Source organism: Myripristis murdjan, chromosome 22 (assembly GCF_902150065.1).
Source record: "Myripristis murdjan chromosome 22, fMyrMur1.1, whole genome shotgun sequence".
NCBI classification, from domain to species: Eukaryota; Metazoa; Chordata; class Actinopteri; order Holocentriformes; family Holocentridae; genus Myripristis; species Myripristis murdjan.
In genome coordinates this window covers 8,310,452-9,408,419 of record NC_044001.1, presented here as the reverse complement: position 1 = coordinate 9,408,419, position 1,097,968 = coordinate 8,310,452, and the positions used below count along the sequence as shown (strand labels likewise).

Here is a 1,097,968-nt window from a genome sequence, read left to right as displayed (position 1 = left end):
ATTTTGCAATGTGATTTTGGTCATATGTTTTGTGATGTGATGTTGGTCAGGTATGACACGCAAAAAGTTTCCAGACAGACAAAGGCAGACATGTACAGATACTGTGTGCAAGCAAAAGCCATCTGAGGGAAAAACATGTGTGTGCCGGTCAGGTAAAAGACCTCTTGAATCTCTCCATGTGTTGTAAGAGAATCTGAATTAAGTGGCGTGCGATTGAACATGGAAGAGTTGGAGTGTTACTGGTGGTCTTGCATCTTGCTCATGCTGATTGGAAATGTGGCAGGAACAGCCATGTGCAGCCGTAAAAGCTGGTTAATAACTTTATGAGGATCCTCAGCCCTCTGCCCATATCATTAATGCTCTCCACAGTTGGAAGTGGTTTAAAGCAATAACCTGCCTGCCTACCCCTTGTGACTAAATTTTAAGGGAGGCTGCAGTGCGCTGGAATGTCGCCTGTCACATTAACCCACTGGGTTTGATAGGCAACGAGGAGGTGCTTTCTTTCCAGCCTCGCTCAGTGTTTTGTTCTTTACAACTGAACAATAAAGTAAATGAAATAATCAGGCATTTTTGCATAGTTTCACATCAGTCTTGGCGATGGTTTAATGCTTCAGGTAAGTAAGTGGTTTTCTTCCTAAAAACAGAATAGATCGGTTTTCACCACCATTGATTTCCTGTTAATTCCTATTGAGGAGCACAAAACAACACAAATTCAAGGCCTGATGCACACACACATATACACACACACGCGCACACACACACACACATTTTATTGCTCATTCTTTAGTAACGCAGGATAATTTCAAAGCAGAGAGTTTATTAAAAGAAATATTTATAGCCATGGGGCATGTTGTCTGAGCCTATAGAGAAAAGAAATACATTTTATTATTCCCCTCTCAATAAAATGCCAAAAAAAAAAACTTCCCTCTGCAATCCACTCACCTCTTTACATTTTGCTCTCTTTCTCCTGACCCTGCCGTCTATCCTTTACTCTGTCTCATGCTCTGTCAACATCATCTGCCTCTGTGGAGCAGACAGGCTCAAAAGCGAACCCTTTTACTTTCCTGCAGGTGGCTGATGTGACTGAGGCAAGAGGCAGCAACAATCCCTCTTCAGTCCCTTCCCTCCACCAACACCAGCGCCTTGTTTCCTACGTAACACAAACTCCCTCTGCCCGCCAAGCTCCACTGAATATATCTAACATAACCTGCATGCAAATAAAGGTATACTTTATGTGCCATTTTTGCATTGTTTATGTTGTTTGTCTGTGAGACCCGTTCAAAATGCATTATATATTTTCAAAAATACACGGTCGTAAATTGTGATTATTTTTCTCTTTTTTCCCATTAAAATAAAGCTGATTTGCAGTTATCTGTGTTAACACATATGGGTAGATGCAAAATATATAGCATAAAAAAGTTTTCCTTGAAATTTTAAGGTTCAGTAATGAAGCATCAAGGATTTCTCACATCATTGGGCAAAACTATTATGCATACTGTCTTTTCAAATATTTAAACCCAAAGATTTGTTTATAAGAACACACACATACACACGTAAAATAACTTTCAATATGTTGATATGTCAGTTTTGTTTTTTATTTATTTATTTAGTTAATTCAAGTCAAGTTGAACATAATAATTCCAGTCTTCATTTGGTCAGATCTGAGCACCTTGAATCATAGTTGCTGGCAGTTTAAAGAAAAAAATTAATTACAGCTCTTGTGCATGCAGTCAGGCAAATTAAATGAGCAGTTTATAATTTCTCAGCTCCTCGCTGTGTGGGAACATTCAGCAATGGCTCAGCATGTCAAACCATGTCAAGTGTTACAGTTCCCTTCCTGCTGCAGGGAAAAAAATATCACCCCAAAGATGAATTAAACTAAAAGGCTTGTCTTCAAACCCCTTCCTAAAATGATTAACCCTTCTAGAGAGCATTATTGAGTTCAGCTCTGAGTGGTTGTGCTTTCTCGTTGCCTGTAATTGTTCTTTTTCTGTTTTTGCCTTCATCAGTCTCTCTCCTCATTATATGAAAAGAAGGGAAAAATGTCTGAATAGAGGAGGGAGATTTTCCCACAGTCACTCAACGCAGAAAAATACGCCATTGTGGCCAGGTTCCCATCCTAATACCCTGCCACACACCCCCACCGTGGTTTGAGGGACAATGTTCTTATAATTGAGTGACCGTTCTTTCTCCTGTTTGTTCCTCGAAGTAAATGATGGAGAATACAGTTAAATGTAGCTATAAACCTCATACTTGTGCCCAGTCCAGTCTCACAGGAAGCCACGTCTTACTGCATTTGATCGCAAATGTAATTTGGATGAAAATCCTAAACATGCAACATATTGGATTGAAGACATAAGTAAGGTTTTCGATATCTGTGTGATAGGCACATATTGTGATCTTGCACAAAAGCATATATACACTTTTGTCACCTCATTTGCCAAAAGATTATTCCCTTCTTGCAACAACTTTCACCTTGTACTCCTCCAGTTGCTGAAAGGCTATTCTGATGTGTAATAGGAGCCATTTGTACTGTGAGGATGTATTAACACTTCATGTTGCACAAGACTCTCTTTTTCCGGAAATCTGCATCACCTGCATGCTTATTTTGGCCAAAGTCGTCATCCTGATTATCTGAATAAATTAATAATCAAACTCTTCCATGTAATTATTAACATAATTATTGCAAAATAATCTTTGCATGCTACTCTATTCGTGCAGCCACCCTTCCTGCAAAGTCCAGTGATGTGAAAATCGACCGCTTTCAGAAATCTGAGCGTGTGTGAGTGTGTGAGAGGGAGAGAGTTTGCGTGCGCGTGCGTGTGCCGCCTCGTGCTCATCTACTACGCTCCACCGCGTTCTAACCAATCAGGGAGCAGTATTTTGCAGATGCGGAAATGCAATGGCGGAGAAAATGAAGCCCGGTGGAAGCGCTCCTCCTAATGAGTCCGGTAAAAGCACCAGCTGTACGGACTGCGTGTGTGTGATTCTGAAGCTGCTGGCGGACTTCGAGGAAGAGGTTGGTGTGCGCTGTGTCCCCCCCTGTAGCTCCGGACACCTCTCATATGAGTCCATGCCGCTACATGCTATTGTTTTTAGCAACCGGCCGCGGTAGCATGGCTTCCCTGCACCGCTGTCGCCATTCTCCCTGGAAACGGTTACATTGTTTCACCACATTCAGCGGTTGAGCAGCAAATTGCAACAAAGTAGCTGCTCACGGTTTGTGTCCGGGGGCTCGAAAACGACTACATGTTCACTGCAAAGAGCCCAAACATCCTGCAGCTCCACATGCATTAATGCAGGGCAAGTTTACCTCATAAACAAAAAGACAAATCATCACCCACCGTAGCCTGTGCTTCATGTCCACGCCGCACTGAAACTCAGAAATCACTTAAACATGTTGTTTTGTTTGCGTTTTTCAAAATTAAAGCTGAAATTAGGTGATGCTGCGCTGAAACTTGAGGTCAACATCGACGCGGTGGATTTGCCATCATCCTCAGCTGCTCATGTTTACAGCTGCCTGCAGCAGCACATCGCCAAATTACAGGTAATGCGGGGCCCCCACACAGCGAATTAGACAATAGGTAATGCCATACCAGTCTATGAATCTGATTTTTATGGTACAGACGACAAATGCATGTTTTTGTGCACCTGCTTCCATTGATACACAATATATAATTATGTAAGATTACACAGTATTCTCAGAGAATAAGGATTATAATTAGTTAGTTGCCAGAATGGTATGTTTGTGTATGTGTGTGCTTGGAGAGGATCTCCCTTCTGCCCCTTGTAAAGCGATGTAAGGGTTTGATTTGTTTCTGAAGGCCGTTTCAGAAAGCCTCAAGACACTGGTGGATGCTGGAAACCAGTCCTCATCCGTAAAGGACAACACATCGGGAGGACACCAGGACGATGCTGCCGTTTCAGCTTTACTCAAAGAGCAGGCACCCACGCCGTCTGAGCACTGTCCCACCACCTCTAGCAGAGGCATCTCTGAGGCTGAAGAGAGCAAGTCGCAGCCTGATGACCTCATTGTGCAAATCAGAGCCGGGAAGTCAGAGGTGGGCAGGCAGCTGTTCAGGCGGTGACATTTTTAGAGCCCTCTTTGCTTTCTGTCAAGCAAATGAATAATCATAAGTAATTGCTCCTGAGGATGTGCGCATGAAGCGATGCAGTGAAGCAAATGCTTGATGGAGACCTGATAAGCTGAGTTTAGCAGAGAATAAGGGGTCCTTCAGTGCTGTGGTTGGGTAAAACAGACCACACTGCTGGAGGGCTTTGAGAGAGGGCCAGGTCCTTGATGGATTATGAAGTGGATGCTCATTACTTTGAGATTGCATGTGGATGAAGGACGAGAGGGCCCATTCTGTTGTGCATTTATTTTGGTAGCCAAGCAAACAGTATTCATACTTCATCATTTGATGATGGCGAGCAATTCAACTTTTTTGGCTACCTGTAATATTTTCCTCCTCCATTCCCCCTTCCATGTGCTGTAATGTAAATTGCAGCACCTTCTTTGTCCCTGATCATTAGCATTAAACAGATGAAAAAAAGGAGGGACATTGTATCAATACCTATCAATAGCTCATCAATCCACCATGTATCATCATCTGTGTTCTCTCTGTGTTCCAACCCCAGATTGACCGAAGAATATCTGCATTTATGGAGCGCAAGCAGATGGAGATCAATGAAAACAATGTGCGGGAGTTTTGCAACGTGATCGACTGCAATCAGGGTGAGAATGGGAGCGAGGTGGGGGCAGGGTGGAGAGGGAGCCTGCACACAGATTGCCAATGTTTGGGAGAGAGCTGATTTCCACAGGCGAGAGGTCAGGCTGAACTGCTCCAAGAGTGGAGCTGAAGTAGCTAACACACTCGGCCTCAAAATAAAACCAGCTTGGTCCAGAAAAACATGAGACAGAGGGCCTTTTTTAATTCAAAGCCTGAGTGAAAGAACAGTAATAGAAATCAGGACATTCAAGCAGGCAACTTTATTGGGCAGCATGTACAATGTTCAAATACCTTTCACTCCTCATCTGGTAAATTAGTTTCCAATTATTAAATTTATATTGTAAATCAACTTCCATTGAATAAATGTAGCGGTAAGGATGTGTTTTTTAGCTCCGCAAATTTATCAATGGTAATTCTCTCCACTGTAGAAAACAGCTGTGCCAGAACAGATGCAGTGTTCACTCCTTACCCAGGATTTAAAAGTCATGTGAAAGGTAAGAAACTGATTTATGGCTTGAAATGTTAACATAATTGGAATAATAACTAAATAAATAAAAGTCAGCCTTATTTTTAGGATTACAACCATGTATTTTTGAAATGATGAGTTAGGTTTGGAAAGGGTTTCAGAGGACCAAGCATCATAAAAATTCACGATCATGTAAGCTTTGTTACCACCGGAGCAGTTACATCGTTGTCACCTCAGTTACATTCATAGCTGTGTTTTTTTCCCTTTCTTCTTTCCCTTTTCTTTTTTTGAAGAATCACAAGTTCTAGTTTTTAGTTTAATTCAGTGTTATTCAACTTTATTGTCTTTCCATGTTACATAAGTGCACAGGGAAAACAAAAAGCCTCCTTGTTTGGGTCATTGTCTGTTAGAAACAAGAGTTAATTGAGTGCTGCACAGACAATACAAAACAAAACAGTGCAAAGGAAACAGTGTAATGCAGTATTATAAATGCAATATTAAGATCTGAACCAAACCGCCTCACAAAAATAACCAAAACAGCACCATCTCGTAGGATCCCCTTGAAGTATCTGCATGCCTGCTGCACGGCCGTGTTGTTAATATTTGCTTATGGCTTCTGCTGCGTGTTTTGTGCCTTGGCTGGGCAGTTACCCGGGTGGTAAACACTTACGGGCCACAGACCCGAGGTGGAGGAGGCCAGGGAGAGGCTGGCGAGCAGCAGAGGGGTTCGGTGGCCAGGGAGTGTGGAAATCCAGTCATAGAGGAACGTCTTCACAACATCGAGACTCACTTAAACCTCTCAACTGGTGAGGAAGAAATCTGCAATCGTTTATAAATATATATATATATATATATATATTTTTTTTTTTTGTCTATATTTGATATGCTTATGGCCGATTGCTGATGTCGATACCGATTATATGCACAAATTTTTTCCACACAAGTTTCTCCTGTAGTGGAATTAACATATTATTATGTTTACTCTTATCTTGACGGCCCACTGGCAGATGCAGACTTGAAATACACTGATTTTCAACATGTACACATTCACTGGAGTGCCAAGCATTTTGGCATAAAGGGTGATCTCGGCAGAAATTTTCATTTTGGGCTGATACCGATATTTCATTTTAAGGCCTTTATTGGCTGATACAGATGATGTGTCTGTGTATGTATCATTCACCCTTACCAAATACTATTGATTACTCAACCAGGAAAGCTTTGAGCTCTTAGGGATAAAGCATTGTTGTGCTTTGCTAGATATGAGATGTTATATACATGTATGAAAGCCATTTCCAAACTATTTCAGGCACTTTTTAAAAGTTGAATTCAAAATTTCAACTCCAGTGCAACACTGTCCACAAGTGTATTTTAAATTAAACTCAAGGAGAAATAAAACCTTTCAATGTAAGTAATACCACCTTATCATTTTTAATAAGAAACAGCTTCTAAACACAAGCTTGTAATTTGTGTGCTCTTGTAATGTGTCAGATGGTTGTGTATTTTGTGACATCCTCTTAATGTAAAATAATACCATTTGAATATGAGTATTAGTATTAGGATAGTGCTGACAGTTTGTTGGTGTCGATAAAATGTGAATATTATTTGAAATTATTACAATTTAACTGCATCATTTATAGTAATTAAGTTTTCTTTTAGTTTTACACTACATTGCTCGCACTCCTTAGCCTAAAATACCAATATTAAGTCATTCCTTAAGGAGATTTACTATATTGGCCCTGCATGAGTTACTAATATAACATTGCCTGTATTCCTCTTGCTGACCGAGTGCTGTGTTTGTTAGCAGGTCCGGTCCCACTGAGTGTTTACCAGAGGCTGAAAAAGCTGGAAGATCGCATCCTGGAGTTGGAGGGACTTTCGCCAGAATATTTTCAGTCCACAGTAAGTCTTGTGGCTTTCATTTGGATACATGAGAACTGCCTCTTGATTATTTGAGTCAGAGTTTAATTATATTTCCTATAATGGTCCTGAAAAGTACGACACTCAGAGTCACACAGCATAATGGAAAATGCTTTCTCTCCTTAGATACCAAGCTTTTTTATGTAATGTACAGTGCTATTTTAAATGCAAAAGCACCTTTTAAAAGTCCTGGCATATGAATGAACTTTGTGTTTAGCTGCCATATGTAAACATGTACATCTTATGTCAAACAATAGTGGTCTACATGTTATATCAAAGCTCAGATAAAAGCATTCAGAATGGGGAAACATGCCTTCGAAACCAGTAGTGGATAAACAGGGGGGCTTCTAGTGGTGGACAGTCAAAAAATATTGTCTGGATAATGGTCTTTGTACTATCATGATTAAAAAAAAACACTCAGAGAGTAGAGTTAGTCAGTGTGAGTTGCTCTCCATCAGTTGGAGCTTGTATTTGTATGATGCCCAAATTAGCATGTAGAATAAAGGTTAGCTGTTGGTAAGGTCTGAGCAGCTTATGGCAAAATGAAGCCCACTTACTGAGAGAAGTTTGTGGGTGTTCATGATTGTTTCTCTTCATGTTTGACTACACTTTCAGTCAAACATTTTTCTCTATTTGCCATAAATGGATTTGAGTCAAAAATGCAGTATCTGTTGTCAGATATTTCAATTATTTCAAATTATGCGTACTCAGAAGATTGTAGTATGTGATTCATTGGGCTTTATATTCAGCCCAAAGACTGCAGGAGCGTAGCACAGACTGGAGACTAATTTCCCGTCTTGAGCAGTCTGTCCAGCATGTGTTTAGTTATCTGCGTAAGTGTGCTTGAGATGCTGCATGTCTCTTCACACTGGTATTTCTAAGCACAGCATGCTGCTTCTATGAGTATGCTGCTCTCCATCTGCTTTTGACTCACTGCATGTTTGTATGAGCAGAGCAGGAGAAGTCGAGTGTCTTTGAATAAACTGATGGGGTCTTTTATATTCAGAGTACCACTTTTTTTGCAATTTCTGAAAATAGTTTGGTGTTTGCTGAAGAGCTGTACACACACAGTTGGCCCACGGTATCAGGAACAACATTTTAACACTAAATACCAAAGTGGCTCCTTAACTAATTATAGAGCAGCTTGAAAATAAAGGAATCCATGAGGTTGTATGACTTGAAGGTGAAAGCTAGGTCTCAGTGGAGAAACCTCTGCTCCCCTCTATTATTGTTGAGTAAAAATACATATTTCCCATGTCGTGTTCAGCAAGTGCCTGCTTCTCTCCATAATATACTCCTAGTGATTTGCTTATTAAAATCCTTTTCCTCCTTTTTTTAAAAAAAATTCTTGTAAACACTAGCGTATTCTCTCATCAGTTGGAGTAAGATTACACTCATCTGAAGCATTTGTTATTACATTAAATTGTCTTTGTGAAAACCAGGCATGATTTTTAACATATTATATACTTTTCTCTACATTGTGTGGACCTTATTTTCACTCGTCCAGGTTAATTAAAGCACCAAGAATGGAAGGGAGAGGAAAAGACGTTTCTGTATGTTCTTCTGTTGTTGTGTTATTGTCAAAAATGATGAATGCCTAATGTGTGTTCCTGTGCTTTTTTTTGTAGAATTATCTGCACAAGCGACCAAAGGCATCCGCTAATCAGGTTAGTAGTGTTCCCCATGCGCACGCCGTCACTGTACTTCATCCACGAGTGCAGTGTAACGCATGTTTAAGTTTGTGTGTGCCTGGCCAGAGCAACCGATTAATGCGACTGAGTGTGTTTTGGTGTCACTGTGTCCTTCAGGCCTGCAGTCTGACAGAGCTGGATGGGAAGATCAGCGCAGTGAAAGCAGCCCTGCTGAAGAGGGTGAACGAATTCGGGCCCGGATATGGAACAGAGTGTCCGCTCTAACCGCACTCAAACACACTACATCCGCTGCTGTTGTCCAAACACAACATTGCTTCCTTTTTCAATCCCCGTACTGTTCGTTAGCACCCATTCCTCTGCGTTTGTCTTTGTAGTTCAGTGAAATATGATTGCTTTGTAAATAAAAGTATTTTTTCTTTCCTTAAACTTTTGACCTGTGATTTTATTCATGCACTTAACATGTCAAGTGTTAACCACAATTTACAAACTGATTGCAGTCAATTACTCTTTTTATTGGTAGAAAATCCAGTGATCAGGGTTTAGGTAGGGCATTTTCCACATGACTGTAGGGACCATTTGCAATAATCTGAACCATGACTTAAAAAAATATTAGAACTGAGAGGGGTTGAATTGACACAATTTAGACATTTTGGCCCTTATTGTTTAAGTCTATCAAAGTTTGTTTTTAATGTGTATGTGTGTGTATATGTGTGTCTGTGTGTGTTTGTCTGTGTGGTGTCTGTAATTGAGGTGAGTCAGAGAGAGCACCTGATTTGTCTGCCTTACTGCTGTGTGAGAATGATCACCCCTAATGGTTGTCATTATAACAAATGACCTGATTACTGAAAGTCTGTTTGGAAAACATATCGGAGACCCAACAAACCAGCATTAAATGGGATTGCGCGCTGTGGTAGACACTGCGATGTGTTTATAAAAGGCTTTTACTTAGAGCTAGACTGAGCAAATGATTTATAAATTATATCAAGTCTGGAGTAATTAAGCTTGTGAGAAAATCCTTGAATCCTGAATATAAAAGACCCCATCAGTTTTATCTGTTATGTGTAAACCTATGGTACTATTACAGAAGTACAGGAGTAGTTTGACAAATGACACCAAAATGAAAAAAAGGACATTGACCTTTATAAATTGATATGTTGGAAAAAACCAAAAAAGAATAAAAAGGTTTAGTAATTTGACCAATCTATTACAGATTATAATTTAGAACATCAAGTGATAAATTTAAGGTAATTACCTTTATCAAAATGTATTTTTGAAATATAATGAATGCTTATTAAAGAATAATGCATAAAATGATAAAAGGCGTTTTGCAACAGGTGTGTCAGTATATCAGAAACGTAAGAAATGTAACTTTCTCACACCTACGAATTACTGTAACTCCCTTTTCTTCAGCACAGCTCTTTGTATTTCATGTCAAGATTTATTTCAAAAGTAATTGATTGAGTGACCTGACTAACAATGGAAGACGTCGCATTGTATTTTCGGAAGATATTCCATTCTTAACGCCAAAAGAGGAAAACTTTTTCTTTTTTTTCCCCCTTTCAGGTGTACCTCACTTGTTCTTCTCTGTCCTTCTCTTGCTCATAGACTGGAACCCTCTGGGCAACAACGGCCACAATGCGCTGGGAAGGGGAGCACTTGAGCCGTGGCGATGTGAAAAGGGGGTGCTTATTGTTCCCCGGGAGCTTTTGTCTCAGACACGGTCCCCTTATGAGGGTTAATGAGAACAAATTGGTCTGAGTGTAACAAATGGATTATGGAGGTGGACAAAAGGCTGTATTTTCGAGGCACGGTTTGCTGGGATCCACCCATCATCTGCCCATTGAGCTGAGCAGGCTGACTAGCGTCTGTATGAAGTGTGGCTCACTAAATATCTCATTATCTTTATCCTGTCTATTTTATGCCATGAGCACAATGTCATTATGTGCGCGGCTTCCTGCAGTGAAGGTGCTGGATGCATGTCCCCATGCAACTAAAATATGAAGTCTTACAGCTCAATAATTGAGTTCTTCCCGGTGTATAATAGCTGTGTTATTACTCATTTTCTACCACACAGATTTAAGTTCAAGAATACAAAGTCAGTATGTCAACAATAGTGTCAGTGGTTATTACTCTAAGGTTGGGTGGGCACAGTGTACCCTTTCAGATTAACAAAGAGCCACTTCCACGTTGACTCTATATACTCCCTGCCTGTCGATCAATCTTCCCCCTGCCTGATTTCTTGTAATGTGCTTGGGAACCTCACTAAAAAGACAGGAGAGGTGTTCCTTGTCATGTAGGGGTCCCATTGCATTTTATGGTGGGGGTCAAAGGAGAGGATTCATATCCATTCATATCTCACAAACTCTTAATGGGCTCCAGGCCCTCCAAAAAGAAAGCTCTTTCCTGTGACTAGTCAGCTCCAGTCTTAATTCATCTGTGGCTCCATGTCAAAAAAGACTGTTGCTCGTTTGTGCCCCGAACAATGAGGAACAAGGCTGAATCTCTAGCTGGGAACAAAAGACAGAAAACAGGCTTTTCACTCTGCAGAACATTAGATTCTGACACATTTTGCCATGGCAGTTTTTTTTTCCTCCATCCTGAGTGCTGTGGCTCCGGTCTTTTAAAGAGACCACCTGTTGGCTACAAGCCTGTTCGTCATTACAGACAAGCCTATTATCACAGGATGAGGAGCGCCACAGGCTAAGTTTTTAAGTTAACCCTGCTGCAGCTTCCAAAGCCAGTCTATTGGGAAACATAGATTACATATGACTGCACTCAATTCTTCTACTTGTAATTTTTATCTTGTTTTTGAATAAGGGCTTTCGGTGGTGTAAGAAGGAACTATTCCATTCATGCCCTTGTCAATCACAAACAGCACAAACAAAAGATGATCAGAACTTAAATGTAGGGAACTTGAACGTTCTGTAACTACAGACTTGGCACCAAATTCATATGCATTGCAGGGGCAAAAACACAGGCTCAATGCACTTACTGTACAGTTGCCGATGGTGGTCTCAGGTTGCTCGCTGAATTATTTTAGGCCTGTGGAGCATGGTGTTCCACTTTTGAATGTGGGATTGGGCAATTTTCAACCCAAAACATTATCGGAACTACAGCATAACAATCATTTTCATAAATGTGTTTCTTAGAAGTAGGTGTGGAAAATCAAACAAAACATGCATCAATCAAGCGTATATTTTGTGTTTGAATTTGACATGACAAACACAGGCTGACAAGGGCCAGCACGCGCATTTGAATTTATTCTTTATTCTACTGTTGTACTATTTTAAAGATGATGTTAAAGAAACACGTGGCATACCTTGGATAATGTTACAAAATAACTTATGGCTTTGATGCAGCAACAAAATTTCAATTAAGAAAAGTTCATTTCTTCAGATGAACTTTTCGTTAATTACAGTTTAACTTAAGATTCATTTTCCAGTAAGGTGTCATTAAAGTGAACCCGGCAAATGCCTACGCCATGCTCATGCCATCACTGCCAGAGTATAACCGATGCTGTCACACTTGTTTCATGTTCACAAACACCCAGGGGTGGAGGGGCTGGGAGGGTGCACCTGTGACCCTCCCTCAGAAAGCAGACAGAACAAGAGAGGATCCCCCTGCAGCCCACAGACTTCAACAAGAGGCCGTCAGCTGCTCTCTGTGGCCCTGCTGCACGGTCCCCAGGCTCTCTGGAGTTAAATGTGCCTGTGATATTGCCAGGAGGGAGCAGCGGGAGTTGAATTCAGGCAATTACAATCAAGTCAGGGCATAGTTAGTGCGTGGGCCCTGGCAGCACCTGAGCTGGATGCTGATGAGACACTTAGCCCCAAACCCTCATGCATTGGCCCAGGCGCAGCTTAAAGCAAGCCCTCCTTCCCCCCTCTCTTCCCACAGCACCATACCCCCTACTGGACACTTCCACTTCCCCTCACCTCATTTAGGCCTCTAGAGCTCTCTCACCCTCTCTTCCTCTGGCCCTCACGTTGCAATACTTCTGCTGTATATAGGTGGTGTGGAGTACTGCACTCAATCACTCTTCATTCATTCACACTGTACAATAATAGACTGCTACTCCGTTATTGTCCTTCAAGCACCTGTGCATAGCAGAACTTCACATATCATGTGATGTGCCACAGCAAGTTCTCGACAAACTTGTCGGCAATTATATCTCACAGAGGCACAGAAAAGTGCGGCGTAGATGAAGTCTATTTTGATCATGTGTGAAACCGTTACCCATTGACATGCCATTTGTTCAACTTCATCCTCATTAGGCTGTTAATTTGCAGTCACCCAAGGTTACGCGGGACTGGTTTGGCCTCACAGCAAGAGGTAGCACAAGGACAGGTTTCATGCTCCTCCTCCCGCATTACTTCCTCCATCTTTACTACCCATCAAGCCAAGCTCGACCGCCCTCACACCACTTTCTCTGCACGAATATTCACATGCAGGTGGCTGACTATAGGACTCCTTGCCCTGACTGATGTGTCATGGCAACAGGAAGAGAAAATGGAAAGGGAGGTGCAGTTCTTGAATATCTATGACCCAAGAATATGGAGTCAGGCATCACAACAACACTCTTAGCCCCTTTTCCCGATAAGATGCTCTCAGCTCTTTCTGAGGGAAAGCCTCCCGACTCCCGCCCTCTCTCAGCCACCACACTTTGCTGAAGTGTCATTAAGATTGTAAAGGGCAGGTTGCCATAGAACTCAGATCGCTGCAGATGTATAGAGTCATAGATAAAACCAACGTACTTAAATGTAAACATCTGACTGTAGCACCTGATGGGAGGGGCAATACTGGGAACTACACTGTTTCTTCATCTGCAATCTCTGTGCATGCATCTTTCATGTATCACTTTAGTGCTCTGTTTTGTGAGATTGCTAGCCTTGCTCTTCAATCCACTTTCATTGTCCATCTGTGGCTCTGGTTGTTAGTTAGGCCTGGGCACCGTATTTGGCAGAGCCAAGGGGAAAGGTGGAACACCTCTTTCACAATTTTTGCCATAATGGTTGTCTTTTGATTTTTCCTGGGCTTTGGAGGCTACCAGGGATTGTCTCTTTGAAATTATTCTATTTTGGTGGAGAAAAAGAAATTGGATTGCGCTGATCCTGTTTTGTTCCTGGGGGGACGGCTGCAGTATTATCCTGGGCTGACACCGGTGGCGAAGAGGCAATCACAGTGGCCCTCGCTCTGACAAAAACACTCCATCTGCAAGGAGAGGAGGAAATCACACCACAATGACGTCTGACTCTTCTGCCTCACTCTGGCAGCTGGGCCCTGGGACCTGTGAACTACTACACAACCACCAAACGGCTGCTATACAAGGCATAAACGCAACACTACAAATCAGCAGCTGTAACACAAAGACAAAGGCAATGCACCTGCCATCACACAGCACAAACAGGGCATATTTGCTCAGAAAGTTTCTTTGGCTCCTCAGTGCTAGTTGGAAGGGTCTTTGTTTTATGTCCTAATCATCATTGTTATTATAGTTTCTGATTTTTAGGCCTTTAGTCAAATTATGCATGCAAAAAAGGTAGCACGTTTTTCAATTGTAAAAACACTGCAAGCAATTCAGCAGTGTGCCTACAAAACAGAACAACTATTAGGGTGTCAAACATGCACACACACACGTACAGAAGATGAAAAATAAGCAGCCCTGTAGCTCACCCTGTTAGTATTCAGTAGCGTCACCTCTTTCCCTCCGTGTCCCATACCTGGGGATCAAACGCACCTCTTTGTGAGAGAGGCCTGACCCCCTGCTATTAGCAAACAGAAGAGAGCCCAGCTGACACCACTCTTGAGATGTGCCATGCAGACGGAGGCCTGTGATTACAGCACAATCCTGAGGAGACAACCCTCCACCTCACTCCACTCCCCACCCCCACCCATACCCACAGCCTCCTCCAACTCCCCATGCACCCCCCTTTCCTCCGCTCCACAACAAATTCACCTATCTCTGAAATAGATGTTAATCTCTCACCCAATTGGCTGCCTCAGTGAACTCGTTGACACACATATAGCCGTGCCGGAGCCATGCAAGCACCATGAATAATCAATAGGGGGCTATTTTCACGAACAGGTCATTTCTTGGGACTATTACTCTGGCAGATTAGAATCTCAGATTGGAGTTGCAGAGCTGTGGTGATGCTTGGTGTGTGGGGGTGCGCGTGAGAGTGTGTGCAAGTGCTTGACCATGTGTGTGTGTGTGTTCATGTTTATGGATGGAGGACCTCTCCAGAATACAGTGTAACACAGAGGGATACGGGTCTGTCTAGTGCCTACATAGCACCACAAGAAAACCAATGAAGGTAAAGCAAGGGGGGGATTAATTTGTTGTGAGAGAGACAGAGGCTCAAGTGGGTTTTCCGATAGCTAATTAGCAAACCCTCATTTCAAAAACCCTCGTACATACTAGAGAAAAGGAATGCACAAACACCCACAACCTGCATGTGCACATGCATACATTCCGGTATGGTTATATTCTAAAAGTCACAGACTCTCACTGTTTCTCTATCTTTTTACTGTTTTTCCAACAAACCTCAGCTCCTTATCTTTCTTTCTTTCTTTCTTTTTCTTTTTTTCTTTCTTTCCTTTCCTTTCTTCTTTCTCTCTCACTCTTTCTTTCTTTCTTTCTTTCTTTCTTTCCTTCTCTCTCTCTCTCTCTCTCTCTCTCTCTCTCTCTCTCTCTCTCTCTCTCTCTCTTCCTCTCTCTCCCTCTTTGACACACATACATGCACGCTCATGCACACACACGGAGAAAACTTCAATTTTATCTGCAGGGGCAGAAATCAATCTCACATCTCTTTAGTTAATCCGCAATGGCTCTCTACAGATCCTGACACTAATAAGGTATTGAGCAGGTGAAGCCAGGGGCTGAGGAGGAGAACAGAGGGAGAGAGAGGAGAGGCCTGCAGTCTGGGGCCCGACTGGCGGCTGGCACTGTTCCAGTGCAATTATGGGGCTTGTGTATGGGAGAGAAGGGTGCAGGAAAGAAGCAGCAGAGATGGAAGAGAGAGAGGAGGAGAGAGAGAGAGGCAAGGAGAGAGAGGGAGGCATAGAGAAAGAGCGAGAAAGAGGGGGTGGGGAAAAAATCGATCCCATCTGTGGTATGATGGTTAATTAAAGCAGCTCTTGAGCAGCCCAAGGATGAGAGGCTTGGCTGGGCTCCTGGAGGCACAGCTCTGATTACTCACACAGAATGGATGGTTTCTTAGCAATGAAAGGAGGAGGCCAAGAGCTGCCCGGTGGGGTGCACAGACGACGACGTTGAGGAGGAGAGACATGTGCATGCTGCACACTTACACACATATGCACATGCATACACATATACACATGCACACAGACACACACACATACATGCAAACATGCCAGCATGCATGCACATGCATGCACATGCATACACTAAGACATCAGACATGTAAGCATATACATCATAAGCATGAAGCAAGTGGCGTGAAGTTAATTAAAAATAAATGCACAGGAAGAAGAATCAAATGTAGCCTCAGTCTTCTAAATTTGGATTACCACTGCAAAATGAGCACAAGAGTAACTGAAAAATCAAGTAAAGTTCATATAATGTAGGTTATGGTGCAGTAATGTCTGTTCATTTAAAGTCTGTTAGACTGTCAATTTATTATTAATATTCCATGGACTTACAATGTTGCAACCTTGAGATTTCAAGTAAAGAAAGCAATCATCTTTAAAAGGAGTTCTAACTCATTTTCTTCTGCAAACTGGTTTCCATCATAGTTTGTACCTGAGTATGAAGAAATAATTCCAAGTCAAATTTCCCAGCAAAAATCATTAAAGTTTCATCTGATCTTACCATCATACTTACCCCCCATGCCTATTACACCCTGGTTGACATTCATGGCTCTCTCATGTTGAGAGGGCATGGGTGACATCGCTAACACTTTGGTATGACCCTACCCCCCTATGGTGAGACTTGGTATTGCATAACATGTCTATGACATGGCCAGTTAAATAGTAAAAGATGCTTTCTGCATTTATGCATGATAGCAGATGTGTAGGGTGTATGAGAAGAAAAACATTAGATGATGGGTTTTCACACAGTACCAGTAAACTGGTAAAATAAAACAGGGGTTGAGATTGGAATCATTACTATTTTGCAAAGCTGACTATTAGTCTCAAAGATTACTGATCCGTAATTTACAATGAAATTCAAACTTGGCTATGCATGAGAATTTCTCTTAATATTGGAAAATGGAAAAAAGCTAATTTATTATGACAATGGATACTGATACAGTGTAACAGAAGGGTTCTTGAAAGATGATATGTAGATAGAAAGAAAAAACAGACCATCATCCTATGTTTATAAAGTAAAGTTGAGGCTGACATATAATCATACTCTCAGTGCTAGAGAGGGGTTATAATAAACCTCCAATTCCATCTGAGGTGTATGAATTATGTATATGGCGATGATTTGATCGCTGTAAAAAAAGGAAGAGGGTGCGAGTGGCTGATTGAGGTGTGCCACGTGGTGCATCATTCACCACCATATCTCTTGGTGCAGACATCTGAGGTCAGGGCCCTGTGCTAATTGGTGTAGGGCCAAACGCTTGTGTGCAAAATGAGAAAATTACACGTTCCAGGATGAATCAGCTGCAGTTCTCAGGGATCCATTTACAGCGCTGCTCCTTTAGTCGTGTCTGTGCAGCGGAGACAGTCGTCTGGCTCTCTGCTTGTTGTGGGGGAAGGAGGCAAGGTAGAAAGCAAACTTCTGCACTCAAGGTGTGGAAGATTCAGTGCACAGTGCAGACCCAACTATTTGACATACACACCCTGCCTGACATACACACCCTGCCTGAGCTAAGGTAAGGACTGTTTCTTATACAGTATACATCTCAGAGATTTGGCATCTGGCATAAGAAGCTGCTTTCATACACCACTTCTCTGTAATTTTTAATTTGTTTCATATAAAAAAAAATATATGAAACACACGATGCACTGCCTTTACAATGCTTTAAACCCTTTGGAACTGATTTCATTCCAGTTCTGGCAAACATGAAACAGAGATACAGAATACCAATACACCCACCATGCAACTATACAGCACACTTGCACTTAACTTAAAGAGGGGAACCTTGGACACAAGTGATAACATACAAAGATGAATTCTTTGTGTTGGGAATGCATCAAGTGCCAGGATTCCTCTAGTAAATACAGCATGTATTGTATGTCTCCAGTTGGCTAGTTGCTCAGCCTCTCTCTGACACCACAGAGGGGTCTCCTCATGTGTTGTCCAATATGACCTCTTCCCCTTACTTACTCACTTGGCACTTGAGTAAGATGGCAGCTCCTAAGAGGCCGAGGAAAAATTGAAAAGCCTCCACACCGCACAGATACGACTCCTGGAGAGTAACACTGAATACCGCTATGGAAATCGATTTCCTTTTTTTGTAGTCAGAAATCAGCACTTGTCTTGCTCGCAGCACAAGACTTTCACCTGTATTTTGCTTTTACTTCTGAGTCAAAAGGCAAATTTTATCAAGCACCCATGATGATCCACAATGCCGTGCGCTTCCTATTTATGAAAAACAACTCACACTTATTGAATTTCCTGACAAGACGATGCTGCCTGGGAGAATTCTGCTTAAATTAGCTGTTTATTCATGAAATGTTTTTACGCGTCTTTGTGTGCCATGTAGAGTTGCCTGTGTCATTCAAGGCCCAGGCGAATGATTCACTTCTCAAACCCAGCATTCCTCCACTCCTCTGGCACACCCAACAAACAGACAAACAACAATGTAGCCTAAATGACTAAAGAGTTGAATTGCCTCCTTTTGTTCTTTTCCTTCTTTCTCCTCTCTGCAGGCTCTTTTTCTTTCCAAGACAGACCCCTTTGGTGGTGAGACCTGGTAATCTTAAGTAAACGTCATTAACTGTTTGCTCATATCGCCCACAGAAAGTATGCCACAGCCTCTTTTGTCTCACTATCAGTTGTTTAAAGAGGTTTGTGCTGTAATGGCGTGGTCAGCCGGTGCCAGGAGCTTTGAAGTGCCGTCTCACCAGCCGAAATAACCTCAGTGGCCACTGAAAGCTGGCCGTGAGGTTGCAAAATATCAGCCATCACGTGGCAAAACAACAGGAAACCCCTGTGCACATGCTGCAAGGGGAAAGATGCTATATTTTTATGTTTTTACCAGGTATGTTTTCACAAATACATCTAAACAGAGAGAGGATCTTAATCTCCATTAGCTTACAGTTGCACTAACTTAGTGCCAAGATGCTTCTGGGGATACCAGGTCCATTATAGAGATTTTGGCACCACCAGGACATGGCTGAATAATGGCAGCGGTGCATTAGGAGAGGGAGATGTGTGATAGCCCGAGCTGTGAGTCAACATCAGAGGCCGAGGGCTGACCCCACAGGGGATTACACACTCTGATTTAAGAGCATCTCTCCAGCTCTTCTCCCCAGCACTTGGGTCCTCAGCACATACAACACCCACCTGACGCAATGTACTGTACAGCCAGGGATACACACAAACTCGCACACTCACATGCACACACCAATGCACGTACACTTACACTCATATCCAGAGATCGTTCTCGTTATACCCTTATTCTTATCCCTGCTCCATGTTCCATTATAGAGAGGTGGTGGTGGGGGGGTGGGGGTGTAGGATCATACCAGGGTTGTATCCAGAGACAGAGAGAGAGAGAGTGAGAGAGAGAGAGAGAGAGAGAGAGATCCGAGCCCCTGCAGTGGAAAGTAAATACAGCCTAATGGCCTCTGATTAATTCTACATTGCTCTCATCGGGCCAGTAAAAAGAGATGTAATGACCTGCATTTCTCTCTCTCTCTCTCTCTCTCTCTCTCTCTCTCTCTCTCTCTCCCTCCCTCTCTCTCTCTTTCTTCTTCATTTCTCTCTCTCTCTTTCTCAATTTCTCCCTCATTTGCTCAGCTTTTGATTATGAATTAAAAGGGATTGCAAATGGCATGCTGTTGGTTGGCCCCCTGATTGCCATATTTGATTAAGAAATGTCAGTGTGCATGTTTCCATGTCTCTCCTTTTTTTTAGCCTCTCCGTTCACTGTAACATTCACACAAGCACGAGGAACACAATGGCCCCATGGCTCTCAGACGGTCTGCCATGAACAGAAAACTTGTGCTAATCAAACGCATTCTTCCATCTTCCCTTTCTCCTTTCTCTCCCTCCCTTTTTCATTTTTTGCCTTTTCAAGACTTTGTAGGTTTTTGTATCAGCTGTGAGACACACCAACAAGAGAAAATCACAGACAATTAAAGAGTATTGAGAAAGACAGGTAGAGGACGAATGAGGACTGAAATAAGTGATGGAGATCTGTGTTCGTGTGGTCTGAAATCAGCACACACAGAGGGAACAGCTTTCCTCGAGTCAAGTTAATTGTGATCTTCACAATGGAAACTTCTGGCAGTCGTTTGGTCGCATTAGAGTTTGATGAATTATTTTGATTCAGAGTGACTGCACATGTACTTTTTCAAACTTTTACGGCTTTTCATAACTGGGAGTTGAAGAAAAAGAAGTTTATTGGCTGTTTTGCAGATGGGAATTGGAATTTGTCGTTTTGTGCATCTCTGCTAGATTCATACACACGAAGGCTGCAACATATCCCTGCAGAGCACAGGTTAACTGCAGTGCGCCATTCTTGAGCAGATGGGGTTTGGAGCCTTGCTGTAGGACACTTTGGCAGAAGGGTGAACTTTGCAGAAGCAGCTGCCATGTAATCAGCAGCATGGTGCTGAGGAGCAAGTGTGTTGTGTGTTTGTGTGTGTGTATGTGAGATGTTTGCACCTGTACATATACATGCTTGAGTTTATGCCTTCGTGCATGATCCTGTGCGGGCATGTGTCTACATGCATGCACATGGGAACAAATACACACTGTGTGTGTGTATGTGTATGAGTAAGTGTGTGTGTGGGGGGGTGGGGGTGGGGGGTGTGAGTGCATGCTTGTGTGTGATAATGGGCTGTGTCCATCAGCACACAGAGCACGAGCCCTCTGTATCAGGCAGAAGACACACTTAATGCCTGTCACAGGGTCAGATCAAGTGTGTACAAAGGAGAATTGATTCCTTTGAAAAACAGAATCCAGCCAAGGACAGTTTTCCCATTTGCCAAGGAGTAAGAAAGAGAGAGGCATATAGAAAGAGGCGAGAGGGAGAAAATGGCAGAGAGAAATGGTGTAGGTGCCTGCAGGAGAGAAATGTGTTGATCTTTTGAGATGAAAAGCCTTACTTTCACAGGCTGCAAAATGGAATGGTGAGCTTCAGGGCCAAGGCTATAAGAAGAGGAGTTTCTTTTCCCCTCCAGGTCCTTTTGTTATCCTCTCATCAGTCCATCTCAGTGGAGGTGGAGGCAGGGAGTGGGGAGGCTGGGGGGCGGCCATGTCAACTCCCTGTCCCACCAGCAAAAAAAGGCTCCCTAGCTCCCTGGCCCTCAGGGGGTAGATACACAAAGTACCTTGCGCTGAAGATGAACAGGGGAGCAGAGGAAGAGGTGAGATTGAAGTTGTAGGTGTGGAAGCGGGAGCAGAGGAGGGTGTTAATGAGGGGATGGCACAAGGAGAAAAGGTTCCACTGGGCTCTTTTTTAGTAGGTGGCCCCTCACGCATTATATTCTTGACTTCCCTGCAGGAGGGCCTAATGATGCTCTCCAAGGATGGCAGCGTTGAGGGGGGGAGGGGGGCATTACTGGGAAGAAGCAGTCTGAACTCCGCAAGGGAGGTAGCCAAGGAAGAGGAGAGAGAGAGCCAAAGAGGGAGAGAGTTGGAGAGAATAGTATCCCTTCTAGAGAAAAGAGCGAGAAGGAGCTCTTTTTCTCAAGACTCTTCATGCGCCCATCTTCCTCTCACTTCAACCTCTCTCTTCTTCTCAAGCCCACCTCTCCACCTACACCCATCCTCCCTTTTCTTGCTGCTCTGTCCTCAGGAGCAGCTTGGTAATTGTCACACACAGAACTATTTTCCATTAACTCAAGTATGTACAAAGAGCTAATATATGACTGAGCTGAATGGAACAGTGGCAGTATGACTTTGAGCATAGTTGCTGCGAAAAGCAGACCCTTAAGTAACAATGTCGAATGTGGACTGTAGCATTCAACCCATCTGGATTCTAACATCTTCAGTCCAGTCCTTATAATGCATTCACAAGCTTTATGGACTACTGGTAGACAAGTGGTGGGAGTCAACTTCACATTGATACCAGCATCCTGAGATGCACCCCAATATGTGCTCAACATTATTCAAATTTGAAGAATTTCCCATCTTGCCAGAGTTTGCTAGCCATTCTCGACACAGACTCATAACCCCCACCCATCAACCCCCCTACCCCCACAATTCCCCCAAGAATGTCAAAGTATCCATAAACAAAATCAGAGGGTACAGTAAGGTCTCTAATCAAGGCAATCAGTGCTGTTTTCAGAGGTGCGCAGCGCTGGGCTCATCTTTGTCTGTGCTTTAATTACTTGCTTTTGCATTTTGATGGAGGGGGGTGATGGGGGTGATTGTGCCTTATCACCTATCTCCAAGGATAAAGGACTACCCAATTACTTTGTTTGGATGCTAATGATTGCATTTCATTAGTAGCCGCTCTTAGCCCTCCTCACCCAGTAAATGAATGAATATGCCGTAATTTCAATTATTGGAATTATGAAAATTGCTTTTAAAAAGACGGCACGGGTATCATCAGCTTTCCACTGTGACATAATGCCATTTTAATTTCTATAATAGTTTTAATTGTCGGTGGCCCTGCTGTGCATTAATCATTTAATTGTATTGTCTTTTTCTGCTACAAAAACACCTACACCCCCTGAACACCCACACTCTTTCCCGCCCCGGCTTTGAAAATACAAATCGCAATCAGCACTGTCATCGTGACAGTGATGAGGGACCGGAGAAAACAAAACCAAGTTAGAGGCAGAACCCAAAGTTTTGAGATGGTGGCGGTCATGACAGTGACGTAGTTACTCTCTATGCTGAAGGCTCACTATGAAGATGATCAACATATTTTGACCTTGGAATCATGATTTTCTATCTGACATTGATAAATCAGATGCAATGGGAGAGTGGTTATTTAAGCAGATAAAACATGCAAATTTAAAAGCTTGTCTTAGTTTCATGCTGTATGACGTGAAGGCTTTAAGACTTAATATCTTGAAAATCCCTTGGTGTGTACAAAAACCTGCCGTTGTTCATTCCACTGGCAAAATAAATCCAGTCTCTGGTGTGCCTGAATACATCTCAGGACAATGCAGACTGTTGTTTTGTCACTCAAGGTGAGTGTGTACATGTCACCATCTGAAACACAGAAGCTGACATTTTGTGACTACGCAACACGGTCACAGGTCAAGAACATCACACAGCCCCCACAGAGATAAACAGCGCCTTTTGTAAACATCTGATTTTGTTTTTGCCTTTTGCAAAAGATGCATCACATAATCGCCCGAAACCAAGAAAATCTGTTCAGATGTAAGTCAGGACCTTTTCTCTTCTCTCCTCTTATAGTAAAGAGGAAAAAAGTCAATGAGATAGATTTCATCTTTGCATTCCTACAAATAAAAATAATAATAATAATAGTTTTTTTATTATTATTTCAAGCTAAAGTAAAAATTTCCTAAGGTATATTTAACACATTTTAAGGCACTTAACTCGGTACACAGAGTTAAAGCAAAGGAAAATATTGAGTCCAAAAAGCCCTTAATCCAAATCTGTAAAAACAGAGAGATGCAAAACCAGCACGGCAATTTAATATTCATTCTTTTCTACGTGCGACTGCGTGCAGATCTGGCAGCGTGGAAGCCGGGGCCAGGCAGCAGCAGCAGCCTGACAAGAAGCAGTCTGACTGACAGCCTTGAGAAGCTCTCCACTGTCTCCTCCATCGCTCCTCGAGAGGGAGGAGGTCAAGTGCACCCCCTCAAACAAACACACTCAGATGCCCATGCAGAACACCTTGCCAAGCCTTTTAGCCACAGCTATTTTTCTTAAACTCATGTCATCAAGAGCACCAGGGGCGTCTCTGGGACTTGAACTCCGGGAGATCCAGCGGGCCAGCAATTGGGCAGGAAAATACAAGAAGGAAAATTAGGGTTAGCAGGACTTGAGGGAAGTGTGTTCCCTCAAGAATATGTTTTATATAACAGTGCCAAAATGTTTTCTTCTAAGTGTGTTTTGAGAAGAGGCTAGGAAAACTTTTTTTTTTTTTTTCACAAGGACACAAAGAAATTTAAAGAGGGACATTTTCTTATCTGTCTTGTGGCTGTTTTGTGGTCTGAAAAATTAGTGTGCCACTTTCAATAAATAATCTGCATATCCCACAAGCTGAATCTGTGGTTTAAAGCTAAGGGAAAAAAACCTGATCAGCTTCCCATGACTGCTCAGTAAAGGGAAAAATTATTCAGAATATGACCACTAATCCACTAATTTGTGTAGGCTTAAAAATTTGTTTGACGTTTGCCCACTGTTTTGGAGAAAAAGGTATTAAAATTCATATATGGCTTGCTCAATTTTGTACTGACTGTAGAAACTGTTGAAATTCAAGACCAACGTAACATAAGCTGATATAATATGTGTTTATATGGCCTGGTTATATCATTCTGGAATCATTTTTATAATTAAGGTACATCTTAAAGTACTTCTGGAAAGCTGTCACCTTTAATCCACCAACTGCTAAAACTGACGGGCATTAAAGTTGTCGAGGGCAGCGTGGAAAAAAACTTTTTTATTTTTTTTTCCTGGGGCTGATGCGGCCACTCTAAACAGGACCTGGCAATGTCACTCAAGAGTGCCACGAAGGAGGGAGGGAGAGGAAGAAAAGCGCATGTGTGTGATTGTATGTGTGTGTGTGTGTGTGTGTGTGTGCGCCTGTACGTGTGTAAGAGAGACATGGGTAGGTGGGTGGCAGTGTTGGGGGGGTGGGGTGGGGTGTAAAGGGAATGAAAGAGTAAAAGAACGAGGAAGGGGAAGACAGGAAAGTACACTTGATTGAGGAGAGGATTTACAAAAGAGTTGCCCTTGGTGAGTTTGAATTATATGACTCGGTGGAAGGACCACATACTCTTCATCCGAGTCTTTCTTTTCACCCAACAATCATTTTTACAAGAGAAAAAGACCATGACATTTTGGCAACTCGTTAACACTGTCTTCAGGGCAAGAGGTCAAGAGGTCTCTTAACATACAGTGAACAAAGACAGAGATACTGTTTTCTATGACTGTCTGATGAACAAGACCAGGGGTGACAGGCTTTTTATTATGCATCTATGGCAACATGATGAATGCCTGGCCTGTGATCAGCTCCTACGCAATTGTGCCATCTTCTGGAATAACAGAGAAAATGTGTTGAGGCCAAGGAAAGTTCAGCAGTAGGACTGGTTGAGTCAAGTTAAAGGAAGCCTTAAGAACGAGTCTGTGCTTTGTTTACTCTGTTTGTTAGCTCATCTGTTTAGGTCGAGATTTTGGACCGTTGTGAATCTCCAGGAGGTTTAATGAAAAAAACATTGTTTACTGCAAATCCGCAGTCCACTGGAGCTCAAATTATTATATAAATCATTTCATCATCAAAAGTCCTAAATTATTTTTTTAATAATGTTTTAAAAATGTTGTTTTTTGTATTTTATATTTTTGGAGGAAGTTGAAAAAATTGCTCATACAATGATTCGGTTTTGTCAAGCACTCTCCTCTGTTTACAAAAAAATTAGTAGAGGACTGGTTCTTTGATGGATAAATAATCATATTTCCATTATGCTATACCTTTTATTTGATATACCTTTTTGATGAGTCTGTGTGTGTGTGTGTGTGTGTGTGTGTGTGTGTGTGTGTGTGTGTGTGTGTGTGTGTGTGTGTGTGTGTGTGTGTGTGTGTGTGTGCGTGTGTGTGCAAGTGTGGCTCCATAGATGCATTCGTGTATACATGCGTTTGGCATTGTGGGGGCCAGGGAATGAAGAGAGAATTGGGGAGTGATTCAATCGCTACACAAATGGATTTGGCTAATAGAGGGAGCCTCTGATCCTGACTGGTGCACAGCTGGAGCTCCCCTAATTGGAGAGGGTGAAGAGCGGAAAGGAGAGTGGAGAGAAAAGAGAAAGAGAGAATATGGCCTCAGAGTAAATGCACCTCCACTGCAACACTATTGACTCCACAAGAACCATGCCAAACGTTAACACTGGCGAAAAAGGACTGGGAAGTAAACCATGCTGGAGCTCCTCGTAACTCACTGTGCATACCACAGTCATATTTTCATCTTTAAGAGCAACCCATAAGTTCTCAGTCTTTCAAATATCTTATTTCCAGTGTTGTATGAGCAAAAAGTGGTCCATTCTGTCGCCCACTTCACATCAGCAAGAACCATTAGAGGAATAACTCATCTCGATAGGTGCAAAACAGGAGCTTTATAGTGGTTTAGCAGACCTGAGTACCTGCCACTCATTGTCACTGAATTGTGTTCATTGTTAACAGAAATCACTGCATGTCACGCACCATTAATGATGACCTTCTGTGTTATTTGACTGACTTGAAGAAGGTTCAAAGTAAAAATGCCTGAGACTAATTCGTGGTATCCATGAATTGAATTCTCTCTTAAATTCATGAATGGAGTAAAAGATGTGCAAACCATTTTGAGAAGATCTCTCATGACTATTGCCTTTGTGAATGCATGAATAGGTGGAAGAGCATGCAAAACATCTTAAAAGGGAATGTCTCTTTACTTTGTCAGCCTCCACATCTATTGTCCAACATCACAAGATAATAAGAGACCCTTATCCTTTACCTTGCCTTACCCAGTGCCTGGTAGTAGTACTGCACTCAGCACCAAAAAAAAAAAAAAAAGTTGAAAAAGAAAAAAAAGAGGGAGAAGGAAGAAAAAAGACACTCAATAGAATATTCCACAGAATTCACATATTACCAGCCAAAAATACCACAAAGCGGAGAGAAGTGGCCACATGCAAGGTTCCTTATCAAATATCTATGGTGAAAAGAGATCTGAAATGTGCTAAAAATCTGCTGCCACACATGGGAAACTGTGTTTTTTTTTTGGTTTTTTTTTTGAAAAATGAACAAAGACAGAGAGTTAAATTTAGAAGAAACTTTGCAGGAATTACATGTTTTCCAGTGAAAGATGACAAAAAAAAAAAAAAAAATGGGGGCAACAAAAGAAAATGATGGACAATTCTGCTTGGGTCAACCAAACTGTCACGTTATGTGCACTGCAGATACAGTTCATGCTTTACATTTGTCAGGATTATTCGTGTGTGTGTGTGTGTGTGTGTGTGTGTGTGTGTGTGTGTGTGTGAGAGAGAGAGAGAGAGAGAGAGAGAGAGAGAGAGAGAGAGAGAGAGAGAGAGAGAGAGAGAGAGAGAGCAAGAAAATGAGAGAGCAAAAGAAATAGGCAAAGGGACTAAAGAAGGTAAAGTGTGAGCACTGGTGAAAAAGTAAGATTGTGTGTTTCTGTGTGCGTACAGGTGTGAGAGAGAAAGATTGCAAGAGAGACTGAGAGAAAGAGCACAAGTGTCTGGAGCACTTGAGTGTGTGTGTGTGTGTGTGTGAGAGAGAGAGAGAGAGAGAGAGAGAGAGAGAGAGGGAGAGAGAGAGGGAGGGAGAAGAGAGAGAGAGAGAAAGTGAGAGCTCTTGTGTGTGTATTCTAAAAGCAGGGGTCTTTTCCAATCACCAAAAACACAAAGAGCTGCTCAGCGTGAACACACCAGGGGGGCTCTTAGGAAACCCATCAGCTAGCAGGGAAAGGGCAGAGGAGAAACTTATATAGGAAACAGCCTGGGGGCCTATAGGAGGAGCAACACAACCTCAACTCACGTCTTCCCTCAGCACATGGAGAGGGAGGAAATAGCGAGGCGAGAGCACTGACAAAGCTGTGAACTACACGCTTACACACTTTAACACAGATAGCTCCAGGACCCACAGACAGGAAAATATTCATATAGCATATTAATAGCCACATTTAGTTCCCAATAGTACTGAAGCTGAACTCTGATTTTCCCTTTAATGTCCCCTTAAATAGCCTCAAAGTTATTAGAATAAGAATAAGTTACTTATTCTGAATCTGTTGGTTGCCAGGCTTCATTAAAGCTGCATCACTGCTTCTTATAAACATTTCCATTTGATCCAACAGGATACACTTGTTATCTTTGGAAAGCTTGGAGTCTCCACTTGAAGTTAAAAAATAAAGTTCTGGGGGTTTGCACAAAGCTTGGCCATGCAGAATGGATTTCTAATGCCGAACCCACCAACGGGACTGGCAGAGTTGACGAGTTAACATGGGTGGCCCCAGAGGGAGGGAAGTGAACCCCTAAACCTTGCGCTGCCCATTTCACAATCCAGGACCTCAGATCAACATATTAGTATACAAACAGATAGACAAAGTGACAGATCTCGCGGGCACACACACACAGAGGCAGGCCGGCAGACCCTCCCACCGTGTTTCCATTGTGCTGCACATTGTAACAGTTTTGTCTGAGCCATATGGACTGGTTGAGGGAGCTGGACCCCCGGCAGCTGAGGCTTTGTCCCCATGTCACAAAGGTCGCTGGGATTGTGTTCCCAGCTAATTCCCTCTTTCAGGGACTGCAGATCAGAGTCTATAATGATCTGGGCGGCCCAGCATAGGGATTACTGCTACTGCCGCTGACACTAACACGGCTGTGAGGGGGATAGAGAGAGATAGAGAGAGATAGAGACAGAGAGAGAGAGGGAGGGAGAGAGATTGAAAGAGAGAGGTAGACAGAACCTCGGAAAGATGACATCTTAAGATGAAACATTGTCACTACTCCTTCACAACAGGGATCAATTGATACCCCCTCACACCAAATCCACCCACTGCTCTAAAATAACCCCCATCCCCACCCCCAAACACACAAACACACACACACACACACACACACACACACACACACACACACACACACACTCTGAGTTTTCCACCTCATTTCCCTCAATCCAGCTTAGGCAAACATTATTAGCGGAGAAAGTGTAGGCAGTGAAGGGAAGGTAATAGCTTCTTGTGTCTTGTCTGACCTCCATTGTCATCATATGGTGTACCAATTACAGAGTACTTTCTGCACATTTTCCCTTACATAACTTCCTCTGCGCTATTACCACTATTTTAACATATTATTTACATTTCAACAGTTTTTTAAATATCTGTACTGACATTGTGTTGTAATGCAACAGTAATATTTGAGTATTTGCTTGATAAATACACGGTAAATATCAATAGCTGGAAAATAGGAGTTCACTTTCTTTTTACTTTATGGCTCCAGTTGATGCGGTCACTGGCACCTTTCACAGAGAAGTCTATATTTTAAATAAAAAGCCTATCTCAGTGAGGGCATATCCATTATTTTCAGGGAAAAGGGTTCCGTAGACAAGTTGAGTACAAATACTTGAACATTACTCTTGTTGTATTGGATTGTCAGAAGCAATGATGCCAGACACACTTCCAGGAAATAAAAAACCAACCTGCGTAATCAGTCATATGCCTTCTCAAGAAGAGAGAGATCTACATTACAAATAAAGAGCCCTTAAACACGTACATGCTAAAGTGTTATTTCCACTACGAAGCACCTACTCTTCATGAAACCTACCATGATCGAATTATTTTCAACAAGGCTCCCTAAAACAAAACTTGTTTGCTTTCCGTCATTCCACTTTTAATTTTCTGCTCTCATTCATTTCCTTAGGCATCTTTCCATATTTTATTCTCTTTCTTCTTTCCCCCAGTGAAAGGGACTTTCATTGAAATTCATGCTCTCAAGGACCAGTACCCATGCAAGGCCAGAAGATAATAGGCCGACCTATTTACCCTACGGTTTTATTTATCTTTTTTCTCCCTTCCTTTCTCCCTGGCTTTGGATTGATCATGGTCTGTGCAAGATGACAGCTGTCTCCTGCCCATTAGCATTGCAAATGAAACAGAAGAAAAAGAAGTGGAGCTTCAGTGTGCTAAGCCACAGACCACGCTCTGGTCCAGGAGAGAGTGGATCAGCCTTATGACCAGGCACTGCCAGGCCACCATCAGTAAAAGGAGCAGCTGATGGAGGGACATGGAGAAAGACAGCAGCGCTTTTTATTTGGTGGCATTACCAGACCCTTTTAAGAGCGCTCAATCAAGCCTCGTGAAAAAAAGCAGTATTTTAAATAATGTCCTCGACAACTTTATTAATTGCCCACTTGGACAGTCAGTGTCTCATAATTACATGTTTTTTTTTTGTTTTTTTTTAAATCACTCCTATTCCCATGCTTTCTTTTATTTTTCATATTGATAGGACTGCCTGAGTAATCAAGACGATATGAATCTAAAAACCTTTGACATTTTAATTATCAAATTATTTCACCATGGCAATGCACATAACAAGTTCCTCAGTAAACTGAGTGTTTGTGTGTATTCAGCATTTTGTAAGTTGAATAGGAGGGCAAATCAATGCCACATTATTGATTTTTATTTATGAATAAGCAGTGCTGGAAAGACTCGGCGCATTTTCTGTGTACGTGCGGGGGTGGGGGGTTGCATTTACTTTGACCATGTGTCAATAGATGAATGCAGCTGTATCAAACCAGCATTGATTAACACAATGTATTAAGACTGTCCTCCAAACAGTCACAACCTTATGCGTGTTGGTACCCAAGGCCAAATCTTATTAATATCATTTCCAGAGAGAAAATAGAGGAAGGTGATTGTTCCAAACCCCTGCAAAGATGTATTGTCATGGTAACAGTGAGCAATTCAGACAAAGCTCCATGTATGCACACAGAGTTTGAACTCAAACACGCATAGAAACATGCACTCGCACAAAGTACTTGTCTGCATGCGCATATGCATACAGGCACAATTGTTCGCGTCTATGCACATAAATGCTTTTATGCAGGCATACACAGGTCAGACAGAGAGACACACAAAAATGATTCAGAGACTATTATGGTTTATATAAGAAGTAACTCAAGCCTTTCAGTAAATGGAAGAATACCTGCAGCTAAACTTAAAACTGCTATTAAGTGAACCCCTTGAGCTGATTTCCCCATAAATTTCTCTGTTTGTAGCTTCAAAGTTAAAAAAAAAAAAAAAAAAAAAAAAAAAATCCATATTGCATTACTGTGGCACATACTCATTCTGTATTTGATAGTTGCATTATACTTATACCTAAGATACCATTGTTTGATGGCTGCAGCATTACCTTAAAAAGAAAATACCTATGTCTTGTGCATCATTTTATACACTTTTCCTCTGCCACACAACATGCATTTGTACTGACAAACCCACCAATGGAACTGGCAGAGTTGAGGAGGTTTTAATGCGACGTTATGACTAACAACATCTTAGACAGGTCAGGTCTTGAAGCCCTGCCCTTGGTTAGGTGTGATCCTCCCTCTCAAAGCTACCTGAGAAAGATCAGCGATCTGACCACTTCGCTCAAGACAACCTCAGGGTTCATGGGGCCAAAGAGACACACAGTGAGAGGACAAGTAAACTGGCTAGGCCCTTTACAAATGCTAGAGTGGCCATCCTCCCACTGCCAGTCCCCCACACAGGACCACAATTAAATTCTTCTCCCGCTCATTCTTCCCTTTTTTTGTCTCTTGAGAAGACACCTCACTTGAGAAACCACTGAGGCTGCTTTTTAAAGGTGCCTGTATGGGAGGGTGACAGAGGACACCACTCTCTCCCTTTTCTCTCATTTGGAAAGACCAGGCAAAATTGAAAAGGGGGTCCTCAGCTCCCTCGCTGAAGCCCTCCAACCCTGCCAACACCCCACCCCCCACCCCCCTCCACCCCGTCCCTGCCTCAGCCTTGGTGGACTCCCCTGGTCGGTTCTCAGACCTCCCCTGTCTGTGTGATACCAGCAAGTATTGTGAGAGCCTGACAAAGAACAGGAAGCCTGGGGGTCGACAGGGCAGGCCTGAAGGTCAGCTCAATCAGTCCGCTCTCCAGTCTCTGTATGATGGATGCAGCGCAGGGGCTGGGTCACCTGAAATGCACTAAAAAAAAAAAAAAAAATAGACGGCCAAATGCATGCTCTCCTGCTTACTTTCTCTCCTCTTCATGGGTCTTATAAATACAAATACACACATGCTACATCACTCTGTTCCTGTACATTTTTTTGTTTTATATTAAATCAAATGTATTACCTCTGCATCTAAAATACATTTGAGGGAGCTGGAAAGCAAAGGCAGGAAATGTCTTAGCAGGAAAAGAGTGAGAGAAAGAGATCTTCCCTGATTAAGGCATTTCACTCATTCTGTAGTCATGCACATACCCTCAAGTTACCTTGGACCCCCCAAACTTTGATGTATCCACCTCTGTTCTGACGTGACACAGTGCTGAAAAAAAGTAGTTAAGTATGAATTATAGTCTATGAACATTGCAAGGTGAGCTACCACAAATATTAACATCCATGAGAGAATCACTGTGGTCATATTTTGGATTCCTGCTCTTGAAAAGAAGAAGAGAAAAACGAATTTGTTGTCAATTACATCAGTGTGATACTGATCATACACAGTAGATATAACTGAAAAGGAAGTAGCTGTACTATGAATTTAGATCATAATTTCTTAGATTAGTGAAAAACTGTGTTGCAGGCACATTGATAGTAAGTTTGCACTACCACCATGCCTCTATGGCTGGGTCCCCCTTCCCCTTCGGCATCCCAGCAGCCCCAGCGCTGTGTCAGTGAGGGTGGGGGAGTCCGCTGTTGTCATGGAGACGCCTGTGTGTGGGAAGCAGTCCAAACATGACAGGGCTGAGTTTACTGACTCAAGGTGACTGGGCCGGGAGTGGGGGGGACAACAGCGGACAACAGGGGGACAATGGCAGCTCCATTAGTGCTAATGGGGGACACATGTAACAGGATTAGGGTGAGGACACCTGGGGGGACCACATGGGCAGATGCTACACCCCGTCCCACCCCCCTGTCCCACTCCATCAAACTTGCACAAAAACAGGAGCTTGCTGAAGAGGAGAGGCTGCCTGCCCACCACGATGGCGTGTTCAGCATTCAGTAGCCGCACAGGAAAGGGTCTATACAATTTATCGCTGCCGTCCACTGAAAAATTGATATATATCCAGTTTTTTTTTATGGTTTAACCTCAGGTAGAGCAGGTTGAGGAAATTCTACAACTTGGGTATGTGAAATCATACCACAACCAATTAGATAACTCAGAATTTAATCATCGTCAAGCTGACAACATGGCTGTCTTGCTTTTCTGAAAAGTTGATATTTTAAAAATACAAGATTGTCATCCAATAAAAGCAAAATATGATATGCAATTTAAAAAACAAACAAACAAACAAGTTGGATGTGATGTGGAATGTATAATAATTTGGAAAAAAAAAAAACAAAAACAAAGAGAGCAGTTGGCCTTCAAATCATTAACAATACACACTTTTGCTTTAAGTGCACATCTATTTACACCTGCAACATCCCTGGACTTTCCTTCCCAGCAGCAATGTAAATCAAACAGAAATAAATTTGAGATAGAGGCCAATCAATCTCCACTGGTGGACTGGGAATCCACCTCCTTGTCCCACACACATACACACACTCCCACACACACATACACACCCCGTAACCACCTCTCTTTCCCTCTCAGCTCGTCCCACATCCCCACTTTCCAGCTCCCCCTTCTGCAAATTCCTGCACTCTGCCCAAGACGCCCAGTCAATTAATAAGACATTGTCTCCTCCCCCTGGTGCCTGTGCACAAGAGGCCACCCAGGAGCCAGCGGCCTTCCCTCTAAAGCTGCTTCACTGGTGGCCCCCAGGAATGCCAATCGCTTTGGGAACAGGCCCAGGGAGGGGGGTGTTAGAGGGGGTCCGGGGTTGGGGGAGGCAGGGTGAGGTGGGGGTCTGGGAAGCTGGATAATAGAAACAGCCCCATCATCCTCATGTGCTGGGGCAAGCCAGTCAAAAATTGGAGGGCAACAAAAGGAAATGCGTTCCAGTCCCAAGAATCGGAGGCACTTCACCCATCTACAGTCCAGGCTAGACTCCGCCCTCTGCAACACACATGCATTTAGACACACACACACACACACACACACACACACACACACACCTCAGACCCCACCTCAGAGCTCAAACTCTCAATCATGCCTTGTCACATTTTCTATTCATCTCTCAAACTCAGCCCTGCCCCGCCGTGAAACTGCCTCACAGTCACAAACAGCAAAACAATGTCACACCACACTCATCAACATACGTATATAATGCTGTATAGATAGATAGATAGATAGATAGATAGATAGATAGATAGACAGATACTAGTGGGACTTTGTAAGTTGTGGATTTAGCTGAAGTTGTTAATTGAATTAACTGTTTCTGATTGTGAAATTTTTTTTGGTGGAGGCGATTTTCCAAGACTTCCTCTCTGACTCATTAAGTACTTCTACTTAAGTGTCATGATGACTCAAGTACTTTCAACAATGAATTAGTTTTATTGATCAAAGTAGCATTGATGCAGAGAATCTTTGGGAAAAATAGTTTACAGAGCAATTCAAAAAGGGGCAGAACCAAATACTATATATCACGGTAAAAAAAAGGATCACATCGTGAATCATTCTTACTTTTGCTTGAAAAAGGTTGCCCGATGTGACATTTTACTCTTATTAAAAATAATAAAAATGAAAAACCTTCAATCTGTGTGTATACTCCACTCCAAAAATAAAGTCCACAAATATGCATGCAGCTACAAAATGTATAAATCAGAAAAAATTTTGCCCAATAACAAATATTTCTTAAATTATGTCTGGGCAAAAACTGATCAGTGTTTCATATTGTGTTATCCAGATTTCCTCTCAGGTTGTGGAATGGGGTTTTAAATTATGTTTCTCTTTCAGGGTCTATTTTTGTCTCTCTTGATGTATTAGCTGATAGCTTCTTTCTAGGGTGGACTCTCCATCTGAATACTTGACCACAGCACAGAACGCATGCTTCAGTAATGGATAGCATTGTACTGCAGTCCCCGAGGTTTCAAAGAAAAGGGATGTCACACACACACACACACACACACACACACACACACACACACACACACACACACACACACACACAACGCACTGTTTAATGAGTTCCTCGTGTCCAGCATCCATATTGACATCCATGACGAAATTAGTCAAGTGAAAGTGCACTGAAAATGCACCATCTGTATTGTTGAATAGAGTGGCAAGTGGGGTGAAATCAGCAAACTTGAAAGCCTTGCATGAGAAAAACAAATATACCACTTTGTGCACAAGTGTATTTTTTTTTTTTTTTTTAATGTTGTGAAGCAGATTTCACCTGATTCTAACCTCTAGAATCCATCTTATCAAAACATACCATGACCCTAACCTTGTATTGTAGGGTAGGGACATTAGGTAGACAGAAAAATATAATAATAGTAATAATAATAATAATAATAATAATAATAATACAAATGGGAATACGTCATATACATAAAAATGAATGCTGAGAGACAGTGGGCAGTTTTTGCTTGTGAGGCAATTTGGCAACCCCTTCAAAAAAAGTGGGGCAAATTTCTGAATAATTTACTCATTGAATTATCTGTGAATTAATGTCTTGACTTTAAGGCTGCATCTTTTATAGACATGCACATGAATATTAATTATACCTTTACATAAAAGATCTGTTGAAAGAGTGGGGTAACATTTTGGATGTCTAACTGATTTTGCCACCCCCTCCTAAATGTGCAGACACAGTATTTTTCTGTGCACGCAAATGGCCTCTGATGTTTTTTGGTGTCAGTTTTGCTCTGTGTTGATTACAGGGCCTCTCTGGTGACCTCATCAGCCACCTTAAATATTGCTCAAAGGCCCTGAAAGCAAATAAGTGAGAGTATTGTCTGATTTTTTTTTTTTTTTTTTAACTACCTGTTATGAGCACGGTGTATGCCTCAAGCTCATTTTCAAATGTTCACACAACACAGTTTCACAGGGACCCAGAAATTTGAAAGGCGCGATCAGCCCGGCTAATTGAGAGGCAGCCAAAGAGCGCCTTCTCCTGTTGATGCATGTAACTTCAAGTAAGGAACAGCTGCAGAAATAACCAAATACCATAATACTGTAGAGGCATAAGACAAACATCTGCGTCCTTACATCGCTGTAAATGGAGTGGATGGTAATTCAGTGAACTTAAACATTTTATTTGAACATGTGACAAACAAACATGATATTCTTGATGAAGGATTCAAAAACCCTAAAGCCCTTAACGTCTTAAATAAACATTTCTTCACAGATATATTAAACACTGAACAGGCAAAATCTGCAAACACAAACAATGCTCAAATATCAATACTTTACAAATGATCAATCAGTCCCTTGTAGTCCATATCGGCAGAGTTGATTCAACTCTTCTCCGCACCAAAAAAAAATCACCCCATCTCACACTGGTATTTTTAATATAATCCTGACAATACAAAATACATAAGAAACAGACAAATGTAGATTCATCATATGAATTGCTTTCTTTCAGAGACTAACATTTCTTTAGTCCCTCTGTCAAACTTACTGCACACATGACTTTTTTTTTTTTGTAAGACATACCATAAAAATACCGCTGGACATTTACAGTACGATATTTACAGTTCACTTTATAAGACACAAATAATCTTAATTTGGTTTTAAATATGCATTTATCGACCAACTAAGACAATTCCAGTGTGAACTTAACACTATACACATAAACCTCTAGCCCTGCTAGATAAAATGAAAAAATGACTATATAATTTTGAAGTTTTTTCCACACATTTTCCTATTCAACTTATCTAGGGATGAACCACAAATGCTGAATAGAGTTAATGCTGCACAGTGACCACAAGCTGATCTGCTACCCAGGAGAGGTTTGGGGTTACTCTCCTGTAGTATTTTATCAAATACTGCCCTCTAGAGGCTGCCTGCTGAACAACAACAGCACATACAAAAAATGTTTTTAAGGTGGATGAAAAATAGGATATAAATGATGCTTTATAATGCTAACATTGCTGTCTGGTGAAATGCCTTTCAAATCAAAATCTCCACTGTAGATATGAAAATGCTTGTACCTAATCAAAATCATTTTATTACTCAAGATCATTAAATGAACACAAATTTGCACATTTATTGTCCTAGCGGCAACTCATACATACACAACTCAAATACTGGTATCACATAGTACTGTCAGTAAAGGTGTAAATGCCTGTCACAGATGGGGTTAAGCCAAGGGTCTATCAAAAGACAAGACTGAACATGAATCATTTCAGATTATTTAACATACAGATATATTCAGCCAGCAGGTAAAGCGTTTATTGAGGCAAAACAAAAATATATGTGCGCTTTTAAATGTGATCCCTTTTCTGTATGCTATCATTGGTGTGCCTGAAGACCTGAATGATGATGTTCACAGTGCCCTCTAAAAAGCAGGTATGCACATGGTGTATCCTTGCAATAAGTAAAAGTACTCTTCGGTGTTGAGGTTAATTACAATATTGTCTTACAAATGTTTGACAACAGCCATCCAGACAGACAGACAGATGATTAAGTTGAACATCTGACCCTTGCAAATTCAAATGGACTTTTTTTTTGGTTTTGTATGATAAACCAACTACATGTTTAAAATAACATACAAGTGCAAAATGTTGCCCTTAAAGCTTGATTGCATGTTTTGAAAGTTTAATATTGACCAATCTCAAAGGGATTCACTGCTACAGTACTTTTAGACAAGGTTCAGTGATGACGTGTGAAGGCAGGGATCAATGGCATTTGAAAAGCACTGATAACTGAGCAGCAAAGCATTAACCATGCATAATGATGATGATGATGATGATGATGATGATGATGATGATGGTGACATATGCAATGATGGCAGTTTGGCATCGCTTCCCCAAAGGCCTGCAATAAATCAAACCCAAGTCTCCGTCACTGTCACTATCATTACAGGGTAGCAGGGCGGTGAAGTGGGTGTAGTGAATCTGTAACTGACTGACGCCATTGTTGGCAAGCATCCACCCTGCTGAAGTGTCCTTGAGCAAGACAGGGGTGCGGTTCTTTAGCTGACCTCCCTGGTGGTCAAACAAAAAGGGAATTCCCCCAGCATCAAGCGATAGCTGTTACTGTCCGCTGAGGAAGGCCAGCTGTTCTTTCAGCACCACTGGAGCTTTGGATACTTCAGCACCGCGGACAGCTCCAAATCAACTCCTCACTCTGCTGACCAGAAGCAGGAGCATCTGGCCAGAAGGCAGAGGACGGCTACTAGATGATCGCACCTCAGTAGAAGACACTCTGAGACGCTTTACCCCTCATTACACAGCAGCTACAACAATAGCAAGGCTCTCAAAGCTGGAGTCTGACATTGCTTCTGCTATGAACCCACCGTTTCATTTACAAACTGCCTCTAAAAGAACAGTTGTCCTAAAAAACAATTTCCCTTTCACACTAGTGCAATCTATCCACACTGATAGTTTCTGTTTCTGTGTGATTTGGCAAGATTTCCAGTCTATTACGATCTTCTTCCCTGTTGCCCTGCACCTGATTAGTGGGGCTGTATTCATTTGTGGAGCTCAAGCTGTGAAAATTTTACATGTCAGAAATTCAGTAGGGACAGTGCTTTCCAAAAACAATGACATGGATACACAGCATAACCCACAACCCCCGGGCACAAAGAGTTTTTTTCTGAACTATTTCCTAATGAAGAACACTGGCATACTGTATCTATCCACCCCCAAGGAGTATAAATTCAGGGTGGATAGATATAGTTTGCCGGTGTTGTTTTTAGAAAGAGCTGTTGCTGTTGAGTTTTTTGTTGTTTTTTTTTACATGTAGAGAGATGGTGGCGATTGTGGCAGACTGTAAACCTCACCCAATCACACAGAAATATGGATGGACAGAATGCACTAGGGATAATTAAGGAGGAAAATATCTTTTCATGTAGATAGTGGGTTCACTGTTTGTTTAAGTGCATCCATGATGCCATACAGGAACATATGCAACCCCATCAGCCCTGAAATTCACACTTATTTCATCATCTAAAATGACAAAAAAAAAGGATATATGGGGTTGCAGAAACACTGCTTTACTGTGATACTGATCTGCAGTTAAACAATCAGTTGTTCATCAGGTGGAACACATCCAGCAACGCATCCTTAAGCTATGGACGAGGAGAATCACTGAAGAATGTAAATGAATGGAAAAGAAACTTCCATTCAAATTCCATGGGGCAAACAAAAATGGCATCGGAGACACACAACCTCGCATCAAAACTGGTCCCTCTCCCTTTTCTACTTAGTGGCACACTGAACAAGCGGTTCATCAAAGGGGGTGGGGGGCTGGTTCAGCCTCAAGAGACTCTGGCACTAAAACACCCCTTTCCTGTAACATGTAATACATTGTTCTTTTCCCCAAACAGAAAGTGAGCTGGGTCCCACGGAGGCAGTGAGTGGAGTATTTTCTTTGGAACAAACACCGCTGCAGCCCATCAGCTAATAGAGCCTGTCTCCCAGAGGGGAGTTCAATATAGGACACTCCACTTCCCCTTCCTCCACTTGAGCTATTAATACACCCAAACAAAAGAAAAGAGGCTTAATGAGGCAGCAACGGGGAACTCATGCGAACTAAGTTAGGCAAGAGCTTTGTAGTGTTTAGCTCCAAGGTTTCCAGCTTTTAATACAGGCAATGGATTCTACTTTTTTATTTCTACTGCAGTTGATACTGTGTGGGTAAAAGTGTGATGCCATTTCAAGCACTTTGCTTGGACCCACTGGATGTAGCCTTTTTTTAAATGGCAAAGCAATACAGCAGGGAAAAGAGATGCATAGTTTTAAGCATGGAAATGTGTTGAATGTGGATGTTAAGTCCTGTAATGAAGCATCTTTTTGCTCTAACAAGCATACCATGTACTGCTACAAAATGATCTCAACAACAAACATCTAACATATTTCACCAGGGGGACAAAACAAACAAAACTGCGACAAAAGAAGCATTTCTTTGCATATTTGCATGAAAGGAAAAATCTCATGCAGCTTAGAGCAGCTACCATGAATTGTTTTTAATGCTTTGGTTCTGATTCAGAGTGCATTAAAATGGAAGAAGATGAGGAGTGTGTTTAAATGCACACAGTATTCCAACTGACAATTTGTATCCTGATGAAACTCTTATTTAGGGGAAATTGTTTATAGGCATCTTCACATGCCACTAACAAATACCCCTGTGCACATTTACTGAATATATCAACTACTAAGATGGAGACAAAAAAAAAACAAAAAAAACAAAAACAAAAACAATAAACACTTATCCTGGTCGATACCAGCTTATGAGCATAGAGAATATAAAGAATATTCAGGCTATTGTAAAAGAATTTTTGGTGTTAACATTCACCAAACCTCAAACAGAATACTTCAGTGTCTCAAATTAAATCAGAATACTGAATGTGCAAGTAAACGGACTCACATAAAATCAAGTAAAACTCTGAAAAAAGTCTGAGGAACAAATAAAAGTAGAGGTTGATGTTTCAGTTCACGTCATGCACTAAGGACCTAAAACTAACCTCACTGGAAGTAAGAGCTGTCACACAGTGCAAAGATCACCATTTCAGTCATGCAGTACAACATAGTGAAGAAAGTAAGGGACTGAGCCAAAGTAAAAAGGAGATAGTTTGAGGTCCTCGTCAGGAACTTGATGTTCTCACAAACAGTAAATTTTTTTTTGTACAAGTCAAGACTTAAGGCAGTGATGTAAAGGGCAACTTTTTGGGCAAATCTGTTGAGCAACAGTGCCCAAGGGGTTTTGTCTGTGTTGCTACTTTAATCACACAACAACATCTTGTTGCCAGTCAACAAAGGAGTACATTTTTTCACTTTGTTGCCTGTTGCTGGGAGCATTGACCATCTACATTATCTTTAAAACATCCTGGTGTTATTAATTTAACAGCCTAAATCCAAAGCATTACCCGATTCAATACCATTTTTGGCACATAACCCTTTCCTTTGTTTCTATAAATAATTGTATCTTGCTGTTGTTCTATCTGAAGAGAAATCCACTTTAAGCTGGGCTTTGGCATCTTGGATCTCATCACACTCAACTTCAAACTTCTTGTCCCCATCACCTTGGGTCTGCCAGATCTCCACTAAGCTGATCTGAATTTTCCATTAGGATGTTCCACCCAATCCAATTGCTTGTAGCCATGTTGACACACTGACTGTTAAGTCCTACACCACAGGACACTAACTACTGCCAGGGCAATTCCACTGCTGGGATAAATATTGGCTTGAGGGTCACACCATGTGATAGGTCGGCTATGCTCACACAGCAGAAAAACTCCTCAATCAAAAGCAAAACAACCCATAACCAAGCTAGCTAAGTATAGCTTTCCTCCTGGGGCTCGTAACTCTTCAGTATAAGAATTCCCTTTACAGTGATTAGAACACTAATTTGGCTGAACTTTCTCTACATCTGCCATCAGTCGACCCTACAAATAGATGTTTGCACATTTGCTTCTTCAATTCCTATGAACAGAGCATGAAATCCACTTTTTTCGACCACTGGACACTGCTGGTCTATACCCAAATTCACCAGCCACCCAGACAATTTCACAAACCTAAATAAGGAACCTGTATTATGCAGTATATATAAGTCTGGTGTTTTGTAACAAAACCCCAATAAAGAAAGTTTTGAATAAGAAAAAATATTAATAATGATAATAAATAAATAAATAAATGCATAAAAAACTTCCAACTGATGTTTTGTTTTGTTTTTATCCAACAAGCCATTGCCAGAATTTACCACCATTTGGTTACTGGCTTGTGTTATTTTCTTCCCTTGCTTATGATCTTTGGACATATGACAGTGTCTACATAACTTTCAAAAAGCTACTTGAAGCATTGGTGTCTATGATGATTAGGAAGAGGTATGAATAACCATCTGACTACACAGAAACAGTCTTTTTAGTTCAAAGGGAAAATGTCTTAACATATACACATACATAAAATATCTATTTTTTTAAAGACTCATACTGTATCCATTAATTCATCTCAGATCAGTCTGAACCATAAATAAGTTACCAATATAGCTTATCATAAATAAATTTCAGTCTGTAAATTCACATATAAATACCCTGCTCCATCTTGCAGAGACTTCTCATGAAGAGAAGTGGACCCATGTCACGCTGCAGCACTTCGAGTTTTCTTTTCTCCCTTTGACAAAAATATAAAGCATCCGTGGTGTAAACACTGCGACTTTCCCTTTAGGCCTCTGGAGGCATGGACAAAGAGGAGACAGTTAAATGGACCGGACAAAGAGTGAACTGCAATTTTAGGATGAGGTTGAGGATATTTCTCCATTGTCTGTCTGGACCTGGGGCAGGAGGGCAGCCCTTTCTTTTGGACACCAATGACAACTTCTTCCTGGTCCAGTCCCTGATTAATACTGTCCATGTGTGAAAGTGAGAGAAAGAGAGTGACAGAAAGGCTATTGCTAGTGATGACTGATTGATTGACTGACTGACTGAGGTGGTGGTTGCTGCTCCTGCTGCATGCTTGGTTTGGAGGCATGCGGTTGCCCATGCATTTGACTGAACCAGAGGCAGACAGCTGCCAGGGACAGAGAGAAAAAGAGCGAGCTGTCTCTACACTGGTTCAGTCCATCCGTCAGTTCACGAATCTGTCTTCCTCTGTTTTTCTCTCTCTCACTTTCCCTCTGAGAAGTGAAAGGCTGGAGGCGCAGGCTGGTGGGCGTGCTCAGAGTCCGTTCCCAGAGCCACAGGTGTGTTGACCGGGGTGGTGAGAGGAGTGCTGCTGGAGGGCTGGGGGTTGGCGTCACCCTCTGGAGGTGTCTTCTCCTGAGACTGGGAGGAGGACGACGAGGAATGGGTACTCTCACTGGAACTGCTGCGGGTCTCTGTGCTGGTACTGGTCTTTTTCATTTTCCTCCTCTTGGCCAGCGGTGCCTTGTCCACTGTCTGCAGGCGGAAGCCTTCCCGCTTACATTTGTTAAATGCCTGGGACAGAAAACAAATTAGCAAACCAGCTATTAAAAAAATCACTAGAGAAGCTCCTCATTATATTCCGTTTTCAATCTTGTCTAAATAGTGGAGAATCCAGTTCTTAATAGATGAAAACTATCTATACTGTCAGTATTAACTCAGGTTCACTTTTACTATAATCCACACAATTTGTAATAAGATTTTTTAAAAGACTTTTTTCTTTTTCCACCTCACATGCACAATTTGCAACCATTTTAAGATTTTAGAACCATCCAGGGTATTTTACACACTGTGCAAAACAATACAAGGGCTTCCCAACCTCTTTGGGCAGGTGATGGTATACCAAATATACCAAAAATACCTATGAGCAACATTTAAAACACTTGAAAATTGTGCATTAAATTCATACTGATGTGTGGCAAAATATTCCAGATAAAGCAATGCTTCATCACTTTTAACTTAATCTCTCCAGTTAATTAGCATGATTTTCAGAGCAGCTTTTTCTAAGTCCATGAACAGCAGGAGTCTGGTAGCAGCTTGAGAGGGATTTGTTCAAGAAAAGTCTAAGTTCATACTAAAAAGCCATAGTCAATAGGGAAAGCCTGACCTACAAATTAAAATCGCTGCCAGTAATTTCTTACATTGAAGGTAGCTTTGACGTAAGTGTGGACGGAGGCAGTAGAGGAGCCCAGGATGTCCGGGGTCATGAGCGGGTTGGAGGACAGCTGGCTGTCGTCCTGCAGCCAGGCATTGTAACGCAGGCCGCACATTTTAATCCTCTTGTTTGGATCCACCGTCAGGAGCTCTACAGGAACAAGACAAATAATTAACTTTAGTGCTCCTAATGCGCGAATGACAAGGTGAGCCAAAAGTAAAGTACAAAGAGGACATCGTTTCCAAATCAGGTAATTCAACCACTGTGAGGTACTAGGATCTTACTCTGTGATGTGTGTGAGTCCCAGCACACAACCTTTAACTTGCCTTGATGTCTTTACTGTCCTTTTAAAGAGGACCATACCAGTGACTTTGCATGTTTAGCATAATATCTGCAAAATGTATTAGCTTAATGTTTCTGATAGTCATTTCAGTTGTATTTTTACTACCTTTTTATCTAGTCATTGGTTTCCATTCATTCCACTAAAACGAACTTTCAGAGACTTCAAACTTTCTTCACACCATAATAAAGTTGTCCACATTAGTTTTCCTAAAAGTAACAGCACTGTTGTGTTTTGAGGACTTCAAATGGAGCAGAGTCAAACAGTCGCTCTGCTGGATAATAGTCCTCAGAGAAATGTTTGTGAATTTTCAGTTCAATGATTTGTGAATGATAACAACTTGGTTAGCTGCAGTAGCAAACAATGTAAGGTGGGTGTTTCAACCAGACATTAAAACCTGAACACTGAAAGATTTTGATTTTATGATGTGAAACCTTTAGTAATCCTGCATGATTTGCAAAATGGTTTGTTTAAATGTAAAATGTGGATAAACTGTGGTAAATGGGACAAATGAACAAAATCACTGGTATGGTACTTTAAGTTAAGCTTTGGAAAAATGGCATTTCAGCCAAACACTTGACACTCCGGGCTCTCAAAGCATAATCTTTACATTCAGTAACAAATGACTACAAAATGTTTTGTTTTTTTTCATTGAGGTCTAAATATAAAAAAAGATCTTATATCTGATCTGTTAAACATTTTTAACTTTGATACCCATATGTAAAATTAGGTTACTGAGTCCTAGACTTGGACTGGGAGGAGTCCTCACCTTGTATAAGGTCCTTGGCCTGCTGAGATACATTCCTCCAGGCCTCGCCTTCAAAAGAAAAGTCCCCCTGTTTGATTTTTTTCATGATCTCCTCAGCACTGGTGTGGGTCAGGCTCTTCTCCTGACACTGGAAAGGTACCTGGCCGGACAGCATGGTGTACTGCAACAAGAGGAAAACCACTCAATCTGCTGTCACAATAATTGGAACACACATAAGCTGCTGGGCTCAGATACTAGTGAGGAGAAATAGACTGTAATGACTAAAATCAAGAAGTTTCACTTGAATTGATCTCAGTGTGCATGAGAAGAGTACTGGCTTCTAAAAATTTGTACACTCAGTGGATATTATATTGCAGTTTATATCACAAAAATTAAACATGCTAGGTGGGAAAAACATTCCTACATGTCCTATTTGTTAATATTACACATTATCAAGATGAACTAGTGAAAGCAAAGTGACTAGGGCTTAATGTTTAATCTATCTCCTGTTAAAATAATGGCATGCTTGATTAGAGCTGTTGACCGATCACGATGGGCCATGTATTTCCGTGGCTGTGTCGCATGTTGTTGACTGTAGTTGGAGCAATACTAGACAGACAAAAACTGAGACTGTGCTTAGCTGACTGAATACAATACTCTCACCTTGGCCCGATTACGTCTGCCCTAGAATTTCTCATTAAAATCACAGCGGAGGGAGCAGCCTTTTGGCAGTGGAGAATCTGTAATGCCCCCCACCACTCCCCCTCCTCTCTATCTCTCTCACTCTCTCTCTCGCTCACTCACAGCTCGCTATGCTTCTAGGGCACTGTGCACGCAGCCTGTCAGGAGCCATTTCATCAGAGCTCCACAAGGCGCACTACTCTTCTATCCCCCCCAGGGGGCGATGGTGAAAAGCAGTACTTGCAAAGAGAGCCTCAGCTCTGCCTGCATGACTGCCCAAGTGGGGGGGGGGAAGAAATTAAAAAAAAAAAAAAAAAAAAAACTCACTCTCCGCTCCCCTGTGTGCCCTCTCCTTCTCTTCTCTACCTCTCATTTTAATTTTGCTCCTCTATGCAGAAAGCCATTGAATTAGGATGACATTTCCGCTGCCGGGAAGCAATGTCTCATATGAGCACAGCCTTAACCAGCTCTGAGAGCAGGGCTGGTTGCTCTTCATTTTGTAGTGAATATTAAACTGTGTCAGCTCACCACAAGACACCGACAACTGTAGCACTGAACAAGAAAGGGGGATGATATCATGCGAAACAGATTGAACAGAACCTATTGTTGCTGTCCAATGAAAACATCTATATCTATGATGTCAACTTTTCAGTTTTTTAGCTCATATATTTAGTTTTGCAAAGGTGTCATAGTTCCAGGGGTTGCAGAACTGTCTGAACTCATCAAAAAGCAGGCAAATACTCTAATCAAGTTGAAACATGAAAACCACCAAAACTGGAGATTCAGCAACAATATACATGTGCACACACGTACCACCTGTCTGGGTACATGTGCAAGAACACTCACAAAGCAATTCACACTAGAACTAAGAACCAAAAAAATTACAATCGATAATACCAAAATAGTAGACCGCTTAATCAGAATGGCCTAGGGCGTAAAGTCAAATCCATAGAGTGGATAAAATCAAAATGTTAACACTGTGTGTCTGCATTCCAAAGTAAAAATGCCTGAGTCAATAATATTATGGAAAACAAACAGAAGCTCAGAACTCTCCAGTGCTTCATGAAAAAAATATATATACGATGTAGGATAAACAAACACGTAATTTGTGATACCCTGCAACCAGACTGGTGCAGGCTATTTTATTGTGGTAGCTAAGAGAAGGCCTATATTACATTAGTTTGTGCGGTCACAAATGATCTGTCATTTAGGCCTATTATTTGCATCATCAACAAACATTAGCAAAAACCAAAAGATTGATTTTGGAGCGGGGTGTAAGTTTTTTCTTAGTGTCTTGGTGTTAAAATGCTATTTTTTTAAACCGATCATGTCAAATAAAAGCCAAACTCCATTTGAGTGTTGTGCCAACCCTGGGATTCAAATCCTGTTTTGCCTGCATGACAGTCAGCTGTCCTATCAAATAAGCTAAACTACCAGTGTGGCTGCCTGAGAAGCTTAACATGTTATATCTCTGTGTCTTGAGGCTCTATATGCACTTTGCTATTTTTTGTTTTTTATTTTTTATTTTTTTTTAGACTGGGGACTGACAGAGCGAATGCACTGACAGTGATTTATACAAGCCAAAAATGTAATATATGAATAGCCAATAATAATAATAGGCCACACATAGGAACATTTCTGCAGTTGCTAGTAACTAAAACATAGGGGTTAGTAATTTTTTTCATGCGTAAGCCACTGTGACTACTGGACAGAAAATTTCCTGTTCTGCTGTCATACTCATCATTTTGTTTGATTTGTTTGATAATTTGGTTTACTCGGTATTCGACTTAGAAATGCTGGACTTTTTCTATTTTCACATCAGAAAATTAATCATTCCACAGCAGTGCAACTATTTTGTTTCAACATTAGCCCGGCACAGTCATCCCACATCCACTCACCAGAATGACCCCCAGACTCCACAGATCACAGGACTCGTCGTAGCCATCATATTTGAGTATCTCAGGTGCTGCGTATTGCAGTGTGAAGCAGGGAGTTTTCAGGAGCTGATTGTCTGGTGGTTTGAGGCGAGCAAAGCCAAAGTCTATGATCTTTATCTCGGAGTTCTCGCTCTCGTCTGTGAAGAGCAGATTCTACAAAGCAATTCAAGACAGCAATCATCACTTTCTCTCTCTATAACTGGTCTCCTCAAGTGCACGCTAACCTGGACTTGTCAGAAAAAAAGTACGACTGACCATTTGTAAGGGGTCAAACAACTACTATCTCTTGAAGAAAGGTTAGCAGGGTCAAAATGACACTGACGGATGTAGACTTGAGCAAAACAGCAATTTGACTTCAAAAGTTTATGATTTTGCATTCATTGGAAAAGGAAAAACTATGCTAAGAACAAAAGAAGAACCTCGAGTACATAGGGGTTCAGTACCTCCGGTTTGAGGTCCCTGTGCACCACCCCAACATCGTGCATGTGACTGACAGCCGACACGAGTCTGCGCATGATGCGGCTGGCCTCCGTCTCGCTGAAATGTTGCTTCCTGCGGATCCTTTCCAGCAACTCCCCTCCACCGAGCAGCTCCAACACCAGGTACGTGTGGAGCTGAAGTGGAACACAAACACGCAGAGTGTGTTTACACTTCTCACCAACCTCCTTTACACCTCTCTCCGGCCTTTCTTCTTTGACAAGGACTGAAATATTACATTTACTTCCATAGCAAACATTCCAATGCTTTGCAACTAAATACACAGTTAATTTATTGTTTCATGTTGACTAATGTAGGTATCATATGTCTTGTTCTGACAGCTTACACTAAATGTTGAAAACACTTCAATGATGTCAAGTGAACTGGTGAACAGACTTTTCTCTCTTGCATGACAAATACAACAAAAACAACTCATGTTCAATGCCACGATGGTGAGATCAAACTGTAAATGAACTGAGTATAGTGAAGGGGGGCCAAACATAGTGGGAAGGCTATAATGTGTCTGGGCGGCAGAGTAGGGTTTCTCATTAGTGCTAGAGGTGGGGAACAAAGGCAGAGCTGGGGTGAGGCGAGACAGCATTGCTTTGATCTGGGTCACAGGCCTCTAAGGTACAGTAATAACCCCACCGAGCTCATCAGCGCTAAAGTGGTGCTCCTCGGCTTGAAGAGCCTGGGCTAATGAACCTGTGCACTGTCAGCCACACAGACACGCCTTCCCAATAACCACGGTACACTATATTTGTAACATATGCACACTTAATTTGGGTCAAGTGTGGGGCTAGGTTTGAGATGCAGGCAAATCTAGGTTGTTTCTATATAGTGTTACAAAATGGGTGTTGGTGCAGCTGCAGCTTGAAAATAGATTTGGTGTGAAATATTGAGAGCATGGAGAGATGTTTATGGGACAATACATGGAGAGATAGAAAAAGACCTTGAGGGCTTTGAGCATCCCCATTAATCTGCTTTGTTCCAGTTCCAGGACTTAATAAGGCTGCAGTCTCCACAGGCTCTGCAGCGAGCGATGCAAAATAGAATTTATGGTTCCAAATGTAAGCGCTGCATTTCGCCTTACCTGGTCATGGTAAATTTCATGCAACTTCACGATGTTAGGGTGGCCATCGCAGAGCTTCAGGGCTGCTATTTCCTTCTGCGTCTGCGCCTCCATCCTACAGCAAACAAGCAAGAGGCCACAAAATGACACACACACACAAACTATAGCTGAAACTATTCCCTGATTTGTCCTTGTACACTCACACATATACAGACAGGGGTAAGATACTGACTGTTTTTCAGAGATAAATTTTTGTCTCTTTGAGCAGATTCTTAGGGGCAATTTTATTAACAAAGCAACAGTATGCTTGCACTGCATTTCAGCATATAAACACTAAATAATAATAACACTACTATGAAGATTTCTTTCAACTTTACTGCTGGAAGCCTATAGCAATCCTTACAAAAAAAAAAAAAAAAAAAAAGCTGTGTCTCCTGCCTCTCTGTCCCTAAGCAGTCCATCTTCTATCCTTTGACTACTGAGTTTTTAATACTGGCTGTTTTTATTTGTTGTTGATGAAGTGCTTTGTATGGGGTCAGCATTTTCTTCTACAGCTGGCTGCGTGGTGCCAGCATTTTCTGGTGCTTCAGGCTGCATGATCAAAAGCCACTCCACTTTTCTCACCCACAACACCCTGGGAAGAACCACCAGCCATGGGCTCCCATATACAGTAAGTAGGTAAGTAAAGCTTTATTTATGTAGGCCTTTTAAAAAACACACAGCAACAAAGTGCTCCACACACGCACACACGAAAAATATAAACAAATACATAAAATAAATCAAATTACAGGACGCCAACGGAGGGAGGCAACACACAGGGACATATCACCTCCAGTGGCCCACAGGGGAGAGTAGCTGCATTCACTCATTTTTAATTATACAGGCGTTTTATGAACTTTCAACACCATTTCTGCCCAGAGCACCCATTAACCTCTCACCCTGATACACACACACACACCACTTCTATAATCAGGAAATGGCTGGAAAATGGACTGCACTGTGGAGCTGTGAGCAAAGTGTGATTTGCCTTCAGAGGGCACCTCTTGGGATCTCAGTATCGCAGGAACATGTGTTTGTGTCACAGTTTCCCCAATGAGGCTTGCTCTACTTAGAGCCACGATGTTTGGTCCCTGTCACAACGTGTCAGTGGGAAAGTGTCGGCTCCTGTCAGGAGGTGTTTAACATTTAAACTCTGCTGCAGTCACGAAGTGTGATAACAACTCAGTCTGTGGCTGTCAGGAGAAACAGCTTGGTTTGTGAGCAGAGCTGTACTTACATTTATTTGACAGTGAATGATTCTGACCTCACCAAGAATGTGTAATTGACTTAACAGGCAATTAAGAAATGCACAAATAAATGAAGCAATTATGTCAGTTCAGCTGTAATCTAAAACCGTTTTGGAGAGTCAGATTCACATTTCTATCTTTACTTAGTTGAGTTTCATTGGACTACTGACCATACTCCACTTTTTGCCAATGAGAAAAAATAACTGCCTGAATGATTTATCCTGTAAAATGGTTGGATATGAAAAGATAAGCATACGCACAGTCTTCACTTGCTAATAAATTATGTTAAGCTGATTTAAAAAGGCAACCTGTTGTGTGATGAAGCTCACATAGACAGAAATGTTGCTTTTTAATACATATAATTTGAAGACAGTGCGTGGGTGCACAATATCTTAAATCATTTGATACCACTGCTTTACACCTCTCACAGAGAAACATCCCGAGCGCACAGATTTAATATTTTTGATCCAGCTGCACTATTAAAAATAACGGTGCAAACAGCATCTAGGCAGAGAAACACATCAGAGCAGGCACACTGTGAGCTGGTACCTCTTGCTGACAATCTTGACTGCGTATTTCTGTCCAGTCTTCTTGTGTGTGCACTGTCTACAGATGGAGAAGCTACCCTCTCCCAGAGCACTGTCTTTCAGGTCCATCTCATAACTCATATAGAATGGTGAGTCCTGTAGAGGGGAACAAAAATGAAGCGTGAAAACAATAAAAAGCATTAATGAAGTACCCATAATCACAGAAAAGAACATCTTTAAGACCATTATGGCTTTAATACAACGTTCATTAATGCATGCACAATGCTTTTCTCCAGTGCAGTATGCACTGATAACAATATACAAGTTCAGATTTTGTACAGTCCCGCAGCACATTCATGGTGACAACACATAAATCTTGTTAATTAGCGCTTCATTTGAATGCTTTCTCAGCTAAGGGGCTGCCTAGTATTATCAGCTTCCTACAGTGATGTCAGCAGTATGCCTTGCCGGCAAACTTCGGCATTTGAAACACTGGAAAACACAGATTTTAGTATATTATATGCTTATGGAGAAGCAATACTTATACAACATACAATATACAGTTTATTGTTATACACTGCATAAAAGCAGTCCATGAAAACAAATCATTGTAGAACCCAGTGCATTTTCATGTTCAGCGATGTTACTGAAATTAATTTGGATACAGCGATAATTATGGGAGTTGTGTGATGAAACACAGCTATGGGGTGAATATTAATGTTTTGAGTTAAAATTTCAATATAATACACTACTTAGTGCCTTTAATTAAATAGCTAGTGCACAGTTAATGATTTGTAAAAACAAAATTTTCACCACATTACTCTGAAGCTTGATAGTGCCCATGCATGGAGCAGGAGTGACGTGTTTCACTCTTTAGGGACAGATCTGAGTTCAGAACAAAACAGAACAAGAAAATGAGAAAGATGGCCGACTAGCTTCTTGGTTACGAGAGAAACAACAGGCAGCATCGCAACCAGTACAGCACAGCTAGCTAAGGCTTTATGGGAGTTCTCAGCATGGTTGGAGCACATCTTTGCCTGATTGCTGGGCTTAACCGAGCCGTTCTGTAAAAGTGCATAACAAGAACTTGCAGACAAAAAGGATGTGAGCACACTTTGACCAAATTTGCAGACGAGCCAAAAAACATGTTCCTTTTTCACGGACACTCACTTTAATCTTCCACACTTTGCTGATTGATTAAAATGTGGTCAAGAAGACTTTAGAAAAGAGCCTGTTTTTGCTTTGACATTACTTAGTTTCTTTTTTTTAACGATTTATTGCAGTTACTATGCGCCCAAAATAACACATCATTGGCTTTGAGCCCTTGATAACTGAACTGAGGCTTTGCAAAACAGCTCAGCTCCATATAGGTTAAATCAACAATATATCTCCAAACCAGAGGATGCTGAAGAGAGTGCTAGAAACTGGGTCAGTGAGTACACTAAAGGCAATGTACTTCTCCCTCGTCCCTTTTTGAAGAGCATTATGTCGTACAGATACACAAACAATAAGTGCATTCATGAACAAAAATAATAAAAAGAAATAGTCGCATCCAAACTGAATCTAAGTGCAGTATGAAAGGGGAAAAAAGTTGTTGTGGAATGGAGTGGAAGAAAAAAAGCTCATCTGTCTGTGATGGCAGCCATTAGTGTAAGTGTGTTTGTGCAGAGGGATCCAAGCCCATCCATCTTACCTTCATCATGGCGCTGCGGGCCACTGCAGCAGAGCCTGGCCTCTCAGAGCCCCCACACAGCTGGACGGGGTCATCCATCACCACATTCCTCTTGAACAGGATGGAGGGGGCCATGAAGGAGTAGCCCTGTGCACAGACACACAGGAACTTTAGTTGTTTACATTTTGCTAAGACATAAAATGCGGGCTGGGCTATGCATGCAGCAACACGGATAGAAATGCCAAGTTGAAAGGCAATATTGCGATTTACAGCCTCAGAAAAGACAAACATCCAGTTGGCCATCCTGTAAAAATCCATGGTTTGCTGAGGACACTTCCATTCACTGCAAAGCCTTTAAAAGTTAGGCTATACATTTCTTGCTTCTTATGTTTGTGTCTAACTAATGCATGAAAAAGTCCTGCCAGCCCAATACTCTATGGGCTTAATTCTGTTAACTAGGGAGTGACATTGGCTGTCCAGCTGTTCTGTTGTTAGGCCTGTCATTTGTGGAGTGCTGTCTGCCTGATTCCAGCTGTGGGGAGCCCAGAGATTCAAGCTGGCATTAATCCCTATCTCTCTCTTTCACTGACACTGACACACACACACACACACACACACACACACACACAGCTGTGTGGTATGTAGTAACAGCCATGGATGGACGGAAGGATGGATGTCGAATGCATGAGATGCCCTAAATTGCCGGGCTTGAATATTTGATTGCTCTGCTGTGAAATTACATCTTGGCACTCTTAATGCAATTTTAATTTTGTTTTGTGAGGCACTGCAGGGGGCGAGTGCACGGTTTAAAGTTGGGATTGCTGTCGTTATCTCTAAGATTGCTAGGCTTGCAAATTATAAAGACCACAAAATTTCAGACTGTGTGAATGGCAGCTGAGAGGGAAAAAAGCCAAGATGAAGTTGGCAATCAAAGGTTGAAGGCGTAACCGAGACAGACATGGTGATTCTCTCAAAGTGTAACCTTTTATTCCACGAGAGAAGCCTGTTAATGGATCTATTGATCTGCCAAGCTCAAGGATCCAGAAGGCAATCAGAGTTGAAACTTCATGCAATACATCAGACAGCCATCAGCTGGCACAGAGTTGTGGGACATATTATGGTTCAAAGCTACATCAAAAATAGTCATTCACATCTGTTACCTCAATAAAAGCTGCATATGGCAGCAATTACAAGCCTTCCATAAAAGCCCCTTCAGTCAGTTTGAATACCAATGCACACAGACAGACTCGTGTTGACTTACAGCAACCTTTTGAGGACATTCAAAACTTCACTTGATTACTTCAATTGCTGTGGAGTATGTCAAATATAGTCACAGACCAAAAGTGGGTAATGTCTAATGTAGTTTTTCACTCGAGTCAACATTTTACACTGCCTGTAACCAAAGCCCAGATACACAGCAGTATAAACGGATGCAAATGCACAAGTGCCGAAAATATAAACGTTGCCCTTTGTGATGACCTACATGTAGCACAAAACAATTCTCCTGTTCCTAAAAAACAAAAACACTGGCCTCGACCAAAATGGCACAACTGTCTAAAATCCTCTCCCTCCTACCTGGAAGATGCGGTCACAATTCTGAGGCAGAGCTGCAGGGGAGTATGTAGGGTCCATCTCCGTGAACTCATCTGCAAAGTTGCTGACATCGAGCTCGTCTCGAATCACTGGCTTGAATGGGGCAGGCACCTTCTTAGCAGCCAAGTCCTCCCAGTTAATTTTCTAAAGAGGGTTGAAACAAATCAAAATTCCAGTCAATCCTATTCTTCCTTAAAATTTAGAAAAAATTCTCAATTGACTTAAATGACACTCAAAACATGATGTATAATAAGATTCCTCACTGCAATAAGTGGTTACAAACAATGTGAAATATACAAAAAAGGCAATGAGACCCACCTGGTAAAATGGATGTTTCTTCACATTTTCAGCTCCATTAGGACCTGAGCCCAGTCTCTTCTTTGGATCTTTGATGAGGAGTCGCTGGATGAGATCTTTGGCCAGTGGACCCATATCTTTGGGGAAAGGAGGATCCTTCTTTGAAATCCTCCTGCAATGTGAGAAAAGAGAGACATGGTGAGCGCTGCAGAATCATTATCACCGAGGGCTAACTGACAACTCTGGCTGGAGACGAGGGAGAATCCTTACTTGGCAATGTCTGTGTGAGAGTTCTCATCTCCATCAACGGTGAAGGGTGATCCGCCAGTCAAAAGCTCATACATGAGTACGCCGAGGCTCCACCAGTCCACTGCCTGGAATACATGAAGGCACCCATCCATGAATTTCACTTCACAGGCTAAGAGGCATTTCAGAATTCAGTGCATTCCACATCGTCAGGCCCACAGAAAGAGGACTTAGGATTGTTTGATTTTGCTGAACAGAAAAAAAGACAATTACAGATTACCTTGTCATGTCCAGACTCTCCTCCCTCCACAATTTCTGGAGCCATATATTCAATTGTACCACAGACAGAGAACGCCCTCTCAACCTTTGTCAAACACAAACATACATTTTTTATTGTACAACATACAGATATAGAGGATCTTGGTCTTATGATCCCAAGCTATTAATAGATTGCTTTGCCAACTACATGCAAAGTGCACAAGATATTCAATAGGCTAATTGTTCAAGATTTAAAAAAAGAAAAACCACATCTTTTAAGTTCATTATAAACCTATTACAAAAACAGATGAGATATTAACTTTTGAGAGTAACTCTGACATTAGGTTTCCACCATTTTACAGGAGCCCAAGATCTTCACCACATCCTGCTGAGCCATACCTGATCAAATTCTTTGCTAAGACCAAAGTCTGTAAGTACTACATGGCCATTTGAGTCCAACAGAATATTTTCAAGCTTCAGGTCCCGATAGACAATCCCAAGCTGCAAATGACAAAAAAAAAAAAAAAAAAAAAAAAAAAAAAAAAAAAAAACAGTAAAGGGGGTTAGAGCAATTGAAATGCAAAGTATGTCTGCAGCACACACAAGAGATTATTTCTGAACAGGCACGACTGACTGTCAGGAAAACTGAAGAGGCCTTGACTGAGTGGAATCTGGAAGTTACCTTGTGTAAATGCTCTAGTGCCAACACAATTTCCCCACTGTACAGGGCTACTTCCTGCTCCTTGAACCGCACCCTTTGCACCAAGTGTGTGAAGAGCTCCCCACCATTTACATAATCTAGAATGAAAGACATAGAGGAGGAAATCACAAAATCTCACTGGTTTGTTCCATGCATGCAAAATTTTCCCCAAAATAGCTGAAGATGGTTAGTTTCACTACAGAGAGGGTCAAACACTTCAGGCAGCCTCCAGCTTATGTGCAACCATTCAGCTGGTGAAAATCAATTTCTTTCACTAGGCAAAACATAATCATTAACTACCTCTTTGACTAATTTAACTGTAATCGATGACACAAAAGCGACAATCTGTAGTACATAAATGGCATTTCCACATAAGAGAGTCTGACCGAGGATGAGGTGCAGCTTGGTATCTGTCTGGAAGGCATAGTGAAGTGTGACAAGGAATGGCGACTGGCGGATGTGCTCCAGGACTTGCCGCTCTGTCCGTGTGTGTTCAGCAGTCTTTGCTTTTTGTACAATGGTGGCCTTCTTCAAAACCTTCATAGCGTACAGCTTCCCTGCATCGTGACCACTGACTTTCCGCACCAGGAACACCTTGCCATATGCTGACAGAGAGGGAAACATCAAAATGAAGAGGCAAAATGGGCAAAGCTCAAGTGCTGAGCAGGGCTTTAAATAGAGGTAATTGATAAGATATGCATATAATTCCAGAAACTCGAGTATCAGACATCAAACACTGGCATGCAAATGATCATGTGCATTATGTTCTGATCTACATAGAAGTAGATTGAAGTTCAGCAGTTTCACTCACCTCCTGTGCCCAACACCTTTAATAGCTCAAAGTTTTCAATGCCCACTCTCTCTACATGGCCCGTCAGGTTGGCTTAAGTCAGAGCAGAAATCAGATGGTACAAGAAAATCAGATAAATTTTGGCTCTGCGAATCATCTAGGTTTTCATTTTTGGACAAACTTTCAAATCAATCAGCACATAACAGAAGACAAAGCTGGCGTGACTAACAAAAAGACATGGGTAATCAAGGAAGATGAAGTAACAAAATAATAAATTTGTTAAGTGAGCAGACAACATGAATAGGCCTGATGGCTATTTACTTAATAAGTGATGTATTTATGTATAGGTTAAAAGTTATAAATAAAGATGTAATATCATTGAGTAGCAGAACCTGAAAAGGTGCCTAAAAACAAAATTGTGACCCACATTGCCTATTTTTATACTGCAAAGCCAACTGAGGCTTAACCAGGAAACAGACAATTCAATATGCATACTCATCACAGTCAGAGTGCTACAGCGGTTTACAACTACACCACAACTCTGTGAACAATCTTGACTGGTGTCTTCTTAGAGGACTCAGTGAGGAAACAGCACAGCTATTCATTACTGATTGCTAACCGGACCTTACTTGCAACCAGGCTGGAAAAATAATGATAGTTGTGGGGGTACATTATACAAAAAAACTACGAATGAACTGACTTATTCTGAAATTTACTCCCTAGTTTTTCATCCCATTATCTTTTGCCTCAGCTGCTCTTCCAGGGCCTCCAAGTTGTAGTCTGAAAATTTGAAGCTCCTGCAGTTTTAACAACGATGGAAAGATGATCGGACACTCACTATTACTACAATGACATTATCACTAAGCTGACACTATCTAGACACAAAACTGATCAGATGCATCAGTGAAGAAATTATTCTTTTTCAGCCAAAGCAGAATAAATTAAGGGCAGTAAAGGCATTATCCATGTCTATTCAATACTTTTGAATGTCATAATATTATTCAACATTGGTCAGCTGTTTTCAGCTGCTGTTGCCAAAAGCTTGCATCACCCTACAGCCCTCTATACTTGTTGTTTTTGTGACAGCGACCCAATTTATAATGAATGTATTTTGGCTTTTTGATGCAAAAAGAAACTCAGTCGTGTTGCTTTGGGGAAACTAAGTGCCATGTTGAGTAAGTCATGCAGAAGCTTAAAGGGGGCATGGTAGCCTAAAGGTTAGAGAAGAGGGTTTTGGACTGTAAGGTCAGCAGTTTGAAACCATGGACGGATTAGGAAAATCTGAACGTGTGGCCATTACCAGAAGACAGTGGTTGCTCTGGGCAGCACCCAGGGGTGAATTTGTGCAATCATATAAATATAATGCAAAGTTTTGCTGAAAAAGCACATGTATGCTCAGTAAACTTTCCACAGATAAACAAACAAACACAAAAACGTCTTGCTAACTTAACTGTCAAATAAGCAACAACGTGAGCAAGTCTTCCATGCAGCTGTAAGTTAAGTGGCTACATTAACTAGCAGAAGTGCATTATCTCCCATCAGTGATCTTCATGGAATTAGCACACACTGTCAATGAATCCTCAAGCATCATGCCATGTTGCTGCCCATGTCATACTAGATCTCAGTCTCCCCGTACAGCTGACTGAGCATGGCACACTCTAAACATGCATGTCCATTGTAGTGAACACATTCCTTCTGTCTCACACTCTGAAAATAGGCTACGGAGCACTGAGCAATTAAGGCAGCTGATTTCATCTTTTTCCGCTGCTTCTCCTTTTACACAGGAGAAGAAATGCAGCAACTATTAGGCAATGCGAGTGCATATCATTTCAACACATCAACGCTGTCCTCCAAATTTGTAGTCAGAGGTTCAGGTTGCATAACACCGTTGTCAGACTCGCCCTACCAGGGCCAACTTTGATTTCGATGTTTATTAATAGACGGACAGGGGTGTCCAACCAGATCATGCCTTATAACTGGACAAGAGGAACTTGTTCAACCTACAGCAGGGAACTGCCAATGTTCCTCTTATGTTATAGACTGGCTTTTATTCCTCAAAATGTAAAGCTTTCCTCACAATTTACATTAAGGTAAATAATTAATGATAGCTTGACTGCTTATGAATTATGGGACATTAAAAAAACAACAACCACCAATTCGAATTCAATTTTAACAAACTGTTGACTGTAAGGAGAAGCATACTTGTGCTTTTGATTGTCTGAGGCATTGACACAATCACAACTGGCAGGGTTCTACTATGTTTAGCAACATTTTGTCCACATGGTCAATTGCTCTAGGAGAAGTCCAAAGCGGGGTTAAGGTAATAGAGCAGAGGCTTGAGATGCTGTGTGAAATTCTATACAAAAAGCGAGAAGCGATGACAACTAGACTAACTACATATTTAGGGCAGGGCAGCACATGGGAGTGCAGTCTAATCATGTTGCTGCCTGAATAAGTACCTCATCATAAACCAGTTGTAGCTGAGGCACTGTCAAACTTCATTCAACATACCTGTGTAATTGCTGGGTATGCTTACTGTTACCCCATGCAAATTAAAATAAGGCTCCCATGCAAAAGTCACTGCAACCCTGAGTCAATAGTGGGTTTTGTGAATATGGTCAACTTTGATGGTTAGGCGTGCATGTTTTCCCTGCTGTTGGTTGATGTCATGATTTAAGGTGCTGGGGGATGCACATCAGTAATGTGCATTAGTCTATCACTCAATAACATTATTGTAACAAAACCATGAGGCAACGCAACAGGACTGGACTCATCAGATGCAAAGTTTTATTTTGAGTAGCTTATGATGGGAAATCCTATGACAGGGCTGGTCAATAGATGTAAGAGTCTGTCTGTCTGTTTGATTCATACAAACCAGCATTACCTACTGCCGATGGCTTTATTAATTACAACTGAGTCCTTCTGTTAGACTAAATGACACCAAGCTAACATTAGCTCCTTTGACTTGATACTGCAGCAATTTGCTCTGCGCTGGCTTTGGTTAAGACAGCTGTGATCGCTGACAGATTCACACGTATGAGCTTAATCTGTTAGACATGACTTACAATTTTTAACGTGGTACCTTATTTAGTAATGACACTATAACGCTGGCGTTGGCACAAACTTGCTGAAAATCTCTATCGGGTGATCTGGTTTAGACCTTACCAACCATGCTTATGTTACCCAACGTTAGGTTAATCAATGTTATTAACTAGCTTAGATAACGTCAGTAACATAATTTAGTGCAGGTAATGTAAGCTTGCTTTGGTTGGGAAGGTCCAACTACAGAGGGTAGTTAGCTAACGTTAGCCTTCCCCTGCCTTTTTTGGACTGTAACGTTAGCAGTGATGACTGCAGACGCCCATTGACACTGACAGTTGCCTCTTCCAAGCTAGCTTAACCAGCTAGCGTTTGTCCAGACACACGTGTCCTCCAAAAAAAAAAATAAGTGGACAGATAAACATAGACTGCATATTAAGTGTATAAATAGCTCGTAGATAAACTTACCATTTTTTAGCTCGTGTTTCACAGTAAACAGGTCACCTTCTCTTGAAGATCCCTCCATCGGGGATGGCATCGTAATTTCGTATTCCAATTGTTGTTCAAAGATGCTTCCCCGGTTACGTTAACCTCGCAAGTTAGTGCGTAACAACCTGCAAAAACTGGTGGTTTTAGCAAGTAATGCGAATGCCAATGTGTTAGGCACCAAACTTAAAAAATATATAGGCACAAAGCTGTTGCTAAACCTAGCAGCAAGCAAGCCCAAAGGAAGCACTTGCTCCTTCCAGCACACCAACACTACCACTACCTTCGCAACCAGGCACCCCTACATCTGTGATTGGGGTTGCTATGTGAGAGTCTAACCTCTGATTGGGTCTTTTGGTGTCGCTGACAGCTACACCCGCCCTCAGCTACAGCCCTCTGCTGCCTTCAAGTGCTCCTCGTACGGCCCTACCTCCAAAATCTGTCAGGCATTCACACTGAGACCTCCACCTCTCTTCAGTGAAAAAAAGGGCGGGGGGCGGAGGCGGAGAAAACAATAAAGTTAACAAATCAAAATCGAGAATGAGGCCGTGACTTCACTCTCTTTTATTCTCTTTTGTTAACAATCAAATGCAACTGATAAGCCTTGATATATGTCTCCATAGCAGACACGGTAAAGCGTGGCTACCTTTCGGAAATTGCTGCACAACTTCTGTAGTGGATTAATACATAGTTCATGCTGACACAAGCTTTAAATCGAAATTCCCACAAGGTCTACTTTGGTTTGAAATGTGCTGTAGAAAATAAAACCTGGCACATGTGTTGACCCTGATGTAACCAACCTTTGACATTTTAAAGCACCAAAGACTGACAGCAGTTCGGTCAAAATAAAGGTTAAAATTCCCGTATGATAGCAAAACAGAATGTGTAATATGTATATATATAGAGAGGCACTGTCCAAATAAACGTACTCTGGGCTCCAGAATCATAACGAAGAAGAATAAAAATGTGTGTCAGGTGTGTAATAGCTGGTTATTTAATCATAAAATGCACTGTGTTGCCACATTACCACCATTTGTTTATGTGTTCAGTCTCTATTTAAAGACATGCCCCTTAAACGTCACATCTCTGCAAATGAGGAAATTTTCCAAAGTGTGTCTTTGTATTTACTGCTCTGTTGGCTCGTTTTGTGCGCTTCACTCATCAGAGCGATTTTCGGAGAACAGTTGAAGGCAGCACGGGTTTTGGTTGTTTTGCACAGTGATCGACAGATGGCGATATTATAAAGCAATAAATAACTTGCTAATTAAGGAAGTCCAGAGTTTAAAAACTTAGTCCGGAGTTCAAAATTGTATATTCAACCTCTATCAAAAACATCTTAGGGGAAATTGAAAACAGGGTCCTGACTATCTAATATCAGAATTTGGCATTAAAAAAAAAAAAAAGGCCAACATAGATTAATATATGTACATAGATGTAAAATCTCCCCTCGATACAGAGAAGTTATGATTTTATCATGAAGTCATAATTATCCTCGCCCATCCGAAAAACCCGGAGATAGATAACAACCCTGGCAGCATACTCAATTTGCCATAGCCCATTTGCTGCATTTTTATGTAAGGGATTATATATTCATGCTTCTGTTTATTTTAGCAGTGTCCCACATATCCATCCACCTGGATAATTCTATAACCCCTCATGTCATGCCACACACAAGACACAATGGAAACACTTTGAGTGGGGGATTTTAGATTTACCTATAATTGTAAACAAATTAAATGAAGAAAGCAGCCGACCCGTTTGAGCATTAAAGATGAATTGAAAATTACATTGTTTCTTATCTAATTACGGAAATACAAGTAGTGTAATAATATATTAACCTTTAATCCAGACTAATTTATGATTGGTGTTTTGATATTTGTGCTGTGCCTCCGCCTTGAGGTAACATACTGTCATTGCTTTTGTGAAAATTCATAAATAGTTTTAACCGCTACATAATTCTGAAATGGCTAAAGAAACTTGGGAAAATCATGGAAAATAATCTTTTGTGTATGACCACTGATGGCATGGTTAAGATGACACTTCCATTCAACAGAATTCAGTAATTTTCTCCTCCTTTGATTTTGCAAAGAGGCGGACCTGGATCTTTGAGGCGTGTTTGTAGTTTTAAACAGCCAATCACCTGCGAGTCTGTTTAGTTCCAGCCAATCAGCGCCCGGTCCGCTTGGTTCGCTTTTCAGGAAGTAAAATTAAGTGGCCAATCTTGCGTTTTCCCCATCTCCGTCAGTTACTAATGCTAGCACTTGTCGGCTAGCTTCACGCCGCCGTTTGCTACTTTGACCTCCCTCATAAGATGGCTGGTGTCCGAGCCCTTGGTGCTCTCTCCAGAATAACATCAAGGCGATACACACTCACCACAGGTAAAAAAAAAAAAAAAAAAAAAAAGCAGAAGAATATATGTTTTCACTGTGGCTAATCTGTTAAGTTAAAGGCAGCCGACGCCAAACCTGCAAACCGAAAATGCGATACTCACTCACAGTTAGCCTTGTTGGTAATTAGCGTGTCAGGTTAGCCTTTAGCCCCTGTGAATTATCCTGTAATGTTACCAAACGTGTGATAGTGCACATTACAGGCACGAGGGTTTTACTCGTTTGCTCATATCGTAATGGATGCAGCTGCAAGTTCATCTAGTTTAGCGACCCGACCATAGCTTTCGTTAAACTCCTTGGCGTTGTTTTCTTATGCTAGCTGGTTAGCAGTAACTTAGTGAAACATATAATAGGCCTCTGTTTCGACAGGACAGGCTGTTATAGCTTTCTTTAGTCAGTTCGGCTACATCGGAAACGTGAAAAAGTTGGATGTGGGTGTCAAAACACTTCACATGCTGATTTTTGGAAATGAACTTAAGTGTCATTCATTTGCCTTCCCCATGCCTCTGCTCCTGCACCCCTCTTTACTTCGTCTGGACGGTAGGCGTGGAATTTAGGTGAAAGGTCATTTTCCACTCCTGTCAGGCATGACCCAGTCTCTCTGAGGTCGTGGCTATGTTATCGTTGGGTGTCATCGAAATCCAAGTGTATTTTGTCTTGTATTTCAAAACTGTTCTGCAGGTGTGTATATATATATAATCAGTGTGGGTGCTAGCAGGCAAACAGAAAGGGAAAGCACACTTTGTTCTCTAAAGCGACTTATATAGCCAGTACAACACTTGGACAAGTTTGCACATATGAAGGGCTGATATACTGGAAATGCAGCATTGACACTGATGAATACTGTTAATAAACACCTACAGCAGTATAAGAGTTATGCCAGGCTCTTATTTTATATTTTAGTTTAGCTTTTTATTGTATGCAGAGATATACTCTGAGTAAAAAGCTGTGTGACACTAACGCAAAAAGTCAGGTAATACAGTAGGTTGCAGAGTTCCTTACAGATCGACCACAGAGAATGAAGTGCGGTGGTGTTTCTTCTGATACAATCATCCTGAATACATGAGAACCTCAAGGCTGTGTACCTCTCAACAGCCATTCTTTCTCTATACACTAATTATACTAATACTAAGTATTCTAGTTGTGTAAATATGATGATGACATGGTGTTAGTTGATTTTTTGAAGACACGCGACACAGTTAACCAGTCTACAGAGTTCCACCATATTGGTGCGCTTACTAAAGGCCTTGAAGACAGTGCCCTCTTTATTAACAAAAGACAGACTTAGGAGCTGGTTATTATGAATCACCACAATGTTTGCCATTATTTTCCACCTGTTCTGATCAATGCTCAGCCTGTTGAAGCATTGGAGGAATTAAAATATTGAGGAACCTTTTTGGATGGCACAGCCAAGACAGAATACGTTTTGTTTTTGTTTTTCTTAAAAGCAATGCAGCGCTTGTATCTAATAAGGAAACTGGATTCATATAATATAAGCAAGGAAATGTTATAGACTGTTTACAGAAGTCTTGTTGAAAGTGTTTTAATATATGATCATGCTATGGGCACCTGGGGTCTAGGAATAAAAATTGACTGTTGGGAAATATCAGAGACAACTGGGATGTATAAAATAGAGGTGAAACAAAAGGCCGGGCAAATTGTCTTTTCCTGTTCATCCCCATTTTTAAAGGATTCATGAAACTGTCCTCGGGAAGATGCAAGAGCCCCTGCAGCAACCAAGAGCATTTACAAAAAGTCTTTCCTACCAAATGCAGTAACCCTACTAAACTCATAAACACCATTAACACTAGAGCCATGTCAGTTTGTTGTCTGTACTGTGCATGTTGTGTTTTTATTATTATTATATGTATGGTGATTTACTGTGATGTTTTTTTTAACCAACCTGTGGACAAGATTATTTAATCTAATCTATATATGGTATGTCATAAATATGTGCTTGTATTAAGAGCTAGTGTTTATTTTTTGCTTGGTCCCTTTTTGTCGTTACAGGCAGCCCTTTTCGCACCTTCTCAGTAGCTCCTGCCATGCTGGGTAATTTTCAAATCAAAACCTATTTATATGTTGTGAATGGGAAGTTGGTGAACTGTGTTGTCAGATTTGCCTTGTCACTGCATGTTGTTTGCTTTGTCCTTATTTAGCCGGAACCCACGTGAACTATGAAGTCAAGGGGGATGTTGCAGTTGTGCGGATCAATGACCCAAATTCCAAGGTTTGAGCAAATTATTAAAAGATCAGTGTGACAGTTTGCTTTTCCTCGCTATTTAGAGTAAATGTGAACTTAACTCTCTATTCCCCCTCAGGTCAATACCCTGTCAATCCAAATGCAAAAGGAGTTGACAGATGTTATGAATGAAGTTTGGTCCAATAATGCTGTTCAAAGCGCTGTTCTCATCTCCACAAAACCTGGTTGCTTCATTGCAGGAGCTGACATCAAGTAAGATAAGTCCCCTTAAATTTTTGCATTTCAAATATTGTTTGTATTTAGGTCACTGTACTAGATTAGTTATTAATCTACATGGCAATATTGAGATTCCTTGCGTCTGCAGTCTTTTATGTGTGGTATTATAATAAAAACTCTACTATTGAAATATTGGTCACAAGAGCAAGTGAAATGTGTTGCAGCAACTATAGAATAGAGATTTTCATCTTCCCTCACATTACATTCTGGAAAATGGTAACTGATCATTGTTATTTTTATTATATGTTGCTAATAGGAGTCTGGGTTTCCTTGAAATGTCAGTTTTAACATCCCTCTCTTCTGCTGCAGCATGATCGAGGGCTGTAAGACTGCCGAAGAGGTGACCCAACTTTCTCAGGAAGGGCAGAACATTTTTGAGAAAATTGAGAAATCTCCAAAGCCCATCGTCGCAGCCATTAATGGCTCTTGCTTAGGAGCAGGCCTAGAGGTATTCAAAACTGTTTCAGCAACAAACTGTAAAATGGACTTTATTGGTAATTTTGTGAGTAATATTTTTGATAATGTCCTCTAATTGGAGTCTTTTGTGCATTTCAGTTTGTTATTGCATGCCAGTACAGAATTGCAACAAAAAGCAAGAAGACAGTCCTTGGCACTCCTGAAGTGATGCTGGGTCTTTTACCTGGAGCTGGTGGGACTCAAAGACTCCCCAAAATGGTTAGTAATGGTATCTGAAGGTTTCACAGTGTACTGCTGAATCTGAGATAAATTTTCGGTCAGCATCAATGACTGTTTGATTTTAATTTGTGTTAAAAGTACAAAAAAGACCAAGACACAATATAAAACACAGGTTGACCCAGAGGAAAGCATTTGAAAGCATTCTACAGCACTTAATTTGTAACATGCTCCCATATGTCCTCACAACTAGGGGAACTAGGATAATGACCATATTCTGGTCAAGGTCTACATCGATTTAAGCCACATGTACCATCATATCATGCAATTTGGTATCCATCAGTAATTCAGTAAAAAAGAATATGGAGTATGAGCTTACACAAGTTTTATGTTTTACAACTCTGTGCTTCAATAGAAAATAAGCACAATACATAAAATAAACTAGTACACGCTTAGGTGAATGTCATAAAATTCATATTTCTATATCAAACTTGTAACAGTTTGACCTTAATGCCATGGCTGTATATACACAACTGATTTTTTTCAGATCACTGCAGTGTGATGATGGAGCAATTCATAAATGTTCTTTACTTCTTTTTTCTTAGAATATCAAAATGTTGTCATTGTTCTTAGGTCGGTCTTCCCAGTGCCTTCGATATGATGCTTACAGGAAGAAATATCCGAGCAGATAAAGCCAAGAAGATGGGGCTGGTCCATCAACTAGTAGACACTCTCGGTAAAGAGCTATTAAAATCTTATTGTGGACTTCATTTGGTACTGTTTCAAATCGGTTGCTGTTGAAAATCAAATGTTTGCGATTTGTCAGAATCCCACTCACGGTGTTTGGTTATGCATGTGTGGGTCTTTAGCTGTCATGAAGCTCATCGTTGTGTTTTTAACCATTTTCTGATACTGTATTTCAGGACCTGGGCTAAAGAGTCCAGAGGAAAGAACAATAGAGTACCTTGAGGAAATCGCTATTGAGTGTGCCAGGGGAATTGTCAATAAGAAAATCCCCCTCAGCAAAGAGAAAGGCATGATGCAAAGTGAGTGGTGTCAGAAGTTCAACAGATATCAGTCTTTAGTTTCCTCCATGTTTTTTTGTTTTGTTTTGTTTTGTTTTTTTAATCAAGAATAAAAGGAATAAGAATACCCAATTGAAGTAGATATTTTCTCTCTCCATAGAACTTCAAGACTACATTATGAGTTTTGAGATGGTACGGAATCAGATTTACAAAACTGTCCATGGTAAAGTCATGAAGCAGAGCAAGGGACTTTACCCAGCACCCCTGAAAATCATTGAGGTAAGTGAATCCTCTTTCTGAACCTTTTCTTAAATCTATTTAAAATCCTTGGCCATTTATAGCGAAGGTAATCCAAGCGCAGAGGAGCTCTGTTATCCCTGCAGTGAGGAGACCTAATTTTCTCTCTCAAGAGATTCCCACTGCTCTGTGCTCTTCAGCAGAGTATCAGAGTCTCTTGCACCTGTCTGATTTGTTAATCACTTTGAGTTTTTTTGGATAGAACATCTTTTATAATAAACATTACACGCTATTTAACTGATACTTTTGACCCTTCTCAGTGTGTGAAGGCCGGAATTGAACAAGGTCCAATTCCTGGATACTTAGCTGAATCTCAGGTGAGTGGAAATGAAAATTACTTTGGCTCTATGTCATTTGCAAATCTGGCTTTGGCAACAATATAGCTGTTAGTAGTGGACAGAGTCATTACAGTGAAATCCCACCAATTTTCATGTTTGGTTATCTGATTTTCATAGAATTTCGGTCAGTTGGCAAAAACCACAGAATCACATGCCCTCATCGGTCTTTACCATGGTCAAGTTACATGCAAGAAGAACCGCTTTGGAGCCCCACAGAAAGAAGTGAAGTAAGTTAAGACTTGAGATCCTGCAAAGTTGTCTTGCCTTGGGGCACCCCGGGGGCTCACCGGTTAAGAGTGTGCACCATGTACCAGGGGTTAGTCCTGATCGCAGCGCCTGGTGTTCAAATCCGACCTCAGGTCCTTTGCTGCACGTCATTCCCTCTCTCTACCCTGCCTTTCCTGTCTATCTCTACTGTGACCAAAAAAATAATGCCAAAAAAATAATCTTTAAAAAAAAAAAAAGTTGTCTTTCCTTGTCAAGTGGTAGCTAAATTGTTTGTCTTTGTTTTTAATCTCTAGGACCCTTGCCATCTTGGGAGCAGGTCTGATGGGAGCAGGTATTGCCCAGGTGACTGTGGATAAGGGTGTCCATACTATCCTGAAGGACACTACTGTGAGTGGACTGGCCAGGGGGGAGCAGCAGGTCTTCAAAGGGTGGGTTGATTAGTATGTTAGTTATCCAGAGACGATAAAGTTTATTTGTTCTTCTTAGTCAGTGGAACTTTTTTTTACTTTCCAACAGATAAAGTATTTGATGCAAGGCTTGGATTGTAGTAGAAACAGTTACCTTGATTGGTCTCCTGACTCCTCTTTGCATTTCATTAATTCAAACCAGGTTCAATGATAAGACCAAAAAGAGGAACATCACATCCTTTGAGAGAGACTCCATACTGTCCAACCTGACTGGTCAGCTGGATTACAGTGGCTTTGAAAAGGCCGACATGGTTATTGAAGCTGTGTTTGAAGACATCAACATCAAGCACAAAGTCCTGAAGGAGATTGAGGCTGTAAGTGTAACTGAATGGTGTCTTATTAGTTCTATCAAGTTGTTGGAGTTGGAGGGAGGTTCTGTTTTGTTTTGGGTTTGTTTGTTTGTTTGTTTGTTTGTTTGTTTTTTGGTCTATTAGCAGGATAATGTAGTGAGTACATTTCTCATTTAGCTATAACTGTCTGCCTATTTTCCAAAACTCAGTACAGTGCAAAAAGGGCAGCTTGACAGTGGTCACTGAACAAATTGCTAAGAAATTGATTCAAGTGGCTTGAATCTGAACAGCTATATTTCAAGGCCTTTGATGGATGTGAAATGTAGAACTTGTGTATTTTCATAGCTTTGGCCAAGGTTCTACAGACTACTATCTAATTAGCCATTTGTCAGGGAGATGCTTACGTGCAATAAATGTGGAATGTGTTTATTTACACCTTTAGAAGCAAATCCACATTAGAAAACGTCATTAGGACAATTGCTATAGCTGCTGATTTAAGTTATGATATGATCTAACAAACATTTGTTTTGTAGGTGATTCCTCCACACTGTATATTTGCCAGCAACACATCTGCTCTGCCCATCAAGGAGATTGCTGCCGCCAGCAAGAGACCAGACAAGGTTTGTAACCAGGAATTTAGCAGGTTTAAAGTCCAAGGATCGGACCGTCTGATTTGAAGAAAAACATGTTTCATGGTATTTTAACTCTGCCCTCCTTAGGTCATTGGAATGCACTACTTCTCTCCAGTGGACAAGATGCAGCTCCTTGAGATTATAACCACTGAACAGACCTCAAAGGACACTACGGCCTCTGCTGTGGCAGTCGGCCTCAAACAGGGCAAAGTCATCATCGTTGTTGGGGTGAGGCTCTGTACCACATCACACATTTATGTTTTTGTTAGTCTTTTTTTTTTCAGTCCCCATGCAGCTATCAACCATTATTGTAATTGTTTTGTTGGATTTTGATCTTTGCAGGATGGGCCTGGATTCTACACCACAAGGTGTTTGGCTCCCATGTTGGCTGAAGCAGTTAGAGTACTTCAGGTCAGTAGCATCCTATGACTAAACAAAGCTATGAACTCAATGCTTTAGTCACGCCCTCTCCTTTACTGGCTGATTTATTTAACAGGTAATCGGAGGTCCTAAATGACTTCAGTGTTACTTCTAAAAAATACTGCTTCATGAAAGAGAAGACACCAGAAATTGAGCACTGAGCCTTTTTTTGTTTTTAAATTAAGTCTAGTTTAACACAGCATGTTTTTCAGAATAGCTATAACAAGTTTTATGGTATCCATCTCTCCATTGTTTACTGACAGGAAGGGGTTGACCCCAAGAAACTGGATGCACTCACCACAGGCTTTGGGTTTCCTGTGGGTGCAGCAACCCTGGCTGATGAAGTTGGTCTTGATGTTGCTGCCCATGTGGCCGAAGACCTGGGCAAAGCTTTTGGCTCACGGTTTGGTGGTGGAAATGTCGAGGTTCTGAAGACCATGGTGGACATGGGATTCAAGGGTATTGACAGCCATGTTGAGGCACCATGTTATGTCAGCTGGATTAAAAAAAACACACATCTTAGTTCATTAATTTCTGTGTGTATTGTATATTTTCTTTGTCCTAAATGTATTAAACGTAACTTTTTTCCCCCTAAAGGTCGCAAATCAGGAAAGGGTTGTTACGTCTACCAGCCAGGACTCAAAGTCAGAGACGTCAACCCAGATATTGAAGAAATCCTTGAGAAATACAAAATGACACCAAATCCTGCTGTGTAAGATAATACTAGAAAATTGCTATTGCATGTCTTTGTCAGTTTTTAATGACTGATCACTGATCTCTCTGACTGATCACTCATTTAGTATTTCCTCATTATTACTGGGCTGTTTAAATTGTTTTATAATCATTACTGTTAATCACTAGTAGGTCTAAATTTTGAAGCCTGTTAATTCATACAAACTGTTATCCGTTACATTTTTAATATTTTCTAATCAAGTGAGAACTGAAATCTGTTTTTCAATACCCAGTAGTTACTGAAAGCATAATCTTTCATTCACAAGTCTTAAATTTTGAATATTTGTGTTGGAATGCTTAGCTTTTTAACCTTTTCGCTCTTTTGTGTCCATCTTCATTAAGTTCATCCGACTCAGATGTTCAGTACCGACTTGTGTCTCGGTTCGTCAACGAGGCCGTGTTGTGCCTGCAGGAGGGCATCCTGAGCAGCCCTGTGGAGGGAGACATCGGGGCTGTGTTCGGGCTGGGATTCCCCCCCTGCCTTGGAGGTCAGACTTCAGCCACATCTGCTCATCATGACAGAAACTCATGTTGTTCAGTGTCTGTGTCCTCTGTCATGGAAAAAAAAAACCTTACTGAGTGCAATGGTCTCCTTTGTTCTTTATTTTCCACGTAGATATTTAAAGAAGTGTTGTAAAAAGACAGCCGGCATTGACAACATATTTTAGCATGTATTTGATGTTAGGGATGTGTGGATGTATCAATATTGTACCTATATTGTGATATGAGACTAGATACATGGGATATTGGACATCTTAATCTGATACAGCATAAGTGTGATCTCCTCTTGGTTTTAAGGTTGCATTACAGTAAACAGATTCTTTTCTAGCTTGTAGATTATTTGCCTCTGCCTGCTTGGTCATAATATGCATATTATTAATGATTGTTTATCAAAAATATCATTTGTAAAAGTCTTTTGGAAGCATCAGGAGTCATCTCTATAATATCAATATTGAAGTACTGAGTCAAATATACTGTGATATTTGATTTTGTTCACATTGCCTTACCTGTATCAACCACTGAGACACATACTGTGGTAATATGTGCATCATATGGCATGACCTTACCAATATTCTCTGTGTTCAGGGCCTTTCCGGTTTGTGGACGCCTTTGGTGCTGACAAGCTGGTGGAGAAGATGAGGAGATACGAAGAGGTCTATGGAAACCAGTTCACACCATGCCAACTACTACTGGACCATGCAAATGACTCCAGCAAGAAATTTCACAAGTGACCCCTCTGTCTGTGTGCCGATAGCACTTGATAGAACTCATGCAGTCCACCAGTAGGATGTGCCTAACATTTTCCTAGATCATGAGAGGGGACAAAAGCACTTAAAATACAGTGTCTTCTGAAATGCCAGAATGTTAAACGATGAGCAGAAATGGACGAGGATATTTTTTGTACTTTGAGCATTATTGATTTATTTGATCATACATAGCCTACATACATATAAGATACATGATGTAATACAGGAGCAGAGTCTGTGGTGTCCAGTTCACACAATTGCAAATGTAAAAGAAATGTGCACTCAAGAGAATTAAAATTTTCTCAAGTGACATATAATTCCTCATCATTAACGAATGTCTACCGTTATGGTTCAGTGAGTGTCTTTTTTTCTTTCTTTCTTTTTTTTTTTTTTTTTTTACTTTAACGACTCGGCCTTTATTTCATGGTTTCGGAGATTATGTACATTTTAAGCACTAAATTAAATTTTGTCAATGAAGCAAACACCCTTTCTCTTTAATTGCTTTCACGTGTTAATAGGAGTGTAATTTATCACTGTTACAGAATTAGACCATGGTTGTACCATGAGAAGATTTGCTCAAATCCAATTCGTCGTGCAGGTCACATGTCTTATTTCCATTGTCCGCAGAGCAGGGTGTGTACAGCGGGAAGACTACGTGGGTTTGGCTGGGGTGGATGGGTGTTTTTTTTTGTCCCCAGGCGGAGGCGCATTTCGCAGCATCCTTTATTTAGTGTGTCATCGCTTGCCTGCTGAAGGATGCTCAGGGCGGAGGAGAAAGGACGTCCATGTAGGATGATGATAATAGCAGCTCAAACTGGCCCACGGCGATGAAAAAGATGGAATACGTCTGACTGGGTGACCGCTTTCACCAAATGAAAGTGAATATTAATCCCAGCCGCTGCTGCCGCACCTGTATGGAGAAGAAAGACGCGCAGGATCGAGGATAGCACCGGGTTATACCCCAGGTAATGCTTATTTAAGGTGCTGAAGATAACCAAGCTCATTGTGATTGACCAAAATGTCTAAAACCAAACACGGTGAGGCAATAAGGGTGGTGGTCCGCTGCCGACCGTTCAGCAGGAGAGAGGAGATAGCGGAGTGTGAAAACATCCTGGAGATTGATGGTAAGCTGGGGCAGATCACAATAAGGAACCCGAAGGCGCCACCTGATGAGCCTATGAAAACATTTACCTTTGATTCGGTGTATGACCGGGACTCAAAACAAGGCGACATTTATGATGACACAGTGAGACCTCTTGTGGAGTCCGTGTTGCAGGGCTTCAACGGGACTATATTTGCTTATGGACAGACCGGGACAGGTAAAACATACACGATGCAAGGGGTTTCAAACGATCCCGAGAGGAGTGGCATAATACCAAATTCATTTCAGCACATTTTCACGCAAATCTCCAGAACTCAGAATCAGAAATACCTGGTCAGGGCATCATACCTTGAAATCTACCAGGAGGAAATCAGAGATCTCTTGTGCAAAGACAACAACAAGAAACTGGAACTTAAAGAAAACCCTGAATTTGGCGTGTACGTGAAAGACCTGTCTTCAGTGGTCACCAAAAATGCCACAGAAATTGAACATGTGATGAACATAGGCAACCAGTCCAGGTCTGTAGGGTTCACCAATATGAACGAACGCAGCTCTCGGTCTCATGCAATTTTTGTCGTAACAGTGGAGTGTAGTGAGGAAGGGGCAGATGGTGAAGACCACATCCGGGTTGGGAAGCTGAACATGGTCGACCTGGCTGGCAGCGAGCGCCAGAGCAAGACAGGTGCAAAAGGAGAGCGACTGAAGGAGGCGGCCAAAATCAACCTGTCCCTCTCAGCACTGGGGAATGTCATCTCAGCCTTGGTGGATGGGAAGAGCTCCCATGTCCCATACAGAGACTCTAAACTAACCCGCCTGCTCCAGGACTCACTGGGTGGCAATGCAAAGACTGTAATGATAGCAACTGTGGGACCATCAGCCAAGTACCACGATGAGTCACTGACGACACTGAGGTATGCCAGCAGGGCCAAGAATATAAAGAACAAGCCACGGATTAATGAGGATCCCAAAGATGCCCTGCTGAGGGAATTCCAGGAGGAGATTGCCCGTTTGAAAGCTCAGCTGGAGGAGCGAGGGATGCTTGCAAAGGAAAGGAGGAGGAGGAGGAGGGACAGCAAAAGACTGAGCAAAAGTATGGCTGGCATGGAGGAAGAGGTGTTCAGAGAGAGGGACTCTGAGGTGTGGAAGTCTGTTGAAGAGGAACAGGATGTGGAACATTACATGAAAGAGGAAAATGATTGCTCCAAGGTTGGGACCAATGCAAATGCCAGCCAGAAAAGCACCGAGAAGTGGAAGCTGCTGAATGAAAGAGAAAAAAGCATGGACGACATGCAAAAGGAACAAGAGGCGCTAGAGAAGATCATTGAGAAATATAAGGTACAGTGCATGAACATTATGGAACAATGCAGTACAGTGTATGATAAATGAGACACTGATAGAACAAAAGAATTGTGCATAAATAATTTATTGCATGATGTCTTTGATCGCAGGCTATGGAGAGCAAACTGTTAGTTGGAGGGAAGAACATAATTGACCACACAAATGAGCAACAAAAAATGCTGGAGCTGAAGAGGCAAGAGATTGCAGAGCAGGTAAACAACATCATAGCAAAATGATGTATGATGTGGATTTATTTTCCACCGAGGCCTGTGTCTGGTACTAACGGTATATCTAAATTGTGGTAAAAGTAACATAAATGCTGCTTGTCCTGAACTACACATTTTCAAAATGCCACATCCTTTTGGTGTGCTGCCTGCGTTGAGCCCAAATGGAGCTGACTGCTGTCTGTGATTTGCAGATAAGACGGGAGAGAGAGATCCAGCAGCAGATGCTCTTGCAGGACGAGGAGACATTGGAAATGAGAGAGACATTTTCCTCCCTACAACAGGAGGTGGAACTCAAGACCAAGAAGCTGAAAAGGGTAAGATGACTCACTCAGCAATGTGTGTCACCCACTGTCCCACTCCCAACTTCACAAAACCAATTACAGATCATTAATCATTATTTAATCTGGTCATCTTATTTGCAGCTAATAATATCGTCAAGAAAACAGCATCATAACTCACATGAATATAACAGTATAAATAATTTTCATAGGACAGATAATTTGTTTATCCCTAAGATTGCCTCTGGCTTATGCTGTGCTTATACATAACCACAAAGGAGCTGTCCACTTATTAATTAGCTGCATTTGGCATCTTTGCACATTGGTGGCTCCAAATGCCAGCAAGAGGTAGCTGTTTGAAGACTCTTTCGGCTTCAATAGCCAGAAATCATGTAACACAACATCAGTAAAATGCACAGTCATGTTTACCAAGCCAGTGACTGCTTTTGCCAATTTGATACCAAAGGGACAAAAGAGGCAACAGATCAAATGCTGGCGAGTCTAGCTTTCTCCAGACATGTCCTGACAGTGTCCATACACACGCAAATTTATGGTGTCTCAATTAGGACAGATGGGATACTCTTCTTTATTTAAGTCCCACTTTCTTATTTAGGATACTGATGCATTTTTACATTAAAAAAATCTTGCCTATTGCAGCAGTAATGATAACCAACAATTAAATAATAAGTCCCTCTGTTATAGTTGTATGCCAAGCTACAGTTGGTGAAGATAGAGATCGGAGATGTCATTGAAGAGCATGTCATAACCAGACAGGAGCTTGAACAAACACAGAATGAACTCACCAGAGAACTTAAGTACAAGTGAGTATCCACACTAATAAACGCTGTCATGACCTTTGATGTGACACCAGATTTGGTATTACATTACAGTAGCTATCATTTGTGTCTATGGCATTTTGCAGTCTTGTTTGTAAACATGCTGAAGTGCAATGAAAGTCAAGACTTCATTAAAGTATTTATGATTACATTTTTGATGTCACTCAGCATCACTAAGTGCAGCCTTCGTTTTCCAGTGTTTCCTGTTTAGAAATTTTAAAAGAAGCAATTAAGACAAAATAATTGAAGTTGCTCTGGTCACAATGGAGAACTGACTGAATTTTTATTTTTACCTCACTGTCATAAGTCACATTCTTACCAGAAAAGGGTGAGACACCACTCCTCTACACCTGGATGTTATCAGACTTCATTAGATTGTTGTAAAAAAAAAAAATAAATAAATAAAAAAAAAAATAGATAATTTTTCTCTTTATTGAGAGGTATCTTATTAATAAAAGCATGTAAAAGCTGTTTTTTTTTTTAGCTCACCACACAAATTCCTGTCAATGTTTTCTCATATCCTTATTACTGTAGATGGCATTACATGACAAGAGAATGCACGTCTGCATTCTTTATTATATTCAACATCTTAGGCATTTAGCTCATTTAGCTTGTCCACAATTAAACAATTATGTTTGCATGTATTGCTTTGGTGCAGTGATGTATGGCACATATACATATGAAAATAATAAATTAAAAATAAATAAATAAATGAATATGAAATACTTTATAATAAATGACCTTGTAGCAAAGGTAGTGCTCTTATGTGCTGTAAGCACATTGTGTCATAAGCTATTTTTGCCAGTATTCCTTTATGCTGCACAGAGGAGGTTGACGTGATTAATTAGGGAGCCAGAGAACTGAGATCCCATTCAAATATTTCACCTGACTGTGCAGAATCTGTGCTTCTTCAGCAAGTTACAGCTACAAAGCTTTTTAAGAGACTGCAAAGGGCTTTTTAACAGAATGCAAAATCACCCATTATTAAAAAAAAGAAATGTCCCATTTTAATTGTACATTGCAGATATCTCTTGATTGAGAATTTCATACCTCCTGAGGAAAAGAACAAGATCATGAACAGGCTGCACTTTGACAGTGAGGAAGATCAGTGGCGGTTCCGACCGGTCATTCCATCTGAAAGGTCAGTGATTTTATCTCTCAAATGCTGATACAAGATACTGCAAGTGGTGCATTAAAGGCTAAATCTACTCCAAAACACTTAAATGCTATTGCCACTGGTAATGTACCTTGCATTGTTTTATTCCCTGCTTTTGTTTCATTGTCTTTTGTTTTGATTATTTTCTATATTTCTGTGAATAACTGGCCAAACATAAAAGATGTGATGTCATGTTGAGGTATTACAACCACAGCCACAATGGAGTTTGACACTTTTTGGAGCTCCCTACAACATCAGTGGTGAATATTAGGTTTTGATGTCAGCCTCTCATAATGAAAGAGCAAAAGCTTCTTTCTAGACTCATAATTGGTCTCGACTGTTCAACAGAGCATACAGGCAGAAATCCATTGTCAAAGCAACATACCAGCAACAGCAGGCATGATGCAATGCAGACTCAAGATGTGGCATTATGAGAACAGTGTAACAAGGGCATACCCATTCACCAGGGGCTTTGGAAAATTATTCTGGGAAATGTAGGAAATCAAAAACTGAAGTTAAGTAGACAAAGCAGGTTGAGGGAAAGTGGGTACATCAAAAAGGAGATTACAACATGTATAATGCATGAAACATCACAGATTGATCATATATAACAGTGTAAGTGTATCCAAGGGTGGGTTTCTCTTTAGTAATCTGTAACATTACATAATATCAATAATTAATGCGTTCTACATTTTCCAGGAAACAGATGTCTTTTTATTTTTTTGTAAAGGAGGTGGACAGTCCACTTGTCATGATATTTTTCATAATTGAGAGAGCTGGAAGGCTGAATGCAACATGTTGTAGGGGGGTAACGGGACTGATTGTTCTGGTGGGATTTGATCTATGCCCACATCTGGAGCACAGGTGGCTCCGGATGCCTGCAGCTCCACCTCAACACCGTCTCTAAGTGTCTTTAACAGATTCCACATTCCTCCTCTCCCGTATTTCCTATCTTTATGCCAGTGCACCCACTCAGGTCAGGAGAAGGCCTTCCTCGGTTGCAGGATACAAGAGGCCAATCAGCCAATATGCACAGATGGCTGTTGCCACAGCAACAGGGGCCCCATCGAGATACCAGGTGAGTACCCAGATAATCATTAAGACATTAAGCAAAAGTATCACAGAGGAATATCTTCTAAATTTCTGTGTCAGAACAAACTTACAGGAAGTGTTATCTGCTCATATATAATGCAAATTGAATACAGCTTTTTTTATATATATTAAACTCTATTATATTAATGCATGTTTTATAATGTTCCCATATAGATTCATTTGCACCTCATTTTAAAAATGTTCTGATATGGTGGCTTATATAACTACATCTTTACTCTCATGTGTTCCTATTGTAGGCTGAGAATATTATGCTGTTGGAGTTAGATATGACTCCACCAACCATGTTCACCTTGAACCTTAATGGAGCTCACTTGGAGAGAGCATTTTCTCCCAGGCCCATGCGAGATCTTCTGGTTAGTGTTCCCATTAGGGAGAGGACCTCTGCATCACGTGTCAGGAAGTCCCGATCCTGGTGAGAGAACAGTTGAGAAAAGCCGAATACATACATGATTACAAATGATTTAAGTGCCCTGCTTTACATGAAATTAACATAATCCTCCTGATACCTATATGTCGGGTCAATCCCAGTTGCTGAAAAACAGTTTTAGCCCTGTGCCGTGTTTCTCCAGTGATGTCACATAAAGAGGCATTAAGTAATCTATTACTTTGACCAGCCTTAGGGATGGGTGGGGAGTTCTTGTTGCAAAACAGAATGCAGGCTGGAAAGTGAGTTCTGAGAAGCCAGAAATCTCAGCCCCTGGGAAGAGGGCTACCTGTTGAATCACTGGTATTGATCAACAGTCACATCAAAGCCGGCAGATATATAACAGTCATTTTGTGCAATGGGACAGCAAAAATCTATATTGCATGATATATGTCTCTTTGTTAAGGCCAGTACCAATGCCAATATGTATTTTTATAAGAATCTTAACACAAATGCTGATGAAAAACAGGTTAAGCTTTTCAGACAGACCCGTTTAAAGATATATATCTAAATATCTAGATGTCTGGATTTATATATGCCACAAACGTGACAGTAGTAGTCCACAATTCCCAACGAACCAAGCCATCATTTCCAGAGTTAACCATTTTTATTTACAAGGAATGGTAATAAGAAATCTGTGGAGTTTTTTTTTTTTTTTTTTTTAGCCAATATTGTCCACTACAGATCGTCTGCCGATATATCGGTTCATCTCTATCTTGCACCATCGGTAATATGTGATAATATTTGAATTTATATGATTGTCTACAGGTATCAGGCACCACAAGCACCATCAGTCTCATCGTCCTCATCATCCACCTCCCTGATGTCTGGGTCTCAGTGCTCCTCCCAGCCTCAGAGACAGAGACCATCCTCTGCCGCCTATCCTCCACTGGGAGGCGCCATTCAGACAAGCCCTTGAGACGAGTGAATACTCACTGTAACACACAGGGCCTCAAGTCCAAGTGGCACACAGGAGTCCAGATCGGCCCATGGGCCCTCAGAAGGGGTGGGCAAAAATTGGGATTCAACATCTCTTGATTTTAAATAGATTCCAAATCTTTTTCCATATTTTGTTTTGGCTAGAGAACCCATTCAGTAAGCATGTATTTGGTGTACTCGGAAAGATAAACCTGTCATCCGTCATTCATTCATTTGCCACAACTGCTAGTCACATTAATACAGTGGTCAGCGGAGCTCTTGAAAGTGATCCTTCCTTGTTTGCTTGCTTTTTTGCCTACCGTTGCCTAAACCATGTAGTCTTTATTGGCTTTCTGTGGCCTCCAGGAATAGCATAGCCAAAACGTCCAGCTGTGACCAGGTTTCAAAATACAAATATATAACCAAACCAGGTCAAACATATGTAGTTGTGCTTATTCTACAAGTTCTCAAAGATGATTTTTACTGAGCTTTATTTATTTATTTCCCTGTATATATTTATTTGCTCATTTATTTATTTGTTTATACATCTGAAGGCCAGAGATTCATCACAATACCATGATGCCAAAAAAACTGAACAAATAGGTAAGGCCAACAGGTTAACATAGAGGAGAATGGGGGGAACTTTGGGCACAAAACAACCTGGTGCAGCCCTTACGCTATTTGACGCTTTAGTTTCCCTCCTTCAAGCTAAATTGTTGTTTGAAAATGTGAAACGTGAAATGAGAAATCTGCAGTGCTCTCTTGATTAGCTGCCTTATTTTTTCTTACAGTTGTGAAATTGTGCAGACTACATTTGCTTACACATCAGAATAAACACTTTGAAATGATGCCTCTGCTTACTGTATTTTCCCAAGGTTTTATTTATTTTATTTTTTTTATTATGTGCACCAGGATTGTAGTTTGATATATGTGGGGAAACTGAGGACTTTGAAATGACAGCTATACAGTAAGATGACGTTTCTTTCGGAGTCACATGACACTCTTTACAGTAAGTCCAACATGGCAGACGGAGTGGATCTTACGCGGTAACTAAAGCAACATTTCATCTTGAAACACAAATTTCAACACTACTCCGCGGCAGACAGCAAAAATGAGGGAGCGACAGAAGAAAAAGAAGGGGAGGACGTGGGCAGAGGCGGCTAAAACGGTATTCTCGGTGTTTTAATGTGCAGTTTGTTGTGGTTGTTTTCCCTTGAACGCTCCCACTTGTACAACTGTGTTTATGAGTTCATGACCTGCTGGTGCAGACGAAATGTTGCGTACACGGCGCAAGGCCTCGGTGTTGACGGTACCTGGAAGACGGCTGGCACTAGCTCCACAGTTTTCATCAGTCACCTTCCACCACATTATAATTAAACGTGTAGCTTGTGTGTGCACCCAAGCGTGTTGCCCGAACCTGTGTGTGTGTTGTGCCTAGACGGTGCGGGTGTCATGTCTGTCACGATTTGAAGTCGGCTAAAGTAACCGTGAAGTAAACACGTCAAAGTGCTGCGTACTAGCCCGTTAGCCCCCCGCTAATGAAACTCAGCTCGTCAACAAGTTTGTGTGATATAACTCGCAAATAAAACACTGATACCCAGCTAGCTAGCCATGATAATCTCTTTCCCCCATTGCGTTAGCTTAGCTCCTTTCTAGCTGACCAAGCTAATCTCTGACATGCTAACGTTGGGGCGAGATATCTTACTTGCCATCAGAGTCCAGTGTTAAGTCTTGCTAGCATATTAGCTAGCTATCAAGCTTAGCAAGCTAACGACTGGTCACTTCTTATCAAAATTTCTCAGCAACACAAACACCAAACTTTGTCGTTTTGCTTTGTTTGCGGTCGTTTGCAGTGTCTACCTAGGCTGATTTGTTCACACAACAGAGCAGCTATAGTTTCTCAACTTGCATGGGCTAATGTAATGACTGGTTAAAGCCATTTCTTCACGTTAATGATACGCCAAATGTGGCTAACAATGTATTGCAATGCTGGGAACGTATGAAATAAACAATGCTGGTTTGGAAAGTTGAAGTTGTGATGTGTTTTGCAGCGTCCTTAGTGAGTCTTAATTTTAAAATCAAAACGATTATGAGTGACAGCTGTCACGAGGAACCCGTAGTGATTCATTACTCTGTGTGCCACATGCCAGTGCCTTACCAATAGATGTTCATAGATGAGTAACACATACCAGTGAATCACCCAGATCAATCAGGATCAATCAGAGTTGATGTCACCACTTATGAGTATTAAACTTGACTTATAGGAATTGAGTGAATCAGCAATACACCAGAAAAAGCAAGCGATGAAGCCAGAGAGCCATATGATCAATGGAAGAAATCAGAGTGTCATACCCTGCACTTTATAAACAAAGAGAATTGTGTACAGCGTATAATAGCCCATATTTTTGTACACACTGACAGGAAAAAATCATATAATAATCAAATGTGATATTCCAGTCTCCAACTGAAGTAGCAAATATAAACAAAGCTCATAGGCCTCATCATGTTTTACAGTGTGGTGTGAGTGCTGTGTTTGTTAGGATTCAAGATTGACATGGTAGTTATCTCTTTAATGTATAGTTATAGAAAATAAATGCATTTATTCTTAAACTTTGTGTCCCATTTGAACCTTATTAAGTGTTTTATCATGCATTGTTTAATGTATTGTGTGTTATTATTTCAGGTTTTGGAAAAGTACCCTAACACACCCATGAGCCATAAAGAGATCTTGCAGGTGATCCAAAGAGAGAGGCTGAAAGAAATAAGGTAAATTATTCCTCTGTTTTGTGCCGGAGGCAGTGGCCATGTCATTGTAAATGTCCTTCACACAGAAGCCATATTTTCATGACAGCACTACAGCTTTCTCCTTCTTTTATTGATTGTTCATGTCATGTGCCTTTTCTTTTTTTTTTAACGTGTTTACATAGCCGTGATAATTTCCCTCGTTTTCTAATTATTTCATTTCTTTTTGTTTCATTGTCACTGTCCTCATCCAGAAGGTAAGAAAAAGCTAGCCCCCCCCTTCCCTTAACAAACTCACTGCAATGCCATTTTGTTTGGTTTTACCCTTTGCATGTTATTAACAGTAAAATGTCCTTGGTTCAGTTGCATAAAGACGTGTTGTGACTTACCTTTAAATCTGTCTTTTACTCTGATATGTCAGTGACATCTAAATCTACCTGTTGCATAAAAATGACTTTAGAGTCTCTAGTCTTATGAGCTGTTTGAAATTCTACTTGAATAAAACATGTCAACTTGTCAATAATGTCAGATCTGTCATTATAGAAAGGCAAGTTCAGTATAGCCACATTTAATTTACTCAGAAAATTAACATGTTGGATAGAGTTTAGATTTAACTGAACAAATTATATGGCAGTTGAAGCAAAACAAAAAAAAACATGGAGTGTCACTATGCACATCTTGGTACATCTCTGGCATGACTGTTGAGTCATTATTGTGCAGTGTTATTGTGCAGTGTTAACACAGATTTGCTGTGGAAACGACTGACCAAATTTTTGGTTTTTATGCAACAGGCATTTCTATGTCAAGCAAGTCTAATTTGAGCACTACAATGCTTAGATTAGTCTTTAAACCGACGTTATGCAAGTTTGTGCAACTGATTGTTTCTAAACCATAGACTAAAATGCCTCCCAATGACACTTAGGTGAATCTGAGCAGAAGTCACGGATTTCCTCCTAATGCATGATAGCTATTTTCCCCCAGATATCGGAGCAGGCTTAAACCCTTCTTGCATCATTCTCCCAGCTGTTTGTTTTATAGGGGAACAGATGTGTAATTTGCGTTTCTCTCTTATGATATAGTGGAACATCGCCGCTGGCATGTCTGAACGCAATGCTACACACAAACTCTCGTGGTGAAGAGGGGATCTTCTACAAAGTCCCCGGCAGAATGGGAGTCTACACATTGAAGGTTAGCCTGACAACAAAGCAGCTTTTACTACTTTGCCCCCAAGGCCAAAGATAGTGATACTGTAGCTTGTAAAACTACTTTAAAGACAATTACCAAGCATCATTTTCCCACACTTTGACCTATAACTACACATGGGCCATGCAGGCACAGTACAGCTAAGCTAATGATGCACCCACTATGTTTGTATCCCACTTAACATTACAAAGGTGGTAATTATTAAAATTTTACAGTATAGCGCTAATGGATGCAGCTTTATTTGTAAAACTTTGTATCGTGTCAGGCTAAAAAAAAGACCAAATAAATGGTTCAGTTTGACAATCAAATGTTAGGGATGATTTGGACAAAATACTGCAAGCAGGCGATGAGTGGGTACCCCACTAGTGTGATCTTCTTTTTTCTCCACTTAGCTTTTCTTCTCCTTGTGCATCTGTTGTGTAAAGATAATAAATACACTCTGTTGTTATGTAGAAAGACATCTCCGATGTGGCCAAGGAGCTTTCCGAGGAGGACTCTGAGGAGAGCAGTGACAATCTCTCTGATTCCCGAAGCACAGAAAACAACAGCAATGCCATTGCTCAGGAGGGCAGGAGAGGAAGGTGGATGCGGAGAGGTACTGTGCACAGTCTACAGAATCAAAAATACATGTATGACTGCATAACTGACATGATTATCTGTTGTATTTTCACAGAAAGCTTATAAGATGGGTCACGACTCATTCAGGAATTCCCATTTACAATAGCTTTATTAGATATTCATTTGACATTTGTGTAGCATAGTTACATAACAGGTTTTAGGAAAAATTAAATATTTGTTGTAACTTTTTGTGACTAGCACTAAAATTTCCCTGAACAGTTATGTTTTAACAGGTAGTGAGCAGTCAAACACAGTCACACTTTGGAGATACATTGTACAGTTACAGAATGTGTTTGTATGCACATTAATATTCATGTTATATTTGTGATATTCACAAAATACGTCATATACAAGTTGGCACATTTACAATAAGCAGAGTAAGCCCCAGATATCCTCACTAACACCTTAGCCAGGGCAGATGTCTTGACTGTTAATCAGCGAGCATGTAACACACTTGGTGTCTTGGACTATTGACCAGTGAGCAGTTCTGCTTCAGCTGTAGAGGGTGCCTTGCTCAAGGGCACCTTGGCAGTAGTTGCTGAAGGAGGAGAAAGCATTGCTTCCCCAACTCTAATTGTTATCAGTAAGCTTCCTAAGAACATGCCAAAACCCCCCACTGTTGCCACAAATGAGAAATATGAGTTATTTCCCCCAAGACTGTCACTGTAGAACCCATAATCAAGTTGGAAATCTGCGCATGAAGGGCAAAGCTTGATTTGTAGGGGGTTGAAGTGTAGGTTACTAATGTAGGCAGAGTTGTTTGGTTATATGTTTATGTTGGTTACCAATATGTTACCTCTTGTATAAAAGCTGAAGGAAGGCTTTTCATGGGCCTTGAAAATACTTTTGTGCACTTGATAAAAATGAAAGTCATTCTTGTAAGTTAAAAAAAAAAAAGAAAAGAATAGATGGCATTGAAAGTACTTGTTTGTTTGTTTGTTTTTTCAAAATGAAATATATGCCTCAACTTTCCATTCGAGAATCAGTATCTCACTTCCTGAAGAAACCCCACTGATGGTGACAAGATCAGGCATAATAAATAAAACCTCTGTGATGTCTAATTATGATCAATGTGATGTCTCTCCCCAAAACAGTCCAACTTTGCATCTGCTCTGAAACACTTGAACACCATTAAAACAGCAACTGGCAATGTGCCTTGCATTTCTTGGTTGATTTGTGATTGATGTACTTCTCCTATTTCTGGGATAACTGGCCAAACTTCAAGGATGCAGTTTCACATTGAGATACTTCCAGCACAGCTAAAATGAAATTGATCATGGAAAAAAATTAATCAATCTAGAACAGAAACAGGTGTTTGTGTCAGTCCCTCAGAATCAAAGAGCAAGGGCTTCTCTCTGGACTCACCATTTTACACCAACACTGAGCAATCACAAAGGGCGAAATCCACAGAAACGAATTTCTCACTGACTGTAGTCTCAGCAGATCATAACGCAGTGAGTGAGGGTCACAGCTGTGATCATAGTCATCAGTAAGAGGTCGTCAGAAGTAATTTTGGAAAACCTCAGAACTAACTGAAATAGAAGCAGATGAGGTCAGTTGAGGGAATGTGGCTACATCACAAAATGCAAATTACAGCAGCTCATAACAAAATAAGTCCTAGAAAGCAATGGAAATCACTGACTGACAATACCTAACAGTGTAAGAGTATGCAAGCATTGAGTTTTCTTTTTCCTTTTTTGTACACCTGATCTTGCTTTGTTGTAGTGCAACTTCAGAAAATTAACTTTTCGTCAAGTACCAATTATTTTGTTTTTCTCAGCCTGGGCTCTCACTGGTTCTCATTATGTCTCTCTGCCACTTGAATATTTTAAGTGACTGTTAAAACAGGAAACTGTATTTTTCTGTGTGACCACTTCCTCATTATGCACAAGGTGGAAACTGGTAAGCAAATAACCCTGACTTAGAGCTGACTGTGAGGACAACTCCAGTCCTGTTTTTATTTTTGAATTAATCAATGCAAAGAACCAGAAAGTTAAATGCTGCTAAAAGGGCAACAAAAACAAAGCAAGGGGAATAGCTACGGTATGTGGAAGAGGTGCATTGCAAGCTTGCAAAGATGAGGAAGTAGACACTAAAGAGAATGTCCTCAGTCATCTTTCTATTGAGTTGTTCAGGCTGTTTCAATCTCATATTTTTTATCAGGGTAATCTAATCTGTCTCTTTGTGTGTTAGTGGCTTCAGTTTCATCAAAACAAAAGCATGGTGCGATGAAGTTTGTGTGCCTCCCTCGGGATGTGTATTTTGTAACGTCAGTTTTGTGGTTTTGTATTTCTCAGTTCCCTCCAAGCTGCAGTCACAGCCCTCTTCTCCACAGCCGCGATGCTCATCGCCCTCTGTCCCCACCAGTAAGCTCATCTCTCCCTCTCAGAAACACAGCAAGAAAGCTTTGAAACAGGTACTACTCTCCTTTTTTTGCACTGCTTTTTATTTTGAAACGCTTGAGTGCATTAATTGAAAAAAAAAGTGTGCCGTATAGTGTTCTCAGCACTTACATGAGCACACCTGAAGTGTTACATGAATCCCTGCCCCACCCTCATATCCACATACAGCCATATAAACCTCCACCACCCCACAACCCCATGCGCACCAATAGGAGTGTACACACATACACACATACACACCTAAACAGTGTCATGTAAAGAACATGGAAGTTGCAGTGCATGTTCTGTGCATCATTGTTGAATGACATGCTTTGTTTATTTTTTATTATTTGCAATCCATTTTTATGTGTAATACTATACCTATACCTATTTTGCTACAGCTACATATTTAAGTTTATATCCTCTGTTGGGTGTTTTCACTACATTCACATTTGTGTACTAGTTACATCCGTTTCCTTGTCTGTTAACCATCTTGTGCTGCTTATTTGAAAACAATGAGGCGTCAAGGGAAAATGCCTATAGCTGGTTTTATTAACATTCTCATAATCCAACCTTTCAACATTTTCCTATTGGCTGCCTCACGCCTTTTGTGTTCCATTTAATTAGATTTCACTTGATTGCACAGATTGTAATTCACTCCATCTGTGCTAGTGTGGAATTTTCAGTCTAGTAAGACCAATTTGTACTGGTTTATTGGGCTTTAGGAAACCCTACAACATGATAATGCGGCTGAAATATATCAAGACCTTTTGTTCATTCTGCATCTGACGTTTCTTTCATTTCAAAATGGTGAAAAGAAAGAAGTGCACTTAATGGACTGTTCTGGGTTGCTTCCTTATTCTGCTGATTTTGTAAGGTAATCAGACTACATTTCTTGACAGATGCACAACATGGAGATGATTTGTGCTTGTGTTATGCAACTCGTGTTTCATTGCAACATAGTTTTTAACTGTTATTTAACCAGGGAAGCTGAATACTACTTATTTACAGCAATGGCCTGGGGGAGCAGTTGCAGGGAAACAGAGGGTTACACACACATTGACACAGTTACACTTTTTTCTTATTATTGGCTGTTTGTTCCTTCCTTATTTTGCTTGTTTTTAGGCCTTGAAGCAGCAGCAGCAGAGAAACCAGCGCAGACAAGGGGGAATGCCAACCACCTCCAGTCCCAGACTGCTTCTGAAGACCATCAAAGATATGGCTGACAACATTACTACAAAGACCAGTAAGTGATAACTGCTGAATTGAGCAACATAGAGTGAAATTAGCATTAACATTCCTGGCTGTCATGGTAGATACACATCTAGCTCACAGAACTGAGTTGTCAACTTCTGTTTCCAGCTTTTATTTTCCTGATATTTATTGCATGCATTCATTACATCCAGTTTTAAAAATAACAAGGTGTTGGCTTTTTTGATGCAAGTAGCCAGGTATAGCTGTTATTAATTTATATCAGAAATGCTTTTCTTAATTAGACAACAGAAGGTATTGTATCATCCAAACATGACTCATATGTTTGGCAGCATCGGTTTGGGAACTGAAACAGTCAGACCACTCTCCTGCAAGCCCTCAGAACTCTTCCTCCAGTTCCTCTTCCTCTGTCAAAACAGACATGTGTCGCCCTGTTGGCGCTAGGAAGGTTTCCCAGAGGTCAGGCCGTCTCAGTGCACGTAAGTGAACATGTCCAACTCGCTTTTGGTTTGTAAGGTAGAAAATATCCACTTCTTTAACAAGTTATTTTATCTTTTTATCTAAAAAAATCTTTTTTTTTTTTTTTTTTTTTTGTATAACTGAAAAACCCAACCCATTATCTCAGAATAATGTCTTGACACAAGTGAAAGCATCTCACGACATTTGCAAAAAATTAAATATTAATAAGGAAAAACTGTTTTTCAGCCTAAACGTTTATTTGAGTCTAAATGCCCTGTTAAGATGTAAATTGTTAGACTTTTTTTTTTTTTTTTTAGTTGAAGAGAACAATGCCTGTCAAGGAATATCAACGATTATAACCGTCTCCTGTTTTGCCTTGCAGGGCAACTGAAACGTACCAAGTGTAAAATAGATGTGGAGACGCCAGACTCCATTTTGGTAAACACCAACCTGCGGGCAATCATCAACAAGCACACCTTCTCTGTCTTGCCCCCAGACTGCCAACAGCGGCTGCTCAAACTTCTGCCTGAAGTTGACCAGCAGGTGGCTCTAAAATTATGCATACTTTTTATGTTTCTTTTGCATAATCTTTCAAGTGTAGTGCTGTCATCACCATGTTGTACCATCCCCACACGATACTGTTATCACAAGTTCAGTTCAAGCACAAAACTTAAAAGCGTGTAATCTCTCTCCCTCACCTTTTTTGTCTACCTCCATTGTGTACTGTCAAGTTAAATGTTTGGAAATCTTTAAAAAAAAATATGGAAAACATCTCTATGCATGGATATAATTTCCAGACAGAGTGCAGGAAAGTAAAAAAGTAGGAAGCAGGAAAGAAGTATGTAAGGAAAACCTGTATAAATGCATTTGTCTACACAGAACTTAAATGTTAAAATCCACATCATACATTACAAACAAAAGTCAGTTTTTAATTGCTTATTTCATGCGCCATCAACAATGATGCCGCTTGTGATGATAATGATCATAATATTGTCCCTCCTCTCCCCAGGCTTGCATGGATGGCCTTCTGAAGGTCACCAGTTCTGCCTTGAACAACGAGTTCTTCACGTCAGCAGCACAGTCGTGGAAGGAGAGACTGGCAGAGGGTCAGTGCTACTGCTTCTCACAGACAATAACAGAATTCAGTTTATGTAATTTTTTTTTTTTTTTTAAAGTCATTTGAATGCAGAGGTTCAGTGTGACTAAAGAATAACTGTCTCTTCTTTTGCTACTTGTCTCTTTTTCTTTGCAGGTGAATTCACTCCTGAGTTGCAGTTACGAATGCGACAAGAAATTGAAAAGGAAAAGAAGGTGGAGCACTGGAAAGAGGCCTTCTTTGAAAACTACTATGGAGAAAAGTAGGTTGTCCTGATTAAAAATTAGAATAGTTTTAATTTTTTATTTTTTATTTTTTTTTAACTTAAGTCACATGCAGTATGAGACAATGTCACTCATAATAAGTGAGGAAACATTTCACTCTCTTTCTGTCACTACAGGTGTGGAATATTTATTTCCACACCTGTCATGCCATTTGCATAAAATTTTATGACCTCATTTGAATTCAGCTAATAAATTGTCAGCATTGTTGTTGTAGCAACACAAATCAAAACACTGTCACGACCACAAAGCGACATATCTAAAGTGCATTCTGCTTGTCAAATTAAGGGGCTCTGAGTAATATAAATAAACAGAGCAACTAAAAATTGCATGTGTTGGTAATCAAAAGATCATGTTAATCTGATTTTAGTCACATTATTTTAAACACGTCTTTGTTGTGTGCTTTTTGTCCCAACAAGTCCTTCAAAGCTATGTATCCATGTGTGTTTATCCTGAAAAAGAAAAACATTCAGTTTCTATATTTCTCTCTTTCTTTGGCACTCCTGCTCCCTCCCTCTTTGCTCTCTGTGTGTAGTTCTGGGCTCAGTTATGAGGAATCCAAAGAGCTGACAGAGGCTGATCTGAATCAGGAGCCTGCCAGGCCCCAGTCCCCCCTTCACCAGACAGGACCTGCTGCTCAAGCATCGGAGGATCCCAAGGGCACCAAGGACAGCAGCCAGACTGCTGCTGCTACTGCTGCCAGAGACATGAAGCCAACACTGTCGCCATCACCGGAGCCTCCGAAGGCACAGCCTGCTCAAAAGGAGTCAGTCCCCTCCACGGAGCCCATGAAGACACGGCGCTCGCAGTATGTTGAGGATCGCAAGCTGAACAGAACTACACAGTCTGGGCCAACGCCTACAGTGACAGCACCTGTGGTCGAGAAACAGATAGAAGAAGGCACAGCAGTTACTCTGCCTGAAAATGAACATAAACAGGAAGTGAAAGAGGAGAAAATTGAGCTCCCCCACTCCTCTGTCAAGAAGAGCCCTCTACCAAAGGCCAGTGCTGAGTTTAAAGAAGATCAGCCGCTATTTGTGGATAAGCCCTGTGAGGAGAAAGAGGAGGTGGTATCAGTCATCTCTGAGCCTGCTGGCACCACAGAGCCACTGAAAAGGAAGTCTCTCAGTGAGCTAGAGGTTGAACTGACACCAGAGAAAAGGCCCCGGATGTCCTCAGTTTCTTCAGTATCTTCAGTCTCCTCTGTATCACCTCCAGCATCATCCATGTCAAGCCCTTCTACACCGACTGCAGCAAGTAATCAGAGAGTTCCACCACTCAAGGTAGGGATTAATTTGTGAACTGAAACATAAGGTATATATGATGGTTTACTCCATCGGTTATACATGTCTGCATGCCTGTAAACATTGCTATAACATCACTTTCTTTTTACTCGGCAGATTCCAGTTTCACGAATTCTTCCTGTTTCTGTGTCACCAAGTCAAGTCTCACCTAGGACACCCCTCCCTGCCCCTCTCAGCAGTCCAGGCCGAACTGGTGCTCGCACACTGGCTGATATCAAAGCTAAAGCTCAGCTTGCTAGAGCACAGCGAGCAGCAGCAGCTGCAGCTGCAGTAACATCTGCATCTAAGGGAGCAGTGCCAGGCCCAGGGCCGGGGGGAGGCAGTGGTGAGCAGACACAACCATCCCCAAGTCCCAGCCCAACAAACTCTCAGCCATCCACTAGATTACCAGCCAGTACCAGCAACAGTGAAACCAGCACACCTCTCTCCTGCCCATCAGACTCCTTTGGTCAGCCAAACCTAAATCTGTCTCAGACCTCTAATTTTAGCAAAGCTGATGACAAACAGAAAGGTCATTCTGCTGGTGCTATCAGTGCCAGTTCCCACAGCATTAAAAAAACTTCAGACTCATCAGCAGCCCATCCTGCCTCCTCAACAGTCCACAGTACAGTGGGACAGGAAATCCCCTCCTCTGTTGGATCAACAACGAGGGCCAGTTCCTGTATCCCTGCAAACAACCCACTCGTCACTCAGCTTCTGCAGGGCAAAGAAGTTCCTTTGGAACAGATCCTCCCAAAGCCACTGGCCAAGGTGGAAGTGAAGATGACTGGCCTACCTTCTGGCAATAAGGGGAAGACATTACACTCTGCCACTGGTGCTGATGAGCACAGATCTGATAAGCAGATCTCCACCCAGTTCACCACAGTTGGGCGAGCAGGGGTTTTCTCAGAATACACAAGACATCACAGGGAACTGCCTGATAAGGAGACTCAGGAGCAGATCCTGCAGGCTCTGATGCAGAGGAAAGCCCAACAGAGCCAACCTTACGGAACTATTGGGTCTCAGCCTCCCCAGTACACAACCCATCAGCTGGGGCAGGCAGAGGAACGTCAGGACCGACCCCGGTTTTCTGTTGGTTTCCTGGGCCGTAAGAGGATGCCTAGGCCTGCCATGACAGGACATTACCTGCTCAATGTGTCAACATATGGCCGAGGGTCAGAGAGCAGTAAGAGGTTACACCAGTCTGCCATCCCAAACACATTTGTGTCCAACTTAAAGAGGGAAAACACTGACGGAGAGGACGGGACTAAAGAAGAGGAACCAGCCACGAACCTTCTTTCTGTCCCTCCTGGGGTTAAAATAGAGCAACAGGGATACTCCATAACAAAGCCTGATGAAGCGATGAGCTTTCAGCATTGCTCCAAGATAAAGACTGAGCCACTTTCTGTAGGCTGTGAATCAGAAGATAACAACAGCACCACTGCAAGAGCCAAAGACACCAGCCCCTTTTCTCAGTCACACCAGAGGCACCTCGAACTCTGCAATAGTAATCAAGGAAATTCCGAGCCATATCTTACGTCTCCCCACGTGGGAATGGACCCCAGTCACCAGCGGCCTCCTGCCTTTCAAACCCAGAGAACACTCGATAATCAGGAACCCGTGGTAGGGTCATGCTACGGTGGCACTATCAGCATGTCTGTACCTCACACTTTGAACCACAGTGCTGCAGGCACAGGCTCCTCCACGTCCTTGTCAGAGGCTGACAGCAGCGGTGTTCACGGTAGCGTCATGTCTTTCTCAGTGACCGTCACCACCATACCTGCTGGACATTCATTAGATCACAGTAACCAGGGTGAGCCATCGCCAGAGCAGTCCTTCATCGAGGGCTCCGGCATGGAGGATGTCCAATCTAAATGCTACTGCCGTCTGAAGGCAATGATCATGTGCAAGGGGTGTGGAGCCTTTTGCCATGATGACTGCATCGGCCCCTCAAAACTTTGTGTCTCATGTTTAGTGGTACGATGATTTGACCGTAATAATAATAATTAACAGATGTGGTTTGATTTTATATATTGCATCAAGGCACAAAGCAGAGCCAGGTCATTCAGAATCAATACAAAATCAGTTACTGGGGTGAAGCACATTAGCCATGCTCCAGCCAAAGCAGCCTGCATGCAGTTGTAATTGGCGAGGAAAGAATTTACACTGGATGATCTAACGTTTTACCAACATCTAAGAAAAGCTGTTTTGTGCAATTTTGGTAGTAACGTCAATCAGTTTGATTCAAATCATTAGTCTTTCAGACTTGTGACAAATGTAAAATCTGGCAATGTTTTGCACTCAGCTAGGGGTAGTGTGATATATTTTTTTAAAGATATATGTGTAGTTTTTAAAACAGGAGGGAAAAAAATGAATGTTGCTATTTTTGTAGAACATAATGACTGTGTTGTTGTGTTTTAGACTGACACTTTCTATTGCGGGGCCTAAGCTGTTATGGTTTAAAGGCAAAAAAGGGCGCAGATGATAATCATTGGTTGTAGAGTACCTCCTGTTTGGCATTTATGCAAGCGTGGCAGGGAAGTGCAACTTACCGTAACTATTTTATATAAAACTGTACATTTAATATCAATCACACTCAGATTTCAGAGCTAGAGAGAAAATGTATACTTTTAGAAAGAGAATATAAAAATACATTTTGATGATACTTTATAAAAAAAAAAGAGGATTGCACATCACCTTGTTTTTACTAACAGTTACAGGGCGAAGCACTTGAAAAAACACCTGGATATATGGTAGTAACAATGTACAGCACTTATGTTCCAACAGAGGGAAAGTAAGAATCATTTATATATAACCTATATGTTCCCTTTGAGGAGAGCAAAGGCAAGATTTTTTTCCATTTCAGGCCAAGGTCATGCTCTGCGTCAGTCAGTTCCTACTGTGTGAGCCTACATTTCCTTCTCAAAAAGCCTAGACTTGTAGATACTGCCTCCCTTGATGGGTAATTTCTCATCCTTTGTATGTCTGTATAGGTAAATGTCAAAAAAAAAACAAAAAAAAAAAAACACTCAAGCTAAGAGGAGAAAATGAAGATAATCGTTGCTGTTTTTTTCCTCACTGTAAATATTTGCTCATTCGTATGCCTAGCTGTAGAAATTTTATTTTACTCATGTAGCACACCTTGCTTGAGCATATCCAGTTGTTAATTATAAAACGATTTTTACTGTGGAAAGAAGATAGAAGAAGAGTACGTTATGATAAAACGCTAAATGCTTTATCATAGAGTGGTTCATCGTAGCATGCTTCAGTTATAATAAATGATTTAGAGGTACAATGTGACATGCCCATGAACAGGCAGGCGTGACACTTTACAGCGGCCTTATTCCAGAATATTAGCCTCTCTTAATTTCTGATGAAGAATTGTAAGCACATAATACTGCAGCATTAACTAATGAAAATTTGCAATACATGTATAATCTGCTTACTGTACAAGGGTGAACCAGCATAATATAAGTAGAAACAAATCTGTTTGTATACTTTGCAAACATATTGTGTCATGACAGCCCTCCAAGCACATTATGCACTCTGTAGATTTTCATGAGGTGTTAAAGCAGTGTTAATGTGTGCTCAACTCTGCCACCTGTTAAAACGCAATACACTGGAAAAAGGCCGCTACAAAGCGTTACATCAGATGTTTAGTGGGTGTGCATGCTGACTGCAAATGAAAACGTATCAATAATATTTTGAAATCTCCTACAGGTGCAAGTAGGCCTGTTTTATAGCAATTATTTCCGTGGTAATATGCCAAAGTCACCTTAAGAAAACAAAAATAATCAGATCTTGTTTTGATGTCTGACTAGTTAATCAAAGTAATATATTTTAATTAATATATTTTAATATAAAAATCTATTTGCTAATTGTTTTTGAAATCAACAGGGTATTTACTATAATAATATATTGGCTGTCCATATGATTTTGTTTAGACTGGACAGACCATGCATAGAGTAACTACTTTTGTAATTCGAATTGCCCAGGTATCTGATTCTGTACGGCCCAGGTTTTTCAATGGATCTGTCAGTCTATTTTTCCATAGAGCTGATATCTAATATTTGTATCCCTTAATCTTTCTGCTCTTTTGATAAATTTGGGGCATTTGTGTCATTACTTTCTGAAAAAAAAAATATATGTTTTTAAGGCAGCATTTGTAGGTCAGTGGATTAATCAGGTCCTTTTTTTTATTTCTTTTTAAGGGGAAATTAAAATGCATTTAGGCATTTAATAGTAGAATCTCAAGGGTTTCCCAAATATTACACATTTCACTGAAACTAAATGCAGGTATACCCGTGTAGTTGTGAAGACACAATTTAAGTTATCCCCAATTAAATTATTAGGTCTCACTTGATTGATGTCTTTGTGATTATATAATGCTATATTTACTGATATAGAAACTGTGCTGGGGACTGGATTTTAGTGCAAAATATATAAATATGTATCTCATCACAACCCCCAAAAGGCAGCTGACATCTATGTTTGTGAGGGTTGAAACTGATTCAAGCAGCACTCCCCATCACCTTTCCTGTCTAATCATCGACTTAAAATATCTGTCGTTCGTGCGTGTGTGTGTGTGTGAGAGAGAGCGAGGGCGTGTGCGCGTGCATGTAGAGGAGTAGTCCATTGAATTGACTGGGAAAAGTGTCATGGGCAATCAGAAATGTTTTCAAAATTTCACGTTTGTCACAAAGGTGAGTTTCTTTGTCCGTGTCATTTGTCTCCATTTAAACTCCAGGTGAATGTAATATAGTAATCAGCACTTGTAAACAAAGTGTATTTTATCAAAAGATATAGGCTATAATGAATAAATAACAGAAGAATGCATTTTGAGAGTGTGTGTTGTTTTATTTGTTTATTTATTTATTTATTTTTGGAGCTTATCTCAGAGAAGAAGATGCATTTTATTTAGTTTTATGTTATTTGTTGTTTGTTCTGTGGAATATGCCGAAGGACTATGTCATGATTCAGTGTAGCAGCGGTAGTAGTAGTGCGCCTTTAACCAGCATGCGTGCGCACATGCGTAAATTATAGTAGGTGGACGCGCATGGTTTGTCCGTGCCTGCCTGCGCTTTCCCGTCCTCTGCCGCTGTGTCGCTGATGATGCTGAGCGGAGCGGGGCGCTCGTACATCTTTATGTGCTGCTACAACCGCAGTTCACAAGATTGAGCCGAATGAAACAGGAGAACAACTTGAAATATGATGATGGATCACCCGAATCGTTTCTCATCGCTCGGACAGCTGTAACATCGGAGGATAACGCGTGAATTCATCAAAGGTGAGAGTGTGGCGATGAATCACGGAAGATATATCCTCCTTATTCACCCCGGACCACTTATCCTCTCCATCTGATGCTGCTGCTGCTGCTGATGCTCTAACGCAACCTGCGTGATTTTCCTCTGGTAAAGGCCAGTTCCTTAGTCTGCCTCTTATTCTGTCGTCAGCCTTCGAAAGAGAGCAGTGAGAATGAAATGATGTCGGATTATCATTGTTTCTTATCCAAAAATTGTGGGCATCACGACACACCATGTACATTGCGGAAATAAGGTAAATAGGGAGTTAAATCAGCAATATGGCCGCGTTTGTCGTGCGGTTGCTTCAGAAGTAATTGTAAGTCTTGCACGGTTCCCCACTGTAAGAATTGAGGCTTGTGGACACGGAGAAGTGAAAGATGTTGCTGGTTGGAAGATACTGCAGTAGCCGAAGCCTTGTGTTGACTCGCGTCAAAGGATGTTGTCAGAACCTCGAAGCTGAAGGTGCGGTTACAGTAAAATGCACCTTTATTCCGGGCCTGTGATAATGATTACAAAAGCCTCTTCCTGTATAAAGGAGAAGGGTCTATATATCTGGGGCTGCAGGCTTGTGATTGATTGCTGTAATTCTGTCTTTCCAATAGCAGGCATACAATGGATACAATTTATTGACATGAATTTTGAGTCTAGAGGCCTTTATCACACTAATGATATACAGCCTATAAATTAAGCTGTGTTTGGGATATAAATTATTTATAACTCATGCCTTTTTCATCACATTAATTAACCAACTTATGTATTAATTAATGTATAATTCATTATCTTTTGTTATCATGGACTATTCATAGTTTTTCCTGTCGCTGCCAGCCAATGCAAGGCCTGAATTGCCTACATGTGAATTGCTGTAGCCTCTTCATAGCTGAATATTTACAATGAAGCATTGTGTTATTTTGCTGACGTGTGTCTGTTGGGTCTCCCACTGCTCAGCTAATATTTTCTACCATTTTTTTCCTCCCCCCTACCTAAACTGCAGCAGTACTTCTTAAACTTAACATCCTAAAAATTTGGCCGGGATCCATGCATATGTAATTTTGTTGACACTTTTTACCCAACTGGCTTCAGGGTGCCATCAGTGCGTGCACAGTAATAATGTAAACCGAACCCATAATTCTGATGGTGTCAGTGCCATGCTCTACCCTTTGAGCTACACAGGCCTACACTCTTTCTTCACATTAAATTGCTGTTCTAGGCACAGAATGGGATGTTATTGTCTTAAAATGGAGCAATAACAGCGGGGCAGTGAAATCAGTGATCAGAATACCTATTGTTCTAATCAATGTAATTAAACTAAAATTAAAGATTTGGTGGAAGGACCCTTTCAAGAACCCTTCTTGGCAGTGGTGTAGTGGTAGTTGATGAAGTGGGTTTACTAGTAAGTAGATGGGTAGACCATTAAAGAGGAAGTTGGTATACTCCTCTGTATATTCAAATGGCTTTTTGGCTGATAGGTGGGTTTAGTGTAAATATGCCAGAAAAAGAGGAAGCGTTTCCATGCACCTGTGTATACCCTCCACTACACCACTGCCTCTTGGTCCCTGTACCCAACACTGAGAACCACACACTAGAAGTCAAAGTTTTGTGACTAGAAAGAGGTGCTGTCACAACGATGGAGATCAGAGCGCCTCTAGAATGACGAGGAAACCATGGCTCGCCACGCACGAAAAAAAAAAAAAGCAAGAAAACTCCCCGTCTGCAGAGTTCCTGGGGGTAGCAGAACCTTGGCTTTTCTGCTCACGCTCAGCTGGTCAGCTGATGTAGATCCCCTGTTTGTTCCTCGCCCCTCTGGTCAGAGAATGTATTCTGTGAACACAGGCATGTTTGAGCATTCAGTCCCTTGGCTGAGGCTGTCCGTGGTACCCAGCATTCATCACTCATTGGCTGGCCGTAATGTGTTCTGTGTCCATCATCATTAAGTGGTTCCTTTGCAGTTCAGTCGGTGTCATTAGCCCACAGGATGCAGTCTTTGCTGAGCGGGATGTCATGGAGAATTATCATTTACATAGACCATGGGCACTCGAGTGTTCCCAGCACACCAATCTCTACCGAAGGAGAGAGGGGAACAAAAGCACAAATTGAGAGTTAATGAAGTCCTTGAAGGAGGGAGGGGGGTGTTAATTACTTATTTAAAAGTCAACTACATTTTGTGAGCGAAGAATAGCTTATCTCTCATAGTAATGGAGACATGGAGTCTTAGGAAACCCCTCACTAACTATTTCAATATGACTTCTCTTTGCAGGGTCGACGTTTAGGGCTTCACTTTGTTTGACATTCAGCCGGCGACAGGTAAATACCTTTTAAGGGTTAACAAAACTATTCAGAAAGGTGACGCTTCATCACTTACACAATGTAGAACTGTATGTATAACATCATGGTATAGTTGTCCTTTGCTGTGCACTATTGCCTAAAACAGTAGACCGTGAATTCTGCATACTGTGGTGCTGTGTGGCATCTACACTGCACAAGAACGCAAGGTGTAATTACTGGACAGTTGAAGAGTTTGAATCAGTCCTAAGGGAGACTTCCATTTTTAAGAAAAATAACACCTACTCTCAGGAAATAATCATAACATTTCAAGACATGACACTTTTTGAAGTCGTACATCACTTATTTTATGTCCTCGGATGATGAAATATATCACACTTCAAGACCAGATCCTCCGTATTTGAGAGAATATTGAATGATGATCTTCAGGTGATTGTGTTTGTTTTTTACTGCTAAATTTGATATATAATGTCCTGGAAACAATCTCTTCATTTCTGTGATGTGAAAGAATGTTCTTGCATAGTGTGTGAATAATTTTAGGAGGGACTTGTGTGTTACGTTTAAAATGTGTACTCTGAAAACAGCGAGCTCACGCTGCACGCCTCTGTTGTTTGATATGCTACAGAATGATCGAGGAAGGCAGTAAACGAGGCAAGGCCATGGTGGAGAAGAGACAGCTCTTCATGGAAATGAGTGAGTGGACTCGACTGAGAGAAATCTCCTTTCACTATTCACAGCCAGCGCAGGGTTATGCAATTCTTTCACTGGCTCTGCATCGCATAAGAGATGCACACTCCCTTACACATATAATTGCTCGCCCACAAAGACATGAATATGTTCAGATGTGTTGGGTGTAATCCTGTTTGTTTTTTGTATAGAGGTTAATTTCTTTTCATTGAATCCACTGCACACTCTATTCATCTTTTGTCTGGTAATGGGCATATCTGATAGCTTTTCATTGGAGAGCACTTGATGACTAATTTTCTTTCTTGATGGCTTTGATTTACAGGAGCTCAGAACTTCGACGTTATTAGACTGTCAACTTATAGGACCGCCTGCAAGCTCCGGTTTGTGCAAAAGAGATGCAACCGTAAGGGCGCTTTTACTTTTATTCTGAGATTCGTATAGAGCTTTCCCCGCTGTCTTTTCGACCTCACATTGACTCTTGTCTGTCAGGGAATAACCGATAGAAATGTGTCACAAATGTGTACATACTGAATTGATCATAGTCTGCCTGTTTGGCTCCGCACCCCCCTCCCAGTTCATTTGGTGGACGTCTGGAACATGATCGAAGCCTTTCGTGACAACGGGCTCAACACATTGGACCACAACGCTGAGATCAATGTGTCACGGCTAGAGACTATCCTGTCTTCCATCTACTACCAGCTCAACAAGCGGCTGCCCACCACCCACCAGATCAATGTGGAACAGTCCATCGGGCTGCTGTTGAACTTCATGGTGGCCACCTACGACAGGTACAGTGCCGCTGGTCAGTGAAGCAAAGCTAATGTCTGGATTTAGTGATCATTAGAATCACTTTAAAAGTAGTGGGATTTGTTTCGAACTGAAGAGATGTATCAAAAAACAGGAAACTGATGTAGCACATAGTGACACCTCTGGCACAGGGACTTAAAGGGACTTGATTAAGTTCAATTTACGATTCACTGATGATTTTTCCTTATTTTGGTTTGTTTCAAGTTTGTAAACAGTGATTCAATTCAAAAATTGGACTCGATATCCATTAAAGAACAATTGTAGTAATGTAAGATTGTCCTTTTTCTTGTAAAAGGTGAGAGCAAGTCAGAAAAATAATCACTTTAACATTATTTTTTAGTATAAAAATGCAGTTTACATTATTTTGTTACATCAACACAACTTCAGATTTTTTTTATTTATTTCTTTTGTCAAACACTAGACATTAAACATATTATGTTTTATTCCACTGTACACAGAGCCTCAGGCTTATACAAAACAGATCATGCACCTTCATAAGAATGCAATTTATTTATGTATTAATGCAGTAGTATTATGTTAGATCACCAGAACTTCAGAACTTTTTTATTTATTTTTTCACATGAATGAATCGATTCAAAGCATTTCATATCGATTCAGGCCTAAGTCGCAGCAATTCATTCCATTTATTTCTTTTAGCGGATCGATTCAGTTGAATCGGCAGAACTTATAATTGATGCATCGACGCAGTGAATTAATTGTTACACCCAAAATAGACAGAGGGTAGTAGTTGTCAAACAACAGACATTAAACATTGCATTTTATTCCACCGTAGATAGAAGCTCAGGCTTATACATTCAGCATTCAGTCTAATACAGATCATGCACTTCCATAAACTTGAAATCGACTTGATTTTTGCACTTGCACACCAACGATGAGAGATTAACAGTCATCAAAAATGCAATGTTAGAAGATACATTCATTTTTATTTATTTTCTTAATATACAGTGTCAATCGATTTGTATGTTGAGTTCTGCCACAATTTCCGCAAACTGGATTTTACGTCTAACGATCAGCTGACCAATTTTGTGATACACTGCAAAATGTTAGTTTCCAGCATCACATAGCAGATAGCTGCGTGTGCTGGTAGTAAAAAACAATATATACTGCCTCCACCTTCACCTGGTTCAGCTTAACCTGTGTTTTAGTCCCTAACAGCTGAAACAGCGCCGGTGGTGTTTTATATTCCTTTCCCTAAAGCCCGGCCCGGTGCCGTAGCCACTGTTCATCATGGAGTGTAGAGGTTTATTATTGACTGTAAACCTCTCTCTCATTATTGTAGCATCGTGGGCTCACATTGATTGGCTGCTTGCCCTCGCTTTCCATGGACCCATTCATTGGTTTACTTTTATCTGTAAGGCCATTCTGGTCCTGCGTTCCTTATTATTCCGGCTCTCATATCGCTGAAAAAACTTGGTGGAAATTATCATCTATGATCACAGGAAGTGTTTTTTGCTCTCTGTCCCTGAGGTCCAAACTGAATTAGGCAGAAGAGCTTTCATGTACTCTGCTACCTCTGCTTAGAGCTCACTGCTAAATGAATCTGAAATGAAAGAGCAGGTCTCTCCTGGCAACTTAAAATGATTTTGAAGGATCTTCAGGCACGCTAATAATGATCTGTCTATGCTTTATTAAGCCATGATTTAAGGTTTGGGCCATGATCCTGCTCTTTAGCTGTAGGACATTTTGAGCACTTATATTAGGGCACGTTTTCAGTTGTACTTTGCTTGTATGTGTTGTTAAATATTATATTTGTCCTATTTGGCTGGAGTTTTTATTTAAGATCAATCTTTTATTCACAGGTTAAATGCAGGTTAAAAGAATTAAAATAAGCTGTTGCTTTCCTTGCAGACTCATTATTTCATTTCTGCAGTTTAAAGTTACAGGGGCAGAGCACATTAATAGACATTTTTGTAAGAGGATGGCTCCAAGGTCATTAGATTTATGAGATTAAGTGGTTTCCTAAAACATGAAATATTTCTTTGTTGTGAATATACCATCTTTTCTTACAGCTAATACGTTAATACAACCGTGAAACATCATATTCATTCTGTGTTTGCAGTGAGGGCCATGGAAAGCTTACAGTTTTCTCAATGAAGGCCATGCTGGCAACGATGTGTGGGGGGAAAATTGTGGACAAACTACGTTGTAAGTACATCTTTGAACCACTGTGCGCATCATTTCTTAGAATGTAGCGATAAACGTAATTTAATCCAAAAAAACAAAACAGTCTTATTTCATTTTATTTAATAGGATTTTATGTCCTTGTTTGCTGCAGATCCCAAGATCTCCACTCTTCCACTCTTGGGAGTTTGATTCTCAGTGTAGTTGCTCAAATAATACACACAGGGGCGCTATTGTAACGCATGTAACATAATATTACATATAATGGCTTTGCTTTAATTGTCTCCAGCAGACATATTTAAACAGTCTGCTGAGTTTACACACTGTGCATGAGCTATATTGTGCATCCACAGAAAGATCAAGACAACGGAGAAAGCCGCTTGTTGAGAAATATGACAATTAAAGGGAATTTTTATCATTCAGGGCGATACGTATTGATTTTAAACAGAAGCTTTTAATTTTGCACACCGCTCCTGCAAAGGTAACTGTTTGAAGTTTTCTCTCTCTCTCTCTCTTTCAGATATTTTCTCACAGATCTCTGACTCAAGTGGCGTCATGGTCTTTGCCAAGTTTGACCAGTTTCTCCGGGAGGTGCTGAAGCTGCCCACTGCCGTGTTCGAGGGTCCCTCGTTTGGCTACACGGAGCACTCAGTGCGGACATGCTTCCCGCAGCAGGTAAGAGGCCGAGACGACATCAGGTAATGCTTCGCTTTCACCACAGTATCTTCATCCATTTTTATCCACATCTTGTAGAGAACTGTTTCTTTTTTAAACCCAACTCTATTCATGGATGCTTCTCTGTGACTGTCTGTGTGTGTTTGTATCTAGAAGAAGATCTTGCTGAACACATTTTTGGATGTATTGATGGCAGATCCGCCCCCTCAATGCCTGGTGTGGTTACCACTCATGCACCGACTCGCTAATGTTGAAAATGGTAAGATTTGGACTTCATGTGGGCTGATTTAGATCTGGTCCTCACACAGGTTCAACTCTAAAACATTAGGTCAACATTATAGATGATCTAGTCAGTAAATGTATCATGAATTCATCCAACATGGACCTGGACCTTAGATTACCTGCTGTCCCTTCGAAGATACTGCACAGAGTTCATTTTCTGCTGTTAATCATTCTGTAAGAACAGATAGTGAATGTTTCATTGTGGATTGAAACTGTTCATATGTTTTGTTTTGTTATTTTAATGAAAACCTTGTCTTTGTTGTTTCCTCACCATCCAGTCTTCCATCCAGTGGAATGCTCATATTGCCGGAGTGAGAGCATGATGGGTTTTCGGTATCGGTGCCAACAGTGCCATGGCTACCAGCTCTGTCAGAGCTGCTTCTGGCGTGGCCATGCCAATGGTCCCCATAGTAACCAGCACCAGATGAAGGAGCACTCATCCTGGGTAAGGCAACGTCTTGATCACTGTCAATCCTACACAGTGTTTCCCACTATTTCAAATAATTCAAAAGTCAATATTGCTGGGAGTGTGTGTTGAATGATTACACCATAGCCGTCCGTGTGTCACTGCAGAATATTCAGCCTTTTTCCTAGATTTACTGTCCTCTCAAAGCAATCCTAAAAGGATTTAATGGGGTTTTATTCATTTTGGCAAATGAAATTGTATTGATTGAATTCCCTGTGTTGCTGCGTTCCTCCAAAGCTCAATCATTTTGTTGTAAATTGAAACAAGGGAAGTTATGTGCACTGGATCCCAAATCCAATTCCCATCCCACTCAGTTTTGCACACAAGAATGACTGTTTAGCAAACCCAAGATGAGAGTGAAATGTCTGAGCACATGAAGCACAAAACACCATCTGACATAGAAAACATGAGGACTCTATGACACCGATTTGGTAGTGCAGCTCAACAGATGAACGTATTTGTCAATATAACTGCCCTGATATTGGCCTGTTATTGAATATCAAATATGAGTAAGTCATGTCATTCCTCTGTGATGTGATAGAGGTTTCTTGACCACGCGAATATCAAAATAGTTTGTAAAATCTGAATGACATTTAAATATCTTTGCATTAGGGCTGTCAAGTGATTAATTTTGCTAATCGGATTAATCACAAAGTAATCACGGATTAATCAAGATTAGTCAAATATTTTAAATGTATAAAATTATATGCTCACTCTTGTGCAGTGCATTTTGGAAGCGACTGTTGCTCCTCAAGGTGGTTTATATGATGATTCCCCGATGTAATCTGATGTTTTTCAGCCTGTTGCCTTCAACATCACTAATGGGCTAATGGGCACAAGTGATGGTTTGATAGCACCACACCTAGTGATAAATTACAAGTATCACTATTGGAAGCACTAAGTTTACAAAAAAATGTCATGAAGCTGATATTTTAAAGTGGTTGTGCTCAGACAGAACAACATTTCAGTGCCACAGTATGTCCATATGACTTTATTTCATTCCAGAGATCCATCAAGAAACTTCTTGAAAGAACACTGTCCACCCAGCGGGCCACACAGTGTCAATCATTTTTTTCTGTTATCAATATTCACAAGCTTGATATTTACAGCAGGCGGTGCATCATGTGTGACATCACGTGGAGTTAAGGGCCAAAACTGAGTTAAACTTCAACATTGCGTTAATTTTTTAATAACATGTTAAGGTCCTCAAATTAATCACATGCATTAAGGTGCCTTACTTGGCCTATTTTATACATTTATTCAATTCCTACTACTGAACATGTGTGATGGGTCACTCTGTTTTATGGAACTGACATTCCACCTAAAATTATTATGGGTTTCATGGGATGGTTTTCATGTTATATAATGGTCTAAATGCTGCCACTTTGCCAGAAATAAAACTCTGGTGAAAAAATGCTGAATTCTTGTCATTTTTGGCACGAAAACTTTCAAATTGAAGTATAAAGACACATAATATTTGACTATTAGACTATCAGTGACTTCAGTAAAAAATATTGCTATCAGCCTCCATAAACCCATACCAGTTGCCTGATACTGCTGAAACTGCTGATACTACTAGTCATGGCTCTTTAAGGCAGCTTGAATAAAAGCTTGAATAAAATTGCACATCAAACAGGACGTCATTTATATGTATAACCCGCCGCTGATAAGCACTTTTGTCACAGTAAACAAACTCTATTGACCTAGTTATGCAAATTACCTCTGAAGTACCTCAAAACTGCTTCTATAATCCTAACAAAATGAAAATCGAGGACACAGCACTGAAGCCAACAGATATTGTGTCTGTCCTGCCCTCACACAGAAGTCTCCGGCCAAAAAGCTGAGCCACGCGATCAGTAAATCTCTAGGCTGCGTCCCCATCGGAGAGCCACCTCATCCTGTGTTCCCTGAGCAGGCGGAGAGACCGCAGGAACTCACCCACACAGTGTAAGTGCCATTCTCAAGGCGTTTGTAAACACCCTTTGTGTCATTAATGAGAGGAAACCAGCTGATATCTTAATTAACAAGCACACCAAGCTCCAGCATTCTGGTGATGCACAGTCTCCTCTCGCCATGTAACTGACTCCATCTTTCCATTTTGCTGTCACGACATGAAGTATCGAGTGCCATCTCACTAAGGTGTCAAGCCCTTGATTATTTGCTAATGTGGAAATGCTGATATACTACGCAGGTTTACCCACTGTTAACAGCGCAGTCATCCTCATCAGTCTGTTGGCGATGGTTGATGGTATAAATCTCACTCTCTGGCTTTGAGGCTCTAGAAGTCGTTATAGGAAACACATTATATTCTGGTGCTGTCTTAAACCCACACTCTCATTTACATTTCAGTTGAAAAATAGTGCAATTGCCATAATCAATTTCACCACCAAGATGCATCTGCAGCATACACATTGCTCAGGCCGCTTTCATTTTCTCTCTCATCATTGTTACCATGCTGTAAACCTGAGGTTTTGGCAAGATCTAATAATCTTTTCAAATGAAAAAGTGATGTATGATTTCTGTTCATGACATCCATGGGACCATACGAAAACTCACAACTTCCTCATTTGAAAATTCAGCATTTATCACGGCACATTTCATAACGAAATCCTGCTTCATTTTCGAGTCACGATCATAAATCCAAGCTGTCTGTATGCTTTGCTCCTGGCAAGTGTCAGTGAGTAATTGATAGTAGAGCTACATCAGGGGTAGAAACTAGCTCAGTGAATGCCAAGAAAAATAGACAGAAGGTAAATACATCAATATGATTTCCTGTTTTACTGCATGATAGATCTGCATCTCTGAAATCAGCCATCACAATGAGGTTCAGGGACGAGTGCTAAGTGACAGAAAGATTTTTCCGGCATTGTACCCAAAGTTATGCTTTTGAGATGAAGTTGACATTTACATAAATTTACAATTCATTACACCATGCAAAATAAACTGTCAACCCGGATGTTTTCCTTTAGATGAGGGCTGAGCTGATCGGATTAGCCTGTGCAGTATAGGCTATGTAGCATGAAATTGCATCACACATATACATTAATATTGATTAAAACAAAATTTGTGGCTAAAATTATTTAAGATAATGTCTCTTCAGTGCTCTCGGTAAACAGTAAACCATGTATTCCTGAAGTGTTGGTTCGTTTGACTAAAGCTAACAGAACATTGGGTTTCGTCCTGGAGGATCCGTCTTGGTCCCCTGGTTATATAGATTTTCATGGTACAAAGGCTTTTCACATTGATTCTTTGTCTCAGAATGATTTGCTTTGAACTAAAGGTCCTTTTTTAGTGTTGAGTCTTTTTGTGCAGAATGTTTTTTTATTGTGAAAATATAGCCACGTTAGTTATTTGACACAAACTAACCATATATCGCCTCTGTATCTCTCAGCTGCATATTTTTTTCGGGCAGAGCTTCCACAGACGTCTTGTTAATCTGTTTGGCTTCGAGAGTTTAAGTGATTATAATGGACAAAGTGCATTCTCATGCTCTCGTTGATGGTATTTCAAGGTTGGTGGGACTGTGTGCGGTCACTGACTTTTAGGGTAATGGAGGGAACTGTTGGCCCCTCAGACTTGTTTGTCTGCCTCTCTGGCCCTGTTGTTATGTCTGATGGAGGGAACTTATTCACTGAAACACCCACTGTCTCCACTGAAAGGAAAACGTCTATTTTGCTCTCCAAAGCATTCACTTGTTTTTTTTTTTTTTTTATCAGTTTTTATCATTATCTGTGTGTGTGGTGACTAAGTGAAACGCCAAGTAGAGCAAGTCATCAAACAGCATGCCACGAAAAGCTGTTTATTTATAAACCTGACAACCTTTCAAAATATGTTGCTTTACTCATGAGTGACTCGATGGACGTGTCTCTTTCCGATTTCCATATTTAACTGTGCATGCCCTCAAACTGATGAATTCCTCTATGAGGCCATTTTTTATTGGCTAATTGTTTCAGAAGAGTGCTTGTAGGCACACCCATCTGTGACAACCGTCACAACTGTCTGTTTTTTTTGTTTTTTTTTAAGTTTGGAATTTGACTACAAAGTATGATTTGAGATCATGGCATTTGAGCAACACATGCACATGCAATTGTAAATCTTACCATTAGGCTTTAAGCAGACACAAATATAGGAGAGGAGTTTCACAGGCTCCTGTTTGTAAATGATACATGATTTTAGAGAAATTGTGCAAGTGTAATGCTTCCCTCCCCGCTATCCAAATCTTAAATGTCCCACTAGCCAAAGAAATTCTCCCTCAGACTGTTTTCCTCACACATTTCCTCCCAGAAAAGTTGTATAACAATCTATATTATTCTATACCTGTGCTAAATTGTCGTGTTGATGCATAACAGAGACAGAAACTTGCTGTTGGTATTCAAAAACCATTGCAGCAGTGCACGCTGACAGCTTCCAGTGATGAAGGTTGTCAGCGTAGAAGTGACTTCCCGCTGTTGTTTCATGTTGTGACCTGGATGGCATCCATCAACATGATCTCTTAGGTGTGTGTGTGTGTGTGTGTGTGTGTCTGCGTGAAATGGAGGATGCGCAGGCGTGTGTAGCCTACGTGTGAGGCTGAAGATCCACCTCTGAGTGAGTGATAATGGCAGAATCAGGGTAGAGCGTCAGGTTTGATCAAAACGCCTGAATCAAACGGACATGAGACTCCCAGTTGCCCGGCCCCTCGCACCATCTCAGACAAAAGTGCAGCTATTCTGATGCTGTTTTGAAATATTTACTGGCATCTGAAAGGAAAGACTAACAGCGAGCTGAGCTGTGAATTCGCCCTCCTCTCAAGCTGTCAGCGAGATTCTCAAGGATTTGCACTTTGGATATGAGTTATAGGCCTGGGATGCACGCAGTCTGCCTCAGAAACTTTAAATCTATGATACGACTTCTTACCTTCAGACTTAGCACTGCTTCAGCCAAAAGACTCTAAGCACTGAGTCCAAAATAGGCACCTTATCATACTTTGCATTAATGTGGAATACACATTAGACACCCAGCATCAAATTCTCAGTGCCGCCTTTAATATTTAGCAACCAATTTTTATGCTCAATATATAATCCCCAGAAATCCCTCACATTCTATAATGGCTTCCGCTGTTTTACATCTTTGTTCATTCTCCGAGTCAATGCAAATTCCATCAATGTCATTAAAATGGGGAGAACAGGCATGTAATTTATTTCTCTGGGCAGCGTGATCCATTGGCTTTTTATGACAGAGATATTGACAGGCTAAAGGAACGAGATGGGGAAAAGGCTTTTGCCGGGAAGGTGGAGGCTTCATGTTTGCGCATCGCCTCTTAGTGATCGAAGGCGTCGTGCAAAACAGAGTAAGGTGAATGGTGTATGAAGCCACCAGAACGCCATCAAAAGCCTGACTTAATTTTCCCTGTCCCCCTGCCAGCTGCCAAGCCCAAGGAAAGGGGTACATTGTCATTCACAGCACGCAGGTAGCACGAGGCTTAGCGCATTGCAGACTTTGATCTATTAGCGCCTAAATGTTGTGTCAATTCATTCCAATTTGACCTCTGAGACACCGTCCGGCTGGACAGGGAGGGATGGCAGAGAGGTGGAGACGCCAGTGGAGACGGGGTGTCTTTTAGGCTGATGTCTACTGTTCCGAGAGAGGGAGATTACTCTTATCTGCGTGTCATTTATCTACATTTATCATTCAGCGGGCCACAGGCTTGAAGACATTGATGTTAATGAGTTGGGAGGCCTGTTCAAACTAATCCAAACAGTACACAGACAGGCTGGGTTTGAACTCAAGGGGAAAATAAAACATGAATAAACTGCATACTGTCACTCTGACGCCTTTACATAAGAAGCTCAGCCATTCTTTTTTTTTTTTTTTTTACTGCATCGTACTATTCTCCAAGAGTTATATCGGTATGCTCATAAAGCACTGATGATTATTTATAGAAAGACAGATGTGAAAACCTTGTGACTTATGTAACTAGCTCAAGGTATATATATGCATAAGTGGAAGGATATGGAAATGTGATAATATAGGTGTTTTTTTTTCCCTTGAGGGTCCAAAAGGAATGCTATAGAATTAAGGTTTTAATGATTGTAAGTGAGATATTTTGGGCAAATGGCATTTCCCTAATTGTCAGCGGGTTTGTGTATGTGTGTGTGTTCATGTGCACCCGCTCCTTTTTGTGTTTAGAGAGAGAGGTTGAAAGACAGAGCCAGAGGAGAGAGCGAGGGAGAGAGGGAGAGAGAGGGAGAGGCAGAGAGAGAGAGAGGATGTACGTCGTCATCGAGTCACATGACTGCCGAGTTTCCTTGGAGACAGCAGCAGTGTAGTACATTGAGATGCTTGCTGCTCAGTTGAGGGCAGAGTAGGCATCTGGCAACAGCAGCAGTTGGATGTATTTGGCCAGCCAGGCAGGTGCTCTCTATCCACACAGAGGTGAGTGATTCCTCGTGGCTCCTCTTGCTTATCCCTGCTTGACTTTCCGCCGGTGCTCTTTTGTCTGGAATTAACATTTGGCAGAGAGATAATCGTACTATAGGCTACTGAGTGTTAAATGGAAAGAAAACATTTTTCACTGTGGAGCATTTGTGTTGAGATTAGGCAGCAGGTGCAGGTTTGAGCGGCTTCTTCACTCTTCTACCTCTCTGTGCTCTCATGATGCGAAACTTATTAGAATTAGCAGCGCTTTAGTGTCTGAACAAATTAGATTAGAAACCAAAAATTAGGACCAATGAATTACTAATGAAGGAACATCAAAAAATGACTCTGTGGTTTTCCTTTGAATCTTTTTGGCTACTCTTCAGGGAATTTAAAATGTTTGATACAACAAAATAATTGCACCGTCTCTTTAAAACAGAACATGCTCGCCCCCTGAGCCTCTGCATTAATTCAGGGAGCAAGTAATTTGGTTTATGAACAAATAATGCTGCACATCACTTGAATACAATTAGGGATCAAAAAAAAAAATTGTGTCATTTTGTCTTGCCCTAATTCTGTGTTGTGTTTAGTGGCACAACAACATTCAGTTCCAGTACAGAAAACACTGTTTGGACTGTAGAGGCACTCAGAGGCACCGTGGCAGGAGCAGGTTTTTGGTAGTTCATGCTGATAACTGTATTCCACACAGCGTGGATGTAAATGGTTTGAATTTGCCCAAAATGCTGATTAAAGGAATAGGCACAGAAATGCTGATTGGAGAAACAGGCTAAGTGCTGGTTTTAAAAAAAAAAGCAGCCAATTATAGTGGAATATATGCGCTGAAAACTACAGAAAGATACTATGGACAGATCGAGGAGTTGCAACTACACAGATATGGAAATGTGATATGGAAATGGAGTGCCTTAGTGAGTGCCTGTTATTTTCCATGCTGGGAAATGTGAACCTAGGAACACCTGAGATGTGCAGACAGATATTTTGATCCACTAATGAGACACCGTGGTCCAAATCTGGGCACCAAAGAGAGCGCCGGGGCCACTGATTTAGCCGCCAGATGGACCCCATCGCTTTGTTTACCCTCACAAATTACCTCCTGCAATGTCACCTTTCCTAGTTTTTCACAGACTTCCAGTTTAATTAGATTTCTTGTCTGCTGTTGTTCCTCTTGCTCATTTTAATTAGGTTTAAGCTAATAGCATTAAAAAAAGCTAAATTGCCATTGCTGGAAAAGTCAATTATTTCACGACAATTTAAAGTTAATTCGTGTACAACGTGTTCCCAGCACTTTACAATGATTCCCCAAGCTTTGTGGTACAATTAGATTAAATTGGAGTCAGGATCGCTGATTCATGATTATTAATAAAATGCAAATGTCCTCTTTTCCACTCCCTGGTGACAAGCACCACGGGGCTCTGCAGTGTAGCATTAAAGACCTCTAATCTTGTCTTTTAGTCAGCCGAAACCAGTGGCCAACAACATGAACGACACAATGCTCATGTCCTCTGGGACACCTACTCCTACCAAAAGGTAAGTGCCTCAGGTACAGCTCCCTGCACCCTCAGGCATAACTGCACACTCTGTTTGAAGATATTGTTAGTATTATACCCCAGAATCAGGCTCACTTTGGTCATTAATAACTCTAATGCGTGCTTAAAAGATGACATTATGTTAATCCAGGCACTTTTAATCACACACTGTTCCCTCTGTGTTTAGGATAGGTGACAGATCCCTCTCATCAGTTTAAATAACAAGAATAGCGAGACGAAGGAGACTACAGATGTTATTTGTTCCCTCACACTTGACACACATTTTTGCATCTGAGCAGCATGTCCTTGTGAGTGTATTTTTAGAGGAAAATTTGTTACGCTGTCATGAGGAATATGTGAGCACTCCCACTTAGAGGGCTGATTTGACAAATAGATTATGATAGAATTGGAGCCTTATCATGTAAGCAGATAGCAAGGGCCCCATGGAAGCAGCCTAATTGTCCTCTCATTTCAGCCCCTCAGTTAAAGGCCAGCTCTATTATTATTTACTCACAATGGTAATGAACCATCTCATGGCACATTGTGGCTAGGAATTCAATAAAGAGTACTTTCAGAGTGCAGTAATGCATCTGCACTCCGTCCTGCAGGCCTAGGGTTAGTGAATTTTCCTTTTGCACACAATGTCTCCTTATCACATCTTTCCAGCAATTTGTGGTAGCAAAGATGGAACTGCTCTGAGATGGTAGTATGAGGTTTTCCCATGGCACCGAGAGCTGAAAGGAAGAGGTGTGCTTGCCTTGTGTCAGTGGTGGGGTGCACAACAAGAGCAGAGGTGTGCACATGCAACGTGTTTGAGGCCAGGTGCTGGATTGATTCCCTTGCCAAGACTTTGAAAAGGGCTGGAATCTGGTGTGAGGATATTTTTTTTCTTTCATTCATTCTGTGTGCTGCTGGGCTATTATATTGTATGAAGGAGCCCAGGCAGAAAGCTTGAGGGAGCTGAAGGGCAGCACTCACACTTCAAAAAGTGTCCATCTCAGCAAGTCATTTAATCTAGTACTGAGTCTTGAAATCATATTTTAGGTGAAAAAAAATCTGCCAGAGGGATGACACCATCTCATTTGTCACCAGTACAATATCACTTCCTTTCAAAAAAGGTCTTGAAACAAGATACAGCATCTTGAAATGTGGCAGATCCACTATTATTTAGATGTCACTTGATTAAAGATGTTGCTTTAAACAAGCTGCTTTGCATTTCAAACAGTTGTAATTATCTGACCCTGCCGGCAGATATCTTTAGAAAAATCAGATGTTAAGAATCAATACTAGATTAAATGTCTTAGATGGATATTTTTGCAGCATAGAGCCCAGTCTTGCCTCAGAGGGCCGGCAGTATCGAGATTAGAGTGGGTTTGAAGGAAGCTGACATGATAAGGACACCCGAGGCAGTAAATGATGCCTTGCATCCAGCCCAGTGGAGGTCAGAGGAAGACAGCACGTGCTGCAGCATGTACAGAGCAAAGCACTGCTCTGCTGAGGTTTGTTTCACTGTGGCAGTAATGAAGAAGCCTGATAACCTTTGTCTTAACATTTTGCTCTGTGAGTCAGAGCTGTTTTGGGAAGATGTCATGCACTGAGGATGTTCTTGCCTGAGGGGGGGCATAACAACTACAAAGCTGCTGTATTTAGGGCAGAAATTGCGCATTAAGCCACCATGACGCTTCCAAAATAGGTTGTATTGAGTGTCAGTATGGATACCGGTAGATAAGGTGTTGAATCAGGAGGGAAAGCGCAGGCTTGTTAAAGGCTGGTTGCAGAGAGCATAAGAACATTCCTGCCAGCCTCTCTCTGCAAGCTGACATACTGTCAAATTTGGTTTGTAAATATTAATCTATCATTAGAATTACTCTGCACTGCTTTGGCTTTTTTTCACATGAAGGCCCTATGAGTCAAAGATGCCACTGCTGAATAATGCAAAGCTCCTTGTGGCTCAGCCTCAGTTCAACAGCCCCAAACTGAATGTCATGCTTGAAATGAGAGAAGCAGCACTAGCACTGTCCCTGCATGTTGTCTCTTTCCTATTTGATTTTTCATCAGAATAAAAAAGACAATTCACATTTTATTCAACTATGGATACCAGTCTGTGGGATTTTGCGCTTGTTATGTGATGTTGAGTGGAGGCTGGAAACCGCATGTTCTTTGTATGAAATGGTGTTTGGGTCTAGACAAGCGAGTCTTACTCCTAGCCTCCATCACAGTCTGGTCCCTGATACTGTCTGCTCTGCTGACATGGCATCTGCTGCCTCCTGCCTCGCGCTCTCTCGCAGACAGTCGCTCACTACTGGTCCTCCAAGGGCGAACTGACACCGCACAATTTATTACCTGTTAGTCATGCAGAACCACAGCGCCAGAAGATAAAAAATAATAATTTGCTGTCTCGAGCTCAATGAGTTTTAATTTAGAGTTAATCGAGACTGACCAAATGTCGGTGGATGTAAAAACTCAACTGGAAGGGGTAGTAGTGTACGTTTATACCACGAAGCATAAGCACATGGGTGGATACAATGACTTAAAAACCTCTAAAATAATTAACTGGCTGATATATGTTAAATAGAAATGTAAGCATTCAATTACATCTGGTGATGTAATCAAACCCTGGCCCTCCTTATTTCTGCTTGTGTGTATTATTGGTGATTTAGGAATATAAAATTATTCTACTGTTGTGCCCAATGTAAAACACACAGAATAGTGGCATTACCTAACATGCAAAATGCAACAACACACAGTCCCCTACTCCACATGCAAACACTCCTTCAGCCAATTAGTGACAAAATGCATCATCCCACCAAATTTCACCAAGATTGGATCAGTGAGGATCTTTAATTACAGCGTTCCCTTCAGGCCAATCAGTGTAATTTTTTAAAACACGAGAACACCATGCCAAAATGCCTGATCACTTCCAAGAATCATCCGAATCAGACCAGATGCTTCTTATACATCACATTTGAATTAAATGTTTGACCTTTAATCATACTGTAGCACCTCCTCGAGGCCAATCAGTGTAATTTGAAAGGATAACTGGATTTCTGGTGCAAGCCTCATGTCAATTGGACTTACTATGCAGAAGTTAGACCCTTTCAAAGTTAGAATTTTTGCCCTTTAATTATAGCTCACCCATCAAACCCCAATTACTGTGATTTTTTGTAAATGCTAGAACACAGTGCCCAAGTGTGTCATTTCTTCAAGTTTTGTCATAATCGGATCAGTGGTGTCTGAGATACTGTGTTTGAGTTAAGAGTTATGACCTTTAATTATAGGCAGTTTCAGGGAGACAAAAATAAATGAACTAGTAAAGAAGAGTGTCAAGGCCAATCGAGACCAGCTTATTAGCAGTTCACACATCTTTGTCAGAAGGCTGGCACTGACCATTAGGTGGTGTCAGGAAACTCCCTGACGAAGCAAAGGGACCGAGCAGCTTCTAGATTGATAGCCAGGAGAGAAGGATCCAGACGAGCAGTCTAGCTCCAAAAGACCCAGGAGGGTCATAGCTTTTCCTGTGCCAGAGGAGCAGCACCCTAATGTGCCTTAATATATTACTTTAATCTCACCAGCAACCTCGGGCTCTGTCTACGGTTGAGGCTGAGAATGAAGCTATAAAGTGTAAAAAACATACATATATCAGTTTTAACAAGTCATTGAAGCTTGTCTTGGCTGAATCTTAAAATCCTATTTTCTTCAAAACAAGCACTTTGCCAAGTGGATGAAGTGACTTGTTCCAAACACAAATCAGCTCCTTTGAAGATTTTTCCCGGATCAGGTGACAGCATCTCCAAATAAGCGGAGTGATCTTCCCTATTCCGCCTTTTCTCAAGATATTGTCACTGGTGTCAAGAAAATCCTTGAAACAAGTGAAACATCACTTGGAGCAGTGGAGTTTATCACATCCCACTGGCAGCTTTTCTCACATCAAAAGATAAGATTTTAATACAGTTCTTGACTTGTTAAAGTGGACGCTTCTGCAGTGTGTGGTAGGACTGGATGGCCAGGACTGCAGGGGTTTCAGTTGTTGATGCGGTAGGTTTGAAGCCAGATTGGGTTTAATGGGCTTAATCATCACTCACTCCCCAGTCAGAGTCAGAGTGCTGTCCTCTCAGAGGCTGAGAGACCAGCATCATTTCAGCTCTCCTTCACTCCTCATTGCAGACCACTCGCTGAGAAGGGACGGCATATGCCCTCTCATCTGTTCATGCCATATGCCACGCCCACCATCGTTTAAGCTCATATACATATTTGGCTCTTCCTGTCAATGCTGAAATAGCCATAATAGGCATTAGCACAATCACAAATGCATTTGGCATGCTGAATTCTCTTTTACCCATCTCATTTCATTATGATAGCCAATTACACACAGGCTACCCATTAACAGTACACTCATAATTAAGTGGCACACATAAAGGTCACCTCAGTGAAAGTTTATTTTGTTTGATGCAAATTCATTTATGTAATTACAGTGATGGTACAAGCTCTTCCTTCTTATGTAAGTTGTTTTGACATTAGATTCACTGTTGGAAGTTGTTGCTCTGTGTTTGTGTTTGTGTGTGTGTGTGTATGTGTGTGTGATGTATCCCTCTCTCTCTCTCTTTGACTTTGGGCAGTGTCTTGGAGAGTCCCAGCCGACTAGATGAAGAGCACCGCCTCATCGCTCGCTACGCTGCCCGCCTGGCAGCCGAGGCGGGCAACTCTACAGTGAGTGGCTTGAAGGACGCCCGTGGTGGGCTTCAGTCAACCTGCATTTCACATTTAATGCTCTGACAAGTTATTGTGCGCTGCGTCTTTGTGTCCGGAGAACTTTAATGTTAAAACTGGAGCTGGAGGATTGCATACTGTGGAAAAAAAAAACAAAAAAAAAACATCCATACAAGTCACTCCATCATGTGTCTTAAAATGTTTTTCTTACTAGAAGTGAGAGAATCTGCCAAAGAAGTGAGTTTGCTTATGTTGTGCTCTTGTTTGCAGAATCTTCTTGAAACAACTAGTAATTTATAGATAGGGTGAGCCCCCTACAAGAAAATTCTCGGAACAAGTGAACAGTTTGCACAACCCTCCGCAATCTGACAGAAGGGTAGACCAGAGCTGAAGTGAGCTGAAATGGCTCCCTGTTTATGCAGAGTCATAACATGTCTCCAGCAGAGCATCATTATTGTTCACTGTGGTCAGCAGATAGCGGTTGGTGTTTGTCTTTTGTTTGCTTACCTCTGTTAATTCCCCTTCTGTGATAATTTTGTCTTTCAGCAACAATGTCCTCCAACAGATCTGAGTTTCAACTTTGATGCCAACAAGCAGCAGAGACAGCTGATTGCAGAGCTAGAGAACAAAAACAGGTGGGATTCTATCATTTAGACACCAGTTATACATTACAAAGAAAAGATTATCATGTTGTTTTGTTTGCTTTTGCCGCATGCGGTTTTAAACAGTATTCATATGATGGTTTTGCACTGTGACTGCATGCATTTACTGAATCGGCACCCTCAGGGAACTGAAGGAAAAAGGAGGAGAGGGAAGAAGAGGCAAGAGAGGCAAGAGAAAATAGTTTAAAACACTGCTCTGCTGGCAACGTACCTAGAATTTCTGGGCCGTTTTCTTGTTCGGCTTTTTTCGTATGCACATGGTTAACTGGCCAAACGTCGACAATGTCACGTCATGTTGATATTCCCAGCGCAGCTACGATGGAGTTTGACAGCAGAGACTTTTTCAGCAATCTACAACATCAATGGTAAATGTCAGGTTTTGGTGTCAGTCAAACAAGCAGAGATCCGAACTTTTTTATTCCTCGAGATACAAATTTCTCCACCGACGGCAGCGTCAAGAGACCATGATGCAATGCAGCCACAGTGTGTTTTGAATAAGTGGTGCAATTCTCACTTTTGTCGAGTAGAAAAACTGCTGCGAACACTATTGCTGTCTCCACACTGCTGCTACTGCTGCTGCTGCTGAGTGGAATAGGTTCACGCCTGTTCTCTGCAGGTGTTGTTGTGCTGGATGATAGAAAAGATACACTCCAGTGAAGTGATGCAATCACATTTATTTTAGATTATAGATGTACTAGACTGTCATTAGCTATTGTATTATTTGCCTCTACCTGCCTGGTGGCCATATCCACGTTACTAATGATTGTCTACCAGAAATCTCACTCATGTAAACATCTTACAAAAGAACCAATAGCAATCCCTGTGATATCTTTATAATATTGATATCAAGGTATTTGGTCCAAGATATTGTGGTATTTGATTTGGTTCATATCGCCCAGGCCTAGGTTGTTGCAGGACATTCTGGGAAATGTTGAGAATCACAAACTGACGTTGGAATAGAAGGCAGGTAGAAGGCAGGTTGAGGGAAAATGGAGTACAACAGAGGAAATCAAACTGAAGCACTTCATCACAATAGAACTATTTAAATGTACTGAACATCACGTGATGAAATATACCAGCATAAAGGGACCAGAGGGCGATTTTTTACTTTAAAACATTGTCGGTGTACTCTCGCACTGTGATGCTGATTGAGTGATTAATTGATTGACTGATTGGCTGCGACTGGCTTCCACAGGGAGATCCTCCAGGAGATCCAGAGGCTGCGTTTGGAGCACGAGCAGGCCTCGCAGCCGACTCCAGAAAAAGCGCAGCAGAACCCCACCCTCCTGGCCGAACTACGACTCCTCAGGTATCGTCCCTCCAACCCTCTTTTCACCTTTTAATGTCACGATGAAACGGCATTTTGCATTTCTTGCTTCCTTCATTTGATGCATTTCCTGTTGAATCTGGTTGTTGGGGCAAAAAATAGCACAAAGAAAAACATTTCAAAATGTAATGAGAGAGATTTAGAGGACAATTGGAGCTTTATTTGATGGGGTGGATGTGATGTTTCAAGATATAATGTTGTACTGGTTGAAATATTTGTGATTCAGCAGGGTATCGCTATTGAAGATACCGTGTTTCCAAGATGTAGAAGTAATGGGATTTTGATATAAAATAAAAAAGGAAAATTAGGTTTGATTTCCTCGTGTAGTGGTGTGGTTTGTTTTCATTACCCAGCAACAAGAAGAATATTTTAAGGAATTCAGGTGGCTGAACCGCTTCAGGGTTTTTGTTCTTTTTCTGGTTAACTTCATCCTTCTAGGAGAAATGCTGTATATAATTAAAAAATGCGCTTTTGAATTAGCTTGACCAGCGGCATGGGTATTTGTCATGCTGGCAGGGTGCAAGGACTCCTTGGGTCCAATGCGTGGAAGAGACTTGCCCTTAGAGGAAATTACAGCTCTTGTTAGCCTGCATGACTCATTGTTAGTGTATTTTGCCCTAGAAAGGCTGATGGCAGCGAGCACTGTACTGTTTCTGAAGATTAAAGTTCAAAGGTCATGATTAGGGTTTAGATTTCTTACAAAGATAAATTACACCCATCAGCGGCGCTAAATGAGATATGGTTCACAGTATTTTTACCGGGACTGCAGATAAATTAGAATTTGTTTTCCTCTGCTTCACTAGTCCGAGAGTCGCTGGTATTTGGTGTCGTTAGGGAAGCGCTGTACCATGTAGTTTTCAAGTTTGTGTTTCATGAGTACAGAATCACAAAGTAAGAGAAGGATATAATCACTAGAGGCTGTTATTACTCTCTGCTTCCTCTTCTTCTTCTACCTGTACTTCCTCCCCTTTTTGCAGAAATGGACCCTTGCTTCACTCTCCTACTTTTCTGTTCTGTTCTCTAGCTGGCTGAGTTGCACTAAGTTTCATTTTTTTGTAAATCAACAGCCGTTTAGTCACGTTATGAAACTCATCAAGCCTGTTTGTAACGGTGAATTCCCTCCTCGGCATAACCAGGGTTCAGATATGGGCACAAGATGTTATCAAATTCTAACTTCCTGATCACAATTTAGGAATTTGTGAAATGTTTGGTACATGGCAGGTGGCTGTCTGCCCTAATATTGCTTTTCTCCAGCTCTGGGATATGGGAGAGAGCAGAGATAGTTAGAGGCAGCAGATGTTTGTGAGTGTCTGATTCGAGGACGCCAAGCAGACAGACATGAGTGTTACAGCTCTCTGAGGCTTTGGAGTCTCTCAAATGTAGTTCATCCTGGCAACACCAGAGGGTGGTGATAAGCCACTGATGCTGGCACCAAAGTGACAGCCAGAAGATGTCCAGATATAATAAAACTGTGTATTATTTTTAGTAACCTACAACAGATTAGTTTGAAATACTGTTTCATTTATCACCATATACAGTAGAATTTGCACTTGTGTTGATGACATTGATAGAAATACATTGACACTCAATGGTATATCACATTTCGTACTGAGGTAGCATAGTCAGATACAGTGCAATGACATGATGCAACACACAGGATATCATTCTACATATAATTATTCAACACACAATATCTATGTGGATTCAAGCATCATTTTGTGTGGTTACTGGTGCAGAGAAGGTATAATTAGTGTCCAGTGGTGAACTTGCCCAGTGTGCTGTTAGGCCACAGCTGGTATATTGCACATCATCATCCAGTCATGCACTGAAAATCATTATCATTTATTATATGGTCTCATTTCTCACCCACCCCCGGATCCCGGATTCAGAATTACCATCAACCACCCAGCTAACCAAATCCTGCAGGAAACTGGTGGAAATTACAAACATATATCCCCTTTATACATTTTATTTCCTCCGTCTGCCACAGACACAGGAAGGATGAGCTGGAGAGGCGCATGTCTGCCTTGCAGGAGAGCAGACGGGAGCTGATGGTGCAGTTGGAGGGACTCATGAGGCTGCTAAAGGTATGAATTTCACCTCTGTTGCTAAGAGATCGGTCCTAGGTGGGGCAACGAGGCATCTGGATCAGCATTTGGACCCTACAGTGGTGTACACGCACCAACTAATTGTGCTAATTCGCCAGTTAGTTTGCTGCTTCTCTTTAGCTTTAAGAGATACTGATGTTGCTATGCTGCACACACTGGTTTTAGACTTTGTAGCATGTTCACTAGAAAAATATGTCAGCATGTTTATTTGATGCAATGAAATCACAATGAATGAAAGCCATGTCGATGGACTTTGTTGGTGCATGCAGAAATCCCTTTCTTCTTCCTTCACTGCTTTAATTCTGTTGCTTTCTCACTCTTTTTGCTCCTTCTCACTGCTTACCTTTGCTGGCTGATAGGATGAGGAGCAGAAGCAGGCAGTAAGTGGCCCTTAATTCAGTTTACAAGCCTCATTGACTGGCTCTCATTATAGCACTACTATGCCCCGCTTCTTTTGCACAGATGCAATTCCCACAGAGAATTGCAATGCCTTTCTAGCTTTCTTTTCAAATATATGACTAATAGTGTTATGGCAGAGGGAAAGGGTAGTGCTCTCCTATAATGTATTTTAAGAAGTAGGTTTGGAATGATGGAAGGAATCCACTATCTAACTGGGTTAGAGAGATGCAGGCCTCCAATCTAGGCTACCCCACCTATTCCCTCGCTCTTATCTACTTTTACTTTATGTGATGGCTCAAACCATAGACTGAGATACAACCTTTTAGAACCAGGTTTCTCGGGACCACGGTCCAAGTGAGTCGAGAGAACTGTGTTTTTCTTAGCCCAAATGTCAGAGACCTGTTCCTTTCATCAGCGCTAACAACCTCCCTTCTAATGTGACTGCAGTCTGGCTGGCCATCTGCTGCCTGGCTCTGCGCCACCGGCCTGGGCCTGCACCAGTCCCAGGGATACACAGTGCCCCTTTCTCTATGAGCTATAGCACCCGACCCAGCACAGGCCTCCAGTCGCTCACCCACACATGGTTCTCATTACCCCCTCAATCCAGTAAAGGTGCACTATAGAGAGATAGTGTATGGATGTGTGCCGCTGCACAGCCAGCCAGTATAGGATTACCATGAGGTTTTCTTGCCTTTGGACCATTGTTTTTGTTTGTTCTCCCTCAAAGGATTAAGTTCTTTTTGCCACATCTGTGTCTTTGTTTGTTTTAATAAAAGTCACCTTTAGAGGCAACAAGGTCATCTCTTCTCAAAGCCGCAATCTGTGATTGCAATATGGCGTCCTCCACTGAAATAAACTCTTCCAACAATTGGCTTTGTTGATGTAGTGATTAGTTGGATTGAAGATATTTTTTCATGCTGAGACCCAGATTAATTGAAGGTTTGCACAGGGAAGGCTGTACACTGTTATCACAAAAATGACAAAATCAATTTCCCGTGCTGTTCACTCACTGTGTGCAGTGAGTGCAAAGCTGCCTAAATTACACTGAGCCTGTCACGATCATACATGTGTAAATGATATGTACATCTCATCATTTTGCCCATATAATATTTAGCTGTATTCAAGGCTGTGCAACTTTACACTTTACAGCCACATCTCCAAAGTATCTTATCTCCTAAATCATTTGAACATGAAGGCGTGGAGATTTTGTGCAAAAATAATATACAGATTGTCCTCAGAACGCATTATCAGTGAAACGGCACCTCAATTCATCACTGTACTTTTCTGTACTGGTGTCCACATCCAAGTGCAATATCTACATCACAGTGGCTGCAAAATCTGTAACAAAACATCATTATAAATAAAGTATTGTGGTATTACAGGAATGCCCTGGCCTGCAAATCACATTTCCCAGAAGTAGGAAAGCATGTTTGTTTGATACAGAGCCCAGCAAAAATCACATCATCATCATTTTGATAGTTTGCAAACACTTGCAAAAATCACCACTCTCACTTGTGCAATTGTGAATCATATCACAATCACTGTATCTGTCAAAATAATTGCAGTAGGATGTTTTACCATATTGTTCAGCACTAGTTTCTTTTTAATAGATATTATCTCTCAGCAAGTAAATACATTGTATGGGTGTCTATTTAAAAAGTAAAGAAAAGTCAGACTGTTTACTGGATAGACACCAGATTTAGATCAGTTTATCTTTAGGTCAAATAACTTGCTGATAATTATCTGTGGTGTTTACATGTTGCAGTCCCAGTCGGGAGGCTCCCCTCATTCTTCCCCTAGTCATGGTGCGGGCTGCTCCATGCCCATGCCCATACGCTCCACCTCTGCGGGGTCCACCCCGACTCACACACCACAGGACTGCCTGGCGGGGGTGGGCGGGGACGTGCTGGAGGCCTTCGCTCAGGGTGAGTCTCTCTCCTCCGAGGCGGGTCTGCTGTCAACACCAGGGCCGTCAACTGATAAACACAGTGTTTCATTCCATCATGTGCAGTGTGTGTGGCATGAAAATAAGACTCACTGTGGAATACAGTTGAATTAATGAGCCTGAAGGCCTTCATTACAAAATAATACCATTCTAGAGGATGTAATCATCTGTGAATTTTATTAATGACCAGCGAACAGAAGATAAGATTTTTTTGCCCCCAAAATGACAAAAGCCCCTAAATGACACTACTTATGTGGTAATGCAGCGATAAATTATAATGTCTCATTTACATAGAGAAGATATGTTTCTGCTCTGAATGTTATGCAATCAGTTTCAATTAATTTAATCCAAAGTAAGATCTTTCGCTTTTACTTTTTTTCGCTTGTAGTGTCTATGCCACATCTATTTCACAAAAGCAACTGTGACTCTTTTTTTTTTTTTTTTTTGACATTGAACTGAAAATCACTTTTTGTTCCCCAGGTGTGCCTAGAAATCTTCGGAATGATCTATTAGTTGCTGCTGACTCAATCACAAACACAATGTCATCGTTGGTGAAAGAGCTGCACTCAGGTTAGTGTATATCACATGACTCTGTTTTGCCTTTATTTAGACTTTTAACATTGTGTCATTACTTTCCTAAGGCTCATTTTTGAGTCCGTTTTGTCAGAAATCTGTTGCTATTTTTAATAGACATGATAAGATATTTATGTTGGTTTACACAGAAATTTGTTCTGCATTACACACACACAATAATTTTTGCCAATGTTTGAGTCACAGGCAACATTAATCCTGAATCCCCGGGTTTCATTTTTAAAGTAGATGATGGCGGAGAGGAAGAGGAGACCAACATGAGGAATGGCGGGGACAGAGGTAAGTCTCAAGGGAATGGCAGCATTTGTCATTGAATGCATTGTAATAATAAAATATTTATTCTATTGCAATGCAGCACAGAATTATTTGTGTTACATTTACATTTCATAGTAAGTAAGCCATATTTCCTGTCTTTGTTTTGCAGCTGAGGCAGAATGAACTACAAAAAAAGTACGAATTCATCATCATGTAATATTATATTGTGCATGACATATTACTGAAACTGTGTTCACGCTGCATACCACTTGAACAGAATGATTTTCAATAACTAGAGAAATATTGTCTGGTGTAAATCATGGCTGCATTGTTTCCTTACTTCGTCTCTGTCGGTTGAAAGCCCTGTATGTCTAATTTGGGTGATTTTCATGTTTTAAATTTATTTTGGGGGAATTTACTTGCTGCTTTGTGGGTTCCTTAAATCTCAAAGCAACTGAAAAACAAGATTGTTTCTCTTAGTTCGTGGAAAGTTAACCGTCTAGAGATACGTGGTTTTCACTCGCCGAGGGCGGTTTGCTGGTGTGGAAAAGTTGGCCGCATCTGAACATTTGGATGACACCTTTATCAGCTCTATTTTTGGGCTATTTCTGCCACACGCTTGGCGCTCCTGCTAGCAATAAGTTAAATCAAACCCAAATAGCACAACAGAGTGGGTGCGACAGTAGCAGTGTGAACACAGAGTTATTTGAATTTTCATTTATATTTACTTTATAAATGTGTGCATCTGAGCTGCCTAGGCTGTCGGGAGCATTAAATGCATCTTTATCTGTGTGTGTGTGTGTGTGTGTGTGTGTGTGTGTGTGTGTGTCCAGGCACAGTGAGAGTACAGAAGCACTGAGGGAAAGAGAATACCATTCCATCCTATACGGACACACAGTCATCAGCTGGGACGAATCAGTAACAACAACCCCCTGGCATTAGCACGTAGAGTAATGCATGCTGTAATCTAACAGGATTTCACTATGTGAACTGAAACGTTTCCTCACACCTTGCAGGTAGCAAGATGTGTCTAATTAGCGAGTGTATATGTTGTTCTGTATACAAAAACTGCTGTAAGTACCCAATGATTTCCCTCATGACTGCTAAGGAATGGCTTGCTGTGCTTTCTCCCCCCCACTGTTCCATTGAAGCAGATCATTCTGTATATAATACTGTAAACACATGACCTTGGGAACGCCCCGACATGGAAATGACCTATTTTCACGACATGTTCCCTGTCATTGCTTTTTGTATGATTAGCGCTAGTATTATTATTATTATTACTTTGTTTGTTTTGTTTTATTTCAGCGTTTTTGCATGAAGTTGCACTCATGTCTGGATTTAGGTACTGTACCATGTTATGCCAGCTCTTTGTGGGTTTATGATGACAGCTGGAGTATCAGAAGTGTCTTGCCTCAGAATTCACACTGGGTGTGTTTACACGCACGTTCACACTCTCAAGTATTCTTTTTAAAGACTTGCCGCGTGTAGACGCCATATCTCGTTTACAGCGCGCAGGGTAAAGCTCCATTTGGGGTGATGATGGATTCCAAATGTGACAGGTCGGATATGCCCCCATTAGCCCGGTTACTGAGGCAAGTTGACACCTTATACCATTTACTGGTGGGCGCAGTCTGTGTCAGCTCAGTTTCCATGGCAATACGCAGCCTATTCTGTCTATTCGTGTATACAGGGAAATCGGGATATGAAGATGCACATAAACAGCTTATCCCCGTTAAGACCTTCACCAGAATATGAGCTAAACCCCAGAATACTGTGTGAATGTAAACACACTCATTGAGTCACATACTGTACTGCTGCTACTGTGCGCTCAGTGAGCCACCCCTTGCAAATACAGAGGGCTGTGTGGTCAGAGAAACCGAGGGGCTATGCTATAAACACAATAATGGGCTCACGCTCATTGTTTGATCGCAGTGAAAACTCAACCGACATAAAGAACCATACACACCTGAAGGGCATTTCAACAATCACGCAGCACGGTGCCTCCTTCCAAATACACTGACTAGTTGGTAGCAACAGTATTTATTGTGTAAGTAAAAAGGTAGGGAAGCACCTCAGGATGTTTAAATGAGTAGTACAAAATTAGGTCGTTGAGTTTTGTGAATTGCAAAATGGACACTTATGTAGTAACGCGAGGATGTGAGAAAGTAGTAAGCAAGTAGAAACTGTTTTGATAGCTTTATTTAATTAACAAAGGAATAGAGATAATGTCTATGTGCAATGAAGGTAGGTGCTCAGGGACTGTAGAGCTATTGTAGGTGGAAATGTGGTGGTTTTGTCCTTTGGTTGCTCAAAGTCGTTTGGTTTGCCGGAGGTCAATTCGCTTTGAGTCAGTGATGACTCAAAGCGAATAGTGTCATTCCAAAACACTATACATCCACTGTGAGCCAAATTTATCATTATTATTATTATTAAACTGCAGGTGATCCTATTATCAGTAAAGTTACGGTCGTAGACAAAGGTTTTAATATAGATGATGACTTTAATAATATCTAGAACTTAATTTTATTCTCATATCAGAAATTATCTTGTGACAGAAGATGTCACTTTTTTCCCAAATGGTGGATGTCTCATTTTGGAATGAGACTCTTCACATATAAAGAAGAAAATAACAGCAAGTGGTGAAGGGAGGGTGAAAAAAAAGAGGCTGTTAAAGAATGTGGAATATAAGAAGGAGAAAAGACTCTCTGAAGTGCTACTTGGTGGAGCATGTTGATGGGTTTAGTTTGTCTGTGTGTGAATTTGTGTCTGCCTTGGATAAGGAAGGCTATCTGTCTGTCTCAGAGGTAACTGTCGACCAGAGAGGATATTTACTTGAATCAGGAGGAGATCAGGTGTAAGTTACTTTTACATATTTGTCTTCTGGTTCAGTGTTTTGTCATTCAGGGTAGCCATTCATCTCAAGTGAAAATGAGCGATGTCTGGTTTTAGAAATGTAATACGATAAAGGTCTAGAAACAATTCCAGCATTGTATTGTTCAGTGTATGAAGGGGAATAATAACGTGTCGGGCAAAGTCGGCATGGTAACACCAACAGGATAGAAAAAACTGAACTTTACTTGAGAAACTGAACCAGATGCAGTGTGAACTCGCGTACTGAGATTTGTACAGTAAGCCTATCCTATAAGCTAAGTATAAGGTTTCAGCAACCTCTTACACTGTGTCAAGAAAAAGAACAAAAAGAGGCTCCTCTGTTATCGTTATTCTGAATGTGATGTTTTCATTCAGTTCTCTGTTAATGTTATGCTATGTAACCATCATTGTTATTCTTCTGGTTTATTAGTGGAGTATAACCATTTGAAGTCTTCAAATCACAAGTTCAAGTGCACACTTACACTTGCATAGAATAGTCACCCTAATATGAATTAGTCTGAAACGCAGGTATAAAAACCAAGTACTGCATTATAAAACTTTGTGACCAACACTGTCAAAAGGCACAGTCTGTTCAACCTTGAAGGTCCAAAAATAATCGAAACGCTGAGGTAGAAATTTTGAGAAGTAAGTTACTGTCTTCCCCTTCATACTGGCCATGCATAGGAATGCAATGTCAAACGAAACTTTGATTTTTCTCTCTTTTAGTTGGTGCCTGTAGCTGTTTTGTCAAGTGCTGTATAAAGTAACCATTCAGCAGATAAGATGATCTATCAGCCTTTATGTAGGAGTTTTAGTCTGTGAACTTGTAGAGATCTGTTTTTTTCTTTCTTTCGGTCTTTCTTTCTTTTCTTTTCTTTTCTTTATTTATTGTGTTTGGGGGGGAAAGTGATAAACTTATGTTCAGCCTTTACATTTGTGCCAAACTGTTTGCAGACTTTGTGTGTCATACAAATTATATAAAACGGTGTATCTGCATTAGTATGTTGTTGTTGCCCATAGTTTATTCACAGAATGCCTGAAGTTATGCACATTTAATGGTTTACACACTGCTGGAATCTGGAAAAGCTAGCATTTAATAGCAGCAGAATAAGATAGTAAACACATTCCAAATGTACTGATAGACTCACTGATGTCATTCTAGCCAATGCAGAGGCAATACTGTATACCCTATCTGACCAAACCCGGGGTAATACACATAGAAGACAGCCAACCATAGAGAGGTGTATACATTGTGATCCTTTTATTGTTTGCAGAGATCCAGTGTGCAAGAGGACAACCTCAGCAACACTCCCCTAATGTTATTTATCTATGTATGTGTTATGTATGGTTATGCTTCTGGTACACATTTGTTTCTCATGTTAATTTTACAAAACATAGTTTTATGTCACACGGCCACTGTCTTTTGTAAATAAATAAATTGTGAGATATATATTAAAAATATTTAAAATATCGCTTGGTTGACCATGTCATGATTGTTATTGCAGTGTTTTTTGTTTGTTTGTTTGTTTGTTTTTTAATTAATGGTTTCTACACTGTACTCAGTCATCTAACAAAAACACTTCATCATTCAACTGTTTCTGGAATTCATCCTTTAGAGTATAGTGCACAATCCTCTCAAACATCAAGACAAATAAAAATGATTATACTTGCATTCTTAACAGTATAAATACGTTTTAGCTTTTGATATAACACAGAAACAAGCTGTTGATGTTGGCATTAAGATCCGTTTTTCATGAAATACCTTTCCCCCTCCAAGTGCCTTATCTACATATCACTTCCTCTTTATCGCCTACTTTTAGACACGGAAGAGGAAAGAAAAACACATCCTTTAGTCAGCTCAGGCACAAATGATGCATTTTCATGCTTCACCTACAAATCTGAGCTGAAAACACAAACGCTGACCTTTTCCTGGTGCTCCAGGCCACACACAGCAGGGGGGAGGAAACAGACATAATATAGATGAGGTCAGGAAAGTTTGACCCTTAAGCATCCTCCCCCCTGTGGGTGTTCTAGATTGAGATAGAGTGTGAGTTAGACAGACTGTCCACCAGCCGGTAGTGCTCTGCTCCTGTCTGCAGCTTGTGTCATCTTCTTGCTGTCCTCAGGTGAACCACCCACTGCCAGTGACTCAACAGACGACAAGAGAAGAGGAGCTTCTGGCTACACTGATGCTTCCAGCTCAGTGAACCATATCCGCTTGCTGAACAGCTCTGCCACACACACACACACACACACACACACACACACACACACACACACACACACACACACACACACACACACACACCTCCCCTGCTCCTAAAGAGCTCTGTATCTGCCCCATAGGGAGTTGTTCTGCACTTCTGCATCTGGCGACCTGAAGCATTTACCTCGCTCTGTGTCTCCGTCTAGTGGGCATACATGGAGTAAATATTGGTTATGAAGCAGTAAATGAAATGAATGTGATCAGAGATTTGCTATCACACTCTTCCTGTACTCTGGGAAATGAACTGTAGATTCAATGTGAGGTGAAGCATTCAGCAGCCAAGATAAAATCAGCGGGGTTCCATTTAAGAATAGACCTCCTCAAAACCCCTCCCAATCTGTACTGATAGACACATAAAACACCAAATAAATGTTTCAACATCAGCTGTCCAGTGCCTCCAGGCAGCTGGCTGGTGTGAATATCTGCTCAGAAAAGAGGCACTTTCATTACTGCATGCTTTCACTCACTGGAACACAGGAAATGACTTTAATTTCAGTTTCACTAGTAAATGGTGTATAAAGGTATGACATCCTTTTTTGCACACTGTCATTATACTGAAGCTAAACATCAAAACTGTCCATCTTAATTTAATTCAGAGAATGTAAAAGACAACATTGTGATATATAGGTCCACATCCATTAGAGCTCATTAAAGAACTTGCAGATAATTTTGAGCAGCTGCTAAAAGCCATATCAGCTCTGTGAGTGGATGAGCAACTCTTCAGTCAGGCATTACGGCTCCAAATAATTGTCAATTAAAATTAATATATTAATTCTTTGGAGACTTTGATATGTACACAGCAGTGGTAGCAGAGGGGACCAGTGACCCCCAAAGGCCCTTGAGGGTGGTACCAGAGTGCCCCCTGCAAAATGAGGAAGTGTCTTAAATTATCATTGCATTAACTGGAGACCCAGATTACAGAATGAATAAGAATAGCAATGGTGGGCGTTGGTGTCACTTCACCAGATGCAATGCCCTCGATCTCTTCATGTAGCAGTGATGCAGTTCAGCGCTGCATCAATGAAAATGAAAAAAATCTTTCCATCTTGCCATCTGCCAGGCCCTGTGGTAAAATCTTCAAATATCAAGGCTGCAATATTGTATTTGATGGGGGTCCATTGCATAGGTGATTGCATACCCATTGCATGGCGTAAGCAGAAAAGCAAAAGGACTTTAGGACCTGGTGGAAGCATTAGCAGCCTGTCTTTTGAAGGTTGTATGTCTGCAGCCTGATGCACTGATGCAAGACACGCCCCCTTCTATAAGTCTAACCTCAGTGGTGTGGGTGTTTCTTGTACTGATGTAAACGGGCGTTTCTTGCACTGACCTGGGCGTGTGGTGCACCGGGGGGTGTGTTTTGTAGCGGTCTGCAGGCTGCAGGCAGACACAGTTGCAGTCCGCAGGCCCCTGCAGCGAGAGCGGCGCATCTGGAGGAGTGCTGGCCGGCTGGGGAGGTGGAGGACGGGGAGAGAAGAGGAAGGAGGCTCCGGGAGCAAGCGAAACAAAAAAGAGGGTCAGGCCTGGGACTTGGCAAAACGGGTAACGAACAACTGTGATTCACTCATTTAAAGGCGTTTAACCCGGCACTGGTAGCCATGCAGGAAGAGTAACCTCTATCGCAGAAATGTGAAAGCCCTCAGAGCGGAAGGCGCTCGATGGAAACGGGGAAATAGCGATTAGGTTATGTTGCTTTTGCAGATGTGCCGATTAGACATCGCGATGTGCACTTGAACTTGACGACCGAATTTACAGCAGAGAGACAGGATGGTGGCTCCAGGAAATACCCGCCTTATTAAGAAAATAACGGGGATTTATCCTTCAGTGGCCGTGGCCTGTAAAAGAGCTACAGTCCCTAGGGTCATATAAGCAGACTTCCCCTGCAAAAAAGACGTGTAAAACTTTGCCATTTTAACGCATAGCCGTTTGAATAATAACTGCAAGTCAGTCGATCGCAGTCATCTAAGCGAATCACCTGATTCTAGCCTAATATGCATGGAAATGCGCTGACACTAAATGCCTGTGTGGCCCTATAATAAATTATTTTTTCAGGATAGTACGTTCTGGTTGTCGCCTGCAATTATTTTTCAAGAGCGTGCTCATCCCTGTGGCCTGGTGCTGAATAAATCAGAACCGACTGTCAGTAATCTTGGCTTTAACCTGTGAGGGAAATTAAACACATCCTCTCGTCTGAATATGCATATGCTTTTTTTTTTTTTTTTTTTTTTTTTTTTTTTTTTGCAGTTTACACATTTCTGTTTCTGCCAGTGTAACAGTGTGGCTCCGCTCTGTGCGCATGGTTGACTACAGAAGTATGCTACAGTTTACTTTAACGCAGACAATATACGGCGAATGCAATTCTTTTATAGTTGAAAATGGATGAAGGAGCAGCGACAGCAGCATCCCAAAGCTGTTTCGTAACGTCCCGCTGTCAGTTCAGCGCAAATTAGCGGGCATTTAATGTCGACTACTGTACATCAATAAATCCATGTGGTGTGAAAAATGGCCTAGGCCCTATAGGCGATAGTAGCCACATACAGTAGGCTATCCTATAGCAGCCTTTGAGATTCCTATACATGACGTGTACTTTAAACAAAGGGAAAGTTGATGATTAGAAAGTGCCTCATGTTGAGAAAAAAAAAAAAAAAAAACAGGATTATGCCTAGTTGATTTGAGAAAAAGAATACAAATTGTGTCAAAGTGTGAAATCTGCAGCACTAATTTGTCACTGAGGCAGCCTGCGGTTGTAACATGAGTAGTTTTCAAAAACATTATTCAACTCTGAATGCATGACTGCAGCCTATTGTTGAAAGCATCCGAACAACCTAATACAAAACCAAGGTATCTCTAATATGTAACTCATGAACCAGTTGGTTTTCGCCAAAGTCCTAATCAGCCCTGTTTCTTATTTTCCAGGAGAGCAGAGAGAAGAAGGATCATCGGTCATTTTTTTATTTTATTTTATTTATTTTTTTTGTTCTTTTGAGTTTCTTTTCACCTGAAGCTTGCCTCATTAACACTGACCATAAGACATCACTCATAAAACCATAAAACTCTTGATGATGCCGTCCAACACTGTTACCAACACCTCCACCGCTGCATTCAAAGGCCCAGACTACGGTGATTCACCTGGAAACAGATTGGTAAGAAACTCAAGGGTAAAACCTCAGGAATGTGACATTAGTGACTTTTAAGATGAGTTGCAGTCGTCTCCTCAGCAGTGCAGGATGTCGGTGAATGACTAAGATTGACTATGATTTTTTATCTTTGTCTGAGGGGGTCAAAGAGTTGATTCAGATTGTGGTTAGGCTCTGTGAATGACTTGAGCTGCATCGATTAATTTGGATTTGATCCTGCATCGCTGCAATCTTTAAAAGGCAAAGACCTCGTTAGAGCTTATTTGAAGGGAAATTAATCATTCATGGGTTCATGCAATAATGCTATACGAATAGCAACATTTGTGCATTTTAAACACCCTTTTTTAAACCATCTATCATGACTGTGTCTGTGTGTGTCCACGTCTGTGTGTATACTGGAGGGATTTTTGTGTCATGCCACTGTTTTGACAGTATTGTTACTGTGATATTACATGGATGTAACAATGAAAACAAGAGGAGCTGGGTTTGTACAGTGCGCAATGTGACCACAGTGACTGCTCATCCGCTCCGTTTCAATGCCCATTACAGCCCTTTTCCCCAGTAAATAATTTTATGAATGGAGTTAATCAATCAGTAAAGCTTGTGCCCTATTGATCCCTGCAATCCAAAGACTTACTGGGGGAGACTTGGTCGCATTGATCCCCTCTTCCTTTTTTTATTGAACAAATTCTCAAATCTTACATGTTCTGTACAAGAGAGGAGTCTAACATGTTGAGCACCATGCCGGCTTTGAAATAAAATCAAGACACGGTGGCGTTTTCAAATCTATGCTTTGATGTAGAGCCCATAATGCAATCCCTGTGCAATTGCAGCATCAGTGTGTTGCTCCTCATTGGCAGCGGTGGCAGCATCTCTGAGGTAGCTCCTCTGAGGTGCGACTCTATTATGTGATGCTTGCTGTTGTAATGGTGGTTGGGTGACGTGGGCGTTGGCTGTTGTAGGTTGAGCTGGAGCTGGAATGGCTCTATGGCTGTTTTACTGGGGGATCTGTCCTCTTCCCCTACACTCCCATTACACAGCACTGCCCCTAGTCTTGTTGCCTGGCAACAGGCATTGCCTTAAATAACCGGCTACCCAGACGGAAATAGTGCAAAGATATTGACAGTTATAGGGTTCACTCCAGGCAACAAGCAATCATATTTCAGGCATTCTGTTGTTTTTCAAAAAATATTGGGGTGAAACTGTGTGTCTAGATGGTGTATTATTCTCATCCTGTGCGTCTAAGCTCTTGGGTTTGGAGCTGGATGAACGGTGTGCTGTAGTCTGTTCCTGCAGAGATAGCCAGGCACCATTGAATTGTGTCATCCATGTAAGTGGCTCCCAAATGAGCCTGCACACCAGGCTGCACTCAAAGCATGCTATTATCTATGCAAATTCTGCCACCCCGGCAAAGAAAAACCTAAGGACTGGCAAAGCATTAGTAATCACTAAAATGAGCTGCCGTCACCTCAAAAACACACTCCTACAAAATGATCAGTAGAAACATTTAAAACAAGTCCACGGTTGACAGAGTGATTATACTTGCACAAAATGGATTCTCTGTCTTTTAAAGAAATTTGATGATGAATCCCTGGTTGAACAGATAGCTCCTTACAGCGTCACGTTAAACACACTACGCAATCAGCACAGCATCATTTACTCCAATCCCAAGTTTTTGTTAAAAAAAACACTAGTATTTCATCCTGGGATGTTAATGGTTGGATCGTTGGATTTGATCCATTGCTCTCAGGACCTTTGTAACGACACAGTTTTGGACTCCAGGCTAGCACATGAAGCTGCTTGTTGCCTCATTATGCATATAGTATTCGTAAATAGCTGTTAGTTTTAATATTTTGGATTTACCTGATGTGTAGAGTGTGTCACAGCTGTCAGTGACTACCAGCAGACTTTAGACAATCAAGAGGCCTTTGTCCTTAGACTGACAATTTATTAAAGGTGCACGGCGCAAAATCGCTGAGGGTCAATTTAAGGGAGGATATTGACGAAATAAGCATGTAATTTGTCGGTTGAGTCTATATGGTTCTCATTATTGGCCTGGCTCACTAATAAATTAGTGAGTCAGGCCAATTAGCCGAGTCTCAAGGGTGCTCGCTTCAATTAGTCCTGGGCGGTTTTGCATAGTACACCTATAAACACTTTAAATTGCCCTGATGTGTTGAACCCCACCCTTCTGGTGTTGACAGCAGGTTAGGCAAACGATTGAGATACAGAGTTGGAGTTACATAATATTATCTAATAATCCTTTTCGATCATATTAAAGTCATATACCACCATGCCTGAGCTTTAGGTACTTAACAACTAGTCAGTCGGACCTGACAGTGTCGAGAGCCCTTTTACCTTTTAGGGAATCTCACATCCACTACTTGAAGAATTTAATAAGGACCCAGCCTACCTCCCGGTCCAACCACAGCACCCCCAACCCCCTTTCCCTCTCAGCCACTGTCAGGAATGGCCTTGCAGTCTCATTTGCATTCAGACGTGGTGCTGGTGGTCCTATTCAGTCAATACTGAAACTCAAAGCATCTACATTAGTATCATCTTTTCTCCCATCAACCCCAGGGGTACTTGGTGGTGGCAGACACAGGGCTTTGTTCGCGGGGGAAGACAGTTTTATTAATCAAAGGGAAATTGCAGCAGGGGAAGGTGGGGGCCGCTCGACGTCTTTGTAACGGTGTCAAGAGGGGATCGTCTGTGGAAGGTCAGCTCTGCGTCCGTAGAGCTTTCACTTCAGCCCGGTTCAAAGGAATGTGTCATTCAATTTCTGTCTGTCTCATTGTCCACTCAGCCAAAAGACACTCAAGGACCTGCCGTAGTTCCTCCAACTGCTCAAGTGTTTTTGTGCGGCGCGGTTTTGTGTGTGTCCAGCAAGTCTAATATCATTCTTCGGGGTGAAAGTGCCGCCCGGCCTCGCACTGGATGCACAATCCTGCACCTCACAACCTGCATGCAGTCCTCATACTATATGCCACTATACACTTCCCATAGATTAATACAGGGGTTTTCTTGTCCCAGTTACCTAGCCTGGCTTTCATTAATACACCTCCACCCATTTTAAGACATCACAGACAAATAGATTCTAGGTAGTGAAATTAAAGTTAAAATAGTCACTGACACATTTTTGGTGTCACAACAGTTTCTTGTGAATTAAATGATAGTGAATTTATACTATTCTTCATTGTCCCAGATCCTACCTTAAATATACTGTTACTCCAATCATGGCAGCGCAACTGTATGTCTAAATCCAACATGTTGTGTGTTTTTGTTCACAGGGTGAGAGCACAATATTAGACAAGGACCTGATGACAGAGGAGAAGCCGGCCAAAAGCAGTGCCTCTTGTAAAGTCGGTCGGCCTGCGAGGAAGCGCAAGCAGTTTCCAGTGAGTATTGATTTTATGTAGCAGAAATTGTAGCATCACATCCTGCTGCATGGTTCATAGTAACTTCATCTCAGCCTGCTAGTCATTGTTGTCCACCATTAATATGACTGATGGTCCTCCCTGATCACAGCTGCATAAAGACAGTCTGTTTTCTTTCTGCATTTAACTTCTTGAGACATCCGAGGTTTTTCTTCCCTGACATTCTGGGGAAAACACTGAGTATTTCTTTTTTTTTGGCCATGAAACTGAAAGAATTTGAAGATACTGACTGATAATCGGTACTGACCTTCAAACGCCCACATCAGTCGAACCCCGTTTATTTGTGAGACGCCACATGCGCTGCGTGCTACTTAGCTTAACAACACCATTCATAAACACCACATAATCTCTTCCATGTTCCTTAGCGGTGCACAAACACTACACAACTGCTATTTGTAATCTTTTTTATGATGCTTTTTATGGTTAATTGCCATGATTTCGTAATGACTCTGGGACCAGTATGCATGTGGGTTTTTTTTACCCAAGATGTTATCATTTGCATAAACCTCTGCATTGATCATGTAAATTAATTATAACAGTGGGATTCAACAGAGCGAAAAACAAATGGAAATATTTCCATGTTAGTGCATATACGGTAAGAATATACTGAAGGGTTTATGTCACACTATGTTTAAAGCCATTAAGTCATGGTGCCCAATAATTAATAACAAATAGAATAAATAATATGCTCGGTATCTGGGTGCATTAGTGAGTGTTTTCACAGCTGTTAAACCTGGGGAAGGGAGGGGGAAGCGACCACATGTGTCAGATGCTGGAATCAGATAAGTGTTTTATTGTGTACTTGGCCCCGTGACTTTTTGCCTTTTTTCCCTCTGCAAAATGATCTTATGAGGCATTCATCAGGGATTCTTTCATGAGTATGCTGAGGATACTCGATGACAAAAGTTTATTTTAAGTGATTTAATCTTTTTTTTTTTTTTTCAAAATAACATAAAATGACAGCTTAAGTCAGTAAACAAAAAAAGCAGATATGCCTGGTAAATAGCTAGTAAAAATAGCGGTAAAAAATGAACAGGGAAATAGCTGACTAACCACTATAGGAGCAGGTAAATACACATAGCAGCTAACCCTAACAGTATGGAGAAGGTCAAATTCAAGTTGTGGTGCAAAATTTCAGATAAGTGCTAGAACACTGCACAAAGTGAGGCCTGGGGCAAAGCGTTCACCCGGCTCAGCTTACAGTGTTTTACATGTTAGCTGCTGTTATTGCACTACTTTTGGGGGAGGAAAAGGGAAAAAAAGGAAGGAGTAAAAGAAAGAAAAACTGCACAATGTCCAGGCTGTGACATACTGCAAGGTTTAACAAAATGCCCTGCTGATATGATTTATTATACACGGATAATACAGTATTGTTACATTCTAGAAATAAAATTATGACATACTGCAAATTAGTCAAACCAGTGGAACGTATTAAGACTGAGTTGTTTGTTTCCTCCTTAATTTTAGGAATGAAATGATAGTTCATGAGACTGAGCATCTCTTTGTATTTTTATACTCTCAATACCTCCATTCTTATAAAAGCATTTCTGAAGATACTGCATAATCTCGACGTGACAATGGCAGTTTTCATTATATCTTCTTTCTTATGTAAACCCCTTTAAACTCAGCTTATTTGCCGTTTCATATTGGAAATGGAAATAATCGATATAAATCTATGATATAATGTCAGAATCAGACTCATAGATTACATAAAAAACGTGTTTCCAAGAAGGTAAAATATGAATTCGCACTGTAGCAGTCTAGAGTGTATGCACTGTTTGGTGGAGGGGCGGGGGGGTCCCCAGTGTACCATAGAAAATCAAGATTAAGATCAAAATGCCTTAATTGTCATTTCACATGGTGCAACATAACTGAGTAGCAATCCTCCCGACGCTGCATTCACACACAATTCCCATTAAAAAATAGAGTTCAAACTAACTAAAATAATTTGGTTGATACTTTGGGGCCTATATAGGAGCACGTTTCATGCCATTCTGAGTCAACTGAGACCCGCTTTTGGTAACTCTTTGTACAGTTGTATGATTTCATTTATAGTGTAAATGTACAGACTTTTATTCTGAAGACAAGTCAACACAATACAAATTAACTTGGACCTAAAAGTCCATAGCGACCTTTTGTAATCTGTCATTCATTCAACTACAGCATCGGTTCTTGTTCCAATCACAGTATTTACATAAACATGCTTTGAGTGTGTGCTTTTTCCCATTAGAAGCCATTCTAATTGCTACTACTGGAAATCTAGGCATCATTCTGACTGGTCGGTGTGTTTAAAGTCAGCAAACAGCAAACTAGTGACCAAAACAAGACAAAGTGGAGGGGCAGCCACTTTCTCAGAGGAATCACAGACTGTTCCTTTAAATGTGAATTCAAATGATCAATGTAGTCCGCAACACTATGTTCTAAAGGTGTGAATTTTCATCTATAAGTATGATCGAGTTGTGGGGAGTGCACTTAAAAGCCATTCTTGGGACCCCCCCCCCCCCCACCCTGGTGTCTGTGGCATGGTTACGCCCTCGGTGGCAGTGAGTTGGCTGAGTTAGTCAGTGTTTTGCTCTGTCTGACTGTCTGAGCTGCCTGACTTACCAACCGTGATCTTTGACCTCTGGCGGGGGCCACATGTAGTTCACTGGGTCACTAAATCTGTTGTGTAATACTCTCAGCGAGCAAGTGTGTGAGTGTATGTGTGTGTGTGTGTGTGTGTGTTTCTGTGACTCTGTGTGTCTGCCTGGTATTGTGCAGATGTCTGTGTATTTCTGAGTGTCTGTTTGCTTTTGACTGTTTGCTTTTGTGCTTTCCTGTGTGTTTGCCCCAGCCTACACAGAGACACACTCACACTCATACACACACACACACACTCTCTCTCACACACACAGCAACTCATTCTCAAGTTATGAATTGAGTCTGAGTATTAATAATAAAGGCTACCCAATGGGCTTGTTGTTTTCATTTATCGAGTCAAACAGACTTGCCGGAGCGCTGCTCTTTGTATGAATGGGATTGTTGAACATTTATAGTTAATTTGTTTTCATTTACTATAACTGTACAGTGATTTAGAGTTCTGCGGTCACCGAGGGATGGCTGAAAACCAAATTTGGTTTGACTTAGCGTGCCTTACAATGCAGTAATTATTTCGCCGAGTTTTTATTCTGCATCATAAGCAGCTCAGTTCCACATAATTTGCATTACATTCATTTATACAGACATCTCGTGCAACACACACGCTTTATGGGTCTCTGGGGTCACGTTAAAGCTTGTTTTACATTGTATCGGCCCACATGCTGAACAAAATGCGGTTTCCACTTGCGTTTTTTAGTTTACGGCAGAAGACCCTGTGTTTGCCAGCCATTCTCCAACTGTACTGAAAGACGGATGCCTCATGAGGCGTTGCTGTCGTCTGCCTGAATTATGTGGGCTCTAATGTAAATGCTCTACCTGTCTGCACGAGATAAAAGCTTCAGCATGGCAGTCGTCAATGTTGACAGTACAATCTCACAAGACATGCTCCACTTTCTGCTCCCAGTGACCCAGTAATGGGATTGTCTGAGAAAGTGTTTTTTATGGCTATTTTTAGGCAGGAGCAGAGATGTTATCACGACACCACCACCACCACCACCACCACCCCCTCCCCAAATGTCCTCTTCACACATTTGGAGTTGAAAGGATTCTTTTCTGGGTCATTCAAAACAGATGGTGCCTTTTTGTCTTAGGTAAAATGAGGTGCGGTGTATGAATCTCTGTCCATGTACCCTAAAATGCACGTTCAAAGAGGTAAATTCCCTTTGAATTTACTTGAGTAAATACACTGTGTAGAATGAAATCGTTCAGCAGGGTGTTCCAAACTACACAGATTGAAAAAATACTCCGTTGTCAAACAGCCAACATTCTTCTCATATTTCTGTGCTGCTGTAATGAAGAAACCGCACGAGTTCAGGAAGCTCAATACTGTACTTGCTGAACTCAAATGTAATCCATTCCATACTTTCAAGTTAATGGTTGTACAGTAAATTTATTGGCAGAGCTTTGTAATTTACAGCTTTGGTTCAGTGAAACAAGATGGGAAATGCTTTAATTCATTGACTCATAAGTGTAAAAGCTGACTTAGGCTTTTGGTTCGGCGCAGATACAGACGACGAGGCTCGAAGGATAAAAAGGAGAATGAAATGAAAAGCATGAATGCATTCATTGGCATTTTCTTTGTAATAGTCCATTTACACTCTTTGTGCCTAAGACCTGAAGAGCACTTACAGACGGTGTATATCCTTTTAGTGCCTATGTAGTGTGTTTTTCTTCAAGTGTACGTGATGATTCGTTGTAAATCCTGAAAGGTTTTGTTTATTACACTCACTGCCTGCTACAGTATATCTAATGATTTGTCAGAACTGCTGGCAGGCTCAACACTGCCGTACGCCTTCATAACATCAAACTGTAACATACTGCTACAGCAATAACACTATGTAAACCTGATAGATTGCCAGGATATTAACATTGCAACCTCCTCTTCCCCTGCCTGTAGGTTGAGAGCTGTGGCTCTCTCAAAGATGGTGGGGGCGTGGGCAATAGCTATGCTGGGGTGGGAAGGCCGTCCATGGCACAGGTCCGCAATGGAGATGTGGGTGGGCACGGAGACAGGACGTCCGATGCCTGCTTTCCCAAACAGGAGAAGAGGGAAGTGGAGAACGGGATCCCCAGAGACCCTTCCTCCTGCCGGGCAGAGAACAGCTCCCAGGCTCAGAGCCTGAGCCCCTCCCAGGAGAACGGATTCCTACCCAGCCGGGAAGAGCAGGACTCGGAGAAGGACAAGGACAGCAGCCTGACAACAGCGCGCAAGAAACGAGGAAGGCGGAAACTGGAGCGCCCAACAAAATGTGAGTTCTGGCTCTGCCTATTCAGCTTTGCTATCCTTTGATCTGCCATCCATGGTTCTAAGAGGAAAAATTATATGCATGTGACTAGTGGGAGACGATAAGCAATGAGCTGTAACTGGATGTCAGAGCGAGCAGTTTTATATAGCTCAATAGACAGATCGTGGCACTAATACTTCCAGGATTAGAAACACTGGGCCGCACAAGCTACGATTGTTTGCATGTACAATGCCGTGCAGTGCTTTGGATAAAAATGTCCACCAAAGAGTAGGGCTGCACAGTTAACACTTTCATAAATTGTGCTTTTATGTTTTGCATTAACACATGCTATTAATTTGAGGGCCTCAACGTGTTAATAAAAAATGAACACTGATTAACATCGGGCTGCTTGATTGTGGCAGGTCATAATCACAATTTTGGTCAAGATCACAGTTATTTTGAATGATTTCTCCTTGACTTTGGAAACATCATGCATTTACTGAACTTAAAAAAAAGTCATTTTAACAGAATATATACCACCATTATATTGAATATAATGGTGGTAGAAGAAGTCGCAGAGGTTTTTCCTCCTCTGCGTTTTTTGTTCCTATATTGTTTGCTCATAGATTGTTAAAAGGATATTTGAGTATATTAATATGGTACAGATAAGACTCTGTAATGGTAAAGTGTCTGATTCCCTTGTAAGGAGGCTGGGTGGGCTTGTCAAATATGTTACTTTTTATCAAATGAATGCACTCATTTTTGAAGTCATCACTAGGCGTCACTATCACCCTGGGCAGCGACGCGGCAGGTCTGTACACAGGTGTCTCTTTTAGCTACGGGTGCCATCTTTGGAGGTGTGTCGGGCATAGGAGGTGTGTGTTGGCAGCAGAGTGAGCGCTGTAAAAGCGGAGCAGTTAATGGGTAACAGCAAGAAGTGTAAAAGTGTGTTTCTTAGCAGCAATAAACAGAGCAACCACGAAGAAGGTCTCTCCAGTCTAACTTAGTCTACTGCTCCCTGGGCTTTTTTAACCGTGGTTGGAAAGCGTTGACCATGGAGGCTGCAGAAAGCAAAAAAGCGCTGCAGAAAAAGCACCACAAGCTGGCAAGTTGTGTCTTCCTTGTCAAATTTCATCATTGCTCGCGCGATGCCTCTGCTTGGCCGAAAAAGCAGCTCGCTACAGAGAAAGCTGCATTGTTTTAAGAGTAGGGAAGCTGCCGTAAAGCTTCTGAATACTACAGCTATGCCGTTGGCCTCGCTCCTCCCCGATGCTGCAAATCATGCAAAGCATTTGTTGTTTTTCCTCGCCAGACTTCATGAAACCCCTAACCCTAAACTAAACATGCTACAACCTCCATCAAATTGGAGTGTAAGGCTCAAATCTGTCAACACACAGCAAAGCTGAGTGATGCAGTCGCTAAATAGATTTCTGTGGACTGTCGGCCCATCAGTGTGGTCGAAGACAACAGGGCGAAAAAAGATCATACAGTTTGTATTGAATGCATCATATAAACCCTGCAAAACAATTTCCAAAATATGCTATACAACAGTGAAAGGATAGGCAAGGAAGAAATTTTATATATCTTATATGTGATTAATCGCGATCATTCCACAAATTGCCTCGAGATTAATGTGATTCTAAAAATTAATTGTTTGACAGCCCTAGTAATTACGCAACATGAAGGGTTGTGTAATATTACTTATTTCCCTGAAAGTCCTGGAATGGTATGTGTAGTGCAGCAAATACATGTGACCAGTCACAACTTTTTAATGTGTAACTTATGAAAACGAATGGAAATGGAGAGGCAGGTCGAGAGAGAGAAACCCTACCAGAGTACTTTTTTTTTAGAAAAAAAAAAACATAGCAACCAGCAAAGTGGAAAAGAAGGAATCAGAGAGGAAAACACTTCCTGAAAGCTGGTCATCATCTGTCATTGTGCTGAGACGAGTTGTTGATTTATCGATTAGTCGATGGACAGAGAAGTTAATCTCTAATAACTGATCAGTTGTAGTTATTTATCAAGTAAAAATGCCCAAAATGTCTTGATTATAGCTTCAATATGATCACCAAGATGCTAAGATTTGCATAATTTTGTCCACTGATATTTTAAAATTCATATTTTGGGTCTCTATATTGGATGCTGGACAGACTAAGGAAGCAATTTGAAGACACTCTTTGGGCTTCCAATGAGCATTTGTCTTTTGACACATTATAAATTAAACAATTAATCTAAAAAATAATCAGTAGATTAAGATTTAAACCAAATGATCACAAGAAAGTACAGGCTCTGTTCAAAATTTGCTCTAAGGTTGTAGCTGTGCCTTCAAGTAACAAAGCAGTGATTGAATATTATTTTAATTTTGTCAATAAGGATCACAATAGGAGTAAGACAGTGTGGAAACTACTCTTTATAGCTGCTGCTACTTTGTGAAATACTGCATGGAAACACGCTGACATACATATTGTTAAAAAGTGTATTAAAATAATTTTGCCTCCTGAAACTGCAGCAATTAATTGTGAAAAATAATGTTTCACTAAACAGTCAGATTAAATTATATGTTTCTTATTATTATAATGGTGTGGACAATTGCAAAATAGAGCAGGGCAGAATCCCCACCAGGTACAATGTACAGTAGTAGGACACATTAGTGTATAAATATTCTATAAATCACCGTAGTGTTGTTGGGAGAGAATCGTGCTGACAGGTAGTCTTTAGTGCAAGACGGAGATTAACCGTATCACTTAGCCCCCCACTTTCTCCTTGTTAGTCCTATCTGTCTCCTCCCTTTCTCTCTCTCTCTCTTCCCTGGTCAGCCACGTGTCTCTCTCGCTGCTCTCCCTGCCGTAGAGACACAGCTATGACCTTGATGAAGAGTGCGGTAAATAAAGCCAGGGGAGGAGCGAGTCGTCTCCTGGCAACCTGCCTCTGTTGGGAGTCGGCAGGTCTCTGTTGTGGCCGCCTCCCTGTTGGGGGCCCTGCCAGGTGGATGGCGTTGTGCCCAGAGCTCTTACACACTGAGTCTGCACTCTGTATTCACCTGATCTATGCTGTGATGCGCTCTCTCTCACTCTCTCTCTCTCTCATACACACACGCACTTTCACTATAAGACACACACACATAGAAAAGGAAAGGAAGAGAGACAGGCAATTGGCATTGAGCTGTCCTTTGTCTGCACAGACAAGAAAATAAAAATAATGATCAGTAACGTTTTCATCATTTCAAATTTGACAAGTGTATAAAAACTTTTACACATGCCGTCCTAAACACCTCTGTACATATCATGTTGGTCTTTCTCAAGAAAAAAACTGTTTGCCACACAAATGGTGATGCATTTTACATTTCCTGCACCAGCAACAGCGGTTTGTCTGGAACAAATAAAGAGCCGGGTTCAGCCATGGTAACTATTACTGCTCATGTGTTAGATTGAGCGGCAATAGTCACCAAAGAAAAAAGAGCACCAAGTACAGAAAAAAACTCAAACTTCATCACCAGAAAGCACAAAGAAAAAGATGCAAAAAAGAAACTGGTGGACACATGTTTGACTGAGCGATCTCTGCAAAAACGCCACTGCAATGAGGCATTAGCAGCAAATATGTTACAAAAGTAAGATTAAAACAAGAGTGTCAGTGGATTATCTCTCCAACCCCTTGATTTTAATTGCAGCTCCTCAGATCTCCCTATAAATTACCCTTTATCAGCTAAACACACAGCACAGTTGTCTGTGATTTATCCTTAGTTTAATTAACAACACATTCTCACTGTCACTAATTGTGAGTGTCTAAACGTATATGCAGTGAGATAAAAGAGTTTGAACAGAAAGAGCTCTGGAATATTTGGCTCAGAGAGAGAGGAGATGAGCTTCGGGGGGGTGGGGAGGGTGGGGGGTAGAGTGGCGGATCGATAGCCGGCTAAACAGGGTTTCTGCTATCCATCTGGAGGGCACAGGAAGGATTTGAGCTCCGGCTGGAGTGGAACTGAGCACTAGCAATACGAGAGCTGGAACACACTCAAACTGGCAAGGTATACTCTCTGTGGGCAACGTTAGCCAGCTCCCCTCACAAACTCAATGACCTTGGCAGTCTACACTGCCTCACCGATTTGTTATGTAGTCACTTATTCCCAGTGAGGAAGGGGAGACCAGGAGAGAGGAGTGGAAAAAAGAGAGAGGGGGGAGAGAGAGAGAGAAAGAGGGGGCTCAGCTACACATGGAACAAACTTGAAGAGGCTTTTAAGAGAGCGGACTATTGTTTGGACACGTCTGTAGGGCACTTCAGCGACAACCCAGGGCTGGCTTGCAGAAAACATGCTATCAAAAGTTGTCCCTTGCCTCTCAGGACTCAAGTGTTATAATAGTGTTTGGTGACACAACTCAGCAGATAGCCGTGTTTACTCAGGCGGTGCCATCATGCTAATTTAGGGCACAGCTGTCCACATGGTTTGTATAAACTCCAGTGGTGTCATATCACTGAGCCTGCGCAATTTTAGAAACATTTGCTTACACTCAGATTAAACGCTGTGTGAAAGTTATACCAAAGGTGTTGCTTGGGACTTCTGCGATAGAGCTGATTTTGGCCTCCTTATCTGTTTTCCTGCTGCTCCTGCTGCTGTGGGTGAAAAACTTTTCAAGAATCATGAATCCTGACTGCCGTCCTAGTGTTTCAGTTGGGTTGTATCCATGCTCCCTGGCTAACCTCCCTCTGCTCTGCTGAACACAGGAAAACAATGCTGTTTAAGAATGAATAACATGCCCTTGTTGTTATAGACCTCAGGATCTTAAATCATGGCCAAGTTAATGGGAAATCCCAACTTTATAGTTTTTATTGTCTTAAAGACTTTATTAGACTGCGGTTTCAGTGCACGTTTCAGTAGAGGCTAAATATTTTCTTCGCTGTTTTTAAGAGTTTGTATGCAATTGCTGCACCACCACCTTGAGGTTTTGCTTCCTGTTAGGTGAAGCGTTTATGGGCCTCAGGAATATGTGGACATTAGTTACTTATTCCTTTTATGTGGTTCCTTGAATCGTCTAGAACTTATATGAACAGGATGTGCAAGATGTTTTAAGATGTTTAAAGCATCCAAGACTTAAGGATCAATGCATAGACTTAATTAAGTAATGGCACAGCATATTTTGCAGGTATTTACACCATTTGCTGTTGCTAGTTGCAGAAAAAAATGCAAGCTTCCACTGCCACTGTCTCCACTGTACATCCACACGAGCCAAAAGACTGCATCAAGAAGAGGCTCATATCTTGATCCTATTGAGGCTTTGGAGATTGGTGTGGAGATTATATGTGGCCCTGAAGTCACACAAGTGAAGCAGTATGTGTTGTTGCTTCTACTGCTCCGTGTCAAGGGTGTGGGAGGGGCCATGCTAATAGCATCCAGCTGCGGCTCTCCTGAAGGGGGGATATAAGGTCAAAAGTGTGACACTTGCCAAAATAAACCTGGCCCCTCTCCACACTCATCATAACCTGGGCAGCCACTCCAAACCTTCTGGGTTGCATCAAACCCTCTTATGGCACCTGAGTGCATGAGCTCCTGTGATCTTAAATCCCCTATGATCAAGAGGAGTATGAACGCTAAGCATACATAAGGAGTTTCCCGAGCTAGTTTCTCCTGGTAGAAGCCCTTATCCATTTTAGTTTGTGTTTTATTTGACCTTAATTTAATCAAATACATGGGTAAAAGGATGGCGTGAAGGTAGGGCTTGACCATTCTGTATAATAGATGTCATATAGTTTATTGATGAATCAGAGGCCTCTTAGGGTTCACACTGATAAAAGGATAATTGATGTGGCAAAGGCTACAGTGACCTGTTGCTTCTCCAGTCGCCTATGAATGATTCAGGCCATCCATTGTGTCGCTGTCTTCCTTCTAGATGTGGAGCACAAGGAGGAGGACGGGGGTGATGCAGTCAAGACTGAGGTAAGATTTCTGCTGTGTTGTGTCTTTGTTCCCTGGCTGCTGCGAGTCTTAAAGGTGTCATTCATGCTGGCAAGGACTATAGCTTCCTCTTGGGATGAACTCCTTTCCCTGTCTCCAGCCGTGAACCCTATGCTTGCCAGCATGATAGATGGCCGTGCTATTGACTGAACCAAATCAAAAGCACATTCTTGGTTTGACAAAAGACAGTATTTCTCACAGAGAGGTGAAGACAACTGACTTCTCCGACTCCATCACACTATTACATTGTCAATGAGCAAACCATCTGCAAGGCAAGTGTCAGTACAGTTATTAGTGTTAACTGCAGTTACCATGCTGTGAATTCTTCTATCTACTTAATTAGTCTTTACTGTGGGACACCTTGCATGTTTTGGTGATGGGGGCAAGTGTGCAAACAGGTGGACCTGTTGTTGCAACCTTACTTTTGGTAGTTGTACTTACTGCCGTATATTTTCAAAGTCTTAAAAGAGAAAGCCTTGCAATGCTTCCTGCAAAAGCTTGTCATCATCTATATATGTCAATATAGAATGCAAAAATGGAAACTTTGCATGCTCACACTTCTTTAAGGTCTAGAAAAACTGTTTCCCCAACCTATTAATCATATGACTCGGCTTTGGACTTGTGAAAGAAATGGTACCTAATGGTGTATAGATTTGAAATATCAAATACACTTGGGAGACTCTCGTATTAGCATGCACCAGTGACTTTGAGACAAAGTCTGCCACCAGGGTGCTACGATTAGATAATGTGGCATCACTTATAGTTGCTTGACCAATCCCAAGCCGACAGCAGCATGCAGCACATCAGCATGTGGATCTTCAACTGTTTGCAGGCGAGACGCCCCCATCTCCACAACCTCAAAGACCAGTTTACTGACGTTAACTAGCATCTGTCTCCGTGCCTCTCGAGACGTTTGACAGCGTTACTAAATAACGAAACTAGATACTTCCCCACTTGAGAATCTCTCAAACCCTTAAAAGGAAGAATCAAAAACGAGTAGCTAACTTTTTTTTTTTTTAACACTTTAAACAGGGAGGTCGAGGGAGGCTGCGAGGGGGAGTTGGTTGGGAGATCAGCCTTCGTCAGAGGCCAATGCCCAGAATAACCTTCCAGGCTGGTGACCCTTATTACATTAGCAAGCGGACCAGAGAGGAGTGGCTGGCCAAGTGGAAGATGGAGGTGAGTACCCCAGCTCTGTCCCGGCCCCCTGTCACAGGGGACGATGGACACCATGTCCATGATGGGCCGGCCAGTCGTGGACTAGAGCTGCCAAGGTTGAGGGTAGGGCTCGCGGTGTGTTCATGGCCAAGTGTATTTGATGGGTCATTTGATATCTCATGAAGGTACCATTTATTTCAGTGGATTTGCAGGGTCTTTTGTTTAATTGGGTCCCACATTTCCTGGCTTTCTTTTGTCTATTATAGTAGCTAATGAAAAATCCTGCCGGCTCATGACATCTCTTGGGTGCCTTGACCTTATTCATGCTTTTTGATTGAAAATGCTGCTGTAATTTTAGATTTTTGTGTCATCTACTGTGCTTTTAATTGCTTAAAACTGAAAAAAAAAAAAAAAAAAAAAACACATGGTTTTATATTCAAGTGCAAAAAAAAGCATCATAAAATGATTTGTGCATTAGTGAGCAGTGGCAAACACACTCTTTCTATTATTGTTAGCCCTGTGTCTCAGCAAATGTGGCAACTTATCCAAGCACTGATTTCATTTCAGATCATTAATTCCTGTTCCCAAAACAACATGATGTAAATCCTTGTAAATGTGCCATTTCCCGCATTCCTTGCTACTTAGTCATGTTAGATATTACTCCTGGTAGTAATGTGATGGAGTGCGACTTTGACTGTTACATAATGAGGTGTCTCCATAGTAACAAGATGGGGCCTTCCATTTCTTTTGCTTCCCCACCCCCTCAGCTCTCCACTGGAAAAGGCTTGGGGAGCAGCCATAAAAATGTCTGGAGGGAGGAAATATTGCCAAATTAGCAGGACATGCTGGGGTCTCACAAGTGAAATGTCGTAAAATACTGGGGAAGTAGGCAGTTCACGTTTTCCAAATAGAGGTGGATTCTCTTGAACGAGTGGCCCTACAAGCCTAAGATTTAAGGGGATTTGCAAGATGCAAATTCTGTGTGTGCCTTTTTTCCCTTTTTTGTTATTTGGCTCATTACACACTTTCATGTTATTTGGACAAAGATTGATTTGTTTTGGCTTCGCAGCCCTTTCCTGAGGACTTATAAGGTGCAGCCTGAAGTTGCTCTGGTTCTGCTCTTGCCACAGAGTGTTTTGCTGTAGCATGTTGCTCGAGCAGCCGCTCTGAGAGGACGGTGGCTGAAAGGGTTAGTTTACGGAGGAATGAAACCCTGCTGTCTTGCACTTTCTACGGGAATGGGATCACTCTTTTTTATGTGCCTTGTGTTACAGTGGACTTCTCCGTCGCTCCCTCCCACCCCCATTCTTTTCCTGACCCCTCCCCCAGCTATGGAAATGAACTCTGTGCTATGGATATGAGGGTGAAGATGAGGTTTGCAGCAAATTTCCAGCCCTGCTTGCAAGACAGCCTCTTGGCTTGCTGCCAACATTTTGCAAGTCCTCTCTAGCCAACCAGAATTCCTGTCGGCAATCACCTGACCCTGAATTCCCAGACAAAGAAATGTTCATGCTTTCTTTTTTTAAGCGATCTCTTCTACCCCTAGAGTGGGGGGAAAAAAATTCAAGCCCCACACTGGATTATAAGTGTCGCGCGCCGGCGTGTATGGGTATGTGCACTGCATTGTTTGTTTGATAACACAGTGGATAGAGTAATGTCTGATTAGCCTGCTTACAGCGAGGGGGAATATGCTGACTTCAGGTATTTCCACGAGAGTTGTTATGGACCATCTGCTCTGCACAGCTTAAAGGGAAACCGTCTCTTTAAAAAGGAAGAGAGAGCAGGCATTTGCAGATGTGTTGAGAAAAAGTTGCTCGCATGAAAAAAGTTTTTGGAGGAACGACATGATCCCATGGGGTGAATGTGCAGAAACTATTTCCTGTTTCATAGCAGTGCCTAGAAATATCAGAATGGCATCACTTTTTAGATTAAATATATTTACCCAAACATATTGCTTTTTTTGCAGAGCCACCATGATTTTCACCTTACATAACACATTTGTTTTTGAATTAACAAACCTATATAAATGATATGTGTGATATAGGATAACTGTTGAAATCTAGTGTACAAAAGTCTGTGTTGCATAGAAAATACTTTAGATCTTTAAGTGTGCACTGACATGGGTTTTTATCAGGAGTATTGATTAGAAACTGGGAGAAAGTTCAGTTGTAGGCCTGAAACCTTGTATATAATCACCATGTACTTTGTTCTCTTTGACATGTGAATGCAGTGTCTTTTCCTTAAAAGTTGACATAAGATTTACTATAAGAACACTAATTTGATTATTTGAGAGCATTTTAAAGGCTTTTGGACTCATACAAGCAGGCTCCTTGGGGAGCTTTTTAAACAACTCCACTTGTGGATTCATGGGGAATTATGTTTATGTATTCATGGCTGACCCTGTAATATTCCTAATTATCTCTTAAAAGGACATAATACAATGAGAACCAGATGGCCTCTTTTGGTGTGACCCCCCAAGGCCACTAATGAAATACACTGCCTTTGTAGGGATCCCTGCTAAAATCAGGCTAATGAATGCAGTAGCCACATTGCTGCACAACAGAACAGTAATCTGCCACTTCAGAAATTTTAGACAATACTTCCACTTGAAAGCAGCTTTTTAAAGATTTATGATCAGTGTTTGCAGCGCTCGTGATCTGCTGAGTCTTACGTTATGTTAACTACATCTGTCATAACTTCAGGAAGTTTTTGTCTGCTGTTCTTTTCAACAGATAAGCCTAGTTCTTTAAAGTGAGCCTACTGAAGACATATCTCACTGTATAATCCATTAAACAATCACACAAAACAGCTCCTGCTGTGTCTCTCTTGCCTGTTGCGCATGAGAGAATACTGTATTCAAAGGTCAAACTCTTTTGTGTTGCTTCAAAGGCAAGCTGTCACGTTGTGTGAAGAAGTAATGCTCAATGACAGTTTATTTCATCTAACTTTTCCCTTTAATCAAATTTTCCAAAATGCTTGTTAGTTTTGATTACAAGTCATCTTTCCTGATACTTTTAAGATAATTTTTTCCTAATATCTATTTTGTTTGATGCTTTTTGTCTTTGTCCCTGTATTCTTAAGTGGTACAAAGGATGCAACTTTTATTTGTTGCTTTTTGAGTTTTCCGGGCAATCGCATAGGGAATTTGAGCCAGTATTGCAGTGTTTCATCTCCGGAATTATAGCCTTGGCTCTTAAAAAAATGATAATTTTCTGGGTAAAGACAGTGACCTTGAAATCACCACTTGTCACTTTAAATGACAGAGGCTAACCAACTAATTTGACATTTCTGTTCACATTCTAAACAAAAACATGCTTGTGTCTAAGTACAACTGGATACTGATGTATCTTCTGCACATCTCTTCTAGCAAAAATACCTGTGTTGAAATGCTCACACCCTGGAGACCAGTATCTTTTCTCTTTTTTTTTTCTGCCTCCCAATGCACTCTGTCACCCCTTGAGCCCTCAGGGTATCATGCTGTACAGACCTCTAAGTCAGATTATCCCTTATTGTGCACCCAACATGTCTCTGCACTCTGCCAGGGGCCTAAAGGGCTTGTGTTCTCACTGTTCTTCTATCCACAACAAAACCCATGATTACTGTAAGTACAGTAACTTGGTTTGGGTTTTCCATTGTGTTCATATTTAGCATAGTGTGGGGCAAGAAGAAAAGAGTGAAGATATTTTAAATGTGGAGTTAAATGGTTGTTTAAACATAGGTGCTCTCCAGTGTGTGTATATCCCTGTGTGGTGTTATTTTTGGTGTTTGTCTTCTATATGGCGTGACAGCATATATAAGTGCTGGTATTTCTGAAGTTGTCAGTGACGGGCAGGCGTGCGTAAATGATAAAGACCGCATTGTGTCTCCAGTACCTCCTTTCCTATTTTCCCCTTTAGACCCAGAGAGCCTGTCTTGCTGGTGTAGCTGCACACACACTGTGAGGCCCCCAAAAGGGGGCATTTACAACTGGGAAAAAGGCCAGAGACAAATATCTGGTTCTTATAGCCACTGTACTCTCTCTCCTCCCCCCACTGGCGTTTTCAGAGTCACTTTCCCATTGGTTCTGAGGAAAAGCAACCACAGGCTGTACCCTGGAGACCCTAACCCTAAACACACCTAAATGGACACTGTAGCAGTAGCTTAGCTGCTTTATTGCCATTTACAATTCTCCCAACATGCCTATAAGCACTGGTCACCAAAGAGGAAATAGCTCACTTCGGGTGAAAACTCTTAAAACATGTTGAAATCACTGTCAATCAGTCCATTTCTTCCCAAACTGTCCTGACTTGCAGAAGCGTGATACTATCACACATTGTTTCTCCAAAACACATAACGCGTTTAGCAGTTTAATTGACATTTGTTAGTTTTTGCAGTTTACCATCTGGAACCACACATCCAAGCAGGCTGTCTAACACTGACTCCAGTGTGCTTGTGCTGGAGCCAAGAGGCCTAACACATATGGCCCAAGGCTTTGAACCATCCATCCAGCTCTACAGTACAGATATTTATAAACCACAGCAGAGCCTCTTGATTGAAGAGCACATGTTTCTGCTCTGCGCCGTAACCCCTCCCCGCGCTGTCTAGCACCACCTCCCCTTAAAGGCCCTATTGTTTACGAGACACACTGGGAGAGAGGCCGAAGGATTGTACTATACCCCAACTCTCTCTCACTCTCACTCTCTCTCTTTCTCACTCCCTCCCTCCCTTCCTTTCTTTCTCCTCCTCTGCGCTCTCCCATCTCTCTCCCCGCACTCACTCAGGCTACAGGACATTTACAGAATGTGTGAGACCTGAGAACCTGAGAAAGATTTCACGAAAGTAAGCACAGCTGTGCAGGGCTTTCACGTGTAGCCTATAGTATGAGTAGCATGTGTTTACATACGTGACTGTGGGTATATATTCTGTAAGTGTGCGTTGCGTGCGTGTCTGCATGTATGTGTATTTTAGACAAGAGAGACAGAGAGGACGGAGGAAGTTAGTATGTGTGCGTGTGTATGTGAGTCTTCATGTGTGTGTATTGAGAGAGAGAGAGAAAGAGAGAGAGAGAGAGAGAGAGAGAGAGAGAGAGAGACATCAGAATGAGTGCAGCTGTTGGGGATTTACTGTGAGAGGCTTAAGTCCCGGCTGGGTCTCGTCCTCTCTGATCGACCTAGCGGTTCAGTGTCAGGTACCACAAACCCAGTGAACTCTCCACTGGAGCTCTGGACATTATAGAGTTACTGTACACATCGCCCATTGATGAATAGGCCTTACAGTCAGAGATAAAGAAATATTTACACAGACCTGAAAAGTCCCACAATCTAGACATTGTACTTATACAGTACGGATGCATTGTGTGCCGTCATTGTGCGCTGGTTGCGTGGGGCACAACTAATCAGTGGCGATGCTATCGGCCTCTGCTTATACATGTTCGCATTACAAAGTCGGCATGACTAACATCATGGCAGGCAAAACAGATGATTATATTTGGTTCGATGACTGGAAAATTTGTCATTTAGATTTTTACAAGTGGGGAACAAGTTTGCAGCGAGCATGTTTGTTTGCACAGACTGTAAAGGTCCCACAATATACATTTTACACATGACACATACACTTGTACTTTCCATTCCCAAACCACAACGAAATGTGCGGCGAAATCACCACGGAGGCTGTGAGTGTCATTTTACGTGTTTGTATCGCTAATTGTTTTATAAGTCCATATAACATCATGGCGGGCAAAATAGATCATTACATTTGGTTGACTGGCTGGAAAATCTGTCATTTGCATGGGACGTTACAAGTGGGGAATAATTTGGTAGCTACATTCTGCTGAGCCCAACCTCTCCTTGTTGGTGAATACAGTTTCTGTACACACATGCCACTGATAAATAAGCCTTCCAGTCAAAGATAAAGTCACGTTTACACAGATTTTAAAGGGCCCACAATCTAGATTTTTATATAGTAGAAATACATGTGCGCCCTTTAGGTCCTTATACGGGGCTATGGAAGCCCTTTGGGGCAAAAACCACTTGCAAAATAGTCAACACAGTCATTTATTATCTCTTAACATGGTTTAAATTCATGTTGAAGCAGCACGTTAAACAGCTTCTACCAGTTGTTTCTTCTTTTTGCCTTTATGTAGCATGCCCCTCCATTTGATATAAGGCCGTAGTCACTATTTTCTTCATATAAAATAGTGTTATATAACACACTCTGATACCGTGTCATCAAGCATGTGATCAACTCTGCATATCAAAAGATCAGCTCCACATAAAGAAGTGCTTGAGGATGCGATGACACAGGCAAAAGTGCTGCTGACATGTATTTTTATACCGTGTTAAGAGGAAAGAAACGGCTGGGTTGCTATTTTGCAAGTTGGTTTTTGCCCCATCGGCCTTCCTATACAGTGCCTCTAAATTGTCAGTGATGCTGTTTATACTTTTTAAATTGCACTTCATGTTCCAGAGTAACATCACAGAGGGCAAAATATGATTTGACACAGAAAAATGTGTCACTTGGATGGAGTTTTACACATGAGGAACAAGTTTGCAGCCAACTGCCATGTTTTTCTCTGTAGCCCTACCTCTCCTTGTCTGTCTGCAGAGCTGCTATACACCACTGTTGATGAATGGGCCTGACCCTCAGAGATAAAGAAATGTTTACTCAGCCTGTGGAGCCCCACAATCTAAATTACATACTTCTCTGCTGTTTACCTTACGCGGTATAATTACACACGGGCCATCCAAGTACATGTGGGGTACAGCTAACCTGCTAGTAATGCCATCCATCTCGTTTTTCATCTGTTAGCATTGCAAAACATTTTATTCTCATCATTTTACAGTCTGCTGACAGCGCAGACAGCCCTGCACATGAAAGCGGACATGACTAATATAGCACGACAGGCTTAAAATAGGTGTTTAAATTTGGTTCAGTGAGCTAAAAATTGAGATGTGTTTGTGCACCATCACTGTGTTTTGTCATTTTCCTCCACTTAGCCACACCTCTGTGTGTGCCTGTAGGGTTGCTGTGCACACTGCTATTGAGGAAAAGGTATCAGTAAGAGATAAAGGGAGGTTTTCTAGGGCTTTCGAAGTCTTACTGTTTAGATTATATAGAGCCGCTTTACATTTACTTTCACTTATGTCGCTTATGATCTTGGCTTTTATAGTCTGTGTATCTTCTCTATAAAAAAAAGACACTAAAAAATGAAAGAAAGAACAAAAGTGCTGCCATGTATTCTAAAGCTGTGATTTCTATAGCTGTGATTTGCCTTTTTTTTTTTTTTAAACACAAATTAACAAAAGCCAATGTATAGAGTAAAGCGAAGGCCTCAGTTCATACAATCAAAGTGAAATGAACTGAAAATGGCCTTACAGGTTACGGTATGTACAAGGCATATGTCTGCTTTCTTTTTTCTATGGTATTCAATGCATTATTTGACTGGAACAAACACAATATAAATCTCGCCTGTTTGACGGGAAGAAATGCAAGGTAAATCTCGCCGCCTGTCCACAATAGTGCTTCCTTTACGCCTGCACAGTTTCCATACCGCAGCTGACTTATCTGCTGTCTTTGGGCTGTGTTGTTTCAGGCAGAGAAAAAGGCCAAACTGGTGTCAGCCATGAATGCTATGGAGGACCATGAGGAGATGGAAACAGAGACCCAGAAAGAACAGGTGTCAGTAATCAAACACCCCCTGCCTTCGAAGCAGCAGCAGCAGCAGCAGCAGCAGCCTCAGCCACAGTCGCGCCCTCTGCCTCAGCCTCAGCCTCTGCCTCAGCCTCAGCCTCTGCCTCAGCCTCAGCCTCAGCCTCAACTTCAGCCTCAGCCTCAACTTCAGCCTCAGTCCCAGCCACAGCCACAGCATCAACAACAATCACAGCCATTGCCGCCACAGCAGCAGCAACATCAGCAGCCGCAAATGCAGCAGCAGCAGCCGACTGACCCCGCCTCCCCCACTGTGGCCACAACCCCTGAGCCCGTGGCCATCGGAGGTGGAGACAAGACATCACCCAAGTCTACAGACACTGAGCCCGAGTACGAGGTAAAAAAAAATCACACAGGCGGAGGGCGGTCAAGGAGATATCGAGCTGGAGTGAGAGGCATTGATTAAACCCGGTTGTAGACTAACAGGATTTTTTTTTAACAGAGATCTCTATTGGAGAAAGGATTTAGCCTTAGGCCAGGGTTAATCCATGTCAAGTAAACCAACCATTCTTGTTTTGGGAACCTATTCATTTGTGGTGGGATGCCATTGTCAACCCAAAGCCAAAAACTGTTTATTTATGGACTTAATTATTATTTTGTCTGTGTGTTTATTTGTACATTTGTTGCCTGCATCTGTTCATACATTCATTAATGCCTGAGTTTATTTTTGCATGTTTATTTTGCTTATATTTTTAGAGAAATTATCTAAATCCCACCATCCCAAATAAGGCAGACAGGGTTTAAAACTGTTTCAGAATTATGTCCAGAAGTGGATGGTGAGGTGAATAATTTTGTCTCTGGTTGGCTGTAGGATGGCCGTGGTTTTGGCATCGGGGAGCTGGTTTGGGGGAAGCTACGCGGTTTCTCCTGGTGGCCAGGCCGCATCGTATCCTGGAGGATGACAGGGCGGAGCAGAGCCGCGGAGGGGACCAGATGGGTCATGTGGTTTGGGGATGGAAAATTCTCAGTGGTGCGTGATAAGACCTGATATTTTTAATATTGTTATCAGGTGAAAATTTTAGACCAGGAGTTAAGGCAAACAGCACTGCTTTTGTCAAAACCCAGCTATTTGAAATCAGGCTTTTTTTTAGTATTTGTCTTCCTTTAGATGACCTATAATCAGTTAAAGTAAAAGACTAAAACAAAAAAGAAGATCACTCTTCACTGGAGTGAAAAGCTTTTTACCTGACAACAGCAACAAGATCTTTTTGTCATGCCAGAGCCTCACAGCAATGAAAAAAAGCTGTATTTCCTTTGTGTTTTAACAGGTCTGTGTAGAGAAACTCATGCCTTTAAGTTCCTTCTACAATGCCTTTCACCAACCAACCTATAACAAGCAGCCCATGTACAAGAAAGCCATCTATGAAGTGCTACAGGTGAGCATGACATTACAGTGGATCTCCAATTCCTTTTTTCCAGTAAGCATGGCAATAATCACTTTCTACAGCCACATCGAGTCATAATGGCATATTAGAGCGGGTTAACTGGCTTCAAAAATTACAGAATGGCAGCAACTCTGGATGAGATTCTTTATAATGGTGCATTTTATAGATTTGTTTGCTAATGTAGTGCATTGGTTTGCTGACTTAAGTAGTACTGGTGTCTGCAGCACAACACAGATGTTTTTGCTCCGGTGAGGATGCCACCCTTAGGCAAAGATGAACGTGATAAGGGGCTAAAATTGGTATGAATAAAACTGGAATGAGCACTCCTGCAGTTAGTATAATAAACAGAAAATAGACCAGATAAGACCATTTTATTTCAACATTAAATGCCCGCTGCTTTAAAAAGTGAGATCTGCTCTCAGGAGTTGATTGATAGCTCAGATGTTGGTACCTTTCAAAGGACGGTGGGGAGCTCAACACCCCCTGTTGATGAAATGACAACACTGAATCAGACTAGAGCCTCTCTGTTGTAGACATTTCATGCGATGAACAATGTTTTTTTTCCAAAGACGGATACATTACAGGATGGAAGTGAGCTCTTTGTGTCTTTGTTCATAGGTGGCCAGCAGCCGGGCAGGCAAAGTCTTCATGTCCTGCCCTGACAGTGATGAGACAGACACGTCCAAGTCGGTGGACATGCAGAACAAGCAGATGATTGAGTGGGCCATGACAGGGTTTCAGCCAACTGGACCCAAGGGGTTAGAGCCACCCGAGGGTAAGAGGAAAAGATTGAGCTTGAAGCATGAATTTTTGACCTTGTGTCTCACTTTGTTGCCAATAGCTGGGAGTCTTGCCAATCCACATTGTCCAAAAAACTCCCCCGTGTATCACCCCTTATACTTTGTTGCGGCTAAAAGCTACTAATGGACCACTTCAGCTATAAATTGCACTCAGAATGATTAGAGAAAAACACTCAGGAATAAGAAGCAATTTTTCATGACTAATTAAGCCAGTGATTGAATAATTCAGAATCTCACCCTTAATATTAATTGTCTGATATGCTGTGCACCCCAGAGGAGCGTAACCCATATAAAGAGGTTTACCCTGAGATGTGGGTAGAGCCAGAGGCAGCAGCCTACACGCCCCCTCCGGCCAAAAAGCCTCGCAAAAGCACAGCAGAGAAACCCAAGGTCAAGGACATCATTGACGAAAGGACAAGAGGTAAGGTGCCTCATTTACTGGGTTAAATAGGAGTCGTGAACCCTATATCCATCCCCTGGGAGGAACTCAACTGAGTTGTATATCAGAGTAAGTGGTCGGAGAAATAGCAAATGGACATGTAGTGCATTAGCGTGGCGGATTTAAAAGGGGACACCGCCCAGTATGCCATCAGGTATTCAGTCCAGAATGGGATTTTGTTTGAGTTTCTTTTCCCCAAAATGTGCTTTATTAATATTACTGAGGCTGATTCAGAACTGGAAAATATGCCCTCATTCCCAGCAAACCACCACAGGTGCTCCACCAGTTTTAGAGTGATGCAGCCAGTTGAACAAAACTATTTTTATAAGAAGAGCTGCCTTGTTGCTACTCTTTTGCCTAGTTATTTTTAATATTTTACCCAGTTTATTGTAATTTAAGTAGCCTCACACTGTACCTGATAGCATCGCCAGTTTGAGTCGTATTTCTCTGGCTTCTTCTGTAGGCAGAATTGTTGATTTTCACAAATGACTTCCAAGACTCACAGCAAAAACATAGAGGAATTCTGAAACTGTGTGCCCTTTAACTCTCTTATTTAAGGCAAAGCATATGAATTTGTTCTGCCAAGCTCTGGATCATTAATTGTTGCCTGCTGAGCCTAGATATATTGCTGTAATTAGGGCTGCATGAATACCACTTTTTTCTGACTGAGTACAAGTGCGAATAATTTATTTTGAGACCTCGCCAATATCAATGACCGATGCAAGCTCAACCCTCTTCAGCGAGACAATATTTTTTTTACGAGAAGATCAGTGTCTGCTGTACAGTTAGCTGGTGGTGGCTGGTTTCCTTTGCCAAATCTGTGGTCTGGAAATTTATCGTCTTCATTTGCAGTAAAATGCTCCCAAACGTTCACTGATATTTTGCTCATTTAAACAGTTGAAACACACTAAAGCACTTTCCAAAGGCACCGGCCTGCACATTGGCGCATACAACTGAAAGCATTGGATCTCTTAGGGCTCTAGTTTCGCAGACCAGGCGAGGCGGGGGCGTAGCGCAGATGCGCTTCGCCAACTGGGTGTGGCCAGGCGGATTTTCCAAGTTTGGCACGTCGTTCTCGGTGGCGCAAGTACTCCGCCATCCCTCCTACCGGCGGAGGGGAGGAGAGAAGGCATGGAGTGGGTTTGACACAGCCGATTCACATGTAACCAATCAAATGAGCCCCTGTCCTTGCCTTTAAAATGCGCTGCGTGAAGGCGTAATGAAAGTTTACACAGCTGACATGGAGGTCTATTGCCGTGGGCGGAGCGGAGCTCAGGAGACAGGCGCGGAGCGGAGACCGGTGAGCAGTGCGGACACGTCACCAAAACCTCACAGGCAGGCTTCCGGGATGTTAGACACATGAACGATGCAATAAATACCGAAAAAAACACTATTCAATGCTACGATCACAATCAGCACATACATATATCTCCATATCAACTGTCCCGTCACAGCTGATGTCAGATCAAAGGAGATTGGCACCGTTTGTGCTGATCGTGAGGTTTTGGTGATGTGCGTCAGTCAGCCAAACTTCGACTGCGCCAGCTCCGCTCCGCCTTGCGCTGAAAGTAGACGTGGTTTCAGACGGCGAGCTTTTGGCGCACCTCGGCGAAGCCTTTTAGCACGAAACTGTCACTGCGCCAAGCCGAATCTGTCGGCACCTCCCCCCGCTGCGCCGCCACTCCCATCTCGGCGAACCTCCGCCTGCGAAACTTGGACACTGTCCGCCTCTCCCGCTTCGCCGGTCGAAACTAGCTCTGCGCGGGGTTCGCCTCACTGCGCCACCCCGCGCTGCGCCGGGAAACTAGAGCCCTTAGTGTTAGCTCTGTTGGCCAAGTACTTACTGTACATTGTAGACCAATATTGGTCTCACTATCAGTATTGATCAAGAAACGGATACTGCTTCCCTAGTATTAGATATAATATGATTCTTTAGAATACCTTCAATCAATATGTTAAAGGAATACCTCTTTTCCAGCTTAGCAGGACTGTGACAAGATGTTTGATACCATTTTCACCTCTGTACGTCCAGTGGTTCAGTTCCTATGGGTAGCGTTTCATTGTTAGCTTAGCATAAAGACTTGAAGTCTATGGGAGTCATTAGCCTTGCTCCGTCAAAGTGAAAAAATAAACCGGTCCAGGATCTCCAAAGCTGTCTTATTTACACAGTGTATCGTGTATTTGAAATGCATGTCTTGGAATTAAAATAAATAAATAAATAAATAAAAAGGAAGGATAGAAAAGAAGGATAAATGTGTTCAGTGGTTACAGTTCACCCATCCAAGCATCTAAGGCAAAAAAAAATCCCATAAATGCTACCCATAGTAACCGAACCACTGGACGTATGGAGGTGGAAACAGTATCAAACACCTTTTCTCAGTTCGAGTAAGTCGGAAAATATCAGCCTAAACAAATACGGGAGAGAAGACTAATTACAAGCTGTTGACCTTGCAGACGGATTTTGGAGAGCAGAAACATAATTGCGAGCATTAACCCCCATTCCTCATTAGGTTTTTTTGTGTTGTCTTTGCAGAGCGGCTTGTTTATGAAGTGAGACAGAAGTGCCGCAGCATAGAGGGTAAGTGATGTGTCCTCTGTGTGTTCTGGCTTCCAGCAGCGCCAGGGGGTCTCTCGGGGGATAAACACCTAGTCGTCTAGATTACACTTGTCCTTGATGTTGATGAGCAAAGCGGCGGATGCGGGGCTGTGTTAATAAAATGATAAAAGCGTAAAGAAGAAGAAATAACATTTCCATGATTTCTGTTGCCTCATTGGGTCTCTTGTGTGCTCTCTCCAAACACATTGGCTAGGCTTATGAGATCTAGACTTGCGTCACAGCTGTTCAAATAATTTCATTGAAGTGTGAAGTTCAGAGCATGGCAGCGGAGTGTTCACACCTCTGTGGCTTCTACGAGAGTGTGTGCTTTGGGCCTGTTAAATACTGACATGCCATGTTTCTTTCTGCAGACATTTGTATCTCCTGTGGAAGTCTAAATGTTTCCCTTGAGCACCCGCTGTTTGCCGGAGGAATGTGCCAAAGTTGTAAGGTAAGCTTTGATAGAAGTCATTAAAGAGTGTAGAGGCAGGGACCTAAACTACAACTGCTGTTTTGTAAGAATCACAGCTCCTTTTAAAGCTAATAATAAAATAAACACATTTGAACCTGATCCCATTTAATTTTCGCTTCAGTATATCCCTCTAATCATGTTTGAGTTGGTTTATTTTCTCGTTTCAGAACTGCTTCCTAGAATGTGCATATCAGTATGACGATGATGGCTACCAATCATACTGCACTATCTGCTGTGGGGGGCGGGAGGTCCTCATGTGTGGAAACAACAACTGCTGCCGGTGAGGTTTCCACTGGGTTTCTCTGCGTTATTAGTGGTGATCGTGTGGCCTAGTTATGAGAGAGACCACATCAGCCAGTGTGTTCACATCAATGGTCGCATGTCATTCAAAATGATCACAATCTGTGTCATATTTCGAGACAGTTTTCGCATGTGGAGCAGTAGGTGTTTACCGCTGTGGGCAGTGCCACGGTATATGATCAGCGGAAAACTGCACAACGTCTCATTTCTATTTCAAGAACATTACACATATACAATAGAGGCTTTGTAGTTGCATCACAATTTCCTAGCAACTACGTCTGGAGCCATCATGTAGGTCCATCGGAGAATTGGCTCTGCAGAAATAATGGCTAAAAATAACAACCAGGCGAGAAAACAAGAGAGGTACCTGAGAGAGACTGTGGGTGTGGGTCTGTTCAGTGATGGTTTTCCAAATTGAGGTTAATGTGACACAGGAAACTGCCTCGTCTTTAGCCTTTGCTGCTCTCAAGACTCTGCGCTTCAGTTTTGTTATCTTAACAAGCAGATGGTTTTTGGCATCCTTAGCCAGCTGATTAGTCAGCAGGTTAATTAATGAATTTAACAAAGCAGACAGTGTCCGTTTTAAGATACCAGTTCTAGACACTCGTAGATAAATTGTGCACATCAAGTTTGGTAATAACAACACAATAAATATATGGTGCTTAGCGTAAGGGCAGACTGTGCAGTTTCAAATGGGAGGACAAAAAGCCTCAGGTTAACGCCAAGACTAATAACCCATAGAATTACTGTAACAATTGTGAATGCTTATCTTATCTATGCTTTGCTCTATCTGTGGGTTATGATAGGTTAAACTCCTGAGGCTTTTTTAAGTTATATTTTTTTTTTTTTTTTTTTTTTTTGAGAATTGAGTGGCACTCATCACTTTTTGCTAAATCATAACAAGGTGGGGTGCCCTCCCCTTTGAAACAGCCTAGTGTGCCTTTAATAATAAGATGACGATATCTAAGTGCTAAGTCGTGAGATGATAAGTTCCCAGTCAGAAACAACACAGAAATGAATCGTCTATTAAATTCTATAGAGATTCTTATGTGGTAAGTTCAGAAAAAAACAGCCATTCTCAGCTGTTGACCAAATTGGGGACTCTCCAGATGGCTGCCAGAGGGTGCGTTGCATCACCCGAAAGCCCTCTATAGCTCTCTGGCTGTTCACATAATTGTCTGCCAATCCATCAAACTCCCCGTCCATGCATGCCTCTAACGGTGTGAATAATAGGATAATAGTAAACCTCCTCCATTTGTGCTTAGGTGTTTCTGTGTGGAGTGTGTTGACCTCCTCGTGGGGCCAGGAGCGGCCCATGCAGCTATTAAAGAGGACCCGTGGAACTGCTACATGTGCGGACAGAAGGGTGTGTTTGGCCTTTTGGAGCGTCGCACCGACTGGCCCTGCCGTCTCCAGCGCTTCTTTGCCAACAATCACGACCAAGATTTTGTGAGTAACGCGCCTTTCGTGCTAAACCCCAACCTGAGGCCTCAAACAAGCAGAGACCATGCGTGTCTGATTATGCCCTGACTCTGTGGTTGTTTTTCAGGAACCACCAAAGCTATACCCCCCAGTCATGGTGGAGAAGAGGAAGCCCATTCGTGTCCTGTCACTATTTGACGGCATAGCAACAGGTTAGGCAAGAACTGGATTTCCCTCTTAAGTCCTTGTCAGTGTGAGACATTTTGCTGGGATAAGGTTACACCAAACTGCCTCTTTCCGCGCTGAACACATAACTCTTTCTATAGTACGACAGCACCTGAAAGCACAGAATGATCTCACTTAGAAACCAAGCCAAACACTGATTAGACTCAGAGGACTGTATAGCTTTTCATGCTTAGGTGACTAATGGGTTGATAAAAGGACTGAGGGAATTAGGCTTTTTTAGTGTTGCACTTAGAATGATTCTTTCTTACAGTCACAGTGAAACGAAACTCCTAACGCTCCTTACACATTCTTATTTTTTTTTTATATCTTTCTATCAAAATGCCATTAACTTTACCACTTGGAAAACAGAGTATTTTTAGTGGCTACTTTGTGTTTCTGTGCATGGCCCATTAGGCATCTTAAAGCCTCGAAGGGTGTGTCTGCTCTTAGTTTTCAGTGTTGTTTTTGACCTTTGACCCCGTCCTGTCGCAGGGCTGCTGGTGCTGAAAGAACTGGGCATTCAGGTGGATCGCTACGTGGCATCCGAGGTATGCGAAGACTCCATCACTGTGGGCATCGTCCGGCATCAGGGTCGCATCATGTACGTTGGCGATGTGAGGAATGTCACGCGCAAACATGTGAGTTGAGTTTTTATTCGCTTATTTTTTCTTGAGCCGTCGTGTATCCGGATAAGGGCTGGTAATCGTCTGAGCTTTTTCAGCAGTGCCTCGCCTCAAATTCAGTCATACTTTCACAGCAGTATGAGATGGGAGATCTATCAATATTTTATCAATATAGTAATATGAAACTAGATATCATCTGGGATTTTGGATATCGTAATATCACAACATAGCATTAGTGCTGTCTTTTCCTGGTTTTAAAGGCTGAGTTACACTAAACAAATGCAATTTTCTGACGTTATTAGACTGTTGTATCTGTTTTGCTATAGGTCTCAATCTGCTTGGTCATCATATCCACATTACTATTAACTGTTTATCAAAAATGTCTTGTGTGTAAATATCTTATAAGAACACCGATAGTCATTCCTACAGTATCGTCACAATATCTGTATTGAGGCATTCAGCCAAAGATTGTGATATTTGATTTTGCTCATAATGTGATCTTGTACAGCAGCTACTGAGCAGCTGCACTGGAGCAGATGAGGCGTTCAGTGCATAAAGGCACCTTGATGGTAGCGGTTAAAGCTGCATTAGGAAACAAAAATACGCCCATCTTATCAGGCTAAATCACGATGTGGGGCCCCGGTAGATTTTATCCGGATTAAGACTCTTTGCCCACTCTGCTGTCAGATATGGGCACTTCTCCGCCCACGGGATATAATATATTGAAACTCAAGAGTAAAATACAAGCCTTCCTACTGAGCAGCAGCAAGCAAGCACCTCATTTAGTACAAAGTGAAATCTTTTTCCTCTCTTGTCTCTTTTTTTTCCCCACTGGGTTGTGCGAAGTTATCGACATCAGGTAATGTGATAGGGTTAGGGCCGAGGTTCAAATTTTCAAGAAAGACACAAAACTCACTACCTCACCTTACAACAAGGGAGATGAACTTACAAAAGGTAGAAACTGGAGGCTAGAGGGCTCTCTGCCAAAATGTGTTGGTCTTTATGTACCTACAGCAGCCTTTTTTTAGAATCCAGCCGATGCCAAGAGTGGCTGAATTTGTTCTCTCTTTCAGCACTTTTCTCAGACACTATCTCCGTTTTTTTTTTTTTTTTTTTTTTTGCCTAATACAGCTTTAAGAGAGGGAAACACAGCACTCATTCACTTTCCCTTGCAGCATGTTATTCTCTATAATGTTTCCTGACTTATATTAAGTCTATTACCATGCTCTAAACTTGCACCACCTGCACTCTGTCCTCATCTCATTTTTTTTTTTTTTTTCTTGTTCTTGATTTTGTCTCTTGTCTCGGTGCAGATTCAGGAGTGGGGTCCTTTTGACCTAGTTATTGGAGGAAGCCCTTGCAATGACCTCTCCATAGTCAATCCTGCTAGGAAAGGTCTTTATGGTAAGTCTAAACCTATTTCCTTCCACCATCTTTTAAATAATTTGGCAGCATTTTTGATTCATTTTGATTTCAGTGTGGATGCTCATCAGGTGAAAATAAAAGAGTCTTGCGTGCAGGCTTTACTTAGTCCAGCACCTCACCTGTACGTTTAAGTAAAAGGAAATCTCATGAATAGACTAATTGCAAGAGTGCCATCTATATGTGCCCCTTACTGTGCTGTCAACACTATGTGGACTGACCGTCTCTGTCCCGTAGAGGGCACCGGCCGTCTCTTCTTTGAGTTCTACAGGCTGCTCCACGAGGCCCGGCCGAAGGAGGGCGACGACCGGGCTTTCTTCTGGCTCTTTGAGAACGTGGTTGCCATGGGCGTCAGTGACAAGAGGGACATATCTCGCTTCTTAGAGGTCAGCCTCCTCACTGATGCGGCTACTCTCTGCTGCTTGTGATGCGTGCATGTAACACCACTGACGAACGGGGTGATAGATTATGAATGCCCCCTTGTGGTACTAATTCGTTATCTTTAGCTGTGGAGTTGTTGCTGTCATCCACTGACCAGAGATCTTGATCTGCTCATTTTAATGTGATGCCCAGAGATAGTTCGCCAGACAATGTCATATGATCTCCAGTAAGCAGATCAGTGTTATACAATTTTGATCATTTTCATATTTCCCTAAATTTGAAGGATTATATGATCCTGTGTGGGTTGCAAAAATTGTTCAACTTCTTTAGTTACTGAAACCCTTTCAAAACTCTTTTATAATGTTAAACATGCATCATCATCAAGCTAATAACAGCTGTTTTTCTTAGTTCCTAAATGGGTATAATTTTGGAAATACACCTAACAGCAGTAACTCATCAATTTTGATCAGTGATATACAGGTATAGGGCTCATTATCAATAACACTGCTATTTTGTGCTAAATATACTGTAATGGCCTATATGAAAGTCACAGAAGTGCATCTTGTTTTGGTTCGTCTCTGACTGGTGCCTTTGTTCTGCATCGCTTCATCGTCAGTGCAACCCAGTGATGATCGATGCCAAGGAGGTGTCCGCTGCCCACCGTGCCCGCTACTTCTGGGGCAACCTCCCCGGCATGAACAGGTTGGTACAGGACGAAGGCAAATCAGCAGCCTGTGACAGAGGCAGGGGGTCCTCATTTGTGTTTTTGAATTATCCTTTGCCGTTATCCTTGATTTTGTTGTACATTTCAAGAAAAATGTATGTGTCAAACCAGGTGGGGTGACATGCCTCATAGAATTTAAAATCAAAGTAACTCGCTTTGACATCAAAAGAGGTTTGGCTTAGATTTGACTGCATCATTTGGTGCTAAATAAGCTTTTATGAATGAGACCCAGAGTCTAAGTATGCGATTATGAGTTTGCTGTTTATATTTGATTCATTGAACGCCGTCCGTCTGGTTCTGTCTCCCCTCTAGGCCTCTGACTGCCATGTGCACTGACAAGTTGGACCTTCAGGATTGTTTAGAACATGGCAGAACAGCTAAGGTACTTGTAAGTTACTGCTACATGTTTTCTGAACCAGTACACATCTCACTTTTCCAAGTCAGTGTCAGTTTGATCTTTGAAGTGATCACAGCAGGAGCAAATTAGGTTTTTTCTGTTACGTAGCCCATGTGGAACTGAGATCTTTACTCTTTCACCCTCATTTCAATGGAAAATCACACTAGCGATGATATGGGGCGCCTCCCAAATATGTCCGGAGATATGCAGCCTATTTGCAGTTTAATTGCTTAAAGCTGAATTTGGCAATTTTGCACTGTAGTGGCTCCAGATTGCAGCATGAGGAAACATGAACTTTTTGAATTTAAAGGCTCAATGCACTATCGCTCCAGCTGTTTCTGTTTTTGTTGTGTATACATTAGGATGAAGAGCGAGTGCGTGCGTGCCGTTTGAAACTTCTCAAACTGCTCTTGCATGCCAGTTGCTTTTGGCTCGCCAGTGCCCTTGACTACTGTAGTCACTTCCCTTAGCAGAAAATAAGGACATATTTGCCAGCATGTTTCCCCTCCAATTTTGCAGTCCAGATTGTTCCCCCCCACACTGAAAACAAAGTGCAGTATTCTCTGAAAATATTACAGCGCTGCCTGTCCTGACAGTCTCTCACATAGCCGAGACCTTCTGTTGTAAGACTCAACTTGGAGAAAATATCCGTGGGTGCACGAGGGGGAGCAGCGCCCTCAGAGTAAACAGTGAACCATAACAGTTGTGGTGTTGTAATTCCTTGCTCAGACACAGGAGACCTGCTATCAACTGTGATCACTTAAATACCCTGAAATCATGCCAGTAAATTCAACTCGCTCATTCTTACCAACTAAGAAGCCCTGCGATGCTTTACACCAAAGGATACCAACCAGACAACAGAGGCAAAGCATTAAAAATTGATTGATTGATCGAGTTCAGCTTTCACCGTGTCTATAGCCAACAGCAGAATTTTATTTTTTCAAAAAGGAAAACTCTACAACATCTCATTCGGGACAGAAAACTCTCCTCTTTTTTAGCCCCACTTGGCGATGTTGATCGATAAGAGAAGTGTATCATTACACACAAATGTTGCCCTAGAGCAGCTTTAAAGGAGCGTGCTGGTCCAGTTTTGACTCCCCCTCAACAGTTGTGATTGTATTTAGCCGTCACAAAATCATTTGCATACGTTCAAGCTCATTTCCATTAAAAACTGCTACACACAGGCAATTTCATCTTGTAAATACACACTGGATAAAAGAAAGAGGAAAGAAAGAGAGAAAAAATACTGAGGACTAATTTTTGACTTCCCTAATGTCTTGCTCTCTTTGTTTTTCATCAGTTTGACAAGGTGAGGACCATCACCACCAGGTCTAACTCCATCAAGCAGGGCAAAGACCAGCACTTCCCTGTCTTCATGAACGAGAAGGAAGACATACTCTGGTGCACTGAGATGGAGAGGTATGGAAGCCGAACGCGATTCCTCCGAAATAACCTTCACAGGTCTTTGTTTACTCATTTGGAGCCTCTTGGCAGATTCAAATCTCAAGACTGTCTCCCCGTATCTTCCCCCTGTCTGTCTGTCTGTCTCGCTGTGTGTTTGCCTTCCTATCTCCTCCCTGTCTGTGTTTGATCTGCACCCGCTGCTTGCCCCGCCAGGGTCTTTGGCTTCCCGGTCCACTATACAGATGTGTCCAACATGAGCCGACTGGCGAGGCAGAGGCTTCTAGGAAGATCATGGAGCGTCCCGGTCATCCGCCACCTGTTTGCACCACTCAAAGATTACTTTGCCTGTGTCTGAGCAGCAAGACTACCCGCTCTGAACCATTTAGGAAATACAACTGTATTTTGTGACTAGAAACAAGAGCCTTGATACTCAAATTATACTCTTGTATAATTTGCGAGAAAAAAAAAAAAAAAAAAAAAAACGTTTGACGTAGAAATTTCACATTATTTCTTGTATTTGAATTGTAATTCTTATTCTATTTAATTTTGATATGTCATTTTACCTTTTAGCAGTGTTATCAAGTATTTTTGAATTGATTTATTTGTGCAAGCTATACTTGAGACTATGCTTTCTTCTCAAGACACTGAGAAAGAAAAGTGCTATACATGTCATTTTTTTTTTTTAGAAGAGACGGTGATGTGATGGAAGACACCTGAAAGATAGTGATTTCAAGATACCTTATGTGAAAACGTTTTGGCTGCGTACGTTGTCGTCAGCCAGACATCAGGGCGGGCTACGGTTGCCACCTACAGTGTAGCCATGCTTCCAGCTACTGAGCCTCACAGAGATGTGGTGAGAAAGGCGATTTTCTTCAGTGTCAGGAGAGCTGTGTCTCTGAGAATCCAAAACACCAGATCACATATACCTCTTTGTTTACAGTTTCTATACACAACTGAAGGTAATAAAGGTACTACTGTAATATGGTTACAATACCATGGTGCTCCAAGATGGTGAAAAACATCATAGCCCATGTGGCATTACAGTTTAGACAATACGGAACTCTTAGCCTGTTGCTTGAAAATCTCGTTTTCCATGGTTTTTTTCCACACTTTTGGGAAAAAAAAAAAATCTGTTTTGTGTGCTGTCGTGTCAATTTAAAAGGAAAAGAAGGAGCGACAGTAACTGCGAAAATGGTGCAAAAACGGAGCATGTCCTCTTTTCTGCATTTTTTACAGCTTTTATACAGATTATACTGGTGCTCATTCAATCATACAGCCTTGCTACACTCAGACCGGGTCTGCACAAACAGAAAGTGAAGCTACAGCCGCATGGGAGATGATGTTTTCCATCATTTGTTTAAAAAAAAAAAAAAAAAAACCTTAAGATCAAAGTCTGTGGTGAGCTACTTTTTTCTAGTTTCATCCTGACCAATGACATTACTGTACAACTGTTAGTAAGTGTGTTTGTTGGAGGGAGGGTGACCAGGCCTTTGTTAAAAAAAACCGGGTAAACCTCCTCACCTTCCACCTCTGAAAACTGAAAAACTGTCAGGTGCAAATCCTCAACAATATGGTGCGGCTTCACATAGTTCTTCTACCTTTTTATAGCAATTTTGTGCTGTTTTACCAACATTATAAAGCACTTTTATATGTATACTTCCTTTTTTTCTTGATATTTTAAAAAAAAAAATATTGGTTCTTGTGAATTGTTTTTTTGTTTTGTTTTATGATGTGAACTGATCTACCCTCGTGTAAAACTTTTTGTATACAGTAGGGCTGTGCCAATAGAAGTACAAGGATGGATTTTGATATGTGAAACCCATGTATTTGACTCAGTGTACAGTAGACGGATTGAAATTTGTACCCCCAACCCCCCTTTCCCTCTTTCACCATCCATAATGTCTGTTTTAAAACAGCGATACAGTATGCTACTACCCAGATTTAAAGAATGTCTATTTCTATTAAGATTGTACAATGTAAGACAGAGTTCAAGAACTATGTCACGCGTTTTGTATCATATTTTGTCCCATGAATGACAGATTGTCCTCTGCCATTTCCCTTATAAATCCCTGGTAGTCATGCTGACAAATTGAGGTGCTCATCCAAATTTGGATTGCACACACACACACACACACACACACACACACACACACACACACACACACATACACACAAACTAAATTCTCTTGATTGTAACTTCTAAGCTAAATATGGAGGATTTAGACAGAAGTTTGTCAGAACTTAAAACTGACACCGTAGTTGACGAGATGTCGGCACTCAAAGAGCAAAGTTGGTGATTTAGAATTTTAAAAAAAAAATTAAATGAACAGATGTTATCGCTTATCTATATCATATTTAAGAATTCAAAAATAACGCTATTTGAAATTTAATTTCATAATGTAATTAAGTTCTTAAGTGACCTTATTGCCATCATTTTTGTCCATGCACACAGAGGTTGATATGAAACCTTGTGCTTTGTGATATTTTGACCAGATGTTATTTTCCCCCCTTCCTATGATACTTGTATCCCCCTAATGTGTGTACATTTTGTACATAGAGGTTTCCGGTTGCTGTTTTTCAATTTGTTTTAATCTTTTTTTTTTTTTTTTTTTTTTTTTTTTGTATTACGTATGAGATGTACAAATATAATTCTTTGCTAATATATATCATCAAATTAGAAAAAATCTTAGATTAAAAATAAAATCAAGTGACAAATTTGATTCAAAACTTGCTTTGAGCGTTAGATGTAGGGAGACTCCAAGTCTACTTTTTAGTACTGTTAAATTAATTTTGGGTTTTTTTTATTTTTATTTTTATTTTTTTTATTTTTTTTTATTTTTTTTTGTGTCAAGTGAATCCAGATAAAACGTCATGTGATCTTAATAGTGGCCTAAGGACAGCTTTAAGATGAATGGTCTCAACTTCACTGCACAGCCCTACATGGTGTTTTTGCTTTTGTTTCTTTTGTAAGAATTTAAAAGAGGGATTGTTGGTGTTTCTGATGGTGCTAAACATTTTATCTAATCAAGAAAAATATATTTGATTGGAAGAGAAATAAACTTGTCTTGACAATGACTGTTTTTAAGTTTCTTGTAGTAATGGAAAAGCACTATTACTTCACTCATATAAATATATTAACAAAGGCATTTTAACTTTGTACTTGAAAAAATAAGGATAACAAATAATGAAAGGTTTCCTATATTGTTTTAGACTAGAGATTGCTGTAGTTGGTGCTTATCTGTGGGAAAAATCATGTACTCATAACGAGAAGAAAAAGAAAAAAAAACGGTAATAACTTTTACTGTAGCATAATGTATGCTTAATACGCATTGCTTCTTAATCTACATTCCATGCCGTAATATTCTCCATGTCTGTTTTTTCAAGATGTTGTTTTAAATCGATGCTTCTTTCTTTTCTATCCGCAGCAACATTTGCATTTCACTGTTCATGGCCGGTCAATTCTATATTCAGTGATACTGTTGACACTTTGTGTGACTTCCTTTCTGTCATAACTGTTTATGGCCTATATGCTTTCCTCAAGACCAGTTCATACAGGAAATGTAGCAGTCATTCTCCACTTTTACCCCATTACTTATGTTTAGTGTCCAGGCAGAAGATAAAGGCTCCTTATGTACTTGTGCTGGAGAACACTTGAATAAATGTATTGTTTTTGTGCAAAAAAAAACAAATCCGTTAACTCTTGTTCTCTTTCATTTGCACCTCGTGACACTGAATTGCCTTTTAATGACCTTTTCAGTGCAGTGTACATCAAACTGCTGGGGCATCATTTCAGCTGTAGGGGGACGGGGCACCCATATTGTAAATGCATGCACCCCCTGCCACATTTTATTTTTTAAAATCAAACTTCTTGCTCATGAAGTTTTTTTTTTTTCAAGCACAAAGTCATGTGGCAGGGAACATATTTGAGATTGTAATTGCAGAGTTTTCAGCACTGCTCATGCCTCCCCCCGTTCTGTTTCAATGCACAGGTTTTACAGGACCGTTCAGGCTTTTGTGCTGAACTGCTGGCCTAAGTTTAAATTAAAAACAAAAGAACTTGGATTAGTCGGTTCGGTTAGTTTTCCTCGAATCAAACCGTGGTGTAATCTGAACCGTGACAAGGATGAATCATCACATCCCCACTGAGCATGTGCACTCATGATGAGCTGGACTGGGAATTTGGACAACACACACCTGCAAGCACAGTGATTTCTGTGATTCAGTGTTAAAGCTTATTCTTGTTTGCAAGCCAATACAGGGGATGGAGAGTTTTGTGCACTGACATTGCAGTTGCTTTCATGTCATCATGACCTCGAGGAGGGGATTTATTAATTTGCACTCCATTGTGTTGACTCCTCTGTCTACAGCACCTTCAGTGCCTCAAATAAGGGTGTTGCCCTGCAGCCCCTCTGATCAGACAGTTGAACATGATGCCACTCCACAGCCAGCAGCCCATCTGAGCCATTTAACAGGACTGGGATAGTTTATTGACTGGCACTAATGCCATATGTTGTAGGATACATTATTTATGATATTTCTATTTTATGTGCATTATTTCTGCATCACTATTGCAGGTCAAGCTTGGGCCGAGACACTCTGTGAGCAAATAATGCAAAATAAATGCAAATGCTCCAAAGCTTGTCTTCAGGTTTAAGCCGTTTAACCCGCGTTAAGAATAGATTATAATAATCTTTTATTCACCTTGGCCCTGCCATTCTCTCCCATGCCACGGTTTACACCCAGGCCCTCTCATAGTGGTACATCCTCTCCCAAGTGGACACGCCCTAAGTCCGCAGCAATTGGTTGCTTAGGCGACCAAGCCTTCACACGACGCCGGTGATTGGAGCGTCTCACCGTCGCGCAGCTCGGATGCAGCCGGCTTCGTCAAGTCAGCCGCATCCAGGTATCATAACACCGGAAAGGAGGCGGATTTGCCTTAAATATGGAAGCGAGGATTATGTCAAGCACGTTTCTTGGCGTTTGCTCTGGTTTCATGTCTTACTGCAGAGAGTCAGGAGGATAGGAGATTCCAGATTGCTGATAGACATGAATGTGATTGTGTATCTGTTTAAACTAAAAAGTCATCAAGAATGCAATACAGAAGTGGAATACAGTACTGGCATTTGAATGGCACCATATAGCCTATGAAGTTAAATTGCTTCTCCTATATTTGATTCTAGTTGTTGAAACCAAATTTTACATTTTCCTTCATAGGGAGAAATCATTTAAGATATTATCAAGTATACATCTGCAAATATCTTGCACCTCATGTTTTGGTGTAAGTGACATTTCGGGAGGTATAAATCAGCTGTATTGTGATTTAGGCCTGCTGCAGACCTCGGTGGTGGAAAGAGTATGTGAAACTGCTACTCAGACAGAATACCTCTCAAATCCCTCCCTACTTAACTAAGAGGAAAAAGTAGTTCACTTGAAATGTGGTCAAGAGAAAAAAAAATACTGAGTTATCATTAGATTTGTAGAATGTTTTCTTAATTTGTCAATTCATGATGGTCCAGTTTGTGGTGCTTCTAGGGAGCATATAAAAAATATAGGCCTATAATGGGATCTAAAATGTAACTAGGTTGAGCAAAAATGTATGGGTAAAGTTACTTGATTTAACACATAAGTACACAAAAAGCTACTAAATTGCAATAACATGAAAGAATGTAATTTGTTACTCTCACCCCTGGCATACCCAGGCTTGAACAATCACTTTGCTCGCTAAAAGTTAGGGGTTTTATTTTGAAAGCCCCAACCGGAAGCGGTGTGCTCTTCTCCTTGCTGACTTGACAGTGGTGATGCTGCGGTCGGCTGGTCCCAGCCAGGAAGGCAGCTGGTGTGTATCTCCTTGGAAAGTGCTATCCTCGGATTGTGTTGCACACTGTGGCTGTCAGAAAGTAACCCAAAAGCCGTCCGGAGCAGTAGGCCCGTAGGAGAGGTATGTGCTGCGCCGCGTTATTCTCACTGGTGGGCTGCAGGTGGCTGTGTGAGGGGGCATCCTCCAGCAGCAGCGATGCTTTATCAGGATACTTTGTTTCCCAATACCCCCCTGGCTACACGGCTGGGTGGCTACCCTGCCTCTTGATTGGTAGCCTACTGTTCATGCCATCCTTGCAGGCTAAAATACAATCTACACCACTTAAAAAAAAAGCAGGAGGGGGTTTAATTCTAACGGGTCGCCACCTCAGGCCGTTTAGACAGCAACCTGATCTTTATTGTGGAGCCGGGAGGGGAGGGACGAGGACGGGCTGAGAGTTGGGAAGGCGGTTTCTAGGTCGGTAATGAACATTATGCAGCCGATCATGCCGGACGGAGACCGGTTTCTTTGTGTCAAGTCGCACAAGTAGAAGTGTCATCATCTCACTGCTTTTATAGCCTACTCATCCAATAAAACGATCATATCACCCTTATTATAATTGTGTTTCTTTACCGCAACTTCAGATTTGAAGTGATTTACAACAGGCAATAAGTTGGTTTTTATGGGGAAATATGAGGCCATGTGTTAGGCTGGAAATGTAAAGATAATTAACCAAGACACCGTTATAGGTTAGTAGCTATGCGGAATTTATTATGAATTGAAAGCATAAACTGTGGTTCATACTGAAGTTGCCTGTAGTTGATTCTGATGGCCTAATACTTTCATCTGTGTTGCGGGTTTGCAGTAGATTGAATGGATCTGTTATTGATTTATTGCAAAAGCCTTTAAACAGGTAAGTAGTGAACTGACCTGTTATTTGTGCATCATCAACCTGTGTAAGTGGGTTGCACAGATGTAATAACTTTATTACAGCTCATGCATGGCCCTCCAGGATTTTGGGGGGGATGTTTTTGCAAATGGAAATATGAGCTCCCACCCGCCCTAAAATGTATTTGTTCATATCTATGGATGAACAACATCTTAACCAGCTCTCAGATTATCAGCTTCCAAATCTGGATGTGTGAAGGAGTCCATGCGGTAAAGTTGCCGCACCCTCACACGTACGCATCCCCCACGCACGCAAGCACGCAGAACACACATATATATATACACACACACACACACACACACACACACACACACACACACACACTCGCACAGCATGTGAGTGTGTGTGAGTGAGTCACTAATTGAGATAGAGGAAGGGGAGGGGATGATTTCTCTTGTTTCTCTGCTATCCATGAATAGTTGATCACTGACCGTAATTAAATCCAGCGGCAGACTCATGTAGAATTGATCTGACGAAAATTAATTTTTGCATAATTTTGACAGTGATAGGTCTGCTTATTGAGTTTGTTTAGTTTAGTGTATAGCAGAGTAAAGGCTCGCATTTTGGCTGGGATGTAGTGGAGAGTGAACCCAACACAATTCACTTTACTCACATTTTCCACCTCTAAAAAGATTTTGATAGAGACTCAAAGCAGTAACAAAAAGTAACAAAAAAAAAAAAAAAAAAATGAATGGGTTTTAATTCAGATAACTGATTACATAATAATTTTAGCCTTTTATCATGTAAAAGCATCACTAAGTTAACTAAGATGCTCAGATTTAATAACATTTGTCTGTTCGTATCATAAAATTCCTGCTTTGGTCAGACTAAGGAAGTGATTTGAAAACATCACTATGGGCTCTAAATGATTAATCGATTATTGTGATAGATTAAACAGCTATGAAAGTCATTAATCACATAATGCCACTTGACGGTAAATAGCTTGAGCCTTTCTACTTGCCACTACATCACTGGCCCCTGTGCTGTCGGGTCACAGGCGGTGACTGACACAGCCTACTCAGAGCTGGAGCTGATGTCACTCACAGCCTGACTGCCTGGCCGAGCCGAGCTCAGAGCAGCATCACTGACCAGCCTCTCTCTGCTAACCTTACAGCACTGTCTCAAAATGAGGTACTGTCCCAAGTTATGTTTTTCTACATAGTTAATTGTAGGGATGCAGAATAGAGCGTATTTGAGATGATGGTGTGTCTTCTAGTTGCTTAAAATGTAGTGTTCCCTGAAAAACCTCTGTCAAACTGTCAGAAAGTTGTAGTTGCATTAGCAGTGGCTTTCACACTTAGAGAAATCTCTATAGTGTTAGCAGCTGCTACAGGGCTGGGCGATATCTTTATATTATGTTAATATTATGATATGAGACTAGATATCCTCTTTTATTTTGGATATTGTTATGTGGCGTAAGTGATGTCTTCTCCTGGTTTTAAAGGATGCATTTAAAGGCTGTTAGACTGTTGTAGCTGTTCTATTATTAGCCTCTACCTGCCTGGTCATTGTATCTATTTATGAAAAAATGTCTAGTGTCTAAATAGCTTATAAAAGCACCCCTTCAGTGTTTTCACAATATTTAAATCCAAGTATTTGGCGAATAATATTGTGATATTTGATGTTTTCCATACCGCCCAGCCCTAGTAGCTTCATAGTGGTCTGACAGGCTGAAAATGCACTCATCTTCATGCAGCTCATTTGACTGATGAGTCCCTTTGTCTCTCTTTCAGAGCTACAATTATGTCTTCCAGCTCAGCCATGGTGCGGATCCTGATAAAGGGCGGCAAGGTGGTGAACGATGACTGTACCCAGGAGGCCGACGTCTACATCGAGAACGGCATCATCCAACAGGTGGGCAAGGAGCTGATGATCCCGGGCGGGGCCAAAGTGATCGACGCCTCGGGCAAACTGGTCCTCCCCGGGGGGATCGACACCAGCGTTCACCTGCAGGAGAGCTTCATGAACGCCACGACGGCAGACGACTACTACAGCGGCACCAAGGTGAGGAGAGGAAAAGAAAAAGAAATTTAATGAGGTTTTAGAGAGAGAAGGGTGTTGTGTGAGATTTCCCCAAACTTGCAGCAGAGTAAAACCAAATCTTTGAATTGTTTTAAGTTTTAAGTACAACCATTAGGGCTGAACAGTTGATCAAAATATTATCATAATTGCAATATGGCCAAGTGCAATATCCAATTCACAGGAGCTGCAGTTCTCTGAAAATGCTGAAATGTGTGACAAAACATTGTTGTGAGAAAAGTGTTGTGGTGCTGTAGAGATGTCTTGGTTTGTTTGGTACAGACGCCAGCAAAAATCACACCATTATTACTTTAATAGTTTTTTCGGTGAAATTGAAAATTGTAATGCAAAACATGATCATTCCTACTAAAACTGTGAATCATATCACATTCGCAAATAACAGTATTTGTCAAATTAAGCACAATGTGTTTTTTTTTTTCTACCATATTTTTCAGCCCTAAAAGTATCTGTGGTAATCTTACATGTCTCTCCACACTCAGGTACTGGTTGGCTATTGTTTAATGGAGTTCAGATTGTTAAAAAAATAAAAGTGAAAAACTCAAGAGTTTTGTTGGGAACTATTTCCTGCCAAAGAAGCACAAATTCAGAGCGGCACACAGAAACTATCTGGATGGATGGACTGCAAAAGGAGGAAGCGAGAAAATGTCTTCTTATAATTTTGGGTGAACTGCTCCTTTAAGATTCACAACATCTCACTGGAGTCTTTTGGATTTTTTTCCCTTGGTTGAAATTTTGTTTATGATTACAAATGTTTTTTGACCATCAAACATAAATCAACAACATTTGTCCCCAGATATAAAATCCATATATATATGGTTATAAATACAGTATAGATGTAGATAAAGTAAAGATATAGAGCCTAAAAATATAAACTGCACCCTTGTTTGGATCTCTGTAGGAAACGAGGTCATTGCACCAGCAAAACAAATAGGGTTCATCAGGTTCAGAATATGAGCATGCAAATATAATGTAAAAGAAACAATAAAACAGGAACAATAAACATAATGTAAATAATAAAATAATAAAATAATACAATTGAATGTAAACATCAGGTAAACAGTTTTATATGAGCATAATATGCAAGTCACAGTTTAATCCCATTAAATACACTGCACTGGTTGGATATGGACAGTTACAATAATGTCATGCTCAAACGCTTTACTTGCATAACTGTGGCACATGTCATCCATTTTTAAAGTTTTATTTTTAGTTTAGGTGTTTTTTTTCCCTGAGCCTTTCACAAGGATTCAAATTCTGAGTTGCGCCAGTGTGATTTCAAAGATGATGTGGCACTTTGCTGCTGATGCTGTAGCCCAGCGAGCACAGCCAGAGCTGCCGGGAAGCCTTCAAGCAGACTGGAACGGAGTCAACATGGACGCTGATAGACTGGGACACCCCATTCTGCTCCAGGGCACCATGATGACTCATCACTCCGTAGCACTTAGAGATGATCGAGGCTGAGAGCGTACACGAGCAGAGTTTCACTCACTGGACCGCGGGCTCTATTCTCTACCCTCGCTCGCCCCCCCTCCGGTGCTCCCTCTCCACTCCGTCGCTGCTGTGCGCCCGACCAACTCCGGAGACAAATACAGATCGCTTTCTGTTTCCATGGAGACTGGGCGGCTGCTGCAAAGACTGCTGCAAAGCCTTTTCACTTACGCCATTGTGCTTGCAGACAATGGTTCTCAGACGCACACACCCCCCTCCATCCCTCCTCCCCATCACTACACACTACTCTACTCTCTAGGGTCAGCTGACAGATGCTCAGTCAAGCGTGCGTTTATACACAAAACAGACCCTCTCCTCGCTTGCTGGGGATTATTAAGATTTATTGTGCTTTGGGATTAATACATCTTGCTCTTCATGTGGCAAAAAGTGAGAGGTGCTGACAGTGTTAAGCAATTATATGATGTATCTCACTAACCATTATGGCTTTAAATGCCTCTTGATTATATTGTACACAAAGGGGCCATTCCGCCCATGTTTAAACTACTGAAGGATTTATATGCTTTCTGGAATGTGCACTTCTCTGCACATTACAGTAAAGGATGGTAATTGAGCCTTTTACTGTTATGCTTAGACTGGGAGCCGTGTTGATTAGTGGTGTTTATGAGTGCAATCAATCAATACATTTACCAGGCTGGATCTTCAGCCTTGATGTCACTAATTACTGAGGTTTAATGTGTGCGTTCAGCTCCGTTTAGTTCAGGTCAGTTCATTTCAGTCTTCGTTCTAGTACAACACTCATTTGCATACAGCCATAAAGTAACATCTCAAGTGCCTGAGCGCCGTGTGTTCATTTCTTATAGGCTGCTCTGGCTGGCGGGACGACCATGGTGATAGGACATGTTCTACCGGAGAAGAACGAGTCTTTGCTGGAGGCCTACGAGAAGTGCCGCAGCATGGCGGATCCCAAAACCTGCTGTGACTACGCTCTGCACGTGGGAGTAACTTGGTGGGGGCCCAAGGTACTGTCACACCACGTTTCCCCATATGCATGGTTTAATCCCAGGAGGTTTAAAATCCTTTGATCTGTATTCCCATCTTTTCTGTTTTATATTCAGCCCTAGTTGGGTGCACCCATTTTATTAACTTGTGCTTTTTGTGGTAAGCATACATGTATTCAAAGGAAAATTCCACCCTTAGATATCATGAATGTGTGGTGATATTCCATGACTTTTTTTGGTCATCTGCCTTATCTACAGCAATTTTAGTTTAGTGATTTCCTACACCTGGACATTCCCCAGGCAATGTATTCAGCTATGGATTGAGAATGGCACAGCAATAGCAGAATAAGAGTTTTTCCAATTGAGAAAAGCAGAAATTACACCCGTCTTGTGGACACATTGCATTCTGATTTACTGAGGCAGACCATTGTCAGCAGGGAAACTGATATCCCTGCATCTTCGATGATGGATTATTGAACGTTAGTGCAAAGTGGTGAGCCTAGAAAGACGTTTTTGCTCTTTGATTCTGAGGGGCTGATGTTTTTTTTTTTTTTTTTTACCACTGATGTGTCATATAGGCCTGGATAAAATAAAAAATCTGTTATCAGACCCTATTGTAGCTGCACTAAAAGTATCTCAGCGTGATGTAACTTTGTCTGTTTGTCCATTTATTGACAGGAATATGAAAAAAAACCACCATCAAACAATAAAATGTGTCCAGACATAAAAGCGCACCTCTGACAGTTTTTAAAATCTTTCCGGATGTATTTATCCTCGCCATGTTATACATTCATGCACTTACCTTGGTTCTGCCCCTGTGCAAGTGTAGTCTGCTACAGAGGGCCACTAAGCAGTGTCACTTGAGCAGCTGGAGGTGCCTTGCACAAGGGCATCTTGGCAGTAGCTGTTGAGGAAGAGGAAGACTCATTCACTCTCCCGTCCTGCAGGTTCGAGCTGAGATGGAGCAGCTGGTGAGAGAGAAAGGAGTGAATTCTTTTCAGATGTTCATGGCCTATAAGGACATGTTCATGCTGAGGGACAGCGAGCTCTTCCAGGCCCTGCAGAACTGTAAGGACATCGGAGCTGTGGCGAGGGTCCACGCTGAGAACGGGGAGCTGGTAGCAGAGGTGAGGCTCCATCTTTCATTGCTGTCTTATCAGAATCAGAATCAGATTTATTGGCAAGTTGTTCAAGAACATGCAAGGAATATGTCTTGATATGTTGGTGCAAGAGGAAAAAAGTTGAATATAAGAAAAGAAAAAGAGAAAGAAAATGAAAATAAGGTGCAGGCTTTATGCAAAATGTCCATGTACAGAGGGCACAGTTGTGCAAATAGATATATTGCACTGTGTTTGTGCATGTGAGTGTGTGTGCATGTGTGTATGGGTGTGTAACATATTTCATGTTGTAACGTAGTGTGGAGAGAGGGTTAAGCACAGGACAGTATTAGTATTATTTCAGTATTTCAGAATATTTTCAGTTTTTTAAAAAATGTTCTTGTCTTCAGTTATATTAAACATAATAGTATACAAACTGGTTTTGTACCAGTTTCATTAGTAGATATTTTACATTTAAGTATTATGTTGTGGTGTTCTATCATCTCTCCTAGGGTGCAAAGGAGGCGTTGGATCTGGGTATCAGTGGCCCGGAGGGGATTGAAATCAGCAGGCCTGAGGAGGTATGGTACTCACGTTTTATCTTGAAGTATTAAAGTGGCAAAAAATTATCAAGACTGAAACCAGCATGTCACATATAATTTTACATGTATCGAATGACTAAAATTAGTTATGGTGAATGATAATGTAGTCAGACACTGAAGTTATTCTTGAGTATGTCCACAGTGTTATCCACAGTATCACCCAAACAAGGAAATGTAGGCCAGTCAAGAATGCTGTAATACTCGTAATACACATTATTCTTTTCCTGTACAGCTGGAGGCAGAAGCGACCCACAGGGCAATTACCATCGCCAACAGGGTGAGTGAGATCTCCATAGCACAGAAAATATATAGAAGTGCATACTGACCATAACACATTATGCATTTCCTTCCAGTATTATAGTGTAGTTTGTGTGTTTTCTCTCAGGCCCACTGCCCAATCTATCTTGTCAGTGTGTCCAGCATGTCTGCAGGAGATGTGGTGGCTACAGCCAAGATGCAGGGTGAGGACAGTGAATTTTCCTATTACCATTTCCCAAAGCAGATATCCAACATTTGAAAAATTTGAAGCTTGCAGTCAGAAAATGATTACTATTGCTACAATTTTGTGGACATATTTGTCTGTTTTTTTTTTTGTTTTTGTTTTTTTTTTAATTCAGTGACAAATCTTTGTAAAGTGATTACATAGTGTTTTGGAATAAAATTCCTCTATGGGAGCTGGCATAATCACTAGCCCCTTTTCATGCAGCACTCTTTCTGTCATTTGATCCACTGTGTCCGTGCTATAATGTGCGCTGTGGTGTGACCACAGGTAAGGTGGTGCATGGGGAGACGACCACAGCCCACGCTGTGCTGAACGGCCTGCAGTACTATCATCAGGACTGGTCCCATGCTGCTGCCTATGTCACCGTGCCTCCGCTTCGTCTGGACCCCAACACACCCAATTTCCTAATGAGCCTGCTAGGAAAGTAAGTAAAAGACAATGATATCCACATTATGAAACAATAACAGTTTCTGTCCTGACAGGTATGAAACAGTGACATGAACTAGGATTTGGCTGATTTTCAATAATAGAGTGAAGTAAAAATAAAATGTGTTGAAATACCACAATAATATCAAGTATCTTAATATTTTGATGAGACATATTTTAATTAAACATAACGTGAATGTAATGTAAATGCTTGGGTCTCCTGATGCCTTTAGGCTTATTCCATTGTTGCACTAAATGACTAAATTATAGATATTAAACAATACATGTTAGCTTAGAGTAACAGATCTTTTCACTCATTTGCAGTGACACTCTGAATGTTGTTGGGTCTGACCACCGTCCCTTCACCACCAAACAGAAGGCGATGGGCAAAGATGATTTTACAAAGATCCCACATGGGGTCCCGGGCATTCAGGATCGCATGAGTGTCATCTGGGAGAGAGGAGTGGTATGTGTTACTCTTTTGTTCCCGCCTGGCTGCCAGAGAACCTCCAGAAATAGGATACCTGCTTTGATTCTGGGGTTATTGATTTTCACATATAAAATGATAAAACGCTGAAAGGAAAGGGGAATAAACTGCTGCCGTAGATACATCAGATATGTGTCAGTAAAAGCACTCAGCCACCGTTTAGTATGAGGTCATTTCTTCGGTTACAAACGTTTTATAAGTCTGTGTCCCTGTCGCACATCCCAGGTTGGAGGTAAGATGGATGAGAATCGTTTCGTAGCTGTCACAAGCTCCAACGCTGCCAAGATCTACAACCTTTACCCCAGGAAGGGCAGGATCATCCCTGGGGCAGACGCTGATGTGGTGGTCTGGGACCCGGAAGGCTCCAAGTATGAAACTCTATCCCTCCCCGAATCAACAGTCTCGCCTCACTGCATCTGTCTTGTTCTGCACCTCTGGGGCTGCTTAGCTTTTCCTCTAATTTAGCAGTACAGCTCAGTCTGTGTGAACTGGGTCATCCCTTTCTCTCTTTCTCTCTTTCTGCAGGACAATTTCGGTGGATAACCAGGTCCAAGGAGGAGACATGAACCTGTACGAAGGTCTTCGTTGTCACGGTGTACCCATGGTCACCATCAGCCGTGGCCGACTGGTCTATGAAAATGGTGTGTTCACGTGTGCCGAGGGCTCTGGAAAGTTTTATCCCCTCAGAACCTTCCCAGACTACCTTTACAAGAAGATGGTCCAGAGGGAAAAGGTATCAGACTACACTGTTTCCATGAGAACTACAGGAGATCTTTCTGTAATGTTGCTCTTAATGATCGAAGAACAGGGAATGGACTATGGATTGTGTCTTCTGGCCTGTTTTAGATTAAATTTAGGGGAATGATGGAGTATAGGTCCCTGATTGGCCCACCACAGTGCTGCCACCACCAGGCCGACAGGGCACTAAGATTCACACTCAATATCTTGGACACTGCCGGGTCAAATTTTACAAACCTTTCAAGAATGACGCGCTCTTACTTTGGAATCCAGCATTTACAAAAGTAAACCAATTGGTCCACACCTTCACCACCAACAGGCCAGAAACTCCCTGTACTTCAAGCAACAATGTCCCAGACACTGCATCTCACATATACAAAAAAAAGTTTTGACTAGTTTAGAGAGGTTACAGTTTGGTACAATGGCACAAAACTTGATCACTGCACAACAGCAGCCATTGCTTCTTGATAGAGTTGTCCATTCAATATTGCTTAGATTATACAATGAATGTGAGATGCTCAAATATTTCCGTCAAATTGAACATGTATAATTAAATTACATTAAAGTATCAGCTTCAAGCTTTATCACCAGTATTGCTACTTCATAATACTACTAATACTACTATTAGAAATCTGCTAGTACTGCTACTGCTGCTGCTACTGCTACCACTTGTGTAGTTTATTACAGATTGCCCACATATTTTCTCCTGGAAATGTAATTTTCTCATGACGTGTACCACATTAATTTGTTTTTTGGTGTCACATAAGGCACAGTATTGATCATGTGTGTGTGTGTGTGTGTGTGTGTGATATCAGTGCCAGGCTGTGAAAGCTGTGGAGCGGGAGCCCTACACAGGTGAAGTGGTTGCAGTGGTCAACTCAGGAAAGAAGGACTATGGGGCTTCAGACCTGGACACTCCAACGCGCCCCTGCACCCGGCATGGCGGCATGAGAGACCTCCATGAGTCCAGCTTCAGCCTCTCTGGTGAGGACCAAAACACGCGCAAAAACCCACCAGATCTTGGTGGAAAGTCTTACTTGTCTCCCAAGCGATGAAATTTAGGCAGCGGAGGGAGAGAAAAGTGTTGACATGGGCTATGTCTATCCTTCAAAATGACATCTGAGGTGATTTCTAAGCCATTACTGGTCTAGTTTTGTCAAAACCAGAGGGATAATATATTTGGCACTGCTGCTCTGGTGTTTAAATATTATACTGGTTGGCCTGATGAGGGCGCTATAATTGAAGATCCAAATTTTTACACTCAAATGTGACATTCCAGACGTCACCGGTCCCATTTTGATGACACAGCTGGAGTGACGATGCATATTTGCACCGTGTTTCAGTGTTTAAAAATGACACAGATTGACTTAATGGGGGGAATATAATTAAACACCAGAAATTGTAACTCAGAGGTGAAATCTATGACATCTCCGGTCTGATTCTGATAAAGCAAGAGATGGAGGTGTTGGGTGGTGCATTTTGGCACTGTGTTCATGGTGATAAAAAATTATATTACACACTACAAATCTAATTGCCATCCACTTGCAGCTATCCCTTATTACGCTGATTGGTCTAGTGAGGGTGGTATAATAAAGAGTACGTTTGTTACTGATTTGTGGGGTACGACATGGTTATTTTTAATCTTTCTCGGCCGCAGAAGGTTTGCCGGCCACACCTCCTCTTTTTCAGTAACACCCCGATTCACATTCACACATGTTCACACTTAGGAACTGCCCAGCAACCACTGTAGTCCTCTGGTAGGCCACTGACAAAGATGAAGTGCTTGTTAGTCAGAAGATGTGATTTTTTTTTAGAGCCACAATAAAAATAGCATAACTGAGATCGTCAGAACAGCCTTCTTTGCTTTAGTTTAATGAGATTTTATGATGCTCACCAGTTTAAAAAAAATGAGAAAAACAAAGGCAGCCATACATGATATTTCCCACTATTTCCTTGGTGGTTAGCACTGAAGCTCTGACCAGAATTTCACTTGAATGAGAAGAATCGCAACTTTCATTTGAGGTACACCGCATCGCTCTGGCTTTAAAACTGAATTTCAAGAAGCTTTAATTTCACAAGTGGTGTTTGAGACTTAAAGAAAAGTCATTTGGAGGACACTGTAATCCAAAATGCCTCGAAGCACCATGGATGCATGTTTTTTTGTATGGGTGCCTAATGGGAATTCAACTCCCTAACCCGGGGAGCTTTACCGGACCACGAAAACTGTCAGGAGGCACTCGCTGATTCTGTTTTGCCTTTTCAAAACCCTCGTGATCATGCTCCTTCCTCCCTGCAGGTGCCCAGATTGATGACAAGATCCCAAAGAGATCCTCGGCTAGGATCCTCGCTCCTCCGGGAGGAAGATCCAGCGGAATCTGGTAACCAATCCGACAGCAGTCACACAAAGCCGAAGAACGACACCTGGGGGGAACGCATGGCGACACGAGACGACTCGTTTTTCTCTCAGAAAGCTCAGAAGGGGTGGGGGGAGGAGTCACATTTTCATTTTGAAGTACACACAGTTATTTAGGACTTTATGCGTGAAACATTATACTGTATGATATTGCCATGATAGTAATGTTGGAATATCAGTCAAGAAAACCTTGGTTAAGTGGTTACGCCTAACAAATTTGATTCAAATGTTAACCAAATAAAAGCAGCAGATTACAGCGAGTTGCTTTGGCTGTTGGATCATGGTAGTGGAAGTAACCTACTAATAGTTTTAGGAATATGAAGGTGAGTCTTGGTTTCTACAATACGATTGTGTTACCTCACTGTTAAATACAATTTTGCACTTGTATCATGTACTACTTAGCTGCCTTTTAACATGGTTTAATGTGTCACAAATGGAGTCTTTCCACTTGGAGCCATGATGAATGAAATGTAATTAGTGGTTACAAAGGAACTGGCATGACATTCATGTGTCATCGCAAGGTGCGAAACTTATAGTTGACGTAGAGGAATTGATGAAAAATATCTGAATGAAAACTGATGTTTTAAATGTGTTTGTTTGTTTATTTATTTTTTATATTGCATCATTCTTCCAAAAATGTGTTATTGCCCTTTAGCGTTGTTGTGTTACAAGTGATTCCTAAATAAGTACGAGGTCTTTGTACAGTTGTTCATCATTGTCAGATTAGCGCTTCAGTTCATGTTTACAGCCTTGTAGCATATTACATTTCTTCTCCACCCCCACCAAATGTGAATGAACCTATGCTGTTTGTACTTTGAAGTATGGGAGCATAGATAAAACTGTTATAATAGTAATAAGCACTGATATTGCTCATGTTGCGCAGCATTCTTTGTGATAGTGTCCGTTTTCCACAGAGAGCAAAAAGTCTCACCCAAACTGCCTTTTTCTCACCTGAGAACACTGACACGCAGTGAACACACCGTCCTACACCGTCAGTCCAGATCATGACCTCTGACATGCTGATCGCTGTCACTCCTCATAGAGCGAGCACTTTTTACAACTTTAAGTACTTCTGGTCTTGCACTGAACCGGCAGGGTATCAAATGTTCCTCTGACTGTTGCGCTTGTTTCCTATCTGACCTTTCACAATGTAACACACCACTGTGAAGCATGGACGAGGTGAGATGATCCTCTTTGTTCAATATTCAGTTTGATACTTAACAGCATAAATGAATGAATGCATTTCTTCAGGGGATCCACAGCCTTCGTATGCCACGTACAACTCTGTATAATAACCGGAAGGCATGCTTACTTAGCAAATGCAGAGAAAAGCACTGATTCTTTCTAAAGTACTCAACTACTGTATTGTCATTGTTTATCATTAATATTATTTTTTTCGTGTATCTGAATTTTATTTAGTGATTTTTGCTTGTGAGGAATTTTCTTGGTTAGTGATTTTGTTGTAATATTATTGTCAAAACTGAATGATACATCATCTGATAATGGACAACTACAGTGCGAGTGGGGATACACGCCACAAAATTTTGACCACATTTACACCTGATTAAATCATTGCATGCAAACCATGCAAAGGCGGGATTTTTTTCAGAGACAGTGAAAGTTGCAGGATCAGAAAATTGGGCATATTGCATGTTGGATCTAAAACACTCCAAGAAGACATACAGGATCTTGTTGTGTGTATCCCCTCCTAAACGGTCATTGGTTTACTGGTGCTGAACAATGTGTTGTCACTTTTGATTACTTTATCTCTTATTTGTTGCAGCTCTTTATCACATGATTGAGTGCAAATAAACCACACTGAAATCTGGAATTCAATGCTGTCGCTCAGTGATTGTTGGAAGATGCATAGAATGCTGCAGCTGCTTTGCTTGTGATCTAGTTTTTAAAAGATGAAACATTAACATCAGAGCTGTTAGGGCTGACCTGCCCTCACTAAAACCTTAGTCACCAGCAGGCCCAAAACCCAACCAGACACATCATGTGTTTCTTAGCCAGAACAGGCCAAAGTCCTATTTATAATGAGCCCCGAACAGCATGGAGTCGGGCGCATGCGCAGTGGGTGTTGGATTGTTGCAGCCCCAGACAGGGCGGCCCGTTACTAAGCACTGCACCGCGTAGGGTCTGGCAGCGACGACAGCCACGGGCATTGACATAAGGAATACTGCCAGCGTGATAACAACACAGACAGTCCTAAATACAGTGAGTATCACCGCACGAAAGCCCTAATGACCCACTTCATTGTCTTTATTTCTGCTGTCGTCGTTTTATGCATGCAAATGCGTTGGCGGGGAAACGACGTTTTATTCCCATCCAGTGAGAATAATTCGCTTGCATTGACAGTCCTGAGGTATTCAGGGAGGCCTGTAGAGGGGGCCGCTCGGATAGCAACACCGTTGCGGGTTTTTAAACACAGACACCCAGCGAACAGGCACATTTATTGTTCTCGGCATAGTCAGATGATGCCAGATCTCCGTCTGCGGGTCCCTGTTACAGTTCAGGATTTTACACTCAATTTTGCCGCAGTCATTGTGCGCGGCTTTGCAAAGGCCCGGCCGATCAGGGTATTTGGAGAATAGAATGACTTCCTTTTCGTGCGCTGCTCTTGTTAACACTGTATCCCTGTTTAAAATAAATTGCACTTGGGTAAAACGCTGCAACGCCTAAGCTCACATCGTGTCGGTGGAGCTCTCTTACGGCCTTGTCTTGTATGTCTCATAAACGGGTTTATTGCGGGACGGTTATAGGTTATAATCATCTAATTGTAGGCTAGCCAAGCCCCATGGGAGAGTGCAGTTGTAATGCGCGCTGCTGCTGGAGGTGCACTCTCAATATTGGTAGGTTATCAGAAATCACCATGCTGCGTTTATGCACCAGTTGCCTACAGTGAAATCTCAGTATTTCACTCTCCAAAGGCTCATGTTTTTACACTGACCTGGCTAATTGCAGCAGTGTGTATTTCAGTTGTTATTAGTGCTAGACTCAGTGACATAATTGCTTTCTGGCTGTCACCTAGGCGGTATATGACCTTAAAACAGCTTCCCACAGCCTCTGCTTGCCTATGCTAATATTTTCTGCCCATTGCATATGTATATCTAGTCACAGAGAATGTGAAGGTATTATAGATCCACTCTCCACTGTAAGTCAATTTTGACACTGGCGGTATTAACAAGCAAACAAAATGAACACAGAGAGGGCTGCAGGCCAGATGTGTGAAGCTGCTCATAAACATCAGGATAGTCTCTCTAATCTGCTGAAGGATTACACCAAAATTACAGCGGCAGATTAGAGCTGAAACTGTGTCTTCTGAAGCATTTGTTTTTAAACTTGATCATGTGATGGCAGCAGTTGATTCATCTGGCTTTACATACAGTGGCCTATCAATGATAGGTCACACAATCAAATTATAATAAATATATGTGGCTGATTTGGTTGAATTGTGTTTTATTTCCTTAGGTTTCACTTGATTTTGTTGCACATAACGTAATCACCCGAATGTCTTCAGAAAACATATAAAATTCATGCCATGTGATGCATGCTGTCATATCCACCACAAGGTTATTTTAAGAGTTAGATATTATTAATATGTGCCAGTCTCATAAAGTGATAATTCAGTATTTGATTCTTTCTTTATTAATAACATGCTCTGTTTCATTTCAGGTAGGGGATGGCAGTGAATGTGTATGCCACATCGGTGTCCATTGACAACCTGAGCCGACATGACATGCTGGCATGGGTCAATGATTCCTTGCACCTCACCTACACCAAGATCGAACAGCTCTGTTCAGGTGAGGCTGAATATATATTTTTTATAATATTCACATTATTCCCGACTGTTGGGAGGAAAACCCATGAGACCATGAAAACTAAAGCACTGTGTGGATGTGTCATGTTTTCCAGGGGCAGCATATTGCCAGTTCATGGACATGTTGTTTCCAGGCTGCATCCTGCTGAAGAAGGTCAAATTTCAAGCCAAGCTGGAACATGAATTTATACACAACTTTAAAGTTCTTCAGGCGGCCTTCAAAAGGATGAGTGTTGACAAAGTCAGACTCTTGTTATTATCATATTAGCTTGTGTGTCTTTGTGTCTTCCCCACCTAATCTTATAACGGCACAGCAGTATCAGGTGCGTTTGTGTCACATGCAAGTATTTATTGTTTCCATTCTTGTAGATAATTCCCGTAGAAAAGCTTGTAAAAGGAAAGTTCCAGGACAACTTTGAATTCGTGCAGTGGTTCAAAAAGTTCTTCGACGCCAACTACGATGGGAAGGAGTATGACCCTCTACAAGCCAGACAGGGGCAGGATGTGGCCCCTCCCCCCAACCCAGGTGATCACTTTATCCACAAACCAAAGAGAAACCCAGGTAACCAAACGGTTTTACCTTTGCTGCACGGTCTTGCTGAGCTTTGGATGGCTCAAAAGCGCTCCCTGCAAGCAAGTGGTGTGAGCACGATTCACAGAATGACGGCTGTCTTATTAGATCCATCTCACTGCCCAGCATTCACAAGCAACATGACCCTGTGTAGGTATCACTAAGTCACTGTTGGGATTGGATTAATCACCTCAGTGCCTAGTGGGATGCGGCATTAGTGGGGTTGATGAATGTGGAAATTTCTAATTCATCTGTAACTTGCCTTTCCCCAATTCTGATTGATTGCGATCAGCGATGTTAGAAAAACTACAAAATTATTTAATGTAACCATTTCCTCCCCCCGATGAACTGCAACTAGATGATACAATGTTGCAGCTCCATCCCTCTGAAAGCTGGACTGATAAAGAAATGATTATATTTGTCTCATTCTACTAACAGTAATGTCTTCAGCCTTACCAGCCTTGCTACGTCTTTGTGAAAGCTTTTTTTTTTTGTTGCTTTGAAATCATAGCGGACAATCTATTTTGACATGTAGTGTGCCAGAAGCCTGCTTTGTGACCTTGACTTTGTCACTGGTAAGCAGTGTGGTTGTAAATGGGCAGAATGACGGCATTTATTTTTACATACATGTATTTATAAGAAAAAATAGTGATAATGTGCATGTTTTGTTTTTGCGTTCTTTTGAAATACACCTGAAGTCTCTTTTGGAGGTGATAATGCTGTTCAGCTGACATAAGGGTGATCCATTTCAAAATGTTCAGAAAGTTTTGATTTGGCCTTTTGCTTTTCAAAATCCCTTTAATGCTTAATAATTTATAATCCCGATTTGTGTCTTTTATATTGGCTTTGCTGGGCAACAGAAAACAGTTCACAGAATGCCATATCAAAGGCACAACTTTACGCTATGCTTTCAACATCAGTTTTCAAAAACTATGCCTTACCCATCGCCACAATCGCTACAAAGCCCTTGTAAATGGAATAAATCCCTTTTCATTCAAATGCTAATCAATCTGTGACCGTCTCTGACTGCTGCAGGACCACAGAGGACATCTCCAACAGTTCCCAAAAACATGCCAACACCGCAGCGGGTCCAACACAACACTCCGGCTATGAGGAAGAATCCATCTTTGTCTAGAAATGGGGGCAGTGATGCTGAGATCATGGAGCTAAATCAACAGGTGCAGTCCCAAGGAGCCCATATCACCTGTCACTCTTGTTTCTTTGTCTGTCACTTGTCCACGTTATCACTCGAGGGATTCACACCTATTGTCAGGAGCTGATATCGCCGTTGAAATGTTGGCAATCAACAACTACAAGCTTATTTCCCAGTTACTGTGAATATGAGACCATCAGTTTGTTTCTCTTTATAGGTTGATTGCCTTTTTTCTGACTAGTATCACATGAAAAGTGAAAGTATAACTCTAAATTACACCACATTTGCCTTCCTGTCATCTGAACACATTTTTATGACAGGACAAAGACAGATGAGAGTGACATTTGAATGACTGCCTTTAGGTTAAAGGCAATAGTAATAAACTAGATGATACTTTAAACCTACACTCTCCCCTTTGGCCCTCATCCATGTTATCAGTGGCTTCAAAATATGCATGATCATAGTCTTTCATATGGCAAAACTATATGTTGCACTCTCCCCTATTTGTCTTTTGCAAGTTGATGGAGTTGAAGTTGACTGTAGACGGCCTAGAGAAGGAGAGAGACTTCTATTTCAGCAAACTACGGGACATTGAGCTGATCTGCCAGGAGCACGAGAGTGAAAACAACCCCATCCTCAGCAGGATAATCGACATTCTCTACGCAACAGAGGTATCCACCAGTAACAACATGTTTTCATCTGGATTTTGCAGACATACATACTTACAGCATGGTAGACTCGGGAAGAAATTATCTGTCAGAATGCTGACTGTGATCAGACTGGACTTTAAAGTCACAATGAAACGACATTTGAAGAGCCTCTTCCTTCTTTAATTTGATTTATGTCCTGCTGAAACAGGCTCTTGGGGCAGGGCTTAACACTTAAACCAACGGGTGATCATGTAGAGAGAGAGGACGTTTTATTTAATGGGAGGGGTGTGATTATTCAAAAATGTGATTTATGAAAAACATTTTTATTGGCTGATTTTTTTCTCATTATGTCATCACTGAGGATGCTCCAGGAAGAAGTAATTGGAGTTTGGATAACCATATTTTGAAAAATATCGATTTTTGATATAACCATACAAAAATAAAATTAAAAAATAATTATTTAGTAACTTCTTTTGAATTTATTCTTCTGTATGTGAACATTCTGGCATGGGAAATCAGCTAACAAGTTGAATAAAATTAAAAGGAACCGGGGAATAATTCCCACGCAGGATGCTTGGATAGCTTGTCATCACTCTGATCATAACTTAATATCCATCTTCTGTGTCTCAGGATGGCTTTGCAGCCCCAGATGATGACGATCTCGATGAACAGGCTCACCTGGACCAGGACGAATACTGAACTCCTCATCCTCTCTCCCCTCCCCTGAACATTTCTATCTGCCCACCCCTCCTCCTCTTTGTCCTCATTTTGTTTTCTACTCTCTCTGCACGCTCTCTATGAATACTCCCCATTATCCCTGCTCTCTTTGTCTTTTCCTTTCTCCCTCATGTATATCTGTTCGACCCCCCCTTTCCTCCTCCCTCCCTCCCCCCCGCCCTCTGCCTGTCTTCATACTGTACACGACAACTCTGTATCATTTGCTGCTCCTCCCTGCCGCCACTGACTCAGTAGCAACAACAATATTGAATGACATATCCCAGTTATTTTAGCATGAGCAACACAGAAAATTGAGCCAAGACAAGGTGATGCGAGATGTGGAGGTTTGACATGGCATACAGTGACCTTCGAGTCTGTAAATATGTGACCGGCGTTTTGATTTCCGAGAGAACACCGTTTTTCCGCTCACCATGGAGTTATTTATTTGCCTTTTGTGCGCTGTTTTACTTCTGTTACAGCACAGACAAACCCACTGCTCCAATGTGCCACCAGGACACTCCCAGAGCTACTGAAGCTGCAGACAAATCAGCAAGTGATTTTTGAAACAACGGTTTCTTATTTATTTAACTTATGTTTCATTTAGAATAACTCTCTGTAGCAAAAATTTGGTGCAAAACACTACTGTACATTAACCGAAACACTGAGGCCCGTTGTGTTATTTCAGTTTTGGTTTGTGCTTGAGTCAGCATAGAGCTTTTTGGTTTCTGTTTGGTAGGTTCATGGCATGTAGAAACATTGAAGGAAATAGTGATATAACAACTCAAGGCGTATGATCAGTGCTCTGTGATTATTCATTATTGATCAGCAACATATCTGAGCATGAGAATGTTACACATTGACTGTGAATGAGTGACATATTTTGTAAATGTATTTTATGTAGAGATTTTGTCTTACGTCTCACGATTCTGGTTAATTGCCAATGTATTTATTAGGCCGACATGCAGTAGCCTACCAGTTTAAACATCAGAGGTGGACCCTGAACACTGACAATATGGGCTTAGATTGTAGCGGTTAAAAAAAAAAAAAAAGTTATATTCTAAAATAAAAGGGAGCCTGACACTGAATTAACATAGACAAATTGTCACAAGACAGACTTTGTCATGTTTTTACTACTAATCACACTGTGTTTATGATTTTGATTTGCCGTAAAGAGTCGCCCAGCTAATGGGCATATGAGTTCAAGTTAATAAGGAAGCCAATATTAAGGGGTCTGTGACCAGTTCAGAATGATGCTGGTCGTCATTAGCATCTAGTTATTAAACTACGGGAGTCTCCTCGTCCTTCCCCTGCTGCTTTTACTTTGCAAACTGACCGATGTCTGCTCTGGAACTCGCATTCATTGACCATGTAAATGTTTGCAGAACACTCATCTTTTGAGTTTTGAGTAAATAAACAGTTGTGAAATAAAAATGTCTCCTGTGGCTTATTCTCTGTGAGGTTTAATGTCTCTCTAACTCATGGCAGATGTGACGGAAAGGGTCTTGGCACACAGATGAGGATCCACCCAAAATCATTTTATCTTTAGTCTCAAAACTGAGCTGTGTAATACTTAATTTAATTAAATTTATTAGCCGTCATACAGCAGCTGGACTTTATGTCTATCTATTTACACAATACCCCCCCAAAAAATCTACCTTTCACCTTATGTTTAATTTATATACCTTTTCTGTTCAATCATTTTGTAGAGTCACAGAAGTAGTGCAAGTTGCTGGCCCCTGACCTCCTCACTGCTGCTCGCTTTTAATGTTGGTGGTCTATTTTATGTTATTACTGCATTCAATGCCAGTCGCTCTGGGTAAGAAAGATAACTAAAATCCTTAAAAGTACACCCAAAATCCTTAAAAATACGGGTAAAATGCACTACAGTTACCTTGAATGGCACCTACAAAGCTGAGAGTCACTGTATGTTCCCCTGTGGTGCTGTAGGGGGCAGCACGCATCTGTTTATAAGTGAAGCAATGGAAATGACATTATATCATCTGGGTTAAACCTTCAACTAACGTGCGAAGCAGTTAAATCTAAAGCATCTATAATTAATTACATATTTCCATTATTTATCATATAGACTATTGTGTGTCGACTATTTTATTAGAAATTGTTAGTGTGAGCTTCGTTTTGCAACCGGGGGATTAGCTCAAATGGTAGAGCGCTCGCTTAGCATGCGAGAGGTAGCGGGATCGATGCCCGCATCCTCCAGCCACCGCTTTTTGCTTGTGTGTTTGCAATAAGGCCATGCAAGGTCATTCAATATAATACATCTTAATTTGTCAGAAAGACCACCTGGTGAAGCATGTAGAGCCGCGCAGTAATACTGATGCATTGGTAGCTGTGGTTGCAGCAGCACTAGTTCTCCAAAGATCGCACACTAAAGGTAAGTGACCAGCATGACATAGCAGCCGCATGTATATCTACTGAATATCTCATTCAAAGCTTAAATAATGGGCTAGATGAGTAAAATGGGTCAATTTCAGTGATGGCCAAGTACCAGAATGGCCTTCTTAAAAGCATTTTGAATTGAGGTAAAAGCACTTGTGCAAAACAAACAAACAAACAAACAAACAAAAAACAACTGTTGTAGCTTGCAAAACTTACATAGTAAGAGTAAAAGATAACACTGTTGCATGTATGCAACACTGTAGCATTTGTGCAAACAGAGTTCATACTACTTTTTTTAAAACTGGATTATGGAATTCATGGAATTTACAGAATAAATCAATCAATAAAAATAAATTATAAAATAAATTTACAAAATAAAGTGCACAAACAAAATGAAGCCAGATTATTTATTTATTTATTTTACCTCATTAGCTGTCTAGCCTGATTATTGAGAAGACATAAAATTGCTGCTCTGTAATGCATAGAATTTAAAACGCAGTGAGGTGTGCTACTTTGATAGTGACTTCTACCCCATCACTGATAATATCAGTGATTATTAGCATGGCACTGGCAAATTTGCAGCAGTTTAGGCAGATTGTGTGGTTAACCCAACATCACTCCACAAATGTGCTTCAAGAGAGAACATGCAGAGAAAAAGGCTTTATTATCAGTTTGAAATGAAAATGCAAAGATTAAATAAAGAGTCATTTTCATTTTCAAGGGTAAAAATGAACAGACTGACAGTATGTGCTGCTTTATAGGCAACTCAGATGGAAAAGGAGAGGTGCAGCAATCTCCTCAGCATTATGTGTTACTTGTAACAACACATGGAAGTCTGTTGTTGCTCAGAGACACATGAAAGTAAATTTAAGTAAATAAGAGTCTTGCAGTATTCTTAATAAAGCATTAATACAGAAATCCAAATCCACTTCAATGTGTATCTCATAGGATCCTCTATGCCAGAGCAAATAATAATCATCATCATCATCATCATCATCATCATCATAAAGTAACAATAAACCTTTTCTTTGCAACAATATGGTGAAGATAATCCTCAAACTCCCATCATCTTCTTCACCAAGTAGCCTGGCATGCTGTAGAGGAACAGTCCCAGCATGGCCAGCAGCAGGAGGACCAGGACAATCTTGATGACCAGCCACCTGTACTGGTCACACATCAGGTGTTTTACGGCTTTGAAGGGAATGAGGAACCAGAGGAGGGCGATGTCTGGACGGCTAGTTGGGCATAGATAAATAAAACATCAGTTAGAGAGCCAAAACCAGAGAGACATAAAGGTCCAGTCCTATAAATCCAGATTGAACTAAGATGTATGATATTAACACTGTATTCAAACACATTATGCAACTAACCACCCCATAAGGCTTCATGTCTTTATTGTTGTAATGGTAATGGATATTTATGAAACACAGTAATAAATAAAGAGTTCAACTTCAAAATATTGAGGAAAAAAGTCAGTGCTTGAAGTTCTGTTGTTCATTTTTTTCTGAAAACATAAAGAACCCATGAAAAATACTGTCTGTGAACATTATTCATTCATTTTGTTGAATGAAGGTCTCAAGTTATTTATTCACTAGCTTTTTAAAAATAGACTGTCCTATTTCTACCCCGATGAAGATCTAATAGGTTGAAATGTTTTTTTTTTTTTTTTTTTTATGTATGAACTTGCTGTGTTTGAATAAAGGCTTTTTTTTTTAAACATATTTTAATATTCCTGCTCACACAAGAGTGCCTTAAGTTTATCTCCCCCCTTGTTAATGAATTATTTCCTAATCATTGTGCCATAATTTTTCTGAAAAAGGAATCACTTTTTTTTTTTTTTATCGTTGGATGACACGCTATTGGCTGAGTGCACAAAAACACACAATTGAATACATATGAAAAAAAATACACAGGAACACTGTGATTACACTGAGAAATATACTGGAAGTGCATTTCTTCTACAATGTATGGACAGATGACAAACGTTACGAGAGGAGTTGTTTTTTTTTTCATCAGTTTATTCACAAAAGCCAAGTCATACATACTGTATACTGCACACTGCTGACCAAGAAATGCTATGTTGACCAATAATACTTGTGAAAAACAGTAACATTAAATCAATGCAAACACAACAGCCATTATCTGGCTGTTGTGGAAAAAGGAAAAATTAAGATTTGCTACTCAGGAATAATAAAGCTACACCACTACGTTGCAAGAAATTATTTTGGTAATTATGTTGAACTAATTATATCAGGGTAATACACATTATCAGTCATTAGTTAGTTGGTTTTTGTCTATCATTTGTTGAATACTTTTGTCAAGTGGTAAAAAAGAAAAGACTCTTTCAAGGACAAAAAAAGTTACTTATAGCTGAAAGGATGTTTATGCAGCATAAAGAAATACTGGGGACTTCCTGGGGATAGGTTAAGCCCCCAGCATTTTCTTCACCATGTAACCCGGCATGTTGTATAGGAAAAGAGCCAAGATGGCCAGCAGTAGGAGAGCGGTGATGATCTTGATGGTCAGCCACCTGTACTGGTCGCACACCAGGTGCTTTGCAGCTTTGAAGGGAATGAGGAACCAGAGGAGGGCAATGTCTGGACGGCTGGTAGAGCACAGAGATGGGGGAAAAAAAACAAAAACACTTGGTTAGGCAGGGCTAGAGCCATTCAACAACACAACAGATTGCAAGTAACAGTGTATATAAAGGAACATGTTCACAACAAGTGCCACTGCTGGTGCTCCACTGGTGTGATGCATATCAGAAGAATATCATGTAGTGTGAGAATTTTGACCTGCAGGTGGTGCTAAAGGAAAGACCATTAGTACACCAAAGTTGACAAGGCTCATCTTCTGGGTAGCATGAATTTGCCTTCCAGATTTCATGATAATCTGCCCAATAGACATTGAGATATCAAATAAGATTTTTTTTCGAGAATTAGGCATTAGCCCTTTAAGAGACAGAGGACGTAACATCACGCTTGCTGGCTATGTCAGTATTTGCAACAAGGACTATGATTCAGAGAAAGTATGCTTCTACTCAAACCTTATGGGTTCAAATCGATCCACAAACCTGGAAACTGTGACCCAGCAGACTCCATGTCTCATCATCCACAAATGCTGCACTTGCTCACGACCATACATGGTGTCAATATGCGGAACCCAAAGCAATCACTCTCCAAGAACCAAAAAGAGAGACCTTCAATGATTCCCTGCTACAGCATCTTGACAATGTGATTCACTTGAGCAACTGCAAAGCCTGTTTGATCATGTGAAACAACTTGATCGATCAACCCTGACAGCAGTCTACAACATCACAGAGCAGCTTAAAACCCTTGAAGAAGGCAGTTTCATTTTCAGGTTGGTTAACAGATTAGTCAGACCCTGCAATCCAGAGCCCTTGCTCTTGCTCACAAAGACCATCAAGGCATAGTCAAAACCAAGCAGCTGCTCTGAGAAAAAATCTGGTTTCCAGGGATAGACAAACACGCTGAAGAATTGGTATCTTGTATTCAGTCATTCACACCAAAAACCGAAAACCAGCTATTACAAATGTCTGAGCCTCCCAGCGGACCCTAGAAAAATGTTGCAGTGGACCTCTGTGGACCCTTCCCTTCAAGAAACTAGCTATTGGTCATGCAGGTTGAGTACTCAGGATTTCCCTTCGTGGAGGTAACTCAACATCACAGCATCATAGGACATCACATTGTACAGGTAGCGCCTGAGAGCACAAACACAAAGCCCTATTTCATGGTGAAGCATTATGCAAAGCATTAAGGCTTGAATAGACAATATGTGGTGACGATTTGTGAAGCCACCAGTCCTATGTGTAGGCACACAAGTTTCTCTGCTGCTCAAAAGGTGGAATACAAAATTCTAAATAATTTAGCGGGTGTCACTACAGCGAGCCTCCACTGATTGCATAGCCACACATGAATTCATTGCAAAAGTAGAACTGCCAGGGCAGGGGCAAGGTGGCGGTTTCTTGGGTTCCAGCCCCGAATGTTTTCTCCAAAGCCCCAATTCTTCTTAGGTTTAGTTTGACACCACCATGGCGGGCCTGGCTAAAACTCTCTATTTCAGAGGCTGTAGCAGTCTCAGTTTTTACGCTAGAGGGAAGATATCATATGACACTAGATGAACTAAAGACTCCATTGGTGTCAAGTATGTCATTTGAGGTTATTGGAAGGGGGCTAATTATTGCTCCAATGTTAGGCTAAATTTTGGCGAGGGAGAAATTGGCACGGCCATTTTCTCGGACCTCATGATATGTGCATAGCGGAAAAATGTAATTGTTTCAGAAATCTTTAAATGTTAAAAGTCTTTGACAACAAATTAAAGTAGGACTTTTTGCTATGGTGCTCCTAAAGGTCTTGGAGTCTCACTGTGGGGTTTTGGAGGGATTTTTGACCATGTTTATCATTTCAGCAGTGGTCAAATTTTGCACCAAAGCTATATAACAAATGGTATCAACCCAAAAATTGCTGCAACAACCTGTGATACATACCTGAGCATGGGAATGGCTCAATCACATTGTTATAATCCTTATACACTCTAAATAAATATATAAACAAATAGGCACCAAACCAAAAAACAATGTTTGTTACAAATTTTTCACTATAATAACCTGACACACAGTGCTGAGCCACATCTCAAATTAATCTTCAGATTCCCAGCCCTCAGATGATGAATGCCACTTCTATTTGGCATCGACTTTTGAACCTCAATGATCCCCTCTGAAATGGGGATAAGCCAGTGGCATTAAGCCTGGTTAGCACCCAACACCAGCCATGAAATGAAAATAAACAATAACCAAATTTATATGCTGAGATATGCTGTCTTGAGGTAGAGTTTAAACAAACACACCGATGCAGCCATCCTTAAGCTCTGATTGACAAATGGACAAAAATGACTAATAGAACCCAAAGTAAGATCTGCTCACCTCTTGACCAAGTGTGATGTCCTGTTAGTGTGAAATTTGAATGGAGATGCTTATGGACAATAGTAAGTTGTTTGAGCCCCACAAATGTGAAGAGGCTGTCCATCACTTACATACAAATACAAGGGTAAGGATACACACCGATGAGGACTACAGGAAACATTTATGTTTCAGAGGTCAATTTATTCACAAATTTAAAGTATTATACATAGTTCGACTGCACCCCATTGCGCAAAACATATAAATAAATGTGAATCTAACACAATAAATACACAATAAATCAATGCAAACTTGACAAAAACATTGCTCAAGCAGGAAACTTCAACTGCATTTCAACACAAGGCAACACATTTGATTGTGTTTCACAATATGTCACTTTCCTGTACCATTCGAAATTTTCTATTTCCAATTAAATTCAATATTGTGGGTGAAAATGGATGCTGAATGGGTTTAGTGGGCAGAGACACAAAATACCGCCAAACAAAAATCACATTCAAGAAATAGGCAAAACTGGTGTTACAGCAGTTATCACACAACTGTAGGGCTATGCTAAGATGTTTACGCATTAAACATAAGATTTCTTATTGCACTGCTATTTTAACAGTGCTCATATGATGATGCATACATTTTTCTTGAGTCAAATGGCAAATAAGTGCAAAGATACTCCCAGGACTAGAAGACACGCTAATTACTCAGTGCACACCCTATTGAGGAAGTTAACTTCTGCTGGCTGAACTCAGGCCCCCAGCATTTTCTTCACCATGTAACCCGGCATGTTGTATATGAAAAGAGCCAAGATGGCCAGCAGCAGGAGGGCGGTGACGATCTTGATGGTCAGCCACCTGTACTGGTCACACACCAGGTGCTTTGCAGCTTTGAAGGGAATGAGGAACCAGAGGAGGGCAACATCCGGGCGGCTGGTAGGGAACAGAGATAGATTTGAAAACAGTTAGACAGTGCCAAAGCCATTCAACAACACAACTGTATATATACTGTATATACAGGAGTGTTGTTCCTAACGAGTGTGGCTCCTCTGTCGCCGGTGCCCGGCTGGTCTAATCGTGGTGCTGGAGGAAAGGTCATTAGGCCACCAAAATCGACAAGGTTCATCGTCTGAGGAGCATGAACGTGTTCCCCATATTTAATGGCAAACTGCCCAGTAGATTTTGAAATATCATATATGAGGCAAAATTTTGCCTGATGGTGGAGTAAGAGGGTCAAAAAGTCACCAAAATTGACAGGGACACATGTTCACACAGTGAATAGTGATATGCCTTGTTGTAAGGTGTTGAATGGACAGACGCACGGACCCACAGCCATTCTTAGGCTCCATCTGTCAGTGGTTTGAAGTTACCACTGCCACCCAAGGTAAGACCTACTTACCTATACACCGAGCGTGATGTCCTGCTGGTTTGGAGGTTGGATGAAGAAGACGCTTACAGTAGAAAATAATGTGTTTTAGCCCCACAGTTAATAATTGTATGTATTGGTATAAGAAGTGAGAAGGCATGCAGGGTCAGTGGAGAGGCCTTTCTCACTTCTCGTTACCCACTCATACATACAAATACAAAGGTAAGGGCACATACACACAGACGACAAGGACTACTGGAAAAGTTGATCATTCAAAGGTCAATTTATTCATAAATTTAATGGGATAGTTCAGATTCTTACCCATACAATCGTATTTGTTGCTGCATGTGAGCTAAATTCATCTATTAAGTCTGGTCTGTTAAATCCTTCCCTGACTTGAGAGCAAGAGCTTCACTGGGAGCGTACAGCTCCAAAATGAATGAAGTAGATATAGAGGGGAACTCAATGCGGGCTTAAGCGGTGACTCAAAGTTTTTTTTTTTGTTTGTTTGTTTGTTTGTTTTTTTGAAAGATGCACTGCAACACTTGTTTGTTAAGTTCAACTTTAATTGCTAATTTCAGGCCCCTGGCTTCCAAAATGGCAAAACTGTTTTCTGCCATAGCAATGCCAAAGGATAAAATGGGCCAAACTCGGTGGATGTATTACACTCACATACAGCAACAAATACAATCATATGAGTAAGAATCTGAGCTATCACTTTAAAGTATTATACATAGTTTGACTACACCCAATTGAGTAAAACATAGAAATTAATGTTAATGTAACAAGACACGATAAATCACTGCAAAAAAAAAAAAACTGTTAACGCAAGAAAATATAAATTTCAACACAAGCAAACACATTTGATTGTGTTTTACTATACATGTCACTTTCTTAGATTATTTGAAATCTTCTATTTCCAATTACATCAAATTTTGTCTGTGAAAAATGGATGCTGAATGACTTTAGTGTGCACATAGGCACAAAATGCCACCAAAAGAAAATCACATTTGAAGAAAAATGCAAAACTGGTGTTTAGTAGTTATCACAAAACTGTAGGGATATGCCGAGATGTTTAGACATTAGCTATCTTAATCAATTCATCAATAAACATACGATTTCGTGTAACACTGCTACTCTAATAGTCCTCATATGATAATGCATTAATTTTTTCTTTAGTCAAATGGCAAGTAAGTGCAAAGAGATTCCCCGGCTAAGAAGACATACTAACTACTCAGTGCACACCCTACTGAAGAATCTAGCTTCTCAGGCCCCCAGCATTTTCTTCACCATGTAACCCGGCATGTTGTAGAGGAAAAGAGCCAAGATGGCCAGCAGCAGGAGAGCGGTGACGATCTTGATGGTCAGCCACCTGTACTGGTTGCAGAGCAAGTGTTTTATGGCTTTGAGGGGAGTGAGGAACCAAAGGAGGGCAGTATCTGGACGGCTGGTGGAGCACAGAGATAAACAAGAGTTGGTTAGAACGATGGGTCCAGATTCCATCGGACGATCATCTTGTTCTTTCTCTGTCATTCAGATGGCGGGGAACAGTTGTATTCAACTTTATTGACAATTTCCAAGCCATGCACTACATGCTTGTGACCAAGAAATGCAAATGGAAATACATATACACAATAAACACGGTAAACCAGAGCAAACATGGACAGATTACTGACAAAGATAGGTAAACTAAGACATTAGCTCAAAAATAGCAAATCCAAATCACCACATTGCAAGACTGTATTTAACACACACAGCCAGGGGGGCATTAGTGCAGGCATGGTGAGACCAGACAGCTGGCTCCTTTGGGATGCTGTGCCAGGCTTTTGCTTCTTGCAGTTGTAGCTTTTTTGGAATTTTTTTTGCCTCCATTTCCTCTTGATCAAGCGAGAATCAGTGCCGTCTTCCACATTTTCATCACTGTGATAATTATACTTCTTCATAAAATATGCTTCCAGAGCTCATCAGGACCACACCCCCCTTTGTGCCGATGAGAGGTTATCATCTGGAAGTGTTGCCTTTTTAATTTCACCCTCGATTTCCTTCACAGGTGTTTTCTCTGAAACTGCACGGACTTGGGTTTTTCTTCCTGTCTCTCTTGATTTCTCTGTTATCCGTTAATGATGGATCGTTGTTTTCCCCCCGGTAGTTGTTTTCTTTGTCCTTCATCCTTGGAGTGCCTTGTTTCTCAGTAATGGATAGTTCATTCACCTCCAACTTGATATTCATTTTATATCTCAAAAAAAGAAATCTACTGGCAACCAGAAACAAAGCCTAGAATATTCACTTTCCATGGTGTTATTTTTTTGTAAAAAGGCAAAAATATGCAAAGATTTTCAAAGACTAATTTCACAGATAATTTCACAGACGTCTAGAGTGGGCTTTCTTGTCACTCTTCATTTGGACAGTCAAATGCTAATACTCAACTAACTATCATGTAGAGACAGACCGATTAATCTGTCAGCTGATTATTCAAGCCAATGTCTGGCATTTTGAGGTAACTGGCATCAGCCGATATTTGCACTCATGAGGCCGAGAAACAAAAAATGTCTGCAGGCAGCCAGTCATAAGCATGTTTTTTCACTTTTCTCTCAGAGACAAAGCAGCGAATAACATTAGTGTCAAATAAATGTTCATTTAAGTTCACCAATTGTGTGTGCCAAAAAAAAAAAAAAAAAAAACATGCTATTAGCATTACATGCTGGCCCTGCTCTCTAAATACTGGCATCAGCAACTGAAAAACCCATGTCATTCGACCATTACTATCAAATGACGATGGTGAATATGAAACCTGTTGATACTTGTGATACCTGCAACTGAAAACTACGTCTATAGATACTGAGTATCTGGTTTAGGCTTAACCTTATGGACAGGGGATAGGTTCTAGTTGGGGTTCAGGTTACATAGTCTCTAAAGATGTATCAAACAGGCACATGATAGCTTGTTGAACTCTATTTTTTGTCATTTAGTTAGTTGAAAATCAACATTAATATCCAAATAAAGTGTTGGAACTTCCTCAGTTTCAGTAGAATATACTTTCTATCAGAAATCACAGCTGTTATCTATCTTTATGGTTACAGGCTACAGTATGTGTACTTAAATCCACTTGATTGTGTTGCTTTTTTTATGAGATGACTGAGGGGGGACTGTAGATGATGGGACGTAGATAGAAGCCACAGAACGAGTGAGACCGCTGAGACTTTGCACGGTGGTGTCTGAGCGAACACCTCAGGCACCCAGCATTTTCTTCACCATGTAACCAGGCATGCTGTAGAGGAACAGAGCCACGATAATCAGCAGCAGAAGTGCCGCGACAATCTTGATCACCAGCCACTTGTACTGGTTGCAGACCAAGTGCTTTATGGCTTTGAAGGGAGTGAGGAACCACAGAAGGCTGGTGTCTGGACGGCTGGAGGGACACAAAACACAGACTCTAGTAACTCTGACTGACTTCAAGCCACACAGACCATTCTGCTGCTGCTGTCTTCTGTAAGTTAGTCTACATGCAAATATAGTTGAAATTACTGAAGCAAAGCAAAAGGTAAGAAAGAAAAACTATTTACTTTGAGGATTCAAACTAGGTAGGAATATACAAGAGATACAGAGAAACAGCAACTTACCAAGCAAGAAGATCCTACGTATAAAATCCAGAAGCTGGTTGTAGTAAATTCGTAAAGATGTCTTTCCTCATTTCGTAAAAGTGATCGTCAATTTATTTTATGTTTTAAGTCTGATTTATGTTTTTTTATTATTATTTTTTAGGGTCTTGTAGGGTCTTTTTATATTAATTCTTGATTTATAATGTTATTAAATGTATTTATGTTGTTTTATTGAATCTTGAAGTTTCATTTTTTTTTTTTTTTTGTACAATGTATTTTGAAGGTGGAATTAAAGGTGTGTGTGAGCGTGCATGTGTGTGTGTACATGTGCCCCATACGCACTTTGCACACACTGCATGTTTGTGTCTGTGTTATTACCAAAGAATGAATAACCAAAGAATAAATGATAGTAAATGATGACATTTGAGAGAAAAAAACAACAACATTTCAAATGAATGGTCAGCAGTGTGAAAGATGAAGATGCTGAGAATGGGACAGTAGGGGAACATCCTCCATACTTGGGTTTCTCTAGTGGGTCTGGTTCATTGCGTCCTTCGCCGGCTGGGCTTTTCTCGGCTTCTTCTCCCGTCAAGAGGTGCAGCTCTGCTTCCACTTTTCCCTGAAAACACAAATGCACACTCATGTCATTCATATTAATAAAGGACTATAGAGATCTCTCAAGGTAAGTCCCCTTCCCAGCGTCACCATGACAGACAGATCCTCTATCGATTTATTTTATTACACGGTATTGTTTTATTACGCTTATAGGGTATGCAATTTTTTTCCTGTGCAATGTCTGGACAATCTGCTGCTGTAACAATAAGAGAATTTGGGATCAATAAAGTACATCTATCTATCTATCTATCTATCTATCTATCTATCTATCTATCTATCTATCTATCTATCTTTCTATCTATCTATCTATCTATCTATACTTCATTCAAGTATCTCAATCAGAAGAGTGAGTTTAATGCACACACATTAAATCACAAACACATCCTCAGGTGAAATCCAGGTCATGGTACCAAAGATACAGTTATAGCAACAGCAATGATGCAGAACAGATTGAATACACAAATACACACTCTTAAACCGGACAAAGTGTAGGATTCTTGTGTATTATTAAAACATACAATTTATCATTCAACTCATGTTGGAGCCGTTTGTCTTTGTAAATGATATGCCGGTAGTCTAAGTAACAGCAGCTCCTGGTGGCCACACAAACACCGACTGGATGTAACAGGAGATCGCATGGGCACTTTGTCACCTCCTGGATGCATTTAGATCCTGGAGAAATAGTTTTTAAGCACTTTTTGCTTTTCACTTTGTTGTTTAATTTTGGATCACTGAGATAGAATTATTTGATAGGGCTGTTTTGTTTCATTTGAACTTTGTTGGAGCTAAATTGCATATACTTTAATGTTCATTTCCTTGCCCAACAGCAAAGACTGAATCTAAACATGTAAAACAGGGAAGCACTCAGGATACATTTACTTTATAAATGTACCACGACAATTCAATTCCATGTTCAACTTATTTGCAGACCGTTACATTTTTCCATTTTTTTTCAGTCATGACCGCCTATTACCTACCGTGAGTTCTAACTCATCATTTTCATCTCTGGCCACAAATGGCCACCAGCCTTTGATCCTCTTCTGTTTGAAGATGGAGACCATGGGCATATCTGCTTCATCTGTCGCCATTTCCATGGTGCACTGCTTGGCAGTCTTAGCACCACGTGGGAAACGGTTCAGGTCCAGCTCGATCGCACCTATGAAGTTTTGTTTAAAAATGCACAAAAAGTTAACTGGCATGAAGGGCAATGACATTAAGCTTTATCAAACCACTGACTCGGTTCTTTAACAGAAAACACCTAAACAGTCCTATTCCAAAACACAGCATATCCAATTTGCAAAAGAAACCATGACTTGGCATTTATCATTCGATATTCCTATCATATTGAGAGCCCAGTTTGTGAGGGTGTTATTTACATGACATACTTTCTTTTCTTTTAAAAAGCACCAAAACATGTTTTAACTCTGCTATCAGCAATGATTTAGTCAGGCAACAGGTACTGTAACTGAAAGACTGCTGCACCTAAGAAGTCATCTGCAGAGAAATGGTCAGCATCCCACACTTGAATACTGAGGCGAGCCGGGATCTTGTACTCAGTCTCATCCCAGGCGAACATGGAGTCCTTCTTTGAGATGACAATCTTCTCCTCGGCCATGAGGTAGTCAAACGGGAAGACGAAGCGCCAGTTGAAGTTTCCTTCCCCTGTGATGGAGTGGTAGTGGACGTCGGTGTCCTGCTTGTCCTCCTGCTGCCCTTTCAGCCAGCTGTTACAGAAAGAGGGATGACAGATAGGTTTATAATCTTTGGCAACATTGGGGAGGATTTTTTCCTCGCATCCAAATCAAAATTAAATTTAAAGAGGAAAAATACACACCAGAGGACACATTAAACACATATGTAGCCTGTAATTACCCTCGCACAAATATATCACTTGACTTCTCGCCAGTAAAGATGTCATCATCCTCTAGAACGACCTCATCTGTGTTCCAAATGATCACCCTCAGTTCAAACCTGGAAACAAGCAAAAAGAAAAACCTGCTGACAAGATACACAGTATAATGACACTTGGGGTTAATGTTCTGATCAGTGCCAGGAAATTGAGCTATAAAGACACAAGTGAAAAGCTGTCTTGGCTCAAGTGCTATTGGCAAAACACTCTTAAAGGGGCAATAAGTAAAATTTTTACTACCCCAAAGCACAAAACGGCCATAATATATCTGCAAGGGGTTGGCTGGATTGTTGATCAATACCAATGACTAAGCAGTTCCTTTGTGAGGTACCAGGATTTCGATCTTGCAAAATGCAGCATCTGCTATGGAAAAAAAAAACACACTCCACCCATTGCTCTTCATATCACTCCCAATCTCTTTTTGCAACCTACCCACATTATGAAGTGCTCAACAAAGTGCAACCCACAGAAAAAAGGAAAAAAGCCAACGACAAGCAGTGTTGTTACTGTATTTTGCATTGTGATGTTTGCATTGTGTTTCTCTTGATGCCTAATTTGGCTAGATTATTGTGAAAATGCGTCTTTACTGTTTTTTGTCACTTACAGATCACTATAACTAAAAGGAGATTAAGAGATCTAGTGTAAAATGTCCTTGGTGGAGTTATGCCACAAGCTTGTCATCAATCTCCACTACTTTACTCATTAACTGAGGTAGACAAAGATCCAAATTGTGTAACTTTTTCATAAATAAATGCTAGAAACATGCTTCTCTGAGGTGTCCTGGTGGCTCAGCGGTCTGAAGCATAGACCAAATGACACTGTCGCATGTCATTCCCCTGTCTCTTTCCCACTTCTTGTTTCTCTGTTAACTGTACTGTCCAGTAAAGCAGAAATGCCATAAAAAATAATTTATAAAAACTAATGTTTCTCTGTTACATTTTATTACTGCTTATTGGTTAAGAACTGATATTCAAAAGGATACCACTGCACTTCGAAAATTCATAGCTTTTTTTTTTTTTAAACCTATTTCTAGGACCAGGTATGTTTCCTTTCGTTGGAGGTTTTCTGGAACCTTTTTTTCCCATCTGGAAAATAGCCTGGCTTAAGCCACTACATAAAAATGTATTCATAAATCCTATCGGCCCCAGGGGCTAATAGAGAGCATACTTCTTTGGCTTCCTTGGTGAAATGTCAAGGGCAGGTCCAGGGGCAGTCATATCCTTAGGGAACATATCCACCCACATCTCAATTCTCCCCTAAAAGCAAGTGAACACAAGGAAACAAAACCTGTGAGCATCCAAAGCAAGCTTTTTAGTCATTTGTGGCCATAAACAATAGATGAAAGGTAAAGCTGGCTGGAGCGTAGCCAGCATTACATACTTGTTCAATTCCTGGCTTATCAGGGTGGTGGAGTGGTCTGGTCTCCACATGCTCTGGGACGAGTTTGCAGCCCACTCGGGGGATTTCCTCCCAATGCTTCAACACTGACAGGGCCAAGTGCTCATCCGTCTTCCTCTTCAAACCTGCCATACATCAAATAAATCAAAGTATACAACCAAATACTCTTTCTGTGTTTCTTTTGAAGTGAGATGCTTTGTTTTTATGTGATTCTAAGATGTTTTTTTCACCTCAGCTGCACAAATTGCATTTTTTATTCTCCCTTTTCTGTGCTTCCTCATCTTTATAGGTGCAAATAAAATAACTAAACTTGTGGAACAATAGGAAGTTTTGATACTATCTGTCTATGTATGATGCTCATATGATGATATTTAATACCTTTTAAATCACACCTATGCATTTTTACATTTTAGCCATTTAGCAGGTTCACTAATCCCAAGCAATTTAGAGTAAGCACAGCCGTAAAATTACAACAAAGTCCTGTATCACCTCCCATGCAGACATTTTAGACATCTCTTGGTAGTCATTTAGTTTAACTCAATTCAATAGGAGAAAAAAAAAAAAAAAAACAATCCATACCACCACATGAAAGAAACTCATACCATTTTCATCTTCTATCTCAGTTGGCCCCATGAAGACACGGTTCTCCACCTTCACCCTTCCTCCCGGGCCGTAGTGAGGCCCATCCAGCTTGCCATCCTTGCACATCTTAGCCAGGATCTGTGTGGGTTTCATTGGGTCTCGCCATACGTTGTAGCCATGGCTGCAGAGAGAGCAAACGCAATTAAAGTCGCCTGGAAAAAAAATGCTTTAAAACCAAAATGATCTGATGCAATAGCCTTTACAGGAAAGGTTTACACCATGAATGAACCAAATACCATGTGTTATCTGAAATAATATGGTGCGGGAAACTCAGAAAGCAGAATAAAACAAATGTGACTCAAGTACAATGTGTCAACGTCTGCGGGAAGGTCACTCTTTGATTCTTACATGGCATAGTTGGATGCAATGCCACATGTGGCTCTGTGCTTGCTGTAGTAGCGGTTCTCAAGGTCAATTTTGGTTTCTCCAATCAGATCATCGGTTCCCACCAGGTCCCAGTCGTAAATCGACACTGTTAGTGTTGAATCCATTGGGAAGGTGGCTTCCACGTCAAAGGATCTGATAGAGGAGGAAATACATCATTTATTACATATTGAAGGAATAATGATATTTGGGATAATAATGTGATGTTTGAGATATGGATAATTTCAACAACTTTCTAAAGTATGAACAATATTAATTTGCAAGGAATATAACTGATCATTATTAGAAGCCTTTACACTTACTTGCCAAACAAAGGGTTCAGTTGTTTTGAGATGTAGTTCTCTTTGTCTTTGATCTCATTCTTTCCCAGTTTGATTGCAATGTAGGGGTCTGCTTTTCCATTTATGTCTGCTGGATGCAGATCGGTTGCCTGTAAAACGACATTTTGAAATTCATGTTCATATGTAGTCATATTAATCCTTCCTCTTCACCGTTCTGACCAGAGATTTTCTGAGATTCCCTTCATGATATAAAGTAGCACAGAATATTTACAACTGTATTCACTTTGAAAAGCAGTAGAGAGTAAAGTGCACAACCTACCCTGATGACATAGATGCGGACAAGGACATTAACTGGATCATTATGGGGGATGTTCTGAAACATTCCCATGCTGGAGTCCATGGACATATCTCTCGAAAAATCATCTAATGGTGGCACTTTGTACACACACATTGAGCCCTAACACACATACACACACACAGAAGGTAACAAATGAAGGATTAATGTCCAATATACTAACATACTGTATAAATTTCTGGAAAAAAAACTGTCATTGCTCAGGATTCATTGTTTTATCTAAAGGGTTTCTTATTCATTAAACATAATAATTATCCTTAAACACAATAACAATCCATAATGAGATTAAACATCAATGTACTTCAAATTTAGACATAGACAAGCAACACAACTTAAATCAAACTAATTCATTCAGTGTGCTAGATTGAATGCCACCCTAAAAGGTCCATTCTTACTTTGAATTTTCCGATAAGCCTGTCCTCATCCACCACATTTTGGTCATCGTCATCGCCTCCCTTTCCCCTGAACAGGTTGAAAGTGTGAAGCCAGTCTTCGAAATATTCATAGTCATTCTCCAGCTCCTTAGGATACACCTTGGAAATGCATAAGGAATAAAAACACAAAGTCAGTATTTTCTCATGTGGGTTTGAACACCTACATTAAGTGAGAGAGCTCTTTGAGCGGTGCAGTTTGTGCAGAACACATTTCGGTACCTTCAGCTCATCCAGCTTTGGCTTTCTCCTCTCTGGTGCATCCGAAGACTTCTTCTTGTCCTTCTTTCCTTTGCCTTTCTTGGTGCCTTTCACAGGAGAGTCATCAGGTTTGATATCTGAGTACAGGTTAGCGGTGAGGGCAGAACGGGGGAGCGAGGGGAGTGGGGAGGCAGAGCACTCGAGACATGAATTCCACATGAAAGTTGGCAAACCGACTGCTAATGCATATGGCAAGCATACTATTGAATTGTATACTGTATAAAGTATACAGTTCAGTAGGGATACTTGGCAGGTTGACAGGCTCCTTTAGGCTGACAACAGCTGGACAGGCGTCCAGCTCACAGCTCGGCAGGTACCCGTCATCATTCACAGTGAATCATCCCCTTCTGTTAGTGCTCACATAAACATCTGAATTACACCGTAGAGTACATTGTTTATGCTGCATGCACTATACAGTTCTTACAATGCATACTACATTAGCACGCAAAACACACTTTCATGATTATAAATGGGTGATGCTGTGCAGCCTGGTTGGCACAGCATGACCGGAGACTCAGCGGTCTCATAAAAACATGATTCTTTGATAACTTATGTGTGTTTCAAATAAATGTTATATCACTTTTCTGAAACATATCAAATTGGAATGTATTCATCTGTGTTCAGTGCTCTTACAGCATTTTATCATAATTGCTATTTGACAACTTTCATGGCAAGCATATGGCTGATATGCATGTAACAGGGAGAAGCGGAGGGTCCCACTGGTAGAAATTTGGATTCATGTCAGCGTCTACGTGGAGGCATTCCTGGGCTATGAGACTTGCATGGGCTCACTTTGTACTGCAGCCAAAAAACACAATCTGAGTTAGTGAGTTGATTAAAGATGATTAAAGATGAACATGCATGAATTGGATCTGAAAGGTAAACTAACATCTGGGTCAAGGAAGTATTTGCAAATTGTTCTATTTGGTTTGTTTTAATCTACTTGCGGCCAGATGAGCAGGGCAGCTGGGACTAATAATACAGGATTAAGAGTGCCAAGAAGTTTCTAAAAGTCAATTTTACGTTGATTTGATTTGCCCTCATGCAGTAAACCTCATCACTGTGGTGCTTCAGCATGTTAAAACAAACTCTAAGAGTTATTTGCAGCTACTTTTTGGCCCAGGATTGTCACAGAGGCACATGAAAGATTAAAATGGATCATTTAAACGTGACATCAAAGACTCTACTCTGCTGTCTCGTCTGGTTTTACCTCCATCCGCAAGGTCCATGTCATCCTTTTCCTCTGAATCAGAGAGAGCTGCCTCCTGAGCCTTGAGAGCCTACAGGAGTAGGATGTTATTTTTAAACTGTAGTTATCTCGAGGGGAACATAAGCTATAACCTCAGTTTTCCCAAGTAGAACTGAACTGGACTGAAAGAAATTTCAGCAGCAATTTCTGAATAACTAATGTGCAAGATAACACAATTTGTTCTGGGCTAAGTTTCTTGGGTTTTTATGACTGACATTTCTTTTAAAAATCTGAACTTTATCCAACTGTTACAGTGGCTAAAAAGTAAAAGTCAGTGCTTAGTTATAATAAATGGGCTGTTTTCATTTCTCACCTCTGTCAAAGTTTCAATTGAGGCAAAATATTTGGACCACCAGTCCAGCATGCTCTCATCAAGTTCTTCCTCTTCAATATCATCACCCTTCTTCCTCTTCTTCTTTTTCCCTTTTCCATCCTTCTCATCATCCTTTCAAACAAAGAGTGTGCAACATTTTCTGATTTCTTGAAATGAAATGAATCTATTCTTTTTATTTATATATATATATATATATATATAATGAAAAGTAACCAAGGCACACTCATGTTATGCTTACCTCAACCTTGACCACAGCATCCGAGCACTAGGTAGAAAACCAGATTAAATCATATAAATCATGTATCTATTTGGCTGTTTTGCTCATTTACGTACTCTTATATTGTTAGTGATCAAATTTTGTATATCAAGAGTTTTTTTCTGGGCTTGATCTCTGCTTTTTTTTATTTCAGTGGGACCAGGTGGATTTAAAAAAGAAGTTAGACATGATAAAAAAAAAAAAAATACTGTATATACTTACAGAGTCTAACTTGACCACAGTGTCCATTTTCTTAAAGCCAGGCTCCTGATCCATGCTGACAACAACAATTTCCTCTGAAAGATGACACATAGACAAGGAATGACATGTCATCATTTTTCTACACACAGCAGCCATGAATGTCATTAATATCTGAATACTATATATAAGCCGGTGTTAATCACGTTTTCACTATTTCAGAGATTTATATTACTGACACAGATTTAACTAGTTAACCTGTTGTATGAATTTGCTAAATTACACTTTTTTTTTTTTTTTTTTTTGTGGTGAGCCGCATTCATTTCATCCATGGGAATAATTTCATGATACTAGCACAGAATAGACAATTATTTAAGCTTTCAATGAAATGGAGTTAATCAATAAAATGCTGTCAATGTAGGTTTACTTACAGCTTCTTTCACTGTGTAATATGACACCACATTCTAGTTTGTAAAGGCTCAGGATACCTGTGGCAGACCAGTTGTTGGCCTGCTTGTCTGACGGCCGGTGGATGAACTTCCGCAGGCTGGTGACGGCGTGGGAGCCAACCAGTGTGTAGCGGCCAAAAGCCCTGCAGTCCACCACGCGGATATTCAGTGGTGGGTGAAGCAACTCATTCTCAGGCAAGTCCTGAGAAAGAAAAAAGAAAGAAAAATATATATATTATATATATAGATATGTAAAATGATAATTAATTAACTGACAAGTATAATAAATGAATAGGAATTTGTTTGACTTTAAGTGTCACACTGCACACTAATACACTTTGCAAATACGATAGTAACAACATTATGTAATGTACACTGCAAAGGAGTGCAAAAACTACTACAGAATAGTAGAGTATACATTACATCACTCTACATTCATTCATTAAACAACTGCTGACTCAACATTAACATCAGGAGCTTTGAGTGCCTTATAATGTGTGAGGAATATAAATATCAGTCTGTTTAAAATATAATAGCAAGTGAGTGAATGTTATTGGAATGATTCAAATGATAACGTACCACTTCAAACCACTTGACAAGCGTGCTGAAATTGGGGTTTTTCCTGTAGTTGGGGATGAGGGCAGACTGCACTCCTTTGCCAGCACACTCAATGTCCACGCGGGGTCGGTCCACCTGGGCCAGATTGACCCTCTTCAGGTCCCTCAAGCCCCAGAACAACACCTGAAGAATCGGGATGTTCACCAAGTCATTCTCATACTATTGTACTAATTGCATGTTGAAAGCCTGTACTATGTCAAAAATACACCTGGGTCAGCTAAAGAGCCTGTGTGAGAATCTGTGTGAAGCCTGACCTCCAGTGGTGAAAAGTAGGATGCGAACTTGTTGGCAGGTGATGTGACCACCTTCTGGCCTCTAGGGATGGACAAAACCAGGCACCATACTGCTCACCATAAGAGGTCAGGATTTACAGAGATTGAGGTCTGGCACTTTGTTACTCTTTTTTAAAAAATGCCTACAAGGATAGACATAAGTAGGATAGATATACAAGTACTGACAAAGTTTATCTGAAAACAGTAACTTGTTTTAGATTTGAAATCAAAAGATAGTTACCAAGCTCTCTCTCATTCCAATACATTTCTTCTAAGCATGTGGAAACTAAAAGGAAGTCTTCACCTCAATCCTGTACTTGCTGAGGACCGGTCTGATACCCAGTGGTACAGGGAGTATCGGGCCACGATCCATGTCTGTGGGACCATCGATGGGAGGCAGGTCGGCTCTCCCGTTGGGACCAATCTGACAGATCACACAAGGAAGCATTATGGATCACCCCCTTTCAATACGGTCTTCCCATGAGAGTGAACACGATGATCAGCTTCACAACTAGATGGTGCCTCCCTGTATTTGACACACTGACCTGCAGCAGTTCAAAGGCTGCCAGCATTTCTCCAGCGGTGCAGTTCCCACGGTAGATCTGATAGTACTCCAGCTGTGGGGGGAAGCGTGGGGGTCCGTAGTGTTCATCCGCCATCTTAACCACAGGCTTGGCAAAGGTCCGTCCCATAAAGTCAGCTTTGCCCTGGAATGATAATGGTCCTCTTCTAAGTCAGGTGCAAAAATCTTGAGCAAAGGTCCAGACCACAAACATAAATTTTGGTTTGAATCTTTGAAAGAATGGTCTTTTCCTCTACTACGTCCAATCCAAGGTAAGCAATCAGTGTTAATGTCATTAAAAAAAAAAAAAAAACACTTCAATATGGTCACTTATATTGCTGATAGTACTTCATTGATCATTTGACATACCCCACCTATGAGATGAAACACGGCTTTATATGCACATGTTTCTTGGCAGAGGAAAGACAAAGGAGCAATGAAGACAAAAGCGCAAAAAAAAAAAAAAATGTACAAATAAAAATCCAAAACAAAAGCAAGACACCTGGGATAACCAGTGAACTGCAAAACAGGGTATTTCATGGCAAATGATTTTTCTGTCAAGTGCTGTTATATCTCTCTTGCAGTTAGTGGTTATAGAGACTCCAAAACTTCTGCTGCCAACATTCAAAAAGCACAAATTTCATTTCTAAGGAATGCAACAGGCATAAGTTGACCGAGGGGACACCGTCCGTCCTTGTGAACTGTTGTGAATTGCAACAAAGTCCACTGAGGCACATCTTATTCCTCTTGCATGCCTTTAGCTATACAGTGCAATCTTCTCTGCACACAGTACAGTGCCTCTACAATACGTCAAACCATCAGAATCCACACTCTACTTATCCAAAGGGTCATCCAAAACAATGGTGTTATCGACAGGAGCAAATATAAAATTGTCAGTCAGAAAACGGATTCTTTCAAATAAAATTCCTATCAGGCTGCTAATGATAACAAAAGTGGTGCATCACAACTACAAAGAAACAAACAGCAAAAATCAAAAAGTAAATTTGCAGCAATAACTTAGATATTGTGTGTCATAACTTACGCATTGATTCAACTTCCAATAGTGTTATTTATGAAATAACATTATTACATTATTCAAATGCGGAACATTAGTATTTCAATGACATGTCTAGCCTTACATTTTAATTGAAAGACAGACAGACTCTTACATTATTAAGGTGACCTGAAGAGCAAGGTAAGACTGTTGCTATCTGGAAATTCAAGCTCTGTGAAGTTAGACTGTTTACTGTCATTAGTTCGGATGGAAAGAGAGAGGCACCTCTATTCAAAACCTTCCTTACCACTGTGTCCTGATCATACAGTTCAATGACAATAATAGGAGGGTCATCGCGCAGCTCGGTGGCCTCTCCGAACAACTCTACATTCTCAAAAACCAGCAGCTGGTCCCATGTTGGGCAGAGAGTCTCAGCCAGCACCTAGGAAACAAATGCAAGACAAAAATCCTCATTTGAAACAGCCTTATTTGACTGTTTTTTAGTTTGTAGCATCAGAAACAAAAGGCACCATTTTACATTGCAGGTCATGATATTTCATCATTAATCATCTATAAAAACAACTTTGATAATAAAAATACTTCATTAAAATGTAGGGTTGGCCATGAACCAAATTGAGGGCCCTGCTGAATTTGGTTTGACCTTGTATCATGACATATTTTCAAGCACGCTCACCTCAGTAACCTGGCTTTGTGTGGAGAAGAAAACCCTGGCAAAAGGATCTGACAGCCCTGTGCTGTCAGCAGCAAACAGACTGCGGGCCTGGTACATATGGACCCTCAGCTGGAAGATCTGTTTCACTGTGAGGAGATACATAAGTGAATAAATCATTCATTTAAAAGTTCATTTTTGTAAATGTCCAAGTGGAAATATGGATTTACTCATGTATGTGAGGCTGATGGGAGGGGCTGATGGTCCCAATGACAGCTTGTTCTCCTCAAAGCCATTGGGCAGGCCACACAGGTAGTCTTTGCGCTGTTTAGTCAGACCCAGCCACAGGTAAATCTCTATTTTGGCCTGCACCGTCCAGCCAGCAGGCCCGAAGCCTTTCTTTCCAGGGATCTTTAATATATGAAGAAAAAAACAATTTCATAGGTTCAAAAAAAAAATCATCATTGCAAATAATAACAGAGAATATGACTCAGCACTCAATGCTTAGGAGACTGAGTGCCTTTTGGATAGTTATTTTGGAATAGCGAGTACACACATACCCTGAGAAAGATTGTTTTGACTTTGTTACAGTCCTTCCCAGTCTCGTCCTCCACATTAGAATAAAGTATGTCTTTGGAAGGGACACGGGCGTAAGCAATACGTTTGCCATTGCTTATCATCCAGATGAAGATGTCAGGAACACTGTGTTGGGGCTGGAGAAAAAACAGATTGTTCAAATTAAAAATGTATACACAAAATAAATATTTCACCTCATCCCATCAATCAAATATCCACTTCAAACCATGCAAATGCAGCGCTCAAAACCATTTCCATAAGGCGGACAAATATAAAGCTGCATATCTTACTTCATCAGCCATGAAGCGCAGCTTATGGAGGAAATTCTGGGCCAGCTTGATTTTATCCCTCACTGTGCTTTTCTTCACCTGTGACCTCATGGCCTTAGCTTGCTGGCCTATGGTCTCCTACAAGGAGAAACAGTCCGACATTCAGCATGAGGATAAATACTAAAACGAACAAGAAGGCAAACATGGCTCCTTAATGCTTGACATACCATTTCTGACATACACAACTTCAGCCTCTCCCTGTCAAGTTTGGTCTTCCCAGACTGATTCTGGTCCTTGTTTGCCAGCGATATAAACTGACTGAAAAAAATGGGAGTTCAGACAGTTTGAAAGCCTGTTATGATCGGTTACATGACACAACAGCTAGTTGGTAGAATCTGAAAGGTAAGTTTGTGACTACACACTTGCATCCATGGCTGAGTTCCTCCAAGACGCCCCTGAGTCTCCGCTCAGGATAAGCCTTTTCTGTCTTGATGATCTCTTGTACATCATTAAGACCGTCCTCCTGTAGAGACAGAGGAAAATGTTTGTATATTAACAGTAATAACAACAGTATTGTTCATTTCTTAACAAATTAGACCTGAAAAAAAACATACTAACAAACAAAAAGAAACGATAAACAGAACAGACATCACTGGCTCAATGGCATTTGCTTATTAAAGGCTCACTCAGCACAAGTCAAAAACTCTAATAAATAAATGAATAAATAAATAGATACATAGATAACCAAGTGCTTTATCCCATGTATTGGTAAACCGCATGACTTGCCAGTTTATCTGCCACGTTGTCTATAATGTTGGCATTGTACAGCCTCCGTCTCTGGTCCTGCCACCAGCTCTTTATGTAGATGCACGGCTTCCTCTCAAAATATGGCAGGTGGAAGTAGTTCCTTTGGACACAAACCACACGACACGATAGGAGTAAGTTCAGTCAAAATAGAAAAAAAAATCAATAAATACTAATCACCTAACTGGATAAAAGTATTAGATATACAGAGAGGTTGACCTATATTTTTTTCTGTATATTAAACAAAGGGTCTCAATGTGAAGGTATTTACTCCAAAAAGTTATGCATTAAATAAAAATGTTACAAGAAATTCATAAGACAAAAGAAACAATGGATTCTATCTGTAAAAATATTACTACTGAGTCTTGTAACTTCAATTTTTAATAATCATCAATGCCTTATGCCAGCAAACATTATTTAGAGGGGGCTGTGTCAGGCATCAGATTTCCATCAAATATTAAATATTCATTTTGAAAGGAAACTCGTTCTCTGTTCTGTCTCTTTTCTTTCTTTCTTCTGTGCACTTCTGCTGTATGAGTATGATATTATTTGCTCTCACCGGTCAGTGATGACAGGTTTCATGGGAGGTGTGGTGGCCACTGATGTGAGATCGCCATCATCCTCCATCTCCTCCTCACTGGAGTTGTGGATCAGTTCAGTTTCCTCTTCGTCATCGCCTCCCCCCTTCTTCCCTTTTGTTTTCGGCTTGATGACAATATCATTTTCATTGCCATAGTAACCTGGCCATCAAGAATGTTAACAGTTACACAAAAAATGTGCTGTGCTTATGAGGATGACTGCTTTCACACAGTGGTGCCCCCAAATGGTGGCAAGAGGGAACTGATTGAATTTTGAGAGGCTCAACATCCATAAATCATGTAACATAATTAGTGGTGTCAAGAGATTAAAAAAATTGAGAGATTAATTAATTATGATCTGTAATTAATTGATCTAATTAATCTATTTTTTAATCTCACCTAAAATTGCTGAGAAAAGCCCTCAACTTGAGGTAGCTATTTCCCTTTAAATTCATTACATTATTGTAGCAGATCAGTCCGATGCGGGTCGGGGGGACGACCCCTCTTTTTCAAGACCCTTTTTTGGAAAAAAAAAAAAAAAAAAAAAATTATATGGACAAAATCTTGTTTGAATAAAAAAGCCAACGGCCGGCATCAGGCGGGCCGGCCGCGGCACCGGGTCTGGTCTGCCGGATCTGACAGGTGAGCGGCGCACACATAGCCTACTGCCATATCAATTTTTGTTCATACGCGGCTGCAATGACTGCGCAATGCGGCCATTCGCCGGTAATCGCGGCATCAGGCGAGCCTACCTACTGGTTTACATATGCACAATACATGTGTATTTGCTTAGACCCCCAGTATTAGACGAGGGCATTTTTTCAGGGCATTTTCAATGGAAAAAATATCGTCTTATATTCGGATGAATACGGTAATGTATTAACTTCGATCACGCAACCTTTTCTTCCACCTCCTCTCCTCTCCTCTCCTCTCCTCTCCTCTCCTCCACAGTCGGACACACACACAAGTCGCGACACCCCCTCCTCAACATGCGCTGCCTGTTTACAATGGACTCGGACTGTTGGGGCGGGTGTTAATCAAAACAAACCAATCATGTCTTGACCTCGTCACAGGTTGCTGGCCTCTGATTGGCCTGGCCTGTCTCTCTGACTTAAAAAAAAAAAAAAAAATCAGACTGGTGAGGCCAGCCGGTCCGGACCGACAGCTGATTGGCCTGGCCGGCGACCTGTTTAAAAAAAAAAAAAAAAAAAAAAAAGACGGGCAGGCCACCGGGCCAGTGACAGGCCGGCGCTTCGGGAAATCTCCCGGTTCTCCCGATGTACAGTCCGGGCCTGACAATAGGAGCCTATCAGCTTATGCTAAACAAGCCCAAACACAATGACAGCCAACCAATGTCCACTTCAGGGTGTGACTGACCATTGTTTTCCACCCCCAGCACAGGAAGCCCAACGCCTACAAACCGATTTTTATAAAAAGTAAAGTTAGAGATTAATAATTAGATTAACTCGATTAAAAAACATAACGCGCTAAATATGACTGTAATTAATTAATCTCAATTAACGCGATAATTTGACACCACTAAACATAATGTCAGTGAGCTATACTCAACATATTCATGCTAATTGGTCTGTGATGTGATAAAAGACATTAAAAGGGACAACTTAGGCAAAAGATCTAATGCTGGTGAGTTGAGCTTTTCTCACTTGCTATTGTTTAGAAACAAGTTTTGTATTTTGCTCTTTGTTTTTGATTCATCACCTCCTATGGACAAAGAAGAATTTCTGCTGGGGATCATACAAATACGCAAAATTTCTTGTGGACGAATAGGGCAAATTTATGAGGCTCAATTAGATCAGCGGCAAAATCTTTTCTATTGTAGCCTCATTTACATCACTGTGATTTGGATGCACTTATTTTTACATAATGCACATATTTATTACAACTTTACATAGTTTTACATTTCTTACTTTCCTTTTCTATTCCTTACAGTTTCACTTATGCTTATATATATATTTTCTCTCAAAAATTTGAGCAACTGCAACTGACCAATTTTCCCCTTGGGGATAAATAAAGTATTTCTGATTCTGATTCGTATTCTGGATAAGTCAGGTGTATTTTTACATCTAAAATCTCTTCCATAATGTAGCTTTAACACTAAACATGTTCTATCGAGAATTTGCAGATTTTCCACAAATTTGCTGAAAAATACTACTGATTGTGAATTTTACAATGACCACAGCTTCTGTTTGGACCTGATGATGAGAGTATCAGATAGCAGGACAGTATAATAATGAGTAAGTCGTGCAAATCACCTATGGTAACTTCAAAGTTGATGGGCTTATCACCAATCTTTCTATCAATCATTGTGGCCTCAAGGAATGACCCAAAGAGAAAAAACTCCTCAATCTTCCCGGTGGAACTCTGTGAACACAAACATGGGCAGGAGTCAGCATCTGAATGTGTGTTAACACCCATTACTGCAAACACACCTTCAGTAAGCCTGTAATAGCAATGTGCTAAATAACAGCTGGAAAAGATACAAGATACAAGACGGATACAAAAGATACAAGTCGCCTGCATTCACCAAAGTTTAACAGTAAGTCGCTGAACAATTGCAGTATATTATGTAACACAGTGCGCAGTGAGAATCTTTAACAGGAGCTATCTGATATAGGTGGCTTAGCGAGAACTGAATCCTGAGGGACTCCCACAGAGCTTTAGGGGGTTATAGGTCCCACTGCGCTCAATTGAATCTGCTGTGTGACTTACATTGTCCACAAACAAAACAAGAGGCCACATTAACGCAAATAGCATGTTAATAATGCACCAGGTGGGCTAAAGATAATCAATAATTCACAATAACTGCGCCACAACGACCTGTCACCAGAAGCAACAATAGGCTTCCTCTGCTTGGCTGCCCATCCAGGAAGGGAGGGGACCCACCTCCGAAATGTTGGGCACTCCCTCCACCTGCACCTCTGTGGAGCTGGTAATATCAGGTGATGAAGTGTCCAGGATCTCCATGCCCAGGCTGATGAGCAGCCGGGCCCTGAAGGACACCCCCTCACCCAGCCCATCGTTCAGTTCCTGGTACTCATCCATCAGGGTGTAGTTACGCGTGGAGCCATACATGTTAACCCAGGCAGGTCCCAGTGTTGGAAGAAAGCCTAAGAGTTATGGAATAAATTAAAGTCTGAAAAAGGTGTAACTGAAAGCTGATAAGGAACTTAAGAGACTACATACATTTCTACAAAGAACCAAAATGAGTCATTAATTTATAAATGCTTAGAACTTACTCAAATCCAAAAAACAAAAATAAGAAATAAGAGTGAACCTGGCGGATGCTTCCTTGTATTGAAAATGTGTGGGACAAAAAGAAATTATGTAATACAAGCTCAATGTCTTTCTTCAAACTATGTTTCAGTGATTCAGTTTTCTTCTTGGAATATTTTATTTGTCCATCACTAATGCTATGTCATTAAAGTTTTTGACATTTCAGAGGTCCAAAAAAATTTGATGAACACCAAGTCATGGAGTCACCTTTGTCCCCGTCATTGGAAATCTTCCGCAGGTCAAGGAAGTGTGTTCCTATGGCCACGTCGTTCACTTTGTCGGAGTCGCGGAGCTGGAGCTTTATGCGTTTGCACAGTGGTGGGAACATCTCCGTGAAAACAATCTGCTCGTTCCAAATGGGCTCATAGCAGCTCTTCTGAACTGATGTTTTCCCCTGTAATTAAACATGACAGTAATATGTTAACATGTTAAAAAAAAAAAAGAAAAGAAAAAGAATGACAGGCCACATTTACTTTCCACTGAATCAATTGAAGAAGTTGGCTGTCTGAAAATCAATTAACTGAAAAGATTTTAGAGAAATTACGGACAATAAATAGTCTATCTTCAGTAAATTAACTGCATATTTGGAATTTTGAACTTTGGCATCACTTACCTTTTGTCCAGCAAACTGTACTTGGACATAAGGATCAACCAGGTCCTTATTCTCTCCTATAAAGGCTTTTTTGACATTGGCCATGATGCTGGTGTTCATTCTGGGAAGTCCCTCTGCTCTGTAGATCTTCAGATAGTAACGAGCCCACTGTCGCTCTGCAGGTACCCCCTCTGGTAGCAGGAGATTCCTGAAACAGGGATTTAAAAAATGTGAAATGAGTTAAATAACAAATGGCTTACACATGCAAAGATCATTTGTGGAGCCAAGAAAACCATATTTTTCTTTCTACATCAATGAAAAATGTTAAATTAGATGCCAAAATATGCATAAAGTAGTATTTTGAATTTTAAGTGAATAAATTCAGCCTCCTAACAACGCCTATTTGTTTGAAAGTTTATTTTTCAACTCTTTAGTAGGACCACCATTAACTGACACCTCAGGCATCGCTAGTCTTCCTGGGGTCATGCATCTTTGCAAAACAAACATTAATAATTGGTAACATTTCATTTACCCCTCTATGTCATCTTCATCAGACTCATTGGCCTTGTGTGGAGTTTTTATATTGTCTCCTTTGGCCACAACTGCAATGTCACATTTAACGTAGCCCTTGCAGCCTGCTGTGATGTCGTCGGGGTCGGACAACACAGCCCATTTGTGGTAAAACTGATGTTCTGTAAAACATGACAGAAAGGAAAATTCAACAATCAGCATAGATTGAAGTATGAGTATTGTCATCATGTAAGTACACTGACATGACTTAATTTTTATTAATGTTTTACCTGGCTGGGCGTAAACTGTACCGACATCCATCTTAAAAGTCCCAACCATGGTTCCACTTCGCAGAAGATTTTTGGAGTGGATTACCTAAGGATTGGTGGAATATGTAAAGATGGATGTGACACAAGAAAAATCATGCCTTGCAACAAACTGATGAATGATTTGAATCAGTTAAACTGTGGTGTTACTTACAGACAACCTCAAGATTTTGTCAAACATAACATCTGGAGGGACGTGGAAGTCAAACACAAAATACTGGAAAAATAAACAAAAATAAGTTAGAAAAGTAAAGATTAATGTTTGTGATGATACTTTACATGTTGAACTGTTTTGGCTAATGCGACTGGCCCAAGTATTCATCGTTGCAGTCACCTCATTGTAGTATGGGCAGTTGGTTGATTCCTTCATTGACGTGTATTTTTTATCCTCTCCAATCTCCACACAGACCACGGGATCCATGTTCAGCCCCACCAGCTGCCTGGCCTCAACTACTGTCACGCTGACCTGGAAATTAGTTGTTTGACTTGTTGATTGATCAAACATGCTTGTGCAAGTATATTAAGATCACCATAAATTAACAAAACAATGATTTCTCACTATAGATTCCAACAGTGTTAATTAAGGAACTGGGACAATGACATTATCCTTAAGCTTCTCTTACTTGGTAGTCCACAGGCCTCCCGGAGCTGGGTTCCATCTTTATGTCTGGTTTTGATCTGTACAAAAGTGTACATACATTATGTTTAGGCCAATGACTAGAATTCAAGTAAAAAACACTCTCCTGTCAGTGCCCTTGAGCAAGGCACTGGCTAAGAACTGGAGTTGGTCCCCAGGCGCTGCATATTGGCTGCCTACGGCTTCTAATAATTAGGATGGGTCAAATGCAGAGAAAAAATTTTCCTACAGGGACTGATTGATAAATAACTTAACTTAACTTAACTTAACTTAACTTAACTTAACTTAACTTAACAGACATAAGCAGAGCCTTTTGTATGCAGGATCTGGGCAAAAGTGCCATAAGTCCAGTAGGATTAAAAGGTATTCAAATGCAAAAAATAAGTATGAACACCTCTTATTAGAGACATTGGTAGTCACGGCTGTGACTGAGGCTACTGAGATTGTGTCGGGGTCTTTGCCTCCTCCCATGAACATGCCCTGGCGATCCAGGTCCTCTGTCTCCAGAATAGCAGGCTCATCTGGAGGTTACAAGAAACACACACAATAAGGCCAGCCTGCACTGAGATGCAATGCTTGGAAACAATAACTAACCTGCATTTGGTTGAGAAAGCATGATTTAAAAAAAAAAAAAAATTGCTGTTCATAAATCAAACAATTCAAAAACAAATTAATCCACTAAAAATTAGAGGGTCAAATGAGAACTGCACTGTATCTTGCACAACCAGAGTGAAATTTGAGAATTCGTGGGGACAATTTAAGTGCCCCAGTTTGACAAACTGCGCTCCAGTGGGCTGAACTGGGCGAGGGCTCAGAAGATTGGCATTGCCAAATGGAACCTTGACAGAAACACAGGCGAACGAGCTTGTAATTTCAGCCAGCATTTCCTTGCTGCTTTGGTCACATCTAACGTCACACATGTTTGGTACTGATACCTCCGCTCTTGTCCTCCTTGTGTCCACGGTGCTTACTGCGCTTCATGGTTCAAAACAGTCGTTTTCTTGCTCTGGAAAGGAAGTTGACTGTGATTATTCAGCATTTGATAACGAGGTTTGCCCTTTTATGAGGAAACCTTTATTCTTTTATATTATGTATGTTCAACAATTATAACAATAAAAGATTTTCATCTCTACGTCTGATTTAATTGAAAACTAAATTAATTTTACTCATTCATTTTCTATGCAATATTGCTAACTGCTCTCAAGGAAGTCAAGAGAGCAAGTGGCAAATTCTTAAAATTATCCAGAGAATTTCCAATGTTTACTACATCATTACTCAAACCCAGAATGCCTATTACAATATAAAGTATCATGTCATATTACAGACTAAATTAAAGCACTGTATTCATGCCAGCATTTTTAGAGGTGTGTCAGTGCGCTGCCACACCCTTATTTAGCCCCCAATAGGAGCTTTTAATTATTCAGATCAGCTGACCTTAATACATCAGTTAAAGAGGATACATTTCACATGCATTGTGCAAAATAATACACTTACAATAATTAGTCTGCATAGAGTATTTTCCATGTGGGTTCAAATGCTCAGATGTGAAAAAAAAATCTTTATTTCCAAGGATGCCAGTTTAATATATAGTTAATATTTTATATACAATTATATTAAATGCATGTAAAATGCAGATATTTTCAGCTGTAGCATTTTTCGCTTATTTTGTTTTTTTGGTAAGTTTGGTAAGTATGCAAAATTTTTGGTAAGTTGGTAAGTTTTTGGCATGTATGTAAAATTTTCTTTTCATTCTCAGGGTTGTGCAGTATATACAGTAATACCCAAAACATCACACAACAGTATAATACCATATCTTTACAGCACATAATGAAGAAACTACATCGTCCTGAATCTTAATCAAAGCTAAGCTGCAACATAAAATGATGAAACAGTAAACATGAACTGGATTTCTGGATCAACAGTTTTTCTGTAGCCATGAATTCCACAACAACAAAAATGCATGCATGAGCAAGGTGATAGCAAATGCAACACACTTTCTGTTTACTTTTTCTATAGCCTTGCAAAAACATCTTATAATTTAACATCAAATATTTACTATTAGAAAGTATCTGTTCACAAAATCTGATTTTGCAAGCGTGCTGCAAAACCAAGACGTCCATGTGCATGTCTAGATGCCAAAGCCATGCTCATCATATAATTCAACATCATTTCTTAAAGTGCTGCTGCAAGTGAATTAACAGCATCATATACATACCATACAAGAAAATGCGTCCTTCCACTGACTCACTCCAACAGGTTCCTTGCAAGGGAAATAGACCCTGAATGTTTTTCTTTTGCTGCTAAAACAGAATGCAACACTACATAACCATTTTAGATGCTTACACAGCTGTAAGAATAGGGCCACAAAGTAAAGTTGTTCAGAAAAGTATTTGGTTCGTCCAAGTCTGAAGTTGGGCAGGAGTGATGTGATACGTCAATGAATAGTGTATGAGTGTTGAACCCGAGACTGGTAACTATAACTAGGCACTGCTGAGAGACGTCACTGTGAGCAGAGTCTGCCAATCCACAAAGGCTGTGAATAGATGAGATAAACTGAAAATATGTCACTCAAATCCTACCTTAGCGATTTTTTTAAGAATAGGTCACTAAAAAGGCCAAAGAGCAACTTTCACATTCAAGTCCTCAGACTGATTGAATCCAATTCTTAAATTTCTGCAAGAGTTTACCAGAAATCGTGTGAATTGGCCACATCATGGAGTTAAAATACACTCATCCTGACTCAATCAATAAATTTACAGTCCTACAGGCAGAAGACGTTGCATTGCATTAGACACTGCATTTCCACACATTTCAGAGACATACATGTAACTCACAGACAAGAGGCAAAGAAAGACACAAACTAAAATCCTTATTGCATTCAAAAAAGGATTACCACAGCATACAGTCCTATAAAAAGAATTCCAATCCGGAAAGTTGAAAGCTTTATATGCATGAGAAAAACATATCAATAAAGTGCCATGTCACATGTGATAGAATTTCATGCCAGTAAACAAACTGTCAGTCCAGCTCCTTTTCAATCATTAATAATCTATTGCTCCAAATTGGGCCTTGATGCAGACACACTGTCCTGTATTACCAAATGGCATCAAACCACGTTTACGATGCCCGCTATTTTCAAAGTTTTTCGGTGTATGTAAGACACAAGTGATGTTAATCAGACGGCACATACATTTATTTGCTTTTGTCGTAAAACTTAAACCACAAAGATATGTTATATGCTACACAGTTTTCTCCCACAGACTGATAAAAGGTCCAGGGTTAAAGCACTGATTGAAGTTAATTTACTGAGCTGAGGCATGCTTTAGCAACTTCTATTCAATACAACTTGTATTGAATGCTGAAGTACAACTCATTGTCTCATCAATTACACATACAGCCGGCCTGTAAGCCATACGTCAAAGTCTAAAGTTGCTGCTATCCGATGAAACAAGGTTTTCAATTATTCAGGTGCTCCAGTCAGTCTTGCATGTGTCATCCCCCTTTTGTGAGGTATCACTGTCCACAACAAGAAAGAATATATTTTCTTAGAGAAAATATATAACAAAACCTGAAATTATAACTTACATATATACATACATTGGGTAAATTTGTCCACATTCTACCCATTTAAGATAGTGTTTAAGAGCTATGAGCTGGGATACTTTGAATATACCAATGTTCAGATCAAAATGATGGGATATTAAATTAAATATCCTCATCAGACTATGGGTAATTGTGTCCTTACCACTTGTCTGTAATGGCTGTATCCTATTCAGATCCTAACAACTCAGATGCAAGGTGAAGAGCTCAGGAAGTCAATGTGACATGCATGATACTCACAGTGACACCAACCTGGCCATTCTGTTGAGGGACCTGGCCTTAATTACATGATTCAGTACAGGGTGAGAGGGGTTGAGGAGATGTACTGTAGTTCTTCCAGCATCGCCACTTTGCCAGTAGCCGTGTCACCAACCGTGCACAGTTACGAGTTGCCACTTGAGTCCACTATACTAACCTAAATTCTCTGTTGGGTGTTGCCCTTCAAACACAAGGACACTCTGCAACTGGCATAACATGCCGGATAACCAATGCCATGGCTGTGTTTTTGATAAACTGCTATAAGCTCCAATATAAGAGAATAATGTTTGGTTTGAATTAGACATCAATTGCAGTTGTAACTTCCAAAAGATGAGCCTCTGCTGTAAACAATTAACTTTTACCATATCTGCATACTAGATAACCATGCCATGGCTGTGTTTTTGATAAACTGCTATAAGCTCCGATATAAGAGAATAATGTTTGGTTTGAATTAAATATCAATTACAGTTGTAACTTCCAAAAGATGAGCCTCTGCTGTAAACAATGGACTTTTACTATATCTGCATTGCAACACAAGAATGTTATTATTTGTTTTGGATGAATATTTAAGCTGCGCTGATGAATATGCATGAGCATGCAACTGAGCCCTTAAAGTGACACCTTTCTCAATGTCATCTAGGGTGAACCACACAATTACTTGATACCAACCATGCAATCTTATCCTGTGTAGGTCCAGTGTCCAAGTCCTCTTTTGGCTTTGTTGGCTGAAGGCGGGTTATCACCATCTGACGGCGGTGTCCTGTATCCTTATAACACATCTCAGAGTCTCGGGGTGGTGGTGGGGTTTGGCTCACTTCATCAGTGAAACAGAGATACGGTGCATTGTTATTGCCGGTGTCCCTGTTAATAACTGAACCACATCAGGGTCACAGCAGACAGAAAGCACGTAGGGCCTATATGCATCTGACCTAAGGTAATCTCAGTCCAGTGTCCTTAATCACTGAGTGAATGACTGTTTATTTGAATGACTGATTCACTAAGTCTATGGTCTGGCTGAGTGTCACCCCATATTTAATGTTAGTCTGCTGTAATAGGGAGAAACCAAAACTTGGCAGAGTTGTTGCACATTTTTGCCAAAATTTGTGCAATATATGGACTTGATCTCCAAGCCTTCTCATTCATTCAGTGGACCAACTCTGTCATTCATTCAACACCACCATGATGAACTACAGTCTCCTACTGTCAAGTAATCATAACAAATGCCAGACACTTGCTGACTCCATGTGCTGCGGCCAACAATAGACAGAAGCACCACCTGGCGGCTGGAGGAAAGTCTGCCTCGCTGGGCTGTGCTGTGATTTTTGGCATTGGAAGAAGCTCCGTAGTATATTTGCTGGTTCAACAAACGTTTTAACCCAGTTTGAACTTGATAATTTAATCCTATAGACTGCGTGCGGGGTAAGTAGCTCATCTAATTTACCTGTAAATTGAAGCGCGGACGAATGCCAAGATAAGTCACTTTGCAAGCGTGTAGATAGCAGTAACGTTAGTCGATGGCGCTTGCCAGCTGTCTGATAGGTAGACACAATAATAATGGAATATTTTTGACTCGGACTTTTCTAAGAAGCTTGCTAAAAGCGGCTATGGTTAACCACTCGTTAGTTACGTAGCTAACATTAGCTAATGTGAACCCGTGTTGACCAGTTAGCTCGGCTAGCGTGCGTTTAGCAGTTGTTTGCTATTCCACGCACATGCTGCGGTAACACGGACATTGTGGCGTTTGTCTGGCTGACCTTAACTATTAATGGCACCTTACAAAAAATATAAGCGTTTTATCGGCCGTCCACTGTGACAACTAGCAAAAAATGGTAACGTTACATATTTGTTTTACAGCCACCCCTGTGCAGAATGACAGACGACGAGCCCTTGTCTAAAAAGGTGGGTCACAAGCATCATCTTTTAATGTTAACTAGATTTGGCCTTAACTCAGTGTATTCACGTTGCTTTGGCTTAACAGGGAGTTGACAACCTATCAGAAATACCCGGCTTGACATACACGTATAACGCTATGCACCCAGTGGCCACTTTATTAGGTACACCTGCACAATCTAATACAATCCAACACAGCTGCGCTGTTATAAAGTTTACTTTTCTGCTGCCTATAATGCTCAGGTTTTCTTTTTGTCACAGTAATAGAGGTGTTCATTCAATTCTATATTTGGCGTTGAGCTCATGTTGTACCCGACTGCATTTTATTGAGAGGTGTTTTCGCTATTCTGTCCCCCTCATGTGTATAAAGAGGGAGGACAAAAAATTAGAAACACCTTGAAATATCATGTAGTCCAGTGCAAGACCTCTGCAAACTACAACCTCAATTTACACAATCTCCACAATGTCAACAAACACTGAACATTACAAACTTATAAGTTAGAATTTATGGCAGAGCTACTTTATTGAACTGCATTAGATTGTACAGGTCTACCTAATAAAGTGGCCACTGAATGTACAAATCATTCAGCGAGAGGAAAGCCTCCACGTCTTGGCATGAAAGAGGTGTAAATCTGCTAAATACATTGAGCTCTTGAATTGCTCATAATGATCTTAGAAACTGAGACAAACCCTAAACAGCTTTAGGCTCTTGAGCACCAAGCTTATGTCAACAATTTTGATGCAGGTCCGTCTCTGTGAATCGGATTTGAAGAATATGACTCGTGAAGAACTCCTGGAAAGGTATTGCTCCACCAGTGCACATAGTTCATCTCTCTTTCTGATGCACTGAATGAAAAATTTCATTATTCGCTTTAGTTAGATTTAGATCATGTCTGAAAATGTCTTTTCTTGTCTGCCAGGTGGAAACAGGAGGAAGCCTATATTGAAATGCTTGAGAGAAAATATTCTGAGTTAAATTGTGAGTTTACTCTATCTTTCTCCTCACCTCTGACCATTCTGAGTTGAGTTGTGTGTTTGTCTTGGTTGTTATTCTCAGAAATTGACGTTTGTGTTACACTATGCTTGTTGTCATACAGCAAACGACGTGACCAACCTAAGGGAATCAGAGGAGAAACTGAAGCAGCAGCAACAGGAGGCAGCTCGACGAGAGAACATCCTTGTCATGAGGCTTGCCACCAAAGAGCAGGAAATGCAGGAATGCTCTGTTAGTATGACACAATCTCTGTTTATCTAACTGGGCAGACAAGTTAGTGCAGTGATGGTGAGTTGGATGGATTTAACATGACATTTCCAACTCTTTTTATCCAGACTCAGATTCAGTATCTCAAGCAAACTCAACGGCCAAGCTTCGCCCAGCTGAGATCATCCATGGTGGACCCAGCTGTCAACCTGTTTTTCCTCAAAATGAGGCGTGAACTGGACGAGACTAAAGACAAACTGGAGCAGGCCCAAAATGAACTCAGTGCTTGGAAGTTTACACCTGATAGGTAAACCTTACCAAAATCCTCCAACCAAGACTTGGCCAAACAACTCTCCTGCAAGAATGCACGGTGAAATATGACTGACTTTAAAAAAAATAAAAGAGAGAGACCAGGTTACCTGATCCAGTGCCCCTCCTCCGCACGTGGTCATCACACACTATGTCAAAGACTCTGTTAGTGAACTGATTACAGCTCTAAGGGGCATCAAGGAAGCGGGACTGCTCAGAAGAGATGGTCACTCTCAATCTCTCAATAAGCCCCCACTTAGCTATACTCCTTGTGGATGGATGGATTGGAAGGCTATATTATGACTGACAGGATTTGTTTATGCAGTCTCAAGTATTTTGTAAACAAAACACCTAAAGCCTAAAAAAACTTTTTTATAGCTTTAATGTATTCCCCAGTGTCTGGTTACATAGTTGTGTAACTGTGCTGTTCTGCAGATTTTGTTGTGGCGGTGTTTGTTGTGGCAAAGCCTTTCACTCCCCATTCCACTTAGAGTTCACATAGATGTTGAATATTGACTTGATATGGAGGAGTGCCCATCAGACCCCAGTCCAGAACCTGTTTAATACTAAAGACTGTCGGTGTCTGGAGTGCTTCACGTTGAGCTGACACAGGAGTCATCTTGAACATCACTGTCAGTAAAATGAGCCATGTGCAGGTATGACTGTTTGATTCATCAATGAATGTTGCAACTTTATCTCTGAAATCCATGTATTCGCAACCTTCACTCTGGACATCATGGATATTAATCAAAAGCACAATTTAGGCTGTACTTAGTCCAAATGTCAACAAAACAAGAGGCCAAACAGAAAGATATAGAAGGTGTAATAAGAAAATCTTCATTTTCAGATTGAAAGTTGTTAGTATGTGGCTGTTCATAAAATCGTTTAACATTAAAAATGTAGCTTCATGAACTGTAATCCAGTGCTCACACTTCTGTCTGTACTTGTAATAAGCAAAATATTCTGAGACACAATGGTATGTGAATATCGATGTAACTGGGCAATTACTATTATTCTTGGAGGGCAGACTAGGAGTCAAAAGCTTGTATTTTTTTTTTCTCAAGCATGGGACAGTTCATACCATTGGTGGGTTAAGTAGCCTTGATCGTTTCCTTTCGAAACCACAAAAAACTCCACAACTATATTTTGTGCATAGGAGAAAGACAGACATTTTACAAACCACTGAAGTCATAATGGGACCTAATAAAGTTGGACAACACAAAATTAAAATTTGGGCTACTGTAAAAAATGTTTTACCCTTATTAGCTAAATGTGCCAGAATAAAAGTATGCATGTATTAGTTGTGAATATTTTTTTTTCCACGTCGTCAAGTTTAAGTATCTGCATTTCCATTGCAGCCAGACAGGGAAGAAGCTGATGGCCAAGTGTCGGATGCTGATCCAGGAGAACCAGGAGCTGGGCCGGCAGCTTTCCCAGGGTCGCATTGCCCAGCTGGAGGCTGAACTGGCCCTGCAGAAGAAGTACAGCGGTGAGCTCAAGAGCAGCCAGGATGGTAAGCAGGCTTTCATGTTCCACATCAGCCTAATTTCATACTTAATCTTGCTGTTGTTATTTGAGCATCTTTTCTACATTTACATCCAGTTGCTTTTGAAGAATAATAATTGTAGGATATTTGTGTTTGAGAATGGGCTGTTATATATCTTGTTGCTGTAAATGCTGGTTCTGTTTTAGTGTCAACATTATCTGAAGGCTTATTTTTGCTTTGGAGTTTGTGCGCTTTGATCATCATTTTTGACTCTCCTCCATTTCATTCATATTCCTCTCATTTTGGTCTGTGTACTCCAGAGCTGAATGACTTCATCATTGAGCTGGATGAGGAGGTGGAGGGCATGCAGAGCACCATCCTGGTTCTTCAGCAGCAGCTCAAAGAGGCTCGTCAGCAGCTGGCCCAGGCCCAGAGCTCAGCAGCCATCTCTGCAGCCCCGGGCCACTCAGAGCCTGCCGACGACAGAGATTCTGGGGAGAGGGTGACGAATGGGCCGGGCGACACAAATCCTATTCATAGGACAGCAACGGGCCCCTGTGGGGAGACGGGCGGCAGCAGCACCTCAAGACAGTATTCCAGTGTACCATCTTCCTCCATTAGCACAGAAAGAAAATTCTCCAACTCTAATTACTCTGGGGATGTGAACCATCTTAGTGAAGTGTATGAGACAGTTGACTCCCCCACCAGTAGTGAGGCCTCCTTCACACAGCATTCCCTTGACACAGACTCAAACCAAGACCCACAGAGGGACAGGACACCTACAGGCAAGAGTAGCAGGACTGCAGACTCCCATCATGCTCAGAATGGCTCCAATCCTGCAGTGTAGAGCCCTGTTGAACATAAAGGATTAAAGTGATTGTCAGCTCTACATTACATTGGAGATGCATCTTCATTCACAGATGAATGAGGATGGCGGTGTACTTTAAGTGACAGAACAAAAGCCCATTGCCCTTAAACAAATATTTCTTTTAGCACATTACAACCTAGGATTGTCAGATTTTTTTCTGTTTTGAGAATTGTCAAGTGCTGCTTTTTCTCCTCTAACATGATTGAGACTTTGAGTTAAATTTTATGTTTATAATGTAATGTATTTTGTTTTAAAAATAATGTTGGTTTGTGTTCATTGTATCACAGTGACCATTTGTCACAGTATCTGAGCTACTGGTGAAAACAGTGCTGCTACAACTGCAGTGTTTGATGACAGATCAGATGCCAGGAATCAATAACTAAATTTAAATAGAAACAAAAGAAAAACACTTAAGTTTTGTGTGACCTAGTTTTGATTTTTTCCCATGTTTAGTCAGCAATAAAAACATTACTTTTGGGTAAAAAGAGATCATTCTTTGTTCTTTGTGCAAATCCAGCCAAACCACATGAAAGGCAAGGGTGTAGGATGTTCACCAGGGGGAAATACCTCCATCTAGTGGTTATATCTTTTAATTGACCAGAGGAGAATCATGGGTAAGAAAAAAAATCCCATTTTTCCCTAGATCACTGAGGACGATGAGTGCATCAGAGCGGGATAATGTCCGAGCTGTATATGTCATTGCATAGTGCACTACTGTTGTCTTGGTAACCGGTCATGTGGGCAGGCTCTCAATTTTTGCCTCCCTTGTTCATCCCAGCAAATGCAACATTGCCTCAGCTGCTTCCATCTAGAAAGGATGTGGTGGAGGAATTAAAGGGATACAGCTTCATAATATGAAAGTAAAGCAGAGCAGCTCACAAGGGTGAGGTCCTTGAAGGGGGAGTAACCTTTTTTATGACTTATTGAGGATCATAGTCTTTCCGGAGCTGCATAACCTTAAGAAGAAGATCCTGTTCCTTTGATGGACTACCTTGCCATAACTAATCTGCACTCTACTGGACAAGGAAATTAACCTGAATACAGTCAAGTCAGCAACTCATACTCTTTTCTTTTTTTAAATGTTTTTGTCTGAATTGGTTTGTAACGCACCAATGAACAAGCAGCTGATGCAGGAGGCAGGTAGCTGCACAGTGCACACTGAAGGCGAGGACCCAAAGGCATCTTGAAATAGAAATTAAAAGGAGGAGGAGGAGGAGAAAAAGGAGGAGGGTGTTGATTACCAGAGCATTGGTATGCCAGGCTCAGTGCCTAGCATGGCTGTGCAGAAGAAACAGAGTGTCACCCCTCCTTCGCAGGGACCACTTTCTACCTATACCATAGAGAGTCAAAGGAAGAGAAATGGATCTAAAACACTGGGAGGTTAGTAGCTTTCATCTCTGCTTTTGTAGAAAATGTTGTGTACAGCATCTGAACCAAAACAAGCCTCTGCTTTACGCTAAGCCAGAGATACTGTACATTTGAGGATCATCTGAGCATACCAGTGATGCATGAATGGAATATATTGATTTTTCATTTCCTTTGGTATTACATTCTATTGTTGGAACTGAGTATCCCCACCCATGAGCATGAGGATTTTTTAAAGGCAATAGCGAGGGACATCTATGGACACTGATTACATAATGCACATAGGCTGGGGGAAAATGACTGCGTCCTCACACTGCCTGATCTTGTTTAGCCCTGCAGGTGATCACAACCTTACATTATCATGTGGTTTTCCCATGTGCATCTATGCCAATTATTTATAAGTCTTACATGAAGCCTCGGTATCTCATCCTCATTTGCTTTGGTTTGTATCAGTCGTCTCCATGAGGACTGGTCAGGTGCTGGCTCTGGTTCTCTTTGCCTCTCAGGCGCAGGCAGTTTATAATGGCTCTTTCATTTGCAGTTTACCCAAAGGCCATCATGGCCCATAATAGTCACCATTAGGGACTGAACACTAAGCCTATCTTAAAAGGAGTCAGGATGGAGCATACATACTAATTGGATGATTTTTCACTAACAAGGACTCTTTTTAGGCAATGCCTCTTATTCTAGGTTATCTATTGGTTATGCCTTTTATTCAGGGGTCATCTCATATCTGTTATACTGAAAGATGCATTTAAAAGTTAGCTGTGTATGTTTAACTGTGCCTAGAGCAATGGTCAGGGAACATGGAGCGGCTCAGGCAATTCACATCATAAAAAATTAAACTGTATGAAGTCGGAGGTACTGCTATTTTTTCACTGAATAAGACAGCATGGTGATATATTATTTTGTCCCTCCAGAGAAAGGCAATCACAGTAAACCAAACTTACAGACAAACAAGACAGCCTGTTCTCCTGTCAACAATGCCCAAATCAACAACACATCTGGCCCACGGATCATTGCAGGTATGATATAACTGTTTGCTCGGGGTTAGATTGCCTTAATCTGCTTTTTCATGTAATTGAAAGTATTTACTGTATAACCCTAATGGCTGCAAATTATTATTTCCTGACATTCTAGGACCTAATGGATCAAACACTGATGAGAGGTTGAGGTTGGCTCGGGAAAGGAGAGAGGAGCACCAGAAGTTACTCGGTATTTAAGGTCTTATAGTGGTACAATCCACATCATGCCACTTTAGTCCATTTCTAAAAAAAGAAAACATGCGACTAATTAATTTTTTCACAATTTCACTTTTTTTTTTTTTTTTTTTCTACACAGCCTCTCGGGAACAGGTCAGGGCGGAACGAGAACAGCGGGCCAGGCATTACTATCAACAACTGCTGCAGGAGCGCAAGAAGAAACTCCTGGAGCAGAGGCTGAAAGAGGAGAGGAGGCGCGCTGCTGTTGAACTGAAGCGCAACCAGAGACTGAAGGAGGAGAAAGTGAGTTTTTAGGGTAGAGATCTAACACTGTTTACGCTCAGTGAGGCTGATGATTTCACTACTTTGCTCTTGTGTGACTGGATCAGATAACAGCAACGCTAAGTCTTGTTTTACCTGAATTAAGGCGAGAAATGAGTCTGCAGTGCGCAAAACCCTGGAGAAGAGCCAGAAGGCCCAGCAGAACCTCAGTAACTCTAGAGGAAGGAAGCTCACCAAGAACAATGGTAAGTCGGCATGGATGGGGTTCCCCTTTGTTTCTCTCTTTGAAAATGATTTGTCTCTCTAAACCCATGACGCTGCTTCTCTATGTAACATATCTTAACAAAGCATTCTTCGCTTGCCTTGTCTTTGTTTTTGCTGCACATAACTCTTTATACTGACCGATACGCTAGTTCCACGTCGCTTGCCACTGACTACATGGGAGAGGAATTTGGTCAGTCGCCTCCTCACTCCCACATGCTCCTATCTGGCCAGGAGCAAGAGTGCCGGTTGTCAGTCTGGAGAAGAAGGTATTCTCCTGAGTGCTAATGGATTATTATGTATAAGTTAGACTAATACAGCTACAGCTAACCTTTCCAGGCTCTTCCAGACAGATTTTTGTTACTAACTCTACTCCTTTTCCCTCCCTTTTTCCATTTTACCCATCGCTCGTTATTTACATCCTTATCACTGTTGCCACCGTTTGCACATTTCTCCATTTTTCTCACAATTATGGCGCAAAAACACTGGCTCAGTTGTCCATGTTTGTCGCCGAGCAGTTTCATGCTACTCCATGAATGCCACCAACACCTCCACCACCCCTCACAAACCCCAGCGTCAGTCTGGTCCAGGTCAACACAGGCCATCTGTCTCTCCCAGCCCCAACAACAGCCTCCACAGAAGCACCAATGTGGCACAGGTAATTCCAGCTGCTTCCTTGACCTTCTACCATGACTGCTGATACAAGCTTGATTGATAATTGATAATGATTACACCAGTTTTTTCACTATCACCAAGCTACCCAAAGAAGTGAGATTTGATACGTTTTTCTTTACCTGTTTCTTTTTGGTTTAGATTAAAGCAAAGCAAGCAAGACAGCAAAGTGTTGAGAAGAAAATCTCAAACACCGGATCAAACACCAGATCAAACATCAGACCAAAAGCTGTCAGTGCCAGCGTGAACATTAAAAATACAGCGACCAACACCAGCGTGAAGCCAGCCACAGATACACAGATCAGAACACCATCACCCATGCCACAGCGGTAGGTGAAATAATGCACATGACCCGTATGTATCCATGTGACTTTCACAGTCATGTCGACAAAAGTGAAAAGTCTGCTCTGTTTTGTCGACCGGTCTTAAAGGACTCGCAGGAGACCAATCAGCAGACGCTCCACCCCGCTTCAGCTGGAGCTCCCGTCGGTCCCTGAGGAAGATCTTCCTGTTTGTAGCACTGCCCTCTCTCCTGGCAACTCGAGGCCTGTCAGGACATCAGCTGAAGGTCAGCAAGAAGAGATGAAGGATGAGAATCCACCAGAGACTCCACGCTCCAGCTCACCGGACACTCAGATAGTAGCTATACCAAGAACAGAGGGAGATGGAAGTAAGCATCCAAAAATGAAATAAAATGTACAGTATTTGCATTGTTGTTGTGTGTGTTACATATGTATTGAAGTGGATTATCCTCCTTCAGGTTCTTCCCAGATGCCTCCACCTACTGCACCTCCAAAGCCTCCTGAAGTCATGAGCAGACCCTCAGCTGGGACTACAGATCCCGAGGAGGCCTCCCGTCTCCTGGCTGAAAAGCGGAGAGAGGCCCGACTGCAGAGGGAGAGAGAGGAGCAGGAGCGCCTGCAGAGAGAGGAGGCGGAAAGGTAAGAGGGGTTGTCCACCTACTGGACAGTCACGCCGCAGCAGGACAGATACTCTGAGACGAGTGCACAGCTGTTTCATTACAATGCTTGGCGTGTCCAGGCGGAGCTGCGAAGAACTGGAGCGTAGGAGGGCAGAGGAGCGAGAGAGGCGACAGGCTGAGGCTCAGCGTCTGGTGGAGGAAAAGAGGAGACGGGAGGAGGAGGAGCAGAGACGAGCTGAGGAAGAACGAGCTCAGGCTATGAGGGAAGCTGCCCTCCTCCAGAAACAGGTGAGCAATGCAAACACTTTCATGACTGGGAGTGCGCCTGAGGAGTTGCATGTGAGTCTACGGCCTTCCTCAGGGATGCATTTTGAGTCATTGTTTTTTTAAATGAAAAATCACTGTCACAAATGTCCTTTGCCCTCCCTTTGGTATCTTACCCAGAGAGAGGAGGAGCTGGCCAGAGAGAGGGCCAAGGAAGAGAAGATGAGGCAAGAAAGAGAATTACATGCCCAGAAGGAGGAGGCAGAACGCCAAGCAAGAAAAAAGGTGATGAGAGTTTTGAAAATAATCAAGATCAAACAGTATAGGTTACTATACCTATATACATTTCTATTTATGTCTATATACATTGAACATGAACTGGCCAACCTTGAGTGTCTTAATTCAGACAGACATAACTCTAACATTAATAGGCTGACCTGAACACTTACAGTGGAATGCAATTTGATGTGTTGTGATATTAAATTTGTTGTCTTCTTGGCATGTTTTTAGAGATGTTTTACATGTGTGATATGTCTTGTTATGTTTTGTTGTGTGTGGACCCCAGGAAGAGTGGCTGCTCCTGTAGTGGCAGCCAATGGGGATCCCAAAAAAAAAAAAAAAAAAAGAATAAGAATAATAAGAACACTTCATCTAGACTTTGGTAAAGATTAATTACACTGATTTTTCAAAGCCAACCATGTCAGCCTATTTAGGAGAGTTGTTTGTTTTTTTCCAGCGACTTGAGGAGATCATGCGGAGAACCAGGCGGACAGATTCTGCAGATACGGTGAGATTTACGGCCCAGTTTTTAAAAGTACTTTGGCTTTGAGGCCTTATGACGCACATCCAGCCTGAACTAGCCCATCCCCATGTCTGAAAGCCACAGCCTGTTCTTTATTAAATGGGTTAATTTTTGTCACGCAGAAATCTGTGTCAGCGAGGATCCTGCCAAATGAAGCCCGACCAAAGGAAAACACCGAGCCTGTGCAGAATGGCACCATAGAGGAGGCTGTCAAGCTACCAGTGGGGTCCAAACCCTCTCAGCTGGGACTGAATGGTGTGGATGACATGGTACCTGTTGTGGCCTTCAAAGAACGCAGGTCTCTCCGAACTCTTGCAGGCCTGGAGGAAATCCAGACCCACCAAAGAGCAGGTATGTAGTGAGTGATATTTTCAGTACACCAGTGGTCAGGGTAGGAAATTAACACCAACTAGTAGCCAAATTATGTAGGCTTTTGCCTCTGGTTATTACTCGAGTATTTTTCAAACTTGGCTTTGGGGTCCCCTGGGGGTCACTGAGTGGCTTCCAGGGGGTCCTCAGCACAATGAGAAATAGTATTTCACTATAATTTGATTTAGTACAAATTGATGCAGAGTACAATGTGATATGGACCCTGATATTAAAATATCAGGATCCATAACGCAAAATCACTTCAAATGGTGCTTAATGAAAGCTAACTTGGGAGTCCAGAATATGATAATGCTCTACTCTTCAAGGCAAAGCTGACAACAAAATTAAACGGGGCTAATAAAACAGAGGAAGATACTGACAACTTGTAGAATGCATTAGTCTTTGTGGTTGGTGAATTAGCAAGTTTCCTACCCTGTCGGTGCCTTTGTGGTATTAAATGGCCCTTGAATGAAACAGCTGATATAAAAAGGCATCCTAATAGTTGTAAAGTGAATGTGTCATGTGTTGATTTCCTATAAACAATCCATTTTCTTTTTTCTTCCCTTCTCTCTGTGTGCCTTCTTTAGAAGTCATCTGAGCACCTTGAAAGTGGGTAGACCCGCACTGAATCTCGGAGAGCTGTGATTTCCTTGTTAAAAATAGGAATCCCTACAGTACAGCCATTTAACAGCCCTGCGGCACCTTGAAAGAGCATGTAAAATCACAACCTCACCTTCTAGAGGAGGATCTCTGCATTTGGTCACTTTTCTGTCTTTAAGCAGTGGCGTAGAATTTAACTGAAGCAATCTGCAGAATGAATTTGTTTCCTACAATGGGTCTTTCAAGTAACAATGACTATCCCAAAAATATACTGTAGATTTAGACGGTGGTTATGATAGTTTGCTGGAAAATGCAGTATATCCGTTGTGGAAAGAGTTGTCTCTGTTAACTTTGAATTTAATAAGTATAGCCATTCTAAAAATCACAACAGTTTATGTCAGCCATATGCTTTAGCTTATTCCTGATATTTCTTGACAATGCTACTATCCAAGCACTTTTCCTTCCTCAGTTATGTCACTGTGGAATTAGACTAGTTCAAGTGGCTGTTTGCGCTATTGTTAGCTTTTGAACAAAGATTTAGGTTGTTGGTGAAAGTTCACTTCCTGTCTTACTCCTTGATTTTGTGAAGTATAGCAATCACATATTTGAAAGCTGCTATGGAACTTAGTTCCCAAAGACTTTGCTTCTTTTTGTGTGTACTGTTTTAGAGAAAACCATGCACAAAGCATTTAATGCATTGACAGTTGCTTTGTTTCAAACTGTGCAATCATTTTACAAAACAAAGTTTTAAGTATATGGGTTAAGTCAATTTATTGAAATAAAAAAGTAAAAATTATAAAAACAATGTATCCAATTATCAATATTTGATCCTGTAGTTTAAGTACTGCTTATAACGAACCCTTGTTAACCTATTTAAAAGTTTAAATATATGCCATCTTTGATTAAAGTTGTTATGCAGCGTGTCTGACTCCTCTTTTCAGTTCATTCGCTGACTAGAATTATGACATGAAAAACAATATGGAGTAAAACAAGTGTGTTAAGGCATCAAACATGATATAAAATGTCTGCTTATCAATGCAGCATGAAAAATGAGAAAACAGTATAAACAGCTGATACAGTTCACAGTATGCACATCTCAGTATTTACTGAGTGAGAGAAGGGTTAAGAGGAGATGGAGAAAGCAGCTGAATCATTTGCAGTAGCCGTCTTGTTTCCTCCGTCTGCGCATGCACTTTCCAAAGCTGGGTCTCCAGTTCACTGCCGGCCAACAGAGCTGAAAATTCTCCATCTGCAGAGCGCAGTACAGCACACACCAGACTGAGAACCCCTGAACCGCAGTACTACACAGTAGCTATTTAAAACTCACTCAGAAATCACTAATGCTACTATGTAAAGTGGAACAAGTGTGATATTTTCAGGTGGTAAACAAAAGTTACACAACAAATACAAACCTTTCTTAAGGTTGAGTATGGTTACTATGCCAAGCTGCTGGAAACTGACATCCTGTTTTTTGAGAAATGGCAACAGGTATGCTGACACGGCCATGTAGTGAGGTCTCAGTAACTGGATGATTTCCCCTAGGTGAAGTAGTCCAATGAAAATAAAAGTTAATATGCAATCAGAGGGCTTATTAGATGTATAGTGTCAATGGGCTGCACTTGCAAGTAATATTACCATTCATTTGTAGTTTGCTTATGATGGCGGCAGAATTGTATGACAGCTGTGGATTTGCTGTTTCTCCAGACAACTTCACAAGTCCTGAAACTTGCTCCGATGTTATTGCCGCTGACAAATTAGACTTAAGTGAATCTGGAATTGTGATGGAGTGTAGATCATGAAATTAAGCATACAAGGCACAAAATGTCAAAGCTAGTATTAAATCAGTAATTCTTTGAATGAATTATATTCCACGACAGCCATTGGCACGCTAACTGAATGCACAAATTCTTATTTGCATATCCAGGTCACTCACCCCGGGTCATCAAATGATGTAAGCACGATGTCACACACAGCAAGGTCTCCTCTGACATAAGTGGAGACACAAGGACTGAGAGAAGTCCTGATAAACACTGACTTTCCATCACAGCCTGGATAACAAGGGCAGATTTAAGCCTCCAAACAACTGAAAAGTTTATTTACCTTAAAGCACCATGCACACACAGCTTAGTCGCATGTTACTTGGCCTTAAGAAAACAACATTTGACTTATGAAATCATATTTTGCAGTATTGGCCCACCTGCTGACCCATGCAGGAGCTACACAGGTTGGTGATTATGGTGCAGCTGTGTGTGATAATAGCAGAGTTGGAGCTGTGATGATGGAGCAGCTGTCCTATCACATCCAACAGTCCCTCACCCACCAGGACCTCCTGCAGTCAGAGAAGAAATGTTCAACAGCACGGTCATGTCTGCAGGGCATCTTACCTGACAGTAAGATAATTCTCTTGTGTGCTGTGTGTTTGGCGGTCAACTTCTATTTTCACAAGATGCAAAAAGAATTCCCCAGCAGACTAATAAGCCATCAACATCAATCAGGTCACAGCTATAAAAAAAAAACAGTAATTATCCACTTCTTCACCATTATTATTACATTCTGCACAAAGTCCTACATTATTTGGCGAGTGTGCAGACAGTGTAGACAGCAGTGTAATTGCCGACTCAGTCCATGAAGAAGTGGAGGAGTTCAGCTGTGCCTTCAGAGGTGATGTACAGTCAAGCTCCATCAGCTGCTCCTGGATCAGAACTACAGATAAAAATGACATTCCTCATGACCAGTCTGCTGTGAATGATGCAAACTTCTGGCTTCATTGTTGTTGTTGTTACCGTTCTTTGAGAGGCTTTGTAGGCATCTGCAAGCTTGGGCTGAGTTCTAAAAATGGAGTAAAAAAAAAAAAAAAAAAGATCTCTGTCAATGATAAACTAGATAACTGCAGCAGTTACCTTTAAACTATGAATTACTAAGGTTCACAGGTACCTTTTGGACAGAGGAAGACATGAGAGTCAACAGAGACTTCAACAAAAAATGACTCCCAATGCTTAGCAACTTTGGATGATGTTCTTGGACGGCGGCGATATTGCAAAGAGCAGAGCAGCTGTAAAACTGAACCTCAGAATCTGAGGATTGTAGCAGAAGCACCAGGACAGGGATCGCTCCCACTTGACACAAGATTCGTGTTGACCAATCTGGAAAAAGCAGAAAAAGGCATGGCAATATCCTTCAGGGAAAATAAACAATAAATCTCCTGGTTTTAATATGTAAAGTAAGTCAATAATTACATCCATGTTACTGATGATGATGTTTAAGAGCCATTAAACCCTGCTCAAGCCCACCTGATTGTGTGAGATTTAATAGGGCCCAAGCTGCATTTTGTTGCACCTTGGGATCATAGGACTTTGCTAAAACCAGCAGCGGTATGATTCCATCAGCCACGATAGCCTCTCGATTTGACTCTGTACAAAGAGACCAAAACAACATCCAAACAACACATCTATTCAGCTGTTCTGGAATTATGTTATGTTGTCTCATGGAAGTGATACCCAAGGCAGCATTTTGCACAACAGTGTTCAAGGAATAGTCTGTGCATTGGTGCTGTATACACTTAAGACCGATGATACACCGTGCAACTTGCATGTAATTCGTTGCATGCTGTTAATCAAGTTTTTACTCTTGCTGTGTCACCAAACCCATACAGAACATTCCAAATGATGATGCAATCCCAGTTCATGATTTTCATTGGATGGAGCTCCACAACAACTCAGCTGCATGCAACCAATCTGCATGAGAAAGTGTCACATGTAGCCTCGGCCTAAGAACATACTGTTCATAGAAAATGTTTTAGCACTGTTTCACCTGACTGTCTGTTGCTGGGAGCATCGATGTCATGCATTGCAAAAAAAATTGCTAAAAGTATGAATAGCATTGCATGAGAATTGAAAAAGAAAAAAGAATTAGAAAAGAAAGAGATTCATCTGATGAGGTACTCAGAACTGACATACTATTCACACTTTTTCCTTTTCACCTTCATTCTGCCCCACTTTTGCCTCTTTTGCTGTGTCATCTTCATTAATCTCACACTTCAAACTCATGTGTAGCCAAGTGCAGAATTAACTGTCCACTTTGAGACAAGCTGAAAAGAAATGTACTTGCACTGCATGAGTAGCAATACATCAAAGAGTGGATGCAATATTTTCTAGCTTTCGACACATGATTTTTTTTTTTTACATACCAGGAGTGGATTGAAATACAAGAATGTATTGCTTAGAGAGGTATGAGGGCATGTAACACTCCTCCCTGTCCATACAAACCTGAGGAGGCCAGCACAGCGACACATGCACAAGAGTGACACTGAGCGGTGGGATCGCCAGACTGGAACATCTCCAACAGGGGCGCCAGCATCCCCATTTCAATCACCAACTCTTTGCACACTGGAAAACCATTATCACATGTCAGGGACAACATTAAGACACAAAGGCACAAAACAGGAGAACCACTAGATCCTCTCATGAAACACACTGACCAGCTGTGACACCCTATAGTTCACTTCAGCCATAAAGACGGCGTGTGAATAAAAACAGAGGAGACAGGTTACAGAATGATATTTTTAAGCCACTGGGATGAACTGAACAACAAAACTCAGCATATAAATAGACACTTTTTTAGGTTTGCTATGACTTGAACAATTATCTTTTATGCTTAACTTCATTCTGATTTCGTGCATTTGCCCTTGAGTATTTTCTCTTACCTTTTGAATTGAATTGCACACTTTTTTGAATCTTTGTTCATATTATTCAACGTGTAAAATTCTTTTACTCCATTTTATAACTCCATTATTTAAGGAGACACAGTTAAGTTAAATATTATGGTGTTCCTGATATTTTACACTTGACGTACATAACTGTGTTTTAATACATACAAGTGTTGAATCAGGATTAGATACATACATGGTGATATGGTAATAAATAATACTCTGACACAACAATGCTTTTGATACAGAGCTCTTACCGTTCTTCTTTACTAGCAAATTGACCAGCGACAGAGAAATGGTCTTTTGCACATCCAGATCGGTGGAGAGAAGCAAGGCCATGAATGGCTCCATGAAGGCATCAGGGAGGGGAGACTCCACTGTAACATGCCATAACAAAGAGCAAAACAGAACAAATACATTTTAACGCGCTGGCATCAGACATTTGTGAGCCGTGCAGTTTATAGACTCACAAGCTCACTCCAAAAAAAAAAATCAGAAATTAAGATTAAACTATTGGCTGATGGGTTGGTGCTCATTTCAAGGGCTGATAAAGCCACATCTGCTCCACACACAGAACAAGAATCTATTAATACCCACCCTTGTGAAAAGTGTGAGGTTAGAAATTTGCATAATACTGGTCCAAACCTTCACTGAGCTTATCACTACCACCATGTGACAGGGGAGAAACTTGTGTGGCCTGCAAACAATGTAGTCACTTTTTCTGTGCTACCCTTAATACCTCACCTCATCACAGTGACGGATATTGTGAGATTTTACAAAAACTGTTTTTTGCTCATTATTAGATCTACTTTAACCAAGCCCACACAGGCAGGGAGTCCATTATCTTCCACCCACATGAAAAAACATACAGAGGAACATTTGCATAATACCGGCCATAACCGTTATACAGCCTATCACTACAGCAAGTGACACGACACTGGAGAAACCTGTCTACTGCAAACAGTGCAGTCACATGTTACATGCTACTACTCAGCACGTTGAATAACCATTCTGATTATGAAAAGCCACAAAGATATGTTTATGGTTTTCTTTTCTTTTTTACTCACAATGATGACTAAGATGTAAGTAACACATGGCTGCAGCCCGTTGTAGATCAGAGTCTTCTGAAGCTGCAAGTCTACTCAGTGCTTGTAGGCATTCTTGATTGAGCACAGGAGTTTCATCACCTAATAAAAAAAAAGAATAATATCACAACAATTTGCAATTAACTAAGATGCCCAGATTGCATATTTTGGTGTTGATAAGTGAAAAACCAAAGCATTTTTTGAGGGGAGGGGAGGGCTTTACACCTGTCATGTAAATACTGGCCTAAGCAAGACAGCTTTTTTCCCAACCATTTACAGAAAACACAAAAAGATTTTTTTAAATGTAACTTGCATGATTATGCAAGTTGATGTAGGATTATAAATAAGACTACATTCCTACCATCATACAGGTGATGTAATAACGACAAGTCATGTGTTCTCCTCCTTTGTAAAGTGTCCGAGGCTGCTCTCCTCAGGCAGGTGCACCGGGCAACTTCTTTGATGAATTCCTTTATATTTTGCTCCAGCTCTCTGCAGGTTCTCCTCAAATAAGCGCTTAAAACGTTGAGGAGCTGGGTACATTTCCCGCAAAGCCCAGACGCCATGGTTACATCTTCAGTAACAAAGGACATACCTGCCACACACACGCACCTGTCTGAGGCGTCACGTGACTGGGAGAGAGATCACTACCTGGTGGTTATTGTTGTGCGTTTGTTATTGTCCAGTAAAAATGAAGAACAATAGAGAACTTGAGCAGCCTTGACTCCTGACGGGTTGAAATAAGAAAGCTATTAAATTACGCTGAGTCATATAAAAACACTGAAAATGCGCTTCTATAATGTATACGTCAGCGGTCGTTACCACAAGTTATTTTTTATTTATTTATTTATTTATTTATTTTATTATTATTTGCGATTCCATAGTGTTATAAAATCTGAGGATTTGTACCTGTCTCATAATTTGTATGTTATCTATATCTATCTATCTATCTATTATTATTATTATTATTATTATTGCTGCTGCTACTACTACTACTACTACTACTACTACTATTATTATTATTATTATTATTATTATTATCGTCGTTATTGTTGTCATTATTATTGTTATCATTATCATTTTTTATTGTTATTATTATTGTATTTCATCATATTTTATTGTATTTTATTTTATTTTGTTTCACTTCATTTTTATTGGTGATATTCGAAAAAAGTTTATTGACGCATTCACAAATACAATGAACAGCCTTTGTTTTGGATATGCCTCGTTGTCTCAGATTATAATTCGAGTGGACGGCGTTAATCTTGCTCAGAAATCTCGTACGTGGAATCCTTATTGGACCGTTACGTCACCGACGTGTCCGCCAGGCTCCGCCCTTCGTCTCCAGCTTGTTGTTGTGGTTGACTTGGAAACCAGAGAGACGGTGTTGCTGTGACTGGAGACCCCAAATCACTGCTGGCTAACGCGGCTAGCCTCACACAGGTAGCGTCAGTCTTGTGGTGCTTCGTTAGTTTCGTAACCTTCGTAAGGCTCAGCCCGCCGCTTAGAGAATTTGAACAAAGTATCGCTAAATCAAACGTAAACAAACCGAGTGTGCTATAATTGGCGCTATTAGCCAGTTATGGTAACCGTTAGCTAGCTTAACGCTAAGGCTATCTTAGCCGTTAGCTGATAACATGCCGCTGAAATGTGATGTTTTCCTTGTCAGTTTTCGTCCTTGTGGTTTTCTTTAAATCGTCACAGCTAACATAGCCTACTAGCTCGGACATTCAAGATAACTTTATGGGCGCATCGTTTACCAAGGCTTGATTATTTAGAGTGATTCAGCTGAGATTTTTTGGATCAACGTTAACGTTAGCCATGTTTTTAATTCCTAGAATGAAAGCCTCCCTCCTTGGCTGAGTGTCTTGTATTCAGGATGAAAGGCATTTTGGTGCCTGAGAATGCCAGCAGGTGAACTCCCTCCTGTACAAACACACACACACACACACACACACACACACATACACACACACACCCACACCCATATGCTGCATGACACACCCAACTTACTGTATGGAGGTTGATGACTACTGACAACATCACCAGGTCCAGGTTGTTTACCACCACCGGCTGTTGGTTTTATTTGCACAGGTGAAAGTGAAGCCCGGGCAAAGACCCGGGATAGATTCAACGAGGTATTCAAGAAATACACAGATCCCCCATCGGAAAAGAAAAAGCTGAAGAAGAAAAGCTCTGAAACTGGAGAAACTATTCAAGTATGTTATTGTCTCTTTGTGTGATGACTGAAGATCACATCAGCCTGCAAAAATATGATAGTGTTAAAAAGGTTGTAGCTTGTAGAACATGACTGAAGACCTTTTCTAAATCATTATAGCCCATGGACAAAGTCCACATTCATTATGATCCACCACCAAGCAGTTTTTTCGGTTGAATTTTAGCTTTTATACCTATTTTGTGTAGAGTTCCTTGATCCTCATTCACTAAACTGTACTGTGGGGGGCAGGACAAACTAATATGTAAGGCAGACAATAAAGTAAGTGTTGGAAAGTGAACCATAGCTATCTAGGTCAATAATACATGGCCCAGGTGTTTGACCAAGTGAAAGTTGCCTCCATATTTTACTGCAAAACATTTAAGTATACTTGGATGTTCCTATGTAGCTCTTTCTTAGCTCTTGCTACTCCCTTCTTCTTTCAGCTTCAGACTTTGAAAAAAAATCTCAACCTTGAGAAAGACATAGAGGAAGATGGGACTATCCTCCAGAACACATACAATCCTGAGCAGGGCAGCCCTCGCTTCACCAAGAACAAGCGAAGAGAGAGAGAAGTAGCTGAGAAATTTAATACCACCAGCAATGGAGACCGTGAGGAGACTCAAACATTTAAAGGCAAGAAGAAGAATAAGAATAAGAGGGAGCTTCCCTCACCCCCTGTGCTGGAGGACACCCAAAATTACGTCCAGAATGACAGCAGTAAGGACACATATGCCACCAAGTCCGAGATCTCTATGGAGCCAGATGGTAACGAGGTTGGAAGGGAACCAAAGCGAAGAAGTAAGACGGGGAGGAGTAAAGGGGATATGGATGCCAAGACGGACAGCCAAGTAGTGGATGCTGAGGATGAGCTACTGCATAAATACCAGCAGCAGATTGCACAGGAGGCGGAGAAGACAGTGAAGAAGTCAATAATCAAGAAAACAGAAAAAGAGACTGCCCCACAAGTTGCACTGAATAATGATGTAGGGAAGAAGAAAAAGAAGAAGCTGAAATCAGTAAATACAGAGCCAGAAATAAGGTGCGTAAACCTCCTGATGTTTGTTTTATTCTACAGTTATTGCAATGCCAGATTTCAGCGAAAGAGGCAGCTGAGAAAGAGATTTTGCTTTTCCCACCACCAGGGATCAAGATGAATATGAAGAGCAGGATGTTGCTCTGGAAAATGAAGATGAATCCAAGGGAAAGAAGAAGAAGGCAAAGAGGAAAAATCAAGGTACTGGAAAGTTAATTGTCAGAAAAACATTCATCACGTTCCGTTAAAAACTTGGTACAGTGTACAGTGTTGGTCGTGGGTGAATGACGTGTCTTGTTTTCCTTTTGTTAGTTGTCAAGGAAGACAGTGAAACAGAGGCGGAGGTACCGCAAAAACCAACTTTTGATGACAGCCTCGTGCTAGGAGTGTGTGTCCACCGGACTGACCGCCTAAAGACTGACCTCCTGATGTCACACCCCATGGTGAAGATCCATGTCGTTGATGAGATCTCTGGGCAGTACGTAAAGAAAGAGCACAGGTGAGAGTGAATACTTTATCCCATAGGTTATCGCAGTTTAGTATTTCTTCTGTAAGTGTATACAGCAAAATACACACGCCTTGCTTTAAATGCATTATGTCTCATTTTTTTCAGCCATCGACCAGTCTCCTCATTTTACGAGCAGGACAATGTTGAACATATCCTTCCCATCATGACGCAGCCTTTTGACTTCAAGAAAAACAAATCAACCACCCCCGAGTGGGAGGAGCAGATCATCTTCAATGAACGCTTTGGTTACTTCGTTGAGAATAATGATGAAAGCCCCAGGGTTTTACTCTTCTTTGAAGTAAGAGACGTTAATTGAATTAATTCATTATCGGTTTTGAAGCAGTTTTAAATGTTCAAGAATTTTTTCATTAATGTCTTCTGCAGATCCTAGACTTTGTGACCATGGAAGAGGCAAGAGCCAATGTTGCTGTGGACAAGCATGAGCGAGGATTCAGAAAAATTGCGTGGGCTTTCCTCAAGGTAGGACATTTGTCTTGCCCTGGCCAAAATTTGATGAAGCCCAATTAAAAAAAACATTGCTTTTTGTACCAGTTATTTACATTTTCCCCTCTCTTCCAGCTTGTAGGCACTAATGGTGTGATGAACATCGACACTAAACTTCGCCTCCAGCTCTTCTGCCCTCCAGCCAGAGCAAAAAGACAACCCAAAACAATTGAGGTGGTAGATTGGTGGAAGAGATATCCTCGAAACAGATATGCATCCACCCTTTACATCACTGTGAAGGGCATTAAAGTCCCTGAGCATGTAAGTTTTGTAGCTGCTGTTTAGTCACTACTTTTAATTTATTCTTTTTGATAGTCCTTTCATATGCCTCTGTTTCTTGGAGGGCATTTCCGCCTCACATGTAAAAACCTGAGAATGTTTAAAATGTTGGCGATTATCATGGAAGATTTGCCAGATATTTTCAATGTCAAGAGGCTCATATGCTTACCAGATTGATCGCAATATGTGAATGTAATTGAACTGAACTCATGAGTGTTGTATGTGCTATTGAGTAATGAATACATTGTGCACTTCATTTTCTGCACTACATCAGTTTATGAATAGACTGGCTGGACTTATAGCTGCAAAAGTTTATAACTTGTCAGTGTTGGTATATTTTGTGTTTTTCTTTCTGCGAAGGATCTTGCAAAACGAACATCTTTTGAGGGAGTGACTTGTCTCATATTGCATTTGTATTGTGAATAAGTGTTGTGCCAACATCATTTTCTTCCATTCTTCTGTAAAATTTAAAGAACACCAAGCTACCAGTGGGTGGCTGACTTTATTTTTGTTCTACAGGTGGACCCCAGTGTCCGCTCCATGATGGCGCTGCAAGAGGAGAGGGGCAGCACCACGTACAGTGAACTGCAGAGTGAAATCACCAGGAAAAGCATAACACAGACTCTGGAAAACAAGCCTGCTGTCTTGAGGTGGAACAGAATGCCTGGTCAGGTTGGTAGAATCAGAAATTATTGAACAGATGTCAAAAAATATCTTGACTGCTGCATCACATGAATTCATTCATTATAAGTTAACCATAGATATGATTTGGTTATTTTCTGAATGTAATAAATTTGCCCAGTCCAGGGTATTAGTTTATAATTCTTGGAAATTGTTTCAGTCTGCACTGACGGCCAGGTAACTGGGATTTTGTCAGTTGGGTTAAGTCTGTTCTAAATGTGTTACTTGAGAAATCTTACAGGACTTTTTGTATTGAAGGTTTGTCGGATTCCCAATAAGTCCATACTGTCATTCCGCGGTGGTCATATGGGCTGTTTCACTGTGAAATTCTCTCATGGTGGGACAATACTGGCTGCAGCTTGTGCTGACAGAGACGCTTTCCCTGTTATAGGTAAGCAACACATCACATGTGTACTGACTCCATCTCTTTTCCACTAATATCCACTGAGTTGCAAAGTGCAGTTAATCCTTCTGAAAAGTTAATCCAGTTGATTAACTTGCGATTTATAAACAGTGATCATAAACAGCCAATACTGACTTCAATATTCTTCTAAAATAACTACAAAAATAACTTGGTCTCAAACCGTTTCAGTGTATGAAATTCCATCTGGCAAGGTTTTGGCAGCCTTCGGTGGCCATCTCAGTGTTGTCTATGATCTCTGCTGGTCCAGAGATGACCGGAGCCTCTTGTCTGCCTCCTCCGATGGAACTACGAGGTAACACCCACATAAAAGATAGACTGAATTGATAGGGATGTGTACGGGTTATCTTTGGGTATCACTATTGATGCGTGACTTTCAGAAATGGTTGTTTTTCACATTACCTCTAGGGGGAGCAAGTGCTCCCCTGATGTGCAGTTCAATGTCTATGCCATTATGGTACCAGAGACACAGCATGCTTTGGCAGGCAGTTCCAGCCAGTGGTGGTTGTCTGGTTCAGAATGTATTGTTTATAGAATACATTTTTGGATAACTTTGTTCACTTCCGTCCCTCAGAGTATGGAACGTGGAGAGGCTCCTGGGACTTGCCGAGAAGGTGCTCCCTCACCCGTCTTTTGTATACTGTGCCCAGTACCACCCTACAGCCCAGAACCTGGTGGTGACAGGGGGCTATGACACTCTCATACGGGTCTGGAGGCTGGATGTTGATGACGTCAATGGCCAGCTGCTTCAGGAGTTTGAGGGTCACAGCAGTTTCATCAACGCGGCTTGTTTTGACTCTGAAGGTATCGTGCTTACAACAGCATAACAGTCCCAGTCCAAAATGAGTCACTCACCATCTGGAAGAAAAAAACACCTTCACGTACAAAAGCAAACAATCGCATAGAATTTAAACAAAATAATGATTTGTACTTGTACTTGTATTTAACAAATACTGAACAATAATGAACAATGAGGTAAGAATTTCTTTTTCGTTGCATTTTGGTTGTATTTGTTTTAATTAGGAAGGAGAATGTTCTCTGCGGACAATGCAGGTGTAATCATCGTCTGGAAAACCTTGGTATATGACAGTAAACAGCGACAGCCATGCCATCGTTGGTGCATAGAAAAGGTACGAGAGAAACTCTTTGCCCTCTCTATTCTTTCTAGTTAGTTTTACATGTAGATTATACATTTCTGGTTCGAGTAGGAATACATTTTGCATAGATCAAAGAAAATATTCTACCGCACACTGAAAGGAGGTCAATGAATCACCATGAAATTGTATGTTTTATTTCTCGGCAGAAAATCAATGAGCGTGACCTCAGTGGTATTCCCATCAACATGCTGGAGATCCATCCAAACGGACGTCGACTGCTCATCCATGCAAAAGACAGTGTCCTGAGGGTGATGGATTTGAGAATGTAAGTATGATAAGACAAAACTTTAATGATCCTAATTGTGAAATCGGGTCATTGCACTAATACATACAATAATATAGCAAATGTGACTTAAACATAAGCAACCAACAATTTCACCAGAAAGTGTTAGGCGTAGTGAATCATTGTAAAGTATAAGGAATGATGTCATTCTTCCCCAGTCCCAAAAATCTACAAGTTTTATTCAAACTTGGAGCTGTAACCTTTGACTGAAGCATATAATGTGTTTTTTATCTGTTGGCTGCCTCTTTCAGACTGGCTGTTAAGAAATATACAGGTGCCACAAACTACAGAGAGAGAATCTACAGTACTTTTACTCCCTGCGGGAACTTCATCTTTTCTGGCAGCGAGGACGGGATGGCCTATGTTTGGAATGCTGAAACTGGTGAGGATCATGCGCTTTTCCTCTGAAAGAGCAGCCAGTTTGTGCTCAAAAGTCTTACAATATTACAATATTATATCTCAGTATTCAGTATTTCACAGTGATTCAAGCTGCCGGGTGTTTTGGCTGTTTCCCAGGTGACCAGATAGCAGTGTATTCGGAGCTCTGCTACTCCACGGCTCTCCGTGGTGTGGCATTCCACCCTCATGAGAACATGGTGGCTTTCTGTGCCTTCGGTCAGAGCCAGCCGGTCCATGTGTACCTGTACGACCGCAAAGGTAAGCTTTCTCTTAGCTAAAAGACAAAACCCTGTGAGAAGTGTTATTTTTCTTTTGCCTGTATCCAATCTTTCCTATTGTAATCAAAATGTTTTTCAAGATAAGTTAGGTGAAATGTTGATGTTTCCTTTTACAGCCAGGGGTATATTTGTGGCTTAATTTTACACACTGGCTGACACTGAAACAGTCATATTGATTGGGAATATGTCACTCTGTTCTGTGCAGTGTCCCAGCTGGAGGTGCAGGATATGAAAGGAGCGAGCAGATCGGTGTCTGCGGAGAGTAAAACCTTAAGAACCACCCCCGACCCTTCAGTATTGCAGGACACATCTGTTTCTGCAGCCTTGGATCAGTATGCTCAAGCAACAAGACTGTCATTGAAAATGCAGCGTGTCAAAGAGAAGCTGGATTCAGTTCTTGTAAATAATCAAATCATTTTGCTTTGCCATATATTGTTTTAGAAATATGTTTTTAAAACGTCTTATTCCACACAGAATACAGTATGCTCCAAAACTTACCCTGTAAAACCATTTTTAGGAACCACTTCAACATTCTTCAAGTCCAGGGTACATGTATGACCAAGGTATGCATACAATTATGCATTTTTTTGCATTCACATTTTCTTATTGCTCCATTCATGGTAGTAGTAATCACGCACAGGTTAGGCTCTATCTCTACAAAATGATGGTGCTCCCTGTATAGATAGCGTGGTAAATACACACTTTGGTGTTGTGGTTTACAGATAAAGTGGGCATGAGTCACATGAGGCGGAGCTTAACACTGGACACTGGAACGGTGAGCATTGTGATCTTGACCTCCGTATACTTTGAACACACCTGTGTACACATTGGTGTCATTGACATGGATAATGAAAAGCTCTATTGAGTCCACATTTAGGCTGTTTCATTCTCTCACTTCATTTCTGACTGAGCCATTTTTTTCCATGGTGGCTCCACAATTACTGAAGAACTGATAATGAAAATAGCCTGTGTATTAGGTAATACATTGTGTGTTTTTTAATCTGCTAAATCTAACACACTATTTGAGCTGCAGAGTGTGTATGTTGAACATTATTCTCCAACCAGATAAATCATGTTCTTAAATTATTACCATTACAAATGACTTTTAGTAAAAACCCTGTTTTCCAGATGGGATTAAATGCCGCGTTGCCACCTCCATCTCTCCTGTCACCTCACTCCAAGCTGCAGATCTCTGGTGCTTTGGCAGAGCAGCTTATCCCCCAGGCAGCCCTGAGCACCCAAAACCGTGAGTGTCTGTACAGTTAATCACCTCGTTGTTTGCCCTTAATGTAGAAGTGGCTCCACTGCAACTCTATGAGGTTTCAGGTCAAATATTTATGAAGAAATTAAAGTTGCACAAATGAGCTTATAGCCAGCTCATGCAGAGCAAAGCTTGCAGGGAATTCCAGTAACAAAGAATGGCAGGGAGTGAACAACACTCAGTCTCTGTGTTGTGGTTAAGAAGCTGTAAAAGCACGTGCACCATGTACAGGGACTAGGATCGACTGAATTGAATTGAGTTGTGGAGTCATGTAAATTGACATATTGATGGTTTGTTTTGCTCTTTTTTTGTGCAATTTCAGGTGGTTTTAGTCCAGTGGGTAAACATCTAAAAAGAGCAACATCTCTGAAGCTACACACAGTAAGGCTTTTAACAGTTTTATCTGTGTAATTTTTGTGTCTCCTTTATGTTTTTCTTACAGCTGAACATTAAGATAAACACTAATTTTAATGTATTTTATCCGAAATGTATTAACAGAACTGTGGAATTTGGCAGGAGTGCCCACAGTGTTGCCAGTCTTCCAACTTAACCTGCACTATAATCACCCCAACAGTTACTTAATTATCATGATATCCATTACTGATAAGCACATTTTTAAAAAGCTTTTGCAGCTTTTTTCAAACAGCTTTTGCAGTACATATTGTCTAATATCAACCAGTCAACATCAACCAGTCTAGTATCTTTAATACAACCATTCCATTGCTCTTACATGGTAAGAGCAATCTAATCTTTTAGTAATCTTCTAATCTAATTTTTTTGAGGTTGTATTCATAATTGAAACCTGCACTAGGTGACAAAGTTCACAGACCACTCCTGGCCATGGCATTAATCACTGATAATGATTTGATACGCCTGTGTTGTGTATGCCATATGATTACGTATGCTGCTGGTTGTGTTATGTTAATACAAGCAGTTACAGTGCATGTAATTTGCGATTTTCAATATAAAAAGTAGTGAAATGATTTAAGTCTCTGTTAGTATTTTTTTTTTTTTTTTTTAACATTTTCAGCACATTTCAACAGTACCATGATATTACTGAAAACTTAAGTAACAATAATCATGATTTTGTATTCTCAAAATTTAATTGATGTGCCTTTTCTTCCACCAGAGCTTCTCTGATCGTGTTTCTCCAGGCAGCCACACAGAAACAGATTCGGCTCCCATTCAGCAAACAGTAAGTATTCACTGTCAGGATTCGCTGTATCTCATGCAGAAAGGAAACAAAGCAGCACACACCATGTATTGAGGAGGTATCAGACGACCTGTGATGACGATGGAAAACGAGGGAGTCGCTGCACACTTTAGGTCTGATGCATTTATCAAAAAAGGCAGATATTTTGACTGTCGAGAACTGTCTTCTTCAGGGTCAGTGATGACACAGGTCTCGAAACATCTGCCCTTTTTAATAAATGTCAGAGATGTATCTCAGATAAATAATGTCACATCAACTCCCTCCTTTTCATTTGTATCTCATGCAACCTTTTCTGTGTCCTGTTCAATGGATCTGCCTTTGTGCTCCTTCGTCAGGTGGTCTCGCTCTATGACTACAGTGCTAACCGGTCTGATGAGCTGACTGTACACCGCGGCGATGTCATCCACGTGCTCTACAAAGACAATGACAACTGGTGGTTTGGACGTCTGTCCGGTGGGCAGCAGGGATATTTTCCTGCTTCTTATGTGGCAGAGGAGAGTAAGTTAATGCTATTTTATTGCGATAGGCACCCTTTGGATTCTGTGCATGTGCAAGATGCTGATGTGTTCTGCTTTTGTAGATTTCAACGAAGAAGTATCTGACACCTTAGAGATGCTAGCTGCCGTGTCTGAGGGGACAGTTGAGAGGTCAACACCAACCAAGGTGAGGAGAGAGATCTAATAATCTAATAATAGATGTACAGTCAGGCATGGGTAGGCATACTTTGCACACCAGAGGCATGTCGTTTTCCTTCTCCGTTGTGTGTTGTTTCTGTTTCTGTTCATGTTTATTGAATTGTTTTGCATAAAAAGATAAGGCATGACGATTAAGGTCTGTCTCTGGTATTTTATTGTGTCTGTTTTTTCTGTCCATTTCCTGGTTGTAGTATTAAATGTTTTTCTTCCCTCACCTCTTCAAGGTATCTGCAGCAATTAGTTTGTCAGGGGAACTTAGGTTTCTCTCCGAGCAAGACACCGACCCTGAGCTGGTTGATACCAAGTAAGTGGCTCCCTCCAGTATAATTTCTCCAACCCTCATAACTGATTAGGCTTCTAAATACAGAATGGTAAATGGACTGCATTTCTGTAGTTTGGGCTTCAGTGTCTTACTCAAGGACACTTCAACACGCTCCCTGGAGGAGCTGGGGATCAAACCAGGAACCCTTCTATTACCAGACAGCCACTCTGCCTCCATGTTCTCTAATTTCATCAACAGGATCTAGTTTTACTTTTTAAAATTATACCACAAAAGTTAAACAAATTTGGCTATTGTAATTAATAGAAGCATATCTTGAGTCTGTGGTTGGCCAAATATTTTACTGGATCCTTTAAAAGTTAGAAATATTGAATGCTGAACTTTGACTTCGTTTTGTGGTCACTGAACAATCCTTGAGTAAACAGAGAGACAATGTCATTCCTTGTTAACTCTGTTTTACTCTGCACTTCAAAAAAGGAAATACACCACAGGATACTGTTCACCCTCTCGGGAAGGAGAAGTCACATTTTCTCTCCATTCCTCATGACCAACACTCAGTCCCTGTTTGCCACATCTTTTTCTTTTCCCCAAAATGGGTTACAGTATTTTGAACCATAATTCCTGTTTACGGATTTAGTTCTGATTACATGATCGAAAACTCATGTTTGCTGTTTTCTTCCAAAGAACTAAAAGGAAGAAGAAGGTGAAAAAGCTTGCAGCTCCTTCATCACCGTCTCAGGCCACATTTTCAGATCCGGATGCCGCAGGGTCCTCCAGCAGGAGGAGAGGCAGGTCGACAGAGCGGCCTCTCCCAAAGAGACCGTCAGGCCGGGCCAACAGCGCCTTCGAGCCTGATACCTAAACTCACGGCTTGGATGCACTGTCAGGATCATCAGCTTGAGTGCTTTCATGTTTTACTCCTTTTAGTCATATAAAGGATATTTTCGTAAAGACAAAGAACCTTTTCTTTCTTCATTTTTAGCTGTTTTGTATTTTTTTTAAATGCCTCTTAAAGAGTAATTATGTTTATTCTGTATTTTAACACAATACAGATTAATCAATTAAAGGTTAAAGTTTATTTTGTGGTTTTCATATAGCATTGTACAATCCTGTGGATTGTATTTTTGTATTTTTTATATTTTATAATAATTTATTGTAGTAACCATTTCTGGGCTCATGTATAAATATTTACTAATCATGCATCAGTTTAATATTGTAGGTCTATTTTCTGGACCTGCGACAGCTTAAGAAAGTTTGTGTACTCTATTTCTTCAGAACTATGAATGTGCACAGAAAACTAGTTTTCATGTTTTGTTAGTACACTGTTAACTTTTTGTAAAGTCACCTTTTGGATATTTAGCCATTTTGATAAATATAAAAAGTGATATTAAAATAATTAAGTACACAGCGTTGTAGTTTTCTGGGTCTTATTCCGCAAATGTTCAGCGTACCAGTGTTCCCTTTAAGTATTCACTTTCCTGAAAGTTTGCAGCATATTTTGATATGCTCTGTAAGTATTTTAGGATTAACATGTTTGGTAATGGATTAAGAATTTGATTTTCATGTGTGTCCAAAGTATCCAGTCATCAGTGGATGATGTTTTCCAGGACTTTATATGAACATTATTACTGTTTTTCTCCTGGTGTACACTAACCCATGGGTAAAAAGTAGCATATAATCATTTAATATGTGACTTTCTGGTATGTAAAATAACTTTAGAATTGTCTGACTTCTGTACCCAGAGGATTTTAGGATTTACCATAGGTATGTGATTGACTCATTTGAAATCAAGACTATATTTTTAAGGAAAAAACACACTGCTGCGTATATATTTGATAATAAAGACAGAGAAATAATGTTACCCTTTTAAATAAAAAATGGCAATTGGGTAACAGTCATACATTTTCATTTATGAACAGTATACAGTACGTTAAGTCAGTTCATGCACACAAAGAGGGACAGATGAAGTAATCACACATGAAACTTAATGTAATTCAGTTATTTACTACTGTAATTCAAATCAGTGTAAAACTTGAAGATTCCTAGAGCAAACTCTTCAAGCAGCTCAGTAAGAAGAAGACAAGGCACAAGGTGCCTAATGCACTGGAACCACATCAATAGCTGTAGGCTAATGTGGCATGATGGGATAAATTATTTGTCACTTGAAGTCCGTTCTATATTTGGTATTAAGGGCTGTGTATCTTCACAGTCAATGTCATGGCACATGGTAATTATATTTCCCATTAGCATGAAGCTGGTTAGTAGCTCTTTATGTGTACTGCTTAAATATGAAATTCAAGTCATGTGATGTAGAAAATGAAAACCACGAACACAACAGCCCTGCAGAACAACAGGGAGATTAGTTTGTGATGTGGGATGTGAACGCCCTGTGACTTCCAATGTTTGACTGTAGTCATTCACTTAGCATTCATTAATGCAGTTAAAAAGTGCTACTAAGAAGCTCCAGGACGGTAGCAACAGATAACTGATTCCTCAGATTATCTAATGTATCAAGTGGAAGCCAACAACACAGTTGTACTGTTTCATTATATTACTGTGATTGATAAAGTTAAAATATTACAAATCAGTGTGCGTATTCAAAATTACATTCTGACACAAGATAACAATAGAATCTATTCATGACCACAGTAAAAATCATTTCAGTCCCCGTAACACAATAAGTTAGAACCTATATTTTATAAGTTTACAATGAGTTAATTATAAAAGAGATGTTTTGTTTTTACATTTTGTCGTAACATTTTGTCTCGTGCTAACTTGCTGGCTGATGACCACAGCTAGCTCTGAAACATTAAAATTTTAAGCTGCATTCAGTATGGCATCTGCCCACATTGCTGCTTAGACGATATTTCATCCATCCAGAAGGGGAGTCCTTTCATCTGAAGGTCTAATCCCATTTTCCTGGACAACTCTAAAATGCAAACAAAAAAGGAAGCGTTCAATTTATACTCCAACTAAAAAAAAAAAATGGAACATCGACATATGTGACATGCATTTGTTTGATCTTTTTTTTAAGATTATTTACTTTCTGCTTGAATGGGCAGTCACAAGGGAGAGAGACAGGAGAGACAGGGCAGAGAGAGGGGATGACGTGCAGATTTGAACCTCTGGCTGCTGAAGCTTAGCACTGGTATTGCAATTGATTGATCCATTTATTTGATCTTAATTTGAGGATGTGATTACCTTTGTTGTTGGGGTCTTTGACAGAGATAATACACACCAAGAAGAAGGGCCTGTTGAGAGGATGACACATCACTTGTGTGGTTAACTCACTTCTGTAACACAGTTTCTGTTTCTGACTTTATAACCCCCCTTTTATGTGTATAACAAAAACAAGAAATGTGAATGATAGCTTCTCACCCACTATCAGTCTTCACTGGGCACATGAACAACTGAACGATTACTGGGCTCAGAATCACGTCTACATGCCAGATGCCATGAAAGCACGATGCCAGATGCAATGTCTTGGCCGTGATTACATAAAGCACCCGTAAATGCACAAACGAGTCCAAAACGTGAGGCACACACTGCAGTCTGGAGGAGACACATGCCAGCCTGACTAGACGGTTGAAAACTGCTGAAAAAATCTCCATCACATTCAACGTGTCCTATCTGATCACAGCTGGGATTCTGTCTCCATCATGATGCTAGAATTATACAAGCCTGAAAATCAGCCTTGTGACCGCTGTCTCTGAGCATGAGGCTGAGTGCATGAGTATGTACAGTAATTGGCCGGTTATTATTGATGCCAGATTGTAAAATAGGGTCATATGCCCCTCAATCAAGTCATTCCTATCACATGAAGACTATGCACAAATAATACGCAAACAATTGCAGTTTGGAAATTGGATTTATATGAATTTGTATTTCCTTTCCACACATGGCCCTTCATGTGGGCACATGATATTTCCCATAATGCACACCATGGAAAACTGAACAATAACAACACTTGAAAGAGTGATACTTACAGCAACACAGCCCAAGCCTCCTTGGATTGCAGCTGCCCACTGGAAGTTCAGATGTTGTGTGATAAGACCACCCATGATTGGGCCATAAAACATCCTGACAAAAACAAGCAAAAAAAAAAAAAAAATCAAATGCAAACGGCATCATTACAATTAAATCAACTCCAGCAGTTATTTTTACACAGCAGGACATGAACTAATCAGCCAAATGCTGACTATAGCTGCTGTGTGTCTACTGTATGATCTCATATGTCAGGTGACTGCCCTAATCTATTCTAAAATCAGATGATAGAATAGTTTTGACTTCTGCTATGGATACAATTGAAGTGTGTTCAGATATTCACATCCCCAGTTTAGTCTCTTCTCACAAACTTGAACCGATCCTCTGAATAAATACCAAAAAGGTATAATGATTTTGCTTTGCTACACTGGAAATCAACTTCCTCTCCAACAGCATCTCACTGGTTAAATTAAGTCTCCAGATATATTCCCTTAGATAAAATTAATTAGAGCATAAAATGTAACACAAACTGGACTGTTTGAGAACATGGCATCCACACACTGATTTACACAGTTAATAAAAGCCACCGTTGCTGCTGTACAAGCTAGTTTGCTGTCCAGTTTCACAGAGAAATTCATCTTTTATATCTCCTCTTAAAGCCCATTTTTCTAATCACTGTTATTTATTTTATCCATTTTTAATATCTTTTTTAAAATTTGTATTACTGTATTATCATTTCATTACTGTTTAGCTACATTTGTTCTGTGTTATATTTTGGGTGTTACTCATTTGTCTTTTGAACTTTAGCCCTCTTGACTGGGAAGCGCTTTGTAAATGTGGTTTGAAATAGGGTTTATATCAACTAACTATTCTGATTTGAATGTAAAGGTCAGCAGCAGGTCAGCAGCACTTACCCCATAGACCAAACTGCCCCAAACAACCCAGACACCATTCCAAGAGTGCTTAGTCCCTCCTCAAATCCGTGATCACTACAATGTGAGAAGGACAAAATCATTGTATGTCCACTACAGCCACACTCCAAGTCACACATGGAAAAAAAACAACATATATAGTGACTCACTATGCACATGTGAGGATCTCTGGGAATATAGGAATTGCAGTCATGCCCAGAGAAAACCCAATTACGCCAAGCATGAAGACCAACAACCATAGCCGACTGCAGATATGAAAACACAACAAAGAATTAGATCTTAATATAAAAAATAAATAAATACAAGTTGACATCAATTTGGAGGTGTTAATTTAGTGAATGTTAAAGCCCTGAAGTACGAGACAAGCCAGACCCATGCTCACCTCGGGATGTGAAGAACAGGCATGGGACCAAGCAGACAGAAGCCAACTGCGGTGGCGATGCCTCCTAACACCATGAACCAACTCCTGGTGGCCTGGTGAGTATCAGCACACACTCTTTACTTTGGATAATACTTAATTTCAAAATATGACATAAAAAAAATGTGTGTGCATACACACATACATGATCATTGTGGTCACGTTTCTTACTTACAGGAAATTTATCAGTGATGAACCCAAGAAGTGGTGATGCCAGGCAATAAGGTAACGACAAACCAACCATGATGAGTCCTACATAGCCAGTGGATAAACTAAACTAGGAAAAACAGAGAAGCATTAAAATACAATAAGCCCTCATCTATGTTCAAAACGTGTGACCTGAAAAACATGGATGTCAATTATATCTGACTTTTTAAGAACTGAGAAAAGTTAGAGGACTTTGATTTTATGCCTGACGCACAGGCACCTTTGGCATATGGAATCCAGTATTTGTATTGTCAATGAGAGGTGGTTACCGTCTTAACGGCAAATATAGACAAGGTGGCATCCAGGAAGCCCAGTCCTGCACTGAGATTAAACATCAAGAAGCAGATCAGGACTATTTTAACATGACTGAACAGTCGGAAGAATGAATCCTTGGACGGACTGGCATCTGAGCAGAGAAAAGCACAAAGTACAGTTTAACTAAATGCAGTTACAATCACAGAAAGAATCTGCTGAAATCTCTGAACCCTTACCAAAGGTTGGCAAGATGTAAATGTTGAAAGGAACCATGCACATTAAAACACATCCAAGAAGCAGAAAAGGCACTTCATATCCAAATGACTGGTAGAACCATCCTCCAATTGGTGGCCCCAGAATAAGACCCAGTCCTGTAAAAATTTCCAAACTACCCTAAAGAGAGAGAAATACAACAAATATGTATAAAATACACATTTATTTACAGATATACAGGTGACTGGGCAACTCATTTATTTAGCAGAGTCTGAGTGTTTCTTTCAGCATTACAGACAAATTCTGATACATCCACAGCAGTTCATTATTTTCTACAATGCTGTGGGAATCAGTATTTGCTAAACAACTCAAACTATAATGCTTTTTTTGTTTTCTCATGATTCTAATGCCCAAATAGCATGCCAGTTAGACAAGCAGTGACTACACTCACCAAAACAGTTGCTATATTGTTTGGGAATACTTTTGCTGACACAGCAAAAGAGGATGTCATTGCAGCAGCAAAGCCCAGAGCGTCTACAGACCTTATTATAAAACAGAGAGTAATAAAACTGGCTCCTGCTGGAGCCCGATCAAGTAATCTGTAAAAACAAGAAAGAAAACAATCAACTAGTATCCAGTGTAGTAAAGGATAATACAATAGGGATCATAAAACCACAAAACTGAATAAATTAATTGTTACTTTAGTCTTGGATTGAACTGTATACTGTGAGAGATTTTGCCAGGTCAATATTCCTAAACATATCAACGACTAAGTAGTGACATTTTTTACCAGATAAAATTAGAGTCCTTCATTATCAAGGCGTGCTAAATTCAATTCAATTCAATTCAACTCAATTGAACGTTATTGTCATCACACCATGTTAGAGCACATATACAACAAAATGTAAATGTTTAAAAAGTTGATCTGGAGCTGGGTACCCACAATTGTCACACCAGTTTCAAACCAGTCAACAGACCATATTAAAAAAACAAACAAACAAACAAACAAACAAAAAAAAAAAACGAAGAACAAAAAAAAACGTAGACTTCCCATACAACACTGCACTATGCAGTCCTATGCATTCATCTTTGTTGCTTTTACATCTTGCAAATATTTTATCAAACCGAATCTGGACACTGTTCCATTGTATGCTTATGGACTTCAGGAGTCTGAGTCTTACTTTTGACCAAGTGTTGCCACTTTTTACAATCCGCCAAAATCTCCTCAAACACATAACTGGACAAGCAGAGGCTTTTTCGGGGCACAGACATAATGCATAACACCTTCACTTTGGGTGCAAGAAACCTAAAGACCTAAATCTGCAGCTGCCACAATGCCAACTTTGTGAGTGTTACAGTCATTTAACCTAGTTGCATTAGCTTGTCCCCTGACAAATCCTAGTGTTTATGTCTATAATTATTAACAAAGAATTTGTAATTATTAACACAGTACATGTAATAAACAACACAGAAATCCAAAAATGATGCTGCTCTTTAAACCATGCTACAATTACTGTGTTGTGAAATATATTACTAATGAAATTACTATGGACATCATTATTCACACACCACAAGGGACTGTAACCCAGGCTTACCCAAAGAGAATGGTGCAGCAGGATGACACAAACAGCCCAGAAACAAGCATGAACTTTGCGCCAATCTGGACAATCTGATGCATGGGCAGATAAAAAGTCAAGGTATAAGTCAAGGTAGTCAAGGTATATAAATATCAAGGTAACAAGTCATAATGCACAGGAGATTAAACAATTCAGATGAAATGGCATGTACTTACATATTTCCCCAATACCAATGAACCAATTAAGTTGCAAATGGCATAGCAGCCAAATATGAGACCAACGGTGGCCTGGCTGGCCCCTTTCTTCACCGCCTGTGTTGGAATAATAATGAATTAAATCAGTAATTCTAAGAAGCAAAAAAAATAAGTAATAGCACGCTGTGACAGGTGAAATCACACTAGACACCAAAGGCAATAAACAAACCTGAAAAGTTTTATTTTATAGGTTATGGAATGCAAAGTGAAAAGCTATTTGTTCATTTCCGTCATACCGACATACAGTGGATATAATCACTGCCATTAGATGGTTCTTCTGACATAACTGAGATGTTTCAAGTTGGATGCACAAGTATGAGGTCAACTGGTCATCAGGTGATGGCAGCAGCTGTTATGGATCTTCTCAGCTGACCTCACCTGGGGCCCCATGTGGATGGTCACACAAGGGCTGGTCATTCTCTGGCCCTCAAAGAGGCTTCTTCATGTCAAACACATGATCCCATCTTGCTCAAAGGGTCACTAGTTATCTACTAGCACATTCCATTAATTCCACCACAGTTGTTTTTTTTTTTTTCATGAGACACGGTGACGGCTGTCAGGTCAAAGAGTCATGGGTGGCCTGTGGGTGGCACCTGAACCCCAAAACAACTTATGATCTGAAGGTGTGTGTGTCCACGTGTTATCAAAAGAAACGAAACTGACTCCATTTCAATTCTCAATTCCTTTTCTTTGTTTTTCGCCCACGAAAGCTACACACTCATGCCAACAACCTCTCACCTCGTTAGGGAAAAAAGGGCCTAATATGGAGTAGCATATCATCGAGCTGAAGTTGACAGATGCCATTGATATGACGGTGAGGATCTGCTGTCTTGACATTCTCGACGGAGGATCCGCAGATTCACTCGGGTTGCTCTCATCTGCCACAACATAACGCATTTCTCTTAACAGAAATAAACTGAAAGTAAACGCAAACTATACAAAAAGCGACGCAAACTGAGCATTCTAGCATATGAAACTGTTAAACGCAAACACACAGGCTGGAAAAATAGTAAATAAGTGTACATACACCATTAAAAACGCAACTGCTTACGAAACTTTATCAGTAAAAATTGTCGTTAGTAAAAGCCACCAACCTGGCTGCTGTGGGTCAGCGAGCGGCGGGTCCATTTTTTAACTTTCAAAGCTGGTTTATTTTATTTCCAATTCCTCAGAGATGAATTACAGTCAGTATCGTTACTATATGTAGCGATAGTGAAGTCATTTCTCAAAGTGCATCTCAGGTGACGACCGACCACAACCTGTCAGAGACGAAGCGCTTCGCATGGATGCCGTAAATTTCCTCGGAGAAACGTTACAACGTCAAAAAGCACAGGGAGGACACTTCCGGCTACACTTTTCAGATTAAAGGCGTCGTAAAATAAAATAAAATAAAATAAAATAAAATAAAATAAAATAAAATAAAATAAAATAAAATAAAATAAAATAAAATAAAATAAAATAAAATAAAATAAAATAAAATAAAATAAAATAAAATAAAATAAAATAAAATAAAATAAAATAAAACAAACAGAGGTTACAAAATTAAAGTATAGCCTACAACCCATCCAGTGTTTCCATACAGCAGAAATTAAGGTTTTATTTTTGTCACCTTCTATGGCTGCTGCATGTCACTTGCATTTTAACAGGATTCTGAATTTTATGTCCAGCTTTTTTTGGAAAAATCACGGCAATGTCCAATACACAGGTAATATAACACTTTTTGTACCTAACTTTAAGAAAACACATGAACACTATTGTGAATGTGGGGTTAAAATACAAGATGTATGTTGAAAGGTATGGAAAAAGAAAGGTGGACTCTCTGTGTAGTGTAATTTATATTCAAGGTGCTGTAAATGAAATTACAATTGTCATTTGCCCCAGAAATGGTCTTTTCTCGGTATATTCACAGCTAGACTAAGCACAAGGCTGTAAGTTTTTTTTTTTTTAGCCCCCACCATCTCCCCTCAAGAGACTTCACTTTTTGCCAGTCCACCATTGTAAATAAGAGTTTGATTTTTAATGACTTGCCTGACAAAATAAAGGTTTAAATAAATAAATAAATAAATAAAAGGGCTGATAGATTCAGTAAAATGTAGACCATATTAAAAAGGATCTCTCATATTGTGAGCGGACACCAAAAGTAAAAATCAAAAAAGTTGAAAAAAATAAAAGAAAGAAAGAAATGCCACCAGTACCTTGCAGCTGCCATTTGATCATATGCACACCATGCACATATTTTGATTAAAAACAAACAAATTGTCATGATTCAAATACAAACATATTACACACAATTATCATGCATAAGGTGTAGTGGCATCACTAGTCCTCATCAAAAGCAAAAGAAAACAGGCCATGGTGAGGGAGATTTGTGATAATAAAACCTGTGTGTTCAAATAATAACATCTGGTCATATATACATAATCACATCTGATGTTTGATTACCTTTAATCTGTAGCCATTCTGATTCATTTCATCTTTTACTACCTCTGATTATGGTGTTTGGTAAATAAAGTGGTGTGTTAATACTGTGCATAATAGACTTCTTTGTCTCGCATGAGATAGAAGCAGAAATGCTGAGTGTCATCACGGTTCAAGGCTGTGTTACAGGACAAAAGACGACAATGTTCTGAGCTGAGAAAATACTTTGTAGGCAGCTAATGTTGTTAGGTGGAAAACACCAGAGAGGCAGACAGAAAAAGATTCGGTGCAGAGTGGGCTGTTATCACCCTGTGTGACATAATATCAAGTTGCGTCACAATACTCCACAAGTTCAAATGCCTTTATTCCTTATAATTTGACAGCCTGTAATTATGAATAATTGCCTTAATCAATTCTGATGCCGACAAGACTAAGCTACTGTGATGCAATAAATTCAGTTTGCCATTATTTATTTAAAATTATGTATTTGAACAGCACCAACTCATTCTTCTCCTTTCTCTTGTATTATTATCACTATTATTATTTTTACAGAGGTGGCTCGGGCACTTTAGATGATATAAGATGAAGTGCTTTTATTTTGGATGTTGTACTTCCGGTCTGCCTCTGTTTCTGTGTACTGTGACGCACATCTCAAACTTCAGGTTGGACTGGTGATGTCAGATTCAGTTTAGGGATCGTCCTCGATTTCTTCACACACTGAGTCAATGTGTTAATAAGCATGTGCAAGCATGTGTTAAAAAGAACCAACTATTATGAAATAGAAATGAATCAACATAAACATCTGAAATAAAAGATTTTTTTAATTACCTTTTGGGTAGCCTATAGGTCCATTTAACCTACGGTCATATCATAATTGTTTCTTTTACAAAATAAGACCAAAAAAAAAAAAAAAAAAAAAAATCTGGCAACCAAATATTCATTAGGCAGTAATTATGATAACTGACACACACACTGTGGCCCATGGAGTCTCTGAAGCGGCATTCTTAAATGAAAAATCTCTGCATTGGATTATTGCAAAATATTTTCTCAGAGTACTTTAAAATAACCTTGAATCAGCAAAAGACAAATGTCCATACGTTCCACAAGTGTTTCTTTAAACGTTAGCACCAAATCTACATGAATCTCACTCCTAGTAATAATTAATCTTTACACTTTAATAATATGGTTTACTTAATACTTTTGCTTTGTCACAAGTTAAACTGAGCGTTTTCTCAGTCTTTTTTTTTTCTACAAGCTTAACATCCAAAATCTGTTGGTGTTATGTCAAAGCAAAGGCAAATAACTTAGTTACTGAAATAAGCAACGTATGAGCACAATAGTTTAAGCATATAATGACATCAGGCTATTTACTAAATAGACAGCACAAGCAGCTTCATGTTCTGATTTGCGAGTACAACATCGGTTCTAATTAGGTAGCATTATGATCTATCTAAAGCAGCATTGATTTCCGGAGAGGCAAACTACTTCACATTCAAATGCAATTTTCAAGTAGCATCATAAACACCCAGTGACAACAACACAGAGTCAACCAAGCTTAAGAGAAACTGAGAGGATCTAGGATCTTTACACAGGATAGTCTGGTCAGGATATGCAGCTTATTTTGACCCAATTTCCCCGCAGGGATCATTAAAGTTTTTTTTTTTTTTTTCTTTTTCCTCTTTCAGATCACATGTAAACCTATAGTACAGACCATTTCTTGCGACATAATAAGACATTTCAGAGGAGAGTTTTGGAGATGAAAAACAACGAACAATGTAGTTTTGACAAACACATCAAAATAAAAAATTATTCATGACAAAATTAATAATTTACCACATTAGAGTCATTAGACCACTTCATAGCAGAAACACGGACAGAAATATGATAAACTATGACCAATTTTACCTTCATGTTTTAACTCTTTTTTCACTCTTTGTGTTGCATTTACACAATCAATATGGTCCTCTATTGCACATCAAACTTTTTGAGAGATTTAAAACATGAAATGGATGGAAACACTTTCCCTTGAATATACATGGATTTATGAGAAAAGAATATTAGAAAAAAAGTTATTATATCACAGGAAACTGCTAAGCCAACACTGAACTGTCCCAAAGAATAAGCTATACTGACTGAAAGTGGATAAAAGTGGATTTGTTTTTACATATATATGATATATGATGTGGTGGTGAAAATTAATCTCTCTGCAACTTTGGATCACACCATAAATAAATAAAGATAAAGGTCTATTTTTGCCACACAGACAACACAAATGCAACCAAAACATTTATCACTTTGAAACACATTTAAAAGTCTCGATTGGTCATCACATACTGTCAGTCATTGCAATCTAAGTGCTTTCAATCAACTTTAGTGAAGAGAATGTTATTAGCACCACAGGTGGCACTGTACTTCCAGGTTCGACTTTTGAAATTCGTTTGAACATGTATGTCTTTTAACCTCTGTTTATCCAACATTTAAATAATGAATAATATCAGCTTGAGTACATTCAACACATGAACTGACAATGATGGATCTCTAGCAAGGTTTTTCTTTCACTAACATTTTCTCAGATTAATATTGCCCTCCAGAGATTGATTGTAAATTATTTGCATGTGAGAGAACAAGTTATATATTAATCTCCTCTTGCAAAAAAAAGAACTCTGACACCTCATTTTACCCAACTGATATCCCACATTGATGGGTTGAAGGCCATTAACTATTCATTTGAATCGACCTAAAATAACAAAATAAGTCTTTATTTTGTCACAAGCACAGATTAGAGCACCTTTTTCACTTAAGCCGTTGAGTCACGTTGGCCAAGGCAACAGCAAATGCCTGCACTGCTGAAAAAGGATACTGGAAATCCAGAATATAGGCATTGCCATCAATTCTCCCAAACTGCATCACCTAAAAAGAGATTTCAAAAATGAGTCAAAGAACATTGAATTTAAAGTTTCAGAAACAACACCACAACAACACATCAATTTGTAAATTAAACTGGAGGTATATTATGAACACAAATACCTGTCTACCATCCAGCTCAATCTGGAAGTTCTTCGCTGACTCCTGAGTAACACGTCCTCCAAAGTCAAGCTGGTAGACTTGGGTGGCTTCATTCCATAATGGCTGTTTATTGGCCATAACGTAAACAAATCCTTGGCTGCCCAAACTGCGGTCTTCTCTCTCATTTGCTTTGCGGCATTTAATCTCCTCCAGCTCACTTGCCATGCGTAGGCTGCGCTTGTTCTTCCAGCTCTTTTTGCTGCTCTGGTTCTGGTTCATTAGCTCATCGCCGCTAATAAAAAGCTCCGGCTCACTCTCTGAACTGTCCTGGAACTCATTTGTGGTCCTGTTCATCTTCTTGGTTTTATTGAGTTGCTCCCTCTGACCTTTGGGCTTCTTCTTCTCTCTGCCACCAAGCCTTGGGCTGGAAATGAGAGTGTTGAAGTCAGAAAGTGCACGCCCCTCCTTCCTGGATTTGCCCTCTGAGACAGTCGGCATATTGGCCTCCTCAGCTCTGCTGTCCAGTCTTTTACGGCTCTTTTTGCTGAAGCGCTCTGATTCTTGCGGGACAGGGCTTTCATTGAGGGACGATGGCTCTGGAAAGTTGTTGGCAGACTCTGCTAGATCTTCTGTAGCACTTTTGGATGGTGGTAGCTCAGTGGGTGGGGGAGGGGGAGGGAGAGGTGGAGGTGGAGGTGGTGCAGTTGGAGGAGGTGGGGAGAGAATTGGCTTCTCTAACATCTGATGAGTTTTGGTGGGGAGAGGTGGGGCAGGATGGGATGGAGGGTCTTGCATGGGAGGTGGGCAGGGGTAGGGATTCCAGGGGTGCAAGTTAACAGGGTGCAGCTGAAGTCCAGCACATGAGCTGGCCCCGGGGTACATTGGAGGCAGAGGGCAGCAAGCCAAGTTAGCAAGGTTGGGTGGGTATCCTGGTGGTAAGACCAAACTGGGGTCCTGCTGAGCAAAAGGAACTGGGGCAACCACTTCATTGGGAGAGCACTGTGGTGGAGGGTTCTGCAAGGGCTGAAGTGTTGGTCCACTGTGACCCACACCTGGAGGAAATGGTGAGAGGGATATCTGGTAACCTGATGGGAATGTAAGAGTGCTAGTGCTGGGACTAGTGGGAGGTTTAGTTGTGAGAACAAAAGGTAACCGGCTCATATCCAAGTGCTGAGCTTGACTAAAAATGAGTGGAGGTGGTTTGTGAGGTCCTGGTGGGGGAGCCAACATAGTCTGCTCTGGGGACAGCCAGAACTCCTCTGTAGTGGAGGTGTCCCACTGGTAAGGTGGCGGGCGTTTAACTGTCAAACTGACATCACCTAAAGTAAGGTGACGTACCGATTTCTCAAGGTGACACTGCTGATTTAGAGTCTCATCTTCAGTAAAGGCAGAGTTAACGTACACTGTTCTGTCCCTACTGTTATCCACAGAGCTCAGCAGACTGTAAGATGACTGGGAGGCCAGGGGAGACGCACTTTTGGAGTGCACAATGATGGTACTGTGATGTGCACCTTTCCCTGGTGGAAAATCCTGCCTCACCACTGTGCCACCTGCAATGCCACTGCTGGTAGTTCCACCACCACTGACACTGACACTGGTGCTGCTGCTATTGCTGCTACACTGTGTGCATGTGTACAATGCAGTGGGCACCCTCTGCTGGTAGGACAGCGCTAGGGCACTGTTCATTTTGGACTTGGTCGGAAGGGTTCTCGAGCTATCAGCCATCATCTGTGGCACTTTGAGCCCCACATCTCTGCGGTCACATCTTAAAGTGGCATGAATCAGACTATTGTCAATTCTCTGGGGAGGCGGAAGTGTTGCAGTTACTTGATTTGCTGGATCAGGGTAAGGAGGAGGGTCTCCACTCGGTATTGAGTATCTGGGCACAGAGAGACGGCTTAACGTTGCTGAGCTGTAGGGAAGCTGTATTTTTTTATTCTCAGATGAAGTGACTTTGAGTGTGGCTGAGCCTCCAATGCCTTGGACAGCATATGCATTCTGGTTGCGAATGAGGCGTCTACGTGGCCGGCACACCTCCTCCACATTTCCACTGCTGTCAAAGGTGGTGATCCTTTCATATCCCAAAGGTGTTGGGTACTGTAACGTAACTGGGTGAAGCAAGAATTCGTCCTTCTTGAGGCAGGAATCTGGCGCCAGGACACTGGGGCTGTCACAGTTGGTGATGAGGGTTTGAGGAGGAGCTGAGGCTGTTGCTGCAGCTGCAGAAACCACCGTACCTGGATATGGAGGAGGAGGATTCACCTTCCTCATCTGAATCTCCACTGATCCTTCGGCATCAATGAAAGAGGGAGGTAAAGACCGGGGCAGACTTGGCTTCAGAGTGTGTCCATGTTCTCCCCTGTCTAGTCCAGGCTCAGTGGTGGGAGGAGGAATCTGTGGCAGAAGATGAAGCTGCTGTAAGGAGATGGTTGGATAGCCCGAGGGAGGAGGAGGCAGTGTGATCTGCATCTTCAGTTGCTGCTGCATTTGTTGGTGTTGCCTCTGCATCTGTTGATGTTGCTGTTGGATCTGCTGATGTTGCTGCTGGAGCTGTTGCTGCTGCTGCCTCATCTCTTGAATCTGTTGTCGGATTTGCTGCTGTTGCTGTTGCATCTGTTGCTGCTGTTGCTGCATCTGCTCGTGTTGCAGTTGCATCTGTTGCTGTTGCTGTTGGATCTGCTGTTGATGCTGAAACTGTTGTTGGCTTGACACCTGCTGCTGATTTTGTTGCATTTGATGGTGCTGCTGAACCTGCTGTTGTTGATGCTGATGCTGTTGATGTTGCTGCTGCTGTTGCTGTTGTTGCTGCTGTTGTTGTTGCTGTTGATGATGTTGTTGCTGCTGTTGTTGATGTAGTTGCTGGTGGTGGTGTAGTTGCTGCTGCAGCTGTTGATGTTGCTGCTGTATTTGCTGTGCTTGTTGTTGTTGCTGCTGTGATTGTTGCGGTTGATGGTGGTGTTGCTGCTGCTGCTGCTGCTGCTGTTGTTGTTGAAGATGCAATTTCTGCTGCTGTTGTGTCTGTATTTGCTGTGACTGCTTTGACTGTTGTTGGTGAGGCTGCTGTGGATGAGACCGCGGTGGATGTGGCTGAGGTGGAAGATGGTGAGGCGGAGGTGGGGGAGGTAACGTACCGGGGAGAAGAGGTCCCATCTCTAGCCCACTGAAGATCACCTGTCCAGGGTTAGAGTATCTAGTTGGCACTGGGTACGGTGCTGCAACAGTGTCCTGGCTGTGATCAGCAACAGGGACAGAAGCTGCTGCCGCCGCTGCCGCTGCTGCTGCAGTGGCTGTAGGATTGGTCAAAACGTCAAGCTGAATATTCTGATTGGCCAGAAGAGACTGAACCAGGCCAATACTCTGAGTTGGGGACATGGCCTGGGCTGGACTATGGATGGGAGCAATGGGAATGTTAACTGTGCAGGGAGGATTGTCCCCAGCCACTCCAGATGGACCCATCACTGTATGAACACAGAGAAAAAAAAGATCTAATAAGTGACAAAATGCAAATATAATGAATCAAGCACCTTGCCCACACATACAATCACCCTCGTTTTTCAGTAGTTTTTGTACTAATGTTTAATTTATTCATCAATTCATTCACACCTGGTAAGTCATCCTCATCTTCGCTAAACACATTCGGGTTGAAAACAGGCAGGCTCATGAAGTCAAGTGAAATCTTTCGCACTTCTGGAAGGTAGATTGTCATCTGTCTCGGTTGCAGATGAAGCAAACTGGTCTTATAAATGACTGAAACAGAAGAGGAAACTGTCAGAATTGTTAAATCGGTTGATGTGATGTGTTATGTGTGGTATTTGTGGCGTTTACCTGCACCGAGATTGGCAGGCAGGAAAGAAGCAAGCCCAACAATTTTGAACTTTGTCCCCCAGATGTTGGATGTAACTTGAGCGAGGTAATTGTGCTGTGATGCCAAAGAAATGGGAAACAGATAGAAATTTAAAAAGGACAATGTCAATTGCCACTGTTATAACATGATAAAATAATGATGGATAAAACAAAATACTCAGTTATTAACAGTTATTACCATGCAATTAGCTCAGAGATAACAGAGATACACTTATACACAGACAGGCTTTTAATACCTCTGTAATTCCGTCCATGGAAAACTCTCGGCGTGTCAGACTAGGGGAACGAACTGGTGGCTTCTTTGTTGGTAACCGTGGAGATCGCTGACCTTCCTGATTGGCCCGTGAAAGTTTAGGAGATTTTCTAGATTCCATGTTCATTCTTTGAAACAATGAAATATTAAATCTTCAGATATCTGTTTATTTTTAATTGGACATTTCAAGTCATAGTTTCATTTCAGACCTCAGAGTCAAATGCCAGAATGAGCAAATGATAAGAATTATTTGCAATTACAATTTAACTCAGGTTTGTATGATGCCTAAAATTTGATTATTTTTATGTAATTCTCAGTTTTTCTGACCTGGAGAGTTTGGGTGATCTGTTTCCTCTGGATAACTTTGGTGACTTCTTCCCAACCCACTCATCACTCAGCTCAATGTCGCTGGAGTCTGAGCAGTTACAGCTGTCAGTGTAGGAGATCATGGGATTCACACACACCTCCTCTGGAAAAACAAAACAAAACAAAACAAAACAAAACAAAACATGGACTTCTGGGAATCTATGGAAATCTATTCAAATGTCAAGCTGATGAGTATGCTGCTTGTGTGATCTGTTTGCTTCAGCCCCACAGAGTGTTTCTATTTCAAAAGCTCATGATCCACTTCATTTCTTGGAAGCTGAACCTACCTGCCTTGCTGTCTGTTTTTGGATCCATAATGACAAACTCAGGCCGGAGCTTGCTGATGCGTCGTCCTTTGAGGATGGGCACTAGTCCTCCCAAGTGTTCCAGGTAGAGAGTGTAGCAGGGTCCACCTGCCTCGGGGTTGTCCTCTGCTCGCTTCATGGTGCAGTGGAGCCTCTCATTGCCAGCTGTGGGATAGCTAACAAAGTCACGGATGTTGTTGGGGTCAGGAATCGGAGGCTAGAACAAACAGAGGAAATGGCTTTAAGATTGGTAGCCACCATAGTAGTGAAACAAAGCAAACAAGTCACACTGCACAGTGATAAATAGTGATCAGTGAACCTTGATGGTTGGTATGAAAGCAGTGGTCACATAGGAACAGAGAAGGGAGGGCATGTTCAGTTTCCCCACATCTCTCTCCTCTCGCAGGGCACTGGCAATGCCCTGCTGGCACAGCAGCTGGAGGCTGGCCACCCTGTGCTCCACACGCACCACATATAGAGCTGGTCCACATGCAAGGAACAGCCGAGAGTCCCTATGGCCCCAACAAATGGTGGTGATGGGTCTCTGGAAAGCAGTAAGTGATAAAAAAAAAAAAAAAAAAAAGGTTTAACAAGCATAAACAAAACTGGATTCTCAATTCTTGATACATTTGTTGTATTAATGTGTCCCTATCTGACAAAACCAACAAAAAATTGTCTCTCTGAAAGTGCTGAGGTCTCCCTACATCAGCTGACTTTCATTATGCCACAGACACTCATTTGAAGTGATTTTGCCCTAGGGACTATCATATTAAAACATATTTTGGATTGTGTTAAGTATTAAATTGTTAAGACATTTGAACACTGACGAACAGATTTAAAAAGGTGATTCTAAAACACTGTTTAAATAAACACTCAACATTTTTGTATATGTAGTAAGTAAATTATAGTGAAATTAAACTTTCTCATTATGTTTCCCCTGGAGGGCCCTCAAAGACCCCAGGGTGTCCCTGGACTCCAGTTTGAAAATCACTCCCCTGCATATGTTTCTCTCAGGAAAAGTTTTTCTATATAAATTTGGAAAGTTTTAATGCGGTATTTTGATGGCTAACATTTGAAGGATATTTTTACCCAAAGCGCCTTGCAGTACCATAAATATTTAACAACAAAGCATTTGAAATATATTTGGCCCCAGTGAAATGACCTAGCGTCTAGAACTGGCAGTGCTACAGCTATGCTCCACCCGCTGCGTTTGACCAGACTAACCTGTGCAGGCGTCTCTAAAGTGTAAATGTGCTCTCCTTGGACATTATAGAACTTAACAAGGGCATTCCGCATGATGGATGCGCAGGCGGAGTCGGAAGGGAGCCCGTGTCTCTCCATGCCGGCCACAGCCAGCAGGTCTCCCTGGGAGCACCACTGGACCTCAACATCTGCAGAGTCATAAGTCCTAAGGTAACTTTGAGTATCATAGGTAATACTGTCAACATCAGTCATGAGTTAACTTGCAAATGTGACAGTGAAAAATGTCAATACATAAAAGTTCAAACACCAATGTTTTATAATAAATATGCTACACTTTTTAAATTGTGTCTTTTGTGTTATCATCTTTAATCTTTTTATATTTGCTGTGTCATATCTTACTATGAAGTTGAAAGCAACCTAAAATCCATCTACAATAGGTTATCTATACTCTCAGTTTAAGGAAATGAGCAGGAGATTGAAATAATCGCATGCACTTACTCAGCACATTGTCAGAATTATGACAAATGTTATTTATTACATCTTCATATTCATACTACCAAGAGCTGAGTTCATACCTTTCAGTCCTGAGCGAATTATGTTAGGTGAGAGGTCATCATAGTTGTTCATTAAACTGATATCTCCTGATAAGAAGCTGACGGTCAGCAAAGGCTTGACCCTCCGCACTTGGAAGAAATAGAAGAGAGTACATTAGCTGCTGCAGTCTACACAGGTAACAAGCAGTTAAATAAGCAGCGCACAGGGAAATGGCCTTGTACCTAAAGGCAGAACATTGTCGTCTGAGTCAGTGTCACTCTCTGTACTGTCCTCCACTAGGAAATTGGGGCAATTCCAGGACATGCTCACAATCCCGTCAGACTCGTGCAAGAGAACATGGGCTAGCATCCGTCCATGGCAGTCCATCACTATCACCTGACCGTCCGCCGTACCAAACAATACCTGAAGGGACATGGCACATTAAACTGTAATAGGTGACACAACGAATATATCTTGAATCATCAAATCCCTTGCCTAAATGCCCACTCAAAAAACAATTTTCCTTATGTTTACGCCCCCTAAAATGTCTGACCTTGACTACGTGGACTCTGGGCCAGTTGGATTTTGTACATCATAAATCTGACAGCCAATCCCATCAGCTGACAGGGTGTCATTAGCACCAGCTACACCAGTCACTAGAGTGTTACTTAAAAAAAAAAAAAAAAAAAACCTTGAAAAGGCCGCTTCACTTCAATAATATTGTTGGAATGTTAAAATCTTCTAAACTAAAATCTTCTAAAAACTTCTAAATACATAATATTGATGAACAGAGATGATATTTTGGGGGCTTTAATCAATGGCTAGAGGGGGACTTTAATCTTCTATTCTTTAAAAAGATACCAAAAACAAACAGTGAAGCAACATAAGAGGCTAGGTAAAATATCTCACCCTGCAGACATATATTGGTATTGTTTCAGGAAAAACTGAAGCGTGAAAACAAGACCGACTGACTTTGTCCAGCATGTATTTTGCAAAGACTATTTCATGTAGGTAGTACCTGCTGATCGTCAGGTGTCCAGATGCCACAGGTGATTTGACTCTCCAGGTTGATCTCAGACGACCAGTGTCTCTGTCCGCTGACTGACCCGACTAACACAAAGCCATCCCTATACGCAATGAGGGCCTGAGTGCCATCATGGGACCAGGTAAAGTCACTCACCTGGTGAAAAAATAATTATGCATGAGAATTCTGTGCACATATTAAGATCATCAACATGTAAGGTTCACTTGTCCTTTTCCCTTGTGTCAGTATGTACTTTGTTATTGTGCCACCCACTTGTTTGTTTGCTGTACTTGGCACATAAGAGGTTTCTGAATTTCGCTTTGTAGGACAGCAGTAAAAAAAAAAAACAGCTATTCCAATGTAATTTTGTCAGTATTTAGGTAATAGCAGATACATGTATATACCTGAGCTCCTCTGTCGTTCACTAACTCCACAGACCATCTTCCCTCATATTGAATCCATACAAAAATACCTCCTTCCATATCACACGTGGCCAGCTTCTGAAAGGGTTCATTCCAACGCACCAAGACAACCTGCAAAGGCCAAAATAACTGGCATTACTTTGAATAAACACAGGGGGCTCTCTAGGTATATTATGCAACAGCTGGAGATGCACATGTGCAAATATGTCCATTCTGCAAACGTTATCTAAACCTGTAAATTGATTTTTCCCAGCATCATCTTAACACTTGCTATAGAGGTGCATGCTGTTCTGTAGACATGCCATTACGAATACAGCACATCCTGTACAAAAGATGGGATTTCGCATTTACAGCTTGTTTACATCATGTTTTCATATTCCTCTGATTTATTCCATATTGCACTTAATGCCTCTTAATGTTTTTAGATTTACTTTATATGTCTCATTTTGGGTATATTTTACATATTGTTTACATTTTCATTCATTGTCTCTTTGTCTCAGTATGTTCTTGTGCTATTCAATAAGTTCAACTGTAATTTCTATTTCTGTTCATACTTCTAAGTCATGTGCTTCTACTTCATGCATTATAGAATTTTAATTGTCGGTTGCATTATACATAAATACCTCCATTTTCTCTATTCTTAGTCAGCTTATGCTATTGTATCTTATCATTTACGGTGAAGACAGTGATATTATGAGAGTTAAGACCACACCTCGCTGTTATGCCCTCGTAGGTTAAAATTGATTCTTTGGGGGGTATTTCTGTCCCTCCTGCAGTGACTTGATGTAAATGTCACCCCAACAACTCCTCTCCCGTTCCCCGTGGCGAGCCAGCCCTCCTCGTAGTACCGTCTCCGGCACACAGGCTTGTCCTTCTCGCTCTTGGGAACCCGGCCTTTCCACGAGAGGCAGAGGATGTTGGAGTCGCTGCAGAGGATGGGACCATGTTCCACGGCAGCCAACATCCCTACTGAGTGACCAGGCTGATGGGCAAAGCAGAGGGACAGATAAGATGATTAACAACACTCAATTAAATACATAAATACATAATTTCATCTATAATATGTATTGTGAGTTTGTGTCAGTCTGCAACCTGGCCTATAAATGCCTAAATCGCCATGTTCTTTGCAATGATGTTTGACAAGTTTGAGGTGTATACCATTTATGGCTTGTGGTGAGCTTGGTTGTGGCTATCAAGGTGAAGCGACAAGAGCCACTCAGCAACGTGGTGAACATTACTGTCTTTTGCCTGCTGCCTGCATTTATCTAACTGATTATTTAACAATTGTGGCTTTACAGACGCTGGTTGCTTCCGCCTCAAGCTAGTCGCTGTTTCCAAGTAAACTCTGAATATGACGGACAAAATGTTGGGGTGGGAACGTGACCAGCTGAGGGCGGAGGGAGGGACTTGCAGTACACTTGGCTGCCTCTAGGAAAAAAGTTGCATATTGTAGCTTTAAAGGCCTAACCTGTGATAGTGCTCCTAGTTGAAACACTGTCACCAACTACTGGCTGTACATTTATGAAAATTTATTGAACTGAGGACATTATTTTCCATTTCATTATTTATCTGAAGGCTAATTCTAGGTTTTACATGTATTTTTAAGCTGTAAAAGGTTTGATTTACACTATTAATGCTCATCAGCTGAAGTGTAATAGACTGATATTCTGAATTGCAGTGGTACATGTCCAATTCCAAAAATACACCACATGTATTTCACATATGAAAAAATTCAAATGCACCTTTCATTTCAGACAACCGACTTAGTGACTAAGTGATAAGACAGCAAATTAACATACCTCATAGTTCCTGGACATGTTGAGTCAAAATTCCTCCTTTGAAGGTGTCCATATTTCCATTCAGATGATGCACTGAAGGGTTGTGACTGCTCTGCTCGTGATACTTAAAATGAAATCTATGGGGAAGTAAAAGGCATCATACAGATCCGGTCCAGCTCTAAATACATTTAACCAAGGAGCTCGGCACTTGAGAGTTTGTGCCAGTCATGAAATGATGGGAGGCTTCTTTGATACCAGTGGCCCATCCCATTTCGTCCTAGTGTGGTTCTGGAGAGCTGTGCAAATCTGCTGCAACAAAAGGAGTGGTGGGGAAAAAAAAACAAAAAACGTCCTTATTCAACAAGTAATGATATCTAAAGAGAAGGCTACTGCCTAAAATAGCAGCGTTGTCGTTCAGTGCATCAACCTTGAAATTCACTGTTTTCACAGTCTCTATGCAACAGCAACACTGCATTGGAGATCAGGGCACTCGCAGTCTCCATGGGTACAGATACAGCCCGTTTTTTCCTATTTTACGTCAAGCACCAGACATTAAGCTCCACCAACAAGACAAGGCTGAGAACTCAATTTTTCCATTTCTACACCAGATGACTGATAACGTAATCCTACTACACATAAGAATAAAAACATGCATATTTCACATGATCACCGACCAAATAAAATAACACAAAGAATTGGCCCCTCGCGTCAAATAATGTGAATTTCCCCAGTATTAAAGTCAAAGTAGCCGAACCGTCTTCTGAATCAACGTTAAGGTTTCTGACGATTTCCCATTACATCAAATAAATTCCTATTTCAAAGGCGTCTTATACGACCGCATGCACCAATCCCAATAAGTCAAACCGGTGCGACAAATGGATCACCGAGAAATAAAGAAATCATTTCGATAAAACTGGATGCCGGACTATAATATTATGCAACCAAACGTAGCCTACCTGACACCGCTTATTCTGGGCAGTCGGTGCACTGTGCAGTCGTGTTGCCAGGCGTCTTTCGGCTGGTTCACTTTCTCGTTGTATCTTTAAAAAGGGGTTGCCATTTTTGGATTGGAAGGAAAAGTGGCCACAGGATTTTCGGGAATATCACAAAAAAGCAGCATCGACAGACTTAATATGCCAGTCAAGCATTATCGGAGATAAATAGGGTCAATTTAGTCCCATTTAATATTGAAATGCCACAATGTTGCAGAGGGTGATAACCTGGATACTAGATTTGTTGCTGCACCTCAGAAGGGGGATTTCTTACATAATGGCAACCTCACATGGCGCACCCCACCTTTTTAATGTAAGTTGAAGTGACATTCTTGACACTGGATCTTGATGTGATGAATGTCCTGGTAACCCAATGTCATGCCTCTCTGGACAGTCTGGGCATGGTGTAGGGAATTAAGGTCGCCAGCCTTATTATAGGACCCTTTTTTTTTTTTTTTTTTTTTTTACATTTGACACATCACAAGTCATTTGAATGATTGCATAAGATTCACAGTCCTTGAATTATTAAGTCCTGAGATGTAGTGACAGTGGGCTATAGTATAGTGTTTCATTATTTGCACAAAGGCACAAACCAAACACTTCAATAAAATCAGCATTAATCTTTATTGTGATATCACATAATATAATTATGTGGCAATCTGTGTCTCCCTCTCCTTCCTACATAACACACTCAGTCAGAGCACAATCTAGCTTCAGTCCCAGCCACTCCATAATACCAGTATCTGTCAACTGGTGAACCAAAAATGGTTCTTGAGATGCCCTGAAATGGTTGGAGATGAAAAAACAAAAACAACAAAAGAAAACACATTTTCGACTGGTTGTGTAACATACTGAGTGGAGATTTGATGGCTGTGTAAGCATTTGGTTCCTGATGCAGAAACAATTGAGACCACTGCTTTAGACTGGAAAGGAACAGAGGCTGCTATCAGAAATGGCCTTTTCTCCAAAATACAGAGACAATTCTTCCTTGAAAAGCAGAATTTAGCCCGTGTGGTCCGCTGTAATCCATGAATCTCTTTTTTCCCCCTCTCACGACAGAATCAAGTGCAAGTCTCTTGAAAGGCATGAATGACACTGTCGTATGCAGGAGGGGGAGTCTGTGAAGGCAAGAATCCCCGGAGTCCATTGCTACCCAGCCAGAAGGAGTGTCTCTTGTTTGGCACGAGGGATGTCGAATCTGACGAGCTTGAAGCTGCTGTGTCATCAGGCATGGTGACCTGGGTGTCAGACCCTGTCTCCAGGCCGGCCCTGCTTCCTTTAGGCAGTGGGCGAAAAGTGGAGGCCTCAGTGCTGGGCTTACTCCCCAGCGGGCCCACTGGTTCAAGAGAGGGCTGTCGGTAGACACTCAGGAAAGTGCTTCGGTACAGGCCCAGCTGGTTGTTCATGGGGTTGTTTCTTCGTGAAGTGCCAGATTGCTTTTTGGAGCGCCTAGTGATCCTGGCAGAGGCCCTGCGTCTGGATGCCCAGGTCAAGAGAATGTAGATCAAAGCACCTAGCACCAGACCCACCAGCATAGACAAGCAGAAGGCTAGAATCAAGTTGCCTGTAAAAATAAAAAAAAAAATAATAATAATAATTAAAAACTAAAATAAATCAAAGCGTGTCAGGCAATTCAAAATGTGTCTAATTACCGAAGGAACTAAATAGTAGTTGCAAGCACTGAGAGGAAACTGAGGCAGGATGTTCTGAGCATAGAAATATTTACTGCCCCAGCTGGACCTCGCAACTGCATTTGATGTTAGAAGCATAAAGAAAATCTGATTAGTAGACAAACACTATGGCACTTGAGAAGTATCAACAGCATCAAGTGCAACCTCCTTCTTGAACTCCGAGACTGTATGAGTGCACAAAATGATGTTTCAGGAAATATTTCTCTGTCTTATTGATTTACTGTTGCTGGGCATTGCTATAATGGGTATAAAGTTACCTAAAATGTTACATCACAGCAGCTGTGTGGGTTCACTTTCTATGTAGAATCATCACACAACTCACTGCGCTGGAATAAAAAATCGACTACATCGTGACTCATGAAAACCTTCTAACTCCAATTTTCACAATGGTTATGTTTGGACTTGAAATAATGATAGATAGTCTTTTCTGGACTGATCAAGCCTTGAAGATGTATTCATATCCTGTTAGATCATTTTTAAAATGCATGCATGTAAATCTGAAGGTACCTTTGGTTTCTACAGTTTCTCAAAGTATGTTTTTTTTGTGATTATAGGTGTTCATGTGAAGACAGCACTATATTCTACAAGACTGATCTATCACTCAAACGATCACATGTGCATTTTACAACAGTGTGCTATTCCTCGACAGTAATCTCTATAAAATAGTCTGCAATTCCTCAGATGTCATTGCTGGAAATGAAATACAGATGCACTCACCAAGATTAAAAGATTTTAGTATTTCCCAAAAGGGATTTGTTTCGTTATATGCCATGCTGCCACCATAAGCTGGTGTTAAAATCCACACTGACTGAAAGCAAAGACGAGCACTAAGCTTTTTCCAAGACAGGCTTGTCGCATATTTTTCCTACAATGTTTGCTGTAGCGGAAACTTTGCTGTCATGCTTCCTTCCCTTTTCAGCTTTTAAAATTAGCAAGTGCTTGGCTTATCTGTGTGGGACAACCCTGGGAAACAGGGTTGTTTCCTTTTGCATCATTTCCTTAGGATCAATAATTTTGAACAATGGCTTGCCTCCATTTTTTTTCAATTAAGGTATTTTACTTTCGTTCTTTTGCAACAATGCAAATTACTCAACATCATCTTTGTGCTTCTTCAAGTTTGTTAATACAACTTAAGGTCAAATAAGAGCAGAAAAACCCTACCTCACTGACAGCACAATTTTTCCCTGACGTAAAAAGTCATGGCATTGTTCCTAAGTGTCTTGCCTGTGCTCTGGATAAGCTAACCCATGAAAAAACTAACTATTGACCAGAGAGTCTGCCGACTATCAAGCTCTCAGTCTCTGTGGGGATTTCCTTCAATTGTTGCTCTGTTCCCACTTCACTCCTGCTCACAAAGTTTTCAGCCTAACAGAAAAATCAGTCCTCTGCAGCTGAACTGCTGAAATTCAACTGTTCCCTTTTTGTAAACTGACAATTACAGATTTTTCAAAAACAACAGATTTAACTGTTGTAGTAGACTTAGATTTTATTTAGGAATTAGACATTTACTTAGTGCAAAAAATTACCAGTATTAGTTACCTGCCATGGCTACTTAAATCAGGGGAATTTTTAAGTGTCTCCAATTCTCACTCAGTTTGTTACTGAATTATTTTCCTGAGTAAACAGGCAGGGGGAGGGATTCAAGTAGGAGAAATCTCTAGATGAGACAGGAAGCCAGCAGGTGGCACTAAGACACTAACAATGGACCCCTCTGAGAACCTAGAGCCTTTGGCACTTCACAGCCAAGGGGAAAAAAATCACCTGCCTTTCTTAGACCTAAACTATGAAACACTGGGGCTTAACCTGAAAAAAATTACAGGAAATGGAGTGAACTACAATAGAGGAGCCACGGGAAATAAATTTTGAAGATGTAACTGGCAGCCTGAGGGGTCAGTGGTAAGCACTGTCGCCTCATAAAAAGTAGGTCCTGGGTTTAAACTGCAGTCCTGCTTCTTGTATGTGCACAATTTTCATTTTCTCCCAGAACTCGGTCAGGTTTCCTCCTACAATCCAAAGACATGCAGCTCAGATGAATTAGAAAGTCTGAATAAAAATCCATTGGTGTGAATGTGTGAGTGTGTCTGTATAAACCCTGACATAAAAAAAAAAATTCTAGATGCAAAGTAAATGAATATGAGCAACATCTTTGTACTAAGGTGAAAAAACAAAGGAATAATGCACTGTTATAGTAAGGAGCCCCACAGCCAGGCCTAGGCACATCTGAGTATTCTAAAATAAAAGGCTATAGGGCAGAGACATCATTGAAAGGCTTTTATTTTATAATCCTCTGTTGTTCCTGGACCTGTGTGTGTGTTCCCCCCCCCCCCCCCCCCCCCCCCACACACACACACACACAACCACCTTTGGACTTTTTTTTTTTTTTTTTTTTTCCTGAAATCCTGATGCTGTCTTTCTGATAGTTTCACATCTTCAGGCTGTTCAGGAGGAGTAAGTTTTGTTTATTGTCAGATCGCCATCAAGTCATCAGCACACCACAAGCCTCTGATGGAACATGATAATTTTGTTAGAGGAGAAGAGATACTCAGGATTCCTCCACCGGGCAGAGAATGACCCTTTGTTTCCCTAAAAAAAAGTTGCAGCTCCTCTGTGGACCGAGGGTGCCCCTCCTCTCCATCAGGCTCGCTCTCTGCAGAGTGTGTGCGGGCAACATGCTGCACGCCTCTTGCTACGCACACACACACACACACACACACACACACACACACACACACACACACACACACACACACACACACACACACACTTACCACCACTAGCTGGGTCCGTAACCACTGGCAACCAAGCAACACACGCACACATTCACTTCCTCTGCAAAGTTGTCATGCTTTTCACCGCCGAAACTGATAGTAAACTTCAAATGGGACTTGAGTTCTCAATAGGACTAACGTTACGTTTATAATCGATTGGTAAGCACCCATTCATTATTGATTTTTGCTCACCCTGCCAGTTTATATTGAATGCTTGGTACTCTCTGGTGTTTTAGGCGAGTTGTGGTATTTAGTGACTTCCCGTGTTTAACTGATGCAAGCACATCCAGAGGCTGTTTTAGTATCTTTTCAAATGAAATGATAAATGTTGGAGAGCATGTTAAGTGACATGAGCACAACAAGTGCGAAGTTGCAGGTAAACCTTAGGAGGCAGGCTTTGTTTCATGTAAACTTCACCTCCTTAATTACATTATTTACTTATCTGAAGATATAGCTAATTTCACACTACATCCGCATCATATCGACTTATCGTAGCCTACTTGAAGGTAACATGCAGTTACTTTGAACTTTGAGAGACTGGGTTGTCATTATATTACCTGTTAAGGAATGAATGACTCTCTATACTCCTTTGCCAAATGTTTAATAGCAAGTGCAATTTTGTTAACAGAACCCGAGAGTCCATTTTATTTATTGTTTTGGTTGTGTGGTTTTATTCATGTTTTATTTCTGTAGGATGTTGTAATATTTTTTCACATTCCTATTCCAGTCTCTGAATATTCTTAAGAATTAAAAGTTCATTGCTCTTTCAAAGGGTGTAGTTTCATTATTATGCTTTTATATTATCATATTAATTTTGTAAAATGATCTTACAATGGCAATAATTTTGTTTATTGCAATTATTTTTGGGACAATATGTCATTTGGCAGAAGTATTTGCAGTCGTGGCAGGCCTAGGTTTGCAACAGGACTTAAAAAAGACAATAATGAATAAGACAGAGAGGCTAGGTGTCAGCTGGTCTTTAGGTACCTTAAAGACCTAGTTATTAAGTGTTTTGCTAAAAAGTGTAATGTGATGACTGCCTGAGAATTGGTGTGGCCTCACTTGAAACCCACTAACACACTTCTCTGTTGTAGACCTTTAAAGAAAGAAGAGCTGCTATTGGGCAGTACAACTGCTTGTGTATGAAACCTGAGATTCAATTGGGCTCTTTTCTGCAGTGAATTTGGGAGAGCCAGAGAGAGAGAGAGAGGGAGAGAGGCAGAGAGAGGAAGAGAGAGGAGGGGCGTGAGGGGATGCCCCACTCCGGACAGTTGGAAAGGATCTTCTGTCATCAGCATCAGTGACCCACTGTGTCATACAGTTGCAGCAGGACATCATGGCCTCTCCAAGGAGCTTTTCCCGTCCGTCCGTGGACATTGCTAATGTGATGCAGAAACTGCAGGGTAAGTGACATTCGTTTCCCTGACTAGCCTAGGCACAATACATTCTCTCCTGCTGTGCAGCTGTAACATTGTGCTGATTCAATGCCTGGGCTGCGTGCCCATCTGAAGTTTTCCAGCCTATCCTGATGCAAGGTAGGATGCAGATGCTCTTGCACACAAATGTATGAGCATGAGGCCATAGAGGTGGAAATATAATTGTTTTTGAAAATTTTATCCTATTGCACTATCAACAGAGTTTTGATTTTGGGACATCCGACCATGTCGGGAAGCTTGATCCTCTATCTGTAAGTTTCAGATTTCCTGTCATTTACTCTCTACTGTGTGCTGTCTGGTAAAACAGAATTGGTGCAGAAATGATTTACATAAACAATAATTTTTCATGCAAAATGCAAAGCAAACTCTTAAATGGGCCTCTTAGACATTGCACAGAGTGAAGAGGAGAATGTGTACTCTTATATATACTGCAGTAATTAGTGGAAATAGGCTCCATTTTGGGGGAGGGGAGGCAAAGGCCTTTGATTAAAGCTGATCTGTTGTCTAGCACTTGTAGCTTTTGACTGCAGCAGATCAGACTTTTGGATAACTTGATAAAATGTCAATAGGGCCTCTTTTGTTGCCGCACACATTTTTAAACCTTAAAGTAGCGGATAATTCAGTTTGGATAAATAAGAAAATTATTTCTTGTGATGTCTTGTGACCAGACTACAAGGAGACATAGTAGACTTTATTGTTTGTGGTTCTAGATAAGGTAATAACAGAGAATGTAGACCAACATGATTCGTTACTTTCAGTGACGACTGGAGCGGATTATGAGAGTTGAATTCAAAACATTTCCTGCGGAGTCAATGCCAAACTTGAAGCTCATGATCTCAACAATCCGTCCATCACTTTTTCTTGATATCACTAGTGCGTATGCAGATATACAGATAATGCTCTTTCTTTGAGCATGAGCTGCATTTGTGTATCATTTCAAGATCCAAGCAGCATGAAATCATCTTGTCCTCAGTGGCCAGACAGCTTTGTGGACACGGATAATCACATCATATAAATCAAGCTTTTGCTCTGAGCACGTCTGTTAGTGAAATCCTCACAACAAGTCACCAGTTTTGTTCACAGTTGAACAGTGATAGTTTCATTTTGGGTTTTGAGAGAGGCCTGAGTGTATCAAGAGCATTTAGTCTGACTCCTGACATGGGATACTGAGTCACAACAACTGAGGCTTCATGGATGCACTGACTATGTAATGAGCAAGACTAAAACCTGACACCAGTTCTGCCCTTGGTAAGAGAATGGATCGATACAGGGAATCTTTTTTTGTTGTTGTCCCCCTTTTGTTACAATGGCGTCAGGGCACTGCCGTCACACTGGCAATGTCAAAGTCATTCAGGAGTATAGCCATTTATGCATAGCGCTTTTTATCACAGGACGTTGTCTTTGTTTACAAGCACACAAGCTCAGTCCACCTAAAACCAGTCCATCTAAAACCGGTGGTACAGTAATGTCTTCCAGATGTGACCTGACACTGAATTCCACTTCCAGACGTAAAACACTGGGGAACCCAACAGCGGGTGGCATCGTCCAGTGCAGATCATGCCGTTTGTGCATGGTTCAAGTGAAGGATGTTGATTTCCCTAAACCTTTGAAATCAGTGTAAGTGTGTACATGGCACAGCAATTGGGTTTCTCCAGGAGCACTCCAGCCGCCTTACGCTGATTTATCTTAATCCCCTCCCCCGGATCATTGAAAAGGGCTTTCTCATTTGCATGGTGTATGAGAAATCAGATAAGTGCCCGTACGAGGTGGATAACCTCATTTCTAAAGTGCATGTAAATGTAGTGATGGAGTTAAAGTTCAGTTAAATCAAAACCAATTTCTACTGTTGTGTGGTAGGTTAAAGATATATTAAGCTATGGCACTGTCTTTGGAAAATGTATGTTGAAAATTCGATAATTTATCAGAAACAGATTTTCAATGGCAGTAAACAAGAAGCATTGTGTTTATGTGTGTATATGAGACTGTTTGTAATTTCCCAATATTGCAGTAACATGATAAATCAGCTTCGTTGAATGACACTGCCAGGTACTTAAACATGCCAGAGCTGTAACTTGAACAAGCACTTACTCTGAGCCAGGCGATCAAGTCCTTTGTATCAAGGCATGCCTAAGCAAGTTTTAGTTTGCGGACTTCAAATGCATGGAAAAACAAATGTGTTGTAGGCAGATGGCAGGTGTTGCTTTCTCATGATACATTTCAGCTGCCTTGTGGTTAAAATATGCACTGATAAAAATGGGATCGAAATAACTATAGACAGCACAGGAAACTGCGTCTGTCAAGAGCAGGAACTGGGCAGCACTGGCACAACCACAGACAAATGTTTCATAACAGTAACTATGGTAACAAGCGATAGCGTGTAAAACAAAATGAATCTATATATGACACTAGCAGGTCTGGAGTTGTAATGAGTGAACACTGCTATTATATCTGTTTTGGTGTACATTACATATGACAACGGATCCAAGATGTACAATCAGACCTACTAACCTTAGGAACAATACATCTTAAGAAATAACGGAGAGCCCATTTTTATAAGTTTTATAAGTTAATGCTCTCATTATGCCGTAGTGGTATTCTTCATATGTTCGATTTTAGCACTGTACAAATATGGATATCATTATTATTTATGCATCATACCATAGCGTTTGTATAAATCAGTGAGCAACACCCTGCGGCTATTGCATGGCAACGCTTCATGGCCTCCGATGCCCTCAGTTTACCACTGAAGTCTTTCTCCTTGCCTGGAGGCGTGAGCATGACAGGCCCCGACTCTCGTAATGACTGGGCCCATGTGTGGTTTCCACTTTAGATGCATTGGCACTGTGTGTCTAACAGGATGTGAAGAAACACTGCTGGTTAAGGGTTTGCGGTTGCTTTTCATGGCGTGAGGAGTCCCCTCCCCGGAAATACAGAAAAGCTGTCAGATCTCATATCAAGGGGACTGACATTCATAGCGTTGCATGCTAGATCACCTCCATTCTTAGAAACCGGTTTTCACAGAGCAGGGGAACTAGCTGGATACTTTGTGGTAAGAATAAAACCAAGACAACCGTGCATGTTGTCAGCTGTAACAGATGCTTCTATCTTGCAGTGTCAGCAACACCTGCCAGGGACTCTTATTGCAGGACACACAGCCAACAGGCTGATATGACCTCGTGAACAGAGAGAGCCAAAGTACTACGCTCTGCTGTGCCACGCTGGCCGTGACCATGTTGAATATTGATACTGGGTATACTGAACCCTTTACAGTACTGTGTTCCTACTATTGATCAAGATCAAGGTAGTGGTCAAATGAAGCCATATCTTTTTAATGATACTAGTCATATTTGCATTAGGAGGTTTAAATCCTAATCAATCACAATCAAGAATCATAATCAAGACTAGCAATAGATGTCACTGTTTAATGTGGAATAAATCCTTAACTTTAAGCATCCCAGAGTGAACTGGCTCAAGTCCAACTACAGACTCATTTCTAGTCCTGCCTGATTGTTGATGGCCTGTCAGAGCTACAAAGTAAGGTTGCTCTCAACTAAATGGAGGAACAATAGAGTGAGTGGGCTTTTACAGTGTTCCCAGGCGACCCACAGAGGCCGATGAATCCAAGCCCCTACACTACAGTATTGCCAAAGGTATCATCTGTCCTAAGATCACTTTAAGTACTCCAGTGCTCATGTGAATTGCGAATGCTTTAGTGGTTTGATGCTGTCCTTGGTGTTTGTTGCTAGGTTTACCACGTTTAATTGCCACTTAGCTAGCTGTACTACATCAAACCTAATTAAAACAATTGACTAAGACGTAATGACTCTAAGACCAAGTCGCAGTGTACCCAGACCTGACATGCATTACAGTGTGCACAGATTATACTGAAAGAAGAAGAGGGTAATATATACAATTTTAACATTTCCTCATGGCAAATGATCTCCTATTCTGAATTCAGGACTCTGGACAGTTCCGTGGTTGTTGGTTGCATTTGCATTGGGCAGCTGGAATATCAGGGAAACGTAAAGCAAGTTTTTATTATTATTATTTCAGGGGGCGGGGGTATTTTTGGGTCATCACAAACACAGTTTCTGCTGGCAGAGACTGAAAAAACAAAGCTTCCATTGGTTGTGTTGCATAGGATTTTTCCTAAAGGAGACCAACCAAATATCTAGATGTTTAGAAAAGCAAATGTAAAAGCTTTTTTGAACTGGCTATATATTGAGTATATATATTTTTTGTTTTAGCAGTCAGAAATGGAGAAAAGCGCATTAGATATGTAGACACTTCATGTAAAAATGTCAGATTAGGCCTATTACTTTAAGGTGGTATTACAAGTTTAATGTTTTCATATCATTTTGCCTTCATTGACTTTCTAGTTGTAGTGGCTGCAGCATTCTCTTCTAACTTTGTTGTTTGTGGCTAAGCAAGCCATATCTGACTGTGAGCATCAGTTTGAGTGTTTGCTCATTGTTTAATGTGCATAGCCATCAACATCAATTTGGTGGCACTGCGTCTGACCTTTAGATGCTTTGACATGAATGGAAAAAAAAAAAAAAAATCTATTTTTACGCGCATAGCTTTTCCAGGTCAGTCTCACCAACAGTGTACAGAGCAGTAGTAATGAAATCACAAGCTCATCTCTATTTTTAGAATATCAGAAAAGCTTTTACAGAGCCGGTGGTCTTGAAAGAATAAAAGAATTTTTCTGCCGGAGATGATAAGCTATCAGGCACCAGACGTAGTCACTATTGTGTGTTATATTGAGAAGTGGAGAAAGAACATTGGCTGCTTTAGATTTTTCTTTTCCCACAAAACAGGCATTAATTATGTTCCCGCCTCTTGCCTCTGTCTCTTGAAACAAAGGGGTTGGTTGAAGCTGAAGTGGTATTGCTTCGAGTGAACATGACAAAAATGGATTTACTTTAGACTGATATTGTACATGCAAGGGGAATCCCCCTGGGCGTGTCTGCTCTGCCGTCACAATAGCACTGACATTGAGAGAGAGCAGGTGGGAGATGTCATTTACCAGCTGCAACATTAATTATTAAGAATTGTTGCACCACGCTGAGGCATTGTGCAGAAGTCTTTTAATTATGTCCTGGCATATTTAAAAGGACTGTATCAGCCAAAAAGCCCAAAGGGACTATTTTAGATGTTACAATTAGAAAGAGCAAAAACTTATAATAAAAAAACAGCTTTAAATGGATTTCTTTAGCATCACTGCCTTGAACACAGCAACACTTTACATTTGTTCATCTAAGAGATTAGATAAAATCTTATCGGCAGAAAACACACACACACACACACACACACACACATTCACACATACACAAACATACTCAACAAGCTTAAACCGGGATAATGCAGCCAAGGCTGTGACATCACCCTCTCCCACATGCTGATTGGTGGAGCTCCGCTTCTAGCTGATCTCTCTCCAGCCTCAGACGGTATGATGATACAGGGAGGCAGTGCAGCGGGGGCTGTGCACATCCACACAAGCATGGCTCCTCTGGATGGGAAAAACACAGGAAGAGGGAAGGATGGGACCATAAATCGCCTTCTCTGTTAGACATTTTTCCACTGCTTTGCTTTTTGAGTGTGTGTGTGTGTGTGTGTGGGTGTGTGTATGTGTGTGTGAGTGTGTGTAACGGAGAGTGCTGGCGGAGGAGGGGACGTTTCATTACAGCCCCCAGCAGCTCTTTGGCTTTCACCGGGGAAACCAGGCAGCCAGATCTGTTTTGCTTCCTGCAGGAAAAAAGGGAAAGGGACAGTTGTGTTTGTCTTCGTGTCCAGTTTTCCACTGTGGATGTCATCTTCACACAAACGTACTCTCACCCGGGAACTCATGAAAGGCAAAAGGAGACAGCCAGAGAGTGGAGTGTAGGATGGCTCACTATAAAGATGTATCTGTCAAAAAGACTTCTTCGTTAAACCTTGTGACTGGATTTTTTCAGTATCTACGTGGTAAGTAGGGCAGCAGCATTTTGTAGACCCACTTCATCTCTCCTCTGTGAGGCTCTGTGTTTTGTGGAATACAGCTGGGATGTAATGTATGCTTCTGGTTTGTAGGTGAACTCCTGGTGTATGAACCAGTTTATCATGCTGCACGAATACAGCTGTGTGTGTGTGCGTGTGCTTGTTTGTGTGTATGCTTGTGCATCTGTATGTGTGTGTGTGCTATGCTTGAGTGGGCATCCCCTGTGCATCAGTGATGAAGCATTTGCCTGTGGGTTAATGTGATGTCTTTGCTCTCTGTGTAGAGTTAGCATTGCTCTCTTAAGCACGTGACTGCTGACTATATCTCCAAGGGTGGATGTTTAAAAATGGCCACTCTGTGCAGTGTGCAGCATTGGCCTACCGGCATACACACCAGGTTGTCATAAATCCGCATTTCCACTCATTGCTACAGCAGCATCACGAGTGCAATCAAATCAGATGTTTTGTTATAAATGTGAGAGCAATGCTGCATAATGCATGAGGCACCGTGGCTGAATATATTAGTGCTTCACAAAAGAGGCTGGGGGTGACCTGAACAATCACGCATGTCATTATTGAACGCAGAGTAGTCTGCAAGATGTGATGGCAGAAATCTCCTCTCCAGTCATCCTCTAATCTCCTCGTATGACCTCATTTTCAGAGCACTAGCAACAGCCAAGCTTGTGTTATTCACGTTGCATGGATGTAGCCTTTAGAGAAGTCACACTTTTAACACTTCTGCCTGCTGCAGAGCTGCTGCGATGCTATCTGACACCACAGAGGAGGTGTTTTTTTTTAAACCGCACATAAATGTAGTATAAGGTTCGATAATGGAGGATTCAGGGTGGGGGAGTCCTCCGGTGCCTGTGACTTTAACAGGTTTTTTTGACAGAAAATGGTCATGATTCAGCACAAGTCATTGTTATGGATTAAAAAGTGTTTCTCAAGTGGTGGGTCAGGATTAGATATGGGTCACAAGATACTCTGATGTCGTTATAGACAAGACTTAAGACAGCAGAATATTTTTTGTATCAAATGGCAGTGGTAATATTTTGGCATTTTAGTCCTGACACAAAATCATGTAAGAATTACTGCTTTGTGCGTATTTCTAAGGATTTGTATTTGTTATCTCAAGCTGTTACTGCTGTCCTCCTATTTGAACGAGTGTGTCCTCTGTGACTGTCACCAGCGTGTCTAGTCTAGAGGAGAGGCGGTTAACATGCAGAGTCAACAGTTATTGGGTATGGCGTGCATCATGTATATTGACACGTGTTGTGTGCCTTTCATTTTCAGATGAGCAAGAGGCGGTGCAGAAGAGAACCTTCACAAAATGGATCAATTCTCATTTAGCCAAGGTAAGTGTGGAATTCCATCCATGCACTCCGCTGCTTACATTTCACATCGCCATAGACGAGGGCTGAGGGCTGTAGGACTTGAGGAAAGCAGGCTTTTACAGGCGCATCCGTGAGCTATTAATACCCATGTTAAAGCAAATAAATGAGAGCAATTACATCTCAAACAAGTTGCGAGCTATGATGTCTTGACCTTATCCGTCAGAGAGACTTGTGATTTTTTTTTTATTGCTCATTATGATTATAGTGTCCTAGCCTCTGTTTGATCACTGGCATTTCAGGCTGTGGACTCATCATGCGTGTAGAGAGAATTAACTGTAAGCTTTTTTCATACACTCATAATGGCCTCTCCAAAGGCACTTCAAAATAGAATTGCACTTAATTAGTTAATTGTGTCGATGACCTCAGTTCTGACATCAGATCGTGTTTGATGTCACAGTGGGGGTTGCTTACATCAACCTCTTGGTTGTTATATTGATGAGTCAGAAGCAGATTTAATGTATAGTGCGACAACATGAATTTTTTACCTCTAATTGTGTGAGAGGAGGATGACTATAAAACGCCATGGCAGAGGCTGTTTTGTTGTTTGCCTCTGACCACTCTGACTTTTTGCTGAGCATGTGACTGGCAAAGTAAAGATGACCCTGTAAGGATTTCTTGGGAGCTTTCCCTTGCATTGTCTGAGGCTCTGAAGGTAGGTGGTGCCAGGATGGCTAGACTCAGCTGGTTAAGTTAGATAGGCCTGTTATGTCTGTCTTTCCAGCATGTTATTTTGTGTCTTGTGTCTTGTGTCTTGTGCCTTGTGTTTTATTACGCTGCAAACTGCACACTGTAGCACATGGTAATGTTTTGTTATAGATTATTGATTCGTTTAAAGTCTGTGAGACATGCTTGTTGTATATGAGTAAACCCGACTTAGACTTTGCTCTTCAGCTTAAAAAAAGCTCACTGGGTCTTTAACACATGAATAAGCTTCTGTACCTACGTAGCAGTGTGTGTGTATGTGGACATATGGCGGTTCTATATATGTACACAAAAGCATTTTCCAGAACCTGGTGGGTGTGGGGTATGTACGTGTATTTATGTGTATATGTGTGTTTGTGTGTGTGGCAAACGTGTGTGTGCAAGTGTGTAGGTAGGTAGGTGGGTGTTTGTACATTCATGCATGTCTGTGTGAGTGTGTGTGTGTGTGTGTATTTATGAACAAGGTTGGCAGGGACAGTGAAGCACTGTGCAGATGGAGAGCAAGAGGGTGAGGACAATTCCCTGCAGGCTGCTGTCTGCTTCTGAGGTCCATGCATGTAAATTACAAAGCACTGACTGAAACACATGCTGTATTACACCGTAGATCAGGATTTGTAATACACCATGGTCTTAAAATAGCAGAAGCTATATTAGGATGTGCATATTGCATAAAAATAGGCGTTACAGCTACAAATCAATACAAAGCAGTCAAAAAAAATGACAGAGCGTTGTTGAAAATTTTGAATAAGTCATGGGAAATAATTGCATGGTTGTAATCATCTTTGACACAGCACAGTGTAGCCCTGTGTTTGAGTGCGGCTAATCAGACACAGATACAGGGTTTGAGTGTGGAACCCCGCAAAAGAGATTTGTTCGAGAGGGGTCTTTTGTTGAGCCTGATCTGCCTACAATAGTTCAAAGCGTGGCTTCTAAAACTTTAGAGGAATCTCAGTTATGTGGTGGGCCAACGTAGAGACGCTCTGTTGGTCTATTCTTCATTATTCATGCATTGCACCCTGCTCTCTCTCTGTGCATACCAATGGGACTAGAGTAGAATAAGCTAAGTCATGGGAGGGCTCTCAAACGACCATATTGCAGGCAGGAATGACAGAGACTGACTTGCTCATTTAAATGGGGAATCTTTCAACATTTTTCTCATTTGATCTTGGTTGGAAATCTGTCTGAAATCTGTTCCTTTTTTGCCATTGAATTATACATTGTTTTGAATTGAAGCTATTGCTTTACTGTTCTGTGAAAGTGCCCCATTATCTTAGTTTGAACTTCCTGCAGTTGTCACACTTTCCCTTTGTGTCCATTTCCTCTGGTTCTGTATTACTAAGCACTTATTTCGAATGATTTGCTTTCATTGTTTTGCCAATAGGATGTCTCATGTGACTACCTTTGTCAGTAACTTTACTTTCCAGGGTGGGATTGACTTCCATCTTACAGAGCCTCTCTGTATGTTTGATTGTCCATATTAGTTATATAATTTCAAAAGTAAAGATAAGTAGTTTGTTTCCCTTTTAAGTACTTATATTTCCTTACTCAGCAGAGCTGCCCTGGACTAATGCTAGAAAGCAATTCTAAGCAAGTCATGTATGGCACAAAAAGAAAAGAAAAGAAAATCTTATTAACTCAAGACGTATTAGCCAATTAAAACCAAATAATCATCTAGAGGGATGCCACTAACAAGATTGCTCTATCATATTTATATGACAGGCAGAGAGAAGTGTAAATGTAGAGAACATAGGGTAGGGAAATACCTTTTCACACTGCTTTGCCCCACATAGGCAGCCAACTGCATCCTGTCATGGGATGTGTTGGGTTGTGAAATGACCTGTTTACTGTGCCAAATAAAGAATTCCCATGGCGATGTGTGCATTTACTTACAGCTTCATTCTGCTGAACTAACGTATACATCTGTTTCATTGGCTTAGCTTGTGTTGCCTATCTAACAGGGTAGGTATAACACTGCCATTTAGCTTGAAGATTGTACAGTTATGGAAATGTGTGGATATGCTATCAGGAGACAATGCCCAGTTAGGGTTAAATGAGCCCATGTACTGATTTCGGTTTGTGTGCCATCGCCTCAGGACTGGGCAGCAAGCCACCTCTGAGGCGAAGGCACCATCTTTTCAGCTGCAGGGAGGCTCTGTGGTTGTTGCTAACAAGCTATGCTCTCGTTTCTCACAAAGAGCCTCCTCTTCATCACTGGGAATGGGTTAGAATGCTAATATCCTGCTGTATATTGGCATTAACAATGCACCAGCAATGCCTTGTATCTTGTGAAAATTGTTGCCATTCAAAGCTTTGTTCCTCTCTGATGATAGCTGATTTTAAATGATATCAGTTTCTGCATTAAAACAATGTTCTCTCTCCACCAGCGCAAACCACCATTAGAGGTTAACGACCTTTTTGAGGACATCAAAGATGGGGTGAAGCTCTTGGCTCTGTTGGAGGTGCTGTCTGGCCAGCGACTAGTGAGTAGTTTTGTTGAATCATCCTGCACAGGATCCCAGTGTCAGTCACACGGACACATGGGCCTGATACACAATGCACTGTGTTCCCCTGATCCCAAGCATGGAGTTACACACAGGGATAAGTGGCCCGCTGCGAGATGTGTGCTGCAAGTTGATGAATATGTAAATCAAGACGTTTCTGGGTTTCTGTCCAACTTCACATCACAACATGTGGGTCATAACTTAAGTCAAACTTAACGGTGTTTCTAGCACTCCCATCTATTTCACAAGTCATCGACATCCTAATATACATCAATGAGGATAATAATTGTTGAGTCACAAAAACCTGAAAAAACTTGAACCAGGCTGGATAAAGTTTTTGAAAAGTTATTTAGCAACTTGTTGACTCTCCACAACTAAGCAGTCACGATACCTCTGTACAGTTAAAGTCGTCATCAAAGACAATGATAGTGCCACGGCCCAAAGATGGTGCAAAGAAATAATCTAGACTGAGACTGAGACACCCTGTGCATGGTGTGCTTAAGAATATGTATATGTATTGACCAGAAACTGATGTGGAAAAATGCACCATTAAAGACAAATTCCATCCTGTTGTGTGCTTTCCAAATATTATAAGTCTCTTGTGCACATGTGACCAACATAACTGTCCATAAGCACTTGTTTGGGGAAAAAGGTTTTAATGCATTGGGGAATTAAGGTGTTTTTTTTTTTGTTTTTTGTTTTTTTGATGATTGGGGCTGAGACTAGTTCTCAATAAGTAGCTCATCTTTACATATACAACTTAACATAACTTCTGAACTTATTTTAGCAGCTAATATCACAAGGACAGATAGTGACACTAATTAGAATGAATTAAATTGCACACATGCTGTGCAGGTATTAAGGATATGTCTTCTGGTTAGCTGCTTATTATCATTTATAGATGGGGAGACAAAATATTTGAGTATGCTGTCAGCACAGAGCTGGGTAACATTATTGTTTCACATCTTGTTTGGCTTTCACTTGACTTTTTCTGCATAGATGGAGTGGGTACAACAGCACTCATGAGTACAGCTTTACTGAAGAGAAACTGAAAATAGAGCATACTGTAGGAAAAACTCATTGAAATCTAAATTATGTTTTACAGCACCCAAACTATAATTTTATCTCTTGTTGGCTTTGGCGCACACCAATTAAGCCTTGACACGTGCCAAAAAATAATCTGTGCAGGAAGAACACATGCTAATATTCACCAGACTCTCACAACTTTACCAGTCAACCAGCAGCTAAAATTTAAATGACTGTTTATTACCTCTCAAAGTAGATGGTAGAGATGTACCAGCCAAAATTTACCAACATTTGGCCTGCAGATGCCATTAAGGTCTACATTTTACAATTTGCTGATTGAAAACAGATGGGAAATGATGTGATAGATTTAATCCTCAGCTTTTGTGTGATATGCCCCCCTCAGCGAGTTTGATTTTCACTAATCCTTTCCGTCCTCAGCCCTGTGAGCAGGGCCGCCAGCTGAAGAGGATCCACTGGGTTTCCAACATTGGCACGGCGCTCAAGTTCCTCGAAGGCAGGAGGGTAAGCACTCCGCTTCAACACCAGTTTCACCCGATCTTTAAATGTTTTAACAGCCTCTGGTTGGATTTTCACACCCAAATAGAAATACTACCAAAAACAGTGACAATGATCTAAATAAGCTCAGGGCATTATAAAGAATACACAAAATGTGTTCAAATATATAATCCTCCTGTATATTGTTAGTGCAAACAAGATGTCTCAATAAATAATTAATCTACGCAACAAGCACAGAGAAGCAGCTCAAACAGAGTGGCTTCTTTTATTATATGACCTTTACTTAGGCCTATGTGGTCCATGCCCCACTTCTGTCTGGGTCTCTGAGGGGTGAGACTTACAGTGTTGTGACCTCTCTCCCACCATGCCTGTCTTCAGTCTGTGTATCGAGGATCTCCGGTCAGTCGTCGTTAAACCCCCTGTGTGCTCTTATACTGTATGCATACCTCTTGTTTGATGCACGATGTGTACTGAGGAATGCTTCGATACAACAGTTCTCTGAAACTTTCTGTATATGTAGCACCATTAGTCATTTGCTTTTCTTCTGTCATGCATTTTGATGCATTTTGACAAAAGCGTTGGTTTCTGATGTGTCTGACTCCTCAAGTTTCTCAACTACTAAATGTTGAAATCTCGAATGCAACTGTGTCAAATTATGGCAAATTATCTGCAATGCAAGATCTGCAGTGCTGTGGTATATCTTCTCTTCCTTTGATGCCTAGTGGAACACTTTTTTTTTCTTTGTCTGTTCTTCTTCTGGTTCACTTTTCTCTGTGCTCACATGGCTGTTCCTGCCTTTCTCGCTTTGGTTGTACACATGCCCCATGTCAACAGCACTTAGCTACATCAAAGAGCTTGCTTTGATGACTTTGCGGAAAAAAAACCTTGAAATGCTCATTCAGACAGTACGCAATTCAGGGGGCTTGCATGAAAGAAAATAAATTCTTACATTCAAATTGCCTCTAGAGAACCACACTTCGCATTTTGGAATAATCCTCTTCTTTGTTTTTTTTTTTTTCATTTCAGATCAAACTAGTCAACATTCATGCCACTGACATCGCAGATGGACGACCATCAATTGTCCTTGGGTTGATATGGACCATTATCCTCTATTTCCAGGTAGGGTTTAAAACTGATGTTGCAAAATCTTACAGCACATGCAGAAGTCCTTGTCCATTCTGAACTGATGTTTGTTTTAGATTGTGCACATCATGTCTGCTGAATGCACATGTCACTTGTTTGGTTAAATCAGTGAATAAAAGTCAGATGGATGGCAAGAAACCGTTACCATTGCGTTACGTTTTCATGCTCACAATATAACCTCTTCTTTCTTCTTCTTGCTCCATAAGATTGAGGAGTTAACCAGTAACCTGCCAGCCCTCCAAGCCCTGTCCAACAGCAACTCATCTGTGGATAGTATGGCCAGCTCTGAGACAGGAAGCCCCCCCATGAAGAGGAAAGTGGTCAACAAATTCCAAGGCAATGCCAAGAGGGCCCTGCTCAGATGGGTGCAGTGCACTGCGGCCAAGTATGTCATTTGCTCAGAGTTGGTGCTGCTGTGTCAATCATACTTAGGTTTTCAAATCACTGCAAGTGGTCAGTTATTGTTTATATGTACTGTATATGAATGTGGACATATATACTTTACATGTAGACAAGGGTTAGGGACTATCATTTAATCCTTTGTATAACTAATGTTTTATTGTATGTTTTATTCTGTAAGCATCTCTTAAATAAAAACACTTGCATGTATGTTTCTAAGGCATCACGGCATTGAGGTGAAGGACTTTGGTCCCAGTTGGCGCAGTGGTGTTGCGTTCCATTCGGTGGTGCACGCCATCAGGCCAGACCTGGTGGACATGGAGGTGGTGCGGAGGAGGAGCAATAGGGAGAATCTGGAGGAAGCCTTTGCACTGGCAGAAAATGAGCTGGGCATTCCCCGTCTTCTGGATCCAGAAGGTGCCCTTTATCGCTGCTACTGTTTGCACTCAGAATACCAATCATGCCAATGACAAGCAGTGTACACATTTTATTAATAGATCAGTCTCATCTTTACCTCTGCATTGCCATGTTATGCAAGTTAACAAGGCCCATGTTTCAGACACACAGCAGCAAACACCCTTTTTAATATTATTTTACAGTTTCCTCTTTTAAAGAAAATAACTCCATAAATCTGTACTTAACTGCGGTTGAAGAGAAGAGTGGTGGGTCAAAGAGGAGTCAGACTCTTCAGCGGATTATTATTCTGTGTACTCGTGCCTCATAGTTTCAGTCTGTGGAACTGAAGCAGTCTGCAGTGTCTCTGCAGTCCTGTCTAGGGGGAGCCGAGTCGTGAGGCTTTATTACACAAAGAGCTGCACTGAAACGTCTCTGCTTTTAGCTTGACCCTGATTTCTAGAGAGATCAGGTCAAGGATGGAGATGAAAGTAGACATATGAGTCAATATCAGTATAGGGTACCATTTGGTGTCCCGGGCAGAAATCACTCACTTTTCATGAAAAATTTGCAAAATAACAAAACTCTGAGGGTTTATTATAAATGGCCAAACATTTAAACACACATTGGTACAGAGATACATCTTTAAAAGGGTGTTTTTCATATTTAAAAAAATGTTCTATGATTAGATGCATGTGATTTTGCCATGTCCCAAACTCCTCTCTACTAACTTCACTGAGTGAAATAAGTAGATAAATGATATACAATGTACAAACCTTTTACATGCTCTTGTTGCTCTCATCAAGTACTTGAATAAAATGAGTCAATTGGATCATTTATGGTCTAATGTAATAATAATAATAAACGTTTTGCATATGTCCCTGGATTTGCTGTCCACCCCGTCATTAGGTGGTTACTGCCACTAAAAGAAACCCCCTGCTGTAATCAGTGACATCACTACCACTGCTTTGTCTTTTACAAATGGAGTTAAGAATAGCTCATGCAGAGAGAGTACATATCAACATTTATATTTTGACATTTTCATCATTTTATGATTGAACTTGAATGTGTTCAATCTTAATGTGTCCACCCTGTCATTGCAAAATATGAATCTATATAAATGCTTTTCAGAAATTCAAAATATGTTTGTTAAAGTACACACAGTCACCTTCCTAACGGATACATGTTTCCAGCTAATGGCCCAACATGTGCTCATTAAATGCAAACTTCAGCCAGAAACGTCCACCCTGTCATTGTCCACCCCGTCATCAAGTCTAGTTTTATAACAGTTTTATAAGTTTTTCAGTGTTCCAGAAGTCAAGTGGAGGACAAAACATATGCAGAGAAAGAAACCATTTGAAAGGATACCTATGTTTATACTTTTTGTGGTAGGCCTACATTTAGGGACCAAGGGTTTTTGTTTTGTTTATATCAATCTTGTTTGTTCCTCAAGTTGAAGGTTTTATTTATTTATTTTTGCTGTTGTTGAGTGTCATTTCCAAATGTAGCCTACCTGTGCACAATTCAAAATACAGTAGGTGAAAAAGTCATGTTTTGACAAAAAACATTTGTTGACAAAACCATAACATTGTCCACCCCGTCATGTCATTGTCCACCCCGTCATGTTCATGTTTTATGTGAATAAATAATTATTTTCACAAGTTATCAAAACCTTTTGTGTGATTTTGCTCTTAAGAGATTAGGGCCAAACAGTATTATTTCAAAGTTTGACCAGATACCTTTATTTATAGAGTTTATTCAGAAAAGAAAGTACAACTTTCACAGATTTTACATATACAAACATATTTTTCCATAATTTCTGTATTTTTGAGAGATGTTTTCCAGAAACTAAAATATATTCCTGAACGAGGGACCAAATACCTTTCTGAAAATGTACATTTTGTAATCAATATGATTAGAACATATTTACTCTGTTTAGAAATTGTCCCATGACAGGGTGGACACATTTTGCAATTCACTTGTACTTTCTATTCTTGCAGTCAATTTATAAAAGGTGCAGGAGCTTGACCAACATGCATTTCTAACAGCTTAAGGTCTACTTTATACAATGGATATGGAGTTCAGTGGAAAATCTCATCTTTTTTTTTGTGTCATTGGGAAGTCTCAGTGGCACTCTATACTGATATTGACTCATATACAGTATAATAAGCTGTTGCAAAGCTTGAGGAAACGTTACATTTCTCTGTTCCCAAAGCACAAAATATTTCTCTGCGTCTTATTGACCAAATGCCAGAAATAATTGCTCTCTTTTTATTCGGCTCTGTAGATGTGGATGTAGACAAGCCAGATGAGAAATCCATCATGACATATGTGGCTCAGTTCCTGAAGCATTACCCGAACCCTCAGCAGTCTGAGACTGATGGACAGCAGGATGAGGTACCTCCTTTAACCTCTCTGCTGCTCTGTATATTAGGCCTATGTGTAGTTTGCTTAAGGCAGTGGTATGTAAGGCAGTTTTTTGGGAAACTAATTGGCAACAGCACACCAGAAATCGCCAGTTGTTTTAATCAACTAGACATACTGTGCTTCCATTAAACATTCGAAGATGTTTCTCTGTATCTTATTGGCTTATTGTCATGCTCCTTGTAGGAATTGTTGCCCAAAAGGTGCCTAATGTATCACTGTTCTTAGATTATGACTGTATTTAAAGCAGAAATGATAGATGAAATGAAAACCAGCTGTGCTTAATTATTGTGTGCTTGTAGCTTGTAGCTCATTGTATTTGCCATTGCACCAAATACAGCTCTCATTAATCAAAATGACCATAGCATGACCTCATGAATAATATCATCATCACTATGCTTTCCATCATCGTAGACTCATTTAATTTCTCCATCTATTCAATTGTTTGTACATGTTAAGCTGCTTCTTGGCTCAATTCCAACTTTTGCACTCCTAGTTCCAGCGCTACAGGTAAGAGTTCATGGCATCGCACTGCATGCTTTCTGTTTGGAGTGCATCCTCATTTCACCTCCATCCTTCTTTTAATTCATTTTTTTCTCTCTTTTCCTTGCTGATCTAATGCCTTTTTGTGGTTTGTTTGCATTTCTCTGTGTGCCTTGCTGCTTTCCTGGATAGTTTGGTCCCCAAGATATAGAGCAAATGCTTGAGGTATGTCACTAAATTAGCAGATATTTTTAGTGTCCGTGCCCGTCTTCACTTCGAAAACTGGCCTGCGAAAAAAATGTTGAGGCTGGCTTTGTGTGCTTCTCTTCTCTGTTAATATCTGAGCAGGTTAACAAAGGTTTTAATCCTCCTCTTTCTAACTGTTTGTGTGTTTTTATTGTCTGTAATCTGTCTTAATGTGATGTCTCAGGAATGTCAGTCTGGTGTGAGTTTCTCAAGACATTGGCATGCTGAATAGAAGAAAAAAAATTATTAGAACTGGTTTGTTACCTTTGACTCAGTGCTTCATGTCCCCTGATTTTTGACAGAGAGAGGAGCGTAAGGTGCTGAGAGAGCTGAAGGTATTTCTAGATCAGCTGGAGAGAGATGTGCTACGGGCTCAGGGAGCAGAGGGAAACCTCACAGACAAGTACCAGGTGAATCAGACCTAGAGGAACAAAGACATTTGTTACATAACACTCTTCTTTGACATGAAACATGTTTTAAACTCTTCTGTGTCTTCTCCCTTTGTTCATTTATGTTCCAGGCGTTCAAGAGCTTCCGTGTACAGTATGAGATGAAGAAAAAGCAGACAGATCCACTGCTGCAGCCAGTCCACCGGGAAGGCAAGCTTTCAGTGGACCAAGCTCTAGTCAAGCAGGCCTGGGACCGCGTGTCTGTCAGGGTGAGTGTGATTGTGTTACACACACCTGCACAACAACATACATAATTTATAGAGGAGTTACAAAGCAACCATGATTAACTCTCATTATTGAATAAATCAAGCAATCAAAAAAAAAAAAAAAAAAAAATAGAGTAAATCAAAGGTTGTTCTTTTTCATTCTGTTTTTTTTTTGTTTTGTTTTGTTTTTTTGATTTGTTGTTGTTTTTTTTCTTTTACTGGAAATATGCACAGCAGAATACCAGAGCCAAAAGCTATCATAATGAGAGGAGCACAACTCAGGGCTGCAATAAAATGCTCAGTGGGGCGCAAGCTTTTGAATTCAAGTTTGTGGAGAGGGGAGGCAATGGGAACAGAGGAGACTTTGTTCAGTGGGCAGACTGCCCCTCTGGACATTTCACAGCTTGTCTAGACTGGCATAAAACTCTTCTGTGGGCTGAATGCTTGAGAACATGTGGAAACGGTTTGATTGGCATAGCTTCTTCAGTGCTTGGATCTTGCTTTGATAGCGCCGAGTTGCTTCTAATGGATGTTTGTTGCAGCTGCTGGACTGGCACATCCATCTGGACAAGTCTCTGCCTGGCCCTCTGGGAGTGATTGGAGCCTGGCTTCACAGGGCAGAGATTGCTCTGAGAGAAGACATCCCCATCCAACATGCTCACGAGGAGACGGCAAATGTTATACACAGAAAACTGGAGCAGCATAAGGTAATGCAAATGTCAAGAAGAACTATGACTAAAAAGCTTTTGAGTTAGTCCCTGATGACGAGCCATCAATGGGTTTTGGATGCCTACCATGCTTCAGTTATTGTTTCATCGAGGTATACATCGAAGCCAGTGGGAGTATGATATCATGTTTGAACTTTGCAGGAAGTTTTAAAAAACTTGGAAATGCACAGGCAGACCTTCCATCAGATCCACAGAGACAGATCAGTGAACGGTGTTCCTGTTCCACCTGAACAGCTTCAGGACATGGCTGAGAGGTAAACCCTTTACTGAAATAATCAAATGATATCTGTGGAACAGTTTTGTCTGTTGTATTATTCTGTCTTAAAATCATATTTTTCTTAAAACAAATGAAAAATTTTTGACATTGTAGAAGAAAATTTGACTTGTTTTCAGTGCAAAACTTAAGATTTCAAGATTTATTTTTGCATTAATTTTACTGATGGCAGAATGAGCTGTCTTTTTGTGCCATTTTTCCATAATGTGACAGATCTTTCTACAAAATGTTTGAAACAAGTGAGAATGTATTGACAAAGATAAAACCAACTCCCCCATTGGCAGATTTTCATTTGTTTTACCAAAAACTTTTTAAAATTTTAATGTAAGACTAAATTACTTGTTGGACATGGTGGACATATCTTGCAGTTGACTATGGGCAGAAATCGAATGGAAAATAGCAACACACATCAAAATGTAGAAAGCAAGATAATGCTTCAGCACTAATGGTCCCTCAACAGATTTGGTTTGAAATCTGACCCCTAATGTTGGCCGAGTAGAGCTGAAACTCCTTGTTTTTGCATCAATGTATCAGTGTTTCTTAGCATATGTATGACACCTCACACAATTTTCTTTGTGTTCAGGTTCAATTTTGTGTCTACATCATCTCATGCTCACTTGATCAAACTGGAATTCTGGGAAATGAAGTATCGCCTGATGGCATTTCTCATCTTGGCTGAGTCAAAGCTCAAGTCCTGGATCATCAAATATGGTCGACGGGACTCAGTTGAACTCCTGCTGCAAAGCTACATTGTGAGTTGCAATTGCTATGCATCTCTGTATGTACAAGTATTGATTGCATTGTCCTAGCCAACTATTTAATCTGTATTTTCATATCTCTCTTTCCGTTCCAGTCATTCATTGAAGGGCACAAGTTCTTTGACCAGTATGAGATAATATACAAATCCCTCAAGCAAGCTGCAGAGGTCTATGTGAAGTCGGATAGTTCAAGTAAGTCTCTTTTTCTTCCTTTAGCCCCTTTTGATTATGTATGTATGATGTGTTTCTTGTTTGGGGTTTTAGTAAACAGTCTAATTATCGATTTCATGTTACAGGGTCTAAGACCTGTAACAGAGGTAGGTCCAAAAACACAGTTCTATAGATTTGAATTGGAATGGATAGATGGAATGCTTTAGAGGTGCCAGACTGCTCTTTTATCAATCCTTGATACTATAACTCTGCTTCCTCTGAGGGATTTCCTACTGTAAAAAGTATCGCTCTACTTCTTTTTTCTAATATATTTCTAACAGCTTAAACTGCAAATGTAAGCAGTGCTACACCATGCATGACATCATAATAATCTTTGCAGGGCTTGGAATGCTCTTGAAGCATGGCATTTTTCATTTCGCAGCGCACTCGATCAAACCTAAGACTGAATGATTCGCAGACAGCATCAAATGCTAGCTGATGCATTACTTGATAACAAAGTTGGATCTCACCTAACTGAGCTATGTGCTCAGGATGAATTCCAGATGGGCTAACTCATCCCATGCTTTGTTTGCAGTTGATGAAGCGGAGGGGGTGAGTAAGTTCCTCAGTGATGCAACAGCTCAGTGGAAGAATCTGGCTGTGGAGGTCCGCAGTGTTCGCAGTATGCTGGAGGAGGTGATCTGTAACTGGGAGAAGTACAGCAGCACGGTGGCAGCTCTGCAGGCCTGGCTGGAGGATGCTGAGCAGATGCTCAACCAGTCAGAGAACACCAAACGTGTAAGTAGAATCAATAATACTAATGAGGATAAAGTGTATCTGTAATGTACAGCATGCATTTCAGTCTTTCCCCTACAGTTTATTAGGGGGGATGCCCCTCCCCGCCCCACAACAGACACCCCCGCCGAGAAATTCAAGTTGTAGATTTTTAAATCCAAGCTGTAGATCATTTTTTAATTCCATGATTTAATTTTTATTTTAACCAAAAGGACAGATAACACGTGTTCTTTTTATTAAATAAAAACTAACTCTCAGAGTCTAATGCGTTGCTATGGTTTCGTTACATTCATACAATGCATTTCTCCTCTCCTCTGCGACGGGCGGGGCTTCCCCCCCTCGCTCCTCTCTCACAACACACACACACCTGCGCTCACACCATTGACACACACACCCACCCACCCACCCACACAGCGGGGGAGAGAGGGGAGTGTTGCCGACCGTTACGGTGAGAAAAAATAACAACAAACAAACAAACAAACAAACAAAAATTGTAAATGGAAGACCGGAGGTTTCCCAACCGTTCGACCCCCCAAGCCAAAATAATTTTAATCGAAGTGTACGTGGCGAGGCCGGGAGCGGAGGTAGCTCTGTGGCTGCTGCTAGCCAACGTGAGAGTATCTCTCCCAGCCTCGACCGCACCGCAGGCCGAGCCTCTGCCCCTGTTAACGTCGCCACGACTAGTCCCAAACACACCTGTTCCAGCCCTCCCACCGGAGCGCGTAGCAAGAAGCTGCAGACATATCACCACCGTCAGTCTGGCTTTGATTTAGCATGGCTATCACACGGTAGATACTCTGCATGGCTATACAAGACCGACCTCGGTGAGTAAGTGAATTAATGAATGATTACAATTAGGACACTGTAAGAAACTTTAAGAATGTTGTAATTGCTTAAGTGTTACATAAAAGTATTCAGCTGTACATAAAGTATGAAAAAGTGTTCCATGCACAATAAAAATTTCACTAACCCTACTAACCTTAACCTTAACCCTAAAGGTAAAAAAGAAAGAAAGAAAGAAAAGCAAAGCAAAGCAAAGCAAAGGGAAACACTGTGTTTGTGCTGCAAAACACTGTTATGAATGTATACTGTACTGTGAAGATCTACAGGGTCTGGTTTCCAAGACCAAGAAAGGGTAATCCATGCGTACTTGTTTGTTCTAGCGTGTGATGTATTGGATGCATCAGCTATGGCGGTATGAATGGACAAAAAAGAGGAAAATAGAATGTGGTCACTTGTTCACTGAAAAGTATTGTAATTGTTCTAATGAGCCTGTTGAACACTGAAGTTAACAGTGGCTGAAAGTGACCCAATTCTGATTGTTTTCTAAGATTGGATCTTTTTGTCCTGACTGTTCACATTCATCTTTGTATGTGACATCACTGTGGACAGATTTCTCCCATGACTCAGCATGCACACATTTACTGTACAACAAGCATGCTGCTGAACAACATGACAGTCCATCACAATTAATGAAATAGTGGTGCAGGCATTCATTTCTTGCATTGTTTGCTGTGGTATAGTAACAGTGGTGTGGTGGCAGAAGTTTGTCAACTGTTCAGGCTGAGGACAAGCTGGAAAAAAAAAACAGCTATGATTGAAGCATCTTCCCATATCTCAGTTAAATTTGCAACCTCCTGTCTGCCTGTCGTTGTTGCTGCGATCCTCCATATTTTATTTGTCCACCACTGCTGACAGTAAATGAATAATGATGCTCTGAGAGCGATGTGAGCATGCTCTGTGTGTTCACACAGCCGTCATATCAGCAGGAATCAGATACAAATTTGGTGCAGTACTACATATTAAAGTGGCCCAACACAGAATTGAACATGTCAGATTCATTGTGATATTTTGCTGTTCACACTGGCATTAAAAAAAAAAACAGATCTGTGTCACATCTGAGGAAAAAAAAAAATCAGATGTAGAACAATTACTGGCTGTCTGAATGAAGCCAAAGTGAACACACCTGTGTAGGACACACCCTTTGTCCTCATATACCCCTTTTCCACCAGGGCTGGTTCGGAGCCGGTGCCTGACTTAGCACCAGTTTTTTGGTTTTCCATCGCCCGAGCTGGGGCCAAACTGGTGCCAAACTGGTTCCAAACTGGTGCTAGGCAAGCACCGACTCCGAGCAGGGGCTAAACAGGAGCCAGAGAAAGAACCGATGACGCGGCCCACCGCGTCATTGGTGGGCCGCGTCATATAATAATAATCCCCGAGAAGCCGCGGGTTATACTGATTTTACAACGGCATGGAACGCGGCTCAGCAAATTACATTTAAGGATGAGAAGCACCCGTTTTATAACTAAACATCGCTGTCATTCGTTCCGATCGCGAATCCGACAGGTAGCCGGCAATAATTGTGTTTTTCGCCTCTGGATTGAAATGTAGGCTTGTAAAGACACAAGCAGTATTTGCATCGCTAATAAATCCAGATCCTGCTCCACCCAGGGCCAGAAACTGTATCGGGAAAGCAGCGTTATGTGCTTGACTGAGACGCGGCTCACCAACATCATCCCCGACTCACTGATCAGTTTCAGCGGCTTCAGGACAGGACGGGCGGACAGAGACAGAGACACTGCAGCCACTGGATTGTATGAGTGTGCAGTTTTATGTGTGTTGAAGTGATGAAGCTGCCGTGACAATGTAATTTCCTGCAATGGATTAATTAAGTATCATTCATTCATTCATTCATTCATTCATTCATGATGGTTATTGTGATTCTGAGCGAGCGTCTCGCGCACCCGTCATCACGTTTTCCGAAGACGTCATGACGTGGCTCTGAATTGGCTCCACTTTGCTCTTGACCGGTGGAAAAACAACCCGGTTCTTCGTTGGCACCAGTTAAGCACCGGCTCTAGCACCAGCTCCGAACTAGCACCAGGTTTTTTTCTGGTGGAAAAGGGACAATAAAGCCTAGCTGGTATGAATTTTCACACTCCAACAGTGATAGAAGTTAGCAGATGGACAAATGTTCCTTTGGTAACATAGTTCACAATTAAAAATTAAAAGTTGCATTTGCCCTTGCTGAGTGTGACCCCTGTTCATTTATCCTTACTTGCTTGCTCTACAGTAAACTTGTTTCTAAGTTGAAGGATGTGGCCTTTTCATTTTCTGTCAAATTTCTATCAAACAAATTGATATCTATAAGATGTGTATTGTGCTGTGATATGTAAACCCCTACAGTAAATGAGCTGTCATAATTACAATTCTAAGCACCTACGCTCTTTTGCTTTCTTCCACTAGGAATTTTTCCGGAACCTATCCCACTGGATCCAGCAGCACATGGACATGAACGATGCTGGGAACTTCCTCATCGAGACTTGCGATGAAACAGTATCGCGAGATTTGAAGCAGCAGCTTCTGCTTCTCAACGGGAGGTGGAGGGAGCTGTTTGTCAAAGTCAAACATGTAAATGAACTCTCATTTTTGAACAACAAATACACATCCAAAATAGATTCAGCTGTAATGACCTTTTATATCACAGTGACAGCTCAAGTAGCAAAAAAGAGTGAAATAATTGTGTTTTGTGCTCCTCTGTTTTGATGGCAGTATGCAAGGGCGGACGAGGTAGACAAGCTGAGGCAAGACTACCAAGAAGGAATTAACACTTTAAAAATCTTCATGGATGCAACCAATGAGAAGATGACTGCTCCTGTCCAAGTGTCTTTCCTGAACGTCAGAGCATTTGCTCAAGATGTTGAGGTACCCGCCGCATGCACCCAGAAGGCACTTAAAAAGCCTGTCGAAGCAGTTGTGCAACTTAATAGCTGTGGACTCACGTTACCCTGTTTTCTGCATCTTCGGCTCTGTTTCCATCTGGCATTAACATTCGTCTTGGGTGATCCAATCAGATGTGGACAGCTGTGATATTGTAATCTGTCTCCACAGTGCCCACTTAGGATCAGATCTCACTTTCCTGCTCTATTTACAAATAGCCTAATCATGCATCGTTTCAATTTGCAAAGACCAAATGCTTAGGGTTTTTTGAATCCTTACTCATTTCAGCTTCTTTTCATGCGCCTTACCTGCTATATTGCATGTGAAAAATAGTCTTTTCTGGGTAAATATTTTCCCATTATTGCAAAGGCGTGGAGGCAGCAAATGCATGTTGTGCCAGATAGAGAAAAATAATCTGATGAGGAAAATTAACTGAGTGAATTAGGAGCATCGGGATGTGAGTTTGCCTTCTGTTTCATTTTGTGCTCAAAATACAAAATAAAAAGTTGAAGCTAATTCTTAAAATGAATTATGTGGGAAAACCCTCTCAGACTCGACCTGATCACGTTGATTTAGACTCAGATTATTTCATTATTCCAGTGGGTTTGAGAGTGTTAGGTTCTCTGCTCTGGTGGATTGCCTAAATCAACCTGAATCTGATGTTTAACTTGAACTTCTGAATGTGCAAATGCGTAGGGTCTCTTTCACAGTTGTGGCTGTGATGTGTGTCAGAAATTACAGACAAGGTTATAGCCGACCCGCACTTTGGTTTGCATTTGGGCCATCAGCTGACAAAAAGTGCTGGTCAGGCCGGTGTTGGGGATGTTGGGCTGTACCAGAGCTTAAGACAGAGGACCACAGGACGGTCGTCCAATGTGTCCTGGGATACACGTCTGTTTACTCTTCAAATGTGATGCAGACAGAAGCATCTGAGGCCACCTCCGATTGTAGTCTGACGATTGGAGGACGGATTAGGTGCTGTTTACACCTGTATTTATTGCTGTCCACTTGTGATCAGATCACACAGGACGCATGTTAATGGCCTTCCTCACTTTACTCTGCATTTTAAGTGGCTGCACTGACATTTTCTTTCACCAGTTGGACTAATCACACTTAGTCAAGTGTTGCTCTGCTTTTATGCTTCATCACACCTTTTTTTTTTTTTTTTTTTGCACAGAAATAACTATGTGAAAAATCCTCATATCTCTCTATTTTCTGCAGGAAATCAAACACAAAGTGCCAGCTATGGAAGCAGCATGTAAGGCAGCCAGCCGCACTGCACAGCTACTGACCAAAGATACCCCCCAGGAGGAGGTCTCACAGATGTTAGCTGTGATGGCCTCTATCAAAGAGCAACTTAGTAAGGTGGGCCCATCTCAACAGATCTATCATCCAGTGTCTCAGACCATGTTTGTCCAATATGGGTTTTTCCTAGGTGATACTAATGCTACAGTATTGATATTTGATATTAAGTAGCTTTAAATTTGCCTCTTTTTATGCACATTTTTTTCCAAGTGACCATTGTTTCTTTGAAAATTATTACTGACAAAAAAAGGAAAAGCCTCTGCAACAACATTTAGACTGCTGAATACAAACTCTTTAGAAACCAATGCCAATGAAAGAAAGGCAATATCGGTTTGCCAGTGCAGTATATTGGCAAAACAACAGACCATAGCAGTCTTACTCTAGTGTGTGTATCTTACGTTGAGTGGAATTAATGTCCACTTTATAATGGCTGCAAGGGAGTTAAAACTAAGAATACTGACTAACCTTGCCTTCTAAGCTTCTGTACTTCAGCATGACTTTCTTCTTGAATATTTAAAGCAGAAATAAAGGTGTGCAGAAACATTGTACACACTCGGTTGCATTTATCAATCTTTTAGGTGAGAGAGAGATGCTTGCCTCTGCTGAGAGAGTCCCAGTCCCTCCTACCTCCCCTGGAAGAAATGGAGAAGAACATCACAGGCTTCTACCAGGCCCTGGAGAAGGCCAGTCATATCACCAGCACCAGGGACTCCGAGGGTCCCAGAGACTTTAAACAGAAATGCCAGGTGACTTTGATGAGAGTTTCAATAGGACGTTTGAGGGGCTGGCAAAATCACTTCACCTCTTAATACATACAGCATTTTGTGACATTTTGTGCATTTTGTTTGTAATTGATAGCTGACTTTTTATGGTTTACATGTGCACATATGTATTTACACATATTATTGCGTATATGTGTGCATATACACTTGTTTTTGTGAAATGGCATGGAGTGTCCAGCATTTTCCATTTGTCATTTTTGAGCTGAATCATGCTTTCGTGACATAGCCTTGAGATATTAATAGAGAGCCAACATTTCAATGCTGCAGGAGCTGGTGACCTTCACACATAGCTGTAAGAAGTGTCTGACAGTGATAGAGAGGAATCACCAGAGCATCCAGAAAATTCTGGACAGCAGCAAGACCCTCGAACACATGGACATGACTCTTCTTCAGAAGAGAGTAGCAGACCTGCAGGCCTCCTCACAGGTACATTACACTGCCTGCTTTACAGTAAATGTAAAGTGTGAAGTGTTATGTTTGTGCACAGTCTTCTTTCATTTCACCTATATTCATCCAAACAATTTACAATGACAAAGAGTTAACATTCAACTTTAAAACCACTGTCTATTATTATAGTGATGATATTTACCTTTTGCATATAGGCTATGATTTAATCTCTATATAATATGATTGTAATAAGTTATGATAACAAAACATGCACTTCATTCCATCATGGCCCTTATTATTAACAAATCCAAAGCAGATTTTGAATAAAACATATTGTGTGATTAAAAAGTTGAATTGCATAAAAAAAATGATCTGTGTGTTTAGACCATGATCAAAGAATCTACAGAGTGGAGGAGGCATGTGGAGGCCAACAGCAGCCTCATGAAGAGGTTTGATGAGTCTCGGGTGGAGCTGGAGAAAGTTCTCAAGATGGCGCAAAATTGTCTGACAGAGAGAGGCAACCCGGAGGAGCTACTCAAGAAACACACAGTAAGGAAATAGGTCATCTTTGTCTGGGACTAGGTTGTTTTTCCACTTCTGGAGTGTACCATGTACTTACCAGTACAGCACAGGACAGTGTGCAGTGTCACCGTTATGGTTTCACTGTTCAGTTTTGTATGCTGTAAGTATGGTGGTGAGGTACATAGACACACTTGGTATTGGCCCTTTCTAGGGTGCCAGTGTCAACATTAATTTGTGCATATTTTTTTTAAACAAGTGAGATCAAATTCTGTAAGCCAGTGGAATGTCATCGTAATTGTTATTATTGTTCTTATAACCTGATAATGCATAGAAACAGTATGGAATTGGCACAACAGGAAAATTTATTTATAATATTCTTTAAAATAGAGGATGGGTTTGATGCATGGAAATGAGAGATTACCTGTTTTGTGGATAGTGTGGCACTTAATGACAACTTGATGTTTTTGCAGGAATTCTTTGGTCAGCTGGACCAACGAGTCTTGAACACTTTCCTCAAGGCTTGTGATGAGCTGACAGACATTCTGCCTGAGCAGGAGCAGCAGTCTCTGCAGGAAACAGTCAGGAAGCTGCACAAACACTGGAAGGTGGGTTTCATCACCACCGACTATTAAAACTGCACAAAGCAATTTTGCACACTAGGGGCTCCCAGTGTCAGTGAGGGTGAGTGTTATTTCAAGCAGGGGGATGGGACATTCTTCTTTATTGCACTTCACATTGTGTTTTAGACTGATAAGACTAAGGCATACTTCTATGCTGTAGATTTTGCCTAGTAAACCCTTAAAAAATGTCTTATACTATACACTATAAATAATGCATAATTTAATAATATAATGCATTAATGATATTATAATAACTCAACATGGGACTTATGTAGCACTCAAAGTCACATGTCATAATTTGCTGCCGCAAATAAGCTGTTGTTCTATTCAATAATGATGTAGTTACTACAACATAATAAAACTGTGCACTTATCTCAGTTAGGCACAAATGTGCTTAAAGTTCATTAATCACATATTGCTCTTAATCTGACCCATAGTGCTTGCATGTCTCTCCTTCCAGGATATTCAGACAGATGCCCCCTTTCACCTCTTGCACCTGAAAGTGGAGGTGGAGAGGAGCAAGCTGATGCTGTCCCTGCAGGAGTGCCAGACCGAGGTGATGAGGGAGAACCGCCACCTGGCTGGCATGGGGAGCGAGAGACTCATCAAGGAGCACAGGGTGAGCGCAGAATGGCTGGCCGGTTTTCATGTATCGATTAATTGACTGTGAAAGAGTTCAAAACGAAGTCAGCACTATGTGGACACAAGGGACATTTTTGATTCACTCAAAAAAGGAGGTTCTTCCAACATGAAAGAAATAGATCTTCCCAGCAGTAGCATGTGATTGTGATTGAGTAGCATTTGTCTGGTCTCTCCATCTGTTAACATTCTGCCCCCAAGGTCCAATAATTTATTGCCACATCAACCAAATATATCTATCTGTGTGCCTAAAGATGCCTACAACACATTTAGCTGATGTGCATATACAAAAAACTGAGCCCATCCCTCCATCAAACCACATAGAAAGTAAAACGGGAATCAAACGCATGATGTTCAGGGTAAACTGACTATGTTATCTTTCTTTAGGCCTTCTTTAGAGACAAGGGTCCCCAGTCCATCTGTGAGAAAAGGCTGCAGCTAATGGACGAACTCTGTCAAAAACTGCCTGAGAACGACCCTGCCCACCAGACCCTGGATGCAGCTAGGAAAGCCTTCTCTGACGTCCAAGAGGAAATCGAGAGCACCTACCAGAAACTATTGCAGCACCCAGATAAATGGAAGGAGTACAACTCAAGGTACATTATAACCTCCTTTAAATAATAACATGGTCTATTTTGGTGCAGTCCAATTTAGTGCAATCACATTACTTAATCTGATAATGACATTTAACCTCCACAATTGAATTAGGTTATCCTTCCACAAATCTATTTCAATCTAATTAGAAGTGCAATTTTCCCCTTACTGCATGTAACAGGTACGCTGAGCTCTCTTGCTGGCTTATATCTAAAGAGAGCCAGCTGAGGGTGCTGAGGAACCGAGCTAATGACCCCAGCAAATATGGCCAGGTGAAGTCTACCATCATGGTAAGCATACTCCACTCTCAGTCACCCACTCACAGTTCCCTCTTGTCCTCCTCTATGATGTGCTGCTTATGTCAGTGTCACTAATGTGGGGGGTCAGGCTGTAAAAGCACTTTGCATCAGATGAGTCTTTTGACCGTATGGACTCTGTCACACTCCATTGTCACCTTCAGGAGCTGAAGAATGATGCAGAACTACAGGAGGGGAACCTTGGCTGGCTCAAGGCTCGTATGGCTGTTCTGATTGAGATCTCTGCTGACGGCGATGCCCAGAGGCAAGGAAGTGCGCTGAGCAAACTCTCTACTGATTTTAAGGGCCTCCTGGCTTCTCTCTTAGAGGTAGGTAAAGCTTGCAGGATATTTTTTTTTAAAGTGCAAGGTAGACATTTCCCCCTCAGGGAAACTATATTACTTCCATGCAGAAAAACAACGCATCCAGATATACCAAGAATTATGTTATATGTTATTACAATTATCTGAACTCACCTTCCCTCTGACTCAGCTGCTCCACATATGCATGAATGCATAGCTGTTAGAGCACTCATGATGTACATGATATCTATTAACACTGGATGTGTGGATCCATTATATGTTTTGGTCAAAATAAAGTGGCTATCTACTGTAATGGGAGTCTGTCAGTGCCAATCAATAAACGTCAAAACACAAGAGAATTGTAATGAAGCAGATAAGGTATAGAGCACTGCAATGTGATCCCTTGTCTGCCTTAAGAGGAAATGTGTTTCATTGCACAAAAGTAGACCATGCATATCTCACACCATCACCTGGGTCACTGTATATCATCAATTCACACTACACTACTCACAAAAAGTTAGGGATATTTGGCTTTTGGGTGAAATTTATGGAAAATATAAAAAAGTTCACGCTACAGTGATATTATATCATGAAAGTAGGGCATTTAAGTAGAAGCATACACTGGTGATTTCCTCATCTCCCAACACATTATTGAAACAAAAGTCAACAACAGTGGTGGATATACCACAACAAAAAATGTCAGTGTCAATAACTTGTCATGTGCCCTTGAGCATCAATTACAGCTTGACAACGACGTCTCATGATGTTCACAAGTCGACTTATTGTCTGCTGAGGCATGGCATCCCACTCTTCTTGAAGGGCGGCCCTCAGGGCATTGAGGTTCTGGGGTACAGAGCTCCGAGCCTCTACACGGCGACTCAGCTCATCCCATAGGTTTTCTATGGGATTCAGGTCTGAGAAAGTGCAGGCCACTCCATTTGAGGTACCCCAGTCTCCAGCAGCCATTCCCTAATGATAGGACCTCGATGAGCTGGAGCATCAAACACTTGATGTGAATTTTGCCGTTAAACTCCTTGTTAGAGAACAGCAACTTGTGCAAAAAGTACTGAAACACTGAACAGTTGGACATGAGCATTCAAAAGTTTACAGAAGGTCACATTAAGTTCACCTGTAAAGGTTATAATGCATTTTAGGTTCATCCGGAAATTTCACCCGAAAGCAGAATATCCCTAACTTTTTGTGAGTAGTGTATTTTATTTGTGATGTTTCATTGTGTACAAACGAAATGATCAATGCGGAATGTTTTCTCCTGTTTTACCTTGCAGGCTGACAAGATGGTGCTGGCTGTGGGGGACTGTGTGCAGTTCAGGGACGAGGTACGGAGCACTTTGGATGAGCTGGTTCACGGGCAGAGAGAGACCCAGGCTGAGGTCACCAGAATACTGGACTGTCAGACTGTGAGAGAAGCCCACCAACTCCTCCTCATTCACCAGGTAGAAGCTCATCAATAATTAATTTAAGAGATGATATGAATTGGAATCTTTTTCTATTACTTTCAGAGCTGCCATGGTGGGTCAAATAATCGATTAGTTTCCAACTATTGAATAGAACATTGACTGTTTCCATAATCAATTAATTGTTTTGAGAATAAAATTTTAAGAATAAAATTTACAAATTCTCTGATTCCATCTTCTCAAATGTGAATATTTTATGGTTTCTTTAGTCCTCTGTGACGCAAATGAAATATATGACGATATCGCTTTGTACATCAACATCAACGTTTTTCACTATTTTCTGACATTTTAGGGACCAAACTAATCGATTGATGGATAAAATAATCAGCATATTAACTGATAATGAAAATAATTCTTGGGAGCAACTGTAATTTCTTGAAAAAATATAATAATTAATGAAGAATTCATTATTTTATTTTGCCAAATCATATAAACACAAATACATATAATCTAAATCCAAATTTTGGGATTTTGGAGTTTGTCACTTAACATTTTGAATGTGTTTTGTCATCCTCAGCAACTGCTGAAACGCCTGAAACTGAAGAGGAAGGACGTCCAGCAGCTGATCACCAGGGGCCAGCAGCTCCAGGCTGAGGAAGGTTTGGGAGAGACGCTGCAGCAGGATCTGCAGAGTTTAGAGAACACGATCAGCAAAATGGAGCAGAATATGGATTCACAGGAGCAAAGCCTTGAGGTGAGCAATGTTAATGAGTGTCTAATGCAATGATATGGAGAGTATTTGTGGCAATGCTAGTAAGAAAAATATTTCATAATTAATTGAATTTAAATTCGTGGCTTGAATAATTAAAAACTTCTTTGTGTGGATTTTTTTCCTTTCCATTAAGCACAGTACCCATTTTCAGTGTGATGATGTTGGCCATTGTTAAAATATTCACCCCTACAGGTTGGAGGGAAGTTATCTTAAATGGTTACAAACTGCATCTGGGTTTTCCAAGTTAAATGTAGCACTACATTCATATGCATTTTATTTTTTGGAAAATAAACCTAGAAGACGAGTTGCTATGTGTATGCTCCAGCTGTCAGTGTCTGTATCTGCTTCAATGGTTCATTGGTTACTGTCATTATCAGGTCACACTGGCAGCCTGGCAGGAGTTTGACAGCCAGCTGGCAGCAGTGCAGGAGTTTATCAGCAAGGCCCGCACCACAATGGAGAGGGACCTCAACTTCAGCAGTCCAGAGAGCCTGGCAGTTGAACTGGACCAGGCTAGAGTAAGAAACATTTGTCTTGGTTGGGGGTCATTGAGGACATGCTCACGAGAGAGATTATTTAGGAGAAAGAGGTCATTTTACTTACATTCTCCATTTCTTAACAGGTGTTGTTGAAGCAGTGTGAAGCAGAGGCCTCTCATATGAACACCCTGCTGAGGAGATCGACAGAAATCCAGCTTGGTCCAAAGAACAAGAACCTGCTCTTGCATCAAGCTCGCTCCCTCAGCGAGCAAGTAGACAAAGTAGAGGCTGGGCTCAAGAAAGAGTAAGATGGTGGATTTGATTATCTTACTGCTACATGATATCTCGAGTCAGATAGTGTTTGCAAATACTTTTTATTGTTTAGTCTACTTAGATGCCAGATCAGTGGAGTTTGCCACAATGTACAGTAATAAAACAATATGATGAGTGCATGGAAATGTGCATGTTATTTGAAAGTCAATTGGGTATACTCATTCTTCTCAGAGTTTTGGTGTGATGTTATGAGTTTACAGTGAGTGTTGGTCCTGTGTTGCAGTGTCAAGACTCTCGATGGAATGAAAAGTCAGTGGGATCGTTTTGGAAGTGGGTTCGAGGCCTTTTCCCTGTGGATATCTGACAAGGAGAAACAGCTGGATGTCCTGAAAAGTTCTACTTTGCCTCTTCAGCAACAGATCAACACAGTGAAGGTACTGCATATTATAAAGCTGCAACCTTCTAACATCTAACAATTAAGGCTGCATGAAAATCCCTAGGTCATTTTTAAAAGTGTTACACAGAATGTTCCATATACTGTGAACGAGAAATGCTTTGGCACCAATTTTTCATGGTAGGGTAATGATTCACATGACAATTGTTGGGGGAACTCTAATGGGCAATAGTGCTTAATGACTTTCATCAGCGTTGTTGCTTTAATCACAGAGTATGATTATTTTATTCCCAGGAATCTTTTTAATAAGTCTCTGGTTTATTCAAATGTGTTCCCCCTCTCCGTCACCTAAAAAGGTGCCTGCTGTATCACCGCTGTTGAACAGGACTCACCTCTCAGTTTTGCTTACTATTCCATGCCCTTATCTGCACGTCCAGGCTGTGGGTGCAGAGCTTAAAGAGCGGGCTGAGGTTCTGTCTCAGCTGGAGGCGGATTCCCAAGCGCTGGCCCAGTTTGTGTCTTCAGGGGAGGCAGCTCGCATCAAGGCTCGCCTGACCCAGATCGGCAGATACTGGGAGGAGCTGAAGGAGAGCGTGCAGCAGCTTGATGGACAGCTGGAGGAAAGCTCTTCACATCAGCAGAGATTCAACACTATCCTGGAGGAGGTAGATAGGCTAATTGGAAGAGTTGTTTATTTAGTGGCATGACAATGACATGGCAATATTCAGTGCAGTATTTGGGGCATATGTGGGCATACAATTAGTTTTGGCTCTCATGTGACTCCTAGGTACAAGGAAAACTTGGTGAACTACATACAAAACTGGAGCATCCCATGAAATCCTGCACCTCCTCATCAGAGACCTACAAAGCTCTTCAAAATCACATGGTAGTCATTGTTCATTTTTTTCTGGTCTATTCTCTTTTCAAAAACATTATGCCTATTCACAATATTTGGAAGTAACTACAAAGCTAAAACCGTGCCAGCCGCTCTTCTCCATGTCTGTCATCTAGCTTGCAGGTAATCCTATGTGGCTGACTGTCTTGCCTTGTTGTTCCCCAGGATGTGTGTCAGTCTCTGGAGAGGTTGAAGGCAACCTTGCTGTCCCTGTCAGCTGGTGCCCGCAGACTCAGTGACAAGGAACAAGCAGAGCGGACAGTGACAGAGCTACAAACCAGCTATGACCAAAACGTACAGCAGGCAAAGGACAAACAAAGCACTTTGGAGAACCTGCTGTCTCTTTGGCAAAAGTAAGACATTTTGTAAACACTGCACTAACTTATGAACATATATATATGCAAGATTTGCAAACAAAAAATGCAAAGTGTTGATCATGACCTTGAACCACTCTCTTATGACCAATACTTTTACTCTTTTTTTTAACTTTGATCCAGACTTTTCTCAGTTTCTCAGTCATCGGTGTGTCTATTTCTTTGCTTCAGGTTTGAAAAGGATCGCTCAAACTTTGTTTCCTGCTTGGAGAGAAGTGAGTCTGCATCCAAACCAGAGAGTCATGGACTGTCAGCTGATAAAACCAAACTCCACAGCGAACTACAGGATTTGCAGGTGCAACATGCTAACAAACAAACAATTCATATTAAAGTTAATTCAAAATATATTTTGAGTGCTGTGTTGAAAACAAACATGCAAGGACAAAGTGTGTTTTCCCGACAGGCCTTGCACTCTGACATGAAGTCCCTTGAGCCTGCTCATGCTGGGTTGGTGTCTCTGGGGACGTCGTTGTATCCCACTGCACCAGAGGAGAGAGTGAGCGAGCTGAAACAGGAGTTGGAGAATCTGCAGAAGAGACTGCAGGCTCAGAATGAAGCCCTCCCTCAAAGGTAAGGTAGTTAGTTTCACTGGTAGGTAGGTAGTTTCACTGAAAAGTAACTTATCACCTTACATCTTAAAACAAATACTAAAAAATGTTTTCAAATACTATTGACTGGTTTTGTTCAGACTGAAATGTATCTCACTCTCTTGCTGTCCTGTTTACCAGAATTCGTGAGCTTCAGGACCATGTCTCCCTGGTGGAGCAGTTTGATCAGGCCCTGCTGAAGTTCTCCCAGTGGAGTGAGACTATGCTTTCTAATCTACACTCAACTTCTCAAATCAACATCACCAAACTGCAACCTGCTGTCACTCAAGTAAAGGTTAGAACCACAGTTAATATATTTTTTTCTTCATTTATACCTGCATGCATATTTTTAGCAGCCACTCTGAGTGTGAATCAGAATTAGTTTGCAGGTGAGATGTATCTTACATAAGAATAACACTTGATCCTGTATCGCTTGTCTGTGACAGGAGACCCTAGCAGCCTTGCAGCAGCAGGCCAGTGTGAGACAGAGCTTGGTGCATCAGACAGAGAAGCTGTGTGGGTGCTGTGAGCCTGGTGACGTGCAGCTTCTCCAAAGTAGACAGGAGAGCTGTCTCCAGCCCTTCCTGGAGGCTCAGCACATCGCTGAGCTCCAGTTAGAGAGCCTACAGAGGCTGGAGGCTTTTCTGCAGACACGTAGTGTGGCAGCAGGGGTCCTGCGGGGTCTGAGACAAACTGTGGAGAGTGCTGGCAGCTGGGACCGTGGCAGGGTAGAGGAGCTGCAGCAGGAGCTGGCCACTATTGTCCCAGACATCAGCCAGCTTGAGACTCTTGCCATCAGCTTGGACAGCAGTCTTTGCAAAAGCCATCTTCACATTGGCAGCGATGAGGGGTCTCGTACATCATGCCGCGTGCTGGCTGATTCACTCAGTACTGAGCTGGATGCAGTAAGGAATCTGCTTGGAACCAAGCAGAGTGAAGCAGAGGCCCTGGGGGCTCTATGGACCTCATTCAGACAGCGAAAAGAGCGGCTCCTCAAAACTGTGGAGGACATTGAAGAAAAAGCAGACAACCAAAGCATTAAAGAACCAAGCCTGCATGCTCTACAGCAGAGGTAAGTTTGGTGGGCTGTTAGAGTTTCCTGTTTTTAGACATGCCAAATTTAAGTGATTTCAACAAAACAGGATCCTGACGGTACTTAAAGGCTGATGAAAGATAAAAATGATAAAAATGAGAGGTCAGAGCTTGTGTGTGTGCCTGTGTCTATGTGAGTACATAAGTGGATATCAGTGGATATGAGAGCACCTGAGCAACAGCAGCATTGTATCCCTCTGATTGCCAGGCTGCGGTTCTTTAATCAGCTGGAGGATGAGCTGCAGTCACACCAGCATGAGGAGCAGTGGCTGAGAGACAAGGGCCAGCAGCTGGCCCAGAGAGACGCAGAGCTGGCTGGGGAGGTGCTGAGGGAAATCAGCCTCCTGGAGACCACATGGGAGGACACCAAGAGACTCATCATAGATAGGTATGAAAGGATTTTAAAAATGATTTTCCATGTTACAGAGACAGAAAATATTGCACACAAATTTCTGAAGATCTTTAGTCACACTCATAAATTGCTATTTTACAGTCAAAGAACTTATTTGCATGTCTTTTATGTTTTTTTTCTCTTTTGTGGAATTGTGGACTGTGCTATTGTATACTTACTGCATTTACACTGGTATTGGTGATAAGCATTGCTACTTTCCTGACAGACAAGAGCAGTGCAGTGTTCTTGTGGAGCTTATGAGGGAATACCAAAGCCTGAAAACCTCCATCAGCGGCATCATTGAGAGCACCGAATCCTTGGTTGAGATTGGCTCTGTTCTGAAGGACCATGAAGAAACCAAGAGATCACTGTCTAAGGTCGGAAAGAAGATCTAATGATTGTTTGATCCTTAATGTCTTGCCATTCTTTTTCAAGTGTGTATTTATGTTATCTAGATCTTCTCATCTTCCACTAATTAAACTGCACAACTGCTAATGCAGTTTCTCTAAAAAAAAAAAAAAAATCTGTCCTGGACTTTTTCTAATAATATTGGCTGTCATATTGCTCCAGTGATTTAATGTTTTTTTCCCCCTTGGTCATGTGTAGCATGAGGCAGTGAAAGCAGAGATGGCTGGTAAACAAAGTGAACTGGACCAATTTTCCAGCAAAGGAAAACAGCTGCTTAGCGAGCTGAAGAAGATCCCAGAGTGTGATCCTCAAATGATGAAAAAGGATACTGACACCCTGGTTGATCAGTGGCTTGATGTAAGTTTGATTCAAAATGTAAAATAAGAATCAAAATAAATGCAATAAATGCACAGTGATTGGTCTGAACATCAACAGACATATTTGCAATGTAGAGTTTCACAGTTTGTACGGACAAATGTTGCATGGGGAACTTGTCTCATGTACAGAAATACTATGGGTGATAAAAATTAGAAAATGAAAGTGGTGATCTAATCCTCCCCTCAGGTGTCTGAGAAAATAGATGACAACATTGACTGCCTGAGCCAGTGCTTGGCAGTGTGGGATGATGTGCGTAAAATCAGCGAGGATATTGAGAGCTGGACGAGCAGCTGTGTGATTGAACTGACTGAGAGCCTGAACAACCTAAATGACAGCCAGAAGACATCGGCCAGGCTGTCTTTGATACAGGTGAGAGGTCGGATGTCTGGTGATAGTTTGTTTTTTTACTCTACCTTAGCGCCCAACAGATAGTGCTTGCTGCATAAGACATAGCACCAGAAAGATTCCACAATCACACTAAGGTAATGCAAAGAAACATCAGTGTATTTTCCTGTGAATGACAATTTACCTGTGAGGTTTTGCCTTATTTATGTGATGCAGAATACAAGAGTGAAATGGTATCAGAAGGTTTGGTGGGTATTTATAGGAATGCATTATTGAGGTGTGGTCCTGCTGCTGAAACTCTGCTTGTAGCTTCAAATCAAACACGGGATTATTTTCAAATAACATTTGCCTGTGGTCTGATCACAGAGACCAAAAGCATGCCTTGGGACTATACCAAATCAAACTGCCTGATAACACAGAAAGATGAGATAGCATCCTTCACACTATTGCACGCAATCCTCCACACCACAGTGTCTCACTGCTTAGCAAAGATTTTGGGGGGATAGCACGCCAGCAGAGGTCTTATACATGATTTCCTGGTTTGATATATCCACAGTCGGAAATGGCTGAGAAGGAGCATAAACTGGAATCTCTGCAGAGAAAAGTGGCAGAACTGAAGCAGCGCAGTCAAAGTCAAGAGACCCCTGCTAAATTACAGGTAACTGATATGATCATAATGTGATTTTTCATTTCAGAACAGAGAGTACATTTATAATGTAGGCATTAAAAATACTTTTATCCAGATCAGTTCAGTGAATGGGCTGACTGATAGACGTCTTCCCCACTTTTGTCAGGTGCTGGAGAATGACCTGCGAAAGAAGATCGGTATTGTTCACAAACTCTGCGACCAGGCCAGGGGAAATCTCAGGGACTTCAGCTCCCAGAAGAGACAGCTAGAGGACTACATCTCTCAGATGTCTGCTTGGCTGAAGAGTATGGAGGATTCCCTGGTTTCTTCTCCCACTGGATCAGATCCTGAGGACATCTGCAGAGTGAAGGTGCAGCATGAGTGACAGTTAATAGTGATATACTTTAAAAAAAAAAAAAGAAAAAAAACTTGATGCTTAATTCAGAGTCTTGGTATGTGATGTGCATTTGTGTACTTTATATAGTGGTTTTCTATCCTGACCCTCGGGACTCTGAGTTTTCTTTGTCCCTATACTACTAATTAGGTAAATGCTTTCAGCTGGCATTGTAGATGAATAGTACAGTACAAACAGTACAAATATAATAGATCCTAATTAGATGGCCAGAATGAAAACAAGCATGGCAGTTAAATCTGTGGAAATGGATGGAAAACCACTGCTTTAGACAAACCCACACAAGACACTGAACTTAAATGCAAAGTAACAAAGTGCATCAAAAAAGGTGAAGGAAGGAAATGTAAACCAATGAGATATATAAAGCAACAAAACATGGACATACCAATGCATCCATCCTTTTTCCATACCTGACTTTTCCTATTCAGGGTCATGGGGGCTAAAGCCTATCCCAGCATGCATTGGGTGGAACACAGGGAAACACCCTGAAGAGGTCAGCAGTTCATTACAGGGCCAACACAGAGATAAACACTCACAAAATCGCACCTATGGGCCAGTATGTCATGCATGTGGGCTGTTGAAAATCATGAAAGGCAACATGACTGAATGAAATGAATCACGTAAAATGCAAAATTGCTCAGAAACACAATATGACTAAATGCTGTGAAATGCAATAAAATAAAATAAAAAATACCAAGCCACATGGAAATAAAACTGCAATGTAACAAACATTTTTTTTGGACAAAAAGAAAAACAACATTATTGAAGTGTGGTGTAGCACAGTGATGCGCAACAATGGAAAATGAACCCGAATGAAAAGAAATTCAATTTATCAAGATACATGGCAAAGTTACACAGCATGTCCCTCACAATGAAACGCGACATGATCAAACAAAATTTAATGAATCATAATACAATGCGAATAGCTCATCAACAGCGTAACAAAATTCAGAAACATGCGGTAAACCAAAATGTAACAAAATATTGGAGTTGGAATAATGGAATATTGAATTTGTCTAACATGTTTTTGCAGGACCTTCAAAAAGAGCTGCAAAATCAGCAGGGAAGTATTGAATCCACCAGGGAGAGCCTCAACACGCTGTGCAGAAAATATCCCTCTGAGGAGCTGGCCAGTTTGGGCTCAGCACTGACGGACCTCATTAAGACTTACGAGTCTGTCAACCAGCTCTCTGCCAGGACCCTGGCATCACTGCAGCACTGCCTTCAGCAGCAGTTCAACGGTGAGGAGTCTGATAATCTGGTCTAAAGAAAATGTGTAGTTACATTCAGCAGCCAATTTATTAGGTAAACCGCACCAGTATGAGGAAGGGCCCCTTTGCCGCCGCAATAGTTTTTATTCTTAAATGCTTGGATTCAACAAGGTGCCATAAATGTTACTGATACAGTTTAAATATACCTTAAATAAGCATTCTCTCTCCCTCTTTCCCTTTTTCTTCAGACCTTATTCAGGAGTTCCATCGGTGGCTCTCGGAGCAGAGGGAGATTGTGAAAGAATGCTCTGACCGATCTGGAGATACTCTCATTGTAGAACGAAAACTGCAGAAACTAAAGGTAAAACCAATACGTCAGCTGGAACAGCTGGAAGTCCCAAAGTCATTACAAGATGTAAAATGTATTTTTTATGATACATCTTGTTCACAGCAGTTAACAAGAGGTGGAACTATAAAATCATCTTAAATTCCTTATTCAGTAATATCACAAGTGTTAATCACTAAAAAAACAAAACAAAAACAAATCAAAGGTCAAAATTACAGTGTAACTTGTTATCTGTCAGGGGGCATTGGAGCGTGTGGAGGAGGGTGAGGTACGCCTGACTCAGGTCTGTGAGGAGGGGGAGAAGCTGCTCCTCCACCTTCCCAAGGCCAGTGCTGGCCAGGTCCAGCAGCACCTCTCCTCCATCCAGCAGGACTGGGACAGCTTTGTGGAGCAGTGCAGACAGAACCAGCAGATCCTGGAGGACAGTGCATCCCTCATGAAGGGGTAAGAGCCTTGCAAAGTGCTTTACAGAAGAAGTTGATATGAATCCCATGCATCTATATTATGACACAATCAATATTATGGCATTTCATGGTAGGTTTGAGGGACGCCTTAAGAAACTGAGGTGGTGGTTAGAGCACATGGAAAAGAGGATGACCACTGATTTACCTGAAGCTAAACAGCGTGGCCCTGAGAAGGCGGCACTTGAACAAGTGGAGGAATACCAGCAGGAAGTGCTCAAAGAGAGGTGCTAAATCTGTTTCATCTCTATGTGTTTACTCAGTGAAAAAAATAGACAATTTTGAGAAATGCTGCACCCTCACTATGTCCTCTTTCACTCATTGTCAACTGAGTCTGTCTGCTTCCTTTCATGCAGGGACTCATTTGAGCGTCTGTGTCAAGAGGGCCAGGCACTGAATGAGGGTGGGCGAGGTGACGGCAGTGAGACAAGAGTATCGGCCCAGCTGCAGTCACAGCATCAGGCCCTGCTCAGGCGTGTGAGAGAGAGGTTGCACAGCTGCCAGCTAATCCTGCAGGAGCAGCAGGCCTTTGAGGAGACACTGCAGACTACCTGGGCCTGGCTTAATGGAGTGCAGGAGCGTCTGGCTTCACTGAACAGCACAGTTGGCAATAAAGAGACCCTAGAGAAAAGGCTTGGTCTTGTACAGGTCAGTGGATAATGTTCCCCTAAAAGCTTGTCCTTTGGATCACAAAATAAGTTTGGCTCATGGTCTCTTTGGCCATTTTTCTGTTGCATGTAGGATATCCTCCTGATGAAGGGTGAGGGTGAAGTGAAGCTCAACATGACAGTAGGGAAGGGAGAACAGATCCTGAAGCACAACAGTATGGAGGGACAGGAGGCCATTTGTTCACAGCTACAGAGCTTGAAGGATGCCTGGGCCAATATGTTGATGACCTCCATGAGTTGCCACAGGTAGGAAAACACTGACCAGTTAAACTCAGCACTGGGTAATTTTGCATATCTTAAGTGTATTTTTCCACAACCTCAGAAGACTGTGTCAGTAAAAGCATCATGGGAGCCAAATATTTTTTTTCATATTTCATTTACTGCTAGGTAACACATTTGTGGCTGCCCACACACACAGTAACCAAGAACTAGATGTCACCAGTTACTTTATGTAGGCTATCATAATGGAAATGGAATTGCTATTCTATCCAAAAAGGGGTAGTGTCATCATTCTCCTTGTCAGTAGCTATCAAGTATGCTATTTTTCTCCATCGGTAATAACAATTAAATTTCTGCCCATAGCCGTCTGGAGTGGACAGTGGCCCAGTGGACCAGCTTCCAGGAAAGTAAAGGCCAGCTGCAGCAGTGGATGGAGTCAGTTGAACAAGAGGTGGGAATGATTCTGCCTCAGCAGCCGGGCCTGAAAGAGAAGGCCTCTCTGCTGGAGCGCCTCAGGGCCATCCAGGCTGACGTCGAGGCCCACACAGCAGCACTGTCACGCCTGACTGACAAAGCTGTGGAAATGTATGAGAAAACTGGCGACCAGACGTTTGGACCGGAGCCGCGGGCAGAGCTCAGTGCTCACTTTGCAGATATCTCAGCTGTTGTGAAGGTGGTTTAAATACATGCGTGGGTTAAATGGTACTTGCAAATAATTTTCCTTTATCCTTCTTGGTTAAATGTAATCCAGGTGGTAAGGGCTAGGATGGTAGAAGCTGGTACTGATCCCATGTAAAGAAAGCACTCCTGGGAGGATGCTCCTGCTACATCTGGCTGAGCAGAGAAGCAGGAACAGCATGGAGGATGTCCACTAAGGAGTTGTTCACTTTGAAAGAAGGAAGAGAGAGAGCTGTGCAAGAGGCATGAACGCCCAAGACTGGACATGGCTCATGCCCGCGGTCATGTCCATGTCTACAGGAAGCATGTACCAAGCCTTAGGGTCATGGGAGATAGTACCAGTTGTAAGATGGTCCCTCTGTCCACCTTGCTGCCCACATTGGTTGGTTACACTAAACCAATTCAGATATCAAGTCCGTCTATGTTGGAAACCACATCCCACCCTCCCTGGTGGCTTAGAACAACTACAGAACTACAAACTAAACCATACAATGAAAAATATTTGCAAATACAATGTGACCCATTCCTGTTCATACATAATCTATTCTGCATTATTTTTGAAATTGTGCAATCTGGATTTACGATATTGTTTTAATTCCCAAAGGGTAAAGTCCAGTCCATGCAGTGCATTGTGTCTGAGCATGAGCAGTACCTGGACGCTGTGAGAGACTTCAATGACTGGCTGGTCTCAGCAAAAGAGGAACTCCAGCGTTGGTCGGACCTGTCAGGAGACTCATGTTCTATAAAAAGAAAGCTCTCCAAAGTGCAGGTAATACTCGTCACACTCAGAAGCAAACCAGTTCAATAAATATCTAAGATCACGGCCCAGTGAGGCCAAAATGACAGCAATCGATAGCAAAGAGCAGCGGCCCCACACTAGTGTCACTGAGCTGGGTGCAGGTTCCATTATTTAGCCCCTCAGGCTGTTACAAGGGCTGGGAAGCAGTGACCTTGAGTAGGAACTTATAAATTTGACAGACACACCCTCTATTAAGGAGGCTGTGCTGAAAAAGACATAAAAACTAATCAATCTACACCTCTGTCATCAAGAAGCCTCATTATTTTTGAGCAACAGTGAACAGAAATTACAATTATGTGTCTTCCTGGTGGCTCAGTGGTTTAAGATTCGTGGTTAAAATGAAGCCCGGGACCTTTGGCACATCATCCCCTTTTCTCTCTTCATTATAGAAGCAATGGAGGCATAAATGTTTAAAAAAAAAGGTCTTTAAAAAAAGAATCTACAGCTGACAGATGTCATGACAGCTGCGATTTCGTGTCTTTTCCAGGAGCTGCTTGACTCCAAGCAGCGAGGCAGAGAGAGGCTGAACCGGGTTCAGAGATGTGGAGCGGTGGCTAGAGATCACACCGGCTCAGGAGGCTTTGAGGCTGTGGAGCGAGAGGAAGCGGCGCTGTTGTCGTCATGGGAGCAGTGGGAGCGCGGGGCCCTGCAAACGCGGGCCGGTCTTGAGACTGCTCTTTCTCAGATAGCCAGCTCTGAACAGGAGTTCAACAGCCTGTCAGCACAGCTAGAGCAGGACCTGCAGGACTTCAGCGGTCAGCTACAGGACTGGCGCCTAAAATTGGCTCAGGCTGAGGGAAAATACAGTGGGGAGGAAGCTGTTAAGGCCTGGCAAATAGCAAAGGTAACTTAATTAAGTCGTCACGCTACATGCAGTCTTCATTGAGGACGTTTATTTCTTAAGTATAGTTCCAAGCCACTGTTAATCAGAAACAACAGTGATAGCAAATATCAGATGAAGGATGTACTGTATATGAAATGCTTCATGCTGTAATATGGTGATTAATCACTCAGTAACACCACTGTTTAACATCTAGGACACTCTGGAGGGGCTTGTGAAAGCTGAGCCCATGTCTGATAGTCTGAAGACTCAGCTCAATGATTTGTGCCGATTCTCCAGAGATCTGGGCACACAGTCAGATAGAGTGTCCTCTCTTATCAAAGAATACAACAGGTGAGTGAAATTGAAAATCTGGTGCACCATAGTCCATGTTCTTTAATGTGAAATGTATGTGGACGATTTACTTACAAGATTTACTAGATTTTGTATACTAAACTCTGCCATACATGATCAGTGTTCAGAACCACCAAAACTACAGCTCTTTGTAATAAAGTGACAACAAAATAATGGGTGTCTACAGGAGTGTGAGGTATAGAAATAAAATTCAAACAGGTTTTTTTTTTTTCCACTATTCCATTATTCCATGGTAGAAACTTGTATAGTATTGTCGAGTGATAAAGAGAAATAAATCATTTTCATCTGATATCTTTTTACGTCTTCGTAGTTTGAGCTTGCAGGCCTCCAGGGAGTGTCAAGGCAAAGAGAAGCTGCTGGAGCAGGGCTTCCGCTCAGCATTCAGAGAGTTCCAGCAGTGGCTCGTCAATGCCAAGATCAACACAGCCAAGTGCTTTGACGTACCTCAGAACGTCAGTGAGGCCTCAACTAGTTTGCAGAAGATTCAGGTACAGAACAAAGAGTCAAATGCCATATAGACCATACAGGTGCTTATGCTGCTAAGGTTAAGCTGGGGTAGCTCCGGTCCAGGATATTTGCTTCAGGGGTGGGCCTATCAGCCTAGCTGTTGAACTTCTCACTGCTCAAACTAAAATGTTTAGAAAATATAACCGTGATGTAATTTTAGTTTGAATGTGTGCTGAACCTTGGACCATCTCATCTCTCCTGCTTCTTGTCCCCAGGAGTTCCTGAGTGACAGAGAGCATGGTCAGTCGAAGCTTAATGCTGTAGTGGTGAGCAGTGAACTGGTCTCCAGTATCGCTGCTAAAGACAGAGTCGATGCAGTTCGGGCTAAAACAAACAGTGCCAGAGAAGACTGGAAAAATATTATGTCTAACCTGCACAATAGAGAGACAGGTTTACAGGTAAGTGTTTTAGCATCTTCTTCCACCTTTTGTAGTTTTTCATCTCAGCAACTCCCTGGGTAAGAAGCAGCAGCAGACAGCAGACAAAAAGACAGTTTCACTTCTTTGTGCGCTTTCGCAACAGACTATAACTCATCTTTTTATGTATTTCAGAACCTTCTGTCTCAGATGAAGGACTTCGAGGCAAGTGCTGAGCCTCTTCAGGAATGGCTTAATGCCACAGAGCTGGCTGTACAGGAGAGCAGCACGCGGCTCCATGATCTGACAGCCAAGAAGCAGGAGTTGCACAAACTACAGGTACCAGTGCCCATCAGCTGCTGATCTTGGAACATCCCTCTCCATGAAGACCACTCATGTTCAGCTGCAACAACTGCTGTGTTAGAGCCCCAACACGACTACCACTGCCATTCACAGAGGCTCACCATTACAACTGTGCTATAGAGATCCATGATTGCTGGTAGAGACTTAGTTAGAATGGCCCTCATGAGCTTACGCTAACTGCTGATGGCTTACTTGTGCGTCGCTCCCATCTTTCTGCACCTCCTTGCTTCTCTTTTATGTTTTAACACAGCGCTAAACTCATTAGAAAATCACCTTATTTGTGACTATCTTCTACCCAATGCTTAAACCTGTTCTGCTATTTTCATGAGCCTTAATTGCACATCATTACTACCAAAGAGCTTTTCAGGCCATAACATTTGCCAAATTTCTCATTCTCTTTCCTTTTCTGCTGTGTTGTTATCTCTAATGCCCTTGTCTGAAGTGTCTGAAGTGTCTGAAGTTAACTGTCTTATGTGTCTTTGTGAGCTTGCATGCAACTTTGATAACCTGCTTCTGCTCTTCCAGTCCGTGCTAGAGGACTTAGCCTCTCAGGAGATTCAGCTGAACAGGCTGAAAGAGAAGGCCCAGCTGTTGTGGGAAGAACACGCGGCCGGCAAGGGCTTTGTGCACCGTGTCTCACAGCTCTCTGCTCAGTACCTAGCTTTAACCAACCTGACCAAGGTATAGTAATATATGCTTGCCGGACTGCCTGCCCACTGGGGCTCCTCTGGGGGGTAGAACTGGAGAGGAGACACAAGCGCTAGACTGGATGGAGCTCTGACTATTACTAAACATTATGTTCAGATGATAAATAGTGGAAGTCCACCATTAAGTAAATACTAATTCTTTGTCATTGTAAGTCTTTGTTTCATAGAAGATACACAAGTTAGTTTCATCAATCTGTTTTTTTTTTTTTTATTATTATTTTATTTTATCTAAATCCTCATTATCATGTGAATATCAGGTTAAGCCTACTCTACATTGTCATAAAAATACATTTCTAATCCTCAGTTAGTAATTCTTGGTTGTGCCCTGCTTTGTGGTTCTGCAGGAGAAGGCATCACGGATCGACCGAATAGTCAGTGAGCACCAACTCTTCTCCCAAGGGCTAAAGGAGCTACAGAACTGGGTGGCTGACACCAGCCACATGCTTCAGACTTACTGCACACCCACTGCTGACAAAAATGTTCTGGACAGCAGAATGATCAAGCTGGAGGTATTGAAGATCACTGATAGTTTTGCCCAAATCAGAATTATCACTTTGAATCCTGAGTATTTATGCAAGCATGTGTGTATGAATGTTGCAGGCTTTGCTGACCGCTCGTCAGGAAAAGGAGATCCAGCTGAAGATGCTGATTACAAGAGGAGAGTCGGTTCAGAGAAATACCTCAGCTGAGGGAGTGCCTGTGGTCCATAAACACATACAGGACCTGAAAGATTCCTGGGATGCCTTGCTCTCTGCTTCCATCCAGTGCAAAAGGTTAGTTCTCTACTGCTACCACCTTAGATCTGTGTAGGTTTGCCACTGTACCTTAATTAGTTGACACAGGATTAACTGACCAATGGTTGCTGAATGTACTTTTGCTTCTACTCTTATAACTGCTGCTATTGTTACTACTGCTGTATGATTATCTGACTTTGTATTTTTTAAAATTTAGTCAGCTCGAGGGCTCCCTGTCTCAGTGGACAAGCTACCAGGAGGACGTGCGCCAGTTCGTGGCTTGGGTGGAACGGGTAGAGGAGAGTCTTGATCCCAGTGATAAACAGTGCTCAGAGATGAGAGACAAAACTGCCAATCTTAGCAAAGCCAAGGTACTGCCATCTTATCAGATGTTCATGTAATACAATTTGCTGAATTAAGATATGATTTTCAGTGAAAATGGCTTACAAAGATAATATAGTAAGCTTCAATTCCAAGCAATAAATATGATAATCAATCTTAGGGGTGTGATGTACAAACTTGAAACATGTACAGTTCACTAATGATATAACCTTTCATCCCTGCTGTTATTTCAGTTGTTGTATGAAGAAGTGCTCAGCCACAGCACGCTGCTGGACACCATCGCTGCAAAAAGTGCCAGCATGGCTGAGCACTACGTAACTCAGCTGGAGCTGCAAGACCTACAGGAGCGCTATAACACTGTCAAAGACAATGCCATGGTAAGAATTTCTGTTAATCAATAATCTGTATTTCAAATCAAACATTTACAGACATTTACAAAATATTACATGAAATTTTACCCTTAATGATTTCCTTTTAGTCTTGACTCTGTATATCTTAAAACCACAATCTACCTAGACACCACAAGGAGTTTGTGGATTACCACTTTAAATATATTCCTCACTGTGTTGTCAGAGGGCAGTGGGCAAAGCGGAGGAGCTGGTGAAGGCCCACCAGGAGTACCAGCGGGGCCTCCATGCATTCGAGGACTGGCTGGAACAGGATCAAGAGAAGCTGGGCTGCTACACCCAGCTGGAGGGGGATGTTGATACACTGGAAGAGACTCTTCAAAAACTGCAGGTCCAGAAAGAGATCATTCAGAATCAAAGTAGTAATGATACCCTAAATTCAGATGACAAAGTTACATCTATCATGCATGCCTATAAGTAGAATTATACAATTCCCTGTAAATTAGGCATTAGTGAAAATAGTGAAAACTGGCCTTTTTGGCAAACAAGCAATGGTTGCATCCCTAATATAAATAAAAGATTTTTAGACAGTTGACTAAACTGAGCTATATCTCGGTGTGCTTTGACTACACAGGAACTACAGCTGCACTGCACAGAGGGCCAGGCTTTGCTCAACACCTTGCTGGTCAGTCGAGAACTGGTCATTCCCTGGGGGCTGCCCCAGATAGAGGACCGTGCACTGGAGACCCTGCAGCAGGAGTGGAGACTGTACCAGGCACGACTGGCCGACACCCGGGCCCAGCTCAACAGTGCGCTGGCCAAACTCCGGCAGATGGAGCAGAAGTTTCAGTGTCTTGACAGCTGGCTTAAAGGCATGGAGACCAAAGGGCAACTTCGTAGCCATCGGCGGTCTGACCGCGCCACCAAAGATGCTCAGCTGCAGCTGATAAAGGTGATCACTAAGTCTATGGCTTGATGTGTAATTAGTTTGACTGCAGTATAGAAAGACAGTGTTACAGGAGTGCAACCATAGAGGCATGGTAGAAATAGGAATAGTGGCCCATCACCATAGCCATCAACAAACCAACAGGTGTTGGCAGTAACACATGCAAGTAATGCAAATGGGTTAAAAATGTATTTTCTTTTCTAGAAACTAATACTTAAAATCTCTATTTCTATTTCCAAATTGGGTATTTTTTAGCCAGTAATTAACTTTTTACTTTGCTACATTTGCCATTTCCCTTACATTTGCCATCCAAGTCTATTATTCGCTGTGCACAAAGCTAATTTTCAAAGTCTTCTTCTTCTGCTTTGCCTCCCCAAAACATGAAGATCTTTGCTTTTATAAACACCTCTTCTTGAGACCAAAAAACTTCCAATAACCATATATTGACTGATATTGAGTGATACTAAAGGAATCATCAGCTGTTAATTTGGTAATGAGATAGCTGTAGTAATTCATATTGTATGGTGGAACAATAAACTTCTTAGCTTCTTAACGAACAATAAACTTCTTAACGTCTTAACACATTCCGCACCACCATATGCTCAACTGTGTTATTCTATTGTGCCAACTGAAATGCTTTACAAAGTGTTGTACACAATCAAGTCTGATGGACTATGAACTATTAAATGACAACACTGATTTTAAACTTGTTAAGTGATTTTTTTTAGTCCAATATGCTTCTTTCTGGCATACTGGCCAACAAATGCAATATTGATATATCTATTATGAGCCAATTTCCTAACATCAGTGATGGTTCTTCCTCGGCCAGAGCTGGCAGGAGGAGGTGCTGGTGTACCAGGAGGAGATGGAAGGCCTCAGTGTCCTGGCTCAGCAGGTTCTGGATGAGACCCATATCAGCAGCCGGATCAGCTCCAGAGCCACCCAGATTACTGCCCGCTACCATGCCTTGCTTCTCCATCTACTGGTAATAACCATGTAATCACATAGCTGTGTGCGCCCTGTATGCCTGCATAAAGTGCGCATACATGCCCATACATAGACATGCATGAGCACCTTTCAGTTTAGGTAGCATTGATAACTTTTCCAAACAGTGTCACAAAGGTCTTTGCAAACACTAGAAGAGTACTAGATAAAAGCAACTCAAAAAGCAACAAGTGTGCTTATGTGAAGCCCCTGGACCAATATTGCAGGATTCTGAGTCAGACATACTTTAGTGTGAAATGGATTTATGATTGGAGTAAGTGAATCTATTTTGATTTTAAAAACTCCAGTTGTTACCACCAAAGTGCTGTGGTTGCAGTGTCTTTGTAAATAAGTGAACCACTCAACAAAATATTTAATTCATTTATTCACTGAGTCAGTACAGTTAGAAAATCACTGATGTACGATGAGCAGTTCACCAGCCTCAGTGTGGCTGATGCTGCACACCCACCACACACACACGCACACACACACACACACACAGACACACTGTATTTCTCTGCGCTGGTTAAGTCATAATTCATAATTCCCCTAACCAGTGTGAATGGCAAAAACTGTCGCTCATGATTTAGCAAACACAACAATGAGTAAGCAGGTAAGAGCTCTGCCTTTTGCCATAGCTTATTCTGGTTTTTCAAGTTAGTGGCCTTTCTATAGTGGGATGTTGTCTCTAATCAATATGTCGCCTTGACCTACTTTGTAAGATTTTCATGTCAAAATCCATTCTGAGAAGTAATTGAAGCGAGTTTAAACATACTTCTGTCTTTGCCTCTACGTCTGCATTGCAGGAGACCATCAAACAGCTCCAGGAAGAAGTGTCTTGTATTGAAGAGGCACAGAGTGTCTTCAGCACCTTTTCAGACTGGCTGAGCACAGCGCAGAACAACTTCAGCACTGTGGCTATCAGCATTGACATTGTGGACCGCATTGCGATGGAGAGAAAGATCAAAAAACTCGAGGTATTTTGTTTAAGATAGGTAGCATCCTAGTCCCAGTTACCTTATCCATTGGTCTGTATAATCATCTGCCACGTACACAACATTCATCGGAGCAGGCCTTTAACAAGCTATACATTTAAACTAGACTTTGACCAATATATTGACGACATTAATGGCTAGTATTGGCCTTTCATGGACGGACCGGTGCAGCATAAATTCTGGTAATAGTGCACCAATACAATTTACACAAAACTATTGTAAATTTTAATTTTCCCCAGCAGGATCTGACCCAAAAAAACAGTATCAGGTTAGCACTAATTAATGCCACTGGCTGTAACTTTCAGGCACTTCAAGCAGAAATGGAGCAGGGTCACATCTTCGTCAAGACAATGAGAGAGAAGGCTGAACGAGCCATGGCATACTTAGAGGAGGCTGAGGCAGAGCAGCTGAAGGAGGAGGTGGAAACCCGCCTCTCCCAGCTGGAGGAGTTAATGGCTGCTCTGCGGATGGAGCACAGCTCCCTGGAGAAATGCATCTCACACTCCAAAGACTTTCTGGACAAGTACAAGGCCCAGGCGCAGTGGGTCAGTGAGACCAAGAACCTGTTAGCGTCAACTGTGGAGCCCAAAGCTGAGCTATACCAGAAGAAGGCTCAGCTGGCCAAGTACAAGGTAACTTAATTTTACTCTGCTAATTTTATCTGCGGTAAAATAGCAATGCAAGTTCAGTCAGGAAGCTCCTCAGCTGACATGGAGTTTCTGCTGGTCCTTAAAAAGTCTTAAATGTCTTAAATTTTATATGGATTAGGGTTTTAGGTTTAGCCAGTAGTCTTACCTGTACTGCAGTTAATTTATTAAGACAGTTTTGGAGTGATTTTTCCAAATTGTGTGGAAAAAAGGCTGTATATCCAGGCTGTGTTTGGAAGACACTATGGGTTAGGACAGCCTTGTTGAGTAAATATGACTTGCGCAGTCTTGAAATGTGACCTTCAAAGGAGGTGACCCCTGAGTTGGGACACATCTTTATCCTCATGTCACATCAGTGAATAAATACATTTCATTGTGTGAATTGTCTTGACTGAATTATGTTTCACTGATGTTCAACTGTTGGAAAGCAGTGAACAGAGTGTGAAAACTGATTTGATTTACCTTGGAATGCTTTGTTCTCGTTGCGCCTGTGTAGACCATCCAACAGACAGTGCAGTCACATGAGTCAGCAGTGAAATCTGTCATTGAGAAAGGAGAGGCCTTGCTCACCATAATCTGCGACCCCACTATAAGTGATAACATGAGAAAGCTGCAGGCAGACTACCAGGACCTCTGCGTTGCTGCTAAGGTATGGCTGCTATTTCGCTGTCATTCACACTTTTTGCTGCTGTAGGTGTTTCAAAACAAGCAAAATTTAATACCAATAATGGGTCATGACCTTGTGGATATGCACTATTTAAAACTGTACTAAGCAGAAATATTTATAACTGTCACTTTCTGCAATTTAGCAAGATCTCAGCAACATGGCATTGCTGTCACCTGTAGGAATGTGACAGACAAATAATTATAAATGTGTGATGATTTTCCTGGAAGTGTTTCTGAAACTGGCTGCCTGTTTTCTCTCAGACGCAGGTCCAGAGCCTTGTTGAGTGGGTGAAGGAGCACGAGGATTATAACAGTGAATTGCAGGAGGTGGAGAAGTGGCTCCTGCAGATGTCCAGCAGGCTGGTTACCTCCGACTCCATGCAGACCAGCAGCATGGAAATGGCCACTCAGCAACTTGCCCGACACAAGGTAACAGACACTGTACAGTCCTGTAAGAATTCACGTTGTTTTTCATGTTAATTTAAATTATATTAACATTACGTCAAAATGTTTATCCCTCTAATGAGCCCTAAATACCAGTGGAGGGGAGGGTAACCCCATTGATTGCCCAGTATTCACCAGATCCCCTTTACTCTAACATACAAGCAAACAGCACCTGAAGTAGTTAAATCACATGCTGTGTATTGGTAAACTGCATTTTAACCCTCATCGTGTGTTTATAAGGCAATCATGGAAGAAATAGCAAGTTTTGAGGAGCGCCTCACCAGCCTGAAGCAGAAAGGAGAAGATCTTGTTGCCAGCTGTACTGACCAAGTTCAAACTAAGATCAGTCAGCAAGTGCAGGCTCATCAACAAGGAACCAGAGACAGCTACTCTGCCATTTGCAGCACTGCCCAACGGGTGAGTAATACAAGACAATTTGTATTTCCAGTGAATTATAGCTGACAAATACTTGTCCTGCTCAATGACTTAATATTTATTGTTCAAAATCATGCACAAATCATCATTATTTCAGTTATGGTTATCAGGTAAGATAAGCCAGATCAAGGACAGAACATCATAAAATGCAATCTGTGAAAGCTCCTTGCCAGCTTGCAGTATCCTATTTTGCCTCTTGTCTGCATGGAAATTTATTTTATTCAACATTTAACAAGGAGACCTCTCTATCATATCATCTTCACACAAACCTGACTCTTTATTCAATAAAAATAAGACTTTTCCTGCGTGGTCTTGACTCTCCTTGTTCAACAGGTGTATCAGAGTCTGGATCGGGAGCTGCAGAAACACGTTAGCCACCAGGACACTCTGCAGCAGTGCCAAACCTGGCTCTCCTCAGTACAGGAGGAGGTCCAGCTAAATGATCAGCCACCATCTGGTCTGCAGGAGGCTCTCAAGCAGGTGTGTCTGTGACTATATATATAGATAGCGATTTCAGAATGGCTGGTGTGGTGCCAGCATTTTTCCCCATACAGCTGTGTTTCTGCTGATAGAGCGTCCACGCCTTAATTTACACCACTGCAGAAAAGCAGCAGCATTTCAATTTTGTGGATTGTTTCCCTACTGCGAGCTTTTCAGTGTAGGAACATTTTTAAAAAAAACATTTCAGGATACTACAAAGAATGAATGCAGCGTAGTGAATGCTGCCTTGAAACACCACATTTGTTTGTGATGTTTCTTTAAACCACCCATTTTCATTGTCATTTTCATTTTCCAAAATGTATGCTCTAAATGAATTTTGTAATTTGTTTTGCAATGATATCCTTTAGTAATGGCAAAACAAAAACACCATGGGGACAGAATGAGGACACACTGCCAGGGGAAACATGTTTATAAGGGATTACGAATGATAGCATAGCATCCCCATTAGTTTCAGGAACTCCTCTTACTGAGATTCTTCAATTACACGTTATTTTTCATACAGTTGGCTCACAGACATTGATAAAGTCTATCCCCTATTCCCTAAGACGAGTTTTTATTATAGTGTGTCATTTTGATCCTTTACGTTTCTGTGCACAGGTGAAACACTACAGGGCCCTTCAGGAACAGGCCAGCACTTACCTGGACCTGGTGTGTTCTGTCTGTGACCTTTCTGATGACGCTGTGAGAGTTACAGCGGCTGAGGTGCAGCGGGTCAAGCTCACGGTCAGTTCAGTGTTACCTCCTGGTCCATCATATTCAATCAAGTACTAATCATGCTGTTTTACAATGGCTGATATATCTGATATAGGTATTGTGAGTGCCCAGGATTGCATGAGAACATTTTTGGATTAAATACATGTGGACTTTTGTTGGCAGCGCAAGATTCTGGAAATTCAGTGTGTAAATGTGTATATGTGCTTTTACAGATAGAGGAGAGGATGTCCAATGCCCAGGAGCTTTCAGAGGGCTGGAGGGAGATCAAGGAACAGAAGCAGGAGCTCTCCAGCCTGTTCCAGGATATGGAGCAACAGCTTCTCAGCTTCTCCAGAAGGCCTGCAGAGTTGGAGACCAAGATTGCTCACAACATGCTGTCACAGGCCAAGGTAGGAAGCAGAATCACACCTGTCCTTCCCCTGACCGTGTACATTTCTTCTGTGCGTTTTTTGGGGAGTTTTTTCTTATCTGGATAAGCTGAGGGTGTTGCCCTGTTTAGTTTCTTTAAACAAGGGCCTATAAAGCCACCTATACTGTATGGGCATAAATCACAAGTTTCGTCCAAATTTTGACTGCTTACTGTGTGTGTATCACTGCGACATGCTCATTGTTTACCATCAAATACAATGTTTTGCATGTCCAACAGGAATTCAGTCAGCAACTGCAGTCAAAACAGAGTGTCCTGACTAAGATGACAGAGAGTGTGAGCAGACTGACGAGGGGCCAGGACTCCCCAGAGCACGCAGAGCTGGATCGTCTGAGCCATTCGTGGCTGGAGCTCTGTCACCAGGCCAACAACCTGCAGAGTCAGAGAGAGGAGGATCTGCAGAGGTCTAAGGAATACCACAACTGCATCACTGCAATGGAGGCCCTGTTTGAGCAGGTGTCCAAGGAGTGGGACAATCTGGCCAGGTGGAGTTGTTAATAAAGTTAACATTAAAATGATAGATACTTTTTCATCTTGATTTCTGTCATTGTCAAGACAAAAACATGAAGTTATAGGTTATTTAATTACTTATCAACACTTATCACCTCTTTCCATTCATTTCAACTTCCTTAAATCTTTCTATCTTTCTTTTTTTTTATCTTCAAATTGAATTCCAAGAACTAAGTACACATTATAATCCTGTTCCTCTGTATGTCTGTAGGTATGTCTGTCCTTGTCACTGTCCTGTCCCATTTGTTTGTCTGCTCTGTCTGATTAAGTTGTCTTCCTGTCTGGTCTGTCTGTCTGTTTGTCTGTCTGAATGAGCTTAATATGCATAATTGACACATTGAATACAATAACCTTTGGTTGCATGGTGTGAAAATAGAAAATTAAAAAAGTTGGATGTTTCAGGGATTTATATCGTAAGGGCTTCTTTGTTTTGTTGCCCCCATACATACAAAATTTAGCTGTAGGAAAACTTGAAAAACTTGTCTTCATTGAGAAATAATCTATTTTGGTGAGGCCTCACAAAGTCCTCTGTTCAAATAACAAGGACCTCTCTTCACAGGAAAGATCCATATAACACATAGTTAGTGTTTTCAGTATTTTCTGTTGGTGTGCTGGCATATCATCAGTAGAGCATTTGTATAATTTCCTGTTCTTTTGCCACAGAACGGATGCTGAAAGTTCATCTGAGCATTTGGAGGCATTACGGAAACTGGCAGTAACTCTGGAAGACCAGAAAGGCACGCTTGAGGACCTAAAGGACCAGAGACAGAAAGTCATCCAACATTTGAACTTAGATGACAAGGAGCTGGTAAAAGAGCAAATCAGCCACTTTGAGCAGCGCTGGTCTCAGATGCAAAACCTAATTGAGAGGAAGATCCTGGACTCAGTGGTGACCTTGGAGGACATGGGCCAAGTGGTGGCCCGTCTGAGGGAGGCTCGTGACTGGGCAGAGGAACAGCAGCCTGCCCTGTCTGAGGCCATGAAAATGAGTCCTCCTCCAGAGCTGGCTCAGAGCTTTCTGTTTGACCACCTGAGCATCTGTAGTGAGCTAGAGGCCAAGCAGCTCCTGCTAGCCCAGGCTCTGGTCGATGCTGACAGGGTGCTGGCACACCTAGGCCTCAGTGAACGGCAGCGTCTGCAGCAGCTGATTTCAGATACTCAATCTGAGGTTGAATCTCTGAGTGTGAAGGTGGTGCAGCGCAGGAAGCACCTCAGCAAGGCTTTCACAGAGAGGACACAGTTCCTAATGGCTGTGAGCCAGGCCATTTCCTGGGTCCAGCAGAATGAGAAGAAGGCCCAGGCAGAAGAATACATTGCTTTGTTACCCGATGACCTGGCCAAGCAGGTTCGAACGTGTAGGAACATCCAAAGCAGTCTGAAGGCTTATCAGAGTGAGCTGACCTCCTTGTGGTCTCAAGGGAGGGATCTGATGAGGGATGCCAGTGAGGATGAAAAGAATGAGATACTCACAAAGTTGCAGGAGTTGCAGAACATCTTTGAGAAAACTCTACACAGGTGTGGCCAGAGACTTCAGGAGCTTGAAAAAGTACTTGTGTCTAGAAAGTATTTCAAGAGTGATCTGGAAAAAACCTGTCAGTGGATAAAACAAGCTGATATAATCACCTTTCCTGAAATCAATCTAATGAATGGAGATGCAGAATTGGAAGCACAGCTACTGAAGTATCAACTGATAGTTGAGCAGGCGGTTGAATATGAAAACCTCCTTCTCATTGTACAGAGAGCCGGCCAGGAGATACTGCCCACTCTGAATGAAGTAGACCACTGCTACTTGGATGAAAAACTCAATATCCTTCCCCATCAATACAACAGCATATTAGCACTAGCCAAAGAAAAGCAGGAGAAAATCCAACAGGCCATTCTTGCAAGGAAGGAGTACACCTCTTTCATAGATGTCACTCACAAAGCACTTAAAGAGCTTGAGGAGCAGTTCAATAATCTGGGGAAGCAGCCTGTTGGCCTGCAAACAGAAGAGGTTGTCAGTTTGCAGAGTGATTACAAAGCAATTCAGGTGGATCTCAGCAACCTGGGTTTAGCTGTTAGTGAACTGAACCAGAAGAAAGAGGGTTTCCGCAGCACTGGTCAACCCTGGCGCCCAGAGGAGATGACCCAGCTTGTGAGCTTGTACAACAGCCTGAAGAGGTTGATTGAACAGAAAGTTGAGCATCTGGATGACACCTTAGAGTCATTTGAGGACCACAAGGCAATGGCTATGCAGGTTGACTCTGAGTTGAAGGCCACTAAAGAGCAGTTGGTAAAAGTTAACGCAGAGACCCAGTCAGCCGAGGAGAGGTTGAAGAACTACCATGCTCTGGCGGGAAGTCTCCAAAGCGCCAACTCGCACTTGTCCAGGCTAATGGAGCAGATGGACACTTTGGCCCCTCGCGTGGACCAGGCAGCGCAAGATGCCTCCAAGGAGCAGGTGGTTCTGTGGCAAGACGAGCTGCGGTCCTTACAAGCTGCAGTGGGGGAGCTGATTCAAGAATGCGAGAACAGGTTTGTGCAGAGTAAAGACTTTGAGACAGAGATGAAACGGACCCTGGACTGGCTGCAGCAGGTGAGGGACGAGCTGGGCTGTGCTGTGATCGTGGATGTGAGGGTGGAGAAGGTGCAGGAGGAAATCAGGAAGCAGCAGATCATGCAGGAGGAAGTGCAATCCAGACTGAGAATTGTGGCTGCTCTTAGTAGCAGGGAGAAACAAAAGTATATCAGTGCCAACGAGCTCGTCCCAGCCCACGTGGATACAAGCCTGGAAGAAATGGCAAAGCTGCAGGCTGATGTTCAAAAAGCGCTGAGCTCCAAACAGGTGCATTTTCTTACACAGACAATACTGTAAAATATATAGTTACAATAATGCATTCATTATGGTGAAATGCTTGACCAGTAATGTCATTCATTATAGTTAATAACTAAACACCCAATTTCTCATTTGCTTTGAAGTGTCAAAACATTTGCATTCAGAGTGCTCAGCAAACTCCACACTCTCAAAATAAATGCATTTTATATGTTCAAATATATGCCAGAATACATACTTTTTTCTCCTACATGTTAGAACAACTATTTTTTTTCTCTTTTACTGTTGTGTGAAGATTACACTGGCACAAGCACTGGAGTTATGCCAAAAGTACCACTTCAGGATGCAGTCAGCCTGCGAATGGCTGGAGGATGCCGTGTCCTTCCTGCAGCAAGCTAGCCTGGGGGTGGATGTGGAAAACTACGAGGAGTGTCTCCGACAGCATGAGGACATCATGGCCACAGAACATGAGTTCCTCATCCACCTGGAGGAGCTGGATGCCCTGCCACCACAGTTGGAGAACCTGGTGAACCCCACAGCCAAAGAGCAGCTCAAGGTGAGCGTGGAGTCAGCACAGCAGAGAGGTGTGGAAGTGCGGGACCAGCTCCAGTGTCACCAGGATGTCCTTCAGAGGTAGCGTGACTGACAAGAGAGTGTAATGACAGTATAGTCATTTTGTCTGCAGTTCCTTGTTGGTAATAGTGACACTTATTCCAATAATGCCTACTATTGTTCTCAGCTGTGTGGCCCAGTGGAAGTCATACCAGGAGGCAAGACAGACAGTCATTGAGCTGATGAATGAGGCTGAAAAGAAGCTTACTGAGTTTTCCACTGCAAAGGCAGCCACAAGCCAGGAGGCCGAAGAGAAGCTGCGGAGTCATAGGGTATGGGAGGCTAAAACAGTCATACAGATGAAAACATATGGTGTTTGAGATGGTTGAGAATTTTTTATACAGTTTTTTGGTGAATTGACTAGAAAATAATAAATATCTAAGAATGCTATGATCTTGGATGAGAGCTTATGCATTGTAATTTAGGTTATTTGTTTGCTTTTTTCCAGTCCCTGGTGTCACTTGTGAATGGTTTCCAAGAGAAGCTGAGTGGCCTAGAGGAGCAGGCTGCTCAGCTGGAGCTGGTGGCGAGTGACGCCAGCAAGGCCACCATCAGTCGCTCCATGACCACTGTGTGGCAGCGCTGGACACGCTTACGCAGCGTGGCTCGGGGTCATGAGAGGGTGCTGGAGGACACAGCACAGGAATGGAGGACTTTCAGAGAGAAGGTGCCGAGTCAGATCATAAACTAAATGAGTAGAAAGTGCCTCTAATAATGTATGTTTTGTATCTACTCGAAGTATCCCTACCACTGATATTATTATCATTTTGTACAGATGGCGAAGCTTGGGGCAGTTTCTGATGAGCTGCAGAGTCGTGTCCCAGACAGTGCAGTAGAGAAGGCCTCCAAAGCCACCCTGCAGTCTCTGTTGGACCAGCATGACCTGCTGAGCCAAGATATTGAGAGAGAGCTCTCCTCGCTCATGCTGCTGCGACAATACGCCCTCAGCCTGCTGCACGATGTGGAAGTGCCTTCACCAACCAATGACCAGGAGGAGCTGCCCACCCTGAAGGAGATCAGAGCTGTACAAGACCAACTGGAAAGGTACAGTGGCAAGGCTGCTGCTTTCAACAATAGTTTGCCTTCTGTATTCAGACAATAGTCTTGCAGTGGTATTAGCGTTTAAATTGAATTGTATGATTAAAATATATTTTGTTACAAAATATTCCTTTTTTTGTTTTCAAATCAATTTTCTTTAATAATTTAGAAACTAGAAATGCACTCCGAGTGATGCTTCATGTATGCTTCATGCTGTTTTGGTATATATGTCCTTTGTATGATCACAAACTTTGATGTTGTGACCGGTTTGGAACAAAATCAGTCGTTTTCATGGTTTTAACCTGACCCCAACCCACCTGGCAAGTTTGATCCAAGTAGGATAAAAACTGTCACCTGCTACACTTACTGCAGGTGTAATGACTAGACTCCTTTTGTTCCTTTACCTCCAGCCTCCTGACACAGTCCAGGACCAAGCGGGCTCAGGCAGGGCAGGAGCTAAGGGACAGAGAGGAAGTGGAGAAGGACCTGAGTGTTGTAAAAGCCTGGATCCAGGAGACCAGAGAGCTCCTTCTCAACCCCACCCCAGACATTGATTCTCTACTACAGGAGCTTGAGGTAAATCTACCACCTAAAGAGAGTATTATAAGCTTCTTGAATATATGCTACTAGAATACAGTGTGAAAGAAAAATTAGACACTCCTGTCTGAATAACTAATATGTCACATGATATGGATTTCCTTTGCCGAATGCCCACATCGGTCCTGTTCTTGTTGTACAGGTTGTACATGGTGATGTGATCACTTATCGTCAGAATGTGGATAAATTAGCCGAGCAGCAGCAGAGCAAGTACCTGGACCTCTACACTATTCTACCCTCGGAAATCTCCATGCAGCTGGCTGAGGTCTCGCTCGCATTGGGTGCAATTGAGGACCAGGTATTATCAAAATAGCTCTGACTGTCGATAATACTTTGAGAGACCACTTTAACTTCAAACTATGCTGTTAACTAAATGGATGTCTCATTGCACTTCTCATGGCCGACACCTTTACTACCGATATTCTTTTTGATATTATTTATTCAGCTGTAAGGCAGCAGGTATAAAAGTGTCTACCAAATGACATAATCACTGTTGGGTGACAACCTTGTGTCTCTGCAATGTCAATTCTTTAGGGAGTAATTGAAATAGCCTTGATTTTGCTGACTTTTCACAAGCCAAAGTTGGAGAATTTTCTCAGCTCACAGAGGAGTATGCAAACAAAATTGGAGTTACAAGAGTTACATAAGGCAATAAAATGTAGCGATAAAATGTAGGTATATGTTGATCATATGATCGAAACAAATCAAGCATATATCATTTATTTGTATTTCCTAAATCTGTTCAAGGTTCTTTCCAAAGAGAGAGAAATTCAGAAAACCAGAGATATAAAGGAAGACTTCAGCTCCAGAATCCATGACATGTCTGAGAAACTCAAAGCCATCTCCGCTAAATTCAAGGAAAAATCCCCTGACGTTGATCATGCCAAAGAAGAGGTCAAAGTGAGTTACCTGAATTTCCACCATGACTTATACTGTAGTTCATCCATTCTAACATTGCCTTTGAAATAATTAGAAATATTCTACGGCCAGTAGTATTATACACATTCTGTTTCCTTCCTCAGAGCTTGGCTGAGGACTTGGACGGCTGTGGACGCACTCTGTCAGAGCTGGATGCTGCTGTACAAGAGTTTGGTCGCAGAAATCCTCTACTGGCCAAACAGCTAAGTGACGCCATTGGCAAGCTATCAGAAATGCATCATCACACAACACGGCTAGCAGACTGTAGGAACAACTGGCTCAAAAAGGTAAGCATTTCTCACACTTCCTCAGTACAGACGACAGCTGTTGTGCTCATCCAAAAGTTATTTTATGCTACATCATCCATGAGAATGTCTTATTCTGTGTACCATTTGGACTCTTTCTTATCTTTGGTTCCCAGGCTGTCTGCTATTTAGATGAGTATAATGAGATGCTGGACTTCATTGTGAGGTGGTCAGAGAAAGCCAAAAGCCTTGTGAGGGCAAATATCATCTGGAACTCCTCTGTTCATCTGCAGGAGCAGATAAGGATGTACCAGGTGAGTGGGGATCCATACCACCCCAGAATGGGTTAGATTTTTATATTGCTATTATATTGATATTGAATTTTTATATTGAAAATACAAATTAGTGGGTAGTGTACCCTCCTCTGTGTTAATTTGGTAACGGAAATAAACCAATTTATGACAACAAAGGGAGCCACATTAAAACCAATGCACTCTAAAGTTATGAGCCCTTCATGAGACATGTGCACCCCTGATCCACCATGTCACTGAACACTGACTCAACTGAAACTGGTACAGTGGCTTTTGCAAGGACTGAAGCTGTGTTGCTCTGGTGCTTCACCCACCATGAAACCAGACCTCACACAGCCCCTTTTTCTCTGCCTTGTTCTCCTGTGTGCAGGCTGTGCTGCGTGAGTCTCGGGAGCTCCATGGAGACCTGGAGTCCATGGGGGAGAAAGTGGATCTTCTGTCTGAAGTGCTACAGGTGGAGGCTATGAGTCAGCAGGTGTGTGAACTCAGTCGACACACCGAGGAGCTTCAGCAAAGCATCAAGACACGGCTGCAGAGCTTGCAGGATGCAGATAAGGTGCAGTGATATTGATTCCTACCTTTACGCAGTTATTTACAATATCAATGTGTTTCTGGCAAACCCTATTTTCACTACAAACAGCAGAATTTCCCTGAAGGAATATCAAAACCTATCTGGTAGATTGTACACAACTTGAAGTCAGTCTTTCAGGAATGATGGACATATGTTGAGCATTTTTAATAGCTTTTTTTGTTTGTTTGTTTAAAAAGCAACAAACTTATCCTTTAAGTTGGTTAATGTTTTTTTAATTGTTTGTCACATTTAAATAAATTTGTCCTCAGTGATAAATATATCTATATATAAGTAGATAAATATATAATCAACCCAAGTATGATTTGTCCTCAGAGTATGGAAGCCCTGGAGTTTGAAGTTAAGGCCCTACATGTTGCCCTGGAGCAAGTCCAAGCCACACTGACCTCACCAGAGTTGGCACGCCAGAGCCTCAAGGAACAGCTGACTCAGAGACAGGTAAACACAGAGCATTAACACACACACCTTTTCTACAAAATATTCCAAAGTGTCATGGATGCTTACTTAGCACATTCTAGCTTGTTAAAATTTCCCCAAAAATGTAAACTGTGAAATTCCTCTGTTTCTGCAGCGTCTGCTGTCAGACATGGAGAGCTTCAAGCAGCAGGTGCAGGCGGTGCAGTTGTGTCAGAGTGCTCTGCAGGTCCCAGAGGAGGTGATGCCCAACCTTGCCATCTGTCGCACGGCTCTGCGTCTGCAGCAGGATGCCAGTCAGATGCAGCACATAGCCATCCAGCAGTGCAACATCCTACAGGTACAGTAGAGGGCACTGTTGATGCAGCAGAAGGATGTTCATAGGGAGGCATGTCTACCAGCTTGAGCCAAGACGCAGCCAAATAATTCACATCACATCAACCGACCATTAATAAACTTTGATACCACAAAATTGAATAATACTGCATATTCCAGGTTAAATCCTTGTGACTTCAACTTTGATGATTTTTCTATTAATTATCATATTTTGTTGGAATAATTTTTTCCTCTGCATGTTTCCATCATCATTTTTGTTACTCCCTACTGTAAAAAGCTGACATTTGGGAGATACTAGCTGTTCATCTAATAATAGCAATGTGTTTTATGCTCGGCTCCCAGGAGGCAGTGGTGCAGTACGAGCAGTATGAACAGGAAGTGAGAGACCTGCAGGGCCTAATCGAGGAGGCCCACCGTGTCATTCAGGACCGCCCCATCCCCACCAGCAACATCCAGGAGCTGCAGGCCCAGATCCTTCACCATGAAGTACAGTGCATTCAGTCGTTCAGTTTACCTGGTTATTGCATATCAGGGTCACTGAACATTGAGCCCTGCGTATTTTAAATAGAAGGAACCCTGGAGCAGTTAGCAGCACACCATATGGCAAATACAAATTAACTCTTCAGCATTGACAGTCCCCCTTCACCGTGTGTGTTTATAATGTGGGAGGAAAACATGCAAACTCTACTCAGAAAGGACTGCAGCCAGTAATCAAATTTGTACTTACCTCTAAACCACTACATGCCACAAGTCAGACAGACAGTTGCACCTAATGTTTGCGTCACCTAAAACTATTTCCTAGAAGATACACTAAATTAAATCTGACTCATTCAGTGTGACCTTCATTTCTTCCTGTAATATTGTTCTGTTTACTATGGGACTAAGGTTATTATAGTTTTGCATTTCTCATTAGTTTTTATTTTTATTCCGTTTTGACCTTTTGTTTTCAGTTTCAGTTTTAAAGCGGGTTTGTTAGTTTTCTTTCTTTTTTTCTTTCTTTTTTTTTGGAAAATGCGTAGTTTTAGTTTTTATTAGTTTCAGTGTTAGTTCTGGCCTTTTTGTAATAAGGGGCATTTATCATGGGCAAGATTCAAAAAGGTCACAAACAATACTGTGTAATAAAAACCCAACAAAACATCATGGCATTTAAAAAAATGTATTCACTTAGGAAGGATGAACCACGTACAAAACACTAACTGAAAAAGATTTGTGTCAGTCAGTGGGTTTCTGGCATTAACCAAATTAACCAAATTCAACTGGACACAACAACAACAACAAAAACAACAACAACAGTGCATAAAATGTGTGTGGGTGGAAATATGTAAACAGTCTGCAGCACATAAGATGCAGCCTTTAGAGCAAAGACGAGTAAAGACATTTTCTGTATAATTTTAGTTTGTTTTCTAAACACAAAATGCAGTTTCAGTTACAGCCTCGATTTCATTTTTATTTCAGTGAACAAACATGTTTTTTCACACCTAGTTTTTGTTATTTCATTGAATGGGACAGCTTTATTTGAGGAATCAGTCACTGCATGAACTCACCTGAGAATTGTTATGTTGTTTTGAATAGGAGCTGGCGCAAAAGATCAAAGGTTACCAAGAGCAGATTGCCTCCCTGAACTCAAAATGCAAAATGCTGGCAGTGAAAGCCAAGCATGCCACCATGCTGCTGACAGTGAGTGATGTGGAGGGACTCCCTGAGGGCCTGGAGGAGATGGATGGGGAGAAATCCAAGAAATCCTCAGCGCAGGCCATTATGGTAAGAAATTTTTCCTGTAATTATTATTGCATAAACCTCTGCTTTTTTTCTTTGCAAGGAGTATTGTGTTGCTAATATCTACAATTCCCTTTGACTTTGTTTGATTTGATCTTATTCTATTCTGAATCCGCTTTGCATGTCTCTTCCTCTGTGAAATGTTGTCTGTGTGGTGTGTCAGATGACTGCTGGTCGCTGTCACACCCTCCTGTCTCCTGTCACTGAGGAGTCTGGGGAGGAGGGCACTAACAGTGAGATCTCTTCTCCTCCTGTCTGTCGCTCCCCTTCTCCCATCACTCACACTGAAGTCTCTATTCACAAGGTATCCGCCGACTTTTTGCTACTTTCACTGGAATTTGTTTTGGGTTTTTTTTTTGTGCTTTTCAATCTGTGGTTTGTCCTGGTTGCTCAGCTGGGTTAGGGTTAGGATTAGTCACTTTGTCCTTGTAGCGTTATGGATTTGGATTTGGCCCATGACCATCGTTGCACATCACACCTGCTCTTTCAGTCCAGTTCCTCCAACATCTTTTCAGTGTATACTGTCTGGCTAAGCAAGAGCACTATTTATGTGTTTTTGTGGTTTCTTTTAGGTGGGGCGAGGAACACTCACAAGAGCTCCCATCCAAGAATTATATGACCCGACATTTGAATCTGTGGCCAACTTAGATGACCTGCAGCGCTCCTGGGAGACACTGAAGAACGTGGTGTGTAGCCCACTACAAGACTTCAGCTTTGTGGTTTATTGATTCTCAGTGACCTTTGTCATGAGATACAACCAGTGTTTCACTGACACACTCAGACACACCACAGTTTAAAGGTACCCAGTGTAGTTTGTGACCACTAGTGGCATTATAGTGCACAATAGGAAGGGTCACCGTTTTGCTCACATAACATGTTCTTCCAGTACACCATGAGCAAGGGGGCGACATCTTATACACAGCAATGCACACAATGCAGTACTTTCAAAGTATCCCAAAATAATGCAAATGTCTTCTGAGGTAGGAAATGCATTCAAAAACTACATTCAAAACAACATTGGGTATCTTTTAAGGCCAAAAATAAGAATTAGGAAAGTTTATCAGCACATTGTCCATATTGTTTCTTTACATAATGTCATGTACTCACAGATCAGTGAGAAGCAGAGATCTCTGTATGAAGCCCTGGAGAAGCAGCAACGTTATCAGGGCTCACTCCAGTCTATCTCCTCGAAGATGGAGGCTTTGGAAGCCAAACTCAGTGAACCTCTGGAGGCAGATAAAAGCCCAGACAGCCACATGAAGACCCATGAGGTGAGATGTGTAGTCTATATAAATCTATAAATCTGTTATGGGTAGAGAGGTTGTCACCAACACTGCAAGCATTAAGAGGTTGCTTCCTACTTTTGTCACACTTAAAAAGGTAAGCACTCATGGGACTGCAAAGATTGACTTTTTTTTTTTTTTTTTTTGCTTGTTTGTTTGCTTTTTTAAATATCATACATTAAAGGCTTAACATTTTGTCAAATTATGCAGGCCTCTGGGAGACACATTTGGGGCCACTCATGACAATGTGCTCTGCTTTCATAAATCTCACAATGTTTAACATCTTTTGTTTGCCTTTTGTCTCCACGCTTCATTGGTGCACCATCGGTCCTATTTCAGGTTTCAGTTAAATGGAATTGCAGTAATTTTTTTCAGAAAACTGCTTATCCAATTTTTAATATCATAAATGGGGATTTGGGTATAACATACAAAAAAGACATATTTAAAGAACCACTTTCATGTGACCAACATCGGAACTGTAAATAAAGTTAGTGCATACGTACATGCAAGACTTGTAACACTGTTATTCCCTATAGGGTGTGATGCAAGAGATTCAAAGTGTCCAGGAAGAGATAGACAGGCTGCAGACAAGCTTCACAGAGGAACTGGCCTCTGATGCCGTGGACTCAGACATGGCTGACCAGCTGGCCATGCATTCGTCCCTCGCTGTTCTAGCTGAGAGGATGGCCACCATCCACATGAAGGCCTCAGGGAAACAGCAGCTATTGGAGGTAGTCTCTGAAATCTGACTGTGCAGTGTAGCTGGATAAACATCTGAGAGCCCTTTGTAGGCAGGTGTTCGACTGAGTGGTAAACCATGGGCAAGGATGAAATAAATTCTGGACACTGTAAGGCTCCAATTGTAGTCATTTTATTCCAAGCATCATCACATTTTCAGTAACTGATGAAGAACATTTGTTGCTCAAAATTCACTTCACTTGGCAATAAACTGTCTGCAACATGGGCCTTACAGCGTGAAGACTTTCTTTATTCTAGCTTGAATTCTCTATGATATCTTAACTTCTTTTCTTGTCAGATAAATTCCCTCCCTTTTGTCCTCCATTATTCATCAACAGTTATTTTTTATATATTATGAATGTCAGTTTTCTTATTATTTAAAACAGCCATTAAGCTGCTTCCCCACCCATCGTGTCTGTGCCCTGCATTTACTGTGTTTGTGATGTGCAAGTGTAGAATTCATTGTAATTTGGTGGCTGAGACAGATTCAACTTTTTGTGAATGTTGTGAAAATACACTCCAACCTGTAGTTTCATCAGTAATAGTGGTACCTTTATAGATGCCAAATTTAGAAATGCACGTGATGATTGAAATGTGATGTGCATTGCCCCAGGAGTGTGTTAGTGACCGTATGGAGGGGCAGCGCCAGGAACGGGCCATACAGCTTTATCACACCCAGGCAGATCAGCTGGAGCAGTGGTTGGCCGTCACACGCACCACCATCAACTCCATCCTAGATCTGAGACCTCCAGAGGAGACAGATATGGGGGACCAGCTCACTGAATGTCAGGTAGGAGCTCCTATTGCTGTCCATGTACAATATGGGGTGTGACAAGAAAATGATTTGAATTATTGCTTGACAGTACAACCATAGCCCAATTTAAGGTAGTATCAATTACATCAGAATATATGTATTATTGCAATATGTCATCAATGATACAAGTGACTGTAGAGAACTGTTATCTAGCTGCTCAGCCCTCACTCTCTGGTCTTTGCAACATTGTTTATTTAGCATTGCATCATTTGCCGCCTCAATATTTTGTTTCCCCTATCACATATGGATCATCCCAGGGGGGCAGGAACCTGTCAGCGGGTAAACAAGAGCATTAGCAGAGTTAGAGGGGCATTCAGATGTCTGGGCTCCTAAGCGGCTGTAGCACCAGTCTTAAGCAGATTATGCAGATGTCTCTGTGTGGCAGAGGCCTGTTAGCAGCATTGGGACGAGTGTTCAGGGGCTGTGGCTTTCAGGCGATTAATAGATCCCGGTGCAGGGATTGGTGTGGCTGACAAAGCTGGGCCGAGCTACTAGAATATCCAAGTAGGGGAATCCTAGAAGATGGGGCGGGTAAAGGGGGAGGGAGAGTTACTCTCTGTTGTAGAGAAACCCGTTGAAGCTACTGATCAGACACTATTGGTTATGCTATTGCAACAGAAAAAAACCTGTTTATTCAGACATTGTAACAGCATTTGCTGATGAGCATCTTTGACCTGACTAGACCCTAACCGAGAGGACACCATGGTTCATTGCATTGTGGAATCGTTTTTGAATTTGAGTGAGAGCACATATGCTGCAGGGCATGGAGCATGAAGGATTAGTGGTGATATGTTGCACATGAGGCGAGGCCGGAAAGGTGGGCCAAGGATGAAAGCAGAGGGAGAACGTTCCCTCTCCTGTGCCCAAGGGAAGCTGCTGGTGTAGGGGCTTCAGCCAGAGCCTGGCCCTCTGCTGGTTGAATGCCACTGTCTGGAGGATCTGTTCTGTTGACGGAGCAGCTGTCGTGGGTGGTGGGACACCATGTTTGAGCTGGCCTCTCTCCTTCTGCTACTGCAGAACATGCTGCTAGAGATCGAAGAGAAGGTGCTGGCCCTGTCAGAGCTGTCCATGCACAGTGAGAGCCTGCTGCTGGAGGGCCGGACAGAGACCAGGGAGGAAGCTGAGCAGCTGGCGAGGAAGCTACGCACGCTGAAGGGCAGCCTGCTGGAGCTGCAGCGAATGCTGCAGGACAAGCAGATTAACATCCAGGTGAGGTTGAGATGTCGAGATGCAGTCATGTGAATGTGCATGTGATGTAGCAAGCAAAGATTCTTTCTGTCCTGCAAAGCTAAATGGATAACAAACATCATTAACACTGGGGTTAGGGGTTCAGTCTACGATGGGGCCACCCGTGCTCAAAGTCTATGTAGTGTTACATTGTAAAGCCTAAAACAGCATGTGTGATGTTTTCTTTTACCTAAAATTTTAAGAACTTTGTTGCTCTTGGGCTTGCACCATGCTAATTATTGACAAAATGTTAAAATGAGCTAATATTCAGTGAGTTTATTCTCTGCTGCAAGCCACTCTAGCATGTCAGGAAACAACCAGCTGAAAGAATATATAATGTCTGTCATGGAGCTCCCGTTTGACACCTATGTGCTTTATGTTTTGAGAAGTTCTATTTAAAGTTATTTTTACATTGTTATTATTAGTGGTAGCACTGTGTGGTGATTCAAATGAATGGTGATCAACTAATATAATAAAATTTTTGCTGATCCATTTTAACCTATACTTTCATCACACCTCCTTGGTAAAGGGGGCTTTTACAGGAATGCATGTTGTATAATATTGTTGTCCTGCCCCAACCCAGGGCTCTCTGCAGGAGCAGGAGGACAGTGAATCAGACTCCAGTCTGTCTCAGAGTCCCAGTGTCCAGGACTGGCTGGCCCAGGCCCGGACCACACGCTCCCAGCAGCAGCAGGACAGCCTTCAGAGACAGAGGGTACATTTTCACATACTTGTGCCATTGTTTCACTACTCAATTTCAATAATAGATTAGACAGTGGTGGAAATCTAAGATTAATCTAAGATTTGTACAACTATAGCAGCATCTGCAATAGCCACTGTAATTACTACAGCCTCATTTCTAAATGTAATGAAGACTGAACTAATTATAAATATAATTTCTCAGCATTTCTTATCTCAGCATGACATTTGTTACGTTGTCCCTTATGTCCTTTGGCAAAAAAGGTAAACAAAAATTGAATTCTGGAAAAAAAGAGAAAAAAAGAGAGAAATCCAGGCACATTAATAGGCATCCCAAACACCCTGAGAAAGGCCGCATGGCCGAAACATGTTGGTGGTTTGAATGTATAAGCCCTATTAATTAAAGGCCTTATAACCTATTAATTCACTTCAGTGCCTGGATCTCTTTTTTTCCTTTTTTCATTACTTTTCCCAAATATTCCACGAGCACCAGTGAAGGGGATTCCAGTAGTGCTCTGATCCTTTTTTTTTCTTTTTCTGCAAACACAAAAAATTTTGATTTTTCACCATCAAAGAAGCCATAACATGGTGTGTATTTGTTATGCAGCAGGCTTGCAGTGGGAAGTGGAAAGTATTTATTATACCTAGAGGTGAGGTAAGGGTCAAGGGTAGGCTGCAGTTAGGACCATTTAGACTCAGCGGCCAGAAAAGCGTGTAATAAGCATATAATTTGATGATTTAATCTACATGGCTCTCCTCATCAGCCCAGGTCAAAGATAGATTACAGTAAATATCTTCACTTCAATCCATCCTCTAGTGTACCTTTAACTACATCTCTACATTTAATACCATGGCCACATCTATACAACATAATGATCCTGCTTCAGTGAATCAGGAGATGTGATGGAAGATTTCCCATGAAATGGCTGAGTCTAAGCAGGTGTTGCTGTGTTGTGTGTTTGTGGTCAGGAGCTGGAGGAGCAGCTAGCAGAGCAGAAAAAGCTTCTTCAGTCAGTTGCCAGCAGAGGAGAGGAAATCCTCATCCAGCAGGCCTCGCCGAACAGTGCCAGGTATTTTACAACCTATCAGTGACCTAAGAGCAAAATTAAAATTCTATGTTTTTGTACAGTATAGAGTGGGATAAATAGAAAGAGAATGTGAATTAAGTCTATCTTTCTCTTTCGCTGCGCAGCACAACGGAGCCATTCTCACCGGCGGCTTTGGCTGAGAGGGAGGCGCAGTCAGCACAGGAGCAGATGAGGCAGAGATGGGAGAGCTTGAGATTAGAGCTCAAAACCAAACTACAGCTCCTACAGAAGACTCTGGAGCAGGACCACAAGCAGCCGGTACAGTAGTAGTATAAGTACAGTATTGGTGGTGTTGTTTTTTAAAGGTAAAGGTTACTGCTCGGATGATGTTGCTTTTTCTGGTATTCAGTTCGACTGTAACGCCTGGCTTTGACTCACTGCACTTCTCACAGGTTTATTCCCGAACTTCTCGCGTGACCACACCCGGGTCTCTTTTTAAAGGGGACTCGCAGGCCCATGACAAGTCCTCTTTGAAGACTATGTACGACAGTTTCAGACAGACAATGGAGGATATCACAACTCAGGTTGTTCTGTTTCTGTAATTGATTTGTGTTTTGCAGCATTATGTGGTTAGTTTGACCTGTTGTATTAATGGAAGCAACTCTTCTTTCGGTGTGCAGCCTGGTGGTGGTGGTGGTGGTAAACAGGTGATGCAGATGGAGCAGCAGCTCTACACAGCGGTTTCATCTACCTCTGTCTGGCTGGATGGTGTAGAGAACACGCTCTTCTCTGGCCCAGTGCTGCTGGCTGAAAATGCCGAGACCCAGCTACAAAAACAGGAGGTACATTTGGGATTCATTTCTGAATAATGCTATTATTTTTTGCAAATATTCCAATATTGTTTTAAATGAGCAAACAGTGTAGCCCTAGCTATAAAACTGTCCTCTGAAAGTTCATGTGAAATTAGTTATTCAAATATATCTCTACAAAAAAGTGTTGCCATGTGGCTGAAGTTGAAAATTCACAATATTTAAGTGGGTAAGAAAAAAACCCTCCCTGATGGGATTTGAAAATGCTGGTGTTTAATATTTGAGCATCAAGCTTGTGTTGTGTCTACACGCTACAAGTACAACTGCATAATTTGAAGACCATGAAGTGTTATCAGTTTGTGATTTATAATGTGACATTTTGTGATTGAATCGACTCCTCTTGTCTGTAAAGACCCTGGAGAATGACATGAGGCACGTGAGTGAGGAGGTGAAGCAGAGCAAGGCGCTGCTAGCCGAATCCAAGGGGCTGAGGCACGAGGACCGGGCGCTGCTGGAGGACAACCTCGACTGCCTGAAAGAGAGATTAGGAGCCCTGGGTTCTGCTCTGGGACAGCGCTGTGAACACATGAGGACCAAGATGCATGAACTCACTGCCTTTCAGGTTCGCTTGCTGCCATGTATTTTTTGCATGTCATCTCTGCTTCTTATATTGTGTGGTCAACATTTGCTCAAAGGATGTTTGTCTTGATAAAGGGTCATTGTCAAACAAAATGTTAATTGTACAATTTGGGAAGCATAGGTGATGTTTGTCAAAGGAATGTATTTCTTTATATGATGTCTGAAATGATCTCTGTGTCTTCACTACTCAGATAAGTATATACAGTCTTAGTGTAATTTTTATGCATACATCTTCTGTTGACAAACACAGACGGAGTTGCACCTTCTTCAGACTGCTTTAATCGAGACTAAGTGCCAGATCCTGCAGGCATTAGCTGGAGCTATGGATAAACCAGCTTCAGAACAACTGGAGGTAAGGTATATGAGCTCGGGCACACACCTGTGTATGCCCACCAGCACATGTATGGACATTTCCTTTCTCATTAAGACTTACAAAATAGTACAAAAATGATTTGGTCAATGACTAGCATTGTCATTTCTGTCAGGTCATTGCCTGTGCAGAAGACAGTCTGAGAGACTTTGAACAGAGGATCACAGAGCTCAAAACCAGGGGAGCAGCCCTACAAGCTGATCAGATATCAACAAACAAACTGCTCAAACTCCAGGTACTGTATGTGACTGACAGGTCTCATTGACGGCTGCACTGTCTAAAGAACATCTCGTGCTGTAACGGCTGGTTCAGGATGCTGGATTTAATTTAAAATGGTTTAGTGAAAATGTTATGATTGAGTAGACTTTGGAAAAACACTAACCAGAAAATTAGCAGATGGAAAAATTACCCACCATTATGAACCACCTGTTTATGAATGCACCGTATTGAAATTGTCTTGTAATATAAAGGTATTTTGCACATGGCAGTGCTTAATATTTAAGAATTAGTTTTTTTCTGGTATCACGTTTCCAGTATCTTAAAAATACTGTATATATTTGCAACTCTCTGGCAAGTGTTGCTCAGTATCCAACAGTATCAAACAATGTGAGAATCATTATGGCTGTGTGTATTTTAGGATGCCTATGAGGAGCTGGTGATGACAGTGGGCTGCCGGCGCAGTGGGCTGAACCAGAACATGGCTCTGAAGGAACAGTACGAGCGGGCCCTGCAGGACCTGACCGACCTGGTGGACACAGCTCAGGACAAGATCGCTACCAACCAGAGGATCATCGCCAGCTCTGTGGAGGAAGTTAAGAATCTCCTGGACAAGCATAAGGTTCGATGAACTTTTGGGCTCCTCATTGGTGCACAACACTTAAACTAAAGCTATTATTCCTTAAGACAGACTGGATATTTGCATCATGAATATTTGAAACATTTCTAGAATTAGTGTAGTTGATAATATTAAAGATATAGAGTTCTATAACTTTCACTGTTTTGTTGTGTTTGGTTTTATTTGACTTAAGTCTATGTGTGTGTTGGGTGTGTGTGCATGTATGTGGCCGAATATGTTTTCTAGGAGTTCTTCCAGGGACTTGAGTCACATATGATTCTGACGGAGACGTTCTTCAGGAAAATCAGCAGCCTGGTGCTTCCCATAGAGAGCCAGGCCCTGGAGGAGACCTTGGTCCAGGCTAAGGACATCCTCAAAGAGGCTCACAGTAAAGGTGTTGAGCTGGAGTGCATATTAGAGGTGAGAGAGAGGGAAGTTTCTTTTTTTTTTTTTTTTTTTTTTTTTTTTAAATCGTGGGTTTCTACAGTAATGTGAAAATCCGAAATTGCATAGTATTTGAAATGCATATTTCTCCTAATTGCAAGGATCAAGTGACAAAACAAGACATAGGATATTCAGATAAGATGCGTACAAAAGAAAAAAATTTATATTTGAAAATTGACAAATATAAGTCATGGGAATTCATTTGCCATGGAATAGCGATGGGTTATTAGCTCATTAACATGTATACATTCATTAATATGTATTTATTTTATTTTTGATTCAAGCTTAAGGATTCTTGTCGAGATTGAAGTTGACTTGTTTGTAATTTAATCCCAAATGCCCTGTGTCTTCTTTGTCAGACTTGGTGCCACCTGATGCAGGATTACCAGGGTTTGTACCGGCAACTGGAGGCAGTAGAGGGTAGCATGCCCTCTGTTGGCCTGGTGGAGGAGACAGAGGAGAAGCTCAATGACAGGATCTCATTGTATCAGGTACAAGACGACACCAGTGCACATTTTAACACTGATGGCATAATAACTACAGCCTATATAGGATTCTATCTTTGAAGTTTATGAAGTGTGAATTGCAGTCGGATTTCGAAAAGGAGGACAATTTTGCAGAGACGGTTCAGCTGGTACTGTGGCATTTTTCTAACCTAAGGTCTAAGGTCCAATTCCCCTCTTCTGCTCTCTGTACAGGGCCTGAAGGGGAGACTGACAGAGCACCAGCACAAGCTATACCAGGTGCTGGAGGAGGGCAAGCATCTGTTGCTGTCAGTGTGCTGTCCTGGGCTGGAGAACCAGCTCACTTTGCTGGGAGAGCACTGGCTGAACAACACCACAAAGGTCAACAAGGAGCTGCAGCGCCTGGATGCCATCCTCAAACACTGGACCAGGTTGGAAGCACATCAGCGTCAGAATTGATTTTATGCACCAAGCGCAACAGATAATATATTTCCTGCCATCTTATGATTATATATGGTAATTACATGGAAGTGTGATTTATCAGTTTTATATATTGTTGAAATGTGGAATTTTGGTCCTCAAGAAAAGAGAAACAGAGTCTACCTGCACCAGTACAAATGCGATTAGTCTGAATTAGTCTGCATTCTTTTTTACAGCTGTGTTTAAGCTGTGTTTCTATTGCAGGTATCAGAAAGAGTCTTCAGAGATGAACGAATGGCTGCAGTCCGCTCTGGAGCGTCTGGAGTTTTGGAACACCCAGGCCGTGTTAGTCCCCCAGGAGCTGGAATCTGTCAGAGACCATCTCTCTGCGTTCCTGGTGAGGCCACGACCTAATCCATAATCTTACTGATCCATAATCTGAATAATCTAATTGTATTGATCCAGAGACTTATGCTCTTTTCCAGCAATCCCCTGCTACACATTCATACAATAACACACATTTACCCCCACAGTTTCCTAGTGTTGGCCTCTTAGTAGCTCTGCTTTTATTACCCATTCACTCTGCCCACATTATTCTATCTGATCCGGGTATTAAAAACCGCTGTACAACCTGCATTTTATAAGCCTGCTGCTACAAACCTCAGGCTACCATCATCCACAGTACACTGTGTATATCAATACAAAAACTGGTTAATGGGTCCGTGGCCTATACTACACACATGTGAGGTTGAGTCCAGCTCAGATTGTGAGTCATAACCTCACTCTCTCCCAGCTTTTCTGTCAGTTTTCTATATACACACTCTATTTAAGATACACTTTTATATGCATATGGTATAAGAGCATAATCACTATACTTAATGGTAATGGTGAAAATCATCATTTGTAATCATTATAAGTAATAGTTTTTGCTGTTTTTGTAATAGCGCTAGTAACATTAGTAACAGTAGTTGTACTCAGCTGATGTGGTGATAATCCTATCATCAGCAGCAGTAGTAAAAGTAAAATAGTCTAGGTATGAGCAGAGGTACTATCATGACACATATACTTTTGATTCCATACCAGCTTGTAATTGCTGTCATTCTGTGTTTCAGGAGTTCTCCAAGGAAGTGGAAGGCAAATCCAGCCTGAAGAACTCGGTGGTGACTGAGGGCAACCAGCTCCTGCGGCTGAAGAAAGTAGACACGGCAGTGCTGCGGTCTGATCTGGCACGCATTGACTCTCAGTGGACTGAGCTGCTCACACGCATTCCCGTGGTCCAAGAGAAACTGCATCAGGTACTGCCACATGCAGCCAGGCTAAACGAGCTTAGCTTCCCGGGGCAAATAGGATTACTCCGTCCTGCCTCACTCTTACACAGAAGTTGTTCACAAAAGGTGTTTTTCCTTCCTGCATGTGCAGTATGACAGTCTAATGGGTGTGGTATTCCCTCAGATCCAAATGGAGAAGCTGGCCTCCCGTCATGCCATCTCTGAGCTGTTTAACTGGATGTCACTGATGGAAAATATTATGGAGGAGGATGAGGAAAACCTCAAGAGTGCCGTGGGGTCAAATGTCATACAGGACTACTTGCAAAAGTACAAGGTAGCGCACATTCCAATTACATGTGAAAGGCTCAGTACAGTAGCACTGCATCTGTACAGCATCTTTTAAACAGATGCAAAATATAACACTCCTGGCTTTGTATACACAGTGTACACAGAGTGACAACATTTCTTTTTACTCTGTGTACAAAGTTTAATGTCTGGGATTTTGATACAAACACTGTACAGTATATGACAGTTATACATAAATGTTACATGCATTTTGAGGCTGTGGAAGGTTTGTTTATATTTTTAAGTTTGCAAACATTCAAGGTTAACACTGAGGTTAGTAGAGGTTTGGAAGGAATATTTTAATGGAAAGATTGTAATGTAACTTGTGATGTTGCTTACAATTGTATGTCTGTGATTAAAGTTGCCAATTTACTCTTGCTTCCTTGCTTTAGGGCTTCAGAGTGGATATAAGCTGTAAGCAGCTGACTGTGGACTTTGTCAACCAGTCAGTGCTGCAGATCAGTGGTCAGGATGGGGAGAGCAAGCGCAGTGACAAAACAGACTTTGCAGAGAGGCTCGGAGCTATGAACCACCGCTGGCAGATCTTACAAGGGCGCATCACTGAAAGGGTGAGGTCTCAGCTGTTGACACTTACTTACTGAACAATGTGGCATTGTAAACTTGCTTAAAATTCCTTTTTTTTTTTTTTTTTTACATTTTTGCCATTTCACTCACTGAGAACAAGACTCTAAAGTCTTTTTTGCATGACACACTTCCAGATCCAGTACTTGGAGAGCCTATTAGAGATGTGGCTGGAGTATGAGAGCAGTGTGCAGGCCCTGAAGTCCTGGATGACAGCTCAAGAAGAAAGGCTAAAGAGGAAACACAGGATAGAGGACCTGACTTCAGTACAGAACGCCCTCAAGGACTGCCAGGCAGGCCTTTCTCACTTTGTTTCAAAACAATGACCACCATGTTATTATTGCCATATATTTTTGATTCCCTGTTATTTTTATTATGTGTAAAACAATCAACTACCACCACCCTCTGACCTCTCTGCTAACCTTTTAGGAAATGGAAGAGATGGTGAAAGAGAAAGAGAGAGATTTAGAGAGAGTGGAGGAACAGGGCTGTGCCCTTGTCCAGAACAAGACCGACGAGGCCTGTGCCATCGTCATGGAGACGCTCCAAGGTGTCAATCACACCTGGGCTAACCTGGACCACATGGTAATCTCCCCTGTTCTCTTTTCATTGTACAGTACGTCCTGACTGTGGTATAAAGGTTAGAGCTAGTGGAAGTTCTGTTGTATTGTGTCCTATTCTGATCAGGTTGAGTCTGGTCTCTGTCCTGCATGTTCCTGAGAATTTTGTGTCTTATTGTAATTCATATCCACAGATTGGGCAACTGAAGATCAGCCTGAAGTCAGTGCTGGACCAGTGGAGTTTATACAAGCGGGCCTTGGAAGAGATCAATGGCTACCTGATGGAAGGGAGATACTCTGTGTCTCGTTTCTGCCTGCTCACTGGCTCCCTGGAGGCTGCACAGCTGCAGGTGCAGAGTCTACAGGTATGCTGGGATGAAGCCATGACTGAGGCTTTCACGATTCTTGCTTGAAATCAACACAACTTCCTATTTTGTCAAAGACAAATTGATACATCTCTGATTTTACTTGAAAAAGTGTTTCTGATTCTGATTCCAGTGAACCTGACATTTTTCTTTTTTTATTAGAAAGATGTGTCTATATTTGTCCCTTCCATGTTTGGCTTCCTATGTCTTGATGCTAGTTAATGCAACTCTTTATTGTTTGTTTGTTACTTTTGAAGAATTTGCAGGAGGAATTGGAGAAACAAGAGAGCAGTGTGAGGAAGTTTGGCGCCGTGACCCACCAACTGCTCAAGGAGTGCCACCCTTCAGTGTCAGACTCCCTCAACAACGCCCTTAAGGATGTCAATGCAAGGTGACCCGATGATAGCATTTAAGATGTTATGCCACTTTTTGGTTTTCTTAATTTATTTATTTGTGTTTTTTTTTTTCAAATCCACATATATTCAGAGACTCTAGGTGGAGTAAAATCTCATTGTGTCATAGCAACTTCAGAGCAACAAAGGGACACAGAAATCCAAAATCCAGTTTTCAAACTGCAAAGGGTACATTTACCTGAGAAAGTGTGTGAGCTATCTGTAAGCAGCTTGGAAAGTTAGACAGGTACTAGATGTAATGGTAGTAGTTGCTGTATAGTAATAATAGTAGTGGGAGTGTCAGCAGTAGTAGGCGCTTACATGTAGCTCACTAATAAAATCCTTTACATTCATTGCCATACCCGTGTGATATTTGCACTCAGGTGGACTGGTTTGCTGGAGGAGATTGCGGAGCGTCTGAGGAGCAGCAAGGCTCTGCTGCAGCTGTGGCAACGCTACAAGGAGCTTTATGAGCAGAGCTCCACCAGCATCCAGCTGCACGAGGAAAAGGCAGACCAGCTTCTCAAGACCGCTTGCAGCAAGGACATTGCTGATGAGGAAGTGTCCGCCTGGATCCAAGAATGCAGTGTAAGTGAGGATTCAGCACTGCCGCTTTTTCTCCTTTTCATGCAAACAGCTGTTTATTGTAGTACTGAGTGTTGGTGTATAATATGTTCCATGACCTTATAATGTGCAATGACAGCCAATATTTCACCCATAAAATGTTTCTATACCCATTTTTGAGACACCCAGTCATCATGTGTTGTGTGTAATTCTCATTGCTGACTTAAATTATTAAAATGTAATCTCCCATGGTTCCTTGTTTTTGAAAGACAATGGTAACAGAAAACATTTATTTGTTGTGGCTGCACTGGAGGGCTAACCAGACCCCATATTTTATGTTTTATTTTATGAAGTGACAGTCACAGAGTGTTGAAAATTAGAGTTTCTAAAGTGATGCATGTAGTTTTATCCATATAAGAGTCCTTTCTCTGTCAGTTGAGTTTCACATGAAAAGCATATTAATTTAAGCTTTATGGGTAATTTGTCCCAGGAGGTGCTGCGGTCCCAGGCTCCAGTGCAGGCCTCCTTGCAGGTTCTCCAGGAACTTGGAGATCAGCTGAAACAGCAGGTGGAGACGTCGGCAGCATCGGCTATCCAGTCAGATCATCTTTCTCTCACCCAGCGCCTGGCCGCAGTAGAGCAGGCCCTCACCAGACAACTCACCATGCTGCAGGTGAAGACATGGAGATTTGTAACAGTTCATTCAAACCACAAGTAGTCAGATCAGTCAATCGGTCAGTCAGCTTTTATTCATGTAGCACATTTGTCTACAAGTGAGTTCCTTCCACAGTGCTTTCCAATAAAAAAATAAAACTAGATAACATAAAAGTAGGAATGGATGACACTAAATCAGCAATTATATGTGTGCGGGTTGTTTTTATCTCTATTCCTCTAGACTGGAGTCCAAGACTATGAAACCTTTAATGATCAGTTGGACTGTTTGGGGTGCTGGATAGTTGAAGCTGAGGAGGCTCTGAAGGTGCAGGATCCCAATGGCTCCACTGATCTGACAGTTATCCAAGATCGTATGGAGGAGCTAAAGGTAAATGTTGTGTCAGTCAGCTGATCAACAACTGATTTTACTGATTGCCCTGAACTGAGGAAAATGATACAGATTATTATTTCAATGTCATGTTTTCTTTTGTCCTCCCATAGAGACTCATGTTGAAGTTTAGCAGCATGGCCCCTGAACTGGAGCGTCTTAATGAGCTTGGTTACCGACTGCCTCTCAACGACTCAGAGATCAAACGCATGCAGAACCTCAACAGGAGCTGGTCATCGGCCTCCGCACAGACCACAGAGAGATTCAGGTAACACATACAAAAGATATAAACTAGAAAAGAATGATAAAAGTGAATGAAATCCTGCAAGCTGTTTCTGATGTGAAAAGTATCAAGTGGTGGCTCTTGTTTGATTGCAGCAAACTTCAGTCGTTCCTGCTGCAGCAACAGACCTTCCTAGAGAAATGTGAAACCTGGATGGAGTTCCTGGTGCAGACAGAGGAGAATCTGGCAGTGGAGATCTCTGGGAATTACCAGAGTTTGATGGAGCAGCAGAAAGCCCACGAGGTTAGAGCTCCTGTGTGGCGTTAGGTCACATGTCGAGAAATTGACATGTGATGTCAGTAAACCAAATCTTGTTGATTGAGTAAAAATTGCATTCACAGCCTAACTATAGTATGCAGAATTTATTATTTCATCTAGTAATTCATGATTTATGTTGATAAAGATTAATTTCATGTGATCTCTCCCTTTGGTGCACTAATGAGGCTAAATTTGTTGTCTAACAGCTGTTCCAGGCTGAGATGTTCAGTCGTCAGCAGATCCTTCACTCTATAATCAGCGATGGGCAGAGGATGTTAGAGCAGGGTCAGGTAGATGACAGGTAAAGTGGGCAAATATTATTCTCACTGCTTCTAATATTCTTGTCATTATCCACCTTGTATCCACCTTTTTCAAGATTGTTGTTGTACCTATATATAACCTGATTCATTGCCTACTGGATCACAGTTTATCTGTTTCAATCACAACACTACTGCTACCTCCTGCAGAGATGAGTTCAATTTGAAGCTGGCCCTGCTGAGTAACCAGTGGCAGGGTGTGGTGCGCCGCGCTCAGCAGAGGCGGGGCATCATTGACAGTCTCATTCGCCAGTGGCAGCGCTACAGGGAAATGGTGGAGAAGCTGCGTAAATGGCTGGTGGAGGTCTCTCACCCTGCAGAGGCCCTTCAGGTTGGAGCCACCGTACCTCTGCAACAAGCCCGATCCATGCTGGATGCTGTCCAGGTACAAACTAAACAAGCTTACACAGACAAAGCACAGAGCTCAAATTTCTGTGGCAGGTGCAGGACAGGAAAAAAAACATCAAAAAGTTTACAGTCACTCGCTACTGCAATGCTTCAAATAGTACTTTTTTTCACTGCATTGATTAATTCCCGATTGATCTTGATCAAGATGATGAGGAAAGATTTTGTGAAGGATCCTGCCAAAGATTAAAATTTTATCAAAGAGGTGAGAAGAGACTCTGGAAGCATTACAGCAGTGTACCGCAGGCACAGATATGGTGCAATGAGATCCCTCCATATTTGATGATATCAGTTGTCCTGATGTGGTAAAGCTCACCCAGACAAACTGTCAGAATTACTCGCATGTCCAAGGTATCGCTGGGAAGGCACATGTGAAGTTTATTAATCATTGTGACTGATTGTGGTGTGTTCACTCTCTGGTGCAGCTGAAGGAAAAGGTGCTGCAGCGTCAGCAGGGCAGCTACATCCTGACAGTGGAGGCCGGCAGACAGCTGCTCCTGTCGGCAGATAGCCGAGCTGAGATGGCCCTGCAAGGAGAGCTAACTGATATCCAGGAGCGCTGGAAACATGCCAGCATCTGCCTGGATGAACAGAAGAGAGAGCTTGCCACCTTGTTAAAGGTATTCTACACAAAATAGAGATGCCAACAACTTGTACAGTCGAGGGCACTGTACAAGCTGCTATCGTGTTAGTGGACACCTATTGCTGAAGGATAGAAGCACTTTGTAGAAAGGTGGGAAGTAGTACTTTATTGTATTAATGGACTTTCCATGATTTTTTGTGTTCTATACAGGACTGGGAGAGGTGTGAGAGAGGTATTGGTGGATCACTAGAGAAGCTGCGAGCCTTCAAACGGCAGCTGTCTTCGCCTCTTCCTGATCATCATGAAGATCTTCAAGCTGAGCAGATGCGCTGCAAGGTAGTCTTTAACAGGGGTTTCAAGCCTCTAAATCTTTTCCAAAAAATTACTGAATTAAAAAGCTGAAGAGGGCAAATGAAATCATCCTTATGTCAGAGTGCACTAATTGCTGCATTTGCACTTGCAGTAAGGGCCTGCACACTGGCATCATTCTGACTCTTGAGCTGAAAATGTTTTAGAGTCAGTGTTCTGTACCACTTTAAGAATGAATTGGTCTTATTTTGTAATGCATTTGAGTACATATCATGAGTATTTCTATTTTGCAATTTTAATTACTGAAGATCTCGGAGGGGAAAAAAGTTCAGTCAGTAAGGCGGTTGACTTCAGAATTATTTCCTTATCTTGTGTCTGACACCAAAGCATAGTTTTACATGATATCTCTTTGATATCCCCTGAAGGTATTTATCAAACGTATGTTCTACAGCAGCTGTGACTGTGGCCACGCTCTCCTATTTTCCATGACGTAGCACAGAATTAAAGGCCAATCAGTTTGTGACTTTCAGAGTAATCAAATGACTCCCATCCACATGGATGCTCACAAGCTGTTCACTGTTTAAACATGAACAGGCCCTGTTGTGTGTCACATCAAAACTGCAAGTCCATGTGATAAGTGTGTTAAACAGAGTGACAAATTCAAGAAATTTGCTTAATGTCATTATATAGAAAATATAAACTAACACAGAGTATAGACTTTTTGGTGCTTTTCAATTTCCATTTCAAATCAAATTTCATACCCAGCACAACTGTCTGCCTTGTCTGTTTAATGCACACAGGCTCCTGCATCTAGAAATGACATTAAGATGTCACTGATTGATGGGGGGTTTCTTAGGTCTGGCGTCGAGCTGCATCTCAGATCTTTTGGCCACTTTATGAGCCTGAAATCATTGTTTTATCGCACTGCATCATTGTTTTTCAGCGTTTTCTGTTTTACATATTGTTTCCTTTGTAGTGTTTTACAGACAAAGGTTGCCCGTATTATGATTATTATTATTATGATTGTTTCATTAACAGGACCTGGAGAGCACGTTTGATGGCTGGACTGAAGATTTAGCTCATCTCACCTTGCTCAGGGAGTCTCTCTCCTGCTACATCAGTGCTGAGGACCTGTCTGTCCTGCAGGAGCGCATTGAGCTACTGCAACGGCAGTGGGAGGAAATCTGCCACCAGGTACCATGCACTGTTTGGCAAAGTCCACACGGGTTGAAGCATGGAGATTTCTGATGTTATTCTGACACCACAGAGTGACTCCATGTTTGTGTAGCTAACTTCCCTGGTAACTTCCAAGTACATGGTTTTCAGCTCTCCTCCTTGGCCTGGCTCAAACAGCAGGCACCATACAACTATTATAATTCAACATTCTGCACAATTGAACATGCTGGTTATCTAATCGGACAGTTGAGAGGAATACAGTTTCATTCCTGGGTATTTCTTATGACTGAGTTTACACCAAGATGCTACGTCACTGTGTGTCAGTCATGCAACACTTGAAATATCCTGTGGATTGGAGATGCAGTGTCACCAGTTCACTCAGTCCCTGCAGTTACATGCAGTTACCAAATGGTGGTGCTGTCCTCACACAAAGTGCTGCATATATTGGTCCCTTCTATGTATAGATTGGTATGCTTTGATCTGGAAGGTGCCACTTGGACAGCATCAAATATGGCTCGTCATAATATAGATGATGAGATTGAATCTCTGTGATGAATATGAGAAATGTGGCTGAATAGAACTGCTTCTCATGTCTAAAAAAGGAGACTTAAGATGCATTCAATTTTTAAGGTCACGAAAAACTTTTACAAGGCACGAGACACCAAACGCGTTTCAGCTTGCATCATGAAGCGTTTATTTCCATATCAAATAGAATCACCCTGAATGGCATGTAGCTCAGATCTAAAAGTGTCTGCTGCAGATGATTCATTATTAACTTAGCCTGGCACCTGGGCAAATGTACTGTCTGCAGAAGTTACTGAGCCATTATTGGAAAGTTTCAGATGATACAATCTGACAGCAGCCGAGACACAGAACAAACCTCAATGCAAAAGAGGACAGTTTTTTTCAGGTCTTACATCCTGTGTCAAGTAGATAGAAGGCATGCACAGGAAATGTGCTGCTAACCGTAAGCACATCATTTAAGGTGACATGTCAGCATCACTGCTTGCTTTTAATGTTTTGTGTCATTCATTTGCTTGGGCCGAACTAATTCATGATAGATACATTTTAAACATAAAGTATAATTAGCTTTGTGTGCGTTTCTTTGGGGAATACATTTGTTCCCAAGTTAACATGGACACTTTTTAGTTTTGACCATGTCGCTGTGCCTCTCCAGCTTTCATTGCGCAGGCAGCAGGTGAGTGAAAAGCTGAATGAGTGGACTGTTTTCAACGAGAAGTACAAGGAGCTGTGCGAGTGGCTCACCAACATGGAGAGCAAGGTCTCACAGAATGGAGACATCAGCATCGAGGAGATGATCGAGAAGCTCCGCAAGGTAAACAGAAACCCGCTAGCATCGTGCACACTGAAACTGAGTGGGTGCAGGCCCCTCAATCCTCATATTACATCTCTCTCACATCACATCATATCAAAATCTCTCCTACACTTTACAACATCTCTCAGATATAAAATGAAAATATTGCTTTTGTTGTGCATGTTTAATATTTAGTCATGATTATTCTAATTAAGTATCAGATCATTATATCTCAGTAATCCAACCTCCTACTACGTTTGGGTTTTAGTTGCATCACCACAATTAAGTGCATGTGAATTTGCAGCTGTCACCAAGCAAGTAATCAGTATGTCAGTGTCTGTCTTCTGCCTTGACTTTCTTTGTTGATGTTTCTGTGTGAAGTTGTGCTCCCTCAAAAATCTGTGTGCACCACTACGCCCCTGCAGAAACCAATACATGACATGTAAATAATCCCAAGTTTCAGTCAGCTGTATTGTTGCCTTGGTTGCATGACTTGAAAATGAAAACACAGCTTCCAACTCTGTCGATAGTTGGTGCTAAAAGTGATTTGGCAGCTGAGGAAGTGGGTATATTGCTGCTGGGAGAGAACAGTATATGAGCCAACATAATGTCTGGGTATAACCCTGACTAATATTTTAATTGTCATGTTATTTAGCCCTTTTCTCATTTTTGAAATTCTTCCATCATGCATTTTTTGTCATGTCTCTTTCATGAAACTGATTTTGATTCTCACTCTGACTGACCCTTGTACCTACAGCATTCAAACACCTATACATTGTCTTTACACTTTGGTTGTATTGAATTGTTTCTCAGGACTACCAGGAGGAGATCACTCTGGCTGAGGACAACAAGCTGCAGCTGCACCAGCTGGGAGAGCGCCTGGCCAGGGCCAGCCACCAGAGCAAGGCCTGTGAGATCGAACAGAAACTGGGCAAGGTCAACGAGCGCTGGCAGCACCTCCTGGATCTAATCGGAGCGAGGTGAGAACACACACTCGCACCTGTGTAACTGATAGGAAATTCTCCCTTGACGGTTGCTATTTTGTGCCTGCTGAATAGGATACAAGGTCACAAATTCTCCTTAAACCTTTTGTTCTAATCTGAACTGAAATCTGTAATAATGGATGTTTTTTTTTTTTTTTAAACAATGTGGTTCTCAATGATTTTTGGTTCACGTGCTGTTCTTTCATCTATTTTTTGCTGCTGTGTTCATCCCCAATGAGAAATTAATTTGCTGAGAGTTGCAAGATCAGCTATAGAGCAGTCCCTCTTGAGCTGCTAGGGATTGATTGTCTCCTGTTGAATTGCATTGACAGAGCTTCATGAATTGTCTTAACAGAGTGAAGAAGCTGAGAGAAACTCTCGTGGCTGTTCAGCAACTGGATAAGAATATGAGCAGCCTGCGCTCCTGGCTGGCCCACATCGAGACAGAGCTGTCCAAACCAATCGCCTATGACACATGTGACTTCCAGGAGATCCAGAGGAAGCTGGACCTGCAGCAGGTAACAGAGCATGTGCCATTTATGTACATTAGCTTGTAGAAAGATGTTTAAATGATCGAACTGAAATCTGTGCACTGTAAAGAAGACTGATGAACAGATCTTAAGAGTTAATTCATGTGAATGGCTACAAAAAGAAATCATGTATAATTTTAACAATGCAGTGTTTACCTTCAACTTTAAGGAGGCTCACTGTGCCTGCTGTACGTTGTCTGTTTCATATGGCAGCAAGAGCCATCTCTTTGAATTTTGAGGACTAAGAAATCATGTTATACGGCATCAATAAGCTGTACATTCCTCTGACATTTCTTCTCCTTAATGGCTGGTGAGGTTAACGGGTGATGGAATTTTTTTCGCAGAAGGTTATGCCATAGTAAATGAATCAAGCTTTCTCTGCACAGAGCTATTTAGGAACAAGTTTTTTATTTCTTAAGTTTTAGCTCTTTGTTTTCTATGCACTGAGAAGGTTGCCTGCCATTGGCCGTACCAATCATCAGCATTTAATTTGGCCAAATACTGTCAGTCTGTGGAATTTCACTTTGTGACTTAGGCTGATAATATGGGTGTATTTTCTCATAAAAAATATTGCTCAATTCAGTTTTGACCTGTGCCATTTATTGTACATGCAGGTGCCTCACTGTACCATCAGTGTATACTTCTGTAGCATGGGTGCACCACTGGAAAAATCATAAATGTGTAATAATACACCATTTCACTGCACAATGTAGCAGCTGCCAAGAGCTTGCAAGTACCTTGTTGAGGGTCTGATGTAGCCCCACGAAACTAAAAGTAACTTAATGTGTGACTTGTTTTACCTTCCTTCTCTGATATAATTTTGTTATTAATTCACATTCCCTCTCTTTCTTTCTTTCTTTCTCTGTCTCTGTCTCTCATTCTCTCTCCTCTACACTCACTCTGTCTCTGTCGTGTCACTCAGGAGCTTCAGCGTGACATAGAGAAGCACAGCACAGGAGTGGCGTCCGTGCTCAATCTGTGCGAGGTGCTTCTGCATGACTGTGACGCCTGCGCCACTGACGCAGAGTGTGACTCCATCCAGCAGGCAACTCGTAGCCTTGATCGCCGCTGGAGGAGCATATGTGCCTTGTCTATGGAAAGGAGACTCAAGTAAGAGGCCGATGCACTCGGTTCACCTGATACTGGATGAAGGTAGACGTGGAAGATAGCAGCTTAGAAAGAACGATGAGTCAGAGTCATTGTGATCACTCACTCTCAAGCTGGTTCACAAAAGGGTCATTGCTGTTTTTCATGTGTGATTATATCATTGATTGAGTTAGTAGTTTTCTGACTGCGTTTTCCCAATGTTTCTATCTGTTAGGATTGAGGAAACGTGGCGTTTGTGGCAGAAGTTTTTAGATGACTTTGCACGATTTGAGGAGTGGCTGGCCACTTCAGAGAAGACTGCTGCTCTACCCAACTCCTCGGGTGTACTTTACACTGTAGCCAAGGAGGAACTAAAGAAATTTGAGGTACAGCTATCACAGATTTATTTCCCTACACACCCACTGAGGGCAAATGTACCGTTTTTTGTATAGATGCCCTACAATATGCTACCCATATACTCTGTAAATGTGTGTGTGTGTGTGTGTGTGTGTCCGTGTGTGTGTTGCTGTAGGCCTTCCAGAGGCAGGTGCATGAGAGCCTGACCCAGCTGGAGTTGATCAACAAGCAGTATCGCCGGCTGGCAAGGGAAAACCGCACTGACTCTTCCTGTCGCCTGAAAGAGATGGCCCACACTGCCAATCAGCGATGGGACAACCTGCAGAAGAGGGTGGCATCCATCCTCCGCAGGCTTAAGGTACAATCTTATGTACCATACATATGTGATGATTTTTTTTTTTTAATTTTATATTTTCATTGTTACACCTGATTACGTTTTTTAAGAGTTGAGTGTTTTCTGAAGATCGTAGCTGTTAAATTCTAAATAACTGAATTTTAGAAATACACTGAGGTACCGTTTTATCAGATATTGTATCAATACACAGAAATTCGTTTAGGAAGTACTCTAACTCCCACTGTCATTATGTAGTTTACTGTTTAGTGTTTGTGTGTGTCTGTGTCTCTTAGGAAATAAGGTAAATTTAATCTATACGAGCCACTAACAAGGCCTTGTTAAGCTTGCCTCATGCAAAGAATGCACCCTCAGTGGTGCTATTATTGTCCTGTTTGCCTGTTTGTTTTTTGTTATTTCTTCATCCTTGTCAAATGGATGACTGACAGTGAAGCAAAACAAATTTCAAAGAAATCTATCATTAATGTATAAACTGATCTAATTAAGCCACTGAGGCGGCATTGTTGAGCATATTTTGCCCAGCTCAGACTTGGAGACTGTAAGCGCTGATAATTCTAACAGCAGTATCTCTGTTTCTAATTGTGCAGCACTTTATTAGTCAGAGAGAGGAGTTTGAGACAGCCAGAGACAGTATCTTGGTGTGGCTAACAGAGATGGACCTGCAGCTGACCAACATCGAACACTTCTCCGAGTGTGACATTCAGGCCAAGATCAAACAGCTCAGGGTAAGTATGCCAAGTTTATACTGTATTAAGCAGTGTCATGGGGGAAATTATTATTATCCCTTTGTTTTATAAAATGACAGATAAGTGGGTCAAAGCATATTTTTCATTCATTCTCAGTGGATCCTTTATGCATTGATTGAAAACAGAGATATAGTCAATTCAAAGTGTGGTGATGTGTTTAGAGTTCTTGCACGGGTCTGGAATCTCTTGAAATGTATTTAAAACTGCTTGATGCAATTTCCAGGTGTAGAACAATATTGTAATGCCCTAATATAATGGTATAAAGCACAAACGAACTAATTTATTTGCCTAATTCCTTTGGTAGCCTGAGGAAGAGAGCCGTGCTTGAAACATGTTGCATGGCTTCTAACAATCAGTGGGTTTCAACCTTTTGTTTGTGTTCATTTTTTGCCTTGAAGTGCTTGTGTTTGATTGTACAACTGCAAGAAAAAATAAATAGTGGTTTTGTGCATTGTGTTCAAACCAAATCAAGAAGTTAAAAGTCTGGAAAAAGCCCTGAATTTTGAAATTGAGGCTGTGTAGGAACCGCTGGGCCTTGTAAAGTATTTGACACAGAATTAATGAGGGCTTGCCTGTTTGTGCTCTCAGGCGTTTCAGCAGGAAATCTCCCTGACCACGGCCAAGATCGAACACATCTTCCACCAGGGAGAGGCGCTGATCGAGAAGAGCGAGCCTCTGGATGCTGCGGTCATCGAGGAGGAGCTGGAAGAGCTACAGCGCTACTGTCAGGAGGTGTTTGGTCGAGTGGAGCGCTACTACAAAAAGCTCATTCGCCTCCCTGTAAGACCCAAGACTGCACCAGTTGCACAAACTTTATTACATGTACAATGCACAATGTTAACATATTATTTCATTATGTGTGTGTGCAGAAGCTAAAAATATAAAATGTCATGCACATATAATTCACCTCAGTTTTTTTAAATGCTAGTATGCCAACTAAAGATGTTTCTGAAGTCTTTGACCACAGTCGTTACACAAATCTTAAGTAACTGTGCTGTATTGCCATCATCTTTCTAATATTTAAAATCCTCGGTATAAACTGTAGATGTGTCATGCACTTGTCCTCTTTTCTCAGCTTGCAGACGACGATACCGAGGTGTCATTCTCGGACCGTGAGCTGGAGCTGGATGAGCCTGGTGACTTGTCCAGCCTGCCATGGAGTGAGCGTTTGGGGGACGGCTTCCTCTCGCCTCTGCCCTCCTCCAGCCGCTCAGCCTCCCTGGCAGCTCCACTCCGGACCGAGCGCTCGGGCAGGGACACTCCGGCCAGCGTGGACTCCATCCCCCTGGAGTGGGACCATGACTACGACCTGAGCCGTGGACTGGAGAGTGCCAGCAGGGTCCTGAGAGAGCAGCAGAGCGAGGAGGGAGACTTCCTCCAGCGCCCTGCCTCAGCCTTATCAGGTCAGTCTGCCCACATACACCATTTTGTTGGAGGTTACATAATTCCAACTTTTAAGAAACTTCAGCAATGTATCATAAACTGAGGGCCCTTCAGCCCATTCAAAACACATTTTTATGATTCTGAAAATAAAACATCCACTAGAAGAATGGCATAGTGAACAGGGAGGACTCAGATTCAAGCCCCCATGTCATCAACACATCCATTCGGTTGAAATTTCCTTGAGCAGGTCACTGTAACCTTACCAGCTCCGGGACTGTTGTATAGCTGACATTGACTTCTGACTTTCCTTTGCAAGGGGCAAAAAAAGAGAGAATTTCCTTACAGGGATTTAAAAATCATTTTTGTTAGGAAAACTAATGGAAGTCAGCTGGGGTACAAACAATACCACAGGATCAGAGATGGTACAATAATGAGGTGTTAACTGTTATTTTGGTGTTGTTTGAGACAGAAGACATAAACTAGGCTTTACTGTACCTCTACATAGTTGCATATGTTGATGGGCTGATGTTTTAAGTGCTCAACGAGTCTCTTTTTTTCAGTGTTAAAAATCAAAAGTACTGTAGGTGAACATCATCACATATTTTATAGTGTATTTTAGTTCGCTGCTCTGCAGTCATACTGATTGGAGAACAACTCTCTCTGCTCACTGCCTTTGCAGTTGAATGGACTTTCATGACATTTAGTTATAGTTATAAATAGTTAGTTATTAATCAGATAAACTAAAACAAACTTGCTCTTTAACCAGAATAGTGACCCCATAGCTGTAGGTCACAGGTTGAGTTCCAGTGGTATTTACCGGAATCATACATGGTTTGTTTTACCTTGTTAAGATACCAGATGGATGAGATTCGTCACATAGAATAATAAAATGAGTCATAAAAAGTGTGAACAATTTGATAGTCACTGAAGTGTACATTTCTGTGACTGATCACATATCTGAGATTTGTCACGTCTGTGCTGATGTGGCAAATCCCAAGACGATTAAAAGTAGAGCTAAAAGTAATTTGTGAATACTGTCTGGCCCAGATGTGATCATGTCACAGAGTCAAATAGTGTGATGCCCACTGTTGAATGTATGTACTGTATAATGTTTCTTCCAGATGTAGTGATCCCTGAGAGCCCTGAGGCCTATGTTAAACTTACAGAACAAACACTGAGGTCCTGCACTGGTAGGCATCAGCAGACCCCGGCATTCCCTGAGTGTTTGGGCTTCAAAAGAAAAGTCACACTCTGAGTGACACCACTTCTCTAGCCTGTTCACCAGCTTGGACTGTGATTTGTTTTTATTTTCTCTCTTACACACACTTTCAGCATTACAGCAGGCACTTTAACCAATGGCAACACTTTCTAACATGGGGGCATAGGATCAATTCCATTTTTTATTTCTTCAATTCACTGGTTTTGGTTTGGTCCGTAATTTGGGAGAACTGAAATGGAATTCAGCCTAACCCTTCTTTCTAACTGGCTTTCTCTTTACTTTTGTTTGAACTTGAAGTGTGCTGTGTACTGTGCCTAACCTCTTTGGAGTTTTTTTGACGTGCATTTTGTGTTTCACAAAAGCATGTTGTTCACTCTCACAAGGAACAAGTCTGGATTCTCAAAAATCAGCAAACTTTGCAGTGAAGTGATTGCAGATTTCTTTAAAATAAACACCGCTTACCTAATCTTGGGATTTTGAGCATATTTTAAGTAACCACTATGATTGAACATAAGCTTTATATTATGTAAATATGACGAGTTGATGATGTGTTAACAGGAGAGGTTGGCTCTGTGGACTCACATATTCAAAGCCTGGAAAGCAGCCGATTCCACCTGCAACAAGCAGAGAGCAGCCGCAGCCGCACTCCCACCAGCACAGAGCTGGATGCCTCGTACATGGGATATGTGAGTGTGGCTGTGTAACACCCAGATCAGGACTGCACATTTATTATATTAACTATTCATGTTTTATGCAATTTAAATAAGTAAAATGCATATTACTCAGCTGCTCTCACTGATATGACTAAACACAACAATGTGTGTAAGATAATATAATATATTTCCATCCTGTAGATGCGACTGCTGGGCGAGTGCCGTGGCAATATTGACACAGTGAAAAGGATTGGCTTTGAGCTGAAGGAGGAGGAGGACACTGTGTCCGGACTGGCAGATCCCAGTAGCTCAGAGTCGCAGACATCAGGTAATTTACTAGAGAGCTCATATAAGTCCATGCTTGTACGTGAGCTCTGCATTGCCATGCAATTTATGTTGGTATTCATTTTACTACATCTTCTCATTAGATGCATTCCTGTATGGAGGGAAAGACTGAAATGCTGTAGGGCTTTTATACTTGGGCATAAAATCTTCATAAGCCTGATTATATAGTGTGCCTTGAATGTCCTTGACTTGCCTTACATCCTGTCCCCTAGGAGTGATCGAGCGCTGGGAATTGCTACAGGCCCAGGACCTCAGCAAAGAGCTGCGCACAAAGCAGGACCAGCAGCAGTGGCAGCAGCTGAACTCCGACCTGAACAACGTGTGGACATGGCTGGGACAGACAGAGGAGGAGCTGGAGCAACAGCGGAGGCTGGACCTCAGCACTGACATCCAGACGATAGAGCTGCGCATTAAGAAGCTGAAGGTGAATTATGAACTGATCTCTTCAGTCAATCTTAATTGGACTTTGTGCTTGAGAGGAACTCCCTTTGTCCTTTGATAGCACTTCCCTTGACTGACCATCCACCCAGCAGTCATTTCGAAGAAAGAAACATTGAAGTGACAGCACCCACTACCGGTTTAAATGACTATGGTGACAAAGTGTTAAAACAATAATTGCCTAGAAACACAAATATTTGTTACATAGATTGTGTTACCACTCTGGCCTTGACCCGTGCACTCTTTACCTCTGGCTGCTTGTAATGCCAATGATGTAGTAAATTATTCTATTGTATCCCTTGTAAGTCGCTCTGGAAGACAGCATCAGCTTACAAGAACCATCTTGTATTTGTCTATTACCATTGTTGGTATTTCCTCATTGTAACTCTGTAGTTCTGAATTACCATGGTTGGTATTTAAAATATCTGCAATCACATTTGATGATACCAATAACCTCATGTCTTTAATATTCTGCAATGGCACTTTACATTATAATACTAATAGGTTTACAGTATTCTACATTGGCACTTTAAGTATGCAATAATAATTTCTACTACCTAACTGGCATTTTTTACACTGCACTTTACATTAGGAATGGTTAGGTTGTTTATTTATGTATGTATGGCCTGCCTGTAGTGTTTATGTTGTGTGAATTGGTATGTGATAGGTGCAGGTCTGTTTGTTTTAATGTTTGTTTTACTGTGTTAATCGTTTTAATGTTTGTTTTACTGTGTTGATTATTTTAATGTTTGTTTTACTGTGTTGATTGTTTTAATGTTAGTTGTAAGGACTACAGATGGAAATTAGCTTTCTTGCTAAATCTGGTGCACTCATCTTTTTATTCCTTTGAATAGCTAATGAAAGTGCACACTGTCCTTTATAAATTGAATAAAATAAATAAATAAATAAATTGCTTAACTGCACAATGTAAATGTTTGTCTGCAGGAGCTTCAGAAGTCGTATGACAAGCGGAAGGCCATTGTGCTGTCCATCAACCTGTGCAGTGCCGAGTTTGTGCAGTCAGACTCAGAGGAGTCCCGGGAGCTACAGGCCAAACTGAAAGACATGAACAACCACTGGGACAAACTAGGCAACTCGCTGGAGGAGTGGAGGTCCTCACTACAGGACGCCCTCATGCAGTGTCAGGTATGTACCCACCATCAACTTCAGACACTCAAAGTTAAGGCAAGACTTCAGAGGGTGGAGTTGAGTTTAATTCAGCTCATTTGACGACTAGAATTCGTCTTCATTCATTTATGAAAATTAGAAAGTATCTCATGCATAAAACTGAATCTTTACATTCGTCATGCTCATCTGATCAATAGGACTTCCATGAAATGAGCCATGGTCTGCTGCTGTGGTTGGAGAACATCGACCGCAGAAGGAATGAGGTGGTTCCCATTGATCCCATCCAGGACAGTGACACTCTCCACGAGCATCACAGGACTCTCACGGTACAGAACCACCAATCAGAGTGTAAAGAAGGGGTGGAAATTAACACTTAGGGATTATAGTTTTACTGTATGTTGACACATACTTCCCATTTTATGTGTTCACTCTTGACTGGACAGTACCAAATAACATATTAATGTCTCAAAAATACTCTTTAAAAAATGTGACACAACAGGCACTTTGTAAGAGAATAGTTTTAACCCAATTTGTTAACTTTAATCCAAAGAGTATTTCGATTCCCCTTATGATGTTAAAGGGGTCGCTTGTCTGGGTTTGGTTGCAAATGTTATTTAGGTTAAAAGCCTTGTCTATGAGCAGAAAAGCCAGAGTAGGACATGGAAAAATTTGGCCCATCACATCCTGCAGAGGTGGAATCACTGCTGTTTCTGGGCCTCAGTGGAGCACCTCCTCTTACCTTGGGCTCCACAGTGCAACTGGTCCTTTGTCATGTCTAACACTTACCGATTCCCACAGCAAATCCGACGGGAGCTCCTGGATTCCCAGCTGAAGGTCGCCTCCCTCCAAGACATGTCCCTCCAGTTGCTGGTCAACTCTCAGGGCAGCGACTGCCTGGAAGCCAAGGAGAAGGTCCATGTTATTGGGAACCGCCTCAAACTGCTGCTGAAAGAGGTGACCCGGGACCTCAGAGAGCTGGCCAAGATTCTGGATATCACCAGCAGTCAACAGGTTAGGAGATCAGCTTTGTATACATGTCCAGTGACATCTACACCACGATGCACAAACTTTGTTCATGAAATAACAACTTTAAGGACATAGATTGTGCCAGTCCTATAGTCTGCCATGTGCTTTGGTTTAGATTGTTTATCTGAGGCCTGTTTGATTAAAAAAAAATCCTCGCAGACTAATAAATCAAGATCACGGAAACAAAAGATCAAGAAAACGTAACAAATACCAGTATTATCAGTATTGAAATACATTTTGCAGTAGCATAATGGCGGCTCACTATATTACAAATGCTCTCTCTCACTCTCTTTCCTTCTTCAGGATCTGTCCTCTTGGTCATCTGCTGACGAACTTGACACTTCTGGCTCCCTCAGTCCTGTATCAGGAAGGAGCACGCCAAGTCGGCGACGATCGGTAACGTACACCTCCCTGTACATGCTGCTCTACGAAAAAGCAAGGTGTTCGGTAACCCCACTAAGATATAGTGCGTAACTTGTGCCCCGAATGTGCAGTTGAAGGCCAGATTCACCCGTCATCCCAAGATCTCTCCTCACACCTTTCTACACCTCCACAACCTCCTTTAAGCACTCCTCCCTCTGAACTCTGAACCTTTTTCCAGCCTTTTACTCTTCTTGCATGTTGTCTATTCCCAGAGCAAACCCCGCCAGAGCTTTGGAGAAATCCTTCCTTTCCCACTTTTTATTTCTTATCTTCTTTTTTGGATGACTATTTCATTTTAAGTTCAGCCCCAGCTGTCACTTTTTCTAGTTCGGTATTTCCACACTAAAATATTCTGCCCTCTAGATTTTAGCTCCCAGTAGACTCCTCTATTATCCTCTCTCTTTAGTTTCTTTTTTTTTTTTATCCCTATAGTGTTGTTCTCAAGGAATACTGGCTAAAAACTTGAAACTGCTTGAAATTACAAAACAAAAACAGAACATGTTTTTATTTTGTAAAGTAGCAAGCATGACACTGGTTTGACACCAACCAGCACATGTTCTATGAGCTTAAATTATGAGAGGGCAATGTTTCAACATGTCAGTGAGCAATGATTTGTCTATATATCAGTCCAAATAAGCATATCAATGCTTATATTATGTGTGCATTACTAAATGTCTGTTACAAAGAAATTCATGCATCACACTGCATAATTTGTAGCTTTCCACATGCTCTCAGTTTGTCTACAGCAGCATTACACTCAAACCCGAGCAGTTCAAAATGTGCACTTTGAAAAGCCAGATTCCTTATTATCATGGGTTACTATCAGTCACCTTCATATATGATTATGTTGCTGCTCTTCTTTCATTTTGGGATTTCTTTCATCGGTAGCTTTGTCTTTATTTGCCTGGACTGAAATACTTTCTTTCTTTTACCCCCCTGTTCATTGCAAACAGCAACGGGGCAAATGTAGTGTGTCACACCCTGGACCCTCTGTGAGCACTCCACACCGCAGGTACCTTTCTGTTGGTTTCTAGAACACCCAGAAGATAATGGAACTCATCAGCCCATGATGCACTTTGGAGGCCTATTTGTGTTTACTAACCCCCGACGAGCCCGAGTCTCACACAGCAAATGTGTTGGAGAGATAAGATCACGGTCTCAGCCTCAACACTTGTGCCCGATTAGCCTCTCATGACAATGAATTCCATCATCTTCTGTAAGTCTAGACGCTCTGTGTAGGCTAGGGGATGAGGTGAGTGGTAGCCCACACATCCTTGATAAAAGAGTTTCCTAAGGAATGGTGCAAGGCCTCTTTTCTGCCAGCGTCCTCGGCTGCTTAATATTGCTAACCAGAGGGCAATGTATAACATAAATATCTCTCTATACCTAACACTCCCTTGCTGTTACTGAGCACACACACCCTTTCTCTCAAATTGCCAAGCCAATAAATGTCTGCAATGAACAATGCAAAGGCTGCAGTTTCTCTTTCTCTCTGTCTCTCTCTCGTGTGTGACATCTCTTCTTCTTCCTCTTCTGCTTTCTCGCCAACTATCCACCATCTCCCCCCTCAATCTGTCATCTGTGACTCTTGCCTCTCAAGTCTTCATTTGTGAAGTGGTAGGGGGGCACTTTTGGTAACACCATAAGACAACCTTAATGTAAAACACTATAAATCATAAGTGTAATCCATGCATTTCCGGAATCAGGAATCATTTCATTGTAATTTCTATTTCCACAATGGGTAGGTATAAGTGAGCTTCATTGCATCAGTTCTCTTAACAGCCCATGTTTCCTAACCTCTGAGGCTAAAAGTAGACAGGTTTCATTGAGGGTGATGGTGTATTCAGATAGTGAACATAAATGATACAAAATGTAACAAAAAAAGCTAAGCTTAACAACCCTGTTGAAGAATCTGTTCTAATCGCTATGCTCTTGCCTTGGCATGCTTTGCATTTTTCAACAGGACACAAACCTTGAAAGAGATCTCTTAATAATATTTGAATATTCAAGTCCTACTTGCAGCATGCCTTTTGTCTTTTATCCTAACGCCCTATGCACAGGAATGCAAGCTCACATGCATATCTGTTTTGTGGCGTAGGACTGTATGTATGCCTTTTGTGACTGTCTTTGTAACTGTGTGCTTCCACTCACGCAATCAGTGTGTAGACCACCAATGTTAAACATCATCCCCACATTGCTTTCAGGTGTAAACACAGCAGTGTCAGTGTTAAATTCACCATAGTGCTGCCACGCAGTTTCCCTGAAACTGGAACTTATCTTATTTGGATTGAAAACTGGTAGACAGCACACAAAGCACAAGGGAAAATTCCAATTCAATTAGTATGCAGTTAAAATTAAGTTTGTTTATTGGATTAGACTAATCTAATTATTCCATTATTGTTTTGTTTTGTTTTCTTTTCTTTACAGAATTTGCCTCTGTGAACTACAAAGAAAATAATCTTGCACATCCTAGGCTGCCATTCTAATCTGATAGTAACATTGGTGTCTCAAATGACAAAACAAATAGAAGGAACTCATATGTCCTTAGATGTGCGTGTGAATAGCTAAACCTGGCTGTGTTTGTGTTGTGTGTGAGCAGGTCTCCCAGCGACGCTGGGTCCGCTTCCTCCCATTCTGAGTCGGAGACAGCGTCGGGTCGTCGCTCATCGTTTCTGTGGCGCGTCCTCTGGGTGGCGCTGCCTTTCCAGCTCTTCCTGCTGCTGCTGGTGGGCTTTGCCTGCCTCGTGCCAATGTCTGAGGAGGACTACACCTGTGCTCAGTCCAACAACTTTGCTCATTCCTTCTACCCTATGCTTAGCTACACTAATGGACCACCTCCAGTGTGAGCAGACTGTGAGAGCCATCTGAGCAGGACCACCCACGGGTCAATTACAGCGATGGTCTCTCTTACATCAGAATGGCGTGAATAGGAATCATGTTGATCTCTTGAACACTCCGTTAGTTTGACAGCACAAACTAATATTGGTCATCCGTTTGTACTGCAGAAATACAGTTGCCATCTCCATTACTATATTATCTTGTAGCACATAGGATCAAGCATCTCAGTATTTTACTCTGTGTATTGCTGTGTCAATTAAGAAGCATCTTTGGTGTAACAAAATGTAAGAACCAAAAAAAATTTTTTTTGACCACAGTGGATATCAGCTGGACGAATGAAATATTGAATGGCGTAATCATGGTGTATTTTTTTCTCAAGAGAACTGTCGATAGATGCAAAATGCTGAAACTATAGCCTGTGAATCTGCTTGTAACAACTGAAGATTTGTAAAATGACATTTAATATATCTTATATTGCAATTATTTTTTTACTTGTATTTTGGCATGCGGTTCTAATGTTTGCTTTTATTTACTTATACCCATCAGTGTGTCTGTGGTGAACAGTCGAGTTTTAACATGAACTGCATTGACTCATGTTCGATTCATTTAAGCCAAGTTATGTGTTGAATATCAACGTCAGTCAGAGTTTAAATACCTTTCAAATCAGTCAGCCATGTTCTGTACACATTTTGTTGTTTTATTTTTTTAACAATATCAAGTGTGACTTAAGAAACAGAGTTATGAAGTATAGAACTACTGTATATTTTGTATGGTTCTGACAGTTCAGTATCAAATATATAACCAGGATTGTTTAACATTACATGTATATAGTGGTAAAAAAATAATAATAATAATGAAGAAGTATGTATATCCAACAATCAAAAACAATGAATGCCAAATCCTCATTTTGATATCGTCGTTTTTATTTGATTTATTATACCTTGCGTTTGTTGTTGTTCAGTGAATCACAGGTGAATCATATTTATCTTGATCTTTGCTTGAAAACACATAGAAAGACACAGTTTTGACAAATCATTAGAAGAAGATCGAATCTATATTCAAATATGTGCTGTTGTAAAGCATAGTTCATACCTCGACATAAAAGTATAAATCAGTGTAAGTATAAAGTATAAATCTAGTTTCCACTGATGGTTACAGCCTCCTCAGGACCAGCAGACCTGGAGGCAGAAGCATCCAAAGAGGAGCTGGAGGGGAAGTCCTGGATTTGGGTGAGATGAGGCTTCTGGTGAGCGGGACAAAACCAGGGCCGACTGAGGTGATGATGAAGGTGGTGATGATGATAATGAGTGTGGAGCAGGTTCTCTAGCATCTTGATGATTTCGTAATTTGGGAGGGCCAGGGTTGTCGCATCCAGACCGAGCATTCGGGAGACGACCATCCGGAAGTCGACCAACTGTACCACAGAGAAATAAAAAAAAAACAACACCACACACATCCTTACAATATTCCTGGATCTGACTTTAGGCCTTCTAATGTCATTTATTTTTTAAATCCATCTTAGTAAATGTCCATCCTCCAATGGTACTGGTTCGTCATTATAAATGTGTGCTGCCCTTATGAACTTTGTCCAGATCCACAGAGCTTTATTTTAAATTCTAATGGAGAGCCCAAGGTTTCCAGTAAACCCAAATATATCCTGCAGAATTATGGGGAAATGTGCATAAAATGAAGCACAAGATATTTTCTATCTGATGTAATGCTGCAGGCATAAAATAATTGTATCTCACGTTGTAATATTTCCCTCACTTTAAGTGTGATGTAGCTTTAATATGTATGTAATGTACAATGTGCCAAAAAATTGACTTTGATGGTAATTATGGGGCAATTTGCGGGAAAACTAGAGTGTATGGGGTTAAAAAAAAATGCCACCATATACTGAGCAGGGGCCGACTCACCTTTTCCTCACTTACTTGGCCTGTGGAATGAAACCCCTCATATCCATCCGCCCCTTACCTCTCTCTCCCTCTCGGAGAGCTGAGCTAAGGTCAGTCTGAGGGTGCTGAGTTGCTGCTGGTCTTCCCTGGCCGCCTTCTGCTGGCTCTGCAGGTCTGAGCTCACTCTGCTCAGAGTTTTCTCCACCTTGGACTTCCCCTCCACCAGCTCTTGCAGCCTCTTACTCTGCTCCTGCACGGTCTGACTCTGTTCGGCCACTTTCAGCTTGGCGTGTTGGACACAGCAGAGACCCGAGCAGTTATTGGCATTTAATGATTGGGAAATTCACCCACAGTGCAAAACAGGAATGGACAAAAGTACAAATGGCATGAGCTGGTTTATTATGACTGTTACAGAAAGCATTATCCTGCCCTTCCACACACACATACACACAAACATGTTAACTTAAGAGGTGAGGAGGTTATTTGCCTCTGGATGGCAAGTGGGTCCTAACCGTTCTCCCCTCTACCTTGAGCTCGTTGGTGTGGGAGAGCTGGGCTTTGAGCTCAGTGCTGGAGAGCTTCATGGCCTTCAGCTCAGATTGGAGACGTTCCACCTTTTTCTGCAGTTTCCTGGCCTCCAGGTGAGCGTCATCTCGTTCCACTGCCAGCGCCGACCGGCTCCTCTTCTCCTCCTCCAGCTCTGACACTTTCTTCCTCAGGAGCTCTGTGTGGAGCTCCTTGCTCTCCAGACGATCCTTCTGCAGCTTCAGCTGTTGACGGCAGGTACATTTTAATTGCAGTTGTGTCCCTGCCATAAATCCCAACAGAAATGTATATGGTATTTGTTGTTTTTTCAGTGATCACAAAGTGTAAATGTCTGATGTGGCAGCAGAGTTGTCCCTCTGTTATTTTGGGACTTTGAGAACAAATAGTTTGAAACACCTGCTGCAGTGCTCAAAGAGGATAAATAGATGATCAAATCACACTGGGTCGTAAATTCCATAAAAATTCCATAACAGTACATAAAAAAATGAGTAAAAATAGCTGTTTGTTGTTTTTGCTGACTGTACCTTTCGCTGTAAGCTATAGGTCAGGGTTTTGCTTTCCACCAAAGCTGTCCCTTCTTGTTTTACAAGTTTTTCTGCACGGGACAGGAGGAGTTTCATCCTCATGTCGTAGCCCAGGTCTGCAGCAATACTGTCGACCTTCATTGTCTCTGACAGCTGCTCCAGGAACTGTTCGTACTGTTAAAATGTTCATCATTAAAAAAACATATTAGAGGATGAATTTAATTGGAATTCCCAGCAGTCGAGAGATATAAATGAATAATGCTCAAGCTGATATAGTTGTTACACATTTATACAGTCTGAATGTGGCTTTCTATTATTCCAAAGCTATTGAACCGTTCTGGTTTAAATCTGAAGGTGACTGTGACAGTCTCACCTGCTGTTTGCTGTAATGCAGCCCATCACGATGCATGTCTGCTGTCAGCAGCTCAGTCTCCACAGCCTGCAGTCTGTCCCTCAGGTCCTGCACTTGCTGCTCTGCAAGCTGAGCCCTCTGCAGTGCACAGCTGTGGAGCTCCGTCTGCCTGGCCAGCTGCTCGGAGACGTGGGACAGCCTCGCCTCCACCTCTGACCTGGTCTGCAGGGATGTTTGCAATACAAGCACAAAGGCAGCGTCCAAATATTGCACTGAGGATGTTTGTGTTTATTTTAGCAATACCTCTGGGGGAAACTCATGATGTAGCACTCCATAATGGACCCCCTCTAATATAGTTAATATCAAGTGAAATGTTGAAACTTGGTGAAGTTTTCTCAGAATAAATAATTTATCAGTACTAGGTAGTAACTTTCCACTGGAATTTTACATGATTAACAATTAGTGAGTGAGTGTTGTTAGATGAGCTATAGCTTGTTGCAGCACCCCACCTTGTTGCAGAAGTCTTCCAGTTTCTGCAGAATATCTTTCTCTGTGGGCAGGACAATGTCCCCACACTCAATATGCAGCAGGGCTGCCAAATCTGTGAGGAACATCTGCAGTTGCCCCTGAGCTGCCTGGGCCTCCTCTTGGCTTATTCGGACCTTCCTGTTGAGCTCCTCAACCTGTTTCTCCAAACACTGTGATTCCTGCCTGGCTGCCTCTATGACCCGCTTGCTGGCCTCCAGCCTCTCCATGAGACTCCTCTGTTCCACGTCAATGCTCCTCCTTCCCAGCACCATGCCATCTAACTCCTGTGACAAACACCACAGCCACATAGTTGTCACATATGCCAAATATCATGTCTTTTGTCATTTTTCATTACTTAAGCAAGGAGTTTTTAATTGGTGCAGAATCCAATCTGAAAAACATTACTCTTCTCATGCAGAAACAGGCCCACAACAGCAGAAAAGACACTCTGAGCCCCAAACTTTACTGCACACTTAAATGTCAAGAGTTTAAAAGCTGTGTGTGTACCGCTTTGAGTGAGTCAAGTGCTGCTGCACTGCTGGCAGCCTTCCTCCTCTCCTGGTCGAGCTCTGCCACCAGCCTCATCAGCGTCTCTCTGCCGGCTTTGCACTCCACCTCAGAGGACCTCACGCTCTCCTCCAGCACAGCAACTCTCATCCTCAGCCTGTCCCTCTCATGAAACTGCTCCATCTGACCACATTATATGAAAAGCACAGTATCACATTATGTCTAAACACTGGCCTAATCCATTAATAAATAATTTAATTAAAATGAGAAAAATAAGGATAATAAACAAACCATCTATAAATCATTTTTCAAGAACAACTTAATGTAAACTTAAGCTGTTTTTATTTTTATGCTAATACATAGCCTCTGATATACACTGTCAACAATCTGATAACAGACATAATTCATTCCTATCCCAGTAAAATACATCTGCTAAACAGAGATGTGGAAAAGTTTCTATTGTTTAGCATACCTCATCAGGCTTTTCTGTAACTTCCATAACTACAGGCTGTCCCAATGCACTTTATTTTCTGTTTTTGTTCAAGTCTCCAGGCAACAGAAAACACATGACCAGGCTTTACCAGAGGGGGCGCTACAACTGGACTCTCTCATGGACACTGTGTGACACAAAAACCTTTGATCACCTAGAAAACTGAGCTTTTTAAATGCCAAACACAATATATCAAGTAAATAAAATGTTATTCAGATGCCCATGCAAGATCAGGATCAAAGCTGAATTGGGGATTTTTTTTTTTTTTTTTTTTTTTTTTTTGAGGATTTGAACAAAAACTCTTGTGGATTATGAACAAAAACAACTATTCTGAACAAAACCCACAACAACCTTTTATTCCCATTAGATTATATTTTGTGTTTACTACATTATAGCCTTCTTCTTATATATAAAAACGAAAAAAAAAAGGCCTCGTGTGGAGGAATGAAAACACGACCTCACACATCCATGCTTGAGGGACCTCGAGTGGGCGTGGCCGATCGAGCTACGTCACACCAAACAGGAAATGGATGTTCAAATGAAACTTTATTAGCAAAAACACACACACACATACTGTCAGCCTTGCAAGTCAATGTGGTCAAACATGTTGCATTCACGTCTTTAAGTTGAACATGACACTTTGTAGCAACGTTGTCCCTTTATTGTAACGTTTGACTCGGTGAGTAACTCTGCAGCACTTCCTGCCGTTCAGTCGCTCCTTTTTCATTCACTTTGGAAGCTAACCGCTAACCGAGCACATAACCTTATTAGCTTGACACACATGATATTATGTATTAATAACTTCACTCTCACAGGGTGTAGTTTATGTTTTATTTCAGTTTATTTTGTGAGGAGGAGGGTTCCGGTGAGCTTGTCATGTAATTCTCATATTTTATGCTTGTCAAGGTCAGCGAATCAACCAAATAATGCTGCATTTATAATAAACATTTGAATAATCTCATACGAATAAATAGATTGGCTGATGAAACCTGCCTGTGTCTTCTTCTCCTTCTTGTTATTTTGTGCAGCGGTGCATGTGAAGATGCTCCTCCGGACTGTGTGGTCCAGGCTGGGCTTGGAGGGGAGGCCCGCCTGCATGTTGGCCTCCACCGGTCTCTCCAGTCCCATCCAGCGACACCAGTACCAATCCCAAGCCAGGACGGTCCCAGCCCGCTCCGCCTGCACCGCCTTTTCCAACACCCGCTCCTTAACCTCAAAATCTCAGCAGCAGTGTTGCACCAGATATGTTGCCCCGGCGTTGCGTGGGTGTCAAAGTCTCAGCAGCACCTTGTTAACCCACCACGGGCTGCTGACCAGGTGTTGGAGCAGACAGCAGCAGCGACTGTATTCGACAGATCTGGTCAAATCTGTATTAAAATCAGGTGCGAAAACGCCGCCGCCGGTGCCCGCAAAGAGGATTCCCAAGGGGCCGAGGACGAAACAGCCATCCAGAGCCAATCAGCCGGCCCAGGACGAGGTCAAGGTGCTCCAGCCGAACCTCATGCACACCAGTGATTAATCCGCGTTGCTTATGTGTTCAATAATCCAGTCGAACCTGTCTCTCTGTGTAGGACATGATGCAGTGTATTGCTTTTGCAACAGCAGATCAGTATCACTTGCCAACGCTTTGCCACGACTTGATAAGCCATGGCTTCTATGAAGTAGATTTACCAAGAGGTATGACTGGAAAAGCACTCTGAAATTACAACTTTCTGCAGATGGAGCTGTTATGTGTTATCCTCCTGCATGACACAAATATTTCTCATTTATTATTTGCCGCCTGTGTTTTCAGATGCCTCGAATGCACTGGTGATATGCACGGATGTGGCGGCGAAACCCGATGACAATGCTCTAATGTTCTTCTTCAGGTAGAAATTGTGCAAGTTTTTAAATAACCATACCTTTTTTTGTCATTTTTCCTGTCATGTATTTACTTTCCTAATCTAAAATTTCAGGGAAGGCTCAGTAGTTTTCTGGAATGTTGAGGAGAAAACGGTAAATAACTCCTGATTTTTAGATTTATTGATCTATTTTGTAACGTATTCATTACTTTCCAATTAATTCCCTCTTTTAACTTTGGCGTACTCCCTTGCCTCTCTGTCTTCCCAGATGAAGAAAGTGATGAGGATACTGGAACATCATGAGATCCAGCCCTATGAAGTAGCGTTAGTCCACTGGGAAAATGAAGAAATCAACTACAGCGTTGGCGAGTATGTCCTCTCTGTTGGTTGTTTTGCTCTTGTTGATTTGTGCTTCCAGAATCGCCTCCTCTCATTTTTTTCTTTGTAATATTTGAAGTTTTCTTTCTCCCTCAGGGGCAACACAAAGCTTGAACGTGGCAACTTCCTTCTCAGTAACAGCATAGAGCAACATGAGTCCGTTTTAGAGAAATTTGCATTTTCAAACGCACTGTCTTTATCAGGTGAGCAGATGCCACTTGACTATAAATCATAAACTTAAGAAATCGAGCAATAAACTTCAACTGTTTGTGTCGGTGCTCAGACGCTTCTTCTCTTTTTGTTGGCTTTCTTTTCCAGTGAAACTTGCAATATGGGAAGTGTCGTTAGACAACTTTGTAGAGTCAATTCAATCAATTCCAGAGGTACTGTGGACACACTAAAAAGCAACCACTATAAAATGATAAATAATTGATTGTCTTTAATGGATGTTTGTGTGGAGGAGTTTTTCCTTATCCATTTACTGGTAATATATTTTTTTTCCTTCTTCTTCTTCCTCCACTAGACGCTGAAGTCTGGTAAAAGAGTTAAGTTGTCTTCGGCAGAGGTCATGAAGAAGATAGGAGAGCTCTTTGCTCTAAGGTGAATTCCAGTTTCTTCATAAAAATTATTTCACAGTGTCGTATTTGCAGTATTTTCTGTTTTGTGTCAGAATCAGCTTAAAGAAACTGATGAGAAATAGTATTTGCAAAAAATCGGAGGTCTGTTTTTTGTTTCTACACTCTGATATGATGAGCGCTGTGTAAACGTGAGCTCTTTTACTGAATAGGATTGTGAGCATGTGTTTGTCTCCTGCTGTGACACGACAGACACTGTATAAACCTGAGGTCTGACCTGCTCATCACACCTGATTTCTACTGGGACCGAGAAAACCTGGAGAAGCTCTATGAGAAGACCTGCCAGTTCCTCAGCATCAACCGCAGGGTCAATGTAATTAAAACCAATTTACAGTGATTATAATGTGGTAGTGAAGTTGTAATGTGTAGATTATCACTTGTGTAAATTGACTGAATGGTCCTCACTATCCAATAATATGATGATAATGATGATGATTTCCTCTCAAATAACCCCACAACAACATACTCTTTTGGTTACTGGATATGGCACTATAGTATTAAAAGTGTTGCACGTATTTTAGCATTTTTACCAGCCATATGGCCAAATGTATTTAGATGGAGGAGAGCCACCAGATAATGATTTGTTGCCTGTCAAAGTGGCCAGTAAAGTGGAAGAATTTACTCGAGTTTGATTTTATTTATTTGAGAGTGGTCGTCAGAGGTAGTTGCTTTGCTTCTGCTTTTCTCAGCTTCACTCTGCAGGCCCGTGGAAACCTTTATTTTCTGTGTTTCAGGTTGTGAATGAGAAGCTGGAGCATTGCACACAGCTGACAGACCTCATGAGGAGCCACCTGAGTGAGAAGCACAGCTTGAGGTTAGAGTGGATGATAGTTATCCTCATCACCATTGAGGTAAGAGACATCACTCTTGTTTGACTCACCTGGTCTGATTTCACTGTCACTTTTGCTTTCAGGGTTATGGGAGAAAGTCTTTTTTTTTTTTTTTTTTAAAGCGGCATTGTGCTTCACAGTCGCAGTTAAAGGCAGAATGAGTAGGATTTTCCTAAAAAACAACATATTGTCTCACACAAAAATAATCGATCACTATGTAGGAGAAGTGTGTGTTGGTGTGTGTGTCTGCGGAGACGCTGCCCTCAACCTGGATTTTCTTTCTTTTTTTTTTTCTTTTTCTTTTTTTTTTTTTTGCTGAGCTCGGGACTCTTCTGGGACTCGGCCTTTCATGTTTATCATGTGTAGCTCCCAGCCAATCACAGCGCACGGTGCTAGATCATTAGCACAGCATCCAATAGGAGGCAACAAAACAGGAAAAATAGTAAGGGGAAACACCAAGCAGACAAATCTCCCTCCACAACGAGAGTGAATCAGATATTTTACTTGGATGATGAAGGAATATTTTAACTTTTGGGCTGTCATATCATTCCATCGGCATCCTAGGAAACAAAAACCGGCTGCTGGCGGTTTGCTTAACCAGGAGGGAGGGGCAAACTTGAATGTTGTATTTACAAACCACAACCAACAAATCCTGCTTATTCTGCCTTTAAATATAAATCTGGGATTCTCACTTTGAGGGCAGTGTCTCACTGATGTGCCTTGTTCTGTTATGTATATATAGCAGTTTCAGGATATCGCTGTACAGTTTTCCCTTGATAGGTTGGGATTCAAACTGCCCAAGACATTCCAGCTCAAAGCCCACAAATTTTAGTTTACCATCAACAAGTGGAAAACACATCTAGCCTTTATGTGAGAGCTGACATGGTTGTATCTCTTTTCGTTGTAGGTTATGTTTGAACTCGTAAGAATGATCTTCTAACAGCCTCAGCAGCGGCGGTGCACAAATCAAAAGGGACAATGGAGGAGCGCCAGCCTGTAAGAATCCTCTCTGTCTGTCATGTGACGTCGTCTGAAAGTATGAAAACATGAAACGGACCCAAATGTTTCTGACCTTAAGCTGTTTGTCTTCTGTGTACCTTTCCACAACATCCAATGAGCATTTTTTCTACTGTTTCTTTACATTTATTTATTTTTTTTTTTGCTGAATGTCACGATCTGAGGGCCATTTCAAAATTGATATTCAGCTTTTTCTGTGTATTTTGCTTTTATGAAAAAGTGTATTAGTGTAATTTTTGATCTGTTCAGATCAGCAATAGATACAAGTCAAGAAATGAGAATAAATTTATCTAAACATGAATCCATACAAAAAAGGACTTTGCGAGCTTTTTTCTGTATTTGCATGAAATATACCATCTCAATCAATATTTATCAATTAAAGATACTGTTAAAAATTAAAATATCATTCTGTTATATCCTCAGACGCATATATGTATATATATATATATATTGTTTATGTAAAATTACAATGGCTTACATTTGATTTCATCAGCATTTGAAATATATACAGAAATATCACACAAGGAACTTTTTTTTATTTATTTTGCATTTAGTCATTAGTTAACATTGCATAATGTCAGATTAACAAATATAATTTTCTAAAAATGTCAATTTCAGAAGTGATACAAAATTCCAAAAGGAAAAGCCGCCAACTCAAAAACATTCATACCACACTTTTTTCTTGTTTTGTTTTGTTTTTATGCTACACTACGCTCACCAAGTCATCCACACACAAACAGGAAATAAAATAGGTAAAGTCAAGCTGCCTGGTTTATACTTTTAAGGCTCTGTTGATTATATATTAATTATACCTCATATATGAATGAAGATTATGTAATTCTAAATGTTGCATCTGTATGTGCGATGCAGTTTCCAAATATCGAGTAATTATTACATTTTGGAAAACAGCGATGTGCCGTGCTAGCCAAGCAGCCGAGCAGTGTCCTCATGCTTTTATTTTAAAAAAATTAGAGCAGTATAAATTCCTGTGGATACAAAATGACTGCAGGGTTTCCAGTCTTGCATTAAAACAGTCATCATGTACAAGATAATCTGATACTCTATTGCTTATTGCTGCAGTATGCTCAGGTCTCAACCACCGTTAAGACATTTCACCTGCACAGACTGCTGAAATAATAAAATTTATCAGAGTGAAATGATTAAACAAACATTACAGAATGATAAACATGGTCTATGAAGACTGGCGATGATAACATAATAAGTGCTGTGAAGTCGCAACATCATACTAGCCTACTTTTTGTCAGCAGAGACGATTTCAAAACAAAAGCAATGAAAACTACATCCTCAATAATGTGTGCTGTGCCAGTGTCGGATACGTCATGTTATTGATTATAATATATCTCTTGAAAGGCTTTTATGAATTGGGCACGCTTACACAAATGTATCGGAAACACTTCACCATAAAAAAGTACAGAATTGATGACAAATAATCGCCTTAATGTAAACACAATACCTGTAGATACATCACCTTTAAAGAGAGAACGACATGGATAATTTTAGAGCATCTCTGAATGACATGGATGACCAAAGAGACATATTTGATTATCAAAATTGCACTATATAGCAAATAGCCTTGATGGGTAGTGGATGTTATTCAGTGTCACACCTCTGAAATCACATACTTTATGCCCCCTGAGAAGATGAAACACTTTTCTGACCAGCACTTCTCCTGCTAGATCCCACTCTTGGGTTTTGAAATCATGCATAGACGTCATCGTACGAATCAAAAGCCACTGTTGATTAATACAAAGCTTTTGGTTTAACATCATAGCAAATAATAGCAGTAAAAAGGCCTTTTCCTGTGGTTGTCCTCAACTCGGTGATTCTTCTCCACAATGGCCTTTTAAACACCTTCAGAAGCTTGAATGGCCCCTCTTTCTGATTGTCCGACCTAGATGGAAAAAAAAAGAGTTGCAACGGGACATTAATTGGATTGGATAATAATTGGAGTTGTTCGAGATGTTAATTAAGATTAATATGTTTGTAAAAATAATGTCAACATGATTACGTAAAAGGAATGCACCAAGTTTTTGGAAGATTGACCTGTTGGTGAACAAACTCATTAGTTGTCCATTGTTTCGTGGTGAATCAATTGCTACTGTGTTCCTTGCTGAGCATACATAATTTTGAGTGATAGTACGTGACATTCATTCATAGTAAGAACACAGATCTTTAAGTTATAGTAATTTTGTTATTTTACCTGTATTTCTAAAATTTTATCATTTACTAGGTATTGTTAATAATGCTGGGTTTATTTTAGTAACCTTTTCAGGTGAGCAACCAAATATTTATCCACTGTACAGTGATTTTCAACCCTGCGTAGCATCCCACTGCCCACCACATTTTACTTTATTATTATATTATGAATAATGTTAAGGTAAATTTTGTCAATAACTGCTAGAAGTTGTCATTTTCGCTCTTTTGAGATAATACTAGTTCTACACATGCCATGCAAGTAATACCGTTAAATAGTGGGATCAGTCTCCCCCCAAAAATGAGAATACCTTTGACAAAATACTGAAGAAGCTTACCAGTTGCTGAAACTTAGGTTGAATGGCTTTTGTCCCATTCCATTGTAGTGATGCTTGCACATGTACTTTCAGGATGTTCAAGTGCAACAGCAAAATCTTCACCTTCACTCTCAACTTCACACGTCACTCCGATTTTGGGCATTTTTTGTTGATGCTCTGCTTCCCCGGTGTGAGAGTGTGGAGCCATTTTGCACTCATGCTCGAGTATTTCTTTTTCTGCATCGCATTTCGCTGTCTGAGTTTCTTGAGTTTCCACAGAATCATGGGTGAGTGTCCCTGTTGACTCTGGAGTATCGATACTTTCCTCCGCATCCAGCCACACATCCTGGTCATGTTCCTCCTCTGTTTGTTGAGCTGTTGGCTCTACTACTTTATTTCCTGGGATACAAACTCCACCGAGTTGTGTTTCACTCCGGATCACGACTCTTTCTCTTGTCTGCACTTGTATGAATGGTTGTGTTGTTTCTGTTGCCCTTACACTGACTTCAGACAAGTCTGATCGACTGGTGTTCTCCCTCTCTATCGGTTTGAGTTCTTCTATCAGTTCTGTTCTTTGCATTGCTTGGGTGCCAATTTCCAACAGCACTGGTGGATTTAGCACCACAGCACGTTCTCTAGTGGTCTCTGTGATTTCTGCCTGAATAGCAACCTCAGATGTTTCCGTCTGTTTTTCTACTGGTTTCAGGGGTTTGGCTGTCTCTACTATAGGCAGTACGGGATCTGAAGCTTTTGCTTGCCCAAATTGTATGTTTAGTTTGAATTCTAAAGAAAGGCTTGAAGGGGATTCCACATTACCTACTGTAGAGATTAATCCTGTATTTTGAGGAACTACTAGTCCAGGGTCACTTCGCGCAGCCACCTGGCAAAGGGCAGTTTTTGATCTTTTTGCTTCCATGGCATCATCTTGTAGTTCCTTCGCAACTAATTCCTCTGATAAACATGTTGAATCCTCTGCCTTGATCCCTGTATCTGATTTTTTAAATTCAACATTAGTTTCCTCAAAATCTTCCTTCAGACCACGGACAGGCACGTCCAAACTCTCTGAAACATAAGGTGTGTGCATCTGCTCTTCAGACACTTCCTGTTCAGTTGCGCTGGTGGAGTTAACACTGGTGGTGATAGGCTCTTCTCCTTGTCTTTCCCTTAATGTCCAAGCACTATCATCTGTCACTTTCTGAACACTTGCTTCACTCAATTCACTTTCAGCCATCTCTTTAGTTTCTGGTGCTTTAGCTGGAAATTTAGGTAATGCCTCTGGTATGTGCTGTTTTACATGTTGAGTAAGGTCTTGAGTAATAACTTCATTTGCTCCATGAATTATTTCTTCCTCAGTGTCCCCACATGAAAAGATTGCAACAGATGTGGTAAATTGATTATTTACAATATTAGGCATATCATGACAAACATCTATGACCTGTACGGCTTCGGTAACCCCCACTTCAAGCATTGTCTCCACAGTTGTCTCAGCTGATTGCAAATCAACATCAACCACCTGCACTTGAATTCTATGATCATCCTTACACTGAATTGATGGTGCCTGCATTTCCATAACCACAATGCTTTCCTTTGCTGTCTCAGTAACATCATTTGTCATAGCTGGTGTTAGAGCAGTTGCAGACTCAGTTGCCTCATTTGACTCCACCTTTGCCACTTTGACTATACATGGTACAAGAATGTTGGATGTTCTTTCCATAACAGTATTAGGTATTGAGGTTATCAAATCTTTTTGATTCTCTGTGATTATTTGCACCGCTGAGGCATGCTTAATGGAAGCAGCCTCAAAGTCAACACCTGGAAGTTCATCTTTATTTTCCACAGCAACATTAAGTTGAGTGAGATGCACTTCATTTAGGGGTTTATCTGCAACTGAGGCAATGGCATTATCCACACAAGGTGCTACGGTGTCCTCGGATATAACTTGCTTTTCGAGGACCTGAACCCTACTTGGCTCCAAATTGACATAGGCTACATTGACAGCTGTCAGTGTTTGTAACTCATCTACCACTTCAGGAATGTGGTCTTCATCCCCAACCTTAACATCCCGTGGGACATCCTCTATGATGTTCTCTATGATCTGATCCTCTGTTATCTTCACAGTTTGATCCAGTTCCACCACATTTTCACTCCCTGTTTCAGGTTTCACTGAGGACATGGTGCTGTCAGTTTCTGGTTTAGGAATATGTTCTAATAACATTTTCTCTTCAAGTTCCTTAACAGTACCCTCCTCTACATATCTGCATGCGTGTATCTCAAGGTCTGTTTCAACCATTACGTCTTTGACACCATGTGTTGATACTTCTGGTAATGGAACAAGCTCAGCCTTAGCAGCATCCATCGTAACACCTTGGAAATCAACTTCTTGTTCTAGCTCAACATTGACTTCAGAGAGATGTGCTTCATATAGGGGTTCATCTACAGCTGAGGCAATGGCACTATCAACACAATGTGCTGGAATGTCCTCAGATTTAACTTGCTTTTCGAGGACCTGAACACCATTTGGCTCCAAATTGACAGAGGCTATGTTGACAGCTGTCAGTGTTTGTAACTCATCAACCACTTGAGGAATGTGGTCTTCATCCTCAACCTTAACATCTTGTGAGACATCCTCTATGATGTTCTCTATGATCTGAACCTCTTTGATCTTCACAGTTTGAGCCAGTTCTTCTGCAGCCTCACTCTCTGTTTCAGGTTTCACTGAGGTAATGGTGATGTCAGTTTCTGGTTCAGGAATCTGTTCTAATATCAGTTGCTCTTCAAATTCCTTAACAGTACCCTCCTCTACATACCTTTGTGCCTGTAGCTCACGTTCTTTTTCAACCATTGCATCTTTTACACCATGTGTTGATACTTCTGGTACTGGAACATGCTCAACCTTAGCAGGATCCATTTTAACAACCTGGAAATCACCTTCTTTTTCTTGCTCAACGTTGACTTCAGTGAGATGCACTTCATGTTTGGGTACACCTGTAAGTGTGTTTCTTATTGGGATGTCCTCTGATAATATTGGCTTTTCAATCATTTGAACGCTTTCCTCCTTTAACTGTGAAGTGGCTGCTAGAACAACTGTTGATTTCTGCAATTCCTCCACTACTTCATCATGAATCTCAACTTGATCAGTGTCATTCTTTATGATCTGTTCTTGTTGTAACAGTGCTTCTTCACCCATCTGTGCTGCAATTTCATTTTCATTTTTTTCTGTTACAGCCACATTTGAATCTGCTTTATGAGATGTAATTTCAGGAGACTGAGTTTCAGCTTGATTGGTCTCATCTAGGAGGACTTGGGCTGTGCCAATTTTTTCATCCTCATGCAGTAGCTCTGTGGACGCAGCTTCATTTGCTTCAGGTATACACTCCGCCAGAGGCTGAATCTCATCGTTGCTTTTGAATTCTTTTAAAATCTCTTGTGAAATATTGGCCTGATATACTTCATCTACAACAATTTCAGCAGTGTCAAACTCCTCAGTAGGAAGCTCAGATAAGGGCTCTGTGGAAATACCTTCATTGACTTCAGGTAAATTCTCCATCTGGGTTGCTGAGACATTGGCCTGATATACTTCATCTACAGCAATTTCAGCAGTGTCAAACTCCTCAGTAGTAAGCTCTGATAAGGCCTCTGTGGACATAACTTCACTGACTTCAGATGCACTCTCCATCTGAGCTGTTGCAGCAAGTACATTAACTGCATCAAATTCCTTAGCAGTGACACCTGTGCATATCACAGTTGCATCTACTGTCTGGTGTAATGTTAAAATTGTTGCTTCTTGTTGTGCAGCTGTTTCAAGTATTTGAGGAGAGAAAGAACTAACTATTTGTTCAGTTCTTACTTCATTTGAGCATACAAGTTCGGCATTTGGGGTCGTAGAGATGGTTTCAACAACCTGATGCAGAAGGGTCTCTGTTTCTTTGACATCATATTCTGCTGGGACTGGCGTTGTGTTGCCAGATGTTTTTGAAGAGTCTGTCAACTGAGAAACAGCAGAGACCATCTCAGTTTCATCTGCCAGGGTGACATCTACAGGCTCTGGTGCAGTAATGGCCTCAGATGTCAACTCTATCAGATCTTCTGCTATAGTGTCATCTCTAGGAGCTTCCTCAGTGAATGAAACTGGAGTGGCAACACTCTCCTCAATTACGCCCTCCTCGGGGATGTCACTGAGCTGTTGATATTTACTAATGAATTCTGTTTGGTCATCATGTTCTTCATTTGAAGCAGGAGTTGCAGATGCCTGATTTCCTGAGGCATTATCAGTGCCTTGGACCTTCTGGGGCTCAGTAGGCGGACTGTCACTAGGGAGAGCCGGTTCAGTTATCTGATCAGCGAGGTCCTGTTGAGGTTCAAAGTCTACTGCTTTGGGCATATGATTTTCTATGACTGCCTGTATTTGTACTTGATCCTCTCTCTCAAATGTATCAAATTCAGACAAGGGAACCACAGCTGGTGTCTCTGAATCTTCATCGTCTGACCCTACTTCTTTGTCAGCCTCATCTGAAGACCCTTGCTCTTGCTTTTCAGTTGGTTTTCTCTTTTTTCGTCCTGGGAGGAGTTTTTTAATTGAAAAGGAAGAGTCGGTTTTATTACTTTCACTATCAGATGGTATATTGTCTTTGCTTTCCTCCTCATCTTTGGCTTTCCTTTTTGGGGTGACAAGTTTTTTGAGTGATTTCCATGTCGACCCTCCATCACCCTCAGAAGGACTTTCTGCTTGTTCAGGGAAACAGGCTACAAGCTCATCTCCCTCATTAGAAGATTCTATTGGTGAACCAGCACTGTGTCTAGCTTCACCATCTGACCTGTTCCCATCTCCCTCAATTCGGGGTGTTTCGTCTTCAGAGTCGGAGGTTTTTCTACTCCTTTTCTTTCCAGATCCGCACAAAAAGGCGTCCCATGAGACAGATGAATCTTTTCTTTTCTTCGTCTCTTCTGTGCTGGCATCTGATATTTGTTCTCCGTCACTTGGCTTTGGTTCCTCTGTTGAGCCTGTGATAACTGCCTCTTCATTGCTGGGAGAGGCCTTCTTAATGTGCTTTTTTGGAGTAACAAGTTTTTTGAAAGAAGCCCAGGTACCATCCTCCTCTGCTGCTACCTCTCCGTGGGATTGTAAAGGACTTTCTTCTCTTTGATGCTTTGCTGACTCAGCAGATAGTGAGAGCTGATCACCAAGTTGCTCACCAGAATCAGTCAGCTTTTGGTCACTGGATTTTTTGTCTCTCTGCTTTTTGGAGAGTTTCTTAAAACTAGAACCAGACAGTAGCCTTTTTAAGGGACTGCCTTGAACTTTGACCTTCTCTTGGGAACTCAGAATTTCAGGCTCACTGACACCTTTTGATGGTTCCCTACTGGGTGATTTCTCTTCAGGGGCATTTTTTCTCATTTCAGGACCTTCAGGTGAAAGATTTGTGTCTCGTGTTGCAGGGAGGATCTCCTCTTTAAGTACATTTTCTTTTTGTTCCAAATCCCCTGTAGCTGTCTCAATATCTGGCCTGAAATCTTTTACCTGCTGTTGATCTTGTTCAGTTTCTCCAGTCTTTTCTAGAGCTTCCTGTTTCTCTATCCCAGCTACATCTTTCTCAGTTGTCTCATTGATTTCATTTGCTTTGTCATTGTCTGCAGGTTTCTTCTTCTTCCGTAAACCAGAAAAGATTCCAGTTGTAAAAAACCTTTTAATGGGAGAAATGACCTCTTCTTCAACAGCAGTGGGAGATGTGGCATCCAGCTCCTTTTCAGGCATATTATCCTCATCAGGCATCTTCTCCTCTTCACCAACAGGTGTTGAGGTTGCCAGTGCCTCTACAACTTTATCAGATGCGTCTTCCTCTTTGCCCTCTGTTGTCCCTGTGTTTTTCTCCTCAATGTTCTCCAGAAGGTCTTCTGATGTCATGTCCGTCAGTGTCGGGCAGGTTGTTGAGTCATTATCAGCAGTCTCATATACCATGCTTGGATCAATATTCTGTTCAGCATTCTCACTTATGGTTTCCTTGGTGGTTTCTTTGACATCATCGGGGCTGCTTGGCTCTCCCTCATTAGTCTCAATGGGCACATCTGATGCGGTTTCAACCTTCTCACCTGAGCCTTTCTTAACAGTGAATTTCAAACCAATGTTATTAAAAAATTTCTTAAAACCTTCATTGATTTCATTCAGCTTTGCTTCCGTTTCAGTTATATCTGATGGCTCTGATTCGTCAGCATCAGGTGATTCCTTCTCATTTATCTCAACATTTTCTAATGGTGTTTCCTCCTCTTTAAGAGGTTCCTCTGTTTCTGGAACATTTTCTTCTGGAGAAACGAGGGCTGAACTTGTGTCACAGTCTGCGGAAAGAAAACAAATGCTGAATTACTCTAAAATCCCATATTAATTGACTTCAAGGAAAGTAAAACTGTGTCTTCAAGTGCATGTTGTAAACATTGTATTCACCATATTTATGACTCATAACTAGAAGTAGTAGATATATAGTAGGAAGAATAGTAGCACACAAATCCTTACACACACTCACACACACTCACACACACACACACACACACACACACACACACACACACACACACACACACACACACCACCCTCTGATTTTTGCAGTTGTATAAAACCCCATTGAAGCAACACCTTTCTAACACCACCCATGTTTGAAGCTGACATGTTGCTATGGTTACCTGTTATTTTCCAAACAGACCAATTCATTACTAATCAAGTCAGAAGTTTGCACTTCCTATCTTGGATGTACAAGCTTCTGAAATGCACTTGACTGCACTAAAAGATTAATGAAAGCATGAAATTCAAATCAATTCAAACCCAACACATTACACATTGCCTGCAAATGACAGATCAATACACTGAATACTGAAGCACAAGCACTTGAGTACCTACCAACAACAACAACCTCATCCTCACAGTGACCGTCAGCTTCTGCTGCTTTCCCCTTCATCCCAGAGATCTGCCCATTATTTTGGAGAGGCTGAAACAAAGCACAAAATGTAGAATGTACACCGTACCTTTGTCCTTTTTTTTTTTTTTTGGAAAACATTACAGTCTTTTACAAATCAGTGGCGACCAGTTTATCAACCGCAACTGGTTGCCTTGGTGTATTTTTTTGTCTTTGTATGTGTGTTTGTTTGGCTTGTTTTTTGCCATGACAGATCTTATAATAGAGCTACATCATCTCACCAAAGGTGGCACATTGTGTAAAAAATGAATAAATAAATAAGTAGAAGAAGGTGTGTCATGGTTTTTACATGAACACTGAGTACACGACTGAATCAACAACAATTAGAGTATCAAAAAGTGAAACTATGGTTCTACTGGACTAGATACAACTATTATGTATGACTGTCGATCCACCTGAACCTACCACTCCAAGACAATTATGTAAAAGGAGGTGTTATCTTAACTGATACATGGGCTTGTTAATTTTCACAAATTCAGCCACAGTTTCATGCATTGCCATGTCATAACATGTATTAAATGATTATTGCTGTATAACTGTAATTTTTTTTTATGAATCAGGAATATGTAATATTCTGCCTTTAAACCATATAACCATATGGTTGCACTGTAGATGTTATCAAATAAGAAAATCTTAATTATGGTTGCAACACTAACTGTAATCCTTTGCTACTAAACTAACTTCAGTTAACTAACTATGTTGTTTGAAGTATTTAGTAGTTTTTGTTTGTTTGTTTGTTTGTTTGTTTGTTGTTGTTGTTTTAGTTGTTTTTTTGTGGCTTTTTGCTCATCTTTGCCTCTAAAAGTAGAGCAGCCCAGTGCACGTGGTCAGAGATAATATCACGTGCTTGAAGAAAATTCTTAAAACATGTTCTCAAAAATATAAAGACTTTAAAGAAAGGTATTTTTGCAGTGAGCCTCCTTTTTCCATGATTAGAATCATCAGATGATCAAATAATTAAAATCAAATGAGTAAAATAATCAGATCATCTCAGGGTCTTCAGGAGTCACAGAATTCAAGCCAAACTTTTTTTCAGCCTGTCTAATATACCTCATGAGACAATAATAGCTCATACAATTCTCATAGGAGAGTGCTGTCTAATTGACTTCCTGCTCAGATCATGTCCTACACAAATAATCGATGTAGCCTTGTGCAGAGTGCAGCAAAAGGGAAATTCCATCCTTCCCTTGGGATAAGAGCTTTACTTAGGTTCCCTCAAGAATGTAAGGTCATTAGCCTATTCCTCCATGCTGTCTGCTTTTGCAAAATAACACCAAGTGCATAAACACAAAAATTCTTCAGGATGGACTGGTGAGGCTTAGAGGGATAGATAATTCAATTATTTAATTTCTCATTAAAATGGTGTTGTTTTGGTCATCCAAAAAAAAAAAAAAAAAAAACTTGTGAAATCACATGAATCTGAAGTTTGTGCAGAGAAAGGCCTGGCTGATTTTGCCTGAGCCAAATAAACAGCTTTGCTGGGAGGGAATTTAAAGCTACTTTCAGACATTAAGAGTGGCAGAAATTACATCAGAGCAGGACCTCATCTTTTAGATTGTGCTACAGTATTGTAAATATATAAAATATATTGTAAATATTGTAAATATATTGTAAATAGTAAAATTAAATTAGATCACTTGAGCATATACAGTGGAATGCGATCCCTATGTGGAAAAAATGCCCATGTGAAGATGGAATAGACACTACTTATTATTATATTATTATAGATATACAACTAATTCATTTTATTACAAATTGTACCTATATTAACATTAATGTATTTCACAATTGATACACTGATACAAGATGTCAATTTACATCTTCAGAATGGGTGTGCTTGTTTTCTGTCAGGACAATTCCCTCTATTATTTCATTCATCAAGGCCTGACATGTCATGGGCATGTCAGTCAACTTAGGCCACGCCCACATGTTTCAGCCCAGGGTGACGCCCATGCAGCCCCAAACCCCTAAAGTCCCATTTCACTGCACTTTCTCCATGCAGTGGAGAAGGAGACAAACAGGAGAACCTGAACTTCACAGGTTCTGGTAAGTCCCGGGTCAACGGGAGTTCCAGGTTCCCCCTTTGACAATGGAAAAGCGCCATTAGGCCGGTTGGATTTCAAGAACTCTGGAGTTTTGGTGAATGAACAGAGTCAGTTTTTCATGTTTTTGACTGGGTTTCATGTCAAATAGAGAAACTCAGCAGAAGTGCATGATTTTTCCCCCCTCCTAGTTACAGCAGAGCAGAAAAGGTGACAGGAAGCTCTTTGCTTTTTCAAAATTAAAAGCCAGGATCACTCTCAGAGAATGGCTGGATCGGCTCCAAGCCATTCATTCAAACGGGACAAGGACTTTGTGATCCCGGGGTTAATGGATATGTTGGCAAGCAGCACATGCACTGTCCTGATATTTCAATAACAAAAGACAACCTCAGCATATTTATACCACCCACAACCACAGCATGGTGAGCAGTGAAAGCCGAATCAGTGTTTAGGGGAAATATGATCAACTACCTGCTTTGGTAGGCTAGGGCTATTGCCTAATTACTGAAAATCCCCTAAGCCGGACTAAGACAATCCATCATTGTTGATTAGGCGCAATATGAAAGTTTGTATTAAAACATAATCGGTAATAAGGGTATTGTCTGCATTTTTGTCGCATGTTGTATGTTACCTTATTGTCAGTGTCCTCAATAGTTTGCTCAGTCTGAACATCATCCGCCCGGCTGCTCTGCTCCTCAGCCACCGCATCCTCTTTACTCTCCCGTTGCGCAGATTGAGTGTCTCCCATTATCGGAGCAGCTCCACTCTATCCGGGATGCGCCTGGCACAAGTGATGAAAATATCCAGAATCCGCACGAAAGCGATAACGGGGGGTAGCTCCGTGAGTCCGAGGCAGCCGGATCTGAAATGGTGCAGGCAGGATCTTGAAAAGTCTATTTAGCAAAAAAAAAAAAAAAAAAAAAACACCTCCCCGCAGGATCACATGAAGCCCAATGTGAGTCCGGCCCGGTCCGGCACGCCTCTCACTGCATCAAAAAACCTGCGGAGAAAACACAGCCTGTCCTCAGATGACTGGGGCAGATGTCCCAGCAAGAAGCTCGGACGTACACCTGTGTGTGGTCACTTCTGTTTGCGAAGTGTTAAAAAAAGAAATAAAATAATAATAATAATAAAATAATAATAATACTAATTAAAAGCTCTTCATTCATTGCTGGCATCTGAATGCGGATGCCAGAGTCTGGAAAATGGAAACAACAAAATGGAAACACATTGGAATATAGGCTGTTGATGAAAATGTTTTGCTGTGTAATGATTTACACATTTATCAATTTTTTTTATTTTTTTATTTTTTACAGGCTCCAATATTTTATCATTGGATTTCTTATTATTATTCTTATTTTGCTTAATTGGTTATTCTCTTACTTTACAACTGGTATTGTCATTTTCACTGTCATTACTGTTGTTGTTTCTGTTGTGTGTGTGTGTGTGTGTGTGTGTGTTTGTGTGTGTGCGCGTGTGTATGTGTGTGTGTATCTAGCCTCTCTATGACTCATTGCCATTATGTTGCACCAGCTCCTCTCTAGGTTGCACACCTAGTCTGGAAACTGGCCAACCAAAAATCATAACAAGGATATTATCTCTCAGCTCATGACTCTGAAAACCGATTGCTGGTCTAATAACTGCCGGGTCTTGCTCAGTCTCACGGGAATAAGTCATCCCCCACAACCATGACCATCTTGGACCCATTCCCAAAACAACTGGGTGTCAGAGTTCATTACTTCCATTGCTGAAAATGAGTGTGTTTATGTAAGTCCTGCTGCGACACTGGACATCATCTTTGTGCACAAGGTGTCAGTGGGCCTGTTTATGTCCAGCGCTGTACCTGCCATAAACACCGAAACAGTGAAATATAACAATGGAGCTGTGTGATTTTCTTTGGCTGTCTTTACAACATTCAGTTGGAACTTTACTGTGATCCTATGATGAAATGCTGCAGTTGTTACAGCAATTTTGATGTACTTTGCAGTGGGAAAATGTAAAAGTTAAACCAAATCCATGCATGTAGACTGCATGTGAGAATATAAAAAGCTGGGGGTATTCTTTATATACAGAAAACCAATCATATCTGCTTAGTTTCTGCGAATTTCTCTTCTTCAAGCACACAATCCGTGGAAGCAACACCCCCAATATCATTTCTATTCACTTTCCATGTACTTTTATTCATTATAGAACATTATTCGGTCTTAAGATCATCTTCATTTCTACATTGCAGTTGACATGCTATTATTTTGGCAGCCATTTTGGCAAGTTACCTCTCCACAATTTGAGTTTGTGCTATGAGCTTTTTTGTAAATGGTTGATATCTCATTTCACAACAGAATTATTGTATTATGCTGCATAGTGTAACTTGCAATGTTTGTTATTTATATTGTGAAACATAGTTGCTTTAATCTCACACCGTACCTGGAAGCATGAATCATCAATATCTATGTTAGAAAGACTACTCCCACCTCATGCCATCCCATAATGACTGTCGGACCAGCATGAACACCACTGTCGTCTTTAATGGTCATATAGCATTTATTGCATGTTTACTGATAAGCTAACGCGATTGTTACGATCAGTATAAAAGCTTGTACAAGTCACAAATGAGGATTTTCCAGTGAAGCAAGAAATTCTCTTCAAAATCAAAATCAACTGACTGGTCAAATGCTACTGTGGTGCAAAACAGACTTTATCATAATGCAATTTGGAGATTAAACATGGACATGCGGACCAAATATCACGAGCAGAACAAGCAGCCTCACAGAAAGCAGTCTGAGTCAGGCCTCTCATCTTGCCTACACTTCAAGAATTTCTTTGATAATTTAATGTTTATAAGTGGACATCGCTGCAGGAAAAGCATGACCGGTCACCAAAAGATACATATCCATATATATATATATGTAAAGACATGGATTAGGTCACGCATTAGTGTAGATTTATGGCCTGCAAAACAGAGTCCTTCGTTTCTTTTTATAGAAAACAAAATGGTGCTGAATTTGAGTGTGAGGAAATCTGATGTTCTGTTTGAGGCGCTTATCATACCAAGCAATTCTCCAAATTAGAATAAAAAATGTCATCTGATATTCTTTACTTGATATTCACAAGATGTTAGACGCAATTGCATGCTCAGAAATTTAACTATATTCTATCACTTATCCCACAGTGGCCTCATTTCCATGCCAGTATCACGTCAGTGAATATTCTTTCACAGGAGAAGTCACATTTGTAAAAAAGTGAACGTCTCATTTTGGAACGGCCAGATTCTTAAAGGTCAGCATCTGGATTTCTACGTGGACCAACAATAAAAGAAAAAAAAAATCTGAGATGACAACACAGCCTGCAGAAAACATCAAGTTGCAGACACAGAGAACCACCACAGTTTAGACCAGCAGTTTTAGACAAAGCTGAAAATGTTTCTGAAGCAGGTGAATTATTTACAGCAGGCCCAGATCCTTACTCTAACCTCAACTCTAGAAAACCCATGCAAATGAACTTAAAGGATAATTCTGGTATTTTTCCAACATAGGCCCTAATTTTCCAACTTTGGGGTTTAAACAACTTTGAAACATGTCCAGTGTTGAGCAAGAAGCTGGCGGCTGTGAAATGGGCAGCAATGGAATTGAACAGAGCAACTTTGCCCATCAAATTACATGCACTTGATTTTGACACTGATAGGTTTAGATTGTTAAAATAAGTGTCTGGTAACATTATGGAAGAGGTTGCTCTGGATATAGACCCTAACAGAAGTCTAGCTCAAAGAGAAGACTTGCTCTGAAATCTAACGAGAGGTGAGTTGTTGCAGGAAGACAATGAAATGTTGGACTTGGAGAGGAGTCACCAGGAAGAGTTTGCAGTTATGGGATACAGAAAACATTGGTTAGTGTTAGTGTGGTTTGTGATTGTGCATTTCCAAATCATGGACAAACTGATGAACTTAACTGAACTACTTTTGTTGGATAGGGGCACACTGAAATTGCAGCTAGTTGTGCCACACATGGATCCAAACACTCCTGCCTGTGCAGCTGTGCACTATCAGGTCTTGCCCATTTTGCCCAGGATTACAACTGCCAGCCAAAGAAGAGAAGAAATCCTACACCAGAGCACCTTTACCTAAAGAAAAATTCTGCTCCAAGAGTGGAGAGACCTGCTGCCGGCATAGTGGAGATAATGTTATTAGATGTAATGAAAAATGCCTATCTCTGTAGGGATCTTTTCCATAATGTTGTCAGACACTTACAATAATAATCTGAACCTGTCAGTGGCACAAGCACTGAAAGCAGGCGTAATTTGACGGGCAAACTTGCCCTGTTTGATCATCTCGATGGCTGTGCAGCTACTTTAAACTGACCAACAGTCCAGTGTTATAATCCCAATTTATGCCTTGGTGGGGTGGGAGGGGGGATTGTCCTAATTTATTATTGTGCTAAACTGAAGATAGGCTTACACTCTTGTAAAGTGAGACCCTGAGAAATAGTGGAGCACAGAGACATTTCAAAACACATGACAAACATCCATGTTAATCTGATCAAACCCTCTGAGACACTGGTGTCCCTGTGTGAATCCCAGCACTAAGCTAATAAGTTGAGCTAATTAGAGTCACAACTCACAGCTCAGGTAACTGGAAACAGATGATGTTTTCTCCACTGATTACAGCATCCTAATTTCTGAGGCCTGACATAATATCATGGGGGGGGTAAAAGGACGGGTGAACGGAGGGGTTTTCCGATTTAGAGGGGCCCCTACCTGAATTAGCACCCCTCTAAAATGGATTCATTAAGAAAAAAAAAAAAAAAATAGAGGTAGTTACTAATGAGAGAAAAAGCTAAAAAAGGATAGCAAGGATAGGGAAGAAGAGAGGAGCAAGGGAATACAAAAAGATAGGGGAAATAATAACTATGTAAGATTTGATTATATTTTTATACTTTAAAGGAACTAAGAACTCACATCGGTAGGGAGGGGCGGGGCGGGGTCAAAAGATGAATGGGAGGGCGTGGATAAAGTTATAATTTGGTTATAATTTAGGTTTAAATTAAGGTTGCAAAATTGTTTAGCACTGATTGAGATTGATTTTTTTTTTTTTTTTTTTTAGGGTTTGGCTTGGTTATAACACACACAATACTTCTGTTACTTGATTTTGTTATGTAATGTCTCCATAATGAAAGCAAATGGGGGGAGAAAAGAAAAACCAAGAAAAATTGGGTCACGAAAAAAAAAAGGAAAAAGCTAAATCATCAAGAATATATCGAAGAAGAGGGTAATATCAATATATTCTTCCTGGATTGGGTTTTGCTGGTATTGTGTGTCCAGTTGTAATTCTTCATTTCCTGTAGCAGAGCCTCTCATGAACTTGAAATGTGGGGGATTATCAGATATTTGGGTTTTGTTTGTTCACTTATGAAGCGATATCTCAAGAGCACCTGCACCTATCAGCTTCATTCAAAGATTCTCTGAAACTGCACCTTCTGCAGATAAGCATATACAAATCAGATCAGTCATAGTAGTGCAACATACAAAGGCATCCAGTTTAATACAATAACATTTTTATTATGTGAATATTTTTTCTCACCATGCTTTTGATATCTTGCTTTTGGTTTGTGTCCCCACCCTCTCTGCATGTCCACGGTGCAACTCTGTAAAGATTAATTTGTGGTGAAGTCAGACTCTACATTAGGTATTCAGAGCATTGGAATAAATGAGAACACACACACACAAAAAAAAAAAATTCCAAAAAAAAAAAAAATCACATTTCGTTCAAGAATTAATTGCAAGATTAAAAACTTACGGAAATTGTTATGATGGCCGTTTTTCTCTGACATTTCAATTTTTGGGTCATATTAAAACTTTCTTAATGTTGTTATTTAACAAACTGCACTAATTGCAGTATATGCAAGTGTATACAACCACTGCTGTTAGTTTCACCTGTAAGACATGGGCCTATAGGCAGCGTCTTACAGCTGAAGCACTGATACGTGCTCTTAGACCAATGTAACCCTTCATTATTTTGAAGTTAAATGCACATTTGACCTGGAGAACAATGCCAATAGAAATCTTGTGAATAAGAAGTGTGGCTTTTTCATTAGAGACTTAAAATCTTCTTTGGCAAAAATAGAAAATGAAACGTACTTACGCTATAATCCATGACTAATTGCAGCCAGGAAGGACACTCAGGTATAAATTGGATAACAAATTAGATTAAACATACAATATTATGGAGACAAACATTTTAATACAAGTGGTGTCACGTATATAAATATCAATCTGTGTGCTCAAAGGAGTGAGACAGAGAGATGAGTAAATATCAGTCTCCTTATACACACTTAAAAGTCAACTTCATGATGTATAGCTTAAACAATGTTTTCAAATACTTTCTCCGTTGAGTCACTTTGATGTCATACTGATATTGTAATAGGATTTTCTGCCGAGGCCCTTTGAGAGCACATGAAATAGAATCAGCTGATAAAAACACATTTGTTTCCACCGATTTTCAGAGTCAGAGACAGACAAAAGAGCCACGCATCACGCAGAATTATCAGAGGAGTCTGCCTGTACGGGCTGTAGATGCTGCTCTGCCAATGGTGCAAAACAAAGCTGGATGCTGACACAGAAATCTCATGATGATAGTAAATAGTAGTAATAACAATAATAATAACAAACTTTATTTGTACAGCAGCTTGCAAAACATAGTTACAAAGTGCAAATAAGCATAAAACATATGATAATTTAAAAAATCAAAGAGTAAAATAATAAAACAATACAACAAATTATTAGACATACACAATAAGGAATTTATCAAGTAAAGCCACATTTTAAAAAGGTGCATTTATAAAAGAGATTTTAAAAGAGGACAAAGATGTGGCTTGCCTGATCTCCTCCAGCAGGTCATTCCAGAGCGGCGGGGCCCCGATAGCAAAGGCCTGGTCACCCTCTGGTTTTCAATCTAGCTCTTGAAATTGCTAAAAATGGACCCACCGGAGGGTCTCAGGCTACATTTAGGCTCCTATGGGATTAAGAATAGAATAGATCTTTATTGTCATTGTGCATTGTACAATGAAATTGAAATGCGACCCTTTATACAGTGCAAGAGATGCATACAACATTAAAAGAGTAAAAACAGTAAATAAATAAACACATACAGCACACACATACATACACACACACACCCAGCATTCAAATTAGATCAGTGATGTGCTTAGGGGGCCAGTCCCCAGTGATGACTAAAATCTTCAAATCAATTCAAAAACACATGGCTAAAACTGGGGTTAACAGGGTGAAACAGTGTTAAGGACAGGGAGGCCTGCGCTGGCTTTTGAGTGACTAAAATGGGACCTTGTTTTTGGTTAAAGAGAGCCTTAATTGACTGAGAATATATTCCTATTTACAGCCACAGCCTGGAGTTGTTGCTCAGGCTTCAACACACTGACACACACACTTTTAGGAGTTGTGTCAGTGAGATTGACCCCGGTCTGTACTGTTTCAACCACTGCTGCACAGAAACTAAAAGGTGCATCAGGGAAAGGCAGATTTCACATGTTGATATTTGTAGTTTTCGTGCTGATGAGCAGGAAACCATACAACCAAGAGCCATGCAAACACAGGTTATTGATGATTAAAACATGTTGACTTCAATTACGAACCAGCTGACTGAAAAAGGGCTAACTTGATTTCAGGCGGACTTGGAAGCCAGCAACATTTTTTGGGAGTTGTTTTGGGGCAGCTCTGGCAGCAAAAATACAAATCTAATGCAGGGCTTTGGCTGCAATGCTAATGTGCAACAGCATGCGAGTCTTCAGCTGTTGTTTTCTTACTGATTACTATAGAGCATCAAAACCGAGGAAATTGTTTTAAATGAAAGGGTTTTTCACCACACCTACAATAGTTTTATAATAACAGTGGAGGATGCAGCTCTTGCCGAAGAGCTCATATCAAACAAGCCCTATGGTGAGTTTTGTCTGTTTACAGCTATAGGTACTGACTAAGAGCCAATAAACAAATATAGTGTAATTAGAAGAGGGACATGACCCTTCTGACCAACTTACCACCTACAAACCTGTCATTCAGAGCTGAATTTCAGTAAATCAATTAGTGCAGAGAAAAATATTGCTGGGATCTGAATCCCAACAATCTGATGGAGTTCATGAACCGCATCGCATGACATGGGATGGATGCCACGTCCAGCCTCTGGTCACATAAAGCCCTGTTGTATCCTGCAAAATAAATAAATAAATAAATAAACACATTAATCAATTAATTAAAACCTTGCATGGATGGTGTATATGTGGTGTATATTTCAGATTTCAGGTTCAGAAACAAACAACAAACATCTTTCATTCAAGTCGCTCAAAGTTTTGTTGCCATCTTGTGGTAAAACTCTGAGGTGAATTATTCATACCAGCATCTTCTCTGGACGTTGTGCAGCTTTTAATGATTTGTAATCACTTAATTCACCGCTCTATTATTGTTTATTGGTTGTGTATTTAAGCGTCTCTGGTCATGACTTTAGAAATGAATAACAAACCCACTTCTGGAAAAATCCTTTTTCTTTTCTTTTTTGTTTTTTTAGCAACCAGGGAGAGAGTAGCACTGTCTCTCATTGTACATAAATAAATAAATAAATGAATAAATAAAGTTGTATATTTGATATTTGATGTTTGATGTGACATGTGATATTTCAATCTCAACAGCATACTATTTTGATTTCTGTGCACTATTTTTCCCCTTCTTCTTGAGAATCAAGTATCCGTTACTCATATGGCAAACCTACAGTTTGGTGAAACCTCGCCACTGCAGAAAAATCCCCTTTGTGACTTGTTCGATCTCATGGAGGCCTGTGGAAATTACTAATCATATACTGCTGCTGTTTGTGGAGATGACTGTGTCATGCTACTTCCTACACATGAACTCACTGTTCATCTTCCTTGTTCCACTGCATCTCTGCTTAGTCTATTTCTGGCAACATGACTGATATTCAGGTCAAATGATGAGCGCTCAAACATTAATCATAGAATTTTAAAAATACATCACATGACAGAATGGTGGTGCCATGTTATTAAACTGAAAGGTTTTAGTAAGTAGTGCCTCACAAATTATTTTCTGCATCCTGGTTGTTATCATGCATTAACTTTCTCAGTCCCACCCCTTTTGTAAGATATATCTCAAATAACTTCCTCTTTAATTCTCACATTCTTTTGGTGTCCAGTGGCAGTATGTGATGTTATCTTATTTTCTTTTTTTTCTTTTCTTTTTTTTCTTTCTTTCTTTTTTCTTTCTTTTTTTTTTTTTTTACAGCTGAACATTCATGGTTTCACAGTCTGTGGTCACAATCCACCATGACTGTGCCACTGCACATGAAAAACACCCGAGAAATCTTTCAAAAGAAAAGTTGATGCAAGTAAAAGCCTGACATGATGAAAATGCTTTTCTTTACAGCAGCTTAAGGATTGATTTTAAAGGTAAATGAGTTGTGTATATCAGTCAGCACCATGGCCCAAACTTACTGTGCGTCATTCCATGCTCCCATGTGACATCAGAGGAATGCAGAAGATCTTGTGTCTTAAAAATATTTCCTGTAAAAGAGCTTTATCAATGTTGATGCCGAAAACCTCATTCACTCTTTGTGCAGCCACAACGCCATATACCGGATTCAATACAATTTCCATGATCACCTTGCGTCACCCAAGAAGAGGAAACTCTCTGCAAGACCTCTGCAGATACCACACACATCTGGGAACCAGGTATCATGAAATTAAGTATTTTTTTCATGTGCTGTATCAGTTAAACCTGCCTGTGAGGCCCCTTCAGGTCACATTTTCAAACATCCAAACTGAAAATTCAGGCCCACTTTTCGCCCGCTCAAAAGGCCTCTGTTGAACACAGGGAAAGCAAAAATGATTTATTTCCTTTGTACCAGTAAATTTAGCTGATGTTCCTGAAGGGAAATGAACAATTAGGAACTCACAGTCTCGATAGGAAAATCAACATGTGACAGTGGTGCAGAATTTCCTTCACTGTCTGCTCACAGTTACTGTTTGTGTGCCTTTTGGTTGATATGTGCTTGTTCAGTGACATTGAAAACGAAAAAATGTTGAAGCTGAAATATTTTCACACTCATTAGTTGTGCGGGGATATCAAATGTCCTGGCAAATCAATTGCGTCAAACCTGATACTGAAAAGGGGGACAGATAGAAAACATTCATACTGACTAAACTGTTTGATCGTAAACTTTTACATTTAGGACAAGATCATAATGTGTTTGCTTAAGATGTATGAGAGACTTCAATCACAGCTCAGGGAACATTAAAAACAGGAATAGTGCAAGCTTGTTTCTCAATGATAAATCAAGGTGTCTTTATGAGGTGAGATTCTTTTAGCCTTTCTTCATTTTTACCTCTCATTATTTCTGTTTCTCAGGCATGACCCACAGTTTGAGGCACTTTCTCACACCCAGATGAATAAATCAGAGCCTTTGTCTTTTGTCTCACTCTTTCGTTTTGTGTCACCTGCCCCGTCAGATATGAGAGACAGACTGGGACACCTGCACAAGGTGCTGGATGACTCTGAGGGTTTCAGCACAGAGGAGCTGGAGGACCCGTCAGAGCCGGAAGCAGCAACAGCAGCAGCAGAAACTTCAAACCGAGACCAGGAGCTCGACGGCGTCCTGCAGGAGGCCCAGCAGATACGCCTCGAGGTCCAGCAGATCCAGCATGACATCTGTGACCTTAAGGAGGTGAACTACCACACCTTGAACAACACCCAACACCTCAGTACCACCAAGCGGGACTCCAACGCCATTGGAGCAGATATCAAGCGCAGAGGAGAGGCCGTGCTGCAGCGGCTACATAAGTTGAAGGCTCTGAGCGGGGAGGTGGAGGCCCAGCGTGGCAGCAGCGACCCGGTGGCGCGCATTGCTCGAACACAGTACCAGTGTCTCGGCAATGCTCTTCGGGAGGTCATATTCAACTACAATGACACTGAGATGAGCCACAGGGAGGCGTGTAAGAGACAGATTCAGAGGCAGCTGGAGGTGGTGGGCAGGGAGGTCAGCGAGGAGGACATGGAGGAGATGATGGAGAGCGGCCAGTGGAGCGTCTTCAGCGTCCAGGTGGAGGGGAAGACGGCACGCTCCGCTCTCGTCCAGATCGAAAACCGTCACAAGGAGCTGCAGGACTTGGAGAACCGCATCCAGACGGTGCAGGAGCTGTTCCTGGACGTGGCCGTGCTGACACAGGAACAGGGGACGGCCATCGAAAACATCCACGTCCATGTCCAAAACACTGGGGCAGCCATCCAGGACAGCGTAGTCCACCTGGACAATGCAGCCACATATGACAAAAACAATCCCTTCAAGAAGCTATTCTGTGGCTGCTTCCCATGCTACAGAAATTAAGCCTGAAATTCAGAGGGCCAATCCAGTTGCATTAAGCATGTCCACCTTTTGTTCCCAACACAGTAAAATACAGGAACAATCAAAATGACAAATGTTATTTTTTCTGCTTTCCATATCATGGCCCTTACATCTAAAGAGAGACAGTTCAATCAGATTATGTAGGTCAAGCCATGTTTTATTACGTTATGATCATTATAAGTCTATTATTATTTTAATATTATGTTGTTAAATACACTTCAAATGATTTGTACATACTGATAAAAACGAAAGTGAAAAAAACAAACTTTGAGCTGATTGATTCGTGCCACTTTAAAACAAATATTTATTCAAACCTGGTGTGCACTGCTCACCCATTCACAACTTAAAAGGAAGATTGATGGCAGTATCAGCGATATCTACGCGCTTTGGTGTAAAAAGGGGGACCGGGGAGCGTGTGTTTGACGGGTTGCCACCTTCCTAGAGCTCAGTCAGAAAGCTGTAGGGGGATTGCGAGCTGCGGGGGGCAACGAGAAGGCGTGATCTTCCGCATTAGCACCTGCGGCGGGCAATGTCGTGCTAGTGAGTTGAGTCTGTGGGTGCGAGATGCATCATGAGCTCTGGGCTGACTCCTGCACATGTTGAAACTTTGTGATATTGGAGAGAAAAAAGGGGAAATGAGTTTTTCCGTGCCCGTCTCTTCTGCTTAAGCGACTTTGACAGTGTAGGACCGCTGGATCTTCACATCAGGTACGTGTGTCACTCATTTGCGCCGCTCGTTGATTATTTTAGGAATAATCCTGGGACAAGCGCACATAATCAATCAGGAGTTACGCCTCATATTAGAGATCTACAGGTTGATTCCTATAGACAGTATAAAATGTGCTCTTGCGGCCCATTTTCATCAGCTGGACGTCTGTGTGCGCTCTTGAATTTGATGTGTACATGACATGACCAGTGATGCTTTTCGATTTGTCACTCTGTGCCGCGTTTCCTCTTGTAAAAACGCTTTTACAGCTTTTTTATGGCACTTTTAATTCAGTGTAACAAGATCTTAATAAGAAAGAAATGACTTGTTATCAAAGTCAACGCCCTGTAATTTATGTTGGTGTAATCGTCATAACTCAGAGGAAGTATCAGTTTCCTTTTGAAAAGTTTGAACAGATGGGAGGTGACCCATCTGCCTTGAGAGATTACATCTAGGCCACTTAGAAATGAGCTGACATGATAGATAAGTGTAAAAGTTCAGTGAAAGTATTGACATGGACATCCATTTGGGTCGAAACATTTACTTGACTTAGAAAGGCTGCTTGCCATGTAAGACTGAGTGAGTAAAACAGGATGGAGGTGTTAGAGGTGGCCAGAACTGTTTCCTTTCAGTGAAGCTCCTCTCTCTCCCCTTGCAGGTGACATGAAGGACAGACTGTTTGACCTGCAGGGTGTCTCTCCCAAGCCTGCAGACGAGGACATCGATCCTGAGGAGCTGATCGCCGCTCCAGATGTGAGCGATCTGGAGCAACACGCCATCGTGTTTGATGGAGAGGATGAAATGAATGGCATCTTCAAGGAGGCCCAGTCGATCCGTAAGGAGATTTCCCTGCTCAAAACGGACGTGAAGCGTCTTGGGAAGCAGAACACGCGGTTCCTCACGTCCGTCAGGCGGATCAGCAGCATCAAACGAGATTCCAACGCCTTGGGACGTGACATCAAGGCCAGAGGGGAGGCCGTGTACGCACGGTTGGAGAAGATGGGGAAACGGAACAAAGAGCTGGAGGAGGAACACGGGCCCTGTTCGGCTCTGGTGCGCATGGTGCGCTCACAGTACGTCTCTCTGACCGGGGCCTTCCACGAGGCCATGTCCGAGTACAGCGAGGCCGAGATGGTCCAGAGGGAAAACTGCAAGACTCGCATCCAGAGGCAAGCAGAGATCATGGGCAAGGAAGTGAGCAGAGAGCAGATAGATGAGATGATTGAAACTGGGAAGTGGAACGTGTTCTCCGAGAACCTCCTCACTGACGGGAGAACTGCCCGGTCGGCTCTCACGGAGATTGAGAATCGCCACAAGGAGCTCCTGGAGCTGGAGGGCCGCATTAAGGACATCCATGACCTCTTCTTCCACATGGCCATGCTGGTGGAGGAGCAGGGGTGCATGCTGGAAAACATAGAGGCAAACGTGTGCGCCACTCAGGACTATGTTGTCAAGTCCACAGCTCACATCAGGAAGGCCGTGAAATACAAGAAGAATAATCCTTGTCGCCGTCTCCTATGTTGCTGTTTCCCATGTTGCAATACATGAGACAGTTTTCTTCTCAAACGGGGATCTTACTGTTGTCTCTAAAGTGTTCTTTCAAATGATCTTTCAAACCTGCAGGACTCAAATCAACTTCCTCTATGTGCCAATGCCCTAAATATGTGCTTCGGTTTGTGTATTTATTCAGCTCAGAAGTGTCACCTCCATTTCACGCTGTGGACACAAGTATTTCATGTCAGTGTCCTCACCGAGCCGTTCTCAGAAAAAGACTGGGGTCTATATTTCAAACCACAAGTCCATATGCAAATGTATACAGTGTGATACGAGGTGTTCCATTTCCTGATTGTAAATGAGACGCGCCTGTGCATGGTAACTGTAAAAACATCTAAGTTTGAATTTATTTTTGGTACCTCTCAGCTGTGAACCTCTGGCTTTATGCTTGATTTTTAAAAGCAAATGCTCCATTACATGAGATATTTAAAGTGATGTGAAATATGACTTTACAGTTCATTTCTAAATAAATGCCTTCAGTGTTTTTTTTGTTTTGTTTTTGTTCTTTGAATGTGTAGTTATATTGATCCATCAGAATTTGTATTCTGGAGAGGTTGCACCTTCTGTAATTTGTTTTTTTTTTCCCCCAGCCATTGCTACACTCAGGCTTTTGAAATTCAGCGAGCACAGCATAGCCTCTGTGGTTAGCCGAGCTGAGGAAACAAGATAGATTTGTGTACATTGTGCAACTGTCCTCTATGCTGGCTACCTTACTGGCATCCATGCTGGGTCTTGCTTTCATAAGGAGCGTTTCGCAAGAGTAACAACCAGCTTTATTTTGTTGTGCAGTTGAAAGGTGTGAACTGCTGCCCATGTGGTTCCCTTGCTGGCCTTCAACATGACACCTAGACCCAGGCAGGTTACCATCATAAAGCTGGGACTTCCAACTTTTGCACACAAATAGAAATACACCACTATTCTCTCTAGAGGGAAAACCCAGTGAGATGAAAATGGTCAAATGTTTGCTGTGTGTGGCTGGCCTACACACAGGGGATTCCCACACAGCCGGGGTGGACTCTGCTTCCTGGTAAGATAAAATGTAGGCAGGGAATGTGTAAGATCATGTCAGCCTACCTACATCAGCACCAGCGGTGTGTGTGTGTGTGTGTGTGTACACACAGGAACTGCGTTGCCCTGCCTTGGATCCCTCTTGCATCTGCACACAGACAGTAAACAAGACTGCCGACTATCAGCAAGTATTTGCACAGTGATGTCATCTGTTTACCTAAGAAGTAGGTAGCCCCACCTGCGGCCTTTTGTCCTGAGCGATTGTCCTTTTTACACACTGGGTGTCCCTGCAGAGTCTGTGCGCACCAGGATGGCCGAGTGGTTAAGGCGTTGGACTTAAGATCCAATGGACATTAGTCCTCGTGGGTTCGAACCCCACTCCTGGTAGAAAAAAAAGACGCAAATTTTAATCAGTGAAGCTCCACCTCCACATCGGATGATACACTGCAGTAATTACGCAGCCTATATCTGGGGCATCAGGTGATGTGATGTGCGCTCAGTCACCGTGAGAACTGAAGCGGTGGGAAAAGTTTGCCTGCAGGGCTCTCTGCCACAAAGCCCGTCCAACCTCTAACCCCAGCACATCTGACGGAAATACAATAGAAATAGAAATAGAGAGGCTTCAGGGCAAACTTCTCCCACAGTGGCTGATGTGCCCCGAGAAATGTGCTTCGTCCCAGCTCCATCACAGAGGAAACAGGACTATTTTCAGTTTTTGTGGAATGTTCTCCAGTCTCGGGTTTTTCAAATGGGAACATAAATCATGCTTTTGTGATTTTATTATCTCAAGTCACATGCACCCAGTTATTCTGCAACGAAACTGTCCGACTGTGGTTGCGACGATGCCCACTGATAATAATAATGATCATATTCTTCTTCTTTTTCTTATGATCTCTGTGAGCAGCTGCAGAAAAACTAAAATTTTTGGTGCAGCTGACAGTGTTATTCCATGCACAGTTTTTATTTTTTTTGAAGCGAGAGCTGTTAAAACGTGTGAGGCTGGGAAATCTCGTTTCCATTTAGAACAGGACTGCGGTCAAGTGAGCCGCCAACAGGGATGCCATTTCTCGATAAGGATGCTGAGCTCCCCACCTGGTGCGAAGCCTCAGTCAAGCCATCAGCCGTCGGAATCTCGGTGCGCAAAGAGTAATGTGATTACGGTAGAAGCGAGGGGACGGTCCGGAAAGAGAAACACGCATTTGAGTTCATGTTCATTCTATGTTCCGTTACGTGGAGTGGTGAAAATTGCAAAATAATAATAAAAACATCTTTGCTCTGTAGGCATCCTGGTGTGTTTGTTTGGTGGAAAGTCAAAGTTCAAAATACCTGCGTTTGTACAGTACTTTATCTCGGAAGGGATTTCAAAGTAGGGTTTATCCATCTTGGTACAGTTTAATGTTACCAAACGTGTATCTACTGTCACAAAACAACAGGTTTAACATGAGGGAGAATTACAGCTCAGCAGTGTGCTCATAATAAACATAGAAAGAGCATGAAAGAAAATGTGTGTGTGTGTGTGTCCTCCAAGACCTTCTCCTCGCTCAGACGCGGTCCTTACCGTAATTACACTGCCTTAGGTGCAACGGAACTCAGGCTGCGGCTTGCTTGGCCACGGTTTCGCACTCGGCGGCTCGCTTCACCGCAGGAAATAACCAGGGCATCCTGTGGCCCATGCTGCAGGTTGAATTTTTATCTTACTTTTACGCTACCACAGACACAGCATCACCGTAAAACATTTAAAATAACGACAAGCGAATATAAAGCCACATGAGGCTATTTTTGTAGCAGATAAATAAAAATGAGAAAATACTTTATCACTATTAAGGGACTCTGCAGGCAAGCATTTGGTGAATATATGCCGCGGTGGCTCCATCTAGCGGTTAAAAGGGGGAACATGATGGATGCTTTGGTCATCTCTGATTAGCACAAGGTCAGCCAGATGGGTCCATTAGTAGAAATAACTATTTTATTAATGCCTCTCTGGAAAAGTTTTGGAGATGACAAAAGCATCACATTCAAGGTAAGACACATTAACAACCACAAACAGGTGATACACAAACCAGAGAGCACACACACAACTATTCATGTCTACACAAAGCCTAGAAATCAGGCAAAAATACACTTTCATTTCAGCTGCATAGCTCTGGAATCAAATGATTTGGTGAAATCGGTGGTGTGAAGCTTCGTTGGACTAAAAACCTGCATGCTCTCGGGCTTATACTTATAGTTGTGTATTGCTTTAATAAAAAGTCAAAACCCAACTCTTAAAAACTTTATTAAAATCATTGGGACAGTCAAACAATGAAGCTGGCAAAACATGATGAAATCACACTTGGGCATGAGTGAAAACTTGCAATGCTGATGAAAAGTGTTGCTACAACCCAGCAGCCAGTACAAAAAAAAATATTGCTATTCATAGGAAGAAAAGTTATGCTACAGTTGAAATCTGCCCTATCCGTCTTGTTGCTGTAGGTTACTCTCTGAGCCCCAACAAAGTCAGATTTGAGTTCACGCTCAAGTTCCCACTCCATTCGCACATTTTAAGGATGAAAATGGAGTAGATTTAAACCTGAACAATGAGGGCATGGACTGCACTGAAACATGTGATCAAGTCAACGGAGTCAAATGTAATGCAGGTAAGAAAAAAAAGAAGCATGTTGACAGTCATCATGACAATGCACCAACTCTGGTGCACTAAAGCTGAGAAATAAAGTGTATAAAAGAATCTGCAATTCGACAGACCGATATTTTTGTTTCAATGACATTTCACTCACATGCAGAACTCGGGGTAAACCAATCCCCACCAAACTCCCCGCACTATGACTTACAGTACATACCATCATGTGCAAATCAAAAAATGTTTAAAAATCCTTCTATCCTAGACTTTGCAGAGGCAAATTCATTCCAAAATTAAAGTACCAGTAAAAAATAAAAAATTAAACAAACAAAAAGGATTGCATCTTATAAGAATATAAAGGTAGGTAAAATTCTTGGGCTTTAACACAAACTCTTTCAAAATATAAAACCAAAACACACCAAACCTTTTTTTTTTTTTTTTTTTTAAATCCATTTAGTTACTGATTATTTTTCAGTGTCAATTTCAGCCTTTCTCATACAACATAGCAAAAAACATTCATAGCTATTCTTCACATAAGGGAACAAAATATTTTGTATCAGTTTGAATCTTGCTAGATCTTTTTTTTTTATTCAAACTTAAAAAAAAAAAAATCCAAAACATATAGACTGAGACTGATGACTTTATATTTAATGGCACATTCAAACGTTTCAGCTGATAGCCTATTATTCATTTACTCATATCAAAACATTAGGATGCTGATGGATGACACACAGCTCTTGAGGACATGTAAATTGTTAGTCCAGCACTGCAATACACACAATTAGGTTATAATACTGAGTGGTACGCCGGCCAGTTCTAAGACCCCACAACAGTCAAGTAGCTGACGATTATTTGTGTAGTTTTCAGCGATTTTTGAAGACTGCACACAAATTACTGCTGGCCATCCCTCACTGACAACTTCATGCTACAACCCTGAGACACTAACAACATTTCAACATACTGGATATGTAGTGCCAAAAAAAAAAAGGTTAAAAATACAACCATGATAAATAACGAACGTCAATAGTGGCGCTCATTACCAGAGGGAAGCATGTGCCCGTTACATGTCTTCATACCTGGCCTGCAGGATTTTATGAGGTCTGACATCAGGGGGAGGGAAACCAAGATTTCTGCACACTAGCCACAGCTGCTGGACTCTAAAGTTCAACCAGTACTGTCACTATTTCAGCAGCCAAACTGATTTTTGGAATAGAGAGGAGCCTCCAAATCAAGGCTGATTTCCTGTCAAAGCAGCTCGCAGAAAGGGCAACCTTCCCAAGCACTGTCTCAATTAACTGCCATCTGTCTGCTGGCTTGTGTTTGCCCATTTCCCACCTTGTAAAACATGCCAGCACATTTGTCAAAAGTGAGATAGGAGTGAGGGAAGATGGCACACCATCACTGTTCAAACCAAACTGTGTCACCTGGTGGTTCAGAAGACCTGACACCCAAACAGTCAACGTGGAGGTGCAACGCTTATGCTGGTTAAGAGAAACCAACTGCTACATTGAACATGTTAAAAAAAAATGGCATGCGTTGTGCACACTTGATGTTTGGTCAGTATCTTAAAATGCAGAATTAAAACCATGAAATCTCAATGAAAACTACTGAGTTTTGAGCATAACACATGTATGGTCACTCTAGGTATCAAAGTAAGATACAAAACTGTGCAAGATAAGATACCAGTAAACTATTCCAGCAGGAGGAAGTTCAGAAATCTCACCGAGAAGTTCAGAACCGCCTCATAACTAGAAATCAAGTGTATCGTAAGTTAAGGCTCCGCTCTCATCTCCACTGCAGCACAGTACTGATTTTCTGATATAAAAATAAAAAAAAAATCTAAGTCAAAACACAATATTTACACATTGCCAGAACATGTAAGAGTAAAACTTGACTATGTTGGTATTTGTATATCCATCAGAGCGGAAGATACAAGGCTAGCACTCAAATTTGCTTGTTTACAGTCCTGATCTGTAACTGCAGTACGACGGTCTCAGCTGAAAGACCGCCCCACCACTGGCTGCGTTTATCTTCTAATTTATGGGATCATGAACATGTTTGACATTGTAAAAACAAAACAAAACACAAAACTTACAGTATGTGACAACCAAACATGATTTTTCCACGTATGCTGAGGTTGGATGAAACTTCAAATTCTAATGTTTGTAAACGCTGGAGGAAAATACAGCTGTAAATTGAGTTTATGACAGCTTGAGAGAGTTCAAAAAGGCTGATCCTATCTTCAAGAATCACTCATGCTACTGGCTTCAGGACCGAACGTAAACACCTTCCCTCTTTTGTCAGTTCTCTGGTGAAACACATGCATGGCAGAGGGATTGCCTCCTCCCGACGTGCAATCGTATTAAACTTGCACTTCTTGAGATGGTCGGCCATGCTGGCGATGTTGGCAAACTTCCACTCATTGACGGTACCGAAGGCTGTGCTGAATCGCCACACCTGATTGACCAACAACAGAGGATTAATGCATTACTTCTCATGCAGTGACAGACAGTTTTGGTAAGGCTTGCTTTATTGAAAATAGGTTTGTACATTAGCACAAAATGACTGACCTTATCTGTTATCTGCCACGAAGAAGACCCATCGGCACGCCGTTTCTTGTCCCAAAGCAGGACAACCATGCCTCGCATCTGAAGAAGGCTGGCACACACTTCTCTCATGGTGCGGGATACCCTGGACAGCTGGCACAAGCTAAAGCCATCCAGGAAGCTGGCTACATGCTGTAACACCTCAAATGGAAGACTGCTGAGATGATCGCACTGAGAGCCAAAGGAGCAGGTATTTCTGGGGATGCTGTCCCCTGTCCTCAAGGGTAAACCAGGTTGCACCCCGAACGAGCCAAGGTACCTATCATGGATGATTCTCGATCCTTGTACAGATGGGCAGAATCGTCTTTGGGAGTAGGTGCAGCCATAGTAGGCCAGGGGGCAGCGGTGCTCCATCCAGCCATTGAGTCCAGCATGGATATCGCCATGAACATTTTTGAAATGAGAGGAGAACTCATCCCGCCGGAACAGCTGCCCGCATACAAAAGTGAACATGGAGCGCTGCTTGGTTTGGTATCGGGCCACACATTCAAGCACCAAGTCCAGCCTGAGAGTGTGGAAGGGGCTCGGGTTGGAAAGCTGTGGGCTGGCGTGATCACAGGCCGAGGCTGACGCAATGTCTCCCACCATGGTGTTGGTTGCAAGAATGGCTGAAGGAAAGGAGAATGTCTGCGTGCCAAAGTCAATGTGGTAGCCATCGACAAACCTGCTGTCTGAGATTCCTCTGCCTCCCGGAGAGTCCCCGAGGCAGAAGAGCAGAGCTGCAGTAATGAGATCAATGCCGTGGAGGCCCATGGGGTCATCTGAAACTTCCAGGTCAGACGTGTCTACTGCTTTGTCCTCCATCTTTGCACGAAACAAGTAAGGGTCTGACAGCAGAGCCCGTCGCCCATTGAATGTAAACACACTCATTCCTCTGAGCACTTCTACATTCTGCAGCTTGCGCTCCAGGCACCTATACCCGAGTTCAATGGGCAGGTGCTGCAACAAATTATTTCGCACGTGATCAGGCAGCAGGAACGGCATTTGAGGTGAAAGCGGTGCTGGTGGGGGCACAGTTGGTTCCAGTGCTACAACAGGCATGGAATGATAAGGCATCTCTGGCCTGACATAGTAGGAATCATTTATTGGCTCATTGATAATGTCCTCATCCTCCTTTTCAACATGCAACTCAACAAACTCATGTTGTTCCACCCAATTAATGCCATCCTCTTCCCCATCTGTCCCGACTGCACAGTCCACTCCTCCAACTGCACCAAGCTCACAATACGAATCAGAATCACTATCGCTCATATCTACATTCTTCACACCCTCAGCAGCATAATCACCATGACTATCACCGTTTTCTCCGATGTGCAGCTCTCCATTCTTATCAGTCTTTTCCCCGTTTAAATTTCCTACAATGACGTCAACCTCTTTAGAATTTGTAAGGATGTCCAAAGCAGCCGCTAAACTTCTGCTAGTCTCCACCGAGGCCTTGTACAACTGATTATAGGGCTCCTGTTCCATGTCTACTGTTCCGTTACTTAGCATCGTCTCTGCTGCACTTGACGCTGTTGCCATCTTGTCACTTTCATCATCTTGCTTATCTCCATTTTTTGACACAGTGGTTGTCACCTTCAGGGACTCTAACAGCATCCTCTGATCCTGCAGGGCCAAGGCCATGTCTAGCTGCTCCACCTCATCAAAGTCTTTACTCAAGTTTTCATATGACTTGCGATCAGCATAGCTCACAGGCCAGCGGTTCCACTCCATAGTGCAACACACCACACTTGCTGGACACATCTCAAGATGTTCTGCCATCTTTATCCTTGCAATAGTAAATGGGCAACCGAATCCCCTGTTGAGGCAAGGCACCCTTTCATATGGACACAGTAGACGATGTTCCTCTAGTTTGCATGTGTGAAAAACTGCCCCACAGACGAGGGGACAGCCAATGAGGTCACAGGAAACACCCATCTCTGGCCTCACCATGCATCTTCTATTGATGCATTTAAGGCAGTGGGTGTGCAGGCTCTCCATTTTCAAGTTCTTGCTCCTTGTGCAAGTAGGATTAACAGCAAAAGTGGATGAAGTTTTTAACCCTGAAACAGACAAAGCAAAAATACTTGATACACAGAAAACACACTGATGCAGCAATAACATCTGTCTGTTCATTCTGTACACCAGTCAGTAGTCAGTACTAGAACACAGCCATGCCATAACAGAGCTATTATAGCTTGTTAGTGTTACAGTATCCCATGGATGGATCTGCAATCCTCCTACACGTGAACACGTGAAGTCGCATCATGCCTCAGGCGTATTCTGTGACATAGTTCCTACACATGCACTGACAGGGCATGTTTACTAAATCTTAAAGCTGTTCAATAACATTTCACAACACCCCTCTTAGGTTACATGGTCACACCAGATCTACTAGGACTTGAGGGTACACTTGACCCTTTGATTCTGGTTCTAAGAGGCATCCGTCCATTCATGGGGTTTGGTGACAAGTCTGACAACAAAACTTAAAAGAATTTGCATGTCATGCAAACTGTTTGCCCGAGGCCACGGCACACCAAACAAAACCCAACAAACACAGACAAACACAAATGTTTGTTTGGACTTGTTTGATTCATTGTGCCACTGGCAGTTAATTAAAAAAAAACAAAAAACATTTTGACAAGACTGACAACATCCGCATTATTAGTCTCCGTTGTAGTATAATGTGTAATGCTTATACATGGTGTCCCATAGGCTTAAGAGGCACCACAGACCCACGAGGTGAAACACGACTGTATTTGGTTAGACTTATTTCGAGGGGTTGTAAAATGATGCACGCTGGCTGAAATGTCAAATGTCAACAAAAAATAATTATTAAAAGAACCACAAATGTGTTGCAAGCCCCAAGTCCAAACCGCAGTGCCACACAAAAGAGTCATTGTCCAGCAACAGCCAGCTAACGTTAGCTAGCCAACTTACGCAAGCGGAGCTGGCACATTAGCAAACAGCTAAAAACACAAACAAACCCGGCGGATGGTTCTTGAAAATCCACAACAAAGGCTATTCTTAGGGACAATGGCTCCAACTTTGACTGTATGCTATTTAAAGCCTACTTTGCGTGGTCACAGTTAACTGCGCCACTAATAACACTAACAAAGTCCTGACTGGAGACACAACTTTAAAACACAACATAAACACGGCCAGCAAGCTAGCATAGCACTGGCTAGCAGGCTAAGTTAGCTGGTAGCTTCTAGAAAAGTGCTTACCCGGAGATGGGGTGACGTCCAACGCTTTGTATGATTACTATTTTTTGTTATCTTTTCACGCTATCTCACAGTTCTCGACAGTATAAAAGAAATACTAGATCTCTATTAAAGCGCACGTAAAGTGATGCGTTCAAATGCTCCTGCGGCCAGGCTGCGGCTGGCGGCTCGGCTGCTCTGTGAGACCTTCGCTGCTCCGCCAGTCGGCGTTTGTGTTGCGGGGCGCTGCTGTAGCGCGTCATCACGCAGAAGACCAGTCACATTTGGCTTTCACCGTGCAGACCTATGAGAGAGCACTGAAATAGACAGCCTGGGGAATACCCCTGCGAATACCGTACGTGCAATCACACATCTCTGCCTTCTTATTTGGCTGTCTTAATGGATTCAAATCTTTGCGAGGCAATTCAAAAATCACATGCACCGACAAAAAGAGGCAGAGGCAGCACTCAGAGTGACTGTTATTTTATTTTATTGTTCTTTACTTTTGTTGTTCTTTCTTACAAAACGAGAATTTTCATAAAAGAAGTATATGCAAGGACTTGGAAAAGGAAGTGATATCATAAATCACAGTGGTGTGTTTTTGTTGTTTGTGTGTGTGTGTGTATGTGTGTGTGTGTGTGTGTGTGTGTGTGTGTGTGTGTGTGTGTGTGTGTGTGTGTGTGTGTGTCTGTCTGTTTGTCTGTCCATTTGTTTACAAGGGCCCCTGATTTCATTTCATGAGGCCACCTCAGAGATGTGGTGAATGTTGGACAGGGTGAGCTGTGCCTCCTGTGCTGGATAGGACCGTCTGGAGCGGAGCCATAGCCTCCCAAACACCCCTGTGATCAGCAGCAGGACAACAAGCAGGCCTCCGAGGACAAAGGTCTCCACGGGGGGCACTGCTCCTGCATCTGCAGAGAAAAGGAGACAGTTACCACACCCTGCATGGGAATTGTTTTGCACACGATCTGGCATCTCCCGGCTTTGAGAGCCCGAAACCTCAAATGACTCTGACTGTACTGAACTGCCAGATCAACAATGACACAGAGACTGTGGAAAGATTTTTAATGGAAACATACTTGGGTCGGGCTTGTCACTGTCACCCAGAAGTCGTCTGATTGGTCCATAAGACACTGTATGGGACAGAGGGATGTCTCTCCGCGTCCTCCCTAATACATCTTCACCAGAGCAGTTCTGTTTTTGTAAAAACAGAGGGGTTATCAGCCTCATTCATGTCACGTACAAGATGTCAACACAGCCTCATTGTCAAGTAGTGGCCACATGTGTGTTAATTAAACGACAGCATGAGCCCCTGTGCCCATAGATTCTGAAAAAAGTCAAAGTAATTACAGCTGAAAAACAGCTCTAGGCCGCTGGGTCTATATTAAGGACATAAGCTGCATATAGGCTACTTGTCTGAACTGGCCTTTCACTGCCACTTTGAGGAATGATTACTACATGAGCTGACTCACAGGCTGGCAGACCCCTGGTGTGTTGTGGCAGATCTGGACATTGCAGTGCAGGAAGACGTCAGTGTAGGAGCTGCCCACAAACTTGAACATTTGTATCCTGAACATGGCCTCTGGACCTTGGCCATTCTTCAGCACGGTCAGTGTTTGTTCGTTTGACAGCACCGGGCAGCTGAGTGAGACAGACAAATAAGAAGTCAGGGAGGTCTGGTGGTGGTGAGATTTAATGCCATACAGCGCTCTCAAATTATCTTGTTTTTTTTTTTTAACGGAGGAGTATGAGAAGGAAAAAACATGCAAGTATTTCATAAACAGATTTATTGCAAGGCTAACAAAATAATGCAAACACTATTTTGCAGTGATTCAACACAGTAAGAGATAGAGTTGTCTGCGTATTTTCCCCTCTGGCATTGTGAAACCGTTGTGCATTCGTTGCTGTGCCGTTGCTAACAGTGCTAAATACTGCCTGGTTGTCAAGGGCATGCACAGCTGTTGAAGTGAAACGCATATGGCCTCAGACAGGGATCACATGACCAGGCTGAGAGTTGTTGTCTGGCCAGCTCTCTAAGCAACTAATTCTCTTATTTCAGATTTCAACAGCGCTCCGGTAAGAGGCCTAAGTGCTGTTTTCAAGTGTGATGAAATAGCGTGGCAACCGTGCAAAACACTTGCAAGTTTCAACATATTGTTTAAAAACAATTTTGTGTGTGGACATTGTGACTCAATGACTCATATATGATTGAACCAGCAAATGCCAAAAAGTGACTTCTACAAGCATGAATGTATGTATCATCTGTGAGATAGCAATAACACTCTGCTATCAAGTGGTGCTATTTGTTGGTATGTTATTATTCTTAATGCAGAATTGCAACTTGCAGAGATGCAACTCATACAACTGTTTTTGCTCCAAGTGTCTTGAGGCAGACCTGTCTTTGATGAAGGTGTACTGAATGTTGCTGTACGGGTCACTGGTTGGTGTAGCCCAGCATCTCTCCATCCGCAACATCAAGTGAGCCGGTATCTAAGAGACACAGAGTTGGGTGATGGTCAGTCACTCGTCATACAAGGTAAACACGTCCATAGTAGGTCAGCGGGTGCTAATTCATGGTGTGTAAACAACAGCTGAACCGAGGGATTACTGCAAGCTGGACTGACACATTTGAAAACGGGACAAGTTGTGAGGTGTCAAGGGGTTTGTGCTTGTGGATGTGGACGCGGTGGCGAGGGGGGGAGGCGCTGCAGCCCTGTGCAGACCATGTGCACTGGAGCACCGATATGAACCTCTGATAACAACGTGGAGCAGAGCACCGGCACTCAAGTTACCGTCTGGTCACGGGTGGAGTGTTAGATTTCCAGCAAGGCCTGGGACATCTCACCACACAACATATTGCTTAACACTGAGTAACAACGTGCTTAACCTAATGTAAACTAATCCAAAAGTAACTGTCTGTACTAGGAATACTTCAAACCTACTAAAGTTAAATAACCTTAAAGCGGCATTTCACCCACAATACATTTCAGTTCTTTTTTCAATCCCATTCTCCCATTTAAAGATGGCCTGAAACATCCTGTAACCCCATATTGTGCATATTCATTTGTGTCATAGTGTAACATGCTTGACCAAATCTAAAAATAGCCGTAAATATGAGAGTACTTAAAGCTCATCCAATTCCTCAAACTCATTCACCAGCATAACCAGCCCCCAACGAAAACTTTTGCTTCAGTCTTTTGTTCAAAGGACATTTAAAATGCTTCATATATTTAATAACTTTGTATTTATGCTTCTTTTTCTCATTTTTTTTAATTCCTAAAGAGCCCCTTCCACATCAGTAAGTATATGAAACAAACTGAAACTGAGTTCAACCATCTTCTCCTAACAGAATGAATTAATAATTTTCTAGGCCTAGCACTATTTGTTTTTTTTTTATTTATTTATTTTAAACTGTGAATTGAATGAATCATGGGAATCTCTGTGAGAAACAGGTGATTGGCTTTGTTTTTGTTGAAGTGCCCCTTTAATGGAGATGCTTATGGAAGGGACTGCTCTGTAATTAATGAAAACATGGTAGTGGAATTACCATGAAAACTTTCACAAAGATGTCGTCGTCCAGGGTCAGGGACGGCACCGTGGTCCATCTGTCCTCAAAGGCCGCGTCTTTATACAGCAACATCGACACTGAGAAGTTGCCGTCTTCTGTGTTCAGAGTGATGGTCCTGAAGAGACATAATTTATACACACACGTCTTCACACCAAATAATTGAATTAACAGATCTACTGTCATCTGGATAAGACAATAATGTTCACCTGACATCCACTCTGATCATGTTTTCACCGTTGGGCTGTTGGACCATGTAGTTGATGGGGTAGCGGCACACAAATGTTATGTTAATGTAGCTTCTGGTGACTACATCTGTTTCGTTGTTGCGTATGGTGTTTATGAACATGATGTGTGTGTCGTCTGAGGCCTAAGGGAAAACAAAAGAATGACAAGCATTGAGGGCAATTGGAAAAGTGTCACAATAAGAATTACTTTAACTGTTACGTGCAGTAAATGTCTACAATTTTTCTTTTTTACCATTACACAGGATCTGACTAAAAGTTCCCCAATGCTATTTTGAGAACCACCACAAAAATGTAGCTTTGGGTGTCAGAGGAGAGGGAAAGTGAGGAAAGCAGCTTTGTCACTGGGATCATCAAAGTGGCTCATGAATCCTCCATGTGTCCTGATTTACAATCATCTGTCTGTCTGTATCTACACTTGGTTTGAAAAGCATCCTCACTTTTGGCTTCAACAACAGCATAACCTGACAACTGACCCTCCTCTGGCTTAAAACAGCCAGCTCAGCAGTGCCGAGACTGAATTGCAAACAGTAATTTTAATTCTTGGTGACATTGCTGCTGAGACACTGTCAGCATATAGGATTTCACAGTATTGATCCTCCACAGTGCTAGGACAGCAGAAAATAATATATAGTGCAAAGGGAAATGGCAAGACATTTGATAGACAGTGGTACACTACAAAAATCTCCATCCTAACAAGTCATTTGGAATTCATATTCAGCCTTAAAATATTGGGGTTTTTTTAAAAAAGGAAAAAAAAATCTGCATGTCGAGTGAGATAATCCCACTAGTTTCTGATGCAGTTCCACTTGTTTCAGGGTTTTTTCTGGGAACAAACATGTTGAAGAAAGGCAGAATCAGGCGTGTCAGCCCACTAGTGTCAAGAAAATGACACTTGATTAAATTTTGGAAACAACAAGGATTATCTCATCCCACTGATATCCTTTTACCTTGCTTGAAGAAAAACTGGATTTTATCACTGAATATGAGACGAAACAACTTGTTAGGATGGAGATTTTTTGCAGTGTGTCACAGCATGCGCTATGCATTCAGCATTTACTCTTCATCTACATGCATCAGAGGAATATGGCATGTAGTGTAGCTGCAGCTCGTAATTGTTTTAAATGAATGTAACATCAACACTGATGTTCTATTTCTGTAGCCTGCCTGTACTGTTTTGGTCATTATTGTTTGTTTTGCATTTTGCATAGTACGCTGACATTGTTACACATTGAAAATTAGGTCCCAATCCCTGAATGTTCCTCTGAGCCTAAATCAAAGCTGATGAAACAGTGAGGTAAGGTAAGCAATCAGTGCAAAGTGTGAAAAGAGGACAAAAGGACACATGTAAGGCAGAGGTAGTTGCAGCATCTTCCTGCTATAGAAGTTTGAAAGTAACAGGATAAAGCCATAAAAGCTATAAACATTAAAAACTGAGTGGTGTGCTCACACTCACACTTGCTCCCGAGCCACGACTTCAGCTGTTATAATCCCTTCACACACTGTAAATGTGAGTGATACTGTTCAACACTCAGTTGCCGGCCACTGACGTAGGTAAAACCATAAAGTAGAGCCGGGTGAAAAGGTTGTGTCCAAGGTTTGTCTGGGCCCCTGCTGGGTGCAAATGGATGATGGGTCCTGTGGTCAATGAGCAGGATGAATTGCCCAATGCTCCACAGACCAGACATCTTTTACTGCCCCTTGGTAAACACATAACCCCCCACTATGACTATCAGTGACTTGTCTCTACAGTGAGAGGACAGGTCTTCATTACTACACAAGAGAACCCCACTGACATTTGCACTTATCACAAGGTAATACGAAGCCTCGATGCACAACTATCACCGAGACAAGAGAAGGCGCACTGTCATGTTTCACTGTAAATGGCTGACCTCGAGACCTAACTATTCACTCATTTCTCCTCTGACAGTGGGTTTAAAAGGCCCGGGGTTCAAGGTGAAAACACGATTGACAGCTACAGCATTCCTCTCCTTTAGCAACAGCATCTAATCCGGCGCAGGCCTACTTTTCTTCCACCGCTATGCAAAAGCCTTGTAAAACTGCTGAGGTGGGATACAGGGAGATTTCCTCCCCCCCCTCCTTCAGAGCTGTGTTAACCTTTTGCTCGCTTTACAAGAAAAGCCTCTATGGATTCCCAGCAAAGCAGTTCAAGGGCACTCAGCTTCTGAAGTGTGGATTTATACCGTGCCAATGTTAAAATCGAAAGTGCAGACGCTCCATGAGGATGGCTGGAGGAAATAAAAAAAATGAGGTGACTGCAAAAGTTATGGCCTCCCTATTCACCGGAATTTAACACATGATCATCATTTCCATGTAAATCCTGATAATTTAGGACTATAGGGCCATTCAGGCACCCCTTGCTGCTTTGAATAAGGTCCTGGACGGTTATAGGGAAAAGGAACAACGCTGCCCTTCTTTCTCGACATATATGCCACTCCCCCTCTTTTCTTTTCGCTCCTTTCTGTCTGGCCTCAGAGTACGCGCCTTTCTCTGTCCACCTTATTATGCTATGAGCTAATTCCATAGTGGCAACCTAAATACAGAGGCCCACAGTGCACACTTGCGTCATACGAGGAAAAAGTGGCTTTTCTAGTCTTAAGTTATTCAAGTTATGTTTAGTGTTATGTAAAGCACTATTACCTCACACAATTAGCTCCTTATTTAGCACCAACAAGATCCAGACAGGGGCCCGTTCCCACAACAACCACAGACATCGTAAAATAGATAATTTATTATGATGGGGAATTTATGTTGTCAATAATGAAGATACCGCATGTAGTTTGTCTTTATGTTGGTTAATACTATTGTCTTCTTTGGTTCTAAATGACTGAGTTCACGTGCTTTAATTTGATTAATTACAGCCTTAAATCACTCACACACGGCCTGACCAAGCACTCTTCACAGAGTACACCACTTGCGAGGAAATGCATCCGTAAAATGTTGAAGGTCATACCATTATAGTTCCACAGTCGGAGAGATTCGTCTTGATGCTGAAAACGTAGTCTTCTCCAACCTCGACACCACGGCACTCCGGATCGTTTAAATGCAAATCCCAAATCTAAATAAAGAAGGCACACAATAAAACAAGTTCACACTCAACTCGGGAAATGCAAAATATTTAGGGCGTTGATTTGTTTAATTTTTGTTTAATTTTGTTTAATTTTGTCACTTACATAGACGGGAGGTATTTTGTTGAGGAAAAAGGCACTGGGAATAACAACCTCCATATGGTCGTTGGTACAAATGACAGTTTCATTGAGCTCTAAGAGAAAAGAGGAACATAAGAAGAGGTTAGACATCAAACCTAATTTTCTACTAGTATTGCTAAAAACTCAAATTAAATCACTTTATTACAGGATAATTCTGATTTTAAAAATTGTTTCAAATAACTGACTTAGGTTGAAAACCAGTAATTTAGGCAAATAACTTGTGTGGCTTTTTTCTTTTTCTTTCTTTCTTTCTTTTTTTTGCAATTTAGCTCCAATTAATGTTAGACAAGGTGCCAATAATATAAATGTGTATTACATAATTGTAACATCATTGTCATCTATCACTCCATCGTGCTAAAAAAAATATATAAGGCAAGAAAAGTTTATGTTTTCATATATAACCTGTATTTAAAAGTGTTGACCACAATATCGTTGATAACACAATGAACCTAAACCTTTAGTCATAAATCTGAAAATTAATGTCTTCCTGGAGAGTTTTTTGAAAGTAGGGGGTTCCCTCCAACAGCAACGTGCTCAGCCCTCGACAGATCGGCCCCTGACGTGGTTTGATGTGCGGTTATCAGCTCACCCTCCTCCTCAGGCTCCAGATAGACAGCGGAGGTGACCATCCTCATGGTGAACAGCAACCAGGCAAACACCAAACTGGCAGGTGCCATCTTCCAGGACGTCTCCTTCTGGTTCCTCCACAGCGCAGCACTTCATGCACTCCCCACTCTCTTTTTGGCCCTCTCGCCCAAATCTGTGAATCTCCTGGCTCTATTCAGCAGAGCTCGCTGTCAGCCCAAGACGTAGTACCCACTCTTACTCCAACCCTCGAAACACAGCTCTAATGAAGTGAGAGCCTCCCTCCAGCCTTAAAACACCAGCTTGAATGATGTCCCTGCCAACAATGAGATTCCGCACATGAATAGGGGAAACCAAGGGGAGTCCAAGGTAACACGCATGCAACCGCCCATTGCGGCGATGCCCTCTTAGTAAACATCTGACAACCTTTTCTTACTACAGGGAGCAACAAGAAGTCTGGTAACCATGCAAAGAGAAACAGCGGTACTGGGCTGACACCCTTTGTTGTCTACATCTTTTGTCCGTGTGTTTTAAAGGGCATGGCAAAACCTTTAATGGTGCGGGAATCCCAGTCAGTCAGAGGAAAAGAAACCCATTACGAGTCAAGGGCAGTTCACTGACGATGCCAAAGAGCCGGCAGTGTGAAGCGTATGTGTGTGGTGGAGCAGACCGTAAAAATGCATAAGCATAAACACAACAAAGAAAACATTCTGTCCATCACGTTTACAAAGGCTTTCAAAACACTGAAAATTTAATAACAGTACATTTTTTAACAGCCACACATGGATGCCAACCAGCAGACGTCGATGAATCCCAGACAATTTGTAACGGAGATATCAAAAAAAAAAAAAAAAAAAAGAGATAATTGCTGCAATGAGGCAGAAAATTTCTTCACAGTTTTCAGCTTTTATGAGATTAATTTACAAGATTAGTTTCCAAGACACTGAATCTTGTGCTTTTTTGTCTTGCAAATAAGACAAGTTCAAGTGTTAGATGGGATTGTCTGGTATTGTCTCACCAGACAACTAGCTTAAAAAAGGAGAATCCTACTAAAGTCTCTCCCATTGCTCCTGTTGTAAAGGTCAATGGCTTCCTTCCTGCTTCCGTTTTATAACATGGAAATAAACCACAGTAAGTGCTTTCCACAGAAATGTCCCAGAGAAAGAGCTGGTCTTAACAAACTGCCAAAGACAGTCTTTTATTTCGTGAAAATTGTGAAAATACCCCAATCATCAACGTGATTAAAGCATTTGAAATCCTCCACTTTCCAATATTTTTCCCCCTAAAATTTTACGTTGAGCACATCAGCTTAGAGAGGAGTATATAAATGCACATAATTAACATCGTATTAGATCAACACAAGCAATATTACTGTACAGTCGAGTCAAACATAGTCACAAAACCATGTACTTGGACAGTTGCAGTTGTTATGAGCTATTAACTCACGACTTCTCAGCTAAAACCATGACAAGTGAGCCAAATACAGATCTACCCCAAAGAGATTTAAAGCTCAAATTAAATATTCTAAAAAAAAAAAAAAAAAAAAAAAAAAAAACAGTTAGGAAATATCCCATCATAGTAGTCTTGTCATCACCGGTTTGCTAAAATCAGTTTTTTTTTGGAAATGCATTTTTTTTTTTTACTTTGGAATGCGTATATAAAAACTGGAATGTGCAAAATCAAACGGTACGTCTGTCGCCACGCTGTGCAGAGGAGGGCGAGTGCTGCCGGTGTGTCTGGAGTGGGTTCCCTGCGTGTCGAGGCAGCCGGCCGGGCTCACTCCAGAGGCTCGGTGTCTTCTGTAAACAGGTCGGCCAAGTCGGCCACTGTCAGCACGGCGGCCTCCGAGTGCTTCATGGCTGTGCTGCCGTGACTGCAATTAATACATTAAAAAACAACCACTTTATTAGCGCTCAAATCTGATTTTTTAAGGATTTATGCTCTTTAAGATTTTCTTCATGTATACCAAAGCAGCATCAACATGCACTACAGCCTGAATTTAAACAGACAGCACAGAAAAACACCAGCAACAACCACATAATAGAAATAAAAATAGTAAATATTATTATCAGCACATCTAAATTGACACAGACATTACAGGTAGTACTGGTGATTCACTTTAAATAAAGCAGTGGTTATGTATGAGCAGAGGTTACTGCACTATTCTGTACTGTGTAGTCAGGTAGGAAAGGATAATATTGGTGGGTCACCCCAGTCATAAACCCAAATTATTAAGATTACAAAGGGTGCCCAATACTATTTGTGAGTGCTAACCTTTTTCTGTGCAACTGCATCTGAATCCACAAATTTTAGACATGACATTGTCCAAATTACAGATCAGGCAGACAGATCTGTCTTTCTGTTTGTTTATGACAAACTGAAATAACTGAAATACAATAAATAGTTTACAGCTACTGCTAATGTCCAACTTTTAAAGAAATGACAGCTGTGTAAAATGTATACAAGGTGTAAAGGGCACACAAAGGGCACATACATTAAAATAGTCTCCATAAACAATGATTCTTATAACTGCATTTATATATTTTCTTTTCCGAAGAATTTGAGCAACTGTTTCTGACCCAATTTCAACCTCTGGGATCAGTGAAGTATTTCTGATTCTGATTCTGATAACCCAACAGCCACACAATATCACAACATACAGTACTACAGCAGTTTACTCTGTTCTGGTGGCACTCACCTTTTCTCAGCTGTCTTCAACATCGCCTGCATTCTCTCTTCAATGGTGGATTTGATGAGGAATCTGTGAACAAATGTGGGCCTGGTGGATGACAATGGATGTAGGGTAAGACATCAGGAATGCATGGACTTTTCATCAAATACACTGATCAGGTTATTATTCCTGACTGATTTTTCTTAATAAATCGGCCAATCAGGGGGAGATGAAGATAAAAAAGCAGAGGGTTTAGAGAGAGATGTCGTCCAGCAGTGGGAAACCTCCGATTGAACATCCTGACTCAAAACAAACTGTATTCTTATCGGCATAAATGGAGAGATTTAGAGACAAAAGGTCTAAATGTTGCTTGAGAAGCCTCTCCGCTGCGTCACGGCCCGGTTCCTGGAGCTTACTTGGTCTGGCCGATGCGGTGCACCCTGCCGATGGCCTGCAGCTCGTGAGCGGGGTTGAGGATGGGCTCCACTAACAACACGTGAGTCGCCTCGATGATGTTCAGCCCGTTGGAGCCCGTGTGGAGAGGCAGGAGCAGGATGTTGATCTTCTCCTCGTATTTGAAAGAGCTCAGATTCTCCTGGAACGGTCAACAACATCACACACCGCTTACAAATCAGTCCCGGGTCAAGCAGGATTTTACCAAAGAAATCTTGCCCTCTAATGAACCTTCTTGAAGCACAAAATGGGTGAAATTCGCTACAAATGACAATACAACAAGCCAGAAAGTAGCTGATACTGACATTTTTGTGTTGAAGCTTCAGCTAAACAATATAATGTGCCAAAATTCAAAACATTCAAAATTTCGCCTCTGAAACTGCATTTAGACAATCATGGGACATTAAAACTCTCCATTGAAATTTTTGGGGTGGGTTGGCAGCTCTTTCAGGCAGGGCGACCCAGAAATAACTATCTGATCAAGGTGTGGCTACATATGCAGAGGATATAACAACAACAACAAAAGATGAATGCAACCCCTGCAGTACCAGAGGTTGTGTGGGATGCATACTGAAAAATGTTTACAGGGCGAACTCAAACCTGGAATTTGTGAATGCCATTGATTTGAGAGAATTCCATGTTGTTGTCGAACAAAGCCTTCGCAATGATATCCAGCACACTCTGCCACTGGGTGGAGGAGAGAAATAGAAAGAAAACAGCAACATCTGAGTCTGATCCCAACCTGATATCGTCAAAAGCAAAGAGCGGGGGGATGGCTGGACGGTTACCGTGGAGAAGACGAGGCACTTGGCCCCGGGGTCGGTCACTTGAATCTTCTTCAGCGTTCGCACCACGGCCTCCACTTTGGTCGAGTGGCTTCCCTGACAGACACAAGCACAGGAAAGTTAGGCGGTAACAGCAACACATGATCAACGGACTGACACCTGCAGCACCTGTAGGGAAAACTGCATTTAATCACAATAATAAGGCATGTAGAAAAAATAATAACTTCTACAAAAACCTGTTGATCTATAATGTATTATAATAACAATTACTGGCAATGTAAATGTTACCTTTTTTCTTGTACATTCTTAAAAAAACAAAAAAACAAACAAAAAACATTTATAACATTTTGTTGAGGGGTTACTTTTTCAAATTATGACCAAACTGAAGATGCTGTGAGTTTATAAGCCATTTAACAGATTTAATACATTTTCAATCTATATTTTATTACATCTTGCTCAGTTATTAAATCACCTGACAGTTGTTATTTTACCACTCACTACAAGGCATAAAAAAAAAAAAAAAAAAAACTATCAACGCCTATGTGCCTTTAGCATTGGAAAGGCAGAGACAGTATTTCAGATGTTTATTACAGTTTAGTCCAAATTTTAACAAAAGCCCTTCCTCACCATGGGAAATCAAAAAATGAAATTGGATGCACTTCTGATTATTGACATTTCAAAGCTCTCAACTATGCTGACTCATGTAAATGTACACCCGTTTGAATGTGTTGTTTTTTATGCTTGCTTTTAATACTACAGTATTTAGACACTGACAGGAAACTACAGCAGATAAGCCATTTGGACAAACTCTGAGTTTCACTGTGTTTTACTGTCCTTTATATCATGACTTGCGTTTAAAATTACTCAAAAGGAGATGAAACCCCTTTTCTTTTTCTTTTTTTTTTTTTTACCCAATGTGTAATCTGTGTTTACCTGGCAGCTATCAGCTATTGGAAGTGACTGTGATGAATTGTAGATGAATTGTATTTTTGTTGTCTTGTAGTCCCCTAAGGGATGGGTCAAAAGACAACATTCATTCATTCATTCACAGAGAAATTTATATCAATGTCCCTGTCAAGTAAACTAATAAAATCCATTAATATGCTGTATAAAACCTGTGAATATTGTGATCTGAGAAATTACACCTTTGCTCAGACAGGTTTTGTGAAATTCAGGATTAAATTTTGCATTTTTTGGCAGATTGAATAAACATGACAAACAAAAACAGCCAAATTTTAAGACTTGCTGGTAGTGTTACACTCATTTCTGCAAAAAAAAAATGACAGATGTGACCAACCCAAACAATTCTCAGGTCATGATCAAGCCATGACTGACATGTTCACAATAAACATAAGTAAGAGCTGCAGATCTTGGCTTGTTGTGTGTCTGCTGAAGGCACGGAGCCACTGACTGACCTTGACGGGGATGTCCTGGTCCTGGCTGGAGGCCTGGGCGGTGAACACGTACGAGATCTCGGTGTGTGATGTGGTCTGCCGACAGATGGCACATTTGATGGCGCGGCGCCGTGAGCCCACACTGTACTGCTCCACGATGATGGCGATGCATTCGTTGCAGAAGCAGTGGCCGCAGGTCAGCACGGCCCACTGGAGAGACGGGAGGGAAATTAAATGATGATTACAAAGCCAGCAACTATAACGAATGTATGTTTTAAGAAGAAATCATTCTTTTGGGGGGAAAGACCATCTGCTACTTTAGAGCTGTTTGGGGCATTTCCAAGGTGCACAAAGCAGGAACGTCTATCTCCTAATACATGCAAGCCTCTCTAAAGGCTGGTCATCAGCTAAAAAATAACAGCTAAAGCAAGCAAATAGTTTTTCCTCCAAACAACAATTCCTTTTTTAAACATGCAGGAATGTATTTCTGCATGCACTAAGGCACAGATGCACATGCAAACAAGCAAAAAAAAAAAAGTTAAACCAAATGTCAAAAGTCAAACACATAAACTCTGGTGGGGAAGGAACAACGTTCAGATTCGCTATAATTAAAATCCCTGGCCAGGCTTGGCGTGGCAGTTTTACAGACACGGTGGTGTTTTGTTTCCTCCTTCCTTTACTGGTGGGCACATTTTGTCCAGACTGCTGGCATGAACAGGTTTTTTTTTTTTTTTTTTTGTGCCAAGCTCAAGATACTCATGGCATTCATAACTGGAGATGTGGACAGAGCAATGAACAGCCACCAAAGAGCCACTGATATATAGATCTAATTTTTGGATGTTTATCCTCATTTTTATTTATTTTTTTTTCGTAATAACTCATATTGCAGATGAGGCACTATTATATCTTATCCAATTATTTTAAATAAAGGCGGGTAAACATCTAAAATCTTAACTAATTTTATAAATCTACCACCAAAGAGCTCTTCATCCCTACTGAGCAACTCCCACCTCTTGTCCCAGGGGCCGAGCGCAGATGGGACACGGCTCCGGGTTCAGTCCTCCAGTTGCCTTGTCCTGGGACTGGAGTGAAGGAAATTTATGTTATCTCAAGTGTGATGACGCTGCACAGCTGAAGATACAGTGCCTGAATGAGTTTAGTATCAACGCAGATGCATTACCTTCTCCAGATTTGTGAGGTACAGAAACTGGCCAAGCTTCTTTTGGAGTTGAGACTTGGCCACTGCTTGATCGTTCAAGAGCTTGACTCTGTTCTGCTCCACCTGGAAATCAGAATGACACCAGGAGAGAGGTATAAACACTGTTTACGGAGAATATTATGTATCCATGAACTGTATCCAATCAGTTAGAGTGGCATTTATACATGTCGTCCCTTCATAATGAACAACAGACGTGGTTTGTAACAGGGCCATACTAGCCTTGTCACATGCATGTTCATATTGTTTCCGCTAAGCACTGTAAACTTTGCACCTTCCCACACAAAGTTGCAAGGTGCTGACTGGGATTTGTCACACCACAAACCCAGCACAAAAAACAAAACAAAAAAAAAAACACAACCATACACAGACAGACTGCTCATTTTTGCATAAAAGACAGTCTGTCTATCCATTTCATAAATTATTCTGCAGTTCACTGAGAAACTACTAAGACACATTTTAACCTTGGTGTCAACACTGATCTTGAAAGGCGGAAAGGTGTGAGCTGATCACTCAAACCACCTTTGGATGGGGTCGGGGCGCACTGGCCCACATTGCATCTGCAGTGTTAATGCTGATGCATCCTAATCAAAGAACACCTAGCCACTATGTGAAAGGAATTTCTCACCTGTAGGTGAGAAATTCAAACTTGTTTTTGCGGTGAGAAGGCGGCATTCTCGTTAGGTAATCCAAAAAAATGAAGTGGGAATATTGGGAAGATAGTAACAGCAGGGAATATAGAAATCAGCAGAAAGAAGAGATGGAGAGAGAGCTGGATTAAGGTGCACAGGAATCAAAGTAAGAAATAAAAAGAAAGACGGAATTTCGATGGATCTGAATTTGACCGTAAATCCAATTGAAAGTGGTTGACGGAGACACATCTGAGATGCATTTGATCTGTCCTGCCTGTCTGCTCGTGATCAGATCCCAGTCGTGTTAAAACCAAGCCTGAACGGGGCCCAGCTCACCTCGTGTGGCTCTATGATGTGAAGCACTTTGGGCTTTGGCTCGTCGGGCAGGCGGACACGCAGTCTCTCGGTGGCCATACCCAACTCGTCGATGGCTGAGACGTGGTTCCGCAGCACCATCCAGTACTCATGCAGCACCTGAGGCAGGACAGGGGGCCTTTCATACCACTCTATCACTTCAACTGTACATGAAATTATTCATGAGGTATTTGCATTAATTATAGGGGGAATAACTGAGACGTTTTCCGTCCCATTCTGCAAAAATGATCATTCAAAAACGCATTTACAGGTTTGTGGTAGGATTGTTGGGCTTTCAAAACTAACTTTTTTCCCCTGGCTGCATTCTAAAAATAACAAAAAAAAACAAAACATGCATTGACATTGCAGGCTTTTAGCCTCCTTTGTCTGTCTGCCACCAACTTTTCCTATGAATTAGGCTGAGCGGGTGAATTCAGATGAACATTGGAATCTTGCAGTGATTTCACCGGTCAAATACATTTCAATTATGAACCACAGTTTGGATGAAACGTCAGCAGACAAGGTGAAGAAGATTTCTTTTTTTTTTTTTTTTTAACTAGGGACATTTTAGATCTGGATTTAACAAAAAGGGATACAACTTGATATAAGGAAGCTGGTTCTGATATTTTGTAAAGTCAGTCTTTTATCTCGGTGGTGTTTTTTTTATCTTTTATCTATGGTGTCTAGCAGAAACTTCATATCAACAATTTCTACCAGTTACAATTAACAGCTGACACACACAAGACCCTGAACCCAAGCCAAGCAATTTGAGAATGCATTTTAAAATGTCAAAAATACATGGACATGGCATAAATGAGAAAGCCTTCAATTCCCTCTGAAATAAAAAGAAAGCAGCTGTTACACTGACCTTTCCTTGGCTTGTCTGAAACTGGAGAGGGGGATCGGATGTGTGTGTGTCATACCTTGTACTCTTTCTTCCACGTCTCAAACAGCTCCATGAAAATGTTGCCCTCCTCCACCAGCTCTGGGTCCATGCGCTTGGCCTTGGCAAACGACAGGATGGCCTTCAGGGTTCGCTCAGTCTCACTGGCGGCCCACAGACCACGACTGGTGGTGGGAAGGCGATCGTCGACCAGCCCCTCCTCGTCCTCAATCATTTCCTCAAAGATCGCTGTTTGACCCTTCACCCTGATGAGGTGGTATTACACAAAGATAACGGAGTTCTTCAGATTAACCATCCACGTGCCTCCGTGCTATTTCAACGACTGTGCGACAGATCTTAAAATATTCCTATACTTACGTGTGAGAAAACAGCTTGGACTCATAGTCTGTGAAAAGCTCGTCGGCTTTGCAAAAAACACAACTAAAATGTGTAAAGAGAGAAGAATGTCAGAATGAATCATATTACAAAAAAACAACAACAAAAAAACATAAAACAGGCTAAGAATGGCATCAGAGTTGACTAACACAGGCAAAATATATTGCAGGAAAAAACCCAAACCCCAAAGATTTTCCAAGCCAGAATATTCACATATTCAACAATAAATGCTGAAGAATTTACTAAATATTGTTTTTTTTTTTTTTTTTTTTTTTTTAAATGATTTATTCATCTATTTTTTTAAAAATGCCATTACCTTGACTTTCTGGAAAACAGTGTATTCTTAAATAGTGATTTCATGCTGAGCCAGTGGATGTGAACAAAAATTTTCTTTACACTTTTGAATGATGCCTGTCCATGTTATGTCCCGTCCAAACTTCCTGTTTCATCTTTAAATGCATCACATTAAGGAAACAAAATCCTCCTTAAAATGCTGTTATTGTAACTTTAACCCAAGGGTTTATGACGTTCTCCAGTAATGTGGAGTTGTCAGTGTGAAAGTGAGGCTGTAAATCCATGAAATGTGAGGGGAAGGCAGAGGAAGCAGATATCTCACTTATTGAGTGGGAGGCGCACGGGCCTCAGGTGACAAATGGTGGCTTCGTCGATCACTTTTTTCGAAGCGGGGCCTTCAAGCCGCTTCACTGCGTCCTGCACGGTCTTCTGGGATTTCATGAGATCCTCCATTTGTGTGGTGAGCAGGAACTGCAGACCATGGCCATCACGAAACCTGCAGTACATTATACAGAGCATCATTATATTCTTATTTTTAAGTTTGTTTAAGCATAACTATTGGCCGTCACCTCTAGGGGTGTGACAGTTCAACAAACCCACAGTTCGGTTTCTTTTACGTTTTTTTGGTCACGATTTTAGTTCGATTTGTTTTGTACATGAGGGAGGAAAAAAAAGCAGAATTTCCAATGTTCTCTGTATTTTGTCTTATTTGCAAAAAATACTTTTTGTGGAGATTTGGGATAACAATTTTAAACAAACATAATACTTTTAGCAGATTCATTAATTCATCAGCTGAGTGTGTGGTTGTATGGATCTCACATGCTGCACTTTTCGCCTCCCAGCTCAAAATATAACGGACGCTCACAGTCAGGTAACTCCCAGTCGCCCTGATGGTCCAACCATCACTGGTGAGAAATCTGAACGGCCTATTTTGTATTGAATGTTTTGCGTTTTTCGCGGTTTGGTTTTACGCCCCTGCTCGTCTCATTCTGACAAACAGACATTACTTGTCAGCCATGGAGAACTTGTTGGCCTGCTGTTTGTAGCTGGACGTCAGCTCGTTCTGGATGCGGGACACCAGGTCGTCGTCGATGGAGCAGCGGATTGCTTTCTGGATAACATCCAGCCACCAGGGAGACTTCAGGTTGACCTTGAGAAATGACAAGGGATGATATCACATTTATTATCAAATTCATTTTAAAGTATGTGTATATTCACTTATGCTCTTGGTGGGTTTGGATTTGGACGAAAAGCTTTTTGAACTCTGTTTGGTGTAAATGTGTCCAAACATTTCAAATTTAAAACCTTTTACAGCTTCAGACTATCAATAAATCTAATTTCAGGCATCAAACACTGTCATTTCAGTGCATGAAAAATTCTCACAATAAATCTTAGAGTAAAGAACATATCTTCAATTCAGAAAATAACTGCACAACCAAACCGATTAGTGGGGCAACAACGTTTCAACAAGGAGCGGCACACTGCAGATATAGACTGGGCCACTGAATGCAAGGTATAATGTATACATGTATTTTTAAGGGCTGATGCCAGTGCTTGTATTCAGTAACTTTAAAACTGGTCATTTTCAGGCTGCAACAAACCTTAAGGAAACACAATAACTCACTGTTTCGCATCTAAAAAAAAAAACATCTAGACCACCACAGGACACCCATATTAACGCAATTGTGTTAGAGTGGGTTTCGTTTAAGCTTACACTGCAGATTTTACAGGCTTCGGCGCCTGAGGCTGGCTGAATAAAATACTTCTTCAGCATACTGGAATGATGCCCCTACTCAGCCATCAGTAGTTTTTAGTAGTAGGCTTTTTAGTAAAAGCCTACTACCGCCAAATATATCAGTCTAACTCTCATTTCAGTTCACTGACGAAGAAACACAGATGTCACAGGCCGACAGATGCAGAATAAAGTCATGTGTCATATCAGCTACCGTGCAATTAAACAAAACACAAGTAAAAATACAACGGAAATGCGTTCAAACCTTGCGCTTCAGCTCTCTGATGTTCTGCAGCACGGGCTGCAGAGCCTGATGGGCGTCGGACACCTCCGAGTTGTATTTGGTCATGTAGTGCTGGCGCAGCTGCTCTGCCTGCAGGACACACAGTGACAGAGGACACAGCTGCAGAGGGCATTCATGCAAAGCTGCGTACATGCGATTCCAAGAAATTATTAATTCATTCAGTCATTTAGTATAACAAAGCTGATTAAAAGAAGCAAAATAAAAACATGGACTGGCTAAACAGGTTCATGAGCTGCAAGTTCCTCAGTGGATAAAATGTGTTGTAGTTGACAGAGTGATTTTTGAATTACCTCCTCACTCAATCGATCATCTCTCAGTGTAGGAGGTATCCCAGGATGCTTTGCATTCAGCAGCTCCATCAAGTTATGGGTAGCATGTAGTCTCTGTTGTAGGAGGACAGAGTTGGTCATGAAATGCAAGTGTTTTCCTTGGACAGTTCATATATTTGTAACACCTCTTTTGAAAACACACAAAACTATCAAAATCTGTTTTGTAAAGACATAAAAATAAAACCTCAGTAATTCAGCATCCTTATAACAAAGTGCAATTTAATTACTGCCATTTAAAAAAGAGACCAGATTTCCTTCTAATTTTGTGCCATCAGTCATTTTGATGGAGCAAATGTCCCTTTTGTCAAATGGTGACTGTTTGATTTCAGAGTGAAACAGTTCATGTGTTAATCAGAGACAGATGAGAAAGGCATGAATGGGATGAGAACATATACCTGTAAAGAATCGGTTTTCAGTCTGCCTTTGTGCTCCTCTGATGAGCGAAGCACTTCTCTATACATCTCCGTGGCCTCCACAAACTCATCTGCAGGTGGCAAAGGCGACGGCAATCATTAGTGGCATTCAGCAAGGCATCCCATTACACAGAGACATTATACATATACCGTTCCTGAGACCTACGATAACAAAACATCTCTGTACAAGTGTTGGGACACACAAAAAATGAGATCATGGATTCTGCCTGTTTGAACTGTTTCCCATGGGAAACTCTGAGCAGAGGGAGCACTAATGGAGAAGTGGGGTTTTATACTTCTGATGATGTGGATTCCAGCCAGGCCATTGAGAGCGCACACCAATTGTCTGTGAGCTTCTTCACACTCCACTCGACATTTCTTCTGCAGGGACTTCAGGAGCTCCTCCATCGTCATGGTACTGGGAGCGGCAAGCCACAGACAAACCCACTTAACAAACCCTCCAGCACAAATTACACAGAAAGGGTCATCTATAAACAAACACAACTGGATACTGTGTATTTGCCAAAAGCCTATTGTGGTCTATTACGGTTACTAATCCTGTGATTCTCTATTCAGACTGTTTACAATTGTTAATTAACTAGTGCAGCTGCTGTCAGAAAAAGACCTCTCCTTATTTTCCATGAGTACCATGAGCCTATAATGCCAAGTGTCATCAGGCTAATATCTACCTTTTCTGCAGAGGCAGGAACTCCCCCCTCACAGCCTGTGGATGGCAGCAGGCCTGGCGCAGCCTCAGCAGCGGGCACAGGATGGTGTTGACAGTGCGCCGGTCGAGGCTGCCCAGCTTCAGGCTCCAATCGGAGATCTTCCTGAGTTTGACCAGGGCGTCCTGGGAGCAAACCTCGTGCTGGCGGTGGTAGAAGTGACCCTCTACAGGGGAGAAGTGCAGCCAGTGCACCTCCTCTGTCTGAGGGGGGATCTGGATCTGGAAAATCAGAATGAGAAACAACGCACACATTGTCCAACAAATTGTCCAACAAATTCTCACAAAATTTCAGAAAATGAGCACAACAAATAAAATGGTTAATATTGCACGTAATGCAGTATATGCTGAATTATACTGCAAGGTAATCCACTCATTTAACTCTTTTCATGGCGATGTTTTTTAGGTTTAGATAGGAATTTATCAGTGGAATATCGGTATTGGATGATATTGGCCTTGTTGACAGCCATTAGCCAATAAGACGACATTCACTGATGGCAGCGGTCCATATTTATGTCCATTTATGTCCAGAGCTTGAGACTAATGGTGTCCCGCTGACGAAAAAAAAAGTGTTTGGAAAGGACAAACATCTTCTCAAGGAAGCCTCCAAGACAATGGGGGATTTTCAGGATTTTCTTTTTATTATTATTATTGTTCTGTCTGTCACATAGAAAATGACTAATTGGATCGTCTGCACATCTACAGCGGTTAAAAACAGTGTATTCCAGTACCAGTGCTGACGACAACTGAGTGTCTCTTCTCTTGCTGTTACTATTAGTAATCACTGACTGTCCCCTTTGCTGGCTGTGGTGCAAAACCTGTGAACAATATAATGATTCTGAAATGGTCCTTGGTAGCGGCCATTCCCACAATAAGGCGAGAAAAACCTGTTGTGCTATTTAGTGAGAGTAAACGGATTCACTGTCCCAGATGGAAGTGACACACAAACCGGCCACCAACACCAGGGAATTTCATCTTCTGAGCCAAGTCGGCCTACAAATCAGGACTGAAGAGGGATGAGGATCGATATTTAAATTCAATTTCAAATTCAAATATAGTCACGTAGAACTGCAGAACTGTTACAATCCTACCTGATCAATGACATCTTTTTTAGCTGACCGCCATAGTAATTGACCAATCAGGTTGTACAGAGGCTCAGTGTTTCCGCGCCGATAGGGGCGGTAAAGCAGCTGGTCCCACCAGTGTTTCACCCAGTACGGGTCGACTCCCAGGAAAAGTACGAGGCCATACAGATCTGAGCAGAGCACAACATCAGTTTAGCGGGCAATATATGACCACTTTAATAATTTAATTGATGCAAACAGATAGGCTGTAATCATTTTTCAAATGACTCTAATTGCACTCCAGTCGCAGAGCCCATTATAACTTTGTGCCTGGTTTGATGCTAGAGGTCATTTTCATATAATGGATTTCTTGACTTACTCACCCTCTAAGCCTCTCTGGACAGGAGTGCCACTGACACACCAGCGGTTAACAGATGCAAGACGCAGGGCCATCTCTGCAGCCTAATGGGACAAGAGGGGAGAGCAGAAACATAGTTTAAACAAACAAACACACAATGCTGCATCCAATACAAACTGTGGGTTTGATGTCACAGATGTAAGTTATGAAAAACTAAGAATGCGGCTGTGCTCATGTTAGGACGCCAAACGGTCTTCTAATATGAATATTGCATAATAAAATGAATTTGAAAATCTCTCATTGTCATCAAATAGGAATAAACATCCACAACAACTGCTGTATTGTACAGGCCTTATTAAATGCATTACTTGCTTGTGTAACATGGAAACAAGCAGTTTGTATATTTAAGTTCATAATTTTCATGTGTTTTAAAAGCCAGATTCACTACATTTTCTGAGCTCAGTTTTGAACAGAGCACAGGAACTCTCCAGCTCACCTTCGCCGTGGTGCATTCAACCATCTGAGCTTCATCCAGACAGATTCTCCACCACTCCACAGCCACCAGGGGGCTGGGCACCGCCATGTAGCGCTTCTGGTTGCGGAAGCGGCGCCCGTCCTTGCTGTTACTGTGGGGAATGTCGACGTAGTTGAGCTCCGACCGCAGCACGTCGTAGGTGGTGATGACCACGTCCTGCTCGGCCAGCATGTGTGGCTGGATGAACCCGTGCTTCTTCACTCCCTGGTAAACCTGAGATGAAATGAAACAAGTTACATAAACAGTTAAGGCAGTGGGTGCAATACAGACAGACCAAAGGCACAAATAATTACAAGTAAAAATGTGAGAGAACAAATATACTATTATTTTAAGATGGGAGGTCAATGCTACAAAATATGTATGTAAGTACTCTGTAAGTAAGTAATCTGAAAAATGTCATTATTTTGCATGACTGTATTCTGTGACAAGCTCCAAGTGAGTGAAAATCTTGAAGGCAACTGGCATGATTTCATGTTACGCCCCTCATGTAAGCCTAACATGCTCACATGCATGTTTTCAATATGTTTCTATTCCTGATTTTGTATCCCTGATATACTTTTGTGTATGTACAAAGGCAAAATAAATTGTCACTGTGGAAAAATTGTGTTTACTGAACTGGGGTCGTGTATAGTTTACACAAAAAGGAGAAAGCATTTAAGGCATTTAAAAACAGCCGCAACAAACGGAGCTTGCAAGAGCAGCTGCTGCAGACAACAGAACAAATTGCGCCGCTCTTCATAATCACTAAAGCTAACAGGTACTTAAGATAAACAGCTGCATGCACGTTATGTTATCTTTGGTGCAACATGACTTGCCAGCTCTTATCAAGCCTGCAAAACACACCGCTTTCAACTGATGTACCAGCTGAGGTGACTGTGAGATACTGCATTGTAAATCAAAAGAATTCCATTCAAAATGTTCTGTAAATACTGTCCAGATGACAAACAACCTCACTGACCAACCAGTGCCATCTCCAAAGCCTGGGTCTCCGTAGTTGAATGGGAACGGCACCAACAAATGCAACCCATGATAAAACATATACAAACAGTTCTGAAAGTTCAGGGTCCCCAGTGGCCCTTAGGGGATATCCAAGGGGTCCCCAACAAAATGAAGAATAGTTTCACTACAAATTTCCTCCTCATTCCTCGTCTCTTAAAGCCATACAGAGCGATTTCAGTTGAAAATCCCTTGAAACCTTCTGACATGAGATCTCTTAGACAAAAACAGGCACTGTGGCACTAATGTGAGCTTATATGGTTTCCATGACATAAGAAATACCCTGAAAACCCCTGCTTTCATGGCATTTTGGACACAAAAACATCAACCAAATGACATGTCACACATCCATGCGGCTTCTCACCAGCACTCGGAGTGAGGAGGAGCTGATGTGCCGGTTGATCTCCTCCACCCACTGGTGGCAGATGGAGCTCGGGGAGATGATGAGGGTGGCACCGGTGGACACGGGTTTCATGGCTACCAGGCAGTGGGGGCAGTAGAAAGGGGTGGTTTCGAGGTTTTCTTCTTTGTAGTTGACACACTCCGCATGTTGCCACAGCTGGCAGTTCATGCACTGCACACGGGCCTTGTAGTCGATAATGCCCAATTCGCCGCAGATGCACTCGAAGCGGTAGTCGGGGGTGTTGAAAGGGACCACAGATGCCCTGGTGGGGGGTGGCGGCTCCTCTTGCAGATCGAGCCGTGGAGCCTCTCCCCTTTCTTCAGGTAGATCATCCGCTCTCTCCGTTTTCCGATCATCTACTCCCTCCGTTTCTTGCACGTCTGAGTCGCTTTTATCCTGGGACACCTTAAACGCTTCGTCACTTTCAATTTGGGGGTGTGCTGTGGGAACAGGCAGTCGGGTTTTTGAAGTATCCAGGATGTCATGCGATTGATCTGTTCTCTCATTTAGGCTTTCATCCCATTCCCTCTTTGTTTCTGCTTCCTCTAGTACAGGACAGTCAGATGTCGGGGAGTTCAGATCTTTTAGATCCTCTGTGGGAGAGCTGTGTGAGGCTGTTTGAGCCACCTTCTCCTTTGCTCGCCTCTGAGACGTTCTCCTGGGTGTGCTCTCTTTGTTTTTGTTATTCTAGAAAACAGACAAGAAAACAGACAATAGCAGATAGTACAACAAAGTGATACTGGCAGAATAGCTCATACATATTCAAAGCCCTTTATACTTACAGACTTGGCTGCCCCTGCCGATGTCTTCTTCGTTTCTTTGTAGTTCTTTCCGAGCTTAAATGACCCCGCCAAACCACGACCTTTGACCCGGTCAACGAGGCCCTCGTCTATCAGCTTCGCCAGGGTCTTCCTGATGTGGTTGCGGTTCTTTAAGAGGTCGTAACGATAAGTGGTACGGATGTAGGTGAAGATAGCGTTGACAGAAGCTCCTTTGCCAGATCTCATCTCCTTTATTGCAGTGAGCAGCATGACCCGCACAGCTGCAACAAAATGGGCAAAATCTCTGTGAAAATCTAAATAAAAGTCTGTCATTCAAACAAATTATTAACTATAAATCTCATCTAATAAAAGAAAACCTGCAGTATCTGAGGGTATTGTGAGTGACTCACTTGGGTAGGATATTTTCATTTTAGGCTGAGCTTCGGCTTTGCAGCGGATGATTTCCTCTCTTTTGAGTGGTGGAGGAGGTATGAAATAATTCACAGATTTTCCCTGCAAAAAAAGAAGCAATCAAACCTATAAATTCATCACATTTTACATTTTCACCAATTAGCTGGTGCTTTTTCTCCACTACAGTTATCTGGGGGCTGTCATTACTAGTTGCTTTTTCAGAATAAGCTTTTACATGCAAAACATAAAACATGATGCACTGTTAGTATTGAAAGTAAAATTGTGAATGCAGGACTTTTATTTTTAATTGGGATTTTTTTCTACTATGGTATTGCTACTTTTACTTTTTCAACCTTTTTTATTGTAGCTGCTGGCTAAGTTTCTCACCACAGGCAGGGTGAGGGCCTCTTGCTCCAGGTCCTGGCGGGTATGAAACAGGATGAGTGCCAGGACTTCCACCGTCTTCCCAAGCCCCATCTCATCAGCCAGAATCCCACCGGGCCACTCCACGCCGGCTAGGGGGAATTCCCTGATCAGACTGAGGGAAACAAAAACTCTCTAATGAAAACAGACTCTCCTATTATTGTGAAAAAAAAATCCTGAAAATCCTTCAAGTATCAGTATAAAATAACTGCAGCTACAAAGGGACATTTTTACAGCAGGTTAACATGAGGGGCTTCACAAAGTAAAGTCAAAGTCTCACCAGCCAGTGAAAGGGTTATAATACAACTTCTTTCCACACAAAGTGACCAGCTCCCGCCAGAGAAAATGCAGCGATTGCTCTGCAAGGAAAAGGTAAATAATGAATCAGTCTCATAATTTCAGTCTTGTAGTGGCACTAACGCAGTATAGTGAGAGCTCTGTTCTGTTGCTATGAAAACGACCAATCATATGTTATCAAGGAGTCACTATTAAAACTATCTATTGTAAAGTACATTTCACAACATTTCACCCTGCATAACTACAGGCTGCAGTCTTGACCATAAAAGTGTCCCTTTCCACCCAAATTTCTATGCTTCTCTGGAAACTCTCCATCTTAAAAGTTGACATGTCCTCCCATCCAGTTCCACACAAAAAGAGGTTTACGTGTGCAGCAGGGGAATCAGATCAAGGATTTATAGCTGTGCTAGATGAGACCAGATGAGCCAAGCTCCTACCTTTAGGGGAATTGTTCCTGTATTTCTCTCTCCTCAGCATCCAGTTGACAGCCTGGCTCTGATACAGCCTCAGCACAGGTATGAGAGCCTTGTGCTGGACGTCATAGGTGAGCTCCTGGCTCTCCCTCTGGTGCAGATGTCTGACATAATCGTACAGCTCCTCGACATTCTGCCTCTCCAGATCGGTGTCACATTCCTCCTCCTCGTTCTCTACCACCTCTACAAGGAGAGCACGGAAAGAAAGAGGATATATTGATGATCATTTTTCCCATTTTTCGCTCTACTCAAACAACTGTTTCCTGGCTCAAGGGCACCTCACTGACAGATGGTTTGGAGGTTTAACCATCTGAAAGTTGCTAAGTTTTATGTGGAAGTTACTGGAGAACAAGGGTAACAACATAAACCAGACACAGGAAACAGACACTTACCAGGGATAATGAAATCATAGAAATACTCCATTAACTTCTGCATTAGCTGATTTGCTTTCTTTAGCCGAGCATTTCCCTCGCTGAGGAACTCCGGCTTGCCCAGCCCGGCTTCCAGCAGGTATATCCCCACCTGACAGATGCAGCAAAACAATACTTTAACTTGTCACCTGTCTGTATATATAATTTTAAATGAAAAAAAAAAAAAAAAAAAAAAAAACCATTAGGTGTCTTCGTAAGCTGTTGCCACCATGAACCACCAGAACAGCTTCAATGCAACTTGGCATAGATTCAACAAGTCTCTGCAGCTCTACTGGAGGGATGGAGCTCCATTCTTCCAAAACATATTGTACATAGAGAGGGATATTACAGTGGGGCTGCAGTGCACACTTGAGTTCAGTGGTGCAAAAATGATAGGCGCTGGTCTCTAGAGATGTGAAAAAAAGTGATGTGGTCAAACAAGCCATCCTTCACTATATTCTGGACAAGTGGGTGAGTGCATGTTTGGTGTCCAAGAGAGCACTACAGGCCTGAACACTTGGCTCCTACAACGAGAGGTTTCGAAGTGCAGAGGTTACCAGAAAAGAGAGGTTATGGGAAAAATGCAGCTTCAAACAGTAATGTGAGCAAAACTATCATCTGTGTGCACTGTCCTCCATAACAGATGTGACATATCAATTTTTTTCAAAATGGGTGAACTATCCCTTTAAGTGCTATATAAGTAAACTTCATAATTAGCATTATTAGAATTTCTGAAGGAACAAAGGCAAGTGGTCTTTAACCATTGACCGTTGCAACCCAGTGGCTGCCTTTGGTATGCAAGTTTTGATTCCAATTAAAAAACAGTGACTGATGAAATCACTCATTAGCACAACCTGATATGGAGAGATTAACTAATCCCTGAAATCTTGGTTTGCTGCAAATGAAAAGCACAAGATTGTTGGGTTATAGAGGCACATGGTTGAATACCACTGAATGTGCAAAGAAAAGTTAGTTAACAAGCTACTCCATTAGTACAGCATATATAATATAACAAATATCCAATGCAAAGGTACAATGTGGGAAAACTAATGATAGTGCCTTCCTCATTCATTCCTCTCTGAAATATCACACATACCTTGACTGACTGTTCTTTCATCTGGTGGCAGAGCTGGACCACCCTCCTCTTCTGCAACCAGTCCAGGTCCTCCAGCGGGATCCTGGTGAGGCTGCAATCTGCCGTGCAGGTGTCCTGAGCAGGCTTCAGCTGCAGCCCTGAGCTCTCGTCGAGGCTGGCGTAACTGAGACAGAGCTGGTCCCCGATCCTGTGGAGGGTGAAAGCTCTCTGTTCACAGCCCAGGGGGAGCCAAGCCGGCCGGACGCTGAACTCCCCTAACAGGGACTTCCACATGTGTCCCAGCTTGGACACCGGCACCACTGTGAGCGCCAGGGATGCTGAGCCGGAGGTGGCGTCCGATGACATGCCTGGGAGTTCCTCTCCTCGGTCGGCAAACCGGATGGAGCCGGCGCTGCTGGCCTCCATGTCGTCCTCGCTGATGGAGAGGAGGGAGCGGACGGGGGCGGGGACATTGGGAAGGAGGGAGCAGGTCGGTGTCTCATCATCGTCCTGGAGCACCTCGTTCCTCCGGTCCTCCAGCATGTTCCAGTTCAGCCTCTTCTTGGCCTCCTCGTCCACCCGGACTGGGGGAGCCCTCTTTCTCCTGCTGCTCATTTTGATTTTCTGCAGAGGTGGAAATAGCAAATTCCATCACTCATGTTACTAAAACCGAGTAGCTTTTTGTGCTCATGTACTTTTTTGAGTACTTAAGTACATTTTTGTTGAGTATTGTACTTCAGTGCATTTTAAAATCCTATCCATCACAGAAAACAAATAATCAAGGACAGATTGTGGAACCTTTCACAATAAAACACTCAGTCAGCAAAGATGAGAAGAGGAACCTGCTTTTACTTTACTTGTTCTACTTTTTATCATTTCCAAACTTCCAATAATCCTGACAAAAATATGAAGCATGTGTGGAAAAAAATGGGAACAATATCAGTGGGTTGGCTTGACGATAAGAATCACATACACTCAACCAACTCAACTCAACTCTTGGCAATTTTGCAGAATGCACCTTTAAACACCAACACACACCTAACACCTGTTTGAAGACTAGTACATTTTAAATGAGCTACTTTTTACTTTTACTTCAGTAGATTTTTACAGCAGTATTTCAACTTCTACTGCAGTAAAATACCAGCAGAGTAACAGTACTTGTACTTGAGTAGTAATTGAGAGAGTGACTTCATTGTTTCAATCCAAAATAACTAATTTATTGAACAAACCTCTTCATAGCTCCATCATAGCTCCATAGTGAGTTGTACTTTTAAGACAGCAATCATTTTTAACATTAGAAAGGCCAAGGGCAGTAGTTTTGGATTTCATCATTGGAATGTCTCAGATTTCAAAAAAACATGCATGAAACTATGCGTGTTATCCTTATTATACTGAATCATTTTGACACTGACATGTGACATTAATGTGAAAAATCTCTCCATAACCTCTCCTCCACCCACTTCCCGTACAAACCAGTGCTGCTGGATTTTCTAAATGAAAATGCAAGTGAATGGTAGTTATAACTGGAATTACAGGCTTCAGCTGAAGGCCTTCAATTAGACTCAGTGGACATCATGTGCCACTGCCGGTGCAAGACACGGTATCTGGTGTTTGTGACATGTTTCCAGCCCAACAAGCAGCAACACACACAGCATAAACCATCAACCATAAATCAGAGCCATAACTTCTATCACTACACCTTGCATGGTAGCCATAATCGCACTATCCACAGTGCATTCTCATTCAGGGAGTCTGTTTGATTAATTAATGTCACTATTTGACAAATTACATAATTGCCTTTGCAGCAAGTTTGTCATGTTAGAGTGCTGCGATGTGTGCGCACTGTTACAAGATGCAGCGCTTTCACACCGACTGGCTTTGCCGTTTATTATCTGACTCCCCGGCGCTCCGCTTGACCACAAATAAAGCAGCAAATGAAAAACACGTTTACTTTTTGTGCCTTGTACAAAGACGCCCGGCTTCTACCGCCGCACCACAGCAGGTCCTTATTCAGCAACTCCGGATAATCATCATCACCATCATCTTCTTGTTATTCTTTGGGATTTTCCGGCAGCGGGCATCCTCATTAATGTTGCATAATCATGCCGAAATGCTGCAAAACACACTTCATTTTTTCGACTTGGACGTTGCTGTACGCCATTTTTAAATACGGGAAGTGAGGTAAGAGAAGGGGAATATGTTTTGGGCGAATAAAGGTGCAGTACTGCCATGCCGCCGCTAGAGGAGGCCAGCGAGCCGAAGTGTGGTGGTGTTTGGTTCCATGCCACTATTACATGTTTTGTGATGGAGGATTTTTTTTTTTTTTTTTTTTTTTTTTGTCTTTGAGAAACAGCTGAGAGGAGGACGGACCCTTGTGGATTTTCCTTGAACTGCCTTTTACTGTATTTTTTAAGGTTTTATTTTATACCCCAAATTGTTGCTGATGAGTTTATAACTTGTTTTATTAGTGAATTGTTTTATTAACTTTATTTTATTTTTTGCTGCCTTTGCACTCTCTCACGTGGATTTTAAAAAGTGCCTCATTAAAGATTATTCTCATTATTCTTATTCTAATTCTGAAATAAATATCTGCAGTCTGCAGGTAAACATCCTCATGCGTTTTTGTGAATATGACAACCACGAAATAGTAAAGCATGGTATTTTATCCTGCACGAACTGTTGCATCAAAAGGAAGGCTTTTCTAAGTGAAGCGTTAGATACTGAAGGGTTTCATATTTTGGTTTTCATTTGAAAACGATGAGAATCAACAAATCGACCAAAGAGTAGTGTTTTATTTGCATGACACCGTTCTGAGCTGTCACCGACCAGTAGGGGGCAGTAACACATCCTCAAGCGTCCAAAACTGCGGAAATTCCCAAAGAAAAAGAAGCACAAGGAGGCGGATAAGAAAAGCTGCCATTAAGTTCCCCCTCTCCCACCGCGACTGTCCTAAGTTTATTCAGTGTCAGTGTTACATGGCGTATTAATATCGACGAAGCATGTTTGTGATTGAGCACAGACTTTAGACAGAAGCTGACGTTTACGAGTGTCCGCCCGCTGTCCTGAGCGCCACGATGATCTCCTGGAGAGGTTTGCTCCACCTTCTTGCATGGGCATGCCTGCTTTCCCGTAAGCCTGCGAACTGCGCGGATATCCCGGAAAAGCCCGAGAACCTGACCTGTGTGGCCGTTCAGGTGAAAAACAACGAAATCTCTCCGACCATCGGCTGTACCTGGGTGCCAGGGACACGGGGGAGCCGGGATTTGAACACAAACTACACGCTGTTTGCTGAAGTGGTGTTAGTCGGTCTGAAGAGGGCTGTGGCAAAGCAAAACAACAGTTGCGAAATCACATTAGACAGTTACCCCCATCATATGATACTGAATATTTGGGTGGAGGCGGAGAATGACCTCGGCAAAGTTGAGTCTGAACACCTGAGCGGAGATGCTGACTTTATCGTGAAAACAAGTCCTCCATCAGACGTGAAAGTCTTTTCTGAGAAGCATTTTCCCACCTCCCTTCTAATAAACTGGACTCATCCTATTGCTGCAGAGTATCTGAAATTGATATATCAGATCAGATACTGCTCAAGTGGATCTTCAACGTGGACTCATGTACCTCCTGTGGACACTGCTAAGTACATACAGTCTTTTAGACTCCAGTACCTCCAGCCAGACACAGTCTATGTCATTCAGGTGTCCTGCAAGAATATGAGAGAGGGCCATGGCCACTGGAGCGACTGGAGTGCCAATGTTACCGCAAGAACCCCAGAGGACAAGCCGATGAGTAAACCAGATCTATGGAGAGTCATCACTCCAGGGGACAGCGCACATGAACGGAAAGTGCTGTTTATTTGTAAGAATCCTGTATTGTCCAACGGAAAGATCAGAAGTTTTGACATAAGGGTTCAAGGCACCAAGTGGGAAAACGTTCTGGTCAACGGTTCAGATTCAGAGTCTGACTACGACTCCAGTCAGAGGAAGACTACTCATCTCAAGCAGATTGTCCTGTCTGACAGGAGAATGGGTTATGTTGAAGTTATCGCCCATAATTCTGTGGGGAAGTCTCCCAAGGCGTTGTTAGTGATCCCCAAAGCATCACAGGAGCTCTCTCCAGTGGAGGGGCTCAAGTCGTGGATCCACAGTGGCCGGCTGTGGCTGGAATGGCGACCCCCGAATGTACCAGCCGGGGGAGATGCTCACAAATACACTGTGACAGAGTATGTGGTCGAGTGGGCCAGTGGTGCGCAGAGAGACTGGCAGAGGGAGTATGCAAACACCACACAAACTGTCATCAGAGGCCGCCTTGAGAAGTATAAGCGCTACATCATATCTGTGTATGCATTATTCTCTGGATGGACTGGGAAGCCTGTAACTGTAGAAACCTTTGTGGAGCAAGGAAAGCCATCGAAGGGCCCCGCTGTGAGACTGAATGGTAATCCAGGGAGCACTGAGGCAGAGCTGGTGTGGAACGAGATTCCCCAGGACGAACAACATGGCTTCATTACAAACTACACCATCTTCTACTCAACTGGCACTGAAGAGCATGCTATACCAGTGTCAGCTGACACCTACTCATACCGTCTGAAATCACTGTCCAGTAAAACCAGTTACAAGGCCTGGATCCAGGCATCAACCATAGCAGGGTCATGTAATGGCACACAACATTCATTCATCACTTTGAAATACGCACCGAAGGAGATCGAGGGCATTGTGGTAGGAGTTTGCTTTGGATTCCTTTTTTTGGTTCTGCTGGTTGTGCTTCTCTGTATCTACAAAAGAGACTCTATCAAGAAGACATTCCTGCCTCAGATCCCAAACCCTGGAAACAGCAGCATTGGAACCTGGTCTCCCGATTTCCCTTCGAAAGCGGATATGCCCAGGGAAAGCGCCCTGGCCGATGTCAGTGTGGTTGAGGTGGATTTGTTTGATGGGAAGTCTGTGTTTGAGGAAGACAAGGCCTGCCTGCCTCTGAAGAAGGATAAATATCTGTCTGAGGAGCACAGCAGCGGCATCGGAGGTTCCTCTTGTATGTCTTCGCCTCGCCAAAGTGTGTCAGACAGTGATGAGGGTGGCGACTCCAGTGAAACTACAGCCAGCACTGTCCAGTATTCCTCAGTGGTGGCCTGCAACGGCTACAAGGGTCAAACCCCAAGCTGCTTGCCTCAAACCAACTCACAGCCCACCTTTTCCCGGTCTGAGTCAACCCAGCCCCTGCTGGACTCCGAGGAGAACCCCGACATGCCCAGGCAGGAGAGCAGCAGACTGTTGCACCTTTTCCCCCTCAACCCTCAGCCCAGACACAGCGCAAACTTTGCAGACATGGACCAGTTGGAGGTGGAGGATCATGGAGGGCTGCTGTCGCTCAGGTTCAGCGCCCTGGAGGAGGACTCTCTGCAGACTGTACCTACAGAGGAAGGCCAGTCGTCTGACTGGCAGCAAGCAGCACCAGTCTCCAACTACATGTCTCAGACAGCTGGCTACCGGCCACAATGAAAAGGGAACGCATAATATTTGCTGTAAAATCCTAATTAATTTCAACTGTTCATTTCAAATTATGGTTTGAAAACCGTCCTTAGTAATGTATGAGAATTTCTTTTGCACTTACCAAAATATAAATATACCCGAATGCCTTCATACATTACTTTTAAATGTTTATTGTTCTTTGGAGCTTGTACCAGTAGTCTTGCTGGTTTTACACTACTTTGCTAGATTTTATGGGTATGTCTTCATATTAAGACAAAATACTTTTTTGCACAAAAATGGAATGAAATTACACAGGTTCCCTCAAACAAGCACTGCTAGTGCAAACAGATGCTGACAGAGGGCTGTTACAGTCCAGTTTAAAACCTTTAACGTTATGCTTCAGTGTTACTGCCATGAGAACTTACTAACCACACTATTAAACATGAAATGCAAATGATGTATCATATAGTCATGTAGTATGTCAGATTGTCAACGGCTGTAAATACAGGCATGTATTGCATAATTTTGTTCTTTTTTTTTTAATCAGTGATTATAAAAACTGCATTTTTATTGCTGTTTTGGAGAAATGCTCTGGGTTCATTGCCACAAGTGTAACAATGCAGTCAACTTGTTTTGGAGCTGTTGTTGAATGCTGCATATCTTCTAACACAAAACTTTCTGGGAGTGTTTTCTGTGCCGGGACAAAAGGGGAAGCACATTTGTGAGTTATCTTTAGCCTCTGGCTGAAAAAACAAAATCCTGCTTAAAAAAAAATGTTTGAGCAGACCAGACAATTATGTAGGCCTGCCATCCTGGCATGCAGAAACATAATGATTTTGTGATTTGGTAAAGTGTGCCATTTTTGCCTTCAACAAGGACCAGGATTCTTTTTTTTCGTGGGCTGCAGAAAATCTGCACTGAGAGTAAAGTTACACTAATGAAAAGGAGAATTGTTGCTAATTATTTGATTAACACTGCTTTCCCTGAACAGAGGAAAAAGTCTGGTATTTCACTACATATCCATAGTTAAGGATGTCTTTTTGCTGCATGGCTGTAAATTATTTTAATCAAATATGAAATAAATATTTTAACTAATGCTTCTTGATGCTGTTTTCCCAGGTTTGTGGGATGGGGTTTTTGAATTCCACATGTCTGTTTTTTTCACGCCCTTTGTCTCCTCCTCTTTCCTTCCTTCTCTTGCTCTCTCTCTCCCGATCTCTCTTTATCTTGTTCCCTCCTTTTTCCCATCTTCCTGGCATTCAGAGATGCCAATTTAGGCCTGGATCATATGAATGTTTTAGTTGGTCAGCATATGTTTTGCTTTGCTTTAAGGCAAAAGCAGTTACTCAAGACTCAGACTGTGTATTGCTAAACCTATTGCTGATCTGTTGTATTTGCTGATACTCCTCCCAGCGTGCAAGACTTGTATTTTTCATGTTCATGACAAAAACTAATGCTTTTTGTTGCTGAAAGCAAGAAGGTGCAGTACTCGGTCTGAGCCACGCGATGGCAGCACAGCCCGATCTTTCTTATTGACGCTGCAGCGGTGAATTGGAGGTGCATCACATCTGGTGGACACGCAGCACTAAATGTATGTGAGCTTAGAAGTTTTTATAGTCTTTAGTAGGAGTGCAGATATCAGTCCCCACCCTGCATAGATTTGATTTGCATTGCTTTGGTTTTCAACTTCCCGTCCATCCAGAAAGGCTCCACTGTCGGTCTATTGTGCACTTAAATATTTTCTAAAAAAAAAAAAAAACATAAACCATTGCGTTACATTTTCTGAGACACCCATTGGCGTGTGAGAATTGTGGCTTCAAATCAGGGGCACTGCAGTCAGTGTGACCCGCTTTCAAGATGCAGTGATGAAGAGGAGAAGGGGGCACCTTATGATGATCAGCACAGGGAGAGAAGAGGAAAAAAAAAAAAACACAAGCCCACAGTGTTTGCTCGGCAGAAGCTGGACTCCAGTCTGGTTCGTTCAGAAGACACAGAGACATGTCCCGAATTGCCTGCTGCAGGTAGGTAAAGAATTTCAATTAGATTTGCAGACATAAGCTACGACTTGAATGGGACCGTCTTCCTAAAGCTGATCGAATATGCAGTCAGCATTACCAATTAAGGTTTAATTGGAATGAACGTGCTGGGCTGACGATCTTGAAAATATGTCCCAAATGACACAGTTGGAGCTGCGACTGAGTGGCTGGAGTCAGCTGTCAAGCGGTAATGGGAAGAATAAAATATAACGCAGCATTATCCGGTTTGTAATTGCCATGGGGTTAAAGTTTAAACAGTCACAGGCTGAAATTGATCAGCTTGAGGAGACGCAATCAGCTGAGAGATGCCCAACTACAGCAGAGGCAGCCGGAGCGCTGTCCGCGGTGCTGAAACTAATAGGGTTCACATTGATCGCACCCAGTTACAGAAATAACTTTAATCCCCCAGACCCAGCATTTAGTGTCTTTGAAGATTATAAGACTTGATCGGTGTTGACATGTATTGCTGTGGCTGTAGATTAATGCTACTGTATGGCAACAGCATTGCTACCAATTTGCACGTTTTTGCAATATGTATTTGTCTGTGTCAGCCTGTTCACGCTCTTTTGCATGATTCGTGATCAAATGACGATAGCTCTGCTTTCAACAGTCTTTAGGGTATTAAGATGTGAGTGTCTGAGGAAGTGAAAACAATGAAATGTATATTGAATTTGTAAATAATAGGAATTAATGCACTATTTCTCTCATAAACAGGAGAACAGCTCTGAAAGAGAAGAGTTAATTGCTTTTTTATAAAAAATAATAAAAAAAAGAGGATAGATGGACCTCCATTATGGCCAAGTGGACTTGATTCTACAATCAACAGCCGTGACACAATGTCGAATATGATTTACCTGACTGCACTAAGCATTTTATACGTCTCCGTTTTACTGTTTGAGGCATTTGTTTCATCCAGTGACAAGCATGAAACCTCGTTTGTGCCAAGGGCTGCCTCACGTTTGGTGGCAAGAATGGATGGGGATGTTATAATCGGTGCCCTCTTCTCTGTTCACCACCAGCCCTCAGCAGAAAAGGTGGCAGAGAGGAAATGTGGCGAGGTCCGGGAACAGTATGGTATCCAAAGAGTGGAGGCCATGTTCCACGCCTTGGATCGGATTAACTCAGACCCAAACCTGTTACCCAACATCACCCTGGGCTGTGAGATCAGGGACTCGTGCTGGCACTCCTCAGTGGCTCTGGAGCAGAGCATTGAGTTCATTAGAGACTCTCTCATCTCCATCCGGGATGACAAGGACGGCTCCAGGTGGTGCATCGAAGGCGGCCCTGCCAGTCAGCCGCCACCAACCAAGAAGCCCATTGCAGGAGTCATTGGGCCTGGTTCGAGCTCAGTTGCAATCCAAGTCCAAAACCTCCTGCAGCTGTTTAACATCCCGCAGATTGCCTATTCTGCAACCAGTATTGACCTCAGTGACAAAACACTATTCAAGTACTTCCTTAGGGTTGTGCCCTCAGACACTCTCCAAGCCAGGGCCCTCCTGGACATTGTCAAGCGGTACAACTGGACCTATGTGTCAGCAGTGCACACAGAGGGTAAGACACTTTTTTTACACTCCACTCAGTATTTTTTTCCTTCTTGTGGAAGCAATAGGAAGGCTAACAGGGGAGCAGAGGAGACACAAGAGACACAGGAGAGAAGGTTCTGGATGGATTCAGTATTGAGTCCATTTTTATTCCATTTTAGGGCAATGCGGTTCCAGCAACAAAGGCCTTAACCACTGCATTTTATCTGGGCACTAACCTAGCATTGTTTTCATCAGTATTGTTGGATGCTGCAGCAATATTTTAATTGGTTTATCTTATGTGTGGGTTATTTGAGTCAAGTCCCACATCTTGGTTGGATTTAAACCAGGGGTTTGATTTAAATCAGGACAATTAGCAGCAGCCATGCTGCACCCGTGTGAAAGACGGATGAAAGAAGGTCGCTGCACACAGTTGTGGTCTGACTTATGAAACCTATCATCTGCATGCTATTAATACAGCCACAAAGCAACTTGAGGGGGCAAAGAGAAAATAATGCTGAGCAACACACCTGCTTTGTGGGTTTTAGTTTTCATGGAGAATGTGAAGACACTGAAGATATGGCCACAAAACCATTTGTAATGAAATATAGAATATAATACAAGCTTATATTTCAGTAGTTAAACTGTAAAGCTAAATATGGATCACTGGTTGAAAACATCAATTGGAATATCAATACAAAGATTACCATCACTTCTCAAAGGTTTACAATTATTTTATTTCATTTTCCCTCATTATTGCCTTTTTTCCACATTCATTTTTTCAACTTGTTGAGCAGTTTGTGACTTCTGTTTTGAATAGTGCTGTGCAAACATATTTAGTAAATTTATTTGATGAGGTTTGCATCTGAAATAATTGTCAGTAAAGAAGAAGACATGTTTTTCTACTTTGGTTTAGCAGTTTCAGCTGTAAAGCAAATCTCTGTGAAAGAGGCATTCACACGATGCCGTCTGTGGGAATAAGTTACCTTTCTATTGACATAATCTTAATTAGCTGATCACGCAGAAAGCAGCAGCTGCTGCTGCAACCTGTTTTCGACGTTTATGAAACAATGTTCTATTTGTATTCAATAAGTGTTATTCTTAGTCTAGACCTCCCCATGTTTGTGTTACTTTTTTTGTTAAATATGTTAATAACAACACACATTTCTAGAGAATATGGTCAAAATAAGAGATCCATTTTAAGCGCATGCTAGAGGAATAGCTGAGATATCTCTCCCTGACATTGAGGAAGAGTCACAGCATAACCCACTGATATGCATACCCAAATTACCCGTAAAGCAGCATTTGCAAATTTCTGATGTGTTTTCGAGTCTGAGATGAGTTTTTGATGAGCTGATAAAACCCCAATCTAAACCTGCGGCAGTCCATTTTTGTTTACTGTGATGGAGATCTGTATGATTTTAACAATAAAATGAGCACACAGCATACTGATTACAGCCTGCGTACCAAACTTTTTAAATCATTTGCATCAGTAACATGGATTTTCTTCCAACACTAACACTGAGTAGCAGTAGTAGTCTAACGTTTGGAGAAGTGGGCTGACAACCAGGACAAACTCCAGACAGGGAAAGTTAAAGTGAATAATGTTCTGCCTGGCCTCTGCAGACACCGCTGAGGTGGCCTTAATGAAGGCACTTAACCCCAGTGGCTCAGCGGCCAAAAAGAGAAGAGTGGGGATGTATTAGGTTTGAATGTATGAATGGAAAGCAGAGAATCAGAGGGGAGATGTGGGTTGCAAACTCTCCATGAGTAAATAAAGATTAATGATAATAACAGAAACTAAGGTCATGTTTGACAGTCATGCAAAGTTGAATGCTGAATACAGAGTTGAAAACCATTCACCGTTTTCTTTCTCCTGTGAATGAAACTCATTTCGTGATCCTTCCCATTTCTCTCAGGTAACTATGGGGAGAGTGGGATGGAAGTCTTTAAAGAGCTCGCCTCTCAAGAAGGGCTGTGCATCGCCCATTCTGACAAGATCTACAGCAACGCCGGGGAGAAGCACTTCGACAGGCTGCTGAGGAAGCTGCGGGAACGTCTGCCTAAAGCCCGAGTTGTTGTCTGCTTCTGTGAAGGCATGACAGTCCGAGGTCTGCTCATGGCCATGAGACGTCTCGGCGTGGCTGGGGAGTTCCTCCTAATTGGCAGGTTTGTTAGAGGATGTTTCCTCTCAGCTTTGTGAGTATTGTACTTGGATGAAAAGCACAAAACTTTGTGAAAAGCAACTTCTTTGGGACTGATGGAAAATGTGTACTCTCTTTTTTTGGAAAATATAGAATAGGCTTTTAAGATATTTCAAGGGTAATGGAACTCAATCAATTAAAAGAAAAAAGACCAGCCAAACTTTCAACTTGAGTAAGCAACAGAAACACGTTGAAATTGTAGTCATATTTTTCTCATGATAGGTTTTATTCCACAAGGTGATGCAATCTGTGAGAATACGAGAAGTTATTATACAGTATGTCCATCATTTTCCAGGCAAATTTCATTGAAATTCGATCTGGGAAATACTGATGCTGGGTCTTCTGCTATGATATTCAACAAGACTCACCATGGTATATGCAGAGTTCATATAGAACTGAAATAATTTTTTTCCCCTACCGGGGATGGAGTTCCTCTGAAAGCAGAAGATGCTTTGAGTCAGGCTCAGTCATGAATAATGCATTCACACAGTGAGCTCTCCCTCTCCCTGTCAGATCACAGGCAGGATGGGCTAATATGGGACAGCACCTCCAGCATAAGCCGGGGAATGAGGAGTAGTGAGCATCAAAGCTCATATCAGCACTTACACCAGACATTCCCTCTTTGTGCCGTTTCAGCTCACCTCAAGTCCTGTCAGGAATACTTGCAGCACCTGAAATTGGGATACGATATGAGCTCGCTATGCTTAATTTGCTGAGAGCAGCTCATTAACGCAAGGCTTTTTATTCACAAAGGCTGATGAGAGCGAGGGGTAAGAATTGCTGGTCAGAAACCCTCCCAGAAACCCAAATGATGAAATGCATTTATGAACAAGAGGAGCCTTTTAAAAGTCTAAAGTCCCTCTGACTCCTTCCAGTTGAATTTGCACTGCTAGTAAAGTCTCCATGGAAGATAAGGAGGACGTGAGTTTGGTGCGGCTGTGGATTTTTTCTGGGTCAAGGAGACTCCTGAAAAAGGAAAATGTTTTTTAGAGCAATGCAGTAACTGAACACATGCGGGCCTGTGCAACGAGCCCAGTCACAATGCCTGAGGTGCTGGTCATCAGCCATCCATCTTCTGTTGTGTGGAGGATGAAGGAAATGGCTGTGCTCGCACCGCAGATCCCACTCATCTCAAACAACAGAGAACTCGTCAGCTCAACTGTCAAGCAACAAAGTCACGTGTTTGGATATGAATTAAACAGAAAAAAAAACAAAGAAAAATTCAAGGAATTGTCATCCTTTTCTTCAGCAATGTCACCTGAGCATTTCACTGAATACATTCTGCTTTGTGGCATGTCTTCTCCAAAATTAAATGATTTTATAAGAAGATGATGATCACTCAGATTTACGCAAAGCAAACTATCCATGTTCAAGTTTTTCCAATATACTCCCATCCATCTACCTTTCAAATTAAACGATTTCATAAATATATAATATCAGATTTGTCATCAGGCTTATGTTAATGCAGGTTTACATAATGAATGGCCTACACTACTACTTGTATGCGCTTACGTCAGAGCTGTAGGTCCTTGGCACACAGTGTGCTGGATGAGAGGGAGTATGATGCTGGGAAGCAGATGGTCAGGTAGTGTTGAGTTTGTCATTACTGGACAGTCACTGTCAGCTCATTATTGAAATGCCAACCCTCACAAACAAGTGCTATTGGCTTTGTGCTTGGCCAATATGTGTTTTTTGAAGGCTGGTACTTCTATTTTTGCACCTGAGCTTTGCAAAACCACAATTTTCTGCTGGTATTCTATAGATCTATATTCTATATTGTATCAGGATTCAGTGTTTCTGCCAAGAATTTTATTTCTGGAATGGAGAAAATCCTCTGAAACAGCATTTAGACTTGCATTTGGCACCATGACTCTCCGTGGAGGGATAATTCAGTTGTTTTACAAGGGTTAGAAAATCCTTAAAGGAGGGTGACCTACTGCAATTATTCAGTGGTAGGGAAACACTGATACACATCATGCCTCCATATGACAAATTAACTGAGGAGAAAATAGAAGTGTGCAATTAATCATAAGTATTAATATGCAAAGAAAATAAAATTTCATTGCAGGTTTCCCATTTAGTTGTAGTCAGGGAGGAACCTCCATCCTACTGTGAGGGGCACTGACTTATTAATATCAGCTGTTTAAGAAATGAAATCTGATATTTTGCTCTTCCCTGCTGTTAGCATTAGATACTACAGCTCTTATAGTTTTCTGCTTATCAGAATATTTCAGTTCTGTGCTTTAAGTTCTACAATTGACGATTTGTAGTATTTTATTTGATGCAATTGCTTTCACTCTGTGTGCTTTCTATATTCTAAATCATCTTTGCAATGCTGCTATTTAATTGTTCTTTGCGTCTCCGTGCTCCTCTTCATTTCTCACTCATACAAGTGTCACATGCATCCATTACAAAAGTGATGCAACACTGCATAATGCTGCTATGCAAACTGGAGCTCACAAAGAAAGGGTGGTTTAGCTGCGAATGACTCAAATTCAGACATCAAGCGTCAAACAGAGAAGTTTTTATGTCTTCATGGTGAACCTCTGAGGGCAGATTAACTTTCAGAGCTGGATTACATCGACACCCTTGACAAATACGTCACCATATATAAAAATTACCAGGTCAGCCCCTTACTAAACTATGACCATTGCTTAATCTGTGAATTCTCGCTGGACTTGTGATTGAATTGGGTTTGGGTGATTGGGTTTATACAAGTGCAGTGATTTCTCTGTGCTTTATAGCAAAGGGAGGCAAAGTAACAGAGGAATCCTGCAGGGTTCAGTACAGGCCAACAGCAAGGATACGTGTGGCTCTGCAGGTGCCGTATTAAACACAATAAACACAATCTCAGACCTGTGGAGCTTCAACACCTGGCTTCATGTCCTGCTCACTGAAAGCAGACAAGCTCAACAACCCATTTTGAGTCACTTACAATAACACAAATGAAATTTCTTGATTTAATTTAAGCATTGATTTAATTATTTAATTTAATGACTGATGTATTTCCAAAGTGGAAATCTTTAATTTAATTTATCTAATCAGTTTTTAAAATGTTTCATAAATTTAAACCTTTAAACTAAGTTGATTTTTCCTTAAATTTCTCCTTAAGTAGCTTCAAAGTTAGAAAAAATGCTTCCCCATAAATTTGCCCATGGGCATGATCAGGTACATCAAAAAAATCAGTCAGTCAACATCACACTTATATTGATGGAATTATTCCAAATGCCATTGTTTAATGGCTGCACCATTACATCAAATAGAAAATATCTAGATGCCTTGCACATCATTTTATACGCTTTTCCATGTAAGTCATAATGACCTTTTTGGTATCTTTGGAAACCCTTGAACAGTGCAGCATGCATTTGTAATGAAAAATCTACCAATGGAACTGGTAGAAATGAAAAGGCTTTGGGCTGGAGAATTTTCCTCAACCTATATGGGAGCATGTAGGCCTAATCCTTCAATTCAAGTTAAAATATTTATATAAAAAAATCCAAATTTGAGTTGCTTTTTTTTTTTTTTTTTTTTTTTTTACTTTTCACAAGTAATTATCAAATTAGAAAGAAAGATGCAGGGCAATGAAAAAAACAAGAAACCCTTCAGGTGGCAAAGCCTGGTGACATTGCCACTGATGATTCACTGTGTGACAGACAAGAAAGACAGAGAAGCAAAGAGAAAGGAGATAAAAAAAAAAAAAAAAAAAAGATCCGGATGAAATCTGTTTTCACCTCAGCTGCATCCAACTTAAAGATACAGCATCACAGAGTATCTCAGTTCCGCTGAATATGCTGAATATGTTGAATCATCATCAACATGTGGTGGCTGCATTAGTAAGAACTGTTGTGTGTCACTCCCCTCAGCGACGGCTGGGCAGACAGAGATGAGGTGGTGGAAGGGTACGAACAGGAGGCTGTGGGCGGCATCACTGTGAAACTGCAGTCTGAAGAGGTCACCTCCTTCGACAACTACTTCCTGAAGCTCAAGCTCAGCACCAACACCCGCAACCCGTGGTTCCCCGAGTTCTGGCAGTACCGGTTTCAGTGCCGCCTCCCCGGACACCCACAAGAGAACATGAATTATGCAAGGAACTGCTCAGGTAGATAAACAACTCGTCAGGCAATTATGATGTTTCCTGCAGTTTTCTCTGTTTTACATTTTGCACCAGTGTGCACATCAGCTTGTCATTTTGAACTGTTGTGATGTGTGAAATGCCCAGAGGACAATGCCAAAAGGTCCCATAAACTGGAACACTTTCTTAAATTATGAGTTACACTGCCACTGGGTAGAGTTCAGTGCAATAACACATATTTTTTTCATATTGTTCATTTCTGTGACACTTTGCTTAACAGAGGATGATCTAGGTAAATTAAATTCTTTTCACTTACAAAGGAGGAACGTAAATGCATTAATTTCTTGGTTCTGAAACAATGCTCAACAAGCATGTTTCCAAAAAAAAAAAAAAAAAAAAAATCCCTTTTTTACTTATTGCTTATACATATTCTTCTTTAAAATACAAGCCTGTATATTTACGTTTTCAAACTAACATGGGAGGTTCTTGCTCCTGCCTTCTCAACTGTACCGCGTATTACTGGAAACATTTACAAGTGAATTGATAAACGTAAATATAAAATGGTGCATGCAGCAAGAAACAAAGCCATTCTTACACATTTCCGTTAGCAACACTCAAACACTTCTTCAAATGAATTTGTTTTTGCCATCTCGCCTCCCTCTCAGCAGTTGTTTTAATCTTATTTCCTTTGCAGTATTTGCCTGTTGTTTGAAAGAATAGAGCTTCTCCCCCTTGTTATGCACATACCTCAAGCTTTCACCCATCCCTACAATCCACTTTATATTCAATGCAGTTATTAGAGTGTTTCTTTCTCTCTCTCATAGTCAGAGATAAGAGTCATTGTTTGCTGTTCTGTCACTTGTATTGTTGTGTGTTGTTGTTGTTTTTTTGTGTAGAACTCCAAGATGGTGAGTGTATCCCTCTGAATGGAGCCATAATACACCTCACTTTGGCAGTATACATAGAGGTTGACTGATATTAAGTTATCATCACATGTTGGGATTTAAGTGGCCCACTGATAATCTTTGTCTGTTTGTTTGCTCGTTTTTGGAACCTGAATGCACCATTAATCTCAGTTGACCTCTAATATATGAAGCTATTGGGATGTTTTTTTTAATGTATTGTAACTATACTGCTGTGAGAGCTCACCAATTGGATCTGGCCTGCCTTCACTGTACGCTCTCACACCCTTTCTAATCTCAAGACAAGCTGTATAAAACAGCCCAATAACATTTGAGTGAGATGGCAACTGGCTGGTCCGGCTTAAGTTGCATGTTGGCACAGAATAGTCACTGTGCAATAAAAAAACACATTTATGCAGATCCATTCTATTACTTTGCCGTACAGTTTTATCCATCTGATCTAATAAAAAAGGAAACAGCCTCATTGTGTCCTTGAGTTTGGACAGAGGAGGCTCGGTTATCACACAGCTGACAAATAGGACGTGCAGTAGTGGGTCCTCTGCTTGCATGCTGACATTTTTCATCATGACTGAAGCCGCATATTTCAGTGAGTGAGGAGAGGGTCAAACCCAAAGAGCTGTTAAAGTATGTCATCACCAGTAGCTCCCATAGGATGCTCACCCAGCTGCTACCCCACTGAATTCACCGGTTATGTGTTTGTTGGCGCTGGCCGTTAGTATGCCATCGCAGTCCTTTTTGATGAACATTACTTGATTTAATTTGGCAACAAACACATCAGCAATGGATGATGTTCACAGGGCGTGTCAGGTCCTGGAGAGTTCAACCCTCCCTTCTCATGCAGTTCAGTCTCATTGGCTGCATTTGTGAATCAAATCTCATATTCAGCTTTTTTTTTTTTTTTTTTTTTTTTTTTTTTTTAAAGATGCATGTGGTAACTGCTGATATCATAAACGACAGTTAATAACATGTCAACATGTAAAAAAAGCCCCTGTACATGGTTTGATATCAGTAAGGGGTGTGACATGTTTTCAGTTGATCTAATAATATTGTTTAAAAGGCTATCATTTGTGATTATAGTGATTATAACCTTATTTTTCTTACAAGTAACAATTAGTAGTTCTTTATTATTTATTTACAAACAGTATTATCAGCAGTATTGTCACATTGTGAATTAAAATTAAAGAAATATTCCAATGTTTTAGGCAAAATACCCTTTTTTTGACTTACCCAGACTGAGACAAAAAAATGTTTGATACCATTTTCACTTATATATGTCCAGTGGTTTGGTTCCTGTGGGTAGCATTTTGTGTTAGCTTAGCATAAAGACTTGAAGTCTATGGGACTCATTAGCCTAGCTTCATCAGAGTGATCACTGACGGAAGGATAAATGTGTTCAGCAGTTACAGTTCCACCATCTAATGTCTCCTAAAACAACTTTTTTTTTTTTTTTTTTTTTTTAATTCCGAGACATGTATTTCAAATACACATAATATTCTGTGTAAATAAGACAGCTTTGAGGTTGCTGTGAGGTTTATTTTTTCACTTTTACGGAGCTAGGCTAATAACTCCTATAGACTTCAAGTGTTTATGCTAAGCTAATATGAAATACCATCCATAGGAACTGAACCACTGGATGTACACAGGTGAAAATGGTAACACACATCTTGTCTCAGTCTGAGTATGTCCAGAAAAGGGTATTTTTGTACTCCTTTAACTGCTTATTAAGTCATAAAGGCCAATTTAGCAATGTGATATTAATATATTACCCAGCATCTTATTACTTTACCTGGTTTTATTAAATGTTCAGCCCAGAGAGAGAAATCAATTTACATTTTGACAAGTTATTATACAGTTCACCAGGTATTATATTACCAGTTGCTTCAAATCTTTGAATAGAGTAGAGTATAATATATTCAACAGAATTATGGAAGCGATTCAAATGGCAGACATGTTGAAGAGGAAGATAACAATGTGTCAAATGATTTTCAGTCATATTTTGACACTGGTAGACCCCCTGTTAAAACTGTTTTCCACTTCTTGGATTATGATTTATACACAGTGACAAGTTACTGTCTTGGATTGGGAATTTTCAAACATATAAGAGTTGGCTTGATGGCATTTGGATACCTGGATAAACATTTGAACACTAGGGTGCCCAGAATACACTCTGAATGCTCACTTGTGAATTCTGACAGTGCATTCATTGAATTTCCAAATTGCCTAATTGGGCGCCAGAGTGGCCTACGCTCTGGTGCCCAGAGAGCTAATTTACAAATGCATCCAATGTTCAGGAAGCTTTGCACCAAGGGATGGGAATTAAAAATGTGTTATCGTCAACCGAAGGAGCTGCAAACTATATGTACATGGTCCATTGTTGTACTAAAACTAATTTAATCTCTGCTGCAGTATCTGATGATAATGAAAACTGATATGAAATTAGTTGTAATAGCTCTAGAGCAGAATACATGCTTATACCGCTTCTAGCTTGCATTACACTGAAATGATAGGGTGTGTTTGAGCATTGCACTCTGTTTATATGAAAATTCATACACTCAGACTCATTCACTCAACATGCTTATCTGAGAAACAAACAAAGAGGGAGACAGAGGAAGAGAGAAAACCAGATCCAAATGAATTCCAATAATTGGTTTATTTTCTCGCTTGATTAGACATAGTCTCAGTGGCATAGTGTTTTAGGCCTAGTCTAATTGAATCCTGACTCATGAATACAGAAATGGGTAGTTTTGCCATGGTAACAAGGTTTCTTTGAAGCCATATTGTACTGCTTCCAATTCTTTAAAGCTCTCTCCCCCAGAGGCAAAGAGGCACGTTGCCTGCACCTCAAGAAAAATTCAAATAACATGAGCACCCTATCACTCCTTTGTAATATGTTGTATCACGCTAGACGCAATTATATGATAAACCTGAAATGTAGAATTGGATTCAGAAATGATGTTGCAATACTACACCGCATAACACATGACATGCTAATGCTTGCAGCAATGAAGTACTCCTGCAATGCTCTCCTTTACAAGTTTGTCCAAGAGGAAGTAGACCGATGTCTTTATCGTGTTCTCTCGTGTTTGGGCAGGTTATGAAAGTCTGGAGGACAATTACGTTCAAGATAGCAAGATGGGCTTCGTCATCAACGCCATTTATGCCATGGCCCATGGGCTGCATGACATGCACACTCACCTCTGCCCGGGTCACGTGGGGCTCTGTAATGCCATGGACCCTATTGATGGCAGCCGGTTGCTGGACTTCCTACTCAAGACCTCCTTTACTGGTGTCTCTGGAGAGGACATATGGTTCGACGAAAATGGGGACTCACCTGGCAGGTATGTTGAAATTCCCTTACTGTTAATATGTCACTGAGCCATATTGTTAATAATAGGTGCTGCCAGCAATTACAAAATAGGTAGAAACAAATTATTAAATGCAAAAGTCTGTCTGTAAAAATGTGTTTCAAATTCAGTTCAAAAGTTGCCATTGATAAAGCTATGTAAACCATTCTTGGAAACCTTTTAATGGTGTCTTATAGTTGATCTCAGATTGACCACTGTGTTAAAAGGGGCATAAATTAATATCAGCTTCTATCAGAGACCAAGTGGGAATAAGTATGTCTTGAAATTATTATGGACATGTTTTTTTTTTTTATTCCAAAACTAGACACTACAGTCCAGAAAGGCAGATGAAAGCCAGAAATTTCAGCACCTGGAAAAGTAATCATTGGATCAATATTATGGATCCAGAACCCAATCAAACCCTTGCAGATATATTATGGTCATTCTGTGCTATGGGGCAGTAAAAATCCCACTTAAGTTATTAATAGCCACTGTTGGCTTTGTTTAGTCCGGTAGCTTCCTCTGACTCATGGTTTTTCTCCCCACTCAGGTATGAAATTATGAACCTGCAGTACGTGCAGTCTGGCGTTTATGACTACATCAACGTTGGCTCTTGGCACGACGGCATCCTCAGCATCGATGATGACATGATACAGATGAACCGCAGTGAGATGGTTCGCTCTGTGTGCAGTGAGCCCTGCTCCAAGGGCGAAATCAAGGTAAAGGGAAAAAAAAGCCATTTAGATCCAGTCTGTCTTATTCTTGCCAACACTAAACCATCGTCTTATATTGAACTTACTGCGTGTACCAAATGAAATGCATGAAATATTAACTTTTACACAAAAAGGACTAGGCATTTCCTCTTCTGCTTTCATGGATCCTCCAGAAATGTGAATGACTCAATTCTAATATTGCTGCAATTATTTATTTACACTTTAGCTGCACACATATAAATGTAAAATGTAGGGAAAAAGGAGAAAAATCTTGTTTGTCCAGTCTGAAAATATATCAAGTACATTGATGATTCTGGTGACTTTTAGCCATATGGTTTTGTTGTAACACTGAAAAAGGGTGGATCTTCTTTTTAAGGGATGTCATGCTGGGATTCACAGTTGAAATATTTGTTGATGAATGCATGTCTCCACATTTTCTGTCACTCAGGTGATCAGGAAGGGAGAGGTGAGCTGCTGCTGGATCTGCACCGCCTGCAAGGACAATGAATATGTCCTGGATGAGTTCACGTGCAAGGCCTGTGAGCTTGGCTGGTGGCCTGACCAAGAATTGGAAGGTAAGCTTGTCCTCTTTTGCTCTCCACTTGCCAGCTTGTGTAAACTCTTACCCGCTTGGAAAACATTTTACACTGCGCCAGAGCTGGCAGAGCACTTTAGTGGTCTTCCTCAAGGGAGGAGCGTGTTTCTGGCAAAATAAACTTCTGCAGCAAAATTCATACAAGAGCACAAGCCCCACCTGATTACAACAGGGATTTTTTTTTTTTTTTTATACAGTTTTTAAATTTAGATTCAGAAGGATTTGGACTGCTTCACTGGCCACAGGCTCAGTTCCTTGCCATTCAGATACTACACGTTTTATGTTTTCAGAGATAACAGGGGTTTCAGTGTTCCTACTAAAAGGCTGTACTTGACTCACAATGTCCAGAGTCGACTCAGTGTCGGCACTTCAGTACAACAAATCAACAACTATTATTCATTTTTTCTCCACAAGCTCAGTGAGCAGCATCAGCTATTGTTTGTTACTGTAGTTATGTCCTGATTTTGCGCACTTGCATGTGATTTCATGTTGAGGATGGGCAGAGTGGCTTTAGTGCTATCCTCCGCAATTCTCCAGTAAATTGAGCCAATTAATTGTGCATCTACCAGTTCTAACAGGATATAAAAATGTAATATTTTTCCATTTCCTATGGCAATGTTATATTGAAATGCCCAGTAACTATCTAAAAGAACAAACAAAAACACGAGTCTTCGATTCCGGCGATTGCAGAAGTCTGTGACTGACAATCCGACTCGTCGACTTTCAGGAGGCGGTCCTAATAACAAAGTTTAGCCGTCACCCTCCTATACCACCTGTGTTCTGAATAGTTTGTCCTGCTATAATTTTTGGAGAGCTATTTCATAAACCTGTTCCGTCCTATTTTCAAACGTTTCCCATGACACCTGAGAACCATTCATCATCTTCACCACTTTATCCGACAGCAGCCCTACTTCACTTACCGCTCCTGTGGCCCACTTTCAAGGGCCTTCTGTGCTGTTCAAAGGCAAGACACTTTCTTAATAGGACCTTCCTTCCTCTATGCTGTTTCTTTTTTCCCCCCAGCAAGTGCCTTTGAAACACACAGAAAGGAGAATATGGGGAGCACAGGGCTGACATGAAAATTATTGTTGTAAGCTTTTCTGCTGTAAATTGGATGAAGTAATGTGTCATGTGTTTGGAATATTAGTGATTACTTTAAAAAACTGCTCTTTTGGCAGATCTTGAAATATGAAAAAAGATATTCGGAGTGTCCTTGACATGTAGTAAATGAGGGGATCCTTCTCATTTGGATCCATTGCCAAATGCAGTGATTTACTTTGTCCTGCTGCATTGGACTCCCCCTCCTCTGGCTCTAACCCAGCCTGGCCACGGCTGACTAGAAAGGGGTTTATTTATAGTTGAGCTGAAAACCTACTTTAAGACTTAATGTATTTTCACAGGCTGAGATACTGTATATTTGATTAACTTTGAATGTTGCAGTCTAATGTAGCCTTAATACATGAACACTTTCATTTCATTTTCTTTCTGTGCTAAAACTTTTTTTTTTTGTTTAGTTACTTTATTTAGATTATATCTGAGAGACTTGCCAACAAGCTGATGCTGAGATATAAAAGTTTTATGAGCTGCTTTCAGAATACAGTGGCTTTACAGTGGTGTATACTCTCATGTTTTTCCCTTTTCTTCCCAGGCTGTGAGCCGATCCCCCTGCGGTACCTCGAGTGGAGCAATCCAGAATCCATTGTCCAGGTGGTTTTCGCCTGCCTGGGCATCCTGGTCACATCATTTGTTGCCCTCGTCTTTGTCTTGTACCGTGACACGCCTGTGGTCAAATCCTCTAGCCGGGAACTCTGCTATATCATCCTAGCAGGGATCTTCCTTGGCTATGTCTGTCCCTTCACCCTCATTGCCCGTCCCTCTGTGGCTTCCTGCTATCTCCAGAGGCTCCTTGTTGGACTTTCAGCCGCCATGTGCTACTCTGCCCTGGTAACGAAAACCAACCGCATCGCCCGCATCCTGGCAGGCAGCAAGAAGAAGATCTGCACGAGGAAGCCGAGGTTCATGAGTGCTTGGGCTCAGGTGATCATCGCGTCCATCCTGATCAGTGTCCAACTCACCTTGGAGATCACCCTCATTATCATGGAGCCCCCTGAACCCATAAAGTCCTACCCCAGCATCAGAGAAGTCTTCCTGATCTGCAACACCAGCAATCTGGGTGTTGTGGCTCCACTTGGCTACAACGGTTTGCTCATCATGAGCTGCACCTACTACGCCTTCAAGACCCGCAATGTTCCTGCAAATTTCAACGAAGCAAAGTACATCGCCTTCACCATGTACACCACCTGTATCATCTGGCTAGCGTTTGTGCCCATCTACTTCGGCAGCAACTACAAGATCATCACTACATCCTTCTCGGTGAGCCTCAGTGTGACTGTAGCTTTGGGCTGTATGTTCACGCCAAAGATGTACATTATCATTGCCAAGCCAGAGCGAAATGTACGCAGTGCATTCACCACCTCTGATGTTGTGCGCATGCATGTCGGCGACGGAAAAATTGCTTGCCGAAGCAACAGTCTGCTCAACATGTTCAAAAGGAAGAAGAACACTGGAAATGGCAGGTGGGTTCACTGAGTAATTGAGTCTGTGAGTCCTGCTCCTGAGGCACCTCAGGGATGCTGGTTTTCTCGTACTGTAATTCCCTCTCAAAGGGCCTGTTGTCTTACTGTATTCACTCTCATAGGGACACCTGTTGTAAAGTGTGACGGATATAGGTCAGTATTCAAATCGTACATCCATTTAACCTTTGCTGTCTTGGTAAAATTAAAACAAGCATCTCTGTGTGCTAAGGGATGACAAGTGGGATCACAAATGCATATTACTTGTAAAATCTTACTGTTATTACTTATTTGATCATTATGTTAAATTTAAAGGAACCCAAAATAAAAGAAAAAAAGATATTTTACTACTTACCCCCAGTGCAGTTCACTAAGGTTTCCAGTCTGGTATTCGTTTGTGGCGTTCAAACAGTCAAAAATTTACATGTGAAAAACTCAGCAGCAACAGCTCTTTACAAAAACAATGACACAGATACCTGGTATAATCCAAAGCCCCTGGCAGTAAAGAGTTTTGTTAGGAACCGTTCCTACAGTGTTGTACAGTTTCCAGCAAAACTCTTCATCCGTGATGACAGTCAGGTATCCGTGTCAGTGTTTTTGGAAAGCTGGAGAGCTGCTGCTAATGAGTTCTTCCATGTATGCTTTTTTGACACTTTGCGGTCCACAAAACAATGCCCTTCTAGCGTCGCTGCACTGGAGTGAAAGGAGACAAGGGAGACTGCAGCAGACTGGAAGCAACACACAGAAACTAGAACTGGATCAATACACTGCACTATGGCTAGGTGGGAAATATCTTTTTTTGTATTTTGGGTGAACTGTTCCTTTAAAAAAAAAAAAATACATCAGCATGTCCTACATCCAATTCTCTGCAATCAAATTTGACATAATGACATGAATTTACAAAGTCTTTCCTTTTTTTTTTTTTTTTACATGAACCAGAAATGCTGTTGTTGTCTTCACTTTTCTGGGTTCCTGTGAAATAACAGCCATCTTTATTTTGTTCATAGTTCTAATGGAAAGTCTGTGTCATGGTCTGAACCAGGTGCAAGACATCCTCCAAAAGGGGATCACATGTGGCACAGACTGTCAGTGCATGTGAAGAAACAGGAGACAGGTTCCAATCAGATGGCTGTCATCAAACCCTTAACTAATACCTACCAAAACACAGCCCTGGAATTCACAGACCTCAGCACTAAGACTTTGTACAATGTGACTGAGGAGGACGAGAGTGACCCTGTCAGATACAACCCCCCTGCCACTCCCCCCATGATGGCCCACGGGCAAATGCCTGCGCTTGGGCCGCTGAAAGACGTGGGTGAGGAGGTGGAGCTCTATAACCCCGAGCATTTGCAGGAAAATAGCATTATCCCCCAACAGATCATCATGGACCACTTAGAAGGGGGGGAGGTGGTCAGATTCAACAGTGACATCCCTGAGCTAAATGATATGATTAGCATGCCTGAGGCCGTGAGCGGCGGCATGCCCGTGTACCACCAGGCTCACCTCATCCAGCAGCACCAAGTCCTGCCCATGCAGCTTGACCCCTTCGACGAAGAGCCTCACTCCCCCTTGGAGGAGGAGGAGATGGAGAACGAGCAGTTCGGCCTTCTCCATGGGTACATGTATGACAACGCCCAGATTCACGACGAGGAGGAGTTGGTTCAGGTCAAATTAGCCATGGAGGAATCTCTGGCTCTGATGCCCCCCTCCCCTTTCCGCGATTGCACAGGCGCTGCAGTGAGCCCCTTCCCCAACTCGCCTGTGTCCGAGTCGATTTTGTGCACCCCCCCGAATGTGACGTACGCTGCTGTCATTCTGAGAGACTACAAACAAAGCTCCTCAACTCTGTAACGGTGCACAGTAGATAATTAAGAGTTGTACCACATTTTATAGCTGATAATGACTTGTTGCTGTATGTGATGGGAGTATAACGAGAAAGAGGAAGTCATTTTTCACTCTAGAACTTGATAGCTTTTACAGGATAAGGAAGGAGCAATGGTGCACCGTGTTTTAAAGTCTTATAGATATTGTCCACTGTAGTGAACGAATTTGCCCATTACAAAAAATATTTCTATTCTAACATAAACTTTTAAGGTAATATAGACTTTGTGCTTATTAGACAAACAAGTAAGATTGTCTATGTATGTACATGTATGAACTAATGTCATATATATAGCACAGAAGTAGTATATAGAAAATGTATTTGATCAATATAGGTGATGTAACAAGGACGGCATCCTAATGGTGTATAGTTTGTTCGTAACAACAAACAGTCCACCTTGTCTTTTAAGTTACACATTGTGAATTGTATGCTTTATGAGAAAGACAAAGAACAGGAACAGTTTGAGGTGAGGGTGCAGTTTGCCTCAACATTTTGAATGACAAAGTCCCATTTCAGGGCAATTTAAAAGGTTGAATTTTAAGCAAGACTGCCTGCTGGGAGAAAACAAAGCAAAAACGATTACCTGTGAATTTTCTGAGCTCTTGATTGATACAGTTTTGCTTGGCAAGCGCACTGACTGTATCATGAATGTAAGTGGGAGGACATGTTCAAGTGCCACATATTCCTTGCCATTAAGAATTTTTCCCTTTCTTTTGTACATTTTTGTCATTTTTATGGTGTTTAAATGCAAGTAAAATTAGTTTCAGATTTGTATCTTTTATAACCAGACATCTGAATTCATAACTGTATTGACCATTGTTTAAGATAACTATGAAATGACATATGTTTTGTGAATGTATGAATTGTGTATCATATTTTGGTATTCAAATGATCTCTAGATGCATTACAGTAATACAAAGATTTCATATAGCTGTATACGCTTATATTGTGTGTTTGGCTGTGTACACCAATCAGTTTTCCTAAATATTAAGACCTTAATAGCCTATCAACTGTATAATGTGATGAAGTGCTACTGTTACCATTAGTAATACTCTGAATAAGCTATCTGATAGGCTGCAGCCTGACATATATGAATTAAGTCTGCCATTTTAAACAACTATTTACTGTAGAGCATTTGAAAAACACTTGTTTGATTGGAGTAAATTAAATATTTTTTATGCTTTTGTCTTTTGTCTTTCATCATCAACACAAAGTGAAAAATTGGCTCTTGCTCCATTTATTTTGTTTCAAAGATTTATGGAGCCCAGCAATCAAAACGGGAAAGGGATGTAATTTCTTTGACTATCAAAAGTAGTAATAAAAGGAGCAACAATTAGATTTGAAACTGCCAAACACACATACAATTAATATCAAACCACGGGGCTTTGTTTATGGGTTAATTTGATGTGAAAAGGCTTATTTTTTTTTGGTTATGAAAGAAAAAATGTTTTATTCTTTCACAAGGTCTTTAATTTCACATTTCAAAACCTGTGTCAACTTGTTTATAACAGGGCTATTGCAGCATGACAAGAAGTCCTGTGTCATTATGCTCAGACAAGCTGTTCAAAGTTTTAGTCACAGGGAGCGTGGGCGTTGGGAAAAGCAGAATTATCTCAATTTATGTCAACAAATGTTTTCACAAGACAAACAAACCATTGATTGCACATGACTTTGCTCTAAAAAACCAATCAAATGGGACGCCGAAAACGGTGGTGAGGCTACAACTTTGGGATGTTACAGGTGAGATAAAATGTTGCACTGTGTGTTCAGTTGCATGAATTCGGTGTTACAGTTCTGTTGTGTGATTGAACTTTCAATTTTGTATGAGTTTCACATCAAAATCCACACTGAGATGATCCTGCTGCAAAAACGGCACTGTGTTGGAATTAAAAATCTGGTAAACAACGTTGTGTTTCGACTATAACTGCCCGAGCTCCATAAGGTCACATCTTTTCTGTTGCCTTCAGGAGAGTTTTAGTCCCCAGAAACTGCAGCGTTTTCTTTGGCAATTAACAGCTGATACCAGAGCCCTTTCCCCTATGTTTATCTAATTTTAGTCATAACCAGTGTCCATGGAAACATACCATTTTATTTCAGAAAACTATTGTTGTTAGTCTCACACTTGTTACGTAACGTTTACAGTCTGTTTTGAGATTGCAAGTCACACGCTGGAGTAAACGCTTCTTTAAAACAGTATTGGGGCCAATTCATTCTCAATTCATTCATTTGAGGAAGCAGATCCCCTGCAATATTCAAAAACTGTACTGACACTTACATCCAATTTATAAGAAATTACTGAGGAAAAGGGTGCTATTACGTGAATAATTTGAATATGAATTAAGTTAAATGAACGTGAATTATCCTTAACGCTGCCAAAAATTTGAGAAAGCTGTGGGGCAGCATATATTACCCTTTATTTCTTCTTTCTACAAGGCCAGGAGCAGTTTGAGAAGATGTCCAAAGTGTACTACAAGGGGGTAATGACATTACAAAAAGGTCCACCTCGGAGGCTGCCTTGGAGTGGAAGCAGGACCTAGATAGCAAAGTTTGTCTTGACAGCGTAAGCTCGGTCCCTGCTGTGCTGCTGGCCAACAAATGTGACATGACAGAAGGGAACAGAGAGCTAGCCTGCTCTCTGGACCGCTTCTGTAAAGAGAACAGCTTCCCAGGCTGCTTGGAGACTTCCACAGAGGTATTGTATCCTTGTTTATTGCAGAGCAGTATGCATCAGGCAGGATACACTGGAGGTATAGAGCTGCTCTGGAGCCAGAAATCACCTTACTGGCTGAGTTTAACCTCAGTGGATGGGGCCGAATTTGAATATGTGGAAGGTCAAAACATGAATAGAAATTAAAAAATTATAATGACAGCCTTTTCATTAATTCAATGATAATGGCAGTTGTGATTTTGAAAGGTCAGAAGGTTGGCTAACTAGTCCACCTAAATACATTTTAGGCTAGTATGGCTAGTTTGAATGAATATTATTAGAAATATTTGCATGCATTTTCCCCTGAGCTTCAGTCTTAGCCAGAAAATTGAGGTTACCTGGCTCCATTCATTCAGGTTTATCTTAGCCAATTATTATTTTTGCCTTTGAGAGGTTTTTTGTACAAGCCTACCCTCTAAACTGCTTGTGTGTTGCCATCAGTGAATCGTGTACAACTGCATGAAGCACATTTATGAATTTTAACACTGCAGCTATAGTATATAATAAAATGTATTTTCAAACATTAACATATAGTTACAGCCCGGGCTCGTGCACTTCCCAAGGCTCTCACACACATCAAACAGTATAACAGGATTAACCAATGCATGCATCACCATGTTCTGAAACTCACATGTCCCTCACTGTTTACAGGACAATATAAATATTGATGAGGCAGGTGCCTTTCTTGTCAAGCAAATGATGCTGTTCAGCGCAGGCCTGTTCATCGAAGAGAACCACCGGGATGGGATCAAAGTGAACCAGGCACCCGGAGAGATTCAGAGCCAATCACTGTGCTGCGGGAGGCCAAGGCTCTGAGGCACAGAGCCAGGCAAAGGCAGCTACCGGTTAAACGCTCTAACAAGACCAGGCTTTTGATACTGAGCGGCTACCGAGCTAGATGTGCTGTGCTTCGTGTTTCGCACCGTTAGTGCCTTCACAACTGTAGTTTTGTCAGCCATATACTGCATGTCTCCTCCATAATGTGTGGACCGTGTGGGTTGTCTCATAATAAACACCTCCATGGAAACAATTGAGCTCAATTCTGTGGTAATCCACTGATACAGTCAGCAGGCTAATAAACAGATCAGCATGACCCACATCGTGCTGGGAAAACTCTGTGACACTTCCTTTACAAACAAGACTTGCTGATGGATGACCTACAATAATGAGCGGCCAGAATAGAGATATGTCAAGGCTGGTATTTTCCAAAACCACATGCAAGTAAGAAAGAAAAATGACCCCCTAATATTTCTGTATTTTTTTTTTAATCTGTCAAATATTGCTCAGTATGAGAATCTGTTTCATCTTAGCTCAAGTGTTACTTGTCTGTTATGCAACCCATGCATGTAATTATGTCCTAATCACTTTGCAGTGAGAGGAGCTAAAACCAGGCCATTATCATAGTCTGGAAGCACAACAGCCTGGCTTGATATGGCCAATAGCGGAGAAAGCTATCAGCATGACCTGATTTTTCTGGATGCTTTCTTAAGGAAATATGTGAAAATGCAACACGCAGCTACACCCTCCAGAGAGGGCTGTGTTTCTGAGTGTGCTATATTAAGTGGGCAGAGGGCGCATACCTAGTCATCAACAATAGAGAAATTTAAACAGTTATAATATTCTGCTGTATTTTTTTTTTTTTATATATATATATATATACAATTGCCTCACTGACCTGTATAGTGTGCCATCAGACTGCATTTTTGGACCAACATTTAGAAATTATAGGATTGTTGATGCGGAAAGAGTGAGAAAAATATATATATGCAAATGGCTCCTCAGATCTTGCAAGTGTATTATCATGCAGAATGTACTGCATGATATGTGTTCATTAATAATTTGCTCGTATTTTTTGCTGCAGGACTGACCAGTATTCACTGAAAAACACTGTCTGGCAAGCTTTGTTAGGTTGACATTATCTAGCAAATTATCTTGTGATAAGTACCATTAAAGGGTTTAGTTCAGTTTTTAACAGTGTAATGACACTCATTCTCACCACATCTTGGACTTTAATGAATTTTAATTAAAGTTCCCAGTGGTCAAAGGTCAGTACTTCAAATGTGCTCAATAAGTCCCAACTTAATCTTATAGCAAGTGGTGGGACGCCGTTAATCCCACCACATGAGCGGAGTTGTGAGATAGCATTTGATGAATTGTCTTTGGGATATTTTGTGAGAGTGAAACCTTGTCCTTTATGTTCACTGACATGTTGTATATTAGAGTGGTTATTTTTGCACACCCATCTGTTCATTGCTGTCCTATAGTTTTACTTTGCAGTGTCCTTGCTGTGCATCTGGGGATCTGTTCTACATCCTCGCCGCTAGGTAGTTATACCCAAAAGCTCTCTCTTGTCCACGTTCAGGTTCTGTCCAGCTACGTCAGGCACATTTACTCAAACACATTTATTTTTTTAACCCTGGATTTTTTCCTGTGTAATACACCCTTTTGCTTTGGTGTGACAGCATTTATGCATTTTGTTGATGAAGTGAGTTGCAACATGAAAGCCAGCATTGCAGTTTACCTTGTGTGGCAAATGTGCCTGAGGGAAAGTGAGTGAGAAGTAACACACAACTGCTAATTATGGATATATGTCCCAGATACTAGAGACCTAGATTCAGGAGTCATACAGGGATGCTGGCCCCAATACTTTTCACATTGGACACAAAAGCTCATCCTCATAACTTGTTGTTCATAAATATGACAGTCTGAATGAGAGTCCCACTCTGTGCAACAGATCCCATTACTTGTGCATTATTGATATTGCCCTATTTTATCGGCTCTCCAGCATGCATTTTCTTTGGCAGCTTCTTTCATATATTCATGATTGCATGAAAATTTCAATTTAGTCTAACTTGTGAAAAGGTTCATGAAGACTATGCACTATTGCGAGCTATCCTTCCCGTCTCTCCCTCTCACTGTATTTTGAATGACTCATTTACTGCAGGCCTGTGTTAATTTAATATTTACTCGCTGTACAAAGCAGATGGTTTCAATAATGCAGTTGTCAGAGTTGTATTTTACTGCATTGAAATGTCATATTTAAATTTGTCTCCAATGTGGCCTTCTTGTCTGAAAAATGGTTAATCCTGAATATATAAAAATATTGGGTATGTCAACGTGTCTAATTACTGATAACAAATAATATCTTTTACTATCTTAACTAGGAGTATCAATCCATGCGGCGCTGTCCATGGTGCTGAATTTGGCTTTATGAGCCGATGAAGCCTCTCAACAAAATACCACAGTTGGATTTCCAGATGGAATATTGGTAGAGTGCGCCATCTAGTGTAGAAGGAGCGCATGTGCAAACCCGGTAAAATCAATGTTTCAAGAGTGGGATATTAAGGATACTGTAGCTTTTTACTGGGTGCAGATGAGATCCAACAGCGACTGGGACCTGGCATGTGAGATCTGGTAAAAGCAGGGCAAGTGCGGTCCACCTTATGCAATTTAAAAGCAGAGGCCATCCACACGAAACTATCCAACTTAACCCCTAACTAGGTGGCTATTAGGAATATACAGTAAAATATACCATAATAAATGAAAAATTTAAATGTGATTTTTTGATTTTTTTTTTTTTAAACAGGGTTTGGTTTCTTTTCAGTGGAAGAAAAATAACCTAGTTTTTTCCTCCTTTGGGTAAAGACTAGAGGGCGGAAATACGGCCCATTTTCCACGCCGACACAACAGAATGGGCACGCACAACCTTTTTATATGCAAAGAGGACTTCTGTCTGCTTGTATCAAATTTCTCCGGTGTGGATTTCCACAGAGAGGCGACTGTCTATGAGGAAGACGAGCTTGTGCATGACTGGATTTCCACGAATCAACATCTGCAACGTTGCGAGCTCTCTTATTTCCTCGAGCATATGGCGTTATTTTGTTAATTCACTAAGTTTGCGAGCAGGCTTTGACAGTAGCTGTCACTAGAGCAGCCTCTCATCCGGGTGTCCGCAGAGCGCAGACTCAATCCCCGCTGCAGTTAACTGCGTTTCCGTAGCCAGTTTGCTACCAGCTGAGCCCTGGGAAACAGCTCACGGAAACGATTGATCCCGACCGAATAACGCCAAAGCTGGCCACATAAATGGTGGATTAACGCGGCCAGCGGAGACGACTCGCTAAATCAATGTATGTGCGCGCAGCTCGGGTGCTTTTGGAGAGTGCGTTGTCAACACCCTCCGTAACATGTGAGATTAACAGAGCAAGATATTAACTGTGCGTCTTTAGCCAACTAGCTAGCAGCTACCCCCCCTCTGTCCAATTTATGGTAGCTCGGTTGATCCTTATTCCCGATTTCAGCCGTTTCGTCTGTACCGGTGGAAAATGAAGAAGTTTAATATTCGGAAGGTGCTGGACGGCTTGACAGCGGTCTCCTCTTCCTCCTCCGCAACTGCACAGCCGGGTACCAGGGAAAATGATGTTATCCAGGAGACTCTTCAATCGGAGCATTTTCAGCTTTGCAAGGTGGGCTTCCCCTTAATAGCAGCTAAGACAGTTTTTTTTTTTTTTTTTTTTTTTTTTTTTTTTTTTGCATATTTCTGGACAACCGACAGTCAGATGACAGCGCCTGACCAAACGCCGACATTGCTCTTATCTCGATCCGCGCCGCTCATTAGGATGTAAATGGCTTGCCTTCAACGCATGCATATTGCACTAGAAAACACACGCTGCAAAAATGCATCCGAGATCAAATAAAGCCCAGGTTTATACCGTGGGCTAGCTGTGCAGACCTCCGCAGGGACTGTGTCTTAATCAGCTGACTGGCTTCTTATTTACCACGGGGGCTGTAGCCAGGCTGCCATAGCACCACACTGGAGCTGTTTGCATTGCACTGAATTGACGCCTCGAGTCAGTGACACAAGTTAGCTACAGCTAACCTGATCAAGTCATTACAGTTTGACAAAGCAGGGGCTGGGGTGGGAGGAGAAGGGGATCTGATCAGTCTGAGTTAAGCCTCACCTCACTGCTTGTAGCTTGTATTTAATCTGTTAGCCAGACATGATTTTCTAAAGTATTTTTTAGTCATGCACAGGAGCCAGCTTGGTCCTTGCTGTAGCCTTTTTTTTTTTTGTTTTTTTGGGTCTGCCTGTCTGTGAAATGTGGTGAACACCCTGGAGTGCCAACCCACCAGCTCTGCCCCAGCTGGGATCGGAATAGGTCAGGTCCCCAGGTTACAGTGGCAAGGCATTATCTATTACATAATGTTGTTGCAAGCTGTCTGTGCATGAGGTTATGGATGGCTTGGCAAGGTTGTTAACCCTAAATGATTGTGCCATGGATGCCTGATGGTGGGAGCATTTTGGTTTAAGCATTTTGTTTATATTCGCTGTGATGATTTAATGCGTGGTGGTTCTGCAAATATAAGGGGGAAATGAATGTTTTGGAGGCTTTACCTTATACGCATATGGCAGGTGAATGTCAGAATGGATGACGAAGTTACTCCATTTCTCGTTTGCACTGATGTTTTTGCTTTGTCGAATTTGTTTTGATAATGAGACACATTTTCCACATTGATGAATTGCGCCGCTTCTGATCATGATAATGCTCGATTGTTTTTTCCCTCCGGTAATGCCAGCTTTTAGTCACCAAAACATTTTGACTGTGTGGCAGATGATTGATTAGCTTACTCTAGCTCTAAAATAAATTCTGCTCTTTCCTACAGACTGTGCGTCATGGCTTCCCACATCAACCATCCTCAATGGCTTTTGACCCTGTGCAGAAAATCCTGGCTGTTGGGACTCAGAGTGGAGCTTTGAGGCTGTATCCTTTATTCATGGCAAATGAAAATGAAAGGAGCCCCACAAAGGAGGCAAAGTTTGAATGATACTAATGATTTCTCTGCATCCCACAGCCTACATGCACATACTCACACACACACACACACACACACACACACACACACACACACACACACACACACACACACACACATGCATATGTACATACCAAACCCTTGCCTAACATTGTGACAGCCTCTCAGAAAATGTGTGACCAAGCTGCTTCCTGAAGCTTCTTTCATCATCTGGGAAATTAATACTTTGAGTGACCTTTTTTGGCCCTTGTCAGGCAGCACTACAAAAAGAAAATCCAAACCAATCTGAAGGAAGTGGTGGGTGTAGAGCAACACACTATCTAGGCTGTGTTTCTCTGTAGCCAGCAGCCCCCTTCTCCAGGAGGACCCGGGCTCATTAGTGGTATCTCTGCAGTAGCATGAACAGCTCCTCTGCCATATGCCAAGGAGCCAACCTCATCAACTGTGCTGCCCAGTCTGTGCCAGGATGCCACTTCATATGTGCTGTAAACATCACTGGACCTGCTGTGCGCGGCTGTCAGGCCATGCGCGACGCACACATACACACGCAGTCAAGCTGCTACCGTGCTGCAGGGCCCTTGGGCAGTTGGAAAGCAGTTTCTGAGTCGTGTTTATATTTGTGGGAAAAATCTGTTTTTAAAACTAATCAAGCAGCTCAAATGAGCCCAAGCAACAAAAACGCCCACTGGATTCCAGACCATTAAGATTTATATTTGATGATTTGGGTATGTGGCCCGGGCTATGTTGTTTACCTGACGTCTGCAGGGTTCACCTGTTAGTGTGTACACTCAGGATTCTCCTTAGTGCTGGTGTCCTGCTCGGGAGACCCATCTGCTTTATTTAGATCACCATTAGAGGTGGCTCCATGCTCGTCTTTATCCACTAGATTAAGAGAGCATTGTGTTTACAGGGCAGCTCCCGAAGAACACACATTGCTTCCATGTTGTCCTAATGTGCACGGTGGAGCTGATGGGATTACTGTCATTCAGGCAATTGGTCCATTTATCAAAAGACAGGCTGTATCGATCCACCTCATTGCCCCTGGAGTTTGGAAATGCTGCCACAGCTCAGTAGACATAAGCTCAATGAGATGTCTACAAGCAATAAATGTCTACTTTTACAAGATCTGTCTCTACTACAGTGTTTTAATCAGTGTGTTATCGGAGACACTTCCCCACTGCTTTTTAATTAATTTAGCTTCAGCTTTTGGCCGTTACAAAACATTGAACTGTGTTCCTTTTTTTTTTGGAGCAAAGCAAAAAACAACCATTAAAAGTACTGCTGATTGAAAATACAGTAGAAGCTCATTTATAACCCCCAAGGGAATGGAGGTCATTGGGCATAGTGAAATGATTAGAACTTTTAAAAATTGGACCAGATGGACACAGACAAATTCCTTTCCTGTGGTTTAATTTGCAAATTAAATGCTTGCAATGTCGTGTATCAAAGCGGAGACATCAAATATGCATTTTTAACTCATGTTGGAAGCTAGAGGTTTGGATTGATGAGGTTGTAATGCAGAAATACCACTGAGCTTAAATGCTGTTTATATTTGTAAACTCCCTCCTTTTTTTGCATTAACTCCAGTAAACGAGGTTGCAAAGACTTGAATGTTTTTCTTGTTTTTGTTGGTGAGCTAGTATGATTAAGACAACTTCCTGCCTTGATGATTATCATTTGACTGCATAACGAAACCTGCTGATGTTGAAATGCTGCTTGGTAAACCACAGTGGTATACCAGATGGGGAAGTATTCATGTTTAAGGGGTGACACGAGTGTGATGTCTCTTCTTCTCAGGAACAGCCTGGAAACTGTCCACCAGGGCAAGATCCTCTGCTGCTTGCAAAATCATACATAGTGTGTGTGTGTGTGTGTGTGTGTGTGTGTGTGTGTGTGTGTGTGTGTGTGTGTGTGTGTGTGTGTGTGTGTGTGGGCCTCCTGTGCCTGCAAAGTCCCAGAAACTTGTGTTTCTACTAATAAGGTTACAGGACAAATAAAGTGCTAAAGGTAAACACAGTGCCCTTTAAACAGTCTCAGTTTACAAAGTGCTGAGTGAAGGCTTTGATGAAAAGGTTGCATGTGGGAAAAATGAAGTTCACATGCTCACACTGCTGAGTGTGTCAGGTTGAGGAAGTTCAGACAAAATATTCTACAAACTCACCATCGATAAAATCTTGTCCCCTCATGCTCCTCTTCTGAGTTTCCTTGTTGCTTAGAAAGCTGCTTGGCTCTGCAGCATTGTTATTGTAGCATAAAACAAAATCATTAACCAGGAATTTGTCTTGGCACTTTCATGCACATAGCATAATAATCAGGTAGTAATATTGCCTTGGTTCCATAAGAATAACACTGTTGGAGTCATGCTACTGCAGTATGCTCTTAACAACATGAATAAACAAATGTACAATGTGACATATTACAATTTTTGCTCTTTAGAATAGTGCTCTATTCCTGTTTATGGGAAGACCAGCAGCTATGAAATGGACTTAATGAATCCTGGCCCCATTGTGGACCTATGGAGACATGATACCCGTTAATAATTATGACAAATGTTGTGCAGAACTTGCAGAGCTGGGAGCCAAAGCTGGATGGAAAGGTCATGGGTGAAAGTGAGTTCAGCTGCCAACGGCCTTTGACTGGCGCCACTATAAGTCTGAGAGTCTGTGTTTGCCTCCATCTGTCTGCAGAAGTGATGCCCACTGTTGAGCCTGTCCTCAAACGGTCTCCTGCAAACCCCACCTTAGTTTGTTTAAGGCACTGAGGGATTGTTTGATCACAGCTATGTTAATCCTGCTCAGACATATCTCATTACAGTCTGTCAGCTCAAAATGGACTCAGAACTATAGGGAACAGAATGCCCTGTCTCTGCAGTTTTTATTACTTGGTGTGATCCTGGAAACGGTATTGGAAGCATCATACCTCATTTTATTTATGGGCCGCTCATATTTCTGCTGTTTTATTGTGTGTTTTTGTCAAACATATTCAAGATAGTTTGGGCTAAATTAAAAAGAAAAAAATGGTTATCATTTCCTGTTGGCTCTTCCCCTATCTTTGCCTCTTGACTGTCATGAGCATATCTCATGTTTGCTTCCTTATATCTCTGTTTGATGTAGATGAACCCCTCTTTTTTTTTGCTTCTTATTTCTCCTGGAGGTTTGTGGGATGCACAGTCACGGTGCCTACATGCCTGAGCACCACAGACTCCCTATTTCCATACGTGCAAGTCAGTGTAATTTTTGGCACCTCTGTGAGCTCGCAAACAGTTTAGAGTAAGGCTTGATCTACTGTTGGCTAAATGGGTGGCCTGGTTGTTTTGTGTGGACAAATTTAGCAGGCGGGGATTCTCTGACCTGCACTTAAGATTCAAATAGAAGGAGCTACGAGTGAAGACAAGAGACAACTAATCATGCTGCTGCCGTACTGGCTGACGCATGGAGATATGAATAAATACGGCAGACAGAGGCCACTGGTTTATAACTCAGGGGTTTGATTTGGTTCATCTTATTGCCAGGGCTTGATTAGGAATGCTGACTGATAATCGGAGTATATTGAAAAAGGAGAAATGGAGAAATGTTGGTATACTGTTGATCTAAAAGTTGATTGATTTGCCTCTTTAACATGCTATTGTTCAAGTGTTATTTTAAGTGCACGTTTGATGTCCAGATATTTGCATTTTTTCTTTGACTGAGCTGTATCTAAGCTTTGGCCGTGCGGGTGTGGAGTGCTACTGCCAGCACGAGAGCGGTGCTGCTGTCATCCAGCTCCAGTTCCTGATCAATGAGGTTGGTTGTCATTACCCGCTCCTTGTTTGGTTTCCTTTCCCCCTCACTCCTTCAGTCCCAGTCTGTCCACTGCCTCATGCATCCATCCATCCATCCATTCACCCATTCATGCCCTGTCTGCTTGCTAGCAGGCGCCTTAGACACCGTTTACAGGTGCTTATTCAATGTTTATAGGCCATGAATCACTGCTAGCTGTGTGAAATGTGCTTTTAGTGAATGCATTGATTAAACAGTAAAGTTAGTTTTGCGGCCCAAAGCCCTCTGTAATGGCCTCTTAGTCGTGTGCTCATGATCCTGCTGTGTAAAAGTCTCCTGCCATGCCACAACATATTTCATGCACAGGAGGGTATAGAAACACCTATCAGCGGGATTGTGTATGTCATTCTGTTTGTGACCCTACCCTCAGGGGGCGCTGGTGAGTGCCTTAGCTGATGACAGCATCCACCTGTGGAACCTGAGGCAAAAGCTTCCCGCCATCCTGCACTCTCTCAAGTTCAACAGAGAGAGGTAACACACGCTTCTTTCTCCTTCTCTATATGCAGGCACAGTGCATCTGTCGCTCGGTGAAATATGAGCAAAAATGGGAGACAGTCGTCACAGCTGGCCTCATTGTTCTCAGTGGTTTATTTGCAATTTTGTACCCATCACTTCTTGAGAAATTATCCATTTGTCTGCTGTCCAGCGGGGGTGCAACAGCTGAATTTGTTTTCCTCTGTAACCAAAAGGGAAATGTGATTTCATTCAGGTAACAGCACAATACAAATGCCTTCAAGATGCATTCATAAAAGTGGGTGACATTAAATTTCCGGAAATTTTTGTCTGTGACCGGTAGGCTTGTTTTTTTCATCCAGCCACTTTGTTGGTAACCAGTCATCATGTAGAGGAGTTGTTCGTTTCAGAAATCTATCAAGTAAACATGTCGTCCCAATGATGCATCCTTCCTTCAGCTTTTGTCACATTTGGATTTGTGTTGTGGCAGTTGCGGTCTGTCAAAGTTTGAAATTGTTTCGTTTACACAACACAGTGCCAGCATGCATCATCTTTTCAAGTTTTTAGACACAAGACAGTAGCTGTGAATTTTGAGATATGCAAGCCTTGGCCATACGGTATTGTAAATGTTGTAAAATTCTGAATGTTTCTTAACAATTAAAGTCTCCAACATTTATTCGCCTGTTCTGCTCTGTTGTGCTATATTTAGTCAGGCTTCATTAGTGTGACACAGAGCAAGGCTTTTGTAATTAAACCTTGTCACACACTGCGTCTTCCAGTTGGACCAGGGTGATTAGGGGCGAGGATGATTCTTTTGATGTTACTCAGCGATGAAGTAATGAAAATATTTTTTTGTGATGGACCCTGATCTTGTCTTGCAGGATCACGTACTGCCACCTGCCCTTCCAGAGCAAATGGCTTTACATCGGCACAGAAAGAGGAAACATCCACATTGTCAATGTGGAGTCCTTCACTCTCTCAGGCTACGTCATCATGTGGAACAAAGCCATTGAACTGTGAGTCTGTGTTTTCCAGCTCTCTGTTTTTTTTTTTTTTCTCCCGCATCTTTGTAGTTGACTTTTTGGCAACCATACCAGGAAACTGTGCAACGGAAAGGAATGTGGATGCCATCAGTGTCGCATCATGGCAGTTCAATGGTAAACCGGCTACACAGGATGCAATGCACTGTACTGTCATACAGGAAAAAGAAAAAAAAAGAAATTTTCTCTTCACTATTGTCTAGCATTAGATTTGATAGTGAACAGGCAGGTAAGGAGTGTTGTTAGAAAAATGTTAGAGAAGCAATATGGCCTAGGTTGAAACACACATTTACAACAAGAAATGGGCAAAGTATCATTATAATCTCTTTCCATAACATAGCAGCATATAGTCATTTCTTTATAGTGTTAAATCATATTTGATTAAACACCAGATTTAATATGCCTCTTCATTAATCATTTATTTTCCCATGCACATAATTAAATGAATGCTTGCGCCCTAGGTGAATCTTGATGCTGGACACTCTCTGGTTACTGCCACTGAATGCAACGCGGTGCATTCAGTGTGGCAAGATTAATTGCCTTTTAAAGTGAGCATTGACCAATGGCAACGTCTGTCAGCGGAGACAGTGTGTTCTGTAAGCCTGAGTGTAAATGCAGGTGTGAGTGCGGCTGAGCAAAGGTCTGATCAGTGTTGAGAGTGGGTGTGTTGTGTGTTGGTGGTTCTTCTTTCCGGTGAGCCGGCGTCTGGATGTGTTGTGATTTACAAAGTGTCACCTATTCCCACCTTTCTTTTCACATACAGCGCAGGTTTTTATGTGGGCACTCAATACTACAGTAAACTCAGATCCTGCAGTAGGTAGATTTTAGATTTTTATCGACTCTGTTCAAAATGAACACCCATCAAGTGCTAAAAACCAGAAAAAATTTGTCTCTGGTGGATAAATTAGTCCCCCATCAAACTGACTGGTACTTTTCAAATGCCTTGGTTATATTCTGGTGCATTTCATGATGGACGACCACATGAGAGAGAAGTTTTTAAATGAACACACAGTCTTCTGTGCATGAAGTAGTGCTGACAATGGCCAGGGCGATGTAGTTCTATAATATATTTTGTCCAGTAAAAATGATTTTTGCTGGGTAATTATTCTTAATGTTCCAGCCCTTGGTAGGTGAGCCAAAAAAAAAAAAATTAATTTCAGACACTGACTGACAGCTAAAATTGTAAAATGTGTTTAGGTGACGCTGCTGCTGCAATCTGATAGATCGCTGTCTTAGATGTGGGACTCGGAGGCGTCAGAGCACCAAAGTATGCCATCAGCTAAGATTAATGTCTTACAAACGGACAGCAGAGATTAGAAATGCTGTTGTCTGTCAAATTATGGGAATCTAAATCGCACATTTGCAGAAAAGAGGCACTTGTTGTCGTGTTACATTTTAAACATGTTCAGTTGTTTTCAGCAGTTTCCGAGTCTCTGACACGGAAACTGAGTTTCTGGTTCACGTGCAAAGAGCTTTAAGTTGTATGTGCAAACTAAATTAATTAAATAAATGCTAAAAACTGCAGACTACATGGAGCACGATGCGAAACATTGCAATGCTGAAAATGTCTAAAGCTTTTTATTAAGCGCTTAAGACACAACATGCTGCATGACACTTATATATTCCCATTTTAATTCTAATTTATTAAAACAGTAGAGTTGGCACAAAGCACTTACTTAACACTGTACTAAAATGTAGATCTTGTAGCATTACATGAAAAGGAAGTGCATAAACGATATATAGCCTATCAATACAAGAGTCTTTGATTGATTTTTTTTTTTTTTTTTTTTTTTTTTTAATTTTGTGCACAGCTGAACATTCTTGGTCACCTGCAATACACGTAGAAAGCATGCTGTCTTAATATTTATATTCATGGATGTAGTGGAAAACAATAGTGATCTAACAGTACTCAGTGCACACATTGCAAGAAGACTAAAATGTTTCCAAGTTAAGTAATTATTTTTTTTTTTCAAGAAAAGAGAACACACATTAATGCTACACTGAACGTATCAGTGCACAATAATAAACAGCTGGTTTTGTGGCTGTTTCTTCACTGACCGGGGTTCATATTCCAGTCCATCCGCTGCATCACTGATTGTATTGACTCATCAACACAGCCATGAGATCATTAGCCACTGGAGCCAGACCACATTCGGTGGTGACGACGCTTTCTTTAGACCAGACCTTCGCTTCCACCATGCCCCCTTGCTCTGTTGCCACGGTGACGCTGTCTCCACACGCTGCCTCGCTGTAATCTTTCACAGACCCTCATATGACCCTGTTCTCTGTCGCTCTGTTTGTTTCTCTCTGTCTCATGTTGTGTTTCTTTCTCTCTCACATTGATGCTCCATCCCTTAACAAACCGACCAGCTACTTCTTTTATTCTTTTACTTAATGGTGTGTCTTCACTGGTTGAAGGCACGTCTACCTGTCTCTCTTTCTGTCTGATAGCAGCACAGTATGTTTTCCAAGGTATGCATCATGCGGATCTACAAAATGCAGGTATCTTTGCGTTCACATTCTCTCTGTCTCTCTCTTTTTCTTTCGCCAAATCCAACTCAGATCCACCAAGACACACCCTGGGCCCGTCGTCCACATCAGTGATAACCCCATGGATGAAGGAAAGGTACTCGACACCTATACTCTACATCGTACATGCCACAGATGCATCTATTCAAATCCATTCTTAAATCTAAAAGCATCACGCATGTATCATCTCTTACCGTTTTCCTTTCTTTCCCTCTGGTTAACCGGCTACATGCAAATGATGTGACGTTGCATCAATATTTCCGATGCAGCGACAATTGAGTCCAATAACAGAAACATTTTTCAACTAATTAACACATCGGTGGTAAATGTCACATTTCGGTCTCAGTCCCTCAGAACGGAAGAGCACGGGCTTCTTCCTGGAGTTTCAACAATCGTACAGGGAGAAATCCATCACGGAAGAGGCAGAGATACCATTTTCGCCACTGACAGTAGCCTTATTAGACCAAAATAAGTCTGAAATGTTAAGACCAAAATAAGTCTGAAATGCGAGGTCTTTCTAGACTTAGCATTTCAACAATCACATGGGGAGAAATCCATCACAGAAGAGACAGAGGTGCCATTTTCTCCGCTGACAGTAGCCTTATTAGACCAAAATGCAATGCATAGTGGTCGTGATCATGCACACACCCGGTGCTCTCATGCTAGTTGGCTAAAACGTGTTCATACTCCCACCTTTGATTGAATGTAACAAGTTCACACCCCATTTCTGTGGGTTGTTCAAACAGATTCTGTGAAATGTAGCAAATGACTAACTCAAAGACCCCATGAAATGGCAATCTTAAAGTACAAACCTGATTTTTTTTTTTGTATTTCCTGTTGAAACAGGCTGTTGAGGAGGGTTTTAATGAGGGCAGTTTTCATCTGTAGTCCTTGGCCAGGTGTGAAGTTAGCAGCCTGAAGTTAGAAACAAGTTTAAAGCAACAGTCAGGAAGCAAGGCGCAGACATGGGCAGCAGTAAAAGCAAATCATTCAAAAGCGTAAACCAGGAAGGTAACAGTGAAGGAGAGGAACAGTGGCTGAGCTCAATTTGGTGCCTGGTTTTGATGTAAAAAGACATGAGCCACTGAAATCGAATATAAACTATCAGAAATTACATGATATCGGATCCCATGCGAAAGTTAACCAAAGCTCAGCCACATGAACAATAGGCTATTTTAAATCCACCATATTCTGAATGAATATGTGATTATTTTTTAAATTAAATTTGGTATGGTGCATTGCATTTTCAAAACAAAATCCTTTACTCTCGGTTGTTGCAAACCATGTGCTCTTCTGTTTGTGCTGCTTTCTCCTTGTCGATGATTTATCTTACCGTCATGTCTGAGCGGAGGGAAGTGGCCATGTGGTTTTAGCGTTAATTTTATAAATAGACTGTCAGCTCCGCCTACCTGGCACTTTGCCGGTGTGCAAAAAGAGTGCAGACAGTTTTATTTGATGGGATGGTCGAGGGGGTAGCATCGGCCAAAAATGTGCAATGAGTTTATTTTATTTATGGCTTCTGGTGCAGCATGAGGTCACAATTAAAGACACACTGTTTTCCAACAAGTAAAAATAGGAGTTCATTTCATGGGGACTTTGAGTAGATGAAGCAGGAATGCAGCGAATATCACAAATTGATTATTTCTAACCGCTGAGGACAAAATGAGGTGGGCTTTTCCTTTAAGGTGTTCGATTGTAAAGCATTCCCCTGTTTGAGGATTCTTGGAACGGCGTCAAACTCAGTGGTTATGCAGTCAGGTCGACTCCCGAGCTCAGTTATATGTGCAATATGTGGTTTCACAGCAATCAGTGGAGCTGTGCTTGCCTCTCTTGTTATTGCAGCTTCTGATTGGATTCGAGTGTGGGATAGTGGTGTTGTGGGATTTGAAGTCCAAAAAAGCTGACTACCGCTACAATTATGATGAGGTAAGTCGTTATTTCCATTGCACTCCGTTCATGTGGGGGTTGCGGTTTGTCCGGATTTTCCTCGTTGTTGTTTCAGCAACATGTGTGGTCTTGTCAGGTTTTGCATAATCTTATCGCTCTTATCACTTTTTTTGTTCTAGAGCAGTGATTCTCAAGTGATTTCAGATGATCACAAACCCCCGTTTGATAAGATTTCAATCATGGGACCCTCATGTGGGAGGATTTTTATTGTTCCTGCTTGAATAACCATAGTGAGAGTGAAAAATATGTTTAGATTTGTCATATTTCTACTTTACGTTTTCTAAAGAATTAAAGGTGCACGACGCAAAATTGTTGCAAATCGATTTTTATTCCACATTTTTTGCCATTTTTGCATAGTGGAATTAAATAAAGATCAATTAAAACATTTACCCTGAACCTCCCTCAAGGACCCCTGGGGGTCCTCGGGGTCCACATTGAGAACCACTGTAATAGAATATTGTGCCAATGAAATGATCTGTTAACAAATATAATGCCCTTTGGCAGATAAACTCTTAGATCAGCTTACTACTGTGCACTGATATTGTTATTTTAGCTTTCTTTTTTTGATGTGGGAGTGGTTTTTCATTTCCTAAATTGTGGTGGCATGTGTGGTGGATTTCAGGATTGTATTTTTATGATGAATGGCTTGTACTTCTTTATTTTATTTTATTTTATTTTATTTTATTTTATTTTATTATCTTTTTAACATGTTGGAAATAAGTGTTTTCACTTTTACATGTTATCCCTTGGATTCTAATGTCTAATAGTCCATAAATAAAATCTATCTGTCTAGCATTGTGCACTGAAAAGCCCATTTTCTCTGTGTCTAGTATTTGGGTTTGCAAATGTGCATGCTAACGTTTCAGCACTCCTCGAAGCTTTCTTGCCATGAAGTCAGTTCATTTCTGCAGAAATCTCATGTATGGTATGGTGTGGTGTGGTTCATGCTGTGGTGTGGTTCATGCTGTGCCGTCCTCCAGGCGATCCACTCAGTAGCGTGGCACCATGAGGGCAAACAGTTTGTCTGCAGCCACTCGGATGGCACCCTGACCACATGGAATGTACGAGCCCCAGCCAAGCCTGCACAGACCATCACACCACATGGTAGGGGCTGTTGCATACACATGGTTGTATTATTTATATATACACACACGCAGTGCATTGCATAGAGGCCACCTGTGTCTGCTTAAAAAGCATCTCTATGTGCCTGTAATTACCTCTGCTCTGAGGGGTGTCTTTGTATAAGAAGAGAATAAAAGAACCAGTCACTATAGCGTCAGGCAGCATGCCCGCACTGCATGTCTGACATATGTGCAACATACAGGGGGGTGGACAAATTAACGGAAACACCTAACAGTTCATCACAGCACCCACTGTCTAATGAGAAGCAAGGCCACCCTCTGGCCTCGGAGTTGTTTCCGCCTCTCTTGAAAGGCTGTCACGAGTCCTGAACTGTGTTGATCTGTGTTAATGTTGAGTCTGCAGTTTAGTGGTGTTTCTGTCTCCTTCAGTGAGCTTCCACTTGCACTTACTTCCATTTTGCAGCGGCCGTTTGTCTGTCTGTGGCTTATGTCGCCGTGATTTTTCCAGACTGTTGTATTAAATAATTTTAGCCTTTTGTACCAGACATTCCTGCATTTCAGTCACTGACTATTTATCCTGAGTGGATCTCTGTTTATTTCATCATGTTGTCTGGAAAGAAAAAAAAATCATTTTAAAGCTGACACATATCACTTATTGGAATTCAATTTCATGTCTTCCCCATGTGGTTGCTTTTGTTATTAGGAGTAGACCATTTTAGTCTGTCATTTGCCATGGCGGGTTTCCATTATTTTGTCTATCACCTGTATATCTTGTGCACAGCTTGCATGCTTGTGTTCTCTGAGTGTATGCTTTTTTGTCTCTTGACCTTCACTAGGAAAGCAGCCTAAGGATGGAAAGAAGCCAGAACCATGCAAGCCTATCCTGAAAGTGGAGTACAAAACGACAAGGGCTGGGTAAGTGTGATGCTTGACTGCAGTGAGTTCCCACCCATCCTGTGTCTTATTGACTCTAGTTGGAATCCATATCCTGCACTGAAAGTAGCCTTTCCTGTTGCTCCGTCCAAACAGCATGTGGCTAACAGGCTGGTCTATTTTCTGACAGTATGCTTCTGATGATGTGAAATGATAGGGGCATAAACAATTACTAATTCACTGGATCTGATCTAATTATACTTTATGGCAGACATTTAGAGGAGAGGGTGGAATATGGGGTTTCTCATTAAAATTAAAAAGTGAGCTCCTCCTGTTGTAGATGTGTTTTTGAAATTGGGCCAAAGCGTCTCCAGAGAAAGCACAACAGTAAAATCCTCTGTACCCACTTAGCACTGATCAGATCTCCACAAGCTCCTCACCATCACAACAAAAGGAAATTACACGAATAAGCAATTAAATTTTGAGTGTGTGTGTGTGTTTCCTGTGTTCAGGGACCCATTCATGGTCCTGTCTGGAGGTCTGTCTTACGATACGGTGGGGAGGAGAGCCTGCCTGACTGTGATGCATGGCAAGAGCACTGCCGTCCTGGAGATGGACTACCCCATTGTAGATTTCCTAACACTTTGTGAAACTCCATATCCAAACGGTACGTTGCAACACCCTCCACCCTGCGCAAGTTTTAGTATTTGTTTCAGGATTTGTATTAGGGCAGTGATATAACATCATTACCCCTGTTGGTTTTGCTCTCTTTGTGTTTCTCCAGACTTCCAGGAGCCTTACGCCGTGGTGGTCCTGCTCGAGAAGGATTTAGTTGTAATTGACCTCGGACAGATTGGGTGAATATTTGGCCTCCCAGTTGTAATGCAGATTTACAGCATTTTTGGTTTTAATCTTTCAGTCTGTGTGGGTGTTGTAGATTATGAAAAATGAAGGAAACAGCAAACAAAGGATCCCTTGTATAAAAGAGTTATTATGATTCATATTTTAAAAATGAGCTGTAAAACTCCTCTTGCCTTTTTACTGGATGTTTGACACCGTATATATAGTGCACTGATTTGTGAGTATTTTGACCTGTTTGCTAATGTAGACTATTAGGAAGCGGATCAAAGGGAACAAGGGAAGTTCTAATTATTTCAACTACATTTAGCCTGTAATAGTTGCCAGAACAGAAAACAACACTTGTATCGGTCATCTGTCTGAGTACAAATTGGCACTTTACACAATTTATAGTTTAACTTTTATTTAACCAGGTAAAAATCTCATTTAGTCTTTTTTTTTTTTTTTTTTTGTCAGCCAAAGGCAAGATAAAACAAGAAAACATCAAAGTTAAAAACAAGGACAACAACAGAGGACAGCAAACAGCCCCTTAGACAGAACCAACCAATTAAAGCATAAAAAAAAACATTTAAAGTTCACCTAATTGAAAACCTCATATCATCACCAGAATAAATAAATAAAAACCAAATACAAAGACACTGAACAATACCGTTGAAATCCAGGTCCTTTAATAAACCCACATCTCAGGGTTTGTACTGGTGTGTGTTTTGAGCTGTAATGCTTGCCTGTGCCTCACCTAGTCAGATTTTTTAATCTACAGATTTGACTTTTTGTGCGTTTTCTGGACAGGTACCCGATCTTTGAGAATCCATATCCTCTCACCATCCATGAGTCACCGGTGACCTGCTGCGAGTACTTCGCCGACTGCCCTGCTGAACTGATTCCTGCACTTTACTCTGTCGGCAGCCGGCAGAAGAGACAAGGTTACAGCAAGAAGGTGGGCGGCTCCTCTGCGTGAAAGATGTTAAACACACCGAACACGTCAGCGCTTTCAAAGTGAATGAATGCGACCGTGTATTGTAACGTCTGGGGGCAAACCGGAATGTTACAGGATGCTGCATTCGGAAAATCTAGATTTGAAAAACGAGAGTTGTGTGTTTAGACAGTGTTCGTTGCCATTGCAATATTGGTTGTCATAGAAACACAAGGACATTTATGATCAGCAACATTTTGGACAGACGCATTTTCCTTTTTAGGCTTTTTCTAGTTGCACATGGATGAAAGAAAACAAAAAAACTCTCTGTTTATCTATGAACCACTTCTCCTACTGACTCTCCTCCATGTTATTCTTTTTTTGTTTCTTAATATGTACGGAGCACAAGAAGTGCACTGAAAAAAATGCATTTCGAAGTCACAATTTACAAATTCCTGGCCACGAGATATAACTCGTTCCATCAATGAAATTAAATCCTTTCCACATTTTTAATTAATTCCTAATTTTGTTAATTTGTGGCCACGGTGCTCTTCTTCCTCCCGGGAGCAGACTGCGACTCAAACAGACAATGTTTGTCCCTGAGGATCTCCGGGCGCCGATCTGCTTCCTGTCGTCGGTCCACACCCGGAGATCCTGACAGCTTGTGCTGTTATATAATTTTTTTATTTATTTCTTTGGTGGGAGTCTTGCCACTTTATTCGTTCGGTGTTGTGGACTGCCGTTCAAATCAGACAAAGCAGCGACTTAGGTATATTGAGTGAACGAGTTATATCTCGTGGACACAAATGAGTAAACCATCGCCTCGAAATGTTCTCTTTTCTTCTCTTTGCACTTCCTGGGCTCCCTGAGATGTGTATCACTTGGGGAGCGACTGAAGAAACAAGCTTGAAATCAGAGATGAAATTCATTCAAACCACCTACAAATGTGGTCGAAACTTGGTCTGAGAAGGTCGACTCCCATGTCGTTTGGTGCTGTTCAGACGTTAAAATTTATTAAACTCATACTGGACATGCAAGAGAATTAGATTTGAGCCACCTGAGCCAACTTTTAGTTACATTTAGTTACATATTATACTCCCTTCAGATTCAGTTTCCTGGGAAGCGTGAATTTAGTTTTTGAAACATACTTTGTGTAGCTAAAATGGTAGAAGCATGCATTTTTGTCATATGAAACCTTTTTCACATTTGAATACTTTCATTAATTTAACTTGTTTTTTCTCATTATAATAGGAATGGCCCATTAGTGGGGGAAACTGGGGCCAAGGCACACAGAGCTACCCAGAGATCATAATCACTGGGTGAGTATAGATCTAAAGTTTATTAGGGAGAAATCATCAGCATGACTCTGATTCACATGGAAATGTTGGACACTCAGCATGAATATTATGACTTATATTCTGGTTTTAATGTCCGTCTACCTTTTTTTTCCCTCAATAAATAGACATGCTGATGGATCAATCAAATTTTGGGACGCCTCTGCATGTGAGTATTGTGACCTGTTTGCTGCTGTGGGTGCATGAACTCCAGACAGTGGATGACAATGCCATCTTAACCTCTTTCTTGCCTCCTCCCAAAGTAATGCTCCAAGTACTGTACAAGCTGAAGACTGCCAAGGTGTTTGAGAGGGCGCGCGGCAAGGAGGAGAAGCCGAGCACAGATATAGTGGAGGAGGACCCGTTCGCCATCCAGACTTTGTCCTGGTGCCCGGAGAGCAGGATGCTCTGCGTGGCCGGAGTCTCGGCTCACGTCATCATCTACAGGTTCAGCAAACAGGAAGTCACCACTGAAGTCGTGCAGGTAACCGATCATGGTCCGCGATGATGTTGCGTCAGAAACTCTGAAATCATCAGCTGGGGGCAATCTGTCCTCCCACCACTGATCTTTATTTGAATCGCATTGTTTTGTTTTGTTTTCCTGAATGTGGGCAGTGCACTCAGTTTTTCTTTATTCGGACAGTTGAGGGACGATAGTGTTTGGGTCTGATTTCATCCAAGGTGAAAAGAGTCACAGTTACTTCCAGAGGTAGCGGTCTTGACAAGCGCTGAAATCAATTAATTCAGTGAATTCATTAATCTATTGATGTTTACAATTCAATAATTCATTGATCTATTAATCTATTGGTAATAAAAATGTGTTAAATCAATCTTTAAAAAGTCTTGGGACATGGGAAGTTGGATTTTATCATTTTTTCCCACTATTTAAAATCTCAAAATAATTGGTAACATCTGTTTCTTTTAAATTTACATAATGCCTCTTGCATTAACGTCACGCAGATCAGGATAGTGAAACCAACAACTCTCATACTTGTATGCATACAAGTCGTGATCTGATTTGTCTGCAAAATATTGTTAAATAATCAAATTAATGTTCACCCTGCTGAACTGAATACTAATATGTGATGTATTGTCAAACGAAACCCAAATTTTCAAAAAATGTTCCTTGAAATATTTCGTGCCATCAGTTTACACTACAGGATTGTGTATTCTGACATCCTAGCATCACCATATCAAGATAAGATTTCACTGAACGATAAAGAGTAATTTTGAATTATCTTTCAGCCCCAGTCTTCTTGACCATCACCAGAGAACTGAATTTGCCGTGTTGTGAAACATATGTCTGAAACTGTGTCTTTTTGCTAAACTGTTAGTCATCTTTGCTGTGCTCTCAGCTGCTGGAGGTGCGTATGCAGTGTGAGCTGAGCGATGTGGACTCCCCTGACCCAGGAGGGGATCAGACCCCCACCCTGCCCACCCCAGGAGCTTCCTCCAGCCCCCAGGAGAATGAGGCTCCGACCCATCCCTCCACCGGCAGCAACTCCACTGACGGACCCCGGGACAACATACCATGCCTGCAGTACGGACAGTTACATTGTCTTTTGATTTGTGCAGTGAGCTTAGAGAGATCGAAAGGGACTTGGCATATGAATTACATAGTTGGGCTGTATTTTTTTTGTAGTATTTCTTGTTTGCATGAATGGGGAAACAAGTGTCCTACTATGTCAAATTACCAGTAACAGTAAGCACATGAAAGAATACTGAAGCTGCACACGGCATCTCCCAGGTGTGAATTCAAGTAATTAACCCTATAGATAAAGCAGGATCTTAATGAAAAAGATAGGGATGCATGATATTGAATAATTTGTCAATATCTGACATGACATTATTTTCTCTTTTGACTGATTGCCGATGCTGATACAGATATAAGCACATTTTTTCCCAACTAATTGCAGAAAACATCAAGTCTCTCCTGTAAGGGAAGGAACATATTATTATGTCTGTTCTTATTGTGAAGGCCCACTGGCAGATGCACGCATAAAATAAAACAAACCATATATATTTTATGTAACATTTTCTTTCAAGCAAAACTGCAAGATTCATCCTACTTTAACAGGCTTGGATGATGCTCTCCCTGAGATAATCCTGATAAGATCCACAACCAGGGCAAATTTGAACGATTTCATACATTGGCATGTCATATTGGCAGAAATAGGGAATATTTAGTACTGCAGAAATCCTCCATGGTATTCACGCCTGGTTTAAAAAATAAATAAATTGAAAATCGAAGGGCAAGATCGTAATGATTACAGTAACAGGGAGGGATTCTTTGTATAGCTTTCCCAAAAGGTAATTTATGCCTGGAAAGCCAGTAAGGTGTAGCCTTCTGTCTCCTGCCGGTGTGTTTGATGCAGGGTGCGGAGCTCCCCGCTGAAACAGTCCCCAGGCTACCAGGTGGAGCTGGTGATCCAACTGGTGTGGGTGAGCGGGGAGCCACCTCAGCAGATCACCAGCCTGGCTGTCAACTCCTCCTATGGCCTGTAAGTCTCCACACACACACAGAAATGTTATGCCTACCTCTCTCAGAAGGATACAGTTACACTTATGAATTTGATCCTGTATTTTAAGATAAAAATCTATAGATCGGGTTTGATTAGATTACCTGCTTTAACTCCACACTTGGCCTGAAAATGGCTGTTAAGCATCTCCTGGGGCTTTATACATTGCTTGTGTGCAAATTATGTCCAAAATGAACGTAATTCCTATCACACTTTTGAGCCAGCCCACTTCCATATCGGATTTAGATGATCAAATAGCAAAATTGGATTCTTTTGTGTGTTGTAACCATAATCATATCTTAACTTTACGTAAAAGAGAAATGGTGAATGTTGTGTTTGACTTGGTTATATTGGTACTTAAGCATGGTTTATGTTTCATGCAGCCACAAAGAATTGATAATTGCATCTGGAACAACCTGGCATATCAACTGCATGTGAAAGTCACACACCTGAAATTTGAAATAACACAAATGACATCACTATTCTGTTGCTGAGTTCCCATCCAGGACTGTCTGAATGGAGAATAACTGCAACCACTGGCTCAAATAGTTTTCTTCTTGGATTTGGAGGTGGATTTTTCGACAGCGTCACCACATTACTGGAGTTGGTTGCCATGAATGTGTGGAAAAGTGTGAATGGAAAAGCACATGAGGCACATACCGGCATAGTTATCTATCATAGCTATCATATGCTATCTAACCTAAAGGAAACTATTATATAACAGTTCACAGAATCATCTAGTTAATAACTGACCGTATTTCTACCTAAAACTTACCTGTACTCTGGACCAAACATATAGCTCTTGCAGTTATACTTTCCTGCTATGATTACTTGAATAATGATTGTTCGTCCAAAACTCAGCCTTAAATTTGTTTAAAATTTGTCTTAAAAATGTTAAAATGTGTAAAATTTAACTCTCTGATACCTGTGCTGTAGATATCCTGCATTTGTATTGCTTCCTGTCTCACAGAAAGCATGAACCAGGCATTATCGTGGTGCAAGTGCTGAAAAAAAGTCAGCATCGTTGACTCTTATGCAAACAGCAGAGTGACGAGTAAAGGACAATATGAGGCTTCGATGCGTCTCACTCTTGATTTGCCCCTCCTGTGTGACAGTGTGGTGTTTGGAAACAGCAGTGGTCTAGCAGTGGTGGACTACCTCCAGAAGACTCTGCTGCTGAACATGGGCACGACGGAGCTGTACAGCCCCTCCGACCCCTACCCGCGGCAGCCACGCTCCCCCCGCAAAGCCCGGCAGCCCTCTGCAGGTGAGCTGCGGCGTCGGCCTCGCTCGGTCACATGTCACATCTCCTGTCTGCACCAGCTTGCTTGTCGCTGATGTTCATGTCTCCTCTGTTGATTTGATACTTATGTAATATTCCTTTCTGTTGCAAAAGCAAGTAAATTAGCTATGTGGTAGTGGTTGTTAAAGGTGAGCAAGAGAGGCCGGGCTGACTCTTGGCAGCCAGCTTGGCTTCACATCATGAGCACCACCCCCTGCAGTAGCTCTTTTCCCTCAACAGGGGGCATCACTGACAGATTCTCCATCTGTTCAGTTGGACAGTAAAAACGCAGTGCTTGTTAGTGAGAGGATGTGTTATCATTGCTGCTACTGCTGCAGACTGCAATACTTTTTTTTTTTTTTTTCCAAATGTCAAGACAATTTACAAGAGTTGTTTACATCCTTGATTCAGCCTCTTTGTTTCTGTCATGTCTTTAATGTATTTTTTCTCTGTGTGCCTTATCCTGCTACCATTCAGTCTCTGTATTCATTCATTTTGGTGTCAGAGGCCTGCTGCTCGACTGAAGCCTGCCACGAACAAGCCGTTTTGAATTCATACAAAACTACCAGAACTGCATTTGAGAAAAAATATCTGCCCCAGTGTGCCATTTCAAACGCTCCGAGTCCAGCAGCTGGCCTCTGACTTCCACTGGCTCTCTTCTCTTCTGCACTTATGATTTGCATTTCTCTGTCTCACTGTTTTTTTACCGTCGGTCTCTCTCTGTGATTCCATAAAGACATTCCAACTGTGACGTCTTGCATGTCCAGCCTTTCTAACTTGTATACTGAGTCTGTGAAAAAACTGCGCTTCTCTCACTTCAGTAAGTCTCGCTGTGTCGGTCGGTCTGTCTGTTCCTCCCCGTGTCCCTCAGTGTCATATCTCCTCTCTAAGTCCTACTTTTGTGTCCAGTGTCTGTCACACCTGTAGCATTAGACCACAGGTAGCACTGTAGGTAATATGCCCTTATAATGACTGATGCTTTTTAACACTGGCCTGTATTTTAAAGCATTTCGGCCTGCATCCAAGGCCCAGTTACTGACTGCAGTAATTGTAGCCTCCTGTTTGAATACTTCCTCCCCACTGTTGGCTTTGTTTCCCTCGTGGTTCACTAGATTATTGTCATTGTAGCTTTTTGATGCAGTATTTGGCAGCTGACATGAGTGCCACATGTACTGTAATTTGAGGCTGTAAAAGGCTTTAGATTATAGTGTTTGGAAGCCCTAGAATAAATCAGAGCTGTTTTTAGTTGTAATGGGTGAAGAATGTTTAAAAATGCTTATTTTCCACAAGTAAAGCTCAATATCACAACACATACGTCTTTTTTTTTTTTTTTTTTTTTTTTTTTTTTTTAATTAAGTTTACTCAAAGTGCTTTACATTTGTGGCAGAAGGATTTTCAATACAAATGTACAAGATTAAAAGAGTAATACATAAAAGCCAAGACTAAAACTGAAAACATGCACATACGCAAAAAGGTAGAAGCAAGTATTAAAATAAGACATTAAGAAGTTAAGAGGACATTAATAAAACAAGTAAAAACTGAATAAAACATCAACAGATTAAAACTGAATAAGAGGATGTTAGGGATAAATTATGAATGCGCTTGACATCAGGCAACCTCAGACTTAAAAAAAGCAAGAGACAAAAAATCGAGTCTTTAAATTTGATTTAAAAGTGTCAGTGGTGGGGCAGGATGTGTATCATGATATGACTCGTTTATGCAAAATTGCGCCATAAATCAGATTAATGCTCATCCCATTGAACTGAATGCAAATGTCAGGTCTTGATTCATTAATTCAACCTTTATTTAATTCTCAGAAGACATGCTGAGAGCACCGGCACTCATTTTCAAGTGCACCGAAGTTACATGCAAAAAAAATTAGAATAAATAAATGATCAAATAAAAACAATTAAATGAACAGAAAAATGTCATCAAACTGTAAAAAACACATCAGTAAAAGATAAATTATATGACGTCAGACAAACTCTAAAATCTTCAAATAATAATTTAAGTTTTCTATAAACAAAAGCTTGTTTTTAGCAGAGATGTGTGTTACGATCGCAGTGTTATTTTACCGAAAGGTGATAAATGTTAATATCGAATTCCTGTGCAAACTCTTGAAGAGTGTAGTGTGTATGAACGTGACTCAGGTGCAGATGGATGGACTCCAGACTCTGTGTGCCAGCCTCTTGACTCGACAAACACACTTAACACCTCGGGTCAACAGATAATAAACCCAACTCGAGTTTACTTTGCAAATATTAACTGTACCACGTGGCCGGCTGCCCCCCTCTCACTTGGCCCAGGCAGGTTATCACAATTATTCTCGCTACACATAAAGCAGGAATTGTTAAAGCTTTAGTAGGAGTTGGCAAGATTGGCAAGACGTGTTTGATTAAAACTTTTGTGACTCCCGCAGCGCTGTGCGATTCCAACGATGGATCCAACGCCTCAGAGGACCGATGCAAATCACCAACTTCAGGTAAGCCTTTTTTTTTTTATTATTACAGTGTTAAGTGCTTCATACCAAAGAAAAAAAAAATCTTTCAGAATAAATTCAAATGCTGTTACTTGTCATATAGGAACTCCCTCGCCCTGCAATTCTGATGACGAGCCAAAGCAGCAGAATTTCATAGAGCGGGGTACTGTATGGAATCACGAAACCAAAGAACATCTTTTACTGCATGTCCACATGGAGTCAAGCATTTAAAACAGCTCATGTCGTCTGCTTTGTCTTTTTGAACCCCGTTCACAGTGAAGTCCAAAAGCAGACGGTTTTCCAAGACGGTTGCCAATGACTTTGGTAGTGTATAATCCAAACATATTCCCTTTCTGATCTCTTACTCTCTTTTTTTTTTCTGCAAATGACAACCTTGTGCTCGTCTAACCACACTGTGCCTTAATCCAGCATCAATCCGTGCATCTTGTGCCAATACAAGAAAAAAGATGTTATGTTTTGTTTTGTTTTGTTTTTACTAATCATAAGGTGTTGGGTCGTTGTATTTGATTTAATTCAGTTGATCAGGTTAAGTTGTCAACAATTGCATGAGAGAAGAACATCTTTTGTAGATTTTCTATGCGGCTTGTACCCAAAGTACTGTAGGTGGCACAACTTCTGAGAATTGAAACATGATAAAAGAAGAAAGTGTGTCTTCAAATTCTTTTTTCGGGGGAAATGAATTTTTACTTTGCTCATTCAAAAGCATAGAAAATCTGCCTAATTCATCTCTTCACAATACTAATGTCTAACCAAGTCAATTTTTTTTAAGTGATTTCTCTGTCTTCTGTTGTAGATACAGAGCTCAATGCCATGTTTTGATTGCAGGGCTTCAGTTCTGTTTAAACCACTTGACTATTCTCCAATATATATGCATATATATATATATATTTCCATTCCTACTCCCTTTGCATAACTGTGTCTACTGAATTCTAATTACTTTTATTTCCTGACTGCCTCCTGCTTTGTTTGATGTTACAGGCCCTGTGGCTGCCTGTGATGCCTCTCAGCTCAGTCTCATTCGTATTCTCAGGGTATTTCTCAGGGTGGTGATAGACTGTACCAGGCAACTTTTGGGGTAATGGAGATGGGCAAGGCTCCCAGTCACGAGCAGCAAAGTGAGAAAAGCCATTTCCATTTCGTTTTTTTTTTTTTTTTTTCCCGACAAGATGTTCCTCTGTGATTGAGGCAACAATGCTGAGTCGTGTTGAGCACCATTTCCCGTACAACTTGTCCCCATGTGCCTACATCGCGCATATACAGTGTACATCCTCAACAGTTGTCCTGTGTATCACCACCCTAAGTGTGATTCTAAAGCATGGTTCAATTTGTCAATAATAGCCTTGTGATTTTATTTGCAGGGTGTCTGCAGGTCTTAAAAAACTCCCAAATTCAATATTAGGTCTTAAATCTTCTGAAATTTGAGTTTCTGAAGTCTTCATTCCAACATAAGCATTACATTTGATTTCTTTCCTTTTCTTGGTCAGAATGAGTCAGTTGCTTCAACATTTCAGGTGTTATAAAACCCTAAGCAGATATACTGACTTTATTCTTACCCACTGCACTTATCTGCTGGGAAAATGCCAGTTGCAGATTAACACAAGTCACTTCACTGTGTATTTACCTGCCACACTTAACCTGTGGAGAGGATTCTAAGAAAATCGCTGTACTTACTTTTCCCAAGGAGAAAAAGCAATGGTTAGATTTATTACAGTCACTTTTACCATCTAACCTAAAGGAAGCGGTTATAATAATAGTTTTAGGTGGAGATGATATGGTTAGTTGTCCATATTCCTACCTAAAACTCACCTCTGCACTGGACCAATATATGTAGTACGTAACTGCATTTCTTGTTTGAATTGGAAAAAAAAAAAAATTAGTCTATGATCAGATTTTAAATTTTGTTGAAATTCTTAAAAGAAGGCCTTAAAGCATCAAATTCATCCCTCTGATACCTGTAGACACCCTGTATTTGTTCCTATGAAGTTAATAAAGTAGTTATTATCATTATTAATCATGATTTAATAGCTTTATTTAAAGAACATGTGATTGTTCACCGTGGGGTTTAACCGTTTTTAGTCGTCATTTTTGTTTGCGTAAAGTCGGGGTATTTGTTTCTTTTACAGCCAGGATGTCGTGGAAAATTAGCTCGCCTACTGAGCAAAAGACAGACATGGGTAAGCCCTAACTCTGTGTCAGCTTTAAGTCTCCAAGCACCATTGTGTTTTCTTCCAGGTGTGGCTTCACTGCTTCTGTTATTTGAACCTACCTTCCTCTGAGCTTCTTCAGTCCACTGTGTCAAAATGGCTGTGTGAGAGTGTGTGTGTGCTTATCGTCTAATAGCATGTCGGTGTGAATGTGAGACTCCTGCTGTGCTGTGACGATGCAAGTCGAGACAAACACTCTATCTCTGTTTGCACTGTGAGCAGAGGAGAGGGTGCGACGGCGGCGCTCTCTCCCGTCCTCGAAGCGCTTTTGTTGTATGAGAAGGGACGTCCGTAGATCTGTGTCAGCCCTCAACTCCAGTGAGTGGACCAGCCATGGTCTGACTTGGGCTGAAGTGGGATAACTGGTACTAACCCCCACCACTGCTGGGGCCTTCTTCTGAACTGGTTTTAGCCTTGCAACACTAACACACTCACGATGACTTGTTTCCTTCTGTTTTTGAGGAAGTTCTGCTGTCTTGACTGCACTCGGTGTTGAAAATCCTGCTTGTCTTGTTTACAGTTTTTCCTCTGAAAAACACACTTGGACAGTGTGTTCACCCCTCCCTTTTGTGTCACATGATTTTTAAATCTTTTATATTCCTGTTAGAGAGAGTAAAAGCTGGTTCTGTCACCACAGTAACAAACCATGAATAATTCTTGGTCCTTAATTATCAGTCCTGTCTCGGGAGTCACGGTGGTAATACGTTTTCTTTTCTTTCATATTGAGAATATTGTTGTCATGAATCAGTGGAAAAACTAATTGGAAACTGTTTAAAGCAAATGGTTGTGAAGTGCAAGGGCATCTCAATGTCAAAAGGCCTTTTTTTGGGCATGGTGGGCCACCAGATGAAGGGTGTGTCATTTTTTTGTCCTTACCTGGCTCATGACTTGAATATGATTGAGGTTGTGTTTCATTCTAACCGTGCAAGAAACTTACACTGGACTTCATGTAAAGCATCATGACCGGCATGTGTAACAGAATAAACACACAAAACTGCAATGTATCTCTGTGTTGTAGCCAGGCTCACTGGTTTTACATGCAACTAACAGCTCTCATTCTCTTTTCTGCATGAAAAAAGGCCTTTCTGCTTCTTCTTAATCCCTTTCATTTCACATTTCTAATTCCCCTCATTTTGTCCTTTTGTCCCACATGGCCCACCCACTCCTGCCATGCAGATGCCAAGGATAACTCATTCAGCCGCTCGCGTAGCTCCAGTGTGACCAGCATAGACAGAGAGTCTCGGGAGGCCATCTCCTCCTTCCACTTCTGCGAGAGTTTCCCCAGGAAGACGGAGAACCTGCTCAGCCCCAGTCTGCTGGTGGGAACCACCCAGGGCTCCGTGCTGGTGGTGGCCCTCAGCTTGCCGCCCAGTGGAGACCAGAGGCTGCAGCAGCCTGTCAGCATCTCCTCCTGTGGTGAGCAACCGGATGTCATGCCCGTGTGTGTGTGTGTGTGTGTGTTATCTGGAAACCATTGGGGAAGTCTAAAGGCACAGTAAGTCATCTTTGACCTTTATCAACCTCTACTGGCGACTAGCAAGAATTACAATAACACTGATAGAACTAAACTCCTCCTACTCAGTACTGTAAAATTAATCCTATCCCATGACTTGACTTGAACAAGGCTGTTTAGCAGGCATAGCAGAAAAGTGCAGCAAATTTGGTTACTAAAAGCACAATTTTCCATCCTGCAATGCTGAACACCTTAAAGTAGGTGGAGGTGGGAGATTGGAAGAGTCTTGAAATTTATTCCAAAGCAGATTGTGGGCATAAAGTCACTTTATAATGCCAACAATTGTGTAGTAATCATCAAGTCACTGGTATAGATTTAAAAACTCCATCAACCCCCACACCCCAACAGATTTCATCTGTGTCCAGTGAAAACTTTGTATCTGGAATATTCATATTTTAACTACGTTTTAACTCAATTTGAGTATTTGCATGCTTCTGTATGGGTTCAGAAAGGCGACCTAGAGGCAAAACTGTTTCCCTTAGTTTCTGAAGTTGATGTTATGGAGATATAAGGTTTTGGACAGTTGTGATAGCCTAAACAGAATGCAATATAATACTACTAGTACGCCCTGTGTTAAAGAGAAAGTGCAATCCTAAAAATAAAAGCATGATAACAGTCACAGGCTCTTCCTGGAGTTGGTGGTTGGGCTGGCTTTATCATCACAAACGTTATTTAACACCTGAACGCTTTCTCTTCCAACATTATTTTTTCATAGACTATAGACTTTAATAGGCTACTTTTTTAACTTTTTATTTTTAACATTTCACGTTGAGTAAGCAAACATAAAAGGCAGAGAACATTAGGGCTTGTTTGGTATCAACAAGCATCAAAGACACAAGTCTTTTACATAATGCTGTCCTAATTGAGGCATTCATGAGGTTGCAGCTTTATACATATTTACATGGCCACAAAGACCAGAAGTTTTTGGGTTCACGTTAGCAGCAAGAATTAAATCAGTAAAAATGTGTTACAGTATGTTTGTATTGGCAAGTGTGGAAAGATAGTAATTTTAGGATCACTTAAGCATTAAACTAAACTGTCTCTGTTTTTCTGTCTGCAGGCACTCTGGTCAGACTCAAAGGAGGGGTTTTGACGATGGCCCTGCTAGATGCCACTGGAGCTCTGCTGCCCCCTCCCTATGAGCCATGGTATGACCCCAACGCCTCAGATGAGGAGAAGGAGAAGAGCCGGAGGCGCAGGCCAGCCTCCCCTCCTTCCTCACAAGAGGGCCAGGACAGCCAGTATGCTGTGGTCTGCTCGGAAAAACAGGCCAAGGTGGTGGCCTTGCCCTCTCAGGCCGACATCTACAAACACAACATCACAGAGAGCTCCTTTGTGTTGAGGGCTGACGTCGTGCAGATGGCTGGTGCTAGCTGCATCGCCTGCTTCTGCGCTAACGGGCACATCATGACCCTGAGGTATCTTCAACACGCCTCAGCTATTATTCCCAGTTAAAGGCTTGTAATTGTTCCCTTCACAATAGGAGTGCAGATTTAGGATAACTCTTGGTCCCTTGATGCCCCTTTGTCATTATAATTTGTACTTGAGTGCTTGCTTCAGAGTTTATCTTATCAATATATAAAGTTTACTGATAATGGCACTGCTGTGGCAAAATGATAATACAGGTTAGGCTAATTTTTAGGTTGATTTGATGAAATAACAGGTCCCTGTTGGACTCCATAAGATTATTGGCCAGACATGTCATCCTAAACCAAGTGCAGGGAAAAATTTTGTTACTTTCAATGTTTCATTTATTGATCTAAATGTTCAGTATTATTTTTTTGTAAATCGTCATGTGTTTTCATGCAATTATCTATCCCAAGTCCCAGTGTCTCTTCATGGTCTAAATGCTGTTCTAGAGGCTTTTACATCCTGATAAGAATAACATTCTTGGTAAACACTGAATACTTGTAATTTCTGACATGAAAAATATGGAAAATATTTTATGAAGTATTGCATATTAGCTCAAAATATTGGCTATCAGAAGAATCTATTCAAAAAATGATACTGATATCTGCCTACAGGTACCTTTAGGGCAAACCCAAATGCCTTTAAACAAAGGTACGATGTGCTCTAAAGTAAAACAAATAATATGTAGGGAATCAAATCAAACTTTATTTATGTATTTCATTTCATCTAGTATGTGAAAGGGTGCCAGCAGCCATAAAAAAAGAAGGAGAAACCATAAAAATACCTTAACAAGAATCAAGAGAAATATACAAGTAGAAATATGGTACAAGCCAACGGAAAGAGAATGAAAACACTCATGAATTCATCCTCACATACAAACACAAACTTACAACAATAACATGCACATTCGTTATAAAACCCCACCAGAGAAACATCCAGCATTCAGCTATGTGGTGATCCTTGCGTTGCCTGTCTTTGTGTTTTTCCCAGTTTGCCCAGTCTACGGCCACTGCTGGATGTGAACTACCTTCCACTTACAGACATGCGGATAGCGAGGACATTCTGCTTCTCCAACCTGGGCCAGGCCCTGTACCTCACCTCGCCCACCGAGATCCAGAGGATCACCTACAGCCAGGAGACCTGCGACAACCTGCAGGTCCGATACTCTCAATGAAATCAGTCCATTAATCAGATTTTAAAAAAGGGTTAGCACATCTCAAAGTAGTTGTCCTGGAGAGAACAAGATCGTCAGCATAGAGAGGCATCCTTATAAATGGAGCGCTTGAACATCATACACTATCAGATAAGACATTTCCCAGCTGGTTCAATCAATTTTGTAAAACAGATTATCGTGTCATTAGAACATGATGTGTCACTCTGCTATTTGATATTGGGGCTTGCCACTTCCTGTCCGCTATGTTACCAACTGATGCAGCTCAGCTTGCAGAAAAACTGTTGGGATCTTCATCAGTCGTCCATCCTCGGTATTTAGATATTAAGTAAAATGTGTCATTGAGGACACAAGATTTCCCAAGAATGTATATCGAGAATGATTCAGAAGTCACATCAGGGGAATTGCGCTTTCAAAAGGGTTTTAAAAGAAAATTCCACCCTAAAACACATTAACAGTGCGGGAGTGGCGACTTACAGTGCATGTCAGGTCTTGTTTTATTGTTTCAGGGTGTAACTCCATTTTTCCGTTGGCAAAATTGGCAGAGGTGCTGCATTTAAAAAGCAGCTGCAGCTACAGCGGAGTTTAACAGGAAAAAGAAGTTTTCCCTCATCTATTCTGGAGTTATCCCTGTTTTGTTTGACAATGCTGCAAATCAGTGAGTCTGCCAAGAAGGCCTTGCTGATTTATTTTTAGGGGTTGACACTGAAACCTGACTGCTGTGCACCTGTTTTAGATTGGTGAATTTTTTTTCCTATTTCAGCTGTGCTCACATTACCCTCCAAGGACATCAGAAGGTTAAACTTTGACTAGTTAGATGCAGAATAACAGAATAAATAATATGTTAATACTATTAATTGTAGCAATGCAGCATGAACACATATTAATATGAATGTGTCAGTATTAAAATATTAATATTAAAATAATTTTCCTTTAAAATGGAAATGCCTTGCAAGGCTTGTCCATTACAGAAATGAAAAGGACTTTAAAGAATTCCTATAGCATGTCTCAGCATATGTATTAAGGCAACGTGTAAAAACAAATTAAATTGTACAAATAAAAGTATGATGCTTTACAATTCGAAGTCAGTCTGTGTGGAAAATATTTTAAAATGGATGTTTTGTTGACTTTGCTTCTTCTCCAGGAGATGCTCAGTGAGTTATTTACCCCGGTGGAGACACCAGAGGCTCCAAACAGAGGTTTCTTCAAAGGCCTGTTTGGCGGAGGAGCTCAGTCTCTGGACAGGGAGGACCTCTGTGAGTGCATTGAGTCCCTTCAGGATCATACATTTATATTTAAGCTTGCATTTACATATTGTATAGATTTCTATTTCTTCTATGGCTGACCTCAGTAGCTTCCCTCAGCCAGGCTCCAGCAGACAATGTGTGTCATGTAGATACACAAAAACATTCTTTTATTTACTACTAATAGGTAAAAACTACTTTAAAGAATAATTTTGAGAGACACTTAATTCCTTACATTTCTATCTTCATATGCTGCTGTAATTATTTTGTGCTATGTTGTGTCAAATGTAACTTACATAAGCAAGCCACCAAGTCAAATTCTTTGTATTTGCAAGCACATTTAGCCAAGTGTATGTTTTTTGTTTCTTTATTATGCAATCAAACAGAATAGGTTTGCAATCGAAATATAGATATCATAGCAAAACTATTGACACTGCAATCAAAACATGCGTTAGTGCAAATAAAATAAATTTGTGATTAAAAAGTAAATGAAAAATTTTTGTTTGTGAATCCAAACGTTTTGCTTGCTGTTGAGCTGAATCTTGTGGGCAGGACCTTCGCTGGAAGATGTAAGACATGTTTTTGTTGGCTAGTCTCGACTGCGGTGATGGCAATTACTTATTAATTTTCTGCAAGCAACTTACAGGTGCACTGCTGCCACCTTCTGGATAGGAGTGTGGATCACAGTGGCTTTGTGCTATTACTTACTAACTGAATATTGCACTGTCACTGTCACTCCAATCTAGTCTGGCCAATAGAGATGTGTCTCTGTTTTCTCTGAACGCTTGATTGTTTTACTCTCAAATCTATTTTTTAATTGCAAACCTATTTTGTTTGATTGCATAATGAAGAACAAAAACACTCCATAGGTTAGGGTTAGGTAAATTTTAAATTTCTGATTTGGATATTTTTGACTTTTTAGTTGAATGTTTTGCTCAGTGCCACATTGCTATTTATTAGCTGTTGTTTGACAGTAGTTAGGATTGTATGGGCTCTGCTTCTGGACTGTTTCTTTAATCCCCAGGATGCCGCACCACATAATATTTTATTTTAATATGATGTGATGAAGTCCAGATTTGTCCTCACTTCACCTTGGGTATTTTTTTTTGTCTTTGTTAGTTGGTGAGATGGCTGCTGGTAAGGCCTCCCGCAGCCTGGCCCAGCACATCCCTGGCCCAGGGGGCATGGAGGGCATGAAGGGTGCAGCCTCGGGGGTGGTGGGAGAGCTGGCCCGCGCCCGGATAGCCCTGGACGAGAGAGGGCAGAAGCTGGGCGAGCTGGAGGAGAGAACGGCAGCCATGATGGCCAGCGCAGACTCCTTCTCCAAACACGCTCATGATGTACGCTTCAGCCAGCGAATCCATTCCAGCACCATTTTTCTGAGTTTAGTCCTTATTACTCATGCTCGCTCTCCTTTTCTTTCTCCTCCTCAGATGATGCTGAAGTACAAAGATAAGAAGTGGTATCAGCTCTGATGGCAGCGTGTGGAGTGTGTCGGACTCTCTAATCATGTGCACCACCTTCTCTGAGGAGCTGCAGGTCCCTCTCCTTCTCTTCTCCATTTCTCTCCACGGGAGGGGGGGTTCAGCCCAACAGACTGATGCTTTTTATTTTCCTCTCAGCACAATATCACACACTCTGCATTACCTCAGTCACCGGAGGACCACTGCGGAGGAGACACCGGCCGACCCAGCATAACAAGAACGGAAAGAAATGGAGAAGGAGAAGCTCTTCTGAATATCTCTTTCCATTTCATCGGAGAGGGGCAGTGCTCATTTTTCCATCACTCCGCGGACCAGAAGAGAGGGGAGCCTTCATATCTATGCGTCACACACTCATATATATCTCATACATATATATAGATATATCTACACACACTGCTGTTTTGTTCTGAAAGAGGAAAGACAGTTCTACTTCTTGTGGTGGCCTGATTGCAGTTGTTCTTTTTCCTTCTTTCTTTCTTTTGTTTTTGCTCTTTCTGCTGTCTGTCACAACACAGTGGACTTAAAATGAGGAGAAAAGTCTGATGAAAGCCCTTCCTCTTCAAGTCTAGTCAAGTCAGATGAGTTGAAGTATCTATAGCAATGATTGGATGAATGACTGACTTGACGTCGTTTTCCTTTCTGAATCATTTTGAGGCTTTGACCTCTGTCAGTCTTGTTTGTCCATTTTTTTGTTTTGTTTTGTTTTCTTGGAAGGATCTCTCAAGCACTTAGAACAGTAGGAATACGAGCAGAGAGATGATGAATCTTATCGCCTCTCACCAAATAAGGGCTGGTAGTACACTAGTTAATCGCGGACCGTTCTTTTTACAGAAGTTTCAGATCTTGTTATTTTAGGTGGGACGGAATAGAAGGCTTGTTTTCTCAGCGTTGCTTTTGTTTTATTTTAAATTTGCCTATTTATTGGATTAATGCAGTAGAAAGCAAGTAGAAGAAGTGTGCGTTATGGGCATTAACTCTCTTTTTTTGTTTTCTCTATCAAGTCAATGCACAGAAATGTGCTGATAATGTTTACCCCTCGCTGAAAGAGTTTACATTGATTTATCAGACAAATGAAGACACTGGAAGCCCCTGGAAGTCTGATTTTTTTTTCTGCCTTTTAAGGGGCTGCAGCTAAGTAACGTGCGAAGGATGATTTGTTCATGGGTAAGACGAAATTTGTCCTTACTATGATTAGATTGCATAAATGTATATTTTGGTTACAATTCTCAATTATTTGTGATAAAGATTCTATCTAGAGATGATTTTTTTTTTTCCTTTTCAGATTTACGTTTCAACATTCTCTCATAGCCGATGTTAATTTTGCCTCATTTTTCGATGTTGTAGGGAAAAAGCATGTCTCTTGCAGCACAACGGAAATGGTAATGCCGTCTTTGTACTCGTAGCTGCCAGTAGAAATGACCAAGCGCCACGCGGTGTTCAGTACAGTGCCATTGGTCATCTCTCTCTGAACCATTCACTTAAATACAATTCTCTTCTGCCTTTGCCTATCATGACGCATATATGCTAACCTCTACCTATGTGTATATCTGTGTGTTTGTGAACATACATATATTCAGGAATATGTGTATGGGCGCCAATATTTATAATACTACATAGATACAGTGTATTACAATAGGTCTTTTGAGATTTTTTTGTTTTTGCTTGACAGTGTTTTTCAATGTGATTAACTAGGATTCTATTGTAGATTTTTTTTAAATGAGGTGCAAGGATATGCTGCTATTTGTGTCAATGTAGGAGCATTATCTATGGGTCTTTTATTTTGAAAAAGAGAGACGAGACTTTTGTGTCACTCCAGATTGCTGCCAAATGTTGTAAATAACTGGACAGCTGGACACAAATCTGATAGTGCAGGTTTAGGCAACGTGATGTACATTAGCGGCCATGTTCTTTTCTGACACCAAAGAGTTGCTTAATCTCACAGAGTTGTCTTGATTTTATTTGTTTTTTTTTTCTCCCGAATGGCAAGAGTCAGTCTCTGATAACACTCTTTAAGTCCAGAAGTCTACTGTGTGTAGGGGGGTGGACCGGCTTTAGCTTCTTATTGCAGATTTGTCACACTCAGTACCGTCCCATACTGCTGTACATGTTTCTCACAAGGCAGGAAACGTGAATTTTGAAGAGTTTCATTCCAAAATGACAGCTTGAAAAGTGGAAACGGTTTGCCGGCATGAAGGAAAACTCATGTATCAATAGCTATGCTGTCTTTTCTTACAAAACAGCCACATTTTAGAGGACTTCGCTGTCTTTACGTTGGAGATATTTATGACTTCAAATGTTTTAACCGAGATGCTTGTGTATCTTTTTGGAATAAAACCCTTCATTTTGAGTTGGCAAAATTGAACCTCATCCGTACTCTGCTGTATACTACTGAGATAAATCCATGTGGAGGAGCAGTCGTGTGGGTTTTGCACTATTTTTTGTACGTAAAACAATTTTGTTAGTATGATTTTTTTGTTTTGTTTTGTTTGTTTGTAATGTTTTTTTTTCTCCCCCGTCCAATTATTCTTGTTTTTGAATGGACCAAAACATGACAGAACTTAATGCTTATCTATGTCCTTTGCCAGTTATGCTGATTGCTTCACTCTCAGATTTGTTTTCAATGTCAGGTTAATGATCTTATGATATATTTATATATTTGAGAACAGATATATATATACTTTTAATTTCAATAATCTATTAAAAATGAATACCTTTAATGTAATTTTGAGATAGAATAACTCACATTAATGTCCAAACAATGGTTGTGCATAATTATCCATTATCCAAACATAAAAATAAACATTTTTCTGGTAATATATTGAACATGCTCATCTCGGATTCAAGCTTTGCTACTGCAGGAGGGTATTCTCCTTACGGTGGGCCGCTGATTTTTTTTTTTTTTTTTCTACAGAGTGTGGCCTGGACATGAAGTGCTTCAGTTTGCAACATATATGTCCTAAATGGTCTCTTATTGCACATTGAAGGATGCATGATATTAAGTGTTTACAAACTTGAAACAACCATGTATTATCCCTCTTAGAGATTGTCTGTTCCGGCATTTGTATTTACCACCAAGTTGAACAAAACTGAAGTTGTCATCACACATCACAATACACACACACACACACACCGTCGCCCATTTTCGTTTGACCATGCCAATCGTAAAAAGTGTGAGAGATTATATTTATTTCATCGGAGTCATAGTTTTCCATTACTGTTTGCTTCATGAAAACTCTTGATTTCCCTGTGCTATGGAAAAGCGTTGAAGTGGAAGCGAGGCGCGCAGTGCTGTGCAGGAGGGCTCAAGGGTTTCTCAGCCGCCATGCGTCCATCTATCTGTCTTCTGGGATGAATATCTGTGGAGTTGCAGTATTTTCTCATAGTAGACGATTTTTGTACAGTTTTATTAAAATAGATTTCACATGGATGTCTGACTTAATCTGCTGCCACAAACAATTTAGACATGTAGATACAGTATATATAGATATTATTGTGCAATGGAAAATAAATGTAAAACAAATCATACTGACTTCTGTCTCGTGCTTTCTGTGTGTCAGTGTTTTTTTTTAATAATTGATATAATGTGATAATTTATTGGCTTTCATGTCAGCTGGAGGTGGTATGAATTCACAGTCTCTTAAGAGACAGTGAGCTCTATCAGAACAACACTGAAAGACTTTTCTAGGGTTTTTTTGTCTTAATTTTTTATTTAAATTTTGAAATGAGCAGGGTGTGGCCCTATTTTTACTTTAAGTAATAACTCCTATACTTTTCATTTTATATTACAGGCCGAATAGTTTCATGTATCATGAAACATAGTATGTTTTTACATCTGAATTGGGCTTGTGTGAATGCTTGCTTTGGATTACAGCTTGCATCATTAAATCCTGTGTATGGCTCAAAGCTTTTGTGGCACATGTTTGTCCTTACTCTGTGCACCATTATCTTGAGTATAATGGTTTGGTGCTTTTTTAAAATCTTATTTATTTACTTATTTATTCAGTTATTTAAATTCAGTTCATTTGTTTAATTCAAACCCTTCTTTACTGTGTAAAGATGTTGAGGTTGCACTCATTCAACATGCCATGGAGATTACAATATAAAAACATACAAAATTTAAAATTAAGTCCACAATCTTTAAAAAGCAGTCTTAAAAAAATCAGTTAAAAAAATCAAGCTAAATTTATTTATTTTTTCTTTTTTTATTTATTGTTGAGCAAATTTGTACTCATTCACAGTGGCATAGAGGCTGCAATAAATTTTATTTTTATTTTATTTTATTTTATTTTATTTTATTTCATTTCATTTCATTTCATTTCATTTCATTTCATTTCATTTCATGGTGTCGTTGCCCCGCAGCGCCTGCAGGGGGCACCGGTGATCAGCTGAATCCCGTCGGGCAGTGGGGGAAACTAATCCCGGCCGGCTGGTTGAGCCCGGAGCCCGAGCATCACGCAGACCGGCGGCTGGAGCGGACAGCCAATAAAGTTGAACACGGCGAGCGGCAGGCAAAGTCAGCTACAACAAGTGCACCGGAGCAGGTAGAAGAAACGCTGATATTTTTAAAATATTTTTGCAACCTTTTTTTTGTCAGATTAGTGGCCATGCTTAATCCGGCAACCTTTTGTTGTGCAGTGGAGGAGTGTTGGATCGAAGTGAGCGTCTTGCTCCGTTTATCGCTGCGATGAATGAAACAACAGAGACGGACTCAGCCTGAAGACGCCAACTGTGTTGCTTTTTTTTCAGCTTTGAGACGGAATAACTCCTCACAGAAATGCGATCAACGCAGGCGTTGCTTTCTAATTTGCACCAGAAACGACTGCTGCGCTGAGTAAGACACTAAAACTACTCTAATTTTTCTAAAAATAAATAAATAAATATCCGGCGCGTTTGCATCACTGAGCCACACTAAGGCACCTGACTTGCACTGAACTTGATTCAAGAGAGGTCATTCTTATGTCTGACTATTTGCCTGCAGTAGTGAAATTATCTAGTGTTGTTTATTTAGTTGATGATCAACTAGGCAGCATTACCAAAACAATGATGTAATGATAATGTGATAGTTTATTGATTAAATAGGGAAATTCTCTGTTTTGCTTGCCAGCTTCCAGGGAGGTAGAGGTCAGGTTTAGCTACAGAGAACAGGCAGTGGGTCAGTGTCTGGCTCAAGGGCACCTCAGTAGGGCAGATGCTTGCTGTCATCACCAGTTGTCCAGTTGAAGGACTTCTATAGTAACAGCTAAAGCTCTCGACTCTCTGCGTGACTGCTGTGTTTCTTGTACACCCAGTAGATGCTTCTGTGTTGGAGACTTGAACCAGGTGCAAGCCGGGCCGGAGCTGCGTGGAAGAGAGCGTTGGATTTCCTCTGGTCAGCCCTAAAGCAGTGTGCATGGAGATGATGATCATGATGATGATGATGGTGAGGATGATGATGTGCTTTTGAGGTAGGCCTGCTTCAGTCGTTTCTCAAGATGAGCCAGGGGGCAAACCTCGTCTTCGAGTGGCTGTCCAAGCTCAACCTGGCCCAGTATGTGGAGTCGTTCGTCGACAACGGATACGACGATTTGGAGGTTTGCAAGCAAATTGGGGAGCCAGACCTCGACGCCATAGGGGTCCACATCGAGTACCACAGACACAGGGTCCTCACAGCAGTGCAGAAGCTGAGAGAGGAGGACAAAAAGAAATCACCCGGCTACTATTTCACCTTGGAGCCCCTGGACCCGGCTGCTTGCCCACCAATACACCACCCAGAGAGAGAAAATGACCCCAGGAAGCTGAGGTCTTACACAGGGGCCGTGGCGGGACACCAGGCCTCCTGTCCCGGGAACCATAATCCCAGATTCACCCACTGCAATGACTTTGTGACTTATCCCAAACTGAAACTGAAGATACTGATTAGGGATAAACTTGCAAAAGATGGGATCAACCTCGGAGAAGCACCTTACACCCACAAGGTAGGCCACTGGGTTTTGTTTTATTTATTTATTTATTTTTACAGTGAGTCAACACTGAATGCCGGCTCATCATAAGCTGTCTCATACAATTTAATACGCTTACTTTGTTATCTTTGTGATGAATAGTGTGTCGAATTTCTTTGATGGTGCTGACTGCCCGTGATTCCTCTCTATTGCTCCCAGGAACTTGCTTTGGTTCTGCTCTTACTGAATACTGGAACCATTTGAAAGTGCAGGTTATCATTATTTATTATTTTGTCACTGATAGATTTGCTTATTCTTTACACAGTCTGGGCTGCAGTAGACTCCCGTAAAGCAATGTTATGTTTTCTTTTTTTTCTTTTTTATGTGAACCTATTTTTGTACAGGATTTATTGAACATTTCAGCCTGGGAATCAGGTTCATTAAATTGTTATCCTTGTAAAGACAGGTAACGCTGGATCTGTCTCGAGTTGTGACCTTGTTTTCTGTAGTCGGGCTGACAGCTATATCAATATTGCATCAATATCGTAATATGAGACTAAATATCATGTGCCTTTTCCTTGTTTCGAGGCTGCATTAAATGAAAGGGATGCAGTTTTCTGAACTTATTAGACTATAGTTGTTGTATTCTTTGCCTCATCCCTGCAATATTGTTACAATAACAATATTGAGGTTTTTGGTCAAAGAAAATATTTGATTTTGTCAACATCGCCACAAAGTGGATAGACCAATCTCAGCACTGAGCTCTCTTTTCTCACTGTGGACAAAATGTGCTGTGTATTCATCACAGTCTAAGGTGGTGTAAGTTGTGGAAACCAGGATTTGGGTGAAAGCACAAATTCCACCAGACTGGCTGCCGGATGACAGCAGGAGAAGGTACCATCTGCCTTCAGAGCTGATTCGGGCTTGAGAAGCTTCTCATTTTGAGTGTTTGTTAGAATGAAAAATCCACACTAGGATACCGCACCACTTTCTCTTGATCCAGCACAGCGAACGCCGCCTGTAAATGTGTATTTAAAAGTAAAAAATCCTTTGACCTGTGACGGTCGATGTCAGTGGGTCGGTGAATCCTCTCATGGATCTGTCTGCCACATCCAACTGTGACAGATGTTTACTACAGGGATGATTCATTACCGACAACACGGCATTTGGTGTGTTGTCAGGGGACCTTTCAATTTATGACTGTTGTCTCGTCTGCGCCGTCTGCAGAGATGGTTACTTCATGTTATTGCTGAAAGAGAAGGTGGTAATTTAGCTGTGGCAGCATCTAAACCCATGCAGTCTGTAACACATTCCACGTTTGGTCTGAGGCCCGTCAGATGAAAAGTCAAGTGACCCATTTGGCTCCGGTCCAACAGCTTTCATCAGCTGAATCCATGATGATGGGCTTTGATTATATTATGTCACAGTAAATTGAATCACTATGTTTAGTTACTGAATGTTTAGCATAAGATAATATATTGAAGGCTGAGGTATGAACGGGTTTGCCCTGCACTGTGGCACATCATTTGAGTGAATCCCCGCTAAGTCACACTGTTGGATTCCACCCCAGAAAACGGTTACACTTTCCGACCTAAGGCACAACTCGTGTTGTCAGGAATGGCACTCAGCCAGGAGAGCCTGTAGTTTTAATGCACACTCATGCTCTTCTAGGATTTGTCTCTTCTCAGCGGATACAAATTTAAAGCGCTCCTCATTAACAATGAATGACTATGGTTTGAGGAATCGGTAAGCCAGACGCAGCTGTCCAAAAGGCCCCCTTATAGTCGGAGCTGAAGTTTGATTTGAGCTGACTCGTGTGTCACAACACATCACAGAGCTGGTTTTACCGCACTGCCTCTAAACAGCCCACAGGCCATACCCTGCTACCTTTTGTACACTCATCAAAAAACTAGTGCAATCTATATGCAGCATTTTCATACCTATTCCAAATGAGGATGACAATCGTAATGTTAAAAGTTTATTTGTGCGTTTGTGCTATGGCAGCATGTGCTTGAAAGATGGTTGCACTGCATCTACTGTATGGTTGTGGCCTTTACAGTACATGCTCATGAAAGATTTAGAGGCTACAAACTACTAAGTGCACAGGCACTCTGTGATTCACTTCTGACCTTTTTGTGTATGTTTTGGCCAACAGGCATGGTGACATTCAGCTCTCTGGTAAAGTTACTTTTGATTCTTCAGGCTTGAAAGCACCACAAGCCATGACGAATCAGCCAGCGCATCCATCCTGTGGGTTTCTGAGGCTCCATCACCCGGCAAAATTTATTAGCGACTGATAACCAGCAGAGATTTTCTGCAAAGTAGATTTGTGTGTCACTATCAAATCATTTATGTTTAACGTTCTCCTTTACACTATCTGGTGAACATCTGAAGAACAGTGGAATTTTTCACTATTTCTACAGAAAATAGGCCAATCCGTTTGATTCTTTAATAGTCATATTCTCAAGACTTGGACATCTGTTCATGAGCAGGATGTTTGGCTGGTAGCAGCTACATTTCTGCCTCTGCTTGACTGTGGGGATCTGCTATCTGTGACTGCTTCTGCCAGTGTTGGATAAAGCTTATCATGGTGCATTAAGGTTTGACTGAGAGCTCATTGAGGTAGCACTCTCATCATCATTATCCCTTATTCTAGAGTTAACTGGCTCTTCCTGTCCATGAGCAGATTTACTTATTGGTATTTTATTTATCTACCGTATAGATTAATTCCTAGTATGCGTCCTTTTTTGTTAAATTCTCTCATGACCTTGGCAGTTCTAATGTGATTTCTTACTATAAGACACTAATGTGCAAATTAATTTTTTGTAAAAAAGTCCTTCAAATACCTCCACCACCTTAACCTTTTTGTAAATGGTGGACAAATGTCTGTCTTTGACTAGTTAGTAAGGACTCCCTGGACTGCTGATCTGTTGTAACCCATTGCTTCTAGTTTATTTTTAGTTTTTATGCTTCACGTTGTTTTATGTTGACTATTTGCATTCTTCATGTCCCACCGATGCTGCTTCTCTGAGGCGTGCCCCTCTCGTAAAACAGATGTATGTCGGTGAGGCTTTCCTGGTTAAATAATGGTAAAATGTAATGGAGTACCTGCTTGATTTGGAGCATGGCATCAATGAGGAGTCAATTTTTAAAAGAGCACATCAGCCAAGTCAGATTGATTTTGGTCTGTGTGATAACAGCTTTTTGGGAACAGTTTGACCTTTCGGGTCCATCAAGCTTCGTTCCATTAAGAGGTGGCAGAATGCACTTTTGTAGGTCAGCTCTGCCACCCACAATTGCTCTCTGCCAATAAAAATTTGGCCACTCTGGTATTTGATCTTTTGAGGTTGCATTTGATCAATCGTATGTAGAATGTGTTGCTAGGTAGAAGTCAAGTGTTTTATCACCCAGCAATATTTCAGTTTATTGTAGAGATTTTTTATTTTGCTTTACTTAGTTTATTGTGTATTAGGACTGTATTCTGCATAGCAAAAAGTTACTTTGGACAGAGTTGCATCCATCAGCCTTGGGCTACAATTTATAAACAGTTGTGTTTCTATGCATTTTTAAATAACATAACAGAAAGTGTGCATTGTCATAAATAATAATTGGGCTAGGTGAGATTAAATGAGGTTTCGGCACGGGCTCAATCCCTGCTCTGCTTTCAGCCTCAGAATGCCAGCAGTTTGGATCCGTGAGACAGATCTGTAATTAATTACACAATGGCTTTTCCCTCAGTGTGAATTTGGTAGTGCAGTCAGTTCTCAGTGTGTAATGTACTTTCCTGCCTGACTATGCTGCATGCATGACTTGTTCACGTGGGCCAACAGGACCCATTAGTGACTTTGTGGGAGAGAAAACAATTAATGCGATTAAAGCTGGTTGAGCTGTAAGTGACCTAAAAGCTGGCACCGGGGAACATATTTTTCACACGTTAGATTTTATGCAAGGGCAACATGGCAAAGCAAAGACCTAAAGTGAAGTATGATCTAATTCAGCCCTAGTTTTCTCATGAACTGTATTCCTCACACAGTGCAGTTAGTATTTTAAGATGAACATCTCTCTCTCAAAGGTAGACACTTTCAAAGTCTTTTACCTGTGATATCATCGACGCACACCCTCAAGCTGCACAGTTGGAGGCTAATTTGGCTCAGTCAGGATGCTCTTGTAATGAAATAAAAACCATTTTTTGCAGCAAATGGTAATACAAGTGAATTTGGCAAGGTAGCTCGGCTCCCGTGATGCTCAGACAACAAATCTGCGCAAGCATGACACATATTTGGCAAAGAGCACCCCCTGCATATGGGATAGAGCCCGAGAGATACATGTCACTTAATTATAATGGCAATGGAATAGACATAATAGGACAATGTAGTATGAATTCCTGAGTGCTAATGCAGGTGGAGGACGTCAGAGCGCTGTGGTAGCATGCGGCAGCGCAGTGAAGCAGCTAAAGTGCATGAAGGATGAGTGAACACCAGATTTGCTCAGATGGACTGCCTAGTTATTGGAGGTAGGTTGTGCTTGTATGTGATTGTTGGAAAACTGTTTGAGGTCGGCGGAAATGCTAAACTCCTTCACTTACCAGCAACCAGCTCATTTCACCAGTTTGCGCTCTTCAGAGTAACAGAACAATGACATCAAGGTGTTTAAATACCTTTGCAAGGGTAACGAGGCCATCCTATCAGCCAATAGTTCACCAGTTTCACACATAATCACTCGGGTAAAGGCTTCTCCTGAAGGTATTAACATCACCCCCTCACACACCAGTGGTAATCCCCTCATACAGCAGCTGACATGTGGCTGTCATGTCCTGCCTGAAGCCCCATCAAGCTCCAGTAGATGTAGATTATTTAAAGTTTTGCATCTGAGTGGCGCTATAATGTAGTTTTAAAGGTACTGCCAGCACAGCTTTTAGTTTTCTGCAGCATTTTGTGGTTGCAGTTAAACTTATCTGCTTTATGCCCAGTGCATGCTGACATAGACTCCAGCCTGCTGCAACCCAAGGAATAAGTGGGTATGGAAAAATAGATGGATGGGTGGATGTTGACGGATTTAGTGTAACCTCTTCGAGATCAGATTAATAACCCAAACTTTGTCAATGACTGAAGTTACAGAGCACACTCACCCTCATGATAGTGAAAATTGCAGGCCATATGAAGCTGTTTGACGCACATGTTAAAGTTACATGAGGTCATTTTAGTTATGTGCAGCTCCATCTGGCAGTATGATGTAACTGTTTTGAAAATTGAATTTCAGCGTTCATAGAAAATTATGTCTGTGAGCAAACAGCTCAGCGCATACACATGTTTGCAGCGGGATCTGTCTGCGAGCACTTTATACCAAACAATATCAAAGAGACAAGGGAGGCAAAATATCTGATTTTGGTGAATCCTGCAGTTTATGAGATAGTTTTTGCTTTGCTTTTAAGTTGCAGTTTGTTACTTCCTGTGGGCAGGGAAGTGTCTGTACCCAACACCACAATTTTATTCGGATCAAATAAGTCAAATCCACTGGGACTTAATTAGTGGGGATGTGATGCTGTTTTTTTGTTGCAGCCCCACTTGATTGAGGCTGATGAGATTATTTTATTTTTGCATTAAAATCTTGAAATTAATTTATCAAAAAAAAAAAAAATGTGGCCAAGTTAACTTCAGCGTGATTAACAACTTTTCTAGACTTACATAGAAAAATTTTTCCTTTGTCATTTGACAGCAAGGCATATGGCAAGCTGTTTGTTGTACTGGAACCCTGTTGGGAAGGATTCCCTCCATAGCTGTCCAAACAATGGGGCACATCTCCCTAGAAAGGCTCATTGTAATTCCTGGCCTGAAAACATTCACAGAATGGGGAACAAATCTTAGCTGCTCAGAAGATTTCGCTGTGTTGCTCTGCCAGAGGCTCCGAGAACAAGCAACACCAGCAGGCCCCCTCTGACAGAAGAAAAGCCGGGCTGAATAGGGCCTGGCAAGTACACAAGCTCTGCAGCAGCTGACAGCTGTCTCTGCCTTTGTCACCGCAGAATGGGAGACTGAATGGAACTGTTTTTGGTGAACAAAGTTGGTTTTAAAACACCAGTGCCCGTGATACTGTGAGGACCAGTGCAACATGATATAGCACAAAAGGACCTGTGATTGAATGAGAGGAGTGATCGTGGTGGTGGTTGATGTGAGAGTTTCCTCGATATAAATCAGTTTTGTCTTCTTCACATCAGAGCTTCGTTGGCATTAAAACAACAGTCGAGGTCAAATTGTACAGAATGCCGCTGTTGTAGCTTCACCATGAGCGTCTGGCTCCTGCGCAGACTGCAGAGGCTGCCTCGTAGTGCACGTACACCTCTGCAGAAGTGTAACTGTTCATAGAGCAATGCAAGACCTCAAAGTGTGTAATTGTTCCACTAGACCAATTTGTACATCTTCAGTGTTTTGCAATCACTGTTTTGTTGTCTCTCTTTAACCAGCATGACCTGGAGAGGTTTGCAAACATGTGCCAGTGTTGCCAAGTCATCCCCAAATTATAGTCTGCAAAATGTCACTAAATTCATGGTGAGAGAGCGAACTCTTTCTTCTAGACAATGCAAATATAATTGCGGAAGAGTTAACAAAATCTGCTGTCCAGTACACAAAAGCGTATGATCTTAGCTTGCTACATCCTTTGAATAACACAGCAGATCTATATCACTCCCTCAAATGTTATGTTCAGGCTGTGCTGTCCATAAAGACCAAAATCATAAACATTTGGTGTGATCCTGTGACCTTTTTGATTACCAAATGTCTTATTGTTTATCATGTGCAGCCATGTAGGCCTACTTAAACGCTTTATTAATGTTATGTCAATATAGAACAGCTCTAACCAGTGGGCCATTACTGGAATATTACCGGATTATTGCACTGATGGTGCCGTGGGGGGTAGGATAGTGTTGCACAGAGCACTCAAAAGCTTAAGATACCATGAACATGCTTGTAGCTCACAGTTTGGGATTAAATAAATTCCCGTCGCTAAGACATAACATTCATGAAGTAGGACTCTGTTCTCTCCTCCTGACAAGAAGCTCCATGTACCACGATGAGCGTTGCTACACTCAGCGTCGCAATACTGCCCAGTGACATCAGAGATGCATATGGTACTCATTCACACAGAATATTTATTGCCAGAGTGAACACTGTGCCATGTATAATGTAAACCCCGTGTTAAGCAGGGCATAATCACTGACCTACATTTGTGCATAAGATAAGAATTGTCTAGGGTCAGCAGGCTGGGGCGTAAAGGACAAGTATAGCTAGTAGCTTGTTGTTCTTTTTACATTTTTCTACGATTTAAGCTATTTAGCTAAATTAGAATAATCGCCATTCTGCCATTTGACGGAAATACTGCAGAAAAGCATCTATAGAGGCACTAGAGACACAATTTGAGATTTGATGTTTCAGTTTAATGATTCAGTGGAATTTCTGTATCCAGCAGCAGACTGTTTACATGCTCATTTTGGACAAATTCAAGAAGGGAGCTTGTTTCATTTTTATTTTTCCAAGCAAAAATCCTGTTGTTTTTAGTTGCTTGTTTTTCATTCTCTTAGCACTCCCACCTATTGAAGCCCTCCTCTGTCTGCAGCCTGTCCCCCTCTGTGGCTTCTGTTTTCCTTGTATAACAATGCTAAGCCGGTCTTGGGGACTATGTGGCGCTCTCCGAATTTAAATCAGTGTGGGGTCGAAGAAAGCCTCTTTTGCTTTGTGGCAAACACATGCAGAAGGCAATTGAATTGGGAGAGGAAGCTCAATACGAGTCGGCTTCAGAACTATTGAGTGCATTGAATTCCGACTGCTGCCGTTCTTACTGGCTGCTTTTTTGCATTTGAGAATAACAGATTTGGGGAAATAGCTCAGCTTTGCAGGCATGACCAACAGTATTATTTAGATTTGTAAGATGTGGCATATAGGGTTTGCCTGATGTAGCAGTTTGCCAATATATCCTGCTGATGTTGGCCTTATATTAAATAATGGATCCTGGCCAGTCACACTGCCTTGAAGAAGTGATGACCCACCTGAAAGTATTTTAGATGAGTCATCAGGATTTTAGGTGGGAGTTTAAGTTTCACTTGAGAGTTTCAATGTTAGTTTATGGTTGGAATGCCTTTTTTAAGGAATTTTTACACACTGTTAACAATAACATTTTAGAGGAAGTACCCAATCCCTTACATTTTATCATAAAAATGTGTAAAAAGGTGCAGTGAAAATCAAATTATTAGCTTCAGTACAAAATATTGCTCCAAAAGCCTTTATCAGACAAATCCTAAATAGAATAGGTTAGTATGTGGCCGCTATGCTGTCAAGTTTATCTGTATAGTACTTCATCACAGTTATAGTTTCAGTGTTATGCAATGGTAAATACAATATATGCCATAATTCATAATTCATTCCATTCTGCATTACCAACTTGTTTCACATCAAAAGAAACACATTTTCATGACTGCACCTTGTGTGGGACATGAGATATACCCATTGGAGATCTAGTGATTTTTTTAAGCATTTTCACCAGTTTTATTACACCACATTAATCCACACTATATTTGTTCTATGGCTATTAGGCTGACCCTTTTACTACTGCACAAGACTGTCAGACTCAAACTGAGCTCTCCAGTGCCTTCATGTTGGAGGGTTTGATTGGCTCACAAGTGCTGATGGTGTTTCGTGAATTTGCTCAGGAGCCTCTGTGCAGTGCGTGCCTTTTTGAGAGAATTTCTTGGAGCCCTGTCTCCAAAAAAAAAAAAAAAATGTTTTCATACAAGTAAACTGCATTGTCAATAATGTTTCAAGGGAAGGTATTGTGTTTCAGATTATGTTCGTTTGTAATGTATCATAAGAACATTTGTAATCACGTAGAAAGCAGGCGGGGTGGTGGAAGGGTCAAAGAACCAACTCACCCAGGCAACCTGAGTTCGAGTCCAGCACCAAGAGAAAGCGATGTTTGCTTGTTGTCAACATACATTACGTTACTATAACCAGGTGTTTTTATGTCTATACTGACCCTTTTTCTAACCATAACCAAGTGGTGGAGTGTACTTCTTGGGAGGCACGGTTGCCTCTTGAGATATCCTGCTAACAGAAAAAGAGAATGGGGTGAAAACATAACCCAGTCCAAGTCTATTGAGAGAGGCAACAATAAGAAAATCGACACCGCGCCAGTCTTAGACACTCAGTGACAACAAGGAAAAAAACTCCCACAAACACTTCAGAAGGGAAGAAGAAACCTTGCCTCATCCTCCCAAACATAACCCAGGACCCAGTTGTGTAGCTCAGCGTTTGTGGGGCTTCATTTTTAAAACTTTTCATCCCAGTCAATTGCACATTACTCATTGCAAAGTAAAAAACAAGTATAAATATACTGATATTTTTGATAACGGTAAAAACTGGTTTTGTTTCTTTTTAATTTTGTCACAGGATAATTGCAGTGTTATTGGAGTTTTTGCACATTTCCTGCCTTCCCTTACTTTAAACATCGCTGCACTAAATTAAAAGTCTCGGGAGTTGCTTTTTATGCCATTTGGCATTTAGTTGTATGAACGAGCTTGAGAGGTATGGCAAAACTGATTTAAAAATATCTTTAATCACAGTGCATCCATGTAAAAACTGTCAATTAACATTTAAGGGGTGGAAAATCAGCAAAAAATTATAGCAGCAAGAAAACACCAGAATTGCCCCTTAAAATTTGGAAAAATATCTCCTAAATTACAACTTTGCCTTGGATCTGGCATACGTGTATTGCATAAGGACCTTTTTTTTTTTTTTCTAATGTTCTGCTGGCTCCTGCCCTTCTCTCTTTGAGCGTTTAGGTCACAACCAGGCTCTTGAATGTCTTTGAGCAACACTACAGTGACCTTGGTCACGTTCCATTACTGCTCACTAACCGAGGCTCTCTGCTGGGCTATTTTTACTATATATGCAAGATTGGCCATTTCAGCAGGGTTAGCAAGTATTTTCAGTCAGTGGAGCAGAGGAGCCTTGTTGCCCGAGGCTAAAGGCTTCTCATCGAACAGTGGCACCATTACCCTGGTGCAGTCATATGTTCGTTTTGCTGTTTATTTATTTATTATGCAATATATATTTCCTATTTTGCGTGATCAGATGCACGAACTTTCGTCTGCACTTGGTCAGGAAATTGTATGGATGAATTGTATAATGAATTTGCTTACATGCAAAGAAAGCCATTTAGCCCATAACCTGCTACCACATCTGTTTTCTCAGTCATGTAACTACACCTTTAAAATTGTTTTTCTGTCATGTTATTGTTGATTTACCAATTTGTTTCTTGCTTATAGCTCAATAACAAGTGAGTTTCTGGTATGCACATATTGTGTACTGTGCTTGTTGCCACTGAGACTGCAAGGAACCGTGTACATATACATGTTTTTAGTTCCCAATATTAAATAATCATTGTATTTGATGCTTTCCCTTTAAAGACAGGTTTCAGACATTATCTGGTTCCACTTAGTGAATGTCCTGTTAATTTTTCTTGCAGGTTTATTATAACATCCACTGAGACCAACTTGAGCCTAGACACCCTCAACATTATTGTCTGTGTAACATTAGTATTTTAGCTTGTGCACAATGAAATTGGAGTTTTCGGGCGTCCAGTAATGGGGGGGTACTGTGCTTTTCTCATTCACTCCATTGTAAATAGCATATTTTGGTCGTCTTGTATTCCTTTTGAAATATAGGTCATGTTTGCTTTCAGCCAGTAGATTGTATACATACTTGTAGATCATTAGAGTGCTCTGTCTGTCTCAATACATTTGCGCTAATGTCCTGTGCCTCAAAATCATCACGTGACCCTCTCTGGTGCAGTGCATTAAGCATAGCCTAGTCATTACAAAGAAGATCTGATATTTGTCCCCTCCGGGCATATACTTATCAAAGGCAAATAATGAATGATTTCTAGATAGGATTCTGCCGCTTTAGTTGATTTTGCTGTCTGACCCTGGTGGTTTTACAAATCAAGTTCAGCTTCATTTCACATGTAGCCATGGAACTGATGGTGGTTTTTGCCTCCGTCTTCGCAGTCCGTCAGAGATAACGCTAGCTCTGCTATCCCAGATCCTGCCTGTGAGTCATCAGTCTCATATGAGATTGTGTTGGCCTTGGTTAATTGTGAAGGGCATCCAGTTCAACATTGTTTTCATACTCAGAGGAACAAATGAATAATTGACTTCATGTGAATTCATGAACTTGTTAATTCCTTATGACTGTGTGGTTATATAAATTTAAACTGAGCATATGATGCCAATCTGGCTTCCACATGAATCACAGGGCAAAGAAAGCTCCAGTGTGTTTTTGCTGCAGAAATCACAAAACCTCCTAAAAAAAAAAAAAAAAAAAAAAAAATCTCTGATTTTAGGTCCCAGTTTTATGCGTTCCACTTCATAGTCACTGAGCTCCTTCAAGCGACACTGAGCTCTGTGGAGCTTTTCTCTCCAATAAACAGTTTCGCCCAGCAAGTGATGAAAAGTATCAGTGACTTACCAGCGCATTTGAGACAGCTGTGAATAAATGCAATAAAGAATAACAAATCAAGAATTAAAAATTGAACACAGAACGCCAAATACTCAATGGAGCTTGTAAAATCAGGCAGTGAGCTTGTAGTCCTTTGTAGTTTTGCAGTGTTTTGTCAGAGAAATTGAATACCTTTCCTTCTGCAGCAAGGGATCTGTTTAACTGTGTCATGTTAATGCTGTAGAGTTCTCATTTTTTTTGCATTCAGAAGCATATAGCCTTCAATTAAAAAAAGAAAAAAACACAATCATCATGCTACAACAACTGTTGCACTGGCGAAATGCTAAAGAGAGGAACTTGTCCCTCTCGCCTTGCAGGAAGTTGCATTTTGGCTGACGGCATATTGATTCTCTGCAGGATATCTCAGAGGTAGCCTATATTCCTGGTCTGCAGCTGTTTAAACTGTTCATTCTTGCTTTTGTCTGTGTTGCATGGAGGTGCAAGATTAGGAGTGATACTGATTTGACTTTAGAAAATTGCATAAACTGTCTCTAAATTATCATTCTGTCACTTGACATGACAACGCTCCCTGCCTACAGCCCTTCACCCACGATGTCCAAACAGTAGCAAATATGTAACCTTGGTCTGACCTGAAATGGAAGTGAAGCCACAATCAGCAGGATTTTGGCTGCACTACAGTGGTCAGATGCATCATTTCTCCATGTTGCATCTAAATCAGTCTGAGAAATCATGTGTGGCAAATGGGCAACCAAATAAACAATGTAGCTGCCCCTTCGGTTCAATCAGTGTAATTTTTTAAAATGCCAGAATGTAGTGTTGAGATGCACCACTTCTCCACAAAAAACGAATGAGCATTAACTGAGACACAATGTTGTGTTTGATGTATGGATGAGCAAACAGACAAAAGGACAGAGATTCATCCATACATCCATATTGAAGAAAAGACCCTGTGAATCTAGTACATTTCCTCTTCTTTTTGTCTTTGTCTTCATCTTTATTCTGTGTTTTTTTCATCTTCGCACCTTCCTGTTGTCTGAAAGTTGCCTGGAGCTCATCCAAAATGCAAAAAGTACAAGTCTTGACTGTGAAAACCTTGCACAGTACAACTGCCCCTAAATCTCTGCAGAGGATTCCCAGCTTTAGAGCTGACTTCAAACTTGTTTTGCAGATCAACAAAGCATTTAACATCCCATCGCACCAAAAGGCATCTGCCTCACATGTTCATGTGAAACATGAGCCCACCAGGTCATCTGGCAGAGACTTTTAAGTTATTCCCCAGTCAAAGTCAAAAGCAGTAGCAATAGCTTTTATGTTTTTCTAGCTGCCGGAGAAGCCTGTCATAATACCTGTGAGATGCTATAAACTAAATTCTTTATAGGGAAAAAAAAAAGCCAAAACAAAATAAAACTTGAAAACTTGTGTTGAAATTTTAATCCTTTGTGTGGCTAGTGGCTGTTTGCTCTCTGCATAATTCCTTGTTTTTATTTCTGTTTCCAGGTTTGCAGGTTTGTTTGTTCCTCTGACTTTAATGTAAAATGCAGTGAGTTTCTTAACACTTGAAGGGTTATGTTGGTCATTTTTCTCCCCCCCTGCTGAGTGACTGGGTTGGTTTCTGGATAAGACGCAGTAATGCCCAAAGAGACACTTCAGTCTTGTAGCAGCTAAAATCACAGGCCTCCATCCATCTGTCTAATAGGTTGGCCCTTTGGTGACTCGACCTGCAGGGGTTTAGGGATTAGATGTGTCCCACTGTTACAGTTTGGCCAATGTGCCCTGATATGACATAATCCATCCAAGTCAGGGTTAATCACTTTATCTCGCATGTTTTTTTTTTTTTTTTTCCCTACAGAAGCTGTTAGATACTGTGCTGTAATAAGCAAATAGGCTACACCCTAAGATCAAATAAGACCAAAATTAAAATGAGCAAAAAGGTCAAATGTGACCAGAGCCCTCAGGCTTGTGGTGAGCCTGGAAAAATCTGTGTCATCGTAAAAGAAATGTATACACACAGGCTTTTATGTAATGCTTATGTCCTGTATTATTCTCATTATGTCTTTTTTTATGTAGCCCTTTTTAAAATCATGCTTACAATTATGCTGCTTTGGCATTGTTTTTATGGGATATATTAAAATGTACTGGCATTAGGCCATTCCTAGCTTTATTAATGAGAGTAGGCTTGCAAGGGGCTGTGCAACAATGTTTTTTTTTTTTTTTAACCAGAGAGGCTTATGGGTTTTTGTGGTGTAAGAGAAATTCAACAAGCTGACAATTGAAGGGGAGTGAATAGAATTGTAACTATTATTTCCTTGCATGAAGATGAGAATCTAAAGCGGCTAAAGGAAAAATCCTGAAGGGACATTTTGCAAACTGCAGTTTTTAGTTTGGCCTTTTGAGTGTTAATCCCACCGTTCAAAGTCTTGCTCAGGAGCAACAATGGGAATTCATTCTTAATATCCAGTGACAGAAGGAGCCACAAATCAGCCCTAGTCTCCCTGATCATCCAGTGTGACCAGCAGTCTGTTGTGCAGCTTCCCCACTGTTAGTCTGTTATTGGTTTAGCCATCCATCAGTCGTGGGGTAGCAGCACACGTTTTTTTCTCCATCCAGCTGTGCAGTATTGGTTGGATCAGCGAATGGTCTGTCTGTGACGTGTGCCCATGCAAGCTAAGCTTTCCTACTGTAATAACAGCACTGCTCTCAGGCCTCCGGGGCAGCCTCTGGGCAATTACATGTGAAGAAAGCCACGGGTCACACTCCTGTAGTGCACAGAGCACTGCAGTTTGCAGATTATGACCCACTTTCCCATCTTCCTCTCCAACAGCAGCTAAGTCCCTCCTCGCTTATGAATTTCATATGACAAGTCAACTGACACTATTGCATAGATTCATCTGCAGCAGACTGTAAGCTGATCTGCTTCCCTGTTTATGCATTTGCATAGACTATGGCAATAATAAATCACTGCCGTATGAAGATAACAAAAGAAGACTTGAAGAGAGGATTTTTTAAAAGAAATCTTTCTTCGGTTTTCTGAAAATATTTAACCCAATCGCAACTTGTCAGCCTACATAATGCATTCACTCCAAGGAATCTGGAGTGAAATGGAGCAGCTGTTGGGCATTCCTGTTTGTTTTCCCCCAGTTTCACCCATTAACCTCCTTATTTAAGTCTTGGTGGATTATGATAAGCTTAACTTGAACTGATAGGGCTCAGTAAGTCCTCTTTCATTCCTCATGCCATACCACAGGTATGGGAAATGATATGACTGCAAGTTTACTGTAACTAGAATGGTTTTTGTGGTATTTCTGCTTTTTTTAGACAGTATATAGTGAGAGATGAGCATGGAAGAAGAGAGAGACATATTTGCAACTGTTAATGTTGAGAACATGAATTTGTGGATAGTTTTAAGTTTGGTGGAGCTTGTCATGTTATCTCAAATAAACTTTGAACTTGCTATGGTGGAAAGAGCCAAAATAGGTTGTGTTTCCTGAGAAAGTTTTATGTTTTTGATGTGAATCGAACGATAATGTCTCTGTTCAGCTGTCACCTCGTCACCCCTCACCTTCTCCATAAGGTCCCAGCATTTTTAAATATAGCGCACTGACATCCAGTAGACGGCTCTCGCTGATGTCTACATCTCAAACAAAGCGTTGAAAATCATAGAGCGCCTTAGTCGTGCCTTGTGGGGAGAATGTAAGCCACCGCTGTGAGGTTGCCAGACAGGCAGCCATCCTGTAAGCAGCCTGAATTTATTCCACATACCTTAAACCTTCTCAGCCGTCACAGATACTGTAGACTCTTCCCCCGATGCCCATACTCATTCAGTGCGTCTGAATGTTTCTGTGTATTTCTGTTTTACGTGTTTGTCTGTTGTGGATATGTGCCGTGTTTTTTTATGCCAAATAAAGTCTTGAATTTGAAATGAGGTGAAATGCAACCAATGACATGAGCCAGATTCAAACCCATGACATCAAGAGTGCATAATCTGCCTATCTGCCCACCAGCCACTTCAGTGTCTTACTGCTGACGTCCGGGGGTAGCTTTTAAACTTGAATTACTACGGTAAGTCAAACAAGATGTTGAGATTTATGCTCAGAGGAACGTCACGGTGTTATTATGTACGACACATGACAAGGGTTGTATCGCAGCCGAATGTGCTGTGTTTCTCCTCTGCTGACTCTCATCAAAAATAGATTATTTTCCTGTGTTAGAAAATCAAGAAAGTGGTAAACAGTGGGATTCACTTTTTGACCCTAATTTGTTGCCACGCCATCCCTAAAAGCTTTTGTCAAAATGAGGTCCCAGGTCTACACAGGCCTAATTGGGCACAAATGTTTTAGACAAATACAGTTTTAATTTTCTGTGCAGAATTCCTGACCTATAAATTGTTGAATATTGGTGAAAATTTGGCTGTTGTTTTAGGAAATCTGACCAAGTTCTACTTTAGCACTACCAGTCCAGCTCATGTGCTGCTTGACAAATAATTTGCAACATAACATCTGTGTGTCACTGTCATAACCCCCAACAACAAACACAAACAAACTGGCCATTCGTGACAAATGTGATCCGTGATGGTTTTAGCGAGGCTCTGGGCATTATTATGGCCTTAAATCCAAAGCTGCTGTGTGTTTACATTAGAGTGTGTCGCTTACAGTAACCCCAGCTGCTGGACCGGGCTGATTATCCCCCTGACACCATATATCCACAAAATAAATCTCTATATCTGAGATTTAATACATGATTGACTGCCGGACCTAAATTTGAATTAAAGCTTGCCCCCACGCCTTCTGGGTCTCTGCAGCTACAGCAGGGTTTCCATCTGAGCTCAACAAGCACATGAAAATATCAAAATTACAGAAGCAAAAGTTGTCTTTTTCTAATTTATGTACATTTTGCATCAAGGAGTTTTTCCACAAGACATCACATGGACCTTCCTCAGGCAAACAGCTGCTAGGAAACTTTGTACTTTACATGCAGTAACAGTTTGATATGTTGGAAAATGTGTTTGAAAACATCTGTTATATAGTATAAATATGACTTAAGATTAGTCCAGCAACTTAAACTAATAGTAATAGGGTCCGGCAACTCATCAGCAGTGCTACCTGTCTCAGTGCTTGATCGTAAAGCTTGCAAAGTAGGGCTGACCGATATGGCAAAAAAAACAAAACAAAAATAACATTGCAATTACTTTTACAGATATTGCTTGTGGTATGATTCACTATTTTAATAGGAATGATGCTCTTTGCATTATAACTTTAATTTTCACTAGAAGCAAGCTAGTAAAATGATGATGCAATACTCTACAGCCTCCTGTCAACTGATCACTACATATTGCCAATCCCAGTCATACTAAATCTGTGCATGCTTTGAGGATCTGGTGGGTTGTACACTCACATTGACTTTATTTGAAACTTAGATGTTAGCAGATTTTGGCAGAATTTTTGTCTCTATTTCTATTTCCACATTACACTGATCATGCTGCATTTTATATTGCCGAATATCAAGGCAATTTAAATAAGGAGAGGGATTCACACCCATGATGCATTCATCCAATTTCCCAGCCAGACAGGCTAATTCTGTGGATGGGAATTAATGGAAAGCGGTTGTGGGAGTGTATGAGTAAAATAGGTCTCCATTAAAGGTTGAAGTCTGACTTTGATCTGGCTTGTTTCTTGTCATTCTCAATCTCATCACATGCCGGTGTACCCATGCTATCTCTTACATCAGATCTGACATGTCACAAATGAATAATGTATCGCGGTGTTACTACTACGGTGTTACTACTGCCTCAGAATGGCAGGGCAAAAGCTAGACTCTCTAAAAAAGCCTCTGAGGAGCCAAGAAGATGGAAATGAGTAGACTATTGTAGTTTGTAGGAAACGTGTCTAAGTTGAGTGTTGGAGACCAAAGGAAGAAAGTGATGATACTTAAAATATGAACGTGAAGGGATGCATTTGCCAAACCATTAGGGTTGGTGTTACGTTATAAACTGAAAGAATCGGGGCAAACAAAACTCTTGTGCAATGTGAATCCGTGCCTCTCTGGGTAAGGCGTAATGTCCATCATGAAATATTGATCATCATTCTTTATATTTCATGTCACAGGACACTACACTTTGCAAGAGAAGGCTTTGGTCAGTTTCCGCTTGGTGGAAAACTAACAAGGCGTGTGTCGGTTCAATTTCTTGATTTGTGATATCTGTTTGGATTGTGTGGTCTTGATGGCACTTAAGGGATTGGTGGAGATGTTTTCTCTTGCTTACATGTTGGGAAGGTTACTTTGTAATCTAATGTAATAGCCCTCAAATTACGAGTTACCCCGTTGAAAATGTAAAGTACTTTGCAGTGTACAATAACGTTAGACCCATTTTCTGATTTCATTATTGTTGAATTTCCAGCGGAAAGGTGTTCTTGTCTGACGGCATGGCCACCCACCCTGACGTGGTCGGCTGGTCACAGGCATGGCAGACTCAAACTGCTTGGAACAACGGGCTTTGATTTGACTGGCAGATGAGAGGCGGTGCCAATTCAAACGAGAGAACCAATCAAAAACAACGCTTATCACATACTGTCAGATGAATGGAGCCTGTCTAGACGTAGAGACGCTCTGACCTTTGATGGCGTTGCACTCAAATTTGCTGACCTGAATTGTCTGGAAATAGCAAACATGAACCAGCAAAATGATGGAAAGCAACAGAATGAATGAACTTTTTACCGAAAAGAACATATTTGGATATAACCCATTTGTAATCACAAACATTTTGATTAGTAAATGTAATTTAAGTCGTTTTTTTTCTCAGTAGCTGTAACTGATTATGACTACATTCATTTTGTTTATTAATTACATTTAACCAGTTACTTCCCAACACTGATTGTATACTAAAGAGTCTTTGTGGAGGGTATAGAGAAAGTGTGTCTCTAACTCAGTGCTGCTCATAGTAAGAAGGCTTTTCTAACTACCACTGCTATGCAAAACACTGAAATGTTGAAGGTCAGAAAAGGTCACAAACACAGTTAAGAGTTTACCTCATGGCAGAGCCAAAGTAGAGTTCAGAGTTATGATTTAATCATTCCTCTGTCACACTGGAGGTCATCCAGCACACACAAGTTCTCCAGAATAACAGGAAGTTATGTTGAACAGCGAGACTGCAGCATGGATTCAGACTGCCCGTCGGGTGGTTCTTAACAGGGTTTCTGGTTTACAGACTGGTGACTTTAAATTTAACTGGATTAAATTATATTAAATTAGATTTTTTATTGTTCAAACATAATTATTCAAAGAGGAGACCCTGAGACCCTACAGGTACTAGCAATAAAGAATACAAGCTCCTGGTCTGTTATAAACCTGTCCTTTTAAATTTAACACCTTCACAAAATTTTGACTTTGTTATGGAGAAGGAAGTTAGGATTTATAGATCAGGGAGGTGTCATAATCCTGAATATGCGATATGAGGGACTGTACCTCGTTTACGGAGCTTGATATGACTGGAAATATCACATAGATGTTTCAAATAGCTGGTGTGAATGACGGGACATGCATTTGTTCATGTGTTCAGGTGTTTTTGGGCAGTAACCAGGGCTGTCATGAAGACCGTATCAGTGAAATACCAGTCAATCCCAAGGACAGGTCCAGCTGAGTTTGAGTCATGCCCAAAGTGGGTTGGAGACCAAGTCAAGACTGACACCTGAACAAACAAGTCAGATTCAGAACTGAGACTGAAAATAGGGAATAAGCAGTGTGCAGGTCTTCCAGTCATAAAAACTGTAATGAAGGAGTTTCTTAGGATCAGCAGAGATGTAGATTTGTCTACAAGAGCTTTTTACCTTTGATTAACCATGCTAAATTTGTCCAAGTCAGTACAGACACGAACCTGAGACAAGTTCAAGACGTCACAAAAGTGGTCTTTAGACTGTACTCAAGAACAATGATGTTGTGGTTTGAGAACCATGATAAGCTGCTAAATACAAACATAGTCCTCCTCAGATCTGTTGGCTACAGTCATCTGCGTCTCATCATCTCTGCTTTCAGGATATTTTCAGCTAATCGCTTGACATTGTGCACTGCTGCTTCCACAGTGGCTGCATTTGTTTGATTCTTTGTGTATTTAGAAATTGGACATGACGGAAAAAATAACAAGGCTGGGGTGAAATGCAGAGGGAACAGCACAGTAGCCAGACAGCAAACACAGAAGGTAGAGGCCGGGTTTGAATGTTAGAGACATCCTCTGGGGCTTGTGCCAAGTGGCTTAGGGAAATGCTAAATGAGATGTATACATGCTAGAACCGATTAACCTATGCTGTTAGTGCACGAGCAGGCTAAACACGCTAGGTTGGTAAATCCCTATTCCCTCGCTGCCAGCGGTGTGATACAGCATATGTCCACACGGCTCTTCCTTTTTGATGTAAAGTCTGTTTACTATCTCACAGCAAATGTGCCACCAAATGACTTAATGAGCTCCAAATGCTGTGTGCAAGTATAGTATGTTACTACATGAGTTCCCTGCTCTAATATGACAGATGCCCCTGAATTGATTTAATTGGGGTAAATAAAAAGTTATTCCAATGCTGAAAAAGACTGTGGCACTAGAAGTGTGTTTGCAGAGTTCTCTTTTGCCAGCAGTTTTAGTTTGATGGCTGATAATTACTGCAGTTAGTTACCCGTTTGGTACTACTGCAATGCTCGTGCAATGGTAGAATTAATTGCCTTGATTCAATCATTGACGTTTTGATTCTGATTCCCCTCTGGCACAATTCAATTAAACTCATTTCCTTTGTCTGTGTATCGTGCAGGTTTCTGCTTGTGTTGCGTTCTTGAAAATCAGATGGGCACAAAATGCAATTCTTTGAAATATTTAGAGTAGCTCTTTAGCATGGAAAATGAATCTATACAGATATTATTTCAAAGTTATATTAATTTTCTCATATACCTTAAAGATACTGTTTGCTGAGGAGTTTCCCAAAAGACAATGTGTTTACAGTTTTTACTTTACAGCCAAAACTGATGGTGTCTGTGTGTATTCTTGCTGCATAACCTACATGAAGAATACATTTCTTACCTCCAAAAAAACCTTTGTAAATACCATTGCCACAATAATCCCTGCTGTTGCATTTATTATAACCATTTTCCAACACATGCATATCTGTTCTGATCTTCGCAGCCTCCAGAGGCTGTGAACCCCACCTCGGTGGAATGACAGTCAGCTTGTCCACCCAAATATAGATCAGACAACAAAAAGTGCAAAGGCTGCCTCACAAACCTCCAGCATGTCTCTGTCGCAGGTGTAGAAGTCACAAATGTAACACTAAATGGCATCATACATTATAGATATATTATACATGTAATGATATTCATGTCCCTTCACTATCTATTAAAGAAAGAGGCACAGGGTGTAGGAAATAAAATCTAAAGTCTAAGAATAACATAAAATGGTCATCAACATGTCTTTGCCATGTACTTTATATGCGATATGGTATTAGCTTTTTAAGTATTTTGCTTTATTTTAAGAATACTTGCCTTTATACTCACATTTATACCTTTCCAGTAGTGTATAGTATTGTCATGGTTGCAAGCCTGTGCAACCTTTGAATGTTGCTGAGACAACACTATCAGACCAGTTGTTTGCCTCATTGATTTTACTGGTGTAACATTTACTGGTTATAATGTATCATACATGATTAGTTATTCATTGAAATACACTCCAATTAATAGGATGAACAACTATTTTAATTATTCATGCCGTAATTACAGTAGCAGTGGTTATCCCGTTTTCCTACATTTGTAACTTCTACCATTTGAAGGTGAAAGAAATGTTATTGATATACTTTGAAAGCAACACTTTGTTTTGAAAGTCTGCAGCTCCAAGTATTAGAGAGGGGTTACCTTTTAGAAAATTTGAACTTTCATACCCAGAAGTCATTAGAAGGGCAACATATATAGCCTATCATTGGTGAGTCCAGGTGTTTTTTTTTTTTTTTTTTTTTTTTTTTTGAGTTCTTGCTTTTTGGTGTTGGAGAGCTGGGGTTTTTTGTATTTTGCTCTTAAATTTCTATTTGTCACTTGCTGTCGGTGGAGGCTTGATCCCACTCAGCACAGTTTACTTTGGGTAAAAGATGCACATCTGTGGGTCTCAGTGAGTATTTAGGAATTAAATGTAAACCTACATGGCAAAGATGACTGACTTTTTAAGCTAAACAAGTTAAAAGACATAAAATTGTGTTTTAAACTCTCTTACTGGATATTCAATACAAATAAAACATCCACTGGGCTCAGAAGGGTCTGGGTATGAGTTGAGATTTCAAATGAGTGCTGCACATTATCTTATAAATCCCTTTTCCTCTTCTTTTTTTCTCTCTCTTTTTAAATCAAAATTACATTTCCGCGCCATAGTGCAGACAGATGGATATTGATACTTTCAAGCATTCAGTCACGCTATATTGTCCATTCGTGCCAAATGAAATCCCGTCCCTATTTTGATCAGAGAAGCTTTTCCCTGAGAACTGTGGAGCATTACCGTCTGAGCTCAATCTGATATTGCGTCCATTAGGAAGTACACCCTGTCTGTGCAGTCATTAGTCACAGAGGCTAGGTGGTGGAAAGATTGCACTTTGAGGCAAATGATTGACCCTGATGTGTGATACAAACCTCATAATGTCACACTGAACCAGAGGGCATTGTGTTGCAGTGTTGCTATCCGCCTATCTGGCCTCCATAATGCTCTAATGCATGACATATCGCCGTGACATTGCAGCATCAGGGAACAATGAGCCGACCGGAGACTGGAGCGCAGCCCAGTTCAGCTCATTCCATAATAACAAAGCAAATTCAGGATATCAACAAACCATGATGTTCTAGACACATTACATTTACATATGATTATGGCAAATGTGTCATTCCATACTAGTCACACATTAATATCCGGTGACTTTTTATTTTTTTAACGCAGCTTGACATTGTCAGTCATCCTGGTTCAGTGGGTGGCCGTCTTTGTCACTTTCTCTGAAAGTTGCAAGACAAAACCAACACTATTGAGGCTTTTCAAATCCTCCCTAACCTTTTCCCCATGTGCCAAATTATGCAAACACACACAGGGTGTCAAATAAGCCCTGTGAGAAATAATTTGGGCTCATGTTGTTATATAGGTCACTTCGCATCAGCCTCCGAGCCATTTCATCTGAACATATGCCAAAATGCCCCAAAAAACACAGCCCTCCCACCCAAAAACCAGATCCCACGCAGTCATGTCTACCTGTGTGTGTGAAATTCTGCCCTGCATGGTATTATTCCACTAATGTCTGAGCAAGGCATTTTGGGTAGTCATTATCTCAGTTACACCCTGTGGGGCGAGTGGGTCAGCAGGTTACACTTTGAGCCAGCTGATTGGAAACAGCCCGTGATCTGTTGTATTCACGACCAACCCTGGCCGGCCCTGCTGCCCACTGCCTGCAGTCGCCCACAGTCGTCAGCCCAGACATGACAGCTGCTGCAGATACGAGGGCCTGAGGCTCACCTTTGCACTGGCAGGTTTAAGGGGTTGGCATGGCCGCTGGCATTCTCTGGGCTTTCACTGGGATTAGTGCAGATGAGCTGAAAAACTCCATATGGCACAATGAGGCCACCATGCCACCGTGGCAGGGCCGCTGCTCCCCCTGTCTGGTGGGTCTTTGTGGGGATGATTCACTTGTGAGAGCTGGAGCGCCTCAAACCAGTTATCTTATGAATATTGAACAAAATATATTTGGAAATGAAGCGATCTGACTCATTAAAGGTCTTGATTTTTTTGTGTCTCGTCTAGAACCCCGTCATGAGTGTCATTTAAGAAGACAGCTTCCATCGTGCAGAAAGTTTCTTAAATGTCACGAAACAGTCATGCCAGTGTTGTGAATTATGCCAAGCTTTTGTTTTGCCAGCGGACCCAGTACAGTTCAAAACACTGAACCTTAACCTTAAAAGAAGGTTAAAACTAAATTTACAGAAGCTGAAACACATACTCTGAATTATTTACACTGAAATCTCACCACAGCAGGAAAGAGATGGTTTGGTATAGTAGGTTTGTGATACAGATGTACATATTTTATGACTGTTGAATGCTATTTGTTGTAGAGATGCACCAACCCACTTTTTCTTTTTTTCCCACTTCTGATACCTGAATTTGGATATCTGCTCATGTGGATACCACAGCCCTTTTTTCTTAAATATTATCATTATTATTATCATTATTATTGTTGTTGTCGGTATTATATGAAAGGTTACATGAGGAAACCACACAGCTCCTCTTAGCCAGCAGATTCCAGCTCATTCATCAGCATAATAATGGCCCAGCTCAAGCTCCGCCTCCACATCTAGGCAAAAAAAAATCTTCTGTAGAACTGTTTAATCACTAATTATGTGCTGCAACAGTTTGCCTATGGCCTTAAAATTGCATTATCACGTATTTATCACTCATTAAAACATCAGACCATGGAGTGCTGTTTGGTGACGTCAGCACGATGTCTGATGAGTGAGTTACATTTTCATTCTTTTCTTGCACAAATCAAAGTTTTGAATGTAAATCTTGAATGATACCCAGCAGTGCTATTTGTGAATTGGAAGCAAAAAGGACGAGGTTCCTGTGAAGTTACATCAACGTTTCATTTCTACAATTGCTGTATTTCCATTTTTTTTTATTGATGCGCGGTAATATCGGCGCATCACTGGCATCTGCTGATAAAGGCTTTCACATGAAATATCGCCATCAACTGGAGATTAAAATTTCTGCCCATATTGTTGCCGATATTGATATTGAGTTGTACAGTGCGCTTACTTTCACATGATCCCTGCGGACAGAGATTACTTGTGAAATAGGTCCCATTCACCCTGGTTGTGGCTGTTGTCAGGACTGTCTCAGGGAGAACATCATCACAACCTGTTAGGATGAATCTTGCAGTTTTGTTTGAAAGAAAGTGCTATATGAAAATTAATATGTCATGTTTTACATAACCTCAGTTGAAGTAGTTTTCTGATTTTGCCTAGTGAATGTGTACATTTTGAAAAAGCAGTGTATTTTATTTTATGTCTGCACCTGCCACTGGGTCATCATACATATATCAGTATCAGTATTTGCTTTTGGCCAAAAAAGTTGGAAAATATCAGCTGATGAATCCAATATCGTACATCCCCACTATTTTCCAGCTCATTTTTTTCAATTCATGGCTTTGTCAGGACGCAGTTTACTGTACTGATTTGTACCTTCGTTACTATTTTTTTCTCAGATTCCTCAAAAACAACTCGCGAGTGCAGCACTACGTCTTGTTTGTTCCGCCTGCCGGGGTCTGCCTGCAGGCTGCATCTCTTTGTGGCCCGAAGTCACTGTGATGAGCACTCTCATACTGTAATGTCTCATTTTAATCCTGGAAGTGTTGAACACATTCCCGCCCGCTCTGGTTTCATCTATTCCACTGGTTTTCTTTTCAGTTTTAGTTCTTGATGGAACTTCACTTGCCCTCCTTATAACTTGAACTTCACATTTTTTAGTCTGTCTTATAGGAAATAGACCTCAAATGGAGTCAACAAGTCGGCTCATACAAAGCATTCACGGGGGAGTAAACAACGGAGAGGTCGAACCCATTGACATTTTGCCTGTGGCTTTTTGAGGTTCCTCCAGAGTCATCCTTGTAGAAACATTGATTCAGTGTGCAAGACATTTTACTTGGATGACATTAAGCAGAGACAAACCAACACAGGTTCAGCCACGGATGGGAATACATGTGGCTGTTTATTTTTTACTGGAATAATCTGTCCATTATTCAAGTAGTTTACGCATTTAGCATTCAGTGGCCTCCAGGTTGAGCTTCCGTTGAGCCTAATTAATGTGCAGCGTGAGAAAATCAACATATTTATGGCTTATCCCCGTGCTCTTTCCAGAATGCTGCACTAAAAAGTTTTGCGCCTCAGTTCTTTTCTTCCCGAGGGAGCCGGAGTAAACCATCCTGCTGAGCCTACTTATCCTGGCTCTCCCAATTAAACTCCTGCTTGATTTATTCAGTTTTTATTCACAAAGCCCTCCCGCAGCTTTGATGTAAGAATAGAACCCATCCTCATCTTTTTGATTCTGCTTAACCTCGCCGCAGTTTGTCCTGTGAAAAGTTTCTTGAATACCTGCCTTGGAGGGCGTCTGGAGTCGCTGCCAGACACTGAGTCAGAATATTAAATATGCAATGAAACAACACAACAGCTGGTTGCAGTGTGGTGGGATTAGGATCGTCTGGAGTCACTGCAAATGCCTGCATGTCTGTAAATGACTGCTTCAAATGCTATTTTGTGGTCAAACTCAAATTGCAGCACACTGTTTCAGCTTTTTGGCCCAACGCAGAAGAATTTAATCTATTTTCTATTTCCTGCCGTTTGTTATGTCTAATCTCTTTCTCTCTGTATGTATATTATTTATCTTTCTTTATCCTCTTTTTTTTTTTTTTTAGCTTTTTTGCCTTTCTTTGTCAGTTTAATATGCTTTGGTTTCTTTTTTTGTCTCTAGTAAAGCAAAGGAAAAATCTGTAGTCACTGCAAATGTCTGCATTTCTGTAAAAGTCCGTATGTTTCTTTTATCTAAATGACAAATCAAATCAAACGCAATTTTGTGGTTAAACTCAAAATGCTGTACACTGATTTGTCTTTCTCGTCCAATACAGATGTTAATTATCCATTTTTCAAGCTCCTACAGTTTCTTACTTCTAATATCTCTCTCTTTGTATGTTATTTAATTGTCCTTATCCTTTTGGGGGAAATCCCTGCTACAGTAGCTTCTTTCCCCTTTTGGTATAGCGCTGCAGTGTTTGCATTTCTCTGCCAGTTTAATATCTCTCCGTCTCTTTGCTCATTTCTTTATTAGTCCAAAAGAAAAGCTTTATGTGTTTGTCATCGTCTGGAATATATTGCCAAATGTTGGCAATATATTGGCCAAATGCTCGGTCAGACAAAATGAAACTCATTCAACCTCCAGCAGCTTCACGCAAGACAAAAATGATATGAGCATGACCTTTTCACTCTCTCTCTCTCCCTCTCTCCCTCTCTCTCTCTCTCTCTCAGCCTGGAAATCACTCACTAACTGTGTAAAATGGTAGTGACACATGCCAATAGCCCGGGCCTAAGACATCGTGGCTCCTCTGAGGATTACAGAGGCTGTACCTGATATAAATGACACACCTCAGCGGCCAGCAGGCCACTCACCATTACTCGCAGTCGGCTGGGTTTTTTGGCACTGACACTAATAATTTGAGATAAGTAATTATTGGCATCCAGTACATGTGCCCGCAGCAACATAATTCATCATTGTAACCCCTGTACACTTGATTCACGACAGGCATTCTTAAGGAAGTGGAAGTTAAGCCGGTGATCTTGCGCTAAACGGATTAATTGGTTAATTGGTTAATCAAGGCAGAAAATTAAGTGATGATAATTTCTATCATCATGTCATCATGTAATCATACTACCAAACACACCAAACATTTACTGATTACAGCTTCACTAAGATCATTAATATGCTGAGATTGGCTTACTTTTCTCCACTTTTTATATCTTAAAAATACTGTTGTTTTTTTTGTTGTTGTTGTTTTTGTTTGTTTGTTTTTTTTTGGCTGCTGGTCAGAGTAAGGAGGGAATTAGTCATTATTTTTTAACACTTTATAGACTAAATGATACATGCTGAGTTGATTTAATCGGCAATGAAAATAGTCAGTAGTTGCAGCCGTGCAATAATCACACATCTGTGAAAGACAAAAATGAAAGACAAAGTGATGTCTTTTTTTAGTTTGTCTCCTCTCACTGGAGAGACGGAGCTGTCTCCTCTCATGTCTCCAGTGTACAGGTGATTTAGTCTCTTGTCACTTCAAAAACATCCATCATATTCATCATTTATTTTTTGTGTTGAGTCATATAGTCATTTTTTAAATAATTTAGGGGAAAAAAACTGCTGATGGTGTGCGACGATGTTGTTATATCCAATATTATTAAAAATTTTCAAGACCTTTTTCGAATCAAATTATGGTGCACCTTACATGATAATGTGGTCACTTTTTTCCTGGAAATTCACAAACCAGCATTGGCCAAAAATGAAATAATCTCATGCCACTTGTTTCACTAGCTCATAAAAAATATTTGCATGCCAAATGATGTTATGATGGATATCTTTCGTAGAGATAATCTTTTACTTGCTTTAATGAACGTTTAAGATGGATACATCTGCAATGCAGCGTATGTTTTTTTTTGTTTTTTTTTTAGTCAACATTATTTTCTGCAACTTTTGGGGTTTTTTTGCCTTCCGGTGGCACACAGACCAGCTGAGTGGAAATAATCATGAAATCCCAGCTGTTCTCCAAATATTTTCCAATTTGTGACCATCGGACCACATCCTCGTTTTTTTTTCCGGAGTTCTCCCACAGGATTGGGTTTGGACGGCTGACAATGACGAAAATGTGTCAGTCCTCCAAGGGTTTTCATACAAGCCTGTGACCGTGACTAGCCCTGACTTTCATTGTGTCCATGAATATAATATTATTCTGCAGCTACTGTCCAACATGGTGATTCCCATATTACCTTAAATAATCTCATATTCAGCATAATGAGTTTGACTCCTTTTGGTGGGATTACCGACAGTTCATCTTTGAAAATCAAGACACTGGGTAACTTGGGATGTCAAGTGGCGCTCACCTTGGATGTATGAGGCTTTGAGCTATCGATGCCAAAGGTACGGCCTGTTCTGAGCTATTTTCGGCTTCTCTGGCAAACACTGGAAGCATCTGTGTCAATGTCATCCATGCTCGCCAAATTTCACCGACCATGGAAATCTGCATTGAACTCCACAGACCGGAGTCGTGTATCTGAGCGTCTGCCACGGCTTTGATGTCTTGTTTTTCCGGGAGTGGAGACGAGCCTCCGAGCATGTCCCCTCTCTCTGGAGTCAGTGCAGAATAGATCACAATTTATCAGCAAAAAAAAAATGCAATAATAACATTTTTTAATCTCCAAGTTACAAAAGGATGCTGTTTTTTTTTTTCTTCTTAGAGGGAAAAATGTAAAGTGGAGCCCAAACAAAGAGGATTGATGTTGCATGGGAGCTCACCTGCACCCCTGCCCATCGTTATTGTAGTTTTGTGTTTTTCATTATTTCGTTTTTAATTTTTGTCGTCGATTCAGTCCAGTTTCTGTTAGTTTCCAGAGTAGGCTTGCTCATTTCAGTTTAGTTTTTATTGTTTATTGTTTAGGTTATTTTTTTTTTTTTACCAGTCTCACTATTAGTTTTACTTTGTTTTTTATTATTATTAAGATTATAATATAGGGTGTGTTTGCAAGTGGAAAACCAGACCGAAGTTCTGGTTTTCCAATCCAAACACAACACATGTTTGTCTCAATAAGTTTGACCAAACTGACAAACACTAAAACTATGGACATTTTCTGTATATGTTTATTTATTTTAGTTAGTTTTGTAAGAACACAATATCATTATGCTTGTAGTTTTTTCTTAAGTCTAGTTTTTATTATAGTCTAGTTTATTTCAGTTAACAAAAATGTTTACCCACACCTCCTTTTAGTTTATAAGTTTCGTTTTATAATAAGCAGACACATACACAAACAAACTTGGATAAGTAAAATTCAAAAAAGTAAAAATATGAGAAACAATTAAGAGGAAATAATAAGTAATACATAATATAGAATAAGAAAAAAATACTGTCTTGATACGGCACATTTTATAATGCCACAAACTGTGATCCTTTTCAATTAATAACAAGAAATTTGTCTTTTTTGTTTTGTATTTTCCAACCCTTGAGTGCCAGTATGCCTCCTCCAGCTCGTATGCATGTGCTCCAGACCTCGCTCAGGTTGAAACCCCTCCAAAGGTTCATTTTGACGGCGATATTGTAAGTGATGGCTCACAGTATGCTGATCAAGTAGGATTTCCCATTGTGTGAGGGGAAAATGTGTTTTTGGCGTCTGGTGCACAACCTCCGCTTACCTCTGATGACTGTTATTTTTATATTAACTCTCGACCCGTTTGCACAAAGGCGGCATAAAAGGGAGGATGTGGGTGTTCTGGTGATAGTTGTGAGAGGGAGCCTATGAGGAAATGCAGAATGTGCATTTCTGTGAGGAATGACAGGAAGCTGCGTGACAGGTATTGTATCTGCTTGCCCTGCAGGATGGACAACAAATACATTTTCACATGTCACATAATGTATTTAAGTATCACATAAAAAATGTTAAATAGATATCTCTACGATATGTTATTCTAGCATTAATAAAACATAATATTGTGCTGAATATATTCATCTCTAAGTAATAGACTTAGACTTAGACTTAGACTTAGACTTCTTTTATTGTCATTGCACAAAAAAACACAGCAGTGAGATTTTGGCAACGAAATGTCGTTGCTTGGCTTCCGGATTACAGCAGAGATGGAATTGTGGGACCGTTTAGGTATATATAAATATAAATATTATACATAAATATAGTCTATATAACTGGTATGATATGGTCTATATAACTAGTGCTAAAAAACAGGAGCTAAATAGTAATGAGTGCAATTTAGAATAGCTTAACACACTTAGTAATGCGCACACACTCCTACATTACATATTTCAGAGCTGACTATTTAAGTATCTGGAATATTTCTGACCATAAATGCATGTAAGCATGTCCTGTTTCCATATGGGGAGACAGAAGTGTGGCAGCATGTTACCAGGAGCAGGGTCCAAGCCCTCGCTGTCAGAGTGCATGGACAATATCTGGGGTGAATAAACTGTCGAGCTGACTCAACTGCCTGGGGCGCTCAGATCTCTCCATGTGTGATTGCCCTGTCAAAGGCCGAGGATCTGAAGACTGACTCTGCATTAAAACAAGGACGCTGGCCTGACAGCTGGTTGTGAGATGCGTTCCAAAATGTATCACAAAATGATTAAAACGCACAAAAACTGAAGAAATTACTATGTTATTCCTGAGATCATGAGATATGTCGGGCTAAAGTGGGCTTGTTTCACACTGCATGTGTAAGTAGATGTAAGCAGATCAGTGGGGAAACAAGTTGTTGAGATGAATTTGAGAAGAAGCATGGCTGGAAACGTAGTCGCAAAGCTGTCACATCGGTCAGAAATATACCTCCAAAAAATCTAAGCAAACCTTTTCCAAGCGCGGCTAGAGAGAGAAATCAACCGAGAACTGAGAAAACAGAGTCGATGCTGCGGTTTGTGTTTGGTGATCCTGGCAGTAGTCCTGCTGTGGTGTTCCTACCAAACACATTTGGAAGATGTGGCTCAGCACAAGCGCTTGTTAAGGCTCCAGATTTCCCTCGATGTGTTAATGCACCAGGATTCAGTTTGAACAAATCCTGCATGTGTGAAAGCAACCTAAAAAAAAAAAAAAAAAATCGTACTAATCCAAAAAACTATAGCCTTTTGGTAAATTTAAAGTCACTCAACCTTTAGTGCAGGCTCAGGTGTTAGTATGAAACACTGGGATGAACAATCGACTGGGGACACATGGGTGAGTTTGGTGTCTATCGTGGCTAAATTGACCAATTGGAGAGAGAGTTTATTCCTTTAAAGCAGCGCCTCTCAACCGTTGAGACGTCAAGATTGATCAAGAGTGAAGAGTGTGAAACTTTTGGACACAATACTCACTCTTACATATTCTCTCACTGGGCTGACTGCTTGTCAATGAAATAATAGTGAAATTAAAATATTCCCCATTTTCCTGGGGACCCCCTGGAACCCATCAAGGACCCCTGGTGGTCCGTGAACCCCAGGTTGAGAACAATTGCTTGTTGTGTAATTGTATATGTCACTGACAAACAGCGATATATCTGCATGGACTTAACCTCGGGCAGTGAGTCCTGTTGTTGATCTCCCAGCCAGTTCTGGCTTGGAAGGACAACAGCAGCAAACAAGGTCAACTGACAAAAAACATTTTATCCCACTACGCACAAACACACACACAAATATCGTGTATCCACAGCAGAATAAACCGTATTCTGTATATTATTGCTGCTTCGCTGTGCCGTCAGACCTTAATTTATCACTATTTTGTTTGTGGAGGATCGCCATCATTACTATCCACTCGAACAGGGGTGAGCAACCTTAGGCATGCCGTGGCTTAACCAATGGCACATTAATAATAAGTGTGCAAGAGTGGAATATGTTTTTGGAAATGCTGAAATGCCCTTTCATTTGTTAGCCTGCCTCTTGCATCCAATTGGCGTCGCATGGCTTGTTATTTAGTGTGATTGATGGTACAAGCTCCTGCTCAAATTGTGTCGGCAGTGCCACTTTGGCCTCGACAGGTAGACAAATGCTTGCCAAGAAGGTTAAAGTAAAGGTTTGTGAGGTGCTTTGTGTATTTAATGTGCTGAAAATGGTGTTATGACTGAGAGTTAAAGGTAGAATGAGTAGGATTTTCCTAAAACACAATGTATAGACTCAAATAATCAATCATCACTTATGAGAAGTGTGTGTTGGTATGTGTGTGTGCAGAGACGCTGAGCTCAGGACGTTTCTGGGCGTCAGCTTTTGGGCAGCAGGTGAGTAGCTCCCATCCAATCACAGTGCGCTGTGCCAGATCAATAGCACGACAGCCAATAGAAAGAAAATACGAATATTGCGGACCGTGGAAAATCAGAAATATATTGAGGCAAAATACCAAACGGACAAAGCTCGTTCCACAGTGAGAGTGAGGCTTGGCTTGGCTTTCACCTGCTGGGCACTGAGGGAGGATGAGGAAGAAGAGTGACACAGTGTTGGTCTGTTTTTGGGTGGGCACTTCTTTGCATCACCATCCTAGGACACTAAAACTGATAGCTGGCGGTTAGCTAAGCCACAGAAAAGGGGCCAACGGACAAATCCTACTCATTCTGCCTTTAAACCCCATTTTAAGACAAAACATGAGAAAACTTTCACGGATGAGGCAGACAAGGCTGAATCCATCAAATGTGCCCTCTTCGTGTATGCGTATATTGATGGCATTAAGTTACAGATCTGTTGGAAACTTTGATTTTCATGTGGTGTTGTAATAGTTTTCTTAATGTTAATGTCGATATGGCACACCGATTTAAGAGGAGAATGTGAAACTGGCACTGACGTATCAAAAAGGTTGCCCCGGCGCTAGAGTCAGTTCACATCAGGCCTCCACAAACGCTGCCCGCAGGCTCCAGTGCACGGTAAGATGGGCAGTTTTGCTGGAAAAATTGCGACCAACTGTATGTTGCTGCCGTGCTCTTAATTCCTCCTACCCTGCTCTGTTATCCACACTGATTTTATTCCACTCGCGAGTCCCCATCTCCGCTTAAGGCAATATTTCAATATTCTTACAGCCTGTAAAAATGTCATCACTCTTTAGCTCTCGTCCTTGTTCCTGCCATATCTCATCGCTTCCTCACCTTCTCGTGGCCCTGGTTTCACCTGTGGAGGAGAAAAGACCCTGCAGCGAACCATAAAGTATTCTAATACATGAGTCACCTTTTTTTTTTTTATCATTATGCGCATTAAAAATCCAGATGCAAGATCTTAATTTAGAACATCCATGTATGAGATTTATGGTGACATCGTGCAGTACATTATAATGTCTATTTTAATGCATCCTTGAGGCAAATGGGTCCATCACATTTCAGTCCGGGGTGGCGGAGACATTCAGTGGCAGTTTCGAGGAAAAGATGGAGAGGAAGCGGGACGAAAGCAGGTCGGGGAAAAACGAGGCTGGTGCTTAAAGAGCGTTTGAGACAAAAGAGTGAGCGAGGAAGCGCTGATAAAAGACACGGAGAGCAGATGAAGACGAACAGGCCCGGCCGAGCAGATAGAGATTTTCAATCAAGGAAACAATCCGTGAGCCGCTGAGGCCTCGCAGTGGGTCGACAGGGAGAGAGAGGTCCAATTTGGAAGAGCTTTCCACCAGAAACACAAAGTCCGCTAAAAATGCTGTGACCTGAAAGGAAATGCGCCCGACTAAATGAGTGAAGCCTGGCCATTTCTTTCATGCGATTGCAGTGGGGGCATTAAGGGAAAATTCTGTGCGATCGGGGTTTGTGGAAGTAGTATTAGTGAACTCGGCATGAAAATATTTGAAAGGTTTTTACTTAACACCAATATGCGCCTGTATGGATGTATTCATGTGCATTTTTCAGTTCAGCTGTTCTGTCAATCCTGCCTTTCCTTTCCTCCAGAGTATTGACTGTGACATTTGATACTGAGTGCTTTTCATTAGCTCTTATATTAGTCCTTGGGGAAGACTCACTTAACTGTGCTGCTTGTTTTAACTTAAGAGCCACTGTATGCACTGTGTGTTATGGAGAATCATATACGGCAAGGAAACATTTTATAATGCATGAGTCTAATTATTGAATTTTTTATCTGCGAGTCGTCATGCTTGACTTATTGCGGTTTAAGCACTCTGCATTATTAAAGTTTGGATGATATTTTTACAGCATAGCTACAAAGAGCTTGTGAATGCACATGAAGAAAAAGTGGATCAACTTCCTTTGCTAAGGGTGAACATAGAGCATGCACTGTGAAATTTTACTGAAGATTGCATTTTTATTAATTATTGCAATTCTACACAGTTACATTTTATTAATTGCTGCAATTCTTCAGTTGATATGGCAGTGCTGGCAAACTGTGAATCGAGATAATTGCCAACATGAATTGAAATGCACTAATTATCTTTTAACACCAGCTGGCTGGCAGCTTGTCATACTGTAAATCATCTTGCAGCAGAAAATAGAATAAAATGACAGTTTTGCCCTTTTTTGCTGGCCTCATTAGGAGAAAATGACTCCATGCAAAGACATACTCAGGTTCACTTTTTCTTGAACAGTAGAAGGACTCTTTTCCTCCCACTTGTGCGCAGAATGCACTCCTGAAACACCTCAACGGTATTTTACTGCTGAAGGGTATTTTTAAATTACATGAAACTTTAAAAAGCCACATTGATTGAAAAATGTGTCTCTGAGGGTGTTAAAATCCAACACTTGGCTAGCTGTCGGACTCATGAAGGAGCCAAATATCGACTAAGAGGAAAAATCAATCTCAGCAAGTGATGATGCATATTTAATCACCATGTCAGTTTTAATGACTTTTGGAGTATTGTGATATTGGAACATGTTTTTTTCCCCCAGTATCATTCATCCTAGAGCTGAAACACTGAAATTTTTGCATGACAGTGAACAATATAAATTTGGCACTGAATTAACAAGGAGGATTGTAGCTCCGTTTTCCCAGCAAAGCACTGTAGGAGTGTTGGTTGTTTGAGTCTCAGGAAATTGTGGTTAAAAGCTGTGCTAATATAAGTAGATCAAGAGTCTCATCTGCCAAAGAGGAGATCAGAGTCAACCACTGAGGCCTGTTACACTATCACATTTCACTGTTTTAGAATCAGCTTTCTGTTTTGCTATGGATTCCGTTCTCATAATGTCAGAGCATGCTTGGTTAGCAGCCATTAATGGATGTAGCGGACGAGAGGAGGATGTCCTTGGGATGACGAAGGAGACGGGGCATCGCGGAGTCTGGCGCACGAGGCAAATCGAGTCAGACAGGAGAGTTGTCATCAGCTCTGTCGCGATGCCTATCGGAGATTGTGGTTGTCAAAAAGGGGCAAGTGTAATCAGCGAGCAGGGTCTTCAGAACAACACAAGTACATCACCGCGGTGTTGAGATGCAGCTTCCTGAGAATTGGATCTCCCAGCGGGGACAGCCAACTCTCCCTCATTTAGTAAGAGACTGTGGAGAAGTGTGGTGGAGATGCTCTCACAACAGGCTATGACTGGCAAGGAAGGCTTTATATGAAAATGAGGGAAGCACTTAGGATAGAGCGTTGACTCAATAAGATCTCATTAATTCTCATATTGTAATAGCATTTTTGCACCCAGGGCAGGTGTAGTAGTTAATTCCCCAGCTGGATAAGGATCCAGTCTCCTCTCTCATGTCTTCTCTGTCCTGTCTCTTTAGCCTCTTTCACTTCCCTGTTGTCTCAGTGAAAAACAAACGTGACTTGCAGCATCTTCTTGAAACTTTTACATAAAACTCCTAATATGAGTCACTTGGTAGGTCATTGGTTTGGTCTTTCTTGTAAGGTTGTTTTAAAAAGAAATGCAAGGATTCCTTTGCTTTGTGCGTGTAAACTGTGCAAAAACAGTCAAGTCCAAAGGGCATTTTCTCTCCTGATTGGACCAATCTGCTGTTTTTTCACACCCCGTAGAATGACCTCATTCTGGGGCCCCATCCTCTTACATTACTTGACTGACAGCTGCCCTTGGCCCCTGTGCTGCATTTTGCAGGGGGGATCTGTTGATGTTTTGGTCTTCTGGAGGCTGAGCTGCTGCATTGATAATGCAGCCAGAGACGGTGTGAGCTGGCAGCCGTGTCTCGGGGGACGACGACGCAGCCACACAAGGGTAATTACCAGAGCAGAGGGGTGAGGGGCAGATGAAATGATTTCAGCACCTCTGAATTAAACATGCTCCAAGGAATTGGAACAATCCACAGGCTTCCTCACTACAAACGCAGAACCAACCACAGCGCTCTTTACAATAGAGGGATACACACAGAATTTCCAGGTGTGAATTTTGTTGAATTTGAAAGGGGAAGGTTTACATATTTGATCTCAGCGCCACTGAATTAATCATGCAGCAAAGCAATAGGGACAATCCACAGGCCGCCTCGCTACAAACACATAACGATCCACAAGGTTTTTACTACACTTCAGTATTTCCATGTGTGAATTTTGCTGAATTTTTAAAGGGGATGCCACTCTGTTTGATTTGTGCACCCCTGAATTAAACATGCTCCAAGGATTAGGGACAATCCAGAGGCTCCTTCAACGCAAAATAGGAAGCAGAGCAGTCTACAGGGTTCTTGACAATAATGGATTAAACACATTGTCTCCATTTGTGAATCCTGCTGCTTTCCATAGTGGAGGTCTCTGTTGAGAGTTATAAGGCGTTTTCTGTGTCTGCGTTAAATCTGTGTTATATAAGCTGATGTTAAAAATCCCCACTTGCAATATTTACTGCTTTGCACAAAAGCTTTTCCGTCTGTCTCTTCTGTCGCCCTCTTCAACTTTGGCTTTTCGCTCATGTTCTTTTGTAATGTGGACTCCTGGCTGGTTCCCCTTTAGTGGTAAGACAATTATTTCTTACTGCAACCCAATCAACAACAAGCTGGATTCTTTGTTATTGCCCATTAAAGAAGCCACCATCTAATAATTGATCTGTGTGGGTGTTATTAACTGGCAGTACCTTCCCTTTTTTAACAAAAACCTGTTCCTGTTGTCTCTATGCAACAATTAGAAACGTTCCTCTCTGCATTGATGTTGGTCTTTTGTCTCTGTCAACAGGGAGAGTTATTTCCTCAGTGACTGAGTAGATGAGATATGGAGTTGAGTGGCATAATGCAATTCAAACAAGGTCAGGTATTTTATATGCAGCCTGTGTATCTCTGACTGACAGCAGGCATGTCACAGTGCAACCCCTCTCATCAAACCCTCATTTGGGACTTGTCAAAATCCACTTAGCACTCAGACGTGAATGCTTAAGCTCTTCCAGTGATCCTCCTTTTCTCTTTGGGGCTGTCGATCCAGCCCGGCCTCTGGAGTGCAGCAGCACAAACTCACACACAAACACACACACACAAACACACAAGCATAACCATGTTGGACAGTTTAATAATTAAAATACACATCACTTTTCTCGCATAGAAATTTTGTCACTCCAATTTTCGGTGATTTTCATATTTTCACTTTGATTGAAGCATCACATGGTCAGGTGCTGGATGTGAAATTTTTACGTTATCAGCTATAAAGCTTTTTCAGAACCTACAGTTTAATCAAAAATCCACTGTCACCAAGTGCAAAACAAGGCTTTCTTCTCTAGCTTTTTGAAAACTTGACATTTCAGCGGCACAAAGCTTTCATCCATCAGCGATGATAATCTAAACAGCATTCTGCCTTTTCTCAGGATTGTAAGGTTTGTTAAATGTTGGTCTCAACCCAAACTACACAAAAAACTTCAAAACAGAGACAACACAATGCAGAACATGAAGATCAAGTTACAAGTAACGTATCAGAGCCTCGCGCACCCCTTGAATCTGAGATTTCCGTGCAAATTAGAAATAAATAAATTATGAAAAGAAGCATGCACTTAAAATATCCATTCACTCCATAAAAGGACAGAATCCTAAAAACATGTTCTTGGCAATATTCTGGGCCATCTGTAGTGCCTTCCTGGGGCAGAATTTCAGATTAATTAATTTAAGGCATCAAAAGGTGTGAAAACTATCTAAAATGAAAAAACACATCTTACGCTGGAACTGTGGGTATACTATGAGGGTAGCAGCTTTTATTGTGAAAACCAATAGAGGAACGTTTGTAGTCCCCCCCCCCCCCCCAATTCTGAAAAGATCACATTTTGCAGCTATGCAGTTTTCACCCAACAGAGATGATTACGCAAATATTACATAGAAACTAATTCAAGTACAAGTTCAGAGCCCTTCATCACTGATTACAGTCTCTGGGGACTTAAAAAATGACAGTCCCTGACCCGATTCCTCACAGCAGAGAAGAAAAGACTCGGCGAGAGAAAAAAAAAAAGCCAAAAGGGGGAAACAAAGGGAAGAAATCGTGGGAAGGATCAGAGAGCGAGGGAAACCCCTGCCAGGCCGGCCAGGAGTGCAACGGATGCCGACTGGGCAATCATTCGCTGAAATTGAATCCAGTCAATTAAAGTAATTTGCATCGTGCTGGAACATGTGCTTTCATTCAACATAGACAGGTGTCAGAAAAAGTTTTGCTTTTCAGTGGGCATCAGATTTGAAATATCTGTGCCACTGTGTCATATTTTCCAAATGATATGACACAGTGGTCAGTGATCACAGGGACTGGCCTCTCCACAGACACATTTATGTGTTTCTCACTCCCTTCAAGGTACAGTGATCTCTCCAGGGGTCAGGGCTCGGATTAGCACTCAGGCGCTGCAGCTTGGCACAGGCAAAATCAGGGGACTTGACGGTGATATGAAAGGATCTGGCTGACAGACATACAAGTGACGTCTGTCCTCGTCTCCCTTGTGCACTGAGGTGATGAGCAGCCCACTGCTGTGTAGCCAGGCGGAAAACTGCCCTTTCTGGCATTAGCTGCCTTGGCCCTTGGCACCTTGTGCAGAATGTAGCCCTCCACCATCTCCAGCATCCATCTGCAGCTCGGCATGATCTCCAGCCTCCTGCTGCAGATCTGACACTGGTATTGTTGCCTCCTGCTGCCACTTCTGCTCAGAAGTCAGCAATCAGTGGTGAAGGTGAAGATTAGAGACAGTTAGGTCATGACAAATGCACAGGATTTTTTTTTCTTCCTACCCTTAATCTCGCTGATTGATACCACAGGCAAAGAAAGAGGTCACCATCCTAATACCTTAAGGATATGTAGAGATGTCTTTGATGTGTAGATATAAGATGGCAGTGAGCAGAGGTCAAAAATCCCCTCACTCAGCTTCTGGATGTACTTGTGCTGCTTCTACTGCATCATTGCTGTGCATGCTGTGTGTTAAATACAGCGCACAGCATTCTCCACTGAGGAATCCTGGACAGTATATTTCATCTTCATCTCTCTACAGTAGTTCATTTTGGTGGTCAGGGATTATGTAGTCAGCATAGATTTTTCCAACTTCTTTTTCCTGGTGATGGCATTGTGCAAATTTGACTATTCCCTCTGTATATATGCAAATGCACAAAGACTGATATCATCATCTCCCTGATTATCTTCATCCTCAGTCTGTCTCATTATCATGCCTGAAAATGTGGAGCGAGTTCTTGTAGAGTTACAATTTGCTGCCACCTGCTGGTGAACAGTCTGCAAGTGTTGAACCTTTCTCAGAACAGTTGTACAGAATGCCTGTTCAACCTTGGGACAATGTAAGACTGTCTGTAAGGGTGTTTCTTCTCTGTAAGATTGTATTTAGTGGACAGGGAAGATGGCAGATGGCAATATCATGAGTTTAACCTGCCGTGTTTCCTTTGTGGAGTGTAAACCACAGCCTGTTTTATACACCAGGACACTCTGATGTAGGCCAAGTTTTATTGTATCATAAACACAGCGCGCAAGAACGAGCACACACCCGGTAACATATTAATGACGCTCGATGGACAAGGTTGTTTCTGGTTTTCTGAAGCTGATTAAACTTTTACAGAGGTGGATCAGGAGGCAAAGTCAGAAAGTCCCCGGTTAAAGACCATCATGACAGTTTGTAAAGCAAGACGCTGAACACCAAACATACATTGTGAAGCACATTTAGGTCTCAGTACACTAGAAAAGAGCTATAAAAATGCAGATGTAATGTGGTAATATTCAAAATCTGTAAGTTTGAATATATCCATTCCTAATGAACATATATGCAGAGTGTTTTCTGAGATTGTTTATCTCAACTGTGTGGAAAAGCCTCTGAAACAGCGTTCAGTCTATGGGACGAAACTGAACTCTCCGCTGAAACCAGAACTAATGAAATTCTTTTAAGTGGGTTAGTAGGTCTGTAAACAGTGGTGACCCGCCACATCTATTCAGCAGTCAGGGAAACTCTTGATTAGGATTTTAAATGAAGAGCTAATTCACAACGAGCACCGCTGAACGTGCAAACAGATAAATAAAACATGCACAGAAAACACAAAGTCACAGCGGGTTTGACAGACTTTATGTAGCTGTGGCCTGCGAGGAACCTCCATCACACAGCACCAAATATCCGTCACGTGTTTTGTAATGGCGAACATTGGCCTGATACCTCGTTGAGAACTTACTGTAGACATGCACATGTAGACACACACACACACACACACACACACACACACACACACACACACTGAGGCTCAGCAGAGGTGGTGGTTTATTTGAACATGTGAGTCAGCCAGTCCCTGTGGGCCGCAGCTGGAGAGAGCAGAGCGCCCCACCCAGCAGCTCCAGCGTCATATGTGGTTCCCCCCCCTCTCAACCCCCCACCCACCCCTCCACCCCACCCCCCTCCTCCTTCAACAGTCTTCTTCTGATTTATGCGTGCCGGACACCCCTCCCCTTTGACTTCAGGATGCATTGTCCTCCATTCATGGACTGAGTTAAGTTTCAAAACGCAGCTCTTCACTACCAGCAGTGCGGTGGAACTTAAGAGCAGCCAGCGCCGGGTAGCTACTGTTGGCAGCCAGATGCCTGTTTGTGGTGAGTGCGTTTTTATGTTGCAGGGGAGTGTGGACAGACTGCTTTGGCTGGTAGTTTTATGTCGATTCGCCGGCAGAGATTTTAATTTATGTCGCCTTCATTCAGATGATAGCCGAGTTTGCATGTTGTAAGTTTTCACCGAGGGCTGAATCGCTGTTTCGTTTTTTTTTTTTTTGTGGGCTCTATAGAAAATAGTTTAAACAAGTCAGCGCTTGTTCTCGCATGATCTTTTGAAACGCAAGTCAATAGTCTGTTTGAAAGACAGCTACAGTAGCCTTCCTGGGCACGGCCAGTGATGCTGCCAGCATGCGTCTTACTCTGCTGACCTGAAGTCTCGTTTTGACAAATTCCTTGCAAATTAGGGTGTTGATGTCATCTCCAGATTAATGACAAGGTTTCAGCAGACACATTAAAGTGATTTATTCAGTAATTCGGGAGACGTCTGTATGAATTGAGAACATTACAGAGAATATAAGCAGGCAGACATTTCAGCTGACTAAGTTTTATAGAGTAAGCCCCGTCTGGAGTAATCCCAGCTCTGCTGCATTCAGGCCAGATGTGGCATTCTCCATAACATAATGCCTAACAGACCTGGATCTAATGCCATTTTGAAAATCTGTCTCACTGTTTGTTTTAATCCACTTGGAGCACCAGATGGGTGGAGTTTACCCCTTCAGGATATTTACTATTACATAACATGTCAGTCATAGAAAATTACTGAATTTACTTTACAATTGTTTAACCATCCTGACACTCCTTGTATTGACATGTGAAGCAGCAGCCACCTACAGTATCTTCACACCCAAGCATGTTAGAACACTACAAATTATTTGTCAGAACTCTTTTTTGGCCTACGCCTGGTTCCCTAAATGGACAGGACAGGACAGAGGAACTGTAAAAACACTCATTAGACACTTAGGGGCCCTGGGGGCACGTGGAGCTTTTGTCTGCCTCTGAGATGCTCGACTCCCAAGAAATGTGACACCACACTCTGCTTTTCAAGCCACTGTGGTTGATGTCTCATGCTGCAATGTTGGTTTGGAGACCATTCATTTGTAGATAGAAGGAAATGTAACACACACTGGAATGTCTCTTTCCCAAAAGTCTAATTTTGAAAGTATTTTATGCATGAAAATGGAAATCTGTTTCCATACAGTACAGATCTGTTTACTGTTTACGACCGCGATGCATACACGCACCATGCCTAATAAGCACTCAGGGCAATGCAACATCATGTGGCTGTGTCACAATAGGCTGTTTATGTGGATCAGTGGCAGACTGAGGCAGAAGAGTGGCTGCTGCCAGGCACAGTGCAGTGCTTCTCAGCCGGCCTCAACCTCACTTCTTGACTGCATGAAAAGCAGCCAGATTTTCAGGGCCATATTCGACCCCGGGGCATGTCATTTACCAAATGAATGGCCCTCTTTTCCGGACAGTTGAGCCAGTCAGAGTCCATCCTACCACGAGACAAATGAACCCACAGTATTACTTTTCACAGCAGAGGACTGTTTTGGGCAGGCACATTTGCATACCTTCAGGGAATGGCATGAGGGAAGCATAATAACAATAATTGTGTATGGTACAGTTTATGGAGGCCTATTATTGAAGGATCAGACACAGTTAGGTGGAACACAGCTGGTGTTTGTCCAGACTCAGCTCAGGATAATGCATGATAAAGCGCTTTATTTATTTGTTGCATCACCCACATTGTTTTTTTCTTGTAATTATTGACTATATTATCTTCAATATACTTTGTTTTTATCTACATCCTGTTCTCTGCTGCAGCAGTAATGGCATTTTCTCCACATGGTTTGATTGCAATATATGTTTCCTCACAAAACTATTCTGTTTCCCATCTGAATAAATTTGCTCACTCTTGGGCAAAAAAAAAGTTCATTTTTGTTCAAATATTTGAGATATTTGATTATGTGAGATTGAGACACTTCAAATCTCTTGCAAAATAAAATAAACATTCCTGCATTTTTCACATCACAAAATATTCTCCAAAAACAAAAGTCCCACAACCATTTTGTCCACACCTGGATTTTTCTGTGCATATTTTGGTCCAAATGGTCACTAGGTCATGAAAGTCAGCAAAGATATCCCACAGTGATATATCACTTATTTGTTTTCTTCCTACATGGCAAGGGCTCATAACTTCAGGTAGCACAATTGTAGGAAGCCTAGAGGGGTTACAACGAGGAGATTTGGTCTAGTGTCAGGACAAAGACGCATCTGACCGAGTGGCTCTGCTCCTTGTGATTTACGGCCGACTGAGCCGTGGCCTCTCGACTCGACTCCTGACGACCGCAAGAGAGCAGAGCGAGAGTCGCAGCTGCGTCACATGGCCTTTCCTCTGGCCGGGGGGTCACGTCTGAGTGGGCCTGAGGAGGTGGGAAGGGTCACTGGGCAGGAAGACAACAAGCTGGTGAGGAGCGACAGTGGCAGTATCACAGCGGGACGTTTCTCCTGCTCGGTGTTTCCTGGCTCTTCTGGTGTTGCAGATGACCGAGCTGCATCTTAAAACAAAGACTGATCCTCACAATGGTCCGCGTTTACTGTATTTTCTGCTTTTCGGTATTTTGTTAAACCTCCGTAACTTTTTTCCCTGTTGGATATTCACTCAAACACATACACTGTGTGTGTGTGTGTGTGTGTGCTCTCTTTCAGGATGGCTCGCTGGGGAACATTGATGACCTGGCTCAGGAGTACTCTCAATATTACGGCACCTCCCTCAGTGACGTGTGTGAAAGGATGGAGGAGCTACGGAAACGCAAAGTAGTGCAAGACGCAGAAATGGTAAACAACACTGTGAACTGAATCGTGTTCAGCTGAGAATTAAAGGAACAGTTGTTATTTTCAGACATAGATATTTTTTCCCAGTTAACCCCGGGGGCAGTCTATCCATCCAGATAGTTTCTGTGTAATTTGGCGAGGTTTCCAGTCTGCTGCAAACTCCCCCGTCTCCCTTCACACCGAGGCTGTTTTGAGCAGGTATTCTTTTGTGGAGCTCAAAATTTACATGTGAAAAACTCGACAGCAGCAGCTCTTCCCAAAAAACAATGACACGGATGCCCCAGCATCATTCACAGCCCAAAGGGGGGAAGAATTTCACTGGGAACTATTTCCTGCCAAAGAACGCAGGCAAACTATATCTGTCTGCCCTCAGTTAGCGCTCCTTTGGGGCAGATAGATACAGTTTGTCACTAAACTGCTCTAGAGGTAAGTGGGAAAATATCTTTTTTTTATGTATTTTGGGTGGACTGTTCCTTTAAATTACAGCTTAAGTCTTTTCAGTCCAGTATTCTTCCCATCATTTAGCATCTTGGTTCACTGAGAATCAAACATTCATGCACTATAAATTAGGGTGGCTCTTTCGTCTTTTAACTTGTGTGTTTATTTATTAACATTGAGCCCTCGTATATACTTATGTACTAAAATGACTGTACTATATTCATCTTCATGCGTATCTGCATTAATTTTGTCCTCTGGTTGTATTTTTAATAGTTGCTTCTAATTTGAGGTAGCCATTAAGGATATCTAGCCAGGGACCACAAATAAAAAATGAGTCTTAAGGCAAAAATCTGAATTTTTAGGCGAAATGTATCCCTTTATATCTGATTCTACTTAAATCTACATATATTTAGATGTTTTTTTTGTTTTAATGTGACTGTGTTCAGACACCTGGGTCAGTGTTATGGCTGCTGAAGAGATCATACCCAGTGACACACTCTGTTCACCAGTGTTATTGCCTCATGTGGGCTGGCCGCTTCACTCAGCTGAATATTATTTCTATTTGCGTGCTATGATGGCACTATAATTTACTCCTCCACTTCCCCTTGCCTGTGTGTTTCAGGGAAAGGTTGACTCAGTGGCCACATCACTGCAACTGCGCTCGCAGATCCAGGTGAGTGTCCCGGCTCGCTCTGTGTCAGACCCCTAGAGAAGCCGCTTCCTCTTCTCTGCGTCAGCAAAGAGCGCTGATAAGAGGCAGTCGAACAGCCTTGTCATGATTATCTCAAGGAAAACTGAAATTCCACCCTGCACAGTCACATTTCACTGGCACATAGAGAGAGATGCTGTTGAGAACGGCCTTACATGTGCGGAAATGTAAATCTGAAGTGATAATGAAATGTGCTGTGTGGGATTTCATTGCCAACAAATGAAGAGTTTAATTCCATCTTTATTTATTGCTAAAATAAAGATGATTCACTGTTTGTAAGTCGGTGTAACAGCTACTTAATTTACCTGCTCTCCTTTATAAAGCAACATTTGTTTTTTTTTTGCTATATGTATACAAGAACAGTTTTCACTTTTTATAAATAGTAAGTATTTCATTTTGAAGTGACACTGTTCACATTTTGAGAGGCAACCCTTCAAAAAAAAAAAAAAAAAAACAGCTGTAAACTGAAGACTAAAGCATTTTATCTCCTCAGGAATCCCTCGGACTCAGCAGCACCACATCCACTCCAGAGATTGAGAGAAAGTAAGACATGATTATAATAAATTTACGTAGAAATATCTGTGTTTTGGTGGGAGGTCCGCTACATTTTAGCTGCTACATTTTAGCTTTGAGTCACAGTTGAGTTGGGAAAAACCGGAGAGAGACCTCTGCCAGGATTTGCTTATAGGATTTCACCGGTGTCGTGATTTTGAACACGTCACCACATCCCTTATGATTTGTGATACATCATATTCACCATTAAAGTCACTATTATCTCCTTGGGAAGCACACTTGAGATTACACTTCCATATATTATCTCCATGTCAACATGTGGACATGTGCGCTCCCCCTGCTTCCTGGTGCCCTCCTCTCACATTTATGAAGCGTTTCCTTGTGACTCCCCGACTTCCTTCCTTCCTGCTGTTCCTTTTGGTTTTTAAAGATTACTCACATTTTGTCATTGCAAAGCGGAGCAAGAGAAAGATGGGGTTATTCGGGTTATGACTAATGACGCAGCATATTGATTCGATTAGGCTTGTTAAAAAGCCAGCACCATGAAAAGTGTATATATGTCTGTGAGGATTTCTCATTGAAATTGCCCGTTGTATTCAGAGTCAGTCATAATAAAAGACATTAGTGGACCTCAGGAGGCCTTTTTTCAACCACAATTTTTTTTCACCCCTCATGTTTTAAGAAGAAGGCAACAGCCAAATTTCCCTTTATAGCATGAATAGCAAGAGCATGATGCTTTAGACTGCCCCCTGTTGGGGTAAATGCAGAATCAGGCCAGTGAGAGCTGTGTGTTCAATTAATATGAATTTTCAAAAGCCAATACTGACTGTTTTAGATTGTCCTCGTTAGCTGGTATTTTGTGACGATTTTCATGTTTAAATTTCTCTGTTTTGTCTGCTGTTTTTTGTTTTTTATGTCCCATCTGCAAGGTATATTTCATTTTTATTTGCCCATTCTTGGCACCCGCTGTACATTTTTTGCTATCCTGGAAGCGGTTTCTTTCCCAAGTGTTTCCCAAGGGCTCTGTTTTTCTCATGTCATGTTTTTCCTTGTTCTCTCTGAGCGTCTAAGGTTGGGGCGCGCCGTCTTTTCATTTTCATTTATCGTCGCACGCGAAGCCCTCTGAGACCGCAACTGTGATAAAGTGCCGGACAAACAAATACGACCTGACTTAGACGTTTTCGTGCCAAAATATCACAATTGTGCATTGTTTTCCCCCTGAATTTTTGCTGCAGAATGTGCATCGGGGAAACAGATCAGTGCCACAGAGGCGTCACAACATGATCTAGAGTCTGAATATCAGGCAGTGTGGTGCTTCTAATTAATTTAACTAAGCATGAGAATAAAGTGTTTACAGTGTGGCGTGAGTCTGTGTTAGTGCAGTTGGACTGATATTTGTTTTTAAAAGCCGATACTGAGATCTCATTTTTTTTTAACTAATGGTCAAAATCTTTAAATTTGACCATTTACATGCCAAAGAAGTACAATAATTCATTATTTCCACCATTTGTACAGGGTGGAAAAGCCTCTGAAACAGCATTTAGATCATGATAGGACACTGCAACTCAACCCAGAATAATGAAATAGGTGGGGTGGTAACTATTTAATACAGAGTGACCCCTCCAAAGTAAAAACTAATTTACAACATAACAATAATGATGGTAAAATAACTAAATTAAATAGTTTTCAGTTATTTTCATCAAAACTTTCAATAGGGATGTAGTAGATACAATAGAACAATAGAAAAAGAAGTATACTGATAGATGGCCCTGATAGAGACTGACAGTAAATTGGTGAAATGAAAGCGAGCACTAAAAGCCCTGTGTGGCTGCATTTGAAGATAAAACAGGGAGACAGCAGTATGTGCCACATACTATTCTGAAAGTTTTAAAAGACCTGCTGTTGTGCTGCATTGTCGAGCTTTTTTTTTTTTTTTTTTTTTTTGACTCTGAGATTAAAAATAAGTTTCCTTTTTATAGTTATAGTTTGTAGTTACATTGTTAGTCTACAGTCTATATTCTGAGCATCTCAGTCGGCAGCAGCTGTTTAACATGTTTTGTGTCACGTCCCTCCAGTCTGCACGTGGGCTGCGATAATAAAACACACAGTAGACAGTCAGTGATTTAGCAGCTGAGCAACACATGTAAATGCTCATGTTGCCACAAGTGAATCTAGACTGTATGCATGAATATATATCACATTGCCATTTTTATTTCTTTTTTTACAAGTGACATTTTTAATCAAATTAACTAAAAACTTAGTCATATCATGGACATTTAGTCATTCTGTTTATGCAGCTACTTTATGGGATCCAGATCCAGTTCCTAACAGGTCTTAAATACTGAATCTTCGATGTGACCAGATCCTAAAAATGTGGATCTGTTCATCCCTAATATTTTTTACATCTGTGATCAGAGAGGAGCCTCCATCATACCAGCAGTGTAGGGCCTGACCGGCCAGTGTCTGATATTTTGTCCCCCTCCTGTCAAACATGTGTTTTTCTTATGTTTATGACCCTCAAAGCGTCTGACCTTGACTATACCGACTTGTCTCTGTGCACAGTTTGTCACCTGATTGGTGTTTTCACAGTCATCTACTCAAGGTGGAGGTGTGTTTGCACTTTTCTTAAAATCAGGCCCATAATTCAGATGGACCCATAATTCAGATGGACTGCTAATGATATGCTTTGCACATCATTAGCAGTAGCTCCGGTGGTCGCGGTGCTGGTACTGGACTTTTTATAAAAACAACCAGACCAACTCGAAATGGCTGCTAAACACAAACAATATTAGTATATGCAAGTTTTTCTTAATGGTTAGATTATCAAATATGGCACAATATTGAGGACTGGATTTCCACATCTGGTGAACAGAGTTCTGGTTACAAGCCGGTGGACGGAGACTAAGGCTTAGAGAGGACAAAGGGTTGTTTTTTTCATGGAATATAATTCTAAATATGCAATATCGATGACTAGAGATTACTTTTAGGGGCTTAATAACAATGACAGAAGAGGGAAAAGTATCAGCCTGATATTTGAGGCAAACCAGAATATCGGTCCAGCCCAGGCAACACGTGTCAGCTGATGAGAGAAAGAAAGCGAGTGAGACAGACAGAGAGGGAGAGAGACAGGCAAACACACACACAAACAAAGCCCGGGGAATGAGAGAAAGAGAGACAGAGGGAGATTGACACAGAGAAAGAAAGAGAGTGAAAGTGTGCGGGGAATGCAGGGGCCACGTTAGCGCCAGTGTTGCTGTAAAACCCCGGCTGGACGTGAAAAAGCCTCTATTGTTCCTGCGATGGCCGCAGTGCGCTGACCTCTGTCCATCAGCCAAGAGCAGCCAGCCTTTTTCATTGCTTTTGAATACTTTGATTTGAATTTACTATGAAGCCAGTGTCATGATGGACAGTGCACTTTTGTGATGTTTTTTGTTTTTTGTTTTTTCTTTTTTGTATCTGGTGTAAAAAGGGAATATAGAGGGACATGTTAAGAGAGATGGTGGGATAGCAGTAAAAATGAAGAAAATAGTTTTGGAGAACAGGTACTGCACTGCACAGGATGTGTTTTCCACTTGAGTTTTGTTTTTTTGTGCTGTCTTTGTTTACAGTTCCAATGGAATAAATATTTTTTGATTTCCAGGTTCCCTGTGCACAAGTCCAGCTCTGATGATGGATCAGGTGGTAAGTCAGAGTTTTGTAAAAGAATTTAATGATCTAAATGCGCCGTATACACTGTAGTAAGAAGAATCCGAGTGTGTAAAATGTGACTTAAACTAATTAATCTGCTTGTTCAGTGTTTTCTTACTCATCGTGCACGGTTTTAGTTAACCTTAAACACCCTTAAAGTATCCTCTTTCATAACATCTAAAGCTGTGTAAAATACGAATACATACCCTTCTTGTTGCTGATGTTTGTCAGCACTTCATATTTTTGTATTCTGTATTATTGGGATTTTTTAATGTTTAATTCTGTGGCAACGTTGTTCTTCATTTTATTTATGTTGTACACTAAACTCATTCACATTTGTATAGGAAAATGGGATGGAAAGAGAAAGAACAAGTCTTTTTGGCCGAATTTCCGTAAATCACAGAAAGGAGCGATCCGGCAGACTTCGAAAGGTACGTTGAGTTAAAAAAGCACAAAAAAATTGGCATTCACAAGGATTACTCGACATTTGAATATCATCTGGATGCTCAGACAAAGCATTTAGAAAGCAAAGCTCTCCGTTTCATTCAGTACTTTGTTGTGTTTAGTCCAGTCTGTTGGTGCTTTGCCAGTTACAGTGTGCATTCCTGTGCTTTTTTTTTTCCCCTTGCCCCCTAACAGGTGATGACGTCGGCTTTGTGGCCAGTGAGATTACCATGAGTGATGAAGAGCGTATCCAGCTGATGATGATGGTGAAGGAGAATATGATCTCCGTCGAGGAAGCTCTGGCGCGGGTATGATGTCACAGATCCCAGAATCCTCCTCACATGAAAGTTTCAGTGTTTCAGTGTTTTTCTTGTTTTTCTTTGAGGGTGAATACTGATCACTGACAAACTAACTCACCCCCGAGTTGCCTCATTCCCTGTCATCTTATTTTCACTTAAAATGAAATTTTACCTAGTAATGTGAACATCTTGGGCCTTTGAGTATGCTTCTTCCAAGCAGGGCCCATACAATATTTTCAATTATAAAACAAGAGAGGAACAGAAAATTAAAAGAAAAAGAGAAATTTTCACTGCAAAAGGTTTTCATCTGTTCGCAGAAATATCTGTAGGCTATAATCTTATAAGTAACAATAGAAGGCACACAAGAAATGTGCAAATTATCAGTCTACAAAACCTTAAATAACCAAGATTTAATTTCCCTAGTATAATGTTTATTTTCAGTTACATGACTTTATAACAGCACAGTCAGAAAATGTTGGAAAAAAACATTTCTCTTTATTTATTATGGAGAGAGGAGTGTGTTTTTCATTATTTCACTAATTAATGGTAATATGTGTGCCAGACATTCAGTGACTGTGCACAGTGACGCTCACACGGTCCCTTGTTTTGCAGCTGAAGGAGTTTGAGATGCAGAACAGACAATCCTGCAGGCCCGATCCCACAGACTGGGCCGACGCGTCCAATCCCACCACAAACGAGTCGTTCAGCTGCAACGTAAGTCTCTAAACTCCCCCGTCTGAGAGCATCTTAGCTGTTTTTTATGCTGAATCACTACTTCAGGCAGAGTGTTGTGCATGAGGGCCACCGATTTACCCGTGCCAAGGCTGCTGAGCTGTTGACAGTGCCTCTCTCTTTCCCTCTGTCCCTGTCCTGGCTATGAACCGGGGCCCCTCTAAAGCCCTGCAGCCCAGGGCCCTCTCCCAACTGCAGGGCACTGGGCGGACTTCTATTCATCGCAGTCAAAGCGCTAACCCCCTATTGTGCTGTAGAGAGCGAGCGGATTCAGCACAGAGCCCTGTTATGCAGGCAACAGCTCTTTCATGTATGCATGGGGTGATTAGAGGGCTCAGGTTCAGGGCACATTTTTCAGATTTGTCTGGATGGCCTCACTATTTCTCTCTCCTCGTCCCTTTCTTTCACTTTCTGTGTGATGTGTATGATTTGTATGCGTGTGTCTGTGTGAGTCTGATGGTTATTTGTTTTTAAAACCATGTTTACTACTTAGAATCTGTTTCGTACTTAGAATCTGTTTTTAATAACTGACAACCAGCTTTCACTTTGTCATTTCGCATTTATTTTGGGCTATAGCAAGCGTGCCGGCGGACGAGAACTCACATGTATGCATGTGGCTTTCGATTTTTAGCACGAGACTTTCAATTCACCTCTGAGAGTCAGCGAGATAATTTCACAGTGCAGCCCTTAACACTTAATTCACTACCTGCGATTATTATCTGTAGTTATATTTCTGCTAAATGTGTGTTTTACTGTGTCTTTCAGTTACCTTGTATTCTTTTTTTCCCAATTTTAATCTCTTATTTTTACAAAAGCCCCTCTAGGGATTAGCATCTGCTACAAACACGATGATACTTGCATTGGCTAGCATTTTTCAGTTTGTGTGTGTACATTGTGTCAGTCCCTATCAACTATATCATAAATAAATAAATATGTGGACATGATAGGCTCAGTTGTAGCATGTTCTAAAGCTATATAAAGTCCTTGTGTTTTTTTTGTGTGTGGCTATATGATAATGATTTCCAAGTCACAAGCCTCTTGTTTTCCCACATGAAAAGCCTTTTCTCGTCTGTATCAGCGTGACATGTAAGCAGACCATGTGTCTTCACCGTGGTTTTCAGTTTCATATTTATACCAAGCAACATGTGGTTTCTGTAGCTGCTCCTACAGCATGTACACAGTATACATACACTCCTTTCTAAGCGCATAAAACAGCTCACAAACTAGTTCCTTGTAACCAGGCCAGAAACAGGTGAAATACTATCAAAAACATGCTTTGAAATTTGTGGGCGTGCATACATCCAATTGTGCAAGCCATTTTAAATTACTTTTGACAACAGTTCATTATGCATATGCTATTACTCTGTACTTTGATGGTATGGAATTACAGCGCCGGTCCGATAGGTTCATCATCAAAAGACCTTTCTCTCGTCTGCCTCTCGCCTCTCAGCCGTGTGACCTGTCCGACAACGAACAGGAAGAATCTGTGACCTTCAAGAGGCTCCACAAGCTGGTCAACTCAACCCGGAAGGTGAAGAAGAAGCTGATCAGAATCGACGAATCCAAGAGGCCCGGCCTAGACGGTAGTAAATGCACACTGGCAAACTTTGTCTCATATCGTCTAAGTGGATTTTGCCACTCATTTAAATTGTTTTGTAACATTTTCTGCATGACCCTCTCCTCTATCCTTCCTCTGTAATGTGATCTTTATGAAAAAAAGATGAGGAGAGAAATGACATTAGTTTTTATGTTCATGGATACATTGCTGCACTCACAGCAAAGATGCAAAACCAAATAGATGTTTGCAGCAGGAATGTGCATCATGGGAAAATAGTGCAACAAGAGCGTCACACACCACACCTCTGAATATGAGAATATGAGGTCGTGTGCTCGAACAAGCATTAAGTTAAGTGTTTGCAGTGTGTGCAGGGTGTTTCCCATGTTGAATTGTCTTTGATAGTAAGATTTGATGGATTACATGTATTTGAAGGCCAATAATGGCATCCTGATATTTGAATTTCATCAGTTCATCATTTACTTTCATCAGTCATATAGTCTCACCAGTATGGCTTCCTGAGGGCTGATAATGACTACATTTGACTTAAGTTGCTGACATTTTGTGATGATATTTTTATGCCAGATAATCGCAAGTATTCAGTATTTCCTCCAAGTTTTTTTTTTCTTGGGAGGATGACAAAGCTAAAAATCTTTAGATCATGGGAGCTAAAACTCTTAATTCAAAAAAGTTCTATTGAATTTTTTTCGGTATGTATGAAATTTCATAAGGCAGTGACATCCACTGCAGGTATGCTGTGGTAGGGAAAACTCTGTTTAAAAATAAAATGTGCAAAGGAAATCAAATTTCATTGCAGGCATACAGACTGTTCTTATGTAGCTGTCGTCAGGAAGGAACCTCAAGTGTATCGTCAGTGGGCCACATTTCTGATACTTTTCTTTAATAAAAGTGTAATGAAAGGGGTATCTTGCTGCAACATTAAAAGCTTGGTCCTGTATTTGCACCTTAAATTAATAACAGTGCTCCAGAGTAGATTTTTCCCTGCTGAAGAGGTCCAGATATCCTCCTTTCTTGCGTGTCAGGTTTTGTTCCACTCTGTTGAGCATCTGGGCTGATGCTCTTCAAAAATTTAACCCTAATTTTAAACAACTCGAGAGGCTTGCTTTACATTTTACATAGGCACTTTTTATATTTTAACACATGTTCATGATTATCCTACACCCTATCCTTTATCCCTCCTCAGAGTGTCTGAGTATAGACGGGCCTCCCTCTGTGGACATGGCCTCCTCCCTCTACTCTGGTGTGCAGAAGAAGCCGCTGGCGTGTCCCGTGGACTCCCTGGCCTCAGCTCTGCGGGAGCAGCTGACCTACGACAGGGACTCTGACAGCTTGACCACCTCGCCCTCCTCCAGCAGCCTGGACACCTGCAGCAGCCAGAAGATCTTCAAGGCCTTCAGCAAGTCTAGCAGCAGCCCCAGCCACCAGGAGAAAGGCGTTGAAGGGGTGGTGAGGGAGGCGGGTCGAGGCAGCGGCTCTTCGCTGTCTGACACGGAGGGCTGCAACGACGAGGAGCCTAAAATCGCCCGCTCAGTGACCGATGGAGAGCTGCGCCGCCGGGCCCTCAGCCCGCTCAGCCACCACGGGGTGAGCACAGAAACCCAATATTAAATCCAGAATTTAATTTTTTTTTTTACCTTAAAGTAAAAAAAAGTCTATCCACCCAGATAGTTTCTGTGTTATTTGGTGAGGTTTCCAGTCTGTCACAATCTTTCCTATCTCCTGGCATCCAATATAATGAGGCTGGATCGTTATTTGTTTATGGAGTTCAAACAGTAAAACACATACATGTGAAAAACTCAACAGCAACATCTCTTTCCAAATGACCCCATTTACACCTGGTATTAAAATCCAGATATGTTGTCAGGAATTGTATTTACACCTTGCATTAACATTTTTTTGATTATCCCAGTAACGTGTCTGGATACAGATTGCATACCAGGTGTACATGGGGCCAAAGATTTACGGATACCCAACGTAAATCACAGCCCTTGAAGGAGAAGTTTTGTTGGGAACTATTTCCCGCCCAAGAAGACCAGCAAACTCTATCTATCCGCCTCTATTTCACACTTGTTGGCGGCGGATAGATACAACCTTCTGGTGTAGCAGACAGCTAACACAGCCAATCTGCAATATTCGTGTCTGCTGTACATTAACTTTGTTCTTTATTTTTTCCGTACTGATTTCCACCACAGTTGTTGTCATGACTTCACTCTTTTGTGGCTGCTGGCTTCACTTTGTAATTTGCAGTAACATGTGCCCACAAATGGTATATGCCCAAAAATGTCCCAAACCAAATAGTTGTCAATGTCAGACAGACACAAACATGTATACTGTACCCTATTCTTATGTCTTGTTATTTCAGTGTGGAAAAAAAGTTCCATATTGAGGCTTTAAATTCGCCGATGTCATCAACAAACAATGAATTTGTATGTGATAAATGCAATTTGTTTGTTTTCAGAAAAAATGGCACATACATTAAGATTAACTATGGATATTAAATGGTCCAATTATCTTTTCTTCCGCAGAGAACCTGCAGCTTTGGAGGATTTGATCTGACCAACCGGTCACTGCACTCAGTCAGCTGCGACTGCGAGATCACCGTATGTAACAGTCTTGTTTCTGAATTTGTACAGATTGACTCAAAATAAAAAGAAATGGAAATCCTTGTTTGCTTATTTATTCATGTCTTGCTTTTTAGAAAAAAGATGGAGACGGCGGTGTTAAAGATGGTGTCAAGTCTCCACCAACGTCTCGCATTTCTCTGGGCAAAAAGGTCAAGTCTGTGAGAGACACCATGAGGAAGCGCATATCAAAGAGATACCACTGCTCACTCTCTGAACAGGTACATTAAAAGAATTACATATTCACTACATACTGATTTTTCATTTTCTTTCCTTTCTTTTTTCTTTTGCTTTGTTTTTGTATTGAAAGCTGTGTCCTGACCTGAAAAACGTCTGTAAAAATGAATTTAGCAGTACTTTTATAAACACGAACCAGTCTGGGTTACTGCTGTGAACTGTGTGCCAGGTAAAGGTCAGCATCTTTGTTTTCTCCTCCGTCTCCCAGTCAAGCCCAGACCGCATATCCAGCTGCCCTCATTCTCCTCAGACAGACTCCGACTCCTTGGAGAAACCCAAACTGAAGCCAGGCGGCTCTGTGGAGAGCCTTAGGAGTTCCCTCAGTGGACAAAGCTCCATGAGTAAGTGTGTGTGTGTGTGTGTGTGTGTGTGTGTGTGTGTGTGTGTTTACAGTGTGTTTGTGCACCAGACCTGGGTAAAATACTACTTGCACATATATCATTCTCAGTGTTTGTTTTAACCTGGCTGTGGAGCGCCAGCTGGGTGGGCACATCTGGTGCTCTGGACAGAGTAAAAGAAATATTAGCTTTGAATAGAACAGAATAGAATGATCTTTATTGTCATTATACTCATGCACAATGAAATTTAACATGACGTAGTGTAGTTAAAATGAAACAAGTAAGTAGAGCCATTACTAGAAAACAGCAGGAAAGTCAAGTTAAGTCCATTTTCTTTGTATAGCCCATTATCACAAATTACAAATTTGCCTCACAGTGTTTACAGCAGCACAACATCATCATCAACAAAGTACTTTTTGTCTCCAAATTGAAGGCAGCTTGATGTTTAAAAAAGTGAGGTTTATTGCAGGTGCAATCAATTGAAAATATTTTGCAAATTCCAACCCACCCGTGGAGTTTTGGAGTGACTCGTTCTTCCTGTGTGGTTTTGCGTAGGTGGCCAGACGGTGGGCACCACCGACTCCTCCAACAGCAACAGAGAGAGCGTCAAGTCTGAGGACGGAGAGGAGGACGAGCTGCCGTACCGCGGGCCTTTTTGTGGCCGCGCTCTGGTTCATACCGACTTCACTCCCAGTCCCTATGACACCGACTCCCTCAAGCTGAAGGTATGGCCAAGCCTTGATCCACTAAAACACACAATACACACTTCAAAGTGTACCATCTGGGGGTTACATTTGGGCGGGACGGAGTGCCAGCTGGACCAGAGGAAAGGGAGCCAGCATGAGCTCCAGCACACAAAATCTGGGCTGCTTTGCCCAAGCCAGGACCACTTCCATATAAAATGATTTATTTTTTCCAATCCTGTTTTAGCTTATGTGCACAGAATACACTATAAAAGTTTAATTAAAGGGAAAACAAAGCAAAACGTGCATTTTTATGTTATGTTAGCTATGTGTACACGTTTGTTTTTGTAATAAAAATACTGAAACTCAAAAGAAGGCGGCCTAGAATATAATTACTTGACCCCTGTGCCTTTTTTAATGAAATTAATAACACCTAAATAGAAAAAGATGCATAATCAGGCATTTTTATATATACAAATTTTGATTTTGTGACTCTACTGCATGACACAAAAGCTTTTAAATTTGAGAACTAGGTAGTTAACATGAGCATGTTGAGATAACAAAGAAAAGAGCGCCCCCCACAGAAATGACCGCTCTGCCCCAGAGATAGCGCTATAATCAAAAAAACAAGAAGCTCCTGGATTGCTGCTTTAAGTTCATATCACTCCTCTTTCACAAACACACTGAACATTTGGTCCATATCAAGTCTTTAAAGCTACAGGTCTTTTTTTTTTCAGAGTGGAGATGTTATCGATATCATCAGCAAGCCTCCGATGGGAACGTGGATGGGGCTGCTCAACGGCAAAGTCGGCACCTTCAAGTTCATTTACGTGGACGTCCTGAATGAGGAGGAGGTGAAGCCCAAGAAGACGCGCAGGAGGAGGAAGGCCCGGCAACCCAAGCCCACCTCTGTGGAGGAGCTGCTGGAGCGCATCAACCTCAAAGTAATGAACTGATTAAAGAAAAAAAGAGAAAAAGAAAGCCAGAGAGACAGAATCAGATTCTGCTACACGGAGATGGAGTGGAGAGCGATACAGATTAGATGTGTTATTGATCCCTGGGAAAAATTTATTATGGCAAAACTAGACTTTATCAGCCCAGTTCATATTGCAGTCTGACACAAAATCAGCACCCAAACTCTAATACGCTAACAATGTCCCTGTTTACAGTGATTTAATGTATTGAAAACTGTTTTATTTTTGCCCTATGAAAGGTAGCTTTTGATACAAAACCTGACAGTATGCGATAATTAAAGATGAGGTTTTTTAAGGATTTTGAGGTTGTATAGGTTTCTTTCCATATCTAGTTTTTGTTAACTAGAGTAAAACTGACCTGCATTTTGAGCTACACTTTGTGTTGGAAGCATATTTTCTATTTACGCAAACTCTTCTTGAACAGTTATGAAAATATCCAAAATATTTAAGGTCAGATAACTTCCCACCACTAATGTGTCTGTTTCCCCCGTCCGTCTCCGCAGGAGCATCTTCCCACCTTCCTTTTTAACGGCTATGAGGATCTGGACACGTTCAAGCTGCTGGAGGAGGAGGACCTGGACGAGCTGAACATCAGAGACCCTCAGCACAGAGCCGTGCTGCTCACCGCCGTGGAGCTGCTGCAGGAGTACGACGGTAGGTCAGCCGGCCGCCCCAGGGTGCCTGGCCGCACCTCAGCACTACTCACGCATATGAGAGACATATGACTCTGAGGGTGCATTGCTTACTTAAAGACAAGCTCACCTAATGGATGTTCACATAAAAGGTCACCTATTTATGAATCACATTAAAGACACTAAATGAAGGACTATCGATGAAAAGTGGCATTAAAAAGCTCGTCAGTGACAATTAGTAGTTAAATGTCCATTTGAAATGCTTCATTTTTATCCTCTTGAATAAATGCTATTCATTCCGAATTGTCATATTCCAGAGGTTCAGGCTGATTCATGCTCATGATTCATGCACACATCAGTTACCTGCTGCTTTTATTGTTTGGTAATTTTTCTGATTTTCAGTCTCTGCAACATGTGCACATGTACGCATACTTTATTTTTTAATGCTATGCTTGTGTTGATCATGATTTTCGCGGGAATAGTAATTTTAAATTTCACTGAAAAAGGATGAGAAGATGATGATGATGTGATTTTGTGCTGAAGTCTGTCTACCCATGGGTTTTTTTACATGTGCAGAAAATGATTTGCACGTCTCTGTGGCTCTACTGTATTTCATCTGTAACGCTGTTTTGTCACACATTTTGCCCTTAGCAACAAATCACATCTCATGCAGTATGGATCTTGCAGTTTTTATATTTACACTGGGCATTGATTTTCATAACTACAGAAAAACAAAAATGCGCATGCACTGTGTTTTAGCAGCGCCTTTCCCTTGGTCATTGAATGTGACTGTTGCCCCCTGTTGGTGATGTTGTGCCCTGCAGGCAGCAGCGACCCAGAGCGGGGCAGCCAGTCTGGAGGCTCGCAGGAGAAGCTGCTCCTGGACAGGCGTGGCCTCATGGGGGATTCCCCGCGGGACTCAGGCTGCTACGAGAGCAACGAGAACCTGGAGAACGGTAATGACAGCCTGACCCGTCTGTGACCACTTGTCCTCCTCTGCCTCATCCTTCACTAGCGAGACTGACCGCCGAGGTCTTCAGTTCTTCTTCATGCTTGAGCATTCCAGATCGCCAAATTCAGTTTTCATGCTCTTTTGGAAAGACTGTGCTGTCGCCTCATTCGCCTACGATGCTCACTTTTTTTCCCCTAGCATCTTTTTCTTTCTTTCGGCCATACTTTACTCTGTTTCTGCATCATTGAATCCAATGACTTTCCTGCGATCACTACTCTCCCATCTGTTTCAGTGCATTTGAGAACTGACATACAGTACCATTGCCTTTCTTTACAAGAGTTACCTTTTCATTGTAGTGTTCAGAATGGAGGAGAGAGGCAAGATACTCTATCCTCCTTATTATTACTGAGGGACTGGAGAGCTTACTCACATCATCTTACACTGAGCAGTAATCTCTTAAGATCTTTTCTCAGAAACCTGTACAATTTATATGTAGAGCCGCTTGTAGGTCTACTCACAAATAGATCTGCCATTGTGAGTCGCGTGGTGGTTTTGCGTTTGCTGATATGGTGACTGTTGAACCAATGTGTGACAGGAGTTTAAAAAAAAAAAAAGGTGTTTAAGCTCTAGATTTAAATAGTTACAAAAAAAAAAAAGTTTCCAGTAACTGCAGTATATATTTACTGTGAATGCTTGCTTTATTCATAACTATATCAATCTTATTGTGGTTATTCGGTTTGGTTAAGTCTTAAAAAATTGTCAGAATACAAAGAGTTGTGCTTACTGTATACTGAAGCCTCTTGTGAATGTCTAAAGGCCATGTGGGGAGAGGATTATGTCAGAGTAGCCTATTTTCCACACTTGTACAGTATATTTCTCTCAAGATTTTGCTGTTTTTGTGTGTATATTTTTCTAGTTCAGTATAATATATTGTTGCACAATATTTTATGATGTGCCTGAAAACTGCATTATGCAGAACAATAAAAAAAAAAATCTACTAAATGGTATAATTATACTTGTTGCAATGTGGCATTTTTTTTATAATTGTAAATGCACTGAAATGCATACTGAGGACAACCTTGGAAAAGACTATAACAAAGTTTGCTCAGATCACTTCAATAAACAGTATATATGACATAACTAAAGGGCAAAGTTCAACTAACCATAACAACAACAGACTCTACAGATCTGAAGTGTGCTACTGTCATGGTTGAGCGTGAGGAATAAATTGCTCAATGCTTTACCAGACTGGACTGCTTGCTTCTTTCCTTTCATTCACTGTTCATTTTTAGTGCACATTTTACACTTTGATTTGTTTCTTCTCATAAATTTCCTTCTTAGGCATCCTTTCACATTGGCTAATCTTTACCAACACTACTGTAGCTACGCTGCTTTTTTTTTTTTTTTTCACAAGTGGAACACATCCAGTGCATGTGCAATTAACTGAAATGTGCATGATGCACACGCTGCGCTTGTTTATTTCAGGAAGGGACAAAAAGACATCTTCGTCCATGAGCAGGTCCTCGTCCGGTTTCGAGTCAAGCCACCTCCCGTCCCCAGAATTCCCTGCTGTTCCCCTGCCCTCTGCCTATCCTAATAATAATATCCTGCCCTGTGTCTTGCCATCGCTAAGACCCCATAAGAGCAGCTTAATCTTCCCAGGCCCACCGAAAGGTCATCCTCCCCGTAAAGCCTTTGTTAGAAGCCGGAGCTGCATGGAGCTAAGAGGTATTAAAGCACCGCCGCGGCTGCTGAGGCGGTGGTTTTCCCTGACAGGCCTCCGCGCAGAGCAGGGAGTCCAGGACAGAAAAGCAATCAGCCCTCAAGACTGGCATCCGACTCGCATCACCAAGCCTGAGGAGAACACTCAGCACAAAGCAAATCCTCAGAGACACCCAGAGCTCACGTGTCTATCTCCCCAATCCTCAGCCACATCATTAGATGCTGTGCGCAGCAATTTGGACACAGACACGGGGCGCACATCTGTCAGCACCCCCAAATGGGCAGAAATATCACCATGCACACACCTCAGGCAGCCCCCCACAGCTGCAGCAAAACGGCCCAATCATCCCGCAGCTGTACCTGAGACATTACCAAAAGAAATTGCCTGCACGCACACCGATGCCGACCGCATCTCTTTGCAGCATAAAGGGGATCATTCCGTTTCGGCCAATTCTGAAGCCCGTCGGCTGCACTTACAGAGAAAGAAGAACATGTCCTGTAACTCTGTGAACCTGGAGTCCCTGTTAGAGGAAAGACTCCAGCTGCAGGGAATTGATCTGACGATGGAGCCTTTTTCTGACAAGGTACTATATGCAGCACACTGTCAATTTACAGTTTTAAGTTGCTGCTGCTGGATTAAGACCTTGTATGATTTTTCTGCAATTTGTAAATAAATAAATAAATAAATAAAGCAACATATTTTCAAATTGCTAACCATAGATGTATACATTTTTATAATGTATTATCAAAGTTTCACGGACCTGAAAACTTTATATCACTAAAAGTGGAGGAGCTTATTCTATATTCTGCAAGTTTCAAGTTTATTAGTCAAGTGAAGAACAAGAAGTACAATGGACAACCGACAATGAAATGCTTCTTTTGCTGATTCGTGTGGCAGTAAAACAAAAGACATTATGACAATATAAACAATATAAGCAAACAAATTGTGCAACATATTACAGACAATATAAACAATAAAAATGTTCTTTATCAGTGAAGTGCAAAGGTGAAATGCAGTGTCAGGTGTATCAACTACTGAAGCCAACTATATAAGGCTATTGTGTTTTGTATTGTGGTGTTAATTATACACTCAGTGGCCACTTTATTAGGTCCAGCTGTACAATCTAATGCAGTTTAGTGCAACAGCTCTGCCATAAAGTTTAACTTTTAAGAAAGTTTATAATGTCCAGTTTTTGTTTACAATGCAGAGAATGTGTATATTTAATAATACCTTTATTATTGAGGTTGTAGTTTGCAGAGGTCTTGTATTGGACCACATTATATTAAGAGGTGTTTCTAATTTTTTGTCCTCCCAATTTATATACATGAGGGCGGACAGAATAGTGGAAACACCTGTCAATAAAATGCAGTCCAGTCCAACAGCAGCACTAACTATGAGCTCAATGCCAAACAGAAGTGAATGAACACCTCTATTACTGTGACAGAAAGAAAACCTGAGCCTTATAGGCAGCAGAAAAGGAAACTTTATGTCAGAACAGTTGGATTGGATTGTTTTAGGTTGTGCAGGTTGACCTAATAAAGTGGCCACTGGGTGTATATTGAACTGTAACATCTCTGCTCTTGGTGTGAAATAGGTAGCCTTTATAAATTTGCAAAAGTGCATTTGGCCAAGATCACAGAGATATGTGATGTAATAGTCGGTGACCAAGTTCAGATATGTGTGTGATGCTTTCTCCCACCTAGACCGAAAAAAACATATTACTGACATGCCCTTTTAAGTTGTGATTTATATGTAACTGTATCCTGTTGCAGTATGGGCGATATGGAATCCCCCGGTCTTTGGTTCAGATGTTGTCCGATCAGCTGAACCAGTCTTTAGGACAGACGGCCTCTGCCATGGATCTGATCAGAGTCCGGCAGCTACGCCAGCAGCATCGACTGGCAGTGAGTGGCCATCTGTCCCACAGCAATCAAAACCTCACTGTTCAGTCTGTCTTTCAGGCTGGATTCACACTCATGTCCTTCTCCCACCCTTTCCACAGGTCCCGCTGAAAAGTTCGACCGAGGCGTGTCAAAGGACAAAATCCCAGGCTCCTCTTGATAACATGTGATCCCTGACTTTGCCTGCACATCAAGGCAAACAGAAGATATTTGGAATGCACCTCATTGGGCTTTTAAGTGTATATAGCTGTATATAAACTGTTATTATCTTTTCTGCAACAATGGTGACTGCAGTTGACAGCTAGATAAGATAAAAGTCATTATTGCCAGACAAATCATTGTAATTAAGAGCCAGCTGACAAATTAAGAGACTTTCCATTAAAGGATTCCACCATGCAGACATTTGTTGAACCATGATCATTTTACATTATGAGATACAAACACCTAGTTTTGATACCAGTCTCAGTAGCAAATAAAAATCTCATTACATTTCTTAATGTACAATATTTCCCTATTGTTTCAAACAGATGTCACTTCTACTTTCGCTTTGTCACATTTTAATAAGTCTTCATGTGTATATTTAATGAACTGCATCTGTGTTTGTACATCTCTTTACTCAAGGTTTACTGGCAGTCTGGCACCAATAATGACAGTGAAGGCACTTAATCAAGTCCAAACATAATTTATGGAGTCATCATTCTCAGCAAATTAAAATACAATACATTTCATCAGTGTGTTTCCTGAAATCATTCCCTTATGTACAGAGCATTTTAATACTGGCATCATCCTTAAACAATTTGCGCCTCTCTGTGACAGTAGATCTGTTCAGTGTTATTCGCAGCAAATGCAGCAGTATTCAGCAGCAGAATTGGTTCACAGTTTAGCGTGGAGAGGCATTTCATGAATACACTGCCTGACCAGCCCGAGTGCGTCCAGGGCCGTGCCCCAGCTGATGGTAACCCCCCCGCCCCCGTGGCCGTAGTTGTGGACCACAGGCACCCAGCGGCCCTGCAGTAGAACCTCCTCCCGCTCCACCCTGACATTCCTCCGGCCCGGCCTCAGGCCAACCCACGTGCTCAGCACCTTGGCTTTGCTCAGCGAGGGCTCCAGCCTGCTGCAGCGCTCTATGATGCTCCTGGTGTCTCCCTCGTCAACGTCCAGTCGCCAGTCCCCCTCCTGCCTGGTGCCGCCTATAGTGACACTGTGTATACCAGGGTAGATGTAGGTCTTTCCATTTTCGTCTATGAAGTGCTTTAGCCAGGGGGCCTGCACCTTGAGGATCTGACCCCTAATGGGGTGCATCTGGGTGTCACCCACCAAGGTTTTGGAGCCCAGGCCAGAGCAGTTGACAATGATATCGTAGCCACTTAATTCCTGGAGACTGTTGACTTTCCTCTGTTCAACTCGGCCTCCAGCTTTTTTAAACCTTAAGAAAGAAAAGAATGACAGTCTAGTTATAGAGAGCAGTTTGGTTAGGTTTGATTCCTTTTAAATGAATGCATTGAAAATGTAAATTGAACCAAAACTGGTCATCAGCTGTGATCATTTCCATAAAATTGCTGTTTCAACAGAGAGCATAATCATGTCACTGACTAGAAAGAAAGGTGCCACACACAGTTTTATTATAAATCATTAACCTTTTCTCCAGCCATGGCAGGTAGGTGGAGCATTCACATTTTAGGGTGGTGAAGGCCTGGCCAAACTTATGATCTGGAAACCGTTTCAGCTCACTGGCGGTCATGTGTCGAAAGCCAAGCACTAAATCTGACCAGTAGGGCTTCTTTTCAGCAGGAACCTCCTTAAAAATCTGCCACCTTGAAGACAAATACAAAGAATCATTAGATGTAAAGTTAGATGTAAGGGTTAACTTGTCAAAATCACAAAAGGGGTGTCAAATAACAGTAATTACCCTGAGCTCATCATTACTCCAGCTTCTGGTGCATGCTGGGACTGAGCAATGGCCAAGAAGTGGTCAAAATTGTCCTTGAACCAGCGCCTTTGTCGCTCCACAGGAATATCTGGTTAGGAAATAAACCCCAATAAAATCACCTACACAAGTCATATCAGTATAATATGTAGGGGAGAGTGGGGTAAGTAGTGCCAATTTTTACTTAAAGTGCCTTTAAAGCGAGGGGATTACAGTAATGCCTCCAACTAAAATATGCACATATAGTTTAGGATGTTGTGCATCCCTGGGAACAATCACTTTGGAACTTATATAAACTGTTTGAGAAATATAGCTTTTGAAAAAAAAAGTGGTTTTGTGGTACAACTTGCCCCCGGTGCAGGGTAAATTGTGCCATTAGAGAGAATACTCTGGGGTAAATTGTGCCATTGATAATTGAAGTAAAACAGATCATTTTAATCTCACAAATGACAATGCTATATAAAAGCAAAACAAATTCCATACTAAATTATTTATTTAACATTTATTCATTATTTTAACAAGATCACAGGCCACTTTTCTATAACAAGGCCGAGCGCCACATGAACACATACCCAGAACAAAATAAAAATTCCAAAATGAGCACCTGCAAATCATCTTCATCTGAATCTGAATCTGAATAGTTTTAGTGATCAAAGGTAAGAAGACAATGTACAATAACAATAAAATACAATAAAGTAATATATAGTATATAATCACAAGTTGTTCCACTGGCACAACTTACCCCAGGCCCTTTGGCACAAATTACCCCAAGCCCACCATTATGAAAAAAATGCATCCCCCAGCTGTTTTGAGCTAACATCATGCTAACTGTATAGACTCATGGTGTAGCTTCCTAAAGTACTAAAACCTGTGTGAACTGTTTTCAAAGTTTTCTATAATTGTTCAAACACAGCAATCAAAAAACCTTGATCATAGAAATTTTACTTTGGAGGGCAAAAAAAGGTTTTTTGAACTGAAATGTGCTTACCTCTCAAGCCACGTGTCTCCCTTCTTTGCAGGATGAGTGAAATGGATGCTTCTTCAAAAATATGTGGTCACATGACCAACTTCTTCTATGGTTTTCTAGATAACAGGGGTGGCACTACTTGCCCCTTGGCACAAATTACCCCACTCTCCCCTACCTACAGCATGTTAGTATAGACAGAGATTGGTGTGGACAATGAATAGCCCATTGCTTGCATATGATTTTCGCCTGATTATTACATAACTCTAACTGGGTGATAAAACAACAGGGGTGGTGCCTACCTGGATAACCAGAATTCCAGATTATCCCAGCAGCCACATCGCTGGTGGTGTCCGGGGTGAACCTTTCAGCCACCAGGGTCACCGAGCAGAAAGGAAGAGCCTCGGCGATGCAGACGGCAGTGGAGAATCCGATCACACCTGCTCCCACCACCACGACCCTGACACTCTTCATCGTAGACACACACCTGGGTCAAACTGGAGGCAGAGCACTGTGGTGAGAGCTTGGTGGCTGCTGAATGACAGCCTTGTTTATCAGCAAAGGTTGATCAGAAGTTAATTTACAACCGCCCGGGACAGTTCAAGGATCGATACCTAGTTGGCACACCTGTGGTAACCGGTCTCACCTGGCAGCCCCTGCATGGTGCACTGTCAGTCATTAACCTAATTTGCACTGACTTCATGAGGCTTTTAACTGTAACTCTACCGTCCTTAATTGCCTTTTCTGCAATAATATAATGGTGACAACAGTTGACAGCTAGTTTCCATAATATTGTTTGCCTGACAAATCTTTGCAATTGAGACTTGTGACTGACCCCTGTGACCTACTGTGCAGCTGATGTTGCCTGTAAATACATGTAAGCACAGAAGCACTGAATAATACCCAATACTGATACAGGTTGTTTATACAATAAACTAATATGAGCAGTTCAAAGGCAATAAGGAAACCATGCAAATTAAAATTTGTATATTTTGGAAACTGCATTTGTTGTAAAGTGCTGAGGTGATATTTCTGACAAATTAAGAGACTTGCTGTTGAGGGTTTCCACCAAGCAGGCATTTATTGAACCATGATCATTTACACTATTAGATACAAACACCTAGTTTTGATACCAGTCTCAGTAGCAAATAAAAATCTCATTACATTTGTTAATGTACAGTATTTCCTTATTGTTTCATACAGTTATCTGTCACTTCTACTTTCGCTTTGTCACATTTTAATATGTTATCCTGTGTATACTGTATCTGTGTTTGTACAGATCTCTTTACTCAAGGTTTACTGGCAGTCTGGCACCAATAATGACAGTGAAGGCACTTAATTAAGTCCAAACAAAATTTATGGAGTCATCGTTCTCAGTAAACTAAAATATAATACATTTCATCAGTGTGTTTCCTAAAATCATTCCCTTATGTACAGAGCATTTTAATACTGGCATCATCCTTAAACAATTTGCGCCTCTCTGTGACAGTAGATCTGTTCAGTGTTATTCGCAGCAAATGCAGCAGTATTCAGCAGCAGAATTGGTTCACAGTTTAGCGTGTAGAGGCATTTCATGAATACACTGCCTAACCAGCCCAAGTGCATCCAGGGCCGTGCCCCAGCTGATGGTGACCCCCCCGCCCCCGTGGCCATAGTTGTGGACCACAGGCACCCGGCGGCCCTGCAGTAGAACCTCCTCCCGCTCCACCCTGACGTTCCTCCGGCCCGGCCTCAGGCCGACCCACGTGCTCAGCACCTTGGCTTTGCTCAGCGAGGGCTCCAGCCTGCTGCAGCGCTCTATGATGCTCCTGGTGTCTCCCTCGTCAACGTCCAGTCGCCAGTCCCCCTCCTGCCTGGTGCCGCCTATAGTGACGCTGTGTATGCCAGGGTAGATGTAGGTCTTTCCATCTCCGTCTCTGATGAAATGCTTCAGCCAGGGGGCCTGCACCTTGAGGATCTGACCCCTAATGGGGTGCATCTGGGTGTCACCCACCAAGGTTTTGGAGCCCAGGCCAGAGCAGTTGACAACGATATCGTAGCCACTTAATTCCTGGAGACTGTTGACTTTCCTCTGTTCAACTCGCCCTCCGGCTTTTTTAAACCTTAAGAAAGAAAAGAATGACAGTCTAGTTATAGAGAGCAGTTTGGTTAGGTTTGATTCCTTTTAAATGAATGCATTGAAAATGTAAATTGAACCAAAATTAGTCATCAGCTGTGATCATTTCCATAAAATTGCTGGTTCAACTGAGAGTATACTGATCTGACCCAAACAGAGAGCATAATCATGTCACTAACTAGAAAGAAAGGTGCCACACACAGTTTTATTATGAATCATTAACCTTTTCTCCAGCCATGGCAGGTAGGTGGAGCATTCACATTTTAGGGTGGTGAAGGCCTGGCCAAACCTATGATCTGGAAACCGTTTCAGCTCACTGGCGGTCATGTGTCGAAAGCCAAACACAAAATCTGACCAGTAGGGCTTCTTTTCAGCAGGAACCTCCTTAAAAATCTGCCACCTAGAAGACAAATAAAAAGAATAATTAGATGTAAAGTGATTATATAAGGATTAACTTGTCAAAATCACAAAAGGGGTGTCAAATAACAGTAATTACCCTGAGCTCATTATTACTCCAGCTTCTGGTGCATGTTGGGACTGAGCAATGGCCAAGAAGTGGTCAAAACTGTCCTTGAACCAGCGCCTTTGTCGCTCCACAGGAATATCTGGCTCAGAAATAAACCCCAAATTGTCCACATCAAAGTCATATCAGTATAATATGTACCTACAGCATGTTAGAATAAACAGATTGGTGTGGACAATGAATAGTCCATAACTTGCATATATGGTTCATTCCATGTCAGATCATCAGAATTTTCATACATTTGTCACCATGACCTGAGGAATTTCTAAGAAAATCACACATCTGATAAAGCTATATCTGAAACGAACAAATTTCTAATTTCAGCTATTTTTGACCAAAATTGAATTTTTGATTAATTTTTAAAGTGAGGTACTGTCATATGACTGTGGTCAGTTTTCGGCGAACTTCAGTTGACGACTTACATTTTGGCACACCTTCAGTGTGCTGTAACTTTATTAATTTTCATCCTAGAGTAATGAAACTTTGTATATTTACTAAATGAAAGGTGCTAAATCAGATTTTGTTGTTGCTTTCTGTATAAATTATAAGCTTTTGGAGCTACTGAGGACCAAACTTTGAATTTTTTTTCAGGTTGTGCCTTATTGGGACCACTCTCTCAGAACCAAGATATGTCACAAGGTTGGATCTAGTATGTTTAAATTATTTATTTCCACCCCTAAAACTAAATAGAAAAAATGTCTGGATTAAGAACCCATTCCAATTACTGCCCTGCTAAAGTTGAAAATAATGCCACAACGTGGTAAACAGGAGGTCTAGGTATCTGACCCCGTATCTCCAGAGGCACACCTTGGATTTATTTCAAATTTTCAGTGGATATTCTACTGTTGTATGTGCAGTAAACAACCAAATATTGTGAATGTGTTATGAAAATTGTAAATTTTACAGCACTTTGAATATATCAAAAATTGCTTAACATGCTCAAACATGCTATAATATTGAAGTCAGCTCCCTTTACTATCTAAATTAATTCATCTTCATTTTTCAATGTCATGACACTTAATTATTAAGTGTTGCTCACTAAAGTTGAAAGCTTGTAAATTACATGGATTTTCGATATAGCAACACCAAAATCTCATTTAGCACCTTTCATTTAGTAAATATGCGAAGTTTCATTACTCTAGGACGAAAATTAATAAAGTTACAGCACATTGAAGGTGTGCCAAAATGCAAATCAACATACGATGCATGCCAAACAAAGTCAACATTTGTAAGACAGTACCCCACTTTGAAAATTCACCAAAAATCTATTTTTCTTCCAAAGTGGGTGAAATTTGAAAAGTGTTCATAAAACACGGTTTTCTAACTATGGGATCAATGTCATTGAAATCGGAGTCGCCACAGTGACCCATTTGATGATCTGACATGGAATGACCCATATGATTTTAGGCTGATGATTACACAAGTGTAACTGGGTGATAGAGTAAACAGGGTGCAGTGCCTACCTGGGGAATGTGAGGTGAACATTATGCCCGCAGCCCCATCACTGGTGGTGTCCGGGGTGAACCTCTCAGCCACCAGGGTCACCGAGCAGAAGGGAAGAGCCTCGGCGATGCAGACGGCAGTGGAGAATCCGATCACACCTGCTCCCACCACCACGACCCTGACGCTCTTCATCGTGGACGCACACCTGGGTCAAACTGGAGGCAGAGCACTGTGGTGAGAGTTTGGTGGCTGCTGAATGACAGCCTTGTTTATCAGCAAAGGTTGATCAGAAGTTAATTTACAACCGCCCGGGACAGTTCAAGGATCGATACCTAGTTGGCACACCTGTGGTAGCCGGTCTCACCTGGCAGCCCCTGCACGATGCACTGTCAGTCATTAACCATAACCGCCTTTAATAAACAACACATGCATCAAAGCAAAAATAAAGCATGCACACATTATATCTTTCGCCGTTGCATGCACCTCGACTGTGACCACTCGCTTTGGAACAGCTGTCATTATTTCCCCACGAATTCACTTAATAGACGTTTAAAAAAAAAAACCTTACATAAAGATTTTTAAACCTGGAGCCAAGCCAACCAACTCCTAGATGAATCGTGATCACAAAATATGCGATCGTGAAATGGGAAAAAAAAAAAATCGAGCATTTTGAGCTTACCTTGACCCGACTGTGGGCAGAATTATTTAAGAGTGATGGAACTACACTTCCCATAAACCATTGCGACTGGCACCGTTCCAACGGCTTCCGGGTCCTATCATTGTAACCGTTGTAACTATAGCAACCATAGCACTTTTCTATGGTTGCAACATACTGTAGTTTGTGGTGTGTGTGGTGTGTGTGTGTGTGTGTGTGTGTGTGTGTGTGTGTGTGTGTGTACGCGTGTGTGTACGCGTGTGTGTGTACGCGTGTGTGTGTACGCGTGTGGTGTTTCGTGTTGCGCATAATGTGTTATATTGCGGATCTAGTGATTATAGGACTACAATCACAGCCGCGATGAAAGTGACCATGGTAACAGCGAGCTCCACCAATCAGAGACGTTGATGTCACCTCTTAGAATTGTGGGTAGTGTAGTACTCTTACGTCACATCGCATGGATTTCTTAAAATAGGGTTGATCCCACGCGGACTTTGCGGCATATATATGAGCAGATACCATTGTTGCACATTGTCGTAGCTCGTGGTAATTCTCCCTCCGATAGTTACGATATTATGGCTAATAATCGCGATCCTCCTCTCAGAATAGGATTGGGATTTCACCGCAACTCTCGCGATGACACAATCACGCTTCCCGTCCCCGATTAGAAGCGAAGGTAAGGTCCTTAAAGCTCACTATTTTGAATTCCACCGCGGTTTTGTTCGCTGAGGGATGCGGGGATTCGTCTTCCCGGACAATTATAGTTTAATGTCACTAATCTTCTGCACTGTTTCATTTGCACGTTTCGATATTTCAGTTTACCGTGGCCTGCTTGTGTCAGACCCACCAAGCGGCAGATGTGTTGTTTGAGACGGTGTAGCCTGCTGCTTGCTAACCATCACAACCCAGGTTTACTCTACTTCACAGATAAAGTCAAATCAATTCAGTTAACAGCGTCATTACTTTTAAGTTAGTTTGTTTCTCAACGGATTTTACTATGAAAAAAAATAATAGTTAAAATTTCAACGCACATTTGCACAGACATTATGTGCGCTGGCACCTTTCATCCCTTTCATATAAAGCAAGGCAATGCAAGTTTATTTGTTTAGCATCTTTCAGATCCCATGGTCATGCAGAGTGCTTTACATGAGAGGAAGAAAACCTAAAATATAAATAAACACAAAAATAATCATAAAATGTAATGTAAACGCCACAAGACATTAAAGAGAATACAGAGTGCCATAAAAGGCATATAAAAAAAAGGCTAGAGACATGGGTGTGTATGCAAATTTAAATTAAGTATAGCAGTAGAGAAAATCTAGTAAAGAAAATGCAATTTAAAAGGTAAAAAAAAAGTTTAAAAACAGTCAGTCAAGGCTGGAGCACTTATGATATTATAGGGGAATTTTTTTCCATGTTTGTTCAGCTTAACAACTGGATGATGATTGACCTTGTTTGGCCAGACTTTGTGATTTTATGCACTGCTGATTTGTTTTTACAGGAGTAAGCTTTGGGGACCATGCCTCCGCCGGTGCCAGCCGCATCTCTGTCGCTCATGGCCCTTCACTCAGAGTCACACAAGGACAGCATCTTGAGTAAATTTGACAGGCTCAGGAAAAGGGACCTCCTGTGTGACATCACGCTTGTGGTCGAGGACATGCACTTCAAGGCGCACAAGGCTCTACTGGCAGCAAGCAGTGACTACTTCTCCCTCATGTTAACCGCAGAGGATCAAATCAGCCAGTCCACCTACCGACTGGACGGCATGGTAGCCAAGACCTTTAGTGCGGTGCTGGAGTTCATCTACAGCGCCCAGGTGTCTGTGGAGGAGAGCGCCACCGAGCAGCTCCTGGTCATGGCCCACTTTCTAGAGGTCAGTGACCTCGTCAAGGCCCTCACTGAACTGAACACCACGAGCTCCACTGCATGTGCCGGAGGTGAGGAGGTGAGCGCTGACAAAGCCGAGGTGTTGCATAAGTCAAAACGCAAACGAGGCCGGCCGAGGAAAAATGTGGACAGGCCTGTAACGGTGCCGGTGGTTTCAACTGAGGAAGCCAACAAAGAGACGAGAAGAGGCCCGGCGGACGTTTCAAAGGACACCGAGGTTGTAGATCACTCCTCTGTGGACTGCGATGATGGAGATGAATATCTGCTTGAGGCGCAACCGCAAGACTCTGATGATGCAGACTACAACCCAAGAGTGCACCACCACCGGCAGAGCAAACGCAAAATCAGGCCACCGTTGAAATTTAAAGGCTACAAGGTGGGCAGCGACACAGCAGGAGGCAGAGAGCCAGGGAAGAGAGGCAGGAAGAGAAAATACCCCAACACTGAGGCGCGATGCGAGGACTGTGGGAAAGTGTTTAAAAACCACCTGTTTTTAAAGATACACCAAAGGACTCATACAGGTAATCAGCCATGTGAGGAAAACAGGGTGGAAAGTTCAAATGGCAAATCATCTGGAGAGAGAAAGTGCACAAGAAACACTCTCTTAATAACCATTGCTGAGATGCTCCTGAGCAAGATTCTTGATCTGGAGTAGAAAGAAAACTGGCTGTGCAGGGAAACTCCCAGGTGTGGTTGTATGTAGGCTAGTTGTCAGTGTTTAAAATGCTTGAAGTAGTGTACATTCTTGGCCAGCGTACTTGTAAAAATACAAGTTTTATTTGGCTTAATAAGTGTGCAGCCTCCGTTTGGGCTGGGTGATAAATCGTAAAATGTCAGCATCATGATATGAGGCTAGATATTGTCTGGCATTTTGGTTATTGTAATGAAATCATTTAAAAGTTGCCTTTGTCTTTTCCTGGTCCTAAAGTCTGCATTACAGTACACTGATAATATTATTGCAGTACAATTAGATTGTGAGATATGAGTGAAATCTGTATCACCATATTCATAAGGTTTTTTTTTCCAATGTCAATGCATATCACTATATGACTCCTGTGTTCAAAATCACATATTAAACGATCAAATTAATGTTCATCCACTTTAACTTAATGGTAGTGCCAGGTGTGAGGTCAAACAGAACTCTAAAAATGTCAAATAATATTCCTTAAAATATTTAATTCCTAATTGTGTCAGTTTTTCAATTATATAAAAAAAAATAAACTAAAAAGCTGCTTGTTATCATCAGTACGATATGATTCCAAAATGCTAATACTGAATTATCACCCAGCCCCACTTATTGACTTATTCCAGCTGTGTAAAATGAACAGGGTTTGCCTTTACCTGCTCATAACATCCAAATTTTTGATTAGTAATGACTTTTACTAATTACTAATTTTCAAAGTTTTATTGTATGTCGCAAAATAGTGTCACATTGACAATATCAAGGTATTCAGTCAAAAATTATGCTATTTGAATTCATGAAAGTGTTTAATTTGCTTCAGTGCTCCAGTACGACATGAAGCATAGATGTTAGATTTCCCTAGCAGAGCACCTACTAATTCGTGTGTATATTTCTTCTAGTTTCCTTTGAATTTGGGGAATGACACCTCTAGGAGGCTCAACAGTAACTTTTGCTATCCAAGAACCTTACCTTCTTTTAATGCTGAACAGACTCATATTTATTATGATAGCACAACTCATTGTGTTGCCTGATTTTCCCTAAAGGAGAGAAGCCTTTCCGGTGCCCGGTCTGTGGGAAGTGTTTTACCCAGAAGCACACTCTGCTCGTTCACCAGCGCATGCACACGGGAGAAAAGCCGTTCGTCTGCACTGTCTGCTCCAAAGCCCTGTCCACCAAGCACTCCCTGCAGGAGCACATGAACCTGCATGAAGGTACCAGCTGCTGAAACCCTGTCCATCATGTGCACTGCAGCTCCACATGCTTTACCAGGGCTCGATACACACTGGTGTGCTGATGTTAATAGCCAATATTGTCTTTTCACAATTTTTTCCCACCAATTCCACCAATAAAGTACTCTTAATGGCACGTATGCACATTTGGAACAGTTACCTGTAGCTATTCTAACAAACTCCCTTAATATGTTGAATATGGATTTTATTACTTGGGATAATGAGGAGGTATTATGATGGGAAACAGCCGTGTCCCAAAATTAGATAAGTATCGGCAGCTATATCAAATTTAATATCATTTCCACCAGCCATTATCAAAGCCAGTAATCATTTATTAGTCAGTCTTGTATTTAGTAGAAGCATCCCTTTTCATCTGTTGACAAGATTTCAGCCACAGAAATGATCATGACTTCGCAAATGTTTTTGTGTTTTTCCTCTGCAATATTTCAAATCACACCATGAATTTTGCTTTTTTTTTTTTTTTTTTTTATCTGCACCTTCAGAACAGAAATCCTTCAGCTGTGATAAATGTGGAAAAACCTTCAGTCAGAAAAGGCAACTTAAAAGCCATTACAGAGTTCACACGGGTAAGAATCATGCCACTGCACCAAAAAATAAAGGTGTAATTGTAATGCAATCACAGCATAGACTGAATAATCTGTGTTCTCTGTTTTTCTTTATTTAATTAAAGGAAAATCGCTGCCAGAATGTGCCTTGTGTCATCACAAGTTTATGGACACGGCTCAGCTGAAAAAGCACCTGAGGACTCACACAGGTAAAAACAGACCAAGCTTCAACAGATCTGTGGATAAGTGAGGGGTTGAAGCGAATACCGTTACAGTGAAACTGCAGGATGTGGAAACAGACTTTTTTGTGATGATGATGATGATGATGATGATGATGATCTTACTCTTACAGGTGAGAAGCCTTTCACGTGTGAGATCTGTGGAAAGTGTTTTACAGCCAAGAGCACGCTGCAGACACACATCAGAATACACAGGTGAGGGAAAACCTTAGACCTGGGGTGATGAAATTAAAGGTCCAATAGGCAATAAAATACTTGAAAGAATAAATACTCATTTTTATTTTTATTTTGGTCTAAACATCACCGGTTGGTCCTACATGAGCTAGGGTAGAGCGATGTGGACAAAATCAAATATTACAATATTTTTGACCAAATACCTCAGTATTGATAGAGATGACCTTTGGTGCTTCCACAAAATATTTATAGAATGAGATTTTTAATAAACAGTTATTAGTAATGTGAATATTATAACCAAGCAGGTAGAGGCGAATAATAGCATAATAACAGCTACAACAGTCTAAGTGCAGAAAAGTGCATCCCTTTACTGTAATGCAGCATTTAAAACCTAGAAAACACAGCATTTATGCCATGACAATATTATGATATCCAAAATCCCAGACATTTTCAGATTGCTACATCTTGTAATTGCTTCATTTGATTCAGTCGTGTAACTGCTCACTGATCAACACTGATTGTATAATTCAGTGATGAAAGCATAATTGTCCTTCACAGAGGTGACAAGCCATATGACTGCAGCATCTGCAACAAGTCTTTCTCAGATCCCAGTGCGAGACGGCGACACGTCGCCTCCCACTCAGGGAAGAAACCTTTCACTTGCTCCTTCTGCAGCCTCTCCTTCACCCGTCTGGACAATCTGAAAACACACACCAAGACTCACAACAAGGAGAGAGTTGCGACTGCGGAGGCCTCGTCAGACGCAGCAGCAGTGTCGGGAGCTGCGGCGCCAGAGGAGGTGCGCAACATCCTGCAGCTCCAGCAGTACCAGCTGCCGCCCAGCTCCGAACAGGAGATCCAGCTGGTGGTCACGGGAGATGTGGACAACATTAATTTTGTCCCAGGACAGGAACAGGAGATCAGCATCATCACCACAGAGGGCGGGACTGCAGATTCGTCCCACTCCAGACTGACGTTGTTAACCCAGCCGACGGGACACATGCAGAACGTGGCTCTGGTCACTCAGGGTGGAGTGGTGGACCAGACCCCACAGATTCAGACTATCAGCGTGCTGGAGGGCCAGATGACCCACAGTGGCCAGTCTGAGCAGATGCATGTTATTACCCTGAGTAAAGAGGCTATGGAGCACCTACAGGCCCACCACGGTCCTCCACAGCCCCTTCAGATGGGGCAGAGGCCCGTGGAGCAGCTGCAGGTGATGCACCAGCCCCTCCAGCAGCTGGAGCAGGGACCCTCGCAGGGGCAGGTGGGCAGGGAGCAGCACAGCCAGGCCATTCACATCAACAGCCAGAGCAGCCAGCCCATCTCCATCAGCCAGACCAGTGAGCAGATCTCCAGCCACCACATCCAGGGCCAGACGTTCCAGATTCAGGCAGGAACCGTCTCCTACCTGTACACCACCAGCCTCCCTCAGGACAGCTGAGGTTAAGGCTTCCTGCTGATTGACTGGAGTTTTCCCAAACAATAATGCAGCTACAGTGTACGCTCGAGGTGTAACGATTCATTAATCGCATCAGTGCATCAATTATAAATTCAGTCGATTCAACCACATTGATCTGCAAAAAGAAACAAATGGAATGAACTGACCTCGGCTTGAATCAATATTAAATGCTTTGAATAAAATCCGTCTTAAAAAGACCTAATATTGCAGGGATCTAAAAGAATACAATGAGTGTGTGTTGTGTTTATTTTATGGGCATTAAATCGTAGCTAAAGGTACTGCACCAGACTGTTGAATCCAACTGTGGTTTATGCGCTCAAATCAAATGATTCCACAACAGGATTTTTTTTTTTTTTTTTTAATTGAATTGCCAACAAGTTAAACGTGACTTGAATTAAATCTCTGTTAACAATATAACAGTTGTAAATAAGCTTTTATAAGGCTGTGAATGTATTGACAATAAAAGGTTTTGTTGTTGAATGAGAGGGAACAAAACTCTCCCACAGGTTTAATTCATGGTGGTGGCATGTTGAACCCTGAATACTGGATTGGACCATGCACAGTCGACCAAAAGTTAGCCCAGGATACTTTTGCCTGAAAGGTTTCCTGGAAGGCAGCGCTTCCTAAAACTAACCCAGCCTGGGAGGAAGACAGCACTCCACTCCGGCATTCAGCTCAGTTTGCAAAAACAACCACAGTGCCTGCTGCATGCAAAACAGGCAGCTAACCTGCTCGCCCGTGGTAATTAACTGTGTAATTACATTTGAAGGGCGTCCACTTCAGAGATCGGGTAGCCGTGTCTCAGCAGTCAGGACACGCAGGCGAGAGGGATCCTGAAACGGTAACAAAGACGAGGAATTACAGCCATGACTGCCTACTGTAACATGCTTTCCTCAGTCATGCTGTCAACCAGTAACTCAGTTTTGACCCTTGCACAAAGTGTATTAACAACCTTATTTCACTTATTCATTGACAGTGTTTATATGGTGTATGCATCTAATGAAACAATGGTTTTTGTTTTGGTGGAAATGGGCAGTGCGCTCCCTGTGGTGATTTTCTTTGCTGGAAAGCCTTACACACAATGTGCTTTGGATAAAAAGAGGGTGAAGTACATTCAGCAGTGAATAAAACAGTGCTAGGCATAAAATCATGTTTACAAAAGAAGCACAGCGAACAATGACATACACACACACACACACTATTGACATGCACTAGTATGAATAGTGAGTAGAGCTGTTGCAGATGAACCAAGTGTTCCTGGGGTTCATATGGTGTCATCAAGTCAGAAATGCATTTCCATAACAAGTCATTAACTGCTTAGAGACCCAACAAAAGTATTTTCTAGTCACTTCTGTGGCACAGTGGGAGCCAGGGCAAAGACCTCAGAACTGGCACACTCATATTTCTCAGTTTCTAGCAGAGCAGGAAAGCTGCAGGACGGAGTTGTGGTTGATGTTGACACAGCAGGCGCTCTGAGCGGTGGGCGTCCTGTCCACTACCACCACTGGACGCTTACTTTTGCACTGTGAGCAAGTGCTGCCCTCCATGAAATGTTGTGATATTATTTTTAGGGTGAAAGTTGACTCCTCATTGGACTTATTTTAAGGTACACTATGCGGCTCTGTTAGTAAGTGCACTTAGCTTTGCCTACCTTTAGAGCTGAAAAATATGTTGACTGTATTTCCTATTTAAAAAGACATTTAAAAGCTTGTTTTATAATAATTTGAATGGTGAATAGTTAATATCAGTGTGAGTTAAATGTTGCCACCTGGCTAGTTTGTAAGTAAACAAAACAGGGACTATGTTTTACTAGTGTGCACTACAGCGCCACTAGTGGTCACAGACTACACCAGGTACCATTCAGGACACTCAGCTGCGCCTCTCTGTGTACTCACTGCTTTGGGTCTGTCCAGCTTGCTGTTAGATTGGCTCCAGGCGGCGTCTGCCTTCTGGTGGCTCGGTTCTTTAGCAAAGTCCTCAAGAGCTGCGTCTCTCTTACGGCTGCCAAGCTGGAGAGCGGACTGCTGACTGGCCCTGAGCGCAGCTGACACAGAAATAGAACGGAGAAGAGACACTGTGCTTTGCTGTTCCACTCTGTCAGGCAAAAATACAATCTCTAATGGAATTTGAAATGTAATCAAAAAAAGGTTTCAAGCGTCCGAACAAGCTGATGCACTTGATTTTACTCCTGAGGTACATGTGCAGGTACGAATCAAGGTATTACTCTGGAGATAAGTCAAATAAAGAGCCCGGCTTGCCAAAATGTGATTTTGCCCAGGTTATCCCTGCACATTTTATGAGATGAAGAAGGTGAAATTAGGATTCTGTGGCGTGCACTGTACCTGCTGAGGTACTTCGAGCACTCAATCTGCTGAGAGATGCAGGGTAATAAGTCCTGCTTTGTCCTGTGATGGAAAAGAGAAAGAAGAGAAATAAGGGAATCATGAGTGAAATGGTGAGTGGGATCATTTCAAGCAAATGGAAAACACCTCCTGGGACGGGGGGCCTGGTGGTCACAGAAACACAGTCCTTACAGGACCAAACCCTTACCTGCTAATCTGCCCTGTGCTTTGACCAGGTTCGTAAACTTGTATGTGTGCTTCCTGGATATGCAAAGAAAAACATTTAAGGCATGTGTCACCTGTGGTAGAGGCGCACCTGGAGAGCGCTGCCTCAATGTCGTTCACCTGGATCTGCAGCCTGTCCACCTGCTGGAAAGCCTCTTGTTTGATGCAGCTCTCCTGATGTAGCTGGCTCCTCACCTGCATCCACATAGTAAAGGTTAACAGGGTTCATTCACTTTTTTTACCAGCAGTTTTCAATCATTTTCCACAACTACTCCATACACAAAACCACACTTGATTGGTTTGACCAGAAATATAGATAGTTAATAGAGCTGACACTGTTTATGTGCAGCCTTTCGAGCATCTGGGAAAAGTACATTTTAAAATTTACTGACCACATTTTTTATGATCATATGAACCCTGGTGCTACAGTAGTTTTTCATATCAATAAAAAATGATCAAGCATATTGCTGCTGTCATTGAAAAAAATGCAAATGCAAGTTACTCACTTGAAATGAAAGTTTAGTTTATATTTGCTGAATTGAAGTGAGTTATTTTTCAGGCACTTTTCAGGCAAAAAATGTTGTTCTTCATGGAGAAGCAGCTACTCCATGACTTTCTCTTGTGATTGGTGTGACATAAATATTTTAAAACTTTTTTTTTTTTTTTTTTTTTTTTGCCTGATGAGTGCGTTCAGTCAGTGTTTTCATGAGAAACAACCTCAAACCAAAGAGCACCTTCACTCCTTGGCATCCTAAAACCAAACAGAAGCGCTCCTCTTCTTTTCATTTACGTTTTGATTCAGTTTCACAGTCATAAGGTTCTTCAAACCTGCTAAAATCCCACCGTATATTTTCAAATACATAACAATCAATTAGGAAGAAGACCTCTGTTTTTGTGTAGTACAGCAATAGGCTGTTATGTCCAGTCTGTGGCCTTCAGCTCTTTGTGTATTACACATCAGTCTAATGAGATACTTTATTAACCTGTCGAATCTCTTTGGCACTGCGTTGCCTCTGAAGCTGGCTCTGCCTGCTGCTTCTGTCCAGCTGCTCGCTGAGAGCCCGGAGCTGCTGCTCTCTGTCCTCCATGTCGGCCCTCATTTGTTCCAGGCTCTGCACTCGGTATCGGTCCAGCTCCTGCCTGCTCCGGGCCTCCTGCGCAGACTGATGCCTGGCCACCTGGAGCTCCTCTGTCTTTGAAAGCATTAATGGATAATTAGTACATGAATTAAAGGTGCACTTGGCAACCTCACACGCTGGCAGCTCCTAATGGCTGTGAGAGATAAGTGTTGGAAATGTGTGGGAACTTTAGTGTCCAAGTGCCCCCTTTTACACTGTGCTAAAGTCCCACTGCCATCTGGGACTTGAGATCAGCGTAGATGCCAACATTTCAGTCCTGCACTCTGAAGCCTGCAGCAGTCCTGAGTAATTACCAGCTGCAGCTCCACTTGGCAGAGGATGGTGCTAATTTGTGTCCTGCGCAGTGATACAGAACATGCTCTGCTTTTAAGGTAGGCAGTCCTAACCTCAGTGCAACTTAAGTAATATGATAAGCTCCCAATAAATCACCATCTTTTGGATTAGACTCTGATTTAGTACTCATTGTGCAGTTGTAATGAGAGATTGCATGCCTGCCTAAACACACTTTCATTTGGACCAAGAGGCTGAATGGGATGGGATGGGACGCAACACTCTTCTCTATTGCAGCCCCACTGTGGATTTTGAACTTTGAGCTGATAAGATGAGTGTATTTTTACATAAACATCTTGCAAAGTGCAAATTTAAATCCGCTGGATACACAAAGCTCTTGTTCCACAGGAGCTAAAAGTAGTACAGTGAGTAAGTAGAAGTTACAGACATTAATAAACTATAGATTTCTGGGGAAAAGCCATTAGCTATTAGTTTGAACAAAGATCAGATCTACAAGAATTAGTGCACAATACACATTACCCTGTGATCCATAATCATTTTACAGGTAAAATCCTGGTTTGTTTCACATTGATGACATCCTGATATGATGGCTTCAATTTCAGATGAAGCAGAATTCAACTTGCAAATAAGGGAGCTTTCTGTTGACTCCTTCCAGTTCTAAGTACTGGCTGTGCACACCATCAGTATCTAAGAAACATAAATGTGTTGGGTTTGAATTTTATATTCATATGTGCAAATGCATGAGCAGCTGTCATGTGCGACAGCAGTCAAGTGATAATGACATTACCTTTCTGCTGAGCAGCCTCTTGGTGCTGCTGCACTCCGCCTGACATCGAGCCAAGGCCTGCTTTGTGGCATCCAGCTCCTCCTGGAGTAAAACCACTTTCTCCTCCGACACCATCTGCACTGCGAGGGCCTGCGTACGACAGGCGATCTCTCTCTGGACAAAACAAAGTAATGATCACAGGGCACAGAAACAAAGACGTCACATATTTATATTTCCTTCCTGCTGGGTTTGAAATGCCAGTCTGCAGTTCTCCCAACCTGCTGACTCTGGAGAAGTTGACTGTGAAGTTTTCCCTGGTCGACCACCTGCCTCCAGCGGCCCAGAGCCTTCATTTTGCAGAGCAGGCCAGTCAGCTGACTGTTCTCCATGTTCAGCTCAAACACTTCTTCCTTCTAAAAAACACAGATAAAATTGGTATAAAACACAGGAGTGCAAGTCAGGAATATAATCCTCATGTTAGATGACACAGGTATCTGCAACAAGTTTGCATGTGAGATAAATGTATGCACACTTTCACATTGACACCCATATATTTTTGAAAATGTACAGGTATTTCCAAGGACACAAGGTTCATGAGAATCTCTGATCACATAAATATGCAAACATTCAGTTCATGTAAGACAATTTGCTGCTTTTGTGGCACAGGCTCTTGCACTGATGTGTTACCGTACTTTCAGCTGTGTGAGAGCGAGCCCATCGTTGTCGTTGGTGGAGCCATACTTCTTCTTGAGCGTGATAATTTTGTCCACCGCTTCCCCCCGTATTTTGTTCACCATCACGCTCACATCTTGCTCCATTTGCCGGCGGTACTCATCAAGCCTGGCCTGAGATACAAACATACAAGGACAAACACAGACATCCTTAAATCTGAAGGAGTGGGTAAGAAAATTAAGCTTTGATCATCCCTGTGGGGAAACTGGGCCACTGCAGCTGCAAATATTACAATATAATACAGTGAAGAGAAGTAGAAAATGACTAAAAACAGAACAACCAGATTGGTGATGTAACTTTTGCAACCGTTGCAACCAAGAGTTTCAACAATAGAGTATATAAAGTAAGAATACATGAATGAAAGTATGAAAAAAGTGTGGATTAAAGATTACAGAGGGTTAATAGTACAAATGTTGTAGCAATAGGAGCCATATAGAATATATAGGGTCAAAAATGAAAAAATTACAAATATATTAATATGTAATATATAATAAATAACAGGAAAAATGTGCTTATGAGGACAAGCAAACATTGATTGGAAAAATTATAAGCATTTCAAATATATTCACTTTATGGATGCAGAAAACATCATAAGTCACGATTTTGATATTTGTAATAACTTTTATCTGAATAAAAAAGTGTTATTTATTCATTCCAAAGTGATCTGGAAGTTGATAAAAGTGTTGCTTATTCATAAAATGATTACTGGAAATAAAATAAAAGCATATTACGGGATGTTATTAGCATTATGAATACTTTTTTTTTAACAGAAAAACTGATGAATCTCACGTAGCAAAGCTTTGTTGTAATCGGACGCTTCATTTGCATCACACACCTTGAGCTGGATACATGTGGAGAAGAGCTGGCAGACCAAAGGCTCATAACGTTCTTTGAATCTGAGACCGAGTTGTTTTTCTAGATTGTTCTTCTCCTCTTCCAGGTGAGTTACTCGAGCCTGGAGGGCCGAGATCTCCAGCATGAGCCCACGACACAAAACTGTCACCTGTGGAGCAACAAGCAAAAACACTTTTTATAATATGGGACCCAAATAACAAGCACATAACAGTGGGTGTTGATGATGACATAGAAAACAAACTATATTCCTCCTCTGCTCAAAATTATCTCAAGAAAAACACCTCAGCTAAATTTAAAAAACAATAACAATGATTACAATTATTATAATCATCATTATCAGAATTATTAGCAGTAGTAATAGTAGTTGTAGTATTTCTGTTTTTCCCTACCTCTTTGTGAGGATTGCTTGTCTGAAACTGAGAGTCCTCAAGATTCTTTAAATCCTGAAAGATTAAAAAATACAGAGCATAAATTTAAGTAATAATCCGCAACATTTGCATAAAAAATTTTGGACAAAAAGGACAAATGTGCTGGTTTTCAGTCAGAGAGAACTGCAGCAGCGTTGTATTTTAACAATAAAAACCTTGCCTGGTGTTGTATAATGCTTCAGGCTGATGAAACACAGTGATAGATTGGAAATGCAGCCAGTACCTGCTCTTTGTGGTACAGGAGCTGAGTCTCCTGCTGCAGGATTTGCTCATAAAACTGTGAGTGGAGCAGAAAGCCGCGGCGCTCTCGCTCCATCACAGAGCAGCCGAGGTCAGCGAGACAGTCCTGTAGATGAGCCTCGGAGACCTTCAGCTGCAGGAGACATGGCACGACTATTTTCACTCAGTGTGTACAATACAGAATTTGAATAAAAGCACAACGACAGGCTTATTATTTATAAAAAAAAAAAAAAACTGATGCTGCCTGTCCCATCTTGAATCGTAAAACATGAGAAACAGAAGTCACACACACTTTCATATTAAGAGCCTCTGCAAAAGTAATCCTCTAATATTTCACAGGTATCTGTAATCTGAATACAATATTTTTTTAGGTAATGCACTGAAGTGTCGCTACATTTTTTGTCCTTAAGATATGCGATGTTGTAAAATCATGATGTTACCCATCGATATTTACCAAATATTTGCTGAAAGACTAATTAAAATTACAATGCATAACCTGGCCCATAGACTCAACTTTTTCCTACCTGTCCCTGTGCCTCCTCAGTTCCGTCCATCAGCTGCTGAACGAACTTCTCCACAATCTGCGGTCGCTCAGGGGACAGACTGTGCTTCACTGTGTCTTTTTTCCACAGATCTGGCATTGCACAAGATGTTTTCATGTGACTATATTCTGTCCCTTGAAGCATTTTTTTTTAAATGTGTTAGATTCTGTGTAGTATTTGTGTACCTGTGGGGAGGCCTGTGTCTTGTCGGCTTCGCTCTGAAAGCACCAGGGCCAGCTCGGTGTTGATCCTCCTCTGCACCGCTCTGATCATGTCACACTCGGTGCTCTCCAGGAGGCTGTGAAGCTGAGATAAATCATCTCTAAACACCCTAAAAGCACCATGCACGTAAAGAAAACTATTACTGATACTAGTAGAACTAAGATATGAAGGTGTAGCTGTAAGCTTTGGGTTGATGTGAGGCCGTAGCTGTGATGTTTCACTGCAGGACAGAAGTGTACCTGCCAGACCTTGACATCAACCTCTGAAGCTCCAGGAGGAGGAAGGAGAGACTGGCTGCCAGAAATTAAGGCATCATAGTCGCTCTCTTTACACATGTGGAGAGCCAAACCTCTCATACTGGGGTGAAAGATTTCCTCTCTGAAAAACAAGGAAAAACAACTAGTTTAGCTTCCAGACATCACAGTTTGACTGATATGGAAGTTTCTGAAGTCACCAGTAAGTTCCACGGATTCAGTGTTTATTCTAGTAAGAGTGGAAATGCCTCTGAAACTGATTTTAGACCAATATAGGACACTTAACTTGTCCACCACATCTATTCAATGGCAGGGAATCTTTAAAAATAATGAAACTTTGAAATGAAGAAGTCATTTACTAAAAAAAGACTACTCACAAAAAGTTAGGGATATTCGGCTTTCGGGTGAAATTTCAGGATGAACCTAAAATGCATTATAACCTTTACAGGTGAACTTAATGTGACCTTCTGTAAACTTTTGAATGCACGCGTCCAACTGTTCAGTGTTTCAGTACTTTTTGCACAAGTTGCTGTTCTCTAACAAGGAGTTTAACGGCAAAATTCACATCAGGTGTTTGATGCTCCAGCTCATCGAGGTCGTATCATTAGGGAATGGCTGCTGGAGACTGGGGTACCTCAAATGGAGTGGCCTGCACTTTCTCAGACCTGAATCCCATAGAAAACCTATGGGATCAGCTGAGTCGCCGTGTAGAGGCTCAGAGCTCTGTACCCCAGAACCTCAATGTCCTGAGGGCCGCCCTTCAAGAAGAGTGGGATGCCATGCCTCAGCAGACAATAAGTCGACTTGTGAACAGCATGAGACGTCGCTGTCAAGCTGTAATTGATGCTCAAGGGCACATGACAAGTTATTGACACTGACATTTTTTGTTGTGGTATACCCACCACTGTTGTTGGCTTCTGTTTCAAGAAATTGTTTGAGATGAGGAAATCACTAGTGTATGCTTCTACTTAAATGCCCTACTTTCATGATATAATATCACTCTAGCATGAACTTTTTATATTTTCCATAAATTTCAGCCAAAAGCCAAATATCCCTAACTTTTTGTGAGTAGTGTAAATATAATGTACAAATACAGAAAAAATAGGACTGTTTTTATGTAGCTATGGTCACAGAGGAAAGCATCATGACTGGCCAGGGTCCCGTATTAAATAACAGGCAAATATCATTGTCCGACTCAAAATACAAATCTCAGTTTTTTCTGAAGTGCGCCTCTCACCTGTACAGTTTCACACACTGTCCGTAGAGTCCAGGTGTGCTGATCGCCTCCACACCCAGACGTCTTCGAGCCCAGCTGTCCTTGAAGACCTGGAGCTGCTTTGTCAGCAGCAGGAAACCCCTCAGCAGAGACTGGACTCGGAGCGGATCCTGAAGAGGAGCACGAGGATCTGACACACACTCCTCCTCGTCTTCAGCGTCCAAACAGATTTTGTCCTGAGACGGGACAGAATGAACAAGAACAAATAATAAAAATCATTTGTTATATAGATAGATAGATAGACAGACAGATGGGTAGATAGAACAAAAATAACATCTTGTAAACATCCTCTTACTTCATTAGGTTTTCCATGGTGCTGATAGCCACTTTTGTTGCCATGGAGACGAACAGGCTCCGCCTCCCTCCCACTGGTGAGTGCGTCCTCCATGAGCAGAGACATGCCGAGCATCGCTGCATTGGCCTGCAGTCTGCTCCGATCACTCAGACCACTCAGACACAGCTGGTAGACCAAACACAACTTTTTATTTGTGCATTCATAGGCTCTGATTTTATTATGTGAGACTATACTCCATTTTGGATCAGTGAGAGGTGTTTTTCTTTATATCTTTTCAGCCTTCAACTTCCAATACTCCAAAAATACTTCAACGTGACACTAAATTGGAACTTAAATGAGTGAAATCAATTTGAGAATGAAAAAATAATGCTGAAAAATCTGAAATTAATCTCTGAATGTGTTAGATACTGAACCTGCATGCAGTATTCAATGGCCGGGACGTCCCAAACATCCAGCGGGAGCAATCCATGAGCAGCTATAAAACTTCTCCATGGGTACAATTTTTGTGCCTGGAAAGAATGGCAAAATGAGTAAAACAACAATATTGCACAATTCCCTTGATGTTAATCATGTACTTCCACACATTTGCCTTGTTTTGGGCAAAATACCCTTCCTCAGACTTTCCCAGACCGGGAAAAGATGTTCGAGACACGTGATACATTGTGTAAATAAGTTACTGTACATTTTTTTATTTCACTTTGATGGAGCCAGGATAATGACTCCCTTAGTCTTCAAGTCTTTATGCTAAGCTAACACAAAATGCTACCCATAGGAACCGAACCACTGGACACACAGAGGTGAAAATGGTACTAAACATCTTGTCTCAGTCTGGGAAAGTCAGAAAAATGGCATTTTCCCAAAATGCTGAAGTATTCCTTTAAGTACTGTGTGTAAAAGTGTCCACTCAATGGCATGCATGAGATCATATGAGTGAACAAACCAGGCAGCCTTGAGTCTCCAGAGGTTGAGGAACAGGCAGCGCAGCGATGTGCATGTCAGCTCGCACACTGTCACTCAACAGAGGGAGGGCGCTCATCATGTTGTCACTCACACTCTGGTAAGACTCCATATCACCTGAGGAGAGGAACGCCTCCCTGACAGCAGGAGAGACATTCAACAGGTTTATACTGTGGGTAACACCAGGAGTTCACTTGATTATCATCCACTCCTGTAGAATAAAAACAGAGAGCTGATGAAGGTTGCTCTAGCTGAAATGTGTTTTTTTTTTTTCCTTTATTTGCCAATTAAAGGTTTCCATATTTTACCACCAAGAGTTGCTGTTTTCTAGTTTCTTCTTTGTTTAAGCCCCTTGGCAGATGAGCAGAGTTGCTGCAGAATTGTTAGGTTTGAATTAAAAATTGAAGCAGGGAAGGACAGGTTGCTTCAAGCAGGAGACACACACACAAAAGACATTAAAGAGACACTAAATCCATCCTACTGTAGGCTACACTCTTTCTCTCTCTTTTTTTTTTTTATCTAGCAAGTCAGTTAACAAATTCTACAGTGACAGTCTGGCAAGGGGCAAATGGACTTTTGATGAGGAATTGGAGGACAGCGTAAAAAAAAACAAAACAAAACAGGTGGATAAGACAAAGAGACTTGCAGAATGCAGCATGCATATTTCAATTCAAACACTGAAACACAGAAACATGGATAGATAGATAGATAGATAGATACTTTATTCATCCCGAAGGAAATTTACACATATCTCTCAACACGTTGATGTGTCTAAACCAGACACTCACCTGACGAGCTGCCTGACGGCCGTGTCAAACTGCAGGAGGACGACCTGCCTGCGCAGCTGCAGCAGACGGCCAACGGCCTCCGGGCTGCTGGGATCAGACAGCCGCTCGACCTGCCGCTGGATCTCCTGCAGCTCGGCTCCTGTGTAGCAAACAAGGAGAGAAGTGGTATAATGATTAATAAATACATTAGTTTGCTTAATGTTTGATATTAGGGTTATCAAACAGTAGGCTACTGGATATGCAGGCTATATAGTATATGACACAATGTGATTTTGGAATACATCTGGACATTTATGGCCTGGGCTTAGACACATGTACCTTTTTAAAACCTTGATTTTTAAATGTGTGGTACTTTTTTTTTCACTTCATGTGGGCATTAACATTACCGATATTTCCACATGGGTGTTTGTTGGCTCTACTACATACCGATGCCCTCAGTGCCTCCCCAGTAAGCAGTGAGATGTGGGCCTCGTGTTGGTTGTCCTCTCCTCTGGCCATGTTTGTCCTCTGTGTTTCCCAGTCTGGAAAAACTCACCAGGTAATAGACAATGTCGTGAAGGCCTGACACGATGTGCAGAGTGTGATGGAGAGCCTTCTCACATGCCTGCACAGCGAAAGAAGACGAATGCAAACATTCACAAATGGTATTCTAAAAAAATGTGTTTGTTTTGGTCCCAGATGGATGGAAAGAGGACAATAAAATTCAATAAAAGTTCCACAAAATTTAGAAAATCAGGGGAAAATATCTTAAAGTCACTTTTAGGATAGTGACTGACAACTTCTCAGAGTTCGTCACCTATCTGGTGCCCGAGGGAGACAAAAGCAAACACCAAGAGTGATTGCTTAACTCATTCTTACCAGGTTTGTCTCGCAATATCACCTTTGAAATAATCTGACTTGGAAAGTAACTACTGAACTGTACTGAAGTTCGGTACTTCAGCACAATTTTGAGGTACTGAAACTTCACCTGACATTATACTTTTTATGGCATTGCATTTATCTGGTGGCTGTAGTTAGCAGTTACTTTGCAGAATAAGCTTTTACATGCAAACATAAAAATGACACATTGTTAGAGTGTAGGTTAACTAGAAAACAGCATATGCAGCAGAACTCGTCTTCTCGTCTTGGATTTGAGCACTTTTTCCACCACTGTCTGTAGTGTTGACAAGTCTGAGAGTGAAAGCAAGTGTAGTAAAGTGTAATGATGATGATGATGATGATGGGCTTTAGCGTCTCACCGAAATGTTTAGTGTTTTGAACATGCGGAGCACCTCAGAGAAGTGGGGGATGTACCACAGGTTGAGGAGTGTTTGGCCATCTGCAGACAACAACTGCCGGGGCCGAGGCTGGAAGGTCCTGCTCAGAGGAAGGACTGGATTAACCTGTTGCATATCTCTGAGTATAATTTATTTATTCATTTATTTATTTTTCACGGGTGCTGCTAGATATTCTGAGCCCCGCAGAAGACGTGAAAGATCCCAATCCACATACACCCAGATATGTGAAAATGGCTGCACGCATGACACAATTTCATGAGGCAGTTTAGCTCCATTCAGTGTCAAGGGGCCTTCAATGACCACATATCCTACTTGGAATTACGACTGTGAGGTTTATGTGAACAGTTTTTCCTAGTTGGGAATATGTCGTTAAAGTCCGGCATGACTCAGTGAAGCGATTACAGTATTTTTATTCTTTTTGAATAGCCACCAAGAATGTGGGTTTCAAATCAAAGCATTACGTCCGATCACTGGCAAAACCCATGGTTCTTCATGTTAAAAAGAAAGAGCACATTTTTCCTGGTACTGGGCGCTGGTTCTACCTGGGGTCAGGGCAAACATCAACCTCTGAATCCAACATGACTGTCTGGTCACCGGCTTGGCCGATCATGAAGTGGGACTGGCGGATGGAAGGTACGTCGTCCAGAAGGGAGGTCAGACTGTAGTAATATGCAATAATTTGTGCTCTCACACAATACTGAGAAATATGAATCCTGAACCTGTGGAAAGCAGACACAAGATTCTTTTTTTACATTTCATGAAACAGGCTTTACCAAAGGGATCCTACTGCTCTGAATGGACTTACTTTTTAAGAAACTCAAGAATAAGCCTCCTTTTGATCTTTGCCACTTCATCCTGCAGTGCAAAAGAAATTAGTTTTACTTCACAGGTAGCAAATTACATTTACCGCCATGCTCGGCTCCTGAGAACCTACCACTGTGTGTAACTCACAGAGTTTTTTATAAGACCCCCCATCGCCTGTTTCTTCTTAATGAATGAATTCAGCATCTCGTCACGCAGGCCCACTTTCTCCAGCTGGATGGACACAAAGGTTTCTATCAGCCTGGAATCACAAACCAGATTCGGTTTATCGAGGACTCAAATTCACAGCAGAGAAGCAGCGTCAGTCATCATCAATGTAATTTGTTCCTCGGTGGTGAAATTACCTCTCCTTGGTTCCAGCGGCAGCTCTCTTCGATCCTTTGGAAGGTAAAGAGGGAGCTCTTTCCTGTAGACTTTGAAGTTTGGAGTCAAATCGTGTTGCAGATTTTTCATCTTTAATTTTCATAGAATGGAAGCTGTTTTTGCCCTAAGAACGAGAGGGAAACCAATCTAAAACGCTGCAAGTCAAACAGCAATATTTGAGCAGCAGTTCATGTGACGTGTGCACCACACACACCTCAGCTGGAGCTGTCACACTCTGTGCCCAGCGGCAAACACAGGCCTGCTTCACGGCACTCATCAGGGCGTTCTTCTGTGTGACCTGACAGGCCAGAGTCACCTGGAGGTTTTCGACACTCTGTCTGCTCATCAGCTGGGACCAAGCAGGGAAAAGGAGTAAATGAAGTAAGTAGTTGGTTGATTTACTGATTTTTGCTTTTCATTTGTTCATTAGCCAGTGAGCCGACCTGTTTGACTTGAACGTACATTTACAACAGCTTCATGTGAGCTGAAGCTGAATCTCCCGATGTGGCTCTCGTCCAGCTCCTGGACGCTGAGCGGCAGGTTGGACGGGGTGTACCTGAGGGAGATGATGCACTTTATTTCCTCCTGCAACACACTTCAGCGCCATTTTTACAGACTGCTTGTGAAGTCTATAAAATACAGAAGACACTTTATACATCTTCTAATGTTGTGATCTAATGAAATAATTTGCAACTTTTTCTCCATTTTAAAAAAATTCGAATTCTAATGTCTGATTTACAGTAGAATCGAATCTATTCATTTTATGAAGTTGTATGAAATTGTCATTTTTGTCACTATTTTTTTTTAATAAATAATGTTCAAGTAATTCTGCTGATTTTTGTCACAATTCAGAAGAAAAAGCATAGTTTAAGAGTATTGCACATGATTCTCTATTTGACTGATTTTGATTTTGGCTCAATACTGAATCAAATTGTCGACTCAAACTGCAGTTTACAAACTCAAATCAAGCTGGATTGTTCCAAAAAAAAAAAAAAAAAAAATAAAAATAAAAAAATCTTAAATTTCATTGCCAACTATTGAACTGTATATCAGACTGAATCAATAATCAGCCAAGAATTCACACCTCTACTATTTCATATCCACATACAACATGTTTCAGGTATGGCTGCCTGATAATTTGTCTCAGTTCTACGCCAAGAACTACAAACTGGCTTCCAAAAAGTCCATGAACAGCACAGAGAAGCCAGTATTCTGAAATATGATATTCACAGACATAAAGCAAAAGCAAAAAGCAACAGGAGCGACTGGCAGCATCAGGAGAAAGCTGTCTGCATGAGCCTCAGGTGGCTTGTGTGCATCTATCATGTCCACCGGAGGATTTTATGGGACTGAAGCTCAGACATCTTGAGTAGCTACCTGTCCACGCAGCTGCTGTCTTGCAGCAGAGCAGTGACAAACACAGGCTTGTGCTCTGCTCTGTCTTTATGTTCAGCGAGCTCAAACTGCACAGGCCTCAGATGCAGGTGGAACTCCTCAAAGCCGAGCTCCGACGCCAAGTTCTTGTACAACCTGGGCGGATTGAAAGAATTACAAAGTGTTAGAGTTTGTTTTACAAGTTGTACTGGCAGCTCCCACAAAGAATCAGCAGCGTTGATTTCTCTCAGCTGTGTCCCGTGACACTGAACTTAATAAATCATGCTGGATAATTTATGGAAGTACGATTACCAGAGCATTTGTAAATAATTCTTGGCATTTGTTTTTACAATATGTAAGCTTTACACCATCAGGGCAATTTAGACATGGTTAAATGTCCCGTGAAATTATACTACAGTCACATTAAAATAATCAGACCTCTTTGGCACAAAATGTATTGCTTTCTACCCATTTGATACTCCAAGAATGTTAAAACAAATGCAAAGAATTACTTGCTAATACAATTTCACCCTGGTCTGAGTGTTAGCTCAACTGTGCCAGATGTGCAGTCTCGGAGGCCGACTCCAGCAGGCGGTGGCGAACGGTCACCAGCTCCAGCAGCTTGGAGAGCGTCTCCACCGCATGCAGCTGTTTCTCCCTGCCCTGCCTCATGTCCTGCTCCTCAGCAGATCTCACTAAGGACAGGCCCACATCCTGGACCAGAGTAGGGTCTTCAAAAAACACATCTGAGAACAACTGCGAGAGGAACAAAAGAAAGTACAATTGAGTTACAGTGCTGCATTTTGATTGGAATGAGCATCCTGAGAAAGAGAGAGAGAGAGAGATCGAGAGAAAAAACATACATCCTTTTGTACTTGAGAGCTGTAAGAGGCTCCAGGTGAGGCCAGGCTGTTCCAGCTCTGCAGGGCCTGCTGCAAGAGCTTCTGTCGCAGGATGAGCTTTTCAGTGACGCCCTTGGCCCTGTGCAGCTGACAGAGCTCTGTGTGAGCCTGCGATAAACCACGATACACCTCGGAAGCCAGGCAGAGCGACGGGTGAACCTCTAGCAGGAAGACGCTCATCAGTGCAGGGCTACGGGACGATAAACGCAGACGTGTCAGGGAAACATTTATGCACAAATAACGAATCCCCGGAGGAAATCAGCTCCAATACCCTTAAAGCCCACTGCTGTTTTCATCACTTGCCTGCCGCCACCAAGTGAGACCAGATGTTTGGGAACATAGTTTGGAAGAAAGCCGTAGTGACGCACGGGGCCCCTCCGCTCGTCTCGCCAGATGCGTTGGAGGTACTGCCGCTGCTGGTCAATCTGATGAGATAAACAATGCAATCTGTCACATTATGCAGGGTGACGATTACCCTGGGATAATGGATTGCATATTACAACAAAATTAAATGGCATAAGCTATATTAACAACAAAGGGGAAATCTGTCTTGGACAGTTCTGCGAAGTAAAAAGTGAATTTACTTGTTTAAAAAAGCAAAAAGCTTCCCTGAAAAATGCTGTGATCACAGTTAGACAAATGATTAATCTTATTATCCAGACAAAAATCCCTACGTTCACATTCATACATATGCATGCACACTCGTCCTGCAAATTAACAATCGAAGAGTGGCAAGTCTTTGCAGGCTGATGGCTGAAATGGTGCGCGACAAGTGAGCTGAGGTGAGATAAGATAAGAATTTCATCAGTGCTTTTTTTTGCTTTCACCTGACAGTTTAAAATCCCCCTGATCAGCTGCTGGTGGCTTTGAAGGCAGGCCATCTCTGCCCTGTAGGCCTCAACAAAGTAATCCTGGTCCAGGTCCAGCTGTGGCCTGCTGTGCATAATGTCAGTCATGACCTGGGCCAAAGCAAACCTCTCCTCAGCCCCTGACACATGCTGGTAGGCCTCATAGTAACAGTTCAGCAGCTGGAAAATAACCAGAGATCCTCATTTCTCCTCCACATCTCCACATTCTCAATATATGACATTAATGTTATTCAGATGTGTCACTTTGTATACACGTAGCTACACTTCAAGATCATCTGACGACCTTCTCTCAGCTCTCTTCATTACCACTTAAAGACAGTTTCCAGTTTGATTTCAAGGACCACTTCTGTGGAATAGTCTATCAGACCCCATAAAAATAGTTAATATGAAATTATGTTCAAGAGGAATCTTAAAGCCCAGTCATTAATGCAATCTTATAAGTACTATTACGTATGAATGTATTTTTTCTCTCCTTTTTTCTTTGCTTATTTACCTCTCTTCCTCTGTCACTTTTAATTATTAGATAGCCTTCTTAAACTGTATCACACTTTAATTAGTGCACTCTGACATTTTGTAAGTACTCATTTATTAGGGGAGGTTACATTAATAAGCCTGGTTGAGTTTCTTTCTTAAGTGAAAAAAATAGCAGACAGATTTGGAAAAAATAAATCTTATTTACACTGTTTTTATAAACTGTACCTGCACTTTTCTGTCCAGAAACTCTGTCTCACATGTCCACAGGTCGAGGAGCACAGCAACGCGGTCCACATCTGTCCCGGCCCAGGGCTGGACGTCTGCTGCTGGGGTGCAGGAGCCCAGGTCAGCGTGTCCCACCCACCTGCTCCTCTCTCTGTGGATGTAGTGTGAGCCGACCAGAGCCAGCGTGCTCTCCAGCTCGTCCAGGTCCTTCAGAGCAGCATCGTACACGATGTAAAACCCCCTCGGGTCCTGGGTGTGAACAAAGCTCTCCTCAGCGCTGTAGAAATCATGAAGATTCTCCACCTCGGCGAACTCCATGAACTCTGAGCAATGGATCTGGAATATCAATAAAGTCATACACACGGTACTTGTAATCTGTGTGTAACGTTTCAGGCCGGTTTTGTAGGTTAGTTCACAGAGAAAATCGACTACAAATATGAGGCAAATGCTGTGTTTTTCTATTACAGCCCCCCAATTTATGGCTTGGTGGGTAAAACAGTTGTATTTTATATATTATTTTATTTCATTGCACAGCTTTAAAGAACAATAGAATTGTGAGAAGCAGTGTGCAGCTTTCCTCATCTCTTTTTACCCCATAAATGCACATTTAATACACGCACATATATAATATATGATTATGAGGCAGTGAAACAGCTAAAATTACCGAGTCACCAAGTATGTGGACTATTTTTGTTATTTTGGCCATGACACACTGACCTTGTGGTCGACAGGGGTATTGTGGGTGTAGTGGAGCGAGCCGAGGCCTCCTGCCGCCCCGCTGCCTCCTCTGGCTGCGTTCATCCAGCCGGTTTCCTCGGCGGTGCTGCGGAGCTCCCCTCCCTCCGATCGAAGGCCCGCCAGGTCAAAGGTCAAGGTCCTCTCCACAGAGCGCAGGTAGTTGAGCATCCCGAGAGAAATACGCTGTGGATGTGGTAAATTAAAACAAGAACATTTAACTCCTAATACAAAAAAAAAAAGATATTTCAGTCAACGTACGCCCCTTCCCCATCCCCCTCATCCTGGCTTTTGCGGCGGCTCGGTCACTGTGTGTCCTGCCTTGGAGTCTCGAGGCCTCTGCTGTCACATTGTCTACTGGTGTGTTTTCTTTTGAACTCAGACTGTAATGTTTGTAATTTGCTCACTGGGTCGACGCCTAGTGCACACCTGTCTCGCCATGACGGGTCTCCTCTCTCTGTGATCCTTCTCAAGATTTCTTCCATTTTTTCCCGGTTATAGCTGGGTTTTTTGGGGGGTGTGGATTAAGTCAGAGGGTTTTGTCCTGCTTGTTGAAACACGTGGGCACGTAAAGCCCTTTGAGACAGTGATACTGGGCTCTAAATAAACTTGAACTTGGTCTTCCCTGTGTCCTCGCACCTCACTACAATGGTGCTGGACGGGAATTTGTTTGTGGAGTCCAAACTGTCAAAAATGTGCATGTGAAAAGCTCAACAGCAACAGCTCTTTCCACAAGCAATGACACAGATTGACGACATAATCCACAGGCCTGCATGACAAATAATTGCGTTGGGAACTATTTCCTGCAGGAGAACACCAGCAATCTGTGTGTATCCACATGTTTCGCAAGTTTTGCATCCATGCTTAGTAATACATACTCCTCTCAAAACTGGTTAGAGATCTTTAAGCTTCAGCAGGTTGAGGTTTGGGTAAGGATCTGGCCATGTGTGAAATGCAACTAAATATGTACATATCGAACAAGTTTATGAGGTGGTTACATTTCTCAGCAGGGATGCGAACCCTCAGCATAACATGGTGTACATAAAATCTCTGGAAATTAAACAGCATCACTCATAGTGATGATTTTTTAAAGCCAGCTTCATCCAGTAAACGTCTGATCCCCCCCCCACACAGCCAAAACAGGGATGTATAAGTGTTTGGCTCACCTGGAGCTCTCTGAGTTTTAGGTGACGTAGGTAAATGAGGGACAGGTATGCACCTCTAGTTGTGATGGGGTCTGATTCGCCTTCCTCCAGACTGTCATCCAAACCCAGCAGCTGCATGCTGTCCATGTAAGAGTAGCTGTTTTTTTTTTTGTTGTTGTCGTTTTACAAGAAAGAGCAGAGGCACAGAACACTGAAATGGTGAAAGATGCCTTAATGTGCAATGTAGTCAGTGGCGATTGTATCTGATCTGTAAAAAAATGGCTGAAGTCAACTTTTACATGGTTTGATGATGAGGAACATGACACTGTTCACTTGCTTATTCATCTTTTGATGTGAAATCCAGGTGACATACTTGCAAAAAAAAAAAAAAAAAAAATCAGACTTGAGCTTACTGTGTTGCAAAGCAATGCTCTCTGCAGAAATAATACACACCTTTCATTTTTTGTGTTTGAGGTTTTGCTCTTCAAAATCCTTTTATCCAGGCCTCCCCTGACTCCAAATCCAGATGAGTGATCCTAACAAGAAAAATGCTGCTTTAAAAATGACCCCCAACTCAGACAACTTTCACAAAGGTTGATCATTTTTTGGCCTACCAGATGTTCTGTAACACATGCCTGAGTGAGACTGACAGCCTTGTAGATGCTTGTCCAGATCTCAGAGGTCTGTGGTGGTTTTGTCCTGCTGGTGTGTGAGGTGTGTAAGTCACATACATGAGCGGCGTGCTCTCTTAGAGCGTCGCGCACATGGAACAGATCAGGGACCTGATCAGAAACAGATGAAAGTATGACAGAAACTTGATATGTAAGTGAAAAAATATGAATGACGTTCTTATCGCTATCAGAGGCCGGCCTGGCTCACACACAGGAGTACAGCATTTGTTTTATAACACTTTGGACAAATGTGTCATGTTTATCACATCAAGAAAGTTCAGACAGAGTCAGATAAATTAGCAACCACAGAAAAATATATATAAAAAATGAATATAAAATTGTATAAATTACTGTAATATCCCACAAAAATAATATTAAAGTTGCAGCCAGATCAATACTCGTCTTTAGATATTTCCATTCTTAGAAGGTATGATGTCGATTTCAAGCTAAAAGCAGATTACCTGAAGAAACCTGCAGTGCATCCTGAGTAACTCATCAACAAATTTCTTTTCCTTGAGCTTCGTGAGGAGTTTTTGTTGCCATGGATCCTGTTTGGGCTTCACCTACCGGCCAGAGCAGAGTCAGAAACAGTCAACATTCTCTGTCCTGATGTCTCAAAGCTTTCATGAACACACTGAACTTTTAATGTGTATATACTAACTTTGCTTGAATGCATTCAGTATGGAAATCCTTTACAAGGTGAAGCATGAGAGAGAGTGATGGGAAAAAATAAAGAAGGTGGAGTAAGAGAACAGATGATTGTCACATAGGAGCTGCAAATAATTCTTGTCCTCAGGTCAATTTGACGAGTTTTCAAATGTTTTTAAATCTGACATATTGGTTTTCACTAATCAAATTACCCCAAAATAACATGGATGGTTCCATACTACTAAAAAACACCCCTAAATCATCAAATTTTTCACATCTGTGGTCCTCCTGGGTCAAATTGGCCCCCAGGAGGCGCAATGGGTCACACTATTGTGCCACAAAAGTGCTGCCAGTAACAAATGTGAAATTTCATGATAATCCATCAGCATATGTTCCTCTGATCTTAACTATAATCAAAATAATTCATAATTTCTGTTTTTTTTTTTGTTTTTTGTTTTTTAATCCTCAAAACAAACCAGACCGGTTCAATTTGAGCACCACAGGTGTACATTTCACAGAAAGACAAAACGAGGGTTAAATAAGCCAGAAAAAGCAGGCCTACTGGAAATACCTCATGACCAAAGTTCTGCACCTGAATGAAAGGAATCCAGTTTGCCTCCTTCTTGAGAGCCATGCTCGCACTTTTCCTCCCCCACTGGCTCTCTCTGACGTCCGTACCATCGTACTGGGGAAACGTCTTCATCAGCTCTTGCTTTCTGAAGATCGTCCTGAACTCCCTCGACACCTGTTCAAGCATTCAAAGAGAGCTGGCCAATAAGCACACGCAAATATTGCTCATTTCCAACCGTAATTTGCATCCAAGGCATGACGACTGTGATGAAATAACATTGTCACCATGCTGAAGAGCTCCATCTCGTCTGCGGTGGTGCTGATGTTTCGAGTGTCGTGCCGCAGGTGGAAAAAGGAGAGCAAGGATTGAAGTTCGGGGAGAAACTCCTCCAGTTTAACAGTGTGCAGGGGAATGCTGTGTGACAGCCCTGCAGCTCCTGCAGCTGGACATGATCAGCAACAAACCGGTGTATAAAATCTCTGCTCAGAGCTGTGGACTGCACTTTACCTAACCCTCAGTATCACATATCTTTCCTGTTTCTTTCATTTTTAACATTTATTGTCAGCAATAATAACTCCATGCCTGCACTGCAACATGTTTTCGGGCATGTCTACAGTTTGGACAGCTCTGAATTGTCCCTCTATCTGCTGTCAGTGTCTCTAAATATAGATATTAAGGATAGTGCCGAGTTTGCTCTCACCATCAGTGTGCTGAGCCTTATGTGAAGTCTCCTCATGATCCTTTGTGGAGGTCACCTGTACTTCTTTATTTTTTCTTTCACAAGCTGGTATATAGTGTAGCACCTGTTAGATGAGAAGTTTAATTCATGTATTTTGATATATAAAGAGGATAAACACATGAAAATACAAAAATCAAAATCATTAATTGATAAGACTCACAGCATAAACACCAGACACTAAAACTGTCCACAGATGTAAAATATGAAGCATTTAAACGTAATATCCTGGGGGGTTCTTACTCTCAGGAAGCTGTGAATGGTTTTGACCGAGTGCAGGTGGCAGACCAGCCATCTGAGGTAAATGAGCACGTCTTCCTGAGTGACCACGGCGGCAGGGTTTCCCCGACCGGTCAGGACCTTGTCTCTCGCCACTGCCAGTCTGCGAGCTCTCTGAACCGCGTCCTCGTACTCCTGCATCAGGTAGGACACGTGGTCCTGAGGAGAAACCAGACACAAGCTATCTGTCCAGCTGGATCTGACACAGCTGATAGGACATTTTTGTTGTCTAGCATGAAAAGGCACATCTTCTCCCTGTGATACAGAGGTCATCATGGCTTCTGTATTTATTTATTTATTTACTTATTTATTGAGAATGGTGAGGTTTTTTTTTTTTTTTTTTTCTGGATTGATCAAGACTGTTCTTGTAAAATTGCAAGAGTGGAGCTTCAGAAAGTGAGAATCACTGGATAAATTTTCATGTGGCATAAAACATAAATAATATACACGATTTCACAGAGAATTGCTCAATAAAATATACAGATTGCTATAAACTATTTGATTTTTTTTTTTTTTTTTTTTACAGAAAAACTACAGAAAGACATCCAGATTACCAAATGATACCATTTGTGGAGTTTTTTTTTTTCTTCCCAAAAATGCTTTGTTTGGTTTCTTGACTGCAGTTACAGCAGACATACAAATACAAATACTTACAAATATTTTATAATTAATCATAGCAAATAGACAATGAGGACACTTCCCTTCTCTATGTTCATCAAGGAAATTCAGCCTTATTTTAAATCCATTTGACAGTCTATTTCAGGTAGTTAGAAACACTTAATGCATTAGATCTTCATGTAATTTTATAAACGCCACCTGTGCTCATCTTGTTTTATTCCACATTACAGCTTCTTTTTATTTTGGCTGCATAGAGTAAATGCAGTTTTTTTATGTTCAGTGTGAAACAAAATAATTTTGTCCATCTTAATTACATCAAATAACCGCTAAGAGGCTATTTGAGAAATGTATGTTATATAATTTCTCCATAATCTGTACTGAATGAGGTTATTCTGAGTGAGTTGTTCAGAATATCCGTCTTAATGAGCCTCGTTCATGTTTTAAACGGCGGAAATCTTAATCTTGGGCCCTCCTCTTAATGTCACCTTGTAATAAGGATAAAGCTTGTCGAGGACACTGGTGTGGCGGCAGAATCTCCTCCATCGCAGCATGAGCTGGTATTTAATCTGAGCCAGGTGATAGGACCTGTCTGTATAGAACTATTGGAAAAAAGAAAATACAACCCGTTAATTATTTTAAATCACATTTTAGCCCGTGTCACTGTCATGGTTCTGTATTTATGGACTCCCACTGGATGTTTTGAGCTCAGTTCCTGCTAGGTGTGTCCTTCATGTTCACCTGTTGCTCTGCTCACCTGCTCTGTGTTTCTCTCCACCTGCACCTGGTTAGTTTAGCTCTTCTTGATCTCCACCCCTCCTGCTCTTTGTCCTGTCCTGTGTCTCCAGTCGCTCTCCTCCATTTTCTGTCCCTCCTGCCTCCTCACCGGCTGTGTCTTGTCTCTCTGATTAGTTACTTGTGTATTTAGACCTGTGTGTGTTTCTAATTTGTTGGCATGCTTAGTTCCCTGTGTCTGTTTTTTTTTTTTTTTTTTTTTGGCAAGTAAGTTCATTTGCCATTTACATGTTTTGCTCCTGCGTTTGGGTCCATCTGCCTGCTGCAAATGTGACAGTTTCTCCATAATCACCTCTACAAATCATCTGCTCTGATGTCCTCTACATGCCCTCTGCAGTTACAGTTAACTTTTACATGCAAAACATAAAATCTGATTCACCGTCAGAGTATAAACTAGTCAACAGGATATGGAGCAGTGTTACAACACTCTGAAAGGAACTATTTTACTACATTTTACTGCTAATATTTAAGTGAAGTTTTGCATGCATGACTTTTGCTGAAGTATTTTCCCATTAAGGTATTGCTGCTTTTTCTTCAGTAAAAGATTTGAGGAGCACCATTTTTTTTCTCCACCATTTTTCTTTCTTATCCAGTCATCACCTGGTGCAGCAGAGGAGGCAGGCTGTCAGGAGTGTACTCCACATTCAGGCAACTTTCCAGCTCCCTCTGCATAACGCTGGCCTGAGACAAAACCGGCAAGGCTTCTGCCACCTGCAACCCGGAGCACGGACAGAAACTGAGTGGTCTAAGTTTGGAGAAAAAAAAAAACACACCTCCTACATTTGTCTAAAAACTCCACTGACAATGGGTCAAGTGTTACATAATTCAATATTCAGGCTTTCCATGCAACTCCAAAGGTTTTCATGACCTAGAAATGAGCAAATTAATTTTCCATACCCCCCAGACATTTTATATCGGTGTTGCGACCTTGATGAAAATAATGGAAGGCGGATTTTCATTCTCACCTGAAGTCCCCTTCTAAGAGTCTCCTCTCTTTCAGCACGAAAGAAGGAAATGTCCTTTGGAAGTGGAAAAGAACTGAAATAAAGCTCAGAGTCAGTAAATAAGATTCATAGAAACACAGAAAATACATGAGACTTGAGTCTAACATCATTTACAAATACATTTTAGGGACTGCTTTGGTATTGATAAGTAAAAGAGGGGCATGGCGTTCATCAGATAGGACAGGTTCTCCATCTTCAAGTCCTTTAGTGTCATTTTTGGTATTAAAATGAAAAATTCTTCAGTGTTAGATGAAAATTCTGCCAGTTTTTTTTGTAAACATGTATAAATATGTTGAAACAAGGCAGAATAAGGCAGATCAGCCCACTAATATCAAGAAAATGACATTTGATTCAAGAAAATTCTGGAAACAAGTTGATTAGCATTGGAACCAAGTGGGATTATCTCATCTGAAGACAAAATATGACACCCAATTGCTTGTCAAGATGAATATTTTTGCAGTGCAATTGCCTAAAGATTTAGAAAGCACATTTTCAAGACATTTTAGTTTTGCTTAATACTTCTTGACATTTCTCCAGACATTTCCAAAGCAACAATTTTCATTATCATAGGCTTAACTGTTAAGCAAGCTTCCACACCTGTAAAATCTGCAGAGTGCTACTCCAAGAGGAAATCCACTCTCTTCAATCTGCGCCCTGAGTCCTGAGAGTTTATCTGCCAACTCTGCCTCCATCTGCTCCACTTTGGCCGTGGAGGAAACCTTGTACACCTTCGCCATGGCAGCGTCAGCCTTCATTCAACATTAAGGATGTTTGGAAATTGGGAAACTGAGATCCAAACATTTCAAGCTATAACTCCAGCATTTCAAACACTCAGAAATACAGCTCCCCTCATCCAAACGCAGCTGCCAAATCTCTGCTGCCATGCTGGCTTGTTGTGGTGTATCCATGGAGATGGGTCTCCATGCAATCGGGCTTCCTCTCCCATTTCCTGTGCTTGATCAGGACACCGGGGTGCAGCAGCAAGACAGTGACTACATTTGATCTGTAGAGGGCTCCGACGTTTCATCGAAGCCCTCCTTTGTTTGGAAAATGTATGATGTAAACCTTCTTGTGTTTCTGAAGATACTGGCCTGTGTGGTGTGCCACTAATTTATGACAATATAGAAATATGTGTGGTGTGTCGACTGTTTAAGCTGCATTTCTCTCAGCTGTCCTCCATACCATGATCAAAAACCTTGACTTCAGAGCCAGAGCAGGTTCAGTCTTCTTGGATACAGCAGGTGATTGGTTCCTTGTTCATGATGTGGTTAGCCAACAGCAAATCACCTCCATGGCGCTTGCAGAGTGGAGTCTGCAGCTGTGCAATTCCAGTGGGGATAATAATAAAACAAGAGCATCAAAAACTCAGTTCAATGCTTCTTAAAGCTTTATTTACATGCACCATCTCTGATACAACCAAGGTAAGAATTGGAAATACACCTGGCAATGTCAACTTGATGTCCTTTTTTTTTTTTTCTTTTTCTTTTTTTTTTTTGTAGGAGCAATAGGAAGAAAGTAGTATGGACATTGGCAGTGGGTGTTACTCAAAAGTACTGTAGATCAGAGACTGTGACCCTGAAAAAAAAAAAAAAATTATAAGTCAACTCAGTGTGTTGCATTTTAGATGGAAATCCACCATATGAAGCTACAAAAAACTATATCTGGAAGCATAACGGTGCAGGATATCAGTGCAAAAATCAAAAATTAAGCCAATAGGATCGATCAAATTCAGTAGACATTTGAATTTTCTAAACAATCCTTACGGTGCTTATGTGCTAAACGGAATATTTAACAGTTCCAGGTGGCCAAAATGTAGTACCTAGTTCTACCACGTTATGCATAATGGAAATGCTTTTATCTCAATGTAGCAAAAAAAAAAAAAAAAGTAAAATTCAATTCACATGTTCCCTGAAACACGAATGGTCAATTCAATGAGCACATCAAATCACTGAAAGGCCCTTTGGCTGTTTCCAGCTGGCGACAAAATGTAAACTAAAAAGTCATCCTGCTGTTCCTACAAAAACTGTGCTGATGTAGAGATTTCTTTCTTTTTTTTTTTTTTGTTTGCCCTTAGCACTGTTTCCTAACATTTATACACATGGTATCCTCTTATTTCCACTTACTTAATTGCAGAAATATTTTGGCAATATTTAAAATACTGTGGTTGTGTTTTTTTCCCACCTAAAATGGCAAATTGCTAAGATATTACATAACCTCCTGTCACAGGGTTGAAAACACTATTTACCAAGCACCTGCTATAGTGCTGATAACAAAGGGAGGCTACTAATGCACCTCCATTGGCAGCCACTCCCTGCTATCTTCTTATTTGTAGCACCAAGTACTCCTTCAAATTAACACCAAAATGTTGTATTTGAGTGCTATGGAATATTTAAATATGAGTGGTTTTTTTTTCAGTACCAAATGGTTGTGTTTACTTACTGTAAGTGTTTACTAATGTAAATGATGTCAACTATAGCTAAATCATGTGGCTTGCTAAACACTGTTCTTACGTCTGTCCTAAACTCTGTATATGGAGCAGTACTTCCAATATTGCAGTAAGTGGAAGAGGGGGCAAGGTCAGGGAAAGGGAGCTGCAGCAGAAACATCATATTATCGAGAGCCTCGGTAATGCACCTCTTCGAAGGAACGGAATTCACAGTAATGTCACTAAAATCACAGGGTAAAATTTGCAAAATGAAAATAAAACATTACATACAAAACCACACAATGTAGATCATTTCACATCTTGATAACATTTTAACTCTACAGATTGATATTTGGTGCATGACTTGGTGCATCGATGGGGGGGAAAGAAAAGCTTTTCAATAACACTTGTTTTTAATCATTTAGTCCACTTAGGCTACGTCTTTCAAAGAAACTTAAAAAAAAAAAAAAAAGCTTATCAAGTATCCTCCACTGGAACATAGTGTAACATTCTCTGCAGCTTGTTATGTAAACAGGCTGTCACCCACAATGGGCTGACAGCTGGTTTGGCAAAAACATTGTTGGTTTAGGTATGAAAGGGTGTGAAACTGGAGAAAAAGCAGGGTTAAACATAATTCACCATCAGTTCCATGTATCACGTTGTGATATGCGTGATTCCCTGAGACTAACAAGAGTTGATGTTTTTCATATTGTCTGAAGAAAATCTCCTTCAGCTCCATTCCAGTCAGTATTATTGTTCACACTTCCCGGACATTGATCGTTTTGAAAGAAATCTTTCCTCCGCTGTGAAAACACCACTATGTGTCTTAGACACTTAAAATACAGTACCAAACGTAATGCCTGACATTAAAAATAACGGAAAAAACACACTACATGGATACACTCACATATTCTTTCTTCCCTCTAGTTGCACAATGCAGGACAATGAACCCCAATTTACATGTTCCCCACTTTTTTTGTTTTTCATATCATGCTTAGTTCTGGAACTTCTCAGCTCGGGACCCAGTTTTGTGGTGAGGTCTGTTTAGAGCTGGGGAAGCTTCCTGAATTCCTGTTAGCATTCTGGGCAGGGGTGGCATGAGAATCAAAGCTCAAGTCCAGGCAATCGTCCTCCATCAGTTCATTGCGGATGATGGTGTCCATGTCACACTCGAGGCTACCATTGAACACATCGAGGTCCAGATCGGCAGGAAAGCGGTCCTGAGCGGACAGACCCGAGCCAAGCTGCATAGAGGAATTCTTGCTGGGAGACTTCAGGTGCTGCTGCTTAGCATCGGTATGGCCAGCATCACCGCTCAACCCCAGTCCTCCACTAACAGAAGTTGACAAGCCAGCTTGCCAAACAGGCACTGAAGAACTTTGGGTCTGACCTGCACCAGCCTGGTTCACCATCATGGGGTCTTTCCGAAGCAGCATGGCATTGCGGCGGGAGTTCTGCAGAGCGATGGCGGTGCTGGCCTGTGACATCAGTGGGTCAGACTGGGTGAGCATGACGTTGCTGTGGCTGTGGGACTCCAGGCTCAGCAGATCCTGCAAGGTCTGGTGCTCGCTGAAGTGAGAGACGCAGGAGAAGGTGGTTTGCTTGTTCTCCTGAATGGTCTGCATGGGCGACTGCCGCAGGCTCGTCATGGACGTAGGGCTAAAAAGAGAGTTAGGCCCATAGCTGCCAGAGGGGCTACCCAGACTGCTTCCTGAGCAGCTGAAGGTAAACACTGAGCTCCCCTGCCCATTGGCTCCACTCTCTTCCTCTCCAGGAGGAGGTTGCTGGGATGCCGTTAGGCTAATATTGTCCAAGAGATCGTCCATCAGGTTGTCAGAGAGCCCATCATTGAGATTCATGGTACCTGCCAGATCAGAGAGCCCGGTGGGGCCTGTGGAGGGGGACATGCTGCTGGGGCTGGAGTAAAGCATTGGGGAGAGGGGAGAGTCATCATCAGGCACCTCGTCCAGCTCCAAATTAGCCAAGATGGGTGAGAGACGGCCACTCAGCGTGCTGGCGTTAGAATTGGTCCGGGAGCGGAAGTCTGTCCAGGCATCCAACTCGTCACTACTGCGAGAGGTGGGACTTCCTGTCCATTTGGAGAGGCTTGAGGAACTCTCTGAGCTACCGTCTTGGGCGGCCTGCAGAGAGGCTTTCTTCTTGGTGGCACGTCCTCTGGCACCTTTGATGTACTTGCTGTTATCCATGGATACAGCCCGTCGCCTTGGGGCTTTGCCACCTTTCCCACCCTCTGGGTTGACCATCCACCAAGAACTTTTCCCTGTTCCTTCATTCTGGACCTTGACAAAACGACTATGGAGGGATAAATTGTGCCGGATGGAATTCTGCAATAAAAGTACATACATCAGAGTCAGTAAATCACAAGACATACTTGAATGAATTAATCATTAAACTGAATGAACTGCATATCCCTACACGACCATTATAAACTTTAAAACAAACACTGGCATTGCTGCACAGCTGCTGTTCTCATAAAATTGGACAGGGCTTGTCGGTCTATGTAGTTTGTATATAAGTAAAAAATGCCGCAAAAAGTGTAAATATTATTCCACTGTGGGTACAACCTAAGACCATAAAACAGGCAACACGTAGTTATGTAGTCCTCGTTCATACCACCATGGAGGAGGCATCATTTTTGGTAATAAACAAACTGTTACTACCAAGTATTGTGAACAATGCAAGTGCTGCAGATGATCAAAATGTCTTCTAAGACAGACTTTCTTGCACCTCAAACTATGACCTATTTCTGGCTGCCAAGAAAGGTCTACAGGATTTCCCTGGAGATAGTCTCAACCATGTACAAAATTAAACAGCTGGAGCCAGCACGCTCAGCCCAAAAAAATGACACTGCAGTAGCAGGGAAACTGCAGTGATCTCTGCAGTGAAAAGGCCAACATTGGAAGGCTCTGGGAAAGGTCCAGCTTGAATCTACCCCAGTAAACTAAGGTCCAATCTATATCCATAACACATCTCTTATAAAAGACTAAATTATGAGGCAGCAACTAGTAATTGCTTTCATTATCGACTGATCTATCAATTATTTTTTTGAATCAATAATTTATTATAGAAAATGTCAGAAATAATGACAAGTCTCCATCACGTTACCAGTTCCCAGTGTGAAGTCTTAAAATTGCTTACATACTGTAGTCTGACAAGCAGCCTAAAAATACCCCCAACTTATTCATTTCTAGTGACTCTAAAATCAGAAAAACAATCAATTTTTTTTTAATTTATGGAGCTGTAACCCACAAATGTTTCACATTTTTACTTTTATTTGAATTACTAAAATGTTTAATCAATTACCAGAATTATAATTGATTAACTTTATGCTGATCGACTGCTCATTTCAGCACTGCTATGCTGGTCAATAACAATACACAGTCGAATACAAACAAACTGCAGTTAGTAAACAGGCTTAGTGATATCACTGTGGAACCTGAGAGCGTGACGCTGGAGGAAGGGGCTCTCCAGCTTTGTGATGAGTGGAAGATCACACACCAAGCAGTGGCCACATTCTCCTGGCGTACGCTGTGAGTGAATGGAGTGGCCTGCTGACATCAAACTTCTAGCAAAGCCCTTGCTCAAAGCCAATTATGGGATTAGGTCAACTAGCAAGCACTTTCATCACTTACAACAATACCTGTGACTGACTCTTAGACTCTAATGCTTAGTCACCTCCAAGCTCTTCTCTCTCTTTCTCTCTTTTTTTGTTTTGTTTTGTTCCACTCAAGTTAGCTGGCAAGGTTGATGGGATCTGTCAACCACTCAGAATAAACCGCGGGTCAATTCAGGCTATTCACGAGACCCAGTCTTTTCAGTCATGTTTTTGCATGTGTATTGCTGAACAAAACCGTACCGATTCCTGCCACAAGAATATCAGTCATAGGTCTGTAACTTGGGGTGACATGTCCATTTCATAAGTTAATTTTATAAACAAAGAAGCTTGGTCAATAACAAAAAAGCTAGAAGGTACATTTTGCTTAGGAGACACAGGCTATATAGCAAATGTAGGAGCACCCAATAGATTTTTATAAGCAAACGAGGGAAACTGATGCTCACATAATGTCATATGTTCACATATTGTCCACATACTACATACATACAAACATCCTCAAGCCCTAGTTTTGACCAACACCAGTGACATACTCACTTATGCCAGCTTGAGGAAATTTATTGGATATTTAATGATCCTGGTCCTCCAGAAAATATGTGTCTCCACCACTTAACCCACCTCCTCATATGTTGGATTTGACATTTAGAGGAGGTATGAGACGTTTACTGAAACAAGAACCACATCTAAATGTGTTTTTGAGATTTAACACATTTCCCACTAATCAAATTATGCCGCTCGGTGTAAAATGGATTGAGCCCCTGGCCCTTTTGCAATTACAAATGTTTTTATGATTAACTGTGCAGCCCAATTTCATTTTAGCTTTCAGCTGTTTAAATGTTTGTTCAGGTGCATCTAACAACAAAAGACCCCCTTGGTGCTTTTGGCTCCTTATGGGCAACCTAGTAATTAGAGCAAGACACTCAAATCCCCTCAACTGCATTTTGTATTTTTATTTTGTATTTTTTGTTTGATTCTAGGAACATCAAAAAAACATGTTTTGTTGTCAAGCTCGCTATGTGAATAGATGTTTTCGGTAAGGATTTTAAGTAGAGACAGATTTTAAGAAATCGTTAAAACAGAGCATATCTATTGAATATGTTTTCTCAGGCACATGTCTTGGACCGTCAACAAGCATAATATTGTGATACTGGATTTGTCAACGATGGCTGAACTGTGTTTTCCTGTATGAATTCAAAGTTAAAATATGCAGTCTAATAAGCTGACATGTGTGTTGCAGTCGTTATCTTTCAAAACTGATAAAAGACATCAGTAAAGCAAGATAAATATTGCGCCATAATGTTCACTATCTCATTGTGCCTAACAGTACAAGCATTAAGGCTGTGAATGCTGCACCATGCTTTAGCAGAACATACAGTGAGCCAGGACCAAATGTATAACCTACACAACATTCCTGTAATTTTCTGGCTGGTAAAAGGAAAATACACTGTGTAGCAGCAACGACCTCTAGGCCTACCAAAATAAAAGGGCAAGCCACATTGTGTTTGCCCAGCTACTGAGAAATGTCCATTTTCTGTATGCTGTGCAGGGACGTAAAGCATGAGCCGTATAGCATTTAAAGATAAATCACAAAGAGCAAACTCCTGCCTTCCCCTCCCCCACGCAGTCACAGCCGTGCTGCAGCACCCTTTGAGCAAAGCCTCATTCTGAGCAGGAACTGGAGCAATGCCAGTTTAGCCACAGCCAGATCCAAAGTGAAACAGTGAGCTTCTCTCACATTGCTACACATTGACCTACATAATTTATAGTCAGCTTATTGATTCTTGTGCCCAGGCCACATTAAAGTTGGTGTGCCACACAACAGCCTGTGCCTCTGGCTGGCCTATGATGTAGTGCTAGTACTCTAATGTGAGAGCTTGTGTAGCACATTATACAGTGTCCTATAGGGGGCTGAATATTTAACTTGAATTAAAGACAGATTTCAGCATGGAAAATTTAACCTACAGTTATAGCCACAAACAGACTGCACTACGGACCATGAAATCAACCTGCAATTTGTGCATTATTGTGGTATCCTAGTGGGGGAAGGGGCTGGGGTGAGGGGATCTAGATTTATTACACTTCAGTCTCAGGCTGGACATGATCAGGAAATTCTGTACACTGTCCCTCTAAACCCCCCTGCAGATGACCAACCTTAAGCTAATTGCTGAATGTCACATAGAGCTAAAAAGCATCTCCTAGGAAATGCTGATGTCAGCACTTCTGAAACCCAACATTAACCCTTTCCTGCAATAGCCGAATGTTTGTTTGCAGCTGCTGAATGCTTCTGGTTGCAAATGAGCATGCAAACTGGAACAGACTGAGATACTGACTGGCAATAAGACAAGTTGTTAAACAAATGGCCAGTATCCTGCAGATTTTCCAGTTTACTGGCATCAATTTGTTTTGACTACAGCTTACCCATAGTCTAGTCTTATATTCTGATTATCATCTCCCAGCCTAAAGAAGTTCAAGAAAAACGCTATTACTGTCACGGTTACCACTGTTATTTCTTGCTGAAGAAACCCCCCCCAGAATAGGCCTGCATCTCACATCTACATTTGTGCAGGATTACAAACCTATTTCCAGAGTTTTTCCCCCATTTAAATCCCGCAAAGCTCAGAGCTTTCATCAGACTTGATTCCATGACAGATGAATTGGTTTTCCAGGCCAAACTAATCCTTAAAATCAAACAGAAGCCGGACACTACTGTAGCTTGTAAGGAGCCCTTGTACAACAGTGTGTATGGTTTGGCTGAAAAATTGCATCAACTTTGCATCGCCTACATGAGTCTCACTGGCATGTGTTGCAGTAACCTTGGACCTCAGCCTTCAACTGAGATGAGGACTGTATTTGTGATTATATTTTAAGGTGCTGGATGTATATACATTGTACTTGCAATATGATGTACAGCCCCTGTGTTTTGACAATGGTCTGCTCTGGGTTACACTGCATGCCATTTGACAGCAAAGCAGGCTCATCCTGTGCCTATCAGGCAACCACACATTTCCCCAAAGTCTGCTGATTATCTTTAGACCCCAGACACCCAAATTTGAATAAAGAGGAACCTTGCAGCACCCACAGACCCTTTAAAATGGTGGTGGTGTCCTTATTGTGTCCTTAAATGTCACTGCAAATAACACAACAACCTGGTGTTGCATCTTCCTCCTGTAGCTCACGTAAGAGGCTGATGCACTGCATGGCTTTACACCACAGTGCAGTCTTTGTTATGACTACAGAGCAAGCCTGTCACCACTCACCTTCCAGCCAGCAGAGCTATTGCTGTCGCCTTTGTCCTTGAAATATGGCACAGACCTCACCATCCAGTCATAGATCTGGGACAATGTCAACCTCTTCTCTGGGGAGCTCTCAATGGCTTGGGTAATGAGGTCTGCATAGGAGTAGTTGCCCCAGGCATTCCTGCGGGCAGAGGACTTCCTCAACTGCTGGGATGCAGAGCCACTGAGAGCCGCGGCGGGGGTCTGTGTTGACGAAGGGGACCCGTCAGTGCCTTCCTCCTTGGAGGGGCCGCTCTGGACCTCCACAGGCTGCGAGGTGCTGCTCGGCTCCCGGGGTTTAACACTGGTTTTCTGGGCAATGCCGCTCTCTGTGTCATTCTCATCATCCTCCTCTTCTGGGATTACGTCAGTGTCATTTGTTCCGGGCTTGCCCGCACCAGACTCCGGACGAGGCAAGGGCCAAGTGCAGGACCGTGGCCTTTTCTGGGGCTCGAAATCTGGATCTATTTCAACATTTAATGGAGGTTCATTGTGCGATGCCTCAGCCATGTTAATCGCAATATCTCGGTCGCTGCACAAAGGGTTATAAAATCACTCGGGTCGCATTCCATCAATGTTGTCTGCTGGCTTCGGTGACAATTTACTATGCACGATATGCAAATGTCCACCTTGTAGCCCAGTCCAGCACGTGTCCGTCCTCTCCCAGGCGTTGTTCCGTACCAGAAAAATAGATCGGGCTGAGCAGCATTAACAAAATAGTGCCATTTCTTGAACACAGTCCACACCCCTGTGGAAATGCATTGCTGTTTCGCGAAATGTGTAGTTACTTAGAGTGAGCAGCGAGTCTTGGAGGAATCCGAACGGCGTTCCTTCACAAGCCCCCCTCCTGAATTGCGATCCTGCGACATGCATGCCAGAATAAATAATACATTAATGTCACCACATCAGCTTTATCATTCCGTGTACAGCTGCCATCTTGACCATTTCCTTTCCCAAGTTCTTTACCGTCCGTGCAGCGAGCTGCCAGTCGCCTGTGCAGTGCGCTGCTCTTTAGATACCATCAAGGAGGAGATTGCTTTCAACAGGCCCAGCTCCCGAAACGCTGCTGGAAAATGCGGCGAGGCTCAAAAGCAACCTCTCCGAGCTAAAAATGATGCATTCTTGCAGCACATCTCCCGCATCTTGAATACTCCAGCATGGCAACCCCTATGGCCAGGAGTCTGCTAAAGCAGTTCATTCAATCTACTGCTGTGTGGTGGCGCAAACGCTCGCTGTCCAAGTGGAGAAAGAAGACCTGCCCCCTGGATTGCACAGAAATTAAAGCGACAGCGTGTACATGTCCGCCTCACAGTGACATTAGCGAGTCATCAGCCCTGCCCGTGCACCTCTCCCGCGTCATGTCACCGTGGCTTCAGCTGCTTGAAATGACTGCAGACGAGCCTCAGTGATCAAATATATAACTCAGAATAACGTGGCCTTAACATCACTATTGTAGACGGATGGTACACTGTTGCCAAATTAAACTCGTAACAATCTAAGAGTTAACTTCAACAGAAACACTTGACTTCCCTCACATTGTCTTAAAACACCATAGACAAACAGCAGTCACTTACTTTGTGCCATTAAATTCAATAATATTAAAACAAATAATAATTAATTCACAAAAATATAACCACAAATGCTACTTAAACATACTCCTATAGAGTGAATCCTTTTATTGAGACAAGACACCCCCAGATGTTTTTTTTTTCATCACTTTCATTTCTCAGTTCTGTTCTTAGGTACTGAAGGGTAAAGTGGATTTAAATATTTACTTTTTTGTTGATACACAGGAAGAGCATTGCTCATGGGAAACAATTTCAACATCAACCAGCTACAGTACTATGAGCCTCTTGAACTGTTATTGGCCTTATTTGTCAAAAAAATATAAGAACCATGTCTATGATATGTCAACTAAAACACTTCATCGCCAACGTACACAGTTGTGGGTTTTTCTTGGCATGCATGTTTTACATTTTCACTGGGATTCCAGTGCCTTTTTATGTGCCAGATGAATGGGGCTTAGTGTTATTGTACAATCCACCTGTGAAATGCTCTAACAGAAGCACTTTGCAGACACCACTTGCTTAAATAATCATAAAATAGAAAGCCTGACATCCCACAACCATTCTGTTGCCACTGTATTTAGATTTTAGAATCAAATCTTCCACAGACAATTAATGGCTGTGATTCAACTCTTGAAATAGATCATACATCATCTCAATAGAGATAGCTTAAACTTTTCTCTTCAATTCCTCATAAAATATAAGTCCTTTGGAATTCCATTTCCAAAAAGTCCACCAGCTGTTTCCCAGGGATATACAAAAGTAACTACAATTGTACAGTTACAATACGGAGTTAAAAGCACCCAAAAAGTTCATCTTAAAATGCTCTGTACACACTACAGAATGTAAAGTGCTATGGCAGCATATAATGATAAAAGGCTTTAACGATTCAATAAATATTGTGCGGTTATTTGATCCCGAGTCTCTGTACATGGTTTGCACACCCCCTGTTGCACAGCCCCGTTCGGTTTGTGCTGGATAAGATGAGTAGGAGTACTGTTGTGTCTGCGCTGGTCTTGGCAGAGGAGGCTGATGAAGACATACTGGTGCAAAGTGGTTGGCTTTTCCAAATGTTACACCTGCGATTTTGTACTCCTGTCCCCCTCCAGCCAATATTCTTCTGTCTGCATCTCTGTAAGACGGGACACTGTTCTCTGGAAGGCAAACACTTCCTCTTCGCCGCTGAAGATGGACAGGCCGCTGGCTGAATCCTGTTAAACAACAATGTATTAATTGTGGCTCTGTGAAAGACAGGAAGACACTACTTTTGCTGGGATTAGAGGTTTGGTTCCCTCTAAGGCGTCCCATATTTAAAATGTCCTGAAATGCCCAACAAATGGCATTTGTTAAAAAAAAAATAACTGAAGAGAAAATTGTGCTTTAGTCTTTTCACTGATGTTTCTGTACTGACTATGAGCTCATCTACTTTAATATATACAGCAGCATATTTCAAGACTTAAGCATGTCATGCAAACCATACATCTGGTAGACCAATTTCTTTCCAGACTGAGTTGTAGGTTTTACTGACTGACAGCCAGAAACTTTGGCCAGTTTGATTAGCAACATTTTCCACTGGAAATATGCACCCGACAAGAACAAAAGAAGTTTAGCTGAGAAGACAAAGTCAGGGGTTTTACCCTCTTCAGCCCCAGATCGTCCATCAGAATGTGACTCTCGTCATGATCCTGTTCCCCTCCATGTACAAAAATGTCCTCCAGCGGGTGATCTGCAAGAATCACCACCCGCACCTGAAACAAGATTAAAAAATGAGCCATTAAAATCCCAAATATTGCAAATGTTGAGTTAATTATAGAGCATTTTTCTGAAGACTGTATGCCCTCCACCGACAGGAAAATGATCATTTGCAACATACCTTGTGGTCATAGAGAGCGTCGACAAGCGTTATGAGCCGCCTGGCTTGAGTTTTTTTATTCAGCGTCAGCAGAGGAATGTGTCGAATGAAGACGGTGTCAAACAGCCTGGATATCTCCAGGTAGTCACTGGCCCCTAGAGGCTGAAACATCACATTAAATAATTATCTCAGGTCAATAAAACTCAGCGTCTCCGATATTATGATGTGCACATCTCAAGCCTTTGAGTGTAAGGTTTCTGATGTACAATCCCTCATGCATCCTTGGCGAGGACAGTACACTGGCTTAAATTACTGAACATATGTCATTTCCATACGATTTTGAGGTTTGAACACTTGGAATGAAACTGCCTCTTTGAGGATTTATGTGGCTGTGTTCATTTGAAAACATCTGTGCATTAGTTTACTTTCCATTTGTCCTCCATCTCTTTGGTTTGCTCTGTATGTCTGAATGAGACGGTGTGTGCTCAGTGGCTCACCTACAGATTGAGTCCAGTGTTTTAAAACCTGATCTCTGTGCAGTCAAACCTACCAAAAATGTCCTGGAGTGATCTAAAAAATATTGCCAGTAAAGCAATACATTCAAATTTGTAAATGTATAGCTCCATCCAATTGGAAGCGATGCAAAAACCAAGGGGCTGAGACACTTACTCGATCACACAGCTCTTCAAAAGTGCAGTCTGCTATGGTCCCACATGCTTTGTTCAGACGGACTTTCCTGCTGTGGACATTCAACACCCTTGGTCGTGTTACTGTGGTGTTAAAGCATTATGGAAAATATATATCAACAACACAAGAGATTTCACTTTTTGAGGCAACAGTACTAAAATGGATAATAATAATAAAAAAAAAAAATCACAATATCAGTGGCAGTATTACTATGTTAAATGATGTGCAAATCCACTCACTGTCGTTCTGTTTGAAGGCCAGCTCGTCGAACATCTTGTCTAGTGCAGCTTCTGCATCGGCTTCACTTGAGCTGCATTAAAAAGGCAATAAGGCGACATCAAAAACACCATATCTAACATCCAGATCTAAAACTGGCTTCAACTGAGCAAAGAAGCAAAGTAATCCTGCACACATGGAGTTCAGATAAAGCCAATAGACTGGTTCGTGTTATGCACTTCTTACAGAAAGTAGAGTTTTCCAGCAGATGGTCTATTCCTTTTGCGGTAATCTATCCCCGAATCCAGGCGAAGAGTTTGGCAGTATTTCTGCATGGGGAGAGAACATGATTACAGACAGAAACCTTTAAAATAAAAAGATTACAATGAAAGTCTCAATGAGATTGTCACTACTGTCCTTGATTCCAAACTGCAGCAAAAAGTCTTGTGGCCTGTCATCGCCACAGTTCCTCAGACAATTACTTCTACGTACCTGCAACACGGCAATAAAAGGCACAAAGTTGACTCTCTGTAGGCCATTTTTATACAAGTCTGCAAGAAAAGAGTGATCCTCATAAGATGTTTTGGCATCTGCTTTGGTTATTCTATTTCAAGTTTAACAGTGCCTTTATAGAATATGAACTCCTTCTTGCCTTTTTCCCCACATTTTGTAGTGATATAATCACAATTCATAATAGATTGCAAAATTTTGTCAGCAAGTTTAACAAAATACCCCATAAAATGGATAAAACACATGACTTAAAAAAAACAAAAAACAAAAAACTTTTAATTTATTAAATATTAATTAAATTAAATAATTAAATATGGAAATAACTCCATTAAATCTGTGTTCAATGTTTGTTTTCATTTCAGTGTTTCTGTATTCTTTCATTCAGAAAATTTAGTTTAACTTATAAACGTAAAACGTTTCAGCTTTTCATTTGTAAGTGTACAAAAAGTTAATTTTTAAAAATCCAGGTTAATATTGTTGGATGTAGATGAATGTGACAAAAAAAGGATTCAGAATGTATCAACACAAAATGCAGAAAAATCAAAGGGCCCCAACACTTTCTGAAGACACTTGAGCAATAATAATACTAACCATAATAATAATAAAAACTTTATGTATGTAGCACCCTCAAAAACAGAGTTTACATGTTTTGAAAGATAGAATAACAACAGAAAGCTGCACAGAAAGGCCAAACAAGAGCAATACAACATTAAAGTAAAATCAAGATAAGGTTAAAAAAGATAAAGAAGTAACTACAATTAAAAGAATAAAAGCAATAATAAATAAATAACATAAAAAGACAACATCACATAAAGGCAAGTCTACAAAAATGGGGTGATTTTAGCTCAGAAACCTTATACTCATGGCTGCAATCTGGCTCTTATGTGGTCAACTTTTCCATTATGCAGCTTGGGGCCAGACCCAGACGTGCTTGCAAAGTGATGAGTAAAATCTTAAAATCGAGTCTAAATGAAACCAAGAGCTGGTGGAGAGAGGCCAAGATTGAGGTGATGTGACGTCATCTGTTCAAACCAGTAAGAAGCAGAGCAACTGTGTTTTAAACTAGCCTGAGGCGAGATAGTGACTTTTGTCAGAAAGAAACTCTTTGCTACTCACCTTCAGGAGGACGGTTAGAGGTGGCCACCACTACAACACCATTCATAAACAGATTCTCAAAAAGCTGCTTGAGAATCATAGCATCAGCGATATCAGTGACCTGGAAGATCGAATTACAGATAAATCAACTGAGTCACCGGTTCAGCAACAGTGCAATGTAGTCCAAAGGGGCAGAGCGCGGCACCAACACTGACAAGATTAGAGGTTCAACTGCCTCTGAGGCTGAAAATATGACACTGCCAAACGACTGCCGGTGTCAGCTAATCTCAGAATCTGTGGCTCTACAGGGGGAAACGATCCTATCACAGCTACTGTAAGGTCTACCAACACACAGAGAAGGTCAATATTCAAATTACCTGAAACTCATCGAAGCACAAAAGGCAAGCCTCCTCACTAATTTCCTCAGCAACTGGTGCAATGGGGTCATAGGATTTGGCCATTTTCCCTGCTTTCCTCTTTGGCATGCTCTGCTTCAAACGATGGATCCCTTAAAAAAATAAAATAAATAAAAAGTGCAAAACAAAAATCATTCTCGCCTCTAGTTCTGTGCTATATCCTGTGAAGTATACACAAAACACTACCAGCTGCTGTGCTGGCAAAATCAATTAGAAAATCATTTGTTTAACGTTTTGAGAGACATTCAAGAAAAAAAAAATCTCTACATTTAACTATAAAATGTGTGGAGTAGTACACAGGCTTCCTTTTCTTTTTCATAGTCTGGGTAACTTGTGGAGTCCAGTTACAATGATGTGGTGTTTTTTTTTTTTTTTTTATTTGTACTACTGCTTAATATACATAATATAATAATGATAATAAATATGATAATAATAACAATACTTTATTACAGAGCACCTTTCATACAGGGGGTGTAGCTGAAAGGGCTTTACAATAGAGTGAAAAAATGAAAAAAAAAGAAATAAAAACGAGATCTGTGCAATAAAACCAATCAATCAATCAACCGAATACCAAACAAAAGAGGCAGCAAAAGCAACAAATGTCAATAAGCTATATATAGATGGAGATTAAAAAAATTTAAAAAGGAGACACAGAAACAATTAAATATACAAAAACAAACCAAGACATAAAAATGCATACATTAACTTTTACATGAAATATGTAAAAGAACAGAATAAAACTATAAAACAAAGGAAGCGTAACAGTTAAAAGCAATACTGAATTAATACGTTTTCAGTTGTTGTTTAAAAATGCTCACAGTGCCTGCAGATCTTACAGCCTTGGGTAGGGAACTCCATATTTTTTCCATATAATTCTGTTGCTGTGAAACATTTCGTTAGACCAGCAGTTTTAATTTGTTGTCTCCATTTGACATTAACCTTCTTCAAATATGTTTTTTTCATCCTGAAAGAGTCCTCACCCTATAATGTACCACACATTTCAACCTCAGTGGTCAATAAAATATTGAGGAGTAAAATTATATAAAACTAATTCACATCTACTGACACGGTCATTATGTATAAAAAGAGAATATTTTACTCCAACTGTGACTGCATAATATATAAGAATATATGGCTTTGTTGTTTTCCTTCCTCTGGATCATACAGCCTTCACATCTGCATGTCTCAGTTTTTCTACTCACTTTTATGTACGTCCAACATGAAGCCATGGAAATGAACTCGCTTCTTCTTCTCTGTCTCAACGTGCGAATAAAACATGTCCATCACCATAGTTTTCCCTGTACCTAAAGACACAATGAAGGGCAAACATTTCAGCATCTCATGAACAGTTTTATCACAAACAAATTCAATGTAAAAGGTACAACTCTGTGACCGACATTACTCACCAACATCACCATAGATGTAGTAACCCTTGGGAGGCTTAGGTTTTGTGAGAAACTGGAAGGACAGGAAAACAGGTTCTTATGAAACTTTCCTTCTGCTAATCATAGGATGGAGACATCAGTGTGATTAACATCTCTGACTACCTTGGAGAAGAAAGACGTCGGCATGTTGGTGTATCCTCTCATGGTTTTGTGCAGCTGGTCCAGCTTCTGAAGCACCGATTTCTGATGCTCGTCCTCACGCAGCGAGCCATGCCTGATGAGACCGCTGTAGTGATCCAGCGGCCCGGTGAAGCTGCCGTTGGCACCGTTGTCCTCTACCGCCTGCGGTGCGTTTGCTGCATACCCTTGGAAATAATCCAGCACAGGTAATGAGCATCAGCATGTTTACTCCTCAAATCTTGACAAACCAGAGCTCTCTCAAGCGGCCACACTAGTTACTCTCCTGTCCAAAGTAACGCTGCACAATACGGACAAAATTTCATACCGTATCTCGATTGCGGCATGACTATGGGTTCACACTTATTTGAAATTTTAAGTGTAACAACAGTGAAAATGGTCGTTCTTCAAGAAAACAGTATAAAAATACAAACTAGATGTAGAAAATACAGTTACTTCACATTTTATCTTTTTTTTTTTTAATCAGAACAAACCAATCGCTATCTTAGGCTAACCCTACCCCTAAATTTGATATTGTCCATATTGTTTCCTTTTCAGCTATTAATATCATTTAGGTTCAAATCTAGATAATGATATGATAACAATATATCATTCAGCCTTAGTCCAAAGGTTAGCAAATAATGCCTGAAAGGTCCAAACACATTCAAACGAGTGCTCTGATAATTCAATCAACCTTTCACAATGGCCTGACAGGAGCACATGTGCCCATTTTTTTTTTTTTTTTTTTTTTTTTTTTGAGGTCAAGACTTGTAACCACATGTGCGAATGACAAAGCCGTCACAGCAGCACTAAACAAACTGCCTCGCTGGCCCAGTATAGACCCAGGCTTATCTGTGTGTGTGTGTGTGTGTGTTGGGACACTGGGAGGGTTGAAGGTTATATGTACGAAAATTAGGGCTGAACAATATATTGCTATCTAGATGTGAACATGCATGATATTAATATCTCAAAAGGCAGCAATATGGATGATATCAAATTTATTGTTAGAGTTAGCCTAACTTTTTTTTTTGTTTGTTTTTTTATGAAGGCTTGATTTTCACTGTTGCTTACACTTCAAGTTTCAAATAAGAGTCATATTGGATATTAAAATGCTATTGAGATATTTGGCATGGAAATCAAGGTATGACATTTTGTCTCTTTCCCACTCTATACGCAGATAAACGCCTATCATTTACATGTGCAGGTTGTTTTTTTTAGTGAGAGAGAGTCAGAGTGTCCCAGGACGCACTGAAGGACCACCTACTCACCTGACATCCTCTGTCTTAAGCTCTGGACCAGCCTAGGGTTTAATTTAATTTATTTTATTTTATTTTATTTTTTTTTTTTAAGCCTTGTCTGTCATTTCTGACACACATCAGAGCCATGACAGTGGGAGAGCCCCAACCCACATTCATGGCTCCAGCCTGTGATAATTTACAGATGTGAACTGCATCTTAAGTGAGGCTGAGCAAAGATTTCTCTTTTATTTTTACTTTATTTATCTATTTATTTAGTGTGAAAGAAGGACCGACAATTGTTTGGTGTTACGGTTTGGTTTACTGTGCATATGACAATACATCTCTCTCTCTCTCTCTCTCTCTCTCTCTCTCTCTCTCTTAAAAAAAAAAAAAAAAATCAACCTGCAAATGTAAATGAGACATACTCATCTGCATATGGGGCAGAAAAGTGAGCTCTGATCACAAGCAGGTGCATTTTAATGCCAGGTGGAGACAGGAGATAGGGCCTTAAAGGCATCAGTTTATGATCTGACCACCCAGGAGGGATTTTAACACCGGATGGAAACACAGTCTATATTTCTGTCTTTTCACGGGCTGTGAAAACACAATAAGGGTTAAATCTTATCTTATTTCATGCAGATAGGCAGCAGCTCCCTTCGACAGATCCACCCTACAATATGATACTCAGGTTTTAACCACATTTATGTAGGTGGCAGTGCATTTAGTCAAACATTTTGACTCAGACAGGATGCGATACCCCCTGTTTGAACCATACTCATGCAGGGTGGCATCATCACCAGAGGATTTTTTTTTCTTCCTGCCACACGGGCTATGCTACCCATTATTTTAAACCACAAATATGCGTGTAGGTGTTGGTGCGTTTGATCCTCCCCTCACAGGACGCCGTGCCCACGTTTTAACCACACGAAGCCGAAACAAAAACATGTCTGACTGTAAGGAGCACATTTTGATTTGTTTCCACCCTCACAGGATGCGCTGCCCACAAGTGTAGGTGGCAGCAGAGATTATATTAAAAGTCTCAGGTGGTGCTGGCGCATTTCTGGTGGATTCTCCGTTCATATCGGCGACATATCGTGATGTTTCTGGCGTAAATGGACTGTTGGCTCGTAAACGTATCACCGTAATGTTAGTCTGAACTAGCGGTAGGGAATAGCCTTTTTCCAACAGGATACAGACACAGCCGGCTGATAAGGTGAGTTTATATTCACAGGTGACACTTTTACATTTTGCTGACATTACAGTGAGGATGACAGCAGCCGTTAACGTCCAGCCAAAGGCGGAGCTAGCCGAGTCAAGCTAGTCGGGCCGCTTGTCAGACATTTTTCACCTCGTAATCCCAAAATCAATCCGCCGAAAACACTCTCACCTCGTCTGGAGAGGTCCGTCAAACTCTTTAACAGCTTTCTCGGGCCGGGTTGCTCTTTCAGGAGATAGCGTACGCCCGGCGCAACCAGGGGTGACATCCTTAAAGACAGCGGTATGCACGTCGCCATCTTGTTTTTAAATTGCGTGGTGAAACTTTATTAGCAAAACAAAACACGCAAACTCGACCGAGCGTTGCCAGCCGACAGAGGGCAGTGTTTCACTCACTGTTATCATTACTATTATTATTATATATATATTTTTTTAAATTATTATTATTATGAGAGCATTTTGTGTGGTGTAACATAATACTGTGCGGTATTAGTGATATATTTTAGATTTACAGTGTGATGTGATGAGTCATTTGTTGTAACCATGATATTTTTTGTAATGAGCTATTTAGCACAACATTTCTTTCTTTCTTTCTTTCTTTCTTTCTTTCTTTCTTTCTTTCTTTTTTAAAGTGGGTGCAGAATCTACATCAACTTCTGGCACCCATACAAAAGTCAGATTTCCTGTGAGTCTGTGTTAATGCCCACTGGTGTATTATTGCTGTACTGACGTGTTGTTGCATCCAAATTTATCATTGTATAAATAAATTATGTTGCTGCGGCGCAGAGTAAAGTTAGTCTATAGGCTTAAATGTGTGTCCGTGTCAAAATTCTGGCATATGGCACCTGAAACGGAAACACTGCAATATCCTATAATGCTTGATAAGAAAAAAGCTAGAGTAACCAGAAAATATGCTAAAATATATGTATATTATTATCTGTTATTATGTAGATTTTTGTACTAATTGCAGTCATACTGAACTCACTTTATTCATATAGCACCTTTCATAAAAAAATATGTGGGTCAAAGTGCTTCACACTGCAAGATTAAAATAAATAAATAAATAAAATAAATAAATAAAAATAGAAATAAAGACAATAGGCAACAATTACAAGTATGATAAACTAACAGAAAAAAACAAATAAATAAAAGTCAATGAAATAAAATGAACACAAGGACAAAAATAAATATGAAAACCAGTAATTAAACTGAAAAGCTAAGGCTCTAGCGTTACTCCAAAATAAAAGCCAGATTGAAAAGATGTTAAACAAAGCTGTGTATATAAGATGCACTGTAATTGGGGAAACTCATGTGACAGAATAATGTGTAGGCCTGTCACACAATAACAATTAAATGCACACAGACACACACACACACACACAGACACACACACACACACACACACACACACACCACACACACACACACACACACACACACACACACACACACACACACACACACACACACACATTTACAACCCAGAAGGAAAGAGAAAAAGAAGATGGAGCATTTCCATTTAATATTTATAGTTTCTCAGAGTTTCAAATGAATGTTCTCGTTGTAATTAGCAGCAGCATAAGTCTGTCCTTAATCTAATTATATCTGCCCAGCGCTGAGCTTGAGTTGCAGACAAAACATGAGAGATAACCGTCAGGGTGTTACAGGCTTACAGGCTTGTTGCCATGACAACAGAGGAGCCGTTTTCTCTCTCTCTCCCCCTCTCTCCCTCTCTCTCTCTCTCTCTCTCTCTCTCTCTCTCTCTCTCTCTCCCATGCACACACACACTCCCTCACTCGCTCTCTTTCTGTTTGTCTTTCTCATACACACACACACACACACACATACACATACACACACACATACACACATATACACACACAGTATTACAGTGGAATCCGCCTTGCTTTCAGATTCGTGCTCTGCTATTGGAAGCACGCAAAAATAGGAAACACAAGAAGGGAACAGGGATACTCCTCCAATCCGTGTCTGTTTGGATGGTGAGTGCCTATTGACCAAACATTGTTTACATGTCCTTCAGTGCTCTTTGTGTTTCCACTGCTTAAGATGTGATTAATTATTGCCAATATGTCATAATGCTGGAGGGATGAATTGCACTTCATTCATTCTGGTTAACTCTGCAGCTGAATGGGAGACGTGCCACATGTTTCTCTTTCTTGTGGCTGCTTTTTTTTTTTTTTAAGATTAGGGTGGAAGCTGTCATCGTAATGGTAATTCATAGCTGGGTAGCCATGGTGAAGTCAATTTCCCCCTCCCTCTGCCACTGCTGAATGCATTAGTCTAATGAGATGTCTGCAGCCTGTGTGCCGAGCAGCAGCAGCAGCAGCAGCAGCAGCGGCAGCAGCATTAACTGAAGGGACGGGGAGAGCAGGGGGGAAAAACAGATACAGCAAGAGCAAGATGGCTTTCGCTGCATTGTGAGGGATTTCGCTTTATAGTCACCTTTAGGCTTCTGGGACCTGAGACAAAAGGGCTTGGCTCTCAGGCTTTCACAATAGAGGACAGCAGGTATTTCACTGAGCAGGATGCAGGTGCTCTTTCCTCCAGAGCTAATGCATGGCTGCCTTTGTGTTGTTTGATTATGGTGCTCTACTTAATGCTGCTTCTCGCACTGCATTACCCAGCTGAGTGTTCTTCAAGCTCCCGATGTTACTATCTTGCTGTTGTATAGCCCTGCCAAGCCATTATGCTTACACTGTCTCTGCTCTGCATTGATGCTAATGGTGCTCTGTGGTAATGTGTTATTGGCTATTGTGGATTAGCATTAATGGAAAGGAATGTGAACCAAATACATCTCATGCCTTTTTGTCTGTGGTTGTCTTTCTGTATGAGACCGATGGTTGTTTATCCTTTCCTTTGTGTTCTCCCTGCATCTCCAGCTCCAAATGAGTGTACCTGCAGCAACAGCACAGAAATCAGACAGCAACAGTGAAATGCAATCAGCTGCAGTGACTCCCTCCTTCATTCCCAGCCAGTCAGGGAAGATACCGGGCAGGAAGAGAGGGAGACCCCCGCTCCGCAATGTCGCCAAAATGGATTTTCCAAACCGTTACCCCGAATCCCTCCCGCCCCTTAAAGTGCCAAAGAAGAGGGGGAGAAAGCCAGGCTTCAAGGTCAGCCAGATGGGGGAATGGGGATGAGATATAGTCTGTGCATGCAACTTGTTTAAAAATGCATGTGTGTACACACATTCACAGGCTCCATGCCCTTCAGATTTTGTGAAAGCCCAGTGTGTTACACAGAGAGACTGTTAGCCTTTGTTCTGCTGTAGTCAAATATTATGGAAATGTTGCTGTGTGTAAACAGCAATGCAGGAGCATCATAACGGTTACAACATTTTATTTGTCAGCGCAAACATACAGTCATAATCATCTGCACCAAAAAAAGCACAAAACTATGCTTCATGCATATTTGTTATTACTTGTAGCCTTAAATTTGCATATTTGCAGATAAGCCCTGCCTCTTTTCTGTAGGATTTAGTATATGTAAATATACAATATGCCCAAAAATAAATAAAGGAATGCAAACATTTCTTTGTGCACAGCTCAAACCCAGGATGGTGATGACGCCGTTGGCTATTTCTCCACCCAGCAGCACCCCCGAGCCTGACATGAGCTCCATTCCTCAAGATGCCGCCACCATTCCCCACTCTGCCACACCCCAGGTGCTCACAGGTAGGATGGGCTCTCCAAACCTAACATAAGAGGGCACTGGCTGCCTTTTGTCTTATGCCCTTGCTTTGAAAAGCTTGAAATCCAATACTGGCTTGCTTGAACAAATTAATCTAAATGAATATGCAAGGTGATTCAGGTGAACATCTACTTCTCTCTCCTCCTGTGTCTCCCACACTGCGTCCCTCTACATCTACCTGTCCACATCAGTCTGTATCTACATCAACAAGCAGGCCAACACGGGCCCCAACCTGGACAGGAAGAAGGTCCAGCAGCTCCCAGATCACTTTGGGCCTGACAGGCCCTCTGTTGTCCTGCAGCAGGCCGTCCAGGGGTGCATCGACAGCGCCTTCCAGCAGAAAGCAGTGTTCACTCTGCTCACGCAAGGTTATGGGGGAGAGAAAATATCAGGTATCTTACTAAGATCGCATCGGGTGTTACTATAAAGTCATTAGATGCTCTGATATCACTTTCTTTCTGTTTATATGCACAAAGCAACACATTTAAATACGGGTGTAACAATTTTGCATCGAGACTAAAAACTGACTCTGCAGCCCTCTGTTCATTGAAACTGTGTACTGTGTGGTGAACCATAATATTTTTTTTTCTCTCACCACAATTACGTTTTTTTCCCTCATTATGCAAAATAACAGTGAACACATTCACATCCCTGACAGCATTAGACCAAAAAATTGACTTTTCTACAGATCAATACAAAGGCAGTCTGTTTCCAGGTTGCACAACCATTTTATGCTGAACATGAGTATTGGTTGATTTTTTTTTCCAAGCCTAACGAAACTAATACAAATTGTGGCCTAAAAACAAACCACCTTTCCAGTAAAGGTGAACCATTGCTCCCCTGTGTTTAAAAGAATATTTGTTTAGCTGCAGACTTATAGAAGACAGGCACATTTTACTTTGGACATTTAAAGTAAACACACACATTCTCATGTCTTATATACAGTTACAGTGTGCCAGTACAGCCCTCTCTGCAGATAGCAGTACCCCACTGGCACTGAGAATTACAGAGAGTGTTGGTTGGCGAGGCAAAAATGACCAAATTCTCAATAAAGTGAATCTATATCGCAGTGTTTTTTTCAAGTGTTCCCTTTGTTTTTCCTCTGTTCAGCCACATTTGATGGGAAGCAGCACCTACTGAGCCTCCCTGTAGTGAACAGCATCGGCTATGTGCTACGTTTCCTGAAGAAGCTCTGCCGCAGCTTGCACTGTGAAAATCTCTTCAGTGATCAGCCCATTACCCAGCACAGCGGTGGCTCCTACCAGTCAGATGGTATTGTGCTGTCTGAATTTCATCTCTTAAACAGCAACACTGCAGACATCCCCAAGTTCTATCAAATCTTGAGGGAGTTTGCCATTGATTGTACAATGCCGAAGCCTCAGTCTTGTCTTTAACGTGTTTTTGTGTTCCAACAAACGCAGCAGAAACATCAATGGCTGAGGATTACCATCACGACCAGCCAGACTCCAAACGCTACTCCGTGGATCCCGGTGACTCTGCCTTCAGCTCCATAAGCTCCTCCTACTCGCCAAAGTCCTCCTATGGCTTTCGTTCATCCCAGCAGTTCTCCAGTGGCTCCACCCCCATGAGCATGTGCCGTCAGTCGTCCAGCAGCCCGAACACGTTCTTGGAGAGCAACAGGACAGGTACGAGGTCAACCCCGGCTAAACCAGCCACACAGCAGGCTATTGTGAGCCTGTTCAATCAATTGTTATTTGCTTTGCTGTCATATGAAGCTGCCTGAGTTGCAGGAATATTAGATAAGAGTGTGGCTGCTTTTTCTTCCCTCTCTCATTGTCATGGTGTTTTTTTCTTCCAGGAAGCTATAATGCATCCCCCGAGTCCCAGGAGTCCAAAGCTCCACCAAATAAGGACCCGTCTACCTGGTCTGTGGAGGATGTTGTCTGGTTCATCAGGGATGCAGACCCCCAGGCTTTGGGCCCTCATGCAGACGTATTTAGAAAACATGTAGGTTTTTTTCCACCGTGTTCTTGACAGGCTGCCTCATTTCACTGTTGATTTAATTGGCTAGAATGAATATCCAGGCGAGAGTGCCTGGGTGAATGCAAATATAGAATGTATTCTTTGCTTTTTTCGGTGACTTGACATGAACCTCTGCTTTTCACAGGAGATAGACGGGAATGCCTTGTTACTTCTAAAGAGTGACATGATCATGAAATACCTTGGACTGAAGCTGGGGCCGGCCTTGAAGCTTTGCTACCACATCGACAAACTAAAGCAGACTAAGTTTTGAAAACTTCCGCATATTTTTTCTGCTCCACCCAGACGGAAGCATCCAACAATACATTTTGTTGAGGGTTTTTGCAGTTGATGATGACATGTAGTGATGATGGCAGTTTCACCCCTCTCTCTCTCTTAATATTCTGGTTTTCGCACAGATTTTGAATTAGAAACTCTCAGACTGTGCACCCTCCATACACATGCTGACATAATCTAATCAATAAAAGAAGGCCAGCGTAATGAAACCACCATCTCAGATACAGTGCACATAGGGTTTTTGGTAATAGACTTTAATCCCCTACCTGCACAACACAGACCAGATCTGTCTGCACATGCCGATTTGTTAATTTCAACATTTAATAAGAAATGCATATCAGAATAACACTTAATACTTTAGACTAGTCTCCCTTTCTCGTATTTACTCTCATGTTTACCCAACTTAAAACATATCCATTTTCTGACTTTACTGAGAAACAGTGCATTAACTGCTACATTGTTTTTTGATTGATAGACTAAAAAAATTCATTTTGATACTATTTTTTCACATTACTGTGTAAAAAAAAAAGAAAAGATAATGGTTCCATTTGGTTAGTGAAACAATCATTCTTTTTAATATAATTTTAATACAAAACAATATAACCTAAACAAAATAAAACAGAATGATAGCCTACATAGAAAGACAGACTCTCATGTTAGCATATAATGATATAATAATAATAATATTAATATAATGAGAAAAATGAGAGCATTGTGAACGTGATATAAGATTTATGTTTCAGTATGCAAGATTGTTACATGCCAGTTATTCCCCATAGCCTCTTCACGTATACGCATAGAAACCGTTTTTTAAAGCATACGTTTATATGTTTTTAACAAGCATCAGAGATGATACAGAAGTTGTCAGATATACGTCAAACAGTCACATGGTACACTAAGAAAACCTAAATGGCTATCTAAATGGGTATATAATATAGTATTGCTTTTGTATACCACTTTGGTGTACAGTATGCATCCTTTTTTAATCAATTAACCTTTGTAAGTGAATGCTGCTGTAAAAAAATTCTACATGTAAGCCATGCCTAGTGAGATCAAGCTAAGGTGTTTTATTTTGAAAATCACTATGAATGAGCATTTTAGAGAAAGCTGAGTGGATCAGTACTCTATACTGGTGCTAAAGTTATCTATGTATTTAACTGTTTGCTTTTGTGTTTGTGAGATGTAAATGAAATCCTATGTGTATACTGTACTGTATGTGAGTATTAAATTAAGAAATCAAGTAATCTGAGCCGGTGTGTGAGAAGGACTATTTATTTCTCTGTTTGGTGTTCCATTTCCATTTTCCTCATTGGACTGGGGTTTTGTGTATATTTCACTGAAATATGCAAAGTTTATCACTTGTTTTCACAACTGCGACCCTTTAATTGATCCAGATTTGGATGTGGGCCCACACATCTGAGAGTTATTTGGCTGGGGAGCTTGACTGAGCATGCTTTAACACATATTTAGGCCTGATTTAACACAGAACAATGACCTACATTGGTGGCTCCCAATGTGGGGTCCTGGGACCTCGAGGGGTGCTCGAGGGGCTCCCAGGGGTTCTTTGGTGGAACGAACAGCTTAATTTCTTTATTATTTCACCCTCTATAACTTAGCTTGGTGGGGGAATATAGATATGTGAAAGACTGTGATTACTAGAGCACATATGAATTCACAACAACAACAACAACAACAACAACAACAACAACAACAATGGAGGTCTAATGCACATCATTGTGTAGATGAGAACATTTGAGGATCATGGCTCTATTATTATCATATTCACTGGGTGACTGGATGAAGTGAACACCTATTAGCCTATAATCTTATTATTCTAATATAATCCACATTGTGCTTTATAAACTTATAATTTTGCTGTGGACAGGGGCCCTTCGGCAACCATAGCAGTCTATTTTTATGTGACAAGAAGTGGCCTAAACCAGGCGTTTAGTATGTCTGCTAAAATAAAACCTCATGGGGTTTTGACCAGGGGCTTTTTAAGGATTATAAAACACTTAACAAGAGTGTAAACGGGTTTTAAACGGGCAAAATGTCTGGGTCAGTCACTGATCACTGCCAATGTGTTATTTTGACACTGATATTGATGAGATAATATCTCGCTCACACGCGGGCAGTTTAGAGGGATCATAACCCAAAAGCCTTTATTCCCTGGTGGTGCAGTCTGAGAGGATGGTACCATACCATCATAACGTGACGGGCTACACCTGAATCTAGATCAAGCAGGATTTTGAGCAGAGCATCAGTGAACTTACGATCAGGCAGTGATGCACACGGGTGACGCCGTGCTCCTATAGTCGCATAACCAAAGACTGGCGTGGGATCGGTCCCTGCTGCGCCTCATCTGGAATAACGTCGGGTAATAGAGAAATTCATTCAGCGTTTTTAAGAGGCGAACAGTGTGAGAATAATCCCTCTCTGGCAGACGTTCATCGGAAGCGGTTTTCTGTACTTTGCAGGAGCCAGTGCAGATTTATTCCGATATAGAATCGCCAAATTTACAATAAGGTAAGAAGTAATTGCCTGCACAGGCTATGTAATATGTCAGATTGTCAGATGCCGTGGAGTTTATAGATTGTATTGGCAGTGAGCGATGAATGGCTTATGTTTATGTGTCGCGCAATATTTTTTTTTCCCAAAAAATGTTCTGTTTGAATGAATGGGACTGGGAAGAGGACTGTCATGCTATCAGGGAGAGGTTTGGCACCTGCGCATCCCTTAAAATGAAAGGGATTGCGTTTTGCCTGGAAACAACCAGAAAAAAAAGCCTGCGAAACATTTTTGACGAATTAACGAAATGTCATCACAATTAGCCCATTTAATTGGCTTTTATCGCCCTCGGATGCTTCTCCGGCGGTACGGAGAGAGCTGTCTTGTCTTTAAAAACAGGCCTGTTTGGTTATGAATTTTTGACATGTTTTTTTTTTTTTTTTTTTTTTTTTTTTTTTTACGCGATGCGCATGGAAACATGTCATTAGGAGCAGGATGGTGGGTTCTAATCTCAAAATACTCTGACTGCGTCGTTTCCATCGGAATGCAGCAGAGTCTCTTGCTCACACAGAGGCGGTTAGCATTACCAGCATAACTGAGATGTCATTGCCCAAAGCATGAAATAAAATAGCTGCTGTTAGCTTGTATTTAGAGAGAACAAGTCAGTCATACCTGTGGCCTGTGTGCTTTGTGGCGGATATTTGACTAAAGACGGCAATTACATGGCAAAACGACGAGCCTTATTCTCAGCCCCATGCACTTCACATTTTCGTTTTGCCATCTTCCTGCAAAATGTTTGTCCTCAAGGTCATTCACTGTAGCCAGTTTCAAAGATTGAGCCGGGGATCAGTTTTATAATTACCGACCAGGCTCGTCAGGCTCCGTTATATCACACGGAGCTGATGAGCGTTAATAGCTGTGCTTTGCACTGATTTTGGCAGCACCACACATTTCTGCTATTTGTTGTCAAAGGCCCAAGCCAATGCAGTCCTCTGGTGGAGCTGTCCAGCCTGCTGGCTTGCTGCTGCAAAGGGATGTGGACCATATTTTCATCTCAAGTGGTGGACGTTTCTCGCAAATGCATGTTTTTTTTTTTTTTTTCGTGTATTCAAATAATATCCTGCTGTCTCATTTGATCCATTATGTATTGAGAATTGACGCATCCCTGGCTACTTTGCCTCATTTGCCACATCATACATCAATAATTAATGGGCTTTGACAGTCTGCTTTGGTGAGCTTGCTGAAGTTGGTACAGTGGGCCCTCACTGTGAATAACAAACTACTCCAGGCCGATTGGTCTGTGGATTCCTTATTACCCACAATTAACTAAATCACTTGATGACATAGCCTTATTACTCAATCATTAGGCTAAATTGCCTGATCAATCAATTATGCAGTTAACAGCCTTTGCTAACCCACCAGTCCAGATGCACAATGCTATGTGCTGCTTGATGGCAACTGTTGTCCTCACTCAGGTCTCTGGTTTTACATCGTTCAGCGGTGGCAAGCAGAGGCTCCGTTGTTTTTGTTGTTGGGTTATAGGACAGTGGTTGTAATGGAAACTTGATAACACTGATTGAACATTTGATGAACTGGTTCTGCTGACAGCGATGATGATCCAGGTCAGAGTGTCTGCTCAGGCCACAGGCTGGTACAAACAGGCTGAGGGAACAGAAATAGAACACAAGGCATCAGGGAAACATTTGGTGCCTATCAAAACCCACACATTTACTGTACCCATGTTTGAGGTGAAAATTAAAAGGTGCGGTTCACTCACTGCGCAAGAGATTTTCATGCTGCCATCGCTCAAGCATGGATAAATGCATTATTCACGTGTTCTTGCACCACAGGAACCATGGGAAAACAGAACAGCAAGCTGACTCCCGAGGTGATGGAGGATCTGGTGAAGAACACAGAGTTTAATGAACACGAGCTGAAGCAATGGTACAAAGGCTTCCTGAAAGACTGCCCCAGTGGTAGGCTCAATCTGGATGAGTTCCAGCAGCTTTATGTCAAGGTGTGAACCACTGCCTCTCTTTATCCTCCTTCTTTTGCATCTGCCATAAAGCCTTGAGAGTTACTCACACTTGAGGTTTAATCATGCATTTGCCAGTTTGATACAACGCTATTACTCCTGCCACCGCAAATGCTTAACCTTTTCAGGTCCTTGTTTAATTATTGAGGGGTAACAACAGTGTCTCTGTGATTCGCAGTTCTTCCCGTACGGTGATGCGTCAAAGTTTGCACAACACGCCTTCAGGACCTTTGACAAAAACGGTGACGGGACCATCGATTTCCGAGAGTTCATCTGCGCTCTGTCCATCACATCCCGCGGCAGCTTTGAGCAGAAACTCAACTGGGCCTTCAATATGTACGACCTGGATGGTGACGGCAAAATCACCAGGGTGGAGATGCTGGAGATAATCGAGGTAAGGGATTATCAAATCATTAAGCCCTCCTGATTTGTGGGGGGACTCGCGCTGGTGTTACCCTGTTATCAGTCTCACCCACACAAACCGTTCCTTGATTACAGACGTGGCTCACTATTGACAAACTGCAGTTCTGTTGAATCACATCATATGCTGTTCCAGTGCTGGAAACAGGATCAGGATAGTAAATGTACAGGAGTGTGTCACTGGTGCAGGAGCATACTGACATCTCCTAGGTGCACTTTTTCAAAACATTAAAAACCTAAACAGAGAGTGCATGTATACATTTTTAGCATTGTTGGCCCCAGTGGGAATCAAACAGCCAATCCAAGCAATGTAAACAAATGTAGGTTTTATAGGATTACATAACAAGACATAATCCTTGGCTAACTTCTCCCTGTGCCTCACCCCCGTGCGCAGGCTATTTACAAAATGGTGGGCACTGTGATCATGATGAAGATGAACGAGGACGGATTGACACCGGAGCAGAGGGTGGACAGGATCTTCAGCAAAATGGATAAGAACAACGACGACCAGATCACGTTGGAAGAGTTCAAAGAGGCGGCAAAGAGCGACCCGTCCATTGTGCTCCTCTTGCAGTGTGACATGCAGAAGTGAGCTCGCTCCTCTCCCGTCTGTATCCACACACTCTGGACAGCAGCACATGTTTTAATGTCTCATTAGGTTCTCTGCCATTTCCACAGGAAAAAAAAAATGCTTGGACTATTTTTCAATGGACTCGCTTCTTGTGGTCGTATGCATGAGAATGTCAAATGCTGAATAATTTTGAATATAGCTATACAATATCATACATTTATATTTCAAAACATGCCAGTGTGATTTGTGCACAGTAACCCTATACATTTTCATTTAACTTTAGCTTGTATATCAGTCGAGCACTGCATTAAATTATGTTCCTGCAGTATTTAGGATCCCCAATGTTCACTGCTGCAGCTACTGTATGCTTTACATAATAGTAACAATACAATAATTCCTATGATAATTGTAACTGTCTCTACTATCCAGACTTCTTGAGCTCTTGGAGAATAGAGAGGCTCCTGTCTGTTCCAGATGTTTTCACACGATGGAACCAAGAAGAGTAGGTTCTTTGCATGCATATATTATGTGTCAAAAAATATAATATCTTACCTTTTGCATCCTTAGGTGGGTATAAAAGAGAAACCCTCCAAAATTCATTATTTATTGTTGCATGGGATGTACAGTATGTGACTCATTAGACCATTAGTTCACCTAACGTGGGAGCATGCTTCCCTCCATCGATACATGTGTACGTGTGACACTTGAGTTTTGAAAGGCAGGCATTTGGGTTGTGGTTGTGGGTTAATCTCCAAGGAAGAGCCTTCACATAAACATAGAATTACACACACAGAATAAATTTGCGCTTCAGCGATTGCTGGGATGAGTAGAAATATATTTGCAGAGTACCATCCCCCCAAGATTTATCGTACTGTTGCCGTTGAATCAAGGGAAAAGGCCAAAATTAACCACTGCTGTTAGGCACAGTACTCATGCATATGCCGGATGCATTATTCCCTATGATAATACGAAATTGGCTGGATTTTTTTCCGAGTGCTTATATGATTTAGACTCACATGACTTTACACAGTACATATCAGCATGTTTACAGAAAGGAACAGCAAAAAAAAAGTGCAAAATAAATACAATCTTGGCTTTTGACCTTGATGCTCGGAGCTCATCCTCTAGCCAAGGGATCCTTGTGAGAGGGGCTCCACTTCCAATGCAACAAAAGGAAAAAGCCTCACATATGTTTACTGGACACACTGCATTCCTACGTACCAAACTTTTTGTAAAGAGAAACTTTTTATTGAAGGTCTCATCTTCTCAACTTTTCGGTTTTCAGTGATCATTAATGATGCAGGATCCGCAAGAGAGGTGCTCGGTGAAGCTTGTGAAAGAGCGTTTCAGTGTTTCAGACGGTAACCGGGTTAAGTAGGTTAAAGCTATTGCGGAAACTCTTTCATTCCAACAGTTTTGCTTTCCCATTTCTAGGCTATGCAAGCATGGACTGAGTGTCTGCTTGTAGTCCACTTCCAATAGTGGAGGTTGCAGAAGCTTTTCACTTATCCACAGCATAACTGAGACCAAAACCCACATTGTTGGTATGTCTTTATTATTTCAACAGTCCATCGCCACGTCAGGATCTTTGTCTTGTAAATGTTTATATCAAATATGAAAAATCTAAATACAAGTGACTGTATTTCTTTTGTTCTTTTATACATGTGGCATGTGTTGCACCCACAGTTAATTCTGTAGTGATTAAAATGAATAAAACGTAAATGGGCTTTTTCAAAAGACACGGTCTAGCCGGTGCAGTTAATGGAACTGGTTGGTGATGACTAATGGCATTTCATAATTTGCGCAGTGCTGAGAAACGACTGGACTAACACAGACTTTACACCTTACAACTTCATGTTATATTGAAAATGCTGCCAGGGGTGGATGGATCGATGTACTTTCCGTATGATTTGCATTATTGCTGTAAAGTATGATCTGTAAAAACAACACACTTCGGTGAGCTATGATTTCTAGTCATAGTTTATTGTAACAAAAGCATCGTTGGCAAAAGTGAGATACACTGCACCAGTATATGTCTGTATGTTAAAGAGCCCTTATATCAACTCATTTCATTGACAGAGAGCAGTGCAAACGTGACAGACAAGTTGCCTGATGTAAAAATATTAAGACTGTGAGGTTGGCTAGTCTTGGTTTTCAGACACAGTCTTTTTGTGTGGTACGAAATACATGAGGTAAACAATGAAATTACACAAAATGTATTAAAACATTTTCACTGTAACATATTCAAACATGCAGTCCTCCTTCTTGCAGCTCACACAGAGTAAGAAATGACAAAAAGCGTCTTCATAATGCCAAACACAAAAGACAAGCAAAGTATAATTACAAAGCAATTATATGAATTATGGGAATCAAATTAAAGGCAACTTAGAGTCCTAAACCTGACAAGCGAAAAAGAAAACAAACATAATTCCAATTGCAAACACAATTACTGGGTAACTCAAAGAGTTACTTTTATAGTATTTCTGTCAAAACATACAACAGTTGAAAATGAACAAATAATGCAGCAAATTTGTGAAAGACACCTTGCCAACACACCATTAAAGGCAAATAACATTAGAGTCTTCAAAGATGGGTTGGAAAAATACTGTAGAAGTACCTACAACACAATATTCTGTGTTGTGATTTTTGTCTTTTTAATTTGCTACCCATCGTTCTGTAACTGAGTTCACACTGCAGAGCAACTTAGTTGACTGACCAGGAAGGGAATGTCCTTCTCGTGTGTGATTCAACAGGACAGGCGACTGGGAATTTTGAATATGAATACAAAACCAGAGCTTCAGGCTGCAAAACAATGCAATTAAAAACCGGGCTTCTGACACCCAGTTAATGCCGACATATTCCAACAGTCAAAAATAATACTGAAATATAAGTGTGCATGTAAACACTTCTGTGTGTATGTGTGTGTGTGTGTGTGTGTGTGTGTGTGTAGCAGTTTGTGGGAGTGTGATCTCAGCTCACAGCTCCTCATCCCCCATTTGACTCTTCTCTCTTTCTGGATCCTGAAGCTGATGGATTCTGATGAGGCTGCTTTTGGGTATATTGCTGAAAGACACAAAACATTCGAAGAGTTGCCTTTTTTTTTTATTTATTTACACCGCTTTTAAATACCTTATTAAAGCAAACAGACAGAAGGAAGACCCCGAACTGGAAAAGCATGCATGAGACACAAAGATATCAGAGTTTAATTTATGAGGGAAAAGATGCATCATGTAAAACCCAGGACAGGCGTTATGTCACCTAGTGGTCAGCGGTGTAATGAAGATAAACTGGCGAAGGTGCTGCCTCTCTGACAGCTCCAGCAGCAGATCCAATGAGATTCTCCGATAATGCATATCCTATATAAGAAACAGGGGGGATTAGTTTATCAAAGTCACTTAAAGCCAGGCTTGAGTGAGTGAAAGGCAAATCAGGACACATCCCTTGGTGACTGTCTCACGGTCTTAGACAAGTTGTGTGTGTGTGTGTGTGTTTGACATCTTCATGTCAAGTGCCACCATGCAGCCTCACCATATAGACGTCAAACTCGTCAAGGCATCGGAAGGGCGATTCGGTGATTTCCCACAGGGAGAGGATGAAGCACACGGTGGAGAAGGAGCGTTCGCCACCAGACAGCGACTTCATGTCACTCACGTCGTCATTCTCCCTGCCTGGAGGTTTTACCTGTGAGTGTGTGTGTGTGTGTGCGTGTGTGTGCCGGGAGAATGGAAAGTGTTTTATTTGCATTTGAACTTTAGCTGGGTCTATCCGCTGTTTTTATGCTTCCCATCTGCAGTGAAACAAACTCCTTTGCGCTGGCAGGGTAACAGTGGAAGTATCTTGGGTTTGGTACAGTCATTATTCTAGATTATTTTACAAAACTTGTCTGAATGCATGCATGTGTAAACTTTCCATAAGTACATTTCATGAGCATAAGACTGAAAAGATCAACAGACATACCGAGATTGAGAGTGTTTCATTGTTGTGATCGAAAATCATGGAGCCACAGCAGTTCAGCTTGATCAGGAAGTTATTGAAGTATAACTTGCACCTGACAGAGAGGGACCTTCAGAAACCAAAAAAAACCCAAAACAAAACAAATCAGACAAAAGCAGGAAAGGCCTCTCTAGTACAGTAAACACTGTAATAATATATTTCTAAACTGTGTTTTGTAAAGTCACTGGACCGTTATTTACCTGCGCAGTATTTTGTACCGGTTCTGCCTGTCTGACATGATGTTATCAAGCCGATCGATGAACCTCTTCAGATCTCTCACTTGGTTGGATTTGTCTCTGTAGACAGCCAGGGCCTCAGCGTACTCCCTAATGAGGGCAGAGGGAAGAAATGGCATAGCCTAAATTTTTAAATAAAACGAACCTAGCAGATAATTTAGCAATGGCCGAGGGGCAGATTGAAGTTTGAGTTCTAAAAACTTTCTCAGTGGTAGAAATCTTCTCATTGGCGGAGCTGAACCTCAGTGGGCGGAACCACGGTTTCTCGGGCTGTTTGACATAAAACTGAACTGAAGCCCAGGGAAAAAGGCAAGGGATGAGACATAAAGCGGATATTGACCTTGCTACTAAATGAAAAAAACGTAGTCTAGCCATTAAATGTTATGTAGCCAGGCTGACCTTCAAGTTTTAAACTACAGCCATACTGCCTGCTGTCCATCCACGGTCACGAATGCCCTGGTTGAGTGCATGAATGGATGAAAACATTGTCGTTTCCGAGTTTTTGCAATCATTTTTTTATGATATGTTTTGCACTCTGAATCTGGGTCTTTGGCTCCTCCCACTGAGGTTTAACTCCCGAGAGCAGCTCTGCTTGTTTGGGAGAGCTAAAAGTCTAATCTGCAGCCAAAATGAAATGACACCAAGCCCCGGATGTTCTGGAGATCCTGTGATTTATTTATTGTTGCGGTACCTGACCACCTGCTCCTGGTCTCCATGGGTGCTCTCCTGTACGCTGATCCTCTTCTTCAGCCGGGTGATCTCTGTGTCGATGCTCTTGGCGCTGCGGTCCACCTGCTGCCGCTCGGGACTAATCTCCGAGGCTTTGGCCACAGATTCCTGCAGCAATGTGTATACTGTGGTCAACATCTCAGAAATTAAAATCAACCAGTTCATTGTGCTGAGATGGATGATTATCTATTACACTGTGCAGGAGATTAGAGACATTCCTCAGAGACAGGGTTGCTATGGAGACACCAATCATCTCATTGGTTGAGTTAAACTTTAAAGGGGTGGAGCCAGTTTCCTATTTCCATTCATTCTTTACTGTGCCATTCATGATCTTGGAAGGTCAGGAGACTAGTTAACTCATTTACCCAGGTAGCTCTATGCTAGTATGGCTTGTGTGAACTCGGAGGATCCACTTTAATCCACTGCATTTCAATCAGCTGACTGCAGGAGTGCCAAGCTTCATAAAATGTAGGTACCTCTTCTCTGACTAGGAATGTGTAGATCGATCCGCAAAGAAAAAATACTTTAAACCTGATATTTTGTGTCAATACTAGTTCTATTCTTTTTCTATTCCTTTGTGACACATCTTATTTCATACTTAACTGTATAACCCATGAAACTACACAATCTAGGTGCACTGTTGACTTTGCCATGTTAGTATTAAATATAAATATTCATAATATTTAGTCATGAATTCTGGAATATAATTCCATGATATGCTATATAGGAGAAGCTCTTAATTATGAAAAGTCCTGTTTTTGGTATTAATATCAGAAACCACATTCTTGGTGTTATGTGGTGTAGAAAAAAATCAAAATGTGTGGAATCATCCATGCCGATCTCTTGCCCTTGTCTTTCTTCATTGGGCTTCAGCAAGAAAAACACTTGTTCTTTGGCTCCAACCACAGAGGTTTCACTTAGCCAATGAGATTATTTCTACATATTAATATTTGTCTTGCTTAAAAACCCTGTGGGGACGCCAAGAAGCACATGAGGCAGCTAATGAGAATAAAAGAAATATTTAAAAAAATAAAAATTCAAATGATTTCTCAGGCATTTTACTCTTCTGCCCTGGAGGGAAATCATTACCTCCAGCTCTTCTTCTTTTTGGGCCAATTCACTTTTCATAGCCTGGATGTTTTCTTCGTGAGTCTTGAGCTTGTTCTCTAAAATCTTCAGGTTTCGTTCATGTTTTCCACACTCGGCCTCCAGCTTCACCTGCTCGTCCTTTTGGGCCAACAGACAACAATGATGTCACTATCAGTAGTTAGGGTAGATAGTTTAAAAGCTGTCATGACCTTAGACTGTCATTAGAGATTACTTCACTTCACAACGCCAGAGAGGATAATCCTCAAGAATAATGCGCTTCCGGATGAAATCTCTGCACTTTCACATTGTCAACATTTCAAGAATGAAAAACACAGCTTTATTTTTAGATAAAGAACCATCCATTTAAAAAAAAAAAAAATTTTTGTTATATAAATATTACAGAAGCATTTCATGTTATTAGTAGAATTATAGAGGTATTTCAGGGTCTCTAGGGTGAAAAAAGGCTAAACCTTTTTTTTTTTTTTTTTGTTAATCTCTGAGCAAACTGTAAACAGAAACCTTCACCGCACCTTCAACGGCTCCATCTCCTCAGAAAGCTGATCGATCTTCTCTCTAACACAAGAGTAACTGGAGTCGATGTCTTCGGCTGTTTTCCTGTGCTTGTCCAGTTCTATCTTGGCTTCATTGACAGCTTGCCTTTCCATCTCAATTTTCTGCTGGTTCTCCTTGAAAACTTCTTCCTGCAATATTCGAAGATTTAAAAACTTTAAACATACACGTGCATAATCCATGATGAATGTTGTTTTTAAGAGGGGCGAGTAGTGGAAAGGGACAAGAGCATCACCAAGGAGCTGATATCATCGGTTTGTTCCTCCTCGACATTTTCCTGTTCGGTTATGGTTGCCTTGACTTGATTTGCAGAGGCCTGCATTGGGAAAAAAAGAGAAAAATAATTGCTATTTATTTTCCAGAAGAGTCGTGGCTGAGAAAACTGCAGCAATATCAGGAAAAGAAGGACAATCTTAAAACAGGATAACTGAGCAAGTTTTATTCAGGTTCTTGTAGATGACAGGCAACAGACATTATGACACACACACACACACACACACACACACACACACAGGCTATAGACGAGTGTGCACCACTGACCAGAGTCTTCTTCAGAGTCATGATGGTGCTGTTGAGCTTGTTCTCCATGCGCTGGATGTCCTCAGTCACAGAGTTCACGTGCAGCTGAAACCTGGACAGCTGAGCCGTGTAATTCTCCATGTCTAACTCCACCATCCTGTCACACAAAGCATCATCAAGAGATACGAGCAATTTTTATTTCCAATCAAAAAGCAGTTCAAATTCATAGTAACATTTTACCCTACTTCCCAAACAGGTCTTGATTTTACTTGATTTATACCAGATCAATTGAAAGCAACCACCAGCTTAAACTGTGTTTTTTTTTCAATCAGTGTAATGTGTCCTGATAATTAGCATTCCAAAAGTGTTCAAAAGAAAATCATTGTCGTTCCTCTTGCACTGCCAGATATCATCTAATTTGTAATGTTCAATGCATTGCAGACGCTTTGTGATTAAGCGCTGTAATTTAATTTTGTGGCGTGCTCATGCCCTCTCAAGCTGCCTTGAATCATTTTTCTGCACAGCACTTACTGATTTCCTGTGTTTCTTGACAACCTTCAGAGAAGGGCATTCGCTTTGCTGTTTGTGAAAAGAGCAACAGCAATGGTGTGACAAGTTTTCTTAGTCAAGAAAAAGTGACAGCAGACAGAAAGCAATGCCACGGTGTGCTAAGCCCGGTTGTTCAAATGACCAAAAACACTGAAAATGTTTTTTTTTTTTTTTTTTTTTTTTTTTTCAATTTCATACTCATATTTAAAAATTAAAGCTGTGGCACCTTTCTGTGGCACCTCTGATGAGGCTCGTATCAATTGTTGTGGTATGATTGCTGAAAATCGGTACAAAATCATCAGTCTCAAAAAAAACCCTTGCTCTTTGATTGAGACACAGAAACCTGGTGATGATTTAGATTTGTTTTAATTTGGTTCAGCATTTTCTATGATCAAAGTCCACTGTAGCTGCACTGGAAATATCCTGGTCCTAATTTGGCCAGGTATTCACAAGAATAAGGAAAGAAAACACACAACCAAACAGAATGGGTCCAGAAATGCGAGACACACTGCCAAATAGCTGTTTTTTTAATCAGTGTTTGAGGGAAGATTTTTCCTTTAAACCATTGTCTTTCCCACAGGACTCATCCACAGCATGCCGATGGGACTCTTTCTCTGCACACGCTTGTCATAAATTTGTTCACTGCTGATCCGTATCACAGTTCTGTTGACAGAGAAATAGCTCAGTTACCGTATTTCAGTCTCCAGGTCTCCGCCAAGGTATTTGGCCATGCTGAAGTCGGAGGTGTAATAACGGTTTGAGTACACCTGATCTCCTTCCAAAGTGAAGGCCTCGCGGCAGCCTTTAGGTGGTGGGCCTCGCTGCATGATCCTCCTCGCAGTGTGTTTCTCCTAAAATGCAAATAAAAAAAAAAAACAGAGCTCAGATACAAACGCCGTGATGCAGCTGGGACTTCAGGGTAAATTTAACAACGAGCAGGTTTTGCCGGTGCTGCCCCGCCAGTGTGGTGTATGCTGGGAGAGGGCAAACTGTGGCACAAGGGGGTGTGGACATTTGAATGAGGGTGGTGCTAGAGGAAATATTATAGGGTCACCACAACTGACAAGGTGAATGGGGGAGTGTGTTAGGATGCCTCTTTGTGGGAGCGTGAATGTAGTCATGATTTTTCTTGTTAGTGTTTTAATCACATGCAGTGGTGGACTGGCACACAGGCTTACCAAAACTGATAGGGTTCAATCTCTGGAAAGCACACGTCCACTCAGCACATTACATGGCAATCCATCCACTACTGTTAAAGAGAAGTTGAATAGAAGCCAAAGTTTGGCCTGAGGGTGGCGCTAGAGAAAAGGTCATGAGATCACCACAGTTGACAGGGTGCATGCCCTGGGTGGCATGAGCACACCTGACAAATTTCATCGCAATCCAAGCAACAGACTTTAAAATCTCAGTGTGACATTGTGGCCTAATGGTGGCACAACAGGAGAGGTCATGAAGGCGCCAAAACTGACATACTGCGTGCTCTTAGAGGCAGGATGCACTCATCAAATTTCATGCAAATATGTCAAATACATTCAGGACATCAAGTTGACATTTTGGTGAAAAGGTGGTGCTACAGGAATGGTGATCTTCCTTTGGGGAGTATGAACGCACTCACCAAATATAATGCCAATCCACTTATTAGATGTAGTGATATCTTCTGTGCAAGTTGACATTTTGGCCTGAGGGTGGTGCTAGAGTCAAAGTCAAAGGGTCAACTGACAGGGTTCAACCTCTGAGGAGCATAAATGGGCTCATCAGATTTCACAGTAATCCATCCAAATGACTACAAGACGTGTCGAAAAAGGAGGTTGTGCTTGAACAATACGATTCTTAATGGAGTACAAAACTCAAAATCCAAATGAGCATATTAAAAAATGTGAAAAGGTGGCACATCCCAAATTTTCAAGTCAAGGAAGACAAAATACTAACATTTCATTTCAGCAAAGAGGCTTCAAAAGAGCGCACTGATTTCTGGTGTAATGTGAGCCAAAAAAAAACAAGTGTAAAGTGAGCAATTTGTCTTCCTTGACTTTCAAATTCAGGATGTGCTACCTTTTCACATTTTTTGAATGTATTTATTAGATTTCAAGACATATTGGCTTGGAGAAAAGCGCTGAATCGCTGGATGGAAACAGACTTCCTGCTGTGAAACAAAGCAAAAAAAAAAAAAAGACAACTGAATCACTGGTAATATATAGAATGAACTCTTTTCCATGAAATACTCACTTTGATAATCAGAATTGATTCTATTCCTCTCATATCAATCAGGCAGTTAATGATGACTGGACTGGCTGTGCTGATTATGTCAAACACAGACGGGTACACTGGATGATGAACTTTCCTAACAGCAAGCAGAGAAGCAAAGAGAGCGTGGCTTTAAAACGTCTCTTTCAGCAACACTCAAAACTAAAAACAAACAAACAAAAAAAAAACATCCAAAAATCCCGGCTGACCGTCCATGGATGTTGTATACTTTCTCAGTGAAAGGGCTGACGATGATCTGCGGTCTGCTGCCCTTGTGATAATAACGCGACATCAGCTCCTGGAGGACGGTTTCATCCTTATAATTGTCGCAGCAGAAAGTCTTCATGAAGCTGCGTAAACAGCACTCCACCGCGACGGCTAAAGTGGGATCCTTCAGGCTGATGTATGCCCCTGAGAGGAGAGTCAACAAACAGAGCAAACACAGAAAAGTGCATTCAGTTACAATATAGTTTACCAACTGGCTGAAACAGAGTTACTTCGCTATGAATTCATGAAAATAGGGATGCTGTTATAGGATGATGGGTAATTTAAGTCAAAATGATAGAGCTTGAACAGATAAGATGCTCTTTAGTGATAATGAGGGACTGATTTTCCAAAATGTGTGTTTTCTGAATGACAAAACATGTCTAAATAATATAGAGAAATGCTATAATAATAATAATAATAATAATAATAATAATAATAAAATAAACAGATCTATCACCTATGGGACCAATAGGTTTCTTGAGAAAGCGTCCCATGGCATAAGCCTCGTCAATTGAAGCCAGGAGTTCGGGAACACGATCTCCAAACCGCTTCAGTTTGTTTGATCGACTGGCGAGCAGCTGATTCCTCCTCTTCTGTTTGGCCTCAAAAGAAACCTGAATATTCTTTTCTTCCAACCTAGTCGATATGAATGCAACTTGAATATAAAGTTTCAGTGGAGTGCAGGGGCAATGGAGCTCTTACACATCAAATTACACTCATTCCAAAGTCTATCTCCTTCAAAGTACATTTGTGTGGAAGCAAATCTCTTTTCTCTCTGTACCTCAGCTTGTCCAATTCTTCTTTCCCTTTGAAAAGTGCCTGCTGTTTGTCCTTGATGTCTTGATTCAATTCAGCACACTCATTGTCGAGCTTTGCAAGCTGCTCTTTCAGAGCCGACAAGGTCTGCTGCCTTTTTGCAAACTCAGTCTCTCCTTCACTGTTCAGGCTCCCACTAAAACACAGTGAAAACGTTATGTGTATCATTTCAAATTTCAAAAGATATAATATTTCTTATAACACATACACATTAAGCTGATGTTGTAATTGCTTAACTAATGTCATGGGTGCATAAGATTTGCATGAGCACATCCTATCCTATTATTAATGCTGCATGACTTCACTGACAATCTTTTGTTTGTTTTTTTGTTTCACATTTATATGCACGCACCTTGTTTTTGCCTTGTTAATTTTCTCCCGAAGAAGGTTTTGCTCCTGCTCTGACTGTTTCACTTTGTTCAAAGCCCGGAAGTAAACAAGCTACGGCGAGGGATTATGTCACTTTACAACAACACCCACAATACAAAGCATGCACACTTAAAACAGTCACATCTTTGCAAGTGCAAACCAAAGCAGTAAAGAGTTACACAGGGACACAACACCAGGTTTAATCTTCTACTACAAAAGAAGCTCATAGTACCTCCTGTTCTTTGTGGGCTTTGCCGTTGGCCTTTATTTGCTCTTTTAACTTGAGGTTTTCTTCGGAGAGAGACTCCTGCTCCTCTCTCAGACTGTCGATTTTGCACTTGAGGTTCTGGAGCTTCTTCTCTACTTGTATGACCTTCGTCTGGGTGAAAAATGGGAGAAATCAAATCCGAGGAAATGGCTAAAAATCAAATAAACCTGTAAGAGTTCCAATAAATGATGGCGTTAACAGTGGAGGATTAATTATGATTTATGTTATACTTAGTACTCAAGACTCACCTGACAGAGCTGAAGGTTATTTTGATGCTTGCAATTGCTCTCTTCCTTTTCAATCTCTTCTTGTAACTGCTGTATCATGTGCTCCTTTTCTCTGACCTGCACAGGGTGACACATTATACAGATAATTCTCAAGTAGGCTATAGCATAAATGTGAATATGGCGCACTCAAAGGAAGTCTTAGCTCAAGCCTTCCTTCACTTTTCTTTGACAGATCGGAGCCAAATTAGCAAGTTTGCATAAAGAGGAACTTGGCTCAGACTGACTTCTAGGGAGTCACTTTTTAAAAAGTAAAAATTTGGGCATCCTCGCCTGCAGTATCCTGGGTTTGAATCCAGCCCGGGGCCTCTTATAAGCAACAATGTCTAACACTAGACATTTCCTGAGGATTTGTACTGCTTTCTAAATTATAAGTGATGAGCTCTCAAAAACGCAGCCCAATGACATTACAGAACTGCACTGAAAAAAAGACTAAAAAAAAAAAAAAAAGCATGCAAAAATCTTAGAACATTTTGAAATAACAACCTAAAATTCTCCTTTCACATGCAACAGATTTACTCTTACCAGACACCATGCCATCTTTTTCTTCAAATTTTCCAACGTTGCCTTCATTTCACTGAACGACGACATATTTTCATACCTCTCTTTTTTCTGGAGAAACTCTTGTTTCAAGTCCTTCAGACACTGTGCACAAACATTTATGAGATATTATTTGATGCGTTTGGGACAAAAAGCAACATACAAAAACATAAGAGCAAATGAAAGCACTGAAAACACTCTCAGTACTGCACAATGAACAAATACCAACATTTTTATTACAAATGATCGATAAATCTAAATGTGGTTGTGTGAAATACCTCCTCTTGTCTCTCCACTTGGTCTCGTGTAACTGTTTTTGTCTGCTTGATGTGGATGTAATCCCTCTTCATCTGTTCCAGCAGAGTGGCTTTCATGAAGAACTAAAAATGACGGGCAGATCAGACAGTTTATTAGGACAGTGAATAGGAACAAAGGCAAAGTACAAATGCTAAAATAGGGGGACCTAAGAACCTCAAAATCCCCGGCTTATGCTCAGTGCTGCCGTACCTTATACTTGTCTGATTCGCTTTTTGAATGCAGGAACTGTTTGCTCATTTCTTGGTTGAGAATGGACACCGGGTTGTCCAGCTGGAACACAAGGTACAAATGTACTGCTGAGGCGTATCAACAGTGACGGTGAGGGGAGGAAAAGGTTTTCAACAGATAAAACACTATGTGCTTTGTTTTAAAATGCCAGGAAATGACACAAATTTTATTCCACGTCATTACAACCTCGGCAGATTTTTCCTCAAGAGCCAACAGAAGTGAAAAGCTGAGCGTATGCTGCGTTCATGAAAAGTGGGAAGTGGGAGGTTTCTTCCAAGGAAAAATCCATATGAACAAGCTGATGAACTTGTCATTTCTAGTTGCAAACACAGGGTTTTTTCAAAGCCCTGATTTATCTGAGATGTACTTCTGTGATGTCAAATGAGCAACACATGCAACATGGCGACATTTGCAGCCCATATAAATGAATAAAAATTGCTCAAGAATATTATATTAAAAAAAACAAAACAAAACAGTAACCTCATATACCCTTTCTCTTGTTCTTGGGATTTGAGAAGAAATCTGTCTTCCAAGACAAAGACAGTTTTTCTTCAGGGGTCTGTTTTGTGGCAGGTAGGAAGTTCCATGTTTGAGACGTTGCAGTTCACACTCCTCATAAACTCAGCATTTTTCTGAAAAATTACTCCCCCAGACAGACATGAATACCTGAATGTTAAAGTGGTCCAGAATGGCGGTCAACTCTTCTCTCTTGTTTGAGATGAGCTGCCCTGAAATACAAGAGAAAATGTGTAGGTTAAAACCGCTGTCGATATATGAGATGAGCTTTCAAAGTGCATAAAACTCAGGAGCACTACATTCTTAGCAGCGAGAAAAATTACAGACAAAGACAATGTGAAGCATGGCACAAAGGTCGCGCCGGAGAGATCCAGCATCTATGCAACGGAGGCTGCTTAAACGCACTTCTCAGCTCCAAGAACAATCCTGTTTTCCTGCTTCAAGGGCAAACATCTGAACCAGCTCGATCAGTGAGGCCAACATACTGGCAAAGCTTTTATTACCACACAGCCAGGAATTGGTTTTAGTGCAAGATGATAAACTGGATGGTGCGACGTGTAACAGTGCCATGCACATGAAATGCAGTCGAGTGCATGGGGAACATTCATAAATCAGGCTTAAGTGTGTGTACAGCTAATTAAACTGGGTTTGTCTTTTGTCTGGTCTATTTGAAGTCTAGGGAAGGCTGCAGTCTCTGATTATTAACAGGCATATTGAGACTGAGATCTTCATCTCAAAAGGAAGCAATAATCAATCCAAATATTATCTGCAACACTGATTGGGTAAAAAGACGTTGATTCATAAAGGAAAAGGCTTGCAAGTCTTCTTTATCAATCTAACACTACTTTATTAAATGACACAAAACAACATTCCTCAGATCCACTTTTAATAAAGCCATAAACAAGAGTTGCGAGCCTTTATTTTATGACTCAGGTTTCTGCACGTTACAGTTTGGCTCAGCACCAAAAAAGGGGAGAAAATCTTCCTCACAAAGTCAGAGACGTTACCCGATTTGCTCTTCAGCCTGCAGGTCCGACACCCGTCACTGGTGATGCGATGCTCTATGGAGATGCAGTCGCCGTACACATCTCCTTTAAACGCATCCGGGCCTCGGTTTCTCAGCTTTACAGTCACATCTGCAGTGCTGAAGAACAGAGCACACTGTATTTCCAACACATGACTGGTAAAGAAAATGGATTTACATAATCATCAACAGCACAATAAAGCCACATATTGATTTGACAATGAGTACTACCTCTTACTGTAAGAGTAAAATGACTACTTGGGAATGTATTGGGGCTCTATATGACATTTACTTTTCACCGGTTCTCACAAAATCCTTCAGTGATGCTCCTCTGTTGGTGACAGTGGCTTTCCCGCCGAGGCCTACAATCAGGGCGGTCAGGATTGCACTTTTTCCACCTGAAAAAAATATTAAAAAATTGGAAACAGGTACTTTACTGAATGGCAAACTGCAGGAACAATGTCTAAGTCTGGTAAATTTCCCTCTGGGGAAAAATAAATGAACAAATAAATGCAGGCAAGCATACAAGTAAGTGACAAAGTATGCATAAATACATCCATTTTGTTAAAGTTTTAATAATTAAATGCTATAATATGACTCAGCTGAGACTAACAAAATGGTGGATTGTTAGGATGTGTACACTTCATTGTCTTTTTTTTTGTGGGGCATACACTTTAGTTTATCTGGATGGGCGGGGATGCATTAAACATGATTTCTAGTAAAAAAAAAATCAACTCCACTTCTTACTCCCATTGTTGCCGACGATGAAATTCACATTGGATCCGAAATGGAACGGGCCGAGCAAATTGTGACACATGAAATTCTTCATGGTGATGCTTTCAATGAGGCCGATGTCTCCCTTGAGATGCACACAAGCAAGAAAAACCAAATTAACTCAATTTCCGCACAGGGATCAATCTGATTGTGATTATGACTCTGAAAAAAAGGCAATGTTTATCAGTAAATAAGCTGGTGCCAAGCCAAGACAGCAGGCACAGAGACACTATAAGGAATCTCTTCTTCACATGTAGTGGCTCGGGCCTACTGTGGGAGGGAGGCTGAGGTCGCTGGAAGACGGTCCTGGGTGGTTTGTTTCATCTGGTGCATCTCGGGCAACCACACTCTCCACTCTTCGACTTTTGACAGGTGTCACATTGCCGTTCACTTGGCCTGGCCTCTTACTCATTTTGAAACAAGTGCCTGAAAATAGACCAGAGACAGGACTTCCTCTTCGGGTCACTCTTAATAGGTCAAGTCAAAGCCTAAAGGCGTTTCTTAAAGTTTGTTTCAGAGACAGAGATCCTGAAGAACAATATTTGCAGGCCTTACAGAGCCACATGTTACCTTAAATGAACTCTGGCCACTTTATTTTGCGTTATGCCAAATTTAAGAGTGTATTTTTTTGCAATATGAGCCTCTTATTCATTGTCATCTCATCCTGAAGCCCCAAACAAGTTCTCCAAGTTCCTGCATTTTCTAAACCAGTGGCCAACGTGCCTCTGCAGTGACATATTTGAAGAAACGAACAGTAAAAACAGAGATGTGGACTCTTTGTTCTCTTTCCAGGAAGCCAAACTGCCGCTGGACTGATCTTACAGCAACAGGTGTAATGCTTACCCAAAGCACCAAACTGAAGCTGAACATTGTTATTTACCTTATCTTGTGTTCCGCAGATGCATTTTGTCTGATCCACTTTAAAATGATTTAGGCCTTTGGACGAGACAGACCTAATTTATAGTCTGGTGAAGTTAGTCCATGTGTGAACGCATGCATAAAACTCTTCATGAATAGAAAAGCACAGCAGCTTTCCAGTTTTCGCTCTTCGGATATAAATAAAAGATCTGCGTTTAGCTTGTAGACTTCGCCTGGCATTAGGTTTTGTGTGTGCAGAGTAAAGCTGCGCTGCGAACGGCTGGAGACTTCCTGGTGAACGCGCTGTGAACTGCCAGCTGTGGGAGTGTCTTCTGTCGCATACAAACTGCAGAAAACACCAAGAGCCTCGGAGCTGGCACCCTGACGGACTGACGCTTCAAAAACCACAGCGCGTTACTTTACGGAAAGTCATCAACAGGAGCTGTTGCAACATACTTTATATGAGAAATAATATGCGAATGATTTGATGAGTCAACATCAAAAAGAGTGACAAGTGAAGCCGTACAAAAGTCAGTCAAAAAAGGAAAGAAAGAAAGAAAGAAAGAAAGAAAGAAAGAAAGAAAGAAAGAAATAAACATACATTTAAAAAGTACAAAGCGTAATACTTGGTGAAAAAGATTTTAAAAAATAATAAATAAAAAGTAGTAGTAGTAGTAGTAGTAGTAGTAGTACTAATAATAATTATAACTTTATTTATATAGTAGCTTTGAGAAACAGAACTACAAAGTGCTTTACACGATCGGAGTTAAAAAGGAGGTGTTAGCACATATTTTACTCGAAAAATAATAAGTGAATTATTTAGTCACCATCAACAAGACAGACAAGTGGAGCAGTAAAAGTAAAAAAAAAAAAAAAAAAAAAAAAAAAAAAAAGACCAAAAAGAAAAACAAACAAGCACAAAGGATAAAACTTGGGTTAAAATTTTATTAAATAAATAAATAAATAAATAAAGCAAAGAGGCTCAAGTCACAAAATTTATAGATATAAAATAACAAAAGTAAGCAGCCAGTGTCTTAAGTTACACTAGCACAAAAGCACAAATTAGATAGTGTGTGTGCGTAAGAGAGAGAGGGAAGGGGAAGGGAGAGAGAGCACAGGTGGGAGTCATCGGTGTAATTACCTTAAAAGCCGGAGGGCAGCTCTGCCCCGCCCCTTCACACCGAGGTACAGCGGAGCGGCGTGTGAGGTGTGTGTGTTTGCGTGAGGCCCGAGCAGAGAAGGTAAAGCCGTGCTGTTGTGATCTGACCTTGAAATGCTCCTAACAAACTGGAGGTGGCTGATCAAACTTTAAACAGCAGCTCAGAGGTGGGCTGTATCTCTGGTGTGGACTGCAGTGTGGCTCAGACAGTACCTGTAGGCTAAAATCCTAAACTGGAGGACTTACCTTTTGTAATCCTTGTTTTTCGCACATGTATATGTTCATGTTGTGTAATTGATTAGGTGTTCCTGGCTGCATAGCAAATCTCCCATCCAGGACACCAAAGTAAACTGAACTGTGACCCAGTGGCGGATCTTGAATTTTTTACAGGGAGAGGCGAAGAGGTGGCATTGAGTGTTTGCTTAGCAGGCCGCTCAGGGGGTGCTGGGTAGATCAAACAACCCTAATGTGAATTAGTTTAATCTACTCAGATACTTAGATGTATGATAATCTGACTGATAGTCTGATTAATGCAATGTATCAATTCATCACAAGATACACAAAATCTTAGATGAATGAAATCCATCTAGAGGAAAAAACACCGTTTTTTTCAGTGCAAGTGGAAATCCCATACCATACCATAGCATAATTCTACAACCATCAATTTCATGTCAGCTTATAAAATTATGTCTTCATTATAAATATTGGGCCTAACAACAATAACAGTAAATTTCTGTTAGTACCACATGGCCACAATGCTTGACTGTTACTATCAGGTTTAGTCCAGTTACTGATAATTATTTAGAATCCAATATATTGACTATTTTGTAGCCTTTAGATTAGAATCAACTTTGACATTGCACATAGTACAAGTACAACAAAATGTAGTTTCACATCCAACCAGAAAGTGCAAATAATAGAGTAAGGTGTGAGACAGAGCGTTGTGCATGTGACCACTGGATATATTCTGCATAGACTGTGTTCATGCTGTCATGTGGTTTATTGTATTTATGTACCTGTGTGTATTTAAGGCATTTTTTTCTGTAGGAGTTCATGAATTGTCTGTATTGTGTTGCCCCACCTGTACTAAATTTACCTGCTCAATTTGTGAATTTCAGGTCTCAGTGGAGAATGTGCTCAATACCCGGGCTTCCAACACCAGGATCCGAAGTACCTGTTTTCATCACAAGGGTAAACCTAACCCCCAATTGTGGGCTTGTGGAAATATGGGCTAACATTGATGATGGACGGAAACATATGTATGAACAAATGAGAAAAGAAATTCAGGTTCCCAAAGAAAAGTTTTGTGAATCAGATGGAAAGCCTGGAGATCTCTGTCTAGTTCACATCAATGAAACCTGGCACAGAGCTCGGATTGTGTCAATTAACAGTCAAAATTACAATGTTTTTCTCATTGACAAGGGGCAACCCCATACTGCCACAAGTAAAACCTTAGCTTGGGGCAAAAATGACTGTTTTCTTCTGTCTCCTGAAACTGAATCCTGTGTCCTTGCCAATGCCCTGTCCCTTGAGAATAACTGGTCTGAAAGAGCTACAAAGTTTTTGAAATCACTGCCTGGCAAGAAATTTAATGGATTGGTGCAGGATGTGCTGATGCCATACAGGACTATACTACTTGACATACCAATTGTTTCCAAACACATTTATAAGTCTGGATTTGCCAGGAAGATTCCTGTGACCGAGTTTAAATCCATAGTACATTCATCTCTTTTATCCAAAGGAGAGGATTCTAGAGTCTGCCATCTACAGCAGGAAGAGAGCCTGAATGATAATGGCTGTCAACTTCAGATGTTTGGCCAATATTTGTACCCAGAACTGCTAACTGACACATTTGAGACAGTTGAAGTTACAGAAGTAACTGATCCACAGCACATTTTTTGTAAACTCATAATTTTTTCCAAGGCGCTTAAGACGCTATCAAAGCAGATCCAACAGCACTATGAAGAGAATTCAGCTTTTGGAAAGGCGCAGCCACAGGTCTGTGGCACTCCATGTGCAGCAAGAGGACATAACGGCAAGTGGCATCGTTCTTTATTAAAGCAAGACGCTATGACTAATGATGGTGCTGTAGAAGTCCTGCATGTGGATCATGGAAAAAGTGAACTTCTCCCAGTAGGAGACATCAGACCACTTCATGAAAAATTCCTTAAAATGCCAGTTTTTACATATTTCTGTGCTCTTGATGGAATAAAAGAAAATAGGGGATGGACTGTTGACCAAATTGATTACCTGAAATCAGTGCTTCTGCACCAGAGAGTTGTGGCCAAATTTGAACACCACAGTATACCTGATCATATCTATTATGTCACTCTATATGCAGGTGATGGCATATGTATCAACAGTTCCTTTATAGAGAGGGCAGCATTTTCTCCAGACTCAAAGACAAGCCAGGAATCAAATCACCATGGTGATCCCACATCTTCATTTCTCAAAACACTTGGGGAGGAGTCAAGCATTGGTTTCCAGAACAAAATCAACTCAAATGTTAATGGATCAGACACAAATATTTCACCATGCTTCAAGAATCTGAAAGTTAATGTCAGCACAGATGATGCCTCCAGATTAGGCAAAAATGCTGGCATTGAAACAGTGCGGACCGAAAAACACCCAGACCCTATAATACAGAATAATGGGCATGCTTCTCCATGTTACCCCTCTGTGATGCAGAATCTTCCTCCTGAGCATCTGTTCCCTACAGGAAGTGATGTCAATATCAAAATATCTTACATTGAAAGTCTAGAAAAGTTTTGGTGTCAAACAGCTGATAGCAGTGACTCTCTTGGAAGTCTTATGCAAGACATGCAAAACCATTATGCCTCTTCCCACCCTCAGTCCCTTGTGGAGTCCATCTGTGTTGCCCGCCATCCAGATAATGGCATGTGGTACAGAGCAAAGATTTCAAATTGCAACTCCCCCGTTATGGAAGTGAGATTTATAGACTATGGTGAAACTCGGAGGGTCCCCATGCAAGACCTGCGCCCAATTGATCCGAGTTTCTTACAACTGAATGCCCAGGCCTTTCAGTGTTGCTTATTCAATCTGAAGAATCCCACCAATCCCACTGTGGCTACTTGGAGTGATGCAGAATTTCAGACCTTTACTGATTCAGCTGCTTCCTCAAGCCAGGCGTTGAAATGCATTGTAAAATCTGTAAGGCCTGATACACAAGGTCTTTCACTTCATGTGGTAGATATTGAAACACCATCTGAAAGTGTCTGTAAGCTGCTGGCTCAGAAATGTCCCCAAGCAGGGGCTACCATGAAAGTACCTCCTCTGGTCACATCTGATGCATATAAGTACTCCACACATGACATTGAGGTGGGTGGAAAAGAGAAGATTTGGGTAACCTGTTCAAAGACTGTTAATCACTTCTATTGCCAACTGGACAGGAATTCTCATTTGTTTGACAAACTGACGGAAAATGTCAATCAACTAATTAGCCAAGCACAGTTTACAGATCACCCTCTACAACTCAACAGTGTTTGCCTTGCTAGGTACACTGATAATCAGTGGTACAGAGGTCAAATAACAGCAGTGTCTCCCAACCTCCGAGTGCATTTTGTGGACTATGGTGATACCCTCAAAGTGAACAAATCTGATATTTGTCCCTTTCCCACAGAGGCAAGTCATGTCAAGTCTGTTCCTGTGCAAGCTATTTCACTTGGATTGTTTAGTGTTCCAGCAAATGTGCCACAGAAGGTAAACCAGTGGTTTGCACATCATGCCATTGGCCATTGTTTTGCCATTTCTGTGGTTGCGAAAGATGGAAAGGGAAAGTTAATTGTTGAACTCTATGATGGATCGCTGAATGTAAATGCGAAAGTCAGGGAGAGGATAGCAACGGTAAAAAGAGAAGAGACTGGCTTTGCCCAGCAGACAGACCAGCAGCATCGTGAAAGCGCAAAACAAACTACATTTCATGTGCCAAGGGGGGACCTCCAGACACAAGAGCACATGAATGTGTCACCACTGAAAAACGAGAACAAACAAAAAGTTCATAGCAGCGATGCAGCATGCATTGGAGCAGAACAGAGGACAGATACACAGGCTGTGCCTCACATCTCTTTGCCAGAGGGTACATATGGAAAGGCTTTAGATGAGAGAAGCAAACAAACTTCTAGGAGGGCCAGAATCACAGATTTACCACTGAGGGTTATAAATCAAGGATTGTCAGCAGAGGTGTATATTTCACATTTCAGCAGCCCCCTCAGGTTTTTTGTTCAGTTGCAAAGAGAAGAAAGTGAAATGCACTCTCTTCTGGAGAAGCTAAATGAATGCCAACCACTGGATGATATTCTTAATTCTAGTGACCTGCAGATTGGTGATTTGCTGAATGCGGAATATCCTGGCAATGGTTCCAGGCATCGTGCTGCTGTGAGACACAAGTTTGAGGATAACACCGTTCATGTTGAATTTATAGACTTTGGCAATGAAGCAACAGTCCCATGTGTCAAAACCTCTTACCTTGATAAGGAGTTTGCACTGTGCCCAAAGTTCAGTATTCCTTGTACTCTTGGAGGGTTAAACAACAAGCATGTGAAATTAGAGGAGAAAGCTATATCACTATTTAGGAGGGACACAGCAGAGAATCCTAAATACACCTTTAAATGCACCTTCATCAAGGAGACAGAACATAATTGGGATGTCATTCTAGAGGACCAAAACACTGTGTTGGCAGAGACATTCCTCCAAAGTGGTCAAACTGGGTCAAACATGACACAACTCATCTGCACAACAGATGTGAAAACCTGCAAGTATAAGGAGGCAAACATTTCCCATAACAAGTTGGAGGAGGTATATGCATCCTGCATTGTGGGACCACACTACTTCTGGTGTCAGCATGCAAACACTGAGGACCTCACCCAGGTGTCAAGGCTTGCACAGGAAGCAGGACAGGCCAAGCAAGGCATGATAGCCGTTGAGACTCTGGGTCCTGGGAGTCCCTGTTTGGCTCTCTTTGACAGTGACAAGCAGTGGTATCGAGCTCAGGTCATTGGCAAAACTGACAATACCCTCTCTGTTGTGTTTATTGACTATGGAAATGAGTCTGAGCTTGACATCAAGGATGTGAGACGAGTTCCCCCAAACCTGTTGGAAAAAGCTCCCTGTGCTTTTCTGTGTTCTTTGTATGGATTTGATGAGTCCAAGGGCATCTGGGAAGACAGTGCTTTTGATGACTTCTACAGTCTTCTGGTTGATAAACCACTGAATGTGACAGTGCTTGGCATGGAGGATCATTTGGAGAGTGGAGTTTCTCAATACAAAGTGAAACTGGAGAGTGGGAATATGGATGTGAATACAAGAATGGAAAAATACTGGAAAGGATCTTCCACAGAGCAGGATGTGGCAAAAGATCCTGAATCAGAAACCTTAAAAACTGAACAAAATATGACAAATATGACAACATTTAACTGTGCTAAGGAAGATGTGAATACCTGTAAGTACAGGAAAGCAAACATTTCCTTAAACAAGATGGAGGAGGTATATGCATCCAGCATTGTGGGACCACACTACTTCTGGTGTCAGTATGCAAACGTGGATGATCTCAACCAAGTGTCAAGGCTTGCACAGGAAGCAGGACAGGCCGAGCAAGGCATGATGGTCCCTGAGACTCTGGGTCCTGGGAGTCCCTGTTTGGCTCTATTTGACAGTGACAAGCAGTGGTATCGAGCTCAGGTCATTGGCAAAACTGACAATATCCTCTCTGTTCTGTTTATTGACTATGGAAATGAGTCCGAGATCGACATCAAGGATATGAGACAGATTCCCCCAACCCTGTTGGAAAAGGCTCCCTGTGCTTTTCTGTGTTCTTTGTATGGATTTGATGAGTCCAAGGGCATCTGGGAAGACAGTGCATTTGATGATTTCTACAGTCTCCTGGTTGATAAACCATTGAATGTGACAGCGTTTGGCATGGAGGATCATTTAGAGGGTGGAGTTCCTCAATATAAGGTGAAACTGGAGAGTGGGAATATGGATGTGAACACAGCAATGGAAAAACACTGGAAACAGTCTTCCACAGAGCAGGATGTAGCAGAACATTCTGAATTCAAAACCGTGAAAAGTGGTCAAAATGAGTTAAATATGACACAACTTAATGGCACAAAAGAAAATATGAACAACTGCAAGTGTGAGGAGGCAAACGTTTCCCATAACAAGATGGATGTATATGCATCCTGTGTTGTAGGACCACACTACTTCTGGTGTCAGTATGCAAACACAGAGCATCTCAACCAAGTGTCGAAGCTTGCACAGGAAGCCGGACAGTCTGAGCAGGGCATGATGGTCCCTAAGACACTAGGTCCTGGGAGTCCCTGTTTGGCTCTATTTGACAGTGACAAGCAGTGGTATCGAGCCCAGGTCATTAGGAAAAGTGACAGTACCATCTCTGTTGTGTTTATTGACTATGGTAATGAATCTGAGGTCGACATCAAGGATGTGAGACAGATTCCCCCAACCCTGTTGGAAAAGGCTCCCTGTGCTTTTCTGTGTTCTTTGTATGGATTTGATGAGTCCAAGGGCATCTGGGATGACAGTGCTTTTGATGACTTCTACCATCTCGTGGTTGATAAACCACTTAAGGTGATAGCGTTTGGCATGGAGGATCATTTGGAGAGTGGAGTTCCTCAGTATAAAGTGAAACTGGAGAGTGGGAATATGGATGTGAATACAAGAATGGAAAAATACTGGAAAGGGTTTGCCACAGAGCATACGGCAGCAGCAAGTCCTGAATCAGGTCAGTAGCAATGGGGGACATCATTTTTACATTTTACATTGTTTATTGAAATGCCACAATCATTCATTCATATCTCATTTTCTCGTCTTCAGGGGTTGAGGCCATTGACAGGAGTCTTAGACCCACAATCACCAAAAGCCATTTTGATTGAATGGTACAGTATGACCCCCCCCCATCCTGTTACTGTATACTGGCAGAGCAAAGGAAAATTGATACCCAGAACATGTGCATTGCATTCATGTTTTCAAAATATACATTGAGTGATGTCGTCATTTTCCCCTTTTCTTTTTTTAGAACTGGATCCTGAGAAGCAGTGGTGTAGAAAAATCACAAAGCATGTTTGTCTTGTAATTTAATTTCATAATGTGGTAATATGAACAAGTATCATGTTTTTAATGCCTGTATCATTAATAAACATATGAGTATGGACCAGTAAAGCTCTGGAACCTATTTTAATGCTTTAATTGCTTTACACTCATCCTTTTAATAGGGTCAAAGAATGTGACTCTTCTTGCTTTTCAGCTTTCCATTAATGCAAACTATGGTATGTGCAGCTGCACATGAGAATAGCATGGCTCAGTTGTTTTGAGGTAAAAACTGATTAAGTTTGGTTAATTATGATATTGAGTTTATTTGCAGCAGAGCTAGGATTCTGAAACATGTATATTGAAGAAAGGGGACTGAATTAAGTTGACAAATGTGGTAAAACAGTTTTTGCAGCTACATAAATGTATCTAACACTGGAAATGCTGTCTAAGAAACTTAATAGTATGAAGAAGAAATATTGTGTCTAACCATTTTTACATATAAACTGTTTCATAATTAAAATTAAAGATTCACACTGCCTTGTTGCCTGATAGCTATTCAGACTAAATGGCCACCTTTGTGCACTTACTCCAGAATGTTGACTGGATTACCTATTTATTTTGACATTATGTAGAAGTGTTGTGGTCAGACACTGAAAAATACATCAAAATGGAAAATCTAAATTTGAACTCTCCACTGAGCTGAGCACCTTCTCCTTGGTGTTGTAAAGGGTTACGTACCTGCAGCATCTGGTCTTTGTTTTACACTCTGAATGTGTCCTGTAATTGTCATGTCACCTGCTTACCATTCTCATTGCAAGGCACCAGGTTTACACTAGGTGGCAGCACTGTTTTAATACTTTCCAGGTTGGGGCATTTCAGGTTGTGTTGGTGAGTGTTGCTTGGCAACTTCTTAGCCCTTAAAGAAATGACAGAGTTGCACCAGGCAGCGGCAGCGGGGGATTTTGAACAAGTTGAGGAAATTCTGAGGCAAAAAAAATGCAATCCCAATCAGAGAGACATTGACTGGAGCAACAAGACTCCTCTTCACTGGGCTGCAGCTAAAGGTAATTGGTGTGTGAGGTCATTGTGAATAGACTGTGCTCTCCTCTGGCACACCTGCAGGTCTTAAATATCATCAGTCTTAAGTTACATCCGTCAAGTATTAAATACTCCCTTAATGGGAAGAACTGGAATGGGTTGTTTAAAGGTCTGAAAATAGACAATGTCTCTATCTGCCTTGGGGGACATGCAGCTGTTCTAATGTTTTAATGGTGTGCTGGTCTGATAATATACCATTTTATTGTTTTCTTTTGTGACTAAAAGTCACAGCCTTTGCATGGTCTGCTGTGATGTATGTGATATTTTTTCTCCCCCTTCCCCAGTTTTCCTTCAGAGTTCATTTTGCCTCTTACTGGGCTGTAGAATTTATCCTGAGCTGACTTGCCTTGTTAAATAGAGGCTCAAAAGCAGAGGGTTCTCCGTCGCAGCATCACATTACTGCAGCCTACTGGTGCTTTTTTTCTGCCAGGACACACAGAGATGGTCAGGATCCTGGTAGAGAACGGAGCCAGGCCTTGTTTGAGGACGGATTATGGATGGACTCCAGCCCACTTCGCTGCAGAGTCCGGCCGGCTGGCTGTGCTGCGGTTCCTGCACTCCCTCCGTGCCCCCATAGACAAGGAGGACTGCTCTGGAGACAAGCCTATAAGACTAGCTGAAATATATGGGCACCAAGACTGTGTCAGTTTCCTTAAAAAGTATGAAATACTATATGACGTCACTGTAATAATTTTCCAATTAATCTGAGAAGGAGTTTATAGGCCTAACATTCAGTTAAGATGGGTCAAAACGCTTAAATTTTACAGGAATATCATAGAAAATGAGCTCATAGGGGCCGACATGTCACTTTATAGTTTCATAGTAAGCCAATAACCTCAACTTCTTTTGGCATTTGCATTACATATGCTGCTCAAAACTTAACTGGACAATGAATTAGGGTTGCTTGTTTTGTTTTGTACACGCAGGGCGGAGATCGAGTCCGAGGCCTACCGCAAGGTGGCAGCAGAGAGCGGCATTTCCATGGATGACACGGATGAGGAGTGGGCAGAACATGGCAAAGAAATTAAGAAAATGTGTTCTCTATAAGCAACAAAAGGGGTGTCATTTAGCCTTATAGTGGAATACATGTTGTGAAAAACTGCAGTGGAAATTGAATCAACAAGACAAAAACAAATATCAGCAGCCTAATATTTAATACAAGCATGAGCTTATGATCTGTGACCTGAAATCATGAGTTAAAGGATAACTTCCCCAAGCGACTGCACTGAATAAGGGATATTGTGTGCCTATTAACATATTTTCCACCATGCATTGTGTTGCAGTTAAACCCTCAAAAAACCTTTGCTTCTTGTTTGAATAAAGTTAAAAGAAAGAGACTGATATGTATGTTAGATTCTTTTAATTTTGTCTCTGTGTGTTTATATATATTTTTATGAATATATATTTTTTTGCATCTCAACAGCCATGAAGCAACTATATATCTCATCAAAATGCAGTCTAAATAATAAAATGACAACACATACCACATCATCTACTCATTTACTTCACAAAACACATCAAAATGACACAAAAAAAAAAAAAAAAAAAAAACTGTATTTTTGATAAATATTACAACAGTAGCCATGATGAAAATACAGTAATTCCAGTGTCGGCTCCAAAACTTTATTTCCATTTGTAATTTAGTGACTTCAATGACTAAATATTCAGCAAACCTGACGAGATGCAACTAAAACATAACTAAGTTCACAGTTTTATGCCTTATTGAAACAATGAATCAGCTTTCACTCAGTGACTCTGCACTTTTTTAGTCAATGTTCAAAATTTTAGATATGCACTATATTGCTCAGACAATATTTATCATTTATCTAGAGTTTATTACAGAATACAATAAACAGTAGGCTAGTAGCCAGTTTGTCCAGTCAAAAGCCATTATGTCACACACATTAAAAAAAAATATATATAACATACTTTCCCCTCCACCACAGATAGAATAAGCAAAAATCTCAGAAAAACACACAGATCTACTCTAGTGATCAATGATAAGGTGCTTAAACTGCAGTTTTATTTGACTAAAAAGTAGCTTGCACTGATTTTCACTTTTTCTTCAATGTTGTTGATGAGTTTGTGGAATTGAGGCTCATCGATGATTGGCTCTGAGGAGGAGAGGAGAGGGATACAGCAGATGAAAATATAAATATATAAAAATCAGCTTTCCTCACACTCTGTTGTTTTACAAAGATAGATGGAGAGGACGTTGCAGTGGCGCACTGTAAACTTACTTTTCTGGTGAAGAATTTCAGCAATGCATCCCGGATCTGTTGAAATCGGATTAAAAAAGACTTTACTCATTCTGTGGCACATGGCTTAATGACCTAAATTATTACATGCAGTTTTTAAAGGAATAACCAACCCCCAGATATGATGTGTTGATTTTTTTTTTTTTAGTAACTACAGCATCTAGTTTGATTAGTGATTTCCTACATTTCCGAGACTGACCTCTCCTTAATCAAAATGTACCATGCTTGCCTTCTAGCCTCATCACAAGCTCGTGCAATAAGGTTACTGTGGGTGGGGAAAAAAATGTTTTCTCTGGATTTAATCATTTGCCTTTAACTGTCTTTAATTCTGAGCGACTGACACCAAAAACCTGATGTTTACTGCTGATTGCTGACAGAATTTCTGCAATTAAACTCTACTGGACCGATCTCAGTATGACTTCATTTTGTCTTCATGTGGAAGTTAATAAGAAAAATTCACTAACAGACAACCCATTAAACCCATCCTCCCGTTAAAGAAGATAAGGTACTTTACCGTTTTCTCCCCAAAGTAGGTGGTCACTAAAACAAGGAAGCCCTGCAAATGAAATGACACGTTACTGACCAAGTGAATAGGTGTTTGTGTGTGTCTAGATGATGTTATAGACTGCAGGGCCGTACCTGGGAGGCATTAAGTACGATAAAGGCATAATTGACAGCATAGGCTATGAATCCTGATGTGAGGTCAACAGCCAGCACAGAATATCCAAAAATCCACGTCACCCCGAAGATTGGAGTCAAGAGGACAACTGATCTCAGGATGGTTTTAACTGCGCCTTGCTCCTTTGAAGCGGTGCCAGCTGTGTTTTTAGGTTGTTCAAAAAGCCTCACAATGACCACCAGCATGCTGAAAATGTTGACAAAAACAATGATGCCGAGTGGTATGATAAAAGTATGCATGGACCCTTGCAGAGATCCAGTGTACATCAGCCAGCATGTCTCATGGGTGTAGTAGGAGCCTTCGGCACCGCCTGCATTGGTAATAAAGGTGATGAAAACAATCAGAAAAGGACACACGTAACCCAGCAGATATGACATGCCCAGGTACATCTTCTTGCCCATATTATGGAAAACAAAAAGCATTTGATGAATAACCATGATGCTCAGGCACATGGTCCAAAAGAACATGGACAGGTAGAAGAAATGCTTCAGCACCACAAAAACCTGACACCAACTTTCTGAAAGTTTCTTCGGAAAAGAAGAGGCTAGAAAACTGATATCCGCAATCAGCAGACAGAGTGTGATATGGACATGGACAGTATGGCGTATGTACGAAGCATCTGTCTTGACCACAGAACTCCACACTATGATCTCTATTATCAGACACAGAATGAGTGACGCAATTGACACAGAGAGTCCAATGTAGGTGATCTCTTTTGAAAATTTGACTTCCAGCTTGGACTTTGAGATGAGAATGGTGAATGCCGATAGATGTTTACATGTGCAGCTTCCTTCATCGCCAGCACCACCCCACGTGCATTGGGACAAAGTAGAGGACCAGTCACTTCTGGCCTCGTCCCACGTTACACACTTCATCCGGTGGTGTTGAGGTCTTGCTCTGGGCAGCGGGAAGTTGATTTTGACGGTGGGGTGTTCTTTTTTTATCTCGATAGTTGTTGACACAACGATGCTGCCGGGCTCATACAGTGGGTCTTTGTTGGGCAAATACTGGACCAGGTTTTTGAACCCGGCTGTCTTCACACTGCCAGGGTCTGCGGTATCCACGGATACAGTCACATTGAACACGTTATTTTCACAACCTGAGACCAGCGTGCCATTACATGTGTTTACTTCCACATTTGGCGTGTTTCTGATGCCACCTGTGATATTTGCTATCTCAATCAGTTTCTCAACTGAAGTCAAATATCTTTCAGCCAGTGAGAAATTGGTGTCTTTTGCAGTCAAGGATTGCCATGATTTTTCGAGAGACTTGTCCAAAATATTGCTGGATGATGCCAAAATGTCCTAAAAATAGAGGGAGAGAGGAATAATAAATTTTAAGCACAACTTGTGTGCTTCAATTCAAGCAAAACCTTCCTTGTACTGTGGCACTTATTACACACAGCACAGGATTAACTATGGCAGACACATCCGTTTGCAGATATTAGCTTTTGAATAAAAATCAAATATCAGCCTGATAATGTCATCCTTTATCAATATGATGCTGCCAAGGAGACAATAAAGATTTCTGGGATGGCAGGCTGTAAAACCTGCAATGAAACCTGACATCTGCCGTCTGAAGAAACCGCTAACGCTGCTTAAAAAAATAATCTGGATTTCAGTGTAAAGGTTAATGTCTCCTTGTGGTTTGGATGCCATTTCACAGACTTGCTAAGAATGTAATTTGTGATTCTGGGCTATATAAATAAATAACATTGAAATTGAATTAAGCATAATCTGGGGTTCACTCCAAACGGTGTCCAATTTAACAAGCCGTTTAGTGTCAAATTCAGAGTTAAAATCTTATTTTTTTGCAACAAGTGAAAAACAAAATCTGCCAGTGGGATGTCCCACTTGTACCAATCCTGTTTGTTTCCAATTCTTATCAACTTGTCTCCAGAATTTTCTTGAAACAAGTGTCGTTTTCTTTATAACAGTGGGCTGATCTGCCTTTTCCTGCTTTGTCTCGACATATTTATCCTTGTTCTTAGAAAACATTCTGGAACAATCACAAAAACTGCACTGCAGACAAGTGTGGAATACCTCATCCCACTGGCAAATGTTTTACACCACTTTGAAGAAAAACAAAATTATAACAACATGACTTGTTATGATAGAGACTTTCTGCAGTGGACTTTAAAAATCCATGTCAGTCAAAGTATCAAAGTTTCTTAATACTTACATTCACTGATGTTTCATTATTTAACGTTGTGTTCAGCAGTTTTTCTTTCATACCACTGAGTACTTCAACAGAGGCATTGACATTGGGAGGAGTATTTATATACCCTGCATTAGTGGTGGCATTCTTCAGACGATGAAATACATTTTCAGCATTTTTTTCTAGCACTCCGAGTCCTATATCTGAAATCTGTAAAAACAATGATTTATGCAGCCTTTTCAATTGGATATTAAAAGTTTAAATTGCAAGATGCAACTGAGGATCTGGACTCCAGACAACTCGAAATCCATTTTGGGAAAAAAAAATCCTAATCTGAAATTTGTGCTTTTTAGATTTTAAATACAGATTCTTATCTGTGAAATTCTTACTGTCATTTTGTCATTGTGCTGTTTTGCCAGCAGCTTACATTCAGAAACCTTTTGAAAGCACTTCAGTTTGTTGGTGTTTTATCAGAGGCTGCGAATCAATCAGGAGTAGGACTGAAAATATTTTGCTTAAAGTTTGGCTTACTCTTGTGTCCTCGAGGATGTCGTACAGGTCTTGGTTCACACACTCTGATTCCTCATTTTGCCATTTTTCTTCCTGTGAGCATGTCCTGTACCTGTATCCGGCCCCATCCCTGCATTTCAGCTTGGCAGTATGGCCGGCTTTGGTGTCTCCCCACCCTCCCTCAGCTTTACAAAAACGATCACCAACTGTGTCGAAGAAAGAAAAGCCGCATATTATGAACATCAAGCTACAAATTCAGTAATACCTCAATTTATCATTTTATCACACAAATGGGACAACAAAGATGTGTTTGTTTGTTGTGGCTTCACAATAGGAGGAGAAGTAAGCTGGAGAGTGGCATGTCTAATGACATCTGGAATCATGGTACTTAGAGCAAGGGAAAATTATCGAGCCATGGCACACCTAACACTGAAATAACACTTAAGCGTACCATATATGACAGTGATATTAAGCGTCTCTTTTCTCGTTTGGTTGACCCTGTTTGTGAATATACAGGCCAGACTTGGTGGTGGTTGCTCTGTCGGGTCACAGCCAACAGCTGTTTCAGCTGAGTAAATGCTGCCTGCAAGGGTTGACATGTGGTTCAATGGCAAGTACACATGAGAATAAAATTAGTTTCACTGAATGGTCAGTATACGATGGCATATTAGTGCCATTGTAGGGAGAGAAAAATGATCATGGAGCCGATGGAGGGGAGTAATTTTCCAAGAAAAAAAAACTCAGACTAAAGCTGAGATTAAAGCTGTAAATTAATGAGAAAAAACGAGGAGCGAGGAAATCCTGGTGATTTTAGCCCAGAATCACAATATTGTTTTCTTCTAGATCAGTCCAAGTCACGACAATGTCTCTTTAAAGTCTGGATGCTGATGATAATATTGTGATTCTGGGCAAAATAATGAGCATTTCCTCATCAATAAATCCAATAGTATGAGAAAAATGATTGAGTTTTTTTCTCGTAAATTTGTGACTTTATAATCTCAAAACTTTTTCTCAGAGTTTTTCTCTCAGAAATCTGTGAGTTCTTTCTCATAAATTTGTGACTTCATAATCTCAGAGAATATCCAAGTTATTTTCTTGTAAATTTACAACTTTAAACTCAAAGAGTTTTTTTCTCAGCTCCGTAATTTTTTTCCTCCCTGCAGCAGCACTAATATTCCGTCGTAGTCAGTAAATATGAGAAAGAAAAAAAAAAAAAAACAACTCACCAGATTGAAGTTTTAGCTTTGATTTGGTGCCTTCACCTTGCCATGTCACGGTATAGTTCTCATCACTTCTCTTAATCTCACATATGACTTTCACTTTCTTTAATTGGTCCGTTCCGTCTGTGCAGCGTGGAAACTGAGGCTCGCTCAAAATGTTGATCTGTGGCAGGTCGGCTATATCCAGCATTCCACTGGCTTTGTGAAGCACGGTTCCAAAATCCCTTCTGTCATAGTAGGAACATGAAACCACTCCTAAAAAAAAAAAAAAGGGGAGCAAGAACACACAGTGAATACATTTTCAAGTCTTGAAATCTTTGATTATTTTATATGGCTTCAAAAAATGGACATAGAGCAGACTATTTAACTCCACAGCTGTGATTTGAACCAAATGCCTAATCAGCCTTTTCAACCCTGGAAGTCTCATCAGCCCACAAAACTTGATTTTAAATTCTGTTTCTGTTTTAAATTCAATTTCTGTTGGATGTATTAGTAAGACATTGACACTGTGGGTTTGAATATTTCACTCAGTGTAAGTTCGATGTAGCTTCAGTGAAGCACTGCAACCAGTGGGTGGAGAATGTGTGACTTTGTTCAGCAATATGGATTTTTTTTTAAGACTTCAGTGCTACGAAGGGACATTTTAAGGGAGAGCAGTTAGGACTGGGGGTCTCCAAGGTAGCTAACGGACCTGTGGGCTAAATGCTCAAAATGTAAATCAACCAGACATACCTGCCCAGTATTCCGTCACAGAGGAAAGTGTGATATTGATGCTGGCTCCTTCTGATGTCAGCCTGGACTCGCTGCCATTAGTTATGACAAACACTCCATTTTTTCTTGTCAGGTCCCACTGTGGAACCAAGTTCAACTCTACTTGCGGTGTGCATGATATTGAGACACGGCTGTTGTAAGGCACAGGGCCGCGTGGCACGCTCATAAGGATGAGACCTGTGGGAAATGACAACTGAGCACTCAGTATAAGCTAGGCTACATCCCTGAAATATGGTGTGTGTGTGTGTGTGTGTGTGTGTGTGGAGGGAGGCTTGTTTTGCCATACTTAAAAGGACCAACTCTTGAGATGCCACTATTCTTGTGAGGACATTTTGGTTGGTCCTCACAAAGGAAAAAAAAAAGCTAGTTCAGGCTTATTGGTCAAGGTTAGGGGTTGAATTGAAGTGTGTGTGTGTGTGTGTGTGTGTGTGTGTGTGTGTGTGTGTGTGTGTGTGTGTGTTTCGGGGTTTACAAGTCTGTTAACTTTTCCTGCATAAGTGACTGAAGCCCATTTTCTTCCATGACCTGTATTAGATTCAATGTATTTTTAAATAATTTAAGCTGATTATTTTAATGTATTAAATAAACCTATTTGGTGTGCGCAGTAATAATTTATAAATTAAAACATGGTTATTTGTGTAACACATTGTGATAACAGGTTTACTTCCCATCAAATCACACTAGCAACCCACCCACAATACTGCTTATTAAATTAATTATGTACACCCAACCCATAATAATGTTAGCAAGCTGTTTTGAATAATAACATACAAATAAAGCTACTATTATTAGTATGACTGGCCATTTTTGACCTACTTATGGAACCTTAGGATAATAATGTAAAACAGCTATTTTTTCTAAAGGTACAAAAAAAAAAAAAAAAAAAAAAAAAAAAAAAAAAATGAATGAATGAATGGAATGGCATAAAAAAAGATTTTTGGGGAATACCTAGAACATGAAAGTATGGAATATTTTCATTGCAAGGTTGCTGGAAAAAAAAAAAAAAAAAACAAGCAATACACCTATTTTCTTTTACAACTATGGGTTAAATTAGTCATATCTTCCCGATCCTGCTTCATGTATGAGAGTGATAGGAGTTTTAAAATTACATGAAGAAAAGAGTCATCAGCAGGCCTATTTCTTGCTTGGAAACTGATTGAAAGATCTCACGTCTGTCCATAATTCTAACCACTGATATGCATATTTTATCTAGTGAGTGGTGTGTAGGGCTCCATGGAAAACAACACTGAAATAATGGAGACAATAGTGCTGTTAACAGTGCTGCACTTTCCTCTATGTCACTAAACTGCTGGTTTGATGTAGTTGCATTTTACCTTTAGTTTCCACGAAAAATGTTGCGTTCAGCAATACTGTCAACTCTTGCAGTTTTAGAATGATATCTTTCGGCGCCACAATGCCATTAACGTTGACTTCAAAATGTCCAACGACAGTCTCGCTGAGGCTTCAGTGAAGAGAGAGCCAACGTTTCGGTCACATATTCAACTCAGTGCCACTGCTGGAAAATGTGCATTCGCTAAACAAGTGAGTACCTGAAGTTTTTGATGATCAGTCTGTCAAATTCGTTCCAAGTGCTGTATAGCTTTTTCATCTGAAAGAAAACAGCTCATTGAAATATTAATGGCTGGCACTGACCACAAGGTAATTTACTGACAATAATTAAGGTACATGACTACTATTACTATTGTGAGTTTTATCACACCGTTGAATGGACGACATCAGTTCTGTGATGTACCCCATTTCAAGATCACGGCAGCAGATTTAAACTACAAACACACACAAACCCAGAGGCAATACTGAATATAAGATGGGGTTTATCAAACTTACATTTAGCCTACATATTTTATTGAAGTTATTATAGCAGAGGCAAATTATTTTAGGAATATTTTAGGAGTATGACTGGTGCTCCCTGCAGTACTCCAATGTACCCATAGGGGGCCGTGGTTTCCTAACTGTAACCATCACAACAAACCCTTTCCTAACCTAAACCAAGACCGTCTCAGTATTGCCTCCACGTTTCTAGAGGGTGTCAAATGTGTGTGTTTGTGGTTTAAATCTGCTTGAGCATTTCTTTATTACGACCTGGGAAACCAGACAAAAATCAAGAAAATGGATTCGCGGTTGGAACGCAGCAGCGATACAGAGAAGTGCAAAAGACGCAAAAACAGAAACAACAAAATACCATCAACCAGGTTGTTGTTTCAGACACTGATAGCGCTGGATTGTAGGCTCTTTATATTGGATTTTTTTTTTTCTACCAACACTGCTTTGCACTGGTCACTGCACTGTGTGTGATAACTGTGGAATAAAGCTAATAAAAGTTTAACCTGCAGATAAAGGCCTGTCTTTTGCATTGTAAAATCACATGCTAACTATTAATTAGGCCATCTCCTCATAATAGTTTATTTTTGTTTATCATATTTTTGAATAATTAATTAACCATAGCTCACACATACCACTGTCAACAATTCATCATGACACTGCTGAAACTCAGGAGACGTTTGTTCTCTCAGACACCTGTGATACGACTTCCCTTTCAGAGAAACGTCTCCGGTGACAGTTACTATAAAGAAAAGGAATCTATGTTAGTTTTCATGCAAGCAAGTATGGGCACACACACACTCACACACACATGTAGACATGCATTCACACATACAGTACCTCTGGTGTTTGGATAACACAGTGAAACTGATTCCTTGGGGAAGGTGCATGTGTTGCTGGGACACACGTCAGGAATCCACCTGTTTTCTGGTGCGCAGGAACAATTGGCATTTTCGCTGGAAATCTCACATTCTCAAGATAAAACAAAAGCACATGTACATTTTACTCATTGACCTGTTCATATTAATTTTCAGACTATGAAACAAAATGGATCAATACAGCATGTATAAACGTTTACCTGTTGTCATTTTTAGCTTGTTAACTGTGGCATTTGCAGAATCTGTGGTCCTCATGGCATTAAAATTATCCAGTATTTTGGTTACATTTAGGATCACACTTTTCTCCACGGTCAGAACGACATAATAGACCTGCATTGAAACCTCTAAAACATGCAAACCGAATGCAAACGTCAGATTAGATGCAACAAACAAATTTCAAGAGGTGGAATTGAGTAGGTTTTGATATATACACAGAAAAATGTCAAATTCCAAGCAATTTTCAAAGATGAATCTAAAGATAATGCAAACAATTTACCTTGTCTGGAGGCCTGAAAAAGTCAGTAAGTAAATAATCACTTAATTTAACAATACACAGTGCAATTTTTTAATTTAAAAATATTATGTCTGCATATATTGTTGTAATATTATTGTAGGATTAATGCACATATTTGTACGTAATGCACATTTACACCATTACTGACTAACCTTACAGCTGTTTAGTCCCAGGAGGTAAAGAAAAACTGTGAAAGCCCACATTCTGCTCCTGCAGATAAAGACATCGAGTAATGACGAATAACCAACATATGGGGCTTAATGCACAGGATAAATCAGAAATCAATATTTTAGAATCTATTTATCTGCCTGTTTAGCAGCTGAGTGGCAGCCTAGTGTTAAGTCAAAACTATTTTTTTTTTATTATTATTATTGACTGATGAGATGAAGCACATAGTGTTAGAGTCAATGTAGACTAACTGAATGTACAGCTACTGTAACCTGACAACAAGAAGTAAAGTTCAGAGCTTCTTCTGCTGCCTCAGTGCCTTTTAGCAAGGGGTTCAACCACAGGATGCTTCCGGGCCGCAGTGTCAAAGCTCAGATATGACGATGTGAGAGGGAGAACATCAGTCCTGTGGCCAGGACTGATCCCTCCTATATAAAAACTGATATTTTTCTTGGACTTAAAGGAAGACTGCATTAAAATCACCATTTGAAAAATTCAAGGCCAGACCAGATTTCCAGGCGATTCAATTTAAAAATTCAGAATGAGCATGACAGTAAACAGGCACGTGCCTCAAACTAAATGAATACACACTGCTGTCAAACCAACGAGTAGAATAAACTACTTCCACTTGATTTATGTGCATTCAAACAGAAGAAATATGCCTATCAAATGTGATATTTAAAATGCCTCTGATATTTTTTTTTTTCGGCTTCTTACTACCTCTGCCAAGAGGGAAAAACCTTCGGCGGGGGTTATGTGATCTTCTCTGTCTGTCTGTCCATCTCTCAGCAGGATAACTCAAAAAGTGCAGCCTCAAAATCAGCCTCTTGGGGGCAGAGCCAGAGATGCTCTATGCAAAGCTGCGCAAATACTGTGAAATAATACACACTTCCTGTCTCCTAAGTGGGCGCTGTCGCCTCGTCCTCCCACCTGGTTTGCAAGTGTTGTCAGAGACAGTTTGTCCAGGTCAAAACAAAACAAGACCAAACAAAGTACAAACAACAGCAGCTGCTGAAAGCGGGCGTGGCTTAGCGCAAACAGGGCGGTGACCTTGGTGGAAGTCTGCGACACACTGAGTGCCATCTTGTTTGTATTATTTACTTGGACTCTCTATCTATCTGTTTGTGGAATAAACCTTGCTCTGACAAAACATTTTCACTGCCCCTCGTATTTTTAGTTCTTCCATTTGACTTTAACATTTTAAAAGCTGGCAAATGGTGTGCAAGAGTCATTTTCTCCCCTGCATTCTCTACTAATTTGCATTTTGGGCATGTTTGTTTGATTTTTAAAAATTTTTTTTGCCACCAAAGATCCAGGCTCCCTCCACCCCTGGTTACTCTATGATATGTCACTGTAGTGTGTTCAACCCAGTCCTTAAAGAGCCACTTGACCTGCAAGTTTTTACTACTACTACTCTACTCGCTTCACCCAAGTAACGGCTGCACATTGTTCAGGTAGAGCCGTTTCAACCAATCAGCATTAAGCCCTTAGATGGACCAGGTGGGCTACAGAAGAGCTGGAACAAAAACCTACAGGGCGGGGTGCGCTTCCTGGGTTGGGGGCCACTTTTCTAGAAGTGTATTAATTTCTTAATTCAGAATCTATGGTGTCACTGACTAGTAGAGGTCAGTTTAAAAAAAAAGAAAAGAAAAAGCTTTAATTTGAGAAATTTGTTGAACATAAACTCATCAGTACATAAGTAGATTGGTCCAGTTACTCTACCCTTATCACCCCCTTAATCATTATTGTTAAAATGATTTTCTGAGCTGCCATGGTTTAGTTAAAAAAGACAAAAACTGCGAACAAATGTACAGCACAATTTAAAAAAAAAAAAAAAAAAAAAAAAAAAAAAACACATTTCCAAAAGTTTAAATATCTAGTTTGTCATTTCTATCGCTAAAATAGAGAGGATCCTGTGTGTAAAAGGTTTAAGTGAGGGACCAAAAGTGTAAAAGTTGCCTTAAATTAGTGATATTGATCATCTTGTAGTGGTATCATTTTGTCACTATCTCATTTTTAAATAGAACTACTGCACTTAAACATTACACGTCACATGTGTATTTTAGGAAATATGACAACCTGATCATAAAAGATGGGTAATTTCAAAAATCCACTAACCTGTTAGTCTTGATTTGCGTCATCAAACCATCACAGTATCGCCTCATGATACTAAGGGGATGCGTCCATCTCCGTGCCGGTGAACTGTACTGACAACAAGCGTTCCGTGGAGAAAGAAAAGGGAAAGAGAGAAAAAAAAGGGAAAGAAAAATAAACAATAAACAGCTAACGGATGCAAAGGTTGGTTCCTGCAGAGACCATACAATTTGTATTTTTGATTGGACAGTATCGAGCTGCCATGCAAAGTAATATAGTCATTACCTTGAACTAATTTGACTTTCAAATGAACTTCTTTATGGAGGGTTCCTGTATTTTCCTATTCCCAGTAAGAATATATACATAAACATCCACATACCTTAATTTCCTGAGCGACTATCAACATTTTGGTTTTTAATTTGATGTTTTCTGATAGTGGCTGGTTGAAACTGTGAAAAAGGTCCAATAGACAAATAGCAAAAAGACAAATTTCCATCCTGGCTCACTGTTACAGTCTCTTCTGCCCTGATGTTTTATTTTTATGGTTCCGGGTGATGTCACTTTACATCCACTGCTGAGCAACAGTGGGTGTACTGTAGGGTAAATCACAATACACACAACCTGAAGCGTGGGGGAACTTTTCATACTTTTCCATATTTCCAACAGGATCTGACAAAGACGTGAGCAGCTACGTGAGGAAACATTAAAGAGAGAGCGAGGTTGTCAGTGAACATCTCTCCTCCTGGATGTTTTATCAAATTAAGCCCATGACACCTGCAGAAATTCAGAAAAAGCCAGTGGATGAGATATCTTTGTGAATATATGTTAAAATCCAATCAAAAAGAGGTTCCCAGGGTTGGGGTGAGGTCTAAAAATGTCTTTTCCACATGGCAGTAATACCTCCAGAACATTTAAAACAAGACTTTACATGCATGTGGCTTCTCTCTCTCAGCCGTTGCCAACATCCACACAGCACCTGTCCTTTCTACTTTAAAGACGTTTTTGTATTCCAAGACACATTTACCCTCAGGACAATGGAGTTAATATTAATTTCCGATTTAATCTAGCTCTCTCTGTTTATATCAACTCAACGGTCAATTGTTTGCATAAGGTTGATAGCCGTTATTTATCACTGAATGAGCACAGACCCTCTTGGACATTAGATAATGTTGACAATATGTACACACACACACACACACACACATATCACAGTGGTGGCAGTGGCAGGGCAACACACTGCATGGTGACACTATATCCTTTACCAGGGCCGGATTTAAGAAATTTGGGGCCCAAGACAAAGGCAGGCATGGGGCCCTCTGAAATGAGAAGACAACACACAAAACAGGGGCCCCGAGACACACATGAATCGATAAGCATTCTGCTGGCATTTTAGTGAAAGGCTTTTAATCAAAAACATAATTAATGTGCGCGGATAAGTAATAACTGTATTAACCATAAGTGTATGAGGAGTTTTATGGGGCCCTCAGGAACTTGGGGCCCTAGGCAACCACCTAGTTTTGCCTAATGGTAAGTCCGCCCCTGTCCTCTACTATGCTGCATTTTGTGTCAAAATAAAGAATTTGAACTGTCACATTCTGCTGATTCAACCTGTTCTTGAAAGTCAGTGTTTCATGCAAATTTACGGTGCTTTGCATAGGATTTATAAAAGGTGTGAGCAGTGGGTCAGAACGCAGAACAGGAGTACAAAGGAGCCTTGTGAGGAAAGATTGTCATGATCCCAATCAGTCACCAACACATAAACAAAAATGCATGCAGGCGTCAGTCTGGATAATAAACAGATTCAAAAACTGCAAAACTGGGATCTGTTTACTTGTCCATCACTCTCATTTAAACATCATATTCTGTTACTAACTAATTCCTCTCCACCACAACGTATCCAGCTTTGTATTCACACAAGCAAATTAATATAAATCATTTATACAAAAATTACAGCTGTGATCCAGCATATCAGTTTGCAGGTACCTTTTTATTACCGTAACATTATACTGAAGCAATATTGTAATATGTAACATTATACAGCGTCTGCTCTCATCTTAATATATATTCATATTAGTGTATTTTTTGTTGTGGCTATCAGATGTCAGTTGTGTTCTCTTCCTCATGCGGTGGAGGTTCCTCTCTGACCACAGCTGCATAAACCACGGTAACACCCACATTTATGATAATAATTTAATCAGTGGAGGGTTTCAGTGTGCCATGATTCTCTAAATGTTGTTTCAGAGGCTTTATGTATATTTTGGCATAAAAATGGTTCAATTTAAAGATATTGAATATTGGCTCAAATTATCAGCACTGAGATTCACAAATCATATCAAGAGAGCTGATACAAGACAACTGGATTTTTATTAATATTGCCCCATTTTCTAGTCTAAAGTGTAAATTAGGAAGCACTGGCACAACTCTAGATTCTTAACAATATGTCTACACTCATGCGGGATGGAAAACACTCACAAAGGAAAAACATATCTGCAGATTATTACAAATTCATTAGTGTGGGGTCTTTGGATGTGACATTTCATCACCTAATACTCTTCTGTATATCGAACAAAAGGCTCTCTGAATGTTTTTATTAATTCTTCATCTACTGATACTTATTATTCATTGTCTTTTATTTTTATAATCATACTTTTCCTTTGATAAATGGCATTCCGAGTGAAAGGCAAAGAGTTTCATTGTACGGGTAAACTTGTTTTAACTGTGCCTATGACAATAAACGCTGTGACTTGACTTTTACCAAAGGCTGTCATTTGCAGAAAATTCGAGCAGTAAAAGAAGAAAACGATGCAAAACAAATTACTACAAAATCAGTCTTTAATCCCTGTTAGAAAATTGCATTTCTGTATAACAACCACACTGGACATGAACATAAAATGCACTGACACACTCCTCTACAGACTGAGGCACTGTCTCTGGCAGAGACTACACTGACGCACCTCCATCCTTGATTCAGCTTTTGAACACACTGTAACAGTAAAATGAATATTTTATTGTTCTATTGTCCTGCTACTCATGTATCGATTAGGCTGGGATGATTTGCCATCACCTGTTTCGATATTATCGTGAAACTTTGGTGCCGATTCGATATGCATCGCGACTCTTATGCACTGCATTTTGATATTATGATTTAATGAGATCTTTGCTTGCTTTTTTAACACTAGACCATGGGAAAACTGAATCATGCACAGCTAGACTGTCTATAAAAAAACAATGCACATCAAGTATTTAAGTATCTAAGCACTTAAGTGTGGCGATTCAACATTATGATTTATTTTATTGTATTGATTAAGGAAGAATAAATTTTCCTCCCACCACAAATATCTATCCAGTTATTTTCTCATATTTGTTTTATTTGGAAAAAATATGCAGCGCTTAGTGTTCTGCTTTTGCAGTGTTGATTTACAACAAAAAGATATTGTTCCAGCTTCAAAAATAGAGTAAAATGCTCCATGCCGCTGCGCTGACACTCCACAGAGACGCTTGGGCTCAGGAGGCTGGAGCAGGTAACGGAGCTGGGCACACAGCTGCAGTCCACCTGGACGTTCAGAAAACTGTCAAGTATAACACGCTCTCAGTCCCTCTCATGTAGACTGAGCAGCCCATAAAAACACTTTAAACAAGCGCATCATACATTATTTACACACAGATACAGCATACAGCGATATCCTGCTGTAACATTCATATAGACACACATGTTGTGCCGCTCATCACTGATGACAAGGCTCAGCAGCGTCTTCTCTGAAGGTGGCGCTAGACTCAATCTCTCCGTCGTGGAGACGAATACGACCTGATTGATCTTTGACCTCAGAGGAAAACATCAGCTGTTTGGCTTTGGTCTTGTTGCAGCATGTTTGAGTGCAAATGTGTATTATCATCATACAAAAGGCAAGACAACAGAAAACACACACACAAAACACAAATACATCCGATCCGGTCATCTTTTTCAGTCCAAGTGCTTAGAGTTAAGTATGTTTTCCCACTTCTTCACCCTTGACAGACCTGAAATAATATAATATAATTGGATATAATATAACATAATATGACATCACACAGCTGTTTCATGCTCTACAAAAGCTGTGTGTGAGTTCGCAAGAAAACTGTCCGTCTCGTCCTGTGATGTTCCTTCCTCTGGAGGCACAGCCAATCCATTGCTTTGCTTGTGACGGGAAGGTGTTCTGTGTTGGGTTGATGGCTGTATTAAACACATAAATATGTAAATATAGAGACAGAGAGAAAGATAAACACACACAGACTGATGTCATCTGAGTTGCACAAGTCAGATCTTTGTTAGCTGCTCTCCATGACACTAATGCACTGTTTTGGGGGTAAAATCTTTAGCAGATGTACAACAGACGTACATTTTCTTGACTAATTTACTTGAACTCTTATGCTGAACCTGCTGAAGAGATTCTGAGTGGATTTTCAATGTTTTGAGCACAATGACAAGATCTATCTATCCATCAAGCAATCAATCACTCAAACAACAACAAAAAACAGCTGGCTGCATCCTTTTAGGTGATAACTCAAAAGGTTGATTGATGACGAAAAAAAATTTGAAACAGGTCAAAGGTCAAGGTGGGACATTAAAGTTTGCCATATGATAATAAAAGAGGCATATATACCAAAACAGTACGAGGCATGGATGTAGCACCTCTCTGAGTGCATTTCTACTTTTGTGAGGAGAAAATAATTTCATTCTAACTGAAGTTTGAGTTTTGTGCCAGCAGTAACTTTTTCGCTACTTGTTTTGTTTATTTCATTTCAGCTGTTTTACTTACTCTCTGCCCCAGCGGAGTCACACAGCACAGCTTCTGCTTAAGGTGTTCGGGTAGGAAAAACAGCAGATTCCCTAACAGAGGGTAGATAGTGCCTGGCGTCACTTCCTCTTCTTTCATTGGGCCTTAAAAAATAAAGAAGTAAACAAAAATAAAATAAAGCTACATTAAAACTGGATTGTGAAGTTTATCTGCTAATCATGCTAATAACTCAGCTCCTACCTGTGAGAAAACTGATTATCAGGCCTGTTAACACCACCGTGAAGCAGCCGAGGCCGCTGTACCACATGTAGGACAGCGAATAAAACCTCTTCAGTCCGGTGGGCCTGCTGAAGAGCGGACAGAGAGGATTCATCTCTCAAGTGATCACAGCCAGACAGTGAATGATGAGCAGTGGGTGTGGTGCTGTTACCTCAGGGTGGCGTTGCTGAGCGCAGTCTGGATGATGGTGGTCGTGTTCCCTGACAGAAGTGTGGCCGTGCAGCTGGGAGGCGGGGGCTTGGCGCCGGAGCTCCGAGTTAAAATGCTCCCGATGCCGACCCAGAAAGCCATGGCCAGGCCGGCACCCAGACCTGCCAGCGCACCCTGCAGAAAAAAAATATAAATAAATTAAAAATTTAAAAAAGAGATCCCTCCAGCGAAACAGTGCTTTTCTCTTCAAGGAGGCAAAAAGTCTTTAACTTACGGTAGAGTTGGCCCACGGGAAGAACATCCCGAGACAAAACACACCGAGAAGAGGACCGCCAACCATTCCAAAGATTTTCAGCGCCACCTGGAGTTCACAAGGAGTCAGAGTCAGTGCATCTCCAGTGAGAATTAATGGTTATTTTTGTGTTCATACAACCTGTGTACTTACCTGTAAAACTGACTCAGCCATTAAGTGGGTCACATAAGCCATGGCCAGGCAGAGCAGCCCGTAGAAGATGGCTGATAGGAGAGACACAGGTTTGAACTTTAGAACAAATGCTTGTTGATAAGGCTTTGCAACATTTTGCCACACCGTATCACTGCACGTAACATCAAGCTGATGCCAGCTGATTGTAAAATATTTGAACAGGCAGGGCCAGATTGTTTGGATAGTAATTGCAAGTTTATATAAACATAAAGTGCCGGCATATTGCTGCCACAATGAAAAAAAAATACAAATATCATATTGTATGAAACATTTCTTGGTATAATGAGATGTTTTTCACATAATAATATACCAAATTAAAAGGTATGATTTGTAAATAATATGAAATGTCTCTTATTATTGATCATTTATGTTGTTATAACATGAAGTGTTTTGAGATAATCACAATGCACCGAGGCCCACAACAGATGGCAGCAATGCATTACTGTATGTATCACCACACCCTCCATTTTACTCAGTAACAGCATAAACTTTCCATGGCTCATATCGAGCACGAAACAGAAGTTGATCTAACTGTGTGAACGAGGATCTTTTTCTAATTAAAACACAGGAGAGCTTCATGTAAGATATTTCCTTATAATGACAAAGGTTTTTTACAATAACAAGGTAAGTCATGTCATAATCCGAGAAGGTTTTCTATCTTTTGATAATGAAAATTCAATACAGTTCCATTGACTGCATTGCAAAAATCACACATAAAAGCAATTAAAGATCTCATTGTGACAATAAGTTTCTCATTATACCAACTGATACTGTCATGTTTTTTCTCCCTCACTGCTGTAATAAAGGGTAAATCCTGACCTAAGGCTTTAGAGATCAGCGTGGCCTTTGCCTCTGTCATCGTGGAGAAGTGCGGTTTGATGAGGTCCTCCATGGTCACCGTGGCCAGAGAATTAAAAGCAGAGGAGATGGTGCTGCAAATGTACAAGAGGCACTTAAATCTGCAATTGAATTAGCCACTCTGGATCATATAAAGGACATCTCTGCTGCTGTGTTTTCCTTCAGCTCAAGTATTAATGCTTTGTTAAACACAAAATTAGTTACACTAAAATCTGCTGTGGGGAGATTCTCATACCTGAGAGCTGCGCTGAACAAACAAGCGACAAAAAGTCCAGGCAGGCCAGGCAGACCTTGGAGCATATCCATCACAAAGTATAACACCACCTGTGGAAACACGGACGAGTGTTCAGCTGTTCCCGCTGTTGCTATGGTAACTGAGCATGAAGATAAGAGCATCATAGTTTTGCTGCAGCTCTGAGTGTCCTGGAGAGACTTTACATACAGCAGCTCTGCATAAAAATGAGTTTAATGCTTGAAATTAATCCCTAGGAGTCAGGAGAGCCACACATTGCACATTCACACACACAGCACCTTACACACATTATGAGCACATTATTTATTGTATCACATTACTATTGTACTGCATGTTTTAGTAGCACTTTTTATTATTAATGCCCTTATTTTATTTACTTTTATTTTGTTGCTATTGTTGCTGCACAAGAGAATTTTACTCTCATGTAATGGGAGGTAACAATAAAGGAATCTTGAATCTTGATAGCCACAAAATAAAAAAAAATAATCTCCCATAAAAAATGAACAGTAGTAAGAGAAAGATTCTGTAAAACCAAAGGAAAATGTAATTCCTGACTCCCAAGATACTTTTTTTTAGCTGGTTTTTGAAACGACAAACTTCGACTCACTGCGTCCCGTGAGGCGGTGCCCAGTTTTTCGGAGTGATTCTCCCCGCAGTATCGAGCAAACATGACCAGTCCCATCACACAGCTCAGAGCCAGAGCCAGCTGCAGAGAGGGGAAAACCATGTAGCAAGACCTGGAGAAAACAGAAACAAATGAAGGAAAAACACGCAGAGAGTTAAAGAGGTGAGGTTAGGCTCACCTGTCAATCAAACAGTCAACCAAACAGTGTGGGTGGTGCTGTGATGTTTGTTCCTTGTATTTTCTCTTTAAGTTTCAGTTTCTATAGGTGGCGCTCTTTTCTTTGTCTGATCAGCCATGCAGGCTATCGCTGCTCAAGCTACCCGCCTCATTTTACCCCTCACCCACACTATGCAAAGACCTGCCGCACTCCTCTAATTGGCTGGTACAAAATAAATTTTTAAAAAAACAAACGCAATCCATCCTGTTCATCCTGAATTGGCCACTAATACAACTGTCCTCCCATAAATGATGCCGATAATGCTCAGGTTTTCTTTTTGTCACAGTAATAGAGGTGTTCATTCACTTCTATGCTAGGCAATGAGCTCGTAGTTAGTGGTGCTGTTGTACTGGACTGCATTTTATTGAGGTGTTTCTAATATTCTGTCCACCCCATGCATATATTAACAGGGAGGACGAAAAATTAGAAACACCTCTCAGTATAATGTAGTCCAGTACAAGACCTCTGCAAACTACAACCTCAAAAATAAACAGAGAATTAAATTTATATTCTCCACAATTTCAATAAAAACTGCACATTATAAACTTTGTTAAAAAGGTAGAATTTATGGCAGAGCTGCTGCATTGAACTGCATTAGACTGTACAGATGGACTTGATAAAGTGGCCACTCAGTGTAAGTAATGACAATAATAATCATGTACAGTACAGGCCAAAAGTTTGGACACACCTTCTCATTCAATGCGTTTTCTTTATTTTCATGACTATTTACATTGTAGATTCTCACTGAAGGAATTAAAACTATGAATGAACACATGTGGAGTTATGTACTTAACAAAAAAAGGTGAAATAACTGAAAACATGTTTTATATTCTAGTTTCTTCACAATAGCCACCCTTTGCTCTGATTACTGCTTTGCACACTCTTGGCATTCTCTCAATGAGCTTCAAGAGGTAGTCACCTGAAATGGTTTTCACTTCACAGGTGTGCCTTATCAGGGTTAATTAGTGGAATTTCTTGCTTTATCAATGGGGTTGGGACCATCAGTTGTGTTGTGCAGAAGTCAGGTTACTACACAGCCGACAGCCCTATTGGACAACTGTTAAAATTCATAGCAGCAATGTAAATAGTCATGAATAAAGAAAACGCATTGAATGAGAAGGTGTGTCCAAACTTTTGGCCTGTACTGTATATGGTGCTGATGTAAAAGCACAGTTGAGTTTAGAGGAAAGCATAAAACATGAACAGCAAATTAAATAAGAATCATGATCAAGAGAAAATTAGAAAACTAAAATTAACTCTGAAAAGGAGAAACATAAGAGATAAAAGTAAGTAAGTCTGTATTTCAGCCATTAATCCAGGTGTGCAGCAGCGCCTCTCCTCACAGAGACCAAACTGACACCAAATTGGAGAACGTCGTGCTGCACGGAGGAAGTCGCGCGGTACCTGACAGCCTCTCTCTCCGTCCGCGCGCTGAGATATCTCTGGACCTGCGCCTGGTTCACGCCGTACAGAGAGAGCATGAGGAAAACCCCGCCAAGCCCCAGCGTCCAGAAGGTGTGTCTCTCTGTGGGATCTGGGTTCAGGCTGCGGGCAAGAGACAAGGTGTGGAGACAAAACCTAAAATCAGACTGTCAGTTTAACGCTTTGATGCATGAATTATGAAAGCCTGAGTCAAGATTTTTTTCTTATGTGTTTTTTCTCTTCTTAGGGCATGAACACTTTTGTGAGTCTCCATGTCATGATAATAGTATTAATATGTTTTCAGCAACAAGAATTGACAGTCTCTGCATAAACCTCAATGGGGGGGAGCAGCTGATATGCAATTCCACCATAGAAACCATTGCATTTAGGAGAAAATGACTTTTAAACAGCTGTCCACTGTAGTGACCGCTATGCGCCAAAAGGTTAATACAACCAGAGTTAATGCAGAATCACTTCAAACTCTCCATACAATGGCATCTTCTTTGTTTTTATGCATTTTCTATTAAACACAACACAAGGAGGGACCATTCAAAAGTGTAAAGCAACAGGATATCGTTGGGGAAAGTGAGCGTGGGTGTCGTAACAGAATTTGAGTAAAAACTGTCCCACATGAATGCAGCAATGCCACAGTCACATAAACAAACTAAATTTTTACAACCGAAATACAAAGTTTTGTAAGGCACATTGCATTCAGTAATACTTTTCAGAACAAAATCCCTTGTGGGTTGTTGCTGCTGCACATGTGCTTTGTGTTTTCTCTGTGGTCCAAGCAGGGCAGTCACAGTTCAGTGTCCAGAACCATGCAGCCAGCCTCACTCAGAGCTGCGGTTTCCAGTCATGCAATTATTTTAAAATTCCAGCTGCACACAGAGCTGATTTCACTCTTGAGTTCCCCCTCTCTGCTTGAAGGTTTGTGTTAATCAGTTTAAATCGGCTGCTTTGGTTTTGCAGTGGAATGGCATCATCGCTTCAGAAGCAACAGGATGTGATGAAAAACTTTCTCCAAATGTCACAAAATAACGGGTGTCGGGGCTGGTATTGTTGAAGAGATCAAGACATTCAAATGTCAGCGCTGTGGGTTCTGAAGCGGGGTTGGTGTGATGTGATTTAATACGATCTGACACACTGATACATCACACAGTATCGATATTACATCGAGTGTACTAGGGGCTCACAATCTGACACTCTCACAATATTTTGAACAAAAACTGAATTAAGAAAAAGCATGACTGAAAAAGATTCTTAACATAACATTTCAACATTTTAAACAAATGTTTCTTTAGACCCCTGCTTTGAGAGAGCAGGACATGAGAACAGAGGTGTAAGACTGCGTCGTAACAGTTTTACCACATTTAAATTAAAATAAAATTAAATAAAATTAAAAAAAAAACAAAAAAAACAATTAATATCTTAAATCACAGGGTATTTTCCATCTCCAGATGCTCCAGCCTATTTTCGTTTTCTGTGCACTGGATGCCCTGCTCTCCCAAATGCAGGGAATTTTTAAATACTTTTTTCATTTCTAACCTTTATAAAATACCTATAATATTTTATTATAGATCTGTAAATTTCACTTTTATCATTATTATGATTATGCATCAGTGTATAACATCAATGTATATACAGCCGATCTGATATGCCGCTGAATGGTGTAAAACGTCAATTAAAAGCCAAAACAATCATAACAGCCCAGTTATGTACCAGGCTAGTTAACTAACCTATTTCCACCCAGATTCTTGGAAAATTATATCAGACTCTGAAACTTCTTACAATGTTTTTCTCCCGTGAGAAGCTGGCGGCTCTCCCCTCGTTCTGCCTGTGGGAGAACAGCCGCCTCCTCTGGCCGCTTTCCTGCCCCGTCCGGCTCTCTGCCCCGGGACGGCGGCAGCGCTCCGGCTGAGTTACTGGCATGTTGTCGGGTAAAATGTGCACACGAGGCACTCAAGGTAGATACTCGCCCCGAATACTCATCAGAGCTTGCAGCCGTTAGAAAAACCCGCAGTTTGCATAGTCATGCCGTTTGTTAATCTTGTTAGTGCAGTTCTCCACAATGTGCATGGTGAAGTACTGAGTCACCATATACTGTTATAGCCGTAGATAACTGTGGTATTCATACAAGAGCATTCACGCTCCTCACAAACCAGTCTGACTGTCAAATCTGGCGGCAGGCTATTGGAAGACATTTGACTGTCATCTGGCAAGATTCACAGTATTAATTATGTTACCAGTGCTGCAATAATGAATGACTGTTATTTATATTGGGCTCACAGTCGTCCTTGTTTTTGAAGCTGAAACGCTGCCAAACATTTTGACATGCTAATTGATGATGTAGTTTGGTCAAGTGGAGCCGTAGGAGAAGAGTGGCATTAAAACAAAGGTGATGGCCCTATGTAAAACAGCAGGGCGGTCATAAGTATTAATCCAAGGATTTGCAGAATTGATGCAAAATAAGAGAGAAATGAACTCATGATGCATCAGTTAACACATGTTTTTTTTTTTTTTTTTTTCCACCCAGCACTAATCTTTGCCAATCTTCCACAAACAAACTGTGGACTCACTCAAGGCCAGAGATCCGGTTCCCCTCCCAGACTTTGCTCCAGACCTCAGACACTCCTCCTGTCTGCTGTACTCCCACCACGATGACGGCCAGCTGTCCCGCAAACATCACCAAAGTCTGAAAGACGTCTGTCCAGATCACAGCCTTCAGCCCGCCCTGCCAGCAACAGACAAAACACACAGGAATCAGCCTGCTAAAGCACAAGGTCTTCCATGATAACTTCATTACCAACAAGCTCTATTTAACATTTTTAAATAAAAAAAAAAGAACTCCCTGACATTCTAGTTGTATGGGTTTTCATACTGTAGCTTGTCCATTCTGTAAAAGTGCACTTGATTTATCAAACCAAGGAGAGAATTACATATAAAATACATAATACCATAGTTTATTTAATTTTTGTGTTATTATTCCTTTTGTAATAAATGTTTTCCAAATGGTGGCTATCTAATTTTTGAAATGCATTTCATTGGGATCCTGACAGTTATATTTTGGTAGTTTGACTTGAGTGCAGTGGGGTGCAGTCAACCTAAGGCCTTCAAAAGGAAAGTCTCAGGTTATATGACACCTCACTAATCCCTTTAGTAAAGAATAAAACCACAACAGACATGGGAGTGGTGGCATGCTGAAACATCATCTGATACCAGACAGAGTTTATAAGCACAGGGAGAACAGATGTGACTGGATTCCAAAGATGATTTGATAAAGCAAAGAAAATGGCTTCACACTGTGAGCCAAGTGTTTGTCCTACGTGTGTGTTAATGGTGATAGCTTTCAAATAACTAGATTTGTATTTCATCCATGAACTATGAACATAATCCTAAAGAGCTTACCATGGCTGTATACAATGTGCACACCAGACCGGTGGCCAACACCGCTGCCCATAATTCAAATCCAGTGACTAAACAGGGAACAGAAAAACACTGATCAAAGCCACATCTACTCAAATTTTCTCAACCTGTGCAAAAAAAACAAACAAAAAAAACAAACACATTTTAATACCTGTGTTGACTGCAAATGCAGGAGTATAGACACACACTCCCATGTAGATAACCTGTGGTGGAGTAAAAACAAAACAAGAGGCGTTTCTTAGAGATGTGAAGGTAATAAAAAACGTCTTATCTGTTGTATTTTAGTGCTTGGTGTCTGGTGCAGCACCTACCATCTGAAAGATGAAGGTCAACGTTCCACAGATGCGCACTGCTTTGCTGAAGCGCAGTTCAAGATACTGCAAGAGAAAAAAAAACTAAATTTGTAGGTCATGTCGCAGAGGTTAGAGGTTCATGAGGAGCTTCCACAGGGTCCCCAGCAAGATGAGGAACAGGTTTCTGCTTTTGAGTTGATTAATTGACTATATTTTATTTGAGCTAATAACTGCCTGCTGGCTCCCTGATCAGCCTGAACAGGGCTTCCCTCGCTTTAGAATGATCCCCAAACATGAGTATGACCATGAATGATTATTTTAACATTACATTTCAATCTCACGGCTTTCAAACTCTTCATCCAAGTACGATTAAGCAAGCTGATACTTGAAACAAACCAGAACACCTTTTCACATCAGGGTCACTAGGGTCTGTTGTTTAATCAAAGCCGACTTGAGTGTCTGGAGGGCGTAGAAGTTTGAAAGCCCCTGATGTAAGAGATAGAAAACCTGCACACTTTCTAATTCAAATCAAAGGCAGCCACAGAAATCAACTCAGGTATACCTGGTATGCACTGGAGAGACGCAGTCTGTACATCAGTGGAATGAAAACGTGGGCTGGAATGAGGAGGCCCAGAATATAGGCACAGCCTATGAACCAATACTGAGTGCCATGGGTGTAGATTTCCGCTGGTACGCCTATAATGGCCACAGCAGACTGGAATGAGGCAATGAGTGACAGGGACACAGGAAGACAGTGCATGCTCCTATCCGCCATCAGGAACTCCTGCGTGGTGCGCTGACGTCCACCCGAAAGTGCATAGTACAGCCCAATGCCAAGAGAGGCGGCCAGCAGGATGGCAAATATTACATAGTCAACGACAGTGAAGTGCTTCTGGTCGTATGGATCCATCTTGAACGTCTCCGAGTCCCGTCTGCGGCTGGAGAGGGTTGAGTTCTCCTCCAGTTACACAGAGCACAGGAATAAAAGATGTCTTTGTCCACACCCATCAGTCAGCAGATCCAGGCAGCCTTGAACAAGTAAAACAAATATAAAACACTGACTAAATATTTGGTGTGAAACAGATCGCATTTTGCCAACATGTACTAGTCTAGTCTTTTGTTAATGACACAATTACAACTGAATCACTGTGACTGAGAGGCAAAGATGCAAACCTGCATACCGTTCATGTCCTCAATATCTGACTGATTCATTTGAGCGGCTATCATGGACTTCCACTCCTTCCCAGAAATGCTATATTGCCACATTGTGCTCATCTGTTGTTGAAGGTCTGCTGCCAAAAAAAAAAAAAAAAAAAAGAAATCATTGCATGAGACAAGCTCCAATCTTTGGAATGAGACTAAGCACAGACGCCAAGGTCACACACGACCTGTGCGTCAACTTTACCCCGCTTGTGGTGATCCAAAAATAATTACCGGTGCAGAAATGCAGAAGCGGCGGCTCTCTACTACACCATCATCTGCTGCCTCTGTGTGTCCTGCCTTGCAAACACAAACAGCAGTCACTGCTTTCTGTGAGATCGGAGGGTCAAAGGGCTTTTAATTTCAAAACCACACACATTAGACTCAGCAGCAATACTTCTCACATGTCAGGGAAATGGTTTGGAGGTCATTTTCCATCAGATTACACAACTTATTATGCTACTAGTGATTTTCAGCACCGGCCAAGCAAAACTAATTTTAGCAATCTTATAATAAACTGTGAAGCGCACTACAAACATAATCACACAAGGATACTACAGAAGATGGAATAAAGCAACATTCACATGCAATAATGCTACGTGTGGTGCAGATTAGGGCTGAGCAATATATTATTATCTGGAGATATTCATATCTCAAAAGGCAATTATATGGGCGATATCATAGTTAGGATTAGGGTTAGCCTAAGACTGTGATTGGTCTGTTATGATCAACAACATACTTTTGTGAAGCAACTGCATTTTCTATGTCCATGTGGTACTGGTATGTTTTTTTTTTTTTTTTAAAGCAGGTTTCTGATTTTGTTCCTGCTGGCTCACTGGAGTCTACTGCGCCTCACTCAGTGAACTCAAATCTCACACAACTTACTTCATAAAATGGGAAAAGAGACTTTGCCGTTTTGAACAATGAACTTTAACAAATTCATTTGCCAAGCGTGAAGCAGGTCTGAAAGTAGCTTCAGTGCAGACAGGTGCGGGGTAAACACCGCCTTACCTTTACTCCAGACTCACGTTGAGGACATGAGGAGCGCTGTCACTGGCACCATGCTGGCTGACAGGGTCACATTCAAGAGCGCCACGTTAATTTAAAACATGTTTGGTTACGGCGACGACAGAAACCCCGGAACACCAAGCGACACCGTGAGCATACTTTCTCATTTGGCTGACTTTTACCTGCTTGCTGTGCTCACACGATGTGTCCGATCACTGTTGATATTAGCGCCATGTGATCACTGGCTGGTTTGAGTTTGCTTCCGGGGTTGACGCTTGTGCGTAACACGTCACGTGACGGCAACCGCCAAAATTTAAGGCGAATTCACAACAGCGCAAAACGTTACAGGTTTACAACTTACTGGCTAAAATATCCGGCAGAAAACAAAGGAAAGGACTAACAAAACATGGAGGGAGAGGCCACGAAAGGTAATTTGCCTGGAAATTAGCCTTCTTGTCTGCATCGTTTGCTTGTAACGTTGACGTTTGTTGGAGAGGAGGCTTGCTAGCATTAGCTGATGCCCGAATAAAACACATTACAACTCAGTTAGCTTACAACAGGAGGGTCAAACTCAATCACTAAAGGGGCCGTATTAAAAATAAAATAAAGTCAAAAAACCACAACCAGTTAGGATCATATGACCTGTATTTACTGAATGTTTTTTAACGCAAAATGGTCATTCTATTGATTAAAATATGTAGGGCTGGGATGATGAGCAGCTTATCTCCCGATTTGATCCTGTCACGATACTTTGATGCCAATTCCGTATGTATTGCGACTCGATATTACGATTTATTGATATTCTTATTTTCGAATACTTAAATGAATCCTTATAGATAGATAGATAGATAGATAGATAGATATACTTTATTGATCCCAACCAGGGAAATTCTGGTGTTCCAGAAGCAACAGTAGAAACATATAATAAAATTAAATAAAATAGAATAAAAGCTAAATATATACAATAAAAACTATAAAGGCTAAAAACTAAAAACATACAATAAGGGCTAACCTAAGAAAAAGAGATATGAGATGTGAAATATACAGTGAATATACAGATCCCCCCCCCCCCACCACCCCCACCGTTAATGTCCTGTGCAAAAATAATGATTCACACTCAAGTATGAACCTCACATGAAACATTCCTCCCCAAAAATAAAACGTTAGAAGTATCATATCTAAAACAGACATGAAGAGGGTCTGCTGGGTCATTCCTCTTTTTCTGGCATATATTATCTGCACGCTTCACCCTGAATCCTTTCCGATGACTAATAGTTTCATCACAAGGAGTCAAAAATCACCAGATAGTTGATATTGTGCTGAAGAAAAATCTGCAGTTATAACATGTTTCTACTCACACATGTACATCATCACTGGCAGGCATATCCAATTAGAAATGAAACTAATATTTTCATGTTAAACCACATGCGTCATTGGATCAAAATGTGCCAAAGTATATCAAAAGTCAAGAATCAAAATTTAGGCAGGTTGACTTGTTACAAAAAACAAAACAAGCAAACAAACAAAAAAAAAAACAAAAACAAAAACATAAGTGTATTACAATAATTGTCTCATAATGTGTCCTACGGTTATATTCTTTCATCACAGCCTTATCAGCTATGCATATGAGACAGACAGATTTATTGTTATTACAAGTAAGATTACACTGGAACCAGGTTGGTATTAAAACAAAATTAAATGTTATCTTATGGGCTGGGTGTAAGTTTGCCACAGGCCTGATCTGGCTCGTGTGCCTTGAGTTTGACATGTGGCTGCGACTGTGAACAAGTCTCCTAAGCCAGCATGAGGTTTTCCTCTCACGTGAGTTTTGATAAGAGTGTTTTATCCCCAGGTGTTTTGAGTGTGCTGAGCCGCCTGGAAATGCAGGCAAGGAGCCGCAAGGCCAAACCGCCTCAGCAGCAAAACAGTGTGAAGGAGCTGAAGTCAACGATTGATGCGCTCATCACCCAGAGAGACCAGCTGAAAGCACAGATAGAAACCCAAATGGTGAGAGATTTTAAAAAATTTTTTTTTTTTTTTTTACACTTACTATTATCTACATAATGAGTTTATGTTGGTGATTTTGACTGAAACAGCTGGGTTAAAGAACTAAGTTACACTATAAAGAGTGTCAAAAATCTATTTACTTAGAGATCTATCTATCTATACACAAGAGACTTTTACTGAACAATCATCAGTAATGTGGATATGATGACTAAGCACGTAGAGAGAAATAGCACAGTCTAATAAGTTCATAAAATTGCATTTCTTTCCTATAATGCAGAAGTTAAAACCAAGAAAAGACAACACTTATGTTATATCATGAAGTTACAGTATCTGAAATCCCAGACGAGATCTAGTTTCATCTCACCATATCCACTAGATATCAATATATCGCCCAGCACTACTGCAGAGTTGCCTTGTGTGCCTCTAACTCCATCATGTTTGACAGGTAATGCTACAGTTTTCCTGTTTTTGTTGGTGACTTATGCTTGTTGTGCCTTCATGCTGCAGTGTGTCCAGAAACTGAGGGCCGCTATGGACAAACAGGGCGCACATGAAGCGGACGAGGAAATGGATGACGGCTCGGAGAACTCAAAACTTCTACGGTTGATGGCGAGACACGCACAGCTCAAAGACCTTTTGCATGCTCATCACCTCATCGGTACTGACTTCCATTTGTTTATTTATAAATTTAACACATCCATATAGGTCATGTATCAATTAGTTTTTTCTAGGTTCTTGTCACATCTTTTACGTTACACGTCCCAAAGTTTCTCTGTGTCTCTCCTGAAGGTGGGTACGACATTGTAAAGACTTGTCAAGGAAAAGGAGTGTGCGTCTCTCTGGCCACTGGCTATGAAGGCGTCTACTTGGACACCTACAACCTGGAGATAGACCTGAAGGAAACGTTGAGGATCGGTCGGCACAACATCCCCCCGTTCATTCCCGTGAACAGCCTCGCTGAGCAGAGCAACATGCAGACGGACATCAGGGCTTTCCTGGGTGCCCTCAGCCAGCATCTCAATGCCTTCGCTGGTCGCAAGCAGCAGGTGAAGCTTGTCAAGGTGCCACACTTTTGTTTTTGCTTTTCAGTCACATTTTACAACGTAGCAGAAGTACAAGAGGTGTTTGCCTATATAAGGCAATAGTAATGAGGTTTGCACACATGCTGGTGAAGTCTCAAATTATATTAACAAAAAAAGATTATATCAATTATATGCTTAATGATTACAAATTGCATTGCATGTCAGATGTCAGTACATTTATCAGTTGATTAGCTGATCAACAGAAAATGAATCATAATTTTGATGAAAAATGTATTGCTATTGTTACTGTACTTATTCATAAAGTAAAAGTAATGTCAAAGATTTATTGATTATGACTTATGTTGGATGATAAGATTTGCTTACTTTTCTTGCATCATAACATTGTAATTTTTTTTTATTAAAAGCTGAACAGACTAAGAAGGAAATTTGAAAATATCACTTTGGCCTCTGCCAACTTCTGATGAACATTTGTCATTAGTTTTTGACACTTTCTAGACTAAATGCTCGATAAAAATAATAAAACAATTGATGTATTACTCCACAAATGGGAAATAACTTAGAAATAACTTAGTCTAGTTGCAGATGTCATTAACTTTGTGACATTTGTAAGAAATGTGATGCAAGGAATTTTAATGTGGTGTGGCTTGAAATTTCATTGGATGGAGAAGTTTTCCAAATTTGAGCATAGGTCAGACAAAGTGAAGTCAGAAATCTCAGTGCCCTGCCAAGTGACTGTTCAGACATTGGTATTTGTCAGTAACCCTATGAGACACCCACAGATACAGATAAGGTCATTTTGTGCCATGAAGCAGTAAAACATTGACCTTTTAAAATCCCCCATACAATTTTGAAGTAGTATGTAGAAATCCTACTCATGACAGTGGTAGGATGGCATGCGTGCTGTTTATTAGGAGGAATAACAGAGTGGCCCTGTGCTCTTGTTTTTTTTTTTTTTTTTTTTTTTTTTTTTTTTTTTTTTTGGTAATAGGAGCTCCATAAGTCTGTGGAAGTGTTGGAGACCAATGCATTATGCTCAATACTGGTGCTGCTCCTCACTGTGCCGAGAGAGAAGATCGCAGTACTCTGCACGCTGGACTACGCTGACCACACCAGATGCCTGCCGACACGAGTCTGCATTGAATGTGAAGGTAGGATACCGGGTCACACTAGCTATGCCACAGTAGCATATTATAAATGATAATAAAATAGATGGCATACCCTAAAATAATGCACTGTATTGATGCAACCAACTCTAGGATTGGGGGAACAAAATAACTTGTGGCAAATTTGGACTCTAATCCATCATAGCTCAAACTCTCTTACTTTGGTATTTGCATACACACACCTCTCATAACCTAAAACTCAAGTTTAGCTGTCACACACTGATGTTATTAATACATTATCCAATAATTGATTATGCTAAAAGCATTATTACATGACAAGTTATTACATTATCCCTAAGTTACTGTGTGATGCTGTCTTGGCAGCTGATAATTTAACTAGATAATATAATTTCAAATTGTGTAGCCCTATGTAACAGAAGTATTGAACTTGATATAGTGTACAACATAAAATCAGCAGTTCAGTGCAGCAGCTCTGCCATAAATTCTACCTTTTACAAAAGTTTCTAAGGTTCAGTGTTTGTTGACATTGTGGAGAATGTATAAATTTAATTCTGTGTTTATTACTGAGGTTGTAGTTTGCAGAGGTCTTGTATTGGACTACATTATATTAACAGGTGTTTCTAATTTTTTGTCCTCCCTACATAGACATGTATACATGAGGGGGACAGAATATTGGAAACACCTGTCAGTAAAATGCAGTCCAATACAACAGCAGCACTATGAGCTCAGTGCCAAACATAGAAGTGAATGAACAACTCTATTACTGTGACAAAAAGAAAACCTGAGCATTATAGGCAGCAGGAAATGAAATTTTATGGCACAACAGTTGGATTGGATTAGATTGTGCAAGTGGACCTAATAAAGTGGCTACTGAGTGTGTATTATTTTACTCCTGCCCTGTGCACTAAATTGTCTTTGTAATGTCCTCTGTTTTTGCAGACAAGGAGCTTCCTGGTTCTCCGCATTGGAAGAACAATATCACTCTACTCAAGGAAACTCCTGTTCACAAAGCTTTGATAACCATGAAGAAGATGGGATATATTGTTTAATTTTGTTGAATACGATGCATCGTAATGTGCACTGTTTCTTCATATTGTATAAAAATGTACATACTGTATTTCCATTATAAATAATAAGACATCAAATATCAGTCAGGCTGCTTTTTGTTTTTATTTTGCAAACTCTCTTTAGAAGTTGTGTTGGTATAACAGTCCCCTTGGAAACATCACCTGCTCCAAACTATCGGGTTTCTCTATGGAGGCTGCGTAATTAATTCCACATTGCGAGTGTTGAGTTTTTCAATAAAAGCTTTAACTCGGTGTTGTAAAGCTTCCCCTTGCAGATTCCTGAGCCTTTCCATTTCTTCCCTGGCATGCTGCTTCTGTCTGGCCAGCTCCCTTTTTACCACACAGTCGATAGCGGCAATATTTTTCAGCTGCCGGAACGACAGGCTCCACTGGCCGGTGAGTCTGTGCCTGGCAGAGCTCGTGGCTTTGACTGATGCCAGCGGTGCTGATGTAGACCGCATTTCTCCCAGTTGGACCGGCCCTCTTTCACGGCACTGGGATCTAATGGAGTTCAATCTTCCTACATCCGAAGTGTGAATACCCCTGATGTCCATCTCAGCTCTTTTGTACTCAGCTATCTCTTTCATAGTTTTGTGGACGGTAGCTTTGGGCCCGCAGGCTTTCAGCAGCAACAGTCTTCTCTGTTCCAGCATCAATGAGTCTTTCCTCTGTTGCAGCATCTTGCAAGTGTGCCTGTACTGAATTTCCAGAAGATTCAGTTTATGCCGGAGCTCTGCGTCCTCTCTGCAATTTGTCTGGCTCACCTCTTTCTGCAGCACACACCTCGGTCCTCTGTAACTTTGATTCATTATATTCAGGAGCTACTGGAGGAGAGGGTACATTCAAATTCTCTATTCATGTAAGGTTATGTACTGGCTGTGCAATTCCAATTAAAGCATATTTGTCATTGTCTTACCTGACTGACATGCACTTTCCCTCCCAGAGTGCTGTGTTGGCATCTGAGCACTAGAGAGTGCTTGCTGCTATGGCAGTCTACAGTAAATATGTGTAATGGAATAGCTTATTGTATTTGAAGCTGCGTGCCTTGTCTTTGTGCACTGTCACTTTTTTTTTTTTTTTTTTCTGTTACAACTGAGATATTCAGTTACAGGATGTCCCCTGAAACCTTCACATGTAGGAAAATTATGAATGAGTGCAAATCAAATTGGAACATTTATTATCACAAACCTTCAGTCTGTTTGTTTGTTTGTTTGTTTGTTTTGCCGTTTTGTGAAAATCCAGCAGCCAGCGTGTTATTACAGATCAGTGCCAAAAGGCCATTACACATTGTGGTGTAATTTCCCTTTAACACAGAGCCTGCCCCTCTTGACTCCAAACCTCCCGACTTTCGGTTTAGAAAATATGTAAGTTGTTCAGGCTGGCGTGATTTTCTGTAAACACATGATGTAGTCTGAAAGTCCATGAAGCCACTGGTAAGTTTTATTTCAACTCCAACGCTCATTTTATAGACGGACAATGAATCGTTTAAGCGCCCTTGAAAACTTTCAGCAAGTCATGCCGTTTAACTTGGGGAAAAAAAACAAACAAACAAACAAAAAAAAAACTTTAGGTCAGTGTGATCGGGCTCCAGAGGTTATGAAACAGTCGGGCGCTGCAAGAATGCATGAATTTTAATGCAGATTATTGCTTATTTGTTTAAACCGGTAATCCACGAGTTCCTCTTTTTTTTTTTTTTTTTTTTTTTTTTCTTGTAAAGCTGCATGTTTCATTGACGCCGTGAATGCCAAGGCACATGCAGGAAAACCAGCACTTCCGCTGCATGACAGGAAAAGGTACTGACACTTTAGAGGGAATTGTGAACCAATGCAACATCCCATTCATTCTCTCACACACTGTGCATGTGTCTACCTGGTCAGATTAAATTACTGTTGAGACAGCAATATGACTATTTCCTGCAACACATGCTGTTAACACAAAGCTTTGGCCTTTCTATATCTAACTGTATGCAGGATGCTGGTGTCTCCTTGGATTTTCTGTTGATGAACTTTGGGATTCTCTCTTTTCTTCAGCCATAATGTTAGTCGCTGCTTTCGCCCTGATTCAGGACACTTGAATAGTTTTTTAATCATACTGGTTGTCAACTTCCACCTAAAGGATCTGGTGCTGCCCCACAGAAAAATCCACATTCCAGAGTCAGTGAGGCCTGATGTTTATTTTGTTCATGTGAGATGTTGCACGTGTTATTGTGGTGAAAGCAGACAAGTGAATGCAAATGTTAACCACCCGGTTTGTCTGTTTTTATGCTGTTGCTGCTCGCTTCCTACGCATTTGGTGTATGAACAGCAAATGACTGGGAATAAGTTCAATCATCATTGTGCTCTATGAATCGCGAACCAAAAGCAGCAATATTGGAATTAATTTTTATGAACCTATTGAAGGTTATTTCTTACCTTGTATCTAATGTTAGTCCATAAACATTCAACATATGCCAGATAATGAAAGAGGTGGAAAATGCATCATTAAAGACAACTTCATGACCAATTCATGGTAATGTGCAATTTATTTTCATTTTGTGGCCCTACTTTAGCCTGAGTGCTGCTTCTGCTTTGCCGAGATGATGCTGGCGGTGTGTGTTGATGTGCCAGGAGGTTCAGAAAATCTGCAGCTGCGGACCATCCCCAGACCTCAACTTAAGGATACAGAAGTCCTAATTAAAGTTCATGCGACTGCCCTCAACAGAGCCGACTTACTCCAGGTAAACTACAATGCAAACATCTCATTTTCCTGCACCCATCTCACCAAGACAAACTCTTGTCAGTTTACTGCACCTGGTGAATAAAGTGATTCTGATTCTGACACTCAGCCTTTGTGAGCTTTTTTGAATGATTCTTTGTGTTTTCCGTCAGAGACGAGGCCTGTACCCGCCTCCCCCAGGTGAGAGTGAGATCTTGGGTCTGGAGGTAGCTGGCACCGTGGCTGCCATTGGCCCTGGGGTAAAGAGATGCTGGAAGTCAGATGACAGGGTCATGGCCTTGGTCTGCGGAGGAGGATATGCAGAATACGTCGCTGTGCCCGAGGAGCTTCTCATGCCCGTTCCCCGTCAACTCTCTCTCTGCCAGGCGGCTGCAATCCCAGAGGCTTGGCTCACTGCGTTTCAGCTGTTGCATCTTATAGGTATAGCAGCTGTGCTCGGTATTCATCACAAAACCGCTCTGATTTCATTGGGGGAAGTACCCATGACACCTTATACTGGCTTAAAAGCCGCGCATATGCACACCAAACCAGGTTCAAACTGCACTGGCAGATAAATCAGTGCATTCATTTCATCTGGCAAACACAAATCAAAGGGGTTCACTGTGTCAGGGCAGTTCAAATAGTGAAACTGCAGTTCTAATGGAAAAAGACAGAGAGAGACTTGCTATGATGTCCTATATGACCATCTCTACCTATCTAGTATTTCAAGCAGGAGAAAACAAATGCAGATAATGATTTGCTCTCACTCTTTATAATCTGCAAATAAGCAAGAGGACATATTTCTACACTTTCTTTTACCAAGAAGAATGCACACATTTTGTCGCCCTCTGATGCTCAGAAGAAAGCTGATGTGAAGCACATGGTGCGGCTGACTGCAGGGGTGATGTGTCTTCTCTCCCACAGCTCAGGTAAAGCAGGGGGAGGTCGTGTTGGTGCACGCCGGGGCCAGCGGAGTTGGAACGGCTGCTGTCCAGCTGGCTCGTCTGCTCGGTGCCATTCCTGTCGTCACTGCAGGGAGTGCAGAAAAACTCAAGATGGCTGAGAAACTGGGCGCCGCAGCTGGCTTTAACTACAAAGAGGAAAACTTTGCAGAGAGAGTTAATGATTTTACAGAAGGTGTGTGGCAGATGACAATTATTCTCAGTGCCGATTGATCTATCAGTCTGTTCCTACTTGGTCTTATCAGCAGCCAAAAACATATGAAAAAGAGAAAAGCAAGCAAATCTTACCATGTTTGGAGCTGTAACCAGAAACTGTTTAGTATTTTTATTTGGTAATAAAACCATTGATCAATTACCAAAATAATCTATTAATTTTTAAAATCAACTAATGGATTAATTGACAAATTGAATTACTGTTCTGCTCTATGAATTGGTGATAGTATCAAAACAGACATTTGTTTCTGAACATTTTGCAGATTCAGTTTCAGTTACAGTTTCAGGGGAGGTTGAGAGACAAAGAAGAATTAATGATGAAATGATTTTTCTCCTTATCAATCAGTCAATCAATCAAAACTTTATTTATAGAGCACTTTTCATACATGAAATGTAGCACAAAGTGCTTTACATGTTAAAAACACCCCCCGCGCCCCACCCCAACCCCTAGACCCCCAAAAGGAACCAGCAGTACAGTAGCCTAAATATCTGTCATTTGGTGAAAGAGACTTTGAAGTTATTTCAAACAGCAGTATTAGGCTGTGGGAACCTTTTTCTAAGATTTGTCTGAGGGGAGGCCCACAGGCTCAGGCTTTAAAAAACAAACAAACAGTAAATCAAAGACAGTCCTTTAACTGATAATATCTGATGCTCAACTGGTCCTGATGGGGAAACTATTTATGTGTGCTTAAACTCTTCACACATGATGCCACCCCTGCTTTAGTTCCTCCCGAGTTCAGTAACGAGCCTGCTGTCGCTTCGCAGGCAGAGGAGCCGATGTCATCCTCGACTGCATCGGTGGGAGCGCCTGGGAGAAGAATGTGAGCTGCTTAGCCACAGACGGCAGGTGGGTGCTGTTCGGCACCATGGGAGGCAAGACGGTAGAAGGAGACCTGCTGGGCAAACTGCTGTCCAAGCGAGGCCACCTGCTCAGCAGCCTCCTGCGCTCTCGCAGCCTTCAGGTGAGAACTCAAGGGGTGTGAAGCAGGATAAAGGCAGGCTTGTTTCTTCATATTTGCATGCTGACGTATCTCATCATGAGAATTCAACAATGTCTTTCTTCCACCCACTCTATGCCGCGTTATTACAATGTCGACCAAATTTGCATGTTCATTTTGACACATATCTTGTATTTGCATTTTTGAAACCCAGCTTTCCTGAAACTCATCATTGCTTTGCATTTTCCTCTCCCAGTATAAAGCTGAGCTGGTGAGGGCCTTCTCACAGAGAGTCTTGCCTTTCTTCTCAGACAAGCCTGCCTCCCTGAGGCCGGTGATCGACAGCACATTCAACCTGGACGACATTGCAGAGGCTCATAAACACATGGAGGCCAACAGAAACATGGGGAAAATCATCATTAACGTGATATCACAAAGTCCTGAAACCCAGTGATTTATCATGCTCATGTTATTACTTTGAATTGTACATTTCATCCTGATCATTAAAGGAATAACATCACTGACTGATTTTATTATTTTATGGTGTCATGGCCATTGTAGCATTTGAAGAGCATTTGGTTCGAGTTCAAGTTTTATATTTATTTGACACAGTTATGGAGATTGACCGTGCAAGTTATTACCATTCATAAAATAAAACTTTGCAGAGTTGATTTTACACTGCCTGTCATATCATGTTAGACAGCTTCACTGACTTCATCATACCCCCTGTTTCAAATGTCAGTATACAGTTACTAATTATGAAAAACAGCTCTGTCATTTCATTAATTTTGATGTATTTAGTAATTTTAACAAAATCCATTCAATATTCAGTTGCCAATAAATAAAAGTTGTATGTGGAAAAGGAGAAATAGGTCCCTGCACATTGAGATCGAGAAATGGAGGCCCAGGGCCCAGGTTCCCGTTTGGTTAAAAAAAAAACAAAACAAAAAAAAAACAGTGAAAGCTTCAACACCCTGGGTCTTGACCTTTTTGACATGACATGGCCATGTCTACATTGTATTTAATATTCTGTAGGATAATAGATTGCAATGCAATCCTGTGTTTAGGGGGCATGTTCACTTTTTTTTTAAAGAGAGATCAATTCAAATAAAATTAAAACGGGGCAGATCAAACTTAACCTGCGGGGAAAATATCAGATTTGAATAAATGAATATATGACCCCTTCTCACCCTGGGTGGGGCTCATCTTCTCCCCAACATGATGGTAAACTGTCTCACCAAATTTAATATTTTGACGCAAAAGGCTGTGGATTATTAAGATGAAATGATAATTATCCACAGAATATCTTTACATTAACATCCTTCTGCACAAACTGAGGTGTGATGATTTCATTTCTAATCTTTAACTTCACAATTGAGCAGAAAATAGGCAGCTCAGGCCGGTTTCCTCTCCCAGACGCGCCGCCCCTCCTGCGGGCCTGGTGCGCAGCAGTGGCCACAGCAGATTTGCCGGTGACGCAACAGGATTCATTTCTGTCCTCTTCCTCCCTGAAACTTCCTGCATTACTGCCGTGCGGCTCAAGTGAACAAATCCTTCGCCCATGAGAGTTTTTCAACAGCAAAAGTTGGCTTGTGTCCGCCTCAGATCATGCAGCAAACGTTAAGACAATCAACAGCCAAGTCTCGGATTTTAGGATTCTGCCAAAACCAACTGCACTAATCTTCCCAGTATGTACCATCTAACTTTTCACATGTAATGTCAGTCACTTGTTCCTCATGCAGCCGGATAAGGGGCTAATCTGTCGCAACATGACCCTGTAATGTCAAACTACTTCAGCCGGTGCGCCAATAACAAATGAACCCCAAATAATAATCATTTAAAAATCAAACAGTTCGAGAAAACCGGGCGAGACGTTCAAAATGTGCCACACTGTCGTTTCCTCTGTAGTGGATCTTGTTTATTTTGCTTGTTTATTTTGCCTTTGAGCTGACATGTTTGCCTTTAGAGATGACCATGCTTGTGATACTGAACCGTTGTGGTTTGATGCCGCAGAAAAAGACGAAAACATGGAACAACCGAACAGACCTCAGCGCAAAATGTCCACAGCCGGGGACAGCCTGTACAAGATCCTCGGCCTGGAGAAGGGAGCGTCCGCCGAGGAGATCAAAAAGGCCTACAGGTAGGCGCTGCTGAGGTTAGTTAGTGCCTCCTACCTGCTTACTAAACACCTGAGGTCAGAGAAGAGACTTAACAAGCAGGTCGAACTGATAGGAAGAGTTTATGGTCATTTATTCATTAAAAAACAAATGCATTGAAAATTTGCCTGATCTGCAGCCCAGCCCTGAACACAAATGTAACATATAACAGCTTATTGTACAATAAATACAGTAAGTGCAGCTGGGGCGGGTGGATGGTGCTGTGTTGTGCTGTGTGTGTGTGTGTGTGTGTGTGTGTGTGTGTGTGTGTGTGTGTGTGTGTGGATGGGTGGGTGGGTGATGAGGGCGTGGTGTCCCCCTCAGGGTTCCCCTCACTTCTGGAGCCTGTCCCGCCTCACTTTATTCCTGCATTTTAAGAGTCCGGTTACTAAATAGTTCACCCACTGTCAGGAGTCCGCTGTCCCATCCCATCCCATTGCTTTTTTATCTATCTATCTATCTATCTATCTATCTATTTGTTTATTTAGTTATGCATTGCCACACCTTTGACCCCTTTGAAATTCACTGGATTTCTTTCAAAAACATGGGGGAAGAAAGGTGAAAGGAAATTAGGTGGGAAAAGGCCTGAAAGTTGACAAACCAGTAAAAATTGCAAGATAATGACCAAAAAGATAGTGAACATATTTACAAAACTGTCAGAAAATTAGTGAAACATTTCTGGAAAGTTTGTTAGAAAAATATATAAATACAAATTTCAAGAAACATCCCATCCCCCTCTCTCTTGAAATGATTTCTACACCTCTGAGTGCAGCCTTAACAAGATGCAGCTGTAGTGTGAGTTAGTGAAGGATTTGGCTTTGTATTATGTTCCAGATGAATTTAGCGACTCTGCACCAGTAAAAATTGTATTATTATTTGCATTCTGCAATCTGTAGTGTGTATAAATATCACCTCTCTGCCTGCAGCTAAATGTATGAGCACTGTTTTGCGTAAAGCAGGCCAAAGTCTGTCATCACCAGCGTTAACAGAAGTCCAAGGTGTAAAATGTCTGGAGAGAGCCCTGCAGTGGATGTCGTGGAGATTCAGCTCTTCACTTCAATTCCCAGAAACACTCAGTCGTTTCCTTGCAGGAAGCTGGCGCTGCGGCATCACCCCGATAAGAACCCGGACAACCCCGAGGCGGCGGAGAAGTTCAAGGAGATCAACAACGCCAACTCCATCCTCAGCGACGAGAACAAGAGGAAGATCTACGACGAGTATGGATCCATGGGCCTCTACGTGGCCGAGCAGTTTGGGGACGAGAGCGTCAAATACTACTTCCTCATGTCCAAGTGCTGGTTCAAGGTGAGGGGCATGCTAGGAGCTGTAGTTTTCCTTCACTACTTGCTTTTGCCTTTGTGAGCAACTGGAAGCTGATGATGCATCTTGCTGACAGCCCTAATACTTAATAAGCCACTTTAAAGTCGCCTTTGTAGCAGCTTTTATCGGGAAAAAGAGCAGCATCCTCTCAGAAAGTGTTTTCATGAGCCTCGACCAGTAATAAACCTTTATCTAACCATTTTCTGAAGTGTCACACAGCGTTTTACAGGGGGAAAAAAACTCAGACACAGCAGATAAAATGAAAATAAGGCCAAAGGGCATGAGCTCAGAGGAAGTAAAATCAACAGGATCAAATGAAGAGGAACAAAACGGTATGATTTTAAAAAACATCTATCAAACATTAAGTCAAAGGACATGGCGATTGAGGAAGCGAAAAACAATAAAATGAATAAAATCAGATAAATAGGAAGAAAAACAGTATAAATAAAAACATATATGAAACATTTCCAAAAGGTTTCACTGGAACCTACAAATTAAGAGCCCCGGTTAATAAATGCTCCACTGACTGCCAGAAGTCGGCTGTCCCATCCCATCCCCATTGCATTTTTATTTATTTAATTATTTATGCATTTATTTATCTATTTGTTTGTTTAGTTATGCATTCACAGACCTTTCACCCCTTTGAAACCTGAGCAAATTCACTGGATTTCTGTCAAAAACATGGGGAAGAAGGCTGATAAGCAAATGAGCAAAAAAAGAAAATGACCTGAAAATGAACAAACTAGAAAAAATTACAAGATAATGACCAAAAAGTGCCACATTAAATTTGAAGACCTCTGATTGGCTACAAGATGTTTATGCTTTACCTCAGATTTTTATGGCAGTAGCAGGAGCCAACTATCCTGATTGTGTTCAACTTCCCCTCCTCCACTCATTCACTTCCCTTCCTTCCTTCCTTCCTTTCCTTTCCTTGTATGAGTCACTTCATTATAACGTCATAATTTTAAAGGGGTAGTGATGGAGGAAATTAAAACAAGCCGTCGCAAACGCAAATAAGATGAGGATGCACCCGAAGACCATAGTGAAGCCATAATGAAAGTTATAAGCAGAATCCAGTTGTGCATTGTATTCACACTCATGATGATGATGATGATGATACACGAGCAGCATTTTGTGAACATGGACGAGGGGAGATTTTTCCTTCAGGCAGGGAGTTGAATTTGCTGATGTAAAGCATTCAAATTTTCTGAAAAGGTACAGAGAAAGTTAAATGGAAAAAGTTGTTGTTCTTAAGGGTAGTTTTGTGTAAAATACACACATTTAGTTTAGTTTGATCTTGTGCCATTTGTTGTTTTGTAAGATTAGGTGTCCCTTTTTTCCCCCAAATGGCAGCAGTCTTGAAGATATAAAAGTGCGTCCTTACTGATGTTCGTTCCTCTGCAGGCGCTGGTGGTGTGCTGCAGCATCTTCACCTGCTGCTGCTGTTTCTGCTGCTGCTGCTTCTGCTGTGGGAAGTGCAAGGCGCCAGAGGACGAGGAGAACTTTGCCTACATGGACCCCGAGGACCTGGAGGATCAGATCAGAGCAGAGCACGATCACGGTGAGTGGGATCTAGTTTTTACTCAACTTTTCATTTTGTTGGCGCCAAAGATGTCGGCTTTTCTTTATGGTGTCCACATAGAAAAAAAAAAAAAAACAATGAAAATGACATGAAAACTGACATTTTACAGCATCTCAGTGATGGGATCTCACATTAAAATACTCTATAATGACTTACTTGTGAATACTTTCTTTGTATTTCTGATTTTGGTTGTGATTGTGATTCTTTTTTTTAAGCGATAAAATGCAGTGAAACAAAGAGATTAAAGCTGCACTGGGCAACTTTGGATGTTAGCCGCTCAAAATAGCAGAGAGGGGACTGAAAAATTTGAACTTCCATAGCCAGAAATCTTGAAACATGACGAGACCAGAGAGGCAAAAGATCTGTGTTGGTAGTCTAAATGGGATGATCTTCCCATTTAGACTGATAGGATGGATCTATTTACAAAGAAAACACTTGTCCAGTGCAGCATTAACCCCAAAAGAAAAATGAAAAAACATGGTAGAGTGAGTGTTTCATTTTGTTTCACAGCAGGTGATGATGTTATAGTTATTCAGCCGAGCCCCTGTGCCGCCTCTGACACTTCAGGTGAAGCTCCACATGCAGCTCACTGTGCTGAGTGCACGCTGCGATGCGCCGTCTCACTGCAATTAACAGGACGAAGTGATGTTTCACTTTGGCACGACATCTTCATTTTGTTGTTTCACATCTGATTTATTACTGGCCAGTCGTTTGGCATTGGGTGTATCGACCACAAGTCATTTATTTAAAAAGTTCAGACAGCTGAGGACGGAGAGCTGACCCCAAAAGAGACAATTTTCGATAAGTCATGTTGATTCTGAGAGTAGATGCTAATAGATCGACCCCAGCTGCGTCCAGAATCGAAAAAAATTGTTTAATTTAAACAAGTTTCTAATTGATTAATTTGGATTTAAACGGCCCATAATAATCTGTGATCGATTTCTTTAATCTGATCCATTCGGCTCCTTTGAAGACTCTAAAATGAACGATGAGTCCTGTTGTGTTGTTTTGGCATTTACTTCCTTTTCCCCAAAACAACAAGAAGAAAACTGACCATCACAAAAACAGAAGCTGTAAATAAACATCATGTACATGCATGGAAGATGGAATAATGTGTGCAGTATTTTAAATAACCCCCGGCAAGAAGAAGCATTTACAGCTTGAGCGATGTTCATGCAGGGGTCTGAATCGATTTAGAATAAAATCCACAAAATCCACCACATGGAATTAGAACCAGAAATATCACCCATTACCTTCTAACTAGCCAGCTTTGTGCACAGATACACATACAAAAAAGTGATTCAGTCTTCGCTGTGCTGATATGATACACAAGAAATAATTTCACTTACAGTTCATATTATTGAGTACAGTGATGATGTGGTGAAACCTCATGGAGGCTGCAGGTAGTAAATCGTGAAATCGCGATGCCAAAGTGAAACGCTGACTCAGTGCTTTCATTGTGCTGCTTATTAACCCTCTGGCTAATCAGCCTCATGTGCCACACACACACACACTGTGTGTCTGTCTGTTGCAACATTTGCTCCATTCTCACCTGCCTAATGCCCTATAACACCCCATAATAACATTTCATATTTGTGGCATCCACCATGTGATAACCACACTAACCACACTAATAAATAATATAGATCAGAATGTAACTATAAATTCAGCTGTTTCTTTCATTGACATCTTGCCACAGTGTGATTTAATGTAAAATTTGATCCTTTTGAAATTAAGTTTATTTAAAGAAATTAAAAAGAAATATATGAGCAGATAAACATTTTTTCACCTTTGTTTACCACAGTTACATTTCACAATGAAATAAAGGAATTATACACAGTGTGCAGGAGTTGTTTATCTGCTCCTAGTCAGCTGATTTGTCTTACACACCATTAGCCTTTATCATTGCTGTTATTAGGATTTATTATTTTTTCTTTAAAATGTAACATTTAGTTTTTGCTGATTTTCCTGAGGATCTAGTTGAAAGGTGCACAAACTGTCACAGGCGTGTAGAACTGCTGTATTTACATCTGTGTCTGTTTCCCCCTGCAGGTGAGAACGCGCCCATCGTGATTCAGCCGCATGCGGCCAACGGCACGTCGGGCCCCGGGCAGCAGGACCCCGCGGCCTGCCAGCTCACACAGCCCACCGAGGAGTGAGTCCTCTGGGCGCCGCATCTCGGCCGGCGTGATTTAACCATGTTAGCACCGGCTGCCACGGCGATAATTTAAACCGAGCTGGTCATGTCTGTAAATTTCTGTGTGGTGAGTCTGAATGTGGCTGTTTTTTTTTTTTCCCCAAAGACTGCAGCTGACATGCAGAAAATGTACCCGTCAGCGAGGGGTGTTTGTTTACAGCACCGATTTGATTGTGCCTTTGTTTTATAGTGCCATTTTTTTCTTCCCTCAATGCGTAGACTTTCCTTCATCCAATCGCATATTTATTTTTTTTTACTTTTTACTTTTGGGTTGAAATCCATACTGCAACGGCAGATGACAAAATCCTGTTGAATAAATACAGATCAGTGCCTAGTATGAGTTCTTGAATGCTCGTTTTTTTTTTTTTTTGTTTTTTTTTTTATGTGCACTTTAAGCTCTCAAGTTCATTGTGATTGCTTATGATGCCAAGATGGCCTGAGAACACTTTGCGGGACGAGATCTTTACTGCAGTGTCACAGGCTGGTGCAGGTTTTTTGAGACGGACTCTGCAGCCGACACGCAAGGCCTGTCGCTTGTCACGGTGGTTTTTGCTCACAGATTCATATCTGCTGTGTGCACGCCCATCGATCCCTGTTCAGATATGCAAACCGCATACTTGCAGATCATGTTCAAACCATCTTGACTTTGAAATTTCCTAGTTTGTTAGGATGTTGATCATGTTTACTCGTGCAAATTTAGCAGCTCCACTTTCAACAGAATTTGAACAGAACCAAATCATCGGTCATTAAGAGAGGCTGGTGGCGTTGCTAGAGGTTTTGCTCTGCCTTGCAAGTAGCCAGATGCCACATTTCTTAACTATCTCGTATGTTGATGAAAACACTAAAGCGAAGCTGGCACATGGTCTTTGTCAGGAGTACGTTGCAAAAATAACCAAGGAATTTTGCTCTGTGCAAAATGTTTTATGAATTATATCGGCAAGACCTATCTGATCTGGTGATGGAAGCAAGATGATTGTCGTGTCAAGGGCTTTTTATATCTACTTCATTTTTATTTTTTAAAGTCAAGACAATGTACTCGGTGCAACATGTGAGATTTTTTTTTCTCTTTTTTTTGTGGGATGTAACTACAGTCTTGTGAAATGATGGTACATACTGGAATTGTGTTTTTAATGTACATTCAGAGATATATATTTTTAATCTGAACTTTTACCGCAAATTATCTGCTGAGCATTTGATCGAGTGTGATGCTACAACTTGAAGTTATGATGACAGCCTGGCATCTTGGTCTTTCAGTTTTCTCTCCTCTGTCAGTAGAAATGTTAACTCATTGGGTTGCATTCCAGCTGCGTGTGCTCTCCAAACACTTGTGTCAAATAGTATTTGCGAATAATTATCAGCATTTGTTTTGCCAAGGCGATGTAATCACAAAGTTTAGACAGCTACAGACACTTTTTGAACTCCTGTCCTGTAACTAGTAACATACTTGAGATCAGAATCGTGCTCATGGAGTGAAACTCACTCATCAGGAACTTCAAGTCAGGATATACTGTACAATAATGATATACAGAAACTATGCAGTTTAAGTTTGCACTGGACTGAAGCACTCTAGCAATACTCAACTTTTTTTTTTTTTTTCCATTTACTCGATTTATATAAGACATTTTTTCCTGTTTATCAGTTTAATTGATATAAAGGTGTAATCTCTTACGTCTCTGAATCTTTCGATGATGAATCTAAATGAATGATCATTGTTTTGTTCTAAGGAGTTCCAGACATTCCCACTGATCCTATCAAAGTTTTAATTTTTTTTCCAAACAAGTTGGTACTGTAAAACCTGTGTATGATCAAATAAACTTGGGTAATATTGTAAATGCAGCTGCCCTCTTCCAGTGAGTTTTTTTTTTTTTTTAGGGTTTTCTCTGTGTCAAGTTTGATGTTAGTGACTGTTTGTATGCTTGTAAATTACCACCATACTACATGCAGCTCCTATGAGTCTATACCTATCAGCTTGATGACCTGCCATTGGCTCCTGCTGCACTCCGCCCCTCACTGATAATATCAGTCTTGCTGCTGTAGGCTCACACACATCAGAGCAGGTGGCAGGTGCTTCGGCATACGTGTTTTGGTTTTTTTTCCCTCCGCTGTTGGACCTAAAGTTTCAGAATTAATGAAGTAAATTATCAAGTGATGCTATGAGGGCCCTTGAATTATCAGCCGATCCTGAGAAACAGCATCTCATCGAGACAGCGGAGCCTCTCGAGTGGTACGTTGTGATTATCTGAGTTTGTGCCGGCTTACGTGTTCATATGCAGCACAAATAGTTTTCATTTAGTGGTTTAAGTCATTAGCCATCACTCATCGGTGGAAAGAGCGTTACAAAGTGCTACTCAAGTCGAAGCACTGGTGCTTTGCTGATGTTTTTAAGTAGAAGTAGAAGTACTGCTGTAAAAATCTACTGAAGTAAAAGTTAAAAGTAGCTCTTTGAAAATGTTCTTGGGGTAAAAGTTTTTTTTTCAATGCAGTAACTGCTAGGTGTGATCTTTTCTATGCAGATATAAAAGGATAAGAGAAGGCACTTGTAAAGGTGCATTACGCAAAACTGCTGAGGGTTGATTGAAGTGACAACTGATAAAAAAGAATAGGCACATAACATGTTATTTGAGGTTGAATAAAATGTAGAGAAGTGAAATACTAAAACAAAAAAAATGTACTTCAGTAAAAGTCTACTGAAAAAGATGCAGCAACATGAGCAAATGCAATCAGTTTCTTCCACCTCTGCCTTCATTGTATATTATTTATTTCTGTATGAAGGAAAATTGTTGTGTCACCTAACAACTTTGTTGATGGAGCGAGACGCCCTCCTCTCCTCCCGCAGGACTTATAAATGTGTCCTGGATGGAAAACAGCCAGACTCTCCATTCGAGGTTAATGAGGATGCAGCCGGTGTCGACCGCCTGGGACCGCCCGACACACACTGCCACCAGAAGGACGCGACATCGTGGGCTGAGAGTGAGGAGAGGCGCGTTGCTCGGAGGAAGCTCGTCACTGCCTGCGTTATCAGCCTGGTCTTCATGACAGGGGAGCTGATCGGTAATCAGATCATTGATCAAAAAAAATGAGCAACATTTCCACACTCTTCTCTTTCCTCTACAGGTGAAACCACAATGCAGGCCACACTGATCAAAACATATCCTGTATTAGAATATGGACAGCCCATGTTGTATTCTGTGAAAGTATAAGTCCAAATTGTAGAGGGGTTTCTTGGCAGCTTGGCAATTAAAGTGAGTCTGACTGATGTTTGTAATGCACAGCCTGGTCTTCATGGCAGGAAAACCTGGGTGGAAAAAGTGACAGTCAGAATCAGAGTCTCCAACAGCTACGTGACCTTCTGCTTCACACAGACATCCCACAGACCTGCTATCACTGTTTTTGATGATGGGTATAACTGGGTCATAGGTGATGCCATGGAAAACCCCTTACACTTTAATTTCTCCATGGCTGACAATGCAACTATACTAAGCTAAGACAATCTCATCAGACCCTTTCTACAGAAGCATAATGCATTCACTTGAGAAGAAGAAAAATCTGCCCTGTTTTTCAGAATTAACAAGGTAATTATCTTAGAATTATGAAATAAATGTCACTGGGGAGAAAATCAGCTGTTTTTTTCTGAACTAACAAGATGATTGGTCTCATAAATCATAAATCTCATAAATGTGACATTTTTAATCTACAGGTCCTGACTTGTCAGAGAATTCCAGCGCACATGATGTGATTTTAAAGTCGGATTTCATTTAAAGCAAACACGTCCCGGCAATTTATTTGAATCCAGTTTTATTTCTGTCGTGGTTTGAGACGCTGATGCCATTCTTATTAGTTTGTTCTTGTTGAGACGCAGAGCCCGCTCTGATGTGCCTGACATCTCGCTGCTCAGCTGAACCAACACGGCCTCTTTCACAGACAGAAGATCATGCAGCTGAAATGCTTTCTGCCGTCCTACATGGTGACTCGACACAAACAGACAATATGTGCTGTTAATTCAGAAAAAAACAGGACTGATTCTGCCCCCCTCCCCATTACAATTTTGCTCTGAATTCAGAGATAATTATTGTGTTAATTCAGAAAAACACAGCAGATTTTTTTCCCCCATGACAACCTTCCTCAGAATTCTGAGATTATCATCTTAATACAGAAAACCCACAAAAGTTTTTTTTTAACAAGTGCGCACGTCACACTTCCTTCCACCTTGTATTCACAAAAGAGGATGGGTAATTTTGTGGTTAAACAGAACAAAATAATTTATACATATATAAAAAACCGTGCTCATGGAACAGAGGAAAATATGGGCTATCAGTAAAAATGACTAGTTAGTCGGTAACACTTTACAATAAGAGTACAACAATTAACGTTAGTCAACGTTAATGGCGTAATTTTTAATTAACTGTTAGTTAATGATTATTATGGCATTTACTAATGTTAATGATATCGACAATAACCCTTAAATAACATAAATTAACGCCTTAGCATGAACAGCATTAGTACATGATTCTTAGACACATTAGTTAACGGTTAGTTAACTGTTACTTAATGTTTATTACCTGTTACTTAAAGTTTATTACGGCATTAACTAACGTTAATTGTTGTACTCTTATTGTAAAGTGTTACCAATTATTCTTTTTCAGTCATGGTTTTAATATGATTGTTCCTTCGTGATTTGTGTTGTGGACACCTTTGTGTGAATTTGTGCTCTTGGCCAATTAAGTTGAAGAGGTGAAGTTGCCACCCCATGTTTATGAGCTTTAGTTCCCTGGACTGAGAGGCCCAGTCCTGTTGAAAATGTTTGAACTGTTTTTACATTTTGCTGTGTTGTGGTTAAAGCAGCCAAACCTCACACTCCGTTTGGGAACGTCCCCCCCCCCCCATCCCCTGCAGGTGGCTATGCGGCCCACAGCCTGGCCATAATGACAGACGCCGTGCATCTCCTGACAGATTTTGGCAGCATCGTGATGAGCCTCGTCTCTCTGTGGATCTCCTCCCGGCCTCACACGAAGACCATGACCTTTGGGTGGCACCGCGCAGGTCGGATCAGAGGACCTTGAGCCTTCAATTTGTCTCTCACATATTTACAGCGAAGTTCGTTTTTACCCACATGCCTTCAATATCGATAAAGATCTCTGTCACAGTCACAGCGTGCAGCTTGTTTGCCTCGATGTAAATGCGGAGCCTTTGTATCCAATTCCTTTGAAATTTCAAGGTTCTTTATTCAATTTATGCTCTGGCTGACTTACCATGTTACCTAGCAGCAGATACTCATACCACATAAAGAAACCATATTCATAGTCTTTCTGACTGTCCCTAAGTATAGACTCAACATTAAAGGTGACTATACTTGCCTGTGGAAATGTGACTCGCACTTCAATTTGATCTTTTACTTGACTTGGTGTCTTTGTAGATTTACTTGAATGGAGTTGTTTTTGATGTAGCCCGATTTTAATCTTGTGTTGCTCTTGCTTTCTGTCTCATCTCAGTTTGATTTCCCATTTTTATCCTCTCCTCCTTGCAGTATTGTGGTTTTATATATATTCTCACTCCTTCTCATGTCTTGGGGGCCTTGCTGTGTTAAACAGAGATCCTGGGCGTGTTGCTGTCGGTTCTGTCTATCTGGGTTGTGACGGGGCTGCTGGTGGTGACAGCCGTTCACAGGATCATCGACGGCCACTACGAGATCCAAAGCCAAATCATGCTCATAACCTCAGTCTGTGCTGTGGTTGTCAATATCCTGTGAGTGTAAGGTCACTGTGGTTTATCAGGATTGCTTCCCTTAATCCCACAACTGTTTTTTGTGTGCTGGGTATTATGAGAATGGTCAGCAATGATTGCACAGTCCTCTAAAAATAGCCCTGACTTTGTGTTACTCAGAATGGCCCTTATCCTCCACCAGTCCGGCCCCTCGCACGGCCACAGCCACAGCCACAGCCACGGATTTCCCTACAGCCAGCTGCAGACGGGTGAGGAGCAGCGGGGCCACAGCCACGGCAACGCCAGTGTGAAGGCAGCCTTCGTGCACGTGGTGGGCGACCTGCTGCAGAGCCTCGGGGTTCTGCTGGCGGCCATCATCATACATGTTTGGGTGAGTGGCAGCAACCGGTCACACAAGTTCGCGTTCCAGTTTCGGTTTATTTAGAGCCCTTAATCACTGTGTGGTCTCAGAGGGCTTTACAGTGCCACAGTTTATAGTAAACAAAACAACGTCCCCCGACCTGAACCCTCATGGCGGGCAAGAACCACAGAGAGAGGGAAGCCCCTTCCAGCTGCTGGCCACAAGTGCACAGGGTGTTGGAGTTAGGAAATTATTATTTCTAGAAGGAGGAAATTATCCGCACACTGGATTACAGCTCCCAACACTGTATTTGACTAACTATGCAATGTTTCCACCCCCAACAGGGTCTTCATTCTTCATTTTTTCCCCCTAATGAAGACCGTTTTGGGTTGAAATGTCATATAGTTAGTTATAAGAAACTGCTGGGAGCTGTAAATCAGCGCGCAGATAATTTCCTCCCTCTCTTTCCACTTGAATCTCTGTCCTGCACCTGGCCCAAGAAACAGGTTGGATGTGCACATGTTGTTTTTCCACTGTGCTTTTGGAAATGATTAATTCTAATCACTTTATACATGAAAATCTTTAAAGCAGTGTGGGCAGCATCTCTCCTCCAGAAGTGAAGAGAACTGACCTAAGGAGCTGGAAAAAAAAAAAGGGTGTAAGGCTGAGTGATGTGGTTCAAAACAGTATCATGGTGCTCATTAGGATTTTTTTTTTTTTTAAATCGATATGGAGAGTAAAAAAAAAAAAAAAAAAAGCCTGCCAGAAAAGATTTATCTAATTGTATGTCTGTGAGCCATGTTTATTTTCTCCAGATATCAAAAAGTCACACTTGCAGGCTGATGCCAGGGTGACGTTGGCTTTTGTGACACAATTTTGGGGTTTTGATTCAAAAATATGTCATGTGAAGCTTTAGATACAACAGCTAGTTATTTTTTTTTTTTAAATCAGGGATGACATTTATGTTTTTGCAAATTCGCTGTTTGTATACAGTATATCGGGATGACTCATGCATGCAAAATCACATGAAAAATAATCAAACTAATGTGCATCTTTTTGATCCAAATGGAAATCTTAGGTGTGCTGTCAAATAAAGCACACACAAAAAAAATCTAAGAATATTCATAAAAATGTTTCCTGAATATTTTTTTAAGATACAAAATGCTTTTACCAATCAGCTGTTGTAAACCCTAATATATCACCCTTATATATCATTTTTTTTTTTATGATTTACAGCCTGACTACAAAATAGCAGACCCTATTTGCACCTTCCTGTTCTCCGTTCTTGTTCTTGGATCAACATTCACAGTCTCAAAGGACGTGTTCAGAATCCTCATGGAGGGTAAACACACATTTTGTTTGCTATGTGACGTTATCATAAATATATATGACAGGTAACGGTGCATGCTTGTCGCTGAGTGGCCGTTTTGCCTCTGCAGGCTCCCCTCACCACATGAACTTCAACGCCGTGAGAGAGAGCCTGCTGTCCATGGAGGGCGTCAAGGCTACGCACAGCCTGCACATGTGGGGCCTCAACATGAGTCACGCTCTGCTGTCCGTCCACGTGGCCGTAGGTGAGCTCCAGCTGCTGCGAAAACTGCAGATACTAAACTCTGGTGTGCACACCTTAACAGGAGCACATCAGTTTTGTGTATTAACTAAAAAGTCCATGCATTCATTTTTTTCACTCCCATTTAAATAGACTGGGAGTTAAGACCACCTTAGTTGACTTGCTATGGACTTTGAGGTGTGTGTGTATGTTTCTTGTACACCTTAATCCATGATTCCTGCATTGTGCTATGTGTTTGTGTGTGTGTGTTCCAATAGTGGCTTTATTTTTATTGTGTGTGGGTGTGCATGCATTTATGAGCGTGTTATTTCATTTCTTCATTGCACTTCAGAAATGCTCATGTGCACTTTACCATTAACACTATTTATGTGCTGTCGATGTTGTCTTTGTGCAAACAAATTTCCCTACATGGAACAATCAAGTTAATCGTATCGTATTGTAAAGTCAGCTCCAGTGTCACAACCAGCTGAGTTTGAGGAAATACAAAGGGGATGGACCAGAATATCAGCAGATTATATATCAGCACATCACATCAGGATTAGCTGATATCAGCCTTAAAAAGCAATATTGGTATCAGTCCAGTTTATTTCTACAGTTGGTATTTGACTGATTGTAAAACTGCTGCTTGTGAGTTTTTTTTTTTCTTCAAGGAATGTGACTCTTAACACAACTGCATAATTAGCAACAGAGAAAAACTAATGTGGTATTTTGTGCAATTATCATAAAACAGGTTTGTCTAAGACTCCATTTGCATGTGATGCTAACATGCGATCTGTATCCGGACATGTTATCCAGATGAGGAAAAACACGTTAATGCAAGGTGTAAATGCACAGCAAGTCCTGACATGAGCTCTCGTTTTCCTGATGTGGATACAGAGATCGCACTGTGACACCAGGTGGAAATGGGCTGTGAAAAGCTGAACTTATTATTGCACCTGCATTTGTGTTATGATTCTTGAAAAAGGAAATATGAAACAGCTTGTATCAGCATTGGCCCCCATAGGTGGGAGGACATTGGATATTGATATTTGCCTCAAAAAACACATTGGTCAACCCCTCTCGTTCTCTTTAAAATGAGTTTTGGGCATTTCTGTTTCATTAGACAGGCACAGTAGAGAGAGACAGGCAAGGGGGGGCAGAGAGAGGGGATGATATGCAGCAAAGGACCTGGGCCGGACTTGATCAGAGCAGACCTAGTCCTAATCAAGACCTAGACCAAATAACAATAAACTTATATGTCTTCCCAAATGTAAACAAGAATAATTAAGGGGTTTGTTAACAGATATATAAATCTACAGTGACTGAAGGTGCTACTGGATAGTGATGTAGTATTACTTTGCTACTTCAGTATCAGACTGAATAATTAATGAATAGAACTTTTCCATATTTTTCAATTGGCAGAAAACAATCAAAACATGGCTGAGTCAAAATAGGCACAAGACCAAGTCAAATCTAAGACGTTCATTTCAAAAAGTGGCCTAAAACTGACAACATATGCCATCTGTGTGACATCGTTTGCTGTGAACCATAAACACGTTTGTTCCTGTCTTTAAGAAATGGCTCGTGACTGTCTCTCTCTCTCCCCTCAGAGGAAGATGCCGACACGCAGACCGTCCTCATGAAGGCAACAAAGCTCCTCCGCTCTAACTTTGGCTTCTCCACCATCACGATCCAAGTGGAGCGCTACTCGCCAGAAATGCTCCACTGCTCACAGTGCCAGGATCTCACAGACTGAACGAGTGTGTGTGTGTGTGTGTGTGTGTGTGTGTGGCAAGACTGATGAAGACCCACGGGTTAACGGACTTTTTGTGGTTACAGTATGGGGTAACTGTTATGAACAACGCCCAAAGATAATGGATCAGAAATTCTGTTTTTCCAGCGTCATATTTTTGTGTCATGAACAGAGAGAAATTCCTCATGATTTCTCTCTCTCTTGACAGCCATGAAATGACAGGAATTGTGCAATGATGTGTTGAAAATCAGACGAGCCTACGTTAAGACAATCACACAAAGACAGCAGAATGTAGTTTTGTGCGGTGCAATAATACATGTTTCACAGAGACACTGCAAAATCTGTATTTGTGAAATGTTGATAATGATCTTGATCATTATCACCATAAGAGTACAGAGCTCTTGTTTCATTTCAACATTGATTTTCAAAGTAAACAAAGGTCATAAAGGTTTTAAGTCAGCCTGTACTCAGTAGGATTTTTCTTCTATCAAGTACAGTGGTGGAAAAAAGTTTTCGGACACCCCATGCATTTGTGAAATATTGCATTAACAAATCACTCTTAGGTCTTCAAGTGCAATTTCTTTTAGTACAGTCACAGCCAAAATACTAAACAAACCCTAAAAAAGCCATTAAAAACTTTAAATTGATTGGTTCCATAAAAATACATAAGAAATTTTGAGTATTGGGTCATTTTGGTACCAGTGATGAAGGTCGTTCTTTTTATTAAAAGACACAATTTTTGTTGCCAAGCTTTGTGTCTATATAAAGCCAGCACATTTTCAGACACAAAAATGGCTAAAACAAGGAACCTAACGCAGGAAACACGCCTGAAGATAAAGATTAAACTGTCAAGAATTTAGTTTTGTTAGTTTTTCTTGTAAACAATAAACAAAAAAATATAATTTGTATTTGTTTGTATCTGTCTAATGCAGCCACACCTTTTGAAACACAAAAAAGATTTTTCCACAAATATTTCATGATAATATTTGAGATTGTGAGATTGTGTAAAATTTTAAGGGTGTCCGAAAACTTTTTTCCACCACTGTATATTTAAATCTCCGTTTCATGTAGTTGAGTTGCGTTTATTTTGCAGCAGAGAAGCAGAGCTTTGGCTGGTTGAAGTTTATCGGTGTTGTTTTTTTTTTGTAATAAACTGTGACATCTTGATATGAATATACATGTTTTCCCACTCTCAGTCACCATGACTCAACCTGTATCCAGTTCATGAGAGCTCACATTTGTTCCTTGCAGTGCAGAAACACCAAAAAAGCCCCACTGATATTGTGGATTATCATTCTGAAGCAAAGCCTCAATGTAGACATGTAATCTAAATAAAAATACAGCTGTACATGCCAGGAGGGTATTCCACAAAGCAGGATTAGCAACTTAGCAAGATAACTCTAAATAATGTCACTGAATATATTCGGGAGTGTTGTGTATTATTAGCACCTGTCATCAGATGAGCCTGGATCATTATCTTAGACATTCAACCTTTGTTTTACTGTCTTTTTTTTTTGGAATACCCTCCTGGTACATTTGGTTTCCAAGACAAGTTGCGTAGCTCAGATGTTGTTGCAGCATCACGGTCAATTTATTTCAAATGACAATCACCATCAGATGGGATACAGTTCCTCAAACCGTACAGGCACGTCGGTATTTACAACTATAGGCTAACGACAGACGGGATGTACTCACGAATTCATTCCGACAAAACATACAAAGTCACACAGTAATGAAAAAAAAAAAGACAAAAAAAAAAATAATGTCGTTCTGTTGAGTGTGTCCAGTATTTGTCGTCATGATGGGAGTACTGGAGCTTATAAGAGCGAGGGAATATAAGGCACACAAATATGACACTGTTCTTAACTGGCAGACATTTTTTTCCCCCTGGAGGAGCTTTCTATTTGTTCATAAAAAAATCTGACTGTTCACTTAATGATCCAGTAAACCCTGATAAATGACTCACTTGCATGATAAATTCCCATAATCAATGGACCAGCGGTCTTTTTAACTGTATCTGACCAAGGCATTTGACATCAAATAAAAATGTCTGTTCAATTGTTAACCAATGAGGATGCTAGAAGATCCTGGGGTTAAAGAAACAATTCACCCAAAATACAAGTAAATTTTTTTCCCCTACTTCCTCTTACTGCAGTTTCTGTGCGATTTGGCTGCCAAGTCACGTGGAAACTGTCCTGCACCAGTGGTAAATGTTGTTTTCTGTTGTATTTTGGGTAAACTGTTCCTTCATCATTCTTCTGAGAAACCCCTCTGCTCTCACAAGGTGGCCGTCTCTAGCGGCTCGCCTCTGGTTTGCGGTCCTTCCAGTATTTGGCGTAGGCCTCCTGGAACATGTTCTTACAGGGAATTTTAGCCCCGAGCTTGGAGCAGATGAGGAAGGAGCCGCCCATCTTGCGGTGGAGCGAGTAGGTTTCCTCCGGAGGCGGGGTGAGGCGCTCCCTCAGCATCACCGGGATGAGGCTGTGGATGCGCTCGGTGGTGCTCTGCGCTCCGAAGTCAAAGGGCTCCTCGGAGGAAAAGGCTTCTCCGAGGATCATCACTGCATCCACGTGGGCGTTCTCCATCGCCTTACAGGACAGCATCAGATAATAAACCATCTTTAAAGGGGCAATAAATTTACGCAACAACCATGATACACCTGAAAGGGTTCATAAGGTTTCTGATTAATGACACAGTGACTGCTTTACTAGATTGGGGTGCTCTGTTAGAGACTTCTGTAGAAGACTTGTGCTGCAATTCCTACGTTCACCACTAGAGGTCAATGCAGGTAATACTGCTCCTTTAAATGTTAATTTCATAGCAAATGACCATTTCATAGGAGTCAAACACTAAGTTACATTTTAGTTTAGGAAGTTGGAGATGTGATGGTCTGACTCTGACGTTACATATCACCAGCAAACAACAAACAACCCAACTCTCTGTTTCTTTTGTCTCGTCCAAAAGAAACACAGCAAGAGTCGTGTGTGGAAGGATTCTGTGTTTGAGGCCGATGCTCAAGGGATAGTAATACATTTGCAAATCCCAATGTGCAAACAGTGCCATTGTAGTTTCCCAATGAAAGGAGGAAACACTTCCAACTTAGGAAAGCGGCTCAAAGACAGGCATGTGATATTAATCAGTTGCTTCTTTTTCTAATTATGTGTAAGGCTGTTTATTATTTCCACGTTTCTCATGTCTCTGCTGGAAACTGCAGTTGAAATTCAGTGCAATCTACAAAGTTGTTATTGAAGCACAGTTGACTTATTGTGTGTTTTAAATACTTGAATGTTGAGTGCATCTTGAATAAATGGGAATTTTAATTGTCTTTTTTTAATGTGGTACGGAGAATCACGGAAATTCACTGGTGTTGGCACGCTGAACAGAGGATTTTTAAAGATTTAAAAAGATTTAAAGAAGGTTTCACGGGTTGAAATTTTAATTTACACCCTAGTGCAGGATGATGTCATTATTTCAGATATGCTGTTTTACAGGAAGCAGAGGTCATGTGAGGTCAGTCCATGGGGACTTTAATTAATGTTTCAGCTCCACCAACACAAATACTCCACCAGAATTAAAGCTTCAACTGAACTGAACATGAACGATTTTTCTAACAATGAGCCAGCTTGCCTGGAGGAAGCCATAGCCTGAACCACCACCACAGCCCGGGGGGCAGCGCCGCCTTACAGTCGACACTGTGGGGCCAAAAACGCAGGAGGCAGCCAAATTGAAACTTCTTTCCTCCCCCTCTTCCAACTCTTACTTTAACTCCAATGTTGTTTTTGGAAACGCGTCCTTCTACATCACGCCGGATAATGTAATTAAGAGTTATTAAACAACACTTTACTTGATACAGAACAGTAAAAAGTGCTGTTGTACTGAATATCATGGAAAGCCTCTTGTTTAATCAAATCATGCGGCCAGAACATCTGGAATAGTTTTCAACATGTATTGCTTAGATCAGTGAGGGGCTTGGATTGTGCAAGTAAACTTCTTTCTGATGTTTTTCTGGTGTTTTCCATTAATAATCCAATTTTCATTCATTTCAAAGTTGATCAGAGTTTTCACCTTTGTCTCGTAGCCCGTGAGGAACTTCATGTCTCTGGACCTCTGCAGCACGCCCTCTCTGTCCTGCTCAGAAGCTGCCTTGATAACCTGGTGGCAGAAAAACATCGGCAGAACAGCTGTAAAGTTTCATGCCAAAAAAACACAATTTCCAGTTTTTGAAAAGACACCTAATTTTATAAAATACTGTCCTGCATGAACGCAAACGCACGTCATCAGCCACTGTTGAGGTCCTGAGTGGTTTCAAGATCTGAATTAATCTGCTGCGTTTTTGTGGACTCTGATTTTAAAACATTGACTGATAAATTTGAAGTTAACACATTTTTTGTCCAAAGTTGATCTACTGTTTAGTCATTGGAATAACTTTATTTTTTCCATTCTTTTTTGCTCTCACCTCAATATAAGTATCAGTAAAACTCTTATCAAATCCCCGTGTGGCTCCAAAATCTAATAGTGCAACCTGAAACATGGACAAAAACAGAAAACAGCCTTGAGCGCAATGGGAAACGTCATTATCTGTGTAAACATCCTCTGACAAAGGCGAACTTACCTTGTGAGTTTGTGGATCAAAGAAGAAGTTGGACCAGTTCGGATCTGTCTGCATGTACCTGAACTCAAAAAGCTCCCTCAAGCATAAAATCAATATTTGCTCACAAATCTAGTGGAAGTCAAGGACAGAATTTGAAAAAAAAAGGGGGAAAAAAAGAATAGAGGGATTACTGAGATGCAGCAAAACATGATCACTATATTTAAAAATGGTCTTTCATTTCATGCTGAACTGAGGAATTGTGTGAAATATTCAAGTGAAATAAGATGAGCAAAATAACAATTGTTGCAAGTCAGCTGTCATGTTCTGACATGACTGCATGGTTCTGAAGGTGGCGTGTCTCAGCATTTGTCAATTTGCCACATCACCGCCAGCGCTTCCAAACAAGGCGGCGTCTTGGCAGCGCGCAGGTGAAAATGAGACCGTAAGCTGCGCCGTGTTTGAAAGGGTTTTGTCGCTGTGTGGGCGTGCGTACCTCGTTCCTGAGCTCCTGGGAGAGGTCGTTGGCCTGGTCCAGGGGGAAACCGGGCACCAGCACTGTGGTGAGGACGTGCTGGCTGCTCAGCTCGTCAATCACATCGGGCACATAGAAGTAAGGGTGATCCCTCAGCAGCTCTCTGACAGACACAAACAGCGACAAAGTTAAAGGGCAAATTGTGACATCGGCTATGAAAACATCATAAAAATGTCACCAACAAAGGAGCACGGTGGTGCACCGGAATAGAAAGCTGTCCTCAAGTCAAGGGCTGAGCTATATTTTGTCTTCATATTAATATCACATGAAAGAACACACACTTAACCTAAGGCTACAATAACTTAACTTTCAAAAAGACTCAACTTCCAAAAACTGGTATAAAAACCTAAATTATTAGTGGCTCAAACATTAAATTACATGCTGATTCCATTTGTCTGCAGAGTCTAAAACATCCCTTAGATTGATGCAGCTTTAAGCTCTGAAACATTTAATGATATGAAGATATTGGTAACGAGTAAGAAGCCAAAATTCACATTTTACAAAATGGAAGATTGGAAAAATAGGAAAAAAGCCACCATGAAAAGAGCACCATCTACAGAAACTTCAACTCCATCAACATCACATCCAAGAAAATCTTAGAATGTGAAGGAGTGTATGTGTATGTGTGACTGTTTCTTTTCCCTCACTTTTGTTATTTATTATGTTTTTTGTTTTTTCTGTACTGCACTGAAGGATGGCACCTAATTCCGTTGTTAACCACGACAATGACAATAAAGGGATTCTTATCTTATCTTCTTAAAGAGTTACAGTTGTGGCCACACAGTTTCATCACCACATGATCTCTGGGAAGTGCTGTGCAGACACACCGCAGTGATTGCAGTGATTGGCAAGAAAACCATGCAGACATAATTAAAAAAAAAAAAAAAAAAAAAAAAAAAAAAAGAAAGAAAGAAATGAAAAGAAGAATCTGTAAAGTGAGGCCCGGTCCGTGGAGCCCTACCCAGGATAAAGTGATACAATCCCAAAGTCAGCCAGTGTAGTAAGAGGAGCGTGAACGACTCACTGGAATTTTTTGGCACATTTGGCCTCTCTTATGTAATCGCACTCCAGCGCCAGCTCACGGCTCATAACCTCTATCAGATGCTCGGGAAACAGACCTGTCAAGAAAAGGGCAAATGGGAATAAAATGAAAATCACGACAGCCTGAAAACGGTTCATTTTTTTTTTTACGCTGCAGGATATTGACAATAGCGGAGGTTATCAGCCTCGGACAATAGCAACAGTTATCACAAAAACGATAAAATCCTGTAAGACAATGTTACCTTCAGGCAGCGCATTGCTTAAGCTCAGGACAGCCATGATATTATTCACGTCACTGTTGATACTCTTGGCGACTCCGGGGTACTAAAAGGAGAGGCATGACAGCATTGTTCTGTAAAATCACTGCATTTTATCGCCACTCTGCCTCTGCTTTGACTTCACCGTTCTCACCTGAATCTTCATGGCTACCTCTCGGCCATCCTTCATCTTCGCCAAGTGCACCTGACCGATGGACGCAGCGGCGAACGGCTTCTCCTCAAAGTACTCCAGCTTGTCCCTCCAGTTCGGGCCGAGGTCGCTGCTGATGGCTTTCTGCGGGGCAACAAGAGAGGAGAGACTGGCTCAGCCATGAAACGGGATCTGTAGAGTTTGCTGAATTAGCTCCGGCTCCCCATACCGTACCATCATCTGCTTGGTGGGCATAAAGTCCGCGCTCTGTCGAACACGCTCAAAGATTTTGGCCAGCTGAGGGTTGATAAATGCATCATCTGAAGGGCAGAAGGAGGAAAACAGCAGAGGAACAGAGTGAAACAAGACGATAAGACAATAACCACACTACCTTGATTCAAGCTGTAGCTAATACGCAGTAAAAGTGCATGCATGGTCGACAAACAGGATATCGCACAAGGTCAAACTGCACGCCGGCGCTGTATATGGAAGCGTGTTGTGTAAAGACAACAACGGAGTACAGTGTCCTGCAGCCGAAACTGCCCATCATTTTCTAAAAGCAAAGCGTCCCACAATAGCTCGACTGGTATGGCACTTGCTGTGTTCAGCTGGCTCGGGGTTTATTTTAGGTGATGACATTTCCCCGTCGGTCCAGGGATTTTGTTTGCCGGTCAGTTTGTGCAAAAGCGGACGAAGCGTTGCCTGTGTCACTTGTTGGGAAGTTGATGCACTGGCTGACTAAATCTGTGTATGCTGGGTCACTGCTGAATGTTGAATTTTGCTTTTCTGTAGAGTGATATATGTATTTTACTGGGCTATCTGTACTATAAATAGTACAATATGCTATACTATGAACTGCCAAATGCATACTACAGAGTCTATAGTATGCATTCCTCATGTATGTGAAGTATTGTCGTTTTTAATGTCACATGCTGTGAAAATGTCAACAAAAGTGAATTCCTGCACATTTCCCTGTCAATTAAAGGGCTTCAGATTCAGGTGTCACACTTTTTTTTTTGTCATTCCTCACCTTGAATGCTGAGCATCTGCCCGAGTTTGAGCGCAGCGCCTCGGACCTTGCACAGCGTCCGGACGATTCTCTCAGCGTTGGCCTCTGAGAGGAAGGCACTTGAGTCCAGTATGGCTTTTTTATCTCCTAAAAAAAAAAAAAAAAAAAAAAAAAACACAAATCATTCAGTAAGTTAGTGAGTAAGCAAGTCAGTATTCCTGGAAAACACCGGAAAAGACGTTTGCTTTGTCAGGGGGCGGCCGAGCAGAGGGAAGCAGTCTACCACAGAAAAAAAAAAAACGTTACATTAATCCCATCTATTAGCATGGGGTCTTTTATTTCATCCCTCCATTAATTCATTTAGTGTCACTGGCAGCGATCAGAGTAATCATTCCAGCTCATTATCTTTTGCTTGAACTTTATTACAACCTGCCCAGACAAGATGTTCTCTGAAAGCGGTGTTAAATGAAGGTACAAGAGTCTCATTCACACACACACATTTTATATTAATAAGCTGATATGAGCCTGGCGGTGGCACACTTTCTCATTAAAGAACTCGTGATCAGTATTTTATGACAGAGGAATACGTCACCAAAGAATAACACACAGGGACAATCATAATGTATCACAAGCAGGGCATAATGATGATTCATGCTGCAGAATGTATTTGTTTTGTTTTATTGATCCCATAAAATAACTTGTTGGTGATGTGGGACTCGTCTGTATTAGGGTCTCAGCTGAATGGCCAATAAATCAATAAATCAGCTAAGACGTTAATTAAAAATTGAGAAGCTACAGCCTCTTAACACAACCACACAGACGACATGGCAGGACTTTTAGACTCTTGATCTTTGTGATAAGCGCTTCCTGTTGTTGTTCATGTCGTTCATCCTGCACTCTATATTTTATAGAAAGCTCTACGATATTTCTTGATGTAAAACATATTTTTTCATGCTGTGCTGTATTGCAGTCATATTTTTTTTTTAAATGTATAGATGCAAACACATTAATTTGAGACATTTTGCCTTTTAAATGAAAAACGAAAGTACTGTATGAAATCATGTTTGCTCTCAGGAAAGCAAGGTACAGGAAAAAGTATTGATATCGATTTCCAAGTATCAGAACTATTTCACTCCTGCACACAGTCAAACCCGAAGTCATCACATCCGCCTTCAGACTAAATTATATCACCAATATCCCTCCACCTACCACTTTGCTGCTGGGGCTTTAAACTCTTCTTGGCCACTTCAGCGATTGCCCCGATGCCGAGTCCAACGGCAAGACCTGCAGAGAAAAATTAATACAGAAAAAAAAAGAATTATTATTATTTTTTATTTTCCTTTCAATTAAAATGAGCTTTAAGTGAGGGAGGATTAAGGAGTGGTCTCTAAATGGATAATGGAAATATGTTCTTTCACATGAAATAATAACGCAACCTTGTTAAAAAATATCAATACGCAAACTTCCTCCACATACACAGACATTTGAAAAGGGAAATAAAAATGACACACCTCTAAAGCAAAGAAGGCTAATGCCAGGTTTTTTGTTTTTTTTTTTTTTAATGAATGCCACGCACAGTGTGGCACCAGAGAACCCTCAGCCCTCCTCTTATCGTTGTTTAGATCTGATAACGGCGGCAAAACAACATGGAAAGCTCTGGCTCGCTGTCGCAGAACAAGTGATAAGAGCAATCAGTGACTTTTAGCAGGAGGCGGCTGTGGCCAACGCTCGGGGCGACACTCTGAGCCGCTCAGGTGCAAATTTAGATCAAAGGGAAGGGGGAACACCACCAGCGCCGACTCTGCTCTCCTTTGATGAAAGAAGAAAAAGAATTTTGCTGACAGTTGACAAAACAATTTATATGAGCTGAGCTCGGGCGGGCCGGAGGAGCGGGCTGTCGGCCGTGTCCCACAAAGATTTTCTCAGCTACTGATCCTTTGTAATTCCATTCCTGCAGAGCAGCTTGTCAGCACCTCCCTCGGCCCGGCCCGGCCACCGGATAACAAGCGAGCGAGGCTGTTATTGTAAACTAAAAATACGACATTGTGAACACAGCATAAACAGAACATCACAAACAAGACTGTGAAAAAAAACACACAGCATGTAAAACTAACTAAAATGAAATATTAAAAAAACATTACTGAATTAAAAAGGGCCAGTGTTATGAAAAAGACTTAAGACTGATGACGTTTCACTTTTTCACTGCAGATTCTGAATTAGAGCCATGGATATTGGGGGCCAACCAACATTTATGAGTTAAAAAAATAAACTCTGATACTGATATGCTGGTTTAAATGGCTTTATGCATAAAAACACACATTTGTAGCAAGGAATCGGCAAGTTTGGTCAGCTCATAGCGGTAAAAATGACACGTCCTGCTTGATTTTTCACAGTTGCAGCAAAAGAAAGTATTGTGAAGAATGAAGTCAGCTGCACAAACTATTAAATAATAGCACAGCTGAAGGAACTCCTCATCTGTCTTTTTTGCATATTGGCCAACACAAACACCCATAGCAATACATCTATGATGACATGATATCAGCCATCGAATTCAGCTATATAAATACAGAAATACATCATTAAAGCATGCTTGAAATTTAAAATATATATTATATCAGTGTTGGATTTACACCCTGTTTCATTTTTGTGTTAGACTAAAAAGGGCCAGAATCTGGAAGCCCTGATACAGGCCGGGAAAATTATGTCACCCTCCAGTTGGCCAATGAGAGAAACTTCCTAAGCGCTAAGTGTTAGACGCTGTATGTTGTTTTTCAGCGCCGCCCTGCCACTCTTTCACACAGAAACGCCTGAAACGTAACATGCCGCTCCATTTGAGCAACCGCGGGTCAGGGGCCCTCGAGGTCTGGATTCCTCCCGCAGGTCTGGGGATTCTTCCAGTCACAAATCACAAATTGTTGAAGAGGAACATGAGAGTAATCGAGTCACACTTCTCATGTGGCGGCCTAAAAACAGGAAGTGGAACAACACAAATATACCGTGATGCATTCACAGGCGAGCCGACGTACCTCCAAAGTTCACCAGCCTCCCTAACCGTGTGACAGGCACCTTCCGCTCTCTGGCTCGCTCGCTGAGCTGGAGGGAAAAGGAGAGACACGGTTAGAGTTGGAGAACAAAAGGCGAGCACAATCGCGCCTGTGCAATGTTGGCACTGAACGGGGGAGGCTTATGACAAAAGTCGGATACGACCACGAAGTCAAACATGGATCAGCATTAATCCAATATTGATAAAAGGCGCAAGAGCGGGTACCATTTGTTTATGCTGCTTGGAGTCCGTTTTCTTGCTGTTTCTCGCTTTATCAATGTCCTCTGACGTCAGCCTCCCCACTGTGGAATTGTCCTGGTTAAATAACCTCGTGTGTCCAGAGAAAAATCGACTCGACCAGTTCCTCTGGTACGTGAGCCGCTTGGTGCTCGGTCGTCCGACGCACGTCCCCCGTCCGGCGTTCATACTGTCAGAGGGGCTGAAACACGGCCCGAGAGTCGAGTATGTGTGAAAAGGCGCCGCGGTGGCTCTGTGGACGCAGACGTCACGCTGTTCCCTGAATGCCTCCTGGGATGGAAACAAAAAAGCAATCCACATTAGAGCCAATCAGTGGCGTTTAGTAGAGGTGAAAGCAAAAATTTACATAGCAGTTTCAGGTGTGGCAGTTTGTAAAATCTCCAAATCAAATCTGTTTCAGCGTATCAGCGTAAGAATTTGTAGCATCCTATGTTGGTCTATGTGGCTTTTCAACCCAGCAAAGAGCATAAATTTAGGGAAAACACCCAATATTTGTAATTTTGGAGTTTTGCTGATCAGCCTAAGAATTTCCTTGGCATGTTTTTTTTTTTTCTTTTGTGTCCCCTGTTCGTCTAAATGTAGTTTTGAGGTTTTTCCACCCTACAAAGGACACACACCTTGGAAAAACACACAACATTTGAGATTTTGGCGATTGGCTCAGCCTGAAAATGGCCGGATATGAATTTAAAACACAAAATATGGGCTAAAATGTTGGTGTCAGCCTTCCAAAGCCGACATTGATCAGATGCTACACCGAATGCCTCGCAGACTGAGCTTCTCTCTCCGGCGACCTCCGTTAGAAAACCATTTGTCTTACAAAACAGTCACCATTGTGGCGGCGCTGATGGGGTCATGGTGGCCGAGAGGGACAAGTTATCTGGGCTGCATGTTTGTGAAACTCTATCCCGCGCTGGAGCGGGATCAGATCATGGTTGAACGCTCACCCTTGCTGAGCTGGTGGCGTGATGGAAGTTTACTAGCCCCTGACTTCTGATGCAGTGCAGGCCACTTGTTTGGCCCCTGCTGGCCACCTGCTTCATCCAGGCCAGCCCCCTCCACACCACCGCGTCACCTGTCATCCTGTTATCCAATACAGACCTGCACGGACAAAAATAACAGCAGGGTCCCGGACAACATATTGTTTGAGGCTCGGAGGTGTAAACAGAAATGCCCGTGGCATGAGAAGCTGGATTTCAGCCAGATGTAACTCATAAGCACCATCAGTTTATGTTCCCATGCTTGTCTTAAATAAACCTGAGCCTTACTCCATATCCTCCATACTGCCTTAGAAAAACAACCCAATCAAACACTGATAAAAGTGCAATATTAACTTGGCTGGCTGCGTGTGTGAAGGACAGCAGAAACAACAAGAGCATGCATGGAAAAGTGACTCTGAAAAGATCAAACCTGGTTTTAAAAATAAAGTTAAATGAAGTGAGGGGCCACATGAGAAATATTCAAGTGACAGAAAGAGGAAAAGTGGAGTTGCACTCACCCCCCAAACAGCAGTAAACACAGCAGAGCTCACACGCAGGGTGGTTTCCTCATCTGCGGGCTGCAGACACAGTAACAGTGGGCTCACGCATGCTGGGGCTGCAGCACGTTCACCTTGATCTGACTTGACACACTTTCTTGCAAACTCTTGTAGCGCGAGGGGCGAGCGGAGTGAAGGACATGCAAATTTCCCCGACTCGACCCGTGGCCCGTTTAATAAACACGGACCAATGAAGCAAAGTTCAGCGACATCTGGGAATATCAACAAAAGTCCCGAGTGGCTGGACGCGCTGTCAGTCGCTGCGCCGCGAGGGTGACGCCTGACGTCCGGACACACGCCGCGTTCAGGCGCCCCCGGAAATACCGCAACTTTGAGCGGAGCCGCGCATGAGCGACAAACAGGGTGACTCGCGAAATTTGACCGATGAAGCGTTTTGAAAGCTGAAATAGTCAAGTCACTGACAGCTGATATTTTGTACCGGAGTTCAGTATATTCACATTTGGTCCACCGCATGATAAAATAAATTATGATTCAGTGTTTTTGCACAGAATTTTAGTTTTAACGGGGTGAAAAAGCCTCTAAAACAGCGTGTGGGCAATGATGAGACACTACTATTCTCTATTGAAATCCACACCATTGACTTCTATATGTCTTTCTACACTCAGTGGCCACTTTATTAGGTCCACTTGGACAATCTAATACAATACAATGCAACTGTTGCGCCATAAAGTTTACTTTTCTGATGACTATAATGTTCAGGTTTTCTTTTTGTCACAGTAATAGAGGTGTTCATTCAATTCTGTGTTTGGCATTGAGCTCATAGTGCTGCTGTTGGACTGGACTGCATTTTATTGAGAGCTGTTTCCACTATTCGGTCCCCCGTCATTGTATATAAATGGGGAGGACAAAAAATCAGAAACACCTCTTAATATGATGTGGTCCAGGATGACCTCTGCAAACTACAACCTCAATAATAAACACAGAATTAAATTTACACATTCTCCATAATGTCAACAAAAACTGAACATTATAAACTTTATTAAAAGATAGAATTTATGGCAGAGCTGTTGCACTGAACTATATTAAACTGTACAGGTGGACCTGATAAAGTGGTGTATATCTGTCTATCTACCTGTCTATAGATATAGATATAGATACATATAGATATACGTTGGTAGATCAGCAGCTGTTAAAGGGCAGGATTATTTAACAGGAAAATGAATTAACATGGTCTTTAAATTTACCTGGAGGTAAAACTTTTCCCTGATAAGAGTGGCCCAGATGTGATGGAGAAGATGTGTCGTGACGAAGAACAACTTTATGTTTTTAATGTTAAGGTTTTCATTTTATTGGTAATTAGTGGGCTTAATGTTATGTCACAGTAATGTTAACCTGTATTTTCTTCTTATTTTCAAAATGAAGTCATTAGAGTTCCTGTTCATGATATTGCAGTTTAATTGTATTTACAACTCCAGATGTCAGATGTAGGAGCTTGTGAGCGGCACCTGAAGGCAGCAGCCCTGTGACCTGGGACTGATTCAGGGCCCTGACAGAGTTTGGACAGCTCTACAGCTGATTTTAAACTTTGACTCTTCGCCAGCTGGAATTCAGAGCTTTTTGAAATTGGCATCTCATCACAGGAAAATCACAGAGGACTTTGTTTCTGTGGTTTATTTACAGCTGACACCTTTATAGGGAAAGGACCTCTGCTATCACTGTGCTTAGATTAGGAGATTAGTGGGTCATATAAAGAGAAAAACAATGAAAATGAAACCATGATTAGTCACTTTACAACAAGAGCTTCAGATGAGTTACATGACCGACTGGTGTTGCATTAAAAATAAACTGGAAGTCACTCCGTGTGATTAAAAGATTGTGAGATGATGTTTCACACACAATGTGGCAAAAAATACAACAAATTGCTGACAGGACTTTAAAAATGATTTCATCCTCTTGATTTATTTTAGATATTGTGCATATTGTCCACACAGATGCTGTTTGTGTTTTATTCTGTGGCTTTCACACTGAGGTGCACCACGTCTGCAGATCTGCAGTGTAGTGACGGACATTTCAGCTGCAGGAGTGCATCCTGGGTCCACCAGACCGACTCGCTCGGCTCAATAAACAGAAACAGCACGGCCACACAAAGTTTCTGCCATACAGTCCAGGAGACAAGGACAGACGGAGACTGATGTCCTGATGTCCTCAGGGCCTGATGGCTGCCTTCAGCTTGGGGAAGAGTCGCAGGGCGTTCTGCGTCGTCACCTCCATCACCTTCTCCAACGGCAGCCCTTTGACCTGACTGATGTACTCGGCCGAGATGGAGATGTTTTTGGGCTCATTTCTGACCTGCGTTTATCATTCACAGGAAGAGTGTAGTGTAATAAATAAAATTTAAATATTTTTCAAGGCATTGTAGGATTGTAATGTAGCTGAGAGAGCGACCAAGGAGCTTACACAAACATCTTCCTCACATTCTGACCATAAAATTTACCAAAACAGTGCTGCATAATTCAGTGGAAGTATCTCGTGCAGACGTGAGCATCAATCAATTAATCAATCAATCAAAAAATAAAATTCACCTGTTTTTCTGGCCCGAGAGCAGGCGAATCTGTTTCCAGACAGATGTTCTCTAGCGGCAGCTGTTTCACAAGTTTCTGCTTCTTAGTGGAGAAAACACAACAAATCATCATTAATCATTAACGTGCAGCGTGGTCATGCCAGCCAGGGGCAACAAAGTCAACATTTCAGCGCTGCGAGGAGACCGTCAGAGGTTTAGATAAACTGCAGACGCAGGAAGGAGTTTCACACTGACTGTAGAGGTAATATTTCTGTTTTTCTGTTTGTTTGCACGCACAAGATGGAATATAGAGAAAGTGAAGAACCTGAGCAGGAGAGTTAAAAAATGCTACTAAAAACATGTAACCAGATCATGAAGAAAGAAAGAAAGACAAGAATGAGTTTGATAACAGAAGCTACACAAAATTTACCAGGGAAGAACATGTAAAATATAAAAGCACTAAATTCCATATATTGTAAGTATTTAGAGTTAAATAAAAAAATTTTTTTTAAATGACGGAAAATGTGTGTGTGTTTGTGTGTACAGTGTGGTGTGCTTTCATGAACTGTTAAAAGTAAAAGGATGTAGAAATATACCGTATGTATTGTGTTACTTATTGAACACAAACTCGCTCTTTGCTCCATAACGCACCTGTTCGCTCCTCACTATCGATGGCGGGATGGAGAAGAAGTAGCCGGCCTTCACTCCCTCCATGGCAACAGAGGGCTTCCCATCGAAGGCATGAAGCAGGACTTTTTCGACACCTGGTGAAATTTAAGAGGCACTGCATTTTATGCTGCGGCTGTGAGCGGCTTTTCCCTGCAGATGGAGTGGAGACGGCGAGTGTGGTTTACCTTGCTCCTTCAGCAGGTGGATGGTGGGTCGTCCCGCTGACCTCGAATGAACATTTCTAACAATGAAACACACACAAAAAAACAAAAATCATCAAGTCTACAGATGATTTAATGACTTATATTACAAAAAAAAATCCCCTACTTAGCATCTCTGTAAACAAAGTGAGAAAATAATTGACTTTTTTTGGCCATAAATGACGAATTTTGAATTAAATAATGTATTTTCTCCCATTGTCCAACTTGATTTGGAGGATAGAGTTGCTGCACCTAATCAGAATACATCAGAAAAAAAATATTTATGAAAAGAAAACATCTCATGATAAAATATCGCAGCCTCTCGTGACTCTGTATTTGCATTAGGGCTGCACGATACGGGCAAAATTTCACACCTCGATATTTTTGTCAAATATTTCAATAGCGATATGATATATAATATGACTCTGGGTTCAAACTTACACTACTCACAAAAAGTTAGGGATATTTGGCTTTTGGCTGAAATTTATGGAAAATGTAAAATGTTCACGCTACAGTGATATTATATCATGAAAGTAGGGCGTTTAAGTAGAAGCATACACTGGTGATTTCCTCATCTCAAACAATTTCTTGAAACAAAAGCCAACAACAGTGGTGGATATATCACAACAAAAAATGTCAGTGTCAATAACTTGTCATGTGCCCTTGAGCATCAATTACAGCTTGACAACGACGTCTCATGCTGTTCACAAGTCGACTTATTGTCTGCTGAGGCATGGCATCCCACTCTTCTTGAAGGGCGGCCCTCAGGACATTGAGGTTCTGGGGTACAGAGCTCCGAGGCTCTACACGGCGACTCAGCTGATCCCATAGGTTTTCTATGGGATTCAGGTCTGGAGAAAGTGCAGGCCACTCCATTTGAGGAACCCCAGTCTCCAGCAGCCGTTCCCTAATGATACCACCTCGATGAGCTGGAGCATCAAACACCTGATGTGAATTTTGCCATTAAACTCCTTGTTAGAGAACAGCAACTTGTGCAAAAAGTACTGAAACATTGAACAGTTGGACATGTGCATTCAAAAGTTTACAGGTCACATTAAGTTCACCTGTAAAGGTTATAATGCATTTTAGGTTCATCCTGAAATTTCACCTGAAAGCCGAATATCCCTAACTTTTTGTGAGTAGTGTATTTTTAATTTGAAGTGCTGCAACAGTGAAAAATTAGGCAAAAAACATCATAATAATGCCAGATGGACATAGAAAATGCAGTTACTTATCAGCCATATCGTTTCCTTTTAAGATATTAATATCGCGCATGTTGATATACAGATAACGATATGACGACGATACATTTCAGATGTTTTTGGTTCATCATCCCTCATATGTACAAGGGCAGCAGCCACAAAATATTCATAATAAATCACTGCAAAAATTACACTGCAGAAGTAACATCACAGAGGAAATCCACATTTTATGATTATGACTCGTCTATTTCTACTTCAGTTAATAATTTCCTTTATTCAGGGAGTGATTTTTTGAACTTGTTGCATGTGATTGTGGGTTATACTTTTTGGTGGGGTGAGCAATAACAATACCAGCAGTGTCATTGTGTCATGGTCTATCAAGGCCACTGTTCATGGAGAAACTGGCGAGAAACTCGCATCACCAGTGATTGTTTTTTTTTTTGTTGTTGTTTTTTTTAAAGGTTTTGGATGCATTTTTCCTTTAATGGCACCAGTTTTCCCTCTGACTCACAGCGGCAGGTCCAGACGCTTGGCCAGCTCCGCCTGACGGATGAGCACCTGCCTCTGGCTCTCTTTATCAGCCTCGCTGCTGATATATCTGGGTGTGAAATCCAAGCCCACCTATTGACAGACAGGAAAACAGACGTGGGGACAAAAAATAAAATAAAATCCAGGAGAACAAAGAGACACTGAGTCCAGTCACATCAGGCTGAAGCATTACCTCCCCGATAGCCATGAGGTGGTCTTTGTATTTCTCTATCAGGGGCAAAGCGGCATCCAGATCCTGCAGAAGAGACAGAAAAACATCCTTTACTTCTCTGCAGCGCAGCTGAAATGTCTCATGAGAACATAAATAATAAATAATAAATGAACAGTAAGGAGCAGCTACCTGGAGAGAGGCACTCCTCTGCTGCTCCGGGCTCACTTCTTGAACCGGGTGGACTCCGAAACACGGGAAGATAAAACCTGGAAACCTGTGGGGGAAAAAAATCAGTCAAGCTTTCAATACAAGAGTTAGTATAGTTTTAGATTTTTCCATTATTTTTTATTTTAATTTTTATTTTCAGTTCAGTTCCGGTTAGTTTCCATGGTGGGTTTGCTTGTGTTTGGTTAGTTTTTATAATTTTTTTTTTTTTTTTAGTTTGTTTTTTTTTTTTTAACTATTATAATATAGGGGAGTCAATATCAATATAGGGTACCATTTGGTGTCCCGGGCAGAAATCACTCACTTTTCATGAAAAATTTGCAAAATAATTTTGTTATTTTGCAAATTTTGAGGGTTTATTATAAATGGCCAAACATTTAAACACAGATTGGTACAGAGATACATCTTTAAAAGGGTGTTTTTCATATTTAAAAAAAATGTTCTATGATTAGATGCATGTGATTTTGCCATGTCCCAAACTCCTCTCTACTAACTTCACTGAGTGTAATAAGTAGATAAATGATATACAATGTAGAAACCTTTTACATGCTCTTGTTGCTCTCATCAAGTACTTGAATAAAATGAGTCAATTGGATCATTTATGGTCTAATTTCATAATAATAATAAACGTTTTGCATGCGTCCCTGGATTTGCTGTCCACCCCGTCATTAGGTGGTTACTGCCACTATAAGAAACCACCAGCTGTAATCAGTGACATCACTACCACTGCTCTGTCTTTTACAAATGGAGTGAAGAATAGCTCCTGCAGAGAGAGTACATATCAACATTTATATTTTGACATTTTCATCATTTTATGATTGAACTTGAATGTGTTCAATCTTAATGTGTCCACCCTGTCATTGCAAAATATGAATCTATATAAATGCTTTTCAGAAATTCAAAATATGTTTGTTAAAGTATGCACAGTCACCTTCCTAACTGATACATGTTGCTAGCTAATGGCCCACCATGTGCTCATTAAATGCAAACTTCAGCCAGAAACGTCCTCCCTGTCATTGTCCACCCCGTCATCAGGTCTAGTTTTATAACAGTTTTATAAGTTTTTCAGTGTTTCAGAAGTCAAGTGGAGGACAAAACATATGCAGAGAAAGAAACCATTTGAAAGGATACCTATGTTTATACTTTTTGTGGTAGGCCTACATTTAGGGACCAACATGTTTTTGTTTTGTTTATATCAATCTTGTTTGTTCCTCTAGTTGAAGGTTTTATTTATTTATTTTTGCTGTTGTTGAGTGTCATTTCCAGATGTAGCCTACCTGTGCACAATTCAAAATACAGTAGGTGAAAAAAGTCATGTTTTGACAAAAAACATTTGTTGACAAAACCATAACATTTTTTCCTTTAAATATATATGAGGCACTTCACTATTGTCCACCCTGTCATGCCAAGGTCCACCCCGTCATGTCATTGTCCACCCCGTCATGTTCATGTTTTATATGAATAAATAATTATTTTCACAAGTTATCAAAACCTTTTGTGTGATTTTGCTCTGAGGAGATTAGGGCCAAACAGTATTATTTCAAAGTTTGACCAGATACCTTTATTTATAGAGTTTATTCAGAAAAGAAAGTACAACTTTCACAGATTTTACATATACAAACATACTTTTCCATAATTTCTGTATTTTTGAGAGATGTTTTCCAGAAACTAAAATATATTCCTGAACGAGGGACCAAATACCTTTCTGAAAATGTACATTTTGTAATCAATATCTGATTAGAATATATTTACTCTATTTAGAAATTGTCCCATGACAGGGTGGACACATTTTGCAATTCGCTTGTACTTTCTATGCTTGCAGTCAAATTATAAAAGGTGCAGGAGCTTGACCAACATGCATTTCTAACAGCTTAAGGTCTACTTTATACAATGGATATGGAGTTCAGTGGAAAATCTCATCTTTTTTTGTGTGACATTGGGAAGTCTCAATGGCACTCTATACTGATATTGACTCAGGGGATGTTTTTCAGGGACAAGATTTGAGAAGTTCAGAATCAGTATTATAATACAAACATAATGCTTTGTTTGCTTGATGTAACAAAGTCGCCCAAACTGACAAAGACTAAATCTAAAGACATTTATTTTTATTTTGCTTTATTTGATCTCAGTTGGTTCTGTAAGTGCACAATATCCTTTCAGTTAGTTTTCATTTTTTTACCCCCTAAAGTCTAGATTTTATTAGTATGTCAGTGAGCTAAAATGTTTTTTCCACACCTGGTTTTGGTTTTTGGTTTGAATTCAGGTCACTGTCATAACTCTGGTCACCACACAGAGACACAGGAAGGTAAAGAAGGTACCTGTGCTGCAGCTGCAGGATCGGGTCAAACTCTCCGGCGTGTTCCGCCACGGCGAGCAGCGCCAGCAGCCCGGCCTGCACACACACACACACACACACACACACACACACACACACACACACACACACACACACACACACACACACACACACACACACGGCGGGCAGGTAAACAACACACAGCTGAGATCAACATTAACATTAGCTCTTTAGCACAGACGGCTCACCTTTTTTGAATTCTCTATCACCTCATCGATATCCTGACGAGGACAAGAGGAAAAGTTAGCGGCACTTTAATTATTACAATTTATCTTAAGTGTATTATTATTGATTATAAAGTTGTTATACCTTGTCAAAATCCCTCGCAGAGATGTGACAGTGACAGTCTATGTAGCCGAGCATGTGGACAAAGTGTTGTTCAAAACATCAGCCGGTCGGGGAAACGGCCACACTGCGCATGCGTGGTGGAGGAGCACTAGACTTTTAGTGCAGCGTCGCCCGGGCGAGCGGAGTTAACTCCTCCAGCAAGCCGTCCAATAAGTTCTTTGTTTTTTTGGTTTTTTTTTTATCGCTATTGAAAACACATTCAAATATTCAGATATTTCAGACATGTGCTCAGCATTATGTTGTACAAAGAAACAAAATAAAATAAAATAAAATAAGAATCTAATAAAAAATATTGAAATAAAATTGGTAAAAGAAAAACACATCACGGCAGTTTTTACTTTTTCAAATATTAGATATTCTTTAAATTCACATAAAAAAAGAAAAAAGAAAAAAATGTGAGTAACCTTTGAAATTCTGCATTTATGTATACGAAATGTACCATATAGAATCAATATACTTACAATGAAGTCAATTTTAGATTTATCATGTCTATAATAAATAACAGTTTTACACTCAGTTTTAACATTATGACTTGTTTTACACAAATATATTACATATGTATTCTTTTTTTATTCGAGTCTAAAAAGTAACCGGATATCTTCAGTGGTAATATGGATGCTTTACAAAATTACACTTGTTTTCAATATCAGAACATTTGGAGAAATATAGATTTCTGTGTAAAAAAAAAAAAAAATGTTGTGCCGCCCAATAAAGCACTAAAATCAAACATCCCCGCAGTGACGCTCCAGACGGCGTGGACTTCCGTGTTTGTGATCCGAAGCCACTCCCCTCCCGGTCACCTGTGTCACGCGGCGAAATAACTTCTTTTTTTGCTGCAGTATCGATTTATCATGTGATGTGCGGCTCGTGCCCTGCAGTAGTTTGTTTGCAATTGTTGATCGATTTCAGGGAGAAATGGCAGCGCGAGGGTTAATCGTTGGGTCGCTTCTTCTTGTATCGACGCTGATGATCGATAATTGTTCGAGTCAGTATCAGCCCACCTGGGAGTCGATCGACTCCCGGCCGCTGCCGGACTGGTTCGACCAGGCTAAGTTCGGCATCTTCATCCACTGGGGCGTCTTCTCCGTCCCGAGCTTTGGCAGCGAGTGGTTTTGGTAAAGTCCCATTTCTGGCAAATTCATAACAACATTGTCATTATTATTTTTCATGAGATGAATTAAACTTTAGAGAACTGGAGAGAACAGGGAAGTTTAGCCACATTGTAACAAGGCAACCCAGTTTATCATGTGATCACAGGTGGTAAAGGTGTTATTATAATGTTTTTATTGTACTATTTGTATTGTTTGCTATTATTTGACATTTAAGGATACTATACACTTTAGGATTTGTTGTGTAGTCTGTTAGTTTAAGGCTGTAGGAGAGAAAATTTAGATTTTACCCAAGTCTACTATCTGATATCAAAGCCCTGATGACATGTCAGACACAAAAGCATGCAAACAAATTGTAAAATAATGAGAAGAAATACACATTAACTGTAAGACTTATGAATTCTGAATAAAATTAGGAGTTTTTTCCCCCATTATTCAACTTGTTTTGTTAGACAGAGATGCTGCATGATGTCAGAATATGTCAGAATAAATTGTTTATGAAGCTGAAGAAAAAAGAAAGAAAACGAAAACATCTCCTCTGGTAAGCTATTGCAGCCTCTTGTGGTTGTGAATTTGCAGAAGTCAGTGTTTCACATCAGGATTTGTTGTATAGCCTACTAGTTTAAGGCTTTAGGAAATAAGATTGGAGATTTTACCCAAGACTAATATCTGATATCAACAGTCCTGATAACATGTCAGACATAAAAGCAAACTGTATTTATTCCTGTATTTCTCAGATGATGTTGGTGGTTGATGCTCTTTAGTGGTGGATAGCTAAAGTTTTGTACTTGCTACTGGGATTGAAAAACTTTTACTGGTGCATCTCTATCATAAGATACAATAAAAGGCTGCAAACTTAACATGTTGTGTCTCAGTCCATTCTCCCCTAGCCTGTGTTGATTTTTTTTTTTTTTTATTATTATATCATGCAGGTGGTACTGGCAGAAGCAGAAACGGCAGCCGTATGTGGACTTCATGCAGAGGAATTATCCTCCGGACTTCAAGTATCAAGACTTTGCTTCACAGCTCACAGCCGAGTTCTTTGACGCCAAGGAGTGGACCGACATCTTTGCCGCATCGGGAGCAAAATATATCGTCTTAACTACAAAACACCATGAAGGTACCAGTACAACCAGATTCCATTTTAGTGCATGTCGGCCAACATCCTGCCTCAGCCTCAGCAGTGAAACTCAGGGTTGGTTTGTAGCTTTATCAGATGAAAAGCACATACTGTTCAAATTACTCAACAGTATGTACATTCACTTTTCATTTGATAGTGCTCTATCTTCTAGGATTACAGTCCCTCACTGTTGCAGTGTTAGTGCAAACTTCTGTCCAGTGAAGCACACAGGATGTGTACTGTGCATGCTGCATCCGCCTGTTGAAGCAGTAGAGAGGAACTCACATGTTTAAATGTTGTGCTTTTTTTGATAGCACTCTAAATTTTACAGCCAACACAGAATACATTTAAAAAAGCAATGTATGACTTGTATCTAATTAGGAAATTGGATTCATACAATATACAAAAGTTTACAGAAGTCTTGTTGAAAGTGTTTTAACTTTTAATATGTGTACATGGTATGGGCACCACTGCTGGGACTGCTTACAAGGACTTGCAGGTTAGTACAGGTAGCTTATTTACAGGTTAGTGCCTGGTGGCTGGACCAGTCATGGGGTCTGGTTAGACTCAGCCCATAGAAATCATGTGGGGCCGCCCTTCTGTGGGCTTACCACCTGCAAGAGGAGTCGTAGGGGCTGCGTGTGATGCCACATAGATGTTGGGTTGGGGCATCACGGAAACTGGATTTTGCTACATGGAATGCCACCTCTCTGGGAGGGATGGAGTTGGAGCTTGTGTGGGAGGTGGAGCAATACCAACTAGAAATAGTCGGGCTCACTTCTACGCACAGCTTTGGCTCTGGAACTAAACTCCTGGATGGGGGCTGGACTCGCTCCTTCTCCGGAGTTGCCCGGGCTGAGAGGTGGCAGGCAGGTGTGGAATTACTTCAGCGCCACTGTGTTAGAGACTGTCCCGGTGGACGAAAGGGCCGCCTCCCTGTGTCTTCAGGTAGCACACAAAATCTTTGACTGTTGTAATGGTGTATGCGCCAAATGGCAGTACGGAGTACCTAGCCTTCCTAGGGGCACTGGGAAGTGTCCTAGTGAAGGCACCGTGTGGGGACTCTGTTGTTGTATTTGGCACTTCAACACTCATGTGGGCAATGATGGGGAAACTTGGAGGGTTTGGTTGCTGCAATGCAATAACTGCTGAACTCGTAAACACCACTCACATTGGAACCATGTATTCTGTGTGTTGTGCTTTTATTATTGTAAGGACTGTGTGATTTTGCAAGATGTTTGTGAAGCTGAAGGCAAAATTTGTGGACAACAAAGATGATCTTATCTTATTGTGCATGTGTTTCTCAGGTTTCACACTGTGGGGCTCTAAAAACTCCTGGAACTGGAACGCAGTCGATGTTGGACCCAAGAGAGACCTGGTGGGTGAAATAGCAAGCGCGCTCCGAGCTCACAGTGACCTGCGTTTAGGCCTGTACCACTCGCTCTTTGAGTGGTTTAACCCGCTCTTTGAGCAGGATGCTGCCAATCTCTTCACTACCAACTACTTTCCTACCAGTAAAACTCTGCCTGAGCTTTATGATATCGTCATGAAGTACAAACCAGAGGTGCTGTGGTCTGACGGGGATGGAGACGCACCTGACAAGTACTGGAACAGCACTGGGTTCCTCGCCTGGCTCTATAATGACAGGTAATGGAAAAAAAATCTAACAAATGCACTGATAAATGTGTTCTTTCTACTGTTTTCTTTTGATTTATTTTACCTATAGAGATTAGATTCATCATTTATAATGAGTACAGTGGAAAGTTGGATATTTACCTGTGTTTCATCATGAACTGTGAGTGAAAAGTGTTTGTTCTCCTGCAGCCCAGTAAGAGAGACGGTGGTGACAAATGACCGATGGGGTTACGGCTGCATCTGCACCCACGGCGGATATTACACCTGTGCTGATCGTTACCAGCCCGGACATCTGCTCAAACACAAATGGGAAAACTGCATGACCATCGATACCAAGTCCTGGGGTTACAGGCGCAATGCCCCTCTGAAGGATTACCTCACCATCGAGCAGCTTGTGGCGGTGAGAGCTGGAAATTTGATTAACCTGCATATTGTTTTTTTTTTTTTTTTTTTTTAATAAATTAACCAACCTGTCACACTGATCCATCTGAGCCGAAATCATAGTAAACATGATTAACTGACTGAGATAAATGGGAAACGTAACCGAAGAATTTGATAATTATTCACACGGTGGCTCTCGGTGTATTTTATTACCTCTCAGTGTGAAATGGGAGCCAAACCGTCTTAATAGCAGAGAGGAATGTTTTTTCTCACCGTGATCTCATTACTGAAATGTTTAATGGGCAGATGAGCAGCAAGAGCTCCCTATGAGGTCAACAATTTTGTTATTACACTGTTTATGAGGATCTGGCACCCATGCATAACATTTAAGCTGCACGTTGTCTTAAGTTACAAGTGCATGAGCGGTTTCTGTCATGTTCATAATGCAAACCTTAGACAGACCAGATCTATGAAATCTTTCCCACATATTAAAGTTGAAACATGCATCATTTTTAAACCTCATAAACATAATTATCCCAAACAATTGAAACCTTGATCATGATGACTGATGCTAGTGGTATTATTACGACTAGTGTTTCTGGGAATGAAAGAATTATTGCACCTGTTTTCAGTTTTCCTAATGTTTTCCATTGTGACGATTGATTGTGGTAAAGCTTTTCTCACACCCAACACGATTACAGACAGGATTACAGTCTTTTCAGCATAATAATACTCACATTGCAGTTATTAATATCTTTACAGTGATAATGTTGCTACTACCAATAAGCACGATTGAACACTTGTCGCAACATTTCAGTTTTTAAAGTCCATTTAATATTTTTTTTAGTGTCGTATTTCCTTGTGTGGTTTTGATCATCTGACACATTCGAGTAATGCTGGAAGAACTGGAAGGACAGCCTTTCGTTCTTATATGTTTGTGTCATTTAAGTGTTACTTAAATGTTGCGGTGCGTTCTTCCAAAAAACCTGACTTTGACTTGCTGGTTTCTCACTGTCGTCAGTTTGTACATTCAATGAACACAGCATCAATAATCTTTAGTCTTATGCTAGTTTACATAATATATCTAATATTTCAATATATACAAATTTTAGGTGATAGATAATGGTAAGTTTGAATGGAAGGTTGCATTACAGTGTGGATTTTACTGTAGAGATAGAGATGAGGCTGCTGTGTGTGTGTGTGTGTGTGTGTGTGTGTTGCACAGCAGTCTTTCCGGCAACCTGCTGGTATGAAACCTCTTCTGTGAAATAAGGCCCACGTTGAAAATAATCCTAATTATATTTTAAGCCTGCATTTCCCATAAACCCTCTTGCTTCCTTGGTTTCCTTTTCACTTTACTGAAGAGCAAAAACATATTAGATCACCATCTACTATTACAAGAAACTCTGAAAGCCTTAGCTCTGTTTACACATGAAGAACAGAGGCCTCGTGCTGCTTTGCGCCATAAAGCGACGTAGCTTTGTGCTGCAATTTGGAGGTCCAGCAGATTTGCTATGAAACTAAACGCAGTGTAAGATGTGAGACAGAAGCTGATAGATGCAGCCAGCCCTGTCTGTCCTCTCATTGATTACATCAGTGTTTCAAAATCCACGTCCACCTTTAACTCTACCTCAGAGCTTGGTGGAGACCGTCTCCTGCGGGGGAAATCTGCTGATGAACATCGGCCCCACACATGACGGGAGGATCGCTCCGATCTTCGAGGAGCGTCTGAGGCAGATGGGCCAGTGGCTGAAGGTGAACGGAGAGGCCATCTACAACACCACGGCGTGGAAGGTGCAGAACGACTCTGCCACCTCCGACATCTGGTGGGCTCTCATTTCTATTTGCACTGGCATTTTGTCATGTTCATTTAAGTTGGACAGGAAGACAAATGCAAACACATTGAATGAATAGGATCATAATGAATGCAGCATACACTTATTTCCAACACCAACCTCTAGATTGGTGTTTGTTAAAGGAAATTTAAGGCATTCAAAACATATTTTCTCTTTATTCCAAATGTACTGTTTTGAAAATATGAATTTATGTCACTCTCATGTACTGTAAAAACGACTCAAAGGGTTTCCAGCAACTGTTTATTTCATATTTTGACTCCATATTGCTAAGTGTGCACGCTTACATTTAACAAGACTTGTTTCATTCTACAAATCCTGTCAATATGCCTTTTATAACAGGTTGTATCACAAGAGGATCACTTGTTTTTTTGCATGCTCGTGCAGCAGCCTAAATATCACACAACAATGAGCAGAGAAATAAGTTCACCAACCTGGATTTATTTCCTACAGGTACACTTACGGACCACAGAAAAATACTATCTATGCCATTTTGCTTCAGTGGCCAAATAACGGCTCTGTGATTCTGCATCATCCTGTTGTCACTGTGGGGAAGACCGAGGTACGATACATCACTTATATAACTTTTAGTAGATGCTTTAAAACACCTTACAGTATCATACATGCATATATTATCATAATGGGCTGCCCCAGAGTGAGTCATACCTCCATCCTTAGCAGCATTTGCCCATTTAAATAAACAGGTGTTTGAGAGTAACTAATGAAAACCAATTCTGCCTCTTTTTGTTGGCTATAGTTGGTGATGGCTGGTATTTTGTGCTAAAATTTGAATTTTCATGCCAAAAAAAGACAACTGTTTCATGGTGGGGTGGAGTTCATGAAGCGGCAGGCACTGTGGATGACCCCAGAGGACACACGTTTTAATCACTGAACACAAACCAACAAATAAATCGAATGTATCCACCCATTTAAAACAGCCTTTACACTATGGGACACTAAAACTATCACCATAATGGAATTGCTTTTCCTGGCTTCAAGGCTGTTTATTGGTAATGGCAACTCTGGGATACACTAGATATTCAAAATAAGAATTGATTTACACAAAACACTTGGAAAATTGTGCAAAGACATGGCAGGTTTTGCAGACAGTTTTTTTTTTTTGTATTTATGGCCAGCAAAAAAAGCTCCCATCAGATTGGCAGCGTATGAAATATCATTCCCAGTGTATCTCCAGTCTGAAGCCGTTTTAGCCGGCCGGTTTTGTGACTGTCAGGTTCACGCAGAATTTAAACTTGTCTCTGCTTGTGTGCTGCTTTTGTCGTTCTAAAAAAAAGGTGGTGCTTCTCGGTCACGGGTCCGTGAAGTGGGCGCCTGTAAAGCCCAGCGGACTGCAGGTTCTCCTGCCTCAGCTGTCCTTCAGTCAGATGCCGTGCCAGTGGGCCTGGACGCTGAAGCTGACAGGTGCCACTTAAAGGGAAACCAGATCACTTGTGGAGGAGTCCATGACGCGGCAGGCAGTGTGGATGACCCCGGAGGTTACACGTTTTAATCACTGAGCATAAACCACCAAATAAATCGAATGCACTAGAAATAGTTTGCAGCCACACTGAAAATCAGAGGATATGGTTGCAATTTCAAAACCCAAATGAATGTTCATGTGCTGTGTAACTCCAGTGTGTCTCATTTGTTCAAGAAGTCTTTTTTTTGTTTGTTTGTTTGTTTGTTTTTTTGTTTTTAAATAGCATTCAGGGAATGATGAAGACATATCAATCTATTCATGTCATGTAATGTCAACTTTTTTTGTGTGGAAAAGGGAGAAATTTGTCTTTGACTTACATTTAGGAATATATTTTGAATATTAAAATACATGATGAATGTTTTGCCTTGGGCAAGCATTATGATCATAGAGTTTTGTGCTGTAGCCTACTGTAATGGGACCTGGGATGTAAAAACAACATTCAGAAAGATAATGAAGCACTAAAACATTTTTTTCTCCACTTCATATTATTTCTCACGCCTTATAAGTGTGCTGTTTCTCTCTCTCTCTCTCTTTTTTTTTTTTCAAACAATGGCATACTTGATTTTAAAACCTGGATTTTATTCATTATTTTATATGTTCTGAAGCTCTGTGTAATGCGGAGATTGTTTTATATGTGATGGAACATTTGAATAAAAACACTTGAAGCGCTGTCTTTTTAAATAATCTGTTAAGTGTGAATGTATCCAGAGAGTTCCTGTTTGGCTGATAGCTCATTTATCCTAAAAGGAAGCACGCATCACATTTCATCACATTTAGATTCTGTCAGCTTCAATTTTTGGACTCCAGCATGGTCATCTCTATCACATCTGCGTGTCCTTACTTCGCCCCCTGGTGTCCGATGCGGGTAATGGCCTGAGACGTGCGGGCCATTTTAAAAGCACGCCCACGACGCACTGGCTGCCCAGATGACAGACCCAGGAAGAGAGCGTCCCCACTTTGAACTGACAATGCATCGGGAAAATTTAGGTCACATGAAGGCATCTGCGTGTCGCCAACCTGCCGGTAAGCGTCGTTTTCACGGCTCGGATGACGCTACGGAAGAGACAGCTTCTGTTTTGTGTTTGTTTCTGAGCAGGTAACCGCTCCTTTCCTGCGTCGCTGTAGTTGTGCGTCTATTTGTCACCTGAGATGGTGAGTCCAGCGCAGGGCGCATCGCACTGTTGTGTCTGCTCTCTGTTGCACGCCTTAAAGGTGGGAGGTCCTTGTTCTGCAAATGTTCCATGACGTGAAGGTGGGGGGCTTGCAAGGGGTTCTCAAGTCCATGCATTTCCCATCAGCAGGCTATCCCCAGTCTGGGACCTGCATATGAAAACCGATCCCCTCAATAAATAAATAAATAAATACATAAATAAAAGTAATAAAGTAATGATGCTATTAATGTAAAGCAACCAGGCACACAAAGGACTGTGGGTGCAGTAGAGCTTCCACATTTTTACATAAATAAGGAACCCAAAGTGGGAATCACTAAAGTGTGAGAATGCATGTTATTCTTGTGAAAAAGAGAAGGAAGGATATGCAAATTATGACTTAAACCTGCATGGTGCAAAATCAAAATCTGAAGCCGCCTCATAGACAGACAACAGTAAAGGCTCTATTAATGTGAGAGACCCACATGATGTTAGGTTTCTGTTTTGTTTTTTTAATGCCTATATAATTGTTCCTCTGATTTGCACCACAAGCATGTGTTGATGTCAGTGTCACAGCAGGTCACGTAAAGGCCAGGCCTGTTGTTGTGTTTTGCTCTCATGTTAAAAGCATTGATCATCTGTGTGATCACATATTGATCTCACCGAGCCGCTGACATCACTGAAGCCCAACTCCTCCAGTCATTTTTTTTTTTTTTTTTTTTTTTTTTTTTTTTTTTTTTTTTGTGCAGCCCTCCATAATCTATGTAAGTAATTATGTAGTCAGGAACTAGGAAGCCATTACAGACATTGGCATTGTTGCTATGGAGACACACAATTATGTGAGATTACTTTCAGGTATTGCTGTGATAATAGCATAAGTGTGCCTTTTTGGGGAGGCGAAGTTCAGGAGGGGAACGGAGAAGAAAATGAATGCGTGGCTGAATTAATTAGAAAGTGAATGAATTAACGACATGACGAGAGGGAAGGGAAGGCTGGTTGGGGTTTTAGGGGTTGCTACAGTATTTACTGGCATGTGAATAACCTGTTTATTCAATCCGCAGTGCTCGGTATCCCTTGTGATTGATATCTCAGTCAGCCATATGACAGCCACTACAGCCAGCAGGGAGGAAAACCTCATTCCTTCCATTCATAAACATTCTCTCTCTCTCTCTCTCTCTCTCTCTCTCTCTCTCTCTCTCTCTGTCTCTCTGTCTCTCTCTCTCTCTCTCTCTCTCTCTCTCTCTTGCCCTGTCTCCCCTGTCCCCTCTCACTCCCCTCCCATCTGTTTTAGCACTAATATCATTAGAGGCTTGCTAGTAGTAGGGTGCATGTGTGGCATTCAATCACATGCAAATTTGTGGCAGATTTGAACCGGTCAGCAGAGCTGTGTGCGTTAGATAGTGGAAATGCCAAGCAGTGTGGAACATCCTGGGGGACAGACCATTATATTTATAGAGACGGGCGACTTGACCTTCACTGCACATTGAGTATCAGCCATTTTAGCGCTGCTCCTCTAGATACTGAATACAGCATAATGGATCTCAGCTGCAGTGCAGTTAGCTTCAACTTCATCTTTGGCTTGTTATAGGCTATATCTAATAATAGCTCTCTGCAATTCCATACTGTGGAAGGGCTGCGCTGATACACAGTCTCTGCATTCACAGCTTTCTGGCTCAGTTTGTGTTGCAATTTCCTAAAGGAAATGTACTGTGAAATTATAGTTTTGCTGCACAGGAGGTAAAGGCTCTCCATTTGAAGCGGATTTTGAACTTGGTTAGGGTGGACTATTAGCCGTTACATAAGTGTTGCAACCAGACCTTTGTTATGCTGTGGAGGCTTTACATTACAAATAAGCCTCTCGTTAACCATAGTGCGCACAGCTGGTGCAAACCCATATCCAAGGACTCCTATTCATAGAAGCACCCAGTTGTTCTCACCCAATGGCACATAGTGAAACTGAAGAGGATGGTCAAAGCGGGTCAGGTATTTATAGTTGTGTAAATTGTATTGTGTTGAAAGGCCAAAGTTTCACACAAATGACAGAGGTGGACACCGAGTGACCCCGTGTCACGGCAGGGAGATAGAGAAAAATTAACACCAACGTCTGGGTAAAAGGCTGGTGAATTTTAACCGTGGTGGGTATCATCCTTCATTTAAAAGATATAGAGCAAGTGGAAAACTATAATGCACAAAAACAAACAAACAAGCAAACACACACACACACATAAAAAAAAAATCTCTCACTGGTGCTATAAGTAATAAGCACTTCAAAGCAAGAAACGAGCGCCAAGTTTGAAACTCGTTGCAGCTTAGTGGCTGCCTTAGCGGGACTATTTTTGTGTCCATTTCTTGCTTTGAAGTGCTTGTTACTTATAGCACGGGTCTTAGCAAATAAACTTTTTGTTTTTGTTTTCCCAGCTGTGCCATTTCATGTATTCTATCCCATCTATTTTTTTTCCACTGGCTTTTGGAAACATAATTTACATAGCCATCATTTCTGTTCACAATCAACAAGTTGCTGGTTTATCTTGTATTTTACCAGACATTGACACATAAACAATCAGTGAATTTTAGAATCACACTGACGAGCTAGTTGCATGTTCTGACCATGTTTCCTCCAGATATTATCCATAGAAACTGATTAAACAGCCTGTTGATCAGGAGGTATTTTCATTATAGAAAACTCCATAAAAACATGCAACAATTTTGCTCATTGTTTAAAAAAAAACAAGTCTTCATGACTTAATAAGTAATTAATCTCAACCCTAAGCATAATACATTTGCATTTGCAAGAGAAGAATTAAAATTTTGTGAATAAATAACTTACTTTTGACTACAGAGTAAAACAATATTAATACAGTCAGTGGCTCGGTGCTTAAAATAGCATAATATTTCCTTTTTTTCTGTAAATTCATGCAATCAGGAAGTATTTACTGAAGATGCTGCAAAGTTGTTACATTAATGCAGAGGCTGTAATAAATCCATCTCATGCTGAACTCATACATCTCATTCACAGGACGAGGTTTTGCAGCTGCACATAATCTGCAGTATTGTCCTAATTTTGCCATGTTAATGACACCCTCATCTCGACACTCTCCATTCACAAAGCAAATCCTGTCGTGACGGGAAGAACTGGCTCTGAACAGCATGTGGGTGTCTCATAATTCACAGAGAACATGTCTAGTTTTTCAGCATCCTCGGGACCCCATGCTGTCTTTTCTTTTAATTCTGTCAGCATACACATTGAATATATTCACTCCGCACTAAATGTATATTCAGAGTTGTGCCATGTCATTAGTGTCTTTCAAAACCCTTGTCACTTTCAGCATTTCTCCCCTGCCCTGCATATAGTATTTTTCACAGTGTGTTATAGTGGGTATTTGAAAATGTATGGAAATGTGTACCTAAAGGACTTTGTCTCTTGTCCTGATTTGACCCAGGCCACACTGGTGAATTTGGCGGACATAGAAAAAAAAAAAAAAACAAATCTATAAATGAATTGTGGGTGTGTAGAACAGTGATGTTTAGCTCTTTGCTTCGTGATATCCGACACAACGCTTCAGTGTGTGTGCGTGTCTGTGTGTGCGTGCGTGTGTGTGTGTGTGTGTGGAGTGTGAGGCAGCTGCTGCTGTGCTTTGAAACACAGAGAGAGGAAAAGCGTCCTTAAACGTGGGCTGTTGTGTAATCCCTCCCAGGGCCCCTTTGCTATTTTTGTGCCTGGGTCCGCACGTCACGGTTGGGTATTTTCTCTGGTGACTAGCTCGCATCAATAGATCTTCTAATGTACACCCAGTCAGCCAGCAGCTTCATGACTGATGGGACTTTACCTTGCTAATTTATTTCATTATTGTTACCCAGACATGAGGAGAATGGAAAAACGGACTATGCAATATGAGGAATGTCACGTGTGACTGTCGATATGGGACAGGGGACTATTCAAATGTCAGGTTTGTATGTGGATTATATTTGATATCTGAATGTCAGCTGCTCTGTGAGCGGAGCCGTTTTCCCATCAGATTGTGTGCTTTATGTCATTCTGGGCACAATGCACACTGTTGATTCATTCTGCATGCTATGTGCTATGTGCTGTTACTGTACCACAGAGGCTTAGACCATCCAGGTTCTCTGTTGCCGGTCATTTACTCATGATATTTATGGATTTGTTGTCAGTGTAAGGCTTCATGCCGATTCCCTTTAATGGCCATCTTAGCTTCTAATGATGTAATGCAGTGGCATAACGATGCTCTCCATAGCCCTCATTTGTTTGCTCATTGTCCTCTTTCATGTGGAAAGCAGTAAAGGGTCTACTTCATGAATGTCTGCTGTCCAAATGAATCTAGCTGTAAAGTCATTTGTCCATCCATGCGAACATACAGTATCATATAATCACCCACCGTCTGCCCACAGTCATCCAGAAACACACCTACAGCCACCCACCTGCCTCCTGTTGTGGCACGTCATTGCTGCTGTGTCATATATTTTGTGCAGGTCAGTGCTTTTTTTTTTTTTTTTTTCTTTACCTGTAGCAAAAGAAAATTGCCATATAGGGTGTGCAGTTACAGTTTCTATAGAACAAGTCCAATCTGTTGAGTGGACTTGTCAGTGTGACTCAGGAGAGGCTGAATGTGTCGGCTCTGTTCCCTCTCTGTCTTGCTTAGTTCAAAGGTATGCATTGTTTCTGAGGGTCTTATCTCTCTGTCACTCTGCACCCATATTACCCTTCTCTCCTCTCGTGGCTCGGAGAGGATGGAAACTAAGCAATGAGGTCAGACCGACCTTGAAAGGGAGCTCCCTACCAGGCCTCCGAATTTTGTTACCCCCAGGCACCCCACTTAGTTTACCTCCGTAAACCTCCCATTTGAACATGGACCGCTCCGATCTGAGGTAGCCCCCCCTCCTCCTCCCCTTCCCCATCCCCATCCTTCAATGTGCCTTTCTCTGTATCCCCCTCAGGAAGAAGCCCTCAAATCCGTCTGACTGCGTAGCTATTGAGCCGCACGTAAAGAGCCAAGGAGGCGTTTGCCATTCGCAAGATGCGAATAGGGGATTATCGTGCTTACAGCTGCTTTTATGCATCTCTCGGCATCTTGAGAGTCACCTTGGATTCATATCCTCTGGTTTATGCCTGAGGAGTGTGTGGTGCTCTAACAAAGAAAGAGAGGGAGAGGGAGCGAGAGTCAGAGGATGTCCTAATTAAGGGGAACTCAGAGGGTTTGAACCAGATAATCTTACATAACCTCGTTAGGGAGGACGCAGCCTTTGATACTGAGAAGATGGAAATGACATGCCCTCAGAGACCCATCCCCATGGTATGCAACTAAAGTGTAGTGGCACACACCAGTTCACTTTAACCGGGGAGTGATGAGTATATTGTTTCTTTTATGAGTCCTGCATGGGTATGTACAGTATGCGGCCCTGTGTGGCTCACTGTAACACAGACAGGTTAAGAGGTTTTGATTCCCACTGGACTCACAGTATTAATATTTTCTGGCTAAAAGTGTGAGCCAAATGACGGACTATGTGTTGATAGAGGAATATTTGGTGCATTTTATGTAGGTATGCCATCAAAATGGACTGCTGGGAATGCTGGAGTGCAGGTAGTACAGTTTTATTGATAGTGACAGGCCCATGATTTGATATTTCATTAATACGGCTGTGTCTTGTCTAGTCTGTAAACAATGACGCCAATGTGTTCTGGCATGCATAGACACACATACTCTAGCTCAGTTGGCACTCAGACATTTTAAAGGGTCATTGGGTGAGTAGGATGTTTTGAAATTGTGCTGCGGCTGCTGCTTCTAGTTTTTAACACAGCTGGGTTTTTTATCGCACTGGTATTACACAATTAATCTTCTGCAGTGTTTAAAAAATGCAAAGTATTTTTCTTTGGTAGTCCATTTTCTGTTTTCAGTATACAAATCTCCATTGATGTTCAGAGGATTTTTTTCTCTCCCTAGCTCTCAGTATTGTCAGATGCAAAAAGATGAAAGTGAAATCGAGGATCCAAATGAAATGAAACGGAAAATGTGACTTTACTTATTCGTAGACGCGTTAGAAGTTTTATTTTTGGCCTCGCTTTTCAGAATGAACCTTCGGTAGTGGCGCTGAGTCCAGGATCCCGGAGAAAGGAATTTGGACTGCCAAGAGAGATATTTGCGCTTAAAAATGCAAATGTTCTAATAAAAGTGAAATATCGCTTTAAGGAAAAGGAGTTCATTTTGAGTCTCTCCAAAGCTCGTTGAAAGAGGATGATGCAGTGGAGATGGATTAGATTCCTATCAAATTCATGTCAGCTCTAGAGTGTTTGCCCCATGCACACACACAGACACACAGACACACACACACACACACACACACACAAAACAAACATGTTCACATGCACAGACATACACATGTGCATGCGCTTAAAGACACGCGTACACGCTCACAAGGCTCAAGTAAATGTAGGGCATCTGCCAGGGGTAAGATGAGGTACTGTAGGTATTTTAGAGGCTGGTAAAGAGACTGATTTTTCCATTCCTGCTGTGAATGGAGCTCATTATGAATTTTATACTCCAATTTTATTAGGAGGACTTTTGGGAAACAGCCTTGAATAGCCTTGAATAGCCCTCATTCTCAAGGAGCAGATTTACACTCATATTTAACTGTGAAATTGTTAATGGCTGACTTTTTTTCCTCATTTTTCTTCTTTATGGCCTTCTTATGTGTTTCAGCACTCCCAGTTTTGGTCACTGTTGTTCATCAAAGTATCCATAATTATTGTTATTTTTTTCTTTTGTTGATACTTAGTGACTATTGGTTTATTTCATGGACTGCCTAAGCTCATGATTATTACACAGATATCATGTGAGGATTAGATATTTTGAGTCGACTAATTCTCAGTTCTGTCTGTGATTTCTTCCAGATGACCCTTCCCTGCAATCAATTCACATGAATGATAATATTACTACAGTTACATAACAGATATTGTCCTTGAAAATCAATCCCAAAGAAGGTGACATTGGATTCATGGAGTCACTTGAAACTACTGCAGGGGTGAAAAGCTCCACAGAGGGTCAGGACAGAAATGTTGCACAGAAAAAATCCACATCAGAGCCGACGGCTGTGCAGACTAAGAGAAGTCCGTCAGTCGAACTGGAGGGCAAGGGGTGGCACCGGCAACTGCAAGAAGGTCAGAGCAGAAACACATGTGGTTTCAAAGAAATGTCTGACTCAGGGAAATCACAGCAATTAGAAGATCAGCACTCCCAAGCCCACGCCACAAGCCATCAAGACTATGAGTTGTCTTCATATCCACTACAGGGGGGGAAGCCGTTTCCCATTGGCAGACGGAAAGCTGTAGGTCACTTGGTTTGTGCACAGTCCCCAGGCAGCTGTGGACCCACATCTCACAGGAAGTCCCCCAGTTTACCCGAGGTCCTCCAACAGTGTTCCCATTCAGGGATGGATCAGCTATCAGAGACTGTGTGTAAGATGGAACAGAAACCGCAAAAGCCTGGGAAGTATGTTTGTGATTATTGTGGAAGGGCATGTGCCAAACCCAGTGTGCTTAAGAAACATATTCGCTCCCACACTGGGGAACGGCCCTATCCCTGCGTCCCCTGCGGATTCTCCTTCAAAACCAAGAGTAATTTATACAAACACAGAAAATCCCATGCTCACTCGGTCAAAGCTGGAACAGTGCCATTCTCAGAACTTGGTTCTTACAATGCCAATACAGACCAGGGGTCTTTTGAAGGGGAAGGAGAGCTATACTCTGATGCTGAGCAAAGCACAGACACAGACGAGGACACTCTCAATGACCCGCTGCTGCTGTTGGACTCTCCAGTTGAGGGATCAGATAACACTGCTGTAAAAGTACTAAATCTCATTGCTCAGAAAAAGGGAGTCACATCGATGTCAGCTCAGGATGGTTCACCCCAGCTCCAAGAAATCAATGCACCTCCTGCCATTGCTCAGGCTAGCCGTGCAATCCAATCTTGCACCATCAAACAGAGGCTTGCACTCCGGCTCTCCGAAAAAAGGAGCAGCGACTCTGACCAAAATCTGTCCCTCCCCAGTCAGTCCAGCAAGGGCAGCACTGACTCCGGGTACTTCTCGCGCTCCGAGAGCACCGAGCACCAGACCGGTCCCCCCAACACAAACGCAAAGTCCTATCAAGAAATTATGTTCGGGAAGTGCTACAGGCCAAGCCCTAAGCAATCGACGGCTTTTGCGACCGGCAGCACAGACTCGAGCGATTACACCGGGAAGCGCTCGGAGAAAGGCGTTTCCCGCGTGTTCACGCAGGAAAAAGACATTGTTGAATCGATTAAAATAAACACAAAGTCATTCACGAGGGAGGAGGTGAAAGAGCCGCAGTTAGACAGCGGCTCTGATGTGGGGCCCTTGATCAGGAGCAACTCGATGCCAACATCCTCGGCAGTCTGTCTCACCATGCCTCAATCCCTCAGAGGCAGCCACTCTTTTGATGAGAGGACAAGCACTGGGGGCATGAGGAGACTCAGGAGGCAGGCTGCTTTCGAACTCTCTGCGCACGACGGCCACACAGATACCGACAGCCACGGAAAGATGACTGAGAGTGGCATTTCACCCTCAGGTCTGGAAATGGAAAATTACCCCTCTGTGGCGTCTAATATGAGCCATCAGAGACACGCTATTGAACTGGCAACGCGGAAGCGCCGGAAAGAAAAGAGGGAAGAGGAGGATTTACAAGGCCAATATGAGGCTCATCATGAACAGTGCGATGAAATGTTTGACTCAGCCAAGGACTATGATTCAAAACAAGTTAGCCAAGGTGCCCTGGGCATTATAGCGTTAGGGAAGGGGCATTCTCCGAGTATGCAAACACAGATGGACAGGTGTGAGATGGAGATATCAGTGAGCCCTGAAATTTGTGGTAGGAAAACTTTAGGGAATGTAATTTCTGTCATCCAACACACAAACTCAATAAACAGGCCTCACTCCGAGCAGTCAGAGTCGTACAAGTATCACGGGCAGAGACAGGAAAATATTTCTTCATTTCAGTCTATGGAGTCAACAGAATCATATGAGATGGAGAGAAGTGATAGCAGGCTAGGCCAGTCGTTTCAAATGGGCCCCAAACTAGTGCGGCAGCCCAACATACAAGTCCCAGAAATTAGAGTCACAGTCGAGCCTGACAGTCCAGAAAAAGCTCCGGAGGTGCAGGTGAAGGAGCCCGAGAAGCACGTGGAGGAATTTCAGTGGCCGCAACGGAGCGAAACCTTAGCACAGTTCCCCCCGGAAAAGCTGCCTCCAAAGAAGAAAAGGCTACGTTTAGCTGACATTGAGCACTCCTCTGGCGAATCCAGTTTTGAGTCTGCCTGCACCAGTCTCTCCCGCAGTCCGAGCCAAGACAGCAACTTATCTTATAGCTCCACCTTCTCCTTTGACAGGGAGGAGAGCTTTAAGTCAGTCTCCCCAGCCAGGCAGGATGAATTTGGCAAACCACTAGAGCTCTTAGCTGTGCCGGGAAGCGGGCACTCCCTCTCTGTGCTCAACCAACGTCAACAACATGAAATGAGACGCTCCTCCTCGGAGCAGGCGCCTTGCAACTTGCGCAAGGAGTTCCCAGAGGTACGCAGCATATCATTTGACTATGGCAGTCTTTCTCCAACATCCAAAGTTAGACACGCGGACATCAGCACTGGCCACTCCGCTGTGAAGGAGAGAAGGAGGGGCAACTTGGTGCGGCAGGAGTCATTGAATATGGACACTGAATTAACACAAGTTACATCCCATATGTTTCCGCAGTACCTCAGCAACACCCTTCCATTCACAGCAAGTATGGTGCTGCCACATACTTTGCCAATATTTGCCACAGGAAACACAAGTCCTCAGTCACATCCCAGCTTGTTAGTTCCTGTTAGGATCCAGACTCATGTGCCATCCTATGGTAGCATTACATACACTACAGTATCACAGATTTTTGACAATCAGTATGATGGCGTTAGCTCCACTACGGCCACCTGTCAGAACCAGACGTCCTTTTTGTCCGGAAATCTCGATTCTCCTAACATATTAGGTTACACGAGAACACCTTCGACTCACACCCTCAGTGTTGAAGCCCTCGATTTGTCGTCAGCTAAACTCAAGACAGGCATCCCTCTGTCTCTGACCTCCAGGACTATCTCAACCACGAACGCGTCGAGCGGCGGCGCGAACAAACGGATGCTGTCCCCGGCCAGCAGCCTCGACCTGTTCATGGAGGTCAAACAGCAGAAACGTGTGAAAGAGGAAAAAATGTTTGGCCAGATTGTGGAGGAGTTGAGCGCCGTGGAGTTGGGGAAATGTAATTTGGCCGAAGAGAAAGGTCACAGGTCAGAGATGCAGGGTACATCCGCACCTCATGCTCAGGATGACTCACACAGAGGCAAATTTATCACACTTCAGCAAAAAGCGGCAGAGACCGGCGACCACGGTGTGGAATCAGCCATGGAAAGCAGCTCTCTGGAAACCAGCTCCCCGCCGTACCCCATGATATCAGTCAGCGAGGTGAAAGAAGTTGGCATGGAGAAAAGGGCGCAGACGGATATGGTGGCACAGCTGGTTACCGGTCAAGACATCCTGATCTCAGACACCGAGCATTCAAGACTGTTATCTCAGTTTCCAAGTCTTCGCACGACGACAGGTGTGAGCTGGTGTTACCTCAACTACACCAAGCCAAGCAGCGCTCACAGCAACACGCCTTTCACCTCCGTGTACGCCACCTGGTGTGTGAGTCCCCACAACCCAAACCCCCCTGATCTGAGCACCAGTGCCTCCCTGGCTCTCCTGCGGTCCAAACAGAGGGGAGACAAGGTTATATACACTGTGGCTGCCATGTGTCAGCCTGGCACGGGGAAACTGGTTTCCTCCCTAATCTTGTGGCGGCAGACAATGGAGCAGGTGAGAGAATGAATCCTCAGTTTGCTGCCTCACATTTTAAAAATGTCACTAGTAGTTATAGACTTTGGAGCTACAGCCTTATTCTGTGATTAATGGGCATGCGCTGATGGCATTTTTTAAATTGCTTTACAGTGGTTACCATGAGCCTCAGCATCATGAAACTCGCTCTGCTCATAAAGAAACATGCTAACCTTTAGTTCAGGCGGCACTAGGTGACAGCATGAGATAACTTTGAATTTAAAAGTTTGAATGACTGCATTACCCAGAAATTATGTAGCGTGACAGCAGAAAACTGTGCATAAAATATTTTGGCAGCAGGGTCAGCTTTCTTTGGACAGAGCCCTCGCTCATTGCTGTCTATGTGAAAGCTTGCTATTTTGCTTTTAAATTTCGATTCATCACATCATGTGCAAAGTAAAAATACATGACACCACAATTTTGTTGGATAAATAGGGTGAATTTGTGGGAGGATAGGTCATTCTCCTCTGTTGCGGCCCGAATTTATTTTAGAGGATGATAAAAGCGTGAAAATGTCGCCTGGTGCAGCTTCAAAGTGAAAACATGGAAATCAACAAGCCTGGAGACAAAAGGTGTTTCCATAACAGCAGCGTTTTGCATGTTTGCAGGGCTCGCTGCATAATGCTATGTATAACATACAGTCGTTGGGAGGCATCGTGTTACATTGTCGATACTGTGTGTGTGTGTGTGTGTGCTTAAACTGGATGTTAACAAAATGTTTGTTCATCTGATTCAGCTGCAGAGGAAACCGGAGCTCAAAGAGGTGGACATCACCTATGGAAAGAAGGTGAAAGACATCAGCTGCAGAGTGAAAACCGCCAAGGAGGAGTGGAAAGAGAGGGAGGCCTCCACAACCCAGACAGTGCCAACACGCATTAAGATCTTTGAGGGAGGGTCAGTCAAGTTATTAGTTATCATAATGCTTGTCATTTGCCCTGTCTGCAAGTGCAACATGATATTAGCAAATGATTTATGTGCAGGGCAATGCTATTTTTCCCTGTATATACTTTCAGGGTTATGTTAGTGTATTTTTTTTATTTTTTATTAGAGCTAAAAGATTGTGTCCATCTCTCAGGTACAAGTCCAACGAAGACTATGTGTATGTAAGAGGCCGAGGCCGGGGGAAATACATCTGTGAGGAGTGTGGCATCCGCTGCAAGAAGCCGAGCATGCTGAAAAAACACATTCGGACCCATACAGATGTGAGACCGTACATCTGCAGGGTCTGCAACTTTGCATTTAAAACTAAAGGTGGGCACTTCCCAGTCCTAATAAACGAAAATGACCAATGCTGATTCTGTGGAATAGAACAGGTGGGAAACTGTATAATGCACACCAACAAAAAAAAAAAAATGTTTGCTGTCACCAGTGCCTCAGTGTAAGTACCAGGCTCTTCAAAGCAAGAAGCAGACACAAAAATAGGCTCAGTAAGGCAGCTACTAAGTTGCAAGTCGTTTTAAGTTTGGCGCTCTTCCTCAGGCAGCGAAGACGGCGCCAAGAAAGAGCGCCAAGCTCGAAACGTGTTGCAACTCAGTAGCTACTACAGCAAGACTATTTTCGTGTCCGTTTCTTGCTTTAAAGTGCTTATTACTTCCAGCACTGGTGATAGCAAATAACATTTTGTTTATGTTTCCCACCTGTTCTATTCCACGAACTCTAACCCAGTGGGAACCCATATTATTTTCCACTGTCTTTTTTGTGCAGATTTTTGGTTATAATGATGATTCCGTGAGTGATTATTTAGTAATGACTTTCTTTATCTATCAACAGGAAATCTGACTAAGCATATGAAGTCAAAGGCTCATATGAAGAAATGTCTTGAACTGGGTGTGTCAGTCACAATGGATGACACAGAGATACAGGAACATGGTAAGATACTGACCTACATTCAGAGTGAGATTCATTAATATTTGTTTATAGTTTATTTGATAGGGACTGATAAAGTGCATATAGACAAACAGAAAACAGCCATCCAGTGTAAGTATCATCATGTTTGTTGCAGATACTTGTATGTAATACCTGACCCTAGAAGGTCTTTTTCTAATAATAAGAATAGAAGGTAAATTCTGCTCTTTGTTATTCTCATCAATAAAGTAGATGACATCCAGCAAGAGTCCAAGACCGGGGTGGCAGGCACAACCAAACACCAGTTCTCTGACGCTGAGGACTCTGATGGCATGGACGAAGATGTTGACGAAATCGATGAAGAGGACGACGACGACGAGGAGTACGAGGGCGACTCGACTCCGAAGCTGCGTTCGAGGAGCACGAGTCCTCAGCCGTGCGGAGTTACTTCTCTGTCGGTGACGGCCACGGCTGCCATCCACGGCTGCTCCCTCACCTCTCTGCCCGGCGTCGAAGGCCGCCACCAGGCCTCCGGCAGGCGGACGGGCTCGGACAACAGAGCCGCCCTCTCCACGGAGCAGAGAGAGAAATCGGTGGACGAAGACTCCCTGACGATGCTGTCTCCAGACCAGGGCTGCTTCCTGTTTGACCCGTACTCTTCCTGTCTGCTCTCTCCTGGGTGGGAGTCTCCGATCAGGGAGCCCTCTCCTTCACGGCTGCGTTACCCCTCCCCGAGGAGAGAACTCTCCCCGCGAGGTCGCTCCTCTCCGAGATGGGATACCTCGCCGCTGAGGCCCAGCTCCCCCAACTTCACACCCATTCAGCACCTCTCACCCATCTCCATCGAAAGACCCCTGTCTCCTGGGACAGAGCTGGTTGGAAAGCGAGAGTCGTCGGTCAGAGGCAGGCAGCGGGTTGTGCTGAGGGCCGTCTCTCCACGCAGGGGCTCACACCAGCACAGAGGCACCGGCGATAAAACCAGACACCAGGCGAAGGTCGAGCTGGCTCAACAACAAGGAGCCTTCGAAATGGAACTGGTATGTAACTTCTCCCTCTTTCATTTCATTTCTTGTCTGTCTACCTTTTTTCTTTACTCTTTTTTTCCCAAATGATTTCCTTATTTAACCCCTTGAAACCCGCAACACTGTCAGATTTCTTGTGTGTCCAGCTGCCTTTCATAAGTATTTAGCCCTTTGAAACCTGAGCCAATTGGTCTGATATCTTTTTCCCAAAACATGGGAAAAAGGCAATGAGGAACTTAGCAAGAAATGGCCCCAAAACCTGCAAAAATATTAATAAAAATTTATAAAAGGTTACAGATAAAGTTAATCAAAGGTTATATGAAAATGACCTGGAAATTACCTTAAAAAAAACTAAAAAGGATGAAAGAAAACAGATAGAGAGAAAATTATAAGAAAATTATCAGTAGGCGAAAATGTCTACAAATTATTCCATTATATATAATTTTCTTGTTACATTTTATGAATGACTTGCTAATTCTGGGGCCATTTATTGTTAAATTGGTCATTGCTTTTTTTCCATGTTTTTGAAAGAAATGAAATGGATGTGCTCAGGTTTCAAAGGAAAATGCAAATCCAGTGAATAGGATGCAGGATATTGTCAGTTTTTTACATTCAACACACACATGAGAGACATTAAAGGAGATATTAAAGGTGCACTACACACAAATGAGGGTTGATTAAGGCAAGGACAGTCAGGCTAGGCAGGTATTTCAGGCAGATGACGCGAGCCCTGTAGACTGAACCATCAAATTTGGTACTTACTCTCTGTAAGTTTTTTATCCTTTACATCCTTTACATTTCATTAACACTTTAATTATCCAGTCCTACAAAATAAAGTACTGAAACAGGTCCAGCGATTGCAACATAATACATTTCAGTCACTGGGTTTAAAAGTCATTTTATACTGCAGTGAAAACAGCATTTCTCTGTGTAAACTGACAATATTTGACATATATTTGGGGTTGTGTCCAAGAATCTCAACTTGGCGTCAAGTCTACACACGGTCGTGCACTCTGATTGGATTATAATAGCGGGATATCACTCAACATGCACATCAACACCGAGGTATAAAACCTTCAAAGTAAGAGCCGCTAGGTTGTTTACATTTGTGCTTTACATTCCTTTCATGTTATGTTTGACCGTACAATGCGCCCAAGTAACGGTAATGTTACCCCCCAAATCTTCCTAAAAAACACTGGGGAGGCCTCCTTACATTGCATTTTTTTCCTAACTGTAATATATTTTCATTTGAGGAATTAGTTTGGCAATGCTGAAACTGTCCTGAGTCCTGCCAATATGTTGTTCCAGGATCAAAGGAGCAGCTTGGCTTCCAGTCTGCCTAGTGCTGCCAGTTCTCATCACCAGAACATCCTCAGCCACCTCCCACTTCACTCCCAGCAGCAGGCCCAGAGTCTGCTCCCCATGGTTCCTATCGGAGGCATCCAGATGTTACGCTCCCTGCCCTCCTCCAGCACTGATGTCACCCCCTCCTCGGCGCTGAGCCCCCAAAGCAGCGAGAGCCAGCGGTGCAGCAGCAGGGAGGGATCTGTCCACGGATCTGAGACGGGAGGAGAGGACTTCAGAGGCCAAACGCAGGACCAGCTGTCCTCCCATCAGGCGGCTCAGGGCTCTCAGGAGAAAAGTCTCGACCCCGGCGTTAGGGACAGCAGACAGGAGGAGAATGTCCAGACCTGCATGAAAGCCATCGCCTCGCTGAAGATTACCACAGAGGACCCTCATTAGACCCCTCCCTGTCTTTCTCTGAAGAGATCCAGGGACGGACGTCTCCCAGAGTGCAGCCTTCACCTGCAACCTTGTCATCCTCAGCCCTTCAGGCACATAACCTCATCCATATCCCATTAAAGGCACTCTAATAACACTCCCTCTGATCTCGCACGTAACCCGGACAGCTCATTTTAAATCCGAGTGGAGCTCAAACCTTCACGGTGAAGAGGCAAAACTCGCCCTGTCCGATGTGCTCTTCTAATTCAGAGACTTTTTGAAATGATTGGATGAGCAGCAGGATGACTGCAGGGTGCAGAGCAATGAATCATTATTGGGTGCAGGTGCAATATGGAAAGATATTATGCTAATATGCCTTTGTTTGAGATAGTAGTTTGCGTACAATTGCACATAAATTATATTTATGAATTCTGTACAAATGTCCCTAACATATACTCCTTCTTAGATGCATACAAACAGTGTATTTTACGTGTACTTTGAAAATAGACTGTTGTTTAATGTAATCATATCGAGGTGTGATGCAGTAGTGCAGTAAATGAAGACTATTTATAAGGGGAAAAGTATGTGTAAAAACAGTCTGACCAAATTTTAAGTAGACGCTTCTTGTGCAGTTTGGTGCTTCTGATCAAGCGGCAAGGGTCTGTGCCTTTATTTTGCTTTTTATCGTTGTGTTTCTCAAAAGCTCGTTGAACAAGGCGAAATGTCGAGGTACTTTTTCTTCAGGCGCGGAGTGACGTCGGCGGGGAGTTTGCTCGGAGAATAGCTTTTGATTTGTTCATTCGGTTTTTGCTGGTAGACGCAGCTTTATTTATGTAAAACAATCTTAAAATATTTCTTATGTTGCATTTTTCTTAATGTTGTGGTTTTTATCTTGATAAAAATGCATGGGATTTGCTATTGCACAAAAATAGAGGAAGTTAATATGTAATTATGTATACTGTAAGATGTATTTATATATTAGAACGTAAGCACTTATTGATACTGGTAAATATTTGACTACTATTTATATGGTATATCTGTACTTATGCAGCAGTGATGCAGTTATGCAGTGAGCCACGCCGGCATTGCTTTTGATCTCATGTCTTTGCTTTATTAAACAGACAGCTTTTTTCTCTTATACAGACGACCATAAGCATTTTATGAGTTTTGACGATGCACTTTCATCCTTTCATCTTTGATAACAAGCTGACTAGGTCAGTCGCGGAGGAGTAAAACATATTATGTTCTATTGTGAGTTGAAACATTCCAGTTGTTTTCAAGTTTCGAGTTTCTCATGGTGTGAAACATGTTGCACACAAATTCAAGGGGCTATGATGATCAGTCAATAGTACGTTTTCCTGCATTTCAAGTGTAACTGGATAAATCGTTATCACTTTACTGTAAGTAATACTAGAGTATTGATGTTAACAAGAGTGAGTTGGTCGACTATTAACTGTGCTTCAGCTCAAAATGTAATTAATTATTCACCAATTGCATTATTTCTTCTTCTCTGTATATATACGTGTATTTTTATGATTTAAACTATTTTTGCAGTGTTGAATTCTGAAAACTTTTTATGTGGATTGTTTATATCTCTGTAAGAGGTAAAATGTCTGCAATTGACATAATGGAGTAATGGAGGTTTTATGAAGGAGAAAATGGCACAGTGTTGATCGCTAACACCGTGTTTCTCATCTTTAAGAAAAAAAAAAACAAAAACAAAACAACTACAACGACAAAAAAAAAGAAAGAAAAAAACAAAAAAAAAACAAAACGTGTATTCACATCTTCAAGTGGTTATGTTACCAGTTTGAGAATGGATTTCAAAATCAGAAAACACTTTGTTCACTCATGTTTACATATATATATATATAAAAGAAATTTACAGGTGCACTGCTTTAATTTTGTGTTTCCTTTACTAAGGATGTATGTAGCTATGATTTCATGGTTATGTAATTTTATTTGTTGTGATAATGGTGCAGAATGCTCATAAAATGTGAAGGGAAAGTGAAGCCTTTTATTTGCTTTTGCATATGTATCCAGATTGTGTTTGTGTTTTGTTTTTATTGTGTATCCATATTTACTGAACTGCATTGTGCCTCTCATGTCTATGAAATTCCCTGTAAACACACAGAGGACAAATCATTTACCTCTCAGCTAAGATTTTGAGGAAAAGAAAGAAAAAAAAAAAAAAAAAAAAACCTCAGTAGCCAATCCCTTGTTTAGCTATTTGCATCAAAACTGGATAGTCAGGATGGAGTGCCTCTTTTATGCTATGGGGAATTTATTGTTTGGTGCTCTACTTTTTAAGATTAAATTCAAAATTGTTTTAAAAGAATATACTTCTAACCCAAGGATGTGTGTTGCAGCTTATTTCATGCTTTATCCCTCTTCCCATGCCTTTCAACTCCACTCTTGCAGCTACTCAAAAACGGCTTACATACCTTTCCCCTCCTTCCATAATTCACAATTGTTGCAATTAGAGCACACAAGGAAGGGTTTTCAGATGAGATCATTCACATTTTATCTTGGAAAGTCTCCAGAGTGAAAAATTCAAGAGACTCATAGCAGTGACATCCTCTGGTGAAAAATTATTACTGCAGTCATAACATGGAACAAGAAAATAAATGAATGCTTCCAAAAATAGTCATCACCTTGTGGATACTATTCAACCATTTCAGGTCCTCTTTGTCTGCACCAAATTCAGCGTAACTGCATATTTTCTACTGTGTGCTGGTCGCAAGCAAGCGGCACATACAGTATTCTGTACTGTAAGTGCATACCGCATGTGTTATGCATATATTAAGCTAGGAAATGAGTGTAACTCTAATGATACGGTGCATTATGCTGGATCCTTTGACGCTGTTCTCTGGGTTGGGGAGGAGGGCTGTGCTAATTCTGGCCAATCACAGAGACAGTCCATTTTTTTCTCTCCTTCTCAGTGACTAGGCCTGTCAGGCCCATTTGTTAGAATAATTATATGGCTGTTAGCAGCATCCCAGCTTAAAATAAAATTAGTAATGGCTTGGTTTAAAGCAGCAGAGGCATCGCACGAAATGGCTGCTTAAGATATTACCAGGCAAGGCGTCAGCAGATAAAAACGTTTTAGGAACTGTTGCACCACACGTGTCTTCATGCACTGCAAACGTCTTGATCTGAGTATTCACAGCTTTACTGTACGCAGTGATTTCTTGTGAGTTTACAAGCAGAGCAGGAGGCATGCGGCTGTTTTTCCAGCAGGGTGTCCTGGACAGAGACAGACACATGTCCCTGTCCTGCCTCTCGCGCCTCTTGCTCCACAGCGAGCTGTGCTCCTCTAGTTTATTTTGAGGTGGTCTTATCACAGCTGTTGTATCTGTGGTGGCAGCCTGTCCGAGCCCCTCGCCACTCTTCCTTTTCCCCTCTCTAAGCCCTTGCTGCTGGTAAGACCCTGTTTGCTCATTTACCCTGCTTGTTTACATTGAAATAGTGTAAAACAATTTTTTTAGAGCAGTCAGTAATGCTATGCTTTAAAGTACATGGTTTAAAGTACACCTCTTGTCATTCTTAAATGTATTTAATTGCGTGCTTGTGCTGGACATTAGGTTGTTTACTTGGAAATTAATTTGGCTATATCATACCTAACCCATGATTCTGAACCTTGCCATGTTTGATAAATCAGACTTGAGATAGTAGTTGAATTTAGCATAACCTTCTCATGTCTGCAAGATCAGGAAAAGACACAGTTTATATCAAGGAATCTAAATCTAGGAAGAGACACAATATTGTCCTTTCTTCTTGATTTTCCTGGGAATGCACCACCAGTATTAGATCCTATGCAGTGTGAAGAAATCAATCATGACTTTCACTTGCCTCCAGTAATATATTTATAGATGAATTTCCATTTGAATAGCTAGTCATCTCCACTTAAAATATTTAATATACATGGGGTCAGTTATGCAACATTGATTTTTATTGACTATTAATAGTTGGAAAGTGCAGCTATTGTGCACACAACCACTGACATTGACATCAATAAGAGTGGAATAGAAATAAATAAATAACTTGCCCATATTAAGAAGTTCTTAAAATAGACTGTGGGTCTGGAACAGGTGCCATGTGCTCTGCTTGTGAAAGCACAGGGAGTGTGAAGGCTGCATAGGCAGACTAATTTTATGCACATAAACAGGCCCCAGCTTCAAGCCTTAAGAACACAAGAGGCAAACAGGCACTGAGATTTTCCTGTGCGGGGTTTTATTGAAAGTATCACACATTTTCTATCAGTATGCCACACTGATGAGGCCGTGAAATGACTCTGACTGCAGCTGATTGTTGGTAAATTGTGTGCTCTCACATTTTGCCTAAGAAGGGATTCAAAAAACCAATTTCTTGATCTACACCAATATTTTCCTCAGTTGCCTAATGAGTTTAGACAAATGAACTTTCAAGAACAAGGAAAAATACAATCCTATGACATGGCACTGCATTACTTTAGCTGATTGAAATAATATTGTATGTGTGTTATAGAGCAGCAAGAAACAACTAGAATTATGAGAAGATGGTGTATTCTGTCCACGGAGCTGCATCACCTCAGAAAATAATTCAGCAGTTAGAAGTGCCTTGCTCAAAGGCACCGTGGTAGTACTTGCTGAAGGAGCGTGAAGTGAATATGTCTCATTCACTTGCCATGCTTGTATGTTCCCAGTAGATTTGAGGAGTCAAACCGGGGAACTTTCATTCACAAATCCTTTCCTCTAAATTTTAGACTACCTCCACCATTGAGCAGATCAAGCAGCTGCTTATATAAAGTGTCGTTGCTTGAATCCCTGTCAGAGTGTGTCATGAGAGACTAATTTTTAGGACAACAAGGTGAAACAGGCTCTTTGCTGTGGTTCATAACAAAAACCTTACTATTTTCCCCTCAGCACTAGCTCAGAATAATGGAGGCTTGTCAGGAGAGCAGCCCTGCGCCGGTGGGTCCCCAGGCGGAGCCAGCCGAGGGTCGGCACATTGACCTGACAGAGGACCTGGGCCAGCAGCTGGAGGACATCATTAGCACCTACCAGGCAGCTGAGATTCCCGCTGAGCCAGAGGACGTGGAGGAGGTCACAGCCGTCAAAGAGGCAGACACCCGCAAGGACCAGAAACTGGAGAAGAAGATGCTCAAAAACCTAGGTGGTGTTCCTTTCTTTTTTTAAAATAATGTTTTATTGATTTTACCCGAGGTGGGTTTGATTCAGCTCTGTCAGCACAAGTCAAAGTTGTACTGAAACTGATAGGTATGTAAGCATAGCTGTAATGTGTGTGAGTGCATCCGTCCTCAACAGACCTGCAGGCCAAATAACGTTTCCAAATACCTTTTTATGGTCTGGTTTAGATTACTTGTGCACCAAATGAGTGGAGCTTTTTTTTTTTTTTTTTTTTTTTATACACAATAAATTTAGGTATTAGGTATTCCAAAATCATTTTAGTATTTCGTCTTTTCTGTTCAACCACTCACCAGACACTGCCAGACGTATCTGACCGAGGTCTGATGTTTAACATGTGCATCATTCTCTCTGTGCTGGCTATTCAGGGAAGGAGGCCATGCTGTTGATGCAAAGTTTGAACAAACTTGGCACTCCAGAACAGAAACTGGAGGCCATCATCAAGAAGCACGCTGAGCTGGTGAGTGAATGACACATCAGATGTATGTAAAAAATAAAAAATAAAATAAAAATAAAAATAAAAATTGAAGGAAATGTGCAGGGAGGGAGCTATGCACTCAGGCACTCAGGCACATTTGTGTGGGTGTGCTTTGTCTGTGTTTGGACAAATGTGTTTGTTTTCGTAGCTGGAGGAGCACAGGAGTGATCAGAAACAGCTGAAGGCTCTGCAGAAGAAGTTACTCCAAGTGATGAAGGAGAAGGACCAGCTGCAGAGTGAGCACAGCCGGGCCGTCCTGGCTCGCAGTAAACTGGAGGGGCTCTGCCGGGAGCTGCAGAGGCACAACAAGACCCTGAAGGTACCTCCGTTCCTCAAGAGCACCCTGTCATTTGTGCTCTTATGTCGTCATTGTTGATCACTCATCACATTTTTTTTTTTTTCAATGAAGTTTCTAACATTTGATCTTTTGGCGCATATGGACATGACATTTATAATGACTGAATCCTGACATACAGTTAGTACGTACAAAGGCATAAAACTGCACTTTAGGTGATTTTGCATGCTTGCAGCTCCAAATGGCAGTGAGAGATGACGGTTGGCAACAAAAAATTAAGGGTTAACTCGCTAAGCCGAGACAATTTATACTGAGGATTTGACTATTTCCACTTCCTTACAGTATCCAGACATGACACCTTATTTTTAGGATGCATCTACTAGGTCTCAGTTAAGGAAGATGGGTCTGTCTTCTCCATTCCAGCCCCATTATGTGATTTAGGCCGATAAGACGGATGCATTTTACATGAGAATCTTGCCTAGTGCAGCTTTAAGCACTGGTGGGCATATGAGCGCGCATATGGGGCGCTGAATTGCTCTGACTGCCTTGTTGATTGTGTGATGGCTGAGGCTTTAATGCCATGCTGTAACCGCAAATGAATTTTCATAGCATTGAGGTGCTTTGGGTTCTAACGTCGATCTTGGGCATACAGGAGGAAACCCTCCAGAGGTGCAGGGAGGACGACCTCAAGAGGAAGGAGATCACCACCCACTTCCAAGGCACGCTCAGTGAAATTCAGGCCCAGATCGAGGAGCACAGCAACCGCAACACCAAGCTGTGCCAGGAGAACAGCGCCCTGGCAGAGAAGCTCAAGGGGCTCATTTCACAGTATGACCAGAGAGAGGCGGTATGGGCCCCTGACACGTAATTTAGTTGACATGGGTTAAAAATAGAACATGCAAGTAATTCTTTGCGCTTGGTTTAACCAGCATGGAAAATGAGGTGCATGATGTTTGGCGCACAGGAAATCCATTGAAAGCGGCTCATTATTTGATGTGATTGTCTTGCAGAACCTGGAGAAGGTCTTCAAGCACAGAGATCTGAAAGAAAAGCTGCTGGAAACCAAACTTGCACAGGCAAACATGATGCTGAAGGAGGCTGAGGAGAAGCACAAGCTGCAAAAAGAGCATGTAAGCTTTGTGTATCACATTTGTTGAGTGGTACAGGCATTTTAATATCACATTTGCAATTCTAATCTCTTAATGCTCACATTCATGGAAAATTTCAATGTTCCACAGCTGCTAAAACAGGCGGCAGAGAGTAAATTGCAAGTGAAGGTCATGAGAGAGCAAGAAACTGATATGAAGGCCCAGGTACAGTAACAGGGCAACATGGACAAAATTATGTTTTGTTTTTTTTTTTCTACCTGCCTGCAGGCATAATGTTTTTCCCACCATTTTTCTCCAGCTCGCTCTGTACTCCGAGAAGTTTGATGAATTCCAGGGCACGGTATCAAAGAGTAACGGTGTCTATGCAAGCTTCAAACAGGACATGGACAAGGTAAGAGCTGTTCTCTCATGCATCAACCACAGAATACATTACTTAAATAACATCCTTTATTGAATTTCACAGACAGGAATTAGTTTATTTATTTATTTGCAGACATGAAAATGATAAAATAGTGAAATAAGTGAGAAAAAAAATCACTCAGTGTTAAGGCGGAGATTTAAAAAAAATTCCCAAGGGGCTTGCAAAAAGATTTCAAGTGAAACAGGAAAAAAATGACAAACAAACTACACATTCCCACATCCCATTTTGGTTGTTATTTTTAGAGGTGGCTTTGATTGTGAATGGCGTAACGTGGCTTTGTGTGTCGTAGATGTCCAAGAAGATGAGGAAGCTGGAAAAGGAGTGCATGTCGTGGAAGAGTCGCTTTGACGGCTGCAACAAGACTCTCATTGACATGGTGGCAGATGTAAGGAATGTTTTTTTTTTCTTTAAGCCATTTATAAACTGATGGTCCTGCGTAGCTCAATATGTACAGCACAGCACTTACACCACTAGGTGTACTACGGGGTTTGTTTCCTGCTGGGGTCACATATGCTTTGCTGAAATGAATGTACTCTATGGTGCTTTGGATCCTCCATATGGCATTTGTTGTGTTGTTGATGATAAGGAAGAAAAAAAGATAATGACACTCAGTGATAGTTTTACTGATATCTTCCATGCATTTCTATCCCTTGCAGAAAGCCGTGAAGGAGAAGGAGTTTGAGCTTTTCCTCGTTAAGAACCAAAAGCTTGAGAAGCTGTGCAGGGCTTTGCAAGAGGAGAGGAAGAGTCTGTATCAGAAGGTGCAGGAGGCTGGTGGTCATCCGACTGACGACGCCTCTGAGCTGACGGAGAAGGAGGGCTGCAAGGTGCTGGAGATCCCTGATGTGAAGCCTGAGGAGACTCATGCTGTCCCGCCCGCCGCAGCCTCCTCTGCTGCCCTGCCCGAGGCCCCGAAAGCCACACCCACTCTGGAAACGCCGCTGACGAAGGAACTGGCCAACCTGAAAGCTGAGCAGGCCCTTCTGCAGGAGATTGCCAGCTCATTCACAATCTCTCATGTCATACCTGCAGAGGTGCTTAACCAATCACATGGACTCACTGAGGGCACCCAGGATCCAGAGGAGCAGCACACAAGGGAGAGCAATGGCGAGCAAATCCTAGAAGCCTCCGCCCCGGTGAACGGCGCCGATCATGAAGCCGTGGAGGATGGACGCCAAGAACAGAGAGATTTGGAAATGGAGTCAGTCGATTAATGCAGAAACTGCTGTGAACAGAATATCCTCAAAACTAATTCATATGAAATTCATTGCAATAAAGAAAAAAGGTTGGCCTTGTGTGCAGTGTCTGCTCCTGATGTGTCAAATGCAAAACAACAAATGATTAAAAAGGAAGGTCAAACTCTTCCCTTACAGTTGCGGTTTGAAAAAATGAACCACTTTCATGCTTTGAGGCTTGACCAACAGAATCAAAACCTAAAAAAAAAAAAAAAAGTTTCAAGACATCTTTTTCCTCACTGTCCACCTTCAGACCAAAAGGTTAAGCAAAGTGATGTCTCTTAAAGCTCTGAATCCCTCATGTCTCCAGCGCATTAAGCCTCTATGGCTTCTTCCATAAGGTCACAGAGTCTATGCTCTGTTGTAGACTGAATTAGCCTTTACCCTCATGCACAAAGCTGCTTCCTTATACACACACAGCAGCTGAATTGCTTATTTATTGGTTCATGTCTGCTGGAAGAGACAGAGAGGTCACTAGGTGCAATATTGCCCCAACTACTCAGTAAATTATTTGCACATTATTAAATGTTCTCTTACAAACTGTATTACCAAATACTGGAGTTAGAATCGATTAAATAAAAAATGTATTCTGTATGACTGTTGTTATACCATGAACAAACAAAATCCTATCCATGCTCAGTTAAAAACTTAGACTAGTTAACATGAACTGCTGATGTAAACGAATAGATCAACTGGTTTATGTTTCAGAATGAGTTAGAGGACAGATTTCCCTTTTAGCAGAGCCTCAGCAGAAAATTTGAAGACCATCCATTGTTTCCTCCAGTTGCCCGGGGTGGACTTTGAAAGAAAGGAGGGGTTGTGTTTACATGGTATACTGATAAAAAGCTGCACATCTTGTGTAATTATTACAGATCTTTGCCCACATGAAACATGGCTGAGAGAGTGGAGCAGACCGCGCTCTCTTGTGTGAACGCTCTCGCTACTTTTGTTGAAAACGGGAAAGCTCTGCTGGACCTTGCAAAGAAGGAGAGCAAGGAAGGTAGGTTGTACTTTGTAGGGTTACACAAGTGCACATGAAAATAAATGTTAAACATTTGGCAAGCAAGTTATAGCTGCCTATATGTTGAACAGCCATACATTGCGTCAATCATTTAACATGAAAAACATACCCGAACACACAGTTGCTGATTAACATTTTCTATAGAATAACGTGTTTTCTATATCTCAGGCTCCTTTGAGGAATTCATCAGGCAGAAAATCCGCATAGAAAGAAACCAGTCGCTGTTGGGTTTGATTGACGCTGGTGCAGCAATGTATACAAGGTTTTGAGCAGGAACCACATCAGTACCCTATGACTAATAACTTTATTAGTTATAGGGTATTGATTTAGCATTTTATAACTTTGTGTTACTTTAAACTTTCATAGCATCACAGATTCTGTTTTACAGCATCAGGAATGCAGAGATGAGTTGCTTACTTCTCCTCTCTGACTTCACAGCCTGTCTGTTAGGAGAAAAAAGGATGCGGAAGACCTGTGGAGAAACAGCTATCAGTAAGACCACATGAAAAATTTATTTCTACATTTCTGGGCACAAGTGGTGCACACATCTTGGGGGGAGCACTGGTCCTGAATTCTTCCTTGATCCCTTGTTCATTTTTTGGTTCATGGAATTGTTTTTGCGGATTCATTTCTAGTACAAAGTGTCAAATTTTGTCTCACTTTGGCTAACCTTCCCATATATCCAACTGAGATTCTTGCTTAAATTAGTCTAATAGGACAAAAGTGAGCCTCCATATATTCATTTAATAAGCAAAAACTATGATCTTACACTCAACAGGCCCCATGATCTTTGAACTAATTTTGAACAACCCTAAAGACTTTGACTTCTGCAGGTGTGCTGCTTTGCGGGATGCTCTGGAGGACTTTTTACAGTTGGGAGTGAGTTATGGCATATTGTCGGTATTAAAAAAAATCCACAACATGGTCATTCCCTGCATGTTTTTTTTTATATTTATTGATTGTGCTTGATTGAAACAGGTGCAGTGGGATGCCTTTTTGGAGCACTTGGATGATGAGTTACATCTGAGTGCTAAAACAGTGGATCGGGGCCATCAGGCCAAGTGTATCTCACCACAAACACCTCTCATCAATGCCAGGACTGGAGAGTGGGTGTGATTGCTTTTAATTCAGTGCTCTTTAGAAAAAAAAAATCTTTATCAGTTAAAGATGCGGACTTCGCACAACTTTAATTCGCTGTGTTTTACAGAAGTTTAACACTGGAGAAATACCTTGGGCAAGGTAAAAAGACTCTGCTGGTGTTAATCCGTCAGTTCTCCTGCCTCCTTTGCCGTCTCCATCTTAAAGATCTGGCGACAAATCAGGTAAGCACCAGATGCAAGACAAATAGTATTTATAAAGAACTCTCTTTAACATTTGTCATGACCTGCTATGAAAGGAGAACACTATGACAACCAGAAAAGTTAGACAGTCATATAAAAAAAAAACAACAGAATCAGAAGATTATCGATCTTCAAGGGACAATTGGGTCACATGCAGTATAATTTACTTTAACCACACATAGATATGAATTAACTGCTTATTTGTCTATTTGTTTGAAATGACATATTTGAAATTCATTTTTTATTTTGTTTTGCAGAGACTCCTGGATGCACATTCAGTGAGAGTGGTGGTAATCTCATTTGGCTGTCAGCAGGGGGCTTTGCATTGGCTGGAGGAGACAGGCTGTCAGTACGACATGCTGCTGGACCCACACAGAAAGGTCAGTCAATGTCACAAGGCAGCACAGATTATGACTCATGGTGTTCCTCACGGTAATGATTAATGTTTTCTGGATTGCAGACATACAGCGCGTTTGGTTTAGGAGCATCTCTGAAGAAAGTATTAAACTTCAATAACATGCTGCGCTATGCTGAATATGTGATGGACAATATGGAGTTTCCAAGAGGGCTTCCATCTATTGAGGATGACATGTTTCAGGTAAAATGGCTCATGCAGCTTCAGGTTGAGGGCAGCAGGAGCTAAGAGGTTGGACAGAAAAGCTGGTGACTTTATTTCTTACCTGGATTTAGAAAAAAAAAAGCTTAACTTAACTTTTGAATAGCCAAAAAAAAAAAAAAAAAAAAAAAAAAGAGTTTAAATTAGACAAAGCTTTGTCGATAGAGGGCGCTGATGAGTAACCAACTGTGTCATCAACATAATTATGAATAGAGCTGTTAGTAACTACTGAGCCCAGGTCATTTATGCATAATGTGAACAGGATAGGACCTAGTATTGAGCCCTGTGGCACCCCTATTATAACGCCAAGGACACCCGACTGAGTTTAAAATGCAATGCTCAGATTTAAAGTGTGCTAAAATATCATAAAACATCATAAAACATCTTTCTACCCTCATATGTTCTTTCAGTCAATATTTTTTTTGATAGATCATCACTCCATGCCTTTTTTCCATAATCATTGCAATTTTTACATTAAAAGATTAAAGGATATTTACATTTATATCTATTTTTTGTTTATTTTTCCCTGTGTATTTCAGCTGGGAGGAGACTTTGTTTTGGATGAACATGGGAGGGTGCTGTTCTCCCACTGCTGTCAGAGTCCCATAGACCGACCCTCAGTGGAGGGTGTGCTAGCTGCATTATAAAGATTAAATATCTTCATGTACAATACAGATGAATTAGAGGTTAACAGAGATACAGATAATTTACTTTTGTACCAAAGTTAGCATTAGAGTGACGATCAGGTTGCAAACTGATCCTATGGCAAAACTGGCAGTGAGGTATAAGGAACAGAAGTTTCATTGGAAAAATCTATTTCAATATATTACATAACAAGTTTTTGGAAATCAAAAATGTAAGATTGTGTTACTTTACTTTTATGCCAGTGATCATTTTGACTGAGTAGATGTATTTTGCAATGAGGCTTTGATTAAAAATTAAACCCTTTAATGAACTATTCATAATTATTGTCACAGATGCAAAACTATAACACACTGCTTCAAAATGGTATGTGAAGCTCTGACCTTGGTCATACAGTTACAGTAAATTGAAATCAATGTGCTACATCCAGCACTGTAGGTTTATGATTGTCTATCACATGAGTAAATCATTTTTCTTTGGATTAATCAACAGACAGGTTAAACAGAGTAGGGGAGAGTGGGGTAAGTAGTGCCAATTTTTACTTAAAGTGCCTTTAAAGCGAGGGGATTACAGTAATGTCTCCAACTAAAATATGCACATATAGTTTAGGATGTTGTGCATCCCTGGGAACAATCACTTTGGATCTTATATAAACTGTTTGAGAAATATAGGTTTCGAAAAAAAAAAAAGTGGTTTTGTGGCACAACTTGCCCCTGGTGCGGGGTAAATTGTGTCATTAGAGAGAATACACTGTGGTAAATTGTGCCATTGATAATTGAAGTAAAACAGGTCATTTTAACCTCACAAATGATAATGCTATATAAAAACAAAACAAATTCAATACAAAATTATTTATTTAACATTTATTTATTATTTTAACAAGATCACAGGCCACTTTTCTATAACAAGGCCTAGTGCCACATGAACACATACCCAGAACAAAATAAAAAGTTCCAAAATGATCACCTGCAAATCATCTTCACCTGAATCTGAATAGTTTTAGTGATCACAGGTAAGAAGACAATGCACAATAACAATAAAATACAATAACGTAATTTATAGTATATAATCACAAGTTGTGCCACTGGCACAACTTACCCCAGGCCCTTTGGCACAAATTACCCCAAGCCCCCCATTTTGAAAAAAAAATGCATCCCCCAGCTGTTTTGAGCTAACATCATGCTAACTGTATAGACTCATGGTGTAGCTTACTAAAGTACTAAAACCTGTGTGAACTGTTTTAAAATGTTTCTATAATAGTTCAAACACAGCAATCAAAAAACCTTGATCATAGAAATTTTACTTTGGAGGGCAAAAAAAATGTTTTTTGAACTTAAATGTTCTTACCTCTCAAGCCATGTGTCTCCCTTCTTTGTAGGATGAGTGAAATGGATGCCTCTTCAGAAATATGTGGTCACATGATCAGCTTCTTCTATGGTTTTCTAGATAACAGGGGTGGCACTACTTGCCCCTTGGCACAAATGACCCCACTCTCCCCTATAGCTGAAATTATTCATATATCCACTCAATGGAAAGTGTTTTGTTGCCCTCTATACATTTAGTTATCTTTTACTTACACAGTAGCTAAGCAAAGTAACATAAGAATCAGACTGCATCCATTAGTTAAGTGTTATTTTCATTTGCGCCCAGTCCAGGTAGAAATCTCTAACACCAGCACCTTAAAAGTGCATGGAAACACTAAGATGTAAAGTCATATATTCTGATTCTGTTTTATGTGAAGAGCACCATCACAGCCATTTATTAGAGGTAATAATGTGTCTTGTTAATCTTGCATATGGTCTCTCAAATAAGACCAAAAGAAACTGCTGGTCATCTTGAGCCATTTGTGCTCAGCTTTGTTTGTGGTGTCTGTTAGTTAAATTTAAACACCTTGAGTTACATTTTCACAAACATGAAACTAGTTTGTGAGATTACATGTAAGGGCTGTGGCTCTGTGTGAGGCCTGGAGATTGAATCCAGATGTCTGAGGACCATCAGCCTGTTTGTGATGGTTGCAGTAAAGTGTGTTATGAATTGTCTTGTTCATTCACCTCTCTTTCATGTTTAGATATGAATTTGCTCTCTGTCACTCCTCTGAAAAAGAATGGCACGTGTGGCACGCCACTATTGAATGAGAGGGACAATAAAAACATTGAGCAATGGCACGCGCACGTGCTGCGGTTGTGTTCACACTCATTGCACAGTTTAAGGTCAAGCAAGGAAAATAAATTCACTGCATTTCTCAGATTAAAGCATAACTGAAGCGTCATCACTGGTCAGCACTAGAAGACTTGGTGTCAGTCGTTATTAATATTTCGAAAATGAGAAAAGACTTGCTCATCTTATCTCTTTGAACTATCCATCTTTGTTGAATGTTTCTTTTGATGCTGGAGTCTAAAACTATGTGGATGTTTGCTGTACTTATTGTGTGGTATTCCCGTCCTGGGGCACCACAGTAAGAGAAATAGGGATGCTGCCTACCAAGGGCCTAAAACTGAGGGAGGACCCCTGTAGTGTTTGGACAAAAATATCTTTCATTGGTCTCAGATGTATTTTTTCCACGCTTAATTGTTTTCAGGCTGGTTTAAATCTGTAAAACAGCAAACACAAAACTTTCTCAAAAATGAAACATAAATAATACAATCTATTGTGTGAGCTGAGATAAACTGCGGGGGCAAGCAGGGATAAAATTTAGTTACATCTTTCCTTTGCAGACTAAAACACCGTTGACAGATTTTGAACAGGGTATAAAAATCAAAGTATCTTTATGACAAGTGCTTCGCATTATCAGTAAAGTGGTCATAAACTTTAACCTCTGTTAGTGATGAGTCTGTTAAAATGATCAAGAAATAAAGATGTGGTCATGTGTTTGTGGCACTGATGTTTGAACTCAGTAAGGTGAGGTAAAGATGGTGTGGGGATGAAGGGATGGTAAAGGGGCCCAGAGTTCCCATCCATGCCTGGGGGCAGTAACTGCTGACTGTGCCCCTGTTTCTGTGCTGTAACAATGCACCATTATGGTGGATAAGCTTGCCGGCATTCCTTTTAAAGAAAAGATGACAGGTAAATGCCGTGGTTTGCATTAATGGTTTATACTGGAGAGGTTTTGACTGGAGAAAAGATCCTCTAAAGCGGTCAAGATAAAAGTGAGACTTTGTTCAGCACTCTAGCCCCTCCTCCTCTCTTTAAAGACATGTCTCTCCTTAGACCTGCTGAGACCGTTTGATCCAGGAATCTTATCTAGATCTTCCTTGCCACCTCTAGATATGGCAAGTATAGATGAACTCCTTGTCCACACAGGGGATTTTGGGCCTTTTCAAAAGAAAATCACTGTACTTGGTTCCTTCCCACTTGTGCTTTTTGCCTTTATACTAGTTGGGGTTGTTTTCCTGGGGCACACTCCAGCTCACTGGTGCAGGAGCCCCGGATCGGAGCACATCCAGGAGGAATGTGGCTGGACGGAGGCTGAGGTGCGGGAAGTCACGGTTCCCCACTCTGAGGAGTCAGGGTCCTTCAGCCACTGCGAGAGGCTTGAAGTGGACTGGAACAACAGCCAAGACAAATGCAATGAGCTTGACTGGCTCTTGACTTCTAATACAACCCAGCATGTGCCTTGTGACAGTGGATGGGTGTTTGATAAAAATCACAACACTATTGTTACTGAGGTAAGTGTATTTTCTCTCTAATTGGCAAAATATTGTGGGAAGAAACAGATACGAAAAATAAAAGTGCTAAATAATGCCCAAAGTGTCTTCTGTTGTTCTTGTATGATGGAATTCATCCCTAAACTATTTCTGATAAAAAACAAAATCACTTTATTAAACAGTTCATATTCCAGTCCACCTTACAGCTAGAAATAAGACGAGTCATAAAAGTTAGCTTTTATTTTAAATTTAGTTTCCTTTTGTGTAAAAGCTCAAACCAATTTGGCAAAACCAAGTCCACAAATTAAGCCTCCTATTATTTTTCATATATTTTAGTTTGGGTCTCTGGGTCCTACCTTGGGAAAGAGTATTAATATTCCCTGTCCAAGACCACAAAAACATTATACATGAATTTTGATTTGGGGTGAAATTTCTCTTTATTATTGTTTTTTGTCTTTCCCAGTTTTCTTTAGTGTGTGATAAATCCTGGCTGGCTGATCTGTATCAAGTTTGTCTCGCATTTGGATACTTTGTCGGGGCTTTTGTCACTGGCTACTTGGCTGACAGGTCTGTGATGCAGCAATTAATTTTATACATCTTCTGCATGAAGTAGAACAGAGGAGATTAGCACTTCAAAGAAGACATCTCATTATTTTCACTTCACTGTACCCAGTGCCCTCTGTACAGTTCACTGTATATTGAATAGTTCAGTGGTTGAGCTAAATTTCTTTGTGCAGTAATTCTGCTGAACAGACACTGGGATCTTTAATCATTTGCTTGGTGTTCTCACAGGTTTGGAAGAAAGCCGTGCTTCATTGCATCAATGTTTGGCCTTGGCGTCTCAGGAGTAGCAGCCATGTTGTCACCATGGTACCCGCTGATGCTCGTCTTTCGATTTTTACAAGGGTTTTTTGGAAAGGGAGCATGGTCAGCCGTCTATGTGCTGGGTATGTTCAAGCGTCACTCTTAGCCGCTGTTCTGAAACTGCATTCGTTAAGATGTTTATGGAGAAACACACTCATTTTATCAGCCTAAATCACAACATGGCAGCAACAGAGAAGAGCTCTTGATCCCACCTAACTCACATCATGTGGATTACACTGTGCTGTGTGCACTTTAGAGACATCAGGATACATCATTTTCTGGGTAGTGAAATTTGAATTTTTCAGAAAGGAACCTCTTGCTTCTACTACCAACATCGGTCTTGTGCAGCTTTAACCATCTCAGAGCACCTGGTGTGTGGTTTTTAGCAAATCATGACAGTTCGAGCATGCAGTTGACTACAGTATGCAACTTTTTGGTTTGAGACAGGGAGTGTATAATCAGTCCCAGCCTCTTCCTCTCAGCTGGGCAGCTTCACACCCCAACTTGTAATTCCCTAACGGCAACCCAACCTGAAGCTGAAACAAATAACATCCCTGAAGCCAACACAGGCGTTCAAGAAGCAAACAGAAAACAAAGGCAATGTGCAATAAAATAAAGAAAAAATGGCCCTGCCATTGTTGCTGTTGCTATGACGTCCCTGTGCCACGGCTGCTAGCCTCACCCTGACAGCCACAGCCCGGCTCACTGCAGGCTTTGTCCGCAGCAAATGGTAAACGCTCCCAAACATCACACACAAGCCACTTTCAGGCAGATGAGGAGATTTACTCTGCATTCAACTGTATCGGAAGTTAAAGAGCTCCAAGCTGCTATTTCTGAAATCCAACCTGAATGCACTTGTTTCTAGTGCTTTTGCACGGAAAACATGGATGTCTGCAGCTATTTCATGTTTGCATGGCAATTGTTCAGGTTTTTCGGGCTATTTTATAGCTTTTATTGGTCCATATTACCAAAAACATAATGTTATGTTAACAAGTTATTTTCACTAAAACACAACACATGCTGATAATATGACACTCTGGGTGTTACAGCACATTTTCACGACATAAAAAACCATACCTACTAAAATAAAGACTAAAATAAAACACAATGATCATGCTGATGTGACATGTCTCCATATTTGTTATGTTAACCTCAAAAAGTTGCATATTGTAGCTAGTTCTATCAATCATCTGTGTATGGCAAGAGTATCTCCGGGAGAATGGTTGGTCTAAAAGCTGTTATCTTTTTTTTTTTTTTTTTAACACAGTGATTGAGTTCTTTGGCTCAGAGAACAGGAAGTTTGTGTCTGTGGTGACCCGGACTTTCTACTCCAGTGGCATGGTCATTCTGCCTGGCCTGGCATATTTGCTGTCCTCTTGGAAAAGTCTACAGCTGGCAATGAGTCTGCCCTGCTTCCTGTTTATCTTCTACTATTGGTAGTGTTGCACATTAACACACACATTCAAAAACATGCACTGATCCGAGCCAGCTCAGAATCAGCGCACACACCAAGTGCATCTACGGAAACATGTCACACTCATGAACCCTCACACAAATACAGACAAACACGCACACACACATACAGCATGTCTTTCTCATCCCAGTATTGAAATAATTACAAGAGCACTGCTGGATAGTTCTAGTTTTTGGCCAATCATTGTCAGTAAATACATGAAAATAATGATGTTATGCCGATTTTACCTTGGATGCCATTTTTGTGAGCTTTATTTGTCTAAATTGTGGACTGAAATATAGGAGGTTATCTTCTTTTAAAGGCTTGTTCCTGAGTCTCCCCGCTGGCTGTTTTCACAGAGAAGATTTAAAGAGGTTATGAGGGTTGCTGAAATCATCGCCAAGAGCAACGGGAATACCTTACCGGGGAATTTCAGAGAGGTATGACAGTATCTCTGAACACAAAATGTATGACTGGCTGATCACCAGGGGCGGATTTAGTGTTTTTGTGGCCTAAGGCAAACACAGGCATGGGGCCCTCCACATCCCTGATCCACCTTGTCCATCCTTATTAGCTGCAGCCAGACACTCCATAGCTCGCTCTGTCTGTCATACGGTTGCCCTAATTTTCCCCCAAGGAAGCTGAAATTTGGCAAGAAGGTGAAGTGTGTGTGCATGTGTGTGAAGGTGTGTGTTTGTGTTCATGCCAGTTGGTTAAAAGGGAGCATGGCAAAGGCAAATAACTACAAAATTGTAGTTATTTGCCTTTGCCATGCTCCTTTTTCACGTAACATGGCCACAGTTTATAGAAACACATAGACAGGCATACACATACACACAGACAGTTTCATTGGTGACAGTTTGACCCCGCCCTCCACTTTAGCCCCGCCCCCTTGCATAGGTTCCTGCAGAGGTTCCTGTTTCATTGTAGTGGGTTAAGCCCCGCTCCCTCTTGTACTATTGGTCCATCAGTTCATTGATCCACAAAAGTCTATGCATTCATTGGCCCCAAAAGCTGCTCCCACCTAATAGCAGCCACAACTTTCTATGTATACGGCTGAAATTTACCATAGAGGTCAAGTGTCTGTGAAGTTGTGTGTGTGTATGTGTGTGTGTGTGTGTGTGTGTGTGTGTGTGAATACATGCGTGCGTGGATGCATGCGCGTACCTGGTCGCAGCTATTGTGAATCCATCTCTTCACCAGTCATCACACTGTTGAGTCTGCAATGATTTGGGCCAGATTTACTAAGAAAAAGGTGCCATTTACTGTGAATTTTGCGCTGCGTTGCACCCGTGGGTGTCACCAATCATCTAAGAGCTCGTATGAAAATGAACACAGGGAATTTGTGATTCCCTAATTACCATGGACTGGCACTTCTGCACATAAAGCATTCTAATGACATTTTTGCATATGAATTTTAGAAATGCAGACTTGTATAACTTGATGAGGTGTTTATGGGGCCCTTGCCAAACAGTCAAGTCCACCTCTGCTGATAGCTTTTTTTCCCAGTAAAAAATACACTCTCTGGACCAATTTGGCTGTTGGCCAAGTTTCAAAATCAGTGAAAGCGAGTGGACAGGGTAAATCCGATTTACAATTAAATGTAATCTTTTTCAGATAGGTCTTGTGGAGGAGAAGAGAGACGTTAATCCTAATCCTGTATCCATTATGGATTTGTTCAGGACACCAAATATAAGAAGAAACACGTTCATTTTAACCTATGCTTGGTAAGTGACTTTCAGCAACTTCTCAAGGTTTATCATACAATCTTTATAGATTATAGATTGGTTATAGTCCACACAATAACATGTCATTGCTCATCATAGTAGGACATCATAGGATATGATGTCAAGTGTGTGAAAAGTTTAATTTGCAGGGATTTTCAAACTTTTCCCTGCTCCAGACTGCCAAGTTGACTTTCATTAACCCACAGACCCCCAATAGAAATGATATGAAAATATATTCTGGCTTATGCTAAGTGTTGAAGTGTTAAACTCCACCTTCAGCACCTTAGATATGAATTAGACATCCTTGACAAATCGATATCATTGTTATGAGCTGTATATTCTGTACATGTTTAGCTGAGTGACTGAACTTGAAGTGATGATTTCTGTCAAAAGTAGATTTAAATGGATAAAATTAGACACATTATTTAATTATTTCCTCTCTTCAGGTTTACAAGCACGGTTGTGTTTCAAGGCCTGATCCTGCGCCTGGGGATCACCGGCGACAACCTCTTCTTGGATTTCTTCATCTCTGCCGTGGTGGAGCTTCCCACCGGCCTGATCTTCTACCTGCTGGTGGACCGGGTCGGCCGGCGCTCCCTCATGGCCATCACCAACTTCATCGGGGGCATCGCCTGCCTCATAGTTCCATTTGTTTCAATGGGTTGGTGTCACCGTGGCAACACTTATGGACCTCTAACATTTTGGAATTGAGCTACTAGTTCCTTTATTCAGCACTAATGTGAATATTACTTTTTCTGAATCACTTGTATCTTAACAAAAAAAAAAAAAAAAAACATCTCAAGACATAATATTTTAGCATATTTATCCTGTCTTTTGTGTCACCCCGTCAGATTTTGCCTGGTTGAAGAAATCAGTTGCCATCATCGGGAGGCTTGCTGTTGCAATTGGATTTGAGACGGTGAACTTTGCCAACACAGAGATGTATCCAACACCTCTTAGGTATGAAACTGTTCACCCTTGCTATATATATATATGGAGAGAGAGAGAGAGAGAGAGAGAGAGAGAGAGAGAGAGAGAGAGAGAGAGAGAGAGAGAGAGAGAAAGGATTTTTTTGGATGCTTTGAATGCCATTAAACAAGTTGAATCTGATAGGCTTTTTACAGTCATTTTGAGAAATATTCGTTGCCAGAAGAAGACCAAAGAGAAAAGAGCTACATGTTTTAAAGGAAAATTCAAATTATAAATTCAAAGATGGGAGAAGCTAAAAAATGTCAGTTGTTCACTGTTGAAAAATATACAGTGACGCTGGAAAGACTGACTTTTTTTTGTGTATCAAAGATGCTCCCTTCTAAAATCCGGTTCCCATGTACATTGCTATTGCTACATTAAAATAAAAAACAATTGTTTAACAGTGGAAGGTTTGCTGAGACTGTTTATTCTTTACCACACCTCCTGCTTCACATTAAGGAACTACCCTTTAACTCAGTGAGAATAATATCAATGTACTGTGTTTTGATCAACAAGGATAATGACTTGAAATACTGAAGCTCTTCCCTCATTCTTGTGATTTCCTTTCTACCACAGAAACCTGGGCTTGTCCGTTTGCTCATCAGCCAGTGATCTTGGAGCAATCGTGGCCCCGTTTCTGCTCTACAGACTGGCCAGTATCTGGCAGGATCTGCCTCTTTTTCTTTATGGTAATTTAAAGAGTTAAAGCCTTCTTCCATCTGCCACCATGTTCTTAATCGGAAAATTAGTTTATTTTCAAAAGAATTCAGCCCTGTGAATGCCCATCCCTAAACGATGCCAACCAAAGACTGTCCATGCCCTGTGAAAGGTTTATTTTATTTATTTCAGGTGCAATGTGTGTACTGTACAGTGGATTAGTAACGCTGCTGCCTGAGATGAGAGGTGTCGCCCTGCCAGAAACCACAGAAGACATGGAGAATCTAACAGGGTAAGGAACTTATAAAATTATAAAACATCAAGAGAAAAACTCAGTGCAAAACTCAAAGAAGCTTAAAATCTTACACCACTCGTCAACTGATGCTAGACAGCGCAACCAGGCAGCGAATGCACCAGATATTCTTGTGCTCTTAAAATGTTCCTGTATAATAGAGAAGAGAAAGAAAAGAAAAATGCCAGGAAAGTGTTGTTTTATGATGCAAGGAGCAAGATCAGGTACAAGATAGCGAGAAGGGTGTGTTTGTGGGGGGTGTTAGCAGGAAAGGTGTGGGAGAAGGCGACAATCTGTGATATCTGGGAGACAAAAATATGCCTGCAAACCAAGACTGACTGTGACTGCTAGATTTGGAAGGCAGATTCATGCTTGTGTCCCTAATTTGGCTTTTTTTTTTTTTTTTGTGGATTGCATCTTTTGGCAGGGGGAAGAGCAAGTCAAAGGTTGCAGAGAAAAATGGGTCAATTATATGATTGGAGAACAAAGCCTTGACCAGAGACCATTGGTTTGTCTGGATTATTGTTCCCACATGCTGTAAAATGTCTATCTATCTATCTATCTATCTATCTATCTATCTATATACTGTGTTTACAGTAATATATTGTCCTACTGTTTCACACACATATTTTCTCCTAGTGAGTACTACTGTGAAGCATTGCACTCCTGTTTTATTTGTTTTTCTTCAGTAGACATGCACCCTACTCCTTTGTGAGGTAGACTTATGTTACATTAGCAACTCGAGCTTAAGGATAGTCTGCCTGCAAAATGGCAAATAGGTCGCTGTATGTGCTCTATGAAGATGTAACACAAAAACATGAGGATTGAAATGATTGAAGGTTACATATTTTTGCTGGTGGATAAAAAAAAAAAAAAAAAAAAAACACATTTCAAAAATGTAAAACATTCAGGATTTACGTAAAGCTCATATTGAGAACATAAAAACTCTAAAAGTGAATTTGCAAAATAACCTTGTGTCTGTTTATTCAAATTGATAAACAGAGGGATTATAAGAGACTTGTGTTCTCCATACTGAACGCTGTCCTCTATGCATTTTCTCAGCAACCACACAATAGCCTTGATTGTTCCTGTTTTTGTTGTATACTGTATGTATAATTGGTGGCTGTGTAACTTAAGGCTTTTGTTCCATTGTAAGTTTACCCAGAAAGCTTTGGAGCAGTCAACAAAAGCTGCCCCACATACATGAGTGCCGACTGAATGGGAAGACCTGCAACCATAAATTGTGTTAAAAATCAGCGGTATGCATGCAAGAGAGGGATTTTCTCAAGCGCAAGCGTCCATGTCGCAGCGAGAAGAGGATGGAGAGCTCTCATAGGCGAGCTTGTGCACTTGTGTGAAAATTACCACCGGGGCTCCTCCACCGCCGCTCACACAAACGGCATCACATGATGACTCCTGCCACACGGCTGGAAAATGCCTCACAACTGTACATGCAAGCAGATACAAGGGCCAGCATTAGAGTTATACACCAAAACCTGCACTGTTACTCCTGTAATCGCTGACAAAGTTTTACTTGAATAAAATAAAAGGTTAAAGTTGTACCACAAACATGGGAAGTGTCTGCCTGGCCTGGACATGGATACATGATTAGGACACAGTTTGCCTCACATAACAAGGATGCACTGACCTGTTAAATGAGGGCAGTGGTAGTGGTCGGGGACAAGGGGGCATGTGGATGTGGGAAATGGGGATGAAGTAGGCAATTATGCTTAAAAACTCACCACACAGTAGAAAAAAGTTGACAGCTAATGGGGTTAGACTGAGGAAGGGGTGGGGCATGTTCACTAGAGCACACGGGACAACAGGACGAGTGGTGTGTTTATGAGATATTATGCTCTCTTTCTACGAAGATCTGCAGAAACCAGTCAAGTAGAATTGTTTTTTCGATTAATGTGTAAAAAAATGCCAGAGCAAGAACGAGAGAAATTAGCCAGTGTCATCAGACAGTGGAACAACAACAGACTGGACCTGTTTGAAATAAGCCAACCGGATAAGGTGAGTGTCTTCAGATCTTGATAAATCTTCAAGTTAGACGAGACAATCCCTCTTGTTTCCGGTGCGAATCAACACATTTCCATAATTTCTTTGAATGAAGTGTCATTTTCTTGATCCTAGTGGGCTGATCTGGCTCATTCCACCTTATTTCAACATATTTATACGACCTGAAACAAGTGAAACTGCACTGGAAACAGGTGGGACTATCTCACCCGACTGACTTATTTAAGAAAAACAAGATCTCAACACTAAATATGTGATTTTTTTTTTTTTTTTTTTTTTTTTTTTTTTTGCAGTCTTCATACTTCAACTGCATGATACACAATTTCTCTTTTTGCAGAGACTGACCTTCATTCTGCATGTCTGTTATTAGCAATGTTTTTGAAGTGCAAAATAAGCCCGGTCTGTCTTGCTCATAGAGTCAGGGTCAAAAATGCATTCATTATGATGAACAGACAAATCATTTTTCAGTGTTCAAGAGGCTCCAGTTGTGTTTGTTATTGGAAATGCATTGCTGTTAGATTAATGGAACTGGTTTGACAGAAGGCCATTAATAATGAGCAGGAGAATATGGTTAAATAGTGGACTAATATAGAGATTTTTAGGGTCAGGAGCTTTTTATGTTCTAGACTCCCAAGTTGACTTTCATTAAACTGCAAACCTCCATGTGAAGTGACTTTGCTCTGTGGACTCTGATATGAAAAGATATTTCCCTTTGTGTTAAGTGTTAAATTGTTTAGATATCATACTTAAACAATGGCAAACATTGATTCAATGTGATGAAATGAAAACATGGTGTTAAAATAATCACTGATACGTTTTTTAAATATAATGTAAATGTAAACTTTACTATTATTCCTTTACTTCATTCTGAACTCGTGTGTTCATCTGGGACAGTTTATGCAAATTGGTTGATGCTTACTCCATAGTGTCATATCTTTCTCCTTTGTTTCCTTTGTTTCTTTTCTCTGTGCGTCCCTACTGCTCAGTGTGTGGAGCATGGCACAAACACAACCAGGCCACAGGGGGTTAATTTCCACTGGGCCGTCCCACACCAAAACTTCATGCCCAGGATAAAGGATCGGCCAAATGGAGTATAGCGTGTTTCCTCTGTAGCGCCCAAATGGAAATTCCATGAAACATGGCCATATAGTTTCCAAATGCATTCAAGTATCATTACAGAGCCCAGCGGGGAGGCTGGTCGTGGGTCAAGGCAGCGCTGACCTGCTGACCAAGAGGGGCGTGTCCTGTGACAACAGCATGGTCAAAAGTGGGCGGGGTCTAACGTGCATACATGCAACTCCATGAAACCCAGCAGGAGGCTTGGTCATGGGCCAACAAAGACGTGTTTACATTTTTGGATGAATCTGCCTCATGGGGCATGGCGGTGGGTGGAGTTTAGCAAAAAAAAGAGGCACAAACACATCTACATATAATCACGAAACCCAAGGGAACAAGATCACACTTCCAGCTGTAACCTTGACAGAGGTCTGTGCTCTACTGAGTGACTTCATGTTGGATTCTGACATATAAGGAGGGATCAATTTAATTATATGTGCTGTTTCCTTAAAGAAATACTCTATGATTATGGGCAAAATTCTCTTTTTCCAACTTATTAAGACCGAGACAAGATGTTTAGTACCATTTTCACCTCTGTCCGTCCAGTGGTTCAGTTCCTATGGGTAGCATTTAGTGTTAGCTTAGCACAAAGACTTGAGGTCTATGGGAGTCATTAGCCTACCTCCATCAAAGTGGAAAAAATAAACCTTAGAGCAACTCTGAGGCTGTCTCTTTTACACAGTGTATTATGTGCATTTGAAATACATGTCTTGGGGTTTAAAAAAAAAAAGTTAGTAGTTAATTTGATTCTGCCTTTCTCAGCAGTTTACAAAGATACAAAATGAAGTTTGGTTAAAAAGAAATAGTAAACATGAAAAGACTAACACATGACAAGTTGTTTGATTTCTTTTCTGTCACAGAACCTGCAGTTTCACGGTGTGATGCGCTTCTACTTCGAGGACCACGCTGCCGGCAACGTCGCCACCAAGTGCCTGCGGGTTTGCAGCAGCTCCTCAACTCGTGACATTATTGAAACGCTTTCAGAGAAATTCAGGCCTGATATGAAAATGCTGACCACTTGCTATTCCCTTTATGAGGTTCATGCAAATGAGGGTAAGAACCTGACTCTGGAGCCTCTGAGTAAAAAGCAATGAGATTCTTTGATGATACAATTCATGTCACGCGACACAAGGTGTGCTGTGGTGACACCCAGATCTGTCTGAAATGACAAATCCTTCAGAGGAACATGCATGACCTCTTTTCAAAGTGCTCCGGACAGCCACTGCTAATTTATGCTGCTGACTCCAACTTTTCAAACACTTCCATACAGCTGTTCCTTACACATTTTCACCCTTTTAGCACTGCAGATTATGGTGTTTTGCTCAATTTATTCAGGTTTCCTATAAATAAACATTTTTCTTTTTCTTTTTTTTTTTATCTGTGGCATAAGAACGTAGACTGGATCTCAATGAGAAACCTTTGGTCGTACAATTAAACTGGAACTCAGACAACAGAGAGGGACGTTTTGTCCTTAAGAGTGACAAGCAGAATATGGAGGTGTGTATCAATCTTTAATAATTACACTTGGAGGTTTATTATCCGGCGATGTGTTATTTGACAGTTCAGAACAAGCAAAGCAAATTGAACATGTCTGTGTATTCTTGTACAATGAAGGACAGCTGTCGTGGGCCGATGGAAAAAGGAGGTGTGATTCAAAACTTCAAGAGGACACTCTCAAAGAAAGAAAAGAAGAAAGAGAAGAGGAAAACTCAGGCTGAGGATGGGTAAGATATTTCCCTCTCTCCTCATTTCACTCTCTCTCTCTCAGGCCGCTCAGCCCGAACAGACAGAATAACATCCTACCCTTTTTAAACAAATATCCAGGTCACCTGAAAAGCCGCTGAACAACAACAACATTCATGTTTCTAACCCCGATACACAAAGCCGTGACCAGCGGTGCACGGAAAACAAAAAGCAAGAACGCAGGCAGTCTGACCCGGGTGAGTAATTTGCAAATTGGGAGAAAATAGATATTATAATGAAGAGTGCAGTGGGGAGCAAAACCATGACCTTGTGCACTCAAACCACTGTGTCCCCACACAAATATGCATATTTATCTTGATGCTGTGAGGGGACCAATAAAGAATGAGCACCATGTTACGTAACAAGATCACGTTGGCTGTAAGATGCATTATTGGTACATAATCAAAGCAGCATTTCTTTCTTCTTCTGTTAAATACATGCAGGAAGCCTTCAGTCTAACTTCTCAGATCAACCTGGGCTACCAATTGGAATTAAATTCTGTGATAACTGTGAGTATTAAAAAAAAAAAAAAAACTCCTCCAGAGTGTTTTTTTTTTTTTCCTTGTTAACAACTTGATTTGGTTGAGTTGTGAGCTAACCGCCATCCTTTCATTATCTTCTCCTGCCCCCTGTTGGTGTTTTTCACATTTCAGCGCAGGACGCCTTCTTGTCTGCAGTCATAAATTACACCAACAGCTCCACAGTTCATTTCAAGCTCTCACCTGCATACACCCTCTATGCAGCGGGGCGCTTCGCTCTCCAACGCCACTGCAGCCGAGGCTCCCTCCCCTCAGGACAGGAACACAGAGTCACATCTATCTCAAACAAAATGGTGGACATGACAGAGAAGGTCATTCAGGCAAGTCCATGATACCTCTCACTTTGTTACACGGGTGCAGACTGAGCAGCAGCGACTAAATATAAATATAAATCATACAGTGAAGGTTACAGAAAGGTTTGGCTCTAAACTGAGATGAGCATCCTTTGAACAAGTGTCACCCTCTGTCACAAAATGACTCCTGACAAAAACTTAAGACAAACTATCTCTTTTTAAAGGACATCTTGTAATTTAAGTCAAGGAGCTGCAAAATGACACCTTTGCCTTTTATCCTCTGTGATGAACTTGGATGCCTTTTTTAGAAATTCTAACACTTCAAATGCACATCTAGTTGCACATACAGTGATCTTATATTACTCTGCCGCATTGTGTGTGTGTGTATGTGTGTGTCTCTGGGTGTCCTTCAGAAGCAGCAGGCCATCGCTGGTGCTCTCGCCTTCTGGATGGCCAACTCCTCTGAGCTTTTAAATTTCATCAAGCATGACAAGGACCTGAGCCCGCTCACCCAGCGAGCTCAGGTGGCTCTGTCCCACCTGGTGCACACCGCCTACAAGTAAGACAACATTCATGCACTGTGGAGGTTCAGTGGTCTCAGCCGATACGACACATTCACATGACAAGGCATTTGGATTCAGTACTTAACAGAAAATATGTTGGGAAAAAAAAATCAATAGATTTATGGGTCTTGTCTGATGGCCTCAAGAATGGAAAGAGGTATATTGATTATAATGTACAAACTAATAGGAGCTCACCTTACAATACATATCATGATATACGCAATACTCTTCATAGCTGACAGAAAATGTATAGAGTTTGAAATACAACCTGCAGCACATCACCTGAGTAGACTGATAAAATATACAATATCTTATGTGATAAATGAGGTGCTAATGTAACACACAATGATATATGTGCATTTTATTCCCCTAGATGCCTGATACAGTGTCTCCACATGGAGCTCAGGAAGCACTTACCAACGTTTTTGATTGATCCAGAGCAACACGGTGCCCTGCCTGCTGGCATTGGTAAATCTACACTTACTTATATGCAGAGATAGATTTTTACTATCATTTTTATTGCTGTATTCAGTTCACAACTTGATTCACTTGTTAGAGGTGTGTGTCCTTTATCTGCGTCTTCTGTTTCAGAGATGGTGCTGAACACCTTGATGAACACCATGTCTCTGTTACGCCGCTGTCGGGTCAACCCTGCCCTCACCATCCAGCTCTTCTCGCAGCTCTTCCACTTCATCAGCGCCTGGCTCTTCAACCAGCTCATGGCTCCGGAGGCTGCCACCCTGGGCCTGCGCTCGCATTACTGGGGCGCAGCGCTCCGCCAGAGGCTCAGTGCGATAGAGGCCTGGGCCGAGAGGCAGGGCCTGGAGCTGGCCGCTGACTGCCACCTGGGCCACATCGTCCAGGTCAGCTCCTAAACCAGTTCTCTAGTTGAACTGCTTGAATAGCTGAATAGGTTTTTGTTCCATTCTGTTCGATAATATCACACACCTATTCTGTAGCTGCTTGCTCCATTACCTCAATGCAACTATATCTATTATGAGTGTAACACACCAAGCAGGAAAAATCTAGCTATCTTTGCAATTTAGTGTGATATTGGCTATTTTTGTGAACCTTGGGATGTTCACTGCAGTAGCGATTTAACCAAGTTTAAATGGGTCCAGCCTTAAAGTGCTGCTAAACCATCTAAAGTCATTAATATTGCTTCTAGTGGAGAATTTTAGTCTACTGTGATGGTTTTAATGCTCCTTCAGAGCCTCTTCCACAACTGAAAGAATACAATTTAAGGGAAATGCTGAACATATGTCAAAATACTGGTCCATCAATAGCTTTAGTACAAAAATACTGTGGTATTAATACTGGTGTGCAAAAACACAAATCACAAATCATAAATGTCCAGAGGGCATTTTATAGATTTCTACATTTTGTCTGTGAATTTGTGAGACAACACATTCCTGGGCATCTTTGTGCCTGGCAGTTTTCATCTCAGATTTTATTTACAGTGCCATAGCATACAGAGTTTAAGTTGGTGAAAGGCTTTAAAATCACACTGGCTGGCTGTTTCTAGGCAACGACGCTCTTGACGATGAATAAGTACTCCATGCAAGATGCGAAGGACATCCAGAATACCTGTTTCAAGCTGAACTCGCTGCAGCTGCAGACTTTGCTAACAGGCTACCTCTGTGCAACCAATGAGCCTCCCATTCCCCCTGTGAGTACCCTCGCCCTCGCTCCCCCTCTGCTCCTGCTGTCTCTCTGTTTGGAGCTGAAGTGGAAAAAACTGTGGAAATAAAGGTTACTACTTTTAATAGTAGTAATGCCTCTGCTATTTCTTATATCCACTGCCTCTTCCACTACTATTGCAGCCACTATTACACTGTTGTCACCAGTGCTATTCCTGCTACTACCAATGCTTTGACTACTACCACTACATTACCTTTACTGCTACGATTACTACAACTATTCTTACTATTACTATTTCTATTGTAACTGCTATTACTGATACTACTATTACAATTACTACTACTACTACTATTACAGCCACTATTCCTGCTAATACTAGTACATTTAATACTGCCACCACCACTACTACATTACCTCTACTACTATTACTACAAATACTACTACGGACACTATTACTACTGTTACAGCTATTACTATTACTACTACTATTAGAATTACTATTGCTGTCACTACAACTACTATTACTACTGATATTACTGCTACTACTACTACAACTGCTACTACTATTGCATCAGTCCTATTACTACTATTGCTACCACTGTAATTACTACAATTGCTATTATTACTGTTACTGTAACTATTACTACTGCTACCACTACTAGCAATATCATTACTGCAATTAGCAGTGCTACTGCTAATACTACTAGAAGTGTTATAAATAGTACTATCAATACATTACTGATACTAGCACTAATACTAATATTAATACTACTAATGTTACTAATAATAATACTACTAATATTAATATTAATATTAATACTAATAATATGTATACTCATAATTACACCAATACTAATGCTGATAGTGATAATCATCATTATAATGTTACACTACATTGTTCGATGAGGGGAAATTTGCTCAAGGTCACCACAAGCAGAGTGGATGTCCCTTCCCTAAAGGCAGACATGCCAGTCTGGATATTAAAATGATCCACTTGTCATCTACCCGTCAGGACTTGATCGACGCCGTGGTGACGGCTGCAGAGGCCTCGGCAGATCACCTGCTCCGCAGTGAAGGACAGGACGTCCAGCTGGAGGAGAGCCTCGACCTCCATCTGCCCTTCCTGCTGCCTGAGGGAGGATACTCCTGCGACTCAGTGAGGGGAATTCCTCCAGGCTTAAGGGAATTCTTGGAGCCAATTTGCTACAAAGGTGCTTCATAGTATTCAGAATATACAGTAATATTTTCAATGACTCAGAATTTTATGAATCCTAATTCAGGGATGTAGATGTGAAACCACCATTCTAGCTGTTTTTAAGCTGATGTAGTTAAGTCATTATGGTTTGAGTTTATAGTGTATATAGCAGTATAAAGTGATGTAAGGCACATGAGTAAATCTGAAAATTTGCTCATACTGATATTTCTTTAAATATTACTGCTATATCTCACGATGCAATTATTTCCACAAACTGTTTGCAGCAGTGTATAAACAAGTCAAATCAAAGGCCCACTTACAGTAACTATTCATACTTTCATGCTCCATTTGTTTTGTATAACGTCCTGCTCCTCCAGGTATCTGCTCTTTAATATCCCAGCCCAACGTCAAAGGCCACTGGACTGTGTTCTTCGGTGATGCAACTTCTTCTGCAGAGAGCTCACGTGAGGTAAACAAACACACAAACAAATGTATTACAACGTGAAACTGCAGAGCCTATATTCAACATGAAACAGCCATGAATAGCGACAGCAACATACTGTCTCTCTCTACATTAGGTGGCATTCAGAAAGCCAGAAATTGTGACGATCACGTTGAATAAACCTTTGAACAGTGGAATGGGAGTCAGCATTGTGGCTGCCAAGGTGAAGTGGATTACTGCCTCAGCTCTGACAAGATGTTTTTCCTGCTCTGATGCCTTCATTAGCTGGAACTATTCAAACACCAAAACCAATATGCTAAATGTCTCAGCTAATTTGTCTTTCCCCTCATAATTTGCCACAGGGAGCAGGGCAAGGTAACCTTGGCATTTACATCAAATCTATTGTCAGGGGAGGACCGGCAGATATGGTGAGCGCCGGCACTTTTTAATTCAACTCACCTTGAGATATGAAAAATATAGAGTATTTTTCACTGAAATGACCTGAGGAAAGCTCAAAATCCTGGATAACATTTCTGATGTGTTCTGTATGCAGAATGGCGGGCTGGCTGCTGGTGACCAGTTGCTGAGCGTGGATGGTCAAAGCCTGGTCGGCCTCAGTCAAGAGAGGTAGCTTGATAATAGACCAACTTTAAAGGAATACCCCAACATTTTGGGCAAAATACCCTTTTTCCAACTTACTCAGACTTAGACAAGATGCTCAATACCATTTTCACCTCTGTGCGTCCAGAGGTTTGGTTCCTATGAGTAGCATTTCGTATTACCTTAGCATAAAGACTCAAAGTCTATGGGAGTCATTAGCCTAGCTCTGTCAAAGTGCAAAAAGAAACCAAAAATGTATCATGCATGAAAAAATTGACGTGCTTCTTATCTTATGTGACATCTATTATGCTTGATAAGGCAATGCAAAGATGAAGTCAAATTAAAGTATATATGTGATGACAAGTTTGTGTTTCTATGACTACAATGAAAGGATGAAATGGGTGATTAGTCCAGCACTCACCCATGCTAATGCTGTCTTGATGCAGGGCAGCAGTCATCATGATGCAAACCAGCCCCGTTGTGACTCTGCAGGTGGCAAAGCACGCAGCGAGCTTCCACGGTTTGGAGGCCCTGCTTGGTGAACCAACCCCAGTGAGAAACGCAGGTAGGAACAGACGAAGAATCAAGCATTGTTTTTTTTCTGCATTATACTCTCCATTATGTCATTCAAATCCTTTCTTTAATAAGGTAATATCAGCCACGGCCTCACGCTGTACAACAGTGTGGCTAACAGTCCCGCAGAGACCCAGCATGGAGCCAGCAAAAAAAAGAAAGACCAGATAATGCAGAGGAACAGACAGCTTTATCGGTCCAACCCAAATATGACAAGTAGGAGCACTTCTATTTCGATCACTTCTTGCCGCTGGGCCCATAAATGTCCTAACATGAAATATGTTGAGTGCTTGAGGGTAAGTCATACAAGAACAGCTCCAGTATTTTTCTCTGCTCCTTCCTTCAGCAGACTCTGTCCCTGAGGATGGAGAAGAACCCGTCGACCCGGCTATAAGAGGAAGCCGAATCTCTGCTGTTTCCACCATCAACCTCAGCACAGATGTGAGATTTTTCTACTCATCTCATTCCTATGTTTTTAATACTGTTTGCAATCTAGGAATTAAAGTGTTTTATAGTACGTGCAATCTTTGTAAGTCACAAGAAGCTGATGAGTTAAACACCAAAAGTGGAATGAAATAGTGTTGGACAAAGTGTCACAAAAGGAGCAATGCTATTCTACTTTTACATCCAGACGTATCAAAGGGAATACTTGACACTACCAACCCCTAGATCCCAGGACAAGGCGATATCCGAATTTAGTCAGCCACAGCAGACGTTCAAAGTGTCCCTGAAGCCTTTAGATGGACAGAGCTCCTGCAAGAGGACCTTTATGGTACGTATCAATGAGTACAACCAACAGTTTGGACTGAGCTTTGGTTTTTCTCTGTATAGTAACTGAGTGAATTTTATTTCAAAATGAAATGTCCACTCTTGGATAAATGTGACATCTGCACCTGCAAAAAGACTATAAGCAAGAAACCGAAATGTCCTACTGAATAATTCTGAGATTTATTAACTACTTCTTAACTCTTGCTTGGAAGAAAATGTACACAATTCGCCCACATGCAGGCATAAACCCACCTAAACTCACTTTACCCTCATTTTCACTTATGGGAAACAGTTAAGAGTTTGGGGGATGACATAACAAGATAACAAATGAATAGAATGCATAATAATGGCTGCAATAAAAGTGGAAGATAAATTAATACTTTTCTGGGAATAGTTATACTGCTTTATACTGTTTGTCTGATGATTACCACTGACTGGGGGCCACAGTTTATCCATATGTATATTTTATTGAGCAATAAACAGAGGACAGTATCTTCTTCATTTGAGATAGATAAAAAATACTGTTACACTGGGGTTAATAAAACAATAATTGTTCTAGGTTATAATAAATTCACCATTTCTCCCTCTAGCGTCAAGCCGTCTCACAGGAAAACCTGTGTGTGGACGGTGGAGGCCCTCTGCTGGACAAGCCACACGTATGGGAGCAGCAGCATCACAGTCCCAGGCAAAACATGAGCCTCTACTCCTCCTTCCTCATGCGCCCGAGCGTTTCCTCTCATGACATCCTTTCCGATGACAGCACTCCCACAAAACACCAGCAGAGCGGGCGCAAAAGTGGCGCTGGCTTGTGGAGAACCCCTCTCCTCTCACAAAATCAAACGCCTTCAGTCCAGCCAATACGCATAGACATCCCTGTAGTCAGAGCCGTGGACACACAGTCTAATCCTCTGCTCACCACCTTCCAGCCCAGTTCGACTTTGCTGGCGGTGAAGCTGAGCCAAAACCTCAAGGTAAATGTGGCTCAAGGAAGGCAAAAAGAGACTTCTCAAATCCAAGATTGTCACATTTACGCCTGTCCAACTTCTGCAACTAAAAAGCTGCCACAACCTTGCCTTTCACCTCAGCAGCAAAAACCAATCATACACAGGGAACAAACAGCAAAGCCCCAAGTGAGCATCACCCCGACAAAGCACGTCTCCTTTGAGAAACTTCCCGCTCAGCAGAAACCAGGTGCTACCGGTCCCGTGAGACAAAAAGACCCTCAGTATTTCACTATGAGTAAAGAGGCCGCCGAGGGCAAAGGACCGCTGGTGGATCCATGGAGGAGGGAAGCGCGGGAGAAGCTGGAGGAGCAGCAGAGGCTTCAAGTGGTGGAGCTTCTGGAGCGGGAAGTGCAGGAGCTGCAGGCCAAAGCCAGCCGAACAGCGGTGGAGAACGACCGACTCCGCAAGCTCAGCCTGGAGTGGCAGTTTCAGAAGAGACTACAGGAACTCCAGCAGAACGGAGACGATGAGGAGGAGGAAGATATGGACATGATGACGACAATACACCAGCTGGACAAGAGGGCACAGGTGAACCACAACATAAAATATTGTGGGGTTAACACTTTCTGTGAGGGATGAATTTGCTGGAGATTATAATTTCATGTTTATTACGTAAGAACAAGGGGTGTAATTATTTTGTATGGAAACAGAAAACTGGGATTCTGCATCTTCAGTTCAGCACATCACAGCCTACGTTTTTTTTTTTTTCTTCTCTTTTTTCAACAGTTCTTGCATTTTTTTTAGTGCAATGCAGAATCACAGTAAACATTTAATACAGATTTTGATAAATAATAAAGGTTTTATGTTGCTATACTGCACAACCTTTACAGAGCATGGGCAAAAACCTTGTTCAGTTTTTTTTTTTTTTTTTTTTTTTTTTTGTCTTGAACTATGTAAGGTACATTGAAAAGAAAGAATTCTGAGCAAGGGCAGTTTTTTTTTTTTTTCATCTCACCTCCTACACCCATCATTAGTCTTATGAATGGACTTTTAAAGTAACATTTAATGCATTCAGCAATCCCTCTGTGACACTGACCCCATGACTACAGTGAGTTGTAGAGCTTTATGACCAGCTAATCATGCATTTCTGCTTGATGTCAGTGAAATTGGGTATTTGCTCTTACTGCATTTTTGTCTGCATTGAGGAATCTCCCAACCTAGCTGCAGCTTTATTTTGCAATATATTACAAACAGGGACACGTATAATCCTCTATGAGTGCATCGAGTGCCGTAAGACACTGAAAACATGATTAGAGTTATGCACAATTTATAATGTCTTATAAAAGCGGGCTTTATGATCCATATAGTCATAAAGCTATACGGTGAAGCAAGTGAGTGACAATGATTCACATTTTGATCAGTTCTTTAATTCTTCGGCTGTTCCACCTACAGAGCAAGAGGAACTCTGGTGGAAAAGAAGACAATGAATCCAAAGGGTTGGAAAAGCAGACGAAATCTCATCTTTCCCGACAGGAAGACGAGGTGAAGACAACCACAGGTAAAACAACCAGAAAATTTATTACTGTTTACAATTATGGCACAATGGATTGCAGCAAAAAGTACTGTGTATTGATAAATGAATAATGCAACTTTACTAGATAGGCATTTCGCTGATCCACAGAGCAAGATGTGTTCATCAGACATCCTTTTGTTTTCAATTAAAACGTTTCCATGTTTTTGACAGATCAAAGATCGAGTGGACTGGCTCAAGATGTTCATAACATGGCATCAAAAGAGTGAGTTCAAACCTTTTTTTTTTTGGCTGTGTTTAAACATGTTATCAAATTCAATCAAATTCAGATGCGACTGTGACATTAACACAGCATTTCTTCTCAAGATCACTTTACATGAATGTCAGTGTATCATCACAACTGCAGTAGCTTATTCCAGTTTTGGGAGAGACATTGATTACAGTGCATTTTATTAATCTCTTGTGATGAAACACACTAAAAGTGCTGGAAAGAAATCCCTGAGAAAAAAAAAATAAATCTATGAATAATAAATATATTTTGTTTCCAATACCACAAGCTAGGATTTATGTCCACAGAAATTCTTCCAATAATAACATTCAAGTGTTTCTCTTATTCCCAATATTTTCTTTACAGAAACCAGCAGAGGAAAATCAAGAGAGCAGCAGCTCCTGAAACCCTCACATTCAAGGAGCGCCAGCGTCTGTTTTCCCTGACATGAAAGCTGCAGCCATGAAAGCAGAAGCCCAAAAACATGAGGACCATCTCCATATAAAGGAAAAAAATGACATTTTGTATGAAATGATAGCAAAATGACACTATATCATGTAGAAAAAATAGTATACTAGTTTATGTACCCATCACTGTGAAATTCTTTAAAGTTCCCAAGAGCGTGACAATTTTTAGTTCAGATCTGTTGTGCATTTTTTTCTTTCATCTATTGTTTAAAAACTTGTTAATTCCTTTTTGAATAGTATTGTTGAGGCACCTAAAATATTGCTCCCCTAATTGCTTGTTAAAAATAAATTGTATAAAGCTGTAATTGTCACCACCACTATTAAGAAATGCACATCTGTTTTGTCCGCTGTAAAATTAAGTTGTTATTTGGTGCGCTGATAAAACTGCACCACTGCTTTCTCTTGTTCATGAGTTTCAATCGAGCCGCGACGTATTCTCCGGATCTCATTGATGGCGTCCACACCTGAAATCTTCCTCGTCTTCACCAGATAGCAGGCCAGCATGGTCCCTGTTCTGCCGTGGCCGTGCATGCAGTGAACTCCTACACCCTGGAGAACAACACAGTGAACACATAATTATACAAACGGCTTTTATAGGGTAATATGGTAAAAAAATAAATAAATAAATTTTAAAAAATGTGATAATATTTACAGCTTTAGTGGGAGTGATCATGTGATTTTCTTTCTGGGATGTACACCAAACCATTATGTTTTTGTTTTGTTTTTTTATCTGGAGAATATGATTTGTAAGCCAGTGCATCTCTGCAGCTCCACAATACTTCATTTATGCGGTCTCATGTAACATTTATCAAAAAAACTGCAGCTTCTGCAATCTGGATATTGCACTTACCGGTATCCATATTGAGATTTCTATCTAATTTTGATTAATTGTGTAGCCATAGGCAGTCATGGGACCAATATCTGCCTGTTATTTTTTGAGCTCTGTTATACACAAAAGACTAATGAAAAACAACTCAGCTACCCTGGAGAACAATTTCCTAAGCTTTACCAAATGTGTTTTGGCTTACAGAAATGTCCTTTGTCAGGGTTACAAATGCGCTCGCATAGCATGTAATCCTGTAACACAGAGAGCCAAATATTCAAGCCGTTTCTTCCTTTGGTTTCTTCTGACTTTTGCACCTTGGAGAAGCTGCAGTGTTGTGAAAGATTAATTTGCACTTAGCCAGTTGGACCTCTGGCTCACTGGATCAGCCAAAACAAACAGGACCACTGTGGTATTTTGTGGCCATTTGAGTGAACTGGAGCCGTGCTTAGCAGTAATATCAGGGCTCTGTCAGCCAGTGCACATTATACTCTTCACTAAATTATACCCTAGAGGGTGCTGAAACTTTTACCTCTCCTTTGGCGTTGGCTTCATCCACTATGGATAAGAATCTATCAATCTGATTTGGTGTTGGAGGAGTGAAGTCATCGATCTTGATGTGGTGCAGCTGTAGGTCTGGGCATGTGTCATGGTTAGGTGGTTTCCTCTCACACAGGCAAACCAGATGTTTGATGCCATTGTCCAGCAGATACCGATAGTCAGACGGCATTCTGGGAAGCGCCAGCCCAGCCAGCTTGCCTGGCTCGACCCAGGAGAAATTGTGTGGTGCTAAAGAGGCCATTTGGCACTTAATCCACCTGAGAAGAGACAGGGAGAGGGAACAGATGACAGACAGAGGGACAAGTCACACTTTACTAAAAGGCCAGTACCAGAGGACAAGCAAGCTGTTCAGTGTTTTTGTCCTACTCAAAACATTTAGAATAAGCAGCAACCATTAGAAAAAGAAAAGTTGGTCCTTCCTGCTGCCAAGCTCCAAACCCCAATTTTACATCAGACACTGAAAATGTGCAAAATGAGACTGATAAGTGGTGCACTCAGCAAAAATACTGTGGCCACTTCCTCAGTATCAAAGGCAGAGTTAGTTATCAGTGAAATGAACCACACAGGGGGTGCAAGTGGGCCATGCAACGCAACATTAAAAATGATTCAACCTGGTCTTCACCTTTTGTCGCAGTTTTAACATTTTAGATCTGGAGTTACACCGGTTAAAAACACGTGGGCCAGAGTAAAGTCGAGCCCATTGAAGATAGCTAAGTTACCCAACTGGTTAACTTTCCCATACAGGCTGGACATTAGTTTGACAACAGCGCTGGAGGCCTATTCAAACAGTAACAGGCCTGTCATTGAAGCACATTTCCCTAACCTCTTCATTTATCACAGTTTTGAAACATATACCAAACTCTAGCCACATTTCGCAAGCATTGTCCCATTTATGGAGAAGCTAGCAGGAGTCCCATTCACACCACCTCGACTCTTACAGTGGCTAATGCTAGCACGAATACCTTAACACTCTTAACGTTATGTATTTGCTAAGCCATGACATTATATGACAGTTCATTTTAGTCGGTGTAGACGCTGTAAACTTACTGTTATCCAGGCCCGGTGTGGAGTGAACGTGTCGCTAGCCTCTGCTAACTAGCCGCACAGTGCAGTACAGTAACGTTAAGGTTCACTGTACCTTTAGCATAGCATGCTAACGTCCGTTGACCAACCTTAGTTTGCTAAGCTAGGTGTGGCAAGAAAGCTAATCCACCTGGCTTTATTGCATCTGTTTACAGCTGCTGTTTCCCAACTTGTCTGACGAGAAACTGTAAAATGGTTCTTCCTTTCATTTAAACATTAACTTGACCTCAAAATAACATTTTTTTTTAGGCAAACCCATTCAGTATAGCAAAGTTGCGCCTGTTCTTACTACTCTACCGCGGTCGCATTGTTGTTATGCTTTTAAAACTTCACACCAAGCTCTTAATTATTAAATATTTGCGTTGATATTAGCGTATCAGCCAACAAAAAGCCATAAAAACTCGGTGACATCAGTCAGGATGGCCAAGCGGTCTAAGGCGCTACGTTCAGGTCGTAGTCTCCCCTGGAGGCGTGGGTTCGAATCCCACTTCTGACAGCAAGCCTTTTAGCCATGGGATGTTAATGTCATATCGAAGAGCCAATGTTGTTTTCTAACTTTACATAGCCCACTGTGCGAGGTGCAGTGTCAACAAAAGCACTGCACTTCAACGCGCTAATACAGTGCGACTCGGTAATCTAATTTAATCTCAGCATCTGCACATATAAATCCTCATGAAACCGACCTCACATCTCCAAAACACGGCTGTCACATGTTGATGCCACAAGGTCTCTCTCTCTCTCTCTCTCTCTCTCTCTCTCTCTCTCTCTCTCTCTCAATGTCCGTGCTATTACACCTGATCACCTGTAGAGGGCGTGTCATCCCTGCAGTACAATCTGTGCAACATGGAGGCAATAACAATCACCGAGTTGATTAGTTTCTATCAAATAATAATTGTGACACTGAAAATATCATACCTAGTCTGCAACACACCGATTAAAACAATCCTATACTGTCTGTTATTTTAGTTGAGTCTAATTTCATTAACACAGTGATTTAATTAACTCCACATTAATTAGGTAAAGGAGTGAAATAGCAGCTCCAATTTATTTGGTGAGGCAGCATGTAATCCACAGAGGTCAACCCGGGTGAATGACTGTATTTGAGAAATGTTATTGTATTGAATCATTTTAATGTTTGCTATATCCACATCCATCCGGTTTATATATTCAGGAGACAAACAGTGTCACATTCACCAGATAGATGGTTGATAGACAGAGACTGATGTTCAGAGAGGTAAGTACAGGTAATATTGTGGGAAACTAAGAAACTGACAGTTTAATTACATCTTAGATTATATGAAAAGCTTGGAAAATAAAGCCATTGTTGGGCAGACCTTAATATGTAACTCCACCCATATCTGATTAAAAATAATATATGTTGACAAAAATACTTTTGCAGGCAGATATTCTACCAAAACTACATTGAACGAGCAAAACTATATTTTGTGTTACAGGCAGATTTATTAACTTTACATGCTGCTAACGTAGCTCTCCAATGTTAACTCAAGCTAGCTCGACCAGCGTGTTTTTGTCACATTATGTGTGTGTAACTCATATAAATTCAATTTTTATGGTGTAACTACTATTGCTAGTCGATCACATGATGATCTGGTGCCAAACTGTGGCGACAAAAGTTTGTAATAACCGTGCAGGAAGTTTTAATGATGAAACCAAAAGTACGCTAACTACTGTTAGCCACTAGCAGCTAGCTAATGAAGCGATAAATAGAGATTAACTAACCTTAGTCTTCAGCTCCTTGCTCATGCTCTTTATTTTCTCCACTTCTTCCATGAGCCAGTGAGTCTTTCGACTTTTTTTAAAATTTTAAAACACAGTTGTGTGTAAAATTTAGCCTGCAGGTTTTTCAAACTGCAGGTGGCGCTGTGCTGCTCACTGAAAATAGACAGGCACTCACCTGATTTCTGCTGGAACTTGAAATAATTTTTTTTTATTATTCATATATTTTTTTTTTTTTTATCTTTTTTCACTGATGCATACTAGAAATGTATTTATTTGTTTGTTTGTTTGAGTCTAAACCATCTCAAAGCCAAAGCCATTTAACAGAAGTTTTCCAAAAGAGCCACATATTTTTCTGTAATTGTGTTTTTTTGTTTAAGTTTGTATCAAAGAACCTTTAACAACATGGTCGGTTTCTTGGTTCTCCATCACGTCTCTGGGTTCTCATCACACTCCCTCTCAATCACTAATAAATCACAAGCAATTCAAGGGCCAAACAGCACCTGAAGGTACTGAAACAAGTATCTAAAACTAAACTAATTAGAGTGAAAAATGACAATAGTTCCAGGTCCAGCTTTTATAAAAGTAAGTAATTTGGAAAATTATCGTCATTTCAAAGTTTCCTGATTGATGAACAATTGGAAAGACAATGGTTAGTGAAAATCCAGCGGCACATATTTCAAGGTAAAACAACATATTTGATCACCCATTAGCCACCATTAGACCACAGTGATTCAATACACATTGAAAGATAGGCGCTATGATAGGAAAGGCATTAATTAATTGTGAAATGTCAAAGAACATTAAAGTCTGGAGGTAAAACACTGGATGTGATGAAGCTTGCAGTATAACAGCTTAACCAAATAGCTAATGTGTTATCAAATATGTTGTTAGACCTTGAAATATGGCTCCATGTCCCTCTGGATTTTCACTAATCATTGTATTTCCAGTTATTAATCAATCGGGAAGTGGTTAAGTCACTTTTTATCCGATTCCCTACGTTTAAATACGATGTGCAACCTGGGAGACTGCATGGCTAAAACCTCATGAAACCGACTGTACACCTCCAAAACACGGCTGTCACATATTGACACCACAAGGTCACACATAACAAGACGGGATCAAGTCACGCCAGGTAAATTAGTAGCTCCAGTGTCCATGTCATTACACCTTATCACCTATAGAGGGCGCATCATCCCCACAGGAAAATGGGGTGCAATCAAATAAAAAGTGAAAGTGCTTTTTGTAAAATAATCATAAGGCAGAAATTGTGTTGTTTGAGATTGAAAATATCTGAACCAGGCTGCAACACAGCCAATAAAACAGTCAGTAATTATATTTGAGTCTGATTTCATTAACACGGTGATTTAATTAACACCTAATTGGAGTGAAATTGCGGTTCCAACTTATTTGGCCTGTGATCCAGAGAGGTTAATATGTGAGAAAGAACTGAATCATGATTATTTTAATGTGTGCCACGTCCATGGAGGCCGCCCCTCGTCCCCCACACACATGAAAAGAAATAGAGACGAGTTTGTTTTTTTTTGTCCATTTCATGCAATAATTAATGATACACAAACACCAACATCCAGAAGTCACAGCACAGCACATGTTTACTTGCTAAGTCATTTTGTACAAATAGTAGAAAGAGGGTTTTGTATCGGTATATGAAGGAGACAAACTGTGTCACATTTGCCAGATAGATGTTGATACACAGAGACTGAATTTTTTTTTTTCCCCAGAAAGAGAATCACAGAGTTGAAGGTTTCAAACTTCCCGTTAAAAAAGCTGTTGGTGTAAAAAAAAAAAAAAAAAAAAAAAAAAAGTTAACAGAGCTGTTTCAGTAATCACAGTTATAGAAAGCTATCTAAGTAACAGGTAAAGTTGAAATAAGCATAAAATAAACAACTAAAAAAAAACATTCCAATAATCAGGTGGGGTCTAGTGGTAGGCGCGTTTTTTGTTTATCGTCCTACAGTGCTCGACCCACCAACAAACCATTTAACAGAGGATCCAAAATATTTTTTATTCTTATTAATTTGTCTTTTTTTTTTTTTTTTTTTTGTACACATCACAACCTGAAGACTCGGTTTGTTTACGGGTTGTCCATCATGTCTCTGGGTTTATCATCACACTCATTATCCCTTTTGTGTCATCTAAAAGCACACATCCCTTCAACATGCTGCACACCCCCTCCACAAGCAATCACAACAAAACCCCTCAAATGGTTACATGTTAACTCGGCGGGTTTGAAATTGCACTCTTTAGGTGCCGTTGGAGAAAAGGGGGGCTGTAATCGCCATGCCCTCCTGCTTAGAAGATTTCTATGTATTTTGAACGTCGGCGTTCAAGTCCCACAAGGAGCAGACTGCTGAAGGGCCACGCAGCGTTTACAGGATGGCACAGAAGAACTTCTTCTCCCTGAACGGGTTCTCCGACGCTGGCACCGGCGACAACAGCGGGTCCTCTTTGGCGTGGGCTTCGCAGTACGACATTAAGTCTGCTGCTGCTTTTGACACCTGTGCGTACACACACACACATTGACATAGACACACACATAGAGACAAAGTTACTTCAGCTCAGTCCAGTTTAAACAGCTCTGTCTCCCCCTGCAGGCCAGCTCGCAGGACCGGCACAAAAACTCATTTAAGATGCAGATTACACACAAATACAGTAATGGTGAAGTAAGACAGCACAGAGAACATTCTCCCACTTTTTTTTTCTTTTAATAAATATTTAAAGCTGCACAAGGCAAGAATGTTGTATGTAAAATATCTCATTTTAGATGGTCCGAAACCACAAACTAGGAGCATCCCATTCCTCCTGCAGATCCACTTTGTTTGCCCTATGAGATTCTGGGGGCCGCTTTTGAGAATTTAAGAAATCCAAACTTTATTCAAAATAGCTGTGAGTGAGCGCTCCATCCAGGGGAAGCTTCAAATCTTTTGGGTCTCTTATTCCAATAGTTTTTCACTTATTTATCTTACTTTAATTTTTGGGGGGTATAAAGCATCACAGATAAGCCAGGTTGATAAACCTGAGTATGCTGTGTGACATCATGTCTTGTGATTTCAGGGCACTGAAGTTCAAATTTTGCAGTTTAGCTCTTGTCGTTTGGGATTACGTGCAAAATTGCACCGGTTGCATGAAAAGTGTCTGCCTTGGTAACTTAGAAGTCAAGGCCTACCACAAACATACCCCAGTTCACTCCCAGTCATGTTCAAAAAGTGTGGAAAAATGCTCGATGACACTTGATAGTAGCTACACATATAATTCAATCTTGTGGATAGATAGATAGCTAGACAGATAGATACTTTATTAATCCCAAAAAGGGAAATGTCATTGTTCCAGCAGCCAAAACCAAATATTTAAACAGACATAAAAACACTGGGACATTTGCCTGGTGGTTCAATCTTGGCTGGCATGTGTTTTCATGAAAATTACTGTTTTTTATTCTATTATAGTCACTTAAAACTTGTGCATCCATACAGTATCAAATGTTTTCCGAAGCTGAAAGAGTTTTCTGAGTCCTCGTCAGCTCCCAGCCGCTCTGGTGAGACATTCATTTTACAACTTCCATCTATCAAATTCACCAGTGAAGTAGGTATAATCAGTGTATTTACCAACAAGGAAATTAATAATTGCTAACAATAATATCATTATGTTTTACACATGATCTGATTGCATCCTTGGTATGAAATCAGCATAAAAACAGATGTGTGACTGAAGTATTATTTATTTGCCATGAAACTAGTTGTTTATTTGTTTTTTTCTTGGCTAAAGTTTCACCTTTTCACATTTGTTGAACATGAATGGGAGCCAACTGGAATAAGTTAGTTTTGACTTATAAATGACCAAAGCATATTCTGTACAAATCAAACCCCGGGACGTACAGAGGTGAAAATGGTATCGAACATCTTGTCTCAGTCTGTGTGAGTCGGAAAAGAGCTTTTTTCCACGAAATGTAAGAGTTTTCCTCTGTGTGCATGTCGTGTCAGCTGAGCTCACTTTTATCCTGTCAATGTTGGCCTCCATCTTCAGCTGTTCCACCAGTTTCCTGGCTTGTGCGATGCTGGCTGTGTTATTGCTCGCCATGGGCCCGGTCAGTTAGGTCGCGTGAGTCTGTGTGGAGGAGAAATTCACGTCAATTTTCCAGTCATTCAAATTCAGAGACAATACGCCACTGATGGAGAAGCACTGCACAATGGAGAGCATGCAAATAGGAGTGCTAGTAACAGATATCGTGTTCATTATCACATGCCTATAGACACACACACACTCACTCACTCACTCACACACATATGCACACACGCTCACAAACCACAGGCGTATTATTTATGGTGTCAGTTGCTAGGCAGCCCGTGACAGTGAGGGGGAGGGAGAGACAGCGTGAAGGAAGACTGAGGGGGCAGTGCTTTGTCCATCGCTGTATTTAAAATAGAAATAAATACATTTTTGTTTTCACTTTAGATTAAAAAAAAATTTTGCTTTGAACTGATTGTGGTGATTTTCTGAATGAAAAAGGTGGAAAAACTGTGCTCCTACATTTCTTCTGAATGCTTGGAGCTGCATTCAAACAAAAGGAGGCGTACATTCAAACATCTAAAAGTGGAGGAGGTCTGCGCTTTTATTTTGCAGGTAAAAGGTAGTCAAATAAATCCACCTTTTACCTGCAACATGTGAGTGCAGACCTCCTCCGTTTGTATACCACAAGGTCATAGAGGTTGTTGTTGTTTACAGTGTATCCACCCCTGCTTGATGTGAAGTGCAATAAATCAATAAACTGATGTTGTTTGTCTTTGATGCAAGTTAAGAGAGCTCAGTTCCCGGGCAGCAGATGTAAAGCATCATCTCAGCAAAGCCTTGTGTGTGTGTGTGTGTGTGTGTGTGTGTGTGTGTGTGTGTGTGTGTGTGTTTGTGTGCATGTCTGGCACTGCAAGGCTTGTTTGTTGTTTATCAGTATCTTTTGTAGTACTAAATGAAAGCAGTAAATTTTTGGGACAAGTCATGGGGTATCTTGTAATTCTGACAGCCTCAATTTAAAAACAACTAGTTATTCATGAAACATTTATTTTTTTACTTTTATGTTCCGTTCCCATGCAGAAAAAATAACAGAAAATAAACTCTATTAAGACCTCTGAATCTGAAGCGCCTTTCACATTTTGCCAAGGATAGAAAAAACATTCATGCTGCGTTTACATAGGGCATGGAAATTCAATATTTTTGTCATGGAAAAGCATGGAGAAGTCAGGGAATTTTATATTTGACATAAAAAGTAAATGTATATATCATAGAAGGGCTTACAATTCATTAGAAATGCTACTGGACGAGGTGAGTGGTGTGATAGAAGATTGATAGATCAGAGAAATTCAACATCTCAGTCCTGGAAAGTCCCGGAAAAGTTTGGGAATTTTACATTTCGAGTCACTTGTCATCAGATCCATTAAAGGATGCAAGTTTTCATTTGGTAAACATGTTTGTCTCTGGCACAAAAGGAGCCATTATTTAGTTGATTTTGGCTCATGAAATAGTGAAACTGGCCTGTGAAATTACGGATATCACCATGGTCAAGTAAAAAAAATAAAAGTTATTTTCCTGCTCTCGGAGGGATCCTGTGACTGTGTTTTGTTCTGTAACCTCTTTGACAGGATGGAAAAAGCCGCGGGCGCTCTCCAACAGCATCAAAACAGCGTAGTCCTCATTGCTTGATCAATCCTCCCTGGTTCCCCCCCGCCACTCGTCCGTATGCACGGCGGTACGAGTCAGCGTGGGGTTAAGACTGATCTCAGTGAGGTGCTGCAGCATAAATATTGATGGCCCACGGTGGCACACCTGTCCACGCCGAGCCCTCAAAGGAACAGCGCCGCATGAGGCCAGTAGCTGCTGCTGGCGTCTCTGCTGGCGTTAGCCTGTGCCCTGATGTGCTTAAGAAATTATAATCTCAACACACGGTAGGAGACTAACTCTTCGCCCACAAGTGAGCGCTGCTCTTTTTACCAGCTAATTAGATTTAATGTTTGACCGTATGCCACGATCTTTGATGGCAGGGGTGTCACGATTCATTCTTTGCATGGATCGGTGCGTTGATTATTAATTCCGCCGATTTAACCGCATCGATCAGGTAAAACACATAAATAAATGTATCAGTCGCTCTGACTTCAGCCTGACTTTATAGGAAGGAGTCAGATTGAGGTGAATTACTCACAATTCCTAAAGGTGCATGATGCAAAATTAACAAGGGTGTGTTGAAGCGAGGATGTTTTAGACGCAACTTGCGAAAAACAAAGTCTGAAGGGTCTTCAATACAAATGATCCTCAGTTTTCAATGAACCTTCAATAGAAAAAATGAATGTTGTGGTCATCTTACAGCATAAGGTATAAATAATTCTCCTGTCTGATTTTTCTTGTATTTCATAAAAAGAAAAATAGTCCTACGTTTTGCATGTTTATCGAGTAGGTGTCCATTTTCTGACTCAAAATGTGGCTTCAAAACTTTAACCAAATTGTAATGTTACAGAAAGAGAGGGGGGAAAAAAGTCTTAAATGAAAGTGGGAACTAGTGAATCATGAATTTAATTGAATTTCTGTTGAACCAGATGAAGAATCACACCCCTTGATGATAGAGAAACTTATCAACCACAGCTTCTCGTGTTATTTTCCCACCATACCAGGTCATAAACATCACAGTTTCGGTTTAGACTTGTAACCTTGTTAGAAGCTTATAAATATTGTTTTGCATAAGAAGTGGCCTTGGTTTCCAGATGCAATGATGAGGCAACAATCCTGTTGACACTTTCTCTGTTCGACACACAAAGACAACCAGTAGAGCCAGTTTATGTCAGTGTCACATACGGCAACGTGCAAGATGGAGATAAATATGGTTTAGAGTTTAATCCGGTCAAGTTCACGCTCGATTCTTGACGACAATAAGCACTACAGAGTCCTACACAAACACACGTGACAACAGCCAAAGTTCATCCCAGTTACTGTGCAAATACACGTTGCCACAAATATTTCCAGGTCTGCCCTTCGAAAATGTCTCATGTGAAATATGACTTTTCACATGTGAAAATTTGAATTTCACATGTGAATTTACCATTTTGACGTGTGACTCGTGTGAACAAACATTTTCACATGCGGAAAGAAAATAATGTCACATGTGAACCGTATCTTTTCACATGTGATTCGCTATTTTCACATGATTGAAAATTTCCACATATTAAAAGAAAACTGGCCACACAAAGTCATGTGCAATCAGCATTTTCACATGATTGGCTTCTGAACTAGAATTTCCACATGTGAAGATAACATGACATCCCATCGCATCTTCACATGTGAATCCCACATTATCACATGTGCCTCGTTTCTTGACATGTGAACTATAATTTTCACATGTGAAAACAGCAGATTTCACATGAAATACACCACATGTGGTTTTGGAACACGTGTTTCTCATGTTGCTTTTTCACATGTGAAACAGTAACATGTGGTTTCAGACAACATGTGGAAAACACAACATGAAAATCACATTAAAGCACATGCGGTTGACAGTCACATGTGTTCCAAACCCACATGTGGTTTATTTCACATGTGATTATTTTTTCATTAGGGTGAGTGCAGACGGTTTGCTCAGTTGCAAGCACATCCAAAAGACTGATGTTCAGTAATGTCAGGAAAAAACAAAAGAAAAGAAATGACAGAAAGCCATGAGTTCAGTGCTGCTGTATGGAGACAAATCTTGAGCAACTCCAATTGATAAGCTGTTTTGTCGAGCCCCAAGATGCTCCAGTGTGAACGAGCTCAAGTCACTTTAATGCTCTGCTGATGTGGCTGCAGGTGATAAAGGATTGCATGCAGTGTGTGTTTGACAAGCACAAGACTGATGGCAGCTGAATTTAAAGGAGGCGGCTAACAGTCCTGTGGTTTTCCTGAACAGAAGGTGTTGGTTCGTGCAGGGAACTGTCTCACAACGTCTCACTCTTTATTCACGCCTGTTTCTAACTTGTGGGAGTAACCCGTTTGTTTATTAGCCTGGCTATGCTCTGAACGCCGGTGATCCCCTTCATTAGATGCATTGCTGCCATACCCATCTCTAAAAGCACTAAGGCAAAGTAGATGTACAGTAAAGTGGGAATAATACACTCAGTTTAGCCGTCATTGACACTGATGGAAAAAGGGTGCTGTTTTAAAATACAGGTTTGAATGAAAATCCATTTTCCCTCATTCTTAGAAGTAAAACATGTCCTCTGGACCGAGCGAGAGAGCCTTGAACCCATGTCAGTGCAAGCCAAATGACAATCTGAGGAGGATTTATTGAGCACGACGTGCAGCAGACTACATAGTATTAACAGCGTAACATAAACAACATTTTACTCTCACTGCAGCTTTGGGTTCCTGGTTGTTCTCAGAGGCAGGAGAACCTCACCTTGTAGGGTCATCGTGGCATGTATTTTGAACTGGGGTGGCTATCAAAAAAACAATACATACCATTATCATTAATGATATTAAATAAAGATTACCAGTTATGATTTTAAGGTATCAGAATGACTGGAAAGCTCTCTTGTAAGGTTCAGATTTGTTGAAATGAAGAGACAGGTTTGAGATTCTTCAAATAACAAGTCAAGTTTTCCTCCTCCTCTGTCCAGAAGAAATCAATTGAGCATGGTTTGGTTTAGAAAAGCACATGGCATGCACTGAAAAAAAGAAATCCCTCAAAGCAAGCCATTTGGCCTCATATTCAGTCTTAAAATCGTGCTTTTCCTAAAACAAGTGCAAAAACCCTCCAATTGGATGAGATAAACCCCACTTGTTTCCAATGCAAATTCTTTTGTTTCAAGAATCTTTCTGGGAAGAAGTCTAAATATGTTGAAACAAGGCAGTATAAGGCAGATCAGCCCTCTAGGATTAAGAAAATGACACTTGATTTAATAAAATTCTGTGGAAACATGTAGGATTATCTCATCCCAATGGCATTTGCTGAACATGGGATTGTTAAGGTGGATTTTTTTTCCAGTGCATGTCCAAATGTTACACAGAAAATAGTTTGCAGTATTGATTAGTTAAGGAGCTTTCACTCAGCAGGGAGAGATACTGATTAAACCACAGAAATAGCGTGCAATCTGCAGAACCAGAGCCAGTGTCTCTGGTTTTGAGAGACTCTCGATCTCATAGGAGATTAGACCAACTGGTGTGATGCAGCTGGAGGAAAGTTTGGATTGATTATTCCTTCCCACAGACTCCTGGGTCTATTGTATTGATATCTGTGCGGGGTGAGAATACAATAATCTGGTGCCCCTCTGTGGAGGCCATATGCCAATTACCCTCTGGTAGCTGGCTTATAGGGCAGAGCCTTCTGTGTAGTTTGAAATTCATGTGATTTCCGGGCGTAAAAATTAAATTATTTCGCAAATTTCTCGGGATTCTTGCATGAAAATCTAACTTGTGTCCCTCGCTAAAATAGGGCAGAGACTAACTACAAGGGCATGGTTGACAATTCCAAGCAGAGACGGGAGTATTTAGCTTGTTTCGTATCGAGGACATAATATTGTTTCAACACCCGTGGGGGACGTCAAAACAGGCCAGTGTATCACCAGCCTATTGATAGGGATTGATGTCAGTCTTTAAGGTTTCTGGGATGTCTATGGAAAAGTAGGCCTTCAGAAAATAATCAGACACTGCGGTACAGTAGCCTACTTTGTGTCGAGGTGACAGGAAGAGATGATTTTGTAGTAATTGATATACAAGCTGCAGGAAAACTGTGGCTTAGAGGATAAAGGAGAGAGAGAAAAAAAAAGCACCCAAAACAGATTGCACATATGTTTCTCCTCTTGCCGTTGGATAGTTCACAGTACTTGCAAATATAAAACAACTCTTCCTGCAAGCTAGACTCCACAGAGACTCTGATATATATGGAGCCATCGAGTGACACGTCACGGTGCTCCATAAATACTTGGCAAGTCAACTTTCATACAATAGCAAAATAGGTTAGTAGCTATTGAGGATAGCCTAAGTCACTGCGGGCATTGTTACTGTGTCCACAAAGTATTTTTTTTTTCCTGTTTATTGTCAGTGGAGCATGCAAAAATGCCACACTGACATTTTCATATCTTGTGCGGGAGGGGGGAAGGGGATGGTGGCATGCATTGTGTTGTACGCCTCATGCCTGTGTGGACTCCGGGAAGAATGGGTCGCTACCTTGGAGGCAATTAATGGGGTTTCAAATGAGCGGTAAACAAATGACACAGTTGCCTGTTTAGCATTTAGTTTTGCTTTTCATGTTCGCCAGGCCAGACAAAGCAGTCCGAGTTTACATGACTTACAGATGTGAGTTCTTCTCTCTCTCTTTTTTTTTTTTCAGGGATAAAAATTGTCACTACTTACAAAACACATGAATCTGCCACTCTGCTCATCTGCGTCATGAAACCTCTTGTGCTTCCTGTCCTATCGGACAGCTGCCCGAAATACCGTCCTGAGATGTTGCACATGGTGTCAACATGCTGATAACTGTGACATTCTAACAGGCGCTGATAAATAATGCACTCGGATGGACGCAGGCCCTAACTGTGTCAGCTGTCAACAACTTTGTGGAGGCTGCCGCGATTGAGTCAGACTTGCGAGCGCTCAGATGATAGCCATCTCTCGCCCTTGCACAATTTTGCAGCACTTTTCCAAGTAGAGCGCAGTCACCGAAAAGTAGGCTGTGCCATGGCTATTTCAAAACGTGCGAGATGTGAAGCAACCGCATGCAGTGATGTTAGGAGAAACTGGCCGATGGTTTGCATGGATCTATTCTCATATCGGCTGCGGTGCATGCCGCCGTGCACAGCCCACTCTCCTCTGTCTTGACATACCTTGTCTGCTTACTCCCTCGCACTCTGCCCCGGTGTCTGCCTGCAGTTCAGTCAGCAGTTTGTGTCCGTTCCAGTCTCTGGGAAAGCAGAGAGAGAGAGACCGAGAGGGAGGGAGAGAAAGAGAGAGAGAGAGAGAGAGAGAGAGAGAGAGAGAGAGAGAGGGGTAGGAAGAGAGTAGGAATCAGAGGGCGGACCATTGAGAACGCAGGCACAAGCTCTGCACACTTCCATTCCTGCATTCCAGCTAAATTACAGCGAGGCCTGTGCAGCCTCTATCTTCTGATCACTGTGTGTTAGAATGTCACAGCTCTCTCTCAGCAAAACACACTCTTTGGAGCGGAGAGACCCCGCGAACACACACCACACAAACTACACAGGGAGATGCATGCAAGCTGGCTTAGGCATGTGTGACTTTGCAGGCAAAAAAAAAATCAAAGGGAAATATGAGCTTACAGTTTTATGTTGAGCTTCTGTTGATACTGCAGCCACTCTAAATGCTCAAACACTTGACCCACTCACCTCTCTCCCTATTGCTCTCTCTCTCTCTCTCTGTGCGTCTCTATATGTGTGTTTCTCTGGTCTAACTGATTCATTCTTAATGCATCTGTGACTCTGTAGCTTAGTGCACCTTTAATAGAAAAAGACCTAATGCTGCTCCTGATAAATGGGCCAATTACTCTGCAAGAGCAGATCTGCAGAGGGAGGGAATTCCACCGCCGTAAATCACGGCAGCGCACCACGTTAAAGCAACGTAAAAGCATCCGTTAGCACAACCTTGCGAAAAGTGGCACGGTCCTGAGCCAGAATACTCTAGCAACTGGGACGACTTTGAACAATAATAATAATAATAAAAACAATGAGCTGGTTGCCATGCTGTAGTGTTGTGTCATCAGTCCAGGTTCACTTTGCAAAAGTCTCCATCTAAAAAGTGTAGACTTGCAATCTTAAAACAAGCCATAAAATCTTGTTTTTCTTCAAACACGTGAAAAAATCTGCCAGCGGGATGAGATAATCTCACTTCTTTCCAATGCTGATCATCTTATTTCCAGACTTTTCTTGTATCAAGTGTCATTTTCTCGATTCTAGTGCGCTGATCTGCCTCATTCTGTCCCGTTTCAACATACGTATTCTTGTTCCCAGAGCAAAAATGCAAAACAAGGCAGAAAAAAAGGAAGATCAGCCCACAAATATCAAGAAAACAACTCTTGATTTAAGAAAATTATTGAAGAAAAACAACCTTATTAGCATTGGAAACAAGTGGGATTAACTGATCAAATTTCCCCTTTTTCAATTACTTAAGGGAGATTTTATTTTATTTTATTTTATTTATTTTGTAGTGCATAGAGTTATTAATCCACACTGCTACACCTTGTCATGCAAGCTGTATGACAGTTTTATCAGAGCAATCATTCACAAAATTTGGGATGGTTCAGTGGGTCTTCAAAATGATAAAAGTAATATGTTTTCATAGTTTTGGAAATGCAATACAATCCAGTTTCCTCTGACTACCAATGATGATAAACTTCACCCTCCATGATTACAGTAGTGATGATGGTGCTGCACAGCTGATGACATCCTGGTGACTCTGCCTGCTAACGTGCATGACCTGTACTTGTGACTGTACTTGTGACTGTACTCATGACTGCGTCCTTACAAGCTCTATTTACCCTGGGAAGATTTGCCGAAAGCACACACTCTTTCACCGCAGCATCCTGCTTCTCACTCATTAAGTGACACACATTCACACCTGGGGGCTGCCGGCCCTCCACGGTTGTGTGCTGAGCTGCTACGCTGCAGAGACTGAACGCTGAGCACTTTGCTCAAGGGCACCTCGCAGCCGGTGGAGGTACAGCAGCAAGGGAGAAGGTTTTACTTCAGGCTTAGGGGCCAGAAAACTGCAAAAATAAATCCATCTCAACAAGTCTGACCAGTCTTAAAATCGTGTTTTTTCTTGAAAGAAGTGAGAAAAAAATCTGCTAGTGGGATGAAATAATCTCTCCCATCAACTTGTTTCCAGAATTTTCTTTAACTGAGTGATTTCTTTCCTGAAAGTAGGGGATTATGTGCCTTTTCTGCCTTGTTTCAACATATTTACACTTCACAGAATCTCTCCTTATTGCTTCAAGAAAAACAAGATTTTCAATACTTAATATGAGACTAAACCTGTTGAGATGGAGATTTTTTGCACTGCACACACACACACACACACACACACACACACACACACACACACACACAAAAGTGACCAGTGGGAGCTTAAATGCAGCTGTCCTCTCACTTCCCTTACTTTAACAGAAAGATTTAAACAAAATGTGCATATTTATGCATGCATAAAAAGGCATAAAAGGTTAATTAACGTTCAACGAAAAGTAACTGAACCACCGACCTGAAGCGCAAACAATCAAATGAAATTAAAACACGGCGCAGGCTGTGAATACAGTCTGCACTGCTTCACAAAACACTTTTAAAGACATGAAAAAGGAGATTCAAACCACTCGCAAAAGAGTTGCAGTCACACGAGGAGGTGGTGTTTGGGTTCGTGAGCAAGGCCAAACACAAAATGTGCCTCAGTAAAGCTCAGCTGTGCCTTTAAAATGCTAATACATGTCTGTCTCCTCCCTGATCTATGTGTCAGACTTACTCATCGTAGTTACTCATCCCAGATCTTCCTGTCTGGTCTGGGGATTCGGACTGGCGACCTTCCAGTCTCAACCCCATTGTTTGACTCTGTGAATTAGAGGAGTGCATCCTCAGCTCCAAGCCCTGACTGCGCTGTTACTTCTGCTTTCCCATTTCCCCTCCACTGTTGGAGCCGTGTACTGTGTAGCACTGCAGAAAACTGAGGCGTGTGAAGAGGCAAGACTGCCAACTCTTCTTTAAAAAAAAAAAAAAAAGAAGAAGAAGAAGCAAAGAAAGAAAAAGAAAAAGAAAAAAAATCATTGTTGCCGAATTTGATTTCCCTGTGAACTGTTAGTGTCATCACATTTGAATTATATTCCCGAGCAGCAAGATCAGGGAACAAGAGAGAAATAAAGAGAGAGAGAGAGAGAGAGAGAGAGAGAGAGAGAGGGATGACTGTGCAAATGATTTTTCTTTCTTTTTTTTTTATCTTGATGCTTTGGCAATATTGTTTTCTACTTTTGTGCCAGTGCAGCACATTGCACTGAGCTGCACGGAGAGGAAGAAAGACACAAAGATGGAATATGGGACGTGACCGGTGATCCAGTTCTCTCCTGCGTGCCAACCTTCTGCTTCCTGTTCCTCCCTCCGACACAGACAGGTGTTTCGGCAATGACAAAACGCCCCCCACCCCCCACCCAGCACGCTCCATCCTGCCGCGATCACCACCCAATCAATGATTCACTCATCTGACTCTGGCCCACCCCTCCTCTCCCCACATCCACCGCCACCCCTCTGCTTTTCGGGGAGCCTGTGTTTGTGGCGAGGCCTTCCACAGATGTGATGATAGCTGCTGCTTGACTCGGGGTGTCGCTGACTTAAAGGCCGATTAAACACCACAGGAAGCATCCTGGTGGGGGGGAAATATAATTCCTAGCCTGTCGACAGAGACGATCCCTTGCACGCTCCCACGTACGCTGACTCCCTGTTCTCTGCTTATCCCCCCCTTTCTCTCACACTTCTCCCCTCTTTCTGTAGTGCGACCACTTTCATTGTGGCTTTCCAGCATCTCCTCCTATTAATGGCCACTTTTTTTTTTTTTTTTTTTTTTTATGGCGTCCGAGGAGATAAATTAACGCGGCCAGGCAGGGAGTGTTCTGTCCTCTGCGATGCTCAGGGTGTGAAATTAGAGCGTGGTAATTAAAAATCTGTCCCTGGCTCAGCCATCTGGACCCCAGAGAGGGAGTGATTAACCTGGGTGGGTCTGCAGGGATGGCGGGGACGGCAGGATGGGACCCCCTGCTCGGAGCTAACAGGGGCCAATGGAGCTGACTTAGTTTTGGGGACCAGGTATACACAAACAGGCTACATCGCATACACACATCGGTGTTTGTTTTTCCCCCTAAACCCTAACCCTAACCCTAACCCTTTTCTAATCAAGAGGTCAGGCTTGGCACCTTTAAATTCTAGGCTTATGCCATGTTATTTTATTTTTTTTTTGTCTAAGATACTTTTCCTTGGTTTCTTTTTGTGTATGTGCACGTATGATCGCAGGTCAGGACGGGTTTGCGTCGTATTTGGACAAAACGTGACCAGCTGTCAGGTCAGGGGTTGGGCCGGTGAGGAACTTCTTCAGGCCGGTGCAGGGGTCTAGTTCCCCATGTTGACCTCAGGACGGGGACTGTGGATCGGTTATGCTCCGTCCATCCGTCACGCAAAACATCTCCAATGCCGTTTTGTTGATTTGTAAATGCTGTGATGATCAGATTTTGAGGAAACTCCAGGGAATGATGCGAGTTATGGCTCTATTCCGGCATTGTTGAAACTACACTGATTGGCTTATGAGAGTCAGTGTAATGTTCATTCAATTGCTACATAAGTCACATGCAATATCTCGGTTGCTGCTGATTGGATTTCCGCGCAGCAACAGAAATCGGAAGCTGTGGAAGTTGTGGAGATGGAAACTGCCACGAGACACATAATTATTAAAGATTCATGCTGACTGTAGGAGCCGCATTCACTCAACCACCGAATTACACGGTTAATCCACGTGTTTGTCAGTTGAGTCTGAAGGGTGTTCACTTAATTTATCCCTTGGCAATTTTGGCTACTGCAGTTTTAAGGGAATGATGCGTTTCCATCGCTCCATTCTGCCATTTCGAAAGCTGCACTGATTGGCCTAATAAAGGGGGGGGGGTGCTGCTATTTGTTTAGGATGCATCTCACAACTATGCACTCACATTTTCAAAATTACAAGAGTATATGTGTAGGTTAGGGTGGGGCACTACATCCCTTCTTTGCTCCTTATGCAGAATCAACACTAATATGATTTGGGTGAATAATGCATCTCAAAATTACACTGATTGGCCCAAAGGGTGACCTAAAGTTACACCTGCAAACAAGGTTATTTATCCCGGACTGGCTTAAACAGGGACTTGCCTTGATTATTAATAAGGGACATAAAGGATGATCGATTTCTGACAAGCAAAGCGTGTCAGAGTTAGTGTGAAGAAGGGGGCATTGCACTGACTTAATCGCACAAAACTTCACAATATTCACATGTTTGATTTTTGTTAAACGCTGACATGGTCACAGAGTTTATTCCATTACTCTTCAGTCCCACGAAATGAATCTCAAAGCCACTGCGGCTTTTCAGAAAAGCATGTGCATCAATCTGAAAACAAGCCTGCCTTTCATTATTTCTGAGAAGCTGAACTTTTGTGAGGTTTTCTTAAGACGTCAGTGGTGTACACGCACACACACAAACACACACACACAGAAGCGCACAAGAACACACTCACACACATGCAGAATGCTTGTCTTACAGTCGTAATCAAGGCCCTCTCAGTCCATAGCCCTGACTTCCATGGCTGTGCCACCCTCCGTGTGTCACAGGACAATGAGTTACGCTCTGCGATGTCCCAGCGAGACGAGGGCTGGTGAAGGGCGTGCATAGCTAAACACAGATGTTAAAGAGTCTTAAATCGATGGAATGGGATACTCAGAATGAAAAAAAAACAAAAAACGAGCAGGAAATAAGAATAAAATTTAATCAGGAAGAGATCGAGAAAAGAAACCAAGATGTGATGGTAAGAGCGTTTTTTTCCTGTGACCGCAGCGGGGAGAGGTAATGTGAAACTGACCGCTGGAGTTATTAATGAACATGATCAAGAGGATATTGACTATTGAATGTAATATAGCACGGGTCCCTGCCCTTGAATATGAGAAAGGACACCCTCCCATCACACACACACACACACACACACACATAGAGAGAGAGAGGCTGCTGTCAGGCCGTAACTGTCTGGGGACCTGATGCTGAGGCTGACAGCTGAGCCTCCTGCTCCATCACTATTCAGAGAGCAGATCTGAGTGCGGGGCTCAGACCTGCGGCTGGGGCTCGGGGCTCGCGTCACACAGCCTCCAGCGCTGTCTTTCCCACTGTACATCCCCAGAGGAACAGTGAGAACCAGAGGAGATATCTGAACACTTTCTAAAACGGGATACATGCCATTCAGGGAAAAAAGTAAAAATCTATTCTTAGAAAATGACTGATGGCACAAAAGAACACGTTCACAGACTAGATCCACTGTACTTTCAAGTTGTTGAATAATGACATTTTGATGTGTATTCACTTAAAGGAACAGTTCACCTGAAATAACACAAAAAATATCCCTAGTAACATCCATGCAGATAGTTTCTGTGCGATTTGGTGAGGTTTCCAGTCTGCAGCCATTACCCCTGCCTCCCTCCTCCCCAGTACAGCGGTGTTGGATGGGTATCGTTTTGTGGAGCTCAAACGGTCAAAAAGTTACAACGCAACAGCAACAACTCCTTCCAAAAACAATGACACGGATCCACAGCCCTCGGGGTTGCAGAGTTTTGTCAGGAACTTCTTCGTGCCAAAGAACAGCAGTAAACTGTATCCATCCGCCTCCAGGGATTGTGAATTTTGGGTGGAAAACAGGGAAAATCATGTCAGACTGGAAACCGTGCCAAATCACACAGAAATCTGTATGGATTGATTGCACAAGCGGTATGTAGGAATTGTTTTTATTTGATTTTTTTTTTTTTTTTTTTTTTTTTAATTTTGGGTGAACTGTTCCTTTAAATTTATTTTCAAGACACCGTGGCTTGACAGCTCTGCCCCTTAACCCTATAAAGCCTAAACTATGAAAGAATTGGCAGAAAATTCCAATTTTTTAAAATTGAACCCTTTACTTAGTCCTATAACAAAATATATATATATAAAAAAAAAATCAAAAAATATGTTATCACACGACCTTTCTGGTGTATGATACATGATATGTACTTGAAGTGCCAATGGTATGGTCCAGGGTGAACAGGGGTGTGTTCAAAGGTATACAACAGTATTTTGGTCAAGTACTGAAGAAACTGAAAACGAAAAACGGAATTGAAAATGTGTATCATATATGATACAAATGGCTTTATAGGGTTAATATCGATTTCTAATATCACTATGAACAACTATCTGTCATTTCCACTGCTCATGCTTCTCTTACTGTTAACTGTTGCGGTCGTAATGAATAATAATATTGTAACTTCTGCCTGTTTCGAGACACGGTCGCTATAATCAAACGACAGCTATTCACACTGACGGAGCTAAAATTGTGCTGCCGCTGACCCTGCTGTGCGAGCGCTGACACGAGGAGAGAAAGGAAAAATCTGGGACGGGGCGAGCGCAGGCACACAGCGTCGTCTTTTTGTCTTAATATGATCGCCATCACGCTCAAGTGTTCCTGGTGTTTTCTCGCCCGGTGAGATGAGGCCTTCGGTGTTTTACATTTCGCATGTGGTATGTTTGTTTCATTCATGATATCCACCTTCTGGAAAAATGTGGAGGAAAAAAAAGGCCTGTCTGAAGTTGTAAGCTACATCTTGAGCCCACGTATTACAAAAATAGTAATCATCTTAAATACGGAGCAATAAATGTCAGGTGTTATGTTTTCCCAAAGTATATAAATGGCACATGCAGGTTGAAAACTCCTCAAGTGATGCATCGGCTTTCATTAAAACCAGACACTGCACTTTTGCATCATGTGAATCCTACTTACAGCACTTTGCATGAAAGAAGGTATCTCTGAAGTTATGGGCAACCTTCTCACAAAATTGTAACGTTAAACTGTTGCAGATTTGTGAGAGAGAGGCTCAGTTGCACGCTGTGAGGTGTAGAGCACGCAATCATCTGTGCTATGAGACACTTGAGCTTTTATAACAGATGAAATGTTGAGAGTTTTTGCATCAAATCATGGAATAAATGCACTTCGACCTCTCTCTCTATCACACTCTGTCTCGCTCTCTCACACAGGCGCTCTCTGTTTATGTCTCTCTCTCTCTCCCTTGTCCCGCTGCACCAGCTGAACTTTCGGGGGTTTGAACTACCGAGTCCCACTGCTGCCTCCCGGCCAGGCCACCACCACCCGCGGTCATTCGATTAGCCCAGACATCTGTGCCACCTCCCAGCATGCCTTGCCCATCCTGCCATTTTAAGTAGTGGAGGATGGAGGGAGGTGGCGGTGGTGGTGGGGGGGCAGATCTAGGTCTCAGAGAAAGAGGGGGAGCGGGAGAGAGGACCGAGGCCCAGGAAATGATGCACCCCCTGGGAGTCGAGGAGGCAGCGGGGAGGAGGCCTTTTTCGCTCCGGGGAACGCAAATGTGGCCGATTATATTTATTCAATTAAACGATCAAGGCCTGGCTTGTTTTCTTTTATTTAGTAAGTGGAGATTAAAGCCGCGCAGGAAGTTGTCCCCCCCCCCCCTCCCCCCTCCGAGCGTTTCTAAAGAACTATGTCGAAAAACCTCTGACTCTGATTTGTGTTACATAACAGCACCGCAGTCACTGGGCTAGAAACAAATGTGTCACGCTGCTGTTACGGGCACGGCTACAGCCTAATAACACGAGAATAACCGCATGTGTTGTGTGACCGGGGTGGAAAATTAACACCAGCCACCGAGCCAGATGCAAGCAAAGTCTTGGCTGTGACTGTGAGGCTTTTTTTTTTTTTTTTTTTTTTGAAATTCCACCAGCCACTTTTGGCAGGTAACTAGCCTTCGTTTCCATCATATTTGGCGGGTTGAACAGTGAAAGTGGTCGGTGTGTTTTGGAATGAGAAGCTGCGGTCGGTGGGGCCGTCCCGGCGGCTCACCACGTACAGCTGAGGCTAACTTTGCCACAGCGGCCTGGGTTCGAAACCGGTCCTGGTCCTTTTGCTGCATGTGTCCATCTAATAAAGCAGAAACACCCCAAAAATCATCTAATAAAAAAAGAAAACAAACTGTGGTTGGTGCATAAAAAGTTTTCTAGCTTCCTGCCCTCTGTGTGCGACGACTCATGGTTTCACTTGGTGACTCTTACAGCCGAAGCGGTCGGCGCACGTCAGGCTCTCGAGTACATGCTTTAACTTGGGGGGGAAGTGAGTGGGATTTACTGTTGCCCTGAGTGAGGAGGCATAAACACACTTTTCCTCTGGAATCAATCAGCATGCCAAGAATAACACCGCCAGACTCCTGGGCTGTTAACAATATTACAAACATCCGGACTTGTTTAGATTCGAGCAGAGTGTGCTCCTTGGACCGGTTCAGAGCACAAAACCCTGCCACGATCAGGCTCTGCAGCCACACGGCCGCTTAGGAGGAAAGTATCGCCCTATCAGGAGGATCGTGTCTGCCATGGATTTACATTCCTGCTGTCCTTTACCTGCCAGAGCTCCAAACACAAAGTTTAGATTTACCTCTGAGGCATGTAGCCGCTGCTCGTATCCAAAACACTGCAAAAAAAAATCCATCTTAACAAGTAACTTACTCTCATATTCAGTCTTGAGTGTATGTTTTTCTCTTAAAATAAGTAGGGGGAAAATCTCCCAGTGGGATAAGATCATCTCATTGCTGAAACAAGTGCAGTTTCACTTGTTTCTCTGAGGTAATCCCACTTGTTTCCAATGCAATTTGACTTATTTCAGGACTTGGAAACAGGTATAAATACATTGAAACAAGGTAGATTAAGGCAAATCAATCCACTAAGCAAAAAAAAAAAAAAAAAAATGGCAATTGGTTCAAGATAAAATTTGGAAACAAGTAGATTAGCATTGGAAACAAGTGGGATTATTTTATCAGTGTCACTTTTTTCAGAAAAATAACATTTTAACACTGAAAATGAGATTACAGGACTGAGATGGAGATGTTTTGCAGAGAAAGGCAACAGTGCAAGAACCTTAAATACCAAGATCAACAGCGCCAGAAGAAAACAATAGTAAAGAGTACAAAGGTCAAAGCCCTGAGTGCGACAACACCCATCACAGAATATTTATCCACCTGCACCTTATCTTAATCTCTCATTAAATCACCGAGTCGGGCTGTTTTAAAGTCGAGAGTCTTTGCTGAAAGATCGCATGGGAACGCAAGTGGAACAAAGATGACTTTAGCCAAAAACATAAAGATGCCTTTGGGAAACCCAGCCCAGGTTTTGCAGAATCCCACATGTCTTGGCCTGACTTGGGAGGGAAAAAAAAAAACAAAAAACGAATGGATTTTTGGTTGAAGGCAGTGAAGGGAGCGGAGAGGTCAGAGTCGTCAATAAGGCGTGGATGCTCATTCTTCCACACTCCTCCATCATTCTGTCTCCATCGCTCCCTCCCCAACACCTTCCTCTCTTTCTGTACACCTTTCTCCTTAATGAAAAAAAAAAAAAAAAAAATCCATACCACACACAGGCTTTTCCACCGGGGTCAAAGTCTCAAGGTTTTGTGTTTTTTGTCATTGGATCCTGCTCTGGTGATACTTAAAATTGTGTTTTATCGCAAATCAAGCACAAAAAACTACCAGTTGCATAGATAATCCCACTTGTTTCCAGATTTTTCTTGAACCAAGTGTCAAGTGTTGTTGATCCTAGTGGCTGATCTGCCTTATTCTGCTTTGCTTCAACAGATTTTTACTCGTTCCCAGGAAAATTCCCGAAACTGCATCTGAAACAAGTGGGATTATTTCATCCCCCTGGCAGATATATGAGACTAAGTAATGTGCTGAGACGTAGATTATTATTATTTTTTTCTTTGCTGTGTGAAAAAATATGTGCATCTCTGCTCTGTGCCACAAGAGCCATGACCTGGCCGGCCCCCGGGCCCCTGTGCCGTGCAGACGCCCGCCTTGTTTTGTGCCTCTGCAACACGGACGACACGTGTAACACCATCGCCACACACGTACGACGGAGAGACTTAATCCTCCACACGCCAAGGAGAGGCAGTGTAAAACACATGCACATGCAACATGGCCGGGTGGAGAGTGAGAAACACAAGCAGGCGAGTGTGTGTGTGTGTGTGTGTGTGTGTGTGTTCACCCTGCGAACGCATGCTTCCTTCAGCGACTGTATCTGTCTTTGAGCAACATGAAAACAACCCTCCCCTCCCACACACATGCGCACGCACGCACACACAAACACACACACACACACACACACACACACACACACCTCCTCCTCCTCTCAGCCATCTGCCTGATATGGCCAGTAGAACCGCGGGTGAGGGAGCCTGTGTGGTCGGCCGCTTCTCTCCACTCAGCGTGGAGGAGGCAGCGGGCTTGAGAATGGCCGGGGAAACCTCACGGGAGTCTTGTGGGATTCCTCTCGCATTTCCTCCTGGCTCTCTCTCTCTCTCTCTCTGTCTGTCTCCCAGCATCTCTCTGCCCTCTCAACCCCCCCACTGTCTCCCTCTCTCCTTCCATCTCTCCCTCATCTCATCCCCCGCTTGTGCAAACACCCCCCGAAACAGATGCCCTTAATTCCTTTCGGCTTCACGTTATAAGATCTGCCCAACGCTCTGGCAAAGGAGGAGGAGGAGGAAGAAGAAGGAAGAAGAAGAGATCCTGTTCTCTTATTCCTCTCCTTTATTCCCCCTCCACCTCTCTTTCTCACGCACACACACACACACATGTATCTACACAGCTATATGAAAGAAATGGAAAACATGAAGCAGGAGAGCCAGCACACCTCCGATTTTAAAAGGGAGGAGGGGATTCCATGATGTAAACCAGCTTGTGGCATCATTCTCTGACAAAATGACAGATACGAGGACCCGCCACAGAACCCCCACCCCCCCTCGCCTGGAACACACCCTGTATTGGATCCCATTATCCCAAATGCCACAGAGGAGGGGGGAAAAAAGAGAGGAAATACCTGCCAATAAATGGCAAAAAAAAAACCCTCAAATATATAGATGTGTGGGAGGCTTACCTCGGCGTGTGTGTGTGTGTGCTCCTCTGCTGACGACAAACACATCCAGGCTCGTGGAGTAGTATCCACGCGTTCGCCCCTCTCGCCTCTCTCGTTCTCTCTTCCTCTCACACACAAACACACACACACTCACGTATATACACACACACACACACACACACTTACACAGTCAGCCAGTCAGTGAGGCAGGCAGGCAGTCAGGCGAGTGCATACACACAGTTATACACACACACACACACCTCTCTCTCTCTCTCTCTCTCTCTCTCTCTCTCTCTCTCTCTCTCTCTCTCTCTCTCTCTCTCTCTGCTCCAGCTGAGAGACGCCCTCCCTCCCCACTGCTGCTCTGAGTCTCCACCCTTCAGCCAGCACAAACGCTCAGGCTACAAGAAGCTACCCTCCTCCTCTTCCTCCTCCCTCTCTCTCTCTCTCTCTTACTCCCTCTCTCTCTCTCTTTTCCCTTTCCCCTCTCCTTCTCCGCTCTGCTATCAGCGCACACGGCTCCGTCTCCCTCGGGTCCACAGGAAAAGCCTCGACTGTCTTTCTAAACACCTACAGTAAACAAATGCATACCAGGACAGGACGGCTGACGTCCCGGGCCCCTCCGCTCGCGGTCCGCTCCTCACGCTGGGCACTTCATTTACTTCTTCAGCTCATTTTCTCCCATCTCAACTCTCTTTTGTGTTCGTTGTTGCCTGAAACATGAAGTCCACCTATATGGAAATATAACACATGAACATATCGGGATTATTCAGTAACACTTTACAATAAGAATACAACAATTAACGTTAGTTCATGCCGTAATAAACATTAAGTAACAGTTAACTAACCATTAACTAATGTGTCTAAGAATCATTTACTAATGCTGCTAAGGTATTAATTTATATGTTATTTAACCCTTATATTGTATTCGTTTTTTTGTTACACAGGGAGTCCTGCTGGATCTGGTGGACCCATTGCAAATTGGGGCTTTTAATTCAACATAATCAAACCTTTTTTTGTTAAAATACTCAGCAGATTTTTACTTCATCCCAATTGCAAGTAATATAAACAATACATGTGTTTGTTGTTTGTGAAAACAGGTCCCACAGACCCGAATACCTTATAAGGGTTAAGGGTTATTGTAGATATTATTAACATTACTAAATGCCAAATAATCATTAACTAACAGTTAATTAACCATTATGGCATTAAGTAACGTTAACGTTAATTGTTGTACTCTTATTGTAAAGTGTTACCGATTATTCAAATGCCCATACATAAAATGTCTATATTACAAATACGCCCAACATCAGCTGCCACTGTCATATACCTGTGTTTACCAGGGTACAGGGCACCTATATGACCATATAAGGGCAATTTGAGTTAATATATAAACATACTCTATGCAAATTAAACATATGTTCTACACAAGATAATCTTCATCCTAACAAGTCATTTAGTCTCGTTTTCACTCTTCAAATCTTCTTTGCCTAGAGGTTTTATAGGTATTGCTATCAACTTGTTTCCAGAATGTTCTTTTTCTCCCTCCTAGTGGGCCGATCTGCCTCATTCTGCCTCGTTTCAACATTTCTGTACCTGTTGCCAGAAGAAAATCCTGAAACAAGTGAAACTGCAGCGGAAACACGTGGGATTATCTCATCACGCCGGCAGATTTCTATCGCTTGTTTTACTAGAATTTCGATTTTTAACACCGAAGATGAGAGTAAATGGCCTGTTATGACTCAGATTTTTTTTTTTTTTTTTTTTTTTTTTTTTTGTGGCAGTGATCCTAATGGAAATGGGTTTGGCTCATATTGCTCATTTGGTGCATGCATGTGCAACATACTGTACATGACAGCACCTCTCCGTTCCATGCTGTTCATGCTGACGTCCGTCCTGAGAGTTACATAATTCCGTGACTTGCATTAAGAAAATGGTGCAAACCCTCAATTATGCACACGCATGCACAAAGACACACACAAACACACACCATCAAACATAAACCCTCGTCTCTTGGCCACAAAAATGCACCCTATATTGCACACACATGGCCCCTGTCACAGTTTGAGCTCTTGTAATCAGAGGCTTTAATCTTCAGACAGCTCGTATATTAAAGGCACAGAAGAGTACAAAAAATATATATATATAAAAGAAATTTCCAGTGCTCATACCACACACACACACACACACACACACACACACACACACACACACAGATCATACATGCATGCACATTCATTCACATCTGATGATTTACAAACAGAGGATTTGTACATACAAGATAAAATCAATTAGGAAAGAGCAAGTGGGTCAGTGTGTGCATGCATCAGTTTTTATGCATTTCGGAATGTGTGTGTGTGTGTGTGTGTGTGTGTTGCTTGTGTGTCATGGCATGTGTGTTTTTGCATGTTTATGTACAGTATATGTGCATGTCTGGGTTACTTGCGTGCCTTGCTTGTCCATGATTGCCTGCGGGTTTTCTGAGCATGCTTCTGCATTTGTGTGCGTGCATCTTGTTTAGCATGTGTGCATGTGTGTGTGTGGGTGTGTGTGCATGTGTGTGTGTGTGTGTGTGTGTGTTTGGTACACAGGTAAGTCGGTGAATGTTACTCATCTTCACCTTGCTGTTTGAATATTACGATTTCTGTGAATCACGTTTTTCCTCGGCTCCATTCATGCAGATGTTATTCAGCGTGAAGTTACACACATAAACACAGAGAAAGAGACAGAAAGAGGGAGAGAGAGAGAGATAGAGAGAGAAATAGAGAAGGAAGAGAGGGAATTAGTGAGTCATAGTTCCGGTACAGGCGAACACAGGAAGTCTCTGTCACCAGGATATGACAGTGAAGTGTGAGAGTTCTTCCTGGGTCTCTCTCTCTCTTTCTCTCTCTCTCTCTCTCTCCATCGCCGAGGACGAGAGAAATCGAGAGATTTGCTTATTTGTAATCTGATTACCACGTTTTATTATCGGCTCAGGGGATCATCGCTGAACCTTGTTGTGGCTTCAGTACGGCTGTTTTAGTTAATAGGCTGGTTTATTAAGTGCAGCGGTTAATCCACCTTAAAGAGGACACGGGCACACGCTGTGGCATTAAGGACTGATTCTTCATCATCATCATCATCATCATCATCATCATCATCATCATCACATTTATATATCAGGGTGGTCCTGAAAGGAAAACTCATCAGGATGGAGTACAGGATGCTGTTGCTCCTCTATCTTCCAAATGTCAACTTTTCAGGAACTGAGAAAAAAAAGCCTTGGGTTTACAGTCGCCGTGCATTTTTCTGTTTTTCCAGTGAGGATTTAGGGCCTTGGGGGGGGGGGGGGGGGGGAGTATAATTTCCCCTAACAATAACAGAGTAAAGATGTAATCATTCAACGCTGCAAAAAATCTCCATCTAAAGTCATTTAGTCTCATATCGTGTGTTAAAATCCTCAATTTTCTTCGTACGAGTGTAAAAATCTGTCAGGGGCGTGAGATAATCCCACTTGTCTCCGGTGCAGTTTGACCTTTTGTTTTTTTTTTTTTTTTGGAAACAAGCATAAACATGTGGAAACGCGGCAGATCAGACCGCGGGGACCAAGAAAATGACACTTGATTCAAGAAAAATCTGGAACACAAGAAAAAAAAAAAAGAAGCCAAATAAGAGTTTTCGTGCAACAACGGTGATTCAAGGATGATGAGAGAAAGGAGGATGAACGCCTGAGGATGCTTGAATGGTTCTCTATGTGTGTGTGTGTATGTGTGTGCGTGTGCGTGTGTGAGGAGTGGGTGGGGTTAGTACGAGCAAAATAAGTGGGGGGGAGGGGTCGGGATTTCAATTCTGATTCGTGACCATCTGGCTCCTGGAGCAGCTGCTGGCCCAGGCCGGGCCTGTCCTGCCCCAGTGCCCCATGGGATTACCAAGAGGTCACCACTGCTGGAGACACTGTCACCTAATACTGCACACTGGTCGCACACACACACACACACACACACACTGTACTGTGCTGAAGAGGAGATGAGGTGCAGATTTAGGGAGCTGCAGGCTGAGATGTGTGATGTGGGAATCGGGAAACGGAGGATGGGAACAGGAGAACGTTCTGGAGAGGAGTCGAGTGTTTGTACTGTAACGGATAAATAATCTCGGTCATTCAGTCACGATCCGACGTCAGAGGCTCTGGAAAGGTCAGAGGAACATGACCTCACCCCGTGTGCACGTACAAACAACACGAGAACCGAACGGCACCTTATTCAACAAGACAAAGAGAGAGAGAGGGAGAGAGAGAGAGGGGAAGAAAGAGAGAGAGAGAGAGAAGGAGAGAGAGAATGGATTTCCCCTCTGTGTTGCCATGGTGACAGCAGTGGATGGTGGATGACTGATTTCCTGTACAGCTGTGTGGCTTGGAGGGAAAGCAGAACGAAGGAGGGGCGGCGAAAGAGAGAGAGAGAGATGGAGAGAGAGATGGAGAGAGAGAGAGAGAGAGAGAGAGAGAGAGAGAGGCTGCCTGTGTCAGAGGAAAGGGGCGGAGCTTGCCAAAGAAAGCGTCCATGTTTTCTCTCAGGTTTCAAATCAATCCCAGCGCGGTGATCCGCCCGACACGCACGGGCCTCGACTCTGCAGCAGCCGAGAGCAGAAGCAGACCGTTCCTCTCTTTCCATTTCTTTTTTACTCTTTAATTTCTTTATTTTCTCTCTATTTTTTTTTACTTACTTTTCATTTATTATCACAGACGGCCTTCTGTTAAACATTAAAGGTCAGGTTGCCTGGAACAAAAGCAGCCAGCATTTTTTTTTTTGTCTTAAAAAATGCAACCAGAGGGAATCAGGGGTCATGTGGTTGTTCTCTCTTCCCACAATGCAATGTGAGGACAATGTGTTTGTCAAGAAGTGCTTTTTTTTTTTTAATCATAGATATTTACATTTTGCTCTCAAAACACCTCAAAAGCAGATTCTCAATAATTTAATCAATATATAATACACATATCTTGCAAAACCAACTATTGTGACTGATCTATTTATTTTACCCGATTATTATTTTGTTTATTACGACTAATACTACTTTCATGGAATAATAATAATTTTAATACCAGCAACAATACAAAATTAATATTAATTCTCACTGGTGTGTTTGATCTAACACATAAAAGTTTAAAAAGGGTTGATGCTCTGTTATTTGTTTCTGCCTGGCAGTGAAAATGAGGCACCAGCAGCCAACACCGCCCCCATGTGGCCAAAACTGAGACTTGTCTGAAAATAAAAATGACTGTACACTAGATGGCGCTGCATCCTAATTTATCAAAGAGGTGTGAGACCTTGATGAGGACCGTAATGATCATATATTTTCTTTTTTTATTTAGTAACCAGAATTATTGCACTGGATGGTAGTGTTATTGATATATTTGGTTTGCAAGAGGATTTTTTGGGGGATTTTTCTGCCTTTTGAAGAGAAACAGAGACACAGTGGAGTCAAAATGTCACACAACAAATTTGTCAAGGAGCAAAAATTTTCTTTTCATTACTTTTTTCTTAAAACTAAAAAAAAAAAAAAAAATTTTTTTTGATTTGATTTTTTTTTGGGATTTGATTTTTTCCTTGTTATACTGCCTTTCTAAACAAGATTATTAAAACACTATCTGATGGAGAAAAGGTTAAATTCAAATAAAAAATGAATTGACAGGAGAGAGCAGCAGCACTTAAGCAAATAAATGTACCTTTTTATTGAATATTGAGGGCATTAGTACCAAGAAGGCACGGACCAGACTTCATCATAACAAATCATTTCTCACTATATGGTGACAAAAAAAACAAACAATTCATTTTTTTTTCCTGACGGGAGATCCTTTCACAGAAAGGATTATGGACACATAGTGCAGACATACAGACTCTTACATCGTGTAAGTATGAGCGTGTATTTTAGTCAAAAAAAAAAAAAAAAAAAAAAAAAAAGTTAGAGGAAACTCTGCAGAGTAAGGATGTGGGCTGTGGTGTATGGCTATGTACCTTGACACATAACTGATTTGATATAGAAGAAACATCATCGTCCATCAAAATTAGTGTTTAAGAAAATATCCATTATGAATAGAAATGATTATAAGTTGAAGACAGCGGAATAGACAACCTGTAAGAAATATATAGCTTTTGCCTTTAATTACATGACAGTATCAAATTCATAAACATATTTAGTGTTTTTTTTTTTTTTTTGACAAGGCGATATCGATAAGACGCTCAAAAACCGGTTCACCTGACACTGAGCGGAGAATCAGTCGTCTAAAATGATTGCAATGATGCGGCTGCGGCTGTGAGGAAAGCCTGAAGACAGAATGAGAGGCTTCTCTCACCAACACGCACACACTCACACACACCTCTTTCGAGTGTATAGTCACGATAAACTCCTCCGAACCTTACCGGGACATCGACGGGCTGACGTCCCATAATGCCTTTCCGCTTGAACCGCACGTGAGGACCTGTCCGTAACATCAGAGTCTTAAAAATCCTCCAGCTCACACCAACAAAAAGCACAAGAGTGGTTTGTCTTTTTAAAAAGTCTTCTTTACGTCGCTTAGTGTTCTCGCCACAGAAAGAATAACTGAAGCCTTTGAATAATAATAATTATAATAAAAAAGAATCAGAGAAAAATAGCAAGATCTTGAAGCTGCGATGAGTCGTGTGTGAGTTCTGATTTTTTTTTTTTTTTTCTTTTAAAGCGATGTAAGCTGTGTTTCGTCGAGACGGTCTTGTGCTGCATCTTCCCGAGAGATGAAACCGGTGTTTCTTGTTCAGCACCAACGGCAACGATAAGAAACGGTGTGCATCTGACATCACACGTCCATAATACTGTCATACGCATTGCTTATTAATACTGAATGACATCAACTGCACACAGGATAACTTTTCAAACATGTACAAGTCATGAGCAATCCATTACAAAAATACAAACACATATTTCAATGACGCCGGGGGAATAAAAATGTTAACAAATTCCAGTTTAAAATAATAGACGAAACAAAACAGAAGACAGCGGTGAAGTAACAATAATAAAGACAACTGAGTGTAAAGGAATATATGTGTATATGAGTGTGTGTGTGTGTGTGTGTGTGGAACAAAATCAAACGTCAGTTTTGTCTCGGCCCGTGGCCAACGGGGCTCCATTTTGTGTCTCGATGACAGGGAGGCTCAACACAAGTGAGGGCATGTAGGAACTCACTGAGCCTCATTCCTCTCAGGAAACGCCACCGAGTCGGGCATGAAACACAATCCAAAACCACGATGGAGTCCTTTTTTTTTTTTTTTTCTGTTTTGCTGAATAACTAATCTCACGTTCAGGGCAGAGATCCCTCCGATGAGTTTCTTGCACAAACCGAGCAGCGACTCGGAGGACAGCTTGGAGTTGAAATGGCTTGGATCTTTAAGGAAAATCATCCCCGTGACGACGGTGAGGCCGTGTGATTGTCAAGGCAAAGGTTTGACAAACTGCATAGTGTGATGCTGAAAGGCACGCTGGGTGTGTGTTTGTGTGTGTGTGTGTGTGTGTGTGTGTGTTCACATCATGAGTGTGCATTATAACTGGGAGTCCGGGTGGGGTGTGAGGGGCGAGTTGGCACGCTGCACGTCCTGAAGAAGAGCGGCTTTGAAGGAGAGCGAAAAAACCGCCTGTTCTCACGGGGCCGACGAAACGTTCATCCTCCCGCTCGGCGACGCTGAGTGACCTCACAACGTCGCGATCAACGTCGTGTTCGGTCATTTTATCGGCTGTGTTTGCGGGACAGGGCGGACGCGGCGGTCATCTCAGCGTTAGCTTGTCTTTGGTTCGTAGCTCGTAATTATTTTGTCCTTTGCAAAAGGAGATGGACATCCTGCACAGAAAAGCTCTGATATGCCTTTTTCATTTTTCGTGTGTGTGTGTATCGTGGGTATTAGTCAAATCAAGCACACACACACTTCTTTTGGGGAGGACGTGCTTTTTAAATGCAGGGAAAGTTTGTCTGAATAAAAAGTTTTTCTTAGTTCTTCCATTTCTTTGTGAGGATGAGACGATCCCTTCCATTTCCTCTCACACTCCGTTCCCAAGCAGAGTGTCACAGGGGAGCAGCATGGGTCACTTTTAAAGACGCGGGTTCCCTCTCGAACCCAGTGTTCACTGTTGAAATTCCCAGATTCAGCCAGATTTCCTGCTTCCGGCTCTCGGTGTCTTTGTCAAAGTGTGATACGTTTCGAGTGGTAAGTGACGGGAGGGCCGAGCTCAGACAACTTAAGGCCAGTTTTACTCGCGTGTGGGAAGCCGCCGTGCATCGTCTCTCCAGCGCTCCCCTCCCCAGTCCGGCTCCCTGACGGCCGAGGCGTCTCCGGGTCCGACGGGGAGGAGCAGAAGGTCACCCTGAGGTCGCCCGTTTTTCCAAAAACTCGCCCTCCTTCACACGACGAACTCCGGCACCTCGTCGCTGGTCAGGTCCAGGGAGAAATACTTGTTGGCTCTCTTGATGGGGAAGGGGTGCTGGTCGCCGCGCATGCCGGCGCGCTGCTCGGCCAGGCCCTGGTAGCCGCAGCCGTCGCTGAGCTCCTGGGCGCAGCCGAACGTGTAGCTGTGGGCGGTGTCCTGGCAGAGCTCCGCCCACTGCAGGCAGCCCTTCTGGTAGAGCCGGATGTCGTCGAGCGACTGGCTGTGGCGGTCCGTCGACGACTGGGGTTTCCTGCACACAGAGGTCTGCGGGTGGAACGCAACAAGTCAAACATAGTGGAAAAAAGATGTAGGCAACTGAAAATATTGATAACTTAAAGAAAAAAAAACTCCGCTTTTAGGAATGATTAAGTAATTGTAATTGTAATTGTAATTTTTTTGGTGTATCCACTTTTCCTCAACCTGCCTTTTGTGCTAATTGACTTTGCTGGACTTGTATCGGCACGTCGTCCACAGGAATAAGGACAAAACACCAGCAAACAGCAAAATTGTGCCAGAAATCTAAAGCACATTAGCTGTTAATGCCGCTTAATGTGATGTTAATGTCTTTTAGGGTGGATTTCCCAACACAAACACTTCCCCGCAGCGCTGCACTCACTCGCTGTGACTGGATGTTGTCGAGTACCGTGCTGGTGTTTAGTATTAGTTATTAGATAAAGGTGGATTTTTAGGCGTATTTGTTATGCCACACACCTTCAATAGTGCAAACGCTGCCTTGAAACCCCAGGAAGCTATGAGTTACCTGTGGAAGAGACTCGATGCTCTGGCCTCTCATCTTCACCACGGTCTCCGAGGAGCTGGAGGTGGAGGAGCTGACGTCTTTCACGATAAGTCCTGCCAAGCGCAGAGAATGACATTTAGCGATTTAATAACTCCTAATCGGCACAGGAGGGACTGCTGTGAGCGCGTGCTCGCCAGCAGGCAGCTACTTACCTCATGAATTTGACAAATTATTTCACGTGAAAAGGAAAAGAAAAAAAAAAAAGAAAAGAAAAACCGTCTGCCTGGTCTCATTACCTAGAACTTCTCAGCGACATTAACAGCTGCTGCCTGGCCGCTGCGGCTTCGACGCGGCTTTTGACCCTCGCCTTGTCATTCATGCTCATTTTTAATGCGGCGCTCTCTGCGGGTCCCTCTGTGAGACTGTCGGCTAAATGCCTGCTGTGTTGAGGAGTGAGGATGTGCAGGATGTGAGTGTGGACCTGATAGGGCTGTGTAGTCAACCAAAGAAAATCTTGGTCGACTAAAGTCCTGAAATTTCGACCAAAAGTCGACTAATCGGGCGGCGGGAATACAAAAAAAATTACTATTTTTAGATGAATTATCTGGGCAGTAGCCTACCTGGTAGCCTTGTCTGCCTAAATGAATTATAAATAAACATAAACAACTAGTATTTGGAGTATATTAAATCGTTTTTGACCTAATTATTTTGCACTGAATGACACACTGGAGTCGGTCGGCTCTGACAGCGCTGCATCACGTGCACCTACGCAATATCATAGCCTGTGATTTCAGAAAATAGTACTATGTCAAGCTGCTGTCGTCGCGGGTGTGTGCGCCTGCAGTTATAAAACGATTATTAGACCAAAACTTTGAAATGTCAATTCTGATATGTTTATACTCAAAACTGATGGAGTTAGCTTACCGTTTTAGGTGATATGCCATGTTGGTTGTTGAGCTGTGATATGCAAACTGTTGTTTGCAAAGTTTGCATTTGACTTTTTTTCCATCTATTTTGGTAAAATGCTGCCACACTGACGACGTCTTTGACATGGTAGAGGACTAAATGTTCATTAAACGTTCTTAATTAAGCAAATAGTCGGAAAACCAGACCTAATTTTTTCTTCAATTCAGAACATACGGGCCTGACTGGCTAAGGGAGAGCCCGCGCATTGTGTTCTGCGTCCTGATTGGCTAAGGGACTGTAGACCATTGTCAATCAATCTCCTCCGTGCCGTGTCTCCTGTACAGTACAGAATGCGTTCATTCTATAATACTGGACTTATTTTTCTACGAAGGTTTGAACTTTGAGAGAGGTTTAAACAAGAGAGAAAAGTGAGAAAATGTTAATGCCTGTCTGAGAAAAGTGTATAAAGTGTGTAGTGAGGGGTTTTACAGCCTTAAAACATCTATAATAATTGTAAAAAATAAAGCTGACTACTTCACGGATTTCGCCTATTGCGGGTTATTTTTAGAACCTAACTCCCGCGATAAACGAGGGACCACTGTATTCCTGATAAAATTAACACGGCAAATAATCGACCAATCAGATTTTGGTCGACCAGGAACGTATCGACCAATAAATCGACCAGTCGACTAGCAGACTACAGCTCCAGTACCTGAGTACCCGTTGGTCTGGTCAGGTGACATCGTCAGCATGTCCTCAGTGATGTGGATGCACAGGTCCTGGTTGAGCTCCAGGGCCATCTCGTGAAGCTCCTCATAGTCCTTGGGATCGTCCACCAGCATCTCAATCTCTGCGGGAACAAAGACGCAGTTGTATTAAAATGATAAGAGATCACCTGTCAATCAAACAGTGTGGGTGCTAATGTGATTTTTTTTTTTTTTAATTGGATTTTCAATTAATGGAGTCACAGTTTCTGCAAACAAATGGATGTCGGTGCGGCTGCAAATGTCACCGTATGAAGAGGGGATGCATTACTTCCTGTTTATTTATGACCCCATTAAATACACTACATTAAATATAATAGCTTTCTTGTCACCATTTTTGATAAATGGTAGTTACTCTTCTTAATAAAAACCCCTGATCAGCCCTTGGTCCTCTCACCGTCGTCATCCAGGATGCGCTCCTTGCCGCTGCTCTCGATGCCGGAGGTGTGCGAGCTCCCGTGGCTGGTGGTGGAGGAGCTGCAGGTGCGCAGCGGCCTGTGGGGGGCCTGTCCCGGCGCCCTGAAGCTGTCCGTCTCGATGCCGGACGTGTGAGAGCTGCCGTGGCTGGTCGTGGAGTGGCGGGACAGGCGTTTGTGATGAGACACGCTCCCGGCGCTGCTGCCGCTGGCCCGGGAACGCTTGTCCAGCTGCTCCATGTCCAGTTCCAGAGCGTCGCTGATGTACGACTCCCGGTACTGCTTCTTCTCTGCAAGGAGGCAGGGGGACGACGTCAAATAAATATCGGAGTAAATTCAACACAGTCTTTTGTACCCTGCTGTGCTCTCTGATGTGCACTTCCTCCACCCGTAAATCACAGCAAAACACTCTGCGCCTCTTTCAGTGCTCAACACAAAGTGGTGAAACCCGTAATCCTGTCTCATCACCACATGGATGGTTACCAAGCCCGATATTAGTTGAATCTCAGTGTTATCCCATGTTATGTGGTGGCAAAAGACAAGAAAAAAAGACTGCATCATCGTAAACCTGCTTGTCTCTTATTTGAATGCTTCAGACGAGTGTGATGTTTCTCGGCAAAGTGTACAGCACGTAATTTATCTAGCAAAAAGACTTTCTTGGAAGCTTATTTCATTTCGCTTCCAGCCCTTGGCAGGTGAGCCAAAAACTTCTGACACTGATCGATTACAGAATGGGATACCACCTTTGTTAGTGGTTCGACTGTGTACAAAAAAAAAAAAAAAAAAAAAAAACTTCTGCTATGCAGGGGACTCTGGGTGCCATCACACCTACAGTTCATTGTCTTTGGTCTGAACCCAATGTGTAACAGCTTAGTTTAGTTGCCTTTTGTATTCATTTAACTTCCCATTGCACCAAGTATAAGCCAACTACAGCTTGTAAACAAAAGCCTCTTGTGCAGCTCGGAGGTTTTGGTAACTTATCATCCTGCCAAGTTAGAGATTTTGGCAGCCAGGTGGAATCACAACACGTCCGAGTCTAATCCCTGAAGCTTACGCAAAGCACGATGGTCTTTACTGAAACTTGAAAGTCCACAGTGCAGTTTGCCCTCACTTTTCAAGCATGTACAATGTCAATAAGTGTCTCTTTACACCCATATAACCCTGGATAACTGAGATCTGGACTTGCATCTGAACTGGGTGTGGAGTTCTCACCTGCTCAGTTAGCAAACTGAAAATACCAAGAGTTTGAATAAATCACCTGAAGCATGTTTAATATGAGCGTGCTTTTAGCCCCAGATGGTTCACTACCCACTGGCTGAAGCATATTAGATCACTTGAAGGTGTGTGAACATGTAAACGCCTGTGTGTTGAAGGAACAGTTAACACAAAATACAGAAAAAAAAGATATTTACCCCGCATGAGTAGGAATTAGAAGTGGACAGAAACAGTTTGTTTTTTGTCAGGAGTTTTGGTGTAAATTTTTGGTGTAAATTTTGGACGATTTCAAACCCATAGAGCCTCAATGCATTGGAAAGAAAGGGAAGATCCTCGTAAACTGCAAATCTTGCCAAATCACACACAAACTATAGTATTTACATGGATAAACTGCACTCGGGGTAAGTGGGAAAATATCTTCTTTTGTATTTTGGGAGAACAGTTCCTTTAAGGAGAGCGATGCATTGTGCCCGGCATGCATTCCTCGGATAATCAAAAGGAAAATTGAAAAATGACGGAACACAGAAGGAGCGCCACGCATACCTTCGTTCTCCTCCAGCCGACGGACCTGCTTCAGGACCGGCTGCAGGTTCATGTAGAGGCGGTGGCTGTTGCTGAGCAGCTGCAGGAGGTGGCGGGAGCGCATGGGACAACCTGTGTAGTAGATCAGCTTACGAGCCGAGGGGAGCCCGTCGGGAAGGATTTCAAACTTCTTCCCCTGAGAGAGTGAAGGCAGAGAGAGAGAGAGAAAAAAAAAAATCAGCCTGGGTTTCATACAGGTCTCGGTGTCTCGCAGCAGTTAATAACACAAGATTATGAAAAAGGAATTTACAATCGTGATGAAGTGCCAGAAAGGCCCGCGGGCAAACCACAGAGGAGGGATGAAGTCTCGTCATGAAAACTATTTTGCAGCGGCTCTTACGGCCAAACACAATGAAAACGACAATGAGTTCACGTATCTGTTCCTCGTTTCTCCATTCAGAGGGTGAAGCGGACCATTTTTGACTGGTTTTGATGATTTTCCAAGGAGAGGACATGTTGGCTGCATGCGTGGAAAAAAAAAAAACCCTGAGTAAAATGGTGGGCTTGTGCTTTCTCCCAAGTCTTTGGCAGAGGTTCGACCCAGTAACAGCTGTCTTAAGTGTCAGCGGGGGTGTTTTCAATACAGACCTATAAACAGGGAGGGCAGGGGTTTGGACTTTCAAAAGCGAGGGGTGGGTTTAAAACTCAGTGAAAATGCACTCAACTGCACATTTCTGACCACAGACCTGAGCTCTCACTTTATTTATCCAGACATTTATAAAGAAACTATTTGAATGGAAGTAGGTTCTAAGCTGGCATACGTATGGATGTGCATATAAGGCAGTCGAGTATTCAGCTTTTTACTATGGGGAGATAAGCCACTGACAGTTCTTTGACAGAAATTTTCACTTATCCTACTCTCAGAGACTTGGTAGCCTCCTAACTGGAAGGTTGCCAGTTCTAATCCCTGGAAAATCTGGGTGGTGAAAGCGCAGGATCCTCCCTGAACAGCATTAGCGTTGCAGTTAACCTCAAGCGGCTCCTCTGCAGCTCCCAGTGGCCACCGGTGAAACGCTGCAGCTGCACTGGGGTGGCGGGCCAGTGAAAATGTATGTGTGGTAAGTGGATTCCGTCAGAGGCAAAAACTTCTTTTTCCACTGCAGGAACTGTCCCTGGAACAGAGGGACCCATGCCCCCTGTTTTCACCGGAGGAATCTGTGCCTGTTTTTTTGCCACCGGGGTTGAGTCCCTGGTCCAAAACTGTCCCCGCAATCAAGGACTCTTCCAAGCTGCTGGTGGCTTTAAAGCTCTGAACGTCCCTGACTGGTTAAATGAATGACGCAGGCAGTGCAAAAGTATCAACCACGACGTCCGTGCAAACTGGAGCCAAACACAAATTATTTAAAGATTGTTCGATCAAGAGATCAGAAAAACATATTCTTTCGTCTCTGTCTGCAACTGCGTGCCACGTCACAGCTGATCTCCGTTACTCTATGCAAAAGCGGATTCCTCTTTTCAGCTCTTCTTGAATTTCAACCTCTAAGCGTGTCCAACATCACAGCGGACGAGTAAACTGTCATTTACTTTGTTATCCTCCATGTTTACCATCGCTGCTGTCAGTCAGATGCACAAAGGCTACATTCTTCCTCAGTGTCTCCTGCATATTTGCGGCTCTCGAGGTGCGGCGGACATGCAAACAAACACCATCTTAGGGTACGTGCTCGAATCTTTGAACCCTCCTCCAAGAGAGGGACCCCAAAAACTTTGGCCCTGGAAGTTTTTGGTGGGAAAGGGGGCTCTTTACTCTGGGTGAATCATTTTAGTCACAGAGTTTACAGCGTCCCTCCTGGCAGCGACTGCAAACCAAACATACCCAGCGGTGATACGGTGTCAGATGGCAGGTTATTAAAAGGTGTCCAGCCCCTCCGCAGAAAGTCTCTTATTTCATGCAGTACAGACGGTCAGTTCATGTAACCTCCGAGAGTAGGACAGCTGGACCTCGCTAACAGCCCACACACATCGAAGAGGCACTGCTTTGCCCCGGGGCCCTTTCTATCCAACAATCCTAAAAGACACACCAGCATCTATCAGAGTGCAGGCCGTGTCCAGACAAACGTCCCCCCTGTCCCACGTCGGCCTCCAATCCAACACTGGACATGGAAGTGTAGGCTTTACGTCAAAAGTTGGATGGCAAAACACACTACGGCCATACTACAATATCAGATTCAAGGCAACTCTGTGTTCCCCTGCTTCATCTGCAAGACTGACAGCAAAAACTTCACCAAACTTGTCAAAAAGCTCAGAATTTACACAAGAAAACACTTTGGTGTCCCTGCAGTATTGCTCAGGGGCTAAAAACATATAAAGGGCAAGGAAATGGAGACAGAAGTGAATGAAAGCAAAAAAAGAAAAGATTTTATTTGGGTACCTAGCAGATTTAGTGTCCCAAACTATTACAATGAACAAAATAAGGCTTTGAAATCTAACACGAATACAAAGAAACAGCCTAAAACAGACTTTACCTGAACAGCTTCATCAAGCACAGGTATTCTTTAGTGGATGCTTTAGTAAATCAAAGCCAAAGTCTATTAATTAGAAATCAGGGATTGGACGATATTAAATTTCATCATGGATTGTGATAAAAATTTCTCACGTAAATAAAGATAATAGTGAATATCCTCATGAATGACTTGAAAAAGCTGTGTAGCTCGCTAGCGTTCAGTGCCATGTTGATTTCCTGGTTTATTCTGCATGGCCACAAGGGGGAGCTCACATCTTTCGAGCCTTTTCAAATTCCTAAGCCTGTGACCATTGGCTGAAGGCTTGGCTTCCCCTTTGTATCCCTCATAAATCAAAGTTAAGTTGAATGTGTGCGAGTACAGAGGCGTCCACAGTAAAGAGCAACAGGCAGGCGTCCAGCTGCAGGACCTGCCAATTCAAACACCACGACTCCACCATCACCATCCAGCTGTGTTCGCTGAACTCCAGGCAAAATTAACTAACATTACTTAAACATTACCTTAATTTTAACTTTAAGGTAGCGAGCGTTATTAAATTTTGACTGTCAGTGATGTTTATCTAAATGTTAGCTAATTTGCCTCATCTCTTACTTCTGGCTGGATGTGTGGTTTAAGCATATTTTGATTATTATCAGGATAATATCGTTAATCGCAATTATTTTGGCTGGGATAATTGGGACATGAAATTTTCATATCGCCCCATGCCTAAGACATACAAAGTCTTTTCTTTTTTCTTGTATTCACTGGTGACTACATTTCACTGCACATTATATGTTCCTTTTTGCCCCAGGTTCCCCAATTCCTGGACTGGACACCTAGGAAGAACCGCAGTGAGTCCTGCCAACAGAACAAGCCCCAAATCCCCCCTGAAACCATCGCAACATCTGGTGTTTATTGACCCTCACATCCCTCCGCCCCGCCTCGCTCTCTGGCTCGCTCGTCCATCGCAGCAGCCGTGGTGGCAGCGGTGCCGGATGACGTGCTTCTGGGTGGGGTGCAGGAGAAAGCCTGTTATTCAGCAGAAGGGTGGGACGGAGCCACGAGAGGCCCAAACCACAGCCACGCCGTTGCTGTTTCACTCGCTCAACGCCAGCAGCAGACGCGGCCTAACCACCGAAAAAACAGAATGAGCAAAACAGGATGTCTTTATCATGAACTTGGTGCATCCACCGGTCACCGGCACCGAAATAGGCCAAACTGACTCACCGCCAGTGTCAGAAGGAAGAAAAAAAAAAATGCTCTGAAAAAGTTGAGATTTCACTTGCAACCTTACAGTCATAAAAAATGCCTAAAAGGGCCCATCAGCTCAAGAAAAAAAAAAAAATCACGAAAATTAGAGTTACAAGCCTTTTTTCCCAACTGCAGTGATAAGTGATAATGACCTCCTCCCTGGACGGTGATTAATAGTCAACTGGCAGTGAATGTGAAGCTGTCAGAGTGAAACAGACGTATAGTAAGCTTCTCTGCCGTCCTACGATAACGGAAACCCTATGGAGGCAAATTAACTGACTGCTGCGCTCAGCTTAACAACAGGATGAGTCAGAGTGGAGATGAGAAGATTTAACTGGCTTTCCTTTGAGGGCACAGGGACGCTAATGATAATTGATATAATCGAAACATAAAGAGGCACAGAGATCATGTGAAGATAATGACACTGATTACGCTAACATATTTATACAGCATGCACAGTATTTATGTATGAGTGTGTGCGCATGTGTGTGTGTGTATGTGTGCACATGCAAGGAAGGTCTTTCTAAATCCCTGATTAGTTCCAGAGGACTGTTGCAGGGCTAAGATATAACAGCAGAGTGGAGAGGAGAAGCCCTGCGTAAAAATTTCCACGACCCCGAGCGAGAGCCCGCCTTGCACAAATACTGCCGAAATCCAGGCCATGCTAGGATTTCATCATCGGTGGAATTAGCAAGAAATCAAACGGCATCTATGAAAAATCGGTCTCCATGCTTTAAAAAAATTGTGACAATGTTTTCATCCATCTTTGACTCACCACAAACACCAGTTTGCCCACGTTGGTCCAGGGGAAGTCGTACAACAGTTGCCGTACCGACCCGACATTCTGCAACACAAAACCGCACAGTGTAAGTCGATAGCTGCTTTTCAGCCAATTAAAATGTTGACAAAGGATTAATGAGAACTTTGCAACGCTAAACCTCTTTCTTGTATGAATTAGAATACAAAAGAATGAGAAAAAAAACAGCAAACAGTCATCTCTCATTAGAAACAGATGACATGTAGTCTCACAAAAATCCTGTACAACGCTGAAAAATTACACAACTCACTTCAACGGCAAGAAAAAAAAAAAAAAATCATACCTGAAATATCTGGATACCACGTAAAGTCAGTCCCAATGTAAGTGATGCCTCTACTTCCCTCTTGTCCTGTTAGAAGAGCGAAATGACAGAGGAGAGGCCCGAGATCAGTGTCATCAGGCAAAACGTATTGATTCATGTTGCGATTATAGTTTGTAGTGTTTATAGTGTTTATATTGCTTACTGCTATTTATCATCTGTGTACACTGTATATTTCTTCTAAATTTGCACACTGACCTACATCTATGCACATTTTATACACCTATGCACACGTTTTTTTGCACATTGTTTTTTGCACACTGTTGTACCTAGATCTCTAGTGTGTTGTACTTAGATCTTATTCCTTATTTTTTTATTTATTTAATCTGTAATCTGTGGATACTGCTGAAAAACTGCGAATTTCCTTCGGGATGAATAAAGTATCTATCTATCTATCTATCTAAATTCAGGGAGCTGTCTAGTCAAGTTGGCAAAAGTGTTAAAAAAAATGCATGTATTGCATAAGAGCACTGTTATCTGCACATAATGATCTTTCACAAAAATGAAGAAGTGTTTAATCAATCAGTTTCTAGGCCATGATTCAATTTGTATCAAAGTCTGGCCAAACATTCTTTTTACATTTAAACATATACCAACAATTCAGCACAGAAAGGTGAATGGGGATTTTCTGTGCAGGTTAAAGGCAACAGAAAGCCTTTGTGTGCAGTTTGTGTCGGTCACTTATTAGGCCTGACATCGCTATTAATCACCTGCGCTGCTGAGTGCTGCTGCCTTACGAATGTGTTCGCTGTCACTTTTGCATCAAGGACTGCAGAATCTCGGTTTTTGGTTTCAGTACAAAACGCCCCTAGAAAGCAGTTACCGCCACCAGTGTCACCCGTGTTGAAAGAGACTGCTTTTATTAGCACAACGGAGCGCCGCGTCGGACCCCGTGTGCGTCTCTCACCTTGTAGAGTCTGTAGTAGTGCACAGTGACGTCATCGAGCTGGGCGCACTCCTTGATGTATTTCAGATGGGCCTCGGAGGCGGTGAGGGCAAACTGGTCTTTGTGCATGTTGGGGATGTGCCTCAGGATGTACTCGCGGCCACGCTTGGCAATCACCTGGGAAGGAGAGAGCGGGAAACGTCAGGCTTGGCTTCCCCGCCCTCCTCTGAAAACAAACCCGAGCTCAGTTGCCGGCGCGGGCTTGCCACAGAGCAGGACACAAACTCATTACAGCACATGCGGCTCAGTGGCAGATTGGCAGCACAGGTTGCCAGCGAGGTTAATGAAGCACCCTGCCACAGGGCAAACAGATGTCTCCGAAACTCAACCTGGAAAGACGGGGAGAGAGATCTGAGCGAGAGCCCGGGGCGGGAAGCCGAGGAAACACAGTCGCTAAAGCTCGGCGTGTGGCTTTTTGTGAGACTTTGTAGGTAAGCTTTGTAAGCAGCTAAATCTTTGGGAGATTCACTGTAGGAATAGTGTTCGCCGCTCGTGATCAAACAACAATTTCCTGTCACTGCCGCTTTCAAGTGGTGATAAGGAGGCAGGAGGCTAATCGCAGGAAGTGAAGGGCAATCAGACGGGTGTGGCTGTCATGACCAGAGCGGTGGGGGTCGGCGGGTGGGCGGGAGAGGAGGGGCGTTGCCAGAATAGCCGTCTCAGTCAAAGCATTTCTCAAGATTTAAAAAAAAAAAAAAAAAAAAAAACACTAAATATGTGTGTGCCACTTCCAGAGACAAAAATAAACTTAGTGTCCCAGTTCTCATTATCCCACATGCTCGGATGTGGAGCTGTCGCAAAGTGTTTGGCCGGCATGATTAATAGGAGGTGGTCACAGACCCACATACAGACTGCAGGACAGTCCTGAACCAGACCTGCACTTTGGACCGGAGCCTCTCAGTTTAGCAATGCAGATCATTCAGTGTTTCTCCTAAGCTTGATTTAAAAATGGCTCATGCAGCTTAGACCCACTGAAATGATTTGCAATGAGATAAACCTGCAATACAATAAAATGAGACATTCACAGACCTTCCATTGGTCCTTCTACATCCAAATGCATCTTGTGAATGAGGTTGGCACATATATTAGTGTAAATTAACCTTGACTTCTAGGCTACCAAAGCATATTCTTACGCACACACTGATGCTTGTAACAGACAGATACGCTCAAAACTGTTGATGAGAAGTCAAACTAAAATGGGTATAGTCCTTTAAATCCCTGCCTAGTGCAAGCAAACCAGTGACAAGGACAGTAAACAGCCTAAAACAAACAGGTATTATAGGAAATGGCGTTTAAATACGAGACACAAAGAAAACACAGAGAGGATGACTTTGTTGTGCATCGTTAAGACAAGACAGGAGCGGGGATGAAGTGCGAGTGCAGGAGAGAGGGACAGGAAAGAGGGCGATGTGATTGAAAGGGACAGGGAAAAGCGGAGGAGACAGCAGGACGATGGTCAGCGATCTTAAATTATCCTGTCCTCTGTGACAAGCGGGAGGCTCGGACCACATACGGGACGCATTAGACACACTCACCCACGGGGGGAAGTAGGCCTCGGGTTCAAAGTACTTCCCAAAGTGCTTGTTACGCTTGAAGTTGCCAAGGTCGGCCTGGAGGGCGAAGGCGGCCAGGAGAAAGTAGGCCTCCTCTCTTTGGATGCACTGGGAGAGCAGCACCTGTTTCCGTAAGTGCCAGTAGTAGTAATACCTGGCCGCCCGGTCACTGCAGGTCAAACAGATCAGAGTGAGCTCGCACGAGAGGTAAGTGATGCGTGAGCGACTGTAAATACATCCAGGTACGTTCAGGACAGACCTTTTGCCTGAGAGCTATTTGAGGCCTGCAAATACAAGGTGGCAACCGACAGAAGTAGCACGTTTTTACTCTAAATTTGCCCTGAGAGGCAACTGGATTCATGCAAGATCACAACAACGATCTTGCACTTCAAGTATCTGACCCCCGCTACTTGGAATACTCTGCCTCTCAATATCCGTGTGTTGTTTCCACTCCATATATTCAAAAATGTGTTATTTACTTATTTACAACCTGTTTGCCAGTGCTTCTGATTATAATTTAATTGTTACTCCCCAATCCTCATTCTATGTTTGTTATTGCGCTTTTTATTTAATCATATCATTTAATTGGTTTAGGGATAATCTAATCTGGTCTAATTTCTTTTATTTTCTTTGTTGAGGTTTTAGTTAAGTGTTGTCTTTGTCTTGTTTGTTACTTATTATTTCATTTTGTTTTTCTGTTCTTTGGATTGTGCTGCTTGTTACTGTTTCTTGCTTTTGTGTGGAACCCCCTTGGAAACGAGATGCTGCATCTCAAGGGGTTCTCCCACGGTAAATAAAGAATTCATTAACGTGAGAATCCATCCTGCCGGGCTTCAAGTTATGCACCTGTGGCCGAATCACTGAGGTTCAGACCAGTCAGCAGGCAGGTGTGGTTTATGTGTGACAACAGCGGGAAATGACAACGGCGGCGTCAAAATTTCCTGTTAATCTGATTGATTGAAGTTAGCTTAACAGACACCGACAGGTGATTCATCCAATCATCTGCCAAGTGTTTTTTTTTTTTTTTTTTTGAAAACGCCTGCCCTTTTCCAAACAGTTTCCAATGACGACTTCTCACGTGGTTCTGTGTAAAAAAACCATCTGGCACGTCAGGTTAACACTAGATACCTAAGTGCAAATATTTACCAATGTCTGTCTCCAAACTGTAATCCACTGTAGAGCTCAAATATTTAAGTAGAGTGACATAAACCATGCATAAACAGCATTCGATATTAGGCCAATCTTTCCCTCTATTGCCAACACAGCTTTTAATTAATATATTAAAATAAATTAAAATGTATATAATCAGTCCAGGGGCTTTACTCACCTTATCAATCTCCCATTCTCAACATAATACTGAGCCCTGAAGTGTATGATCATTGGAGGCCCAAACTGGTCAATTCCCTGGAAGAAACACGAGGAGAAGTCAACACTGTTATTTGTTTTCTACTGAATACACTGTTGACTCATGCACAGCCAAATTTGAATCTCACATTTAAAGATAAGTAGAGAATATCTGACGCAAGCGACTGGAGTGTCAGTTTTTGTTTTTTTTTTATGAGGTTTATTTGTTTGCCTCCACGTTACAGCACGTTAAAGCTGCTCTAGACATATTTGTGTCGTGGTGTCTCCAAAAAGAAAGCTGAAAAATGACATGACACCAAATACATAAACAGATCTGACTGCAAAAGCGCCAATTAGTTTGACTCTGAGAAAGTCGGAAAAGCAGTAAAATTCCCCCAAAACTATCTCTGGACGTATTTAGGTTGTTATTTAGCACATAATTCAACATAGTCTCCTTTTGATAACTAATTTTAAAAAATCTGTTTATTAGAAATCCTTCATGAACATCTCATTCACCTTCAGTGAAAAGACGTCCTGGGTGCTTTTGACTGTTTTACCGCAAAGAAAACCCATGGCGTTAAAGGCAGAATATATAATGTTAGTGAGTCCAGCTTTCTCTAGGCTCACTCATATAGTTGTTCAGGACACAGGTGTATATTTTGCTCTCAGGTTTTGATTCGTCACTTCCTCTTGGTGCACCTGACACCAGATTTTTATTTGGACCGCTAGGTGGGATGGCTCTGATTCTCAATTAGAGGAGATGGGAATTTGTCCTCTATTGCAGCCCCACTTTGAGACCTAGGCTGATGAGATGGGTTTATTATTTTTACATAAAAATCTCACTCAGTGTAGCTTCTGTTGAACTTTCTTACCTTGCTCGCCTCTTTCTTCCACTCTTTGGGGCAGTACTTGGAAAGCTTCTGGCCCAGCTCCATATAAATATGCTCATTGTCTGGAAGAGGAGAGATACAGGTTTAGCAGACACACTCATCCTCTGTGTCATCAGAGTCTGTGTGTACATGCAGATGAGAGCGTGTGTGTGTATGTGTGTGCGTGGGTGCGATGCACAGAGAAATCCCCACTGAATGAGTTTAGTTCAAAGGCTGCTTCAGAGCGATCACATCAGACAGCCTCGGCGTTCTCCATTGTTCGGAGCCCCTGTGGTGCTCCCTCTTCTTTTTTTTTTTTTTCACCTCCCTGCGTCATTTCTTAATCTGGTCTATAAGTGACTCCTTTCATGAGCCGCAGCCCTGCTGATGTGCTAACTCTGGGTGTTTTTTTTTTTTATACAAAGAAAATGTAGGGTGAACTGCAAAGGCTGCCCTGGCGGTGTGTAATGTGTGTTTTTCTCCGATTTTGGTGACAGTGATGACTGGGACGTGAGTGTTGTCCGGGGGAGTCGGCGTGTTCACATGCATGTACTTGTTTTCAGGAAACTTACTCATCCCACTCTGAGTGTTTGGACACGTTATACTTAAAATCCCAACACTGAACATTAACATAATGACTTATACACCTGGCATATTGAGGCACATAAATATCTTGCTGCCTCGCCTGCGGGTTTTTGTGGCCTAAGTCCTGTTAGTAACGCTGAATCAATCGGTGTAGTCAGCGATATGACGTGTCACGGGCATTAAGAGAAAAAAATCTTCATCAGGATGTGATCTAGCTTCTGAAATACAGTATGCAGAAATGTGCATGAATCACAAATACGGTAAGTGAAGCAGCGGACTTGAACCCGTAATATTCTGTGTATTTGTGGGGGTCAAACTGTGTTTCCAAACACCTCTTGGCACTGAGTTGACTGGTTTCCTGAAGACCTGGGCTTACCACAGGCTTACTGTGGATAAAAATACACTTCCAAATACTCTCCCGATTCACAGTTTTGGTAGCAACGATCATTTCCACATCATGATTCTCATTCTCGTTCTCTTACGTCTGTGGAATATGATTTGTAGGCCAGCACATCTCTGTAGCGCCACAATCCTAGCTCCTCCGATTTGGTCATACCGCTATTTCGATCATTTTTTTCAGCGGACTGTTTCAAACACACTAAGCAGCATTTTCTCTGCTCTCGGTCCCGGTGTGTGGTGTGGAGGCCCGGCTGTGGACGCGGTGGTCAGAGGGACAGAGGGTGAGACAGAGGGGGTGGGTGGCCTCTGTTTGCCTAGGGGATTTCACGCTGTTCAGACAAGCAGTTCAGGAATGTCCCACAATCAGACCCATTGGCTCCTGCTCAATTGACCTGCTCGGCTGTCATTGGCTCATCTGGAGGCCAGCTGTCTGAAAACACTGCCCTTGCAATTTGCTCGCCTTTTGCAGTTGCCTCCGACTGTCACCCGCTGTCTGCTCCGCCGCGGGACAGACGCGGTGACTCATTCCATACGTATGACCCTCGCCGAGCCCCGGCACAGTAAAACAACTGTGGGCTCGCCGCACAATGGGCCAGTCAGGCTGAGGTGGCCCAGACTCCTGGGAGACAGCCATGACAGATAGGTGAGAGATGTGGCGTTTAGGTCAAATTTAGGCTTCACAGACGAGTTATTGGTCTGAAGAAAAATAACAGGGTCCGCTTGGTTTGACTGCTGGTGTGTCGCTCTTTGTCCACACAACTGAATGGACACACTCCCATAGATTTTAGAGGAATACACCAACATTTTGGGCAAAATACCAATTTTCTGACTTATCCAGACTTAGACGAGATGTTTGATACCATTTTCACCTCTGCACGTCCAGTGGTTTGGTTCCTATGGGTAGCATTTCATATTAGCTTAGCATAAAGACTTAAAGTCTATGGGAGTCGTTAGCCTGGACGCGCACACACTAAAAGTAGGAGACGTTTTTTTGTTGCCCCCAAATGAATCATTTCTTTTGAAGCATGAATTTCCCATGGAGGCGGAGGAGAGGTCTTACTCTGAATGACACTGAGTCCAAACAGGTGACAGTCCTTCAGTCTGAGGAGGTCACACACCTGGACCAGGAGCTCCTGGCACAAAGTCTTCACCTGAGGAAGAGGAGGGGAGGAGAGGAAGCTCTTTCAGCATTTTAAGTTACACTGGTTAACTGTGCACTGTACATAATTACACCTGTTGATAAAACCGAGGACGGCAACTGACAGTTAGACTGTCAAAACCATGACAGCAGTGTGTTATTATATTTAATTAACAGTAAAAAGCACAAGGGAACTTCACACGTCGCTGACACATCGGAGGCTCCAAATGGCAGCGAGGTAACTGTGAAATATCTGAACTTCAACACCAAGAAATGATTTAATGTGACCTCTGTAAGGTGAACACACACGTCTTCAAAGGACACCAAAGGGACAAGAGACGCTAAAGCTCTGCTGTTTGGACAGAATGCTCACGTGCTGCCGTTTGGAGAACAGTTTGTGTTTCCCCCTTAAATTTCAATTTGTCACTTCCTGTGGGCCAGAATTCAATTTGGGCAATTATGGCAAATCTACACAGTCCCACTTGATGCAACAACATTTAGTGAGAAGAGAATATGGGCGTATTTCTACATTATTTCTCTATCTCTCCAACTTTAGACAGCAGAGACTCACGCATTCACCACAGTAGGGCTCGGTGCGCCTGGAGGACGAGCATTTTCATTGCAAAAGTGCCCAAAACTGAAATTGTGACTTGTAAATTAAATTTGGGTGCACTGCTCCTGCACATAAAAAAAATATTTAGAATGAGTACAAACATCCCTCGCCTGCCGTCTGCTCTTGTTCTAGGCAATCAAACACCAACTTGATTTAATTTGCCTCCAAGTTGTTAATTGGCTTCAATTAAAACCCCTGAGGTTTCCTCTCACAAGAAAGTGTTTCCCAGAAGTACAAACAGGATTTTGAACTGTGTGTGTGTGTTTGCATCGGTGTGTACTAGACAGTAAATTAACAGTTTTAATTGTTGAAGATCTGCTAAACTGTCCAACACTGAGATACTAAATGACTCACAAGCAGCATTTTCCTACCGGCCAAATTGTTTTGGCTCCACAAACAAACTTTTCTCTGATGTACACATCAGTTGCTTAGCATCAGTTTAGCAAAAGGTGATTTTTATTATATCACTGTTATATAAGAGTGATATTGAGACTCTGTTTTCCAGATCCACTGCCATATGTCCAAATCAGAGTACCTGGAGTATAAAATTGATGATTTTTAACATAACTGCCTATTTTCCGGCTAAAAAAAAGGCACTTCTGAAATATTTTGCTGTCTTTGCTGACTCTCATCAGCCCGTCACCATATTTCCATCTCTACTCACATTGACGATGACGTTGAGTGTGTCGTCGTTGGGCAGAAAGACACAGACACAGCGGCGGTCCTGCATGGTTTTGTTGTTGTGGAAGTTCAGTTTGTTCATGTTTGTGTGGCTGGGACAGAACGGGCTCCGGGCCCCGCGACGACCCGCCTCCTCCTCCGATGACGGCGATGGCGACGGCGACGCTACCTCCACCTGTGGCTGTAGCCCTGCTTCAGCTGCACCCTGACACACACGCAGCAGCACCTACGGGCTCAGCAGGCCAAGCAGCGATCACAAGGCAGGGCATGAGGACACGAGCTGCAGGCAGCCGCTGTGGAGACAAGGAGGGATTTCACATCAGGACTGTATATCCCGGTCTGGTAGCGTGCAGAGGGCTTTGGATTAGGGACATCCACTGGGAATTTCCCCAGTCATCAATACCTGATTCAATACCACCGCAAAACACAAATCCCTTTCAACTTTATATTCACATTATCATGAATCAAGCATTAGAAAAGCACTGGTTTACAACTGCAACACTGGCCTGCATGAGCTGTCCTGCTGTAACAATAAATATAATAATAAATGGCACGATTATGACCTGTCATTTTGATTTCAAGTCCTGTAAGCATGACTGCAACTTTACTTTAGTATTTAAACATGCAGGCTAAGGCTTAATTAGAATGAGAAAACTGAGTTATACTAGTCTGATCAAGCTGCATCAATACTGGTGGTTGAAAAAGTGAGTATTGGCATCTTTTCCAAGTTTCTGGTACTGATTTTGGTACCTTAGAATTTATCCCTATGACATTTTTTAGTATGAAAATGCAGGTGATGGCTGCATGGCTGAGGAGAAATGCTGAATTTGTCACCTACTGGAGAGATAATACTGCAATTAACACCTGAAAATAAGAAGAATGACAAAGCAGAGTATATTGCTCCTGAGCTGAACAACACAGAAACAGAAAGGACTTGTCAGTATGTGTGTGTGTGTGTGTGAGTCTTTTTAAAGAGAAAGAGGGACCAAGTCAGAGAGAGAGTGAGAGAGCGAGTGAGACAAAGAAGTATTCAGACAGAGAGACAAACAGCAACTTAGAGAGAGTGAGAGGCAGAGAGAGAGGAGAAAACATTCCTATTTATGTTGCTCCAGTGTCCATGAATATGTGACATCACGGGAGAGGAATGTCAGCGACTGCCGGGGAACATGTGAACATGTGTCTCGACAGGAACTGATGAAACGACGGCGCAAAGACAGAGAGAGAGAGAGAGAGAGAGAGGGAACGAGGCACGCTGATGAGCCACTCGACTCTGAAATTGATCTTCAACACAAAAATAGTACTCATGAAGCTTCGAGGAATATTTGGGGGAAAACACTCTTTTTCTGATTTACCCAGACTGAGACAAGACGTTTGATGCCATTTCCACCTCTGTACGTCCACTGGTTCGGTTCCTATGGGTAGCATTTCCTGTTAGCTTAGCATAAAGACTTGAAGTCTATGGGAGTCATTAGCCTAGCTCTGTCAAAGTGAAGAAATAAACCTTACAGCAACGCCGAAGCTGTCTTATTTACACAGTGTGTATTTGAAATACACATCCTCTGCCCAAAACATTCGAATTTTGACTTCAGTACTGATATTTTAATTCCTAAAATATGTACTGTTGCTACAATACCACGGCAGAAATATCGAGGACTGTGTTACCACACTCGGCTTGGACAGTTTTTCAGTCATTTCTGTACATTTGTTGAAGTCGGTCCAGCCGGGCCTCTGTCCTTGTCCGCTCTGTAAACAACAAAGTCCCATATTTTGCTCCTGGCACTGATTTTGCCAACCAGCTCGGTTTTGTTTGACAGCTGCAGTCCAATGCCAACAGCCAGACACAACAAAAGGAGTTTGACTTTTGTGTTGATACTCGTTTTGGAGCTTTCTTAGGCCATTATTAGTCAAAATTCAGGTTTCGGTCCCATGTATGCAAATGCAAACAAGCCTTCTCCAGCCTCAGAAGACAGGAGAAACTAGAGCTGCAACTAATGAGGGCTGCAACTCATTTTCACTGTCAATGAATCTAGAAATTACTTCTTTCCCCATTAATCAATGAATTGTTTAGTCAGAAGTGTCAGAAATAACGACCAGAGCTCATGGGAAGTCCAAGTCCGAAGCAGTGTCTTCAAATTGCTTCTGATCAGGAGCCAGAAAAACCCCAAAGTACTAACATCTTTATCCCTCTTCACGTTCTTTACACTTTCAGCTTGCATTACATATTTGGTGAAAGTTTTTTTTACCGTTTACTGAATTTAATCCATCACAACGATATTAAATAATGAAATTTCAGCTACAATGACTTCCTGAGCTTGTACGCAAAACATAAAGTGTTATGAGGGGGCAATGGCACCAAGTTCCCTCACTCGACTGAGTATCCCTCGACCTCTTTATCTCTCTCGCTCTCTCACACACAAAGAGAGAGAGAGAGAGAGAGAGGCACGCCTACAGCATTAACAGAGGAGCAGCCCAGCAGGATTTTGGCCTGAGGACGTGTGACACCTCCAGAAGGTGTGAAATGTCTCAGACCAGACAAAGGGATTTTAAAGAACAATCAGTCCTGATGATCACCTCTTCCTGTTGGGGGTGGCTCACCTTCAAACCACCTTGTCATTTAAACACAGATAGGACTACTACTCTGTTAGTGCCATGTTACACCATGAATGACAATTTACATTTTAAAAAGATGCAACTACAAAAAAAAGATAAAAGATACACTATTTCAATCCAGGGAATATTAAGAAAAACACCCTAGAGGAGTTTTACTTGTTTTTTTAGAGCTTTCTTAAACCATTATACCTTAAAATTCAGGTTTCACTCCAGTATCCACAAGTGCATACAAGCCTTCTCCAGCTTCAAAAGACATAAGAAACATTGATTTAAATGTAGGGCTCCAACTAATGATCATTTGGACCGTCAATCAGTTATTAATATATAAAGTGTCAAAAAAGCCCAAAGTCTGACACGCAGCCAAATAAAAGAAAAAAGCACTGATATGGTATGAATTACAAACTATTAATTAAATGAATAAATGATTAAATGAACAAAACGATTAACTGGTTGCCAAAATTATAATCAATATCTGTCAACTGACTAAACAATTAATCTACTGATCATTTCAGCCACATGTAAACAATCAGTCCCCGTTTCAAAAGGTCAGACTATAAATATCAGAGTGAAAAAAAGCTGACATAAAATTTACAATGTGTTATGTAAGTAAATCCAACAGTCAGGTGACAACCTCAACAGTGGGCATAACATCAAAATTACAGATTGGGCCTTTAAATACGGGCAGACCAGGATGATAGTCATAAAAAGGTAAGACTGCTGCAACAGAAAGAAGGAATGCACTGATATCAGAGCTGCTGCCAAAACTGGACAGTGTCATTTTACCCAGGACTAATATCTGATACCAAAAGCTTTGAGTAACATGTCAGAAGTAAAAACAAACTGTCCTGATTTGCTGTATTTTGGCCACAGAGATGCCCATATTTTGACAATGACATATTTTATTTTGTCCAGTGCTGCAAAACTAATGATCCAAGCCTTCACTGTCCAGTTGAAGTAATGAATCAGATTGGTCCACACGCCGATCGATGCTTAAATTCTCATTCTTGTTCTCTGCATTGAGAGAGTGGCGTCAGTGCGTCCTCATAAGAAAGTGCTTTGGACAAAGTAGCCGTTTAATACACAAGCTGTCAACATGCGTAACACTGATTTTTCCTCTGCAAAGACAGAGTGATCTGGGCTAAGCGGGCATAAATACACATACTGTTGACATGCAACGTCAGCTCTCATTACAGCTGGTCACTGGATGTGCACTGCAGCGAGGAACAACCCGCTCAGCAGAGTCTGCTGATGAGGACGGCTCCCTGCGCTGCTGCTGACCTTGAGGAAACACCAACCTCACTGTACACACACACACACACACACACACTCATACCGTAAAATGCATACACACACAAGCACGCCCACATTAGTGCATGCTCCTGCTATCTTGCCACCACCATATGTCAGGTGCTACTACGGGACGGCTGAGCTGTGTGACGGCCCCCGGGTTAATTAGAAGTGAGATCCATCGAATCGGATCGCCTTCTCCCCCTCATTCACCTCGACTCGCTCTGAGAGAGAGTCCAGCGGAGCTACGACGAGCGCTAGTAAAGGTAGCGTTTGCAAATGTGCAGTTTTTAGCGTTTGTTTTAAGATGCTTGCGTTGTAACACACTGTACACATACTGTAGGAATACTGTGCAGAATGACTACTGGATAATATAGACTGTTATATTAGACATATTTGTCACCATTATGAAAGTATCTGGTTACCTTTACTGTCGCTACGTAAAGGGATACTTCACCCAAACACTGACTATTTTGTTTTATGTTTTCACCCCTGCTAGCGTTGAATGTATAAAGAAAAAAGAATCACGTGTCTCACGTGTGTTGGAGAGCAAAAACCTGTTTTCTCAGAATTGGAGACTTTGACAAACAGCAGCATGAAAATCTATTCTCAAAGTCTTCGTGTTTGAAAGTGACATTTTAAATAACCTTGTGACTGTTGAAGTATCCAATCATCTATTCTGACAGAGGAGGCTACAGTTTTAGGAACCTTCCTTCTGTCCTTCTGTCTGTTGTCTGTCCTCAGCTAATCTCAAATGGGCTTATCACCCTAATCTTTTTTGTGCACAGTTATGATTGTATGATCAAGGACTTCTCGTGGTTCAAAACCCTTGAAAAACCTGTTTTATATCACAATCGAGTTATAACTCCTCTGCAGACGTCCAAGCATCGGAGAGGGACAGATACACCTGGTGGAGATCTCCTTTGCTCTCTATCTATTACTGAAGATATTTCAGCTGGGGAAAACAAGTCAACAGCATTGTGTCAGTCTGTTACATAACTCCCCTGGCTATTGCAAAACGATATTAAGTGAGTTGATTGTACCTCGTTTTGGTCTGTGATGTGTGTGTGGGAACGTGGCTCAGTCCTGTTTCCATGTAAGCGCGTTAATGGCCCTCGCTGATGTCAGCTCATGTTGCATTTTCAGGTAGAAATATGACTCCTAACTTCCAGAGTAACATTACGGGCACGATTGTGTTATGAATGGTGGCGGTGAAAGCGGATTCCTGCGCTGGGTTGGACATAACTGAGCGCAGTCATCGCGGACGGGTTTGAAAGGCTATTGTGTCGCGTCTGGCCTCCTGTGAAGCATCGCCATTCGCCACAGAGGGGATGTCCGCTGTCTCCGTGAAATGACAGGGTGGATTCCCTTACACACGCTGCCCTGAGAACACTTTGTGTGAGGGAGAGCGAGCGCTGGATAATGAAATTACTGCTGCCTGACACACACACACACACACACACTAACACACACGGCAGCCAACTGAGGTCTGCTTCCTCCTTTCAGCCCCAAACAGCGGGACTAAGGGATTCTGTCAACGTGGCAAGCCTCGGAGGCAGGCATGACACCAAATCCCACACTGGGATATAGAGACAGGGCCTCTGTCACAACTAAGTCTCTCTCTCTCGCTCTCTCTCTCCTTGTTTGACATCAGAGGGGTGGAGTGCCTCTGAGTCTAACTCTTCCCGAACCGAGGATGACGGCTGAGCCAAAGCAAACTCCCCCCGCTCGGAGAGGGAGGCCGAGATAGACTCGGAGGAGGAGGCTGAAACAGGAGGCTGACAGGCTTGACAGTCGCCACCCTGACTTAAGAATAGCTGCAGGTACACGACGTGTCAGGTAAAAAGAGAGCAAGCGAGAGAGAAAGAGAGAGAGAGGAGAGAAAAGCACGGGAGGGATAGAGAGGGAGGGAAATGGAGTGAGGGAACGCTTGAAGCGCAGCATGAAAAAAACAAAAAAAAGAAAAAACTGCTGCAGTCAGGAGAATTCCTCACTAACATCTGCTTCTCATTCCAACAATGGAGGCCTTTGATTCCTGATGCACACAACTAGCAGCAGCACCACCGCCTCCATACACCCCTCCACCCCTCCCTCAGCCCCCCCCACCCCCCCACCCACCCACCCCGACTCTGCCAGCGTGCTCCGTCCCCTGACGGCGTCCTGAGACCCGGAATAGCTCACACATCGACAGTCGTAATCCCCTGGACACGGACAGACCCGGCTCGAACTAAACAGTGTTTGCAAATAATTCCTAGTGTTTGGTTAAAGCCTGCTCGGAGCAGCGGTCGGGTGGGGATTACTGCCGCAGAGCCACTCAGGTGGCGTCAGCCTCGCTGTCACTTCCAGAAGAGGATCGCAAATTGACTTTCTTGTATTTTCCTGTGGTTGCCTAAACTTTCTGGCATTCACTGCACCCACTGTGTGATCCTTTGTGGCATAAGATAAGGTTGGGGCATTTTTTACTCAACCGGGATTTGGTTTGGTTCACAATTCACTAGCTGGCGATTCAATTTAAGAGTAATTTGTCTTTTCTGGAACGATGAAAACAACCATTTGAATTATGAGTGGGAATCCCCAGTTCTCTCATGATCCGATTTAATCATGATTCTTTGATCAATCACGATTCAGGTATTAACTGCCATGTAAATGAAATAAATGGTTCGATCAGACTGTTTACATTATTTGTAAAGTTTTCAGTCAATACCTCCTTACCTTGCCTGAACCCAACACAGCAAATCAGTCAGTATCTCATTATGTTCCATAAAGTTGACACTGAAGGTTAAAAATGTGAAACCAGCAGCAACAGCAGGTCCACTTGTCTCAAGTTGTGCTGCTTCTCGCCACATTTCCCCAAACAAAGTGGGTGTCGGGACGGGTGCTGCAAACCAGCATCTGCTACAAACTGTGATACTTGTGTAAACTGACAATCAGTCCCTGTTAAATAAACCATCAATAAATAATAATAACGTTATTTTGAGCTGCGAATGCCCAGCAAATATTAAACACCGAGTGAATTGTACAGCTGTATTACCAACGCTGTAGGGCCATATGTCTTTTCAACTGAAATAGTCTATGGAGTTATTTTCCTCAGAACTGTCTAGCAGTTCTCTGCACCGTGGGCTCGTGGCAGAGCTGCCTGTGGCTCATTTAGCTGTGGGAGCACTGAAACCATAGCATAACTGAAAAAAAAAACACATTTTTTCATTTTTTGTTGATCAGCTGAAATCGCAGAAGAATCATGACTCTTACATAAAACCACTCCCCTCCAACCCTTAATCTGAATCAACAAATTGATTCAATTCTTTTAGCCAAAGTTTTATATCCACTAAATAAACTTGTGCAGGAATGTGAGACATTTTTTTTTCTTCTGGCAACCAGTGGACGTAACAACCAAACTGCTGCCGTAGCTCCAAACAAATGCCTCAAGTGTCTAGAGAACCATGGAGTTTGAGAGGTAAGCTACATTTTAAAAAGTAACTTCTACTCATTGAAATTTACTTTTAAAAAGATAGTTGGTCTTTGGTTGAAAAAAGAATACAACATTCACACACCGGATCCTCTATATTTTGATAGTGAGATACTGAATGATGCATTTCAGGTAATGATTTTTCTTTTTCATCAACAGTTTTTTGGAATTGCACACAACAGTGGTGTACAGAAAACAGGACCTTGCAATGGGCTGCATGTAAATGGCACAAAAATAATGAAAAGTCTAAATCCATGCAACCACCAATGGGAAGGAAGCCTGTTGCATGGGCTGCAGAGACAGACAAAAATTGCCCTTGCTGGAATATTTAAAGAGCTCAACTTAAAGGTCATGGCTTTTATAAATAGTGCCCGTGGCTGGAGCGGAGCGGGAACGGGTCATTTTCTTCAGGCCCGTTCTCTGCCAGCAGATCTGCTCAGCTGATGAGAAACGCTGCTGCGCTGGAAAAGCAGCTCTAAATCAAACCCGGTCACAGGATGGCATCACCCATCGCAGCGAGGCCTGCCAGCCAGCCAGAGAGACTTCCCTTCTGTGTTTACACTGTACATACACAGCCTACACGGAAAAAGAAAAAGAAAAAAAAAAAAACAACAACAAAAATAAACAGGAAAAAACACACCAACGGGTAACACGCTTGACCGCACAAACCACTAATTTTAGATTGGCAAACGAAATCTAAACATCTATTTTGGATTTCTGTTAGCCTGTCATGATGTCAGGAAACGCCTGTCATTACATACAGGAAACACGGGGAAGATGTTTTTTTTTTCTCTTTTTTTTTTTTTGCACACATATTGTACTCAGAACGCAGCTATTCTTACTCTGTTGATGTCATCCCTCACACATTCTGCGAGCTCCTCTGTCAACAACTGCAAAATTGCAAAAACAATAAAGAACTGTGAGAGCCACTAACTGCCATCAAGACAGACAGACAGACAGACAGACAGACAGACAGACAGACAGCATTTTTAGCTGCAACCCCCACAAACCTGGAAGGCCCGTGTGAATTTATAGCCCTCGGGAAAATCCACTGTGCGCTATGTGAGGCCTTGATTCCCACGATCCCCTCTCCATACGAACAGCTCGCAGATATCTGCCTGTTGACTGTTATAATTCTTCCTCTATTTCCACCCGGCTCGCAAGGAGGATAAACAATTCACTTCTGGCCCCGAGTCAAAATGAAAGTCTTGAGAACCTAAGCGAGGTTTATAAAGACGAGGGATCCGGATGACAGCGGCTCTCCACAATAAAGACAAACTTTTGAGATTTTGACTGACCGACATTACCACTTAATAAATTTTAAGAGGCGTTTACAGACATGCATTGTGTTGTTTAATGCGACAAAGGCTTTGAGAGAGTCTTGCTCCTATTGTTTACAAGGCTACAGTGTTTGCGGATCTTTTGCAATCGTGTCAAACTGCAGCGGCTTGGAAAGGAAAACACCCGTCCCTTAATTTGACCGACAAAGTTACAGGGTGCCTCCTGGAAAACCTCGTGACGAGTGTGTTTGTTGTCGCACGGAGACAAACTCTGCGATGAGTGGCAGTTTGTCTCTCCAATCCACTTCGTATTATATTGTTTTTTACGTTTGCATCTTACGGATCTGAGATCGAAGAGTAAGAGCTGGGGAGTCTTCCTTGATGAAATGTCACGCTCATTAACTTGTAAAGGTCAGGCCTATACACAGCATGCTGCTGTAATGCCGTTATATAATACAGAGGGAGAAACAGAGGAGTGGACACTGCGCCTCAAGCTAAGCCACAATACAACTCACATATTAATGCTGCTGCAATATTTTAGTCACATTGTCTGCTTTCACTGTAGGAGTTACTTCACTCCAGTGGAATTTTGAAGACTTCCCGGACCGCCTGGCTTTTGATTTCTGTCATTCTCGCATCTTTTGTCCCGGCATCTCGTGGGATTAAGAGAAACAGGAGTGCCTTCCTGGCTGATGAGCGTCTCTGATTCGTGAAGCAAGCAGCATTACAAAACGCACAAAAGCAGCTGGAGAGAAGGAGCCTGGTGACAGGAAGGATGTTGGATCACATCTCCAGGCCAGCGATGAAAATGTGGTGGGGAAATTGTCCAGATGCCGCTGAACAATGCACTGTACAGTAAAACAGCAGAGGACTGGCTGCACCAGGTATGAGCGCGAACCGGTGCCCTCACACCAGCGCACGTTCTCAGCAAACACTCTCTGACAGATGAAGGCTAAAATAAACACTACTTTTAATATTACAGGACTAAACTTTTTGCTAAGGGTTAATATGTAGGAAGAAAATGCAGGTCGTTCGTGTCAAGTGCCAAAAAAGTAACAGAGAGCTCAAGTAACAGGGTTCAAAACTCTGATTTCTGAAGTGCAACTTGAGCTCAGTTACCTCGATGGAAAAATTATTTCAACATTCATAACATCTGGCTTCCATGTGGCTCTGAGCAAGGGAGTGAGAGTGCACACACACACACACACACACACACTTCTCAAACCGCCCGAGCTGCCAGACATGTTAGAACAAAGTCGGCAGTTCGCTCCCTCGCTCCCCGCCCTGCAGGCTTACGGCACCCAGCATTCAGGCCTGGAACATGCATGAGTAACCCGCAGAACTAGCAATAGCAGTGCAACACACTGCGGAGACGCCACCCCGGCCATTACGCACGCTCGAAATAGAGCGAGCGACCTTAAAGGAGAGGGTTACAAAAGGGAGACTGCAATTATAACCAACCCCAATCAAACCCTGTTGTTTTGTCTCTGAGGCCTTCCGGTGTATGAGATGCATTGTGCAGGTGATGGGATCTGCTTCCTGTGGGCCGCTTTCAGGACAAGACATCTACAATGACATACCTAAAGAGAGTCACAAGACCAAAGCGCTGTATTTTTCCTTTTTTCCCCCCCACAATGATATGTTTTACCTGCAAACATGACATGCTTGCAGCGTTTTATGGAACGTGGACAGCTGGTTAAATGCTTTTGAAGCTTAGCGGGTTGTGTAAGAACATATCTGCGAGAAAGCACCTGTGCTCCTTCAGCTACGGAGGCCCTGCAGAGCTGGAAACCAGAAAATGTAAAGACACAGTCTGACTCACAGGATGGAGGCTGTGTGGAATGCTCCTTCCCTTCCGCTATCAGTGTGTTACCGTTTGAAAGGGTCCCGTCACTACATCCTGGCGATTGTGATTGGCTTAAATAAATACAAACAAGCCTGAGCGTTTCCCCCCTCATACCAGATTGACAAGCCACTGCTAAAACCAAGAGTAAAGATGACGAGACATGCTAAAAATGCACAGAAATGTAAAGAGTGGCCTTTATTAATTGCTTTTTTGCACAACTCGTAAATAAAAACACAAATATCCAGATCCAGGAACTGTTCCAAAACTACAAAAGCGAGTGGAGGCAATCCTGCAAAGTGGCCCAGGAGTGAATCAGTTTCTCAATAACAATCCTCTACCGATCCTACCAAATCTACAAAATATCCTACAGGAAACAGTGACTGCAGCAGCGAGAGGCACAGGAGATAAGGCACTAATGTCCTCGGGGGGGGGGATGCTGGCAGGTTGATTCTCCCTGGTTTACTTCCTTGAAAGGACTCAAACTTCACTAAGGAGGCCAAGTAGGCAGAGGGGGGGAAAAACACAATCCAAGGAAAAGGGAGAGAGGGAGACAAATGCAGGAAGAACTGACCCAGATTTTTTTTTTTCTTCTTCTTCAGTCTTCATGGCACACTTGAGACGTGGATTTGAGGAGTCACACCACAGTGCAGGGTGAAGAATGTCACTGCAGTTACGGGGGGAAAAAAACAACTTAGGGCTGCAATGTTGGTGGTTTTCAAGGTTTTTTTTTTTTTTTTTTTTTTTTGCTTGAGCTGTAAGCAGAGCAAGTCTCAAGACCCTCCTGCCCATGAAATCCAGTCAACTTTTGTTCAACATACGGCTGGCAATCCGGAAATTAGGCTGTTTTTCCTTCATCTTAAAAGCTCAGATACAAGGTTTTCTTCCAAAAGCAGCAATGCTGACAGGAGAGCCATGAAGAGCCCAAGGCACCTGTATAACTTACACCAAGGAGGATGTCTGACTGCGTTCACACCCACATCGTCGCACTGGAGATAACACATGCCATAGTGTGGGTGAGAGATAGAGTTTCTCCTCCTCTATGGCGATAACGGTAATCTCATCCTTTCTCATGGCGCTGTGGCGGTCCCATACTCCTCAGTTATATTGTCCTCAGACCAAAAATATGAATCTTCTTACACTTCATCCTCTGGGAAAAGGTCACAGGGAGGCTGACTGATAAATCCAGGTGGAGGCCTTACATAAACAAACCCCCCCTCCTCCTCAACAAAAGAGAAAAAAAGTATGAAAAGCCCCTTTTGCCGATTATCAAACCCAAGTGTGCGCCCAGCATTCTTGAAGAATTTGCACCGCTAGAGCTTGATTATGCAAAATGAGTAAAACAGGTTATCTCCGGTGTCAGTGAAAATGCAAATTGCGTGAGCCATCTCCTTGTCTGCGTCTCTGTTGCCAAACATTAAAGTCAACTCGCCGCAGGCACCTCTGCTCTCTCTCACGGTTGAAGTGCGACATGGGTGGAAGCTCAGAGACGGAGAAGAGGAGGCGATGAGAGAGAGGGGGGAGAAAAGAGAGAAACAGGCAGTGATGGGAAGACAGAAGGATAAAGAGTGGGTAGAAACAGAGAGACAAAGGAATAAAAAAGAAGGAATGCAGCGGTAGAGAGACACTAATGTATTCCAGTTACCATGTATAGCACCACAGGAAGTCTTCAGCTCAGGTGCTGCATCTTCCACTGTTTGTATTCACTGCTGCGTTTTAGCACAGGAGAAAGCCGGCCCTGGGGCTACAGTTTTGATTTAGCTGGTGGGGTTAAGGTTTTAGGGAAAGGAAGTCACTGCTTAGGGTGGTGCTGAAGCTACTTCAAGATAAACACATGATCCAGCTTTTACCGAGGTCAGCAGCAGCGGCTTCCATGCAAATCTTTTTGTGCATATCTTATATTTTCAATTTCAAAGAAAATACAACTCAATGCACATTTCTATCAACTACATTATGAGCTTTATTTTGAAAAGCGCGCCACTTTAGGCTATTATGTAATCCATGCTCTAATGTGCACTGTCATCCGCCACCATGTTTGTTGTCATTAAGCTGAGCGGAAGCCCATGCCAAAAGTCCCTGCAATGTCATTTATTCAAAAAAACGATATCCATCAGGTTTTTCCATCTCAGCAAATATTTTTGGGCACAGTTTTAAGAGTTTTTGCAAAATTCCAGTGCTTGCATTAAAGTTTTACTATGCACAAAATCCAACATTTGCATAAAAACAGGTGGATGGAGAGCCCACTTGTGACAAGCAGAGCCACGTGTGGTTTCTAAATCACAGCACAGAGAGGTGAAGGTAAGAGTTTGAACAAACCCAGACAGTGAAACGCACTGGGATCCTGACAGAAAAGTGTTGATTGAAGTTACAGAAGGGCTGCCCCACGCAGCTCCGGGCCATCCCATGCACCTCCAACACACACAGATCCACAAACACAGAGAATGAGTCATGAACACACACCAAACACCTTTGTTCACATTTCCCTTCTGTTTCCTACTCAAGCTGCGGTCTTCCTGCCCAGACTGCACCTACACCATCGCTCCCTCTTTATCTCCCTGCCCCATTCCCTTCTCCCCGTTGCACCGGCCAGCCAAGGCTCTGTCGCACTCACAAAAACACAAGTTGTTTTTCTTCCGCTTTCCTCCACAGCTGGAATCGAGACCTGGCATGTCATGAACGCTGAAGAATAGGCCACACAAGGTTGCTGATTAGCCTGCCATGTGTGCAGGATGAGTCTGAAGTGTTGCAGAGCCTATGCAGACATCCCAGCAGTAGCAGCACTGATGTCAGGGCGAGTAATGATGAGACCATTTGCTTAATTCACCCTACAACTCAATACACGACACGAGATTTACGATTCAGTGCAGCCACGATGAGATGCAAGGGACAAAACTTCAATGACAACAAAGCAGGACTGCAGAAGTATGTTTTTTTTTTCTTTTTTTCTGGGCCCCATAATCTTTCCAGTGATGAGACTGGCCTGCTGGAATGTAAGCAATTTAAAAATAGTCAAAGCACAAAAAAGTACAAAGCGCAAAGAACAGTATTTTGATGGACACTTTATGAAACTGTGATGGGCAAAGCAGAGGAAAATACAGCTGCTGTCACAACACATTGTTTTCTGACGCATAATACAGATTGCCCCATTATTACACTGTGATACTTTTGAGTTTGATATATTGCTCAAGAGATCAAACCAAGAGTCTTGATTTCAATAGTAAATGGTCAAGTTAGAAAAGAGTGCACAATGTAATAAGTGCATTATTATTGCTTTGGCGGAAGATTAATGGCTCTTTCTCAAGGGCAGGGTGGCCACACGGCTAAAACAATCATCCTTCATCGAAAAGAGCCAGGTTGAACCACCCGGAGTCATTATCCATCGTGTCAAGAGTGCCCTTGAGCAAAACACCTCCTCCCTGCCAGCTCCAGGTGCCCTGTCCTTCTCCGCCTGACCCCTGACCTCACTGGAATGGGGCAAGTGAAAAGGCAATTTCCCTACAGGCCACAACAAAAAAGGTCTCATATCATATATCATATAATATAATAGCCTACCTAGTATGAATTACATAATCCATTGATAGTTACAACAAACTTTGTAGGGAAATCTGAGGATTCCCACCGCCTTTTGTCCCGGATAGCTCTCTGGTCTAATATTAAACAGAGGGGAGGGAAATTGTTGGCATTCCTGAGTTGCTGTGACGACTTTTCAGTTTGCTCAAAGTGATGGCGAAGAAGAAGTTCAGGCCTGGGGGGGAGAATTTCCCCAAATCCCGACTCAGAGGATTACACGTCATTTCACGCCAACCAAGCCCTTACATTCATAAGGCATTACGCTCCTTAAGGTGCCACGGCTGACATCACAGGATACGTGGGGCATTATAGTTGCATGGTAATTACAAAACGATTACAAGAGGGGGGGTTCAGGCTATTGTTTCCATGAGAAGAGGGGGGTCAATTTACCTTTACCCCAATAAAACAAATGATATTCCATTCCCATAATTTGCTGGGGTTAGATTAGGGAACGCGATGTGAAGACAGTAGGGGAAAAAGTGCACCAACATTTTTTTTTTTTTTTTTTTTTTTCAGAGATAACTTCCCGTGGATTATCCTGCTTTTCCTACACCAACTATGAGTCTGCAGCATAACATTAGTCAAGATGCAAATGCCAGCGAGAAGTAAAGCGGAAAGAAAAGACGCCTGGTGGTTTCTAATGTATCGCCGCAACATTCCCCTGAAAAAATATCCTGGCAGCATCACCGACACAACTTGCCCGTTTCAACTTTGCTTCATTAAAAAAAAAAAAGATGCCAAAACAGCACATATCCAATTAAATTAAACTATATAAACATGTTACGAACAAGAGTGACGTCATTCTTAAACACTTAGGAAGAATTTAAAGTGTTAAGTACAGGCATCACTGTAAATAAAAAAAAAAAAAAGACGGATAAAGATAGTCAAAGAATGAAGCCAAGAAAAAGGAACTCACCTCTCATAAGAAATAAAAATTATTCCCTTAAAGAGTGGTAATCCGCACCGATTCGTTAGCGTGCTTTAAAAATAAAAAGAAGATTTAAAAAAAAAATCCAACTTATGATAGACTTGGGTAAGTGTAGGAGAAGGATTTAGCCAGGCTGCCGCCTTCGACGAGAGCCACACTGTGAGCCTGCTGGCGGCGAAGCAAGCAGATAGGAATACATGTGCAATTGATGGACGGGACAAAACAGGCAACGTGGGGTGGAAAGGATTTTTATACTACTTGAGTCATTCAAAAAACAGATAAATGATCACATACACAAATTGATGTATGATAATTACGACAGAATAAATCATATATTCTCGTGTTAGTGTCACTTTATGCCATTTAAAGTCGAAAAAATGAGACTTGCACGTAGCAGCTCCCCCCGCCGGGCCCGGACTTGGTGTCGCCCACGGCTGCCTCTCATTCCTCTCCTGCCGACTCCGCTGGAGCGGTGCCGCTGCCGCATTAATTTTGGAAGTCGGCGGGGAGAAATAGTAACGGCGTCTCCCGTATAAATAAACACGCTTAGAAAAGTTTTGTGATCCAGGGCAGTTTATTTTTTTGCATCCGGATCACCGACGCCTTTGCAGCTGTTTTTTTTTTTTTTTTTTTTTTTTTTTTTTCTGGATGCCAATTCTGATGCAGACCCACAAGAAGAAAACAAAAAACAGCTACAAGCTTGTATCTTGTAGCCCTAATCGATTTTTAGGATAGCAGTCACTATAATAATAGGCTACATGGTATTATTTTGTACAGTCTAAGTTCATGTTCAAGTTTAATGTTTATTTAGAGTCCCAAAATCAGTGTGAAATTAAATAAATTGAACTATTTCCTATTGTGCTAAAGCCCCTCAAAGATCCCTGGGGACTCCATACCTTGATAAGCACTGCCAAAAACACCATAATTAAGATAATGTCACTGCAAACTTACAACTGAGTGCAACATACATACTAAGTAGCCTACCTCTAGGCATATTATTGCAGTGTTATATGTTGTTATGAGAGCAAATTAATCCTAGGTTAAATGCACAGGATGTCAAATAATGGCAATTAAGATAAGAAAAATCACAGTATGTCATTCACTATGCATCTTGAATTATTGTCAGCCTAGATGTGTTTTGGCTAAAAGAAAGAAAGAAAGAGATGTCTTGGTGCCACAAAGTCTTTTAGGATTAAATTAAAAAACTCCAGGCAGATCATCATCATGGTGAGTCACTGTAAAATGTAGTTTAAAACAGAGACACCACGCATGGGGGAAACCAAGAATGTGTGACGCCAATGAGATGCTATGATTGTAAAACCCCAACAATCTTTCATAAGTTTGGGAAAAAAAACGAGGGAGGGCACTTAAGAAAACACAGTGGATTACAGCTGTTGAGAGGCATTTCAATAACTCGACATGATTCATCTCCAGAAGTTGTGAAAATGAATGCTGCATGTGAATGCCTCTTCAAAAAAGTCTTCCTGCCCCCTAAGTGATGTCAAGCATGGGATAAAAAGAGCAGGGAGCCCCTTTTTGTTGACATGCTGACCTGTAATTAGTGCTCGGGGGCCCGGACTCTGCCTCGACAGCTTGTCAGAGAGAGAAATGGAGTGCCAAACATGAAAAGGGGCGCGGAAGTGTGCCTGGTCAGGCCCGGCTAAACCCCCTTTGGCCCAAGTCCCGCCGCTTTGAAGTGACATCAGAAAGGGACTTGAGAACAACAAAGCTACACAGAGACCATTAACTTCAGAAAAACCTGCAGACCACAAATCCCCGATCCCCGCCTCAGACACTAGACCCGCTCAGGTTACCCTAATGTTTCAGAGCCGAGAAAAGATTATCCTGAGTTTTATTCAAGTACTAAAATGGTAATCTTGCTGGGCCTGACTACTGACATAACATTCGGCGGGTGATTGGGAGCGCCGTGCAGTAACATGAGCGACTCAATTTTTAGCACAGGTGGCCTCATTGAGAGTCAAAGCCCCGACTCTCTCAGTGTTGTCACCTTCCTGCACCCGCTGAGTTACACAGCACCATGCTCACAACTCCTTCATTCATCTTTCCTGATGATCCAAGCCACTTTTCTCTGCTTTTTTTTTTTTTTGCTCACTTGATTCACCATTTTCTCACATAAAGACTCTCTCTCCTCGAGGACACAAGCCTTTTCTAAATGCTGGTAAGCAGTGCAACTTGTATGGAGGGCCCCGTGAGGCGAAAAAACGTTTTGCAAGGCAACACAGCCATTTATTTACTAACTCGGTTTTAAAAATGTGCATTGAAGCAGCACTTTTGCCCGTGCCATTGTGCCTTTGAGCTCTTCAGTCAGTGATGTTCTTTATATTCAAACCTCCTTATGTGGCATTGATCACATGGCATATGAGCATGGGGAGTCATGACATATGGCTGTGGTCAATAACTACATCCCCGCCTCATTAATACAACATAGGGTTTAGACATGCTGCAGAATACATGAAGGTGCTTAGACACCATCATGTCATCAGCTTTATGCACAGAAGACACTGCGGCACTATTACACAGCTAGGGAAAGCTTAGCTCCCCCAAAACTGTCATTACAAAAATGAACCCTCTCCAAAAGTTTACACCAAAGATTTCACGATGAGACTATCGTTTCCATAGGAACAACTCTCTCTGTCGCTGTTTGTGGCGACGTGACAAGCTGCGATTTGACAAGCTTCAGTCACTGATAACGCCATCAACCGGCTTGACTCCAGATGAGGTCATTTTCACACCGCCTGCTTCAACTTTTCTCTGCAGCGTTCGACGTCGGTTTTGTCTCACCGTGACCTCGCCGTGCCCTGCACAGTCACGCTTACTGGAGTGACATTATCCCAAAACTATTTTCCATCAACAGACTCAAGCTTTTAGCGATGGAAATTTCAGAAGGATTGTCATGGCTTGAGTATCGTAAGCAGGGACATGTCGTGTCCTGTTTCCCATGAACACAGTGTATGTGTAAGAAAATATTAAATGCATCCAGATTTATGTTCAAAGCAAAATTAGGGTTTTCTTATTGTTCCAGTGTAGCTGTTGAAGGAACCTATTTGTGTTTAACGAAAATCAGAGAGTTTATCTTCCCTATAGCTGATGCCCTGATGTTGCCTTTGTCTGTGACCTTGGACGACACGGGCAAAGTGTTGCTACAATGCAGTGCTTTTTTTTTAATATATATATACACTGTAGGCTAATGTAAAGGTAATAAATGGTTGCATTGACAGGAACAAAACGCTTTTTGCCTCCTTAGCCCTTCGATAAACTTCAAATGGGACACACACTTGTCTTATTCACCACCGTTTGTATCTTTCCCCTCGCTCCCTCTCAAAGCAATAAGTGCTTCCAGTCTTTGTATCATCCCTGTTGTGATTTGATTAGCTATCTCTGGCCGGGCTGGGAGTGCAGCAGGGAGGAGGGGTTGGGGGGGGGGGGGGCTGAGCTTTTTGTTGCGGCAGTATCCGACTAATTGAAATAACTCCCCCCGCGTTTCTTTCTCCCTAGGGGAAGATGAGTAGCCCAGGCCTCAGTCATCATGGAGAGTCCTTGCCAAAAGCCCATGCCTCGGTTTAATGTGACACACGCTGCTATTTTCACCTCTGGGGATTGTCTTTTCTTCTGCCAGACATTTAAAGTAATAATCTGTGGTATTTTCATGTACATTAGTATCTGTTTGGCCGCTATCTATCACCGACACCTCTTTTATTTTGTATCTGGGGGATGAGATGAGATGGTGTTCCCCTGCTTCGCTGTAAAATCCAATCTGTCTGCATACCGCACACTCAAGAGCGTCGACAACAATATCTGAACTTGTTGACTGTTTTAACGTTTCGCCCTTTGCCTCGGAAAGAATGCCTATAAATTGCCGCTGTTTGGAGTCCGCCAGAAAGCATGTGTTTTCTAAACTCCTCGGAGCTGACTGAAATCGAAGACGGCGTGCACGAAATCAAAGACCAGCAGATGTTCTCTAATTGTGGTCAATTGGCGCTCTCTGCTATGAGGATGCATACCAATCTTATGGCTGGGCGCTCAGAGGGGAAACCGCCCCTGCTTTCACGGTCATGTCATGCATTTCTATATGGTTATGTTAATATTTTTGGTGATGTTTATTTCTGAACCATTTTTTTTCCCCCGTTCCTTTTTGGTGTGTTTGTGTACAGACCTATTCTCAGGCAATGGGGCAGATGGCTGGTCAGTTGGATGAGATCCTTGATTCAATATTCTCCCCCCTTAGGGAAATATCAGGGAAATAGGGGAGGGGGACTGGCTGGAAAATAATAAAAAGTATTATTATGGAGAAGGAAGGGGGGGGTAGGCACACTCTAGAGCACAATAACTCTATTGGACTGCAATATTGTAACGCAATTTGCTCTAAGTTTTTAGAATGAATCGTGCAATGTTGGGGAGAAAGTGCAGCAGTATTTCTGATCGGAGGAGCCCCCGGTGACTTGTAAAGTCAGTCGGAAGAAAGCGGAAAAGTGCAGCGATCCCTGCAAAGCAGAAGAATGGACGAGGGCATTGATTTAAGTTATTGTGCCAAAGCCTTCCTCCACCGCCGTCTGAGAAACACATTAAGCCCTTCATGGCACCAGTAATGACAATGTAATGCTCGACTGAAACGATGGAGCGGGGCTGCAGAGATTAGTCAGCCTGTTATATTGTCTAATTATTACACACGCAGAAGCGCCGCGATGCAGACACTGATAGCTGCGCAAAGTAGTTCTCTAATTCCCCACATGAGACTCTGTTGTTTGTTCTCGTCGTCAAGAAAGAGCGATTCACAAAAGGCAACAGCACCTTGGTTATTTCATTGTTAAGCGGAGACAATTGCGTCCTGTGCTGCTGGAGACAAAGGGGGCCGGGCGCTCGCCAATGAAACTTTCAAGTCACACGCGCATCTGCACGGTCACCAGCTCCTCTCTCAATGCACTTTTTCACAGGAGGATGGCACAGCACAGAGAAGAAGAAGAGACGGAGAGGGAGGAAAACACAAACAAAGAGGAAGAAAGTGAGCGAGGGAGAGAGATAGGGGAGTGTTGGGAGTGAGAGGCACCAGATGGTACAGTGAAAAGAATACACAATGGTAACACTAAACTGCTCTCCTCTTTCTGTGTAAGCCTATGCCGCAGTGCACCCAGCTCCATCTCACAACACAGGATTCTTCTGGCATCAGTGGCCTCTGGTTTCTTCTGCAAACCCCACACTTTCTTTCGGTCAATAGAGGAAGAGGTACTATTTTAGTGAACCTTGCTCATTTTTTTAGACAACTATTCTCTCTCTGACTTTATCCCACCTCTTAACTTTGGAGCCAATTTTCCCCATTCAGTGCTTAACATTCCTAAATCACTGACTGACATCTTTTTCTTTTACATCTTATTTAATGACTACTAATATAATGAGGACAACTAGGTAAACATTAAATTGACATGATGTGTTTTCAATGTACTGGACACATTTTGTATGTGTCAGTGTCTCTTTGGGCTCTGTTTGACCCCAGACTGTTTTAGCTGCACAAATCATGATGATATTGAGGGAACTATAATGCAATTTATAATCTTCAAAATACTTCCCTCTGCTTTAGGATGCTAACCTAACACAACCATACCTGTAGTTGTGCCAGAAGCACTGGGGAAAACATAATTCCCACAAGAACTTTAATGCACAGGGTTTTTGTAGGGTGTTTTATCTAAAGGGTAATTTAGTCAATTGCTGCGGTCGAATTGATTCCAAGGATGCAAAGCAAAATATCTGTAAATCTGGAGATGACTGGATGGTTACAAGTTAAAGCTTTAGTTCAAAGCCACACAATAATTCAGTCTTCCTGCATACTTTCATCACCTGAGAGTCACCTGGACGTCCTGTCTGGGTATGTGCAGCGTCCTGTGGAAACACAAGCCGGGATGTGTGCATGTCCGCGCGTGTTTTGGGAACATTGTTGTTTTGATAAGGCGTCCACGTGGCCGGTGTAGCGACATGAGGTCGTGCTGGTGGCTGCATGTCATGCGGCCAGATCCAAGCACCAGCTGTCATACCTGGCCTTGTCCCCATTCCCCGCGTCACATGGCTACCTGGCACTTTGTCAGCTCCGCCATGTGCTCAGCGGACGCTACGTTCCTCCTACAGTCAGGTCAATGTGGAAAAAAGGAGCCGTACTCACAACATGGTGTCCATTTTAGGAGAAAAAAAAAAATCAATTCGGGCATTACGTCACTGGCCTTGCACACAGGCAGTGTGAGCTGTACTGAGACACCATTTTCCTTTGGTTTTCTGTTGATGAAGTTTGAGTTACTTCAGGTAGTGCTCTTTTGCTCTTTTGCTCAGCCATGGTGGAGATCACTGCCAACAACCAAGATCTTCCCAAAAGCAACCATAGATGCAAACCTTTAGGACAGCAGTAAATGTAGTAAATGCAAGAGGGTTCATAAACTATCAATCTGTGGTAGAGAGTAGCACCTAATCATAATTACTGGTTTAAATCTGCATTAAAGAAATTTCCAGGTGAAGATGTCTCTCTCTTCTCGTAGTAAATTGGTGGTTGGTGCTTGGAAAATACACTTCCGGGTTGCTTTCAACAAAGAAAAACAGAAGGAAAACTTTGAGAGAGTCACAGAAGTCATAAGACAAGAACATTTTCAATTATTCAATTCCAGTGGAAATTGTGCCGTGTGGTCGACATAAAAAGCTTCACTTAAGGTCAGCTGTGCGCTTGGGAATGTCATCACAGACTTTGCGATGTCTGTGATAATGAGTTGAGATGAGATAAGGAGTTTTATCGGCGGGTGAAACAGGTTTAATCATCAGTGTGTGAGCTCATTTGGCATCAGATGGGTTTGTATCAGTGGCATCACTTTGTCAGGTAAGGATTTTTGTCTCTTACTAGTTCTTCAAAACGCTGCACTTTAAAAAGTGCGTACGTGTGCTTGAGTCTCCCAGGTGTCAGGTTTTCCAGAGCTGGATGTCTCAAACTCCTTGAAGCACTTGGGCTTATTTTTGTGAAGATCCCTGCCTCTAGTGATCTAAATTATTCATCGTATGTATTGAATGCATGCTGGAGGTTTTGCATGATGCACATTTAATGATGGCGTGGCCCCTGCCGGCCCTGCCTGACCACTAAAGGAGCGCAGGAGAGCCGTGAAAACACTAAGACAAGTGGCTAATGGAGCTTTTTGTAACGAGGGTAAAATAATTATTGATTGTCTCCGTCTGTCAGTGCTCACTCCGCTGTGCTAGCATGGGATGAAAACCACAGATCAAGGAGGCGCTGTGGATTTCGATGCTAGTCACTGCTGTTCTTTATGCCTTTTGTAAAGTTATGGAAGGGGAATGAATGGCAGGCTGTCCTTGAGCCAAATTCAAACCTCCTTGTCCCATCTGAGTTTAACACAGGCTTAGCTGCTCATCTTTTACTGTCACAACCAGATTTGCCCTCTGCTTTACTCTCCAGCTGACGTGAAATTGCTCTCATGTCCAAACAAGCCTTTGCAACATGCAAGCATTGTAATATGGATTGAACTAAAACTAAAAATAGCAATCTCCTACACAGTGAGATCCTGCCACCTGAGGCTGCTACATAGTCGGTGCCCCGCGCTATTAATATCTCCTATATATTAATATTGTGTTGTCTGACCGTCAAGGTTAAAGTGTGTCAGCGAAAAGTTACTGAGCAAGCAGTTACCTTGTGACTGATGCACAAACACACAGGATTTTCAGAGGGGCACCTTGAGAAGCTTCCTCGCTCCTGCCGGGACGAGCCTATCAGCAGTCCTCTCCCAGTGTATGGGTGATTAGCTGCACCCTGAGTGAATACCGTTTATTGTCACTTCCTCAAAAACACATCCGTAGTCCATTGAGGTGAATTAAGGTGTTTACCTATTGGTGAAACCCCAACTGCAGCTCTCAGTCTGCGGGTTATTGTCTGTCCCGCTGCAGGTCACTGGTTGTTCCAGAGTCATAAATCACCTGGTGCAACCTTGTCCAATACCTCGCGTCGGGTTTGCAGCAGGGATTAGAATATCACTCGCATGTGTGTTTGTGTGTGTCAGGGTTTAAAGTTGATTGTAATCGCTGATCCTTCCCAGTTGCAGAGGTCACTCGGAAAAGCTGGAGGCCTGAGAGCAACAAAAAAACAAACACCCCCTCCTGCAGCTCCTCCCCACCCCCCGTGTGTGGAATGCGCATGTTTGTTTGCTCTAAGTCCCCATTGTTAACTCTCAGTATCGGCACCGCAACTGTTGTATGAACAAATTTATCACCCCTGAATATAAATGTCAGAGCATGCATTTTCATGTTGGGGGCACGGGTGCATGCTGAACGCAGGTAGGTCGCCCCGGCGGTGTTTTTGTTATCTGCTGGATACTGAGGCTGAGCCTGTGTATGGCCTTTGAGGCTGCCACAGCTCCCTCCCCCCTCACTGCAATAAAAACATTCTCTGAATATGTGGGGTTGGTTGGGGGCCGAGAGCAAAGCAACGCTGGAAATCCTGATCGACAGAGGCAGGTTTCACTGAATGTAACACCGTAACACTTTAAATGCTTCGGTGTCTCTGCCCCGGCAGCGACAGCTAGGACGCATGACATCTTGATTACAAAAAAACAAACAAGAAATAAATCCTAGTCCATATCGGATCCCATTAAATCATTCCCGTCCCATGTTGGGATGGGACTTTCCCCACATTAAAAGTTATGAAAATACCAGTGTTTGTTTGCACTGGAAAAGAATGTCCATCTTAACCAGTCATTTAGTCTCGGATTCAGTCTTAAAATCTTTATTTTTCTTAAACCAGAGAAAAAAAATCACCCAGAATCTTATTTTCTTGAATCAAGTGTCATTTTCTTGGTACTAGTGGGCTGATCTGAAACTGCATTGGAAATGAATGGGATTCTCTCATCCCACTGGCAGATTTCTTATTTGCATTAAGACAGTGTGTTATGCTGCACGGTGATGGAAGTACATGGCTGGTAAAAGAAAGTGGCATTGTCAGGGCACGCTGAAGGGTCAGCGGGCTACGTGCCATGTCCGTGTGACACTGAGGGTTTAAATCTGACTCGACACATCTCTCTCTCTCTCTCTCTCTCCCTCTCTCTCTCTCTCTCTGGCTGCATTTACACAGCAGGTCTTCAAGCGCTATTCAGATCTTTTTTTTTTTTTTTCATTTGCATTCATTTTCAATGTGCCCCTTATGACTATTGCTGTGGAAAAAAAATGACACAGCTAAGTATTGTCATATTATTTTGCATATGCATCTAGCTCCTTGGATCAGGACTGAATTGTTTGTGCACCTCATTTTCATTTGATATTGATCCACATGTTAGCGCACTGTGTTAAATCAGTGCATTGTGCTGTTTCTGTTTTAATAAACTGGAATTTGTTTTGAGTCAGTTTGTCAGTGTGTTTTATGAGTTTACCCCTGTGTTATGCAGTTGGGTGTATTTTAAGCTGTGTTTATACAGTGTAGTGTTTATACAGTGTCGTGGACAGTATTGCAATGGACTGTGAGGTTCTTGCCAATACCCAGCCCGACTTAGCAGACATCAGTTTCGATGGACCTCCACTTTGAAATAACCCAGATGTGCAAATGAAAACCAACAAAGGACGTCACATCTGGACAGTCTGCCTTGAAAGACACTCAGGTCCAAACAGGACATGCCAGGCAACCGTGGTCACATTAGCTGATTGGAGTCTTTCAGCCGTTTCTGTTGCAGGTGGTTGATTACAATTTGTCCCCTCTTGCTTAAGTCATTGCCCTGTGTGTTTTTCCGATGAAACTTCAATTTCAGTTTATTGTTGTTGGAGTCTAAGTACAAAATGCATTAACCTCAAACAGTGAGAGGAGATGCTTTGTACCAGATTTAGCCTCTAGCCTCCATTCTCCGAGCAGGTGATTGGACAAAGAGTTGTGAGAGTGATCTGTCCCATGTGGAGTGATGAAGAAATCACATCAGCTCACAGACATTATCAGAGTTCAAATCAAAGAAATTAAAGATAGTTTTTGGGGTCTGTTTTTGGGGTTGTTTTTTTCACACTGCTGTGAAAGCATCAGCCCCGTCTGACACTTTCAGCCGCAGTGTGAATGCAGCCTGTCTCTCCACGTCTTGCTCTCTCAGACATGATGTAAAGTGGCCAAATAGAAACTGTAATCCTGTCACGGCTCCTCCATATCATAACTCGCTTATGCCAAACAGAGAGTGCAGAGAGTGCAGGGTCATGGCCGGGTTACGACTACATCAGATGCAAAGTATCTGCTAGGACACAACATCCATGCGCAGCCTTGCAAAATTATAATCAAGAGTCCTTGAGTGAATACTGTAAACTGAATCCTCGAAGAGAACGACATGATCTTCATGGTTAAAAAAAAACAGGATAAAACAGACGACTGGTTGCACTGATAAAACAGACCGATGTGCTATGGAGAGGCTAATGTGTTGTGTGGAGAGAGGAAAAGGAAAGAAGGGGTAAAAGTAAATATTTGCCTTTACTGGTGAGCTGTTTGGGTTTCGGCACCTCGTCCAAAGTCCAGAAACTAAAATCTGGTGTGAAAGGCCCCGAGCCGCTGTCTCTCTCCACTTCGCCCTAACTCCGTCTGACAGTCGAAACAGGCGATAAAAGAGAGGGCAAACTGTGAGACGGCATTGAGTTGCATCTCCTACAGAGGACACTAATCCCAAGTCAAAAGACCGACCCCACAGGTGCTGCTTGGCCCTGGATTCCTGCATGTGTGTCATTTTTGCAGCTAAGATGACACGATGACAGACGCGATGCTCTGTGCGTCTCTGCGCTGAGCTTTATAAATCCTGTTGACGCATGTTGTCGAGGCAGGGAAGGCTCCCCCGCTCTTCCCTGTCAGAAATACTACAGACAGCGATGCAGACAGACCCACTGTCCTCCCACAGTTTTTTTTTTTTTTTTTTTTTTTTGAGATTGTGTGTGTTGTGTCTCCACAGGAAGAGATAAGTGCCGCTGCCTGGGATTGGATGGGAAAGAGGAGGAAGCTGCGGCGCTGAGATTAAATGTTTTGAGATTGAGTGGGCAGGCGAAGTCTTCAAGGATTAGACAATGAATCAGCATAATTATTGATAAGAGTCAACTCTCCGTGCTTAATGTTAATACCACCATGCTGCACTTGCGTAACTGCCCTGTGTGTCATGTTTGTCTGGGATCAAAAATGGAATAAATTTGTTTGCGCTTTTAATCCTCCCACTCTGTGCTATTCTTAGCGCTGCTAACATAAATCTGAATGGATTCAGCACGCTATACATCACTGAATGTTTTTTTTTTTTTTTGGAACTCGGTAAAAGAGGAGGCCACGGACCGCGTATTGTCACATGTATAAAACACCATTCTCAACAGGCAGTCATGCACTTAACATGATTTCGTAATGAACAGCGAGCACATTGCTCGTTAAACGTGATGCTGTCATGCAGTTGTCTTTAACTATTTGAGGTATCCTGTTTTCCCTTGCTTCACATCCATGGACTGAATACACAGTGTGTTTGTGTTCATTCAAGCCTTTGAGTCAGCGGCGTGGGACGAGAGCTAAGCGAGGTCGGGCCCTGTGGCACTTTGGGCCAAACTGCATGATGGGACCGTCCCGTTCTGCCTGCTCTCCGGAGCGCAGAGCATCATGTGCTCGCACAAAAGCTCAATCTTTACATTTTATGCATCCCTCTTGTGTGTCCCCCACTGACACGGGAGGGGGCTAAAAATAGCATGAAAAGTTGAGGGAGAGGCACATTGTCCAGGCCAACTCACGTTGTGTGTAGCAGCGCTAATGCAACGCAGCGTGTGGTCACAGGACGGCTTTACCATGACGGAGAGACAGAGCAGAGGCAACAAAAGGATTTCACTCTTGTTCTGCTGCAGCTTCCTGTTTGCCTTCAACACAGTCCAACATGGCGACTGTTTTCCACATCTCAGAGACGGTTTTAAAAGTCGTCTGTGGAGCTTCTCAGTCATCCAGGTCGCCGTTCACCCACACAGAGTTGAATCGAGGTCAACTGGACTTGTTTGTAGATTCTTGAAGAACCAAAAAGCTTCTTCAGTTCTGGCAGACCGGTGGCGAATACCTACTACTTTCTGAGCCACTTTCTGTGCTGCTCTGTGGAGGGTTACAAAGGGTTTGGGATGTACTATAGTCATAAAAAGTAGTTCCAAATATAGTACCGAACAGCAAAAATGTTCAAAATGTATCAAAATGGATATTATTGATGGTTTTTGTGAGGCTAAAACAAATCCACTGTTACTGTGTTGAAGGCGAGCAAGAAGAGTGTCTGGTTGTGGGTATCAACATTTTAGCATGGCTTGGGCTGAATCACTAATTCCAGCTTTGTTAATAACTAATTTAAAAGAAACCACATTGTTTGCCCATGCAGCCTCAGATTTATTGTTGTCTGTTAAATTATTCTTCAAAGGATTTGAAAGTGGAACATTTTCATATGGCTGCTTTCAGAGTAAAACGAAGAAAACTAAACATGTAATTTCTATTTAGTCAACTTGATTCCCCTTAACCCTTTCACGCATAGCGGTCACTACAGTTGACAGCTGTTTAAAAGTCATTTTCTCCTAAATGCAATGGTTGTGGAATTGCATATCAGCTGTTAGAGTGCTCTCTACTGCTCCCCTCCATTGAGGTTTATGCAGAGACTGTCAATTCTTGTTGCTGAAAACATATTAATACGAGTATCGTGACATGGTAATACCAGTCCTGCATCCTTAAAGAAGTATGGAGACTCACAAAAGTGTTCATGCCCTAAGAAGAGTGAAAACACATAAGAAAAAAATCTGGACTCAGGCTTTCATAATTCATGCATGAAAGGGTTAAAATGTCTTAGATATAATAATGTATTTTAAGCTTTTTGCATACACTAATGTAGAGAAGAATGGTATTATACATTTCTTTTATTTTGGGTTTGGGAACATCAGTTTGCTGAGCAGAATTTATAAAACAAACAATTGAAAAAAAAATCTGAACCTTGTGGTATGGGTATCAGTGTCGTGCCTTTCCTGTACAGCACGGTTTCTCCAACCACGAGGCCGCCTTGCCGCCTTTTTCGCCCGCTAAGAGCGGTGAACGCGCAGGGACGGAGACTCGGCCGTTTGCTACTGACACATCACGGTCAGTAATTACAGGCAGACCTGACTTTGACAGAGTGCAGGGTCACGTCTGGTTTCAGGGGGGCGAGGGGGGTTTCTGTTTACTCTGCGGTCCCCTGCTGCTGGCCCATTACATCAACATCTGATTACGTCATCTCCCACCGGGACTGGTGATCCATCCCAGCTTCCCCCGCATGACTGGCTCTCAGCGGTGGCACACTGTCCACGCCACAGCCCGAGGTGCTGAGAAATGTGAACTGTACAGCCATTGTGAGGTGGCAAAAACCTCAGAGTAAACAGATTCAATGGATTATATACACACACACACACACTCTCGCTCTCTCTCCCTCTGTTTTCTCCCTCTCTCTGCCATTCTCTGTTTCTCTTCTCCCTCCGTTATAATTCATCATAATTGCAAAGAGTGTTAAGTCCTAAGTAACAGCTACGCTCGCTCGGTGGCTGCCCGCCCCGCCTTGAAAGCAGAGAGTAATCTCAAGATTGACTGAGGCAATAAAAACACGAGTGTGGCCGATGGCTGGAATTAAAGCAGCTCAGCTTTGATCATGAGCCTCGCGTCGTTTTGAGGCTGTTTTGGCCCCTCGGGTATGGTTTTACTGGAGCGGGAGTTGCACAAGCTCAGAGCATTTCGCAATGGGTACCCACAAGCCACCTCAGCATGAGTCGTCATTGCTGATGCTATCGGTCACCTGAATATTACGCAATATGGAGTTATTACTATTTTACAGTTTGGAGAGCAAAATACGTCCCACGCAACAAGATAGAGAGCATAGAAAGTCGAGGGGTCTGGATTTGGCTCTCCGAGTATCTACCAACATGCTCCGTGGTTGGATGGTTTACAACACACACCTCTGGGTGTGTGTTTAGAGAATGAACGGGAGCAGTGGCCCATCCCATGAGGGATTACATGGCACCGATACACCAAAACATTTCAGTTTCAACTTCCAGTGCCATCACCACAAACAACAAACTCCTTTTTGTAGATTTACAAAAAAACACATTTCAGGCACAATCTGATTGTGTGCCCCATTTGTCCTCTTATTCAAAATAAAACTAGCACCAGTAAACACCCACAGAAATAAAAACAACAGTAAATATCACACCCGGGCAGAGGCTCAACTATATATGCTGCCATCTTTCTTTTTCTTAATAAAGTCCAGAAATAAAACAGTTTATGCTCAAACAACCACGCAAACATAATTTCATACATCAGCGTGTATAGATACATCTCAAATCCAAGAGGGTTGGTATATCTTTGGCAATTTCTTTGTTTGACTGTTAGAGTTTGAAGCAGAAAATTCATTTCACTGGTTTTTCAGGAACAACTGACTGGGCTAAAATGAATGAATGTGATGATGTATTAATAACTGAAAACGTATTCTTACAGTGGTGGATACGCGACAACAAAGGCTCATCAGCTTTTATCTTAATAAGAGCAAGTAATGGCATCTCTGCTCCTGCAGCAGCAACACTTAACGTCACAAAGGGAACAAAGGATTTCATAAAAACTGAAAGCAGCCTAAATTTCTGTGCAGTGACTCTGACTGGAGCTCCAATCTGAACCAGCCCAGCATCCACAGCATCCAAAATCCACGTTATTCTGCTCTGAACATCTCAACAACTTTGTCTGTTTGAAAGGAGGGGAGACTCGAGAGCTGCGTTCATTGATATTCATTGGAACTTACTCGCACGTATCTGACGTCTGCATATCTTTTTTTTTTTTTTTTTCCCTCACAAAGATTCTCTGTTTGGTGGCTTGACATTATGAAGCAGCAGCGTTTAAATGAATCCATTTATCAGCCTGTGCCAGTAGTTCGTGTTGCTCGCTGGCTAATTATTTTACACGGTTCAGTGTGGACTGATAATTGTGTTCATATAAATGTCATCTGACAAAAAAACTTGGTCGGAATCAGGAAATGAAATCCATATTATTAATTATTCATACTCGGCGCTGTCTTTTTCTCTAAGCCTTTTGGAAAAGGAAAACAAAAAGGAGGGAGACATTAATAAGGGACAGAGAGGGAAGTGGCACACTCCTCTGTTTCCAGATGGGCTGGTTTTCTGGATTGGGAGGTGTTGCCATCAGTAATTTCACCTGTCATTAACCTTACAAATAGAATTCTCTGTTTAATCTGTATTGTTACTCGGCGCGTCTGTTAGTACAACAAACCTAGGGCTAATGGCTGGAAAAGATTGGTTTTTCATTCATTAACATGCCTTACATACTCCCACACACACACATAAACACACACACACACACACACACACAAGCCCTGGAGTTTGCTATGTGCTTGTTCGTTCTTGAGTTTTTATCCTCTGTTTTCATCTCCATGCGCGCCCTTTGTTCTTTGGTAAAGCACTTTCTGGTGCTTGTTCAAAGTCCTTTTAAAAATAAATTTGGCTTGACTAGACGCGACTGTCCACGAAACTACAAAAGATGCTTGCTCTCTTGTCTCTTTTTTTTTTTTTTTTTTTTTTTTTTTTGCTTGCCTCACTCGCTCAAAATTCCCAGCAGTCCCGTTTGAAAGAAAGCCGGCGCCCCGTCACGCTAAAAGACCCCGACATTAATCAGCCTGATCTGAGATGTTTTGTAGCCCACTTCATGCGAGTAACGGGCACCAGGCGAGAGCAAAACTGTTCATGACAACGCAGCACTATTCAACCAAACTTCTGAGTGGAAGTTTCCTGGCTCCCAGTCAGACGTAATGAGCAAATTGAAGAATTATGATTCTCCGAGTGAATGAAACGAGCGCTGTGTGACTCACGCTGTGCTCTGCCTGCCTGCTCGGAGCCAGCAGGAGCTTCGCTTGGCTCAGCAGCTGGTTGTCTCTCCATCTGAACACGTCCAGAACGCACTATTCATCACCGGCAAACCCCTCACGTCGGCGATTCCATCAGTTCGATACACATATTGTTTCCCTGCAGATAATCCCCGACTCCTCCGTAACTGCTGAGATAAGCGACTGGTTTCATTTGAGATCGTGTATGTTGAAATCCAACGTGCGTCTGCCAAAGATTTTCTTCAAGTTATTCTAAGGAGCATTAATAAGTTTTCACGCCAGTTTGTCAGCAATTTGTTTCTGACAACGCAGCTGTTAGCATGTGTTAGCAATCATCAGAGAACTAGGAATCTGTTGGGGTTTTTTTTAAGTTCACCAAAAAATACACAAAAAAAATGTATTTTTCTACGTACTCATTGTGCAATTTAATCCGTCAGATGGTTTATTTGTGATTTGGTGAGGTTTCAAGTCTGCTAAGATCTTCCCTGTGGGGCTGGACGGGTGTTTGTTGTTGGAGCTGAAACTATCAAACTTTTACATGTGAAAAACTCGGCAACGGCAGCTCGTTCCAAAAACAATAACACAGATGAACGGCATAATCCACAGCCCTCTGGGACGGAGGAGCTTCAATGGGAACTATTTCCTGCCAAAGAACATCAGCAAAGTGTATCTATCCTCCTCAAACTCATGCTCGTTGGGGCCAGATAGAGACAGTTTGTCAGTATTATTCATTGCACTGGGATGCCAGGGGAGCGAATTGGAAACTTCACCAAATCACAGAGAAAATTATCCGGATTGATAAGATTGTAATATTTTTTTCTTTTGTATTTTGGGTGAACTGTTCCTTTAATGATCCCTGTTTCAAAATAGAAAAACAAGCCCGAGGGCGCATTCCCGGTACGTGATTAAACAGCATCCTGGTGATTGCAGGCGAGGCGTTGTGTCATCCCTAAAAGCTGCTCAGGTGTTTTATTACCAGGCGGGATTTCCAGGCTTTTCATTGGCTTCCCCTGACTTCCGTTCCGGTGACGCAGCTTTCGCGGAGTGTCCTTCCTCTGAGTGAAGTCGACATGACCGGACATGAGGGGCGGACGACGCATTCCTCTTCCTCCCACAGTCATTTCACCGGCAGTGTGAGAGGCATTTGGTGTTCCCCCTCCTCTTTTTGCTTTGGTTACTCCTGAGCAACCCACAGTTTCAAGATTCCTTTTGCATAACATCCAATGAAAGGCTATCATTAGATGAAGTTCACCTCCATGAGGATTTTGACCCGCCTCCTCCTTATTTGTGCACGCTTACCAATCCATATAGCCGTGCTCGTTCTGATATTCACAGATGCCAATATATATACACATGACAGGGTGTAATTATTGCCCTGGTAACTGTTTATTTGCTTTTAAAAGCTTATTTTTTATAGCATTGCCCTTCCCCGTAAATGTGCTTTACGATAGCTGGCAGGATAGTCATTGGTGGGATATAAAGATCAACAAAGGCAATTTTGTGAGCTATTAATCCCCCAGAGGTTGGTCTGTTTCTCTGTCATCCTGTAATGGGCTAATTAGGGAGAACAGTGGCCCGTGAGAGCGCCACCCACCTTGTGTGCTCTGCGCTGTAAACTATACCTGCTGTTTGCATTAGGACTGCTGCTTCATAGAGGACTCACAAATAAATGATCCACTTTTGGATTTTTTTGGTTCATTGTGAGCCAATAGACAAAGAAAATCTCAGGTTACATGGTAATAATATCAAAGTAATGCTAATAAATGTCACCTTTATTTACACAGCGCTCTTCAAAACAAAGTTAAAGGACTTCATAACCACGGGAAATAAAAACCAGATCAATAAAACTGATCAAACAGTGAAGCGAAACATTACAAACAGTCCCTGCCAATGCAACAAAAAAAGATAATTCCTTTATTTTTTATTTTTTTTTTTTATGTGCACCTTTCATTGTCTACTGCCAATGAATACCACAAGATCCTTTCATGTGTTATCATGTGGGATAATGGATATTTATCTCTGGGGATAATGAGTTTGGGCGTGTGTGTGTGTGTGTGTGTGTGTGTGTGTGTGTGTATCTGTCCACAGATAATCTTGCATACCACAGACATTTCCCCATCCTTTGGCAGCCACAGTTTTCATCTTAAGAGGCTGAAATTTTGAACGGAGGTCGAGTGTTTATGATGTGTGTGTGTGTGTGTGTGTGTGTGTGTGTATGTGTGTGTGTGCGCACGCACGTACAAATTCATGCTTGTTTGTGCAGTAATGATCAAGAAGCTCTCATAGTTGCAATGAAAAACATTTGTTCTCACGACCGCCGCTCCCTCTCTTCATTCACTCTCTAGCTCGCTCGACCACCGCTGCTCTCTCTCTCTCTCTCTGAGGCCAGAGCTGATCTGATTGTGGTTTTCTGGAACATTACTGAAGGCAGAGCTACTAGACTCAGCAAGTTCATATTAGACTTGGATGCATTTGTGGGAGGGTCCGTCCAGGAGGCTGCACATCCACAGACTGACAGGCAAAGCATTTTTATTAGGTCGATTTCTTAGCTGGAGCGCTGCACTTTTTTACTTATATTTCCTGTTCAGCTGACTTGGGTGCTGTGCAGAAGTCTTATAATGACAGGGAAAACACTTTTTTTTTTTTTTTGTCTCATCTAGTCCCAAATACTACCAAGCCTATCAGTCAAATTTTTGTGCACAGCGATTCAAAACCTTTGAAAAACCTGCTTTATACCACATTTGCGAGTTAACTCCTCAGGTGGTTTTTCACATTCCACACAGCAGAGAAAGGGGGGTAAGCCTGGTGGAGAACATTTGTTGGAGATATTCAGCTTCAAGTCTTTTTTTAACCAAAATGAAATGAATTCAAAGGGAATTTTTTTGGCAAACTGGATCCTTAATTTGAGGTTTGAGGTGAAAATGAAACGTTTAACCTGCAAATACAACCTTTCCACCACAATCCAAACTCCTCAGGGAGCTTAGTCAGCGCTATATCACGATCGGGGAAGACACTCCATTATTTAATTGTGACTCATCACTCTCGTCCAGTTATTTTTGGAGCCTGTTGTAGTTTTTCCTCTTCAAACACATTAGGGAGTGATTAACTGGTGCCCTGTTTCCTCTCTGGGAGCCAGTCCACCTCCGGCTCTCTGTGTGTGATCTCATGCTGCTTCAAAGCACCTGTGGTCCAAACCCTCCCTCCTCGCAGCCATGCAACTCTACCTGAGAGCTTGTATGCAGGCGTGTGTGTGTGTGTCTGAGTATTAATGAAAGCCTTTGATGTCTGTGGGTAAAAAGCCAAAGTAGAAGAGCCTCCAGGGACTTGATACTACCATGTCTCAGTGATGAATACCAGCAGACAATTTCTTAAAAATCTGTGTAACACAAATTTTTAAAACACCAAACTTAAACAGAATGACACAGTGGTAAGCACAGGTCAGGATAAATTCACAACTTTGGAGAGCAAACATTGCAAATTCACCTTAAAGTCGTCCTTGAATGTGCTTTCCTCTGTGTTATGGTTTATTAGAAAGCATTTGTAGGCTGTTTACACACCATTTATAAATGCTTAGTGTAAAAGTGATGGTTAAAATAAAGTGGAGCCAAAAATATATTGGTCCTCTCAAGTTTCCTAGTGATAGCTTTTGATTGAAAGTGACATAAAATCCCCCTAAAAGTTAATCTTACTGCAAGCCATAGCAGGAATTTAAGGGATCACAGCATGTTGCAGGGAATTCAAACAGCGACAGCATTCAAATGGCGCCAAAATTACAAGCTGTAATTCAGATTCTTCACATTACATTGCCTGCAACAGTAAGCATGCCTAGTGTGCAAATGTTTCTAACCTGAATTTGAACAAACACACAGTTTTTAATCGGCCAGGCTGCACCTGTTTGCACTGACTGCACAGTATTGTTGCGAATGACACTGTGCCGCTGTGCCAGTAATGGTGCCTTTCTGTCACCGCGACCCAAACTGTGGAAAAGCGAGCATTGTTTGATTGTCTCAAGCCACCAGTCCAAGTCTGCTCGCTGTTGCTTCAGCCAGTCTGGCACCAGGGCTGGAGGCCACAGGGTTCTGTAAACAGTCCTTGCCTGCTGTTCGCCTGCAGATATGTTTACAGCTTTTCCTTGAAAACATGGCATCCCGATAGGCCTGCAGGTCACAGTGCCTGATCTAAAGCTGGCCGAGGTCGTCGACTTCCCCCTGATTGTCAAGAAGATTGGCCTGGTGGCCTTGATAAACTGGAGCCAGGAAGCTGGTGGGTCAGGAGTGTTGAGTGGATCTGAATGGAGGATAATAAGTAAGAAACTAGATGTTTTTTATTTTGTATCTTTCCCACAACTAAATGTTTGATGCCAGAAGCAACAAAAATTTAGAAATATAGTAGGATAATCCCAATGTAAAAGACAATAATTATATAGAGGAACACAATATTAAGAATATACAAAGAGGATTTAATAAAATCTATGGGGAAAAAAACAGCAAGTGAGCATGAAAAGATGGTTTGTAATATTTTGTTTAAACCTAACGATTATTGCAGTGTCTGTGGGTCCTTTCAGCAAAAATGCCTTCTGGATTTCAGATTGGACAAAGGATGATCGGCAGACCTGGAAGATCCTGCAGTTTTTAAAGGGGGTCATCAAGTCACGGATGTAACCAGGAGCAAGGGCGTGTAAGGTTTTGTAAGTGATTAAAAGAATCTTAAAATCAAGATACATAGGTCAATAGGTATAGATTGGGATTGGGAATAAGATAATCTGTCCTGGAATAGAATAAAAATGGCAGTGGGAGTGGGAATGGAGCCGGGTTTGGGCTGAGGCTGAGGAAGTCCATCAGTCACAAACTGTGAACGGTGCTGTCAGCTTGTTTTTGTTTTGTTTCTCAGTTACACATATTAAAAAAAAAATGATAAAAGATGCAAAATGAAATCAGCAGGGAAATGTGAGAGAGAATTGCCTAAAAACCGTCAAGGAGCTGGAAAAGTGCAATTCTCCAGGCAGCACATTACTGGAAGTAATTTCGGCAATGAAGCACACGCAATTTGTACGTGTCACGCCGACTTGTGTCCCGGTGTCCACGCGGCTGTCACAACACGGCTCTTAAAATAAAAAACGCACGGCTACTGTATGACTTCTCGATGTAGCTAAGTCACTCTCTTTGTTGCCGGAGCAAGACAAAATGTTGTGAGTAACGGAAATTAGTATGTGTCACGTCCTCCACTCTTCTATTTCGAGGCCTCACCACTGCAATTTTCTCCTCCTAAAACAAAAGCCTGTTTTTAAAGGGTTGCGTTATCCACTCGTGGTTCCCTCTGCCTGGGTGAATGAAGAAATTCGCCGTCTAAATGTAGAACCAAACCACTTGTCTCTCTGCTAAAAACTGCCACGGGACAATCGAGAGAAAACGGGGACGCACGGATGCAAGGGGACGAGATCGTATCTGGCGGTCAAGGATGAGAAAGATTAAATCAATTTCAGCCCGGGCTCTGGGACGGTCCTGAGGATAGGGAGAGTATTAACTTCGCTATCTCATGGCTGAACTCCTGTGTTTGGGACCTCTCTCGCTCTCGGCTCCACAGACACAGGAACGCATTACAAACAGTCCCTGGAACGGAGCGTGGAATAAACACTGTGCCTAAACAGAACCAGATGTTCCTCCAGCTATGAAGCGGAGAGCACTGTGATCCCGCGCGCAGGGTTGGGCCGATCCCCAGCGTCACCGAGGCAAACCAGCTCCAGCTTTAGGCCCTAACAAAACAGCTCTCTTCCTGTGCCTCTCGGGCGCAGCCATTCCTATGCAGAGAGGCCTTTTATTTTGCCGTGTATACATTTCATTTGGGGGAAATTTACCCCGTGAATGACTAAAACAAGGCATTAAACACTCGAGTGGTGCCTTTGAAGTAACCTGGTGACTACGAGGCCTGTTCCTGAGGCGGAGGTGCGCGGTGCCGTAATCCCACTTGTTTGAGCGGCGTGGCCCGAGCGGCGACCCCAAGCTTTTGGACTCCGCTGGGTGACGAGCTCACGTTACAGTTTGCGCTCAAACTGAGGCAGAGTCCCAGATTTACTATAGAAACAGAACAAAACAAAGCCAGAGGAGCAGAGGCCGCACGTCACAGAATCCCCACCTTAACAAGTCTCACATTCAGTGTTGTTTTCCTTGAGACAAGTGAAAAAATCTGCCAGTGAGATGAGATAATCCCACTTGTTGCCAATGCAGTTTCACGTATTTGGGGATTTTTTGAGGGAAAGAAGTAGAAATGTATTGAAACAAAGGAGAATAAGGCAGATCAGCTGAATAGCATCAAGAAAATGACACTTGAGTCAAGAAGAAAGTTGATTTTAACACTCAATTAGACACCGATTGACTTATATTTTTCACAGCATGAGGAACAGACACAGTAAAACGGGGGGTTCAGATTCCTGATTCACCATTGTGTCAATTTCATGGCAACGAGACAACGAGGCCCTTGGTATTTTACGGGATCACGAACCTGAGACACCAATGACAGCCCATAAATCTTGAGATGAAAATGTTGATGGCTGTCTTGGCGGGGGGAAACACGATTTTGTTGTAACTCAAAACCGTGGGCCGGGGAGGTTTGGAGAGACAACACCGTCTTGGGATTAGTCTCCATGGCCCGTGTATATTTTGACTGAAAACAACCGATTTTCACATTCCGCAGCATCATTTCTTCATCCGACAGGCATTATGATTTCAGGCCCCGCGTTATTGGATGATGCAAACTTTTTCCTCCTGGGTGGAATCTGGCATCTTTTTTTTTTCTTTTTTTTTTTTTTTTTTGTTCCTATTCCCAGGATGATGTATTGAATTAAACGGAGCATCCAGTTCGGAGGGACTTGACTGGATCCGCCCTCGTTCCTTGGGAGGAAACCGCTTCCATTCCATCCAAATAGAGACTTGCCGCAGCTCTGGGCCTGCTGTTACACAACCGGCGGGTTGGACGGCGGCCCTCACATGCTGATGTTAACTACACACACAGCACTTTCCGCGGGTCAGACCCCAGCCTCCGCAGCCACAGACTACAGTATCTATTAGGCTAAAAGTGAACCAGTTCATTTTACACAGAAAATTACTTGTGATTCAGTAATACCCTTTTGCTTTGTCATGATAAAAAATAAACCCAATCCTCAGCGCCGGTTAAACCTTGCAACATCATACTTGCCCAAGTTCTGGCTTTGTTTATGATGTACTTATTATATCTTCTGTTTTTCGTTCACCCTTGTTTTTCCATTCCTTGTTTTCGCTCTGTAACAAAATCAGTTTTGTTAAAGCGCTTCAAAAACAAACCTCATTTGACCCGACCTAGCTCGACTTTGATCGAATTAAACCTGACTTGTTTGGAATTGAACTTGACGGTTACAGTACAATAACTTCTCCTCTGGGAGCTCCATGTGGATGACATATGACATGTCGGCAGTAGTTAAAAAGTTTCCAGGAAACGTGAAATTTGTTACAGTATGAAAGCAACGGTGAAGAACTGAGAGCCAGGAGTTTATCACTGGAAGGAAAAAGTGTGGTTATGGTTACTGGGGGAAATAAGCTTTTGATGGTGTGTCCTGTGTCTAATAGAGAGACACTGGAAGCCAAGCTAGGAGTGCAGAGGAGAATGAGAGCCTTCCTCAGCCCTTTTCGTAACATCGCCGTGTTTCCCCCTCTCTGTTATGGACAGCCCATGAAAAACAGCTCTGAGGTAGTGCACAGGGTATGGCTGCACACATGGTGGCAAGGTGACTGTGTGTGTAGATACTGTACATCGTCCCATAAGCAGACATTCATAAGCAATGAGTGAAAAAATACTCAGATATTTTACTGAAAGTGACAGTTAACCCTAAAACAACATTTGACCCATAAAACATTGTGAGTCATTCCTATTTTCATCGATTAGTTTCATATTCAGTGTTAAAATCTCCTTAAAAAAAAGGTAGAGTACGCGCATTAAAACATACTTAAAGGTTCGCTGTGAAATGAAATCGCAGAGGGCCAGTCGAAGTGAGGACCATTAGGACTCAACTGACAAAAAAAATGAGGAATAAGCACGAAATGTGAGTCGAGGCACTTCTCATTTCAATAAACCCTCAATCGTGTATTGTGCAAATTTAATTATGAGCAGTTCAAATCATAAGATGGAATTAGTTTCAACTCTAAATGCCACAAAATCTCCTTCGCCACCCTCACTATCCTTATGACGGTCAGTTTTTTTTTTTTTTTTTTTTATTTGCATGTATTGATCTGCCTGTTGCTGCTCTATGCCCCCATAAATGTGCAAAAGCCTTTTTACCAGTTGAAAGCCTGATAATGTATCATGTTTTATGAGCTTGTTTTGCATGTAAAAGCATATTCTGCAAAGTAGCGAGTAACTGGAGCCGTCAGATCAATGCAGCGCAATAAAAAAGTATGATATTTCACCCTGAAATATGGTGCAATAAATGCAGAAAATGTCATAATATGGAAATACTCAAGTACCAGTATCTCAAAACTGTACCCGAGTACAGCACTTGAGTAAATGTGCTTTAGTTGTTCTCCACATGTGGTTTGCAAGTTTGAGCCCCACCGCCGCCAATTTGTTCATCAACAGTCTCACGTCTGGTCAAAGTGTCTCCAGCCCTTCGCAGCAACAGCTAGATGACAAAAATGCAGATGAAATGCCAAATAATTAGCCACACACACACACACAAATCCCTCTGCATTCTGATAAAACTCTGCGTTCAGCCAAGGCCTAAACTGGTCAGCATGCAAATCTTCACATAACCCCGCTATTATCATTCCAATGGGCTGGCACGGGCCGCAGCACAACAAAAATAACAACGCAGTCGTTTGGCGCCCAAACATCTCATGCATCTGCCGTGCATGCTGAGACTTTGATAGTTTCTGGATCGCTCGCAGAGAAAACCAAATTCCATTTCTCAAAATAGCTGGCTGTTAAAGTATATGATCTGTTTAAATTTGCACTGTTTTTGCGAAGATCGAGAAGTGGGAATTTCCCCGCCCGGGATTTTAATGTGGGAATGTTGAGGAAATTGCACATAAACTCTACACTCTAGTGACAAAGAGGAGGGGGGGGAAAGGCAGTCACAAATGTCAGAGCAACAAATATGAAGTGTTTCCTTTCCCTTTTTCTTCGTGTCACAGAGCGCGTAATGACACCAGCTCTATCGATCGCAAGTTTCCATCAAACACTGACTCGTTTTGTTCAGCAAAGACAAAAAAACATGCAAAGGAACTTGTCTTGGTGATTTCTGATGTCCCTTCATCCGATGTCCCTTCAGTAAAAGTTTGATCTGACTTAGAAAACAGTTGACTAGCACCACATTAAATCATACACTTCATGCAATATCGGAATAAGAAATACTTTATCGATCCCTGAGGGGAAATTGGGTAAGTTTTTCTGTTTCGGAGTCTGATTCTGATGCCCCATTCCCACAGTGCACCAAAAAATGCTATTATAAAGCTTTTTCCTACCTTTGTCTTTTTCTCTGGAGCGGTTTCCTTCTTTTGTGGTTTAAAAAAACATACATACATTCAAAATGTGGCTCTTTTCATGGTGCTATAATCAATCTTAATCGCCTCTGTTTCTCTGCTGCTGCAACATGTCACATCTCTACATTTTACTGTTTTTTTGTTTTTTTTCATGTGGTCTTACATTATGTTTTTAAAATTTCACTGTTCTTCCAGAGCTGTTTTATTGTTTTTACTGCTGTTGTAAAGCGTTCAGAGACACTTTGGTGTGATGTTATTGCACTTTAAATAAACTTTGCCTCGGCGCTTGGCTCCATCCTGGTGCATCGACACACACACACACACACACACACACACACACACACACCAACAGCCAAATTATCGATAATAATTTATAAATAACGATCAACACGATGCCTGTGTTTGTTTACGTAACATCAAAATTTAACTTGCCTCTTAAGAATGAACACTCAATAAGAGCGGGAGATTCTCTGAGTGCACATGTTGCATGCATAATGCAAAGACAAGGGGGCCTGCAAGCAGAGTTGTGCAAAAGGGACAGGGCAACACGTGAACACAGCTCCACGACACACACTTGCATCTTTTGAACGCTCCGGTGTGTTTAACCTGTACGTTGGCCCGACGTGTCCGTACCTGCTCGTGGCTTTTACTCCGAAGGCTCCTCAAACACAGGCATTCTTCCAAAGCTACAATGCCGTTTGAGGTTTTGTGTGTGCGGTTTGTAAGCTATACCTAGTTTATAGTTTTAGCCACCTCCAGCTCTTTTGTTTTGTTTTGTTCTTTGGAAGTGTGAACAGTTTCAAAAGGGGAAGAAAAAAAAAAAGCTATTCTGAAGAACTAGTTAAGGAAATAGATCCCAGGTCAGAGTTCAAAACAGGATATTCTTGTATGCTTGCGCTGCATTTTGTAATTGATTCCTCTGGAACAAAGACAATTTAAGTGTGACCTGAAAATAAACATAGGTGCCGGGCTGGATTACAGTGCTCTGAGGGAAGGAGTGGGATCTCAGGGGAGCTGTGAACAGGTTAAGGCCTGTCCTTTGCTCAGAGGGCTGGATTTAATCTGACATGTAGGAATGTGTTTCTATATAGAGCGTGAAATCTGTGCCAGCCTTTCTACTCAAACGCTCAAGGTACTCAAAATGATATTTAAAAGCTAAAAAAAAAAAAAAAAAACGTATCTTTGTGAAACCAAGGTCTATGAATTGAATTTCTAAGTATTAATACTGTAACTGTGGTGGTTTGTCATCTATACTCTGCTTAGAAGAGAAAGTAAAAGAAACCGCAAAAGTGAGTTTTGACTCTTACTGAGGCTCAGAATGCAAACAAGATGTTGCCCAAAGATTCAGGAATCACCGGACAGAGTTTCTGGTGTACTCGCATAATCTCAAAATGTTTGGCTTTCATTGTCTCATTCTTTTTTTTCTTCACCCGCTTGTTCCTCCTCGGGGTTGCGGGGGGCTGGAGCCAATCCCAGCATGCTTTTTGGCAGGGGACGTGTTCCCAGTTAATCACTGAGAATGTGACTCGTAATTGGAAAATCAGCTCATAACTCAGGCATGTTTAGCTCCACAGTTTGTAAACATTATAAATATACGGCTGCAAAATTCATGGAAAACGAATGTATAGCTATTAAAGAGCCAGTAGCTGCATCAAAAGCTCAGGCAATAAATTTAATTATGGAGAGAATCCAACATCCAGTAAATATGTATGTAAACTGAGATAGACGTGAAGAGACTCATTTTGTACTACAGCTTTTAAAGTATTTATTTCAACTTTAAAACATTCTGCTAACTATATAAGGTAAGGTAAGATAATCAGGACAGCAAATTCCCTGTGGCGCTCTTTCCTTCAGACAGCAGGGGAGAAGAGCAGCGGTCATCTTTTGGCCTGAAGAGTCCCGACCTCAGCCGGCTGGGACGTGACCTCTCACCCGCTGGCCGACCTCCGTCTGCTGCTGCGGGACTGATTGTGCCATCGGGGGGTGCGCGAGGTGAGCCCCTTCATTCGGGGGGAAATGAATCCTCCACATGCTGCAAGAGGAATGTCACGGTCCAGACGATTCGGAGATCCCCCCTGGGAGTTCAGGAATTTGGGCACCTGTGATATTCCCTTTAGTCTGTCCAGTGGGGGGCATTAATCCTCCCCAAATGGGTCTGCAGGCACTTCAGCTGCAGAATGGGACGGTTCGCTGACAATAACATGTTCTATGTGGAAGTTTAAAGTCTTTAATCCCACAAAAAGGGGTCCTCTTCTTACACAGGTCACCCACTGTGAGCAGCTTGGTGTTTATTTTATTTATTTATTTTTTTTAATAGTGATAACATAAACAGCTTTGCACTGCCATCTGGTTGCAGTTTTCTCTTTCTTTCAGATCAAAATGGAGGTGAATTACTATCAGAGATCTGCCAGCTCAGGTACAGCGTTTATAAGAACGGCCCAGCTGGGTGGGATTAGACCTGCGTGTAACTCGGGAACGCAGAGTCGCTCCTGAACAATATGTACTGTTTCAGTTTTCATCACCATGTTTCAATAATCACAAAAAAAAAAAGAGAAAAGTTTGAATGCAGGAATCGTTTTCCCCCCGCAGGTTGCAGGTTTGGTAACATTTACATTACTTTGACCTCTGTCTGGGACTTCTTTGAAAGGGAAAAAGGCGACTGTGGATTCCTAAATAAAATGTCTTTCATATGAGCGCAAAGCCGGGATGAAAGGCACAAGCTTTACATAACATGCAAGCTCTGAGGAGTCTGCTTTGGACTTCTTAAAACACCCAATAAATCCTCCCAGATATCACTCCAACCTGGGAGTGATAACAGGGTTTTTTTCACCCTCTGAACACGTTTTTTTTTTTTTTTTTTTTTTTTTTTTTAACCTAAAGAGTGGCTGGGAGCTCCAGAGGAGAGCCAGACAGCTTCACACAGGATGAGAACACTCGACCATTTTGATATACTGCACAATCAAATCAATGTCAACCGCGCCTGCAGCCCTGACAATGTGTTAGGATCACATTTCGTATTCTCTCTGTTGGCAAAGCCTTTGAAGGATCATGGCTATATTTCGTGAATGACAACAGAGAAGAAAATGTCCCTGCAAACATGCAAGCTACAGAATATGTTGTTAGCACTGCAGAGATGCACAGATGATCCTACACTTTTTAATCTTTTTTAACGCTATGGTTCAAATTCACCTAAAGTGCAAAGTGTCAGTATACATGGACTATAAAAAGGCGGTAGTCCAACAGCAGAATAACCACTTCTACAGGCAGCAGTGCACCACCAAAGTTAAAATTGCCTGAAATAAAAACACAGTCGAGAACGGTGCCGCATACAAATTTCTGTATACTCGCTGCGGCTTTGTATCGCTTGTTTATTTACGCTCCACACCGGTTGGGACCCATGAAGATTAAAGAGGCAAGGGGAACCACGCGGAAACCAAAAATGGCAGTGACAAGTTCAGATACCAACAACGGCGGTGGTGAGCGAGCATCAAACAAATGTGAGGATTTCGAAGCTCCTCGACTGCTGGTGCATCCGCTAACAAGCTCAGCCGGCCGAACCTCCGAGTGAGTCGTTTTTACCTCAAAATGTTAACAGCAGAGATTTACACAAAATCAGAGAAGCAGAAAAGGAAGTAAAGATGCTTTTTCTTCGGGAACTCTAACGAGTCGTGATGTTTTCGACCACTTGACAGCCAGCGCCGTCCTGTCCAGCCATAAAATGTGCACACACAACTTGAAGGAAATGCTGTGCATATTATGTTAAATTATATAATCAAAAAATGAAATTGACAAATGTTTAAATAATAAAACATGAGTGCGTAAGCAACAGTCTATGACTATTAGCCTACGTGAAGCAATAGGTTAAAAGGTAAGCTCTGCGATCAAGGCAGTTCACTGTGGGACTTAGCTGACTTAAAGCTGTTATGTAACAGTCGTGTACCTTTGACTTTTTTTTCCGGTGAACCTGAATTATTTCAGCGCGATTATATTATTCAACCAGGACAGTTTCATGCCCGTCCAAGTGTTGGAAATGCTCAAATACGCCGTCATGCAACATTGCACCTGCGAAGACTAACTGGATTTTTACCTCCACAGCCATGGATGACCAGTCTGACCCCAACTCTACACTGTGGACCACCACAGCGATTTGGTGCTTTTGGAAAACACCTTGAGTTACAAAATCACTGCCCCAAACTGAGGCCAGTGCTGCCTACTTTGCTTAATATCATTGGAGTTAGCATGGATGTCTTTATGTGTTCACATGTGGAATAAGCTCTAAGCTGCAATGCAAAAAAAAAAAAAAAGTCCAAAAATCGCTGGCATTAGTTGGGCCTATTTTAGCTTTACAGTAGTTGATGATTAAGTCTTGGGACGTGTTTGCAATCCTGGTTTGTCAGCAGATATATATTTAAAAATAGATCAAGTCGATGACACGTGTAAAGGATCCACCCTGTTGTCTTTTGTTAAAAGCTTTAAAACTGCAGTTTGGAAAAAGCAACACACCGGCAATGTCAACGTTGCAAGTGTAGGCTAATGCAAAGAATGTGGGGAAAGTCCCTCCTCTTGTACCACCTGGTTGCATATCACTGCATATCATTTGGCTCGGTTAAATCCTGGTTGGTTAGGACGGCTGCCGAGCAGAAAAGAGGACCTCTCTGTCTCTTGATGAGGCGCAGAGTGGCGAGTGCAATGGGTTAAGAAGCACACCACAACTCTCTCTCTCTTATGCAAGGACCTCGGTTTGCCAAACACAGTGGTCTCACCACTATTAGAGACAAAACAAAGTGTGGCGAGGACAGCGCAGCCTGGGAGTGTTTCTGTTTTCTGCACGCCGACACACACACACACAGTGAGCCAAACACGGGCAGAGGCTCACACAGCAAAATGTGAACCATAGAATATACATGAATATGCCCAAGAGAATGAAATTATTGGCAAAATTAGATCACAGAGGGAAAAAAAAATAAAGGAATAAAGGAACTGGGATGTGCCCTTGTGTATTACACGCATCAGTGGGCGGGGTTGGATGTTGACGGGTGGGTCTGAACATCCAGTACATTCCAGTGGCTCTCAACTGTTGTGCAACGGGTGCTGGAGGATGAATAATCGGCGAATAATTTCACAAGTCCGACTTTCGGCGCTCTGTGGCAGCTGGAGCTCATGCAGTGCTTCATCTTTCCCGCAAAATGTGGTCCTTTGCCTGTAACAACCTGCCGAAATGTGCTTCCAAAAGCAGATATACTGTGGTCTTATGCAGCTCTCTCAGCACAGACTGGGATATAATACATAATATATGGCTGGAATATGTTTCCTGGAGGGGCGCAGGCACCTGTCATAACTTTTGAATAACGTGGCATAACTTGCTAACCAATGCCCTTGTCACCTGAATTATTCAGAGGACAATTGTTATTCAGGCTGAATAACAAAAGGCCTTCAGAGAGCAGCAATACGTACCACTGGCCTCGCTCAGCCATACGCGTCCTGCACGGTTGCAATACATCCACTGACTTATTAGCTGAGGGACCCAAGTGCTGACTCACCCCACGCCCCTCAGGGGAATAAGCATGACTTGAAGGATTTAAGATGACAATGTGATATATTTTATTGTTTGCACAGGACTCAATCATACTCCATGTGTGGAATGTAATGAGCACGTCAGGAAACAGAGCAAGTGCAGTGGATCATTATAATATTCATCATCCGGCCACAGAGGTGAGGAGCCGAGAGGTGGCGGCACTCGGAGAACATGAAACACGAGCGCGGTGTCTGATAAGTTCATTACGGAGGTGAATTAAGATCCACGTTCCTCCCCTGAATTCTCATCAGCGCGGTCATAAAAGCTGTCCTCCCTCATGGTGGGACGGGATGACTGATTCCCTTTGTCTCTCCCTCCTCTGTGGACTCACACAGGCTCCACCGCTCAGCAAAGTCAAAGACCGTCTCAGCTTATCAGCCGGTGGACATTTCATCCTAATATTATTGCACTCATAGTCATATTTCACTCTATATGGTATACCCATCTCATGGCGTACAGGTTCAATGCACTGCTGAACTTTAGGCATATTGCCTCTGCTGCTGAAACTGCACTGTACACTATATTTTACTACTATCATGTCTTACACTGCTGCACCATGCCTATACAATCAGCAATTAGAATAATCAGTTATAATAATATTGTAATACACTGCAATAATACTCATAAACTCCATTATATTGTAATTTTAACCAATAAAAAGTGTTTCCCAATGCAAAAGGGTGGATTGAAGTGAGGAAACCTAGACTCAGCTGACACAAAACATGGAATAAACATGTCATTTATCAATAATTAGGGCTGACCATCATCAAATTTCATGTTTATTCCATTTTTTTTTTTTTTTTTTTTGTCTGTTGATTCTGAGCAGTCTTCTCTTCAGTCAGCATTAACATCATACAATCTGCAAATGTGCCTGATTGTGGGAAAACCACAAACTTGTAATTAGTCTTGACATTAGCAGGTTTTTCCACTTGCTACTAATATTAATGCGCCTTTTTTTAACTTTTCTTTTCTTTTACACTGTTTCATACTGTTGCATCTTCATCTATGTGCTGCTTTGTTTTCTGCATTTTCTGCATCTCTTATACATCTTTGTGATACTATGAGCCATGCTGGCAGCATTACACTTGATCTTAAATGACAAACACCGATGCCAAGATCTGATTTGGACGCTGGACCGGTCAGGCTGGAGCACTTTGCAGTTTGCCTGCTGCCATCTGACCCGTGGTCAAGCATGTCTGGCTTGAGATCAACCAGGCAGTGAAATACTGTCCATGCATGAGAGTCTGAACATTTAATTACATTGTTTGACCTTGTTGTGTGCACATCAGCTCCCGGGTAAAACATCCCTGCACAGGCCGAAGTGGCAGAGGACGACGGCGATGTATTCTAATGCACAGGGGTCAACAAACTATGAATTTTAGACATCCTATACACTCACATGAACCCTTATATTAGCCTTGAGCCCTGCCTAAAAATACATGTTGACAAACACCGGAGGCCTGCAATTAAAAGGCCTCTGCCTCTGAGACACAGTGACTGCTGACGAAGTTCAGTAATTGTTCCCCTGTCATATAAACCTTGTAATTACCTCTTGGTAATCGTGGCATCTTCTTTCTGCGAGGCTGTCAGGTCTACACAGAAATAGGCCTTCTCTCGGCGTCCTCCTCCTCCTCCTCCCCCGCTTCTGCCGTTCTTCAGAGAAACGCCGGCATCACGTCGTCGCTCTGACAGAGTGCACCAGAAGCACTTCTCCTGACGCCGCGTTGAACAGGAAGTGGGAGCTGTGTGGCAGGAGTCGCGCCAGGATATGCTCTAAGAGTCGAGGAAGCGTAAAGGAAGATCACTTTGATGTGGCTGGTGGCTGGTGTGCTTCAGAGGATTGTCTGTTTTGCATCCTAGATAATTTCATAGCAATGCTCATAGTCATGGAGGTATTGTTGGCCTCTCTCTCTCTCTCTCTCTCTTTGAACATCAGTTATCTTTTAAGGAGATTAGAGATAATAAGCAAACAAGAGCTAGATTCTATTTGCGCCAGGATGAATTTCTCTTTATTGTATGCTACACATATCTGAGGCATCAGAGGACTAATGGATGGTTACTGGAAGCGTGCCAGTTTGAATCTGCTCATGAGCCTGCAAGATCTGATCTGTGCAAAGAAACATATCGCTGCAATACCACCAAAACCTCTCACATCTCATGATATCAATTTTTCAGAAACTAAGGAGAACAGTCTATTTGTTAGGTTGACAACCATACATTTTTCAGTTTATAGAACTGTCTGAACCCATAGAGGAGCGTGTAAAAACTCAAAGTAAGTAAGACATGAAAATCACCAAAATTGGAGATACAAGGTTTTCTCCCAGCGGTGAGAAAAATGCAAAATGCTCGCAGTTACCTCAAGAAGAAATACACACCACTGAGCTCCAAAACCGCTGCAGTGGAGTTCAGTAGCCAGCAGTCCAAAATGTGTTATTTTTGGCAGCCAACCAGGCGTGAATGTGTACATTAACATCGCCCTCCCTCCACCTGAAATTACGACCCAGAGGCCGTCGCTGAAAATTAGATTATGTTCTTAGTCTATTTGCCTCGTTAAATAAAAGTTTAACAATTTGATGGGGCTCTCAGACTTCAGGATCATGCCGCTTGACATCTTCTGATTCATGCCTCCCAAAGTACATGCTGTTCAATACCAGCTCTCAGATGCAGAGGTGAATCCTGTGTTACGGGCCAAAGGCCAAAACAACCTGTCACTGCTGGTTAGAGGAAACGCTTTGATGCCACATCTGACTGTGCAACCATAATACCACCCGTGATAATAACTCAAACCGCTGTGGGGCATCGCCATGGCTATTCCCCAGGTTATGTAACCACAGCATCAACTGAGAACATGGACCACTGTGGAAAGGTAAGCTTGAGCAGTCAGTATAGATTTTAGTTTCTTAACGGTGCACAGGGACCGTTTTCCTCAACGTCTGGCAACTTGCTCCATGTTAACAGAAAACGGTTTCATCGCTAACAAATATTCAGATGAACCTCTGTAAGTTTGCTTTGATTACCACATGCTTGCTTTAAAACAGCATTCCATAGCCTAGAGCGCATACAGACAATGTGAAAGGAAAAACACATTAACCCTGACCTACATCAAAGTTGAAACTTGTACAAAAAATATGCTCGGCTTGTGGCCCTGAGCGCTGACCTGGCCGCTGTTATCTGTCTGTCTGAGGAGCGCTGCTTTTCTTCAAGTGCCGAGGCTGTGGTATGATCTGTCAAAGTGCTCAACTTTAAATGGACATGGTGTCAGTCTCTAAATCAGCTCTTAAGACACTCGAGGACCTGACCAGACCTCACAAGTCTCACAAGTAAAACAGCTATAATGGAGATAGTATAGATATATTGATAATCCAAGGGGAAAAAAAGGAGTGTTGACTCATTTTTGTTGCGGCAGTGTGGCATGTCAGTGAAGTCGGTCACATTTTGGGAGCAGTAAAATAGTAAACCGACCCCATTCTTACCTTTTAAACAAATAGCAATGTCAGCCGGTTGGTCACAGTAGTAGTCTCTAATATAGATTCTGCTGAGGCAGCTCACCTTAGCAAGATTAATGTTTCAATTTCAGCCAGTTTCCCGTGAGACACCTTCATGATCAAAGTGAAAAACAAAAGTGGGGTCACAGATAGAGCAAGAGATGCCCCCGGGCACACTGCCCCCTACAGTATTCCCACAGTATTTCTATAATAATTCAGTCATGTCACTGCTGCTGAAAATACACTCCCTAGCTTATGCATTGGCTATGAGGGAAAACAGGAGAAAAATATAACACAAATTACCCATTATTGCTTTTGTTTTAGTGAAAGCATGGTAGACATGCTACAGTAATATAGTAGATAATAGTTAAACCATCATATAACCATGGTGCCAAAAACAGATATTGTTCACAATAGCACCCTATGTTAAAATAACATATCTCCAAAATGTCAACTTATCAGCAGCAAAGAAAAACAGCCTCATTTTTACCTTGACCACTTTTCAGTTTAACCGCTTGGTTCTGACCTAAATCCAAGAGTTGCAAGACCTTCTCGACCCAGAGAGGAGCAGGTAATCCCTTAAAGTTGAAATATGAAAATCACCAAAACTACAATTACAAGGCTTTCACCCGACAGTGACACCGTGCAGTTTGGAGAGAGGCGTTTATTTTCATGTGCTGAGCCTGCATGTAGTTTGTGGAACATCTTTACTACACATGTAACGTGCTGAAGAGCCACAGCGGCCGAGAACTGAGTGTACTCGCACTCTCGGAAAGTTGAAATAGCTTCACTGTTTGATATCATGTGTTCACTGTAATGTAAGCCCAAGCGCTGTATTATTATTATGCATTACATATAATTTGGTTGTTCTGGGAAGAATTTACTCTGGTGTGAAGCTCTCATGGCCATGTCATTTGCTCAGAGAGATCATACACTCACTCCGCTCTGTCATGTAGACCACTGTTACTCTTTTTCTTGTTTTCGCTTTGTCCAACTCCCGAGAGGAGATTTAAAATGTGCAAAAGATCTGTGCTTTCACATAAAAAAAAAAAAAGTGCAAGAGAGAGGAATGCAGATGTCTAAACACGCCCCCTCACTAAACGCACAGACGACTTTGGCTCACAGATAGGCTCTGCTGCTGACCTGTGATAATATTTAAACAGGGGGTTGAGGTACATTTGGACGAACCATGAGAGCCAGATGTGTGTTTCGCAGCAGGTGCTGTGATCCACAACAAACCCTCACATCCATGGAAACTGCAAGCCTCATTGAGTTTGGTTTGAAGCTTGGGGGTGTAAGTAAATACCAGCGTCCTCCTCACCAGAGATCTATCTTTACACCAACACAGCCCATAAAACTCACTTTAAATCAGTGCACCAACAACTTACACACTTAGATAAACATTAACATTCAACCACTAAGTAAAAAAAAAAAAAGTGCTTCCTGTGACTGACTGCTTTCGAATGCTTTGATCCCTGCCTTGGTGAGCCACTTGAGATCATTTTAAGCCAATTTTATTTAATTTACAATTTAGATAAGTTGTATGAACAAGTATTATGTGGTATTGGCAGCAATAATCTATTTATGACCCTTTTCAAGCCTATGGTTTTTTAAATTTTATGCAGATTAATGTTGTTGCCATGGTGTTTCTGTTTTTTTTTTCTCCCCTGGATTTATCTTTTCTATTTCTTTTCTTTTCTTTTCTTTTGATAGGGACAGTGCACATTGATGAGCAATTCTGTGAATTTGCAGAAAGAAAGTAAACAAAATAGTTAGCAGTGCTTTTACTGTTTTACTGACTCAGCCTTCACAAAGCCAGCAGTACAAGCCCACCCACCCCCTTTTTTTTTTATAGCTGATGATTTGTTAGTATGCTTTGTTCCTTTTTTGTTTACACATTATAACCTTCTGCTTTATGAATAAAGTACTTTATGAAAGTAGTTACTTAAAAAATTTTCCACTTTGAATCTAAGTGGGCCATAGCATGGTTTCTTTGGAGGTTAAACAAAGCCTGAAGAAAGAAACTTTTAGGGGCAGTAAATTAACAGAGTTTGCTCCGTGCACGAGTCCAAAAGCTGTGAGTCACATGAATTTGCAAAAGTAAAAACATAAACTACTGATATTTTTTTTCCTGCTATGCCCTTCTAGACGCCTGCACCGCTATAGTCCTTGTTCTGGACTGCCCAGAACAGCTAGTATATTTTCCTGTGTTTACACTCATGGGAGTGAGTGCTGCTATTTTGGTACCCTGCATACAGCGAGAAAGACCCTTGGATCCAGACAAAGACGAGGGCAGGGTTTTCTCTGTGGCACAACCACCAAGGCTTCCTGAAAATGCAACCACACTGGAGGGGAGACACAACAACCACACTGACATGCTTTTATTTTTATTTTTCTTATTTTTGTATGAATCATGTTATCATGTCGCCTGAAAGGAAGTGACACACTTCTCATAGATGTAAATATGGGAGGGCAGAGAGCAGTTTTGATCGTGTTCTGGGGGGAAAATTATTTTGATTGATAATTATCTCAAAAGGAAAACAATTACTCACCTAAGCGTCATCTTTTCTGACTAATCTGTAACGCTACAATGGAATCAGCCCGTGAACAACATGGAGTTGGGTTGAAAAAGGCAGAGGTATTATCTTCCACGACTTTTCAGGGTGGTGACAGATATAAATCATCATTACAAGCCCAAACAGAGGAATCTCAATCTCTTCATTCCCTCTATGGGTTTTAATGGGCTAACCACATGGAGGACACTGAGAGGACACAGCAGCTTGGAGAACAAGTGCCGCCTTGTTGTCCGCTCACTACTCGCACCTCGCTGGCGTCCAGTAGCCCAGCGAGAGAGGCAGGATCATATAACGCTGCCTTGTTTTTCTCATGGATTTTTGTGGTTTGAGCAAAAACCCCTTCTGGCCACCGGCCCGGGGATTTAAATTAAAAAAAGCTTCAATCAAAAAAATGCCTCTCCCTTGTCTTGCATACTTGTGTGGTGCTGCTCATAAAACTGGAACTTCCACGGGCTTAGGGCATAAAAGGTACAATCAAGTTGATGTAATTCATCATCTGTAATTCAAACTTTCCTGCTTTTGAATGAAACACAGAATATGGAAAAAGCACAACAATAAAACAGTTGCATTCATCATATCGACACGATAAATCAACCTGATTTATTGTGTGAATGCCATTAATGCTGAAGCAGAGAATGGAAAACGGCACAGAAGAGTGTGGGAAACCAGATCTTGAAAGTTTCTGTTTGCGTTTGTGGTCGGCTGCTCACCACTGAGGTGGAAAAAGTGACTCAGGTTCAGGACACTCCCCACCCAGGCCTGGCGTCTTGGACGTCCTTGCCATTACACCAGATAAAGACGAGGCACGTCCATGATAGAGGGGCAGGACCACCTCTCTACTGCAAAAGGTTAACCAAATACATTTCTGCTGTCATCCACACCCACTAAATATCACCATGGTGGGAAAGCTCTTCATCCTCAAGTATCTCCAGATAATGAAGCTCAATCCATAATACATCTTACAAAACAAGCTGAAATTCTCCCTCCCTCTCTCTCTGGGTTTTGTGTGTTTTCTTCCTTGGGAGCAACAAATTCGACTCAGCAAACATGAATATGCAAAGACCACCAAGAAGGAAAAAAAAAACACACCAGGGCATCTTCATCTACAACTATTTCACCTCTTCCAGGCCGACCCAGCACTGCACCATAAACCTGTAAAGGCATGACATTTGCTACACACCCATTCCCTGACAGTGCAGCGCATGTTAAAAGAAGAAGGGAAATCTGCACTCAGACTAATATGCATTTGAAATGATTTTCCGTGCAACACCAGCACCTTCAATCACTCACTCTCTGATCAGAACCACGTAGCTAACATTAGTACAAAAACACATTTTGCATATGACCTAGTTTTACATTCAAAACAGCAGCACATGATTGATGTGGACATAGGCAAGCAGGTTTATGAGAGTATGTAAATAAAGAAATGCAGCAGTATGACTCACATGATCATGTGCTGTGCCATTTGGCTTGGGATTATTCAGAGAATCAACAGCAGCGGTGTAGTAGCACAGTATATCTGGGAGTACTAGTAGCAGTCATAGCAGGCGTGGTAGTATTTGTAGTATCAGCACTAACAGTTGTAGTGGCAGCAGTAGCAGTAGCTATAATATCAGTTGTAGTATTAGCAGTAGTGGTGGTGGTAATAGTAGTAGTTTCAGCTGTAGTAGCAGTATTAGCAGAAATGGTAGTAGTAGCAGTAGTACTAATTGTACTGGCAGTAATAGTAGTAATAGTTATAGTAGCTGCTGAAGTAGCATTATTTGTAGAAATAGTAGTAATAACAGCAGTGGTACTAGTAGTAGTAGTAGTAGTAGTAGCTGTGGTGGCAGTAATAGTATTAGTAATAGTATTAGTAGTAGTAGCAGTTGCATTTGTAGTTGTATAGCAGTAATACTAATATAGTGGCAATATTGGTAGCAGTAGCAGAGGCCAGTATCAGTGTAGTACCAGTGATAGGATTAGCAGTGGTAGTAATAATAGTATTAGTAGCAGTAGCAGTAGTAATAGCAGCAGTAGTAGCTGTATTAGTAGTCGCAGCAGTAGTTGCAATATAGGTAGCAGTAGCAGAGGCAGTAGTAGTTATAGTACCAGTAATAGGATAAGCAGTAGTAGTAGTAGTATTAGTATTAGTTGCAGCAGTGGTACTAGTAGTAGCAGTGGTAGTAGTATTTGTAGTAACAGTAATGGTAGTAGTAGTAGTTGCAGTAATAGTGATAGCAGTAATAGCAGCAGTAGATGTAGTAGTAGCAGCAGCAGTAGCAGCTGCAGTAGTGGTACAAGTAGTCGCAGTGGTATTTACATGGGAAAATACAAGGAGAGGAAAATCCTTAATCCAACACACATCCCTTAAAAAAGTGTATTTAGAAATCATTTAGAGTATGACTTTGCTTAACTGAGTTATTATATGTCAAATCCCTCAATTGCTACAGACACAGCACTTAACAGAAGTCGGCTGGTAAAGTGAAAACAAGGACAATAGAAAACCATATGGAGCAGAGCGGGCTAAATGAACGAGAACAAAAAACCACTAAACCAGCAGCGGTGCCATCTGTGTTTCATCACTTTACGTTGCATGACACTGTGACTGTAAAACAGTAGACTGGCCATCCTGCGCAGAGGAATCTGTGCTCTCCTGTAATGAGCAAACCACAAACGCAGCATCCACTGGGTGTGCAAGTGTCTTTTTTATCAAGCATCTGGTCATTATTTGGATGTGCACACACACTCTGTCCTTGCTGCATGCCTCAAACACATCACAGAGGCCCTGCGGCGGGCTGGTTTTCCAACACAGTGAGGAATCCCCCCGTGCCCCCAGCACCTTCCCCCACTTTCCCCTTCGGAGAGCTTAGCCCGCTAAACAGAGCGTGTGTAGAAGGGTACTCAAGCTGCAATGACAACACTGATTAGAGATCCACTCTGCTGACCGGCTCTCCTCTTACAGTAATCCAGCGGGAATAATGCCAGGGTTATCCTCATGGGAGGGTGCAGGCATCTATAATGGGAATGGGAAGTCCCAGGAGAACAAAGCACAGGAAATGTATACTATCTTTACATTAGCTGGAAAAAATCCTCAAAATACCCACCATGTCCTGTCACCTATTCCCCAAAGTGGAGTGTTAATGCTGTCATATATAAACCTTGAGAAAGATATCATGTGTGAAGTAGACTGAAAAGCAACATGTTAAACACTTGCTTATGTTTTTTTTTTTTTTTTTGTCATCTTGTTGCTTCATGTGAACACTCATAAATAATGCAGAGTATGAACCTGCCTTTTGCAAATATAATGGAACCAAGACTGAAACTGTAAAAATAAGTGCAAGACTGACATCTACTGGGAGGGATTAGAGCGAACACAAAAATAGAACATCACCTTGCATAAATATATCAGTAGTATATCAGTCAGTGGATTTTACAACAGGAATGTGATCAGGAGCATAAACAGCAGAAAAGCCAGCCTAAGTTATATTTCAAAAAAGTCATGACAATTAAATGAATTACAGAAAATGTTTGCCTCAGGGGCTTGATACCAACTCCTCCAGCTGAAGATCAACCCCTCCCTGTGCACTGTGTGAATTCGCAAGAACAGTGAAGGTGAGACTGAGTTGGTTTTGAAAGTTGATCCTTTATTGAAAGAAATGCTCACACACACACAGTAAGGAGCACAGTCGGCTCAGAGTTATGCACCCAAAGGAAAAGTGTGAATGCTACAAGCCATAAATAGTGGTTGGGTAACAACTCTAGCCTGTTTCAACCGTCACCAAAATGATTAATAATTAGCTATTTTTTGGAATAAAAGAGCAGCATGAAAAACAGAACCTATGCAAGCATCATCAAAACCACAGACTGAAACATGTTTTGTCAATACTGGTCAGACACTGTACCTTTTTGCTTTACAAAGCAGAGATGAATAGGCTTCATGTCAAGAGTGACACCGATGTTCTCAAAAGGTGCATAAAAGATTAACTGCTAATGAGTTCAATTAGTTTAATGATAAACCCTATATGTAAAATGGCACTCATTTAGTCAACTGAATTCATCAATGTTCAACCTATCCATGTTAAGACTTTAAATCCAATTGAAAATGAAATAAAAGGAAAAAGATTACAGTATGCTGAATTATGCCTCCCTTTGTTAAAAGGACAGTTTTGTTTTGGACTGGCCCTCTTGCTATTTCATTTAGCAGAGCAAAGACAGCAACTTTAGGACGGACACGTCAAACTTCACTCCATATATGATGATTAATTTATGAAAAGGGGACTGAAGTGCTCCCCTATTTGGTGGTATAACGGCATGCAGTGCACTGTATTTGATGGTCGGCAACATATCTGGGATCAATACGTAAAAACCTCCTTTACTAATGAGAGAAAAACAAGTAAACAACGTTGGAAAAAAAAGAAACTCCCCACTGTGTGATGATCAGTAATGCTGATCATCACATAATGGGAATATACTGTATTCACAGCACAATCTAACAACATTCACCAGGCCTTTTATTTGGAGGAAGTAATAACAGAGGTGGAGTATAGCTCCTGTTCATCAGCGCCTGTCTCACGTGATCCAGTCTTACAGAGACGACACTGCAGACAGACAACAGTGCAGCTCAAAGTCAATATGTTGGTGAGATTGCTGAGCAAAACACCACCGTCATACGAAGGGTCCCTGCCCCAAAAAACAAGTCATATGCACCTGTGCCCAAAGCATGCACACTTTATACAGAAATGATAGGAGACAGGGCTGACATTTAAATGTCACTGAGTCCTCTATTAACATTTTGGGGCAATTTCTTTGCGCTCCCTGCTCTAATACACACCAAAAGTGCAAACGGGAGCATGGTAAAATAATGGTGGATTAAACTGTCATGGACTTTGTTAGAAATAAATGATAGAATTTCTGAAATACATACAGTATGACGCATAAAATATAGGTATACATCATGGAAAATAAAACACCACGAAATGAGGGTACATAAAATATTTCAACAGAGATAAACATACGATGACACAAAAGTGTAAAAGATGCATAGCATACACAAAAATTGCTAAAATCCAGCTCTACTGCACTTCATACCTAAACCTCACCCCGGCGATTTGTTTCCAAAAGGGAGAGCGGGTGTTGGGGCTGTCTGCCTCTCCAGGTGGAGCCTGCTGGTCAGGAGGTGAGAGCGGTTGTGAGAGTCCAAAGTGCTCCCAGTGAAGTGAAGGAAGGAAGGGAAGGAAGGAGAAGAAAAGAAGCGAGGCCTTGCTGGGAGCCCAGGGGAGGGAGGGGGGTTGGGGCTCCCAGCTGTAAACACTGCTGCTGCTCAGGACCAAGGCTCCTCCGTCTCTGCCGACCCCACATCGCTCTTCTCAAAAGGAGGAGGGGCCACTTGCGCTTCTCCTGCAGCCTCTCTAGGTGTCCTCCTCGTCCTCGCGGTTGCCCACCACCCTCTTCCTCAGAGCTTCGTCTGGGTAACCGTGTCCCTTGGGCTCCGGGCGGCCCTCGGGGGACCCTCTCCTCCTCCTCCTCCACACCTCGTCCTGCTCCCCATCCTCCTCCTCCTCCTCTTCGTCTTCCTCTTCCTCGGCATCGGCCTCGTGCTCCTCTTCCTGCTGCTGGATTAACCTTGCTTGGTCCATCGTCTGTTTCTCTGCAGGGCAACATTGAAAAAGACATCGCGGTGACGCTTCACAGTCAAACTACAAACAAAGCTACAACTCAGTCTTGTGTTTATGTACACTTTAAACAAAATTTACGTTTTTCATAATGTCACTGCCCCCAGCCAGCAGTTACAGCAGAGAGGCTGTAACTGTCTGTGTTTATACACAACCAGCTTCTAGTAAATGTGCACTGCAACTGTGTCATTATGAAAGTGCAGGACGAGGCGCATGAGTTCCCTTCCATGATACTCACTCTGATAGTACTCTGAGGAAGAAAATCGGCGTGAGGGGAAGACAAAATCTGCAATGAACACCAATATCTGGAAAGACAATTAACATTTTTTTTTTATTTCACACACTGTCACGCAATGAATATGCATGTGTTTGTGCATGCCGTACAGTGTAAATATATATCATGCAGATTTACTGTTTACTAAAATTTAGGTGCAGCAAAATGACTCACCAGTCCCAATGCAAGGCCGGAGAAAAGGGTGGCCAGGCCAAAGATAACATATGATCCCCAAACAGGAATGCCCAGCTGCTCTGTCATGTAGTTGTGACAACGCTGGAGAAAAGTTAGAGATTGTCACTCATGGCAGCAAATGGTCAGTCCATAATTAGTTGATTATAGCAGTGCCAGTTTAGACACGTTTATGCCAGGCAAAGACATATAGCAATAGACTGTGCAGTCCCATGGTGCATTCATAGTGGTAACATGCAGTACAGACATATTTGATGGGCAGTTTATTTGAATGAGAGTTTGTCTCTTTGGCTTCCCAGTTTATTGGGGTTGAGTTGGGGAGGCAGGCAGGATAAAAAAAACAAAAAAAAAAAACAGGTGATAAAAGGACAGTTCTGTCATCGGGCTGAGGCCAGAGCAGCGAGGATGATGATGACTACAGTAAACTGATCTCCATCTTACACGAATGATTATCATCTCCCAAGCTTATCCCCATGAGGGTGCAACACACTGCACCCTGCAGGTCCTCTTCTGTGCCAGCAGTCAGCAGACTGGTCAGCGTTTCCTGCCCAGAAACAGGGCAGCTGCACTGTCTATGCAAACCTGGATATTCATAAATGCCAAACTATTCTATACGACATTTGTTGCACTATTTCTTCATACACCTCTGCATACAATTCACATGCACCTTTGTAGAATGCAGGAAATTTGATGCATAAATGTGTGTGTGTGTCATATGTGTTATCATGATTATCTGTCATTCTGCCAGCTAGACACACAGCACTGTATTACCTCGATGGTCAGCGTACTGAATAGACATGAGGAGTGTTTGAGGTGGACGGGTGTCCTAGCTCACCAAACACAGCTGCTAATTTACAGTTTAGTCATGTCCATATAGTAACTTCAGTACTGTAATGAATAATCGCCCTTTTCCACTGCAGGAACCGAGAAACTAAAGACGGAACTAAACACAACACAGCCAGCACCAAACAAACTGTGAAAACAAACAGCAAAACTCTTCTTCTATATACTTTCAGATGCCGTCTATTTTGTTGTCTCCACGATGCATCATTAAACGTCACAAACTCAATCTGTGTGTTCCAGCGTTCTCATGCAACACCTGACAGACATGGCGTCTCCAAGTGGGGTTTCTGACAGCCGGTAACACACACATATGTAAATCCACACACTACACACATTATCAGCCTCTACGGTTTGAATAATTGATAAGACATGCAGTTTTCTTCATAGCAGGCCTCTGCACACTGACTTCAGTAGTGCATGGACTTCAGGAGAGCTATTAGTGTGGAAACAGAGCAGAGTCCCTGCAGCTGGTAGGGATTCAGTGTCTTGCTCTAGGACACTTCAGCAGGCGAGATGTTAACCAACACAGGGCTCAGATCTTCAAAGGGTAACTAGATCTGTAAGCAACAAACCCTGGCATTACATAACTCACAGGATCAAACAGTGGTTCCCAGCTCTGGTCCTTTAGATCCAGAGTCCTGCCGCTTTACATTTTATCTAACAGGTAGCAATTTACACCTGAGGCTCAAAGTGAATGGAATCAGCTACCTGGTGGATCATGAGACCAACAATACTCTGGGGCCTGAGGACCAAAGTGGGCTTACGTTTGATTAAACATAATTAAAATAAAACTTGAATTTTCTTTGCATTTTTAAACGACCAAAGAAAAAAATATTTTTCACATAAAGTTGGACAGAGTTACTGACTTGACATCCACTGCCTTGAGTCAAACACGTTAGATGGTGGGATGATTATACACATCTTCATTTATCTGTAGATTTGTTTCCTTTTGAGTTTAAGTGTGTTTCCTGTAAATTTAGCCTTCTGTGCTACACCATCTTTTCAGCATAACATGAGATCCTATTACATTTTGTACTGCATCTACTGCGTCAATCATGTGTAATGTAGCTGTCTTACAATCTGCTGATATCAACCAGGTTATATTTTTGTGCACCCATTCATATTTTGACAGGTAGTTTTCCACCTTGTTAAGGTCAGACAGATACATCCCACTGTCAGTGGATGGTGGCCAATGAAATAAATATCTCCCCGTTTATAACAGTTCACATGCTGCCAGCCAAAGCTTCCAGGAATGAAATACTCACTTACCCGGATAAACATGGAGAGCTTGAACAAAGCAGACATTGAATTCATTCTGTCAAAAAAAGAGGACACGTAAGTCATGTAATGTAATAAGGTTGTTTTCAACTTGTGACAACAACAACAAAGCCCCTATACAAAAGCAGGAGAGGCTATTGTGCTGATATACATGTTTCCCATTCCAAAACCAATAGAAGGATAATAAAATGAGTTTGCACACATTATTACAAAGCAAATGGTTACAATAGAGACATGTGATTACTGGACTGCTACCAAAAAAAAAAAAAAAAAATCAGAAAATTCCTGCAAATTTTTCAGAAGACTCTCTCCCCTTGTACCACATTGCATGCGACAGCTCAAGAGACAGGAACTCACAAAAAGGACGATGGCCCGAACCAAGAGGAAACAGGCTCTATCGCCTGCCACTTCTGCTCATCGACGAAACTCAGGAAGTCGTCTTTAGTGCGAGCCCCTTGGTATTTTCGGAACACACCATCCTTGCAACTGAAACACACACGCACACACCAAACAATTAAAGCCATACACTATAAAAAAAAAATTACAAATAGTTTGATGGCTAACAAAACCATGCAAAAGTCAAACATATTGTCTCTTTCCAAAAATGTTAGTTGTCATCCCACAACTCATAAAAGCTCAGAATATGTGCACTTCTACTTATCAGTTTCCTAAAAAGGCTGTCTAGCTCATATCTACCACATGAAGGGCAAGACATTAGAGTTGCATCACCCATCTGAAAAAGGAAGCAGTAAAAAACCACAAAGCACCCGAGAACTTACTGGTAAATGGTTGGCAGAGAGGTGATGATGAATCGACCGCTCAAACCTAACGGAAGAAGGAGAGGTGTACTGTTAGTGAGCAGATCGTTTGGGCTTTTTGCAGCTAAACTGGTGCAAAGTTCACACTGACATTGCTGCATTCATCTCTTAACGCCATCATTCGTGTTGAGAGGTTATAACCACTGTAAAAGGCGGGTCTTTAAGAATCTGACTGTAGCCCAAGAAGCTCTGGTTTGGGAAATGCAGAAGGCAAAACCCGATCTGCCGGTCAAGTGAGGTGAACTCAGGCCTACCCGGCTGCTCTGTCACGTCCACCTTGGCTATGTTGACCCCCATGTCCTCCCCCCATTCCGCAAACTCATTCCACACAGGCTGGAGCTGCTGGCATGCTGGACACCAGGGTGCAAAGCTGAGGGACATTTTGACAAGGGAAACACAATACAGACACTTTCATAAGGACAAGCCTGCCAAAAATATATACAGTCATATGCATCAACCCTGAGAGAGCCCCTAACAATGTGCAGAGCTGTAACTAAGTGAATTAACTGGAATAATGTTACTGCTGACTCCCTGGTTACCAAGGGAAGATAGCAGTTAGCATGGCTGTTCTTAGCATGAGTTAAAAATAAGCATAACATGGATTTTAACGAGATAATAACCACATGAGACATGATATTGAGACTTAAAGTTAATGTGGAGGGAGGAAAAAAAGCATGTCAAAACAGGTGAGCGCTGAGTGAACTTAGCCGACAAGCTAACTGCCTGGCTAGCTTAGCATTTAGCATTTAGCCCTTAGCGTTAGCATTGGCACTGACAATTCAATCATCCATTCTCCGCTCAGGATTTCCTCCCAGTTGCCGTCGGTGATTTCCTTCAAGCTGTTCGGCTTGGCTGAGGCGGGCTGCCACGTCAAACATATCGCCAGGACGAGACAGAAAATCCCCGTGTGCTGTTGTGTTTTCCACGGTAAGGAAAACAGTGTGTCGCTGGTCCTGCTGCCCTGCGAGCACGCCATGTTTAGGTCTGTGACTGACAGCCCGCCCACTTCCGGTGTGCGCCTAAACGTCTGAGTCAGATGACGTCATACCGCTTGACCTGGCTAATCAATCCCATTGAAAGTAATGGCACTTAATAAGACATACAGTTTTTCCTTTCTGCATTGATTTTGGTGCTGTAGAAATTGCAGAAGTTGCTCAAAAGTTTATTTTCATTTGTCATTTAACACAGACTTTCACTTTGAATCGGTCATACTCTTCTTCTTCACTATTTTATCTTCTTAAATAATTGTTAAATTATTACTGGTCAAAGCACGGAGGCTGCTTGACAAGGGCATGAAATCAGGAAAATAATTCAGCTCCTTCCTTTTGTGCTGCATGACGGTCTGTCAGCAGCAGGTGGCGCTGCTGTCTCTGAAATTGCTCAAGTAAGTTTGATAAGAGTGGTATAAAGTCTCTGTGTGTGTGTGTGTGTGTCTGTGTGTGTGTGTGTGTGTGTGTGAGAGAGAGAGAGAGAGAGAGAGAGAGAGAGAGAGAGAAGTAAGTCAACCATCCTGCCTCTCTATCTGTCTGTCTGCCTCCCTCTGTCTGTTTGCCTCTATCTGTCTGTCTGTCTGCCTGTCTGCAGAATGAGAGCAGCTATTATGGGCGAAAACCTGCAGGCAGCTTCTCGTCCCGGCGCCTGCAAGTTATCGGCGCAGCTCACACTCTAAAAATACCCCTGCAGATGACATCCTTTTGTGTCCCTGCGATCGCCCCCTTTCTCCAGCCATCAGCTCTGCTCCACTTACAGCACCAAGCCAACCTGCACCCATCATCTGCACGGCTGCTCCTTCATCCTCATGTGACCACAACAAAACAGACCCTAAGTGGCCAGCTGGGGAGCTTTACCGTCATGCTGTTTCATGTTGGAGGTTGTAAACCCTTATAAACTCAGTTACTTCACTGTTTTTTTAATCTAGGAAAGGGAGTTAACCCACTTTTTCATGCTCCAACTCTTTTAATTGAAATACTCACTTCACCATATGCACAGTAATCAAAAGTGCAGACCTAATCATTAAGTAGCCAACAGTAAATATAAGATAAATGTGATTTGCATGAAAATAAGGCCGACAACATCTGTTACATCTTGCTTGTTCCTTGGTAAATAATGTGATAATAATGTGATAATAGCAAAATACAATCAGTAGCCCTATAATTTAACAAGTAAGTTACTGATATGCAAACATATTATTAAACAGCTGTGCCTAATGTTATATTCTGACTGGAAAATGTGCATTCTCAGGTGATATATGATATTTGGGTCTGCATCTCGTTCCTGAAGCTTTGGCTATTGGATTTTTAGTCAGTTCCCAAGAGTGTGAGAGGAGGTGATCAGACCATCCCGCCCACAGGTGTGTCGAGCTTCATGTTTCACACATACACACAGACACACACACACTATAAATGGTGTGACACTGCCGGAAAACTCACAGCTCTCCCATGGGGAAGACAGATGGCTTTCAAACACTTAACCCTTTGCAGCATTCCTGTTGCTACAGCTCCCACTCGCACCCAGGAGCTGTTTCATGAACAATTATTAAAAAAATAAAAAAAATATTTCAAATTCACCTCGTGCCATAAAAGAAATGTCTCCTCACTGCAGGCAAACACTCTGCACACCAAGGTCAGAAACATGGAGCATTTATCCAATATCACTTTTATTCAGACAGCAAAAAAGTTTTGCTGCTCAGAGGTTGCTATGGTTACCCTCTGCCACACTGCAGCTGCGGATGAGTCTATGAACTTTTTTTTTTTTTTTTTTTTTTTTTTGGGCTGTTGTTAAGGGACTTCAATTTACCTTAATGGCTTTAATTTGCCAAAATGACTAATTTACATAAATGACTCAATTTTGAATCAATATGTTGTGTCAGATGATGAATGCTTTGGTATGTAGTTATGTAATAAGCGGGGTAATGTAGCGAGAGCTGCTCATTATTGTAAATAACACCTCAACAGGGTAATTAATACCACAAGGCAAACTGTAGCACGGCTGCATCTGATATCTCTGGTCGAGGTTAAGGATGTGGGCTGTATGGTATTGAGCTCAGTCAGTATAATTTCAGGTTAAAGTAAGGAGATACATGTGCCTCCCAATTAGTTAAATTAGTAAAAAATAGCTGAGGAAGGCATGTGACCTTTTCATGGCTGAATCTTCTGAATCTGAGAGACACAAGTGAATGCTGAGTTTTTAATCCCCTCACTTTACAAAGGATTAAACCCACGCACGACTATGAGGAGTCCAAGAAACAACATGCAATGCCTAAATCCAGAAAAAAAACAACACAACCTAACCTTATTAGGACACTGGGGAACATCAGGTAAATCTACATGAGCAAGCAAAATGCTTTGATGCAATACGATAAAATGCAAATCATTCACAGCAGGAGCATCAGCTGGCCTATAAACAACAACACCACAGGCGTCTCAGGCTTGCCCAGTTCATCAAGGACGTAATAAAAATCCCACAGTCTTATAGCAACACCAGCATGTGTGCATATGGACATTCATCACTGCTGCTGTCCTCATATTTCATACTTTAATAGTGTAATTCAAAATTCAGTATTTTAATCCCGGAAACTGGAGCTTTTTTTTTTTTTTTTATATTTAGCCCTGTATCTCTGGTTGGATGTATGTGCTGTCAGTGGGCAGCGCCGGCTTTGTGAGCAACTGTGTTGTCAGGCAGCCCTCGGAGACTGTTACCATCCACGTGCTCGCTGATGGAGTCCAGTAATTTCTAGGTTTCAAGGATGATGAGTGAGAAGTGACACAGCGTGGGAGTGTGGAGGCAAGAGAGGCAGAATATGCGCTCCAAGCTCTGCTGAGCCTCTCAAACAGAATGCAAAATACAGCACTTTTTCCAGCAGTCCCCCCCCCCCCCCCCCCCCCCATTTCTCCCTCTCCTCTTTAACACACATCCCATCTCTCTCTCTCTCTCTCCTCCGCTCACACATGCACATCTGTAGGCACACACATAATTGCCTTCTTTTTTTGCTCTCCTGTCCCCTAAACTCAGTAATGTGTGACATGATTGAAAACCTAAGTCTCTCTCTCTCTGTCTATCACTCTCCGCCTTTCTCTTTCTTACACACACACACACACACACACACACACACACGTACACACTTCCTTTTTCTTACTTTTCACCTTCACCTTAACCACGCAGTGAGATATTTAGAAACACAACCAGCAGGCTCTTCACCCTCCCCCCCATGTGCAGTCAGCCACTTGAAAACATCATTCACTTTCTTGTGGGTAGCTAAACTTGGTGTTCATTATGTGACAGCACATCTTGATGAATGGATGCATCATTTTTTTTCTGTGTTCTTTCATCTGAAGCATTATTTCCTGTGACTTAATACGAGCAGGGAAACCCAGACCCGGTTTCATTCTTAAAAAGTTTTTAAACGTGAATGAATCCAGATATAAATCCAGATTTATCCAGATTTTTTACAATATGTGACAGTTAGTAGGACATGGGAAGTTAGATGAAAACCATCAAGCAGAAAATATACAACATATTTTGTGGCTTCATGTTGCAGGAGCCACATTAGCTCTCATATCGCAGTAATGCACAACACATATTCATCTATTTGAGTGTAATCTTGATTCAAATCTACCTGAGGTTAATTTCCTCCTGCCGGCAGTGTCATTATAAGTCACTCTGGATGGAGCCATCATCTTGCCTCCTAAATGTAAATTTGTGACCTGCATCAGAAGGATCTCATCAGTGATTCTGTCTTAATCAGGAGCTAATCACATTTTTTTCATGTGTTTTACATTTTTGGATGCTCATGATTTTAGACTCATGCTCTTTGTTCTTTGCTCAAAGCAGAAGGATTATAATGAACAGGACTATTTGTTGTTTTGCTCATCTTTGATTACATAAGAAAAAGGCCTCTAGCACTGCCAGCCAATCAGAGCGCTGGTTCTTTCTGGCCGCTAGAGAGCAGCCCGTTTAGCTGCTTGGGTGCGAAAAGTCCATAAAGAATCCCCAAAGTATCTGTGAATTATTTTCAAATGAGGACAATTCTCAGGTGTGTTTCAAAGAGGCAAAAGTGACAAATATACCCCTTTAAATGGATCTGTGTCCACAGATTCAGGAGGGAGGAGCCTGGGGACAGGAGGAAATGCCACCCAGTGGACCAGCCAGAGAGACGAGCCGTACCTGAGAGCTGTACCGCTCACTACGGCAATTACAGCTGAACAGCAGCTGTTGTGCAATTCCCATCAACATATGCAGTCACCGGAGCGGCCCTAATTACCTGCGAGATTTCATATTTTGCCCCATGTCCTCTCATACATCTTACTCTGCTCGTGATGAGGAGTTCCTGTACCTCAGAGTCTCCAGAGGCAACCGCTGCCAACTGCATGCACACTGCAAGCATCAGATGGCGTGATTACAACCCAGCTATTATTATAGCAGACATGCATTTCATCACAAACATAATTACATCATTGACTTCATTGTAAACGATTGAATTTGATGTGAAATGTCTTGCAACAGCACTCAGGTGTTGATGAATGCAACATTTTATGTGACACATATTTTTCTGTGTGAGTCTGAATACCAGCAGGGAAATCAAGGCTCTGCTCTACCCCCAAAAATGTTTTTAATTCAAGGCCATGAGAGGATTTAAATCCATGGGCATCCAGATTTAAAGTTTCAGAAAGCTTAAAATGCTGTTTACTTCAGTGTTTGTGTAGCAGGATGCCAGCTGTGTTATGCAGAACTATATTTGTTTTTTTCACATTTGAACTTTATTGCTGTGATGAGATCAGCTTTAAATTCAATTTTGATTGATCTAGCTTTTATTTTTTCATATCTGACGTTTACCCCTGGGGTTAAAAATCAATCTCAATATGTCTCCAAATGCTATTGAAGACGGTATAAAATGTCTCAGTAACTTCCTAATCACTCTTTCACCCACACTTGCATGCACAATGTCATTAGGGAGCCCTGTGATGTGTTGGGTGGAAGCTGGGGATGTAAAGCGGAGATTTCAGCGGATATTGTCTGTGTTTTATTGCCTTCTCTGTAATCATCTCTCATTTTACATGATAATGTTATGACTGTTTTTGCCTCAGTGCAAAATCCAAGCCAGTTGCCGTTTTTAATAGCCTTTGTGGTGGGAACAACACCTCCTGCATCGTCTCATAAACCATACATCACCCTGCATCCCAAAACGCATTAGAGATTCCACAGCATAATGTCTCCTCTCATTTGTGGAGTCAGTAGAAAAGCGAGTGAGAAGCTATCTGCCGTTTTCAGCCCGCCAGCCCACAGACGTGTCAAAGTGTCAAGCTATTGAACCCTCTGGCCATTGATTAATGAGTCTCTCTCCTCCGACAGCCCACAGCCCTCTTAACGTACCTCTGGCTTGTCATTTGTTTTTCTCTCTGTCACCTGAGGGGACATTGTTGAAATCATCCCACCATGCCAAAATTTGGATTTGGGTGTGCAGCAGGCTGAATGATAAACGGTTTGCTCCCTGCCTCTATGCTTTAATGGTATCAGTGCCTTAATTATGGCTCCTCAGATGGCTCACAGATAGGCACTAGTAATTACCGACCCCTTCTCTTAAAAACAATCTGTGCTTAAATGGAGCAAAATGTTGCATTTATCACAGTCAGCGCGGCGAATCCCTTAAAACTGCCTTAAAAGTGCAGCTGATTTATCCGCGTGTCACATGAGGTAAATAATGGCCGACGGTTTTGCGGCCGAGAAAGAAAGGTGTTTAAAAATGAATGAGGATTCCCGATGCACTTCCAGCCTCGTTCCCCTCCCCCCATCTGGTATCCTAATAAAACGCGCGAGCGCTGGTGACCTATTGCTCGCCATTGGACTTCAGTAAGCATCGTGTGAGCACGGCGCTGGCTCCTAAATGTGATGTATGGGCATAGATACAGGAGGTAAAGAACCGTACAAAATGGTGAGCTATTAGTTTCACTGTCTGCTATCTTGTTCCATAAATTTATATTACATTGCCAGGAGCCACCCAGGAAGACGAGACAACGCGAGAATCCATCACCCACGGGGGAAAAAATGAGCGCAAATTTTGCCGCCGGAGCCCCGCTGGTGTGGTGTGTAATGTAGCAAGACAAACTGTGGGAGAAGGAGGTGTGTACACTTGGTTGAGGACAGTGCTACAGGGAATGGATACTAAAATTGACAACGTGAATAAAATGTTAGGATTCCTCTTTGTGGGAGCATGAATGTAGTTTTAAATACATGTAGTGGTGCACTGGTGCATGGGCTCACCATAACTGAGAGGGTTCATTCACTTTAATTCATTCAATTCATTTGCATCAAGTCAAAAGTTTGGCCTGTGTTTGGTGCTGGAGGAATGGACATGAGGTCACCAAAACTGACAGGGTGCATGCTCTTGGTAGCACAATACACACAGAGAAGTTCGTGGAAATCTGCCTAAACGATTTTAAGAGATCAAATTTAACATTTTGGACAAAAGGTTGTGCCAGGGGAAAGATCCCGGGGTCACCGAAATCAGCAAGAATCTTCCTTTGAGGAGGCATGAATGCACTTACCCGATATCATGCCAATCCACAGGTAAGATTTCATTTGGTTTTACAGGTTTACATTTTATGGACGTATGGCCAGAGCGATACGGCCATTTAACCAACACGCAAACACAGTTTTGGCTGAAGGGAGATTAGCCGGCAAGTGTTGAGGCCACTGCCACGACTGAGCATAGGTCAGCGGTAAATTTGACTTCCTTAATAGGTTTAATTTAATCCCACTTGGAGCCCGGCCAGCAGTATAACATACACCTGCCTTGCAGTGTGAAATGCAAACTAACATGCAAAAGCTGGATTATACCTCAGCGTCACTGAGCTGCTCTCGGGCTGCGTTTCTGTTTGTTTGTTTGTTTGTGCTTTCATGTGTGTTTCATGCAACAGTGATGCATCTCTGCCTGTGTGTGTGTGTGTGTGTGTCACTTCACATGTCATGCATCAGTACGTATGTGTGTGGGTGTGTCTCTCTAGCTCTTCATGTGTCTGAGTCTCTGTCCGTCCTGCCTGCGTGTGTGTTTTGTGTTTTGACAGTCCAGCAACGTTTCTGAAATAAGAGATTCTCCCGGCTTGTCACTGCAGTGCGGTGAGGTTTAGAGAGCCGTGGTGTCGCAGTGTGGAAGGGGAAGAGCACGGGGAAGGGGAGGGGCGATCTGTCGAGTGACGCAGGAGAAGAAGTTACAGTTGAAATTAGATCAGTCGGACAGTGGGTCACTGGGCTGGGAAGCACCGCCGATTCTGCTGAGCTCAGCTTACAGATTTAACGCTCAGCGGACATGAAGGACCGCAACGCCTCGACTCACAATGGCTGCAATGTCCTCAGCTTTGAAAGTCATGATCTTAATTGACACATCAAGGCCCCCCCGGCTCCTGTGAAGGACGTTAATTACAGCTTGAATAGCAATTTATCTGCAATGTGTCATCTCCACAAGATTAACTCATAATATCTGCCGAGGCTTATTGCGCCTGTGATTTGGCTCATATTCCATCATTTTTGACGCTAAAGCCTATATCAGACAGTTTGTATCATCTGTGACCTTCTGGTGATGCCAGATAAACTTGACTATTTCCCAGTTCTTTGCATTTTGCCAAACACACTACACAGAAAATCCCCATCTTAACAAGTCATTGAGTGTAAAAATTATGTTTTGTTTTTCTTACAAGTGAAAAAAATCTGCCAGTGAGATGAGATAATCCCACTTGTTTCAGGAAATTTCTTGAATCAAGTGTCATTTTCTTGACACCAGTGCACTGGATTATCTTACCCCACTTTCATATTTTTTTCACTTGTAAATGACAGGTTAAGACAAAGATTTTTTTTTTTTTTTTTTTTTTTTGCAGTGCATTACTGTCATATAAAATCTCATCATGCTGCATTTCTGTACAATCATTAGGAGCCTTTCTAAAACATTCTGGCAGCACAAATCCTCTGCAGTTGTGAAACAAACATTTTTTGCAGAAATGTGTGGCAGAGAGGAGAAGAAATGAGGTCAGTGAAATTCAAATGAGAATGACTTCAGCTCTTGCTCCGGTTGTGTTTGTGATAGCGGTGTGTGGTGGGGAAAAGAGCACTGAGCAACTTAGCAAGAAATGACCGGAAAATTTGCAAAAAAAATCTGTAAAAGGTTACAAGAAATGGTGAAAGAAAGAAAGAAAGAAAGAAGAAAAGTAAAAAAAAAAACAAAACAAGGAATGACCTGAAATTAAGCAACCAAAAAAAGTGCTAAAAATAAAAAAGCGAAAAAAATTCAGAAAAAAAGTCCAGTAATTTTAAGCATATAAATGCATGTTATATATAATTTCCAATAATTATTTTCTAATAATTCTCTCTCTCTCCCCTCCTCCTCTCTCTCTCTCTCTTTTTCAATTTTCAGCAGGGCCGGCCCTAAGATTTTGGTGGCCCTAAACAAGATTTTGTTGTGGCCCCAAATCAATCCCATGACGTCCGAGGAGGGAGTCGATGCCCCTGAAGTCTCTGACTGATGTTCCAGTCAGCTCAGAACCAAAAACGATTTTTGTCATTTCTTGCTAAACTCCTCACCGCCTCTTTCCCCCCATGTTTCTGACAGGATTCAAGCCGATTTGCTCGGGTTCCAAAGGGTTAAAAACAAAACCAACAAGTGCATTTTGTTTGCATGTTCTATATTTGGTTTTTGCGAAGCAGCAGGGAGAGAGTCGCTGGGGTTTTGCATGCTGCAAATTAGTTCAGGAGCATTCTCGGTTAATAGTCGGCAGCCTATGATGCCTCTCTATAAAACTCTGTAAATGTGTCAGGCTGCGGCAGGGGAAAGCAAGCTCCTCTGCTCCCTCTAATTGGATTTGCACGTGTGGAAGAAGGCCTGGATTCATTGGGAACAAAAGACTTTATTCTCCGCATCCTGCACAGTCCATCCCATTGTTCAACTTTTTCAATTCCCCAGCTTCCACACTCGAGCGCAGCCAAACATAGCCCCGCTCATTATGATAAACAGGCTGGGAGGTGGACAGTGGCGTTCTCACTGAGGATTAGCTCTGCGCTACGGGGGGAAATCAAAACAAATGAGAGAAAGCGTCTTCATAACCGCCTGTCTCTTACCACTGTCCAAACAGCCCCACTGAACAATGCAGACGATCTGATATTCACATTGGTGAGAACACAGACCAGCAGATTAAACCTGTTAGGAGACGCACGGCTCGCTCAATACCTGCAGTACCTCGAAGTTACTTATCATCTAAATCAAACATTTAAATCTAGAATCCAGTCTTTTTGTAATGGGTACACATTTATTATGTATGTGTTTTTAAAATGTCTGCATCTTAATTCTGTCTCCATATTGGTCCTGATCACATTTGTAGCCTGAAACAATATACAAAAATACAAACCTACACCTCATTTATCTTATTTTCTGTTCATTCTCAGTTAGATTTGACTCCATTTCCCAAGGTCCTCTTCGGCTTCTGGTCATAGACAGTTCAGCAACTTAGAGTAAAGACGAGACCAGTTTCTGCTTATAAAATCAAAACCTGTGCGTCTGCTGAAACGGGTACGAATGCGGTTTATTGCTTACACACTCGACTTTTTCATCCTCTGGCCGAATGACGACGGGACCTCGTTGTGTTTCTCTCAGTTTGGCTGCTTCAAACGATCGACAGGCAACCACAAACTACCTCTTCATGATGAATTTAAATACTGGGGCGTCCGGCTCTCACCGTCAGTCTGTCAGTGTCTTCAGTGTCCCGGGAGTGTGTAACCAATCGGTGGTCCAGCCCTCTAGGGTCCTAAATTGTCAAACAGGGACTAAAAAAATTAGCAGGAACCAAAACTGGAAATGGAAACTTTATTGATCCACGAGGGGAAACTGGGTTACAGCTGTAATTTTATGATAAAACTATGAATTCCAAGGGAGATGCTCTTGAAAAACAGTAAGTAGCTCAATCTGCTCATTAAACTGATCTATTGTACAAGAAGCAACAATCACAGCTGACACTCTGAGCCTTTTCTGCAGTTAAAACCTCTCTGAAATTAAGACGTTCAGAAATAGTCTTACCGTTAATAAAAATGGAGCCCAGTTTTGCGTTAATTCGATTTGTTACAACTCGACAGGGATCGCTCACCCCTTCCCCAGTCATTAAGGAACTAGCACTAAAAGCTCCGCGGATGCCATTAACACTCACACATCCTCACATTAACGTTGGCGCGCCGCAGCGTGGATGGCACATCGCCCGCCGGTTTTCGAGCGTGAATCGCAAAAAGGTGTCAGGCGCGCGCGGCAATAAAAGCAGCGAAGGAAAACGGCGGGTTATAATTGGCATCTTCAGGTATCTGAATCACCGCTAATGGCATATTTAATGACGCGACCCATGAAATATACAGAAGGCTGATCGTTCGCTGAGGTGTGACTGAGTTGAGATGCCTCTTCTTTCAATCTGAGGATTAAAAACAAGAAATTTGCTTGGTGGAGGCATGTCGAGAGCCAGCGTGTTCATTGCTTAATTGTGCTGCTTGTGGCCCATGGAGGCGTTTTGTGGATGTGGATGTCCTTTTCTGCTCTAGTTTATCGATTTAAGTGTCTTGCTGCTTGAACCCTCCGTCAGGCCAGGGTGATTTGATTGATTAAACATTTATATTTGAATCCGTCCACACCGGCCCTGCTCTCCTCGACTGAAATTGAATTTGTGGATGTATCTCCGAGGTCCTGCGGTGACTCAGACTACAAAGTTTGTTAGTCAGGACTATTTCCTACGGAGCGCTACGCCCCCCTCAACTGTTACGAACACACAGATGCAGCACCTTGCGCAGAGTGCTGTATTTGTAGTCCCGCGCCTCTGAAATACCGGCGGTCCCGGTCAAATTCGACCAGAAAAAGAGCGTTACATAAGGCGGATTTCCTTGTTTCTAAGAATGTCCGATGCCCATGTATGTACAATCAGTCATGACTCAGTGATGAATGGTGCCATCACGATCCTTTACCGGTGCCTGAAAGGGGAGGATTTTTCGGAAGCAGTGGGAGGACGAGGCATGAGGAAACAGCCTGAATAGCAAGAGGTGGGTAGCATAGTGTAGCATATCATTCAAACAGACACACACACACAGTCACAGACAGACACACACTCATCAGCACCCACAAAAATATCACATTTATGTAATCGGCTGCCTGCCGTCAGTAAGACACATGAGTAAATCCAATTTCCTTACGCAAATATGGGCTCCTTTACTGAAGCTTTGTCTTCTCACAGTGAATCCCCCCAATATATTGTGTGTTAAAGTAACCATAGACAATATACGGGTGCTGTCAAGAAGCCAAGTGCATTCATAGACTTATTAAATCATCCACTGAGTCATGAGCGTGCCTCATTGAAGAAACAAATATGAAGTGTGAGAGCGTTTGGGAGTCCTGCATCTGGGAGCCAAATTATAAACCTCAATCGTGCCCGCCCACTTTTTTCAAGGCCCAGTTTCTGACCGTGAATTTCCTTTTTATTCTCCCCACAGACGTGTCAGAAAATCCCAATATAAAGAGTTTGTAAGCTTTGATATGAACCAGACAGCATGGAGTTGAATCTCGAGCTCGTAACAACGGATTCAGACAAAAATATACAAATGAAAGACAAAAGGCAAGGGTACAAGATTGTAAATATAGGATTTTGTAAGATAATAATAAAATAGTTATTACTACAATGCCCCTGCCACACTCTTCTCCTTATCCATAAAAAAGCTAAAACTGGCGGATAGTGTTGTAGTTTGCAAGAAATACAGGAATTAGTCATGACTTTGTAGCTGCTCCGCAACTTTCCTGGAGTCTCAATAAAGACAGAAATAATTTCATGAGTGAATGCACAGTACCTCCCACTGTACGTTTGAAAAACGCAGCATGGAATTAAAATGACATTACTGTGAAATACAACCCAAACTACGTGCACAGACTCTTGGACTGACTCAGACGTACCTAGCGAGCTATTCTTAGCTGTCATGCAATATAGACAATTCAGGAGAGCACGAGGCCAGTGAAATATGAATGAGAGTGCTTCCACCCCCCCACTCCCCTCAAAAAAAGCACACAAACCTCCATGAGGATAGCCATTAGAGGTATGTGTGTCAAATATTTTCCTGTTGTGCTTCCCTGTTTTTCAGCGTCTCTCCTTCTACATCGTACAGAGAATCTAATATTAGTTTAGCAGAGACCCGTGATCGATCCTGTATGCACTTGGTTTGCATTTTGAGTATTTTATGTGAAAAATAAATAAATTTTACTGACTTACTTACTTACTTACTATGATAAAACCTTAAATGACCTTTGATTGTTGATGTTGCGGTCCTTTAAATGTGCCTAAATAAATGAATGAATTTGATCTTAACACTATTAGGCTCTATTCCATCCAACAGCAGCCTATTCCACTGATAAAGGCGGCTCCAGCAACAAAACCAGTCAATTTTAGGGATGCTCATATAACATTGGCATCTGTATCGGCCGATATAAGCTTTGAAAAGAAATATCCGCACCTCATTTCTGCCGATAGGACATGCTGATATGTGAAATAGGTCAAATTTGCCCTGGTTGTGGCTGTTGTCAGGACTGTCTCAGGGAGAGCATCACCTCAGCCTGTTTAACTGGGATGAATCATGCAGTTTTGTTTAAAAAGTGAATGTCACATAAAAAAAAATGCGGCATGTCTTGCATAATCTGAGTTGAAGTAGTTTTCTTCTTTTGCCCGGTGAATGTGTGCATTTTGAAAAGCATTGAATTATTTGTCCACTTCTGCCAGTGGGCCTTCACAATAAGAGCAGCCGTAATAAAATGTTAATTCCACTGCAGGAGAGTCTTGATAGTTTCTGCAATTAGATGGAAAAAAAAATCGGCAATCGGCTAAAAGAGTTGAAAAATATGGGCATATCGGATAGCAGCAAAAAATGGTGAAAATATCGTGTATCCCTTGTGTATTCTGTTAATAAAGGAAGTGTTACATCAACAAGAAGAGCAGTCTGTCCACAAAAGAGTCACTTGGCCGGGGACTTAAATCTGAGTTGAGCAGGATGTGCAGTAAAACTGACGAATGGTAAGAACTTCGGAGGGAATTTTCCAGCCATCTCTAGTCAAACATTTGTTACATATCACACTCCCAAACAGACCTTGTTTTTTGGCGGCTGGATCGTCTCTTGAAACTGAAACTTTAAGCAACAGGCTTTCCAAAAAAGTCAAGTCATAACACAGTCTCGTTCACACTTAATTCGAGAGACAGCGCGAGGCCCCTGGCACCGCAAACAACAACAACTTTTGCTGGAAATCAGTGCCGACAAAATGGTAGAACAGATTTTGGAGTGACGGAATAATCTAGCGGGCTTGCACAGTTTTATGTTGAAGTGCAGCCTGACTCAAAGCGTAGATTCACAATTTACTGGGGCACAGAAATGAAAAATACATGTGGATCGTCTTGCTTATGCAAAATAAAGATCTTGTAGCTCTCCTAAACCAACAAAATTCAAATTTTTTTTTTGCTCTGGGGTGAATTAGAAACTCATATATGACCTTAGTGACACACTACGCAGCACAAAACAGAAACAAAATGAACTGTCATTGAGTAGGTGTACTCAGTTAACAAAGGAGGAAATAAAGAGCGTCCCTTCTCAATTTTCTCACTGTTTTTACTGTGTTATTTTTCTCCTTCTTTCCTCTTTGTGGTGTTTTACTTTTGCAGAAACTCCGCTGCCTCTGGCCCAATTAAAACTTCTAATCTGGGGTACTGTGCCTCTCAGAAAGGCTGGGAGTGGGTCCCTCTCTTTAAAGGTACAGCGGGCCTGTGTACGTCAGTGTGTGAAGGCTGGCACTGGGGGTGGATTTCCCTCTAGGGCCGCTCATATTTTACATGTTTGGGACCCATGCCCACCAAATGGCACGGCATATGGAGTGGCTTTAAATTTGGCTTATACAGTGATGTCAGCAGAGCCACAAGTGATGTGGGTATGTCCTACAGAACAAAGTGGCTGACAAACAGTTGATCAAATAAAATACCTTATGTAATACCTTATCTGGCAGTTTTTTCTAACACTTAACCCTTTAAACTCCCTTAAATTTCCCCTCAAGTATCTTGAAAGTCATAGTTTTATGGCTGCCAGTCACATCAAATAGAAAACATCTAAATGACTTGTGCATCATTTTAGACACATTTTCCTGTAACACAGTAGGATATATCTTTGGAGACCAAGAGATCTCCACTAGAATTTACAATAAAGTTCATAAACACCCTTTGATGTATGGCTGACACAACATATGCTGGGAAAAAAAAAAAAAAATCAAATTCAGTCGTGGCCTTTTCCATTTAGCCCACAAGGTCAATGCTTGGGTTTGACCATTAGCGTTCTAATCCTCTTTGTTGGTGGAGCCGATGCTCACCAGGGCTGCTGCTGCTCTCCGGGGAGCTGCTACCAACATCGAGGAGCCATCAATAAGAAAACCAGCGGATCAATGGTCACCAAGCCAACCTCTGTCTCTGTCCTCATCCCGTGCGTGTGGGAGGTCTAACACTTAACCATCTCAACTGCACAGATTACAGATTGATAGGCTGTGGAACTGGAGGGAAGGAAGGAAGGGAGGATGGGAAGGGACGAACAAAGGAATGAGGGAAAGAGGAAAGGCAGGAAAGGCTGAACAAACAAAGGGATGATGCTATACGAACTAAAGAATAAATCTGGGGTATAAGGCCGGAGTAACAGCAAAATTATTTCATGACGTTCGCTTTGAGCAGTACAATGGGGGGAAAAACTGCCTCCATGCGGGATGCCATATAACATGACTAGGTTTATGACTTGCAATGCAAAGGTTTGACCATGTAGAGAGCGATGGGAGTCATATTTCACCAGCTGCTGTGGAGGGGCCTTCATATTTGATAATGGTGTATAATGGGTTTAAATCCCTTGGCTTCGGGCTGTGGCAGGAGGAACATTTCTCTCCTCCCAACTCCTGATGCAGTTCCCATGCTTTATGTCCTCTGATGGATATTGCCATCAAACTTTCATTTGGCTCAGATTTGATTTTTTTTCTCCTTTTCCATCTTTCTTTAAGCAGGACCCGTGAAAGTAGCATTTCCCCCGCCACATATCTGGCATCTACAGTATGTCCTCCTGAAATTTGAAGACTGGAAACTGGCAGTAGCATCACAGTCACTGTCTTTTCTTGTGCTCCACCTTTCTCTACCTTTGCTAAATTGGACGTAACCAAAGGAGTCCTCCAACTAATAACAGTGCGTGCAGCAACCAGCAGCCAATTCCATTACCGGGGTCCCTGCTGGATGCTGGGTGGGGGCTGGGACAGTGGCTGCATGTATTGATTGAGGCATTTGAAGCACATGAAATGATGGCGATGAAAAAGAAAAATATTGCAGATGCTGTTGAGAGTTGAGATAAGATATATCCGGTGTGATTAGGGAGAAGAGAAGAGAAGAGAAGAGAAGAGAAGAGAACAATGAAAACAATACGCCGTCCCTCCGGGAATCCCTAAATGCCTTGCCCAAGACCATAACTCTCAATTTCCTTGACATTTCCTGGTTAGTTAGAGTACCTAGTCAGAGAATCAGTCCCTCGGAGGAGATGGGAATGGGGGAGCTGGTCAATAAAATGGGCGCTCTACACTCTTGAATTACGTTACTCAACTGCGTGATCCTTGAAGACAGATTGGATTTCTACGTGGCTCCACTAATTGCCACCCAACTTTCTAATATTGTTGTGCAAATTAGCCCACAGCAGCTTGCACTGTTTACATGTTTAAGAAAGGAGCTGAAATGCATCAATATTCCACATTGTGTGCCCGATTCCTCAGGTCTCCTTGGGTTAACAGAACACCGACAAGTCCCCGTGCAACAGCCGAGCTGGGTTGAGTAGCAAATCCACGACCCACTTAACATAAAAAAAAATCATTAGGCTATTAATTGCAGCGCAGCTTCCCTGCAGAGCCTGGCTGGTTTGCATGGAAGAGGTTGAAAGTGATGGTGCACGTGCAGACCTTGCGCTGCTCACATGTCTCTTCAGCCAGCCCACACATACTGTACAATCACAATCACACTTGGTTTATAGTGTTGCTCTGCATGAGTAATGCAGCGGTGCACTGTTTGTGTGTTGTGTGGAAATTCACAATGACTACAGCCCTGGCCATGTGACTAAAAGGGCCATGTGAACTATGCAGAGAGAAATAATCATCAAGAACGCACCACAGGAATACTTCAGCCACTGCTTTGGCCTTTGTGTTTTTTTTTTTTTTTTTTTTTTTTTACTGACAACCTGGCACTGAGAGGCAGAGCCAATCCAACCCAGTGGCTAAGAAATACATTATTATGGCATTCCTCCTGCTCTCATTCCCTGCAGGAACTTGCAGTGTTCAAACATAGCATGCAAAGACATGAACAAACAATCGCCAGGAGACGACACAAATTCTCATCAACTCCGTGATTTCATTGGATCAATAAAACAGTTCTCTGCTGCACGTCCTGATAATGAGCATCACTAAATTGTCTGGAAAGAGATTATGGCGTTTTCCTCGCCATGGATCATACAGCACTGCGGGATGATGAAACAACAGAGCAAATATAACTCATGTCTACTGTGTTTCTGACTTTTTAAAAAATGTTTTGCATCCGAGCGACAAAGTGAAAAGACTAGAGTAGATTTGTCACAAAACTGCAGGAAAAATCCAAACTGGCAAAGTGAAAAAGAAAGTATGTGGTGAATTTTATGATTATCAGTGAACGTCTCCTGTTCTCTCATCTACAAGTTGAACATTTCACCCAGTTTTCTGTGCTGCTTGCGAGACTTCTGACCTGACACACATCAAGAGCAGTTAAATGTTACAAACTTCACTATAATTTTAGATCAGAGAGAGAGTTGTCCCGATACAAAACTAGCATGAAACTGTGTCACTCTCTATTTTGCCGAGGCCAGGCTTGTGAAACCTCTGCCTTTCTGTTCCCACTCATCCACTTCTTTGTGTCTTTCAAAATAGGCTCAAAAGGCTCGAACTTGAGAGGAAGACTACACTTTAATAACTTCAGGAAAAACATCTCAGCCTTACATTTACTGTCATTAATTCTCGACAACTGGGAAATAATAATATATACAAGAAATTGTGCCTAAACATTTCCCTTAAGGCCAAATTTACCAATATTACTTCATGAAAATGCATTTCTCGGGTCACTGAGAAGGGCACAGATGGTGCTGAATCCATAAACACAAGTTCACCGAGGTTGTCGGAGATGCTGCAGGGCATCAAGTGGAGGAGATGTCAGGAAGTCAGAGGTGTGACTTTGGGCTTTCGTCACCCAAGGTGCCCGTTCTGCCACAGAGAGCCATGATAACAGATGGTGGTAATGGGAGAATTGTTGCATAAGGAAGAGTTACCCCAGGCTAAGGCTATGAGTAAACAGCTCTTTCCCAAGTTTGATTAAATAGTTGCTGAAGGTCGTAGGACAGTAAACCATCAAGTTTTAAAGTTTGATAGATAGATAGATAGATAGATAGATAGATAGATAGATAGATAGTCTTTGCTCCAGTGCCAGCAAGACAAAATGTTCATTTGCAGATAAAAAAAAATAAGTTGATTTTAATGTTTCAAAGGTTTTTTTTTTTTAGCAGTAATCTCAAGCAAACCCATTTGCCAGACTGTATAATTTTGCTGCTATGAGCTATAAAAAACAGCAACTTTTCTTGAGCATGAGCTCTGTAACAAAAACACTAGGCGCTTCTATTCATAGCTTGACAATACCACCACTGCATCCCATAGAGATCGCTATCCAGCCTGAGCTGTGTACCACAATGCCGCTGCAGTCTGTGTACCTCTTCACACAGACGGCTAGAGGCTTGCGAGGCTGGTGAGAGAGATTGTGGGAGAGTTAATAATAATAATAAAAAAAGAGTTAATAGACTCAGTGAGACACACAAAGAAAGCTCTCTACTTTATCGATGGAAAAGGCAGATTTCAATAAATTACGTGAGCTCCAAGCAGGCCGGTCGAATTGTGAGGTGAATACTGCTTCAGCTACCACCGAGCCTTTCCCTCTGGTGTTTGGGCTGCAGCCATACAACATTACTGAGGGAGTGGTGATAAATTGCTGGTTTATTGCTATCAGGCATGTCTGCAAAATTAAGTGTTAACTGAGATGCTTGTGCTTCGCCACAAGTCAATTAGTCGGCAGCTATTTGCTTTTGTCATTTTTCATTTACAGTTTATTTAACCAGGGAGGCCTAGCTGAGACTAAAAATATCTTTTGGAGGAGTGTCCTTATGGTACTTCTGCAGCGTTATAGCAATCCAGGTCACTGAAATGGCAGCTTAATCATGGCAGGCCCGGGGAGCATGATAGGATGCAATCAATGAAGAGGAAAGGAAATCTGTGAAGATTTTCCTTTCAGAGCCGCCTGGTGCGCCTGTCCTGGCAGGAGGAGAGTGTTGGCACTGTAACAAAAAGAAGAAGATGAAGTGGAGATTTAGCAGGATTGGCCACACGTCTGCTCCAAGGCAGCAAACAGGAAGATGCAGATTGCCCCCACACTGAGGAGATTACACAGCGAACAATGTCATCATGCCGGGGGCGTCAGCAAGCACGCATCCAAAAATATCTATGGGCCCTGGTATAACAGTTTGGTTTGAATTAGCATTATATTAGGTAAAATCTTAGAAAATACTCACCTTGGAGTAAAAATGCCATTTGATAATCAGTTTGTGTCATGAGTCCATCAGCAATAACTTCACATTACCAGGATTTTGGTAGCCAATGGCAACACAGGTAAAAATCCATGATTCTACCAGTTTTGATACCACAGGGACAACAATATCTCATATACTTGAGTATGAATTTGTAAAATATAGTAGTTACAAACAATGAAGGTGGTTGGCTAAGCTGAATGTGTCTTCGCCCTTCCTCTAGGAAAAAAAAAAAACAGCACATAAGTTTAAAAGTGGAACCAAGTCAAACATTGATATGTGCCCACATCCACACATTTAAGTATGTCATATTTCAGCTGGTTATGTAGGAAGTGGCTCTACCCCCACCCACCCACACACACACACATGCACACACACACACACACACACACACACACACACACACACACACACACACACACACACACACACACACACACACACACACACACACACCATCATCATCATCATCTGTAGTACACCCCCATTCCCTCTGTCTGCGCTGATCACCACCACCGCAACCGCCTCTCAGATGGTAGTTACGCCCCTGCATATGAGCAATGCAACCCACCACTTGGGGTGACTGCAGTGTGTTAAAAATATGCCAGTATAAGTTCACTTTGTATATCTTTATATAAGGACCAGGGTGGAAATGAATCTCTCCGTCAATGGTGACATCCCTGATGATTTCATTTACCCTTTGTGTTTTCTTCTGAAGTCATTAAATGAAATCAAATGTGTGTGTGTGTGTGTGTGTGTGTGGAGTGTGAAATAGAGAAATCCTGCCATGTTTTGATGAGAAAACAGTGTCATCACACTGGCCATTTGGTGTGTTACCAACAGTTTGCCAACCATACATCCAGAATGATCTGTTGACTCAATTTGCGTCTTACATTTGTTGTGACCATTTGCTTTGAATCAACCGTGGGATTATTCATATTTCCTCTTGTTAGTTTCACTGACTAAATTCTCATGCACAGGATACACTGACAATCAGGGGTAGTGAATGCCACGCCGATTATTTTCACTTTTATTACACGGAGATGTCCACAATGGCATTTTTTCCGATTCAAAACTCCTATACAAAATATGCAAATGTAATCAGACTGAGTGCCCTCAAGTTGCCCTCTTTGGGGCTGGGAAATAGACATTCTGTTAAATAGGATTACTTTGTTTAATTTCCCTATCAAGAGCCTCTCCGGTGAAGACTAAACTGGGAACACACGTTGCCATGGAGGATTCAGAAATGTCTGTGGTATTTGGCTTTAGAAATGGAGAGCTGTCTCTGGATAGTGAGCGCACATGAGACCCACCCTTACACAATGAGGCCACCAGAGTGCTGACACTTTATCTTATCTCACAAGGTGCTCCTTCTCTGGCTTTAATTTTAGGAGTGCTTCTCCTTCAGTGGTAAAGATGAGAAATCTGTCTACTGGCTTATACAGCCCAAGTCCTGTAAGTTTAAATTGTGCCACAACTAAGACAAACTTTCCTGTCAGTCGTCAAACTTTAACAAAAACGATTTCAGTATCTATTTATGACACAGAGCATGTTATTAAAATATATTTTGTCTCTTGTTTGTCCACATCCAACCTTAAATGAAGGGAGAAGCGCATGTAATAGTCACAATTTATTAATTTATTCCAACTGCATGCATTTGTATGCAAAAACAGTATCTTGTCGTCTTCCTTACAATGTAATTGGTTGATCAGTTCAATTCCCTGATCGATTCAGCAGGTCTAACCATGTTTGGTACCTAATCACTGCCAAGGTGTCTGTTATTTATTATCTAGCAGCAGCATCAGAGAAGCTTATTTACGGATCTGCGCTCACTGACAGTTGTCTTGTCCAATAGTCGATGCGAGCCTACCGGAATGTGATAATGCTGTTTGCCTATTGGTGAGGAGTGCGACGTATTTGGTTAGTCTGCCTCCTCGGCGCTGATGCCTTTCCTCTCTCCAAGGTTGAGCTTGCATTCGCGGTCGGACACGGCAGGAGCGCTGTTTACGCACACACACACACACTCACTCACACGCTCACACACACTCAGTAGGCTCATCACCCAAGGCAACTGCGACTTCTTCTGTTTGCATCACACGCCGGAGAGGAATCTCTCACCGAGGAGAAGCGACCATGGATGAGATGGAGGAAGAGCTGAAATGCCCTGTTTGCGGCTCTTTCTACCGGGAGCCCATCATCCTACCTTGCTCCCACAACATTTGCTTGGCTTGTGCTCGGAATATCCTTGTGCAGACCCCCGAGGCTGAATCGCCACAGAGCAGCCGAGCCTCCGGATCCGGGGTTTCCGATTATGATTATCTCGACTTGGATAAAATGAGTTTGTACAGTGAGGCGGACAGTGGCTACGGTTCATACGGGGGCTTCGTTAGCGCCCCGACCACCCCTTGCCAAAAATCACCGAACGGGGTGCGGGTTTTCCCCCCGACTGTCCCTCAGCCTCCACCGCAGCCCCATCTGCTACAGCAACACGGCTCCTTGCCTCCTATCCCCCGCAACTCCTGCATCACCTGCCCGCAATGTCATCGCAGCCTTATTTTGGACGACCGGGGGCTCCGCGGCTTCCCTAAGAACCGGGTGCTGGAAGGGGTTGTTGACAGGTACCAGCAAAGCAAAGCGGCCGCGCTCAAATGCCAGCTCTGCGAGAAGAGCCCGAAGGAGGCCACGGTGATGTGCGAGCAGTGCGACGTCTTCTACTGCGATCCGTGCCGCCTGAGGTGCCATCCTCCCCGCGGCCCCCTCGCCAAGCATCGCCTGGTGCCGCCGGCGCAGGGACGGATAAGCCGTCGCGCGAGTCCCCGCAAAATTTCCACTTGCACGGAGCACGAACTGGAGAACCTAAGCATGTACTGTGTGCAGTGCAAGACGCCAGTGTGTTACCAGTGTTTGGAGGAAGGCAAACACGGCACGCACGAAGTCAAAGCTCTGGGCGCAATGTGGAAACTGCACAAGGTACGTGCGTAAAATGGTTAAGTAGCGTAAAAAAATAAGTGTTTTCCTTTTTTCTTATTTTCAGTCGTTGATGTGATTTATCATCTACCGAGTTAGGCAACGAGTAAGCCTTGCACATCTTTAGTACAATTTTGTCAAGTAGCTACAGCCAATCGATATCATCTGTGCTTGGCAATTAATGTGTATGCCGGTCACTTTAGTTTTAATGAATAGAACTGAATGGCCGGCCAGCAGCAAGCTTCCTATATGAGCCACATTATGGTTTCTGTGCTTGCATGGCTTCAGCTTTAGGTAATAAATTCAGACAGCGATTCCAGGCAATGGTATGCAGCAACACCAAAGCATCAAATCAGCCCTGGAGACCATTTGTTCACTGTGTGTCCATATAGAAGCATCATGCATGTGTCCACTCCCTCCTGTGCTATGACAGCAGCTCACAGGCGCCCCGCAGATCATTGGGCATTGCTAATATTGGCTCCAAGCTTTAAAACTCGCAGTGGAGTCTGGCCTGGTGCTATTTTGGAAGGTGAGTTGTTGTGAGCTGGGAGGGAGGAACAGCACTTCAGAGGGCAGTGTGAGTAACATCACCCGGTGGATTTTATCTCCACCTCTGCACCAGCAGCACTCACCTCCGCACTACCAGCTTCCAGCAGAGAGAGGACCTGCAGGAGCCAGATATAGAAACCCTCCACAGCAAATATTCACTCACTCACACCTACACGGAGAGGGAGAGGAATGGTGTTTCCTGGTTGGCATAGCGTGATAAACTCCAAATTCATATATTTTTGATTGTGAATGTCTGCACAAATACCTGCACACATACACACACACATCATCATCACCTGCACTACCTCCACTCTCACAGGAGCAGACGATCTGTCTTGGTCACCTGCAGTCACAAGCAGTCACGCATGTGTCCCAAAGAGGCATTACATTTTTTTTACATCCATGAGTATAGATAGTGGAATAGATATAGTGACATAGATAGTGAGATAGGGTGCCACCTTAGAGCACAGGCAATTGTAAAACTGATGAAAAAATCAGAGGGGGGTGAATATTTCAGTCACATCAAATTGGCACTACTTGGAAAGTTGATGACTTTTTCTGCTTCATCTTTATTGAGTCCAAAATGGAAAAGCAGTAAGACAGGCTTTTAGAAACCAATTGGTGGTACCAGGAATTTTGATGACAGCATCCCGCTGAGTGCCCTGCTTTTGCTTCACCTGTTTATTTCTGACCTGTCAGCTCGGGGGGGTTTTGCCCACTGAGCCGTAGCAGATGGCTCAGAGCTCGGAGCTAGGGGCCTTGGTGTGCACAGCTTTCCGAGCTTTGGGGCATTCCTCGCTGAGCTCTCTGGAGGAAAGACGAGAAGCTCTTCCATGTCTCCCGGACACAAGGCTTCATGTGTCACATGTACACAAATATATACACACACATCTATACATATGAAGTTGTAGCCGTGTTCTGGGGTGTTGCTGAAGTCCGGGCATGACACTGGCAGGCAGCTCTTTCAGGATTTGCATGTAACTGCTGTTTTTTCTTGTGTACAATGCCGGCTTTGTCAGTTGTGTTCGTTTTCCTGTCAGAGTGACAGTTAATAGTCATGTGTCCATTGTCTGGTTCCCTTGTGTCTATTGTCATGAGTCCATTGTCTGGCCCATGCAGAATTAAGGCTTGAGGCTTAGCCATGTGCTAAACATTGGCAGTATAGACAAAATAGCACAATCACAATATCTCTGACTGAATGTTTTAGTATTGATATTGATGATGATGTTGTAGGGATGCTTTAGTAACATAGTTACACACAGGAGATTTTTGATCAACAGTCATTAGTAATGAGGACATTATGACCATGCAGGTACAGATCAATAAGAGAACATGTGGAACAGTCTAATAAGTTCATAAAAAATCATCTGTTTACTGTAATGGAGCATTTAAAACAGTTATGCCATATCACAATATTACAATATCCAAAATCCCACATGGTTTCTAGTCTCATATAAGGATAGCAATATAATATCAATATGCAGCTCAGCCGTGATTCAAATACATATTGTTTCTGCTCCTTCTTTCATATACAAACACAAACACATGCACAAATGTTCACACACACATACACTATACCTGTGCTGCAAAAACATTTGGTTTTATTGCTTTTCTCTGGACCAAACTGATGTTAGCGAGGTTGTTTGAGCTGCGTCCTTTCATAATTGGTTTGCTGAACTTTCTAGTTCATGTTTATGCATTGAATTAAATGGGCTGGGATGAAACAGGTGAAGGTTGCGTCTTAATAACATAATGTACTTTAGTGCCAGGCCTGCAGCGTTTACAGTACATTCGAGTTGAGAGATGAAAATTAAGGTTGCAAACTTTCTTCAGCCCGTTTGATACAATCTCTCATATTTCCCAAGTGGGGATTTTTCTTCAAGGCTTTTTAATTTGCGAGATCGTCATCTTGGTACGCTGGGAAACAGAAGTGTGCTCTCTATCTTTGTGGAACATTCTCTCCCATTCAGATAGCATTGAACCACCTGCCGCCATGGCAACCAAATCCCCCTTGATGTTGTGCAGAGCAGAGGTCTAAGATATCGGACCCCGTGAGGAATCCATCCCAGATGCTTTCTAGCATTCCCTCTCCTCTTTCTGCAAGTGTGTGTGTGTGTGTGTGTGTGTGTGTGTGCGTGTGAGTGCATGGCTGCAGCTGAGTGAGTTGGTGACTTTAATGTTTGCCCATGTGTGATAAAGTGAATGCTGTTTCAGATCATTACTCCCGCTCTTCATGCTCGTTCTTTGCCATTTGCTCACACGTCTCCCTGATTTCTCTGGTAGGCTCACAGGCAATAAACCGCCATGTCTTATCTCTCCTCTAAGGCTGCGTGACCGTGTCGAAACCGCGATGGTAATCAATTTCATGTCTCCAAAGTCAATTTCGGTCACAGGAGACAAGTAGAAGTTTAAGAGCTATAGTGTGACTTGCGCTGGGTGTCTCATCCCCGCTCTTCTGCCTCCTCAGATTTGTGTCAAAGGGTTTTATGTGGTGACAGGATGTCTATGTTAATCTCTGTAAATCACATTAAAAGAGGAAGGGGCCAAGGCGCACTATTAAAGCTCTCCATAGCGAGAGGTCCTTGGTTCTCCATGGATATGTCACAAGAGGTCGCTCAGGACCCCAAATGTTTTCTAGGTCACAGTCTGTTGCCTCAGTTTGTTTAGTGCAAATTAAAGGTGATTAACCAGATAGCAGCTTCAGAACAAGAGGGTGCGTGGGTGTGCAGAAAATAAGTAACAGATTGTAGCAGAAAATTAGTAATTTACTCTCTTGCCACAGGAGGAGAGATAAATCACAGAGAGAGAGCAAGAGATCCTAACCCAGACAACCCCTAAAATTTCCCTTTGAGCTCCGCGCCCCAGCAGAAGGATGTTATTGAACTCAGTAATTTGGGGAATTTTCAGGGAGCTGGAGATTTTCCTTCCCCTATGTACTCTCATGTGCTACTCTTTCATGTCACCATGTGTTTGATCTCAGCCAACCTCTTCTGGAAAAAAAAAAAAAAAAAAAAGTAACCCCACCACAAACAGACGCCCCGCACTCCGCAGAGATACCATCTCACCCTGACACAAAGTTAACACAGACGGATGCTCTGCAAGCGCTCATCTAAGCTGCCCCAAAAACCAGGCTAATGAGGGCAGGCAGGGCAGGTACTGGGACGAATACTGAAGTCTCCTCTCCATCCTGGGCCTGTGTTGTCAGCGGCGCGTTGATTCGCTGTGGGATGGGGGAAGCAAGAGGTTGCCTGAGCCCCGTCTGAGCTCAACAGGAATGAAAAAAAAAAAAAGATCCTTGAAAAGTCAGACACAGTCGGCAGGATCCCCGTCCTATTCCCCTGCCTGCTGCGAGTAATGGGATTGACTGTCAGTGTGGATCCATTGCAACCACAGCCTTTCCTACTGTGGCTGCACAATAGCCAGGACCATCAGACAAAGAACAGCATGAAATTGTCCTGTATGTTCGATTGACGGTAATTGAACCCAAAGGACCGTGCCGATCGTGCTTTGACATCTCGTCAACAGTTGTGATGGTATAAGGCTATTACACATTTGAGTTGCTTTAATGCGTACAAATGATGCCCCGGTAGCTTAGTAGTTGAGGTTGAGTTACCCAATTCACCGCCGTTCATTTAAAAAAAAAAAATGTTAACAAATGCTCTGTGAAACCTGGAGGTTTCCATCGTGTGAATACCCGACTGACATGGACGTCCGCTGAAATGAACATAAAAACATTAAAATTTGTGCATTTGAAAGGAAAAAAAAATCCAGGCCCTTTCAAATCCTGCTCAGTGGCTCGCTTCTGCTTTGTTGTGAACGGTTTTGACTGACGGCTCAGAGGTCACAACTCATAAAGGAGGTTGGCTAAAAGTTGCACCGTGGAAAAAGGAAATATGTTTCTTAGACATAAACTAGAAACAGAGGAGCGTGTGCTTTTTTCTGTCTGGTATATGACGCTTAGATCCCACTGGAGCACACAGGAGGTGAAGCTGCACCAAGCAATTTCAGAGCTCTGTTAACAATCCTGAAACTAACCTGTATTACACGGAGACTTTTGTACCCCCGCTTATATAAACCAACACCAAGTCCCAGGCTTAGGCCCAGACATTTTACTGTTTCTCACCTCTTTTCTCCCTTTGTTGTCAAATTCCAGCCCACAGTGTGTAAAACCTCTTCAACTTCATTCTGTCACTGCAGCCAGCACCGCAGGGACAGAAAATGTTCGTTTAAAGCTGCAGTTTTCTTGTCGCTCAGAGTCTGCAGTTTCACCTCATTGTGAAGACCCGTATTCCTCAAAAACTTTAGCATTTGCACAACCAACCCAGAGGCTGTTTGTTGACAAATGGCGTTTGAACACTTAACGCCCTCTAGTGGTCGGAAATCACTCAGTGCAGCTGCAGCAACCACAACTAAAACTTTTCAAGCTTTGAACGGAGAACACAATAGTATTCATGCATGAATTTTAAGTGATTATAATGGAGTAATTTTAGCACACGTATAGTGCCACATGCTAAAATCACATATGTGGTCATGGAATAATCTATACGTTGCAACATTAAGGTTTTGCAGGAGCGGTTTCTCATATTTTTTTTTGAATATGAATGGTTGTGAGCTGCGATAAGTTAGCCTTGACATCTAAGTTACCGAAGCATATTGTGTACTCTTTTATTATGTGTGATGGACAGCTACAACCACAACTGTTGATTGAGGAAGTCGGTGTAGGACTGATACTGATGGGAAAATCATTCATCAGCCGCGGGTTAAAACAAAACATTATGCTTCGCCTTGTCAGCGGAGACGTTTTATGCGAGTGCCCTACAGTGCCCTGTTGAGTCTGCTAATGTTTATGATGAATCATTAGAGGCCCAGCGGCGTGCCGGCTAAATCTTAAGCATGTCCTCTTAGCTGAAAGTGATTTTGTGCACATAAAAGACACGGCTGCTTGATTGTACGAGATAGCGGGCTGTGATTCACCGACAGGAGACGAGGATGGAAGACAAAGGCGGGACAGAGGTCTATAGAGAATGAAATTTCACAGTGGGGGGGCTGGATGTCTCTAAGCCACTTAGTTTGATACTGCTCCATTACCGGCTGTGGTATTTACCCCTCCAGCTGCCATGTAAAGAGATTAGCTGTGTAAATGTTAATGAAAGAGGGAGATAAAGGAACGGGGAAATGAGCGATAGAATGACCCGAGAAGCCCGAAGAGGGGAGGCAGGAGAAGAAAGTGAACGGGAGACGGAGCGGGGAGCGATGAGCAACGAGAGGTAGAGCCGCGCAGGGAGCCTCGTCGCTGCAGTGTAAATGAGACAAGCTCGACAAGGCATTTAACGGAGAATATTTCATGTCCCCTCCCCGCGTCTTGGGTTTACATGGAAAATGCTGGCGGATGCACTCAGGGTATTTCTGCCGTGACATATTTTCTATATAATTTTGCTGGGCGGACAAGCCGACCGGCTGAATGTCTCCACTCGCTCCAGGCGTGGAACTGGAGAGAGATAAATGCCACAGGAACTCCTCGGCGCCAATTCCCCTTTGTGGCCGACCGGCAAGACAGAAGAAGTTGCTCTGTACATAAACGAGTCCTCACCAAAAAAAAACAAGTTGTCAAATTTTAAACAGCTTTGCTTCACTTTAGAGCAGAATAATTTATTATGCTCCATTACGTGGGGCTGCCCTGGCACAGTTAGCCCGTGTGAAATGAGGACACGGGTTACGTAAGAAAATTAGCTCAACCTGAAATCTGGGTAGCAGATGCTCAAGACAGGTCGAAGCCTGAAATGACCTTGTTTTCGTCATCAGCGTCATCATTAACATCATCTCCGTCGTCAGAATCATTATCGTCGGGATTCATCATGTTGATGCAGCCTTTGCCAGGAGTGGCTGTGTTAGTGGGGGATCATCACCTGTGTGTGCATGTGTGTGTGTGCGTGCACAGACACGCTCTCAGCCTGCGAGGGGTCTTTAAGAAGCACGAGGTAATTAAGCTGATCTCCAGTCTGCGCAGGGACTCCTGCCTGCGCTCAGTGTGTCTCTGCCTCGCAAGAGCCATTGCTCGTTTTCATGGTAACCAAGGTCCCCCGCAACAAAAACCAAGCACACTGGAGTTTTATGGCTCCTTCACATATCTTGGGGAAGTCGCAGTGGCAAGCAAGAAAACAAGGGAATCTTCAGTGCAGGGAGAGCATCTCCTCCCGGCGACAGGCTGGGAAGTATGGACAAAATCAAATATCAGGATAACTTTAACACATCAGTATTATGATGACAGTGTCAGGGTGACTGTCATTAGTGATGTGGATATGATGACCAAGCAGGATAACAGTGTGATAAGTTTAGAAAACTGCATCCCTTTACTGTCATGCAGCTTTTGAAACCGGGAAAAGACATCATTTATGCCATATCACAATACTACAATATTTAAAAAAATCCTATATCTAGTCACATATCATGACATCAATATATCAATATATCACCCAGCCCTACTTCTTGCTTTTTATCTTAGCATATATATTTAGCAAACATCAATATATGTTCAATATCATATCCAATGGTTGTATATCTTTTCCTACGGTGCGTTTTAAACACACTTGGTAGCTTTTACCCACTTGGTTAGGAAACTATCAGAGAGCTTTTCTGCCAAGGCTCTGCCACTACAACTCATTTTTTAACTTCTCTCTCTCACTTCCTGGCTCGCTCCATTCCTTTGTTCCCATTGGACTGGATGCACAAAGGTTTCATCACAAATGTGCAGCACAAAAGTTCAGCTCAGTTCAACTTTGTGCACCGAGCAAAGCAAAGCGCAGAGCTGGACACAACATGTTAATTTGCTCATCTGCAGCGCCAGGAATCGGAAATAATGAGTTTTAGAGCACAGGCAGGTATTGTCTCCGGTGTGAGGGTCTCTCGAGTAATACGAGCATTTCTCCAGAGGCAGAGCCGCTCCGGAGACGGAAATAATCTCAAAGGTTGAGCTAAACCTCAACGGGTCGAGCGACAGATCTGATTTTTGGAGCGCAAGTTGGCAAACGCTTTTCATTTATTCTTAACCGCAAATATTAGCCATAAGATAAGATATGATCAAAGTTACAAGAAGAGGATTTTGGGAGTTCCTAGGCAAGGTGCAAAGTTACAAAATAATGTAACCTTGGCGTTCTTTCATTCATTTAAAGTACAACTTATACAAGAAATGGCTTGCAGAAAAAGTTTGACAAACCCCAGGCAGAGAGAAGTGACTGCCTGGCCTGACTTGGCCTTCGTACAGCTTCCTCTTCTCCTCAACGCAAGTACCGCCGCTCTCGACTGACTTCATTTCACTCTCGATGCGCTCCGGCTGACTCTCGATGGCTCGTGTGTCGTCATGTATGTGGCACATTTAAAGTGGATCAGCAGGTAGGCTCCTCGATCGGCTGCGAAAGCCACCATCCTCGCCGGCTAAATCAAGTGTTGACGAGAATAGACCGTTTCTGCCCCAATTCCTGCTGCGCCGTCCCAGGTGTCTGTCAAATAAGGACTCGGATGGAGCGACTGTGGCGGTTTCAAAAGCCCTCCTTATTATCGGAGTTTCACCGCTTTTTGTGTGGATAGTTAATGACTTCCTCTGCATTATTGATGATGGCAGATATAACGGATGAATAATTTACCAGACACTTAGGTTTTGCTTGTGGAAGAGGGCTTCATATGGGATCGTGTCGAACATGGAGGAAAATCAAAATCTGGCTGGATCCTAACTGTTCCAGCTTGTTTGAAGATGTGAGAGCTCTGTTTTTTTGTTTTTTGTTTTTTTTTTTAACAAGAACAAGGTTGTCTAAACAGGAAATATCACCAAGTCGCCTGCTTAATATTTCAAACTATATTCTCTTAGGACCACTGCAGTGTATGTAAACATCCACATCCTTTCATGTTAGAGTCTCTGGTTGCTGATACTACAGGGGGAAAACAATCAGTGATGAGTATTGTAAAAAAAAAAAAAAAAATGCCATTTTTACATTTATTTTCGTTTTCTTTTATTATAGGAGTTGACCCTTTATCATTACCTCCACGTACTCGCCAAATAATGTGATACAAAATCACTTGCAAATGTCAAAATCGCAAAGTGTGTACCGTTTTAACACCACACAGGATTAAGCGAGCGGAAAAAAAAAAGATTTTGAAGGGACTGTTCACGCGACTTCAGAGAAAATACTTAACCCAGAGGCACCGGGGAAGAGCAGGGAAGTTCAATTTTCCTCTGAAAGGTGCGAGCGCTTTTCCCGAGTAGTTAGCGGCTTTTCTCCGGGAGCGTCATCTTCCAGAGTGCACGCTAAAACACTGGCATTCTGTAGATAGAGTGCTTCTTCTTCTTCTCTTTTTTTTTTTTTTTTTTTTTAATTAGCTCGTCGAGAAGTATTTTTACTTTGCCGCGACTTTAAGGGCTTAGCGGCGACATTACACCTACCTCCTCCTGTCCTTGTGCCTCCCACTTCCTATTGGGGGCTCTAATCCAAATTGGCTCTGACGCCTCCCTGACATCCGTGCTTTCCTGTGACAGATTGGCTTGTTCGCTCGGCTGCGGCGAGAAAATGAAACACGCAGGATGGCCCCGGAGCCGCTGGTGAATTATTCATGCCCTGCACGTGTTCCCACTCGGCTTAATTACTGAGATGATTAGCGCTCCCAAATAGCGGGGACATCCTTAGGCCCCCCTCTGCGAAACCGAGATTGGAGCTCATTCCAAACATTCCAACATCCTCGTCTCCGCCCTAATGTTGCGCGATGCTTTTATTTTGACTTTCCCTGAACGCGATGTAGTTTATCCCTAGGGCCGGCATAAAGCCACATTGCATTAATGTACTGTAAGTGGAGGAGTGATATGCCAAAACTGAAAAAAAGACCCTTTTTTCCCTCCTCCCAGGGGATCCGCCATGTGTATCAAGCAGAACTATATCACAAGTCTGTCCATGACACTGAAGTCCCCTTAAAAGAGATGGAAATGCAAATCCAAGTGTGATGAGATGTAAATATCATGCACGATATGGCATGGGTAATAGTCCTCATCAATCAGTTTGAGAGGTGATGGAAATCGCTCGGTATTGCAAGCCGTTTTCTTGACCTCACACTCGTCCTGCTCTCATTTGTAGCCGGAGCCTGTCTTTCCATATGGCGTCCTGCCGGCCATGGCACCGACATCCTCACCAAGTTGGACGGTGCCCGTAAGCGGTGCGAAAATAAAACAGCCTCGACTTTTCCTCACACGTTTTGACCTGGTTTCGAGGACTGTGCACTGCGGGCTCTCAAACAGACACTGCGGAAAAACGCCTCCAGACAATCAGGCGCTTTTCATTTCATCCGTTTGGCAGAGGGATTCTGCTCTGTCACTGAACGCGCGCTGACTGTTAACAGGGCGCGGCGAGGCTCGCGCTCCCTGAATGTCCATCACTGCATCGCAGACGAGACAGAGATTGGAAGAGTGAGAGAGGAAAATGAGAGTCTGGCCGCGATGGAATGAACTCCGATTCAGGAGGGCTGAAAGGGGCAGGTGTGACTGACCCGACTGATATCTGCTGAAACCACCAGAGCCTGCGAGAGCGTTTTGGATGGCGCGAGCGTGATTGGCAGGATCTTTAAACCACAATGGCTGCTTAGTGGTCCGGCCGAAATGAGACTGATTGATTTCAGAGACTCGGAATGAGGCTCTGCCCGGGAATCCTGCCTTAGAAAATGAGGCTTTCTCTGCGCGTCCTGATAGTTCACTGGGTGAAGGTGCACAGGGGCTTCGTGGAATTGATTTCACCTGAAACTAGTGCTGAAAATAGTGAAACACACAAGACAGATGAATTTTCAGTTGGCAGAAATTATTTATTTAAAGTATTATAGACGTTAAACTGTTATAATTTAACTTGACTCGTGGTTTGAGTCGATTACCAAGTAAAAATCCCAAATATTTTTCTGATCCTGCCTCACTAAGCTCACTAAGATGCTAACATTTCTCCATTCACACCATTACAGTACTAATACTTGTCTGACAGACTAAGGAAGCAATCTGAAGACATCACTTTGATGTCCGCCAACTTTCTATTAGCATTTGTTATTTTTGACCCTTTATAGACTAAAAGATTAAAGATTGTTGATTCATTAATCAACAAAGACAGTAATCATTCATTGTAGTCCTGATTCCAGCTCACAAATTCAATGTCATGCTTCCTTCCTTTTAATCCATAAATGTCCTTTCCTGTGATGCCCTCCAGTAACGTCCAGCAATGCTGAGCAAGTCACGTCTTTTAGCCAAATTTCTCAAATTTCTTGACCCTCGGGATGTGGAATCACATTTCTATCACTGCTGGTTTCTAGGCGCAGCTAAAAAAAAAAAAAAAACAATGAACATTAATGACAGAGATACTGGATCACCTCCAAAACTGAATCACTACTTCTTCAATCCAAGACCAATTTTTCCACCAAATTTCATCAAAATCTGTTCATGTGTTTTTTTTTTTTTTAGATATCAGACTGACAAACAGATGAGGAAATTAAAGGTAACCAGTGTAGTTTGTGAGGCTTGATGGTGCACCGTTGGAAAGCCAGGTCCCAGTTTTATATGGACCATGTGCTGCCAGGAGGCGACTTATTACACACGTCAATGTAAACAGTGCAACTTTAAAAAATATCTTTTGAGGTAGGAAAAGCATTCATCGTGTTCATTAGGCCTCAGTGATGCACATACCATTTTTGGGTAAGACACTGTCAGTGTAAATAAAGAAAATTACATTGGGTGCCTTTGCTTCACAGGGCCCAACACATACATACTATTACATACATACTATTCCTCCACACTGAGGCCTTCGGGGTTTGGAATACGAGTCCCAAGTTAACAAAGAGGAAGTCTCCTGAAGTCCCACACGATACTGGAAAGTTTACATTTTAGTCTTTGCTCAGCTGTTGCCGGCTCAGTCGGTCCCATGGTGCGGCAGAGTTATGTTAACGGCAGCTGTCATGGTTTCCCAAACCCGGAGGTCAAAGGTCTCCGTCGACCCCAACAGGCGGACTCCCTTTTGAGCGGCTCACATCAGATGCCATGAGGCTGGGTTGACACAGAGGAGCGGCTTGTGATGGCTTGTTTTCACAAGATTTTTCCCTCTATCAGCTAGTCGCCGGTTTTATTGCTCGGCTCCGGAGCTAAGGTTATTTTTCTGGCCACGTAAAGCCCATTGCGCTCTTTTCCGCCTCGGTCCTCCCACAAGACAATAAGCTCCCTCACTTGGCGGTTGTCCAGTCCACTCAACCGAGCGCGGTTCCCAGAGGGTGAGGAGGTTTGGGTCAGGCCGCGTCCTCTCACTCCGTCACCTCCGCGTTCACACAGCCCCGCTTCACATGTGTGAACGCGGCCTCTGTGCTCCCTGCTATCCAAACAGGAGCGTTTGTGTGTCATTGCACACATCTACAGCAAAGGCATTTCCTGTTATGTGCGCCGCGCTCTGCTCCTCACGCCTGGAGGGAACAGACAGTCAAAAACAATAAAACTGTGCAGCAGTTAAGTGCCGTTGTTTACATAAATCATTTCAGTTTAATGCTACCCGGAAACGACAGTGTTATGACTGTTCAGGAATAAAAATCAGTGTGGATTTTGTTGTTTTCAGAAGCTAAGAAAAGCGTTCTTGTGTTTACAGCTTGACCACCGTGTGTTTTTTGAGTTTATCCAAATGATTTCATAAGCTTAAGGACAGAAGGACTTCCTCAAAACTTAAAAAAAAAAGTGAAAAGTGAAAATATTGGACGTCCAAGATTCATCTCATGACAGCAGCGATGCATTGCAGCAACACTGATATGTTACTAATATGTTTAGTTAGTAAATGGCAATTGAACAGACTCGTGCATTGACCTTGAAAACTACAGCATCTGTTCAGTCCAGCTCATGTTGCATGTTGTCTCCACATTAACGGCAGCATTTACCAAAATAAAACGTGGCTGTCCCTGCACCAAATTTTGAGCCATTCTTTGCATTTCCAACAAAAACAGAGTGGCTCCCAAACCGAAAAGCTGGTTCTCAGCTGGAGCCAGAAAATTGTAGTTCTCAAGTGTGAACCATGTTGGCGGGTATTGTTCTACAAGACAAGATGGAGACAGCTACCAAGAAAATGTGGCCTGGTCAAAAACCGTGGTTCAAAATGTTTTTTAACCACCTCGCACCTGCGTGCACCTGCAAAAAAAAACATTTTACATACCATTTGTTTTCCACATACTCAGCACAACACTGTGGTCATGCCCTGCCCTATTTATTTCTGTTGTGCACAGCATTATCAGTGATGCACTGGTTCCACTGCATAAACTGGTTGAAAGGCTGGCCGGTTCCTTAGTTTGCACCTTGGTTCCAAACTAAGCCAGAGGTGTGTATTGTGTACTGTGTGTGTGTGTGTGTGCCTAAGCGAACCGTCGACCACATCGCGGCGGCTGGGTGTGTGACGTCCCCTGTGCTTCTGCTCCCCCTCTGCAGGGCCAGCTGTCCCAGGCTCTCAACGGCCTGTCAGACCGAGCCACAGAGGCCAAGGAGTTCCTGGTCCAGCTGAGGAACATGGTGCAGCACATCCAGGTACTGTGACACACACACACACACATACACAGTTTCACCCTACTACATCCAGCCGTAAACCCCACATCCAAATAATATTGTGCTGATCCGCCGTGGCGTCCTGTTAGCAAACATTCCTCTTTACAGCCCTGAGCTCTGCAGCACGACATGCCGCTGCAGCGACAGACAGAGACAAACCGGCGTGTCGGATTCTCTGGTGTGCCGTGCTTTACCTTTAGCTACCCCTGGTTTAGACAGTGCTCATTGTGCACGCTCGGCAGCATCCATGACAGCTGCAGAATGACATTGTCTTGACTGGCGAGCACACGGCGGTTGAAAGTAAAGCTCAGAGCCGCACTGAAAGTTAAGGCTTTTTGATTTCCTTTGTTCAGTACTGGCTTGTTTCAAGGCTGTTTACGATGTTTCTGCAGCATTTTCCCACAATTACATTAGACAGAAGGTTTACTTTCTGATGCGACATAATAATCTCTAAAATGACCACAAAACAATAACAATAAATATCAAAATATATTTTTCTTCTATATAAATAATAATAAAAAAAAAGGTTCAATAACATAACAAGACAAGTGTGGGTGGATGTCCGGTCGTGAGCGAGGACACACACACATCACGCAGAACCTGCACAGTGTTGTTTTGGTGACTAAGACAGATTAGCATAAGTAGATTAGATTTCACTCTGAAGTAAACATTAGTCTTTAAACGTGATGTACAGTAATAATTATTTGATGTATCTTGAAATAATTATTGATGAAATAATGCATTTTATCGTCCAGCCCTACCCACGATGCATTTTTTACGGAAATGTATGGACGGTACATTAGACAGATGTACAGCACAGTTACCACTGGAATGAATGAAGGCACTCAGTGTAGTCGTCCTCGTACCAAACACACTGAATGGAGAGTTTGTTTACATTCACACACATTGTTGTGTCCTTGAGGCCTACACTGCAAAAACTCAAAATCTTACCAAGACTATTTGTCTTATTTCAAGTCAAAATGTCTCATTACACTTAAAATAAGACATGATCTCCTCAGAAGTAACTTGTTTTTAGACAGTTTTCTCTTGTTTTAAGTGAAAATTCACTTGAAACAAGTGAAAATTAGCTTGACACAATAAACAAATTTTGCCAGTGAAACAAGCAAACAAATACAAATATAAATAATCTTGGTAAGATTTTGAGTTTTTGCAGATGAGTACATTTCTTACCTTGAAAGACATTTGCAAAGCCTTATTATTGCAAAGGATTATTTTAATGGTTTATTTCGGCGTATGAATATACTCCCGTATTCTCGGCCTGCTAGGGGAGAATGTGATATGGGGACCAGGTTTTCCTAGAGTGCACCAGAGCAGGAATATTCACAAAATATATCGGGCATCTTTAAATAAATCAAGTTGCCTGTTACCTATCTTCGTGCATGGTACCAATGCTCATTTTCATGCCAAAATTTTCATAAAGTTAGACAAACTGTGAGCTTTGCCAGGTACTTTATGAAACACCGATGATGTTCCTGTATGCTTGCAACGTGCTGGTCTTTGTGGAAACAACTCTGTGGTCAGATTAATAGATTATTAATAGATTAATTCAGGGAGGAAGTAGGGATTAGACACCCTCGCTGATTGGTCTTTTCCTCACACAGCGGGCTGACGCTCCAGGGCCACCCTTAGAGACGTCAGGGTGGGGAACGCTAAAGGTGAGGTGGAGGAGAGAAGGGGGTGGGGGGGGCGGCGGGAGGGGGCTGGGGAGTAGGGATGTGTGAAATGAGCAGGACGAGGCGTAATTGGATGTACATTACTCAAACGGCAGCCCCGTGGTGTCGGTACATCGTGATGATTTTACCCGGCCTGCTTGTCTGACGGCAAGCAAACGGAGAGGAGGCAGTGTAATGACATGCATTTTTCATGAAATACCTCGTGTTTCATTTGAAGATAGATTGAATTCGAGCCACCCAAACGGCGCTCCGTCCAGGTGCTGCCGCTCTCCCTCCCTCATTTAGCCAGCTGTCCGTCTTCCTCGGCTCGGTGCGTCTGGTCTTGCATGGCGGCCAGTCGCACAGAGTCGGATTCTTAAAGGACCATATCGGTGATTCTGCGCACATTCATCTTTTCCCAAAGCAAGCAGTCGTAGTTTAGAACTGCGGCATCATTTTTCCTGCCCTTTCATCCAGCCACTGGTTTCCATTTATTCCACCACGATATGAAATGTAACTTTCCGACACTTCACATTTTCTCCACACCAGTACTCCATCACCTTAATGAAGTCAGCCACGTTAGTTTTCCTAAAAGCAGCAGCACTGTTGTGTTTTGATCACCTGAAAATGCCAGAAAATAATCTGAAACCTTTGCTTTACACGGTAAATTAACGGTTTGTGAATGGTGACAGATGTTTTGACCACTTCAAAAATGGAGGGATTTTGATTATATGTAATCTTTAGCACGCCCATAAATTGTAGTAAAGGGGCCCAACATTGGAAATCACAGGTATGGTCTTTTAATAAAAGGTGTGACGTGCCACACAGTCGATAATCTCACCTTTTTTTGTGTTTCGGTGTGACTCTCACTCGCACATGAGCGTTCTTCATTGATTCGAGGATGCTGCTTCAGTCATTGTTGTCTGTTTTTCCTGTTTGGTCTTGGACGGAGTCTGTTGATCAGCAACATTTGGCTCTCGATCCTTTCTTCACTCTCACTCGACGCTCTGTTTTCCTCTCTTTTTTCTGTCCGCCTGTTTGCTTTCACTTTAGTCACTTGAGTCCGTGCCAGCGTTGTGATTTTGCAGCCTCTCCGTGCGTTGTTTTTTTTTCCCCCGCAGGAGAACGGAGTGGAGTTTGAGGCCTGTTTGGTGGCGCAGTGTGACGCCCTCATCGACGCGCTGAACCGCCGCAAGGCCCAGCTGCTGGCTCGCGTCAACAAAGAGCACGAGCACAAGCTGAAGGTGAGCAGACCGAGCCCGCGGCCACACACACACACACACACACACACACACACACACTGAAAAACAACCCATCTGAACACGTTACGTAATCTTATTTTCCCTAAAGTGGTAATCCGCAAAATTCTTGTTGTGCTTTTATTCTGCTTTGTTTCCATCTTTGCTGCGGTGTCTCTGCACCGCTTCTCCCAGAGGTCACCTGTCAATCAAACTGTGTGACTTTGTCGTTTGTTTGTTTTTTATATTTAGTTTTCTGTAGATGACTGACATTGCTTCCACTGGTAATGTAAAGCATAAAGATTTATGTTCACTGCAGAATTTCCTTGCAAACAGATACCAGGGCGTTTGGGACAGCAAATCTATAAATATTTATGAACAAGGTATAAGCCTGAGTCACTGCTGTATTGTTATTATATCAAGTGGTGATGGTGTCGCAAAGCAGAAACTTACCTATTACCAAATGACAGGGGCTATTGCTTTAAAATAAGTGAAGAGAACATGAAAAGTGAAAAAATATGCCAGCTGTGAGAGCACTCTTACCTCGTTTCAACTCTTACCTCGACCCGACGTGGAGGATTTTTGTTTTTCCACTTGTTTTCGGAAAAACACAATTTTAAGGCTCAAAATTGGATTTAACAACCAGGACGGAGGGATGTTTCTTTTGCAGGTGAGAGTAAAGGTTTAGGGGGGGGGGGGTTCATGAGATATGAAAAGTGATTGCCGAGGGCCACGGCGCCACGTTTTCACTTCAAGCTGTTTGCAAGACAATGAACGCGAGGCGCAACCAAGAGATAGAGCCGACAGCAGGAGAGGAGGAAGGAGAGATACATTGTGCTGTACAGCATCCAATTTCATGCCCGGGTGGTCTGTAGAATTAAGGTTTCACACACGTAGGTGGCTCGAGAAACACGGCCTATGCATGGTTACGTGTGAACACGCTCATACACAGGCACGTATATTTTCCTCCCCTCCTCCCCCCTCGTATGGAATCTTTCATAGAAAATCTGTTCCGTTAACGATGGCTGGGTGTTTAGCGAGGGGCGGAGAGGCATGGGACCGGTTCACACCTCCGAGGCATGGGAGTTTCAACACGGCTGAGTGCATCTGGTCCGTCCCGACAGCCAACAGCCTGGTGCCTCCATGTGCCACCGATACAAGAACCATCTCCCCTCGATGGATCTCATACTCTCTGTGTGTTTTCAGTCCCTCTCTTGCTCACTCGTGTGAATCTGCATGGCCTCCACTTATTCGGTGACACTGCTGCCATCGTAGGAATGTCCCACAGAGTACACGATGCAAGAAAAATAAGTTTGTTTTAGATGTATTTTGAATTTTTTTTTTTTTTTTTTGCAAGTTGAATTCCCCATTTGACATTAGGGTTGGGAACTGGAATTAGAGATTCAGGTTTTCAGTCATTACCATCACTCAGTTTGATAGTTGGCAAGAGCGATTATTGTTTTTTTGGGCACAGTTCAGTTTGATTTTAGTTTGTAAACCGCGATTTGAATCAGTGATTTCATTCAGTGCTTCTGGTCGAATATCAATCAAACAAGCATGTGCAGTAAGATTGTTGTTTTTTCTTCTGAAATCCAGGATGCTCCATGCAAAGTTGTGGACTCTTTAGACTCTAAAAGGTCCCTCTATCAATAAACCCTCGGCGCACCTTTGAAAGGTATTTATTCTGCCAAAAAAAAAAGATCAGTGTAGTTGAATTGGCAGGATTTATTGAATTCAGTGAATGCAGTGAATGAGTCACCACACCGCTGCTGGAGCCACAGTCCTCGAGGGGAATCCAGAGCACTTTCCGTGGTCATTGTGGCCTGGAGACGCTGCCTGCTCCTTGAGTGCCTCCCCTGTAATTGGAGCCCTTTTGACGAGGGGGCCGTCGCCGGGATGCTTTCTGCTTCATTAGCATCTGGCTCAGTGGCAGAGGTCGCCCTGCCCGGCTAATCGAAAGAGACAAATTCCTCTCCCTGTGCGCTGCTGATGATCGTGAACTCGTTTGTGTGTCTTCCAGATGCAGCATTTCTTGGATAGGTAGCATGTTTTGCACCGAGTATTTGCATATGAAAAGCAGACTAAAACGCCAGCTATGCATTTTAGTCTCCTCCGACAAAGACACACTAATGAAATGCCCTGATTAATCTTGCTGATGCAGTTGCGTGAAGCTCAAGAAGCCACAAATGGAGCTGCGGAAATCAAAAAGCGAGCCGGCCTGTTTTAAAAGGGAGGCTGCTGTAGCCGGCCTGGGCGCTCCCGGCGAGCTGCTCGAGCCCCGCCGCTCTCCCCCCCGGCCCTCGCCGCTGACGCCGAAGCCTCGTCGCCATGGTGACCGGGACGTGATGAGCTTGTTGTTTGAAGCTGTGGAGGCGAGAAGTAGCCCTTAATAACATGAGTCAGGTTCATTTTTTTTTTTTTCCCTCCGCGCACCGCATCAGAAGGAGTGCCCCCGTGTATTGGTTCTGAAAGACGGCAGGGGCAGAAGGTGGCCGGCAGCTTGTCACGCTGAGCGGTTATGAAAGCTCTTTTGTTTCCCTTTGACTTCCTCCTTCAGTCCCATTCAGTCGCTCATCATAAGAGCCATACGACAGGCAGACAGGTGACTAATTCATCAATACATCCTTTATAAATTCTGCCAATTCAGCTGCATCGATTTGCCATAACATACAGAATAAATCACTCTGACTTCAGTTTAAATCAGTATGAAATGTTTTGATATCTAATCACTCATCATCCTTAAAAAAAGAAGAATCTAATAGCATCCAGTCATCCATAAAGTCACGTCCAGTGAACTGACTGATTCTTCTATATATTATCAGGAGGATAAACTCCATTAATATCGGTCATGTTGTTTTCAAGGGGGTCCTTAACACAAATACACAGCAAACACACAACATAAAGCAGAACAACACAAATACAGCATAAACACACTCACACATACACAGCAAAGTAGTGATATCTTCCTGTCTGGGAGACTAATGCCGGATGTGTTTCTTTAAAGGCACATTTTGCTAAACTCCCGAGGGCTTCTGCCAGTGAGGACCCTGTAGATTCAATTGGCCAAAAATGTGGAATAAGCATGCAGTTTATCAGTGAGTCCATGTTTTTTTTTTATCAGCCGAGTCTAAACGTCCTCACCGACCTAAACCGACCTTTGGCAGCTGTGCGTAGTGCACCTGGAATGAATACTAAACTTTGTCCAAAAGTGCTGAGTGGTTTGCCGACTCAAATCGATTTGAATCATTCCAATTATGAAAGAAATTAATCATCCTCAAGCCGAACCGCCCACCCGTGAATCGTGACTTGAATTGAATCTCTCCGTCAAGCCACAGATTCACACCTCTTGTTTCACATTATTTATCGTCCCGTGATGAAGAAAAATTCATTACGGAAAGATCAAACCTATACGTTCTCGCCTCTGTCAGCGCCCTTCGCGCCGTATTTCATCTGCAGTGAAAATGAAATGCGCGGGAACAGCGGGATCCAGCAGAGATCTGATGAGGGATTCTTCTGAGAGCTGATTAGAGCGATACAAAGTGAATTGGACACCGAGTCAGAGCTCGTCCCGCTCCGCCCGCTGTGATGTCTGCCTCGGCTCGGAGATGCTTCGCCTTAATGAGCAGAGCCGCACCTCAGAGGCTATTTTTGCTCCCGCAGTAGCAATCTGCTGTCTGGGTGGCTGTCCTTCCTGTTTGCTCCATCTTGTCCCCCCCCTCTCTCTCTCTCTACGGGGAGATCCCTTCTTCCTGTAGTCCAACCCCCCGCCCAATTTTCCCTCACTGAAACACCAGGAGTGGGTCAGACTCTACAGCAGCTGATAGATGAACTTGGGAAATAAAAAGTAGCACTGCAAGCAAATATCGAATGATTAATTCCCTCACTGTGAACGACAGCGTTTTTTTTTTTTTCTTTTTTTTTTTTATTGCTGCAGTGGGATCTGCAGCAGAGACTGTTTATCAGTGTGTCATGGTGGGAAAGACAGTGAGATGAGTAATCCAGCAGAGGGATATTATTCACCAGGGCCTATAATTCCCCTTAATTCCTTGTGAAACGCATTGCAAGGACGGAAAGACGCTTTCACTGAATATTTTTTTTGGCATCCATTGTCCTGATGCTGCAGTTTTGACCCTTTATGTTTTCACTGTTGGTCATATTGACGTCAAGGAAGTCCGTCTCGCTGAATAAGAGTAAATGCCAATCAAACGTGAATGAAAATGCAGCCTCAAACACCGTTCAAAGCCTCGGATGAGCGTTTCTATTATTCTTCTAACTAGCCACAAAGTTAATCCACTGACGTCACTGGGAGATATTCTCAGCACAGCTACAATGATCTTTATTAGGGGGAAAAAAACGTTTCAACAGCGTAAAACACAAGCATTAGTCGTCACGTGTCAGTGTCGAGCCCTAAAAATAAATTTGCAATGGCTTGTTTTGTAGACTCATTGATTTTAAACAAACACACATGGAGAAATCCAGCGTAAAAGAGGGAGAGCACAGTTCAGCCTCCATTTAAGATCCATAGTAGCTGCAGCTGCTCTCAACAGAAAAAATTGAATTATACCATAAAACAACAAAACAGCAAAAGAAACATAAAGTAAGTCGCCAGCCCCTTGTTTAAAAAAAAAGTGTTCATGTGTTTTAGGGTGGAATTTTCCTTAAATGTTCATGCAAACCGTTAAAGTGAAGAGACGGGACGTCATGCGGGCCGCGTCCTGAAATGTTAAAAGTTGAACGGGCTGTTAGGGGACGCGCAGCCTCTTGATCTGCGCTGACAGCCGAATGTCAGTGGAAGTGGTGCGTGTCACTTTGCCTGAGCGTCACCGCGCTGCAAAACCTACAGGACACAGCAGAGAGACACTCGAGCCCCCTCATTCGTCTTCCTTTCGTCCTTTTTTATTTCATCTGTTTCCCCACTCCGACTCCTCCCGCCTCTCTCTTCTCCATCCCTCCCTCTTCTACTCTCCTCTCGTTTACAAACTCCTTTTTCTGTCTTCCCTTATTTTTTAACCCTCCTTGCTCCCCTTACCTCACCACACAGCAAAAAAAATCAAGTCATTTAGTTTCATATTCAGTCTTAAAATCTTGTTTTTTTTCCCAAAAGAAGTGAAAAAAATCTGTCAGTGGGATAAAATAATCCCACTTGCTTCCAATTTCCAGGATTTTCTTGAGTCAAGTGTCATTTTCTTGACCCTAGTGGACTGATCTGCCTTATTCTGCCTTGTTTCGATATATTTAATCTTGTTCCCAGAAAAAATCCTGAAACAAGTGAAACTGGATTGGAAGCTAGTTGGATTGCCTCATCCCACTGGCAGATTATTACATTGATTTAGTTTTTTTCAAGATTTTAAGCGTGGAGGTGAGACTAGATTACTTGATGTATATTTTTTGCAGTGCATTTTTTTTTTGTTGCCATCTTCCACCTTCCTCTTCCTCTTCTCTCCCTTTTAACCTTTTCATTCTCAACATCCCACCTCTCTCATCTCCTTATTTTCTACCCACCTCGGCATTTATACACACCAAGTATCAGTCATCTTCGTGCACTTCCCTCTTGTAAAACCCCTTTTCGTCTATAGCTTTTGTCGGTCTCCTGGATACCAGCCTGTGCTGCTGAAAGGAGACAGGTGAGGAAGCTGCGGCCACGACATCCTGTGAGGCCAACAGTGCCGCAGTGGCCTAATAATTACAACAACAGAAACAGATCGAGGGAGGAAAGCAATTACTCGTGCAAAAGAACACCGAGTCCAGCAGGGCCACATATGTGCCTGTGAGGAGATTATATCGGATAATATTGGTTGAAGTCGGTGCTTGAGGACAGGATTCATGTTCAGCGAAATAACAGCAACAACCTCAGAGACAAAATCTTTTGAATCATATAAATCCCTGATTTAAAAATGTGCCGACACGTCGTGGCTCTCAAAGATTGATTCTGGATTTGTCGGTCCAAAAGTGGGCAAAAAAAAAAAATGCACACATCTGGTACAGCACTTTTATTTTGAAGTGCAGTTTCTTAGCAAAGACTCTTGTTTGAAAAAGGGAGAAATGTTTTGAATGTAAGCCGCTCCACTTTGGCCCATGAAATTGGACATAAAAGGAGGAATCTCACACAGTTTTTGAATGTGTGCACTTGTTTAGATGGGAGTCGATGCTTTCCGACAAAAAAAAAAAAAAAAAAAAAAAAAAAAAAATGTGCATCTTCATCGGCCAAAGTAGCCTTTTGGAAACATTTTTGAAAGAACCTGAGCTTCCAGAGGGCTAACGGTGCATCGAGGCATTGTGGGTCACTACAGTCGTGTTATATGGCTCTTATGTGTGGACCATGACTTAATAACTGAAGAGCAATGTGGAGCCTGAGGCGCACCAGCGGATACCCACCGTGTTACAGCACCGATGCTCACCCAAAATGGATCTCTGGACTAAAGTTAGCAGCTCCCCATGTTACAAGAGTAGTAGCGTGTTTTAATGAGTCTGTGTCCTGCGGCAACAGAATAAATTTCTCATCCGCGTCCTGGGATGAACCCCTGCTGTGCCAAAACTTGAGCAGAGTGACTACAGAGGGAGGCGTCGACAGCTCTCCAAGGGATGCTCGATGTTTTTGTCCCCCTCCCTCCCCCGGTTTGGGACGGTGTCAGCGGTGCAGCAGAGGTGCTGCGACTTGGCTCGGTGATGTGCTTAATCACCATGACAACCACAAATGTCAGAGAGAGGGGACGGAGGGGACGAAGTTTTGTTTCCTCCGTGAGCTGCATTCATCTCGGCTGCTGCAGAGAGCGTGGCCCACTTAACACTGCCATCTCTGCCCTCCACCAGTGTCCTCCAGTGTGTGTGTGTGTGTGTGTGTGTGTGTGTGTGTGTGTCTTTAACCTGTTTAGTTTTCTCTGCTACATCCGAGGCTAAACTTCAGTGCTTTCCTTTGTGAGGAATTCAGGAGAATGAACACAAGTTGTAGTTAGTGTCATATTCAGTTTCTTAAAGCCTGTTTTTTTTTTTTTTTTTTTTTTTTTTTTTTTGTTCTTTCTTGAAACGAGTAAACAGTCTGCCAGTGGGCTGCGGCAATCTCACTTGTTCCCAATGTTGTTTCAGCAATTTTTCTGGGGACATGTGTTGAAACAAGGCAGAATGAGGCACTTGGATCAAGAAAGCCATACTTTTCTGGAAATTTTGAAAACAAGGTCATTAACTTTGGAAAGGAAAAACAACATCATAAGACTGATTAATAGGCCTGTAAGAGCAAATGACTTGTTAAGATGGAGATTTTTTTTTTTTTTCTGTGAATCTTTTATCAAGTGATCATCTGGCAGAGGGATATCGCCGGTAGCTGCCTTATATCTTATTCTTAAAGTGGATTTCTGAAAATGCGGAGAGCGAGCGCTGGGTAAGCAGACCACTCTGTCTGTCTCGACGCTGTTTGGGTCGCGTGGGGACACCGGGAGGAGACGGGAGAGAGAAAAGAGCAAACGAGGACGACTGCAAAAGATCAAGAAGACGGATCAAAAAGAATAGCGACTGAGGGAGGGAATGAGGGATGGCGAGGAACTATGCAAGCTTCGCCACCTTTTCTTTTTCCCGAGTCCGGTTCCTCCACATGTTTCATATGTATTAGTGAATAAAGAGAGTTTTGGTGAGGCGGGACGGCGAGTTTGCTTGTTAAACCGGCGGCGACGGCGGCGAGAAACTCCTCCTGGAGCGCTGCCAGGCCACTGCAGGGGTGTGCACGGTCCAGGCTTGACACAGCAGGTCGGGTTTGGCCCTCAGCCAGAGAAATATAGACCAAATGATCCGTCCTGGGGTGATGCAAGTCCACAGGTCTCCCCTCACTGTATGAGCAGAGGTGTTAAACACCATATTCAGGCTACATACTGGACTGATTGCAGCCGTAAAAGGAATAATTAGAGTACAATTAGCTGCCCCTGTGCCGGCTTTAGGTACTCACTTGCTTATTCTGACCACAGTTATTAATGAATTAGAGTGCAATCACGCCTTCAGTGGAAATGTTTACTTTGTATTTTTTGTGTTTGGTTCGTTTAGTGTCATGCTGTGCAATTATAAGCAAACCAGAGTTTGTAAAAAAAAAAAAAACAAGTTATATGGACTTGCAGGTAGCCGAGTTTTGGTTGCCTATTACAGATAATGGAGGGGAAGAGCTGTCAAAACAAATGCAACCTTGAATTTGTTGTTGTTGTTGCCCCTTAGTTGGTCCAGGTTTTCCTGACGCTGCACCCCAGTTCACTGAAACTGCATTTTCAAGCATCTTGGCGCACTTTGTTTGGTAGCAGCCAAGGTCAAATGGCACAGATGGCACCTTCCCAAATAAGCCCAAACTAAAGGAGTAAACACTGCAGAGTCTCGAATATGCTTCTCCCATCACGCTCGGTGTGGCTGAATAAAACCAAGCAGCATACGGCCAGACTAAACCGAAGTCAGAGGCGCTCTTCTTTGAAAAAAAAAAACAAAAAAAAACAGACATTTGACTCTGGTCTTCATAACGGAGCTGCAAAAAACTGATGTTTGGAGGGGTGCAGCTCTTGGACATTTGAAGTCTGAATTCAGCTTCTGTTCCTCCTTTCAGGGCTGCAACTGAGGATTATTATCATTCTCATCATTTCATCTGTCAATTATTTCTTTCATTAAATGATTAAACATTTTGCCTCTTAACTGTCAACAACTAATGATTAATGTCCATCACCGAGGCGATGTCTTAACATTGCTTACTTCTGACCGATAGCAAGAAAAATATATAAAAAAAAATATATGTTTTATGACATGAAACAGAAAAGCAAGCAAGCCTTTGCATTTGTGAATCTGTAACTCGCAAGTGTTTGGTATTTTTATTTGATAAATGGATCAAACGATTAATCAGTTATCCAAATTATGGTTGATTAATCTTCTGTCAGTTGATTGATTGGCTAACTGTCTGATCATTAAAGCATGATTTCCTTTATGCAAAAGCTTGATGATTGAAATAGAGTTGGTTGTGTCTCTGTAGAGGTCTGATATGTTTCACTGGAGGTTTATTTGTCGCCACTCCTCTGTGAAATCCTCATGTGTTTGTCTCACGTTCCAAGTAGCTTTTAGCTCGGAGTAAAAAATCCAGTGTGTGTCGGTTGTAACGCCACACATCAGCTGTACATTACTTGCATACCAGATGCCGTCATGATTGCAGCGGCCAGTAAATCATATCTGGATACTTCCCTCACGTCCACACTGATTATATCTCTGAGCCGAGCGATGATTGGAGGGCGTTAATCTTCGTCTATATGGAAGTCTTCACTTTCTGCCGGGTGTCAGCAGTGCTACAATACTTGCATACTTGATGCCGCTCCGACTGCAGTCATCATTAAATCATCTCAGTGTGTACCGCCGGTCTGTGCACGGCCGCAGGAAGGATTTTCCTCCGCCGCTCAGCCTTGGCACCCTTTGGATAGAAAAGCAGTGAAGTTACTGTTACCTAGCAACCCTCGGCCCACCACCTCCGCTGATTTCAGACTGTTGAGCAGAGGCTGTATGGACATCAGTGGGCCTATAGCATCGTCATTGGACGGGGAATCTCCCAATTCGAGCCTCTTCTTTACCGAAATATCGACTTTAGATGGAGCTTATATATGAAATGTGCATGTGTGTATGTTTCCTACCAAACCTCATCTCTTCAGGTCTTGCAGCAGTACAGATAAATCATGGGCAGGGGATATAATGTGAGTCGTTTCAGGTCAATAGTGTAAATCTCGTTTGTCACTTTGGCTCCGTAGTATCATATCATATTTCTCCCAAAGAAATGGAGTTCATTGGGAGAAATTTCAGCACAATCTGGCACTAAAGATCATCACTCCACCTCGCCGATCCACTCATCTGATCTTTCGAAGCAAGCAGCCGATGACACATGCAGCCCAGTGATGCTGACGAATTTTTCGCGTGGCCCGTGTGAGAACACAATGTCACTTTCCCTCAGCCCGGCGTCACTAACACAATTGGTGACCGTCCTGCACTAACACTCGTCTTCTTCCCTCCTCCCCCAATCTGTCCAAATCTCAAGGGTCCAATTAGCCCATTTATCAATTTTACAGCCCCTGTTGCTACTCTCATTATTGTTGTCTCCTCCCCCTTTTTTTTATTACATCGTTTCTCTTTACATGTCTCCTTTCCTTTCTTTGTGTTCTCCCTTTCAACCCTCTTCCTTTTTAATTTACCCTCTACCTTCCTCTTTTTCCCTCCTCCTTCCTTTTCTACCCATCCATGTTTTCTTTATGCTTTGTGTCAGTAGCACTGGACAGCACTTGCATATTAATGCACTCACCCCAGTTGTTATTAGACCGTCTTTGTGCATTTCTCTGTTTAAGTCCAGAATAATTACAGAGCTGGAAAAACGGTGGTGATTACCTGATGGTTTTCTTCATCTAAGAGTTTACGGTTTTATATGGTTGTTTTCTTTGCCAAGGTGTTGAATAACCCTGTTCCCTCCTCCCTCTCCTCTCCGTCCCAGGTGGTGCGGGATCAGATCTCCCACTGCACGGTGAAGCTGCGTCAGACCACGGGGCTGATGGAGTACTGTCTGGAGGTCATCAAGGAGAACGACCCCAGTGGTTTCCTGCAGGTCAGACTCCCAAATTCGGTTCAATACAGTGATCATGAACGGGGGTGTAAAATGTTCACCGAAAAAATGGCTAGAACCCCATTGTAGCATCCATTGTAGCAGTGTTATCTGTTTATTTTGGAGCTTTATATTTCATGATTGTTGAGTCTCTGATGGAAGTGCAAGTTTCCTGAATTTCTATCTCAACACATCATTTCCACTATTCCACTGCTTTTTTTTCCCCCCTTCGCCCAGGAATAAAACTTCAAAAGATTTGTCTCCTCAAAAACCAGCGTTATAAAGTCAAAGAATTACTGCCAGCGAGTATGACTCAGACTCAAAATACATCTTAGATCGAGTCAACTTTACTGCTGTGAGGAAAATAAATTTAACCAAAACTCAACTGATGGGGTAAAGTGAATTTCCAGTGGATTCGTTGCTTTGAGAAAAGTTCCTTTGTGACTGGTAAAACAAAGCTATTTCCATAGCTCCAGCCCAGCAATATCCTCTTGTTACACTTAATGTCTTTTGTCATCCTGACTTTATCATCACAGTCGACATCTACAAAGCCGGCTAGCATCGACTTAAGGTTACTTCTTGTGTCACTGCTTTCCAAATTCTTGATCAGATTGAAACCGTGAGCAGGACTTGAGGAGATAAAGGGAAACACACTGCCTCTAGCAAATAATGGAGGCACACAAACACATACATGTTTACTGAAAGAGACCATTAAAGGAACACTTTTTGTGGGGCAAAATACCGTTTTTCCGACTTACCGAGACTGAGACAAGATGTTGGATGCCATTTTCACCTCTGGATGTCCAGTGGTTCGGTTCCTGTCTCTGCGAAAGTGAAAAAAATAAACCTTACAGCAACCCAAAGCTGTCTTATTTACACGGTCTATCGTGGATATTTGAAATACAAAAAAGAGAGTTTTAGGAGAAGTTCATTTGTGCTGGATCTTTGTTTACGTTCAGCGGTGCACCGATCACTGTGACAGATGGAAGGATAAATATGTTCAGTGGTTACAGTTCCACCATCTAACTTCTCCTGAAACCGCTCTTGTTTGTTGAAAAAAAAAAAATCACAAGATGTGTACTTCAAATATACATAATACACTGTGTCAATAACAGCTTCCTAGTTGCTTTGTTAGGAAGATTTATGACTGATGAATGCTTAGTGAGGATTATCAGCCCTGCACTGAGATTTGGCTGAACGTCCTGCTGCTCTCCCAGATCTCGGACGCTCTGATCCGGAGGGTCCACATGACGGAGAGCCAGTGGGGGAAGGGAACGCTCACGCCCAGGATGACCAGCGACTTCGACCTGACGCTGGACAGCGGGCCGCTCCTGCAGACCATCCACCAGCTGGACTTTGTCCAGATGAAAGGTACAGGAGGGGACTTAATGGGTACAGACGCCACAGGCTGTTATGAATGAACAGAGGGGTGATGACAAACACGGCGCAGCAGCTGACAGTGACTTCCTACCAGCCTCTGATGGAGCTGTTAACCAGAATCACTCCTCTGGTGATCGAGACAGCACCACAAAAACCCGAATGAAAAATAACTTCAACAGTCCTAGAGGGACTAATTGTGCTTTTATGATACTGCTTATTTTTCAGTGAACTTAATGATCTTAATGATATTTTTATCTTACTAAAATATCCCAGTTTGCTGTGACATTTATACGCTATCCTTTTAAATTTGTTATTAGATTATAATGGCTCTTTCTCATTAAAGTAAATGCCTAAGTGTGCAGTCATGCAGTTAAAAAAAACGTGCACATATTCTTTTTTTTTTTCTTTAGGTAATATTTATTTTACTGGCTGGTAACAATAAAAATAATTCAGAAGTCATCTTGAATAGCAGGAACCTTCCATTGTTAATTGGATAAACACACAGAAACGTGTTTGTTTGGTTTGTAGAATATTGTTCTTGCTTTGTATGTGGTTTCATTAGAACACTTTGCCAAAATATTCTACAAAAGTGTTGGCAGGTGGTGTTTGGATATTGAGCGCCTACAGCAGTCTGAATATTCACGAGCCACAGGACGTTGATTAATGTGTCATAAATGTATACATTTCTAAGCGGAATTCATAAATTATGAATCCCACTTATTGAAAAGGTCTTCTGCACCGCGGAGTCAGTGGGTGTGTAGGCGTGTCGGTGTGTGTGTGCGTGTGTGCGCGTGTGATGTGCATGTGTGCCTTGCATATCTCAGTGGGCTGTAATTTGGCCTGCTTTCCCCCTCCTCAGTCCCAGCTGCTCCCATGCTCCAGCTGGAGGAATGCTGCACCCAGAACAACAGCGCCACGTTGTCATGGAAACAGCCGCCGCTCTCCACCATCGCCGTGGACGGATACATCCTCGAGCTGGACGATGGAAACGGGGGCCAGTTCAGGGTAAGGCGCTCCTCTCGCGGTCGGACTGTAGGTGCACTGTTCCTGCTCGCGATTTATCTGTCCAACTTTGTTTTTCCTTGTAAAAAAAACCCTGGAACTGGAACCCCGCTTAGATTTGCATTTAGATTACAAGTGTAAATGTGACAGACAGTCAAGGTAATAATTTACCTTTACACAACACTAGCCCTCTCTGTGATAGGCCACTGCCTCAACAAAGACGCCTTCATTTGCTGCCAGCGAGGACACCAGCGCGGCTAAAGGGGGGGAATGTGAAAGCAAAGCATTGTCGCTCAGCTCCCTCGGGTGAGATGTGTGAGGGTCGCACCGCGGAGCTCCGGGTGATACGAGAGCGGGTCATGCGCCATGGCGGGGCATTGAATGACACGGTGTCAGGAGGAAAGGCTGGTAATGCAGCTGTCAGCCGGGATGATCCCGCAGGAAGCGTGATCCGGGATCAAAGCTTGCGTGCGCTCCCTCACACAGGTTAGCTGTGTAATCCATCCTCCTACGACCCTCCCTGGTTCTCCGCACAGTGGGGCCGCCGCTTTGTGGAGAGAGCAACTTATACGTCCCGAACAATGCTCCCACCACAATAGCAGGGATATCCGTGTCGGGCTTTTAAAGAGCAGGTTCCTCCAGACTGACTCTCCTGTCTAAGAATTTAAAGCCCTGCTCCGGTTCACCTCATGACTGCAGTCATTTTCAGAACCGAGTCAGAAAGTCATGTGGAAATATCACCACCGATCACGATGAGTCTCACATGTACAGCAGGTTAATCAGGGCCTGGATACTTTATTCCAGCAGTGCATAATTACTTATCACTCCCATTATTGCAAAGATTAATTTTGCGTGGACGCCGTGTAAGTCTGACATCATGTGGGGTCTGGTTACACCTGTTGCACAGATAAGACAAGATTTCCTTATAGGATAATATAAGAATTTCCATATTGTTTATTATATTTACTGAAATGGAAACTGGCTGTGTTTATTAAAAAAAAAAAAAAAAAAAAAAAAAAAAGCAGAAAATGTCCAACTAAATTCTCTAAACAGCTGATACAGCACAATCCAAATGTTTGACAGTGTTTTGACTGTTCTGACAATTCTCTGCTTACACACACACACACACACACACACACACACACACACATAATGCAGGAGTTTTCAGCAGTCACTAGAATAGGTAAGAGAATATGAGCACGTGTTCTGAGATGTTTGGACATTTTGTGCTTTTTTTTTTTTTTTGGAGCTGGTCTACAGGAAAGTTGTGGAGAAGAATGATATGAAACTACATTTTGGGGTGAACTATGCCTTTAACGCGCCTACAAACTCACTGACGCTCACCCCGTGTCCTGTGCATGTTGTCAAATGTGATGTGAAAGGTCTAACAGCAGCTTCTGGGCTGTGTTTTGAAGTTGTGGAGAAGCGGGCCGCGACCTTGTTGCGCTTGTTTCCCTTCACCGACGCCTCGCAGCCAAAGCTGAGCCGACCGTAATTTGTCGCCCTCCACACCCCTTCGCTTCACTCCGTGGCTGTAATTGTCTGTATGCGCGACATCTCTCCGTCTTAATTACAACTTTTGCATCCGAGGGGATCATTCACGAACAATCTGCTGCAGATTCACCGACTGTATCTGTTAGCTGCTAATTGGCAGGCATTCTGTGCCAAATTGCTGTGCAGCTCGGAGTCATTTTGCCACGGCGCAGCATTTTAACCGGTAGCCTGCAATTTGGTCACATTCAGACTGAGGCAGAAATAAACCAGTCCAGAGGGGCGTGAGTGATTTGACTGACACACAATACCACCGCAGGGGTATGACCGGAAAAGGCACGCCGCATTTCATAACTTTCAAGCACATTTTGGGAGTTGAAACTTTTTTATCATCCATCTGCTCCATTTCACTGAGGTTTACTGTGTGTTGAAAATGAAGCAGTAATTTCACCAAAAAACCTGCACACTTCATGTCATATCTATGTCTTAGGCTGTATTTTTCGGGATGGAATAACGTTCCAAATTGCACAGGAAGTTTTCTTTTTCTTCTGCTACTATCTGACTCATTGTGGAACGCCAACGCAGCACCACACCGAGCTGAGAGAGTGGACCCCGTGTCTATTTATACTCCGCAGCGTGGGCTGCCTCTCCCACGCTCAGTTGTACGAACTCACACTTATTTCACTCACCACCAAATCCAAACGGGACGCTCTCTCTCTCTCTCTCTCTTTCTCTCTTTGCCTTGTTAAAGAAGCAATGCCGTAAATCTGTTCGGTGTCATGATATGAGAGAAATCTGCCTGCACAGCTTATGTGGCTGACAGGACGCTCCTGTGTGTCTTTACAGGAAGTGTACGTGGGGACGGAGACCATCTGCACGGTGGATGGACTCCACTTCAACAGCACCTACAAGTCCAGAGTGAAGGCCTTCAACGCCAGCGGAGTGGGCCAGTACAGCAAGACGCTGATCATGCAGACCTCTGAGAGTATGTCGAGCACCGATCCCACCTCGTCTCACTTGCACGGCTGCGCATTTTTAAAGGGAAAATCCACTCTCTAAACAGAATTCGCTTATTTATTCCTCCACATCTTTGGGTCGTTCAGTCAATATTTGCGAGCGCAGACATCTTCCCCCCAGAAGTTAGAATCCAGAGAGAGAGCCAACACTCTGGTCTGTTCTGCCAGAAAAATAAACTTTAGCTCGAGCTCCTCCACTGACAGTGATGTGCAGGCTGGACTCAGATGCTGCCTTTGTACCTCGCCGAGTTACATTTACACCTGGTATTGCAACCCTGCTGCCAACACTGACATCAGATTGCACCTCCCCGCGGATTTACACACACGTCACTTGGAGGTTTTTTTTTTTGTTTTTTTTTTTACTATATCCTGTAGAGAGATAGCAAATGCTTGGGAGACAATGCTTCTATGTGGATCATATGTACACTCGCCATCCATTTTTGATTGGTTGCTATTTTTAACACTATGGCTGTCCAGGCTGCCTTCCACTTGTTTGCTCCTTATTTCATTTTAAATTAGGGATGCACCAGTGTGTAACAGCTGATACAGATTCACATACTGATGTGCTTTTTTGTGAGAATTGGAATATAAATGCAGGCTTGACAAGTGTTTTTAAACAATAAATCATATTCATTTTCTTCTCTCACACAATTGGCCAAATAACGACAGTAAAAAATAATAATTGGACCAATATTGATATTGCTTTTGAAAGTTTATATTGGCCGACAACGATAGTCTGACAATATATTGAGCCATCCCTAGTTTAAATGGTTGCTGCATGTGGATTGGAGATGTAATTTTACATGCACTTTGGTTTTGTTGTGGTCAAATGTCTCTGAATCATGATTTCAAAGTGTCTTGTGTGCATTTTTATGCAGCTAAAGTCCACCAACCTACAGTGCACATGTACTGTATGTCAGTGACAGGTGTGGAGGAGCTTTTTATTGGTCATTTGCTACCAGTAGGGAGTTATTTTTTTGGTAGTAGTCGTTATTTTAGATATTAAAATGCACCATATTACCATGGGTGGTGTAACAGAGGCCAGTTTCTTATTTATTGTCAGTGGAGCAGCTTCAGTAAGTGCCACTTGATGACATTATAAACTCGAGTCTTGGCTTATTTTCCTCTGCGTTTGGGAGAGACAAGTTCATTTGCAGCGCACAAATCTTGACTAAACTCCAGGAGATCATAAGAATAATATATCACCGCTGTCAGAGTAAAGAGCCTTGTATCTTTACGGAGTCAACTTTAAAAGGAATTTAGAAAAACAACCTTATTTCACACTGACAGCAATGCGTTTCTGAACTTTTGATTGTGGGTTTTGAATGGGTTTCACTCAGGAAAAAAAAAAAAAAACATGCAAAACTTTTGGCTCGCAGCAAAAAAAATCAAAATCATAAAGCAAAATCAGTTTTCAAGTTGTTTCTGCCCAGAAGCGGCGGCACATGAATTCTGCTTGCGAGTGCATTTTAGCTTTAAAACAAGGACATGCCGCACAGTAGCAGCTGGTACATGTAGAATCCACCCATGTGCTTGCTTTCCCATGAATTCCTGTGTCTGCTGCCGTGCACAGACAGGGAAGCTTGCCGTCCATCAGTGGACCTGAAAGGCCCAAACAGCCTCCCTACCTGGCAGAGAGAGCGCTCGGCATCTGCTGGGGGCTGTGCAAAGTCATCTAACCTTTTTCCCCTCAGTTTATTCAGTTTCAGTTTCTATGTTTTAGCAGACACCACGCCCGGAAAGTACTTTGATTTTGTGAGCTTGGGAAAAAAACGGGGATCATTTTTCATGGATTTCTTGATTGGAAAGAGAATGTGTTTCAAAGTCTGTTCACTGTGCTTTCATGCCTGTTATTTTTTTATTCTTTTCTCTTTTTTTTTGGTGTTTATTTCTTTGGTTTTGTTTTGGGGATCTCCTCTCTGGTCATTTTGGCCACTGACTCTGAGCCGGCTTCCCTGACCAAACCTGCTTTTACCCTCTCTGCCACCCTCCCGACCCCTCTCCACTGTCTGCTTTTCCGCCTCACCTCGTCCCCCCCCCCCTCTCCCTTTTTTCTTTCTCTCCCTCTTTCTTTCCCCTCTTCCCACCCCTTTCATTCCACATTTCAGCTGGACTCCCCCCATGCGATATGCAATCTATAGGCACAGGTACAGTATGGACGGCTCTCATCGCAGACTGTCTCCACCGCTCTCGTCCCCCCCTGACCATTGCCCGTTTTCATCAATGCAATCGTCACTCTAAAACCAAGAGGTGGGCAATTTGCTACTCGGTGGGCTGCACTTATTAAGCTTCCAGGATGGGCTTCTAATAAACGTCTTTGTTTATTTCCCCCGGGAAATATACCGTTGGTTTGTAATGAAACTCCGCTGGACACAGTGACAACAGTGAAGGTCACGGAAAGGCGCGTCTAGTGGAGCCCACATAAATAGCAAAATGCCCCTCTGGGAAACTCTCATACTCGATTGTATGTGTTAGCTGTTATGTTATTATGTTTTCCAACCCTGGGTCACACAGTATTTGCAGATAATTCTTAGCACTTGTATTACTTTAATTGGAGTGCAGTGTAGTGCGCCCGACTCCCATAGGGTTATGATTATTATGGTAAATTATTTGAATCTCTTGATCTTTATGGTATAAACATAATACATTAAGGCTCCATGCAACAGACAGACAGATTAAACACAGTGCAGATGGGAAGGAGATAAAATAAAATGCAGTGTGCTAAGATAAGATGCTAAAATTTGACTTAGTTGTGGTATTTTCTACAGATATCAGAGTGGCTACCACCTCAGATTAATGCTAAACATCACAGCCAATCATAGATGTTGTTTCATAATATTTTTCCTTACATTAAATTTATGATTCCCTGTGTAACTTCACCTCATCCAACCTCCATTTTCTAGCCACTTATCACCTTTGTAAAGTCAATCCAATGTGCTTAAAGTAATGTCCTGACTGTCTTATTTATCATGGTCACTGATATTATTGATGCTAAACTGTGTGTGTGTGTGTGTCTATACCTGTGCATGTGTGTGTGTGTGTTGTGCTCTGCAGTCGCTTGGTTCACATTCGACACGGCCTCTGCCCACCCGGACATCATCTTCTCCAACGACAACCTGACGGTGTCGTGCAACAGCTACGACGACAGGGTGGTCATGGGCAACTCCGCCTTCTCCCGCGGCGTGCACTACTGGGAGATGACCGTCGATCGCTATGACAACCACCCGGACCCGGCCTTCGGGGTGGCGCGGGCCGACGTGCTGAAGGACGTGATGCTGGGGAAGGACGACAAGGCCTGGGCCATGTACGTGGACAACAACCGCTCGTGGTTCATGCACAACAACTCACACACCAACAGGTGAGCGGAGGAGCTGCTGCTGGTGGTGCAAATGTGTGTGCTGCCTGCATTTTATCTCATCATCATCATCATCATCATCATCATCATCACTGCAACCATGCACCAGCAAAGAAGTCTGTGCAGTGAGGATGCTTTAACTTCAGCAGAATCCTCCATCATTTTAAGATGCACATGGATTTTTTTTGTTGAAAATGCAGAAGCACTAGTGGTAATTCAGTATATATCCACACTAGGGCTGCAACTAATTAATATTTTCCTTGCCAAATAACGTGTTATGAGTCATTTTGGCCATTAAATGTCAACAATAATGACAAATGCTTGTGGTAAGTTGGAAGAACTGAAAGTGAAGTCAGACCAGCGGCCAAAAAATATTATTAATTTTGTAAAGAGCAGAGAAAAGTAGGTAAATCTTAGCATCTTGGTGATCTTAAATTGGTTATTTACTCATTTAATGTTGTGTCCATCAGCGTCAATTCATTGTGATTGACACATTGGCTCTTACTGTGTGTGAGCATGGTGTCGCCCGTGTCCGTGGCTGATTTCTCTCTGTGCGGCTGTGCAGGACGGACGGTGGCATCAGTAAAGGCTCTACAATAGGAGTGCTGCTCGACTTCACCCGCGGGATCCTCATCTTCCTCGTCAACGATGAGCAGCAGGGCCCCGTGGCGTTTGAAAACCTGGAGGGCGTCTACTACCCGGCGATCAGCCTCAACCGAAACGTCCAGGTAGAAAAAGTCCTCAAACTCTGCTATGAATGGTGCTGTTTATGTTATTTTACAATGTACATTTATTAATGGTGGTATAAATACAATGCAGGAATGATACATATGTTTTTTAAGCAATTTACAGAGGCGTTTTGTTGTTGTTGTTGTTGTTGTTGTTGTTGTTCATTGTGGCATTTATATCAGTGAAATGTGGGGAATCAGAGGTAAAATCAGACACTGAATGAGGAGATTTCAAATATACTTGTTTTATATAAATGATTTAGTTGGTAAAACTGCTTTTCATTTAGCTGGGTTCATCTGAAACTGCAGTGTCAAGCCTCCACTCTGCTTAAAGGGACAGTTCACCCAAAATGCAAAGTTTAATCTGTAAATCCAAACAGGTTTGTGTGATTTGGAGAGGTTTCCACTCTGCTGCAGTTGCTGAAAAAAAAAAACAGCGGAGGCAAAAAAAACAGGATTTCCCCACAGGGCTCAATAAAGCATCACATCAATATTATTATTATTCATTATTCATTATGACTACTGTGGGTCAAAGGAGGTAAATTGGCCTGAGGCCACCACTCCTACTTTTAAAATGAGTTTTACAGATAAGTGCTCAGAGTGTTAAATCTTGAAAAAAAAAAATCTTCAAAGACTTAACAATTTGGATTTGTTGTTGCTCTCAGCAGGATTTCTCATTTGTAGTCATGTCTATTGGTAATGATAGCAAACAGCCTCAAAAAAAAAAAAAAAAAAAAAAACACTTCAGTCACTTCAGTCATTGAGGTGATGGCTCAACAGCGCCATCTGGAGGTGAAAATGGGGATTTTTTTTAATGACTAAAGTCACTTTTCAAGAACAAAGTTTCAGTGACCCATATTCAGTAAATAATGATGCTGATTGAATCAATGGTATTTATCATATAAATAATTACTGGTTATATTACTAGTGTTGACTTGTGAATCTGTTTTTAGTATGATCACCTGTTATTTCTGTTTATATATTTCTAGAGATTTGGGCAGTTACAGTTTACACTCCAGTGACTGCTAATTATCTGTCCCTAACATGTGTCAGTTCAGGAAAAAAAGACATTCATGCTCTTGGCTACATAAAACTCAAAAACCCATAAGGGCTTGTCAAGTGGCCCTCCTTTAAATTTAAATTTTCTCCCATGCTCTGTAGGTCACTCTGCACACCGGCCTGCCCATCCCTGATTTCTACACACCCGGGGAGGTGGATCCCACCGGCTCTGTGTGCTGAAGACTCACCACTGTCCCGGGACTCCCCAGGGCTCATCCAGCCAATAATTAACCAACACCCCCACCCGCCCCCCATCCTTTCCTCGGCTCCCCTGACCGACTGACCCCATGACCCTCTGTATGAGGCCCATCCAGCGCTGAGCCATGCCTTGATCATACCTAAACCTTGGACACGTGGACCATCCGCAGAACAAACAAAACTGTGCTTTGCCATTTGTACATCGTGGGATCTTTACACGAGACAGATAAAAGCGAAAGATAGCGAAATCCTCTCGACAGACCTGGACTGGGAACATGAACATTAATGTCGTGACGGTATCCGGTGTGTCTGCTGTGCTTATTAAAGGAGAGAGCGTGGTTTTGTAGACGTGAAAATGAAAATGAATGAGTCTTAGAAAGGAGCCGCCATCATCCACATGGAACTGCACTTCTCTCTCTCTCTCACACACTCACACACACACACATACACACACACACACACCCCTACATTATCCTGTATATTAACTCTCCCCTCCCGGTCTCATTGGTCGCCAACATCACCATATATCTCAAACACCAGGGGGAGCACAATTAAAAAACAACTTTCTGTGTGGATGAAGAATGGGCAGCGGCTGCAATGATCCCTGGGAGAGAGCAATAGTGCGACTCTCAGCTGTGTTCGCGTTGTGTCGTCGTTAGTGTAAATGAGACGCTCATAGTGGCTTAGCTTGTGCGAACCCTCCATATTGTTTGTAAAAAAAAAAAAAAAGAATAAGAATAATAATACAGCATCAGCGTGTACATGCTATTGGACGCCAGGCTTTCACACCGCCTCTCTCCACAGTGCAGCTCTCAAAAGGGGGAGGGTGTAATTTTGTTTAATATGTAGTATCCTGCTAATTGATATGAGTATGAACAGTGTGAAAGATGGTGATGAAGGTTATGGTGACAATGTTAGAGACAATGATGATGATAATGATGATGATGTTGACTGGATTCACAATAGCTGTTTAAATAAGGTGCTATCGCAACTTAGTTATGGCTCTTTTACTGTAGGTGACTCAATCCTGGTAGTTTTGTACTGTTGTTATTGAAATGATCTTTTGCAAAGAGGTGTATAGCTAAATAAGTTATTGATGTTCAGAGTTTTTTCAACGATAATAATTCACCATTGTTCCTTTTATTTGATATATAGTTATTATTAAAACGAGAAAAAAACAAAGAGAGATGGTCCAAATGGGATATTATTACGTCGCTCAAAGCAGCAGTTTTGGATTTGGTTCTCAAACCGAACAGTTTCACTCATCGTGAGAATCCGGTTCGTCCAAAAGCAACAGCATGAACGGTGATGCGTCAGGGCAAGTTTTTGGTGGCAATGCATTTGGCCAGCAGTTTCTCCAGATGTTGCCTTGCGACAAAATGCTGCTAAGCCATTCAAACGCCGAGGTTGCCCAAAAGTTTGCCTGGTGCGTCACTGCCATAAGATTTTACACTAAGGTGCTATCCTGTGTTTCAGCTTCATGGGTGTGCCTTGTCCCTTTGAATACCCAACAGATAATATAACTTTGCTACCAACTAGATTCATTTGCTTCAGCAGAGTCTACTGTAACATCTGTGATGCCTGACTTCACCCTGCTGCTACATATTTTTACTATAGAAAAGGGCAAAACTCAGCGCTAGTTATGTTTCCTATGGATGTAACCACAGTATTTAAGAGAATTATACAGTCAGGTATGGCAAGGTGTCTTTCCTCTTTTCCGATTCCTCTGTGAATTTTTTTCCCTTTGGGGTTACACTGATTGTAAATCATCCAGGACTGATCCCACGTGGTTGGTAAATGAAATGGCTGTGCAAAGTAAACTATAGCTACAGTTTCCACTACAGTATGGCATGTGCTTGGGGTGCATCTAGATTAACAGAGTTAAACCAGACAAGGCCACTGCGGTGCTTCAGCAGACAGCAAGGCCTGCTGCTCTGCCTGCTGCAAGGCTGAATTCAAACATTTGATTTGTGCAACAGTGAATTGGTCATTTTTCAAGGTAAACCTTTTGTCTGGCTGTAATTAACACCGGACTCTCTGTGTGTGTGTCTCTAAAATCTCCACAATACAAAAGCAGGCCATTAACCAGCGGGTCACCGAACAGGGAGAGCTTCCTTTGGCTCAGACGCGGAGACGAGGACGGCCTTTATCACAGCATTACACAACCACAGATTCCAGGTCAAAAACAGACCGGGCTTTATCTGACAAAATAACAAACCACTCATTAAAATGATGTCATTCTCAACACATCCATATAGTTTGGGATGCCACACGTTTCTGTTACTTTTCAGTGTAATTACTGAATATATTCTGTGTCAGTGTGTGACGCTACTGACATAATTTACTGAAAATAACATATTATGGGTTGTTGAACATGCGTGCGCTGAAAATGTTATCCTATTTCTTTCCAACAGTGTGTGATTGTAACTTTTATTTATCAACCAGCCAAATACACCTTAATGTTATAAATGATCAAACTAGATGGTGAGGCCCGGGGAAGATTTCAAGTCTATCATTCAGCCTCTAAGCCCCTCCAAGGCAAACTTTTATGGATTATTAAAAAAACTAAACGGTCGCTGGGCGACACCGGATGCTATTTCTCCCAATGTACAGGTGTGTGTGTGTGTGTGTGTGTGTGTGTGTGTGTGTGCTATCTACATTATAACCTCATTTTAACTCCAAAGTGATTCTTTTTGCCCTGTTTGAGGATCCAGCGTGGAATGTCATGTTCTGTTATTTACAACGATGCTCAAATATGTCTATGGAGATTTTTATGAATATAATATGAACATTATTACTATGATTTTGACACTTATTATGATCACCCTTGTTATCATGCTAATTATATATGACTATCATGACCATATTACTGCTATTATTATGATTATTTGAAGTGTAATATGAGCTTCTGTGTTTTCTGTATGTGAAATATTCAATAAATAGGTGTCAATATGACATGGTGCCTGAAATATCTGTCCATCTATCCCTCTGTCTATCTATCTATCTATCTATCTATCTATCTATCTAAGTCTGTGTAATGATAGTCATACATGAAAACATTAGGTTAAGTATTACTTACATTCACCTGAGACCAATGTCAATAAAAATGAATATTTTCAGATTATTTATTTTCCCCTGTCTTCAAGCGAGCTTATCTTCATGACACTTACATCAGTTTTGACTCAAATATTTGTGTCTGCCAAATAAAAGATGGTAACCTGAGTTTAGGGAAGCTACTGTGAAAGTGTAGTTTTGCAAGCCACCGGTTACCTCACACTGGAAGGAGTTGAACTGAGGGGAAGTTTGTTGAAGCAGTCTCCTGTTAGAAATGAAACCCAAACCCAGAATGTAATATAAAATAACTAAAGGAATGGCAGCTTTAGTGTTAAAATCCCTGTTCATCATTCAAACCCCTGCCTTCCTTAAATTAGAATCCTTACTGCACCAAGGAGGATTACAAAACAACATAGAAAAAAAAAAAAACTACTCTTAATATTGGTTAATAAATATCAATTATCAGTGCTTGTGACTGGCAAATATCATATAACTACAGGTTTAATTTTACAAATTAAGATTCAAAACATGAAACAGTGAAGCAAAATAATTTTTGCACAGTTTCCTGGATGACTTAACCCTTTATACCCCAAAATAACTACAGGTTCAATAGAGAATTACACCAAAAATGACCAAAGACTAAATTATCTACATCTCTTACTGCTCTAATATGAATTTACTATCTTCAAGCTCCTGCAAAGGGTAGTTTAACATTTTCCTACTACTAAACCCCATTACTACACCCAATGTGTTCCTGTGTACCTGTGCAGGTTAGTGGAGTCGCTCCGCCGCTCAGCTGTGCAGCTCCTCCGGGGCCGGCCAGGGAAACACCCTCCTCCACAAACCAATGGCAGTGAGAGAGGAGGAGACTGCCGCAACAAAACTCCCACCACTTCACCTTTCAGCTCCACTTCAGCCGGACAAGTCGGGCAACCTGCCAGCCATGGCGACACCCCTCACCGACCAGGAGAAGCGCAAGCAGATCAGCATCAGGGGGATTGTCGGGGTGGAAAATGTTGCCGAGCTGAAGAAGGGCTTCAATCGCCATCTGCACTTCACTTTGGTGAAGGACAGGAACATCGCGACGCCCCGGGATTATTATTTCGCCCTGGCCCACACGGTGAGAGATCACCTGGTGGGGAGATGGATCAGGACGCAGCAGTTCTACTACGAGGCTGATCCAAAGGTAAAAAAGCTCCACCAGGGTCACTGAGGGTCACGACTGAGCTCAGTCCACTCCACCACTGTCAACACAACATGGGAAAATATACATTTCAGTGAGCTCAGAGATCTGTCCCAAAATATTCATAAGCTGGCCACAAGTGCACACATTTCACGTGTTGATGCCATTCATTTTTTCATAGCCTTTCATTTTAACAGTCTGCCACATGAAATAAGATATTCTACAACTAAAGAAAGAAATGCTTCTGAACTTTAAAGTATGTTTATGCATGTTTTCTAAACAGACCACAAAATGTGCTTTTGCTCATAGGTGACTTTTGAAATGCATTTTCCTCATAACACTCTGGATTTTGACTTGAGCACTCAAACTCAAACTGCAGATGAAAGGCATAAATATGTGTCGATTTTGATGGGAACCAGGTTGGGTACAAAGTGTTCCTGCTGCATCAAGCACTCTGAATTTCCAGGAGATATTTTTCAAATAGTTGCATCATATTTACACAGCTGTTTCCTGCAGCTACATGTTTGCGTACTCAAAATATTTTGATTCACTGCTCTGATACTGCATCTCTCTCTCTGCACCTTCGTGTTATAATCATGTCATCAGAGGGATCTTGTGCTCAGCCTGCATTGATTACTTACAAATAGTTTTCCCTCAGTCTCTCTTACTAAAGCTTGTCTTGTCTTTTTTGTCTTTGCATGGTGTTCTCCTCGTGCAGAGGGTGTATTATCTGTCTCTGGAGTTCTACATGGGCAGGACGCTCCAGAACACGATGATCAACCTGGGCCTGCAGAATGCATGTGATGAAGCCATCTACCAGGTAAAAGGCAGGGGAACAAGGCTACATTCACACAGGAGCCACAACCAGCAGCCCTCTGTGCACAAAACTCATGCAAAGGCTCATCCTGATGCAGGGAGTAGGCCATTTTTAGCCACTAATGATGTTCCTCTCTTGTCATTTAAATAAGTAAAAAGTAGGCCTTAGCATTGCCTTCTTCCCTTCTGCTGTAGCTTGGTCTGGACATGGAGGACCTGGAGGAGATGGAGGAGGATGCAGGTCTGGGGAATGGAGGTCTGGGCAGACTGGCAGGTACGTGGCTATAGCTTATTATTTTTTAAAATCTGCACACTCATATTAGGCAGTTGAGAGAAAGAGAAAGAGGTTTTTTATGTTTCCACACTTCTGAACAGTCCACAGTACAGCAGAGATGGAAAAAAAAAAAAAAAGAAAAAGACTAGACCGTTTTATAACTGAACCTGGAAAAATACTGTGCCAGCCCATTCCTTCCTGCACACTGCACCTCAGGAAATGCAAGCATCACAAGTTATTTTACTCGCCTGCAAACATTTAATTAGAACAATGCTCTATTGAAAAAAAAAAAAAAAGAGTCTACCTTGGCAGCTGTCCCTCATATAACTGTGCCTGTGAAACATTTGAAGCTTGCAGGCCATAGCCACAGACGTTTCGCAAGAGATGGCATGCACATTAGCACACTTATTTCCAACACACTACTTATTTCTACAAATGCTGTGTTTTCTGTATCTATATCTGATTCTGGTGTCTTCTCTTCACACAGCATGCTTCTTGGACTCCATGGCCACCTTGGGTCTCGCAGCGTACGGTTATGGCATTCGCTATGAATATGGAATCTTCAACCAAAAGATTAGAGACGGCTGGCAGGTAACTGCAGCTGAAATGTCTTTTTTTTCACAAAGCTGAAATCACCACAGACCATTAACTGCAATTTAATGGGCCTTGATAATGTAACTACAGATTCAAAGGAGCTTTTTTTGCTTAATATGATGATGCAAGATTCAGTTGGAGCCCAGTTTCACCATGCAAACGCCACAGCTTCTCTTTCTCCAGGTCATAGATCCTTTTTTTATCTTCTACTATGAAACTGGGGACTGTCTGATTGTGACACTGTTATGAGTCAAAGTTAAAAGGGGCCGTAAGTGGAAATGAACTAGGTCACTACATCACTAGCTAATGATTAATAGTGACTTAGCTTGTGCTCTGTACCCTTTAGCTCCACTGAAGTGGTGCAGCGCTCCCTGCAGTAACCAGTGGTGGTTGGCTTTAGGGAAAACAAACAAAAAAAAAAAAAAAACGATTGCATATTTTGTGATACGGATTCCCACAACTAAAGAACTTTGCCCCTTTTGATTTCTGCTGCTATTTGCAGTGCAAACCCTCAGTGTAAACATGCACTTTTGAACACACTTTTGATCTGGATTTATTTTCATTGTTCATTCACTGGGAGTGGATGAACCTGCACATCCAATCAGCTGTGTTTGGTGCATTTAACTTAGGGCTTCACACCGAGCCTGATCTGATAAGAAACTGATTGCTCTTGATGTAAGAATGTTCTACTTAATTAATCCCATTTCCTCCCACAGAGAGGTCAGAGGTCAGGTTCAGAGGTTCAGTGACTTGCTCAAGGGCACATCTGCACCCTGTTACCCCAGAGTGCTGTTTTATATTCTGACCCTCACAGTCAGAGAAGTCTGAGGAGTCATATGTTAAGTCCACATGGACTGAATATGCACTTTTTTAATTTTTGCACCGTTTTGCACTGGGCCTCCAAGACTGGATTAATAGCACATATATTTTTTGCCATTATGCTGTCCTCAATTTACTGATTTTGGACTACTAACCAACCTTCACACCTGGCCTTAAGGAACTGTTTATATAAAGGCGTGGCTCCTCTCTCCTGCTATCAGTATTATACTGTCATATTGAAATTCCTTGCAAACCATTCTTTGTTGACTTAGGTGGAAGAGGCAGATGACTGGTTGAGGCATGGAAACCCATGGGAGAAAGCCCGTCCTGAATACATGTTACCTGTTCACTTCTACGGACGAGTGGAGGAGACAAAAGAAGGCTCCAAATGGGTGGACACTCAGGTACCGCAGATGCATATACATTTATAGATCGCTGACCTACATTTTTATGCATTTGTGACCGTTATTTCACTAGGAAAAGTGGCACCATTTCCATGGAAACATTCATTTTGAAATATGTTTGTATATCAATATAAAATTTAGTCCACCTTGTAGAGTTAGGACATATTTTTGTATCATGCTGTGTCATGCTTTGTGTCCTCACCCTGCCGTGTCTTGTTATTACTGCTGACTCTGCGGCGCTGTGTTTTGGCTAAAGGTGGTTCTTGCCATGCCCTATGACACACCCATACCTGGCTACATGAACAACACCGTGAACACCATGAGGCTGTGGTCTGCTCGCGCTCCCAACGACTTCAACTTGAGAGACTGTAAGCGCCAAAGCCAATTCTGATGTTTTCTCATGCACCATTTCCCTTTTGCAATAATGCTTCTGTATTTCCCTGTAATTTTCAAAAGCTTAACTTTTGCAAGAGAGAAGCAAGCCGCTGCAGCAACAGCACCTTGCAGCAAGGGCTTCTGTGTTGCAAGATGACACAAAAGCAGCAGCTTCCTCCTCTCCTGCAGAGTGTATTTTGCATCTTTAATTACAAGCAAATTGTAAACACAGATGCAGTCCCTGCTGTATCGAGGAAACTGAAATGTCTTCCAACTGTTTTTAGTTAATGTGGGAGATTACATCCAGGCTGTTCTGGACAGAAATCTGGCTGAGAATATCTCTCGTGTGCTGTACCCCAATGACAATGTAAGTTCAGTATTTAGTATTTCAGCTCAAGGTGTGCATGCATTTGTAACAACAGTGATGTGTGAGCATTTTTTTCTTGTCAGTGACAAAGGAACATCTTCTTCTCCTGGGAATATTTTGGCACATATTGTTGTACCGTGTATCACATTTGTCCTGTTTCTCTGTAATCCGGTGCTGCAGTTCTTTGAGGGGAAAGAACTTCGCCTGAAGCAGGAGTACTTCGTAGTGGCAGCCACACTCCAAGACATCATCCGGCGCTTCAAGACCACCAAGAAAGGCACGGCCGGACGCACCTCCTTCGAGAGCTTCCCTGACAAAGTAGGCCTCAGGAACAAGTTCATACAGCGAGCTCCTAAAGTAGCTGGTAGTGGATGGAAAGTGGCACAAGGACAGTGAGGCTGAAGTGCAGGCCATCTGTTTTAAAGAGACACTTAGGTAATTTATGACCCCTACTGGTCAGCAGCAAGAATTGCAACAACACCAATAGAGCTGATTACCCCTGTCACCTTACATTATGGCAACGAATCAATAAATAAATAAGTGGAAAAGACATTTTTCAAACTAAAGACATAGCAAGTAGATGAGTAAATTAGCCAAAGTAGAGCATACTACAGTTTACAATACTGTTTTGTCATTTTCTTTTCTGGCTTGAGAAGGAAATGTGTGAGGTACGGGTGTAAATCTTTAGCCAAACATTGTGTCAGCTCTATTCAAAATGTACTAGTTGGTTGTTCGATCTTAGAGAAGTTTTCTTTTTCAGAAACCACAATTCAAGTCAGTGATTCAGCTCCTTTTGCAATGGGAAAAAAATCAGACAAAAGAATTACTGAAGCACTGTTTGTTCTCAAAAAAAGAACACATTCTTAACAAAAATGCACAATGCTTTTTTTTTTTGAGAATCATCAATGATTCAATTCAAAGCATATCATATTCTTTCAGGCCAGTCAGAGATTCATTCATTTATTTCTTTGAGCAGACTGATGTTGATCGACGGAGTTTACAATTGATACAATGAACGAATCGCTGCACCTTTAGTATCTGGGCACTCGCTCGTAGCGTCATCCTCTGTCTCTGCCCTGCTGAAGGTGTCAGTGAGGAGTGTTTGGGTGTGTCCTGAAATTCAAAAGTGTGGGAACGTTTTGTTCTCAAGCACAGGCTGGAAAGGGAGTTGTGAAAGCCGGAAACCTCAACTCTGAGTCACAGTAATCAACAAAACCCTGCAGGTGTATCGTGATCATTTTATGCTAAGAGGCAGAGGAAACCTTTCTAACTGGCCCCTTAATTCTAAGGGTTTTTTTTTTTGCCATAGTACATGAACATTAACCAACCACAGTCCTGTTTTTACATGGCTCTCATATTTCAGCCTGTCAGAGCTGACTTTGTTAATTGTCAATCTAATAATGCTGAAAATAGCCCAGAGGTAAAACTGAAAGCATGCACTTCACCTTTATTGTCATCTCACAATAAAGCTGATTAGACTGTTTAACCAAAACAACATGCAACAGGTTGCAGATCAAGCATTTATGGAGCGGTACTTCAGCATCAATTATTGATCTGGATTTGACCCAGTCACTACAGGACAATGTGTTTTGCAGGTTGCCATCCAGCTCAATGACACTCATCCGGCCATGGCCATCCCAGAGCTGATGAGAATCTTTGTGGACATCGAGAAGCTTGACTGGGACACGGTGGGTGAGAAGGAGAGGTGGCATACTACATACGACACTGGTTTTTAGGCTGGATTTTAGTGACTTACAAGGAGCGCAAAAGTGGAAAAGGCTTGAATTTGTAGATCAGCGACATCACAACACAAAGGGAGATCGAGGGTCAAAGCTACAGTTCCCAAATGATACAACAGTAAGAAATATTCCTGTGTCTGTTCTTTTTTAGGTTAAGAAATAAAAGCCAGGCAGCAGAAGTAAAGTTTTTATTTGAATGTTTTAAAACCCTGCCAGTCCGATCAGCGGGTTCAACATTACAAATTTATGCCGCACGTCTGAGCTTTGCTGAAACCGACAGAACTTTACTTTAAATTCTAGTGGAGAGAGCAAGCTTTCCACAGATACAAACATGTCCTGCTGGATCACAGGGAAGTGTGTAAAAAAATGATGCACAAGACATCAAGATATTTCTATTTAATGTAATTCTGCAGCCATAAAACAATGGCATTTCGAGTTTGTTTGATTTCACTCAACATCAGCGTGGTGTCACTTTAGTGAAGTGTTACAACCACCAGATACAGAATTGTCGCACAATATAGAAAAGAGTTGTTGTTTTTTTTCATTGAAGCTACTTAAGGGGATTTTAAGGGAGAATCAGAGTTCAAGGGGTTAAATCAGGCCAAGTTCAAGTATTGCAGGAAAGAGGGAAGTTCAGCTCATGTTTTTATGCTTTTTTTCATGCTGACACAAAATTAACCTTAAAACTCAGGACATGATGTTGTGTAAACTCCTCCCCCCTCGTCAGGCCTGGGATCTGACCAAGCGCACCTTCGCCTACACCAACCACACGGTCCTGCCCGAGGCCCTGGAGCGCTGGCCGGTGGAGCTGCTGGAGACTCTGCTGCCCAGACACCTGCAGATCATCTACCAGATCAACCAGAACCACCTCGATGTGCGTACTGCAGCTCATCGCAGCGCCTATAATCTGAAAATTATATATCATTATCATTATATATCATTACATAAGAACACTGATTAGGCACATTGCATGGATTACAGGCAGATACCTCGGTATTTAATGTCCATATGAAATGAACAATGACTTTTTCCACCTTGTTAGCAAAATTTCCAGGCAATAATATACACATATTTAAAAAATAAAAGCCCCCCACCCTCCATCAAAATTTCATTATTTTTACTTCATGGGAATCAGTGTATCTGTTATGTTACTTCCTGCTGTACAAGCAGGCGGAAAAAAAACCCCTCTGCATCAGAGGTATTTGAACAATCTGGCCCTTCCAGTCTTCCAGCACTCCCATAAAAAAAATGAAGCTGCCTCTATATCATATATCACATTTCAGCAGGAGATATATCCAGTTATGGAGGACTAATGCCATCAGTATTGTTGAGAAGTGTTGATTCTTGCTGCTGGATATGACAACTCTGTTATTTGTGATATAAAACTTCTATTTTGATTTCTGCAATGGGAAAAAGGGAATAAATGTTGTCTTACACTGACTGCGCTGTCCTCTAAAATATGAAGCTGCTACCCCGCTGCTCCTCTGGTCAGTCTCAATCTGTGTGTGTATTTCTCACTCCAGAGGATTGCAGCCCTCTTCCCGGAGGACATGGACAAGCTGCGGAGAATGTCTCTGATAGAGGAAGACGGATGCAAGAGGGTCAACATGGCTCACCTGTGCATCGTGGGATCTCACGCTGTCAACGGAGTCGCTGAGATACACTCCAACATCATCAAGACTGACGTGTAAGCCTCTCCAACACACAGGAGTGGACAAAATAACAGAAACACAACCTCTACATCACAGTTACAGCTATGACAGCTACACAGGCAGGTCATATTAAAGTAAATGCTACTTAGCAGCATCTGTTGGTGTTAAAAGGGGATATAATTCCAGTTTGGTTCGACTCGGGGCCTATTTTTCCACCTTTTGCTGTTCAAATGACTAGCAGAGTTGAAAAAAAAAAAAAAAAAGTGTGAAATTGCTGCAGTATTGAGCAAGAACACTTCAGTGTAATCACACTATCAATCCACTCAAAGTGCTTGTTTTGCCGCTGACTGGTTCAGATTGTTGTTATAGTGTGTCTGACAATGATGATAATGGTGTTAAAGGCAGGGCTACCATCCAGACACCAGCGCACCAAGACAAATTACCTTGTTGGAAAGAGCAAAAAAACTTGACTCCTGAGCTGTGAACGAGTAATATGGTCTGATGAGTTGGACTTAACTTCTTTTTAGCTACTTCACATTCATACATATTTAGCTGTGTCCCATATTTCCCTTGGTTGAAGAGTTTACCACTTCAACCAAGGAGGACAAATTGATTGATAAGTCCTATACACTGAAAATTACCCTTTATTTCACACCAAAAAAGCAAAAAAATAAACGGAAAAATTGACATGATAATAAATTTATACAGCAGTTCCTCTCTATCCTAAATAATCTCACAACTCTCCAAAATTAGCTAATCGAGGCCCACTGCCTCATAATGTAATTTCAGTTCCTCTTTCATGATGTTTCTCATTTCTCTTCCCTAGATTTCGGGATTTCAGTGAACTGGAACCGGAGAAGTTTCAGAACAAGACCAATGGCATCACTCCCAGACGCTGGCTGCTGCTCTGTAACCCGGGACTGGCGGAGCTCATAGCCGAGGTGAACCCAGACCGCCACAGCATTAAACCGAGTGACCAGAGGCGGGGTCGTGGTTAAGAGCCCTGCCTCCTGAGCAGTATATCCCCCAGCTGGCATACGACTGAAAGTTGGCAGTGCTCTCTCTCCTGAGTCCCACTGAGCTTTCCAAATAGCCCAGTACAAGCATATTTATGAAGTGCAGTGGACTACGCACTCTCCTTGCCAAAATCAGATATTTGCTTGGCACACACAGGATATTTTATGATCTTTAACGTCTTTTTTTCTTCTTTTAGGTTATCGGGGAGGATTACGTGAAAGAGCTCAGCCAGCTAGAGAAGCTGAATGACTTTGTCGATGACGCTGCCTTCATCCGGGACGTCTCTAAAGTGAAACAGGTAGAGTCCACGCTCGTTTTTTTTTTTTTGTTTGTTTGGCTTGTTTTTTTGTGTGTGTGCAAATGATAAAGTACAAAAAGAGGGGATGAAAGAAACACACATTGTGCATTGGCAATAAAGAAACCACAAGGGATTCAAAGAAATATCCCGCCTCAAAAGGAAAACAAGAAAAAAGAAAAACATCAAGGTGGCAAACAAAGTCGTCATGAATGAATAGAAGAACAGAGCAACATGAAAAAAAATTAACAATGAGGAGAATAATATATGCTATAGTTGTCAAACTGAAGAAAATTCTGGATTTGTGTTGGAAACAAGTGGGATTATCTCATCCCACTGGCGGATTTTTTCACTAGTAGATGAAAAATAAGATTTAAACCCTGAATATGATGCTAAACTCCATGTTATAAATGTTAAACTAGAGATTCATGCTTTTTCTGAAGCATGGCCGGCCTTGTTGGCCTCATTCGCCTTGTTTCACACATGATGATGTCTCTCAGTCACATTCTGCATGTTATAGCAAGCAAGGACAAAACTGCTGGGTTTATTTGGGGATTGCAACATTGCATTTTGCTGCTTTAGAGCCACGACACGTCAGGACAGGTCGCAGCTGAGACAAAAGCATTTTCACCTCATGACTGAATCAATGACTCCTCTGTTGTTTTTTTTTATTTATTTTTTTTTATTTTCTCCCATAGGACAACAAGCTGAAATTTGCACAGTTCCTGGAAAAGGAGTACAAAGTCAAAATAAACCCCTCGTCCATATTTGACGTCCATGTGAAGAGAATCCACGAGTACAAGCGGCAGGTCCTCAACTGCCTGCACATCATCGCCATGTACAACCGTGCGTAAATTATTCACACCTTACGATCCACGCCAGGTAGTTTCACAAGTCATCACAGGTCTGCCTCTGTGTGAATGACAGCCTACCTGACACCGTCTGACATGCCGTGATGTGGGAAATCCCACCCATCCGCGGCTCCGTGCAAGTTAAAACAAACACTGAGAATTTTTTTTTTCAACTGTCATTTCAGTGGCAGGCGTGGGATTTTCTGCACAACCATCAGCCTCAAAACAGACTGTAATGTCTTTCCCACAGAAATTAAATAAAGTCAAAGCAAAGATGTTTTCAAAAAAGCAGTTTAGTTTCCGTCTTAGGAGCAGCATATATCGAGGATGTTGCCCTTTTATGTATTGTTATAAAGCAGTTTTTAGGAATGTCTTTGACTGTTCATGAAGACAACTTTGAACATAAGTGTTTTTAAATAATACTTTTATGTGCCATCCCCTGGGCAAAGCAATTGTTTGCTTTGTGTTTGTGCAAAATTCAATTAACCCAGAATAAAAGGCAAACCAGATTGCGATAAACTTTTTAAAATTGTTGAGCTTTGATGTTTTTGTTCTGTGCAGCAACTTCTTTTTACACAGAAAAAGCTGACTTCTCCGTCTTTTGCATGGAATATTTGCCAAAAACTTTAATTATGACACCTTTTAACCGCTATAACACTGTCACTCATGCTTAATTTGTATATTTTTTCTTCAAGGCATCAAAAAGAACCCCAATGCACCTTTTGTACCAAGAACGATGATCATCGGTGGCAAGGTAGATGCACGAGACACAAGTGGAGAAGAGCATTCATGAAGAAATAGGTCAAGTGGAGGAGGTGATTTGAGTTTTTGTAAACGTTCCACCGTCTCCCCCTGCAGGCCGCTCCGGGGTATCACATGGCCAAGATGATCATCAAGCTGATCACCTCGGTGGCTGATGTGGTGAACAACGACCCCGTGGTGGGCGACAAGCTGAAGGTCATCTTCCTGGAGAACTACAGGGTCTCCCTCGCAGAGAAGGGTACAGTCCAGAGAAATTCACGCTGAACTCTCTCAGGAGTTTCCATAACAAGACTCCAGACGTGTGCATGTTGACCGAAGATCACAAATGCACCTTAGTTTATCGCCAGCACACTTTACACTTTACATTAACATTCATGAGTTGATTCTCATTCAACACATAATAAAAATTAAATGTGTACCGCTGTAGTTTAACAGCCTCCGGAGCTACAACTGCACCTGATCCAGTTTCCCCTCAGGGATCAGTAAAGTATTCTGATTCTGATTTAGGCAGACTGCGTATATTTTTACATAAAACTCTTTCTTAGCTCTCATTTTATTCACACCGAACTCTCTCTATCTCATCTTCCTGCAGTGATTCCTGCCACAGATTTGTCCGAGCAGATCTCGACCGCCGGCACCGAGGCCTCAGGAACAGGGAACATGAAGTTCATGCTGAACGGAGCGCTGACCATCGGCACCATGGACGGAGCCAACGTGGAGATGGCCGAGGAGGCCGGAGAGGAGAACCTCTTCATCTTTGGCATGAGGGTCGAGGACGTGGCTGCAATGGACAAAAAGGGGTAGGAGGGCTTTTTTTTTTTTTTTTTTTACAGGGTTGCATTTCATGTTTTAATGGGTCTTTTAATAATGCTGAGCTCCATTTGCTGTTTCCCCTGTCTCAGATATGATGCCATGGTGTACTACAACAGCATTCCCGAGCTCAAACAAGTCATGGACCAGATCAAGAGTGGGTTTTTCAGCCCCAAGAATCCAGAGCTTTTCAAAGACCTCACCGAAATGCTCTTCAAATACGACCGGTGAGCAACATACTGTCAATGGCAGTCATTCTGCACATGAAGGGTCTCATTCCAAAATGCTGTCTATCCAGTCTTGATTTTTTTTTTTATGTGATATATCATCTCAAAAACCGGGATCATTTGGTAGGTAAAGGTCTAAGAAATGGCTACTAAATGATTTAAATGTGAGTTTTACTGTAACCTCATCAGTTTTTTCCAATTAGTGTGTAGAGGTTTGTGGACTTGAGTTCACTCTACATCCTCCTTCCTTTCTCTTCAGGTTCAAAGTGTTTGCAGACTTTGAAGAGTACATGAAAGCCCAAGCAAGAGTCAGCAAACTTTATCAGGTAACTTTTGCCTCAGGCAGACTTTCTTAAATTGTATTTGCAAGAAAGAAACTTTTTTTATGGTTTGAATTCGTTGGCCTTCTTTGGTTCCAGATGGCTGGATTTTTTCCAAACAGGACAATTCAATAAAAGTCACAAACTTTAAACGTCCGCAGTAGAGAATTTAATTTTATTATCACTTAACATGACTGACAACTTAGGAGACACGACCTGATATGCCCCATCTGGCACGACATGCTGGTCAACACAAACACTAAGAATTATGAATGAATAAAGTTTAAAAGACAATCTTTTATAGCCTCAAACTTGTTTCAAAGAATTTGCCTGAATGATGAGGCTGTACATAAAAACATCCACTCTCGTTTTATTGTCAAAAAGAATCCAAAGGAGTGGACGAAGATGGTGATCAAGAACATCGCCGCCACGGGGAAGTTCTCCAGCGACCGGACCATCACGGAGTACGCGACCGAGGTGTGGGGCGTCGAGCCGACTGACCTGAAGATCCCGGCGCCAAACGAGCCCCGAGAGGCCATCGAAGAAACCGCCAGAGCTTTGAAGAAAATGTGAGGGTTTCTTTGTTTTTTGGCACTGCGTAGGTTTACAGTTTCATTAACCGTGCCTGTGCTTTTAACTTTCAAATAATACATCGCTCGACTTTTTCAAGAACTTGGGTGATTTCATTTTAAGAGGCCATGGTTCAGATCGCAAACACTTTTGATTTCCAAAGCACTTAGGTAAAAAAAAAAAAAAAAAAAAAAACTTGTCTGTTACAGTCTTTCAGCACCAACACATGCAGTAAAACCAAGAGACCCTGTGGGCTATATTTGAATATCTTGAGCAGCATTTGACTGATATCCGATAGTATTTAAAAAATAACTCTAAGTGTTTGTTTTAACCTTGTTGAAGTACAAGATGGAGGGTTTTTGTAATACAGGAATTCAGATAGCATCACAGAACAGTGATGCTACAGTGATTTTCATTTTCTTTCTTGTGATTGTATAAAAATGTAACCTCGGCATTGTACGGTCACATGTGACAAACCCATCCATACCTCATGTGGATTAAAGCAAATACTACGACTTATTTGAAAATATTGCTTGACCCAGGTCGTGGTCACATCTTGTTTCTAGTATTAGTAAAATGTGGTGAATTTGTACCAAACTTACTTTATTTGTGTTGTACTTCTTCCCAGTGAAATAAAATCATAAAGCACAACTGAATATGAGCTGTCCTGGTTTCAGTCTGCGGAAGGAGTTCATGCTCCGTGTGGCATAAATAAATCTGTTTGTCAGAAATTGTTTAAAGTTGTCTTATAATATGTTCGGGCCTATACGCACGAAGATGAGAGATGAAGCCTGCTACAAAAAAAAAAAAAAAACTGCCGGAGAAACGCCGCTTCTCTCACGGGGCGACGGCTGCTCTACTGCATCAGGTTTGTAGAAATCTCCTGCAGTGACAAGCAGATAAAATATTAAATATTATTTTTTTTTGAAAAATCGGGGTTGTGGACAGGGTTTATAATTAAAATACATGATTAGAAGAAACAATTGGAACACAGTGAACCCCCAAAAAACAGAACAAATTGCATGAGTTGATTATTTAAACCACACAGCTCAGCAGTAGCTCATGTACAGACTAAAGACAAGCAAAATGTACATTTAGAAATAATAATAATAGACGATTTAGACTGTTATATTGACTGATACATGGTGTGCATACCGTTTTTGTGTATTAGTTTGGCATGCATTATAAAATCCATCTCAATTTCAATGATCAGTAACTTACCCAACAACCTTGGGCAGATTGGGATCCAAGTAGATGTTGTTGTGGGAATATCCGAGGTTTGCACTGTAGGAAATCATTTGAACCTGAACTTCTGTGTTGCGTTCTCTCTGAGCCTGGAGTGATATCTCGTACAGCTGGGGACCAAAAGAGCCAAGAAATTCAACATGGAAGCAGATTCACATCCTCTATTATTCATTCATTCATTCAAAAAAAAACTCTTAACTCTCTCAGATCAAAAAAATAACACTTTTAAGCTATAACACTTTTAATAGCATTACTCTAGTTAGTATATTCCCTCAGACGTATGCAGCATTTCTTTTTCTCTGTCACCAGACTTTGCAAAGAAGTCAGACGCAGGTCATTCCAATACAAAGCGCCATCGGGCTGCTATAATCTTCCTCCTTTTCTGAAATCTATTGCCTCTTTCCGCTGCTTCAGGACTTCCTTATTTTCTCATCTTAAAACGACCGCTTCATGTTTTTCATTTTTGTGTGCCTACAATCTTCAGTTAGTTTGCATTCCTCCCTTCTTCCACTCTCTCCCTTGTGTTGCCTGTATGTATTGTTTTGTCTTCTACCATGAGAAAATGTTTTTTTGGTTTTTTTTTTTTTGTTTTTTTATGAGGAACTAATTGTGCTGCCGTCTTGACCAGGACTCCCTGGAAGAAGAGATCTTGTACCCTAATGGTACTTTTTTGGCTAAATAAAGGATAAATACATAAAAATAAAATAAAAATATATATATATTTTTGGATTTGTGTATAGGAACCCCTTGAAAGTGACATGCTGTGAGACACCTTTCAGTAAATTCAATAAATTTAAATATTCCCCAGTCTCTTAAGCTATGGAAAAGTATTGTGCAGGTACTTGATGACAGCTTCCTCTTACACAATGTGCTTGTTTTCATTAAAATGGTGCTACACTGTTGCCGGTTCATTATGTATAAAGGAGATTTTACCAAAACAGTAATATTGTGTAACCTGTGTACGGTAAAACGTCTCCATAAAATGTACGCGCTCATGGTTTTCTGAGGTGCTTTGTTAATATGCAAAATGTTGAGATTGGGTATCATACAAGAGTAAATAATCTGAGCGGTCATGAAGCTCCTCTCTACCTTGAGTCCCATGTGATAGGGCACGATGTCGTCATCCTCCGCATGCAGGACAAGAAGTGGACTCATCAAAGTCTTTAAACTGTGTGGGAGAAAAATATTCTCCATTATTCACACACAGATATGGATTTCATAAAATGTGTGCATACCACAGTCGCCCATACAGCCCAGTATTTGCCCAGTATTTGCCCAGAAAAGCTGTTAAAAACCCTTGGAGCACCATTTTAGCTGGGCCACACTGGTCTCTGCTATACATTTGAGTTATTAAATGACGATAAAGTTCAACAAGACAGGCACTTTTTCTAAATCATACTCTACTTACTTTTTATCATTTGCAAAAACTATATTGTTCATTTCCATGATGTTCCAAAGCAGACTTTCAAATCCTGGAAGGAACTTAAAAATCTGGAAAAAAAAAAAAAAAAAAGAAATGAAAAAGAAAAAAAAAAAGAAAGAAGAGTAGAAATGGCCATTTCATTTCACAAATTAAATATTTTGCCTGTACAAGAAATGAGGCAGTGGGACAAAATATACCACCACATCTGGGGCACATAAATGTATGACACTTTTAAAATTGTATTATCTACAGAAAAAAATGTTTTACATGTTTTACATACATATATTTATCTTAAGTAGACCCAGCATTTGTATTTTATTCTACAAATAAATTCAAATGATAATGCACAATTACACTCACTGTCCACTTTATCAGCTCCACCTGTACAGTCTAGTGCAGTTCAATGCAACAGCTCTGCAATAACTTCTACCTTTTAACAAAGCTTATAATGTTCAGTTTTTGTGGTGTTGTGTTTATTACTGAGGTTGTAGTTTGCAGAGATCTTGCACTGGACTGCATTATATTGAGAGGTGTTTCCAATTTTTTGTCCTTCCTATTCATATACGTAAGAGGGGACAGAATATTGGAAACACCTCTCAATAAAATGCAGTCCAGTACAACAGCAGCACTAACTATGACATATATATTCTATAACATAGAAGTGAATGAACACCTCTATTACCGTGACAAAAAGAAAACCTGCGCCTTGTAGGCATCAGAAAAGGAAACTTTATGGCACAGCAGTTGGATTGGATTGTATTAGATTGTCCAGGTGGAGCTGATAAAGTGGCCACTGGGTGTATTTTGCCATAGTTGAAAATACATGATGCTGAATTGACTCCTTTTGTACAAAGCATTCTTTTGAAACAAGAAGGAAATGAAGGCAGCTGAGGTTTAGTAAAGCAGCAGTGGAGTGCCAAAGAGCCAGAGGGCTGCAGACACAGAGAAATGCCGCAGATGTCTGTACCTTGGTGAGCGGATGGTTGGTGACGACCTCTCCAATGCTTGTGTATGGAGCTTCAAGGATTACAGCATCAACAGCGGACCCTTGTGTTAAAGACAGCGGGGGCAAAGGTGGCAGATTATAAAATAAAGAATAAATATGGATTCATGTCTAATTTAAATTTAGAGGCGTGTGACATCAGCGGTTAATGATTAACATGGCACTGTGGGCTAATTTACATATGAAATGCATTTTATGGTTGATTATGTTAATTCAGTTTGATTTTTCCATTTGCTTCGCTCAGTAAATTAAAGGCACTTTAAAGGCTTAATCTCACCTTGCTCCTGTACTTTCAGTGCCGTGTTAGTTGCCACCCTACGGAAACAGCAATTCAAACTCAATCTCATTCAGCAATTACTGGCATCATCCTGCTACAAACACACACACTGAAATAGAAATAAAGCCCGTGATTCAACCATGCATAGTTCCTCCTTCCCCATGCATGCAAACTCTCCCCTCCACCCTTCTTTAATCTATTACCGCTGTGCCTTAATCTGTTTTTTCCTTTTTTCCTTTCCTTTCCTTCCTCTGATTCTGCCAAAACTCCTTCCTGTAACTATCTACAGCAGAGGTCTTCAACAGGGGGTCCGCGACCCCTAAGGGGTCCGCAGTGGTACTGCATTGGGGTTGTGAAATTTTTGGCTGATTAGACAATTTTTTATATATCTTTTAATTTTTTTACCCGATTTTTTTCCCCACAAATTTAAAAGTCTTTAATAGTTCAGTATTGTTTGCAATGTTACAGATATGTTTATTCATGGCAGTGGCACTGATAGGCCATCACTTGTTTTTGTTTCCACTTTACCTTTTGCTGTCACTTTATCTTGCACGTTTAAAATAAAAACTTGTATAAATAAACCTGTGTATTATTTGAATAGCTTAATATTGAACGCACAATAACAAGTTACATTTATACATGTCACTAGGCAGTTTGGGGGTCCTTGGCTTGAAAAATGACCCCTGATCTACAGTGTTGTTTGATAATTTATTATCTATCCATGTATGTAGACAACTTATTATTCAGATGATTACACTGACAAATATTAGTAATCAATATTTCAATCCCAGCATTTACCACTTGTTTCTGTAAGTGTCACAAACAGCGACCACCAAAACCAGACTGACCCGCTGCCGAGGGAGTGTCCCCACAGACACACACGACTCCCCCGGCTGTGTGTCTTTACCCACTGGTGCAGATAGAGGGCGTCAGCGGTCAACCCAGCTTCACTCGGCTCCCCGCTGGAGTCTCCAAAACCTCAGTGAAGAAGAAAAAAAATCATATATTTACTGACAATACACAATCCTGGATAGTGATCAATCTGGTGGCCTATTTCAACCTCTCAGATTATGCTCTATAAAGCTCAATTATGTTTGCATTTTTCTGAAAAAAATAATCATTTGACAAGCCATTTTAATCATTTTACCTCTGTAGTCTAAAGACAAGACATGATATCCTGCAGCACTTAAGATCTAAAGAGCAAAAAAAAAAAAAAATCAGAGGGTTATCAAGCACTAAAAGTGAAAACTGCTGCATTATACAAAAGTAATATTGAGTAATATTTCACAATAAAAAAAAGCATACCTTCACCAGTTCTACTCTGTGATGTATCGCCCTGTAGAAATGATGTGACAGGAATAAATTTAAAACCAACAAGTGGCTTTCACACTCATTTACTTTGATCCATGAAATCTCCATGAGCATTGTAGCTGTGGGTAAACCCAGGAGCCTGGGAGATCATATAATACCCACTAGACTCCATTAGGATCTAGTCAAGGGTCTCTATTCTGCCACACTCGTCCCACCTGGTCCCCAGGTTGCCATGGAGATAGATAATAACAGGACGGCCGTCTCCCAGAGTCTCCTGGTACCACTCGGGGCCTCTCCCTGCGGCCTGCTCCCATTGGCTGGCAGGAAGCGTATGCCTATGAGACACAAAGACAGAGACAGAGAGGGAGAATAGCACAAACAAAGAGTGTTGTGCTGGTACATGTATGGATTTGTGTGGCCTTGTGCACAGATCAGGGCCCTATTCACCCAGGGGCCTAAACTGTATGCACTCACGGCATTGTGAGATATACAGACACTCAAGTAGACCCAGCAGAGGCCCATCAATAACCTACCACACTCCCACTGAGACGCCCTCCTCAGTGGTCAAGTAGAAGTTGCATGTGTGGTTCAGCAACTGCTCGGGTCTGCCAAGGTCCACAAAGAAGGGAATCCTCACTGCACACATGGCCAACAAGCTAATTCAGTTTATCGCACCATGCATTTGAGAATAGAGCATTGTAGCATATAAACACATTATTATATCAGCAGACACAGCGGAGAAATGGCAAAACAAGCTATTTCAGTGTAATATGTTACGTGTTTTGATGCCTACGAACACAAGGTCATTGGGACAGTGATTCTTATTGATTTAAGAGACCACAGAGTGAAAGGCACTACTTACACAAGTGGGCATATATGGCATGGCCCAATATCCAAGGAAACAGGTAGAGAATGACTGGCACAGAGACGTAGGCAGTGATCAGAAACAGCACGGCCCTCTTCATTCTTGGCACAGCCATTGTTTTTTTTTTTTTCCTGTGCAGCAGCAAAATGTGTCCCGCTTTCCCACTGAAGCCTCACGATACTTTTTCCTTGTCCGAGGAGGGAACTGATCCGCAGATTCAGCCGGGCTCTCCTTCTGACAACACATGCATTGTGAAATATAGTGAAATGAGGTCAATGTTCAAGTGAGACTAATCTTATCCTCTGCTGCTATTGGTTCGTTCACATTCAAACCAGTTGATTCAAACTTGGGGGATTTCTGATGATTATAGTATAAGAGCCGATCATATACAAGCTAGTGCAAGTCATTTTACAAGTAGCATGACAAGAAAATATACAGCTGATAAAAAAAATAAACAAAAGCAGAACATACCCAAATCCAGTGAGTTAGGGAGAACAATAAATGTTCATTTATTCGTTCAGTTAAAGTGTAAGAGGCTGTGCAGGCGAGTTCAAGTCACAAGGATTTTTAAGGGTGTGTGAACTGGTCTGGTGAACTGAAAAAAATCTTGAAATACAGCTTCAAGCAGCACTGAACGGGTCACCACACCATGACAGCGTGCACACTGAGTTCCTCCATTGCCCTACAAGGCATTGTGGGTATTGTAGTCTTTGTTATTTTCACACCACAACAGAAGTTGAAACATCTGTATCTTCTTTAAATCTCAATATATCAACATGCAGCTTGGTAGACATCTTTAAAATGAAATTTTTGAGTGTACACTAGAATTTCAAGAGAATTGATTGCTTTGTTTTAGTTTGTTTTTTGTGGATTTTTTAAATTTAATTTATTTTTTTATTAATTTGTGGACACAATTTTTCGATTAATCCCTTGGATTTGGTCAAATTAGGTAAAGGGATTACCCATTAAAATACTTGCCAAATTCTGTGCCTGACTGACCTGCAGCTAATCCAGGTCATAAGAACATTTTTAAAGGTTTAAAAAAAGGGGTTGGGTGGGGGTGGAGGGGGGTCTTAAAGTTGGTCGAAAATGGTGTACAGATATTAATTAGGGGGGACATTACGGGTCCTATAGAGACAAAAATATTCAGCACATTCCATGAAAGAGACATTTTGGTGGACATTTAGAGATCATTCAGTCTCTTATTGCTGTATTTATTGTGATAATATTATTGTAGGATTAATGCACATATTTATACATAATACACGTTATGCACATACTTACATAGACATACACTTACACTACTACTTTTTTTTTTTTTTTCTTTTACAAATTAGGATTAATGCACCAAGTAGGATCAATGCACATATTTCTACATAACGCATATACTTTTATTTATTTGTTTATTTTAACAAATTTCTAATGCAGATATGTTTATATTTCTTATTTCTTTTCCTTATAATTTCACTTATGCTTACATAAATTCTTCTCTTGTGAATCTGAGCAGCTGCAACTGACCCAATTTCCCCTCGGGGATCAATGAAGTTTTTCCTATTCTGATTTTGATTATAGCGCCCCCCACTGGTCAAATGCTCTATATCCAGGTTATGAAGCACAAGGACTATGTTTGCTGAGTTAATAGGTAGAGTGAATAAAATAAAGTGAAATTAAATCAAATAAAATAAAATAGGTTAGTGCTGATAATTTAATATGGTGTGTGTGTGGTGCCGGGCCCGAGCTTGGGCCGCGGGGGGCCAGGCAGCGGCCAGTCACGGCCTGGCAGCCTCTTGGTCACCGCCTCTTCCTCCATCAGCCGCTTTTCAAAATCCGCTACAAGACTGAAGATGCAGCCGCGGACACACAAAGCACTTTCCAACCGAGCCCGGTAGCACCAAACCCTCCTGAGGTCGTGTAGAAGTTCAAATCTCTCCGAAAAAAAAAACACTAAAGCAACAACTTTTCCTATTTTCACCACAAGACGAACCAGTTTCTGCAGAGGATACCTCCGAGGAAACCACGACGCGATTATGGGAGAAATGTTGTAAAACTTTTACTTTTTTTTTTTTTAACACCCGCGCTTTACCAGCACACTCCTGCCAGAGAGGAGGTATCGTCCAGGTTCAGAGACTTTGGTGAGTGTTTCTCAAGAGTAAATCTGTTAATTTACCTGCCTGGTGTCTTCTGTGTCCGTCACATTAAATTAGATTAAAGACTCAACAGTTAGCGCTGCGTTTGACCGCTACCTTCCCTGCCCCAACATGCCTGCCGGGGTAATTAGCCAGTTTAGCATAGCCCATTACTTTCACATGGATGTCCTCATTGGTTTACATCACTTTAATGTTTATAAGGTCCATTATAAGCTTCTCGGCTCGGGTTTGTCCAGCTGCAGTTTGTAGTGGAGTGAAAATCGCCACGGCGGCTGCAACAGTGTTTCACTTTCCAATGAGGGATGCTGTTCAAAGGATTACCGAGCGGCTACTTCCACAGGCTTTTGACTTGTAGCATCTGTGGTGATTTATTATTCTGTATTGAGCGTTGAAAGCTCTTAAAAGTTTGTAGAGTCTAGAAAAATAAAGCCGGGAGTTGTAAAACTAACCCTAACCCTAACCCTTTTAATGAATGGATGACATTGAAAATATTTGCCTTTTTTTAACTAAGATATAACATAAAATCTACATCATGAGGAAAACCTTATGATGGATATTTGTTTTCACTGTTTCTTCACTTGAGTTAAAAAAAAAAAAAAAAAGATGCTTCCATGATGACTAATTGTCTTGCCACAAAATATGTCCAAGTGAGCGTGAGAAGACTGATTTGCAGGCTGATGACTCACTTTTGTCAGCTGACCTTGGGTGTAATGTTGTTGCATACAAACAAACAGCATTTTATATATTGATTTTTGGGATATGGAAGAAATGGGAGTAGCAGTTGCTATACGTTGGCATCATATCAGTCAATACACAAACACTGTCTGAATAAGCTGTCAGACTTTTTCTTTTTCAGTTATTGTTGTTAAAAGTTCCCTTGCACAATAAGCAGAAGTGACTGAGATCAGCTCAAATCTCACACCGCATGACGACACATGCATATGTGAAATTAGACTTGAATTAGAATGAGTGGATAAGGGACAGGGCAGTAAAGTAAGGAAAACCACCCATATAGGGCTGGGTGATATGTGCAAAATTAATATCAACATCGCATTCAGTGTTAGTCAGTGTTTACTGCATTGAAATGCATGGTAGTATAAAGTACGAAAAAAGTTATATGTAATATTCTCTGATTTGTTTCAGATCTTATTTTGTGAGTTTACCAATACAAACTCGCACTTTATTATCTCGAGCCTCTAAAGAACAACAAAAGCAGAACATATCCATCGATCAAGGCTTATTATACTAGTCTGAAGGGTAGAAAGCAAAGTTCTGAAATTATTATTTTTCAGTTTTTCACGTATTCAGCGATCAACAATCAATCAACAGTCAACAATCACTCCAGTGTCCATGAATATTGTCAGCACTGGAGCGGCCAGCAGCTGTCAACCCATGGCCTCTATGGCCAAACCAAGCAAGAGGACGATTGGCTGAGTGCTTGCTGCAAGAAAACAAGCTGAATCAGTGTATGAATAGTGTGTTTATTGAAAACCTATTTAATAAAATGCCAGAAATGGACAGAGAATGAATGCATTTCTTTTATTTGTTCGCATCATTTTGATTTAGTTCTTGTTTTGTTTGCTTTGATTGAGCTAATTTGCAAGGCATTATAGATTGATTAGGTCTAGCTGTCATAACGCTGAGCCGTGGTTTTCTTGCATTTTATTCGGCGCTGAAATGTGCAGATGCAGAATACTGATTTGCTTTTTGCGGACAGCCCATTGTCTGCGCTGAATGGTGCCCAGAGTCTGGGTTGTGGGGGACACCTGGCTGAAAGCAGCCAAGGCCGAGTGCTTGATGATCTTACTGACAAAGAGCAGCTGGAAAAGCAGGGGGTAAGACGGCTGCTTTTAGTAAAGATATAGCTGACTGGGAAATCTCTGCTCATCTGCTGTGTGTGTGCTCATGTCACACAGCAGCAGGGGAGCTGAACTGATTTTTCAGAGAATGTAAGATCTTGCTTTTATCAAATAAAAAAGATGAAACTTTACTGATCCATGTGAAGAAATTACATCTTTACATCAGTAAAATAACAATACAACATAAAAACTAGTAAAAAGCAACAGTTTAAGGGTTATGAACACATGATGCCAGCTATTTAGGGAAAGGACAATGTGCCGAGGAAAAAACAGACTTTATATTTGTGGAGTGTGTTTACGTGGACGCATGCTCCCATGTCAAGCAGAGCCTGCAGTGACACAGCTATTTCCAGTCGTGTTACCTTAACGTTTGCCGTTGTTAAGCTTCAGGTGGATGACCTGCGGGTTCAGCGTTTGTTGCGTCTATCAGTTATGTCACGGCTAAAGTCACTCTGAGTGACCCAGGAAGAGCTTTCCATTCACTTTCATCGCTCTTGGCGTCCTCGTTATCCAGGATTATTTTTTGTTGTTTCTATTACGGGTCGAGACAAACACGTCCTATCAGAGTTGTGAGGCACTAAACTCTACCGTCGCGTTTGGGACCTCAGAAAATGCCTCACTGTGTGTGGCCAGCTCTTATTGTTCCTCAATTATAGCAAGGCTGTGTCCCTGCAGAGAAAAACAAACGTCGCCTGTGTCTCTGTAATTGATGCTGCTAGTGTGTGTTGTTGGCACAGGGCTTTGTCGTAACCTACTCAGTCAACCCCTGGCTGGAAGTCCCACTTGGTTCACTGCCACTTAGTCCTTGTCCCTGGTCCTCATCACTTGCTATGAATGGCATTTAGTCCATACACTTTACTTTTGCTGATGAGGTGTAGTGTCATTTTTACCACATCAACATGAGGCTGTCATCCCTCACAAAGTCAGATAATGATACCGTCTTATTCACTGGCATTATTTCTAATGACACTGAAATCAGATTGTATTTAAGTTGTTTCCTTAATGTTTGCATGAGATGGTGTGCAACTGGTAGCATGAAATCACAGGCAGTGTCACATTTGACTCTGACTATCAATTTACCTATTTGTCTAATCGTGTTAATGGGATTAGCCAAAGCCTTCCCTCTCTCTGCCACAAATGGGGCCGATGTAGCGTGGCATCGGGTGAAACGCTCGCTGACAGTCGGGGGTGAGAGTGCTGTAAGGAACCGCTACTGCTGAGATGGACGTTTCTACCCTTCTTGTGAGTGTTTGGCTCTCTAACAGTGGTTGGACATGCTGTGTTGTAGTTTAAGGGTGAAGCGGTTTTGACCTTTGCTCTTCTTTGTATTTGCTTGAAGTGTTGGCAGTGTAGACGTGTACACTTACAGGCCTACTGGTACACTCATTGTAAGAAACTTGGGATATGTGCATGAGGTAGATGCCCAAAACAGGAAAACGTATGAAACCAGACTTTTCCTTTTTGCTGTTCTCACTCTCTGCTCTTCTGTGTGTTTCTGTGATCAGGGCAGGGTGCTGTCCTGTGGGATGGGTGACGCCCAAGAGCAGGACCAGTACGAGGAGCGCCTAAAAGAAGTTTTTAACAGTTTTGACGCCAGTGGCTCGGGCTCCCTGTGCCCAGAGGAGCTGTCTGACCTCTGCCAGTCTCTGCACCTGGACGATGCCACGCCGGCCCTCCTCCAAGCCCTGCTGCAGAACCAGGACCGCCTCACGGGCCGGGTAAGGCTTCTGCTCCACCACCAATGATGTTTCTGGTGTGAACTTTAAAGCTGTGGTGGTGGTGCAAGCTGTCACCAAGACAAATTCCTGCACATTTATTGTATTCTGTCAGATAGTCTGGTGCTAAGCCAGAAATAAACTTGCACTTGCAACTTTTGAAACAAACTTTTTTGCACTATATTCACCATGTTGTTGTTGTTCATTTTCCACTGTAAACGTTGGATCCTCTGGGTCCTCTGAGTTTGGCAGAGGCTCCTGTGTCGAGCCACCGTAGCTCTCAGGTCTTTGTGTCCCCAGGCTTTTGGCGCTTTGTTATCCATCTTGTTGAGGAGAGCAAAAAATGCCCCCATCAGCCCTCATCCCAGGTGTCTGTCGTCATGACAACCAAGCCAGCTAATCACCATTCACAAATCCATTCGTTTGAGGGTGCTCCATGTGGAAATGTATAAAAGAGGAAGGACATCAGCGAAATCTATACAAATTAATGTCATTGTGTATTGAATACACTGTACAAGCTGTGGATCCTCAGTGTTTAGTCTTTGTCTTTTGGCCTTGAAGTACTGGGATGCTGCATACTCAGAATTGCCTACCTCCAAACTGATACAAGGCTTTGTTTGTATGTAAGCGCGTGGACGGAAGGATGGCCATTGTGTCTGCCTTGGCTTCCATGTGCGAGTGTGTGGGAGGAGTAAATGTTAGCAGAGGGGCAGTGAACTGATCGCCTGCCCATGGCATCCAACAATAAAGCCAAAAAGGGAAGAAAAAAAATCTATCTAAAGCCAGCAGCCGCCGGCCTTGCAGCACAAAGAAAATCTCCATATTCAGGGTTAGCAGCTGTTGATTCTGGAGAAGTGTGACCTCCCCACCTCCCCCTCCGTAACCCCCACCCAGACACTCATGGTCGTCGAGCCTCCACCTTGCATCCAGGGAATTGCATCCAGTCTTAGGAATTTCATGAACTTTTTGTGTCTGAATCCCAGTAATGTTTTTCTTTGCCTCACATACCAAACATTTCTTGTGTTATGAGAATTATACACAAGGAATTTTCACTTTCATGTGTGACTGTGGGACTTGACAGAATGTAGACTCTCTGTTTTATTATTATTCTTGTCTGCAGGTTGACTTTGACCAGTTCAAGAATGCACTGATTCTGGTTTTGTCATCAAACATTGAGCCTCCTCAAGCAGAACAGGAGCCCTCACCTCGACCAGGTAAGGTTGCTCTTATGCAGTGCCCGCTACACCAAACTGGAAATACATACAGAGCATGAAGCCGCATCATTAACCTCATCCCCACTTTGGTGTCAACTTCAGTTTATTATTGAACTCTTAAGGAGGCTTTCTCCATTCAAAAAGCCACCCAAGCTGAGAAAGCCAATTGTGCAAGCTGAATAAGTGGAACAGCCACCATGCTGATTCAGCCGTAAATCTACATACGGAGGCTCAGTGCCAAAAACACACAGGCCCAAAGCCGATTGACTTAAGTGACAGTTAGCTCAGTCATGAACCATGTCAGCGGTTTGTATTTGATATGGAACTAGTTTGCCAAGACTCGTTTTGTACTTTATTTTGTGGAAAAAATGATTTATTCCCCATTTTGTTGAAAATTTTGACCCTTTTTTTAAGTTATCTGAAAGTGTTAAAGGCTTTTTTGTCGGGTTTGTATCATGGCTGCGCTCCTTTTAGCTCAGAGTTATTTTAATTCTTGAGTGTTGCTCCTTATACTAGTCATCACAAAAGGGTGACACAGAGCCCATGGAAAGTGAACTTTACTGTGTATTGGAAGAGATAATATGCAGTCTAAGTCAGACTAATCCTTGTGAAAATAAATGCTACACTGTCAATATTTAGGTCCGATTATCATAAGCACTGTAAATATAAAGTTAGAAAGTTGCAGTAACTGAAAATTGCTCCAGGATGATTTAAGAGAGGAGCTTTAGACTCAGCTGACAAATGGCTGAAGTGAGCACCTAATGTATTGGCTGAGACTTTAAATCTGCCTTTCTGTCATCATTGGCCCAAGTCCACATTGAATTATGTGCTTAATCCACATTTTTTTTTCTGTGAGCTGCGTCTTAACGGTTCTCATTTTTTTCAGTTTCAATAACTGCAGCTTTAAATGTTAGCCCGTATTATGCCTGGATAGAGTGAATTTCTTTGAACTGTTTACATTTGAAACATGTTTGACCTGGTTTCTCATATCCATACTATTCTTATCCTAACACAAGTGATCATGTGGCTTTTTTGTTGTTTTTTTGAATGCCTCTTTTTCTTTCTCTTTTTTTTAAGTAGTATCTACCAAAGGCTACAGCAAATGTTTTTAATTGGACATTTTTTCTACACTTATTGATGACCATTGTTCTTTGCAATCCACAGCATGGCAGACCATATTGATTTTGATTTTATAATTCTTCTCATTGCATTTTATCCTGCTCAGAGTCTCCTGAGGTGCAGCCAAAGTTTGTGAAGGGCAGTAAACGCTACGGCCGCCGCTCCACCCCAGAGTTCATAGAGCCTATTTCAGACTTCTCTGAGCTTGGCAACACAAACGCCGCGGAGGAGGAGCATCCAGAAGAAGACAACGATGACTCCGCTGTCCCGAGGAAGCGTGAGGTAGCGGGCTAACACCTTGATGTTCTGAGTTTTTTTTTTCCTGCACCAGTCCTGTACATCCAGACACAACGATGCCACCGTTATCGCCCACTGTCCTTGCATGTACTGTGTTTCTCAGCAGCCACAGAGTGGAAGCGCGGCGTTATTCTTAGCTAATCAGCTTAGTGGCATGCAGGGCAGATCCTGAATGGTTATATAGACACTCCAACACAGGGTTCACAAGGCTCTGCTCATTGCATTACATCACAGTTCTGTCTGTAAATAACATTGTGAGCATAATTGCCGCTAAACTGGCCTCAGCTAATCAAGCAGTAACCGCTGTGTTTATTAATTTTAGCCACTGAAGCGCACATTGGGTACTTGTCTTGCTCAGTCTCATCAAATCCCAACATTGGACATTTGAGCAGTGCACAAGGTTGTCACAGTGCTGTTTACAGGTAGCTTGATGAAGCTGTGGAATTGAAATGAGAGATATTCAGTGGACTCTGACCTCAGCGTTTATGTTAGTACTGAAGTGGTTGGTGGTCAAGGCAACAATGCTTTTAGAAACAGTGTCTTATAAAATTCATGTCATGCCTGGGCAGGTCAGAGCGTTCAAGAGCTAACGAGGGAGGGTCATTGAAGCGTCAACAAGCCTCTTGTTAATGCCATGTGGGCTGAGTTGCTGAAATAAGAGACATTTCCAGTGATTGCTATTCAGTTTCCCTTTCGTATGTCTTTTTAGTCAGGGGTTTAGGTGCCGTGCTCGGTCTGCACAAGATCACAGTGGCTTAAATGCAAAGTGCCTCTGTGTGAAAGGCTTGTCAGGCGTTGAGTCAATGGCTGTGACTGTGCCCAGCTGAGCAGGCCCCTGGTCAGCGGCTTGATCTTCCTTTTCTCGGATAATCCTGCTCTCACTGCTGCTGCGGAGAGCGCTTTGACATAAGCAGGGAGGCCTTAAGGTTTACGTCTTCCTGGTTTGCACTCACCGCTTCGCTGAGCATCCAAGGCCCACAGTGAAAGTCAGGCCGGGACATTTAACACCAGTCACGGGTGAAATGCTGGTAAATATTTGCTGTGGCTTGCCGGTTTATCCTCCCTGTCAGCCTGTGTGACACATAGTAAACCATTGCTGTCATGAGAAATGATTCTAAACACTCCTCCCAGGTAAAATAAATATGATGGTAGTCTTTATTGGCAGTTGTTAATAGACTACCATTGTGTTTTACTTCCTTGGCGTGCCTGCAACAGTTTTTTTCCCAGCTTTCTTTACATTTTTCACCATTCCATGAGCACCCGTATTAATTTTATTTTTCGCTGTTTAACTCTGAGCACCCAGTATTTTTTCTCTTTTGTGAATCAGGTAGCAAACCTGCAAACTATTCAGATGTCCTACTAAAATCTAAAAATCTAGTTGGTCAGTGAAGTAGTGGAAGTGTCCAGCTACAAAAAGGCAGATTTCTTGCACGGATTTAATTACTACCGTCTAGCTCCGAGCGTGAATGTATCCGCGGCTTCAGGATTAATGCTGACCAACAAAAGTGCCCAGCTGGTCAGAGAAACGGGATAATGGCCTCTGCCTGGATGGATGGGTTTGATATTCTGCGTCTTGTGCCCCCCCCCTTCCTCTCCATCCCAGATGCGAGCGCCAAGGCAAACGCTATTTGAGACACTGAACTGAAGCGTGTCTCGGTATTGACTAATCTACGTCGCAACAATGCTACAATGTCCGACCTGCGGACCAGCAGATGGAGATGGGTCAGGGGGCTGTGCTGAGGAGACTGCAGGCTAGGGGCTTTGGGAGGAGGAGGGACAGGGGGGCCTGACAGAGGAACAATAAGCCCCCGCGGCCCCCACCCTCCTAGATGCCTATACACCCTGTATCGAAAAACCCACTCGCAGAATCCCATCTGTTCTTCATTCCCTCACTGTTTGCCTCCCAGACAATAGATGGCCACGCTGGGTTTGGGTTGGATCACAGTGGGTCACACCCCACCAAACCCCTCCTCTCTTTTGTGTTTCTAGACAAGCCCCTCCACCCCCCACAAAAAACTTTAGAGACACGGAAAAGTGGAGTGGAGATAGTTTTCCAAGATTTTTAATGGAGATAAGTAAATGTGCAAATACTTTTTCCAGGCCATGGAAAAGTTGTGGGAAATTGTAATTTTATAAAAGTTTTCGAAAATGATGTAAACCAAAAATGAAAACAAAAACACCCACCCACCCTCCACCCAAAGGTGCCCGCCCATCCCTCCACCCACCGCCCACCCGGGGTCCAGGCCACCCTTCCCGACATGAGGCGACTACAATAATGCTTTAATTTTTTCAGACATGGCACCCCAGAATTGTATCACTGATCCTGTGGCACCGGGTACGCGGGCTTTCGACAAATGCAGTATTTTTGGGGGGTTTTTTACTTTCTTTTCTTCATTTGTTATTGCTTCTAATATGACGCAAGCATTTGTTGATGTGTTATTTATTTTGGCTCTTGGTATAAAAATCAATACAATTTTGATCACAAAAAGTTTAGAAAAAATAAAGGAGCGTCAACTCGTAAAGACTGACTGACCAATTACAAAAAGTAAGACGGGGAACCATTGTTGTGGTGCTTCAGGATTTTTGTTTGTTTGTATGTTTGTGGAAATTTATGAAGAAGCCATGAATAAGACTTGGAAATCAAGCAAACAGGCATTTTTTCAGTGCAGCTCATTTTACTGATGGATTCAAAAAGCACTTTTATTTATCTTGGAACGGTTTCTGAGCAGGCGTTTTATTTTTCATCAGCATCCCACTTCTTGTTCATACGGTGTAAATTTATTTTGTCAGTATTGCACATTTGTTCCAAGAGTGCACCAATAACACATCAGAGAAGGGAACAATTAAGAAAAGTGTGTGTCTGTCACGCATTTTGATTGTCTATTATAATCACTATTCCCGTCTTGACCACTGACCCTCCCTGAGGCCCGTGCCGTCACAATGGCTCTCTTGTGCCTTTTGTCAGATATCCCAACCCCCCCTTGCACCCTGCCTAAACCTTGGCCGATTTAAAAACATGTTTGATTTTATGAACAACTGAGTATCACATGAAAACATGTGTTGCTCTGCCTGCGGGCTTTTAATGGGCTGGTTTTCTCACAGATGAGTTTTTATGTTATGATCATTTATGGCTCCAGCTAAAGAGGACGCAGACTTTGTTGGTTAATCTCAGATTCAACGTGTGTGTGTGTGTGTGTCTGTGTGTTTTTCCCCACAGCGCTGGAATGCCCACGAAACCACCACGGAGGAGTATGAGGCAGAAGGTATGTCTGAGGTGCAGCTTTTTCCCACAACATTTCTTAAGTGTTTGCTTGTTAAAGGTTCACACTCTCTGACCCCGTTTGCAGGCCAGATGCACCTGTGGAACCCCGACGAGCCGAGCACCCCTCGAGGCTCCGTCGCTCCTCTGTCGGAGCGCCTGGAGGAGCGGCTGCGTGAAGCCTGTGATGAGCTGGGGATGCCGTGGGACGGATGCGCCGGCCATCGTGAGCTGCAGGAGCTCTGTGAACACCTGGGCCTGGAGGTGAGCTGAGGACGGAGAGAATGAGATCCAGAACGTACAGATACACTTCAGTTCACTGCAGTTTGTGGCATCTGATCATGAATATTTAAAACTGCATGAAATCACACTTTGCTGCACACTTTGCTGCTGCTGCCTTTTTTTTTTTTTTTTTTTTTAAGGTTCAGCATTTAAATATTAAGATTTCTGTTGAATTATTGTGATAGAGCAACAACAAACAGCTACTAATCAACTTGCTTTTCCTGGAGGTTAGTGGATGCAATGCATTGTTAATCAAGTAGATAAGAACATGAAAACAGCTTCAGAAAAGAACCTTTTATTAAGAAAAAAATCTTTCTTTTAATATTGTGTCTTTCACTTAGAAAATAAATGCATTTTCTTAACAACTAAATTAGGCCTACTTTCAAACATTTTTGTTTACTGGCAATAAAAACCTTGTCTACCCTTTTTTTTAAAAAAATAAACACTGTCCATTAATGTTACCATAATGTAACAGTAACTCTCTGATTCCACCTCCTGAGAGTAGTAACATTGTATCAATGCCATAATCTTATTGCTACATATGTTGTTGTTATTATTATATCTGGGCCAGATGTCGTCCAGGCATGTCTGAAGCTGGACGCCGCATAATTTGCTTTAGCTGAAGGGATTATTTCTTAACATGTCATAATAAAAGACTGGAACTTTCCTTTGCTGATAACTGTCCAAAAGTGTTGCTTCTTTAGAAAATAAAAGCTCCCTGATGAAGAGTCAGACAGGCAGAAAGTCTCTGAGCCTCAGCCAATGGGAGTTCATGAAGAAACCAGGTGGAAACAGTGGAAACTATGAACATGTCCTGAGCAGACAATCTCTTCGCCGTCTGGTCCTCCTTTTATTTTCTGCACAAACAAGTTCACAGGCAACAAAAACAGCAAGCTGCTGCTCCATGTCCAGCTCCATCTGTCAAGTCACGTGAACACTTATTGTTATTTATTGTTTATGCAAGTGTTTACACGGCCAAAATCAGGAATCCTGTAGTGTGTGATCCTTATCTGGGCCACGTGCACACAAAATACACGCAAGAAACTAAAGGAAATATGGAATTAGATGATGAGCAATACACAATGTGGGAACAGGACAGTCTTTCTGTTGTGCTCCAGGCTTTGAGCATAACAACAAATCTCTTTTAACACGTGCATTTCTTTTTCAGGTAAAGGGGGAAATGATCCAGATTCTCAGTGGTGATGGAGGGATGAACGTTCAGGAGTTTCTCTCCAGGGTTGTGAACCACAGCAAACCCCCCACACCCTCCGCTTCCACGCCTTACAGACAGCTGAAAAGACACCACTCCACTCAGGTGAGTCAGCTCTTTATCACTCTCAACCTGAACCCATATACCTGAAGTGTATGGGTATATTTCCCCAGTGTTTCTCCAGTGTTCAGACACTAATTCTCCTCTCCTTACAGCCCTTTGATGAGGGAGGGCGTAGGATAGCCACGCCCTCTGCCATGACCAGCACCATCGGCCTGCGCCTCTTCTCCACCCTCGACGATGGGACGGGTTACACTCCGGTCGAATATATCCTGGATGCCTGGATGGATGAAGGCATTGAGAACAGCTCTGAAATCCTGCAGGTGCCATACTGTACTCCTTTTAAATTCACATTTAATTATTATAGCATTTGAAGGCTTTAAGTTTAGTTAATTTGCAAATGCAGGAATAACAGAAAACAGGTAATGAAAGACGGGAAGAAGAGATGAAGTCATACACTGTGCAAGTCAGATTAAAGTAAAGACTTATAAAAGCTTGAAAAGTCAAACTGGTATTTTTTTTTTTTTTTTTTTTTTTTTTCCCGCAGGCCTTGGATTTCAGCTTAGATGGAAAGCTGAATCTCAGTGAGCTCACCATCGCCCTAGAAAATGAGCTGCTCGTTACCAAGAATGGGATTCACCAAGCAGCACTGGCGAGCTTCAAAGCTGAGATCAGATATCTGCTGTGAGTATGAAATGCAGCGGTGCTCAATAACTGAATTCATAGTCATCGAGTGATTAGTTTGAACTCCCCTAAAAAATAAAAACCAATAAATAAATTTGTTGCTTGGGTTTGTTTTTTACCCTTGGTTTTAAATATGTACAAACTACATCTAATTTTGCTTCACAGTGAGCGTGTTGATCGAGAGCTGAGGGAGAAAGAGAAAATCCGCTCTGACCTGGAAAAAGCAGAGAAGCTGAAGAGTCAACTCGCCACCGAGGTGGACGAGCACCACTCCGCTATCGAGCACATGAATGACCTCAACCTGAGGTAATGTCTCTTCATCTTTTGTTCTGCGTCGGTTATTCCCTCTGCTCCGTAGAAGTCACATTTTATCAGAACAACATGTTTCAGTAGACAAAATATTTGGACCATCTTTGTAATGTTAAAGTTGTAAACCCCTTCTTGGATATTCAGTGTCTCAGTCTGTCTCCTCCCTCATTTACCTTTATTTCTATCCCTCGTTAAATGTGGATGTAAAAGGTGAAATAAATATGGGCTCATAGTTCTCACATTGATTCACTTGGTCTATTTCATTGATGTGGTGGTGGTGCTGATAAGGATTATACCAATGGGCCTTTTCAGTTCACTGATATACTGTTTATCAGGCTGGTGTTGGCATTTTATAAATATATATACAATACAGAGATGGGAAAATATATCAAAATTGACACAGTGCACTAAATTACTATATACTTTTTGGGGTGAAAATTTTTAAAAATCAATATCAGCCTTTGAAAATGCATACCAAGTGAACCCAAGCCTTAAGGGTGGGGAAAAAACACCATTTTGCTGCAATAAAAATGATTTGAAGTGAGATGAACAGAATGAAAACTTGCTTATTAGATAAACCAGATGTTGGCAAAGTTTTTATTTGGGAACATAATTTGAGAAAAAGGTTACATATTGCACATGTTATTAAAATACTCAGCATATTGCAAAATGTTGAAATCGCAATACTATTGTATTGTGACTTAAGTGTCATGATAATATTGGTGATAATATCTGGTGATTCCCACCCTTACCAAGCCTTAATATTTGCTATGTTCTTTCAGTGCGCTTACCTTTCAAAACAAAATTTCCAACCTCAGCAGTGTGTCTTTTATGATATGGTGAAATATTCTAGGTTTTGCAGCCTCAGTTGTCTGTGCTCGTGTGTCTGTAGGAAGCTTGAGCAGGACCACAAGGAGAAAGTAGCAGCTGTGAGGTCAGAGCTCATGAAAGAGATGGACCAGATCCAGCAGCAGGCCGGCCTGCAGCGTGAGGAACTGGAGGCAGAGATCGAGAAGATCAGGGAGGATGAAACTTTTCTTAGAGATCACCTCTCCATCTCTGTGAAGGTACCAAAAGGAGCACACACACACACACACACACACACACACACACATAAGCTCTGGCCTCTTGATTTTTGTGGTGTTTGTTCTGTCTTGTTTTTAACTATATTTAAGTTGTTTGTTACACTACAAAGCATTTGGGATTTAAAAAAAAAAAAAAACATTATGTAAGTCTGTATTACATTGACATGCCAGAAGAAATTATTCAGCAAATGCACATTAGCCTGAGTTTCTTTGTTTCTCAGGAAAACAGACGTCTTGAAATGGAGTTGCTGGACAGCACCGAGAAATTCATGGAGGCACAAAGCCAAATCTCCAAACTCCAGACGATCTTGGATAACATTCTGAAAGAAAAGGTTAGAAGATATTATACTAACTGTTAACTGTCCATGAAGAGATTTTTTTTTTTTTTTTTTTTTTTCTCGTTTTTCACAGCAAGTCACTGTTATTATGCTGTCCTTTCCCATAACTTTGATCCCAAGATCAAAGTTTTGGGCAAACATGGGATTTTTCCTGGGATATTTGGATTTCATGAGTACTGATTTTTTTTTTTCCCACTTTCTTTGCTCTCATTGTCAGTCCCTCTGGATAAAAAAAAAGTCAGCTAAATTTTATATGATCTTATTCTCTTCAGTTTGGAGACTTGGACCCTGGCAGTGCAGATTTCTTCCTCCAAGAAGAACGTATAAAACAGATACGCAACACCTACGAGGAGCAGTGCAGGGTAATTGCAATTAAATCACTAAAGCATACGGCACTTTTTGAATTATTTTATTTTACTTGCATGTCCTTGTATCCAGGAACACGTAAAATAAGGCAAAATGTTTTTCCAAAGTAGACATATAGTGTGTAAAAATAAGAAGAAGAAGAAGAAAAAGAAGAAACTAAATTTTTCATATGCATACACAATGCACGCAATTCATAGGATTCTTATTTTGCAGGAACTGCAAGATCGTATTGATGAGCTGCAGTCGGAGTTGCAGGAATACCACAGTTTCGGTCGAGCTCATCAGCCTTGCAGTAAGCCTCTGTCTGAGGAGCTGGAGAGTAAGAGCCCTGGCATGGAGTCCGACCCAGGTAGACCTGATGATTATTTGTGGAATTCAGAAATCAGTCACCAGAGAGCCCATTACAATCCACTAAGTCTATGCATTTATGATAATGTGGTATATCAAGATCTTGCACAAAAACAAGCTAATTTTTTGTGTTTTTTACAGGTATAGGCTCAGATGAAGTACAACCATTCAGTATGAGTCTAGAAGCAGAGATGATGCTGGAGCAGCTGAAGGATCAGCACCTTCGGGAAATGGATGATTTACGAATTCAGCTAGAAAGCAAGGTGAGGCTCGCAGGTTTATTGTGTTACTCTGCCAGTGAAGTCTTAACGTATGATCTTTTCATAAAATAAAAACATAGGACCAACCCATCCCAATTTACTTTGGTGCAGGTAGGGATGTTCACGTTCAACAGCAGACACCACCATTCATTAACACCTAATAAAACAGAAAGTTTTTACTTATTTCATCGGCTCCTATCTCTATCGTGTCATTGCAGATCAAGGAATTTGATAAGGTGGTGGACTCACAGAGGGCAACCCACGAGGAACAGAAGGCTGCCTTATCCCTTCGATACCAGGAGGAGATAGCCAGCATTCAGAGCCGAACACAGGAGCTCCAGAGTCAGCTAGAGCAGGCGAAGCTGGAGCACGCTAGGCTGGAGCAGAGGCAGGCCGGGGAGAGGGAAGAGCTGGAGAACCAGCAAGAGGAAGAAGTGGGAACCCTCAGACAACAGCTGCTGGAGGCCCACACCCACGCTGCAGACCTGGAGGATCAGCTGAGGAGCCTTGAAGCTCAGCAGGCTGAGTCCGAAGTGAACCTGGACGCTGAGATAGATGAGCTGAAGAAAGAGCATGCGTTGGAGATAACGAAACTAGAAGAGAAGCACAAAGAGCTGCTCCAAGCCAGGCTGGAAGAGGAGAGAATTAAACTGGAGGAAGAGAGGGCTGAGGTAGAGAAGAAATTGATCGAGGATTGGGGGAGGGAGAGGGAACAATTGCAGCAAAGCCATGAGGATAACTTGAGGGCCAGACTAGAGGAGGCAAGTGTGACGTTTGAAGACGAACGTGATGAGCTAGTGAAGAGACTAACAGAGGAGTGGCAGAAAGAGAGGGCTCAGCTTGATGAGCAGAGTAATGAGTCCCTGCAGTTGGTGCTGGAGGAAGAGATGTTGAGTCTGGTCAAAGAACAGGAAGAGAAGGAGAAAAAGCTCAGGGAAGAGTGGGAGACGGAGCGAGCTCAGCTTCAGGAGAGCCAGGAGGAAGCCCTGCTCACCAGAGTAGCTGAGGAAAGGTTGCAGTTACACGAGCAGCACGAGCTGAGGGTGAAGAGGCTGAAGGAGGAGTGGGAGAGGGAAAAATTGCAACTTGAGGAAGACTATGAAGGGATGCTTCAGGATAGACTGAATGAAGAGAGGGAGAAGTTAGAAGCTGAGAAAGAGGAGGTGGAGAAGAGGCTGGAGAGGTTAATGAAGGAGGAGAAGGCTCGTCTGGAGGACAACCATAGAGAGGCCATGCAAGAGTTGACTGCGAAGCACAGCAAGGAGAGGGAGACGCTCAGCACCATGCTGGACAAATTACGAGATGACATCAATCAGGAGAGGTGAGACACTTGACATTTATGGAATTAAGACTTTTTTCTGTTAATTTGATTGTATTTAAGTCACAGTATCATCTTTAAGAGGTAAACTTGGATTGTATCAAAAGGTGCATCATTTCATAACTGAAAACAGGAAAATTTGATTTTTGGAAAGCTAAGATTTGTTGCACTGTTAATAGTTAAATGCTTTTGCCATAACCATCATTGATTAACCATGTACAGGAGGGAACTTGAGACCCACTTCTCCCAGAAAATTAAGGAAGTGGAACATCGTTTCTCAGGTGATCAAGAATCTGTTGCAGAGCATTTTCACGCCGATGTGCTGAAACTCGAACAACACTACCAGAGTGAGCTGAAAGCTCTGTCTGAAAGCCATGCCGAGCAGAAACTCAAATGGGAGGCAGAGATGAAGGAGGCCGTTGAGGAGGCCAAGGAACAAAGGAGAATGATGCAGGAGGCCATGGAGCAAGAAAGAGAGAGCCTCAGTCAGGATTGGGCAAAAAAACAAGATGAGCTAGAGAGCCGCCACAAGGAAGAGTCGGAAGCACTGGTGAAGAAGAATCAGGAATTGCAAAAGGAGCTAGACAACTTTGTTAGTTTAGCCCAGACCAAAGAGATAGAGCTGAGTAGGCAGCTGAATGATCTCCACAACAGGCTGCAGGACAGTCTTCAGACCAAAGATGAGCTTCTGGCCCAGTCTGAGAGGAAAGCTCTCGAGATCGAGCTTCTGCTAAATCAAGCTGTGGATGATTTTAAACAGGAGAGGGAAGAACTCCAAAGTTGCTTGTCAGAAATCGAGGCTAATCACAAAGAGGTGCTCGTCATGTCTGAGAGGCAGATCAAGGAGAGGATTGAACTGTTAAGTGAGTGTGATGATTTAAAGATGAAGATCGAAGAGCTGGACATGCTTCTCAAACAGGCAGCAGTAGATTTTGAGCTCGAGAAGCAAGAGCTACAAGAAAATATAGAAACTCTCGAGCAAAAGTTAAAGGATAATGTCTCTTGCTTCGAGTCACAAGAGAATGAGAAAGTAGAGCTTAAGGCAGAGAGAGACCTGCTTTGTGTCAGAGTTAAGGAGCTAGAGAGGAACCTCAGTCAAGTCTTAGCCTCTGCCAATACAGCTGAGATGATGCTTGTTGATGATGAGGCAATAGCTATTCAAGACAACTACAACATGGATGCTGAATCTGTCGTTCATTTGGAGCAGTTCATGGAGGTGGAGGCTAATTGGTGTGAAATCTGTCCTGATAACATTGACTCCAAATCCTCCAACCAGGAAACGGTTTGTTTATCACCTAACGTCAGTGTCCCTGTTGAAGCATCAACATCCCCAGTGGAACAAGATGATGATGTAGAGAGAATTAGCGAGAGCCCTGATTCAGGAGAGGAATGGCCTAAAAACACAGATTGTGTCGATGTAGAGCATGATAATGAAGACCCTGCTGTGAATGATGATGAAAACATGCCAGCGGTGGAGAATGATGCCACTGAGAGCCAAAAACAAGATGATGAAACTGCAGCAGAAGATCAGATGGCAAAGAATAATGGCACATTTTCAAATGAGGAAGGTCCTTGTCTTCCTGAATTGATATTCACTAATGCCCAGGGCGCCGAATTTCCTGTTCCAGACGAGGATCAGTGTGGTGATGCTGCAGATGATAAGCATGTTGAGAACAAAATGGATGATTTTCCCCCAGAGAGGCAGTGTCAAGGTAATAAGGCTGTCTCATCATATGAGGATGCTGGTGAAGATGCAGAGTACTGTGAGAATAATGTAAGTCTTGAGTCATGTGAAGAGGACACAAAACCTCAAGATGTCCTAGCTTTGGAACATGAAAGCCCTTCCCATGAAGAGGAGCGGTGTCATGAGATTGCGGTTGATGCCTCGGCCCTGGAGGCGACAGGTGACCCTGATGAACTGAACCTAGAGGATGCTGATGGTAATTGTTTATCAAAAGTCTCTCACAGTCATGGACTGGAAGTTGAGCTAGTCTCTCCAGACTGTGAACACTTTGCCCCTGATTCTCTGAAACCTCAAATTAGCGATTGTGAGGACCTAGACTGCTCTCTCCAACTCCATGCCAAGTATAAGAATGCCACAGAGGAAAACATTCTTTTACATGAGAAAATTTCTCTCCTAAAGCAGAAGACAGACACACTAGAGAATCTTTTGGCTCACAAAAGTGAAAAGATAGAACTGGGCCACCAGATATTAGAAGAAAACTATAACCTCAAAGTCAAAATGCTATTTTTTATGGAGCACGCCAAAGACCTGGAGATGAAGACCCTAAAAATGACTGATCTTCAGATTAGATATGACGATTGTATGAGTGAAAACACCAAGCTGAAGGACCAAAATTGTGAACTTGTAAAGAGAGTTTGGGACCTTGAAAACAGGATGCACATTGTCCACGATTTCCAGCATGAACAGATTACACTAGTAGATGAGATCGCCAGGATGCGAATGGAGAACGCCAAGCTGTCCGAGTTGGTCAGTGAACTGGAGGGGCAGGATGAGATTCTGTTGTCCATGAACGCAGACGCTCGGTCGTCCTTCGAGACCCCGACTGAGGACACTTTTCAACATCTGAACAGCCAGCTAGAGGCTAAGATTCAGGCAGTGACTGACCTGGAGGAGTGCTGCGTGGACTTCGAAAGGCAGAACATGAAACTTCGCAGAGCCATCACAGACCTGCAAGACAAATCCCTGACATTAACCGAAAGGATGCAGATCCATAGGTAAACGTAGGAGGAAAACTAGGATCCCATCCCTCCTTGTCTGCAGTGGCACAGTTTTCCTATCCCTGGTGTTGTGCTTTTTATCAGTATCACTCTTCCTCCTGGTCCCAACATCAACGTAGTGCTGTTGTCCTACCTGTGATTAGGTACCTCAGCCCTGAAACCTTTGTGTGACGCAACAGATGCTGTATGTTTTTGTGGCTGAGCTGCTTCGATCCCCGTAGATCACCCTTGTAAAGCAAAAAAAAACATGGCTAATTTAATATGATATTGGATGTAGCTTGTTTGTGGAGTCCGTCATTTTTATCCTTGAATGTATTATAAAACATCGAATTTCAGCTTCTAATTTAAGGAATGGAATTGTGAGTGTTGTGGTTTTAAAATAGTATGCAGAAAACTATTTTTGACTGGCTTTTTTATTAAAATGTTTTTTCTCTACCTATAGGTTAGAGGCCAGTCGTCTTGCTGAAGAAAATGTCATCCTCAGGAATAAGATTGCTGCCTTGAAGGAAGAGGACTTAGAGCAGGCCCATGAAGATTTGCTGTATGAAGCAATACATTCAGATTGCAAGATATTTTCATCTGTTTTTTTGCCATGTAAATTGACATTTCCTTTTCATTTTCATGTAATTTTAGACAAAAGTTGGAGCACTTAAGCAAAGAGAAGATCACAGCTCAAAAGATGGCAGAGAATTTCAAGGAACAGGTAAATCCATCGTGATAAATCAGAAAAGAACTCTTACAGAAATCATTTGCTCTTTGCTCTTTTATGTTCTCCTTAATTTAGAAAACTCAAGAGATTATTGTGTCTCCGGTGTAGATTTCAGAGCTGCATTTGCGGAGCCAGCAACTGGAGGATGAAAACGGGCTGCTGATGGAGAAACAGGCCCAGAATGCTGCCGATGTGCAGGAGCTAAGCCAACAGCTGGTCACACTGACAAAGGAGAATGAGAGGACGGAGACGATGTCTGCCGAAGAAAGAACCCAGGTAAGAAAATGCTTTATCAGAGCCTGGTGATGGTGTTGGTGTTGTGGTGGTGCTGGTGTGTAGTTAATAGCTGTTGTTTTGTGTTAGATGGCAGCTTGTGTTTCTGCCATGGAGGCAGAGTTGACCAAAGCTCTGGAGGGCACTGCACAGCTGGAGGAGAGAAATGCCCAGCTGGCACAGCAGCTCTCTGACCTCAGAGAGAAGGTGAGCATCAGACCCCAATGGATCAGTGCTACAGTGAGTACAGTATTAAGTATTAGGACCACTTACTCTATCCATGAAACGACGTGAATCAAGGTGAAAGCAATCTGTTATTGATTACACCTTCTCAATACACTTCAGTCATGAACAAGCACAAAACTGGAGTGGGACACAGTCATGAGAACGGCTAAAGAAGCTTCTTAAAGCCATTACATGATTCTGTTGTTGGTTGTGCAAAAGGAGGTGCAACTCAGTATTAAGGTGGTCCTAATATTTTGTTCACTGTGATCTACTGCCAGTAGTGGAGGTATTTTTAAAGACTGTGTCCATACAGCCTGTGTCTTGTTTTTGTCCTCAGGTGGTCATGGTGGACACAATGGAGACTCAGCTCACCAAAGCTCAGGAGAGGGTAAGATTTTATTGCATCCCACTGAGTCCCTCTCATTGTACTTTTTTATTTAACCAGGCAGGTCAAATGATAAAATATCCTGTTAAAAAGACAAAAGGTTTCTTGGGGGTTAGGGATTAAAACAAAATGAAACTTGTGCAAGATCTGGCCACATCTGCCATTGGAATAACTATATGAGAAATTGCAATCAGTGGACACAGTACCATGCTGTGTAAATGCATGCATTATTTAGCATGCACCAATACAAATTGAACCCAGTGAGCAATAACAGACTAAATTCGTCTTTTTCCCTCTCTAGGTCAAGGCAGTGGATGAAACTCTTCAGGCTGTCAACCTTCAGAGTGCTCGCCTCAAGTCAGACCTGCGTGTGTCACACCAAGACAGGGATGCCCTCAAACATGAAGTCATGTCTCTACAGAAACAGCTGCAGAACTCCAATGAAAAAGTAAGCCATTTATGATTGAAAACTTCACACTTCATACTTCGCGGCATAAAGGTGACTCTGCTTATCCTGTTTCTGATTATTCTGACTTTGTTTCTACCAGAACCATGTTTTGGAGATGGCCTTGCACTCAGGTGGTTTAAAGAGCCAGAACAAGAAGCTGTACAGGGACGAGATGTCTCGGCTGCTGGATCAGGAGCAGCAGCTACTGAGGCAGGAAAACGAGAGGCTTCAGACGGAGGTGGACAACACCAAAGGAGACCTCGTGTACTCCAGAGAAAGGGTGAATTTACACTTAGAGATAAATCCATCCATGAAGGCAATTGTGTTTTCATATTAGTGTTCCAATATACTATTTCTTACCTTAAATTTTACACCTTTTATTTTGTGTCTGCAGATCCGGCAGCTTGAGGCTACCATCCTGGCCCAGAAGCAGAACAAGCAGCAGGGTCAATCCTGCCAGGTGAAGGCCCTGGAACAGGAGAATGCCGCTCTGAAACAGGAGCTAGAGGCAAAAAATGAGCTGACCAGGGTAAGGCCTGTGTAAATCTAACCAAATAACCTTTACAGGAGTGTGTTTTCTTTTTTCCTCAAATGCGCTGATTACGTGGTGTCTTGTGTGTTCTCATGGCCTCGTGCATTTGTTTCAGGACTGTGAGGCCGGAAAAGGACACACTGAGCTGGAGAGTCTGAAGCAAGAAAATGAGGCGCTGAAGGCCCAACTGGCCAGACTGTCTTCACAGCTCATAGAGGTAGATTCTGGTACCAGTTTTCACTACTTCTCTGCTTTTACTTTATTAGCCCTTTTCAATCAAAATGTATTGATTTTCACCTTTTTCTGCTTATGTACATTGTTGGATTATTACTTTAGCATTTGCAGTAAACCAACTCTCTTGGCCAGGTCACTGTTGGACAGAGTTGCACTTCTCAGTGAGAATATCTTATTAGATTATAACATTTAAAAAAAAAAAAAAAAAAATCCCTTACGCAGCTTTATCTTCTGGATGTGCCTCTTTTCTCACTTCATGTTTTTTCCGCTGTGTCCAGACATTTCAGGCTCAGCTGGTTGGACTTCTGCCACCGTCACCGCACAGAATACCCCGAGGCCAGCATCGTGCCGATGAGCCGGACAACATGCAGGTAGAGTGCAGCCACAGTTTTCCCTGAGAGCAGACCTGGGCAAAAGCGTTGCTGAAAATATTTGAAATACTTGAAATATGCGTGAAGTTTTGTAGCCCCTGCACTTCCCAAGGGTTGGGTGCAGAATTTATATCACTCGTAAGATAAACAGATTATGAGCTCCCGAGGCTTTTCAGTGTTTTCAGCGGCTGTTTTACTCAAGTCTGCTTTGGAGTTAACTCACACCTGCGAACCCAAACGTGTAGTTTAGTGCTTGGTGCCGTCACATCATTGGTCATTTAGTATTCCACCCATCCCTCACTCACTCCTACCATCCATCTGTCACTCTGATCATCTTCTTTTACCACGTGATGTTTTTGTTGTTGTCATGATGATTATGAATTCATAAATCATTCATGGCCATAAGGACAGAATGTGTCTCTACATCTCAATGGAAGTGCTTTGGGATGAACACACCCACTGTTTGTCTTTCACTCTCACTTTGGTGTGGAGAATGTTTCAAATGAGTTTCTCAATTCCGGTTTTGCAAAATGTATTATACTTACTTTTTTATTTTTTTATTTGTTATTTATGTCTTATGTTCACACTAATGCAGGAAGTGAAATCAATGAAGTCGAATATGCAAAAAACATAAAAACAAAGCATTTGCTAACAAGTTCCAACCCCACAGCAAATATGTTAAAATTGCATAAAAATTGCATCATTCTCAAACACCTGACCTCATTTATACTGCTTCTCCATTACACCATTATGTTTACATAGTGGGTTTGCTGTGCCTGCCCTTGTTTTTGGAGTTTTGTCACAAATTCATCTCAGCACCCGTCTGTCCTCATCTCCTTATGTCGTGTGTCTGTGGACTGTTTGCTTTCTGGGTTTGGTATTTAGACTGTTGCTCCTGTTGTCTCTTGCTTGTGATGCTGACTTCACTGTCACTGTGGAACTGGTGGAGGTGGCGTGATCTCCTCCTGGGTGTGGTCTTGGTCAATGTTTTCCATTTGTCACCTTCTGCACAGTCATGTGGCAGAAACCTCCTTTTCCCACTAGAGAGCAGTAGGCTGTCTTCCATTTGCTGTAGCTGGTATCATCCCACACTTGTGCATTTTATTAGTAATGCTAATATCAGCTGATCTGCTGTTTTCACCTCCAGCGTATCCAGTAGTCACCACCAGCTCAGTGTGGATGTAGTGGAAGGAGGGTAAACTCACCTAAACTCAATTTGCAGACCTTCCTTGCTGATATAAATCTATATAACAGAACTTGTCACAGTAGATTTTATGAAAAGAGGATGCAAATTATTGAGTTTCTTTTGTGGATATTGATGGTTATAAGGCGAGTTTACCCACCTTCCCACCTTTACCTCTACATCTCCAAATGTCCATGTACATTTTGTAAAGGCCCTAAATGTCTATGTGAAGGCCTGGTAGCTGAACAGGCCTGTGTAGGTTTTGTCAATTAGAGGAGAGGGAAGAGCCTTGGTGAAGTGTACCTGCCTTTTCTCTCCAGGGGGCGATGCCGGAGCAGCGGACGGCTCACGCAGACAGCTGCCGGCGGATCGGCGGGCTGTAACACGAACATCCTCCCCCTGCTCTTCACTTTAACCCCTTTTCCCTCGAGGCTGCTCCCCTGCAGCTCTGCCCTGCCCTTCTTATTCTTGAACACTGGGTGCAAAAACGCTGTATACGGCACCCTTTCTTGCATCCTCATAGGAGATTGTGACCGTGGTCAGATGCGACCGAGATCATTAAGTCTCGCCTGTTTCAAAAGGCATGGACGTGTAGTTGTGTCTCACTTCTGCTAGGTGGCAGGAAAACACAGAGAAGTCGACTGTTGTTGTTGCTTTCCCAATGGGATTTTTAATAAAGAGGTAACATTTTCCTTATCATCAGAAAATCAAAGTTTCTCAGAGATAACCATGTTTCAAACTTAAACATCCACATACACTGACGGTACTGTGATTTTTTTTTTTTTTTTTTCTCCCAGAAATAATCCAGCTCTCTTGTGCTCCGTGCACTGAAAGCGTTTTGTAGTTTAAATATGTCTCTTGGTTATTACAGGGAATGGTTTTTATCAGAGTGTGTGTCTGGCAATGATCTGTTGTGCACTTGTACCAATTATCAGATGTGTGAGAACAGGGTATATATGTCCTCAGAGGCTAAATCTATTGACAGTTTGCCTTATGATGATGGAGAGGCGTTGAGTTGGGGTGAGGTCAGTGCCTGATAGCCTTCTGAGCCTTTTCTAACAATCGCCAAATCCAATGATGTTACCCAGAAAATGGTTGTGGAAGTGCTGGTTTGTTAAAGAAGGGAATAATTAGACAGTGTTAAATGATCTCCCCCTTTTTCTTTTTTTTTTCTTTTTTTTGACCAGGTTTCCATTTGATTACACTGAATTTGACACCAGTTTTAAAATCTCAAGCCCATCAGAGAAAAGTTTTGTAGGTTATGTTCTGGGAGTGTGTTTTGCTGTTATTTGTGTTGCTGTTGCACTACCAAAGTGAATCACATGTTGTCAAGTTTCTTTTTTTTCTTTTTTCTTTTTTTCTCAATGAGCAGGGTTTGGTCAAACACACTTTTAGACCACTTAACATTTAGTGTTTGTTATATTTATTAGAGAATTTCTGATCCATGTGGCATGTTAAAGATCAAATCAGTGTTTGTTTCCACTAGTGTGTCAGTGTCTTACCATTTTCTGTGTTTTAGTGTTTGAGCCACTTAGGGGTTTTATTTTATTTTTTTGCACTATGTGTTAAATTAGTTTGTTGTATTTGGTTATGTTTTTTCTGTTATTTATTTTAATAGACTCATGTTATTTAATTTATTTATCAATTTGATTTTATTTATCCATTAAGATTTTTTGTAGCGGTATCTGAATCACATAGCACTATTTTATACATATTTATTTTTTATTAATTAATTTATTTTATTTTTTTTAGTACAGTGTCCTTGCTTCAGAAATGTACCAGAAAGCATCTTATGCTTGAATCAAGGTCAAATAAAGAATCTAGTTCACAACAATCTGGTCTGTGTTTTTTTTAGTATTATTATTATTTATTCATTCTCGGTATTTTCAAGTCACATTCAAAGACGACTAATCATTTCAATGTGAAGGCTAGAAATTGCACTTTCTTTAAGGTTTGTGAATTAATCTGTAACCTAACCATATTTTATTGCACGAGCGGCAGTGGAATTCAGTTTGATGGTATCCTCCTTCTTTTCAGCAGGATGAAAGAGAGAGGAAGATGAGGAGTATGGAGGAGCGTTTGAAGGAAATTGAACTGTCGCTGCATAACGTGAAGCTGCTGCTCAAAGAGAAGGTTTCACAGCTGAGAGACCAGGTCAGTTACTAAATTCATATCGATCTCACATATATATTTTCATTTTGTCAGATGCCCAGGCATTTTTGAAATTATGAAATGATTTTTGATAGGGATGGAATGACACTGGTTTTTGAGGCCGTGTCCATAACAGCCAATACCAATACAGAAATCTTTTTTTTTTTTTTTTTTTTTCCAATTATCATAGTACAAACGCTAGTGGGCCTGTCTTAATGCAAGGCCAAAGACCACGTTACTTTTGTTCTGATGCTAATTTTACAGCCGTATTAAAGAAACACTCCTAAAAAAATTAAATAAATACACATAAACATAGACATGGCAAATTTCACAGTCAGCCAAATATCGTTCGTAAAAATACATTGTGGACTGATATCAATATTGCTTTTAATGCCAATATCAGCTGATACATGTCATGGATCTATAAATATCTTGCATAAATGGCCACATGCCCAACTTTCTTAATAAAAATGAAAACACTCACTCCCAAGCTGAAATAAAGTTTATATGCAAAATGTATTTTATTTGTCACACCTTAATCCTGTATGAAATGTGATGACTAGACACTGTGCACTGTCCTGGTATGGTTGAATGGAATGACCAAGACCTTTTCACTGCTTGGCTTTGCCCTCTGTAGCTGCACAAGAACGACAAAGCAGACGTGCTGATCAAAGATCTGTACGTGGAGAACACGCAGCTGCTGAAGGCGCTGGAGATAACAGAGCAGCGGCAGAAAATCGCAGAGAAGAAGAACTATCTCCTGGAAGAGAAGATCTCCAGCCTCAACAAGATCGTGCGTGACTTAAACCCCTCAGCCCTCCCCCCGGTGCCGTACCACTTCCAGTGCTCATAACCCAGAGCCCAGTGGTACACAGCGTGAACCCCCTGCCTGCAACAACTTTATTTATTCAAAAATACTGACACTGTTTATCTTTCAAAAGAGCTTATAATTTTATTCTTTGACTGAACCTGTAGCAGATGCACATTATCCACCAAATGCACATTATAGAAGATAAACACAAAGGAGAACATTAGCCTAGATTATGTTGTAGGTCTGTTTTTTGTCTTTTTAGTTGTATTTCCACAGTCATGTACTCTCTTTGGAGACTTTTTAGAATGTCTTGTGTTGTACTGTAAGATGTTTAAGTCTAAATTTTAGTATCAAAGTCTGCAGTATTTTTGTATTTGTTCACTTTTCTAAGCAATAATTACTTTCTGTTGCAATGGACCTGAAGACCTGAATGTGACGCTATATTGCTGAGAAAACACCTACTGCTATAAGTTATTATAAATTTTTACTATTATTTTAAAAGCTGAGGCTGTTACTGAGTAAATATTTTGTCATGACACTAGTTTTCTCTTGTCATGGACTCATACTGAAGTGCACTTTCTATGTAAGTGTTCTTTTTTCTGTTTGAAGAGATTAGTCAGTTTAATCCCTCTCTTGTCTAACCCATATGCAATGAGAGAAGATACATAAACCTTTTTGTCAAGAGTGTAATCATATGAACATTGTGGAAGTCAAATAATCCTGCGACCTTTTCAGGGTACTTACTATCATGTAAACACTACCTAAAGTGACATTCACTTTAAATGTCTGTCAAGTGACAGCCTTAGTTATGTGAATGTACAGTATTTCGATTTAAGTGAAATTCTGATCTGTTGCAATTTAAGTTTTAAAAAACTGTATTCTGCAGATTTCATGTGCCATTATATGTCCCAAAGTTCAAATGAAGGACCTCCCATTAATAATTGTTGCAAAGAAAAGCACTAAAACTGAATACAGGGTAGCATTTGTATTACAGGTAAAAATAAAAAGACTTTTGCTATATATATATTCTGTTTGGTTTGGTTCTTGCTGGCTTCATTTCTCTCTCCTCTTTGGTTTACACAACTTTTCGGCCTCCTTTGTTTCAGCCTATAATTGTTATAAAACTACAGTTTATGGGATCCAAATGAATGGGATGGAAGATGTTTTCCTTTGGATCCTCATATGACCACAGCACTGCTATGTTACCTTCAAGTTTACTAACATTTTTTTTTTTTTTTTAATCAGTTGGGGTCAATTTGACCTCCAGAAAATTATTATAATAAAAATTGTTAGCCAAGTTTATGTGTCAGGTGTCTTGTTGGCTATCTAAATAGCCATTTAAATAAATCATGACCTTCCCCATATCACCCATGCTTGTGAATCAATTTTCTTTTTGGAATCATGCTTTCCCCTCACAAATGTAATATAAACTGGACTGGTTCTGGCACTTCCACAGCTGTGGTGATGTTAGGTGAGGGCCCTAAAGCAGAGGAAAGTTTCCTGATGATTATAAATGGCATGTTGTAGTTCCTCAGTGTCATCTAAAACAACTAAAGCAAATGTGTGTAAAATGTTAATACTTCTTATATGCTTTGCACAGCTTGGAAAATAATAAAAAAAAAAAACTGCTGTCCAGTGGACCACAAAGAAACACCAAATGTGTACAGGCTTTAGAAAACATATCATCATTAACTATGAAGCAGAAAAATGATGTTAATTACGTATTAAGAGACATGACAGGAAGGTTAATGAGCCTCTATGTACCCAAGATGAAAAAGTTAAACTTACTATTCTCAGTTTAGAGTCAAAGTGGCTGATGCGCAGAAATGCAGGGGTTTTAATGGTGCATTATCGGGGAAAATCACACCTTTTGCATGAGTGCACAAGCCGTGAAGGTGACCATCATCATCCTCATCTGTGTTTATGGCTCTCTGGTTGTCAGTGTGCCTGCAGAAGGTGATGGATGGGCAGGGACCGATCCCTCTATAGACCGGGAGTGGGAGTGGAGGGCTGCTCAGTGCGGACGGGCTGCTGGACGACGCTCATCCAGCCGCTAAAGTTAGCCGGCTAACTTGCTGCTAGCCTATTTACAGTCTAAAAAATGTACGCTTTCTACGCGTTACAGCTCGAAAGGGACGTCTGCAAACCTCAAGGCAATGTGCCATGAAATTACAGAGCCGCGTTGTTGATGTTCCCTAGGCTTGAGTTATGCTCTCACGAAAGAAAAGTAAAAACGAAGCGTCGAAACCAGCCGAGGTACACGGGAAATATGTGAAGAAGGAAACCTCTCCGCTCCTGAGAAGTAAGCGAGCGCAACAAGTAGACTCACAGCTAACGGCTAACATGCTAACCAAAGTTAACCTAACCAGCGGGGAGAGCTTAATTTGTCGACCCGTTTTGCCATTTCACTTTGCTCACAAGCTTGATAAACAACTCTCACGTTTGCCACCAAGTGTTGTTTTGTGAGCTCCAACTAGTTTACTCACTTTTTTAATTCAGTGCTAATTGCTAACCGACTTGCTACGTTAGCTTAGAGACCCACCACTCGTATATGAGAAAGTCGTGAGCTAATGTTCACTAATGTTGGCTCACAACTTGGCACTTAAGCGAATAACCGGGTCAGGGTGTTTATTGTTTTACAGCTAACGTTGTGATTTATTTGGGTTCATAAAATGCTGGCGATATTGTTCACCAAAGAGCCAGATTTGTCGCTGGCTGCGTTTGTCCATAGGCAGCCACTGAAATGAGTGTTGACATCTGCTCTGGAGTGACTGGATGTACTTTGGATGGTGTGGTTTTTGGCTTTTGTTGTCAAATTAACTAAAACATTTACTTTGTAAGACAATTAAAGTCTCCTTTACCTTTACCCACAATTTGTCTGCAGTGTACAAACTGTTGTCTTTGTTGGAGTTGTATTTTTTATTTTTTTTCCTTTTTTCTTGTCTGATTCTAACTAACCAGCTAGTTACTAGTTACCTACTAAGGTTAAGTAGTTAGACTGTGTTGACTTGGTACTTTAAATTGCGATTAAACTTTAGTTTTACTGGTGGAACAAACTGGACTCTTTGGAAGGATGTGATGGTTATAATTTTGCTTTAATTAGAAATAAACTCGCTTTTGGTAAGGAAAAAATTCACATATCTCTGTATGCATTAGGGGTGGGGAAAGAAAATTGATACAGCATAGTATCAAGATATTTTGTGAGGCAATATTGTATTGATATACGGACACCAAGTATCAGTATTGTATCATCAAGAATTGATGCAACATATATGACAGGTTTTTATGACAGAGTTGGTCAGTCTGCTTGACAATCCCATTTTCCTGCAATAAAAATGATTGAAGTGAGATGAACATTATGAAAACTTTCTTGTTAAATAAAACAGATGTGGCGAAAGTTTTCACTTGGCTACATAATTGGTTATAAGGTTATAAATTGCGATATATTGCAGTACATGATATGACAACACGCACATTTCAAAACGTTGAAAATCGCAATACTGTCGTATTGTGATAATATCATATCATGGGGCCTCTGGTGATTCCCACCCCTTGAATGCATTAGATAAATTTAGTTCTGTGCTCACTTATGTGCTTCTTGACTCCTAATTCAGTAAGCCTATAAGAACTGTATGTCTCTTTCAACTGGTACTGACAGCTACATTCACCTTGCTCACCTGTTTACAGATCTTATGCCCTCTTTCATCCGCCATGGACCCACTATTCCCAGACGCACAGAGGTCTCACTGCCAGAGATGGGCCCATCTGCCTATCCCGTGGCACCCAACAGGGAGCCAGTGGTGGCCCGCAACAAGAGTTTCCTCCGCACCCCGGTGCAGAGGCCTCCACACGAGGTGGCCCGAAGAGAGAGCCACCGGATGTCGGCACCTCCATACCTGCCCCGCAGCCTGGGAGACCTGCCCCATGAGTATGGAGGCTCCTCACAGTCCTTCCTCACAGACGTGAGCCCCATGTCCGAGAACGGGGACGCTGCCAGATATTATTACCCCCCCGAACCTTACTATGACAACCAGCAGCACCAGCCGCAGCGCCAGCCCAGGAGGGTCCCAGACCGCTTTCCTGAGGACTATAGATACTATGAACACAACGAACACAACTTCCAAAGACTGGCACCACAACACACACCCCCAGCTCCCAGCAGACCCCCTGCAGGTAAACATGAAATGTGCTTTGGTAGGAAAACCAGTGTATTAATTAATAATTTCACAGTTATTCCTCCCATGTTTCTATGTCGTAAGATTGTACACCACAGAGTGATGAGAAAGATAGGAGGCAGAGGGCATAAAATGTGACAAAGGTCACAGGCTGGAATTACACTCTTGATATTGAAAGTACATGTCAGGCAGACACCAGGACATATTACAGCTGCTTGTTGTTACAGCAAATGCTCAGAAATGAAAGTGGAGCAGTCGTGTCTGGGTTTACTAGTGACTCAGAACACACTGGTTAGTCTATATGTGACATTTCTGGTTTGTTTTATAGGAAATGTTTTAGGATAATTTTTGCCAACGTTGGGGCCACCTGATATGAAAATGGGGTCCCTAGAGGAATTTGCAGTTGAACTGAATTGGATCTAACAATATATAATTGCTATTTTGAAATGGCAAAACCATTGTGGATGGCTTTTGGACCACACACAGGCCGCTATGAAAACAATGCAGACTGCTCATTGACCAACTCAAAAGAGCAACTTTATTTCAGTTCGCCTTTGGAATGAGATGGGTTTTTTTTTGTTTGCTTTCTACATAGTAAACATCACTATGATGTGTTTGTTCAATTTCCATCAGATTAAATGTTGAGGGGGTCATAGGAATTTTCCAGCCCGCCCCCAAAGATTGAGAACCTTCTATTTTGTGGCTGACTTGTCAACTTGGTGTCTATTCTTTAGCATTATCTTGGGCCCACCTATCACATAACAGGGAGCCTTGTTTGGAATGAACTTAAACAAGCATTAGGGGTGCTGCATTTTTCGCCTTTCTGTTTGCTAAATCTTTCTGGCGGGAAACTAGCAATTTGCAGACCGCCCCCAGTCAAATGTCTCAACCTCAGTCTACTCACTATGAATCATCTGTGTGCTTTGTTACTGCTTTCTATATGTGCACATTACACATGTTAGACTAATGCACTGAGTTGTGTAACCGGAGTTGTTGTTGAGGAATAACACTTTTTAAACAGCTGTAAGTTTTCACATTATAGTAACATCACACAAGTATAAGTTACACAAAATTGTACTTTCAAGAAAGTAAACAAATTAATGTTACCCAATCATGCAGTCTATGACTAATAATTAGTCAGTAACAATTCATTGTCAGTGATAGGTGGTGGTTATTGTTTTTTGGTGATTACCGTCTGGATTTTGTTAGTTTACCCTCTTTTTAAGTATCTGCTGCATCACCATTCGTAAGCACAGTAGACTATTCTTGATTATATCCAGCGACATTCCTTTGATGCATTGAGTTTCAGTTGTGCAGCGAGTATGGCTCAAGGCATTTTTGTGAAGAAAAGGGCAGAGATGATGATGAAGTGGTGGAGGAGGAGGAGTGCATTTCTGTGGAGCGCTCGCACATTCCAGCCCTTCACTCACCAGCTGGCGAAGAGCTCCGGCTCTGTTGCTGTCACTCTCGTGCAGAATTTATCAGATTCTAGCGGCCATTTTGCTGAGATATTCTGTTTTCCCACCCGTCCTCTTCTGTTTTTAATATGTGCTGCTGCAGTTGCAACCACATCTGGGCCTCTTTTCAGGCTCATTCATTTTGAGGCGGCACACTTGATAGGCCTTGCTCAGTTTAATTCATTCAGAACTCTTTGCTTGACATTCTTTGCAGTCATAAGTACAGAACCTGATGAATGAGCCTACTCTGCTGTCTGTAGTGTTTTTACAGAGTGTATGGGTGTTGAGTGGTTTATTCTCTTCCAGTGAAAGCCCCTGTGTGTATGTCTGGCCATGCAGAGATCTCTGCCTTCCTGTCCAGAAGTAACAACACTCCCATTTCCTACCATTCATCAGATGACGTAGTTCAGAATCAAATTGCTGCGTCACAAGAGTCACAGTATCATAGATAGTAAGCAAGCCCGTCCAAAATCACTGTAGCTTTTAAAAACTGTACAAGCAGTGCTTTAAATTTGTTTGCTTAAATGTGACTCATTGCATTCCTCCTTTTGTCATGGTGTGTATACCTTACTAGTCAGAAGTAATGGACGTTCCTGTCCTCCAAATCACATTTTGTGATACAGGATGTCCATGCTATTAGGAATTTTTCCCAAAACAATTTGTTTTTCTTTCCCACAGGCCCTGTTTGCTGGCTGCAAGTCCACTGTATGTTTGGTCAGACATCTCTCCCAGTCCCTCAAGGTTTCTAAAAAAAAATTATTTGTTTTCCTCAGGCATAGGTCGAATACAGGCCAAGTCCCTGGGGAACCTCTCCAGTCTGACGGGAGAGGACCTCCCCCTTCCGGCCGGCTGGACCGTCGACTGGACCATCCGTGGCAGGAAGTACTACATCGACCACAACACTAACACTACACACTGGAGCCATCCTCTGGAGAGGGAAGGGCTCCCTCCTGGCTGGGAGAAGGTGGAGTCGGCCGAGTTCGGGGTTTACTACGTGGACCACATCAACAAGAGGGCACAGTATCGTCACCCGTGCGCTCCAAGGTGTGCCACTAGTGTAAAACCTTAAAGGTTTTCAATTGCATAAAGCTGTTGGATGTATTTGTATCCCTTCAGCTTTTACCAATTTTTTAAAATCTTGTCAGTGCCTCCAGGCATTTTAAAGCATTAGTAGAATACACTTGCCAGTAAATTTACTGTGCCACATTTGCAAGTGTCACACTGGGTTATTAAGCAAGCACAGTCTTTTGAAATAGTATGGAGGGGCCTAACATTCACAATTTTTTTCAAGATTCCACAGATGAACAGACCAATTTACACCATTTTGTGTTTTCCCTTCCAGTGTGCCTCGCTATGATCAGCCCCCACCGTTGCCGCCTCCTGTAACCTATCAGCCCCGGCCCGCAGAGAGGAACCAGCCTGTCCTGGTGCCAGCTAACCCGTACCACACGGCTGAGATCCCAGACTGGCTGCAGGTGTATGCCCGCGCCCCGCTCAAGTGAGTACTGACTGAGCTTGGCACCTCATGAAATCCAGTGTGCTTTTTAAACTGAACCACCTCCCTGTCATAAATTATAATAAACAAAGACACAGCAAGAAATTTTATTAAGACCCTGGTTGGTGGAATTTCTGGAAGAGTCATGGATTTCTTCAAAGTCCACTACCGACAGGGAAAATCAGGGAATTGAATAAATTTGTAATGGAATGACACAGGATTTTGTCATCCTAAATTGGAAAAAAAATACCAATAACTAGTTATTCACCAAATGTAATATTTATTTTTCCACTGTGGCCACCTTCTCCCGCAGATTAACACAGAATAATAAACTTTAATGAGATCTCTGAATCTGAATGTGTGTTTAAAAGTTTGATTAAGAAAAAAAAACATCATATTACATTTTCATGGGTCAAAATTCAACGATAGTCACGTAAGTCAGGAAGTTTCACATTTGGCAAAGACTGGGGCACTGCAAGACATTTCAAATTTATTATGTTTTTCCAAGTTCCAGATGAGAGCTGTGTCGTGTGATTATTGAAGCTTGTGGTTCCTCTTAAGGCATCTTTGTTTGATGCATTTCACTTTGCTGCAGAGTGAATAGAAAACTGGATGTTCTGAACATAGATAATTCATTAGTTTCTGTACTATACCACAAAGAATCAGCAATCATTTGGCTAAAGCTAGTACACCACATGTGGCTAAAGAGCTAGTCCTCCACTTTGCAGTATTAGTTGTGGCCGTGTTCACAGCCTGTTTCATATTAAGGTAGCATGAATCTCTTCCTCTAAATCAGGTATGACCACATCTTGAAGTGGGAGCTGTTCCAGCTGGTGGACTTGGACACATACCAGGGTATGCTGAAGCTGCTGTTCATGAAGGAGCTGGAACACATTGTCAAATCCTACGAGGCGTACCGGCAGGCGCTGCTGTCAGAGGTGGATGCTCGCAAGCAGCGGCAGCAGTGGTACGCCCAGCAGCCCAACAAAAACTTCATAGGGAACATGTGATTTGTATGTGTCGCGGGGAATTCTCGCTGCCTATATGGAGCCCGGCCACTCCTCTCTGAGGTTTCTACAGTTTGGGAGCGGTCAGGGTTTCTTTTGAAATCATGATTGACTCTTAATTGCCTCTTTACCAAACACATCTGTGCCTTCGCTTGATCCAAATATATCAGCCAGGAAGTTGAGACGCACATTGGCTGCGGCTTCGCCAGGGGCCTCTCCCCCCATGTGACAGTCAAGTTATGAATGACCATGTGACTGGAAAGACAAAAAACACTCAAGTGAAGAAAAAAAAATTAAATTTAATGTGCTGTATCTCAGAAGAGACAAGAATGAGTGCCATTTACAGCCACTGTCCTCAAAACTAAATTGCTGTATGGATTTTTTTTTTTTTTTTTTTTTTTTTTTTTTAAAGACTGAGGGGCAAGTCTGAAATATCTGCTCTTGTTCTTTGTTTGACTCTTGAAGAACATCCCGAGATTGTGCCTTTTTCATCAAAAGAGCAGAATTTTTACAGTGTCTGCTCATATCTTGTATTAAACAGCTACTATGTCATTTTTTCCTACAGGAGAAAAGGCAGGCGTCTTCTAATTTGTTTCCATATGAATTACTTCATGAATATTTTTTCCTTTGCTTTATTCCTATTTGTAGCCCCCATAAAATGAAACAATACTCCTTTACATTCAACAGAAGTGTGTATTGTATTCTTTTTTTATGACATATCCTTTATAAGACAATCCACCAAAACTTTAACAGATATTTAAGTTTTGATATGAAAAATGTCTTTATTTAAAGACCTTGTTGGATGAAGCATCACATTTGATGCAGTGGTTTGAGCATCTCTTGGCTCTCGGCATTACTGTAAGTCAGGAATATTCTTGTGTGTATAATGAAACATAAATAAGCTACTGGAACTTTTTAAGTTACACTTTCACACTACAGAAGATGAGTTCAGTTTGCCACATAAGTGCAGTTTCATTTTCTGTTTTGTGTTGTTTTTTTTCCGTCTGGATATTTCTTGCCTTGGTATGTAATGCCTTATTTTTATGGACTGACACGGTCTCCTCCGTGCTTAAAGGGAAGGTTCAGGTTTTTGGAAGAAAATGCCATTGTTCACTAATCAAACCTCTTCTCTAGGTATTCAGGAAGTTTGAATGCCAGATTTTTTTTTTTTTTTTTTTTAGCACAAAGAGATTGGCACCAGTCCCTTACTAACATTTGTTGGAAATGACAGTTATTCCATATACTTTCATAACTAATATGTAATAGCAAGAATAACAAATTCAGATGTTTCACAGGACTTGTATGTGAGTGATTGGAAATCTAAACATTTTTTTTTTTTAATATCCTGAAAGGTTGCCTGATAAGTGAACAGTAGCTCTCTGAAAGCCCTCAACCTTCTTTTTAATGTCTGTTGCTATGCAAGAAGGTCTCAATCACATTTTTTCTTCAGAATGGTGTCACTACTTTGTACATATCTAATTTTGTGGATTGCAAATACAGGACATAAGCAATAAAGTCTGCTGTGAAGAAAAATCTGAGGTTAATGTTGCAGTTTGCTGCTCATTCCAGACACTGTCACATGGAGCTTCAAATTAGAATAAGTGGCTTTACTAAAAACAAACCTGTAGAAAACAAATGCATAAAAATAAATACTGCCACCAAATGTTCCTGAAAGGGTATCAGCTTTAAAAATAAATAACTCAAGTCTGGTTTTACTTAATTTGGTCCAGCTTTATTTATTTCTTTGTTACTGAAATTTGGCAATGCGTGTGTTGAAACTTAGCAGGCTTGACCTAGTGAGCTCTATACTTAAGAAGAGGTTGCTTCATCTGATGACCTTTGAATACACTGAGGCTTTCCAGATTTGCTCAAAGTGTCGATCACGGTGGCTTTATAAATTAACTGTTCGACCCAAGAAACATGTATCCTGTAGTGTTTTTTTTATATATATATATATATACATAACTCATTTGGAGTGTGAAAACAACACATCACGTAAAAGTATGCTACTGACTTGAGCTATGAATGCAGACGACACTCCAATTTGCAGTCGTTAGAAAATGAGACGTGAAAAACACCATTTATGTTGCCATGGGCTGAGATGTTTCCTTGTCCGAAGGCCTCTCTGATGTTGATCTATGTTGTGGAAGACTCTCAAGAAGCCACTCTGCCGCAGTGCCTTGTTAAAAAGTTCAATTCCTGAAGGTCAAACCTCAGGATAAACTTGCTAAGTATCCATGACAGTAATCCTGTCCTGCAGATGATCAACATGTTAAAAAAAAAAAAAAATACATGTTGATGCTGCAGTTCTATGTGATGCAAGCGTTTTACAGTGACATTTCTATGATCCTGGGTTATTCAGTGAGCGAAAAAAAAAAAAAAAAAACAAGCACAGTTATACAAATGTACAGTAACAGTCTACTAAGCCCAAGTATTCAAACACAAAAAAGTGCTGTCACCAACACAAGCCGTTTGATTACAAATGCAAGCTGTTTTGGAAACACAGATTCGAGACTGGCCTCTTTCTCCATGCAATGGTTTCCACAGATGCGTAAATAGAAACAAAAGTGTGTAAGGCTGAGGAGAAGAGAATCTGGTATGAAGACTCTTTCCAAAGCAGGCTCCATGCCCCGCCTAATGACATCTAGTTTTGATTCCTCAGTGGCCACAGAATAGCTACATTCCACGGATTTGCTCGAACATTCAGTGAGAAACACAACAATGGTTTCGCCCACCTCTACACTACAATGGAACCAAACACATTTCCCCCCCACCACCACCACCCTCAAAGGCCAAACCCATATAAAAGGACGATCGGGACCTGTTTACACTGCATCATTACAAAACTGTGCAAGCAGACTATGAGGTGAGAGATAATGTCAGCAGTGTTGTGTAAACTTTGAATCGTTGTTACTGTGTTTCTTTACCACCCAGAGACTAATATTATTTCACACAAATCTATTCCCTGATCCAGAACACAAAAGTAACACCACCGGCCCAACCTCTGAAACGAAACATAAAGAGATATACAACTAATAATAAACATGTGCACTATGCCCATCGAGTGTCCGCATGTAGCCCGGTTGCTACTGATGTCCTCTTCTTCTTTTTTTTTTCTTTTTTTTCTTTATTTTTTTACATGTTATGGCACAGCACCACTTCACGACCATTAAAACTCAAAACACTCTCAACTTCTACGTTTTGTTTTTTTTTTTAAGAAAGAATACCTGCTTTGAGAACTTAAGATGACGGACACTTGTTTTGTTTTGTTTTGTTTTAACCATGCTGATGATGTATGTGTGTATGCCTCATTATCTAACATACAGTACGTATTTTGGCTTTCAAAAAACATGGCATAGATATTGTTTCTCATTAATAAACAGCACTAAACCTCAAAAAACGGAACAATCATCACGAATGGAGCACGGATTTGGCAATACTTCAAATCATCTTCGGTGACAAATGATAAAAAGCCGGCTGATGGGGATTCAGCGGCCGAACTGGAGGTTGGATGTAGCGTGTGTTGGCCGAGGTCTCTGGCAGAGTGCCTTATTATCTGTACAGGTGTTTCTTTTTCACAGACAAATAAACATCAAAGTGAGAGAGAGACGATGATACATGGCAACCGTCGCTTGAAAGCATGCATCCACCGAGGGGATGCCCTGGCATTGCCTATATATGAACGTTACATAGTCCCATATTTAGCTTTTAAACAAGTGAATGCATTGGTGGACCGTACCAGCCAATACCAGAATAAAAGAGTGCCCGATAAGCGAGAGGGGGGCGGGTTCCTCCCCTCCGCCTCTCCTTCCAGCTCTGTCCATCTCCCATCATGCTACTGTCTCACCAGGAGGTCCCTGCTCTGCTGTGTCCTGCTCCGTCCCCGTCGCCGCTATCAGTCCCTCTTCCTGCTGTGTTCCTCGGCGACCTCCTCCACCTGAGGCCCGGGGAAGGCGTGGTGGTACAGGTGCCTGTGATTGGCCGCTACATTGTACAGCTTGTAGAGAGCCTGTGGAGGGGGAGATGAAGATGTTCAAGGCAGAAATGTGCCGTTTGAAAAGGGGAGGGCCACCCCACCTTGTTATAATGTGGCACAAAAACAATGAATGCCACTAGAATATAACTTAGAAATACCTCAGGATGACTCTTTTACTCCATCATAGCCCAGATCAGAAGAGCATTTAACTCATGTTTTTGTGTGCATTAAAACATCAGATTCAAGACAGGCATTAAAAAGTGTTACATTAATTCTTTGGATTATTAGTCCTTGCATGAACCTGAGGGGTTAATCCTTCCTGACACTAGTCAACAAAGTGCCGTGCCCTCCCATTTGAAACTGCATAGTCTGCCTTTTAAAGAGATTTTACTCTTCAGCACAATATAACCCATCTATAAGAATTTTGTGGATGTAAGTTTTTTATTTTACTGTCAAATATAAGTGTGTGTTATTGCTTTATCCTTTTATATATACTGTATATGTCTGAGATTTTGTATTGTATTTTGTGTTTCTTTCTTGTGGTAGCATATGTGTTTGACCTTTAGGTAGATAAGGTGTCTTTCTGGGTGAGGTTAAAGGTCATATGGTCAGGATTTATATATATATATATGGTGTAAATGTTTTTGTCCCTCAATTTTCAAGGACCAAAACAATGCTGTTTCTCTAAATAAAACTGAAGAAACTGAAATCTGTGCCTATAATTGAGACTTTGGAAGACATAGGAGTTTGGAATTTACTCCATCTTGAATTGTGGTATATACAAAGATGTCTAAAGGCCAAAATGTTGTTCTTTGGTATTATTAAAGACTTTTGCAATTAAGGAGGAAGTACTTTTGTCAGTGATAGATTTTCATAGTCACTGAGTTGGTTGTGGAGAAAGGGGTACATTGCCTTTTGGGAGGCAAAGTTGATGGGCAACACTTCCAGAAAGAGGCAACAAAGCAACACAAAGAGTGAAAAATCAGTTCAAATGTGTCCTGGCAACCAGATGTTCCTATTTCATCAAAGTAACAATGCTGAGGAAAATCTGAGGCGTGGTTGCCCATCCGTGCTGGCCAAAAAGTTGCTCTTTATATCACAGCTTTTGTAAATATTTCCACTTTGTTTGCTCCACTTACCTCATTCGTGCTCCCCTGCAGAAAGGCATAGAAGGAAAACATATAGAATGTGAGCACACACATGTAACAAGAATTTAAATTAAAAAAACATTCTACCAAAATACAGACAGTAATGCACTCTTGCTGCCCTATTTCCTGGCCTTTTCCTGCTTGATTTAAAAGAGATTGTTGCCACCTAGTGGTTAAAATATTCCAGATGTTACTGACATAGACTTGGAGAGACAGAGAGCCACAAACTGAAAATGGTCCTATCATAGGAAAATAATTTACAACAGGCACAGATCCTTATCTAAACCTTAACCTGTTCAAAAACTCTTATTTTCCATTAAAATTTCCCTTAAGTGGCCTCAAAGTCAGAAGAAAATAAATCTATATTACACAAAAGCGCATATATATTCTTTGTCTGCTGTGTCTGCTACATCACATGTGGGCTGAATGAAATATTCAAATGTAAGATGTCATTGTTTTATGGCTGCACTATTTCAAAGAAAATATAAACATGTCTTGTGCATTATTGGATATGCATTTCCTTCTAATTCAGCAGGCCATGTTTGGTATCTTTGGAAACCTTGGGATCTCCACTAAAATTTAAAATAAAGTTCTGTGGGTTTGAACAAAGCTTGGCTGTCTGGTGTGCATTTGTAATGACAAACCCACTGACAGGACTGGTAGCATCAGCTCTGACCAGTTTTGGTGTTGGTCACAAACTGTGACTGTAGTGGTCGCTGTGCCTGCAACTAGATTTCTCAAAAATGACATTTCACTAGCTCTTGGTGTTTTTTTTTTTGTTTTGTTTTTTTTTTTTGCTTTGCATATTCTTCAGATTAAATGTGCAATTTGTACTTGTACTGTGTTATGGATGCGACTGTTTTCTCGGAGTTACCTGGTCCCACAGTGCGCCGGCCACCTGGTCGATGACAGCGCCCAGTTCTCGGTATTCGCCAGAGTACCGGATGTAGGCCCAGGTGCAGAGGGTGATCAGCGCCAGGCCCAGGATCATGTTACACACACTGGCAATGATGTCCACACCCACAAAGCCTGTGATGCCCGCAGCCACATACATGACAAAGATGACCACAAACAGGGTGGCCGGTGTGCGGGCTGCGTGGAAGATGTTCTTGGAGTCATTGTGCTTGATGTACTGGACGAAGACCTCGTCAATTTCCGCCTCCAGCTGCTGCAGGTAGCGGCGGCTGAACTCCTCGCCTCCCATCTTCTTCACCCCCCGGAAAACTTGCAGGGCCTCCTCTCTGATGACGCTGTGTCTGGCCTGCAGCTCGCTGGGGGCCAGGAAGGGCCGGTCGCCCCCGCAGACCTGGCGGGAGGGGGGACAGAAAGGGAAAAGAGGAAGAAGCAGGTGGATGTAGAAGGTTTACAGCACATACTTTCTTAGAATACCCCTTTGCTGTTTCACTCACCTCCTCCATCTTCTTATTGTACATATCCTTTGCTGCTGCTACTGCTGCAAGGTTATTCGCCTCTGCTGTCGCCTGAGAGGGAACACATGCAAAAACTGTAGTGTGATTTGTTTTGCAATCAGCTGTAACATGTGATCAACAAGAAGGACGCACTATGGTGTGAATGCAACAGGAACAAAATGTACCTGCAGCATGGATTTTGGATGTGGCAGCTCCTCTCCCTGGTAAATTTTGATGTATGCCTGAAATATATAAATTACTTAAATCATCAAGCACAATAAATGCAAGATTTTGATATCAGTGCAAAGATATATTGGCTGTAAAGAGTTTAATAGCTCATAAAATAGAAAAGGTATCAAGAGGTGAAGATGTGCAGCACAAGAAGTAGAAGATACAATGCAAATAGAGGAAAACATTTAATATTCTGTAGTGGTGTTGGCTCTCAAATGTGATAATATTTAGGCTACCAGTGGAAGTCTGATTTGCAGATACGATGGGGTCTACTCAAGCAAGCTTGTGCGTTTTACAGTATTATGGTCCCGTGCACAGCTCTGACCTTGAAGTACTCCACCAGGCCTCGGCAGGTGATGTTGCTGCCGTTGATCTCCTTCACATCGAGGTTACGCGGGCTCAGAAGCCACGGCACCAGAACCTGCAGGTTGTTTATGAACTGGCTGTCGATCTCTGGACGATGGAGAGGAGACAGCTTTAGGCAAGAGTGTGTGTGTGTGTGTGTGTGTGTGTGTACTGGAAAACAACTGTGTTTGCTCAATCTTTTTTTTATTTTTTCCATCTGTGGTGGTGCAGGAAGCCTGTGGGAGAGATTGTCGCTGACCCCTCACACCATGAACACCACATAAACCCGGCTCTCGCTTCCTGGAAGTGTTTTCTAACATTCAGAACACAAACAACCAGGCACAAGAACAGCTCCTTCCCCCGGGCGGCACTAATCAATAACTCAAGTGTGCACCACAAACACCGTGTACTGCAGTGGCCAACAGCACGCTGGCATCTGGCACCTGCACTTGCCATCCTACGGTCTATACTGATGAATAATTGCGTATTTATATCGATTTATGCTCCGTAACCCTGGGCAATACTCTCCAGATCTGTATACAAATCCATTTTTTTCTATTACTGACTTCTGTGGCTTGCCATCATTCAGGCTCCAGCAGAGAATCTAGCATACTCTATACATAAAAGAGCTGCTTGTTAAATTTCCACTTATATATATCCAATACATTTACCCATATCTTTTTATTTCCTACTTGTTTGTATACCCTTGTGCTACTAAATTATATACTACCCTAAAATAGATCTATTCCCTGGTCAATTTCCACTTTTAGATGTTTATGTGTTATTATAATTGTATTTTTAAACTATAACAATGTTGTTTTATGTCTAATGTGATGTATGGCTATAACAAATCAAGTCAAAGTTGTTCTATGCACAAAGTTAGCTGAATTAAAAAGAAAAATGACTTCGGATTCTGTGATAGCCTGATCTGTGATATAGGTAGGTACCTTTGATTCTTCCATCGAAGTGAGGGTTAGTGGCCACTTTGAGGCCAGGGTGAGGCATCAGGAAACAGGAGATGTTGGTGAAGCAGGAGTGGATGTGTTTGCGCACGTTCTGCAGCTCCTCGTGCTGATTCTCTGAGATCTGCACGACAAACATGACGGCACAGATCAAATTAAGCGTCCTTGAGAGGCTCGAGTTAGCCTCATTTGGCTCCATACTGTTTTCAATAGAGTTAAACCTGACTTTAATCAAAGCCAAAGGCAAACAGAAACTTTGGTGGTTTAACTAATGTCTTTTACCCTCAATGTGTCATTCATTAGTGCATTTAGAAAAGAAAATTAACTTCCTGATTTGACTGCACTGAAAGTGAATTGACCTCTGACCCCAGTAACATCAGTGACATCTGACCTTAAGCCTCTTCTCCAGGAACTTCATGCCTCCCTCCTGTCCGTAGGGAAATTCATATGGAAAACTCCAATCTCGAACGAGGAAAATCATGGACTGGAAAGAAAATATATATAAAGTTCACAGAAAGTGCACATAGTGTCAGGTAAATTGTAAATCACAGAAAAAGCACTAAAGTCATTTCCACATCCTTTTTTCTGTGTAAAGTTTCTAATATACTAATATTCAAACTGCTTAAAACAAACGCTATTAACAACTTGTTAATGTATTTATACCCAGGCGTGGCTGTTTTATTGTTGCAAAACCAAGAAATGAAATTAATACCTGGAATGGTTTGAGGAAAGTCTCCTCCATTGCTAGCCTTCCATACTCAGTGAAAAGCTGAAATAAAGTGATGAGACAAAAATCAGTGAATATGTGAAATTTCAGGACTATCTATTGCAGTAACATAGTTATTCCCATGAAAAAAAGATAATCCATTCCCAGTGCAATAGCTAAAATTAATAGAAACAATTGAGAGCTGTGAATTTACAGTATTAATAAGAAAGTCTCCCGGAGCACATGAACTCAGAGTGGTGATATCAGTAAATGTGCATTTTTACAGCTTTTGACTATGATGGTTTTGCTTTCTGAATTATGTTTCTGTATGTTAGTGCAGTATCTTTCTGTTATGCATCAAAGCACACAGTCAAACACAATTTTGTTTGGCAAAAAAAAAAAGTTTTTTGTTGTTCTAAATGCCCTCTGTTATGCATTCAGGTGGGCCAGTGTTACTAGTTACCTGTAAATGCTGAAGGTCGTCCTCCTGTACATTCTGCGAGATGTTGTATACCTGAAAAAAAAAAAAAATGAACACAGTGTTGTCTCTTTAAACCAGTTCCAAGTGGGAAAAAAAACATTGCACACCTATTTAACAAACACCACTTTTGTTTCATTGACTGCAGAGAAAAAATATTGTTCTGGACTGATATAAAAAAAAAATAGCAAAATGTCTAAAGCAAGACAACACTGTTTTGAGCACACCACAGACTATTTTTACCCACCGAGTTATACACATAAATATGCATGTGGTATTTATTTATTTATTTATGTATTTATTTATTCATTCATGTAATCAGATGGGCTGTACCTGCATGGAGCTTATCATGGTGCTTAATGCAAACACGGTGGCTGAATCCCTCAGGGTCGACTGGCTGTCGAAGGTGCCTTGGGTGTCCATCAGCAGCACAGCAACCTGCAGAAACACACAGCACAAGATCTTCATCTGCGTTTTAGGCAGCTCAGTGTGTCTTTTGTTCTTCTTTTATGCTGAACAAATAATCTAGTGTGAGTGGCGAGGAAGATTGAGTTAAAGACCGTCAAGTTTGTTGCATTAAAAGAAGAAACCGTTTATATAATGCAAACAAATTAAATGAGGGACGGAGAGATATAAAAAAGACAAACACATTTAAGATGGATGAAGGTAAATCATTAGATAAAAGGCAGATTAAAAGGTTGCTGTGGGCTTAGCTGGCCTGAGCTCATCAGCAAATCATCCCATAATCTCAGGGCTCTTTTGGTGAACACAAGGTCAGTTTCAGTGTGAGTCTGGCCTGAAGAAGCAGCAAAAAGAGCCTTGACTCAGGATCTAAAGTTATTAAGGGGCTAAAAGGGCTGCAGTATAATCATTAGGAACAAAAACTTGCAGAGATTTAAAAAGGATCTTGAAATAAACTCTACACAATTGGATGCCAACCAGTGTAACAATGTGGTGTCTGTTTTGCACCAGTTAACATCTCTGCTGCTGAGTTCTGCACAGCCTGAAGGTGTAAAGGGAGGTATAACACTCTCGTGGCGCAGGATTTTCTCCAGGTTTCTCAGCACCTTCAAACACCTTCAAACTGGATATATTCCTCAAAAAAAAAAAAAAAAAAAAGACAGTGCTATCCTCTTAAGCTGATAATCAAAAGTAATATCAGCACCTGAAAACATCTTAAGAAACAACAGAGGACTGGTGCAAGTGTATAAACTTAAAGGAGTGAAGCTGTGTGGATTAAAAAAAAACAAGCAACACAAAGCAATCGGGAAGAAAGTATTATAGTATTACAGCGTATTGAATTAGGTCAGACACAGAGATTCTGCTTTATCCAACTCGTGAATGGTACAAAGCCTCCACCTTTCTTCCATCTGGCTTGTCCACCAGGAAGACCTCGCTCCAGATCTGGATTCCTGTGGTCTCCCTCTCTGAGCCGCCCCTCCAGGAGAAGCCGGTCAGAGGCTCCTCCGGATCGCCCAGCCAGTCTTCAGACGCCTAAACAGCATGGAGTCACAACAACTAAGATCATATTGTACTTAAACTTCTGCAAATACAGTGTATGTATGAATCTACAGACTGATGTACCAATCTGGCATTTAAGTGACTTTTGGATGAGGGAAAGTCATGTGGTTTCTCTCTGACTAGAGCTACATAAAACAGTTGAAAATCTGCAATTAATTATTACTTTCTTTCCTCTTCTTCACCTCCTTGTTGTAAATGCATTCTTTGTGCATTGGCAGAGATGTTTCCTATTGTTTCCCTGCCGCCGAACAGTTTGGGTGGGTGACCCCGCTGAAGCTGCTAAATCTATTTTATATTTAAACTGTTTAAGGATTTTATTAGTGTGGGTTTCAAGATGGTCTAAGTGCTGTTTTAGATTATTTTCCACCCTGACAAGAATTAAATACTGAGGAAAAAACTAAACACTATTCTTTTTTATTTTGGAAAAGATATTGTATCTCAGGATGAAATATTAGCTATTGGCAGTTCCTATGCAATAATATTGGTATTGACCTTAAGAAACCAGTATCAGTGAAACCCTAATATGAAAGCATACCTATATGCAAAAAGCATACACTCTTTTAAAGAAGCAGTAATTTAGTAATCACAATTAACCCTATAAAGCCATTTGTATCATATATGAATCACGTTACCAAATAACACATTTCTATTTTCAGTTTAATCAGTACTTGACCAAAATACTGTTGTATACCTTTGGAAACTTCCCCTGTTCACCCTGGACCATACCATTGGCACTTCAAGTACTGTCATATATGATACAACAGAAAAAATCATATGTAATAACATATTTTTTGAAAAATCTTTTTTTTTTTTTTTTTTTACATTTTGTTATAGGACTAAATAAAGGGTTCAATTTTTAAAAAAATGGAATTTTCTGACAATTCTTTCATAGTTCAGGCTTTATAGGGTTAAGGAGATTCAGCAACTGAAGTTAACCTCAAACTAGGGCTCAAACAAAATCAAATATCAGAATATCTTTGACTGAGTACCCTGATATTGATATGTGACAATACTGTAGGGATGAGTGTTGATATTTTTGTAAGATAATTATAAACAGGGGAGTTTGAGAAACTATCATTAACTATCAAGTAGAGAGATGCAAATAATACGACAGCTAAAACAGTGTAATGAGTTAAGGAACTGCATCCCTTGACTGTAATTCAGCCATTAAAACTAGAAGATAACACTTATGTCATATCACAATAATATGATATTTGAAAAGCCCAGCTAATATCTAGCCACATGTTATAACACAGATATGATATCAATATATCGCCCAGGGCTGCCTCAGACTACAACAATAAAACTTCTGCATTTTTGGGGTAAGAGTGAAAGGTGACAGTCTCACTCCTGACTCAAAAGCTTTTCTCCATCCAGCAGACCTGCAGACACTCACATGGTTGTACATGTAGCGCAGCATGAAGTCCATGAGGAAGGACTTGCCCTTGCGGAAAGCCCCGGCCACAGAGATGGCCACCACCTCACGGTCCCTGACCTCCTCTGCCAGCAGGATGCGGCTCAGGGCCGCCTCGTCCAGCTCGAAGGTGTGATCATCTTTGACCAGCAGCACCTGGACGGGACGGGCCCGTCCATCCGGCTCCTCCTCCTCTGAGCTCCAGTCATACACATTCTTGTCACTGAAGGACCCTACAGGAGTGATATATAGCAACCACACAGAACAGTGAAACATTTTACTCCAGTTCAAGACAGGGAGAGGAAAGACCTTGAAGGAAATAAAAAGACTCCGGATATTTTCAACAATGACTATAGTTGGATATAAAAAGAAGGTGGAAAAACATCTGAATCCAGTTTGTAGAGAATAAATACACAAGGTGGTGGTGTTAACAGCTATTCTGTTTGCTGACATTTCCAAGATCCCTTTCTGTGCCCCTGCTTGTAATTTTAACTGGGATGTCAGTTTAAAATGATGTTATCATACATGTGAATGAGTGGACAGCCACAAGCTCTCAGTGATGGCAAGTGTAAATTCAGGACTCCATTTAACAATAAAGCAGGGAGGATAAGTCCATTATGCCTTAGTGGATGTCCCAGATCGATAGCATAGCCAGAGAGCTTGTTATTACCAGTAATGAATCAGGCTTTGCTAACCCATCTGTTCATATGCTGTGACATCATGTGTGTTCAGAGCTACGTCCGGAGCTTTCTGGGCAGTGACTCAGTCTGTTTTCTATCTTTGCTGTCTCATGTAGAGCGTGCAAATTGCCTGACCTTACTGTACAGATACGCTTATAGGGGATGCAGTGATTTGATGGTTTTCACTGGACTGTGTGAAAATTTGATCTTGCAAATCCCATCTTTGGAAACATTATGCTTTATGCTAGAGAAAACCTGGCTTAGGCTATGTAATGTTTGCAAAGCTCTGTTTCCAAAAGAGGATCTCTGGGAAAAGGAAGAAAATCCTCAACTACGTCACTCACACCGGTCTGAGTGGTTGTGGTTGTGACTGTGATTTTGATAGGATGACAGAAAATTATGCTTTAACACTGTCTAATAGTCTTACACAGGCACAGTGACAGAAGTGAAGCAGACAAAATTTGGGAGTGCATTAAAATGAATGAAGCCTGCCGGGGATGCAGTGTGAATAATTTAAGGAGGAATCATCCGTGGCTTCGTGCTGGACCTGGAGAGGACTGCCAGTTTGACTTCACGTCTCCTGCACAGGCCTCACCCTGTATGAGCCTGGTTAACCTGATCATGTTGCTGCCTATAAACACGCCCAGCATGCAGGCTGCAAGCTGCTGCTGCTCTTCTCCTACTTAGCAGCAGCATAAGACGTCAGAAAGCCACTACATCATGCACTGTCTGCTTTAACTGGGTCAGTCCAACTAAACTCTCACTAATGACAAGTAGCGGCATTTCCCTTCTTTCCTCAGCCCTGATTTAGTCACTCAGTGTCTTTCCTAGAAGGCCTGTGTCTGCAGCTAGTGTGGGTCATGTAGTGATGGAAATGATCATTAGGATAGGGGTGATCATAGTGCTGGAAGAGGTGGTGATGACGGTGATAATGGTGAGGATGCAATGGGGATGACAAGCTGTTTTCTTAGTGCAGTATTAGTCCACGCTAATTGACCCCTTCATTATAAAATGGACAGACTGAACAAAAATCAGAAGGTTGTTTTCAGGCCTCTGGGCCTGTACTTCTCTATCAATGTATTTCCAGTATGCTTTTACTTGTAGGTTGTAGTATAATGTTTCCTTTAAAATTGTGTTGCTGTCTTTAATGCTTGTATTTGTCATTATTGATCCGAAATAATTCCAAAAGACACTAAAATGACTGTTGTTATACACCTGAATGTCTATAGGCCTATTACTTATGTCCATCCGAAGAGCCAAACAGAACGGCTTATTTCTCTCCACTAATAATATCATAGATCATCAACAACAAAATAGGCAGCGGGTAATTGAACGGTGATGAAATCCCATGTGAACGACTGTTTCATCATGGAGACTAAAATAAACATCTAATTAGCTGCATTGCTTACACCCTTGCATCGCCAGGATAAAAAAAAAAATGGTATGCGCGTCAAGGAAATATAAATGTTGTACATACACTCACCCCAGCTGTCTCTGTCTTTCTTGTTTCTCGCCATAATGTGATCCTTATCCCTCTATAACTCTAAATGAACAACCCTAGTCGGTAGTCATGAGGATCGGGATAGGGAGGATGCCCAATCTACACCAAAACGATGCTCTTGTTATAAGAGGATGATGGAGCTTTTATTCCCAGCGTGCTGCGGTATTTATACTGATCGCCAGGGGGCAGTGTTGTCTGTTGTTTCCAGTTTAGATGTGCAACGAGGTGAGACTGTCAAAATCTCCATGTTACTAAAGCAACTAACTAATAAACTGCAGAAACTACCATGTTCAGTTATAAATAGCTATAATCACTACATTAAAATAACCCTCCTCCGCGTATAGTGTGTGGGAATCACTACCAACTCGCCACTCAGTTTGCTATGTAAATAATAGCACGTTATCAAATTTCACCGGTAGGTGGCGGTCGCCGCAAATACTTTGGCACACATGCTGCATTCCCTCGCTGTCGGAAATGTTGAGCTCACAAGTTGAACATAGCGGTAACTAGGAATGGGGAAAATGTGACGTTTCGGTCATACCCGTGTTACCGATGTGTGACTTTTATGGACGGAGAGCTACTATTCGCATGGTAAAATTTGTGTTTACGAAAACGTTTCAGCTGATGAGTGACGTACAACATCAGTATCACGGTTTTATCCAGATTGAATCCTCTTCACGCTACCACTGCAACCAAAAGTAACTACGTACCGCTTGATTTCTAAAATAAAACAACATCTCTAAAATTCATCGACATTTGTTGGAAGATTTGTTTTGCAATTCTCTCCGACCAAAAGTACTTGAATGTATTTACGATTTGAGATGGGGAGCGCAAGCATACGTGGGGCACTTGAACGCAACACCAGAGCGCCGTACTGCTAAGAAAGATTAGCAATACCGACTGACTGTTGCGTTTCGAGTGATTTTGGATAGCAGCGTCTTAAAACAATACCTAATTATTCGCGTGGTTTTTCTAGTTGTAGTTTTTTGACACGACTGCGAAACTTCTCCGAGGCTGTCAGTGCGGGGAAATGACATGTCAACGCTTTTTAACCTCATGCCTGAATTCCTGCGAGTGAAGTCGACTGCAACGTCTGCTGTTGTTGCAGGACAGAGGAGAGAGTGAACAGCAGCCGCAGCCAACTGAAGTTTACAGTTTCCTCGAGAACAAAGGGACGCGTCTTGTTTTCGGATTATCATTCGACGCCACGATACAGTTTAAATACCCCAAAGAGATTTAACATGCGAGACTTACTCGTCCACTGTGCCTGTATTGTAAAAGGTAAGCTATGTTGAACTTAGAAGCAACAGCCCCGAAGCTAACGTTGGCTAGCTAGCATTAGCTGGCTATCGTGGATGCTAAGCCCCCCTTCACTCAGACCTGGCTCGGGCTATTTGCTGGAATTGACCATAATGTCTTTGCCATACATATACTTAGTGCTGTTAATACAGTGATAGTATGGACACTGAACTCTGTAAAATTAACAGTATGGCCGCAAGTAATGTAAATGATAGTTTCAAGAGAAACAGATGTTGACTTCTGTAAATTAACGGTATATGACATAATACCATCCATATTTACCAAATAATTTGTGACCCAGTCTGTTCACGTTACCTCTGTTTGTACTGACGTGCATATGCTAAACGTTTGTCATTATTTTTAATGTATCAGTAAGACCCTTTCTTTGAGATTTTACTTAAAAAAAATTTTTCGTAATGTGTCTCATTTATCAGGACATGGACCAGGGGAAGAACCATCTATGTAGTTAAGTTTCCGACCTCCACTTCATCAAGCCACTTCGTCTCATTTGATCAGGCCAACTAAATGTAAAGGATCATTTGTGTCAACGAGCCATTTAAGCTGCCATGGATGTCTTTCCCCGGCCAAGTGGCGAAATCCAGAGAAGGAACCCACAGCAGGATTTTGAGCTCATTCAGCGGGTGGGAAGTGGCACATATGGAGACGTGTACAAGGTAATAGGACTCGGCTCTCCAGGCTGTCATTATAGTTTTGAGATATCTTGAGCCATGTGCATACCATCACATGACTAATCAACCTTCATCCCAAATTTAAGATAGTGTTGTTTGTAAGCCATGCAAATATATGGGCAACATATTTGACAGGAGCTACTGAATGAGGACCAAGTTCTGCATCTGTTGTACTTGCTCCCCTCACTGCGACAGAAAAACACATCTTTGCAATTGATGAAATGTTGCTGATGAAATGTTTCTACATTGTCATTCACCAAAGACACCACAGTTTTTGGAAGAGAGTTACTCTATTATTGAGTGTATGTTCTCATAAATAAGGAGCTGGCACCTAGTTGTGGCATTGCCCAAACATATCATTTTGGACATTTAGCTGACAGTTTTAACTTTTTGTAAGATTGCCTCTGATCCAAAAAAAAAAAAAAAAAAAAGGAATTAGTTCTCTGGAAAAGTTATCTTGGTAAACAAGATAATTCATCCGGTATTTTCATCCTCTCAGTTGGGTCAGGTGTGTTTCTATTGTAGTATTTCTTTGTAGAATTTCTTTGTTTATCCATCTGCCACCAGTGACTAAGCGGCCAGCTTGATCCAATGTGTGATAGTTCAGGCTGCCTGTCATGGCCCCTTGCCTCACAAAGCCATCTCTGGCAAGCAGCCCCCCTCCAGACAGGCCACTGGTGGAATGCTGCGCCTGGTATTCTCCCACAGCTCGCAGGCTCAGGGCTGCGGCGGGGTGAAATACGATCAGGCCCCTGTCCAAACACGCGTTCGCTATGGGTGTGTTCTGTGCTGCACTGACAGCGGAAATACTCAAAATTGGGAAAAGTCCTGTGGCCTGTTGTGCAGACTTCAGGTTTAGTTTGCATTGGGTTAATGCAGCTAATGAAGCATGTTGGGGGTGGGGGGGTGGGGGGGGGGGGGGGGGGGGCAGTGATGCCTTTATCTTAATAGTTTGAATAGCAGCTTTCAGGCCTGGTGTATTTCTAAGGTCTGGTACCATTAATTGGAAATCATATTAACGCCATTTGATGATTCTCTTGATTATGATTTATGTTGTCAATTAGTGTGTCATCAAAAGGAAAAAAAATCCATCAGTATTTATTTCATACTTAAAGATGTTGTTTCATAATAATGATAAAGATGCTGTTTTTCAGTCTTCTTAAACTTTTATTGAATTGTGAGTGTTATAATAAAAATTTAGAATTAGTTGTTCCAGAATCAAATTTTTTTTATGTCATTTTGTTTTTGCATTTGCTTCAGTGGAGCAAATGACAATAACTGCATCTGTGAAAAGCCAAAGAAGGTGCGCAGAGCATCAATTTCAGTTGCACTCTAATCAGTGGTAGTGTCAAAGTTGTTTGCTTGCTTATTTTAAGCGCCGTTGTTTTCATTGCTCACTACAGCTATAGTTCATGAGAACCTTCACTAGCGCTAGACCTAGACATCAGGCACACCTGTTTTTCCACAATTCTGGCATTGTGATTGATCTAGTGTTAGATCTTGTCTCTTTCCACCATGTAGAAGAGGTCTGCTACATGCCAGACAACTCCCTCCTTCAGCCAAAGGTTGTTGAAGGTTTTTAAAGCCATGTTGTCTGCTATTTTAGCACATTTTTGAACCTGTGTTTTGAACTTCTCCTTTTTAGGTTTAGTTCTCAGGTTTGGTTTGGCTACACTGAGAGATGTAGACCTAAACACAGGCTGCGAGTAACTGGCAGATTCACCAGCTGTCAGTTCAAAGTATGCATTTTAAAAACCTATGCCTAACACATGCATCACACTAAAGATGCAGAATAGTAAATGTGCAAATATTAATACATTTTTGCAGAATTATTTGTTTCCCTGTCTGTCTGTAATGTTTTTATTTGTGCATGTGTGTGTGGCATCAGAGGCTGAACAACTCCAAACTTTGTGTGGAAGATTGTTTATGTCTGAGTCACTGGTGCATTCTCAGTGTTGAGAGGTGGACATCCTAGAGGGTTTTATGGTTTATGGGTGATTTGGCTGTTTGGCTCATTGCTTCACTGCCGGTCTTCACCAGGATTTGGAACTCAGTGCAGCTTACTTTCAAATTGAAATTACTTGGATGATGCATATATTCTTTTTAAATTTTCTGGGGTAAATGGAGTTGTTGCTGTTGGCATAAATAGAATATAACTGCTGATCGCAAAAAGCTGCAAAAATGGAAATATAGCTGCAAAAATGGAAATACAGAAATGCAAAGAAGAAACCAGAAATTTAAAGAATCAACACAAGTGTAGAACTGTACATTTGACTGAATCATAAGTTGATATTTATAACAAACATATTTAGTTTACATATTGTCATAGTTGTGGACCGACATTGCTCATCTTCTCCTTGCTGACTAATGCTGGCCATGGGTTGACATAATGACATCAGATGTTGACATTTCTTTTGTAGAACTTTTGATTTAATTGTAGTTGCCCCAGTGTGAAAACATAACAAAGTTAATCAGCAATTGTGGCACAAATGCAGTGATGTTGAATTTGTCCAACAGCGCTGCGTGAGAACATGTTCCCCCATTGCATGTATCTGATCATTTCCACTCCACTTCTCATGCTGGCAAAAGGATCATCCAAATGACATTCATCGCTCTCATGCCCATGTAGGCCAAAACTATAACCAATGTCCCAGCAAGTGCATCATGTTACATAACGTTATTGGTTTTGTCGTTGGGGTGAACAGTCGAACAACAAAATGTGATTTTAACTAATACTACTGTTGTATGATGTCACGAACCTCACTGAAAATTGTGGTGTTTTGTGTTTCAGGCTCGAAACATACAAACAGGAGAGCTTGCTGCTGTAAAGATTATTAAGTTGGAACCAGGTAAGAATGACTACCTCATTATCTTAGCTTTCCACATCACAGTAGGGGGGATAGCTGCTTTTTGGATGGCTGTTATGGCAGGGTTCCTGTTGGGAATGGAAACTCAGGAAAAGTCTGGAAAATTACTTGATAATTTCCAGGTTTTGAACACATGCATGAAAAGTATTAAAAAGGTTGAAAATATATTGCGTAGTGGTAATACAGTTTACTGCAAATTGTAATGTTGCTGTAGACCCAATGTCATTATTGCCCATATTTTGATATTTGTGGGCCTAGTTGCAAGTTGTGCAGCCTGCATATGCTGCCTGCATTCATCACATTGAATATGGACTAAAATATTAAATCTACTGAGGAATAAAGATGTGGAAAAAGTATGGAATTAATAAATTAATAAAAAAGGAAATGTTTTCATGCTATATTACAGAGGATGTTGTGCTAAACACAATAAAATAAATGGTGAAACTTAGTGACTCTTTTCAAGATCTCCTCTGAACCAGCAGCCTCACAATTTCTCTCAAGCAGAGACTGTGTGTGTTAAGAGGGAGAGGAGGATATTTATGACTGTGCTCTGCTTGGGGTCTGGACTACTGATGCTGACCTAGTGACAGTGTTAGTGTGATCCAGATCAGTGGGATTACGAGAGAGCTTTATACCATCAGCAACCAGACAAAGCCCAAATGATTACCAGTCATTGAAGGAAGAGATTCTCCTCTGTTTGTTTTCTCTTTAATTCACCCTGTCAATCACTGTTGGTGTTGTGCCAGGATTGCAGGGATGCAGGCTTAAAGGTGTGTTCAACTCAATTCAGGTCTGACGTTCTCATGTTGATTTTCTCTTTTTGGTGAATCATGCTGTCATCTGTTCAAGCTGTAAGCTCAGGATGACCTGTCTTAAATGGGGAAATCAAGAAATCACTGTGCAAATTTTTCTCTGTCTTCAGATAAGTCAGTAGGGGTCTTGAGCTCTAACATAAGGACATACTCTGCAGGAAGGAGGATGGGATTAAGATGTAATACAGTGTGACTTTGTGTGCACAGCAGAAGATCAGGGGGCTTAGCTGCAAGTTGGAAGGAAGACTGGAGAGACACAGGTTGTTTTCTTAGGTTCATGACTCTCAGGGCTTATTCACACTGGATCAGGCACTGTGGCAAAAACGCAAGGAATCTCATTCATTTTAAAGGGCAGTACTGCGTTTTGGCTGCGGCAGTGAATGCCACAAAAGATAGTGGCAACCGGCAACAAGTCAACCTTTGCCGCAACATAGTTAGACTTCACGCTGTGGTGGCTAATTGTGTGGCCAACAAAAAGACCAAACATGGTGATTCTGGTAAATACAGCCTTATTAACATGAGCCTGTAAATGAACTTACTAATACATTCCAGATTAATAGCGCTTATCGTGAGGGAACTTGTGACTTTCAGGGTACTTTAAAAAAAAAAAAAAAAAAAAGTGATACACAAGTGACCAGTGAAAATGGAAGACTTTCTTGTCAAAAATAGTCCCATGGTGTTGTGTTCTTGTGCCTGATAAGTGTATTTGCTCAGTTCATCTATGATGGAGCAAATACTGACTTAATCTCAAGATGTATTTGGAAAACCCAGCCCAGGTCATCTTGTTTTAACAATGTCACTCCTCTCTAAGCGACAGGTAAATAGCTCTGGGCGGAACCTGGAATCAAACTGGTTTGACCAGGAGGAATGACGTTGGTATGAAGGAAGAGACCGAGACAGAGACATGAGCCGGGAGTGTTTTTAAGTTGTCAGGGTTCAGTCTTGGGCGCAGAGCAAGCTGGACTTACAAGTCGGAAGGTGAATGACCATTGCAAAATGAATTAAAGCTGGTCTTCACTCAGTGATCATTGAGTGAAAGTTTCAGGCCTTTAAGTTAGAGGATTTTCAAAGAGGGTTGTCATTATTTTCTTCAAAGAAAGATTTGATTGCATATGTTCTTTACTTGCAGTGCCCAATTTAAATATGTACAAACCTGTTACATCATCCTGAACAGATGTGATGGCTGTCTTTTTTGAAAATAACAGATACATGAAAGACAGCAGCTTGTCCTTTTGATCACTATGATTATACCTCACTAGCCTGTACGTCCGTCATGGGACAAGTGTTTTTTTTTTTTTTTTTTTGTGGTGGTGTTGTCTCTGAGAAGTTGGCACTTGCCTCCTGGTAATAGTTGTTAGCAATTAAATACAGTGTGGTGTAAAACTTCTCTCAACATTGCACACAAGATAACCGTCTTAGTTTCATAAGCTGTAAGCTCAGAGTTGAACAGCTCAGAATCAGTAACTCTGAAAAGAAGGTATCGCAGAGTGCTTGATCAATCATTAACAGGATGGTATTCTACAAAAATCATGAATCTCCTGTCTGAGTGTCCTGTTGTGCAATTAACATTTAACATTTTATGTTTAGTTGAAAAAAAAAAAAGTGGCATTTTCCCACCACCGTGAATTGAAATCTGAAAAGAATGTTATACATATTCACAGTCTGTTTTCTAAAAAGCAGTGTTCAGAGAGTAAAGTGTTCAGTCTGAGAGGAAGTGGCTGCGCTTTGAGGCCTCAAGTCACCATGAGAAGACTGTTGGGGGGGCTCAAAGCCATGCTGAAATTATCCTTGCTCAGATTTTTGTGGCTCTCTGTACCATTCGCTGCATGTCAGAGATACTGTACATTTGAAAATGTCTCTAATCATCAGTACTGCCTCCTAATGTTAAGTGATTTGATATTGTGTAACACTGTAATTACAGATGCAATAACCTGTCATTACCACCTAATTAATGATTATCCAAGACTGTGATTTTTATGTTACCACGTTGTAACGGGGAAATGAGTGGGAAAAGATTACTTTAATGTTTGTCACTATTAAAGCTGTACTCTAAAGCCATAAAGAAATCACTAGGCTATAGCCTGCCTCTGTGAGAAACTGTGGATCACTGTTTTTATGCTGTGTTTTAAGGATGTAATCAGAGTAGAAAAGACAGCCTAGAATTGAGATACATATATTATATGGCATTAAGATATGACACATATGATTTGAGCCTATATTATTATAATCCTACTTTCTCTCCTCTCTGTTGCTCTCTTTTTTCATTGCCCTCTTTGTGCCTGAGTTGACAAATTGAATGAAAACATAACAAACAAACAAACAAAAAAAGATTAATGTAACAGTAACTAGCTTAAACAATATGCCACTCAATGTGCTTGTGGAGGTCTAAGGAGACATTTTTTGTGGACACAGCAGTCACTGCATTATATAATTTGTCTTTTTTAGATATTGGTAAAACATTGTGCAGGTGAGGCCACCGATCAGCAATTTTTGCAGGAAACTGCATGCAGGTTTCCTTATTCTGCTTCCTGCTCAGTTGGCATCTTGTCATTTGTTGTAAGGTGTTTCTCCTATTGCAACATTTAGAGCAGATAATAGACTTGTAACAAGGATATAAATGGCAATTAAAAAACAGGAAAAGTATTCTGTTACCACAGACTAACCACACAACTATTTTTCCCCCTAATTTGCATTTGTAACGCCTGCCGGAGGTCTAGAAAACCACCCCCAAAGGTGGTTTTCTGCACTGAAGCCTGCAACTTTCTGTATCCTGGTTGTGGGGCGAAATTCCGCTGTGATCTGGAAATAAGCATTTTTAATGGTAGTTATCCTTCTGAGTTGTTACTGTTATTGGAATTAGGTGCAATCAAGAACTACAGTTGCTATTGAGAGAAAAACGAAAAGAAACATTTTCAGATTAGGAAAGCTCAGCATGCCTTTCATTCAGGAATCCTTGGACAATATTTTTTAGGGAATACACAGATTCTCCAACACTTGCAACACCCCTAATTCCCACATCCATGCCTAAAAGTCATTTTCTCAAGATGCTTTGTCCCGGTGGCCCGACAGGCTGGTAGTACACTGGAGGAAACCCTGGTTCCCTTTATTCTTGTTACAGAAATGACTACTCTCTCAAGAAATGGACACAGTTAGCTTGTAGCAATCCCTCAATGAAGTCAAGTAGATTGCCTAATCGAGCAGAAGTAGATAAGAGGTGGCTGGGTGCTGAGGATAAGAGTAGTAACATGAAGAGGATTTAAGGACGACGTTAAATCAAGCTTCCTTGCCCTGTGATCCTTAAGAGAGCTATTTTCAGTTGTACATTAGTGGCAGCATCCCAGGCTGAAAGCAGTGGGATGTACACTCAGCTCACACTGTTTTCTTAGGATTCAAGAGAGTCAAAAGACTTGGCGTATATGTTGGTTGGTTGGTTTGTTTTTGTTGTTGTTGCTCTTTGGGAGAAGAATTTTTAGAGTGATGGTTTGATTTGTATATAAGCAATGCTGAGTTGTGCTTCCTTTTGCATAAACCATGTGTCAATCATCTTAAAGCTTTAAAAATCTTCTTTAACATATTGTATTTCCCGCCCCGTCACCCCCCACCCCCTTCGCAGCTGAGGTACTGTAGGTTAACTGCGGATACCTTTCATTTGGATTCACTCGGTCAGGTTACATTTCCTGAGAAGAGCTGTTTCTAATATGACCTACACTCATAACAGTAAAGAGAGATATATGTAGATATGTAGATGGTGTTTTTATATGGCTTAGACTCTCACATATCACATCTGTTTTATATGGCTCAGACTGACAGACATCTAATAGTTAAATTTTCTCCAGATTGGTGATATCACTCAATCCACAGATTAGTAGTTGATGTTAAATTCAAGGCAAATGGAAATTCACTGGTTGGTTGTTTAGTGGTTAGGCTGTGTTGCATGCATTGGCATTCCATCCAGACTTTAATTCAGACACTCACGTGAGAGGTCCTAACTCTCCTAGACAGACTGAAAACAGGGCCGTTCTACAGTGATTGCTTCATCAGGCACAAAGTGTTTACATGTGTGGTCAAATAAGAGCCACTGTTCAGCTGTTTCCATTCCTCATCTTTTCTGTAAGATTGAACAGGTTTAAAGAAGAAACTAGAAGCATTTAGAACTGAGTTTACCCTGTGTACATTTTTAAATAAGCTACAGCATGATTTGCCTGGTACAGAGTATTAGAAGATATGCAGTAACACTAATGTATGTATGAACCTAACATGTTTTGTCTACAGGCCACAGAAGCAGGTAAAGGCTGAAATTTGCTGGACACTTTTGCTATTTCTTCTAGTGAACTAGGTTTTTAGAACAGAATAAAGCCTCCTAATGATGCTCATCTACTTGCCAAGCAAGATTTAAGACTTGACACACTTAACTAGCCACAGAAAAAAAATACCATTGTTTAGGTGGCAGCAATTTCCAGTCCCAATGCAGTGTTGCCAACTGTTTACCAAAGAAAGTAGCTGCTGGCTGCTCAAAGACACTAGACGTCGCCAGATGAGGACACACACTTATTTGCATATCATTATTAAACTCGTCGTCACTACTTTTAGTGGAGGAAGGGAGGGCAGTACTGTGTATTAGAAGTGCTGTGATCATCAGGCATCTGGTTTAGACAAACAAGTAGCACAAATCAGCATCAGCCCTGCCAAGTTGTCTGCAGATAATTTAGGATTGAGCACAAACATTGTTTCTCATGGTCATAAAAAAGTCACCAGATTTTTTGCTAGTTGCTTTTGAGAGATAAATGTTGTCAGGGGCATCTGAAAAGTCACAAATTTCATCAACAAAGTCATAAACAGTGTCCGGATTAAACTTAGCCTGTTGTTTTAATGGGGATGTTTTTTCTGTCTGAGGCTGTATCTTGTAGATGAGTTTGATCAGGTTCATGTCTGTGATGACAAAGCAAAGAGCAGGCAGATTTTGATAGATCCTAACCTTTTATTAGTGTTCTCAAGAGCCTTGTGTCACTGTGCAATTGGTAACAGCTGGGCTTAAATATTTTTGTCTTCTAACTTCCTACCAATAGGATGTGTTAGAGCGCTTTGCTCAAGTGGAAAGCAGCCTGGATGTTAGCCTACAGAACAAAGTGTCTTAAGGTGGCTCATAGCTCATAAAAGTACCCCAAAATGTGCTTTTATTGAATGCCAGAAATAATTTTGTATTTTGTTGATGTTGCTTTTTTAATGCATGGTACATTTTGGAATGATATTCATAAAATAATTATCTATCCTGAAAATGAAAATATAATTCTGTGTGTATGTGTGTGTGTGATTTCTCTGTCTTTCCAGGGGATGACTTTTCCATCATACAGCAGGAAATCTTCATGGTGAAGGAATGCATGCACCACAACATTGTGGCCTACTTTGGGAGCTACCTCTGGTAAGAGCCAACTCTAAATACTAGCACTTGGTCATTTTATTTGATAGCCTCTCACTCACAGGCAGTCAAAGATAATTATCTGGAAATAATTTCTTTCTGTCAAACGCATTTAGATTTAAAGTGCATCTTCCTGAAGTTCACATGACTGATTTAATTAGTTAGTCACACCTGTGTGTGAAAGTATGACTCAAGCCCTTGAACAGGGCAAACTGGTGCTGACTAGGCCACTCAGTGCCAGGATGCAGCGCTCCAGTTTTAATGTTTTCTGGCTGGTATCTGGGAGGAAGCAGGGCCGGGCCGCCCACCACTGCCTGAGACTTCCAGCAGGTTTAACTGGAATATGAGCCTCTGATCTGTTTTATGTGGCTATTATTCTGGAGAGACGCATGTCTTCTCGCAGCAGGCATGTCTTGTACAGTCTCACTACACACAGCATAAATACTTAGTGTAAAATGTTTTTACTCAAACCTCCCAGCTATGCATTAATGATTTAAAAACTAAATTAATGGTATCAAAAGAACCACAGTTTTATTTGGGGAAGTTCCGAGTTTCTAGTAGACTGTTTCCTGACCAAAACCTTTGACCATGCCAGCAGTGTAGCTAGTAAATCCACGGTCAAACAATGTAGCAATCCAAGAGGTGGTGGAAGTGTCAAAACTGTAGTCCAGCAGTGGTATTACAGTTAGACTAGTTTCAGATGTTATCATTTTTCCAACCACCTTTCTGTATTAGCACATTGTTTATTAGCACAAGGGATACGTGTATTGGGATATGTTTGTTTCGGTAAGGATGACTGATCAACAGGAAACCTTTCTAGGATGTTATCCTGAATCATGTTCTGTTACTTGTTAAAATATTTTTCTTCTTTTCTGTATAACGTTATCTAGCCAGCTGGCACAAAGCAGCGGCTCCTAACTTTCTTCTTCTCTATTCTTTAATCAGTCGAGAGAAGCTTTGGATATGTATGGAGTACTGCGGTGGAGGATCTCTGCAGGACATTTATCATGGTGAGTTATTTTCTCTTTATTCATACCTGGTCAGCTGCACACATAAAATGGTTTATGAATGTTTGCATTGTTAAATACATCATCTATCATTTGATAGAACTGTTGGAAAGGTTTGGCAACTAGGCTAAATTACTTTGAATATGCCTGACTCTGGCTACATGACATGAAACTGTGTGTGTGTGTGTGTGTGTGTGTGTGTGTGTGTGTGTGTGTGTGTGTGTGTGTGTGTGTGTGTGTGTGTGTGTGTGTGTGTGTGTGTGTGTGTGTGTGTGTGTGTGTGTGTGTTTCAGTGACAGGACCTCTTTCAGAGCTTCAGATAGCCTATGTCTGCAGAGAGACCTTACAGGTACTTACACTTTAAAAATGAATAAAGAAATGATTTCAAATGAGTATTTCAAAGTTTGTAGTATTTAAAAAATGAATTACAGATCACAGTAATTTCATTCGCAGGGTTTGGGATATCTGCACACCAAAGGCAAGATGCACCGTGACATCAAGGTACCACATCTTCACAATTATTTATTTATTTATTTAGTTAGTTAGTTAGTTAGTATTATTTTTTTAAACACAGAATTAGTTTCAATGCCCATTTATGTAGGGATCTCATATACTTAGGTCTTCCTGGTTAAGAAAGCAGCAGCTCATTCTATAAAGACAGATACACAAGAAAACAATTACATGATATGTAAAAAGATAAAATAATGATGTTAGTAGATTAAAAGAAAAGTTGAGACAGTGGCACTACCTTGAAACAAGTGATGTCACTGAAAATGAAAATGTCAGTGTTCGTTTTAAAGCAGTCCGAGGTACTGGGGGCTGAAGTCTGACGCAGTTGTGGTTCAGAGGTGTGAACGGAAGTCACTGCAAAAGGCTCACATGGACACTTGTGACCACTGGCGTCACTGGCACCAGTTTTGAGGTTTAGCTGAAGTTGATCATTCTTGATGCATTCGCATAGACTGTTGCCTCAGTCTCTGTTGTTATCACACAAGGTCAGGGCTGGGCCTATTATCTTTACTCAGTTCTACACAGCGAGCAGTTCCTGTTTCCTCTGCTCACCCTGCACCATGCAAGCAGGCAGACTGTCAGTCACAGCCAACAGAAACACTGTCAGTGGGAATTTCAAGAAGCAGTAATATATGGAGTAACTGTGGGTATTAGCAGTGACAGAGCATTTACTGGTTAGGAACTTCTCATTGTTTGAAAAATATTAGTCACTCAAAAATATTTCCCAGTGTATCACTCCCCTTAAAGACGATAACCTTTTTGGCATTGCAGTCAGTCGATAATGAAAATTCATTAAGCCTTGTTGGTCCCATGATAATAAATGTCAAATGAGCTGAGCTGAGTGACTGAAATATATTTTCATACTCTGCTAATTTTGTGTTTTAAAATCATAAAATCCCACTGACTGAAGCCACAAATCTCATATTAATGCCTCTTATCAATTGAAAACCCAGTACAGCGATGTCTTTCTTTTTGTTTTTACAGGGTGCCAACATCCTTCTGACAGACAATGGAGATGTGAAGTTAGGTAAACTGCTCTACAGCATCTTAATTCTGGGAACTTGAACTTGTTCACACCTTTAAAACCCCATGTGTGTGGATTACATAATCTGAAAAGCCCTGTCACTTCTTGTTGCAGCTGACTTTGGAGTTGCGGCCAAAATAACTGCCACCATTGCCAAAAGGAAGTCCTTCATCGGGACACCTTATTGGTGAGTCTTTCACCCTCATGAAATGTGCCAGTGGGCATCTGAAAGGCTTCGCTTAATAGGTTCAGGAACCATGTTTTTTTTTTCTTTTCTTTTTTATTCTCCTTCAGATAATACTTGTGATAATACAATTAATCAGTCAAGGGTTAGTTTTATTCACAGCACTAGTGATGAAGTACTTGGAACCAGACACAAGGACATCTGGCAGTCAGCTGCCTTGCCTGTTGTATAACAGTATTTTACCTAATGGTAGCTGGGTAATGGAGACAGGGTGGCCTAGGCATTAGAAAGAGCATCCTTTAATCAAAGTACACAACTTCAAGCTCATATCTTCTCTTCTGAAGTGTCCTTGAGCAAGACACTGAACCTTGACCAGCAACGATTTGGCTGTAGCTGATCCTGCACTCTGACCATCCTGTTGATCATTTTTAATCTAAGACGGCTTCCCTAATGAACCATTACCCATGTATTTTGAGAGTCAGTACTGAAGCCCTGTCCTTAATATGTGCAGGATGGCTCCGGAAGTAGCAGCAGTTGAGAAGAACGGTGGCTACAACCAGCTGTGTGATATCTGGGCGGTCGGCATCACGTCCATAGAGCTGGCTGAGCTGCAGCCCCCCATGTTTGACCTACACCCGATGAGGTATGGTCCAAGTTCCTCAGACATGATCAGTTGTAGCTTCCTCAGACGATTCTTAGGCTAACTTCCTGCTTTTGTATTCTGCTAATGTTTCAACAGGTCCCCTGATTACTTTAATGGCCATCTTGTTTGATTCAAAAATACATTTAGGCTTTAATTAGAATTTCCTTGTCATACATTCTAGGCACACATACCTTTGCCTTTGCTTCTGACCGACTGACAAGGAATTAATGCACTTTACCCGCTTGCTCTCTGTTTAAGTCATTCAGGAAGTAATGTATTTTTTTTTTTCCATAGGGCCTTGTTTTTGATGTCAAAGAGCAGCTTTCAGCCTCCCAAGCTAAAAGACAAAACCAAGTGGTGAGTGTTGGAAGATTTTCAGTCTGCTATTCTAGGATTAGCACTGCTGCTGTGTATTTTGCTCTTGGAGGGTAGTATTGAGCACTGCTGTATTAAAAAAAAATTATCTCATCCCCCCAGGTCAGCGGCCTTCCATAACTTTGTCAAAGTGTCTCTGACAAAGAACCCAAAGAAGAGGCCCACTGCAGAGAAGCTTCTATCAGTAATAAATCTCATTTCTGTCTTAGAAGTATGGTAGAATCTTGCACACCCCCATGTCCTTGTTCAGGTCTGTGGGAAATTGAAATGTTTGAAACAAAGGAAACACATTGCACTTCCACACCACAACCTGTTCAAAATATAAAATGTTGTTAGCAATTTCTTAAATGTACTGTTTGTGGAGAGCCTTATTTGCAGTTCAGTCCTCTTAGCTGCATTCTTCAACACAGTAATTCCAACTACAATCTGCTATTACAATTGCTTTATTGCATTTTTTTTTTTTTTTTTTTTTTGCTCCACATGCTAGTTTCTTCAAATTATCTTTATTGAATCCTGAAGTTCAGACAAACAAGCACAGCTTGACATTTTGCCCAGATCCAGCAGGACCTGATCTGGCCCGATGGGCTTATGTCTGGTTTGGATGAATTTCTAACTATTTGGGTTTTGATCAAGCTCAGGTCCAAAAATGTCATCCAAAAATTCTGTTATTACCTATTTATCAATATAGAGTTATTAGAAATTATGTTCTTTATTGAAATCACAAAGCTAAACTGCCTCAGCTCAGTTTCAAGGGAAACAGACTTTACATCCCAGCAGTTTGTGTCCCAGCATCAGTCAAACCATAAGTGCAGTTCTTCTGTTAACTTCAAAGATAATTTAATTTTGACCATAATTAACACAGTCCATTTCTCAGAGGATTCATGTCTAGGGTTAATTGTCCAGGATCCTGTTGATTAACACAGTAGGTTTAATTAGTTAATGTAAGTGAAACTAGGTCACTGATCTCCCTTTCTCCAAGGATGTCAAAGTTTCACACCTAATGTGCATGGATGCCACATTATGTCAGATTGGGGATGCCTTTCTCACACACTGTTCCATCTTGTAAGTACTAACCCTGCTGTATTTTTTGTAGCATGTGTTTGTGGCCCAGACGGGTTTGACACGGAGGCTCGCGGTTGACCTCCTGGATAAGATGAACAACCCAGACAACCACCAGCATTACAACGAGGTGGACGATGATGACCTTGAGGTAATGTCTGATTCTGTCAGTTATAATTCTGAGAATAACATCAGAACAATGGAAAAATTTACTTAAAACTTTGAGAATTAAGGAGTCGTTTAATAGAAACTGAGGACAAATTAACTATCTACACAGCCAATAAAGAGGTCAGTAAAAATAGGGAAACTACAACCAGTATGTAAACGCATATACACAGATCTATTAAGTGTGAACCCCAGTTATTTGTTTCTGTCTCTCTCTCATTTTGTTGGAAAAACTCAAAGAATCTAAGTGATTAAAAATTAATCACCCACTCAAATTTGATATGACTAAACCTTGTCTTTGTTCAATGCCAACACTTGCTCTATAGCCTCTGTATCAGTGCTGAATGCAAATATTAGCATAGCATGTGTTCTCCGCAACTTGGCACTGAAAGAAGAAAGTTGAGCTGGGCTTGAGTACTTCAGCTCAGTGTGTTCTCACGTTCCCCTTAAACTCTTCTCACCCCTTCCCTTCCCCCTTTCTTGATTCTCTCCCTCTACATTATTATTCCAACTGGCATCAGCATCACATTTATGTGGCAGCCAAAGAGGTGGTACCAGCGCCTTTAAAAGACCATTGTGCTGTTCCCCCTCTGACAGCAGTAGCACTGTCTTGGCCATGATGGCTGAAAAAAACCCTGAAGGCTATTGACTGCAAGCAATGGAGCTTGTATTATACAGACAGCCTCCGGGATGCATAGTAATGTGATGATGCATAGATTTTGTTGAATCTGCTTTAAATTGTCCTACATGATTCCGATTTTGTTGCCACAGACACAAGAATTGATTGTGCCAGATGATTCAAGGCGACACTACTTCATTGTGATATAATGTGATAAAAACTCATTAATCTGTTCTATACATCTCATGCCAAGTGCTACAACCACAGCACAGATCTGTTTTTTTAATCTCTTAATCTCTCTCTCTCTCTCTTTCACTCTCTCTTCCAGCCTCTCTCTGCAGTCAGACACACAATCCGCTCCATCAACAAGCAAGCGCGAGCTGAGAGGACGCGATCAGAGATAAACTGTAAGTGAACAGCCCACTTGTACTCTAACTGTCAACAGGCAGAAACCTCACAAGCAACACCCCCCTCCCCCCCAAACACACACACAAACACACACAAACACGCACACCAGACCCATCACTACTGAATCTGAATCTGTCCCTTCATTGGTCAGTTTGTGAGTCAGCCTAGCAGATTAGGGTGGTAGAGGTCCAGCAGTTTGTCTGTGGGTCATGCGACTAATCCTGCAGCATTGGCACAGATCCAGCCCACAGCATGTCGCTGCAAATATAAAAATAGCCCAGGGGTTCATGGAAGAAAAAGTGCCTGTAGCACAGTGTGTGATGCTGCTGTGTAGCATGTTTTATTTATTTATTTTTTCATTTTTTTTAAAATTTATTTAAACCACAATTAAGTGTCCCTCACTCCTTATGAATTTTGTTGAATAGTTTGTGTGGGACGTCCTGCTGGCTCAGTGGTCTGAGGCGTTTACCTTGTAACCTCAGTGTCCTGGGTTTGAATACAGCCCAGGACTCTGGTTGCATGTTCTCTCCTTCTCTCTCTCTTTCTCTCTCTTTCTCTCCCACGTCTTTCCTGTCTCACTTTATTTTCAACCATGTAATAAAGGCGAGGGGAAAATTGCAATACAAAAAAAGCTTGCCTGAATAGTAAAGTGATAGTGCTAAACTTTTTGTGGAATGTGGTGCTAACTCAGCAGTTGTGCAGTTTGTGCAGGATTTAAGTGTATCTAGCTTATTAGATTGTGAATATTGATGCTGATTGCAACCTGTCAGGTAAGTTGTATGTTTGGGCTGTGTTTGGTAGTCATAGATAAATTTATGTTGTGTTGTGACTGTCTTGTCAAAAGGCTGTGGATTTATGTTGTAGCAGTCCAGTTGCTGGATTAATGTTTGTGATGGACATTAGTTGTTGAGTTGTTTTCATCTGTAGTTGTACATCCGTCTTAGTGTTTACTTTATGTGTCTGTTTGTATTGGTCTCTGTGATCGTCTTTTCTTTTTCTTTTTCTTTTTTTTTTATAATAGTATCTCCTGTTTGATTTTCCTTATATTTCTCACTATTATGTCTTGACTTTCCCCCTACATAAAGCAAACAATGGGACAGACCATGGAGGGCGATGCTCAAGTCCTAGCTTCATTGAGGGACACAGGGGGTACGCAGGTTAGTGAGAGTGTAGTTGGACAGTGTGTGTATACATACTTCCTAAGCTCACACCAGAATCCCCTGAGAAATAAGATGATGTGGTGGCATAGAAGCAAACTTTGTTTCAATCAAAGGTGAAACTAAAAATGTCATTTCCTCTTCTCACAGCGAGTGCTTGCTTTTGGCTTCAGTGGTTCACTAAATTGGTCTCTGACATCTGGGTCTGTCACGCTAACTGAAACAAACTGATACTGTGTAGATGACTAATCCAATGCTGACAATGTTGATGGATTTTGTCATCCTTTCACTGTTTGTCTCACCACTGAAGAAGCTGGATGATTTCTCAGCTTGACTTTCTGACATGTTATTTGCACTCTGTTGGTTTCAGGAAGTCTGGTTGTGATTCAGTTACTCTTTTATCAGCACCTTAAGTACTGCAGCATGTCAACATTGTCAGCATACCTTAACCAGAAAAATAACTGGGAAATAAATCTGTGGTTGTTCTAATTCCTAAACACAAACTTTCTTTGTTAATTAAATGAACATGAAGCTGATTATGTGGTGGATTTCTCGGCAGGTTGTTTGGTTTCTTTTGCCTTTGTGAGTTCAGCAGGAGCATGTCATGTTTATACTGGACACTGAGCTAGTCTCCTCTATTGGATCAACTGTTTGACAGCACTTGACATCAAACCTAAACTAAGAAGAATCTGCGTTCCATCATCTATTTCCAATTCTTGTCTTCTCACCAATATTTACCTGAAGAGAAACTTCTGGTCAGTGTCAAGTATGATCGGTGTTTGTCTTCGGAGGCCTACTCATCCTGAGCTCCAGACCAAATATTCAAATAATAGCATCATGAATCATGAAATATCTCTGTTGATAATACAGTTACACTGTAATGCAAGAAATGGTCCTGTTTTTGGTCATTCTTTCACCTGATTTCATGCTTTTATGGTAAGAGTGGACTAAGTGTTTACCTAGACTGCTTCTACTAATGCCTAAAGATACTCCTTCAGACTTGGTGTTTCTTGAAGTCTTGGGCACTGATGCCCTCTAGTGCCAAAGGTGTATGCCAGAACAAAATATTAACAGAGCACTCTTTTTGTCATTCACAGTCGACAAGGTCCAGTTTGAACCTCCACTCCGGAAAGAAACCGAGGCTCATTCTGAAATGGTGATAATCTTTCTGGGTGTATTTATAGCAAATCTCCCTCATCAAAATTTTAGATATACTTTCTCAAGTAGTCATTTTTTTTTTTTGTTTGTAATCAATTATTTCACTTGTACTGTATGTGAGAGAAGTCACAAAATCAAGGAAAGTAGCCTTTGTGTTTTTTCCTAATTTTGTGCATGTGTGGCTTTCCACAGGATGTGAGTAAAGACAATGACTTCTCTTCCCCCTGGAGTCCCTTTGCTGAGGGAGGAATAACAACCAGGTAATCCATGGAAACTGTTGTCATGGGAACTGTTACGTCCTTTTTTCCCCCTTTTTCTTTATCCGACTGAATACTGTCCTTTATGAGACTGTTGGAAAACTGAGACTCGTGCACATGCAAGTGTGCATGAATGAGTATTTGATGTAAATGAATCTCCACAAATGGAACAGGTGCATATTTCAAGTTTTATTGCTCTGCCAAACCAGGAATTGTCAGGGAAACGCTACAGTGCATACTTGTATTAAAAGAGAACATCACAGAAAACAGCAAGTGATATAGCATAGAGAAGTGTAGTGCCAAGTAAATTAAACTGCAAAAATTAACATTTCTTCTGTGTGCTGGATTTAATTGTGAGTTTGAGTTGTATTGTTGTGCTGTTGTTTTTTCCTTTGCTATAATTTTTAATTTAGCATTTTTGAAATCTCCGTATACTCACTGTCCCTGGGATTAACCTGCTCCATTCACTGTACACTGGAATTAACCTGTCTGAGTGCATGCCCTCACTTTCCTCCCATCTGCAGTTTGTGATGCTGGTTTTTAGCCTATAAGTTCTTGTTCACTTGTCTGTGTGCTTTGACTGTGTTTCTGCTTCCGCTTCTCTCTGTCTTCTTTCGCCTCTCTCTCTCTCTCTTGTTCTTCGTCTTGTCCCTCCAAGGAGTCTTCTCAAAAGCGTTGAGGAGGAATTGTTCATACGGTAACACTAATACTGCGTGTCCTGTAGTACGCCATCCACTTCTCCCCTCCACTTCTTGTTCGATGCCCTCCATTTCCATGAATAGCCCACCCTGGTGCCCTTCCATTTAACATGTGTGGTGTGATATAGCTGTAAACTCAGACTGTGCATAGCCTGTGTACCTGCTTGTATAGTCTTAGAAAGACAGATAGATTAGAGAGAGAAACAGGAAAATGCCTCTCTGCTTGACTTGAATCTCAGCCTGTAGCAGTCATGTGAAATTACTTGTTCCTGCAGGAACAAGGTTGTAGTGTCTAATACTGCTGTTTTAGCAGGTGTGTGCGCCACTGACAGGTCCCTGGGCATAATGTCAACACCATCCAAAGAATTTAGCATCTGCTGAGGCAGGGAGTGCTTTGCTTTGAATCTAGTTTTATGTAATAATGTTACTGATTAATCTTCTGCCTTTTTTTTTTTTTTTTAATAGAGCTAAACAGTTGGCATTTATTGTTATGAGGTTTGTCCACTGATGATAGAAATTTAAGGGTTAGAATGGGTCACTCACTTTTTTTCAGCCTTATTCTATATTTAACTTAATAAACATTGTAATTTCCAGAGATGTTTGTCTGAAATACTGGTTCATGAATTAAAACTAGAAGACCAAAAAAAAAAAAAAAAAACAGACAAAAAAATTATTCCCATTAATTCTATTCTGGAAATCTTTGTGGTTTCTGCCTCAGCAAGTTGGAGTGGTTAGTTAATTTACCACTACATCACTGGCCCTGTCCCTTTCCCACAGATTCGTACTCCCTTTCTCTCAAAGGGAGGGGCTTTTCATAAACATTTGCTCCATAAACACCTCTCACTGGCTCTGATGACTCTTCACTTCCCTACTGATTACCATAATTTTCTCCTTCAGGGGACACATTGCTCATCTGGAAGATGCCTTTGAGGAAGTAGAGCTGTGAGTGAGGTTTACACACTTAAATGTCATCATTAACATTCATTGCTGTAGTCTCCATCTTTCTATAAAGAAAAACACTTCAATTTCAGGTCAACCCTCAAGCCAGGGATTCCTCCGCCTCTGCCTCCAAAGGTGAGAGTTGAAGTCTTTAATTTGTGTTTTTGCATGGAACATGCTTAGTGTAGCTGAATGTCTCTTGCAATGACAGGATTAGAGCTTGATTCCTGCAGGGGTGACCCATGTTAGAAGTGTTTTTACTGCATAGTGCTTTGGTTAAATGTGCTCACCAAGTGGCATGTTACATATCTCTCACAATTACTCTTTTCACACTTTCCCTTGGTCTTTACCGCCATCCCCTCTCAGCCACGACTGAACAGCTCATCAGATGAGGTTGGCCTTAATGACGAGAGGTGTCTGACAGTGCGAAGGTTCCCCAACTCAGAGAACGGGCCCAGCCAGGTGGCCCGCAGACAGAGCACACCTGAGCAGGGCAACAAGGAGCACTCGTCCCCAGATTTCCTCTCTGCCAGTGTCAGCAGCCCCGGCCTTCTCTCTCATTCCTCTGATCCTGGTGAGTTCGAGTGTTTCTCTGCCTGTTCAGCTCAGTCTGCTGTTAGTTTCACTTTTTTTCTGTGCAAGGACCTCTTTCATATCCTCTTACCTTTCATTGGTTTCTATTTTCTTCTCTAAATGAACAACTGTTTGCTTTTTCCAAGCTCTCAGTAAATCTACATGTGAAGGTAAGGGACCCTGATGGAAATATGTGTCCTTTTATTTAGATGCTTCATGCCGATATGCTCAACTGATACCTATTTTGGAAATGTAATGCTCATTTGCCTGCTCTTTCTTAACAGATAATGATTCAGATGGCAGTATGAATGGAGGCAGTCCCAAGCCACCACCCAACCGACCTCATCGTAAGGAGAAAAAGGAGTTCCCTGTGAGTTTTAAGATATTCTGTAACTGCACTGAAGTTGCAGTGTGCATCGCAATCAAGAGAGCCACACTTCTCATTTTCAGTTTCTCTGGGTTGTGGAATGAAAATGTCATCTGTGGTGTTAGAGCCTATATTTCTCATGTGGCCTGTGTCCAAGTAACTGGCTACACTGAAACCTCAAGTACGATGTTTTTCCTTTGTTGGATCCAGACACATTGACAGTTAAAGAGGGGGATTTGGCATGCATTTATGTTAAACATTTAATTGACTTTGAAAGAACACCAAAATAATAAAATAACAGTTTAGATTGTTTTTTGTTTGGCACATTGTTGAGGTTGGAGCTGTTTTTAGCCGCGATAAGCCAGCTGAAGTTAGCAGAACTGTTTCTGGTTTTGGTCTGTGTGCTCTGCATCAATCTTACAGCCGGTTTTGTTTCTTTTTAGAAACCAGCTATCAATGGCCTACCACCCACTCCGAAAGTACTGGTGAGTGAATCATGTGTATTGTCCCTCACAGTTGAAAATCATGGATTGGTTTCATGGACACTGTTATTAAACTCTGTCTGAACTTCTGCTGAACATAGAAGTTTGGGGTCCGCAGAACTGTTGGCTTGTCATTCTTTCTGGTTCCTGTTGGCCGATGGACAGTGTGATGTACTCCAGGCTCAGCTCCAGCTCCCAGCTTCCTAAACCCTGGCTGACATTTTAGCAGTTCACCAAGTCACAGGCTTGGCTGTTCTCAGTTAGACTGTCTGTCATTGCAGATGGGAGCCTGTTTCTCGAAGGTGTTTGATGGCTGCCCACTGAAGATCAACTGTGCCACATCATGGATTCATCCAGACACCAAAGGTAAAGGCAAAACCTCTTCAACAGAACAGCTACATCTACACACACACAGACACAACATAAACATAATGCAGTAGCCCTCACACATTTATGCGTAAAATTGGTATGTTTTATTGCAACCAGGACTATGAGGGTCATTGTTTATTTGCTTTTCCCCCCAGACCAATACCTGATCTTTGGGACCGAGGATGGCATTTATACGCTGAATCTGAATGAGCTACATGAGGCCACAATGGAGCAAGTAAGAGCAACTATGTTTCTATGGATCAAAATCAACCCATGTAACTACTGTTTTCTTTGCTGAAAGGCATAATTAGGATTTTAATAATTTTAATCATAGTTAGTTTATATTTTCTAGAACATTGCTGTAAAAACAAAATGTCATTGACAAACATGTTTCCCATATGAATTACATGGTGCCTTCTATTGGCTAGTATTAACAATAAATATGTCTATTAATCTTATTTTAATTTCTGGAAAATCTACTGGGAGGACAGGACAGGTCTGATTTACATTTATGTACCAGATTTCATGACAGAAGCTCAAACAAGGCATGTGGTAGGCTTTGCTAAAGTTTTAAGTTTTGTTTATAGTAAGTCCTCTGGGAATCCATATAAATTTGATATGACAGGAATTCAGTAGCTGCACCCATCATTCACACAAGGGATCTGGCCAGGAATTTTTTCACAATTACAGCTGATAAATCTCCAGGATTTCACCCCTAACCCCTTCAATGAGAATTTATGCCTGCCTGACTATATGCTGACTCAAGCCTCTCACTTGAATCCCTCTTTTAGCTGTTCCCAAGGAAGTGTACATGGCTCTACATTATCAACAATAACCTGATGTCTTTATCAGGTAAGTGACAGACTTATCACAGCTGCCTGCTTCACTGGTCTCTGCCATAACCTGCTGCTTCTTTTGTCCTGTGTTATCTGGCTGCCCCTGAGGGCAACACAATCACTCCATATCTGCAGCCCTAAAATAACAGTCTGTTTGTTTGGCATCAGAGCCTCTGGACTGAGCCCCATAAAGGCCCTGTCCTTGTGGCAGTGTGACTCATGAGTGACACATCTGTCTTAAAAGCCTGCTCTTCCACCAAAGAACCACTCAGATGTTTGATCTTGGTGCAGTTGATACTGCCTGGCTGCAAAGCCAAATCTAGGCTGTTCTGATCAGTAAATATGAGGGAAAGTTAATCATTTATTGTGAGACAACTGTTATGCTCTTTTATTTGGCTACAGATTGTCTACCAAAAGCCAGGACTTTTTTAGAAGTTCAGTATTTGATTATAGGAACCTTTGCCATCTGTTGTCAGAAACGCGAATCATCCATTATTTCGCTACAAGCTGTCTACTTTGAGCTGCCCTAAGAGCCAAAGCCTTTTCTCAGTTTAACAGTTGGTATGGGATTACAAAGCGCGAGGTCTACTTTCGGTTTTACCTTTAGCAGTTTGCCCCTCAGTATACTTAACCTCTGTTCTCTTCTCCTTTTCCCTTGGACACTGTCCATCCTCCTCTCGTCTGGCTTGATTTGATATTCTACTAACTGGCTTCATCAGAAGGTAATCATGCTTCACATCATCGCCACACTCCTGTTTTTACCCCCTGTTCACATCTAACCTTTCTAAATATGAAAGCTGCTTCAAGGGATCCAGCTTTTATAGGGCAAACTGAGCTGAATTATATTTACGATGTAGTTTATTTTTAGTAAATATTCATTGGTGCACAAGTATTTACTCTGTGGGGCTAATCTGTCGCGTACGTGTTTACATTTTAACACTTTGCCTCAGGTATTTCTTGGCCAAATAATCTAACAATAAACAGAATAATCAAAACCTGATTTTGCCACAAAGCTGCTGTCAAAATTTAAGTGCGTTCTTTGATGAAATTACTAAAAAAAAAATGAATGCTCTATGTTTAGTAATAAATCAGTATTGCAATTTTCTAAGTTGTTCAACCTTATGAGACAAGACTGTTACACTGTTTTAAATAAATAAATAAAGGAAAATGTGACATGCATTAAATGTGTTGACTGATAAAGCTGATGATTGAATATGTGCTGCTCCAGGGAAAACCTTCCAGCTGTACTCCCACAACCTCATCGGGCTGTTTGAGCAGCTGAAGAAGCCCGGCCTGGCTGCTCAGTTCCAGACGCATCGCTTCCCAGACAAAATTTTACCCAGGTGAGATGAACATGCCTGATTTATTTTTATTTTATTTATTATTTTTTTTTCTGGTCTGAATGGACCTTCCTGTCTCATGTGGAAGAATTTCTAAGCATGTATGCTGTTTTTTTCAGCAACACCCTGCTTTACATTCATACTGTCAAATACTTTTAGAACTAGGACCTGCCCAGATTAACCACAGTGCTTCACTGCTGGTGATCCTCCCATCTGGTCTCAAGTTTGATTCTCTAACATTAAGTCTGTTGCTGCTGAATTCCTGCTGTGCTGTTCCCTGTTTCCGCACTGGTTGTCATTCTCTGCCATCTCTCATTATGAAAAACCAAGTAACTAAAGATGTACGTAAGCTGGAAAATGAGGAACCAAATGAAGAACAACTGGCCTACTTCCCTGAGTCAAGGCGTCATCAGCTCTTTTAAAACTGCGGTCGCAAGTTGACTGTTTTCTCTCCACAGGAGATTTGCCTTGACAACTAAGATCCCGGACACAAAGGGCTGTCACAAGTGCTGCATTGGTGAGTTGTCTTTCCCTCCCAACCGCCCAAACGTTGGTTTCTGTCTTTCTTTCTTCTGTCAGTGGTCAGTGAACTTGTATGAAGCTGTGTCAATAGACTACGGTCCTCTTCTTAAAGAAACATCTCCTCACTAAGCAAACATGGTTACCCTCGCCTTGCTCCAACAGAAGTCTGAAAGCAAAAACATCATGTTTTGCTACAGCATTTTGTTCTCTGCCTCAGTTTTTATCTCTTTTTTATATCACGTATTAATGTGAATTTTTCTCATAGTTTGGCCTTTTTTGAAGTTAAATTTTCTTCTCCATGAGGTTTTTCAGACACGTGCCTATGAATATCAGCTGTTTAATTGCCAAGGACCTCCTCAGCTTTGCTCACTCCAGCAGCATTCATTTTGTCCTCTTTATTTTACAGTGAGAAACCCATACACAGGCCACAAATATCTGTGTGGAGCGCTGCAGTCTGGGATTGTCCTGCTGCAGTGGTATGAGCCCATGCAGAGGTTTATGCTCATCAAGGTCAGTGGGGTATTTTGCTCAAACAGACTAGTATTTTTCCTCCAGCAATTTTTCCTAATAGGCATGCATGTTTTATTGCAAAGCTGTACTATACTTTTTTTCCAAGGAACACATCTGTTGTTAAATTTTAAAGTCTAGCTGTGCAAGACGCAGGAGCTTCAGGATGAGCAAAGTAGACTGGAAATGCACGTCCCTGTGCTGCTGTGAAACTCAAATCTACATATTTCTTTGTCAGTTTCACAGGGAGCATGAATTACATTTTTACAAGCCCATGTTACCAAACAGGCAGCACTGTAGAATGTTAAGCTAGTTTTACACTGCAACTTAAATTACATTTCTTAGATTTGTAACATGTATTGACACTATAACCCATGTCTGTCCTCTCTTCCTGCTGTAGCACTTTGACTTCCCCCTCCCCAGCCCACTGAAGGTATTTGAGATGCTGGTGGTCCCAGAGCAGGAGTACCCCATGGTGTGTGTGGCCATCAGCCAGGGCACAGAGCCCGGCCAGGTGGTCCGCTTTGAGACCATCAACCTCAACTCCTGCTCCTCGTGGTTCACAGAGATGGGAACAAGTAGGTCATACATGTACTCAAGAGTTTGATACCATGGGAGCAGTGCAGTCAAAAGAATAGGCTAGATAGATAGATAGATGATTAGACAAACAGGAAAAATCCACACGAAAACACTTGAACACTGTTAAATAATAGGCATTGGTTACATTACAGTAGACATTGCCAAACGACAGATTTGACTGTGTGGGCATGTTTTCCCACAGGTAATCAACAGGTAGATGCAATCCATGTGACCCAGCTGGAGAGAGACACAGTGCTGGTGTGTTTGGACCGTAAGTACAGCCCGTGTCTGGTTGGTAGTTGTCAGAACAGCTGCTCCTTGACATTTTCGGTAGCACATACACTGCCATTCCAGTGACATTTATATGTAATAGAACAAAATTAGTCAGTGTCTGCCCACTCCACATTTAAATATTGTCTTATATATTTTAAAAACCTCTTCTGCTTCTCTCCTCCAGAAAATTTGAAGATTGTGAATCTCCAGGGTAAATTGAAGTCCAATAAAAAGCTAGCATCTGAGCTCAGCTTTGATTTCTGCATTGGATCTGTTGGTAAGTTTTCAGACAGACCTAGCTGGTAGTTCAGCCAGAAGTACACTGTACATACATCCTGTTTGTGTATTGAGAACAAAACCTAACAACATAATAACTGAAATTCCATAGCTTAAAGGAATAGTATGTAGGATTTAGCAGCATCTAATGCCTACAAGGCAGAATGCAAAAAAAACAGCAGTAGCCCCCACCCCTCCCCTTCCTAAATGCATCCCTCGAGGCTATGCTGGCTCCACCTTTCTCAAATATAGTAAATCATGGCATCGTCGTATGTGGCTACATTGCCAAGTGATGACAAGTGATGAGGCAGTTTTATTTATTTTATATTACTAAGTTATTTAGAATGCAGAACATTATATCATAAGGTACACACAAGGTAAGAACATGCCACTTTAAGGTGAATAAAACATTAAAGATAATATTAATACAAAGCGTGTTTATGAATGTTATATGCCGTTTCTATGTTTGAATTTAAATCCTACACACTGTACCTTTTAAAAGGAAATGCAAAAAATACATGAGCACCATGGTAGGCTTACTGAATCACAGAAGAAGCTGTCAGTCTGTCTGGAGCGGCAGTCTTTAATTATATGAGGAGGCCAGAACCATTACATTTGAGGGAAATATTTATCCAGCAATTTTGCATTTATGAAAGGAACTTTTGTAAATTCTGTATAGTGTACACACGCATCAATTGTGCACGTTAATTGAGTTAGCCATGTTCCAGTGGCTACTTCGCCTGACTGATCTCCTTGTGCTCTGACACATCACCTCTTGCCTCTCTTCTGCCACAGTGTGCCTTCAGGACAGCGTCTTGGCCTTCTGGAAACATGGAATGCAGGGAAAGAGCTTCAAGTCCAATGAGGTAAAACATCCCATGACCACAATCAGTTTTGGTTACAATAACTAACTTTAAATACTGATCCTAAAAAGGTGCTTTTTTGAAAGAAAGTGCATTCCAATCAACTGCACAAGAATAAATTATTTATATATGTACATTAGAGTCACACTGCTCTTTTTATGTACACAGTGAAAATGATGATCAAATGATATAGAATAATATCCATTATGAGGATACAGCATTTTATTTTAAAATTTTTCCAAGCTTTTCAGTTGCGTTTGATGCTTTAAAATCGGCAGATACTAAAAATAGGTTGGTATCATTTTTCAGTCAAGCGGTCCCAGTGCATACAGAGTGGAAACTCTGAATGCAGTTTCTGACACCTCCCTGAATGCAGGCTTGTTTGTGCCACACATGAACAAACACCACTGGCTCTTGTCAACATTGACCCTTAGTGCTGGCTGTTTACATGCATGGCTACATGCTGTAGATGAGCCCTGGAGATTAGCCCTCAGGTGGAGCTAGACAAATGTCTTTGTGTTAACCCAAGGTAATGAATTTGTCTACCTTTCATGGAGGGATTTTGTGTTAACCTGATTACGTGTCTCGCTCAGCAGCACAGTAAAAGTTCAAGAGATCGCAGGGAGGTGAAGCATGCTGTTTTTATGGAAAGCGATATGGCGATCGGGGCCACCCTTTTGAAAGCTCACCATGTCAGACTTTGTCCTGCAGGACTCGGGTGAAACCGAAGGTCTGTTGGCAGAGTCCCTGCGCAGCCCAGCTTGACTGTTCACCCATAGCGGGGATTTTTGAAATGTCAGCTCCCATGCAAAATTGATGCTCAATCATAAATGAAACCCGTCGCACAACAGGGAGCAGCACTAAATAATTTAGCCTTTGTCTCGTTATGATTCCTTTGAAAAGCGAAGGCATTCAAGGGGGGCAGGCCTATTGATCCGTCCTTGCTTCAGTGGGTGCTTCTCTGAACACCCGAGGCCTTGTTCTCTTTGGGACTTAAACAGATCAGATCTCTCCCAAGGCCAAGGACTTGCGCCTAGCAGGTGTCACACGTGGATTATCTTGCCTTTGTCGACATGTTTTGGTGGGGTTTGGTGACTTCTCAACACGTGAGGGAGTGTTTTTGAAGGGTCCTGTTGTCCTTCATCCCGGAAAGTGTCAGGTCTATTATCATCCACATCTTGTGACTAGCACAGGTAAGCTCCAGGATTGTACACAGTAACAGAGACTCCCTGGAGACAGCAGTCACCCACCTGCAGTCCACTCAAAAAATAGCCTTTGTTTTTTATGTTTGTCGGTTTAGGTTTCAAATTTCATGAATATAGCCACTTTCTAGTAAGATGTTTATACAACAAAAACTGATGAATAATATGGTAATATGCTGCACACACAGCTGAATGGGTAGAATATGGTGTATTTTTCACTAACAGATGTAGTGTTTTACTTCCCACTGAAGTCACTCATTCTAAAAGTATATGCCCTTATGGGGGTATAAGGTGCTGTGTGCAAGTGTATGGTTTATGTGCAAAACTATGATATTACATCATCTTTCTTGCTTTTCATTGCTTCATCCCGCCTTGTAACCACTGACACTTCAGAGACAGAGTCAGCCAGAGCTCAGACTGAAACATTTGTGTTTTGTTTTTTGTTTTTTTCATTCACAGGTGACCCAAGAGATTTCTGATCCAAGCAGAGTCTTCCGCCTCCTTGGATCTGACAGGTTGGTTGCAGTACATTTCCATGTTAAACTCAATTATTGCACATACAAGATGATCAAACAGAGCAGAGGAAATGTTATAATTTTAGAAAGCGACGCTTAAAAAAACTCAAGGAATCTAAAAAAAAATCTTTAAAAAAAAAAAAAAAAACACATCAGGCTGAACAGCTGAACTGCATAACAGATTTCCAGTTTCTCTCTACCCCCCTCACTTCTCCCGGTTATCTACCTTTTAAATCAGTGCTACTGTGGGTGTAATGATTTATTGGTAACCCTGCGACCTCCATAAAAGCCAGGCACTCCTGATTATGGCCACACAGCTCCCATCCTCCCACAGGTCTCTCTGTTTTCCTATCGCCTAGAAACGACGAAGCAGCCCACTCATCTCCTGGGTCCTACCTGGGCTCACAGCTATCATCCCCCGCTGTCTCTGGGAGATCTCGCTCACTAGATCTGTCTCCTCTTGTCTCTTACCTCCAGTCGTGTGCTCAATCTTCTCATTTTGTCTCTTAACTTCAACTAAATCTACTCTGAATCTACTCTCAAGCTTCTCTTTCACTCCCTGGTGGCCTTGAGCTCTCTGCTGTCCCTGAAAGCAGCCAATTGTGAAAGAGATAATCTTTGACTTTGCTCTCTGATGTGATCAGTGTAACAGAAATTACATTTTTCCTGGCGCTTAGTTCTGTCTTTATCAAACAAGCAGATGCCGGAGACTAGATTTCTGCAGTTGGATAGTTAGTCAGGGTTCCCATGGGTCATGGACTATTAGGACAAGTCAGGGAATTTAATTCTTGGGACAAGTCATGAAATGAATTTTGTCAGCCTCAATTTAGACATTGAGTAACCAGTTATTCACCAGTTGTATTTATTTTCCATTCCACATTATGTTCACTTTCTTCACAAAGTAAAACAGAATAACAAACTTTAAAAAGGTCTTTGTATCTAAAATGTGTCTAAAATTTTGGTCAAGGCAAAGACATCTTGTAACGATTTAACATTTTATTCATGGAAAAAGCAGGGGATTTTGCATCTGACATAGAGAGGGAAACCCGGTTACCATAATGGCACATCTCGAGGGAAAAAGTCTGTTTTCAAAATATGTTTACAAAAGTGCAGATGCCTCTTTGGGATTTTTGCACGTTGAGAGGCAGCAAAGTTGCCTCTGCTCGTTAACCTAACCAGTGGGAAGGTCTGATTGGTCGGTTTGTCTCACAGACACAGCAGGATGTGATTCAGCTCCCTACATCTCACTCACACACACACACACACACACTCACTGGCACTCACTGCCCAGGGAGTGAAAGTGGACCGCAGACTGTCCCTGGTTCCCCTGTGTCCCTGTGCAGGCCTCAGCCCTGTCTGTAGCACTGGAGCGGCGCCTTTCTCTGCCCAGCCTCCCATGTTTTATTCACTGCCACCTGGGCACCGCCAGCCTGGTTGAGTGTCTCTCCATGCCTCTGTAATTTCATCTGATGGAACGGACAGTAGGGACTGTAGCTTCTCCGCTCTGCCCTGCTCATCTGTCACAGCCTCTAGACTGATGGCATCTGAAGATGAACCCACTGTCATCGCCATCTATCACTGTCTTTTGCTGTGCCATTTAGCATTCAGGTCCCTGTCAGCACTCGAGTTAGATTTATAGCATGAACGTGACTCCTTTAATTTGTCATTGGTTTCTACTCTCTTGGTAAGCTCTACACTCCTAGGAAGCAATTTGTGGTGGAGGTTAAGGAACAGTTCACTCAAAGTACAAAAAAACCCCAGATATTTTCTATTTACCCCATTCAGGTCGTTCCTGTGTGGTTTGGTGAGGTTTTATCATCGTCACTGTTTCCTGGCACCCCAATGCAACAGGGCTGGATGGGTGTTCATTTGTGTAGCTCAGAATGTCAGAAACTAAATGTGAAGAACTCATCAGCATCAGCTCCTCCAAAAACAATGACATGGATACCCAGCATAATCCAAATTCCTCAAGGGCAAAAAGTTTAGTTGGAATTTATTTCCTGCCAAAGAACACCAACAAACTGTGTCACTCTACCTCTGATTTGTAGGCCTTTGTGGTGGATAGATACAGTTCGCCAGTTTTCCTTTAGCAGGAAATAGTTCCCAATAAAACACAACTTGCCCTTGGCTGAGTGGGAACATATCTTTTTTGTGTTTGTGGTGTTCCTTTAAGAACCTCAGGAAGGTATTTGTCAACATATTTTCAGTATCCATCATCCCTGCTGAAATGCATGGCCTTATGTTATAGTAATGTTAACCATGAAACATCCCATGGTCCCTTGTTTATGACAGCTCAATGAGAAAACTGTTCATACTTTTCTACAAGTCACATATCTCTCACAAATCTTTGCTCGGGTGCAGTCAGTCTTGGCAACTTTGCTGCAGAATTCACCCGATGACAAACTCTGTGACTGATGTTTTGACCGTGGTGCCTTTGTCTCTCCTGCAGGGTCGTCGTCTTGGAGAGCCGGCCAACAGACAACCCCACGGCCCTGAGCAACCTCTACATTTTAGCAGGTCATGAGAACAGTTACTGATCCCTGTCCCAAAGACTGGAAGACTCCCAGATATGTGGATAGGATGCCTCACTTTGGGAGAGTTACAAATAAAGCCTTTTCATCAAAGAAAGCTTGCATCAAGGGAAACAACTGGCTTGAAAACTGTTTTTGGGAGTTTTTGTTACTGATCACAGGATCCACAGGTCAGTCAAAGAGGACAAACGATTTCGTCGAGCAATACCCTCTTGGGTCTGGATCTATAAGTAGCCTTACACCAGCACCACCTTCACTGCAGCCCTGCTCGTCACGGGCAGAGCTCACCAACTCGTCTTGAGCAGGATGTGCAGAAACAGAAGCTCAAGTGAACATTGTTACCCAGCCTCCTCCCTACTTTTCTGCAGATTGTGGACTGTTAGAAATGAGGTATCTAGAGGTGTTATTGAAAAAGTGCCATTAAAATTCACAAGGAATTTGTGATAGTGTTAGCAAACAACGGGAGATTTTTATGTCGGAGTCTTAAAGGTTTTTGCCGCTGATGGTGGCCGCCAGCGGCAGACGTCATCAGGCTCAACGGGAGAAGATGTACAAAGCTCTATACTAATAGATCTGTTTAAACAGAAACCCATGCTCCACGTGGGTTATTTAATCATTATTTATTAATCTCTAAGCAATAGGGCATGTTGGATTTACACGCCATGTTAACAGACAGCGACAGACAGGTGCAGTCCTGCTGTGAACGGGACTTCCAGCTCCGAATAGGATTAACTACCTAGTGAACAGTTCCTGAGCAGCTTTGGGTTATTTTTACCGCAATGTAATATAGTCACATCGCTCCTGCTCTGCTGCATTTTTAGAAGTTGAATATAGTGTAAAATGTTTTTTTTCCTTTACCCCTTATTTTATAGACCTTTTACTTCTCATTATTTGCACCGTGTAAGCACTTTTGTACATTGTTTTTTTATTTAAAATGACAAAATAAGGGACAATGCTTGGTTTTGATAACATCTTTGCATTCCCTTCGCAAAACTTTTAAATGTATGCTGTTTTGTAATAAAAAAGGCTATTGTTAACAATATGACGTTAACAGTCTGGGGTTTATTTTTCCTGTGTGTGTGTGTGTGTGTGTGTGCGTATGTGCGCACGCGTCAGTGATGGCACTGATGTGGAGTTGATGTTGCAGCAAGTCTCTCTTCGCTGCTGATGAGTCTCTGATGAGCTGAGCAGGGAAACAAGTGAGTATTAGTTTCCATTATTTCCCTCTTTAGGCTGCCATTCCTGTGACTTCACCAGCCTGCGCTAATTGGTCTCTGTGTGACACGACAAACTATTTTAACTTCTCCTTCCCACAGACCACC

At 41.7% G+C, this 1,097,968-nt stretch overlaps 64 protein-coding genes, 3 non-coding genes and 1 pseudogene across 127 annotated transcripts; 41 read left to right on the top strand and 27 right to left on the bottom strand.

Annotated features, from left to right (window-relative positions):
* Window positions 1-2,879: 2,879 nt before the first annotated feature.
* mbip (MAP3K12 binding inhibitory protein 1) lies at window positions 2,880-9,191 on the top strand. 2 transcript variants are annotated; one of them, XM_030045309.1, is made up of 9 exons: window positions 2,880-3,019; window positions 3,431-3,547; window positions 3,825-4,061; window positions 4,639-4,735; window positions 5,159-5,224; window positions 5,844-6,002; window positions 7,001-7,095; window positions 8,742-8,780; window positions 8,922-9,191. In XM_030045309.1, exons 1-9 carry the CDS (start codon window positions 2,903-2,905, stop codon window positions 9,027-9,029), a joined length of 1,035 nt encoding a protein of 344 aa, XP_029901169.1. In that variant the 5' UTR covers window positions 2,880-2,902; the 3' UTR covers window positions 9,030-9,191. The 2 variants fall into 2 exon arrangements, with proteins under 2 accessions (XP_029901169.1, XP_029901168.1); XM_030045308.1 differs by having other exon boundaries at window positions 6,998-7,095.
* A 26,697-nt stretch (window positions 9,192-35,888) lies between these two features.
* rps6ka5 (ribosomal protein S6 kinase, polypeptide 5) lies at window positions 35,889-59,772 on the bottom strand. Its single transcript, XM_030044333.1, has 17 exons — window positions 59,499-59,772; window positions 56,013-56,084; window positions 55,588-55,806; window positions 55,184-55,299; window positions 54,901-55,002; window positions 54,524-54,607; window positions 54,268-54,371; window positions 54,019-54,169; window positions 53,683-53,844; window positions 52,129-52,254; window positions 50,458-50,591; window positions 48,644-48,737; window positions 47,517-47,687; window positions 47,035-47,226; window positions 44,477-44,636; window positions 43,354-43,517; window positions 35,889-42,727 (listed from the first exon to the last, which is right to left on the bottom strand). The coding sequence occupies exons 1-17, from the start codon at window positions 59,566-59,568 to the stop codon at window positions 42,416-42,418; spliced, it is 2,433 nt and encodes an 810-aa protein (XP_029900193.1). The 5' UTR covers window positions 59,569-59,772; the 3' UTR covers window positions 35,889-42,415.
* Window positions 59,773-61,760: 1,988 nt separating this feature from the next.
* Window positions 61,761-71,022, top strand: hadhab (hydroxyacyl-CoA dehydrogenase trifunctional multienzyme complex subunit alpha b). Its single transcript, XM_030044951.1, has 20 exons — window positions 61,761-61,894; window positions 63,914-63,955; window positions 64,063-64,133; window positions 64,225-64,358; window positions 64,692-64,830; window positions 64,938-65,057; window positions 65,649-65,751; window positions 65,939-66,061; window positions 66,201-66,319; window positions 66,598-66,654; window positions 66,793-66,902; window positions 67,197-67,331; window positions 67,513-67,684; window positions 68,194-68,280; window positions 68,380-68,520; window positions 68,635-68,703; window positions 68,976-69,171; window positions 69,310-69,424; window positions 69,787-69,932; window positions 70,531-71,022. Exons 1-20 carry the CDS (start codon window positions 61,828-61,830, stop codon window positions 70,674-70,676), a joined length of 2,292 nt encoding a protein of 763 aa, XP_029900811.1. The 5' UTR covers window positions 61,761-61,827; the 3' UTR covers window positions 70,677-71,022.
* A 402-nt stretch (window positions 71,023-71,424) lies between these two features.
* On the top strand, window positions 71,425-78,674 carry kif3cb (kinesin family member 3Cb). Its single transcript, XM_030045135.1, has 8 exons — window positions 71,425-73,128; window positions 73,242-73,343; window positions 73,550-73,672; window positions 74,339-74,457; window positions 75,497-75,613; window positions 76,592-76,706; window positions 76,978-77,153; window positions 77,934-78,674. Exons 1-8 carry the CDS (start codon window positions 71,710-71,712, stop codon window positions 78,082-78,084), a joined length of 2,322 nt encoding a protein of 773 aa, XP_029900995.1. The 5' UTR covers window positions 71,425-71,709; the 3' UTR covers window positions 78,085-78,674.
* A 418-nt stretch (window positions 78,675-79,092) lies between these two features.
* On the top strand, window positions 79,093-94,194 carry asxl2 (ASXL transcriptional regulator 2). 3 transcript variants are annotated; one of them, XM_030045131.1, is made up of 13 exons: window positions 79,093-79,251; window positions 80,767-80,849; window positions 81,080-81,082; window positions 81,905-82,013; window positions 82,482-82,623; window positions 84,944-85,062; window positions 86,153-86,273; window positions 86,659-86,718; window positions 87,081-87,241; window positions 87,708-87,804; window positions 87,951-88,056; window positions 88,611-89,358; window positions 89,476-94,194. In XM_030045131.1, the coding sequence occupies exons 1-13, from the start codon at window positions 79,195-79,197 to the stop codon at window positions 91,342-91,344; spliced, it is 3,675 nt and encodes a 1,224-aa protein (XP_029900991.1). In that variant the 5' UTR covers window positions 79,093-79,194; the 3' UTR covers window positions 91,345-94,194. The 3 variants fall into 3 exon arrangements, with proteins under 3 accessions (XP_029900991.1, XP_029900989.1, XP_029900990.1); XM_030045129.1 differs by having other exon boundaries at window positions 86,572-86,718; XM_030045130.1 differs by lacking the exon at window positions 81,080-81,082 and having other exon boundaries at window positions 86,572-86,718.
* A 280-nt stretch (window positions 94,195-94,474) lies between these two features.
* Window positions 94,475-126,280, top strand: dtnbb (dystrobrevin, beta b). Of its 3 annotated transcripts, XM_030045139.1 has the most exons (21): window positions 94,475-94,645; window positions 96,916-96,962; window positions 97,567-97,634; window positions 97,951-98,031; window positions 98,203-98,416; window positions 100,516-100,601; window positions 101,098-101,252; window positions 101,406-101,511; window positions 101,813-101,979; window positions 103,823-103,947; window positions 109,867-109,941; window positions 114,557-114,647; window positions 115,194-115,282; window positions 116,505-116,618; window positions 118,627-118,723; window positions 119,104-119,124; window positions 120,909-121,068; window positions 121,569-121,658; window positions 121,905-121,958; window positions 122,104-122,129; window positions 122,768-126,280. In XM_030045139.1, exons 3-20 carry the CDS (start codon window positions 97,568-97,570, stop codon window positions 122,115-122,117), a joined length of 1,806 nt encoding a protein of 601 aa, XP_029900999.1. In that variant the 5' UTR covers window positions 94,475-94,645; window positions 96,916-96,962; window position 97,567; the 3' UTR covers window positions 122,118-122,129; window positions 122,768-126,280. The 3 variants fall into 3 exon arrangements, with proteins under 3 accessions (XP_029900999.1, XP_029901001.1, XP_029901002.1); XM_030045141.1 differs by lacking the exon at window positions 119,104-119,124; XM_030045142.1 differs by lacking the exons at window positions 109,867-109,941; window positions 119,104-119,124.
* Window positions 126,281-128,590: 2,310 nt separating this feature from the next.
* Window positions 128,591-168,186, top strand: LOC115354676 (DNA (cytosine-5)-methyltransferase 3A-like). Its single transcript, XM_030045134.1, has 23 exons — window positions 128,591-128,613; window positions 129,988-130,214; window positions 133,499-133,606; window positions 138,180-138,531; window positions 144,390-144,436; window positions 145,487-145,633; window positions 153,183-153,635; window positions 154,110-154,268; window positions 154,567-154,674; window positions 155,302-155,458; window positions 155,758-155,904; window positions 158,456-158,500; window positions 158,890-158,969; window positions 159,158-159,270; window positions 160,556-160,739; window positions 160,840-160,924; window positions 161,430-161,575; window positions 162,874-162,964; window positions 163,220-163,368; window positions 163,980-164,065; window positions 164,400-164,469; window positions 165,785-165,903; window positions 166,102-168,186. Exons 2-23 carry the CDS (start codon window positions 130,131-130,133, stop codon window positions 166,241-166,243), a joined length of 3,072 nt encoding a protein of 1,023 aa, XP_029900994.1. The 5' UTR covers window positions 128,591-128,613; window positions 129,988-130,130; the 3' UTR covers window positions 166,244-168,186.
* Window positions 168,187-171,690: 3,504 nt separating this feature from the next.
* dpysl5a (dihydropyrimidinase like 5a) lies at window positions 171,691-185,217 on the top strand. Of its 3 annotated transcripts, XM_030045144.1 has the most exons (14): window positions 171,691-171,826; window positions 173,749-173,765; window positions 174,368-174,638; window positions 176,984-177,142; window positions 178,069-178,248; window positions 178,731-178,799; window positions 179,053-179,097; window positions 179,206-179,281; window positions 179,590-179,746; window positions 180,073-180,214; window positions 180,461-180,603; window positions 180,761-180,968; window positions 181,789-181,957; window positions 183,270-185,217. In XM_030045144.1, the coding sequence occupies exons 2-14, from the start codon at window positions 173,761-173,763 to the stop codon at window positions 183,353-183,355; spliced, it is 1,710 nt and encodes a 569-aa protein (XP_029901004.1). In that variant the 5' UTR covers window positions 171,691-171,826; window positions 173,749-173,760; the 3' UTR covers window positions 183,356-185,217. The 3 variants fall into 3 exon arrangements, with proteins under 3 accessions (XP_029901004.1, XP_029901006.1, XP_029901005.1); XM_030045146.1 differs by lacking the exon at window positions 173,749-173,765 and having other exon boundaries at window positions 174,389-174,638; XM_030045145.1 differs by lacking the exon at window positions 173,749-173,765.
* Window positions 185,218-185,488: 271 nt separating this feature from the next.
* mapre3a (microtubule-associated protein, RP/EB family, member 3a) lies at window positions 185,489-191,731 on the top strand. The gene is made up of 7 exons (XM_030045154.1): window positions 185,489-185,606; window positions 187,065-187,192; window positions 187,305-187,450; window positions 187,579-187,735; window positions 188,816-188,958; window positions 189,452-189,604; window positions 190,214-191,731. Exons 2-7 carry the CDS (start codon window positions 187,072-187,074, stop codon window positions 190,280-190,282), a joined length of 789 nt encoding a protein of 262 aa, XP_029901014.1. The 5' UTR covers window positions 185,489-185,606; window positions 187,065-187,071; the 3' UTR covers window positions 190,283-191,731.
* A 713-nt stretch (window positions 191,732-192,444) lies between these two features.
* Window positions 192,445-192,517, top strand: trnaa-agc (transfer RNA alanine (anticodon AGC)). The gene has a single exon. It is a non-coding gene; the product is annotated as a tRNA-Ala (tRNA).
* Window positions 192,518-194,740: 2,223 nt separating this feature from the next.
* Window positions 194,741-227,772, bottom strand: LOC115354689 (otoferlin-like). Its single transcript, XM_030045156.1, has 43 exons — window positions 227,349-227,772; window positions 226,577-226,721; window positions 222,985-223,055; window positions 222,444-222,570; window positions 222,036-222,090; window positions 221,747-221,878; window positions 221,567-221,629; window positions 221,377-221,461; window positions 221,109-221,268; window positions 220,598-220,784; window positions 220,192-220,378; window positions 219,595-219,818; window positions 218,964-219,072; window positions 216,672-216,852; window positions 216,095-216,215; window positions 215,731-215,831; window positions 215,536-215,626; window positions 215,330-215,446; window positions 215,024-215,176; window positions 214,694-214,874; window positions 214,488-214,612; window positions 214,101-214,235; window positions 212,783-212,944; window positions 212,542-212,661; window positions 211,927-212,088; window positions 211,387-211,549; window positions 210,923-210,996; window positions 210,683-210,709; window positions 210,424-210,555; window positions 210,072-210,141; window positions 208,823-208,908; window positions 208,565-208,702; window positions 208,134-208,271; window positions 207,836-207,963; window positions 207,498-207,668; window positions 207,110-207,270; window positions 206,490-206,632; window positions 206,277-206,365; window positions 205,073-205,171; window positions 204,683-204,924; window positions 204,178-204,356; window positions 203,104-203,204; window positions 194,741-195,302 (listed from the first exon to the last, which is right to left on the bottom strand). Exons 3-43 carry the CDS (start codon window positions 223,028-223,030, stop codon window positions 195,122-195,124), a joined length of 5,346 nt encoding a protein of 1,781 aa, XP_029901016.1. The 5' UTR covers window positions 223,031-223,055; window positions 226,577-226,721; window positions 227,349-227,772; the 3' UTR covers window positions 194,741-195,121.
* LOC115354686 (pre-mRNA-splicing regulator WTAP-like) lies at window positions 227,147-232,110 on the top strand. 4 transcript variants are annotated; one of them, XM_030045149.1, is made up of 8 exons: window positions 227,148-227,326; window positions 227,762-227,806; window positions 228,543-228,598; window positions 228,718-228,776; window positions 228,895-229,022; window positions 229,127-229,305; window positions 230,666-230,820; window positions 231,114-232,110. In XM_030045149.1, the coding sequence occupies exons 2-8, from the start codon at window positions 227,777-227,779 to the stop codon at window positions 231,638-231,640; spliced, it is 1,134 nt and encodes a 377-aa protein (XP_029901009.1). In that variant the 5' UTR covers window positions 227,148-227,326; window positions 227,762-227,776; the 3' UTR covers window positions 231,641-232,110. The 4 variants fall into 4 exon arrangements, with proteins under 4 accessions (XP_029901012.1, XP_029901009.1, XP_029901010.1 ...); XM_030045150.1 differs by lacking the exon at window positions 227,148-227,326 and adding an exon at window positions 227,420-227,446; XM_030045152.1 differs by lacking the exons at window positions 230,666-230,820; window positions 231,114-232,110 and having other exon boundaries at window positions 227,147-227,326; window positions 229,127-229,395.
* A 95-nt stretch (window positions 232,111-232,205) lies between these two features.
* Window positions 232,206-239,321, top strand: LOC115354679 (ensconsin-like). Of its 2 annotated transcripts, none has more exons than XM_030045138.1 (15): window positions 232,206-233,041; window positions 233,947-234,051; window positions 234,167-234,241; window positions 234,368-234,531; window positions 234,656-234,755; window positions 234,924-235,040; window positions 235,290-235,429; window positions 235,585-235,772; window positions 235,875-236,113; window positions 236,204-236,384; window positions 236,485-236,653; window positions 236,810-236,914; window positions 237,366-237,416; window positions 237,554-237,782; window positions 238,388-239,321. In XM_030045138.1, exons 1-15 carry the CDS (start codon window positions 232,915-232,917, stop codon window positions 238,396-238,398), a joined length of 2,001 nt encoding a protein of 666 aa, XP_029900998.1. In that variant the 5' UTR covers window positions 232,206-232,914; the 3' UTR covers window positions 238,399-239,321. The 2 variants fall into 2 exon arrangements, with proteins under 2 accessions (XP_029900998.1, XP_029900997.1); XM_030045137.1 differs by having other exon boundaries at window positions 235,266-235,429.
* LOC115354681 (vacuolar protein 8-like) lies at window positions 239,155-244,829 on the bottom strand. Its single transcript, XM_030045143.1, has 13 exons — window positions 244,552-244,829; window positions 244,173-244,292; window positions 243,363-243,482; window positions 242,666-242,785; window positions 241,691-241,810; window positions 241,335-241,543; window positions 241,184-241,229; window positions 240,970-241,103; window positions 240,598-240,729; window positions 240,334-240,448; window positions 240,036-240,170; window positions 239,813-239,938; window positions 239,155-239,649 (listed from the first exon to the last, which is right to left on the bottom strand). The coding sequence occupies exons 1-13, from the start codon at window positions 244,781-244,783 to the stop codon at window positions 239,504-239,506; spliced, it is 1,755 nt and encodes a 584-aa protein (XP_029901003.1). The 5' UTR covers window positions 244,784-244,829; the 3' UTR covers window positions 239,155-239,503.
* A 690-nt stretch (window positions 244,830-245,519) lies between these two features.
* ahi1 (Abelson helper integration site 1) lies at window positions 245,520-256,808 on the top strand. Its single transcript, XM_030045133.1, has 27 exons — window positions 245,520-245,633; window positions 246,029-246,104; window positions 246,285-246,409; window positions 246,852-247,447; window positions 247,551-247,642; window positions 247,754-247,940; window positions 248,055-248,247; window positions 248,334-248,429; window positions 248,529-248,714; window positions 249,252-249,404; window positions 249,672-249,804; window positions 250,006-250,129; window positions 250,409-250,638; window positions 250,858-250,964; window positions 251,138-251,256; window positions 251,526-251,656; window positions 251,791-251,931; window positions 252,157-252,350; window positions 252,469-252,514; window positions 252,674-252,726; window positions 253,080-253,197; window positions 253,535-253,593; window positions 254,342-254,407; window positions 254,761-254,923; window positions 255,006-255,088; window positions 255,345-255,424; window positions 256,085-256,808. The coding sequence occupies exons 2-27, from the start codon at window positions 246,095-246,097 to the stop codon at window positions 256,260-256,262; spliced, it is 3,663 nt and encodes a 1,220-aa protein (XP_029900993.1). The 5' UTR covers window positions 245,520-245,633; window positions 246,029-246,094; the 3' UTR covers window positions 256,263-256,808.
* A 231-nt stretch (window positions 256,809-257,039) lies between these two features.
* On the bottom strand, window positions 257,040-264,533 carry slc18b1 (solute carrier family 18 member B1). The gene is made up of 14 exons (XM_030045147.1): window positions 264,335-264,533; window positions 263,979-264,118; window positions 263,202-263,297; window positions 263,005-263,078; window positions 261,861-262,008; window positions 261,433-261,589; window positions 261,211-261,347; window positions 260,910-261,011; window positions 260,699-260,790; window positions 260,466-260,561; window positions 260,299-260,373; window positions 259,387-259,480; window positions 258,602-258,651; window positions 257,040-258,329 (listed from the first exon to the last, which is right to left on the bottom strand). The coding sequence occupies exons 1-14, from the start codon at window positions 264,366-264,368 to the stop codon at window positions 258,269-258,271; spliced, it is 1,356 nt and encodes a 451-aa protein (XP_029901007.1). The 5' UTR covers window positions 264,369-264,533; the 3' UTR covers window positions 257,040-258,268.
* A 1,926-nt stretch (window positions 264,534-266,459) lies between these two features.
* Window positions 266,460-278,727, bottom strand: tulp4b (TUB like protein 4b). The gene is made up of 15 exons (XM_030045128.1): window positions 278,435-278,727; window positions 277,348-277,617; window positions 276,618-276,746; window positions 276,208-276,369; window positions 275,432-275,612; window positions 275,231-275,338; window positions 274,677-274,843; window positions 273,772-273,996; window positions 273,435-273,669; window positions 273,109-273,250; window positions 272,765-272,909; window positions 272,490-272,583; window positions 272,268-272,411; window positions 268,686-272,122; window positions 266,460-268,568 (listed from the first exon to the last, which is right to left on the bottom strand). The coding sequence occupies exons 1-15, from the start codon at window positions 278,450-278,452 to the stop codon at window positions 268,452-268,454; spliced, it is 5,574 nt and encodes a 1,857-aa protein (XP_029900988.1). The 5' UTR covers window positions 278,453-278,727; the 3' UTR covers window positions 266,460-268,451.
* A 1,348-nt stretch (window positions 278,728-280,075) lies between these two features.
* Window positions 280,076-281,888, bottom strand: myct1b (myc target 1b). The gene is made up of 2 exons (XM_030045155.1): window positions 281,814-281,888; window positions 280,076-280,969 (listed from the first exon to the last, which is right to left on the bottom strand). Exons 1-2 carry the CDS (start codon window positions 281,866-281,868, stop codon window positions 280,467-280,469), a joined length of 558 nt encoding a protein of 185 aa, XP_029901015.1. The 5' UTR covers window positions 281,869-281,888; the 3' UTR covers window positions 280,076-280,466.
* Window positions 281,889-285,166: 3,278 nt separating this feature from the next.
* Window positions 285,167-383,678, top strand: syne1b (spectrin repeat containing, nuclear envelope 1b). 2 transcript variants are annotated; one of them, XM_030045127.1, is made up of 146 exons: window positions 285,167-285,267; window positions 292,573-292,634; window positions 295,760-295,855; window positions 297,341-297,424; window positions 298,445-298,537; window positions 298,768-298,946; window positions 299,181-299,377; window positions 301,641-301,750; window positions 302,453-302,485; window positions 302,809-302,916; window positions 303,027-303,164; window positions 303,704-303,868; window positions 304,031-304,143; window positions 304,747-304,915; window positions 305,017-305,113; window positions 305,218-305,238; window positions 305,667-305,869; window positions 309,113-309,277; window positions 309,419-309,571; window positions 310,808-310,951; window positions 311,470-311,637; window positions 311,941-312,099; window positions 312,445-312,609; window positions 313,053-313,187; window positions 313,663-313,821; window positions 314,229-314,437; window positions 314,617-314,725; window positions 314,896-315,060; window positions 316,320-316,487; window positions 317,026-317,202; window positions 317,598-317,738; window positions 317,843-318,003; window positions 318,256-318,406; window positions 318,804-319,031; window positions 319,154-319,252; window positions 319,427-319,614; window positions 319,807-319,930; window positions 320,039-320,205; window positions 320,364-320,517; window positions 320,669-321,294; window positions 321,523-321,702; window positions 321,932-322,082; window positions 322,312-322,470; window positions 322,678-322,860; window positions 323,393-323,494; window positions 323,631-323,834; window positions 324,910-325,117; window positions 325,336-325,448; window positions 325,672-325,877; window positions 325,972-326,121; window positions 326,251-326,542; window positions 326,636-326,808; window positions 327,145-327,454; window positions 328,064-328,228; window positions 328,746-329,102; window positions 329,296-329,432; window positions 329,764-329,941; window positions 330,176-330,358; window positions 330,512-330,655; window positions 331,205-331,360; window positions 331,731-331,895; window positions 331,987-332,159; window positions 332,338-332,491; window positions 332,696-332,839; window positions 333,036-333,200; window positions 333,444-333,761; window positions 334,585-334,740; window positions 335,546-335,716; window positions 336,040-336,366; window positions 336,878-337,030; window positions 337,309-337,476; window positions 337,732-337,908; window positions 338,260-338,406; window positions 339,025-339,150; window positions 339,354-339,530; window positions 339,788-340,053; window positions 340,742-342,902; window positions 343,186-343,523; window positions 343,630-343,774; window positions 343,951-344,169; window positions 344,278-344,546; window positions 344,951-345,116; window positions 345,280-345,435; window positions 345,885-346,037; window positions 346,160-346,342; window positions 346,477-346,614; window positions 346,982-347,167; window positions 347,516-347,638; window positions 347,772-347,954; window positions 348,293-348,436; window positions 349,523-349,711; window positions 349,890-350,030; window positions 350,299-350,412; window positions 350,836-350,997; window positions 351,546-351,740; window positions 352,361-352,537; window positions 353,579-353,770; window positions 354,372-354,503; window positions 355,457-355,557; window positions 355,680-355,833; window positions 355,968-356,099; window positions 356,196-356,357; window positions 356,737-356,946; window positions 357,214-357,315; window positions 357,449-357,568; window positions 357,971-358,171; window positions 358,415-358,588; window positions 358,972-359,103; window positions 359,311-359,507; window positions 359,761-359,893; window positions 360,609-360,791; window positions 360,949-361,098; window positions 361,502-361,678; window positions 361,829-361,984; window positions 362,121-362,276; window positions 362,446-362,616; window positions 362,874-363,007; window positions 363,392-363,596; window positions 364,063-364,245; window positions 364,468-364,614; window positions 364,728-364,882; window positions 364,993-365,140; window positions 365,362-365,456; window positions 365,623-365,857; window positions 366,303-366,497; window positions 366,671-366,796; window positions 367,808-367,963; window positions 369,123-369,281; window positions 370,074-370,240; window positions 370,599-370,761; window positions 371,696-371,883; window positions 372,095-372,245; window positions 372,392-372,574; window positions 373,156-373,293; window positions 373,903-374,094; window positions 374,390-374,717; window positions 375,819-375,887; window positions 376,475-376,602; window positions 376,771-376,897; window positions 377,127-377,338; window positions 378,298-378,498; window positions 378,678-378,806; window positions 379,279-379,491; window positions 379,810-379,902; window positions 380,883-380,941; window positions 382,529-383,678. In XM_030045127.1, exons 1-146 carry the CDS (start codon window positions 285,201-285,203, stop codon window positions 382,773-382,775), a joined length of 26,391 nt encoding a protein of 8,796 aa, XP_029900987.1. In that variant the 5' UTR covers window positions 285,167-285,200; the 3' UTR covers window positions 382,776-383,678. The 2 variants fall into 2 exon arrangements, with proteins under 2 accessions (XP_029900987.1, XP_029900986.1); XM_030045126.1 differs by lacking the exons at window positions 285,167-285,267; window positions 292,573-292,634; window positions 295,760-295,855; ... (122 more) ...; window positions 366,671-366,796; window positions 367,808-367,963 and adding an exon at window positions 368,903-368,930.
* Window positions 383,679-383,737: 59 nt separating this feature from the next.
* ccdc170 (coiled-coil domain containing 170) lies at window positions 383,738-387,618 on the bottom strand. The gene is made up of 8 exons (XM_030044869.1): window positions 387,592-387,618; window positions 387,120-387,302; window positions 386,594-386,896; window positions 386,106-386,294; window positions 385,733-385,906; window positions 385,190-385,432; window positions 384,742-384,945; window positions 383,738-384,181 (listed from the first exon to the last, which is right to left on the bottom strand). Exons 1-8 carry the CDS (start codon window positions 387,616-387,618, stop codon window positions 383,903-383,905), a joined length of 1,602 nt encoding a protein of 533 aa, XP_029900729.1. The 3' UTR covers window positions 383,738-383,902.
* A 522-nt stretch (window positions 387,619-388,140) lies between these two features.
* rmnd1 (required for meiotic nuclear division 1 homolog) lies at window positions 388,141-392,685 on the top strand. The gene is made up of 12 exons (XM_030045148.1): window positions 388,141-388,288; window positions 388,638-389,092; window positions 389,181-389,286; window positions 389,402-389,477; window positions 389,565-389,604; window positions 389,719-389,819; window positions 389,925-390,031; window positions 390,147-390,211; window positions 390,352-390,428; window positions 390,656-390,776; window positions 391,198-391,314; window positions 392,201-392,685. Exons 2-12 carry the CDS (start codon window positions 388,652-388,654, stop codon window positions 392,231-392,233), a joined length of 1,284 nt encoding a protein of 427 aa, XP_029901008.1. The 5' UTR covers window positions 388,141-388,288; window positions 388,638-388,651; the 3' UTR covers window positions 392,234-392,685.
* Window positions 392,686-393,154: 469 nt separating this feature from the next.
* LOC115354678 (uncharacterized) lies at window positions 393,155-397,049 on the bottom strand. Its single transcript, XM_030045136.1, has 2 exons — window positions 394,863-397,049; window positions 393,155-394,222 (listed from the first exon to the last, which is right to left on the bottom strand). Exon 1 carries the CDS (start codon window positions 397,012-397,014, stop codon window positions 394,876-394,878), a length of 2,139 nt encoding a protein of 712 aa, XP_029900996.1. The 5' UTR covers window positions 397,015-397,049; the 3' UTR covers window positions 393,155-394,222; window positions 394,863-394,875.
* A 39-nt stretch (window positions 397,050-397,088) lies between these two features.
* Window positions 397,089-404,593, bottom strand: akap12a (A kinase (PRKA) anchor protein 12a). Its single transcript, XM_030044868.1, has 4 exons — window positions 404,477-404,593; window positions 401,724-401,815; window positions 397,146-401,191; window positions 397,089-397,096 (listed from the first exon to the last, which is right to left on the bottom strand). Exons 1-4 carry the CDS (start codon window positions 404,591-404,593, stop codon window positions 397,089-397,091), a joined length of 4,263 nt encoding a protein of 1,420 aa, XP_029900728.1.
* Window positions 404,594-413,467: 8,874 nt separating this feature from the next.
* Window positions 413,468-415,340, top strand: LOC115354372 (syntaxin-11-like). The gene is made up of 2 exons (XM_030044739.1): window positions 413,468-413,582; window positions 414,360-415,340. Exon 2 carries the CDS (start codon window positions 414,362-414,364, stop codon window positions 415,232-415,234), a length of 873 nt encoding a protein of 290 aa, XP_029900599.1. The 5' UTR covers window positions 413,468-413,582; window positions 414,360-414,361; the 3' UTR covers window positions 415,235-415,340.
* Window positions 415,341-415,680: 340 nt separating this feature from the next.
* On the top strand, window positions 415,681-417,977 carry stx11a (syntaxin 11a). Its single transcript, XM_030044691.1, has 2 exons — window positions 415,681-415,960; window positions 416,617-417,977. Exon 2 carries the CDS (start codon window positions 416,622-416,624, stop codon window positions 417,504-417,506), a length of 885 nt encoding a protein of 294 aa, XP_029900551.1. The 5' UTR covers window positions 415,681-415,960; window positions 416,617-416,621; the 3' UTR covers window positions 417,507-417,977.
* An 847-nt stretch (window positions 417,978-418,824) lies between these two features.
* trnal-uaa (transfer RNA leucine (anticodon UAA)) lies at window positions 418,825-418,907 on the top strand. The gene has a single exon. It is a non-coding gene; the product is annotated as a tRNA-Leu (tRNA).
* Window positions 418,908-420,777: 1,870 nt separating this feature from the next.
* Window positions 420,778-427,139, bottom strand: fbxo30a (F-box protein 30a). Its single transcript, XM_030045013.1, has 3 exons — window positions 426,950-427,139; window positions 423,708-425,785; window positions 420,778-423,594 (listed from the first exon to the last, which is right to left on the bottom strand). The coding sequence occupies exons 2-3, from the start codon at window positions 425,721-425,723 to the stop codon at window positions 423,391-423,393; spliced, it is 2,220 nt and encodes a 739-aa protein (XP_029900873.1). The 5' UTR covers window positions 425,724-425,785; window positions 426,950-427,139; the 3' UTR covers window positions 420,778-423,390.
* Window positions 427,140-427,457: 318 nt separating this feature from the next.
* On the bottom strand, window positions 427,458-435,163 carry LOC115354600 (alpha-tectorin). The gene is made up of 9 exons (XM_030045014.1): window positions 434,555-435,163; window positions 433,930-434,018; window positions 433,710-433,814; window positions 430,700-430,860; window positions 430,473-430,608; window positions 429,321-429,415; window positions 428,398-428,566; window positions 428,005-428,119; window positions 427,458-427,836 (listed from the first exon to the last, which is right to left on the bottom strand). The coding sequence occupies exons 1-9, from the start codon at window positions 434,640-434,642 to the stop codon at window positions 427,661-427,663; spliced, it is 1,134 nt and encodes a 377-aa protein (XP_029900874.1). The 5' UTR covers window positions 434,643-435,163; the 3' UTR covers window positions 427,458-427,660.
* Window positions 435,164-435,732: 569 nt separating this feature from the next.
* Window positions 435,733-456,498, bottom strand: shprh (SNF2 histone linker PHD RING helicase). Its single transcript, XM_030045010.1, has 30 exons — window positions 456,288-456,498; window positions 454,358-454,960; window positions 453,244-453,373; window positions 452,816-453,034; window positions 452,362-452,440; window positions 452,046-452,196; window positions 451,658-451,760; window positions 451,269-451,528; window positions 450,448-451,173; window positions 449,049-449,300; window positions 448,578-448,656; window positions 448,222-448,385; window positions 447,096-447,352; window positions 446,703-446,824; window positions 446,389-446,477; window positions 445,955-446,047; window positions 445,626-445,733; window positions 444,636-444,778; window positions 443,951-444,124; window positions 443,317-443,379; window positions 442,979-443,204; window positions 442,038-442,175; window positions 441,034-441,135; window positions 440,864-440,935; window positions 439,875-440,063; window positions 438,463-438,555; window positions 438,275-438,361; window positions 437,638-437,816; window positions 437,249-437,329; window positions 435,733-436,423 (listed from the first exon to the last, which is right to left on the bottom strand). The coding sequence occupies exons 2-30, from the start codon at window positions 454,949-454,951 to the stop codon at window positions 436,327-436,329; spliced, it is 5,070 nt and encodes a 1,689-aa protein (XP_029900870.1). The 5' UTR covers window positions 454,952-454,960; window positions 456,288-456,498; the 3' UTR covers window positions 435,733-436,326.
* Window positions 456,499-457,234: 736 nt separating this feature from the next.
* LOC115354597 (interleukin-6 receptor subunit beta-like) lies at window positions 457,235-460,906 on the top strand. The gene has a single exon (XM_030045012.1). The coding sequence runs from the start codon at window positions 457,411-457,413 to the stop codon at window positions 459,829-459,831; it is 2,421 nt and encodes an 806-aa protein (XP_029900872.1). The 5' UTR covers window positions 457,235-457,410; the 3' UTR covers window positions 459,832-460,906.
* A 1,767-nt stretch (window positions 460,907-462,673) lies between these two features.
* Window positions 462,674-480,839, top strand: grm1b (glutamate receptor, metabotropic 1b). Its single transcript, XM_030045011.1, has 9 exons — window positions 462,674-462,729; window positions 462,784-463,388; window positions 465,277-465,526; window positions 469,425-469,660; window positions 473,648-473,894; window positions 474,451-474,619; window positions 475,062-475,188; window positions 476,857-477,784; window positions 478,789-480,839. Exons 1-9 carry the CDS (start codon window positions 462,674-462,676, stop codon window positions 479,630-479,632), a joined length of 3,462 nt encoding a protein of 1,153 aa, XP_029900871.1. The 3' UTR covers window positions 479,633-480,839.
* Window positions 480,840-481,186: 347 nt separating this feature from the next.
* On the top strand, window positions 481,187-483,186 carry LOC115354472 (ras-related protein Rab-32-like; annotated as a pseudogene).
* A 2,988-nt stretch (window positions 483,187-486,174) lies between these two features.
* stxbp5b (syntaxin binding protein 5b (tomosyn)) lies at window positions 486,175-521,879 on the top strand. Of its 6 annotated transcripts, XM_030082087.1 has the most exons (30): window positions 486,175-486,833; window positions 488,032-488,129; window positions 491,882-491,963; window positions 492,370-492,470; window positions 493,334-493,468; window positions 496,055-496,118; window positions 497,864-497,947; window positions 498,949-499,072; window positions 499,887-499,965; window positions 500,436-500,590; window positions 500,708-500,780; window positions 501,571-501,718; window positions 502,946-503,013; window positions 503,157-503,197; window positions 503,292-503,512; window positions 504,384-504,568; window positions 505,404-505,529; window positions 506,663-506,814; window positions 507,566-507,649; window positions 509,249-509,311; window positions 509,412-509,471; window positions 509,585-509,632; window positions 511,453-511,503; window positions 511,756-511,851; window positions 512,710-512,949; window positions 514,107-514,464; window positions 515,447-515,612; window positions 516,772-516,883; window positions 517,991-518,211; window positions 518,305-521,879. In XM_030082087.1, the coding sequence occupies exons 1-30, from the start codon at window positions 486,693-486,695 to the stop codon at window positions 518,344-518,346; spliced, it is 3,618 nt and encodes a 1,205-aa protein (XP_029937947.1). In that variant the 5' UTR covers window positions 486,175-486,692; the 3' UTR covers window positions 518,347-521,879. The 6 variants fall into 6 exon arrangements, with proteins under 6 accessions (XP_029937947.1, XP_029937948.1, XP_029937949.1 ...); XM_030082088.1 differs by lacking the exon at window positions 507,566-507,649 and having other exon boundaries at window positions 486,176-486,833; XM_030082089.1 differs by lacking the exon at window positions 511,756-511,851 and having other exon boundaries at window positions 486,176-486,833.
* An 857-nt stretch (window positions 521,880-522,736) lies between these two features.
* On the top strand, window positions 522,737-586,491 carry sash1b (SAM and SH3 domain containing 1b). 4 transcript variants are annotated; one of them, XM_030044423.1, is made up of 22 exons: window positions 522,737-522,896; window positions 522,991-523,186; window positions 523,644-524,309; window positions 567,641-567,769; window positions 568,827-568,877; window positions 569,407-569,456; window positions 573,067-573,107; window positions 573,458-573,544; window positions 573,753-573,865; window positions 574,469-574,570; window positions 576,039-576,171; window positions 577,348-577,748; window positions 578,690-578,764; window positions 578,863-579,006; window positions 579,231-579,363; window positions 579,916-580,085; window positions 580,781-580,987; window positions 581,521-581,671; window positions 582,474-582,605; window positions 584,087-584,907; window positions 586,097-586,228; window positions 586,327-586,491. In XM_030044423.1, the coding sequence occupies exons 3-22, from the start codon at window positions 523,827-523,829 to the stop codon at window positions 586,393-586,395; spliced, it is 3,624 nt and encodes a 1,207-aa protein (XP_029900283.1). In that variant the 5' UTR covers window positions 522,737-522,896; window positions 522,991-523,186; window positions 523,644-523,826; the 3' UTR covers window positions 586,396-586,491. The 4 variants fall into 4 exon arrangements, with proteins under 4 accessions (XP_029900283.1, XP_029900282.1, XP_029900279.1 ...); XM_030044422.1 differs by lacking the exons at window positions 584,087-584,907; window positions 586,097-586,228; window positions 586,327-586,491 and having other exon boundaries at window positions 522,740-522,896; window positions 523,647-524,309; window positions 582,474-583,849; XM_030044419.1 differs by lacking the exons at window positions 584,087-584,907; window positions 586,097-586,228; window positions 586,327-586,491 and having other exon boundaries at window positions 522,740-522,896; window positions 582,474-583,849.
* Window positions 586,492-586,914: 423 nt separating this feature from the next.
* On the bottom strand, window positions 586,915-589,590 carry LOC115354178 (D-aspartate oxidase-like). The gene is made up of 4 exons (XM_030044428.1): window positions 589,419-589,590; window positions 588,135-588,243; window positions 587,863-588,039; window positions 586,915-587,651 (listed from the first exon to the last, which is right to left on the bottom strand). Exons 1-4 carry the CDS (start codon window positions 589,588-589,590, stop codon window positions 587,099-587,101), a joined length of 1,011 nt encoding a protein of 336 aa, XP_029900288.1. The 3' UTR covers window positions 586,915-587,098.
* Window positions 589,591-590,183: 593 nt separating this feature from the next.
* ddo (D-aspartate oxidase) lies at window positions 590,184-593,980 on the bottom strand. Of its 2 annotated transcripts, XM_030044427.1 has the most exons (5): window positions 593,878-593,980; window positions 593,219-593,413; window positions 591,729-591,837; window positions 591,456-591,632; window positions 590,184-591,218 (listed from the first exon to the last, which is right to left on the bottom strand). In XM_030044427.1, the coding sequence occupies exons 2-5, from the start codon at window positions 593,388-593,390 to the stop codon at window positions 590,663-590,665; spliced, it is 1,014 nt and encodes a 337-aa protein (XP_029900287.1). In that variant the 5' UTR covers window positions 593,391-593,413; window positions 593,878-593,980; the 3' UTR covers window positions 590,184-590,662. The 2 variants fall into 2 exon arrangements, with proteins under 2 accessions (XP_029900287.1, XP_029900286.1); XM_030044426.1 differs by lacking the exon at window positions 593,878-593,980 and having other exon boundaries at window positions 593,219-593,513.
* Window positions 593,981-594,382: 402 nt separating this feature from the next.
* On the top strand, window positions 594,383-600,575 carry zbtb24 (zinc finger and BTB domain containing 24). Of its 2 annotated transcripts, none has more exons than XM_030044424.1 (7): window positions 594,383-594,529; window positions 595,355-596,261; window positions 597,466-597,633; window positions 598,155-598,238; window positions 598,343-598,426; window positions 598,570-598,651; window positions 599,189-600,575. In XM_030044424.1, the coding sequence occupies exons 2-7, from the start codon at window positions 595,373-595,375 to the stop codon at window positions 600,072-600,074; spliced, it is 2,193 nt and encodes a 730-aa protein (XP_029900284.1). In that variant the 5' UTR covers window positions 594,383-594,529; window positions 595,355-595,372; the 3' UTR covers window positions 600,075-600,575. The 2 variants fall into 2 exon arrangements, with proteins under 2 accessions (XP_029900284.1, XP_029900285.1); XM_030044425.1 differs by lacking the exon at window positions 594,383-594,529 and adding an exon at window positions 594,568-594,762.
* A 25,759-nt stretch (window positions 600,576-626,334) lies between these two features.
* Window positions 626,335-635,645, bottom strand: foxo3a (forkhead box O3A). The gene is made up of 2 exons (XM_030044798.1): window positions 634,266-635,645; window positions 626,335-629,719 (listed from the first exon to the last, which is right to left on the bottom strand). Exons 1-2 carry the CDS (start codon window positions 634,791-634,793, stop codon window positions 628,385-628,387), a joined length of 1,863 nt encoding a protein of 620 aa, XP_029900658.1. The 5' UTR covers window positions 634,794-635,645; the 3' UTR covers window positions 626,335-628,384.
* Window positions 635,646-635,939: 294 nt separating this feature from the next.
* Window positions 635,940-644,951, bottom strand: afg1la (AFG1 like ATPase a). Its single transcript, XM_030044790.1, has 13 exons — window positions 644,812-644,951; window positions 642,172-642,374; window positions 642,031-642,082; window positions 641,827-641,928; window positions 640,586-640,716; window positions 640,230-640,329; window positions 639,096-639,154; window positions 638,850-638,932; window positions 638,627-638,697; window positions 638,370-638,470; window positions 637,722-637,862; window positions 637,486-637,596; window positions 635,940-637,059 (listed from the first exon to the last, which is right to left on the bottom strand). Exons 1-13 carry the CDS (start codon window positions 644,936-644,938, stop codon window positions 636,922-636,924), a joined length of 1,419 nt encoding a protein of 472 aa, XP_029900650.1. The 5' UTR covers window positions 644,939-644,951; the 3' UTR covers window positions 635,940-636,921.
* LOC115354402 (sex comb on midleg-like protein 4) lies at window positions 644,306-651,265 on the top strand. Of its 3 annotated transcripts, none has more exons than XM_030044791.1 (9): window positions 644,306-644,637; window positions 646,553-646,639; window positions 647,540-647,773; window positions 648,205-648,334; window positions 648,542-648,742; window positions 649,461-649,622; window positions 649,772-649,996; window positions 650,170-650,318; window positions 650,479-651,265. In XM_030044791.1, exons 2-9 carry the CDS (start codon window positions 646,637-646,639, stop codon window positions 650,602-650,604), a joined length of 1,230 nt encoding a protein of 409 aa, XP_029900651.1. In that variant the 5' UTR covers window positions 644,306-644,637; window positions 646,553-646,636; the 3' UTR covers window positions 650,605-651,265. The 3 variants fall into 3 exon arrangements, with proteins under 3 accessions (XP_029900651.1, XP_029900652.1, XP_029900653.1); XM_030044792.1 differs by lacking the exon at window positions 644,306-644,637 and adding an exon at window positions 645,277-645,324; XM_030044793.1 differs by lacking the exons at window positions 644,306-644,637; window positions 646,553-646,639 and adding an exon at window positions 646,986-647,168.
* Window positions 651,266-652,743: 1,478 nt separating this feature from the next.
* vsnl1b (visinin-like 1b) lies at window positions 652,744-657,902 on the top strand. Its single transcript, XM_030044290.1, has 4 exons — window positions 652,744-653,153; window positions 654,986-655,152; window positions 655,349-655,564; window positions 655,985-657,902. The coding sequence occupies exons 2-4, from the start codon at window positions 654,991-654,993 to the stop codon at window positions 656,180-656,182; spliced, it is 576 nt and encodes a 191-aa protein (XP_029900150.1). The 5' UTR covers window positions 652,744-653,153; window positions 654,986-654,990; the 3' UTR covers window positions 656,183-657,902.
* Window positions 657,903-658,125: 223 nt separating this feature from the next.
* On the bottom strand, window positions 658,126-672,735 carry smc6 (structural maintenance of chromosomes 6). Its single transcript, XM_030044288.1, has 27 exons — window positions 672,375-672,735; window positions 671,766-671,920; window positions 671,468-671,579; window positions 671,013-671,118; window positions 670,704-670,840; window positions 669,847-669,908; window positions 669,142-669,222; window positions 668,913-669,014; window positions 668,620-668,739; window positions 668,059-668,154; window positions 667,775-667,921; window positions 667,526-667,614; window positions 667,139-667,309; window positions 666,815-666,993; window positions 666,300-666,501; window positions 666,073-666,187; window positions 664,537-664,697; window positions 663,319-663,454; window positions 663,014-663,094; window positions 662,739-662,909; window positions 662,209-662,346; window positions 661,082-661,227; window positions 660,355-660,480; window positions 660,119-660,224; window positions 659,690-659,842; window positions 659,420-659,517; window positions 658,126-659,224 (listed from the first exon to the last, which is right to left on the bottom strand). Exons 2-27 carry the CDS (start codon window positions 671,904-671,906, stop codon window positions 659,137-659,139), a joined length of 3,264 nt encoding a protein of 1,087 aa, XP_029900148.1. The 5' UTR covers window positions 671,907-671,920; window positions 672,375-672,735; the 3' UTR covers window positions 658,126-659,136.
* A 724-nt stretch (window positions 672,736-673,459) lies between these two features.
* On the top strand, window positions 673,460-682,991 carry ankrd66 (ankyrin repeat domain 66). The gene is made up of 4 exons (XM_030045097.1): window positions 673,460-673,593; window positions 674,630-674,702; window positions 682,105-682,333; window positions 682,601-682,991. The coding sequence occupies exons 3-4, from the start codon at window positions 682,116-682,118 to the stop codon at window positions 682,719-682,721; spliced, it is 339 nt and encodes a 112-aa protein (XP_029900957.1). The 5' UTR covers window positions 673,460-673,593; window positions 674,630-674,702; window positions 682,105-682,115; the 3' UTR covers window positions 682,722-682,991.
* Window positions 682,992-683,547: 556 nt separating this feature from the next.
* adgrf3a (adhesion G protein-coupled receptor F3a) lies at window positions 683,548-694,856 on the bottom strand. 2 transcript variants are annotated; one of them, XM_030081761.1, is made up of 17 exons: window positions 694,787-694,856; window positions 692,653-692,710; window positions 692,483-692,495; window positions 692,187-692,330; window positions 691,949-692,080; window positions 691,744-691,850; window positions 690,820-690,878; window positions 690,604-690,731; window positions 689,231-689,446; window positions 688,505-688,753; window positions 687,730-687,861; window positions 687,300-687,484; window positions 686,793-686,978; window positions 684,572-685,915; window positions 684,447-684,488; window positions 683,915-683,950; window positions 683,548-683,788 (listed from the first exon to the last, which is right to left on the bottom strand). In XM_030081761.1, exons 1-17 carry the CDS (start codon window positions 694,831-694,833, stop codon window positions 683,729-683,731), a joined length of 3,138 nt encoding a protein of 1,045 aa, XP_029937621.1. In that variant the 5' UTR covers window positions 694,834-694,856; the 3' UTR covers window positions 683,548-683,728. The 2 variants fall into 2 exon arrangements, with proteins under 2 accessions (XP_029937621.1, XP_029937622.1); XM_030081762.1 differs by lacking the exon at window positions 686,793-686,978.
* A 2,720-nt stretch (window positions 694,857-697,576) lies between these two features.
* On the bottom strand, window positions 697,577-709,984 carry slc5a6b (solute carrier family 5 member 6). 7 transcript variants are annotated; one of them, XM_030045022.1, is made up of 19 exons: window positions 709,935-709,984; window positions 709,756-709,812; window positions 708,979-709,044; window positions 708,726-708,836; window positions 708,107-708,573; window positions 707,563-707,628; window positions 707,403-707,454; window positions 707,234-707,301; window positions 706,405-706,559; window positions 703,808-703,948; window positions 702,169-702,298; window positions 701,544-701,632; window positions 701,270-701,382; window positions 700,412-700,482; window positions 700,241-700,327; window positions 699,968-700,140; window positions 699,778-699,884; window positions 699,559-699,680; window positions 697,577-698,972 (listed from the first exon to the last, which is right to left on the bottom strand). In XM_030045022.1, exons 5-19 carry the CDS (start codon window positions 708,452-708,454, stop codon window positions 698,826-698,828), a joined length of 1,869 nt encoding a protein of 622 aa, XP_029900882.1. In that variant the 5' UTR covers window positions 708,455-708,573; window positions 708,726-708,836; window positions 708,979-709,044; window positions 709,756-709,812; window positions 709,935-709,984; the 3' UTR covers window positions 697,577-698,825. The 7 variants fall into 7 exon arrangements, with proteins under 7 accessions (XP_029900882.1, XP_029900888.1, XP_029900887.1 ...); XM_030045028.1 differs by having other exon boundaries at window positions 708,726-708,833; window positions 708,979-709,040; window positions 709,773-709,812; window positions 709,935-709,953; XM_030045027.1 differs by having other exon boundaries at window positions 708,726-708,833; window positions 708,979-709,040; window positions 709,935-709,952.
* Window positions 709,985-710,028: 44 nt separating this feature from the next.
* Window positions 710,029-715,076, top strand: cenpo (centromere protein O). 2 transcript variants are annotated; one of them, XM_030044742.1, is made up of 6 exons: window positions 710,029-710,180; window positions 711,605-711,759; window positions 712,267-712,417; window positions 712,549-712,805; window positions 713,791-713,950; window positions 714,866-715,076. In XM_030044742.1, exons 1-6 carry the CDS (start codon window positions 710,159-710,161, stop codon window positions 714,973-714,975), a joined length of 855 nt encoding a protein of 284 aa, XP_029900602.1. In that variant the 5' UTR covers window positions 710,029-710,158; the 3' UTR covers window positions 714,976-715,076. The 2 variants fall into 2 exon arrangements, with proteins under 2 accessions (XP_029900602.1, XP_029900601.1); XM_030044741.1 differs by having other exon boundaries at window positions 712,549-712,820.
* Window positions 715,077-716,287: 1,211 nt separating this feature from the next.
* Window positions 716,288-720,314, top strand: tp53i3 (tumor protein p53 inducible protein 3). Of its 5 annotated transcripts, none has more exons than XM_030044682.1 (7): window positions 716,288-716,426; window positions 716,711-716,786; window positions 717,569-717,709; window positions 717,861-718,128; window positions 718,612-718,824; window positions 719,628-719,824; window positions 720,057-720,314. In XM_030044682.1, the coding sequence occupies exons 3-7, from the start codon at window positions 717,569-717,571 to the stop codon at window positions 720,252-720,254; spliced, it is 1,017 nt and encodes a 338-aa protein (XP_029900542.1). In that variant the 5' UTR covers window positions 716,288-716,426; window positions 716,711-716,786; the 3' UTR covers window positions 720,255-720,314. The 5 variants fall into 5 exon arrangements, with proteins under 5 accessions (XP_029900542.1, XP_029900541.1, XP_029900540.1 ...); XM_030044681.1 differs by having other exon boundaries at window positions 717,542-717,709; XM_030044680.1 differs by lacking the exon at window positions 716,711-716,786 and having other exon boundaries at window positions 716,341-716,426; window positions 717,542-717,709.
* Window positions 720,315-721,295: 981 nt separating this feature from the next.
* Window positions 721,296-728,891, top strand: dnajc5gb (DnaJ (Hsp40) homolog, subfamily C, member 5 gamma b). 3 transcript variants are annotated; one of them, XM_030044760.1, is made up of 6 exons: window positions 721,296-721,488; window positions 721,814-721,940; window positions 723,048-723,261; window positions 724,681-724,837; window positions 725,372-725,425; window positions 726,911-728,891. In XM_030044760.1, exons 2-6 carry the CDS (start codon window positions 721,828-721,830, stop codon window positions 727,015-727,017), a joined length of 645 nt encoding a protein of 214 aa, XP_029900620.1. In that variant the 5' UTR covers window positions 721,296-721,488; window positions 721,814-721,827; the 3' UTR covers window positions 727,018-728,891. The 3 variants fall into 3 exon arrangements, with proteins under 3 accessions (XP_029900620.1, XP_029900619.1, XP_029900621.1); XM_030044759.1 differs by having other exon boundaries at window positions 721,297-721,488; window positions 725,369-725,425; XM_030044761.1 differs by lacking the exon at window positions 725,372-725,425 and having other exon boundaries at window positions 721,297-721,488.
* A 1,100-nt stretch (window positions 728,892-729,991) lies between these two features.
* LOC115354383 (zinc transporter 2-like) lies at window positions 729,992-736,421 on the top strand. The gene is made up of 7 exons (XM_030044762.1): window positions 729,992-730,106; window positions 731,949-732,095; window positions 732,644-732,797; window positions 732,936-733,146; window positions 734,353-734,458; window positions 734,556-734,690; window positions 736,276-736,421. The coding sequence occupies exons 1-7, from the start codon at window positions 730,088-730,090 to the stop codon at window positions 736,419-736,421; spliced, it is 918 nt and encodes a 305-aa protein (XP_029900622.1). The 5' UTR covers window positions 729,992-730,087.
* Window positions 736,422-737,985: 1,564 nt separating this feature from the next.
* coq8ab (coenzyme Q8A, genome duplicate b) lies at window positions 737,986-749,114 on the bottom strand. Of its 2 annotated transcripts, none has more exons than XM_030044758.1 (15): window positions 748,796-749,114; window positions 748,245-748,398; window positions 747,268-747,570; window positions 747,026-747,092; window positions 745,209-745,283; window positions 744,021-744,146; window positions 743,225-743,310; window positions 742,994-743,134; window positions 742,825-742,906; window positions 742,566-742,659; window positions 741,503-741,644; window positions 741,031-741,138; window positions 740,875-740,940; window positions 740,484-740,570; window positions 737,986-739,006 (listed from the first exon to the last, which is right to left on the bottom strand). In XM_030044758.1, exons 2-15 carry the CDS (start codon window positions 748,377-748,379, stop codon window positions 738,713-738,715), a joined length of 1,806 nt encoding a protein of 601 aa, XP_029900618.1. In that variant the 5' UTR covers window positions 748,380-748,398; window positions 748,796-749,114; the 3' UTR covers window positions 737,986-738,712. The 2 variants fall into 2 exon arrangements, with proteins under 2 accessions (XP_029900618.1, XP_029900617.1); XM_030044757.1 differs by having other exon boundaries at window positions 748,829-749,114.
* Window positions 749,115-750,451: 1,337 nt separating this feature from the next.
* Window positions 750,452-757,149, bottom strand: LOC115354111 (putative deoxyribonuclease TATDN3). Of its 2 annotated transcripts, none has more exons than XM_030044300.1 (10): window positions 757,017-757,149; window positions 756,896-756,928; window positions 756,670-756,743; window positions 754,316-754,400; window positions 754,148-754,210; window positions 753,938-754,047; window positions 752,210-752,265; window positions 752,007-752,119; window positions 751,378-751,458; window positions 750,452-751,144 (listed from the first exon to the last, which is right to left on the bottom strand). In XM_030044300.1, exons 1-10 carry the CDS (start codon window positions 757,068-757,070, stop codon window positions 751,001-751,003), a joined length of 813 nt encoding a protein of 270 aa, XP_029900160.1. In that variant the 5' UTR covers window positions 757,071-757,149; the 3' UTR covers window positions 750,452-751,000. The 2 variants fall into 2 exon arrangements, with proteins under 2 accessions (XP_029900160.1, XP_029900161.1); XM_030044301.1 differs by having other exon boundaries at window positions 751,378-751,455.
* Window positions 757,150-757,833: 684 nt separating this feature from the next.
* On the top strand, window positions 757,834-765,314 carry fuca2 (alpha-L-fucosidase 2). Its single transcript, XM_030044299.1, has 7 exons — window positions 757,834-758,170; window positions 759,097-759,284; window positions 760,592-760,931; window positions 761,109-761,319; window positions 762,936-763,126; window positions 763,607-763,715; window positions 764,449-765,314. The coding sequence occupies exons 1-7, from the start codon at window positions 757,971-757,973 to the stop codon at window positions 764,584-764,586; spliced, it is 1,377 nt and encodes a 458-aa protein (XP_029900159.1). The 5' UTR covers window positions 757,834-757,970; the 3' UTR covers window positions 764,587-765,314.
* A 247-nt stretch (window positions 765,315-765,561) lies between these two features.
* On the top strand, window positions 765,562-783,650 carry hivep2b (HIVEP zinc finger 2b). Of its 3 annotated transcripts, none has more exons than XM_030044298.1 (7): window positions 765,562-765,656; window positions 772,686-776,689; window positions 777,444-777,601; window positions 777,783-777,958; window positions 778,478-778,576; window positions 778,805-779,589; window positions 780,883-783,650. In XM_030044298.1, the coding sequence occupies exons 2-7, from the start codon at window positions 772,790-772,792 to the stop codon at window positions 781,315-781,317; spliced, it is 5,553 nt and encodes a 1,850-aa protein (XP_029900158.1). In that variant the 5' UTR covers window positions 765,562-765,656; window positions 772,686-772,789; the 3' UTR covers window positions 781,318-783,650. The 3 variants fall into 3 exon arrangements, with proteins under 3 accessions (XP_029900158.1, XP_029900155.1, XP_029900156.1); XM_030044295.1 differs by having other exon boundaries at window positions 778,802-779,589; window positions 780,883-781,317; XM_030044296.1 differs by lacking the exon at window positions 765,562-765,656 and having other exon boundaries at window positions 772,790-776,689; window positions 778,802-779,589.
* A 994-nt stretch (window positions 783,651-784,644) lies between these two features.
* Window positions 784,645-790,063, top strand: txlnbb (taxilin beta b). The gene is made up of 10 exons (XM_030044607.1): window positions 784,645-784,718; window positions 786,201-786,450; window positions 786,851-786,942; window positions 787,109-787,279; window positions 787,908-788,102; window positions 788,266-788,385; window positions 788,494-788,568; window positions 788,663-788,755; window positions 789,075-789,170; window positions 789,442-790,063. Exons 2-10 carry the CDS (start codon window positions 786,216-786,218, stop codon window positions 789,997-789,999), a joined length of 1,635 nt encoding a protein of 544 aa, XP_029900467.1. The 5' UTR covers window positions 784,645-784,718; window positions 786,201-786,215; the 3' UTR covers window positions 790,000-790,063.
* A 6,842-nt stretch (window positions 790,064-796,905) lies between these two features.
* slc22a3 (solute carrier family 22 member 3) lies at window positions 796,906-803,249 on the top strand. The gene is made up of 10 exons (XM_030044867.1): window positions 796,906-797,304; window positions 797,747-797,850; window positions 798,076-798,230; window positions 799,415-799,583; window positions 799,923-800,040; window positions 801,218-801,327; window positions 801,774-801,988; window positions 802,179-802,287; window positions 802,873-802,985; window positions 803,146-803,249. Exons 1-10 carry the CDS (start codon window positions 796,906-796,908, stop codon window positions 803,247-803,249), a joined length of 1,596 nt encoding a protein of 531 aa, XP_029900727.1.
* A 1,919-nt stretch (window positions 803,250-805,168) lies between these two features.
* On the top strand, window positions 805,169-817,931 carry afdnb (afadin, adherens junction formation factor b). The gene is made up of 24 exons (XM_030044865.1): window positions 805,169-805,261; window positions 807,241-807,433; window positions 807,771-807,877; window positions 807,995-808,104; window positions 808,205-808,320; window positions 808,567-808,632; window positions 808,777-808,982; window positions 809,369-809,514; window positions 809,892-809,986; window positions 810,110-810,381; window positions 811,044-811,187; window positions 812,172-812,370; window positions 812,732-812,823; window positions 812,933-813,019; window positions 813,159-813,224; window positions 813,350-813,423; window positions 813,843-813,988; window positions 814,045-814,185; window positions 814,316-814,410; window positions 814,601-814,741; window positions 815,328-816,269; window positions 817,134-817,239; window positions 817,426-817,477; window positions 817,847-817,931. The coding sequence occupies exons 1-24, from the start codon at window positions 805,169-805,171 to the stop codon at window positions 817,929-817,931; spliced, it is 3,774 nt and encodes a 1,257-aa protein (XP_029900725.1).
* dusp23b (dual specificity phosphatase 23b) lies at window positions 817,414-821,163 on the bottom strand. 3 transcript variants are annotated; one of them, XM_030045043.1, is made up of 3 exons: window positions 821,098-821,163; window positions 819,303-819,588; window positions 817,414-818,496 (listed from the first exon to the last, which is right to left on the bottom strand). In XM_030045043.1, the coding sequence occupies exons 2-3, from the start codon at window positions 819,570-819,572 to the stop codon at window positions 818,311-818,313; spliced, it is 456 nt and encodes a 151-aa protein (XP_029900903.1). In that variant the 5' UTR covers window positions 819,573-819,588; window positions 821,098-821,163; the 3' UTR covers window positions 817,414-818,310. The 3 variants fall into 3 exon arrangements, with proteins under 3 accessions (XP_029900903.1, XP_029900902.1, XP_029900904.1); XM_030045042.1 differs by lacking the exon at window positions 821,098-821,163 and adding an exon at window positions 820,379-820,814; XM_030045044.1 differs by lacking the exon at window positions 821,098-821,163 and adding an exon at window positions 819,954-820,188.
* trnal-cag (transfer RNA leucine (anticodon CAG)) lies at window positions 820,828-820,910 on the top strand. The gene has a single exon. It is a non-coding gene; the product is annotated as a tRNA-Leu (tRNA).
* Window positions 821,164-823,957: 2,794 nt separating the features above from the next.
* gng2 (guanine nucleotide binding protein (G protein), gamma 2) lies at window positions 823,958-845,028 on the bottom strand. Its single transcript, XM_030045258.1, has 4 exons — window positions 844,865-845,028; window positions 833,002-833,078; window positions 826,160-826,273; window positions 823,958-824,670 (listed from the first exon to the last, which is right to left on the bottom strand). Exons 3-4 carry the CDS (start codon window positions 826,244-826,246, stop codon window positions 824,542-824,544), a joined length of 216 nt encoding a protein of 71 aa, XP_029901118.1. The 5' UTR covers window positions 826,247-826,273; window positions 833,002-833,078; window positions 844,865-845,028; the 3' UTR covers window positions 823,958-824,541.
* A 5,495-nt stretch (window positions 845,029-850,523) lies between these two features.
* frmd6 (FERM domain containing 6) lies at window positions 850,524-885,972 on the bottom strand. 2 transcript variants are annotated; one of them, XM_030044331.1, is made up of 14 exons: window positions 885,815-885,972; window positions 870,826-871,135; window positions 869,471-869,561; window positions 867,430-867,509; window positions 866,541-866,617; window positions 865,196-865,382; window positions 863,622-863,777; window positions 862,679-862,744; window positions 862,354-862,422; window positions 857,851-858,025; window positions 856,074-856,382; window positions 855,625-855,762; window positions 854,028-854,119; window positions 850,524-853,531 (listed from the first exon to the last, which is right to left on the bottom strand). In XM_030044331.1, exons 2-14 carry the CDS (start codon window positions 870,922-870,924, stop codon window positions 853,241-853,243), a joined length of 1,830 nt encoding a protein of 609 aa, XP_029900191.1. In that variant the 5' UTR covers window positions 870,925-871,135; window positions 885,815-885,972; the 3' UTR covers window positions 850,524-853,240. The 2 variants fall into 2 exon arrangements, with proteins under 2 accessions (XP_029900191.1, XP_029900192.1); XM_030044332.1 differs by lacking the exons at window positions 866,541-866,617; window positions 867,430-867,509; window positions 869,471-869,561; window positions 870,826-871,135; window positions 885,815-885,972 and adding an exon at window positions 865,534-865,563 and having other exon boundaries at window positions 865,196-865,472.
* A 40,500-nt stretch (window positions 885,973-926,472) lies between these two features.
* Window positions 926,473-932,941, bottom strand: tmx1 (thioredoxin-related transmembrane protein 1). The gene is made up of 8 exons (XM_030044690.1): window positions 932,703-932,941; window positions 932,181-932,296; window positions 931,888-931,933; window positions 931,466-931,594; window positions 931,100-931,145; window positions 928,970-929,071; window positions 928,760-928,826; window positions 926,473-928,496 (listed from the first exon to the last, which is right to left on the bottom strand). Exons 1-8 carry the CDS (start codon window positions 932,900-932,902, stop codon window positions 928,258-928,260), a joined length of 945 nt encoding a protein of 314 aa, XP_029900550.1. The 5' UTR covers window positions 932,903-932,941; the 3' UTR covers window positions 926,473-928,257.
* A 20,659-nt stretch (window positions 932,942-953,600) lies between these two features.
* Window positions 953,601-994,388, top strand: trim9 (tripartite motif containing 9). 2 transcript variants are annotated; one of them, XM_030081958.1, is made up of 11 exons: window positions 953,601-954,585; window positions 967,595-967,690; window positions 969,331-969,384; window positions 970,503-970,625; window positions 981,097-981,207; window positions 982,422-982,575; window positions 983,444-983,589; window positions 985,924-986,062; window positions 989,148-989,451; window positions 990,014-990,176; window positions 991,338-994,388. In XM_030081958.1, the coding sequence occupies exons 1-11, from the start codon at window positions 953,749-953,751 to the stop codon at window positions 991,413-991,415; spliced, it is 2,205 nt and encodes a 734-aa protein (XP_029937818.1). In that variant the 5' UTR covers window positions 953,601-953,748; the 3' UTR covers window positions 991,416-994,388. The 2 variants fall into 2 exon arrangements, with proteins under 2 accessions (XP_029937818.1, XP_029937819.1); XM_030081959.1 differs by lacking the exon at window positions 969,331-969,384.
* A 996-nt stretch (window positions 994,389-995,384) lies between these two features.
* pygl (phosphorylase, glycogen, liver) lies at window positions 995,385-1,029,146 on the top strand. 2 transcript variants are annotated; one of them, XM_030044024.1, is made up of 22 exons: window positions 995,385-995,673; window positions 996,389-996,490; window positions 996,682-996,760; window positions 997,248-997,351; window positions 998,446-998,577; window positions 998,834-998,945; window positions 999,237-999,319; window positions 999,500-999,637; window positions 1,000,915-1,001,007; window positions 1,001,786-1,001,932; window positions 1,002,582-1,002,745; window positions 1,003,537-1,003,651; window positions 1,003,924-1,004,025; window positions 1,004,721-1,004,868; window positions 1,005,569-1,005,627; window positions 1,005,732-1,005,873; window positions 1,006,228-1,006,435; window positions 1,006,538-1,006,672; window positions 1,006,932-1,006,998; window positions 1,007,377-1,007,571; window positions 1,014,995-1,015,008; window positions 1,029,131-1,029,146. In XM_030044024.1, the coding sequence occupies exons 1-20, from the start codon at window positions 995,431-995,433 to the stop codon at window positions 1,007,563-1,007,565; spliced, it is 2,562 nt and encodes an 853-aa protein (XP_029899884.1). In that variant the 5' UTR covers window positions 995,385-995,430; the 3' UTR covers window positions 1,007,566-1,007,571; window positions 1,014,995-1,015,008; window positions 1,029,131-1,029,146. The 2 variants fall into 2 exon arrangements, with proteins under 2 accessions (XP_029899884.1, XP_029899883.1); XM_030044023.1 differs by lacking the exons at window positions 1,014,995-1,015,008; window positions 1,029,131-1,029,146 and having other exon boundaries at window positions 1,007,377-1,007,809.
* Window positions 1,007,139-1,016,042, bottom strand: LOC115353923 (lysophosphatidylserine lipase ABHD12-like). 2 transcript variants are annotated; one of them, XM_030044042.1, is made up of 13 exons: window positions 1,015,854-1,016,042; window positions 1,013,684-1,013,920; window positions 1,013,355-1,013,457; window positions 1,013,037-1,013,156; window positions 1,012,816-1,012,846; window positions 1,012,658-1,012,703; window positions 1,012,359-1,012,488; window positions 1,011,511-1,011,548; window positions 1,011,198-1,011,277; window positions 1,010,216-1,010,298; window positions 1,009,897-1,009,975; window positions 1,008,784-1,008,917; window positions 1,007,139-1,008,445 (listed from the first exon to the last, which is right to left on the bottom strand). In XM_030044042.1, exons 2-13 carry the CDS (start codon window positions 1,013,799-1,013,801, stop codon window positions 1,008,427-1,008,429), a joined length of 981 nt encoding a protein of 326 aa, XP_029899902.1. In that variant the 5' UTR covers window positions 1,013,802-1,013,920; window positions 1,015,854-1,016,042; the 3' UTR covers window positions 1,007,139-1,008,426. The 2 variants fall into 2 exon arrangements, with proteins under 2 accessions (XP_029899902.1, XP_029899901.1); XM_030044041.1 differs by lacking the exon at window positions 1,015,854-1,016,042 and adding an exon at window positions 1,014,158-1,014,345.
* Window positions 1,015,539-1,042,633, top strand: nin (ninein (GSK3B interacting protein)). 4 transcript variants are annotated; one of them, XM_030082132.1, is made up of 29 exons: window positions 1,015,539-1,015,818; window positions 1,019,198-1,019,410; window positions 1,020,528-1,020,621; window positions 1,021,847-1,022,022; window positions 1,025,255-1,025,300; window positions 1,025,385-1,025,560; window positions 1,026,747-1,026,893; window positions 1,027,004-1,027,171; window positions 1,027,396-1,027,532; window positions 1,027,698-1,027,838; window positions 1,028,734-1,028,908; window positions 1,029,148-1,029,258; window positions 1,029,537-1,029,626; window positions 1,029,844-1,029,979; window positions 1,030,120-1,030,241; window positions 1,030,457-1,031,559; window positions 1,031,779-1,034,295; window positions 1,034,741-1,034,839; window positions 1,034,932-1,035,001; window positions 1,035,116-1,035,283; window positions 1,035,371-1,035,487; window positions 1,035,843-1,035,893; window positions 1,036,192-1,036,338; window positions 1,036,439-1,036,618; window positions 1,036,733-1,036,867; window positions 1,036,986-1,037,087; window positions 1,037,383-1,037,475; window positions 1,040,699-1,040,812; window positions 1,041,447-1,042,633. In XM_030082132.1, the coding sequence occupies exons 2-29, from the start codon at window positions 1,019,219-1,019,221 to the stop codon at window positions 1,041,660-1,041,662; spliced, it is 7,023 nt and encodes a 2,340-aa protein (XP_029937992.1). In that variant the 5' UTR covers window positions 1,015,539-1,015,818; window positions 1,019,198-1,019,218; the 3' UTR covers window positions 1,041,663-1,042,633. The 4 variants fall into 4 exon arrangements, with proteins under 4 accessions (XP_029937992.1, XP_029937991.1, XP_029937994.1 ...); XM_030082131.1 differs by having other exon boundaries at window positions 1,040,696-1,040,812; XM_030082134.1 differs by lacking the exon at window positions 1,031,779-1,034,295 and having other exon boundaries at window positions 1,040,696-1,040,812; window positions 1,041,447-1,041,662.
* Window positions 1,042,634-1,043,624: 991 nt separating this feature from the next.
* sav1 (salvador family WW domain containing protein 1) lies at window positions 1,043,625-1,051,418 on the top strand. Its single transcript, XM_030044037.1, has 5 exons — window positions 1,043,625-1,043,922; window positions 1,045,308-1,045,793; window positions 1,048,026-1,048,296; window positions 1,048,595-1,048,750; window positions 1,049,544-1,051,418. The coding sequence occupies exons 1-5, from the start codon at window positions 1,043,829-1,043,831 to the stop codon at window positions 1,049,755-1,049,757; spliced, it is 1,221 nt and encodes a 406-aa protein (XP_029899897.1). The 5' UTR covers window positions 1,043,625-1,043,828; the 3' UTR covers window positions 1,049,758-1,051,418.
* A 293-nt stretch (window positions 1,051,419-1,051,711) lies between these two features.
* atl1 (atlastin GTPase 1) lies at window positions 1,051,712-1,064,261 on the bottom strand. Its single transcript, XM_030044033.1, has 14 exons — window positions 1,064,108-1,064,261; window positions 1,061,927-1,062,177; window positions 1,060,369-1,060,503; window positions 1,059,343-1,059,447; window positions 1,058,995-1,059,045; window positions 1,058,538-1,058,594; window positions 1,058,217-1,058,309; window positions 1,057,811-1,057,949; window positions 1,056,844-1,056,971; window positions 1,056,473-1,056,529; window positions 1,056,288-1,056,359; window positions 1,055,753-1,056,184; window positions 1,054,870-1,054,884; window positions 1,051,712-1,053,763 (listed from the first exon to the last, which is right to left on the bottom strand). The coding sequence occupies exons 1-14, from the start codon at window positions 1,064,139-1,064,141 to the stop codon at window positions 1,053,650-1,053,652; spliced, it is 1,683 nt and encodes a 560-aa protein (XP_029899893.1). The 5' UTR covers window positions 1,064,142-1,064,261; the 3' UTR covers window positions 1,051,712-1,053,649.
* Window positions 1,064,262-1,064,978: 717 nt separating this feature from the next.
* map4k5 (mitogen-activated protein kinase kinase kinase kinase 5) lies at window positions 1,064,979-1,097,691 on the top strand. 10 transcript variants are annotated; one of them, XM_030082144.1, is made up of 37 exons: window positions 1,064,980-1,065,406; window positions 1,065,859-1,066,098; window positions 1,068,905-1,068,962; window positions 1,075,121-1,075,211; window positions 1,076,154-1,076,218; window positions 1,076,509-1,076,564; window positions 1,076,669-1,076,716; window positions 1,077,710-1,077,752; window positions 1,077,864-1,077,936; window positions 1,078,445-1,078,576; window positions 1,078,871-1,078,933; window positions 1,079,054-1,079,135; window positions 1,080,045-1,080,161; window positions 1,081,123-1,081,201; window positions 1,082,288-1,082,359; window positions 1,083,457-1,083,515; window positions 1,083,710-1,083,777; window positions 1,084,433-1,084,471; window positions 1,085,370-1,085,414; window positions 1,085,504-1,085,546; window positions 1,085,778-1,085,985; window positions 1,086,131-1,086,154; window positions 1,086,269-1,086,354; window positions 1,086,795-1,086,836; window positions 1,087,115-1,087,199; window positions 1,087,358-1,087,437; window positions 1,087,994-1,088,054; window positions 1,088,758-1,088,760; window positions 1,089,267-1,089,381; window positions 1,089,837-1,089,895; window positions 1,090,307-1,090,410; window positions 1,090,808-1,090,985; window positions 1,091,189-1,091,257; window positions 1,091,444-1,091,536; window positions 1,092,331-1,092,401; window positions 1,094,060-1,094,115; window positions 1,096,565-1,097,691. In XM_030082144.1, exons 2-37 carry the CDS (start codon window positions 1,065,991-1,065,993, stop codon window positions 1,096,650-1,096,652), a joined length of 2,763 nt encoding a protein of 920 aa, XP_029938004.1. In that variant the 5' UTR covers window positions 1,064,980-1,065,406; window positions 1,065,859-1,065,990; the 3' UTR covers window positions 1,096,653-1,097,691. The 10 variants fall into 10 exon arrangements, with proteins under 10 accessions (XP_029938005.1, XP_029938004.1, XP_029938007.1 ...); XM_030082145.1 differs by lacking the exon at window positions 1,088,758-1,088,760 and having other exon boundaries at window positions 1,064,979-1,065,406; XM_030082150.1 differs by lacking the exon at window positions 1,082,288-1,082,359 and having other exon boundaries at window positions 1,064,981-1,065,406.
* The last annotated feature ends 277 nt before the right edge of the window (window positions 1,097,692-1,097,968 follow it).

What these genes read in the sequence shown, in the direction of transcription:
- mbip (XM_030045308.1), top strand. Translation starts at nt 2,903, where the DNA reads ATGGCGGAGAAAATGAAGCCCGGTGGAAGCGCTCCTCCTAATGAGTCC. An exon ending in AGCACATCGCCAAATTACAG is followed by an intron (nt 3,548 to 3,824) that starts GTAATGCGGGGC and finishes TTGTTTCTGAAG; the next exon opens with GCCGTTTCAGAAAGCCTCAA. An exon ending in CGTGATCGACTGCAATCAGG is followed by an intron (nt 4,736 to 5,158) that starts GTGAGAATGGGA and finishes TCTCCACTGTAG; the next exon opens with AAAACAGCTGTGCCAGAACA.
- rps6ka5 (XM_030044333.1), bottom strand. Translation starts at nt 59,568, where the DNA reads ATGCCATCCCCGATGGAGGGATCTTCAAGAGAAGGTGACCTGTTTACT. An exon ending in TCTCACACAGACATTGCCAA is followed by an intron (nt 54,170 to 54,267) that starts GTAAGGATTCTC and finishes CTCACATTGCAG; the next exon opens with GAGGATTTCAAAGAAGGATC. An exon ending in ACGTCAAAGCTACCTTCAAT is followed by an intron (nt 42,728 to 43,353) that starts GTAAGAAATTAC and finishes TTTCTGTCCCAG; the next exon opens with GCATTTAACAAATGTAAGCG.
- hadhab (XM_030044951.1), top strand. Translation starts at nt 61,828, where the DNA reads ATGGCTGGTGTCCGAGCCCTTGGTGCTCTCTCCAGAATAACATCAAGG. An exon ending in CTCAAAGACTCCCCAAAATG is followed by an intron (nt 65,058 to 65,648) that starts GTTAGTAATGGT and finishes CATTGTTCTTAG; the next exon opens with GTCGGTCTTCCCAGTGCCTT. An exon ending in AGAGAAAGGCATGATGCAAA is followed by an intron (nt 66,062 to 66,200) that starts GTGAGTGGTGTC and finishes CTCTCTCCATAG; the next exon opens with AACTTCAAGACTACATTATG.
- kif3cb (XM_030045135.1), top strand. Translation starts at nt 71,710, where the DNA reads ATGTCTAAAACCAAACACGGTGAGGCAATAAGGGTGGTGGTCCGCTGC. An exon ending in AGACCAAGAAGCTGAAAAGG is followed by an intron (nt 73,673 to 74,338) that starts GTAAGATGACTC and finishes CCTCTGTTATAG; the next exon opens with TTGTATGCCAAGCTACAGTT. An exon ending in ACCAGAGAACTTAAGTACAA is followed by an intron (nt 74,458 to 75,496) that starts GTGAGTATCCAC and finishes TGTACATTGCAG; the next exon opens with ATATCTCTTGATTGAGAATT.
- asxl2 (XM_030045129.1), top strand. Translation starts at nt 79,195, where the DNA reads ATGAGGGAGCGACAGAAGAAAAAGAAGGGGAGGACGTGGGCAGAGGCG. An exon ending in GCAAGAAAGCTTTGAAACAG is followed by an intron (nt 85,063 to 86,152) that starts GTACTACTCTCC and finishes GCTTGTTTTTAG; the next exon opens with GCCTTGAAGCAGCAGCAGCA. An exon ending in TGCCTGAAGTTGACCAGCAG is followed by an intron (nt 87,242 to 87,707) that starts GTGGCTCTAAAA and finishes TCCTCTCCCCAG; the next exon opens with GCTTGCATGGATGGCCTTCT.
- dtnbb (XM_030045139.1), top strand. Translation starts at nt 97,568, where the DNA reads ATGATCGAGGAAGGCAGTAAACGAGGCAAGGCCATGGTGGAGAAGAGA. An exon ending in ATGGTGGCCACCTACGACAG is followed by an intron (nt 98,417 to 100,515) that starts GTACAGTGCCGC and finishes CTGTGTTTGCAG; the next exon opens with TGAGGGCCATGGAAAGCTTA. An exon ending in ACTCGCTAATGTTGAAAATG is followed by an intron (nt 101,512 to 101,812) that starts GTAAGATTTGGA and finishes CTCACCATCCAG; the next exon opens with TCTTCCATCCAGTGGAATGC.
- LOC115354676 (XM_030045134.1), top strand. Translation starts at nt 130,131, where the DNA reads ATGATGCCGTCCAACACTGTTACCAACACCTCCACCGCTGCATTCAAA. An exon ending in GTGATGCAGTCAAGACTGAG is followed by an intron (nt 144,437 to 145,486) that starts GTAAGATTTCTG and finishes CACTTTAAACAG; the next exon opens with GGAGGTCGAGGGAGGCTGCG. An exon ending in ACAATCACGACCAAGATTTT is followed by an intron (nt 160,740 to 160,839) that starts GTGAGTAACGCG and finishes GTTGTTTTTCAG; the next exon opens with GAACCACCAAAGCTATACCC.
- dpysl5a (XM_030045144.1), top strand. An exon ending in ACGGGGAGCTGGTAGCAGAG is followed by an intron (nt 178,249 to 178,730) that starts GTGAGGCTCCAT and finishes CATCTCTCCTAG; the next exon opens with GGTGCAAAGGAGGCGTTGGA. An exon ending in TCATCTGGGAGAGAGGAGTG is followed by an intron (nt 180,215 to 180,460) that starts GTATGTGTTACT and finishes CGCACATCCCAG; the next exon opens with GTTGGAGGTAAGATGGATGA.
- mapre3a (XM_030045154.1), top strand. Translation starts at nt 187,072, where the DNA reads ATGGCAGTGAATGTGTATGCCACATCGGTGTCCATTGACAACCTGAGC. An exon ending in GGCCCCTCCCCCCAACCCAG is followed by an intron (nt 187,736 to 188,815) that starts GTGATCACTTTA and finishes TGACTGCTGCAG; the next exon opens with GACCACAGAGGACATCTCCA. An exon ending in TCATGGAGCTAAATCAACAG is followed by an intron (nt 188,959 to 189,451) that starts GTGCAGTCCCAA and finishes GTCTTTTGCAAG; the next exon opens with TTGATGGAGTTGAAGTTGAC.
- LOC115354689 (XM_030045156.1), bottom strand. Translation starts at nt 223,030, where the DNA reads ATGAAGCGCAGTAAGCACCGTGGACACAAGGAGGACAAGAGCGGAG. An exon ending in GAACTCAGCCATGGATGCAA is followed by an intron (nt 215,627 to 215,730) that starts GTGTGTAGTCAC and finishes CATTTTTTTCAG; the next exon opens with TCAGTTTATATCGCTGGCAA. An exon ending in TTGTCAAGTGGTTTGAAGTG is followed by an intron (nt 211,550 to 211,926) that starts GTACGTTATCAT and finishes TTTCTTTCTCAG; the next exon opens with GACTTGCCTGAGAATGAGTT.
- LOC115354686 (XM_030045149.1), top strand. Translation starts at nt 227,777, where the DNA reads ATGACAGACGACGAGCCCTTGTCTAAAAAG. An exon ending in CGTGAAGAACTCCTGGAAAG is followed by an intron (nt 228,599 to 228,717) that starts GTATTGCTCCAC and finishes CTTGTCTGCCAG; the next exon opens with GTGGAAACAGGAGGAAGCCT. An exon ending in GCTCAAGAGCAGCCAGGATG is followed by an intron (nt 230,821 to 231,113) that starts GTAAGCAGGCTT and finishes TGTGTACTCCAG; the next exon opens with AGCTGAATGACTTCATCATT.
- LOC115354679 (XM_030045137.1), top strand. Translation starts at nt 232,915, where the DNA reads ATGCCAGGCTCAGTGCCTAGCATGGCTGTGCAGAAGAAACAGAGTGTC. An exon ending in TGGATCTAAAACACTGGGAG is followed by an intron (nt 233,042 to 233,946) that starts GTTAGTAGCTTT and finishes TTGTCCCTCCAG; the next exon opens with AGAAAGGCAATCACAGTAAA. An exon ending in TTGTCAGTCTGGAGAAGAAG is followed by an intron (nt 235,041 to 235,265) that starts GTATTCTCCTGA and finishes ACACTGGCTCAG; the next exon opens with TTGTCCATGTTTGTCGCCGA.
- LOC115354681 (XM_030045143.1), bottom strand. Translation starts at nt 244,783, where the DNA reads ATGTCCTTTGTTACTGAAGATGTAACCATGGCGTCTGGGCTTTGCGGG. An exon ending in ATTACATCACCTGTATGATG is followed by an intron (nt 244,293 to 244,551) that starts GTAGGAATGTAG and finishes TTTTTTTATTAG; the next exon opens with GTGATGAAACTCCTGTGCTC. An exon ending in GCTCCTGCATGGGTCAGCAG is followed by an intron (nt 240,449 to 240,597) that starts GTGGGCCAATAC and finishes CTTGTTATCCAG; the next exon opens with GCTGTGATGGAAAGTCAGTG.
- ahi1 (XM_030045133.1), top strand. An exon ending in ATCGTTGGTGCATAGAAAAG is followed by an intron (nt 250,965 to 251,137) that starts GTACGAGAGAAA and finishes ATTTCTCGGCAG; the next exon opens with AAAATCAATGAGCGTGACCT. An exon ending in TAACACTGGACACTGGAACG is followed by an intron (nt 252,727 to 253,079) that starts GTGAGCATTGTG and finishes CCTGTTTTCCAG; the next exon opens with ATGGGATTAAATGCCGCGTT.
- slc18b1 (XM_030045147.1), bottom strand. Translation starts at nt 264,368, where the DNA reads ATGGACCCGCCGCTCGCTGACCCACAGCAGCCAG. An exon ending in CTATATTTGCCGTTAAGACG is followed by an intron (nt 261,012 to 261,210) that starts GTAACCACCTCT and finishes TGTTTTTCCTAG; the next exon opens with TTTAGTTTATCCACTGGCTA. An exon ending in GGGGCAGTTTGGTCTATGGG is followed by an intron (nt 259,481 to 260,298) that starts GTAAGTGCTGCT and finishes TGTTTTTGTCAG; the next exon opens with GATGTTTTATGGCCCAATCA.
- tulp4b (XM_030045128.1), bottom strand. An exon ending in TGAACGACAGAGGAGCTCAG is followed by an intron (nt 276,370 to 276,617) that starts GTATATACATGT and finishes TTTTTTCACCAG; the next exon opens with GTGAGTGACTTTACCTGGTC. An exon ending in CGACAATGTTCTGCCTTTAG is followed by an intron (nt 275,339 to 275,431) that starts GTACAAGGCCAT and finishes ATTTCTTCCAAG; the next exon opens with TGCGGAGGGTCAAGCCTTTG.
- myct1b (XM_030045155.1), bottom strand. Translation starts at nt 281,868, where the DNA reads ATGGCATATAACGAAACAAATCCCTTTTGGGAAATACTAAAATCTTTT. An exon ending in ACTAAAATCTTTTAATCTTG is followed by an intron (nt 280,970 to 281,813) that starts GTGAGTGCATCT and finishes TTATTTTTACAG; the next exon opens with GCAACTTGATTCTAGCCTTC.
- syne1b (XM_030045127.1), top strand. Translation starts at nt 285,201, where the DNA reads ATGGCCTCTCCAAGGAGCTTTTCCCGTCCGTCCGTGGACATTGCTAAT. An exon ending in AAGAGACTCATCATAGATAG is followed by an intron (nt 321,703 to 321,931) that starts GTATGAAAGGAT and finishes CTTTCCTGACAG; the next exon opens with ACAAGAGCAGTGCAGTGTTC. An exon ending in CCTTGCTTCTCCATCTACTG is followed by an intron (nt 334,741 to 335,545) that starts GTAATAACCATG and finishes TCTGCATTGCAG; the next exon opens with GAGACCATCAAACAGCTCCA.
- ccdc170 (XM_030044869.1), bottom strand. Translation starts at nt 387,618, where the DNA reads ATGGAAGTTACAGAAAAGCCTGATGAG. An exon ending in TTACAGAAAAGCCTGATGAG is followed by an intron (nt 387,303 to 387,591) that starts GTATGCTAAACA and finishes TAATGTGGTCAG; the next exon opens with ATGGAGCAGTTTCATGAGAG. An exon ending in CACTTGACTCACTCAAAGCG is followed by an intron (nt 386,897 to 387,119) that starts GTACACACACAG and finishes TGTTTGTCACAG; the next exon opens with GAGTTAGATGGCATGGTGCT.
- rmnd1 (XM_030045148.1), top strand. Translation starts at nt 388,652, where the DNA reads ATGCTCCTCCGGACTGTGTGGTCCAGGCTGGGCTTGGAGGGGAGGCCC. An exon ending in GCTCTAATGTTCTTCTTCAG is followed by an intron (nt 389,478 to 389,564) that starts GTAGAAATTGTG and finishes CTAAAATTTCAG; the next exon opens with GGAAGGCTCAGTAGTTTTCT. An exon ending in GGAATGTTGAGGAGAAAACG is followed by an intron (nt 389,605 to 389,718) that starts GTAAATAACTCC and finishes CTGTCTTCCCAG; the next exon opens with ATGAAGAAAGTGATGAGGAT.
- LOC115354678 (XM_030045136.1), bottom strand. Translation starts at nt 397,014, where the DNA reads ATGTCCTCAGTGAAACCTGAAACAGGGAGTGAAAATGTGGTGGAACTG.
- akap12a (XM_030044868.1), bottom strand. Translation starts at nt 404,593, where the DNA reads ATGGGAGACACTCAATCTGCGCAACGGGAGAGTAAAGAGGATGCGGTG. An exon ending in TTGAGGACACTGACAATAAG is followed by an intron (nt 401,816 to 404,476) that starts GTAACATACAAC and finishes GCTTTGTTTCAG; the next exon opens with CCTCTCCAAAATAATGGGCA. An exon ending in GAGGTTGTTGTTGTTGGTAG is followed by an intron (nt 401,192 to 401,723) that starts GTACTCAAGTGC and finishes AGAGTAATTCAG; the next exon opens with CATTTGTTTTCTTTCCGCAG.
- LOC115354372 (XM_030044739.1), top strand. Translation starts at nt 414,362, where the DNA reads ATGAGAGACAGACTGGGACACCTGCACAAGGTGCTGGATGACTCTGAG.
- stx11a (XM_030044691.1), top strand. Translation starts at nt 416,622, where the DNA reads ATGAAGGACAGACTGTTTGACCTGCAGGGTGTCTCTCCCAAGCCTGCA.
- fbxo30a (XM_030045013.1), bottom strand. Translation starts at nt 425,723, where the DNA reads ATGGAGAGCCTGCACACCCACTGCCTTAAATGCATCAATAGAAGATGC. An exon ending in CGTGGCAGATAACAGATAAG is followed by an intron (nt 423,595 to 423,707) that starts GTCAGTCATTTT and finishes TTGGTCAATCAG; the next exon opens with GTGTGGCGATTCAGCACAGC.
- LOC115354600 (XM_030045014.1), bottom strand. Translation starts at nt 434,642, where the DNA reads ATGGCACCTGCCAGTTTGGTGTTTGCCTGGTTGCTGTTCACCATGAGG. An exon ending in ACAAAATACCTCCCGTCTAT is followed by an intron (nt 433,815 to 433,929) that starts GTAAGTGACAAA and finishes TTCTTTATTTAG; the next exon opens with ATTTGGGATTTGCATTTAAA. An exon ending in ATGATCAGAGTGGATGTCAG is followed by an intron (nt 430,609 to 430,699) that starts GTGAACATTATT and finishes ATGTCTCTTCAG; the next exon opens with GACCATCACTCTGAACACAG.
- shprh (XM_030045010.1), bottom strand. Translation starts at nt 454,951, where the DNA reads ATGAGCAGCAGGAGAAAGAGGGCTCCCCCAGTCCGGGTGGACGAGGAG. An exon ending in CCTCCTCACTCCGAGTGCTG is followed by an intron (nt 449,301 to 450,447) that starts GTGAGAAGCCGC and finishes ATTTCATCTCAG; the next exon opens with GTTTACCAGGGAGTGAAGAA. An exon ending in AAAAAGATGTCATTGATCAG is followed by an intron (nt 447,353 to 448,221) that starts GTAGGATTGTAA and finishes CTGATTTTCCAG; the next exon opens with ATCCAGATCCCCCCTCAGAC.
- LOC115354597 (XM_030045012.1), top strand. Translation starts at nt 457,411, where the DNA reads ATGATCTCCTGGAGAGGTTTGCTCCACCTTCTTGCATGGGCATGCCTG.
- grm1b (XM_030045011.1), top strand. Translation starts at nt 462,674, where the DNA reads ATGTCGAATATGATTTACCTGACTGCACTAAGCATTTTATACGTCTCC. An exon ending in GAGTTCCTCCTAATTGGCAG is followed by an intron (nt 465,527 to 469,424) that starts GTTTGTTAGAGG and finishes CACTCCCCTCAG; the next exon opens with CGACGGCTGGGCAGACAGAG. An exon ending in AATGGGGACTCACCTGGCAG is followed by an intron (nt 473,895 to 474,450) that starts GTATGTTGAAAT and finishes CTCCCCACTCAG; the next exon opens with GTATGAAATTATGAACCTGC.
- stxbp5b (XM_030082087.1), top strand. Translation starts at nt 486,693, where the DNA reads ATGAAGAAGTTTAATATTCGGAAGGTGCTGGACGGCTTGACAGCGGTC. An exon ending in CTCAAGTTCAACAGAGAGAG is followed by an intron (nt 492,471 to 493,333) that starts GTAACACACGCT and finishes CTTGTCTTGCAG; the next exon opens with GATCACGTACTGCCACCTGC. An exon ending in TCACCACTGAAGTCGTGCAG is followed by an intron (nt 503,513 to 504,383) that starts GTAACCGATCAT and finishes CTGTGCTCTCAG; the next exon opens with CTGCTGGAGGTGCGTATGCA.
- sash1b (XM_030044423.1), top strand. Translation starts at nt 523,827, where the DNA reads ATGAGCCAGGGGGCAAACCTCGTCTTCGAGTGGCTGTCCAAGCTCAAC. An exon ending in GCCCGCTCAGCCACCACGGG is followed by an intron (nt 577,749 to 578,689) that starts GTGAGCACAGAA and finishes TTTCTTCCGCAG; the next exon opens with AGAACCTGCAGCTTTGGAGG. An exon ending in CAGTGGACAAAGCTCCATGA is followed by an intron (nt 579,364 to 579,915) that starts GTAAGTGTGTGT and finishes GGTTTTGCGTAG; the next exon opens with GTGGCCAGACGGTGGGCACC.
- LOC115354178 (XM_030044428.1), bottom strand. Translation starts at nt 589,590, where the DNA reads ATGAAGAGTGTCAGGGTCGTGGTGGTGGGAGCAGGTGTGATCGGATTC. An exon ending in GGAGTAATGATGAGCTCAGG is followed by an intron (nt 588,040 to 588,134) that starts GTAATTACTGTT and finishes TTTGTCTTCAAG; the next exon opens with GTGGCAGATTTTTAAGGAGG. An exon ending in CTGCCATGGCTGGAGAAAAG is followed by an intron (nt 587,652 to 587,862) that starts GTTAATGATTTA and finishes TTCTTTCTTAAG; the next exon opens with GTTTAAAAAAGCTGGAGGCC.
- ddo (XM_030044427.1), bottom strand. Translation starts at nt 593,390, where the DNA reads ATGAAGAGCGTCAGGGTCGTGGTGGTGGGAGCAGGTGTGATCGGATTC. An exon ending in GTTCACCTCACATTCCCCAG is followed by an intron (nt 591,838 to 593,218) that starts GTAGGCACTGCA and finishes TTTCTGAGCCAG; the next exon opens with ATATTCCTGTGGAGCGACAA. An exon ending in GGAGTAATAATGAGCTCAGG is followed by an intron (nt 591,633 to 591,728) that starts GTAATTACTGTT and finishes TTTGTCTTCTAG; the next exon opens with GTGGCAGATTTTTAAGGAGG.
- zbtb24 (XM_030044424.1), top strand. Translation starts at nt 595,373, where the DNA reads ATGCCTCCGCCGGTGCCAGCCGCATCTCTGTCGCTCATGGCCCTTCAC. An exon ending in GCACCTGAGGACTCACACAG is followed by an intron (nt 598,427 to 598,569) that starts GTAAAAACAGAC and finishes TTACTCTTACAG; the next exon opens with GTGAGAAGCCTTTCACGTGT. An exon ending in ACACACATCAGAATACACAG is followed by an intron (nt 598,652 to 599,188) that starts GTGAGGGAAAAC and finishes TGTCCTTCACAG; the next exon opens with AGGTGACAAGCCATATGACT.
- foxo3a (XM_030044798.1), bottom strand. Translation starts at nt 634,793, where the DNA reads ATGGCTGAGGCATCGCACAATGAACCTCCATTAAATGTTGAAATAGAT. An exon ending in ATAGCTCTGCTGGCTGGAAG is followed by an intron (nt 629,720 to 634,265) that starts GTGAGTGGTGAC and finishes CTTTTATTGCAG; the next exon opens with AATTCCATCCGGCACAATTT.
- afg1la (XM_030044790.1), bottom strand. Translation starts at nt 644,938, where the DNA reads ATGGCGACGTGCATACCGCTGTCTTTAAGGATGTCACCCCTGGTTGCG. An exon ending in CATGTTGGACGTACATAAAA is followed by an intron (nt 640,717 to 641,826) that starts GTGAGTAGAAAA and finishes TATTTTTTTAAG; the next exon opens with GGATCCATCGTTTGAAGCAG. An exon ending in ACGCTCTCTATGACCACAAG is followed by an intron (nt 637,597 to 637,721) that starts GTATGTTGCAAA and finishes ATCTTGTTTCAG; the next exon opens with GTGCGGGTGGTGATTCTTGC.
- LOC115354402 (XM_030044791.1), top strand. An exon ending in GGAGAAAGCCAGGCTTCAAG is followed by an intron (nt 647,774 to 648,204) that starts GTCAGCCAGATG and finishes CTTTGTGCACAG; the next exon opens with CTCAAACCCAGGATGGTGAT. An exon ending in CAGACGTATTTAGAAAACAT is followed by an intron (nt 650,319 to 650,478) that starts GTAGGTTTTTTT and finishes TGCTTTTCACAG; the next exon opens with GAGATAGACGGGAATGCCTT.
- vsnl1b (XM_030044290.1), top strand. Translation starts at nt 654,991, where the DNA reads ATGGGAAAACAGAACAGCAAGCTGACTCCCGAGGTGATGGAGGATCTG. An exon ending in TCCAGCAGCTTTATGTCAAG is followed by an intron (nt 655,153 to 655,348) that starts GTGTGAACCACT and finishes TGTGATTCGCAG; the next exon opens with TTCTTCCCGTACGGTGATGC. An exon ending in AGATGCTGGAGATAATCGAG is followed by an intron (nt 655,565 to 655,984) that starts GTAAGGGATTAT and finishes CCCCGTGCGCAG; the next exon opens with GCTATTTACAAAATGGTGGG.
- smc6 (XM_030044288.1), bottom strand. Translation starts at nt 671,906, where the DNA reads ATGAGTAAGAGGCCAGGCCAAGTGAACGGCAATGTGACACCTGTCAAA. An exon ending in TGGACCACTTTAACATTCAG is followed by an intron (nt 669,223 to 669,846) that starts GTATTCATGTCT and finishes CTTGTGTTCCAG; the next exon opens with CTGGACAACCCGGTGTCCAT. An exon ending in GTATACAACATCCATGGACG is followed by an intron (nt 666,188 to 666,299) that starts GTCAGCCGGGAT and finishes GCTTGCTGTTAG; the next exon opens with GAAAGTTCATCATCCAGTGT.
- ankrd66 (XM_030045097.1), top strand. Translation starts at nt 682,116, where the DNA reads ATGGTCAGGATCCTGGTAGAGAACGGAGCCAGGCCTTGTTTGAGGACG. An exon ending in TGTGTCAGTTTCCTTAAAAA is followed by an intron (nt 682,334 to 682,600) that starts GTATGAAATACT and finishes TTGTACACGCAG; the next exon opens with GGCGGAGATCGAGTCCGAGG.
- adgrf3a (XM_030081761.1), bottom strand. Translation starts at nt 694,833, where the DNA reads ATGAGGCGATACTGTGATGGTTTGATGACGCAAATCAAGACTAACAG. An exon ending in CTGATCATCAAAAACTTCAG is followed by an intron (nt 690,732 to 690,819) that starts GTACTCACTTGT and finishes TCTTCACTGAAG; the next exon opens with CCTCAGCGAGACTGTCGTTG. An exon ending in TCGTACTTAATGCCTCCCAG is followed by an intron (nt 684,489 to 684,571) that starts GTACGGCCCTGC and finishes TTTCATTTGCAG; the next exon opens with GGCTTCCTTGTTTTAGTGAC.
- slc5a6b (XM_030045022.1), bottom strand. Translation starts at nt 708,454, where the DNA reads ATGGATCCATACGACCAGAAGCACTTCACTGTCGTTGACTATGTAATA. An exon ending in GCACATTGTATACAGCCATG is followed by an intron (nt 706,560 to 707,233) that starts GTAAGCTCTTTA and finishes TGTTGCTGGCAG; the next exon opens with GGCGGGCTGAAGGCTGTGAT. An exon ending in ACGGAGAGAGAGGCTGTCAG is followed by an intron (nt 702,299 to 703,807) that starts GTACCGCGCGAC and finishes TGTTTTCTCCAG; the next exon opens with GTCTTGCTACATGGTTTTCC.
- cenpo (XM_030044741.1), top strand. Translation starts at nt 710,159, where the DNA reads ATGGAGGGAGAGGCCACGAAAG. An exon ending in GCATGCTCATCACCTCATCG is followed by an intron (nt 712,418 to 712,548) that starts GTACTGACTTCC and finishes TCTCTCCTGAAG; the next exon opens with GTGGGTACGACATTGTAAAG. An exon ending in AGCAGGTGAAGCTTGTCAAG is followed by an intron (nt 712,821 to 713,790) that starts GTGCCACACTTT and finishes TTTTGGTAATAG; the next exon opens with GAGCTCCATAAGTCTGTGGA.
- tp53i3 (XM_030044680.1), top strand. An exon ending in ACAGAGCCGACTTACTCCAG is followed by an intron (nt 717,710 to 717,860) that starts GTAAACTACAAT and finishes GTTTTCCGTCAG; the next exon opens with AGACGAGGCCTGTACCCGCC. An exon ending in AGTTAATGATTTTACAGAAG is followed by an intron (nt 718,825 to 719,627) that starts GTGTGTGGCAGA and finishes GTCGCTTCGCAG; the next exon opens with GCAGAGGAGCCGATGTCATC.
- dnajc5gb (XM_030044759.1), top strand. Translation starts at nt 721,828, where the DNA reads ATGGAACAACCGAACAGACCTCAGCGCAAAATGTCCACAGCCGGGGAC. An exon ending in GAGATCAAAAAGGCCTACAG is followed by an intron (nt 721,941 to 723,047) that starts GTAGGCGCTGCT and finishes GTTTCCTTGCAG; the next exon opens with GAAGCTGGCGCTGCGGCATC. An exon ending in TGTCCAAGTGCTGGTTCAAG is followed by an intron (nt 723,262 to 724,680) that starts GTGAGGGGCATG and finishes GTTCCTCTGCAG; the next exon opens with GCGCTGGTGGTGTGCTGCAG.
- LOC115354383 (XM_030044762.1), top strand. An exon ending in GCTGTGGTTGTCAATATCCT is followed by an intron (nt 732,798 to 732,935) that starts GTGAGTGTAAGG and finishes TGTGTTACTCAG; the next exon opens with AATGGCCCTTATCCTCCACC. An exon ending in CCATCATCATACATGTTTGG is followed by an intron (nt 733,147 to 734,352) that starts GTGAGTGGCAGC and finishes TATGATTTACAG; the next exon opens with CCTGACTACAAAATAGCAGA.
- coq8ab (XM_030044757.1), bottom strand. Translation starts at nt 748,848, where the DNA reads ATGAGGAAACCACCCTGCGT. An exon ending in AAGCAATGCGCTGCCTGAAG is followed by an intron (nt 742,660 to 742,824) that starts GTAACATTGTCT and finishes TTTTCTTGACAG; the next exon opens with GTCTGTTTCCCGAGCATCTG. An exon ending in TCACGGGCTACGAGACAAAG is followed by an intron (nt 739,007 to 740,483) that starts GTGAAAACTCTG and finishes CTGTCCTGTAAG; the next exon opens with GCGATGGAGAACGCCCACGT.
- LOC115354111 (XM_030044300.1), bottom strand. Translation starts at nt 757,070, where the DNA reads ATGCTCGGCTACATAGACTGTCACTGTCACATCTCTGCGAGGGATTTT. An exon ending in ATCCTGCAGCTGCAGCACAG is followed by an intron (nt 754,401 to 756,669) that starts GTACCTTCTTTA and finishes TTTCCCCCACAG; the next exon opens with GTTTCCAGGTTTTATCTTCC. An exon ending in CCACCTGCTGAAGGAGCAAG is followed by an intron (nt 752,120 to 752,209) that starts GTAAACCACACT and finishes AAATTTCACCAG; the next exon opens with GTGTCGAAAAAGTCCTGCTT.
- fuca2 (XM_030044299.1), top strand. Translation starts at nt 757,971, where the DNA reads ATGGCAGCGCGAGGGTTAATCGTTGGGTCGCTTCTTCTTGTATCGACG. An exon ending in TTTGGCAGCGAGTGGTTTTG is followed by an intron (nt 758,171 to 759,096) that starts GTAAAGTCCCAT and finishes TATATCATGCAG; the next exon opens with GTGGTACTGGCAGAAGCAGA. An exon ending in CCATCGAGCAGCTTGTGGCG is followed by an intron (nt 761,320 to 762,935) that starts GTGAGAGCTGGA and finishes ACTCTACCTCAG; the next exon opens with AGCTTGGTGGAGACCGTCTC.
- hivep2b (XM_030044296.1), top strand. Translation starts at nt 772,790, where the DNA reads ATGGAGTCACTTGAAACTACTGCAGGGGTGAAAAGCTCCACAGAGGGT. An exon ending in ATTAAGATCTTTGAGGGAGG is followed by an intron (nt 777,602 to 777,782) that starts GTCAGTCAAGTT and finishes TCCATCTCTCAG; the next exon opens with GTACAAGTCCAACGAAGACT. An exon ending in GAGCCTTCGAAATGGAACTG is followed by an intron (nt 779,590 to 780,882) that starts GTATGTAACTTC and finishes ATGTTGTTCCAG; the next exon opens with GATCAAAGGAGCAGCTTGGC.
- txlnbb (XM_030044607.1), top strand. Translation starts at nt 786,216, where the DNA reads ATGGAGGCTTGTCAGGAGAGCAGCCCTGCGCCGGTGGGTCCCCAGGCG. An exon ending in GGCACAACAAGACCCTGAAG is followed by an intron (nt 787,280 to 787,907) that starts GTACCTCCGTTC and finishes TTGGGCATACAG; the next exon opens with GAGGAAACCCTCCAGAGGTG. An exon ending in ACAAGCTGCAAAAAGAGCAT is followed by an intron (nt 788,386 to 788,493) that starts GTAAGCTTTGTG and finishes AATGTTCCACAG; the next exon opens with CTGCTAAAACAGGCGGCAGA.
- slc22a3 (XM_030044867.1), top strand. Translation starts at nt 796,906, where the DNA reads ATGGCAAGTATAGATGAACTCCTTGTCCACACAGGGGATTTTGGGCCT. An exon ending in ATGTATCCAACACCTCTTAG is followed by an intron (nt 802,288 to 802,872) that starts GTATGAAACTGT and finishes TTTCTACCACAG; the next exon opens with AAACCTGGGCTTGTCCGTTT. An exon ending in TCTGCCTCTTTTTCTTTATG is followed by an intron (nt 802,986 to 803,145) that starts GTAATTTAAAGA and finishes TATTTATTTCAG; the next exon opens with GTGCAATGTGTGTACTGTAC.
- afdnb (XM_030044865.1), top strand. Translation starts at nt 805,169, where the DNA reads ATGCCAGAGCAAGAACGAGAGAAATTAGCCAGTGTCATCAGACAGTGG. An exon ending in ACGCAGGCAGTCTGACCCGG is followed by an intron (nt 808,321 to 808,566) that starts GTGAGTAATTTG and finishes AAATACATGCAG; the next exon opens with GAAGCCTTCAGTCTAACTTC. An exon ending in GTCCAACCCAAATATGACAA is followed by an intron (nt 814,186 to 814,315) that starts GTAGGAGCACTT and finishes TCCTTCCTTCAG; the next exon opens with CAGACTCTGTCCCTGAGGAT.
- dusp23b (XM_030045043.1), bottom strand. Translation starts at nt 819,572, where the DNA reads ATGGCCTCTTTAGCACCACACAATTTCTCCTGGGTCGAGCCAGGCAAG. An exon ending in AAGCCAACGCCAAAGGAGAG is followed by an intron (nt 818,497 to 819,302) that starts GTAAAAGTTTCA and finishes GTTGTTCTCCAG; the next exon opens with GGTGTAGGAGTTCACTGCAT.
- gng2 (XM_030045258.1), bottom strand. Translation starts at nt 826,246, where the DNA reads ATGGCGAGCAATAACACAGCCAGCATCGCACAAGCCAGGAAACTGGTG. An exon ending in CCAACATTGACAGGATAAAA is followed by an intron (nt 824,671 to 826,159) that starts GTGAGCTCAGCT and finishes GTGTACGCACAG; the next exon opens with GTGTCAAAAGCAGCAGCAGA.
- frmd6 (XM_030044331.1), bottom strand. Translation starts at nt 870,924, where the DNA reads ATGAACAAACTGAACTTCCACAACAACAAAACCATGCAGGACCGCCGC. An exon ending in TCGGCTGGAGGAGAACGAAG is followed by an intron (nt 856,383 to 857,850) that starts GTATGCGTGGCG and finishes GCCTCCTTGCAG; the next exon opens with AGAAGAAGCAGTACCGGGAG. An exon ending in GCGCATCCTGGATGACGACG is followed by an intron (nt 855,763 to 856,073) that starts GTGAGAGGACCA and finishes TTGTTCCCGCAG; the next exon opens with AGATTGAGATGCTGGTGGAC.
- tmx1 (XM_030044690.1), bottom strand. Translation starts at nt 932,902, where the DNA reads ATGGCGTGCTCGCAGGGCAGCAGGACCAGCGACACACTGTTTTCCTTA. An exon ending in GGACGTGACAGAGCAGCCGG is followed by an intron (nt 931,934 to 932,180) that starts GTAGGCCTGAGT and finishes TTCTTCCGTTAG; the next exon opens with GTTTGAGCGGTCGATTCATC. An exon ending in TTCCTCAGAGTACTATCAGA is followed by an intron (nt 928,497 to 928,759) that starts GTGAGTATCATG and finishes GTTGCCCTGCAG; the next exon opens with AGAAACAGACGATGGACCAA.
- trim9 (XM_030081958.1), top strand. Translation starts at nt 953,749, where the DNA reads ATGGATGAGATGGAGGAAGAGCTGAAATGCCCTGTTTGCGGCTCTTTC. An exon ending in CAATGTGGAAACTGCACAAG is followed by an intron (nt 954,586 to 967,594) that starts GTACGTGCGTAA and finishes CCCCCTCTGCAG; the next exon opens with GGCCAGCTGTCCCAGGCTCT. An exon ending in GCCTCAACCGAAACGTCCAG is followed by an intron (nt 990,177 to 991,337) that starts GTAGAAAAAGTC and finishes CATGCTCTGTAG; the next exon opens with GTCACTCTGCACACCGGCCT.
- pygl (XM_030044024.1), top strand. Translation starts at nt 995,431, where the DNA reads ATGGCGACACCCCTCACCGACCAGGAGAAGCGCAAGCAGATCAGCATC. An exon ending in ACTACGAGGCTGATCCAAAG is followed by an intron (nt 995,674 to 996,388) that starts GTAAAAAAGCTC and finishes CTCCTCGTGCAG; the next exon opens with AGGGTGTATTATCTGTCTCT. An exon ending in AACATCATCAAGACTGACGT is followed by an intron (nt 1,002,746 to 1,003,536) that starts GTAAGCCTCTCC and finishes TCTCTTCCCTAG; the next exon opens with ATTTCGGGATTTCAGTGAAC.
- LOC115353923 (XM_030044042.1), bottom strand. Translation starts at nt 1,013,801, where the DNA reads ATGGCTGTGCCAAGAATGAAGAGGGCCGTGCTGTTTCTGATCACTGCC. An exon ending in TGCCATATATGCCCACTTGT is followed by an intron (nt 1,013,458 to 1,013,683) that starts GTAAGTAGTGCC and finishes CCATGTGTGCAG; the next exon opens with TGAGGATTCCCTTCTTTGTG. An exon ending in ACTGAAAGTACAGGAGCAAG is followed by an intron (nt 1,011,278 to 1,011,510) that starts GTGAGATTAAGC and finishes CTTTAACACAAG; the next exon opens with GGTCCGCTGTTGATGCTGTA.
- nin (XM_030082131.1), top strand. Translation starts at nt 1,019,219, where the DNA reads ATGGGTGACGCCCAAGAGCAGGACCAGTACGAGGAGCGCCTAAAAGAA. An exon ending in GAAAGGATGCAGATCCATAG is followed by an intron (nt 1,034,296 to 1,034,740) that starts GTAAACGTAGGA and finishes CTCTACCTATAG; the next exon opens with GTTAGAGGCCAGTCGTCTTG. An exon ending in CAGGCCCATGAAGATTTGCT is followed by an intron (nt 1,034,840 to 1,034,931) that starts GTATGAAGCAAT and finishes ATGTAATTTTAG; the next exon opens with ACAAAAGTTGGAGCACTTAA.
- sav1 (XM_030044037.1), top strand. Translation starts at nt 1,043,829, where the DNA reads ATGCTCTCACGAAAGAAAAGTAAAAACGAAGCGTCGAAACCAGCCGAG. An exon ending in CGTCACCCGTGCGCTCCAAG is followed by an intron (nt 1,048,297 to 1,048,594) that starts GTGTGCCACTAG and finishes TTTCCCTTCCAG; the next exon opens with TGTGCCTCGCTATGATCAGC. An exon ending in TATGCCCGCGCCCCGCTCAA is followed by an intron (nt 1,048,751 to 1,049,543) that starts GTGAGTACTGAC and finishes CCTCTAAATCAG; the next exon opens with GTATGACCACATCTTGAAGT.
- atl1 (XM_030044033.1), bottom strand. Translation starts at nt 1,064,141, where the DNA reads ATGGCGAGAAACAAGAAAGACAGAGACAGCTGGG. An exon ending in ACAAGCCAGATGGAAGAAAG is followed by an intron (nt 1,059,448 to 1,060,368) that starts GTGGAGGCTTTG and finishes GTGTTTCTGCAG; the next exon opens with GTTGCTGTGCTGCTGATGGA. An exon ending in GCCTGGTGGAGTACTTCAAG is followed by an intron (nt 1,056,530 to 1,056,843) that starts GTCAGAGCTGTG and finishes TATATATTTCAG; the next exon opens with GCATACATCAAAATTTACCA.
- map4k5 (XM_030082144.1), top strand. Translation starts at nt 1,065,991, where the DNA reads ATGGATGTCTTTCCCCGGCCAAGTGGCGAAATCCAGAGAAGGAACCCA. An exon ending in GACGCGATCAGAGATAAACT is followed by an intron (nt 1,081,202 to 1,082,287) that starts GTAAGTGAACAG and finishes CCCTACATAAAG; the next exon opens with CAAACAATGGGACAGACCAT. An exon ending in ATGAGGCCACAATGGAGCAA is followed by an intron (nt 1,087,438 to 1,087,993) that starts GTAAGAGCAACT and finishes TCCCTCTTTTAG; the next exon opens with CTGTTCCCAAGGAAGTGTAC.